The sequence below is a fragment of the Felis catus genome, chromosome B2 (genome assembly GCF_018350175.1).
Source record: "Felis catus isolate Fca126 chromosome B2, F.catus_Fca126_mat1.0, whole genome shotgun sequence".
NCBI classification, from domain to species: Eukaryota; Metazoa; Chordata; class Mammalia; order Carnivora; family Felidae; genus Felis; species Felis catus.
Window position 1 is genome coordinate 97,468,835 of NC_058372.1, and position 911,789 is coordinate 98,380,623.

Here is a 911,789-nt window from a genome sequence, read left to right on the forward strand (position 1 = left end):
GAAGCTTCTATCTTCCATTTCCCTTCACCCATTCTGCCCATCCCCCCAGCCTCCTCATCCCTGGAAACCATCAGTTTGTTCTCTGTACTTGTGGGTTTGTTTCTGCTTTTTGTTTGTTTGTTTTGTTTTTTAAATTCCATGTGTGAGTGAAATCGTATGATATTTGCCCTTTTCCGTCTGACTTATTTCACCAGCATAATACCTTCTAGGTCCATCTGTGTTGCTGCAGATGGAAAGATCTCACCCTTCTTTATGGCTAAGTGTAAAAATATCTTCATTGAAGTGAAACAAAAAGCGTCAGGCTCTGGGCTGATGGCTCAGAGCCTGGAGCCTGTTTCCGATTCTGTGTCTCCCTCTCTCTCTGCCCCTCCCCCGTTCATGCTCTGTCTCTCTCTGTCCCAAAAATAAATAAACGTTGAAAAAAAAAAATTTGAAGTGAAACAAAAAGAGTTCAAAAACATGCCAAATAGGTTAAGGGGGACAAAGGTGGGATATATCCACTGTCTGCCAGATTTATTGCTAGATATTTATATTATCTCAGATAAAAAATTTAGCCTAGAGAGTTATATAATCATCCCTGTTTATAGATAAGGAACCAAGGCTTGGAAAAGTTAAGTAGGTGGACCTAAGATTCACAACTACAAAACTCACTTGTGCTTTATACCACATCACCTCTACAAAAAAGAGGTTATTTTTAATATTTTTATAAAAACTTCAGTGAATATGAATTTACGACAGAACCATTGCTTTGAACTCTGTAAGTATAAAATGTGTAACTTGTTTCCATCAATCTTAGTTTTTTGCTTTTCACATTTCTTTGGCAATTGTGCTATACCTTAATAAAAAGACCGTATGAACGGATGGACAGACAGACAGATGGCCAGCCTGACTGATAGAGGAACTGTCTCTGAGGGTGTGGGTGTATGTGAACTAGTCTGTACTCAAATACTATTGTAAAAGTTCAGTTGAGGTAAGGTATTTGGAATTAGAATTTCACTTTTCAACGTTTATTTATTTTTGGGACAGAGAGAGACAGAGCATGAACAGGGGAGGGGCAGAGAGAGAGGGAGACACAGAATCGGAAACAGGCTCCAGGCTCTGAGCCATCAGCCCAGAGCCTGACGCGGGGCTTGAACTCACGGACCGCGAGATCGTGACCTGGCTGAAGTCGGACGCTTAACCGACTGTGCCACCCAGGCGCCCCTAGAATTTCACTTTTCTATGGAAACAATGAGGTGATGTTAGGGCCCTGACTCACTGCACAGAAGCCCATGGAATTCTCAGTGTGACTGACCCATAATTTTGGTACTAAAGAACTTTAACTTTTAAATATTGTTTCTATAGGGCAAATTGTAGTTCAGTTTCCACCTGAGTACTTGGATCATGTCCCCACCTCTGTCCCATCCCCTATGCCTCACCTCCTCCAGGGCCTGGCAGTATAGGCCATAGTGAAGGGGCTGTCTGAGCTGGGAGAGGAGGGAGTTACATGATGGCTGGAAATGGCACGTCTTTATCCCCATCTACTCTCCACAGAGTCTGTTTCATAAACAGCCTGCAAGAAAAAGAAACAAGTCTTAAAGAATAGCTGTTACCAAAAAAAGAAAAAAAAAAAGCTGTTACCAGGAAACAGTATGGTGCTAAAAAAAATTAATGCCAAAATGAGACATGAAAAACAACTTTTAGATTGGAAAGCAGTGTTTCAATTCATGTGTTTTTCTTGCAAATCCTGTCCCTATTACATTCTCAACATTCCAGTCTTTCTCCCTGGGGTTGCATGAAATCTCTCAAAGCAAATGTTCTCTCTCTCTCTATTTTTAATGCGTTAAATTGATACTTGAAGATGGAGTTTTGACCTGAGTATTTTTGTGGAACCCTCCCATGCACCTTAGGAAGTCAGACCGAGAAAATCTTTATAGTCAGGAAAATACCCAGGGCACCGTCCGCAATGACCACTAATTACCAAACTTAGAAGCAATCAAGTAGAGAAAAAGGGCAACTTTTCTTTAAAAGAGAAAGAAAAATCTGATCATTGCATTTTTCTTGGATTACCTTAGCAGCGGATAGGCTTATTTGCCAACATCAGTAATAATGAAAAGAAAGATGTGGTGGGCCTAGAGAATTTTTAACTTATTTCTGATGTTTATAAAATGTCAAAGACTACAGTACCATTCTAATCCAATTTATGCATTTTCAGTGGGATTTCAGATTTTAGCCATAAGGAATACTTGAATCTTCCTGAAGTAGATTTCTTGTAGCTGCAAGTGTACAAATAACATCATATTTGAATTGCTTGGAATTCTGAAAACAAATTTAAGATTTTACTTGTAAAATATGTAAGTGAAAGAGCTCATATCCACTTATTTATTTAGCATTCTTTAAGAAACACATGGTGCTTACTATATGCTGGGCATGGTTCTAATACTTTATAAATAAATTCTTTTGATCCTTAAGAACAATCCTGTGAGATAGATAACCATTTTACAGACAGGGAAACTGAGGCACAGAAAATGGTAAAACAACATACTGAATTGCTAGGATGTACATTGGAGCCAGTAAAAGTACCCACATACTGATTTATTATCTGTCCTGAAAATAGTCTCCCTGAGTCCGTACTTGAACCTCTACTTGTAGCACCTCGTCTGGGATACAAGCACCTGAGAGATAGGGGTCCCCGGGCTCTGACATTTGGGTTCCTGACTGATAGCCAGAATTTGTGTGGCAGCAAGTCTGTAACAAGTGATCTTGTGATCTTGTAAATCACCGTCCTCAGATCTACTGACCTGTAAGACATCCCTTGCTGGTAGAAAAAGATTTTCTTTGGAGATTGAGTTTCCACCTTTTTCTTAAGGCAGAATTAAGATTTGTTTTTCTCATTGGCGTAGCAGTTCATTTTCCTGGATCACAAAATTAAAAATAATAGGGGCGCCTGGGTTGGCTCAGTCAGTGAGCGGCCGACCCTTGGTTTCGGCTCAGGTTATAATTTCACGGTTCATAAGTTCGAGCCCCGCGTCAGCCTTCTGCTGACTGTGCGGAGCCTGCTTGGGATTCTGTCTCCCTCTGTCTCTGCCCCTTCTGCACGTGCTCTGTCTGTCTCTCTCTCAAATAAACTTTAAAAATAATAAAGTCTGTCTTCCTCATTGAATGTCTGCTGATTCTGTCCAGCTTCACACTGGAAACTGCCCATCTGTTACCTCAGCAAGGCACTCAGCCCCAGTCAGACATGTCTACCGACCTGCTGTCTGTGATAACGTCAAAGTCCAGAGGACCTCTGTCTTTCCTGCCTGCCTGGGAAGTCCTCCAGAGGTTTTCCTGAGAGGTTTCCTTTCTCAGGGCTGTACTTTTTGGGTCCCCAGTGGTTGACTGCTAGTCTCTATGATGTGCCTTCTCTTCTCATCCAAGTATAGTGGGAAGGGTTCAGCATCTGGTTCTGCCAGCTTTTGCTTTGTGACCTTGAACTAGTGCTCTGAACCTCCGTTTTCTCATCAATTCTCATCTGTAAGTGAGAATAGTAATACCCATCTCACAGAGTTTTTCTGAGAATATTTGGCGAAAAGCACTTTGCAAGTGGTAGATGAAAAGCAGTTATAGATACTAATGACTAGAACCACAAAGTAATAATAAATGCCTACTCTGCTTCGCATTCTAGCGCTTGAGGAAACAAAACAGTAGATGACACATCCCAACTCACTAAGGTTTCCAGCTGAAGAGAAAATAGACACGTTAAAGTGCTAGACCCAAGGGCATGGAATTCTGGCTTAGTGAGATGCTGTGAAGATTGTTAAATTCAAATATATTCTTTCAGGACCTGAGAGCAAATAGATTGCTGCCTGTTTGGCGATCATCAAAGATTTCCCAGAAAGAGGGCACCATCTTGTGGTCAGCGGGATGAACTGACAGGAAAAAAAGTCCAAGAATCACACAAGCTGCCTATTCCGAGGCCTAGGTCCCACTCCTGGGGAGCCCAATACGCTTGGTCAAGTGTGGGGCCTCGGGCCAGTACTTGTTAATGCTCCCATGGGTTCTCATGTGCAGCCAGGGTTGATCGCTGCCCATCGGGCGCTTGCCCATGACCGCATGGCCAGTAACCACACAGAGTTGGGCCTATAGCTGGGTCTTCTGACTCCCACACCTGGAGCACTTCCCAGGGAGCAAAGGCTGCTGCTCAGAGGTCCTGGAGCCCAGGTCACTGGCACAGACGGACATCTCCAGGGCCTCCCTGCTGCCTCCTAGTGCCTGTTCTCTTCCTTCTTCCGCTTCTCATCCTTTCTTAGACTTTCCTGCCTTTGGCCCCCATTCCCACTAACAACAGAATAGCTAACCCAGCATGCTCCTACCCTGTCATTTCATCCATAGCAGTCTGAGGGAGATCCGAATATTCCTACTTTTTTATGAGGAAATGGAAGCCAGGGGTAACACAGCTGGGAAACATGTCTTCTGGACCCAGATCCTGTGCTCTGTGGCCTTCCCTGCTCCAGTAGTAATAAAATAAAAATAACAGCCCCCATTTATTGAGTCATTGTGGACCCTGATGTCTGGGGTAGGAAAGATGGGGGTGTAGGAGCATGTACAAAGGGGCTGTTCCTCACTGTAACGTGTGCGATGGCAAAGAACCGGAATCACAGTGGTTGGCAAGACTTTGAAGTCCCAACTGGCACAAAACTCTGTAAAAGGAGGTATGATCACTACCAGTCTTTTTGTTTAATGAGAAAATGGAGCGTCAAAGAATTTGCCTAAGTGGAGGCCACCTAAGGGAGTCTGTCAGTGGGGAAATGGCTAAGGAGGGTGCCCTGAGCTTGCAGGGGGTCCTCTGCAACAGTGAGAAGCAATGACCTGGATTTATGTATGGTATCATGGGCAAGCCCAAACTGTCCTGCGGGAGCATTAGATTCAGTACCATTAATACGAGTTTGGAAACCCATACATAAAATAACCCCCAATATTTTTCTAGGGCATGCAAAATCTAAATGTATTAATGGCAGATAGATTGGAGGGAAAGAATATATACTAGAATGGATGCTTCTGGAGGGAAGGGAAATGACATGGGGTGTGGCAGATGAGAGGGAAAAACAAAAGGGTGGCCTTGCATGGGCAAATGATGTCACTGTGTCATAAACTGAGGAGTATAAGCCACATAATTTGATGCACCAGAGGTCCCTAGAAAGAAGACTGGAAGGTATTTGGAATGAGGGTTTGAAGGGAAGTCAGGGGTGAGAGTGTCCCTTCAGGGTTGATTGCAGCTGCTGGGAAGGTCCAGCCAAGGTTGGGGGGTGGGGTGGGGGATGGTTGCTGTGAGTGCTACAGGAGCCAGTGGGCAGGGTCACCAGAATTCTCCATCACTGGGCCTCCAGGGAGATGCAGAGACAACAGACATTTTGGGGAATGGCAATGACTTTGTAGAAAGTCTGTGCAAGGATGGGAAACTGGGGTGCTGGTGAGAAACTGGGGAGGCAGGAAAGGCTGTGGTGTCCACACAGCAGAAGAGCTGGGTCGGGGGGGGGGGGGGGGGGACGAAGGAAGGAGGGGACTGACCTCCCTCTACTGCTGCCTTGTGCAAAGAGAAGGCTTGAATAAGTAAGGAACTTGATAAACTGTTTACTCTTTTTGTTAATGTTTATTTATTTATTTTGAGAGAGAGGAAGAGTGAGAGCAAGCAGGGGAGGGGCAGAGAGAGAGGAAAAGAGAATCCCAAGCAGGCTCCATACTGTCAGTGCAGAACCCAACACCTGAGATCGTGACCTCAGCCAAAATCCAGAGTCTGATGCTTAACTGACTAAGCCACCCCGGTGCCTCTGGACCATTGTTTACTCTTAAAATTACTGCAGATTCCAAAAAGCTTTTATTTGTGTGTGTGTGTGTGTGGGGGGGGGGTATTTATTTAACCATATGAGAAATTAAAATTGAGAAATTAAGTGTTAATTCATTTTAAAAATAATAAACTCATTACATACTACATGAATAGCATTATAAAAATAGCTATATTTTTCAAAACAAAAACAATTTAGTAAGTGGCGTTGCTTAAAATTTTTGCAAACATCTGGCTTAATAGAATATAGTCAGAGTCTCATATCAGCTTATGCACTCCATCTGTTGTGATGTGACGCATCATGTAGCTTCTGGAAAATTCAACCGTATACCTGTGAGGGAGTGACAAAGGTAGAGAATGTCTTGGTGGTATTATGAAAAATAGTTTCGATCTCACACTCACTGAAAGAGTCTTTGGACTATACTTTGACAAGGTTGAATTTTATTGCTAAAGGGATAAAGGATTCCTATGAGCCCAGTGGGGCCCAGCAGTTGAGAGCTGGTCTAGGGAGCTGGACTGGGGAGAGGGCACTGGGCATAGAGGTGGGGGGGGGGCAGGTGGGGCTAAGCCCTATGGGGATCTGAATAAAGAGAAGATGGCGGTCATTCTACCTAATGAAACCTCTCTCTCTCAAGCCAGCCCTAACTTCCTCATTGCCAACTGCAGAGCCCTGGCTTTAGCCTTCAGTATCTCCTGCTGCTCTGAAGCACTTAGTACTTCACCACCCCAGCCCCACCTTTACCGCTCTCTCTTCTCTAGCCGCCATACACCAATACTTGATTCTCCTCCTGCCTTACCTCCTCCTTCTCTGAATGCCCTTGGCTCTTTTTCCTTCTTCTCACCCCCTAAGTTCTTTCTTGAACCCATTAAAAATGGTCATTATAAAAAGACCCAATATTATACAAAATACTTTCACCCCTATCATTTTCTTCATAATTCTCTTCTTGATTCCCACAGCTACAAATACCACCCGATGCCGGTAATTCCCAAGTGTGTATCCCCACCCCTGACTTCCCCCCATCTCCCAGTCTGTACTGCCAACCGCCTATTGGACCTCTCCTCCTGAATGTTCTTTAAACTCAGTATGTCTAAAATGGTACTTCTTTCAACCCAGTCTTCCAAGCCCACAGTATCTTCTTGCAATGGTATCATCCCAGGCACTCAGGCAGCTGCAATACTCCATGAATTGGCAAGGACCAGTGATGTTGGAAAAAGAGAAGTGATAGATGTTAGAATCATGTCGATACATGCTTCACAAATGGTTCAAATAAGTGTTTGCACAGGACCAGACTTGGTAGGTCATTAATTCTTGGAATGAATAGCAAATCCAATAATCCGAAGGTGGGAGCAGTTTGAGCAAACATGATCCTAAGCCCTCTGGGCCTGTCCTGAGTTCTACGGTAACTGAATTAGGTTTGGAGTCTCCACGGGCCTCATTATTCGCCCTGTGACTGAGGATATTGGAGACTTACAGAAAGGTAGAGGCTGGCCTTCAGGAGTACAATAGATAGTTGATAGTTCTCATTCCTCTCATTCCTTCTCTAACTCATCAAATTAAGGGCTTCTTATGGTGAGGCACTCTGCCAGATGCCATGTGGGCTATAATGATGTAAATGCTTACAAAATAGTGGTTATTTTGCTAAGAGAATCTATACGTTGACTGAACTGTTTCCCTAAGGAAATCGCTCCAATTTCAATCAAAATAAAACCTAGAATTAGGCAAGGATAAGCCATACTTGTTGAATTTCCCCAAATCTTAGCTGAGACAAAGACTTTCTTCATGTTTTGGGGGACACAGATAATAAACTCAGAAAGTACTTGGGATCCAGATGATTTGGCTTATCACACTTAATTTGATTATCTTCAGCTTGTACCTCCCCTTTGCTTCAGCTCTCCCTCCACAATCCAGACTCCTCCTCTGTCCCCTACCAGAAAGGGATACTCTAATAGACATAGCCACAAAGATACCTCCAAGAACCGCACCCCCCCAAGGAAGACCAAAAAGAACCCCCTTCCCCAGCCGTGGCAGATGTTAGCAGAGCTAATGCATCATCCAGTTTGTCTTTCCTTCCAAGCTTACAAGAGGATCACACCTCCTTTCCCCTAGACTGTTAGGCAAGTCCATGTAACTAGTTCTAAGCAATTGGTTGTGAGCAGAAATGGTGTGCCCTGTTGCTTCCGAGGTGAAGCATCATCAGGTGGTTTGAAGTCTTCTAGATTGCTCTTCTCTTGCCATGGAAAACATGGAACTATATTAAGACAGTTACACCCAAGACAGAAGTAGCCTGGAGCGCTGAGCCACCACATGGAAACCCATGGTGAATGTTGCATGAGCAAGGAATAAAATTACATTCTGATAAGCCATGGAGATTTTTGGTGGTGTTTATTTATTGCAGCATAAATGAGATTATTTTGACTGGGTAGCAGCCATCCCCCAGGCTAGCTCTTTTCATTTTGGTTAATTGTCTGAGGACCTCACAGCTTCCTGAGAATTCACACTAAGGATGGCTTCTCTCTTCAGCTTTATCTCCAGATCCATGTGCTGTGTCCCTGGGAGGATGGGGGTATGACAGCTTATCTCTATATTCTCCCAAACCCCAGCATTTGTACATAAGCCATGACTGTCCTTACCAGCCCTACCTCATTCCTTAACTTTAAGTACTTTCCTACTTTGTTTTTGTGTTCACAGTCATAGTGACAACATTAAGTGGATAGGTTTAAATTTGTTCTGTAACTTGAAACCCATGCTCGAGGGGCACCTGGGTGGCTCAGTCCGTTAAGTGTCCGACTTCGGCTCAGGTCATGATCACGATCGCACAGCTCGTGAGTTCGAGTACGCTGGGCTCTGTGCTGACAGCTCAGAATCTGGAGCCTGTTTCAGATTCTGTGTCTCTGTCTCTCTCTGCCCCTCCCCCGCTCGCACTCTGTCTCTCTCTCTCAAAAATACAAGTAAACATTTAAAAACATTTAAAAACTAAAACCATCCTCGCTTGCACTCTAGTGACAAGGAATGTTGCTTCAAGTTACTTAACGCTTGGAGTTCAGCCACCAGTTGCTTCAAACTTTAAGTAGCTGCAAGTTATAAAAACCGTCTGCTCAAGTACAAAGTCAGCACCCAGACAAAACCATCTTCAGAGATGAAACCAACCAACCAAAGACAAAAGGATACGGCCTAAAATCAAAAAGTGCTGGAGCATATGCTTATGCTGACTCCTAAGGAATTCAGTGATTTATCGGATGAATCTTCACTCATCCAGGGGCATCGGAATCCAGAGGCAACCTGACGGAAGGGCCAGGTGGGCAAGAAAGAGCACTGGTTAGGAGTCAGGAGTACATTGGAGACCCTGTATTGCGTCTAGCCACGCACAACCTTGGGTAAGTCATCTGTGAAGTTTTCCTGTGAAGCTCTGACATTTTATAATTTGATTAAATAGTGTACAGATATAAGTGGCCAATAAGCACATGAGAAAATGCTCAGTAACTCGTTAGGGAAATGCAAATCAAAACCACAATCATATATCATGCCACACCAGTAGGATGGCTAGAATCAGAGAGACAGATAATGACAAGTGTTGATCAGGTTGCGGAGAAACTGGAACCCTCCTATGTCACTGGTGAAAGTGTAAAATGGTGCGGCTTTTGAGAACAGTTTGGCAGTTCCACAAAATGTTAAACATAAAGTCACACCAAGGTGAATGAGACAAACTCCCTAGCCATGGTGTGCGCATGATCTTCCCGGGACAACACACGGACATAATGTTGTAGATGCCAAGAGGGTAGCTTGCCCAGGTGTCCTGGGAACACTGAGGGGGCTCAAGTCAGTCAAGAAGTTTAGTAAAAGGCAGAGGAAGAACAGAGTGACAGACATCGTGTGCTTAGGGAGAGGTGCAAGATGGCAAGACCTATCCCTCCTCTCCAGGAGATTAACCTGATAAGAAGGAAGAATAGAGGGCAGGGTGTGATACATACCATGAGAAATTACTAAGTGCTCTGGATATTCAGAGGAGGGAGATAGAATGACTTGAATGTTATTCTTCTGAGTGTTGACAGAAATGGGATATCAGTTGGTCCTCCTAGATTTAACAACTCATTTTTAGAACACCAAATTTAGGATGCATAGTGTAAAAACTGCTGCTAGCCATTAAAACATACCCATATTTTGCACCAGTAACCTATCATATTAAAAAAAATGTTTTTTAGTGTTCAAAAATTTTTTTAGTGTTCATTCATTTTTGAGAGACAGAGCACGAGTTGGGGAGGGGCAGGGAGAGAGAGAAACAGAATTTGAAGCCGGCTACAGGCTCAGAGTTGTCAGCCCAGAGCCCGATGTGGGGCTCAGAACCCACGAACCGTGAGATCGCGACCTGAGCCGAAGTCAGACACTTAACCAACGGAGCCACCCAGGTGCCCCGAGTAACCTATCATATGTTTAACCGAATTCTGTAACATGCAGAATGTTAAATTCAATTGCTAAAGAAATATCAGTTGATTTCTGCTGAATAGAGTAACATAGTCTGTAGAATTAAATATAATTGCTTATGCCTTTGCGGTGCGGACATAATCAGATTTAACGGCACAAAAATAATCCTCTAACCATGATAAGGTAACACTGAGTTTGGGGCAAAGGAGATGCCCAGAGCACAGGTGAGCGACACCCTCGTGTTAGGATGCCTGTGACGCAGCCCACACTCTGAGGAGGAGGGAAGGACAGCTGTGACGTGGCTGGCAGGGCACTCCTTCCGGGGCGTGCAGGGGGGACAGGATATCAACATCCAAAGCTGTTGTGGCACAAGGCAGACGGTTCCAGGGTGGCCTTCTGATGCCGGCTGAGGGCAGCTCCTTCGCCCCGTCTGGGCTGGTGCGACCAGCTCCCAGAGAAGCCCAGGGCACAGCATCTAATGCGGGGCTGAACGGGAACTGCAGCCTCTGTGTGGATTCTGGGACCTCCTATGCACCTGCCTCAGAAAGAGCTTTCTTCCCCAAGGTTCTGGGCTATCCCCAGTTTGGGCCACTGAGCTTCAGCACCATCAGCTCGGCCTCGAGGCCAGAAACTGTGCCCCAGGGTTGCATGGGTGGGGAGAGGTTGTGCTCACACCTGTCCTCTCCCTCACAGTCTGCATTTGCCTTGTTTAAGTCCCGGGCAGAGCATAGCTTCTGTTTCCGGTTTCTATTCGTGGTGGAACGGGTCTGGACTGGGACCAAGAGACATCAGCTCGGAGCCTGGCACCGTGCCGGGGCAAAGCCCAGTTCTTAATGTCCTTTCCACGGAGGGCCAGCTTGCTGTTTGGAGTCCGACCCTCTAGATAGCCACGTGACCTTGGTGTGTTACCTAAGGTCGCCCTGCCTGCAGGTTCCCGTTGTAAAATGGGTGGGGCAAAGCACACCGACCTTGCAGCCTGTTATGAGGATGAGCACGTGGCAAGGTCAGGCATCTGTTTGGTGATCATGGTCATCTATGATTCTCTTCCCAAGAGACGTGCTGGGTCACGTACCCACTCTGCTCCATTCTTCGGCCTGACATTTCAGGTCCATCAGAAGGATTTGCGAGGGGACCCCGAGGAAGCTGCCTCTTGAATTCAGAGACCCAGATGATGACTGGAGCGGTCCACTGCAGCTCCCTGACCATCAGCCTTCCTCTGCCACGCTCACTGCTGTCTGTCCGCGGCCTGCCTCCAGCCTGGCAGCACAGGTGAGCTGGCGGAGGGCCGGGCTTGAGCCTCCCTCCCCGGACATGATGCCTGCAGGGCAGCGGGACCCACTGGCACCATAATGCCATGGCAAGCAGTCTCAGCCCCTAAGCTGAGGCTTCACCTCTTCAGTGTCAGGCTCCATCGAGAGCTGAGCATGAAAGGCCAGAGGCCTTTTCAGAGCAAGGGAAACACAGCCCATTCTGTACACAGATCCTCTGAGGCCTTTGCGCAGATTCTCGAGTGGCCCAGGGACCCCACGTTAAGATGTGTGCAGTGGCCTCTCCTAGTAAGGGAAGGGGCTCAAGCGCCCACCTGCTTTCTGGAAGGCACCAAATTCAGGGTGTCCCGGCCCAGGCACTGATGCCGGGAGTGCTGAGGGTGAGCTGCCCTCCTCTCAGGCAGGCCAGGGCCCCCACGACACACCTCCAAGTGTCTGGCACATTTGGAGAGAGTCCAGCCAAATGCCAACATTATAATCAGGTTTGAAGCAAAATCTTTCATTTTTTTTTAACACTGTTTTCCAGCCATGAGCTTTCCAACGGTACAACGAAGCATTGATACGGTTTTCCGGACGATCGGGAAAGGGTAAGTTATTGTATTGCCCCCAAACCCAGTGAGCCACACGACCACCTGTGAAGCCTCATGCAGATTATTGGAGACCGTCTCAAGGCTCCTGAGTTTCAGTCTTCTGTGGAGGGGCCTGGAAATCTGCATTTTAAATAAATGCTCTCAGAGAAGCTGATGATTGAGACTGGGAAACAAGGACTTAAGACATTTAACATTTCTAGAGAAATTTGTGGGCAAATCAAATACTCGAAGTTACATCCCCGAGGGATTTCAATGTGTCTATTAGTTCTACCACCTTTTTTTCTACAACCTAAGTAAGGTAACTTTGAGAGGTGCATAGAACACAGTGATTTTTTTTTTAACTGAAATAAGAGAAATGAAACAGATTAGATTTAAAAAGAAGTTAAACTGGGGCGCCTGGGTGGCTCAGTCAGTTATGCGTTGACTTCAGCTCAGGTCATGATCTCATGGTTTGTGAGTTCAAGCCCTGTGTCGAGCTCTGTGCTGACAGCTCAGAGCCTGGACCCTACTTTGGATTCTGTGTCTCCCTCTCTCTCTGCCCCTCCCCCCGCTTGCACGCACACTCTCTCTCTCTCTCTCTCAAAAATAATAAATAAATAAATAAATAAATAAATAAATAAATAGGGGCACCTGGGTGGCTCAGTCGGTTGAGCGTCCGACTTCAGCTCAGGTCACGATCTCGTGGTCCGTGGGTTCGAGCCCTGCGTCAGGCTCTGGGCTGATGGCTCAGAGCCTGGAGCCTGCTTCTGATTCTGTGTCTCCCTCTCTCTCTGCCCCTCCCCCGTTCATGCTCTGTCTCTCTCTGTCTCAAAAATAAAAAACTTAAAAAAATAAAAAAATACATACAAATAAGTTAAACTAAAGCTGCCTTATAACCTCATACATCAGATTTCACTGGAGCCATTTCTACTTTCTTATATTCATCCCTCTCTGTCTCCCTTGCCCCCTTTCTCTTTCTATTTTCCCCCATAAGTGGATTTGGGGTCACCTCAAATGAGACTTTTATTAAACTTACCCTGTAACAAGTATTTTAAGAGGATACGAGTGGAGTCTTTACCCAATATTTATTTATAAGGGTCAGCTGCCCTGACCCTTATATTCGTGTGTGTGTATGTGTGTGTTGGGGTGAGGGGAACAGACAGTTAACAAATGCCCGTAAAAATAAACAAGAAAACATCCAGGTAGGCTTAGTGTTGAGACGAAATGGAGAAGGTGCTGTGATGGAGAGTGCCAGGCTTCCCTCGATCAGGTCAGAGAAGCTCTTGAGGAGGTAGCATCTGAGTGGAGCCCCAAATGACGTAGGGGACCAGCTGTGTGACCTCGAGGGAGGGTGTTCAAGACAGACGGAAGCTACTGCAAGGACCCTAAGGCAGGACCATGTTAGGGATGTGGGAGGAACAGAAAGAACATCTGTGAGTCTGCATCTAAAGCCCTTTTTTGTTCACTGTGCAAAATGTTTTATCAGAAACCCAATGTACCTGGAACACTGTAGGGGGGGCTACCTTACTGTCCCCTCCCGTGACCTGTGGATTGTTGAGTTTGTCCTTGCGAGTGACATGGTGAGCTCTTCCTCTTCCATCTATACGTTCCCCTGACAGGTTCTTCTTCGTGACATCTCCTAAAGGCCACTCCATCATCTTCCCTCCATCCTTTCCCCTTGTTGCAATGGTACCAAAACCGGTACCACTGAAGAGCATGCCACCTCCTCCAGGAAGCCTTTCTCAATCCTTCTCGGGAGAATGAGCCAGAACCAAGGGTCTTTAGCTTCATGCGCCCACAGCCCTTTCTTGCATTTCTCCAGCAGTTCCTGCTTCGTCCTGCCCTGGATTGTATGTTATCCCTTATTTACACATCTCTCATCCCAGTACATGAAGAAGCCTCAAGAATGAAGTCTAGGCTTTATTCAGCTGAGCCCTGCCCCCACTGGGTTGGTGGGCATCTGCGCGTGAGAGGGCTCGCTGTTGGTGGAGCCCCTCATTCCACTAACCCAGGGGCGTGGAGCACCTGAGCTTTGCTCTACCTGTGCTAGATTCTTGGGGGGACGAGAAGGATAAGGCCCAGCCCTTGCTTTTCAGAAGCTTAGAAATCTATATTGGTGGGGGAGGGGCAGGCAAGACTGGCACCCTGGAAGTACCATCAGGGGCAGTGGTCTCCAAACTGGGGGGGAGCACACACCCCAGGAGCACTTGAGCACTAGGATGCAGGAAGAAAGCATAAGCAGCTCTAGTTTGTTGTACTGCTTACTATCGATTTAGAAATAAATGAAAAATTTAGAAATAAACATTGTTTTACTGATCTTCGCTATCTGGCTTGCCCTTGACACCTCTCCAGGCCCCTTGTCAGACAGCCACAGTCACATGACTCCCCAGGGAGAGGTTGCAGCTGGAGTGAGGAGGCCTGGGCCTCAGTGCCCTCACTTGTCCTTGCTAGTGACGACTCACTTCACACTCCAGTTTAGGTGTTACAGGATGTTATCAACATGGCTACTTCTATGAAGACAAGACCTTGAGGGGCACCTGGGTGGCTCAGTCGGTTGTGTGTCTGACTTTGGCTCAGGTCATGATCTTGCAGTTTGTGAGTTCGAGCCCGGTGTCAGGCTCTGTGCTGGCAGCTCAGGGCCTGGAGCCTGTTTGGATTCTGTGTCTCCCTCTCTCTCTGCCCCTCCCTGCTCGTGCTTGTCTCTCTCTCTCTCTCTCTCTCTCTCTCTCTCTCTCTCTCAAAATAAACATTAAAAAAAATTTATTAAGACGAGACCTTTAAGTAATAGGAACTTTAGGGGCGCCTGGGTGGCTCAGTTGGTTAAGCATCTGACTTCCACTCAGTTCATGATCTCACGGTCTGTGAATTCAAGCCCTGTGTCAGGCTTTGTGCTGACAGCTCAGAACCTGAAGCCTGTTTCAGATTCTGTGTCTCCCTCTCTCTCTGCCCTCCCCTGCTCATGCTCTGTGTCTCTCTATCTCTCTCTCTGAAAAACAAATAAACATTAAAAAAAGATTTTTTTAAATAAACAATAGGAACTTTATGATATTTTGCAAATGAAATGGTGGGGAAAAGGAGTTGACCATGAAAATCTTTTGTACCACAGAGAGGTTCTGGGGTTAAATTAAAAGAATTGTTGGACTTAAAGATGAACTACACATTTTTCCTTGACAAACGGGCAAATAAGAGAAGAAAACGTAATTGTTCCAACTATGCCCGCCTTTCCTGGGATCAGTGGTTTAGTAATGGGCTACCAATGAGTATGTTTTAATGTGATACCTTCAAGGGATGGGTGATGTTTTTAAACGAGTGTGAGAAAAGAGCAGCCTTCCCATAGCAGTAGCAGCGGTACAAAGAGAGCATTTTGAACATGTCTGGGAATATTGCATCATAATAAGATTTGTGGCAAAAAGTGATGTTAAGTGTCATTAGTAAGAACTCCCACATCTGCACACTTAAAAAACAGTCTTTCAAATTAAGGGTTCATTTGTTTAAAAAAGAAACCCACAAAACACAATACCTTTTGGTGTCAAGAAGGTGGAAAAGAACCTCATAAGTGGTAGATAGAACTGAAATACTAGTATCGTGAATTAGTAAGTGCAGCGATTTATACAATTTTCCTAATTTGAATCTATAAACAACATCTTCTTCTGCAACAACAGCCTTTAAAACCAAGTATAGAAATAAACCCAGGACTAGGCCTTTGAATCATAAAGTATTACACTACAATTTTAAAAAGGCAATAAAGCATTTCCAGTCACAATCTTATTTTAAAGTTGGGAAAAAATTGACATTCAATATCATGTTCGTTTTAGGTGTACAATATGATGATATTTGTATATACTGTATTGTGAAATGATCACCATAATAAGTCTAGTTGTATCGGTCATCATATATAGATACAAAATTTGTGTGTGTGTGTGATGAGAGCTTTTAAGATCTACTACTCTTATCAAACTTCCAAATATGCAACAGTAGCATTAACTATAGTTACTGTTCTGTACATTATCTCATACCTGGAACTTCGACCTTTTGACCACCTTCACTCATTTCCCCCATCCCCAAAACCCTTGCCTCTGGCAACCACCAGTCTGTTTTCTGTATCTGTGAACTCGGTTTTTTGTATGTTTGTTTTTAATTCCCACATATAAGTCAGATTGTATGGTATTTGTCTTTGTTTGGCTTATTTCACTTAGCATAATGCCTTGAGATCCAGCCACATTGTTGCAAATGGCAAAATTTCATTCTTTATATGACTGAATACTATTCCATTGTACATGTATACCACATTTTCCTTATTCATCTATCTGCCAACTGACACATTGTTTCCGTGTCCTGGCTATTGTGAATAATGCTGCAATAAACGGGGTGGGGGGTGCAGGCATTCTTTGAGATAGTGATTTTGCTTCCTTTGGCTATATACCTAGAAATGAAATTGTATCATATGGTAGTTATATTTTTAATTTTGGGGGGAACCACCATACTGTTTTCCATAGTAGCTGTGCCAGTTTACATTCCCACCAATAGTGCACAAGTGTTCCCTTTTCTCCACATCCTTGCCAACATTTGTTATCTCTTGTCCTTTGATAAGAGCCATTCTGATAGGTATGAGTTAATATATCATTGTGGTTTTGATTTTCATTTCCCTCATGATTAGTGATAGTGAGCATCTTTTCATGTATCTGTTGGTTTCATGTAACTATATATGTTCTTTGGAAAAATGTCTATTCAGATCTTCTGCCCAGATTTTTAAAAATTCATTAATTAATTAATTTAAAAATTTACATCCAAGTTAGTTAGCATATAGTGCAACAATGATTTCAGGAGTAGATTCCTTAGTGCCCCTTACCCATTGAGCCTATCCCCCCTCCTACAACCCCACCAGCAACGCTCTGTTTGTTCTCTATGCTTAAGGGTCTTTTATATTTTGTCCCCCTCCCTGTTTTTATATTATTTTTGTTTCCCTTCCCTTATGTCCATCTGCTTTGTATCTAAAATTCATCATATGAGTAAAGTCATATGATACTTGTCTTTCTCTGACGGACTAATTTCGCTTAGAATAATACCCTCTAGTTCCATCCACATAGTTGCAAATGGCAAGATTTCATTCTTTTTGATTGCTGAGTAATACTCCATTGTGTACGTATGTATATATATACACCATATATATGGTGTGTGTGTGTGTGTGTGTATATATATATATATATATATGGTGGATGTGTGTGTATATATATATATGTACCATATATATATATATGTACCATATATATATATACACACACATCCACCATATATATATATATATATACACACACACACACACACACCATATATACGTACATGTACATATATATGGTACATATATATATATACACACACATATATATGTATATGTGCATATATGTATATGTGTGTATATACATGTATATACACACATATATATATGGTACATATATATATATATATATATACACACACACACACACACCATATATATATATACCATATATATACACACCATATATATATATGCCATATATATATACCATATATATCATTTTCCATACATATATATCATATATATGTATATACATGATATATATCATATACCATATATATCATATATATGTATATTATATGTATATATGTATATATCTTCTTTTTTTTTTAGTTTTTTTTTTCAACGTTTATTTATTTTTGGGACAGAGAGAGACAGAGCATGAACGGGGGAGGGGCAGAGAGAGAGGGAGACACAGAATTGGAAACAGGCTCCAGGCTCTGAGCCATCAGCCCAGAGCCTGACGCGGGGCTCGAACTCACGGACCGCGAGATCGTGACCTGGTTGAAGTCGGACGCTTAACCGACTGTGCCACCCAGGCGCCCCTGTATGTATCTTCTTTATCCATTCATCTGTCGATGGACATTTGGGCTCTTTCCATACTTTGGCTTTTGTCAATAGTGCTGCTATAAATATTCGGGTGCATGTGCCCCTTTGAAACAGTACACCATATCCCTTGGATAAATACCTCCTAGTGCAATTCCTGGGTTATAGGGTAGTTCTATTTTTAATTTTTAGGAACCTCCACACTGTTTTCGAGTGGCTGCACCAGTTTGCATTCCCACCAGCAGTGCAAAAGGGGTCCTCTTTCTCCACATCTTTGCCAACATCTGTTGTTGCCTGAGTTGTTAATGCTAGCCATTCTGACAGGTGTGAGGTGGTATCTCATTGTGGTTTTGATTTGTATTTCCCTGATGATGAGTGATGTGGAGCATTTTTTCATGTGTTGGTTGGCCATCTGGATGTCTTCTTTGCAGAAGTGTCTATTCTTGTCTTTTGTCCATTTCTTCACTGGATTATTTGTTTTGTGGATGTTGAGCTCAATAAGTTCTTTATATTTTTTGGATACTAACCTTTTATCTGATATGTCATTTGCAAATATCTTCTCCAATTCTGTCAGTTGCCTTTTAGTTTTTCAGATTGTTTCCTTCACTGTGCAGAAGCTTTTTAGTTTGATGAGGTCCCAATAGTTCATTTTTGCTTTTGTTTCCCTTGCCTCTGGAGGCATGTTGAGTAAGAAGTTGCTGCGGCCAAGGTCGAAGAGGTTTTTGCCTGCTTTCTCCTCCAGGATTTTGATAGCTTCCTGTCTTACATTTAGGTCTTTCATCCATTTTTGAGTTTATTTTTGTGTGTGGTGTAAGAAAGCGGTCCAGGTCCATTCTTCTGCATGTTGCTGTCCAGTTTTCCCAGCACCACTTGCTGAAGAGACTGTCTTTATTCCATTGGATATTCTTTCCTGCTTTGTCAAAGATTAGTTGGCCATACATTTGTGGGTCCATTTCTGGGTTCTCTATTCTGTTCCATTGATCTAAGTGTCTGTTTTTGTGCCAGTACCATACTGTCTGGATGATTACAGCTTTTAATACAGCTTGAAGTCTGGATTGTGATGCCTCCAGCCTTGGTTTTCTTTTTCAAGATTGCTTTGGCTATTTGGGGTCTTTTCTGGTTCCATACAAATTTTAGGATTGTTTGTTCTAGCTCTGTGAATCTTCTGCCCAGTTTTAATCAGATTTTTTTGCTATTTCAATCACAGTCTTGAGAGAGAAAACAATTTTTCAACCCTGTTAATAAAATAAAAACTGTTTATGATTTTACTTTAATTTCAGCCTTTAAGATATATTTTTCTGAAACTAATATTACATTGTATGTTAACTAACTGGAATTTTTAAAAAATTGGAAGAAAAAAATGATACATACATAAATATATATATTGGTATTATAGTGTACAAATAGATGCTACATTAGTGTAAATCTATAATTTATGTATTAAATATACATCATGTTTATTGATTGGGGGTATATGATGAAAAAAATGGAAACTAGTGGTGTGGTACTTTTGTAAAGTTTTTGTTCGTGTTATATCAGGTGTACAATACAGTGATTCAACACTTCCATACATTACCCAGTGCTCATCACAAGTGCGCTTGTTAATCTCCACCACCTATTTCACCCATCCCCCCCCACACACACCTCCCCTCTGGTAGCCATCAGTTTGTTCTCTATAGTTAAGATTATGTTTCTTGGTTTGCCTCTCTCTCCTCCCCCCCTTTGTTCATTGCTTTGTTTCTTAAATCCCCCATATGAGTGAAACCATATGGTGCTTGTCTTTCTCTGACTTATTTCATTTGGCATAATATTCTCTAGCTCCATTCTTGTCACTGCAAATGACAAGATTTCATTCTTTCTCATGGCTAAGTAATATTCCACTATATATATATATATGATATATATATATCATATCTTCTTTATCCATTCACCAATAGATGGATACTTGGGCCATTTCCATGATTTCACTATTGTAGATAATGCTGCTATAAACATTGGTGTATATGTATCCCTTTGAATTAGTATTTTTGTACTCTTTGGGTAAATACCTTGTAGTGCGATTGCTGGATCATAGGGTAGTTCTATTTTTAACTTTATGAGGAACTTGCGATCTGTTTTCCACAATGGTTGCACCAGTTTGCATTCCCACCAACAGTGCAAAAGAGTGTGGTACACTCTTATTGGTTACCTCCCTAGCATCTATTCCTTTTCTCCCACCAAAATTCAGGGTCCAGTTTTCTTTGGAGAATGCTCCCACCCCATTCTGTGGCAGCCATACATGCTGTGTGAGACTGATTCCACCCTAACTCCAGAGTGGACCCTGTTTGGCTTACATTAGTCAGAGAATCCTACCCCCTGCTTTGGGCATTGTGATTGGCTTAGGATAAGAACCAATTGTGATTGGCTTAGGGATAGGGATCAGTCTTGGCCTCACAAAGATACAAGGAAATACTTAACAAGGGCTTTTGATCAGGAAGCTTCCTTGATCTTCTGGGCATTACCAAAGGAGATAGCTCGTCTTTGTCTGGACTATGTAGCATGAAGATACGAGGTCTGGCCTGGCATTGCCACAGTCAGTTCTATAGCCTGCGGATGATGCCAACATACCAAAGGGCAAGGGTAGAAAGAACCACACAGACAAGGACTCAGAACCCTGAAGACAACATGAACTTCTGGATCAATCCATGCCTGAAGTTTTCCTTACCTTTGTTTTTTTTTTTTTTTGCAGTTATATGAGCCAAGAAATTCCTTTTATTGTGTTTGTATGTTATATTACTCAAAACATGAAAAGGCCCTGCCAAAACATTTAGAGAGTAGTAAATTTAGCTGAATTATGGGACAGAGGCATCCAAAGTGTTCTGGAATATCACTAATGGTGGGGGGTGCAATGTTTGTTAAATTAAGACTTGTTGGGGCGCCTGGGTGGCTCGGTCGGTTAAGTGTCCGACTTCAGCTCAGGTCATGATCTCACGGTCCGTGGATTCAAGCCCCGTGTCGGGCTCTGTGCTGACCACTCAGAGCCTGGAGCCTGTTTCAGATTCTGTGTCTCCCTCTCTCTGACCCTCTATCATTCATGCTCTGTTTCTCTCTGTCTCAAAAATAAATAAACGTTAAAAAAAATTTAAAAAAAAATTAAGACTTGTTCGTAAAGTTTATTCTCAAGCATAGGTAGCCTGCACTTCAGAACCAAAGCTGGATTAATGGGAAGGTCCCCATTCTTTGGGCACCTCATCTACCCAATGTCAGCAAAAGTTCACCTTGGTAAAAGTTGGCATCTGATGTTTTCTGCCTTCTCTTTTGATAACTGTACGATGTTCTCAAACAGTTTCTTTCTCCTTGTTTCATACTAAGGGGTAAATGAATCATGCGTGTAGTGGATTCTTCCTCCCATGGTGTAGATTGCAAGGGATTAGAAACTCACCCTGATTGTTTAGAGAGCCTGGGAAATGAAGACTGGAATTTGCATGTACACTTGGCTCGCAGCCACAAGATGGCAGGAAGAGACCAGTAAACACAGGCAAAGACCTGGCTCTTCCCAGCTCTGCAGAGGGCAGCCTGGGGACGCTTGCTCCACTTTGAGGAAAACACAACCTGCCAACTCACCTGAATTTCTTTTAAATTTTCTGTAAAACAGTGAGAGATGCTGAGGAAAACAAGTGGAGGCTGTGAAGTTTGATAGTGAAGGTAGCCAGTATGGAGGGATGTGTGTTTCTGCTCTTCCTCTCTTGCTCTGCCTCTCTTTCTCCCTGTGCAAAATAGGGGATCTGGCTGTGACCTCCCTCACTGCGATAAAGCAGGTAAAGAATAAGATGTGCGAAGTGCCCTGAGAGCCACAGAGGAAAGATGTATTTCTAGAAAGATGGGCATCAGACTACTACCATGTGTGTCTGACCCTCCTGGAACCTTCTGGGCGTACATAATGTGCCCTGGTACAGGGTGACTGTAGACTATGGACAGTCTCTAAATGTGTCTCCCATTCTGACATGATTCTCTACTTAAGTAAGACAGTGACACCAGCGGAGTTACGGACACTTGCCAGAAAGAGGTGCCAGAGGCAGAGGGAAAGATACTTTCTTCTTGGGGGGGATTCTAGGAAGGATGAATTTGGAGCCAGGGGCTGTGGTAAGGTCCAGCCCTATTCTCACCAAGCCTGGTTCTTGGCCTCAACTCTCCTACCTGGAAATAAAGGACTGCCTACCGCGTAAGCCCCTCACAGGGCTCAGCAGAGATGACAAGAAACGTTAATTCTGATCTGAATCGAGTTTGTATATAAGCATGTGGGGCAGTTAAGAGACGGCCTCTTCCTGGTCCTTTGTGCTGAATTTCACCATGTTCTGTCAACTTGGAGTCTAGGTACCTTATCACATCAGCCGTGGTAGGAGGACACCATCTGTGGTCAGCTGGTCAGCCAGTTTTGATTTCTTTCTGCTTCTGCAGAGTCACCCCTTCCTATTTTGTAAATATCATTGTAATTTCTTGGCATCTTAAGCTGGGAAATGAACAACAGTACTGCGGTCACTGTGTATTTTCACTTTAGTTAACAAATGCTTCTTGAGACTTTACTAAAGCTCTTTCTGTTCCCACCCCAACCCTCTGAGCGTGTTATACGTGGTGGCTGGCAGGAGAGAATGAGAAGGAACTGTGGAAGCCTCGGGAGTGATGAAGATGAAGGCACTTGAGGAGGAGGGAGCCTGCTCGGGCCTTGGCGAGTAGGTTCTCCCAAGGGATCTGTCCTCTCCAAGTACAGTGGCAGCAGCCTCAGGCCGACTCTTGGGGAAACTGGAAAACCTGGCCTAAGAACAAGCCATTCTTCTCAGGGAGTGTTTTCACCAGGCGAAAATCTGGAGGCTGGAACGAAAGGAGCTTGAGGCAGAGAATTAAAGTGAAGACAATTACAACTGTGGAACTGGCAGGCATTGGTGGGGCTGTGCTCTGGGAGCACTGGGGGGTTGCAAGCACATGCAGAGCTCAGCTGCTGACCCGCCTGAGAGGCCTGCTGGGCCGCCGAATGCACTCAGGGGCTCCCTGATGGTGGCCGTTTGCGCGGATCTAAGGGACCATGACAGCTGGCAGCAGCAAGAGTGGGGAGCCCACAGCAAGCCGGTTCATGACAATCCACAGCAACACCCGCGGAGAGAGCGATGTCAAACAGCACTGCACGGATGCTTCCAGCAAGGATGGCAGCGGCAAGGGGTATCTACACCAGACCAGGAGTACTAGGCCAGCGCTCGGCTCAGGACGCAGAGTAGACCAACCCCCCTGGTTCACGCTGGGTTCGTGCAGGCAAACAATGGTGCAAATACGAATGAAGGCCTCCACTGGCAAGTCCCGGTTTCAAGATTATTCTGAAAAATTACCCTTTCGGGAGAAAAATGTTCCAGAATTGGGTCTCATCCCTGAAGTGATTCATTTACTTTTCAGCAACCATTCCATTTTTTAGAGAAATGCAAGACTAGAATGGGAGTGGTGGTGGTTATAAAACCCAGAATAAATGTTAGGGGCTTTTGTATGTAGCTCATCTCTTTTTAAAAAGGGATATTTTTTTCCCCAAGCTGAATCTTTCCTATGACAGCAGTTACAGGCCAACTAAGGCAGGAGTTTAAAGACATCAAGCCCATCATCCACTCGTACAGAACCCCCTTGCTGATGAGAAAGTGTTGACATCTTTCCTTCGCCTAATCCCCAAAGAACAGGAAGCCAGGGGTCCCTGAATGGGGCTATAGGGCCATCAGTCAGGTACAAAATATCTATTGTATCTTTTGCCCACCTTTCTATAAACAAGGGCTTCCTTTTAGTGTCAAAACGAACTCAGGCATCTCCCATGATCGTGGCTCTACTTTATTATCCATTAATTGAGAATAATTCATAATGACAAGTATTTGTGACAGTGCTTAAATACCATTTGAAAATCGTAACACATGGATGTGTGAGAAAGTGTTTTTCAGCCTCAGGCAATGGTTAGAAGATATGGCAGAGCCATCGCAGCGGCTCCAGGAAACACAGGAGGGGAAAAAAGCTAAGACATATCCTAACCCTTAAGAAGTGTATCATCTAGCTTTAAAAATGGGCCTACACGGGGCTTGACCTTACGGAGTTGTGATTAGCATAGCACTTGGAGACTGAGAGCTTTGGGACAAGTCAGGGATTTACTTGGCACTTGACACAGCACCTTTCACCCACAGAGTCCCTCCGGAAGTGTTGCTGAATACCTGGCGATTACGGAGGGGGATGCGGAGGGGAGGGGTCACCTGTGGCCAGAAACTGTCCCAGGACCCCAGCTCCTCCACAGGTGACAGAAGTAGGTGGCTGTCTAGAGGCTCAGCCCCTGGGACCTTCCCTCAGAACCTCTCCCAAGTCTCAGCTGGTTTGAGACATGAGAACTTTGTAGACAGAAAGAGTCTGAAGTCAGCCTGGCTCTATTCCAGGCTCGTTTTGATGCTTCGAAAAGTAGAGTCCACCTTTCTACCTAGAGACTAGTCCTCTCCCCCTGGGCACCTTAGAGGGAAATGGCAAAGAAAACATAAATCAGCAGCCTGATCCTCCACAACCAGCCTAAGGTCAGACCTTTTAGTGGGGGTGGGGGTGGGGGTGGCAAGTCTGTTTTGCACCCCCCTGCCCCCGAGGGAGAGGTCCGGAAGTCCAAAGACTTCTTTTTCAGAGGGCAAAGGGTTGTCATGTGAGAGCAGGAGAGCACCTTGGCTAAGCACAGGAGAACTAGGTTGAGCAAAGTAAAATTTTGTGTTTTGCACTTGAGTTAGGGACATGGACCTGGTGACTGTGGGCAGGAAATGTAATTGGGGCATATTCATAATAAGTCATGGGTCCCCGGGAAGTTTGGCAGAACTCAGAGCTGGACCCAGATAAAGAAAATTAGACCTTCCTAAACAGCATCTCTAAAACACACTAACAAAAACTAGCAGAAAGCAGGTTGCCTTATACTAAACACCAATTCAGCAGAAATAACGGATCTCCTAAAGCTGTCGACTTTCTATGGTTAAAAGCCAAATGAGTCTGGTAACTGTATTACGATTCATTTCTGTTCTCCTTTGCATTCAGGGACACTTGGCATCCTTTATCATGGCCACAATACCATTAGGTACCCGTGAAAGGCTTCAGTAAAAAAAATGTAATTTTGTATAGCTCTGATGATCTACTGGTTCAGTGAAAGGTCAGAGCTTGCAACCAATGGCACCCTGTACGGACAGGGACTGTGGTTTAAATATCGACCGTCTCTGTGCTCAGTGATATCACAAGTATGGGAAGATTCTAAACATCAGTCCTCCTTTTCTCCCTCTTGCCCTTCCTCCCTTGCTTCCTTCTATGTTTCTTGAACATCTGCGATGTGCTGGAGATACAAAGACAAATTAGACACAATCCCTGGCCTCAAATCCCTGGCCTCACTGAGCTTCCAGGCTGGTGGGGAAATAAGGGAGATGGCTCTTGCTAAAAAAGAACTAAATCCGGTGGTTAGAAATAGGTAAGCCATGAAGACATAACAAATATCCCTGAACATGTAAAGAAGGGAAAACACAACAGCTCTGTGGCATTTTATCTGAATATTAATGATATGGGCCAGAGTTTCATTTATAAAAGGATGCAAACAGAAGGTGTTAGATAAATGCTTTTTGAAGAAATTAATTAGCCCAGTCACAGATGCTAGCACCAAGTGCCTCTGAGATTGTCTAGGCTAGCCTTTTCATTTTATAGAAGGAGACAGTGAGACATGGGAAAGTCAAATGGCCTGGGTGAGCTGAGAATGGAGCAGGGGACAGCAGCCATGTCCCCTGGGCCTTGTGCTTTTTCTCCTATATTGCTCCCAGTCTGAGCATTCAACACCCAATTTTTTCTTTTTTCTTTCCTTTCCTTTCCTTTCCTTTCCTTCTACTTTATTTCATTTCCTTTAGTTTCATCATACTTTACCCACTTTACTGAGGTATGACTGATACTCAAAAAGCTGTATATATTTAAGGTATACAACCTGATGAGTTTGGAGATAAGTATGTGCTCTCCCAGACCATCACCACCATCAAGGCCATAAACTTATTCATCATCACCTCTAAAAGTTTATTTCTGCCCCATTTTTTTCTTTCTTTTCATTACTTTTTTTTTCTTTTTTTAATGTTTATTTATTTTTGAGACAGAGACAGAGCTTGAGCAGGGGAGGGGCAGAGAGAGAGAGGGAGACACAGAATCTGAAACAGGCTCCAGGCTCCGAGGGGTCAGCACAGAGTCCATCGTGGGGCTCGAACTCGTGAACTGCGAGATCATGACCTGAGGTGAAGTCAGACACTCAACTGACTGAGCCACCCAGGAGCCCCTTTTTTTTCTTTTGTGGTAAGAGTACTTAACATAAGATCTCCCCTCTTAGCGAAATTTTAAGTATGTAACACAGAATTGTTAACTACAGGTCCTATGTTGGTAGAGATCCCCAGAATTTATTCATCTTATATAACTGAAACTCCACACCCTTTGACACCTCCTCGAAACACATGATTTTTTTTTTAAAGGGATTGAAACATAGTCTTTGTATTCAAGTAGCTCAGAGTCTGGGAGGGAAGATCCCCCTGCAAAAGGACTAAGGCTGAGCTGAAGGAGAAGGAAGTGGGGTTCCGGGCAATAAACAAAACAGAATAAACTAGTTTTAAAAGAGTGTTTAAGAGGAATCCTTTATAACAAGAGAAATGTGGTTCAGTTGGATGAGTGCAGTGTGACCTGTAAAGTTCCCTTCAGGTGGTGGAGTCTGTGAGGTGTGTGTGAGGTCAGAACCGGGGCCTGGTGCCCAGCAAGGGCCTGGGGTGGACTCTAAGCAACATACTTCTGACCCAGCCATCTGTCTTCCAGATGCTGATGAGGGGAAGCAGAGGTCAGGGATGGAGACTGTGTAGGAACGTGGAGAGTGTGCGGTCTTTGTAAGTCCGCCAGACCTGGCTTCTGGTCCCACTTTTGTCACGGCCTCTGCTGGGAAACTTCTAGCTTGTGGCTTTCATTTTCCTCATTTATGAAATGGAGAGAACATCATCCCCTTTCTGGGGGCTGTTGTGACTTTATGATGATTAAATACACAGAGAAGTTCTAGTATCGGCACTGCTTCTTAGCAGATGCTCAGTAAATCTCAATTAAATCTAAATCATCACTAAAAGAAACTAACAAAATTAAATGGTTCAACAATTTTAATTGCTAGTGAGAATGTGGACAAAGAGCGCACACATCCGGTGCTGGTGAGAGTGCAAACGGTACAACCACTTCAGAGAACAGTCCAGCGTTCAGTGAAGCGGGAGATGCCTATGACCCAGAAACTCCTCTATCAAGTACGCATGCCTAGGAACGCCAGAACAACAATGTTCTCAACTGCACTGAAATGGAAACAACCCAATTAGCCATCAACATTTGAATAGAGACACTAACTATATATAGATTATACATAGATGGAGAGCTATTCATACAACTGACTATTTGGCAACAAAAATGAATGAAGCAGAGCAGCCCATAGCAATATGGGTGAACCTCACATTATCCAGAGAGGAAGTAAGACCCAAAAGAAGACGTAGAGATCACATATGCAGTGTGATCCCATTCATATAAAGGTAAAAAAAATTTAAAAAAAGAGGCAAAACTAAAGGAGAGTGTAGGGGCGCCTGGGTGGCTCAGTCGGTTAAGCATCCAACTTTGGCCCAGGTTATGATCTCATGGTTCATAAGTTCGAGCCCCGTGTTGAGCTCTGTGCTGACAGTTCGGAGCCTGGAGCCTGCTTTGGATCCTATGTCCCCTTCTCTCTCTGACCTTCCCCCGCTCATGTTCTGCCTCTCTCTCTCAAAAATACAGTAAACATTAAAACATTTTAATTAAAAAAAAAAAAAAAAACCAAAGGAGAGTGTTTAGGGCTGCAAACAAGGTGGAAAGCTATAAAGAAAAGCAAAGAAATTACCACAAGTTTAGGAGTGATGACTTTTAGGGAGATAGGGGAGGGCTTTGATGGGAAAGGGCACTTTAGGAATTTTAGGGTGCTGGTAATCTTCTATTTCTTTTTTTAAATATATTTTTTATTTTTTATTTTTTATTTATTTTTAATTTTTTTTTCAACGTTTATTTATTTTTGGGACAGAGAGAGACAGAGCATGAACGGGGGAGGGGCAGAGAGAGAGGGAGACACAGAATCAGAAACAGGCTCCAGGCTCTGAGCCATCAGCCCAGAGCCCGATGCGGGGCTCGAACTCACGGACCGCGAGATTGTGACCTGGCTGAAGTCGGACGCTTAACCGACTGCGCCACCCAGGCGCCCTAAATATATTTTTTAAATGTTTATTTATTTTGGAGAGAGAGAGGGAGGCAGAGGACAGGAAGCAGGCTCTGTGCTGTCAGTACAAGGCCTGATTCAGGGCTCAAACTCATGAACTACAAGATCATGACCTGAGCCAAAGTCGGATACTTAACCCACGGAGCCACCCAGGCACCCTTTCTATTTCTTGACCTGAGTGTTAGTTATATGATGTTCTCCTAACAGCCATTCATTAAACTGTACTGTCATATAAAGTGTAAACTCTTCTCTGACTTTCTGTAAACATGTTATATTTCTCAATAGAGAACTGAAAAAAAGAAAGTATATGTTGAAAAAGAAGATAGGCGTATCATCCTCATAGATATAGGACAAGTACAAAACATAGATGCCTTTTAAAATATTTTAAGTGCCTTTGTTTCCTATTGGATAAGTTGAAAGATTCAGGGTTAATACACTTTTTTATTTTCTTTTTAGTATCTGAGAGAATGAAAGCATTAGGCGGGACCACATTAAGGACTTCTAGAAGGGATTTTCCAAGCATTCTCATCTTCTGAGTATTTCTTGAATCCAGAAGTTAAGCAACAATGATGTAAGAATTCTGACCAGCCTGCTTTCAATATTAATATACTACAACTGTGGAAAAGGGGAGGAGGACTAACTTAAAACATACTAGAAACTAGTTTTTATACTTGAGATAGGAATGCAATTCTAATTGTTCACTTGGGGGATCAATTTGTTTAAAAGGAACAACTTATTGGTAATACTGAGTTTATAGGGGGAGGGGCGAAAAGGTCAAAATGACTTCTTTCAGACTGAGCCTCATGGAATTCTTCCACCTGTGGTTTCCCCAGCTCGGCTCTGATTCTCTATTCAGCAGGTGAGGAAAGTTGATTTCACCACTTACCACTGAGCTGTCAGGTCCAGGGGACAGCTGAGAATGGTTTCTGAGGCCACCAACCATCCCCTGGCTGTTGGACTCTCCTCTCTGCTGCCTGTGCACTGGAGAAAGGCCAGCTGTGCAGGCCGCAGTATCTCCCACTTCTAGGCTCCTTGTGGGTCACAGCCCTTCCAGTTGGTTGTCATGACAACCAATTCACTCTTCAACCACATAGTTTGATAACGCAACAAATGAGAAAAAAAGGGGGGGGGGCTTGGCTCAAACCTCATCTTATTGGTGGGCAAGATCCCTACAAACTACAAAGTGAGTTTCACTCTCCATAGTGAATAGGAAAGCCTGACCCAAAGTGACGGGTTTGGTTAGTTCCCTCAACAGGACAGGTACCCTAGGAATTGTGGGTTTTTATGGAATTATTCATTTGGCTTCATTATTTGTTTCCAAAATACAGATTTTATAAAAGTTTAAGAGTAAAAAAAAAAAGAAGCCCTTAACAGTATACATTTGAGAATTAATTGAAGTTGCAAAAGAGCTCTAAATGCCGTGCAAATACATGTGGTTCAGATGTTACGCTTTCATAAAATGACTCGTGTTTGGAGGCCTGGAGGCTTCTTCCTCACATATGTCTCATTTAGCGATTTTGTCACCTATTTTGTTGGCATCCGTAGTCTCTCCAGAAATGAGCACAGGTAACCCCTGAGAGGGCGCAGAAATGTGATTATTAAAGGAACGTGAACTATCTAGAGAGTCAAGCAACAGAATGAAGGCGAGGCCTTTCCAACACGTGGACAAGAGTGGATCGAACCACCAACCAGACTTTCCTCCCTGGTGAGAACCCAGGTGCTCAGGCCAGATGCCCTGAATGCTTCTTGAAGTGGGCAGACTGGACTCAGAAAGCAGGTCCCACTAATGGCACTAGGACCCCTACTCAGGCCACCAAGAAGGGGTCTGCCATGACCTGAATTGAAAGAGAAGTTCCTCTGGCAAAGGATAAACCTTCTTCCAAGACGTAAGGCAACCGCGGTAGCTTACCCAGTACTTTCCTATGCCAGGCTTTGCTGTAACATATGCACAGACCTCATACCTTGCTAGTTTGAGGATTTTAAATTGTTTACATCAGACTTGCAAAATTTGTCAAACTTTTATATGTTTCCTCTGCCGTCTTCCTGTTCCACAAATTTACTCCGTTTCCAGCTGTGAATGTAGGAGAGGCAATAATCATGTCTCGTGAGCCTTGAAACACACCCTATAGGGATTTTAGTATTAGATTATTCTAGAAAACTTTACACACTAGTGGACATGCCAAATTGCACCAGGTAGATGTAAGTCTGAAGAATAACGAATGGTTCCATGTGACCTTGATTTCTTTAAAGTACCACATCAATGTTTTAATTTGTATGTAAGATTCCAATTACTAGGCATTTAAAATAGATTTTCCAGCGAGTAGATGTACAAGTTTTCCCCAAATGAGAAATGGAGTGGATGCACCACATGACGCCCAATGCAGTCTGCCGCAGGCCTGTCAGCTGGCAGCATTGCATTAATTCTGCCTTCCTGGCTTCCTTTCCTTTAGAAGTGACTTGTTGGGGGGTGCCTGGGTGGCTCAGTCGGTTAAGCATCTGACTTTGGATCAGGTCATGATCTCGCGGTCCGGCCCGTGAGTTCAAGCCCCGCATTGGACTCTGTGCTGACAGCTTGGAGCCTGGAGCCTGCTTCGGATTCTGTCTCGCTGTGTCTCTCCTTGTGCTCTGTCTCTCTGTTTCTCAAAAATAAATACACGTTAAAAAAAAATTTAGAAGTGATTTGTTGAATCTTATAATAGAATTTAGAAACTGTGGTCACAAACTCAATTCTTACTGCTGGCTTTCAAAAGAAGAATTGAGTACTTCCTTCCTTCAACTGGCAAACAATAACCTATAAGGCATTCAGCCTGGCCCTGAGGTCTTCAAGGACCTAAACTCTACTTGGGAAGAAAAAATTAAAAATAAGTAAGAAGTCTTTGATTTAAAATCTATTTAGCTTTTGTTTTCTTTTGGACTCTGTTCTTTGCTTATATTTTCAAGCTTCTCTTTTATTTCTTGAAATATATTAAACACACTTATTTTCTGGGTCTGCTTATTGCAATATCCTAAATCTTTGTGTATCTGATCTTTTTTTGTTTCTATCTGCTCTTACTTATGGAGGCTTGCTTCCTTATTTTTTTTTATTTTAATTTTTTATTTTTTTATTTTTGAGACAGAGACAGAGCATGAGCAGGGGAGGAGCAGAGAGAGGGGGAGACACAGAATCTGAAGCAGGCTCCAGGCTCTGAGCTGTCAGCACAGAGCCCGATGTGGGGCTCCAACTCATGGAGTGTGAGATCATGACCTGAGCTGAAGTCGGAGGCTCAACCGACTGAGCCACCCAGGCGCCCCTGTTTTGTTTTCTGATTATAAACTTCTGTTCTTGAAACTTTATCTGTGGGCATTCTTTGGGGCCTAAGTTCAAGATCTCCTCCTCCAGAGAGGATTGTGTCTGCTCTTTCCAGTTGTTTGGAGTACCCCAAACTTGAACTGATTAGGTTTTTAAAATTCCATGGTATCAGGAATTTAAATCACAATCTTACGTGCAGATCATAGTGTAGTGATGAACTCTCAAGGAAGATTCATATGTCTTTTTGGTTTTACTCCATCCAGCACCAGATCAATACAGGCAAATTTTGGGGGGGTCCTCTTCTGCAGAACAAGTCAATTTCACATTCATCTTTACTTGGCTGTTTGGAATCCCAGTTTTATCAGAGAGGTTCTTTTTTTGTTTTAATATATAAGTGTTTTATATGAAATATTTTCTCCCAATTTTATTAAGGTATAGTTGACATGTAACATTGTGTAAGTTTAAGTTGTACAGCGTGTGCTCACTTCGGGAGCACATATGCAAAAATTGGAATGATAGCATAGCTCCCGTGTAAAGAAGACATACAAATTTGTGAAGCATTCCATATTTTTTTTAAAAAGGTACACAGCATGATTATTTGATATATGTATATATCGTGCAATGATTAGCACCATTAGGTTAGTTAACACACCCATCACTTCACATAATTACTCGTGTGTGTGTGTGTGTGTGTGTGTGGTGAGAACATTTAAGATTTACTCTCTTAGTAACTTTCAAGTATAAAATACAGTGTTGTTAAGTATAGTCTAAGTTTGGGATTATATGTACTAAAAAGTGTAGGGAGAAAAAGTTGCAGGTAAGAAATGAAGGCGCATGGAGGCTTTGTGGGGAAAGCAAAGGTCAAAGCAATTTCACGCTAAAATGTAACAATCACTGAGATTTTCCAAGGTTTGCCCATAAGGACAAATTACAAGGGTAAATTTTCTGAGTAAGATGCACATTTACCAAGCTCAATGTTTCTGATCACTGCCATTTGAAGTTTTTGTTGTTGTTATTTTATTTCCATTTGAAGTTTTGATCCTCAACTCATTGGAAACTTACCCAACACTATGCATGACCTCTTGTGTTTGTCTTGTACTGCTTTTCAACTATGGAAATACTGAACTTTTTAATGTCTTGTCTCCTCAAGGCTGTAAGCTTTTTGAGAGACATAGCTATATCATGTCCCCAACCTCCATTCCTCACCAAGGGGGTCACAAAAAGCTAAATTAATCTACTGAATCTTTAATGCTTCCAGGTTTTGAATGCCCTTGGGATAGGCATTCTGTAAATGGACACTCAACAGATTTTTAGTGAAAATCTAATAACCTGAGAGCCCAGCCAGTGTAAACATATTCTAAGTCTGCATGTTTGTACTTTAAGGACAAAAGTTTGCTTAGATTCAGAGTGTGAACTTTTTTTTTTTTTTTAACAGTGTGCTATAAGTATTAAGAAGGAACAACTCAAAGTTCTTTGTATTCTATGCTCTATCACGGTGCAAAGCAATGGGTGATCTGGCCTCTGGGTTCCTCCCAAAAAGCTGAACACGCTGATGCTGAACACGACTCCTGGTAACATGCCCCAAAGCCCCTCGGCCCCCCATGTGATCTTTGAAGTCCCAATCCACCCCCTTACCCCCCAGGGACACTTTCAGTTGAGAGTTGTCCTCTGTCAGGGTCCACATTGCCAGGCTATAAACCAAACGCAAACTCAGGGCTCTCAGGACAGGCCCACAATGAGAAAAGTGGAGCAGCAAGCGCAGGAACACCACCAGGAAACAGTCAGAGCCCCCCTTCCCAGAGTTCCCTTCCAAAGAGAAGCCGAGGTAGCAAAAGCGCATTTGTACGTGCCAGAGCTGTATGCCCAAGTGACGGGCGCGTTCGGGGGACATTCTGAGCAAGAGAGCGAGGTCACAAACTACGCAAGGTGATAAATCCACCTCGCGGCCAGGGTGTAGTGTGCCAGGTAGTATGTGAGCATGTGAAATCGGCTCCGGAACCTGTGGCCGCGGAGCCCCGCCGGCTTTGTTCCCGAAATGTGATTGAAAGAGCCGAAACCGGGCTTAAAGAAGGCAGCTTTTGGTGGCGGGAACTCGTGGTTTCCGCAGGGGCTTGGGCAGCGCGCGAAAGTCGCCATCAGGCTCACCGGCCCCAGCCAGCCGCTGCGCTGGAATCCTGCAGCGGAGACAGTCTGCCTGGCCCATGAGCGGAGCCCGGAGAGGTCGTGGCCCGGGTCTGCAGCGTCCCCCAGCCAGCGCGGGCTGCCCCACGCGCCCGCCACTCCGCTGCGCGGCCAGCACAACATTCCATTTAAAAATAACACCCACGTGCGCTGGTAAACAAGCGCGCGCGGCTACTGCTGCCGCGCGCCCCGGGTGAGCCAGTTCGGCGCGCGCCCGCCCTCCTCCCGCACGTGTCTGCCGGCTCCGCCCGCGCCGCTCCGGCGTGTCTCACTCTCCACCCCCTCGGACTGCCGCGCACCGCCCAGAAGCCCCAAGCCCGGCAGCTCCAGGGCCCTAGTGTCCCTCTACTTTGGCAGGCGCGCCCCGCAGGGTGCTCTCCAAGTTTCCTCTCCCTACACCACCACCTCGCAGCAGGACCCATCGCCCCAGGTCTGCTCCCCTTCTTCCCTCCTCTGTCCTCTCAAGTCCCCCGCCTCTGAACTCTCCCTCAGCGCGCGAAAGGTTGGCTTCAGGTTCGTCCTCTCTTTCTCTCCTCTCCTCTCTGTCCCCTCCTTTCTTCCTTAGAATTTTACTCGATTGTTTATTATTTGCTGGGGGGCGGGGGCGGGGGGCGGAGAGGGGTGTCTGGGGCCTGGAGACTGGTGCCCGCGGCCAGTCAGCGCGCGGCGTGGTTTGACGAGTAGGCGGTGCAGCGAATGGGGACGCGGCGCAGAGCTCCCGGGTCACGCGCGTGTGGATACAATGACATCATCTGTTTGTACGCGTCGAACTAGCTTGGTGCAGGGGCGGGGACGCGCGTCACTTGAGTGACGGGCCCTGCGCAAAGCCCGGAGTCTGGAATTGGCTGGGTGGGCGGACTCCTGAGTACCCTGGGTTGGACCTTTTTTGTGTATTGGGTTGTTGAGCGAGCTCTGGACTCTGAGGTCTCCAGTGACTGACAAAGATTTAAGAAAAAAGGGGAAAAAAGAGATTTATGAACCAAAGTGAATAGAGCTTTGGTGTGCGTATCGCATGTAGTGCATTGTTAGTGTACAAATGAATTTAGGCACTGATAATAGGATAAGGACTTGTGAAGATGTTTTCCCAAACCTAAAGAAGTAGCTTTAAATAAAAAACCCCAAAACTTAAAAATGCACAATTAGCTGTTCTGTAGTCATTTACAAATTAGAAGCAATTTAGTTCCCATTCATAATTGTTCAAAATCTGCCCTTGCGTTTAGGAATGGGGGAAAATTTGCATTTCTCCCGAGTGAGTTACACTTCTCCCCTCATTTGCCAAGAAATCCATGACAAGTCGAGCGTCCTAGGTAAGAAACTCAGCTGCAAACCTTTTGGTGCCTGATCAAATCTGAGAGCGTCAGTTTATCGAAGTCTTGTATGGCACCAACATCTTCTCTTGTCAGTATATCCACGCCGAGGTAACCTCTGCGATCTGCGGTCAGCATCTTATCTCGGGTGTTACCTGGTGTCCGATTCTAACCGGGAACCGGACACCAGGGCGGGCCCAGAGCCTGGCGGGCGGACGCGCCCGCCGGGGACCCTCAGTACCAGGCGCCCTGCCCGGAGTCTGAGAGGCCGCGCGACTGCGCTCATGGAGCGTTCGGGGCTCTGCTCTCCCCCTCCTTCTTCTCCTAGGCTGGCGCCGCGCTTTGTTGTCGTTGAGACTCTCGGGAGGAGGAGCCCAGCGAGGAGGGCTGCGGGAGCCCGCCTAGTCCCGGCCCGCGGCGCGCGCCCCGACACCCACGCCCGCAGTCCCGCGGAGCCGGGTCGCGCAGGCGCGCGCGCGAGCACACATATACACACACGCACACACACGCACGCACACAGCACACCCGGGCCCGCCGCCCAGCCCTCCCCTTGGGCGGGGACCCGCCCGCCGTCAGCTTAGGTTGAGGCACCCTGCGTGTGTCTATAACTTTGTGCTGCTGCCGCGGCCGCCCTGCTCGTGTAAGGGAGGAGGAGGAGGAATGTGGAAGGCGGCGGCGCGCAGGCTGACAGGCGTTTCCTCAGGCGGGCTGCGGCGGCAGCCAGAGCGCCTCTCCTTCGCCGAGGTTGCGCGCCCCCTCCTCGCCGTGCCCCGGGCCCGCGCGGGATTGTGCGTCCTCCCCACTCGTCCCTGAAGGGAAGGAACTGAGGTAGGCGCCGGAGCTTTGCAGCGGGGCGGCCGCCTTCCCGGTGACTCCGGATCTGCTTCCGAGCTGGGCCAGGCGCTTCCCTTTTCCCTCCCCGTGACTCGGTGTGCGCGCCCCCTTTCCCTCCCGCTAGTGTTTTTAAAGGACTTGAGTGAAGGGGGGAAAACTGTCAAGATGGCAGCAGCGGGAGCAAGGAGGTGATGAACGTGCTGGTCCGGGTTTTCTGGCAGCCCGGGAGACTTGGCGCTTCCTGACCTGTTGGAAGATTTATGTTCCGACTTGTCCCCTCCCCGCGTTCTTTACAGGGAAGGGGGTGGAGGGTACAACGTCCGCGAGCAAATAAACCACACAAAAACCCAAAGTGGTCGTTCCTGCTTGGCTCGACCCTTTGCAAACACCCGCCGAGCTGCTTGCCCCCCTGCTTCCCGTCTGGTCCTTTTTCTGGAAGTGTCAAGGGCCGGTCCGCGCTCGGACTCATGTTCGCCTTCCCGGCCCGCGGGGCCAAGAGAGGAGAAGGTGGCTGCCCGTGCCGTTCCCGGGCTCGGGCCCCTCGGCCAGGAGAAGGGGTACAAGGGGGCGCGGAGGCGGCAGGGCCAGGGGCGAGGAGGAGAAGAGCGGAAGACGCCACAGACTTTGGCTGCGGCGCCGCGGGAAGCACTTGAGCGGGCCCGAACGAAACATAAACAAACGCACGCCCGCTCGGGCTCCTACCGCCGCTCGGCTGCGCCAGCTCCGGCCGCTGCCCGCTTTAAAGGCGCGGCCCGCGCCCCTCCCCCGCCCCCGCCCCTCCCCCTTCTTCCCCGCCCAGCCACCTAGCCCAGGAGGGACCTGCAGATCTGGCGGCCGCGGCGGCGGGGGGAGGGGGCTGCCCCGTGCGAGCCCGTCGATTCGCTCCGGTCTCCCCCGAGGCCTGGCCAGGGGGCGGTGTCTGCTGCGCCAGGTTCGCGGGACGCACGTCTCCAGGTCTGCCTGCTTCTAGGAGGCGGGCGCCGTGCGGCCGGGAAGCGGCGGCAGCGGGCGAGGACTCGCCGAGGACCGGGCTCCAGCCCGGGATAACGAACTCTCCTTCTCTCTCCTCTCGTGCTTCCCCAGGCGGCGGCAGTAGCGGCAGCGGCTCCCGGGAGCCCGAGCCTTCGCGGCGCCCCCGTCCCTCCCCCGCCGCACCCCGCCCCGGCGCGAGAGGAGAGCGCGAGAGCCCGAGCCGCGGGCGGGCGGGCGGCGAAGATGGCAGAGGCACCGGCCTCCCCGGCCCCGCTCTCTCCGCTCGAAGTGGAGCTGGACCCGGAGTTCGAGCCCCAGAGCCGGCCGCGCTCCTGTACGTGGCCCCTGCAGAGGCCAGAGCTCCAGGGGAGCCCGGCCAAGCCCTCGGGGGAGACGGCCGCCGATTCCATGATCCCCGAAGAGGAGGACGATGAAGACGACGAGGACGGTAGCGGTAGGGCCAGCTCGGCCATGGCGATCGGCGGCGGCGGGAGCGGCACGCTGGGCTCCGGGCTGCTCCTTGAAGACTCGGCCCGGCTGCTGGCTCCTGGAGGGCAGGACTCCGGGTCCGGGCCAGCCCTCGCGGCGGGCGCGCTGAGCGGGGGGACGCAGACGCCGCTGCAGCCTCAGCAGCCACTGCCACCGCCGCAGCCGGGGGCGGCTGGGGGCTCCGGGCAGCCGAGGAAATGCTCGTCGCGGCGGAACGCCTGGGGAAACCTGTCCTACGCCGACCTGATCACTCGCGCCATCGAGAGCTCCCCGGACAAACGGCTCACTCTGTCCCAGATCTACGAGTGGATGGTGCGCTGCGTGCCCTACTTCAAGGATAAGGGCGATAGCAACAGCTCGGCCGGGTGGAAGGTGCGTACCCACCTCGGGCGGGCGGCCGGACCCGCCGGGCCTCCTGCGCAGTGCGAGACGCGCCTTCGATTCATCGGAGCGCGCCTGCGGGCGCTGGGGAGAGGGGTTGGCAGCGAGAGCCTCCGCTGTGAGGTTTCGGGGGATCTGTGTGACCCCCAGAGGAGGGGAACCTGGGGTCGGCCGCGGAGGGGGGTTGGGGAAATGAGGCTTCCGGGGAAGCCTCGGGCATGGCCAGGTGAGGAGAGGGGGCAAGGGATGCCGGCGAGGGAAGGACTGGCGGACAGGAGTGCGTTTGACGGATTCCCCGGACTGCGCGGAGGAGGTAGGTCTGCGGCTAACTTCGAAGTAGAAATCACCGTAGTGGGGGTGCGGGGAGGGCGCTGCGGGTGGAGTGAGAGGATGTGGGGGAGTGTTTGGGACTTGGTGCCCGGAGAAGCGGTTGGATTTGTGGTTCCCAGTCTGTCACAGGAGCATGGTCGTTGTTACTAGCTGGATGAGCACCCTTACGTCGAAGTTTCTAGCGTGTGGATGTTAATTCCCACAGGCATACCGGTCCCATTAGAAAAAGCTGTGGTTGTAAACCTTTTCCTGGTTGCTTGTCTTTCCTTGTCTGTGTTGACATCTTTATTAGAGAGGTTTTCCCAGTAAACGAGTCTCCAAACTTGAGATGTTCTGGGTCCTGGAATGGGCCAGCCCTTCCACCTTAAGGCGGACTAGCCACACCTGCTGCTTCTATTGAGGCCTGGACTCTGGCGCTATTTGAGGCCAGGTCCAGGTGTGGAGGACTGGGGCCTGGAGCTTCACCTAGCCTTCCCTGGCCTAGGGGAGGGAGATGTAGTGGCAGGACTGGGCCATAATGGCTTCTACCTATAAGTGAACCAGAAGGGAGGCTCTCTACTGTTCCTTTTCAGCCTCTTGGGGCACTGGGCACATGGTAGGGAGAGAGGTGTGGAAAGGCCTATGATGTAATGACTTCCTGCAGTTGGGCATCTAAACAGATTAACTCCTGTGCCCCTGCTGGGCTGCTGATACCCAGCTGCTTTGCTCTTCCTGGCACCTCATTCTCCTGGCCTCTACCCCAAGATATGAATGTGTCATTACCAGGCAAAAGAGGTACATGTGGAGATACATATCACTTATCAGTTGCTTCTATTTGCAAGTTAGCTTTTTTTTTTTTTTTAATTAAAGAGGTGGTTGCTTCCTTCCTCAGTCCTCTTCACTGTATCTTCCTGGATTCCAGTATGTGTGTACAGCAAGAACAGTGTAATCTTGGTGGAGAACTGGAGCCCTGGAGAGGAATTTGTGTAAAAATTGAAGAATGTAGTGTGTTTTAAAGAAAAAAGAACTTAATGTGTTGAGTTTTAATTTGCTTAAAAAAAAACCTTGCAAAGTACCTTTTTTTTAAATTTCTTATGGCTAGAAAAGGACTTGTTGAGATTTTTTTTTCTTTTTTTTTTTTTAAGTTTATTAATCCTGAGAGAGACAGACAGCGTGAGGGAGGGGCAGAGAGAGAATCCCAAGCAGTCTCCATGCTGTGAGTGCAGAGGCCAGCTCAGGGCTCGAACTCAGGAAACTGAGATCATGACCTGAGCCGAAATCGAGAGTCAGATGCTTAACTGAGCCACCCAGGCGCCCCTTGCTGAGATACTTTAAAAGCAAAATGTGTGCTTTGAAATTATTCCACATATCTGTCTCATTTCCTTTAATGAATGCTGACATTATGAATCTTACATTTGATTTAATTTTAAAGCTTTGCAAAAGAATGCCAGCTGTGTGATCCGAGGGCCATTTACAGAAAGCATGGGAGTGAGTTCCATTTCAAAGCAGTGTTACTGTGATAGCTTTTAAAACTGAATTTCCAAGTGAGTAGCAAGGGTTAATCTCAGTGTATAGCGTCAGGAAGGGGTGGGTTTCAAGATCTAAGAAAATGGATATAGGGGTTTGGAATATTTTTCAAATTGCTCACACTTGCAGTGAGTCCTGTATATTTTGAACTTGGTGCAGAGGATCTGCTAGTTAAAAGTTAGCTAGTTAAAGCTAAAAAGTTAGCGTTGGAAGGGTTTTCACATTTCCTATGACTTTCAAGTTTACAAAAGTAGTTTAATTCCACAAATAATATTTCTTGCTATTGTGCTTACAGTTAAAGATGGTAACAGTTTTGATTTTTTTTTTTTTTAAAGATCTAGGTGAGAAAGTAGTATTACCAAAAGTAGCCATGAATTGTGATTCAGTTAATTATATTTTCACGTAGCTTGCAGGACTTACAATAGAGATTTGGGGCCTAGTCATAAACTTTATGGTTTTATGTCCTTAACCTTTTTTTGGTCTCATGCTATCTCATGTCTCTCTCTCTCTCTCTCTCTCTCTCTCTCTCTCTCTCTCTCTCTCTTTTGGTTGGAGTATATTCAGTGCACAGTGTTAAATTAGTTTCTATCTTATCTCTAACATTTGTGAAATATAAATTGAAACTCGAGCCTTAATATGTTTAATAAAGGGCATAAAGTAAAATGTCTTTATGTTTAAGGTAAGTAAAATTATTTTTAAGATTTTATACTAGTTCTGAGTATCACATGACAACTTGTGGGGCTGTCCTTTAAAGATTTTTTGTAAGATGACTTTCATCAAAAGATGCACCCATGCAGGAACTTCCAAATCTTTGATGATGGAGAAAGCCCTTTGAAACTGGGGCTGGTTTCATATTCTGATTATGACTAATAGCCAGCCTTTTTTTGTGCTTGTGGTTCAGTGGGGGTGGTAGAAGAGGGAAGAGGGAGAGGTCAGGAGCTAATTGTGACCCATTTCCCTGCGTCCAAGTTTCAGGAGTTGATTCCTATCACGATTAGTCATTTTGAGAGCAGGCATGTGCACTTAAACCACACTGCTTTCATTCTTAGTTACGCATTAGGGTTTTTAACTTCTAAAAATGTCTAGAATTCAGGTTAACCTCTCCTAGTCCTGTGTGCACATAGGCACAGTATGCAGGGCTTAGGCCTTGCTTTTTTCGTGGCTTTTTTGGCCTGTTGCATTCTGAGATTCTGTCACCAGAATTCTCACCCTAAGATCAGAGAATGAAAGGATTAGAAAAGAAGGCATTGGAGATCAGAACTGGGACTAGTGATTTGAAGCCCTGGTTGCATATTAGAATCACCTGGGAGCTTAAAAAAAAAAAGCCAATACCCAGAGAATCGGTTTTAATTGGGCTGGTCTGGGGCTTAGCATTATTTTTGTTTGTTTGTTTTTGTTTAAGTTTCTCAGGTTATTCTAATACACAGCCGGGATGAGGCTTGCAGAGATTGTTCAACTCCCTCATAGGTGAAGAACCTGATTCTTCAAGTTAAGGACCTCTCTCAGATCCCACAGCTAGTTAGTACACAGGTAATTAATAGTCGCAGTTCTGGAGATTTGTTCTTTATCACACTATTTTCCTCTTTAAATCGAGGATCTATTTTTTAAAAGTCACTTACTAAGTAACAAGTAGTCTTACACAAGTAAAAGATGCTTTCCTGAAAAGCATATTTGCCTCTCAGTCTAAAGATGTCTTGGTTATTATTTTAGCATCAGAACCGGATGAATATTGATGGAGGCTGAGTGAGTTTCTCATATTTGTATAGCCGTCCAGTGTTGATCAGTACGGGTACTTAGGAATTATGAAGTGATGAAGGTGGCAGAAAAGATAGCATTTTAACAAAAGGAGGAAGTTCCTGGTTAACTTAGGTTTGAAAGATGCATATTGTGCCAGACAGAAAGGTGATGGCTATCTCGCAGGCTCCCTTACCTCAGGCAATAAGTAGAAATGAATAATCAGATGTGGTCATGAGGGGAAAAGGTTACATTTCCTTTAATTTGGATTAAGTTTACTTGTACTGCACCACCCATAATGAAACTGGTTTGTTCTCTCAGTTCCTCCTGGGGAGGGGGGCAGACCTCTAGGACTCCAGGGTTTACCTGTTAAGGTCTATTTATTGCTTATTCACCTACTCACACCCACACACCTGCATTTCCCACGGGGTTAGGGCATGATTGTATCAAGTAGCCGTGAGTTTCTGTGCTGGTTCTCAAAATTTCACAAATGGAGGATCTTGTGTGTGTGACGATTTCTGCTGCTGCTGTGGAGGTTAATTCTGCAAGAGACTAGTCTTCTTTCATGTGACAATGTGTACTCTTACAGCCTCTTCCCAGAGTGAAAAGATGAGGACCCACCTGCCACGCAGTGCTTGTTGATGTTCTTACTGTTCTGCTTCTTTAGATTAATGCATGCAGTTCCTTCCCAACACACTGTGTTAAGAAAATGTCATTTTAACTGCAACTTTTATATTTAAAAAATATTTTTTTTAAATTCCAAAATGACGAAGTTGTGATAATTCCATGTTGGCTTGTAATTCTCCCCTCAGTCACCTTTTGGAGTAACTCACCAAAGGGCCAGTTACAGTCGTGTGTAAGGAATCTGTCTTCTGCTTGGCCCATGTTACCAAAATGCTGTTTTGTAACTTCCTTTGGCAGGACTGTCTTCGTCAGGGATTCTCAACGAATACACTTCCTCTTCCTACAGCCTCAGCACACTAGGGGGACTGGGGGACTGTTTTTCCTCTTTTTCAAAGCTGTGTCATCGACCTCTGAAGTGAAGAAATTGGCCCTTTTAAACTTTGATCTGTGGGCCCTGTAGCAGAGAGAGTCTTTAAAAAAGAAGCTAAGTGTTTGTTTTGATATGTTTATCTCCTTCTTAGAAAATGAAATGAAACTATGCAGACTTATTTTTAGGAGATTTTAGGAGGGTTCTATTTTAAGAGAATGACACCATAGAAGAACATCTTGTAGTTCAACTTTTTAATACGTGTGATTCTTACTTAAAACCTGCAAGATATTTTTATTTCGGAAATTAATGAAGAGTCCTTGTCCCAGTAAAAAGTCATTTATTTGGTCTGGAAAAAGTTTAGCAGATACCATCCATCCAAAGATCTTCATAAATATGCAAAGATAAGACTGTTTAGGTCCGTACATTCTGGCAGGGCACCCTGCTGACCCACTGCTTATCAGATCAGATTCCCAGGCTGGAGAGAATATGGAATTTATTTTGTTTTCATACCTTACTCGTCTTGCCTGGAGGGAACAGACTTGATCCTCTCTTGAGTCATTTTTCTCCTTACCTTTTCCTGTATCACAAATTGAAGGGTCCTGAAGAGCCACCCTGGCCTTTTCCTGCTATAGAAGGAGTTGGGAATGACACATATATAGGTAAGTTAGTGTCCGTGGACGTTATAGCTGGCATACAGTAAGTGACCGAAGATCAGAGAGAGAAAACCTTTTTACCATTTTCATCACATGCCATTTTATTCATGCAACAAACAGTCAAAGGCATACCGCTCACAGACAGGGCTTTCTCCTGGGCCTAAGGGATATAGTAGGAGCACAAGTCACATAAGGTTCCAGTTCACAGGATTCATGTTCTATTGGAGGAAGACAAAAAATAAACGTGCAGATCTGTGTTCTATGAACTTGTCATTGTTGTTCATTCACTTTGCCTTTTTTCACATCAGTACTTCAGCTCTCTGCAGAGAAGTTACTGGCAAATTGGAAAGTTGGTGTTGAACTCTGGCTTGGAGCTGGTCTTTAATTCTCTGCCGATCATTTTTTTCCAGCTTGCTTTGGAGACGCAAGGCCACTGTGGCATGGCTCCTGTAGTTTGGGTCTGTTTGGGAGAAGCTGGGTTTTTTCCAGGTCTGCCCAGATTAGGGCACACCTGTGGTCCTGGCCTGATCTGGGATCTCCAGTTCTGTCGTATGGGGCCTGGTAGAGGACTGGCCTCCCTCTGGAGTGGAGGTGGAGCCTTGATACAGCTGACTCATCCACATTGCTTCTCGCCTCAAATTTAGAACTAAAAGAGGTTTTAAAGATCATCTAACTACTTCATTTTACGGGTGAGGAGCGGGACGAGAGCATGTGAGTGACTGTCCAGGATCCTACAAGCTAGCAGAGATGGAGCTAAGAGTGTGTCCACGTGAGCCCCGGGAACCACTGTTCTGTAATGTCTGCTGTTAACCATTGTGGTTTCACAGCTGTTCGTGTCATTGCTTCCATTTCTGCAAACTCTTACTTCATTTGCTTGCCTCTGATTCCCCTCCCCCTTCGTTTAGGCTGGTTTGTGCTAAAGTAACTGTGTTGCTCTTTTAGCATTCTCCATCAGTGCTTTTAGCTAACCTAAAAGCCCTCTGTTTTAACCCTACTCCACCCTACTGTGCCCACCCCAGACTCCCACCTACTTGCTTTGTCATTTTTCTCTGACTCCTCTTGATTCCCAAGGACAGTGTAAGAGCCTCCAAAGCACAGAATGTGTTATTGCCAGACAATAACATATCTGATCCTTGGAGCTGCTTTTTGGATCATTATGTCCACAGCCCATGAAGATAGCCTTGTTCTGGGACTCTTGACACTGAAAGAGATGATGTGATTCGAGAGTGAGGCGATACCACATGTGGAGTCTTTTGGATACTTCTAGCTATGAAGTCTGAGACCTCCTAGCATTGATGTTGCTAGGGTATGGTGTAGTTATGAAAGGATACTCTGCTATCTAAGGCATTTCTTGTTAGTGTCTTATTTCCTCTTGTAGAAGTCCCTGAAAACTTCATTAGTGCCAGTTACTACCCATCACAGAAACTGAGGGGAACCTGATCTTGGAATGACTTCATTTAGAGAAAAAAGTTGAAATCAAGTCTGCTTTCTGTGTGTATGCCCCACCGATGCAGCATCAATATGCACCATCTAGAGAGAGTCACCATGGGATTGTTCAGCCTAAAATTCATTTACCCACTTCTTAGGAGCAGAGCTGTTGTGTAAGTTGTCCATAATGTTCTGCATTTGGAGGCAGAAGTCCCAGATGGACCTGAAGTTTTATATCCATGGATTGGGAAATAGAAGTCGTGTATGAAGGAGGAAGAGACAGCAAGCACTGTTTGAGATGGATCTTTTAAGGGCTAGTCTGGAGCTCTTCCGAGTTCATGTTTTTGAAATGTGTGGTTAGGCTGTGATTATGATACAAGAGCCCAATTCTGATGGCATCCCTACCCTGACAGACTCAGTGCCTTTAACCATTTTATTCCTGACTGAACAACATTTCTTTCTCAGTATCACAATTTCCCCAGTTGGAAAAAGAAGCACAGTAGCAAGCATCCATAGAATATTGTGATGTATCCTTCCTTCCTGATAAAACACAAGTGTGTGATTGGTGCATGTTTCAAGCTGGGCTTTTCTAGACAGTGTGTCTTTCAGTTTCCACTCAGGCTCAGGCTTTTTTTTTTTTTTTTTTTTTTTTTTTTTTTTTTTGGTCCTATTATGGGATAACATTATAAAATGAAATGGACTAGGTTCCCTTATGGGCTGTGGTCCTTTCAGTAATTTGCTACTCTAGTAATTGCTTGTGATGAAGAAACCAGGTTCTCTTCTAGGGGCTCACCATGCCTGGGTGTCAGATGTATCCTCGTCCTGCAGTGGAGAGGCGCACACAGAGCAAGGAAAGCTTGTGGCACACTTGTAGGGGGCAAGGCTGATGCAGGAAGTGACTCCTGCTACAAACAAGTGAAATGCATTAGCTTTCCTCTGGAGTAAACTTACAATAAATCCTACAGAGATGCCTTTGGCAGTTTTAAGTAGGTGTTTGGAATTTCTTATTTGTGTGTGTGTGTGTGTGTGTGTGTGTGTGTGTGTGTGTGTGTGTGTGTTGGGGGAGAATCCACATCATATTTTTCATTGTGTTTTAGATGTCTAGTGAAATTAATAATTTGGCTCCTGAAGCCATTGAGAATTTACTTTAAATTCAGAGCCAGCAGAGGGAGTACACAGGTCTTAAAGCTCATCTCAAGTGTTTTTTTCCCCATAAAGCCGAAATAATACCTTGATTAAAATAAAAAGGACTGTGATATATAGTGCTTCCTTGTAGGTTTATGTCATCAGAAACAGATAATTTGAGGGGCGCCTGGGTGGCTCAGTCGGTTAAGCGGCTGACTTTGGGTCGGGTCATGATCTCGCGGTTTGTGAGTTCCGGCCCCGCGTTGGGCTCTGTGCTGACAGCTCAGAGCCTGCAGCCTGTTTCGGATTCTGTGTCTCCCTCTCTCTGACCCTCCCCTGCTCGTGCTCTGGCTCTCTCTGTCTCAGAAATAAATAAAACATTAAAAAAAAACAAAACAAAAACGGATAATTTGTGGAGGGGCTGTTAAAAACCTAAGGTAACTTTTTAAAAATTAATTTTTATTAAAAATTTTTTTTTCTTTGAAAATTCCATTTATTGGTATTGATGAACTTTGATTTGCTTTTAGCTCATATGCTAATAACAGCTGCTGACCACTAAGGTAACTTTTTTTTTGAAAGGAAACCTTGGTCTTCTGAGACCCATGATCCATTTTCCATCCCCGAATAGTTAAATGAAAGCACTTTTAACTGAAAAATATCCTTCCCTGTCTTTCATCTTTTTTGTTGTTTCACTTCTGATAATATATGTGAGTGTTTATACGTAATACCAAATTTTTCACAGTATTCAAGTGTCAGGGCTAGTGGAATGTCCTGTGGTTTAGTGCTATTTTGATTGGGACTTATGATATTTTCCAAGACTTCAGAGTTTCCCACAGGTGAGAGAAAGGCAAAAGCTATATTATTTCTAATTCAGTTTGGAAGTAGTAGTCCACTGGCAATTATAACTTTGAATTATTTTTTTTGATATTTCTGTAATGCTGTGATTTTGTCATCTCCTTCCCCTTTGCCCCATACTTTGGTGGTGGTGGTTTACTTTAATTTGGGAGTTGTAGTGGGTTGAATGGTATTCCCCCCAAATTCATGTCCACTTGGAACCTCAGAATGTGACCTTATTTAAAAATAGGGTCTTAAATTATTTTTTTTTTTTTAACGTTTATTTATTTTTGGGACAGAGAGAGACAGAGCATGAACGGGGGAGGGGCAGAGAGAGAGGGAGACACAGAATCTGAAACAGGCTCCAGGCTCCGAGCTGTCAGCACAGAGCCGGACGCGGGGCTCGAACTCACGGACCGCGAGATCATGACCTGGCTGAAGTCGGACGCTTAACCGACTGCGCCACCCAGGCGCCCCAAAAATAGGGTCTTTTAAGGGGTGATGTGGTTAGTAGCCAAGCGCAGCAGGCATTGCTGGGAGCCACCTGAAGCTAGGAAGAGGCCAGGGACAGTCCCCACCCTGGCATCTTCAGAGGGAGCATGGCCCTGCTGAATCCTTGGACTTCTAGCCTCCAGCACTGTGAGAGAATAGATTCTTGTTGTTTGAAGACCTCGAATTTGGTGATTTGTTATGGTAGTCTTGGGAAACAAACACGAGAGCTTGGAGATGGAAGAGAGGGACAGGCAGGGCTGCAGATAGAGGAGAAGAGTACAAAGTTCTGTTTATTACTGAGATTATTTGCCATATAACATTGGTTTCAGCTGTACAACATACTGATTCAACTTTGGTGTCTGTCACAAAACGTTCACCACAATAAGCCTACTTGAATTAACATCCATTGGTGCTCACAGTTGCAAATTTCTTTTTTTTTCTTGTAATTAGAACTTTTAAGATCTACTCTGATTTTATACCTGGAAGTTTGTGCCTTTTGACCACTGTCATCCATTCTGCCCCTCCCCGTTTTAAATTAGATTAATATTAAAATGTTAATCATTCACAGGCCACTTATAATTTAAATTTCTTCATTCTGCTGTGGGAGACAGAAGGGAGGCATGAATTTACCTGATTTCCCAGTTAGAACCACTAGAACTTGTTCCTCCTTCCCATTTCTTTTTTTTTTTTTTTTTAATTTTTTTTTTTTTCAACGTTTATTTATTTTTGGGACAGAGAGAGACAGAGCATGAACGGGGGAGGGGCAGAGAGAGAGGGAGACACAGAATCGGAAACAGGTTCCAGGCTCCGAGCCATCCGCCCAGAGCCTGACGCGGGGCTTGAACTCCCGGACCGCGAGATCGTGACCTGGCTGAAGTCAGACGCTTCACCGACTGCACCACCCAGGCACCCCCCTCCTTCCCATTTCTAATATGTCCTGGGTTCCCCCTCATACCCCCTCCCCTGTCCCCCTTACTGAATTTATTTCTTGAAGCTTATGGAATGGCTGCACGTGTGGAGTGTGGGCTTGAGGTTTCTCTGAAGCCCAGGAATTCTGGCTGAGAGCTTTGGTCTAGAATCGTCCCTCTTTGAGGAGAGAAGAAGGAAAGGAGCCTTGGGTTCTCAGTGGAAGGATCCTTTCTTTCCTATCAGGGCTTGAGAAGGTAGAGCCCAGTCAGGTCCATTGTCCTTGATTATGGTAGTAAGGCTAATCCAGAATCTCTGGAGTCCCCTCAGCTCCTCCTGTGCTTGGTTCAGGGACTTTCAAAGTTTCTCCTACCTGAGCCTTCAGGCTCTTGTCTCCTTTGTGTATATTTATGTCCCCAAAACCAGTCATCCTAATGAAGCATAGAACATAGAGTAGTTGTCATCGTAGAAGTAGAAACAGTTCTGAAGTATTTAAGAGTGAGAATTGCACAGTTTAACATTCTATTTCAAAATGATATTTTTGGGAAGGAGAGCCCGGAGAGACAGTTTGATTCTTACAACAAAAAGGCGTCTTTACAACCACATTCTCAGACCTAGATATTATACAAATTATAATAATAGTAGCTAGGATTTATTGAGCACTAAGCACCAAATGCTCAGCTAGGTTTTTACATCTAATGTTGATCCTACAAGATAGGCATTTAAATGTAAATCCCAATTTAAAGATGAGGAAATGGTTCAAGGAACTTGAGATCAGACCCCAGGTTTCTTGGACTCTGGAACTTTTTTTTGCCTTTTCTATTGTGCTCTACTGTCTCCTGAGTGCCAGTGGGACTTTGGGTTGGGTGGGGGGTGTACAATAGTAAAATAAAATAGCTGCCATTTCACTTATTTATATTATTCACTTGGCAGGGAGAGTTTGTCTGTGTGTGTATGTGTGTGTGTGTGTGTGTGTGTGTTTTAATTTAGGTACATTTGACATACAACATTAACTTCAGGTGTATAATGTAGCAAGTCAGTATTTGTGTATATTGCAGAATGCTCACCACAAAAAGTCTAGTTAACCTCCGTCACCATTCATAGTTACAGACTTTTTTTTCTTGTGATGAGAACTTTTAAGATTTACTCTCCTAGAAACCTTCAAATATGCGATACAGTTATTAACTGTAGTCACCATGCTGTACATTACATCCCCGTGACTTATAACTGGAAGTTTGTACTTTTAGAAAATAGCTTCCATTTTAAAGGTTGCTGCTGTGTGCCACATCTTTACATATGTTACCACTAATCCTCATATTAATCCACCGGAATACTGTCTTGAAGGCTTGTCTTCCAAGTTGTGGCTGACTGGGGTAACCCCTCTGTGTGCTGCTAGGGGAGTGGACTTGGACCCATGATTTAGGCTCCTTTCCTTGATTTTATTAGCATGAGCTAATAACTTAAAAATTGAGTCAGTGCCTTGGCTTTTAGTGGGAGAATAGAAGTGGCTTGAATATTCTGTCAAAAACCTGCAGGTGTGTGGATTCTCATTTCTGATTGGTCACTTCTTTGCAGGAGCATGGTTTACTCTGCCTCATATACAAAGTGTACTATTTAGAACTAATAGACTCATACATAGTGTATAGAAATCCTTTGGGTTGGACTATTATCTCTGGCAAATTTCTGCCTTGGGAGAACAGGGTATCTGTGCTTCTATTATGTTGTAGACTTTACCTAAAGCATCTAAAGTAGATGAAGGGAGACGAGACCACCAAGAAAAACAGATTGCAGGAAACAAAATTTATAAGAAGCTCCTGGCAGCAGTTTGGCTGCTGAATCAGATCTCATAACTAAAGGTATTAAAATACCTTGTGAGGTGTTTGACTCTTTGCTATGCAGGTACTGTTGGGTTTAAAGGCAGGTTGCCAAGACAGAGACTGAAAACGTTGCATAATGCAAGTTGCTGGCCAGGTTAAAGTGTTTATCTCTACTGAAGAGCTTATTGCTTTTATCTTCAAGGTAAAAATATGTATGGGTAGGACCTAAAATGATGGTTTTAATTGGCCAGGGGAATGCAGTACTCATGTGCCCTAAGATAAAATGTGGCTAGCAGAACACTAATCCTACGTGTGTTTGAAAAAACTTCAGAACTCTCAGTTTCATAGTAAAGATAGGTGAGTAGTGCCTGGATAGTGTCCAGAAGATAGACTGAAACACTATGATAAATGTGGAGCCGGCAGAACGGTTCTGCCTGATAACTGAATATAGAGGGTGCTGGGGAGGGTGATGGGGCTGGAGGCAGTTGCAGTAGAAGGTGGCAGTGGCCACAGTGGACTTTTAAAGGTACAACTTGGGTTATCAACCTGAAGTTTAAGGTGGGCATAAAATTATATCCAATAGAGCTTGTTAGATGTCTCCTTGAAAATTCGTACTACTTTAGAAAGATCAAGTGGACGGCTGAGTCATTAATTCATATAATTCAAATTTCAAAACTGCTTTTTTCCTGAAGTGTCCAAATAATTGATTTTTGAAATATTTCATCATAAATTATCTAGATAATTGCTTCAGTTTCATATTTCATATTAAGCTCAGCTGAGTGATGTTTAACCCTTCCTGCTCACATTCCTCTCTTTTTTAAGTTTTAATTTTACTTGATATTTTTATTTTTTTTACTCAGTATTTTTAAAAGCTTGATGCATTTAAATTTTTTTATAATACCATAATGGTTTTATAAAGTAAAACTCTTTCTCTGAATGTCTCCATTAGAACTTATCTTGCTGGTAAATTCTTTAAAAATTTTTTACCTAATTTAAAATTCAGTGTTGCTGTAGATCTTCTAGGGTTTTTACCTTATTAGTTAGGATAGCTGTCCTGGGGCTTCCTGCCAGCATTTATTTCCATGTCAAGGATTTGTTGTTAAACTCACCCTCTCACCCTTTATACATGTGCATCTTTGTAAATATATATATATTTACCCCCCAGTTGGTAGAATGAGAAGGGATGTATCTTTATTTACTAGTTTTCAGTACAGTCTCATTAACAGCATTAATTTGCCATGTATGCATATACCCATCGTGCAAATAAACAGTGACCCACAGACTAAATTTTCAGCAAGATACTTTTTTTTTTTTAAAGTAAACATTGAAACTCTGAACCCAAACATTCTTCTGAATTTGTTTAAAAGAATAATGAGCAGTTAGGTCAGGTGTACTGTTTGTGTAATCCTGAGAAGCCTAGAATGGGTTTATGAAAATTATGGGCCTGATTAATTTAAGGTTTTCTTCGAGCTGATTCCAGGGTGAGTGTGCTTGCTTTGGCACACTTAGATTCTGAAGGTCCTCATAGATAACTTCCTAGGTGAGCTAGTATACAATTTCTTGAAATTAGTGGCCTAGATCAGGCCTTCTATCGCCAACCCTGTCCAATAAAGGTAAGCTTACAGCCTTCTGTTTGACTAGATAGATGCATGTCCTCTGCTGAACTGAAATATCTAAAGCAGTCCTATTAGTCTTCTCCCTTTCCAAGAAAGATCCTTATTTCAGGCTGAAAGGCTATGTGTTCTGGGCCATACTTTTGGCTTTACCACATTCAACTTTCACGTTCATTGTTAAGGTAAAATTTGGTGCTTTGATCATAGGTATCAATTAGTAGGTGTTCTTTGGGAGGAGGGAAAGGGTTTATTCTGATAGTCTTATGAAATCAGGGAATGCTTTGAGTTAATTTGTGGGTAGTCAGTACTGAATAAGTGAAGTAGCATGTGTTAAATCAGAAAAGTTGTATTAGTGAAAACTCTGTCTTCTAAACTGATTTTGAAATAATTACTTAACAAATGGATGTTTTTAATCAAATTATAGTTCTCATTTTCAAGATGCTGATTTATCCACATCTTAGTTTTCTAATCAGATCAAAAACTTTAAATTGATGAATTGGTTTTTAAATGTTAACACGGTGGAAATACATCCGAATTTTTCTCTCTGGGCTCCCAGTGTTTGACCTATTGATAGGAGCAGAGATAATTTTCACCCGACTTCTGTCTGTATCATCTGCTTTGAGATTCCCTGCTCTGTCCATTGAGCACCAACTCTGTTTTACTGTTTTGCTTCATAATTATGCCTTAAATAGGATCGTAAAGCATTCAAACATTTTTTTTTTCCAGCTTGTTACCTCATGCATCTAGTGCTAGTCAAGAAGGGAGAGAAGAAAATAACTTGGTTTTATCATCTGAACCACATGATTTTACAACTTTGAAAACTCATTTGTCAGTGTGGTTACTAGGAAGATAATTTCACTTACCAAGTGCTCTGAGAGTTATTCCTTCAATCTCCTTCCTCTTGCGTCCCCTTTAAAATTTTTTAAAAATTGTTTTCAGGGGTGGGGGCTCCCGAGTGGCTCATTCGGTTGAGCATCCAACTCTTGATCTTGTCTCAAGTCCAGGTGGGACTCCGTGGTGTGTGTGGCACCTGCTTGGGATTCTCTCTCTCCCTCTCTCTCTGCACCTCCCCCATGCATGCGGGCCCCCCCTTCCGAAAATAAATAAACATTAAAAAAATATATATATAGGGGCACCTGGGTGGCTCCGTCGGTTGGGCGTCTGTCTTCGGCTCAGGTCATGGTCTCACAGTTTGTGGGTTCAAGCCCTGCGTCAGGCTCTGTGTTGATAGCTGGAAGTCTGGAGCCTGTTTTGGATTCTGTGTCTCCCTCTCTCTGCCCCTCCCCCACTTGCACTCTTTCTCTTGCTCTCTCAAAAATAAACATTAAAAAAAGGTATATATGTATATTTATAATTTTTTTCAGGGGTAAGTTTTTTGGCACATGATTTCAAAGTTGAACCTTTAGATGATTTGTTTGTGAGAAGTTAAAGCTGTTTGCCTTAAGTCTCTAGTTATTAACTCTTCTGAGAAAAAATAGTACATTTTGTTAAAAGGGTTTCTTGAAATATCCTCTGGACTGTTATAAGTCTTTGACAAATGTGGGCAGTTCCTTGATCATGTAGCCATTTCTGATTTTTGAACCTCGAACAGCCAACAATGCTGGGTTGATTTTTATATCAGTCTCGGAATCTAAGAGCCTCAGTTTTACCTGCTGCAGTCACCCTCAGCTCTTCTCCCATTTTTTTTTCTTTCCTTTTATGTCATTAAGACATTATGTAAAGGGGACTCACTGCCCTTCTTTTTCCCATTCACCTACTATCTCTCTGTGATCTTTCTCCTACATCAGTGATTTTCAACCTCAGCTGCATTTGAGAATCGCCTGAGGATCTTTGAAAAACACCTGTGTCTAGGTCCCATCCTAAAATAATTAGGTTAGAATCTCTAGATATGGGGCCTAGGCATCCATATTTTTTAAGGCTCTCAGGAGGCTACAGTATACAGTTAGGGCTGAGAACCGTTGTCTTAGAGAAATGAGTTATCAACTATTTTAGAACTGACTTCTAGACCTATTTCTACCTTCTCCTCCGTGGGAAGATTACCAAGTAGAGTTTGCTCCCTGGAAGCTCCATATAAAAGGGACTGCTGTCTAGTTGGGCTCAAAGAGAACAGTTGGTTTCTAAGACAAGGGCATCATTATTTAACAAACTGTGCTTAGCTAGGATTTCCTCCTCTCTTTCATATAAATGAATGTGGTTTCTTTAATGTTTCCAACTCCCACCTGTTTTTCTAGTTTCCAGTGGACCCTGGTTAACCTATTTTAAAGTTTTCAGGAATTTGCAAAAAGAGATGGTGCTATTTCAAGTCATTGCATGAGACTTGAACACTGAGACACTTAAATGTACCGTCTTTCTTTTGTGCAACCCAACCTGATACACTAATGAGACCTGCCATATTCTGACATTAAGCTAGTGGTTCTCAAAGTGTGGCCTCCAGATCAGCAGCATTAGCATCACCTAGGAACTTGGAAATGCAGGTTCTTGGGCCCACCTCAGACATTGAATCAGAATCTCTGGACCCAGCATTCAATGTTATAATAAGGCCTCCAGGTAATTCTGCAAGCTGAAATTTAAGAACTGCTTAAGTCATTTGCTAAGACTGGAATTCCTCTGGTAACAGATTGGGAGTCAAAAATAAAAATTCTCATACCACCTTGGCTTCAGAATCCTGACAAGAGTGGGAAAAGATGAACAGCCATCTCATGGTGGTATCTGTTGAAATGGAATGAAGACCCTAGCCCCTTGAGTGTTCTAGACTTGCCACAAATCCTCGTTGCCGTGTAGCTTCCTGTGAGGGCAAGGGCACCAACCTCCTTCCTGGATAACCTTAATGAAGGATCTGCTCAGGTGCAGAGAGGATGCCAGATGTTCATTCTGGGGCATATATTGTGTTCAAAGGACTTGTGTTTAGGTTGGATTCTTGTTGTTTTGTGATCTTTTTTCCCTTGTTTGTTTTGGTCTTTTGGGAATGTTCTTAGATTTAAGACTAGCATCAGACAGGGGAGTAGTTGTAGTGACTCATCCACCGACAGACGTGGGACATGTGGGAGAAAGATAAGATTAAAATGTGCTGGGTGTAATCAGTGTGGAGGGTGAGTGACGCGAAGGGGAAAGTGATGCAGCTTTCATGATGAGGTCAGAGGCGACGCCGTGGTGGGGAGATGGCGTCCATCTTGGCTCAGGGTCCTAAAAAGGTGCACAGCCTCTCCCACAAGGTGAAGCCAGGTAAAGATCAAAACAAGTTACTCGTGCTGTCAGTATCATTGGATTCTGTAGTCCATTAAGCTGGGCCTCATGATCATCCATATCAAACATAGCTGATGGCTTTAGGAATATAAATAGTGCAAAGAAGAGTGGGTTGGCCAGACTTGGAGGTTCATTTCAGGACCTCTTAGCAGCTGCTTCAGAATGCTGCCTGAGATTCATAAATACTCTTATATCTGACACATTAAAAAAACAACAACACAGGATTAGTTTGGATTACAAATTCTTCTGCTGTTAGTAGCATACCTTTTCCTTCATGAAGCTCTGTCAGAGGCGACAGGGCTTGCTTGGGTACTGAGCTGCAGAGGCGTGGTGATCTGTTTCTTCCTGGGAATGGGGAGGCCAGACAAGTTACTTTTCTCAGATTTGCCAAGATTCTTGAGAATGATCAGGAAGGCAGGTTCAGATGTTGAGACATCAGAATGTTCACGCAGTGGTGGAGAAAGCTACATCGAGATACTTCTGTCTGGGGCCAGAGTTTGGAGGAGTGTCCTAAAAGTGCCATGAACACTGTAAGCAGCATTCAGAGTTGGACTGCAGGAGATTACTAGGGACTTCTAAGATCAGAAGTCAGTCAGAGACAGCTGGTGGGATGCTTCCCAAAGCTGCCACTGCTCACAGATGAAATGTGTAAATGTCTTCATTCACTTCCATTTTGTTTTTCCAAAAGGATGGGCCACTCCTTGCATGTTTTGGGCATGGGGAAAGAGGGGTATCTTGAAAAAATTCTGGTATCAAGGATGCATTTGCAGAGGAGTAAAGTATCTTAAGGAAGAGTCAGGCTCATAAGAAAAAGCCTGCCTGGCAGCAGTCTTAGAAGTCTTGGCTCCCAGCCCAAGGATGAGAGGGATCTGAGTCCTTAGCTCCTGTGGCCCAGATCTGAAGATGGTAACAAGGGACATCTGTCTGGTTGACCCCTCTTTCAAAATCCCTTCTAGGAGGCTGTAGAGGAGGCCTTTGGTTTTGAGGAGAAGGTCCCTCTGTTCCCTGACTTCTGCATGCTGCTGAACTGGGGAGAGTTAATGATGCTGGAAAGCTTTTATTCCCCCCCCCCCTCCGAAAAGGGCAAAAACCATTATATCTTCATCCTGCTTTGGTGCAAATGAGAGATACGTGCAGTCTCAGCCTTAAGGTTTACCCATCATTTTCATGGCTGTAACTAAAAGCTACTATTATTTGGCATATATTATGTGCCAAATACTGCTAAGAGTAGTATGCATATTAGCTCTTCCTCTTTACAGATGAGGAAACTGAGGTACAGGAATATTAAGTGACTTGGCTAAAACCATACAGTTGGCAAGTGATAGAGTTGAGATACCTGCGTCAGTATGTCTCTGCTTTGACTAAACTCTGAAATCAATAATTTATCTACTTCAGGGATTTTGATTTTATAATACTGCCTGAGACCTCACTGGACTGTTCCATACTTATCACGTCTCTCATTTGGGTTTAAGAGTAGAGAAAGGAGGGGAGTTTGCATGATCTTCTGTTAAAATTAAGACAGATGTGTTCTGCCTGGCCTGTCACTCTTTCAGAGCGCATAAAGAACAGGCTTGAGTGTTAAGCTGTAGACAAGCATTCATATTGAACACAACAGGCTTTTATTTTATTATTATTATTTTTTAAAGATTCGCACTCCTGTGAGGTGTAATTATTCTTAGGGATGGGACTCTGCAAACTGCCTATTTTCTCCAGGTTGCAAAGCAGTTATAAGTGATATTCCAAGAAGGGCGACCCAAGTCATATTTTGCAAATTGAGAAATGAGACACAGATGCTCTGACTTGAACTGCATCTAAACTTCCCTGTGACCACTGCTTTTTCTCTCTCCCTCTCCCCTGGGCAAGTGGAAGCAGCCCAATTGTGTTCCACCACTTGGTGAATAGTTACATCTTTGTGGCCTGGCTTCGGAAGCCAGTGGATCATTTAGGTCTAGCTTTCATTCTTTTCTTGGATCTTTTTCACACTCAGGCCCAGGATATTGTGTGTGTTGGTTTAAGAAGATGAACTGAAGTGAAAAGGTGTTGAATTATGGAAGCATCAGGAGGAGGATAAGTTGTAGAGGACATGGGTGAATACTTGATTGGCAAAGAGGGATCTAGGAACATGGGTGATGGCCCAGTAAAAATACCTTGGCTGAAGCTGGATTGTGATGACATATTAGGAGCAATGGCTGGGTTTAGGACAATTTAGCTATTATGTAACTTCTTCAAAGAACATTATCAAACAACACATACATACTCTCAGATGATATCGTTAATAAACACATTTTCTGATTAAAATGTAAACAATTTGCTTTTAGTCTCTGCCATGGAACCATTGAGACTCCTTTGGGGAGAAAAGTGAACCACAGCAGTTCTTATTCTGGAAAGAAAAAGAGGAAAGCAGAGTTATTTGTGGTTCTGGAATGGTAAAAATGTAATAATGTTTTATGCTTTGATAGTGTCTTTCAGGGAGTTTAGAATTCTGAATAATTTTTTCTTTGTCAAAGTGGGAGAGGCATTCTTATGTAAACCCAATCTCACAAGGTCCCTGGTGCTTGAGGGGCCAAAGAAAGAGAGGAGAAGAGAAGGAAACTGTATGTGCCATCCTTTCCTCACTGTCACCTTGTCATGAAAAATGATCTGCGACTTGCCAAGACTTTGTTGAAAGAACTTGGTTGTCTGGTATTTCTCATCTGCATGAAAAATAAAGTGCTTCCATTTTTTTCTGAGATTAATGATAAAGATAAAAGTTTCTCAATACTTTAAAATATAGGCTGTGCTGTCTCTAAGAAAAAGCTTCCTAAGAGCAATTGAGGCTATTTTTTGAATATTTATTATACAAACAGAGTTTTCAATGTCCTATAGAGACAAAATACTTTCCTTGCACTTTTAACCCCCATGGGAAAAAGGAGAAATCAGCCTTCTTTGTGGGTTTGGTATAGGCCATTTATTTACTAGCTGCTTAAGCAAGTGCCTGCTAGCTTCTTCTGGATTAAAGATAGGGACTATCCTAAACATCTTGTTTTCCAGATGTAGGGAGCAGGCCCAGCAGGCTTGTGACTTCCCTAGAAGTAGTGAGTGTACATGAAGATGAAGCCATGTGCTAAGTCCACGATTCCCAGCTCTGTGTTCTAGCGGGAGACAGCTAGCTCTTCATCCAAGAAGTTGCATGGAGACCTTTATACCTTGTGAGAACTCAGAAACATCTCTTTCTCAGTCATTGATTAATATTTTTAAAAGAAGTTGGGGTTTTTTAAATGAAAATTTTGCATTCTGCATGTAAAGAGAAATGTCCTGAAAGACCTAAAAGAAAATAAAGGAGCTGTTTGTAAGGTAATGCATTTACCCTATTTAATTTAATACCTTTCAATTAGGTTTTTGTCATGTAGATGTGAGTGCCTCTTCTAGAAGAGGGTAAGGGGTGAGGTTCTTTGTTTTTTGAGGAGACCGTTTTCAGGACAGACTTGAAGTTTGGTTTCTCCTGTATATCAGGGACTCAGCTTTCCAAATCTGACCCAGAAAAAATAGTGCAGTAGGTCCATCCATTGTTACTCACTACCTGCATAGGGTGTAACTGGCCTCACTCCCGACTCTCAGTACCCAGACCACCCTTCCTGGCAGTCCCACTTTATATACCCAACATTCCCCTGTCCATCTCACCTGGGCCTTGTTCCATGAGGGATTTTCCAGGGGAAGGACTGATATGAGAAACAAATTAATGCTAAATTGATGATGGAACCTCTGAGTTCCAGAACTAAAGGGCCTTGGTTGTCATCTGGTTTATTTTCTGGATGAGGAGATTAAGGATGAGAGATGTAAAGGAGCTTAGCTGAAAAGTGCATAGTGAGGCCACTCTTAGTTTTGAACTGCCTAGTGGTCACCCTAGTCACCACCACTTTTATGGAGGATGGCCTGCCCAGCTGCCTCATGGGGGTTTGTGAACATGCCCGTACCTGCCTGGACATGTTCCTCACTTCAAATACCACTACATTATTCCCCAGGGAGGAACAAAGCATTTTATTTCACCATGGCCAGTGTGGAGGCATTCTATGGAAATATACCTGTGAGAGACCTTCTCAGGTGGCCAAATGTTGTCTTCTAAATCTCCAGACATTGAAGAATGATCGATTGGTGGCAGTCCTATAATCCAGAGTGATGAGGCCTGAATTTTCTGTGTAGTCGTAGAGGGTTGTAATTTGGGGTAAGAATTACATTGCATATAATGTTTCCAAGAATAAGTGACTTTGTGCCAGAGGAATGGGCACAGTTAGCTGGATCAATGGTTTTAATTATCAGCAGTTTGCTGCAAAAGAAATTTGCAGTTCTGCCAGTCTTGATGCTAGACAGCTCATACCTTAAATGTGTTTGGTAGACTTGGATGTCTTTTATTGGGAATTAAGTCCCCAAAACAGTTTTCTATAACTATTAAAGTCTGATTGATATGCTTAGCTCTTTTGATGGCATTGAAGAAATTTGGTAGTCTTTGGAAGGAGCCATTTCTTTGGCACTGAGAGCAAAAATGCCACTTCTAGTTGAAAGGTTTGTGGCAGATGGGATTTCTAATGCTGTGATGTATATGTCCTTTACAGGTGAAATAACAATATGGCAAGTTATCTGAGTCGAACTCCTGTAAACACATTTTTTTTTTTTTTTTAATAACAAAGTGGTTGGATGTTCTGGTCCTTCAACAGTGTATTGGTAGCAATGTTGCTGGCTTTTATAGCCTGGGCCAGGGTCTGGGTCTAACCCCAGGGTCCTCATGATGTACTTCTTTGGGGACAGGGCATAGGAGTGTGCTGCCTCGGCCACAGCCATGATTATTTATTCATCTGATTTATCTTTCTGCTTTCATTCAGCAAATGTATTGAAGTATTGAAGATCAAGATGGATGTAGAAGTAGGCATTGCCTTTGATGAGTTAGTTTATAGTGTGGTACACGACAGGAATGTACACATAGAAATGTGCAGCATTTCTTGGGAGACAGCATTAAGGAAGGCCTCTATGGGCCCAGAATCTACCTTGCCTGGGAAGAAGGGAAGTCTTGCTGAGCCATGTGTCCTGGCACATATTTCTGCCCATCCTTCACTGTTTTCACTTCTGATAGTGAAATTTCTGTCAGTATAGTATGTTGTTGGAGTTCATTTTCTTTTGTTGATAAAAGTATTACAGTAATCAAAGAATTCCTTGCAGAACTTTTGCAACCCTCAAGGAAAAGTGATAAAACACAGACCCTGCCTGATAAATTGCAGGGTACAGGGAGGGGAGGGAGTTGTCCTTCCTTTCACTTTGGCTTTGCTGTTTGTTTGTGTAACCGTGAAAGAATACTGAGTCTGCTTTTTGTAAAGGAGATAACTTGGCTCATCCCTAACATGCAGAGTGTTGGGTGAATTAATGAGTGGAAGGCACGTAATAATATGTGGTACTTATGTAGTCTTTTGATGATTTCACCTAAAATCTTGCCATCTGGAAACTTGCATTTACTAGGATGCGGAGCCAATTTTGGATGATACTGAGTCCAATGTGTATTTAAAGTGGTTTAGATTTTCATTTGGCTAAAATTTAGGAGGTTATGGACTAATAGAATAATAATAATGATGATTGCTTTTCCTAAGGAGACTTGAATAGCCTCCGAAGCACTCTAATGGAGATAAAAGGCAGGAATCTTATTCTGTTTCCTAGCCATGAAATTGAAACATGGTAGCCTGCTCTAGAGCTGGTCCTAGAGCTGTGTGTTTTGAAATGAAAAGTTGAATTCACAATCTATGGCTTTGGCTCTTGCTTTGCTACCAAGCATTGCTGACTGTAAAGTCTCTAAGCCACAAAGAATCTTTGTCATCTTAATTTTCCAGCTGGGGAAGAGATGTTTCCCACCTGGAATTTAAATTCTGCTGAAGGTGCCTAAATCCAAGCCTGATAAGATTGCAAAGCTGGTTGGGGCCACAGGCCCCTTGACTTGGGGAACAGATGCTGACTGTTGAGTTTGGAGCTCAGTTGGCAGTGTCCATAGTTCCTTTGCTGTCTAGGGGGCCCCTGTGCACTTCCTCAGCACTTCAGTAGAATGAGGCTGGGCGCTTCTTCCCAAGACAGCTGAGAGCCTCTGCAAGGTGTGTCCCATGCTTTCCTACAATTTAGAGATGCCTTTTACCTCCCATTAGAGTGCTTTAAGGCTATTCAGGGTACCTTAGGAAAAGTGATCATAATTATCATTCTATTAGTCTGCAGTCTCAAAGATTTTAGCCAAATGAATACCTAAACCGCTTTAAATACACTTTGGATTCAGTATCATCCAAAATTGGCTTCCATAGAGTGATGGAGTGCTGCTCCAGGCATCTGTGCCCTTCATTCTGGCTGCTGTCCTGACACATCCTTCAAGGTGCATGGGGGAGAGGTGAGGAGCACAGGCCTAGTTCTGCTTCTACCTTGTTCCCATACCATATTCTTAGCAGGTTCTGTGCTTTTTCACTGCCTCTAAAAGTCATCACAGATCTGCCATTCCTGGATAGACCCAAACCTATGGAAAAGCAAAGACCATCTTCCCCTAAAAATGTTAATTTCAAATTGATGTTTGTTTATGCTCCTTCACTGTGGCAACTTACAAAAATTTATTCTGTATAAAAGGATGAACCTGAGGGTAAAGGACAGTGTAGTGCTTGATAGGTGCTACAGTCAGACCACAGACTCTGCTCTCGAGTTTCATAACAGCTGAAGCAAAAAGGGATGTAAGATCAGCTTCCAAATTTATAATTGCTTTTAATAAAAACAGATCAGTTTCACAGAAGAACCATGACTTTTTCTGTTACTGAAAAGCTTTTTCTCTTAGGACATACTAAACAGAACACTGATCTAATGGATGACATTCTCATATTTGAAATTTGGTTCTCTAGAGTAATGAGCCAGTCCATTTGAGCATTCTTTACTCAGTGGTTTATTTCTCTCTATCCAGCCTTGTAAATCTTTTTTTGACATACTAGGTGATTGGTTGAGTGTGTATGGCTCCAGACTTTGGAAGTGACTGGGACTTACATATGAAGCAATATGGATGAAGTTCTTTGGGAAAGTTCTCAGAGTTACACATGGAGAAAACCAAGGCAGGTGGGAAGACTGAGGAATCAGGAGAGATGGGTCGAAGGCAAAAGTCTTAGTATAAGGAATTGCCTGTCCCAAGAAGAAATAGCAGAGACTCAGCGGAAGGGGCTGGGGTTGAGGGGAATGCCAGGGAGCTGATGTGTAGTTGGTGCTCAGCACAAGTGCACTAGCATAGTCTAGCCTCCAGCAGGACTCAGGTGTGAGACAAGACTGGTTCTCAGGGAAGGGGCTAGGGAGTCATTAAGGGGCTAGGGAGTCAACATTTATTGAGCACCATCCTCACAGTAAACCTGAGGGTAAATCTTTTTTTGAGTTGCTGAGGAAGCTGAGGCTCAGAGTTGGGTCTGGCCCCTGATTGGTTCGGCAGGGGACTGGTGTGCCCAGTGGATCAAGCTCACCCAGGTTCTGAGGGGCAGAGTAAATACAGACCCAGACTGCCCACCCCACCTTCTCCTTCCTCCTTCCTCCTCCCTCCTCCTCCTCCTCCTCCTCCTCCTCCTCCTCCTGTCAGAGGTCTCTATCACTTAGGATAGTTACTCAGGGCTGAAGCTTCTCCTTGGGCAGAATTGGTCCCCAGACTGTTCAAGGGAGTGGAGTGAGGTGGTTCCATTGAGGGCCATTAGATGTAGGGATTGGTGGGAATGGGTGTCAGGCAGCACTAGGAAATTTGTGTGCCCACCTGTGGTGCGTATATTTTGCTACTTCATAGAAACATGTATATACAGTATATGTGTGTGTATATGTGTGTATACACACACACACACACACACACACATACACACACATACACACACACACACACACACATGATTCCTCAATTTGCCTTTGAAGTGAAAGCTGTGGCCCAGTGCTGCCCTTGTTTTTTCTCCCCTCCATTTTAGGCCAGTCCACGTTCCTGCAAACAGACAAGGCATTGTTTAAAGTACAATGTACTCTGCTGCTTTTGCATTGTCATCAGAAACCCTTGACAAAATGTTTAATTTCTCTCTGAGGTTATCTGCGCTTAGTCGACTTGCCTAATGGTGCATTTGGTTCTGAAACCTGGAACTTTTGCCCACCTGTGTTGCATTAAGTCTGTCATAGGACACAGATACTTTTATAGAAAAATTAAGGATTCCTGCATTTTGAGATGACTCAGACCAGTATTTCCAAACTAGTAACGTTAACTAGGACACACACCGGAGAAGGGCTTCCTCTCCCGCCCCTGCAGCCTGTTGCTGGTGCGATCCTTCTCAGACCTCCTGTACAGTAAAAAGAAGGGACCTGCCTCCTCAATGTAGGGTTCCATCTTACAATGGAGACTATTTAAGGCAACCTTAACATAGTTAAAGCTCTAATTGTTGTGATGATCTAACCAGTTGCATTCCTTGTGACCTCATTTAAGAACATGTTTTGATAAATTCAACAAAGGTAGAGATGATAGGTGTGAGTTGTTTTTTGAGTAAATTACTTTTGAGTTATACTTTAATATATTTTGAAAGTTCAATTCATGTTTCTTTTCTGCATTTGGGCTTATTCTTTTGGTGGTATGCTGGTTCATTTGCATGGACCATTACCTGGATATAACAGTATTACTTTTTTTTTTTTTTTAATTTTTTTTTTCAACGTTTATTTATTTTTGGGACAGAGAGAGACAGAGCATGAACGGGGGAGGGGCAGAGAGAGAGGGAGACACAGAATCGGAAACAGGCTCCAGGCTCTGAGCCATCAGCCCAGAGCCCGACGCGGGGCTCGAACTCACGGACCGCGAGATCGTGACCTGGCTGAAGTCGGACGCTTAACCGACTGCGCCACCCAGGTGCCCCAGTATTACTTTTTAAAGCTAAACTATATGAAAAATTAAGATTTAACAAAAAGATATAAGCTGAGGTCGTTGTACAATCATTTCTTTAATGAGCTGTTACATTTTAAAGAATCGGAGTGTAGAAATTCAGTTATAGTCAACTTTACAAGAATATATTTGTTATACAAAATGAGATATATGTGTATAGACGCACAACAACTTCCTCTTTCTGGTCAGAACTGCTTCTATTTTATATCTGTATATTCCTTAGTCCCTCACCCTCACCCCAGAGATGCAGGATAAGAAGAAACTTAGAATATCAAGACACACTGAGACTGTCTTTGTGGTGAGTCAAGATGCAGTGTCCTGCTAGCTGGGAAACCATGGTGTGGGCCTCTCAGAATATAGTAGGTTGGAGAAACAGAGAAAATACAGCTTGACTGGGTCTTGCCCTCACACTCAAAACCTCAGCAGGATGCTTTCGGCTCTGCTGGGATTATTTTCTGCAACTAGGCAAAACAAAACAAAACAAAACAAAAAAAAACAAGAAAGAAAGAACACAGTTTGTTCTGGTGGGACTGGAAAATGGAAAAACTTGAAGGAATATTTAAACAGTTTTTGATGGAAAGTAATGATAGTATCTTAGTTCCTTAGCATTTATTAAGTAAACATAATGTTGTAGGTTCTGCAGTAGAACATTTAAAAATTGACATTCCTGAGGCTATTTTCTAAGACAGGAAAGTCAAACCTGTTTTGGGTCTGGCGGAGTTGGATGGAGTAGTTTGATGCAAATGTGTCTTGAGAAAAATGGGCGGCTTCTGAGTGGCGGTGTGCTATTCCTGTGGACCATTCCACATGTAGCTGTTTTCCATGTTCCAGCTTTACTTAACTTTTTCAGAAAATTATTGTTTTTGAAAAAAAAATCTAACTGGTAGAAATACAGGCTGTATTTAAACTGGACTTTGTAATTTTTCCTGGTCACACGCAGCCCACATTTTGGAGCTTCATGACGTAAGTGCCCCCTGACTGGGAGTTGAGAGTCTTGACTGACCAGGCCTTGGCTGCCCCGGGGCCATACAGACGCCTGCATAACCCGGATCCTTGTTTACTTCCTCTTCAAGTGCTGGGGACATTTAGTACTAAGAGGGACCGTGCGCCTCCACCAGCGCTGCCGCCAGCATTCTCTCAGCCCTGCCATTCCTGACTGTCTTGGAAAGTGCCTCATCCGTGAGGCAGGCTTTTGTTCTTCGAGTGCAGCCATCCGTCCTTCTCCAGATTCCAGTGAGGACCTGCAGGCCCACTCCCCTGCACTCTGGCAGCAGAAACTCAGTTTTAACTGCTATTAACTTCAAGAGCAAGAGGAGGAATCAGGCAGGGGGTGGATCTTGCTAGAGCCGGATGGCTGGCTCTACTGCACCAGATTCTGTGACTAATATTTGGGAAAGCGGTGCTCTGTTTAGACACTTATGGGAAATTTTAGGGGCTTTTGGATTGTACAGTGTTGCCTAATGTGGACTCTAAGACACAGCCTTCTAATTGTGAGTAAAAAAAACTTTCATACTGAATATTAGGCTGAAGTGATCCTTTGCAATTTCGTGAAAAATCAAAAGGACATTGCCTGGAAAGAAACTTTTGTAAAATGAAGTGGCAATTTTTTTTCCCAAGGAAACTTTTCACCTTCTAGAGATTTATTCTTAATCAAAGGATGTCATGTTCTGTACAGTGTCATAATAAAAACTCTTAAGCATTGGTATTCAGACAACAACAGGCACAGATGTGTAAAGTTAAATGTGAAGACTGCAACTCATTGATAGGATTTAATTTCTGTGTGTATTTTTGTTTTAGAGCCGGAGCTCTAAACAGGGGAGGGGGCAGAGGGATGGGGTGAAAGAATCACAAGCAGGCTCCATGCTCATGCTCAGAGTGAAGCCTGTTGTGGGGCTGGATCTCATGACCCTGGGATCTTGACCTGAGCCACCCTGACCATCAGGAGTCTAAAACTCAACAGACTGAGCCACCCAGGCACCCTAGTGCTTTTCTTTTTTGAGGGATAATACTCAAATTAGAGGAAAAGAAAGAGGTAATGGATAGACAAAATCAAAGTACTTATTTAAAGACTGTAACAGCCAAGAATTATGAATGGAGAATTGAGACTGATGTTTCTGTCAGAATTTTGGATGCCATATTCATAAATTATATTATGGTTCAAAAAATACACAACTTTTCTCCTTTTAGTCTTGGGATGATTGCTTTTTTATGAGACTCCTGTTACAGCTTTCAGACTGGAGGGTACATTACAGCTCATTCTAGGTCAGCTGCCTCATTTGATAGAAAAAGAAAACTGAGGCCTAGAACTTGGTGGTAGGCTCAGTGCACCCAGCTGGTTAGTTAGGCAGTGTGGACAGGAAGTAGTCTTCTCAGTCCAGGCCTTTTCGTTTAGAAGATGCTGCTGCCTGCCTTTGTGACTGTTATAAAGACCTGCTTCGTCATGGGTAGGGCAGTGGGGGCTGAGGGTACAGAGATTTCCTTTGCTTCTAAGGATTAGAGTTTCTCATTTCACAGGTGTGGCTGGGACTCACTGGGAGATCTTGAGAAACTTTTTTTTTTCAAGTTTATTTATTTTGAGAGAGAGCACGCATGGGCAAGTGCATGAGCAGGGGAGGGGCAGAGAGAGAGAGAGAGAGAGAGAGAGAGAGAGAGAGAGAGAGAGAGGGAGAATTCTAAGCAGGTTCCACACTGTCAGCGCAGAGCCCTACACAGGGCTCAGGCTCATGAACTGCAAGATCATTCATTGCCTGAGCTGAAATCAAGTCAATGCTTAACCGACTGAGCCAGTTTCCAGGTGCCCTGAGAAACTCTGTTTTTAGCTTTGTACCCAACAATTGGATAAGAGTGGTCCGTTAACATTCAGAGTATAACCGTGTCTGTGATAGACAGGCAGCTATCCTAAAGCTAAGTACCATGTGAGAGATGTACATTATATCTGTTAGGACAGTGTTTCCCAAATTGTATTCCCCTGAAAATAATAGTAGTCTTCATGGTTTAGGTTAGGTTAAACAAAATTTAAATCAGAACCATGTTAAATTATAGTCCTTAAGTTCACTTTTCGGTCAGACTTTCAGGAAGTAGCACATGAAAATTTACTTGGAGAGTTTCCTCATAGTTCTTCAGTAGTTTGGAATGACATCTTGAGCTGGCAGTAAACAAAAATGTTAGGTTATTGTTTTTCTTTCCATTGAACAAGTTATTGTATAGGGAGGTGAAACAAAACAAAACTTCATGTTCCTGAAGCCAAAGGTTTTGTGGTCTGCACTTCATATAGTTTATGGGTTCCAGTTACCTTGAGAAAAAGAAATAATGGTGTTCTTAAAAAGTTTTATGTATGTGTTTTAAAGTCAGTCATTGATGCTTTTTTGTTTTATTTTTTATTTTATTTTTAATATAATTTATTATCAAGTTGGCTAACATACAGTGTATACAGGGTGCTCCTGGTTTTGGGGGTAGATTCCCAGGATTCATTGCTTACATATGACACCCAGTGCTCATCCCAATGCTGTCTTTTTGTTTTAAAAAAAAGTTTGGAAAATTGTGTTATATTGATACAAAGGGAATACTATTCAACAATAAAGAGAAACCATTGATATAAAACATCGATGAATCTCAGAAACATGCAGAAGAGTGCAAACTATTTGTTCCCATTTATATGAAGTTCTAGAAAAGGCCCAACTAACCCATGGTGACAGCAGATCAGTGATTGCCAGGGGCTGTGAGTTGAGAGGAGATTGTCTGCAATAAGGGAACTCTCTAGAGAGATGAAAATGTTCTATATCATTATTGTGGTGGTTACACTGGTGTATACATTTGCCAAAATTCATCTAACAGTATGCTTAAAATGGGTGCATTTTTTGATGTTAAATTATACTTCAGTAAAGTTGATTTACGAAGAAAAGTTCAGGAAAGGCTATGGTTGGGGATTTCTTGAAGAACAGATACTACATTTTGGCCAGGTTTTTTTTTTGTTTTTGTTTTTGTTTTTTTTAGCACTGGGCACTGAAAGCCAGGCCCTTTGCTTTCATGTTTCTTCAGCTATCTTTTTATTCATGATTACACGAGAGTCTTAACACCTTTCTCTTTTGCCTCCCCCATCCTTTCATGCTTTGAGCAATAGAAATTCTTTTCTTTGAGGAAGAAAAGAAGTCCTTGTTAGTAGCAAGCAAGAATGAACTTTAAATTCACCTGAAATTATTTTTCAAGTAGGAGGTTCCGTAAGCATTGCTGGCCTTTTGGAATGGAAGTGTGTGGGAAAAGGGTGTATGTTCCTCAGATAATTGTGCTGTGGTTCCTCACACTTGTGTAAGCTTCTGTGTGAATGCTAAAAGTGTCATGAATTGTGCTTCTGGCATTTGTCTGCCACAGCTGGGGCTTCAGGTCGCACATTTGTTGTGGTGTCAGAGTCTGAGAAGCATTATTTGAGAGGCTGTGCAGTAGTCATTCAGTGGGTAAGCGGGGGGATGAGGGGTCTCCGTGCTTTCACTGGCCTCCAGTCTTTAATCTCAATCTTGACACCATTAGAAACTTGAGAGGGCCTTTCTCTAGTGTATCCTCAGAGAAATGTGTGAATGCTTGGGAAAGTATAATTTAGTGGGTTATTTGAACATGTAGGTATCAGGAATATTGTTGAGTGTTTTTAAAGTTCAAGTCTTCCGTGTACGGTCAAGGTTAACCTCTAAGAAAGAACTAGCATGTTCTTAATGGATCATGTTAGCTGGATTTGGTCCAAGTGTTTTTTTTCTTAGAAGGGAGGATTACACTTTATAGTAACAAGATGTTCCTTTATTTCCTAGTTTATCAAAAGATGTTGATTGTGAAATAGGGTGTGCAGATATTTTAGATCTTACTGTTTTTAAATAGATGAGCTTGAGAGACTGAGTAAAGGTTGTGCCAGAAGGTTAACTGTGCCTGAGGAAAGCTGAATAATTGGGGGGTGGGGAGGGAAAAGTAAATATTTTTTTCCTTTGCTATGTATGTCTTTTGGACATCTTTAGGTTTTGTGTTTTGTTTGTGTTAACTTGGACTTTTCTTAAAACTGCTAAAGCAAAGAGAGGAGAGATGGCACAAAGCTGTATGTGGATATTCTTCCCTCTTGTTTTTTCCCCTCCTAAAACGGTTGTTGGCAAATTAATTTCAAAAGTAGGGGGTTGGGAAGGGGCAGCTTGAGATACTTAGATTGATTTAAGCTGTGTTTTTTACAAAATGACAACAGGTAAAGTTTGCAAAGCTTCAGAGAAGAAAAGAGAGTCCCCGTTCTCTTTTTCCTTCTCAGGGGAGTTGTAGAATATCAGAAGCATGTTTCATACTCCTAAGGTTTAAATGCCAAATGAAGAAAACAAAGCTGCCAAGTTACTGGAATTTTGGTTCTTTATTAACAGAATAAAGGTATGAAATGGCCTCATGGATTGTAGTAGCATCATCCATGTTCCCCAGAGGTTTCTGTGAGGCAAGACGCATCCAGTTACTTCCTTTCCTCCTTCCCCACATCAGTCCCATTTCCCTCTTTGCGCTTGCCTCCCTCTCTGGCCCTCTTCTTCTTTTGGCTTTTTGCCATACTGTTTTTGAATTATTGCTTTCTAAACTCCCAAGAATGTAGATGGCACATCCGAACCCTGCCTCCTTGGTGGTGGCCCCTGGCTTCTGTGCCCCCTTGAGTCCCTTGGGCCTCTGGGTCTGGCATGGCGTGTCCCAGTGACTCAGCCAGTGCAGGAGTTCAGGACTCTCATCCCCAAATCTGGCTTTGTTGAATCTGGCAGAGCTCCAGCTCTTTCCAAACGGACTCCTGCCTGCCCTATGCAGTGAGAGAAGAATGGGCTTCACCTGAGGAGTTTTGTGGGCAGCTCTCTTCCTTTGTGTGCTCCTGGAAGCCATTTCAGAACCTGTATGAATGGTCTGTAGTGGCAGGGAAAGGATGTAATTTTTGGTGGAGACCTTTGTGATCCAAAATATCTTCACAGTGGTTCCCCAGACAGCACTAGCAAGAACTGAGAGTTCAGTTTATCCTTCCGATATCTTAATGTCGTACTCAAGGAGAGATTTTTGGGGGGGTGGGGGTGTGACTTCCACCCATCCCACTCACCCATCCCTCAGGCAGCTGGGTTTTGTAAACTCTTGTCAAGCCACAAGTTCTTGAGGCCAAAAGCCTCCTGCTTATTTTTTGTTGAGTTTATAGAGGTGTGCGTATATAGTGTTTCTAGGTGGTGATGTGGAATGCAAATAGAGTTTTCAGGAATACTGAAAATACTTCTGGAGAAGGAGGTAAAGTGAAAATGCTTTCTTTTTTAAGATTTTATTTATTTTTAAAAAAATGCTTATTTTTGACAGAGAGAGAGAAAGTATGTGTGAGCAGGGAGGGGCAGAGAGAGAGGGAGACAGAGGTTCTGAAGCAGGCTCTGTGCTGGCAGCCGATGTGGGGCTCAAACTCATGAATCGTAAGATCATGGCCTGACCCAAAGTCAGATGCTTAACTGACTGAGCCGCCCAGGTACCCCCTAAGATTTTATTTTTAAGTAATCTCTACATCCCAACATGGGGCTCAACTTAAAACCCCGAGATCAGAACCCACTGACTGAGCCAGCCAGGCACCCCAAAAATACTTTTAATTGTAACTCACCTCTCAAACTCTTCTACTTAAAGCTGAATTTAGCAATATGGAAAAACTTTGGGCTTATTATGTTGAATTAATTTTCCAGGTATGGCCATTGTATGAGTAACAATGTAAGTTTTTGTTATTAAAAAACTCAGTACAAGCTATTGGGTACAGGGGACCCTTTTGCCCTTTTATTATTTGATGTTCTCTCTGCCTTAGAAATATGCTTTTTTTGGAGGAAAGGCAAGTTTGTTCATACAGTTCCCAAAGGTTGGTTATGTACTCTAGAAAAGAATTAAAAAAAATTTTTTTTTAACATTTATTCATTTTTAAGAGTGAGAGAGACAGAGCATGAGCGGGGGAGGGGCAGAAAAAGAGGGAGACACAGAATCCGAAACAGGCTCCAGGCTTTGAGCTGTCAGCATAGAGCCTGATGCGGGGCTTGAACTCACGGAGTGCGAGATCATGACCTGAGCTGAAGTCGGACGCTTAACCAACTGAGCCACCCAGGCGCCTCTACTCTAGAAAATGAACAAAAATGGAAACTTTATAGAATCTGCCTTCTTAATGTCTCTTATTCCTAAGACTTAGGGTAAAACCTGCTTTTCTGTTTGTAGCAATTGCTGTCTAAGGGAGCTTTTTGCATGCACATGAAATAGTGACCTCTGTAAGACCACATGATATGAGGGACCTGCTGGTGTTAACAGGCCAAGTCACCATTGTACCTTATTAGAGATAAGCTTCATATTTCTGCTGGAAATTGGTTTTGCATTAATGAGCCAAGTATAGAACATTTTGATATTCTAGTAAAATAAATATTTTAATCGTGACAGCCCTGTTCCCCATCATTCTGTCAGACCCTGTCTAGACTTTGTTTCCTTCCTCCTGTCCTTGTTGTATAAACTTATCCTTATTTTTTTCTTCCTGAAATGTTCACTTACTTTGAAGAATGCCCCCCAAACTTATAATCTGTCAGTATGTATTATTTTACCATAAAGATCAAAAGCGTGATTTTTTAAAAATTTTTCCTCCATTCAATTATCCCTTAGCATTAAAAGCACTTTTATAATACCACGTTTGCTCTTTGCTATTTTGAGAAATAATTGACCCCTTTGAAAAAGTTTTACTGCCCATCTCAGAAAAATGTGGTTACATAAGACATTTTGCATCTGATTTGCATATGATTTCAGAGGTTTAAGGACCCTCTAAATCCCATCCTTGGCTCCTGGTTAATATTCTAAGGGGCTCCTGGTAGCTCCAGTTAAGTGTCTGACTCTTGATTTTGGTTCAGGTCATGACCTCAGGGTCGTGAGCTCAAGCACCGAGTTGGACTCTGCACTGGGTGTGGAGCCTGCTTAAGATTCTTTCTCTCTGCCTCTACTGCTCACACACACACTCTCTCTAAAAAATTAAAATAAAATAAAATAAGATAAATACTGTAATTAGGACAATCGCTCAAATAAAAGTAGTAATATGGACTCAGAGATATATGGGGAAAATGTCCAGATTACTTAAAAGTTACAGGTTGGGGCTCCTGGGTGGCTCAGTCAGTTAAGCATCTGAGTTCGGCTCAGGTCATGATCTCATGGTCCGTGGGTTCGAGCCCCGCGTCAGGCTCTGTGCTGACAGCTGAGAGCCTGGAGCCTGTTTCAGATTCTGTATCTCCCTCTCTCTCTGACCCTCCCCCGTTCATGCTCTGTCTCTCTGTCTCAAAAATAAATAAACATTAAAAAAAAAAAGTTACAGGTTGTTGAAGGATGAACATCTCAAGTATCTTCTGTAAGCAGGGAAGGAAAATGTTTGCGAAGGAGTGGGAAAGTTTAGACAGGAAATGGACATCCAGAGATAGGAGCACTGAGAAGGGATGTTTAGGGGAAAGAGAGAGGTAAATGTGCACCTGTTCATAGGCAAAATTGTAGGAAGTTTGGGAGGAGAATCTAGAACCCTTAGACTGTTTCCACATTTTATTTGAAAAGAGATCTGTCGTTCAGTGAGTTTAGAAAATACTTAATATGCTATTGCCCTTTAGGGGCTTCAAGACATGTATCTGCAGGTTGAAGTTCCTGAGAAGCCCTGCAGTAAAAAGCAGAACAAACAAACAAACAAACAAACAAAAAAACCTGTTTTACATAGTTGAACCCAGCATATCCCAAACAGCTTTGGGTCCAAAGGATTTTTTTTTTTTTTTAATTTTTTTTTTTTCAACGTTTATTTATTTTTGGGACAGAGAGAGACAGAGCATGAACGGGGGAGGGGCAGAGAGACAGGGAGACACAGAATCGGAAACAGGCTCCAGGCTCCGAGCCATCAACCCAGAGCCCGACGTGGGGCTCGAACTCACGGACCGCGAGATCGTGACCTGGCTGAAGTCGGACGCTTAACCGACTGCGCCACCCAGGCGCCCCAGGATTTTTTTTTTTAATGCAAAAAATAGTTATCAGCAGAACACACTTTGAGAAGTGAAATGCTTGGACTAGATAAAGTAGTCCTTTCTGACTTTTTAGAATCTGAGGTGTGGACGATGTCCTGAACAGCAATAAGCAGAGGGAATCCCAAAGGACTGGAGAGAAAATTTCACTTGGAGGTGGCAGCAGCTAAGTGAGCCCTGCAGTTGTGCCTTCACTGGCCCCAGAGGAGGGAGTGCTGGAATGTGGGTGATGCTGTTGGGCTATGTTGAGAGCCGTGTTGGGCTGTGTGTAGCTCAGAGGTTGTGTAAGTTCTTACTGTGGCTACATGAGAAAGAGAGGCAGACCGGAGACTGTTTGGTTGAGCCATTAGAAACAGTGTCACCCTAGAGATTCACTCTTTCAACTTCTTTGTCCCCATTAATCCAGAAGCCCACCAGGCTGATAATAGGTAATGGGGTTTAGGCATAAAAAAATTGGTTGTGATTCTGAATGTGGAAGGCATTTTCCTTTTTAGCTGTGAGGATGGTCATTTAAGAAAAATTGCTTTCTTTATTAAACAAAATCCTTGTGCTGTCTTTAATTGGATCAGGACATCTCTGAGCTGCCTTGTGGTGTTCATACCCATTCTAGATAATGACTTTGTGAAATAAGGGACTCCGTGGGCTAAATTTAAGCTAGCAGTGCAGGGCAAAGGGATACTTTGATACCATTATGCATTGTTATCAGTCCCCTGAGCCCAGCATTCTCTTGGTTAGATACTCCATGTTTAATATGTTTCAAGGAATTTTTTTTACACAGATATTCTGTAGTATTAATAGGCTTCGGTGGCTCATACTGTAGACCTTTATGTGGCTGAGTCCAGCCGCAGCATGTGCAGTAGGCAGAGAGCTATTTCAGGAACAAACCTGTTTCCTCTAATTTTTAATAAGCACTTAGGTCTGCCTGACTCTTCAGATGTATCACAGAGTCCATCACATGCCACCTACTAGAGTACTAAAGAGGTCCTAAAATTAGAATTTATGTTTTGGTTTTTTTAAGTTAGTGATTCTTCTTCCTTTGCTGAAACTACTTATAGTCAGCCATATTTGTTAAATAATCTCTTCTAAGTCTGCAAATTCTAAGATGGAATTTTTTTTTTTAATTTTTTTTTTTCAACGTTTATTTATTTTTGGGACAGAGAGAGACAGAGCATGAACGGGGGAGGGGCAGAGAGAGAGGGAGACACAGAATCGGAAACAGGCTCCAGGCTCTGAGCCATCAGCCCAGAGCCCGACGCGGGGCTCGAACTCCCGGACCAGGAGATCGTGACCTGGCTGAAGTCAGACGCTTAACCAACTGCGCCACCCAGGCGCCCCTCTAAGATGGAATTTTTGAGCATTCTAATCAAGCAAGAAAAAATTTTAACAAAAAACATAATTCCCCTCATGGAGTTTTGAGGTTCCCAATTATTTGGTGGGGCATATATTTTCCTTTAAGGATCCAATTCCCATGCAGTTCATAACATACCATATTGTACATGTATGTATATTACATATACAAATCCTATTGCATAATCTACTGGAATCCTTGCCTTCTTCCTCTTGACCCTCCCTTCTCCTATCTCTCCCAATTTAGGGAGGGAAAAACCCCTGTGCTTCTCTCAGTCTGAAGTCGTCTTTCAGCCCCAGAATTGTGTTCTTCAGACTTTCTTCATCTTTACTTGAGTCACCTCAGTTCCAGAGGAGGAATGGATTGATTGGCTGAATTCTGCTGACTTGTTGCTGCCCAGCTCTGCTGATACGGACGTTCTAGGGTGGGGATGACAGGGGATTACCAAGCACTTGCTGAGTGATAAACTGAACTGAGGCAACCACAAGCAGGATGTGCACAAAAGAGCCACTGGGACACACTGACCCATTGCTCTGAACCAGCTGTCTGTGCTGGAGCCTGCTGGGAAGAAGGGCAGGAATCAGGAGCTTTCTCTCGAACAAGTTAAGTACAACATGAGTCAGAAGCATAATTCCAAAAGGTTTTGGGCTGTCCAGATTTGGTGGTGGGAGCAGGGAGGGAGAAGTGTCACACATTCTGTGGTGATTGACTTACTGGAAATTCACCATCATGGAAACAGAAATTTAGGGAAAGAATTCTTAATATGTTCTGGGAAGGCTCCCATTCATGGGATTGGTTTGACAGACAAATGGCTTCCAGCAATGCCAACCAGAATTATATAGCAAGATGCAGATGGTTGATAGTCTCTTTTCCTGTTACTGCAACCTGGTGGTGGTTGGAGACTTCGACTTAGGGCAGGAGCCCACTGTCTTCACACATGACCCTCTACTTCCTTCACTTTTGGCTTCTGATGACCAGGAAGGAATTTCTCAAATTCTCATCTGTGCATGTTCTTTATCCCATTTCTTTTTCGATGTAATTAATAAAAAGATTAGTAGTAATTATTATGTAAGAAACTTGAGGTGCAAACTGAGTTCATTAGAAACTTGGATGAGTGCTGTTTGCTCATTGCTAGATTAGAATGACTATTAATGCAAGTTGCTTTATTCCCTGTCTTCCTTCTTCCTTTTCCCGTTGTTATTCTAGGTAATAAGTAAATGACCCTTCCGAACTGAAACAGATACAGGAGTGTTCTTTAAAAACATAACCTTTTTTTTTTTTTTTTTTTCAACCTTTATTTTTGGGACAGAGAGAGACAGAGCATGAACGGGGGAGGGGCAGAGAGAGAGGGAGACACAGAATGGGAAACAGGCTCCAGGCTCCGAGCCATCAGCCCAGAGCCCGACGCGGGGCTCGAACTCACGGACCGCGAGATCGTGACCTGGCTGAAGTCGGACGCTCAACCGACTGCGCCACCCAGGCGCCCCAAAACATAACCTTTTTTAATGGGGATTTTCTCTTTAGACAGGGAAATTTTATATAAAAGAGAAAAATATAATCCTTCTGGGTGTACTAACTTTGTTGCTTATTCTGGGACCAAAAATAAATTAATTTCTATCCTGTATGCTCTCAGCTATGCCTAGGATAGTGTGTGTATGTGTCTGTGTGTATGTGCACATATTACAGCCATAGTTTGTGGATTTATGTTTTGAACACAGTTATCTCTTATTTGAATGGTGTTCGGTAGTCAATAGTCAAGCACCATAAATAGTTTAAGATTATAGACTTCTCATAATGACCTTTCACCCAATATGTTCCATCCTCTGGAACTCAATGGGAATGTTATACTTTCTCAGAGATGCTTCTAGTCTTTTTCCTCATCATCTGTCACAAAAGACTTTCCCAAGTTTGATGTCCCAACCTTTTATTGCAGTTCAGTGGATTTACTTTTCTAGAATCCTTCTCATTTTCCTTAAAAAAAAAAAAAGCAAAAAACCCCCACTTAGTACATTAAAATCTGACTCACAAACTTAGAAATGCTTTAAAATAGATATATTGAGGAGTAAGCCCACTCTACATCATTATGTACAGTTGTTTCTGTTAAGGGCTATCCCATTTCTTCAGACAGATTCCAGCGTCTTTCCATCTCATTTATTCTTGACTGTCAATGTAGGTTGTTCCATTTCATTTTTCAATTCAGAATAGAATACAGATGTTATGGGTATTCTATAGAATAGAATAGAATGTAACCAAATTCCAACATTGGGTGGCCAGTTCTTTCCTTCCATGTGAATCTGAATCAGCCTTCTGTTTGGGCAAGATTTGAGTTACTGGTCAGCACAACTTGCCCCTAGGTATTCCTGTGTTTTGAAGACTTTTGAGGGGTAAGCCATTCACTTATTTACTTTATTTTTTATTGAGATATAATTGACATATAACATTGTATTAGTTTTAGGCATACAACATAATGACTTAATATGTGTAGATTGCAAAATGATTACTGCGGTAAGTTTAGTTAACATCCATCACAACACATAGTTCCATTTGTTTTTTCCTTTAAGCCATTCACTTCAAGAGTACTGTCAAAACCTAGTTGTGTTACCTGGGAAGACCAGTTAACACAAGTTGGTGTTCCATAGATAAAAGCCTTTAAAATTTATTTCCTTTTAGTATTAGGGTATCTGTGTTGATTGAGAAAAATTTGAAAACTACAAATTGCAAAAATGAAGAAAATAAAAATCACCTATAATTCTGCAGTTTATTGTGAACATTTCTTTGTGCTTATTTCTTGGTTTGGTTGACTGGGATTATGTATTATACCTATGGCTTTAACACCTGGTTTCTCCTTTAAGCCTCGGGAACTTGGTAGTTTGATATCTTGACTAATTTTCATAAGGGAGGAGGGATTATAGAGACTTTTCCATGTCACTAAATAATTGTTAATGATTTCATTTTTAAAATTTAAATGTCTGGGCGCCTAGGTGTCTTAGTCAGTTAAACGTCCAACTTTGGCTCAGGTCATGATCTCGCCATTCGTGAGTTTGAGACCTGCGTCGGGCTCTATACTGACAGCTCAGAGCCTTGAGCCTGCTTCAGATTCTGTGTCTCCCTCTCTCTCTGCCACTCCCCCATGCTCGCTTGCTCGCTCTCTCTCTCTCTTAAAAAGAAACATAAAAAATATTTGAACATAAGTTTTTCTCTGGGATAAATGCCCAATGACTTCATTTTAATGATGGCATAATATTTCCTTTGTATGACATTGTTTTTCATTGTATAGAATAAATATGTCATTTATTTAGTTGGTTATTTCTAGATGGATTAAGGCTCTTTTCCCCTCCAGTTTTTTTGCTGTTGTGAGTACACTGATAAGAAACTTATAGGTAAGCCTTAATGCACATCTGCTTTTTTTTTTCTAGAAGTGGAATTGATACCTCAGAGTGCGCAGAATTTTAAAACTTTGGTTTTTTTTTCTCTAATATCTCTGTCCTGTTAAAATTCTACCAGCAGTGTATGAAAGTGCCCATTTACCCATTTCTCATACCTCTGCCAACACAGAACATTATTACTTTCAAAAAATCCTTGTTAATCTCTACCATACCCCCCCTCTAGCCACATACACTTACAACTTAACTCTTTTCCAGTCCCACTTAGCCTAAGAAAATCTTTCAGAATAGTGGAAGTACCATTAAAATCTTATCTTTATATTAAGTTTGGGACTCTGCTGAAGTGGTTTTGTAGAGCCTCAGTGGATTTGTTATAAGATGGGTACAGAGGGGTGCTTGGCTGGCTCAGTTGGTGAAACAGGGGACTCTTAATCTCGGGGTTGTAAATTCAAAATCCCCATTGGGTATTGAGATTAAACTCCCCACTGGGTATTGAGATTAAAAAAATAAAATCTTAAAAAAAAAAAAAGGTGGGAACAGAGAATTACAAGAAATCACTCAGTCTGCCTAATCTTGTGCCTTGTCTCTTTTCTACCTTATATTCATCCAGAAGAATTAAACATGGGTGTGCTGCCATCACTAATAGACTTAAACAAAGGAAAACCTTCGAGATGTGAATCACTTTTTGTAAAAACTGATTAATATAAGCAATATAGGTAAGAGAGAGTGTGTATGTCTTTTATCAGGATAGTAGCCCATTTTTTACTCTTATAGATGAGAGTTAAGTATAGTCCTTTAATGGAAGTTAAGAGTATGTAGAGCAGTAGTTGCTTTTTTTCTCTCTTCTTACACTAAAGTGTTTTAGTGTTTTTCTCAGTGTGACTAGGCAGTGATTTTGAAGGGATAAAGCAGGAAGAAGATATTTATCTATTAAAACCTGAATGTATTTGTTTTCTGAGATAAATGAAATCTTTGGCTTGAAAATTACTTTCTGGTAGAATATGGCAAACTGACATTCCTTCCAGGTAAGACATTTTTTTCTCTTTGTGATTTGAAATCTGTAGTTACTTTTCTTCATCTGTGGGTACCATATTTAAGATGAATCAAGATTTCAGTAAAAATTGTTTTATTGTTAGAATGGCAAATGACTCTGTAGGAGATTGGATGATTTCAGAAGAGATTGTGCTTACTACTTTGGTGCTCAGTTAGCGTCCTGTGACAAAGACAGATCCCATTCTTACAAATAAACAAATTAAGGAGGCTGGAAGAATCTGGCATTTTTCTCTTTAAAGTTGTAAGAATTATTATTCATTCAGCCATTTAAATATCTTCTACAAGTTTGTAGCCGAAGACTAATAATGAAATGAGCAGATAAAGCAAAGCATCATCCATGAAAACTATTCACTTTCTCAGGTATGATAAAGAAAATCTTCTCTTTTCATTTTTCCCAGTTTATCATGATCCTTACTGCACCAGTGATCTTAACATTAAGTATCTAGAACATTCACACACCTTTTGGCCTAGGAAGGAAAGTGTATTATTGAACATCAAGCCAGTCATTCTTACATCCAGGTGTTACATACAACCTAATTTGTCAAGCATTACTTTTGCTATAAAGAGAACACAGGAAAGGAGTTCTGCTTAATGGGGGAAAGGGGCGACCATTGGGGAAGTTTCGGATGGAGCATTTTCTTTGAGCTCAGCCTGTACAGCTTTCCCCAGGGTAGTAGAAGAGCCCTGGAATCTGTCAACTTCACTGAAGCTCAGAGTTTCATTTTATCTTTGAAATAAAAATTTCTCTATGTGTTATATTTAGACAACATTTTTTATTTAAAAAGAAGTATTTTTATAACAATCATGGAACTATCTACAGGTCTAAGAACTCCTAGAAGAATCTTTGACTACGAATTTGACCAAGAACAGTGGCTTATGCAACTCTGAAAGCACATGATGTTGAGAATGATCAAATGCAAACAGCATCGAACCCTCAGACTTCTTTGACTAAAATGGTGATGTACAATTCTGATCTGAGGGGTTGTCAAAAGACAGGTCAACCTCATGCAGAATTCATTTACTGAGGAGGTCAGAAGGTACTACAGAGAAAAACATATTTTAAGCGATCAAGATTTATTATATAGATATTTCAGGAAAGATTTGCTCATGAAAATCTAGAATTATGGTGGATATAGTAAGTAATAAAAAGAAACTGAAAGACAGCATTATATTTCTTGGTGGATAAATGAGGTAAAAACATTGGATTCCTTTTACCTCTTCAGTGGCAGGTTAAGTTTTTGTGGATCATTATACTTTTGTGTGACTGTGTGGCAGAACTTCCAACATATTTTGTGTTCTTTCTGGATTTGGATAACACTCAACAGAAGCCTGCTTTTGCCTAAAATGAGTGAATAGTCCTGTTCTAAAACTGTATTGAAGTGTGGAGGCTTCATATGATCTATTAGTACATAATACTGTGTTTGACATTGACCTATTTGTGGACAAGGAATATTCAGTTCACATTCATTGTTCATTATTGTGTTTGAACCACAAATAAATGTTATAGTTCTAGGGCCTGTGCTAGAACTGAACTGCCTGTGAATTCTGCCAAAGAAAACAGCCAACCTGGATGTTTCAGAGCCCCTTAAGTTTTTGAGGGTTGGTGGATTTTTTTTTTTTTTGCTTGCTTTTCAGTGTGTTTTGTTGGGTCCTTTATAAATATCTGGAGTATTGTCTTAACTCCATTTCACCCCTTATGGAGATGCCCTCGTGTGCCATATCTAAATGTCGTGAATGGGAAGTGATTTTGAGACCTTTCCCATTTTGTTGTGCCTTGCTCACCTGTGGATCATGATGGCTCAGTGAGGAGAGAGAAAAGGATATTTATTTAAAGCCAAATGCTTCTCTTTTGCAGGTTTTCTTCACACTGTTCCACGTGGACATGGCTTCTTAGCTCTACGAATTTTCATTTTTAAGCATATGATATTCCTTAGGCCAAAATAAACTTTGTAATTGAGATAAGTGAAGTTCATAGTCCTATTCTCTATTATAGGGGTCCTTCTGTTTACTATTGATTTTTTGCATACATACTGTGTTTCAGATACATATGTCTAATCCATACCCTAAAAGTTACTCATTTCTCAGAAAAGAAACAGAAGCTTAGATCAATTAAAAGCTTGCCTAAGATGACAGTTTAGTAAAAAAAGGGGAGGGGGTTAGATCAAATTATCTTAATTTCGCAAATGGTTTGGGAATGATTGGAATTACCCTAGAAAGAGAAGGTTTGTTTGCTTTTGTTTTGTTTTGTTTTAGCACAGGGAGTGCTAAGTGGGATGGTTCTGTTTTGATAACCTGCTTAGATAAAATGAGGGACCAGGCTGGGATAGGGGGGTGGGGTGGATGGGGAAGTGAACATGGAAATGTAGCATGAGGTTGAAGTAAGACAGCAAATTAGAAGAACATTTGATTAAAGGGAGAAGTCACAAGATGCATTTATTTTGTAAAATGTGGTGCTTTCACATCACTCAAAAAAAAAAAAAAAACCCAGAAAAATCTATCTTGCAGTGTGAGCATGTGGTACCTGATAATTAATTGCTTTGTAAAATTGTCATTGATAAAAATTTTTGGATTTTTTTAAATGTAAGAATTACAAGTAAAATAAGTTTGTGCCACAAAACAACTTTGGTCTGAAATAGCAATTACACATTAAAAGAGGTGGTGGGCACCAGGGCGCTCAGTCCATTAAGCGTCCAACTCTTGATTTCGGGTCAGTTCATGATTTCCAGGTTCGTGGGTTCAGGGTCTGAATCGGGCTGTGTGCTGACAGCGTGGAGCCTGCTTGAAATTCTCTTCCTCCCTCTCTCAAATAAATAAATAAATACAAAGGTGGGACAGGGTCAGAAGACAACTAATTTGGTATTGAGCGTTCGAAGACTGGAATTCTGCGTAGTTTGACAGGAGGCTGATCAGAGCATCTTCCTTGGTTGTCAATGTTCTCAGCTAATGACTAATTGCTGCTCTTGCCCAGAAATCCAGAAACTCTGGAGATGAGGAATTCTTTTTGAAACTAATTCCACAGTACATCACCCCTTTTGTTCACCACCACACACTGTACCCTGGCTCCTCTTCCCAAGGGCGGTTCATTGGCACGTCTGTCTGGTAGGGCGGCGTTTTCTGCATAGTAATCAGGCCTCTGCAATTGTGACATCCCTCCCCCTCACCCTAAACTCTTTGGGTTCTTGACACGCGGTGGCAATGCCACTGGTAGAACAAAAATCAAAAGGAGAAAAGGGAAAAAAAAAGTCTTCTTGAATTTGATGTGACTGCATAGTTCTGCCACGTTGTGGTTAAGGAAACTCCTTTAAAAACTTTCTTCTTCTTCCCAGGAAGCAGCCTTGTGAACAGGCAGGTTCAGAAAGCCAGGGAGCCCACAGATTTTTTCTAGTCATTTACCAGCCTGTCCTACTTTATACCAAGTGCTTAGTGATCAGTGTGCACATTTTAAATGGTTAAAATTTGTATTTTGACCCCTTTTAGTATGTGCTAATTTGCAAAACTTTTAAAAGTTGGCTCTTTGGCCACTGTTGTGTGCAGTTTTCATTTTTGTTGCCTGTGTGACAAGAGTCGGTAGGGGCAAGGTCTCCTAAAGATAGCTCAACATGAGTACATTGAAGGAGGCAGTGCAAGTTCGGCCAGCAAGTGTCCATGTTTTTTCTTTTGTTATGTTTAAAAAACAAACAGACCCCTGGAATATTAGAATATTTAGGAGCAAGGTGTTGTCATTGTTTCTTAGACTCACAGAATTTATAACTAGACTTTTCTTAACTTGTGTTTTTTATCTTGCACACACAAAAGGGCATACTTAGAAGATGAAAGATTTATCACAAATTGAAATACTATATAGAAGACTAATGTTCCCTATACTCTCTTCAGAAACTTGCCTCGCTAATACTGTATTTTCTGATTCTGGTAAGGCTACATGTCTTGAAAATGGGATTGTGAGGTGTATTTGTTTCCAACCCTGTTGAACTTGCTCTATTCAGATGCCCAGATGATTGTGGACAAATTCTGCTCAGTTTCCAAAACCCAAGGGAGCTCCCATATGGTTATTTTTCTGAAAATCCTGACTTAGTAAGATATAAGCATCCTTTTGGAGGGGGTCACAGATTAAATTCCTTGGATGCCTTACCTCAGATGCTAAGGGAGAAATTTACACTCACTCAATAAATGTTTATTGATACCTACCATGTGCCAGGCACTGAAATGTGTATTCTTTAACAGTGGGTTAGCCTGGAAGAACTACTCTTGATCATTAGTAGTTTCTCAGTTCAGCACAGCAGCATTCTGACCATTGCTGGCAGGTCTGACCTTCATTCCTGTCCTATTTGCTGCCATTTTCCAAGGACCTTGGGATTATAGAATGTCAGACTTGAAAGATATATAGACCTTCTAGTCCACTTCTTTCATATGATTCATGAGTAATGTAGGACTTCATATGCATACTCCCAGTTGGTCTCAAGATCACCTCGAGTTTCTCTAATTTAAATGTAAGTATCTGTTTAATACTGAGAGTCATTTTCAGAATGCTTGAGTTGGGTGAGATCTCTAGTTCAACCCCTTGAAAAACTGATGGGTGGATAAATTAACACTCCTACTTAAAGATGGTTGAGAATTGGCTATCACAGACGTATTACAAGTAGTTCTGCCAAAGAGGCTTATGCTAACCAGGAATTATCTTTTTACTCTCAGAGGGATACGGACCATAGACTAGATTAGAGATGTAGTCCAAATAAAGTAGAAGGATGATTAGAGAACTTTTCAGAACTTGTTGAATTAAAAAAAACCCCAAACCCAATCCTTTTCTGATGCTGCTATAATTTCTCTATCAAAAACAAGATCCAGAAACAAAAATGCCCTGACAACAATCAGGAAACCAAATATCCTACCTGCTAGCCAACTCTATGGGTTGTGAACACAGTGTACCATTTGGGATACCTTTGAGTTGTCTTTAGGTTTATTTGAAAACAACTCCAGTGTGTTCATGAGTGGCAAACAATTTAAAAGCTCTTTATGGCCTTGGTACTTTTATAAAATTTAGCATTTCCAGTAGTTCTTCAAAGTTTGAAGAGAAGTATGCTGTTGTCACAGAGAAAAAAGTAAAAGCTTAACTTTTTTTTTCTTTACCCCTCCCCCACAGCGGTCAGAACACTGGCTCTAATTTCCCTGGACAGATTTGTTTCAGGCTCAAGATAGCTGCTTAAGCAGTTCATGTGTATAGAACTGTGTAGAACATGTATCCTTCTGTTAACACTGAGGTGGCCAGAGTGCTTCCACCAGCTGCAGAGGTGTGTTAGCTGGACCTCGAGATTTTTGCCTTAATCCAGATGGACAGTTACCAGAGGACATGATGCAGAAGAGGTTATTGGAGGTTAGTTCTGAAATGTCTTTAAGATCAGCCTACTGTAATTCACATTCAGTAAAGCAGTGGTTTATAACTGGTAAGCTGAGTAAATGGATTATCTCTAAGCCTTACTATTTTTAGCCTTTTCCCCAAAATGAATGGTGAATTGTCACGTCTCTTCCAAAAGCTTTTGTTCCCGTGAGTGCTTAGAGATGAGATAGAGCCCCATCATTACTCCTAAAAGGAAGGCAGTGGGTGGGAATGGTTGTACTGACTCGGGGTAATGTCCAACATTCAGAGAGAGGCCCTGGGAGTTAATACTCTGGTGCCCATGGACCTAGGGTCTAGTCCAGGTTTAGCTACTTAGTAGCGGAGTGAATATGATAAAGCTCTGGGTCTTGATCTCTTTAGTTTTAACATTAGCCAAAATACTGTCTGTCCTGTGTACTACTTTTAAGGTGGTGGTGACAGTAGAGTATTGAGATTGAAGATGGTGTTATTAAGAAGGAGAGGACAGAAGGCTAAATAACAGGCAAGTGAATTTGTTTCTCACTGTGTCTAATGCTATGGATCACCGTAGGGTGAATGTATTTGTGTTTCTGGGTCAGCCACATGGGACAACAAAGTGATCTCTTAAATTGGAAAGCAATGTTGTTCTTACTTGGCTATTTCTTCATGTCACACCCCTTTAGTGGTGCACATCATGGTCCTTCTGTTGTAGCTTAGTACCTGACAGCATGCATATACATGCAGGTAATGTGCCTAGAGGCTTTAATTTGACCTGGCTGCTTTTTCCCTAGGCTAGAGTCCTTTCATTAAACTCAGAAGATGTGCGTATTTGATGAAAAAATATATATATACGCACATACATACACTTTTAAAAAGAAAAAAGTTGGAGAAGACCTGTTATAATCCTTCTTAATTTAGGTGGTCCTTGCAGATTTGTTCATTTGCACATGAGCTATTTATTTAGGTTCATTAAGAGATTTTCTGTTCTTTGTTTTCTGTGTTTTGTTTTTATCTATGCTTAGGCTTTATAATTTATTGCTTTAAGAGGAGAAGAATTGGATGGATTTATAATTTATTTAACTATTTCTTTGTTGGAGAGCACTTGTTATTTTTTCCCTTTATTTTAATATTCTATAATTTATAGTTATTGTTTTTATAATTTTATTTTATTTTTATACGTTTATTTTTGATAAAGACAGAGCATGAGTGGGGGAGGGGCAGAGAGTGAGGAAGACACAGAATCTGCAGCAGGCTTCAGGCTCTGAGCTCTGAACTGTCAGCACAGAGCCTGACACAGGGCTCAAACTCATAAACCGTGAGATCATGACCTGAACCGAAGTCAGATGCTTAACCGACTGAGCCACCCAGGCACCCCGATAATTTTACTTTATTTTAATATAATTTTTAAAAATATTTATGTTTGAGAGACAGAGCGTGAGCAGGGGAGAGGTAGAGATGGAGACACAGAATGTGAAGCAGGCTCCAAGCTCTGAGCTGTCAGCACAGAGCCCGATGCGGGGCTCAAACCCATGAACTGTGAGATTATGACCTGAACCAAAGTCACATGCTTAACTGACTGAGCCAATCCAGGTGTCCCTGTTTTTATAATTTTAAAATAAGAGGAATGCATCTAAGTGTTCTGTAAATTGCTCAGGTTCTAACTGTGGACTCCTGACTAGGAACTCACAGTAAACTAGCTACAGGGAAATTTGGCTACAAGAAATGCAATAGAATTGAGCAGAGGATTCCATGTTTGTAAGTGTGTACAAATGAGTCACGAGACTGGACCTCTCAGCTCAGTAGGCTGAGCCTCTTCTTTGTGCTCTGAGTCAAAGAGGAAAAAAAGTAAAGGACTGACGTGTGTGTGTGTGTGTGTGTGTGTGTGTGTGTGTGTGTGTGAGAGAGAGAGAGAGAGAGAGAGAGAGCGCGCGCGCACGCGAGAGCGAGTGAGAGAACACATTTCCATTCTGTGGCCTTTACAAGTAGATATGTGATAGGGGTAAGAGCTGGCAAAATCTGAAGCCTATAGGTGCAGTTTAAACAATTCAGAGGACAACCCCCACATGTTTCTTGTCCTTATGCTTTTTACTTTTTTTTTTTTGGATTTTTATTACTTCTCCTGCCTGCCCCCCCCCGCGCCCCCCTTCCCCCCCATTTGTGATCCAAGGAGGATGAAGACCTTTTTCTTACAATCCTGCTGTTTGAAGCATTTGGATAATTTTACAATGAAATAAAATTATCTCTTTAAAAAAAAATTTTTTTAACGTTTATTTATTTTTGAGACACAGAGAGACAGAGCATGAACGGGGCAGGGTCAGAGAAAGAGGGAGACACAGAATCTGAAACAGGCTCCAGGCTCTGAACTGTCAGCACAGAGCCCAATGTGGGGCTCGAACTCACGGACCGCAAGATCATGACCTGGGCCGAAGTTGGACGCTTAACCGACTGAGCCACCCAGGTGCCCCTAAAATTATCTCTTAAAAAAGAAAAAAACAACTATGAGGCGTCTGGCTGGCTCAGTCAGTGGACCATGAGATTCTTGATCTCAGGGTTACGAGTTTGAGTCCCGCGTTGGGTGGAGAGATTACTTAAAATCTTTAAAAGCAAACAGAAACTATGGTGATTTATTTTGAAATTAACCTGAGGGGAAAAAATTAATCTATTGAATGGTATAATTTGAGTGTAATAAAATTTGCCATTTTATGTGCAGAATGTGAGTTTTGATAAAGGTATACAGTTGTGTAACATCACAGTCATGATGTAAAGCATTTCAAACATTTTCATCACCACCCCTTGTACTCATTTCCAGCCATTCCCCTCCCCCTGCTTTTGGCCCCTGGCAACATCTAAGCTGCCTTTGCCTTTTCTGGAATTTTATATAAATGGTGTCATACTGTATGTAGCTTTTTGTGTTAGCTTCTTTCACTTAGAATAGTGCATATGAGATTCATTCCTGTCTTGTGTCAGTTCATTCCTTTTAATTGCTATGAAACATTCCATTTTGTGAATATTCCATGAGCAGAATATTTAATCCATTTATCTATCAGTAGATGGACTTTTGGGTTATTTCCAGTTTTTTGTTGTTTTTTTTGTGGGTTTTTTTTTTTTTTTTTTTTTTTACTATTATGAATAAAGTTGCTTGGAGTATTCACATTCAAGTCTTTGGGGATATATTTTTCCATTTCTTGGGGATAAATCCCTAGGAATAGGATTGCTGGGTCATATGTACAGTGCATGTTAATTTTATAAGAAACTGCCAAAGTGCCAGACCACCAAACCAGCAGTATAGGAGAGTTCTAGTTGTTTCCCGTCCTCTCCAACATTTGAATGGTTTGTCAGTCATTTTGCTTTTATCCACTGTAGAATGTATTGAGTGTGTAATGGTAGATATCTTATACTTTTAATTTGCATTTGCTTCATTAATAATGTTAAGCATCTTTTCTATGTGCTTATTTCTGATTTGTAAATCTTTGGTCAAGTGTTGAAACCTGCCTTTTTCAAAAATAGGAATATTTGTGTTCATACTGTTCAGTTATAAGAGTTTTGTTGTATTTTGTTTTAATCTTTAAATGTGAAGAAGCACATTGATTTTCAATGTTAAACCAACCTGGTATTGCTGGAGTGTATCTGACTTTGTCATAACATGTTACCTTTTGTGTTGCTAGATTCAAGTTGCTAAATTTTTGTTAAGGATTTTTGTGTCTGTCTTCATGAGGGATATTGATCTATAAGTTTCTTTTAATATTTTGTCTGGTTTTGGTAATCAGAGTAATGGTAGTCTCAAAATGAGTTGGAAATTGTTCTTTCTTCTGTTTTCTGGTAGAATTTGTATTATCTTTCCCTTCAGTGTTTGGTAGAATTCAACAGTTAATCCTTAAGAGCCTGGAGTTTTCTTTGTAAGGTTTTTAATTACCGATTCAATTTATTTATTAAATAGTGAGGCTGTTGGTTTTTAAATTTTTCCTGGAGTGAGTTTTGACAGTTTGTGCCTTTCTAGAAATTTGTCCATTTCATTTAAGTTGTCAAATTTATGAACATAGAGGTGTTTATGTTATTCTCTTATCTTTTTAATATATGTATGACCTGTAGGGATTTTGTTTTCATTCTTGATATTGATAATTTGTTTTCTGTCTTTTCCCTTATTCTGGCTAGAGCCATATGATTATTGACTTTTTCAAAGAATCAGCATTTGGTATCATTGATTTTTCTCTGTTGTTTTTATGTTTTTAGTTTCATTAATTTTTGCTCTTTATTTTCATTCTGCTTGTTATGGGTTTAATTTGCTCTTTTTCTGGTAACTTAGATGGAAGGTTAGACCATTTATTTGAGACTCTCCTTTCCTAACACAAATATTAAAAGATAAATTTCCTTCAAGCAACTGCTTTAGCTACATATAACAATGTTTGTTTTTTACTTTCAGCTGAAAATCCTTTCCAATTTAGCTGGTGATTTCTTTTTTGATCTATGGTTTATTGAGAAATGAATTATTTAATTTCCACATATGTGGAGGATTTTCCAGATTTTATTTATGTATGTATGCATGCATGTATGTATGTATGTATGTATGTATGTATGTAAGCAAGCTCTGCCCCCAACATAGGGCTTGAACTCATGATCTCAAGATCAAAAGTTGCACAGGCTCTACAGACTGACAAGCCAGGTGCCCCTCTATTATTACTTTCTAACTTAATCCTTTTGTGGTCAGAGAATCTACTTTGTATAATTTCAGCCTTCTTAAAAATTTATGGAGACTTGTTTATAGCCTACAGTTTGGTCTGTCTTGGTGAATGTTTTATGTATATTTGAAAAGAATACATATATATTTTGGGTGTGTGTTCTATAAATGCCAGTTAGGTCAAGGGGGTCAACTTCATTTGGTGAGTGCTTGTTATATTAATTACTGTGAAATGAATTTTGAAATTCCAGCTGTAATTGTGGATTTGTCTACTTCTTTTTTCAGTTCTCTTTTTGCTTCGTGTATTTTGAAATTCTATTGCTGGCAGATAAACATTTAAGATTGTTCTGTATCTTCTTGATACATTGGCTCCTTTGTTATGGAATGTCCCTCTTCATCCTGGCAATATTCTTTGTTAAAAATATGTATAATAAAGGTAATATAGTACCACTACCACTCCAGCTACTTTTGTTTAGTAAGCTACTTTAACTTTCTTTCGATCACTATTTGTATGGTACCTCTTTTACCCTCCTTACACTTATAACCTATCTCTGTGTTTAGACACAACTAATCTTTGTATGTATGTATGTATATAAGCAGCATATAATTAGTTGGGTCTTGTTTTTGTTGTTGCTATTATTTAATCCAGTCTGACACTCCCTGCCTTTTGTTAGGAGGGTTTTTAAAAAGACCATTTCATATAATGTAATTGTGATTTGTTTAGGTTTAAATCTACTATCTTGTTGTTAGTTTCCTATTTGTCCTGTGTGTTTTTGTGTTCTTTTCCTGCCTTCTATTAAGTAGTTATTGTTTCAATGAATACCATTTACCTAGCATATTAGCCACATCCCTTTGTTATTTTATAATGGTTTCTCTAGTGTTTTACATGTTTAACCAATTATAGTCAGTCTCCAAATAAGACTTTATGTAGAATGTAAGATCCTTAAAATAACATGCTGCCATTTCTCCCTTCCTACTCTTAGTTCTATTTTATGTCTACATGTTATAAACATGTTATAAACGATATATTACTAGGTTGCTTTAAATAGTCCTTGTCTTTTAAAAAGATTAAAAATGAGGGAAGAAAACCTCTATCATGTATTGATAATTCCTGGCTTTTCATTCCTTTGATGTCCATCTGATAGCATTTCTTTCTGCTTGAAGAACTTTCTCATGACATTTCTTACAGGGCCGCTCTGCTGGCAGTGAATTCTCTCAGCTTTTGTTTGTCTGAAAGTCTTTATTTTATCTTCAATTTTGAAAGACAGTTTTACTAGGTATAGAATTCTAGGATGATGGTTTTTCTGTTCCCTTATTAAGGGTGTTCCTCCATTGTCTTCTGTCTTAATAGTTTATGAAAAGCACTTTGCTCCCATTCTATCTTTATTCCTTTTTTAAAAATTTTAATTGAAATTCCAGTTAATTAACATAGTGCAATATTAGCTTCAGGTGTACAGTATAGTGATTCAACACTTGCATACCTCACCTGGTGCTCATCACAACAAGTGCACTCCTAATATCCCATTATCTGGGGCGCCTGGGTGGCGCAGTTGGTTAAGCGTCCGACTTCAGCCAGGTCATGATCTCGTGGTCTGGGAGTTCGAGCCCCGCGTCGGGCTCTGGGCTGATGGCTCAGAGCCTGGAGCCTGTTTCCGATTCTGTGTCTCCCTCTCTCTCTGCTCCTCCCCCGTTCATGCTCTGTCTCTCTCTGTCCCAAAAATAAATAAACGTTGAAAAAAAAAATTAAAAAAAAATAAAATAAATATCCCATTATCTATTTAACCCATCTTCCTGCCCACCTTCTGGTAACTATCAGTTTGTTCTCTATAGTTAAGAGTCTGTTTCTTGGTTTGCCCTTCTCTTTTTCCCCCACCTTTGCTCATTTGTTTCTTAAATTCCACATTTGGGTAAAAATCATATAGTGTTTGTTTTTGACTGACTTATTTTGTTTAGTGTAATACTCTCTCTAGCTCCATCCGTGTCATTGCAAATGGCAAGACTTCATTCTTTTTTATGGCTGAGTAATATTTCATTGTGTATATATATATGCCACATCTTTATCAATCGATTGATATTTGGGTTATTTCCATAATTTTTAGATAATGCTACTCTAGGTAATGCTGCTATAAACATAAGAGCACATGTGTCCCTTTTGGTTAGTATTTTTGTATTCTTTATCTTCTTTTATTGTGTCTTTTTCTCTGACTGCTTATAATTTTTCTTCTTTATCACTAATTTTAATATGATTTGCCTTTGTGTGGTTTTCTTTATATTATTCTATTTGGGGTTTAAGTTTTCTTGGATCTGTGGGATTATAGTTTTTAGCAAAAAAAAATTATTTTAGCTATTATTTTTCAATTATTTTTTTCCTGTCCTCTTCCTCTCTTCTTCTTGACCTTAATTACAGATATGTTAGATAGCTTAATGTTGTCTTCCCACAGGTCACTGATACTCTTTTAATTTGTTTTTCAGTCTTTTTTGCTCTCTATGCTTCATTTTGGATAGTTGTGTATTAAAATTTACTGATCTTTTGCAATGTCTAATCCACTGTTAATCCCATCCAGTATATTTTTTTATTTCAGATATTACATTTTTCTTTACTGAAAGTGCCACTGGATTTGTTTTTTATCTATCCCTTCTCTGCTTCCTTTTTCTACCTGGAATATATTTAGAATAACTTTTTAACAACTATATTGAGACATAACTCACATTGGCATGTAATTTATCCATTTAAAGTATATAAATCAATGCTTTTAGTACATTAACAGAGTTGTGCAATCATCACAATCTAATTTTAGAACATTTTCATCACCCCATAAAGAAACTCTTTACCCATTAGTCCCCATTCTGTATCGCTCCTCTCCAGCATACACAACCACTAATCTACTTTCTGTCTCTATAAATTTGATTATTCAACAAATTTCATATAAATGGGATCATATGATACATGGTCTTTTGTATCTGTTTCTTTTCACTTAGCATAATGCTTTTAAGGTTCATCCATGTTGTAATATGTATCAGTACTTCTCTTTATGGTTGAATAATATTCTACTTGTATGGATATATCACGTTTTATTCATTAGTTGATAGACATTTGGATTGTTTCAATTTGGGGGCTATTATGAATAGTGCTCTTGTGAACATTTATGTACAAGTTTTTCCATGGACATGTATTTTTATTTTGGGTATTTGCCTAGGAGTGGGATTGCTGGGTCATATAGTTACTCTATGTATAACCTTTTGAGGAACTATCTGTTTTTCCAAAGAAGCTATACCAGTATAATAACCTGTTTAATGCCCTTGTCTACTAATTCCATCATCTCTTGTCATTTCTGGGTCTGTTTCTATTGATTGGTTTTTCTCCTAGTTATGAGTCATAATTTCCTCTTCCTTTTCATGCCTGATAAATTTTACTTGGATACTGTTCTTGGATGCTAGATTTTGTTGTATTCCCTTAAATAGTACTGGACTTAGTTCTGGCATGCAGTTAAGTTACTGGAAATAAGTTGTATCATTTTTTAAGCCAGCTGTTGGGCTTTATTAGGATAAGTCCAGAGCAGCCATTAGTTTAGGGATGATTTAGCTCCAGTTCTAAAACAAAACTCTTCTGAGTATTTTATCTGATGGTGTGAGTATTATGAACTATTTCTGCTTTTGTTGGTGAAAATATGAACTATTCCTAGCTCTTTTTGAGCTCTGGGACTTAGACCAACTGTTTTTGGTGCTTTTCTCCCTAACTTTAAGTGGTCTCCTCTCACAAAGAACTCAGCCTGAGATTCTAAAGGACCTTTGCACTGTTCCCTCCTTCCAGGTGTGCTGCCTTGCCAATTCTAGCCAGCTTGGCCTCCCTGAATCCTGATCTCTGTCCCCCTCAACTCAGTATGACTGCCACACTCTGAGTTTTCCTTTTTCTATGTTGTGGCTTGGAAACTGCGATGATCAGGCAATCATAGGACATGCTCATTTGTTTCACTCTCCTCAGGAATTAAGTCCTACACTGCCTGTTGTCCAGTGTCTGAAAATAATTGTTTCATATATTCTGTCTGGTTTTCTAGCTGTTACTCCATCATAGCTGAAATCCATGATAAATGCGATGTCAGTGCCAAAGCATGCTGCTGTATTAACCATTTAAAGTAGAGCTTGTTATATATAGGGAGAAGAAAAAGAGTTAGTGTTACCTGTGAAGCCAAGGCAGGAGACATTCTGCATGTATACTACAGAAATGGTACCTTTACTTTGTAACTTAGGGCATTTGTGATTTTCAATACAGTAGTCACTGTTGGAAAAATTGCCCCTTTTAGTCATCCAAGTAATATTTATTAAATATCCACAGAGTACTTGGTGCTGTGCTAGGCATTATTTTGTATTCGTACTTTTTTTTTTATGTTTATTTTTGAGAGAGAACACAAGTGGGGGAGGGGCAGGGAGAGAGAGGGACAGAGGATTTGAAGTGGGCTCTGTGCTGACAGCAGAGAGCCCAGTGTGGGGTACGATGTGACGAACCATGAGATCATGACCCGAGGCAAGTTGGACACTCAACCCACTGAACCACCCAGGCACCCCTCTTATTCCTACCTCTTTTTTTTTTTTTTCCTACTTCTTAACAGTTGGAGTATGCCAAACAAATGAAATAAAAATAATTTTGCTATTCTGGTTACCAGTTAGATTCTTGGATTTATCTCTCAGGCTTTGACATTCAGAAACTGGGAGTAGAATATAGTATATTCTCAGCTGTAAAGTTGATCTCATTTCCTCACTGGCCATCTGTTTGTTTGTCTCCAAGAATAACAAAAATTTCATAGCCATATATGTATTATTTAATTACTTAAAATAATGAATGGGCTGAACCATGCTTGCCCCACTTTTGAAACAGTTCCTCCTATAGGCTGTTGCAGTAGGAAGCTAATACCTCTGATTAAGAATAAAGACCAGACCTACATAAGCATATGTTGTACTGCTGTATCTGAAGTCATGAGGGTGTGATTAATGGTCCTTAAGAGTTTTAATTTGGCGTGTCTTACTCCTAAATCTCACTTAAGCTTGGTTGCAAAGCCTTACAAATGAGTCTTCTGTACATGCCAAGCTAAGACAAGTCACTGCCTTCTTGGGGCCTCATTTCCTAAGCCTGTCTGGGTTCCCTACAGGTTAAATTACAGGACAAAGCTTGCATGGGGTCATAGGGAATCTTCACAGATCATTCTTGGAGCAGAGGAGTTAAGTAACATTCTTTGCCTGAAAGCACGGTTCATTTCCTAAGCCCAGTTCTAACAGTGTCCTCTTTTAAATCTTTAAGTTAATTAAATCCTTTCATTATATTTTTGGGGTCAGAAAAACAGACCGTGCTTGTACTCAGGAGTCTAGAAACACACAGCATCATTGACTAATTACTTTCTTAGAGGTCTTACATGGCTTCATGCTGCCTTTTGATTTGTTTTTATGTGTGAAACATTTTTTCTTAACACATTTAACGGTACATAGTTTTTTGTCTACCCTTTCCTTAAATAGGAGGGTGACAGTTTCTTTAGGAGGAAAATATATGATGATAAGTGACCTCAGTTTATTTCATGTGGGATGTAGATGTTTCCCGTAAAAATTAAAGTTAACTGTTTTTTGCAGATAGGGCCCCTGTATTTTTTCCATAGCACTTTATAGATGGAAGGGATTGTGTGTGTTCAAAGACATGATGCTTTTCTGGAGGAGCTGGAATCGTTTGTATTATTAAGTCATGTTTCTGAGTCTGAGGATTAGAATACCTCTTTGATATGTATCTTGGAATGAGCTAATAATTTGTTTATAATAAGAATTTTATTCTTCAATAGCAGCTGTTCTTGGCAGCTTATTACAAAAAAATTCAAGTTGTAGTCTTTAATCTGGGGTGGGATTAGGGGAGAACAAAATACTATTAATGATTTTACTTGATACAAGTTTGGTTTATTTGATACAAGTAGTGTCTTTATCGCATACTACTTCATTACTGACATTCAGCAAATGATTCCCTCTGTGCCTGCGACCTTCTGCGATATCCAAAATGTAGGTACTTAAATGTTTGAATGAATGACACAACCTAAAGTATTCAAATGCTTACTAAAATGATGCCTTGTATACCCCTACTTCCAAAGAGAATTTTGAGGATGACTAGTATTTCAATTGTTCAAGTTGGATAATTTTGTTTGGATGGAGAATCTATGTTCTTGTGAAATTGAAGTTTATGAAATAAGATTGGAAAAAAATAGAGTGTATAATTGGGCACATCCTGTACTGCTCAGTGAATCACCAACCCAGTGTAATTGCCATTAAGCATTTTGGAAACCAGACTTGTATGTTCTTGCTCTGCCTGTAAAGCTAGGAGTTGCCCAGGGGGAGCAGCAGTTCATCTGGGCTAGAGTCATTGGAGTGACGCGTCGAGCCCCTGCTCATGTGTGTAAGCCATTTGCCTTGCTGGCTGACTGCTGATGTGAGTTGTGAAGGCATCAGATGCCGTCATACCAAAGCAGGACCTTCCTTGGTCATTTTTAAGGCCATGACAGGAGTCATGTTCAAAATATAATTAATTAATAAGGCAATGTCCAGGAGAAAAGATTAATTGTATGTGTAGTTCATGATGTACATTAGCTACTGCAATGAAAAATCATTGGAATGAATCTCTTACCACATTGGCCAGTCCCTCATCAGTCCAGTACAAACCTGCTTTGGGAGGAGTAGATGGATCATTAAGATGAAGATGCCTGAAAAAGTGAAATCCAAACCTAGGGCCGATTAGGTATTCCTATCCTTCTGACCTCATAATGTGTAAAAGTTTTCTAAGCGCTCTTAGAATGGCATGCCACAGTACGTGTGCATGTGCATTTTTCTGGGAAGTGGGTGCATTTCACTCACTGGACTCTCAGAGGAGTCCACAGGATGAAGAGTCACTGACCTGGAGTGACAGGTATGGTTGTGAAAAGAAAGGCAAAGTTTTAAACCCAGTAAAAATGGCAGTACTCATCTTTGGAAGAAAAAGGAGCAGTTATTGACCTTCATCCATTCCTGCATACAGCACCCCTCTCACTCCAAGCCCTGAATCCTTTTAAGGAAAGACTTTGATTTCCCTTGTGGGCAGTAGTGTTTCCAGTAGTTGGTTAGGCTACTGTGTGAGATATGGAGCTAATTTTTAAAGAACTTTTTGTGTTGGAAATACTTTTTCTTCTCCTTTGTCAACAGTGCTTGGCTTTCCTTTGAGAATTCCAGTGGTCTACAAGTCCCCAGCACTCTAGCCCTTGTGTGCTCCTGCAGGGTTATGGTCTTTCACATTGAGTCAAGTGAGTCTGAAATGGAAGATATCTGTCTTTGAATCCCAACTCCACTGTGGATTAGCTGTATGACTTTGAGCAAGTCACCTAGTCTCTTTGAACCTCAGATTGGTTTTTGTTTTTTGGGTTTTTTTGGCTATGGAATAGGGATAGTAGCTCCCTATGTTGAAGGGCTTTTGTAAGAATTAAAAGAGATAATGAATATAAAATGCCTTGCATACCACTTGGCACTTTGTGAGCTTCCAGTAAACCTTAGCTGCTGCTATTAGACCGTGTGCATATTGGTGAATGTGTAATCTCTTCTTTTCCCCACTTGGTTGTCAGCAACTTGAGGGCAGGAATCATGCTTTATTCTTGGTCTGTCATCCGGATTGCCTAGAATAATAATTGTTGGTTGCTTTTTCAATGTGGTCCTGAGTCCCTGAATCATTCCACGTCATAGGCATGTGTCTCAACTATTCCAGTTTTAATATGTGGAGCACAGGGCACTTGTCAAGTGCTCTTAGAGACATTTCTCAGGCAGAAATGGTGGGATTTTTGGCTTCATTTTATTGGCCAGGTTGAGTTTGACTCTTTGGTCATGGTGTTTGGTGAGGTTCAGTCTTTGAGGTTTTGTAACTTCTTACAGTGTCAAGTCTATACTCCTTGGATAAGACAGAGACTTAAGTTCCATTCCCTCATAAATAGGGGGAAGGGCAGCTTCAAGTCCTATACTGTGAATGGTGGGTCAGCTCTTCCTTTTTGTACCATTTCCTGTTGGTAGCATCCTCCATTCCCATCCCCGACCTCAGCCCCGCCTAAGGCTGAGCCCTCTCAGTGTGGTCATACCCTTATCAGTCTGTACTCCTCTCAGAACATAGATTAACTCATACCAAAGTCTTAGTCCTTAGTAGTGCTATTCATGTCTTACTTCTCCCTCTAAGAATATGAGGCTTTATAAAGTGAGTATGCAGAGGTGATAACTTAAGCCAGTGGTTCTTAACATGCGTGGGGCAGGTGTGTGTGGTTTTGCCCCCAGGTGACATTTAGATACTTTTGATTGTCACAAGGTGGGGTGGGGGCAGTGGCTGCTGCTGGAATCTAGTAGGTAGAGATCAGGGATGTTCTAAACATAGTACACCACACAGGATAGTCCCCCACAATAGAAAATTATCCAGCTCAAAATGTCAAGTATTGTCAAGGCTGAGAAACATTGCCTTTAGCCTGACAGGGGTATAAGTCATCTGACAATTTGTTGGGGAGAAAATGGGAGGTAAGAGGTATTTAGCTGTCCTAAGTGAGGCCACTTCAGTACTTGCCAGGTAGGCAATACCTAATGGCAGGATATGCTAGAAAGAGTCCTGAATTTGGCCTCATGGAGTCATGTTTATGTGACATTAGGGATGATCTGGACCTGATGCCCCCGAGGAGTAAATTGCCACGCTCTGTCTGGAGAGTTGGGAAGAAAGAAGCAGAGGCATCTGAAACTTTGAGGAGTGGTTGGGGCATTTCTCCTTAAGTTCCTCTTAGAGAGCAAGAGAATCAGGGAGAGAGTGGAAGCTTTCTCTCCTGAGATTTGCTTTGTACCTGAGAATCCACTTGAATCAGCCAGAAGAAGGAACTAGAGGAAAGGAAGATAGATCTTGTCCTGAGTAATTTCTCTTTGGGATCAAATCATAGGGCAGAGTCCCTGCCCCTTGGGGAACTATTGAGGAGCTGGTTGAGTTGAGAATTTTCACATATACACACACTCGTCATTTTTTGTTTTCAATAGCTCTGTTTTCTTCCCTTCCCAGTATTTCCCCTGACCCCCTTCTCCCCTGCAACTACATAGACGTGGGGAGGAGCCTTTCTTGCTCTTCTACGGAAGGAGCCAGTGTGTATGGAAGCAGCAGGCATTCGCACTGGACTGCACCTTTCCTGTTGCTGTGATAGTCTTACACGTCCAGTGTCCACAAATCCATGTGGACCCATCTGCCTTATTCATTTACTCTGAACAAGGACAGCAGCAGCACCAGCAATAGCAAACGGAGATGAAATGACTCATTTTGCATGATGTCTGTGAGAGAGCCAGGGCCTCCTTTGTGCTGTGTCTCCCATTCAGGCATTCTTTCAGGAACTTGCTTCTCTGTAGTTCTAGAATTGTGTGTAAGAGGGCCTTTTTAAAAAAGTTGGAAATGTTCCTCTTCCTGAGTTGCAGTGGAAACAGCAGGAGGGTCAGCCACTTCCAGGACAGTGAGAGAGGCACAGAAGAGGACACAGAAGGAGGTCTGAGCCTGGGCAAATGCTGTGTGTCTGTCTCTGCTTTGTGACACGGTTCCCTTTCTCATATTGGCTATGTCATAGGACCAAAAGCATGTCTCAGAAACCTACTGGATTCTGCACATGGCTTCTAGCATCTGGTTTGGGGAAAGATTCTGGGGTGCTCCATGGGCTAGCTCCCAGCAAGGGTTAGGACAGACATCATGAGCCCTGGATGCCTAGGGAGCCTTCTCTGATGAGCTTACAAACTGGCCTTTCATGATTTCTGGGTCCTTGGTGAGTGTGAGTTGTCATTGTAGGATATTTGGTGGAGTAGAAGATGGCAGGCAGGTTTTAGTGAAACCACCAGCACATGTAAACCTTCCCTTAATGTCTTACCTCCTCAGTTTGGGAGGAGAAGCTCCCTACCTCCAGGTTCCCTCCCCAAGGACAACAAATTACTATGACAGGTTCAGAACTGACAGATGCTGGTTCAGCCCCATTGTGGGCTGCTGGTCCTGGCCTTCAGTAGAAGCTTCTTTTTTAACCTGGGCAGGCCTTGTCAGACTTTTTGCTTCTGGGTACTTTTTTTAAAATGTTATTATCATACAAAAATCACAGTCTTTTCAGGAAGGCAAAGGAATCTATCCCTCTCAAGCTTCCAACCTTTGTAGAAAGCACAGTGGTAACAAAGTACAAACCAGTTTGTACTGTTTGATTAAGGAGGAAAGAATTTCAACTATTAAAATGATGTGGGAAGGAAAGAAATTCAGGTCTTGGGCTGTGGGTCTTGGACCTAAACTAGACTTAACAGTTAAAGTTTTCCTCCTTTCATGATGCTAACTTTCTTAATGTTTCCCTTATGAACAGTTGAGACAAGAGTTTTTACCTTTCAGCTAAAAAATAGACAACCTCCTGCAAGTTGTGTTGTTTCCTTCATTAAATGGATTTAAAAGGAATGGAGAAGTGTGTATTCCTTAATAAAAATATGTATCAAATTAATGGGTAGGTAGGACTCATCGTGCCACCAAGATTTGGACACCTGGATTTTATACAGACTGTGACAAAAACGTTGTAAGATAGTGTTGGGGCCAGGGAATTTCATTCTTCCATGAACCTGTTTGATATTTTGGGAATGTTCTGAGAGAGATTCTTTTACTTACTTGGTGAGCAAGGTCCAGATTAGTTTGTACCTGGGGCTTCTCAAGGAGTTATGTCGAGCCAAAGGCTTGGAAGCCCATGGATGATGGAATTTAGGGTATATCTCCCTTCTTTGTTTGGATAAGATATTTCTTAAGATAGCCTAATGGTAATAACAAAAATGAAACACTCTAGACTTTTACTCTAGACAGATATAGCTCTTTGGGCACAAATCCAAGGAAATACAGGGGAAGATTAGGTTTTATAATTATTTCATTCTATTTCAAGATGATAAGGGGGAAATTATCAAGCTTATCAGACTAGTAGGTTGCTTGCTTAATAAATAGTGGCAAAGAATAAAGCTATGGGTCCAAAATGAGTGCACTTTTTAGAAAAGATTATTTTGTAGTGTTAGGGTATATCCTGTATGTGGGCTTGGAAAGAACTTAGGTTGCCACTTTATTTTTGCAGGGAATAATTAAAATATAAAAGTGAAAATTAGTATTGCATTTTGGTAAAGCTTTGGATGTTTATTTCTTTTTTTTTTTTAATTTTTTTTTCAATGTTTTTTATTTATTTTTGGGACAGAGAGAGACAGAGCATGAACAGGGAGGGGCAGAGAGAGAGAGGGAGACACAGAATCGGAAACAGGCTCCAGGCTCCGAGCCATCAGCCCAGAGCCTGACGTGGGGCTCGAACTCACGGACCGCGAGATGGTGATCTGGCTGAAGTCGGACGCTTAGCCGACTGCGCCACCCAGGCGCCCCTGGATGTTTATTTCTTAAACTTTTTTTCAGTGAATAAAAGCAGAGGTCAAAGAAATCATAAGAGCATCTTCAACTGAATGGGACTGGATGCTGGTGTTTCTCACACGTATATATGTTTTTTTGCAGTTACTCAACATTTTTAAAGATTCAGATTAAAAAGTTTATTCTCTGAAGTCATGGGGTTATGGGATCCATACTAAGCATGGAGCCTGCTGGGGATTCTCTCTCTCCCTCTGCTCCTCTTCCCTGCTTGCTCTTTCTAAAAAAAAAAAAAGGTAGATATTAAAAAAAAAAAAAAAAAAAACTTTATCCACTGTGCATAAGATTAAACGTTTGATCTGGTATTTGTTATCTGTTTTATCCAGAGATTTGATAAAACTTCATGTAATGAACATAACTTGTGGTTATGGTTTTCTTACAATTGTTATTTAGTTTCCTGTGAAAAATTCCATTTCTCAACACTTCTATGCTCTTTGGCAAGTTTGTTCAACTGTTTAATCTTAAAATAATGATTGAAGTACTGATTTCTGTTAGATCATTAGGTGGATGGCCTCCTCTTTTGTGTAGTCATAACAGTTGACTTCATTCTTAAGGTTTATTGATGAAAACTAGTGAAGATCTAAGTTGCTCATAGGACTATAGTTAAAGGTACATCCTTGTGTCTGGTATGAGATATTTGTCTTCACACTAGTAATTATTTGCATTTAACCAATAAATCTTACCTTTTTTTTTTTATTTTTTTAAGTTTATGTGTTTATTTTGAGAGAAGGAACGAGGTAGTCGGGGAAAGAGAGAAAGACAGGGAGAGGGAGAGAGAGAGAGAGAGAGAGAGAGAGAGCATGAGTGGGGGAGGGGCAGAGAGAGAAGGAAAGAGAGAATCCCAAGCAGGCTCCACACCACCAGCACAGAGTCCAATGTGGGGCTCAAACTCACGAACCATGAGGTCTTGACCTGAGCCAAAATCAAGAGTTGGACGCTTAACTGACTGAGCCACCCAGGTGCCCTGATAAATTTTACCTTCTAAAAGATCAGATGAAGGTGAAATGGTATAATGGTGAAATGAATTTCTCTAGAACTAAAGAAATCCTTACTCTGGGGGACTGTGGTGAGCCCTCTAAGCTGCACTGGAGTCTTCAGGCGAGGCCTTAACTCCTCCCTGACTCAGCTTTGGTGTAGTGGAAGGATGGCACTCCTTGGAGTCAGAAGGCTGGGACCCTGCCCCACCCTGCCACCACCATCTGTGAGACCTTGGGTGAGCCAGCAACTTTGCCAGGACCTTATCTTAAAGTAGAGACAGTGTGACTATGTTCTGGGTTTGTTTCAATGAGGTGATGGAATATTGAGGTGGTGCCTTCCCCACCACAGGCGCTTAGTGTGTTAGGGTTCTTTTCCTGCCTCCACCCCCCTTGTAAAGGGGACCACAGTGTGTTTGCTTAGAATTGTGTCTCAATTCAGCTGGTGTGTTGCATAAGCTTAGTTATCTACTTTTCCTTTCAGTTCTTCCTAGGTATACAGCTGGTTAGGGGGGAGGTGGGGCTGAGGCTGAGGAGAGGAAGCTGCTTACAGCAGGTGCTGGGGAGAGGAAGTCGTCTGAGGCTGTTTGGTATCAAGCACACTTTAGTATGACCCTAGACATCCAGAAAATGTTAAATTTTGTCCAGTATGTCTTGTAAAATGGCTAATGTTTTAATGTTTTGGCATTTAAAAGTAAGTGTTAGTTATTTGAAAATTTCACTTGGGTGTAATCCCCTTATTTTCCTGTGGTACAAGATCATCATCAGGTGTATCAGTTGGCCTGGGTAGAGTTTGAATCACAGCTACCCGTGTGATCTCCAAAGATGCTGGTGTTCTTTCCTGAGGTGTCAGAACTCATTGGCTGTGCTGTCAGCTCAGATACCTGTGGCACGTTGTCTTCCCAGCAAGTGGTCACTGTTTCTGGAATATGTGTCACTACCTTAAGGCAAGCCACATTATTTTTAATCCGTGTTCCTAGGTTACTTGATGACTTGAGCACATATATCAGAGATAAACAGACAGGCAGGCCATTGATTTTTTTTTTTTTTTTTTTTTTTTTTTTTTTTTTAGATGAACAGCTCTATAGCCAGGGAGGGAAAGATAAAATCAGTTTATAAGTTACAGTGGTTCAGGGTGCTCTGCCTTCTCAGATTTTTTACCCCCCAGGAATCATTGATTTCATGGATTTTTATTTTAAACTTTACCGTTCTGCATATTTCAGAGTGAAATGTCCTATGAGGATAATCTTATTAATCTTTAATCTGGAATTTTATGTTCCTCACCTGGCTATGCCAGTATTTTTACTTGGATTTTAGGTGATTTTTAAATCCACTATAAACTTGACATAACTCACTGTCCACCAGATACTTAAAACGAGGGGTATCTTCAAAGATTTGACATAGGAGGTGGCATTCGAGCTGAACCTTGAATCACAACTGGGGTTTTTTAAGGTGGAACAGGATGGATGAGCTCCATGAGGCAAGACTGTGTGTCTCTAGTTCACCCGTATTTCCAACTCCTAACGGAGACCCTGGTATATGGTGATTACTCCCTATGTAGCTGTCAAAAGAGTAAATGACTATGTGGTGGGGCTCCCAGGTAAGAGTAGATGGTGGGGAGATAGGAGACAAATCAACCAACGGTAAACTGGAGCCTGTAAGAGGCCTTGATGTCATATCAGAGTCTGTATTCTTTCTGCTGTAGGCAAGGGAGGTTGGTAGGTGCCCTGTTGCAAGCTGACCTTCTGGTTAGTGGTGGCTTCTGAGGTCACTCGCAGGAGGGAGGGCTTTGAGCTGGTGTGGACATTGGGCAAGGAGGGAATTGAGTGGGGTGTGGCAGTCCTGTTGCTGAGCTTGCTCTTCCATGGTTTGGAGATGAGGAGTAGAGGAATCTAACCTATACCATTGTCAATCTATACCATCTGCCTTCACATATGCCCAGAGTGGACCCACAGGGGCTGGCTAGGAGACTTTGAAGGCTGCTGATGTGGGAGGAACTGGGGACCTGAGCCTGGGCCAGGGCAGTGGAGCTGACAGCAAGAGCTCTCAACAGTCAGCTCCCCTCCATGTATTGCACCAGGCTCAGTTATATACTGATGTCCCTGCCTAAGTTGGTTCACAGTACTGATTGCGAAGTGGGGTGTGAAAAGTGATCCCTGTCCTCAAAGAGTTTGCATTCTTGTTGGGGAAAAAAATGCCCCCCAAAATAGTGAAACAAAGTGACTATAAGAGCACAGATGTTGGAGCCTCGGCCTAGGTTTAAATCTTTACTTTTACTTATCTGCTGTATGACCTTGGGCAAGTGACTTGATTCTGTCCCTCAGTTTGTTCATCTGTTAGTATCACCTACTGCATAGGGCTGTTGTGAGGATTAAATGAGTCAAGATGTGCATATTTAAGGTGCTTAGAACAGAGTGTGGCACACAATAAGTGCTGTATAATTGCTTTGGTGGTAGAGTCCCTAAGTCTCCATTTCCTCTTATAATAAGAACTTTACACGATTATGAAGATTAGGTGAAATAAGGTATGTAAAGCATCTAGCACAGAGCCGAACAGAGACCAACTGCTCAATCAATAGTAATCATTATTGTTCTTTGTATTTGATACTTGCCCCTTGGTATAAGTTTGATTCTCCCTCTATGGAAAGATAAAATGTATTTTAGTCATCTGTTTTTGCTTTCAGTTTCAGAATCTACTTTTTAGTACAAAATATGCATTTGTTATTGGGCTGCTTCATGCTAAGAAAAATGACAAGATTACCTCTGGGTATTCTTCTCTCCTCCTCCTAAAGCACTGTATGAGCTTGAAGTCTCTGGCATGCATAATTATTTATTTTTCAGTGTTTATTTATTTTGAGAGAGAGCATGAGCAGGGGAGGGGCAGAGAGAAAGGGAGAGAGAGAATCCCAAGCAGGTTCCACATCGTCAGCACGGTGCCCTACACCAGGCTTGATCCTGAGCCGAAAATCAAGATTCAGAAGCTTAACTGACTGAGCTACCCAGGGGTCCCAGGCATGCATATTTAATTAAGTCTTAACTAAGATAAAGCAGGAGCTCATTAGGAGCTTTCTAATGGCTAATCCACAGTAACTCATTTTTTCAGTCTTTTTCTCCCACACAAGAGAAGACCTAGCGGTGACAGGATATTTTGGTGGTCCTTTGAAAGGAATGTCACCCACAGGGTTTGGGGACACAGAGAGGAAGAGCTGTGTTTCACCGTGGAGCTTTGTGGCTTGGTGTGTGATTCTCCTCTAGGTCCATTGGCTTCACCCAGGATGTGAGGTGGAGATGGAGAAAGAGGAAGCAGACTCCCTCAAGGCTCTAAGCAAGTTCCACGGTGCTAGAGTTTAAACCCATATTCTCAGCCAGATATAATTAGGAAGAAGCAGATTAGCACTCTACCCTGGGATAGTATGGGGAGGCCACCTCCTTCTTCCCCTGTGAGGCAAAGACACAAAAGATAGGAAGAACCTTGGGTGGATGTCCAGGTTTTTACATCCTGGTGTTGGTGGTCTTCTGGTCTCTGGGGGCCTTTGAACTTCTAGAGTTGGGATGGAGGCATAGAGGGTCCTTTTTGGGTAAGGTTGTGTCATGGTTAAGAATTTGGGCTTCAGACTCAGACCTAGGTTTCAGTCTGAACTCCTTGACTTACTGGCTGAGGACCTTGAGGAGCAAGTTCTGTAAGTTTTCTGTCCCCCTGTTTCTCATAGGTAAAAATCCCAATTGAGGATTACATTGAGATTATACATATTAAGGGCTTATTATCATAATTTCTAGCAAAAATGAAAAGTTATCTATTACTGTTGTTGGTAATACTAGTAATCACCAGTAATAATCAAAAGTGCCAAGGGAGATAGAAGAAACAGGCAGCATTCTCAAGGGTGAGAGATCAGAATTGCCTTCTAAATTATGAAGGACCCTTCTAAAACCTCTCTGTTCAGTTCAGTAAGAAAGGCAAGTAAGGTTGAAGATGAGGATTGTATAATTTCCTGGTACCTTCTTTCTGTCAGTCTCTTAAGATATGAGACACAGTGGAATCAAGTGGAGTAGGGGGAGAACTGCCAGCAGAGAGAGGTTTGGTAGTTTGTGGTATCACTTTAGAGGGATGTCCTTTGTTATTTCTCTCATCTTACTGTCTTATCCAGCATGACATACTTTGATGCCATTGAAAAGTCAAAGGATAATAATGTTATAAGCAATAATCTTTTCAGAAGGGATTTAGGAGGAAGTTGAAGCTTTAGTTAGTATTTTTGTTTCATAGTAAAAGCTTTCAACAGTTTTATTCTGTAATCTAAAAACAAACCCCACCCCCCTTTTTTAAATGACCGGAGACAGTAAATAATTAAGATATCTGCTATTTATGTCTTTCCTCAGGCTTTTTTTGAACATACTAGCACTTGTCTTTAGGTACCTTTAAATAGGAGTTTAAATAATGAACCAGGGAAAGGTATCTTTTTCATCCATAAGTCCCTGTGGCTTTGATGGTGAACCCATGATAAAAGGATTAGAAATACAGATGAGGAGACTGATTTAGATACATTTTCGTGTTATAGAAATTCTGAACTTCTGGCCCTGAAATAGGAAAGGCCCATTTGAAGTTTTGTGGGCCTCCTTACTACTTTCCAGGTCAACCTTGAAGTTGTTTAAAAAATTTTGTAGCATGACCAATTTTTTAAAATATATATTTTATTGGTTTAAACTCCATGTTCACCTTTTCTAAGATTTTGGGGTTTTTTTTGCTTTGGTCATAGACATGAGGGGCTTTAGGAAATAGCTTATAGGTGTAGAATGTAGAGGGGAGGAGAGGGTAGGTACAGAAAGTTTTAGGCAGTACAAGTAAGAATGGGAGCCATTGTCAAAGATTTCAAGAGGAGGGGACAAAGAAGAGGGGAGAGAGGAAAGAGCAGGTTGGAACAGAAAGGGAGAAAGAGGGGTACGATGGTGAAAATAGGGGAAAACAAATAATCCAGAGAGGAAGAGAAGGTACTAGGCAGGAATGGTAGAAGTGAAGTTCAGAGAAAAAAGGTAGAGGTGGGTGAGTTTGGAAAAGAGAACATAGGGACACCTGGGTAGCTCCATGGGTTAGGCATCCGATTCTTGATTTCAGCTCAGGTCATGATCTCATGGTTTGTGGGTTCAAGGGATTCTTGATTTTGGCTCAAGTCATTATCCCATGGTTCTTGGGATTTTCTCTCTCTCTCTGTCCCTCTCCCATGTGTGCGCTCGCGCTCGCGCGCTCTCTCTCTCTCTCTCTCTCTTTCTCTTTCAAGATAAATAAACCTAAAAAAAAAAAAAAAGAAAAGAAAACACATTAAATATGATGGTGGTGGGGAACAGTGCCCGAGGGATACCTTCATGGTCATGAGGCTTTCAAGGGAATTTAAACATTTGGAATGTCCAGGGTGATATTCAGAACCTGGTTGATTTAGGGAGCTATTGGGCATTAGTGTCTAAGGGGGATCACCTGAACTTTTGTGCTTTGGTGTGGGGAGGAAATCGTAGAAGGCAACTTTTGCTTGTCCTTTTATGTTAGTTTTCGTGTGATCTTGTGACTAAGGCCTGTCTTTGTTGGGTCAGCTTTTCTACATTTCCACCTCCTTTCTTTAAGTTGGATCAAATCATGCATAAGTCTTGTCACTTCTCTCTATAACTAACTCTTTGTGACTTGTTTCATTTGAAAGAAGAAGAAGAAACAGACTTTCCCAAGTTCTGCTACCCTTTCTTCCCTTGCTTTCTTCATATTGCCACCAAGAGTCATTGTCCTCCTTCTCAGGGGGCCATTACAAAAAGACTGGGTTTGTTAATTAATTGACTAGAATGCATAAAATAATCATGAACCTTAGGATCATTGCTTTTCATTCAATAAAAGTTTGGGGGTTGTTTTTGTATTTAATCGTAGGTAAATGCTCAAGCCCTTTTATAAAATTTAGACATTTTAATAGTAGTTTTCTAAAATGCATTAAATTGGACTGCCTTTTATTTTTACTTTATTTTTTATTTATTTTGAGAGAGAGAGAGGGCGAGCACAAGCAGGGGAGGGGCAGGGAAAGAGAGAGGGAGACAGAGAATCCCAAGCAGGCTCTGCACTGTCATTGTGGAGCCTGATGTGGGCTCAAACTCACAGAACTGTGAGATCATGATCTGAGCTGAAACCAAGAGTCAGATACTTATTGAGCCACTCAGGCACCCCCCATGTACCCCCTGCTTTTTCATACTGAATCTATGGAACTTAGTTTATCATCGTGGCCATCGGTATTTTCTAAGTCTCCTGGTTTTGAGAAGAGAGAAGGCTGAGTTAGTTAGGATTGTGGATACAGTTACATTCATCAGAGTGTGTATTCTCTGCTGGACACCTGGGGATAGTGGTGAACAAGGCAGACACCATCCCCACATTGTTGGAGTTTAAGTCTGTAAGTCTGAATGATGATGCAGACAGCTCAGTATGGAAAGTGCCAGTTTTGTTGAGCTGCCTCCAGATAAATGGGGATATCCCTCTCTTTAGGGATCTTACACACACGGTCATTTCCACCTCTGGTCTACAAACACATAGCCCCTCAATCAACATGGAGTTTGGGATTTTATTTTCTTGGGTGTTAAGGGAAGAAAGAGGGTAAGGAAAAGGGTATATGTTGATTTGCAAGAAAACAGGATAGTATTGTGTATTCTGTAAATGATTATTCTGTAATCTTTTAAAAACATACTTCGTTTTCGTGCAGAAGACATTAAGTATGGAATCAACGTCTTTTTATTTGGTTTGCCAAGGCTTTTTTTATGAATAGAGTAACACTTGTCTTTAATCACCTTTGATAAAGTACCTTTGGCTGAAACTAATATAACATTCTACGTCAATTATATTTCAATTAAAATTTAAAAAAGTACTTTCTGTGACGCTGTCTTACTCTAAGTTTCTTCTGCTTTGTACTTTGCATTTCTCTGTGAGTTGTCTCTGAGGCCTGGGTGTAGATGCTGTCCTTCCTGGCGTAGGAAGCATGCCAGTGGTCTGCTGAAGGGACCATGTGTACGGATGGATGCTGCCTATAGCATTACTATTTATTAATCATCTGATAGCACCTAAAATGTCACACTCTTGTAAACAATATCTGGTACAGGTAATCAGAAAAGAAAACTTATTTTGTTCATTTAATGAACCAATTATTGAAGTACAGAGGTCTCATTTCTAGATTTGAATATATTTGCTTAGTTTCTGTATACAATAATTTTGAATTACTGCTTTTGAGCTTAGTTTAAAAATTATTAAAAAATTCAAACAGGGTCTACTTTTTGGGTTTTTTTTTCTTTCCTTGAGAAGTTGTTTTTGTTTTTTTTAAGTTTATTTATTTTGAGAGAGAGTGTGCAAGCAGGGGAGAGACAAAGAAAGAGGGGGAGAGAGAGAATCCCAAGTAGACTCCCCCAAGCAAGGGTCAAACTCACAAACCATGAGATCATGACCTGAGCTGAAACCAAGAGTCAGACGCTTAACCAGCTGACCAACCCAGGCGCCCCCTTCCTTGAGAATTTTAAAGCAACTCCTAGGCTTGTTATTTCACTTCTGTATACTTCAGGGTGCCCCTTCAAAAGACATAGACTTAGTTTTACATAACCACAATGCTGTTATCATAACTATACTTACCATATTTTGTTGGTAGCATCTAATGCCCAGTTTATAATAAAAAAGTTTTTCCCAATTGTGTAAAAATATTTATGTGTGTGTATTTTACAGTGTTTTGCTAGAACCACAATCTGATTAAGGTCCACACGTGGGGCTTGGATCTTACATCTTTTAGTTAAGAGTAGTCCCCAATTCCTGCCCCCCCCCCTTCTTTTTTCATGCTTTTACTTGTTGTAGAAACTGGGTCAGTTGTCCTGTAGAATGTCCCACATTCTGGATATATCTGTTTTCTTGTGGTGTCATTATCTTGCTCTTCTGTTGCCTGAATTTCCTAAAACTGGAAATTACCTCTAGAGGCTCAATTAGATTTAGGTTTAGCCTTTTTAGTTGCAGAGTGCTGTGTCCTTCACATTGCTTCACACCAGGGAAAGCCTCCTTAATTTAATTAAATAAAAAATTTTATTGGTGAGCAGAAGAGTTTGGTTTAGACATGGTGCTAGATACTCTGGGGACTACAGAAATGAACAAAGTATAGTGTCAGCTGCCTCAAATTTCTCTTTGGAAGCAGACCATGACCAGCAGCTGACAGAGGGTAAGTAAAGTGTAGCCAGGGACCAGGAAGTCAAGAGTTAACCAGTCAGTAAATAGTTCTTATCAAGAGAGATTGCCTAAGAAGCTTTTGAAATTTTAGCACTCCAAAAAAGTTAATACAGAAAAGAAGTTCTCTCCATCTACAATAGCAGCTGTGCTCTTCCTACAACCATTTTATATAATTCCTTCTTGAAGTTTTTTTTTTTTTAATCTCTTCTCTAACTCATTGTGCATTGCATTATTCAAGGTATTATAACATTGTTATAGATGCTTTATAGTGCACCTAGGTCAGGATAAGACCTGCAGGCATTTCTATAACTTCCCATATGTAGTCAGTGAAACACAAAAGGGAAGTGAAGTTCATGGTATAAGAGAAAGCTGGCACCATGTTTGAACTGGTGATCCATCGGTATCAGCTGGCTCTGTTTCTCTGTCTCATCCTGCCTGACCTATGTTAATTTAGAGCATGCAAATAGTACAGTGGAAAAAACTTCAACTTTCTAGTGAACACCTTAATATTTCTTTTCCCTCTTTCCTTTCTTTTGGAGTTATATTATGGAGAGGTTTATACTACCAAAGCTGAAGCTTTAAAATTGTTTATGTGGACTTTATAAAACTGTTTTAAGAACCTACAAAATAATATCTATTCCCATTATATAGTCTTTTTACCAGTCTCTTCTCTACCCAATCCCCACCCCTTGTAAGTTTTTATTTCCCATAAGAAAGTAAAATTTCAACTAGAAGATGTCTTCTCAATTGAGGGTTCATAAGTCAAGAACTTATGCAAAAGAGGAAATTCCTCTGTATATTCCAAATAAAGGCTCCCTGAGGAGTATCTTGTTCACTGATGTATTTAAACATTTAATGCAGTGCTGGGTACTCAGTGTTCAATAAATACTGATTGAGTAAATAAAATGGGACGTTGGGGCTATAGTATGCACTCTTGTTTAGATATTGCAAGTAAATATTATGATCATAAAAAAAAAAATCCTTAGCCTACCTTGGATAAGGAACTTTGGCCCAAGCACTCCGGGGTGCTTAGACGGGGGGGGGGGGGGGGGGGGGGGGGGGGGGGGGGGGGGGGGGGAGTGTGTGTGTGTGTGTGTGGCACATTGACAAATAGAAGAGGATTTATCTTATCTGTTGATTTTTTTTTTCTTGAGATTGTATGTTTATAAAGAAATAGCATTTAAGATAAGCAACCTAAAAAACTGCTGAGTAAAATTGTGAATTTTCTTAAAAGAAAAATCACATTTCTAACTTAGGAACCAATTTTTATTATAAATAACCAAAAATTGTTAGAGACTAAGCTTTGATACATTTACCACTGCATGAAGGTCAAATACTTAGGTCATTATAATTCTCCCCCTTTTTTGTGCATGCAATACAATGAGCTCTTTGATGTGGAGATACCACATTCTCAAGATGAAGGAAGGTCACGTGTTTTCGGGCATTAAGAGCATGATCTACTCTTTTTCTGTTCCTTGTTGTAAGTGGCTATTGAGAGGGGAAGCTAGACTAATGAATGGCTTTTGTCTACCTTTGTACTATTTTTTACTTACACAGAAGTCAGTTTGATTGTGACCTCTTAAAAGGAAAAGTTAAATATCATAGAGCTGAGAACCAATTGCCCAGAGCATCCACAGCCAGCCTTCAGTCTGGCTCATTTACTCAGATTTTTATCACATATTTGCTAGTGGTGTTTTGATGGCCTCCAAACATTCGAGTATGTGGCTTCTTTGAGTTCCACTGGGAACTGGCCCTTTTGCTAAGGAGGTAGTGTGGCTTGTTATGTGGGCCCTGGAGCCGTCCACTTCAATACAGGGCTCCACTTTAGCCACCTTGAGGAAATTATTTAATTCTTTCGTGCATTTGCCTCATCTGTAAAATGAGTTAATAGTGCAACCTGAGTCATGAAAAAAAATGCCTAGCACAAAGAGAGCACACAATAAACATTAGCAACTAACCGTTTCATCTGTATGTGTAAATGCATTTGGAGCTGTAGTTCAAGTATTGAGTATTGAAGGAGGATGGAATTTTTTTCTCTAGGCATCAAGAAGGTATCTTGAGAAATTCACGTATTTAGAGAGAAGACTGAGCTGGAGTTGGAGCTGTGCACAGTGGAAAGGTTCATAGATGATCTCCCTGCTTCAAAGCCGCTGAGAAGGGAGAAACTCATGCTTAGACTCCTGAGTCCTAACCAAAGCTGGCATTTCATTGCCTTATTGGAGCCATTTGCTTAACGATTTGAGCTGTGATTCCTAGGGTGGTTGAAACCAGGTTATGTGTTTGCCTTTTTTTTTTTTTTGGCCCCCTTCTGCTTTGGCTTCTCTTTAAAAAGAGAGAGGAAGGAAGGGAGGGAGGGAGGGAGGGAGGGAGGGAGGAAGGGAGGAAGGGCTAGCTTCAGGAGAAAATAGATCTTTAAAAGTTTCACACATATGGGATTTGTTTCAGAGTAATTGGGGGACCAAGAGGGGGATGAGAGGGTAGGGGATGAATGTAATTTATGTATATAGATATAATAAGATTGGTCATAAGGCTGGATGATAAGTACATGGGAGTTTATTGTAACCTTTTTACTTTTGCATAAGTTTGAAACTTTTATAAGAAAAAGAAAAAAATTGAGCAGGAAATGCAAGTTGCTTAACTGTAGTGTGATACCATTTATATAACGTTTTGAGCTATGCAAAGAATATATATTGTTTATGTGTATATACTTATGTAGTAAAAATTCTAAATCTTATAAAAATAATAACTACTAACTTTAGTGGTTGCCTGTGAGGAGAATGGAAGACAAGTGGAACGAGCAGGGGATACACAGGGCGTTTCTGTAATATTTTATTTCCTTTTTAAAAAGTTATTTGAAGCAAATATGGCAGATTCTAGGATGTGTTAAAGTTGAGTGAGCAGTGGGTACATGGGTGTTTGTTACATTCTGTGTAATTTGTTTTGTCTGTTTAAAATATATCACAATAAAAAGAATAATAAAATGCCATGTGTTTTTGGGTATGTCAGGAACCACCAAGCTGTAGGAGGTATGAGGGGTGCCTTCCCCTGCTGTTAGAGATCATGTCCTGTCAGGGCATTTCACTTGGCAGGGGTGATGCAATGGCCAGTCACTCATACAGTTGCATAATGGTAGAGAAGCCCTCGTGGGCCAGGAGCAATGGTGGTAGGGGAGTCAGAATTAAAGGCAAGTTAGTTATGGCAGAGTTAGGGTTTTCTGGAACATGTTGACCTATTGCCTTTATCAGAAAGTTTGGGCTAAGTCATGGGGGATGAGTTAGTTATAATGACTCCAGTGTTTAGAGACAACAAGAAAAAGGGAGATTTTTTAAAAGCATAGTTTTTGAGTAAAATGTAATAATTGGTTCCCTTGATAAGACTTATCAGAAACAAGAAAGCAGTTTGTACTGCTGATTGGTTGTCCCTGTGGTAATAATCTCATCAGCCTTCCCACACAAAGTGAGATTAAGCTGTGTCACCCCTCAACTAGAGAAGCAAAGCCCTCAGTTTGGGGAGTAAGAAGACCGATTGTTCTGAGGCCGGGCTTCATGGCCGGCTTCCAGAATGTGGCTAGCACCTCCGTGTCTGAAGACTGAGAGGTTGGAGTGATCCTTGTGCCCAGGTCCCGCTCTGTGTGACTTAATATATTTGTAGATGTTGAGGTAGTGAGCATGTGCAGTATGCACACATAAAATGTTATCGTGGTCTCTTGGGGAATACAGATGTAAGATACTCACATCTTTGGTATTTTTATTCACTTGAAACCTCTCAGCCAGAGATCACTGTTTCCTATGCTCAAGAGAACTCATTTAACAGAGAGAAAGCATAAAGCCCGCATGCCTTACAAGTTAAACATTCTGCTAATAGAACACACCCGATGTAGAGCCCGTATGCAGTTGGGGAAAAGGGATGCATGGGGCAGGAGACCAAGCATCCAGAGACCCTGCTTTTTAGTGTCCTAGAATCTGAGGAAGGCAGTGACTTGAAGTCCAGACCAGCCCTTCACCACTGTGTGTCCTAGAAATGGCCTCCTCCTTGAAGTGGGGATGGAGGTCTCTAGGGGTATGTTCTAGAAGTTTGTGAGGATGAGGATTGGCGTGAACTCACCACCTGGGAAAGGACCTTTGGTGTATGCCAGATGAAAAACCACAGGAAGCAAAGACTGCCCAGACTGGCAGCCCCTGAGGAGAGCTCTGTTTCTGGGGGGGCACTCACTTCATGTTCTGTACCTATCTGGGCCTATTTGCATTTCCTGGAAGAATTTGAGAGGCTACCAGACCCAAGCAGTTCTGCAGCCTCCTCCCAGGCAATCCCATGAAACTACGTCTATTTAAATCCCAGCTCTTCTGAGTGATCAGCCCTGTAAATGGATTGGAAGATGTTCTGACACGCAGGAATGAACTGGGGCGAGGTACAGATTTCTGCGGAGTGAGGGGGTTTCTAGGTCCTGGGCAGGGTTTGGTTACATTGCCTTTGGTCTTTAGTTCTCAACTTTATGTCTTCCTTTTTATCATGGTTTCCTCCCAAACTGGCAAGGAATAAAATAAATTGAAGCATTAAAAGCACACACATACGTGACTGAGGGGTTGTTTTTCTGTTTATTTTTTTGTCTTCCTTAATTGTTTGGCTAGTTTAGCACCACCTCAAAAATTTTTTTATTTAAGCTTAATTAGTTCCATACGAGCATGTGAATCTGCCGGGTTCAGTGACACAATATAGAAATTAGAAAGCCAGAAACCAGCTGAGGAAGTTGGCAGAGAGCTTTGTCCTAAAGTCCTACTTTATACTTGGACCTTGTTACAGATTTAAAAGTGTCTAAACCGAGCCCTTGGTTCTCCTCCAAAATAGGGGTGGCAACATTGGTTAATAACAGAATGATGTAATTAGTCTCTGAATGTTTCCATGGATATATAAAAAGTAAGATAGATGATGGAGCACCTGGGTGGCTCAGTTGGTTAAGCGTCCAACTTCTGCTCAGATTGTGATCTCATGGTCCATGGGTTTGAGCCCTGCATTGGGCTCTGTGCTGATAGCACTGAGCCTGCTTGGGATTCTCTCCCTCCACCCCTCTCCCACTTGCATGTGTGAGAGCACGTGTGCTGTCTCTCTCTCTCTATTTCTCAAAATAAGTAAATTAAAAAAAAAAAGACTAAGATAGATGAGTTAGGTCTGTATGGGTTTACTCTACATATCAGACTCTTGGTCAAGATAGAAATAGTTCCTTTTCCTAAGATTTGTGGTTCAATTAGACTGTATTTCCACCAAGAATTTTTTTAGTATCTTTTTTAACCCAAGTTTTCTCCCCATGTGACTATTGGCACTGCACATCCTTCCCTCTTGTCCTGAGCTTTTCTGTCCCCAGTAGCTTTCTGGTTGTCTTCCCCTATAGCTAATACTATCTCTATTAAAAATTTTCCTCTCACTTCTGTTGCATGATTATAATGTCCAAGTCTTCTGATGTATTTCCTAAGATAGCCATTTATCAAAAAAAAAAAAAAAATCCTGAAATCCTCATAAGTGTTAATAAAAATTTAATTTGTTAAGCAAATATATGTCCAGTGTCAAGTCAGTGAAGCAGGACAGAAAATTATGTTTTCAAATTTTTGAAACAAATATACTTAGAAGAAAAAAATGAAAACAGTATATCAAATTGCCAACAATGGTTAAGGCAGGGTACTTGGAATATGAGTAACTTTTTACCCCACTTTCCAAATTATCAGTAATGTCATTATATTTGTGCTTATATTTATCCCTCCCCCCCCCCATCCATGTGGCATTTTTAGGTATGTGGCACAATGGAGTGTAAAGGAGTGTGGTGTAAGAGCAGTTGTTCTCAAATGCAGACCTAAAAGACCCCAGAAATCCTCAGAGCAGGGCTGCAGGTCCCTGAGGGAAGGGAAGGTGGAGGTTAGGGAAAGAGAGCTCTCTGGGCCTCCTTCTCCCCACCCCTTTAACCAGAGCAGTTTTTCTATGATTTGTTCTACACATCAAGGTCTGACTAAGATAGTATAGAGAAAAGAGTGAATCTTGGCATCAGAGCCAGGACACCTGGGTGTGGGCCCTGGCCCCGCCCTTTTTAACTAGCAGCGTGTAACCGTGCAAGTTGCTTCCGTTCTCTAGACTCTGTGTCTGAAGTGATGCGTTAAGGTGAAGTGATGTCTGAAGGTCCCCTATAGCTCTGACATTTTAGGGTTAAATTCAGGTGATGTTAAAAAATAACTCCAGGAAAAGAAGGCTGCTACCGACCCTCCTCCTGCCGCCCCCACCTGGCGGTTTTTGACTTGCGGTCTGTTTCTAATAGGAGTGTGTGGTTGGGGCGAGGAGAAATAGCAGCCAGTATATGATGCACATTGCTGTTTTTAAAGATGACTTACTGGTTTAGATTAGAGGCCCAGGCTGTTTAGAAGAAATGGACAGTAATTTCTTTCATCCTAAAATGATTCCAAATTGACAGTAGGAAAGGGGCCAGAACAGTGGCACCTTGTCCTGGCTAACAGGTCTTGGGTGTCCATTTCTGGAATCTTTGCCCACTGCTGTGTCAGCACTGTCTAGATCGTTTTAGATGGGTGTGAGGAGGCTGTTCTGATATCCAGGTCTATGACAGGAGATTTTTCCCATTAATGAACCAAGAGGAAAGGTAACCTCAGGAACTGTCCTTTCTCACTGGAGATGCTTGGAGCCCTGGCATCCAGAGCCCCATAGCTCTTCTGACCTGATGATAGGGCATTCTCCTTCATACCGTGCCTTTCGCAGCCACGCAGCCACATCCATGAGGCCTGGATCCTGCTCCCTTTTCGTATGCAAAGTATGGACTCTACACCAGACCGCCTCTGGGGAAGGAAACAAGAACTCCATTGGTTGATACACTAATTCAGTCATTAGCTTTTTGATTTTCGGCAAAGCTTTCATCTCTGTGTACATAAAGTATACAGCGTTGTAAATAAAATCAGAAAGCTCAGCTTGTTGGTCACAAGTGCACTGGACTGAAATGAGAGAAAGCGAGATGAGACTGTCTTATTTCTTATTGTATTCTGCTTTCCGAAAGCATTTCCTGGGACAGAGAACCCTGCTTAAGAATGGGTGCAGCGACCCCAGGTGACAGCAACAACAGGGGCTCCTCAGAAAGGAGCAAATGGGGTTGTACCCTGTCTTGGGCAGGTTTGTGTTTGCTAGCAGGTTGGGCTTAACATTCCCTCCCCCACCCCCCTTTCCAGAATCCGGTTACTGCCAGCTACTTAGGCACCTTCCTTTTCTGTTTAACCTGAATAAATTAAGTGTGGACTAACTCTCCCTGAAAAGTGCAATCAATTTTAAGAGGACAAAACCTAGATGATAGATGTATTGAGGTCTTGGTCCTATAGCATAAAACTGTAGATTTTACTTTCTGGATAATTATTAAACACCAGTAGAAAACTTGCTTGTTGGTCTCTGAGTTTACAATCTATTTGGAAAGGTAGCATTAAATAGAAAAACAGATACCTGTGAAATTAGTTCAAAACTGCAAAGCACTGAGTGTAAGACAGCCCTGCGTTTAAAGATGGGGTACCTGCTTCCAGATACTGAAGAGCACAACTGTGATTTGAATCAAATCAAGGAGCCAGTCTTGCAAGTAGTGAGTTTTAAGTTGGAGTGTTGAGGAAGTGATGGGCATGAGGAGGAGAGCCAGCCCCAGAGAGGCTCATGGAAAGAAGCAAGCAGTTTTCATTGGAGAAGAAAGGTAGAGATGCTGTTGTGTAATAAGACAGATTGAGACTTTAAAATACACATAAGATCGTTGAAAAGCTTAGCTATAGCACAGTAGGCATTCATATAGGAGAATTTTTTTCAGGCAGCTATATGTATATATATAGCATGCTGCATTGAAATGGATATACCCCTCCTCACCCCCACTCCTCAAGGTTAGCCATGTGCTTCTATGTTAGGACACGAAGTGTTTTACCAGCAGCATACTATACTTCTATGAACACTAAGCACATATTAAATAAATTAAAAATATATGCTTCATCAGTAACAAAAATGTCAGTATTTCATGTTCTGTTGTTCCATTTATTCTTATGTTTTAAGCTTTTTTTTAATCCATTTTCAGTTGTGTGGATTATTTAGCATCCATTATATAGCATGTTTAGGACACTTAATCAATTTGGGTTTTTGATCCTTCACAATTTCATACATATAATTAGTAGATATGAAATTTGGGATATTAATCATACAGCTTATTAATGCCTTCCAGACTTCCTTTCTACCACTTTGGATTATTTTACCATTTCACATTAGGTTTTTCTACAAATGATGGATCCCATTCATTCATAAGTTCATTTAGCAAGTATCTATTGGCCCTATTTTGCTGTTACTGATCAGAAACAAAATTCAGCATTTCAGTGGGATGGGATTGTTTTAGCTAATTTTGGTTTCCCTATGATGCCTTTGAATTTAAGTTATGGATTTAATTTATTTCAAAACATTTTATCATCATTAGCAAAAACCAAACATTCTTACTAATGGTATTAAAACATTTCTGTAAATGCTTTTGAAAGCAATGAATTTTCGTGAATTTTGCACATTGAATTTTAGTGAGTTGGTCGGCTTCCTCCACCTAAGGCCCTGAAAAACCTCCACTGCTCCACTAAGCAGTTGGAACACCACTGGTTTAGTTGATCACTGATGTCTCTTCCCATTCTGAAATTCTGCCTCGCCTTCTCTGTACCATTTTTCTTCTGCATTAAGTAGGGTAATAACATTTAACTTACCAACCAGATTTATGATGATCACTTGATACAGATTTAAGGTGCAATTCTCTTTAATCTAAAAAAGGTCTTTTTTCCTCTTCAGTGGGTTGGTTGCCCCTACCACAAGCAGGATGGAACATGAGAACTGGAGAGCACAGAAGGAACCATTAAAATCCAAGTATTAAGTATGAGAGGGAAAACTTCAAGTGTGATATGTGCAGTAAGACTACAGCTGTCCCCCTAAAAACCAGAGCAGTTACCCTATAGATGTATCTCTTGTGTTTTGTCTTGTAAAGGATAAACTTTTTAGTGAAGAAAAAAAAAAAAGAAAAACTTTGTACTTTGAGTACAGTTGCTATTCATTGTATTAGACCTGCCTCTATACAGGTGGATTAGCTGGAAGAGAATTCTGCATGGAATTTAAGAAGAATGCCAGAAGACCAGAAACCCTTGGTTTTTGTTTTTTTGTCTCCACATTATTCTGATTTTGCTAGATTGTTAGAATAAATATGTATTACTTTGGTAATCAAAGAAAAGGTAAAGACTGTAAACAAAAGTTCAGCAACATTTACCCAATTCAAGGCTAGCAAATAACAAAAACTGTGGAAAATTAGAATGATTTGTGAATGGCAGTACCTGCAGTCTAAATTACTGTTCTCACTGGGATGAGAATTTTAAGTATTGCATTGTTTTTGACAATTGGCTGGAAGAGTCACAGGTAGGATTGTGTGACCCCTGTGCTAAAGCATGAAGCCATTGTAATTAGTGGTCCCGTAAAGCTAGTTCATCCCCAGCTACTGCAATTTCAGTTTGTTATTGTTGCAGTTTGTTTCTAGTCCTTTGAATACAGATTGAGCTCATAGTTTCTAAGGATCTAACATAATGTGTATTTCACATGATCTGGTAAGTACAGCTAAGCTTCCTAGCCAAAGAATTTCTATGTGCTCTCTACTTCCTAATCCAAAGAGACTACCTCATAAAATGTTAAATATGTTTGCAAATTCTCTTTTCCCCCCTTTTTGGAAATCTCTATGGGATGCTTCACTTGAGGAGAAATTGGATTTCATCCCGGTTCTTGTGTAGTGCTGTTCTGAAGAGGAGGATTTCATTTTTTTGTTCATTCTTGTAATTTTACTGTGTAAACAATAAATAAATTCTTTACCCAGGGCCAGCTTGACCTTTTTGGGCTTAGTGTACATTAAACTGGCTAAAGGCAGAAAGGACAGGAAGGGGCAGGGGAATGGGAAGGTTTACTTACCCTACTGGTTCGCACCATTCTGAGGTCACCTCAGAAACTAAGCATACACCCCTCAAGTACCTAAAAACGATTCCCAGGTGGAAGTGAAGGCAATTGGGACTGCTGGATTTTGAAAACAAGATGAAGGGACCTCAGAAGATAGGCACAACTGCTCTGTTTTGTTTTGTGTTTGTTAGTCGATTATGGAATGAAAGGACACTTCAACAGCAATCCCTCAGTTTCTTCTCATTGCTCCACTTTCCCTCCTGCCTAAACCATGTGAGGAGAGGACACAGCCAGAACGATCCTGTGTGTTTTGCTTTGCTTTGTCCCTGCCCAGCCTGTGGCAGGCGGGGAGCCCCTGGACTAAAAGTAATATTGCCCAGAGCTGAACTGTAGAGAATTGAGGCCATGGGGCAGGAGCCATAACACCTGACTTCAGTGTCACAGCTTTGTTTGTCCCTTAGGTCATCTCGAGGTTGAAATTATTCTTAGAGGTCTCTCACTGATGAATGGTGGAAAAGCAAGTTGGAAATTGTCCAAGTATGTATTCTGGGATGTACCAGCCCTTAGTAATTATTTTCCCCAGATGGAAGGATGATCCTATGGCCGTTGCACCAGTTACAGCCTGTAGAATCTTCTTACCCCATCTCATGACCTCAGCTAGGAAAGGCCTGTATGTGACTCATGGACCAGGACACTGCCAGGCCCTGCCTGTAGGGCCTGGGTCATACTCCCTCACCCCCTGAGGCCTTCACCGCATAGTATTTGGACTCTGGAGCCAGACCCCTTGAGTTCTAATCTTGGATCCTCTGCTCACATCATGGAGTCTTGCACAGGTTTCCTCAAGCTTCAGTTTTCTCATCTGTAAAATGGGGGATAATGTTACCCCTATTGTTAGAATAGTGCTTAGTATGTAATAAGCACTCAATAAATGTTAACTTTTTTGTTATGATTAGTGATTCCTTATTGGCATCGTGCCTGGTTTCTGCCACTAGCACTCAATCACCAGTGATAACCTTTTTGTTGCCAAAGCTCGTGGACACTCCTCATCTCTTCCTCATTCTACAGTTTTCAGTGGTGAGTGCTCTCTCCTTCTTGAAGTGCTATATTCTCATGGCCATGATCACCACACTCTTCTCTTGTCTGGTGGCTCCTGTTCATTCTGTTTTGTTGGGTCCTTATTCTCTACCTGACCTCATGTTGCAAGGTTTCAAGGAAAAGTCATGTTTCTCTTCTCCCTTTTCTCTGTAGGTAAATTCATCCACTCCAATGACTTTTGTTACTTGGTTGCTCATTCTTCAAGTCTTAGGTCTTTCTTGTCTTTCCAGTCTAACTCTTAAGTCTCTCCAACCCACCCATTATTTTCTCTCATGGCACCCTGTTGTTTCCCTTCAGAACACTTTTCAGTTTATAATTATGTGTGCATTTATTCATTGTAATTAATGTCTGTCCCTCACTTCCCCTTTATCCCACAAAATTGTAATGAGACCAGGGAGGGACTATGTCTATTCACTCATGTTTGTATACCTGGTGCATGGAGGGACCTTAGTAAACACCTGTTTGAATGACTTGATGTATGTGAGGCCCCTCCACTTCTTCCTCCACTGCTCCAGCCCCGGCAGTTCTGGGGAGGCTGAACCTTTGTTCTTATTCCTTCTACTCCCTGCCAACCTAAATCTGTTCTCTATGTCAAGGGAAGTCTTATGGAGTTGTGCCATTTCCCTTTCACCTTTGAAATGTAGAAGCCTCAAAGTTAACGATCAGAAGACTAAAGGAGGCACCAGGTGCTAGTTCCTGGGAAGCAGTTAGGATGAAACATCCTGGATTGTTCAGCTCAAATCCCTAAGCAAAAGGAAATCAGGTTTTGATGTAGAGCATTTATACCTGACGACAAAATGGTAACAAACTAAAATCACTCTCCGAAACAACTATTCATTCATCAAACATTGGTGACTTGGAGGGTCTCCTTTTTAATGTTTCCTTTAGTGTGGTTATAGGTTTAATGAGAGCATATTTGTAGAGTGCTCAGCTCTGTGGGAGGAGTTTCATGGGAGACACCAAAGAAGTTGGCACTCCTGGCCCCATGGCCTTATGCTCTGGCAAGGAAGTTGGTGCTATAGGGGCCATTTAAAAACCAAGACTTTACAGATTTATTAATGAAGTGCCAGGAGTAGACTCAACAGCATGACAAGAAGGAGTTAAAAGATGTTGAAAGGGACAGTTAGGCTCTGAAATAAACCCTTTCCCTCAGGCACAGGCTTTGGGAGCAACTATGTAGTATTTATCAGTGAAATGAATATATCAGTTACTAAGTGACCACCTTTCCTCTGAGTAAGTGGCCCATCTTTTGTTCTTCTCCTGGGAATGGCCCTGTTCATTAACAGTCAGTGACTACAACCCAGTAAATATATACCTAACTAGGAATATTCAGAACTGTTTCCCTGGCATGTTCTTTCTTACATATTGATAGAATTGGGCAGTGTAGTTAAATATTCATAATGCTTTCCTGTTTACTAGGCCTTCACAGACTGATTTTTCAGTATCTAGACTTTAGATATGAAAAAGAGAGATAGTCAATTGGTATCTTAATGAGATACAGTTTTACTCTCATGTAACATTGATTATTCAGAATATTGGAATGGGTTTCCGACAGATTTCTTCATTTGCTCATTTCCTGATTTTTGAAAATTCATTTTAGAGAAGGATAACTGACCACAGTTTTGTTCAGTGGGAATATAGAATTATTTTTAAAACTCTTACTGGATGCTATCCCACATTGTCCAGATATGAGACCATTGGTTTCCTTATTGGATAGCATTTTTATCTTTTGGGTTTGATGCTTTGGGCTTGTTGGAAACTAGTATGTCACTATTCTGCCTTACTTTCTTTCTGCTCATTTCTTGTTGCTCCAAAGTCAGAAGAGTATAAATTTTTGTCCGAGTGATGACATTGTGGTATATTCTAGATGTTGTTTGCTCACTGGCTGTTGATGTTATTTCTGATCGTTTTGTGAAAAGTGTTGCTAAGACAGTGGCCCAGGTATATTCTCATGATTGGTAGAAATAGCCTTATGGAAACCATATGTCTCAGAGCTGTCTTTCCCAAAATTCATTTTTATGTCTTGAAGCCCCCAAAATACTCTTTTTATTGAAATCCAGGTTGACCCAAAACAAGTTTTATTTATTTATTTTTAATGTATATTTATTTATTTATTCACGTTTATTTATTTTTGAGAGCGAGAGAGAGCACGAGTAGGGGAGTGGCAGAGAAAGGGAAACACAGGATCCAAAGCAGGCTCCAGGCTCTGAGCTGTCAGCACAGAGCCCAGTGTGGGGCTTGAATTCCTAAACTGTGAGATCATGACCTGAGCCGAAGTTGAACACTTAACTGACTGAGCCCCCTAGGTACTCCCCAAAACAAGAAGTTTTAAAAGCCTCATGATAATACAGCCTGTTCACTTGGAAATGTGTTGCGTCCCTATCCTTAGTGTCTCCATATCAGAACTTCTAAAACTTTGGGACCAGGAGGATCACTGCTCATCCTACCAGCCTTGTAACATTGGCGAATGATGGTGTCCAGCACATACACAATCATTCCCTGAAAAGCACTTTCAAAGTGCCTAATAACACATACACGAAGGTAGGTGGGAAATAGGCACAGAAAAACCTTTCTTGCTAGGTGTGTCTGTTGCATTATTTACTTGCTGTGATTACAAACCTCTAATTACCATCATTAATACTTGGAATTCTGTAATCAACTATTTTTTTATTATCAATATGTGCAAAAGCGGAGAGAGAAAACATATATGGATAACACATGCAGAGGGGTGTATCAGTAAAATAATTCCTAAAAACAGAGTTTCTGGGTTTATCAATCAGGATTAGATATGGCCTTGTTTAACAGAAAACCCAGATTTAATAGTGAATTATTTTCATGTAAAGGAAGTCTAGAACTGGGGTGCCTGGGTGACTCAGTTAAGCATCCGACTTCAGCTCAGGTCATGATCTCACAGCTCTTGAATTCAAGCCCTGCATCGAGCTCTGTGCTGACAGCTCAGAGCCTGGAGTCTGTTTCAGATTCTGTGTCCCCTCTCTGTCCACCCCACCCCTGCTTGTGCTCTCTCTCTGTCTTTCAAAAAAAATAAATAAACATTTTTAAAAAAATGAAGTCTAGGGCTGATATGATCATTCTAAGAAGTGGTTGACAACCTGTCTCTGAGATTCTCTTCCACCATTGCAGGTGGTTTTCATCATCAAGGTCCTCTCATGGTTCATCTAGATATAGATGGACTGAATAAATGCAGAACAAAAGGAACTCTCATCTGAGTTAGTTAGCTTTAAACAGTATTCCAGAAAGTTCTGTGGGACTCCCAGTTACATATCATACTTGTCATATGGCCACATCTAACTTTTCAAGGAAGGCTGGGAAATTTAGTGTCTTTTTTTTTCTGGGCAGTCATGTGCCCAGAATAAAATCAACCTTCTGTTAGTAAGAAAGAAGAAGAGACTGGAATCGTCTATTCCACTAAGTTAAAGGTTATGTACATTTTTAATATCAGTAGGTATTAATATATTTTTTAAAGTTTGCATTCAGTTAATACTTTTTCCAGTTAATTGAAATGTTTATTTCCCCACAGGTGAACAAACAAAAAAAATTCTGAATCTTGATAAAATGTTCTCTTCTGTATTGGAATTGTATAGTCCGCTAGAGGCATGAGTGTGATCTCCAAGAAAACAAATAACATCCACATTTTGAACTTCTAAGTGCTTCTGAAGTTTAAGGCAGATAACTTAATTTTTAAAAATCTGATACTTTATTTACTGTGTATTTGCTATGACTTTCAGCGCTAAAAGTAGATTTCCTTAGAGATGGAGAACCTGAGAAAAGAGAGTCTATTTCTTTAACACTGGACTTCCTGGATTGTATTGCAGGTGCTAACTTTATTCAGCATAGTTTAGTTCAAAAGGGAAAACAAGAGTTTATTTCACGAAAATGAGAGTCTTTTGTATGTCAGTCATCTCTAGCATTGACAAGAAGTAGTTGTGCTTTCTTTTGTCATTTATTTTTTAATGTTGTTGTTGTTTTTTAATTAGAAAGTGTAAGTAGGGGAGAGGGTCAGAGGGACAGAGAGAGAATCCTAAGCAGGCTCCACACTTAGCACAGAGCCTTATGCGGGACGTGATCCCATGACCCTGTGATCATGACCTGAGCCAAAATCAAGAGTTGGGTACTCAACCACCTGAGCCGCCCAAGCACCCCTTTCTTTTGGTGTTTGACACTTCCTAGTTGTTTTCTTATATGAATGTATATGACTTGTCCATATATTTTTTAAAATGTTTATTTTTGAGAGAGAAAGAACGTGAGCAGAAGAGGGACAGAGAGAGAGAGGGAGACACAGGCTCTAGGCTCTGAGCTGTCAGCACAGAGCCCAATGCGGGGCTCAAACTCATGAACTGTGAGATCAAGACCTGAACCGAAGTCAGACACTCAACCGACTAAGCTACCCAGGACCCCCCAACTTGTCTATATTTTAATGCACCTTTTCCTTCTAAGAAATATTTTAGTAATCATCACTAAACATAGTACTACATAAAAGCTGTCAGGAAGAAAGAAAAGCCATACGGCTTTTTAAATGTCCAAGTGGTATCTAAGTTTTAAACCTTTATTTTTTTCTATTTCTAGACCTCATATATAGACCTAGATAGACAAAGTAAAACCTATTTTACTATAGTAAGACTACCTCATTGTAGCTTGAATTGGCGTTTTTTTAAATGATGGCTTTTGCCAAGTTCTTTTGGCAGCTACTCTAGACTGAAAGAAAGTACTAAAAATTGATTACTTGCAAGCTGTTACTAATAGTTCCTTTTTTATGCAGCCATTGCCACCCAGCCCAGGCTGGGGTCCCTGTAAAATGTTAGTATCTGCGGTGACTATGTGGGGGACCTGTTGCCCAAGTGGAGTGAGTTAACTCTAATTTACTCCTGGATGTCTGCATTCTTTTCCACAACTGTCCACAAATAGCGTCACAGCAAATTAATGTAATTTTCTGATTGATTCAAAGAGTAACCAAAGAAAGCTTGTTGTGTTTGGTGGCCAAAATACCACACAGTGTGAGCAAAGTAGAACTGCTGGCCCATTTTATAGCACTCTAATTGATAATTATTTCTCAAAGAGCACATTATTTGGCCGTGTGGCAACAATTCAGTATTATTCCAGAGGCATTAGACGTGTAGGTGCATGTGAACACTGCAGTAAATAAATGCTTCCTTTTGCCAAGAATGGAAGTAGGTTATCCAAGAAGAAAGGGGAGGGAAAAGAAAATATCAATTTCCTATGTACCAGAACAGGCCTGGCTTAAATCAGTTAGTTAAAAAACTGTAGAGTGTGAAATCTTGTAAAATTTTTTTTTTATTTTATTTTGTAGTAGAGGCTTCTGGTTTATATTTAATAACCTAGAAAATTAACTCTCTTCTGGAAACTTGGAGAAAGTATATACAGTAAAAACCTTGGTTTGCGAGCATAATTTGTTTCAGAAATGCTTGTAACGCAAAGCACTTTGTATATCAAAGCAAATTTCCCCATAAGAAATAATGGAAACTCAGAGGATTTGTTCCACAACCCAAAAATATTCATGTGAAAATGATTACAAATATTGTAATATAATACAAGATAATAAAGAAAATAAAAAATATAAAGAAAAATAAATGAACCTACACTTACCTTTGAAAACCTTCGTGGCTGGTATGAGGGAGACAAGAAAAGGGGGGGATTATTATGTAGGACGACTTTGACTATCACAACGGAATCACTGCTATCTGTTGGCTCAATGGAATCTTTTTTCTGCATGGGGACCATTGTATACGCTCACACAGGTGTTGACTACGGTACAGTATTAGTAAACTCTTGTCATACACTGTATTTAATGTCACTGGCAATAAGACAGCAGAGGAAAGTTTCTAAATCTGCAGACAGCCTGGCCTAGAATGAAGCAAAGCGTCCCTAAGCTTACTCTTGTATGGAAAAGCAAAGGACTGTACACAGGTGCTTTGAAGTGACAAAAAATATACCAGTGCCAGTTGTGGGCACATTCCAACGTTCTGAAAAATCACTGATTTCTGCCAGACACCACGGCCTGAGACCAAGCATCTGAGTATGGGAGACGATTGCGCACAATCCCTCAGAGAGAGAGGGAGAGAGAGAGAAAAGAACCATTGGCTCAGTTGTGATCATGTGGCATTCGGCAATGTACTACTCATGTTGCAAGATATTGCTTGTTAATCAAGTTAAAATTTATTAGAAATGTTTGCTCGTCTTGTGGAACACTCAGAACAACTTACTTGCAATCCAGGCTTTTACTGTAAATGTTTATGTGCAGGTGTTTGCTTTTGGTTCATGGGAACTCCCCAGTCCATCCTTTTTGCAGGTCTAACACTGCTAAATACTGTCAGAGGAATGAAGAAAATGGATGTGGAAGAGCTAAAGTGGCAAGAGGAGGGAATCCTGGGTTTCTACACGTGTGACCTGTTACAACGACAGAGTCACTGTGGCAAGGAGAAAGGCCTGAAAGCATTTCCATAAGGGTTAAATTTGGGGCTGTCAGTAGACAAGTGTAGGGGACTGAGGAGAAGCTCTTCCTTCCGAGAATGGCCCAGCGCTCCAAAATCGAGATCTGGATCCTGTGGAAACTCAACCAATGTAACCTAGAGGACTTCCATGCAATGGGGCAGTTGGTTGTCAGGGAGATGGGGAGTGTGGACATAATGTGATCTGCTCTTGCGTCTGGTCAAGGGAGGCAAAGAGCGAGAAACCTGCTGCCTGCTCAGCTCTGCTCATCACAGGCAAACAGCAGCATTGAGCAACAGCTGGGAAAGATGGTGACTGATGCAGATGAAACACTGCACAGAGACTATACCTGGGGAGCTGCTCTTCTATGAATGGTTTATTTTCATAAGGCCTTACAGGTCCTCAGCAAAGCCAGATCAGACTATTCAGATTGCTGGAGCCACACGTCTGCTCTTTTACTTGTGACTTCAATTTCCTCCTTCATCCCCTTGTCTTGTGTTCTTGCTCATTTATGTAGGAGTAGAGAAGAAAATTAGCTAAAGATGAATTGCCACATTACATCTTTTGCATTTGGCCCCACTAGCCATGAGACTCGTAGGTCAGAGGCAAAGGAATGTATTACGCATAGCACAGCAAGCTGCACAAGCAGCAACGTATTTTGCATCAGTTTCCACTTTGGTCCCAAGTCCCACAAGGGTGACGCAGATGGGCCCAGGTTGATGCCTACACATGCAGTGGGTGCTGTTAATAGGAGGGGAACCCTAGGTTTAGGGATCCTTTATCTTTTATGATGGGCAGTAAGTATATCTGTACGTTGCTCTGGAGCGAGACACTACCACTATCTTTCAAGTCTGTTCACTATGCAAATGCAAACATTCAAGAAAGATAGTTCAGAACAGAGGGCCATTAGTGCTTGCTTGCAAGACATGCAGAAACTCCAGCAACCCATGGAGAGTTCTGTCTCAGCTTGGATTTATTAACCCTTTAGGAAGCTTGCGTGACTTCTGTTTCTGTCCACAAATTAACATCAGGACTCGGCTGCCTTTCTTTCTTGGGAAGACAACGGAGATCATGGCTGTTCAAAAGAACCTTAATGAACTTGTTTCTGGAGAAAGCTAACACAGGGTAATATGGTTCTGTATAATGCCTCAGAGAGTTGGAAGTGTATTATTTGAAGCTACCTTTGAACCTGAAAATAGCTCAGCAACATCTGTACCTGTGTATTTTCCTTCCCTTGTCTTGATTTGAAGGGATTAGTTTCCATGGCCCCTGTATATACAGTGATTTGTTATGCTTTAGGGGAAGACCTAGTACCTGGTCATGCTCTGAGTGCACACACACATTTCCTCTTAGCAAATGAACAATTTGACTAAGGGAAGAGAGTTAGAAACTTCAGCTGAGGAGCCCTGGTGATAGGCCCAAGGAAGTTGAGAAAATCTGTGGGATAAATCTGCCAAGACAGACTCAACTAAGGAGGCAGTTATAAGGCCAGAGGTCCCCTGTCCTCAAGAATGGCCTTGGAGGGGCACCTGGGTGGCTCAGTCAGCTAGGCATCTGACTTCAGCTTAGGCCATGATCTCGCGGTTCATGAGTTTGAGCCCCACGTTGGACTCTGTGCTGACAGCTCAGAGCCTGGAGCCTGCTTTGGATTCTATGTCTCTCCCTCCCTCCCTCCTTCTCTCTCTCTCTCTCTCACTGCCCCCCCCCCCCACTCCCGGCTCATGCTCAGTCTTTCTCTGTCTCTCAACAAATAAATAAACATTAAAAGAAAGAAAAAAAGAATGGCCTTGGAGTCACAGACAGTTGGTATGCAGGGACCAGTGAGCCCTGGAGCACTATGACACCTGCTAAGTGAGGTGTGGGCTCACCCCCTAACTTCACCATACTAAGAGTGTCTTATGTGCCTATCCTTGCCAGTTAATATTATCCCTCCTACCCTTTGGGTGATAGATACTATACTACTGGTGTTTCCAGGTTTTTAAGTGCTTTCAAGCTTACCCCACACATCAAGTAGATTAGAGCCTAGCACATATTAATACTACAGTACTGCATTCCTTTCATGGCCTTTTGAAAAACTGACTTATCCCGTGCACATTCAGCCTTTTTCATCATAGTTTGGAGAACAGTGCTAATTAACGTGTACATTTAGGAACATCCTAGATTTTAAGTTAAAATGTGCTGGTATCTAAATGTCCACCACCACTACCACTCCCCACGAACAGTGGAATGGGTGTCTGGTTCCTTAGTTGATCATTTTCTGTGGACTTTTGAGCTGTGTGGTGCTCATCTGTATGTGTGATTGGCACCCAGAAGTGTCCTGGAATGAACAGTTGATTCACTTGGTTGGCATTTAGCAATATCATTACATTGGTCATCAGCCACTTTTGCATCCTATGGTTTTAAACAAGAAGAAATCTTGCAAAATCAGTGCAGTGAAATGCTGCACATGCAGGTAAGGTTACAGGGTAGAGAAAGCAGTTCCTCAGGAGGCTCCTTTTTAGCTGAATGTCATTGGGCTGTGGAAAGGAAAGAGAAGGGTACTGTAGACCTGAGTCACTTTGCAGAATTGTCTGCTGCGTTCTTTATTCCTGTAAAGAGAAAGTCCATCGGTTGTTTTCTTTGCAGTAGCCGACATGAGATATTCTGTTGTGTGGCATTTACTTTTTTTGTCTTCTGCTTTTTACCAGTATCGTCTTGATTTTTGATGACTATCAGAATAACTAACATTGACATTTGGAAGATAGCCTGCTTCCAAATACATATACACTTGTCTGTTCTGTAAACCCTAGCCCAAACTTTTTCCTTCCCTAGCTGAAAAATGTGCCTCTACCCCTCCTGGTCTTTCCAGGGTGTGGGCCTGTGCTTAGCTGTGTGACTGTGCCCACACGTTGGCATATATTTCGGTGCTACCCAAAAGTAATCCGTTGCCCTTGAAATAACAAGATGAAAAAGAATTGTTTTTCTGAGCCATAACATCTGAAGAGCTGGAAACAGTTGTGTTTGTATGTGTGCCGCTAAAGCCAGTGAATTTCATGTGAAGGAAGGGATTGTAAACCAAGAACAGAAAAGCAGTTTTCCTGGATTTCAGATGACAAACTCAAGCTGTTTAACTCACCCACTCAGCACCTCCACAGCCATCCCTTTAATGTGCTTGCAGGCATTGTCAGTGATTTCTGTTTCTGCAGCTTTTGTTGCCAGAAGACAAATAATAAAATAGCATGCATATACAAACTTAAAGCAGTTTTCTACCAGTGTTTGATTGAGGTTAAACAGAAGCATCCTGATCATGCTGTCAGTTGGCAGGCAAAGGCATATTTTAAAATTCACATAGATTTAAAGAAAGCTAATCTTTTCTGGCTCTATAATAAACTAATTACATGTTTAAAATAGTATAGAGCTGAGTCCCTATTTCAGATTAAGCCTCGTAATGGCAAGGTCAGGACAAAGCAGACATTTGCCTGGCTTTGCCTGATGTCTCTGGCTTGAGGATCCACAGCACGGTGCCAGCTGTTTCAGAGCCTGAATAGGTCTGCCAAGGACGGCCAGGTAATACTGACTTGACTCACTAATGGGTTAATGCTCTCTGAGCACAGAAGCCACCAGACGTGCCACCGAAGAAGACCTGGATACTTAATAGTTTATGGCAGTAATCTTGTTTGGTTGTTCCCTAAAAGAGGTGATCCCAGGTTAGGTTAGGACATGCCAGTCGTGTCTCTTTTGGGGTATATCTGAGAAAAAAGGTGTCATTTCTAAACATGATCTGGTTTCAACAAGGCTGACTTCATAGCTAGTCATTCTTCCACTCTTTCCCTTCTTTTCATAATCCTAGGGACCATGTGCAGAAACTTAGAGATGGGAACATGTCATTCAGTAACATAGATTTTTGTTCTTGTTCCTTCATGTTCCTTGGTCACCTGTTAGTGGTGCCTCTCTCCTTAGGCAGTTTGGTGATGTCAGAGGGAAACCTATACGGGCAGTGGTGAGAGCTTCACTCTGGAGTTAGCCTTGGGCTTGATTACTAGCACCACCAGACAAGCTACTTAAATTTTCTGTACCTCAGTTTCCTCCTGACAGGCTTGTCGTGAAAATAAGTGAGATTAGGTTTGTCAAGCACAGAGACTTGGCCTTGGTAGATGTCAAATACATTAAGTTCTTTCAGATTGCAGGTGAAGTAGACTTTTCTTTTGGATTTTTCTGTTCTTGTTTTTCTTTGGATGTGCCTTGGAGGAGACTTAGTACCAGAGTGTGTTATCTATGATTTTGAGTCTGCCTCTGAGGGCTCTGGGCCAACCTCATTACCAAGAATGAGGCCCTATAGCATCTCAAGGCAGGTAAGGAGTCAGCTCTTCTCCCTAGATGGACATGACACCTTTGTGCCAAGCCCTTGCTCCTCCAAGTAGCTCACACACTGTCATGTTGCCCTTCTTAGCATCTCTTATTACAGAGAACCGTAAATCTACTAATTAGGCTGTCATCTTGTTTTTGGAAATTGGATTGTATAATTGAAGTTAATACTCAAAGGGGAGACTTGCTACTTCACATTTTACAGTGGATGGTTATTTCCATCTTCACTCACGTGAGGATTGGTCATTGAGCTCATGTTTTATAACATTGCCAAGTATAATTCAGGTTTGTTTTGTGGCTGTTGCCCCTTTTCACCAATTCACTGATTAAACAAATATTTTTTTGAACACCTACTATGTACCAGGCCCCATGCTAGGTGCTAAAGCTATAATAAGACATGGTGCCTGGTTGTGAAGAGTTCTATATGTGTTTGGGGAGACACGTTCTCCTCAAATTATAAAACAAGGCAGACTGAAGTTGGATGGCTTGGTGGCTGGCTGGATGGGTGGGTAGAAGATACTACCTACCCATGCTTTGTGCTCCCTGCACTTCATCCCTTTAACCGGTGTGGTAATCCAGACATTGGAACCGATGTTGTTTCTGGGTATTACTGTTCTACCTTAAGGCCAAGAGATCAGAGTTTGTCTCAGTGTGGCGTCCACTTACTAGCTGATTGACTTCAGGTACTCCCTTGTATCTCTTTGGCCCTTTGTTTCTTTCACTGTAAAGTTAAGGCTGCGTGTTACTAGGTGGGTTTCACAGCCCTCTCCATTTTCCCCAGTTTACTTTTAACTGAACTTCCTGCTCTGATCACTTATATAATGCCATGAAAGTGATTATTAAACTCTGATGTATTCCTGAATTCTGGTCATGTATTTCCAATGCCTTTTTATTCTGTTTCCACCCACAATAAATTTTCAAACTGGAAAAACTTGTAGCTTTATTGTTTTTTAATCTAAGTGAAAATTATGTTAATAGTAAAACTATTTCTGTTCTACTTTGTTCTACTCTGTGGAGTCCATTTCAAGAATGTTCTGTAACTTCATGGTGTTTAACCCTTTGAGGCATCCATTTCGTGTAGCTAGCTGTGCATGGTCTCCACAAGGAATTGACATAGTGTGTGCCCGTGTGGGAAAGGGAAATGGATTCAGTAACAACATCAGGGAAGAAGCTTGGAGAAAGAGAGCAGGAGCTGCCAAAGGCTATAACTTTAACCTGCTTTCTGGGGATTGTAATTCTATTGACTGCATGCCTTTAACTGCTTCTCCCTCAGTCTGGGGAGAAGGATGGGCAGGGGATTGGAAGCAGGAGGGCTCATGGGGAGGGGCAGGGTGCTGCCGACAGTGGGTGTGGGCAGAGGTTGCAAGGCTGCCAGGGTTCTCTTTGTGCCGGAAGTGCAGGTTTGGCTGTAAGGAATGGAATGTTCCCTCTTGCCCTCCAAGAACAGAAACAGCTGTGGAAGAGCTTGAAAAGATTACTAAATGAAAAAAAAATTAATATGAAAATAAAAGCCACATAGAAAATCCAACAAGACTGCAGTAGAGTAGTAGCCGTCTTTTTCATGCTCTTCGAGAGAACTTTCTTCCTATCTAGGATTCCTTTTTTTCATTTGAGGGCAGGACAGATTGTCTGCCCAGCCCTTCCTCTTCTAAGAAAGCCTCATGTGTCTCATTTTGCTTGGGTAAAGAATGGGTTCATTATGCTGATTATCAGATGATTGCTATTATTTTATTCGGTTTAGTGAGAGACCAGAACCTGTCACTTACTGCATGAAAACTTGAAGCAAACGTTAATTTTCAAAGGAGGTCTCTCTGGGTAGAGGATTATTGTTAGCAAATTTAACAGAAATCTTATTTCAAGCTGGAAATTTAATCCTTCAGCCAAGTTCCTGACAATATTTATTTTAGAACATTGTCTTTTTAAAATAAGTCCCTTAATGGTTTAAACTTAGTGTTTTAAACAAGAGTAAGAGTAGAGCTAGCCTGGGACTTGTCTTACACATCAGGGTTGATTGTGCAATGCTTTATGTGAATGTTTATTTAAGTTTTCTTCTCTGTCTAAAAGGCTTGCTTGCCTATTACAGCTGGTATTCCATATAGTCAGAAATAATAACTGTTTCTGATTTCAAGTCTGTTTTATGCTATCATGCTTTCTGTACTTGCTTTTGAACAACAGGTTAGCCCCAAAGAAGATAAAATCTAGTGGAAAATCTAGTGGAAGATAGCTAAAACCTAGACTCTACCAGTTTCTAATAAGAAGGACCAGCCTCACACTTGCCCCTCAGATGGCGGCACTACTTGGCTCTTTGCCATGTCCACTCAAGGATCTTTGCCCTGAGTGTAATGATGTAGTGTTTTGCACAGTTGAGGAATGAGAAGGAATGAGAAATGGAATATGTGATTATTATTTTTGAGACTGAGTATGTCCTCAGGAAGTTCATCAAGTGATATTTTGCTGTGTTAACAGTGGGAGCTGATAAGTACCTCAGGATTGGGGTATGGCTTTTTCAGTAGTTACTTTTACCCAGTCTGTCTTTTTGGCATTTTGCTTGAAGGATAGTCTATGAAAGGGATTGTATGAGATTGCATGCTAATTCAGGGAGGCTCCTGAAAATTATAGGGATTAGCTACTGTCCCAGCTCATCCTGTCTTCAGCCTATTATCAATTCTTAGTTTTGTGACTGCCCACATGTCCTCTTTTCTGTCCATGCCTATCCATGCTGGGTGGAGAAGTGGCACAGGACAGAATGAGATGACCATCCACAGGCAGTACAAGGTCAAGGACCCTTCTTCCCTGTCTCCCTTGCCTTTTTTTTTTTTCTTTCTAAGAAAAAAGATAATCTGGATCCCAGTGGCCTGAAAAATTACTCTCTCTGTTTTACTCTGCACATATAATCACAGCTTGATTCTATAGGCCCAGTTCTCATCCTTATTTTCTAAGTGGTGGGAACTTGAACTTAGAAAACACTGATTCTGCTTCCCAGACCTGGGAAGACTAGGGACGGTTAGGTTGGACTCAGAGTCTCAGTCACTGGAAAGGCAAGGGGGAAATTCCAGTGATTCTCAGCTCTCCTTGCACAGAACAATCTGGGGAGCTTTAAAAATGCACCTCTACCTTAGCCTTACCCACACCAATTGAATCAGAATCCCTGGGAGTAGGGCAGGAGTATGTAAAGCCTCCCCAGGTGATTCTAATGGGCAGCCAGGGGAAAGAATTAATACTTAAGAGAAGTCAGGGCCTTGTCCAGAGAACTGCCTTTGAAAGAGCCTGTCATTATAAATCAAAGGCCACTTCCCAGGCCCTCTCCTAAAGCTGTATCTTTGCATTACTCTGCAGTGGCACCCAGCCCCCTGGGTCTCCTCGTGACTTGTGGTTTTCATTGGGCTTTTCACGTGACCTTTATCATCGACTGCTCAGGAGATGCATATATTAGAATTCAGGCATTTGGCAGCCTCGTTCTGAATTGTCATTGCCCACAAGTCAAAGCAGTGAGACCTACTTGAAATGCTGGTCCTATGTGTAAGGTAGATGAATATTGTGTCTAAAAGCAATCTTTTGCAGATTGTCCCCACTGAAATCCCTTAGAAGGACCAGATGGATGCCTGCAATCTGCCTGGTGGGGAGCAGTGGGTCTGGCTTAGGGGTTGACAGCCATAGCTCTCATTTTGCTACTTTTGAGACAGCACAAAAAAAGAGAGGGAGGGGTTGTCTTCAAAAAATAAATAAATAAATAAAATGGAAGGTAGGCAGGGGCCTTTAAGAGTTAAATTACACAACTCCCTTTTTATTTTTAAAGTCAGTGGATTCCTTGTTGCCGTTGCTGAGAAAGATAAATTGATACCACATGTTGCTTCCAGACAAAACCCTCTCTGTGTTCCAGGGGGAGCACATGCAGCTGGTGTCTGGGTTAGTGGACAGTCTCCACAAGGTAAACATGGGTTGGAAGGGGCTGCAGTGGACATAGGGTAGCAACAGTTAGGAAATTACCAGTCACTCCTGACTGACACAGCACCTTTGAAATACTTTTAAGAGTCTGAAATCTTCCTGGAAGGAGCCGCCCTCTCACCTTTTGGCTTAAATTATACGATGCTCGGAAAACAGTAAGTGAACGTTTCTGATGTCACTGCTTCCGTATGTGGGATTTGACAGTTGAGAGCCTCTTTTGTGCTTGGCACTTCAGTGAGTACTTTGCATGCGTAATTTCATTTAACCTTCCCGAAGATCCTAGAGTTAGGCAGAGAGGGTAATTTTATCCTCATTTTGTGAAAGGGGCATCTGAGGTTCACTCAGTTGCCCAAGGTCATTGGACAAATGTCAGAGCCAGGATTCTAGCTCGGACCTGACTGACATCAGAGTCTGTACTCTTCCTTCAACATCATGCTGCCCCACCTCCATTAGCCACCTTAAATTGTGTGTGTGAATTATCCACTTTGTAAAGTTCCAGTGGGGAATACTTGGTCATTTCAGGCAGCTTCTCTTGGACACCTAACCTAATCTGTTCTGGGTCCATGTGTCTTCACAATCAGCTGGCATATATGTAGTGACCATGTGCACTTTAATATTAGTAATAAATGTATCTTACAGTAGAAAACTGCCTTTCAGGAGAGCAAGAAAAATAATTACCAGATTCTGATAAGTACAGTCATCTTTATGCTAATTTCTTCAAGGAGAACCAAGCAAAGAAATCTCATGCTGACTGTGGGCCACAGCCCAGAGTGTGAAATCGAATTCCTTCATACTACCTCCTTCACACACCTTCTGCACATACCTCCTTGAAGGATTAGGCCACTAAATACCGCTGCAATCACACAGGACACAGGTTTTCCAGATCTCTTCCTATTTAACTCCATCGAAAGCATCTAAAAGCATTTCTGTCCCAAGCTTGCTTGGGTGTAAATCATTTTGTAAAAGAGAGCATTGACATAAAATGGGATGAAGAGTATTCTTCTCTCTGCTCTCTCTTCAGACACATTGTGTTAGAGATGCTTTAAGGATTCTCTAAATCTTTGGGGCAGGTTGGAAAAAAAACTGGCATATTTGTCCCTGACAGTAAAGTTTCTTCCTAGAAAATGTTTGCTTTCCTATAATTTCCAGTATCTGGATTTCTTAGTAGTGAACTTAAATAACCAGAACTATTCACATGATTTGGGGTTGAGGTTGTAGTGTAGCTTCGTGGCTCCTTTAGTAAGTGTGATGACAGAATGGCCTGTGCTCTAGCAATAGGACTTTTGGTTGTTAATATTTATCGTATCAAGTTAACATTAAGGAAAACACATCCTTAGTACTTCAGCCAATTAACAATGGCTTGCCTTATAAAGTATTAGAAAAGTTAATTCTAGTCTTGTCACACCATTCTTTTTTTTTTTTTTTTTAATGTTTTATTTTATTTTTGAGAGAGACAGAGACAGAATGCAAGTAGGTTAGGGGCAGAGAGAGAGGGAGACACAGAATCCGAAGAGGCTCCAAGCTGTCAGCACAGAGCCCAATGCAGGGCTCAAACTCACAGAGCTGTGAGATCATGAGCTGAGCCAAAGTCAGACGCTCAACCGACTGAGCCACCCAGGCACCCCAGCCATTCTTCCTTTACTTCACCTCCCAATCCCCAAACTAATGTAAAATCCTAGAAATATAAACTGTTTTGTATGGTATATGAATTAGTGGAAAACTATAGAATATTTTTAATGGCGGTTTTTATAGTTTAAAATACAAGTAGGGAGGCACCTGGCTGGCTCAGTTGGAAGAGCATGCGACTCTTGATTTCCAGGTTGTGAGTTTGAGCCCCACGTTGGGTGAGGAGATTATAAAAAGGATAAATAAACTTTAAAAAAATAAATAAAATACAGTACACCGGAAACTAATTTACAGACCATAATATAGAGGTCTTTAGAGAACTTAAATGATAGATCATGAGATTTTACAGTTGGCCTGTTTTTAGAAATCCCACTTCTCATTTCTGGGACTGACTTGAAGGAGTATCATCCCTTTGAAATCTTACAGAAGTCATATCACCATTAACTTTTGTTATCAGGGAAGGTGTGGGGAAACATCATACTCCTGACATTTTATCTGGCATTCACTCATTCATTCATTCATTCATTCATTTATTTATTTATCTACCTACCTACCTACCTACCTTTTCCTGCTTTCCCAAAATGTAGGTAGAGAAACTACTGATTAGAATCATGACCTGTAGGAAAACCAGAATCTGTTTCTGGAATCCACCTTGTTAGGATGAGGGAGCATTTGAACTGGAAATGGACAGAAGGACCATATTTATTGGCCTTTGGATTTTATAAATGAATTATGGATTTTATAAATGGGAAGCTGGCCAGCCTATATGTATAGAGGCTCCTGAGATAGGGGACTGTCACAATGGTGGTGGCATTGTGTTGTCTTGGTCATATAACCTGAAAAACCTGTCTGAGTGTTGTGTAGGTAATATGCCTAAGGGCATGCATTCTGCTAGTAATAATCTCTAAAACAAGAGTAGAGCAAAGAGTGGAAACTGAAGCTAGTCACCGATTTAATAAGTCAGGTTTTGTTTCAGAACCTAAGGACAGTTAACATTGGTTGGTATGGTGACCATTGCCCTCTCCCTAGAAGGAATGCTATCATGGCCTCCTTAGTAAAGAAACACAAACATGGGCTGTGTGAGCCTTCACTTTCTTGTCAGTTCTTCTGAAAGACTTTCTTTAAAAAAAGGTTTATTTTTAATTTAGGAAAGACCCATCAAATTATTATCCCTATTTCATAAACAGAATTACAGTAATAAAGTTGTGCTTTTATATCCTTGTTCTTTATTAAATGTTTCTTTAAAATGTTAACAGAAATAGGTTAAATGATGACTTCTAAATAATTTGGTGACAAACCTGTGAAAGGTTATATAGTAAAAGCATTGGATTTGAGTACGGAAAACAAATTTCACTTTGGGTTATATAGGCAGTGTGACCCTGGTGTAAGTTATTTAATATCTCTCAGCCTGAGCCCTCATATAGATGATGAGAGCACTGATACCAACTTTGCAGGTTTATTATAAGGATTAGAGACCATGAATTTAAAAGCTATGGCTCAGTAACTGGCAGTGCTCTAATTAGGCAGGTTCTCATTTCTTCACCCTTAAGATCAGGGCTCTGGGCCCTGACATCTTGTCCTGTGCTTCTGGTCCTAAATGTGGGTATTCCAGCCCCTTTACCACATATCCTTACAGAAGCTTAATTTCTGTCTCCAAATTTTAGCCAATTGTAGCTTGAAATTTTGTTAAATTATACATATACATTGTTGAAGTTTAGAGTTGTAGTAATAGATGACTATTAGAAAGTTCATGTAGGGCATTTTGGAATTCTGTAAAGTGTTCCTTTTTTTTTTTTTTTGTAGTTGGTTTGGAATTGGTGAAAATAAAAATACATTTAAAAAATACTATTCTCTAAGTGCTTTTTTTTTTTTAAGTTTATTTATTTTCAGAGAGAATGCACCCGTGAATGGCGAAGGGGCAGAGAGAGAGGGAGAAAGAAAGAATCCCAAGCAGACTCTGTGCTGATAGCAGCCCATGTCGGGGTCAAACTCCGGAACCATGAGATCATGACCTCAGTCGAAATCAAGAGTCTGATGTTACAGACTAAGCCATCCAGGCACACTCCCTCCCCCTCAAGTGCTTTTTAAAGAGGGGATAACAGGATACTTAAGATTGGTCATTATTAATCCTAGGTGTTATATGAACTCATTCCAAAACCTAGAGCAAAGGGGCCTGGCCAGGGTTCCACATTGCTCCCATATAGCTTCAGAACCTTCCTGTTTTCACCAAGAAGTTTAAGTTTTTTATTTAATATATCTAGTCATTTGAGTACTCAGATAGTAGAACCACCTTGCACCTTTTTGAACCCTACAGAGTGAATTTTAAGAACGTGCTTTGAATCTGTTTTATTAAAGGGTTTTACTTTTTAAAGAAACATAATTTCTGAACCATTAGTAGACATGCCATTATTTTATTTATTTATTTATTTATTTAATTTTTTAATATGAAATTTATTGTCAAATTGGTTTCCATTATTCTTTTAAAAACCAGAAGAGTAAAAGGGAATCAGAGTATATAGTCTCCTGGGCAACATTCGTCTTATCAGATACTCACTATGTTGCCTGTTTTTTTTTCTCTCAACTGTGTCTTTATGGGCATATCATAGAAATGCCAACTTACGACCCGTGGTTGTTCATGTTCATTGCCCAACCTGAACTTCAGGCCCTCCTTACATAGGAACACATACATGGGAATCACTGAGTATTTTGAGTTACTTATGGTAAAATCCTGCCCACTTTCTGCGTTCTAAAAACATTCTGGTAGAACACATGTATTTGTATCTTCTACATAAATACAGTGGTGATTGCCAATTTTTTAAAAACTATGGGAACTTCTAGGATTGTTTGTATTTCATATACTGCACAAGGCAATACTTTTTGTCTTTAACTTGTGAGTAAAAACTCATCTGTCCTGTAGTTTCTGTTCCAGATGTGGAGAAGACAATCAACTCCTCTCTTTTACTGCACATGAGGCATTTTATAGATTAGAATGAGCCCGCATCAGGTGATGAGCTCTCCCCACCATGGACTCTGTGTTTTATAATAGCAATAAGAACACCCTGACTTGGTAGAGTGATCAGTTCCTAAAGCATATTACCATATGTCATTCTTACATCATCCCTGTCAGGGAGGGATGGTTTGAATGTTGTTATGGCTATAATGAAGATAGAGAAGTGAAGTTGTTGCAGACAGATTAATTGATTTGCTCAAGGTCACATGGTTGATCATTGCAGAGATAGGACTGGATCTAGGTCATCCCAGCCAACCAAGCTTATCTACCAAGCTGAGAGGAAGATCTTGCAAGATGGCTGCAGTTGTTAGGATTTTAAAGATATTTTGCTCTTTTTTTTTAATCCTTTAATATGAAATAGTTTTAAATGTAGAGAAAAGTTGGAAAACTACTGCAGAGTTCTCATATCCCAACATCAAGTTTCCTGTTGTTAACATCTTACCTTAAAGTTTAGTACATTTGCCACAACTAATGAACTAATATTAATACCTTATTATGAACTGAAGTCCATACGTTATTCAGATCTCCCTCATTTTTACCTAATGTCCTTTTTCTGTTCCAGCATCCTGTCCAGGTTGCTACGTTACATTTAATCATCGTTCTTCCTTAGATTCCTTGTGGGTCTGACAGTTGGGAAGAGTATGCAACAGACATTTTTTAAATGTCCCTTAATTGGTATTTGTCTGATGTTTTTCTCATAGTTAGACTGGGGTGATGGTTTTTAGAAGGAAGACTACAAAAGAGGGTACCATTTTCATCGTATCATATCAAGAGTACATATTATCAACATGACTTAGCCCTATTGATGTTGACCTCGATCACCTGAGATAGTGTTTGTTTCTCTACTGTCAAGTTACTTTTTCCCTCCTTTCCAGACTGAACTCTTTGGAAGGAAGTTACTATGCTCAGACTGCATTGCCTGGAAGGGAAATATCTATATAAATTACTTGAAATTGTTCTGAATGGGCAACTTGCCTATTTCTGTCAACTCAGCAAATTTTACTCTACCATTTTCTTCTTCTTCTTTTTTTTTTTTAATGTTTATTTTGAGAGAGAACAAGAGTGTGAGCACAGAAGGGGCAGAGGGAGAGGAAGAGAGAGAGAGAGAGAGAGAGAGAGAGAGAGAGAGAGAGAGAGAGAGAATCCCAAGCAGGCTCCACACCGTCAGCTCAGAGCCCGACATGGAGCTCGATCTCATGAACCATGAGATCATGACCTGAGCTGAAATCAAAAGTTGGATGCTTAACCCACGGAGCCACACAAGCACCCCACCATTTTTTTTTTTTCTTATACCTGGCAGACAGGTATGAAACTATGGCAGGAAGAGATGGAGTTATAGAAAGGATAGGTAACAATTCACACCAGTTGAGTTTATAGTAGTGATTAAGAAAAGGTAGATGCTGCCTTTATACTAGTGGAGGAGGGAACCATAAGAAAATAGAGTAGCCCCTTGAGTGATTAATTACCCTTAGAGAGCCAGGGAGGTTTGTTGCAAAATGGAAGAGTGCTGTGGTAATAAAATTATATAAGTGTGAACTTCAGTGTAGGAAATAGTATTCTAGAAAAGGACAACAAAACTTAGGAATTTGGGGAAAACAATGTCATTGAGCATATACATTTCCAGCATCTCCTGGATATGAAACCATCTCCCACCTCCTAAATACCACAATTGGCCATTTACAATGTTGTCATTGTTCCGAGCTGGGTGGGGAACATATCATACAAATGTTTATCTTTTTTTTTTCTTTTTAATCCTCCAAAAACTAAGGAGGCTTTTAAAAATAAGTCTGATTAACTACTTCTGGCTGCTTAGTTTTGGTCCATTTTGTCTCATATTCTGCATTTTCCATTCTCTCCACAGAACTCTATTCGGCACAACCTGTCACTGCACAGCCGTTTCATGCGGGTCCAGAATGAGGGGACTGGCAAGAGCTCTTGGTGGATCATCAACCCTGATGGGGGGAAGAGCGGGAAGGCACCCCGGCGGCGGGCTGTCTCCATGGACAACAGCAACAAGTATACCAAGAGTCGTGGCCGTGCAGCCAAGAAGAAGGCAGCCCTGCAGACAGCCCCCGAGTCAGCAGATGACAGTCCGTCCCAGCTCTCTAAGTGGCCTGGCAGCCCCACGTCACGCAGCAGTGATGAGCTGGATGCGTGGACCGACTTCCGCTCACGCACCAATTCCAATGCCAGCACGGTCAGTGGCCGCCTGTCACCCATCTTGGCAAGCACGGAGTTGGATGACGTCCAGGATGATGATGCACCGCTCTCCCCCATGCTCTACAGCAGCTCAGCTAGCCTGTCACCCTCTGTAAGTAAGCCATGCACCGTGGAACTACCACGTTTGACCGACATGGCGGGCACCATGAATCTGAATGATGGGCTCTCTGACAACCTCATGGATGACCTGCTGGATAACATCACACTCCCATCGTCCCAGCCATCGCCCACCGGAGGGCTCATGCAGCGGAGCTCTAGCTTCCCATACACCGCCAAGGGCTCCGGCCTGGGCTCTCCAACCAGCTCCTTCAATAGCACGGTGTTTGGACCCTCGTCTCTGAATTCCCTGCGCCAGTCTCCCATGCAGACCATCCAAGAGAACAAGCCAGCTACCTTCTCTTCCATGTCACACTATGGCAACCAGACACTCCAGGACCTGCTCACTTCAGACTCACTCAGCCACAGCGATGTCATGATGACCCAGTCAGACCCCTTGATGTCTCAGGCCAGCACCGCTGTGTCTGCCCAGAACTCCCGCCGGAACGTGATGCTTCGAAATGACCCAATGATGTCCTTTGCTGCCCAGCCTAACCAGGGGAGTTTGGTCAATCAGAACTTGCTCCACCACCAGCACCAAACCCAGGGCGCTCTCGGTGGCAGCCGTGCCTTGTCGAATTCTGTCAGCAACATGGGCTTGAGCGACTCCAGCAGCCTTGGGTCAGTCAAACACCAGCAGCAATCTCCTGTCAGCCAGTCTATGCAAACCCTCTCGGACTCTCTCTCAGGCTCCTCCTTGTACTCAGCTAGTGCAAACCTTCCCGTCGTGGGCCACGAGAAGTTCCCCAGCGACTTGGACCTGGACATGTTCAATGGGAGCTTGGAGTGCGACATGGAGTCCATTATCCGTAGTGAACTCATGGATGCCGATGGGTTGGATTTTAATTTTGATTCCCTCATCTCCACACAGAATGTTGTTGGTTTGAACGTGGGGAACTTCACTGGTGCTAAGCAGGCCTCATCTCAGAGCTGGGTGCCAGGCTGAAGGATCACTGAGGAAAGGGGAAGTGGGCAAAGCAGGTCAGTGCCCAATGCTATGGCATTTAATAACAAAGTGTGGTTAATTGGGGGGAGGCTGACTTTTATTTACTTTGAACTTTACTCCACATTGAGAAATCAAGAACCATGGAGCAGTGGTACACGGAACATGGCTCCCAACCTGTTCACCTCCAAGTCAGGGCCATCAGGTGCCCCTCTCCGCAGTTTGCTGACAGCTCAGGAATTTTACTGCCAGTAAAAAGAACATACACATATTCAGATATTTCATTCTATTCTTTTTTTCTTTTTTTGTATCTAGTCATCCTCGCTTACCTATGATACAGGTCTCCCTACTTGATGGATGGATGAGGATAGAATGGAAAGGGGGGAGGAAGGGAGACCTTAGGTCACACAAACTTCAAGGTTAAGGACCCACCCAGAAGACATTCTTAGATGCTCAGGTCCAACACCACCTTTGTCGATCTTCCATGTTTTTCCAGTGAGGTAACAATTCACAGGTACTTGTAATTTAACTGTAGAATATATATTCTGGACTCTTTCATGCATGAGTATTTCCACCAAAAGCAAGATCTGTTAGGGGCGCCTGAGTGGCTCAGTCGGTTAAGCATCTGACTTCAGCTCAGGTCATGATCTCACTGAGGTCTGTGAGTTTGAGCCCCATGTCGGGCTCTGTGCTGACAACTCAGAGCCTGGAGCCTGCTTCGGATTCTGTGTCTCCCTCTCTCTCTCTGCCCCTCCCCTGTTTGCACTCTGTCTCTCTCAAAAATAAACATTAAAAAAAATAAAAAATAATAAAAAAAAACAAGATCTGTTAGATTCTTCACCATAGGACTAATCATGTTTATGAGTTAGCGTTCAGCATACAAGCATTTAGAGAGCAAAAGATTACATTGGAAACCGTTTTTATGTGAATGAGAAAGAGAGCACTTGGTCATGTGCTTCTTGTTCCTCAACGTGTAAGTGAGGTCAGGTTCCTAACAGTGACGTGAGTTGCAAAAGGGGGAAGAGATTTTTTTAAATTGTGGCTTTTTAATACTGTTGGAACCAGAAGGATCATATAACATGATGTGGTAAGAAAAGCATTTTATTAAAATCAGAAATCAAGGGTTCAGTTTCACTTCTGCTAGTTTCTGGCCACTATCAGGGGTGTGCCACTTAGCTTCTGAGCCTCAATTTCCACTCTTATAAAAATGAGTAGAATAGCCCCTTTGTTACCTCTCACAGGGTTATTCTAAGCATCAAATGCACCAAAGTATATGGAAGTGCTTGTAAAACTGCAGTGGGCTGAAATATGTATGGTGTAATTAAGTAAACATACTGATTGATAGAAGAGTAAGCACAGAGCCCAGAAAGGCTAAGTAGTTTGCTGAAGGTCACACAGCTGGACCCAAAATCCATATTTCCTGAATGGCTTGAACCATGATAGTTTTCCCTAATTTTCTCTAAGTAGAAAAAAATAGGAAGTGCTCTGAACTGAAGCCAGCATAGCAGAAATACACAAGCTTGCCCCAAAACTCTCCTTAAGAAGTAACATGAGCACTGGGGTATTCTGCTGACAGGTTTGTGCCTCCAGACCCTACCCATGTTCAAGAGCTCTGTCTGTTCTGTGCCCCAGCTCCTCTTTTTAAAAAACCTCAGTAAGCTCCTTACACCCTTCTTTACATGGTGTAAAAGGGAAATGCGATTCAAAGCCATAAAAACCCGGAGCCTTGTTTAACCCTCTGCCCTGGTGAAGGAATTACAAGGGTCCCCTATGGTGAACCTCACTGCAGCTCACGAGGTAGTTGTAGAAAGGGGAGTGTCAAGAGTGTTGCGGTGCTGCAGCTTCTCAGCTTTCCCAGGCATAAGCGGGCCCCTAATGGGACTCAGACATCTGTTTTCAGTCATTTAATAGCCCTTGAGATGGTAAAAAGACTGTAATGGAAGCTAAATAGGGTGACACACTTGCATGCCAGCCAGTTCAGTACCAGAACTCAGACTGTGAAGATTTTGCCTTGAGAAATAGAGACATTTGGCTTTTAGAAGAATAGATAGTTTGTTTTTCTTTAAGAAGTGGAATGTGATTGTGGCTTCTAATGACACAAGTAAATTTTAATTTTGGTAGGGTTGTAAAGGAGACCCACTTTCTAATTTGTTGAAAAGAGTTCAGGAGAAAATGTAGTATCAATTTTTGTGTAATTTTTCAAGTGTAGGTTTTCTTTTTAGTTGAATAGCAGACCTTTCTTGTATATGTATAATTCTAAAAGATTGTATAAAAATATTTTAAGGGAGATTTAAATACTTACATTTTAAAAATATGTTTAATGAATTATTATTTGAATAATAAATAACCACTTTTGGGATAATGCATTTTATTATGCCCTAATGGAGCTTTAGGATCATTTAGTCACCTTTTTCTCACAACATTTTGGGGAGTTTCTTTTGAGAAGATATTTCTTCATTTAAAAATGAAAAGCCACCAAAAATGTCCTGAAAGTAAACTAGCTCAATGTGATCAGAGCAAGAGAAAAAGCATCCTAAAGACGATGGGGTCTTTGAGGGAGTCTGGTTTCTAGGTGTAGGATTTCCATATTGCTTTGGAATGAATTGTTCTTCTAAACTGCCAGGAGCACATGTGACCTGGAGTATATTTACCTTTAAACTTATCTTGTGTCTATCACTTTATTGAAGACTCTTAAATTCACAGAACAGGCCTGAAGTCACAACCTCAGACCTCTCTTCTCCCAAATGAAGTACCCCAGCTTCCCAAGAGTTGTTCTAGAATAGCTTTCTTGGTTTGGCTTTTTTTTTTTTTTTTTTTAAACAAGTCGCCATGGTGTTCTCCAAACTCCTTTCCTGCCTAAACTGAGGGTCACATGGCCCTAAATTGCAGTTGTGTAGTTGTGGAGTAAACGGAACGTCTCTGTCCAGTTGACAGTCCTTCTGGAGAGCCGTGGAGAGGTGCTTCTTTGGAGGGCTGGGTGTTTCACACACACGTCATTCATCTTAGACTATGTGTAAAATCCTTTGATCTGTGGGTCTATCTGGAAAAGAAAAAAGAACGATACCTTTTTACGAGTGCCAGCTACTGGGATGTGAAGGGCACTTTCTTCTCTATAAAGCGTGGTGCACATACTTTGAAATTGGCAGTGGAGTTGTCTGTGAGCTAGTGTGGTGGTTGCAACGCTGAGCTTCTATGGAGCCCTCCTGTATCTGACGTGGGTCTCCTCTCAGTGGGAAAGCAGCCTTGACCTCACTGTAGTTTTGAGGTCAAAAGATGCCTAAGTTCACAAGCTCCTTCATTCATCTTCACCTTTTGACATTTGGAGACCCCATTAGGGAACAGCCCAGTATTTAGTTTTAAACTACTTGGAGATAAAGAATGGAAAACATCAAGAAAGAATGTTTCCGCATTCTAATATTCTTTCCACAAAGTGGCCCTAGTAAGAGATACGTGATGATCCAGAACTAAAAAGAAACAGTGGTATACTCGTGTGAAAACAGCAGGATCTAGTGCTGGAGGCCATTTAGAATTTATATTTAGGCTGCTTTCCAAAAGGAGCAAATCTTTGATACTTGTTGAACTAATATTTGAATGCTGTGATCTGTTACATATTCATGTTGGGGAATAGAACTAATTCTGACCAAATACAGACAATGTAGGCTATTTATGTCATGATCTTTTTCTTGATGTAGATATTTCTGTGTTAGGCAGTATAATGTATGATAAATATGAATCTGTAGGTATTGCATGGAGAATATACCCTGTTACTTGCACTTGTGACTGTAGTCTACTCTTTGGTTACAATATGCCAGCCTCAAGAATTCTTCATCTGCAGGGATCTTTATTCTTACCTTTAAAAGAGCCTGCAGTCTGAACTGTCATTCATTGAGAGAATGGCTGTCTGGATCCTTTTAGCGTTGACAACAGTAAAGGAAAATTGACATAGCTGTGAAAAGGGGTTTTCTGTGCAGAGGCTGGTATACTCCTTACATACATTCTTTTCTCTGGCAAGCTGTGATACCCAGCACTGAGGCTGCTCTTCCTGGGCAAAGGGACAGAGCCTGAATGACTCTCACTTTAAGCAGTTGCATTTATAAATGGCTTTCTGGACGGTCTCTTTGGCCACAGAGCTTATGTGGAGCATGAATAAATGGGGTGAAAATCACCTGAATTACTACTGGAAATTCTTGTAAACTTTAAGCTCCCACTAAATGCTTCTTTTTCCAGGGTTCATAATGCTCAATACTCAATATCTTATAAAGTTTCAGGGTGCCTGGGTGACTCAGTCGGTTTAACATCTGTCCCTTGATTTCGGCCAGGTCATGATCTCATGGTTTGTGGGATTGAGTCCTACGTTGGACTCTACGCTGACGGCACAGAACTTGCTTGAGATTCATATTCTCTCTCTCTCTCTGTCTCTCTCTCTCTCAAAATACATAAATTAAAAAAATAACATCTTCTCAAGTACAGTCTTCCCCCAGGTGCCACATATGCTTCTCATAAGGCTTCCCTTTCTGTATGGAAACTGGAGAAAGGACCTTGACGGGATCTACTGTGTTATCACTGGAGAGATTGGCCAGGGGGCTGCCTTGTTCCTGGGGTGGGGAGAAGGATGTTTGCTGACTGCTTGCTCTTTCCGACTTGGAGATGCATGCTTTAATGCTAGATTTTCATTCCACGGTGGAGAATCCCCACTTTGTAAGAGGCATCCCCCACTTCACCCTGGTTTTATTAATGTGTTCATTTGATTTAAAAAAACATTGCTTTCCCCCATCTTCTAAATTGTTTTGAAGTTCCAAAAACTAAAATGAGTTAAAATTTTGTTTTGAAGGGAGCCTGGGTGGCTCATTTGGTTAAGTGTCCAACTTTGGCTCAGGTCATAATTTTGTGGTTCATGAGTTTGAGCCCTGCATCGGGCTCTCTGCTGTCAGCACGGAGCCCGCTTCAGATCCTCTGGCCCTTCCCTCCCCCCCCCCCAAATAAAATAAATAAGCTTTTAAAAATGGTAAAAAAAAAATTTGTTTAAAAACATTTTTTGGTATGAAAACTAGTAATACTTCTGATATTTAGAGATCCTGTAAATGAGTGTTTCTCAAAGTGTTTCACAGAATACAGATCCTCAAGGTATTCCTGGGTATTATGTAGAAAATGCATTCTGTGGTCAAATTTGAGGACTACCATGTTAAACAGTGAAATAGGGATGTTTCGATGTTTCCAGCAGGGTTTCTCAGAGCCTTTTTTAAAAAATATAATTTATTGTCAAATTGACTTACGTACAGTGCTCATGCCAACAAGTGCCCTCCTCAATGCCCATCACCCGTTTTCCCTTCTCCCCCAACTCCCCATCAACCCTCTGTTCTCCCTGTTTAAGATTCTCTTGTGGTTTGCCTCCCTCCCTCTCTGTTTGTAACTATTTTTTCCCCTTCCCTTCCCCCACAGACTTCTGTTAAGTTTCTCAAGATCCACATATGAGTGAAAACATATGATATCTGTTCTTCTCTCAGAGACTTTTTAATATATGTTATGAGCCTTGTAGATAGGATTGCAGGGTTTCATAAATTCATTTGATATTTTGAGTCAAATCCTTTTTCTTCAAGAAACCAGGACCAGTGTTCTAAGAAAACCCCTAAAGACATGAGCCAGCTACCCACTTCAGCTCACTGTCCCTGGGGTTCTGTTGTGATGGGAACTGTGGATTTAAAAAGCCTCCCTACAACCCAGTCCAAGTTAAGTATTGTCTGTGTGGTACGGCAGAGGGGCTGTGGGATTTGTAGCAGGCTTCCATTTTCATGGCTATATGTCATTGAGTCAAGTCCCTCCTCTGCTTATCTGTGACCTGAGGTTAAAATGGAAACCTATCCCACAGAGCTCTTGCATGGGCTAATGTCCTTTGGCAACTTTTTAAAAAGTTATTTAATATTTATTGTTACTTAAAATGGCTCCAGAGGTTAATACAGAATAAAGGAGCCAGCCAAGCAAGCCAGTGTTACACTGTTGGCAGAAAGAATGAGTACATTCCTCAATAAACTAGAACCAGTCCATTTTCTTATTAAAAAGGTATAGCAGTTGCCTGTTGGGTGAACCTTTTTGGTGATTTTTCCCTAGAAGTCCCACCTACCAATTTGGAGGTGCCTGTGAGAGAAGCTATTGTTTCACTAACAGCCCTCTGTTAGGGAACTTCTGATGCAGATGGAATGAGAAGGTTTGTATGTGGTACCTAAAATGCTCCCTTAGCAACTTTAAAGGATTGTCTGAGAAATCCTGGCTTTCCTTGGGTGCCAATCAGTATTCAAAGGGCTGGTAGCGCTCTGCTGAGGGAGAAGCCTCGCCTTCCCCCTTCCCTGCTCCCTCAGTGTGGCCTCTTCCTGCTGGTAGGGAGCCTAGAAATCTGATCATCCCTCTCCCACTGCCAGCCCATCCCAAGCCATGCAGAGAAATAACGAGCTGTTCCAGCCCTCCTAGGGCTGTCTTGAGGGCCGAAATCCCCAAGGTTGCCCCACAATAAATAACTTGGTGCTGGCAGAGGTCTGGCCATAGACACCCCCACCCCCTGGGGCTGGCGGTTTACCCCTATTGGCTAATGTGACACAATTTGGGATTCCGAAAATGTGGTCGCTGTGCCCTTACCATCTCTTCCAGTGAAAACCCAGAGAAAATGGGCTGTTCTTATCCGGGAGCTTTCCTCCCAAAGAAGCAGGACCAAGACTGGAACTGAAGCACACTACTCCCTAAAGAACCGCTGTGCACTTGGGTGCAGGTGCTGTGTTTTGTTTCTCTTCCCAGTAATAGATGGGACTGCACTCTGTAATTCTAGGTTTTCTGTTTTTTTAATAACCTCTTTTTTGCTAAGAATCTATGACATTCATTTATTTTTTTTTATTTAAAAAAAATTTTTTTTTCAACGTTTATTTATTTTTTTGGGGACAGAGAGAGACAGAGCATGAACGGGGGCGGGGCAGAGAGAGAGGGAGACACAGAATCGGAAACAGGCTCCAGGCTCTGAGCCATCAGCCCAGAGCCTGACGCGGGGCTCGAACTCCCGGACCGCGAGATCGTGACCTGGCTGAAGTTGGACGTTTAACCGACTGCGCCACCCAGGCGCCCCTATGACATTCATTTATTAAACGATGAGAATTATTTGGTCATGGAAGCCTCAGAAAATAATTCCACTGTTTCTGAAGGATAAAACGTTAATTGCCAGTGTTGGTTTGATTGAAGGTTTGTATATCAGTATGTCTTCTCTCTCCCTGTCTCCCCCTTCCCCTCCCTCCTCTGTGTATTTCTCTCTGATGAAAGAAAAGTCTGGATAGTTAAGATTTTCTTTTTTTTAAAGTATTCATGTCTGTGTGGAGTGTTTGATTTGACTCCCTAAGGGAATTTAACGGCCAAGAAGAGAAGGCCAGAGGTTCTGAGGTTGAAATTTTAAATTAATTTCCAGTGGGTTTCCATGTATATGTGCCATTGTAATTATTTGGAATTTCCATTGGTCATTTTATGTTCAGAAATGATCACAAAGCAGTACAGCCCAACATATCTGTAAGTGATCAGAAAATATGTGTTGACTGGTAGACCTGTTATAAGTCAGCCCTTTCCCACTGCCTGAATGCCTCAAGCCAAAGCACTCTGTGTCCAGCCCCGCTCAACCCAGGTTGCCTGCTGGCGGGGGGGACCCCGTGGAAGGGAGCTGCAGGCACTTAGTAGGCTGCATAGGGAGAGGAGGGCCACCCATGCCGCACAACGTGTGGATTTGCCTCACTCCTGGAGTCTACACTCCTGGCCAGACTGTTGACCTTAGGATGGTCCTTTGTCTCTATTAATCTCGGAGCCACCCTTGAGACCTTCCTTTCAGTTCCCTTCTTGGTTTCCTTCTTCTGTTGTGCTGGTGTAATTGTTGCTTCTTGGCCACCACCTGTGTCACCTGCATGTCCTGTCATACCTTACAGGTGGACTATTTGTGGAACTAAAATAGCTCGTTTTGTGTTTTCAGTTTCAGAATCACTTTTGGAAAAATTAGATTATCTTAAAAACCTTGTATATCTAAAGCAGGAAAAGAGGACTTTGGAGTCGGCTCTCTTCAGTACCTAGTTGTGGAACCCTTAGATGGGCTGGCACGCTAGACCTACATTTGCAGTCCCAAGTCCCAGGGATCTAGTGTGCCCCAGACTGAAGGGATGGCTGCACCCCTCCCCCTGCAACTATCCCCACCCCCAGCGACTAAATGCAGTGAAGTCACACAGGCAAACATAAACACGTGGTGTTCAGCTCATGGTTTATGGCTCTACGCGTTTCTTCCTGGATGACAGTTCCCTCTCGTTTGTAAGTGGTGAATCACTAAAGCGCTGATAGCAAGTTGAGAGAGTAGGAAGATGTTAATTTGGAGGCTGGTAATAAAGGATGTGTATGGTAGGATGTACAGAAAAGATGGGAGGAGGTAAATATTAAATACTATTTTAAATTAAAAAAAATTTTTTTAATATTTATTTTTGAGAGAAAGAGTGAGGGGGAGAAGGGGCAGAGAGAGAGGGAGACACAGGTTCCGAAGCAGGCTCCAGACTCTGAACTGTAAGCAAAGAGCCTGATGCAGGGCTCGAACTCATGAACCGTGAGATCATAACCTGAGCCAAAGTCAGACGCTTAACTGACTAAGCCACCCAGGCACCCCTATTATTTTAGGTTTTTTAATTGTTGTTAAATTAGTTGAATGTTAAAAGTGTGCCTTGTATTGATCCTTAGGTGGTTTCATAAGAAACACAGGGTTTAGAAAGTTAATCAGAAGTCATCCTCCCCAGAAAAGGACATTAAAATTCTATGTTTTGTCCCACAAGCAGTAGGTTCTGCCTGAAATAAGATTAAGTCTGAGCAAATGTGAGTAGGTTTAAAATGCTTCATGGAAGCTTGTAGCATTTAAAGGCTGCTAAGTATTTGAATTGGCAGAGGGGAAGAGAGGGCTATTCCAGGAGGATGTTCATTCATTTCTTCAGCCAACATTTATTTTGTGCGTATTCTATATTTCAACTTTCCAGTCTACTTAGGACATCAAGAAAATTTTATATATTATGCTTCTTTAGGGCAAATACCATGTCTAAGATACTGCTTTTAAAATAATAGGTGCTCCATAAGTGTTCGATTTGGGGATTTTGCTCTGCTTTCAAGGAATTCAGCATATTGGGAGTTCAAGGTCTAAAAAAGTAACCGTCTGAGCACTATGTAATTAAGTGCCAGGTGAGTGGCTTAGGAGTTTAGTAGTGAACAGCCTGGGGAAGGTGGGGCTGGAGGACTCCTCTCGACACATGGGTTGATTCACCTACGTGGGGGAAGCAAACCAGGCAAAGTGTGATTGAACCTGACCATCGGGTGAGGAGGGTTTGAACCCATCAGCAGTAGTGGGAAACAGAGCCTAGGTGAGGACAGTGGAGCCTGAGCCCACAGGTCTCTGCCAGCTAAGTTTTGGGGATATTATAATTAAGGTTACATAACCATGAGTCCAGAAAGACCTAAACATCACTTAAAGGCTTTTGCCTTTAAAACGATTCTTTAAAAGATGTAATACAAATTTTACATGCTATGCTATGTGGTTTGAAAATCTAAGACTCTTAAGAAAATATGAAATCTCTACAACTTTGCTGTCAATGGTAAATTAATATGTATCCTATTTCTGCCATGGTAATCACCATATTCGACCCTGGAGGCATAAAGGCTATTGACTAACATAACCTCTGCCCAATATAAAGACAGAGATAGGACATTCTTCAGTGAAACGTATATTAACCATCAACAATCCCTGCAGTTTAAGCCACAGGACAGTCAATGCCTCTCTGCAGGTCAGCCCTGCCTTCATCCCTCAGCTGTGAAACACTAGGATTGTGGTTCCTTCTCCTGTTTCTTCAGTGGTTTATTAGTACAGCATAAAGGCTGCGTGGAGGGCAGTCCACACTAGGTCCAGATTTTGAAGTGTCCTGGAGGGAAAGGCTTGTCAGCGGACTCTCACCAGCCTTCACAGACAGGCTTCACCTGCCCCCTTGAAGAACCCAGGAATTACTGGGATGTAGCAGAAAGGAGTGCTCACACAGGTCAAGCTTTTACACAAACTGAACTTTTTTTTTTTTTTTTTTTTTTTTTTGGGAATAGCATGGGTAGCTGAGTGTCTTTCCAGTATTACCTTTGCCATAAAAAGCTTCTTATAGTAAGCTTTCCTATGACATCCCCACCTTCTCTATAAATATTTACTTGCCCATTAAAAAGCATCAGAGGGGCGCCTGGGTGGCTCAGTCGGTTAAGCGTCCGACTTCGGCTCAGGTCACGATCTCGCGGTCCGTGAGTTCGAGCCCCGCGTTGGGCTCTGGGCTGATGGCTCAGAGCCTGGAGCCTGCTTCCGATTCTGTGTCTCCCTCTCTCTCTGCCCCTCCCCCCGTTCATGCTCTGTCTCTCTCTGTCTCAAAAATAAATAAATGTTAAAAAAAAAAATTAAAAAAAAAAAAGCATCAGAGCCTATAGGCTGTATTTCCTAGGAACTTGACTTTCCTTAAGTGAGGCTCCTCAAACAATACAAATTTGGCCTCTAGCCTGACCAAACTTCCATACCTGTTCTGTTTCTCTCATAAATTATTCAATGTCAAAAGTGGCAAGTTGACAGCATTTGTCAAAATGTATTTTTGTAGAGCTGCACCTCCTAATTCCTCTTCCCTGGCAGTCGTGGAGGACGGCATGATTTGGCCAGCATCACAGGCAGACGGCTGGGTTGTAATCCGCCAGGTCCCTGCTATCACAGGTGACCACCAGGCTGGTTCTCAGGTGCTTCCATAAGTCATCTTCATCTCCCACTCGAACCTGGAAGATATTGAAAAATTACCAAATTAAACCAGAGTGTTGGGTCCATCAAGTGTGTTCTTGAGCTGCTCCACATTTGGGCTGTGAGGATGGGCTCCAAGGGATCTGCTGCCATTTTGTCACTCCCAAATGAGACGTGGCTGCCTAGCCCAAGATGCAGAGAAATGCTGTTTTTCCAGGGGTGACACGAGCTACAAAAGCCTCAGTGGATGGTGGCAGATGGTTGTGGCTCGTGATGGATTTGGTATCCCGGAGATCCCTCTGGGGACAAAGCAGAGATGGTGACAGGCAGGCATTTCTTTGTTCCCTCCTCACAAGTGGAAACATTCAGATAGTCTGAAGCCCTCACCTGTTCTCTGAACTCCACATGAGGTTTCCTTGTCAGATCGAGTGAGCATTGATTCATTTCCTTCTCTGTCCTAAATATTCCATATTTAATCCCCAGCTTATCCTGGGGGTTGCAGGTTTGGCTTAAATTAAGTTTATGTTTAAAGAGTGGGGAGAGTGGTGTTTCACTTTGTGTTTTCCAGGCAGACTTCCTCCAAACATCTTGCGTTTTAGCTAGGAAAGCAGTGGATAACCTTCCCGGATTTGTGGGTGTGCGAGCTGCATGCTACTGGCTCGTTTTCCTTCCATGTCGGATTTGGTATTGGGGTCCTATTCCTTTCCTCTCTGCCAAAAACATGAAAACACTACTGAGAAATCCAAATTTGTCACAGTGGAGTTATGTTGTGGGAGGACAGCAGTAGGGACTTTTATGTTTTATTTCCAGATTAAAGTTGATTGGGGTTGTTATGTTTTGTGTAGAGTTTTTTGGAGGCGTTGCCCTTTCTTAGAACATCATGTGATTTAGTGGTGATAATTAGGCAGAAACTTGTCTTCCCTACAGATGCCAAGATTATAGAGGGACTTACTCTCACCAGAGACCAGATGACAGCATCCATAGATATTTTTAGAACCGGTCTCATCATTTGGCTTCTCCATTTCATTTTCCTTGCATTAACAGCCTGATTTCAAACTTACTGGGCAGGAAGAGGGGAGAGAAGGGACCTTCTCCTTATTAAAGTCACTGATGGGACAGAGCAACACTTTCTTTTCTTTTAGGACAACATTTTCATATTTATTCTTAGTTGGCCCTTTGCCCAGTAACTGCAAAATGATAGCTGCAGTTCTCTTCAGCTGTATGCTTCCTTTTCCTTCCAAAAGTTTTGCTTAATCTGATGTGTTTTTAAACTTAGCATCAGCATACTTAAACCTTAGTTCACTTAAATGTCTTACTTTAAACAATGTAAGAATGGGGGAGCTTCATTGAAACCTACGAAACTTGTACCCAACCTGTGCATCATTAAATTCCCAGCTCGGGAGCTGGTGTCATCATTTAAAGTGCTTCATCTATTTTTTCGGTTATTGATAGAGTCAGATAAACATGTGCAAACAGTGAGCCACTAAAGAACAGCTAAAAATCTAAGGCAGATAAGGAGCTGTGTTCTTTGTGACTATTTTTAATCATAGAGTCTTCCTAGTGAATGGTGATTTGGTGTCCCTTTTAGAAGAATGCTTGTATTTCTGTTCAACATTTATCTGATTTCTTTATGTTTTCAAAATATTTTACAATCTCTTTGCTTTCTATTGCAGAGAAGAGTCACCTTTATGTCCTGTGGAGTGAAATTTCTTTATTACATTTGTCCTTGTGAGAACTTCTTCTAAACCTGGGCCTCTCCTCTCCTGGCTTCTCTTTTAAGCACAGGGGGTTTCCTGAGCAGATTGGGAGGCATTGCCTGAGAGACCCCCAGGGAGCACCAGGACTTAGTGCCACTGGGGGCCCCAACCCATTCTGCAGAAATGGAAAGAGTTCTGATCAGTGCATTGCCTTGTTAATGATAACTGTTCCCAGAAGATTCTGGGCTTTGTGATGACGGAATGTGTATTTGGCCTGGGGATTGTTGTGGGTTGTTGCTCTAGACTGCCCAGTGTGGGCCTCCTGCCCCTGGTTTCAGGGCCGATGCCCTGTTCTGCTTAGCATGATGCCATGTTGAGGGTTATAGGTGCCCTCTGCCCTCTTCCCTCCTACACTGACCCAGCTCCAGCATGAGAGCAAGCTGCATGCTCTGCCTCTGTACTTGGGGAATGAATTATGTCACCTTCCCAGTATGCACTGGTTTCCATGGCTGAATAATTAACACCGGAGGGAACCAGGATGGGGTCTGAATTAGGTAATGCTTTATAGCTTCTCCCTTGGCACCTGGGGACCGTAGTCCCCTGACAACTAATTGCATAGTGATGTTAGACTGTGGTTTATTAAGTGTTATTTGAAGGAAGAAACCAAATACCCTTCCAAAGAATATTGTCTGTACCTCTGTCCATTCACGCCTCAGTGGTCCCAGGCAGAGTAGCTAGAATAGAACTGGCTCACCCTAGATGGCTAAATTCCTCACAGATACTTAGATCTGGTATCTGTTTTTAGCTTTTTCTTTTTTTTTAAATAATCTCTACACCCAACATGGGACTCGAACTCACAACCCCAAGATCTAGAGTCACATGCTCTACTGACTGAGTCAGCCAGGTGCCCCTCTTTTAGTTTTTTTAATGTTGTGAAATCAACAAGTCCGGGATAATATTGTCTAGTACCTTTACAAAGCAAAAAAATCCATCAGCCAGGGAAGCTGGCTGGGTGGGGAAAGGGGGCCTTTTTTCCCTTCGTTCTTGTCACTGCCTCCGATAAAACAACCTAAGTACTTCTGTTTGGAGCTATAACAAGGGTAATTGTGACCATAGGTATGTAACATCATAAACACTAGGCCCTGCTGTCCTTCTGAATATTGGTAGTGAAAGGTAAGATTGCTAGCCAGTCCAGCCACAGAAGAGACTGAAGTCATAAGTACATTTGTGAAAATTCCAAATGAACCTAGTATAATACCTGTTCTAAAGAGGGGAGAAGTAGATGTCTGCAATGCGTGAGCATACTGGTGCATATTTCGTGACTTGCTTGCCTTCTCGGATGAGAAGATCGTGAGTTCCTGTTGCTTCACTACCACTTTTCTATCCACTTCTCAGCTGAGAGCCATTTTTCCCTACCACGACAGCTGACGCTGTCTCCATAAACAAAAGGTCTTAGGTCTTGAGGTCAGCCTTGTCGATTCCTTTAGCTACATCTCTATGAGTACTTTTTTTTAATCCTTTAACTTTTCTGGGCTCAGGGGTCACATGAAGTCTGATAAGACTAAATTCAGATGCTCTGAGAGGACCTCTCTTGTGCGTCACCATTGAAGACTGTTGGAGGCAAAATAATAATAAGTTGTTAACTGCTAAAGGGATGTTTTGTGAGAGGGCTTTTTGGCCGTATATGTGTGTGTTCTATAATCGTTTTCTCTGCAGATTCTTAATATAAAAAAAAATTCCTAAGACAGCCCACTTAGAGATCACTTACTCCTTTCATGGTGAGCGAAGTCAAGATAATCTCTGTCCAGCAGTACAGACTGATTAAACCTTTGTGGAAAGTGGCCATTTCAACTCCCCCTGATATTGGATGGTAAACAAGGCCAGTGAGTCCATATAGCCAGTGAGAGAGAACCAGAAAAGCACCGCTGGTCTGCTTAGGGTGACCACTTTTTATGATTTTAGCATGAAAGGTCCATGTCCCAGGACATCTCTCAATCTGAAGTCGAGAGCAAAACCCCATCTGTACCCTGGACTTACCTATCTTAAAAAGGCCTACTGAAACACCACCTTTCTTTGTTAACCTCCCGAAATGGATGACCTCGTTTCCTCTAGGCTTTTTCAACTTGAGAGCATCTTGTAATGAAGCCCAGAAGTGAGGTAAGTAGTCTCCATGCTTTATCCTGGGTTTTCAGACCTCTGAACCTAGTGTAGCAAAACAGCTTTACTATGAGTACTGTTAGCTTGGAGGTGAGGTGAGGGGACAGGAGGCTGGTGAAGTGTGACCCTGAGGTGCCTACGATTGCTGTTTGCATGTTCCTAATCGCCTCTGGTTTTCTTTTCTCCTTCTGCAGACCCTCAAACTGACACAAGACCTACAGAGAAAACCCTTTGCCAAATCTGCTCTCAGCAAGTGGACAGTGATACCGTTTACAGCTTAACACCTTTGTGAATCCCGCACCATTTTCCTAACCCAGCAGAGACTGTTAATGGCCCCTTACCCCGGGTGAAGCACTTACTCTTGGAACAGAACTCTCTATATATAAAGTATGCAAAATCTTCCTTGTACGGGGTGATGAGCCACCTGCCAGCAAAGGACAGCATCCTGTCAGCACCACCCACCCTCGTTCAGAGCACACCGTGAGCTCCTGTTGGCAATTCTGTGGTGTATTCATATCACGATGGTTTATGGGATGTTTTAAGTGTTGTTTTTGTGTTTGTTTTCCTTTGACTTTCTGAGTTTTTCACATGCATTAACTTGCAGTATTTTTATGTTAAAATGTTAATCATCCTTCCCCTGGCAAATTTAAAACCAGAAGGAAAATGTTGTACCAATTACTGTTCTGGCTTTGGTCATCACAAGCATTTGAACCCTTGGAACTCCATAAACTAACAAATTACGTAAACCAGAGGGGGATTTTCTTTCTTCTTTTGTTTGGTAGAAAACTATCCTTTTCTAAAAACCAAACGATGGCACAACTGTTTGCTGTGCACACCAGTTCAGGACTGAATCCTGCACAGGCAAAACAAGTGGAGTGTGGCACTCGACCCAGTGTGTTTTAGTTCTGAGTCAGGTGCTCAGGGGGTGAGACCCCCAGCACCTAGTCTACAGTTGCCAGGTCAGTGGGTCTCTTGGTCTCCTGGCATGATCCTCAGCTAATGCAGTGAACAGTGATGGTATGTGGGTTAGAAATTAGGATGTTTTCAAGAATGAAATCAGCTCAGCTGCCCACTTGTTGCCAAATACCACTAGAGGATTTAGTTTTAAGGAGAAAAGGAAAAAAAAAGTAGTCCTGGTTTGCTTTGCAGAAGAAATGAACTCACAGCAAAGAATGCATGAAAAGTACAAACCGGAGTCACTATTTTCCTAAAATACACACCCTTGAATATTTTCAGCCTTGCTGTGTATAATCTGATCTACTAGACGTGTATGAGTGAGAGGCAATAGCATACAAACTGATTTATATATATATACGTGTGTGTATATATATATATATATATATATATATATATATATATACACATACACACACGCGTGCACATATATATATAAAAGCTTAGACTGTAATTGTACAAGTGACACAATGAAAGTACAAGATAGGGCGGTTTTGACTTTATTTTTCCCCACTTTTCTGCTTCTATGGATTTCATTTTGTTTTGTTTTCAAAAAGTTATGGTGCTGTATAGGTGCTTTCTGTTTAACCTGGAAAGTGTGATGATATTAGTTACCCTCTTTGGTAGACAGAATAGTTGGGAACACCTTTGGTACATATGAAACTGTGTAATGAAGCTCTGATTAGCACAGCATATGCATACTTCTCCAAAGTGATATATGAAGACTCTTTTCTTTGCATAAAAGCATTAGGCATATAAATGTATAAATAAATTTTATCATGTACAGTACAAAAATGGAACATTCTGCATGGACGTTAGGAATACAGGCTAGTATTTCAGCACAGACCTCCCTGCATGAGTTCTCGCTGACACTTGCACTGTGCAGTGGGCACCGACTCCCTTCCACCAACACAGACGTGCCACCCCACCCCCTGCACCTACCACCGGCCGCCAGGGGCCCCTTTGTGCACCTTTGCTTTATGATTCCTCTGGGGGTGATATTGGTGGTGATAACAGCTCCTAGCATAATGAAAGTTCCATTTGACGTATTGTCACACGTCTTTCCCGCCTCGCGTGGGTTGTCATGTTTGAGTGATGGCCCTGTTGATTTCATCCTGCCTTTTACTGAATCTGTAAATTGTCGTGCAATTGTGGTTATAGTAGACTTGTAGCAATATTGCCTTTTCTAAACTGCTACACGTTTGTAATCTTCATTTTAAAAGTATGTATAATTTTTAAAAATATGTATTCTATTCACGTGGTCTGCTTGTCAGTGAGACAGACTTTTGCTTACTGTATTCCTTTATAATAATGCTAGCCGCTTCCTTGATTCCTTGGTAGTCTACTATATGCAGGAACTGTTGAGCATCCGTGAAAGAAGGCTACCTCTCTGGGTTTCTAAGAAATGCTGCCCTGGGTGGGGATACATTTTAGAGGCAGCCACAGCAGCTGTGGGGACCGAAGGGTATAGGGGTATCAGGTACTAGGAAAATCCGGAGGGCTTACAGGAGTAGAGCCCAGAGAATTTCTCTCCTGAACTCAAATAAAAAAAAAAAAAGTAAACTAACAAAAATATCTATTTGCCTTTGCAGTTTTATAGACCCTGATTGCCACCTTGGCAGTAAGAAGAGCAACCCTCAAATATGTTTCAACTTTAAAATGTTGAATTCCTTTCAGACATGTGGCATCTCATTTATTCTCCTTTTTTCTCAGTGTTTGTTAGATTTTAGGCAGAATGTCTGACAGAATGTCCTAGAGCCAGATTATAATTTAATCTAAAACAGCTGAAGGAGGGACAGGAGGTATGAGAACAGGGCTGCCTGAGAACAGGGCTGCCACAGAACACGTCAAGAATATGGAGGGGAAGGGGTGCTTTGAATTTGTGTGTTTTTTTGTTTGTTTTTAATGCAAATAGCATCTACGTGTAGAGCATTGTGGAGAGTCGAGATCAGGACAAAGTCCAGTGCCAGCATGAGTTCCAGGTGGGAGTCAGGCAAGAGCGGAACAGTTAGGCCTATCCAGGATCACAGCAGCACTTTTAGCCATGGCCACTGTCAGCTGGCCCTCCACCTGGAGGCCAGGCTCCCTGAGACTCGCTGGGTTCTTAGGTGGTCAGACGGGGCAGAGGTGCGACCTGACCTCCATTTCTTATACTGAGACTGCTTTCAGGAAGGCCCACCATGTGGCGTTCTGGATGTCATGGGTCCTTCTCAGTAAGCTTTCTGATCTGGAGCCTCTCAGTGGAATACTTAGTAGGCTCCGGGGGCCCGGCAGCTGTAATGTTTGCATCCTGATGAGAACTATTCCAGGCTGTCCTCAGCCTCTAAGTAAGCTGCTCTAGGGAGCCTTCCACTTTCTGATGGGAAATTAGAAGAGTAACTAATGTTGAAAACATGACATGTACTCTGGGGTTCTGTTCTCCCTTCAGGTCTCCAGAACCAGATACCTTTTACCAAAGTCAGAAAAGAGCTTTATCGTAAGCCTTCACTGTCCTGGTGTGAGAACAGACTGCCAGGTTCAGCGTACCCATTAACTGTGAATGAATCTGAGGTCGATTTCCTTTATTGCATCCTCTTCAATATAATGATTGCTGAGAACACGTGTTTTCTAAAAATTTCACAAGTTTGTCTTTCCTGTTAACGGGAGGATTACACACACATGTGTAGTACGAGGTGGACTTTGTGTGTGTGTGTGTGTTTGGTATTGAGTTTGGGTATTGTGTGCGTGTGTCACTTCACCACCCTGAGGTCAGATCCTCATGACTCCTAGCTCAGGACAGCTCTGCCAGGTCTCAGGGTATCATTTCAGGTGGCTTCTGATCTTGTTAAAGATGGTAGGGACAGACTTCATCTATACCCAGTGGACCCCGCCTGAAGAAGAAGGAACATTTGAATCTCTTGGAAAGACCTTCAAGAGTAAAGCGGTCATTCAGCCAGTCCTATTTTGCGTGCTCATGCCATGGGCTGGCAAAGGGAAATACAAATGTTACCCTTTCTCTCTGAAAGCAGAAGCAAACCCTGATAGCTCTAACTCTGATTTCCTTTTTCTTGCTGTAGTTGGGGAACATTGTAAGATTAGGCATACCATTGTATTTTTTAATTTAGCAAAGTTTTTTTGTAGAAATGCAATCACTGGCAAAGAGGTACGAAAAAGCCAGCCTCTCCTAAAGACTGGGGGCAGCAGGCACGATGAGGGTAAAGCGAAGCCCTTGTGAAATCATGTCTGCCAAACAAGATCTTCATGCAGATGCCCAAGTAACTGAAGAGTATATTCTATTTGATCTAAATCATCAGTAGATAACATTTTATGCAGTTTAAGTGAATGAACTATTTTCCTCTCTAGTTTTATTTGTGTGCGCTTTTCTTTGATGAATGATTGGTTCTGAGGCCTCTGCCACACTCCAGAATTACTTGTGTGGCTGCTTTAAAAAATTGAATGTCTGGTCACTTATTTCTCTAAAATTATCTCATTGCCTGGCAATCAGTCTTCTCTCGTATACTTGTCCTAGCACATTACATACATGGGAAATGTAAACAGATGTGAAGGAGGACCAGAAAAATGAGTTAATACTAAAAAAAAAAAATGTATTGTGCGTTTTGGCTTCACATGTTTAACTTTTTTAAGAAAAAAAAGTTGCATGAATGGAAAAAAAAATCTGTATACAGTATCTGTAAAATTGTCTTACCTGTTTCAATTTCTTGCTCATTCCCCATTCAGACTAGAATTAAATATGGTGCATGGCCATATTCAAACACCTAAGAGTCAAGCAGCTGATACTTTGGTTTGAAGCACCTCATTCTTTCTTTCCAAGCGAACACTATCATATTGCATTCTTACTGAGGATTTTGTCTAACCATACGTTGCCATGAATTAACTCTACCACCTTTCTTCCCAAAAATCAAAACCAGTTTGATTTGGGAATCTCCCCCTTTCCAAATGAAATAGAGATGCAGTACTTAACTTTCCTCGGTGTTTGTAGATATTGCCTTGTGTATTCCATTTACAGCCGTAATCTAGTTTGTAAACGAGATGGTGACGCATGTAAATAAAGCATCAGTGACACTCTGTCTCACTCCAAGACGTCTTTTGTTCTCTCTTCCCCATCCTTTACCTCCAGACATGAACTAGCTGCGTTTATGTCAAGGTCTTCCTTTGGAATTCCTTCACAGGCTGGGAGAGGCCCAAAGCTTGAAAGACTCTGTTGTGAACTCTCTAAACTGAATAATCTAGCAAGCTTTTTCTTCAGCCAACTTTCAAGCTCCACAGACAACCAGACAATTTAATAAAAGCAGATTTATGGCATCATTCATGGTGGCTGATCGTCATTTGGGTGTGCACAGAATCATGTTGCCCTGGAGGAGCTTTTAAGTAGGAAGGCAGGATTTAGACTCTCTGCCTTTACTGAGTGTCGGAGATTTTGACCTAATAAGGTCCTCCTTGTGTGAGAGCAGCAGATGAGCACCGGTCATCAACAGAGCCTTCCTGCATATTGAAAATCACACACACACAATATTTCAAACTTCTGGTGGCAACAGCACAAATATTTCCTTGGTATGTACGTTTAGGGCTTCTCAGACAAGTGAGCGGGAACCCCACCCCATCGTAAAACTATCCCTCATAGCCTGAGTGGCATTTTTCATTTTAAAAGACATAAAAATGTTTCATCTTTTAGAAACTCCCTAGGATTGGGTTCAAAGTCCCAAGGAATATGATGGACTCTTATTTCAGATCAAGTAGGTAAATAAGTTTGCCCTTTGGGATAAATTTTCTATTGGTTGAGAGTCATGCTTTCAGAAGTTTGTCCTTATCATTGTTTTAATTACCTATGAAGGTAAAACCTCAACATCTTCTAATACCAAAGCCAACTGGGAAAACGTATTTAATTTGATTTTGTCCCCCAAAAGATTAAAGATAGAAATCTAATACTAGCTATCCTAAGATTCTCAGTAGGGAGTTCTCCTAAACCAGGTAAAAATTCAACCAAAAACCAATTAAAGTTAATGATCAACAATTACCAAGTTAAGTGTGGCAGTGGCCCAGACTCTGATGAGCACCAGGAGAACCAGGACCTGGGCCCTGCCCCCATGAGTTTAGAGGTATCTGCTCCACCTTGATGAATAAAGGGCTAATTCTTGCTGACTCTCTCTGCTTCAGCTTCTGGGTTAAAGAAGGAAGAATTTGGATTAATCTCTATAACACTTTAGGGATTCAGTTTTGCAAATCAAGTTCAAGTAACGAGGGCAAACCTTTAAGCTAGCAAATGTGACCTGCATTAAGCCAGTCACACACACAATGGCTGGAATACAGGGGTCGAAGGTAGAGGAAGGTGGAATTCCTGGCTGCTATCTGCCAGATGCTCCACCCCATCCCCACACAGCCTGTCCCCTGGGACATGGAAAAGAAGGGAGATGGCTACCAGGGAAGGGTCGGCAATGGGTAGGGGAGCATATTCGTAGCGTGGAGGTAAAGAAAGGAGCGTTCAGAAGGGGACTTACCTTAGCTCTGCTTTTATCTCCAGCTGAGAGAAGCAATGGTGCTGGGATCTGAGGACTAGACACCTTTGGAACTGGAGGAAGAGGAGGACTTCCTTCCAAATTTGAATGAGGAAAACTATCAGCAATATGTAAGACCTGAAGGTGTGTGTGTGTGTGTGTGTGTGTGTGTGTGTGTGTGTGTGTGTGTGTAGTTCTGCCAAGTGACTGTCCTATAATAATGGCTCAAAACTGCATTGTTGCGTGCCTTCTCTGAGGACTTCCTAGAAACACTACAAACATCCCCACTCCCACTCAGGTAAGAAAAATGTTGATTCCCTTCTTGTATTGGCACAGGGCCTCCTCTGAATCCTACCTCACCCATCTGCACCTACAGTGCCAGGCACAGTCTTTGTCCCAGAGAAATGGGCCTAAAGGAGCTGGAGTGAAATGTAGGGCTGCTGGCACGAGTTCTTACGTGGGTGAATCCTACGAATGATATACTAAGAATATGATGGAGGGGCAGAGGACGTAAAGCCAAGGTGACCCAAAGGAGGGGAACATTTGAACAGAAAGGCAAAAATGGGTTGAGTTTTCTGGTTCAAGTGATGAATCTCAAGGACAGAGGAGGCAGGAAAGATTGGACCGTATTTGGGAAACAGTGAGTAGTGGGCTTGTTTGGGGCTTAAAGAGCTCAAGGAAGATCAATGAGAAGTCAGACAAGGAAAGTGGGCTGCTAGAAAATTCTAGAACTGTGGCTTGGACTCTGATAGTGGAATGGGAAGAGGGCAGGGACCTATTTTGAGTGAGCCTTTAGAAAGGGCACACCGTGGGAGGTGGATCCTAGGAGGAGGATGTTGAGGAAATGAGAAGTCATGGTTTTTCTGGAACTATTTTCACAACATGCTACCCACAGAAAATGATGAGTGTATTGCTCATTGGGATGACAGAGAAAGCTGCTCCAGGTCCCGGGCCCTAGAAGCTGCCCCAAGGCTGACAGGTTAATAGTTCTCAGCATCCTTGTGACTTTGCAACCCAGGTAAGAGTCCTGATCTAGCGGAAATCACAGAAAACTTAGTTAAGTCCAGAAGATTTTGGCTTTCAACTCTTTACCTTGTGTACAATTTTAATTTATCAAAGTGGGAGTGTATTACTTTTATAAAGACACCTACAGTTTCATGCTGGGACCTATCCCTAGGAGACAAATGTCCATTTTACCTGGCAATTGGGTTACAGAATTTTTTGTCAAAATTATCTTCATTTTGTTGCAGTGTATTTAAAAAAAAATTTTTTTGAAAGGTAATGCATTTGCATGAGTCAAGGTGGAAAGCCTGGCTTTGACTTCTAAGACTGCAAGAAATAAGCAATAAGGTGGGAGAAGGGTATTAGGGTGTAAAAGTGGAGATAATGAGGTGACTGTTCTGTTTAAAAGGAATCTGATAGGGGCGCCTGGGTGGCTCAGTCGATTGGGCATCCAACTTCGGCTCAGGTCATGATCTCATGGTTTGTGAATTCAAGCCCCACGTTGGGCTCTGTGCTGACAGCTCAGAGCCTGGAGCCTGCTTCAGATTCTGTGTCTCCCTCTCTCTCTGCACTGCACCACCCCCCCAACTCATGCTCTGTCTCTCAAAAATAAACATTAAAAAATAAAACATAAATAAAAGGAATCTGATAAACGAATAGTATCACTGCAAAGTTATGTCTTCATAACTTTGGATTTCCATAATTTCATCCTATTAACATCTTGAATATCAGTGTAGGGAATACCTAGCCAGAACAAAGGAGTATTACGCATCAATTAAAATAATAGTTATGAAAGCTCTTCATATATTTAGAAAATGCTCATATTGGATATGCTCTTAGAAATGTAATTATTGCTGTCCTATTATAACCTTATGTATTAATATTAGAAAAAAAGAACAGAAATAGTACCGCCAGTGTAAACTATGGCTGGGGAGAGGTCCTAAAAGGAAAAATGCAAAAATTGAAATAATTCTTGTGACACTTTTGGCCTCAACACTGGACCTTGGACCTCAACTGTTGCCACCATGAAGTATTCCTCAGTCCCTCCTCCAAATTCAAAGTCAGAGGGCACCTGCTGGAGCCCCCGCTGGCAGTGGCATCAGGAACCACGAACCATGTTCTGCTCCAGTAGGGGAGGAGGGGCTCTTCCTCCTGCCGGGATATTCCTATTGGATGACTCCCTCAAGTAGGAGGGGATGCTCATGCTGGAACCTGTCCCCACAAGACAAGTGTCTTTTGGGCTATGGAATTTTTGGTTAAAATTATCTTCATTTTGTTGCACTGTATTTTTAAATACTTTGAAAGTTAATTCACAAGATCCAAAAACCAGAAAGCATGTAGATACACGCAAGAATGTTTTCTTTTCTTCCCTGGTGTAGTTGTCCCCATTGTTCCTCTCACCTCAGAATTTATTGTGCATGCTTCCAGGATTTCTTCTGCACCCACAAGCAATAAAAACACAAATTCTTATTTCCCCCTTTTTATTACCCAAAAAGTACATTATACACACTGTCAGGCATCTTACTTTGTTAACTACTTTCTCACACATAGAGAAAATATCAGTACATAGAAAGCCTCCTCATTTTATAGTACCATAGCATCCCATTGTATTATATCATAGCTCATATAACCAGTAGTCCCCTATTGATAGACAACAAATAATTGTTTCTAAATGTTATTATCAACAACACTGCAGTGAATAACCTTATACATATGTTACATACACACGTAAGTATCTTTGTATGATTAATACCTAAATTTGGACTTGCTGGGCCAAAGCGTACATGTACATTTGTGATTTTAACATAGATTGACCAAACTGCCCTCCAAGGTACCAATTCACATCACCAACAATATAGGAGAACCTCTGTTTTCCCACAGCCTCGTATTTTTAATGTTTTAAATTTTTTTTTGTAACTTTTATTTATTTTTGAGACAAAGAGAGACAGAGCATGAATGGGGGAGGTTTCAGAGAGAGGGAGACAGAATCTGAAACAGGCTCCAGGCTCTGAGTTGTCAGCACAGAGCCCGACACGGGGTTCGAACTCACGGACCGCGAGATCACGACCTGAGCCGAAGTCGGCCGCTTAACCGACTGAGCCACTCAGGCGCCCCTATTTTAAAAAATTACATTGCAAGTCTGTCTTTCCCTCTTCCCCTCCAAACTCCTTTTAGTACTACCTAAGGTAATGAGGGCCCGGTGCGAGGGAGGGATGCAAGGTAGGAGGGGCTCAGGAGGCAGAGTCAGGGCAGCCTGGCAATGGCTGGGGACAGAGGAGGAGCTGCTGGCGCTCAGTTAAACACCCATCCTTGTGCCAGCACGCTGAGGATCGTGGTGCCAACCTGTCCATCCAGTCTGGCCACAGGCCCCACCCCTCACGCCACCAGCTTGGACCGCCCAGCCTCAGGGTCAGCAGCCTGACCTCACAGCTGCGCTCCCTTACCTCCCAGAATTCCAGAGGGGAGCTGTCACCTGAAGGAAACCAGTCTGGTCTCTTTGGCACCAAACCACACACCTAGACCTATTCATGGCAAGATTGCACAAGCAGCTGGAGAGCAGCCCGGCTGGCTGGGCATGGGGAGAGCAGGGCCACTTGTGGGCCAGGCCATGACCCGTCGGTGCCCCCGGCAGGCCTTCCAGCTTTCAGAGCAGGGCTGTCCCTGGGGGCGGGGGAGGGGGGGTTCTGCGGCCTCAAAGTTCTGGCTGGCTTCTCCTCCTAAGTGGGGGAAACCTGTCCCTCCAAAGGAAAACTCTAACACTCTCCTGTGAGCTGGTGCCCCACGAGCTCTCCTTCTGCCCTACCGTGCCGGTAGGAGGGGGAGCCTCTCCTTAGCACAGAAACCAGGAGGCCAGCTTTTACACAAGAGGAAACTGAGTCACTTAATGACTAAGCCCTTCATGTCTCTGTGGGGAGCCAGTATCATGGAGTAAGGGAGGGAAACTCAACTCTGAAATGGGACAGATGTTGATTTGAACCCAGCCCTACCTGTTCCCTAGCTGAATAATGATTAGGTGGGTCAATTAACTTCTCTGGGCCTCTGTTTTTTCTCGTGTGAAATGGGAACAAGGCTGCCTGTGTTGTGAATTGTGAGGATCACCTGAGAACATGCCTGTGAAGGATTGCAGCGTGCTTCCCCATCAGCAGGAGACCTTCGTCAGAGTCCTCTCTGTTTACACACAGCCCATGGGCCCACACACTGTGGGATGTTGGATTTTTTTTTTTTTAGTTGAAGTATAGTTGACACACAATAGAGTATATTGGAACAGTGGTTGCAGATGTACAACACAGCGATTTGACAAGTTTGTAAGTTATGCTGTACTCGCTGCAAGTGTAGTTACTGCCTGTCACTACGCATCACTCTTACAACACCCTGAACTGCATTCCCTGTGCTGAGCCTCTCATCCCTGTGACTTACTCCATAAATGGAAGCCTGTATCTCCTGCTCCTCTTCACCCATTTGCCTGTCTTCCCACCCTCTCCCCTTTGGCAAACCATCAGTTTGTTCTCTGTATTTAAAGGTCTGGCTCTGCTTTTTGTTTGTTTGTTCATTTGCTCTGGGGTGTTGGTTTTTATCATGTAAACATATAAAACAAACTTTGACATATTAATGAGCCCCATCAGTATAATTAGACTGCGCAGTAATTAAGCATGAAAGGTAACCAACTTGTAAAGTTTTCCTGCTCTCATTTTCTTTGATGTTCTTTGGGATCTGTTAGCAGTACCGTGTGCATGGTCCATGCTGTGTGCAATAGAATCATCATCATGATCACAAAGAACTCAAATGTCACGAGGCGGGGTGGGGGGGGGGTGCTGTTGGGAGGCTTGTTTCTGGTCCTAGCTCTGCCATTTAATACTGTGTGGTCTAGAGGGAGTTATTTCCCTCCTTGGGGCCTCGGGTTTCCCCATCTGCAAAAGTCTACTTCAGGAACATTCCACACTTCATAAGGCTGTCATTATGGGCCCAGATATGGAGCACACATTTCACAAGCCACAAAGCAAGTACCAGGACCACAGATGCTTCTTTGAGTTAGGAAGTCGGCAAATGTTAATACATTCGTTTTCCAGAAGGGAAACTGAGGCAGAGTCCAAAGTGGGTTTAAAGATTCGTGGTTTCTTGCTACTCCCCAACCCTCTGCCTTCAAAGCCACACACTTTAGGCTGTGAGACCCTGGAGAGAGAGTTGGGGTACAGCGCACCCTGAGGAGGCAGGAAAAGGATGGCAGAAAAGGAGGCAGAGATGGAGGAGACCCAGTGGGAAGGGGACCTGCGGCAGAGACGGCAGGGGAGGGGGTGGGGGGAAGGAGCTGCGCGCGCCGTACACAAACGTTAGCCCTATAACCGGCCTGCTGGCATTACAGTGAGACTCTCTAATTTGTGTCCTAAACAAGTGGAATGACCCAGGCAGCGCCGCAGGAAGGGCTCTCCGACAGACACAGGGCGATCCCCTGCTCCTTTGAAGGGTACCAGGAATGACAGGAGGCTGGGAGCCACTGGTGTAATGAAGGGAAGCGGTCGGCCCCCCACTCCCCCACCCCCGGCTCCCCGCCCGTCCTCCCGCCACCGCCACCGGTGTGTGGGGGAGGGGCAGGGGGACAGGCAGGCAGGCGGAGAAAGAGGCCTCTGAGTTGCCCTCTCCCGGATGTGCCTGGATGGCATTTCCTCCGTAGACCCCTTCCTGCCCAAGGCACTCTCGTGGCCCTGCTGGGTGTTTGGAGAACAGAATGAAAGCGAACTTCCCTGGGCGGTTTAAAGCTTTTAATTGCCCTGTGTGTACCTCCCTGAGCGTCAAGGCTCAGGCCGCCTCTCTCCCGCTTGGCCCTGCCCAGGGTTAGCTCCACTCTGGGACAGTCAAAAAACTTTCCACTGGGGCCTGATTCTGTACATTTAGGTTCTTGTTAAGAGAAGCCACTTGTTAACTACAGAACTGAAAGCAAATGTAACCTGGACAGCAGCGAGACGTTTCTATAATATAAAATGCACGGTTGGAAAACCCTCCTATGTGCGAGCCTGTGGACCTGCTTCTTCAGAAGCCCGTGGTGAGCGGCACCGCGTGGATCTCAGAGTCAGACACCGTGATGGGGCCGGCCTCTATCCTCCCTGTGACCTCGGGCCCTTGTGGTTTCCTGGGGGTAATAATACCTCCCTTTAGGATTCTTATGAGGATTAGAGCTAATGCATACAAACACCTACTTACTTATTTACCCTAGAATTCAACGCATATTTCCTGAGGGCCTACTGTGTGCCGGCACTGGTCTAGTTAGTGGTTAAGAGCTCAGGTCTTTCATTTTAGAGATTCACCTCTATGGAGCTTCTGCTCAAGAGGATACTTCATTAAAAAAGAAAAAAAAGAAAGAAGGAAAGAGCTCACCAGCCTTTAGAAACAGAAAAGTAACCTTAGTCAGGTTACCTAACCTCCTGTACCACCCTTTTCTCATCTGATGAATGGAGAGGACCATAATGCCCCCTACCTGGCCGTGTTAGTGTGAGCGTTAAATGAGATGCTACGCCACAGCACTCAGTGTCTGGTACAGAGCAAGTGCTTGATGAACTTTAGCTGTATTTATCAGTACTTTGGAATTGCTCAATAAATCAAAGAGCGTAGATTTTGTAACTGGGTTTCTAAAATGTAGTCGCTCTACCTTCCAGTGACAAAGGAAAGCAGATATTTCAAAATGAGCCCCTGTGGGGATGAAGGGAGCTTGCTAAAAACTCGGATTCCTTGGGTCCATTTCAGAAGTGCTGAATCCGCATCCAACGGGGCCTGAAATTCTGCCTTTTCAAACATTGTTTTTCATGATTCTGAAGTACACTAAAGTGTGAAAATTCCTGGGAGTAAGAGGTAAAAATGCTCCGCCATTGAGGGGGATTCTCTGTGGTGTGCAGAATAATGGCTCCCCCAAAGATGTTCATGTTCTGATCCCTGGAACCTGTGACTATGTTAGGTTACAAGGGGGAATTCAGTTAATAGTAAACTTTACAATAAGGAGATTATCTACCCAATGTAACACATGTGTCCTTAAATGGAGTAGAGGAAGACGGAAGAGTTAGAATCGGCGGAATGGCATTGTGAGGAAGACTCCACTGGCCTTGAAGATGAAGGAACCGCCCCCAGGGTAAGGGATGTGGGCAGCCTCTAGAAACCAGAAAAGGCAAGAAAATGGATTCTCTCATAGACCCTCCAGAAGGAACACAGCCCTGCTTGATTTGAGTCCCATGAGACCCATTCTGGACCTCTGACCTCTAGAATCATGATAAATTTTTGTTGTTTTAAGCCACTAAGTTTGTGGTGATTTGTTACAGCAGCAACAGGAAAGGAAAATGTCCTCTTCAAGCACGTTGGATTCGTGTCGCCAGATGTGGAAGACCCATGAGGCCCAGCCTTGGGCTAGGGTGGGAGCCTTGAATGAGGGGAGCAACAAGGGAAGGAGCCCAGCTGCCCAGTTGAGGGCTGCCCTCATGGATTTGCTGACCCTCTTTTTGTTATTTTGTCCTTGTTCATCTACTCTCTGATATTCAGGACGGCTGTTGAACAGGACTCACATACATCAGGGAGGCTCAGAGGGTCTACAAACTGCAAACAATCTGGAGGCCCAGGGGATCTCTATCATGTTTCCCACCTCAACCAAGAGGGCCTGAAGCACCTGCAAATGGCCCAGAACCCTGAGGAAAGGGAAAAGAACATTCCAGGAACCTCCCAAGTGGAGTGGAACACTCCTTCCCCACACCCAGATTCTCTGGAGATGGGAAGATGAAAAGCAGTTCTCACGCCCACACCCTCCCAAGAGTGGGCCTTGCAAGGACTTCCACATCCATTGGTTCTTTGCTCTCCAGGGGCTCCTCTGGCACTGGGCTAGCCTGTAGCCCTTCTTCTCCTCTCCCCCTGCCACTCCCTTCCCTGCCACCTCGTGCGTCCCCTGCTCTCTGACCTGCTGAGACCCACTGAGTGGCAGGCACTGTGCTGATGGTTTTACATGCATCATCTTTTTTTTTCTCCTGATTTTATTATGAAAATCTTCAAACATACAGAAAAGTTGGAAGAGTGATGACCCATATTACCTGTCACCTCAAGTCAACAATTCTTTACTTATTTTGAGGGAGAGAGAGAGCGCGTGCATGTGAGCAGGGCAGAAGGAGGGAGAGAGAGAATCCCAAACGGGCTCCTGGCTGTCAGTGCAGTGCTGTGCAGTGCTACTTAATCTCACGAGTTGTGAAATTATGACCTGAGCCAAAATCAAGAGACAGACACTCAACCAACCAAGCCACCCAGGTGCCCCTAGATTCAACAATCCTTAACATTTGCCAGGTTAACACATATATAACACAGGTGTGTATGGTTTTGTTTTTGCCAAATCTTTTGACAGCTCAGCCATCATAATACCTCTAAACACCTCGGCATTCATCTTTCAAACCCCGTAGGATCCCTGCAAAGTCAGTACAGGTATTGGCCCCAGTTGACACCTGAAAGATTTGAATGTAAGAGTTTGAGATTCTAAGAAATGGACTTTCTTGCCCAGAATCACTCAGACAGTGAGCGACAGAACTGAGGTTTGAAGCCAGGCTCTCATCCTGTCTTCTAGTTGAATGGTTCTAGAGCTCGGAATTATGGTCATTGCAGAAGGCAAGCCTCTGGCTTTGAGTTTCTGTGAAAAAACTCACAGCATTTCGGAGAGACAAAATTTCATCTTGAGAATAGATCCTTAAGGTCAGAGCTACCACTTTCCAAGAGGTTGGGTATTTTCCGAGATGCCAGGTTACTGGAAAAGATGTTCAAGGTGCAGGCCCCAGAGGAACAGATCGTTAGAGATGCAAGACTACTGCTGCTGGAATGAGGTAACGCTTCGGAGCACCCCATCATGTACCTGAATGTTCTCCCATCCCAAATCGCCGTGAAATTTTCCTAGTTCACTACTCACTAAATGTGTGAATAGGACTTCATCCCCTTTGACTATTCGACACTCTTAAAGTCTTATTTTACTTTATTTTTAAAAGATTTTATTTTTGAGTGCCTGGGTGCTCAGTCAGTTAAGCATCTGACTTCAACTCAGGTCATGATCTCTCAGTTCGTGGGTTCAAGTCCCACGTCGGGCTCTGTGCTGACAGCTCAGAGCCTGGAACCCACTTCAGATTCTGTCTCCCTCTACCTCTGCCCCTCCCCGTCTTGCACACTGTCTTTCTCTGTCCAAAATAAATAAACCTTAAAAAAAATTTTTTTTAAGATTTTATTTTTAAGTAATCTCTATACCCAATGTGGGGCTTCAGACAGAACCAGCCAGGCGCCCCCTTAATGTCCTATTTTAGCTTTATATTTCAGAAATGGTGAAACATAGATGTGTTCAATAAAATACAAAATTTAAAGGGAAGGGGGCCTGGCTGGCTCTGTGGGAAGAGCGTGTGACTCTTGATCCTGGACATAAGTTCAAGCCCCAAGTCACCATGAAGCAGGAGACAGGCTAATTGTCCTCATTTTACTGGTGGAAATTCCAACGCATACAGGGACGTGCACATTATTCCCAAATAATGAAGAAATGCTGAATGGTGGGTCTCAAAATGTGGGCCATTAGCCACCTGAACCCAAACAACCTGGAAAGCTTGTTTAAAATATAGACTCCTGGAGCGCCTGGGTGGCTCAGTTGGTTAAGTGTCTGACTCTTAGTTTCAGCTCAGGTCATGATCTCACAGTTTGTGGGTTCGAGCCCTGTGTTGGGCTCTGCACTGACGGCATGGAGCCTGTGTGGGATTATGTCTCTCTCTCTGCCCCTCTCATACATGCTCTCTCTCTCTCTCTCAAAAATAATACATACATACATACATACATAATAAAAAATAAATGTAGACTCTGGGGTTTACCAGGGAACCAGGTCACCAAGGGATGGGCCCCTCTTAACACCTTACCCAGGTGATTGTTCCTAACCCAAGCCAGAGAACCAGTGGCTAAATTCCCAGACTATGACACCACACTAGGTACACTATTCTACCTACTGGCAGCATTATACTATACTATGGGACTCCCTGCCAAATCGCTCTACTTTCTCAATGACCCATTTGTAAAAATTCTGAGTAGTTTATTTTTTAACTTTTAAAAGTTTTTTCTTAATTTACCTACCATAAAATTCACTCTTTTTGATATACGGTTCTAGGAGTTTTAACAAATGTAACCCTGTAACCCCAACCACAATCAGATAACAGAACAGGTCATAATCCCCCCAAACTCCTTTGAGTCACTCCTTTCTAGTCAGATCCTTCCCGAAACTTACCTCTGGTAACCACTGATCTCTTCCTAGTCCTGTAGTTTCGCCTCTTCCAGAATGTCATATAAATGGAATCATAGAATACATAGCCTTTTGAATCTGGCTCTTTCCATTTAGCATAAAGCATTTGTTGCGCGTAACAGTATTTCATTCCTTTGTTGCTGAGTAATATTCTGTTGTGTGAATGTACCATGATTGTTTATCTTTTCCCCCAACTGAAGGACATTTGGGTTGTTTCTGGGCTTTGATGATAAACTCAATGATCCAAATTTAATTACACTGATTCTTTTCCATGGAAGAATAGCAATCTCATATAGTACCAGTGATAAGGGAGGGTAGTAGGTAGAATGAAGGCAATAGCTCACATATGGTTCCTGCCAGTGGGTCATCTGTTTAATGGGACAGGTTCAGGACTTAAATGTGTCATTATGATAAACCTTCTGGTCTTCCAAAACCATAAAAATAACAGGGTCTTACAGAGTGCCTCAGAGCCTATTTCTGACAAATGAAATGAAAGGCTCTTGGCATGTCAGACCCCAGAATTCCCCCTGAAACCACCTGGGTGAGCCTCTCTTGTCTTGGAATATGTTGTGTCCTGTGGCAGAGTGAGAGTCATCAAGCACCATCATCCTTCTCTACAGTTTATGATGCTTTTGCCCAACTGGATCTATCTGATCTTCCAACAGACCCAAGAAGGAAGAAAGGAAGATATTTTTACTTGCACTATTTTGAAGATGAGTTTGTAGGAGCTCAAGGAAGCTGGTACTTGTCCAAAGTCAATGAGTCCCTTTGGTGAGGAAGAACCCTAACTCCAATCCTCAATCCGGCAGTTTCCGGTTTTAAAGTTTTTTTTAGAATGGTGATTTATCTCTTGAATCTGCACATTTGAGAATCAACTCTTCTCAGAGTAAGTGATGGGGTGGGCAGAAAGAGAACCAAGCCGAGTTCAAATCCTGCCTTTGCTTGCTGGCTGCGTGGCCTCAATGTTCTCACAAGACAGGTGACACTGTTACTACCTCCTACTTAGTGTTCAAAGCTGAGAGGTCTCAGAAGAGCTAATGCAAGTGGGTAAGGCATACAAGGTACTCCATAAGTGGCCGCAATTATTATCAACGTGGTTCCTTAGGAGAAACTATAGAATGTATACACCATGAACTCCGTGTGGTGGGTGCACTCTGTCCCTGAGCAGGATATCCGAGGCCTGACTTTTCTGGCACTGACAGAGGAAACCAAGGGGTTAAGGAGGAGGCCTGGAAGCTGGCACAGCTGCGGACCATTCGTTTCTAAGTTTCTGAGGAGGGGCTGAGGGACACAGCTGAGGCAGCTGTGCTCAGGGACGCTGAGGGTGTCTCCGTGGAGGACACTGGGCTGAAAGCTTTGTGTTTCTTATTTCTGAACTTGGCTTTACACTCCGGAGGGGACTTCTTCACGTCTGAGCTTGGTGTTTGAGCCCTGGCGCTGGTGGTTCCCGCAGTCAATGGCTCGCCATTCTTTGTGAGGCAATATTGCTATTGATGTCGGGCCAGGGTGGTTAGGAAACGGGATCTTCCAAATGGGGACTTTGTGGTTTGGCCACACCGAGCTGTGCCTCCACAAGCACAGTTGGGGGTTGAGACAGTTACCCACAGGGTGGGGCTTGAGGGTGAAGTGGTGTTTCTCCGCCGCTGCACTCCTTCCCCCTTCTCAGCAGCATTACCACGGCCCTGTGTGGCCATATCGTGGGCTCAGACTCCACCAAGAGAAGGGGCTGTGTGGGAACAACTGGACCCTGAGGAGGCTCCTGAGAGTGAAAAGCAGGAGACCAAGGTGCCAGCTCTCTGAAGGATGAACCGTGTGCGCTGCCTGCCTGTCTCCCACAGCACAGGGCCCTGTACAAGACCCGGGCCAAGAGGTGGAAAGGCGGTGGGCCTGGAGAAGTACACTCCACCCTCTCTGGGAAGCCTTTTATGTCCTCCAGACAGCCAGAGGCGCCTTCTGCCCTGACCTCCCTCAGCCCTGTGTCCCCTCCTCTCTGCAGCCCTTGTCAGTGTATTGTAATTACTCGTGGGGCTGGCGGTGCCCCCACCGCACCTACCACACGCAGCCATGCCAGCTGCTCAGAACACATTGATGGAGTGACTGACTGGATCTGAAGAGACAAAAGAAATCTGAAGATAGCTCCCAGAAGGAGCTGAAGGGGCTTCTGGACAGGGAACCACTTGCTCTGCATTTTTTGCCCTGATGGCAAATCCTCTCACAAAAGAGTGGCAGCTAAGAGCCCTCACTCCTGCCCTCTGAGTTTGATTTCCTTTGAAATTCTCCTTCCTTTTTATTCCAACTATTTTCTAGAAGCAGTGAGTACTGGCTTGGTTTCAGGCACATGTGATGTTTCTCTTCAAAGCCACCACTGATGTTAGAGACCTCCCCCCAGTTCTGCGGTCCCCTCTGGTCAACCAGGCGGATGAGGTAAACTTGTTCACTGAACTCATTTACCTTGTTCTTGACCGTGGCTTCGTGCCCTGCCCCTTCGGTGCTGAAGTAACAGTATTCATGACACTATGGAGTGAGCTCAGTCCTGACCATTGAAAAGGGGAGGCTGAAGATGAACAAAAGCATCTTAAATGAGATACCTACTGTGCGCTGGGTAGTGGGGGAAGGAAGGAAAGAATACAGAGCCCATGTCCATGGTCTAATGTGGAGACGACAGCTAATGACCATATAGTGTGAGAAGAGCTAGGATGTGGTGAATGACCGAATGGCAAAGCTGGTGACCCCTCTGGACTTTGCATTAGTTCACATGGCCTGCCCCTCTTCATCTGGACTCATGTGGGTGGCCTGTCTCCCTCAGCAGGCTGATTCTCTCCTCCCAGGCAGAGAGGCAGACAGGAAGATGCTCAGGATCCAGGCTAACTGAGCCAGTTGGACATTCAGTTGATTTGCAGAAGCTTTTATTTCCACATATCCATTTGTTGATGTTTTTCCTCATTCTCATTGCCCAAGAGGATTGATTATACGCGAAATTGTGATGTGTATTCTATGATCTGCCTAGAGAATTACCTCAACATTGGCCAGAGCTTAGCATTCTTAGCCACATGGGGCTCCGGAGGTACATACAGCGGGACCCAGAACTTCTGGATTCCCTGCAGCCTGAGCATCAGCACATTCTAGAGGCAGGGACTAGGATGCAAAGTAGGGATGGAGGGTATGGAATAAATAGTCCTATGCCCCTGGGCTCGAATCCCCTTTTCCCTGACGTGTGCTTCTCCCACTGACTTCTAAACCCCTGGGCCTCCAAGGGCTGCCTCTGCTCCTCGGACCCTTGACCTCTCCTCTAGCACCTAGGTTCCCTTTGCAAACCCTGAAGCCCAGCCACAGGAGGATAAGCAGCGGGAGAAGTCTCTCAGCTCAGGCCAGAGAGAGGAGTCCTAGGCCATAGCTATTTTCAGAACTAAAATTGAAGCCCATGGTTTATTTCCTCAGCACTTAATTAGACTCCAGCACTGCACAGGGCTGCCTCCTTCCCGCCCACGAACGAAAGCCTGACCAGTGGGTTTGGGAGCTGACGCCATGTCACAGGCAGGAGGGCTGGGGCCTGGAGTATTTTTACTTATGGGAGGCTGTGGAGAACAAAACCACTTGGCCCTGTGCCAGTTAGACTAAGTCAGTTGGGAGAGGGAGCATAGCAGGAAAGCTGTTATATCATCCTTCCTTCTTTGAACTGTGTTGTAAATCTGCTAGACAGGAAATGGGGATTGGGAGGGGGAGGGGACTGCATAGCCAGGCTGGAGTGGGGACTGGTTACCACCACCCTCAGAGCCCAGCTTAGGCGAGGCCCTGTCCCCAGGGGAAGGTAAGGGGAGTGGGGAAGACTCACATGGGGCTGGGGCATGGTGGGTGAGAGGGCACACTGACTGTTCAAAGCTTCCTGGGTCAGGTTGGGTATAGGGTGAGTGTATATGCCTGCAGGTGATTTCTGGGCTGGCTTTAGGTCCTCCAAATAATACCACTCAAACAAATACAGTTTTTAGAGCTGGAAGGAACTTTGAGACCCTTTAATGAGGATGTCAAGGACAATAGAGAAAAAAGAAATGACCTAAAGCCACACAGCTAATGAGAACCGAAACTGGGGATGGGAAGGGGGGTGGCGTCTTCTGACGTCTGTAAGATGGCTGTTCTAGATCTCCTTTTCTTACTGCTGTTTCTGGGCTTTCATTCCGGAGCAAGAGTAGGCATAAAATGCAAATACGCTTGGGTAAATGACACGTTAATTCAGTTCACATTACGAACTAAATAATTGATGTTTAATACTTTACTGAGGAGAGATTTTGGTGAGTGAGAGACCCCTGAGCTCCATGAAGCAGCACTTCTGATCACAAGGGTAGGAGGCATCATCTATTTATGATCAACCTAAGACCATGGGAGCCTCAGTGTTCCTGGGGTGGTGGGGGGGGGGGTGGCGGTGAAGGGAAGATGAGACCTGTGATGTCTCTAAAATAGAACCAGTTTCTTCTGAGGGAGAAGTGAAAATAGGAAACCTGGCTAATGGCTTCCCATATTCATACATTTGTGCAACATTTCCCCACAAAAGTCTGGAAACCAGCCTTAGGAGCACCATCGCTGTTGGAGTAAACTCCTGCTCCCCCATAGAACCAAGGAATCTCCTGTTTTCCACTTCTTCCCCTCCCACAACACTCCGAGGCTGCCTCTCAAATGAGGATCCTTATGACAATAGTCTAAGACCTTCCTACCCACTCCAGGACCCTAAATTAAGTTAAATAATGGCTATACCTAACCTTTATTTTGCTTTTGTTTTGTTTTGTTTTGGTTTGGCCTGGTTTTGGCCAAGCACTTCACTAGCATTATCCCATATCATCTTGATTATTATTATCATCTCCATTTTGCAATGAGGACATTGAGGCTCAGAGAGGTTAAATAATTTTCCCAAAGTCACCTAAGTGACAGCAAGAGCCACAATTTGAACCAAGGGAGACTTATTCTACAACTTCTGTGTTACCCACCTCAGACTGCTTCCAATGGTGGAAATAAAATTCTTTGGAGTGCAGAGGATGCTAAATAGAATTTCATCCAACAGCAGGAAGGAGGCCCATATTGTTTATCACCTAGGCTCAAGGATACAAAGGGGTGAGGAGTGCTAGGCCCTAGAGGGTGTCTGGCTGAGAGCTGAAGTTGGGAGTGAGGTTGCCATGTTCTGCCATGCCAGAACATGGTGTTGGGTGTACATTTCTGGTTTTTGGGCAAATAGCCTAAATATCCCTTTCACTTCTCCTTGGCAGGGTCTTGGGCCATTAATACCCTATCACCACCATCCCATTCTTATATTGGTCACCCAACTCATTTCTGTGACCTAAACCTGCAATTACTTGATGTCTATTGAATGCAAATAAAACTGATTCTTGACACCCAGGGACAGTTGACATAAGATCTTGGTTGTTCTCTCTTCTCCTGTTACTTCTTCCCTATCACCTCCACCAGGGAGCACACAAGTGGAAAATATCCTTGTTCATTATTAGTCTTTTGCTATAAACTAACTTTGTTAGTATTTCCCACTAGAAAAAGACTAGTGGGGAAATAGTTTGAGGCTTGCACCTTACCTTTTTGTGTGTGCATTCCCTGTCATCTGATAGCCTAGATAACATCTCAACTTTTTTCTTAGTTCGTCCTTGGCTGTGTTTGTTGAATTGTTGTGTTGTGTTTGTGATTATATGTCATCTTTTACCCAGGTCCCCCCTTGGTCAAATTCTATGATTGATGAATATGGATAGCACTGGACTCTCACTGTATCCCATTAAATGAATTCATACATGTAACATACTAGGACATTTCCTGGCCCAAAACAAACACCCAATAATTGTCAGTTATTATTGTTGATGTTATAAGATGTGCTTGAAAAAATAATATTCAAAATCAAAGGCATCAATTTTTTTTTTCTTGTTGTCCTGATATTTTTCATTATAGCAACCAGGACTGAAGCAAATTTCCTCAAGGACAGGAACCAAGGATGATAATATGGAACAGTACTAGTTATAAACCCATTAGGGGAAGACTTCTGCTTCTAGTTATTATGGACTAGCTTGTATCAGATCAATGCTCCACATGAGAACAATTAGAAAAACCTAGATTTTGTTTTTAAATGTTTATTCATTTTTGAGAGAGAGAGCACGAGTTGCGGGGCGGGGGGGGGTGGTGCGCAGAGAGAGGGGACAGAGGATCTGAAGTGTGCTCTGCACTGACAGCAGAGACCCTGATGCAAGGCTCGAACTGACAAACTGGGAGATCATGACCTGAGCTGACGTTGGACTTAAGATTAACCAACTGAGCCACCAAGGCACCCCTAGATTTTATTAAAAGTGAGAAACATCTATTTGAAAGCATTGGAGAGATATAAGACAGAGTCTAAGGTATTAGAGAAAAAGGAAATAAAGAGAGGTGAGCAGCTTAATATATGCAGCTACTTTCTCCCAAGAGACATTTGATGATTCTGAATAAGTTAAGTACAGAGAAGCTGAGCAGCTGAACAGGACTGTTGGCAGTCTTACAGGGGTAAGGAGACAAAAATTGGGATTCAGAGCTTTCCAAAAGGAGGGGATCTGGTAAACAGCCCAGTCTTCAGCTGGGAACCTTGAGGGACTACACCCTGGTAATAAAGCTAGCCCGAAAATAGACAAGCACTCACAGAGACTGTAACTCAGATATGAATCAAACCAATCTCCGATTAGACTAAGAAGTTATACTCCTTGCTAGCTGCCTGCCAGAAGCAAAGCAAATCCTCTTCGGAGAAATATGACATCATCCAGGCTCTCAAATTATCGCTACATTCTTCATATGGTGTCTGGCATTAAACAAATAGATGATAACAATAACAACACCAGGCATAACAGGAGCTAGGAACAAATGACTGAAAACCAAAAGAAAAAAAATGTTGTAATTTAAACAGATATGTTGAATATATTTTAAGAATAATCTAATAAAACTTCTAAGATTGAAATTAAGAACTCAGAGGAAAGATTTCAAAGCAGATTAGACTCAACTGAAGAGATGATTCATGAACTTGAATATAGACTAGAAAAAAATATGTGGACTTCCCTACAATTACAGCAGGATAAGATTTTTAAGAAATACCAAAAAGTGGGGCGCCTGGGTGGCGCAGTCGGTTAGGCGTCCGACTTCAGCCAGGTCACGATCTCGCGGTCCGGGAGTTCGAGCCCCGCGTCCGGCGCTGGGCTGATGGCTCAGAGCCTGGAGCCTGTTTCCGATTCTGTGTCTCCCTCTCTCTCTGCCCCTCCCCCGTTCATGCTCTGTCTCTCTCTGTCCCAAAAATAAATAAAAGTTGAAAAAAAAAATTAAAAAAAAAAAAAAAAAGAAATACCAAAAAGAAAGACTGGGAGATATATGGGATTCGGTGTAGACATTTGTGTAATTAGAGTCCTAGAAGAAAAGGAGAGAGAGTGTGTAGCATAAACAATATTTGAAGAGCAAATAATCTAAGGATTTAAAAACTGATAAAAGACATAGAGGCACAGATAAATACAAAGAAAGTTACAACTAGACCCATCGTTGTAAAACAGGTAAAAAACAACTAAAGACAAAAACTGTAAATGAAGTTAGTATAAAAAAATAATAAAACACATTTTGTTCAGGGGCACAAAATAAGACAGCCAAATTTTCAATAAAAACAATGGAAGCCAAAAAATAATGAAATGATATCTTTAAAAGGCCAAGAGAAAGGATGTGGCTGGAGTTTGAGGAGCACAGGGCCAGTGACGCTGCAGACCTGAGACCTGAAGCAGCCTAGAGGCAGTGAAAAATAGCCCTGAACGCCTGCAATAAAATAATGGCCTCTAATAAGACTACATTGCAAAAAGTGGGAAAGAAACAGAAAGGAAAGAGTAAAGTAGAAGAGGCAGAGCCGGAAGAATTTGTGGTGGAGAAAGTAGTAAATGGGAAGACGGAGTATTTCCTGAAGTGGAAGGGATTTACAGATGTTGACAATACTTGGGAGCTTGAAGAAAATTTAGATTGTCCAGAGTTAATTGAAGCATTTCCTAATTCTCAAAAAGCTGGTAAAGAAAAAGACGGTACAAAAAAAGACTCTCTATCCGACGGTGAATCTGATGATGGCAAATCCAAGAAGAAAAGAGATGCTGCTGATAAACCAACAGGCTTTGCCAGAGGTCTTGATCCTGAACAAATAATTGGTGCTGCAGACAGCAGTGGAGAATTCACATTTCTCATGAAATGGAAAAATTCAGAAGAGGCAGAGTCGGCGTTGGCAAAGGAGGCAAATATGAAGCGTCTTCAAATTATAATTGCATTTTCTTTATTTTAAAGTTCATTTCTTTTGAGACAGAGAGAGAGAACAAGTGGGGGAAGAGCAGAGAGAGAATCCCAAGCAGGCCCCTCACTATCAGTGCAGAGCCCAACGCAGGGCTTGATCTTACGAACCGTGGGATCACGACCCAAGTCAAAATCAAGAGTCCACGCTTAACTGACTGAGCCACCCAGGCACCCCAAATTGTAATTCTTTTTTATGAGCCACCCAGGCACCCCAAATTGTAATTCTTTTTTATGAAGAGAGATTAACTTGTCATTCTTGTCTAGAAGATGAAGCTCAATGATACATCATTTGGGGGAGTTGTTAGGGATTTTTTGCATCTCTAGCACTGGTTACTTTGAATAAATAAAAGCTTTCTATGGTTGCTTCCTTTATCAGAAAAGAATATGTGAGACCATGGTATATTATTCCCCTGCATTAGAGAGCACCTTTCCTTAATGCTGGGGGAAATCTTCATAGTTGGCACTCAACCAGAATTTGTGTTTAATTCCTACATGCCTAAGGACCATTCTGGGCTTTTTGTTTATTTGGTTTTTTTTGGTGTGTGTGAGTGTATACATAAAAATACATACATAAATGGTTTTCTTTGTAAAAAAAAAAAAAAAAACATTCACCCAAACAAAAGCAGAATTTCATGACCATGGATAAGCCCAGGTTTCTGGGATGCCATCATTTTCAGCAACCTAAGATATAAATCACTTAAAGTAAATTGAAATTTTTCCTGAACAGGCCTTAACTTTTAAAATTTCATAATTAATTGGACAATTTAAATATACCGTAAACAATTTAAATTGGGCAATTTAAAAGTAGCCATATCAGAATCCATATCCATATCTATAGTCATATAAATGCAAGATCCCTGAAAGAAAATATAAATATAAATGTCATATAAATGCAAGATTATTTGCAAGATCCCTGAAAGAAAAATTTTAGCATTACCAACAACCTCCCCACCCACATGAGAAAACTAGACAAGTCCTGGTGTGTTTAAATTAGGTAAGCAAAACTTAGTTACATGGACATTTAAAGTTTCCTTCTGGTGAATCATTCCTTTGCAAGAGGTTGAAATCTCTGCGATATTGACTAAAAGGTCACAATTTATGGAATGTCTAAGACTTTGTTCATGGAAACGTAATCATAATCAGATGGTTAGAAATGTTGACAGTTTAGCACCTGCTGGAATAAATGGAGGGACAAACTTCCGTATTGTAAATTCTTGACCTGCATGTGTTTTCTTTACCTCAGCTCATTCCTTACATGCGGGCCCAATCTTCTCAGTATTTGAGTTCCTGGTTCAGCAGAAACCAGGAGAAACAATCATCAGAATGTTATCCAACTATATATTGTTTACTTTATTGTAAATATTGGTAAATAGTGGTCAATAGTTTATATTCAAAAGGATAAACAAAAATCAAAGGCTAAAGGAAAATATCTACTAACCTAAAAATTCTATACCCAGAGAAAGTATCGTTCAAAAAATGAAAGCAAATCGTTCAAAAATGAAAGCGAAAAAAAGACATTACCAGCTAAACAACTGAAGTGATTTAGAGCTTGCCGACAGACACTAGTGGGAAAACTAGTTTTTCAGGTAGAAGGAAAGAATTCCAAATGGAAGCAAGAAGATGAAGAAGGGGATAAAGAGCACTGTAAAGAGTAGACATATGAGGGAATCTGAATTAGTGTTGACTGTCTAAATATATATGTATAGAATATATGTTGAATTCAAGTATGTAACAATACACAAAATGTAAGTGGGAAAAGGAGTTAAAGTATTCCAATGTCCTTATCCATGAATTGAAAAAAAATACTAATTGGACTTTAATGAGTCAAGGATGCATGTTGTAATCTTTAGGTCTAGGCTAACCAACAAACGTGATAAAAGAATCAATGACTAGTTCATAGAAGAGGGAAATGAAATAATAATAATAAATATTTTATTCCAAAGAAGTTAAGAAAGGGGAAAAGAAAACAGAACAATTGTAACAACTAAAAAATTAAAACATGGTAGATTTGGGACACCTGAGTGGCTCAGTTGGTTAAGCACCCGACTTTGGCTCAGGTCACGATCTCCTCGTTCCTGAGTTCGAGCGGCACAGAGCCTGGAGCCTGTTTCAGATTCTGTGTCTCCCTTTCTCTCTGCCCTTCCCCCTCTCAAAAATAAATAAACATTAAAAAAATTTTTTTGAGAAAAAACAGCAAAGATTTATATCCAAATATGTCAGTAAGTGTATTAAATGTAAACTAAGAGTTCTAATTAAAAGATCAACATTGTGAGACTGGATTAAAAATAAACATACCCCTACACCCAAATATAAGCACACAGAAAGAATAAAAGTAAAAGGAGGAAGAAATATATTTCTGACTAAAAGAAAACTGGTATGTTTATCCTAATATCAGACACTGTTTAAGGCAAGAAGTTTTACAAGAAATAAAGTAGTACATTTCATAAGGATAAAAATGTCAGTCCATCTGAAGGATATAGCAATTCTTAATTGTACCTAATAACACATCCTCAAATTTTAAAATGTAATAATTGACAGAACTAAAAGGAAAAATGGAACTTTTTAAATAAAAGTTTTTTTTTTAAAGTAATGTCCATGCCCACTGTGGGGCTCAAAACCATGACCCTGAGATCAAGAGTCACATGCTCTACTGACTGAGCCAGCCAGGCGCCCCCAAAATGGCACATTTTAATACACCTTTCACTTCTCTCGTTAACTTTTAGAAGAAGCAGCAGAAAACAAAAACCAGCTCTAGGGATACAAAGAATTTGAATAATACAATTAACAAATGCATATGTGATCTACTTATTATGTATAGAATGCTGCACACAACTGCAGGATACAGTTTTAAAGTTTTGATTACACACGGTACATTTACCGAAATTGGCTGTATGCTGATCCATAAACAAATCTCAACACATCTCAGAAGATTTAAATAATCTTTTCCTTTCCTTCCCTCCCCACCCCCCCCTTATAATATCTCTGTCAGGTTTTGGTATTAAGGTTAAACTGCCCTCGTAAAATGAATGGTAAGTGTTTTTTCCATTTGTTTTCTTTGGGACAATTTATGTATCTATGACCAGAGTAAAAGTCAGCTAGAAATCAATAGCAAGAAATACCTAGAAAGATCCTCACAATTTCAGAAAATAAACTTCTAAATAATCTGTGGGTCAAAGAAAAATGAGAAAAAACATTTTGACTAAATGATAATAAAAATATATCAAAACAGGTGGGACCCGGTTCAAGCTGTGCTTGGGTAGAGACGGCAATTTGTAGCTTTAAACGCAAATGGTGAAGAAAAGCTACAAATCAGTTATATAAGAATCTATCTCAAGAAATGGAGGGGGAAGGGGGAACCCAGCTAATTAAACCCAAGGAAGTAGAAACATAAGAAAGATAAAAGCAGAAAATTAATGAAATAGTAAACAAATGTACAATGAGAGAATCAACAAACCCAAAAGTTGGTTCTACAAAAAGATCAATTAATATTGATAAACCTCTACCAAGAATAGTTGAGAAAAAAATGGGAAACAAAGTATCAATATCAGGAATGAAAAAGAGCACCTCGCCACAGTAATACATTTACAAGAGAATCCGAGGAGGGGCACACGGCAGTCTCAGTTGGTGGAGCATGCCAACTCTTGATCTCGGGAGTCCTGAGTTTGAGCCCCATGTTGGGCATGGAGCCCACCAAAAAAAAAGACTATAAGGATATCTTGAAAAGTTTTCTGCCAACACATTTGAAAATAGGAAATAAATTCTTCAAAAAGGACACTTTAGGGTGCCTGGGTGGCTCAGTCAGTTGAGTGTCCAGCTTCGGCTCAGGTCATGATCTCATGCTTTGTGGGTTCGAGCCCCACGTCAGGCTCTGTGCTGACAGCTCAGAGCTTGGAGCCTGCTTTGGATTCTGTGTCTCCCTCTCTCTCTGCCCCTCCCCTGCTTGCGCTCTGTCTCTCTTTGTCTCTCAACAATAAATAAATGTGAAAAAGGACACTAGTGGGGCGCCTGGGTGGCTCAGTTGGTTAAGCGTCCGACTTCGGCTCACGTCATGATCTCGCGGTCCGTGAGTTCGAGCCCCGCTTCGGGCTCTGTGCTGACAGCTCAGAGCCTGGAGCCTGTTTCAGATTCTGTGTCTCCCTCTCTCTCTGCCCCTCCCCTGCTTGTGCTCTGTCTCTCTTTGTCTCTCAACAATAAATAAATGTGAAAAAGGACACTAGTAAACCTGAGACAAGGGTAAATAGAAATCTAACTAGTCCTATATATATCAAATCTATAATTTAAAACATTTCCTTCCTCAAGGAAAACTCCAGCCCCCACATAACTTCATTAGTGATTTCTTCAAGAATTTAAGGAAGAAATAGCAACAATCTTACATAAACCATAAACTCTCCTAGAGAATAAACAGGTAACAATTACTACCTTGTTTTATGAAGCCAACTTAACCTTAAATCCTGACAAAGATCTTCAGAAAAGGAAAATTACAGTCCAAACTTTGTTATAAGCATAGAAACATTCTTTCAAAATATTAGCCTAAAATATATGAAAAAAAATTAACCAATTTGAGTTTATTCTGAAAATATAAGGAAGGTTTAACATTTAAGATTCAATGAACACTGGCAGATACCACTTTAACCAAGTGATCGAGGTTCCCATCACCAGTAAGAAGACATATCATGCATCCCCTGGGGTCGTGCACTGGGAAGAGCATATCACCTCTGTTGTATATTGCTAAAAAATGAAAGTATTCAATCTAACCCTGAGAAGACATCAGACAAACCTAAATTAAAGGATAGTCTAACAAGGGGCGCCTGGGTGGCTCAGTCGGTTGAGCATCCAACTTCAGCTCAGGTCATGATCTCACGGTCTGTGAGTTCGAGCCCCGCGTCGGGCTCTGTGCTGACCGTGCAGAGCCTGGAGCCTGCTTCTGGTTCTGTGTCTCCTTCTCTCTCTCTGTCCTCTCCCCTGCTCATGCTCTGTCTCTCTCTCTGTGTCAAAAATAAATAAACATTAAAAAATTAAAAAAAAAAAAAAATAAAGGATAGTCTAACAAAATACCTGACCAATTCTCTTCAACAGTGTCAAAGTTGTGAAAGTCAAGGAAGGACTGAGGAACTGTCAAAGATTAGAGCAGACTAATGAGATGCCACAAAATGCAACATGGCATTGTGAAATAGAAAAAGAACATTAGTGGAAAAACAAGTAAAATCCAACTAAGTGTATAATAAAATTAAAAGTATTGTACCAATGTTATTTAAGTTTTGACAATTGTCCTATGGTTATATAAAATGAGCATTAGGGAAGTTGGGTAAAGGATATATGGAAACTCTATTATTTCTGCAACTCTTCCATAAGTGTAAAATTATTTCAAAATAAAAAGTCAAGATAGCTCAATGTAATTAATCACATGAACAGAATAGGAGGGAAAACCTTATGATTGTCTCAAAAAGATACAGAAAAAAACATTTAAAAAATTCAATATTCCTTTATGATTAAAAATAAATTCTTAGCAAACTAGAAATATAAAGAATTTCCTGCCTCCTATAAAGGGCATCTCTAAATAATCCTACAGCAAACATCATAATCCCCCTAATTTGGAAATGAGACAAAGATGTCTGTTATCACACCTATTCAGAATTAGACTGGAGGCTCACAGCTAATGCAATAAGGCAAGAAAAAGAAATTGGTGTGAGAAAGAGAAAGAAAGAAATAAAACTGCCATTATTCATCAGCATCATGGATAATATACAGAAATATATATGAGTATGTATGTAAAACATATTATTTATATAGACATAGCTATAGAGAGAAGATCCAAAAGAACCTACATACTAAATAAATTAGCAGATGAACTTAGCCAGGTAGCTGAATGCAAGATCAATATAAAAAATCAATTATATTCTATGTACTAAAAATAAATCAGAAAAATAAAAATTTTAAATGATAATACATCATTATAATAACAACAGGGGTGCCTGGGTGGCTCAGTTGGTTGTGCATCCCACTTCGGCTCTGGTCATGATCTCACAGTCTGTGGGTTCAAGTCCCGTGTCGGGCTCTGTGCTGATAGTTCAGGGCCTGAAGCCTGCTTTGGATTCTGTGTCTCCCTCTGTCTCTTCCCCTCCCCTGCTTGTGCTCTGTCTCTCTCACTTCAAAAATAAATAAACACTAAAAAAATAAAAAAAATATTAAACACCTAAAAATCAGTGGAAGATGTACAACCACCTTCGTGCAAAAAGAATAACATGTCATTGAACTAAGTTAAAGAAGACCCAAATAAATGTTCAAGGACTAGGGGACTAGGTATTATAAACATGCTCTCCCACATAATTTACAGATTCAGTGCAACCCCAGTCAAATTCCCAGAAATTGATAAACTGATTTTAAAATGTATATGACAGTGCAGAAGGCCAGGAAGGGCCAAGATAATATTGAATGACAAAGTTGGATAACTTGTACCAGTGGTTATCTAGTTTTATTTAAAAGCTACAGTGAGGGGCGCCTGGGTGGTGCAGTCGGTTAAGCGTCCGACTTCAGCCAGGTCACGATCTCGCGGTCCGGGAGTTCGAGCCCCACGTCAGGCTCTGGGCTGATGGCTCAGAGCCTGGAGCCTGTTTCTGATTCTGTGTCTCCTTCTCTCTCTGCCCCTCCCCCGTTCATGCTCTGTCTCTCTCTGTCCCAAAAATAAATAAAAACGTTGAAAAAGAAAAAAATTTTAAAAGCTACAGTGATTGAGATAGTGTGGTATGGTGCTAAACAGATGTTTAAGATAAAAATGGTAATTCAGACCAGGAGGGGAAGGCAGTCTTTTCAAAATACTGGATTATATGAGAATCCATATAGATTCATATGAGGCAAAATGAACCTCAATAATGAGCTCACACCATTCACAAAAAACAATTCTAGATGGACTGTAGGTTTTAATGCCATAGGTAAAATAATATAGCAACTAGAGGAAACATAGAGTATCTTCATTATTTGGGGTAGGTAGGCAAATATTTCTTTCAAGAGACACAAAAGCACTAAGACTGATAAATTAGACTACTCTAAAACTTAAAACTTTTTGAAATCAAAAGACATCATTAAAGGGGCGCCTGTGTGGCTCAGTTGGTTAAGCATCTTGATTTTGGCTCAGGTCATGGTCTCACGGTTCATGGGTTGAGCCCTGCATTGGGCTCCATGATGGCAGTGTGGAGCCTGCTTGAGATTCTCTCTCTCCTTCTCTCTCTCTGCCTCTCCCCTCTCTTGTACTCTCTCGCCCTCTCTCTCAAAATAAATAAACTAAACTAAAAAAGAAAAAAAGACATCATTAAAAGGGTATATGATTCTATTTACTTAAAGTTCAAAATAGGAAAAATGAATCTATGGTTTTATGGTCTGAGGTAGGCTAAATAGTGCCCCCCCCAACATATCTTTGTCCTAATCCCCTGAACCCTGGGATATATTACTGTGTACATAGTAAAAGAGATTTTGTAGCTGTGATTAAATTAAAGGTTTCAAGATAGGGAGATTTACCTTGATTATCCAAGTAGACCTAATCTAATGATAAGGATCCTAATAAGAGGAAAGCAGAAGGATCAGAGAAGAAATGCTATGATGCTGGCTTTGAAAATGTAGGAAGAGGGCCGTAAGTCAGGCAATGTAGAGGAGGCCTCCAGAAGCTGGAAAAGACAAGGATGTTCTCTCCAGAGAGCCTCTGGAAGGAATCAGCCCTGCCAACATCTTGATTTTAGCTCAGTGAGACTGATTTGGGATTTCTGTTCTCCAGGGCTATAAGAGAATATTGTTTCAAGCCACTAAGTTTGTGCTAATTTGTTACAGCAGTAATAGGAAACTGATACATGGTTGGAACCCTGGTTATCGATAGGAAGGAGGGGAGGGGGCCCAGGTATGGGGAGCTGATAATGTTCTATTTCCTGATGTAGGTGGTGATTACATGAGCATATTTTGTGAAATGTATGATTTGCGTACCTTTCTGAATATATAATTCAATAAAAATTTATATATTAAAGAAAGCAAAAATTCCTTATTGGGGAATATGTTCTATGTTCCCCCACTATAGCCGGCACAGACCTTTGCCAGGAAGAGGAGTTGAGACAATTCTCTCTGTTGAGAGAATAGCTGAGCAGAAGAGTAATTCCCGGATGTCACTTAAGGACATCACTAATAGGAACATATATTTCATGTTATGAAAAGAGGAGTCCTGTGCTCATGTTAGAAAGTAGTCTTGGCTTGTCTTATCTCTAAGTATAATCCTCCCTCTTTGAGAAATTTATTTCTTCCAGCAGCTTAATATTCAATCAACATATAAAAGATTAACAAAAGGTTTTATAGCAGGAAGGATGAACTTGGAGACCTCATTATCTCAAGTGGTGATACAAGATTAAGACAATAAATAGGCTTTTGTAAGTTTTAGATAAATTCGTGGGTGTTAGATCCATACTTGACTATTAAAGAGAAGCCAGGATGCTTGGGGTATGGCTCTGGCCTTTAAACTTGACCTCATGAGGACAATCATGTGCTTCCACTGACAACGGACCTCAGGTCTGACTCAGTGTAGCCGTTCTTAGGTTATTAAGAGGAAGCAGGCCAGCAACCTGATCAGAAGCATAAGCTTTGCAGCTACCAGATGAAGTCTCAGAGGATCCAAGCATCAGCCTCACAACTATTAAATTAATAATATTGTTAAAGACCATGTGTTTTCATGTGGGAGCAGCCAAGGTCATAAAACTGAACATGATGTTGGACTCAGTGACCTGGTTGTCCCAGCTTTGGTTCCAGGTCTTCCCCCGACCAACTGTGAGACACTGGGCATTGGGCATGCCATTTAACATAGCTGAACCTCATCTGTGAGTAGGGATCCTGAGACCACCCCAAGAAGCTTATTTTGGGAGTTGAATAAGAAGTGATATGAAAGCACTTAGTCAAGTGTGACACACTATTTAAATGTGAGGTATTACTATTGGTTTTATTCACAAAGGAAAAAAAAAAGATAGTGCTCTGGTTACCATACTCTACTGTCAGAAAGATTTTTCTTTCTATCAGTAAGATGCCCTGTGATAGGAGGATTCTGTGGCCAAAAAAGTTCAGGGATCTCTGAATTAAGGTTATCTCTGCATTTAATTTTTTTAAATGTTTTTATTTATTTTTGAGAGAGAGAGAGAGAGAGAGAGAGAGAGAGAGAGAGACAGAGCATGAGCGGGGGAGGGTCAGAGAGAGGGAGAGACACAGGATCTGAAGCAGGCTCCAGGCTCTGAGTGTCAGCACAGAGCCTGAGGTGGGGCTCGAACTCACAAGCTATGAGATCATGACCTGAGCTGAAGTCAGATACTCAACCAACTGAGCCACCCAGGTGCTCCAAGGTATCTCTGCATTTAGAGATTCCCAGTGTTCATTAGTCCTTTTTATCCCTTCCAGAAATACAAACACTCATTAGCCTTTTAAAGTCCCCACCCCCCCGCCGTGCCCCGCTGCCCCAAGAGTTCCTGCAGGAAAGAAATCAGTTTAATTATCTTTAACTCAACATTCAAACATATTTGACCAACAAAGCCACATCTCTGTACACATTCATACTTTCATATTCTGCCTATGTGGCCTCATTCATACCCACGTCCTCAATAACCCTCATACACCAGTCACTTCCGAACTGATATTACTATTCCAGGCCTCTCCCATGAGGTTCAGATCTATTCATCCTGTGGCTTCCACCTGGCGGTCTCAAGGGTGCCTCCAACTTTATCTGTCTAAAATGTCTAAAATCAGACCTTCCATCCCGTACCTGGATCTTTTCGAGGGCTCCCTAACTTGGTGAAAGGCCCCAGCATCCCCCCAATTCCCCAGGTAGAAACCTCACACCTCTCTCCCTATCATCCCTTATAAAGCCCCCACGTTCACCCTATCGCAAATTCCTGCCCAATAGACATCTAAATATGTTTTGAACCTATCCCATTCTCTGTAGCCCTGTGTCCATCGCCCTGGCCCAGCCCCCCCTTGAGCTGTCATGTGCACCCCTCTGAGAGCTCTCTACCTGGTCTCCCTGCTTGCTCTCCTGCCCTCTCAATTCCATCTTCCAGGAACATGTAGGATACGTTTTTAGAATCCAAGTCTAATTCCTACCTTAAACCCTGTTATTATTTCTCCTTGTTCTTATGTTCTCGGTGCCCCGGTCACCAGGTTTCTTCTATTTTCTCAGATGTCCCACAGCAGTGCCTTCGCTTATGTCCTTTCCAATGTCTAGAATGTTCGCACCCTGCCCCTACTCCACTCCTTTCACTGAAATAACCTTTGCTCAACCTTTAGATCTTCACCTGAATCCGACATCCTCAGGGAAGCTGTCCTGACATACACCCAACCACCCCATCTGCCATGGGCCTCTCCTTTGTGCAGCTGCTCAAATGACAATTCCATATTTGTTCTTATATTATTGAAATTAGGGGCACCTGGGTGGCTCAGTTCGTTAAGCATTTGAGTTTGGCTCAGGTCATGATCTTGCAGCTCGTGATTTGGAGACCCATATTGGGCTCTGTGCGGACAGCTCAGAGCCTGGAGCCTGCTTCTGATTCTGTGTCTCCCTCTCTCTCTGCCCCTCCCCTGCTTCTTCTCTGTCTCTGTCTCTCAAAAATAAATAAACATTAAAAAAATTAAAAAAAAAAAAAGAAAATGTCTCTTCTCCCTCACTAGACCACAAGCTTTATGAAGGTAGGGCCTTGCCTATTTGACTCCATATTATCTGTCTAGCAGAAAGTTTCACAAATATTTTTCGTTGTAGAAAAAAATCTCTTCTTAACACATCTCACGTGTGTGATTTCTGCTGTCCTGCCTCACTTGCCTCCAGCTTCTTCAGAAAATAAAAATTCAACTGGTAAGCTCTCCCTTCTTTTCTCCCCAGTGATTTCCAAAGAGCCTCTTTCCCATGAGCTCCGTTTCCAAACTAACATTATGACTGGGGCACAACACGCATCCTACGAGGCCCTTTTCACAGAGACTGCAGTGTGCATGGCACCCCTGGGCCGGGCAGGGCCCTGTGAGCCAAGACTATTCGGCCTTGTCTTTATTTCTGTCTGATTTAAGTCTGACCCAGAGCTTGGGGTTTGGGGGCTCCCATTCCTGTCCCGAAACCCCACCCCCACTGCACTCGCACAGAAATCCACTCAAGCTTTTGCTTGGGTCCTTTGGGGGAATTGGGGTATTTTCTTTTTCTCTTGCTTGCTCTGGTTGGTTTGATCCTCAGGTCAGCCCCTATCTTTCCCAACTTCAGGCCTTAGTGCAGGCTGTTTCTTTCTGGGAGGGCCACCCCACCCAACACCTAACCTCCTTTCTTGCTATGGTTGAACTCCCACTCATCCTTCAGGCCTCAACTTACATGCGGCTTCTTCAGGGTGGTCCTTGCTGACAAATCAGCTTTAGGTCACCCCGCTATTCCCTCTCGTGGCATTCCACACTTTTCCTTCAAGACGCTCATCCCCGTTTGTACTTCCATACCGTGTATGTATTTATTCATTTAGCAGTTATCTCCCTGCTAAACCATCATCAACCCCATAAAGGCAGGGCCAGTGCCTATTTTTCACGAACCCTGTGCTCAGCCCAATGTCTGTTTATAGAGCAGACCTTCCCTAAATGTGTACTGAAAGAAAGACAACAAATTAACCAATGAATGTGGTTGCTCTCAAAACAGCTTTGGACCCTTGGAAATCTGCCTGGCTTGAAAACAACTTCGAGCCCAAGCAAAACTGAAGGAAGTGTAATTTGAAGCAGCAAATTGTGTCTTGAACTTGTCAATGCCAGTTTTCTATTTTGACTTATTTTTTTCACCTCTTGGGTTCCGAGGGACCTTGCCAGTCTGTAATCTCCGGGGTCACGTACTTCCCTTCTGCCCTGTACTAATAGGCCGCCTGGGGGCTTACTGGCCTGGGGTTTAAAAAGTCCACAGGTGGCTTCTCTCCACAGCCAAAGGGGATGTTCTGGAAGGCAGGACTGGGTATCCCCCTTCCCGTGCACCCTGGCCCTCAGAGGCAAGGCTGGGTACGTGTGCCTTCTGTTTTGTAGAAACAGACTTGTGCCCTCTTGGTTCTCTGTTTGGGGCCTGAATTCATTCTTACTGTGAGAGCAAAGCGACTCCAAAAGCATTTCTGTAGTAAAGCTGGTAGCAGAAAATGCCAGTGCCCCACCCACACTCACCCCCCTGATCCTTCTTACCATGTCTTGTGCTCCCAGGCCTTGGTACGCTTTTGCTTCAAAGCGAGCCCTGTGGTTCCTTCTGGCATGGTCCTCAGGGCTCTGGAGCTGCCTTAGCTGCGTGGAGGGAGGGCCCAGAGCACACTTACAGCCCATGGGGTCAGGCTGAGGCCACCCTCTGGGAGCCTTGGCCTGCATTCCTCCCCAGTCCTGCCTTGCACCCGCCATTCCCTGCCAGTATCCTTGTATCGCGTGCACACAAATCCTCACCTGGGGCCTGCTTCGAGGGCCTGACCTAAGACGGTTGGTGTCAGGAATGGAACTGGGAAGCAAAAGCACACTGAAGCCAGGAGTGAACAAAAACCACAAAAAGGACTCCAAGAGGACCTGGCGGAGCATAGACGTTGCCCGCTAGCATCCCACATTCAAATTCAGAGTCTCCATGATGGAGATTGACCACAGTTTATGGGAAAACTTACAAGAGGAGGGTTGGTCGGACAAGTTATGGTCCTCACCTGCTGCAGCTGGTTTGGAGAAGAAATTGATCTTCTCATAGCCCTCTTCTACCCCTCACCTTGGGCTAGGTGGCACTGGTACTGGTTGTTCCCTGGAAGGGTGACCCGGCCCTTCATCCTCGAGGAGTCTGAGTCCCTGGTTACCATGGCGGTGCTTGCTGGCATTGTCAGGTCATAGTTACACTGGGCATGGAAGTAACCTGGAGCTGCCCAGAGTTCCACACCTACTCCTGCCTGGCCCGTGCTAGAGGGACAGAGACTTCCCTTAATTATTCCTGCCAGGATGGCAGCTCCTTTCTTTGCCCAATGGTTTCCCGTATGCGAGGCCCCCAAATGGCCAAGTGGTTACGTAGATTTTGGTTTAGTGGAACTCTTTCCATGTTTCTTGCTGAAAGTGTGGTCTCTCTTCTGGAAATTAGTGTCTCCAGACCCACAGATCCGGGGGAATTGTGGCCAATGGGAAACACAACTTCTCCCAAGTAGATCACCAGGAATGATGGTGAACAGAGCCATGCCCACTTACCTGTCTGGACCCCAGGCTCCCTTCCCCTCAGGTGGGGACAAATCATATGCTCCAGGTCCCCCTGCAGGGTCAGTCTAAAGCTGGCCTCTGTGGAACTGCTGAGACCTCACCCTTGTGTGGCCTCCTTATTTCCCCTGTTCTGATGCCCCTACTCCCTTAAGGTTACCTCTGGGAGCACCGACTTGATGAGTTATTTGCACTCAAAGTCTGCTTTCTGGGGAAGCCAACCTAAGACAGGCCTGGAGGTCATGACAAAGTGGGAGTGGACAAAGCACCCCCATTTTGAAAAGACAAAGTGGAGTGAAGTCAGGGTGAAAGGAAGGAAGTTTGAGCTACTGGGTAGAGCCTCAAACTGGAAGGTGGGGGTCACACCACTCTTGTCACCTCAGTGAAAACCCAAAAAATGGGGCCTCAGCCTTATCCTATGTCTGACAGGGATCATGTTTAACTTTGAGCAATACAGAAAAACTATTCTCATAAAGTACTCATGGCACATTTATTTAAATGTCATGAATTTTAAGCATTTAATCATTTGCAGATAATATTTAATAATATACAGTGGACCCTTGAACAATGTGAACATCCCTTAAGGACATCTCACCCTCATGGGGGAATATTCATGTATAACTTTTGACTCTCCCAAAACTTAACTACCAATAGCCTACTGATGACTGGAAGCCTTACCAATAACATAAACCATCGACTGATACATATTTTGCACGTTGTATGTATTATATACTGTGTTCTTACAATAAGGTACACGAAAGAAAAGGAAATGTTATTAAGAAAATTGTAAAGAAGAGAAAATACATTTATAGTACTACATTGTGTTTATTAAAAAAAACCCACATGTAAGTGGACCTGTCCAGTTCAAACCCATGTTGCTCGAGGCTCAACAGTAACATAACAATATAATATAACATAACAAAAAATATCAGTGTATTTCTCTGGCTATGCACTGTGCTGCATACTCCACAGAGCCCCTCCTGTGATCCTTACATCCAGCCCATGCAGAAGGTATGATTACTGTTTATTAGTCCCATTTACAGATGTGGATACTGAGGGATAGAGGGTGATTTGGCTGCAGGAGCTGAAGGGCTGGGGTTACATCCAGACCTGTGCTCTGACCTGCCTACTATACCATAAGCAGAGACACATAAATGTTCCATCTCTCCCCCAGTATATCTGTGGGGTGCAGGGTTTCTGCCATTCTGGTTTTTAAGTTTGCACACACAGAATCCATGGGTTATTTGAATTGACGAGAAAATGCTACTTGGCTAGGCCCTCCAGGGAAGCCACAGGGCGGCCCCAGAAGCTCCACCGATTCTACTCCAGTGCAAGAATTTGGCTGATAATAGTATCACTTGATTTTACTAATGGCTTTCCTTAGTTCTTGGGTCAATAGGTGGGCCCCTCCTGAGGAGCACTGCGGTGACGTTAAGGGCTTCCGGCTTCCGCATCCTTTTGAATGTGCCAAAATCTCTTCCAGAGTCCAGAGTCACCAATAAAACACACCTATGCTTAGAGCTGTTTTCTTCAAAGAAGATTAAATTTTGGCTCCTGAGAAGTAGTTTGTCAGGAATCTTGACCGCCAAGTGAATTTGAATTTGGTTTGGCAGTTTGTGAGTCTTAGTTCCCACTCATCCTGGTCTGCTCTCCCTGACAAGACACGTATGGAATGAACATCCTTGTTAGACTAAAAGCCTTGGTGGTGAGGGTTGTGTTTTATTCACTTCCTGGGATGGAGCCCTGCCACATAGTAGGCTCTTTATAAATGGTGTTGACTTAACAAACAGATTGATAAATGACAAAAGAGATCCCGTATAGTTCAGGGTTAAAAGCTCAGATTCTGGAACCACAAGCCTGGATCCAAATCCCAGGACCTGTGTGACCACAGGCAGGTGACTTAACTTCTCAGGAGCTCGCTTTTTCCATCTGTACGATGGGTGCAACATCCCTCAAGATCGATGAGAGGCTTAAATGAGTTAGTATTAAATGAGTCAGCAAAGTACCCACAACAGTACCAGGCACACAGTATTATTTCATTGAATTTCTTACAGGCTGTGACATCAGAGTGTGGTACTGGGGTTGGGATACCCTCCTCACGATTGTTGTCCTCTCCTTACACCACACTAGAGGAAACAAAACTAGAAAAAACCTAAAGTTTTGTCGTGTCTGCATTAGCGTGAAACCCACTCATTCTCATTCTCCGCTAAAGTGTCTTTGTAGCTGGAGGTGGGGCTGGTGGGCTGCTAGATCTCACTGTTTGCACAAAAAAGTGCTGAGATCCTTAAAAATCTCCCCGGAGAGGATCGAGAAGAGATACATTCTGTTTTTCCTGAAGCAAAGCTGACAGTTTATCACTGCCTGCCAAAATCTTCTGCTAAGCCATCACTTCTCAAACTTTGTAAACCCTCTCCCTGACGGCCCCACCAGAACAACAGGGCCCAGAGTCCTTTGAGAGAAAGGAGTTGACAGGGTTGGATTGGCAGCCTGAAGCCAGGTGCATGGTGCTTTGGTGAGGAGGGAGGGACCGCTGTGACTACCGTGCACAAGAGTCTGCAAGCTGCCAGAGGTAGGAATCCGCAGTCTGCTAATGGCTACTATGGTGGGCCAATTGAGCTCAGAGGGACTGCTTTACACGTGCTTAGAAAGCTAGCATTCCTTTCTTTGTTTTGTTTGCTCTTTGTTTATTTCTTTGTTGTTCTTTGTTCACTCAACAAATCTTCTAAATCTTCTAAGTGCTTACTGTGTGCCAAGTGCTGGGGATGGAGAGGTGACCAAGATAAATGTCTCAGCCTACAGGGAGCTTACATTCTATGATCAGTAGATATTCATGCCTATGGATTCAATACCTACTGAAAACACTGCTTGCGGGGGAATGGTTCATGGAACCACAGCAGATCCTCAGGGATTCTCTCTGAGACTAAGTTGTAACATGTCCAGGGATTTTAAGCAAGTCAGCAAGAATCACTTGGCTTCTTTGGTCGTGGAGAAAATGTGACAGGAACTATTGTTATCATGTGTGAGTCTCAATCCTGGCATTGGGAGGCCCAAGACTCCTGTCAGTCTGTGTAGGACTCCATGCTCGAAAGTTAGGGCTCCATACTTCACATCCATCAGGATGATCACAATAAAAAGCAAAATCAAAAACAACAACAGAAAATAGCAAATGCAGATGTGGAGAAATTGGAAACTTTGTGCACGATCTGTGGGAATATAAAATAGTATCACGGCTATGGAAAGCAGTATGGAGATTCTCAAAGAATTAAAAATAGAATTACCATATGATTACAACAATCCCCACTTTTGGGTATACAACCAGAAGAATTGAAAACAGGATCTCAAAGGGATATTTACACACCCATGTTCATAGCAGCATTATTAACAATAGCCAAGAGACAGAAGTCACCAAATGTCCACCAAGAGATGAATGGATAAACAAAAGGTAGTATATACAGGCCATGAAATATAATTCAGCCTTTAAAAAGGAAGGAAATCCTATCACATGCTCTCACATGAATGAACCTTGAGGACATTATGCTAAGTGGAATAAGCCAGTCACAAAAAGATAAATATTGTATGATTCCACTTCTATGAGCTTTCTAAAATAGTCAAACTCATAGACACAGAAAGGAGAATGGTAGTTTCTACGCGCTGGGGAGTGGGAGAGTGAAAAAGAGCTGCTATTTAATGTGTGTGGTTTCAGATTTGCAAGTTGAAAAAGTTCTGGAGATATGTTTCACAACATTGTGAATATACTTAACACTACTGAACCATAGTCTTAAAAATGATTGATGTTAGGGGTGCCTGGGTGGCTCAGTTGGTTAAGCGTCTGACTCTTGATTTTGGTTCAGGTCATGATCTCATGGTTTGTGAGTTCAAGCCCCACATTGGGCACTGTGCTGGGAGTGAGGAGCCTGCTTGGGGTTCTCTCTCTCCCTCACTTTCTGCCCCTCCCCCACTTGCGCGTGCGTGCGTACTCTCTCTCAAAATAAATAAACTTAAAAAAAAAATAGAAAATGGCTGATGTTAGATTTTATTATACACATATATATTTATCACAATTAAAGAAAAAGAGTTAAGGCTCTAGTGGCCAAAGGCTGTGGCTGCTGCCTGGACCCAAATGGAGGAGTGAGGGCGCACGTGTGTGTGTGTGTGTGTGTGTGTGTGTGTGTGTGTGTGTGTGTAGGGGGTCGGTGCGGGGGGAGGGGTGGGAGTGGGTTCTGCTCTACTTCCATCCTGTTCCAGAGGTCCTAGATGTTGGAATTAACTCGGTCACCAGAGAGTCTGGGGTTATTTTTACTCGGACTAGGCCCCCAGAGGGAGTAAATCAGGGCCCACTGCCTGGTGGTTGTCCCTGCCAGGTCTCAAGGTCCCCAACTTTCTATCATAAGAGAAGAAATAGAATACAGTGCAGAGCAAGCTTTCAAGAGTCCACATCCCACCTCTGCCATTTACAGCTACGTGGCCTTCAGCACAGTACCTAAGCTCTCAAGTGCCTCAGTTTCTTCATCTGTAAAATGGGGGCAGTAATAATACATCATAAGCAAAGAGTGAGGACTAAATAGTCATCCTATGAAAGCCCTTCAACTTTTGCCTAGTGTGTTATGTTACTGCTTAGAAAGGTCAGGGATTCTTGACCAGGTTAAAGCATGTATGGGAGAATTCACGTTGCATCTGAAGAAGCGGGCCTCTGGGTGGATGGACATGGGTTCAGTGGGAAGAAAGTGTGGCTACTTCCCAGGTTGGAAGGCATGCACTATCCAAAGCCACTTTGTTCAGTCTTGGGAGGCCAACCTAAGGGCAGGTTGGAATGAGAGCAGGAGGGAGAGGCGGCCGGTGCCCTCCCCAACCGTGCCTCCCCTGGGCATATTTCATTCCCCTTCTCGGCTCAGAGGAGGCGGCCCAGGTGTGTGGGAGGTGATAGGCCACACGTGCAGGAAGCTGCCAGCCCCTCAGGCGGGGGCGGGACACATGCCATTTCTGGGGCTTGGCGCCTCCCATCCAAGCTCCAGTCTCCTCTGAAGAATCACCCAGACCAGCTCCTGAGGGCGCATCTTAAAACCGGTTCTCCCAGCTATTCACCCTGCAACTCCTGACAAAACACACACCCAGGTGGAGCTAATTAGGGTGAGATGGGCCATCAGGACTCCTAGGGGTTTGGTGCCAGCTTCCCCGCAGGTCACTCAGGGGTTGGGGCCTTGCCACACAACACGCAGGCCCCACCTCTGTGTCTGGGAGGCAGCTCCTTTCACAGAGCCCACGGCCTCCTCAGGCTACCTCAGGGGGATGCCCCCTGGTTTGGGGGAGCTTCAGAATCCTGCAAGGAGACCACCGTGTAATCGTTAACACCTAAGGATGAAGGATTTGGATAAAGGACCACACCTTGAGCACTTTGTCTCTGGAGCCAGGCACTTTACAATTGGCTCCAATTGGTGGGTACAATGATTATGCCCATTATACACATGAGAACACTGAGGCTCGGGGATGGTAGGGTGCTTGGTCAAGGCTCCCAGCCTGTAAATGATGGAGTTGGTACTTTAAACCCAGGTCTGTCAGGCTGCAAGTTCTACTCATAGCTGCTTCCTCTTTCTGCCTCACCCTGAAGGTAAAATGATCTGATGCTACTACACTTGGCTAGTATGTTTTGCCCTGCCTGTCATATGCTTATAGGCAATTCTAGTGTTAAATGTTAATGCTGAGAGCAGTGCACTCAGGATGTAAAACAGTCAAAATTTTAAACTTTAAAACTCTTCACCTAAGGTAGGATCACATTAGTCCTGTTTTCAAAACTCTTCAACGACTACTTACCAGATCAAGCCCAAACTCTTTGGCCTGCAGTACAAAGCAGTAAAGAGACCATGAACTCCCGTTGCTCTTTTCACTTTCAAGAACGATCTTCGGTCTGGAAAGGGAAAAATAAGCCTACTGAGTTGGATTTGGAGCCTGAGGTTGGTGCGAAGATGCCCAAGACAGGGTTGGAAGAGAGTCCAGATTCCCTCCCACTGCTCGTCAGCCCCAGCACAAGGTGGAGACGGGAGCCCCGCTTGCTCTGTGGCTATTGTTAATCTTTCATAGACTGTAGCAAATGTGAAAGCGATCCAAAGACTGGGATGGGCAAAAGTCCTTGTTTTCAAAAGGGACAGTACTTGGATTCTGCAAACTAGATACCTACAGGCTTGAGGGGGAGTGCCAAAAAAAAAAAAAAAAGAAGCTGTGGGGGTCCACTGGAAACAAATCATGCTGGCCTCACTTCATTTCCTGCTCTGATGGGGTTGTTGGGCTGGTAGGTCAAGGAGAAGTGAATGATGGTATATCCAGAGTTAAGCGGGACAGCTGGTAATATCTCTCATGACTTTCTTGTAGGCAAAATTGGGATATTGTGAGCTAGATGTGATTTTATTTAGAAGAACTCATAGCCAGTTGACTATGAAGCCTGATGAACGCTGACTAATGTAACTCAGAGGAAGTCTGTAGTGGTGGGCCACGAGTCTCTGCCCAAGGCTGTGGTTTTGGATAATTTTATCAAGAACAGAAAGGGAAGGTGATGCAGCATCGGCAAGGATAATTAACAGCCTGGATGCAGAAGTAGGATCCAGACCTCCTGAAATCATGGGCAGGATCTAATAGGATGACAGTGAATTGGAATAAACGAAAAGTTTTGGAGTTTGGTTTAACTAATCAATGACACAGGGTCAAAGGACTTAAGGATTTTAGTGGACTAAAAACTCTATGAGTTAATAGAAATCAAGCCATAGGAAAAGGCGTGAGGCTCCCCTCTGCCTTCAGGGTGTCAGAGACCTCCATAAGATCAGATTGAGATGGGTTCTGACTACCATTTATTCGACAGATTCTGGAATGGGCCGTGGCCTTGCCCACCTCCCTACCTCTGCACACATTGTTCCCACTTCCTTCTCTAGCTCACCTGATGGGTTCCCTGTTCACTCTTTAATGTCCATATCCCAACCACACCTGCCACAGAGCACTTGCTCCTCTGGGCTCCCTCATGGCACTCACATTCATTTTGTTCCAATGACCCATTCCCCTGTCTGTCTGCTTCACTCGACTATCTACTCCTTGAGGACAAGGGCTTTCTCATTCACAGAGTGAGTGTTCAACAAGTGTTTATGGACAGGGTCTCGCTAAGGGCTAATCCTATCTTTTGCTGTATACAAAACAAGAATGATGGGCAGAAATGATTTCCTAATTCTGCTCACACATAGAAGATCAGACAACTTGAATATGGATTTCAGTTCTGGGTCCCACTGTTCAAAAAAGACAATGAGATGGGATGGAGTGACCCCAGGCTGAGGGGTAAAGGATTTAGATGATCTATCACATGAGGAAAAGCAAAAAGATGGGAATGTTCAGCCAGGAAAAGAGAAGCTCTTGGCCAAGGACACAGGAATGTCTTTCTTTCAATGTTTGGGAGAATGACAGAATGGCCCCTCACTGTCTTGGCAGGTGGGGGTGTCAGAGACTTCTTTAAGCACTCAGTGAAGCTCTGGACATGCGTGCGTGCACACGCGCGCGCGCACACACACACACACATACACACACGTGCTTTCATGGAATGGGAAGCAGTTTAAGGTGTGGTTAAGGGCCCAGCTTGAGACTCAGACTTGTGGATCTGAATCCTGGTTGTGCCTTGGGCAAATTGCTTAACCTCCTTGTCTGTTTCTTTATCTGTGAAATGGAGATAATGATATTGATCACCTCATAGGAGGATTACATGTGACAATACGTCAAATGTGTTTAGAACCAAATATGCCAAAATTCCATAAATGTTAGCTCAGAAATATCAAAGGGTGTGCTGTCCTGCAAAGTCTAAAGGAGTTTGCTCAAGAGTGCTGTAGATACCAGATTCAGAAGCCCCGGACCCACTGCCTGTGTGGGTATAGAGCTCTTGTGCATCCCGGGCCTATGAGTATCTTTCCTCCCCGCTTTGCCTGAGCCCCATACTCTCCAGAGCCCAGCCTCTGGTTAAAGAACTAGCCCACTTCTGGCCCAGGTCTGCACTTAACAAGTATGGCAGCCCCTAATATATGAAAGTTACAAGTCAAGCTAACAACCACTAAATAAAATATGTTCTATCCTTACAACTCAACAGTTACAGGCTCAAACTGAGAACTCCTTGAAATTCTGTGCCAGTGTCATGGCATGTGGAGAGCTGAGCCCAACACCCAACCCCTGGAAGGCAGCCTGTACCCCTTCTTTGTACACCCCCAGTTACATCCCTCAGCATGAGGAGCTTCACATGCAGGTGTGTGGACACACCAGGAGTGTGGTGTGTAAGCCGTGTTTTTAACCATAATCCTTCTTTCCCTCCTCACTCCTCCATGAATGGTTGCCCCTCACTAGCACTGTAGGCATGGCCCTCCCTCAGGTGGGGCAGAGCAGGAGGAAAGACCAATGGGGCCCTGTAAATGTGCTCCAGCCTCCTTGGGTAGGGAATTTGATGTCTTGATCACTGAGAGCAAGGTGGGGGATGGGAGTTGCCAGTTCCCCTTGGCTCTTAGAACAATGGCCTTTTATTATTATTTTTAAATGTTTTTTTATTTTGAGAGAGAGCGAGAGAGAGTGCATGTGCACATGTGTGAGAGAGGGTGGGGCAGAGAGAGAGAGAGGGAGAGAGAATCCCCAGTAGGCTCTGCACTGCCAGCTCGGAGCTCCATGTGGGGCTTGATCCAACAACCACGAAATCATGACCTGAGCTGACACCAAGAGTTGGAGGCTCAACCAACTGAGCGACTCAGGTGCCCCAAGAATCAGAGTGGGGGCACCCCAGCCCAAGTCCGAGGGCAGCACTGTGCCTATGAATCCTCAAAAGCCTGTGTGCTTCCAGTCTAGCTGCACCCTGCCCATCCTGCCCAACATGATGGGTTTAGAGTGGGGCCACATGTTTGCCTCCAGGGAGCATTGCTTAGAAAGAGGAAGATAAGTCTATTTACTGTGGGGTCAGTTTAGAGAAGGATATAAGGTGGTGATACTTTGGAGAGAAGGACAGCAGGGGCAATGCCTGAGGCCTTGGAGACAGCCAGGGAGATGGCAGCCCTGAGCCCGGAGAGGCCTCTGTGTGGCAAGAGGTGAGAGAGAGCTAGGGATGGGAGGAGGCAGGGCATTTCCTCCCCCTCCCCGTCTGCCTTGGGTGTCATCTCTGGTGGCAGCTGTCTTCTCGAATGCTCCTGGCTCCCCTGTGGCCCCACTTTCCTTCTAGTGACCTTTGTGCTTGTGCTTGGAGAGTGCGTGCTTCCTGTGACACTCCAGCCTCAGGCAGTGGTGGCTTCCAACTGTTGCTGCTCCCTGGGTTGCCTCACTGTCCCCTGGTTGACTTCCTAACCTTTCCAATCATCTCGAAATCAATTCCTTGCATTGAATTCCTCCAGTTTCATATGCTCAAAAGTCAGTTTCTGTTTTCCTGAAACCATGCACTGAGCACTATTATGTATCAGCTGATTTCATATATCGTCAGTTTTAATATTCAGACTCAAATGAATGCATGTAGCATTTATATATAGAGAGAGAAAACTGAGTTTGAAAGATACAACATACATGTCTAAGCTACATACATGTCTAAGATTACCAGCTAATAAGTGGTAGAACAGCTAGGATTTGAATCTAAGTTTGCTTCACCCCCAAGTCTATTCTCTTTGCAATAGGCCTTACTGCTTTCTTGGACAACGTGTCCGGAAATATTTGAGGCAGTGTGGGAAGCCAGTAGAAGGAGAGTTTTGGGGTGAGGATGGCTTTTGAACTCCCCAAATTACTCCAGCAGACACCTCTTTGATGTTAGGGAAAGCATAAACAAGTATAACTTTAAAAATTCTCATTTTAAGTCCCCCAGGTGGCTCAGTTGGCTGAGCATCCGACTCCAGCTTAGGTCTTTATCTCATGGTTCATGAGTTTGAGCCCTGCCTCAGGCTGTCTGCTCCCAGCATAGAGCCCTCTTCAGATCCTCTGGCCCCCTCTCTCTGCACCCCCCAACTTGTTCTCTCTCTCTCTCTCTCTCTCTCTCTCTCAAAAATAAACATTTTTTAAAAAGTTTTTAAAAAATTCTCATTTTAAGTATTTTCAGGATATCTGAATAGCAAGAAATCCCACGGAGTCCACCCCAGACTTCCATTCAGACTGCTGGAAATAGATGTAAATTGTTAAGCTGAATGGAAAGCCTGGGTGAAACACTATGATTTTTTGAGAAACAAGAAGCCTGGCTGAAAGGAAATGCCTGCTATCATTAGGCAGTTTTAGATTTCATCCATTTAATACACATGGAAATAATTCTCCCCCCTCCCCTTTCTCTCTCTCTTTTTTTTTTTTCCTTCAAACCAATGGCTCCCAGCTGATGCTGGCGCATCACAAGCCAGATTGGGGTGATTTTTTTCCTGAGGCAAAGGACCTGGGTCTTTTCCTAATTCATGGGGGGCTGGAGGGGGTGCGAGGGGGAGGAGAAAGTGGGAAATTCAATTCCTGGTATAATTGTCTTCAATTTGAAGAATTTTCTTATTTAATTTTTCTTAAAAACGACGTGAGACGCTTATGCAAGCCAAAATCTAGACTCTAGTGTGAGGTGCCATTTGATTTATCAGGAGTGTACTTGGGAATAATGCCATATGCAAGTATGCAAATATGCCTCAGAGTGGCAGGGCCGCAGTCACCCTGCCCTCAAAACAACCTCACAAACCTCTGCGTTCAAAGGCACGCCAATATGGCCGCCTGCCTGCATGCACTATTTGGATTCCATTTTAGGAGGGAAGACATTGTGAGGTACAGTTATGGTGTCTCCCAGCTTCCCGGACTAGCCCGGCCCCAACTCATGTGACCCTCCGAATCTACTGTTGCACACCAGACCGGGAGTCCTCCCGGCCCCCATTTTGGTTCAGAAAATATCACAGTCCCAGGTAGAGGAACCTGCTCCAGGTAGGATGACCCACACACATCTTGGAGGGCATTGTTCTGGAGTGACCTAGAAGCATTGAAAGGACTTAGGAAATGCCTTCCTTGCTGAGGTATGGGGAAAGAGGCTCTGTTGTTGGTCAATGTCTTTCTCTCCATCACTCCTTGCACTGACCCAAAAGGTGGCCACGACCTATGAGTGGATTGGTAAAGCTCTTCAGTTTCACCTTTTGAGCCTGGTGAGTCTGTGTCAGGTCCATGGCCTGGAGAATCCCTGAACATTTCCTTTGGAGCCTGAACTTCTCCCTCCCCCAGATGTTTGCTGATGACCCCCTGTGTGAGGGAAGAAGACTCTTGTCAAATTAAACACAAGGAATTCACAGCTTATTTTGCTGTGTGCTTCGCCAAGGACAAAATCAATTCCCACCAATCAATAGTTGGTGGTGTTTGAAGAGCCTATCCCAAACCCCATCTCAGCAGACCAGGGCACTCTGTTCAATATTTGCACCACATCCAGGTAGGGGTCAATGGGACTTAAATCTATCCTGCAGGCGATTGTCTTTTATCATTCCTAATAAGTCACAAGAATTGGCAGATGGCAGGCCAGTTTTTCAGAACAGCCAATATTTAATAGACTACCTCGGATGATTAAGTGAAATGATTTCTTGGAGTGGTCCCAGAGATAGCTCTAAAAGTTGTCTTGGCTAATTATCTCAAAACTAAAGGAGAGAGTCATAATGCCACTTGCCAGTTAAATTTGGTTTCTGCCAAGAATAGGGCTTCTTAATTTGGTATCTACATGCCCAGAAGGTCCATGGTGAGGCCACAGACAGACAGTGCCTTGGGTTTACATAAAGTTCTGTGCATTTGTATCAATCATCATCAGATTCCCACCGGATCCACGACCCTACAGAGGATAAAACTGCCTACCTGGGGCTTTGGTATCATTCATTTTACAGAACCATTTCTACAAGCTCTGATTAATTTTCCATGTTGATCTCTGCTTTTATCCGCTTACCCTGGGTGGCTTTTGTAGATGGACCCAAGAAAACTGCCGGATGATTTATCAAACTGTTTTTGCAGCTAAGTAAGAAACTGCATCACTTGTTTGGGAAGCTAACACCTCACTGCCTGTTCCTCCCTTCCCCTGCCCAACATTAAAATGTTCACATCTAAACCTGGAATAGTGTGGTAATGTTCAGCGTCTTCAAAATAGAGGCAAACCCGAGCTCCCCCCTCCACCCACAAATTACATTTAAAGTCAGATTTCCAAACATCTGAGGACAGTGTCTGTTTCGTGTCTCAGTGGGATTACTAAATTACGCTTAGCTCCCTCTGATGAGGTCTTTCCTTCCCACACCCTGGCAATCACTTGCCAATTAATACAATCCAGTAACCACCGCATGAACAACTTTTAATTTTGAATATCAGGTTGTACATTTTCTTCACTCTCTCCCACCCACAATTTCCTGAATTTTCAAGGCCTGGGCTTTCCTCTCTCTCCTCTTCATATTCAGCTGAAAACCGGGCAGGGCTGGGGTAATGAGGAATGTTCATGCGAACATCTGGGCGAAGGACTTCTGCCTACTTCCTTCCGCCGTGTAGTAGTCATAGAGGCATAGGCAGTGAGGTCAACAAGGGCTGCATAAAAAGCCTCACAAATCTGAGAGCTGGGTCAGGTTTGTGAGCCTTGAATTGCAGATCAGAGTGACGGTTTTCCTGCTACTCTCTGTTGTCTCCAGAAAACAAAGCCCCCTTGTTCGGGTAGCTCAAAGCTCTTTAACACCAACCTGTTCAGTCCCTCTTCCCCTCAAAGCCCCACCTGGGAGGGATGCCGAGTGGGGGTGGGTCATTACCACCTGCACGGTGCTGTCCTCCTGAGGGACTTCCACCTGTGTCTGTGTCCGTTTTTGTCCCAGTGGCCGGCTCACCTCGGGTGGATGGAGGTAATGATGACTCCCTTTCTTTCTCTCTGCCACTAGTTGTGTGACCCTGGACAAGTTACTTAATTTCCTTCCACTACTGTCAAATGGCAATAATGATGCCTACATTACTGGGGTGCTGAGGTGATTAACTTGCATGAAACGTATCAAGTGGTTAGCATTCTATGTTAGGTTTCTTCTCATTTGTAGAGTCGGGATGATAATACTTGACAATAATATCATCCTATGTATTAATAGCCTACAAAGGGTTGGGTTCTGTGGAAAGCTGCAAGGAGTGAACATGACTGAGTTTTTCTAAAAATGTTTGACTTGGAGGTTGAAACTTTTGAAGTATAATGTCACTAAGACATATGTAAAATTGCCTCCCTAAAGCTTGTACCTTTGGAACCGAAGAGACCGTGATTGTGAAAGAGTTCTGAAATCAAATGTGGCATTTGGGAGACTCTATAGCCTATGTATTCCTCTTGAAAGTTCACATTGTGCACTAGTATCTTAAAGTCCTGTGATTTAAAAAGAATGTTTAACTATGATTAACTCAGTGTTTGCACATCGATTTGACCACTTAATAAAAAGGACCCTTTTATTCGTGTCACACTGTTAATGTCCCTGATTTGATGCAGCGCTTTGAGATATGCTAAATTACCCCACTCCCAGTGTAAGCTATTCCGAGGATTGGATGACACTAATTGCTGTGATAATTTTAAAGATAGATCTTAAATTGAATTGGAAATCCAAAACGGGGGTGTTCTGTGACTGTATATTTAGTCATCAGGAATTTTTGTTAACTATGATTTTGAAAGACGGTCTTCTTACAAAAGATGGGTTTTATACCTTCTGGATTCAGATACGCCAGCATCTGAGCATTTTGTTCAATCAAAAAACAATGGGGGCGCCTGAGTGGCTCAATTGGTTAAGTGCCTGACTTCGGCTCAGGTCATGATCTCACAGTTTGTGAGTTCGAGCCCTACATCGATCGGGCTCTCTGCTGTCAGCACAGAGCCTGCTTGGGGTTCTTTGCCCCCCTCCCTCCCCGCCCCTCCCCTCTCATGCGCTCTCTCAAAAATAAGGAAACATTTAAAAAATGCCATTTGGGGATGTATATGCCTTTCTATCTAATTGGTCTGCTACTCGGGATCATCAAGGCACACAGGAAAGAAGTAGAGAGGCCTTCATCCAGATATTCACATGAGTTATTTTTCTCCACCCTGAGTAGAAGTGGCATTGGGGTGTTTGTCATCACCGTGGTGAGCACTTTGTCTTCACTCTTGAGGTCCCACACCAGAGCTTCAGGTCTAGCAGTGTGTGCAATGGTGTCCACTGTTCGTACTTGCTAGACACGACATGGTGCGCTTTGACCCTCACCACAACTGTCCCACGTGGGTATCATTCCCTCTATCTTACATCTGAGAAGACGGAGGCCCGGAATGGTTCTGTCACCTTGCTGATGGTCAGATGTATAACTAGGTCTCAAAGGCCACATCTGCTGACTGAAAAGCCTGTGCTCTTTCTAGTCCTTAGGATACTTTGACACCTCTTCCCCCGAGAAGTCTGGAGCCTTCCGTGATGGCAGGATCTCATATGCCACACTTTTTCTTACCTCCATGAAACTACATCTCTCTTAGGGCCACAGACTGTATGTGTCCCCCGGCGCCACTCCCCCAATTCGGATGTTGGAGTCTCATCCCCAGTGTGATGGGATTAGGATGTGGGGCTCTGGGAGGTGATGAGGTCGTGAAGGTGGAGCCCTCATGAATGGGATTGGTGGCCTTCTAAAAGAGGCCCTAGAGAACTCCCTCGTCCTTTCTGCCATGTGAGGACACAACAAAAAGACAGCCATCCGTGACCCCAGAAGTGAGACCTCAGCAGACATCGAATCTGCTGGTGCCTTGATCTTGAATTTCCCAGCCCACAGAACTTTGAGAAATGACTTTCTATTGTTTATAAGCCAATCTGGTATTTTGTTATAGCAGCCTGAATGGACTAAGACACTTAGTAAAGGAGGAAAACCATTTCACCATTTCAATCAATACAGAAAAAGCATTTAATAAGAGGCAGCACCCATTTATGACAGAAACTCTCAGCAGGGCACCTGGGTGGATCAGTCCATCGAACATCTGACTTCAGCTCAGGTCATGATCTCACAGTTCATGACCTAGAGCCCCACAGCGGGCTCTGTGCTGACAGCTCAGAGCCTGGAGCCTGCTTTGGATTCTGGGTCTCCTTCTCTGTCTGCCCTTTCCCTGCTTGTGCTCTCTCTCCCTCTCTCTCTCTCTCTCTCTCTCTCTCTCTCTCTCTCTCTCTCTCTCAAAAAGAATAAATAAACATTAAACATTAAAAAAAAAAAAACAACCTCTCAGCAACTAGAAACCTCCTCAAGTTGATAACGAGTATTTACAGAAAACCAATACTTAACGTCATACTTAATGGTAAAAGATTAAGTGCTTTCTCCCTCAGATCAGAAACAAGGCGAGGATAACTGTTTTCACTTTTATTTAATATTGTACTGGTGGCTCTAAACATTGCAATCAGGCAAGAAAAAGACATGAAAGGCATAAAGATCCAGAATGAACACATAAGGGGCACCTGGGTGGCTCAGTTGGTTGAGCATCTGACCCTTGATCTCTGCTCAGGTCTTGATTTCAAGGTGGTGAGTTCAAGTCCCGCATTGGGCTCCATGCTGGGTGTGAAGCTTACTTAAAAAAAAAAAAAAAAAGGAAAATATAAAATTTTACCTTTTTGCAAATGTTATGATTGTTTATATATAAAATCCCAAGGAATCTATAAAATAACTAGAGGAACTAATAATTGAATTTAGTAAGGTCACAGGATACAAAGTTATTATAGGAAAATCAATTATATTCTTAAGTACTAGCAGCAAAAAATTTGAAAATGAAACTTCAAAAAAAATTTTTTTAACGTTTATTTATTTTTGAGACAGAGAGAGACAGAGCATGAACGGGGAAGGGGCAGAGAGAGAGGGAGACACAGAATCGGAAGCAGGCTCCAGGCTCTGAGCCATCAGCCCAGAGCCCGACGCGGGGCTCGAACTCATGGACCGCAAGATCGTGACCTGAGCTGAAGTCGGACGCTTAACCGACTGAGCCACCCAGGTGCCCCTGAAAATGAAATTTTTAAAAAGCAATTCCATTTATAACAGCACCACAAAACATAAATTTGTTAGAAGTTAGAAATGAATCTAATAGAAATGTCCAAGTCTTCCATGCTGAGAGCTATAAATCATTACTGAGAGAAATTAAAGAAGATATAATTACATGGAAAGCTATGCTGTGTTCATTGATCAGAAGATCCAGTATTTTTCCTGAACTGGTCTACAGATTCCACATATTTTCAATCAAAATCTTAGGAGGCTCTTTTCTAAAGATTGACAAGCTTATTCTAAAATGTGTGTGGACACCGGGAGCCTGGGTGGCTCAGTTGGTTGGGTGACCGACTTCGGCTCAGGTCATGATCTCACAGTTTGTGAGTTCGAGCCCCGGGTTGGGCTCTGTGCTGATTGCTCAGAGCCTGGAGCCTGCTTCAGATTCTACCTCTCTCTACCCCTCCCCTGCTCACGCTCTGTGTCCCTCTGTTTCTCAATAATAAATAAACGTTAAAAAAAAAATTAGGGGCGCCTGGGTGGCTCAGTCGGTTGGGCGTCCGACTTCGGCTCAGGTCATGATCTCGCGGTCCGTGAGTTCGAGCCCCGCATCGGGCTCTGTGCTGACGGCTCGAAGCCTGGAGCCTGCTTCAGATTCTGTGTGTGTCTCTCTCTCTTTGACCCTCCCCCATTCATGCTCTGTCTCTGTCTCAAAAATAAATAAACATTAAAAAAAAAATTAAAATGTGTGTGGACACGTAACGCACATAGGACAACCAAAGCTAACTTTAAAGAGAGCTGAGTTGGAGCACTTACTCTACCTGAGAGGTCATGGGAGGAGATGACCCAGCCACCTGGAGCTTGAACAATAAAGAAAGGAAGTGAGACTGATATACTCACCAACACTCTATTCAAAAGCTTGATTTGACAGGTACACGTAAGAGAAAAAGCATGAAATTCTAGGAACAGCGAGAAAGAGTGAGTATAGGGAGGACTCAGGGAGCTAGCCTTGGACAATTTGGACTTTGACTCTGAGAGCAGAGCAGCAATGGGGGATTTAGAGCAGGGGAGTGACATAGGTGGGGAGTTTTAATAGCCTTCCCTGGGCTCTGGAGGGGAGATAGTGAAGGCAGAGGAGGCCGGTGGTCCAGAAGAGAGAGGATGGGGCCTGTGTTGGACAATGTGTTCTCAATCCTGTCCTTGGCCCCTATCACAGTAGCCTGTGACACTAAGCGGTCTCCCAGGAGGATGGAAACGGTAGGTCTCCTACCCTTTGTCTCCACACCCACCCCTCCCGCTCAGGCGTTCTGTATTGCCATGAGCATTGTCCATCTGAGCTGATCTCTGAGAGCCTCAACCTGCGCCCCTTAAAAACATGTGTGGGTTTGGGTTTTGGCCTTTCCTCAGCTTTTGCCCCATTGAGTTGGAATTGCTTTCTGGCCTTTGACTTTTGGGACACAGAGGCAAATGATAGGAAAACTGGACAATATTGGACCTGTTAAAAATCAAACAACCTCTAGGGCTAGGATTCTCAGGGCAGTTGTAGGGCCACGTGCAATCACACTGTTCAGTTAGGATGAGCACGATAGAGCCTCCAGGTAGAGAGGTCCTCATGGCCCCCACAAGTGGAAGAGGAAAGCAGAAGTATAGATCCTCTCTCCTGCAGGAGGCCGGTTGTCCCATTCCAAGAGACTCTCACTTAGTGGTTTGCGACCAAGGGCAAATTTGCCCTCCGAGAAACGCTTGCCAATCTCTGGAGACATTTCATGGCTATGACTAGGGGTGCTATTGGCATCCGGTGGATAGAGGCCAGAGATGCCACTAAGTATCCTACAATACACAGGACATCCTCCCACAACAAAGAATTCCCCAGCCCCAAATGGTAGTAACGCCAAGGTTGAGAAACCCTGGGCTAGTGAGAAAGCTGGGTACAAATTCCAGATCTGTCATTTATAGCTGTGTGACACCGGGCAGGTCAGTTACTTTTCTGGGCTTGTTTCCACAATGAGGATGATAGTGGTTAGTACCCCATAAGGCTGTTGTGAGCATTAAATGAGTTCTAGCACGTACAGTGTTCAGATCAGTGACTGGGCCACGTGGAAGCCCTATCTCAGAGTTTATACTGAACCATCCCTCATTAAATCACATGGATGATCGTGACCTGGAAGAGTCCTAGCTCTTCCCCGAGGAACAACGCCATCCCCAGATAAGTCCTCTCTTCTGTGGGCTGTACATGTCCCTTCTCTTCAAATGACTCAGCTCCTAGGTATTTTACCATGCTGGCCTCTTTTCTGGAAGGATTCTAATGTGTCAGGATTATAATAAGCCTCCCACAATTGTACCCAACAAACCTGATCTCCTGAAAGTACAGAGGGACCACGCTATTACCTCACTCTGTTAGATGAACCCTTTGATGGATGTGTCTAAGTGGGGTTGGCTTTTACTATCAGAGCTAAGTGCTGCAATTGGCTACTTAAACTTTGACCAGCTGGGGTTTCCATGCCATTTTTCTGCAGAGGAGGAGTCCCAAGGTAGAGAGTGTTCTGGGCAGAAATCGCAGAGAACATGGCTGTCTCATGACAAATGCTGTACCTAAAAAGAATTTCCCACCTCGTCTGAAAATTCAGTAAAACAAAACTCTGCTTTCCTTGAGGTTAAGTGCAGTGTTGTTGAACTGGAAAGAACCTCATGGAAAAGCCATATCACCAGGAAGGAGACCCTGACACCTGCATGCCTTATTGGTCCCCCACCATTGCCTCCTAGGTTGGTTCATTGCTCTGATTTACTGTTTTTATCATTTTCTAACACCTCAGAGAATAGCCTCTTCTAGAACAGGAGCTCATAAAAGATTTTCCTTTGTCTAACAGCTTTATCCTACAGCATCCTGGAGAGTGGCTGTCTGACCCAAAAAATAGCAGACTCTGCTACTGTAAATAGCAAAAGCAAGTTCACTTCCAAACTTTCTGAAGTCTTGGGGGAACCCACTTAAGCATTCCTCCCGTAGGCTTCTGAGAGGGTCTGTTAAGCTGTAATGGCTTCAATTTGGTCCAATTAACCTCACACTGGGCTAACTTCTGCCTTTAGCTGTGTGTTGGCAGCTACTGCTGATTCCAGGTACAGTAGTGGGCAGGGAACAATGGAAACTTAGTGTATCACAGGAAAAAATACTAACCATGTCTCCAAGCACAAGAGAACACACAACCTGGCTGAGGCAGGCTGATCAGAAGTGCACAATCCATCCAGAAATCTTCACAAAAGCCAAATCAAGTGGAAATGAAGTACATGGCCAACTTCAAACGTGAGCGAGATTTGTTTGTTTCATATTGTCAGTCGTCTTTTACTTAGAATATGTTGATTGGCTATTATTTCCAGTTCTCTGTGATTAAGGAAAGTCTGAACCAATTTCTTTTGCTAAAAAAAAAAAAAAAAAAAAAAAAAAAAAAAAAGCCTTTTTCTAAAAACCCAGTTTTCTTTGGGTATCCTTCACTCTAAGCTTAGGCATTCTGTGTAAGGCTGCCCCACCCAAGCCGGGCCCACAGCTTTTCTGTGGGAGACCCAGAGTCTGTTGTTTCCTTTCTCACTCAGCATCCTTTGTGGTCTCCTCCACATCCAGGGTGAAGCTCTTCTTTGCACACATCTGAATGGTGGTTTTTAACTTGAGGGCTACGGTTTATAACTTGCTAATGAGAAGTCACAATAGAACCGTGGGCACAGGGCCTGGAGGGCTGAAGGCCTCTGACCCAGCCATTCACCTTCTATAATGTGGAGGAATCAGGACCCAGATTCTTTTTTTTTTTTTTTTTTAATGTTTATTTACCTTTGACAGAGAGAGAGAGAGAGAGAGACAGAGCATGAGTGGGGGAGGGGCAGAGAGAGAGGGAGACACAGAATCCAAAGCAGGCTCCAGGCCCAGAGCCATAAGCACAGAGCCCGACACGGGGCTCGAACTCACGGACTGAGAGATCATGACCTGAGCCAAAATCAGATGCTCAACCAACTGAGCCACCCAGGCGCCCCAGGACCCAGATTCTAAGTGGGGTTCCGCAGAACCCTGGGGTCCCTAGGGAGTGAAGGGGAGGGTGGCGGTGGGAAAGGCTGAGCAAATCCCAGCCCCCTCTTCCTGTCCAACCAGAGCATCTCCACTTTGATTTTTAATTTTTCAAGTTTAGCATATATTAAGAAAACTGCACGGGTCATAAATGTAGAGCTCAATGAGGCTTTACAAACTGCACCTACCTGTGGCACCAGCCCAGCTCCAGAAATAGAACATTTCCTGGTCCCCTGGAACACACAGGCTCCTTTTCAACACTGCCCCTGAAAGGGAGCCACTCATTCTCCCGACTTCTAGTAGCATCACATTGATGTATTTTATATATCAGGGCCCCACATAGATTTTTTTTTTTACTTTTTATTTTAAAATAATTATAGATTCCCAGGAAGTTACAAAGAGAATACAGAAAGGCATTCTTTTCAGATGTTCAAAAATCTTTTTTTTAAAAAGAAGTTTAAAAGCCAATGGCATAGTAGAAGAAAATGGATGGGTTTTGGAGCCAGGCCTCATGGGACTGAATCCAAATTCTTTTCCTGACCAGCGTGTGACCCAGTGTGTCCCTTATCTGTCCTGAGCTGCAGAGAAGTGTTCATTCTAGTTTCCTGCAGTTGGGAGGAATCAAGGTGAGACAGTTTGTGAATGTGTACACATAGGGCACTAGCTGAAGGTCAGGCCTCCCCAGGGCTCCAAGTGGAGTGATGGATGGAGCGTGGACGTTCCAGCAAGGCCTTGGCATTTTTTGGTTTCCGATCAAGTATCACCGAGCACTCAGCACCCCAGCTCTTCCACCATTCTTCTGCCTCCCACAAGTGCAACAGTGTCTCCCTGTAGCTATTTGGGCAGGTGGGGTGTGTAGGAGTTACTGCCTGGGCAGGAAGGCGGGGAGGGCTGACCAAGCAGGCCCAGGAGGCATGTCCCTCTGAGACTACTCTGGCCAGGCCTGTCTTTGGTCCCTCACCTTTGGGCTGGCCATTGTGAAATCAGCCCTGCTCACGTGCCACCTGGAAAGGCCACCCACCCCCCATTTCTGGATGGGGGAAGGGTGTGGCTCACTGGTAATTAAAGGAGAATTCCCATTGTGGATGAGTGACAAAAGACAGCCTCAAGGAGTGTCCTTACTAAATCCAAAGGAATCTGACCTCTCATTATCGGGAGGGGAGCTGAGGGCGACTCTTGGCCTGCTGGCCCTGAGTCATCTCAGGGAAGACAAGCCAAGCCCACATGACCCATCTTAGAGGCCTGAACCTGGGCAGACAGGTGCCTGGAGCCACCCAAGAGATAAAATCTGGGCTGGCCGGATCTGCCAGTGGTTAACAATGGACAAAGGCTGTGGTTCGTCTCCTGTCCACTTTGCCCACCTCAGGCTGTACCTGCCACACCTCCAGACCAGGAAAGGGGATGGACGTAGAGGAAGAACTCTGTTCCTCTGGTAGCCTGCCATCTTTCTGGCTTCAAAGTGTGGCACACAGCAGTGCCACCTCTGGAGACCAGCGCGTGGCTCAGTCTCCCTTTGAGGCAGCCAGGCCACTCTGGGAAATACCTCCTGCCTCTTCCCTTCCTTGGCAGTTAACCTTTCCAGGATATCTTAGGGTGGCAGTCTTAAGTCTAAGGTCATGGGCCTGTGGGGCGGAAGGGGTGAGGATGTTGATGGTGATAATGACAGTAATAGCAATAATAGGATGGTTGGGAGAGGCAGTGAGCAACAAGGGAGAGAAGAGGGGTCCTGGGTGGAGCCTCAGGTAGCCTGGATGCCCTGCTACTAATCATGGCCGCCATCACTTATTGAATGCCTACAGGGACCGTGCGTTGCGCTGAGAATCCTGCATGTATTGTGTCCTTCAATCCAATAACATTATGGAGGTCATTGTCCTAATTATGATGCCCTTCAAGTAACTCGCCTAAGGTCGTGTAGCTGGTAAGAGCTGGAACATGACTGACGTCTGTGTGGCTCCAAGCCCTTTCTTCCTTCTCCCTCCTGGCTCCTTATCCACCACACAGAAACTCTCAACTTTTCCAGCTTTTTCTTCTGGAAAGGGTTTATTCTTAACTAACTGCCTGCTACACCTGTTGCAGATGACTGACACCTGTTAAAGCGTAACAGCGCGTTTTTTAGGAGCCTGGGTGATATAGCAGCGACCAACATCTCTGTAGAGCTGTGGTTCTCAAAGTGAGGATGTTGGCATGTGCAGTTTGCAGACCCCTTTCACAATCATTATCTCCTTGCTCAATAGCAGTGCTTCTCTGACTCCACAGGGCGTTGGAATCACCTGGGGGACCTGTGCAAACACAAATTAGCTTGACCACAACCCAGAGTTTCTGATTCTGGAGGTCTGGGTGGGGCCTGAGGATTTGCATTTCAAACAATCTCCCAGGTGCTGCTGCTGCTGTTCCGGGAACCACGCTTGGCAAATCACTGCCTTGTAGCAATCCTGTAGGATTAGAAGCGCAGGGATTATTGTTTCCATCCTTTATTTTTTTTTTTTTAATTTTTTTTAACGTTTATTTATTTTTGAGACAGAGAGAGACAGAGCACGAACGGGGGAGGGGCAGAGAGAGAGAGGGAGACACAGAGTCGGAAGCAGGTTCCAGGCTCTGAGCCATCAGCCCAGAGAGCCCAACGCGGGGCTAGAACTCATGGACCGCGGGATCGTGACCTGAACTGAAGTTGGATGCTTAACCGACTGAGCCACCCAGGCACCCCAATTCATCCTTTAGATGAATACATTGACTTGCAGGGAGGTTAGGTGACTCGTGATTGGGTGACAGAGTTTTCAGAAAGCATAGGAGGAACTTGAACCCAAGATGTACACTACTTCTCAACAGGTCTGTGCAGTACTGAGATTTCTGCAGTTATGATCCCTCCAAACGATAGGTGTCTTTTCTGGGTCATCTGGGTGGCCACCGAGGCCTGGGTGCCGCCGGCTCTGCGTTTGTGTCTGTGAAGGCATTGCCCCTGGTGAGGGACACCTGGGCCTACCCAGAGCACGCGGCAGGAAAAGCTTGCCAGACTCAAAAGTCCACATTCACATGCCTGCAGACACGTCTCACACGTCTGTATCTTTACCTTGTTTTTTATCTAATGGCTTGCAGCTAGTTCTGGCCAGCAGGATGGGAACCTTATCTTCAAGTGGAAAAGGCAGAGGTTTCAGATGGTCAAGGTTAGAACTGGCTTCAAGGCTCTCAAGGCTTGCTCCTGGCAGAGCTTTGGCTAGGCATGAGTCTGAAGATCCAGAAGTGGCCAAAGAGCCCTGAGGTTATTCATAATGCTGTTTCCCCATAACGTGTCCAGAGCACAGCACCACGTGCTAAATAAAAGTGGCGCGAAGGCCAAATGCAGAAACAGATGCGGACCCACACATTTAACCTAGCATTGGCAGTTTAGCTTCGGCAAAGCCAGACGCTAACCTAAGAGCCGTGAAGTTTAAGAAGTTTCTTATGACATTTCGAATTTAGCTTCCGTTTAGTTTGGACACAGTCAAGAAACATAGTGAAAATCATTGAAGTCAATACTGAGGGGCTTGAGGGTTTGCTGCTGTTGTTTATTAAACAGAGATACACACTTTTTTCTAACTTTAAGAAATTCTCTATTCATGCTTCCCCCTTTAAGTCTATATAGTAGGATCTCTAGGGATGGAGAAGGCAAATCCCAAGTGCCACGACTCATCTTACAGAGGTGAAATTGAGCTACAAGAACACGATGAGAAGCTTTGATGAACGGAATCAAAGAACATAAATTATAATAAACTGGGGTAAGAAGGCATTGAAAAAGAAAGAAAGGGGCACCTGGGTGGCTCAATTGGTTAAGTGTCCGACTTTGGCTTAGGTCATGATTTTCCAGTTCTTGTGTTCGAGCCCTGCACCAGGCTCGCTGCTATCAGCACAGAGCCAACGTTGGATCCTCTGCTCCCCTCTCTCTCTGTCCCTCCCCCACTCATTCTGTCTTTCTCTCAAAAATAAATAAACACTTAAAAAGAAAGTATGAAAGAAAGAAAGAAAGAAAGAAAGAAAGAAAGAAAGAAAGAAAGAAAAAGAAAGAAAGAAAGAAGAAAGAAAAGAAAGAGAGAGAGAGAGAGAGAAGTGTTTCCACAAAGCACCCTGTGGCCTGGCAGGGTGAAGGGTTACTGGCTCCCCAGGGACCAGGGTGAGGGGTTTTATGTCTGGAGAGTCAAAGAGTAACTTAGCAAGTCTTCCTGGCCCAGTGAAAAAGGACATCAGATCTAACCGCAGGTTTGGATTGTAGACTCTGCCCTACCATTTTCTAGTCGCATGACTTAGAATAGCTCACATAGTTTCTGAGCCTCAGTTTTATGATCTATAAAATGGGGATTGTACTCAAAGTGCTTCTCTACTTTTAACTGAAATAATGTAAATGAAAGCCTGACTTAACTGTGAAAGGTCATACAAATGTTCATCCTTACTGTTTTCTCCCAGCTTTGAGATATAATTGATGTATAACACTGTATAAGTTTAAGGTGTACAACACAGTGGTAATTTTATACACACACACACACACACACACACACACACACACACTTATATTGCAAAATGATTACCACGACGAGGCTAGTGAAAACATCTAACACATCACATAGTTACAATTTTTTGCATGTGTGGTGAGAACTTTTAAAATCTACTCTCGGGGCACCTGGGTGGCTCAGTCGGTTGAGCGGCCGACTTCAGCTCAGGTCATGGTCTCACGATCTGTGAGTTCGAGCCCCGTGTTGGGCTCTGTGCTGACAGCTCAGAGCCTGGAGCCTGTTTCAGATTCTGTGTCTCCCTCTCTCTCTGACCCTCTCCCATTCATGCTCTGTCTCTCTCTGTCTCAAAAATAAATAAATGTTTAAATATTTTTTTTAAAAAATAAAAAATAAAATCTACTCTCTTTTAGCAACTTTCAAGTATATAATAAGGTATTATTAACTATAGTCACCACACTGTACATTACATCCCCAGAACTTACTCATCTTGTAGCTGGAAGTTTGTACCTTTTGACCGGCTTCATCCATTTTCCCCACCCCCACCCTTGGCAACCACCAATCTGTTCTCTGTTTCTATGAGTTTGATTTTTTTAGTTTCCACATATGAGATCATCCAGTATTTGTCTTTCTCCCTCTGTACTGTTTTATAGGTCCATTTTTAAAGCTCTTATTGGCTGACCCACCGACTTCTGTAATTCTGCCCTTCCCCCTCACTGCCCCTCTGCCACATTCAGAGAGTAGGACCAGCCACTCAGTCCCTACAAGCCATGAGGGGTCAGTTTTATGGAGGCCACTTTCCAGGACTCTCAAGGGAGGGTAGATTCTATCTTGCTAGACCTGGGCGGGGCCTTGGAGGTCTTCTGGTCCAATACCTCCTTGTGAGAGATGAGGAAGTGAAACCAGAGACACTGGACGTGACCTTCTAAATGCCACAAGGGAGTTAGTGGCAAGCCAAGAATGTACTCTCTGGGATTCTTTTTCAATAAATTCTTTTCCCCATTCTTCCTGTTATACACAAGAATGGAAAAAGGTGCCAAACTTTCTGGAGGTTCAAGATCCCTTTGTCAGAGGTTGAAGTACACAGAAAAACCAGAGAACCCTGCCTGGCAGGATGGAAGATGCCAGTCAGGACTCCTGTTGTGTCCAGGAATAGAGGGCAAGATGGCAGAGAACAGACATGGAATGAGCCCCTGGAACTGTTCCAAGTCCTTAGAGGCTTCAGAATGAAGGCCGAGGTATTTCTGTTAAGGATATGCTGAGAAGACTCTCCCTGTTTGGGTAGAAAAGTTCATTTTTTTCCTTCTATTTATATCCATTAAAATGGTAATTTCAAAGGATCACTTGTGGGGAGGGGAGAAGGAGGGCCTGTGAGGAGCAGGAGAGTGAGTCATTCCAGAAAACCTGAGGGGCCCCCGGGATGGGGGGAGAGGCTAAGGATCTGAAACCAGAAAGGTCAGGCCCTCCTTAGTTACAGGATGTGTCAATCACTTCAGCTTGGCACATGGAAGTGAACTTACAAGGTCTTTTCTTTCACGCTGAAATCAGGAACCTAAGACTTGAGGACATAGTGAATTTAAATAAAAATTATTTGGCTGGAAGTTGAAAGAAAAGTGAGTTAAAAGGATAAACACATTTAGAATATGTAGAATCCAGAGAAGTTAGGCTAGGCAATACCTTACGAGGGAAAGATTTTCTTTCTTTTTTTTTTTTTTTTAATTTGTAAACCATTCTATCAGAAATTCATATGTGGAAGATGCTGCTGAATGAAATGTTTCAATAGTAAATGGTTTTAGCTATTCAAAGATGTAGATATTTATCAGAAACACAAAAACTGTCCAAAGCACTTTTTCAGGTCATATTATACAGTTAGAAGCCTAGAATTAGTCTTGAATCAGATGTGGCCAAGAGATTATTGGTATTTAGAAGACTAAACTATCCTCAAGAACTATGGGATGTATTCAGTAAAAATACATTCATCGTATTTTTTGAAAAATACATACATACATTGTATTGTAAAAATACAATAAAAATACCTTCAGTCTCAATTCTGAAGGTAGATTTCTATTACTAGTGGTGACTTTTAACTTCATTCTGATTTATGGTATACGTGAGGCTTAGAGTTTGGCTCATAGCAGACAATTCAAGTACTGTTTATTCTCCGATGTATCTCCAAGCTTCTGGAACTATCCTCTCCTCTAGGTGGTCAATCCAATGAAACTGAGTCATCCTCATGGGGCAGATGCTTGATAATTCAGCCACACCCCCAAGTTTAAACTCCAGAGGCGGGGAGAGAAACTTACGCATGATTCACATCACTTAATCTTTGACTCTCTTCTTAAATTGTGACTTCATTTCTACCAAATAGCTCTGCAGTGGTTCGAACCTGTCACTTTGTGGCACCCAAAACAGTTCAGGAATGGGAAAAAAAGGCTGTTTCTGTTTGCTTTCCAAACCACATGCCCACGTGAATCTGGAAACCTATATACTCCCACATTCACATTAGAAATGCTCGCTTTCCCCTGGCGGTGTCAATTCCACGTGCTCAGCTAATTTATATCATTGTAGGCAGGTACAACCCTGTGAGCCACATCAGAGCACGTTAATGCTAACAAGACCTGGATCTGAGGAAGCCGCTTTGTAGATCTCTCCAAGTTTCTGCAACCCAGCCATTTGCCTGTAATAAAATAAACTGAATGTGCATACTCTGCTTTAACTTCTTCCAAGTGTCCCACAACCGGCTGCACTGGAGGCCAGGAGTGTGAAGGAAACTCACCACCTTAATCACTTCCTTAACCCTTCATACCAGCAAGGAGCCTGACTCACCAAGTCTCCAGGTCTTCTGATGAGACTCCAACAGGAAGTGGGCACAGCTGGCTTCTCCTTGAATTTGAATAAACCGTTCCTTCTGCATCAGGTGGGCTCCCTTTTCACGTTGAAACCAAATGTCTCAAAGTTCTTTTTTTTTTCAATATATGAAATTTATTGTCAAATTGGTTTCCATACAACACCCAGTGCTCATCCCAAAAGGTGCCCTCCTCAATACCCATCTTATAGGTAGGTAGTTAGTCCCCGACTAATTCATATGCACTAACTTGGTAAATGTTAAGATTTGCTAAGAACCTCAGGCCGGACGCACCCTGGCAGAGGAGTAGGGACAAGAAAGACAAATGCCTATCTGTCGGACCCTTAAGATAAGAGGCAAAGAAGCCAAGCTTTTACTGCAAGGTGGATGCAGTCTTTGTAACTGGCTGATGAATATTTCTCACTCGGAGCACCTAGGGTATGTGAGAGGGTGGGACAGGAAGGAAAAAGAAGTTTAACTCATATGCCTTATACTTTTTTTTAAAGTTCATTTATTTATTGAGAGAGAGAGAGGGAGAGAGAGAATCCTAAGCAGGCTCACACTGTTAGCACGGAGCCTGGTGAGGGGCTCGAACCCATGAACCATGAGATCATGACCTGAGCTGAAATCAAGAGCCAGACGCTTAGATGACTGAGCCACCCAGGTGCCCCTTATGTGCCAAATCTAAAGAGCTGCTCGTGGCCACTTATAGCACTTGTTAAGAGGGATTCTGGGGCATTGTCCAGACTCCGTAGGAAACAGATCTGTGATTGTTTCTTTGGGTCTGCTGTGGGCTCCAGATGAAGGTGCAGAAGTATCTAGCATCCTGGGTAGGTGTACCTTAGACAATGGCCAAGAATTCTCCTGCTCAATTTTTCCAGCAGGGAAGCCAGATCAAATTTAACTTGGCTTCCAATTCCACAGGTTTGCCCAACACCCAACACCACCTGAAAGAAACTCCTGGAGGCTGCATAAAAAGGAAAAAGTCAGCCTCCAATCAGGGACATGCCTTGGAGAGCTGAGGAGATTCCTTAAGCTGTTGTGGCTTCCTCATGCTTGTTACTTTGGGCGCCCACCATCAATTTCCACAGCGGGATTAGCCGTAAGTTCTTTAATGGGGAATTTATTGCTGATTTGCTTGTTTTGAGGAATGAGGCAGAAAGGAGTTGCTAGGGAGACTGTGCCTTGCCCAGAAGCTGGTCATGGAGGAAGAAAAGTGCTCTTTGTCCGGTAGCAGCTCTGGAATGGAAAGAAAAGCAGCTCAAGTGCCTGGGGCCTGTGTCCCAGGAGACGTACTGCCCACCTGGGCAGACAGGTGATGATGAAGGGGGTGGGCAGGTGAGAAGAGGGTGACAGGGAGACTGAACAGGTAAGAGTCCTGTGTGATTTTTTTTTTAATTACAATCATCATGCTTTCTGACTTTTATAAGGTGATGGTTAACAGGAAATATTGATAGTTTGGGTATGTCTGTGGCAATAAAAAGAGCTGACTTACATTTTGGGCAAAGAGGACATCCATGTAGGTATGAAAATATCAGCTTCGCAAATGAAGACTTTGCTTTTCCTTCTGTGGAAATAGCTAATTCTATAAATTTATACAACTATGGAAATGAACTATCGCATGCTAAAGAATTTTCTCCCTGTTTGTTTTTTGTTTGTGAATATCAGGGCGGCGAAACTGATTTCTAATTTCTAAATCACAAAAGTTTATATCCCTATCAAACTTGCTTTTTTTTTTTCACCATTCTATATTCTTTCAAAGACACTGGGGGCATTGCCCAATTAAGTCTTCCAAGGTAACTCAGTATGAATTCTTTGCATGGCTCAAATATTCCTTAAAGAACGAATGGGAAACAAAGTATGTTCATTTTCCTTGGGAAATTAGCTGGGGCTATTTTATGAATTGAAATTCTTAAAATTAAATCATTTCACTTGAAAGAAGCCAGAACTCATATTCAGTCTTGATGCTTCCTGCCTCCTGGTGAGATGGTAGACGTTTCCAGAAAATTGCCATGCCAGAGTTCCACAAGTCTGGTCTTTAAACCTGTTTTCCAAGCCTGCCCTCCAGTTGTTTGTGGAGAAACATGCCTTTCATGGTAAATGGAAACATATCCAGTGTCAAGTTCCAAGCTCTTAGCGCTAAAATTAGAAAGTATTTCAGGGAAGGGGGGTGTGGTGACGAGTGTAGGACTGATGGTAGTTACTCAGAAACTCAAATTAGATGGGATTGTACAGATTTGTGTAATGTGTGTTTTGTTTTATTATTCTCATAAAGGCCAGGGACTTTCGTAAGAAGAGTAAAGTGGGGTGGGGGTGGGGGGAGATGTGCTTCCAGGGAGAGTATGAGAAGAGAACTGTGGTCCTTAATTTAGTTTATATTAAAGTAGGAAGCTCTACCCCCTGCCCCAATTCTTCCTACCTGTCAAATACTCTTGTTCTCTATTTTCTTTTTATTTTTACTTCTAAAAGCAAAAAGTGATGGATGGATGGACGGATGGACGGACGGACAGGCAGACAGATAGGGGTGTGTGTGTGTGTGTGTGTGTGTGTGTGTGTATTTAACCTTGGGAACGTTCTAAAAATTTGCCATTGGGCCTCTGAATTTTCTCTGCCAATGAACTTCCTCCTGTCTTCTTCATCCTAGCGCACCTATCTCCAGGACACTGGACTGTCCTGACCTTTCTGTGCTTCTGAGCAAAACCATGATGGTGAGTGTCCCGACTGCCAGAGCCACAGAGATGATATGGGAGAGAGGAAGGGGCTGGCGTCCAGAAACATTCTCCTGTTGGGGCTAGAATGTGGTTCTCTTTTCCCTTTGGCTCTACCAAAAGGGGGAAGTAAGTAGAATAGGTCCTTGCCCCCAGTCCCAGGTAGCATGAGCAGTTTTTTTGCCCTGCCAATCAAAATTTTCCAGATGCATTCTATGCCTGCTCATTTGTTTACTTCCTCCTTTGTGGAAGATCTTAGGTCATTTTATCTCAACGTTAGCTCTCCTCTTCATGTCTGACATGATTAGAGAGCCATCTGGAGTGCAGGGACTGGGCTTGATTTACCTAAGTCTGTCTTCAGGGTTTGAGGCAGCATCCAGTACATAATGAGGATTCAACAAATATTTGAATGAGCAAATTCTCTTTAGCACATGGTTACTGTCCTCAACCGTATGCAAGGCCCATACTCAGGCCTGTGTGTGTCGGGGGGAGGAGTGCCCTGGTGACTCGGCACCCACACCTTGCAAGGTCATAGTCAAGTGAGGGAGAGGAAAGGCATCTACTGTGGCTCTCAAGGCAGAAATGGCACCTGCCGACAGGTGCACATACACATGCACATAGTAGTAAGATGCTTTTTGGTTAAGTTGGCATGTTTTAAATCCAAGATTTCTGAATGGTGTTTCAGCCTTTTAACCTCCATACTCCTAAAATCAGCCAAGTCACTCTGGAAGCTGCACTTTGATGAGTCCCTTCTCTTTCCAGTCTTTGTGGGGTCTTTGGCTTGAATCTAAAACATGCCCCTTTTACCCTCCCCTAGATTCTGTGGCACCTCTTTCCCATTTCCCGTGGCCCTTGCCCGGGGATACTTAGCCCACAGCTCTAGAGGCAGAGGTCTTCTAAAGAACAAATGTGTATGCTGTTTGCAACAATGGGTAGCGGTTGTAGTAAAACAGCCAAAATTAATCTCAGGTGGGGCGTGGGCTTTGTTCTGGAGAAGTCCATCACTACTGTGGGTCTATAGCGCAAGGGGATCTGCAGACAGGATTTACAGCCTGGCCAGCTGAGGAAGAGCTTGAGAGGAGTAGGGTGAAGGGGAGGAGGCCCATTTACTCTCAGGAAAAGAAAAATCCAAAAGGCCTGATGGACTTCTGTCGGTTGCAAGCTAGTGGTGGTGAGGGCAAGGGCAGGAGGAGAGGCTAGGGTCTGGTTCGGAGCTGCTGGAGGAACTGGAAATCATGGGTGGAGTCTGTTGCTTCGTTTTAAACAATTAGGATGATGTTGCCAAAGGGGGAAAGTTTGAAATCTGAACCTTGTGGCAGAAGTTATTCGGCAATTCTCCATTCGTTTGGCATTAAAATGTGGTGTAAATAAACACCCTTGGGTAGTCTGGAAACCCAGGAAGTCCCAGAGGCCCAATGGGGCCACCTGCATCTGGAATGCCCCCAGGTCTTTATTTTCATGGCTAATACATGTCCAAGGAGGGAGGGCATGAAGTGACTTTTGTGCCCCTCATCTGGGCTGAGGATGGGGAGCGGGGAAGAGGGTGGTAGTGAGACTCTTCTGGAGCCTGGCCCTGGAATGTGGCCTCAGAACAGGGAGGCCTTTTGAGAAGCCAGGGAAAGCTATAGACTTCCCTTTGTGTTCACCCACACATACCGTAGACAGAGGCTCTCCTGGCTCCCCTGAGCCCACCCAAGGGCCCTGAGCACTTCATAATTCTTCTGCTCCCCCAAATTTGGCCTCCCTTCACCTCCAGAATCAACTCTTGAGTCTTCATCGTAGTGTTCAAAACCTCCCATGGCAGGGCCCCAACCTCCCTCCCCAGCCCCTCCCGTAGCTCATTTGGTATGGCCACCCTCAGGCTCTGGGCTGCTGTTCCTAATACCTGCTCTCCCCGTCAGAGCCCCAGCCACCTCTCAGTTTTCCTTTGCTACCCGCTGTTTAAATGAGGTCTTCCCCAGCCCTTTCAGAAGGAAGTACGTGCTCTCTTCTTAACAATCTCTGCGTGCTCGGACTTTAGTATATTTGTCATATGATGCTGGCTATTACTTCACTGTCTAGGTGCATCATATGACATCTATCCATGCCAGTGGAGGATGAGCCGCTTGAGGGCAGGCAGTGTCCTCAGGCTATCATGTGTTCCCCGTGTGAATGGTACTCAGGGTCCAGGGTAATGGCCAACTTTAAGGTTTGAGGGGCTTAGGAGATCGGAGAGAATAAATGATAATGGCAGAAAAATCTTAGCTACCTCAAGATTGGCAGGGCTGGGGGCAGGGATGAGCCTGTTAACTACAGATGCCTGGAGTCCTACAAAGATGCAAGAGGGGGTGTGGCTGTGTGCTGGCAGGACCCCCCCACCCCCACCATGGCCAGCAGAGCCCCAGATCCTGACACCCTATGTGGGACTAAAAAGCAAAGGGAAAACTCACAGGATGCAAGATGGCATGAAATGGATTTTGCTTTTTTTTAAAGATCGTAATATACATTCTTTGCATATTGCATTGAGTAAAAAGTTTTCTGGCAAAAAAAAAAAAAAAAAAACCCAAAAAACAAAACTACCGTCGTCCATATTTCATGCGAAGCTCCAGGCCTTTACAGCATTTTTGACTTACAATCTCCCTCTCTTTTTCTTAAACCAAAGGGTTCTTTGCTCTTTACCAAACAATTTAGGCCTTGTTCTCATTTTTCACTTGGGATGTTTAAAATGCTCTCGGGAAACAGTCCTACCATTCAGAAATTCCAAATATATCCGTGAGCCTTTATTATTCTTCAAGGTTACGGGAATTTTCCTTGGAAACTGTTTGAATTTGAGTGCAAGTTTTGCCTTTCACGGCTCCTCTTGCTTTCAAAATGAGTTTCAGTAAATCAAAGTCTCTGAACTTGTATTTACTTATTTGTTTATTTTGCCACATTCCGTCTGTCTAAATATGCGTGGTCATTAAAAAACAAACAAGCACAAAGTAATTTCAGGCCTCCCCCTAAATTTCCTTTTAAAAATTAACCGGGCCTGCCATTTGTTACCTTCAGCATTAAGCTGGTATTGACATTAAAAGATGAAGCCAACTGAACATAAAAAAGACATCTTTTGGCATCTTTTTTAAACAGTCTGAACAAAACCTCGAAAGCCGTCCCAGCTTTGCAAATGAGACCCCTGACTATGCCAAATTTCGGGAACTGTTTTTATGCCGAGACGCTCCTCCGAAGAGAAGGCGATCCTATGGGCTGTTGCGGGGAGAAACAAAAGCATGTGCATCTGAGGCACCAAGGGGAGAATGCTGCCCGTGTCACTCCTCACCTGACATTTTGGAGTGGAAAATGACAGTGTTGGCACAGTAGCCTCTCCCATACGGCAAGTGTGTTGGCTCCAGAGCCACTTCCGCGTCCCAGCAATCTGTCCTGCCCAGGCACAGCGCAAGCTGTGGAGGCCCGGCTTGGAACCAGTTTCTGCAAACAGGCTCCTGGGCTACGACAGGGAGCCAGGAGGAGGGACCAAGTGCAGCTCTCGCTGGGAAGGGGGGCACTGCCTGGCTGTGCTCCTGAAGGGGCAGACTCGAAGGGCTCCTACAATGGGGGAGACCCAACACTGGCCTGTAACCGGAAAGGGCAACCAGGGGGGCCTGCGATGTGCCCTATGCTCTCGTCCTGTTGGGTCTGACCAGGTCTGGTGAGAAGCTGACCCACGAGGTCATCATACTTCCTCCTTTACTAGCTGTGTATCCTTAAGGACACCATTTAAACCTCTCTGGGCCTGTGAAGTGTGGATAATAATGTCAGCTCTACCTCCCTCCAGATTGCTGGGAAGAGTCAGACAGTCTGTGGCTAGGAAAGCATTTGGTAATTTGTGAAATGTCATTAAACAGAGGTGGCGTGCCATTATAACTGTCTGGGGGCTCTGTGCTAAGAATCTGTGCTCTGGTAGAGGGCCCTGGCCTCCAGGCAACAAGCTTTTGGCTTGTGTTTACTGAGACACTTAACTTCATAGTTATTTTTCAAGGCCCATCCACATATTCTAGTCTCCCCTGCCCTCCTGCTTCATCTGGGGCCTTGGCCAAAGCACCCCACCTGTCCGTCTGTGCCTCAGCTACTCCCCCTGGAATATGGGTGTGCTCTGTAACTCCACCTGTCTTAGGGAGACCCATCAGAATGAATCCCGTTCATTCGCTGAGCTAGCACTTATTGAGGGTCTACTTTGGGCCTGGCGCTTAGGGTAGGGTTATGAATAAAAGAAAACTTCTGCCCTAGAAGAAGAGCCAGAATGATGGGTCAGCTCCAGGGCAAGGCAGTTAGGTTACAAAGAAACGTGGGGATGATGCCATGGAGGCCACCGTGAGCCCCGCACTTAAATAGCGGCCTTAGAAGGGACCTTCTTGCCTGCTTAATTTCACTGACTCCTCTGCAAAAGAACCTGTGCCGTGCTCGTTAAGGAGCAATGATGAAAGCGGGAACCATTTGCCCTTCTCACATGGGGTTGGTCTCCACAACACGCAGAGCCCCAGGGAGGAGGTTACTACACTTCTTATAGGGGTGTCAGGCCTATTGTACAGAGACTGTCCTGAGCAAAGTGCACCCGACGTAAGGTGATGTCACACATGGGCACTTTGCTAACTTACCTGCTGAAAGTCGTTTCTCACTGGGGCCAAAGTCACACTAAGCAGTTACAGTGTTTGATAAGGTGGTGGTGAATGATCAACCCACAGCGCACCTGGGAGAAGTCAGTCAGCCTTCCCTGAGTCACTGACTTAGTGACTTTTCCCGGCCACATCTCAAAGTTTGTGGAGAGGTCATCTCCTGTCCTCTGCCTGAAGCTGAGGGGAGGATGCTGTCTGGATATAGGTTGAGCAGGGCACTTGACGGTGGCCATAGAGTCAACCAAGTTACAGATGCTTTCTTTCGTTCATGCATGCATGCATCCTTCCATTTGCTTATAACTATTATATCAAATGGGCTGGACTTGATGGGGTTAACGGGAAACAGCTTCTTCTTTTTTTTTCTTTCATCACTGTCCTTCCAAACTGCTCTGTCTGATCTTCCACTGGTTAGCATCTCAGGCAGATCCCATACTTTTCAGTCCCTTGCTCTCTCCCAGCTCAGGCCTGACCCAACCTCAGAAAGCTTGCACAGCCGGTCTTTAATCTTTGTGTTATCTCTCGCCATTCATTAGCTGCTCCTGACTCCCCAAGGCAGGGCAGAGAGTGGGGAGAATAGGAAAAGAAGCAAATGGTCTTTTTACTTAGCTGGGCCTGCTGTAATCTAGCCGTTGGTGTCCTCTAAATACAGATGCTCAGATACTGCTTTTTTTCTCTCGAAAGGCACCTTAATGGGCCCCATGGACCTGCCCCACCCAACCCAGGGCCTATGTCTTGAAGTGTCTGGACCCGGAATGATGCCCCTCTGGCTGACTCTTATGACTCCACCCCGGTTCCAGTGCCAGTGGGATACTCCACATGGCCATCTAATGCCAGGTTCACCTCTCTCTGGCAGTAAGGCCACTGGCTGGTCCTACTAAGAGGATTTAAGCCTAGCTACCAATGACAAGGTCCACGTCGTCCACAGAGAAGTTTTCCACCTGTTGTCCCAGCAAATTCTGGAAGTGCAGGCCTTGTCTGAGAACTTTTTGTTCCCAAAGATGGTGGCAGCCAGGGCAGGCCTACAAGGCCATGCAGTTCAGCAAGCATCCACCAGAGATTTTAATCTCTGCTCCTGGCACACTCCCCATTCTCTGAATGGTCCTCTTAGGGCCATCTTTACTTGACTCAATGATAGGACAAGCACTCCCTCCCCTCCTCCAATGAGACGAAAAGGAAATAAAGCCATGATACTTCTTACTAGAACTCCCTTACATTCAATCCAAAACTACATCTAGGTTCACATCTATTGTTTTGGTCAACTCTTTTTTTTTTTTTTTTAAGTTTATTTATTTATTTTGAGAGAGAGAGAGAGAGCAAGCAGGGACTAAGCTGTAAGTGTAGAGCTCGACGTGGGGGTTTATCCCATGCACAAGATCATGACCTAAGCTAAAATTAAGAGTCAGATGCTCAACCGACTGAGCCAACCAGGTGCCCTGCCCCAGTTTCGGCCAGCTCTTTACAAGTCTTGCATGGATGAAGGCTGCATCTCTCTTTAGAATATGGGATCACCTATTATCCATCTCAGCTTTGGGTATCAGCAGAAATTCTCAAACCACAGAAACATTCCAATTTAACTTTCTGTTATTCATTAATCCATTCATTCATGATATTTATTCATCGAACACTTACCCAGCATGTACCATGTGCCCAGGTATACCCGGGAAGGAGCAAAACTGGCCTGGCCTTGTCCCTCTTCTGGGTATGCTAGGTGGATGTACCAAATGCTGGCCTCTTGAAACCTCTTGAAACATCTAAATTTGATTATCGCAACATCCTACCAACTGGAACTCTATTATTCTTCATGGGCGTGTGACTACAAAGACAGAGAGATCTTCATGTTTGTAATAATGGTCCCAATTGCTGCAAGATCCCAAAGTGCCTTTGGAGTCATTGCTAATAACTTAATCATTGGTGTTGAGTATATGTTGTTGATATCTGATTCTTTAGCAAGTATAAACTTCCCTGTGCTTCTGTCTTAATACTAAATAGATGCATGCTCCAAGGCAGAGGTGGTTCCCTATAATCAGAATATATGCAAAATCCTAACACCCCATTATTTGAGAGACTGAGTTCAGTTTTCCTGTTTATTTATAAAGTAGTTTGTAATTCAACAGAAGACATATATGTATATGTATTTGTAAATTGTTCCCACTGTTTGGTGTATTTTCTTTTATTAGATTGAGTTTTCCTGGTTGAAATTTTCCCTTTTATCAAAAAAAAAAATGGATAACTCATTGAAATAATTAATTTAACTTGATTTTTTAAAGGCAAAGTCCTATGTTTTTAAAACACTGCTTCTGTTCCTGGGCCTGCCACTCAAAAACATTCAACTTAGAATGTCTGCCTTGTTCCTGAAGTTAGATTCTATGTGTTTTGATTTTGTGGGAATTTTTTTTTTTCATCTCATTAAGCCTCAGCAGAGATGAAAAGTTTTGATCTCGTACAGGGAAAAACACCAGAGAATCTTTATTGTTGCCAACCATTACATTTTAAAAAGTCTTGCTTTCTAACCCCGGTTCCCTGATGTAATATATAAATCTTGTTAACCTTATAAATATGACTTTTCAAAAGCAAGGAACTCCTCCTTTCTTCCTTTATTATGTCTAATTTGCATACCAGCACATAGTCCAAGTGTTGGCAGATAATAATATTTTAAAGGGCATCGAAGTATAAGAATAACTACATACTTGCAGATGTGTTATGAAATATACCCCATTAGTCACTTTATATTTGAAAGGCAGAAAAATAGGCACCTAGCAACAGCATGCCATCATTCAGGATTAGAGAAAAGCCATTTTACATCTAGGAGATATTACCCCCTCTTTTGGGGGCTGTCAGGCTAGTACATTTAATTACACAAAAGAGCCTCACAAGAGACTCGGCTGTTGATTGTCCATATGCACGGTGAATGGCAGTAATGACATCCCCCAAAGGATGGCTTTTGGCAGGCAGGGGGCTTATTGGGAGCCTTCCAGACAGGTTCACAAGTGAGTTCTGTGCAGAGAGACTTCGAGGCTCTGCTTGAGAACGGTGCTTTCTCTTCTGGAAAGCCACCATCCTTCTTCCCTCTCTCCCCCTCTGACAGGACATTGACAGGAGGGAGTGCACCACCCCCCCAACCCAGAACCCAGAAATAAGGATCCAGCACCAAAGACCCACCTTCCCCATCAGCCACAGAGCAGAGGATCAAAATGCTGAGCCCACATTAACATCCAACTAGACTATATTTCCGGAATGTTCTCTTCTCATACCAGTTAAGACAGGTAAGAAGTAACAGGAGGCAAGTAAAGATGTTGAAGAGAAGAAAGGTCAAAATCTGACATTCAGCTGGGAAGAAATTCCTTCAGGAATCTCTGTAGATGCTTGTATCTGTGCCACACAGTAGAGGGGAGAGCTTCAGGGCCCCAAAGGCCATTCAGCAGGCATTAATAAACTTAGGGGTTCAGACTGAAGATACATAGCCCTGCCCTCAAGCAGTTCCCTTTTGGACAGAGGAGCTCGGCATCAGAAATGTCCCAGAAGCAGTATATTCTCTCTGCATCATGGAGACTTGGGAGCTGCAGAAATTCACATATGATCAAGTCAGCATCTTGCCTTCAAGTCTTGGCCTTTGTTGGTTCAGTAGAAGAATGGAAAGTGAAGCAGTGCAGTGGAGATTCACATGCATGGAGAAGCCAGAGCTTGGGGGAGATGCACTTCCTTCTCTACTTAAAGACAAAAAAGGAAAGAAGAAAGGGAGAGGGAGAGAGAGGGAGAAAAGAGTGCAAGAGCAAAAAATGGTACCCTTTAGAAGTAGACACTGGTGATGGTTGCCCAACATTGTGAATGTAATTAATGCCACTGGACTGTACACTTAAAAATTGTTAAAATGGGGCACCTGGGTGGCTCAGTCGGTTAGGTGACCAACTTCGGCTCAGGTCATGATGTCACGGTTTGTGAGTTCCAGCCCCGCGTCAGGCTCTGTGCGGACAGCTCAGAGCCTGGAGCCTGCTTCGGATTCTGTGTCTCCCCCTCTCTCTGTCCCCTCCCCTGCTCACGCTCTGTGCCTCTCTGTCTCTCAATAATAAATAAACGTTAAAAAAAATTTTTTTGTTAAAATGGAAAACTTTGTTATATATAGTTTACCACAATTTAAAAAATACTGTAATATACGAAAACTCTTTGAATTGTACATGTTTATTTTAATTTTTAAAAACTTTTATTTTTATTCCAGTATAGTTAACATACAGTGTTCTATTAATTTCAGGTGCACAATATAGTGATTCAACACTTCCATACATCATCCTGTGCTTATTACAATAAGTGCACTCCATAATCTCCATCATCTATTTCACCCATCTCCCCACCCACATCCCCTCTGGTAACCATCTGTTTGTTTTCTGTTGTTAAGAGTGCTTTGTTATCTCTCTCTCTCTCTTTTTCTTTTGTTCATTTGTTTTGTTTCTTAAATTCCAGATATGAGTAAATTCATATGATATTTGTCTTTCTCTGACTGCTTATTTTGCTTTGCATTATACATTCTAGCTCCATCCATGTTGCAAATGACAAGATTTTATTCTTCTTATGGCTGAATAATATTTCATTGCATATATATATATATATATATATATATATATATATATATATATATATCTCACATCTTCTTCATCCATTCTTCCTTCAATGGACACCTGGGATACTTCCATTATTCAACTATTGTAAATAATGCACAATAAACATAGGAGTGAATATGTCTTTTCAAATTAGTGTTTTCATATTCTTTGGGTAAATACCCAGGATCATAGGATAGTTCTATTCTTTTTTTTATTTTTTATTTTTTTGAGAGACTGCCACACATGTGCCTGGGAAAGAGGAAGAGGGAGAGAAAAAGAGAGGGAGAGAGAGAATCTTAAGCAGGCTCCACACACAACGTGGCTTGGACTCACAACCATGAGATCATGACCTGAGCCGAAATCAAGAGTTGGACACTTAATTGACTGAGACACCCATGCGACCCAGGGTAGTTCTATACTTAATTTTTAAAGGAAACTCCATACTGCTCTTCACAATGGCTATGCCAATTTGCATTCTCACCAACAGTGCACAAGGGTTCTTTTTTCTCCACATCCTTGTCAACACTTGTTGTGTCTTGTGTTTTTAGTTTTAGCCATTCTGACAGGTGTGAGGTGACATATCATTGTAGTTTTGATTTGCATTTCCCTGATGATGAGTCATGTTGAGTATCTTTTCATGTGTCTGTTGGCCATCTGGATATCTTTTTGGAGAAACGTCTGTTCACGTCTTCTGCCCATTTTTTAATTGGATTATTTGTTTTTTGGGTGTTGAGTTGTGTAAGTTCTTTGTATTTTTTGGATACTAAACCTTTATCGAATATGTCATTTGCAAATATCTTCTCTTATTCAGTAGGTTGTTAGTTTTGTTGATTATTTCCTTTGCTGGCAGAAGCTTGCTATTTTGATATAGTCTCAATAGTTTATTTTTGCTTTTTTTTCCCTTGCCTCAGGTGACATATCTACAAAAACGTTGCTATGGTTGATGTCAGAGAAATTACTTCCTGTGCTCTCTTCTAGGATTTTTACGTCTTTAATAATCCATTTTGAATTTGTTTTTGTGTATAGCGTAAGAAAGTGGTCCAGTTTTATCCTTTTGCACGCAGCTGTCTAATTTCCCAACACAGTTTGTTGAGGGGACTTTTTCCCACTGCATAGTCTTGCCTCCTTTGTCGAGGATTAATTGACCATATAATCATGGGTTTATTTCTGGGCTTTCTATTCTGTTTCATTGATCTACAGGTCTATTTTTGTGCCAGTACCATACTCTTTTGATCACTACAGCTTTGTAGTATAACTTGAAATCTGTAATTGTGATACCATTTTCTCTGGTTTGGGCTTTCTTTTTCAAGATTGCTTTGGCTGTTTGGGGTCTTTTGTGGTTCCATACAAATTTTAGAATTGTTTGTTCTAGTTCTGTGAAAAATGCTGTTTGTATATTGATAGGGATTACATTAAAACTATAGACAGCTTTGGGTGGTATGGACATTTTAACCATATTTGTTCTTCCAATCCATGAGCATGAAATATCTCCATTTGTTTGTGTCTTCAATTTCTTTCATCAACGTTCTATCGTTTTCAGAGTATAGGTCTTTCACCTCCTCAGTTAAGTTTATTCCTAGGTGTTTTATTATTTTGGGTGTAATTGTAAATGGGGTTGTTTTCTCAATTCTCTTTCTGCTTCTTAATTATTAATGTATAGAAATGCAAGGGATTTCTTTACATTGATTTTGTGTCTTGTGACCTTACTGAATTCATTTATCACTGCTAGCAGTTTTTTAGTGGAGTCTTTCAGTTTTTCTACATGTGGTATCATGTCATCTGCGAATAATGAATGTTTTAATTCTTCCTTACCAATTTGGATCCCTTTTATCTCTTTCAGTTTGTTGTCTGATTGCTGAGGCTAGGAACTCCAGTACTTTGTTGAATAAAAGTGGTGAGAATGGACATCCTTGTCTTGTTCCTGACTGTACGGGAAAGTTTTCAGTTTCTCACCATTGAGTGTATGTTAGCCATGGGGTTTTCACATATGGCCTTTATTCTGTTGAGTATGTTCCCTCTAAACCTACTTTGTTGAGCATTTTTATCATGAATGGATGGTCTACTTTGTCAAATGCTTTTTCTGCATTTGGTTTGAAATGATCATATGGTTCTTATCCTATTATTGATATGATATATCACATTGATTGATTTGCAAATATTGAAACACCCTTGCATACCAGGAATAAATCCCACTTGATTGTGGTGAATTATTTTTTTAATGTGCTGTTGGATTCAGTTTGCTAATATTTTGCAGAGGATTTTTGCATCTATGTTCATCAGAGGTATGGGCCTGTAGTTCTCTTGTTTGTAGTTTCTCTTTATCTGGTTTTGGGATGAAGGTAATGCTGGCCTCATAGAATGAGTTTGGAAGTTTTCCTTCCTCTTTTATTATTTTTGGAAGAGTTTGAGTGAATTGTACATTTGAAGTGGGTGAATTATATGGTCTCTGAATTTATATATCAAAAAGGCCTTTTAAAAAAATGGCATCCACAACCAGTGTGTGTGTGTGTGTGTGTGTGTGTGCGTGCGCATGTGTTTGTGTGCACACACATGTGCCAACTGCCAATTTCTGAATTAGTCTACCTTGGGTAGAAAATGTCAGTGAGGACCAGACAAAGGCAGGGAGGAGAAATGTAACCTGTCTGCCCATTGTTTACAGGCGCTCTAGAGGAGGAAAGAAGTAAAATACAATAAATGCTAAAGTGATATCATAATAGTACAGGCTCCACATATTTTTATGAGAGGGAGGATTCCACACCACAAAGTCCATGCCCAGTTCTGCTTTCTGTATGTACTTTGTCTTCAAAGTCAGAGGCATGGCCAGCTATGCCTGCATAGGCTCATGAAGATGTAGTAATGGTCATGTGGTGGTGACCAAGCCGAAGCTCCTAGTTCTTTTTGAAATATCTGATTGTGCTTAGAAATGCAGCATATCACCTTTGATTATACCTTGGGGCCAGAGTTCCTGTTCTTGGAAGCACACCACCAAATGTCAAGGGCTCAAGGTAGAGGTGATGCTGGGTCTGGGTCAAAGACCTACCTCCCTACCTGGGAGACCTTGAACTGTCCTCACCTGGGATTCTTTGGCCATAAAATGCAGATGATGATACCTCCCTTGCCTTCTCCCTGGAGTAGCATGAGAAACAAAATCCAAACAAGATAACATGTGAAAGTGTTCAGTAAACTGTGAATCACGCACTGCCTTCGTGGAAGTTTTTCTGGATGCATGTAAGAGAAACCCAATAAATAAGCAAAAAGGAAGGCACTGAGTTGAAGGATACTGGAAAACCTCTCAGAAACCATGGGCAGGAAGTGAGGCTGGATCCAGAAAAGGAGTCTGGAGAGCCGGGACCACAGGCATCCCACCCCCTTTGGCTCCTCTGGTTTTCATTTCTCTCTCTCTCTCTCTCTCTCTCTCTCTCTCTCTCTCTCTTTCTGTGCAGATTGGCTTTTATTCTTCTAGCTTGTAGGGCTGAATGTGGTCATGCCATGGCACTATGATTACACACCCTACATTCAAGCCATGAGCCCATCCGTTTATATCAGGTCCTAATTCAGATTGGTTCAGCCTGGGCTGGGGGTTCACTCCTTGTCTGATGAGTTGTAAGTGTGGGCAGGAGTCACATAAGATAAACTCGGCCATCCTTTGTCCATCACTGTGGGGATGAGCTGGGTAGGTATCAGGAGAGGTACTGTCTACAAACATTATGACAATACCTAGTGATATGATTCCAACAGTCACTAGAAGAGTAAGATTCGGTTTTGAGAAACTCCTTTCATAGTGTCCCGGTCTCTGCTGTCTTCTGTGAGTTCTAGCATATGAGCTCTGTAGAGGCTGGCCACAGCTGGGCATGGAGGCCAAACAGAACAAAGGTGAGGTTGGAGGGCCCACGGGGTGCCTTTGGGGTCCTGCAGCCACCTCGATGGGTCCTGAAGCTCCCTCAATGTGATCAGGCTATTCTGCTCGTGCCAAGGGGTCTGTGTTGCATTTCTCACAAAACGTATTACAAAGGAGAGTGGGCACAAGTCTGAGAAACTCATCTTAAGTTAGCTTAAACAAAAAAGGAGATTATTCAGGGGCTCCTCTTCCAGATCCCTCTATCTCTTCCTGACTGCTGTCTTCTGAGCCATCCTATTTTCCAGCTCTCCACCAGAGACAGACACGGCAGGCTCTGCATTGATCTCCCATGAAAGGACAGTGGGAAGATGCTGAACCAAGGGCCGCTGATTCTTTTATTCCCCTTCTTATTCTTTCGTTGCCTGTGGTCTGCAATTACCCATTCCCCTCTTGGCCTTCATAGCTGTGAGAGGGTGAGCAGGTGTTGAGAGCAACTTTGTTCTTTTTGAGTCAATCTCATTACATGGAAAAGATCCAACTCTCTCTGGGTAGCTGGCAGCTCCTCCAAGGCCAGACCACTGGGCAGGGCTCCCAAGAGCAGTGCTAGCCTGGTTGGTGTCCCTGCCCCCCAGAGCAGGCTGCTTTTCAAACAGATGCACAAATAATTGGATGGCCCGGATAGACTGCAGTGGTGTGAGGTAGCGACTCTAGGAGGCTTGCAGAAAAGGAAAAAAGAAAATCTCAGCTGAGGACCCTTCTTTTATCCCACTCAGTTCTATGCTAGCCCTCAGTCTCTTCTATCCTCCTCTGCTGTTGAGCACAGGTGAGCCAGTGACTTAACCCTGGCCAGGAGACCTGCTCCGGCTACTGTCAAAGATGTTGGTGACGGGAAGGCCAGGTGGAAGAGTGAGGCCAAGCAGAAGACTTTTCCTTGCCCAGGATCAAACTGGGCAAAGTTCCCTGCAAGACTTAAAGAAGCCACAAAGGTAGGGGGCGCCTGGGTGGCTCAGTTTGTTAAGCATCCAACTCTTGGTTTTTCTACTCAGGTCATGATCTCGCAGTTCTTGGTTTCAGCTCAGGTCACAATCTCGCAGTTTGTGAACTCGAGCCCCGCATCAGTCTCCGCCCTGACAGTGCAGAGCCTGCTTGGGATTCTCTCTTTCCCTCTGCGCCTCTCCTGCTTGCGCTCCTCTCTTTCTCTCATTCTCTCTCAAAATAAATAAATAAACTTAAAAAAATTTTTTTTAAAAGAAGCCACAAAGTTAAACAAGTAAATGATTACATTCATGGCTAGTTACTTAAGAATAGTAACTGATATCTGGTCCTTGCACCAGTCAGTTTACATCGATCGGTTCATTTAATCCTCATAGTGCTTTGAGGTAGACACTTTAATCAGTCCATTTTACAAATGAGAAACTGGAGGCAGAGGTTGATTATATAACATGCCTAATTTCACCCAGCAAATAGGTGGCAGAGCCAGGGTCTGAACCCAGAGAGTCCACCTCCAGAGTCCTACACAAACTCCCTCCCACATTATCAGCCTCCCAGGATGCAAAAAGAACACTGCGGACAGGACAGGATGGAATCAATCTTTGCTCTCGCGGGCCTGTGATAATTTGCTTGATTAAAAGTTGCTACTAGAGGGGTACCTGGGTGGCTCGGTCAGTTAAGTGACTTGGCTCAGGTCATGATCTTGTAGTTTGTGGGTTCGAGCCCCACGTCGGGCTCTGTGCTGACAGCTCGGAGCCTGGGGCCTGCTTTGGAATCTGTGTTTCCCTCTCTCTCTGCCCCTCCCCCACTCGTGCTCTGTCTCTCTCTCTCTCTTCCTCTCAAAGATAAATAAACATTGAAAAAAAATTTTTTTTTAGTTGCCACTAGAGAGGAAAATTATTTTAAAAATCTAACCATTGGAAAAAGTACTTTTAGTGGCTGAACATTTCATGACCTATCCAAAGCTTGGCAGTTAGTCTGCCATTCTGCTAACTTCCCACCAGGGTACAACTGGCCGCTCTCACTGCCAGTAACAGAGAAGGGCTGTGACCTTGATGTACAAGAGGGGGAGGAAGGCCGGGTCGTTATTTGAGCAATGTGATCTGAGGGGAGGTGCTGGAACATGAACAAAGGTGGGAATTATTCCCTAGCAGCTCACTGACGTTTATTGTGACTTAAAAATCTGTGAACATATGGTAACTGCTGGAAGCACAGAACAGCAGTTGGAAATGTGTAGACTGGAGGACAAAACCAGACACTCCCCCTTCCCCACTTGGCCGCTGCCTCTCCCACAAGCCACAGAATGCTCCCAAATCTGAAGGAAGCCCAGGAAGAAAGTACAGGACAAAATATTCCCTTTTTCTCAACACCCTATGCATCAGTGTAAGGGCTTCCCCGCTCCTGCAGAAAAAATTGGTGTTTTGGTTCTCAGCTATGGTGTTTCTAATGTACTGTGCCCTTCCCCGGATTTTGTTCAATCTTGTTAAGGCCACTTGTTTGCCTCACGTGGCTGGATGGGGAGTTGGAAATGTAGGGATGGCACTTTGTCTAGAATCTATGGTGGCCCTTGGGAATTCAGGATAAGCACTGTTTCTCTTGCCAGTTGAGGGAGCCCTACTGTGTGCTAGGCAACAGCCTTCGCTCCCGGTCCCCTCCCACTCTGTTCAGCCAGCAAACCCTGCATCTTCCTGCTCCTCTCGGACACCTTTGGGAGCATCCTGGTGATGATGACCACTGCCTTCTCTGTGCCTGCGGCTGACTCCACTTAGCGTCTGTCTTAGTCTGTTCAGGCTTCTATAACAAAAATCCCAGAGACTGGGTGACTTATAAACAACAGAAACTTATTTCTCACGGTTCTGGGGGCTGGGAAGTCCAAGATCAAGGTGCTGGCAGATTCCATGTCCAGTGAGAGCCTGCTTCCTGGTTCACAGACGGCTGTCTTATCGCTGTGATCTCACATGGCAGAAGGGCCGAGGGAGCTCTGTGTTATATGCACACATATATGTACATGCACTAATTCCATTCATGAGGGCTCCATTCTCATGTCCATGACCTCATCACCTTCCAGAGCCCTCCCCACCACCTCCTAATACCATCATACTGGAAGAATACATTTCAACTTATGAATCTACATGTTTTGTCTCTCTCTTCTAAATTGTAAGATGATGGAGGTTCAGAACCATGTTCTGTTCATCCGCTGCCTGCCCCACTCCATCAGCAAGTAGTGCCTACCGTGTCTGTGAACACATTCATCTTTGTATGCTCTGTGCTGAGCACACTGTCTCTGATCAGGGAATGAATCCACCACTTTTCAGAGACTTCCCTGGTTTCTGAATACTTTTTTCCTATATAGGTGGCCTTGGGAACTAGGGGCACTTCTAGAATGGGAGCCAGTTTTGCCCCTGTCAGAGGGAGAGGGGCCTGAAAGTCAGTATCGTGGATAAACTAAGGCTCCCCAGACACCTACCCTTTCACATCACAAACCATCCCAAAGGGATCAGTCCAGGCAACAGTTTCTTGTCTAAGCACAGCTCCCTAGGAAGTCCCATACAGAGAGTGCTAGTTTCTTATGTGATTTCCACTCTTTCTTTCTGAGTAACAGAGCCCCAGTACCTTCTGGATGGCATGCCTCCAGCGAAAAGACTGTTTCTCTGCCTCTCTTGTAGAAGATGAAAGCAGAAATCATTGGATGGGACTTCTGGGGAAGCTTTTATTGCCATTCTATCCTACCTGGTTCCTGTTGTTTGGGATGTGGCTATGATGGCTGGAACTGCAACAGCCACATTGAGTGAGACCATGAAGGAAAGACTGGAAGAATCACAAAGACTCAGCCCTGATTTTCCTGATTTTTTTTTTTGATTGACCAGAAATTACCCATGTCTGCATTTCTCACGACCGAGGAGAAAAAAAAAAAACAACAACGCTTATATGTCTGAGCCACTACAGTCAGTTTTCTGTTACTAGCGACCAAAAGCGACTCCTAATCAATACGCCAAATTAGAGGGAAGGTAGTTCAGTGATACTCAAAGGCCTTAGCTACAGGGAATCGAGCTCTTACAAAGCCACAGTTCTCAGAATTTTTCCTTTGCTGATAAGTCCCAGCGTCAATCTTCTCTGGGTGAAGTGACATCCTTTTCGGTGTTCCCAAATTTAACTTCTTCAGTGAAAGTGAAACATGAAAGCCACTGGGCTCCCTCCCGAGAGGCAGTTTTAGGAAAGCAAGTCGTCTCCCTTTGACACGTAGTCACCTGCAAAAGCATTGCTGGTACCATGCTCACGCGCTACACGCTGAAGTTCGCCAACATCTGGCAGCTGAGATGCTACTTGCTTTTTTAAGCACAAGTAAAACCAAGCATTCAAATGTTCCCAGTTTAGCCTGTTAAGCATAATGTTGGGCGCCTCTACCTTGGCCCACAGCTGCCAGCAATTCAAAGCTCTCCCTTCTACAGACATTTTTAGTGTTTTTAAACACTGTGCATTCTCTTCACCCCCAAGTAAAGAGAGTGGTTGGTGAAGTCACATTGGAGGAATTTTTACAGAGGCAGTCTGTTGTGTCTCACCAGGATCAGGTGTCCAAAAGCTTTCTCTGAGGCGGTGGGAAGGTCCTCAGAAGAAGGAAGAAAAGGTTGCCCATGAAACCGAAGCCCCATTTGCTGTTAGCCCCCTTTAAAGAGACTACTCCTCTCTGTAGCCAGGCCCTCGTCTCCAGCAGCCAGTTTCCATGATAGTGGTACCATGGAGGTGGTGGTGGCAGAAATAGGAAACCCCACCTTCTTTCTGCTTCATACCTGGGTGGGCTGAGGACCCGGGTCAGCGAGAGGCAGAGCTCTGGATGGAGCAGATGAACTCCATCCTCAAAGACCAGCCATAATTATGCAAATCCTTTCAGCCCCCATGGATGCAGCCCAGGGCCGAGGGGCTCTTAGACCACCCTTCGCCCCCCGACATTCTTTTTCTTGTGACGCTCCAGGTTAGTGCCACCTTCCGCAAAAATGGGTGGAACCAGAGAATATCCACTGTACAGGGGGCCTCAGAGATTGCCTCATCTTGCCTTCTAATTTGACACTTGGATAAACTGAAGTCTGTGCCAGAGAGATGACCTCAGGGCACATCACCAGTTGGTGGCCTCGTGTTAGGTCCTGGCCCACATGTTTGGCCCAATAACAAATGATAACTAAGTCTTCTATAATGTTTAAAATGGGTAAGGTCCGTTGTAAGACGTGTGTACACACACAGGCATATTTAGTCTTTCCCATTTTGTGCATGAAGATTATAAAGCAGAAAGGGGTTTAGTAATGTGTCCAAAATCACAGCTAGGAAGTCGTAGGGTCAGGATCCAAACTCAGGCAACCCGGCTCTGTTCTCTACCAGTACATTATACTGACATACTAATGTCCAGTCTTTGAGTATTCACTCCAAGTCTGGATGAGTTGTCTTTAATAAGTTCCTCGGCCAGAGGATGACTGGTTTAGTATCTTAACCCTGGAGGAGCACTTCTCAAAACAAAAACAGGAATAAATTCCATGGTCGAATACATTTGCAATGCTGTATTAAACCACGTCATACAGGGTTTTGTTTTTGTTTTTGTTTATCTTACTACCGAACTTCTCAGAGCCTTTAATATGCTAGTGGACATTGTGAATTCTCTAAGAGTATCTAAAGGCACTTGCTAAACTTTTGGGACCACGGAATCCCTTCTGATGAGATGATGTTCATCACACATCACGTGGCCTCTGGAAACCTCAACTGAGTGAAACACACAAATTGTGTCTTATTATTATGAAGATAGTTTTGACCTCAAAGATGTCCTAAAATGGACTAAGACCTCTCACACTCAGAGTTCCCTGGAACAGACTTTGAGAACTGCTCTCGTAGAAAAATAAGACTTAAAAAATAAGACTTGAAGCACATTATCATGGAGCTAAATATCATCTTGCCCCTTGCAAGGGACAAAAGAGAAAAGCAAACAAAAGAATATAGATGTGTGTTTAAGAATCAGTTACTCGTTCTACTCATTCCTTATTTATTGTCCTTTTTTCTTTCTTCTCTTCCCTTGTTTCTTCTTGTCATATAAAAATTCCTTGCTGTCTCATAGGATTTAAGGTATCTGACTCTTCCAGTAAGTCAATATTCTTGTTGACATATTTAAGTAAAGTGTTATTGTTTTAGGGAGACTCCTGACCTTCCACCCTACCCCCTAAATTCTTCTTAACTAGCACCCTATTGGTCAACCTAAAATTCTATCATTAGCATTTTGTTTATTTGGGTAAGTCACATCTTTTTAGAAAGAGGCCTGAGCTCAGATACAATTTCAATATGGTGAGAGGTGTGAACGTATTGGGCTGCTACCTGCTCAGCATGTGCGTAAGTCCCTCAGATTAAGGAGCCCATCCAGGGAGAGAATCCTCAGGGACAGGGAGTCTGGTTGGGGAAGCACTGCAGTGAGTAGCTGCATGGAACCCTGGAAAATGAGGTTCCCTGGTAAGAAGTAACTTCTCTTTCCTTTTTAGGAAGATGTCCAAAGATACATTTTGTTCATTTAACAATTTTATCTAGGGCCTGTCCTTGATCGGAGGTCACTGTGTGTTTATCTAAGACCAGAGGTCTTTGAACCCGATCTCAAAGCTCAGGTCAAAGCTACTATGGCATTTTGGGTACTGCAGTCAAATTTGACAACCCATTTTTCCAGGTGGGAAAAATGGAATCTGCTTAGGCTGGGTGTGCCAGGATCTCTCTTTGTTATACTGGCCTGCAGCAATGTAACATTGCCCTATGCTCACAAGGCAGGTAAATAGCAGGAGGATGTTCTGGTCCACACAATCTGGGCCAGACGGAGAATCACAGACTAGAGGGGACACTAAGTGTCCTCTCCCACCTGGGAACACCACCGCTGCCTTCTACGCTTCTTTGTCTTTCCCATCCTCTTAGGTTTTGGGGCTCTGTCTGTAACTGGTGCGTGAGAGGGCGTGCCTGTAAGGCAATGCTAACTCTGAGTCACCAAACTCTTTTACACTTGCCATTGTTGTGCACCATTTGCTGGCTTTAAGCTCCGGCTGTGTGTGAGGTGAGCCCTTTGCCGTTTGTCTCGTGTTGCATGGTTGGTGTGGTCCTTATCAAGGTAAACTCATCCAACTAAATGCTTTATCAACAACGAAACAAGTTTATTAGTTTTTCCACGTACGTTAATACACACGTAAATAACATACATTCCTTTTAGAAAATTTAGAAATTACAGGTAAGAAAATGGAAAAGTCTTCCATAACCTTAATACCCAGACAGCCATAGCTGATTTTAGCTCTAAATCCTCCCTGCCTGTCCTTTCTGTTTCTAGCTCTGACTTCATACCCAGCTGCATACCCGCGTGAAGGTCCCAGATGGGATCCATATGTGTCCAGAGTATAATTGGCCACTACCCCTACCCCCACCCCCTGCACTGATTTGCAGCAGTGGTCTACATAGGGAAGAGGCCAGGTTTTGTGTTTGGATTCTCAGGCCTGGAGGGTAAATGGAGTGGACAGCGTGGAGTCTGGCCCCCTGAGGCCTGAGGGGTGTGTCTGACCCTGGAGGAGAGGGGAATGCGCTCCTCAGTTCTGGGTGGAATTCACTGTGGCTCCCTTCCAGTGAGGACCCAAACTACAGCTCCTCTCCGACAAGTAAAGGGAGGGAGGATGTTCATTCTCCGTAATTTTTGAAGCTACTCTTTTCTGCCTTGGCACAGCAGGGTCATGGAGCAGGTCCTCAGGTGGGGACACCACCCTCTTGGCCACGTGCCTGCCACGGCAACTCACGGTTCCTCCAGTGCTCACCACGGACGCTACTTTGGTATTCCTTTTAGATTTCTTAATTCAGCGTCTATATTTAGTCTTTTCTGCACTAGAACACACATAGTAGTTAAATATGAAACCTAAGACGTCACAAACTAGCAGCCTACTACTCCATAGAAAACGTGTGGAGGACATGAGCGTTCCCGGGGAGTGATGAGTCACTGCAGGTTCTCAGGATGCCACCATCACCCTTCATTCTTCAAATGAAGCAGAGAAAGAGCTGAGGAAAGCTGGGCTCTTTTAAGGCCAAGACCGGTCAGCTAGAGTGAGGCTCCTCTGCTGGCTCACCGTCTCTCTCCAGGCAGCCCCTGCTGGTTTACGTGTTTATTTTGCAATTAGTGCTAGAAGGAGACTCATGGGGACATTTTTGCTTGGGGGCCCAGAATTTATATTTTAGAACTCTTCCCCCTCCTTAGATCACCAGATTCTGTAGGAGGGTTTGAAAACAATAGCTCTCAGTACTCTTTCCAACAAGAGTTGGTACCAATCTTTAGTGGTTTCAGTATCCACAAGCACAGTCCTTCTCAGGCCTCCCTGTTCTTTGACTTCCTCTCCAACAATCTTGCCCTTTATGGCATTGTGGCCACTCACACCCATGGCCATGCCCTTGACCTTATCATTGCCAATAATTGTGCTCCCTTCATTGTCTCAATTTCAAGTATCCTGCTCTCTTGTCACAATCCCTCAATCCTCTGCTCTCTCTGATCATTCTTCAACCTCACTGAGATCCACAATTGATTGAATTCCCACATTTTCACTGTTCCTTACTTTCCCACCACTGGCCTCAAGTCCTCCCTGTCTTCCTTACCACTTGGATTCTGTGGTCCCTCATTACCCTCACGCCCATTAATATATAGTCAATATCCTTTGACCCTTCATTGTACCTTCCTGGCAAAACCATGGCCTTGGCTGAATCTACACTCTGCCCAATATGAGTGTACCTGCACAACTGGGTATGGCTGCTTGGTCTTTATTTTTTTTTTTAATTTTAAAGTTTATTTACTTATTTTGAGAGAGAAAGAGAGCACACAAGCAGGAGAGGAGCAGAAAGAGAGAGAGAATCCCAAGCAGACTCCATGCCACCAGTGCAGAGCCTGATGCAGGGTTCAAACTCACAAACAGTGAGATCATGACCTGAGCTGAAATTAGGAGTCAGATGCTTAACTGACTGAGACACCCAGGTGCCCCTCTGTTCTTACTTTAAAGTCAGTATCACAGCGGCAGGTGGGTTCTTGGTGCTCAACTGCACTTCTATTCACTTCCCTACACCACTATTCCCCCATTCTTCAAGACGATGATTTCATATTTTCTCTTCCCTCTTTAAGCCCTCAGTCTTCCTCCCCATCTTCATTTTCAGCCTTGTTTCTTCATCCAGAAAGAATGGCCTTGTTTTCTGATCCACTGAGATAATAGAACAATGAACTGAGAAATTCCATGTTTCCACCAACATACCCACCTGCTCACCTTCATCTCTGCCTGCCCATTCTGCCTTCCCTCCTAGGATAGGATGAATTTCCCAAGCTTCTTTCAGTGGTACAATGTGGTCCACAGTCCTGACTGGCAACATCAGCATCACCTGGGAGATTGTCTGAAATGTAGATTTATCAACCCCACTCCAGACCTGCTGGATCAGCCTCTCCGGGGTGGAGTCTGGGAATCTGTGTTTCGACTGTTTCTCCAGGTGATTCTTGTGCATGATGAGGTTTAAGAAGCACTGAGCTAGATCCCTTTCTCTCACACCTGCTCAAGGATATCCCTCCAGAGGTTGCCACCTCTCTGCAACATCATAACACTTTGTCCCTCTTTTCTGGATCATTTTCTATTATCATATAAATATCCCGGAAAAAAAAAAACCCTCGACCCTAAATCCCAGTTTAGCCACCACCCCATTTCTCGACGTTTCTTTTTTCCTTGAACTCCCCTCAATCAGTCTTCTGCTCCCACCAGACCCCAAAACTGATCTTGCTAAGGACATTATGATAGGAATTGGCCAGATGGTCACAAAACTGTATCCTCTCCCTGGGCACACAAATAAATGATGTTTCCTAATTTCTTTGCATCTCAATGAGGCCATGTGACAAGTTCTTGCCATAGAAACATGAGTGGGGGTAATGTGCCAGCTTCAGGCTGAGACATTTGAGTATGGGAGTGCTCCAGTATGGACCGCCTCTTCCCTTTCCAAGGTGACCTGGGAGCCACACGCTGAAGATGGAAAGAGGTTGAGTACCCAAGTTACCACACAGAAAGCCATCCACCAAACACTTGGTTGGACTACAACATGAGCAAGAAATAAGTTTTTATTGTGTGAAGTCAGTGATTTGGGGGTTATTTGTTAAAGAAGTAAGCCTATCCTAATAAAATTACCAGTGACCTTGAAATTTCTAAATCTAATAGTGAATTCTCAGTTTTTTTCACATGTGACCAAATAGCAGTGATCAGCAAAGTTAATCAGTGGTTTCTTTTTGAGAAATTTTCTTCACATACTTTAGGCCTTTTTTTTTTTTCTAATTCTTAACTCCATTTAATTTCCTTTGCTAATCTTCCTTTGTGTTAGCTTACCCCAGAGCTCAGCCCTTGTACCTCTTCTTTATTAGAACTCACTTTTCTAGTAATATCCTTGCTCTTGGCTCTAAATACCATCTCTACCAAGATACTCCCAAGTTCACATCTCTTGCTAGGACCCAAGACTTGCTTGTCCAACTGCCTGCCAGACATGTCCACTTGGCATCTAACAGACACTTGAGACTTAGCGTATCTGAGACCATACTCCTGATGCCTTTCATCCTGCTTCACCCACAATCTTCCTCTTCTCAGAAAAATGTTAATGCCATTCTTCCAACTGCTTGAGCCAAAGCCATGGGCAAATCCTTGATTCTGTCATTTCCCACATCCTATTACTATCAATTCCTATAGGTCTTGCTTTAAAAATATCCAGATCGGGAGCACCTGGGTGGCTTAGTTGGTTTAGCGTCTGACCGTTGATCTCAGCTCAGGTCTTGATCTCAGGATCATGAGTTCAAGCCCTGTGTTGGGCTCCATGCTGGATATAGAGCCTACCTAAAAAATCCAGATCCTCCCCTCCATCTCCCTATGCTCTGTCATAGTCCAAGCCACCGCCATCTTCTCTTGCTTACATTTTGCGTTATCTTCCTAATGTTCTCCCTGTTCACATTCTTTCCTGCCTACATTCTGTTCTCAGCAGAACAGCCAGGAGGAATTTTATACATATAAATTATCTCACTCTTCTGTTCCAACCTCTCCCCTTCCTACTCAGTGTTTTCCCAGATCACTCAGTATTAAAACCAAAGTTCTTAAAATGGCTCTCAGGCCCTATGTGAACTGGTTCCCGATTACCTCTCTGACTTCATCTCCTCTGACTCTCTCCTTGGCTCGCTCCATTCCCGTAACACCATCTTCTCTGCTCTCTCAGGCGTGCTCTTGCCAGGAACACACTCCTCCAGATAGTCATAGTTCACTGTCTCACTTCCTTCAGACCTACCTTAATGGTGTCACCTTCCCTGATATAAACTCAAGGTCACCCACACCTACTCTCCTTGTACCTCTTAGCACTTACCACCAGCTGGCACACTCTATATTCACTTATTTATCTGTTTATTGTTTGCCCACTCCCACCAGAATCTAAGGAGAACAGGAACTTTGTTTATTCTGTGTCCCAGGACATAGAACCATGTTAGACATATAGTAGATGCTTAGTAAACAATTGTAGAATAAAGGAAAGGACGAATAGCTAAATGGCCAGCTATAGCCTCATTGGCACAGGTGAGGAAACAAGCTTCACTAATTGAGTTTTGCATGTGTGCTTTATCCCTGGAGAATCTGGAACCGTTTCTTGCTCTCCCCCAAATTTTCATCTTAAGAATCTTGTCTTCACGGCCTCTTGGGTATTCTACTTTGAGTTGTCCTGGGAGATGTGTCCACCTCCTCCCAGAGTAGGACTCACAGACACTTGTGACGTCCTGTGTGAGCCTCCAGCACAGATTCTTGCTCACGAGACTCCAGGGCTCCATTTTACACCGGGTGGGGTGGGGGTGGGGGAGATGCTGATTCCCCAAGCTGTTCTCCTACCAGGAGTACCTTAAGATCTGACCGGAAGACCAATGCGTGGCACTGGGTTCTAACTTTTGAAAAAGTGCGGACAAGAAATCGTGAAACTTTCAGAAGAGAGGATGGAGGTTTGGAGGCCAATTCAGTCACAGCTGAGCAAGACTGGGCAGGTTTCTAGGTGCTGCTTCCCGGTCCTCCCCGCTCTGTCTCTGGGAAAGGTTGTTGGAACCAGAAAACACACAGGCTTGGTTGATGAAAAGCCTGTTTATTCCTAGTACACTGGACACTTTGTTCAGGAATAGTTCATCCATTTGAAAATATTGCCCTTGTAATGGTGCCAAGGTCGTTGCCTGCTGGGGTTATCAGCAGAGTACGTGCCAGCTCTGACTGGGGTATTTTAATAGGTGTATCATTTCCCTGCCAAAGTGACTACAGAACATTGCATAGCTAATTTGTATTCGGTGCTCTCCCTGCATGCATTCTTAATATTCAGTTTTTGTTGGGACTTTAAGAGAAAAAGGAGAAAGAAATGAATAAATAGGTTAGGATACAATGAACTGCTTTAAAAAGGAACTTTGAGAGGTACTGAGTCATTTTGGAGTTCTCTGTGCTCATTTGATAATAATAAACTTTGCAAAGCATTGGATAGCTTTCAAAAAAAATTTATATTCGTTCTCTTCCTCTCGTGTTCAAATCAACCCTGTAAGGTAGGGAGGAGTGGCCCCCTATTTTAGGTGAGAAAACTGAGATGATTAGAAATTAAATGGCTTATATTGAACAAGGTCAAGGAATTCGATATGGTGCAATGAGCATTAGGGCCTGAGTCTCTTAATACCTAGGTCAAATCATGTCTATTCCATGTGGTGACCTGGGCAGGTATAGGGGGGGTCCATGGAGGGGAAGGATCTGGCTGGGTTTGGTCAGAAACTCTTGAAGTCTAGAAGCAAAAGTGAGTAGAAAGAAACTTTGTTATTGACCATTAGAGCTCTGTGTCAGCCAACACGAGGTAATAGATACAGATTCTTGTCCTGAAATCTATGTGGAGACCCCACCTGCTGAATGGATAATGGGCATCCACTCAGGTATAGCAGGGCCTGTGGGAAGTAAGCATCCCCATGGTAGCCCCATGGCACTGCGGGAAATTTTCTGCCCTGGGCTTCAGGAGACTGGAATTCCAGTGCCAGCTCCACAGTGTGTAGGTCAGTTGTGTGACCTTGAGCAGACCCTGCATGAGAGAAATTTGATCACATCTGCTCATTCCCCTGGTTTATTCAGCCAACTTTTATTGCAATGTATCCGTGGCTGGAATAAAGAAATAAAAACCGACCCATCAAGTTTGTGAATGCCACACAGCTGGAGAGTGTAGCTTATAATGAATGACACATGAAAGATCAGGTTTCTAGATGATCTTGAGACTGGTTGGAACATTAGGATGAAACCCTAAGGTAAATGGGCAGAACCACACTCAAGTTTAACAATAACTGCACCAGAGGGAGCATTTGTTATTGATCCACACCTTTCTTACTCTTAGAAAGGATTTGGGAGGGGCACCTGGCTGGCTCAGTCAATAGAACATGCAACTCTTGATCTCAGGGCTGTGTGTTCAAGCCCTGTGTTGGGAAGGAGCCTACTTAAAGTAAAACAAAACAAAACAAAACAAAAAGGATTTGGGAAAGCAAAAGTCACATGCTTGGGCTAGAGAATATTGATGAGTTTCGATTGATGACTGGAAGCTCAATATGACTGGGGTTGACAAAGTTAGTGCAACCATAGGCTCTATGACAGAGGTGCAGAGCCTAGGAGGACTCACCTTGAGCTTGCATGCACAGCCATGTGGGCATTGGGCTCCAAAAGAATGCCCTTTGAGAAAGTCTTTGACAGATTGGAGATGGGGCAAATGGTGGGGTAATCAAAGTCTATGTCAAGGGTTATATGGCCTGTAAAGGGGAATACTCAATGGGGTGACTTGATGGTGGTCTTTATATAATTAAATGATCACGAAAATGAAAAAAACAGAGTCTATGCAGAAAGCTGCCAGATCAGAGCTAGGCCAGTGAATGGAAACTAGAAGGTTTCAGAGTTTAGCGGTAAAATTGGGGGCAGGAGGCCCTGGGAGGAGGCAGTGAGCTCCTTCCCAGCACATGTGCAGCCTTCCCGGCAAGGCCTACCCTGTGTGGGGTTGGAGCTAAGGGAGGTCACTTGACTGACACTAGCAATCTAGGAAATGAGAGAATGTGTGTGACACGACATATAAACGCTCTGCCCAGGTTGTACTGTCTGAGAGAGGAGCCGTAGAGGCTGCCCATGCCTGCCTTCATCAACACACATTATTCTCAAGGCAAGAGAGAAGTATCTGTCTACACTTACTCATCACTAGTCTTAGAGTCAGTCTCTATGCTCTGCCCACCCCTCTGAACGTGCCTGGAAACAATAATGTCGTCCAGACCAGACTTTTGATCATGTTTTATTTCCATTTAACAACTGTGGATACTGAAGTTCTAAGACCTTCATGATGGGGAAGAATTCAGAGGCAGCTCCTAAAAGAGCTCACCCTTGAGTGTGAGTCCGTTCTAAGTAAGTCAGGTGGGTTGGAAGCTTTGTGAACATGAATTTATTGGGGTATCTTTTTTTAAGGGAGTGATATAATTAAGGGTTGAGATTTTTCTGTTTTTCTTTTTAGAGGTTTTTTGGTTACCTAATAGATCAGCCTAATGAATCTAGAGAAAAGAAATTTATCTTTCAAACAGAAGTATTTAGGTGCATGAGTAATGAACTAAATGCTATTGGCACAATGAAGCTTACCTCTTAGGCTGAGAACAGTGTGGAAATCATGCCCGAAGCTTCAGGGATGAAACCAGATAGGCTTCTGACTGTGGGACCTTCCGGAGCGTGTATTTGCATTTTGGCAGGAAAATATCTGTGGTATGCACACCCCTGCTGTTTGTTCCTCATAACCCACAGTTGGGTTTCATCTGGATTCCCCCCCCCCCCACCTCTAGCCCATCGTCTCTTGCTCTAAGAATTGCTACTGCCCCTGCCCAAACCCACAGGGGTGTGCTTCTGAGGCAGGCTTACATCAAAAGGGCCTGCCCCACTCTTGACTGGGGGAAGCCATCTTCAAATTGGGCTGGACCAAGCAGAGAATGTCTCCTGGAGAATGGTGTTGGGCCTGGCCAGTCAGGTGGTCAGTGGCTGGCTGGAGCCAGGCATGAAATGGAGCCAGGGTTGAACCAGACATTTCTACCTGTGCCTTCAATCAAACAAAAATCTCCCTCTCAGTTATAAGAGCTAAGAGAGAACCTGATATGGACAAGGATGCCTTCCTTCTTCCGCTCAGTAATTGTGATTTCCCTGGGGTGTGACTGCTAACGACTGAATTCTACCACAATAAGAACCTGGATGCTATTGGAATTTATTAGACTCCCTGTCACTAGAAGTACATGTAGGTGGTTTTGAGTTCAAGCTGATAGTCACGAACAGGTGTTATAACCTCGAATTTTGTTTGAGACAGGCTGCTTCCTCAGCCTTTTAGAAGAGAGGTACAAGTAGGCCAGGGGCTGTGTTAGTGACTAATCTCACAGGGCTCCCCAAAGGCTTCTATTCAGGTTTTTTAAGTGATAGACATGCTAACAGGGCTGATGCTTATTACTTTGAATCAGGAACTAATGCCTTATTCTTGTTATTACTTTCACAAAACATGAAAACTCATTCTGAGATTAAAGGGTTTTCATCATTTTTAAGATAATGGTATATCAACGAGAAATTGTACTTGGCTGTGAGTAACAAAGACATGAAAAACAGACCTACAAAATTAGAGGCTTTATTTCTCACATTAAACAGAAACCTTAGGGTGGCATCCAGGGCTTGGTATGGTAGCTTCACGGCCCAGTTTCCTTCCATCTGCCATCCTTAGCATGTGGTTTCCATCCTCGTGGACATCAGATGGCTACTGGAACTCTAGCCATCAGGGCCACATTGCAAATGGAAAAAGGGGAAGGGCCAAGAGCAAACTATGCATGCCAGTTAGTTGGGTCCCACCCAGTAGCTTCTACTTATATCTCATTGGCTAGATTTAGTTCCAAGGTCATCTGGCAAGAGAGGCAAGAATATAGAAATACTCAGCCTGGCTCATTGCTGCCTCAGACAAAATTAGAGTTCTATTAGCAAAAAAGAAGCGGGGAGGGGTTATCCAGCAGTCTGTGCTCTGTGTCTAAAGAAATATTTCTGTAGGAAGCATTCTATTGGCTTAACATTTTATAGTCAAAACCTATGAGAATTTCATATAAAATTTTCACATAATATTGTAAAATCTCTGATAGGGTTTCCACAGCTGACTTACTGTCATTTCGAATTAAAACCATGCATTAGATTCTTAATCGTCCCATCCAGACATCCCTGTGTCTGCCAGTTCTCCAGACTAAAAGCCATAGTTTTCTCTTTCTTACCTTTTATTTTTCATGTTAAACCACTCCTTAATGTTATCTGCCTACTATCCAGAGTATCTCTTAGATCTATCTGTTTCTTTCCACCCCAGCCATCAGTCCAATTTGACATCCACTAAGTAAGGCACTGTGCTAGGCTCTGTGTATGCAAAGATCATTAAGGCACTTAGTTGCAGGACTTCAGTTCTGGGTTATGCACTCACACCAGCTGAAGAGCTAATTCTTCCTGTTTCTACCTTCAGACCTGCCACTCCTTGTGCATGCAACCCTTACTCAGACATTTCTTCCCTATCTTCCCACAAGATGTGGGTCAAAATCTGTGTTTTTCAGTTGCCCCACAGCCTGCATCCATTGTGGTTATGCAGTCTTAGCTTCCCGTGGCCATGTGGAGTTAGGGCAGATACTGGAAAGATCCCTGTCCAGCCATTTCTTGGCACCGTCACCTTCATCAAAATCTCTGGCTCCAAGTGTTGTGTGTGAACAATGGTGATGGGTAGCAAGGAACACTTGAGTGAATTTGTCAGAAATAGGAACAGCAAGAAAATTTGAAAGGGCCTCCTGTTTTCAGAAGGCACTTGACTACCTTTGGATCAATTCAGAGAGGTTTCAATGACTCTTAAGAGGATTAGGCCAGAGGACTTCAGTGAAACTTTTGTGCTTTTGTTTCATAGGATGGAAACCCTTGACAAGTGTTACATACAAACAACACTTAAGGTGGAACAAGAGCTTTTCAATGACCTATCTGGGGCCCATCATACAATTGAGCATCTCTTAAGAGCTTTAGAGTCTATAAACATTTTCAAAATATTTCATTTCACAGTCATTGACATGCTTGAAAAATCCCACATTTTAAGAAGTTTCTATCAGAACTATCACCAGGAACCTCAACAGCCATTCAAAAGGATGAAGTCTCCAGACCTGTCACTCTCTTCCTCTTCCTCTTTTAGGCAACTTTTTTTTAGAGAAACTGCCTCAAAAGAGGTAAAGCAAACATCACCAACCCCATTTGCAGTTGTGGACATTGAGATTCAGAGTGGCGAAGTGAGGTTTTTGGAATTACAGCAGTAAATGGCAGAATTGTGGAGCTAAATCTGGTCATCTGACTCTTGTTCTGTTGAGAAGATAGTGAGAGAAAAGGAAAATGGTGGCAACGAGGTAATAAAACCATGTCATCATCCTAATACCCCTATCTCAATTCTTGCTAAGACTTCAGAGTAACCAGGAAGAAGGAATCATACAGGTTAGGGACATGCTACCATTGGAAGAGCTGTGTGTGTGTCCTGGAGAGGATGGGTATAAAGAACGCGACAGTGTAAGGGGAGTGGGGTCACAGATCCAGAGCCAGGATCATGGAAATGGCGTTAGAGGACCAAAGCAGGAAGACTATGTTCTTCCAAGTAGCTTTAGGTAATGTGGACTTAGAGACTGGATCTGGCCAGGAAAGTGGACAATTGTTATTTCAGTTGTCCAATATCAGTTCAATTTTCTCCTGGGAACCACATTCTAACTTCCTGCTTGGGAACTACCATTAACTCCATCCTCAGTCTATGGATTTCTGGAGGAACTGAATTTAGCCCTGGCCTGGGAATCAAGGAAGTGACCTGGGCCTAGATTAATCACTATCAAATTTCCCTGGGCAAAGTGATTGGTTTAGAAATGGGCAGTGACCCAACTAGAGCCATTGAGATTTTCCTAGGTATGCCAAGACAAAGACATTCCTTTTTCTGCTGAGTGTGGACCTGGAATCGTGTAGTTCAGGGAGTTCAGGGAGTTGCTGACTCTTATGGTCATAACTCCAGCCATCTTATGGTCATAAATTTGTTTAAAAATGGCTTTATCATTATTCTACATGAAGCAGAGCAGAGATGAAGATAAAAGTGAATCCTGATAAACTTCATTTGAAATCTTGTATACAATTATCTTCCTCCTGAAATTTTCAGTTATATGAGCAAAAAATTATTTGTTTGCTTGTTTGACCCAATTTGGGTCATGTCTTCTCTCAACTACAGTCAAATGGATTCTGCTTCATGAAGTAAGATTTTCACTTTACATATACTCTGCACAGTAAGTGTTTGTCACGTAGATTTCTTATAATAAACTTCTGTTTTAAATGGAATTGTGTTAGGAAGATTTGCAAAGGGCTTCTGCTTCTGGCTATAAGGGAGTGGCTCCTAACAGACTACCTTCCTGTCAAGAACAACCATAAAAGCTGTCCTTGAAAATACAGCTGTCTGTCAGCAAAGAGAAATGTCAAGGCAACCAGGACTGGAGGGGATTGGATCTCTGAGAGAATAAAGTACAATTCTAGATACAATTCTAAGAATTATGAGTGGATGGTGAAATTCTTCATTGAGTTAAGGAACATGGTAGGAAGCATGTTTTGGTGGAAGGGTAAAATAATGAATTTTATTTTGGGGCACATCGGTTTTGAACTGCTATTGCGACCTCTTATTGGAAATGTAGGTCTAGGGATAGGGAGAGAAATCAAAGCAGAGATGTAGATTTGGGAGTTACCATGTGTATGGGACATGCATATTATGTACCTCCTCAGATTCTCTTGGTACCACTGCCTATTTAGGACCCTCAACCACTTGTTCTGCTCCAAATGGGGTCATCACCAGTTGACTGAATCTGCTCACGCTTAGGCAATTATGCCAGGCCCTTCTCCTTGGCTGCCATTGTACAGTAATGCTAAACAACATACTTATACTGTAGCTTATGGCTTCCCCCCAACACTTCCAGACTTGGATGAAATGGCTCATCGTAGCTCATGGGTCCTGGCATTCCAAATGGCCACCAAAGAGGCCAATGATATAATCTGAAAATATGGGGGCGCTAACTCCCCATGGAGTAAATGATGACCAAGGGGTAATAGGAGAGCAAAGGAAATTCTTTTGTCCTATGAACTAATACAAGGCATAGTGTGTCTAGATAGCCTGTTTGGAAATATCCACGTGGTCAAGCAGATATACTTGCTAATAACCTGTGTGTCTCTTCACAGTTCATTGTGAAGCAATGACTGGTGTGGTGATGCATCATCTTGCATTTGCTTCACATCCTTCCCTGTCTCACTTCCCAAATAAAGTATTGGTACTTAATCCTTGCCTCAGGCTCTGTTTTTGAAGAAACCTGATCAAAGACAGCAGATGATAGGTAGTAGTTGAGGCTAAGGCTATTGATGAATGAGCAGAATATGAAGAGAGGTGAGCCTCACAAGAACCATAAAAAATACCACTAGGGAAGGGATGATGGAAAAAGAGGAAACAGAGAGAAAGACAAACACATAAAAGTCAAACACACATGAGGATCCCATATTCAGGGATGATAGGCTCTTTCTCACTGGATGCAATTCAAAATCTAAGAACATGGGTCCTGGACACTGTAAATGGTAATAGGGAAGGTTAAGGACAAACTGCTCAAACTGCTCCATGCTTATCTTCTGTATTTTTTTTCACTGTCATATATCTATTTTTTGGTTGTTTAACTTAATTCTTTTTGAGACAGAAAGCTACATTTGTCTCAAATAGGTATTACTATAAGACCCCATAAGCTCGAGCATCCTTATTAAAGTGGACCATATTAAGAGTGTGTTTTGATGTCTTTGGGATCAACAGCCTCCATCAACCAAATGGCAAAGTCCCTCCTTCCCTTGTATGGCTCCAAGAACCCGCAAGCAAGAAGAGGAGTGGATCACATTAAACTTCTGCCACTTGTAGGGTCCCAACCATTCCTCTGCTCTAGCTGAAGCCTTCCCTTTCCTTCATAGCCATTGTTTCCATCCTTTTGGTTGGTCTACTGATGCCACCTGCCCCATCGACCTCCATGCCTTGCTAACTCTTCCTTATCTGCCATTTGGGGGTGTCTTCCACTAGCAGAACCCCAACACCAGCTGCCTACAGATATCCAGTACTCTAGTATAGCCGGGCTCTGTCTACCTGTCATTCGGTATCTATTGCGGAGATTGGCACATGGTCAGTGCTTGATAAATGTCCATTGAATGAAGCATCGAGTGGGAGAAGCAATGTAATAATAATGGATGGTAAGTTGGTGTGGGTACAGCAAAGGTAGCAATCATGGAATAACAGAGAGAAAATACCGCGTCCGTCTCGAGTACATTTTAGCAAAAGATACACAATTTCCTCATGTCAAGGAAGAAAAAGGCCTGGTATGTTTGAGGAAAAAGTTAATGGGGGTGAAGCCAAGGAGGCTCTGAAGCCAGCCCAGCACATGGAAAATTAAAAAGGAGGCTTATTATAAAACTCTTGTGATGACTCTGGCCTTTTATCTTGTGTAACTTCATTTAGAATTTCTGTCCTTGTATTTTGTAGGTATTTTGGGAATGGGAATAATATTATATTTGTTATTAGTGAATAACCAATATATTCCATTTTTTGGTGTTTTTGCTTACAAAGTACCACAACAACCACTACTGTTTAGTTATGTATACTGATAGCTAGTGCTAATAAGCAACTGTGTAAGTTCGTGTGTATGGGTGTGATTGTGTGTGACTGAGAGAGAGAATGAGAGAGAGACAGACAGAGGGACAGAGCCCAGCGATGAGCAGTGTGAGTGTAGTGGATTTAAAACATGTCTGAAGGGGCGCCTGGGTGGCTGAGTCTGTTAAGCGTCCGACTTCAGCTCAGGTCATGATCTTGCAGTTCGTGAGCTCAAGCCCCGCATCAGCCTCTGTGCTGACAGCTCAGAGCCTGGAGCCTGCTTCAGATTCTGTGTCTCCCTCCCTCTCTCTGTCCCTCCCCCACTCATGCTCTGTCTCTCTCTGTCTCTCAAAAAAAAAAAAAAAAGGAATAAACATTAAACAACAACAACAACAAAAAAACATATCTGAAAATTTTTTGATGCTTATCCCATTGAGAGGTAGGGTGAGTAATCCCCTCCCCTTGAATCTGGGCCTTTGTGACTTGTTGATCAACTTTCGTGGCTGGTTGGCTAATAGGATAAGGCTAGAATTATACTCTGTGTCTTCTGGTGCTGGGTCATAAAAATCAATGAAGCGCCTGCCTGGTTCCCTTGGGATTCTTGCTTTTGGAGCCCTGAGCTGCCGTGAGGAAGTCCAAGGTCATCAAGCTGTGAGGCAGTCCCAGCCACACTGAGAGCCCAAGCGTAGGTGTTCTGGCTAACAGACCCAATTGAAGGCCCACCAGACAAACGAGTGACGATGCCTGCAGATGATTTCTATCTCTAGTTGCTGAGTCGCTCCACTTCCCAGTCTTTCCAGCTGAGACCACAGACATTTTGAAGTGGAAACAAGCTGTTCTTCCCCGGCCTCTTCCAAATTCCTGATCCACAGAATCTTTGAACATACTACAATGGCTGTCTTTTACTGCTGAGTTTTGGGATAGTTTGTTACACAAAAGTAGATACTTGAAAACAGTCCTAGAACTTTTATCAGAGCATAGTTTTCAGTAACTACTCTCACCACGAACAAACATTTGCTTTTATGCTTCAAATACGTGTCTATTTAGTATCTAGTAGTTTTATTTACCCTAGGTAAAGTGATGTCAATTTCAGTGGCTTCTCAAATGGAAATCTCCTAAATACAACATCCCTTCCAGGGTTTCTACCCAAAATAGCCAAATATGTGTACATTTGTATTGTATTGTTTATGTAAACATTACTCATGAGACTGAAATAGGAGCATACACATAACACATTCATTCTCAATTTTCAAGTAAGTGTTCTGTATTTTGACTTAGGCTCAGAGGGTGTTTATGGTGGTCTAGTATGAAACCCATAGCGAGGGGAGCTGACATGCTAGTTCACAAGGAAGCAGGTTAGAAATACATTAAGAAAGGAATATAGGGGAACTGGTGTTGGAGGCAAGGGGCAGAAAGCTGGGAGGAGAACATCCCAGTGGCTAGAAATGGCCAGGCTGAACTAAATATTAAAGTCAAATGCCCCTATGGGATATGTATATGTATATATATGAAACACACATGTCTTTGAAACTTAAAGTGTGTCTTTGAAAACTTGAAAGCAGAAAGACAGGTAAAATCAGACAAAGACAAATAACAGGAAAATAGGCTTCATATACCCCAAATCAAACAAGGTCGAATTTAAGGCAAGAAGCATTAAGTTCAGCATTAAAGTAAGCATTAAAGCAGAGCATGCTGTTTTAGAATGTTAAAGGTGTAAATCACAATAGAGATCTAACAATTATAAATATGTAGTTAATATAGCAACAAATTCATGAAGCAAAGGCTACAGAACTAAAGAGAAGAGAAAGAAAAATATTAATGGTAAGAGATTTCAATTTTTTAAAATCTGAGCCCAGACAGATACGTAAAAATAAAATAGTAGGGGTCCCTGAGTAGCTCAGTCGGTTAAGCATCTGACTTTGGCTCAGGTCATGATCTCAAGGCTCCTTGAGTTCCAGCCCCATGTTGGGCTCTGTGTTGACAGCTCAGAGCCTGGAGCCTGCTTTGGATTTTCTCTCTCTCTCTCTCTCTCTCTCTCTCTCTCTCTCTCTCTCTCCCCCTCCCCCACTTGTGCTCTGTCTCTCTCCTTCAAAATAAATAAACATTTTTCTTTAATAACGTTTATTTATTTTTGGGACAGAGAGAGACAGAGCATGAACGGGGGAGGGGCAGAGAGAGAGGGAGACACAGAATCAGAAGTAGGCTCCAGGCTCTGAGCCATCAGCCCAGAGCCAGATGCGGGGCTCGAACTCACGGACCGCAAGATCGTGACCTGAGCTGAAGTCGGACGCTTAACCGACTGAGCCACCCAGGCGCCCCAAATAAACATTTTAAAAAATTTTTAAAATAAATAAAAATAAAAATAGTAAAGTCCTATATAACAATTAATAAGATAGAGCTCATGAATATATATTCATGTATTAGAGAATACATATTCTTTAAAGAACCCATGCAATAGTCACAAAAATGTGACTCAATATTAAACTGAAAGAATATTTCATTTACTTGAAAAATATATATTCTCTAACAGCATTTCAATTAAATCCATTTTTAAGTAATTACAAATCTAAAAACCTTACCATTTGGAGATTTTAAACTCTCCATCAACCCTTTGATCTATGAGGAAATTGAAGCATAGGAAATCTACAAAGTAATGATAATGCTATATATTACATGTCAGAAGTATGGAGTATAGCTAAATCAGTGAATTTCAGAAAGAAATTAAAAGTCCTAAATATTCATATCAGTAAACAAGAAAGAATAAAAATAAATGAAAGATCTAGTACTAGATGTTAATAAAAGAGCAGTAAAACCAAGGCAAGCAGATGGAAAAACACTAAAGATCAAAGCCTAATGTTTTACATTAAAAAACAGAAACATTGTAATACCAATGAATAAATGAAATCTAGAACTGTTTCTTCAGTAGAAAAGAATAAAATATATATAGATGTCAGGTAATCTAATCAAGAAAACACAAACATACAACATTTTTAGATGAAATGGAATCATAAGTGATAAGTTTGCTGAACTCTATGCAAATAAAATGGATACGTGGATGTTTTCCTAGGAAATATCAATTGTCAAAATTGGTCAGGGCAGAAAGAAAATCTAAACAAAGCAATTAACACGAAGGAATTACAAAATTGTTAATGAACTAGCCCACAAATAGCAACAGGCCCATACACTTTCTTAGGCAAGTTCTATGAAATGTTTAAGGAACTGATACCTTCAATGCAAGCTAAACTGTTTCAAAAAAAAGGAAAAGAGCCAAAGGTGTATATTCTTATGAGACCCATGGAACATTGATATTAAAACTCAACAACAATGATGGCCCCAAATAAATAAAATTATAGCCCAATCTTACCTATGAATATTGATGTAAAAATTCAGAATAAAAGAAAATTCTATTAAAGCCAAGAAATAGCTAAAAATGTGTATTGTTATCGTTATTATTTCACAATTGATTGGAAGCATTAGCCAACATAATTGAACAAGATGAAAAAAATTAGGGGTATAAAAACTTGAAAGTAGGAGGTAACATTATCACTTTGAAAATAATGTTGTTTACCTAAAGAATCCAAGAGATCCATTTAAAAATCTATTATAAGTAATAAGAAATTTTCTTTAGGAAGCTTGGTACAGAGTTAACATTAGGATATTAGTAATCTGATTACGTAGGAGCAATAACCAGTTAAATATGTGATGGAAAAAAAGACCTCAAATGCAATAGAAACAAAAACATAAATTGAATACATTTTAACGGAAATTGTGCAAGGACTATGTAGAGAAAACTTTCAATGCAAATGAAGACCTTGGAAAAATGGAAAAATGTATTATGTTCATGGATAGGAATATTTGACATCATAGAGATGTCAATTCTCCCTGAGTTAATCTGTAAATGTCAAACAATGACAATAAAAATACTATCAGAATAATCTTTTACAATTAGATTAGCTGGATTATATAGTTTATCTGAAAAAATTAGTAACCAGAAAAAATTTCTGAAGAATAGATGTAATAGGTGTATTAGTTTTCTACTGCTGCATAACAAATTACTACAAATTTAGGAGCTTAAAACAACACCTACTTATTAGCTCACAGTTCTGTAGGTCAGAAGTCCAGGCCTAGCATAACAGGGTTCTCAGATCAGGATCTAGTGAGACTAAAATTCAGATGTCCACCAGGCTGCATTTCCTTCTGGAGTATGGACTGGGGAAGAATCTGTTTCCAGATTGTTGTGAGATTTTAGTTCCTTGTGGTTGTAAGATTGAAGACCCCATTTCCTCACTGGCTATTAACCAAGAGCTCTTAGCTCCTACAGACCTCCCATTTACTGGCCACAGAGCTCCCTCCATCTTCAAAGCAAGCAGTGGGGAATCTCCCTGATAGTGATTTCCTTTCATGTTCTGACTCTGTTTACAGGAACAGCCAAGTCCCACTTAAGGTTTCACCTGATTAGGTCAGGCCCACCCAGGATAATCCCCCTTGCTTAAACTAAACTTATACCAAACAATGTAACTTAATTATGGGGGTGACTAGCCCATCATTCACAAATCCTAGGGATTATAAAGGATATATATAGGGAGCAGGAATCTTGGGAGTCAATTTAGAATTCTGCCTACCACAGGGAGTAAGAAATCAGTAATAGTTAAAACAGTGTGATACTAGTGGAAATATAGGTCAATATTGATTGATTGATGAATAAATCTGAGTTGAAAGTCCAGGAATAAACCCTAAAATATGAATACATAGAACATGAGAAAGGTGATTTTCAAATAACTGATGAGAATAATAGATTATTCTATAAGTCGTATTGGAACAAATTGGAAGCCAACTGGAAAAAGTAGATTAGGATCCTATAGTAGTTACATAAAGTCATCCTAGCTGCTATAACAAACCCCAAATTCTCAGTGACTTAACACGATTAAGGTTTGTTCTTGTGTATATAAAATACAATTGGCTGTTACTGTTGTACAGTTTTCCACGTGGTCATTCAGGGACCCACGTTCTATTCATGTGGATATTCTCTAGAGCTGAGCTGCCCAATATATTGACCCTTAAGCTCATAAGACTGTTGAGCACCTGGAATGTGACCACTGTAAAGTGAGATGTGAAGTAAGTATAAAATACACATCATATTTCAAAGACATAGTATGAAAAAAAAGGCAAAACTTCTCATTAATACATTTTATAATGATCACTTGTTCAAATGAGTGTATTTTAGATACATATTCGGTTAAACAAAATAGATTATTATAATTAACTTTGCCTGTTTCTGTTTACTTAATATGGTACTAGGAAAATGTACAATGATAAATATGTTTTGCTCTTATGGCTCACATTTATTTCTACTGGAGAGCACTGTTCTGGATCCCCAGTCTTCACCATGGTGAGTGGACATGGCAGATAGAGAAAGAGAGAGGATGAGGGGGTCGCATGACTCCCTTCACATTCCGTTAGCCAGGACTCAGTCACATGTCAACACCTAACTTCAAGACAAGAGGGCAAATGTAGTCTAGCCTTGTAGCCAAGAAGGGAAGATGGATTTGGTTAATAACGAGTCAGTTTCTTGCACAAATCCCTAACTCATACCTTATACCAACATTAATTATGATGAAAGGGTACAATATTTAAAAGGAAAGGAGAGAGAAGGAGGGAGGATGGAAGGGAAGAAGAAAACATGGAAGAATTTTTCTAATTAAAAAAAATTAAAAAATAAGCTTCAGAAATATTTTTTGGAATTATTTTAAAAATCTGAGAATGAAGACAGCCTTTCTAAGTATGCCCCCAAATGTAGAAGTCTTAAAAAGAGTGACATTTTTTTAAGTTTACATGTTTATTTTGAGAGAGAGAGGGAGACAGAATCCCAAGCAGGCTCTGCACTGTCAGCACAGACTCCCATGCCGGGGCTTGAACTCAAGAACCATGAGATCATGACCTGAGCTGAGATCAAGAGTTGGACCTTGGGGCGCCTGGGTGGCGCAGTCGGTTAAGCGTCCGACTTCAGCTCAGGTCACGATCTCGCGGTCCGGGAGTTCGAGCCCCGCATCAGGCTCTGGGCTGATGGCTCAGAGCCTGGAGCCTGTTTCTGATTCTGTGTCTCCCTCTCTCTCTCTGCCCCTCCCCCGTTCATGCTCTGTCTCTCTCTGTCCCAAAAAATAAATAAACGTTGAAAAAAAAAATTAAAAAAAAAAAAAAAGAGTTGGACCTTAACTGACGGAGCCACACAGGCACCCCAAAGAATGATAAATGTAACTAGTTTTAAAATATTCTTCCTTCCCAAACAAAACACAACACCATAAACAAAGCAAAGACAGGTAAAACTCCAACTAGGAACAACCTAGCGTGTTGAAATCGTAACCAAAGTGTACATTTCCTAAAGTATAAAGAATGCTTACAAATCCATTTTAGAAAAGGCAAAACACTCAGTACTGAGCAAAGGATAGAAACCTACAGTTCACAGAAAAGGAATGCAATGGTTCTTCAAGGTAGGAAGAGATTCTTGACTTCACTTACGATAAGAGAAATGCAAAACTACATTTTTAACCTGTCATACTGGCAAAGAGGAAAAATTTGATCACATGCTGGCAAGAGTGTGAGGTCATGCTGGTGAAGGTATAAATGGGTCGAAGCTCTGCAGAGAGCAATTCAGCAGTAAAAATTAACATATCCTTATCTTTTGATCCAGTAAGTCCGTTTCTAGACATTTTCCATAGGAATTTACATACAGATAAACTTGTACATAAATGAAAAGACAAACTACAACAGTACAATAATCATGGTGAAAGATTGGAAATATTTAAATGTTCATCAATGTGGTAACAGGTAAATACAATGGAATCAGGTAAAACGATAACAAGAATGAGGTGTAAAATATTTTAGTCATAGAGCATTAGTTAATATACACTCTCAAGTGACTAAGGCAATGTAAGAATAGTGTATATATAGTGTGGAAAAGTAGAACAGAGACTGACTTCTGGGAGAGGAATGGGAAGCGAGAAGGTAATTAGGTGGCTGAAGGAAAGGGATGTGAGAGCAACTTTCCTTTTCTTCCTTCTTTCCTTCCTTCCTTCTTCTCTTCTCCTTCTTTTTATGTTTGAAAGAGACAGCAAGAAAGGGGGAGGGGCAGGGAGAGAAGGGGACAGAGGATCTGAAGCAGGCTCTGTGCTAACGGCAGAGAGCCCGATGCGGGGCTCAAACTCACTGCGAGGTCATGACCTGAGTGGAAGTCAGATGCTCAACCTACTGAGCCACCAAGATGCCTCGCGACTTTCCTTTTCTAATACACCCTCGTAAATTTTGTGTTGTTTGAATTTTGTAAAGTGGGTATGGGTTGCCCATTCAAATAAGTAAATAATATACGTTTTTAAAATTTGGAAGCAAATGCGTTATTTGGGTCCTCTGAGAAGCAAACTCCAAATGAGATAAGATGCTCAGGTGATTTACTGGGAAAAATGGGGAGGGAGCCAGAGGCATCAAGGAGAGCCCTCAGATGCTGATGAAGTTCTGACCCCTGAGAAAAAGAGAGGGAGGGAAGGGAAGAAGGGAGGGAGGGAGGAAGGGAGGAAGTTAGTTAATTTCTGGCAAGGCCAATGGGAGTCCTTGAGCTAAAACCCCAGTCAGAAGAGTCCCACTTCGCGCAGGAATGGGTGTGCCTTAGTCTACCCACTGCACTTGGTCATTGGCCAGAAGCCCCTGGAAAAACAGCCTCAGAACTTGTGGTGGATTCAGAGACAGCAACTGGAGTTCTTGATCACTGCACTCCTTGCAGCAGATCCGGTGGCCACAGCGGCTCCAAACTCCGTTCTAACCATTCCTGCCCATGTTTGCAAATACTTCTCTTAAAGGATGAGTTACTTTGATTTTATAGTTGTGTGATTTGGGCTTTTCTGGCGTTGAATGCTTTTTTCTTTAATCATTCACTCGTTCATGTGTTCATTAATTCATTAATCCATCCATTCAATAGTATTTATTTAAATTTTTTTCAATGTTTATTTTTGAGAAAGAGAGAGAGAGAGAGAGAGAGAAGAGAGAATGAGAATGAGTGGGGGAGGGGCAGAGGGAGAAGGGGACAGAGGATCCAAAGCAGGCTCTGCACTGACAGCCTGATGTGTGCTAGAATTCATAAACCATAAGACCATGACCTAAGCTGAAGTTGGAGGCTTAACCGACTGAGCCATCCAGGCAACCCCAACCAGTAGTTATTAAGTACTTACTATATATTATGCATTTTGCTAAATGCTGGGGACACAAAGGTGAGCAAAACAGACATGGGTCCAGACGCCTGGACCTTATGGTCTGAGCAGGCTGACGTGAATCAGATGATCAGACAGCATGTAATTTCAAACTGTAGTCAGTGCCATACGGAAGAAGTGGAGTAAGTCGTGCATGCATCTAACACCAATTTGGGAGGATGGAGAAAGCTCCCCAAAAGAAGCGAAACACTAGAAACATAGGCTTATTCAGAAAACGGAGGACAAGAGTCTAAAAAACCAAAGTAAAATCACCTGTAATTCTAAAACCCAGAGGTAACCTCAACCAGTAACTTTGTTCATTTTAAAAAATGCAATTGTCTAATACAGCGCGGTCCAAAAGAAATAGAATCTGAACTGTATGTGTAATTTAAAATTTTTCTAGCAGCCACATTTTAGAAAAAGTAAAAAGAAACAGGTGAGATTAACAATAGAGTTTATTTAACCCAATGTGTCTAAAATACTATCATTCATTGCATAATCAGGATAAAGATTATTAATAAGGTACTGTATATTATTTGTTCATACGAAATCTTTGAAATCCGATATGTATTTTACACTTACAGCATCTCTTACTTTGTAGTAGCCAAAGTTAAAGCACTCAATAGCGACATGTGACTAGTGGCGATCATATTAGATAATACAGGTTATATACACATATATAGATACATAAATATACGTCTGCATAAATATGTAACATCATATCTGAGATCTTAAGTATATTCAGTTTTCTGTCTTATTTTTTCAGTTAACACTACATCACATGCATTTTCCCATGATAATAAGTGTTTTTAAAAAGCGTCATAGGGGCGCCTGGGTGGCGCAGTCGGTTAAGCGTCCGACTTCAGCCAGGTCACGATCTCGCGGTCCGTGAGTTGGAGCCCCGCGTCGGGCTCTGGGCTGATGGCTCAGAGCCTGGAGCCTGCTTCCGATTCTGTGTCTCCCTCTCTCTCTGCCCCTCCCCCGTTCATGCTCTGTCTCTCTCTGTCCCAAAAATAAATAAACGTTGAAAAAAAATTAAAAAAAAAATAAATAAAAAGCATCATAATGTACAGCAGCATTCTATGGTACAGATTCGCCATCATTTATTGAACCTTTTCCATAGTGTTGGGGATTTTGGTTATTTTCAACTTTTCAGTACTATAAATCATGCTGGTTGCAATGAACATAATAATAAACACAAATCTTCATTTGCATCCCAGCTTGCTACCGTACAAAACATTCTCCTTGGAGTTACTGGATCAAAGTGAATGGAGATTTTTAAGGCTCTTGCGACGTTTCGTAAAATTACTTTGAGAAAGGCTGCCCTTGCTGCACCGCCAGCAGCGCTGACAGTGTGGGTCTCACTGTGACTCTGGCAACAATGACCACTGTAATTTCTTCTAAATTTGTTAATTTGATTTGCCAAATTTGGTATTTCCTTATTTTCACGGACAAGTCTTTGAATTTCAGGGGGACTGAACATTCTTTGTCTTTCTCTTCATTAGCTAATTCATTTTTAGCTTTAAATTACTGATTTTCTTCCGCTAAAAGTGAATTAGTGGTGCCTCTTACATTGAATAGGGAAGGATTAGGCCTGACATTTGTGTTTATTTTTATAAGCTAACATGGTTTGACTGCAAATTCCACCGACAATTGTTGAGCTTTTCTAACTGGACAACATTGGACTGGGTATTAGAGGAGATACACTGAGACATGGACGACCCTCTCCAAGAGCTTAAGATTGTGAAGGAGAAATGCCACGTGCACAGCCTGCTCACCCGCCAGGCTGTGTGCACAAAAGATTCCAAGGGCCCTGGAGAGCACAGAATAGGGCTGGGTAACTTACTCCAGAGGGATCGGCCTTCAGGAAGGAAGTGAAATTTGAGACAGGCCTTGAGGAAGAAGTAGGATCTTGGCAAGTGAAGTAGGGTGAGAGGGCCCAGCAGATACCTATAGGTGTGGAAATGCTCCTGGTATTTCAAGAACTGAGAAGACTCTGACAAAAGGTCAGTGGTAGGAGATGAAGTGGGAATGCTGCTGGGCTCATGTTCCAGCAGAATTTGAATACCCAGCTAAGGCTTTATTTTATAGACTTTGAGGATTGGAGGTGCTTTTAAGCACTTCTTTTTGCACATGAGAAAGTAAATCTGAATTCACAGAGCTTTTCCAAGGAACAGGTCTAAAGGGAGGGAAGATTGTATGCTCTTAGATCTTCCGCATTCGTTCCACATGTTGACACACACCCCCAAGGTCAATGGAAAATGCAGAATGGTCAATCATCATGGAGGTATAATCAACCAGGGTCTGATTTCAGAGAGAAGAAATTAATCTGAAATCCTGTTTTGTTTCATTTTGTTTTGACAACATTTTCATCTACAGCATCTGTGCAATATTGGTTTCATCCAATGATTTCCTACATCCTAAACGAATATAGCCACTGAGACAATGGACCTCCCTGATAGAATCTCTCTTGTAAATAACCAGATCTTTCCATCTCAGAAATTCTCAACTATGGTTGAAAATGAAGTCACCGCAGCCCTGTGGATCTTGTGTCTAGAGGACAGCACTCCTGACTGGCTGCCCCTCTCACAGGCTTCCAGCCAACACCACCAGCTGGACTATGGGGACCTTCTCCCCTAAAGTCAGCCTAGCAAGAAGAGATTGGCTTTGGTTCCTCAGAACCACACCCATTGAGTCCAAGTCATGCCATAGACTGGCCAAGTATCTCAGACAGTATCCTAAAAGAAGACTCCTGGTGGTGGCAGAGGCTTCCCCGTCATGGCCACTGCTCTGTCACGTTCCAACTTGAACCAGGTTTCTGCCAGGCCTCTTCCACTCTCTCTTTTACCCCCTGCCCCTTTCTATCTTGACACCTCCACCTCAACCATTTCCACCTCCACTACCCCTCCATGTCTATCCCTTCTACCTTCACTTCTCCACCAGCTCCTCCACCTCCACCACCATTGACACCCCACCAACCCAGGCTCTAGTCCTCTGGAGAAATATGAATTTGCTCCCCTTTAGAAGAGGCTGACCACCAGCTACCTCCGATTCAGGGATGCTCTCTCTAACACTCAGGACTTCCAAGTGTAATTTCCTTCCTCCAAACCTAACCAACAATCTCTGAGCCTACCCACCCCTGGAGAAGTAGGAGAAGACAGGGTGTCTAATTAGGTTTCTAGTCTGGGGAGAAGAAGCACCTAGAAGGAGAGAAATCCTCCTTCCAGCATAGACAAGAAAGTCCTTTCGTTAGCAGTGTCTTTTTCAGAACCCAGGTGTTAATAAGATTAAAAAGATATTCTGTTTGTTAATTCAAGTGGAATACACAAAACCCACCCCAGCACTAGGTTCTGATTTTTGTTGAGGCGAGTTTTACAAATGCTAATGAACCACTCCATTTGGCATCTTAGACAAGCACAATCCTCAGGCAATTTGACTGCTTGCTAATGATTGAAACTCCCTTTGGCTCCATAAACAGTGGGGGTGGGGGGCAGACAATTGGTGCTGGCTGATTAGAAGCCCACTGGGCAGGCTCTCCTAGAAAGGCCTAGGGCTGGTTTAGTATCCCAGCTGTCTTCTCTTCTTGGGTGTAGAGTGAGTGGGGTAGAAAGAAGGTGAAAAGGTGGTGCCCTTTCTTGATCTCCCGGTTTCCCTTGGACTCCCTATCTGCTAGAATTCTCTGCAAAGAGGGGTAGGAGGATTCTTAACACACACACACACACACACACACACACACACACACACACACACGCTCCCTTCATCTCTGCTTCTGACTCTTCTCTATTCTGTCAGATAGGCTAGGTGAGGGCTCGGGCATATTTGGGGAAGACTGTCTGGTCACAACCCATTCACAAAGATTAATCCCAAATCTGTGGGTGTGTGTTGGCAGAGAGGTGAGGGACAAGACAAAACAGGGAGGATAAAGACTTGTATTGGCATGATTGCTTTTTAAAAATTATGACCTTTTGAGAAGGTTTTATTTTCTGTTTGGAGTGAAAGACACTCCTTGCCATTTACAGAGCAATTCTGCGAGAGGGCTTCGCTGGAGTTCTAAACCAATTCCAAAGAGGAGGGCACAACCGGGTCCTTCTGTCTTTGGCGGGATGCAGATGAAGTTTTCTTTTGTCACTGCTGCACTCCCTGGCTGTGAGCTCTACCCGCTGTGGGGAGGAGGGGGGGTTGGTGGGGGCGGGGGGAACATTAAATATTAGGAAAACGGAAGAAAAGAGCAAAGGAAACCTAGATTGCAGTCCGCCCTTCTGAGGTTTGTGGTCCAGGAACGATGAAGGGAGACTGCCACCTATGGGCCAAGTTCTGGAGCAGCCCGCACATGGGGCTCGGCCAGGGGCGATCTCCCCGCAGAAGTGGGTCTTCTTCGTGGCTCAGTCACCGCACCCTCTCTGCAGACAAAAACACTCATTTGTGACAAAGGAGCGTTTTCCCGAGTTAAGGAAAATTCTTTTCCTGCAAGGGTATGATCTTGTGAGTTGAGTTCTGTGTATAAAGAAAATAAGATAACAGATACCTCTGGACCCGCTGTCAAATTGAGCAGATGTTCACATCATTTGGCTTCTAGATGCCCCAGCAGATGCCACTCCAGCACAACACCTAAAATTTTATGGCTGCTTAATAAAAATGAATCAGTAATGAGTCAGAGATAAACATCATCTTGCTGTGCCTTCCTAGTAGACAAGCAATAGGATAAATAACGATCGAGCAGACATCAAACACATTACAGAGGATGCGTGTGAGGGACGGGAGGGACGGAAAAGTGGAATCAGGCACAAAGGGGAAAAATAAAGAAAAATAGAACTACAGAGGGGCCTCACATAACAGTCATGGTAATGGGGTAAGAATTGAAGAATATAATTGAATCGAGTCTGCTCCCAAAGTGAAAAAGAAAAGAAAATTCACAGGATTTGAGCTTGTGTAAGAGGAAGGGTCTATTGTGTCATAATGGTTTCAATGGTATCATTGATATTTGAGATCTATGCGCTCGCGAATAGTAAATTCTATTATTCCCGTTGTGTTCCATTATAAAATCAGATCTGCCACACAATACCTACACAAGATTGAATTTGAGTGATTAAGCAAGCCCAACTCCTGTTGCAGAGAAAGGAGTGGTGTAGGTATGTATGTGTGTGTTTCTTTGTACATGCAAGTTTGTGTATGGGTGTGTATATGTATAGAAATGTGTTTGTGTGAATATGAAAGTATGTGTGTGCACATGTTTAATGGAGGAACTCAGGAAGGATCACGGCTCTGCAACTCCAAGCCAAAGGGAGTTTAAAGGCCCTCTGCTGATCGTTGTAGCTCAGGAAAGGTTGGCCAACCCAGGGAAGCAACACCTCCCCTGAAAAGCTCAAGCACAGGCCCTGGGCATGGGTCAGAGGTAGAGCTAAGCTATGGAATCTTCTGTAGAAGTCAGCAGGTAAAACTTGGAGTGTCAGGCTGTACTTCTGGTGGATGTCTAAGGAAACACAAGAAGGAGAGTTCCCAGGGCAAACCAGGCTGGGTGCCAGAGAACAACCTGGAGTCTGCAGGAGAAGACAGGAGCTAGGCTAGAGCCATTCTCTTAGCCCTGCTCATGGAGGGTTATTATCCTTGATTCCTTAGTGAAGAGGAACTAGCCATTGATACTAGAACCCACCAAATGTCTTTAGGGTTCTTTGTACCTGAGCACATAAATAGTGCTCATTAGTGGCTCAGTTCTAAAAAAAAAAAAATTCCTCTTATCTTTTATGGTAAATTCAAGGACCTCTCTAGGTGTTGTAGTCGCAGGACACCTGGATTAAGAGGCTCCTCTCTCTGCACCTCAGAGGTGTGAATAACAACCAGCAAGAGTTGGGTATCTTCAATGTATTTGTAAATAATAGGTACTATTATTTTTACTTATTTTCCATTTTATGTAAATGACATCACATACAAATACTTATCTTGCATCCTTTTAGCTTATCGTTATACACTTTGGGTTTATCCATGCGTATGACATAGAACTAGTTCACTCATATTAGCTGCCGTGCAGTATGGCATTAATATAATGCCATTGTAAATAATGCACATTTTATTCCCCTATCTTACCTGGGAAGGTCAGGTACTTGTTTCCACTTTTTAAGCTATTGCCTGGAGTGCTGAAAAGAATGTTTTTTTGTTTGTATCTCCTTGGGCCCATGTATCTCTCAGGAACTTCTAGACACGTAAAAGTGGAGCCATTGTTCATAGGTTATACATTAACTTTACCAGGCATTGCCAGATTGCTCTCTGCAGCGGTTATATAATTTTATACTCCCACGAGCAGCAGATGAAAGTTTTTATTTCTCTGTTCTCACCAACCTGTATTGTTGGTCATATCAGTGTTAAACATTTCCCCCCACTCTAATGGTTGTGAAATAACGTCGATCTGTCTCCTCGACTGCTAGTGAAGTCGAGCACACTTTCGTGTGTCTCTTGACCATTAAATGTCCTCCTCTGCTAATTGCTTCTTCATGTCTTTGCCTTTTTGGTGTTTCATTATTTCTCTTCTTCTTGCTTATTTTTAGGAACTTAATATAGATTTTGGGTACCTATCTTTGGTTGGAAATGGAGGTTGCAGATAGCTTCTCTAAGTGCTTGCCTTTTTACCTTGTGATTGTTGTCAACTGTCATTGAGAGGTTTTTGAAGATTATGCAGTTCAATTTGTCCCTTTTCCATGATTTTTTGCTTTTTGCCCTTCTAGGATATCACATGTATTTTCCTACATTTGGTCTAAATGTTTACAACTTTCCCTTGACATATCTGAAATTGACTTTTGTGCATGATGTGAGGTGTGAATATAATTTTTCCCCTTAAGAATATTGTTAGCAAATAGTCTCCATGCCATTTATTAGTCAGCCTTCCCTACTGATTGTAATGTCACCTCTGTCATATTACAAGTTCTATTTATATGGTAATGTTTCTGGGTTTTCCAGAAAATCTGTCCCATTGATCTGTTTATTCAGATACTGATACTAGAGTATTTTAATTACTATTAATTTATGATGAGGCTTGATACCTGTTAGGGTGAATCCTTTCTCTGTTTCAAAATTGTTTTGGCTATTCTTCTGCATGAACTTTATGATCTGCTTATCCAGGTCAGTGAAAAAAAACCTCCCCAGGGATTTTTAATAGACTTTATTAAATTTATAGTGTAAACCTAGGAGAACGCTTGCTGTTAAGCTCTTGTCTTCCCATACATGAACATGTCCTATCTCCATTTATTCAGGTTATCCTTTATGTCTCTCAATAAGCTTTTAGAGTTTTCTTCACAAAAGCTTTCACATCTTTTGTTATATTTACATCTAGGTACCATCTAGTTCTTTTATAGTGTTGCATTCTTTTGACTTCAGCCTCATTCTCGAGTGACAGTTTAACTGTGTATAGAATTCTAAGTTGACAGTTATTTTGTCTCAACATTCTGAATATAATTTCTCTTAGTGAACTAAGAATTGAAGGAAAACTCCTTAACCTGAAAAAAGAGCATCTACCAAAACCATAAACAAATATTATTCTTAATGGTGAAATGCTAAGAGCATCCCATTTAAAGTCAGGAACAAGACAAGGAAAAATATTCAAATGCAATTTCATCCTAATTACCTGGAACAGATGGTTAGAAAATGTAATTTTTAAAAACCTGCTACAGGGGCACCTGGGTGGCTCAGTTGGCTAAGTGTCTGACTCTTGGTTTTGGCTCAGGTCATCATGATTTCATGGTTCCTGAGATCAAGCTACAGCACAGAGCGTGCTTAGGATTCTCTCTCTCTCCCTCTCTCTCTGCCCCTCCCCGGCTCATTTTCTCCCCACTCCCCTCAAAATAAATAAATTGGCATTTCCTTTAAAAACCCACTACATACAGCTGGACTTATTTAAATTAAATTGGAGTCTCAGTCTCTTTACTGGCATATTTAGTCCATTTATTTATTGTGATTACATACTGTGATGGATTTATTCTTTTTTGTGTGCTTTCTGTTCACCATGTTGGTTTTTTTTTCTCCTTTTCTGCTGTAGAACTGATCTTATTTTTTTTCAAGTGATTCTATTGCTATTTTTTCCTGTTTACTTTTAAGTTTAGCAAGTGCACTGTTCTACAATGTTGTAGGTGGATCAGTAGCCCTTGCTTTCTTTGTAAACAAAATAAGGACGTTGGAATGCTTTATCTCTAATCCTTCATCTGTTCTCACATATTATTGTTTCAGTATTTTAGTTCCATCTTTTTTAATAACTTCTGTTAGTGCTTTTATTACTATTTCATACATTCAATGCTTATTTAGATTTGACTACATACTTACCAATTTCTTTACTCTCTGTTGCTTTTTAAAAATCATCTTTACTGAAATATATAAGTTGACTCTTGAACAACATAGGGGTTAGGGACACCAACCCCCCACACACTCAAAAATTCACATATAATTTTTGACTGTCCAAAACTTCACTACGAACAGCCTACTGTTGACTAGAAGACTAGTCAGTAATATAGTCAATTAACACATGTTGTGTATGTTATTTTATTTACTGTATTCTTAAAGTAAGCTAGAGAAAAGAAAATGTTAAGAAAATCCTAAGGAAGAGAAAATACACTTACAGCACTGTCCTTTATTTATATGAAAAAAATCTGTGTAGAAGTGGACTCACACAGTTCAAATCCAAGTTGTTCAAAGGTCAACATTCTATACAATTCACCCATTTAAAGTTTACAACCCAATGGTTTTTAGTGTATTCACAGAGTTGTGCACCTACCAGCAGAATCAACTTGAGAATATTTTCATGACCCCAAAAAGAGACCTCATATCCATCAGGAGTCACTCCCCATTTTCCTCCCAGTCCTAGGCACCCACTAATCTGCTTTCTATATCCACAGATTTGTCTATTCTAAACATTCATAGAAGTGACATTATTAAATACATGGTCTTTTGTGTCTGGCTTCTTTTGTTTACAATAATGTCTTTAAGGTTTATCCATGTTATACAATGCATTAGTGCTTCATTCCTTTTTATGGCTGAATAATATTGTTTGGATATATGATCTTTTATGTATCCATTCATCAATTGATGGACATTTGGGTTGTTTCCACTTTTTAGCTACTATAAATAATGCAGCTATGAATATGTGGACAAGTTTTTGTGTGGACACATACTTTAATTTCCCTTGGATGTATATCTAAAAGTGGAATTACTGGGCCAAATGGTAACCTTCAGTTTAGTCTCTTGACAAACTGCCAGGCTGTTCTCTAAAGAGGCTGTATTATTTTACATTCTCACCAGCAATGTATGAGAGTTCTAATTTCTCCATATCTTTAGCAACACTTGTTACTATCAGTCTTTTTATTATAACCTTTCTTAGTTTGTATAAAATAGTATCTCATTGTTGTTTTGACTTGTATTTCCCTAATGACTAAAGATAGTAAGCATCTTTTCACGCATTTATTGGCTGTTTGTATATTTTTCTTTGGAATTCATACCCATTGCCCATTTTTAAATTAGGTTATTTGTCTTTCTATTGTTGAGTTGTAAGAGTTTTTGTATGCTCTAGATACAAACCACTTATCTGATATATGATTAACAAATATTTTTTCCCATTCTGTGGGGGTTTTTTCATTGCCTTAATAGTGTTCTTTGAAGAACAGTAGTTTTTAATTTTGATGAAACCCAATTTACATATTTTTTCTTTTTTGCTTGTGCTTTTGGTATCATATCTAAGAATGTTTTGCCTAATCCAATGTCATGAAAATATATCCCTATGTTTCTTCTAGGGATTTTATAGTTTTAGCTCTTACACTTGCATCTATGATTAATTTTGAGTTAATTTTTGCGTATAGAGTGAGGAAGAAGTATAACTTCATTCTTTTACATGTGGTTATCCAGTGCCATTTGCTGGAAAAGATTATTCTTTCTTCACTGAATATTTTGGACCCTTGTTGAAAATCAATTGACCATAACTATAGGGTTCATTTTTGGACTATTTCAATGATCTATATGTCTATTCTTAATCCAGTATCACATTATATTCATTACTTTAAGTTTGTAATAAGTTTTGAAATCCAGTTTTCCAACTTTGTTCTTCTTGTTCAGAGTGCTATTCTGAGTCTCTTGTACTTAGATATGAATTTTAGTATCATCTTAATTTCTGCACAAAAATTCAGGTGGGGTTTTGATAGCACTGTATTGAATCTGTAGATGAATGCAGGAGTATTGCCATCTTGACAATAGTAACTCTTTCAATCCATGAACATGGCATGTCCTTCCATTTATTTAGGAATTCTTTAATTTCCTTTCAAAATGTCTTTAGTTTTCAGAGTACAGGTTTTGTACTTTTATGCTTTTTTATACTTTTATTAAATTTATTCCTAAGTATTTTATTCTTTTTGATACTAGTATAAATAGAATTGTTTTCTTAATTTTATTTTTGGATTGTTCACTGCTAATTTATTGCTTATTAAATCCCTTTTTTATGGGTTCATTTTTCCTATTCCCTGAAATATAACTTTATGTCATTCTTTCATATAGATTCTGTAAGTGGAAAATTCTCTTAGTCCTTGTTTGAAAATATCTTTATTTTTGAGTCCCTAGGTGGCTCAATCAGTTAAGTGTCTAACTTCAGTTCATGTCATGGTCTCATGGTTCATGGGTTCAAGTCCCGCATCAGGTTCTGTGCTGATAGCTCAGAGCCTGGAGCCTGCTTTGGATTTTGTGTCTCCCTCTCTCCGTGCCCCTCCCCGGCTCATGTTCTGTCTCTCTTGTCTCAAGATAGAATTCTAGGTCAGCAGTTCTTAAAATGTTTTCCTATTTTATTTTGACCTCAGTTTTTGCTGCTGAAATGTCAACTCTCTAATTGTTGTTCCTTTGTAGACATTGTGTCTTTTTTACCAGCTGTTTTTACATTTTCCTAAGATTTATTTTTTTAATTTTTTAAAGTTTATTTATTTGAGAGGGAGAGAGTAAGCGAGTGACCAGGGGAGGGGTAGAGAGAGAGGGAGAGAAAGAATCCTAAGCATGCTCTTGTGCTGTCAGCACAGATCTCTAAGGTTTATTTTTGATATTCCATAGTTTCACCAGATATACCTAAGTAAGGTTTATTTTTTTTAATTTCCTTTATAGTTTACTTATTTTGAGACAGAGAGAGAGAGAACAAGTGGGGTGAGGGACAGAGAGAGAGAGAGAGAGAGAGAGAGAGAGAGAGAGAGAGAGAGAATCTCAAGCAGGCTCCATACTGACAGCACAGAGCCCAATACAGGGCTCAAAATCACAAACTGAGATCATGACCTGAGCCGAAATCAAGAGCTGGACACCAACTGAGCCACCCCAATGCCCCAGGAAGGTTTATTTTATTTATTCTAGTCAATATTTGTTATGCTTTTTCAATCTGAGGATTTTTTTCTTATTTCTTATTCTCAGCTACTAGCATTTGAATATTGCCATTCTCTCTAGTCTCCTTCTAAAACTCCTGTAAATATTATACTTCTCCATTTTATTCTCTCATTGCCTTTATTTTTGTCATTAAAAAATCTCATTCTGAATTGTACTTTGAATATTCTAGTTCTTTCTTGTGATTTTTGACTTAATACAAAGTAGGGGAACTCACTCTCCTAAAAAAGAATATTAAATCTGAAAAGGAGAACTAAAATCCGGGGGAGAAAATCCATTAACGACACTATACCTTCTCCAGTTATACCTTTTAAAAATAGAGTGGTCCTACAGTGGCTGTAATTTTTTTTAACATAAATATTTGTTAATTATTAGATCTATGCTAGGAGAATATCTCTGAAAATGGTTGGGGGAAAAGACCACATGTTTTATACTTTTAGCTGTTGAACCTGAGAGATCGGTAGAATGCTAAAGAGCATACATACACTTTGGGGTCAGCTGGACTTGGGTTTCGTTATTTTGCCATTAACCAGGTATGGGAGTTGGACAATTCATTTTAACCTCACTGAGTCTCTCTGAATCTTAATTTCATTATCTGTAAAATAAACCCATCAGCATCAACACGAGAAGCCAATGATAAGGTATGCACAAAGTGCCTCGTGCAAAGTCCAGCTAATGGCGAGTTCTTCATAAAGGGTTATTATTATTTCTTGCATGAGAATCTTAATCAGAACTGGTGCCATTATGTGGGTTATCCCCATTTAGTATTTGAGATCATCTCATTAGTCATGTCCCATCATAACTCCTTTGCTATAACTCTGATCTCCCTAAAATACACAGATTAATAATTAATCTAGGTGAGGGGTAGAATAATTGCTTGTGGGAATGTCTGTGGTTAAGTGATGTTTCACGCACTTTTCTCCTGGAGCAGCCCCCTTGGATAGCTATTGAAGGCCCAGGATAAAACATTGTGGGTCCTTTCTTGCAGCAGATGGTGTCATGCAAAGCCTATCTGGGAGGCACACCCTATAAGCAAGACCTCTAGGACTCCTAAAAGATAAACGCTTAGAAAATTGATTCCATCAAAATGGAACTGCTATAAACACGCTTTCTTTGTAATTTTTCAAACTAATGTATTTAATTCTGTCTGGCAGCGTCCTCTAAATTGAATTCACATTAGATAGATGAATCCATTGGAAGAATATAATATATTGATGCAGGAATCACTCTGCCTTTGGCGGGGGCCCTCAGTATCTCCAAAAGCTGAGGCTGCTTTCTGCTTAGGGTGTGACAGCAGATACTGCCTTCACTAGGCTGCTCTCATGAATTCTTTCTCTAGTGATAATTATGACAGGAAATGGGATTTTTCCTGTTAGCACATTTTAGTGACTAACATCCCTATATGTGTAGTGTATTCAGGTCTCTTTATGGATGGGATTCTTGATTGTACAGCCACCAGAACATAGAATAAATCCCATTTTTATTAAACAAGATCAATTAGCCTATTATCTGCAGCCCACTATTGCACATGTCATTGCTACCTGGAACCCAGAGAATGCTTGACCTTTTGCCATTGGCAAAAGGGTGATCCCATTGTTCATATTACTTAGCTATTTAAAGTGGGGAAATTTAAAAAAAAATTTTTTTTTCAACGTTTATTTATTTTTGGGACAGAGAGAGACAGAGCATGAACGGGGGAGGGGCAGAGAGAGAGGGAGACACAGAATCGGAAACAGGCTCCAGGCTCCAAGCCATCAGCCCAGAGCCCGACGCGGGGCTCGAACTCACGGACCGCAAGATCGTGACCTGGCTGAAATCGGACGCTTACCCGACTGCGCCACCCAGGCGCCCCTAAAGTGGGGAAATTTTAAATAATTTAGTGATATTAGTAATCTTAAGAGTTAATACTTATCGTATGGTCTCTATGTATCTGATATTATGCTAGGCATATTAATATGCTAAGCATATTAATATGTATTTATATGTATATAATATATATTAAATTTAGTCTTCATAGTCACTCTGTGAGGGAGGTACTATTATTAGCCCCATTTTACAGATGAGGAAAACGAAGTACTCAAGTCAAGTACTTTGATTAAGTGCTCAAGGTTGCACAACTAAGCCATGGTGAAGCTGGATCCACCAGGAAATTTGCCTTACCTTTTCCATGTGGATGTGGGGAGACTCAACAGTGCAGAGGGCTGGCCTCTCCATTAGTCTAGTGTGTAATACCTCTAGAAACAGGCTCCAGGCTCCGAGCCATCAGCCCAGAGCCTGACGCCGGGGCTCGAACTCCCGGACCGCGAGATCGTGACCTGGCTGAAGTCGGACGCTTAACCGACTGCGCCACCCAGGCGCCCCTAGATATATTGTTCCAAAAGCTGAAATTCAGAAATTTTAGCTCTGCTTAATTTCAATTTTGTACTTACCTTATACTTAACTCTACTGGCACTTAGGCAATAGTTCTTCTCCCTCCATCCTTCCTTCCTACCTTCTTGCCCTTCCCTTCCCTTCCCTTCCTCTCTCCCTCCTTCCTTCCTTTTCCTTTCTTCATGTTTGCTGAGTGCTTATGGATAAAAAGAGAAGAAAGAGGAGGAGGAGGAGGAGGAGGAGGAGGAGGAGGAGGAGGAGGAGGAGGAGGAGGAAAAAACTTTTCATTTGGGAAGCTTGCATTGTAGGTTAGGAGACAGGCTGCATGAATGTGAAACAACTAGGGAATGACATGTCAGTGTTTGGTCACAAGCTGATCATGAGTCAGGTAGCTCGGGCAGGACCATTTCAACGTCTCCAGCCTCTTCTTCATGCAAATTTGGCCTCTAGCCTCATCCCTCTCCGGTGGTGTTAATGCACCATGTCCACGTTCTGTAACCTTCCCAGCCCCATTGCCTTGACTCGCCAGAATCCTCCTTTCTTTTCTTGGACCTCATAGGGTCTTCTTGATAGAGCAGAGGCCAAAGTATCCTGACCAAGCTGGTATCATAAATTTCAAACCACTTGAAGTGAAATGGAATTCTACCTCCTAAGCTGACAGGAGATACAATAAGAACATGAAACTGGGGGGCACCTGGATGGCTCAGTCAGTTAAGCATATGACTTGATTTTGGCTCAAGGTCATGATCTTATGGCCATGAGATTGAGCCCCATGTTGGGTTCAGTGCAGAGTGCAGAGCCTGGTTGGGATTCTCTCTCTCTCTGCTCCTGCCCCTCTTGTGCTCTTTCTCTCTCTCAAAATAAATAAATAAATAAATAAATAAATAAATAAATAAATAAATAAATAAACAAACAAACAAACAAACAAACAAACAAGCTGAAAAAAGATTTAAAAAAATAAAGAACATTAAATTGGTTTTAGCCGGGGCACCTGGGTGGCTCAGTCGGTTAAGCTCAGGTCATGATCTCACAGTCCGTGAGTTCGAGCCCCGCGTTGGGCTCTGTGCTGACAGCTCAGAGCCTGGAGCCTGTTTCAGATTCTGTGTCTCCCTCTCTCTCTGCCCCTTCCCTGTTCATACTCTGTCTCTCTTTGTCTCAAAAATAAATAAAAACGTTAAAAAAATAAAATAAAACAAAATAAATTGGTTTTAGCACACAGACTAATTTGCATATATGTTTAGAAGGATCTGGAAACATTGGGCCATAAGGCAGCATTTCAAAAAGACCTCTTTATTTTTTTTTAAAAAAATGTTTAAATGTTTATTTATTTTTGAGACACACACACACACACACACACACACACACACACAGCACAGTGGGGGAGGGGCAGTGAGAGAGGGAGACACAGAATCTGAAGCAGGCTCCAGGCTCTGAGCTGTAAGCACAGAGCCCAATGCGGGGCTCAAACTTGTGAACCGCAAGATCATGACCTGAGCTGAAGTCAGATGCTTAACTGACTGCCCCACCCAGGCGCCCTCAAAAATACCTCTTTAAATTTTGATACGCTGATTAGAAAATAAGGAGATTTCTGGTCTCATCCTCTGTTCTAGTTTGTATTTCGTCAGCTGGGGCCGCCATAACAAAATTCCATAGACTGTGTGTCTTAACAGAAATTTACTTTTCTGTTTCAGAGAGGGAGGCGAACCATAAGAGCCTCTTAAATACAGAGAACAAACTGAGTGTTGATGGGGGAGAAGGAGGAAGATGGGTGATGGGCATTGAGGAGGGCACTTGTTGGGATGAGCGCTGGGTGTTGTATGTAAGCAGTGAATTATGGAAATCTACCGCCAAGGCCAAGAGCACACTGTTTACACTGTATGTTAGCTAACTTGACAGTAAATTATATTAAAAGAAATTTGTTTCTCACAGTTCCAGAGGCTGGAAGTCTGAGATCGAGACGCCAGCATGGTTCTGGTGAGAGCCCTCTCCTGGTTTGTAGACAGCCACCTTCCTGCTGTGTCCTCACAGAGCACAGAGAGAAAACTCTGGTGTCTTTCCTTCTTTACATAAGGGCAGTAATGACATCATGGGGCTCCACTCTCGTGACTTCATCTAAAACTTAACACCTCCCCAAAGCCCCACCTCCCAATACCATCATATCAGGGGTTAGGGCTTCAACATACGTGTGTGAGAGACACAACCATCCAGACCATAACATAGGAGGAGGTACTTTTCACTCTTAGAAGTGAGAGCAGCCTTCTGGCTTCTCCTCGTCACCTCCCCAAACCTGCCAACCACTTCCCCACTGTCAGGGCCTCCATGCTTTCTCACGTGGTTTACTATCATGTGGGACACTTACCTAGAAGATCAGAATAACTGATCTTCCCAAAGTGGCCCCCGTCTGCTACTAGTTCACAGAGCAAAGAAGGTATCTTACATAAATATTTTATTCCATAGAACTTCCGAAGAACCTAACTCAGATATTTTTCCTCAAAATTATTTTTTGTAATACATGCACAAAGTCAAAGAGTACAAAAGAACATAACATTCATTTGTAAAACCTCATCCAATGTATCTCAATGAAGGTGACTTAAACTGGAAAAAAAAAAACCCTGGTTATGATATTAAAGCAAGTTCCTCTCACATTCCTGTCACCCAGACACCCTATGCCTCTCTGGAGGCCACAGCTACATATTTGGGGGTGGGGGGTGGAGGGTGGGTAGGGACCGGGGAATAGCCTTTCAGAGATATTCCCTGCACACATTTAGAATCTTTTGTAACAACAACAAAATATACATGACAGTATTTTGTATGCTCTTCTCCTCGCTTTTGTCTTTTTAATAATGAATAGTTGATATGATTCCCTGTCATACAGTCAGTACTGCCTCATTCTTTTGACAAAGACATTGTTTTTCCCTGTATAGATATAACACAGCATCCATACCCATTATTATTTTTTTAAGTAAGAATACAAGCCCAGCACAGAGCCCAATGAGAGGCTTGAACACATGACCCCGAGATCAAGACCTGAGCTGAGATCAAGAGTCAGACACTTAACCGACTGAGCCACCCAGGCACCCCCCATACCAGTTTGTTTTAAAGAACTTTTAGGTTGTTTGCAATCTTTCCTTATTTCAAACAATGCCCATATATATAAGCATATCTATAGACTACATTACTTTAAGTGGAATTATTGGATCCATGGTATGTATACTTCAAGAGCTGCAAAATAGTTGAAATATACAAGAAGATGTAAAGATTAATGTGATTAATCTACCCAGCATTATTTCATCTCAACAAGGAAAATGTGGCCTCAGTGATGTCCAAAGTAGATTATTTTTTTCTAAATCATCACCTGTGTGTTCCTCAATATAATTCTTTGGTGTGCTTGGCCCTACTCAGTGGGAGTATCTAGGCCTGGCCTGACGATGTGTAAGGCTGCAAAGAGACCTGAATTAGCTAAAAAGTGACTTGGGCCACATAGAGTCCACCCCCAGAATCCAGCCATATCAGTAAGTGACTTTATGGGAATTAGTTTTATTCCTTATAAAATGAATGAGTTTTCAATTTTATTCTTATCTTTTAAATTGATTGTGGCTGAATCTCTTTGTAAAGGTGTGTGTGTGTGTGTGTGTGTGTGTGTGTGTGTGTGTGTGTGTGTGTAATTTCCATTATACTTGATGGCAGAACTCATTTCTTCTACAAAGATTTTGATAATACTTTTCTGAATAGGAAAATAGGAAACTAGGGGTTCTGTCTGTCCCCATCTCTCCTTCTACTATGTTCACTTTACTGGCAGGTTGAATGGATAGGGTTAAGGTTTTCCAGTTTCCTTTTGAATGATGATTGCTGTATTAAACACAGCCTGCTAACTTTCAGCCTATTATTTGTGTAGATGGCACTCCAGCGCTTTTAAATTTACTTAATTAAAATTCTAGAATGATATGATTCCAGTGGGTTACATTAGTCTCTCTCTTACCTTCTTCAGTTTTCTCTTACTGCCTTTTTCTGTGCAAGTATTCTTATTGAAGATGATGATAGCCTAGCAGACTGCTTAACTCATAATTCATTACTTTCAAAAAAAACACTAAAATAATTAAAAGTGTTCGTTGTTGAGTACAGTGAAGTTAAACTCAGCTTGATATTTATGCAGTGTCTTACTGCTCCAAGGAGGTAGCTAACTTATCCTTAAAATGAAAAGAGAAAGGCTGTAGTTTCCAGAGATTTCCTATCCATCTTTTATTTCTTTTCCTTTTTCTTTTCTTTTTTTGAGCTAAAATTATTCTATCCATTCACTACCAGGTTTGATTGTACTATCTGCTTGCAGTTCAACAGGAGGGAACAAAAGATGTGCATGATCCTCTCCTTTTATACCCAGGATATAGTAAGATTAACACAACACAGTTCATTGTCCAGGCATGCAAGTATCGCCATGCACAGACAGACCTCTTGTGCCTTTATGTTTTTCCCTCCCTTAGTGACAGAGAGCCCATTGGACTCTAGCAGCAGCTGAGCCGTGACAGCCATTGGCCCCAAAGCTCTACCTCCTGCATTTCAGTAGCCAGAGGCCAGCTGGGGAGGTGGCCAATGCCTCCACTTGTATCCAGGAGAACACGGCACAGTTAGCTATTTACGCCCAAATGGGGTGATATAAGCAAACAGAGCTGAAGGGGCTAGGAGAAAGGGTAAGGGAAAGGACACATTTTATCAGGCTGCATGATTTAGAGAGCTGTGCTGAGGCTAAGCAGAGACTAAGGCACCCCACCACCTGTGCACTGAGCCAAACTCCTAGCCCTACATGCTGCCTCCGTCTAGTGTCCAGAAAGGAGGGATGGCTGTACAAAATAATCCAATGCTAAATTGTGTGGGGAGGGTTTAATTCTTACATGATTTTTTGTCAACTGGAAGAGCGGGTCTCTACTTAGATAAAAACACGCAAACCCACTCTGGTCTGCAAATTGCTTTGGTTTCACAGGAAAACAGGGCTGACTTTCACTCTGATAAGAGAAAAGCATTTGCTCCTGCTTCTGGAAGTCTGTGGTCCCAATAACTTTGTGTGAAACTTGCAAAAAGGGTTCTCCGCTTGGCTGTTGTTTTGCAGCACGAGCAAATGTTCAGGCTCAGGAAATGATGCTAAAGACATTTTGAAAAATGTAAGATGGGCTTGACACGGCGTTGGCACAGGATATGTGACGGGAAGCAGCGTGTGAGTGGAGATAACGGTCCCCTGGGGCCAGGCAGGGAGCTGGTTTCACACCCAGCCCGAGTCCCCACAACAGGAGCCTCATTGGACTGCGGGGTGAGAACGGAAATCTGGCCATGCCCCTGGGGGGCTGAGGCAGGGGACAGGCCACGAGGAAGGAGGCTGAGGCCCCCGGAAGGAGGCTGAGGCCCCCGAGAGCACCTTCTTACCAATAAGGACTCGATCTTCCACCTGTACATACATCACACTTTGAAAAGTTGTGCCGGGTTTGGTTGGTTGGGGCTCTGCTAACACCTACTTTGCCAAAGCACCTGCTGTAGACAAAGCTGGCTTGGGAACAAAAAGAGATGGGAATGCAGTGTTTGTCCTTAGGGTCCCTCTGGGAGAGGCTGCACAATGCCACTTACACAGGTGCTCAAAAAGAATTAGGTGGAGAGGACACACTGGTTACTCTTTTTTTTTTTTAATTTTTTTTTCAACGTTTATTTATTTTTGGGACAGAGAGAGACAGAGCATGAACGGGGGAGGGGCAGAGAGAGAGGGAGACACAGAATCGGAAACAGGCTCCAGGCTCTGAGCCATCAGCCCAGAGCCCGACGCGGGGCTCGAACTCACGGACCGCGAGATCGTGACCTGAGCTGAAGTCGGACGCTTAACCGACTGCGCCATCCAGGCACCCACACTGGTTACTCTTAATCACCGGGTAGGTTAATAGCGGCAAGACGTCTGTTTCTGGGGAAACCTGCCCCACTGTGCTGGAACCTGCCACCCATCTGCTTAGGAGGGTAGCTCTTCTTCCAGATGGCCATGGCCTTTTGTCAGAGAAGGGCTTTCCTTCAAGGTCTGGTGCTCCAGGTTGTGATGCAGATTAGGAATCCATTTTTACTTGCCACTCTTAAAACATAAACATGCTGGGTACAAGAATGGGAGCTTCGCAACCCTGAGAGGGTTGAGTGTATTTGCGTACATATGACAAGACCCCGTCTTAGGTAATTAGCAAGTGCTCCTGGCTCTCCACATTATTCCATGCTTCCTCCTCCAGCACTGTTCCCACATCTCTATTCTTTTTTTTTTTTTAATTTTTAGTGTTTTATTTATTTTTGAGAAAGAGAGAGAAAGAGAGTGGGGGAGGGGCAGAGAGAGGGAGACACAGAATCTGAAGCAGGCTCCAGGCTCCGAGCTGTCAGCACAGAGCCCAATGTGGAGCTCGAACCCACAGACCGTGAGATCATGACCTGAGCCGAAGTTGGACACTTAACCAACTTAAGCCACCCAGGCGTGCCCTCACCCCCAACATCTCTATTCTTAAAGATGAGCTACTATTCATTTGGTAACTTTTTCTGCAGAGAGGAGATGGGAAAACTTGATGATGATATGAATTTAGAGCAATTATTATGTTTTGTTTCTCCAGCGCTATTCTTTCTTTAAGAGTAAGAAGGGAGGCATTAGTATCTATTTGCCATTTTGTTTCCCTTAATGTTGTTATTGCGTCTGTAATTTTAACAAGTGTGGGAAGGCAGAACTATCCAAGGACCCTTCTAGCCAACAAATTCTGCATGAATTCTTCAGCGGTCACTAAATTTAAATGATACAAAAGAACCAGTTTAGGATACTCAGAACTCTGTCTGAAGTGACAGAGATAGCAAGGAGTACACAATATTGCAAAATCAACAGACAGTATCTCATCTCTGTCAAGCATGCCCAGGCACAGGAAGATAAAATCTTTATCTCTAGATCGACACAATTCCTGCTTCAAGGTGCTCAAAATCTGGTGAAGGAAACAGACACATATACAAATGACTGTAAGACAAGGCATGTACATGACAAAAGTGAAGCATAAACTAAATGCAATAAGAGTTCTAAAGACGCAATGATTCATTCCAGGACTGAGGCCTCTGAGTTGGACCTTAGAGATAAAGAGGGTTTCAACAGGCAGAAAGGAAGATTTCTCATATGAAAATCTGCAGCCTTAAAAAAAAGGGTACTCTAAGTCTATATCAACACGTAGAGCACGCTCTCTGATATAGACGACATATCAAAGGAGATTACTCAGCAATGTGTGTAGAATTCTTACTTTTAGAGTTAAAATACACACACACACACACACACACACACACACACACACACACACACACACAATAGTGGAGCTTTTAAGCTCCAGAGGCAGACTGTGTTAAAAAGTAAGCTCAGTACTTTCAGTGAATTGTGTTATTATTGAAAATATTTACTGTCTCTCCCTGGGGGAAGGTTATTCCTTTCTGTTCATTGATAACAGGCTGGTCATGTGACCTGCTTAGGCTAATGAAATCAGAAGCGAGGTGACGTATGCCCCTTGTGAGTAGGCACTTTAAGAGCCATCCTGTTCTCTTTTCTTTGTATTCTGGCGATTGGCTGAGTTCCCAATAGAAGGTGTCTTTTGGGCATCACCCTGTGTCCTGGTTTGAAGACAACATAGAACAGAGCCGTGATTGACCCGGTTCATGAGCATAAGCAAGAAACACACCTTTGTTAATGTCAGCCCCTGAGATATTGAAGATGCTGTTACCATGGTATAACAGTCTATATTGACTGCTAGATACCTTACAACCTATGGGATCTTATTTGACCTTCTTAAACCTCAGCTTCCTTATAAAATGGAGATGATAATAGTACCTACCTTGGAGGATCATTGCGAGGTTAAAACGAGTTAATTTAATTTTATTTATTTTTGTAAACATTTGTTTATTTTTGAGACAGAGAGAGAGACAGAGCATGAACAGGGGAGGGGCACAGAGAGAGGGAGACACAGAATCGGAAACAGGCTCCAGGCTCTGAGCGGTCAGCACAGAGCCCGACGCGGGGCTCGAACTTACGGACCGCGAGATCATGACCTGAGCTGAAGTCGGACGCTTAACCGACGGAGCCACCCAGGCGCCCCAAAACGAGTTAACTTTAAAGCACGTTGTATGGTGTCTAGTCCATAAGAAGAATTCAGTAAGTGTTAGTTATCTTTATGCACAGAAATCTGTCTGAGGAAATACACTCCAACTCCTTAACGACAGTTTTTTCATGAATGTGAGATTATGTGTGACTTATAGTTTCTATTTCACTTATTTCTTTAATCAAATTGTTTATAATGAACATACTCTATTTTTTGAACATATGCTATCTTAATCATAAAAATGGATATTTCCACTTTGGAGGAATGAGCAGTAGCATCTTGTACACAGTAGCATCTCTATCACAATGCTTATTCATCAAACTTGGCTCCTTGAAGGAAGGGGCTATGTGCATTGCCTGTGGTACTAGGGTCTGGCCTACTGCATGGCACAGGATAGGTACTCACCTGTTTACACAAGTGTAACTGATCAGTTTCTCATCTGGATACCAGAGCGAATGGCAAGCAATGAGGCACTATTTCTTTTTTTTTTTTTTTAATTTTTTTTTCAACATGTATTTATTTTTGGGACAGAGAGAGACAGAGCATGAACGGGGGAGGGGCAGAGAGAGAGGGAGACACAGAATCGGAAACAGGCTCCAGGCTCTGAGCCATCATCAGCCCAGAGCCCGACGCGGGGCTCGAACTCCCGGACCGCGAGATCGTGACCTGGCTGAAGTCGGACGCTTAACCGACTGCGCCACCCAGGCGCCCCAATGAGGCACTATTTCTGAGATAAGAAGTCTGAAGACAGTACTACATGGAGTACAAATTCAGAATATGGGCATTCTGAGTTTTTCATTGATACATTGAATGGGCATTGAAGATATGAGTTTGGAGATCAGAGATATAGATGTGAGGGCCACTCAAATAGAGGTGATTGGTCGAACATGTGGGTGTAGGGACAAGAAGCATAGCATGGGCTCTGGGCTTCACTCTAGTCCCCCGGCCCCCAATTGTCCTAGAAAGACCAAGTCCAAACATTTGTCAACATTTATTCCAAAATTATTTATTGAGCACCTACTAGGGGCCAGGTACTCATGGTACAGGAGTAAATAAGAACATAAATTATCTCTACCCTCAAGCAGTTTATGTTTGATGGTAGGAGGCAGACATTAACCGATATCAAAATAAATAAGTAAAATATGGGTCTATCCTATAGTGATAAAGACAAAAACAAAACACGAAAAGGGAATGGGATCACTGGGTTGGGGGTGCTGCAATTTTCAACAGAGTAGGCCTTGTTGAAGACATGACATGTGAGCATAAGACCTTAAAGAGGGGCAAGGTATCTGTGACTGCTGGGGGAACAGTTCAGATAGAGGGAACAGAAAAGGCAGAGGCCTTGAGGGGGAAACATGCTTGTATTTAGAGGAACAGCAAGGAGGTCAGTGGCTGGAGCAGAATGAGTAAGGAGGTCAGTGGTAGAAAAGTTCAGAGAAGAAATGAGAGGTGGAAGAGGGATGCTGGACAGATCACATATGGCCTCACTGGCAGATATGGAAGGAATTTTGACTTGTATTCTAAGTGCTACGGGAAGCTCCTGAAATTTGATTAGAGAGGTAATGTAATCTGACTTGTGTTTGAAACTGACCAGTGTAGTTACCATATTGAAAACAGATGGATAAAAAGCAAGTGTAGGAGCTGGGCGAACATAAAGGAAGTTGTTGCAGAATTAGGTGAGGTATGGCTTGAGCCGACAGGTGGCAAAAACGATGAGAAGAGATTGGATCCTGGACCTATTTTGCAAGTGCAGCCAACATGATATATTCATGGACTTCATGTGGCCTATGAGAGAAAGCGAGGCATCAGGGATAACTCTATGGTGTTTGGCCTTAGCAGCAGGAACAATGGAGTTGCTGAGATGGCAGAACTTTAAGAGGAGCTAGTTTGGGGTCAGAAGTTAGGAGTTCTGTTTTAGGCAGGATGACTTGGAGATGCCCTGAGACATCCAAGCAGAGATATGAAGTGGGCTGTTGGAAATGTGAGCCTAGAGCTCAAGGGAGTGATCCAGGCTGCGTGCATACATTTGAGAGTTCCCTGCAGGTGAGTAGTATTGAAGTTGTGAACATGGAGAAGATCACCTGGGGAATGTGTGAATCAAGAAAGGGAGTCTGGGCTCTGAGCTCTGGAGCTCCCAACACTGACAGCAGGGGACAGAAAGATCAATCAGCAAGGGAGAGGAAGGGAGTAGGCAGAGAGTGAGAGGAGAACCAGAGGTGAGCAGTGTCCCCCAGATAAGTGAAGAAAGAGGAGGACCTGCTACCACAGGGTCAAGGGAGCTGAAGACAGAGAATTGTCCACTGGCTTAGCCACAGGGAAGTCACCGATGACCAGACAAGAGCAATGTAGGGAAATAGGGTGGGTGGGTAGAGAAGCCTGACTCTGAAGGAGGCTCAAAAGAGAATTGGAGGAGAGGAATCACAAAAGAGAGAGGAGACCAAGAAAGTATTTCCTTCCTTTTCTTTCCTTTCCTTTCCTTTCCTTTCCTTTCCTTTCCTTTCCTTTCCTTTCCTTTCCTTTCCTTTCCTTTCCTTTTCTTTTTTCTTTTCTTTTCTTTTCTTTTCTTTTCTTTTCTTTTCTTTTCTTTTCTTTTCTTTTCTTTTCTCTTTTCTTTTCCTTTCCTCTTTCTTTCTTTCTTTCTTTCTTTCTTTCTTTCTTTCTAGACAGGAGAAATCATAGTGGTTTGTATACTGATGGAAAGAATCCGTTGAAGAGAGACAAAGTGGTGATGCAGGAGAGCTAACGGGGATGTTAGTGTTATGGACATGGATGGATGGAAAGAAGTGGGATCTATTGCAGAGAACGAGGCTGCTTTTACATGAGGTCTCCATCCAGAACTGGGAGAAACAAAATGAGGGGCAGCACATGTGGACATAGGGGCAAGTAAGTTGGCAGAAGCAGTGGCATTCTCTACCGATTGTTTCTTTTTTCCTCTGGGAAGTCAGAAGCAAAATCACCAGCTGAAAGGTAGAATGGAGGAAGGGGTGTTGGGGGTTTGAGAGGGGAGGAATACATGGGGACTAGGGAAAGAGACAAAGTGTCAGGCCAGCCCCCACGTACCCTGAGTCCAGTGGCCGTGAATTTAAATGATCATCAGGATTGTAAATTAATCTCTACAGTGGGTGTGCAGGTACAGCCTGGGTGGGGATGTGGATTTAAAGAACTCAGAAGCTGGACAAATAACCTGAGAGAGAGAGAGAAGGGAGTAGGATCAAGGGCAGATGTGGATGGTTTGGGAGCTGGGGAGGAATTGGAGGGGGGCATTTATGATTTTGAGAAAGGAAGGAAGGGTGTATTAGTTATTTTCTGCAATGTAACAAATTACCACACAGGTAGCAACTTAAAACAATGCACATTTATTATCCCATTGTTTCCTTGGGTCAGGAATCTGGGCGTGGTCTTCTATTTCAGGGTCTCTCACAAGACTGCAGTGAGGTGTCAGGCAGGCCTGGGGTCTCACTGAGGCTTGAATGGGGAAGGGTACACCTCCCAGCTCCCTGGCTGTTGGCAAGATCCGGTTCCTTGTGGGCTATGAGACCGAGGGCCTCCCTTCCCTGCTAGCTGTCAGCTGGAGACTTCCCTTACTTCCTTGCCATGTGGATCTCTCCATATAGTGGATTATTTCCTGTAAAGGAGAGTCAATAGAGTCAGCAAGCAAGAAGGAACTTACAGTGTTAAGTAACGTGATCATAGAAGTAACATCACCTTTGCCATATTCTACTGTTGGAAACAAGTCAGAGGTCCTACCCACACCCAAAGGGAAGGCAATTTCACAAGGGTCTGAATACCAGGAGGAAGGGATTATTGGGACCCATTATAGGGTCTGTCTGTGACAAGCAAAAATGAAGAAATGTATTTTTGAATACAAAGAAGGGAAAGTGAGGAAGCTAAAACAAAGTAGAGGGCCTCTCTCCCAGTGAAGAAAGATGAGGTCACCCCTTGAGAGGGAAAGTGTCAAAATGGAAAAGAATGGGGAAAAATGTATGTGACAAGGAAAGGGCGAGGTGAGTAGGTGTCTCCTGAAAGGCACCACAGGGCCAGCCAGGTGAGGAAGTGTGGATTTGCTGAGGCACCTGGGTGGTTCAGTCAGTTAAGCATCTGACTCTTGATTTCAGCTCAGGTCATGATATAATGGGTTTGTGGAATCAAACCCCACCTCGAGTTCTGTGCTGGCAGCGTGGAGCCTGCTTGGGATTCTCTCTCTCCCCCCTTCTCTCTCTCTGTCTCTCTCTCTCTCTCTCTCTCAATATAAAAATAAACATTAAAAAAAGAAGAAGAAAGTGCGGGTTTGCTTTGGGGCCAATTGGCGGTTAAGTTATTTGCTTTAGCAATAGATGGTGCCCTATTTTCAGAAAACTAATGGATGGAAGGATTGGCCCAGGGTTGGGTGTGTCAAAAGGTCAGAGTCAAGAGTCTCTATGGTGTTGCTAAGAAAGAAACTCAAGTGACTCAGAGTCTTTTTTTTTTGCTTCCTACTTCCACATTTCTACTTCACCAACTATTCCAAAGTAAGTCTGGGGGTTCCTGGGATGGCCTGGTTCTGGGAAGGCCAGCAGTCCGCCATGATGCAGGATCAGGTTGCTGTGGGGCTTCCAGGCAGCCTCTCTGGGGACACTGCCACACAGAAGCGGAGTCAGGATCTCCCTTAGAGGCCCTGAAGTCCCCTCCCTACCTCTAAGAACCTCCTGGTGCTTCCAGTGGCTCTCACCAACCCTTCCTCAAGTACCAAGACCTCTCTCACCTTGACCTCTTCCTCAGCCTTTACCTCAGCCAGTGTGTCAAGCTCCTTTGGGTGGTTGGCCCCATTCCAGACACAGTTTAAAGTGAGTTATTGACAGTTCACTGACCTTGAGTTCACAACCGGTCAAGGACATTAAAATGCGGAAGTTAAGCAGAAGATACTGTGATTAGTTTGGCAAATAATTTCTTTCTCAGTTTCCTGGGTTAACTTTGAGCAAGGATGGTAGCAGAAATAATAATCCTGTGTGGGATGACTTCAGGAGGAGTACGTAAGCCCTGGCTACATGTAATTCTGATGGTTGAGAAGTGTTTCATTTAAAACTTAGAGTCAATGTAGAAGTTTTCTTCAGAAAATTCTTAGGGAATGGATAATTATCTCCTACATGAAGAGAGCTACTCTGGGTCTCATTCATCTTGGTACCCTTAGCACCCAGCCCACCCTAAGCCCTGATTACTCCTTCAATGAGCATTTGCTGAACTGATGAGATGATCTAAGGGTAGACACTGGCAAATATGAGTTATCCGTGAATGATGTCGAGTAAGTGAAAATCCTGGTGCTTCTCATACTGAATATTAATATGTGGTGATTTGCTGCTCTGTGGATTCCTTTACTGTCTTCCTGCTTTAAAAAGATACCGCTTTTTTTAAAGACGCAGGGTTAGGCTTTATTTTTAAGAGAAAACTTTGGGCTGAAAAAAAAATTTTTTAAACGGGGTGCATGCACATGAATGAGCAGGGGAGGGGCAGAGGAAGAGAGAGAGGATCTTGAGCAGGTTCCACACTCAGTGCGGCACCTTTTGCGGGGCTCAATCCCAGGACCCTGGGATCATGACCTGAGCCAAAATCAAGAGTTGGATGCTCAACTGACTGAGCCACCCAGGTGCCCCTGGGTTGAGTTATTTTTTAAGTTTAATTATTTATTTATTTTGAGAGAGAGAGAGAGAGCAGGGAGGGGCAGAGAGAGAGGGAGCGAGAATCTCAAGCAGGTTCTGCACTGTCAGCACAAAGCCTGAGGAGAGGGGCTCAAACTCAAGAAATGTGAGATCATGACCTAAGCTGAAATCAAGAGTCGGACGCTTCTTGGACTGCGTCACCCAGGCACCCCTGAAATGTTTTAAAGGCACGCAGATATAGAGACGAAAATAGTAATGACCCATATTCTTAATGCAGAATTAAGTACTATTAACATCTGGACGTATTTGCTTCCTGCCTTTTCATTCAGTACTCTGTTTTTACAAGCTACAGGAGTGCCGTGATGCTGGAAAAATACAAAGTGTGTCAGTGTGTGTGCACACATGTGTGCACAGTGTGAACTCACAAATTCGTGCTCACACATTTGTGGCTTTTGCTTGTAATTCCCCAGAGTTTCTGAATTGGAATGTGCTGTGTTACAAACTGCTGTGGCCACAATGGAGTAATGAAGCCAGGACTTCACGTGTCAATGGAAGGAATGTACTATCCAAATGATTCGTTTTTAAAACATGAAAACTGTAAATAATCCATACACACAGGAAAAGTTTAACACGACACTTCTGGCCTTCGGTCTTTTCAATTTTTCTCTCCAGAGGCAGCCAGCATTGCCAGGCCCTTGTGAATGTTCCCAGAGATATTATTTGCAGATACAAACCTATATTTCCTATCTCCCTACACAGCTGGTACCATGCTATGTAGTGTTTTGTGCATAAGCATAGGGGTTTTAAAATTTTGGCAAGTGCTTCTTAATGGTGAACTTATTTTTTTTAAGCTTCTTGATTTATTCTGGGGAGAGAGAGCAAAGGCAGGGGAGGGGCAGAGAGAGGGAAACACAGAATCTGAAGTAGGTACCAGGCACTGAGCTGTCAGCATGGAGCCTGATGTGGGGCTCGAACCCACGAACTGTGGGATCATGACTTGGGCCGAAGTCAGATGCTTAACACACTGAGCCACCCAGGTTGCCCCAACCGTAAGCCTTTTTTTTTTTTTTTTTTTAATCCAGTTTGTTGAGGTATAATTGACTGACATACAAAAAGTAAGTTTTTTGGTTGTGAACATTTGTAGTCACAGCTTTCCTTCTTCCTCGGTCTTAACTTGGGTGGTCAGAGAAGGTACTCCACTGGCTGGACAGGCCCCTAAAATCACAAATTCCCATGTCAGCACTAGACAGTCCACTTTTACTCTCTCTGATGGAACTTATTCACTTAAAAGCCCACAAGGAAACCCGTCATATTTTTGGTAGCTAAACCCAAATCCTGCAGAACACAATAAAGCCAAACAGAGGGAAATTTGGGGCTCAGCCTAAAATACAGCTGGGCAAGCCCACACTGAGCTGCTGGAATAACAACCAGCTGGGAGGGCTAAATTTAGCTTGGAGCCTTAAATATGGTCAGCTCTAGAATGTCCGTAGCCTCAACACGGAGAACTCTTCCCCCTCTTTAGAGCTGGTAGTCAGAAAGGAGCCATGTTTGTCCAAAACGCTGATTTGTGAAAACGACCTAGTCGATCTGGTGTGATTTAATAGGCTGTAAAAGTTTTGATTTACAGCTGATCCATAGGCAAACAGTGTGATTTGTTGTTGGGGAATAGAGAGCACAGGACTAGGAGGATACCAAACAGTGGAAAAGTTAATTAACATTGTAAAGTTCATTGAAAAAATTTTTAATGTTTATTTATTTTTGAAAGAGAGACAGAGTGCAAGCAGGGAAGAGGCAGAGAGAGAGAGGGAGACACAGAATCCTAAGCAGGCTCCGGGCTCTGAGCTCTCAGCATAGAGCCCGATATGGCGTTCTATCATGACCTGAGCCGAAGTTGGACACTTAACCGACTGAGCCACCCAGGTGCCCCTGGAAAGATCATTTTAGATTTTGATTAAAAAAAAAAAAAAGAAAAGCTGGGGCGCCTGGGTGGCTCAGTCGGTTAAGTGTCCGACTTTGGCTCAGGTCATGATCTCACAGTTTGTGAGTTCGAGCCCTGCATCAGGCTCTGTGCTGACAGCTCATCGCCTGGAGCCTGCTTCAGATTCTGTGTCTCCCTCTCTCTGTCCCCTCCTCCCACACTTGCTCTCTCTCTCTCTCTAAAAAATAAACATTAAAAAAAGAAGAAGAAGAAGAATAACAAGCTGGAACTGGAAGCAGGTCCCTGGCTTGAAGGGAAGTAAAAGGTGAACAGAATTGGTCTCCTCCATGTGACCCTCCTGGGAGGCCACCACTCATGCTGTGTCCCATATCCTAGGGGAGGGCTGCAAAGGACTGGGAACCCCCAAACATGGGCTCAAGTCTTGATTTTACAATTTGATTAGCCTCAGTTTCCTGGTTTTTTTCAAGTGAGAGGGTTGGAGATGAGCTCTGAGCTTCAGACCTCTAGGTTTGGGATTTCTAGTGCTTTTGTGTCCTACAACTAACTGCCTCGCAATCTGGCATTGCTCTATACCCTCTACCCTAGCCCTCTGGAACGTCCAGTGCTGAGCAAACCAGAGGCCTTGGTGCCTCAAGATGAGACCATGTGTTGGGGCACCTGGATGGCTCAGTCGGTTAAGCATCCGACTTTGGCTCAGGTCACGATCTTGCAGCTTGTGAGTTCGAGCCCCGCATTGGGCCCTGTGCTGACAGCTCAGAGCCTGGAGCCTGCTTCAGATTCTGTGTCTCCCTCTCTCTCTGTCCCTCCCTGACTCACGCTCTGTCTCTCTTTCAAAAATAAATAAATATTCAAAAAAATGTTTTAAAAAGTTGAGACTACGTGTTGAAAATATAACTTAGTAAGGGGGAGCATAAGGACACTGAGAGAGCCTGGCATCTACCCTGATCCTGAAGACGGCACCAAAGAAGACCTGACATCCCACACCAAATTCCAGATGGCATCTGGGCTTCCTCTAGGAGAGGCGTGTGACACAAACTAAACAGGATGAGGTTGCCAAGTACAGCCTAGGTAGTGCCCAGGGAGCAATAGCAGTGACTTCTGATCTACTTACTACACTCACATGTGCAAAGAAAATGTCTATCCTCGTCCTCCTGAGGCCTCTACTCACTGGATGGTGATCAAGAGAAGCTGATTGAGTTTGACCAGTTTAAGACTTAGATGCAATGATTTAAATACTGTCTTTGGGGTTACTTCACCTCCATGGTTCAGTTGGTCAGTCTTCTAGACTTCTCTTCTCCCTCTTCTCCTCTCCTGGAAGGTGTCTAGTGGAGGGGGTGGCAGGAGAGGCTTTATCGGCTGTCATGGCCTTGGGAATAGGGAGGGTCCCCTGGTGTGTGTGACACTCTCCATGACCCCCAGGCTGTGGCTGGGCTGGTTTGGTGTTCTCTTGATCTCAGCTGCTCATGAACTCCCAGTGCATTCTTTCTCAGCCAGGTTGAGGTCCTGCTGCCCCTTGCCGTGGATCTGGGCTCCTCTTGCCTCTTTTTGTCACCACAAACACCTCTGAGTCTCTGTCACCCTCTCCCTCTGGGCCCTGGCCAGGCTGCCCACCACAGCGTTGGCTCCAGAATGACTTTGCCCCAGCCATATTGGGGCCCTGGCAAAGCTCCTGGCTCAGGGGAGGAAAAAGATGTTCAAGATACAAGCTAGACTCTTTCTCTGCCTGTGAGCTAAACATCTTGGGGGTGGGGTACAGGGCGCAAATGTCCTCCCAGAGAGGCCGTGCTGCTTCCTCAGGCTCTGGAAGAACAGTGGAGGTCCTGGCCAGGGGTGGGGGGGGGTGCTGTGGTCAGGACCATGGGTTCCACATTCTCACAGGCCTGGCTTCATCCCCATCTTTGTATTTAGCAGTGGTGTGGCTTCAGGCCAGGACCTTGACCACTGCCTAACCAGAACAATACACGCTTCACAGGGATGCAGTGATGGTCCATAAGGCTTTTGTCAAAGCAAGCATCTCCTCTCCTTCGTGAGGCAGGAAAGCCGGGGTGGAGAAGAAAGAACTACCCTTTGCTAGTGAAGCAGGCATGGCCACATTGCTCGCTAAGAGTTCTCACCCCAGCCTGCCCCATCCCCATGCAGCACCCTGAACGGGCCATGTGCCTAATTTTCTGCTCTTTCTGTATCTGTTTGTTAATGTTTCAATGACTGAAATACCCTACTGTGATTGGCCAATAAACCATTTCTTCAAAGAGTAGATTTTATGCTACCTCAATTACTAAATCTTCTGGGGACAAAGTCAATTTATACAGTGATTGGTTGATGCTACGATAAAGGGGTCATTTCTTCTCAGAACTCTGAGACAGCTTGCAGAGACATGGCTGAATGCACCAAGGTCTGAATCGTCAGCAGACACCGGACTGGTTAGGGCATCTCTCTCAGGAAAATGGTGAAGAATATTGAAATCAACCTGCACACCCAAGGACACTTGCTCCTTCTGTAACAGAATCAAAATGAAGAGATGAGAATCCTGCATGAAACAGCAGCCAGTGGGGCCTGGACCCACACTCCCAATTCTGCCAACCCAGTGAAGTCTGCCATCAGGTGACTGAAGGAATGGAAAGACCAGTAGAAGCTCGCCCATCTGAAACATGGCTGGCTAGAATAAATAGGTGAATTTATGTAACCAAAGAAAGGGGGGTCATGTGACCCAGCACTGCCTTCTTTGGACCAATCCCAGGCACAGCGTGTTCTGTCTTGGGTCCACTGAAGGTAACAGGGGACTCCCCAGAGTCATGATACCTTCCAGGTCCCCCTCCAGAGGCAGATTCTTCACTTTGCAAATGTTCCTCCTCTCTGTGGGTAGTCCACCCCTCGGTGAGTCTCCAGTTCCCTGCCGCCACCTTTGGCTACAGGGAAGGATACGGTAACCTGCTTATTCATAAGAAGTGTTGTCCCTGCAGGCTTTGCATGTTAAGGCTTCTATCATTAAATGAAATGAAAGCCTTTTCTTTCCTTAATGGGGTTTTAGGTCTCAGTAGGCAGGGGAGATGTTCCATATTAAGGGCAATGGCCCTGGGTCCACGCGTGCTCCTGGAATTTTCGCTTGCTTGTGGGTGATTGGTTGGCCCGTAGGGAACCTTGCCATAGGGAGCCAGAGCCTAAGGGTCCTCTGCTTCCTCCAACCAGGTGGCCCAGGAAGGATGGGGCCTGGCCCCAAAAGAGCCAATGAGAGAATTCTCACATTCACTTCTTGACCTAAAGGCGGACCCACCTCCTTCCTGTCTCTTCACATCAGTCCCTGCCTTGCTGTCTTTGACCCTGAGACTCCTAGATACATGCATTATCATACAAGGGACAGCTTTTTAGATCATATATAATAACTTCTTTGTACCAAACTTCCTGGCCTTTTTTCCTGTACCTTACCTCTCCTCTCCTTCGATGTTCATTTTTCTTCTGCTAATAAAATGTCTGTGATGGGAATGTCATTGAAATCATCATTTTTCTCAATAGCGGTATTATTTTATAGGAAAATCATGGAACCATTATGGGTACATAAAATGCCACATCAATAATATAACTAGAACAGGGAGCCTGGGTGGCTCAATCACTTAAGCGTCCAACTTCAGGTCAGGTCATGACCTCATGGTCTGTGAGATCGAGCCCTGTGTGGGGTTCTGTGCTGACAGCACAGAGCCTGCTTGGGAATCTCTCTCCCTCTCTCTCTCTGTCCCTCCCCTACTTGTGCTCTCTCTCCCTCTCAAAAATAACTAAATAAACATATATATACTAGAGCAGAGCAGAAAGTCTGGCTGGAGAGTGAGGACCCCAAAGAGAAATTAGAAACATATTGTGTCCTTAACTTTAGCGGGCAGAGAAGTGAAGGAAGCAATTTAATCTAAGGGCAATTCCTGACAGGGAATTCAGTTGTGTCAGGAAAGCTGCAAATCAGAGGAAGAATTTGGTAAAATCAAAGGCGGCTTGTTGTGTAACAATACTATTAAAATGTCAGCACTCTTCTTGGAAGTAGACTGAAGCAATCCAAATGAAGGCAGGCAGGTTAAAATGTCACGCTGCTTGGCTAAGGGGGACTGCCCTCCCAAACATGCTATTTGACTTCTGGTTACTTTTCTCCATGATTCAAGTTATTTACATACTGCGTTGAATCAAAACAAGACCACGATAGCTCAGGAATCAACTGGTTCGTTAGCAGTTGGCAGAAGTGTAAGCTGGGACTCAGGCTTTTCATTCCATTTCTTCTTTTTCTTTTCTTTTTTTTTTTTTTAATAGTTTTATGGGTTTGTCATAAGCGACCACAAAACCTAATCTGGAAGTATATAGTGTCTAAATAAAATTAAATGATTTCTTTGCTGTCAAACACACAATTCTCCAGTTGCGAAGTCTTTAGTGTCCTCTCCCCACTACTTACTGCAAAATTGAGAATAAATGCTTTTATCATAAATTCGAGGATCTCTGTGGCAGGTCTCAGCAGCCTCATTGATCCTTTCTCCCTGTTCCCCAACTGGAAATAGCAACCTCCTTCTTCCATGAAGCCCGTGTGCGTCCCAGCTCCCAAACCAGACCTTCTCCTCTTCTACATTCACAAAGGCTTGTCTTTCTTCACAGCATCTTTCTGATTTTGTCTTGCAACACATGTATTTACTTCTCTTTATGTCTACTTCTCCACCTATAACACCTCCCAACCCTACACTGTAGGCCCTCAGAGGGCAAGAACTGAAGTTACTTATCTTCGCAATCCCTTTGGATGCTGAGAATAATACCTTGAACGTAGTTAACTCTTGATAAATATATGTTGATTGATGGTGGGTCCAACTTTTTATAAGGACATTGTCAAGAAAGTGGCACCTCGACTGTTGATGGCAATTGTCTGTGCTAATTGTGGAAGGCACATGGGATAGAATTCCACAGCCTACTAGATAAGCCTACTTTTTACATTAATCACTTTTCACAACAAGCTTTTATGGTTTTGGCAAACTGGAGTAAGATGTTTTTGCAATTTTTCTTATTTTCTCTCCTTTTAACTTTCATAAAGTTAGATGCTAGTTGACCCTTTATAAACTTGGAGCAAGATATTAAATCAGAATTTTAAGAAGCTAGGAAAGCAATTTAGTCTGAATAAGAAGGAATCAAAAACCCTAAAGGACACTGGGCTTTGAGATGGGCAGGAGACCACTGGGCACATTTAAAAATTATTTTCCTACTTTGGGGCACCTGGGTGGCTCAGTTAGTTAAGCGGTTAACCAACTTCGGCTCAGGTCATGATCTCATGGTTTGTGAGTTTGAGCCCCGCATTGGGCTCTGTGCTGACAGCTCAGAGCCTGGAGCCTGCTTCTGATTCTGTGTCTCCTCTCTCTCTGCCCCTCCCCCACTCGCTCGCTCTCTCTGTCTCTCAAAAAAAATAAGTAAATGTTAAACACTTTTAATAATAAAAAAATTATTTTCCTACTTAAAAGCAAGGCTTACTCCATAACTCATTTGACAAAAGCATACCCAAAAGCTCTAGTTCTTTTGTGCCAAATAATGATGCATACTAAGGATATTGTCAGACAATCTAAAGAAGACTTATTTATTTCTGCCATCTCACTCGCCTAAGGATCTCAGTTGACTTTCTATAAATATATACAATGTAGCGAACTAAAAAATGAACAGAGATAGGGAAAAGGAAAATGAAGGAAAATGAATACAGAATTGTAAGATAAAGACAAGGATAAAGTTAGTATGCAGACATGTATGCTAAAAATTCTTGAACTTCTCAGTTTGGATCGGAGTTTCCTGGGGACCGAAGCAAAGAAGGGAACACAGTGGGTAATGAATTTCACAGTGTGTTTAAAATCAAACCTACTTCTTCTGTGTTTGCATGCCAAATACTGCATACCGCTTCTCAGCGTTTTTCTCCACTTAGGGTTAGTTAATCTGATACCTGCCATGGTGGATCACAAGTGTTTGAAACTGTAGTGTGGAGGGGAGCCCTCAGGTCAGTCTGTGGAGCAGCTGTCCTGTGTATAAGCACCATGCCCATTCTTTTCATGAGTCACCCCAGTGAGGTTAGCTTTTTGAGAAAGGTCGGAGAGAGAAGAACTCATTCTCCATGACGGTAGCACATACAGGGTTGTCACCAGTGGTCACAGACATGAGAGTTACTCCCAAAAAGACCCCAGAAAAGTTGAAAGAGGCAAGAGTCTTTAATATCCTTTGCACTTGACATCTTTCCTCTCTCTGCCTTTCAGAAACTAGGAGATTCTCTGGTGCTGAAAGTCCCAGTGGGCTTCTCTCAGAGTCCTCTGCCAGGTGCCCCTGGCCCCACGACTGCCTCTCTTCCTTTTCCAAAGGGGGGAAAGATGACACATTCTCTGTCAGATGGCTGGGAGGAGGAAAGCCATGTAAGCAAAACAATTAATACAATGATGTGCATGACTGATACATAAGCCTCCCGGGAATAGATTTTATTTTTTAAGAGTGGCTTTTTAACCCACTTACAACTCTAATTGACTGACTAGAAGGATGATTGGGTAATAGATTGTGAGTGTGTAGAGCAGAGTTAGAGACCGTAGAGCAATGACATCTTTTCTGTATCTCTCACACATTTTAGTGACCGTTTTGTCATCCGTCAAAGGCAAAGCATTCAGCAACTTGAACTCCAATGTCTAAAAATTTATAGCTATTGCCCTAGTGGTACATGAAACATACTGGGGTCACTTAAGCCAGTTACCTCACTAAGCTTTGATCTTATTTATAAAGGGGAATAACGATAGAATCATTTTAGGAAATTTGGACATGAGAGTAATAGGAATACTTTCTCTTCCCTCTTTTCCTATCACTTGCCCTACCTCCCTCATCCTGTTGTCAAATGTAACCTAATTGGGGCGCCTAGGTGGCTCAGTTGGTTGGGGGTCTAACTTCACCTCAGGTCATGATCTCGTGGTCTGTGGTTTCCAACCCTGCATCAGGCTCTGTGCTGACAGCTCAGAGCCTGGAGCCTGCTTCGGATTCTTTGTCTCCCTCTCTCTCTGCCCATCCCCCACTCATGTTCTGTCTCTCTCCATCTGTCAAAAACGAATAAACGTTTAAAAATTTTTCAATGTAAACCTGATTAATAACTGGTTTCATGCTTGAAATGAATGGCCTTAAAAGCACTTTTCTCTTTTCTGATTTTGTTTTTTGAGAGAGAGAGAGAGTTTGCATGAGAGCAGGGCAGGGGTAGAGAGAGAGGGAGAGAGAAAGAATCTTAAGAAGACCTCGAGCTGGGCAAAGAGCCCATTGTGAGGCTCGATCTCATGACGGTGAGATCATGACCTGAGCCAAAATCAAGAGTCTAAAGCTTAACTGACTGGACCACCCAGGCAACCCCAAAGCACTTTCCTTTATACCATTCCTAAAGTTGCTCTGCTTCTGGAGAGTATACCATTTCTGCTCATGTATCACTCCACTGTCCAACTTCCACATAAATCATTCCAATTTGGTGTTGTCTTGCAATTAAGGCTATAATCCTGATGGCAGGGTACTTGTGTCAAGGGGTTAGATGTGGGGTACTCACTGCTTACCACTCAAGGTGGCCCGTGCCACCTGCCCCAGACTGCTCTGTCCTGCACCACTTGCCAATGGAATTGTCGGCAGCAATTATCAAGGGACAGTACCTTGTGGAGATACATATATTCTGTGCAATTTTTGTATTGAGGCCCAAATTTTGCTATAGTTTGTCCTACATATAGCTACGTTCCAGAGATGAGCATTGGGGTCATTTTGAACTTCTCAATAAACAATTTCCAATATTTTGAACACACTCTATTTATTATTTTTAAATTCCAGTATAATTCATGTACAGTGTTATATTTGTTTTAGGTATACAATATAGTTGATGCAACAATTCTATACATTACTCAGTGCTCATCACAATAAGTATAATCTTAATCTCCTTACCTACTTCTCCTATCCCTCTACCTACCTCCCCTCTGGTTACCAACAGTTTGTTGTCTGTATTTAGAGTCTGGTTTTTTGTTTTTTGTTTTTTGTTTTGTCTCTTTTTCTTTGTTCATTTGTTTTGTTTCTTAAATTCCACATATAAGTGAAATCATATGGTATTTGTCTTTCTCTGACTGACTTATTTCACTTAGCATTATACCCTCCAGGTCCACCCATGTTGTTGCAAATGACAAGATTTCATCGTTTTTTATGGCTGAATAATATTCCATTGTATATATACACATAACCTCTTCTTTTTAGATTCATCTACCGATGGAAACGCAGGCTTCTTCCATAATTTGGCTATTGTAAATAACGCTGCTATAAACATATGGGTGCATATATCTTTTCAAATTAGTATTTTCATATTCTTTGGGTAAATACCCGGTGGTGGAGTTACTGAATCATATGATTAATCCTATTTTTTATTTTTTGAGGAACCTCCATACTGTCTTATACGGTGGCTGTACCAATTTACATTCCCACCAAGAGTGCACAAGGTTCCTTTTTCTCCCTATCCTTGCCAATACTGGTTGTTTCCTGTGGTTTTTATTTTAGCCATTCTGACAGGTATGAGGTGATATTTCACTGTGGTTTTGATTTACATTTCCCTGGTGGTTAGTGATGTGGAGCATCTTTTCATGTGTCTGTTGGCCATCTGGATGTCTTCTTTGGAGACATGTCCATTCATGTCTTCTGCTCATTTTTTAATTGGGTTATTTGGGGTTTTTGGGTATTGGATTATGTGTTATTTATATATTTTGGATACTAACCCCTTTTTGGATTTATCATTTGCAAATATCTTCTCCCATTCAGTAGACTGTCTTTTAGTTTTGCTGATTTCTTTGCTCTGCAGAAGGTTTTTATTTTGATGTAGTCTCAACAGTTTATTTTTGCTTTTGTTTCCCTTGCCTTAGGAGACGTAGCTAGAAAAATGTTGCTAGGGCCAATGTCAGAGAAATTACTTCCCGTGCTCTCTTCTAGAATTTTTATGGTTTCAGGTCTCACATTTAGGTCTTTCATCATTTTGAGTTTATTTTCATGTATCGTGTAAGAAAGTGGTTTCATTCTTTTGCACTTAGTTGTCTATTTTCCCAAAGCAATTTGTGGAAGAGACTCTTTTTCTCAGTGCATAGTCTTGCTTTCTTTGTTGATGATTAATTGCCCATATAAATGTGGATTTATTTCTGGGCCTTCTATTCTGTTTCATTGAACTGTGGGTCTACTTTTGTGCCAGTACCATACTGTCTTGATTACTACAAGTTTGTACTATATCTCAAAATCTGGAATTGTGATAACTCCAGTTTTGTTCTTTTTATTTTGAACATATTTAAAAGTAATAGCCAGTAGTGACAGAGTTCATTGGTTAAAAAAGCCTTCTCAAATACTAGTGATATCTGGGAGAAAAAAATTTTTTTTATAAAAATGACTATTAGAAAGCACTGAAGAATAACCAAAGCTGAGAGAAACTGGACAAGAATCTACCTTGGTGAGATTCTCTATTTGCAGCAGATTTTTGCTTTCAGTAACTTTTCTTTTTTTTTTTAATTATTTATTTAAATTAAAGCTAGTTAACATATAGTGTCGTATTGGTTTCAGGAGCAGAACCCAGTGATTCATTCCCTACATATAACACCCAGTGCTCATCCCCACAAGTGCCCATTTAGCCTACCCCCCCCCGCCCACCTCCCCCCCAGCAACCCCCCAGCAAACTGAGGGTTGCTGGGGGGTTGGGAGAGAGGGGGAAATTGAGGAGGGCACTTGTGGGGATGAGCACTGGGTGTTGTATGTAAGCAATGAATCATGGGAATCTACTCCCAAAGCCAAGAGCACCCTGTACACACTGTATGTTATCCAGTTTGACAATAAATTATATTAAAAAAAGAGTCTCTTATGGTTTGCCTCCTTTTCTGTTTTTATCTTATTTTTCCTTCCTTCCCCTATGTTCATCTGTTGTGTTTCTTAAATTCCACATATGAGTGAAATCATATGGTATTTGTCTTTCTCTGACTGACTTACTGTGCTTAGTACAATACACTCTAGTTCCAATCACATTGTTGCAAATGGCAAGATTTCATTCTTTTTGATCGCCGAGTAGTATTCTATTGTATGTATATATGTATACACATGCACGCACACACACACACATACATACACATACACACAGATACACACCACATCTTCTTTATCCATTCATCAGCATTCATTAGTCGATGGACATCTAGGCTCTTTCCACAACTTGACTATTGTGATAGCACTGCTATAAACATTGGGGTACATGCATACCTTCAAATCAGCATTTTTTGTATCCTTGGGATAAATTCCTAGTAGTGCAGTTTTCTGGGTTGTAGGGTGGCTCTATTTTTAATTTTTTGAGGAACTCTGCACTGTTTTCCAGAGTGACTGCACCAGTTTGCATTTCCACCAACAATGCAAAAGTCTTCCCCTTTCTCCACATCCTCACCAACATCTGTTATTTCCTGACTTGTTCAGTTCAGCCATTCTGACAGGTGTGAGGTGGTATCTCATTATGGTTTTGATTTGTATTTCCCTGATGATGAGTGATGTTGAGAGCATCTTTTCATGTGTCTGTTAGCCATCTGGATGTCTTCTTTGGGAAAGCATCTATTCATGTCTTCTGACCATTTCTTCACTGGATTATTTGGCTTTTGGGTGTTGAATTTGGTAAGTTCTTTATAGATTTTGGATACTAATCCTTTATCTGGTATGTCATTTGCAAATATCTTCTCCCATTCCATTGGTTGCCTTTTAGTTTTGTTGTTTGCTTCACTGTGCAGAATCTTTTTTGTCTTGATGAGGTCCCAAGAGTTCATTTTTACTTTTGTTTCCCTTACCTCTGGAGATATGTCTAGTAAGAAGTTGCTGCGACCAAGGTCAAAGAAGTCACTGTCTGTTTTCTCCTATAGGATTTTAATGGTTTCTTCTCTCACATTTAGGTCTTTCATCCGTTTTGAGTTTATTTTTTTGTATGGTGTAAGAAAGTGGTCCAGGTTCATTCTTCTGCATGTTGCTGTCCAGTTTTCCCAGCACCACTTGCTGAAGAGACTGTCTTTATTCCATTGGATATTCTTTCCTGCTTTGTCAAAGATTAGTGGGCCATGGGTTTGTGGGTCCATTTCTGGGTTCTCTATTCTGTTCCCTTGATCTATGTGTATTTGTGCTAGTACCATATTATCTTGATTACAACTTTGTAACACAGCTTGAAGTCCGGAATCGTGATACCTCCAGCTTTGGTTTTCTTTTTTTAACATTACTTTGGCTATCCAGGGTCTTTTGTTCAATTTTGGGGTTGAATTTTAAAATTGTTCTAGCTCTCTGAAGAATGCTGGTGTTATTTGATAGGAATTGCATTAAATATGTATATTGCTTTGAGTAGTAGGGACATTTTAACAATATTTGTTTTTCCAATCCATGAGCATGAAACGTTTTTTTCCATTTCTTTGTGTCTTCTTCAATTTCTTTCGTAAGTGTTATATAGTTTTCAGCATTCAGATCTTTTACCTCTTTGGTTAGGTTTATTCGTAGGTATCTTACGGTTTTTGTTGCAGTTGTGAATGAGATCAATTCCTTGACTCTCTTTCTGCTGCTTCATTATTGGTGTATAGAAATGCAACTGGTTTCTGTACATTAATTTTATACCCTGAAACTTTGCTGAAATCATGTATGAATAGCAATTTTTTGATGGTCTTTCAGGTGTTCCACACAGAGTATCATGTCATTTGATAACTTTTCAATATGTGCGCAGCTTTCTTCCAGGGGCAGCAGACAACCACAGTCTCACTAAGTTGAGGAGTCAAATGGCTGGGTTTGGGGGAGAGGAAAGATTTAGGAAGGGAAGGAGACCTAGATGCAATGAATACCAAATCTGTAAAAAAAAAAAAAAAGAAAATCTTAGACTGACCATTAGATGATGTACTTGTGAAGAAATCTTAGGGCCCTGATGGAAAAACAGCAGCTGGAAATAAAACAAAATTAACAGCCTAAATCTCAGCTGCTTCCCATTACAGGGAAAGCAAAGCTTGAAGTTTGATCCAATAATGTTAACTATTGGCTAAAACAAAAATCACTCTTTAAAGTAACACAACAGAATCCAGAGACCCTGTTTTGAATCATTTATAATGTCCAGTGTGCATTTTTAAAAAGTCACATTTTAAAAAGTGAGAGAAACAGGAAAATGTAACCCATACTCAAGAAAAATAAAATTAAATAAGTTCTAATGCTGAGAAGTTGCAATAGTAGCAAAGGACTTTAAGTAAAGCAGCTCTTATAAATATGTTCAAGGAGTGAAAGAGAACAATACACAATAAACAGACAGGCGAAGGTGAAACTCAGCAGAGAAATTAGCTATACAAATAAAACACATAGAAATTCTAAAGGAGAAAAGTGTAACAATTAAAACAATAAATTCACTCAATAGATTTAACATTATATTGGAGTTGGCAGAAAAACGAGTTAATAACTGGAAGGTAATTGAATAGCAATCCAATCTGAAGAACAGAGAGAAAAAAAAATTGAAGAAAAATAAATAGTCATAGACTTGTAGGATAATATCAAATCATCTAACATATCATTGGAGTCCAAGAAGGAAAGGAGAGAGAATCAATAAGAAAAAGTATCTGGAGAAGTAAGTCAGAACTTTCCAATGTAGTTAAAGATATAAACTTACACGTTGAGGTAGTTGAACAAACTTTAAGTAAAATAAATATACATCTAGTGGGATAGAAAACAGATCTAGGCATATTATACAAAATCTCATGCACCATAAGAAAGTTTTGAAAGTTTTCAGAGTAAAACAATACATTTCATACAGGGGATCAACAATACAAATTACATTTTTCCTGTTCTAAGAAACAATAGAGGCTAGAAGACAATGGAATAAAATTTTTAAAGAACTGAAAAAAGAAATAAACGCATTCACTATTGAATTCTGTCAGACATTTAGTGAAGTAATAATACCAACTCCATACAAAATCCTTTAGAAAACAAGAAGAAAAATACTCTTAAGAGGCCACCATAATCCTGGAACCAAAATCCGACAAAGGCATTAACAGAAAAGAAAATTAAAGATCAACATATCTTGCGAATATAAGACACAAAAATTCTTTTAAGTAGGCTTCACACCCAGTGTGGAGCTCAATGTGGGGTTCGAACTCATGACCCTGAGATCAAGACCTGACCTGAGATGGAATGTTGGATGCTTAACCGACCGAGCCACCCAGGTGCCCCAAGACACAAAAATTCCTAATAAAATAATGCATTATCACAAAGAAAATTTTATCCAAAGAATGCAAGATTGGTTACCATTTAAAATTCCAATAAATATATTCCGTTGTAATAACAGAATAACAAATGGATGATCAATAGAAAAGTCGGTTGACAGAATTCAACACTCATTCATGAAAACTTGAAATGAAACAGAACATCCTCAATCTGATGAAGGGTACCTATGAAAACCCTACAACTAATACCATACCTATTGTTGTAAGATGAATACTTTTCTCTAGGATATTGGGGAATATCTGCTCTTATCATTTCTATTCGACATTATACTAGAGCTGTTAGCCATCGTTATAAAGCAAGATGTGAAATTCAAATTAATAAACATTAGAAAAGAAGAAGCAAAACTGTCCCTATTTGTAGATGTTCATAAAAATCTATAAACAAAGATAATTTGTATTTCTATATAGTAGCGGAAAATAATTGGAAGATACAATGAAAACCTCAAATGATGTAATTTATAAAGGTAACAAATTATAAAATGTTTCACATTAAATTTAGCAAAAGACCCTTTATGTGGGTATAAAACCTCTGCACTGCAAACTCTGAAACACTGCTGAGGGAAATTAAGGGACACCTAAATGAATAGAAAGGTATATTATGTCCACATGTTGGGTGATTTGATGTTTTTAAGGTGAGTATTTCCTCCAAATTAATGAATAGGTCCAATGGATCCCAACTGTAATCCCAGCAGGGTTATGATTTTTGTGATAGTAATTGACAAATGGTTCTAAAATGCATATAAAAATGCAAAAGACCTGGGGCACCTGGGTGGCTCAGTCAGTTAAGTGTCTGACTTCAGCTCAGGTCATGATCTTGCAGTCAGAGAGCTGACAGCTCAGAGCCTGGAGCCTGCTTCTGATTCTGTGTCTGCTTCTGTCTCTGCGCCTCCCCCACTTGCTCTCTGTCTCTGTCTCTCTCTCTCAAAAAATAAAAAACATTCAAAAATTTTTTTAAAAAATTGAAAAGACCTAAAATAACCAAAACGTTCTTGAATAAGATCAAAGGACTTACCTACCGTGGTGGGCTAAATAATAGCCCCCTAAAGATGTTCATGTCCTAATCTCCAGAACCTGTGAATATGCTACCTTATTTGACCAGAGTCTTTGCAGATGAATTAAGAATTGTGAGATAGGACAATATTGTAGATGGTTCTGGCAGGGTGAATCTGAAGGTTTGTGTAAGAGGGGCAATAGGATTAGAGTCAGAGAAGGTGATATCATTTCAGAAACAGAGATGGGAATGCCATAGTCATGAGCCAAAGAATGCTGGCAACCTTTGGAACCTGAAAGAGGCGAGCAATGAATTCTCCCCTGGAGGCTCCAGAAGGAACCAGCCTGGACAGCATCTTGATTTTAGCCCTTAGCACTCACCTCAGACTTCTAACCTCCACAACTTTAAGAGACTAAATTTAGTGTTTTTAGCCCCCAAGTTTGTGGCAATCTGTTACAGCAGCATTAGAAACTAATACAGCTACTCTAAAAGATATACATTAGAAAGCTACATAATAAAGACAGTGTGGTATTAGCATAGAAATAGTCATCACAATTAATGAAACAAAATAGAATCCAGAAATAGAGCCCCACATATACAGTCTATTGATTTTTCAGAAAGGTGCCAAGGTAATTTAATGGGAAAAGAGTAGTATTTTCAAAATGGTGACAAACAACTGGATATGCACACTTGAAAAATGAACCTTCACTTCACATAATACACAATAGTTATTTTGAGATGGACTATAGATAAAAAATAAAAGCTAAAATAAAAAATACATATAAGAAAATGTAAGGTAATATCTTTACATCCTTGGATTTGGCAAAAATTGCTCAGATAGGAAATAAAAGTAATAACCATAAAAGAAAATAATTGACAAATTAGTCTTTATCAAAATTAAAATATTCTGCTTGTCAAAAGACATCATTAATAAAGTGAATAGACAAAGCACAGACTAGAAAATATTCATAAAATATGTTCTGACAAAGGTCTTACATTAGAATATAAAAAGAATCCTTACAACTCCATAATTTAAAAAATGAACAACATAATTTATTAAAGAAAAGGCAAAATACTTGGACAGACATTTCACAAAAATGAAGACACACAACAAATAGCATGTGAAAAAGTACTTAACCTCGTTAGTCACCAGGGAAATGGAAACTAAAACCACAATGAGATACCACACTATATCCATCAGAATGGCTAAAATTTAGAGGATCAATAAAGCTAAATGTTAGCCAGGATGTGGAGTAACTGGAACCTTCATATGTTGATGTATAATGTTGGATATTTATGTTGGACTATAAAATAGTACAATCACTTGGAAAATGGCTTGACAGTGAGCTACGCTTTTACTCAGCAATTCCATTCCTACATATTTATTTACCCAAGAGAAATGAAAACTTACACACACACACACACACACACACACACACACACACACACACACCATTTGTACAAGAATGTTCACAGCAGCCTTTTCCTCAACAGTCAAGCTGGAAGCAAATCCGTGCCCTCAATCAGAGAGTAAGACCCATCCTACTATGGTTCTTCCACTGTAAGAACCAATATTCTCACCCTGAAATACTGCTCAGCAATAATAACGAAGGATTTACTCAAAAATATGGATGAACTAGGGCACCTAGAAGGCTCAGTTGATTAAGCGTCCAACTCTTGGTTTCAACTCAGGTCATGCTCTCACTGTTCTTAGTTCCAGTCCAGCTGATAGCACAAAGCCTACTTGGGATTCTCTCTTTCCTTCTTTCTCTGCCCTCCCCCTCCCTCAAAATAAGTAAAAAATAAACTCAAAAAAAGAGTAAAAAAAATATAGATGAATCTCCCAAACATTATGGTAAATGAAAGAAGGAAAATTCAAAAGAGTATGGTTCCATTTATGTTAAGATCTAGAACAGACAAAAATAACCCAAAGTGGAAAAGTCAAACCAGTGGCTGTCTCCAAGGAGGAGACATGAGGAAGCTCTCTGGGGGAAATGAAATGTTCTCCATTGTGATAGAGATGCAGGTTATGTGGGAGTATTCATTTGTCAAAATTGTACAGTTAACATTTGTATATTTTAATGTGCTGAAATTACTTTCAAAAATGAACAGCAAAAATTATAATAATTGGTGGAGTGGGGGATAAAGATATACATGAAGCAATTTTGGCAGAATATTAATAATTGTTGAAGCTGTGGGTTGAGAACTTGGGGGTTCATGATACTGTTCTGTTTGCTTTGTATACATTGGAAATTTTCCACAACAAAGTTTTAAAAATATAATAGTCAATGTGTAATTCCTTTTGGCTATAGCAAGACCCACTGAACATTCTCTAGTATTTTTATTTTTTTTATTTTTTTATTTTATCTTATTTTTTAAATAGGCTTTACACCCAGCATGGAGGCCAACATGGGTCTTGAACTCACGCCCCTGAGATCAAGACCTGAGCTGAGATCAAGAGTCAGTTGCTTAACCGACTGAGTCACCCAGGTGCCCCTCTATTATTTTTAACTAGCTGGAGGTTAAAAATAAGAAATTAAGTGGCTTGCATCAGGAATGCATTTCTCTTTATTTCTTGGATCATCTTCATTTGTTTCCATGTTCAGAAATAGAAGGGATCACAGGAAGGCTGGAACTCTACAAGAAAGTGTATTGAGCTTTATAACTAACATTTCCTCAGAGAGCAGACTCCAGAATCTGATTTTATCAGAAAATTCACAAGTCTTTATGTTAGCAAACTGCATAAGAATGTATTTAATAAACCCAAAACATTAAATTTTCTGATTTTAAAAATTCCACTGAACTACAACACTTAAAAGTGGTTAGGATGTTAAATTTTATGTTATGTTATGTTATGTTTGCCACAATTTAAAAATATTTATGCAAGTAAAAGTTCCAAATGAAGAAATGAAATGTTTTCCTTTTTCCTCCATATACTAAATATTTATTTTTCTTGCCCTCAGATGTCATACGGGACTCACTGTCACAGTTCCTGGAAATAAAATACTTACAAAAATATTTCAAATAATTGTCAACTTTCCAACAAAGATCTGGGATACCAACATTCCCTGAAATTTATAAACATAAATGTTTCCTGAATAGTTGATTCGTCTGTTTACGCTTCTTGATGATTTTAAGTTTAGCAGTTTGTTTTATACCAGTCTTTTTATTTCATAATTTACAAGTCCCAATTTTGGGGTGGGAGCAAGAAGAAGAAACAGGATGGATTCCATGTATAAAGAATATTTCCATATAAATTCACTGAAGCAATCCTTAGAGAAAGAGGTAGAATTGTTGAACTGACTTTTCACAAGGCTCTAATTTAGATTTTCTCCAAGTGTGTAAGCTTTCACACTGGAATGTCTCTGGCTGGGCTGCTGGGGGTTTTGAAATCTCTGTTTCCTGGGAACATGGTGGTTTTAGAAACAGAACAGATATTCCTCCAGGGCAGCTTTGGGTAACCAGGGATCAGGAACAACTCAGCAGACCTGGCCGGATAGTAGCACTGGAGTGGGAGTTTTCTGAAATGAATAAACATCCACTGCTATATTCTGTCCTTGAGTCACTTGGCTGGAGATGTAAAGTCCTGAGGGAAAGAGTGTAATTGACTGAACTTAGGTCTTGAGTCCGCCCCTGGCTGCTCTGGGGAGTAATAGGAGGTTTCTGCCAGAAAGAACCTCCAGGAACTCCTTCAGCCTTCTTCGTGATAGGATAGGCTGTCTCCAGTTACTGAACATAATGGAGGAAATGAAATTTCACAAAAGGAAATACGGTGCTGTTGCAGAAGGGGTGTGGATACTGAGTCTACTTCTGAGAGGGAAAGCTGTTTAGAAGGAACGCTTTTAATATGGCCACATGTTACCTATCATTTCATTTTCACTGGTAACATCCTCAGGCTCCGCCAGCCCCCAAAGATAGTCATGACTATGTTCCTGTTTCTCTCAGCCATCCTTGCAACACTGGACAGAGTGGGTAGATCAGGGTCCTTGGAGCTGCAAGGAAAGCCTCAATTCCGTAATACGGAAAAGTATTATTTCACATAACAAGTAATCTGGAGATAAGATGGGTTGGTTGAGTCAGTAGCTAAGTAACATTATTAAGGATTTAGATTAATTCCATCTTTCGGTTCTGCCATTTTAATTATGTCAGTCACTAGATGGCTACAGTAGCTCCAGGCTTCAAATCCTCACACACCACTATCCAGAGGCAGAACAAGGGGATTATTATGTCCTTGTGTCTCTTTTTAAAAGCTAAGAAACCTTTTTCAGAAGTCCCTCAACAGATGTCTCTCCATGCCTTATTGGTCAGAATTGGGTCATATGCCTCTTTTGCATCAAGGAGAATGGAATTTCCACAACTGGCTTAGTTAAAAAAGTTTTTTGTCCACCTAGACAAAGTTGGGTAAAGTTTTATGGGCATTTGTCATATTTATGGCTCCCTGCATTTGAGAAATTTCCCCCATTAAGAGTCCTGCCTACCAAAGATGGAAGCAAAACTCACCAGTAGGTAGGTATGTTTGGGTTACGTGTATGCTACCTGAACTCCACTAATAAGACACACCTACATAAGTCTTAAATTCAGAACAGAACAAAGTAAGGAAATAGGTGCCAGGCAGGATCCTTTTTCTAGTGAAGGTGAAGGAGCATTGCAGAAAGGCAGGGTGTTTTTCAGAGACAACTGCGTGGGAACATTCTGCGCATCGCATCCATGTTATAGGCAGCAATGGCCCTTGGTCTCCACTGGAGCAATTTGGTGGTTTAATTTGGGTACTATTCCAGGTTATATATCTTTCAAGCCTGAGTTTCCAGCCCTCCTTGGGATTTCAAGAGCTCCCTATGTTCCTAAATAAATTCCTTTCCGGCTTAAACTAGCTTGAGTTGGTTCTGTTGTTCACTACCAGGAACTCTGCAAGGAAGAAGTGAAGAATGCTGTTGGGTGGGCAAAACCATGTCTACTGCAGTAGGGGATCAATATGTGCTTGGCATTATAAAATACCAGCGGGCTGTATTCTGTTGGGGGTACCCCACTTACAGAGAAGGAAAGGTAAACAACGCCCCAGAAGTGGTGTCCTGCTGCCCAACCTGGCTTCCTTTGGGATGGCCCGAGGACTTTTGCCTTTCTCTGGAAATCTGCTCTTCCTAGTTCTCTCCTTAAGTGTTTCTGATGATTGGCTTCACACCCTGAGAATTTTTCCCCTTTGCCTAATGGGTAGGTGTAACTTAATCCCAAAGAGATCACAGACCAGTCTAACCAAGTCAAGCCAAGCATCAATTTAAAAAACTGAGGTACTGTATATGCTCAATTTTGTATCCTCTTACAAATAACTAAAAGGAAATGAAGCTCCCTTGCAATGTATTTCACATTTTTATTAAGAAAAAAAAAAAAATCATGGAAGCGAATGCAACTTCCAGTAACAGAAGGAACCGCTTTTATGATTCTGTCTCCTGGCCTTGACAGGGTCACTTGTGCCTCTTAACATTGCATTATTTGCATATCCCCACTGGGCCTTTATATTCACTGAGTTCAACATAGTTTACCTAACCACCAACTACCCCTACTAGATATTTAGGAGGCTGCCAGCTTGTAAACATTCTTATTTTAATTTGATATTAAACAGGTATAAAACATTGTCCTCTTTTCGGATAATGCAAGTCACTGAATCACATGACTATTTTGAATGCATTTGCCTAAAGTTGCTGTTTTGCATTGCCATCAGAAATGTACGTGTAGAGGGGCACCTGGGTGGCTCAGTGGGTTAAGCGATCACTGTCAGCTCAGGTCATGATCTCGCCGTTTCTGAGTTCGAGCCCCGCATAGGGCTCTCTGCTGACAGCTCAGAGCCTGGAGCCCTGAGGCTTTAGATTTTGTGCCTCCCTCTCCCTCTCTTCCCCTTCCCCACTCATGCTCTGTCTTTCTCTCTTAAAAATAAATAAACATTAAAAAAATTTAAAAAAAAGAAATGTACGTGTGGACCAGTTTTACTACACCATCTCCAGCAATGGGTATGTTTTAAATATTTTATTAATTTAATAGAAGCAGAATGGAACATTATTGCTCTTCTATTTTGTAGGTTTTAATTATTGTTGAGGTTTTCCTATGATTCCAAGTGTAGAGTCCCTCATTCAATATTGTCATAGAATGTTCTAAGACAGAGTGAGCACCAGGCTCGTGGATTGCAAATATAATAAAGATGTGCACATTATCAAGAATGTTTCAGACAGTGCCATGTGGTTTTTTTCAGGAGCTGGTTTTAGGCAGAATTAATCCTTTTAGAGGGTTATTATATTGGATTGTCCTACTTATGTCAAAGGATGGCCTGGGGGAGGGGATTTCTTCAATTTGTCTGAACACTGCTGTACATTTAATTTCAAATTTTCTGCTTAGTGCATAATGGAAAACATTCACCAAATTCATAGGAGTGAACGCAAACTGTATTTTTGGCATTTGAAACATTTAAAATAGATTAATATTACAGAACTACATAGGTTCTCTCGGACATCCCTTCCCAAAAATAAAACTGCTCTTTTCCAGATAAATTACTCCTCCTTTTTTTTTTTTTCTTATTTTCTCCACTATAGACATTAGCAGTCACTTAAAAAAAAATTGCCATTGAAAGAAATTTATATTCTGGCAAATGTGGCTTAATTTTGAATGCTAGTATAGAATTTCCCAGGTCCTGGAAACAGAATGTTCTTTTTTGAACCACATTTTGAAAAGGGAAATTAATTGTAACTCTTGCTTTTCCAGGCTGTGCCCTCTTGGGGGCGGACAGGCAAAAAGTAACAAAAATAGTTTTTGGCTCCGAGGGCCCACCAGTGGAAATGCTGAAACTCACGTCCTCAAAATCCTTCCTTCTCCTAGGAGAGGCCCCTCTGGGTAAAACCTGCACAGTGGTGACCTGGCTGTTTATTATGCTTCCACTTAGAATCCTCTTCAGCTCCACCCCGTGGTGGCCTCAGGCTACCATTGCTGCTGCTTCCACTCAATTTGACCTTGCTGCTGTGCAAAAGCCACCTGTTCTCTGTCACTGCCTCCACCCTCCTGCCAGCCTCAGGTGTCTTGCTGAAGCTGTTCTGGCTGAGGGAGGAGCAGGCTTTGTTTCTTCAGTGTGTTATGCAACTCCAGTGGAGGCCCTCTTTGATAAGCTCACACCCTGAAGATCTTACAGCCCCTTTTCTTGAAACGCTCTACTCAGGTGGTTCCCCTGGCCCTGGATCAAAGGACATTCAAGTGGCACAATGTTTTATAGCCTCAAAGCCTTTCCCCTTCCTCAACAGCTGGGACAACTGGATAGCCGCTGTAAAAGAATGAAGTGTGACCGTTACCTACATTATATATAAGAATGAACTCAAAATGGGTCGAAGACATCTAAAAAAGAGCTAAAACTAGAAAACTCTTAAAAGAAAATAGGAGAGGGGCGCCTAGCTGGTTCAGTCGGTTAAGCATCTGACTTTGGCTCAGATCATGATCTCAAGGTTTGTGAGTTGGAGCCCCACATTGGGCTGTCTGCTGTCAGTACAGAGCCTGCTTCAGATCCTCTCTCTCCTTCTCTGTCTGCCCCACCCCCATTCACAGACACACACTCCGTCTCCCTCAAAAATAAACATTAAAAAAAAAAAAGGAAAGAGGAGAAAATCTTCATGACCTTGGATTTGGCAATGGATTCTTAGGTATGACACCGAAAGCACAAGCAATAAAAGAAGAAAAAAAAAAACCTGGAGTGTGGCCAGCCATCTTGTATGACTGCACAAAGAGCCACGTCTGCTCTCCCACCTGCAGAAGCTCCTGGAAGCTGAATGGCGAACCTCCCCTAAGAGGTGACTTTGACTTCTACCTCTGCACTTGGCTACGTAAGCTGCCGTGGTTAGCTTCTGGGTGGGCTGTTTCCACTCAGTGCCCAGAGGAACGAACCCTCCTGACATGCCTTTCTTGGCTAACCGTTGATTTCCCACCACTCAGTCTCCTTTCTATGCTTTTGTCTTCACTTCTCTCTCATATATCCCATGGGACCATAGACTGATAAAACCCATTTTATTTAGCAGACCCAGGAACTGAGGGCCACAGAGCTCCCATGCTTTCTCCCACATTACCAAGTGGTTGAAAGAAAGAAAGATGTGAGGCTTGCCCTTGGACCCCAGGCCCTGAGCCCAGGGCTCTTTCCTGGATAGTTCATACCGGCACTCTGCTGAGTATAGATCTGGGAGGCTGGTGGCCAGGTACTTATTTGCAGGAGCATCATTGACTCTGGCTGGTGTAAAAGGAAGGAGTTTTTTGGTGTGGAGAGGGAAAAAAATGGAGTGAGAGGGAAGTGAGAGAGATGGAGGAGAGTCTGACCCTTAGCCAGGCCTGTGGACTGGTTTTGAGCTCCTCGAGGGAGGTGCAAGGGAGAAGCTGCCTGTGAGTGGCTGTGTCAGACTCTGGGCAGAAGCATTGCTGCCCCAGGGCTCTGTGACAGGTGTGCACAGAATCGGGGGGAGCCTGCCCCACCCCAGAGTGGCACCAGTGGGGAAGATGGCAGAACCATACTTTCCTGAAGGAAGGGCTCCCGTGGCTGGGGCAGCAAGGGGCCCTTGAGGTGATGGGAGTTGGGGAGCATGAGCAGGCTTGTTCCTAAGCACAGGTGAGACGGCAGAGCCATGGGCATGCCTAGAAATAACTGGCAGGAGGCTAAGGGTGACTGTCAATGGAAAGATATCCTGGCTCATAAGGGCTACATATTATGATATTCTGACCCTGAATATCATGTTCTCAAGCCCACATTCAGTTGTTCACTTATTCAAAAAATATTGACCATCCACGTGCTCCAGCCACCATGCCTGTAGTGAGGATACCCAAAAGTGAGCAAGAGGACAAGATCTCTGCTCTCAGGTGCTTACCCGAGCTTAGCATTCCTATTCTACTCTTCTCGGGGCTCTCCTCTCTGTGACCCAAATGCACAAAAAGCATAATTAATATAGGGTGAAAAACACAGTAACCAAAAAGACATGGTTTGGAGCATCTCTTAAAACATTCTGCAGAGGCATGGATCTTTCTTCTTGGTAAGGTGCTTGAAAGCAAGGACTATGTGTCAGCATAGGACTCCTGTACTGAGTGCTTGGGGAACATGAAATGATGCTGCTCCCTTCAGGATGAGCTTTCCTCGAAGCCAATCATGACCTCAGGGTGGCTTCTGGCTGCAGAACCGCAGTGCCCTCCGTCTGGAGCTGCTCTAGGAGACCAGCTGGTACAAGATGCAGTCACATGGCTTAAGAACTTAAGCCACTTAATGCAAAGCCTGTCAGTGCTTTAATGTGGGTGCTAGGCCGAGGCAGGAGGTGGTGCGTGGAGTGGTGAGCCAGGGTTGACTGGGGGCGTGGTCCCAGCAGCTTAAGAGGGACATAGGACCAGTGTGGGGCCTGGAACAGCTGCAGCCCATGGGCAGAGAGCAGCGGGGGGCCTGGTGGAGCCAGGGAGGGGGTCTCCACTCCTGATAGAAAATGAGTTGCTTTGAACACTGCTGTCTATGCCAAAAATTCCTTCTCTTCGTTTGAGTCTGAACTCCCCAAATCAAACATGGTTTAAAAACTGAAAAGTTTGTTTCTTTCTATACCCTAATAAGAACTGTGACACTGATTAAAAAAAAAAAAAATTATAAGCCAATTATAACTCAATAAAAGTGAAAGTTTTAAAAATAAAATTAAAAAAAAAAAAACCCTGTGATTGACACACTGTTCATTTTAACAATCTCTGGGTGTGAACTTTGAAAACGTCAAGAAACAATAATTTCACTGAGGTTTTCAGTGCTGAAATCCACTTTTCTTGGTCAGTTGAGGCCAATCCACTGCTTTCCAAGTTCCAGACAGAAATTGTTTTATCCAGACTTCATCGTGGAATAATCATCCTGTTTATTTCCCGATTTCTATGTCCTCTACGTTGGCATCTAGGAGCCTTGCGGAAATGACATAGGAAGTGAGAGTGAAGCAGCTTATTTTAAACTTTTTCTTTTGAGATCACTGTGGATTCACATGCAGCTGTAAGAAATAATACAGAGAGGTGCTGAGAAGTCCCACACACGCTTTGCTCAGCTTCCCCAAAGGTGCCCTTTTGCAGAACTACATAGCACAATATCACAGCCAGGATATTGACATGGATTCAGTCCATCACCATATTCAGATTTCCTCTGTTTCACGTGTGTGTGCGTATGTGTGTGTGTATTTAGTTCTATGAAATGTGTTTTGAGCTCTGATGAAGAAAAGTGTTTTGTGAGTGCACAAGTGATTATTATGAGGTTTTAATTTTTTTGTGGCTATTACTTTTGCATTCTTGGTAGATAATATTGTATATACCTATTTAATACCTTTTGTCTGAATAGCATAAAGAATCATGACTATTCTCTTCCCAGTGAACATGTGTGCTTAACATCTTTAGCTCTTAAAGATGTTGCTATCAGAAGTTCAAACACCTTTGAGGCGACTGGGTGGCTCAGTCGGTTAAGTGTCTGACTTCGGCTCAGGTCATGATCTCAAACTCATGAGTTTGAGCCCAGCGTTGGGCTGACTCTTGGAGCCTGGAGCCTGTTTTGGATTCTGTGTCTCCCTCTCTCTTTGCCCCTCCCCCATTCACACTCTGTCTGTTTCTCAAAAATTAATAAACATTAAAGAAAAAAAAAAAAGAAGCCCAAATACTTTCAGTTAGATTTAGGACCTTCTGGGATTCCTCCTGTCTGAATATTTAAACCTCAAGCTGGACTCCATATTTCCTTGACCACCCGAATTCCCACAGTTAAATTACACTTTGTTTTCCTCTATTTAAATTTCCTTCTTGTCATATTGCCAAGAGAATATATTCTTGGGCTGATAACTCAATAGTGTGTAAGCATATTGTTTTAAGAAAAAAAAAAAAAAAGCTAAATTTGCAAGCACCAAGAAACGGCAAAATCAGTGTCCTGGGTGGCCCTCTCTAAGCCCACAGGGTCTCCACACTAGTTAGAGGGTTCCTTCTCAGGGCAACCCACTGCTGTCATCACCCAGGAGAAACAGGCGGCCTATCTCTCCTGGGGTCCCAAGCCCTGGGGGCTGAAGGCTCTGTAGGGTGGCCCCAGTACACAGGTGTTAGCATAGCACAAGAGTCTTGAGGAGCACACTACTGACAGGTCCAGTTCTTCTCTTCCCCTGCTCCCTCTCCATCAGTGCCTCCCATCACCCTGACTTTCTCCAGGGCAGCAGTCAGCCAGGCCACACCTTGGACCTCCTTTGGCTCTCACAACTGAGCCACCTCCCAAATCTCTAACCCTCAGTCCCCTCTCTGACTATAGCCTGTCCCATTCTGGAGAATTCTAGAGCTTGGCTGTCTCTTGGGGGTCGTTTAGTTCAACCTCCATATCTCCCAGGTGAGAAAACTGCACTATTAGGTGAGGCGCCCACAGTCACCCAGCTGAATGACGGCAGAAGCAGCAGTTGAATTAAGGTCTCCTGACTCTCAGCTCAGGGCTCTTTCTACCACAGCACACCTCTCACTTCCCGCCTCAAACCGCCTTATCTGCTCTGGGCCCTGGTGTGGCCTCAGTCCTCCACCCTCTCCCAGACCTCACAGACCAGCATACCCCCCTCTCACTCTACTTCCCCGTGCAGCCCAGGCTTTCTGCCTTTACCCTCTGAGCCATCCCCAATCCTAGGTGCTGCTCTTCTTTCTGGGCTGTGGGGTGTTGTATAGAAAGCCACAGAAGTGTCTTAACTGGATCCACCATGAACTTGACCGGTGGAAAACAGGAGGCAGGAGGGAATGGGCAGATATATTTCATCTTCTTTGTCTCTTCTATGGACTACTCCATAGTAGTAGTCCTTGCAATAGTAGTGCCTCCTTGCAATACTTCCAATGTTCCATGAACATCATGGCTGAGTGCCTGGGGTTTCGAAGAGAGAGGCACCATCCAAAGCCAAGGCACAAAGGTGGGGAGATGCAGGGAGAGTCCAGGCAGTGGCAGTAGTCAGTCTGGCTGAGCACATGGTGTGTGTAGGGATATGGCCTTCAGAGTCAGACCAACTGGGCTTGACGCCTAGATCCACCATTTTTACTACCCATGTGACCTGAGCAGGTGAGGGCACTAAACCTCAATTCTCTTGCATGTAAAGTGAGGATAATACTTGTGCTTTTAGTTTTGAAAGATTTACTGGTTTAAAGTCATCAAAGCACCTAGCACAGGGTCTGTTAGAACCATCAAAGTAATCCTAGTTATCATAATAAGGCAGAAGTATAGGCTGTAGTACAGATTGCAGAGGATCTGGGATTTAATTTGGTGGTCAGCAGGCAGACACTGAGAGCTTGTGAGCAGAGACAGGCAGATCCAGGAATGTGGCTCATGACAGTTACTTTGGTGGTGGAGTGAGAGAGGGGCAGAGAGAGAGCGGGAGACAGAAGTCTGAAGCAGGCTCCAGGCTCCAAGCTGCTAGCACAGAGCCAGATGTAGGGTGGCCTTGGAGCAGGTGGAGAATAGAGTGGGATCAACGGGGCCTAGTTGGAGAGTAGATCTAAAAAGTGCCCAAGATGGCAGTGAAACAGAAGGGAGGGATACAGAGGATAGCATGAGAGTCAGTGAGATCCATTCTTTCATCTCTGGGCATGCTGAGTCCTAATCTTTTTGCTCTGAAAGCCAAGGATTCTTTTTACGTCCCTGCTTCTTCTTGGGTCCTGGCTGAGGCCCTCAGGTAGGAGAGCTCTGGTCTTCCCTAAGGCTGGGTTTCTCCATGCTGGCTGCTGCACATTCCAGCATTTTCCACGGCCCTAAAAACTGCAAAACCCATTCCCCTGTGCTCCCTTCTCCTGAAATGGAATCAGAACATCTGGGGTGCTGGGCAGAGATGGCTTTGGAAGCTCCCAGGGTAATTTAAACGGCAGCTAAGATTGAGCAGTGGTGAGACCAGGGACCATGGCCTCACTTTGGGAGTTAACACCAGACTAGGGTATCCGGCCTTGGTGTTACTTTCAGCTCTCTCCTTCCAATCAGAATGAGTAGCCTTCAAAATCTCTTATCAGGAGATACTCTTGGGGCACCTGGGTGGCTCAGTAGGTTAAGCTTCCAACTGTTGATTTTGGCTCAGGTCATGATCTCATGGTTCATGAGTTCAAGCCCCATGTTGGGCTCTGCGCTGGCAGTGAGGAGCCTGCTTGGGATTCTCTCTCTCTCCCTCCCTCTCTCTCAGCACTTCCCTTGCTTGTGTTCTGTCTCTCCCTCACAAAATACTAAACAATAAACAAAAAAAATAATAAAGTTAATTTAAAAATTAATTAAAAAAAAAAAGGAGACACTCTTCACTAGGTTAAGTTCACCCAGGCCATTGCAGCTGATGTCAGCATCTAACCCAACAGATGCTGGAAAGAACTCCCATTTGGTTCAGGTTGTGGCAGCAAAGTGTGCAGAGAAGATGGAATCCCCCAGGAGGCCCCAAACCCCAGGGGATGAACATTGACTGATGTAAATCAATCATAGTAATAGTGATCCATTCGTCTCTGGCAGGAACTGGCACTGTGGGCATGTGACACAGTTCTGAGCAGCAAGATGTAAGGACAACACAGCTAAGAGGCTTCTGGGAAAATTTTCCCTTCCCCCATGTAAAGAGATGTACATGGAGAGGGCCGTGCCCTGCCCCTACTCTGTCTTCCCTGTTTTGAGATGCTATCATGTGAGAATGCACAGCTTAGTCCTGCCACAGCCATCTTGTGACCATGTGGGGAGGCATTACTGATAGTTTTTAATGCCATCCCTGAGTTGCAAGAACAATACTGAAGCAGCCTGCTTTGAGATTTATTGTTTTTTTTTTCATTAAAAATTTTTTTTAATGTTTATTTTTTGAGAGAGAGAGACAGAGTGTGAGCAAGGGAGGGGCAGACAGAGAGAAGCAGAGTGAGAGTGAGGGAGGGGCAGAGAAAGAGCGGGAGATAGAAGTCTGAAGCAGGCTCCAGGCTCCAAGCTGTTACCACAGAGCCAGATGCAGGGCTTGAACTCATGAACCATGAGACCTTGACCTGAGCCAAAGTTGGATGCTTAACCGATTGAGCCACCCAGGCTCCCTCAGATTTATTGTTAAAATAATAAATGTCCTTGGTATTTAAGCTACTTTGGATGGGGCATTCTGTCATTTGCAGGCCCAAGCTCCCAGGCATGCTCACTTAGTAATCTTAGTAATCTAAGCAGTCTCACAGGTGAGGATGACAAAAAAAAAAAAAAAAAAAAAGCTGGTTTCTGGTCTTAGTAGTTCTCTTTCAACATATCAGTTGGCAATTTAAGATGAAGCAATTCAGACGTAAGACTCCTACTGACTCAGGGGCACCTGAGCGGCTCAGTCCATTGAGCATCTTGATATTGGCTCAGTTCATGATCTCACAGTCATGGGATCAAGCCCCGTGTGGGGCTCCACGCTGAGCATGGAGCCTGCTTGGGATTCTCTCCCTCCCTCTCTGCCCCTCCTCCCTGTGTGTCCACTCTCTCTTTCCTTCTTTCTCTCTCTCAAAATAAATGAACTTAAGAAAAGACTGACTCCTACTGACTCAATCCCTGAAAACTAGAACACTCTCTCCTCCAATGAAATCCTAAGTAGTTAGAAATTCTTTGTAATAAACTGGTAATTAAATGCACCCTCATTCATTAGCATCCCTAGCAACAATTTGACTTGACTACTTCTGAGAACATGGCCTAGGGTGGTAGGGCTGCTCTGGTGGGAATGATGTGCTTAAAGGCAAAGTAACACTTAAGATGCACAGGTAAAAGCTGAGCCCCATTAAATAGAGAATTTTCATGTAGTTTTTTTTTCAGCTGATAAATTTTAGCACCATTCCACAGTCTTGTAGTTATGCAGTTCCACTGAAGTTAGTTAATTTTCATTGCATTGTAAATTTCCACCAAGTTGCATTTCAATGTATTTGTACCTTGAAATTTGTATGCAGAGATTGCACAGGCTATCAATTTGATGAACTCCTCACAGAAATTATGTGATAAATATAATTAAAGCACCGAGATTCCATATTGACAACAGCAGAAAGTGTCTTGAAGTGAATGTTAGAGTTCTAAATTGGTGATTTTTATTCCATGCCAGAAGCAGTTCCCCCACCCCCCCACCCCCACCCCGGGAGTCCATCTCTGTTATGTCATAAAAATCACTGGGGGAATTGTGAGCATCAGGGAAGTATTTATTTAACATGCATCTTTTCAAGAATATACCTAATATATAAACCAAGACAAACTTACAGATATTAAATATGAGATGTGTGTGATGGAGACTATAATATAAACTATAAAATCCACTGGTAGCCTGTGGATAAAAGTAGGAGTTCAATGTCTTGTTGCATTTTTGCATCGTAGAGTGTGTAAGATAACATTATTACCCATCCCAACACCTGTGTAATTCTCATCTTAACTCAAAATCCAAAAGTCCAACAGGCATTTTCAAGTGAATGTAAAGATTCTTAAGTTCCTCTTGATCCCTATAGCCCTACACAGGATGTACTCAGAGATAAGTGAAAGGAGAGAATGAACAGCATATCTTAACTGTTTCAGCAGCCTAGGAAGTACCTCTCAGTGCCTCTCAGAGGCGCCAGCCTGAAAAATTGCATTTATCTGTGTACAATGACAGGTGGCACATGGGACTGGGCATCAAAAACACCAGGTCTTAGGTCACTTTACTAGCTCTGTGGCAGTGGGCAGATCAGATCACTTACCTTCTCTGAACTTCAATTTTGGTCAGTTTCAAATTGGGATAATAATCCCAGAACTAATCACCTCTCAGGCTAATTTTAAACTCCAAATAACACAATGAAAATGAAATGCTTCAAATAGATGCAATTTGGAAATTATAAAATGCTTTATAAATGTCAGGTACTTACAATTAATATTTTGTTTTCCCCTTTAATCTTTCTGAGGTGTAAAAAATAGCAATTTTGTGTCTAAAATAATTCCACTTGCAAATTTAATTATGTCAGATTCTGTTAAGTAGCCATCAGGTAGCCATGTAGGAATAGCCAGGTCAGTATAACAGTCCATTGTTATGATAGCCTCAATATTTTCTCATGTCATGTCTTTCAGTGAGATAATCTGGGCAGCTTTATTGCTTTAAATAATTTCTTCCTAAAAGTCTTCCCTTGTCACTCTTTTCAATTGTTCTAATCTGTCTGGCAGACATTTTCCTGGCTTATCTGCGTTGGCTGGCTTCAGGGTCCAGGAGTGAGCTTTCTTGTGTATTTTAGACCAAGACCCTGGGTGCAAAACCATAGTTAGCAATTGGCTGCACCACAGCTTTTTAAACTGCAGTTTCAGCTGAGATGGTAATTGAATAATCACCAGTCCCAAAGTAAAGGTAAGGCAGAGTCTCCATAGGGCAAGTTATAGGGAATTATATAGACTCCTTGGACCCAAGTGTCCAGGCTGAAGCTAAACACGAGAAGCTAGAGAATGTGTGGGGAGGATGGGTGAGGAGATTTCTTTGGAGAATAGTGTGGGGTGCCAACTCCTTCATCTCAAACCCAGTGTGAGGACTTCCCAGAGGGGTCTACAAGAGACTGCAGTTAGGTAGTCTAGAAGATTGGAGTCTGACTTACTCTGGGAAAGCTAAAGCTCCACCCTATGACAGCATGGGGGGCCACAGGAGGCTGCATTAGGATGTGCCTGCCCTCTCACTCTCAGAGTCACCGGGGAAAGAGATGTCTGTCGTTTTTCTTGGACAAGATGTGGTGCTGTCTTGGGACCCATCTCAAGGGGCTGGAGTAAACCCTGGATTTCTAGGGTCAGAGGAGGAGTTGTAAGCAAGCGGTGGATATCTCTGCATCCACCTGAAGAGTTCCCTTGGAGAGAGGTCTTCATTAATGGGAAACTCTGAAGAACCCAGGAGTGACCTGCATGGGCTGCTTTACTTGTAGCCCAGGCACAGCAAGCTCAAGGCTATTCAAATCCAGGAAGAAGTGCTCCATCTCCTGGCTTCTCTTCTCCCCACTTCCTGCTCACCTCCGTCCAGGTGGTGTCTTTTTTTCTTTATGTTTATTTATTTATTTGTTTTGAGAGAGAGAGAGAGAGAGAGAGAGAGAGAGCGAGCAGGGGAGGGGCAGAAAGAGAGGGAGAGAGAGAATCCCATGCAAGCTCCATGCTGTTAGTGCTAAGCCAGATGCCAATCGTGAGATTGTGACCTGAGCCGAGATCAAGAGCCAGACAGACAATCACCCGAATAAGCTACCCAGGGGCCCCCACCCAGGTTGGGTCTTAAAGTAGCCTCTAGTGAATGGGGGAGTGGAGCCTAAGCCAATTGCATCCCTGCTGGGAAAGTCATCTGGAGACCCGTTACTGGAGAGGGGAATGAAGGGGGCGACTATCAGGTATCTAAAAATGAGCAGAAAATACAAGGACTTGACCCAACTTTCCATGTGGGGTCAGGGGAAGATAACCAACACTGAATATATCTTAAAACAGCTGTGAGACACAAAAATATAGTTGCATTTTAATTACATATCACAAGTTGTGAATTCAAAACATTAGATATGGTTTTATATTAAGTAGTCAAAGTTCCCTTTGCACAATGGAGTCCAGTGGCCAGTAAAAGGGAGTTGATGATGTGATGTCATGTTGACTCACTGGAAAAAAATTCCAACCCGGAAGAACATAAATACTACGCTTCAGATCTTAAAATTACCCAACCAACTAAGTGTGTATTGTCTGCTATATGTAAAGTCCTGTTGGATACTTTGAAGAATACTTACATTCCTTTAGTTTTCAGTTAGTATTTCCCAGCTAGCATGATGCCTTACACATAATATGCACTCAAGAATATTTTCAATTTAATTATTCTTTACAAGATACTTAGCACCAAGGCACGTGGCATTTTTTATGTTGACAACACTTCAGCTGAAAAATCCCCATATTTATAAAACGCAGTGCAAACCTGAACGGAGTGATTATGGTCTCACTTGTATTTAACACTGTAAATAAAGCGTTGCTGAATAGTCTAAATAGGAGAGAACAGAATTTAAACCAAAAGCATATAAATGGGGTACTTTTTGCCAATCAACGGTAATGGCGCAATAAGAACAAAAAATGTTTGTCTATGGGAAGCCAAGACTTGAATCTATCACTGTCACTCACTACACCCTGGAACCCTATTTTGTCTCCTGTGAATGGGGACACCAGGCTTGCTAGGTCAGAGTGGCAGGGACGCTTCAAAAGAAAATATACAGTAAAACACCCTTTGTAAACTCTAAAGCGCTGCACCCACGCAAGGGCTTAAAAATAGCTAACAGTTCAACATTCATTCCTTGCTACGTGCATAGCGCTTTGTATCTATTTTCTCATTCAGTCTTGCCAAAGCCACAAGACCTAGCTAGGTACTCCTAATTCCTTTCATTTTACACATGAGGAAACTGAGAGGTTAAGCAACTAGTTCAAGTCTATACAGCCCTGCAACTTGAATGAGTATACCCTGACTCTTAACCCTAAAGCACTAAGCTGCCATCCTGCATATCGTTACTTAATAGTGGTGCTGAGTTCTCGTAGGGTCTCAACAAATGTGGTTCCTAAGCTGCTAATTTAAAAGGTAACTCCTCGCCACCCGTCTTCCAGGGCGATGCAGCGCACTCCCCACTCGCAGCTCTTGCCCAGGATCCTCCCGCCAACGCACTGACCCGCCAGAGCCTCAGCATTTCTACGCATGCGCGGGGAAGGGCGGGGGCGGTGATGGTGGGGGGGTGGGTGTTGTGGGTGACCCGCGCAGGCCCAGTGGCCGAGCGACGCCGGGAGACCTCCCAGTCTTGCCTCTCCGGGCCCCGCCCCGCCCCACCCCACGCCGCTCCGCCCCGCCCCACCCTGCCCGCGCCTTCGCGGCAGACGCTGCCTCGGGAGAGCTCGAGGATGAGCTGAACCTCCGCAGCTGTTAATGTCGCCAGCGCTAATCACAGGGACTTTGGGGCTGGCCGGAAGCCCCCTTCCCTGCGCCCACTCCCAGTTCATTTCCTGTCCCGTTCCGCCCGCCCAGCAGCGGCCTGGCTCAGCAGGCAGGCGGCCCAGGCGCCCCGGGTAGGTAGTTTGTGTACGGTTACCATGGAGACGCTGGCAGGCCTAGTGGAGCGGGCGGGCTAGCGGGCCGGGAGGAGGGTGGGCTGGCAGGCAGGGTGACCACGCTGTACCCTGGCCTGAACCCGTGGAGGAGGGGGCATTGCCGGGAGTGGGGAAGCTGCTGTCCGCACGGGAGGTGAGGCGTCCCTCGTGGGTTCACCGGGGACCTCTCCTGCCCTGGTCCGCCTTTCTGCCCCCAATGTGGGGAGAGAGGCCTTGTGTATGCTCTCAGGGTCGGTTCGCGGCTGTCCTTATTTCTTCTGTACACTGCTCATTTAGCTAAGTGCATGGCGCTTAACAGAAGCTTGGAAATACTTGTTGGATGCCAGAGTGGTAAACCAAGGGGCTTTGTCTAGACAGCGACCTCGCCACCGTCACACAGATTGTACCCTTTTAGGCAACAGATAAGGAGGGCCCCAATAAATAAATAAAGGTGTGTGTAACAATATACAGTAAACTATATCGTATGTACATATAATGCCTCTTATTATCAGTTCCCACGACTATCACAGCAGGCCTTCCATCCCTGGAATTGTTTTAACTTGGTAGAAAAGCAAGTAGCACTCTGTATCCTATTTTGTGAATCTACAAAACTGATTAGTTGTTGATTTGGCCTACCTGATATTCGATAAAATACCTATTAAAAATTCTCCCTTTTCATAAAAAAACACTCCTCATTTAAACTTGAACTTGTGAAATTTATGGAAACACTGAAGAAACATCATTTACTTTCATTTTGCCATTTCTTATTTTAAATGCATTTTTTTTTATTCATGGGAGAATTCTTATTGTATCCTTTTATGATATAGTGCGTGGGTAGTAGTTAACTTTTCCTTAAGGGCCAGGCACCATGCTAAAGCACTTTACGTGAATTATGTCATTTAGTTATCAGAACAATCCTATGAGGCAATCAATTATTGTCACCATCGTCGTTTTACAGATGAGGAAAAGGAAGTTTAGAGTCATTACAATCCTTGCCAAGGTCACCTAGCTGTGAATTGCCAGAGAGTATTTGGGCCCCTGTTCCAGCACTGCACTTTAACCACTACCCCTCTGGGTGCTCAGATCAACAGAAAAGTATTTCAAAATCATGGAAAGGGTCTTGAGTACAGATGGCCCTGACTCACAGTGGTTCAACTTAAAAATTTTCAGCTTTACAACGGTGTGAGAGCAATATATATTCAGTAGAAACCATACTTTGAATTTTGATCTTTTCCCGGGCTTGCACTATGTTCTACGATACTCTCTTGTGATGCTGGGTAGTGGCAGCCAGTGGTAGCCCTCCAGCCAGCCATGAAATCATGAGGGTAAATGATTGATACACTTACAACCATCCTGTACTCATACTGCCATTCTGGTTTTTATTTTCAGCATAGTATCCAATAAATTACATGAGCCCTTCAACACTCATTCTAAAATAGGCTTTGTGCTAGACCATTTTGCCCAGCTGGGGGCTAATGTAAGTATTCCTGAGCATGTTTAGGCTGTGCTGTCCTATGATGTTCAGTAGGTTAGGTGTATTGAATGAATTTTCAACTTAATGATATTTTCAACTCACGACGGGTTTTTCAGGATGCCACTCTATTAGAAATTGAGGATGATCTGCATTTGATTTGCAAGGAATAGAGGGGTGGAGATGGTCAGCCTTTCTCTTGTCGCCAACATCTTGATAGTGCAGTGCTGCATTTAGCAAGAAGGCTCTGGTTCAGGTGACTACTGGCAGCAAAGGTAAAGACAGGTCTTTATAATGAACGATGAATTTTTACAAATAATGACTCTGAAATGTTCCCCCAACGAGTGAGAAATATTTTGTTAAAAATGAAGGTCTCCAGCTTCAAGTATCCTACTGCTGGTGGTGTTCATCCTCTAGGGATCCTATGGACGCCGTAAACTCAGGACAATGATGCAAGACAGAACGCAACCTTTTTCTTCTTTCCCTTCAAAGTCTACTCCTGTTTTCTTTTAAAAAAGATCCCCTTGGGGCGCCTGGGTGGCGCAGTCGGTTAAGCGTCCGACTTCAGCCAGGTCACGATCTCGCGGTCCATGAGTTCGAGCCCCGCGTCAGGCTCTGGGCTGATGGCTCGGAGCCTGGAGCCTGTTTCCGATTCTGTGTCTCCCTCTCTCTCTGCCCCTCCCCCATTCATGCTCTGTCTCTCTCTGTCCTAAAAATAAATAAAAAACGTTGAAAAAAAATTAAAAAAAAAAAAGATCCCCTTGCCCTCTGATCCCACCCCTTCGGGTTTGCATAAAGTGTCACCTCTGGCTCCTTCCTGTCCTCTCCGACACCAAATCCTATTAGTTCTTCTGTTCTTGTTGTCCCTCACTTATTCTCATCTCTCTTCTTCCCTTTGTTTTGCCTTTACTCCTTTATCTCAGGCTTTCCATGCTGCATTCACAGATCACCCCGTTTATCAAGTCTTACTCCATGCCAGGCAACTTGAAGTAAAGGCAAGGAAGGAAAAGGTGACTGAATTTGATCTCATATCACCACATGGCTCAAGAATCAGATACCATTTGAGATAAAGTCCCATATGCCTTTCTAACCCATTGTAACAAATGTCTCCAATGAAAGAAGCCATATTGCCTTCAGCTGGATATTTCTTAGATCTATATTTGAAACTGGAGTTCAGCGATTCTACGAGTGTTGACCTCCACACCTTCAGCTGTGCCTCACATAAAGAATTGTGGCTCAGAGTCTGGTGAGGCAGCACCAGGAGCACAGTGGGAGGGTGTACTGATAGAGGCCAACCAGTGACCTTGCAGAGTATGGAGGAGGAACACCTAACTGAGGCTGGAGGAGGGGGAGAGGCATGTCCAGGAATGCTTCCTTGAGGACCTCTAAGAGTTAGTTGGCTGATTACATAAGAACTACCTGATTTTGTCCCTTCTAGTCTTTTTCCTTTTTGTCCTACCCACCCCTGCCGGATCACATCATGCCTCAAAATCTATTAATTAATTTGCTCAGCAGCTTTTATTTATTTTCTTGACCTGCTATTCCATTCTTTCTCTGGTCCAACTCCAGTTTATATTTCCAGAGCTCATTCTTGTCCAGCACACACCCCATATGTTCTTGGCACTCTGCCTTGGCTCACCCATTGACTTTCCTGGAAATTCCTTCTCTACTGCAGCCCTGATATCAGCCATTGCCGCATGCTTCAAATTCAGCATTTTTCAGAACCCAGCTCAAGGACCAGCTCCTCCAGGAAGTCTCCCTGACACCTTCCCCCAGTCAGAAATCCCTTCCTTTTTTTGTAATTACATGGGAGTTATCTCAGTTTTTTTCATTGACCCCATCAGTTTCTACATTGTATTAAGATTATTTGGAAGCAGGGCTGACATTTAACTTGTACACTCCAAGAAAGCTGCTCCTGTTGTGAAAATATTGGCATGTCTCTATATTGGTGCCTAAATAGCTGTAGCCCCAGGGCCTCTGACTGCCCTGCTCCTCCCACCCCATCTCATGAGTAACAGTTTGAATATCATCTCTGGGCATATGTCATAGCTTTTGTACTATTGTCTAAGACTCCCTCCCTCACAGAACTGCTGTAGGGATTAACTGAGAGGATGTACTCGAGACTGTTTAGCATAGTGCTTGGTATTTAATCCATACTAACTGAATGGATTTGTTCCAATTGTTAGGAGAATTTTTATAAAGTTAAAATTTCTGTGATACTATTGCCTTCTAGTTCAGGTGTACTTTACTATAAACAGACAAGCTTTCAAACTCTGAGTGATTGTTGAAGTTGGCAAAAATCCTTTTTGATAAGAATTTGTAATTTAACAAATATAAAGAAAAAAAATACTTGCCTACCCCCCAAAAACAAACTTCTAACTCAGTTCACTTATATCACTGAACATTTCCATATTTGATTTAATGACATATTAACATTAATGTAATAATAATAATAGATTAACTGTGTAGATCTTACATTATTGAAACTGCTTCTCACAATGTAACTGTTAAGGTTTGGGAGGAGGAGAAAGGAAGAGGGAGAGAGAAAGTTGTGTTAGAATTAGTGGTAAAATTTATGTACAAAAATATTTTTAAGCCCATTATCTATATTATTTCCTCCAATATTTAATCAATTTAAATTCCTGTGTGCCCAAATAAAGTACAAAATTGTTAGCATTTGACCTGAGTAAATATTCCTGCTTCCTTACTCCATGAAAGAATATAGTTTTCCATGCAAACTAAAATACAGAACCTCAGTCAGGAATGATGGTCCATTATCACTCATCCAAAGCACTTTCTCTAATCTTTATTGTTTGCCAGATTACCTTTGATATTGCTAGACTTATTAGTGCTATGTGGGGCCAAAGGAATCACAAACCTGATTTGGGCTCTGGGGAATACCTGTTCATTATATAGAACTTCTTCTCACTGAGTGGTATACTTTCTTTACTGCAGTGGGCCTTTTAAAAAGTGAAAAGGCCACTTGAATTAGATGTGATGGGACTGAATTTATATTATTTTGCATCCAGAAAGAATACAGGTATGTCCTACTTCTGAAGATTCATGTTATATCACTTTGCTTTTATGCAAGACCTACATTAGGGCTTTCTTTGTAAAAGTGAAAATCCTCTTCAGATTTCTACTGGTGAGTGAAAACAGGTTATTAATGTAGGTCTTTTGTAAAAGCAAACTGGCAGAAAGTGGGGAATATGGTACGCTTTACACCATTTCGGCTTACCAGAGTTTTCATAGGAATGCTCTACTTTTCGATAGCAGGGGAAACGTGTATATATGGCTCTATAAAAAACACTTTAGAGGTGCCTGGGTGGCTCAATCAGTTAAGCATCCGACTTTGGTTCAAGTCATGATCTCATGACTTGTGGGTTCGAGCCCTGCGTCGGGCTCTGTGCTGACATCTCAGAGCCTGGAGCCTGCTTTGGATTCTGTCTCTGTCTCTCTCTGCCCCTCCCCTGCTCATGCTCTGTCTTTCTGTCTCTCAAAAATAAACAAACATTTAAAAAATTAAAAAACACTTTATACATATTTTTAATAATTAGCATTGAATATTTTAAAAAGAAACAGGCAATCATATCAGAAGCATTAGAAGCAAAATGTACTTGGCCTGTCAGTTTTTTGTGTTTTATTTTTAAACTTTTTTTATTTAAGAGAGAGAGTGAGCATGAGTGGGGGAGGGGCAGAGAGAGAGAGTGAGAATCCCAAGCAGGATCCATGCCATCAGTGCAGAGCCCCAGTGGGGCTCAATCATATGACCCTGGGATCATGACCTGAGCCAAAATCAAGAGTTGGATGCTCAACTGACTGAGCCATCCAGGCGCCCCTGGCCTGTCATAGTTTTTGTTAGTTGTATTAATGTACATGATTTTGGAGACTTTGCTTAAATTCAAAATCCTAGATCAAAAATTCCTAGAATATGACTGCTTAAAGTAATTTTTTACTGTTTTACCTCACTGGGCCTTTCCATATGAAAGGAATGGCATATTGTTTGTGGTTTTCATCATGCTCTTTTCCTCAAAAACTTTTAGGGTAGGGCCTGGGTAGAATGAAACACATGTTCTTGTTGTCTGTTGTTATATAACAACTTAATGTATACAATCATAATATAGTAAATCCTCTTTACTTGTCTAAGGAATCATCTGTTGACTCTACTTATGGAAATGAAGTCTTTTTAGTTTCCTTGGGCATATGTCACAAAAAATTTTTTCTTTTTTGCAGAAGTTATTCTAAAATTGGGCACTGAAATATAGGAATAATTTCCAGTCCTCTTTCTCCTTAGAGATATAACATTTTCAGGACATCTGAGTTGTTACTGTTTTTTTTTTTTTTAATGAACACCTATTACCATATACTAATTAGAGTTATGTTTTTAAAATCCCTTTTTAAAGTTTAGAGCTGTAGAGGTGTCTTGCCATGTTAACCAGACCTCCATGGGGACACATCAGCATTTAAGAAGGATCTGCATTCTCAGGGTGTCTGGGTGGCTCAGTCAGTTAAGCATCCAACTCACAGAATCTGAAGCAGGCTCCAGTCCCCAGCTGTTAGCACAGAGCCTGACACAGGGCTCAAACCCACGAGCTGTGAGATCATGACCTGAGCTGGAGTCGGATGCTTAACCGACTGAGGCACCCAGACACCCCAAGCATCCGAATCTTAATCTCAGCTCAGGTCTTGATCTCAGGGTCTTGGGTTCAAGCCCTGTGTTGGGCTCCATGCTGGGCATGGAGCCTACTTAAAAAAAAAAAAAAAAAAAAAAAAAAGAAGGATCTGCATTCTCATTGCCCTTGGACATGACTTTAACTCCTTAACTGAGAGAGTGAGCCTGGAAAAGGATATTTGATATTGATATTTAGCATTTATTCATCTAAGACACTATCTCAAATTGAAGGGGACTTGAATCAATTCATTCAAATACATCATGGGCAAAGGTGGGGCAGAAACTTAACCTGAGTTTACAAACTACATTTAGAAAAGCAAATATAGCTTGGAAATAGGACTCATCTGCCTAAATCTAACCTTATACTAGCAATTTGTGTGGAGGACAGTGGGGGGGAAAGGAAACTTTAGTTAAAATTTTAACAGATCCCCCCAGTGTTGTTGTTGTTGTTGTTTTAACATATTAGAGAATATGAGATGATTTTCTCTTCCTAGTCTGTCTTCTTTCACGATCTATTGTCTTTCTCTCCAGGTTTAGCTTTCATCTTGACTCTCTTCCTTGAACATCATTTCCCTCGAGTAAGTATATTCCCATAGGCATAACTGTGCACATCAACCTATATTTTTGAAAGCTTTTTTTCCACCCTGATCTTGTAACTGTAACTGTCTGGTAGATTTTTAATTAAAAAATGTTTGTGACTTTTTCTAGTTTAGTTATAGAGGAATGGCTTAAGCATGTGTGGATGAGTTTAAGTACTCCTTTCTTTCTTTTTTTCTTATATTTTAACTTTATTTTTTAAAATTTACATCCAAATTAGTTAGTATATAGTGCAACAATGATTTCAGGAGTAGATTCCTTAGTGCCCCTTACCCATTTAGCCCATGCCCCCTCCCACATCCCCTCCAGAAACCCTCAGTTTGTTCTCCATATTTATGAGTCTCTTGTTTTGTCCCCCTCCCTGTTTTTATATTATTTTTGTTTCCCTTCCCTTATGTTCATCTGTTTTGTCTCTTAAAGTCCTCATATGAGTGAAGTCATAGGATTTTTGTCTTTCTCTGACTGACTAATTTCACTTAGCATAATACCCTCTAGTTCCATCCACGTAGTTGCAAATGGCAAGGTTTCGTTCTTTTTGATTGCCGAGTAATACTCCATTGTATATATATACCACTTCTTTATCCATTCATCCATCGATGGACATTTGGGCTCTTTCCATACTTTGGCTATTGTTAATAGTGCTGCTGTAAACATGGGGGTGCATGTGTCCCTTCAAAACAGCACACCTGTATCCCTTGGATAAATGCCTAGTAGTGCAGTTGCTGAGTTGTAGGGTAGTTCTATTTTTAGTTTTCTGAGGAACCTCCATACTGTTTTCCAGACTGGCTGCAGCAGCTTGCATTCCCACCAACAATGCAAAAGAGATTCTCTTTCTCCGCATCCTCGCCAACATCTGTTGTTGCCTGAGTTGTTAATGTTAGCCATTCTGACAGGTGTCAGGTGGTATCTCATTGTGATTTTGATTTGTATTTCCCTGATGATGAGTGATGTTTAGCATTTTTTCATGTGTTGGTTGGCCATCTGGATGTCTTCTTTGGAGAAGTGTCTATTCATGTCTTTTGCCCATTTCTTCACTGGATTATTTGTTTTTTGGGTGTTGAGTTTGAAAAGTTCTTTGTAGATTTTGGATACTAACCCTTTATCTGATATGTCATTTGCAAATATCTTCTCCCATTCTGTCAGTTGCCTTTTGGTTTTGCTGATTGTTTCCTTCGCTGTGCAGAAGCTTTTTATTTTGATGAGGTTCCAATAGTTCATTTTTGCTTCTGTTTCCCTTGCCTCTGGAGACGTGTTGAGTGAGAAATTGCTGCGGGCAAGATCAAAGAGGTTTTGGCCTGCTTTCTTCTCTAGGATTTTGATGGCTTCCTGTCTTACATTGAGGTCTTTCATCCATTTTGAGTTTATTTTTGTGTATGGTGTAAGAAAGTGGTCCAGGTTCATTCTTCTGCATGTTGCTGTCCAGTTTTCCCAGCACCACTTGCTGAAGAGACTGTCTTTATTCCATTGGGTATTCTTTCCTGCTTTGTCAAAGATTAGTTCCCATACGTTTGTGGGTCCATTTCTGGGTTCTCTATTCTATTCCATTGATCTGAGTGTCTGTTCTTGTAAGCACTCCTTTCTAAAGTCCTGGATGAAAACAGTTAATATTTTGTACCATATGTTTGCAGAGTGGGGTGTCTACCTGAAGAACATTTTATTTTAAAAGGAAAGATGCTATCTCCAAATGATAAAAAGTTAGAAAAGCTGGATCCATTTTATCGACCTTCTATGTCCAAGCAGAAGACCAGCGCAGAGATCATAAGTGAAGCACGAAATGCATTAAGAACAGTTAGGACCCAACGACCATTTACACCACGGGAAGACCAAAGAAAGCTATTTGGGCCTGCATCTTCAAGAACACCAGAAAACAGACCTCCTTCCTCCTTTAGGTAATGACATTTCTCTTGCCTGTACACTTGGATATGTAAGCTACCAGATGACATTTTCCCTTAATTCTAGTTATGGATAGTTGCTTTCTAAAGTTGGATGTCTGCTAATTGCACCTCTTGTATCTATTCAAGATTCCTAAATATTAAGTCCAGACCTCAGGTCCCAGAAGTTGCTTTGGTTTAAAATGGTAAATAGTGGTTGTCATAGCAAATATGTAAAGCAATATGAACAAAGCTTTTTTAAAAAATCACTGTATACATTTCTTCTCTTCATTATTCGGTAACTTTTAATCCCCCTAAAAGTAATGAAAAGACTTACTAATAAAATGTTCTAAGTACTGTGATTTTTTTTAAATTGTTTCTTCCTCAAGGCTTATGCATTAAATGCTTTTACTTGTTTTGGGCTAAAGTTAACTAACATATACTAGAAATAAATGATTCTTCACAAACTAATATTTCTGTTCTATCTCCTCTGCTAGCCTCCATGCATCCAGTTTTGAGTCATCTGATTCCAGGCCTATCTCCAGTGCTCGTCTCAGTCCGCTAGAGCTTGTGAGTACTTTATATTTAAGTGCTGTGAAATGGAATTGGCCCAAAATACTTGGAATCAGTACCTATATATGCTAAGAAAAGGATCACATAGACCTAAGTATACTAATAATTTAATATGAAAGCAATTTTTTTTTCAAATATATTTCATGTCTAATGAAACACTTCTATTATTTATCTATAATTTCATAATAAAGAAGAATTTAGAAATATACAGTGACCTGGGAAACAGAATGTTTTGCAACATTTTTTTGTTTTTCACAATTTTGGGGTTTTTTTAAAGTTATGCATGTATATTATTTTTAATAGTTATGTATACAAATAAATTATATGTATATGTACATAAAGTTTCAAAGATTTGTTACCCAAAACATTCCAGTGGTCTCCTGTCCTCTTACTCTTCATTTTATCCTTCCCATTGGTTCTCACTTTAAACTCTTTTAGCACATTCTTTTGGTATATACATCCAAAATTTTAAATAACAGTGTCTTGCTCCTCTCTGGCTTATGAGATTGAGGAATTATCTAATGACTTCTCACTAAGGAAGATGAAGATTTAACTCTTGTCTGTCCTCCCACACATCATTACAACACATTCATCTTTTCTGTCCCCACTGCTACTCTCAATATAGATACATCATAATTTTGGTTAATCTCTTTTCTCTATGATTATATAAACCCTGTTTATAACTGAGCCTTGAACTATTGATGATTACTTCTCCTTCCCTGTACCACTTTTTGTTTTCCCTGGTATTAATAATTGCCTTGCTTTTTTAGTTTTGTATTATTACCATTTCAACCCTAAACTCTTCTCCAAGATCTAAATCTCCTTCATATATTCAGGTACATGAGGTATTTTATTGATTAATCTCTTTGGAGAACTTTCCCCACTTTCTCTCAGACCATTTACCCTGGGCACCTGGCACACATGTAGCTCTCCTTCTTGTGATAGCTTTCTTGTTTCCTGTATCCCAGATTTTTCTCTGTCTTAATTTGCTTTTGGAATAGTTGCTCCAGTAGCTTCTAGAGAAAGAGTGTATGGGAAATACATTATTTGAGACCTTGATGGCTGTTTTTGCTCTCTAGAAGTTTGTAAGATTTTTCTCTTTGTTTCCAGTGTTCTGAAATTCCATGACAATGGACCTTTGTATTAGTCTGTCTGTCATGATGGGTATTCTCAATGGAATCTCATGCCCTTCAACTCTGGGAAAGGTCCTTAAATTATTTTGGTGTCTCTTCCCCTCTTTTTTGTTCTGTTTGCTCTTTCTGGAATTTATTATTCCAATATAGGATTCCCTGGACTTGTACTTTAATTTTCTTATCTTTTTTTAAATTTTTATTTCCCTTCTCTTTTTGGAAGAGACTTTATCTTCTAATCCTTTTGTTGAGTTCTTTTCATTTCTGCTATCATATTTTAAACATATTTATTTTTAATTTTCCAGAAGCTTTTCCCCACTCTTAAGTTTTTTCTTTTTTTAAAAAAAAATTTTTAATGTTTATTCATTTTTGAGAGAGAGAGCCAGAGCATGAGTGCGGGGAGGGGCAGAGAGAGAGGGAGACTCAGAAACCGACACGGGGTCCAGGCTCTGAGCTGTCAGCACAGAGCCTAATGTGGGGCTTGAACTCACAAACCACGAGATCATGACCTGAGCTGAAGTTGGGAGTTTACCTGACTGAGCCACCCAAGTGCCCCGGTTATCTTTTCATATGTATATATGTATGTATGTGTATATATACATATATATATATATATGTGTATATATATATATATATATATGTATGTGTGTGTATACACACACACACACACATACATATACATATACGTATACATATATATATATATACATGTATATAGTATTCTTGTGTTTCATGGTTGTATCATCTTGTCTGAGTATATTAGTGATAATTTTGGTTTTTGAATTGTTTCCTTCTCCCTTTAAAATTTTTGCTGTTTGTGTGTGTGCATGCATCTTAAACAAGAGAAATTTATTTTCTCACAGTTCTGAAGATTAGAAGTCCAAGATCAAGGTGGCAGTAGGGCTGATTTCTACTGAGGCCTTTCTCCTTGGCTTGTAGATGGCCATCTTCTCCCTGTGTCTTTACATGGTTTTCCCACTGTGTCTCTGTTGCATTTTTATGTTTATTTTGCTCTCTGTTTTTCATATCAGAGGCTCTCCCCTGATAGCTCATGCTGCTTGTTTGGCTGCTCTTATTTGGAAGTAGAAGCATGTGGAATGGGTTGATCAACCGGTAGGTGATACCTACTCATATCAGGGAAGTTTAGCTGGGCTGTGTTGTTTGTGAAAGCCCCAGTGGTGGTAACTTTAGGAATTTTCTTGTGGCTAGTTTATTGGAAGTATCTCAGAATATCTTCCAAGCTCTTGCCTACAGGATAAAAGCTGGTTGCTAACTTACAAGAACCAGCTGGAGGATGAAGGTAGGAATGTCTACCATTCAGTAGGTAAATATTCAATTAATATCTATGTTTATAATAAGTACCCTGACACTCAACTCTGGAAGGCAGCTATGCTTAGCACTATACCACCAATGCCCGCTGTGACACTCAACTCTGTATGATTAGCCTGATGAAGAGATCCTCTGTTTTACCTTCTCTACAGAACAAATCTCCCATCCATGTGGCCTGACTTCATGGAACTGGGAGGGAAGGAGTTACACAGATTTTTACCCAGTCCTCCTTATTTCAGTCACCTCCCCTTATAGCCCTGCTGCATAAGTACCTGGTGATACCAGTCCTTTAGACTTTCATGGAATTGGGGTGTTAGTCAAGCTACTTTTCAATTTTTTCTAAAGTTTTATTTATTTTTGAGAGAGAATGAATAGGGGGGAGGCAGAGAGAGGGAGAGAGAGAATCCTAAGCAGGCTCTGTGCTATCAGCGTGGAGACCAATGCGGGGTTCAAACTCATGAACCTTGAGATCATGACCTGGGCCGAAATCAGGAGTTGGAGGCTCAACCAACTGAACCACCCAGGCGCCCCTGCTTCTCGATTTTTATTACTATGCATGTATGCATATTTGTGTGTGTGTTTGTTTTTGATGAACTATTTGTGGTTTTTTTGCTGAACTATTTGAAAGCAAGTTGCAGATCTTTTAAGACTTCATCCATAAAAGTTTAATTTACATGTCATGTGAACAAGGACAGTCTCCTACATCACCACCACATTATCATCACAGCTCAGAAAATTAACATTACTCGGTAGTATCATTTAATGCACAGTCCATGTCCAAATGACCCCAACTGTCTCAAAATGTATCTTATATTCTTATGCTTGTTCTTATATTGCAGATGGAAAAAATAGGGTTCCAAAATAGTAAGCATGAACCGATATGCAATAAATACTTTTGCCAGCCATTTATTTATATGTAGTTTCTTACACTTACAGTCTTGGAGACCACTTGGGTTCTGGGCCAGCTACAACAAGAGGGAACCCCTGTTTGGCAGCCCAGTGGGTCCACCTTATCGTAAAGTGGCTCTCTATTTTATGATTCTGTCATTGGACTCCTATGAATTGTTTTTAACATTCTGTAGTTTTGGGTGATTCACTCAATAGGCCTATTGTTTTCTAAAAATTTCTAGTTGTAGAGTTAACCTGGTCCTTGTTACACTGGTACAGTCTTTGGACTGCAGGATTGGATGTTAGACAAAGATAATATGGACATTTGCCTCTGTTTAGGGTCATTATAATTTCATTATATTTTAGGGTCACTATATTTCTTTACTGCAGAATGGCTAGGTGCTATGTACAAAGTAAAAGTGGACTCAGAAATCCCCATGTCAAGTAAAATAGCTCTTTTAGTTTGAAATCTTTTTGTTATAGCGGACTATGTAAGGGTCTTAAGTATATTTCATTTTAAACATAATTAAAGTTTGGAGCCCCCAGTCAAAAAAATCCTAAAAGTGAACTTATGCTATTGCCCCTCCACCTTCTTTCCTCTTTTCCATCTCACCCCTGAGAGAACCTCTACTCTGGGGACTACTATCCTGGCAAAGTGGGGAAGTAGGAATGGAGGGGGAAGGAGTGGGGAAAAAGGAGGCAGCTGGAGGCTGGGGCTGCGGTAGCTCACAGATAAGGGGCTCACTTGTGGAAAGAATCTGTGAAGACCTAACCAACAGAACCTCAGTACTTTCTGGCTCGAGGTTCCTTTCTCAGGCTAGTTTGGCTTTTAATGATGCCTTGACTATCAGTCAATCGAGGAAGAGGGACCAAGAAAGCAACCCATTCCAGCTCCTACATTTAACAAATCAGCTCTACTTCTTTGAGCATAAATGTTTCCCTTCTTCCTGTTTCTACCCCCCACCGCCCACCCCGATCTGGCCTGTGCTCCTCCCACTGCCCATCCTCCTGCAGGTGGTGGGCTGTCTCTACTCAGGGGCACTCTGGCTCCTGACCATCCAGGCCTTGACTGCCCATTAGCACCTGTAATCCTATAAGACAGGAAGTAAACATGTATACCTACTTGCTATATCAGTATGCCCTGGTACCCCTGTTTTCTTTCGTAGCAGCGCCCCAGGTTCCCACAACAACTCGACATGTGGGGCTGCTGGGTGGTGGTTGTTATGGCTGCTTTCATTCTGCTCCCCTGGTTATAGCTGGTGTTCAGATTTATATTTACACAGGAACAGCTGCTCTCTTACTTTGACTTTGGATTGTATAAAGTAGGAAAAGAGATGTGGGCCTGTGCATAAATAGGAAGTTTTGTCTTTCATCATTATTATTGTCAAAACTGAATTCTCTTGTGTTTCCTAAACTTACAAAGTCTAGTTGTTTAAACCCCAAGTGTTTTTTTTATTAAACTTTTTATTGCCACACTAAAAAGACACAGATCATGAGTGCAGCTTGATAAATTTACACAGACTCAACATACTCTGTAACCAGCATTCAGAAAGGAAAAATAGATCATTACCAGCATCCCAGAAACTGCCTCCCTAGGGTGAATATTGTCTTGATTAATCACAGCATAGATTAACTTGAGCTATTTTTAAAATATTTTATAGGAACCATGCTCCAATTATTTGACAAGGAAAACAATGTGGTTTATTTTTAAAAGAAAGGACTTGGGGGGCGCTTGGGTGGCTCAGTCGGTTGGGCGTCCGACTTCGGCTCAGGTCATGATCTCACGGTCCGTGAGTTCCAGCCCCGCATCAGGCTCTGTGCTGATGGCTCAGAGCCTGGAGCCTGTTTCAGATTCTGTGTCTCCCTCTCTCTCTCTGACCCTCCCCCGTTCATGCTCTGTCTCTCTCTGTCTCAAAAATAAATAAATGTTAAAAAAAAAATTAAAAAAAAAAAGAATGGACTTGGAATCCCATATATACCTTGGGGATAGGGGAGATCCAGGGTAAGAAAAAGAATGAGAATGAGAATGTCAAAGCAATGTTCTTTCTGTCACCATTTCTGAATGGGAACATTACAACAGTGAATCACATGCTGAGAGTGACAGAGGAGCCCAGCGTACCTGTGGAGAAAATCATAGTAATAGAGGTGCACATACAGTTACCACATCCAAGGGTTATAGGCTTGAAGGAATTGTTTTAACAGCTTTACTGAGGTATAATTTATCTACAATTGTATCAAGACTTGGAGTTTTCCAGAGAAAAAGACCAGTAGATAGATAGATAGATAGATAGATAGATAGATAGATAGACAGACAGACAGACAGACAGACACAGATAGATATATAGAAAGAGATTTATTTTGAGGGATTGGTTCACATGATTAAGGAGCCTGAGAAGTCCCCCTCGGTCTGCCATCTGCAAGCTGGAGGCCCAGGAAAGCCAGTGGCCTAATTCCAGTCAAAGCCTAAAGGCCTGAAAACTGGGAGGGGTGGGCTGGGGGGAGAGGGTAGCAGATAGCCAGTGATGTGAGTCCCCATCCGAATGTGAAGGCTCAAGAACTGGAAGTACTGGTGTCCAAGGGGAAAAAGATGGATGTTCCTGCCGAAGCAGAGAGGGCAAAAACACCCTTCTTCATTTCCAGGAATTTTTAATATTTGCTTTCTAACTTCCAAGAGGTCTTGTGTGTGTGTGTGTGTGTGTGTGTGTGTGTGTGTGTGTGTGTGTGTGTTTTGTTGCTCTGCAAATTAAATCATCGCAACTTCCTGAGGTGGGATATGGCAGACTCCCCTTCCTGTAGAATAGGGGAGACCCTGCCTTTCCATCTGGTGGTCCAGAGGAGCCATGCCAAAAATTGGTCGAGGCCCACGATACTGGGAGAAAAGTCAAGGCCAGGCAGATTCCTTAAATGTTCTAGGAATTTTGTCTTTTTCGATTGGGTTATTCTATGAAAATTCTTTCTTTCTTCAACAAACTCTAGCAGTTTGAACAGCCAGAACAGAGCTTAAAATCTGACTTTCTCAGTGTCCTTGATTATATTCAAGTCACTGGTTAGTGTCATGACACACAAAGTGACTGAGGTGAGGTTCTCAAGTGAAAATTTCAACTTACTTACATTGTTCTCTGAAATTCTAAAATTGAATCTTACAAGAAAAAAAGTTCTTTTACTGTTTTGCTTCATAAAAGCCAGTTTGCTCTACAAAGTGGAAGAACATTTTGTAGAACCTGGCAGGACAGAAATTGATGTCTTGTTCAGTGGTTTTCCCTTGAAGAACTAAAAACACTTACATGTATTACTTATACTTTAAGTAGTCCAGTGAGGTATATGTTTAAATGGGGTACATGATTTTAGTTAAGGACAATAGTCAAATGGGACTCATTTTTCACTACACAATGACTAATTTTGCACTAGGAAAATGATATCTTTTATCAAGGGGCAGTTAAAGGGATTTATCTTGCCATGCAGAGATAATTGAGTTATTTTCCTTTGGATAAAAATTAGCTTTGCATATTTTCCCTTTTTATAAGATCTTTTACTTAGTACCCAAAACATTTATAACTGTTAGGGCATCTATCAAAGAAGTCATCCACTTTATTTACATTATTATTAATTGGCAGACTTCTCAATCTTTGTTTCAGATTCAGGGTACCTGCAGAGCACTGGCATTCTGAGATAAGAAAACCTCCTATCTACATTCAATATTGACATTATCCTTATATACTTCACCTTTCATAAAGCTCTTATTTTCCTGTATTATATTTTTTGCTTTTTTTTTGTTACTATTAGTTTCATGACCTAAGTGGCATTCTTATGAATATTTTGTAACAATTAGACTAAACAGTAAAGGGACTATTACGTAAATATAGCATAATTTATACAGACAAATGAGTGTTGCCCCTTCAGAAGAGACCCCTCTGAATTCAAAATCTTTTTTTCCAGCCAAGTTGTGTCAGAGGCTAGGGCCTTGACTTTTGAGACTTAAAAGTAACTTGGAACCAAATCTGGTTAACAAAGGGTGAGCAACTTACATAGGGAAGGGAGCTTCATTTCTTGAGTTTCCATAGAGGGAATTGTATGTTTGTCAGCGTCCCTGAAAGAAGAGGCCTCCTATCTCCATTTGGTAGCTGGGCAAGTTCAGAGAAAGGAATGGCCTGCCCAAGTTCACTCCACTACTAGTAAATCGACTGCACTCCAGTTTGGGTTTGATCTCAGAGTCATTTACTCTTCCCCTATATTAGGCTGATTATTTTGTTTACCTTTAGAGAAGGTTTATTTACCTTCTTTATTTAAAGCTGCTTTATTTACCTTTAGAGAAGACACACTTCTCTAAAGTCACGAAGCTAATATTTTTCTATCTGGCTTATGGGTTGATTCTAATTGCAAATGAATGAAATGATACAAAAAAATATTTTGAAAAATATCATCAGTGTTGAAAGAAGCAACTTATTGGAAGGAGAAGTCTAATATAGATGTCGAGGTTCTATTAACGTATACGAGAAAATGAGTGTTGGGAATTATGTGCCATGTATGATAGATAACCTCACTCATTTTTCCCAATTATCTGACTTAAATTTCACACTGGATTTTTAAGAAATTTGTTGATTAACCTGCCAGATTGAGAATCACTCATTTCACATATTACGTAAGTAACTTCAGGAACTCTAACTCAGTTGTTCTTGGTTAGAGAGCTAAAAGCACCTGCTGCCATAAAATTGCTCGTTCATAAGCAGATGATCTTGTTAAGGTTGGAGGGAGGCAGGGTGGCTCACCAAGCCACACCAGAAGTGGGAGTTGAGGCCCACGTGAGGTTCTGGCGCTGGGCTGGGCGCTGGGCTGGAGGGCACCACCACCTGAAAGTGGGACCGCAGGGTGCTCTGGGTGGCACAGTGCTTGGTGCTGGTATTTCTATTTATTTATTTTTAAATGTTTTATTTATTTTTGACAGCGAGGGAGGGAGGGAGAGAACGAAGCAGGGGAGGGGCAGAGAGAGAAGGGGACAGAAGATGCAAAGCAGGCTCCATGTTGACAGCAGCAAGCCCAGTGTGGGACTTGAACTCATCATGACCTGAGCCGAAGTCAGCCGCTCAACTGACTGAGCCACCCGGGCGCCCCGTTGTGCTGGTACTTTTTAAAGTCTTTAAGGAATTGGAATGTTGCCCATAATATTCCTTTTCACAGGGGTATCAGCATAGAATTCTGAGAGGTAGAAAATAAAACATTTTTATATCATAAGTCCAAGACAACTTCTTGCTCTTAGGTTTTATGACTTTATAATCTAAATTATTCAAGGATATTTATACTCTTAAAAAAATACTTTTCTGGAGTCCAAAATATGTTAAGGCAGTATTTATATTCCCCATAATTCTTGACATGTATGGGTGCCAAGTAACTGTTTTCTGAGCTGGCAGGAACACAAAAATTTACAAAGCATTTTGAGTATACTGTGTCAATATTACAGTCTCTTATACAGATACCTGGTTCCTAGCGTGCATAAATTGTTTTTTCGAATGTGCTAAGCCCGATAGAGGATTTAATACAATATATTTGACAAAAGCAATGGGAAGTTGCTATACATACACATACGTGAGATAAAATGGCCCATGAGGTGTAGAATCGAGTGGCGGGGTGAAGCGAAGCTGGAAGCCCCCCCTGGAGGTGTCGGTGCCAGTGCCAGGGTGGGGGTCTTATTTGAGACGTGGAAACTCATGCCAATCATTTGAAAAATCTCTTTCCAGAGACCGAAAGCTCCGGCATCTCCCGCTCTGGAGGAGGACCTGTGCCTTTCCTTTCCCAAACCCCCAGTGGACGCTGCAAAGATGAGAAGAATAAGCAGTGCCCGGGCGCGCTTATTCAGGGCGGCCTCCCAGGGGGCTCTTCTGCCTGACAGGACGCTTCCTCCCGCTGAGCGTAAGGCTGGGTGACATCCTTTAAACCAGAGGGGGGGGGGGGGCAGGTGATTTGAATTTGCACATACAAGTTATTTTTACAGGACTTTTTTTCAAACCCCACAGGATTTTTTTACAGTAACACTTAGTTAATATTATGCAAAAGCTGGTGAAGAAACATTGTATATTTTTCTGGGCATTCATGAAGAGTACCTAAATATCACAGTTTTTTTTAAAAAAGTTACTGGTAGGAAAAGAATATTAGGGTTAAGTGTTTCTAATGAAGGAGTTCACCTATATTGGAAACAAGCGATTTTTTAAATTAGTTCAAACAGTTGTTCGTTTCATTAGGCACATTTAAAGATTCATACAATGTGCCCTAAGCTTAGGTCTTTGAAGATACCTTTCCAATCCCATGTGACAAAGTAAGCTAAAGTTGGAGGCTTTTCCAGTTCTTTCCCACAGAATTGCTGGCAGGTATCTACACCTGGAGGCAGAGGTGCTACAGACCTCAAACTCTAATGTGTGCCCCAAACATTGGAATCAACCCCTGTCCAGAGTACACTAAGAGTTTTTCAGATTCTGCAGGAAATGTCTCTTTAGTGGGATGACAGTCAGTCTAGAGCATCACACCAGTATTGAGAGAAAAAAAAAATGAAATAGAATAGAATAGAATGGAAGACATCAGGGCACATCACAGATCGTAGGGCAAGTATTGCTTCAAGGAGACCTTACTGTGGTCACGTACATGTGTGTTCAGGGTCATATTATTAATTTATTATATATTGCACTTAATTTATATTATGAACTTATTTTTACTGCATGTAGTCCAAAAAGTTGGAAAACCACTTTACTAGGGGCTGCAGAACAGGCCCTCCTTCAATCAATAAGATGAATAGGGGTAGGTGTACAGTCACAGAGAGGAGATTATCTGAAGATGGATCCCAAAAGTTACAAGTCACTGCCTGAGGATCCTACTTGTTTGATATTCAAGGGTTTTCTTTTAATGAGTCACCAACACTTAAAGGTAGAAGATCTCATGGAAGCATCCAGATTTATGACTTCTTATGAAAAAATTAGAAGATCTGGCAGTCCTGGGCCTTTGTTCCGTGTGGCACCCATCCACTCCCATTAGCCCGGGGTATGGGCTGCAGTTCCCTATGTCTCCCCAGCCCACTTTACTCATGTTCTGGTCCCTCTGATCCCTGTAATCCCTGACATGGCCAAAGAGACTCATGAAGAAGTCATGAAGAAAGGGAAATAGGCAATCCAGGGCACTCATGTCACACGGTAACAGATGCTGTCACAGGATATATAATTAGGCAACTTGCTTTACCTCGATGTCCCAATTTGTTTCCTTTCTAACAGTCAGTCAATCAGATATTTATTGAACCCCTTCTAAGTGCCAGATACCATTCTAGGTTCACAGGGTCCTGCCTTCAAAGAGCTTGTGAGGGGGGATAGACAGTAAACGGGAAAACAAAGAAATAAGATAATTTGGGTCCGACGAGGGCTATGAAGAAGATACGCAAGATGACAGGATGGAGAATGTCATGGCGGGAGTAGCTCAGGTGGCACAGGAACGTGCTTGAGGAGGTGACCCCTGGGTTGAAACGTGACTAGGGAGAGAAAGGCAGGTCTATAGAAACCTGTGGATGAGGTGCCCGTACTGAGGGACAGCGAGGCCCGAGACGGGGGGAGGCTCGGATGGTGGAGGCTGGGAAGGCCAGTGTGGCGGGAAGGTGGTTAACCGTGGGAACGTGAAAGGAACGGAGGCCACGGCCCGGCAGGGCCAAGCTGTGGAAACCAGCCCAGACTTTACTCTGCTTGCACTGAAGAGCCAGGGCAGGGTTTAAGTGAGGGAGAGACCTCATCTGACTTCAGTTTCTCAGCTATAGCTGCACCTTAGGATCACCTGAGGAACTTTTCAACCGTTCCCCCACCAGGGCCCCAGTTAGACCAGTTAGATCCGGAAGGATTGGTAATTGCAGGAGCAAAGCCCCTGCCAGCAGGAGAGGGGATGGGATCTGGAGTCCGGGGTCAGGGGTTGAGGTCAGACCTAGAGAGGAACAGCGTCACTCCTTGTAAACGGGTGGTAGAGCTCGTGTGCCGGTACTGTTGTTTGCTAGACGTTTTGCTATCAAGCCTGAATGCCGCCTCCTGGTTAACTCCTGGTTGCTCGCTGTGGGAGCCTTGCTGCTTCCTGAGCTGTTCACGTCTACAGGGGAGTGACCGGAGAGACAGTGCTTCACCCACCATCCCCACCTTCTTTGCTTCCCTTGTGGCTCTGTGCCTTCCCTTCGAGGCCGCCTGGCCCTCGACTGTGCACCCACAGCACACCTGTGCTTGGGAGGTGCCATCTGCAGCTGTCATTTCCCAGCACCGAGGCCGTCCCCACGCCTCCGAGCGGTCAGAAACAGGTCTTTGTTGCCGTCCTTTTATCCACCCTGTCTGCAGGTGCTCCCTGCTCATCAGCCCTGGGGTCTGTGTCAGCACTCAGGAAACAATGGCAGTAAAAAGTCGGAGTCATTTTAAAAGCACCGTTGCCCAATTAAAAAAATATGTTGTATGTTATTATATATGGTATACATGTATATTTTAATGCTGCAGCCTTGGAATTATTGTCATTTGTGCAGGAGCTCCCTGGGCTTTGTGTCAGAGACTCTATTGTTTAGTAAAGGTGTCTTTCGGTGGGTGACTGGGGTGTAAAGGCAGCCTCGCTTGGAGACAGAGGGTGTGCCCCTTCCTTTGATGTGAAGTCATCTGTAGCCGACTCTGCCTCGGGCAGGGCTGGGGGTGTGGTGGCAGGCTTGGAATTCCTGATTTAAGAAAATGAAAGGGGAAGAGAGGTGTGTAGTGATCTTCATAGGACCAGCAGTTTAATTGCTCTGTGTTGAAATAGGCTTTTTGGCTGGACATGGCAGTGATGCTAAGGCCGCCCCAGTTACTCAAGCTGGACAGAGACCTCAGGGCAGTCCTCCCCCCCCCCCCCCCCATTCCCTGCCCTCTTTGCCTTCACAGGGAGAGCCCTCGACAGGCTTCCTAAATGGGCTTCCTAAGCATCTTCTGGGTCCGCATTTCCCTTTCTCACCACTGCTGCACTTCTGTTCTCACCTCTTGCCTTGTGCTTGGCCTTCTAGGCCCCTTTCTCATCCTCCCTCAGCTCACTGATGACCCTTAGCCCTTAGAGCAGCCAGAAGAGCCTGGAGAAACCAAGCTGCCAACCACACATGGCTGTGAGCAGCCGCCTTCTCCCTTCATCCCAGTGGACCGTGAAAATGATTATTTTCTGTGCGTGCCATATGGGCCAGGAAGCAAATAAAAATCAAATTGCATCATCTTCTTGCTGAAAACCCTTTGGAGGGCTCCCTGTGCCTTAAAGGAGTGTTTGCCAAACTGAGTTCCAGCATTCCCTTGGAAAAGTGGTTCAGCACTCAAATCAATCTGCCTGCTTCCTCTCCCTCTTGGAGAGTCCTGGCGCACATGGGCATATTTGAGGGTCAGTAAAGATGCCTATTTAATTTTAATTCAACCCAGAATTTTACAAATGTACTTGACTGTGGGATCTATCTTTTGAAAAATGCAGTTTGGGAAATGCTGACCTAGCACAGAAGTTGGCAGACTTTTTCTGTAAAGGGCCAGAGAGTAAATATTTTAGACCTCATGGGCCATATAGTCTCTGCTCAACCTACTCAACTCTGCTGTTGTAGTGGGAAAGCCACATAGACTGATTTATGGCCACTGAAACTTGAATGTCCTGTAATTTTCACATGACACAAGATAGTGTTCTCTTTTTGATTTCTTCCCAACCATTTAAAAATGTAAAAACCATTCTGAGTTTGTAGGCAGTACGAAAACAGGAGGCAGACTAGATTTGGTGGTTAGTTTGCTGACTCCTGGCCTAGGGGATACAATCTCTGCTCCTCATCAAGCACAGCTCCGTAGTGACCTAGCCTAACATTCCAGGCCCTTCTTTTGACTCTCCTTTCCCTACCCTCCACAGCCTGTGCACCAGCGGTTTGGAACTCCTTGCAGTTTCCCATCCTGGTCCTGCTGATTCAAGCCTCTTGCAGGAGCTGCTCTATAATTGCTGGACCCAGTGCAAAATGAGAATGTGGGGCTCTTTATTAAATTATTGGGAATTTCAAGATGGCGACAGCCAAGCATAGGGCCCTTCTTTGTGTGGGGCCCTGCTTGACTATACAGCATGTATGCACGTAAAGCTAACTCTGACTCCAGACTTTTGTTCCTTTTTCACAGAACTCCTTTTTGCCTCCTGTTAATCCTTGAAGAATACTTCTCAGGCTCTGCCTCCTCTATGAATCTTTCCCTAACCAACTTCCACACCCCTCAGGACTCTCCTGTTCTCTATACCACCCTTACTGGCTCAGACCATGCTGTACTGCATTTCTCTCTTTACATGTCCGCCTCTCTATCTCCCCTACTAGACTGAGCAGCTTCAGTAGGAAGAGAGGTTTTCTTTATTTCTTTCGGTAGGAAAAGAGCCTGAGAACCTAAAACGGGTCTAATATATAGTAGGTGCCAAAGCAATATCTGTGAAATGGAACCGTTCCTGTATAGTAATACTATTTGTTGTAGACTTCTTTTTTTTAATGTTTATTTATTTTTGAGAAAGAGAGAGAGACAGAGTGTGAGCAGGGGAGGGGCAGAGAGAGAGGGAGACACAGAATCTGAAGCAGGCTCCAGGCTCTGAGCTGTCAGCACAGAGCCCGACGCGGGGCTCGAACTCACGAGGCTTCGAGCCATGAGGTCATGACCTGAGCTGAAGTCGGCCACTTAACTGACTGAGTCACCCCTGTTGTAGACTTTTGAAGTTGAGCCATGATCCATTACAAAATTAGTACAATGTGCTACAGATATTTACCAGGGACACACAGGGCATTGTTACGAATGCTCAGTTTAATGGTGGACATCCATCAGGAGGAAGACTGAGCCCCAGGGCAGCTCTTCGCTGTAGTAATAAGTGGCAGCTCACTCCAATAGATTGTGAAGTTACAGGGGGCCGCAGCAACTCCCCCTATGAGTATGGGTGTGTTTCCCCTCTAGAAGAGAAGCTCCCTGACCGCTGGGACTTCTTGGTTAGACCGCCAGCACCTGGAGCAGCACCTGGCATGTAGCAGTGAGTGCCTAGTAAATATCCATGGAGTAAATGAAGGAAAGAAACAAATGTTAAAATACAGGAATAGGCTAAAGATGCTTTGTGACCTAAAACAAAACATGTGCTCTGTTATTCAGTAGGAAAGATATTTAAGGCAGAGTGGTGCTATTGAGCGTGCCCTGGACCAGAAGTCGGGATTCTTGGGTTCCCTTAATGATGATGAAATAACTTCTGGGTTTTGAGTAAATCACTTTACTAGGCCACATTGTTTAATTCTCACCACATCCCTAAGAGGCGGGGACTACTGAGAAAGCTGAGAGAAAGGTGGAGTGACCTGCCTGCGTAGGTCAGCCAATACTTGACCCCAAGTCCGATGGAAGGGCAAAGCCTACGCTCCTCCTACTGTATGGTCCCGGCTCTCCCCAAACTTGCTCTGTGAACTGAGACTGGTCACTTAACCTTTGGGTTTTCAGTTTTCTCATCTGAAAATTGAAATTTGGGCTAGCTGATCTCTAAAGTTTCTTTCAGTTTTGAAATGCATTGTTTTGAAAGCAGGGGGCTTGGTCAGAGTGGACCAAGTGATTTTGTTGGTTTTTATTGGTTTGCTCGTTCAAGTGCAGGAAAAGACACTTTGGGTGTTTGCAAAACAGCGTTTTTCTATAAAACCTCATCCCTCCCTGCCCTTTTGAAAAAAATATTCTCTCAGAGATTCAAGCATGGTAGCAGCATCACAGATGAACTATGCCTAATGGCCATTTGTTGATAAACACTGTTGTATCACAAGTTTAAGAATCTGCAGTCATGGACACAATAGATGTTTCAGTTTAGAGACTGGACTTTTTGCAACTCTTATTATCTTACTCCTCTTTAGAAAGCCTTATAAGCCAAAGCTGTCTTCCTACCACCTAGCAGTGGTGTGTAAGGCCTCCACCATCTGGCTGCTGCCCCTCTGATCACCTCTCTTCTTCTTCTCCCTCACATACTCCACTCCTATTGTGCCTTAAGCATGCCAGGCACACTCCTGCCTTAAGAGCTCCATACCTGCTAATCCCTCTGCAAGGAAGATTGTCCCTCATCAACTGATAGCCAGATGCCTTGCCTCCATTAAGGGTTTGCCTACCATACCCACCCTGTTCAAAACTGCTACCTGTCCCCATCCCCAATCCTCTTTAGTTTTCTCCATTTTTCTACTTATGCTTTGTTTTGTTTTGTTTTGTTTCCGTAGCAGTTATTCTATAATATACCTCATTTATCATGGTATATTATTTATTATCTCTTCATACCTATTAGGATATAAGCCCTAAGAAGTCAGGGATCTTTGTTTTGTCACTGCTACATCTTGAATGTGTAGACCAGTGCCTGATATCATGGAGGCACTCAAGATTTTTTGAATGAAAAATTATTAACATGATCAAATTCAGGAAAAGGAGTCATCATTCTGGGATGCAGATGTATTTAAATGTGGACGGAGTTATTCATAAACCTAATATGAGTGTTTGTCCTCTGGTAGACTCAGAGAGTCAAGAGAAGATCCCACTCGTTTCTGATGAATTGGTGCCACCAAGCCTGAAATAGTGGTGAGGTATTGTAGGTGTCCAGGTAGGCTTTGGCCATACAATTCCAGACTTGGTTATAAGTAACATATAACTTTTACATTGTACCAATTCTCAGACTGAAAAAAAAAAAAAAAACATTGAAATAGTGATTCTTAAAGTAAGAAATACTTTGACGAAACATTTCCTTGATTGTTACAGCAAAGAAGACAGTGGAATCCAAAGAAACCGTTGTGAAGGGGGACCCTATGGTGAAAATAAATGGGATTTATTTAACAGAATCAAACGCCATGGGCCACTTAAAGAGTCACCCACTTCAGCTAACTTACGATGGGGGCTTCAGTGAAATTCAGGAGCAAGAAATGTTTAAAGGGACAACATCCTTGCCATCTCATCTCAGAAGTGGAGGGTCAGTATTCTTTTGATTTGATTTTCTGGTCTGGATAACTGTCAATACCAGTTTGTTTCCTTATCTTATGGAGATGATTGATTTGCATTTTCCCTTTTACATAAACAAATTTTTAAGTTAATGATGCATGAATAGGAAAGACTTTTTTTCTTCATGGCTAGATGGAGTTGATTTTACATCATTCCCTATTTAATTCTTGGGAAAACGTTTATTCATACCTGCCAAGTGCTGCGTTGATAGGACTGTCAAAAGTCTTTGCTTTAGACTGTTCCAGCCAGCCCTTGAGTGATGAGTGATTGTTCTGTTTGTGCGTTATTTGGGATTCTTGCCTGGCCTGGAATCTCTTATTCCCTCCCTTTGGACTAGTTCACTGTTGTTAATTCCATTGAAGAGTGGACACTTATTTTATTCTCCAGTAGATACTTGGATTTAAACATTCATTTTGTCAATGGGTAAACAGTTAAAACAGAAGAATCCTATAGATTTCTGTTATCCATGGTATCTGTCTACTAATACCTCATAAAATGAATTATTGGGAATTACTTTATTTCATACCACGTTCCTAGGCAGGGCTTTCTAGGGCTTCCCCTAAAAAATTGAGGAACAATTTTCTTATCATATTAAAGATTTGTGGAGAAATGTTCACTGTACAGACCATGTGAATTCTCACCCTGGTGTTTTCCTAAAGAAGCCTTGAATAACTAGGGATGGGGGTCAGGGGTGGAGTTGGGAGAGAAGCCTCTGTTCTCCAGTCCCAGCCAATAATGATGCCAAGATAGGCAGAAGGTCCTGGACTGGACAGGGTCATTCAGTTAGAGATATTTTTCTTTGACTTTCCATTGGGTCATTATGGACAATTGCCTGGTTCAAATTTGCTTAACAAGATTAAATTCCATGGGCCATTTTAAGATCGAGTGCTTGTTGCCCTCACTTTAGATTTTGGGTCTGACTTTGGCTTGTACACACGCAGCGTGCTTAAAATTTTCCCGGAACTGGCTGCTTGGCAGCTGGTTAGTTTAGCTAAACTGACCTTGTCTGCTGACACAGCCTGAAGAGTGTCGCGCATGTGGAATTTATATTAGGCAACCCAGCGGTCCTTGTAATGTTGCTTTGCGTTCAGAACATTTTTTAAATTAAAGGAAAAATGAAATGTCTCCTTAAGTGGAAGAGAATGACTTCCAATTGGGACTCTGGGAGCTGAGCACAAAACATCAAACTGGCCATTGCAACCAATCTTTTCCAGTCGGTGAGTAAGAATAGGCTGCAGACCTCAGAGCTTGCACATGAAAGACTGCGGGAGAGCTCGTGTTGCTCCAGCACTGAAGCGAAAAGGAAACATTTCTCTTGCTGCACCCATCCTTATAGTAATTAAAGTTGACGAGGAAAAACCAGACAAGAGCTGTTTTATTTTATTGTACTTTATTTTATTTTGCAAACCTTCAGATGTTGCAGAATAATCTGGCAAGCCAGAGTTCATTATGTCTTCCGTCAGGGACAGCAAAGGCATTTTCAGTTACATATTTGATCCCACAAACAGCAAAGGAGAAATCAATTAGGGACTGGAATCACCTCTTCCTGACTGTCCAGAATTATGAGGTGTTGGCAGCGGCACTAATTGTTTTTTTTTTCTGTTTTGTTAGGATGGCTTTTGCGTCGTGTAATGATTGTGTCTGAGTTGGGTTTGCATTGCACCCTGGCAAGTTTAACTTCCAGTAACATTTCTGCTTTATGAATCTGTACCTCCTTTCATCATCGATGGGTTTTTGGTGGAGTGGCGCCAAAAAGACAGTTTATACAGTAGGATTAAAACAAACCGGAAAATGGAAACTATTAGCAATTCCTTCATTAATTGCATTTGTGAATCAATCTGGGACACTTGATAATTGTTTCTTGTAAACATTTAAGTGAATAATTCCAAGAAATGATCTTTGCTATGCAGTGGAGTATTCCCACTTTTGATGCTAAAGCCTTACTCAATTAACATTTTTCCATCTTTAAACCATAATGTAGAAAATGAAGGCTCTTGTCAGTGAGCTGGGCTGGCAGGAGAAGGGAGGGAAGGGAATGCAAAGTAGAAAAGGAGGAGGCATGAGATGACTCCGGCTTGAGGAGACCAGCAGATCTCTTCAAGGGGACAGAGGAAGTGAGCGCCTGCTGCCCGTGCACGGTCCTTACACCGTGGATGGGGGAGCGGCCCTTCCCGCTGAGTGCTTCTCAGCTGGGGAGTAAAGGGTCAGTTTGTTCCAGTGAACGAGAATTCACTTAGAATATGGACAACTCAGACCTGGGATGGACTGGAGTTTCACTTTATGCCGGTCGTGATGGAAAAAGGATTTGCTAAGCAAGGCATCATCATAAACAAGATCTTGGGGGACTATTTAACGTTCCAAAAGAGAACATACTCTCAAGCACTTATCAACCTGTCATCTTCAAACAGCGGTGCAATTACGCCACTCTCTGTGTGTCCATTTAAGGATCCATTTAAGGTTTGGCAGGCCTGCCCCGTAGCAACACTACACTGTCTCTTACTTTGAGTTGGCATGTGGATTGAAAATAATAAAGCTTCCATTAAAATACATATGTATATATATCTCTGTCCATCTGTCCAACCATCCATCTATCCATCCATCCAGTGGTTCAGTCTGATGAACCCTTTCATATATCTGCTTAAAAACCTTTTAAGGCTTTCTGTGTAAATATTCAAACTATTGCGGTTTGGAAATGCAGTCTTCAGGAGGAAAGCCCAAGAGCAGTCAAGAACTCTTTGCTGGGAGCTGTGGTCCTTGGATGTAGGTTCACTTCTCTCTCAGCCATTTGATTTATCTGCATGCTGGGCTCAGTTTTCTAATCTGTAAAATGGAAACAACTGTGCTCCTTCATTCCCCTCTCCTCCCAGTTTTCACTGTAGGTGGTAGAATGATTAATAAGGCTTAAAAGCCTTATTTGTAAGTTGTCAAGTGCCAGTGGTGTTTTGGGAGTCAAAAATAAGAAAAGAGGAGGGCATCGGAGTGGCTCATTTGGTTAAGCGGCCAACTCTTGATTTCGGCTCAAGTCACGATCTCATGGTTTGGGGATCGAGCCCTGTGTGGGGCTGTGCACAGCCTGCTTGGGATTATCTCTCTCCCTCTCTGTCTGCCCCTCCCCAGCTTGCATGCTCTCTCTCCCTTTCTCTCAAAATAAATAAATAGACATTTAAAAAAATAAGAAATGAGGGCTTCTGGTTAAAGATGGTAAAGCAAAGGCATTCTGCAGAAACTGAACAAAAGCAGCAGAGAATGAAAAACACAGAAATAAATGCCATCAATGAAATAGAGAAATAGTTCCAACCCCAAACTACAAAACATGGAGCAAACTTTACACTGCGTATGGGCTTGGTTATTTTTGTCTACCTAGCATGCTTCTTTTTGCATCGTATAATAAGTCCTGCTCAGTCAGTGTTTAGAGAGGGACTCTGTGTTCCCTAGATACCTTCCCAGGTGTGGTTATGAGGCCCCGGACTGGCTATCAGAGTTCTCCAGCCCACCAGTCACAGCAGTTGGTCTCAGGGTGTGCACATGATCCCAAACAGGCCAGCTGAATTCCTCTCTGGGCCTTTTGCCAAAGCCTTTGAGGAAAGTGCTCTTTCAAGTTCATAAGTGGTAAAGATGATGTGGTCTTAGAGCCAACAGTGGCCATTTCATTGCCTCATGGAGGATAACTCTGAGAGGGGAAGTGATGTGTAAACAGAGCCAAGGAAATGGAGCTACTGACCAAGTTTAAGGATGATATATTTATATACCCCTAGATCTAGCTGTGCCTGAGACCACCATATCCACATTGTAGATAGCTCTGTTTTGTGAACCAATGTGTTCGTTCTTTCTTTCTTTCTTTCTTTCTTTCTTTCTTTCTTTCTTTCTTTCTTTCTTTCTTTCTTTCCCTTCTTCCTTCCTTCTTTCTCTCTCTCTCTCTCTCTCTCTCTCTCTCTCTCTCCTTTCCTTTCTCTTCTTTCCTTTATTTATTTTGACAGGGACGGCTTACGGTACTTTAGGTTTTTGTCACTTGGAATATTGCAACCAGAAGAGTCTAGTTAACCTGCCAGAGTCTATGGAATGGAGATGAAAACAAGGGGTAATTTGAGAGCAGACATTGACCTCCTCAGACATAGAGCAAGAAACAGATTTCCCCAAGAGTGAGTCTCTTAGTTCAGAAAGGTACATATCCAATAGTCTTTAATTAAAGAAATGAAACCTAAGGATGTGGGCCAGCCACAGAAGAAGGGGGGATGCCCCTGTTAAGACCCCATTCAAGATCCAGATGGTGAAAAGACAGGAGAACAGTGCTGAGGGTGATGGTCTCCTCCAGCTGGTGTGCGTCTGTATACATGGGGAAGAGGGTTTGCTAGATTAGAACTCATGCAGCCTATCATGTAACAGGGCTTTTCTGCGAGTCACAGAAACTTGCTACACACAGACCAAGGGAACAAGTGCTTCAGGTTAAGGAAAAAAAAAACAGAAAATGGATTGTTCAAGAAAGCTAACTGAAGTTGAAGTCACAGAACATCCTAACTCTCTGCCTTGGTGGATCCTGTTCATTCTTCAACAAATAAATTGTTCTGTTTAAAGATAAATAATATGAGGACAAGCATTAACAGAGGACTCAAGCATAGATATGTAAAAAACATAACAAAAGACAGATGAAGAAAATGGATCACAAAAGGAACTGCCCTCTAAAAACAAGAGTTAGAACAGTTTTCCATAGTGTCAAAAATTTTTTTTAAAAAGGGAAAAGGAGCTCTTCTTTGGGTTATAAGAATTCAAATTGGAGATTCTAAGCCAACCTAAAGAGATGAAAAATATGTTTTCAGTTCTCAAGAAATGAAAGAAAAATGTGTAAACATGGAGAATAAAGTCATATTAGAAATAAAGTGAGAATGAAAACAGTGGAAAATGTAATGAGACATGGTGTACAGGTTAGAAGGAACCACACAAAAAGAAATGAATGAAAAGGTATGAAATGAGTGGAGCAATTGAAATTGATACGGGAGGCATGGCATTGGTATTCCTGAAGGAGAGGGTCCTCTTCCACGCCCCCTCCTAGTACTATCATACTTTCAGCTAAGTGCCAGCCACTCTTCCAAGTGATTTACATACATTAACTCCTTTGGTACTCACAAGAACCAATTGAGAATGGAAGAGACCACTTTCTGAAATAAAAATTTGAATCTGAACCTCAATGGACACATCCTGTCCCAACAAAGTTTGAGGCGGAATACTCCACACTGAGATACTTCCGACGGTGTTTGGCACTAGAATACCCGGGACATAGTACACACTCAATTAGTAATTGTTGATTGGGTGGACAAATGGAAGAAGGTATCCTATGACCATTCAGGCTGCACAAGTGAGTCACATAGAAGGAGGAAGAGGCAGGCTGCCTCTGGCTTTATTAGAGCACCTCTGAGTGTCAGAAGACAGTGAAGTAGTGTCAATGAAGTTCTAAGTATAAGAAGGATAACCCAGGACTGTATCGCCAGCCAAGTTGTTTTTGAGTGCAAAGGCAACAGATAGACATTTCCAGTTGTGAATGAACTTGGGGACTATAGTACACATGCACTTTCTAGAAAAGTCTTGACATCAAAATGATGAGTCAAAATTCTGAAATGAAGAAGCTATGGTAAAGGCATTCATGGTGAGTATTGACTTTATTTTCATAGTGAGTTAAAAGTCTGAAAATGATGGCTATGGAACAGAAACGTTAATGATGTAATAGTCATGTAAATAACCGAAACCAGTACTTGGGAAGAAGTGTGAGTACTAATTATTTCACTTCATGAGAGGAAATAGATTTGTCAGTAGCTACAGTCTGGAAGTGAAATATAAATTTAAAAAAGAATACTTCAGCATCCTAATGTTTTTCATTATTTTTTTTCTTAACTTCAGAGAGATCTTTTAGAAACTAATATCTCTTGGGAAGACCCATCCATCTGAAGTTCTACAATTCCTTCAGTTTCATCTCAATTTCTGTTTCTCTATTAAATTCAAGTAAAATTTATACTTAATACTTTAAAATTACAATGACACGTATGGTATGATCCCATTTATATGTGCCCTTTACTGCCCTCCCTCCAAGTCCCTCTTCTTTCTTTTCTCTTTTCATCTGAATATATGCAAAATATGTCTGGAATGATGTTTACCACATATTAATACTTATGGGTGGCTGGGTCCTGGATGGTTTTTTGAAAAATCTTCTTTGTACTTTCTTATATTGCCTGGCCTTAAAAATTTAATAAATGAATCATTTTTGTTTTCAAAAATAATGAAGTCATTATTATTTTAAGAAATTAAGGGTAATGTGCCTGAAAAACTGTTTCCATTTGGAAAAAACAAGCACTGGCCAGGAGGATTTTGTAGAGTCCCACCTTACTCCACCGTTTCCATTTGATAAGCATTTCTCGGTAAGCAAAGCTGAGGGGTCGGGGTTGGGGGGGCGGTGGTGGGAGACAGAGAAATGGACCCTGCCCATGAAGCGCTTGCATGGCAGCAGGCTGGCTGCTCAGGTGTGGGCTCTGGAAGAGCAACGTCAGCATCACCTGGGAGATTGTTACAAATGCAGAATCTCGGGCCCCATCCCAGACCTGTTGGATTGGAATCTGCGTTTTTAGAAGATATCCAGATGATGTGAATGCACACGAAAGTTTTGGAAGCACTGTTCAGTGATGAACTCCGATGCTGGGGGAACGGAAGCAGAGCTGGAAGCTGTGCCCTGGGAGTTTAGATGTGAGAGCACTTCATTCTGACTTGAAGATCAGGGGAAGCGACATGGGGTGCGTGGTTTTGGGATGCCTCTTGTGGCTCACTTTCCGTCGGGGTCGGACATTGTGCTTTTTGCTAACAGAACGGCAGAAGCTGAGGATGTTTGACTTGGTGGCAGCAGGTTCAAAGAAAGGCAGGTGGCCCGGTGCGGCAGGAGCATGGGTCCGGAGGCTGTAGACTGCAGGGAGCCACTGACAGGTTTTCAGCAGAAGACAAGACGGACTCTGGCAGCAGAGTGAAGGGCAGGGAGAGGGGAGAGCCTGGGACAAAGGAGCCCACTGAGAAGCAGCGGTTGCAGCAGTTCTGGCGGAAGATGGCCGTGTGTCAGTACCCCGCTAGGACGTGAGGGAGGAAACAGAGAGCGGAAGGTGCAGGTGCCCAGAACCAGCTTGGGCAGTGACTTGCTCTGGAAGAGGGCAGCCACAGCTCCTCTCCTGGACGAGGGAGCCCCCATAGCTACCACCGTGGGAAGTCACAGGCTTTTTGCCTGAGGTGTCTTGAAGCCGTGGACTTGTACTCTAAGCTAGGGGAATTTGAGTCTTATAGGTCTCCCTTTATATGTTAGGGCACGTTTATCCCTCACTGCTTTCAGAATTTTCTCTTTATCCTTGTATTTTGCCAGTTTCACTATGATATGTCGTGCAGAAGATCGATTCAAGTTACGTCTGAAGGGAGTTCTCTGTGCCTCTTGGATTTCAGTGCCTTTTTCCTTCCCCAGATCAGGGAAGTTCTCAGCTATTATTTCTTCAAGTTCACCTTCAGCACCTTTTCCTCTCTCTTCCTCCTCTGGAATACCAATTATGCGTAGATTATTTCTCTTTAGTGCATCACTTAGTTCTCTAATTTTCCCCTCATACTTCTGGATTTTTTTATCTCTCTTTTTCTCAGCTTCCTCTTTTTCCATAGTTTTATCTTCTGGTTCACTTATTCTCTCTTCTGCCTCTTCAATCCGAGCCGTGGTCATTTCCATTTTATTTTGCAGCTCGTTTATAGCATTTTTTAGCTCCTCCTGACTATTCCTTAGTCCCTTGATCTCTGTAGCAATAGATTCTCTGCTGTCCTCTACACTGTTTTCAAGCCCAGTGATTAATTTTATGACTATTATTCTAAATTCACTTTCTGTTATATTGTTTAAATCCTTTTCTATCAGTTTGTTAGCTGTTGTTATCTCCTGGAGATTCCTTTGAGGGGAATTCTTCCGTTTGGTCATTTTGGATAGTCCCTGGAATGGTGCGGACCTGCAGGGCACTTCCCCTGTGCTGTCTTCAATAACTGGAGTTGGTAGGCGTAAGCTAGGGGAATTTGAGCTTCACTAAGTTAAGCTAACATGGTTAGCTATGAAGCCATGTCTAATCAAGTTTATGCAAGTACCACTTGAAGAATAACCTCTTAGTGATTACCGAACAGGGTATTGAGATTATATGTAGAATTTCTAAATATGTGCTTTTTAAATCTTGGGCCACAACCTTGGAAGACTTAAAATTTTGATCGTATGGGCATTTCTTTAAAATCATGTTTTTCAATTTCGTTATGTTTGTATGTAGTTGTTTAAGTAGAATTCTATTTTTAACATTAGTTATTAAGACAGAATGCTAATGGGGCGCCTGGGTGGCGCAGTCGGTTAAGCGTCCGACTTCAGCCAGGTCACGATCTCGCGGTCCGTGAGTTTGAGCCCCGCGTCGGGCTCTGGGCTGATGGTTCAGAGCCTGGAGCCTGTTTCCGATTCTGTGTCTCCCTCTCTCTCTGCCCCTCTCCCGTTCATGCTCTGTCTCTCTCTGTCCCAAAAATAAATAAATGTTGAAAAAAAAAATTAAAAAAAAAAAAAGACAGAATGCTAATATGTCTGGAAACTATATGTCTGGGGCTTCAGGCTATGAAAACATGATTAAAGCCCCCCCCCCCCCCCCCCCCCCGCAACTCCTTGGTGATGGCCTTCTCAAATTGCAGTCAAAGAATCTAAAGAGATTACAAAGCAGGGGTAAGCAAACTGAGCCCCATGAGCCAAATCCAGCCTATTACCTGTTTCTGTAAGTAAGGTTTTATTGGAACACAGCCACACCCATTCATTCACCTATTGTCTGTGGCTGCTTGCCCACTTCAGCAGCCAAGTTGGGTAGCTGTAGAGACTGTGTGGCTGCAAAGCCTAAAATATTTACTTCCTGACTTGAATCTATACAACTTGAGTCTAATTCTAAAAATGAAGTGTCTTTTTCTTAGGGTAAGGAAAGTTTAGCTCAAAATTTGCTAAATTTTCTTTTTATCGTATGCTTATGATAATTAGCACATTTAAAATTTAAATAGGCTTTAAAATTTTAAACATACCTTTAAAATTTTCTTTCCCATTTTCTTACATGTGATTTTTTTTCCAAATGGAAATAAATTTATTGCTTTTTTTTCCCCTCGCTTCCAAATCCTTCTTAATGTCTTTATAGTTCTGCTTTAAAGCAGGAGTCAACAAACTACAGCCCAGGAGCCAAATCTGGCCAGCCACCTGTTTTGTTTTGTTCTGTTATACAGCCCTTGAGCTAAGAATGGTTTATACATCTTTAAGTCATTACACTTAAATGGTTACAAAAGTACTTACATAATAGCTTCTATTTTGCCATTTGGCCTGCAAAGTGTAAAATGTATACTGTCTGGCTCTTTAAGAAAACTCTTGGTGAACTCTGACTTAATCAAAATAATTGAAAAACCTGTCTAAATAATAGAGAAATCTGAGTTTTAGAATATTTTTAAAGAAATATACTTTATTTCTTCAGTGCATATGTGGTCCAGAAGTAGGTGTTGCTATTGTGACTGATTGGTGGATGAGCAGTCAGCCTGTGTGTGGCATTGCCTTGACGACAGAACTTGGTTCTGGTGTTCAGAGTGAAATGTAGGACTCCAGTCAGAGACTGGGAAGAGAACACCTTACTTTTGCTCTGATCGGTAGTCGATCAGAGGCCTGGGAATGCCATATAGCCATTTCACCTTCTTCACTACTCCAGCCTGATTACAAAACGAAGGAAGGGCAGAACCGATAGAACTGCAGAAAGATGGAGCCAAAGCCCTGATCACACCACACCTAAAACCCACCCTAGTGTTCAACTTTTAGATTATATGAGCCAGTATATTCCATTTTTGGGGTAAGTCTGTTAGAATTAGGTTTTTGTTGTTGTTATTGTTATTTGTAGATGAAGATACCGTAACTAATTAAATGGTGTTATTCTGCCTCCTAGAAGAATTTCACAAAAGAGCTTTAAAGAATGATTTTTGGAATTGTTTTATTATTGGACATCAAAAATCATTGCACGAAAATTAATTATGGTCTTTGACAACATGGGACAGGAAACTGGGAAGAAGAACAATTATACTGGATGACTGAATCAAAATACAGAAACATCTGATAGACAGGAACTCTTTGCCAAATATAACTGTGAAATTTAATGAATCCACCATGGATGGAGAAAATCTGCATTTGCTGCATATGTGAGAAAAAAAACAAGAATTGACCAACACTGTGATGTGACCACCAAAACCACTAATGTAGCTCTAGGCTGCATTATTTAGAATCTCTCTTCTTTGTTCCTCAGGCCATACCTTTATCTCAGTGCCGGGTTCCAGACTCTAAATGGATCCCGACAAACTGCCACTCACTCAGAGTAACTGAATAGGCTGGCAAAGAGATTTGAAACCACATCCCATGAGGATGCATTGAGGGACTGGAGAAATTCGTTGCTGACATCAGTGATGGCAGCTGTAATAACAGTAAACATTTACTGGGTACTTACTAGGTACCTGGAATTCTGCTAGCAATCCCACATTGGATCATTTAATTCTCACGACAACCTTATATAGAGGGTTACTATTATTTACCACCCCCTCATATATAGATGAGGAAACCAAAGCTTTCCTGGTTTGGAAAACGGACCTGGAGTCACACAGCTAATTAGTATGATGATAATTAGCTAATGATGTAGCTAATTGAACCATGGGATTTAAACCATAGGAGATAATGTTAAGTGGTCACACCACATTTTTAAATATGTGAAGGATTGTCAAGAGGAAGAAGGATAAAGATGTGTTTCATATGGCTCCATTTAGTACATAGAACCAGGAAGTTACAGGAGAACAGATTTCCACTAACTATAAGGCCACCCATTCTTCTCTTCTCTGGCAGAGAGAGGATTTTCTTTTCTTGATGCCCCTCTCCCCACCTCACTCCTATTGTGGGACTTCTGTACTGCTCCCCAGAAGCCCTGTAAGGCATACCCTGGTCAGACTAGACAGTTCTTCCTCAGTTTTCGTCTTCTTTGACCTGAGTTAGTCATGCCTGTCTTCTCAGCATGCTTGAGATGCATGAGAACATATTTTATTTCTCTTCTTCCTTTGCACTCCTTTTCCCCTTGCGATCCTTTATATGAGTATTTGACAAGGCCTTGTCCTGAGATTCTGGTCTCCAAGCCACAAACCTGATGACTCTAGTTCCTATATACCACTCTGAGCTTTAACAGAACTCTTTTCCTGATTTCCACATCTTCTTTGCCGATACTCCATTTTTCACCTGAATCAATATGGCAAACCCCACGTGTGCTTTACTCCTCAAACCCCCTAACCTTCCCATTTCTGTTGATGGCAACCATGCTATCCTGCTTCTCCAAGTGCACTTTCTGTCCTTTCTTCTACCTGAAATCAACCACCAATCCTATCAGCTTTTCATTTACAGAATCTCTTCAATTTGTTGTTTTCTCCAGTCCCACTGGTGCCCCCGAAGAATTAGTTCTTGTTACCTGTCTCCAAGTCTCCTAAATGTTCTTGGCACAACTCCAGATCCCATTACTTCCTTGCGATAGAACCTAAGACAGCTCCTTACTGCCCAACAGACCAGCCCATTGCCTCCACCCAGAGTTTCAGGCAGCTGTTCCCTGTTATGTCCCAGCAGAAACCTCCTATTCCTTCCTTGCTGGCCCTGTGCAATTATCCCTTACTCTGAGTACCAGGCTGCTCATGCTTCTCTCCTGAGAGTAGTGTTATCACTTGCTGGTTCAACTTTTATTCTTTAAGACCCACTTTGTGGCCCACATCTCCCTCTCACTAATCACTTCCTTCTCAGCATCCCTCCAGTTCTTATGAACTGCTGACTTTCACAGTCTAGTACTTGATTAGAGACTCCATTGGAATTTTCCATTAAAAAAAAAAGGTGCTTAATTCCTTCAAGTAGATTTTAGACTTCTTCAGGGCAACTCTTCCTATATTCTTTATCACAATAACATCCAGCATTGGATTATTCAGACAGGTGCTTGTTGACCCAGAACAAAAGAAAATACTAACATTGACTGTTAAGTTCTTCAAACGTACCAGTCACTGTACTAAGGAGAGGAATTGCCCTCATATTAAGATTAGAAAACCAAGGCTAAAAGCTTAAGTAAGTGGCCCAAATCCACATAGCTGATAAGTGTTGGACCCAGGACCCAGGGAGTTTGGATTCAGAGCCTGCAAACTCAAACACTGTATACTGATGATCACGGAGGGTATTAGTAAATCCCAATCCATGCTCTTTTTGAGAATTAGACCCAGCACTGTTGAACTTTGGTATATCATAAGAAAAAGGACCCTTCTTTTTTCCCCCCCACCCAGAAGTGGGGATACATAAATGTGGTATAATTTAGGGAGGCAACCTCATCACTGGCCATGACTCAGAGGGAGTGGACCAGTGACTTTGGAAAGCTATTAGTTGAAAACTATCCTGCTTGATTTCAGTAGTTGCTTAGGACAATAGTGAAAAGAAGGACTTGCCTCTATTGTTCTCAGACTTTCTTGTTATTTCTAGGAGTGATGAGTGTGAGAACTTCCTTGGCCTCACACCCTGTCACACTCTTGGTATTTTACCTTCTCATAGGGTAGATTTACTTTATTTTTGTCTTCTTTGAGATCTGTTCCATTTGAATCTCAACTCTTAGAGTGTTGACAAAGAAGATCCATCTCAACCCCACACTCTTTCTTTGATTCTCCAGGGAGATCTTGCTACCAGATCTATGTTTTTCCACTGAATAAAAATAAAGCAATTGTCTTAGAGTATGAAATAATTAGACATTTTGAGGAAGATTAGCTTGATCTTTAGTCTACTAAATGATAAAACCAAGTGTCAAATGTTTTTTAAAAAAAGGACATTTTATGGGAAAAAAGTGATATTTGGAGAAGCTAATCTTTAGGGCAGCAGTAAAAGCCAAGGGCCAGGACGTAGCATTGAACATTTCCTAGGAATCTTATTACACAGGCACGCATTTGGATGCTTGTGAGTGACCCTGGCCACAAGTATATCCATTCTTTGTGATTTTTTGATAAAAAAAAAAAATGTTGTAAAACTTGCTCTCAGTGTTTTTTACCTTGGAATTTTGTACAGATGTTTAAAATAAGTGCTTTTAAGTATCACTGTAGCTAAAGAAAAGTTGTATCCTTCCCACATGGTCTCTACATTAACTATAACTTTAAAAAGGCAGGGTGGGGGGCAATATAATCCTGCTATTGGCCAGCCACTAGTCTTTTATTTGGAACACAAAATATTGTCATCTGGGGGCTTCCTGAATTTACCTTCAATTTTTTCACATTTAGACTGTTTCTAAAAATAAAGCATTTTGAGGAACACTAATGAATTTTTAAAATGGAAACAGGATACTCTGTGATGAAGTAGAAGGAACTGTGAATTGGAAATGATGAGACCTGGGCTCCACACCTGACCCTGCTTTTTGACCTTGGGCACATCTGACCAATTTGGGAATAATTTTCTTGTGTGCAGGGAGAGAGAGGAAGGGCCTCTTATAGCTCCTGAATGCTGGTCTTTTGTGATTCCTGCATACCAGAGTTCTTTCTTATTGTAACAGTGACCTCTTGTGGTATATATCCTTATCAGTTTTTTGATTTGCAAAGTAAACTTAGGATGTATGTATGTATGTATTTATTTATTTATTTACTTTTTGGTGTTTCTGGGAACTATATTTAATATTTTAAGCAAATCCGACTTGTTTTTCGATCAATAAATCTTAGTTGGAAATCAGATGTTATAATTAAAGGGGTATAGAGTATCAAACCACATCTTATAAACAATTCTCTGTGGTTTCTTGACAAGCTACATATAACCAGCTCTACACTTATAGAAAGAGAAATACTTTGGTTTTTGTGCTGAATGGTGTGCATATTCCTCTTCCTCCTAGGGAGCAGGGGAAGAGGTGTTCGAGAGCCTCATCATATTCCAGCAGCTCAGACGTGAGCCGACTGGAAGCCAGAGCAGGTGAGGTGCTTGTGTTCTTAAAGGTCTCCAGTGCTCCTTCCTCATCAGCATCTCCATTTGTAGGAAAGACATTTACACTGAACATGTCTGCTGTCGGCTCTCTGTTTGGAAACTCTAGTAACTTCGTCCAACTTGGTCTCACATCAACATTTGTTTTTATACATTTTTTATTATTTTTACAAGTCTTAAAATTCTTACCATTACCCAGTTCTAGTGCCCCAAACATTTATAGATTACAGTATTAGTGATTGTACGAGAAATTATTTTGTAAAAGCACTTGGAAAATTGTAAAACCTGACACTGACATAGTTCTTAAGTTGAAAACCTGAGTTCAAAATCATTGCTCACTTAAAGGAAACTGTATTAACTGTGTGAATTCAGCCTTTTGGGGCTTTAATCTGTTTGAGAAAAAAATATATGACAATATAAATCACAGACTAGAAATGATGCAAAATGTATTCATGCAATGAAATATGGCGGTTAGAAACATGAATTAGACTACACTTATAATATTGACTGAAATGAGTGCACATAATATTACATGAAAACATTAAGTTGCAGAAACAATGACATTATGCTGTTTATGGATGCAGATCAGGTGGTGACATGTGAAGTCAAACATGATAAAAATAACCACCTGATTTAAAATGGCAGTGACCCGGGATGCTGGGTGGCTCAGTCAATTAAGCGTCTGACTTCAGCTCAGGTCATGATCTCATGGTTCGTGAGTTTAAGCCCCTGCGTCAGGCTCTGTGCTGACAGCTCAGAGCCTAGAGCTTGCTTCAGATTCTGTGTCTCCTTCTCTCTCCGCCCCTCCCCCACTCACACTCTTTCTCTTTCTGTCTCATAAATAAACACTAAAAACAAAGAAATTTAGAATGGCAGTGACCGTTGGAGGGAGAGGAAGGAGGGGGAATGGACAGGGGGAGGCACCTATATCTGTAATGTTTATTTCTTTGAAATAAGGGAGAGGCTAAAAATACGATTCATATTTGACCAAACTATTTGTGGGTACACAGGTGTTTGTTATATTCTTCGCACTATTTTTGTGCACATGAAATTTTATGAAACCAAACTATCGGGCTCGAAAAGTATTTTATTACTTTCACAACTAACTTCTTATCAATAAAATGACTTTTGTGGCCAATGGGAATTTCTGTAACACTCAGGAAAATCTTAGACTGATTTCCACATCAGAATTGTTGCTAAGGATTTTACACTTACTTGCTAAAAACATCAGCCAATAAACATTGTGTCAAGTTTTTGTATCCAGAACTCAAAGCTGTGGTTAAAACCTATAACCACTGAGACAGCAAAATCGTCAAAAACATGCTGAAATTTCTGCTTGACTTACCCAATTTCCTGTTGAATCATAATTTTTATATTTAGCAAACTGTGAACCTAGAGGAAAGTGCTTTCTAAAATATTAGGTTGTTGCCCAAGACTGAGGCAAAGTTTATTTATTTAGTTTTTGTAAATCTTAAAGAGTAATCACAGGATTCCATGCTTCAGTTGCTAGAATGGAGACTGGTTAAGTATATAAAATGGGATTTTTGCAGAAAGCAGAGTTGGGGGAGTGGCACAAGGGTGGGGGAAGACGTGCAAAGGCTGGGGCTGGGCACCACCGCTCACACTGATTCTTGGGAGAGGGCTGAACCCTTACGCCACAGTGTCTGGTTCACTTCTCTGAGAGGAGACAAGTCGGAAGGGCCTGCAAGAACCTTTCCTTTCCCAAGGTTAAACAAACTGTTCTGTGATTTCTGGCTCCCCCCTGTAATTCAGTTCTTCCCAGGGTGAGCATGTTATTGATTTTGTTTGTCCTGAGAAGCAGATTGATAATCATGGTTTCTCACAGAGCTGTTTTATTTAACAGCATATTGCATGGGAGGTAAAAATGCTGATTTGGACTTATTGGACTTGGAGTCTGTATTTCTAGTAAACTTAAGTATGTCATAAATATTTGGTGATTAAATTATTTGTCTGAGTTATTATCTTCTGGCTTTTCACTTGCCTTGATATATGTTGACTTTATTCACATTCTTTGGACTTTGTGTCAGATACTTGGGACTATGAGCAGCCATGTATTCTGCTTGAATATTCAGGTTTACTTTTAGACTCCGTACCTGTAATTTATCAGGTTAGGGTAGGCTCATAAAAGTAATGACCCAAAAGATTGAGATGGTGGTCTAGCATCCATTACCTACGGTTTTGAAATCCCAAAGCTGCAGCTTGGGAATGCTCTGAAAGCTGAAGTATTTTTCAGACTCATTTAGTGGCCGTGCCTGACCTGAACTGATGGTAGGCCAAGATTAGTCTTTCTTTTATTGGTGTGAATATGCACATATCTTGCTGCAGGGTGCTGCTGGAAGACACTACTGGGGGTGGTGTGTAATATGCAGTGCGTGTACCATTTTGCCTTACTAAGGTTCAAAACTCTTTGAATCCCAAACCACGTCTGCTCCAAAGGCTTTGGATAAGGGATTGTGAGCCCGTACTAACGTGGACCGATTTTGTCCTAAAGACATTGCACCTTTGTGTATTATGGTGAATTTTTCTTTATGGGTTAGACAGATTATGTGAAGCTGTGCTATGAAAACTGTTGACAGCACACCTACACTATTTAATTATAGCTTCGTTGACAACCCCTTTCTGTCTACTTTTTCTGCTCAAATGCTCTTCACACCCAGTGTACATCATCCCCTCTTCATATCAGGAAGCCTCGATAAGAGGCAAGCCTGGACTCACTGCAACTGGAATGGCTATTCCCAGGGTGGAGCAGATTAGAGGGGGCCTCCGTGCACTGGGAGGCATGGGTAAATTGCATAGTCTCCCTGCTTCTCCTGGGTGACATCGTCACCGTGCACCTGGGAAGTTTAGACTGTATGGTATATTTCTTTTCTTCTCAAGAGTAATATAAATACAGGAGCACAAAAGAAATTAATAACCCCTAATCCTAACTTGGAAATGACCCTTGTTACCTCATTTTACAGAGCAAAGTGATGCGACTTGCCCACAGTCTACCAGCTAGTAGGTGGGAGAGCTAGGATTCAAACCCAGACAGTGAATCCAGAACCTGTGCTCTTAACAGGCCTCCCTGGTCAGCTGGTTGTTTGTTTTGTTTTGTTTTGTTTTGTTTTTTGTTTTGTTGCCCAGTTAAAACAATCTAAAAATAAATAGGCCATACACCTTTTCATTGCTCTCTCTCTCTCTCCTTCCTCTCTATGAAACCCTCGTTGTACTTATCATTTCTTTCCTTTCTTTGTGTGTTTATTTATTTTTGAGAGAGACAGAGCACAGGCAGGCAAGGGGCCTGGGAAGGAGGGAAGGAGACGCAGAATCTGAAGCAGGCTTCAGGCTCTAAGCTGTCAACACAGAGCCGGGTGCGGGGCTTGAACTCATGAACTGAGAGATCATGACCTGAGGTGAAGTTTGACACTTAACCAGATGAACCACCCCATCTCTATCATTTCTAAGTCTTCATGTGATATATGTAGGATCTAGGCACCCACTGTGGACACTTGACTGATCGGTACCGGGTCCACTCTGAGCGGGCACAGACTCTAAACCAGTATAGACTGGGCACCATGTGAAGGCCTTATGGGGCAGACTTCATAGAAGGGAGGCTAAGCACTGCTCCTGAGGGTTCGCACAGCAGTGCCTCCTCCAACTACACTGTCTTGCTTTAGATAGTGAGATATAGCCTGTGTGAAATGTAATCATGATTTGCAGTTTCTAATATGATTCACATTTCCCTCCTACCTTTCAGTTTACTGTTTTTGCTGTAGGGGGGGAATAGCATAGAGAGAGGTCAAGTGCAAGGGCTATGGAGCTATATGACCGTAGGCAGGTAACTTAATATTCCTGAGCCCCACTTTCTTCATCTGGAAATGGAGACAATTTGGGCACCTCCTCATAATGTTGTTACAAAAATTAAATAGAGGCATGCTGCATCTTAAAGTACCCGATCAATGGTAGCTATTACTCTTCTACGGCCTTCATTCATGGGCAGCATCTGTTTTTGATAATTCGCTGGTATCATGCAGCTGGATAAACTTCAGACAGCAGTGGCCTGTTGCTTTTTAATTAGGAAAATGAAATTCACATTTGTTGTTGCTAGACGTTAGGCACTGGGCTCTGAGCTTTACCTACATCATGTCTTTTAATTCGCATAGCCCCGAAGGCAAAGATTTTCGTCTTCTGTTTCACCGATGAGGCTCAGAAAGGGTGAAAAACCAGACCCCGGTCACCCAGTACATCTGTGATGAAGCTGTGGTCTGAACTGACATCTGTCAATGCCCAAAGCACAGGCTTTTCCCACCACGCCGCACAAAATCTCAACGGCCCCACAATGATGTGGACATTTTATTTTCTATAGGAAAGAAAGTTTCTGCAGGCCTTCTTCCTTTGAGAAAAATTTTCATCAAACATTTTCAAAATCCTTATTCTTTACATATCTGTAGTTTTCTATTTATTCCATATTACGGAGAGTACAGAGTGGTACATTTAAAATAAAAAATAACTCAAAACTATTTGCCTTCCTGGGCACCTGGCTGGTTCAGTCAGTGTAGCATGTAGCTCTTGATCTCAGTGTCATGAGTTCATGCCCTGTGTTGGGTGTAGAGCTTACTTAAAAACAAACAAACAAACAAAACAAAAACCGCCTGTTTGCCTTACAATAATTCCAACATTGACAAAGCTTAAGACATTACACAATGTCCCAGCCAGAGTTTAAAGTTCTAATTTCTTTACATGATCTTATCTTGAGTTTGATTTGAGGTGATTTTATTAAGAGACACGTAGTTCTAATTAGAATTAGTTGGGCTTAGGGGGCGAGGTATAATTTAATTACAGAGTTGGTTAATTTTAGTGATGAATAGCAGACCTGAGATGGTGCTCTAGGTACAACTCCTTTTTCACAGCTTTCTCCTGATCTGGGTTTCTTTTGCAGTCTCAAAAGCCAACTTGCAAGAAAAGGATACAGAAATAGAAGTAGACGAAGTCTTTTGGAATACAAGGATCGTACCGATTTTGCATGAATTAGAAAAGGGTAAAAAAAAAAAAGTTTGTTTTAAATTGAGAATGTCTGTAGTTATTTATATGTTCCCCATTGCACTGATATTTTTAGTATGCTTTGACTACCATTTCTGTGAACATGTTCAAAAACAAATGGAGTTATCTCTTTATTCACCTAATAATGTATATATGAAGTACATGCAAACCTAATTTTTAGTGACTAAAAATTACACTTTAAATGCTGGAAGAGAGCTTACTTCTAAAATCCCCCATGGAATATCAATGAATTCATCACCTTCTATCCGCCCAAGGAAATGCTGGTTTGAACTCTCCAGGGTGGCAGTTAATACATGAAAGTGAAAGATTAAAACAGACTTCAGGCCCCTGAAACTTTGACTAAGTCTCATAGACTGGCATCTGTGGCAGGTGTGCCGATGGTTTTCTAGATCCAAAGGTGTATTTCCTACTCTTGTAAGGCTCCCACACCTGTTGGGAATGCCACTCAGAGCTGGAAGCAACCTGGAGTGCGCCCAGCCCTCATACTCTGAAGTGTCCCAGCAGTAAAGGCCGGTGATCAGTGGGTCTCTGCAAAAGGTGACCTGTGGAAAGGTTGTCAGGAGCATGACCCCTGCCGTCTCTCCTCCGCGGCTCCTTAGGGATTCCATTTCTGTAGTGAAAATGGGCTCCCTCTGGAGCTGTAGTCACGGCTCCGGGCTAAGCTCAGCAACTGGCACACACACACAGTAGGCCCTCACCAGGCATTGTGGAATGAGTGCTCCATGGAGGAGCAAACCGCAGGATAGCCTTGGGAAGAGGACCTCAGAGAAGCAGGGTAAGTAAGTCCTCCCCAGCAAGCAACGAAGTCATGTAAAAGACCTACTTCCCAAAAGGTTCGAATGGCCTCACGGCTCCTTGGCTCCCTGTTGTACTTGGCTGTGTTTGTGGTTCATGCGGGAGGCCTGGGCAGGGTTTCTGGCTGAGGTGTTGCTACTAACTAAGCCTGTGGCTGTGGGGGAACCACCTAATCTCTGCACGGCAGTGTTCTCATGCCAGGTGATGGTGGCTTAGACTGGACCATCATCTCTGTCCACTGCAGCTCAGAACCACTGAGTGATGACTTTCCTCCCTCTGCAGCTACTAATTTTCACCCTCAGATTAGCGAGCCAGCTTAACTTTGGGCCCTTTATTTTAGGAGATGTGTGCAAAAACTAGTGACAAGAGCAATCAGTCTGGGCAAAGGTTAACAAAGGAGAACATGCTAGGGAGAGCACAGTAGGAAGAGTGGTCTGGGGCACGAAGGCCTGTCTCAGAGGAAGTCTTCAGTCTGAAAGATTTTACGAGAGTTCTGAGAACACCAACAGAGAAAATTGAACTGGAGTTTGGGATTTGAAATGTGGGTGAATCTGCCTTCTCGGAGGATTGTTGGCCCTGAAGTATGGCATCTCTCCCTCTCCTAGATGCAACTTTAAGAACAGTACATGGGGGAAGGACTGGGTTACTTGAGCTTTTTGAGCATCTTTCTTTCTTCCTTCCCCTTCCATCCATCCATCCTTCCTTCCTTCCTTCCTTCCTACCTTCCTTCCTTCCTTCCTTCCTCCCTCCCTCCCTCCCTCTCTCTCCTCCTTGCCCTCTCCCCCTCCCTCCCTCCCCCTCTCTCTCTTTCTTTTTCCCTCCCCTTTCCTCCTCTCCCCTCCTCTTCCCTTCCTTTAATTCTTATTTTCCTTTTTATTTTTCCATAATTTCAGAGTTATAGAAAAGTTTCAAGAATAGTACAAAGAAATCCTGTATGCCCTTACCTCAGATTTCCCAAATATAAATGTTTTACCACATTTACTTCATTATTCTCTTTCTCTCTTCCCCCCCTTGCTCTCTTTTTCTCGGTACCCCCCCCCCCACACACACATAGGCATTGTTTTTTTTCCTTTTTTGAACCATTTGAGAACAAATTGCCAACGCGATGTCCCATATCCCTAGGACTCTGGCACACATTTTAAGAAACAAGGACATTCTGTTACATATCTGCAAATTATCCTACAATGCTATACAAACCATATTCAGATTTTGCCAGTTACCCTAATAATTTCCTTTATAGAAAAAGCAAATCCCAGATCATAAGTTCAAGTTATTTGTCATAGCTCTTTCATGATCTTGACATATTTGCCAATTATGTTATAGACTGCCCCCACAAGCTAGTTTTCTCTGGTAGTTTCTCACAGTTAGACCCAGACTAGGCATTTGGGGAAGGTGTGTGGCATGAGTACCGCTGTGTCCTTCTCAGTGCATCATAGCAGAAGGCACATGATACTGATCCGGTCCATTACTGGGGATATGAACTTTGATCACTTGGGGAAGGTGGTATCTAGGTTTTTCCACTGTGAAGTTACTGTTTTCTCCTTTGCAATTAATAAGTATCTCATGGGGGAGAAGTTACTTTGAGGCTACATTGCTTTCTGTTACTTATCAAACTTTCACCCACTAGCTTCAGCCCTTTGAGAATCTTGAAAGCTCTTAAGTTCAAGTTGTCTTTTGAGGCTATATGGCATTTATTACAAACCAACTGGTGCAAAGTTAATTTGATCAACAGTTTAAAATTTGACCCGTGAGCCTTTCCTTTTTAACTTATTTTAAGCTAAAACAGCTACTCCTAGTTGAACGCACCATGCTGAAGAGTTTGCAGAGGGAAGTATTAGACAAATGCCTTGAGGTCTACCCTCTACCAGAGAGTGGTCCACGGCCTGGACTTGGGGTTTGTGAAGAAACTGCCAGTAACAGAAGAATCAAACAACAAAACAAAAGCGTTCTTACAATAGAGCTCAGGTTTTCCCCTTTATTTAAAGTTAGTCTAAGTCATTTCCCAAAAATTCATTTATTTAAGTGCATAACTGAAAGGCATTGAAGGTTACTGAGCTATTGAGGTTTAAAATTTTTTCTTAGATGTTATTGTTGAAAAGAGCTAAAAATGGCCTGAGTCATTTCCTTCTTCAGGCACACACTTCCTCTATGTGGGCTTTTAAGAGCACATTATGGTATTTATTTAAGATTGGTTTCCTAATTTTAAATTCTGTGATGGAATCTACCAGATAATATTTTTCAACTGAATATCTTAGACCTTGGATTCTTATATTTCCCCTCATATTCCATTTTGTGTGGTAATTTGCTTCCTTTATGCCTATTGGTATGGATACCACTATCAAAAATTGTTGCCCTCAGACGTCTACCTATAAAACAAGATGTTCTAGGTTTCTTCTATTTTCCAACTAATGCCTTTTTTTTTTAACTCTCCCCTCTCTTGTAATGACCACCTGTAAATAATGGTGGGTGAGGTGACATTTTGAGATTTTGTTCCATTTGAGCCCTCTTTTCTCAGATAATGAGCATTGTTCTCGGAGAAAAACATTGATCATTGTTTTCATCAACAGATATATTAGAAAGCCAGTATATATGAAACTATGTTATAGATTGTCAGTACAGTATTCTCATTGTACCATGCTCTGTTGATGCAAAGATATGTACAGTATTCTCATTGTACCATGCTCTGTTTGATACAAAGATACAAAGACACAATTCCTACTCACTTAGCATGGCATCTGTTTGAGAGCACTGGGCATACAACACAACACTCGTGTGTATGTGAAAAAAAAAAAAACAAAACAGGCTACAGAGTAATGTTTGTTGAATGTAGAAGGCTGCGACTTTTCTGGAGGAGCCAGAATATAAACAGAGCCTTAAAGGACCAAAATCAGTAGGAACGAAGATGAGGAGAACATTCTAGGCCAGTGGAACTATGCCACAAAGGGTTGGAGGCAGAGACACAGTGCCGTGCTTCGCTGAGACTGAACCAACCAAGCACTGTGAGGTGGAAAGCATTCAGAACAAAGCAGACCCAACTGGAATAGGTGCAATTCATTCTTTACTGCACTCTTTGAAAGACTGTGTGTTCTAGATAAGCTGACCGATGAGTAAATAAGTCAACATTATAGGGGGTGGATCAACAAAAAGGAAAAAAAAAAAAGCAGGTCGATGGAAATTACAAGAGAAGGGGAAAAAAACATTCAGGGATTTGAAGATGTTCTGGGAAATAACAACGGGGTTTTACTTACACTGTGTTTGACACACTTGAAAGCTTGACCTTAATTAGTAAGTGCCGCTTTACTCTCTTTGCTCTGACAGAAGAAAACATTGAAACAATTTGTGCTGCTTGCACACAACTTCATCACGCTTTAGCAGAAGGAAACATGCTTGGAAATAAGTTTAAGAGAAGAAGTATTCTCCTGAAGACCCTATATAAACTAGTTGATATTGGTTCAGACTTGCTCAGCCTTAAACTTGCAAAACTTATCCTAGCAGTAAGTTTTTCTTTCCTCTGGTCTAGTAGACTGTAGCACTTAAAAGTTTTATCTAACGCTTTGTTTGTAACTATTACAAAGAAGATTAGAAATGCAGTGTGTTCCTTTAGAAGCTTGAAAAGAAATTAAGGTAATAAATTGACATCTCAGAATTTGGGAAGTACTATCTAAGGAACTAAGGCTGAGTACGTGGAAAACGCTCAAATAAACGCTTACATTTGGACTGTGGCTAAGCTTCAAAAAAAGGTGACAATAGGCAAATACATGCAAAACAGCTTGTCAAGTAACTTGAGATCAGTATCGGAGCATGCAGGCTGTGGTTTCTGCCCCATGGTTTCTGCTCGGGGCTTGATTCTGCTACATGATTTAATAAATAACTTAGGATAATGTGGGCCATGGACACAATGGCCAGGTGCTTTATGAACCAGTATGAAACAGAGAAACAGCTGCATGTGGTCATGGGAAGGTGGTAACAGAAGGCTCCCGTGAGGTGTTAGAAGAAAAGGCCAGACACCAAATAAAAGTCTGTAGAAACTCTGTCTCGAACAAAATGATATCATTGTTTGAGGGGAACGCTTTGTTGCCACAGCCATAAACAGTTGGAAACAAAAGATAAGACACAGTTATTATAGAACGTTCTAAAAGAGCCGCTAAAACAAATGAATGAAGCTTTGTTGACCTAGTTTCATAAAAGTGATAGCTATTATGTTAACACCCATAATTCATATAATTTAAAATCTGAAAGTACACAGGGAAGGTAAGCATTGGCATACTTACTCAGCGTTTAGTAAGAGTGCCCGCTGTTCCTTAGTTTGATGTCTTTGATGAAGCAGAATATTCTGACTACGTACTCTATGTAATTTTTTGAAGAAGCTACATTCTTATTCAGCTGTCATCAAAAACTATTCACCCTCTTGTAAAAAAAAAACAAACAAACTGTAATATGTGACTCAGAAAGTAGCATTTCTTTGAAATAGTGATTTCAGCAGTATTTTAATCCCCTCATTGAGGATAACTGGTCAATCAGTTTTAATGAAGCAAAAAGAGCATCAGCCACAGAGATAATTCAAGTCAAAAGTTGTAGGTAGACTATATATGTTAACTGGAATTTAAACATAAGCTTGAAAAAGAAAAGAAAAAGTTGTAGGTAGAGGCAAAAAGATATCTGCCTGCTCACCCTGTTTCCTCTCTGACCCTGGGTTTGGGGTACTCCCTTGGCCCAGGAGAGCCCCTGTGAGCTGGAAGCCTCTACAGTGTAGCTGCCCCAAGATGCCAGCTGCTGAGGGATTGACTGCCTTTGGTTTTTCATCCTGATCCTAGACGTTTTGCTCCAAACCAAGCCAAAAACTAGAGAGAGGAGGAGGAAAATGCCACAAATTGATCAGTGCTTTGCCGAGAAAATATCATTTTGGTTATAAAAGGTGCCATTCAAATTAATTATACACATGACACAATTTATTTTAGGGTAAAGGGCTAAGTGATTGCCAGGCAGCGATCGCGTTCTGAACTAAATTTGATTAGATAAGGCTCCCTCTGTGACATTGACTGCCTTGCTGAATCAGAGTCAAGACTGGCTAGGCTGCACTCCAGAGTGCAGAGATGGCCAGGTTGTTCCTTCTGATTAACTATAGAACCAGGTCAGGAGGGACTTCCAAGGCCATCAATCCCAACTTCCCATCTGCTACCTGAATCTCCCCTAATGTTCCAAGCAAGACACTGTTTTGCATGGGCCTTGGTGTTGGAATTCTATGTAAGTTTTAAAAAGGCCACATCATAAAAAGCTGTCGAAAAAGCAAATAATAGTAATAATAAAGATATATGGAACCAAGATGTTTTTAATATCTTCTCTAGTGTCTGCCAATATTTTACCTACCAGTGTAGTGTTACAATTCAGACATTTAAAATTATTTATAGTTAAAAAAAACTTGGTGAGCATAATGTCAGTTTTTCTGATTTCTCGCCTTGTTTTTCTTTTTGGTTAAGTAAGTTGGGGGGTTTGCCAGACAGCGATTTTAATTTTAACCTTTGTGTCAAAAGATCTTTCTGGGGCGCCTGAGTGGCTCAGTCGGTTAAGCGTCTGACTTTGACTCAGGTCACGATCTCGCGGTCCGTGAGTTCGAGCCCCGCGTCGGGCTCAGGACTGATGGCTCGGAGCCCGGAGCCTGCTTCCGATTCTGTGTCTCCCTCTTTCTCTGCCCCTCCCCCGTTCATGCTCTGTCTCTCTCTGTCTCAAAAATAAATAAACGTTAAAAAAAATTAAAAAAAAAAAGATCTTTCAAAAATTTATCAGTCTACATTAAGAGATTTTTTAGGGGCACCTGGGTGGCTCAGGTTAAGTGAATTGGTTAAGTGTTTGACTTTGGCTCAGGTCATGATCTCATGGTTCGTGGGTTCAAGCCCTGCATCAGGCTCTGCATTGACAGCACAGAGCCTGCTTGGGATTCTCTCTCTCCCTCCCTCTCTCTCTCTCTCTCTGCCCCTCCCCCACCCCCCCCAAAAATAAATAAACTTTTAAAAAAAGATATTTTTTAGTACAAATGTATACACAATGAATGCAGCTATATTCAGGAGGGGGGAAATCTAGTTCTCTGTACGGGGGGGAGAAACAGAAAAAAAAACAAAAACCAAAAAACACCAATATGTCAACAGTGATTATGCATAGTAAGTAGAATTATAAGTGTTTTTAAACTTCACTTTAATTTTCCAAATTTGCTTTATAGAGGGGCGCCTGGGTGGCGCAGTCGGTTAAGCGTCCGACTTCAGCCAGGTCACGATCTCGCGGTCCGGGAGTTCGAGCCCCGCGTCAGGCTCTGGGCTGATGGCTCAGAGCCTGGAGCCTGTTTCCGATTCTGTGTCTCCCTCTCTGTCTGCCCCTCCCCCGTTCATGCTCTGTCTCTCTCTGTCCCCAAAATAAATAAACGTTGAAAAAAAAAATTTGCTTTATAGAGAAAAGACTGCAGTCTTGAATGTAAGAAATAAACTACCCACTGTAAGAACTTGCTTTGTGCCAGGGGCCCTTGACCCTGGGGATACAAGTGAATGAAGTAGCCTCTGCCTTCCTGGCTGGCACTGTGGCAGGAGAGATTCTGCTAAACGCAGAAAATGCCCAACGGGGAGGATGAGTACTGGGGGCCAAGTGCACCGCACAGGAAAGGGGATGGACAGTGTGGGGGAAAGAGCTGTTTCATGTGAGGCTGTCTGCGCTCCTTGCATGCAACTTAAGATTACTTTTTCATGCCCCAGAGTCATAATTTTACAGTGATCAAAAGAGAAGGTATAGGAATGCGCTTTGAAAGTAATTTGACCTGAGAGCAGACTTGGAAATTGTAGACTGACTGTTTGATTGATTGATTTTTTTTAATGAAAACCCTGACATGAGTTGTTGTCATTTTTCCTCTGTCACTTTTCACTAAAAATGTAAGACTTGGGTGGGGGGCGGGGGGTGAGGTTAGTTGTATTCATTCGTTCATTCATTCATTCGTTCATTCATCAAGTTTTATGTTATGTTATTTTTAAGATTATTTATTTATTTTGAGAGGTGGGGAGGGGCAGGGAGAGAGAGAATCCCAAGTAGTCTCCGCACTGTTAGTGTGGGGCCCCGCGCAGGGCTCCAACTCACCAACCACGAGATCATGACCTGACCGGAAATCAAGAGTCAGACGTTTAACTAAGCCACCGAGGCGCCCCTGTTCAACAAGTTTTATTAAGTACACAACACGTGCTACATATCACAGTGTCATAGGGGACTGTTAACTGATTAAAATATATTCCCCCTTGTTATGATGAGCACTGGGTGCTATATATAAGTGATGACTTGGTAAATTCTACACCTGAAACCAATTTTATCAAATTTGTTAACTAACTAGAATTTAATTCAAACCTTAAAATATATTCCCAAATATCAAGGACAATATATATTTCCATTCATTTAGAATTTCTGTCTATTTTCTTTCATCAGTTTATTTTCTCAGTTTTTAAATAATTTTTTAAACACCTAAGCATTAAAATTTTTTTAATTTCCATTTCCTTTTTCCTCCTGAGAACAGAAGGAATCCCCCTGCTGCCATGTGTTAACAGTTTGTGAGGCTTCCACAAGGGAGCTTCTCAGACTTGCGTGTGCACTGGATCCCCGGGCAGCTCGTTGAAATGCAGGTTCTGATTCAGCAGCCGCTGGGTGGGGTGGGGACTATGAGTCTGCACGTCTAATACTCCCCCAGATTCCTCAGGTGCCAGACGGAAATGACAACACCTAAAGTGCAAGGTGGCTCTGAGGTAGCGTGTGGAGGGGCCCAGCGCAGGGAGGCGCGTGGAGGCCACTCTCTGGATAAATGCTTCCATCCCTCTGCCCCTCCGGCGCAGGGCTGGCCACGTTCGTCCTTGTGCTTCAACAGTGGACAGCACTGTGCTTGATGCACGGTAGGAGCCCATTAGTATTTGCGGATCAAGCACGGAATGAATCTTTAAAAACATGTCTGACAAATCCCATTATCTTTTTTTTTTTATTTTTTTTCAACGTTTATTTATTTTTTGGGGGACAGAGAGAGACAGAGCATGAACGGGGGAGGGGCAGAGAGAGAGGGAGACACAGAATCGGAAACAGGCTCCAGGCTCTGAGCTGTCAGCCCAGAGCCTGACGCGGGGCTCGAACCCACGGACCGCGAGATCGTGACCTGGCTGAAGTCGGACACTTAACCGACTGCGCCACCCAGGCGCCCCTCATTATCTTTTTTTTAACGAACTGATGTTGAAGATAATTTTAAGGATACTTTTTAATGATAAGATAATGACCCACATGCCATCCTTTTCACACAGATATTTATTGAGATGACCTCATTCCTCCTAACATCTTTTACATTCTTGCAATGCGGGCACATAATATTTCCATTTTGCAGTAGGTTATAAATGTCTTTTTTTAACATTGTGTTCACAGTTACACTTTTTATGACTGCTTAATATGAGTAGTATTGATGTTCCACCGTTTATTAAGCTATTTCCTAATATCACTTAGGATGTTTTTTATTTTTAATTTTCACTACTTTAGAGAGACATACAACTGATTGAGACCATTTGATGTAGTTAGTCCCCCTCTACTGTGCTTATTTGACATATACTTTATTTCCCCTGTGCTTAATTTACTTGAATATTTTTCTATGATTTAGAAGGTAATTTTAAGCTTTGAACATTACACGCCATTATCTCAAAGCATTACAGGAATAGCCTTAAAAATGAATATATAGGTATTATCTAATCAAAGAGTATTACTTTTTTGGTTTCTTTTATTTAAATGATAAGAATTGTACTTTCCCCCGTCTAGGTATTCTTTTCTAAGTTAATTCAATCTGAATTTTGGTATCTGTGTTCCTTTACTCTTGTACGTTAAAGCAATCGCCCCATTTAGTTAAGTTTCTCAACATCCTCCCCGCTTTTATCCTCACATACTCTTTAAAAAGTAACTAATAACCACACGTGTAAGGATGAGACTTTATGAACTGAGAAATAAAGGCTTATCATGAAAGCATGCTTACGCTAAAGATCGTTTATATTGTATTTACCATAAATGAGTTAATTAAATACTATAGTTGGCAAGTTTGTAGCCTAAACTTAGAATTCTTCTTTACATTTTAAAAATACTCCTACAGCACTTTTAAAATAGATGTGCGTGTTAAAAAATTACGGCGCGTCTTTATTTCCCTCTGCGATAAAAACATAAGTGTTTCCTTTCTCCGCAGCTTAAAGTGAGTAGAAAGAATCTTCTTAATGTCTGCAAACTTATATTCAAAATTAGCAGAAGTGAGAAGAATGACTCTCTGATTGAAAATGACAGCATTCTGGGTGAGTATCACTCAGCACCACCACCGAGTGAATGTCGCACTTGAGTGTGAATGAGAAGTTTGGGGAGCAAAGTTCTCACTAATGGTGGCTAGAGTATCTTTATTTTCTACTAATTCCAGAAGTGATGCGATGTCTATTGTTGCTCTGTCCGTCTCTGTGTTTTCCACATTCCTTTGAACGTATCCTCGTTAGCTATTTGTTTTAAATGTCTGTATTAACATCATGTGACTATCAAGTGTTGCCTATTTAAAAATTCATCTCCTGGTCTTGGATTGACTGTCAGACAAAATACACTTAGTGGCATTTAACAATTGAAATTTTTGGTCTTTTGATGTAGTAGAAATGACAAAAACTTGGAAGACAAACTGGAAGACAGGTGTTGTAGGCATTTGACATCAAAGTGTCTCAAATGTGTTTCAAATATGTAGGTAGAGAAATTTTATTGCCCTGTAGCTAGCTACATAATGTTTAAATAGCTAATAATGTTTAAATCTTAAACATTAAATAATTAAGATGCTTCAATAGTTATCTAAATAGAAATCTTTTATGAATTAGTATTGCTGATCGAAGGGAAGGCAGCGGAGTTCTTTTTTTTGCAACATAGGATAAATGACCTCTTTTTTTGACCTCAGCAGACAGTTTTTGAGAGAGACAGAGACGGAATGTGAGTGGGTTAGGGGCAGAGAGAGAGGGGGACACAGAATCCGAAGCAGGTTCCAGGCTCCGAGCTGTCAGCACAGAGCCTGATGCGGGGCCCGAACTCATGAGCTGTGAGATCATGACCTGAGCCCAAGTCAGATGCTCAACCGACTGAGCCACCCAGGTGCCCCAAGAACATGTTCTTATTTATATATTAATTATCCCATCCTTTTGCTGTCCCTGTTATTACAGAGATTTGTCTTTGCTACACGTAAGCTTTCCTATTTACACCACATGAGTAACCCTTAACAAGCATCTGTATGTAGGTTCTCACTAACATTTTAGAAATTATGTTTGGTGTTCACATGCGAGTGCTTTAAAATGTCTCTCTCCAGCTGTTATACATTTGTCATAATTCATCTTCTTGACAGAATCATTATTGGAGGTCCTGAGAAATGAAGACCTGCACACTAACACTGAAGCTTTTTTATACTGTATGGGGGCTATCAAATTCATTTCTGGAAACCCAGGATTTCTCGATGAAATGATCAGCAAAGGTGCTGTGGAAATACTGGTGAATTTGATAAAGCAAATCAATGAGAACACCAGGAAATGTGGCACATGTCTGCCTAACTCAGGCCACTTGTTAGTCCAAGTGAGTATTTTACTTGAAAAGGTTATATGTGTAAAATTAGTTTTTATGTTACCTAACACTAGTTACCTGCCAGGTGTAACAGGTAACGAGGGGGCTGTTACCTAGTCAGGTGGGGGTGCCTGGCCTTGGGGTTCAAGAACAGCAGCCACTGCTCCACCTCTGCCCCCGTGTGTGCCCATTTTCCCTGGAAAGGCCACTCCATGGCTTTTCACCAAACAGCTCTCTGTGTGGCTTTGAAATCCATTTCCGCTACCCTGCAGAGAAAGTAGGCCTGAGACAATAAAAAGTAGCCTCTCTCTGCAAAACAATTGCATGCTATTACCAGAATTTTAACATGCAGAGTTTTAACTTTTAGAGCTTCAAAGACTGAAGATTGTTCATGGTAGCTAATGTCACGGATCTCGTACCTCCAGTAAAAAGCAGAAGTTAACAATACTGGGGTGCGGAGATGACCCACAGGCCTGAGACTATAAGCATGAAGGTTAGCAAAACTAGATCTGTTTAACATGACCAGGGGCAAGAAAAAAGAGATTTGGTCCGTGTTAGTTTCATTACTTCTTTTGTGGCAGATTAAATTTCATAGTTAAATTATTTTCATTGGAGCTGCTTCAGCTCTCATGTTCATTTTTAGATGAGATTTTACTTTTTAATAGGATTTGTATATCAGATAATAGCATCTTCGATGTAATACTTCATGAGATTTGAAATGTGCCTGCCAATTAATGAGGATTGATTGAGCACTCAGGGTGCTGGCAGCTTTGGGGAAAGTGTGTTAAAAATTAGATTTGAGCCCTGCCTTAAAGATGCTTAAAGTGTTTGTGATGATCATTAATTTTGGACTTTGTGGTCTGTCTCCATTTTGAAAAAAGATTATGAAAACCCCTTTTAGTCGTGAATGATTCAGAATTATATGGGATGAGCCATCTTTTGTCTAGGGAGGCTTAGAAACATTATTTTCTTACTGCCAGTGTTATTGAGTTATTCAAAAGTTTTCCTCAATGAAAATAATTACTTTGGTTATATAATTATTATATTTCCTTATTAAAATGCAAAAAAAGTATAAGGAAGAGTGTAAAATTGCCTGAAATATTTTTACCCTGAGATAATACACCTCCAGCATTTTAGCAAACATTTTCCCATGCATTTTATGTATATATACTTACATATGCATAATTTTATATAATTCTTACGTTTTTATCATGAACCATCTTGTTTTTAATAGCTATTCTCACTTATTTTCCCTTATTTTCCATTACCCTCTTCCTTCCTCATTTCTCCTGTTCCAACCAGTTATTGTCCACACTGATGTGCTCAGTACCTTTTAATGCAATCATAGGTTTTCAAAAATGGGATATTCTATGCACTTCTCTGTTCTCATTTAACAATACATTGTAAGAACCCCTTGGAGACTTATTTTGCTTTTTTTTTAATGACTGCACAATATTCTGTGATAAGGATGTACCTCAGATTCTGAACTGGCCTCCTTTTGGGATATTCACTCTTTTTAATTTTTATGCAATGGCTTTTAGAATTCTTGTCTGATTAAAAAATCTCTTTCCAGCCCATTTATATACACATATATAAATATATATGTAAATATACTATACTATAATATATGTTGTAATATACAACAAAATAAAATATATGCAAATTTATATGTTTATTTATATTTATATTTATTTATATATTTATATACTTATATATGTTAAAATATATGCTATATAGAAGTAGGATCAGTTGGTATAAAGGAACATTGACCGTTTTTCAAAATATTTATGTATTTATTTTGAGGAGGGGGAGGGGCAGAAAGGAGGGAGAGAGACAATCCCAAGCAGGCTCCAGGCTGTTAGCGCAGAGCCTGATGTGGGGCTGGAACTCACAAACTGTGAGATCACGACCTGAGCCAAAATCAGTAGTCGGACACTTAACCAAATGAGCCACCCAGGTGTCCCAAGGAGCACTGAGTATTATTGTAACCTGGATCGCCAGTCCCGAACTAGGACCAGTGTATACCAGTAAGTACAGTGTAATCCCCATGTTCCCCTCCTTTCCCTTCCACCTACACTCAGCATCCTTAGGTTCACTAGGTTAGATGTCTTTTTCCCTTCCTGGCATCCATGCACCCCGCTAGGTGGTGTAACAAGGGGCGCTCTAGTAACTTCTTCCTCTCTGCCTGCCACTGCTCACCAGGCACTGTCATTGTCCCCAGATCCCTCCTCTGACCCTTTCTAGGATCTGGCATAGCCAGGGCTTACATGCCTGAGGTTTCTCCCTGGAGCACAATCCAGCAGGAGAAAGTGCCACCACCTGAGAATGCACTCCTGCGATGGTCACCAGGCCCCATTTGCACCATCTATACAGTGTCACTCTGTGTGTGTGTGTGTGTGTGTGTGTGTGTGTGTGTGTGTGTTTACAGATCTGGGAAGAAGGAGAACTTCTTCTTCCTGAACTAGACATTCCCTCATATTTAATTAAAAGGAAGAAAAGCTGTTGTGTATCATACAGTTGATAAAATGTGAGCAACATGACTTCATTATAGGAGCAGATAAAAATCTCTACTCCTGTGAATGTGTAACACTGACTGGCTGTTCACTAGCCGGCAAATTCAACCAAACAGATTCAACCAAACAGATCTGGCCATGCACAGAACTGTTTGTTCATACTAGTTTTCAGAACTTGGTAACTCTAGCTCATGAGACATTTTTAAAAAGCAACTTTGTTCAATAGAAAAAAATAAGTTGATTACAGTGGCTGTACCAATAAAATGTCTGTAAGCCAGAGAGAACCTGGCAAGACCAAAACGACAAGGGTAGGTAACTGTGACTACAAGGGTAGTCACAGTTGTGACTTCCTCTTTTCTATGACTTTCAACCCGGAGAACCTCAGTAGCTTCAGCACACTTTCTGGGCACCTCCTGTTATAGAACTATACGTTCTAGCATGTGGCCCAAATGCTGGAGTCATTCCGTTTCCCCAAAGCTGCCCTCTTGGGCACCCAGAAGCTGGAGCCTGAAGCTTGTGTAGGATTTGGGAAACTGGCACAAAGGGAATGGGATAGGGTGTGTTTGGGGAATGCCAAGCAGGTAGGCTTGTACAGAGCCGAGAGGTTCTGTGAGGTTCAGAGGCCACGGCCCTGAGTCTCGAACATCAGGCTATCGAGTGTGGACTTGGAGGAGTCGCTGGAGGTGGGGGGCATGGGGAGGAGAAGGGGAGATCAGAGTGGCAGAAAGACGAACATGCACGAGACAATAAATTGGAAAAGACCAAGAAGCTGACAAGCGATGGGAGGGGACTGTGTCAGTCGCACAGACTGGTTGGAGGGCAGAGCTCTCACACACAGCAGCCCCAGTTACGAGGCATTGCTGCAGTTATTAGGGTCGGGGCAGATTATAATAGAGCTAAAGGGAAGAGGTCAAGGAGTGGGTGTGGAAGGAAGACTCCTCCACAGCATCTGGGCTAAAGCTGCTTACAGGAAAACACGAAGTTCTGAGATCTTGAAGGTTTTCTTTATGTTGTTTCTCACCTGTATATATATATGGAGAGGGAGAGGGGTATATATATATATATATATATATATATATATATATGTTTATGTTCACTGTGTGGCTGAAATCAAGAGACACTGATTTCACAAGTGTTGCTCTGTGCCAGGCGTGTTCTGGGTGGGGTAAGGAACACAGTTGCCAGTAGGGGCCTACCGTCTGGAGATACCCCGTGTCCGGATAATAGTATTCTGATGCCACGTTCTTCTACCATGGAAATCATGGTATTTGCACACGTTCAATGCTGCATTCAGTTCTGCCTACCATATACTTAATAGCATTTTGAGAGGGTGACTGTAGCTGCTCAGAGGAACCGAGGCATCGCTGCCTGTGTGCCAAGTACAAGTATTAATACAGAACTGGAGATACGACTTTGTAAAATGGCAGGAGTAAAGAAGTTTAAACTGTGTATGTTTACTGAATTCTAGAATGCTAGGATTTCAGGAGAGCCCCCCAAAAGTTGGAAAAAGACAAATATAGGCCAGACAAAAGGCAAGGCCCCCTAAATGCCAGTAGTAAATTGTATCGCCCAAGGAGGTGACAGACAGAAATAGGGATTTGTCAATGTTGGTCTTGAATGAATTATCAGGAGGTGTTAGGTTCATGTCTGACTTCTAAAGCCTAGCATTTGGGAAGGTATAACATGGGAGTGGAGGTAGACTGCTAGAATCACCTCCATCATAAAGTTTGTTATGGTTTCCATCATACCCCCTTCCTAGGGAATGGGGAAGAGTCTTCTATATATGTCATAATCACAACCAAGCTCTGATTGCCCTGGTGTCTTGTCTGTCCTCTTGCGTTTTGAGAACATCATGTACACAGCTGCTTTACTGTAATTGAAGAAATCTCAAGGTATCACATTTATAGTTAGGTAATTTATAGGTATATAATGTAACTATTTTTTAACCTTTTTTTTTAAAGTTTATTTATTTATTTTGAGAGAGAGAGAACACAAGCCAGGGAGGGGCAGAGAGAGAGGGAGAGAGAAAATCCCAAGAAGGCTCCACACTGTCAGTGCAGAGCCCGACCAGGGCTGGATCTCACCAACTGTGAGACCATGACCTGAACCAAAACCAAAGGTCAGTTGCTTAATGGACTGAGCCACCCAGGAGCCCCTATAATGTAACTGTTAAAACTCAGATTGTCTTGAACTAACATTCCTACTTTTTCTTACTCCTTTGTATTTCCACCCTTTCTGCTTTACAGCTTGACCCATTTGATTTTGAGTTTAATCCATAGAGAAATACATTCTTTCCCTGCTTCAGATACAACATTTTTTACTGTTTTGTGACATCCAGATAATTTGCTTCCTTCCCTTCTTCTCACGTCCGCTCACTTCTCTGGCCTCGAAGCCTTCAAGTGTCACCCCAGAGGGTCCTTCACACCCTAGTCGCCTCCCTCCTTTGCCCAGTGCATCTCCTGAGTTATCTTCTTCCTTTTTCTCAGAGAAAATTTCTTAGTAATGTTAGTCCTCATGGCCCTCGTCATTCCCTGCTCCATTCCTTCACTTTGGCTTGCGTTTGGGAGAAGGAAAGTGAATTAAACCAAGAGAGATGACTCAGACATTTTGAGCCCGGATGGTTCAGAAAATGATACTATCATCATTAGAAATTAGAGAGTTATACAAGGAACTCATTTGGTGAGAGAAGGAAATTAATTACGTAATTAGTCTTAACTGAAAATTTTAAAGTGCCAGCAGAATAGCCAAGTGGGGCTGTCCAGTAAGCGACTGCAGTTATGAATGGGTGCTTAGCAGAGAAAGTAAAGCTGAGAAAACAGATTTAGGGCCGTCTGCATGGAGGTGATAGTTGAAGTCAAGAAAGACCAAGGGGAGGGGTGACTGGGTGGCTCAGTCGGTTAAGCGGCCGACTTCGGCTCAGGTCATGATCTCACGGTCCGTGAGTTCGAGCCCCACGTCGGGCTCTGTGCTGACAGGTCAGAGCCTGGAGCCTGTTTCAGATTCTGTGTCTCCCTCTCTCTGACCCTCCCCCGTTCATGCTGTCTCTCTCTGTCTCAAAAATAAATAAACGTTAAAATAAATAAATAAAAAAAAAATAAAAAAGAAAGACCAAGGGGAGAGTATAGAAAGTTAGTAGAGGAGGTCAGAGAACAGATTCTATAAAATGGCCACATTTATGGAATGGGGGAAGAAAAGAGAAAATGCAGAGGCCCGGAAACTAAGAAAGGACCATGTACAGGAGAGTAGAGATCTTAAAAGCACGGACTGGGTTGGTCAGCTCCGGGAAATGCTGTGGAGAGCACCCACGGGAAGAGGGCACGTGTTCTTCGTGTGGAGAAGTTGGAGTAGGTGGGTGCGATGGAGTCATGCTCCAGTGCTCCGTGCTGTCTTGGAAGCTTGTAGGAGTTCTTTATCCCTGTTTTTTTTTGTTTTTGTTTTTGTTTTTTGTTTTTTTTTTAATGAAAAGGTGTTTTGATGTGATTGATTTTTTAAAAAAAAGTCTAAGCCCCAGAGTAGACTCCCTGCTTTGAGTCATTGGAGTTCACTGCTGTATTCTGTGTGTGGCCCTCCTCCACCCCGTCTTCAAAAGCCTGAAGGTCCATTTGGCTTTGTACCCAGCGCTGGGACAGGACTGTCTAGTGAAGAGAGCACATGCCTGAGCTGGCCTTTCGTCTCTGACCCTAGCAGCGCTTCTCAGCCTCTGAGCCCCGCTTTCCTCGTGTTTAAAGGAGCAGCGTAACGTGTAGTTGGGAAAATTAATGAGCTAATCAAAGCACTAGAATAGGATACGGCACATAGTTGGTACTCAGCAGAAATTTATTAAATAAAATAAAATCAGAGTTTCCAAAACCTGAAGTTTTAATTGAATAGCAATTTCTTCTGGTGAGAAAAAAAAAATTAATCACAAGAAATTAAGATGATAGAAGTAGATTTCAAATCTTGGATCTTTTTATGTTCTTCCGTCTTTGACAAGCTCTGTGGAGAACCGTGCTGAATAGAAACTAAAATCTGGAAGGGGGTGCTATATTGGCAACGTAGGATTCTGGGTACTTGACGGACCCCAAATTCTCAGAGTCAACTATTCTCTGCTTCAAGGATTTAGGGAATTTAAGTGATGCCTTTGACTGAAGGCTGGAGATTCAGTGAAGCGGTGATTTACATTATGTTAGTGATTAACAACTGTACCTGTAAATCTTGCTTGGGGTCCTTTAAATCTCGTGTTAGTTATATTTAGTCATTTTAAGATGTATTTAGGTAGTTAATTATTATGAGTATGCACACTTAACTAGGAAAGTATGTCAACTCCCTTTCTGTGGCTTACCCTGCCTATGGGAAATCTACCTCTCAGGCCATAAAATCAGAACCAAGGCAATAACTTCCACCTGATGGAACCTTGTTCTGGTTATTGGAGGAAATAAACTGCATACCTATAAAAGGAGAGCAAATATTCCCATGCTTATATTTCTTAAATTCTTATAATTTTCTTGGAGATTTGATGATTAAGCAGAAATATTTTTAAAGCATCTTTTTTAAAGGTTTTGTTTGAGTAGGAAGAGGCAAATGAGGTCATTTATTTTCTTATTGTTTTAATTGAGGCATATAATTTACGATCCAATGAAATGCTCAGATCTTATATGTTTGATGAGTTTTTTTATATATGATTTCTTGTCAAATTGGCTTCCATACAACACCCAGTGCTCATCCCAACAAGTGCCCTCCTTAATGCCCATCACCCACTTTCCCCTCTACCCCACCCCCCATCAACCCTTAATTTATTCTCTGTTTTTAAGAGTCTCTTATGGTTTGCCTCCTTCCCTTTCTGTTTATAACTTTTTCCCCTTCCCCTCCCCCAATGTTTGATGAGTCAAAAGCATACAGAGGGGTGGGAGGGAGGGGAGGGTGGGTGATGGGTATTGAGGAGGGCACCTTTTGGGATGAGCACTGGGTGTTGTATGGAAACCAGTTTGACAATAAACTTCATATATTGAAAAAAAGAAAAGCATGCAGCCATGTAATCCACACCCCTGTCAAAATTCAGAAGATTTCTATCACCTCAGAAATTATCCCCCACTGCTTCCCAGTTAATTCCCATTCTCCTACCCACAAAGGGAACCATTTTTCTGATGTCTTTCACCATAGATGAGCTCTGCCTATTCTAGAATTTAACAAAAATGGAATATATGGTGTGTGCTTTTTTTGTGTCTGGCTTGTTTTCTTTAACTTTTATTTCGAACCAAATGTAGGTTCACAAGATGTTGCAAAAATAGTACAGAGGAGTCCTGTGTACCCCTCACCCAGCTTCTCCCAGTGGTGACATTTTACATAACTATCGTACATTATGAAAACCAGGAAATTGAATTGTATAGTACAGTTAACTAGAGTACTATTTCTGGCTCAATTTGCTTATCAGTATATTGTTTTTGAGATGAAATGAAACTTTTTTTGTCACAATCTTTGGTATTGGCCACTAGGCTTGCTAATTTTGTAATGATGTATTTGTTAGTGGAGAGGGGACCAGCATTTGCTACTTAGGAGGCTTCTTTCCTATAAGGAATACCCAGTATAACTAAAAAAACCTAATCAGCCAACTGGCATGGGGGGGTGGCAGTCATAGCCCTGGCCCTTCCTCTTCACTTCTCCTCCCTTTCTTGGGAAAGACCTATGAATAGGTAACTCTTGCTTACCTCAGATTCTCCAGGGACAGCATATCTAAAGATTTGGGGAGGGGTGCCTGGGTGGCTCAGTCGGTTAAGCATCCGACTTCGGCTCAGGTCATGATCTCATGGCTTGTGAGTTTGAGCCCCACATCGGGCTCTGCACTGACAACTCAGAGCCTGGAGCCTGCTTCAGATTCTGTGTCTCCCTCTCTCTGCCCCTCCCTGACTCATATTCTGTCTCTCTGTCTCTAAAAATAAATAAACATTAAAAAAATAAATAAAACAAGTAAAAAGATTTGAGGAGACTCAGAGACTCCAGACATGTAATGTAGCGTCTTGGGTTTAAACCTAGAAATAAGAGAAAAACTAAGGCAGATGGGGATGGGGAGAAAGTTATCATCATGGTTGGAACTTATAATTTATAGGTGAGGCAGACATACATTCTCAACCTGAATCCCTGAATTAGACCATCACAAGCTGTATCTGCCTCAGAAGGGGCAGAGGAGAGCATCCTGTGCTCCCTAGTCAGGAAGTAAGGGATGGAGACGGGTCGGGAGTATTATGCTAGAGAGTATCTCTTCACAAGGAAGGAACATCAAGAGTGGGAAATAAATATTCCTATGCCTACTGTTTCTGGGAAGAAACATTTACTTCTTTAAAAAAAATTTTTTTTAATGTTTACTTATTTTTGAGAGAAAGACAAAGAGCTTCAGTGGGGAAGGGGCAGAGAGAGAGGAAGACACAGAATCCAAAGCAGGCTTCAGGCTGTAACCTGTCAGCACAGAGTCCGACCTGGGGCTCGAACCCACGGGCTGTGAGATCATGACCTGAGACTAAGTCTGTCACTTAATCAACTGAGCTACCCAGGCACCCCTAAAAAAATTTTTTTTTAATGATGATTTACTTTTGAGACAGAAAGACAGAGTGGGAGTGAGTGAGGGGCAGAGAGAGGGAGACACAGAATCCCAAGCAGGCTCCGGGCACTGAGCTGTCAGCACAGAGCCTGACGAGGGGCTCAAACCCACAAACCGTGAGATCATAACCTGAACCGAAGTCCAGTACTTAACCAACTGAGCCACCCAGGCATCTGACATTTGCTTCTTAATTACTGTCATATCTGCTCAGCCTCATCTCTTCATTGTAGACATATCAGTTCTGGCAATAAAGAAATGTCACTAACTTCAACATGTAATTAGGAAAATTGGTGTTATTACTTGGTAGTTCTTGGTATTACATTATCTTTTTCCGATTCATTTTCCTCATTTTACCATATTGACATACTACATAGTTTATACAACATTCAAAACTTCAAGTATGCTGATACATGTAATAGCTGCAACTAGCAGAATCAGCTACCTCCTCATTTTACCAAAGTAACTGACATAGAGACAGTGAATGGAGAAACAATCACGAACACAGGCGAGTGTTAGTCTCTGAGCAAGGCATTGGGTGTTTGAGGAGGACGGAACCACTTCCTGCTGAAGTAGGACACCCATGATAGGAATGTGCCAAGTGGGCTCCATAGCCAGGCACCAAGCATTATCAAGGATTATGAATTATTATCACTTTCATGTGCATATATCTTAACTCCAATAAAACGCTTAGGAATTTGGGTGCTGGTGGTTTCATGTGTAGGTGGCATCATTGATTTCTCTCATCTCAGCCAGAACTGTATTAATCATATATGAGACAATATGAAACTTCTTGGGTTACCACAGAGGCTCTGGGTTAGGCATATATTGTGGTCGCAATTGGGCACAAATCCAAAAAATGAGTGTGCTTTTATTAATAGAGGGAGATGGTTTTGCTGAGGTTGGAAAATGGTGTGGCTCTGGCTCTTAAATCATTTTACACTGTCTGTGGTCTCTGGCGGCTGTGTTTATTCTTTCACATCATCAGCGGGAAGTGAACCATTTTGCAGTTGGCAGTTAAGTCGAGATAAAGCTCGAGGGATTTTGGTTATGGATATTCCAGGTGATTGAGAAATAAAATGAATGCTTTTAGAGATAGCCAAAAGGGGAGGGGGAGACAACAAACAAGGAGTCAGAGCTTAGGATGTTCACCTACCTGGTAGCAGCCGGTGGGCTTTCTGAGCCTCAGTTTTCTCATCTGAAAAGTGGGGCTCATAATACGTTTCCTGTCTGCCTTAGGGGGCTGGTGTAGGGAGCAAATGAGATCACGTTCGCAGGATAGATTTAAAAACCATAAAGTAAGCTGCTCAAATTCTTTCCATGATAGCATTCAATATAGAAAAATAACTAAAACTGAATCTTGATGCCGATTTTGGTAGAGGAAACATAATAATTTTCAAATTAATGGTGCAGTCTTCAGTTGTGTTGTGTTCAAACCCGTTTCTTTGAAACCTGGTTTTTTTGAAATAGGGAAAAGTGTTTCTCCAAGGAACAATACCATGATTGATGGTGAAGTTCCAGGGCCAGCCAAAAAGCCTGTTGAACTTCTGCTGCACCGTAATGGGAGTTCTGTGGTGGACTGTGATCTGCAAGCCCTTCTGCTCTGGAGCAGTCCTCAGGGTGGAATGCCTTCTAGGGCAGAGGCTGATTAGTCCCCTGGGGGCTGAGGATTCTGATGGACGAAGGTCCAAAGGGAAGAGAGAAGGCTGTCCTCTCTGGAAATGCACAGTGCGTGGAGGCTCAAGTCAACCAAACAGCCCACCCTGCCATGTGCCCCCCTGCCCCTTGCCCCTGCAGGAGAGGCTGCAGGAATGAGGCCCCAGCTGCTGGGCCTATGCTGTCATTCTTTTAAATATTTTTTTTAATGTTTATTCATTTTTGAGAGAGAGAGACAGAGTGTAAGTAGGGGAGGGGCAGAGAGAGAGAGACACACACAGAATCCAAAGCAGGCTCCAGGCTCTGAGCTGTCAGCACAGAGCCTGACATGGGGCTCGAACCCATGAACCGTGAGATCATGACCTGAGCCGAAGTCTGAGCCACCCAGGTGCCCTGTGCTGTCATTCTTAAATCCTGTGATGTAAATCAGGAAGGCTTCATATTTTAAGACAATGATTTCTTGTGTTTGCTGAAGTATTTCAATTAATAGTTGAGAACATAATTTGAAATTGATAATTAAGTGCCTATAATGAAAAAGTGCCTATTTGAAAAAAATAGGTGCTTTTGAATTCTAATTTTACTGTACTAAAATGCTGTTTATAAATTATAAAAGCTTCATGAATCATCTCATCACTTCTCCATGTAATCTTTCCCTTTAAAATGCGTCTCCCATGGGGCACCTGGGTGGCTCAGTTGGTTAGGCGTCCAGCTTCGGCTCAGGTCATGATCTCACAGTCTGTGAGTTCGAGCCCCATGTTGGGCTCTGTGCTGACAGCTGAAAGCCTGGAGCCTGCTTCGGATTCTGTGTCTCCCCCTCTCTCTGCCCCTCCCCCACTCATGCTCTGTCTCTCTCTGTCTCAAAACTAAATAAACATTTTTAAAAAATTAAAAAAATAAAATAAAATGCATCTCCCAGTGTTGACTACACAGTGAGAACGTTCAGTGCTAGACAGGACAGCTTTGCCAAAGCCATCAGGCGTTTTCTTGGAGATTCTGATGGAGGGTGAGGCCCAGTACCTCTTATGAACAAGAAATTTGGGGAAACTGGAGAGAAGAAGCTGCCTCAGAAAAAAATGAGCACCATAAAGTTGTAGAGTGTAGCTCTGTCATTTTTCAGGAGTAAATTAGTAACATATACCAAAAATGTGGGCGATGCCTCAGACATCACCTAACCACTACTAATAAGCAAGGACGACTAAATTCTTATTAATCATCTTGGGAGATGGTCAGTTCTATGTTCTTCTCCTTTTTCTTCTTCCCACTGCTTGCCTCGCTGCCCCCATGCAGTTGCACGGTTAGGAGACAGGAAAAAAAAGAATCGAAACTCATGTTCTTTGGTTTGCTATTTCTTTGTGAGGTGACACCTGGGAACTGCTCCTTTAGAAGCTCAACAGGCATCTATGTAACCATGTCACTTGCGCTTCTTTTTTGTGTCCCAAAATAAAACAGAAAAGTACATAACTAGGGTTAGGAACAATATAAATTACAGTGGAAAGTTAAGAGATGGATACACTTCCACGAGCATAAAGCTTGGATTTTGGTGAACTCCTGTTTTAGGGACAGGCCCATTGGGTGGGCTTTCCAGGGGGGGATGGAAAACTCATTAGTGATTTCTGCAAATATATCTCTGTTAAAAGTTGGAGCAAGGCTGAGAGTTAAGTGGGTTGACTAGAAATTTGCCTTTACTGTCACGGCAGTATTTAACTAGACTCTCCTCCCACTGATCTTTTACATTTTTCCCAGAAACAGCCCCTTGTCTGTGCTCGGTGGTCAGCCCCACCCCCACCCAGCAGTGAGATTGGTGGCTCCCTGCCAGCCTCTCAAAATGGGGGGCCTGCATTGCTTCCTCCCCCTGGTGACCTCCTCCTGATCTGCAGCCCTCAGGGCTTTGAGCTCTGGTTTACCACCAGGCCTCTGTTAATCCCCTGCACTTTTTTGCCAGAGTCTTCTTAAAGGGGAAGGTCCTCCTTTTCTGCTCCCTTGTCCCTTCAGCTCCTTGTCCTCCTTTTCTTCTTTCTCCTCATCTCCTTTTTATCCCCTTCTTCTGTGCTTCATCCTGCCAGCTTTTTGTGGGCTTTTTATTTACTATCTTCATAGTAGAAAGAAGAATAAGAAACCATTTGTATACAAAGGAGCTCACAGTGGGAGAGAGGGTTCATGAAACCGTGGCTTTGCTTCTGTGCTGGGCATGGTACAGGCACGAACAGGATGGTCTGTTAGCCTAGAGGAGATAGTGACCAGGTGCCGAAAAGTCTGCACAGAAAAGTTTTCCACAGAAAAGTAACCCTGAGCTGGTCCAGGGGATGGGCAGGCTGGAGAAGAAGTGGGAAAGGGATCGAAGAGGCCATTCTGGACTTGTCAAAGGATGTGAGTGTGGTGCAGCATTTGAAAAGAGGAAGGGGGACAAGAGGTGAGCTTGGAGGCGTGAACTACACTGTGAAGAGTGAGCACCCTTAAGATATGCATTGTGCCTGATAGGCCAGCAGAAGTCAGAGGAGGCCTTTGAACAGGGAAGGTTAGAGTTTGAGATGCTTCCTGTGGCCACAGGGAGTCATGTGGAGAGATGAACAAGGCAGGGGAGAGGCTGGAACGAGCCTGTTGAGAGGTCTGTAGAGTTTGGGAAGGAGGTGACACAGGCTTAAATGGAACCAGCAATCCCGGTGATGGAAAGAAGAGGAAGAACAGGTGACCCTTAGGTGTGAAGGGGGAAGAGTTTAGCGCCTAGAAAGGAGCTGCTATAATCAATAAGATGGAATAGAGAATGCACAGAGAACTGGGCCCCCTCCAGGAAGTCCGTTTTTCTTTCATCCGTTATTTTTTATTCCTCTGCTCCTTTAAAATCACCTTAGAATCGACTTAAGAGATATTGTCTGATTAATTCGTGACTTTCTGATATCCTAACCTTTCTATTTATCCCCGTCTTTCCTTTATAGGTATTCACCCATTCAGTCATTCCATCCACAAATGTTTATTGAGGACCCACTGTGTGCCAGGCACTGGCTTTGGGCATAGGGGCACAATGATGAAAAGACCGTGCATAGGCCCTCACTAAAGCTTCGAGTATAGAGGAGTGGACAGACAATAAAACATAATACTAAATAACCTAACATTAAACAGCTTGTGGGGGGGTGTAAGGTAGGAGATGAAGTTTGAGGGGTTGGTGAGAGTCAGATCATACAGGGCCTTGCAGACCATGGTCTGAAGATGGAATCTTATCCCAGGAGAAGTGGACAAAAAGCTAGTAGGGCTTGTGGTGACAGAAAGCAGAAAGACATGGTTCTGGGATGTCACTGAGGTTGGGGCTTGAACAACCAGGCTGACGGTAGTGGCATAGATTGAGGTGTTACTGTGTATTTTTCAAGTATGTGGCTCATGTTGCACTTCAGTTATTCTACCAGCATCACAGCTGACACACCTGGCAATACTTGGTGTCAATTCTCACTCAGCTCTGCACACTCCCCACAATGTGACACATTGCAGTACATGGAGAGGCCATGTCACATGTAAACGGGTGCCTCCACTCTTGACTTGGGCCATTGAATCAAAGCTGCGTTTGGGAGTAGAAGAACCTTGAGCTGTTTTAACTTTTTCTAATGAGGTAAGAGAAATGGTCGAGAGAGGGAAAAACTGAGGCCGAAACAAGAAAATAAAAGCTCCTAAGAAAACTGTTCCTTTTGCTGACAGCAGAGGCTGGATGTGGGGAACAAGAGGATGGCAGTAGATCGAGGTGCCCAATCCGTGAAGCCTTAGGGACCAGGGAAGAGGACCTGTTTCTGTGCATGATGATTAGAATGCATGTTCCCTGGCGTCTGATGGCCTGGCTTCAGGTCAGGATTCACATGGGCATCTGAGCTCTTTGGACTCTGAGTTGGGAAAGCTTGTGAGTCATTCCTCGGGTTGATGTAAACAGCGGTGCTTGAGTGAGTGCCTGGGCTGTCTCTGGAGAAGGAGAACAGATAGAGCCAGGGTCTGATGATGAGAATTTTCCATTTTATGGTGGTGATGGCCTGGAAAGCCTAGAATGATTTATTAGCCTTCACACAAGACCATTCCTTAGCTTAGGAGACTAGATTGTATAGAGCCACAGTGAAGCGGAATGCTCAAGTGGTTTGTTTTCCCCTCCAATGTTTTGGATGCTGAAGCTTTCAGGGAATACTTTACTGAATTGCTGTGTAATTGAATTGACTTCAAAAGGCTTGGACACATTTACTTGAAGCATTATTTTTATTTTCTCTGATTTCAAGGTAGTTATATATTAACAAAATCTTTTTGTTGCTGTTGTTACAAAGGAAAACTAATCAAAGATATGTACCTTAATAATTGTTTTTAAAGTTTATTTATGACTATAATGAAGCCTTATATTTACATAATGCTTTACAATGCACAAAAACATTGTCCCATGTTTCCATTTTATACACACAACCACCCCAAGAGGTGAGCAGGGATTGGAACCCCTTTTCACAGATGAAAGGATGGGGAAGTTGTGCAATGAGTGGGTGCCTCAGTCACATAACTAGAAAGAGATTTGGGACTTGAGTCTCTACCATTTGACTCTAAGGACAGTATCTCTCTTCTGTATTTTGGGTGTGAAGTCCCACAAAAAATGTGGGAATGGGACACACGATGTTTGGACTCCTGTTTGGTGATGGGCATTGGTAATGCCCTTCACACATCTTGTCTCATTGAATCCTCACAACTCTAGGGCAATTATCACCATCCCCACTTTATTGATGAGAAAAATGTTCCCCAGAAGGTTCACAAACTAACCAGAGCTAGTGAGTGGTGGGGCTGGGATTTGACCAGGAATCCAAATCCTGAGCTGACTCTTCTTAACCAAGAGCCTGTCTGTACTGTTCCATGAGGAAAGATCACACTGCATCAAAATCCTAGAGGAGAACACAGGCAGCAACTTCTTTGATCTTGGTCACAGCATCTTCTTACTAGACACATCACCAAAATCAAGGGAAAATGAAAGCAAACATTATGGGGACCTCGTTAAGATACAAAGCTTCTGCACAGTGAAAGAAACAATCAACAAAACTAAAAGGCAGCCTAAGGAATAGGAGGAGATGTTTGCAAACAACATATCTGATAATGGGTTCATATCCACAATCTATAAAAAAGTATCAAAGTCAACACCCAAAAGACAAACAACCCAGTTAAGAAATGAGCAGAAGCCCTGAACAGACACTTTTCAAAGAAGACGTCCAGATGGCTAACAGACACATGAAAAGATGCTCAAGATCACTCATAATCCGGGAAATACAAATCAAAACCTTGATGAGATACCACCTCACACCTGTCAGAATGGCTAAAATTAACACAAGACACAATAGGTATTGGCGAGGATGTGGAGAAAGGGGAACTCTCTTGCACTATCGGTGGGAATGCAAACTGGAGCAGCCACTCTGGAAGACATTATGGAACTTCCTCAAAAAACTAAAAATAGAACTACTCTATGACCCAGCATTTGTACTATTAGGTATTTACCCAAAGAATACAAAAATACAGATTTGAAGGGGTACATGCACCCCAGTGTTTACAGCAGCATTTTCAACCGTAGCCAAACTGTGGAGAGAGCCCAAATGTTCACTGACTGATGAACGGATAAAGAAGATGTGGCATATATATACAATGGAATATTAGCCATAAAAAAGAATGAAATCTTGCCATTTGCAATGACGTGGATGGAGCTAGAATGTATTATGCTAAGCAAAATAAGTTAATCAGAGAAAGACAAATTCCACATGATTTTACTCATGTGTGAAATTTAAGAAACAAAACAGGTAAACATATGGGAAGGGGGGGAGAGAAGAAGGGGAAACCACCAGAGACTCTTAATGATAGAGAACAAACTGAGGGTTGGTGGAGGATTGTGGGAGATGGGCTAGATGGGTGATGGGTATTAAGGAGGACACTTGTTATGATGAGCACTGGGTGTTGTATGTAAGTGAAAAAGCACTGAATTCTACTTCTGAAACCAATATTACACTGTATATTAACTAAAAATTAAATTGAAAAGGAGAGACTTAAAAAATAAACATATTAGGTAACAGCAGCATTAATTTTACTAAACTTTACTAAACTGGATTTACTAAATTATTCTCTTCTTCACTTTTACACAAAGATAGCTCTCCTAAACATTTTTTGTAAAATAAGACGAATATGCAAGAAATAAATGTCTCTTGGAAGAGAATGAAACTAACAGTCTTAAATATCCTTTGGTCACAGCAATATTTGATGCCACTCTTAAGACTATGGACTGAGGGGCACCTGGGTGGTTCAGTCAGTTGAGAGTCCGACTTTGCCTCAGGTCATGATCTCGCGGTCTGTGAGTTCAAGTCCCGCGTCGGGCTCTGTGCTGACAGCTCAGAGCCTGGAGTCTGATTTGGATTCTGTGTCTCCCTCTCTCTCTGCCCCTCCCCCACTCATGCTCTGTCTCTGTCTCAGAAATAAATAAACATTAAAAAAAAAGACTATGGACTGAGAGGTTTCTTTTTTTAATATTTTTCAAAAAGTTTATTTGTTTTGAGAGAGAGTGTGCATGCACATGTGTGCATGTGAGTGGGGGAGGGGCAGAGAGAGAGAGACAAAGAATCCCAAGCAGTCTCCCCACTGCTAGTGGGGTCCAATACAGGGCTCAAAATCACACTGTGGGATCATGACCTGAGTGGGAATCAGACATTTAACCGACTGAACCACCCAGATGCCCCTGGAAATGAGATTTCTAATCTGTGGAACTGATGTCGCATGTCTCAGTGTGAAGTGGAAGTCTTATTATGGACAGCTAACAAACCCGGATGATGATCTATTTAACCCTAGGGTTTTGGTATAATAATTGCTTATTAACATGAATTTCTCATTCTTCACCTTTGAACCAAAGTAGGCTCTCTTTGTATCCATTTTTTTTTTTTCATGCTACTTGTCCTTAGGCCCATGTTCTCTAGTAGGAGATGCTTAAAAGGGGCTTGGTTTTGCTACTGATTTAATGAAGCTTGTAGGATGAATCGTGTTGTACTGATTAGTATTGCTGTATTTTCCAATTAAAAACAAAATGGCGCAAATGTGCTTTTATCCCAGATGACTGCTACACTGAGAAACTTGGTTGATTCACCACCAGCAAGAAGTAAGTTGCTAAGCATCAGTGCCCTCCCCCAGCTCTGCGCGGTGATGGGACAGTACATGGCTGACAAGGATGTCTGCACCAATATTGCCAGAATATTCAGGTAGGTGGACTAGGAAAACAAAGCAGCCTTACACAAATGCTAAGGCTTAAATTTGGGGGGGTATCTTTAATATTCGCGTGTGTGTGGCTGGCAAGGAATCCTATTTTGCTTCTTACTTCACCTAAAAAAAAAAAAAAGTAAATCTAATGGCCTAAGTTCAAAAAAAATGATTTAAACTGATGACTCCATTTCATATGGTTTTCTAATGCGATTCTAAATTCATCCATTGTAAGTCACCTTAGTTCTTTGGTGAGTCAGGAGTTATCCTAGGGTTTTTACACAAACAAAAATTCCTCTTAGCTTATTGGAGATAAATAGCTATATCACAAAACATGGTAAACTTTCTAGTACACTTGGAAATGGTACTTAAGGGTTTTAACTCAAAAAGGGGAACGTTGCTTACAAAGTCTCATCTGACCTGATTTGTAAGAGAAGGTTATTTTATTTCAGTTGTTTGACTGAACTTTGGCTCACACATTCACTAATCATGTTGACACTTCACTCCAGGAGTGATGACCATCTGAATCCAGGTTGCTTTAAAGCAAGATGTTTAATTTCAGAACAGTCTTTAAATTATTATATTTCCTCCCTCACTGCTCCTTGAGCCAATGTTTTAACATAATTATCCTTCTCAAGAGACCTGGGCATTTCTTGAACTTCACTGTAATTGTTTAGCAAAATAGAAAATTTCCCGAACACTGAATTGGTAATTGACCACAGTATGAGGATGAGTCCAGATTTGATTTTCAGCACTGTGCTTTCCTGCCTGGATACTTAATTTGGGGTACTTATCACTCTCATTTTGAAGCACTGTAAAATCATAAATTTTGTGTTTATACATGGTGGCATGTAGGGATCCAATTTTCATTTTTTTTCCACGTGGATAGTCGGTTGTCCCAGCACTTTTTATTGAACATGGCATTTTGTTTTTGCACTGATTCTAAATGCCTAGTTAGTTAAACACAAGCAAGGTTCCTTATACTTGTAGGTCTGTTTCTAGGCACTTTGTTCGGTCCGTCCTCAGACCAGTACCACACAGTTTCCAGTGTTATAGATTTAAGTCTTGCTATAAGGTAAGATGAGTCCTTTGCCTCTTTTCTCCTTTAAGGTCCAAATTCTTCCCTCTTTCTCATGAGTTGGAGAATCAGCTAAGGTCTGGGATGGGAACTTCAGCATTTTTCATAGAACAGCACTGAGTATGTAGAGCAATTGGGATGCAAGAGTGGAGAATTGACACCTTTATGATACTGAATCTTCCACCAATAAACATTTATGATGTCTTCTTTTATATTTTTCCATAAAATTTTATTATTTTCTCCAAAAAGATTTTGCACATCTTTTGTCAGATTTATTTCTTCATGGCTTTTGCTGCAATTATGAATGCAATCTCTAAACATATTTTTAAGGGGACTAAGAGGTACAAACTTCTACTTATAAAATAAATAAGTCATGGGGAAGAAAATACAGCATAGGGAATACAGTCAGTAATATTGTAATAACTTTGTGTGGTGACAGATGGTGACTACACTTATCATAGTGAATATGTTATAATGTATGGAATTGTCAAATCACTGTGTTGGAGACCCGAAACTAATGTAATAGCATGTGCTGACTATAAAATATATATATAAAATATTTCCTAATAGGCTGTTGCTGGTGTACATAAATAGTATTTAATTTTTGCTTATTAATTTTAATCCAGGAATCTTAATGAAATTTACATCTAAGCATTAGTCTATAGATTGTCTTGGATTTTGTATGCAATTTGTCTGCAAATAAGGATAGTTTCGGGTTTTTTTCCCCATCATTACAACTCTTCCCTGCTGTCCCCACCTCTTTCTAATTGTATCACTCAGGATGTCCCATACAAAGTTGTAAGAATGTTGGACCTGCTGCCTTTCTCCTGCAGAGAAATATTTGAAAGAAAATATTTGAAAGAAATACTTCTGTGGTTTTACCAGTTAAAAATAATATTTACTGCAGGTTTTTGTAGATACCCTTCAGAAGGTTAAGGAACAATTTTCTTGCACTAATGGATGTTAGATTTTCTTGAATGCTTACCTAGTATCTATTTTGATTATGTAGATTTTCTTTTCTAAATTCATTAGTATAGTAGATTACAGATTAATAGGTTGTCTGACGTTAAGCTGCTATACATTGCTAGGTTGAATTGACTAATATCTTGTTTAGGATTTTTCATCTATGCGTTAGATGAAACTTGTACTTTTCCTTTTGCATTGTCCTTGTTTGGTTTTAGTGGCAAGTTTATACCAGCCTCATAAAATGAGTTGGGAAGTGTTCCCACTTTTTCTCTATTATCGAAGAATTCCTGAAAATTGAACTTATCTGTTTCTTGAAAAGTTTGTAGGACTTGCTTGGAAAGTTATTTTATCCTGGTGTGTGTGTAAGATTTGTGTGTATCATTGACCACAGATTCACTTTCTTTAGTGGCTATATATCCAGGCATATTTCCTCTTGGGTTAGTTTCAAAAAGTTATGTTTTTATAGGAATCTATAAAAATCTATAGCACTACTAGGAATTTACCCAAGGGATACCGGAGTGCTGATGCATCGGGCACATGTACCCCAATGTTTATAGCAGCACTTTGAACAATAGCCAAATTATGGAAAGAGCCTAAATATTCATCAACTGATGAATGGATAAAGAAGATGTGGTTTATATATACAATGGAATATTGGCAGTGAGAAAGAATGAAATCCTGCCATTTTGCAGCAACATGGTTGGAACTGGAGGGTATTATGCTAAGTGAAATAAGTTAAGCAGAGAAAGATAGATATCATATGTTTTCACTCATGTGTGGGTCTTGAGAAACTTAACAGAAGACCATGGGGGAAGGGAAGGGGAAAAAATAGTTACAAACAGAGAGAGAGGGAGGCAAACCATAAGAGACTCTTAAATACAGAGAACAAATTGAAGATTGATGGGGATGGGGGAGAGGGGAAAGTGGGCGATGGGCTTTGAGGTGGGCACTTGTTGGCATGAGTACTGGGTGTTGTATGAAAGCCAATTTCACAATAAACTATATTTAAAAAAAAAATTAAGTAACCCTATTTGTATTTGAGCTTTCTGGAAACCAAACCAAACCAAAACAAAAAAAACCAAAGTTTATTTTTATTTTCCCATTTGGCATTTCTGCAGCAAACTTACTTCTTACCATGACTGCTGTGCAGCCTTGGCCAACTGTTCCAGATGTTATGCCTTGTTTTTGAAAGTGATAAACAAATACCAGAAGAAACAGGTCAGTTCTTCATGTATTTAATTCTTCAGTTTGTCTTTGCATTGGGGTATTTGTATAAGCCCGTGTTAAATGACCTTATGTTTTGAACGTACAGGTTTCTATCAGAAGCTTCCATTTGATGTGTAATGGGCAGCCCCAGGAGTCAGAGTTATCTGTAGGAGTTGGGGAGAGACTAGTTGGAGGGAGAAATGGCTACCATGGGATGTTGATGCGGTAGGATCCCTGGTTTAGGGAAGAGGATGGGTGCACAGTGTTGTTGCTGCCAGTGATCCCTGGACACTTAGACGAGAGTCATCCTGGGGTGGGATGGGGGTTATTTACAGGCCCAGTCCCAGGCTTGCTGAGTGGATGGGAAGGGGCCTGGCCATCCACACTTGACTGAGAACCACGGGGACTTCTGATGCAAAGCACAGTTTGGGATCCCCTGCACGGGTATACTCTAAAGATTCTTCTAGACTGGAAATTCTCTAATTCTTTGACACTTTAGTATTTAGAAAATGAATCATTCCAAACAAAGGTAAATATTAGAAAGAAAACAGAGGCGCCTGGGTGACTTAGTTGTTGAGCGTCTGGTTCTTGATTTCATTGCAGGTCATGATCTCACAATTCGTCAGATCGAGCTCTGCATCAGGCTCTGTGCTAGCAGCCCAGAGCCTGCTTGGAATTCTCTCCCCTCTCCCTGCCCCTCCCCTGCTTACTCTCTCTCACTCTGTCTCTCAAAATAAATAAATGAACGTTTAAAAAAGTTTTAGAAAGAAAATAATTTGGTTTTAATGAATTGGGTAACAGTAATAGAGCTATTTAAAAAAGGGAAGATGTCACAAATGACTCCACCTTAATATAATCATAATAGTACAGACATTAAGTTTTATTATGAGTCTTTGAATATTCATTAAATGCAGTTTATTCAGATTTATAAATGATTACAGTTACATCAACTGTTTAGTGACATATTTTATACATGAACACAATATATATTTCAAATATGGTAAACTTTCAGAATCGCACACTAAGTTTCATCAGCTTTAAACCAAATAATTTATATGTATACTAAGAACATTTTAATATAAAGCTTTTGTGTTTGTTTATATTGGCCATCTCAAAACCACCTCAAAATATAATCCATGTTTCCACAAATAGCGCTGAATTTATTTTTACCCAGCCAAGTACTTCTGCTGAGAATAACTAAGTTTGTCAGATTTTTATGCTATTATTAGCTAATTTATTAAAATGTTACTAGTCTCTTTTTGGTTATACAGATGACAGAGAAGTATCTATGCTCATATTACACTATTACTACATTTTAAAGATGGTAAAACCTTGCTTAAAGTGTTAGTAATTTTTATTTGGCTTTTAAACACTGATTTACAAATGCGTACTTGAGTTTCTGATTCTGAGAATTTGGGTTACAAATGCTTTCACCTACATATTTTGTATTTTTTCTAAATTACATACTTTGAAAGATTTCAAGGTATAAGAATTTGCCACGTCAGGTGAAGAATGATTTGATTAATGAAGATTCTCCATTGCTGTTAAGTGTCCATTAAGCATTTGTCTAGATCTTGGCATAATGTATTATCATAACTGTAATCTTAGGGCAAGTGAATTAATCTGGTGAAAAGCGTAGGCACTCCTATTCCTGGTTTTCTTTTTTTTTTTAATTTTTTTTTTCAACGTTTATTTATTTTTGGGACAGAGAGAGACAGAGCATGAACGGGGTTGGGGCAGAGAGAGAGGGAGACACAGAATCGGAAACAGGCTCCAGGCTCCGAGCCATCAGCCCAGAGCCTGACGCGGGGCTCGAACTCACGGACCGCGAGATCGTGACCTGGCTGAAGTTGGACGCTTAACCGACTGCGCCACCCAGGCGCCCCCCTGGTTTTCTTTTTAAGTAAAAGAATAAAATGGCAGAAATATATTTTACATTAAAAGAATTCTTTTAGATCCTATACTTTAAAAGTTTAGTTATGGATTTTGTTTGTAAATGTGCTTTTATGATTTTCATTGTAATTTTATTTTACCATCATTATTCTTTTTTGCTTTGGTGTTTTGATTTTGGATGATTTAGATAACTATAACCAGAGAAGGCATCTTTGCTTGCACTAGAATTTTCAAATGAGGGTTAAAGAATGCATTTTGGTTTAACAACTTGAATTCAAGTTATGTCATAACCTGTAAATTTTTAAAAAGGAAGAATACACATCAGTTCAGTACTGATAAATAGTCCTATTGTTTTGTAGCATTACTAGTAAATAACCGTTTGTTTTTCTGATTATAGCTTGGATGATGGCCGTGTTTAATAAACAGACAAAAATCCTGGTATCTTGCCAATATAAGACATTTGAGATGTCAACACAGCTAAGGGTATGCTTTTGCTGGTGTAAGGGACTATATATCTTAAAGTTTAATCTGCATAAAATTTTACTGTGGCTCTTAGCAAACTACTTTTCACCTTGGACCAAAAGTTCTCATAAAGCAAAATTGGTGTTTCAAAGCCATCTTTTTTCTCTATTGATCTATGTGACAATTTTGTGTTCCTATTAAAATTATTTTGGTTACAAGAAGAATGAAGAGCACCTTGCAAACTATGTACAGTTCATGTTGTTTCCAGAACCATCAAGGAAATGCATAATTTATTAAATTATTTTAATCATTGCAGTGAAGATCATATTAAAATATATTACATATTTCCTTGCTTTCTTAGAAGACACTAAGAATAATTTAATCTCTTCTTGATGCCAAAGGTCAATATTACAAACATTAATTATTGCTCTAGAGGCTATTTGTCCCATAGTGCGAGCATGAGTCTGTTGATGAGATTCTTTTTTTTTTTTTTTTTTTTTTGAGAGGGATACAGAGGGTGAGCGGGGGAGGGGCAGAGAGAGAGAGAGAGAGAGAGATTGGCACAGACTCCGAAGCAGGTTCTAGGCTCTGAGCTGTCAGCACTGAGCCCCACGCAGGGCTCACAAACTGTGAGATCGTGACCTGAGCCCAAGTCGGACACTCAACCGACTGAGCCACCCAGGCATCCCTGATGAGATTCTTTAAATGTTTTTGTCCTTTCTGTAGATTTCTCTCTCTTCCCTTTCTATTGATTGTTAACTCTGTCCTTGGTAGTCTTTACTTGTCTTTACTTTCCTTTTGCAATTATTTGCTTGCAATTAGTAGGAGAACCTCATAATAAAACTTGTTAAAAGTATCAGCTAAAAGGGGCACCTGGGTGGCTCATCGGTTAAGCGTCAGACTTCGGCTCAGGTCATGATCTCACAGTTCATGGGTTCAAGCCCTGCGTTGGGCTCTGTGTTGACAGCTCAGAGCCTGGAGCCTGCTTTGGATTCTGTGTCCCCTCTCTCTGCCCCTCCCCACTCACACTCTATCTCTCACTCTCAAAAATAAATAAAACATTAAGAAAAAGAAGTCTGTTTTTATTTATTTTTGAGAAAGAGAGTGAGCATAAGTGGTGGAGGGGCAGAGAGAGAGAGGGGACAGAGGATCCCAAGCAGGCTCTGCGCTGACATCAGCAAGCCTGGTACGGGGCTGTAACTCATGAACCTTGCGATCATGACCTGAGCCAAAGTCAGACGTTCAAGTGACCAAGCCTCATGTCTTCTGCTTTTTGCGCCAATAGCTGGAGCCTTTCTTAGCTAGAGAAAATGAGATGGTTTATTAGACTCTTCCGTGAATTTTTTCTGCCAGACTTGTGTCAAAACAAGTAGTCCTGGAAAAAACAAGACAAACAAAAAAACTAGTCCTGGGACCAAACCCGGTGATAACATTGATAATGCTTTGATAACACAGCCAATCACACTGATGAAGCTTCAGGCACTGGTCAGAATGAACCACTTAGATTCATTCAGGTGAGTTCAGGTCTTCTCCTGCAGGACCCTCAGAATGGCTTGCAAAAGGCAGGGCTCGTTAACCTCAGTTAGCTAGACAGACCATGAGTTGCTGATTCGTAATTGGTGAAATAATCCCCAAATTTTATTGTTAAAATAATCACCAAATATTCCTACCGATGTCCTGCTTTGAGAAAGTTCAGTATATACCCATATTGAAATTTTGTAAGTTTGCAACAGATAAATTTGAGGAAGATTAGTGCATATACAATCAAATGATGGCCCAGTTTTTTCCACCCCTCTTTGCACTTCTGTGACGTGGGCCTGTGTCTGAAGGCTGTGCTACCAGCCAGGGTTTCTGGTTTATCAACAGTCTCAGAGAAAAGGAATCCACCCCTCCCAGCTCTTACAAAGGACTTCCTCAGGGAGAACAAGGGAAACTTCTTTGGCTCCTGTCTGGGAGGTTAATTGGTCCAAAATCCATGGTACGACTAATCACTCCAGTTCCCATACACACAAAAACGGAGAGCAAAGCACAACGTTTCGGTCAGCTCGATGCAGTTTGAAAGCTAAACTTTAGCATTAGGTAAAGCCTCTATTAAAAATGGTAACCCAAATTCAATTAAATGACAAATCTCATTTAAGAAATGTGCACATATTGTATGCTCTCTGGTGTAAACTACATTTGGTACAAACCAAATGTACAAACAGATGGGCCTAGTAACGCAGGGATGAGCAGGGTCAGTATCAGCCTTGCAAATCAGGGCCTGCCCTAGGAGGTGCCTCTGACGTCACCATTGCTGCATTTAGCATCTCCGCAAAATATGCTTGGGTTTGTTTTTTGGAAGAACATGAAGGGATTTTCCCCATTTCTTCTGTAAATATCTACTGGGCAAGAGATCCAGTAAAATGCCTCAAATGAGATTTGTATGATGGGCAATTTTTTACGGAGGTCATGGTCTAAAAAGCATAACCTTTATCTACATTCCCATCACATGCCCATTGAGCAACTGACTATCTGACTCTCTCCATTTGAGATATGGCCAATTTCATGGGTTGTGTGTGTGTGTGTGTGTTATTGTTGTTTTTGTTTTTGTTTTTGTTTTTTTTAAACAGAACATCCAGAGGCAGGACCCTCATCAGAGCCTTCAAAAACACTGTCTGGGAATGCCCGACATGTCCTTGCTTGTGCTGCTTTTAAAGTCATGCCTCTCTCATTCCATTTAGACTTCTTTTAGGGTAAGCGATCATGTTCGGCCACGTACGCACAGCGAACACTGTCTGATTTGGAATGCTCAGGCATCGTGGTGTTGACAGTGAGACCTGGAATGTCTGAAGGGTATGGGCTGAGAGCACAGACATCTGCCATTTTTCTCGCTGTTCCTCTGTGATGCAGCCACAGCCATGCAGCAGTCCAGAGATAACGTGACCTCTCTCTCCCCTCCATCTTTTTTGGGGCCAGTGAGGATTTGTTAGGGAGGCGCCTCCACCCCTTCCCCTGGAGCCTTTATATGGTAACTTGGCTCCTGGCTCACCCTCTTCCTCCTGCCTGGCAGGAGCGTGCCCTGTGGCTGTATTCCCAGCCCCTCTGCAGACACATTCCCACTGCTAGCATTTGGCTGAGCTTGCTCCTTTTTTCAGCCTTGGCCTTGGTCTGCACCCCTGACCGGGCGGGCAGCACAGTAAGCCCTTAGCTTGTTCATTCTTTCCAGCTCCTGCTGCTTTGCCCTTGTGGAACTGGCTCTACGCCGCTCAGCACGGAACCCAAACGCCTGACTTATGTCTGCGGACTTAAGAACAGAACAGAGCACAGTGAAATTCTAGCCTCGCCTGGTGCTTTTGAGGGATAGCCACGTCCAGAAGCATATAGTTGGTGCTCAGGAAATGGCTGCTGATGGAATGGACAGATGAACGGAGGCATCAAGTATAATCCCTGCAGGTTTTTAAATGCTCCTCTACTTAGATTCTGGGTATTGAGTCACCAGCATCCCAGATCCTGCCATTTTGTATGGTTCAGCACTTATGCAAACTGCTGACCCACTTTCAGCACCGCAGGGTTAATTAGCGTTTTTGCCGTGGTGCACTGTGTCTTCCAGATTGGTAAAGTTGATCTGTTCTTCAGCTCACCTGTATGTTCAATTCACGTTGAGGTTTCGTTCGAAGGTGGGAAGTTGGGTAAATGTTGTAAAATTGCAAATCGTGATTCAGCTCGCAGATCCAGATTGCATGAGAAGTTCCTAACCACATTTTAAATGGGGCATCTTGAAAATCTTTCTAAAATGTTTTCTTTTGCTTAGTAGAAGTAGTTCTCTCCTAAGTAAGTGGAGTCTGATGAACATAGTTTATTCTTTCTGTGATAGTTTGATGTAGTTCCTTCCCTATGGTCAACATTGTACACACCAGTTATTTTCAGGCCAGGTGGGAAGGGTGTGGGACACGAGGAGGAATGTGTTCACCTTGGCTGGCTATGTGCGGGGAGTAATAATGTCAGGTAATGCAGAACCGGTCACATGGGGCTGGATGGTGCATTGGACACTGGCTTTGACATTTAACAGGCAGTGGATGTTTTTGAGCAAGGAAATGATGTAAGAGCTGTGCTTCAAGAAGTGGTATTGACAGTGAGGCGCCTGGTTGGCTCAGTCAGTTGAGTGTCTGACTTCGGCTCAGGTCATGATCTGACAGTTCAGGGGTTCAAGCCCTGCGTCGGGCTCTGTGCTGACAGCTCAGAGCCTGGAACCTGCTTCAGATTCTGTGTGTGTGTGTGTCTCTCTGCCCTTCCCCTGTTCATGCTTTGTGTCTCTCAAAATTAATAAACATTAAAAAAATTGTTTTTTAAAAAGAAGTGGTATTGACAGGGGCATCAGGGTGGCTCAGTCAGTTAAGTGTCTGACTCTTGATTTCGGCTCAGGTCGTGATCTCAAGGTTTGTGAGTTCAAGCCCCATGTCGGGCTCTGTGCTGACAGCACAGAGACTGCTTGGGATTCTCTCTCTCCCTCTTTCATTGTCCCTGCCCCACTCATTTCTCTTTCTCTCCCTCTCTCTCTCTATCTCTCTCTCAAAAATAAACTTTAAAAAAATTTTAAAAATTAAAAAAAAAAAGAAGTGACATTAACATTGATCACAGAGGGAGGATCCCACCAAGGGTCTGTGACAGGAGGCTACAGACAGATTAACCAGAACAGGCATGGGAAGAAGGTGGTGGGGGGAGATTTTGAGATGGCAGAGCAAAGGGAACTCAGTGACTGGTTGGTGAGGGGAGTGAGTAATCAAAGATGCCTGTAGGACCAAGTCTGGGGGATCTGGCAGATGAGGGTTATGGTGAATGAGGAGTTTCGGAATCCGTCTGTAAGCACAGATGGCCAAGGTCCTGCCTCTTTTCCTCACCAGGGTTGGACTTTGGGGTCAGCAAGGCCCGTGAAGCCTGAGTCTCCACATCTCTGGGTAGAAGGAGAGCCTCCTTCGCTGACTTGAGGCCAGTCTCTCTCACATGGACAGTCACATCGACAACTGCTGCTATGGGAGCTTGCCGGCCGCTCAGCCGTGTCCTGCTCCTGGCTTTGTTCCAGTTAAAGCAATTTCATTTACAGCAGTGAGGGGCCCATTGAGACCGAGTAACGTGCTGGCTCCCAAGGGCACAATATATTTGAAACTAAAGAGAATATCCCACCGGCTATAACTGGAGGGTACAGTTGAGGTCAGGTTTCTTGCAATAGGTGTACCTGTTTGTCTGAGTTCTGGTTGGCCGTAACTGTTGCTAGGCTGACTCCATTTTTATGCAAAATTTGAAAGTCGGTATGAACTAGTTATACTAGACTGACTTCTTAAAAAAAAAAAGTATGTCTCCTGATTCATCTTCATCTTGCTGTTTCCAAACTACAAAAGCTGTTGCATATATATATATATACATATATATATATATATGCAACATTGTATTAAATTTGATAAAAATGCTCTAAAAGTTCAGGGGTGATTTATAGGTGGCTGTCAGATACTGTCAGAGAATAAAAGAGAGTATCTGTATCTCAATGGAGAATTGTATACCGATGAAATAATTTCTGCTATGGAGTCAGTCAGTGGTCTCTACAAATCGCTGATGTTGGCCTTTGTCTAATTTTTTCAAATCTGTATAGAATGTTTAGTTAAGTGGCGTTTTGGAGACTTGCAAAAGATTGGCAACAATCCTTAATCTCTCTTTGTGGACCAGTGAATAAACCTCTCTATGACACTGTCCAAGGCGGTCCTCTGCACGGCGCGGGCCGCCCACGGTGAGCCATGGGGCCTTGCAAAGCCCTCTTGCTCAGCCGGTGTCCTGGGGCCTCCAGATGAGTTAAGATCGGCACTGGTGTGGGGATAAGGAAGCACCACCTCTGCCAGCCTCCCGGGAGACTGCTGCTATTTTGGCCTGTTCCACGTTCCCTAGATTTGCAGAGAATAGATTTGTTGAAAGGGGGTGGGGGGGAACGAAAAGACGCCCGAGCCAACCCTGAGAAAGAGGACAGAAACAGTGAGCGTAGCAGTTGCTGGAAGCTTGGTGCTACAAACAGCGCAATCTGCCACCCCCATTTGTTGATCCCGCGTGCCATCCTTCAGTTGGCCCTGCTGCTGCCAGGAACCACCCCCTCCTTTTTCCATCTGAAGGCAGGGAGAGAGGTACTGTGGCAGTGTTAACTCTTCCTGCCCTAAAGCCTAGAGTTTCTTCTTCGTGCAGCGTCTGCCGTGGTAGGATCCACACAGGTATTAGAATAAAAGAACTGCGGAAGTCGAAGGGGCCGAGGGAATTTTCTGAGAAAAGCAGCACTCAGCCTTCCCAGATTAGACCACATGTGACCGTGGAGGGAGGAAACTTGAGTTTGGAAGAATGATGATCTCTAAGGAAAGCTGCCTTAGCCTCCAGCCTCTGGTCTGCATACCTGGCAGACCAGCAGTGATGGGTAGAGATGGTACAGGGCCAGAGACACCTGCTGAGTTCTGCTAAGGAGGAAAATAAACATAGGAAGAAGAGGCCTAGGAAGAGGGAGAAGGGAGAATAGCGTAGCATCCTTCAGAAGGCAGCTGTGATGTTTTTCAGGGTAAACTGATTAGTCCTCATATGAATGAGCAAAGAGGATGCAACCACTTTTTAAGTTTTTAAGGAAGTCATTCAAAATCACATATAACATCTTTCCTGTCTTGCTTCACATGCTCCTGAGGAAATGAGGGAGGAGCTCAATCCGGGGAATAGCATGAGGTCCAGCAACGTCAAGAGACTACTGTTAAGTGCCTGAGGGAGGTGACTACGGGTAGAGATTGGGAACACTTTGTTCAGATTAAAGGGCTACAAATTATGACTTTTAACGAATTTGCATATCTAAATGCTTGGGACGGGGCCCGGCACATCAGAAACACTGTGTGTTCATTCCTGCTGCTGCTGCTGCTGCTGCTGCTGCTGCTACTGCTATTATGGTTGATTATTAGAATTTTTCAGAGGTAGGAGTCATGTAGAGTGTCTTTAATCAGAAATTATATTATCAGAGTTTATGCAAAAAGCTCATATTCCTCAGCTTAGAAAATATAAAGCGGAATATCCTTCGAGGAGCCTAATTCTTAGAAATACCCTCTGCCCTGGTTGGAAAGGGTTCTGCTTCTTCTCTGTGGGTGTGTCCAGGGTGGAGGAGGGCTTTCCGTCCAGAGCCCAGGGAGGAACCTCTGCCACCGGGAATTAGGTGAAGTAACCGCCACCTTTATGTGAAATGATGAGTGTCATAATGAAATTGTGTGTCCTTATTTAAGATTTGAGAGCCACAGACTTCAGCATTTTTAGGGAACTGCCTGGTGATCAGAGACAGACAAGGTGAGCCCAGTACCCAGGAAGGGGACTGTCCCAGGTACTTTCTGAAGACCCGCTCCTTTTCGCCTGGCTAAGCTACCCTGTCCTCCCCTCCATATATCTGCATTTTATACATTTTTTAACGTTAGACTCAAATTCGTTGGAGGTTATTTTGCCAACCCCCACCACTGTTCTCTGGGCATCCTCTGATCTAAATTTCTCGGAGACTGTCGGGTCCGTCCTGCACAGTTAAATGCCACTAACATGTTACTGATAGTACATGAAAGCGGTTCCGAGCAGTGCCTGAATCATTCCTCATGATTTGTGCTTTACCTGTTTTGTCTCATTTACCCTCAGTACAGTACAATACGATACAATACACTACAACACAATATTTCCCCCATTCTACGAATGAGTTAATAGAGGCATAGAGAGGCTAAGCAAAGTCACATGTATGAACCAGACTGCCTGGCTTTCAAGCTGGAGATTACAATCCCTTTCCGTGTCTAGCTTCCTGCTTGGCCCTTTTCGTCTTTGCTCTTCCCCCACGCTTGTCAGCCTTGTCTTCTCAAATAGATTGGGAGCTCTTCAGAGCGTGGTGCCTCACCCTGTTTCTTCGAGTGTATTCTCCCAGGCTCCCAGCATTCAGAGTTCCCTAAGGGCTTCAGGCGCGCGGTGGGCCAGGAGCAGGTTCTCCTGACTGGGATGACCGGGTGCCATTGGTCGCAGGCTGAGCTGAGGTTTTTCCCAGTGTGAACTCTCTCCTGGACCCGCTCCAGTTCTTGCTGGCGTGTCAGCCTCCGACTTTCTTAATGTTGACAAATGGTTCCCAGCTGCACAAGCAGTGGCCTCGCTTCTTCTCGGCCAGTGCCAGGGAAAACTTTTCTTTCAAGAACAAGCAGCAACAAGTTGGTATTGGCAGAGGAGCCCCAGGCAAATCCCATTTTGTCCTTTGCCTGTGACCTTCCACTCTCTGCCACTGACAGTCCCTGTGCTGCCCAGCCCCCAGCCCCAGCCCCAGACCCACCTAGACCTGGCTCCCCCATTAAAACAGGTCCGGGCCTCTGCCCTTTGTCCCCAGTCCTTAAGTCTGCTAATTACTACAGATCTGATCAACAAAGTCCAGTTTATAGGGAATCCCTCCTGGTGACATATTTGGGTTCTAAAAGGAGATAACTCCTTGACTGCTCCGCATATGGCAAGGCAAAGGAGATCCTTAAATGACAGGCCATGTGGGAAGCAGGGCTTGGCTGCAGAAATGACTCTGGATCAGGAGAATCCCGGTTTCCAATCCTGACTCACCTCTCACTAGCTGTGTGACCAGGCAGCTTGTACGAACCCCAGTTTCTTGCCTGTCAAATCGCACAGTACCTGGCACAATGAGAATTAGCACCCAGGTCAGTGATAGCCCCTCAGTGAGTGTCTCTGTAAAGTCTCTTCCTCCCACAGGAGTTTCCTCACTCTCCGTGGGTATGGGTGAGGCCAAGAGTACTCATCTGTCTGTCGTTGTCGAATTAAGAACATAATTATTTTTGCATTCTGCTTAGTTGTAAATTGTTCTCAGCTTGGGACTTTAAGAAATATTTATTTATTGTGAAATATAGTTTATACACAGAAAAGTACATGAAACACACATGTGCAATTTAGCAAATAGTGATAAAGGTGTCTCCCAAGTAACCACTACCCTGATCAAGAAAAACAAGTGATGAGATTTTGGGGTGATAGTGGGTCAATGGCCAAAAAAGAATTCTTGGCGACGTCTTTGGTGCAAAAGGGTGATTTTATTAGAGCACGGGGACAGGACCCACGAGCAGAAAGAGGGGCGCTGGGGTTGTGAAGAGTGGCTCCTTATATGCTATGGGGCTGGGGGAGGTAAAGTCAAAAGGGAACTTTCCAAAGAGATTTTCATATTCTAAGGACTCACAGATTACTGGAGGTCTAGCTATTGTCAAGCTAAGGCATTAACATTAAGACAGTAGGGAGTTCCTGGAGAAAGGTTTTACTCTGCCTGCCTTAAGTGTGTGTCAAAGGGCTGCAGGTTATAAGGAAATCTAATTTTATCTGCCATTTCCTTCTTGCCTTTGTTTCCCACATCACTATGGAGGGGAGGTTGATGCTGGGGCTCCAGGAAACTCAGTCTATAGGTTTCTGGAGATTAGGCTGTTGATAAGATTGCCTTTGTCTTCTAATTTACTAAGATAGTTGTGAACTGATGGAGACTTTATCAGTTTAACCATTTGTTTTTGGTCCTTTCCTTTGTCCTTGGGCAGCCTGGAGTGCCTGAGGAATGCCACACACATCCCACCTAGGAGGGCTGGGTCATGCTAGACTGTGCTTGGCCCTCAGTTTGCCTTATGTTCCCTCATCACTAAGTGGTGGCTTTATATAACACCGTGATTTGATTCTCAGCTGGGGCTGATTTTGCCCCCAGGGGACATTTGAGCCTTTTTGGTTGTGGCATCTGGGGAGGTGCTCCTCGCACCTAGTAGTAGGGGCCAGGAATACTGCTACTAAATACAGCCCCCCCAACAGCAAAGATTATCCTGCCCCAGATGTCTGAGTCAGGAAAGCCTGCTGTAACACAATCTGATTAGCCATTGTGCAGAACACCCGATTTTTAGAAACACGATGCTTCAGCAGGAGGTGAACTTTTAGGAAAAGATTTGGGTGCTCAAGAAACCTGTTAGTATCAATACTTAGATTTACATAACACAATATCAGTAATCCTATGCCACTCAACTAATTGTTCTCCAGGGGGTTAAAAAAAAAAAAAAAAAAAGCCGGCCAGAATTTCAGATGAAGGATCTGAAGTTAATAGCCCTTGCTAATAATATCAATCGGTTTGTATTCTTTTGTTGTTGCCAAATGCTTTTAATCCCCTCTGTCAATTTGCACCAGTCTTGGGACTCAAATACTAGACAAGTTAGTAGAAGCCAGATGTGTTCCATTTTGCTGTTAATTAAGTCGTGAATAAATTAAATACTGTACCCTTTCCAACAACTTGTCCCAGCCCCTATGCACTTGTAATGGTCTTCCCTTTATTGCAGGATTTAGTTGTCCGTATTGTGTTTATTCTTGGCAACCTGACAGCGAAAAATCACCAGGCTCGTGAACAGTTTTCCAAAGAGAAAGGGAGCATCCCGACCTTGCTGTCATTATTCCATACATTCTACAAACTGGACCTGTGTGCTGAGGAGCAGATGGGAGAAGCCCAGCAACCCAAGGTGCAGAGGCCGCGGGCCCCCGCGGAGGACGTGCTCATCAAGCTGACCCGAGTACTGGCCAACTTAGCCATCCACCCTGGCATCGGCCCGGCCCTGGCCACCAACCCGCACGCCGTGGGCCTGCTCCTCGCCACGCTAGGTAAGGCTGCTCCCAGCAGGGGAGACAGTTCTGTGGCTCCGGTGCCCCTAGGGGTTTAGTGGCACCACTGGCTCGCTTTAATGAGCCTTCACAGCTGCAGGAAGGAAAATTCCTCCACTGTGCAGAACTTCCTCAAAGGTAATACAGGTAATATTTTTTAAAATTTGCGAAAAGAAAAGAAAAAAAGAAAAAGAAAAAATTGTTACTGAATCTCATTGAATTGTACACCTGGAAAGGGTGAATTTTATGGTATGTGAATTTTATCTTTTTTTTTTAAGTATACTCGAGGCACCTGGGTGGCTCAGTTCTTTGAGTTTCCAACTCTTGATTTCTGCTCAGGTCATGATCCCTGGGTTGTGGGATGGAGCCCCACATCGAGCTCAGCTCTGAGCATGTAGTCTGCTTGGGATTCTCTCTCTCTCTCTCTCTCTCTCTCTCTCTCTCTCTCCCTCTGCCCCTCTTCCTCACTTGCGTGCTCTCTCTCTCTCTCTTTCTAAAATAATAATAATAAGGTATACCAATCAAATAACCAAAGATTGGCCAAACTAACCACAAAGAGTTTAAAATCCTTAATTTTTCCTTAATTAAAGTTTATTTATATTTTTATTTTTCAGGCTTTCATGGTATCTATAATTATGGCCCCCAATCATTTGTGTCCCATTTCCCCCCTTTATTAGCCATCTCACTCTTCCATAACAAAATACCACAGACTGAGTAGCTTAAACAACAGAAATTTGTTTCTCATGGTTCTGGAGGTTGAAAGCCCAAGGTCAAGGTGCCTGCCAGTTGGGTTCCAGATGAGAGCTCGCCTCCTGGCTCGCAGACAGCTGCGTTCTCACCCTGTCTTCACATGGCATTTCCTCAGAGTGTGCACTCAAGAAAGAGAGAATGATCGCAATCCCCACCTTTCTCCCCCATTCTCCCCCTTTCTCCCTTTCTCCCTTTCTCCCTTTCTTTCCCCTTTCTCCCCCTCCTTATAAGACCACCGATCCTATCAGATAAGGAGTCCACCCATACGACCTCATTTAACTTTACTTCCTAAAACCCCTATCTCACATACAATCACATTGGAGGTTAGAGCTTCAACATGTGTATTTGGGGAAGGGGCTGCATTTCAGCCAATGGTATTCTGCTCCTGGCCCCCTGCCCCAAATTCATAATCTGTTCTCATGGTAGGATTAGTACCTTATAAGAAGAGACACCAGAGAGCTTGCTCTTGCTGTCTCTTCACCATGTGAGGACACAGCAAGAAGGCGGCCGTCTGCCAGCCAGGAAGAGTTCTCACTAGAACCCAATCATGCTGGCATCCTGATCCCAGACTTCCAACCTCCATAACCGTGAGAAAATAGATTTCTGTTATTTTAGCCCCAAATCTGTGGTATGTCGTTATGGTGGCCTGAGCTGACTGAGACAGATGCACCTTTTGAGTATTAATTATTGTGGGTTCAAATGCTTGTAAGCACATTTAAAGCATTATTAATTATTTACTTTTGTGGGGCTAAATGCACATAAGGTGCTTGGTGCTGTTCATGATATATGCCTCATAGCTGTGAATGCCTACCCTCTTGCCCCTGATGTCAGTCACTATTCCTTCTGGCCAAATGTGTAGTCCTACAGAAGGTGGTGATACAGAAGAGGTACCCCCCCCCCACCTTTTTTTTTCTGGACAAGCTAATGAATTGTCCTACCAAGGCAAGAGACAAAAAACAACAGATTCCCAAACACTGCCCATGGTCTAGCGCCGTCAGTGGGGGGTAGCAGGAACCAGGGCTCCTAACTGGCATTGCTACATCTACCAAGAGATGAGTCTGAAGGCTGAGTAGAAGGCAGGGACAAAATGACTAAGGGCCTTGTATGCTAAATAAAGAGTTAATTCCTTCACTCATTCTTGCATCCAGCAATTATTTATTGAGCACCCCTATGTGCCAGACTCTGCTCTAGGTGCTAGGAATGCAACAGTGACTAAAACAGATACATCCCTAGTCTTGTGGAGCTTCCATTTTAGTCCTAGAAGACAAACATTAAACACTGAACAGGTCAGGTGATTATATGTGCTATGGAGAAGATAACAGTAGGGTAAGGGGAGGGGTGCTTGGGAGATTCGGTTGAGTGTCCGACTTCGGCTCAGGTCATGATCTCACAGTTCGTGTGTTTGAGCCCCCTGTCTGGCTCTGTGCTGACAGCTCGGAGCCTGGGGCATGTTTCGGATTCTGTGTCTCCCTCTCTCTGCCCCTCCCCCACTCATGCTCTGTCTCTCTCAAAAATAAATAAACAGTAAACAATTTTTTAAAAAGTAAGGTAAGGGGAAGAGAATAATGGATGCTATTTTATATAGGGTGATTAAGGAACGTATGCTCAATAAGGTGATGTCTGAGCAACAACCTGGAGGATGTGAGGAGTGAACCAAGTAGATAACTGGAAACAGTATATTCTAGACAGAGGGAGTAGCAGCAGTACAAAGGTTCAGTCAGGATCATGCTGATATGTTAAAAAAAAAGGGGGGGGGCAGGAAGACCAGTGTGGTTGGCACTGGGGACCTGGGGGCTAGAACATCAAATGAGGCCAGAGACGTCAAGATTAGGGCTGCCCAGGTAGGGCCTGATGCCCACGTAAGACAAGTGACCTTTAGCTGACTTACTATTCAAGGATCATCGTGTTAAGGATGGACTCAGGGAGGAAGCTGGAAGAAGAGTAGCCAGTTAAGAGGTGAGGGATGGGCTAGGTGGTACTAGAGGAGGTGAGAAGTGATCAGAGTCTACGTGTTTGGAGGGCAGCACTGATAGGAGTTATGGATAGAGTTTGCCCCCAGGATCGTTCTGTTGCGAGGTGGAAGTGTGGGGAACAGACTGGAAGTGTGGGGAACAGACTCGCAGGGTAGAGCCCCCAGAGAGCTCAAGAACACTGCAAACCAGTGGGGGTGAGAGAAGCTCAGCTTGCTGGTGTGTTGGCACCTCCACTTTACTACAAACACAGGGCCTAGATCAGCCCAATTTGTCCAGACCCCCTGGCTGGAGGCACCGAGCTTAGAGTGTTCTAAAACCTGGCCAGGAGTGGTCCTCTGCTTTGGATGCACTTCCACGCAGGAAGCGTCCTGGGAAATAAAGCAGCAAACAGTGCCCTTGCACAGACCTTGCCTGGGACAGTGGCTTGTCCCTGGGGCTGCTGTTGCTGCAGTTAGGATGTCGTTGTTTCTGCCCCTGCAGTGAGCCTTTGATACCCTTTTCCTTACTGTGTTTCAGAATACAAGTCAATTGAGGATTGCGAGGAGCTGGTGATCAATACTACAGCCACAATCAACAACTTATCTTACTACCAAGTGAAGAATTCCATAATTCAAGACAAAAAGCTACATATTGCTGAATGTAAGGTTCAGTGTTGGGTTTGGGTGGATGAATATTTAACATTTTGACTCTATTTGCTAAACACAGACCTGGTGGCATTCCTATTTTCCGATTTCTGGTACAGATATCAAAGAGCCTCATTCAATTCTAAGAAATTGGAATATGGGGAAAAGTTAGTGCCCAAGTTCTTGCTAAAGTCTCTTACAGTTTGTGTTTTATTATTGCTTTAAGATTTTGAGTTATCAGTATTTAGTATAATACTGGAGCCTAATAGCCTTTAAATTAAAACTTAAATTCACTGGTTTTATTTCTCTGGTCCCCAAACCCAGTGCTCATAAAGCTTCTTGTGAGTAATAACATGGATGGAATCCTTGAAGCTGTGCGTGTTTTTGGAAATCTCTCCCAGGACCATGACATCTGTGATTTCATTGTGCAGAAAAATGGTGAGTTAATGATACTCCGTGTTCATCAGCATGTACTTCTTGCCAATAAACAGCTAAGCAGTTCTAGAGCTTGGGTCATGACAATGTGATGCTTGTTTCTGCTTTGGGATGCGTAGTGCTTGACATGCGTTCCATGCGTGTGGAAGGCTCTCCACTCGATATGCCAGGATAGATCTGGCCAGTGTTCTCAGGGTTCCCCTCTCCCTTGTGCATGGTCTTCCGAGTTCTGAGATGGTGTGTGTGTGTGTGTGTGTGTGTGTGTGTGTGTGTGTGTAAGGGAAACAATCTATAGTCATTATTACTGTCCATGAGAATGGACTCAGTTGACATTCTCCTTCATGTACTAGAATGTCCATTACAGCCCTACTTGTAATAGCAACAAATGGAAAAAACCTAAGTGTGCATACATCATGATATGTTCATGCAACAAAAAGTTCTACATCAATTAAAATAAATGAACTAGAGATTCGTGGATCAACATTGATCAGCCTCAAACACAATATAGGAGCAAAACAGCTAGTGATTGGAGGGTATATACAGAATAATGCCATTAATATAGGTTTTAGAACATGCACAACAATCTTGAGTATTGTTTATGTAATGTATAGTAATGATGTAAAGGTACAAATGACATTTGGAAATTGTAAACTCCACACTTAAGACAGAAGTCACCGTTGGAAGGGAAGGCATGCCCAAAGATACGAAATTGGATCTGTAACATTTTTTTTTAAGTTTATTTTTTTTATTTTGAGGTCGGGAGGGGCAGAGAAAAGGAGATAGAGAATCCAAAGCAGGCTCTGTGCTGTCATCCACGGCTCAATTCCAAGAACCATGAGAGTATGACCTGAGGCAAAATCAAGAGTTGGTCACTTGGGGCACCTGGGTGGCTCAGTCAGTAAAGCGTCTGACTCTTGCTTTTGGCTCAGGTCATGATCTCACGGGTTTGTGGAATTGAGCCCCTAGTCCAACTCTGTGCTGACAGGATGGAGCCTGCCTGGGATTCTCTCTGTCCCTCTCTCTCTCTGCCCTTCCCCCCACTCATGCTTTCCCTCTCTCTAAATAAATAAATAAACTTAAAAAAAAAAAAGTCCAGGGGTGCCTGGGTGTCTCAGTCAGTTAGGCTTTGGCTTTGGCTCAAGTCATGGTCTTGCAGTTAGTGAGTTCAAGCCCTGTGTCAGGCTCTGTACTGACAGCTCAGAGCCTGGAGCCTGCTTCAGATTCTGTGTTTCCCTCTCTCTCTACCCCTCCCCCACTCACACTCTGCCTCTCTCTCTCGCTCTTAAAATAAATAAACATTAAAAAAAATTAAAGAAAAAAAAGTCGAATGCTAAACTGACTGAGCCACCCAGGCACCCCTGTAACATTTTATTTCTTAAGCCGGGTGGCAGGTACACAAGATAACCACCTCTATACATCTCTATACATCTCAAATATTTCATGTAAGTATAATACCTAAAACTTCCTGATTATCCATGGTAGCAAATTTAGGTAATACAGATATTAAGGGGAAAAAGCAGCAGCAGCAAACTGTCACCCATAATCTCACTCCCCCAGAGATAACTGTTAACGTTTTGGCGCATTCTTTAGACTCTTAAACACACACATGTATGTGTCTGACCCATCAATGGGACCAAAGTCAGAACACGATGGCCACCTCTTAGGTGATAGGGTGGAGGCAGAACACACTTTATCCAACCTCCCCCAATCTTTTGCCCAGCCCCTTCTGGGGGTATAAGAAACCAGGATAGATGGTTCCATTTCCTAGGTGTAAAGGAAAATGGTTCCTAGAGGTGGGAAGCCTGTCTTGCCCTGAGCTGCCCCCTACCCTGGAAGTCCTGCCTTGCTACAGGCCAGTTTCCAGCCATCTGAACAGTTCTTTTACAAGCCCTGGAAGACTTTAGAGATCTCAACAGGAGCCTACTTCCCCCCCGGGGTTCTGTATTTAATTTTTTTTAATGTTTATTTATTTTTTTTGAGAGAGAGAGAGAGAGAGAGAGGACCAGTGGTGGGAGGGGCAGAGAGAGAATGGGACAGAGGATCTGAAGCAGGCTCTGCGCTGACGGCCCTTTGCAGGGCTCGACTTACGAACCACAAGATCATGGCTTGAGCCCGAGGCAGATGGTTAACTGACTGAGCTACCCAGGCACCCTCAGGGGTTGTGTATTTAACGAAAATTGCTGCAAAGGTTCAAAGGGGCCCTTGAGAAGAATCAGATGTTAGAGATGAATGTCACCTGTGTGGTTGGAATTTGTGATTTTTTTTTCCCCCCCTTTCTACTGGAAGGGACTATATCATTGCTCTGAGGAGGGAACTGCTGCCTGGGTCAGATGCAGCACTGCTGGGGGACCAAGGACTTGGGGGGATGGGGAGCAAGTTCTAGATGCAGTGGATGTTGGCAAACCCACAGCTGGGCATGAGTAAAGCCTTAGGTAGAATGGATTAAGTCCCCTAGCAGAGTTTCCGGTTTTTCGAGCCACTCCCCATTTCCCCCTTTGCCATTTATAATCTAAGGTACAGCTGGGAACCCTGAGCCTTATTGGTCCACATTTGTTCTCTGTCCTCCCAGTACACAAGTTCATGATTGCACTGCTCGATGCTAAGCATCAGGATATTTGCTTTTCTGCCTGTGGCGTTCTCCTAAATCTCACTGTGGATAAAAACAAACGTGTGATCCTAAAAGAAGGAGGTGGCATTAAAAAGTAAGTTTCAAGGCATGGAGTCCTGACTCTCAGATGTCAGAGGGAATGGTTTCCCATGGAGCTTGGGCCCCTCTCATCACTCTTCTGGGGTGGAGGTATTTCAGCATTTGGAACTGCCAAGCTACGGGCTGAAGAGGAAATTTAGGTGCCACTGGACTCTTAAAACAGTTCAGAAGTAGGTTATTGCTACTTTGTAGCTACTTAAATTTATACATGTGAAATGTTAAAAAAAACCACTGAATTACATATAATACATATTAAATAATACAGGATGATCGTCATTATGCTAAAAATACAAAAATTAAAGAGATTCTGACCAATAACTTCTCTTTTTAAGTTTATTTATTTTGAGAGAGATAGTGACAGCTTGAGTGGGGGAGGGGCAGAGAGAGAGAGGGAGAGAGAGAGAATCCCAAGCCACGTTATGCACCGTGAGATCATGACCTGAGCTGAAACCGAGAGTTGGACGCTTAGGTGACTGAGCCACTCAGGCTCCCCACTAACAACTTCTTAATTTGACTTTTATTGACTTAGGTTGGTGGATTGTTTAAGACATTTTGGTCCTACCGATTGGCAGCTGGCCTGCTTGGTTTGCAAAACTTTATGGAACTTCAGTGAAAATATCACCAACGCTTCATCATGTTTTGGAGATGAAGACACCAACACATTGTTAGTCCTGCTACCATCATTTTTAGGTAAGACTCCAGATTGAGTCTGTGAGTTTTATCAGAGTAGGAGAAATGTTCTTTTCTGTGACCAGCATGGGTAAAGATTGGTATGTGTTTGAGTAGCTGTGTAAATTTGGAAATATCTGAGAAGAGGCAGAATGTTATTTGCAATGGGGACACAAGGACTCCAACTCATTGGATTCTGTCATGGTTTTTTTCTGTGGCTTTTCTCATTTTTTTCTTTTCTGAATTTTTTTATAAACTGCCTAAATACCAGATGTGAGCATAAATTATTGGTGTTGTTTAAAAATGTATAACGTTGGAATTGATAAAATATGGCTAAAAGTTACTCTCAAGTCATGGTTTTAATGGATCTATACATTTTAATTAGCAACTATGTTATGTGGAGGAGGGTCTGTGAAATTATTTGACATTGCAGTGGGGTTCAGATCATTGAAAGGGAAGAAATCACTGATACAAATCAAAGGAAAGGATAGTTTCTTATGTTAAAAAAAAAGTTTTTTTAGGAGAATTTTTTTCATTCTGGGTTAGGTCTAAAAACAATGACTTAAATAAGTGAATGTTTTCAATAATCCTTTTTCTCAAAATGGAGACCATGTCTGTACCATTGCCCAGCCACCGTGTTGCATCTGCAAGGCCATGTGGAAGCTCTCAGTGTGGCTCAGAAGCTGTGGATTCCAATGCTGGTGTTTTCTTGTGGTGTGATTTGACCAGAGAATTTCAGGACCTGTCTTTTCATCTCTGAGATGGGGACATGATAACCCTAGCCCTGCTCTGGGGAGTAGTGAGGATCAAATAAGCATCTGAGTGCATAATGGAAAGACCACAGGGCCCATAGCACACCGTTCTGAGTTTCAGCCCTTGCTTTTGTCACATATAAACTTTTAATGTTGGGCTTAACCTCCCTGAATTTATATTTTTTCATCTCTAAGCTAGGGACCATTGATGGGCACTTTATGGAGTTGTTAGAATATAAAGGAGGAGACATTGTACAGAGAGCCTGATAGAGTACCTGACACACAAGGAGTCCTCAAAACAGGGCTGTGAAAGTGCTTTGTAAATGCTAAGTGTTGTAACAATGTTATTAAACAGGAACTCAGAACCAGAAGTTACTTGAAAGAATCAGGATTGCTAGATGGATGTGAAATTTGCTCTTTTCAGGTAAATATAATTTTGTGGGTGTAGGAGTAAGAAAAAAAAATGAACATGACTTTAAATCACTGAGGTTCACAGTCTGCTCTGGTAACACTGAGCTTTCTCAGGTTGCCAGGAGCAGAAGTCTGTGCTCAACTTGCCTTAATTCAGTTCTCAAGTGGGGCAGAACATTGGAATTGGGTGTGGAATTTAAAAAACACACACTCTTGTCCTGGCCCCATCCCCAGGCATGCTGATTGAGGAACTCCAGGGTGAGGCCAATTGTCTGTGTTTTTTTCAAAGTTCCACAGGTGAGTTTGCTATGCAGCCAGGCTTGAGAACCCCTACCTGCTCAGTGAAGGAGTTTCAGGGAAGGGTGCACAGGGAAGAAGGAAGCCAGGAAATAAGCACATTGCCCAAAGCCTGCTGGAGGGGCACTCAGGACCTAGAAGGTCGTTCCAGATGAAACCAGAGTCCCTGAGTGACCCCTTCAGTGGCAGGCCATCATCTGCTCCACCCTGCTTGAGACTCAACTCTGCTCGGTCTCTGCTGTGATGCAAAAAGTCCCTAGAGGCTCCTGCTTGGTCATGGCTTCAACTCTCTCGAGGCTTCTTAGTGCTGCCCTCAGCATGTGTCTCCTCTGTTGTTGGCACGTCTTTCTATGCGTCTCCTGTTTGGGGAAGAGGTGTGGTTGCTTTCCTGAATCACTCCCTTGGGGTGTAGGGCTTTCAGGGCTAAGGCAGCAGCTGCCTGTACCACAGCCTACCTGTGGCTTCCTTCCCTGGCACATAGGTCCAGAGCGGTCAACCATAAATAACAAAATGGTGGGGACATGTTACATATGGGCCCCTTTGAATTTTTTTTTAATTAAAAAAAATTTGTTCTGAAGTTTATTCATTTTTGAGAGAGACAGAGTGCAAGTGGGGGAGGGGCAGAGAGACAGGGAGACACAGACTTCGAAGCAGGCTCCAGGCTCCCAGCTGTGAGCACAGAGCCCGATGTGGGGCTCTGACTCACGAACCGTGAGATCATGACCTGAGCCGAAATCAGGTGCTTAACTGACCGAGTAACCCAGGTGCCTCACATAAGGGCCCCCTTAAACCCCATGTGGGCACGGGCAGCTTCTCAGCAGAATGCAGTACCCGGCAGGCACTTCATTCTAGTAGCCCCTCCCTCAGGCTGCCCTTAGAACCAGGGCAGGCTTCTCCTTGTGTTTCCCCAACCTCTGAGCCTTTGCATGTGCCTATCCCAGCCAGGTGCTGCCCGTCCCTGCAGACCCTTCTCACACAGCTTTTCAAGCCCACAGTGTACTCATAGGAAATCTGTACTTCTTAAATAGCAATCGTGAACTGTGTAACTTCTCCTGTGTTATTGTTTTGTAACTTTTATCTTGTTTCCCCACTCCAACTGAACCACTTTAGGGAAATGATATTGCCTCATATGAAGTAGGTCCTTGATAAATGCCTGTAGATTGGCTTGCTTGCTTGCTTGCTTTCTTTCTTTCTTTCTTTCTTTCTCTCAAGTTTTTTTATTTTGTGAGTGAGAGAGAAGGAGAGAGCATGAGCAGGAGAGAGAGAATTCCGAGCAGGCTCTGTTCTGTCAGTACAGAGCCGGAGGCGGGGCTCGGTCCCAGGAGCCATAAGATCATGACTTGAGCCAAGATCAAGAGTCAGATGTTTAACAGACTGAGCCACCCAGGTGCTCTGATTGACTAACTTTGTAAATCCTCACCCAAACCCATGGAAGGGAACTGTGGTGTGGAGAGCAAAAATGAACACATTTGATCAGGGAGCCACAGTGTGTCAGGGATTTCTCACGTGATCACTGGGCCCTCCTTACAAATTCTAAGGACTGAGCTCTTTCCTGGTGTTTGCCTGTGCGGTGCCAGCCTCAGACCCTTACCTCTGACAGGGCTGTAGTATGTCTGACCAGCCAGGACGCAGCAATTAGTATGGATAGGTGAGTGAGAGTGTACTGGAATTCCAGTTGTTTCACACAGATAGCTAAAAAGCTGGCCATTTTGAAAACAGAATGAGCTGTTAAATCACAAAGCCCACATTGAAGCGTGCACTGCTTTTAGAAATAACAACAAGGCAATTGATACAGTAATAGAAGTTAGCCAACTTTTTTTTTTTTTTTCTTTTATGGGTGACTGAGGAAAGACAAAAAAAGGAGAAAGTAAGGGTCCTTAACATGGTTGGGACATTGGGACGTTGATGTTCTTTTTGGAAAGTAGCTTAAAATTGTCTGAAACGTCCTGATGTATTGCAGTCACTTCTTATAAACTCATCAGTAGTGTGTTTATCTTGATGTTTATTTTAAGTGATGTACCCAAGTCTGGCACACTGTTCTACCATGAGCTTCTCTCAGGAGAGCTGGTAACTGGTGATCAGTGTGTGCAGTTTATTAACACAAAGAACACAGGTTATTTTATGTTCATCGTAACATATGTTCAACTTAGCACCTAGGCTGTGAGACAAGGGGTAGAGTGAGGCCTGGTGTTCAAGTTAAAGGATCACATTAAAGGGGCTCCTGGCTGGCTCAGTCAGTGGAGCATCCAACTCTTGATCTCAGGGTTGTGAGTTCAAGCCCCATGTTTTAAGTAGAGGTTACTTAAAAATGTTTTTCTAAAAAAATTAGAAGAAAAAAAAGGATGACATTAACAAGTCCACACTGAAGAGCATGGACTGTGAGGACTGGGCCTTATAATAGGAAAATAATCCAACCTTCTTAGAGCTACCTGGTGCTGAACAGAAAACTGGAAGATAGTGAAGTAAGAGAAGCTTTAATTGATGCTGCAGGATACTTAAACTACAACAGAAATCATGATATAATGATCACTGAGGAATTTATTGTTTTGGGTTCTTTACTCCTTTCTATAACTTTCTAAAACTTTCCTTTAAATTCTAGTATTAGAAGTATGCTGTTCACACAGAAAGCTTAAGAATGATTGGTTATCAAAATCAGTGCTTTCCATCCTATGTCCAACATCTTTAAAAAAATGAGGTGGTAGCAAAGAAAGAAAATATCAGAATATATTACATGCAGTAAGACTAAGTATTCTATTGTGAAATGGTTGTTAATTGTAAATAAATATGTAAGTCATAATGTACAGTCCTGATGTATGTATCTTTTAGGTCAGTCAAGAGTTTGAAAATCATAGATATAAATTGTTCTTAAATTTGCCTCTGCTATTGTTCCTTAAAAAAAATTTTTTTTAATGTTTATTTTTGATGGAGAGAGAGAGCATGAGTGGGGGAGGGGCAGGGAGAGAGGGAGACACAGAATCCAAAGCAGCGTCCAGGCTCTGAGCTGTCAGCACAGAGCCCAATGAAGGGTGTGAACTCAAGAACAGCAAGATCATGACCTGAGCCAAAGTCAGACGCTCAACCGAATGAGCCATCCAGGCGCCCCCTCTGCTATTCTTTACTGCAAAGACTACACATTCCAAAATATAATATCTAGTGTAGTAGGGCACTTTCTTATGTATTTGCTGTATTTACTTTCAAACTTCAGACTGCTTTTTGCTTTTACTTGTAGCTGTTGGGCCACTTTTGTTTCCTTGTCTAAACCAATTTACAATTAATAGGGTTCGAGGGTGGATTAACTAATCATAGGCCAGACCTCAAGAAAAGTAACACAGTCTTGACATTAGATTGAAAAAAGCCCTAAAACACCCAAATAGAGATTTGCTAAATCCACTAAATCCAACTAAAACCTGTGCAGAGGAAGGAACTGCCAAGTGCCTGGGCAGCCGGCAGCCCTAAGCCTCTTTGGAAAGAAGGGCATTAAATAAGAGAATTCATCGTCCGACATGAGTTTGTGCTCAGAAAACCTGGAAAAGAGTGAGCAGGAAGAGGATCGAGAAATCTCTCAGGCTTCTCATGTCTGGAAGTAGCTCAATATTGGCTTTGAAGGCCCAGAAGGCCGTCGGCATTCTCTTCCCCTCGAGGCCCTGGTTAGCTTGTGGGTGGGGAGGTCCAGGTTTGCCTACAGGAGCTGGGAGTGCCTCAAAGGGAGTGCCTTGCTGAAGTGTTTGTGTCTGTCCAGAACTTATCTCTGAGCGGCACGGCTGTCCTCTTGGTTGGAGGAGAGGTGGGGGAGGTCCAAACTGGGATTGCAGGCTGCCTTATCTTACTCAGGGTACTGACACTAACACCAACAGTGCCAAGGTACAAGGGATATATGAAGATACACAGTGCAGACAATTTGATGTAAACAGTAATGAAGCATTTGATAATGGGATTTTAATTGGCCCTATTAAAAAGTTTGCAAGTTATTGTAAGTAGCAATATTTGTGGTCATTTTAGGGCTTGGTGGTTACCACTTACCATGTCTGCCTCAGCCACAGACCTAGGAAGTGGAAGAGCCAGTCTTCTGACCAGCAGGCCAATCCATTTTCCTAAAATCCTTCACATACGGGGTGTGAGGCCCAATATAAACAAGCAAAATATTGGCACAGAACGCTTAGTGGCCATTTATCTTCCTATTTGGGTTGGATAGACTTTCAGTGTTTACAGAATTCAGGGTGCCCTTGGAATAAGAAGCAAATTAAGGTTGTAATTTTTTTTTTTTTTTTTACTAGTGCTTTCCTACATTATACGTGGACTCACTTGGGATTCTAATACTACTTCACTACTTCAGATTCTCAAAGTCTCCCACTTTTGACTGTTATTGGCGAGAGCATAGGGGCCTTTACAAAGAAGTACACTGAGGCTGCTTTAAAGCCAGCAAAATTGATTTTCAAATCAAGTGTCAAATTCAACTGTTACTTTCCGAAAAGATTTCCTGACTCCTTTTAGATCTGTCAACCACTGAAGTAATTCACTTTTCTAATGTGCAGATAAGGAATATCTATTAATATTTTGTTTCTCCTGAGAAACTGTGATCTGACTTTTGGATGTGGATATAAACACTTGGGGATTAGTTGAAATAAGAGCTCAACTTAATCCAGGATTTTTTTTTTTCTTTTGAGAAGATTATTGTCCTTTTTATAGTGAAGAACTACTTCTATAGTGAAGAACTACTTTTATAGTGAAGAACTACTCCTTTTATAGTGAAGAACTACTACTTTTTTTTTTAATTTTTAAATTTATTTATTTATTTTGAAAGAGAGAGCGAGTGGGGGACGGCAAGAGGGAGAGCATGAATCTTCAGCAGGCTCCACAACCAGTGTGGAGCCCAACTCTGGGCTCGATCTCACAAACCGGAATGTCATGATCTGAGCCGAAATCAAGAGTTGGGCACTGGACCATGCAGGTGCCCCAAGAATTACTCCTATAAAAAACAAATGTAACCCTCAAATCATATCTGTGTTATATTGAGATTAGAGATGACCCAGGATGAATTTAACTTATGCCATCAAAATTTAAACTTTAACCAGTAGGATTACATGCCAAAATAATTGCTGTAATTTTAATTTTTTGGGTGCAGATGAAGAACTAGCACTGGATGGCAGTTTTGATCAAGACCTAAAAAACTATCACAAACTCCAGTGGGAAACAGAATTCAAACCTGTGGCCCAGCAGCTCCTGAACCGAATTCAGAGTCATCATACCTTCCTGGAACCACTGCCTATTCCTTCTTTCTAACGTGATGTAGATTAACAACAGAAGCAAGAAGTCAGGTCTCCTTCATTCTTACAGAGTGGTAACATGCATGAACATTTGTTTTTCAGTATGGACAAATAGTGAAAGTTTTTCAGATACTGATTTTAGTGAGTAGTCTAAGTATCTTAGAAGAAATAGGCATTTCTTCTCGTTAGGTAGGTATTATGGAAAAATGAATATAAATGTGCTCTCTGCTATGAGAAATGTAAGATGAAAATATATTCACAGTTTTTCAAAGCACATGACTTCTTCTTCTATTCTGTATTAAATACTTCGGTTCCAGTCTTAAAATCTGGATTTAACAACTTTGGAATTTAAGTGTTTGTCAGTTCAGTAAGTGAACCATGCAATGAAGACTCCTAGATTTTGTATCTGGGCAGAACGGTGATCAACACTGTGAGGACCACATCACTACATAACCGTCTGTACTAATTCTTTGTCCTCTAATAATAATTTTCTGGTCAGGTACCAGTATTTTTCTTGTTTTCATGTTAAGAGCGGGAGTAAGCAGAAAAATTTAGAGACACCTGCTTTGGGCAATCTACTCTATTAAATAAGTAAAATAGATGAAAAAGGGAGTATTTTACCTCTTTATTTTCATTTGAAATAAAATGACTAGACCACACAGTCCTTCTAGTTGTAACTCTCTGTGATTAGGGAGGTGATAGAACATCCTCAAAAGGGTATAGGCTTAGGTAAATGGCAGATCTCAGCTTGAATCCTAGCTATCTCCTGTGTGGACCTTGGGCGAGCAACTTAATTTCTTTAACTTCAACTGTAAAATGGGAATAGTAAAATAGGAATGTTTTATTCTAGTGCAGTTTGGGAAAATAACAAAAACATTAAATGGGCAAGTTGCCTAGCATAGTGTCTGATGTGTAAGTAGGTGCTCAATAAATTATAGCATGGTGATGGTAATTTTTTAGTTTACTATTCTTTGCAGGGTAAGTTTGGCCTTTGAAAAAATGATAAAAACCAAAGAAATTGAGATTATTATTCTATATTAGCCAAATGAAGATTTGGAAATAAAAGCAGATGCACTACTCTGCTTGGAGAAAAGCTGTTATGAATGGCTCATCTCTCACCCTACAAAATACCAAGACTAATGGGAAGAGGGCATGTACTCCAGACTGGATGGGCTCTCAAAGACCATTAGAATATAATATCTAAATTTTCAGGAATAAATAGACTTTCCAAGGGCCCTTCTAGTCTGGGCCTAGTCTCTGACAAGGGCTTAGCAAAATCCCCTAGGGACACTTATTGTATACCTTATTGTATAGTCTGAGGGGCTGATCTCTCAAAACCATTTAAGGGTCTAAGTCTTTTTTTTTTTTCTTTTTTTTCTTTTTTTTTTTCTTCTTTTTTTTTCTTTTTTTTAATCCATAGCAGGCCATATATTCTACTTTCACTGAAAAAGATCAAACTATTTCTCCCCCAAAACAGCCCCCTCAGTATTTATAACTAATATAATAACTCATGGTGGAATACCATTATTCCTATTCTCCATATAAACTCTTCACCCTCACACTCATGTGCAAGCTGGACCTTTTGGAACCACCTATCTGCCTTCCCCTTCGCTTTTTAAAAATATTTTTTTAGGGATCTCTACACTGTACATGAAGCTCAAAATCACAGCCCTGAGATCAAGAGTCACATGCTCTACTGACTGAGCCAGGCACCCTTGTTTTTTTTTTTAAGTGATTAAAAAAACACATAAAATTTACCATACTATTTTTAAGTGTGCAGTTTAGTAGTGTTAGGTATATTCACATTGCTCTGCAACAGAGCTCTAGAACTTTTTCGTCTTGCAAAACTAAAACTATATTCATTAAAAAAAAAAAAAATCCCCATTTCCTCTTCCCCCCAGCTCCTAGCAACCACCCTTCTACTTTCTGTTTCTATGACTTTGATTAGATACCTCACATAAGTGGAATCATATGATACTTGTCTTTTTGTACTGGCTTATTTAACTTAGCCTAATGTCCTCAAAGTTGATTCTTGTTGAAGCATGTGACAGGATGTTCTTCCTTTTTAAAGCTGAATAATATTTCCTTGTATGTATATGCCACATTTTGTTTATCCAGTCATCCATCAGTGGACATTTGGGTTGCTTGTACCTCATAGCTATTGTGAATAATTCTGCTGTGAACATGGTGTGTAAATAGCTCTTTGAGATCCTCCTCCTTTCAACTCTTTTGGGTATATACCCAGAAGTGGAATTACTGGATCGTATAGTAGTTCTATTTTTAATTTTGGGGGAATATCTATAATGTTTTCCATTGAGGCTCCACCATTTTACATTACCACCAACAGTGCACAAAGGTTCAAATTTCTTCATATCTTTGCCAATGCTTGTGATTTGTTTTTTATAGTAATCATCATAATGGGTGTAAAGTGATAATGTCATTGTGGTTTTTATTTGCATTTCTCTAATAGTCAGTGATGTTGAGTGTATTTTCATCTGTTTGTTGACTGTTTATATATCATTCCTGGATTAATGTCCATTCAAGTCCTTTGCCCGTTTTTTAGTCGGTCTGTTTGGGTTTTTTGTTGTTGAGTTGAAGGAGTTCTTTATATATTTTGGCTATTAATCCCTTATCAAGTATATGATTTGCAAATATTTTCTCTCCTTCCATAGGTTGTCTTTTCACTGTTGATTGTGCCTTTTGATGCACAGAAGTTTTTTGTTTGTTTTTATGTATGCCTGTCATGGGGCTCAAACTCATGACCCCAAAATTAAGAGCCACATGTTCTACTGACTGAACAAGCCAGGTGCCCCATTGATACACAGAAGTTTTTAAGTTTGATGTAGTTCCATTGGTCTGTTGTTTCTTTTGCCTTTGCTTTTGGTGTTATATCCAATAAATCATTGACAAACCCAATGTCCTGAAGCTTTTTCCCTATGTTTTCTCCTAGGAGTTTTATAGTTCTTATATGTAGGTATTTGATACATTTAATTAATTTTTGTGTATGGTATAAAGTAAGGGTCCAACTTCATTCTCTTGCATGTGGATATCTAGTTTTCTGAGCACCATTTATTAAAGTGATTGTCTTTTCCTCATTGAACAGTCCTGGCACGCTTGTGCTTAATTTGACCATACACATGAAGGTTTATTTCTGGGCTCTCTGTTCTATTCCATTGCTCTGTATGTCTGTCTTTATGTCAGTACCACACTGCTTTGATTACTATAACTTTGTAATGTATTTTTAAATCAGGACATGTGAGACCTCCAACTTTTTTTTTTTAATGGAAGTATAGTTGACCTACCATATTATATTAGCTTCATGTGTACAGCATAATGATTCAACAATTATTTACATTACAAAATGCTCACCAAAATAAATGTAGTTACCATCTGTCATCATACAAAGTTATGAATAACATCATTGACTATATTACCTATGTTGTACTTTTCATCCCCATAAGTTCTTTATAACTGGAGGTTTGTACCTCTTAATCCCTTTTACCTACCTTGCCCATACTCCCATGTCCTCATCTCTGGCAGTTGCCAGATTGTTCTCTGTATTTATTAGTCTGTTTCTGTTTTTTATTTGCTTGTTCACTTGTTTTTTAGATTCCACATATAAGTGAAATCATACAGTATTTGTCTTTCTATGTCTGATTTATTTCACTTAGCATAATACCCTTTAGGTCCATCCATGTTGCTGCAAATAGCAAGATTTCATTTTTTTTTACTGCCCACTAATATTCCATTGTGTATATATACCACATCTTCTTTATTCATCTATCAGTGGATGCTTAGGTTGCTTCCATAACTTGGCTACTGTAAACAATGCTGCAATAAACATAGGGGTGCATATATCTTTTCAAATTAGTGTTTTCTTTTTCTTTGAGTAAATACCCAGTAGTGGAATTACTTGATTGTATGACATTTCTATTTTTAATTTTTTAAGGAACCTCCGTACTGCTTCACATAGTGACTGCACCAATTTACATTCCCAAAAGTGCATGAGGGTCCCCTTTTCTCCCCATCTTTGCCAACACTTGTTAGTTCTCGTCCTTTTGATAATAGCCTTTCTGTGTGGTATGAGGTGCTATCTCATTGTTTTGATTTGGATTTTCCTGATTAGTGGTGTTGAGCATCTTTTCATGTGTCTGTTGGCCATTTGTATGTCTTTGGAAAGATGTCTGTTCAGGTCCTCTGCCCATTATTGAATCAGATTCTTTGTGTTTTGTTTTTGTTTGTTTGTTTGTTTGGTGTTGAGTTGTCGGAGTTCTTTATATATTTTGGATATTAACCCCTTACTGGATATAGGATTTGCAAGTGTCTTCCCCAATCAGTATGTTGTTTTGTGTTCATGGTTTCCTTCACTGTGCAAAAGCTTTTTAGTTTGATATAATCCAACAGTTTATTTTTGCTTTTGTTTCCCTTACCTAAAGAGACCAATCCAGAAAAATATTACTAAGACTGACATCCATGAGTTTACTGCCTATATTTTCTTTTAGGAGTTTTATGGTTTCAGATTTTACATTTAGGTCTTTAATCCATTTTGAGTTTATTTTTGTGTATGGTGTAAGAAAGTGGTCCAGTTTTATTCTTTTGCATGTAGCTGTCCAGTTTTCACAACACCATTTATTGAAGAGACTGTCTTTTCCCCACTGTGTATTCTTGCCTCTTTTGTCATGGGTTAATTGACCATATAAGTGTGGGTTTATTTCTGGGCTCTCTATTCTGTTCTGTTAGGATCTAAGTGTCTGTTTTTGTGCCAGTTCCACATTGTTTTGATTACTTTGTAGTGTAGTTTGAATCTGAGGTTGTGATACCTCTAGCTTTGTTCTTCTCAAGATTGATTTGGCTATTTGGGATCTTTTGTGGTTGCACAGAAATTTTAAGATTTTTTTTCTTCTAGTTCTGTGAAAAATAATATTGTTATTTTGATAGAAATTGCATTGAATCTGTAGATTGCTTTGGTAATGTGGACATTCTAATAATATCCTTCCAGTTCATGAGCATGGTATGTCTTTCTATTTATTTGTACTGTCTTCAGTTTTTTTCATTAACATCTTATCGTTTTCAAGGTACATATCTTTCACCTAGGTTATTTTATTCTTTTTTTTTAATTTATTTTTTTTAATTTATTTTTTTTCAATATATGAAATTTATTGTCAAATTGGTTTCCATACAACACCCAGTGCTCATCCCAAAAGGTGCCCTCCTCAATACCCATCACCCACCCTCCCCTCCCTCCCACCCCCCATCAACCCTCAGTTTGTTCGCAGTTTTTAACAGTCTCTTATGCTTTGGCTCTCTCCCACTCTAACCTCTTTTTTTTTTTTTTCCTTCCCCTCCCCCATGGGTTTCTGTTAAGTTTCTCAAGATCCACATAAGGGTGAAACCATATGGTATCTGTCTTTCTCTGTATGGCTTATTTCACTTAGCATAACACTCTCCAGTTCCATCCACGTTGCTACAAAAGGCCAGATTTCATTCTTTCTCATTGCCACGTAGAATTCCATTGTGTATATAAACCACAATTTCTTTATCCATTCATCAGTTGATGGACATTTAGGCTCTTTCCACAATTTGGCTATTGTTGAGAGTGCTGCTGTAAACATTGGGGTACAAGTGCCCCTATGCATCAGTACTCCTGTATCCCTTGGGTAAATTCCTAGCAGTGCTATTGCTGGGTCATAGGGTAGGTCTATTTTTAATTTTCTGAGGAACCTCCACACTGCTTTCCAGAGCAGCTGCACCAATTTGCATTCCCACCAACAGTGCAAGAGGGTTCCCGATTCTCCACATCCTCTCCAGCATCTATAGTCTCCTGATTTGTTCATTTTGACCACTCTGACTGGCGTGAGGTGATATCTGAGTGTGGTTTTGATTTGTATTTCCCTGATGAGGAGTGACGTTGAGCATCTTTTCATGTGCCTGTTGGCCATCCGGATGCCTTCTTTAGAGAAGTGTCTATTCATGTTTTCTGCCCATTTCTTCACTGGGTTATTTGTTTTTCGGGTGTGGAGTTTGGTGAGCTCTTTATAGATTTTGGATACTAGCCCTTTGTCCGATATGTCATTTGCAAATATCTTTTCCCATTCCGCTGGTTGCCTTTTAGTTTTGTTGGTTGTTTCCTTTGCTGTGCAGAAGCTTTTTATCTTCATAAGGTCCCAGTAATTCATTTTTGCTTTTAATTCCCTTGCCTTTGGGGATGTGTCGAGTAAGAGATTGCTACGGCTGAGGTCAGAGAGGTCTTTTCCTGCTTTCTCCTCTAGGGTTTTGATGGTTTCCTGTCTCACATTCAGGTCCTTTATCCATTTTGAGTTTATTTTTGTGAATGGTGTGAGAAAGTGGTCTAGTTTCAACCTTCTGCATGTTGCTGTCCAGTTCTCCCAGCACCATTTGTTAAAGAGACTGTCTTTTTTCCATTGGATGTTCTTTCCTGCTTTGTCAAAGATTAGTTGGCCATACGTTTGTGGGTCTAGTTCTGGGGTTTCTATTCTATTCCATTGGTCTATGTGTCTGTTTTTGTGCCAATACCATGCTGTCTTGATTATTTTATTCTTTTTGATGCAATTGTAAATAGGATTGTTTCTTAATTTCTCTTTCTGCTATTTTGTTATTAGTGTATAGCATTGCAACATATTTCTGCATATTAATTTTGTATCTTGCAACTTTACTCAACTCATTTATTAGTTATACTAGGTTTTTGGTGAAGTCTTTAGGCTTTTCTATATATGGTATCATATCCTCTGAAAATAGTGATAGTTTTACTTTTTCCTTACCAATTTAGGTGCCTTTTATTTGTTGTCTGATTGCTGTGGCTAGAGACCTCCAGTACTATATTGAATGAAAGTGATGAAAGTGAACGTCTTTGTCTTGTTCCTAGTCTTGGAGGAAAAGGTTTAATTTTTCACCATTGAGTATGTTAGCTGTGGGTTTGTCATATATGGCTTTTAATATTTTGAGGGATGTTCCCTCTACACCCTCTTTGTTGAGAGTTTTTAATCATGAACAGGTGTTGAATTTTGTCAAATGCTTTTTGTGCAGCTATTGAGATGGTTGTATATATATATTTTTTATCGTTCATTTTGTTAATATGGTGTCATGTTGACTGATTTGCAGATATTGAATACCCTTGCATCCCTGAAATAAATTCCACTTGATGGTGATAAGTGAGACTTTATAAATGTATTTTTGAATTCAGTTTGCCAAAATTTTGCTGAGGATATTTGCATTCATGTTCATCAGGGATATTGGTCTATAATTTTTTTTTTGTAGTGTCTTTGTCTGGTTTTGGTATAAGGGTAATGCTGGCCTTATAGAATGAATCTGGAAGCATTCTTGTATTTTTTTTGGAATAGTTTAAGGTATTAGCTCATCTTTAAATGTTTGGTAGAATTCACCCGTGAAGCCATCTGGTCCTGGACTTTTTTGTTATTGTTGGGAGTTGATTACTGACTCAGTTTTGTTGCTAGTAATCAGTCTATTCAAATTTTCTGTTTCTTCCTGATTTAGTCTTGGAGTATTGTGTTTCCAGGATTTATCCATTTCCACTAGTTTGTCCAATTTGTTGGCATATAGTTTTGCATAGTAGCCTCTAATTATCCTTTGTCTATATATGGTGTCAGTTCTCCTCTTTTATTTCTAATTTTATTCTTGAGTCCTCTCTTTTTTTCTTGATGAGTCTGGCTAAAGTTTTATCTTTTCAAAGAACCAGCGTTTAGTTTAATTGATTTATTTTTAAGTCTCTACTTATTTCCACTCTGATCTTTTTATTTTTTTCTTCCTTCTATTAAGAGTGGGATTTGTTCTTTTTCTGATTCCTTTAGGTGAGAGGTTATATTGCTTATTTGAAGTTTTTCATGTTCCTTGAGGTAGACCTGAATTGCTCTAAACTTCCTTCTTAGAAATGCTTTTGCTGCATCCCAAAAGATTTTGAACCATCGTTTCCCATTTTCATTTGTTCCAGGTATTTTTTTTATTTCCTTTTTCATTTCTTCATTGACTCATTGGATGTTTAGTAGCAGGTTTAGCCTCCACTTATTTGTGTTTCTTCTAGTTTTTTTTTCTTGTAATTGATTTCTAGTTTCATAGTGTTATGTACAGAAAACATGCTTGATAGGTTTTTAATGTTAAATTTACTGAAAATTGTTTTGTGGCCTAATATGTGATCTATCCTGGAGAATGTTCCATGTGCACTTGAAAAGAAGTGTATTCTGCTTTGTTTGGATGGAATGTTCTGTATGTATCTGTTAAGTTCACCTGCTCTGTGTCATTCAAAGCCACTGTTTCCTTATTGACTTTTCTGTCTGGATGATCTATCTCTTGATGTAAGCAAGACATTAAAGTCTTCTACTGTTATTGTTTTGCTGTCAATTTCTTTATGTCTGTTGTATTCGTTTTACATATTTATGTGCTCCTATGTAGGCGTGCATAGATATTTATAATTGTTATATCTTCGTGTTAGATTGATCCCTTCATCATTTTGTAATGCCCTTCTTTGTGTTTTGTTACAGTTTTTGTTTCTAAAGTCTATTTTGATATATAAGCATTGCTCCCCCTGCTTGTTTTCCACTTCAATTTCATGGAATATCTTTCTCTATCCCTTTACTTTCAGTTTCTATGTGTCCTTAGGTGTGAAATGAGTCTCTTGTAGGCAACATATAAGTGGATTTTCTTTTTTTTTAATCCATTCAGTCCTTTGATTGGAGTATTTAGCTCATTTAATTATTGGTAAGTATGTACCTGTTGCTATGTTGTTAATTGTTTTCTGGTTTTTATAGTTCTCTGTTCCTTTTTTCTTCTCTTATACTTGTCTCTTGTAATTTGATGACTTTCTTTAGTGTTATGGTTGGATTCCTTTCTCTTTATTATTTGTGTATCTATTATAGGCTTTTAGTTTGTGGTTATCATGAGGTTCATATTTACCATCCTAGATATATAGCAGTCTATATTAAGTTGATGGTTGCTGAAGTTCAAACACATTTTATTTTTTATTTTATTTAATTTATTTTTAAACATTCATTTTTGAGAGAAGAGTGCAAGCAGGGGTGGGGCAGAGAGAGAGAGAGAGAGGGAGACACAGAATCTGAAGCAGGCTCTAGGCTCTGAACTATCAGCACAGAGCCTGATGTGGGGATCAAACCCACAAACCATGAGATCATGACCCGAGCTGAAGTTGGATGCCCAACCAACTGAGCCACCCAGGTGCCCCAGTTCAAACACATTTTAAAAGCACTACACTGGGGCGCCTGGGTGGCTCAGTCGGTTAAGCAGCTGACTTCAGCTCAGGTCATGATCTCGCGGTCCATGAGTTCGAACCCTGCGTCAGGCTCTGTGCTGACAGCTCAGAGCCTGGAGCCTGTTTTGGATTCTGTCTCTCCCTCTCTCTCACCCTCCCCTGTTCATGCTCTGTCTCTCTCTCTCTCTCTCAAAAATAAACGTTAAAAAAAAATAAATAGGGGCGCCTAGGTGGCGCAGTCGGTTAAGCGTCCGACTTCAGCCAGGTCACGATCTCGCAGTCCGGGAGTTTGAGCCCCGCGTAGGGCTCTGGGCTGATGGCTCAGAGCCTGGAGCCTGTTTCCGATTCTGTGTCTCCCTCTCTCTCTGCCCCTCCCCGTTCATGCTCTGTCTCTCTCTGTCCCAAAAATAAATAAATGTTGAAAAAAAAAATTAAAATAAATAAATAAATAAATAAATAAATAAATAAATAAATAAATAAGTAAGTAAATAAATAAAAGCACTACATTTTTACACCATGCATGTTTTACCCCATGTGTGTATATGATATCATGTTTTACATATTTTTATTTCATGTATCCTTAACTAATTTTTATAGATATAATTGTACAACTTTTTATCTTTTCACCTATATGCTAGTTTTATAAGTGATTGATCTATATCTTTATATGTTTGCTTTTACTGGTGAATTTTTTTCTTCCATAATTTTCTAACTTCTAGGTATGACCTTTTCATTTCCATTTAAATGTGCCCTTCTGGGGTGCTTCAGTGGCTCAGTTTGTTGACCATCCGACTTCAGCTCAGGTCACGATCTCACGGTTCATGGGTTTGAGCCTTGCATGGGGCTCTGTCTTGACAGCTCAGAGCCTGGAGCCTACTTCAGAGTCTGTGTCTCCCTCTCTCTCTGCCCCTACCCTGCGCACACTGTGTGTCTCTCTCTCAAAGATAAATAAACATTAAAAACAAAATCAAAATAAAATTAAAAAAAATTAAGATGTCCTTTTAACATTTCTTCTAATGTTTAGTGGTGATGAACTCTGACTTTTGTCTGGGAAACTCTATCTTTCCTTCATTTCTGAATGATAACCTCGCCAGGTGGAGTATTCTTGGCTGTAGGATTTTTTCCTCTCAGCACTGACTATATCATGCCACTCACTCCTTTCTGGCCTGCCGAGTTTCTGTTGAAAAACCAGCTGATAGCCTTATGGGATTTCCCTTATAACTATTTTCTTTTTTCTTGCTGCTTTTAAGATTCTCTCCTTATCTTTAATTTTTGACATTTTAATTTTTATATGTCCTGGTATGGACCTCCTTGGGTTCAACTTTTTTGAGGTGCTCTGTGATTCTTAGACTTGGACGTCTGCCTCCTTCCTCATGTTGGGGAAGTTTTCAGCTATTATTTCTTCAAACAAGTTTTCTGTTCCTTTATTTCCTCTCTTCTCCTTCTGGGACCCCTCTAAGGCAAATGTTATTATTTTTGATGTTGTTGCAGAGTTCCCTTAGCATGTCCTCATTTAAAAAAATTTTTTTCTTCTTGCTGTTCAGCACGGATGCTTTCCATTACTCTGTCTTCCAGATCACTGATCCGTTCTTCTCTATCCTTTAATCTGTTGATTTCCTCTAGGGTATTTTTCATTTCAGTTATTATATTCTTCAGTTCTGATTGGTTCTTTTTTTTTTAATATTTTCTATCTCCTTGTTGAAGTTCTCACTGAGTTCATCTACTCTTGTCTTAAATCTGTTAAGTATCTTTATGACCATTCCTTTGATTTCTTTATCAGATAGATTGCTTACCTCCATTTTGCTTAGTTCTTTTTCTGAGCTTTTTGTCTTATTCTTTTACTTAGAACATATTCTTCGGTGTCCTCATTTTGTCTAACTCTCTGTGTTTGTTTCTATGTATTAGGTAGGTTAGCTACATCTCCTGGTCTTGAAAAGAGTGACCTTATGTAGACAGTGAGTGTCCTGTGGGGCACAGTAGCACAATCCTCCCTGGTCACCAGAAGCAGGTGCTCTTGGGTGTCCCCTGTGTGGGCTGCATGTGCTCTCCCATTATGACACAACTGCTGTGTGCACACTGGTGGGCAGGGTTGGTTCCCGGGGTGGGTGACTATAATGACTGGCATAACTATTACAGGTGCACTGGTGGACAGACCTCCCCCCACCAGAGTGACTGGCTGCAATGACTGGCATGACCATTGTGAGCATGCTGGTGGGTGGGGCTCTCCAATTTCTTAGGGAAGGATTTGCTTTGGAAGGGTACCATTCTTGCTAGGGCTGCCTACGGGGTTTGGTGGGGCACTAGTGACTCTGGGGGGATACTGGTCCCAACTCAGGTGTGGTGGGACAGGAGCCAATTTCGGAGGGGTGCCTACTTGAGGTGGGTCCTCAGAGAAACTCCAGGGCACCATGAGCAGTGTTAGCAAGGTAGATGGAAAACAATAGAACTGGCTCCTCCCAGCTTCTGGCCAGCTAGGCTGAAGGTAGGCAAGAAAAATGGTGCCAATTTGCATTTCTGTTCCTGGAGAAAGCTCCTACATATGCCTGCCTCTCTGGCACATACCATAAAATTAGTTAATCTCCTTCATGTATAATCCAAGCAATTTTAAACTGCTGTTTTTGTGCTGGGTTTTAGAAAGAGTGATATAGCACTGGCCCTTTAAGAGCCAAGTCTCTGTTTCCTATAGCCTTCCAGCTCTCCTGGAGTTAAGCCTCACTGATTTTCAAATCCATTTGTTATGAGTGCTTGTTTCCTTAGTGCAAGTCTTCAGGGCTGGGATGTCCAGTGTGGGGCTTAGTCTTTTTACTCTTCAGGGAGGACATCTGCACCTGTGATATCCCTCCTGCTATGGATGGCTGTCTTGGAGGTTTCATTCCTGACCACGTCTCTTCTCCTACCTTTCTCACTGTGGTTTCTTCTTTATATGTTTAAGTGTCACAGATGTATTCTGCCATTCTTCAGGTTGTTTTGAGGGTGAGTTGCATTATATGTAGCTATTGCCATGATATGTCCACGGGAGGAGGTAAGCTCAAGACCCCTTCACTCTGCCATCTTTCTGGAATAAACCTACTTTGTTCTTTCTCAAGGGTGTTTTGGCTTTTGGGGGTCTTCTGAGACTTCATATGAATTTTAGGATGGATTTCTCTATTCTTGCAAAAAATGGCATTTTTGAAAAGATTACATTAAATCTGTAGATTTAACAATATCCTGAAGTCTTTCAATCCAAGAACACAGATGTTTTTCCACTTATTTGTGTCTTCTTTAATTTCTCACAGAAGTTTATTGTAGTTTTCCATGTACAAATCTTTCATCTTGGTGAAACTTCTATTTATTCTTTTCGATGCTATTGTAATGGAACTGTTTTCTTAATTTCCTTTTCAGATTGTTCATTTTTAGTGTATAAAAATGCAACGGATTTTTGTGTGTTGATTTTGTATCTTGCAACTTTGCTGAATTTACTAGTTCTAATAGGTGTGTGTGTGTGTGTGTGTGTGTGTGTGTGTGTGTGTGTGTGTGATCTCTAGGGTTTTCTGCATATAAGATCATGTCACTTACAAACAGATAATTTGACTCTTCCTTTCCAATTTGAATACTGTTTCTTTTTCTTACCTAATGGTCCTGACTAGGACTTTGAAAACAATGTTGAATAGAAGTGGTAAAAGTAGGGATCCTTGTCGTATTCCTGATCTTATAAGAAAAGTTTCAGTCTTTTCATTGAATGTGATGTTAGTTATAGGCCTTTCACATATGGGCTTTATTATATTCAGATAGTTTCCTACTAATTCTACTTTGTTGAGTGTTTTTAATCATGAAAGGGTGTTAAAATTGTCAAATGCTTTTTCTGAATTAAGATAATCTTTTTTTTTTTTTTTTTTTTTGGTCCTTCCTTCATTCTGTTAATGTGGTGGATTGCATTGATCATTTGTTGTATGTTGAACCATCTTTGCATTCCAGGAATAAATCCTATTTCACACTTTTGATGTGCTGTTGACTTTTTTTTGCTAGTATTTCGTTCAGGATTTTTGCATCAGTATTCATCAGGGATATTGGTCTATAGTTCTCTGTAATGACTTTTTTTTTCTAATTCCAGTTAACATACAATTTTATATTAGTTTCAGGTGTACATAGCGATTCAGCATTTCTATACATCACCCAGTTCTCATCAAGGAAGTGCACTCCTTAATCCCCATCACCTATTTAACTCATCTGCCTACCCATCTCCCTTCTGGTTTGTTCTCTATAATTAAGAGTCTGTTTCTTTTCTTTCTAATTTAATTTTTTATTTTTTTAAATATACATCCAGGGGCGCCTGGGTGGCGCAGTCGGTTAAGCGTCCGACTTCAGCCAGGTCACGATCTCGCGGTCCGTGAGTTCGAGCCCCGCGTCGGGCTCTGGGCTGATGGCCCGGAGCCTGGAGCCTGTTTCCGATTCTGTGTCTCCCTCTCTCTCTGCCCCTCCCCCGTTCATGCTCTGTCTCTGTCTGTCCCAAAAATAAATAAACGTTGAAAAAAATATATATATACATCCAAATTAGTTAGCATGTAGTGCAACAATGATTTCAGGAGTAGATTCCTTAGTGCCCCTTACCCATTTAGCCCATCCCCCCTCCCACAACTCCTCCAGTAACCCTCAGTTTGTTCTCCATATTTGTGAGTCTCTTCTGTTTTGTCCCCCTCCCTGTTTTTATATTATTTTTGTTTCCCTTCCCTTATGTTCGTCTGTTTTGTCTCTTGAAGTCCTCATATGAATGAAGTCATATGATTTTTGTCTTTCTCTGACTAATTCCACTTAGCAGAATACCCTCCAGTTCCATCCACATAGTTGCAAATGGCAAGATTTCATTCTTTTTGATTGCCAAGTAATACTCCATTGTGTGTGTGTGTGTGTGTGTGTGTGTGTGTGTGTATGTATATATATATATATATATATATATACCACTTCTTTATCCATTCATCCATTGATGGACATTTGGGCTCTTTCCATACTTTGGCTATTGTTGATAGTGCTGCTATAAACATGGGGGTGCATATGTCTCTTCAAAACAGCACACCTGTATCACCTGAATAAATGCCTACTAGTGCAGTTGCTGAGTTGTAAGGTAGTTCTATTTTTAGTTTTCTGAGGAACCTCCATACTGTTTTCCAGAGTGGCTGCAGCAGCTTGCATTCCCACCAACAATGCAAAAGAGATCCTCTTTCTCTGCACCCTCACCAACATCTGTCATTACCTGAGTTGTTAATGTTAGCCATTCTGACTGGTGTAAGGTGTTATCTCATTGTGGTTTTGATTTGTATTTCCCTGATGATGAGTGATGTTGAGCATTTTTTCATGTCGGTTGGCCATCTGGATGTCTTCTTTGGAGAAGTGTCTGTTCATGTCTTTTGCCCATTTCTTCACTGGATTATTTGTTTTTTGGGTGTTGAGTTTGATAAGTTCTTTATAGATTTTAGATACTAACCCTTTATCTGATATGTCATTTGCAAATATCTTCTCCCATTCTGTCAGTTGCCTTTTAGTTTTGCTGATTGTTTCCTTCACTGTGCAGAAGCTTTTTATTTTGATGAGGTCCCAGTAGTTTATTTTTGCTTTTGTTTCCCTTGCCTCTGGAGACATGTTGAGTAAGAAGTTGCTGTGGCCAAGGCCAAAGAGGTTTTTGCCTGCTTTCTCCTCGAGGATTTTGATGGCTTCCTGTCTTACTTTTAGATCTTTCATTAATTTTAAGCTTATTTTTGTGTATGGTGTAAGAAAGTGGTCCAGGTTCATTCTTCTGCATGTTGCTGTCCAGTTTTCCCAGCACCATTTGCTGAAGAGACTGTCTTTATTCCATTGGATAGTCTTTCCTGCTTTGTCAAAGATTAACTGGCCATATATTTGTGGGTCCATTTCTGGGTTCTCTATTCTATTCCATTGATCTGAGTGTCTGTTCTTATGCCAGTACCATACTGTCTTGATGATTACAGCTTTGTAGTATAGCTTGAAGTCCGGGATTGTGATGCCTCCTGCTTTGGTTTTCTTTTTCAAGATTGCTTTGGCTATTTGGGGTATTTTCTGGTTCCATACAAATTTTAGGATTGTTTGTTCTAGCTCTGTGAAGAATGATGGTGTTATTTTGATAGGGATTGCATTGAATATGTAGATTGCTTTGGGTGGTATCAACATTTTAACAATATTCTTCCTATCCAGGAGCATGGAATTTTTTTCCTTTTTTTTTTTTTTTTGGTGTGTGTGTGTGTGTGTGTGTGTGTGTCTTCTTCAATTATTTCATAAACTTTCTAGTTTTCAGTGTATAGATTTTTCACCTCTTTCGTTAGATTTATTCCTAGGTATTTTATGGGTTTTGGTGCAACTGTAAATGGGATCAATTCCTTGATTTCTCTTTCTGTCGCTTCATTGTTGGTGTATAGGAATGCAACCGATTTCTGTGCGTTGATTTTATATCCTGCAACTTTGCTGAATTCATGAATCAATTATAGCAGTGTTTTGGTGGAATCTTTTGGGTTTTCCATGTAGAGTATCATGTCATCTTTGAAGAGTGAAAGTTTGACCTCCTCCTGGCCGATTTGGATGCCTTTTGTATCTTTGTGTTGTCTGATTGCAGAGGCTAAGACTTCCAATACTATGTTGAATAACAGTGGCGAGAGTGGACATCCCTGTCTTGTTCGTGACCTTAGGGGGAAAGCTCTCAGTTTTTCCCCATGGAAGATGATATTAGCGGTGGGTCTTTCATATATGGCTTTTATGATCTTGATGTATGCTCTATTCCTACTTTCTTGAGGGTTTTTATCAAGAAAGTATGCTGTATTTTGTCAAACGCTTTCTCTGCATCTATTGAGAGGATCATATGGTTCTTGTCCTTTCTTTTATTAACATGATATATCATATTGATTGATTTGCAGATATTGAACCAGCCCTTCATCCCAGGTATAAATCCCACTTTATCATGGTGAATAATTTTTTTAATGTATTGTTGGATCTGGTTAGGTAGTATCTTGTTGAAGACTTTTACATCCATGTTCATCAGGGAAATTGGTCTATAGTTCTCCTTTTTTAGTGGGGTCTCTTGTCTGGTTTTGAAATCAAGGTAATGCTGGCTTCATAGAAAGAGTTTGGAAGTTTTCCTTCCATTTCTATTTTTTGGAACAGCTTTAAAAGAATAGGTGTTAATTCTTCCTTAAATGTTTGGTAGAATTCCCCTGGAAAGCCATCTGGCCCTGGACTCTTGTTTTTTGGGAGACTTTTTATTACTAACTCGATTTCCTTACTGGTTATTGGTCTGTTCAAATTTTCTATTTCTTCCTGTTTCAGTTTTGGTAGTGTATATGTTTCTAGGAATTTGTCCATTTCTTCCAGATTGCCCATTTTATTGGCATATAATTGCTCATAAGGAATCTGTTTCTTGATTTGTCTCTCTCTCTTACTTTTTCTCTTTGCTTGTTTCATTTCTTAAATTCCACATGAGTGAAATTGTATTTTTCTTTCTGTGAACTGACTTATTGCACTCAGCATTATACTCTCTAGGTCCATCCATGTTGATGCAAATGTCAAGATTTCATTCTTTTTAATGGCCGAGTAATATTACATTGTGTGTGTGTGTGTGTGTGTGTGTGTGTGTGTGTATAATGTGTATGTATATATATATATATGTATATGTATATGTGTATATATATATATATGTATATGTATATGTGTATATACATATATATGTACACACACACACCACATCTTTATCCACTCATCAGCCAGTGGACATTTGGGCTCTTTCCCTAATTTGGCTATTATAAATAATGCTGCTATAAATATAGCAGTGTATGTATTCCTTTGAATTAGTGTTTTTGTGTTCTTGGGGTAAATACCCAGTAGTATGATTGCTGGATTGTAGGGTAGTTCTATTTTTAACTTCTTGAGAAGACTCCATACTGTTTCCTCGAGTGACTGCACCAGCTTGCATTCCCACCGACAGTGTAAGAGTGTTCCCCTTTCTCCACATCCTCACCAACACCTGTTATTTTTTTTATGTTGTTGATTTTAACTATTCTGACAGATGTGAGGTGATATCTCTTTGTAGTTTTGATTCCATTTCCCTGATGATAAGTGATGATGAGCACTTCTTCATGTGGCCATCTGGATGTCTTTGGAGAACTATCTGTTCATGTTTTCTGCCTATTTTTAAGTAGGATTATTTGTTTTCTGGGTGTTGAGTTGTATAAGTACTTTATATATTTTGGATACTAACCCCTTTATCAGATATGTCATTTGCAAATGTATTTTCCCATTCTGTAGTTTGCCTTTTAGTTTTGTTGATTGTTACCTTTGCTGTGCAGAAGCTTTTTATTTTGATATAATCCCAATAGTTTATTTTTGCTTTTGTTTCCCTTGCCTCAGGAGATGTACCAAAAAGAAGTTGCTACATCTAACATCAAAGAAGTTACTACCTGTGTTCTTTCTCTAGGATTTTAATGGTTTCCTGTCTCACATTTAGGTCTTTAATCCATTTTGAATTTATTTTTGTGTATGGTGTAAGAAAGTGGTTCAGTGTCATTCTTTTGCATACTGCTGTCCAGTTTTTCCAACACCATTTGTTGAAGAGACCACCTTTTTCCCATTGGATATTCTTTCCTGCTTTGTCGAAGATTTAATTGACCATATAATTGTGGGTTTATTTCTGGATTTTCTGGCCTGTTCCATTGATCTATTTGTCTATTTTTGTGCACTGTATTTGCCACCAGCTTTGCTCTTCTTTTTCAAGATTGCTTTGGCTATTTGCGGTCTTTTGTGGTTCCATACAAATTTTAGGATTGTTTGTTCTAGTACTATAAAAATGCTGTTAGTATTTTGATAGGGATTACATTAAATCTGTAGATTACTTTGGGTAGTATAGACATTTTAACAATACTTAACAATATAGATATTTTAACAATATTCTTCCAATCCATGAGCATGGAATGTCTTCCCATTTCTTTGTGTTATGTTCAATTTCTTTAATCAGTGTTTTATGGTTTGTAGAGTACAAGTCTTTGACCTCTTTGTTTAGATTTATTCCTAGGTATCTTATTATTTTTGGTGTAATTGTAAATGGGATTGTTTTCTTAATCTCTCTTTCTGCTGCTTTGTTATTGTTGTATAGAAATATGATAGATTTCTGTTGGTTGATTTCGTATCCTGCAACTTTACTGAATTCATCAGTTCTAGCAATTTTTTGGTGGAGTCTTTTGGGTTTTCTATATTAGTATCATGTCATCTACAAATAGTGAAAATTGTACTTTTCCTTACCAATTTGGATGTCTTTTACTTCTTTTGTTGTCTGTTTGCTGTGGCTAATACTTCAATACTATGTTGAATGAAGTGGTGACAGTGGACATCCTTGTCTTGTTCTTGACCTTACGGAAAAGGCTCTCAGTTTTTCCTCATTTTTTAAAAAGTTTATTTTTGAGAGAGGGGTGGAGCAGAGAGAAAGGGAGACAATCCTAAGTAGGATTCTTGTGCTGACAGCATGGAGCCTGATGCAGGGCTTGATCCTATGACCCTGGAATCATGACCTAGGCTGAAATCAAGAGTTGGACGTTTAACTGAACCACCCAGGTGCCTCTCAGTTTTTCCCCACTGAGGATGATGTTAGCTGTGGGTTTTTCATGGATGGCCTTTATTGAGATATATTCCCTTTAAACCTACTTTGTTGAGGGTTTTTATCATGAAAGGATGTTGCACCTTGTAAAAATGTTTTTCCTGCGTTTGTTGAAATGATCATGTGGATCTTATCTTTTCCATTATTGATGTGATATATTGCATTAATTTGCAAATATTGAATCATCTTTGCAACCCAGGAATAAATCCCACTTGATTGTGGTGAATTATTTTTTAAATGTGTTATTGGACTGGGTTTGTTAGTATTTTGTTGAGGATTTTTGCATCTATGTTCATCAGAGATATTGGCCTGTAGTTCTGGTTTTTTGCGGTGTCATTATCGGGTTTTGGTATTAGGGTAATGTTGACCTCATAGAATGAATTTGGAAGTTTTCCTTTCTTTTCTAAGACTATGGAATAGGTTGAACAGAACAGATATTAACTCTTCTGTTTGGTAGAATTCATCTGTAAAGCTGTCTGGTCCTGGACTTTTGTTTTTGGTTATTTTTTGATTACTGATTCAATTTCTTTGCTGATTATCAGTCTGTTCAAATTTTCTATTTCTTTCTGTTTCAGTTTGGTAGTTTGTATGTTACTAGGAATTTATCAATTTTTTTCCAGTTTGTCCCATTTGTTGACACATAGTTTTTCATAATATTCTCTTATGATGTTATTGTATTTCTGTGGTGTTATTTCTCCTTTCTCGTTTGTGATTTTATTTGGGTCCTTTCTCTTTTTTCTTGCTAAGTCTGGCCAGAAGTTTATCAATTTTATTGTTTTTTTTTCAAAGAATCATCTCCTGGTTTCATTGATTGTTCTATTGTTTTTTTAGCTTTTATATCATCAATTGCTGCTCTATTTTTATTTTTTCATTCTGCTGGTTATATGTTATTTTTTAATTTTTTTTAATGTTTTATTTTTGAGACCGAGCATGAGTGGGAGAGGAGCAGAGAGAAAGGGAGACAACAGAATCCGAAGCAGGTTCCAGGCTTTGAGATGTCAGCACAGAGCCCAACGAGGGGCTTGAACCCATGAACTGTGAGGTCATGACTGGAGCCAAAGTTGGATGCTTAACCAACTGAGCCACCCAGGCGCCCCTGGTTTTATGTTTTGTTCTTTTTCTAGCTCCTTTAGGTGCAAGGTTAGGTTGTTTATTTGAGATTTTTCTTGTTTCTTGAGGTAGGCCTGTATTGCTATAGTCTTCCTTTAAAAACTTCTTTTGCTGCATCTCAGAGGTTTTGGACCATTGTGTTTTCATTTTCATTTGTTTCCATGTACTTTTTCATTTTGTCTTTTATTTCCTGGTTGACCCATTCATAGTTTGGTAGCATGTTATTTAACCTCCGTGTGTGTTCTTTCTCAATTTTTTCTTGTGATTGATTTCTAGTGTCATAGTGTTGTGGTCAGAAAAAATTTTCAATCTTGAAATTTGTTCAGGTTTGTTTTGTGGGCTAACGTGTGATCTATTCTGGAGAATGTTCCATGTGTGCTTGAAAAGAACGTGTATTCTGTTTTAGGATGGAATGTTCTGAAAATATCTGTTAACTCCATTTGTTCCAGTGTGTCATTCAAAGCCATTATTTCCTTGTTGAGTTTCTGTTTAGATCTGTCCATTGTTGTATGTGGGATGTTAAAGTCCCCTACTATTGTGTTACTATTGATTAGTTCCTTTATGTTTTTTATTAACTGTGTTACGTATTTGGGCACTCCTATATTGGGTGCATAAATATTTACAATTGTTATGTCATCTTGTTGGATTGCCCCCTTTATTGATATATAGTGTCCTTCTTTGTCTTTTGTTAGTTTTATTTTTACTAAAATTTTTTTAACATTTATTTATTTTTTGAGAGACAGAGACAGAGTGTGAGCCAGGGAGGGGCAGAGAGAGAAGGAGACACAGAACCCAAAGCAGACTCCAGGCTCTGAACTGTCAGCACAGAGCCTGATGTGAGGCTTGGACCCATAAGCTGTGAGATCATGACCTGAGCCAAAGTTGGACACTTAACTGAGCCACCCAGGCACCCCTGTTACAGTCTTTGTTTTAAAACAAAATCTACTTTGTTGGATATAAGAATTGCTATCCAGCTTTCTTTTGGCATCCTTTGGCATGATAGATGTTTCTCTATCCTTTCAGTATGCAGGTGTCTTTAGGTTTAAAATGAGTCCCTTGTATGTAGCATATAGATGGGCCTTTTTTTTTCCTTTATCCATTCTGTCATCCTGTGTCTTTTGATTGGACTGTTTATTTACATTCAAAGTAACTACTGATTTATTGATGTATTTGTTGTCATTTCATTACTTGTTTTGTGGTTGCTTCTGAAAATTTCTCTGATCCTTTCTTGTCTTTCTCCCTTTCATGTTTTGCTGCTTTTCCTTAGTGATATATTTGGATTTCTTCATCCTTTTTCTTTGCATATTAGTATTTTTTGATACATAGTTACCATTGGGTTTGTATATAACTTCTTCTGCATATAGCAGTCTATATTAAGTTGATGGTCATTTGAACTCATTCTTTTCTCCTCCCCATGTTTTAAGTATATGTTATATCCTTTTTTCATTAGTTCCTTGACTGATTTTTTTACAGAAATATTCATTTTTATGGCTTTTGTGTTTCCCACCTCTACACTGTCACTTTTTGTCCCTCCCTTTTTTTTTTTTTGAAAGAGCCCAAAAGTGGTGGGGAGGGGCAGAAGGAGAGAGAGAGAGAGAGAGAGAGAGAGAGAATATCTTAAGCAGGCGAGAGAGAGAGAGAGAGAGAGAGAGAGAGAGAGAGAGAATATCTTAAGCAGGCTCTATCCGGAGCATAGAGCCTGATGTAGAGTTCAGTTCCACCACCCTGGGATCATGACCTGAGCCAAAATCAAGAGTCAGATGCTCAAACGACTAAGCTACCCAGGTGCCCCTTGTCTCTCTCTTCCAAAGAGTCCCTTTTAATATTTCTTGTAGAGCTGGTTTAGTTGCCATGAAGTTTCTTTAGTTTTTGTTTGGGTAACTTTTTATGTTTCCTTCTATACTGAATAACAGCCTTGCTGGATACAGTATTCTTGGCTGTAGATTTTTCCCATTTAGCACTTTGAATATACCATGCTACTCCCTCTGGCTTACAAAGTTTCTGTTGAAAAATCTCCTGGTTTAAAAAAAAAAAAATCTGGTAGCCTTACGGGTTTTCCCTTGTAAGTTAGTGATTTCTTTTGTTTCTTTAAAATTTTCTTTCTTTATTGGGATGTCTGGGTGGCTCAGTTGGTTAAACAGCTGACTTCAGCTCAGGTCATGATCTCATGGTCCATGAGTTTGAGCCCCACATTGGGCTCTGTGCTGATAGCTCAGAGCCTAGAGCCTGCTTCAGATTCTGTCTCTCCCTCTTTCTCTCCTCCTCCCCTGCTCACACTCTGTCCCTCTCTCTCCCTCTCAAAAATAAGTGTTAAATTTAAAAAAACTTTCTTTAAATGCTGTATTTTGCAAATTTAATTATGTCTTGGTGGGTCTGCTTTTGTCGATTTGTTGTGGGTACTGTATGCTTCCTGGATCTGGGTATCTGTTTCCTTACTTAGTTTAGGGAAAATTTCAGCTATTATTTCTTCAAATAAATTTTCTGTCCCCTTTTCTCTCTCTTCTTCTGGAACTTCTATAATATGAATGTTGCTATATTTGGTCCAATCACTGAGTTCCCTGTTCTTGTTTTGCATAATTCTTTTATCTCTCTTTTGTTTAGGTTCCCATTACTCTGTCTTCTATGTCATTAATTCGTTTCTCTGCTTCTTCCATCCTGCTGTTCATTACCTCAAGTGTGTTTCTTATTTTGTTTCTTGTGCCCTTTATCTTTGCTATGTTTTTCCTTATCTGTGTTAAGAGTTTCATTCATGTCTTCTACTCTTTTCTCAAGTCCAGTGAGTATACTTATGCCCATTAAGTTAAATTCTCTACAAGGCATGTTACTTGTATCTGTTTTGCTTAGATCTCTGACTGTGGTCCTGGCTTGTTCTTTCATTTGGGATAAATTTCTCTGTCTCCTCATTTTGTCTTGCCTGTGTCTATGTGTCAAGAAAGTCAGCTGTGTCTTCTGCCCTTGAAAGTTGTGACTTTATGAGGAAGTTGTAGAGCTTAACATCACCACAATATCATGACCTGAGCTGAAATCAAGAGTCAGATGCTTAACCAACTGAGCCACCCAGGTGCCCTGATCTTCTAAAGAAGTACAAAGAACTAAGCAAAATGAATAAAATTTTAACTATGTACAGTGTATGTAAACTTGGGTTCACCTGTATTGCTATAACTCTACAGTAGACAGAAAAGGGCAAAGGCATGATGTAAATTCAATGTGTAGGACCATGTATATATTATTGTAAGCTAATTAGAAATGGACTTATGTGGGGTGCCTGGGTGGCTCAATAAGTTGGGTGTTCAACTTTGGTTCAGGTCATGATCTTGCGGTTCATGAGTTTGAGATCCACATCAGGCCCTGTGCTGACAGAGCCTGGAGCCTGCTTAGGATTCTGTGTCTCCCTCTCTCTGCCCTCTCAAAAATATTTAAAAAAGAAACGGACTTATTATCAATATATTTTATATTTAAAGAAACTTAATAGTCTTGTCTTCTCACCACGATATAGAACTTTGAAGGTAGGAACCATTTTGCCTCCCTACTCTCACCCACACATTATAAATTACTAGGTACTAGACTGAGCTAAAATGTTTTGATGAGTAACATTATAACAGATTTGATTAAATCTACATTTTTCCCTTGCTGGACATGAATATTTTTATTACCTGCTACATTTTTTTTTTTTAGTGTCCTCTGAAGTAAAAGCATATCAATATTCACCTGAAGAAGTTAAATATGCATTCCTAACCAGTAACGGTAAATTAAGCTTATAAGTCTACTAAATGCAATGATATATAGATTAAAAGACTATAAAATTGTTTATAAATATGTTAAAATTAAAACGTACTACAAATTAAAGTTCCAGGATTTAAACTGTAGCTATGTATATGTACTATAAAATATTTGGTGGCAAATCTTTATTGTAAAGACAAAGTCACAATTTGCTAAATCCACCTATGCTACTTGCAGGGCCTTTCAAGCAATAACGTGTGTTTATTACCATCAAACAAGATGTTAGCACCTCCCCCCCCTTTTTTTTTGATTTCAGTAACAGAATTTAATGATTCATCACTTACATATAATATCCAGTGTTCAACAAGTGTCCTCCTTTATGTCCCTTGTCCATTTAGCCTGTCCCTCCACCCAACAACCCTCAGTTCTAAAACTAGAGCTATTTCTACTTGACAGTGCCATTTTCTGTCCTGTTGTCACTCTAGTCCTTGTTTATAATTTTTTTAAAAAGGATTTTAAGTAATCTGTACACCCAGTGTGGGGCCTGGACCTGAGATCAAGAGCTGCATGTTACATACACCAACTGAGCCAGGTGCCCCTGTTTCTAATGATTCTTATTTGAACTCTAAAACATCTCCATTCAAAAGGGACAAGGCATGGGGCCATAAAAGTCTTACATGAGATTATGAAAGTCCACTCTTTGTAACCTTTAAAATGGCATTGAGAGTTTGCCATTTAATAGTCTCTCATCTGATTACAGCATTATTTGTGAATCTGCTTGGCTATTAAAAGTAAACGGAACTTCAGAATGGTAATTGTGAAGTCATAATTTTTCATGAGATTGAGACAGCACATAAAATTGGAGAAAAAATGATTTATTGAAAAATACCAATAATACTGACAGACTTCAAAAGCAATTCACACTTCCAGAATACAAAGTACTTAATACATTTTTTCCCAAAGTTAGCATTTTTGTAAATCAAATTTGATAACCTGACTAAAAATATTTTCCAGCTTTATTTTTAAAGAGCTGCACAATCTTTAAAGTGGGGACCACGAGGTGGGCAGGAGCAGAGGGGCAGAATGCACCTGGGACTGCGCAGCAGTCTACAGCAACATTTCCCACAACTTCAGTGCTGGAAACAAAATACTGCACAAGACAGCTGCCCTCCAGTGTCAGAGAATCTTGGGAAACAGCATATCAAAAGATAGCTAGCTTTTCTTATAATTTATACACTTTCATTTAAGATTGCTTTTTGAAGAAAATCTTTAAGAATGCCACTGTAATTTAATGTCATCCAATAGCTGAATTAAAAAAAAAAACTATAATGAAAGAAATGAACTGTTACCATCGAAATGGTCTTTGCCGAGCTGTAATAATTCTAGGCTTTTTTAGATGCAAAAAAAATTAACACATATGCAAGTTTAATTTGAAACCACGCAAATTATGTATGTAGGCTCAGATAGTAGCAGTGTTCACTTTTATTACTAATAGCTTAACTGGAACAGCCACTCTATTCATTCCACCAGCAGAAATAGCAGCACCAGGATCTAAATAAAATTCTTTACGTATAAAAAGCTTATGTCATTATCCAACTCCCATTCTTCGCATGCTCCAATTCTTGTTATCTTATTTAACATAAAAGCAACAGGATTTGGAGAGTTACTATTTGCTGTATTAAAACAGTTATACAGCATCTTGTACTGTCAAAAAGCAAAATACTGTGAATACTGTGAATGGCAGCCCTTCTTCACAGCTCTACACTTGAAGCTGCCAAGCATTCACTGCTCGTGCCAGCAGTGGTATTTCCACAGTAACATAGCAGAAACTAAAGGAATCATGGCACAATGGATTTCTGAATTCTTTTATCTACCATTGGTCCTGGGGCTTAGTACCTTCCCCTTGTAGACTATATCTGCTGATCATTCCATTATCTTTAATGGAGGAAAGGCATCAGGTCATATAGCGGGTAATGGCTCTCAGAGCGTAGAGGAGTTCTGCTTGCATCCTAGCTTCTATAAGAAGCAGATTAACATGAACCTGAATATAAAACACATTATTTAAGGTACAGTTGTAAGCATTCCCAGCTTTTCAGTGCTAGTATCCCCCCAAAATAAGTACATTTTCTGTGTGCCACTGAATAACTTAGAAGTCTTGAATTTGTCTCAAAATGAAAGCCATCTGATGCTCTTTTTGGATAGATACGGAGCTTATATTTGATTACATCTCTTCTTAGAGGTTTGTTATATTTCAGAAAATCTAGACATTGCTTTATTAGAATACCAACCTCCCCTGCCAAATCATCACTTAATAGTTTAATAACCAAGATGGTTCAACGACCAGACCATTTATATCTATAAACAATTCTCCCAAGCAGTGACAGCCACGCCAGCACTTCTGAAGTGGGGCCCTGGATGCCCTGTCTTTATTCTTTTACTCTAGCACTACAATGAGATTCCCTTTCAAGGGACACCAGAGACAGCTGTGCTGGAATGTTCTTCTCTTGGTTGGAAAAGATTTGAGAGTCATTAGATTAGATGAAGGAGAGTAAGAATCACTGCTAAGTTACAGGGCAAACCACAATAGGTACATACCTTCTCAGAGTGCTTAAACTGCCTCCAGAAGCTATCATACATTCTTTTGGTAACCTTTTCGGGAGTGCAAACAACAGTCTTGATATAAACTTTAAAGCTACGATCCAATAACTGGTTAATTTCACCATAGTCATAGTCATCATATCTGTTAAAAGATAAAGTGAGAATTATATATTTTCAATTTATAGTTTGATTTCTTTTGAAAGTATGGACATTAATAAATGCTGTATTCTTCTTCCCTCCCTGTGTAGGCAGCTATCTCTCAAAAACAACTGCTTTATAATGTTTAATTGGAGGTGAATGAGTGAATATAAAGGGGATAAGAAACAGAAGTTAGGGAGATGAATAGAAAATTTGCCAGTACCCAAGCAACAGTATATATTTATGATCAAAGAAGCAATCACACTGAGGAAATTGTGGAAACAATTTGAGTATTGTTAAAATTAAGAAGTCCACAAATTAATATTTCTGGTTACTACTGCATGATATATAGATCATAATCCACTTGTGTAAATGAAAACAATATATTTTTTTCCCCATGTTTCCAGGAGTTTCTGGGATCAGATGAGGAAAAAAATGGTGGGGGATTGGCAGATGATTATTCCAGAGGGAAGGATGATTTATAGTCAGCCTCACAGTGTCTACACTTAGGATAAGCTGTTCTGCTTTAAGCCAAGATGGTTACAGTCACAAGTGTCTGCTCTGCTCCACTGAGTTATAGTTTCTAGAACATCTAGGGACTTAAGTCTCTTGTGTTTCAGCTCTTGCAAAGCTGGTTCTACTACTATTCTGGAAGCTAATAGTCCAGTCACTGATAAAATGAATAGCAAGAGAAAACCTGATTTTACAGCTGAAATAATCAGAAAACCCTATAGCATAGTGTTTATGTACATCTGTTAGAAGGTGGTATATAATGGCTGCATTTCCTGTATAACATAATATGGCTGAATACCTAACAGGACATGGAAGTTTTGCATTTTGATGAAGTATCATGGGAGCAGGTACTCTTCAGAAGGAGCTTGAGAATAGCCAGGAGGGCACTATAAGGGTACTTAGATCCAAGATGACAGGAGATGATACAAAGAGAAAAGATATCAAAGATGTCTGGTGACAAACTTTTCCTCTATGGGCCAGAGGCAGTGTCCCTAACTTTCCCTTCTGCCTAGCTAGGAGAGAGGAAATAAACCAAGCTGCATTAAATTGGTTCTTTGACTCATAAGTGGCATAAAAATAAGCTATTGGGGAAGGGATGGTTTATGAATATTATATTATACATATATGTAATATATATACATATATATAGTGCATCTTTGTGTATATATGTTCCAAGCACTTGAATAATTTAGCTCAAAGGAAACTATTTCTTTGTAAGCATAAGAAAACAAACTAACCTTATTCCAAACATGCAGTGAATATAGTTCCAAATAGCCCGTCTAAGCATTGAGGTATCAACATCTTTGTGCATTGCCATTGTATTATAAGTAAGATTGTAAGCAATGTGAAATTTTTCATCAATCAACTGTCCCACATCTGGATAAAGGCGATTTACCAAAGAATAACCATGGTCTTCCCAGCAATAGTCCTAAATACAGAGAACAGAACAAATGTGAATAATTAAAATGTGGCCAAGTATAGTTCATATGGCAAAGCAGTAGACCTAGGTGAGATTACTGGCAGTTGGAATCCACTGCCTTTCTAGTATGTTCTCTACAGCATGCAAACCTTTTGTAATTCAGTGAGCTTAAAAACCAGTGGAATTCTTCTCTCCTAAACACAGGCCACCCATTTTCAGGTCTCTCTCTCTCTCTCACCGTCTCCTCACTCAGCATCCAGAGAGGACCCATCTTGGAAGTCCTCTCTCCCTTTCCATTGCTGCAGCTATTTAAATGGTCCTCAAAGTTTGTAAATTTTTAATTCAATACAACCATCACTCATTCCTTTTCCTCCTACCTCCTAATTCTTAGCATAATTAACTGAATCTCCTAATTAGTTTTCTTACACTAAATCTCCCTGCTTCCTTTCTTTCTACCTCAAGCAAAATAAGCCCCTATGCTACTTCTACGTTGCTCTCATATTTACTTTCCTGAAACACCTCTTTGACATGTTATTACTCTGGTTAAAACCTACAAACCTGACCGATTTTAAACTAGCTTCACAGTAATCAGAAGTAGGAATCCTTTGCTTGAAGCACTCAGCAGCCCAGCCAATTTCTTTATGATTGCTTCCCTCAATCTAAGCTCAATTATTGCTTATAGTCTCCTCTGCTTTACAATGCCCATGCTTTTGGACCATGCAAATCTCTCAAATCCTAACTCATGCCATAACATTTCCAACCCACATGTCTTCAATTCTAATTATTGTATTTCATGACACAATTATACTATCAAGTAGAAATATTCTGTAACTCTTCCTTGTGCCTAATTTTTGTCCCTTTAAACATCTTCATCCCTTGAGCAAAGAAACACAATTTTCTAGTTCCCAAATTTTCATAATTTTGATAAAATAGTTATTAACACTGGACCCTCACAATAACTGAGGAAGTTGGGAATAACAACTCATCTGAATTAAATATTTACCTAAATTTTTATACAATAGGCTATTTAAGAAATACAGTTATGCTGATGTTTCTATTAATGGACTGGATTGAGAGCAGTCTTACAAAGCTTAAAGAACAGAATAAATTGATGAATTAATCAATCAATAATTGATTAACTGATGATTCTTAACTTTTACTGTGGAAACAGAGAATATAGCTACTGTTGCTCCTGAGATATATTTGCAACGCACTTTTAGCATAGTGCCTCCTACCAAGCAAGAACAAAGGAGGAGCCTAGTAGTATCCTAGAGGACCACTAGGTTCCTAAGTTTCCATAGACTCAATAGATACAGAATTATACAGAGGAAGTTTTAATGTATATTTCAGAGTTCATGATTTTGGAGCTAAAGAAACTGGGTCTACCAAAAATAATTCTACTCCCCACATCACTATTTATGTGACTCCTCTCAAAGTTTAATTTAAAACCCTCAAAAATGTTCATTGCTCCAAATAACATTCAGTACATATTTCACAGGGAATTAGGATACTGTAATTGTCATGGTTTATTGTCTGTGCTATCTGTAAGAACTCATCCAAGTTATAAAGAAAACAAACCAAGCAAAAGCTTACTCTCCTTAAAAAAATAAATAAAGCACATCTTTTACTTTTGAATTTTTCATCCTCTTTCCCTCTACTCACTTTTACATAATGCTTGGGATGCTGGGGACATTTCTCTTGTTACTCAGGCCTGGTGCATATCAGGGCCTCACTTTAATGCTGGGGCTCAATAGGAGAGGAGGAGAAAAACCAATGCTATAAATGCTAGTATTATTCATTGTTTAGATATATTATGAACTTGAGTTTTGGCACACCATCTGGGAACCTAACCCATTACTGTAATTTAGTTTTATGGGTGAACGTGTTTTGATATCTGATTTATGAACTTCAACCATAAAATAAATATATTTAAAGGAATTGCCTGATAAAAGTTACTTCTTTAACATTCTAGAATTCTCAAATCCAGGGGGCTTTTTCTTATTTTAAGTCAGACGGAACTATTTCTAACTAGTCATGTGCAATTTTACCTGTACTCGAAATGTTGGAACATGCATCCCGTGTCTAGAGAAATCCTTATAGCCGTAACTAGTATCCTCAAAGTGACGAGATACATCTCTTGCTGGTGTAACTTCTTCATCATCTGAAATAATTAAAAAAAAAAAAAAAGCCACTTAAAGCTTTTCAAAAACAGAATGCTAGTTAAAATTCATTTTACCTATAATAAGTAAAAACAGGATAGCCCTCTGACAGTGAGTAACCAACTTAAGTCTTAAAACCATAAAGTAGCTTACTTACCAATAAATGGAATGTAATTAGATTCTGTTATAAAAATATTCATGGTTGAATTTTTTATGCCTTGCATTTTTCTCTTTCCTATACCCTCTGTGTTCCCAGTTCTACTTAAAAGCATGTACTCAAAGTCTGAACACCCTTTTGGATAATCTTTATGGTGATAAATCATCTATGCTCTATACTTTAGCACTTGAATGATTTCTGGTTAAATATTAATGTCCTACAATATATAATATGATCTAACACCTCAAAGGGTCCTAGAAACAATACTGCAATGGTGAATCATTTTTACAGTGTTTCCTGAAATGCTCTAAAGCCTTTCTGGATTGCTTTCATGTTCGTTTGAAGTAAATAGAAACAAAAACTTTTTCTCAAGGAGAAACAAGATAACATCCAACCTTCATTTATACAAATTTGATTTTTTCTGGGGCGCCTCGGTGGCTCAGTCAGTTAAGCATCTGACTCCTGATTTTGGCTCAGGTCATGATCTCACAGTTTGTGAAACTAGGCTCTGTGCTGACAGCAAGGAGCCTGCTTGGGATCTCTCTCCTGCTTTCTCAAAATAAACTTTAAGAAAAAATGTGATTTTTTTGTTTGCTATTAGGAAACTTGGTATTTAACACATACACTCTTTCGCTCTGTTATCAAAATACATTTCCTGTAAATTACCTGATTTATATATTAAATTGTATAGCCTGTATATAAAGGCCAAACATAAAGAATTTACATTTGTCATCAGCTGTCTAACAACTGACAAATCATTTCACAAATCATTTTATTTTAAAGCTAAAAAGTAATCTCAGGGCTTATAAAATTTCCTAATTTTATTTAATATCTTTAATGTTTATTTATTTATAGAGAGTATGTGAATGGGAGAGGGGCAGAGAGAAAGGGAGAGAGAGAATCCTCAGCAGGCTGTGCAGAGCCTGACTTGGGGCTTGATCTCACAAATTGTGAGATCATGACTTGAGCCAAACTCAAGAGTCAAACGCTTAACCAACTGAGCTACCCAGGCACCCCCAATATCCTAATTTTAAAGAAGAGAAAAAAGAGAGCATTCATATGTTAAGTGCCTTACATTCACAAAGTTTATTAGCAGTGATTTTAGTATAAAAACCAAATCAAATGTCCTCTTTTAGTCTAGTGCTATTTATACTATAACTTCTTTTTCTAGGTTGCCTGCTTTATTTATAGGTAGGAACACCTATGCAATAATAGCTTATCTAAAAGGAAAAACATATTTGGATTTATGTTTTAAAACTATTATTTAAATTCTCTAATAAAAATTAAAAGATAAAAGTAAATAAATAAATAAATAAATAAAAACTTATCTAAATTCTCACCCCCACCTGGGTGGCTCACTCTGTTAAGCATCTGACTCAAGTTTGGCTCAGGTCATGATCCCATGGTTCCTGAGATCAAGCCCCAAGTTGGGCTTTGTGCTGATAGCGTGAAGCCTGCTTGGGATTCTCTTTCTCAAAAATAAACAAACATTAAAAAAAGTGGGGATCTTTTTTGTAAGCAATAGAAATTTTTTTGACTATGTAATGATTGCTTTTACCTGAAGAGAAGACAAACATGCTCTCTCTTTTTTCTATTTCAAAACGTGAAGCCATCTCTTCCTGACTTGCCTCTTCTTCATCTCGACATTCCTGTAACTGCCTCATCTTTTCCATGAGGGCTTCGACCTCAAAGAACGAATCACTTACCTGAAGAGAAAATATAATTAATGTTGTATATTTCAGACAAAGGATGAAATTTAAAATTTTTCTTTTATTAAGATACAAATTCTTATGAGACAACAGAATATAGGAAAAATAGATCTTATAATTTTAATGTACATGAATGAATAAAAAAATGAAAATATTTTGGTGTACACATACAGGTCTACAGATTTTATTATTTTTTTTTGTTTTTTTTTTTTGTTTTTTTTTTGGGGGGGTCTACAGATTTTAAAATAAGTTTTTTAAGAACACAATATTTTTACCTTAAAAAATTAGTAATAATGTCATTACTGTTAATGCTAAGTTTTAAGAATTAAAATTTAACACTAATCATCAACTTACAATGGCTTAAATAAGATACAAAGTTTAAGTGGTTTTGCTTCAACTATGCACATTTGGGCACATTGTCAACACGTGTCTATCATCTTCAAATTATAGTAATCAGCTCAAATTTACCAATTAAGAATGAAATGTGTCCTTACAGAGCTGGAATTCTCCACATGACCTCTGCAAATGGGGTTGGCAGCTGTCACTTGCTGGGATGACTAGAGCAGTGACATCTGTATTAATAGGTCTGACAGATGCAGGAGGACTGGCCAGTGGACTTGAACTAGCCAAACAATACCCTGCTGCATCCTTACTATGGAACTGGGATCAAATCTGTGGAATTTATCTTATAAAATAGTAAGAAATCTTCCAATTTCAAATCTCAGTGTTCAAACACAAAATTAATGTTTTCCTCATTATACATATCTTTTGCTACGAATGTTCTTCCCCTACTCTTATACTCTTTTCCTGTTTTACACTCATTGGTCCTACTCATGTCAGCTTACTTGCTTTTCCTGTCCTGTCCCCCCATCCCAAACCTTGCCACCCTAATTATTCTCACACAGCATTCTGCTCATTCCTTCAGAGCACCAGATACAATTTGTAATAGTTACTGCATGATACTGGTTTAATGCCTGCCTCCCTCAAACCAAACCTTCATAAAGACAGGGGACCTGTCTAATTTACGAGTATATATTCAGAGCCCAGCATAATACCTGGCACATAGTAGATATTTGCAAAATATTTGTTGCAGAAAGCTTGTAAGGATAATTCTACATTAAGAAACAAAAAATCTATACTACTGGTGCTTTATATTTTCATATGATCCTAACAGTTATACCGAAGCACCCTATAGTGAGTACTTCCTGTCACAATTTCATGATAGAAAGTGTTTCTATGATGTATTAAAGGTTCTTCTGGTACATAGTTCTCCTTAATTACTCCTAAGAGAGAGTCGGTGGCCAAATAAAGGGCTGAAAAGAATGACCCAAGGTTTACCAAAAAAATATATATATATATATTAAGGTTTTTGTCAACTCACATTATCCTTCATTATACTACCTGTTCTGTGTAGCTACCTTCTCCTAAAACAGCCCAAATTTTAAGTATTCTTATGAAAGACAATTCTTGATTGATTTAAAGTGAAGAAGTAAAGGAAATAAAATACATTTCTTTTGCTCCTTAAAAAAATCTATTAAAGTTGTTAGTGTAAAAAAAAAGGCATTTAATTTTGATATTAAAATGTTAATATTGTATGAGGAAATTCTTTTGGTTTTTTAACCACTTGTATCTGAATTGAACTGAGTCAGACATCTGATACGTACCTGAAGAATAAACTATATTAGCTCACTGACAAGTGCCCTCAGTGTGGGCCATAAACCTTTTAAATAGCAAACTCAGGGACTAGTAGAGAAATTTAAAATTTCTATTATTTTACTACTAACCTCATGTAACAGAGGAATAACTAGAAACAATCAAGTACTTTTTTTAGCCTTGTGCTATTTTTTTTTTTACCCTTTACCCCAAAAATTTTATTAGGGAAAAACTACAGAACATTTACAGTACAATGTTTACAGTCACAATGTGTACTGAACTGATTTCCCAAAATATATTACAACTCAAGCTGACTTGTTACATTCAAAAACCTACTTCTAAGTAGTCCAGAGTACATACATACCTAGTGCTCCAACTGTACCTACGTACAAACAAACTAAAGCTACTGCTAATTCATCCGTTGTTCAGGAAAGCATTCTTGCCTTTCCACACTCCCACACAAAAAGTACAAATTTTGGAATTTTCTGTAATGAAAGAAGGCGTGTTCATGTACTACATGCCATTTTAACACTAAGAGGTGGCCTCTTCACTTCATATTAAAAAGAAGTGGTTAAATATCTTTTCCTTTTGTGTAGTTGAACCCATCCTACATTCAAATTCTCTCAAGCACTAATACATGAAATACTTATGTGGTTGAGGAAGATTTAAGGCAAGTTCTGGCCCTTCCAAAGGCACTGTAAGACTACCCCCAACCCCATTATTTTCTTTAGCCTTGTCCTAAATCAAAGGTGGGGAAGGACCACAATCCAACTCCAAGCATCCTAACAACTAATACATATATTTTCCCTTAGACCATCTCAAATAAGTTTTAATAAATGATCAGTGGCCAATATTACAGCCTGTAACATTAATCCAGGTGGCTCAACAGGGTGAAACTGATGGTCTTGGGCCTTGTGATCAGCTCACAAGTGATCAATCCTGGGAAAATTATTTTCCTTCATGTGCTAATCTCACCATATGTAAATGCTACTTTTTATTTAGCACCTGATAAATAATACCAGCTGTACTAGGCCTTTTATTTCTTTAGAGACATTTCATTTAAACCTCAAATAACCTTACGTCTGACCTCTATTTAGACATGAAAGAACAGAGGCTCAGGGAGGTAACCTGCCCATAGTCAAATATATACATTAAAGGTAATTCGACCTGTTCAAATCTGTTTCAAAGGAATAATATAACCGAGAAAATGTATGCATGCAAAGTATTCAGAAGACTGTGATGTTGTTTCTGTGATTTCTCTTTGGAAATCTTTTCACTATAGCAAAAGAATGCAAAGGGGATTTTGACTCATTGTATTCAGGAATTAAAATCTGCTTATAGAACATTCAACTTGTTCTAATCTGTTTCAAGGGAATAACAAAATTGAGAAAATATAAAACCCAGAGAAGGAATAGAAAACATTTTAATAAATTTACTTTCACTTATATATATATTTGTGCCAAGTTAAACATGAAAAAGAATTTTAAAAGGAGAAATTTCTAGATAAAGGCTGATTAACTCTTCTAAAAGATAATTAAGAAACCAGCCTGCTTCTTTTATGCAAAAGAGAGGTAAAGAATGTGATCAGCATCAGGGAGTCTCCACCACTAACTTGCATGGTCTCAGCCTCCCCTCATCTCACTGCAGCACCCATTCAATACTAGCTGGCTCTCATGGGGCATATGCTGGTGGCTCCTGATCCTAAAATTACACTTGAGTGTAACCTCCTAAAGGGTCTTATAATTTTATATGTCCCTTAGCACTAAACTGCTGAGCATTTATAGGCAGTCAGTAAATACTTGCTGAATGAACAGGTAGAGGGGCTTAACAGGGTAGGTTTTCTAAGAAGTCACATGAAAAAATAATATAGCAGCAATCATTATGATTAGTCTTAAGATAATCCTGTAACAAATAATAGATACTTACTGAAACATTTCCTGCTGAGTTGACCTGCATCTCATCCACACTGTGATTGCCATTTGTAATGTCACAGATGCAGTAGTTACTAACAGAAGGAGGTCTGAATGTGTGGCCACCATCACAATGAATTTCTGGACTGATTCCACAGCCAAATGTGAATGAGGCAAGAGAATGATAGTGTGTGAGGAGAACCACTGCATGTACCAGTTCTGCAAGGGACCAGCTGTGCTCTTCAGCTTTTAAAAGTCCCTTAAGAAAAAAAAAAGAACATATTTTTACACTGGTTATGGTGTTGGTAAAAGTAAATAGTTCATCTTGGTATTTAATCTATTTAAAACAGGATTAGGAGGCACCTGGGTAGCTCAGTAGGTTAGGCATCCATCTGACTCTTGATTTTGGCGTAAGTCATGATCTCACGGTTCATGGGTTTGAGCCCCACATCAGGCTCTGAGCTAACAGTGTTGAGCCTGCAGCATTGAGCCTGCTTGAGGTTCTCTCCCTGCCCCTCCCCTGCTCATGTGTGCAGGTGTACGCATGTGCTCTCTCTCAAAATAAATAAATAAACTTAAAAACAGGAGTAGTCACTGTATAAAACCTAGGGTACAATTATAATTTGAGACACATAACCCAGAGTTTGCTAATATAATTTTTTATGAATTATGTATTTACAAACAGAGCTTAACATAACCTGATAATGACATATTCATTATTATTTTGATTTTCTGAAATCCTGATTATAAAATGTAATAGAATGCTTTTTGTTTAAAAGCAGTTGCCATATTTCAGATGCCGGATTCTGAATGCTTTCACTGTTAGTTCAAAGTCTCAATCTAAATGTAATAAATCTGTATTTAAAGTGGAAGCTACTGTATAAAATATGCCTGTGTTTTTCTTTATTATCAAACTGTCTCAAGGAATTTTAAAGGCAGTAGTTTGAACTTGACTCTGCATATTCCTAAATCATCAAATTATAATTATTTAAAAAATTATGTTCAAGGTAAAGTCTATGATTCTTCAAAGTCTTGCATATCATATCCCTTCTGCTTCATTATTTGTTTTATAATCCTGTGTAATTTTGCATTACCAGACAATATAATAGATACTACATTAATCAATTTCAGATCTTATATCTTAATAAGATGCTTCAATTATATAATAGTATTGAAAATGTTTTATGAAATAGAAAGATAGCCCAAAAATATGTTGTATTTCTACTGCATGGTAGATACTTTTGGAGAATGTCAATCTACCTAGAACCAGAAGGCACTAATTTAAATGGCATTTTAAAAAGATACACAAGATGCCACTTTACACCTATCAGAATGGCTAAAATCCAAAACACTGATACACCAAGTGCTGGTGAGGATATGGAGAAATAGGAATGCTCATCCACTGCTTCTGGGAATGCAAACTGGTACAGTCACTTTGGAAGACCTTTTCCCAGTTTCTTACAAAGCTAAACACAGGCTTACCATGCAATCCAACAATCACATTCCTAATTATTTACCTGTTTTGAAAACTTATGTTCACCAAAAAACCCCTGCATGTGAATGTTTATAGCAGCTATATTGTAACTGCTCAAAACCAGAAGTAACCCAAGATGGCTTTCAAACAAACTATGGTAACTCCATACACTGGTGTATTATTATTCAGTAATAAATAAAATAAATTTTCCATGGGAAATGCATGGAGGAACCGTAAATGCATACTGATAAGTAAAAGAAGCTCGTCTGAAAAGATGACATACTGTATGATTCCAACTATGTAACATTCTGGAAAAGGCAAAACTATAGACAGTAAAAACATCAGTAGTTGCAGGGTTTCAGGGAAAAGGGGAGGGAGATGAATAGGTGGAGCCCACAGGATTTTTAGAGCAGTGAAACGACTTTGTATGATAGTGTAATGGTGGATAGATGACATTAACATTTGTCAAAACCCATAGAACTATACAACACAAAGAGTGAACCATAAGGTAAGCCCCAGATTTTAGTTAATAGCTAATTGATCAATATTGATTCTTTAATTATAGCAAATGTTATCATACTAATGCTAGATGTTAATAAAAGAGACTTCGGGGGAGTCTCAGGAGGGTAGAATATGAGAATATTCTGTGCCATTTTTCTGTAAACCTAAAATTGCTCTAAAGATTAAAGTCTATTTTAAAAAAATCTTTTTTTAAGTGACACCTTAGATACATTACACTTCTACTTACCTCAATATGTTCTTTGGTAATAAGCCAAGGTCTATGGGCTAACACTTTATTAAGTTCTCCTAAATTTTGTAGTTTTTGAGGAGCATTCTCTAAACCATTAAGCCATTTGGGGTCTCCACCAACATGAAGGAAATCATTTACATGGAGGTTCACTAAGTAGGAACACTGATGTCTGGCTGCAGCCTTAAGAGAAAACAAAAAGATCAATCTAACTATAAATATTAAAATTTTAAACTATGAATATTTTTCCTTTATAATGGGTAAAACAGCAAGTGTTTGATTAGTCCGTTTGCAAATTTTTCATAAACCACAGAAATGCAGTTTCATATAAACATTAAAAAAAATCACACACACCATAGAAAGACCTCAGAAATATCCCAAAAACAAACTGAATAGCTGATAAAAGTATTTGAGCCTTAGGAATTGTATTTATATAGCTTTCAGATCCTCAGATTAACAAACTTCAATTAAGGTGCCAACCATAAAATAATGGAGTATAATTTACAAATCGAACAGGAGTAGTACCACTTCTGTCAATGTGAACTATTTGTAACAGTGGAATAGATCCTGTGTTCTTCTTTATTCTCATTTAATGGAAAATGGTTCTTAATAATGTATAAACACTCGTTTCTTTTTACAGATACATCTGAGAGTATACTTATTTAGTAAGAGGAAAACCACATACTACCTAACAGGAATCCAATTAGAAGTCAGAATATAAGTATTCATCCCTGTGTTTAAAGCATTAACCATCTCTTAAAACGATTAATAAAGGAGGCAGAAGGAATTTTTCATTTAACGTTTACAAACCATTATTCCAATGTAGTGCCGATAATGTAGGGGCAATGGCCCATCCATTTGCAGTAGATAGTGTTGAGTCTTTAGGAAACTTTCTAGATACTGTGGGTGAAAAACCATCACTAATGTAATGTTATCCAAACGACCCAAAGCAGCAAAAGAATCTGCAAATAAAGCATGCATCTGTGCGTCTTCACTTCCCACTTGGAGAATCTGTATGAAAGAGAGGAAAACCATGGTTACATAAATTGTAAATTGGTGTTAGAATGCAGTGCATACGTATTTTTTTTAAGTGTCATCTACAAGCAGGTTAAATTTGGCTTGAGAGAAAGGTTATAATTCTGAAACTTTAACTCAACTAGCAGCAAGACAGAAGAATAAACAGTTGAATATTATGTAGTAGGTAGTAGATAAACAACAAAGGCCGAACATTAAAGGCCACCTAGATAGGCTGCTTGCAGACTTGGCCAGAATCCAGATAAAGAAGCAGATTTAGATTATCAAATTTGCAGAGCTTGCAAACGGACTCTAAAGACTTTACCCTTTCCTTATAATGCCTAGTCTCAATTTAAGGAGAACCAAAATTTAAGGAGATCTAAAGCATAGGAGTTTTACATATTTAGAATTAAACATCCAATCTAGCATTGACACCAGCCTGTGGAGATGGTCAAGACCAAGTAACTCAGCTTACGAGCATGCACTTAACTAAACATCTAAATATAAAGAGATGGAGTATTATTGGTCAAAAACAAGTCTTGCCTTTCCTAGATTAAATATGGGTGTTAGAAAAGCATCATGAAATACTAGAAATCAACATGACTATAACAGCTTTCTAATCCCACAGATTCACTGCCAAAGCATGATGATTAACTGCGATCAACTCTGCGTAAAACATGTTGTTGTCCAACGGTTGTTCAGATGCCAAGATGTGGGTCATGAAAGCTTTTCCTTAAAAGCATACAGTTCACTATGTACTTTCACAAACAACATACCTCCTTTTCTGGGATGAATCTGCTTGGTCCGTGTCCTAGTGGTCGAGGAATTCTAATTCCAAGTTCCTAGAAAAGAAAATTACACCATCTCAGGCCTCTCAGCAGTAAACAACATGAACTGAGGCTACAGGAATGGGAGGAAAAACAACCAGTTGAACAGAGACAGGCTTGTTTTAGTGGTTTGTTTTCATGGCCATATATACATACCAACTCCTCTGTTTGCATCATATGGCTGACAAGAGCTTATAATACGACACAGACTAAAAACAATAAAACCTGTTTCACTAAAACCAGAGTTTTGCATAAAGTACTTGGCAGAAAGTCTAGAACAGAAAGTTCAGCACATAGCAACCAACCCTGTGGACTGTCACTGATACAAAATAAGACCAATGTGTTTGTACATCCAAAACTCAACCAACCAAAACATGAACCCCTGTGTATCTTGTCAGGAAATGAAAACTCACTAACCTCTGCCTAGATGTCTTCAGTTGAAAGGAGTGTTAATTATTATTACATCTACAATAACACTTCACAATAGGAGAAGAAATACTATGAAAAATAAAAAGTAGTTACTTAAATCCATAAAAGAAAGTACTGCAGGGCATGTTTTCTCTGTGGCTGAGTAAAACAATCTTCGAGAAACTAACTTTGTGAGTTTGCTTTAAATCTTTTATTTATAGTATGTTATCAATTTTGCTTATATTTTAGAGAAGCCCAACTGATTAACAAATAAAGGTTTTCTGCCCTTTGACATAGTAAATCTAGAACCCTGTACTTGAGAGTCTACTAGAAACCTATATTTGATGTGACAGGGTAGTGTGGTTAACAAAAAGTGACAAGTACGTATTAAAGGTCCATCTTTTCCCCAATACTGTGTGATTAGAGAAACAAAACTAAAATAATAACTTTTTTTTTAAGGCTCATGTCCTATCAATCTGGTTTCTAAAAACAACAACAACAAAAAAATCCCCCCCAAATTCCTGAAGTTTACACATCTAAATATTAAACCCTTGCTTATATAACTACATACAAATATTATTTGTACCCTCTACTGCTTCCAAAAGTCCTTCAGGATGTTCCTTTTAAAGAAAAAAAAAAAAGGGGGGGGGGTGGTTTGCAGACAGAGAAGGATATGTGGCAGCAATTCAAAAAATCTGGTCCAAGTGAATGAAAACCTTTTGAGCAGAGTGGATTTTTAAAAATTAAGCAGGCAGGACAAAACTGAAGAAAATCTTTATTGGGATAACTTAAGATGTCGATTCAAATACACCTGCCAATACACTTACACTGAACACAGCAATGCTCTAACTATACCCTTCACTAGAGGAGGCACTCAATTCACTGGTCTGGCCACAGGCATGTCTTAATTTTATTAGCCCGTAATAAATGCAAGAAAAAAACCTCCACATTCCTTCTATTCAATACATCATCTTAACACAAATGCAGCCATTTATATAAAACAATGACTCTATTAGCCTTTCTAACTGCTGAATTTCTGATCCAATTACATAGATATCAAGAAATATTGGGCAAAATGTTAAGGTTACATTCAATATTTACCCCTCTTCATTTCTTCACTATATTATTTAAATAAAATGCATTTTAGGAAAATGCCCATTTCAAGAGTTTATCACTCTTTCTATACCCGAGAGACACTACTACTCTTGAGACTGTACTGTGTTAAAATGTAGTATTTCAGATGGAGGAGAAATGGATTATTCAACAAATGATCTTGATACAACTAGATAGCCACTCAGAAAAAAGTAAAGCTAGAACCATAAATCATACTTAAATTAGAGGTAAGTATTAAAAACAAACAAACAAACAAACAAACACCCCAAACCAAAAAACATAAGTGCTGGAAGAAAACACTTATGGAATGAAGTTAGGCCTAAGAATGTCATAAAACCCAGAAGTCGTAAAATAGAAAACTAGTAAATCTGATGACATAAAAATAAAAACTTTCACATGGGAAAAATAAACATAAAAAAGTCAAAAGCAAACAGAAAATCGGGAAATATATTTGCAGTTTCTATATCAAAGGGGCTAAATTTCTTGAGTACATGAAAACTCCTACAAATCAGTAAGAAAACCTACAACAACCTGATAGAAAAATGTACAAAGGACACGGACAGTTCAAAGAAATGGCTGAAAAATGGTCAACCTCACAATAAAACTTTAAGTTAGCTACACTGAGATACTATTTTTCACCTAAAAGATTGCTGAAGATCAAAAGTTTAATAGTAGGCTGTGCTGAAGAGGAGGTGGATAAATATTCGTTACTTATACATTTCTCATGGGAGTGTTGTGAAGTGTGAGGAAGTAAGATCAAGGAATACATAAGAAGTGTAAATCACTACAACTTATAGAGAGGGTAGTTTGTAATAATGATTGAAATGAAAAAGTCACAAATTCTTTGAGTCAACAATTTCATTTTAAATGCTGACCTGTACTCACAGACCTGCCATAGGTAAAAGGATAATCACTGCAACATTGTTTGTAATAGTACAAAATATAAAACAACCGGAGCTCTCATCAACAGGACTGTTTTAATGTAGTATGACCACAGACTAGAATTACATGCAGTCCTTACAAGGAGAATGAAGCAATTCTGTATGAGTTGGCTTTAAAAGACCCCCAAGATATATATTGAGTGTGCATCAGGGGGGTGAGGTAGGGGAGAGCAAAGTGCCTAAGATGCATATATTTTGTTACTATCTGTAAGGAGAGAAAAAAAAACTTAGCAATTCCATTTATAGGACTTTAACTAAATTAGCAACATGTGGGTGGCATATACATATTTTTAATAACAAGACTGATAGCACATGGACCTCAAAACAAAGAGGTTGAATTATATTATTTTGGTTTTGTTTCTATACCAAATATATACTTTACATACTGAACTATCATAAAACAATAGTTTAGAATTCAAAGAAAGTGGTTATCAGTGTTTCAGAATGGAGTATTTTCCTATAAGTACAGCAAAGACCTTTCCCAATGGTCCTATATACTTTTCAAGTCTTTGAAAGTCTACCCCTACAGCCAAATTTAATGGTTATACTTGTATCACTGTCTCCCCTATTCCTTCCCTTCAGTGGGCAAAACCTTCCTTCACAGTTCCTTTAGACAAATATTCTTTCAGAGTGAAAAACTATGTGTTTTAAAGCAGGATGTTAACTAAAAGTAAACATTCTTGGGAATGGATTATAGACCAATTATGCTAATAATCTCTTATTGTTGAGGTTACATTAATTCCCTGATGAGGTACCAGTCTGGCAAGAAAACTGGAGATGGAAGAGAAGATAAACTGAAGAAAGGAAAGGAGTGGAAAGAAGTCTCTGACATTCAAGGTTCCAATTTCATTATTTTACCTAAGTCTAGTTCCGGATAAAACAGAATTGTACCCAGCTCACATCCAGACTACCAGGGTCAATTTCCTATTAAGATGAAGAAGTTGTGAGAGGTCTGTGCCATTCCTTAAGGGCAGAAAGGGAAATGGTAGGAAGGAAAAGGAGAGGAAGTGAAAGAAAAGACTGGGGGAAGGGAGACACTGATATACTTAGAAAAAATCAAGTCTTTCCCAAAAAGGACTGATCGACTAATTTAATGGGAAATATAGTGAGTGCTATTCTAGACTCACATCAACTTATTCTCCATATTTGAAGGCTTACTCAATGTCCTTTGTTCTGTTTCTTAATAGATGAGGTACAGGGAGAGATACAAGAATATCAACTGATGAGCTCTAAGACTCCATTCCACCATATCCTAGTCCAGATTCAGGCAGGAAGGAGATGATTTTATAAATTATATATATTTCTATATATATCAAATTCTATATAATGTTTATGTAACATACAATAATTATAAATATAAAATAATCACATATAATAATTTATAAATTATACGTATATATGTAATTTGAAATCAAGTACCTAGCTCAGTTAGTATTAGTGAGTGGTGCAGACAGGGGTTGAATCTAGGAAATCTGGTTCTAGAGTTGTCATTATTACTCTTTTGAGCCTCTGTAAGAGTTTTTGACACCTTAAAGGTCCTTTTGGATATCACTGTTGTTATGCAATAGTATTCTTGGTTTCTAAAAGGCTAATTTTCTGGAAAACTCATTTTCTGAATACTTTTCCTAGTCAACATGACAAATTAGCTACTACCCTATCTTCTAGCAGGTATTGATTTTAAAAAGCTACTACAGGTCTTCAATAGGGTGATCATAAGCCAAACTAACTGCATTTCATAATTTCCTAAACGTTATTTCAATTATGCCTTATCTGTTGCTGTTGAAGAAAATTAATTACAGACTTTGAATACGTTTTGGCCAATCCAGATTCTAAGACACAGAACTGCCGACAGCAAATGGCCTTGTTTAAAAAGCAGATGTAGATGCTAATCACAGCACAAAGCTCACAGGCCTTTGGTGAAGGTGTGGCTGGAAAAACTAACATGGGAACTAACAGTTCTTTCCTCTCAACAATTCTCCTAATCAGCATTTTGAAAAAGACAGCAACAGCCTCTGCCGTGACAACACCGCTGCAAATCTCTGACATAACATCTATTTCTTCAGTAGCATGTAATACTAAGACACTCATTTTCACAATATGAAAATTCTTAGCAAATGCTGACAGTACCACAGAAACACTGTATCTGTATTGTATCACCTAACGAATCAGTGTTGGCATGCTGAAAGTACTGCTCTGATCATTTCCAAATTGGTCAGAGATACATTTAGGAACCTACAGCAATATCCTCCTTTAAAAGGTGAGACAGTGATGTGCCACAAATGCAAAATAAAAGCATTCCTTGGCTTCTAGTGTCTACCCACTTGCAAAACAAGTGGAAAAGTAAATATGATTAAGTCATTTGAATCATTTTTCTCACTGGGCTTGGGGCACTTTTAAAAAAACTGTCCAGACGTCTTATACCAATAACCATGATGCTCATATTAATTTTGATTGAAAAAAAAAATTACAAAAGCAGTATGTGTTTCAACTAGGCAACGATAAATTGTGTAAAAAGTGAAAGCTCCCACCCCACTCTCCCTTCTTTAGGAGAATCATTTCCTAGAGCTGGTGCTAGGCTTCTGACATTCAAAAATTTTGAACAGAAATGAAAAGATGTAGAAGGAACAAAAATATATTCCTGCTATAACAAATGTACTGGTGCTTCTTTTAACATTGTCATTACCTCTGCTTGGGAACTTGGAAAAACTGAAAGTTCAGGTACCTCTTTTTCCAGTCTCTGGTCTTCTATAAAACATATTTTAAAAAAAAACTCAAAAAAACTATAAAACAAAAAACCAAAACAAAACAAAAACCTCACTGACTTCAAAGTACTGGATTTGTAAGGCTGACTTAGGCCATGTGTGTGCCCTGTATTTTAGTCGGGAGTTCCATCCCTGAAAAGTGTTTCATTTTAAAGCATTTTATTTGGAGGCATGCTAGTTGAAAGAGTCATGTTATTAATTCTTTTGTAAAGTGAATAGTTTTCCTATAAAGCACTACTTCCTGACTTATTTTCCCACATGTCGGATGTGTTAAAAGTGACAAAATACAACTCCGCAAGGCTTCCTAGTTTCCTAAACGCAATCCCACGGGCACGGAAACCAACCAGCAAGCTACAATGTATCCCTTCATCTTCCAGTTTTCGCGGCTGTATTTCGAGACTCTAGATCTGGGCGAGAACCGGGATTCTGCACCCAAACACCATCAGAAATAACAGCTATTCAAGCTCCGCGACTGGGGATCGCCTCTAGTCAGAATGAGAAAAGATCTGTTATGGCCTGCAAACGGAAACCAGAAATGGGATGTCAACACTTCCACACGGTTTTGTTTCTTTGACAGAGTTTCCAAAGCAACAGGCAGCGCAAGTTTTGTTGGTGTTTAGGTTGCTGCATGATCGGTACACAACGGGGAGCGCATCATGTACCCACTAACGTTAAAATCCAGGAAAGTGCGTCCTACAGCCCCCACGAGGTCTTCTCTTCAGGCTGCGTGAATCCATGCAGTCCACTCGCAACGCAGTCTCCACTTACGAAACAACAGAAACACTAGAACGGAGTCCCCTAAGCGGGCAACGCTGCGGAGACATTCCTAGATTTCGTGGCCGATGGCAACCCAGCGTTCTGAGTTCAATTCAAACTTTAATGACCGTTTCTCTTTCTCCTTTGTCACCTTTTGAACGAAAGCCTTTTAAAGGCTCAGAGTTCGGTTAGCTGTACTAGCAACTTTCAAATGGGGCCGTTATTCACAACCCCTTGGGAAAAATACGAAATGTCACAACTGAACCGCTTTCTCCTGAAGGCCGTCTCAGGCGCAACGGGGATGGTTAACAACCAGGGGTAAGCGCGGTGCATAACGTCATAGAGCCGGCAGAACATACGTGTTCCAGGCGGCAGCATCTTTTAACCGACTCAAATGTTATTTCCCCCCCTTTTTTTGAGTAGGAGGCCAAGGGAGGGGGGGGGGTCACCGATAATGTTCTGACAAGACGCCGAGGGGAGAAAAATCCACAGGCTGTTCTACCCTAAGACTGGAGCTTTGTTCGGTTCTGACTTGTGGAGACTTGCACACAGGACGACGTTATTTACGTTTTGGAGACTTCCATTTAAATGACCGAGGCAGCTGTGTCTGCCAGCCTCAGCATTCTCTCCCGGGGCCGGCTCGCGGTGGAAACCGTCTCCCCTCCCACCACAGGCCGCCCCTTCAACCTGAGGGGCGCGGGCCGGCCCGAGACGCCCCCCGCCGGGCAGGGCGGCCGGCCGGGCGGTTGCTCCCGGGGCACTCTCCAATGCGGAGCGTTCTCCGCAGCTGTTAGGTACGAAGGCGGGGAGGCATCGCGACCTCCGTGCAGCCCGGGCAGCTGTGCCGGGTACCCGCCCGCCCGGCCCCTCGCCCGGATACCTCGTCCTGGCCGCGGCCCCCGCCGCACTGCTTGCAGCCCAGCAGCTCCGAGACGGCCAGCGAGGCCGTGTACGCCTGGTTCGCGGTGGTGGCCAGGCGCATGTCGGCGCGGGGACCGGCTGCGGACGCGCAGGAGAAGCCCGGCGGCGCGGAAAAGGCGAGCGCTGACCGGACGGCCGGGCTCCGGGCTGCAGCGCCTCAGGCAGCGCGGACCTCGGCGGCAGCGCGGCGCGAGCAAACAAGCCGCGCGGCCCCGCCCCCGCCGTCACTCCGCCGGCCCAGCGGCCCCCCGCGCCAATGCCGGCCCGCGGCGCCGCGGAGCCCCGCCCCCTTGACGCGGAGGGGCGGGCGTTGGGGGGAGGGGCGGGCGTTGGGGGGCGGTCCGACGCGGCCGGGGAAAAACAACCTCGAGCGGCGGAGCTCTCCGCCAGGAGCTAATTCTCGCGTCCAGAACTGGCTCGGTGGGCTTGCTTTAAGGCTGGGGTGGGGCGCGAGCCCTCGGGCGTCAGGGAAAGGCGAACGCGCCCCTGCCCCCAGCTTCAGCAGCGGAGAGACCGCCCTCCTTCCCACCCACTCGGATTCATTTACCTTGAGCCGAAGAGCAGCCCACCTCTAAGCGGACCCTGCACCACCAGGAATAAATAACCAAGTTCGCTTTACATTTTATAAACTGTTGAAATCCCCTGCAGCCTTTCCAGTAATGCGCAAACAACGCTGAATGGGCCCGGAATGCTGCAACAAGTATGGGACCATGGCCTATATTCAATATAAAATTATTTTTGGTAAGCTATGTAGAAACTATAAATATCACTCTCCTACACAGATAATAAGGCTTGGTAGCCAATCTCTGCATTTCCCTTTTCCTCGCGAGTATATTCCAAGGCTTTAACATTTCTAATATTCTCCCATAAGTGCCCTGGGTTCTAAAGAAAGAATTTCTCTAAAATCCGATGAGGAACTTGAGACAATATAGGTTAAAAAGGAGCATAAATAACTGACACTGTTGGAGCTGGGTCGCAAATCTCTCAAATCCTGTGTGAACACTATTTAAATGGATTCATTAACTTCTTTTAAAAAAATCACCTCCTAAATTAGATCTCTTTTTGCATGTTTGCTCTTGTGTTTTCAAAAGCTTACATGTCCAGGTTTAAAAAAAAAAAAGTTGGAACATCATGACAAAAGGAAAAAAGCGGAGTTTAAATCAATAAATACTGACAGACACAGAACCAGGACTCCTAAATGCAAGTAAGTTTCAGTCTTAAGAGTGGAGGTTACAATGTCTCAGAGAAGATTAAGTTACTCTTACAGCTCTTAAAATGTATTTTAAAAGCAAGTTAAAATGGTTATTTTTTTAATCTTCTCCAGATAAATAAGATAAATACTGTATGTTCTCATACACTGTTTTTATAAATTGCTAAAGCACACAAAATATTTTTGCTGTCAAGAAAAGCAATTTTGGGTTAATAATAACATAAAAGAAAAGGCTACAGAGGCTTCCAAGCTTTCTCTTCTTCTGAGCACAGCCACAAAAGCAAACAGGATAATCAAATGCCCACTCAGCCACAAACCAACAAGCAGCAAAAATAAGCCCAGTAAATCATCCAGTTTGCAGCAATAGGACATACCCTCTAAAATAAACTGGTTGTAGATGAATACCTTGGAAACATAAATGGACTTGATATATGAGGTTGTGAGCTATAATGCTAGATAATGAGAAATAAGTGAAAATGATGACTTTGCTTCTAGAAGAGTTGAGCTGTGATTTTTATTTTCTGGAAGGAATACAACAATGGGGCTGAGTTGTCTAGTAGGGCATAACCTTGTTTATGACATTAAAATTATGTCATTTGCAAAATGGAGAGTGCTTACCTTTCTATTTTTTTAATGAGAGACTAGCATTTAGCTAACCCAAAAATGGTTCAAAATAAATACAAATCAAAACTACAAACTATATATATAGTGTTTGATACTTAGAGCTTGATAAATATTGAAGAGGTATACACTGAAATTGTATAGGAAGCTGCAATTGGGATTTTCCCCCCAGAAAATTTCAGTTTATGTACTTTGATGCTGACTTACATAAAAAGAAAGATAATTTTAACTCATATTCTAATTCTATGGTTTACTGAAGACCTTTAAGCCATTAAATGTCAAGATTCCTTTATGGTCTCTAAAAAGACTGACATAATTTCTTCAAAGAGTAATAATTTCTGCTCTTTACAATAGAGCAGCATGGTGAATTAGTCACTTTATTCTCAACATAAAAGGGTTGCCTCCAAATACATCTATAGTAACCAAGAATTCCAACCAATATTAAGCTGAAAATATCATTGTGTCACTTCTTGAGTAGGCCAGATGTCCTGAAGGTGTTTCTCCTAATGAACCCCTAGTGTTAGGCATGTCATAGGCATGCAATAAACATCTGCTAAAAAAATGAAAACTGAGGACGGAACAGTAACTGGAAAGGACTAAACTTTTGATATTTACCACAGGTTATCATTATAGGCCAGCAGTTACTTTACAAAGTCTGCTACTTAAACATTTCTAACATTATTTATTTCTAGGAAGAAACCTGATACTTAATCCACGAAGTAATAGTAATTCTGAAATATTTCCTTTCCTCTAAAAATCTTTCGGTAGACTTATGCAGTTGTATCAAAGTGAGGTTTTTGCATTTGTCATTAGTAGTAATGGTCTCAACTCTAATTTTCTCAAGAATAAGCTGATATACTATGTAAAAGCAGAGTGGTGTTAAGTGACTTTATCTGAGCTAAGAACTATGATGTATTAGAGAGTCTGGACTTGAAGCTGTGCTTTCTGAAGGAGGAACATCTGAGCTGGGACTTACAGGATTAGTGGAGAGGCTTTGGCAAGAAATTGGGGGTTGGGGGAGGTAGGAGAGGGGACTTGAGAGAATAGAGACAGAGTTCTAAATAAAGGAAACGGCATGTGCAAAGGCCCAGAGGCCAGGGAGAGAGAGAATGGTCCAAATAGGGAAGCAGAATAAAGGTAGTTTATTGGGTCTGGAAGAAGACAGTGATAGAGTTCAAGTAAAAAATCAACAGTAAGGAGGGACCTTGTTCAAGCTTTATTTTAAAGAATGTAAATTTCATTGTTAAGAGTACTGTGGAGTTCTTGCAAGTTTTAAATAGTAGAAAGACATCAGACTTGCATTTCAGCTAAGGTTTAAAAAAATATATTGGAAGGGACAAAATTAGAGGCAGAAAGATGGTTAGGAAGGCTGTTGAGGCAATTCTGGCAAGGCAACAGGGAGGTCTGAAGAACAATGGGAATGAAGCAAAGTGTAGGGATGAAGGTAGATTTTGTCTCTCCAACATAATACATTTCTCGGGAAAGGAAATCATGCCTCATACTCTTATTTTTGAAATCGAGGAAATAAATTTCAAATTAGCTGTTCTCCTATGTGACTTCCTTACATCCATTAGACTTTTGAAATATAGTTAATTCATGGAAAATAATAGATACGTTTTAGTAGAATGAATACTTATCAGGCCAAAAGGCATAATCACACTTCATGGACCACATATTAAACCTTGAATTTTCCCGTTAACCAAAGGAATTATATTAAAGTACCACAGATTTGTAGATCTATTCAGTAGAAAGGAATTATATTTAGTAATTGGTTAGAAAACACACAGAGCAGTGATTTCATCCATTAAGCCAAAGAACTCCTTTAAGAGTGGGCTTAAAGCATTATTGAAAAATGTCCTATTGTCATTTAAAACATTTTATTTAGAATGAATGCTGGTTTATAAGATTACTTCTGCTTACTAATTTTGTCAAGATTTTTCTCCTCCAGCTCATATCTTCCTGTTTTTATATATATAGCTTGTCTGCTAAGCACTTTTTTTTCCTTTCGACATGTTTTGAGTACATTGAGATCCTTTTAGCACTGAACTTTAATTTTACATTGTTCTCTTATTTGTCCTCTACTTTTCTCACTTCTTCAATTTAATTTTTAGAATTTTATCACTTATAAAGGAGCAAGAATGTTGACAGATCTTTGCCTTATTCTTTTCTTTAGGGTTTCTTCTTTTAGAAATGCACAATTTTAAATCTCTGATAGGGTTTTAGAAACATAGGCCATCACCCACATTTGTAAACAAGCAGTGTTCCAAACAATGTCAGTAGCTTTAAATTAGAAAATCACTTTCCCCTAAAGAACAAGCATGTTAAATTGTGGTCAGGTTTTCCAGGTTAATCAGACCAGTAACTTACTAATTCCTACCCATTAGACACTGAAGCAATTGACATATATAAAGCAGATAATTATTCCTATTTTCAAATTTATAAAACAGAAATTCATAAAGCATGGGTAAATCATCCAAGATTATAAAAGTAGTAAATTGCCTTTAAGGATTAGAACCCAGGTCTATCTGAATCCAAAGCAGCAGAAGCTGGGTTGCTTCTTTTAATGAATAATTTACAAATTTTGATAACTATGTATTAGTCTCAGTTCTTTCTTTTTTAAGCTCTCACCATTCTTATTTATTTAAAGTTAAAAAAAAATTTAATTTACATCCAAGTTAGTTAACCATATAGTGCAATAATGATTTTAGGAGTAGAATCCAGTGATTCATCACCTATATATAACACCCAGTACTCATCCCGACAAGTGTCCTCCTTAATGCCCATTGCCCATTTAGCCCACCCCACCCCCACAGCTCCTCAGTTTGTTCTGTGTATTTAAGAGTCTCTTATGGTTTGTCCCTCTCTCTGTTTTTATATTATTTTTGCTTCCCTTCCCCTATGTTCATCTGTTTTGTATCTTAAATTCCACACATGAGTGAAGCCATATGATATCTTTCTCTGACTGATTAATTTTGCTTAGCATAAAACACTCTAGTTCCAGTATTAGTCTCAGTTCTTGATTGTGAGGACAAGAAAAGAGGGAATGAAGACGAAAAAATTTATCTTCCTTTCTTATACTCAGGATGAGATCTCGTTAAAAAAGAAAATCATGGAATGAGTGAGCTTGGTCTTTGAGAGCTTATCTCCTCTACTCTATCCCTGTCCTCCTGGTGTCTTTTCCCAGGCCTTTGGTGACCTCATGTTACCTAGAGCTCCTTCTCTACAGAACTCAACTAAATCTACCCTAAGACTCTACCTAAGTCTACTAAAAGGTCCTCATACCAACCCTATTCCTCTTAGAATAACTGGTTAAGGGCTAGGAAGAAAGCAGTCTTCCTAAACCAATTCATACTATTCATTGTAGGAGGTACTGGTATCTCATAGTAATTTATTTAGTCTGACTCAACAGAATATAAGCTTTGTAAAATCAGAATGTTTGTCTTTTTTGCTCACTGCTGTATTTTCAATGCCCAAGTGCCTAACACATGGTAGATCCTCAATAAGTATATAATGAATGAACTTCACAGAGATTTTTCTATTAAAAAAAAAAAAACTTACCTCAATAATGATATTAAGTTTATGAAAGATTTGGGCCATCTAGACAAACATTTTTGGAGGTTTGGGGTCCACTATCCAGGCAGGCAGGCTGTGCTTGGGAATCAGCTTGTCCTTGGGGTCAGCTTTGCTAAAGCAACTACTGTTTTTCATAGTTTCTCCTCATCTTCTTCTTGGGAATCCACAGATATTCCCAAGCTTCTTTGATTTTTCTTTGCTTGCACTGCTAAGCTAGCTATATAGGTTTGGGCAATGGAGTATTTGGTTCATTTGTTAAGTCAGGCAGGTACTTACAAGTCAGATACTGCCTGAATACATACCATTGTTTGACAAGATTCATGAGCATTCTGTAACCAAATTTGGCTTAAACACCTTTAGGCCTAAGGTGAAATGACAGAAAACAAAGTGTCTGTTGAGACCTCAAAATTAAATGGGAGAACTCATACAAAAATGCTACAATTTTTACAGGTGAATTACTTTTCAGCATTATTGTTGAGTTAAATAAGAAGGAATTGGTATAATTTGGAATAGGTTGAGGTTCAGGTGTGGTGGGAAATTGAGAGTTTGGACTTTATCCCATATGTATGTAGGAACTACTACTGTAGCTTTAAAGAAAGAGAAAAAGGAAGTGATACAAACTCAAAAAAAAGAAAAGGTAACCAATGATACTAAATATATGACATATTCAAGTAGAAAATATTTCTCTGTGCACATATACTACTGTATTGTATAATTTTTTTTTTAATTTTTTTTTTCAACGTTTATTTATCTTCGGGACAGAGAGAGACAGAGCATGAACGGGGGAGGGGCAGAGAGAGAGGGAGACACAGAATCGGAAACAGGCTCCAGGCTCCGAGCCATCAGCCCAGAGCCCGACGCGGGGCTCGAACTCACGGACCGCGAGATCGTGACCTGGCTGAAGTCGGACGCTTAACCGACTGCGCCACCCAGGCGCCCCAATGTATTGTATAATTTTTAAAATGCTTTTTGAGGAGCTGGATTTCAACTCTACCTAAAAACATATGTGAAAAAAATATATATATATATATTTTAATTCTCAAAGTACTTCTGTTTTTAGGCACAAGGCAAGAACTGGTTTTAGTATGTAACCTATAATTTTTTTAAAATTCTTTTTTTTTCTTACTAGTCTCTACATCCAAGAGATCAAGAATCAAGTGTCAGATGCTCTTCTGACTGAGCCAGCCAGGTGCTCCTAAAATCTTTTTATCAGGTTATTTTTATTTTTTTACTTGTAACAACTATCCTGACCTCCCTATTCCTGCCCAACCCCACCATGATTATTACTAGCATGTAGTGAATAGGGATCTACATATGTGCTTTTCTTATAGAACTCAAAGACCCCCACTCAGTTCCTCTGTAATAATCTTTAATTTTTTTTAACAGTTATTTATTTTCGAAAGAGTGAGATACAGCACTATCAGGGGAGGGGCAGGGCGTGGGGGGATGACACAGAATCCGAAACAGGCTCCAGGATCTGAGCTGTCAGCACAGAGCCCAACGCGGGGCACGGGGCTCAGACTCATGGACCGTGAGATCATGACCTGAGCCAAAGTCAGATGCTTAACTGACTGAGCCACCCAGGCCCCCCATCCCTGTAATAATCTCTAGTTGTGGGTCCTTTAATCCTTTAAATTACCTTCTTTTTTTGCCTCCTTCTGAGATCTCTAGTTTTCCAAGAGGGTGTTAAATTGTAAAACCTGGTCACAATGTACAAGGCCACATCTAGAGACTACCTGCATGTTATTAAGCATCTTAGAAATAAAATGCCATTCACTGAACTTTCCCATCTGTTCTTCTGCCCTCCAAAATCCTCACTGCACCTCTGGGCCATTTTCCCCTTTGTACACAGAATACGTATATGTTCAGACCAATGTAGTTCAACAGAGATGTTTATTTTTACTTATCACTACTATCTTTGTGTATAGCTAAAAATACTAAAAAACAAAAACAAAAAAAAAACAGAGAGAATGCCATTTTAAAATTGTTTTTACATGAGCTTAAATTTGAACATAATTCAAGAGCGTTTGTAGTAACAGAAAAATATGGTTTTCCTAATTTTTGGCAAACAATTGAGAAATACTAACACAGGATTTTATTCAGATATTACAAATTGGAGAAGGTAGTATTCTTTCTTAATTTGTTGTAACTCTAATCTGAAAAGTACATTTTGACATAGGTTTATGTATAGAGGTCAAGGCTATTATTTTAGCAATTAACAGAAATCTTAATATTATGTAAGCACTTAGCATTCAATCATTATTTATAGATATTTACTGAATGCCAAATTATATGCATTTAATTTCTTAAATCCTATGAACAGGCAGAAATATCTTAATTTGAGTTTGGGTGTCTATTTTATTTAGACTTACACCTCTCACATAAGTCACACAGATTGGCAGATAGCTTGGGACTCTGTTAGGGAGCATTCAATGGGGAGTCATCTAGTTTACTGCCCAGTCCTGAAACAAAGAGACTAACAAAAAACAGAAACCCAGTTTATAAATCTCTTAACAGCCCTTCCAGTTTGAGCCCCCTCAAATTTAAAATGAAGGGCAGGTGAACTTCATATTCTCTCAAACTTTTATTTCAGCTCTGTTAATATAATTCCTGATTTTATCAAGTGTTATATGCTTTTTTTTTTTTTTAATTTTTTTTTCAACGTTTATTTATTTTTGGGACAGAGAGAGACAGAGCATGAACGGGGGAGGGGCAGAGAGAGGGAGACACAGAATCAGAAACAGGCTCCAGGCTCTGAGCCATCAGCCCAGAGCCCGACGCGGGGCTCGAACTCACGGACCGCGAGATCGTGACCTGGCTGAAGTCGGACGCTCAACCGACTGCGCCACCCAGGCGCCCCAAGTGTTATATGCTTTAAGCTAACTAGAATCTGGCCTCCTCCTACACCAGGCTTGTTTGTTACATTATCAGTGGTTTTCAAATTGTTTTTCTTAGGATCCATTCCATACAAGTTCTTTAGAGTTATTATAAAATATTAAATTTAAACTTTCTTTTTCAAGGCAAACTACAAATATAAATCAACATTAAATGCATTGGAAACCACCCTAATAGTAATTTGTTTAATAATTCAGTTCCTGGACTAAGTAAAGTTTCCTTCACCGTCTCTGTGAGCATATGTTTGAACATTTTTGTAAATGTGTCAGTGATTAGAAAGGGTATAATGTGTTCCAGCCTTTAAAAAAATTCGTGCGTCTGCATCTCCTGGAGTAAAACTAGCAGTGAGTGGACTGCTACAGAGAAGGTACAGTGAGGGTGCTTTGCTGTGTGAATCCAGATTACCTGGATATTATGCATACAAGAAAATACAGAGGGGCGCCTGGGTGGCTCAGTCGTTTGAGCATCTGACTGTGGCTCAGGTCATGATCATACGGTTTGTGGGTTCGAGCCCCACATCAGGCTGGCTGCTGTCAGTGTGGAGTCAACTTCAGATCCCCTGTCCCCCCCTCTCTCTGCCCCTCCCCCCACTCATGCTTTCTCTCAAAAATAAAATAAACATTAAAAAAAAGTACAGAAATAATACTGCAGTCATAATCCATAGCCCTTAATTTCAAATTTGTTTAAAACATAAAATAGCCTCATTGTTCTCACTGACTTGATAAATAATTTATTTATTTGAACTTAAAGACATCATTAATAACATGCCAGTTTTATATATTGCATATATCATAATTCTGGTAATACTGTTTGAAGACTACGCTGACAAAAATAAATTAGTAACACATTTGAATATCACTGCCTTATACATACACCATATCTCCGGATCGGCCCACTAGAACTCATAGTGGGTTTGGAGGATCCATGCTAGTCTGTAGCTCCCTACATTATTCCCCCAGGCTTGGGTCAGGCTTTAAGGTTCGGAGAATGATCCATGGATTTCTGCTGATTCCAGCAGAATGCAGGGGGGATTTAGCTCAAAGTCTCATTCCCACCAATGTTAAATAGAGCCTTAAAGAGAAAAGGCTCTTAGAATCACAATGGTTTATGACAGTCTACTGAATTACAAACCAAACTTGCCTTCCATTAGAACTTACATTTAGTCTGTCCTGGATCTGGTCTATAACTGTGAAAGGATTATCAATCCTTCCAGCCCTTCTCCAAAAAACATGAATAAAGTCAATCTTATCCTTCAGTGACACACATGCCAGTGTGACCAATAGCTTTTATCCTAAGTCACAAAAATTTGACCTAAGAAATGTCCAATGAAGCAAAAGTACAATGAAGTACTTTGAGACGGTTTTTATTAACAATGAAGATACTACATCTTTTGTGTTTGTAATAGGCAAGTTCTTAAATAATACATGTGTTCTTTACAATAAGAACTTACTTTTAGGTCAGAAACTTCAACTTTCAAGTATTCAACAAAATTTTAAAAAACTAAACACAATACTTTAACTTGAACATTACAAATATACATTAAAACCTTACAACCCTAAAATAATGTATATTAAATTTACAAATTTGTGGGTTTGAAAAATATATAAACTTCAAAAGACATCAGAAAAAAAAGTATGTGGATTCAGGAAAAAGAGCAAAGCAGAGTCAAAAGCAGGGTGCATTTCAAATAGGCCACACTCAACTTTTAACTCTAAGAACAAAAAAAAAAAAAAAAAAAAAAAAAAAAAAAAAAAGCTTAGCAACAGCTGTCAGCCAACCACAAAGCATACAGATCAGGACTCAACCACTCCAGATACCAATGAGGTCCAACCTTCAATGTTTTTTTAAAAAAGTTATATAGTGTCAGAGCAGAGCACTGTGATAAGACAGGATATACTGTCCTGAGTTAAAAGTAACAAAGATTTAAAATCTTTTCACCAATCCTTAAAAAAATAGATTTTAATAACAGTGATAATTTTGTTTTTATCCTTACTGTGTCAGATACTGTATACATTAAAGTCACCTTTAAAATATTAGTGTAATAAAATATAGAATTTTTTTGGGAAATTTTCTTTCTTGTTTGTAGATAGAGGATAAGGGTGGAAATATCCATAAGAAAAAATTCTTCTCTTTTTAAATTCCCTAATACTCAATTTCCAAAATTCATGGGGCGGGGTACAGCCAACAACGAAATGTTATTGTCCAAATCCAAAAATATGAGCAGGACAGTCACATACAAATAAATATAACCTTCAAAGCAAGCAAGGAAACTGAACAGACGCCATAGTGCTATTCTATGCAATGTTTCCTCTTTATCACTCAATACATATTCTCCTGAGAAGAAAATTTTCTGAGGATTTAGAAGAGATTTTCAAAGACTTACATACTTCATCACTGTAATGTTTAGTGCTAACCTCCATTATTTGCTCAAACTGAGAGTGTTACTTGCAATAGAGACACATAAACATTGTAAAATGATACTTGATAGTTTTCTTCATTTTGCTTTTGGCTTGCTAAATCTATATTCTAAAGCAGTTACCAATATTTTCTGTAAAAACCTTCAAGAACCACCTTTTGTTTTTTCTTCAAGTGCTGCTTAAACCATTTGCTGGTTTTAGTTCCCTAAAAAATAATTATTTTAAGTAGATCAGCTTGACTTGTCATATCAATTGTTTCCTGTACTGTAAGACATAGGAGGTTTGCTACTAATACTGTAAGATGCTGTCCAAAACGTATGTATGTTTACTTCCCCTCAACAGTTCATTGTATTCTATATACCTAAGGAAGGTGGTAGGGGGGATTAAATAATATTTGAAGACTAGTTCTGGGTTTATTGGCAATACCCTCACTTCATTCTGTTCCTCTATCCTCAATTGTCACAGATAACAAAGCTATGTTGAATCAAGAAAAAGGTAGTTTCATGGGTGGGGGATGGACTAAATGGGTAATAGGTATTAAGGAGGACACTTGTTATGATGAGCACTGAGTGTTATATGTAAATGATAAATCACTAAATTGTACTTCTGAAACCAATATTATACTCTATGTTAACTAGAATTTACATAAAAATTTGGAAGACAAAAAAATAAAGATGCCTTCTGCAAAAAAAAAAAGAAGAAAGAAAGAAAAAGGTAGTTTCAATACATTATTTGGGAAAGACACACTTTTACATCAAGCTCGTATTTTCCTTGAACTCTTAAATCTTAGTATTTTTAAACAGTACCCACCCAAATGTTACTGAAAGTTTCATTAATTACTTAACACTCATATTTCTATACACCAGGGATTGGTTGTGTATCTTTTGGTTAAATTCATGAACCTCTATATGTATGAATATATTGGACCAGTTTATTCAACATTCATTCAATCAATATTAATTAAGCATTATTAAACAAGTATTTTTCCCCCCTCGGTTGGTCTTTGAGAACAATATCCACATCTTCCTTTTTCCTCCCTCTTCCTTTTGTAATTGCTTATAGTTAGACCCACTACATCTTTTTGCTTCTAAAGGGGCACCTGGACTGAAGAATGCCTTAAACTACAAACGCAAAGAAGTCAAAAGGCTTGGAAAGCGGGATTGTGTATTATGGTGAACATCTGATAGTTATTGTAGCAGTTAGGTAATTGTGTACCAATTGATGAGGAGCTTTAAAACCAATAACTCAGATTTTTAGTCCCAGATTTGGTTCTAGAAGCAGATATATGCTATACTTCGTGGTTTCAGATTTGATAATATTAACAGAATAGCTAACACATGTTGTTATTAGTATGTATCAGGTACTCTTCTAAAGCATTTTACATATGTTTTAACTCATTTAATATTTAATTCATTTTAACTTATTCAACCCTCATAATAACCCTTTTGGTAGATGCTCTTTTCATTTTTGAAACAGGAAACAGAAAGTATCTAACCCAAGGTTACATAACAAGCAAGCAGCTTAAGTAAAGATTAGAACTCAAGCCTGACTCCAAAGGCATATTCTTTCTACTATACCACGATGCTGCCTGATAATGGTTTTAGTTGTTTTTTTTTTCCACTGTTAATATTCCAGTGATTGTGTATCCATCAGGAAAAGGTCAAGGGACCATAAACTTTTCTCTTAATCCCTTCCTACCTTACCTGTAATCTCTTCTCTATGACTGACTGTTCATCCCACCCTCTGTGGACTGCCCCCACCCAAAAAAACTTTAGAACATCATTCTTCTCCAGGAAATCTGAACTGGCTCCCGACTGAGCCTACTGCCAAAATAGGATATGCTCCATAGCATCTCTCAATATCCCTTCTCCCTGGCTACTGCCTTTCTTATATATGTAAATCAGATCCCAGTTTCCTTTATTCCATTTACCTACTTCCAGTCCCCTCTGAACCTTTACAAAATTTTGTAAATTTTGTCATGCTGAATGAGGAATATCTTCTACCACTTGACAGTTTACCACACTAATACTGTCTCTTAATCGACAAAATACCATGCACTATGTTTTGGATATAGTTTATAATTACTATTTGTGGATGTACTTATGTTGTGTTCACTGTTTTAAAGTATAACCTCAGAGTATTTATATGCCCCTTTTGGGCTATGTTGAGAGTACATTCTGTTCTAGATGCAGAGGTCTGGGGAGTGGAAGTATGTTAATCATGCTTTGAAATTATAGCTACCAGCACATGACACAAGTATTTGAAACCACATTTTCATTATATTGTAAGATTTGTACACATGACACCAAAGAGAAAGCTGTAGGCTTGAGTCTAACTAAAACATCATCAAAATAGTTAAATGAGTAAAATTATCTTTTAGCATAAATTTAACATTTTATGTAAAAGGAAAAAAACAAAAACATAAATGAAGACAAATTGGCCCATAATCATTATTAAAGTCACTTTATTAACTAGAATTTAAATATAAACTTAAAGACTTTTTCAAGTAAAAAAGGAATAGTCACTTTAATCGACCTAAAACATAAGAAAATACTGCAGTTTTTCTCTTTGGCTAAATACTGTATTGCCTACTCAAAAAAAAAAAAATGAAAGAATTCACAGTGATTTGTGTGGTAGGATTAAATCCAATGCTTGCTTAAGACACACACACACACACACACACACACACCTTGCGCTGTTTCCTCCCACATTTAAAAATTTGGCCAAAATAGCTGATGATTATAGACTATTGATATAGAAATACTTCATTATAACCAAACTGACTTTTTTTGGGGTCAATCTCAAGAACAGAATCTAGAACAAGCAAAAAAAGACATAAAATAGATGCCACAGAGTTTATACATTAAAGAGTATGTACTATACTCAGAGGAAAACCTTTGGCCCACCTCTCTTAAAGACAATTAACTTTTACTTTGTGCAAAATTACAAAAAGCTTATATCTATCTATCTATCTAGTTTCTAAGTCCACAGTAATTTAGAAGAGAGTAGGGACTACTGTTTAAATTGATAGCAGAGGAAGTATGATGGTCAACCATTTAGTCACAAGGGAATAGTCATAAAAACTCTAAAAAGCAGAAATAAGAACTTGGACAGCATGATAGTAGGAGGCCATTTACTATAAAGATTCTTAGTCCTAAGCCTTAAGGAGCTCTGACAGCACCACTTTCTGACAGATTAGGGTAATAACTAACCTCCATAATAGTGATTCTTACTCATATTGAACAAAACACCTACCAATATTTCTATAAAAAATATAGTGGCTGAGCTGGCAAAATAACAGAAATCCTTAGAAGTAAAAAATGACCAATAGGAGGAATCCAGAGAGGTAACAATTACTGGGGCTGGTAGTTATGGATCCCGTAACCTAGAAATAGCATGGGAAGAGAAGACAAAGCTTAGGACTTGGGAAACTGGGGGGTAAACCAGAGACTCGATTATAAAGCCAAACCCCAAGAAGTTATACTACCAATGAACAAATGAAGTAGGAAAAATACCCCATCTATAAAAGGAGATAGAAAATTTGCCTGTTTCAACTTTTGTTCTTGGTGGGATGAAATATCCCCTGAAAATTCATAAACACACAATGGTTTGCACATGAGAAGTTGGGGCTTTAACTTACTATTACCCTTCTGGTCTTAAACAAAAACTAATGCAAGGATTCAGTTAAAAGGGGTTGGTTATGTTCCCAGGCTCCAATCAGATATATAGATCATCCCAGGAGATAAAGTTCTAATGAATAGGAGCTTACAGTAATAACATATACCATGAAAAAGGCACCATTAGTAAGGGTCAGAAGAAACAATAATCACTTAACTCAGACCTGTAAGACTTGAGGTGTTAGAATTATAGATACAGAATACCAGTTTTATATGTCTTTTATTATTTTAAAGGAAGTGGAAAGTATGGGTGAGGAACAAGAAACCATCAAAAAATAAGCAGATTTAAAAATGAATCAAATACAGATTTTATAATTATTAAAACTTAAAACTCAATTGATATTCAGCATAGCCAAAGAGAAAATTATTAGCAAACTAGAAAGTAAATCTGAAGAAATAACTCAGAATGTAGCATACAATGCAAAGAGATCAAAAATATAAAAGAAAAAGACATGGAGAATGAAATAGAAGGTGTAATGTATACATATAATTACATAGTATATATGTAGTAATGATATATTGTATACATATATTTAGAAGGAGAAAAGCAATATTCTAAGAGATGATGACTGAGAATTTTCCAGAACTGATTAAAGATACCAATCCTCATTTTTTCCAGGAAGCACAATGAATCCCATGCAGAATAACAGAAAGGAAATTCATATCTTGACATATAGTAAAACTGAAAAATTCCAAGAAAAAGGGAAGACCTTAAAAGTTATCCAAGAGAAAAGTCAGATTATCTACAAAGGGATACTAAATGGACTATTTTTTAACAATGGAAGTCAGAGGACAATGGAATAGTATCTTCAAAGCACCGAGAGAGAAAATGGCCACTCTTCAATTGTATTAATATATGAAACTGTCTATTGAGAAAGCTAATGCAAGAAACACATTTTAAGAGATAAAAAGTAAGTTTACCACCAGTAAGTCTTCATTGAGGGAGCTTCCTTTCAGGAAAAAGCAAAATGATCCTAGAAGGAAGTGTGTAAAATACTATATAGTCAACAAAGAAAAGGTTCCTTGTACTTGAGATTTTCATTTCATGGGTAAAATTCTCACCTATGTAGAATAAAGAGTACATCCTCTAAGGATTCTGAACAGCTTTATGTGAACATATGCTTTCATTTCTCTTGACTTGGAGAGAAATGGCTGATTCCCATAATAAATATAGGTTTAACTTTTTAAGAAACTGCCAAACCATTTTCTACAGTGGTTGTACCATTTTCATATTACTACCAGCCGTCTGAGAGTTCCAGTGGTTATACACCTTCACCAACAGTTAGCATGATAAATATTATTTTAGGCTATCTAGTGGTATAGTGTGGTGGTTCTTACCTGGGGATGATTTGGCCCCCTAGGAAACATTTGACATCAGGTTACATTTTTCATTTTCACAACTGGTGGGTGGGTGGTTTGCTACTGGCATGTAGCTGGTAGAGGCCAGGGATGCTACCAAATAGCCTACAACACATAGGGCAGCCCCTCACAACAGAGAATTATCTGGCCCAAACTTTAAGTGCTGAGGTTAAGAAGCCCTAGTGTAGTAATATCTCACTGTGGATTTAACTTGCCTATCTTGGGTAACTATTAATAGTGATCACCTTTCAATGTGCTTATTAGTCATTTATATATCTTTTTAATGAAGTCTCAGTTCAAATCATTTGTCCATTTAAAAAAATTTATTTTAATGTTTGTTTATTTTTGAGAGACAGAGCACAAGCGGGGGAGGTGCAGAGAGAGGGAGACACAGAATCCGAAGCAGGCTCCAGGCTCTGAGCTGTCAGCACAGAGCCTGATGTGGGGCTCAAACTCACAGACCGCGAGATCATGACCCGAGCTGAAGTCAGATGCTTAACTGACTGAGCCATCCAGGCACCCCTCATTTGTCCATTTTTAAAAATTGGGTTGTTGTCTTCTTGTTACAGAGTTGTAAGTATTCTTTATACATTTTGAATACAAATTGTTTGATACATATGGTTGTGAATATTTTCTTCCAGTCTATGGCTTGTCATTTCATTTTCCTAATGGTGTCTTTTGAAGAGCATAGATTTTAAAGTTTTTAATTTTGGTGCAATCCAATTTATCAATTTTTTTTCTTCAATTTTTTATGCTTGTATATTCTAAGAAACCTTTGCCTGCCCCAAGGTCACAAAGATTTTTTTTTCCTGTTTTCTTCTAGAAGTTATACCTTTGGATTATATAAATTTTATTACATCTGAAAATCAAACTGATAAAGTGTTTCTCTCCAGGAAATGGGATTATGGTGGGTGGTATTTACTTTCTTACATATCTATTGTATTCATCTTCTTGTATAATGATAAAAAATTCCACGTGCAGATAACTTTTTGGGATGAGGGGAGAATGGGAGGGAGAAGCATAGCTCTAATAGCAGGGCTAATTTGTACTTTTCTGTTCTAGGGACCAGATCTGACCCTGAAGTCTGCTGGTACACTGTACACATGCATGTTAAATTAAGTACTCTGACGATGTTCTACTACATAAACACTATACAGCAAAAAGTAAAATGGTCTTTCTTCCAGAGACTCGAGCAGGCAAATACTGGAGTAAAACAGGGTTAAACAGCATAGTTTTACTTACAGTATCCTTGGGTCATAAAAAGGCATTTCTTAAAAGCAGTATTAATTGATGCCACATGGAAAACTGGGCAGCACATACCACAGAAACAGAGAATCCACTACCTAAAAATGATTTTCTCAGTCCTAGGACCTCACACAGGAAAAGGAACAGTCCATGGGAGCAGTGTGTTGGACAATGGGATCCTTTTAAAAAGTCCCCTAAACCATGGCTATTTGTATCAAAAAATAACCCCCCAACCATTCCAAAAGATCTGCAGTTGAAGAAATGAAAAATGATGCTGGAATTGCACAATGGTGCATATTGGTGACATTAGAGAAGGTATCTTTGGGGCCGCCTGTATGGCTCAGTTGACAGAGAGTCTGACTTCAGCTCAGGTCATGTTCTCACAGTTCGTGATTTTGGGCTGCACAGCAGGCTCACAGTTGTCCACAAGGAGCCGACCTCGGATCCTCTGTCACCCTTTCTCTCTGCCCCTTCCCTGCTCGTACTCTCTCTAAAAAATAAACAAACATTTAAAAAAGAAAAGACATCTTTGAGCGGAGTTTGAAGATTACTTTGAAAAATGTACATTAACTATCTCATGTAGATTTAGATTCTAAATCGTTCACTTAATAGTCTAAAATTCTTACCATTTCATGCCTACTCCGAAACAGAGATTTAGTGTATAAAAATTATGATTTCAGGATACTTTTCTGTCTTCTCTGCTTAAGAAAATTGTTTACTACAGAACATCTGCAATAATATAAGCAGTAAATGGGGGAACTAAAGTAGCAAGAAAGGTCCTAAATGCTACAAGGAATTTCAGAGAGCTACTATTTCTAAGGATAATAGAGCTGTGTGTCCTAGAAAGACTTTTTCCTAGCCACTGATGACTAAAAGTAAGATTCTTAGATACAGTCAAAGAGTGACAGATAACACAAGTTCTTAGACATTAACTACCCTCAGAATGTTGGACTCCCCTCCCCCCATGCCATCCTTCCCATCCCACCCCAGCACGGGTGGCAGGTAAACATTAATAAAATGGCCTTTTAACTTGGCTGTAGCTCTTCCTGATAATTGGGACTTAGACTCACATGTCTGCTTCCTCTGATTCTCCATTCTTTGGTCTTGTATTAGCATGAACAAGATCCCTAGCTCTGGAACTCTCAGAATCTAAGCATTAGTACTTGACAAGAAGTCATTGCTAGGGTCCCTGTGATTGGAGAATCGGGTCTAATGAGAGGTATGAAAATCAAGAAGAAGAAGAATGGTTCTGGAGAAGCAAGGATATCAGAAAACTACTTAGGACTATGAAATGTCCATGGAGGCATGAACAGTGCTCTATGTCCAGAGCATTTATATAAAGATACAGACTGCTAATAATGTGTTCTTATGCATGCAGAGTATAATGGGAAAAAAGACAGTGGGAGAATTCTTTAGTGTTTCTATAGATGAGGCAACTGAACTTTTTTCATGTCTCAAAATATTCTTTTCTTAGTTTCCTAAAATGATTTCATCCATGAGTTTGAGGATAGGGTAGGTAAGAATAAGTGAATGAGATAAAAAATAAAAATAACCCACGTGGATTAGAAAGCAATAAGTCACACAGGAAAAATGTATGTCTGAAGTTCTCAAGATCCTCAAGTCTTGGAAAGAACCATAAAATCTCATGTTATATGCTGAATATGACTCTACATATGGCCTGTGGAATAAAAAGTAAAACGTATATAGAATTTTACAGTCCACAAATTTCACATAGAGTGACTTGGCAATTTCTCACAACAACTTTGTGAGATGGATCTCACTCCTGTGTTACCCAAGAAGAAACTTGTCATGAAACTGAAAAGTGGCAGAGCTATGGGTCAAAAGTAAGTCTGTGTGCCTTCGGATCCAGTGCCCTTTCCTTTCCATCTCTCAACAGTTACAAATGCAACTACAGAACTTTAGTGCATTGTCCAGAGTGAGGACATATTGCTCTGGACTCCGGAGACACTGCTGGAACTTTGGGACAGCTTGGGGCTGAGAGCAGCAGAAGGAAAAGGTTTCCTGTTCACAGTCCTGACAGCTGAGGAAGGGGCTGTCATGAGCTTTCTACCAGACATTTAAAAAATAGATTGTTTCCATGGAGGAGGCCCGAGGAAGATTTACAGACAGGGGAGATAGGTATACAGTTCTGGGACCTTCCAGTTGAAGTATAACCAGTGTCTGACCATGGAAGGCAGATGCTCCCTTATGTATGATTTTAACACTTGCCTTATTGATTCTTTTCCCATGACAATGATGTAATTGAAAATGTATTAAAAACTGAAGAGATGTAGTTTAAATATTTAATTTTTACCAAAGCCACTAATGATTTTAATTTACTGTTTTTTAAACTTCTTTAATTTTCAAATTCAGAAAATATATACATGTGTTGTTAAAGTTTTACATTCATTTAGCATACTTTCAAATTTACATTCATTGGTTATAAAATGAGAACAAAACATGTAGTAATCATGCTGTTTTAAAAACTGTCAGAAGTTCTCAGGGGAGTGTTCAAATTGTGAGGAGAACTCTAGAATTTATTCTATTTGCTCAAACTATCTTACACTATCATTTGAGTGCAATTCTGTAATCTTTTTGCATGAAGATGCTATTGATTTCAGCATAGTGTACTTCCTCATTTAACATTCCATATATAATTGAGTAATGTTATTAAAAATAAAATAAAATGAAATGTAGTTTCAGAGCCAGCACTCAGGGACTTACAATCGAGTTGATAATAAAAGACTGAGAAACAGAAGACAATACTGGGCAACATATAATTATGCATTAAATGACATGCCACAAACTGCAAATATTCAGGAGTAGAAACTATCAGTAAAGTCTTAAAAGGCAGCTAGAGGGGAATGGAACTGAGGAGAAAACAAGCTGCAGGAACTCAAGAGACTATAAGGAGACTATTTTGGCTCTGGCAGGAGGATAAGTTAGTAAGCGGTGGGAAGTAAGTTAGAGTCGGTTGTAGGGAGCCTAGAAAACCAGTGAAGGAGGAGACTGGACAAAGTAGGAGGCAATAATGGAACCCTAAAAGATTTCTGAGTAGTGGCAAAAGTGGTGAAAGCACGGACTTTCACAAGTGTGCGAGATGAACACAGCAAAGGAAACTGTACATCTAAGGAAGAGGTAGTGAGGCTAACCGCTCCCCTTCCTCTTCAGCCTCACAAGTTTACCTAACTTGACAGTCACCCAAAGGGATCATTCTTGGACTTCTGTACATGCTCTTCCCTCTGACCCCGGCCCATGTCTCACCTTCAGTCTGAAGTTAGAAGTCATTGCTTTAGAGAAGCCTTCCTCAACCCCTCTCTGCAGGTTAGATGTTCCCCTTATGCACTTCCTCTGTCACAGCACTTATCTCTGCACTGTCAGAGCTAATGGGCTAGCCAGTCTCCTTTATTACACCAAAAATTCTAGGGGTAAGAAATGGCCCATCTTTTCCAGCACTGCATCCCTTTGGGTGAATTATAAGAATTAAGGAGGGGTATAAGATCAGTAAACATTTCCCTAAAATTATATCAACAGGTGAGAAGACGATACATATGTAGGCATGCTAAAATAGAAAAGAATGTTATTTGGAAGATGGCCTCAATCTCAGTGAAGAGATATTGCAAACCTTTTCTTCTATCTACCCAAGCCCCTTAATGAAGGGGAGAGTTGGATTAGGGTCATGGCAAAGGTAGGAAGAACATAAACTTTTTATAACCACTGTTTGAGGATAACAGCCCTATAATTTTTTAAAAAACCACATTTTGGCCTTAACAGGATCAAATAATTTAATAATTTCCATTTAGCAACTATCTACAGAGAGCACAGTGCTTTGCAAGAACCCACACAAAATAGTTCAAAGTATTCAAAGATTAAAGAAACACAATTCCAGTCCTAAGGAGCCTTATAATCCAATAAATACATACAGTGGAGTTATGTTACAGGTATAGTAGGGCTTTGAATTAAGAAAGGAAGAAGTCAAGGAATCATTAAAATGTTTCAAGCAGGAAAACGAGGTTACTGAGATTTGATTTTAGAAGATTAGGAGAATTTGCCCAGATGGTTTGAGTTGTGAGCGGAAGCTAAAGGCAGGTAGGCTAAATTTAAGATAATGCAATGATCTAGTCAGGAGGCAACTGGGGTATAAACCAGAGAGACGACGGTAGAAATGGAATGCAGTAGACACATTCAGTAGATCTAAGACAGCAGACTCTCAAGAAGCCTATTGCTTCCTTCTACTTTATACCTAAACAAATACAAGGCAAGGTGGTGTTGTCAAAGATGGTTTTGATGGAGATGCTTATAGACAGATTAGTTTACTCGTAACTGTGCACTTGTGGATGGATGCCTCTATTTGTTTTCATTCCAAAATGTCCTTCTGCAATTATCTCTAGAGCTTAAAGCAGCACACAATTAAATGAAAAGAATCTGAACTTAAAATGAAAAATCTAGATTCCAACCCCTGCACATTATTTTATCTTCTCATGTCTTAGAATTTTCATCTGTAAAATGAGTTACTTACTTGATGGGTTTGCTATAAGAACAAGATATGATAAAATGAAAACTGCTAGAAATAAATAATTTACAATATTGACTGCCAATATTTTGACACCTTCATACTATCAGGTTGCCATCTGGACAGGAGAAACATTCATAATACATAAACAAGCATTTAGTAAGCATGGTCTTCTCACAATTGATTCCAGCTGTGTTTCTATGCAGATACAAAATGATACTCAGACTATACTATTAAACATTTATAAAGCAAAAGTAAAGTATAATGACTAAAAACCCTTGTCATTAGAGTCCAACAACCCTGGGGTCCAAGGATAAATTAAATCTCTCTTACCCTTGATGTCCTGACCTGTACAATGGGAATGATAGTATAGCAACTTTAGAGGGCCACAGGATTACATGAAATCAAGCACAGTGGCTATAAGTGGTCAGTAAATAGTAAATGATCAGTAAATATTAGCAGTGGGAACTACATAGTAAGAGTTACAATACATTGAACCAGCAGTCTTGTCATACTCAGAATATAAAGTAAACAACTATTCAGCACAGCATTTGTGAAATACGCAATTTTTTTTTCTTTTGGTGTTTTGGGCTTGAACAATGTGTATTTAGGATAAAAATTATTAGGTATTGATGTAATTTTAATTTTTTATTTATTTTTATTTTTTAATGTTTATTTTTGAGAGAGAGAGCACACGCACACATGCATGTGTATGAGCAGGGGAGGGACAGAGAAAGAGGGAGAGAGAGAATCCCAAGCAGGCTCTGTGCAGCACAGAGCCTGATGCCAGGCTTGATGCCAGGCTCACAACCGTGAGATCATGACCCGAGCTGAAATCAAGAGCCAGACACTTAACCAACTGAGTCACCCAGGCACCCCAGGTATTGATGTAATTTTAAAACTCTAGTATGTATGGGACACCTGGGTGGCTCAGTCAGTAAAGCATCCAACTTCGGCTCAGGTCATGATCTCAGTTTGTGAGTTTGAGCCCTGCACTGGCTCTGTGCTGGCAACTCAGAACCTGGAGCCTGTTTCAGATTGTGTCTCCCTCACTCTGTTGCTCCCCCACTTGCGCGCGCTCTCTCAAAAAATAAACATTAAAAATTTTTTTCTTTTAAATAAAATTTAGTGTTTGTATAATTCTTCTAGTTATAATATTTACCATGTATCTGCAGATAATTTTAATGTCAAGCATAACCTAGCCTCAATGATTTTACATATTAAGTAGAATATATATTTTAAAAATAATACAAGGGGCACCTGGGTGGCTCAGTCGGTTAAGCGTCTGACTTTGGCTCAGGTCATGATCTCATGGTTCATGGGTTCTAGCCCCACTTTGGGCTCTGTGCTGACAGGCTCAGAGTCTGGAGCCTGCTTCAGATTCTGTGTCTCCTTCTCTCTCTGCCCCTCCCCCACTAGCACCCTGTGTGTGTCTCTCTCTCAAAACTAAACATTAAAAAAACTAAAAAAAAAAAAAAAATCAGAATGGTGAGGATGTAGGGCAATTGAACTCATAACTTGCTTGTAGAAATATAAAATGGCACAATCACTTTGAAAAACACTTAAAATGGCACAATTAGTTTGAAAAAAAAATACAATATCGGGGCACCTGGGTGGCTCAGTCAGTTGAGCGTCTGACTTCGGCTCAGGTCATGATCTCATATTTTGGAAGTTTGAGTCCCGCATTGGGCTCTGTGCTGACAGCGCAGAGCCTGGAGTCTACTTCAAGTTCTGTGTGTCCTCTCTCTCTGCCCCTCCACCGCTCACGTGCGTGTGCGCGGGCGCGTGCTCTCTCTCTCAAAAATAAACATTAAAAAATAATACGATATTGAAAATCTCCTCTAACAATTCTTTGGTAACTTTTTATTACTAATATTTTTCCAAGAACATCCATTTGTCAATGTGCTAGAGAAGGCTAGTTGTCCCTAGAGTCTGTTCTTTGTTTCTTCCATGGTTAATAAAGCTCTAAATCTTTAGCTGGGCATATTGCCACTTTAAGAATAAAGCTAGCTTTCTCCTCTAGGGTTTTGATGGTTTCCTGTCTCATATTAAGGTCTTTCACCCATTTTGAGTTTATTTTTGCATATGGTGTAAGAAAGTGGTCTAGTTTCATTCTTCTCCACGTTGCTGCCCAGTTCTCCCAGCACTATTTGTTGTTAGAGAGACTGTCTTTTTTCCACTGGATACTCTTTCCTGCTTTGTCAAAGATTAGTTCGCCATACATTTGTGGGTCCAATTCTGGGTTCTCTATTCTATTCCATTAGTCTATGTGTTTTTGTGCCAGTACCATACTGTCTTGATGATTATAGCTTTGTAATAGAGGCTAAAGTCCAGGATTGTGATGCCTCCCACTTTGGTTTCCTTCTTCAATGTTACTTTGACTATTTGGGGTCTTTTTTGGTTCCATACAAATTTTAGGATTGTTTGTTCTAGCTTTGAGAAGAATGCCAGTGCAATTTTGATTGGGATTGCATTGAATGCGTAGATTGCTTTGAGTAGTATTGACACTTTAACAATATTTATTCTTCCAATCCATGAGCATGGAATGTTTTTCCATTTCTTTGTGTCTTCCTCAATTTCCTTCATAAGCTTTCCACAGTTTTCAGTATACAGGTCTTTTACATCTTTCGTTAGGTTTACTCCTAGGTATTTTATGGTTCTTGGTGCAATTGTAAATGGGATCAGTTTCTTTAATTCTATTTCTGTTGCTTCATTATTGGTGTATAAAAATGCAACCCATTTCTGTACATTGATTTTGTACCCTGCAACTTTGCTGAATTAATGTATCAGTTCTAGCAGACTTTCGGTGGAGTCTTCCAGGTTTTCCATGTAGAGTATCATGTTGTCTGTGAAAAGTGAAAGTCTGACTTCTTCTTTGCCAATTTTGATGCCTTTTATTTCATTATATTGTCTGACAACCTCTTTGACCTCAGCCATAGCAATTTCTTACTCTACACATCTCCAAAGGCAAGGGAATTAAAAACAAAAATGAACTATTCGGACCTCATCAAGATACAAAAGCTTCTGCACTGTGAAGGAAACAATCAACAAAACTAAAAGGCAACCGACAGAATGGGAAAAGATATTTGCAAATGACAAATTAGATAAAGGGCTAGTATCCAAATCTATAAAGAACTCCCCAAACTCCACACCCAAAAAACAATCCAGTGAAAAAATGGGAAGAAGACATGAATAGACACTTTTCTAAAGAAGACATCCAGATGGCCAACAGACACACGAAATGATGCTCAATGTCACTCATCATCAGGGAAATAACAATCAAAGCCACACTGAGATACCACCTCACACCAGTCAGAGTGGCTAAAATGAACAAATCAGGAGATTATAGATGCTGGCGAGGGTGTGGAGAAATGGGAACCCTCTTGCACTGTGGGTGGGAATGCAAACTGGTACAGCTGCTCTGGAAAACAATGTGGAGGTTCCTCAAAAAATTAAAAATAAAATTACCCTATGACCCAGCAAAAGCACTATTAGGAATTTACCTAAGGGATACAGGAGTGCTGATGCATAGGGGCACATGTACCCCAATGTTCATAAGCAGTGCTTTCAACAATAGGCAAATTATGGAAAGAGCCTAAATGTCCATCAACTGATGAATGGGTAAAGAAGATGTGGTTTATATATACAACGGAATACTACTTGGCAATGAGAATGAAATCCTGCCATTTTCAACAACATGGATGGAACTGGAGGGTATTATGCTAAGTGAAATAAGTCTGAGAAAGACAGATCATATGTTTTCACTCATATGTGGATCTTGAGAAATTTAACATAAGACCATGGGGGAAGGGAAGGGGGAAAAAGTTACAAACAGAGAGGGAGGGAGGCAAACCATAAGAGACTCTTAAATACACAGAACAAATTGAGGGTTGATGTGGGGTGGGGCAGAGGAGAAAGTGGGTGATGGGCATTGAGGAGGGCACTTGTTGGGATGAACACTGAGTGTTGTATGGAAGCCAATTTGACAATAAATTATATTTTTTAAAAAAAGAATAAAGCAATATTATCCAGTTTTCCTTGAATCTAGGTGTGACCAAGTTAGTAAGCTTTGCCCAGTGCAATTATAAAAGGAAATGGAGTATGCACAGTAAATGTCACTAAAATGAGGAAGCGTATGTTCATTCTCCTTGTAAATTCTTCCACTGTCTGGAATGTGGATGTGATTCCAGAACTGGAACAGCCAGCCATCTTGGGCATCGGCCTTAAGAGATTGAAGCCTCATCTTGAAGTTACTGGAAAAATATCCAAGGACTTTGGGTACCTGATTATATGGAGCTTCTAAATCAGTAACAGACTGCCTTCCTTTATATAAGAGAAAGAACCTGTCCTGTATAAGAAATCTATTGGGTTTTCTGTCATTGGCAACCTAATCTAATTCAAGCCTAAAAATATAGACAAAATGAAAGCCAAATTTTAAGTTCACTTATTTTCTTAATAAGTTTGTTCTCAATTTACACATGCCTAGTCTTTTTATATCTCTTTTTGATCATATTCCCACTGTGGACTTCTGGATTCCTGTAGACATTACCTTTGATTCGTTTCCATGGTGCTAAAGGAGGGAGACAGAAGGGGTGAGTTCATTCACTTGCTTCACCACTGTCATAATTCATATCATACTCCTAATCTATTCTTTAATCTACCCCTTTAGGGTCCATTTTGCTCTTTATCCTAGAAGCTCAACTCCATCACTGTCCTCAAAAATAGCATTCATTTGTTTATTATTCCCTCAACAGATTTTTGAGTGCTGTGTGCTAGGCATTCTGTTAGGTAATAAAACAGATCCTTACTTCAGAGAACTATGTTAGGCAATATTTTTAAATGAAGATTGAATTATGTTCTATTATTTGTGTACTACACATCTGTGGTCCCAAATTTTCCTGACAGATCAAAATGAAAGATAAATGAATGTAAAAGATTGAGAGAAAGCTGGATATATGGAGAGGAAGCAGGGACTCAGGAGGTGTGGAGAAGGACTCTGAGAGACAAAGGCAAAGGCATAACTAGCAAAGGAAGAAGGAGGGAGAACAGAAAGAAACATACATTCATTGAATTTTACTGGGCTTCAAATACCATCACAACCTCTTTCATGTATTAATGATTAATAGGGACAAGCTTATTGTTAGACGTCTGGAACTTCTAGAACATAGCAACTGCCCTCATTATTATATCTGCCTTTTGCAATGCTAAAAGCAAAGACCTTCAGAAACCCTCAAAAGGCTCCTATTATTTCCCAATTTTAGCCCCCATTCAGGACTTCTACCCCATCCTACCTCTCATTGGAATCTTCTACCAGTGTCTCCTGAGGGAAGAGGTGGTTCGGAAGAGAGGAGGAGTGTAGTTGAAATCCCCAGTTAAAATTTGAGTTGTTTAATGATCTCATGGAAACACTGCTATAATAGAATGCAAACATCATTTATGCTACCAAATCTATAGTTCAGCAACCTTATGTGGTTAAAATTGGCTTTTATGGGTTGTCTCTAAGATTTACCAGAGTGAGAAAATAAGTTCAAAGTTTCCCATCAAGATTAATTTAAACTTTGGGGCGCCTGGGTGGCGCAGTTGGTTAAGCGTCCGACTTCAGCCAGGTCACGATCTCACGGTCCGTGAGTTCAAGCCCCGCGTCGGGCTCTGGGCTGATGGCTCAGAGCCTGGAGCCTGTTTCCGATTCTGTGTCTCCCTCTCTCTCTGCCCCTCCCCCGTTCATGCTCTGTCTCTCTCCGTCCCAAAAATAAATAAACGTTGAAAAAAAAAAAAAAGATTAATTTAAACTTTGGACTGTAGTCCCTTAGTGAGACACAGAAAATCTGAAGACCATTCTTTGTCTCAAATATGAAGACAGTACCACTGCTGTTAGACACATGGCCCCAGAAGAATGAAAACAAAAACAAACAAAATACAAGCAACTCAGCATCTTATATTGGGATTTGGTGCTTTTTGTTTGTCATTGTTGTTTTTCTCTTAGGTGAGGGAAAGTGTATTTACTACATATTACTAAAGCAGTTTGACTATGACCTTTAGTTCTTCATACTCTATAATATGACATTATGAATTTTTTTTCTTAGATTGTGGTTTTAACACATCACAAGTAGTTTCTTTTCCTGTTAACTTTCAGACAACTCTGTTTAATCTTGAGCTAAATACCTGGAGGAAGTGCTACCACAATTTTAGCTTTCTTGTTTCCAGTTGAGCAATATTATTCTCAGCTTTTCTCCAGTAGGGAAGTATCATATGTTTGCTTACAGTTCTCTAACAAAAGATGAATGCTCTTAAAAAATAATCATAGCAAGCGACACCCCGGTGGATCAGCCAGTAGAGCATGCGACTCTTTGTTTTGGGGTCGTTGAGTTCAAGCCCCACGCTGGAGTGGAGTTTATTTAATAAAAAAATCATAGTAAGATAATAAGACAATTACAAATAAATTGTAATTTATTTGTAACAATTATTTGTAACAAGACAGATAAAAAGAGAAACACTACCCCATCAGTACTAGAAAAAAGGCTTACAGGATGCTTAAAAACTTTCTTTGGTTTTTGTTCAGCACCTGAGTCCAGAGACTCTTACTGATCACAGTCCCTTTTCTTTTTCAACAAGGTCCCTGACCATAACGTGCAGCCACAATGTAAATAATTGTTATATTCCTGATATGGCATAAAAAAGCATGAAAACATTCTAGGCAGTAAATACAATCTTCCCGTCCCCAGTGGACTGTAAGTCCAGAAAAACAAGTTACTTCATTTATGAACCATGCTATTTAAGATTCTGTGATGCAACAATATTGAACTACTATTTTTTTTTTTTAATTTTTTTTTCAACATTTATTTATTTTTGGGACAGAGAGAGACAGAGCATGAACGGGGGAGGGGCAGAGAGAGAGGGAGACACAGAATCGGAAACAGGCTCCAGGCTCTGAGCCATCAGCCCAGAGCCCGACGTGGGGCTCGCACTCACGGACTGCGAGATCGTGACCTGGCTGAAGTCGGACGCTTAACCGACTGCGCCACCCAGGCGCCCCTGAACTACTACTTTCTATAAAAACATATTCTTTCAATCAAAATCTTAGCTCAAATGTTGTACAAGAAAATCCTAAAAATCTAGGTTTTTTTCTCTTACTCTTTCAAATTGGACTTAAGGCACATAAAAAAAGTATGTTTTTATTTCACATAGTAAAATCACTAGGCCCTAAAACTATAATTCTCTACCAATTAGTATCTTTTCATAGCAATAGTTATGGCAATCTTAATTCATGGGGATGACCCTGAAATACAGCAAAGTGTTAAAACTCCTCAGATAAAACAGTGCAATTATATTCATCATCTAGTTCATACTTGATGTAATAATCATAGAATTTCAGAGCTAAAATAATTATAAAATAAACTGAGTAAAGCTAGGATGGGAATTTGGAGAGTGTCTAAGTGGCAATGTTCTCATTCTATAGATGAAGAAACTAAGAACTAAAGGTTAAATAGTTTTTTTTTATGTATTATCATATTTTTTAAGAAACTTGGAAATTTGTGTGTAAAATCAGGGCTGCCTCCAGGATTTGGTAGAGTAAGTGGCTGCTTATTTGATGTAAATTTAGAAATGCTATTATAAAAAAACATATAAAAACTTGTCATCCAAGTTCTTCCTCAGAGATGAAAATGGTAAAAAGATACATAGTTGTATTTCTTTTACATATTTGAGGTGTAAATAGGGTCTATAATTTAATAATCTGATTAATTCTATTATTTCCTGTTAAGATGCAAACACTCAGCAAAAGAGAAAGCTCACTGAACTATATATAATGGATTCAAACCTCACATAGGCATGTGAGGCTAAAATCATGCAGATAAAATTATCCCTGAAAATCTCTGTGGAAGGTACCAGACTGGAGGCTGATAAGCCATTTCTTAGTAAGTCCAAAGTAGACATTTAGTCCTCCAGTATTAGAACAAATGACTGTTTATTTGGTTCAGCACTAGTTGGAGTCATTGGCTTGTATTTAGGTGCCTTGTGTAAAAAAGCATATGTCTTTAACGTGTGAAATACCCTCAGAATGGTGAATGCTCACTCTATGAGAAGCAAGGAGTAACTCAGACCAATGGAGAACACTACAGTTTCTGTTTCTTATTTCACACTCAGTTGGTATATATTCATTGAGTAGGATGTCAGGCAGAATTGCCCATGATATTTACATTAAAAATATTTTCTGCCTCACATTTAAAAATTTTTGATGAGCAATAATAGTTGTATTTGTGTAAGTTAAATGTATGAGTGATGTTAACTCCATTGTAGGGTCAGTTCCTTCCTTAAAAGTAGGTTTTGACGTGCATCTTTTCTGACCACAATGCAATGAAACGAGGAGTCAAAAACAAGAAAATATCTGGAAAGACCACAAATACAGGAAGGTTAAATAACATGCTACTAAACAATGAATGGGTCAACCAGGAAACAAAAGAAGAAATAAAAAAGTACATGGAAACAAATGAAAATGAAAACACAATAGTTCAAAACCATTGGGACATAGCAAAAGCAGTTCTAAGAGGGAAGTTTATAGCAATACAGGTCTACCTAAAGAAACAAGAAAAATCTCAAACAACCCAACCTTGCACCTAAAGGAGTTAGATAAAGAATGACAAACAAAAGCTAAAACCAGAAGGAGGAAGGAAAGAATAAAGATTAGAGCAGAAATAAATGATATAGAAACTAAAAAAAAGGGGCGCCTGGGTGGCGCAGTCGGTTAAGCGTCCGACTTCAGCCAGGTCACGATCTCACGGTCCGTGAGTTCGAGCCCCGCATCAGGCTCTGGGCTGATGGCTCAGAGCCTGGAGCCTGTTTCTGATTCTGTGTCTCCCTCTCTCTCTACCCCTCCCCCGTTCATGCTCTGTCTCTCTCTGTCCCAAAAATAAATAAACGTTGAAAAAAAAATTAAAAAAAAACAAAAACAAAAACAAAAACAAAAACAAAACAAAAAATAATACAACAGATCAATAAAACCAGGAGTTGGTTCTTTGAAAAAATTAATAAAATTGACAAACCTCTAGCCAGGCTTATCAAGAAAAAAGAGAAAGGACCCAAAGAAACCAAATCACAAGTGAGGAGAAATAACAGCAAACACCACAGAAATACAAACAATGATAGCAGATTATTATGAAAAACTATATCCCAACAAATTGGACAACCTGGAGGAAATGGATAAATCCCAGAAACATATAACCTACCAAAACAGAAACAGGAAAAATAAAAAATTTGAACAGACGTATTACCAGCAAAGAAATTGAATCAGTAATCAAAAAACCTCAAGAAACAAAAGTCCAGGACCAGATGGCTTCACAGGCAAATTCTACCAAATATTTAAAGAAGAGTTAATACTTATTCTTCTCAAACTATTCCAAAAAATACAAAAGGAAGGAAAACTTCCAAATTCATTCTACGAAGCCAGTATCACCTTGATACCAAACCAGGTAAAGACACCACAAAAAAACCAGAACTACAGGCCAATATTTCTTATGAACATAGATGCAAAAATCCTCAATAAAATACTAGCAAACCCAATCCAACAATACATTTAAAAAGTCATTCACCCCATCAAGTGGGATTTATTCCTGGGTTGCAAAATTGTTCGATATTTCTCAAATCAATCAACATGATACATCACATGACTAAGAAAGGGTAAGAACCATGTAATCATTTCAACAGATGGAAAAAAAGCATTTGACAAAGTACAATACCTGTTCATGATAAAAACCTTCAACAAAGTAGGTTTAGAGGGAACATATCTCAACATAATAAAATCAATCTATGAAAAACCCATCCTCAATGGGGAAAAACTGAGAGGAACAAGACAAGGATGTCCACTGTCATCATTTTTATTCAACACAGTTCTGCAAGTCCTAGCCACAGCAATTAGACAACAAAATGAAAGGCATCCAAACTGGTAAGAAAGAAACTAAAACTTTCACTATTTGAAGATGACATGATACTATATAGAGAAAACCCTAAAGATTCCATAAAAAAACTGCCAGAACTGATACATGAATTCAGTAACGTTGCAGGATATATAAACAATCTACAGAAATGTGTTGTATTTCTATACACCAATAATGAGGCAGCAGAAAGAGAAATTAAGAAAACAATCCCATTTACAATTGCACCAAAAACAATAAAATACCTAGGATTAAACTTAACTAAGGAGGTGAAAGACCTGTACTCTGAAAACAATAAAACATTGATGAAAGAAATTGAACAAAAGCAAAAATAAACTATTGGGACTTCATCAAAATAAAAAGCTGCTGCACAGCAAAAGCAACAATCAACAAAACTAAAAGGCAACCTATTGAATGGGAGAAGATATTTATTTGCAAGTGACATCTGATAAAGGGTTAGTATCCATAATATATAAAAATTTTATAAAACCCAAAACCCAATTAAAAAATGGGCAGAAGACATGAATAGATATTTCTCCAAAGAAGATATCCAGATGGCCAAGAAACATCACACAAAGATGCTCATCATCACTTATCATCAGGGAAATGCAAATCAAATCAAAACCACAGTAAGGTATCACTTTACACCTGTCAGAATGACTAAGATTTGTAACACAAGAAAGAACAAGTGTTGGTGAATAAAGGTAGAGAAAGGGGAACGCTCTTGCACTGTTGGTGGGAATGCAAACTGGTGCAGCCACTCTGGAGAACAGTATACAGGGTCCTCAAAAAATTTGAAATAGAAATACCGTATGATCCAGTAATCACACTACTGGGTATTTTTCCAAAGAATACAAAAACACTACTTCAAAGGGATCATGGACCAGCATTATCTACAATAGCCAAGAAAAGGAAGCAGCCTAAGGATCTATCAAATGATGAATGGATAGAAAAGATGTGGTGTATACATACAATGAATATTACTCAGGCATAAAGCAGAAGAAAATCTTGCCATTCTCAACGACATGGATGAAGCTAGAGAGTATTATGCTAAGTGAAATAAATCAGTCAGAGAAAGACAAATACCACATGATTTCACTCATATATGGAATTTAAGAAACAAAACAAATAAGCAAAGGGAGTGGGGAGAGAGAGGCAAACCAAGACAGACTCTTACTAATAGAGAAGAAGCAGATGTTACCAGAGGGGAGGTGGGTGGAAGGATTGGTGAAATAGGTGATGGGGATTAAGGAGTGCACTTGTCATGATAAGTGTTGGGTGAATAAAATTTAAAAAAAAGTTTAAAAGTTTATTAAAAAGTAGGGTTTGATGGCATATTAGGGCAGAAGGAAAAGGAATATAATCTGAGAGCAAGGAAGGATTCCACAGTGGGGGTGGGGAAAAACCATGGCCAAAGACGCCTACTTTACAAATTTACTTAGAGTATAGATATGCATATGCTGCATAAAACCTATAAGTCTTAATAGCTTATTAATCATAACATCCCACATTCTCAAACATGACAGATAACCAAGTTTACTGTAATTTCCCTTCACTTTTGCAAATAGTAACGATTAGTGTCAAAGTGTCATCTTTATATTTTACTTCAGTTCAAGATGAGGTCCAATTTACAGTAACTTGGAAGCAAGAACATCCAATTGCAAACCACAGAGCTATCTTATAAACTTTTCTTATTCAGTACTGCCAGCAAATGCCAGCTATGTTCATCTTGATCAGTACTGCTAGAGTACCTCAAGTGGTGAGAACATAGTCCTTTGTCTAGTCTTAAAAATCCTCAGACACCAAATTATATAAAGACAATTTACACTTACAGATTCCAAACTGGTTGACCATAAAGCAAAATAAAGTTAGAAATGGGAACAAGTATTTTCACAAATTTACAAACTAAGTTTCTATTAAGAGATGTTTTGGCTACAAGTTCAGTTTTTCAAAAACTGTTGATATTTCTTTTTTTTTTTTTTTCTTCCTAACTATGGTCTTGTTCATGAAGACAAGAAGTCAAGTGAATTATTATGGGTTCAAATCTGAAAAGAAAGCAGGGATGGGAGAGAAGAGAAGGCACAGTTGAAGGGGGTTATTTCATGGCCACACACTGCACCACAGTTGTAGCTGGGTTTTCACAAATGTGTGTATATACCATCAGTCCGAAGGAGGACTATGAGAGAATATGGATGGCTGAGCTCACTTAGGAACCATGACTGGGAAAACAACTAACTGGAAACACATGGCCTATTGATACCAAGTATTATCTTTAGCATGTATAAACTTCAGTCATGGGATTAGAGATTATTATTTGAATTGCTGGTCCTCAGCCATAGCACTAATGAAAGTTATTTAAGCAATAACAATAACAACAAACAACTTCCTCTTTTTTTCACAAAAGAAATAATTCAGTTTGGCAGGTCTCTTCTCATTCATATAGGATATCGCTTTTTGTTATACTTAAACATGCTTCTTTAGGCACAAAAGTAGCAGGTTGAAGGTTTTTAAGGCAGTGAGGGGTATTGAAAAAGGATGAAAGGGTTGTACTTGATGTTTAGGCTTTTGATTTCTCCGCCAGCTTAGTTGTTAAATGTGGGAAAGTTATTAGGAATTTTTCAATTTAGTCATGCCACTCTATTCTTTGTGTAAATATTTGTCCAAGGACTCATGGGGAAACTGTAGCAAATTACATCAGGTGTAACTTATTATGATTAAATTAAAACAGGAGACCTTGGTATCACTTCTTGATTTTGACTTCTTAAAAACAAAATTTTAACATTTATAAGATAAACTATATACATTTTTAAATAACATATCCTCAGTTGGCAAAGTGTGCATCATTTTAAGCTAAAACATAAAAATAGCAGACAACATTTTACCATTTCTTCTTTCTAAGAGCAACTCAGCATTAACCTGTACAAATACTTGGGCCATTAACAAGTAATCATTGAGCCAAAGGAGGGATTTTTTAACTTTTTTTAAATGTTTATTTATTATTGAGAGACAGAGCATGAACAGGAGAGGGGTAGAGAGAGGGAAACACAGAATTGGAAGCAGGCTCCAGGCTCTGAGCTGTCAGCACAGAGCCTGACGAGGGGCTTGAACTCACAAACCGCAAGATCATGACCTGAGCTGAAGTCGGACACTTAACCGACTGAGCCACCCAGGCACCCCCCGAAGGAGGGATATTGAGGGCAATGAATAAGTGATAGAAGTTTCCAGAACATAGAATCAAAGTTCAATTACAACAATTCCTCACGTCATGAGAAAACAATAGGGCCCATAATTAATATGTGAATAATAGATTTTAATAATGTAGCAATGATCAGCTTAGAATTATGTCGTTAAGAATCCTGGGATCTCTCCTTTCCTAAGCCATGTCATAATTCCTGAAATGTTTTAAACTTTCATAGCAAAATATTCCAACATAGCATTGAGAAATAATATTTTAAATAACAGCAGTAAGAAAAAGGCATTAGATCGAGTAAAGCTAATCAAATTAATAGAGTCTAGCATATAATTTTCCATATATTTAAAATCCTCATACTCAAGAGCTTATGCAAACCATTTAGCATACTGAAGATCGAATATATGAATGCTTAGAAAGGTAAATACATAAATATATCTAATTTGGCTTAAGTACCACAGAAAAATGGGATGATTTCTGGTGCATAAGGTATATCTTATTAAATACACATACCAGATAGGAAATCTACCACAAATTATATATTTGCAAGTATTTGAACTCAGTATGCCTGTGTCTTCCTACCACAAAAGTTGAAACAATATAGACACTATAAATTTAGACCCATCTGGAAAGGATTTTTTTCTAAGAATGTTTTAGATCAATTATTATACATGAGAAATATAAAAGCCTATTCTCTCTAGCCAAAGGGTAAGGAAACAGACACCCTAGCAAGACAGAAGGCTTTTAAACAATAGCCACTCTACTGTAAACACTAACACCACCACCACCACCACCACCACAACAGTAACAAAACTATGGCCTAACTCCTACTCACACCAGCAAAGACTAAGTGGGAAGATTAATCTTTTACCCTCACCAGGCTGTAACAAGGTATCCCCTGCCAGGATACTGTCAGAGAATGTCGAGTTTTCAAAAAAAAAAAAACTGGAATTTTCATCCCCACTGAACAGTAACGCTCCTCACTATATCCCACAACTGGCAATGTCAGCAGAGGAGACCTCATGGGGAACCTAGATATCCATTCACACCACAAGAAATGAATATCCCTCCTTCTCTGCTAGGGTAGGGTCAGAGGAGGCCTAGAGGAAAGTCAGGACTCTCAACATAGCCCAGTGGTCATGAGGTTACCCCTACCTTGTTGTGCCATGGGAGCAATAACAAGGCAATCCTACTGTTTCCAGCCAGGAAGGTATCATTGGAGATCTGGTAGAGAGCTGGAACTTGTACCTTTTCCCACGAGTAAGAAAGAGGTCCCCTTGGCCATCTGCTTGGGTGTTGATGGAGGCCAACTGGGGACCCTGGATTTCTACTTCCACCATGGAGGGGAAGCAGTGCCTGTTCTTTCCCTTTCTGGAGAAATTTTAGACAAAACCAACTAAAATGGGATATTTAAGCAAGATGAACCTACAGCTGTTTTATACTTAGTGACGAAAGACTGTCTTTCCCCTAAGACTGGAAACAAAGCAAGTGTGTCTACTGTCATCACTCCTACTTAGCATAGTACTAGACATTCTAGTCAATATGATAATGTAAAAAATAAATGAAATAAAAGGCATAAAGATCATAAAGGAAAAAATAAAACTGTTCCTATTTGCAGATGCCATGATTGTCTATACAGAAAATCACAAGGAATCTACAAAAAAAAATCCTCTTAGAATAATTTTTTTTTTTTTTAAGTCTCAGGTAACTTTAATGAAAGCATCCGCAGTCCTTGCCCCCATGGTGGTATATGGATGGCTAAGCTCAAAACAGAAATGCAGCTGCTGAGACCAGTCACCGTGCTCAGGCAGTCGAGCTTAATGCTCCAGATTCAGGGGCCAAGGCAGGAAAGTATCACTTCTCATGGCAAAGTCCAGCAGCCAGGCCTCGTAGAAGGTCATGTCCGGGCTCTAGGCTTTTACTGGCCCTAGTCTTGCTTTACCACCCCACAGACCCATGTGTGAGATGGGACGACAGAGGCAGCCAGGGATCCAAAGTGACCATAGCCACTGTGGCCCGGCGAAGGAGCACTTTTAGAGCTACACAAGAAGGAGTGGTCGTTCCATCATTAAAGGTCAGCAAGGTTGCAGGACATAAGGTTAATATACAAAAGTCAATTGCTTTCCTATATACCAGCAATAAACTACTGAAATTTGAAATAAAAAAAAATTACACCAGCACAGGAAAAAATAAAATACTTAGGTATAAATCTAACAAAATACATATGGGATCTATACGCTTAAAACTACAAAATTCTGATTAAAAAAAAAAAAGATCTAAATAAATGGAGAAATACTCCATGTTCATGGATTAGAAGATTCAATATAGGATCCAATAAAAATCCTGGCAAGCTGTTTTGTAGATACAAACAAACTGATTCTGGGGCACCTGGGTGGCTCAGCTGGTTGAGCATCCGCCTTCGGCTCAGGTCATAATCTCACGGTCTGTGAGTTCGAGCCCCGTGTCAGGCTCTGTGCTGACAACTCAGAGCCTGGAGCCTGCTTCGGATTCTGTGTCTCCCTCTCTCTCTGCCCCTCCCCCGCTCATGCTCTGTCAAAAATTAATAAACATTAAAAAAATAAACTGATTCTAAAGTTTATATAAAAAGGCAAAAAGACCTAGAATAGCCAAAAGAATGGTGAAGAACAGTCACACTACCTGAGTTTAAGACTTACTATAAAGCTACAGTAATCAAGACAGCATGGTATTAGTAAAAGAATAGACACGTATTTCCATGGAACACAGCACAAACTCAGAAATAGACCCATACAAATAGTCAACTGATCACTGATTGACAAAGGATCAAAGGTAATAAGGATAATCTTTTCAACAAATGATGCTGGAACAATTGGACACCTGCATGCTAAAAAGAAAAAAAAAAAGAAAGAAGAAAAAAGAACTTAGACACAGACCTTACAGCTCTCACAAAAATTAACTCAAAATATTCTTGTTTTTAAATTTAGGATCACAGACCTAAATGTAACACAGACAGCCATAAACAATTTTATAAGAAAACAGAATATCTAGATGACTTTTAATTTGGCGATGACTTTTTAGATACAACACCAAAAGTATAACATATTAAAAAAATTGATAAGTTGGTCTTTATTAAAATTAAAACCTTCTGTTTTGTGGCAGAAACTTAAGAAATGAAAAGACAAGCCACAGAATGGTAGAAAATATTTGCAAATCACTTATTTGAGAAAAGATTTGTATGTAAAATATATTTTAAAAAACCTTTTAACACTCAACAATAAGAAAACAACCCAATTAAAAAGTGGACAGAATACGTAAACACATACCTTACCAAGGAAAATATAGACATGGCAAAAAGCACGTGAAAAAAAATCATTTGTCATTAGAGAATTACAAATTAAAATGACAATGAAGTATCATCAAATATCTATTAGAAAAACTAAAAATTTAAAAAATTGACAAATGCTGGTGAAGATGTAGAAATAAGAACTCTCATTCATTGTTAGGGGAATGCAAAATGTACAGCTACTTTGGAAGACAGTTTCCTAATTTCTTACAAAGCTAAAAATAGTCTGGGCATACAATCCAGTAATCATGTTCATATGCTTTTATGCAACTATTCCGAAAACCTGCGCATGAATGTTTATAGCAGCTTTATCCTTAATTGCCAAACACTGGAAGCAACCAAAATGTCCTTCAGTAGTGAATGAATAAACAACCTATGATACAAATACCAATGGAATATTAAGTGATAAAAAGAAAGAAGCTATCCAGTCATAAAAGGGCATGGATGAACCTTAAATGTGAATTGCCAACTGAAAAGAACCAGTATGAAATGGCTACCTTCTACATGTATGATTCTACTTATGTGGCATTCTAGAAAAGGCAAAACCATAGAGATAGTACAAAGATCAGTGCCTGCCACAAGTTTGGAGGAAGATGGGAGGGTTGAATAGGTTGAAGTACAGGGAATTTCTTAGGTGGTGAAATTATTCTGTACAGTACTGAAATGACAGATATATATGACATTATGCATTTGGGAAAACTCAAAGAACTTTACAGCACAGAAGTAAAACTTAACACAAATTAAAAAAAAAAAAAAAACATTTAGAAGGTTTGGGGAATCCCAGGAAGCAATGCAGACTGTGAAAAGATAACCTAACTGAATTAACAAATGCATGAAACAATTTTACTGACAGGGGTAGAGGAAAAATGTGTTGACCTAAGCAACTTTGAAAGTGAGTAGAGTCTGTAAGACTAAAACAAAAGGAAATGCATGTAAGAACTATGCTCTCATTGATGAAGTCGTTTCTCATGGGCATATGGGTTAACAATTCTATACTGCTATACATTTATGATGAAAGCAAGTAAGTGGATGGTGGATGATATGAGCCAGATATCTCCTGCTGGAGTGGGAATTTACAGATAAGTAAGAGGAGGAATATAAAATGATCCTTGTGGTAATAGAGTTAGAGATATCATTCAGAGTCACGCTTAGCTTACATAGAGATGGTTACATATACAATATTTATAGATATATGCATATATATTGGTTTCTACATATATATTTCCTTGCTTTGTCTGCTAAGAGGGCCTCAAATCAATGAATGACACTCTACTAGCAAAAAAGCACACCTAGCTGATGTCTCTCTAGTCATTTTGGTAGTCTAAAGCTCATTCTTAAGTAGATTCTACAGAAGTGTTGATAGGAAATAAATTCTCTGAGCTCATACATATTGATAACTTGTTTTTACCTTAAACTTAGAAAATTCTTGGCTCACACTTTAAGTATCTTAAAAATGTTGCTCTGTTTTCTTTTGGTATTGCTGTTGAAAAATCTAAAGCTGATCTAATTTTCCCTTATAAGTTAGTATGACTATGTCTTGGTAATGGTTGTTCTGGGTCAACGTTTTTAGGCCACACAGTATATTCTTTTTTTTTTTTTTTAATTTTTTTTTTCAACATTTATTATTTATTTTTGGGACAGAGAGAGACAGAGCGTGAACAGGGGAGGGGCAGAGAGAGAGGGAGACACAGAATCGGAAACAGGCTCCAGGCTCTGAGCCATCAGCCCAGAGCCCGACGCGGGGCTCGAACTCACGGACCGTGAGATCGTGACCTGGCTGAAGTCGGACGCTTAACCGACTGCGCCACCCAGGCGCCCCCACAGTATATTCTTTAAACATATAGTTTTTTTAATGTTACAAAGTTTTCTTGAACTGCGGTTTTTTAGCATTCGTTCTGTTCACTTGCTCTAATTTTTTCTTCATTGCTTTCTATTCATCTGTATGTTGGATATTCTCTGCCTATCCTTAATATGTCACTTCTCACAAATCCTTTCCATTTTTTTGCCATTTTTCTTCAAGAAAAATTTTTTTAAGGTTTATTCATTTTTCAGAGACAGACAGAGACATAACATGAGGCGGGGAGGGGCAGAGAGAGAGGGAGACACAGAATCTGAAACAGGCTCCAGGCTCTGAGCTGTCAGCGCGGGGCTCGAACTCACGGACCGCGAGATCGTGACCTGAGCCGAAGTCGGCTGCCCAACCGACTGAGCCACGCAGGCACCCCTTGCCATTTCTTGTCTATCCTTTTCTTATTATTTTAAAAAAGAGTTTTAATGTTTTATTCATGTTTTGAAACAGAGTGTGAGCCAGGGAGGGGCAGAGAGAGAGGGAGACACAGAATCTGAAACAGACTCCTCGCTGTCAATGCAGAGCCTGATGTGGGGCTCGAACTCACCAACTGTGAGATCATGACCTGCGTCATAGCTGGACACTTAACCAACTGAGCCACCTAGGTGCCCCTCTAGCCTTTAAAAAAAACACAAAGTTTATTTATTTATTTTGAGAGAGATAGAACGAGTGGAGGAGGGACAGAATCCCAAGCAGGCTCCGTGCTGTCAGTGCAGAGCCTGACACGGGGCTGGATCTCACAAACCATGAGATCATGACCTGAGCCAAAATCAAGAGACAGATAGACACTTAACCAACTGAGCCACCCAGGCACCCTTCTTTTTCTATTCTTAAAGGTTTCTTCTTTACTTCCTTCAATTTTTCTTATGGCATTATTTATTTGGACTTGTGTTCCTTCTAGTTTAATTCATTTCTTGTTATTTTTTCTTGTACTTCCAATTATTTGCAGAGTTATGTTACCTCACTTCGGAATTTCTCTAATTCTGATTTTTGTTGTTCATTTGTTAAATCATTTTCTTAATGTATTTTAACTTATTTAAAATAGGTTACAGTATTTGACTAGTCTTTCAAACATGCTTTCATTTCCTGTAGGTATTATTCAATTTTTATTTTTTTCTTATAATAGCATATTGATCATTTTTATGTGAAATTTGCTTTCTTGAACTTTTTGAATGAGATTGGGTCAGCATAGATTTTCTAACTTCACAGAATTCCCTCCTCTGTTGTTTTTGTGTAGTGTTCAAAACTAAAGCAGTCTGCTTTCAGCAAGTGTTTGGGGTCCATTCTCTTCTGCCATAGACTTTCTTTTCCTTTCAACTATATTGCTCCTCTTCTACTCATTTCTATTCCACCCCCAGCAACTGTTCCTTAATAATAAGACCCTGTCCTAGAAAGAGGCCACAGAAATGTGGGTTTTAAGAGTTCATAAAAGCTGTACCACTCCAGCCTTTTTGGTTCTTATGGTGGATATTTTGCACTTACCTGTTTTTGGAATGAGCAAAATTCCTCCCAGTGTCAGCCAGTGTTTGCAACTTGGCCAGTTGTATTTTCCAATAAATATCTGTTGGCTAGTTCAGGGTTTTCCTCTTCTTGGGTCTTTCAGATACTGCCCCATTGTTTCTTTCTTTTACTTCCATCCCAAGAACTGATACCATAAAGGTCTTGTCTTACTTCATGTCTTTCACAATTGACAATGTTGACCAATTTTTTCTAAAGTCTCTCCTCCCTTACTATCCTGAAAGATCCTCTTTCAAGTTTCATCCTCTGTTTCTTGCTACTCAATATCAATCTCCTTTATGGATTCTTTTTCCTCCACTGTTTTCTTGTAATAGATGTTATAGTAGATGTGTTACATCTATCCTCAGCCGCCTTATTATGTATCTTGTCCCTGGTGATCTCACTCTTGCATAACTTCAACAGTGAATGCTGATCAAGGCTATAATTACATCTTAGTCCTTTCTCCTGAATTTGAGACCCATTTTTCTAGCTACCTAATATATTTCACCTTGCTATCCCACAGCCATCTGAAATCTAACATATTAAATGCCAAACTCATCACCTTTCTCCCACTCATGCCGCTACAGTATTATTTGTTTTATTCTCTCCATGAAGGCGTCATTGTACATCTGGTTGTCCAGTTGCAAAAACCTCCAAGTCCTTATCTAGGCCTTGAGGTCTCCTTTACTAATCTCTTGCCAAGTTCTAAATACTCCACAACTGAAAAACTGTCAACTCTACTCTCTTACCCTCAACCTGAACCCCATCAGTGGGGTCCCTGTCTGTGTCTCTCCTGGATTATAACAGCAGCCTCTTTTCTTCACAATCTTTCTAAATTGCAGATCTATGACATTGCAGTTCTTCATAGGCTCCCCTTAACTTTCAAAATAACATCCAGATTCTTCATATGGCACATAATTCCCATCTAGATCTTGTCTCTGCCTGCCTCTCCATTCATACTGAGTATAACCTACGGTTTCTCAGACATGGCAACTCTCACAATCCTGTGCTTTTGTGCATGCTGATCTCTGACTGGAGCCCCTTATCTTCTACCTCTTTAACTGGCTACTCCTCACTCAGGCTTTAGGAGCCAGTTGAGGCTTTTACCCTCCTACAGTCTTTCCTGGCATTCACTTTCTGTGTTCCCTTATTCCAACCATTCAAAGCCCACAGTAGAACATTCCTTCAGAGGACTTATTGCTATGTATTACAACTGTCTATTCACCTGTCTATCTTGCCCTCTGTGAGCTCCTCAAGGGTTAGGCTTTTGTCTTATCTGTTCCTCCAGTGCACAGGGTAGATAAGAAAAATGTTCCTTAAATAAACAAGTTAATGTGAAGCATGATGTAGAGAACTCAACAGAAATAAGAATTTGCTTTTGAATCTGTATAGATTGAAAAAAATGTATCCCATTATTTGTTTTTAAAGAATGACCAATTCCTAAACATTCAATAATTCACACACTGGAACACAGGAAGTAGAAAATGTTACATTCACAAGATTTAAAAAATCTAAAGTGACATTTTTGCTCCTATTAACATTCAGTGAAGCAGTGGTAAGAAAAGTGTCCTTCATAAATAACCCCCTGTAAGCTTTTGTCTTTTAAGATCATAAAGACTTAAATAAACATTAACCACCCCCAAATGGCTCTCCTAATAGGTGTTGTAGGCAGTTTATCACAGATGAATGATTTGAGGATCCACCTTCCTGAAACATTCCTCCAATGACCTTGCCTATTTACCTTGAGATCTATACCGTCAGTATTGCTTCACTGGGTTTAGTCACCAAAGCAGTTAAGACTACTTCCCAAGGGCTGCTGTTAAAATATAGCAACTACCAAGGAAATAAGGTTATGCTCTGAAAGGCGGCCACCTTCTCTAGTCTCTCCCTTTAACACAAACATATTTGTAAGATCCAGTAGGAAGGGCCTGTCAAAATTTTCCACAGAAGCATCTTAATCTCTGAGGGGAGAGAGCTCCTTCCACGGGCGATAAAGTGGTGACTGACTCAAGAGTAACTGGCCACAAGTAGGACAATTATTTATATCAAATTTTGTATCTCAGTCTTTAATATAGGCATGCTTATTTTTTAACACAAAATAATGTTTTTAATTACTTACCAGTTGGATTACCTATCTCATCACCAGACCTGCCCTTCTTTTCTCCCTCCAAAGCCCATCCCATTCTAAATTCCAGGAAGGTATGTTGTATTTATTCTAGGTGAAAAGAGGATATACAGATTTCACTACAAGGTGCAAGAGAAAATCATACTGGAAAGGACAGCACAGCTGGCATAAGAGTGGCAGTAGCAGGATTCCAAACATGTTAGACAACAGCACTTCATCTGGGAGAAACTTAAAAGTTAAAAGCTTCACAAGGTAAGATACATTTTAATTTAAAACTAAAAAGTAGTACCATCAATGAAAAGGAAATCTACTTCTAAGTGTACCAAAAAGGTTGTAGGGCAAATGAAGGAAATTTGCATTTGTTGAGATACAAACAGGAGTGTTCTATAAGAGGGGTATTAATTATTATGAATGACAAACTCTGCAAATACAAAATAGAACCCAAATCACTGGTTGCATAATTCAAAATTTACATGTAATAAAGTCAAGGCAACAGATTCAAGTCATGGCTTGTCAAATATTTACTTCACTAATATATAGCCATTGACCTCAGGCTGTAATCATATTCCAATTTATGAAATTGAGCCTGTAAAAAGTGAAAGGGCGAGTACTCAAAACATTTTAACTGTTTACTTCTCTATTTCCTCTACTAAACAGCCCTTATCTTTTGAGGACAGGGGTGGGATATAGAATTTCTATTCCTTTTGCTTAGCATACTTTTTTGCACAAAGCTTACTTTCAACAAACATTTGTAGAATGTATGTATATATGTCTATCATTCATTCATTCATTCAATCTCTATAAGACCTGGAAAATATCTTGGCACATCAGAAGAGGGAAAAGTGGTATCCAAAAAAGAAGAGCGAAGATATTTATTATTTATATTAATATATTTCATAACAGTATCTACTGATATATCACATCTATCATACTGAAGTAAATTACATATTATATTAATGTATATACTTTAATAACATAGAACTGAAAGGAAGTTAACTTATGTAAAACTTTTTGAAAACATTTTTTAATGTTTATTTATTTTTGAGACAGAGAGAGACAGAGTGCAAGCAGGGGAAGAGCAAAGAGAAAGGGAGGCACAGAATCTGAAGCAGGCTCCAGGCTCTGAGCTGTCAGCACAGAGCCCAACGCAGGGCTCGAACTCATGAACATTGAGATCATGACCTAAGTCGAAGTCGGATGCCCAACCGACTGAGCCACCCAGGCACCCCTTACATAAAACTTTAAAGGTGGTGTCTATCTGCAACAGCACCTACTAGGTAGTAGTAAACACATTCCAAGCTTAGAAAAGACATGGATTTTTTTTTATCATTGAAAAAAAACCATTTCAACTTACAGTGAGTTACAGAGTTACTATTTGGCTAAGGAAAGAAACATACATTAAAAGCAGACAAAATATATACAAATTATTGCAAGAGGAATAAAGTTATTTGGAATGGTCTAAAAATTTGGTGAAATTAGCTTCCTAAAAGAAATAAACACCCAATCAATCTCCAACTTTCACAAAACCTATCTAAACAAACGGACAAGCAGAAGTTACCTCCCATTTTCCAGATCATAACACCAGACTTACACAATCCTTAACCAACTTCTCTAAGCCTAATGGCAAATGTTCTGTTTTCCAGTTTGACCACAGGAAGGGCAACTTTCCAAGAGACCTATCTTCTCTTAGTAAGCATGCAGAATTAATAAAGTACTAGTGCCAACAAATAATTACTCACTACTAGCCTCCCTTTCCAGTCTCTGGATCCCAGTTGAGAATGAGGAGACAAGAAGGAAAAAACATCAAGCTTCTACTGCTTAGATAGGGGATATGTGGTGCTTAAAATACACATTACCGGGGCGCCTGGGTGGCGCAGTCGGTTAAGCATCCGACTTCAGCCAGGTCACGATCTCGCGGTCCGGGAGTTCGAGCCCCGCGTCAGGCTCTGGGCCGATGGCTCAGAGCCTGGAGCCTGTTTCTGATTCTGTGTCTCCCTCTCTCTCTGCCCCTCCCCCGTTCATGCTCTGTCTCTCTCTGTCCCAAAAATAAATAAACGTTGAAAAAAAAATTAAAAAAAATACACATTACCATAGGAATATTGTTAGAAGCGGTAGTTTATTATGGTAAACATTGTTCAATCAGCATAGCAGCAAATAAGAATGGGCTGAATGTTTTTGTGTGTGAGCTGATCCTTGAAGCTAATCACCAAGTATTAATACTGCTTATACACAGACATATAAGCGGCAGTCCTAAATAACTGATATACAAACTAACTTCTGGAACAAACAGGAAACCTGTTAAGACACAGAAAAACTCATTTTAGAGATTAGTTTCACAGTTGTTTAACAATTCTTTTGGATGAGGAGCTTTAGAGTTGGTTTTACAAAATATCAGGGTTTCATAAAGTTTCAAAGAGAATTAGAAAGATTTAAAAGTTATTTACTGAACACTTGAAATGAGTCAGACTATAATGGTGCCAACTTTAGTGATAATGTAACAAGTCAGCTGATTATTTTAACATTAAGGGAGTAGGATAAGCAGCAACATTGTGTATTGAGTAACACCATGTGAACTGGCTCTGAAAGAAAAAAAATGTAACCCTTTACAGAATGTTTAAATCGGGTCCCCCTCATCACCTTTGTGCTGGACTATTCTGTCAAAGATAGGAATCTAAGGTATGAAAAACATTAGAAGAACGGTAAAATTGCACAGTCCGGAAATCATAGCTACTGGTTTTCTTTTTTTCTGTGACATTTCTTTTTAATGTGATATCAATAGTTTTGAGGAAAGATGTGGAAGAGGAGTTTCAAACCAAAGTCACACAGATAGCTGTAATATCTCAAAATGGAAATTCCATTAAGACAGGGATTTTTGGCTATTGATTTTTGCCTCATCCCTTTGGCCCAAGATAGTGCTTGGGACTTAGCAGCTGCTCAGTATATACTTGTTGAATAAATCAACGAACAAAAAGTACAGTATCCCCCTATAAAGTTTAGAAATACTTAAAGTTTTAAAGATAAGTTTTGTTAATATAAAAGTTTTGCTGTGAGAAAATATTTTATAAACATAGGATGTCCTTATAGATACAGATCAATTTTAATTGATCACAATTCTACCACTCAGAGATAAAAAGTCATTGTTAATATGATACACTTCTAGTTTTTTCTTATGCTTATTTTTACATAGTTGAAATAAAAAAATTGCTTAAAATAGTCTAGCTAAGCTTCATTGTACAAATGGGCATTTTACATTGCATTTGTACATTATATTTTTAGTGTAAGTCTTTTCCGATGTTATTGAAAGCAAGGATCTTCTTTAATACTTTTTAAATGTTTACTCAAACATTCTGAAACACTTGAAAACAATTTTTAGGGACAAATCAGTTTTATATAAGGTACTTGTACTGGGTTATTCTCTAGCCATTGGTACTGAATTTGTGATCTAGAGGCTGAATGCAAGACTATCCTATAGGAAACATTAGTATTATGTATGCTGTTTTGAGAGGAGACAGGATATGTTTCTAGTTCATTCATTTGTTTAACCACTCAACAAATATTTATTATGAGTTTACTATGGGTTATAGAGTTTATAATCTAATGAAGGGAAGGGAGACCGACATTAACTGATCAACAATTTAATTTAAACTCACAATTGTGATAAGTTGTAAATGTCAGGAATAAGAGGTATATGGTCAGATGTCTCTATATAATAAAAGAAGTTGGCCTAGACATTTTGGTAGTGGTGTGTGTGTGTGTATCAGAGAATTGGGAGCAGGTGGTGGGCTGGAAGTAATTTTATCTAACATTTATTGAGTAGCTCACCAATGGTAGTCAGGCCCTGTACTATGTTGTATACTTTACACAGTTTATCTCATTTTCTCATTTAATAATCACAGTATCATATGAATCAGAGTGATTTGCCCCCATTTTACGGATAAAGAAATTGGGGCTCAGAGAGAAGTCAAATAAGTTATTTAGGATTATATTGCCTGTAAATAATGGCCTGGGAGGTTGAGCCAGACAATAAGGCAGCAGGGTTTAAAGTCATATTATATGTCATATATTCCACTTTCCAGCATAATTGACATTTATACTGAGATGTAAAGATTAGTAGATTAAGTTAATATAGCATGAGGGGTGGAGGTGGGGGAGAAGGGAAGAACATTCCTTGCAAACTGAGAGACATGAGTAAAGCTCTGAGATAGGAGGGACTGCAGTGAATCAAAGAGGGAACAAAAACAGTTCAAAGCCAGTGAACTAAGCAGGAACACAGAATAAGGGGAAATATGGAGATGAGACGAAGAACAGACAGCACCTGGGCAATGAAAACCCTCATGGGCCACATCAAGGATGGTGACTTCAGTCCTAAATGTAATGAAAAGGCATAAGATGCTTTCACTGCTTTTATATGAAATTCAAAATTTTGAGGGGAAGAAAATTCACAAAGTTGGATTTAATGAAGGGACAGAAAGATGAATATTTGCTCATTTGAAAATATTTCCTGGGATCTATTGTATCTGTATCAGTAAGTCTGAATACTTCAGAAACAAAAGTGGTGGCTTTTAAATACCTTTTAAAATACACTCAAAAAAATAAAAAATAAAAGAAATCAAATGAAGATAAATTAAAAAGAGGATTCTATAAAGAGAGAGTACTAGAAAATGACTTTGGGCTAGGTTGCAACAGATGTAGCTGATATTTAATCAGTTGATATTTAATGCAGAGGCATATGGAGGCCCCAGGGATAAGCTAGAAGCAGAGAAAGTTGACAGCAATTTCACACATAGTAGTCCATGAATGATGATATCACAGAGTTATGAAAATGAAAACAGTAAACATACCATAGAGAATAAGCTGAAAAAAACTAGGCTATTCATCAGGCTTTGAGAGGTGAGGGCAGAAGGGAAGTCTCCAAGATATGGTCTTAAAATATCCTCCCTATAGGCCAACAATTCTAATACAACAAGATTGTATGTTGTGTAGAAACTGTTACTTCCAATGGATTTGACCGCTGAGTAATAAATCTTTTGTGATCTCTGTTAACATGCAGATGTTGTGATATGCATTTATGCATTCATTCCAATCCCATAGGTTCAGTATGTTTTCACTTCCATTTTTCTGAGTTATTATGAATTATGGCAATAAAAATGCATTTCATCTAGAAGGTATTTTTTATAAATGATAAAGCTATATTTATTTATTTATTTATTTATTCATTCATTCATTCATTCATTCTGAATATACATGGCACCTTCATTTGATAATATTTACTTATTTTTAAACCTTTTCTATTTATTTATTTATTTATTTTTAATTTATATTCAAGTTAGTTAGCATAAGTGCAATAATGATTACAGGAGTAGAAGCCACTGATTCATTTCCTACATATAACACCCAGTGCTCATCCCAACAAGTATCCTCCTTAATGCCCATTGCCCATTTAGCCCACACACCCCCCATAACCCTTCCAGAAACCCTCTTTGTTCTCTATATTTAAGAGTCTCTTATGTTTTGCCCCCTTGCCTGTTTTTATATTACTTTTGTTTCCCTTCTCTTATGTTCATCTGTTTTGTATCTTAAATTCCACATATGAGTAAGTCATATAGCTGTCTTTCTCTAATTTCGCTTACCCTAATACACTCTAGTTCCATCCCTGTTGTTGTAAATAGCAAGATTTCATTCTTTTCATTCACTGAGTAATATTCCATTGTATTTATATACCACATCTTCTTTATCCATTCATCCATCGATGGACATTTCCATACTTTGGCTCTTGTTGATAGCACTGCTATAAACATGGGGGTGCATGTGCCCCTTCAAAACAGCACACCTGTATCCTTCGGATAAATACCTAGGTAGGGTAATTGCTGGGCCGTAGGGTAGTTCTATTTCTAATTTTTGAGGAACCTCCATATTGTTTTCCAGAGTGGCTGCACCAGTTTGCATTCCCACCAGCAGTGCAAAAGGGTTCTCCTTTCTCTGCATCCTCACCAACATCTGTCATTGTCTGAGTTGTTAATTTTAGCCATTCCGTCAGGTGTGAGGTGGTATCTCATTGTGGTTTTGATTTGTATTTCCCTGATGATGAACGATGTTGAACATTTTTTCATGGTCTGTTAGTCATCTGGATGTCTTCTTTGGAGAAGTGTCTATTCATGTCTTTTGCCCATTTATTCACTGGATTGTTTTCTGGGTGTTGAGTTCGATAAGTTCTTTATAAATTTTGGATACTAACCCTTTATCTGATATGTCATTTGCAAATATCTTCTCCATCTTTGCCTTTTAGTTGTGTTGATTGTTACCTTTGCCTCGCGGAAACTTTTTATCTTGATAGATTTTTGCTTTTGTTTCCCTTGCCTCCGGAGACATGTTCAGTAAGAAGTTGCTGTGGCCGAGGTCAATGATCTTTTTTGCCTGCTTTCTCCTTGAGGATTTTGATGGCTTCCTGTCTTACACTGGAGGTCTTTCATCCATTTTGAGTTTATTTTTTGTGTATAAGGTAAGAAAATGGTCCAGGTTCATTCTTCTGCATGTCGCTGTCCAGTTTTCTCAACACCATTTGCTGAAGAGACTGTCTTTATTCCATTGGATATTCTTTCCTGCTTTGTCAGAGATTCATTGGCCATATGTTTGTGGGTCCATCTTTGGGTGCTCTATTCTGTTCCATTGATCTCAGTGTCTGTTTGTGTGCCAGTACCATACAGTCTTGATGATTATAGCTTTGTAATATATCTTGAAGTCCAGAATTGTGATGCCTCCAGCCTTGGTTTTCTTTTTCAGGATTGCTTTGGCTATTCGGGGTCTTTTCTGGTTCCATACAGATTTTAGGATGGTTTGTTCTAGCTCTGTGAAGGATGCTGGTGTTATTTTGATAGGGATTGCATTGAATGTGTAGATTACTTTGGGTAGTATTGACATTTTAACAATATTTGTTCTTCTGATCCATGAGCATGGAATATTTTTCATTTTTCTTTGTGTCTTCTTCAATTTCTTTCATAAGCTTTCTATAGTTTTCAGTGTATAGATTTTTCACCTCTTTGGTTAGGTTTATTCCTAGGTATTTCATGAATTTTCATGCAGTTGTAAATGGGATCAATTCCTTGATTTCTCTTTCTGCTGCTTCATTATTGTTGTATAGAAAGGCAACCAATTTCTGTGCGTTGATTTTATATCCTGTGACTTTGCTGAATTCATGGATCAGTTCTAGCAGTTTTTTTGGTGGAATCTTTTGGGTTTTTCAGATAGAGTATCACGTTGTCTGCAAAGAGTGAAAGTCTGACTTCCTCCTTGCCGATTTGGATGGCTTTTGTATCTTTGTGTTGTCTGATGGCTGAAGCTAGGACTTCCAACACTATGTTGAATAACAGTGGTGAGAGTGGACATCCCCTGACCTTAGGGGGGAAAAGCTCTCAGTTTTTCCCCATGGAGGATGATATTAGCGGTGGGTCTTTCATATATGGCTTTTATGATCTTGAGGTATGATCCTTCTATCCCTACTTTCTTGAGGGTTTTTATCAAGCATTTTGTCAAATGCTTTCTCTGCATCTATTGAGAGGATCATGTGGTTCTTGTCCTTTCTTTTAACATGATGTATCATATTGATTTGTGGATATTGAAACAGCCCTGCATGCCAGGTATAAATCACACTTTATCATGGTGAATAATTCTTTTAATGTATTGTTGGATCCGGTTGGCTAGTATCTTGTTGAGGACTTTTGCATCCATGTTCATCAGGGAAATTGGTCTGTAGTTCTTTTTAGTGGGGTCTCTGTCTGGTTTTGGAATCAAGGTAATGCTGGCTTCATAGGAAGAGTTTGGAAGTTTTCTTTCCATTTCTATTTTTTGGAAAAGCATCAAAAGAATGGGTGTTAACTCTTCTTCAAATGTTTGGTAGAATTCCCCCCAAAAGCCATCAAGCTCTGGACTCTTGTTTTTTGGGAGATTTTTGATTACTAATTCAATTTCTTTACTGGTTATGGGTCTGTTCAAATTTTCTATTTCTTCCTATTTCAGTTTTGATAGTTTATGTTTCCAGGAAATTGTCCATTTCTTCCAGATTGCTCAATTTATTGGCATATAATTGCTCATAATATTCTCTTATTATTGTTTGTATTTCTGCAGCATTGGTTGTGATCTCCTCTCTTTCATTTTTGATTTTATTTATTTGGGTCCTTTCCTATTGCTTTTTGATCAAACTGGCTAAGGGGTGTATGAATTTTGTTAATTCTTTCAAAGAACCAGCTCCTGGTTTCACTGATCTGTTCTACTATTTCTTTTATTTTTTATTTTTATTTTTTAAATTTTGATAACATTGATTTCTGCTCCAATCTTTATTATTTCCCATCGTCTTCTGGCTTTGGGTTTTATTTGCTGTTCTTTTTTCCAGCTCTTCATGGTGTAAGATTAGGTTGTGTATTTGAGCCCTTTTATCATTCTGGATTCCTGGATTCCTATATACTTCCCTCTTATTACCACCTTTGCTGAATTCCAGAGGTTTTGGGCTGTCGTGTTATCATTTTCATCGGCTTCTATGTATTTTTAATTTCCTCTTTAACTTCTTGCTAAACCCATTTATTCTTTAGTAGGATGTTCTTTAATCTCCAAGTATTTGTTGTCTTTCCAGATTTTTTTCCTGTGGTGGATTTTGAGTTTCACAACGTTGTGGTCTGAAAATATGCAGATCTTGATCTTTTTGTACTTGTTGAGGGTTGATTTGTGTCCCAGTATGTGATCTATTCTGGAGAATGTTCCATGTGCACTCAAGAAGAATGTGTACTCCACTGCCTTAGGATGAAATGTTCTGAATATAACTGTTAAGTCCATCCAATCCACTGTGTCATTCAAAGCCATTGTTTCCTTGTTGATTTTTTGTTTAGATGATCTATCCGTTGCTGCTAAGTGGGGGTGTTGAAGTCCCCTACTATTATGGTGTTATTAGCAATGAGTTTATGTTTGTGATTAATTGATTTATATATTTGGGTGCTTCCACGTTGGGAGCAGAATGTTAATAATTGTTAGATCTTCTTGGTGGATATATCCCTTAATTATGATAGAATGCCCTTCTTCATCTCTTGATACAGTCTTTATTTTAAAGTCTAGATTGTCTGATAGAAGTATGGCTAATCCAGCTTTCTTTTGTTGACCATTAGGATGACAGATGGTTCTCCATCCCCTTACTTTCAATCTGAAGGTGTCTTTAGATCTAAAGTGGGTCTCTTATAAACAGCATATAGATGGATCTTGTTTTCTTATCCATTCTGTTGCCCTGTATCTTTTGATTGGAGCGTTTAGTCCACTGACGTTTAGAGCGAGTACTGAAATATAAGAATTTATTGCCACTGTATTGTCTGTGGAGTTACAGTTTCTGGTGGTGTTCTCTGGTCCTTTCTAGTCTTCGTTGCTTTTGGTCTCTTTTTGTTTTGTTTCATCTTTTCTCCCCTCAGAGAGTCCCCCTTAAATTTTCTTGCAGGACTGGTTTAGTGGTCACAAACTCCTTTAATTTTTGTCTATCTGGGAAACTCTTTATCTCTCCTTCTATTTTGAATGACAGCCTTGCTGGATAAAGAATTCTTGGCTGCATATTTTTCTGATTCATCACGTTGAATATATTCTGCCACTCCTTTCTGGTCTGCCAAGTGTCTGTGGATAGGTCTGTTGTGAACCTGATCAGTCTTTCCTTATATGTTAAGGACTTTTTTCCCTTGCTGCTTTCATAATTCTTTCCTTAGCTGTGTATTTTGTAAATTTGACTATGATATGCCATGTTCATGGTCGGTTTTTGTTGAATCTAATGGGAGTTCTCTGTGCTTCTTGGATTTTGATGTCTGTGTCTTTCCCCAGGTTAGGAAAGTTTTCTGCTATGATTTGCTCACATAAACCTTCTCCCCTTTTTCTCTCTTCATCTTCTGGGAGTACTATGATTTGGATGTTATTCCTTTTTAATGAGTCACTGAGTTCTCTAATTCTTATATGCTGTTTTGTCTTAGTTTCCCTTTTTCTGCTTCATTATTCTCCAAAATTTTGTCTTCTATTTTAAAATCTAAATTATCTTCTGCTGATTCACTTCTTTCCTTCATCCATCCTTGCTGCCGTGGCATTCATTCAAGACTGCATCTGTTATAGCATTTTTAATTTTGCCCTAATTAGATGTTACTTCTTTTATCTCTGCAGAAAGGGATTCTATGTTTTTTTTCAACCCCAGCTAGTATTCTTATTATTGTGATTCTAAATTATAGTTCAGACATCTTCCTTTTATCTGTGTTAAGTCCCTGGCTGTCATTTCTTTCTGTTCTTTCTTTGGGGTGAACTCCTTCATTTTGTCATTTTGGGGGAAGAAAAAGAATAAAATTAAAATTAAAAAATTAAAAACAACACAAATAAAATAAAGGAAGCTAGATCCTTGGTGTGTTTTGGTCTGGTGTTTGAAAGCAGCTTGATAGAATAGAGAAAATGGGAACGAAAAGGAAAAAAGTAAGAAAATGTGTAAAAAATTTTAAAAATGTACACAATAGAATAAACTGAAGACAGTAAAATAGAATTAAAAATTTACAAAAAAGTAAAAAATACAGTAAAATTTAAAAAAACAAAAGAAAAATAATTTTTTTCTTTCTGTATCCAAGAATAAGAAAAAAAGAAAAAAAATAGGTGGAAGAGTAAACAGTGAAATCCAAATGAAATTACATCCAATTTCCCTAGAAGTCTAACAATTATGAAACATTTTATAGTCTATATACTAAGTAGGGGGAGAGACTTTTGGTGGACCTCTAGGGCCTGAGCGTGGTTGGTGCAATTGGATAGGGCTTGGTGTAATGGCTCCATTCTCCACTAGGTGGCATTGCTTAGCTTACTGGGATGGATCATTGTGGCACACAGGCATGTTTATGCGCGTGCTGGGGAGGGGTGAAAATGTTATCACCCAGCTTCCCAGTCTCCGGCCCCAGAACTCTGCACTCTCACCAACCAGCAATTAAGCACACCTTCTTTGTCTCCAGCTTCGATCAACTCCCCCCTTCTACACTGTCAGTGTACAAGTTGTCAGCCTGCCAGGCGGCACCTCCCTCCTGAATTATATCTCATATGGAGCTGTGCTTCCAAACCCCTTGCTTCTGAGAGCCCCTCAGCTTAGACCTGCTCTGACTCTCTAGGGGAGGTCTTGCCAGGCAATGCCTGGATGCTGGCTTGCCCCAGGAACATTTGTGAAGTCTCACTGCTGCGGGGGTTCAGAGGTTGTGGCTGGGTGCCCGTTTGTCCCAGAAAAAGTTCGTGCAATCATGTGGCAGCAGATGTTCAGAGATTATGGCAAAACATAACACACAGCTGGTACCAGATTTCACTGCACCCTGGCATCTTTGTTCCAATACCAGCAAACATGGCTGTTCTCCAGGCCCACTGAAACCTTTGCCTGTAGGTAGGCTGTGAGGCCTCTACCAAATGCCCTCCTCGCAGGGGAACCACTTTTCCCCATGTGGCCATGAACCCCTCAGATCTCACTGCCTGCTCCTGGGGATTCGCCCTTCCCACCAGGGCACCGCCAGGTATTTAGCTGTGGAATTTCCGACTCTGCTCTCCCCTGTTTATAGAGTCCTAACGGTATTGAAACCCTTTCTCCTTTCTCCCTTTCTTGTTTGGTCTCTTGTGGGTGTTTCCACTCTTTTTCTCCAGCTACTTTTGGGGGGAGTGCTTTTCCTGCACTCTTCCCCCTTTCTCTGTCCCTCTCTGCAAAAACAGCTCCCTACCTTCCACAGCTTTTCTCTCCACTGGTTCACCTCTATGTAGCATGTACCTGCTGAGTTCTGTGGCTCAAGTTACACAGATTGTTGGGTTAATCCTCAGATCAATTTTCTAGGTATGCAAAATGGTTTGGTGCTGATCTAGCTGCAGTTCAGGGATGAAAGAAGTAGAGAACTTTCATGCTGCTCCACCATCTTGGCCCCTCCCCCCTAGAAGGTATTTTCTGAAGCAACTGAATTCTACGATCAATCATCTATACAGTATAGTTACATCATATCTAATTTCTTTCAATTTTCAGTTTTCTTAAGTTACTTTCACTGAAATAAATTCTTTGCCCATATATCTTACAATGAAGACTCGATTCATCTGTCATGTTTTTGTCCATATCAAATTTTATCATTCATATCAAATTATAGACTCTACCACATTGAGTTTTCTTTTGTGGCCATTATTTATACCAATTCTAATTTTCTCAAATGTGACAAGAACACAGCTTTTCTTTTGTTGGTAAACTTACTTTGTACAGTTTTAGTAGTTTTCATCTTTATTTTGGGATTATCTCTTGTCCCAGTTTTCCCTTGTCAATTTTCCCATTTTTAATGTTACCAGCAAGATGTTTCTTTTCTTTTCTTTTCTCTTAGGTTTTTTGGGGGGTGGGGTATGTGTGGGGAGGGGTGTGTGTCCTGACTAAAACTCCATGAACACAATTCTAACTTATTCTCAATTTAACTTTCTGTTAATTATTTATATCAATGATGAACCATAAGTTCACCTAAATATAGAACTAAGACTAACTCTGGCAATTTTGCTCATGGAATAGAATTTAAATGTCATAAATATTAAGAATATAAAATAATTTGACTAAAAAGAAATTGAGAGGTAGTTCATTAATTTTCTCAGTTTAATAGAGTATAGTCTAAATTTCAAACATATACAAATTTTAAAATATTTTTTATATATGATTTTTATAATCCTTTAAAAATACAATTAAAGCATTCTGTTAGAGATCTGTGGTAAATACTATTTTTGTTCTAAGCAGAAGTACTGAATAAAAAGATTTGGAAGAATAGTGATTTTACATCAATTTACGTGAAGTATATCCTGACCTATCCATGAAGAACTATCACTTAAAAATGTTCTTCTACTATTATGAAGTTTGGTAGCAATTTTATTTATAACTTATCTATTTTTGTCTTTTGATTTTTCTTACTGATTTTAAGAGCTTTTAATGCATTAAGAATATATTTTTTTCATACATAATTAAACTTTTGTTTCCAATTTGTGGTTTATATTTTAATTTTAGTTTTTTGATGTATTTAATTTTTAAGCAATTAAAATCATCCTTTCTGTTAAAAATTTCTTCTCTTATCTTTACGTGTAAAGGACCCTCCCTAATTAGAGGTCAAATTATATACCAGTTATATTTGTTAGTGTGGCACAAGTGTAAACTGCATTATTTTCCCCAAGAAGTAGAAGAGCTTTTCCAGCACATTTATGGAACAAACCCCCTTTCCCAATGGGATATGTTTTTGATGCTTTAGGTACTGATCCTCACTTCTACCTGCCAATGGCTAAGTGGTGCATTTCCTCTTCAGGCTTATTTTCTGCAGAGAAAAACCTCCTTCCAACCTGGTCTCTGGGTGAAAAGAGTGAGAGTAGGATAATTCTGGTCTTAATTTCCCTTTAATTTATTCTTTGCATCCAACTCTCTCTTCCTCTCCAATCCTTCTTGGATTCTACTCTCATGTTTTCAAGTTGTACAGTATTTTTCAGAAATGTAATTAAATTAAAATGTATTGACTATGGGGGCCACCTGGCTGGCTCAGTCTATAGAGCATGCAACTGTTGATCTCAGGGTTGTGAGTTCAAGCCCCACGTTGGGCATAGAGCTTACTTTTTAAAAAAGTATTAACTATGTATTAGCACTGGAAGAACCAATATTGTGAAAATGTTGATATTACCCAAAACAATGTACAGATTTAATGCAATTCCCATCAAAATACCAACATTTTCCACAGAACTAGAACAAATACTACCAAAGTTCGTGTAGAACCACAAAAGACCCTGAACAGCCAGAGCAATCTTGACAAAGAACAACAAAGCTGGAGGTATCAAATCCCAGATTTTAAGGTATACTCCAAGGCTATAGAAATAAAAAAAAATGTGGTACTGGCATAAAGACAGACACATAGATCCATGGAACAGAACAGAGAGCCCGGAAATAAATCCAATGGTTTATTGGTCAGTTAATGGTCATGGTCAATTGATTGTCAGTTAATCTATAGGAAAGAAGGCAAGAATATATATACAATGGGGAAAAGACAGTTTCTTCAACAAATAGCGCTGGGAAAACAGGACAGCAACAAGCAAAAGAATGAAACCGGACCACTTTCTTTCACCATAAACAAAAGTAAACTCAAAATGGATCAGAGACCTAAATGCGAGCCCTGAAACCATACAACTCTTAGAAGAAAACGTGGGCAGTAATTTCTTTGATCTCAGATGTAGAAACATTTTTCTAGATATGTCTCCTTAGGCAAGGGAAACAAAAACAAAATTAAACTATTGGGACTACACCAAAATAAAAAGCTTTTGCATAACAAAGGAAACCATCAATAAAACAAGGCAATGTACTGAATGGGAGAATATTTGCAAATGATAATATCCCGTAAGGGGTTAGTATCCAAAACATACAAAGAACTTGCACAATACAACACCAAAATAAAAACAAACAAACAAACAAAAACAGAACCCACAAATAATCCAATTAAAAATGGGCAGAAGACCTGAACAGACATTTTTCCAAAGAAGACATGGAAAAGGCCAACAGACATGTGAAAAGAAGCTCAACATCACTCATTATTAGGGAAATGCAAATCAAAACCACAATGAGATATCACTTCACCCTGTCATAATGGCTAAAAACAAAAAGACAAGACATAACAAGTGTTGGTGAGGATGTGGAGAAAGGAACCTTTGTGCACTATTGGTGGGGATACCAATTGGTATAGCCACTCTGGAAAACAGTATGACGTTTCCTCAAAAAATTAAAAATAGAATTACCATATGATCCAGTAATTCCACTACTGGGTATTTACCCAAAGAAAATGAAAACACTAATTTGAAAAAAATACATGCAACCCTCTGTTTATTGGAGTATTATTTATAATGATAATAATGGAAGCAACCCATATCTATTCACAGATAAATGGATAAAGAAGATGTGGTGTGTGTATGTATCTATATTTATATATATGTATATATATAATGAAATATTACTCAACCACAAAAAAGAATGAAATGCTGCCATTTGCAACAACATGGATGGAACTGGAGAGTATAATGCTAAGTGAAAGAAGTCAAAGACAAATATTGTATGTAGAATTTAACAAATGAACAAAAGAAAAAAGATACCAAAAAACCCCATAATAATAATACAGAGAACAAACTGGTGATCGCCAAAGAGGAAGTGGGTGGTGGTGGTGGGGAATGGGTGAAATAAAGGGTATTAAGAGCACATCTATCAGGGCACTGAGTAATGTATGGAATTGTTTAATCAATGGGTTGTATACCTGAAGCTAGTGTGCCACTGTGTTTAATTATACTTCAATAAAAAGTGAATACATTTAAAAAATAAAAATAAATAAAAATGTTTTAAATGTATTAACTACTGAAAAAAATACATGGGAGAAAATATGGTTAGTCCAAATAACAATCTGGTTCTCAAAAATTTCATAATCATCAGAAAGGAAAAGATCACCAAGTAAAATTGTGCCTGGAAGAGATTATTTCAAATTTTCCAAAAATTTTGTAAGTTACTGCATGTGATATATAGTATACCCTCAGTAAATGTTGGTTGTAGGGAAAATATATCTTTTTAGGTCTGAAAATATAGACATTGAGCATAATTTCAAGTTTCTGAATTTTTATGGTCAGAATATTTTGTGCAAATATAAAAGAATACAGAGAAAATAACCTAAAATTTCCTTATAATAAACTATATTATGATTTATAAATAAGTAAACTTCAGGTTTTTTCTGGTAGCTAGCCACCAGTAAGAGCTTATCCTGAACTAGTGGAATCACTACATTTAAAACTTTAAAAACATTTTTTCAGGGTCCTCTTACTCACACTTTTATTGATGAAATCTTCTAGAAAGTTATTGTTAACTCTAATAACAGGCAATACAGGGAAACTAAAAGTAGTTATAGTCATCAAATTCCCTGGTAGTGGCAGACAAAGGAAGGACCTTTTCAGGCCTGCCCAAACTCCATTTTTCACCCTCTTCTCCCCTGCCTGTCTCTACAACAGAAGCTGTAAAAGGTAAACACTTGATTTCCCAGCTTCCCTCTCAATTGAGAGGCCATACTACACAGCTCTGGCCAATGAGACACAAACAGGAGTGTATTAGCACTTTTTCCTTTCCTTCTTAATGACAGGAACATATTTGTGATGTGTATAAGGAACCTCCAAGATGGCTCTGGTGATCCTTGCCTGCTGTTATTCAAACCTTTGTGAAGTCCTCTCCCAACTGCATCAGTGTGTGTGACCAATAGAATATGGAAAAAGTGATGATGTCTCACCTCCAAGACTAGGTTATAAAAGACTAACAGCCCTCCACCCCTGACCATTTGCCCTGGGAAAAGCCCACTGCCAGGTCATAAGCAGCCCTAAGAAGACATCCATGTGGTGAGGAACTGAGGCCCCCTGCCAATAGTCATGTGACTTAGCTTGGAAGCAGGTCTCTAGCTCACCCTAGCCTTCATTGGACTACAGTCCCAGTTGTTATCTTGAATGCAGCATCATGAGAGACCCTGAGCCAGAACCTCCCTGCTAAACTATTCTCAATTCTCAACCCTCAGAAAGCATGTAAGATAATAAATGTTCGTTGTCTTAAGCTCATATGTTTTGGGGTAGTTTGTTATGCAGCAATAGATAACAAGATAATTATTGCATATTGTTATGCAATAATAGATAACAATATATGCCTTAAGGTATAACACCTATTTGGTGATCTCCAGGATAAGAACCACATTGTAAGGATGGTGGAGGTCATTATTGACATAGTTGAGCATCAGTTCTGGACTACCTACAGTAGGATTTCTCTTGTAATGGGAAACTTCTATCTTTTTAAGCCACATAATCAAGTTTTCTGTTATTTGCAGCCAAACACATTCCTAACTGACATATTCAATTCCCAAAATCCAATTTCAGTTTCCAAAGAAACTGAAATTTCTTTTATTCAAAGATCTGCCTCTGCTCAGAAGTTCATATCTCTCCTATCTTCTAGAACCCAGCTGTTCATTTCCTGCTACAGAAAAAATACCCAGGTTGTCCTGCAGGCATTCCTGGTATTGAAAGGCAAGGGCTAAGATGATCCCTTTCATTCAGCAAGCAATCACAATTCTTTTAGTAGAAAGCCTACTTCTTAAAAGAGGTTTCCCTTTGAGTATCCTTTTAAAAAATGCATTTGGCTATATGATGAAACACAAAAGAATTCAGGAATGGATTATGAACTGGATTATATGATCTACAGGAAAATGGGTTTCTCTTGATGATACTTTATCATATGGATTCTTGGAACATGTTTCAGCCAAAAAACAGAAACTGGCTGTCTCTACCCTGAATGAAATGCAGAAAAAGTAAGCTTCAGTTCCAAAAAAATGTCTCCTACAATCTTCACGCGCCCCCCCCTTAATTGCAAATCTCTCTCTAGATGCCAAAAGATGCCAGAACTGTAACACATAACAGAAGGAAAGTTTCATTTGGCATAGAAGTAAAAGTAATTTAGATCCAGTGACCTTGCTTTGTTTTTTCATTCCAAGTGTACAATTGCTCAGAGATAGAGGCAACACAGCCCCAGAAGAGGAAGAAAAATTACAGGAAATCCTGACCTACGTTTGTCCAAAATCATCAAACAATCTGGGTAACTGGTATTCACTCATATGATAGCTTTTAAGTTGTCAGCAATTCTTGGCAAATATAAGAATAGAAAGTAACTTTAGCAACTCTGAGCTCTAAAAGGCTTAGTTTTCTCATGGGTCTCTTGTCCTTAGTAAAAAGTAAAGGTGGGGGGGGGGGGGAGAGGAAAGGATCTATGAAAGGAAATTTAGTCAGAAAGTAAACCTTCTGCTCTAAGAGATAACATGATCCAAGATACCAGGCATATTATATTTGAGGAAACATTAAGATAGGGTTTTCCAAAAAAATTATGTAAACTTCAAATATATAAAATTTATAGATAATGACATCTTAACATTAAACCAACCCAAGGAAGCCATTTCTTAAAATTTAATTTTAGAAAAACTGCATTTTAACTTTGAGATATAAAAAACATTCTAGGATCTTTGAAGGCAGCTGCAGCATACTCCTAAATTCTAATGGTAGCTTAGTCACAGTCAGGCAGGCACAAAATGATATTTTGCAGAAACGTGAGAGTTGCTGTTCCAATGATGAGGAGATTTACTTTTAAAGCGTATTCATTGCATATGTTCAGAACCAATATGACATGGATTGATAAGTCTGGAACAGCAACTTGATTCTAAAACATAGCCACTTCCACAATAGCTACATATAAAAAAGCAGACCAGGCAGGCAAAATTTACAATACTATTCCCATCTCACAGAGACCCACACAGCACTCCTTATACTTAGAGAAGCTATCATATTTATGCACAATTTTGCTTTTAATCTGTAGAATTTAGGATTAACTTCAGTTCTAATTTTTCTCTCTCTTTCACTGCCCCCATCAACCCTCCTAATAACTGACAATAACATATTGTTCTAAAATGTTACTTATGATAATATTCCTGAGACTTTTCTGTATTTGACTGTGTCTTCCACTCACGGGAAGACAGGCCTAGACTGTAACAATGAAAGTGAACTCCACCAGAGGCAAGACAATGTGAGTCAACCCAGGGACTTCCCCTTTGCTATACTGTGGTCCTCTTTGACCTACTTTGGTTCTTTACAAATCACTCCCTTCGTTCTCAGCCTGAAAGCACCAACGCTAGGCCTCTGTTGAGCACTGTGCATTCATGAACAATAACAACAACACGCACATACATTTGTATTAAGAAGTAAGCATCGTGTAATCTGCAGAGAAAGCCACACCACTAAAGAAAACATTAACAAAGGATAATTTGTTGTTTTTCCTGAAATAGATTCTAGAACAATTAAAAGGGGACTTTTAAGAGAAGTATTATAAGAAATGCTGTAACAGCATTTTTGTTTACTTTTATTATTTATTTATTTATTTAATGTTTATCTTTGAGAGTGAGAGAGAGACAGAAAGTCAGCAGGGAAGGGGCAGAGAGATAGGGAGACACAGAATCCGAAACAGGCTCCAGGCTCCAAGCTCCAGGCTCCAGCACAGAGCCTGATGTGGGCCTCAAACCCACAAGCCATGAGATCATGACCTGAGCCGAAGTCAGACATTTAACTGAGCCACCCAGATGCCCCTGTAATAGCATTTTTAAACTAAAAGCTTCATATATGCATTCCCGATCCATATAGCCCATCTTTTGCCTAAAGAGTCTGTTTATAAAACTTTACAATTTCTAATTACGATGGGAGAGATCTAACCTGCCAAGTCATCTGTCCAATGGGAGAAGATGTTTACTGCCTTTTCTATGGACTACTTCAGTACTGTGGAGTTTTATAAAGATTCTAGAAAAGCGTCATGTGAAAATAAATAGCAATGACAGTAAACTGATCTCTTTTAAAGGGAAAATCCCTCAAAGGTAAAGATAATTCCTTCCCTCACTTACCTTTTTGGATCAGAAAAAGTAGGTCATTAATGACTAAAATGAGTACAGCATCTGTAAGATGCTCCATTCTATTTTACACAGAATAAATTAATATTTAAATTATGATTAAATGAAATCAGTACTGATGATGTCATTGAGCTATTAGTAAGCCTCCGAAAAATTTGTTACTGGCAGATAGCAATTTTTTCCCTAAGACAAGTGACCAAGAGTATTAGGACTAATCACAAGATTTCCCCTTCCTCTTTGTTAAATTTATGCCAAGTACCTTTCGATATCTCAAGGGGCAAGTATATACTATTTGCTAACTTTCCCTCCTGGTGTTTTCATCAGAATAGACTGACTTCAAATCAAATCAATTTAAATGGTTAATTCAATAAATGTGTATAAGCCTTGATTTAATTTGTGATTAAAATTAACAGAAAGTTAACGTTTTGTTTAAAAATGCATTCAACCCTTGGGAAATATTTTACCCATATTATTCATAACTCAGATGTATACCTGATTTTCAAATGTGCATAATCTAAAAGCAACAAGTTTTGGGGGAACCTAGGTGGCTCAGTAGGTTAAGGGTCTGACTCTTGATTTTGCTCAGGTCATCATCTCGTAGTCATGAGATCAAGCACCGCATGGGGCTCAGTGTGGAGCTTGCTTGGGATTCTCTCTCTCTCTCTCTCTCTCTCCCTCTCCCTCTCCCTCTCTCTGCATCCCCCACCTCATGTTCACTCTCTCTCAAAATAAGTAAACTTAAATAAAAAGAAAAGCAACAAGTTTTTTCTAAATTAAGGTTCCCTTAGGAAAACAGAACAGTGAACTAATACAGATACTTGTAAACCACATCTGATTCCACAGATTGAACCTAAATAACAGAAAGGCATATTATATAAGGAAAAAGCAGGCTTGGCCAAAAAAATTTTTTTCAACAAATTTAGTGAGTGTTGTAACTTTTTATTTATAACATGTAAAAGCGAAAAATTTTTAATTTTGAACTTTCAATTATAAATATAAATGCACTATTAAAAAATTAAATGGAACATATCAAATTGATTTCACCTAGATATTTTGGGTTATACGGTAAACTTGATCTCTTCCTCTTTTAAATTAATCTAACAGACATTTATTTAGCTTTCACTAGGCACCTCCTGAGTGATGGAGAAATAAATGATGAGAAAACCTGGCATGGTCTCTACCTACATGTAACTTTACTCTAGTGGAAGACAGAGGTTAATCCAAGAACCAACTAAAGGTATAAAAGTATGGTGCTCTCAGGAATGAGAAAGAGAATGGATCTAGTCAGGAAAGTCTGAGGGGCTTACCTGAGGAAGTTACAGCTGAGTGAGATCTAAAAGATGAGTAGGAGGAGTCTTTAGGTGAAAAAGACAGAGAGAGGAGAAGCTCTTCCCAGGGGAAGGGAAAAGCAGGTATAGAGGCTTTCTTGTAAGAGTAAGCACTCAGAAGCACAGTACACCTGAAAAAGGAACTCCAGCCGGCCTGTGACCCTGGGCCACATGGAGCAAAGAAGAGTACTTTGCAAGATGAGGCACAGAAGTCAATGGCAGCCAAACCACACAGGGCCTTACAGGAAGAGTGACTCTTCATTCTGGCTTACTTTTGTTGACCTGGCATCATAATCCATACTGTCAAAATGAAGGTCTCAGTTTAAAAAAATTTTTTTTAACTTTTATTCAGTTTTGAGAGACAGAGAGAGACAGAGCATGAACAGGGAAGGGGCAGAGATAAAGGGAGACATAGAATCCAAAGCAGGCTCCAGGCTCCAAGCTGTCAGCTCAGAGCCTGACACGGGGCCCAAACTCACAAACGGTGAGATCATGACCTGAGTTGAAGTCGGACGCTTAACCAACTGAGCCACCCAAGGCACCCCATGAATATCTCAGTTTAAATGACAAATTATGTGAGGCCATATACAGAATTTTGCTCTTGCCTAAAACACCACTGTAAATCATATAAAGGAATGTTTTTTAAAGATTTTATTTTTAAGTAATCTCTACACCCAATTTGGGGCTTGAACCTACAACTCCAATATCAAGAGTTGCAAACTCTATGAACTGAGCCAGCCAGGCAACATTAAAATTCTTTAAAATTCTGTGTGTGTGAGAGAGAGATAGAGACACAGAAAAATAGCCATATTACAACATTAATTTAAACATAAAGGTAAGGGGCGCCAGGTGGCTCAGTCGGTTAAGCGTCCAACTCTTGATTTCAGCTTCAGGTCATGATCTCACAGTTCGTGACGTCAAGCCCCATGTTGGGCTCTGTGCAGACAGCACAGAGCCTCCTTGGGATATTCTCTCTTTCTCTCTGTAAAATAAATAGATCCTCCCACCTGTAAACTCTGAAATGCACTTCATAGTTGGTTTCAGGGAAAACGAGAATCTGAAATTATGCCCAGTGAATGGGCAACAAAACCTTCCAGCAAAGAGAAGCTGCCCTTAGGTGCATAGTCACTGACTGTTCCGGTTCCTCACTGCCCTTAGAGGGTGTGTGGGCTTATGGCCTGAAGATGAGGGATATGAATATGTCAGTCAGCTGCAGTGATGACGCTATATACATCTGTAAGAAACAGAGAAGAAGACTGCCAGGACAGGCTCAAGAGTAATTTTTTAAATAGAAACAAGTTGTTGGGGTGGGGGTGGGGGTGGGGGGAAGGAAGGAGAGAGAATATATAAAAGAGACAAAGCCTAGGGTGGGGGAAGGCCAGCAGGCTGCAGGAAGTAACAGCCCAACAATTTGCCCCGAATTCCTCACGGGCCTTACCCAGTGGACAGTTGAATGACAAAGATGCAATGGGAGGAGATGAAGGTAAGATGGAAATAAATGTTCACAAAGGAGATGACAGCAATCAAGAGAAAGTTTGGGGAAATACTGCTGAGGAATTATGGGTCTTCAACTCACTATCATGACATCTGCCTAATTATTGAATCCTAAAGTCCTCTCTGAGATTAATACCATGACCATTACTGTTTTCCTTTTGCATTTTTCTGGAGTACATTTGCTGATTTACTCTGTATCAGGTGAGTCTTCTGCTGTATCTTTTAATCTGATTATCTTTCTATCCAGTGTACAAAATCCCCAGCAGGGGAGCTTTACCATTTGCATAGAAAGATGTTTATCTTATATTGTTAAGTTAATAAAGCATTTTAAGGATGGGGGCAGGGGGGGAACTTCCACAAGTCATTTGGTATCTAAAAATATATAAGTGACACTTCTAAAGAGGAAAAAAAAAAACCTTGAAAACCTAAAAACTTTAGGTTTCCCCCATTTCATCCCAACTTTTGGCCTTTTACTTTACTCATATCAATGCTAAATTAAACAGAAGAAATAAAATTGAGCCATGTGTGTAATTTTGGATCCAAAGAATTAACTGAAATTAAGTACATGGAAATTAACAACATATGGTAAAATCATGATAAAAATAAATGGTCTTAAAATCTTAGTGAACTAATATTTAGCCTTGTCACTAAACTGGCTATCTGTCAACCTCTAACCCTCCCCCTACGCCACTTGCCCCTGCTTTTTTCCTATACGTTATGATCATTCCAAATCCCCAGCCATACTCTTATGTTCTTGCATTATATACCAATATGATAGAATATGGCTTATGGATGACTGCAGAATTAGCTCAGAGTCAATAAACCTGAAGGTGACTCAGGCCACCCATCAGGCTATAATGGGAGGTAGTATACTTGACCCTCCCAAGCATCATGGATTCTCCTATACTGACAATACTCTGCCCCATGATGTACTGACACCAAAATAGAAAATAATTTAAGGACAATATGTACTTGAGAACAACAGGCAAGATCTGAAAGCCACAAGGCATTATCAATCACCAAATCAAAACATGGGTCATAATCAGTTGGGTTTTTTTTTAAACCATCTTAGACAATATCAAACATTAGAAAGAAAGGATAAAAAAGGAAAGAAAATCCCACAGAGAGCTATCAAGTGTAAATAAGTCTACATCACTGATACAATGTTGGCAAAATCTTTGTGGTGATAAGGTGGTAACACTTCAACAATCTCTACATATGTAGAAAGGCAAAAAAAAATAAATAAATACAACAGCCAGCCCTATTTTACACTTGCTACACCAATCCATCAGCCTGCAAACCTTCGGATTACCAAATAAATGGTGACAATTTAAAAATAAAGAAATAGTTTCCAATCATAGTCCAGTGTGTCCTCAGTTTTTTCATCAAGTGCATCAAATAGGTTACCTTTCACCTAAGAAACTGTACTATCTGAATAAGACACATGAAATAACTAGGGTAATTTTTTACCCTAAGTTTTACCCCAACTACTTTTGCTATTGGACCAAACTCCTAATCAGCCAATCTTACAATTTTATACTTATTTTTGGTATCTCTCTCCTTCAGTCACCAAATTTAAAACTCATTAACTTTTTATTCTCTTTTCCTATTATTTTCACAACTATTACCTTAACTTTCATATGCTTATATTTTCTGTAAGTATACATTTAAGTATATATTTCTATATTTAAGTAGTAGCAGATTTGAGAATCATTATCATTACTGGTATTCTTATAGGTTTATAAAAAATATTACTTTCCCTTAATGCAGTTATTACTTATTATGATGCTTTTTGACTTTATAAGAATGTTGTTATTTAGTTTCTCCTTCTCCTATTTCCATTTACTCATTCGATTTTCAGGGATGTTTCTTTTTATTATTCAATTTTAAAAGAAATAATAATCTACTGTGCATTAAATAACAAAAATATAAACTCATTTAGTTTTTAAAATCATTCAACTGTCCCTCTCACACATTCCCTTCTATTTGATCATGGAGACATGAAGAGGAAATTCTGAAGCAGGGTCGTTCTTCTTTCTGAAGTAGCTTCAAAGGTGCAATGACATGACCGGAAGATCAAAAAACAACAAAAAATAACAACAAAAAAAGAACAAGATTATTGGGCCTAATAGGGACAAGGCTGAAAGCCAAAAAATAAAATATATGTGTATTCAGGTGTAGAAAAGGCTCTGGATCACACATTTGTCTTTCAGACATTTGTGGACAGAGTGATATGCCACAGCAATAGTTTTTTGTGCCACAAAATATCGTCCATTTATTAAGGACAGAAAAATACGAAACATAAAAAATAAATTTTCTCTAAAATACAGTAATACCTTTTTCTATTATAATACAAAATACTATCTAAAATTAAAATACAATATTATAATTAATTATAATACAAAACACTTCAACAGATTGAAGGAGTTTTGTTTTTTTTTTTACAACAATTAGAACTTTTAGTCTAATGTAAGATAAGAAGAGCCTGACATAGCAAAAAATGAGACCACCCTAAAATTTCAAAAGAGGCACATTTAGGATGGATAAAAGAATTGCTACTATACATACAGTGGAAAGTAAAATTGTAAAACTAATATAATAGTCTAAATCCTGGTTTTGCATTCAAATTAATTCTCTCCAACTAATAATCATATTGATAGGTAGTAAGAATCTTTTGCTTGATCTGTATCTTGATTTCTAGCTTAATAATATATCTGTAAACTAATAACAAAAATACACAAAGTGACAATTTCTATTAATACCTCTTTTTCCCCCCAAGAACCTTGCTATAGCTTCCTAATATAAGAAGAAAACACAAGCCTGCTTAGGAATCACAGATTTAAATTGCTATGGGGTTTTTTCTCTTTTTTGTTGGGGCAGGGGGTGGAGGGTCTATTTCTTTTTTCCCCTATAGTGAGGGTAAGGGAGGCAGTGAATCCTTTTAGGATAGGATGAAAAAGAAAGTAAGCAGGAATCATATGTGGGCTTATTCTATTTCCCTTAGGAAATTTTGACCAATTTGAGCAACTAAGATCTGGACAAGTATGAAAGTACTGAAATTATCTGATGGCATTTAAACTTAATAAATATAAGATAAACCCAAAGAAGTCAAGCAGATAGTCTTCTATTTTCAGTAATGTGTGATATGAAACAAAGAACAGGAAACTCATGTTGGAGGAGACTTTGAAGAGCTACATGATGGCAAAGTGTTTAACCCAGTGACAGAGTGGAAACGCAATAAATTTAACAAACGGTTATTTAACTTTAGGGAAAAAAAAGCTAATGGGATTTCTAGGAAGATGATGGTATAAGCTAAATGATTATTCTTAGGAAATCTACCACAGAACTGAACTATCAGAATCAATGAAAAACAAAATAAAAAACCTAACAAGATAAAGTTAAAAACATGACACAACTCTAAATTAGTTAACTTAAGTCTAATGAACAAGTATTAAAACCAGAAAGAGGAAGGAAGACTATAAGGGGTCCACAAAGACACCTAAAACGGTGCAAATGACTAAACCACTTGAATAACCAACAGATATAAGTTATTTTCAAAAATTAAAGAAGAAATAATTACTACCACCAAAACGAACACATTACAACACAGAAATACAGTGTTAAATGTTTTAAAGAATTTGTGCAGAGTAAAATTGATTTGCCTGGGTCAAGTGTCAATGAAGACTTGTAGTACAGTAGACATGAATCACATTTGAAGTAGCAAAAAGATGCCCAGAACACAAAAGAAACATTTAGATTTGGGGGAAATAAATGTAAAAATCTATCATCATCTCATTACCTCTTTGGACATGGTTATTTCTGGTGCAGCATTAACAAAATCAGTTCTGTTTCCTTAGACAGTTTTTTAAAAATGCCTTCTTTTTTAACCCTTCATTCTACTACCACTTCATTAAGTTGCCTTTCTGATGAATAAAGGATCATATAAACCCAAGAGCCTACAGTCTGGATGTCCCACTGTCCTGTAGCCCTTATTATTCAACAAAATACTTTGAACCCCGATGTCTCCCCACTCATCACAACTTCCCTTTCCCATCCACAGAGATCTAGTCTATCTGGGTACAAAGGGATTGTTGCACCTTCACTGTGGGCTCCTCCTCACTGTAACCCAATTCCCTGAGCTCTCATGGCACTCTCCCTACACAGTGCCCCTGCACCATCATTCCCCAAAGCATCACTAATATGTAGCCATTGAGTGAAGAAGTCTATTATGGACATTTTGTAAGTAAAAGAATTACAATATGGATAGAATAAATCCTCTAAAATTGGATGCCAAATATGATTGTCCTCCAAATTCAAAGAAAACAAGAATGAACGTAAACACTTCAAGGTGATCCATTTCACCTTGGTGATCCAGTCATTCCAATGGCTATATCCCTTTCTTCTTCCTCTCTCCAGACTTTTCTCCCCCCCCCTTTCCTTCTTTCTTAGTTCTTACATCATAAAAAACTCCCTCCCCTGCAATGCTCTCATCTTGACTACTCAACAAGAGCAATTTATTTTTGCAGCTGTCTTCTACCAGATCAGCCCAAAGTGCTAATCTTTTTACAACTCCAAACCACCCATCAAGAGGTCTTCCTAAATACAGGCATACTAGATATTGTCTATTTGTTTCTCCAAAACATCTCTCTGACCTACTCTACCTCATTGTGTGTTTCAGAACGCTCATCTCTAGGGACTATATCATTGGGTTCCCTTGCCATCTGGCTTATAATTAGGTTCTTTCAAATGGAAGGTACAAACAAACTGAATGGCAGAAGGAAGAAGGTCAGAGTACTTGTTACCCCACTTCCCTCTCTCCCAGGCTGACGGTCAGCAATAGGTATACTCCTCTGCAGAAGGAAGAAGGTCAGAGTACTTGTCACCCCACTTCCCTGTCTCTCCCAGGCTGATGGTCAGCAATAGGTATACTCCTCTGCTGAAGGTCACAGATCCCGTTAGGCAGGCAGCTTCTTAGATAACTGTAATTCACAGGGTTCCAGTAAAAACCCCCAACTCTTGCCCCTTGAGGTTTGCAGCTGTTACTAGTCCAAAATGCTTATCATCCCTTTTTGGTTTCCGTTAACTCTGCCCACACCTTCATTGAACTCTTCAGGTACCCCATTTGAGTGTGTCATCTATTTCCTGCCAGTATCCTGGCTGACTTAGCATGGAGGAAAAGAAACTAAAAGTTATATTGACAGCCTCAGAGAGATTACAGAGAGTAAAATACCAATTATACAAGAACTGGTTGTTCTGAGAAAGGATCAGAGAATGAAAGAGTTCTTGAAAATTAAAAATATGACTGTTGAATAAACATGTCAATAGAAGTACTGAATAACAGAACCAGGCTGAAGAGCAAATTTGTAATTTGGAAGACAAATTCAAGGAACTCTTCAAGGTGTAGAGTGAAAAGACAAAGAACAGACATATGGCAAAAGTTAGATGGAAGGGCTCCTGGATGGCTCAGTCGGTTAAGTGTCTTGACTCTTGGTTTTAGCTCAGGTCATGGTCTCACAAGTTCATGAGTCTGAGCCCTTGCATAGTGCTCTGTGCTGAAAGAGCTGAGCCTGCTTGGGATTCTTTGTCTGTCTGTCTGTCTGTCTGTCTGTCTGTCTCTCTCTCTGCCCCTTCTCCTCTCCCTCCCCCACCAAAATAAACATTTGGCAAAAAAAGGTAGATGAAGGTATAACACTAACAATAGGTCAAAAAGGACAGATATAACAAAGATAATGGAAGAAAAGAAATAATACTTTGAGATTCAAATCTTTGTACCGAAAGGGCCCACGTGCAAAGGATCAATGATAAAAGGTACATAGGTAGAGACACATACTCATAAAATAAAATTTCAAGATTTAAAGCATAAAAACACCTTAGGCTCCAAGAATGTCCTTATTCTTAGGAGATATATGATAAAGTATTTAGAGGTGACATGTTTGTAACTTTCAAGAGGTACAGCAAAAGAGAAAAAAATTGGAGAAAGTGGCTATGGCAAAATGTTAATATGTGAATCTAGGTGAATAGTATGTGGTATTTAACTGTATTATTCTTTGAATTGTTCAGTAGGTTTTTTTTTTTTTAAAGTTAGAGAAAAAAGAAAAACAAGGTTTTCAAAGAGAGGTAAAATAAACAAAAATAGGTTTCATAAACAAAGAATGAGACTCAGACTGCCTATACAGATTTCTCAGTATAAATTCCAGATACGATAAAATAGTGAAACAATGTCTTCCAAGTTCTGAAAGAAAATGATTTTAACCTAGAATTCTAGTGAACTATAATGAAAGCTGAGGACAAGGTAAAAACACTTTCAACTATGCAAGGGCCAGAAAACTCCCACACACTAGGAAATAATAATTAATAACAGTGAGTATTTAAATGAAAAACTAGCTGAAACTACATTTTAATACTCAACCAAGCATTGTATCAGTTATTGCTGAAACACTGACATATTCTTTTAACTGGTCTTTATGCCTCCATTGTTGTACTCCTCCTATCCATTCCCACAGGAACCAATGTCATTTTATTTTACTGTTCCATTTTATTTTTTAATGTAGGTAATGTATTCACATTGATCAAAATACATTCACATGATTTTAAAACAGAAGGTACAAGAAGGCAATACATCCCTAAGACTCAGATCATGGGGTCCATGGACTTTAGAGGGCTCACAATAGGCCTCTCCTAGCTGCACTCTTCCAGTACGCAAAGAGTCCATAGAGCCTAGGGCATATAACCACCCAGACCATGCTCCAGGTGCCTGAACCCTGGAAGCCTCTACCCAAATGGGCTAAGCCCACTCCCAGGGCCTGCACGTGGGTTGTTCTCCCTATGGCCTAACAAAGGGCCCACTGGCACACCCCTAATGCCCTGGAAGTAGGCAAGTGGCAGCTGTATGTGTGATGGGCACAGTCCTGATGTGAGGTCAGGTGTCCATCCTTCATGGTAAAGGTCTGAGAGTGGGGTTGAAGTGGGAGGGCAGGGTGGAGAGGCCACACATATGCTGGCCAGGGCCCACCATCTCAGAATGGGTCTGGGAAAAGGTACATAGCAAAAAGCTTCAGTCCTATTAATGTCTCCAGCCAAAAAAGTTCCTTTCCCAGAGACAACCACTGTTTCGGATACAAGAGTGATCATTTTGAATGACAAATCTGATAATATAATTTCCAACCTAAGATATTTTAGTGGTTCTCCATTACCGTTAGGATAAAATCCAAATTCCTTAAAATGATCAACATGGCGCTTCTCAAACTGTAATAATGTTCATCATGGTCACCTGGGGATTCAAGTCTGATTTTGCATTTCTAACAACCTCCTAGGTGATACAGATGCTGCTGATCTGTAGGCCACACCTTGAGGAGAGACAGCCTATAAGAGGTTAATATTCCTTTTTAAGTTGTGATGTCAGCTAACCCAGTTAGGGAAAGAGACTTTTCTTTCTAGCCTACCAACCTTGCCTAAAAAGAAGCTGCAGTTGGTCCGGGCAGATGGGAGGGAGGGTAGACAGAAATTGCCAAGTAATGATAATCGCTAACCTTTATTCATTCACTGAACAAATACTTATTGGATGTCTACTTGTATGTACTACCACTGGCCTAGAGAACCCAGTAGTAAACAAGAAAAAATGCCCATTTTCATGGAATTTACAACCTAATAAGGTAGACAGAATCAACATGAAAATAAATAAGGTCAGGTAGTGTTTGGGACTAAGAAGAAAAATCAAGGGGCGCCTGGGTGGCGCAGTCGGTTAAGCGTCCGACTTCAGCCAGGTCACGATCTCGCGGTCCGTGAGTTCGAGCCCCGCGTCAGGCTCCGGGCTGATGGCTCGGAGCCTGGAGCCTGTTTCCGATTCTGTGTCTCCCTCTCTCTCTGCCCCTCGCCCGTTCATGCTCTGTCTCTCTCTCTCCCAAAAATAAATAAAAAAACGTTGAAAAAAAAAAAAACTTTAAAAAAAAAAAGAAGAAAAATCAAGAGCTAGAAGAACAGGTGTTATCTTACAGCTAATGCATATACAAGAATAAATTTAGTTTTGGTTTTTTTTTGTTTGTTTGTTTTGTCACATTAGGTACTAAGGCAGGCACTGTGTTAAGTACATTAAAGAGATCAAGGCACTATTAATCTTCAGTGATATGAGGTGCTATTATCTTATTTTGCAGATGACAAAATGAAGCTTAGATATGCTAAGTAACTTACCCAAGGTTAGACAGCTAGGCAGAACTAGGATATGGACCCTGGCAGTCTGACTATTACCAATTTCTGTATTAATTAGCTTGCTAAGGAAAAACACAACCCCCAAATCTGTGGCTTGCATATGTATTTCTTGCTTGTGCTATGTGAGGGCTGAAGCTTTACCATGCACAGCTGGGCTCCTTGTGTTCTAACATTTTTGAAGCAAGGCTTGAACTTGTTAGCTCTAGATTGTCAGGGGCCTACCAGTTCATTACAAATATCACAAGTAACTCAAGTACAAATACCACCAGGCATGCCACAAGAGGATCAGCAGACCAAAAGGGATAAGCCAACACTGAATCAGCAAGATTTTCCCCTTTGTTGATTTAAAACTCCCTAATTTCAATCATTTAATTTTTCTCTAAAGTTTAAGGAAAATAAGTTTAATATACAGTACATCACTCTAGTCTTGGGGCTGTCTTTTGGGGTCACAATCTCTTTGATAATCTGATAAAATGTGGGCTTTCTCCTAAGAAAAATAAAATGCTCATTAGTTTACACAATTTTGCATTCAATTAAGGGGCACATATGCTCCTAGAAAAGCTATAATCCTCAATGTGAGAAACCTTAAATTGTCGCATTTTCCAAAATAAATCTCTGCTCTGAAAACTTCCTTCTACTCTCTGGTAAACAAGAGTGATTCTTTTTTACTAATTATTTTATTTAATTAAAAGACAGTTAATTCTAATTATTAGCATAGCAAATACATAGTTCTGTTATCTAAAACAGTTCTATAGCAAAAAAGAATAATGGTCTAGCTAGCTGTTAAGAACTACTTATTTCAGCTTCTCTAAAGGCAAGTTTAACGTATCTATTACCCGGGTATAAATTAGTCATCAATATTTTTATTCTGTGGTAGCTGATTTTCCCTCTATACTCAGTAGCTTACAATAAGAATGTTGTTCAATACAACTCTGGTTGTTGAAAAATACAAGTATAATGTAAATTATCCTAAGTTACATCTAATAGCTTTTATTTTAGAGGAAGATAATTCCCCCCCCCCCCCATCATGAAGTGCATCTCTAGACTACTAAATGATTTAAGGTTCTATATCACTTTCAAGTTTCATAGTGTATCATTGACTTTGTATTTTTTAAACAGAGTACTACTAAAATGTAAAACAACACAATGGAGCAAGCAGGCAAGTAAAATAGTAACTTTTGATACTTGTTAAATCAATGTCTCATTATACAATAACTGAATTACAATCTGGTAGAGCTCTCATTAATACATCATATCCAAATTTTTACATGGCTAATAAAAGGAGCTTAAGGTAAACAGGACTATAAGGATGTTTAAATACATACTTAACGCAAGTTGTGTTTGTGACTTGACCTACATGACCTCATAAGAGCGCAAAGGCTATGATAGTTGACAATAGAATCGTTTAAAAAAAGTAGGCATTTGACACCTGAAACTAATATAACATTGTACATTATACTTCAATTTAAAAAATAGGCATTTTATTTAGTATTTTTTTCAATAAAAAATTGTAAAAACATTTGAACTGAATGGATTAGGAACAATTATAAATAAATAGGCAAATTTGGGGGCCCCTGAGTGGCTCAGTCGGTTGAGCACCAACTGGCTCAGGTCATGATCTCATAGTTCATGAGTTCAAACCTCACAACCGGGAGTGGGGAGATGGTGCTTTGTCAGTGTAGAGCCCACTTTGGATCCTCTGTCCCCACTCCACTTGTGTGTGCACACTCTCTCTCAAAAAGAAACATTAAAAGTTTTTTAAAATAAGAAATAGGCAAGAAATAGGCAACTGTTATTTGCATTTAACAAATTAAGTAATAAAATATTCTTAAGTTTTGAAAGGCAGTAGAGTGTTGAGATTAATAGAACAAATTCTGGAGACCAAATGCTGGAGTTTGAATCCCAGCTCTGCTGTGTAGATGAGCTAGGTGAACAGGGACAGTTAGATAACCTCTCTCAGCTTCCTCTTATTAAATAGGTGAGTTAACGGGTGAATGCAAGTATGGGGGGGGGGGGGGGGACGGGAATCCAAGCACTAGAATATAAGCTCTAGGAGGGTAGACTTTTACCTTCTTTGCTCACTAATGTATGTAGTGCCTAATGACAGTAGGTCCAATAAATATTTGTGGAATGCTCAACATTCTTATTATTAACATGGTGATCTTTGCACAGATGGAAAAACTAAACCAGTTAAGCTCAGCTGTCTAAACTTGGAAATTTTCCCTTTCTCCCCAAACTCCCTTCTTTAAAACAAAATAGAAATATAAGCATTCTTAAGTTGCACACCCAACTCTTCTAAGGCTCATAGCACCAAAATATGATTAATAAACTAGTTTTCAGTTGAACAAGAGTGCCATCTAGTGTTCATAAAAACTATAATAAGCTGAAATTTTGGAGTAAATTTTCATCCAGGCAAAGAGAGGAAAAAAAAAAAACCAAAACAAACAGGAATGCAAAATCCATTAGGATAAAATCTGCTCTATCAACAGCCAAATCCTCTGAAAGAAAGGTAATTCTAAAGGAAATTAAAGAACAACAGCTTTTAAAATTAGTATATGCCATATTAGAAAAAATTTATTTCAGAGTATACTGAAGTTGTACTTACCATAAAGGTAATTCTCCTATGAATAGAAAGTGGTATTATTGAACTTATTTTCTCTTTGATGACATGTATTTTTTGTTATTAGAAAAAATAGAAGTACTCATTATAAAAATTTTGGAAAATGTAGAAAAGCATAAACCATGGCCTAGAAGTAGCCACCGTTATCATGCGGAAACATGTTTTATATGTTTTATACATATAAATATATAGATCCTAGATTTATTTATATATATATATATATATATATATATATATCCTAGAGTTAAAATATATATGGGGAAAATATTTTAATTTTAATCAAATATTTGGCCAAGATATTAAAGATGAATAAGAGAAAATCATAATGACAATGATTTTTAAAAACCGAAACCAAGAGCTTTCCCTACAAATGAAAAGACCTAGCCTCAACTAAACATTGTATTCAGTGGGGTAAAATTGTTTTTAAACTGCTATCAGTTATGTAATCATTTTTATATGGTTCTGCAACAGCCAAAATCCATAAGGAGCTGGAGCTTATAAAATAAAAAAAGATAAATTATTTTATCTGTTTCCTTTCAGACACCACTAAATTGACATAACGTATACCAGCTTGAGTTTCAGAGATTTGAATAAAAATTTAGGTTTACAATTATGTTTAATCTCATTCATTATTCATTAGAGAATGCTCATAAGTTTGGGGCTTTATTTCTAATTCCTTTTCCCCCTCAAATCACGGACACAGCTGAGATTTGATTCACAGCTTATTAGTCACTGAATGATGAAAAGAAAGCTGTTTGCCACTTTCTACCTTTTGGACTAATGCTATTTTACTTTTAGTACTTTTTACTTTTAGTACAAAGAATGAGAAGTAGGGAATTTCCTAAGATTGCACAGAATAATGCAGTAAGGGGGGGGGGGGAGGCATAGAAGAGTTATAGGGGTCAGAGGGAATGAAAGAAAAACCAAAAAGCTGCTAGCGGAGATGGGCCTTGGTGTCCCAGCCACTGAAGGGACAAGGCCTAGGGAAGGGCATCCATTGGCCAGGCTGGTGGTATGAGTCTCCTTTAAGTGGAGAATGTTTGCAAGGGTGGGGAGAGGACAGATTCTGGGCTCATATTATCACTTGCTTCACCACACTCTCTTCAAGGCGTTAAATAGGTTCTTGGGCATATGATTTAACACACAACTCTCTTCACAGTATACAGGAAACCCCACTCTTCCCAACTCCTAGCTTCAGGAGATATGTTGTTGTGAAAGGCTGCTTATAAAATGATTCTCAATGATCCCTGTCTCCTGGTATTCACTCCATTGTGTAATCTGCTCCCTCTGAGTATGGGCTGGACCCAGTGACTTGCTTCTAATGAACAGATTGAGGCAAAAGTGATGGCATGTCTCTTTCAAGATTAGGTTGTAAGACAGTGACTTCTGTCTTGCTGGTTCTTTCTCTCTCTCTCTCTATCTCTCAGGCTCCTCTCAGTTGCTTTTCATGAGGAAGTAGAGAAATCCACATGGAAAAGAACTAAAAGCAGCCTCCAGTCAACTGCCTGCAAGAAACTGAAGTTCTTAATCCAAAAGCCCTTGAAGAACTGAATCTGATCAACTGAATTGAATCCTGCGAGCTTGGAGGCACATCTTTCTCTGTTTGAGCCTTCAGATAAGACCACAGCCCTGGATAACACCTTAAATGCAGCATGGGAGACAACAAAGCAGACATCCTAGCTAAGCTGTAGCCAGATTCTGGACTCCCAGAAATTGTGAGATAATAAATGTGTATGGTTTTAAGCCACCAAATTTGTTATGAAGCAGTAGATAACTAATTCAATTATTAAACCAAAAAAAAAAAAAAAAAAAAAGCTGCTCCAGCCCACCTGACTGACCACACCCTGACAGTCTTTGCTTGCTCCCCACCCCCCACCCCCACCCACTGCTTGTGGCAGTCTCCCTAGTCACCAAGTCACAAGGCCTGGACCTTGTTTCTCTTCTTGGCACAAGTGGGCACTTCCTTTGCGGGTTTATACATTAGGGTTCCCTTAGTTCACCTGCTTAGTCTCTCTCTCCCACCCAAGGGCTTCTGTACCTTCAATATCGGAAATAATAGGACATCTGAGCAAACTTTCTAGCTCTATGCTTCAGTGACCGGACCATCTTGGAATCTAAGTACATGCATGGCTTCTAAGCTAAACCACCCATCTTGACTATGTATTATAATTTTACTGCTTTTTGAAGTTTCTCTCCACCATTTACCAACTGGTCTGAAAATATATCAGTGTTTTAACAAGTATTGTGGTGCCAATGCATCCTGGATGAACACCAACCCTGGTTTATGCTGTAAGGTTAATTCCCCAGACAAGATTCAAGATCATAGTTCTCCTTCCTTTCAATTTGTTTTTAAATATAATTAATTAATGTAATTTTTACAACTTCTTTTGAACATCTCAATCTTTAAATTACAATGGTATTACCACATGAAAAGTGCCAAGCTGGAATGGTTTTATTTATAATGCCCAATGCTGTCCTGAGAAGGAGCTTTGACAAAAGTCATACATGTTCATACATGCACTGACAAATGGCAAAAGAAAAATAAAAGGGGGCCACAAAAGGAAACAAAAATGAGGCCAAAACTTAGTCTGCAGGAAAGTACAATAGAGCATTAATTATTTCCAGCCAGTCATTGGAGGTTTGGTTTGGGCATGTTGGGGATAGAAGGAATGTACACTTGTGTCAACAAACAGAGGAGTTGAAGAGAAAAGTTAATTATTACATTAAAATTTATATGCTCCAATAAGCTGCCTTTATTATCCTAACCTATCCTGATCTTTCCTTGCTCTGAATTAACACTCTCTATATAATTTTTACACACTTATTTTAAGTCACTTTTCAATATAAAAGTAATACATACTCATTGCAAAAAAAAAAAACAAACAAACAAAAACAAGCAAACAAACAAAAACCCAAAGCTATAGGAAAACAGATTAATGTTTAAGAACATAGACACTCAGGGGGCGCCTGGGTGGCGCAGTCGGTTAAGCCTCCGACTTCAGCCAGGTCACGATCTCGCGGTCCGTGAGTTCGAGCCCCGCGTCGGGCTCTGGGCTGATGGCTCAGAGCCTGGAGCCTGTTTCCAATTCTGTGTCTCCCTCTCTCTCTGCCCCTCCCCCGTTCATGCTCTGTCTCTCTCTGTCCCGAAGATAAATAAACGTTGAAAAAAAAAGAACATAGACACTCAGGGGTCAGACATGCCTCCTGCTCTCACTACTTGAGCTAAGTTACTTAATCTGTTTCCTCATCTCATCTATAAAATGTAAAATTCACCTCACAGATTGTTGTAGGTATAAATACCTACAAATAATTATTATTAGATATTATTTTAGATATATATTTAGATATTATATTAGAAATAATATTATTAGATAATATAGGAAAATGAACCTTCAAACAAAGTGCATAAATAATTTGTATAAATTCTTTCAGAATGTGGGTATAAACTGCAAATATAAAAAGGCAACAGTACAGCAAACTTTAGGTTTTGCAGATCTGGTGTGACCCAGAGAATGTCTCCAGCATCTGCACCCCCTTAGGGACCCTGGGGGCCAAGGAAAGCAGTATCAGGGCAGATTAAAACTGTTTCTTAACGAAAAAGCCTAGATTTTGAGAAGTTCCTGTTTCCTTGGCTAAATAAACCAGAAATTTAATCTTACAACAAGTGGGTGCATTCATATTAGTATATTTATTTTGGGAAGATATCATCCTCAAAACCTATAATCCACTTGAAACTTTGCAAATGTTATATATAAAATGTTTATAACAATGCCTTGCACATAGTAAGCACTCAATAAAACTAAGTATTTATTAACTATTATAAAAAGAAAAACCAAAATTTCTAATAATCCCACTCTAAATTTTTTTTATGCTTAATTATTTTTGAGAGTGAGAGAGACAGAGCACGAGCAGAGAAGAGGCAGAGAGAGAGAGAAAGGGAGACACAGAATCTGAAGCAGGCTCCAGGCTCTGAGCTGTCAGCACAGAGCCTGGTGTGGGGCTCAAACTCATGAACCGCAAGATCATGACTTGAGCCGAAGTCAGAAGCTCAACCGACTGGGCCACCCAAGCGCCCCCTAATAATCCCACTTCAAAAGAGAACTATAGTTCATATTTTGGTGCACATAGGTTTCCTTTCCCCCTTTATAAAATATAATTTGGCACTACCTTAAGAACTTCTTTTCCACTTAAATAATCTTTTCTAATAAATATATTTTTAAAAGAATTTTCATTAACTGTGTAATAGTCCTTTATAAAGATGTAGCATAATTTAATTATCCATAATTATTGGATATTCAGATTATTACCCACTTCTATAGAAACACATATAGATGATACACTGACATTGCACATAGCACTGTAGTGATCATCATACATAAACCTTTCAGATGGTTTCCTAGATGTGGAGCTATTACGTATACATTCTTTCAACACCTGCACTGCTGTCAACATACTATCATAAAATTTAACATTTTTAGTCACAGCCTTGATTTGCTCTTAAATTTTTTTCTCTACATCATCACAAAATTCTTAAGGGTAGTGGTTGTTCCTACTTTTTATATCCCACCACAGCACTAGAACAGTGTCAGGCACAAAGAAAAATTTTAAATGAATGCTTACTTTTAAAAAGTATACTCATTTCAGCCTTATGTGGAGAGGGAGGTCAGCTGGAGGTGCTATGGGGTTCAGGAGGAAAAACAGTAACCCTGTCATAAAGTGTTTTAACAAAGGAAAAGGCACTAACTATAATTAAGTTTCATTCTAACCAATCAAAAGCATTTAATATAAATATATAGTACAAAAATAACAGAATATTTATTTTAAGGTTTGACTCTTCACATTTTACAACACATTAACTCCCAAATTCAAAGAGGCTGTCATTAAAAACTGGGATAGATTGGAATTAGATACTTCTTAATCTGAATAATTACCACTAAGGAGATAATAATATAATGCACTAAAGGGAATAATAGAAAATAAGGATTAAAACATTCATTGTGTGTTGGAAAAGACAAAAGTAACTCTAACTTGGGGTCAAATCTTTGTTTAGAAAATTACTTTTATATGTTAAACTGAAGAAAGAAAGAACAGGGCTTGCCTTACATCCATTCACCGATACTCAGTACAGGTGCAACTGTGCAAACTTTGTTTAGATCTTCAGCATCTAAGGAAGATGAACTAGACTTTTAATGGAGCATTGAAGAGAAAAGCAAATGGAATTATTTGTTAGTAGTTGTTAACAAATGAAGTATATAGTATTTAGATTTTCCATCTTCTTCAACAAGATTTGTTGTCAAAATCATTGATTCATCACGCTATACTAGATTTTTAGTGCACATACCATAGATACCAAAACTCTGACCTAACAAGTGGTGTACAAAATGATAGAAAACGGCAGGCACTATAATGAATTTGAAAATATTGTGTGCTTAACAGTACAGCTATGATGGGATTTACAATTAGAAAATATCAATAAAGTATTTTAAAATTTAATTTATAACATATAGGCAACAAAGATAAAAACACGTCAACAATTACGTTAAGTACGCAGTTCAAATTGAGTAATTTCTTAAAATTACGTAACTTTAGTTACTTCACAATTTAAGAAATCAAGATTAAGATGCTCCATTTTGATCAGATAAATGTTGAATTATGGAAAGAATAAGAAAAAAGTACTTTCTACACTATTTAAACACAATCCTTTATGGTTCTAATGATAATTTTCCACAATAATGGAATAAAAGAATCCAAAAACTTTAAAGTATGCATGGGAGACATACAAATGGAAAAATGATTTCTATATAAGCTCAAAGTAATGATAAAATCTGGGCTTGATTTCTAAAAAGACAATTGAGGCCCCTTTTTAGCTGTAAACAACTTGCTGTATGTAATGCAATACCATATTTTGGGAAATTTCAAACATTCACAATCCACAGGAAAAATACTCAACACTCCTACACTATTTTTTTTTTTTTTAAGCCCACAATAGTGCAGTCTTTCAGCTACAAAGCCAGAAGCCAGTTATAAAACCAGTACTTTTCCACTAGAGTTACTTACGGGGCGGGGAAGGGGATGTTTGACACTGCAAACGTTAGGGTCTAAAATAAGATCATTGCAAGGAGTTACTACAACACTCACACTGCCAGCACTGTCATGGCAACAATGAACTAGCTAGGAGAATGCTCTTTTAACATTCAAAGCTAACCCAGAGTCTATTACTCATGGAAATATACCAAATTTTCTTTTAGGCAGTTCACTAAAGAAATCATCTTACTTAGTAGTCTCTTAATGTAAAAACAAACCTTTCACACACCATATTTCCAAGAGCCAGAGCCTCCATGCAATCAGCTGAAATTTATAATGACAACATAATAAAAATTATGCACCACAACGAAACATGAAGATCAATCGGTGTCCAAATGCAATTTCAAGATGGGTCAGGGTTTAAATAAGAATTTGGTATGCAATTTATTAACATCTAAGAATGTAGTTTCCCCTAGAAACACCAAAGTTTTACATTTCATCCTGAAGGAAAAATAATTTGGAACAAAAAGTAATATATATTTTCACTGCTAGGAGTCTTACATTAAATTTTTATCCAGAAAGTGTAGTGTAGTGGTGAAAAGCATGGACTCTGGACTCTCAATGCCTGGGTTTGAAATCTGGTTCCTCTTACTAGCTATGATACCTTGGGCAAGTTATTTAACCTATCTGGGCTCTGATTTTTCTTCATGCATAAAATAGGGATAATAATATCTACTCTTACAGTGTTGTGAAGACTGAATGAAATAATATACAAAAAGGGCAAAGAATTAGGCTGCACATAGAGAATGCCTATTCTTACGACATTCAAAAGTATACATTCTGCCAAACAAGAAAGATTAAAAGACTACTGACGATGATTTAAGATGACTTGGTTCCAACGCCATGGCAGATTATAAGGGGGGCAGACATGGCAGCTTAGGAGGAGCCCCCAAACACACCCACACATAACCAAGCAAATTCAAGAAATCTAACATGTTACATACAAAATCTCTTCAAGCCTTGTTACTTTTGCTGAGGTAACTTTCTGGCAATGTATCTTTGCTTAGTTACTTTGTTTTAATCATACCAAGCTGTCTAAGCTGGGCCAGTTACCAGGCAAGAGTGAAAGGCCTGGGGGACTTTCAGTTTAAGATGTCAGGCTCCCACTGCAGTGAGCAGAGTAGGAATACGGACAGTGCAGCTCTAATCACCTCAGTAGACCTTCAAGGCTAACAGTCTCTGGAGTAGATAACTTGCCTAAAGTATCAGGCATGAATCGACCAGGCACAGAAGATTTAGTTGCTTACTGACAACACTGGTGTACAAGCCATGATTTGCTTTTCCTATATCATGTGTACCTGAAGATGTATTTGAAAGTCCAACGTTCACAAGTGGAATAACAGACTAACATATCAAAGGAGGAATCCAGTTCCCAGATGGCTAAAACAATATTTATACAATCCTTAATTTGGTTCCTAGAGGTGTTATTTTCTCTAGAGTGCTATTTCCTGAGTCGGGGAACCTGGAAAGTAAGTGAAAACTTTCCCAGTTGCTCAGAAACTTGGGAGTACCCTAAGAAGTGTATGGTGCCACAGGGCTCAATTTCCCATCTCTTCTCTATCGCACTATGGGGGCAGAACAGAATATTAATAGTTAACGTTTACTCAGTGCTTACTGGATTCCAGTAAGCATTGCGCATGTTACCTCATTTAATCCTTTCAACTCTGTGAGGGAACTGAGGTTTAAGGAGGTTATGTAATTTGCCCAAGGTCACAGAGTTTGGCAGAGCAAGACTGAAAGCCAGGTCTGACTAACTCCAAAGCCCATGATCTTGATAATTATACTCTAATGCTGTCCAGATACTGAAGCAAAGGCCTTGGCCATGGACCTCTCCATGTACACTTGACCATCTGGATGACACAAGTAACTGCCCGCCTGCAACTCCTCCCTGCTGGTGCCATACTGACATAGCAGAATGGTGTTGGACTCCAAGGAGGAGATGGATGCTACATATCTGCCATCACATCTAGGGCAAACCTCTGGGCAGGCCAACTACCCTGGGCAGTGGCTGGTTAGAGACATCCTCTGCTAAAGCTAGACATCAGCATTAATCAGCTTATATACGAACATTCAATGTACAAAAGGCAATTAGGAGTGTCAATATATGTGGATAAAAGATGTGGGATGTATCAAAGTCAAGTACATAAAAATCCTAAATTCTAAACAGAAAAATCCTAAAGCAATGCCAGTTTGGAGTACGACTTATTAAGTAAAGCACCAAAAGCAAGCTTATCATCAACATCACTGCCAATATTTGAGCACTTACTATGTACTTCTGCATGCTTTACATGTTCATTTAAGTCTCCGAACTACCCTGAGTTTGGTATTATTATTACCTTCATCTTACAGATAAGTAAATAGTATCAAAGAGTTATTCATAATTAAATTTATAGGTTACAGGGGAGTCTGGGTGGCTTAGTCGGTTGGGCATCCCACTATGGTTCGGGTCATGATCTCACAGTTCATGAGTTCGACCCCCATCACTGCCCTGGGCTCACTGCCCTCAGTGCAGAGCCTGCTTCAGATCCTCTGTCCCCCTCTCTCTGTCCCTCCCCCTCTTGTGTGCTGTCTCTCAAAAATAAATTAAAATAAATAAATTTGTAGGTTACAAAATATTGAAGATTACAAACTAACTGCTTTACCAATATGATCTTTATAATCACACCACAGGGTAGATAATAAAATTATGTAAATTCACAGATGAGGAAACTGAAACTACAAAGGTTAATTTATTCATGAGCATATTACTGGTAAAGAAAATCCAGTAAGGTCTTTTTTTTTTTTAATTTTGTTAATGTGTATTTATTTTTGAGAGAGAGAGAGAGAGACCGAGAGAGATAGAGCACAAGAGGGGGAGGGGCAGAGAGAGAGGGAGACAGAATCTGAAGCAGGCTCCAGGCTCTGAGCTGTTAGCACTTCGAACCTCTATCATCAACAAAACTGAATCAATAAAGATTATATTTTGTAACTTAGGTCTGCCAAAGCATACATTACTTGTTAGGTAAAAAAGTTAGGTAAAAAAGTAGACTCAGCTTAATTTGGTGAGGTATATCAACAACTCTGAGAGACCTTATTTTGTGAGAAAACTCTCCCTATCATTTAAATCACTTTTTACTTTTGAAAGGCTTCTCTTAAATATGTCCTTCAGTACCATTGAACAGACCACTCTACCTCTATTTTGCAAGCCTTGGTCTTTATCACATGATTGGAAGCATATCTTACTGTGTTTAGGCTATGAATAGCATTTGAAAAATCACTCAGTTATAATTATAGACAGCTAACACCTGCCAACTTGCTAGAAAATGAAATCATGTAAAATTTTAAGACAAGTGTGCAATGCTTGTCAAACACTGAAGTATCAAAACAGTAAATGCTTACTTTTAGTGGGATAAACTAAGATTTTAATTAGACTTTACTGAATATTACATATAATTGACAAATTGTCCTAATTTTTAAAAAGCATATTTATTAGCTTGTCAATCTAAACAATTTTTAAGTTAAAACACTAACTGAATACTATTCAGTTAATGAATATGCATATATGACAGTTGATTTGGAAAAGATAACTCACAAAATTCACATCATAAATGTTATTTCCCTTTAGTATGGTTTAAAAGCTTAGGAAGTTGTTTTAAGGTAACTTCATAAGTAATAATTTATAAATCGATGAAGCTGTTTCCCTTTTAAAATTAAAAACAGGGTAAGAAATAAAATATAAAACTAAAAGTGTCTCATTTTTCTAAGGTAAGTACATATTTCATTGCAATCTTATAAGATTTTCCTATTTTGTTATATAAAAGAGATTAGAACATGAGAAGACGTAATTTTTGTGTTGGCCAAATTTCAAGAGTTTTTTTCCTTATAAATTGAAAAATGTCAAAACTGTGGCAGTCTACTAGTAACACAAAGATTTTTAACAATAACAATGCCAACTGGGAAGATCCAATAAATGGTCCTAGTTGTTATCCTACATAACTCCCTAAGTATATACAGTAAAAAAAAAAAGCATTTTTAAAAAATAAGCATCTTTTAAAAGACTTTTTTTTTAATGCACATTGTGGTAAATGCATCTTTATCAGCACTAGTTTAACTCAGTGTAGTAACCAAAAGGAAAAAGAAAAAAAGCAAAACATGAAATGTTCCCATAGACTGCCTATCTAGCTGAGGTTTTCATACTGAAATTTCCAGTCTGCCCAATGCCCCCAACAATACCATCATCAAAATTCTGAAGAACTCTCAGATGCCCCTGAGTATACTGTGCCTGCATAATTAAAGTACTAGGTAATTTCATCAAGGTCAATGACAGTCTCACTTAATGTAATAAATGTGATCTAGGAAAGTTGGGTCAAAGTAAAGCCTATCTTCCATTGACTTCCATTTAAAAAGCAGGTATTTTACCATGGTACGAAAAAAATAGTCTGATTTGAGAAACTGTGACAGAGATTAAAAATTGGTGGTAAGGCTTGCTTACCTTACTTGCTTACAGGACTTTCTTCCTTCCGTGCACTTTAAGCACTGCCTCCCCTCCCCTAGCATCTATCTCCCTGTCCTTCCACAAGTTCTAAAAATTTCCCATTTCTATGGTTCCTCCATTCCATGTTAATTTGCTTCTAAATAAACACTGCCTGTTTTCAAATATGAATATTCTTTATGATTATGATGTGACACCAAATAGGACCCTTCTGTATCAAAGTTTAAGTGATTGATAATCCTTTATTATACCCAAGATTCCATGCTATTTTCTGTCAGGTCAAAGTTTCAATAAATCCTTAAGTTGGTTCTTATTAATTTATTTTCCACTGAAATGGATAAAAGATATTCCACAAATTTCTAACAGTCACCAAAAGGAAAAAAATAACTCTAAAACAAAAAGAACATAAATGTTCTACTTCATGAATGATCTATACAGCACTTAAAGGGCACAAAGTGTTAAACATGAGAAAGTAATTTTAATTAAGCTAAACTATTGTTTCAGAGGGTCCTTCATGATGCCATGAGCAACCCTTGACCTTAAATTGAAATCTAATAAGTGTTTAACATCTCATTTTCCTACAAAACACTACATCCCATTTATAAATTAAACAATGTACTAGAAACCATTTTTTAAAATAATCATTCTGTTTTTTGTTGTTTTTTTCCTCATGGTAGTAGAGACCATCTGGGACACTGTAATAGGAATTAAATATTTGAAATCTGAAAACTTAAAAAAAAAAAAAAAAGTGTGTCCTTGTTAGTTTCAGTCTTTCTGAAAAGTCAGAACAAAGGAAGAGGACAGGATGTATTTATATATTACAAAGAGGACACTGAGGACAGATAGTACAGATATGATTCATCCTGTAAGCCAGTGTTGGGGAAGGGGGTGGGGTGGGGGGGGGTAAGATAAGCTCTTACTTTGTCTTCAAACCATTTAGGAAAAAAAAGTTAATCGTTGCTTTCAATTTCTTCACATTCTCTATCCAAAGAAACACGGACAACCCGAGGGTAAATAGCATTCTCCTCCGAGTTCAAAAGCTACTAAAGAAAGTGGTCAAAGGTAGGAATGAGAGGAAGCACTGAATAGAAAAGGCAGGAGGCTTTCCTAAGGAAAGGGACTGAGTTCTCAGTGTATCAATAAAATAAGGCCAGAAAATAGTGGATATGGAAGAGAGACGTTTAGTGCAAATACTGAAAGAAGACTCGTATTTGCTGTGGCTAAGAGTAGCAGTGAATTGTTTGAAATGCACCACCTTAAACTTTTGGTTTTGACTAGGAATAGCAGTAAAAAAGAAATCAAAACAATCAGTTCAAAAGGCCAAATCTGCTTCTAGAATGCTCCTAATCTGGTATATTTTATAGCATCATTATAAATTATGTTTCAACCTAATAGAATCTAAATTATAATAGACCAAAGCAATATTTTATCTAGTTAGATATAAGATCAACTTTTTAGCCTTTGACTAAACTTAACGGCCTTCTTATCCCCATTCTTCCTCACCAACAGAAATTTTTTTGTTCAAGTGATGGGGCTCTCCTGGCTCTTAATGGCTGAATGCAGATTAGTTCAAATCAAAACCAGAAATGCCCAATTTCCTTGCCAATGACTGGCTTAGAAAAGGGCATGTGACCCAACCCTAGTCAATAAAAATGGACAGGAAGTCTGCTGGAGGCTGAGAAAAGCTTTTCTTCCCTGATAAACACATGTGAAGAAACTCTTCTCAGCTACAAACAGTCATGACTACACATGGTGCTTGGAATAAGGCAACTTGCAACCATAAGCAGAGACAGTACTTGCTATGCTGAGGAAAGGAGAGCAGAAAGAAGGCAAAAACGAATATAGTTGAGCTAATCAATCAATCCATGAAGCTTGAAATTGCCCAACCTCAAGATTTATTATACTAAATAATAAATCTCTTATTGTTAAACCTACAAACTACATATTACCCAAATTGGTATCAAATGGATACTCCAACTGCAGCTTTAACAACTGAAATGTGCATCATGCCCAACAGCTAAAGTTTCATTTCCCCCCCCCCCCCCGGGGGGGGGTAACAATCACTTCACTAAAGGAAAGCCTCCTCCACCCCACTTAACAAACATACTTTGTTACTTGGTCTAAATTTTCTAAAGCCAAATTATTTTCAGACAGTGTTAATTGCTGGCAATCTTATAAAAAAAAACTTAACAGATTCCCTTTTTCACAGTACAGAAATGAAAATGATCAAATGACCATTCTTAGAAAAGTACTTGACTATTCTGAACACTCTTCATAATCTTTTGATGAATATTTACACACTCACATTCCTCCTTTAATTACCTGCACCCTAAAACTACAGTTCACCAGTGGACTATAAGAGTGTATCAGGCCAGTGTTAACACTTCTGTTCCTTTGTTCAGAGAATCAAGAATATCGAAAAGATACTATGGGGTTAAAAACAACAACAAACCCAGCATAAATAAGGCCTATTAGAAGACCTTCCTCCAAAGCAGGAACAAATCTTACTGATCTTCCAGTCTGAAGTACAGTGCCTGGCACAGAACAGTTCTCAAAAATGTGTTCAATGGATTTACATATGTTGTTGTGAAACCAATAAACTGAGAACAGGAATACAGAGAATGCTCTTTCCCAATGTGCCTTTTTTATATACAGGTTTAGCCATTTTGAGTTGATCCATCTTATCCCTGTCCCACCAACTTTGCTCCTGATTACAGTCCTCTGAGCTGACCTAAAACAATCAAGAGCAGAACAGCTGTAGGGATTGCAAATTCAGTTCAGCTTTTGCTGATCTACCAATGAATAACAGAAAGCATTATGGAGTACCACATTTAATTATTTGGTTTCTCATGGGAGGCTGGAGCAGTATGTGGAAGCCAGATGATGCTGGACATTATGTGACATTCTCAAGCAGTTTAAATTCTATCCTCAAGGATTTTAGACAGGAGAGTAACATGATCAGATTTCATTTTAGATAAATGACTCTGCAGTTATGTGGAGCATGGATATAAAGGTGGAGGATGGGTTAAGTCTGGAGAAGTGACGGATAACAATAGCAGAACTACAATGGTAGTAGCAGGGGCAGAAATTCCTTCGGGAGCTATTTCTAATCAGGTGCATCACAGGTAACTTAATCTTAACATGTCTAAAACAAAACTCACCGCTCTTCCTAAACTGACCCTTTACCACTCTTCTGTCTCAGGAAATGACTGAACTAGTAATCAAGTAGTTCAAGCCAGAAACTTGAGAGCATCCTTTATTTTGTTATTTTCTTCATCTCCTGTATCCAATTCAATACTATCTCCTGTTTCTAACTCTTAGCTATCTCCCAAGCCCATTCACTGTTTCCCACTTTTCCCACTACACCCTAATCCAACCATAATTTTGCTTTGGACTGGTGGAATTATCTCCTGATGCTGCATATCCACTCTTCACCCCTGAAATTCATTCTCTGCATTGCTTCCAAAGTAATCCTAATACACCGTGGATCATGTCACAGTCTTGCTCAAAACTCCTCAGTGGCTTCCCATTGTTCCTAGGATAAAGTCCACAACTCTTTTTTTTTTTTTTAACATTTATTTATTTTTGAGACAGAGAGAGACAGAGCATGAACGGGGGAGGGGCAGAGAGAGAGGGAGACACAGAATCAGAAGCAGGCTCCAGGCTCTGGGCTATTAGCCCAGAGCCTGACACGGGGCTCGAACTCATGGACCACAAGATCGTGACCTGAAGTCGGACGCTCAACCGACTGAGCCACCCAGGCGCCCCAAGTCCACAACTCTTAACTTGGCCTTCAAGATCCTGTTATCCAACTCCTGCTTAAGAACAGTAAGAATTCCTAATATTGCTGAGCATGTCTTATGTGCTAGGCACTGTGCTATGTTTTGCAACCATTATTTTATTCTCATTGTGAGCAGAAACTGAATCAAGGAGAAATGTATTCAACATTGTAGAGCTAATAAAGTATTAGAGCTAGGTCTGACTACAGAGGATGTGCTTAAGCTTTCACTCTCCCTTCAAACATATGCTCCAATCACATTGTATTACTTTCCGGTCCTAGACCTCATCTGCTCTCTCTTGCCATGAGGTCTTCACACAATTGTTCCCTATGCGTGGAATGTCCCCCTCACAAATTTCATTTTTGCCTGGATTATATTTATTCATTCACCAAATCTCTGCTTAAATGTCATCTCTTCAGGGAAGTCTTCCCTTACTATCTAAAATTATATTATTTGTTTATTGTTTATGGTCTCTCTCCAGTAGAATGTCAAAGTTGTTTACCACTGGTTCTTAGTTCTTAGAATGGCATTCACCATGGATTCAATAAACAATCGCTGAATGAAGGCATGAATTAAGGATGTGGGGATGGAAACTCCCTAATCTGGTGACTTTATTCAGGCTGATAAAAAATAAAAAGAAGCCAAATATAAATTTGTTCAGACACTGGATATTTATTTAGTAGCTTCCAGGTCCCAGTCAATACTCTTGAGAACTTACAGCCCTCCGAGGAGACAGTCACATAAACATGTGATTATAGCACAATATAAGTAAAGTGCCTGTTATAATAGTAGCAGGAATTAAGTGCAATAGATGCAGAGATGAAAAGTATAAATTTATGGAAAACCTTCACTGCGGAGGCGATTCTTGAATCTTTTTGCAGGAGGAATGAATCCTGAAATATGTATCATGTAGTCCGTGTCTTTCACTTACGATAAAGGAGAGGAGCATCCATTATGTACTGGGGCACTTTACATCTCATTTATTCTCACAACAGCTCTATGTTATTATTCCCATTTTATAGATGTTGGAAATCCAAGCTAAGAGAGATCAAGTAACTTAACTTGTCCAAGGTTATGCAGTACATTAATAAAGGAGGAGAATTTGAGCTCAGGTCTGGCTCCAGTACCCATTTACTTACCAATATACCACAGTCCTTTGACCTTGCACTCCCCAGAGCTTAATTACTTTTGTTTTTAATATAATTCTTAACCACATTGGTTATCTGGTTTCCCATTTGGATATAAATAACAAAGTGTACTATTAAAAATTGAACATAAATTCAAAAAACGTGGATCCTATAGTCCTATATACTCTACCCTCACCTATACAACAGTACTTGATGTGCATAATGATGACTCCATTATGAAAAAACGATTGTTGTAGATGCTACAGTCTAAGAGATAGAGAAATAACTTTGGATGCTTAAAAGGGTAAACATCAGGAATCTAGAAAATTAATTCCTCTCTGATAACTCTGGATAAATGAATTGTAATGATTGTTCCCAAACTGTTTGTGAGAAGAAATATGCCAAGATTTTAAACAGAGTCTTCATTTTATGGACATGATTATTTTTCTATTGCTTCAAACTAACCAAAATAGAAAAACTGTTAATCTTAGCTGACATATATACCCAAGTAAATTAAGAACTTCGCATAAATGACTTCGATTCAGTAACTTAGACATAGTGTCACTGACCATTATTAGTATATAAAAACCTTTCTCAAACCAAACCAAACCCTTCCTAATAAATCTTCCAATAAAACAGGAGAGTTTGATTATGTATAGAAGAGGAGGAAAATTAACATTCTTAATTGGTTGCACTCAAAACTTAAGTAGGTATATATGTGAAGAAAACAATTGAGGCAAACACAGAGAAAACTAAGTAATTTACTACAGGAGTGTTTCTATCATTCACTTAACCTGGGTTCAACTTTCAACTATAAAGAAGCTAGCTTCTTTATAATATAGACTTATTATTTTATATAATTCATTTTTTTTAAAAGAAAGGTTGCCTTTAGAGAACAGACCCTGATTTTTTTGTTTTGCTTTTAAGAACAAGAGAAGAATTGTTTCACCATTTATCTTGAACAAGCAAAGAAACATTTATCATTTAAGAGGCTTTTAAATGAGAAACTTTCCACACAATATTGTTTGTACTGATGTGAAAAGTACACTGGCTATACTTCCTAACAACATGTAAAAATGAAAACGCAAGTCTTTACTTGCCATTAACTGTAACTTTCTCTTATTTTTCCAGGAGGAATGCAGCTTCCAAAACTCTCTAGAAAGACAATGCTTATTTACTTATATTTGAAAATTGCTTTCACTTTAATTCACCTTACTCAATTTTGGTCCCAAATTCAATGTTTTACAAGCCACTCGATAAGATGTAGAATGAATTCGTAATGAGTTCACTTAACCACCTCTTAGAAGCAAATACAACTGCAAGTAAAACTGCGCTTTACTAGACGGACAGTTGTAATTACAATGTTTTCTTACCTGGACGCTCTTCAAAATAAACTCACTTTTCTCTCTTACATCTTTAAAGGGACATCTCTTAGAAAGCATAAGCAGATGAGCAAGAAGCTTATTCAACCCATCCAAAGAAACAGCATTTGAAAGCCCGTCTGATGGACGAAAAGGTGCCTCTTTCACCGAACGAAGATACTCGGTTCTTCTTAAAATGGTTTGCCTAATGTTTTCCAGTGCTGTCTCTCTAGTAGTTGAATCTCTACTGCACAGTCCATCCCACCTCACTTCATTCTCTCCTTCAGCCATGACAACTGGAGATTTTTCTTTGCAGTCTTCAGTTACCCTTCAGCATGTCCCCAAAAGCACTTCGTATTTTTAAAACGAGGAATGTAAGAATAAAATCAGAGAAACCGAATCGTCATGAAAACACAGATGTCTGGCTGACATTTGGAACAAGAAGTGTCTTTTCTATTGATGCGATCTACAAGACAGAACTTACCCTCTCCTACATGAAGGGGCAAGCCTTGTCAGAGACTGAAAAAAGTTCTAAAGTTGAAACCCTACAGCGCTGGCTTTGCTGGACAGGCAGTCTCAGGGAAGTGCTCTCCTCTGTCTCGCGGGGTCAGCGGATATCCTCACGTTGTGGAGCTGTCAAATCCGTGCTCTGCCCAAAAAGGCTGGTAACAGTTGAACGCGCTCCAGCCATTCGGGTTTTTTTGGTCTGGGCGGCCACCGGGTTCTCAAGAGCATTCCCACCCCGCCCCTCCTCCGGCACCAATCCCCGCCCTCCGCAGCTCCTCCCTTCGCCTCAGCGGCCGGCCAAGAGCTAGTGGGGAAATCTCGCCAAACGCTTGCTCACTGGCCGCCGCGGCTGGAGACCCAGGCGTTCCTTGGGGACGGCAGCCTCCGGCAGCCGCTGTCTCGGCTACAGCGTTGGAGGAAAGCGTCTCCGGCCCCGACGATTCTGGACTCCCAGGCGGACGCCACTTCTTTTCCTATTCCTGCGTCTTCGCCCACCTCCCACTAAGCCTGCAAGGCAAAGGGCTGGCCCGCAATCCCTAAATGCCGGGCTGCGCCGCGAAGCTGGCGGAGCAGCGAGGCCTGAGGCGCAGAGCCCGCCCCTTCGCCCAGCCCCATCGGTGGGGCTCGGCCCAGAGGGCGGGAGCAGGGAGGGGAGATGGGGTCCTCACCCCACCAGCCCCTCCCCTTTCTCCGCCCGACATAAACCAGGAGCCGCCCCTGCCCCAGCGCCCTCTTCCCCGCCCAAGCAGACGCGACCCGCAGAGGCAAAGCCATTGGAAAAAGCCCCGCCCTCCCGCTGGCTACCTCCAGACCCTAAGTCCGCGCGCGGCCTCCCACGGCTGCCGGCTGCTACGCATGCGTGATGGCGAGCCGGGCGCAGGCGCTTAAGGGGCATTTTGCGTCGGGGGCGTTTTCCGTGCCCTGACGTTTGGATTCTCTGGACTGGAGTAGGGGAAAGAAAAGTAAGGAGGCGTTGAAGTACACTGAAACAATTACAGAGAAGGCAAGCACGGAAAAGAAAGAGGGCGTAGACACACACCTGGAGGAAATTGAATCCAAATTTAAGATTAGCCTGAAAATAGCGACGGTCTATTACGCCAAACCCGCGGTTTGAGGAGACAGGGCTTCCTCGCATTGACATCTGGGGAATGTAGTTTTGATGCGGCCGACGCATTCTGTTGGCGATAGAAACTACAGTCCCCAGGAGCCACTGCGACGTTGTCCGTAGCGGCCTTCAAGCCAACGGTTTGCGCGAACGGAGGTTGAGAGCGTCGACTGGGTGAGCACTGTAGAGTTGCCTGCCACTTTTCCTTGGACAGGATTTTTCCTTCCTTCATTTCCTCAGGGATTTTGGAGACGACGCCATCTAGGGCTATCCTCGTAGCCAAGGGACTTTGTCCAATAATCTGCGTGGGAAGGAGTAGTCCAGGTTCCTAAGGCCGAGGGCGCGTTTGGCGCGTGAAATGGTCGCAGTCCCGAGGGTCGGAGGGAGCGGCAGAAGGCCGGGCAACAGAGATGCTGTGAAAACAAGTGCACCTTGCTGCGGACTCAGGCCCAGGGATTAGGTATCCCCGTGCAGTTGCACTTTTGTTTGCCATCGTGTAGGCGAGTTCGGTGCTTTATGCGCCCGAATGAAATCCCAGGCAGGGCTTTGAAAGCGAGTTTTCAAATCCATTTTGTATGAGACTAAGGGGAAAAGAATCCACAATATTCCTAGAAATCAATGTTTGCAGGGTTTAAGGATACTCTATGAAAGAAGACCTATAAAAATATCCAAAATTTAGTATATTTAAAGGATTCAGTCATTTGTTTTTAAGTTACCGTTTTTAAAAAGTCATTCCTTATGAGAAAAGTCAAGATGTGAAAGGCAGTTAATGGACTGAGAACCAAATTAGATTTTAATTGTAAACGTTGCAGAATAGATGTGATTCTAAAAATATAGCCTTGTTAGGTTCTGAGTATACAACAGTGAAAAAGACACAGCCTCTACCTAGTTACAGAATCTAATGGCTAAACACACAATTATAGTATGATGTCATATCTGGCTAACTAGGATGGCTAGAAAGAAGATAACTTAGCTTGATCTTGGAAAGTCAGGAAAATCTTTATACCAGGGAAAGAGGGCCAAAAGAATAGCATGTGGTGAGTCCCAGAAGTGAGAAAGATGAGATATTTTCAGGAAAATTGCAGTAAGCCAAATCGTATATATTTTGGGAAGGATAATATTTGTGTATTGATGTATTTTGAAGTTGCAAAGAGACAAGTACTGTGAATTTACCAGACAGTTTCTGAAAATGACCTGTCCTTCAACAGATTTATAGTTTTGATGAGTTAGTCTAATGTAGCCTTGCTACATTCAATGCTACTGGTTTAAACCAGATTTTATTTTTAAACGTGAACTTCTTATGAGTACGATTTAAAAAATAAAAAAGACATTCCTTTTTTGTCCTTTTTTTGACCTCATCCTCCTTTGTCCAGCCCACAAAGGGTAGGGTCATTCTTAAATCTATGTCCTTTTTTTTACTGTGTAGTTGAATATGATCTCATCCATACCCATGGTTTCACTACCACCTATGACTTTTAAATGTATAGCTCCATCCAACTTTATCTTTCCAGCTTTCATGTATTTATTTCCATTATATTTCTTTTTGGAATTCTCAAAAGCACCTCGAGCTCAACATGCCTAAAACCAAATGCATGGTTATCTCTAATGAACCTGATTCTTTTCCAGTGTTCCCCATTTCAGTTAAGGATCCTACCATCCACTTGTGAAAATTTGAAAACTACACATTATTCTTGATTTCTTCTGATCCTTCGTACCTCTATAGCCAATTATTACCGAATCCTATCAATCTCATTTCCCAAATACCCTCCAAATCCATCCTTTCCCCACCATCTACAGAAGCACAGTCTTTTCCAATCTGCCATAATCTCTTGCCAGGACCATTGCAATAGTGATTATTCACTCTGACCTTTATCCATTAGTTCTCCACACAGGAGCCATAATGATCTTTTTGAAATGCAAATCTGACCAGATTTTCTCTTAAATCATTCATTGGTGTCTTAGTATTCTTAAGGCAAATCTTCTTTGTAGAGCCTAATGTCATCTGGTCCCTTTCTACCTCTCCAGCCTCACTTCGTATACCTACCACTCTCCACCTATCTCTGCTTCAGCCCTACAGATCTTCAGTCATTGGTTCTCATATTCCCTTTCATCCATTCATACACTCAACAAATATCTGTTGAGTATCTAGTGTGCAATGGAACAACAAAGATATATCATTGAGCACAATATACACTGACTCTTGAACAACAGGTTTGAACTGCACAGGTCCACTTACGTGTGGATTTTTTTTTTTTTTTTTTTTTTTTTTTGGTAAGTACAGTACTGCAAATCTATTTTCCTTATGGCTTTCATAATAACATTTTCTTTTCTCTAGCTTACTTTATTGTAAGAATACCGTATATAATATATAAAATATGTGTGACTCAACTGTTTATGTTATCGGTAAGGCTTCTGGTTAACAGTAGGCTTTTAGTAAAGTTTGGGGGGAGTCAAAAGTTATATAGATTAAAAGTTAAGGGATTTTTTTTTACTTCCTGGTGGAGGGTCGATACTCCTAACCCCCACATTGTTCAAGGGTCAACTGTACAGCTGTGCAAAAGTCCCTATTCTCCTAGAGCTTGCATTCTGTTAAGGGGAAATCGACAATAAATATGTGATATATGTGGCAAATGAAGACAAATGCAGTGGAAAATAAACCAGGAAAGGGACTAGGGAGTGCCAGATTGTGGGGGGCAAGGTTCAATTTTAAATAAGGTGGTCAGAGAAGACCTAATCAAGAAGGGGACATTTGAGGGGATCTGAAGCAGGAGGAATAAGCTGTGCAGATACCTCGAGGAAGAACATTCCTATGCAGAGAACAGCCAGTGCAAAGGCATATGGGCAGGAGCAAAAAAATAGCAGTGTAGGCTGGAGCACAATGAGTGCAGGGGAGAATAACATGATGTTACAGAGGAAGGAAGTCATGTAGGTGATTGAAAGGACTCTGCTGACTTTTAACAAATAGGAAGCCATTGAAGGGCTTTGAGCAGATGAGTTGCATGATCTGACTTTTTTAAATGATTACTTATTTGAAATTGTGTTGAGCATAGACCACAGGGAAACAGTTTAGAAGTTTAGAAGTAGAGACACTAGTTAAGAAGCTCTAGTAATAATCCAGGTGAGAGAGGATAATGGTAGCTTGGACCAGGGTGATAACAGTGGAGGTAGTGGGAAGAGACCACAGTCTGGATCTATTATGATAGTATAGCCAACAGGTTTTGCTGATTGGTCATGAGGTGTGAGCATATAAGGGTCAAAGGTGAGTCCTGAGTTTTTAGGCTGAGCAGCTAAAAGGAAGGAATTGCCATTTAATGTTGTGACAAAGTCTCCAGATTTGTGTACAGAGGTAAAGAGGTGGAAATCAAGAGTTTTGTTTGGCCATGTAAAGTTTGAGATGCCTCTAAGCTATTCAAGTTGAAGTACAGAGTAGGCAGTTGTATAAATGAGTATTGAGATGACGGGAAAGATCTGGTTGTAGATAGAATATTGGACTTCACAGTAGTGTTTTGACAGCAGTTACAGCCTGAGAATAGTTGGTGTCACAGAAAGAGGCACTCCATAGAATTTGGGTCGATTTGGAGTTATCTGCAAAGGGCACTGTGCAGGAGCAGCCAGTGAACGGAGAGGAACACCCACAGAGTGTGGTGTCCTAAAAGCCAAGTGAAAGTGGTTAAGGAGGAGGGAGTGCTAAGTATGTGAAGTGCTGTCCTGGATCAAATGAGATAAGGATTGATTAACTGACCACTACATTTAGTAATGTGGAGGTCATTGAAGATCTTGAGAGCAGTTTTGGTGGAGTAAAGAGTATAAAAGTCAGATGGACATATTTAAGAGAGAATGGGAGAACTGGAGACAGTCTGGATACAGCACCTCTGGAACTCTTGTTTGTCCAGACTGTTTTAGCCTGTCTTTGACTCCCCTTCCTGTAGATGTTAGGTCAAATCCACTTTTCTCTGAGTTTTCCTTATCTTGTTGAATGTCCCTATCATAAATAACTTTTATTTTACCATATATCTTTACTTGCTAATAAGTTACAAATACAGTTTTCTAATGGTGTGTGAAAGTTTGTCTGCTTCTAAAGTTTAAGCACAGAAGAGCAGTGATTGTACTGATTTTTGCTCATCATCTCCAGCTCCAAGTACAGTGCTTGGCATCTAATATGAACTTAGTACATATTTGATGGATAAATGGAAGACTAATGTCACAAAATTTTCAAAGGCATTGCATATTTACCTGTTGTTTACAAAAACACAAGATAATTGATAGAAGTGACTTCATAACGAAAACATTTTTGAAAGTTTGTCTTAAAAGAGCAGAATTTCTGTTACAAGTGAATTACAGTGCTCACACTTGTGAAATTGAATTTGCTAACATTTTTACTATATTCCTGCATACCTCATGTTGTTGCAAGATAGTATATATATGTAGAGTATAGTATATGTAGAGAAGTTGTTGCTTTAAATGAATAGTGCTTTAGTCCAGGAAAAAGCTGACTGGCTGGTCTCCCAAGAGGCCTTTATTATGAAATTCGTTGATGAATTTACTATAAAAAAATCACTCCTAAGTCTTGTGGTCTTAGAAACACAGTCTTGCTAAGTGTACCAGAGTTCCTGGGTTGATTGCTATCCAGATGGCGAAGAGTAACTCCTTCCATTAATTAGAGTAGGGAATACACTATGAATTCCAGTCTTGGGATGGGAAGATACTGCGTCCAGGTTTGGACATGTTGTTAATCATCTTGTTTGAAGGACTTAAGAGTCATGCAGGTGAACAGTACCTAGTACTGCTTCTGGACAACCTTTCTGCACAAAACCTTAACTGTCGTTGAGAGATGTAGCTATATATTCAAATAGTGAGAAGAGCATGGACCTCAGTCTCAGAATCTTGGCTTTGGACCCCAAGTCTGCTTTTTATTAGTGTGAATTTGGCCAATTTTTTTCAACCTCCCTAACTTTGGATGTGGGAGATGAGATAGCCTTGGTGTTCTTATGACTGTTGTGAAGATTTAATGTGATGACATATATAATGCTTTTAGGTTAGCATCTGGCATATATTGGTACTCAAGAAACCGTATCTTCTAAAATAGTCATCGATATGTAAAGTAATATTTGTCCTTCAGTTTGATCGAAATTAATGAAATGTTTATAAAGTATTTTGTAGTTGAACTGAAGGGTGCTATTTTGTATAATCGTATTGCTGACATTCTGTAAGAATGAGATCCTTGAATTAGATTTCATTTTTCTCAAATTTGCAATTTATTTTTAACAATATTTTGTGTTTTAAGCTACTTAATTGGGAAAAGTTACAATAAGTAAAAATATGGCAATTATTTTTCTCATAAAACAGCAGCATAAATAGATTACATTTTTGAGCAAGGAATTCATGTCCAGCTTTATTACAAAAATTACTAAAAACACCATATTTCATCAATAACATGTCTATATGATATAAAACATTTAAAGAACGTATACCTCAAAAATGAACTATTGGGGGCGCCTGGGTGGCGCAGTCGGTTAAGCGTCCGACTTCAGCCAGGTCACGATCTCGTGGTCCGTGAGTTCGAGCCCCGCGTCAGGCTCTGGGCTGATGGCTCAGAGCCTGGAGCCTGTTTCCGATTCTGTGTCTCCCTCTCTCTCTGCCCCTCCCCCGTTCATGCTTTGTCTCTCTCTGTCCCAAAAATAAATAAACGTTGAAAAAAAAATTAAAAAAAAAAAAGAACTATTGGGACCTCATGAAGATAAAAAGCTTCTGCACTGCAAAGGAAACAGTCAACAAAACTAAAAGGCAACCAACGGAATGGGAAAAGATATTTGCAAATGACATATCAGACAAACGGCTAGTATCCAAAATCTATAAAGAACTCACCAAACTCCACACCCGAAAAACAAATAATCCAGTGAAGAAGGGCAGAAAACATGAATAGACACTTCTCTAAAGAAGACATCCAGATGGCCAACAGGCACATGAAAAGATGCTCAACGTCGCTCCTCATCAGGGAAATACAAATCAAAACCACACTCAGATATCACCTCCCGCCAGTCAGAGTGGCCGAAATGAACAAATCAGGAGACTAGATGCTGGCGAGGATGTGGAGAAACGGGAACCCTCTTGCACTGTTGGTGGGAATGCAAACTGGTACAGCTGCTCTGGAAAACAGTGTGGAGGTTCCTCAAAAAATTAAAAATAGATCTACCCTATGACCCAGCAATAGCACTGCTAGGAATTTACCCAAGGGATACAGGAGTGCTGATGCATAGGGGCACTTGTACCCCAATGTTTATAGGAGCATTTTCAACAATAGCCAAATTATGGAAAGAGCCTAAATGTCCATCAACTGATGAATGGATAAAGAAGTTGTGGTTTATGTACACAATGGAATACTACTTGGCAATGAGTTAGAATGAAATATGGCCTTTTGTAGCAACGTGGATGGAACTGGAGAGTGTTATGCTAAGTGAAATAAGTCATACAGAGAAAGACAGATGCCATATGTTTTCACTCTTATGTGGATCCTGAGAAACTTAACAAGACCATGGGGGAGGGGAAGGAAAAAAAAAAGGTTAGAGAGGGAGGGAGCCAAAACATAAGAGACTTTTAAAAACTGAGAACAAACTGAGGGTTGATGGGGGGTGGGAGGGAGAGAAGGGTGGGTGATGGGTATTGAGGAGATCACCTGTTGGGATGAGCCTGAGTTTTGTATGGAAACCAATTTGACAATAAATTTCATATTAAAAAAATAATGTATAGCTTAGGGAGATCTAGGTGTCACTCATAAAATTTTATTTAACAGGATACAGTTTTACACTGTTTAATTTACAGTTCTTAGTTTCATAATATCTACCTTTTGCTACAACAAATAAACAGATGTTATGGAATTTAGAAGAACTGCTTCCAGTTGGTAAATTTTCATAAGTACATTCAGAAGACTGTTTGAGAAGCAGGATTTTTCCATGGCTGAGAAAATATTGAGATGTTTTGCTCACTTTGGGGAGAAGCAGCATAGCATTTCTGCAAGACCATTGATTTTGAAGTTAATACCTTCAAGTTCTTCTGCCATTTACCTCATACAGGTTGCTAACCTTTGTAAAACCCCATTTTCTTTGTCTATAAAATACAGAGCATATTATTATCCATTTCTGATCTTTGAATATACCAAATTTAAGATCCTTATTTTTTTCTACTCACAGTGCCCTTACCAAATATTTTCACATGGCTGCCTTCCTCTCTGTTTTGGATTCATCTCAAAAGCCCTATCTTCAGAGAGACTTTACCTGACCATTTTAGCTAAAGCAGACCACCTGTTTCCCTGTTTAATCTTCATCACATCAATTCAGTTATCCACTTGTATATGTTTGTTTTATGCTTATCTTGTGTTCTTCTGCATGAAGGACTCTTGTGTACTACTATACTCTCAGTGCCTCAAACAGTGATTCACACAGGGTAAATGCTCCTCAAATACTTGACCCACTGGCTGACTCTCCCTCATAGACTTATTAAGAAGAGTCCATAAAATAATGTATGTAATGCGCGTATATGCTTGGCACCATTTTCTCTGTATATTTTGTGTATTTGTTTTCCTATGTCCTATCTAATTCTAAAATTTTTGAGACATAGGCTTAACACACACACATACGTAAAATCTAATAGTTATAACTACTATTATTAATAGTTAATATTCATAATGTGTTCATCCTGTGCCTGTATTATGCTAGCTTATTTATATGGATTTTCTTTCCATTAACTCTATGAAGTAGATCTTATTATCCCCATTTTTATAGGTAAGGAAGCTGAGGCCCAAAGAGTTTAAATAACTTGCCTCAAAACACATAAGGTAGTAAGTAAATGGCAGAGCCAGAAGTGGAAACCATACCTGACAAAACTCATATTCTTAACTTCTTTACAGTGCTTTATCACTTCCCCCAAACGGGTAAGTATTAAGTAAATGAGAACTTTTGTGCAGTCACTCTTTTCTCATGACAATTTAGGGAGTGGGGAGTGTATCAACTATAGAGCTTAAACACCAAGTTAGAGCTCAAATGTTCGTTCTTCTACCTTCCCCAAAGAAAGGCTTTCTGCCTTCTTGCGGTGCCATCTCATCAGCTGCAGTTGCTCAGCTTCTTTATATTTGTATTGAAAATGGAAGAATCAAAACTTAAGCCAAATTCTTAAATTTTGTTTTTACTTAAAAAATTTTTTTAATGTTTATTTTTGAGAGAGAGAGAGGGAGGTGGGAGGGGCAGAGAGAGACAGAGACACAGAATCCGAAGCAGGCTCCAGGCTCTGAGTCAGCACGAATTCTTTATTCTTTGTACCCATATTGTATTTAATGTCTTACAGTGTCAGAAACCCGCAAAGGTCTAACTTTTAAAGGTAGCCTGACTCAAGTATGAACAGGGTTAGTATTAACAACTCCCAATATCCATCACAGCCCTATTTTTGCCGTTTATTCAAAATAACAGATTGCAGCTGTGGCTTTTAATTTTCTGTGTAACTTTTGTCTAGTCTTTTGATCTTTCTGGGCCTCAGAGTCTTCATCTGTGAAATGAGGGCAGTTGGAGTAGATTTTCTTTTTTTAACTAAAGCCCATAATTGCATTAAGGTTCACTCTTGTGTTGTACATTCTAAGGGTTTTGACAAGTGCATAATGTCATGTACCCACCCATGCAGGATCATATAGAATAGTTTAATACTCTCCAAAATTTCCTGTGTTCCATCTATTTATGCCTCCCTCCCTCCCCTTGAAACCCTGGCAACCACTGATGTATTTACTGTCCTATACTTTTACCTTTTCCAGAATGTTACATGGTTGGAATTATACAGTATGCAGCCTTTTCGTACTGGCTTCTTTTACTTCACAGTATGCCTTTAAGTTTCCTCCATGTCTTTTCTTGGCTTGGTAGATCATTTCTTTTTATCACTGAATAATACCACAGTTTATCTATTCACCTTTTGAAGGACATCTTGATGGCTTCTAGTTTTTGGCAGTTATGGATAAAGCTGCCTGATTTATTTGTACAGGTTTTTTTGTGGACATAAGTTTTCAACTTACTTGAATAAATAACTAATGTCATCATTGCTACATTGTATGGTAATCTTTTTTTTTTTTTAAGTTTATTTATTTTGAGAGAGAGCATGCACCTGCGTGCCCAAGTGCAAGTTGGGGGGGGGGGGGGCGTGCAGAGAGAGAGAATCCCAAGCAGGCTCCAAGCTGTCAGCACAGAGCCTGATGTGGGGCTCAATCCCATGAACTGTGAGATCATGACCTGAGCCAGTATCAAGAGTCAGTTGCTTAACCCAATTGAACCACCCAGGTGCTCCACATTGTATGGTAATCTTATGTTTAGCTTTGTAATAAATTCCTAAGTGTCTTCCAAAGTAACCATACCATTGTGCATTTCCATCAGCAATGAATTACAGTTCCTGTTGCTTCACATCCTCACTAGCTTTGGTGTTGTCAGTGTTTTGTATTTTAGCCATTCTAGTAAGTAATGGTATCTCATTTTAATTTGCAATTGCCTAATATAGTATTGAGCATTTATTCATATGCTTATTTTCCACCTGTATTTATGTTCTTTTGGTGAGGTGTCTGTTCACATCTTTTTCCCATTTTGAAGTTGGGTGGTTCCTTTTTTTTTTATTATTGAGTTTTAAGAATTTCTTGTATATTTTAGACACAAGTTCTTTATCAGATAAGCGTTTTGTGGATATTTCCCAGTCTGTGGCTTAACTTTTTATTCTCTTGACAGTGTCTTTTGCAAAGCAGCTTTAAATTTTAAATAACAAGGCAAACTTGTTAGTGTTTCTTTCATGGATTGTCCTTTTTGGCATTGTATATAAGAAGTCATTGTCAAAACCAAGGTCACCCACATTTTCTCCTATGTTAATCTAATAGACGCTTTATAGTTTTATGTTTCACATGTAGGTTTATGACCCATTTTGAGTTAATTTTTTGTGAAAGCTATAATGTCTGCGCCAAGATTTATTGATATTTTCATTAATAAAGTTTCTGCTGACTCTGAAATTATTAATTATTTTGATCAGTAATACTAAAAGGTAAAAAAATTTAAAAAATAGTATACTGAATATTTATAACCATATAAGTGTTATCCTTCAAAACTATTCCTTCAGAGGGAGAGGCTTGAAGTCAGCCCAAAAATATGGTCAAGGAGAGGAACATATTAGGAAATGGGACTAACGGTTCCATTTCAGTGCTGCTTTACTGTTAGATGTTATTAACAGCAGTGGTGTGAGTGTTAGAGGTGTAAACTGTCAGGAAGACTGCCTACCATTAGGAATATTGAGATACCTGTTATTTGTCCACATTGCCATTTCTTTGCTACTTTTCTGCCTGGTCATACAGTTTTGGAAAAATCCATCAATGATTTCTCCCCAATAGTTTCCCTTTCTGTACCATGAAACACTGAAGCCATCTGAACGTTAAATATCTCCTTATATAATGACTGACTTAATTTAAGTTTGTAAAGGAAATTATCCTAATTATCTTCTTTTTAGTAACATGAACAGTTTGTCTCCAAATGCTTAGTCTTTCTTTTCTTTCTTTTTCTAAGTAACAGAGGAAAATGGAATTTTACTATTTTATATTAGAGTAAGATTACTGCATTGCACATTATGATTTTAGAGGTGGACCTGCCATGAGGGATTGATGATAAAATTGTTGACCTTCTTAACATACATTTACAGTGATCACATCAAATATAAGAAATACATATTCTCATTGTGTTATCATACATGTGACTTGAGTTGCATATTTAATCAAAAGCCCAGCATGATATTATGAATTCATAGGAAGTGTGTACTATTACCTAGGAGATTAATAACATTTCTTAAATTTTCTGTTTATTACCTTCTACTGACTTAGATTTGTAAAAGACTATAAAGGTAATTAAATTAGATACTAATTTGTGACTGCTGTTGTACAGTCCTATCACAAAATCACTCCCATTTCATGGAACAAAAAAAGAAGGAGAAATAAAGGGAGAGTGATGAAGAAGGGGAGTCTCAGCAGTGAAAGAAAGGTCTTTTTTTTCTTTTCCAGAAATTAATTTTATAATTGAAAAAGAAATATATTCATTATGAATCTTTAGATAATAAGTAAAGGAAGGCTTTCACTAAGTGAGTTCGATCCCCATGTCTGGCCCTGTAATGATAGCGTGGAGCCTGCTTGGGATTTTTCTCTTTTCCTGTCTCTCTTCCCCTCATCCACTTGCTTGCTCGCTCTCTCTCAAAATAAATAAACATTAAAAACATTTTTTTTAAAAGGAGACTTCCTTTTTAAAAAAGTTAAAAGATTGTAGTGTTCATATATTTAAGCTCACGAACTGTGAGATCATGACCTAAGCCTATATCAAGAGTTGGGCGCTAGGGGCGCCTGGGTGGTGCAGTCGGTTAAGCGTCAGACTTCAGCCAGGTCACGATCTCCCGGTCCGTGAGTTCGAGCCCCCCGTCAGGCTCTGGGCTGAAGGCTGGGAGCCTGGAGCCTGCTTCCGATTCTGTGTCTCCCTCTCTCTCTGCCCCTCCCCCGTTCATGCTCTCTCTCTGTCCCCCCAAAAAAAAAAAAAAAAAGAGTTGGGCGCTTAATCAACTGAGCCACCCAGGCACCCCATAAAAGAAGTCTCTTTCTTTTTCTTCCTTTACCCTCCTACACTGAGAATATGAATTTCTGTTTGTAACAGGATGTTTTAGACAATTTTCTCTTTTTCTATTGTCACTTGTTATTTCATATTATTGATTACATACCTTGTAATATTTTGATAGTTGTCTCCTCTGTAGAACTGCTTTGAAGATTCTGTAAATAGATATTGCCTGAAATCTGTTCTATGAAATGCTAATTTCTCCAGGAGATCTCCCAAAAAGGTTTCTGTTGCAAATAAGTTTGGGAAGTGCATGGTTTATTGCTGGTTTGGAAATTCACAATGATAGTAGAATATTAAATATACTGACAAAACTTTCAGGTTAAGAAGTTGGCTAATTTTGTTTTACCCATTTGCCCAGATTTATTTGTCTGGAAATCTGTTTAAGGAGTAACCTCAATGAATATCTTTTGAAACTAGTATTTTGGTAAATACTGTATAATAAATAGTATGAATCTTTAGTGAGTGGTAGATCTATAATCTTTAAATATTAGAATAAGTATATTTATTTTTCTTTAAGTCAAGTTATCTTTATCATTTGTTTTTTTTCTTTTACAGCACAGGTCATCCCCTCTACCCCAATCATTCTCTTCCCCAGACCAAATGTTTTTAGTCATTTAGCTCACTTAATTGAGCACATACTAGAAATATAAAGATAAATAAAATAAAGTTCTGGCTTTTGAAGACCAAGCACTCTGATTTGATAGAGCAGGGGAGCCATCTGTAAGGGATACCCCCTCACATCTTTAAGTAATTTTAGAGATCCGTGATCAGCACTTTGCACTTACTTATTTAATAGCATGAGAAAAGTATTCTTAATGTATAGTTTTCTAAAGACTTTATTCATTGAACCTAAGATGACAAAGATTGTAAGGCACAGCTTTACTTTATGTACCACAATGAAAGAAAACATGTTGCCAAATATAATTTAAAGGTGAATTTTGATACCAGAGATGTAAAATGTATGTAGTACATTTGTGAATGTTAACTGTTAGACTTAAATGTATTTTGTTTTATGTATTTCTACTACATTAATTGATTGAAGGGCAACAAATGTTTATTCAATGACTACCATATAAGTCCAGTGGTTAATAGAATAATGAATAAAATATGGTCCCTTGTTCTTAAGGAACTACAGAGGAAGACAGATGTGTGCAGACATTGCTAAAATAAAATGATTTTTGCTAAGGCAACTAAGTTAAATCACAAACTGTAATAAGTACATCGAAGATATTGCTAAATTAATGACAGCTGATAGCTTTGTAACAGTTCTACATTACCAGCTTCAAAACCATCTAGTGTTAATTTTTTATTCTTTTGTTGTCAGAGGCAGTTGAGGGGTTAGTGAATAGGAGGGAGAAATGTAAAGAAATGTTTATTTGGGAGTATATATGTGTATGTTTTTCTTAAAGGAGAGAATAGAGTTTGTTTTAAAGATGTTTTTTGTTTTTCTTGGTTGTTATCTCCACAGGAGGTCTATTTCAAGGGAAAACAATTCTGATAATGGTAATGTTTGTTTGCTTTGGAAAATTTACAAATTGAATTATACTCAGCCAAACATGTTTCTCTGTGTGTGGATTTATAGGAGGGAAAAGTGTTAATCTTAGGTTGGCATCTGTCTGCTACAGCTATTTTGGTTGGTCTGCCCACTTTCAGTGGGTGCACTTAGGGAATGCAAGCTTATTTTAATTTTGGCTTAAATAAATAGCATTAAGAAAATTAATCTATTAATTTTTTTTACCTGAGGCTAAATACAGGGAAAGTTGGATTTACTACGATTTATGGAAAGCAGTGCAGAAACAGAAAGGGCAACACATTTAGAGTCCAGAGACCTGAGTTTGAATTCTGTTTCTGCCACTTATTAGACATGTGACCTTAGGCAAGTCACTTAATCTTTTCGCCTTGGTTTCCTCTTGTTTTCAAAAATGACTATAATGATAGTATACTACTTTGTAAGGCTAAGTTAAAATTTGATGTAGGGCACTTGGGTGACTTACTCAGTTAAGTGTCCGACTTCAGCTCAGGTCATAATCTTGCAGTCCTTGAGTTTAAGCCCCACATTGGGCTCTGTATTGACAGCTCAGAGCCTGGAGCCTGCTTCAGATTCTGTGTCTCCCTCTCTCTCTCTGCCCCTCCCCTGCTCATGCTCTTTCTCTCTCTCTCAAAAATAAGTAAAGGTTAAACAAAAATTTAAAAAAAATTTGATTGTATAAAGGTTTTATAAATTATAGTACTTTTCAAGTATTAGTTGATATTGCTTTTAGTAGTGATATGAGGAATATACGATGTAAGACTATACATTTTGCAGAATTGACTTTTGATTTGTCTGTATTTATATGAACATTAGTCCAAAAAAGCGATGTAAATTTCTTTGAGATATTTCCTAGAATCTCATTTTCTCTCTGTTAAGCATTTCAGAGATACTTCTATTTACAATGTAGTAGGGATATTGACAAATATATTATTATCTTTATATATGTACAGTTTTGTTTTTGTTTTTATTTTTTTATCCAGGTCAGATTGTTACAAAGCTTTAATAAGTTAACTAAGGGAAACTTTGTCTGAAACACAGTATTAATAGACTGGAAAAATACTCTCAAGATCTAGTGAGGTTTTTGAACTTTAGGATCTTTGTGTCAGTCTAAGCAAAGTTCCAGTAATGTCTGAATTTAAAACAGCTCCAGGCAATTTAACAATATGTATCAGAACTGTTAAAATTGTCTTCAACCTAAAAATATCATTTCTAGACTGTATCCAAATGAAAAAAAGTGGTACTTTACATGAATATTCACTTACCGCTATTAAAAAAATACTCGAGGGGTTCCTGAGTGGCTCAGTTGGTTGAGCAACAGACTTTGGCTCAGGTCATGATCTCATGGTTTGTGGGTTTGAGCCCTGCGTCGGGCTCTGTGCTACAGCTCAGAGCCTGGAGCCTGCTTTGGATTCTGTGTCTCCCTCTGTCTCTGCCTCTCACCCTCTTGTGCTTGCTCTCGCTCTCTCTCTCTCTCTCTCTCTCTCTCTCTCTCAGAAAATAAACATTAAAAAAATGAAATAAAAAATTAAAAAATACTTTAAAGAAACAATAATACAAGAAAATGTTTATCATGTGCTATTAAGTAGAAAGGCAATTTCCACAAACGTTGTGTGTGTAATCCTAATTTTTGTTTAAATAATAAAAAACTGATTTATTTAAGGGGCAACAAAATACTAGTAATTCTAACAGTCTCAGACTGGTAAGCTTTATAGTGATTTTTATTTTCTTCTGTAATTCCCAAATTTTGTAAATGAGCATGTATTACTTTTGTAATAAAGAAATACATAAATATAATATAAAAATAAAAATATATTTTTTCAGTATCAAGCCTCTTTCTAAATACTTTCACTCTTTTCAGCTAGCACAGTGAAGTATCATAGATTTATATATAATGTAAGTAAAAGTAGTTGTATGCAGTATTCATGTACATAAGAGTATTATCAGTGATTGAAGTTACCATTGCAAATACCTTCAGCTGTACCTTTTGGTTTTGCCATGCTCAAACCCTTCTCTATCTTTTGATGGGCTGTAATTTGCAGCTGATAGGAAGTTGGTCATATTAAAGGAGGCTAGGTCTCTTAGCCAGGCTTGTTCTTGGTTAGACTGGCAAACTTGGCCAACTGTCATGATGAAATCAGCACTGGTCAGCTGCACTTTTTGTGAGGCACCAAATTTATACTAAGTTAAAGCAAGTTCAAAGCCCTGAGTTGTTGAGGCATTTCATTTATTTCCCCTGAGACTGATCTTTTTCTCTTTTCACTTCCATCTCTTAGCAAAAACTCTGGCACAAGTTAGATACTCAGCAAGTACTATTGGAATTAAAATGGAATGAAAATTGAAAATTATGCTGATTCTTAACATTAGCTTTACTGAAAAGTCATCTCAATTTTAAATGAAGCAAATTATGCAGACACAGTCACAGGCAGCCTCTGTTTGGATGCAAGGGAGGTTCATAGGAGTAATAAAGATTCCATGTTTAGCCATCATAGGGTCTTTTCTATGCCACTTGTATTCTGGCTGTTAGGGATACATTGGAAGGTCTGCAGCACTTTGAGCATTTAGCACTGTCAGCTAAAAGTAAAGTAGGTGCATTGAAAACTGATAAAGAACTAGAACATTTAAAAGGAGGCTAATACCAATTTTCATAGGTGCATTTTAAGTAATATATATTTTGATTATCTTAGTTAAGCTTCTACCTCAGCTAGGCAGGAAAATCAGGTTCTGTCCTTTTGCCCTCTGTGCTGTTCAACAACATATGCTATTTCTCATGTTAAGACCTTAGCAGCTGTGCCAACAAGTCCGGTTTGAAAAAAAAGTAAGGGCTTAGTGGTGTGTCTTTATCAGCCTGTCAGCAACTCTGTCCATCAGTAGATTACTTCAGCCCTTTAGAACAGTTGTTCACTTCAGCTATATGGATTAGCTATGTGGTATAGTTAAGATACTGCAGCTTGCTAATAGGAATAAGGATTGGAATTATGGGAGCACCTGGGTGGCTTAGCCGGTTAAGTATCTTGATTTCCACTCAGGTCATGATCTCATGATTCATGAGATCGAGCCTCGTGTTGGGTTCTGTGCTGACAGTGTGGAGCCTGCTTGGGATTCTCTCTCTCCCTCTCTCTCTCTCTCTCTCTCTCTCTCTCTGTCTCTCTGTCTCTCTCTCCCTCTCTGTCTCTCTCTCAAAATAAATAAATACTTTTTAGAAAAAATTGGAACTTTGAATATGGATTTCTGAATGCCAAGGAAAGCAATGTTAGGACAAACCTAGGTGTTTGTGTTGCTTTTTGAAGGAATAACTCAGACACTACTGTTAGTGACTAGAACCCACTTTTGTCTGAATGGCATGAACAGCTTCCTTTTACTTTATATTGAAATGAGTTGGTTGTCAGTAGGATTTATCTTGGAGCTCTACATGGCTTTTAATTCATTTCAGTTTAACAAGTCTTTATTAAATATTGAATTAAGTGCTAAGGTTACAAAGATGAATGAAACCTGATTCCTGTCCTTAGGGCTTGCCATTTAAGGGAAAAACATGAACAGATCATTTCAATATAATATATTAAGCATATAGATACGCAAGAGGAGAGTTAATTATCCCAGCCATAAGGAGCCAAGAAAGGGAAAGCTCCATGGACAGATTAAACTGATAAACTACTGTGTCTTGTATGATGAGTAAGACTATTCTAGGAAAAGAACAATATGAATGCTAGAAACATGTATTCACTCAGTAGAAGAAAGAGAAATGAACTGGGTCATGTAAAGCCTTATATGCCTTAAGAACATGCTCGATCTTTATTCTGAAGGCAGTGAGGAGTCACTGAGGAGTTTTAAGCATTAAAGTGGCTTACGTGCCACTGGTTTGTAATTTTAAGATCACTCTGGAGGCAGAGGAGAGGATAGTTTTAGTGGGACAGAATTCGCAGCAGGGAAATCACTTTAGAAGGCCATTGTAATAATCCAGGCAAAAAAAAAATAAGGGCCTAGTCTGGGGCACCTAGTCAGTGGTGGTAAAGATGGGATAGCATAGTTGATTGGAGAAGCGTTTTAGGTGTTGAATCCTTGGGACTTGAGCATTCGAGAGTAGGGGGATGATACTATTAACTGATTAAAAATGAAGGAAGAAAAACAGTTTTTAGGAGGAAGATAATATCTTTAATTTTGGATATGAGTTTGAGGTGCTTTTAGGACATTCAAATGGATATGAACTATTAAACTTCAGAGAAATGGTAGCCAGTACTTGATTTAAAAAAATAATCATCTTGTGGGGCACCTGGGTGGCCACATCGTTTAAGCATTCGACTTCACCTCAGGTCATGATCTTATGGTTTGTGGGTTCAACCCCCATGTCGGCCTCTGTGCTGACAACTCAGAGCCTGGATCTCACTTTAGATTCTGTGTCTCCTGCTTTCTCAGTTCCTCCCCACACTCTGTCTTGCTGTCTCTATCTTAAAAATAAAGAATAAAAAAATTTAAAAAAAAATCATCTTGGGCAGAAATAAAGAACAAATAAATTAGAACAGCCCCCAAAGTAGTATTGTCACTGGGAAGGGCTGGGCATGGAGAAGGTGTTAGTTTTACAAATTGGGTTTGTACTGTAGCAGTGTAAAGTTACTGTGTAAGTAGGTTAAATATTGTGGGGAATATTTATGAATATTTATGAAAAGTCATCTTGTATGGTATTTATGGATTACCTATTTGGAGACTTTAGTACATAATATGGCATAATCTTAAGACAATACTGGATATAATTTACGTTTTGATAGTTCAAAAGGATTTTAGGATTTTGTGGTTTCTCAGTATCATTATGCACATCAGTGATTATACTGGCAACATTTTGGATGTGATACCCAAAGTATAAAGATTTTTAGATATCAGTAATAACTAAAATTTGACAGACGATAGCTACAGTTGTGGTGAACATAACATAATGTATAAGCTTGTTGAATCACTATGTTGTACATATGAAACTATGTGTCAACTATACTAAAAAAAAAAAAAAGAAAAAAGGCAGGAAGAAAAAAAAATAACTAAGCCTTATTGAATGCTTGCTGTGAGCCAAGCTGTTTTCTGAGAACTTTCTATTGATTCATTGTATATAACTCTATGAAATAGACAGATAATCTTAATATTCCCATTTTGTAGATGGGGGAAAACACAGACATTTTCAGAAACTTGCCTCAGATTACATAGGATTCATCCTTAGGGTGTCTTGCTGCAGACCCTGCCCCTTAATCACTATATTATAGAATAATATAGATTATAGGTACATTTGCTTACAAAAGAGAATGGAAACATGAAATGCATTATGTGAACAAAAGTGCCTGTAACGGTAACATTACTAGAAATGTAAAGTTATAAGAACTTAAGGAATAGTTCATTGTCAAGAATATGTATTTTCTTTAAAGAGGAATTTTATTGCAACCTGACAAGTCAGAAAAATTAGGGAAATATAAATACAGAAAGTTGAAGTATTACAGTAATGAAGGGAAGAGTTTACGTCAGAGATTAATATTTGTAAGGAATAATGTGTAAGGAAACTGAAACTCCAGGAAAAGAATGATTTTTTTATTATCACTGCTACTTTCCACTACTGTATATTTACGTAATACTATATATTTTTCAAAACTAAGAGGAAGGAAATGATATAACTAAGATTGCCTGCCGTATAAGTGTCAGAAACAGGAAAAAATCTAGGTCTGCTGATTCTATCCAGACCCCTTTCCATTATGTCATATTCCTTAGTGAAACCATGCAGATTCAGTCTAGTCCTCAAATCTATAGAAATGGAGGGGGAAATGCCTAAGAAAAAAGTTTACTCTCATCATTAAATCCAAGAATATATCAAGAGTTTAAAGGGATGTAATGGTAAAAGAATGAACCAGTGGTGTCGTAATCAAAAAGATTACCATGCTTCTAGAATCTGATGAATCTTTTCCTCTATTGCCTGCTGATTGATGTACAGGACAGGAGAGTTGCTAAAGAAAAGTGTGTAGGTATATAAATCTCTTTTCTTTCTGATCTCAAGACATTGTTGATATTTGTTATCTTCAGAGACGGAAAAGCAGTAGACATGGTTGGGAATCAGGAGTCTAAGAGTAGATAGAAAATATTTTACTTTTTATTTTGTGCTTTTCTATGCTGTTTAAGTTTTATTACCTGTGGATGTATTACCATTTAGAACAAAACCATATTAATAGGAGCTTCTGTATAGTGGGATTATAGTCCACTTAAAAATTTTTAATTAAATATTATATAGTACACAAACTGTACTAGCAAGTTTCATCTGAAAAGTTACTACTAAGTAGGCTGACAATGACTGAATAAGATTTTCCATAAGATCCACCTAGAAACTACTTTTATAACATGGTTAGGACAGCGGTGCCACTATAAAACCATTATTCCCTTGTTTCTGTGGAAAAGGGAATATTAAATTATAGATAAGGATGTGAGATACTTCATTTTCCACAGTCTTAGAAAATCCCTATACTCACATTCATACATACAAGTCCACGTTTGCTCCTGGGGTAGGGAACAGTTTTCCTGAGTGAAAAAGATGCTCTGCCAGGGTGTGGCAAGAGTGGGAATCACATTTGAATTCTTCTGTCAGTTGCTCTAGATAGGACTGTGCTATGAGAGGGACTTTGAGGACCTTTACCCACTAAAAGTAGGGAGAAGCTGGCAGTGGTTGGTTGAATAACTGGTTTCTTTATAAAAAAAAGTTTTTGAGGGGGCACCTAGGTGGCTCAGTCGGTTAAGCACCCAACTCTTAATTTCAGCTCAGGTCATAATCATGCGGTTTGTGAGTTCAAGCTCTGTGCACAGCACATAGCCTGCTTGAGATTCTGTCGTCTCCCTCTCCCCCTCCCCTGCTTGCTCGCTCTCTCTCTCTCTGTCTCTCTCAAAATAAATAAACATTTAAAACTTTTTAATTAGGAACTCCTAACAGTGATCAGTTAGTGCTTATTGTCTAAAGCCATTTTAGTCTTCTATTGATGTTTAGATAATATGCTTGCTATGTAGTGAAATTGCAGTTTAATAAGATCCCAGAACAAATATGGTGTGTGATTTGTGCAGTGTTTATCCCACCCTTGGAAAAGATGGAAATTACATGTCTGAATAAGGAATACACAGCTTTTCAGGAAAATTATAAAAGTGCTGAAGGAATATTTTTTATGGTGGCATTGTTGAAAAGGGATTAATTTTTCTTAAAAATGGCCAGAGTACCTGCATATAATGAAAATATTTAGTGTGTTTGTGGCCTGTGAGTAGAAGAAGGAATACCGAGTATTGGAATGGGACTGTACATCATCATCACCCTTGGCAGGAGCAAAGTTTGCTCTTCCTCCTGTGGTGTCTGGACAGATCCCAGGGCCTGCGGTGAACTTTGCAATCTAGTTCTCAAAGTCCCAGAGAATGTTAAAACATTTACATGGAGTCTGGGGTACTAGTGGTCTGATCTCACTTGTTGTTTTGTTTTCTACGTTTTTATGGGTGAGACTTTTTATATTTGAGGAAATTGTAAAAGATGGTTAAATATGGGAAGGAAAAGGATTTTTTATAATTTTTAACATCCTGTCTTACGTAATTCTTATTCTTACTATATAATTCTTACTACTAAAAAAAATTCCTACTACTACTAATCAATACCTGTATGAAATTATGCATGGGATACATTTGAGAACCAGAAAATAGCCTCTCCATCCTAGTTTCTAGGCATTCAGAATACCTTGGTATATATTCTATTTACTGTGATTGTAAGATATTTTTTTTTTTCACATTTAGAAAAAGTTCTAGGGGCGCCTGAGTGGTTCAGTGGGTTGAGCGCCTGACTTTCGATTTTGGCTCAGGTCATGATATCACGGTCATGGGATTGAGCCCTGCATCAGGCTCTGTGCTGAGCATGGAGTCTGCTTAAGCTTCTCTCTCTCTCTGTCTCCCTCTACCCCTCTCCCCTACTCATGCATGTGCTCCCTCTCTCTTTTTCTCTTCCTTAAAAAAAAAAAATTCTAAAATAGTGATATGTCTTATAATTGTTATTGGCCTGGAATAAAATCGGATTACTTCAGAGAGGATTTGCATTTGCCTCTACCACTCATTAGCACTACTACCAACCTGAAGCCATTTTAAATTAAATTCTCTGTTTAAGAGTTTGTTTTTAATCTCACTGGTAGTATGAATTCAGAGTACAAAGTTGTGTAAGAACTGTCTTTGCGATAAAATTCCCTCTCCTTGGTGCTGGCACTTGAAAGATAGAGACTTTCAAGTTTCCTTGCTGTCTCTTTCTGCATAGTGCATTTATTTCCCATTTATCCTTCTCTTCATTCGTAGCCTTTCTTTTGTTTCAGCTTTATTTTTTTTTAATATTTTTAAATGTTTATTTATTTTTGAGAGAGAGAGAAAGAGAGAGAGAGACAGAGAGAGTACGAGCAGGGGAGGGAGACACAGAACCTAAAGCAGGCTCCAGGCTCTGAGCTGTCAGCACAGAGCCTGACATGGGGCTCAAACCCACAAACTGCAAGATCATGACCTGAGCTGAAGTTAGATGCTTAACCAACTGAGCCACCCAGGTGCCCCTGTTTCAGCTTTACCTGATAGATGTCCTATTTTCTTTTCTTGTGGTACATAAAAGAGCAATGCATCTTATAATAAGGTGGTGGCTTAGATTTGAGAAAAGACCCCTCAGACACTTGGTTAGGCCTTTACTTACCATCCTTTTTCGGAACTTGTTTATTCTTAAGGTAGACACACTTCTGATAAACTTAATGTCATTGTTACACATTTCTTTGTTCATTTCTCTTTGGTGATCTTCAAACTTAAATTTGCATTGGAATTGGTGAGTGAAAACTATATATTTCTGGGCCCAGAGATTGTTTCTGTGGACCTGGGTGATGCCCTCTAATCTGTACTTTTAATAAAAACCCACAAGGTATTCATACCTAAGTGACTGAAGGACCACACTTAGAGAAAAACTACCTGCATACCCTATAACTACGTGAATACTCATGGTTTCAGCTTCCATCTGTATTTATTGATGACTTCCACATTTTTATATTTAGTCTAAACCATTTTTCTTCTAGGCCAAATTCATTTATACAACTGACATGTCTCTATTAAGGCAGAATTCATTCTGACCCAGGCTACCTGGGTTCAACTCTCAACTCAACCACTTAATAGTTGTGTGACCTTGGGCAAAGTTACTTAGCTTCTCAGGTATCAGAGGGTCACTGTGATGATTTTATAGATCCATACATACAAAGTTCTTTGACCAGAGTCTGGCACATGATAAGCTCAGTTTAAGTGTTAACAGTTTCTATGTTGTTGTTATTCCACAAGCACCTCAAACATGTCTAAAATGAACCTTTTTTTTTTTTAACTTAAATTTTAGTTAACATACAGTGCAATATTGGTTTCAGGAGTAGAATTCAGTGATTCATCACTTATATACAATACTCAGTGCTAATCAAAACAAAGTGCCCTCCTTAATATCTGTCACCCATCTAGCCCATCTCCCACCCACTTCCCTCCATCAACCCTCAGTTTGTTCTCTATCATTGAGTCTCAGGTAGTTTGTTTCCCTCTCTCTCCTTCCCTCCCTTCCCATATGTTCATCTGTTTTGTTTCTTAAATTCCACATATGAATGAAATCATATGGTATTTGTCTTTCTCTGACTGACTTACTTTGCTTAGCATAATACATTCTAGTTCCATCCATGTCATTGCAAATGGCAAGATTTCATTCTTTTTGATGGCTGAGTAATATTCCATTCCATTTTGTGTGTATGTGTGTGTGCATATATATATATGCATATATATGTACATTTATATATACACACTATAAACATAGGGGTACCCCTTCAAATCTTTTTGTATCCTCTGGGTAAATACCTAGTAGTTCAATTGCTGGATCATAGGGCAGTTCTATTTTTAGTTTTTTGAGGACCCTCCATACTGTTCTCCAGAGTGGCTGCACCAGTGTGCATTCTCACCAACAGGATAAGAGGGTTCCCCTTTCTCCATATCCTAGCCAACATCTGTTGTTTCCTGTAATGTTAATTTTAGCCATTCTAACAGGTGTGAGGTGGTATCTCATCGTGGTTTTGATTTATATTGCCCTGATGATGAGCGATGTTGAGCATCTTTTCATGTGCCTGTTAGCCTTCCCTATGTCTTCTTTGGAAAAGTGTCTGTTCAGGTCTCCTGCCCATTTATTAACTGGGCTGTTTGTTTCTTGGGTGTTGAGACTGACAAATTCTTTATAGATTTTGGATATTAACCCTTTATCTGATATGTCATTTGCAAATATTTTCTCTCATTCCGTAAGTTACCTTTTAATTTTGTTGATTGTTTCCTTCACTGTGCAGAAGATTTTCATTTAGATGAAGTCTCAATAGTTCATGTTCACTTTTGTTTCCCTTGCCTCTGGAGACATGTCTAGAAAGAAGTTGCTACGGCCGAGGTCAAAGAGGTTGCTGCCTGTATTCTCTAGGATTTTGATGGTTTCCTGTCTCCCATTTAGGTCTTTCATCCATTTTCAATTTATTTTTGTGTATGGTGTAAGACAGTGGTTCAGTTTCATTCTTCTGCATGTCACCATCCAATTTTCCCAACACCATTTGTTGAAGAGAGTTTTTTTCATTGGATATCCTTTGCTGCTTTGTCAAAGACTAATTGACCACACGGTTGTGGGTTCATTTCTGGGTTTTCTATTCTATTCCTAAAATGAACCTTTTACACCACCTTCACCACCATCCATCTATTTTCTGGCTTGACTACAGCTTTGTTTAATTTCTCCCTCTCCCTCATGATTTTCCTCATCTAGGTCATACATTCTATGAATTCAACATCCTATTTGTCTCTAATTTGTCCTCTCCTTTCTATTCCCTCTTCTATTGCTTTGGTTCAGGTCTTTATCACTTCTCACGTAGAGTTTTGGAATAGCCTCCTAAATGGATTTCTAGCCTCTGGTTGTTTTTATTCATTCAGATTTCACAGAAATCTTTATCAAAGGGAATCTGATCTTACTATTCCTCTGCTGGATGCCTCTTGTTGCCTATGGTGTAAAATCCAAACACATGTGGCTGGCATACAGACCCCTTCCTAGCTAGTTTTTGCCCTCTTGTTCTGCAACAGTCAGACCCATTTGTAGTCTTCCAGCTTTTTTCTTATTGTAGTAGATTCCCCCAAACAGCAGATTCTCTCTTGCCTTCATAACTTTGCATAATTAAGCAAGATAGCATGGTGGTTAAAAGTGTGAGCTTCAGGGGCGCCTGGGTGGCGCAGTCGGTTAAGTGTCCGACTTCAGCCAGGTCACGATCTCGCGGTCCCTGAGTTCGAGCCCCGCGTCAGGCTCTGGGCTGATGGCTCAGAGCCTGGAGCCTGTTTCCGATTCTGTGTCTCCCTCTCTCTCTGCCCCTCCCCCATTCATGCTCTGTCTCTGTCCCAAAAATAAACGTTGAAAAAAAAAATTTTTTTTTTAAAAAAAGAAGTGTGAGCTTCAGAGCCAGACTGCCTAAGTCCAAATCCTGGCTTTGTCACTTAACTAGTTGTGTGAACTTGGGCAAAACACTTTTTCTGTGCCACAGTTTCCTACTCTTTAAAATGGGAATCATTATGCATCATAGAGTTGTTATAACAATTTTACTAATTTACAAAAGTGTTCAATAAACGTAAGGTATCATTATTTTTATTACTATGTGGTTTCCTTTGACTGTATACTTGATCTTCTCTGCTACCCATTCTCTCACTTTCTTTGCCTATCAAATCTTACTCATTCATCTGTCATATCTCACTTTAAGAACTATCTCCTCCAGGAAGTCAACTCTCTTAGATGATGATCCTCTGGGTTCCCATAGCACTCTTTGTACTATAATTAAACTGAATATTTTAAGAACTACCCAGGACTATATTTTTCATCTCTAAATGGCCAATGAATGAAAACTTTTATTGTTTCTTACTTGCTATAGATTGGGAAACCCAATTAGAAAGGGGAAGGATATTCTATTAGAGACAGGTAAACAATCATAAGGAGACTGGAAAGCAAGATATAGCAAGAGGTGAAAAGGCAAAAAACAAAATCTGTAAGTCTGGAACATTTCAGTGAAGGGACAAATAGTCCAACACGTTATCAGTGCGGTTCTCTAAGTATCATAGTATATAATTAAAATGCTATGTGATATCCTAAGTCATCCCAAAGGTTAAGTTATGTTGAGTGTACTTGGCCTAAAAGGAAGGAAAGTAGGTTAAACATTTAAGAAATATTTCTTTTAAAACTAGCTGAAATAAATTTTGGCAATTAAATAGGTGAGCTTTAGTTATTTATAATTGTCCAACAGTTCATCCCCCCTTGGTCTGCCTGAGTGATCAGTGCACTCAGTTAATTCTGACTATTGAATGTGTTCAGTCTGCATTTGTGGACACTGGTGGGGCTGGGTGTGGGGGGAGATTATAGGCTAAGGAAGTGAATTTGTAGCAATTAATATGAGTACTGTTAACTTTAAAATTCATTATTTGTTGATTCAATTTAGAAATTCTTTCTACATTTAATAAGTTTGCCATCAACCTTTCTAAAGAGAAATGGTTAGAAAGTTACGTTCAATGGATAAATATAATAAACATTAAAAGAATGTTGAAATTCTTTCAAAATAACTTATTAAAAAGAAAGTTAGAACTTTCTGAAGAAGTATTACCAGCAATATTTTAAAATCCTAAGATTTGTCAATTGTTTATTGTTTAACATTTATTTGTTATGTATTGTTATTTGTCAAAGATTTACTTGAATAAAATGATATTATAATAAGACATTGTATGCAAAATTATACACCAAAGTACAATATGTGGTTATTTTGAAACTTAAAATAGTATTTACAGAATTGTTAAGTTTAGCCATGACAAATATTAGCACAGGGAAGTAGGGAAAACTTGTTGATCTAACAAATTAATTTCAGGGGCTTCATTTTACAATATTTTTTTATTAGTCCCTGAGGATACAATGCCCCTCTGCGGAACACAGCAGTTTGGACTGCAGAAACTTAAAAAAGAAATTAACATAATTGCCCTCCCTGAGTTTATATTGATATAGGAGGCATAAGACCCTTAAAAAGGAGATGTAAGTGTCCCAACAGATATTTGTATAAATAATTGATACCGTATATCTTCAGCTGTTTATCTCTGCAGAAATCTAGTTAAGAGGAAACTATTTTAGTAAAGATATTTGTTGCTTATTAGAAAACTGATATGTGTTTATTGTAAAGAAAGTTTAAGAAGGTTGAAATCAGAAAATGAAAATCTCCTGTTGTTCACCTATTAATATTTTAATACACTTACTAGTCTTTTATATATGATTATCTTTATTCCTTTTAAAAATTGGACTATAATTATACAATTTTATGTCCTTCTTTATTCACTTTATATTAAATCAGAAGCATTTTCTTAGGAACTGAATATTCAAGGTAAACTACAGGTAAAGCTGATGAAGTCTAATCATTTAAGTAATCAGACATTGTTAGGTTCTAAACTTACTCGATTCAAGTTCAGTAAGGAAAAATCTAACTTTCTAATTATTAGATAAAATTTTCATGACACTAGATGTTTTAAATTCAGCAATTGATGAGTTTGCTTGGAAATCAATTAGTTCTTATAGCATGGCATTGAGTTGAATTAACTGTGCACATAAAAATTAGATGCTATATTTTAATTTATAGTAAAAGACTGGCATAAAAAAAAAACCTAAGTATTGTTATACTCATGTAATCATATTTCTCCTATTCAAACTCATTTAAGATAACTAGTGTGAGGGGAATGCACAAGAACACCTCCCCAAAGCCATTGGCTGAGAAAACAAGAGGGATGATTTTCATAAGTAACCAGCAGGGCTTGAAGACTGGAATTTCAAAGGTCTGTGTGCTTAGCCCTGAGGGCACTGTGCTGCTCCAAGAGAGAAGGCAGGCAAACAACCTGGGGGCAGAAACAGTGATCTGACTAATGCCTAGGACACATAGAAAGAAGATTATTCTCCCTTCTTGGAGTACTTCCCTGAGGGCCGCAGGCATGGAGACCCCTCTCCAGGGTCAAAGGAGTAGGTTGGCACTATTTGCCTCTCCTGCCCCTCAGCATAAACACAGAGCCACCTACAGTAAACAACATAACAACAATATTGGACGCCTAGCCTGCTTATACCAAGTCTCACACCCCTGCATTCTGTTGGTACTACTCTTGTTGGTCAAGTTTGCCTCGGTCCAATCATGGTGGTCACCTTCCCCAGAAGACCAGCAGAAATCCCTGCCCACATCATGTCTCCCAACCAGAGAGTTATGCAGTGCTTCAGTTCTAGTGGAAGTAGTATCAGGTCTCATTTAACAAGCAGACCAGAACACATCTAGTTAAACACTCCACATTCTGGCCAAGGACCAAACACAGCCCACTGTAGACAAGGAGAGCCATGCAGACAACTGGCCTGAAGGATAGAGCAGCCAAAAACAGCAGCAAAGTGCACACAGAATTTTCTTATGAAGGGCCAGGCCCTGGACACTATATGACCTTTTTCTTCATAAAGCCATTATGCTCAGGAGCAGGAAACATAACAGGCTTTTTTAATACAAAGAAGACAGAGATTTAGACAAAATGCCAAGATAGAAGAATCCATCCCAAATGAAAAAACAAGTTAAGGTCAGGGCCAGAGATCTAAGTGAAACAGATATAAGTAACATGCCTGATCAAGAATTTAAATTAACAATCATAAGGATATTGCTGGGCCTGAGAAAAGAATGGAAAACTTCAGGGAGGCCCTTACCACAGAGTTAAAAAATAAAAATGAAAAATATAATAACTGAGATTCAAAATGGTCTTCATGCAGTGAGCACAAGGATGGAAGAAGCAGAGGAATGAATAGTGATGTAGAAGATAAAATAACGGAAAATAATGAAGCTGAACAAAAGAGAAAAAGAGCTATGGAACATGAGAATAGACTTGGGGAACTCAGTGACTCCATCAAACAAAGTAACATTTGTAGTATAGGAGTTCCGAGGCAAGAGAAAGTAAAGGGGGCAGAAAATTTAATTGAAGAAATAATAGCTGAAAACTTCCCTAATCTGGGGAAGGAAACACATCCAGGTCCATGAGACACAAAAACTCCCATCAAAATCAATAAAAGCAGAGCAACAGCAAGACATAGTGTAATTAAATTTGCAAAATATAGCAATAAAGAAAAAAAATCCTAGAAGTAGCAGACAAAAGAAGTCCCTAAGTTACAAGGCAAGGCCCATAAAGCTAGCTTCAGATCTCTCAACAGAAACTTGGCAAAACAGAAAGGAGTGGCATAATATATTCAATGTGCTGAATTGGAAAATTCTGCAGCAAAAAAATACTCAATCCAGCAAAGCTATCATTCAGAATAGGAAAGGTAAAGAGTTTCCCAAACAAAAACTAAAGGAGTTTGTAACCACTAAACCAACCCTAAAAGAAATAATAAAGGTGACTCTTTGAAGAAAGGACCCAAATAAAATCACGAATGAAAGAGGAGAGATCACAACCAACCCACAGAAATACAAATAATCATAAGAGAATATTATGAAAAATTATATGCAAATAATCTGGGAATCTGGAAGAAATGGACAAATTCCTAGAAACATACAAACTACCAAAACTGAAACAGGAAGAAATACAAAATGTGAACAGACCTATAACTAGTAAAGAAATTGAATCAGTAATCAAAAACCTCCCAACAAATGAGAGTCCAGGACTAGATGGCTTCCTGGGGGAATTCTTCTGGACATTTAAAGAAGAGTTAATGCCTATTCTTCTGAAACTGTTCCAAAAAATAGAAATAGAAGGTAAACTTCCATATTCCCTCTACAAGGCCAGCCTTACCTTGATTCTTGATTCCAAAATCAGACAAAGACCCCACTGAAGAAGGAGAATGAGAGGCCAATATCCCTGATGAACATGGATGCAAAAATTCTCAACAAGTTACTAGCAAATCAAATCCAACAGTACATTAAAAGAATTATTCACCATGACCAAGTGGGATTTATTCCTGTACTGCAGGGGTGGATCAATATTCACAAATCAATCAACTTGCTACACCACATTAATAAAAGAAAGGATAAGAACCATATGATCCTCTTAATAGATGTAGAAAAAGCATTTGACAAAATCCAGCATCCTTTCTTGATAAAAACCCTCAAGAAAGTAGGGATAGAAGGAACATACCTCAAGATCATAAAGGCCGCATATGAAAGACCCACAGCTAATATCATCCTCAATGGGGAAAAACTGAGAGCTTTTCCTCTATGGTCAGGAACAAGACAGGGAAGTCCACTCCCACCATTACTATTTAACATAGTACTAGAAGTCTTAGTCTCAGCAATCAGACAACATAAAGAAATAAAAGACATCCAAACTGGCAAGGAAGAAGTCAAAATTTCACTCTTTGCAGATGACATGATATGCTATGTAGAAAACCCAAAAGACTCCACCTAAAAATTGCTAGAACTGATATATGAATTCAGCAAAGTCACAGGATATAAAATCAATGCACAGAAATGTTGCATTTCTATACACCAACAATAAAGCAGCAGAGACAGAAATCAAGGAATCAATCCCATTTACAACTGCACCAAAAACCATGAGATACCTATGAATAAACCTAACAAACGAGGTAAAAGATCTGGTTTCTGAAAACTATAGGACATTCATGAAAGAAATTGAAGAGGACACAAAGAAATGGAAAAACATTCCATGCTCATGTGTTGGAAAAACAAACATTGTTAAAATGCCTATACTACCCAAAGCAATCTACACATTCAGTGCAATCCCTATGAAAATACCACCAGCATTATTCACAGAGCTAGAACAAACAACTCTAAAATTTGTATGGAACCAGAGAAGACCTTGAATAGCCAAAATAATGTTGAAAAAAAAAAAGCAAAGTGGGAGGCATCATGATTCCAGACTTCAAGCCTATATTACAAAGCTGTAATCATCAAGACAATATGGTACTGGCATAGAAACAGACACATAGATCAATAGAACACAGTAGAGAGCTGAGAAATGGACCCACAACTGTAATGGTCAACTAATCTTCAACAAATGGTGTTGGGAAAATTGGGCAGCTACATGCAGAAGAATGAATCTGGGCCACTGTGGTACACCACACACAAAAATAAATTCAAAATGGATGAAAGACCTAAATGGGAGACAAGAAATCATCAGAATCTTAGAGAAGAACACAGGAAGCAACCTCTTTGACCTCGGCCATAGCAACTTCTTTCTAGACATGTCTCCAGAGGCAAGGGAAACAAAAGTGAACATGAACTATTGAGACTTCATCTAAATGAAAATCTTCTGCACAGTGAAGGAAACAATCAACAAAATTAAAAGGTAACTTACGGAATGAGAGAAAATATTTGCAAATGACATATCAGATAAAGGGTTAATATCCAAAATCTATAAAGAATTTGTCAGTCTCAACACCCAAGAAACAAACAGCCCAGTTAATAAATGGGCAGGAGACCTGAACAGACACTTTTCCAAAGAAGACATAGGGAAGGCTAACAGGCACATGAAAAGATGCTCAACATCGCTCATCATCAGGGCAATATAAATCAAAACCACGATGAGATACCACCTCACACCTGTTAGAATGGCTAAAATTAACATTACAGGAAACAACAGATGTTGGCTAGGATATGGAGAAAGGGGAACCCTCTTATCCTGTTGGTGAGAATGCACACTGGTGCAGCCACTCTGGAGAACAGTATGGAGGGTCCTCAAAAAACTAAAAATAGAACTGCCCTATGATCCAGCAATTGAACTACTAGGTATTTACCCAGAGGATACAAAAATAAAGATTTGAAGGGGCACATGCACCCCAATGTTTATAGCAGCACTAATCAACAATAGCCAAACTGTGGAAAGATCCCAGATGTCCATCAGCTGATGAATGGATAAAGACATTGTGGTATTTATATATAATAGAATACTATTTAGCTATCAAAAAGAGTGAAATCTTGCCATTTGCTATGACGTAGATGAAGCTAGAGTGTATTATGCTAAGCACAATAAGTCAGAGAAAGACAAATACCATGTGGTTTCGTACATATGTGGAATTTAAGAAACCAAACAGATGGATACAAGGGAAGGGAATCAAAAATAAGATAAAAACAAGGAGGGAGACAAACTATAAGAGACTCATAAACATAGAGAACAAACTGAGGGTTGCTGGTGGGGTGTTGGGCAGAGGGATGGGCTAGATGGGTGATGGGTATTGAGGAGGGCACTTGTTATGATAACTTACTGAACCACCCAGGTGCCCCGCGATTGTATCTCCTAAGTATCTTTCATGTTTATCTCATCTACACCAGTCTTAATTCAGGCCTGTATTTTTCCTTGTCTTAATTACTTCATCAACCTCTTAATTTGTGCCCCTGCCAATAATTCTTCCCCCTCCAGTCTGTCTATCTCAGAGCTATCCGGATAACCTTGTGAGAATGCAAACATGATCATGTTATTTTCCTTTATATATTTCATTGGCTCCACGTTGCCTGATCCTACAAAAGACAAACTCTAGTGTGATGTACAAAATCTTTTGTGGTTTGGCCCTTGCATACCTTTTTAGCCATCTGTTACTGCCAACATTTATTTACTTTGCTCCAGCCAGATTCACTAGGGTCTATCATGTCCGTCAATTGTTTTACATTCTATCTCTACTAAGTCAGTATATCCAAATTTTGTATTCCTGTTAAGCCACTGTTTGTTTGTTTTGGTCTCTGTCTTTCACATTCTTCCTCAATGTCTGCTAAGCCTTGATTAAGCAAACAACTTCTACCTCAGAGTCAGGCACTAAAAAACTGATTGGAAACTCTAAATCCATCCAATCCATTTATTTTATCGTCTTTAGTATCTTTGTTAATTTGAGCTAGTCATCTTCTGTCCCTAAGGATCGTCCCCTCTCCACTTAAGTATATAGAGTACCAGTATTCTCAGAGCTGAGTGTTTACCCTACCGTCACCTGTGCTGAGTGTCCCTCAATCCAGATATACTCTGTAATTCTCTCTTCATAGAAGGAAAAAAAAAAATTCAGTCTCCCAAATGGGGGTAAAGGAGTCTTCTGGCTCCATAAAGAGGTGAAGGGAGTTTGGGCGTATAATTTACTTCTAAACTAAACTTTCATCCTGTTTCCTAGTGTTTGGCTGTATCTTAACTCTTAGAGAAGTACAGCTGATTTCTGAGCCATTTGGAGGTTCTGCAGGGTAAACTTAAAAAATCATTTCTTACTTGGGTTAGGAGACTGCCTCTTTTGCATTAGCTAAATCTGTTACTATTTGTACATCTGTTTTCTATTTTTCGAAAATTTTGTTATTGTCCTTGCAGTTTATATCTTTTTTAAAAAAGCATTTTAATATTATTTTATTGTGTTTCCAAGAGGGAGCAAAAGCTAGTGTGTATGTCCACTCTGGCATATTTACCTAAACTCCTCTTTCAAAACTGTTTGGAATTTTAAATTATTTCTGGCTTTACTTATTTTTCCACCAATCAGGAAGAGTTAGATGATCTCTCTCTTGTATTCCCATGACACTCTGTGTATGCTTTTGTTACGGGACTGATCCCATTGAGTCATATGTTGTTTTTAACTTGTCTCCCCTACCACACATTGTTATGTAACCAATCTACAGAACTTTTTCATCTGGGAAAACTGAAACTCTAACTCCCTTTATACACCTCTCCTCAGCCACCATTCTACTTTCTGATTCTATGGGTTTGACTACTCTAGACACCTTTTAGAAGGGAATCATACATTATTTGTCTTTTTGTAGCTGGCTTTTTTCATTTAACATCTGTCCTCAATGTTTATCCATGTTTTCATATATGTCAAAATTTCTTTTTTTAAGGCCAAATTATATTCCATTGTGTGTGTATACATTTTGTTTAGCCATTGATGGGTATTTGGGTAGCTTCTACCTTTTGACTATTGTGAATGATGCCGGTATGAGCATGGTTGTACAGATACATTTTCAAGAGACCCTGCTTTCAATTCTTTTGGATGTATCCAAAAGTGTGATTGTCTTTTAAGATATTAAAGACATATTTCTTTTTTAAAGAAAACAGTTTCCCCCTTTATAAAAAAATAGAATGTTTTTCCTTTGGAGCTTTGATGATGTTTTGTTATGTTGAGATTCAGGTTATACATTCCTGGCTAGAATACTGCTTAAGTGACATGTCTTTTTCAGAGTTTCACATTCAGAGGCACAATGTCCCTCTTAACCTCTTAGGGGTTATGTTAATTTTAATCACTCAAAGTGTTCTGTTTCTTTATTATATAGTTACTGCTTTTTTTTTCTTGCATCTTATAAGCAATCTGTGGAAGAGATGCTTAAGACCATGCAGATATTCTAGTTCTCATCAAAATTTCTACCCTTGAATTTAGCATTAATGCTTCTTGCCTAAATCAGTCTTTACTATGAAGGCTGAAAAATGATGTTTTCTTTTCAAATTTTTATTTAAATTCTAGTTAGTTAACATATAGTGTAATATTGTTTTCAGCAGTAGAATTTAGTGATTCATTACATATAACACCCATTGCTCAACACAAGTGCCCTCCTTAATACCCATCACCCATTTAGCACATCCCCCATCCACCCCCCTCCCTTAATTCTCAGTTTGTTCTCTATTGTAAAGAATCTCTTATGGTTTATTTCCCTTTCTTTCTTTCTTTTTTTTCCCACCTTCCCATATATTCATCTGTTTTGTTTCTTAAATTCCACATATAAGTGAAATCATATGGTATTTGTCTTTTTCTGACAGACTATTTTGCTTAGCATGATACACTCTAGCTCCATCCATGTTGTTGCAGATGGCAAAGTTTCATTCCTTTTGATGGCTGAGTAATATTCCATTGTATGTATATACCACATCTTTATCCATTCAAAAATGATTTTTCAAATCCAATAAGGGCTATTTAATTTAAAGTTAATTATGAATTGTGTTAAATAGATCAATTGGAATGTCAAGTGGTCAATATATTAAATGTAAGATTTGCTGCTACTATTAAATATATATATTATACATGATAATCATTGAAGAATAATGATTAAACTGCTTCTGAAATTTTAGAATATAATAATTATAGTATTCCTATAAAGTCATTACATATTCTTAAAATTTAGATATATAGTGTACTTTTTTTTTTTTTTAAGATTTCACTTTTGGGGCGCCTGGGTGGCGCAGTCGGTTAAGCGTCCGACTTCAGCCAGGTCACGATCTCGCAGTCCGGGAGTTCCAGCCCCGCGTCAGGCTCTGGGCTGATGGCTCAGAGCCTGGAGCCTGTTTCCGATTCTGTGTCTCCCTCTCTCTCTGCCCCTCCCCCGTTCATGCTCTGTCTCTCTCTGTCCCAAAAATAAATAAACGTTGAAAAAAAATTAAAAAAAAAAAAAAAAGATTTCACTTTTAAGAAATCTCTGTACACAACATGGGGCTTGAACTCTTAACCCCAAGATCCAGAGTTGCATGCTCTACCAACTAAACCAGCCAGATGCCCCTATAGTGTGCTTTTCTTATTCTCAGTTTACAGATTGTTTACCAGGAACTCTACTGTCTGAATCCTCTTAGTGAACTCTATTTAATTAATGAGTAGCCAAATAATAGTCACCTTCTGCTATTGAAGAAAAACAAACTTTACAGTATGGAGTAGCTTTGGGAACTTTAGCTGAATGGAAAGTTATAAACTCTTTTTCCTTTTTAAAGCATAAGTCTCATTCTGTGTTTGTCTAAAACATTTAGCATCTCTTAAGTAGGTCTAAAGCTGTTACAGTTTCAAGCAATATGGCAGATTTGATGTTCAGAGAAACCTCTGGTAAAGAACACGGAAATGATGTATAAAATGTTAAAACATTTATAGGTTAAAACATATATATATGGGTGAGTTGGAAGCAAAGTAAGTAGAAAATATGAGGCTGTATGCAATGAGCAAGCCCAGTTCCATGGGGATAAAGGAGCTCTAGAACCCATTTTATCCTTGAGGTCACCTTCTGATCCCTCATGGCCCAACACCTGGGCATTAAGGAGGTGTTTCTGCTTGCATGGGGCAGGAGATAAGTTCTTATGGGCATGCTCAGAGGTAAGTCTGGACACTGCAGTGTAAAGCTGGGATCCCCAAAGGATAAAACTTTCTGTTAATGACGGGAAAATAACCGCCTTTCAGAATGACACCATTGGGGGACCTGGGTAGCTCAGTTGGTTAAACCTCCGACCCTTGATCTCAGCTCAGGTCTTGATCTCAGGGTTGTGTGAGTTCAAGCCCTGCATTGGTCTCCGCACTGGCCATGAAGCCTACTTAAAACAAAAACAAAAACAGAATGACACTGTTTGTTTCATCCTTGGCTGTGAATGGAGTGGACAAAAAGAATCTCTCCTCAATCACAGTTCTACTCCGATGTGGGTTTGGAGTTGGAATTCACACTGGCAAAAACAAATCTCAATATAAAAGTTCAGTTTAATGGTGCCTTGGGTTTGGGTGCCCTAAGATGGAAATCTTCTCTGAAGAAAAGTGCTTTAAATACTGGCTTTGAAGTATCCCCATAAAGTTCTAAGCATATACCTTTAGAGAGTGTTCTTGGGATCAACACATGTGGTAGGGAGAGGAAGGAAGCTCTTTTAGGCAAAGAAGTCAAGCTTCATTGAAGACCCAACAAAGGTTTCACTGATACTACAGGAAGCTCTGGAGATGGGGTGATCCTTCAGAGTTCACTTGAGTTAGGACAAGAGGGTTAGGCCTTTTTGGATGAGCAGCCCTCATTGGATGTGGGCTGCTCCTGGAAGGAGCCTTGACCTTAGGTGAGATAGTATTTTTTAGACAAAGCAACCCCAAAGAGGGCCAATAGCCAAGAGCCACTTTCTGGCAGGATTCCCAGCAGCTGTGGAAAAAGTTCACATTCCTGAAAGGGAATCCAGGTAGTTCATCATAATGTGTACCACAGTGAGCAAAGAAAACCTATAGGTGAACATAGCAAACACTGACTTTATAAATCAAAATAATATTGTCTATTTTGTGTGGTTAAAATAAAAATAGAACTAAAAATTTCAGAATCATAGTATTTGGAGGGGAGTGATTGGAATTAATGCCTTCTAAGATCTGTTATATGGTAGAATACTATACAGCAGGGAAAAACAAATGCCATACAGCTTCATGTTCCAACATAAACAGCAAGATTCTTTGAATGGAAAAAGTGTGATATCATTTATGTAAAGTTTAAAAACCATCAACACCAAACAATATATTGTATATTAAGGATACATACAAATATGATAAAACTTAACAGGTATTAGAATGAGTAACACAAAATTCAAAGCAAGAATTAGGGAAGACACACAGAGGGCTTCCTTAGCACTGTAACACTATTTCTTAATCTAGGTGTGGATATACAGAAATTTTTTTTATTGTAATTCCTTTAACTATACATATATGTATTATATATGTAGTAAATTATTTTTTAAAAAACTCTATTAAAGTAGAGTTTAAGGTATTTAGAAGGGAGAAATCTGCTGGTTTTGGTGACCAAAGTATGCTAAATTTATCTCCTAGGTTAGTATTCAGCTGTGCTAATCTGGATCCAGTCAAGTCTACTGAGAATTAATCAGAAATGAATGATCAGTTATATGATTGAGTCATCTCCATTTGATTTATCAAATTTGCCCTCAAACAGGGGATGGGATTGCTCTTTTACAGGCCTTTCAGATCCAGTAAATGATGAAATTTGAAGTTTGAAAATGATTCTAAATTCTGCAGTAAGCTTTTGTTAGATGAATTCAATATATAATAGTTATCACAGTAAATATTCAATGCAACATCTACATCAATAAATATAGAAGCTCTACTTTTTTCTCTTAAAATCTGTCTCATCCATAAAAATCAGAGAAAGCAGCTTTGAATTCATCAGGAAGATAGTGAGCTCTGTTTCTCTGGAGACATACAGTCGAGCTTAAATGACCTGTTAAAAATAGTGTGAGAATAAGTTTGTATTGAAAGAAAGGGTTAGAATAGATAGCCTCTAAGATGCTTTTAGACTTTACTAAGATTACATACCTTTATGTTTGATTCAGTGTTTCTTACTTCCTATTTCTCTTCAGGAGGCGTTTTCCTGATGACTCTCCATTAGGGTAGTCTTTGTTTAATAAATGTAAATCAACCAGAGTTCTTAAGAGAGAATATTTTTCTCTAGTGTCATGGATTTTTGAGTGCAGGAAACTTGAGCTGTGTAACTTTAAGCAAATTAATTAGTGTCTCTGGACTTTGGCTCATACATCTATAAAATGAGAAGATTGCAGCTGATATAAGTTTTAAATGGATATGTGAAATTTTCCTATCAATTCTAGAACTCCCAAATATTTATGACTTATACAGACTTATGGTACCATGGCCTTCTCCATATATTCTCAAACATTTTGAATATAGTCACTACTGTGTCAGAAAACTAAAAAACTTGAAATAGCCTTTGTTACCTCTTAATACTTTTCAGAGGAAAATACAAGATAATGTTTTTTTAAAAAACAGACTCTATTTCACTGTGTTCTGAAATTGATTGTAACTTAACCTTCAGATTAGTTATTTTGAATATCCCTGCAACGCAAATGTCTCATATTTTTTTAATTTTACAACGCTATAATTTTTGAATGACACTTTAATTCTTAAGTCTATAGCAGTATTCTTGCACTTTTAATATAAACTATTAAGGGAATATTTTACAGTATATTAGGTAAAAATGCTAATATTTGGGTCAAAAACTAATAAAATTACATATAAATTAAATATGAGTCAAAAGCATAATTTTAGTTTTATTCTCCCATTTGATTATGCTGGGAAATTTTTAATTATTTTAAATTGCATACAGGATAGCCCATTAATAACTCCCCATTCAATTTATTAAGGTTAAGAAGTTACTAAAGGTCAATTATAGAGGAAAATAAATCAAGGCAGAATTACATAATTGTTTCACATCTTATCAAGCAGGAAACTCTAAATTGCAAATAACTTTTTTACATCCTCTAAATTGCATAAACCTTAGGCTTTTGTTATTATGTCCTTGTCACTATTCTTAATGTTTCACTGTGCAACAAAATTATGAGTTGCAGTCAGTGTATTAGCTTTAATAGAGCTTTCAAAACAAATACCACAGGCTGGGTGGCTTAAATAAAGAAATTTATTTCTCACAGTTCTGGATGCCAGAGGTCCAAGATCAAGATGTCAGCAGATTTGGTTTCTTCTGAGGCCTCTTTCCTTGACTTGCAGATGGTTGTCTTCCCACATGCCTTCACTTGGTCTTTCCTCTGTGTGCACACATCCCTGATATATCTATTTGTGTATCTAAATTTCCTCTTTTTATAAGGACACCAGTTAAATTGGATTAGAACCCATCCTAACGGTTTTATTTTAACTGAATCGCCTTTTTAAATGCCCTACTCTAAATATAGTCACATTCTAGGGGCGCCTGGGTGGCGCAGTCGGTAAGCGTCCGACTTCAGCCAGGTCACGATCTCGCGGTCCGTGAGTTCGAGCCCCGCGTCAGGCTCTGGGCTGATGGCTCCGAGCCTGGAGCCTGTTTCCGATTCTGTGTCTCCCTCTCTCTCTGCCCCTCCCCCGTTCATGCTCTGTCTCTCTCTGTCCCCCAAAAAATAAATAAACGTTGAAAAAAAAATTAAAAAAAAAACATTTAAAAAATAAATAAATAAATAAATAAATAAATAAATAAATAAAGTCACATTCTAAAATACTGAAGGTTAGAGATTTAACATATGAATTTGGGGGGGTACAGTCAATGAAATTGTATATGGTTTTCTTACCTGCCATAGAAGTTTTCGAGAATGAAAATTATTGATTCTGTGCAAGTGGTTTGCATGCTCTGTATAGTTGTTTGTTTGCACTGTGACTTACGGCAGGTTAACTCAGGATGAATGATAGGACGCACTTTATGAGTGCTCTGTGATTTTAAGTCAGGTAATTGAAGTTCTCTTCAAAAAGACATCGTAATTTGAATCAAATTTGTATGTCTTTTGCTAATTTATCTTCCTCTAGTTGCCCTTTTAGTATGGGGCCCTTGGAACTATCTTTGGTTCTTACATTATACCATCAGTGGTCTCTTCCTCTTCAAAATCAATTGACTTTTTTTTTTAATCTAAACTACTTTCTCCTTCTTGAAACAATCTCTTCTTTGTTGTTGTTGTTGTTGTTGTTGTTGTTGTTGTTGTTAGTTCATGTCTTTTATTAACTCATATACAATTACTTGTCTTCCAGGGGTAACTGGGTGTTTCAGTCAGTTAAGCATCCGACTTCGGCTCAGGTTGTGATCTTGTGGTCTGTGAGTTCAAGCCCTGTGTCGGGCTCTGTGCTGACAGCCCGGAGCCTGAGCCTGCTTTGGATTCTGTGTCTCCATCTCTATCTGCTCCTCCCTCGTTCACACACTGTCTCTCTCTCTCAAAAATAAACATTAAAGTAAAATAAAACAAAAAAACAATTACTTGTCTTCTGGTTTGTTGAAGCAACAGTGTAACAACATTTGCCACAATAATGTCTGTCAAAAGTGACTAGTCATAAAAGTGTCTAGTCATTAAAACTCCAGCATCACATTCATCTGAAGGGCATTCCCGACAAAGGTGACTGATTTTGCCATTCTCATCCACCTTATAGTATTTCAGGATGGCCAGTTTAACCTTTCTCTTATGCTTATTCTTCTTGGGCATGGTGTAAGAGACTTCTTCCTTTTCTTAGCACCACCACAGAGTCCCAACACAAGATGGAGAGTGGACTCCTTTTGAATGTTGTAGTCAAAGTACATCCATCTTCCAGTTGCTTGCCAGCAAAGACCGGTCTCTGCTGATCAGGAAGAGTTCCTTATTCTGAATCTTGGCCTTCACATTTTCTACTGTATTTGAAGGTTCAACCTCAAGAGTGATGGTCTTCCCCATAAGAGTTTTCACGAAAATCAACCTCTTGGCAGTGGTTCCACCACAGATGGTGGATCAGAAAGTCCTCTCTTTGTTTTGACATCATAGTTTTCTGGTTCTTTTCCTTCATAGGTTTCTCTTTCTTTTGTTTTCCTTATCTGAAATCTTTTGTATTTAGACTCTTCCTTTAGGTGACTTCTATTCTATGGTTTTATATATCATCTGTATGCTGGCAATGTCATTGTTTATATTTCTGTACTAGAACTCTCCTCCAAGCTTTAGACTCTTCTATCAAACTACCTATTTCTTATCTTAACTTGGATGTCTCACAGTTAGAATAGTGTTTGACACATATCAGTACTATATGAGTATTAGTCATTATCTTTGTTTTCTTTTTAATAAATGGCACTATCATCTATCCAGTTATTTAAGCTAGAAACCTTGATTTCTCCCTTTTCTTCTCCTCTTAATCCAGTTCATCACTTGTGTCTTCAGGATACATCTTGCTTGTATACACTCTCTTCATCTCCATTTTCACCACCCTAATCCAAACACAGCATCATCTCTTACCTGGCTAACTGCAAATATCCCCAAACTATAGGCTGTTTAACATAGTGATTAAGAACCCAGGCTTTGGAATTGAACTGGCTAGGTTTAAATCCTGGCTCCACCACTTACAAGTTGTATGAACTTAGGTGACCTCTATTTCTTTATTTCTTCTTAGTGCCTCTATTTCTTTATTTATAAAAAAAATAGTAATAATAACAACAACAACAACAATAATCCTTACCTCATAGGATTGTTACAAGGATTAGATGAGATACTGCATGTACAGGGCTTAGAATCACAGCTAAAAATTCAATATAAGTTGGCCATTCTCAGATTTGCACAGGAGCAAGAGTGGTCTTTATTCGAATTGCTAACTCCTAACATTTTAAAAAATAAAGTCTTTCAGTTATATAAAAAGATTTACTAAATTATATAACAAATACCTGTATACCCCTCTGTAATCACCTGTCTTTTTGCATCCTCACCCACCTAACTACCATCCTGAGTTTGGTATTTATTATCTCATACTTGTCTTTATACTTTTGATGCATATGAATATATCTCTAAACAATGTATAATATTTTTTTACATGTCTGATAACATATTGAACATATTCTTTGCATCTCCCTTTTTTTCTTCAACATGTTTTTAAGATTTGTCCACGAGGGTACATGTTGCTGTTTCATTCATTCTTTTTTACTGCCGCATAGTAGTCCAATGAATAACTTTTGTCCCTTTCTTACTGGTATGTTATCTTTAAAGATTTAATTTGTGGGGCGTTATATCCTATTTTGTTAATAATTTATTAGCTATGTGCATGTAGGTACCCTCTCTCAGGCTATGGCTTTTCTTTTTACCTTTGTAATGGCATCTTGTGATGTATATTTTTTATGTTAAAATAATCAGTCTTCTAACTTACAGTTAGGGATTTTATGTCATGTTTTCAAAAGCCTTCAAAGCCCAAAGTTGCTAAGGACATTCTCCTATATGCTCTCCCAGACATATTTCTTTGTACATTTTGGTTTTTAACACATATGGATTTAACTTTTGATACAGTTTTGAAATAAGGATCCAGTTGTTTTTAAATTTCGAGAATCAGTTTTTCCCTCACCAATTATGAATAGCCTAACTATTCTCCACTGATAAGAAGTTCCCTTTTTGTCATATATCAAGTTATTATACAGGGTTTGGTCTGTTTCTGAGCTGTTTCTGTTCTGTTAGTCTGTTAATCGCTCCTGACTCTTTCACTGACTTAATTATTTTAGTTTCATGGTAAGTCTTGATAACTCACAGGACAACTTTCTTCATCTTATTGTTCTTCAAAAATCTTTTGACGATTCTAGGCCTTTTACCTATTTTCTTGCCTTTAAAAGAGCTTTGAAATGTAAAAAATGATATTTCCTTGTTTTCTTTTAAAATAAATGTTTGTTTACCTTTACCACATGAGACACACTCTTTCCTACTAGATTTAATTCTGTTCCATTTCATTGTACTTCACCTGAAATATGTTTTCTTTCAAAATAAATATGGCTACCATTTATCAAATACATATTTTGCTCACAGTGCATACTTGCAGACATAAGTTCTAAGTGCTTTATATACATTATCATATTTTGTCTATAGCACCCCTATGAGATACTACCATCCTAATTATGTAGAGAAGGAAATTGAGACCCAGAAAAGTTTAAAAGTGTTTCTAAAAGTCAGAAAGATGGTAAGTTACAGATCAGAATTTGAACTGAGTTCAAACTCCAAAGGTTACTTTTATATCTGGATACAACTGGTTTTCTTTCATTATTGTTAAGGTTTATTGTTTATTAGCTACATTTTTCTCTAAATTGATGGTTTATAATCATTTGACATTCTTCTGTTATGATGCTAGTATTTTTCTTCTGATTTATAAAAGCTTTTTCTATATCAATGATATTCCCCTTTGTCCTTCATTGCATATTTTTTTTTCTGCGTTCTTTTGCCTTTTGGTTTTGTGCATAATTTTTATATGGTATAGTTGAATTTTAATGTAGCCTTTGTATCTTTTATTTTTACCATAGTTCTAAACATAAAACATCTTACCATTTCTATGATTATTTTAATTATTCAGATTTTTAAAATAATTTTTAAAGTTTTTTAAAAAATTGACTCTGTAACATACCTGAAATTTGTATTGATATATGGAATGAGATAAAGGTTTAATTGGATTTTTTTCCTAAAATTTTTCTAACACTGAATGAACAACAAGTGCATCATTTGTTGAATCCAGTGGAAGTATTTATGTTAAATTCTTATATGTACTGGTTTCCATTGACCAGTTGGTTTTTATATCATTGTCTTAACATTTTAGTTGTATACTATAAATAATAGATTGTAGTATCTATTAGGGCATCTATAAGGCAAGTTCTTTAATCAAAGTTATCCAACTCAATTGTTATAGTACTTTTTAAAATGCTATATATTAAAAAATAAAATAGACTTAGTCCAACCTTTTATTGAGTTTGTTCTTAAGGTAAGTTAACCTAGGTGCATTCACAAAGAAAACCAGGTAAATGATACAGCTGCTGATATTTTTCTTTAAGGAAAAACCTAAACCTGAAAGAATTAGCAGTATAGGAAACAGAGAGTATCCCATTCCAAGAACCCATTGTAGTATCTCTGGCCGTCTCCTAATGCTGTCTCCCTAACAATCCTATGGGATTATGCAGAGGTGATGGCACAGTCAGCCACTAGCTGGAATAGACATTGGTTGTTAAAAAGGACCGCTTTGGAACAATTGCTTCCCTCAAGAACAAGTAAAACTACTTTTCAGTACAGTATTTGTATCTAGCACAGTTTTTTGGAGGGGAGGTGGGGGTGTTTCTGTATGCAGTGGCTCCTTAGTTGCAGCTCATGAAGGTGTCTTAACTGTATTTACCATAGAGAAAATGGATAATTTTCCTGGTTGTTTGTAAGCTGTCAGGAATAGTTCCAGGCACAACTTGAGTTTCCTTATGCTTTACCACGCTCTTGATGCAAATGAGGTCCACATTTCACAGCCTTTTGCCCTTGCTTGCAGATACTCTAAAATGCTCTACAGGATTTTCTGAGGTCTTTTCAATTACCTACAGCGATGCTCCATACCCGATATGTCAGAATCCTTGGAGTTCAGGGCTTAGGCACCTCTCTGTATTCTCAGAAATTTTTACTCTAGAAATTTCTGTCATACATACCCATGAATATATCCCTTCCTGGTGCGCTCTCTCTCTCTCTCTCTCTCTCTCTCTAGCTGAACAAGACTACCAATGCACCAGAGCCCTCAAAATGCCAAAACTGTGAGTGATCTCTAGCAACTTCACTCTTCATTGGAATATAACATCCCATACAAAGCAGGACAGCTAATGTCCCAATCTTTTGTACAGATATTGGTGAAATGTTTCTCAGTTTTTACTTAACAACCCTCTCCATTCCCAACACCCATGTTGAGTCCATGAGACTGGGTCAGAGATGAATTAGAATGTTTACCACTGTACTTTACTCAGAATTACTCCTCTCTTCCTCCATCAAGTTAGGCTTTGACTTTGGATCAAGCTTTCTGTATTTCTTTCATCTTGCCTCAGAGTGAGTTTTTCTCCTAGAATGTCACAGTTCTTTGTGTAGAGAAACTTCTAGTGGGTTTATGCACTTGTTTATAAAGCAGGACTAGATTGTACAGGTTAAGCTGGGACCTCTATTACAATGAAAACCCCTGAGCTCTATGTCACATCATAGCATGTCTTCTCATTTTTTTTTACTGTTTCCTTTCTTTTTCACCACCTATCAGTGTATTGCTATTCTGCTTATGCCCACTTTAAGATGTATTTACACATTTAATTTAAATGATCTTTAGTCTAATTTTTTTTTAATGTTTATGTTTTTGAGAGAGATAGACCAGGAACAGGAGAGGGGCAGAGAGAGAGGGATACAGAATTGGAAGCAGACTCCAGGCTCTGAGCTGTCAGCACAGAGCCCAATGCCGGGCTCAAACTCAGGAACCGTGAGATCATGACCTGAGCCAAAGTCGGACACTCAACCGACTGAGCCACCCAGGTGCCCCCGTTTAGTCTGATTTTTAATTTAATGCCATCTTCTAAGGAGTCGTTTCATTTACATTAAAAACCTCCAATTTAAATTTGTTTTTTAACTGATGCAAAATCCAATTTGTAAATAAATATTATATTTGGTAAAGAGGAAGCAGACAGAGTCCTCCCAAGGACTTCAGGGTATAGTGACTAATGTTAAAATTTCATTCTTTTTATTATTAGAGAAACTCACCAGGAGCCAAAAACTGAATTATCTTGAGTAATTCCAAGGTTTTTGGGATAGTTTCAGCTATACACCTCTCCCTGAACACGTACAACCATGTTCAGAACTTTTGTACTTTGGTGTCCTACCTCTACTTCATTGTGAGCCAACTGTGACTAACTTTGCTCTCTTGTTTTTTGAGGGAACAGCAACTTAGATAGATGCAGTCTCCCATGGGGAGCAGATAGTGTCTGAGCAGCAACAACCCCAAGGGATGGAGACATGGTTAGTAGCCGTGGATGGTAGCCGGTGCTAATAATAGTAGCAAAAAATGATTGCTTCTCGAGAGCAAAGGGCAGCAAGTATTCTAGGAAAGCTTCCTAGGCTATATAACTTTTAGAATAGACCAATCAGAATGTCCTGAAAGACAGCCAATCACAGCAGTAGGTAAGGTAGAAAATCCTACTGAGTTAATTGGGTTCTGTACCCTGCCAAAAATTACATTCATGGGAAGTATCTACTTTTGCCTTATGAATTGGGAAGGTAGTGAAATCACTGAAAATTTGCAATTCTCAAAAATTAAAATAGGCTAATTATATAATGGAATTCTAAGTTTACATTTTAAAATGAGTTTTCTTTCTTAAAATTGTGCTTATGAATTGTTTTGCGTGTGTGTATGAACAGTTGTTACCCTGTTTCTTCCAATGTAGCTATGAATTAACATTAACTAGAATCTGTTAAGTAGAATACATTTCTACAGTCTTTAAATTACAGAAAGGAAAATAAATGATTTAGGAAAATTAGACAAAAAATTACCTGCTGAAATGGTTAAAAGGGCTCTCCTAAATAAAAAAATTGAAATTAAAAAAAACCCCTCCAGAATAGCAAAATAAAGCTATTTTAGATTCTTCAGATTTGGAACCATTGTAAACTATGATTAGGATGCTGGTGCATTAAGTGGAGTTGTGTCTTATTCAAGGATATATACAGAATTGATATATACAAAATTTACCCTTGAAAATCCTTTAGGAAGCCAGGACATTGGAGTTCCACAGTTAGGATTCAAGGATTGTATTAAACGGGTGGCTTGTGTTTCAAAGCTATGTTGTCTTTTAGAATATATACTTCCTCTAAGAACCCTAGAGTCACACTATTTGTAGAGTGGTGCTCAGATAATGAGGGTATATGAACTTACGATCAGCTGAGAAATGAGCACATTCACACCACTCACTCCAGAGCATATGCTCACTGAAAATCAGGTAGAATTATCTATACTATTTATATGGTAAATAGTCATTTTTTCTTTCTTGTATTACTAAGCTTCTTATAGTTGAATTTGTGATAATTAACTTCATAAAGAAACAACTCCACAGTATATGAGTATGTGTTTATGTTAAGTTTTACCTGAATTTTTGCCTAATCTTTTTGTCATTCAAGTAAGAAAGAATGATGCTATACTGTATTATTCCTTTATTGTCTACAGATAATGGATTCTGAATTAATGCATAGTATTGTAGGAAGCTATCTTAAACCTCCAGAAAGAGTGTTTGTTCCATCATTTGCCCAGAATAATGAATCATCCCAGACTTACCGCTCTGCGAACTTAGAAGTTACCTCTCCTAAAATGCTTCATAGTCCAAATGGCCAAGGTAATTCTGTGTTTTTAATGTTTATTTATTTTGAAAGAGAGAGAGAGAGAGAGAGAGAGAGAGAGAGAGAGAGAGAGAGAGAGAGAGAGGGAGGGGCAGAGGGAGAAGGAGAGAGAGAATCCCAAGCAGGCTCCATGCTGTCAGTGCAGAGCTGGCACAGGGCTCTATCCTATGACAGAGCTGAGCTGAGCCTAAATCAAGAGTCAGATGCTTAACAAAAACTGAGCCACCCAGTGCCCCAAATAACCAAGGTAACTCTAATTTACAATCTTATTTAAAATTGGGGAATGGTATAAAACATGTTATGTAAAATTTTAAAATTAAAAAAAATTTTTTTAATGTTTATTTTTGAAAGAGAGACAGAGTGCGAATGGGGGAGAGGCAGAGAGAGAGGGAGACACAGAATCTGAAGTAAGCTTCGAGCTGTCAGCACAGAACCTGATGCAGGGCTCTAACTCCTGGATGGTGAGATCATGACTCATGGTCATGACCTGAGCTGAAGTTGGATGCTTAACTGACTGAGCCACCCAGGCTCCCCTAAAATTTTACATTTTTATGTAGAAAATAATATTATGTGTTTAATCTTAATAAAACTATTAGTTTTGACTCGGTTGCTTAAAGTTTCTATAAACATAGATAAGTTATTTAATATTTTTTATTTTGGCTTCTTCAGCTATAAGGTGAAGATTAACCAGCTAGACACATATTACAATTTTATCCTAAAAAATCACTATAAAATAGGAAAATACTCTGAAGAATAAAAGGTCATATTTGGAATCCTTGTAAACTAGGTGATTAGAATAATAGTGAATTGAGTAAAGTTGTGTCTGATTCAAGGATTAAATTCAGAAATTGCCTGTTTCCAAAATTGTCCTTGAAAATTTTATGGGAAGTCCATACACTGTAAGTACATTGTAAGTATTGTCTTTTAAAATATAAACTTAGGAGAATCTCATAATTGAATTAGGAAAACATTTATGAATTTAGGCATACCTATGCCATACAAATTACCTGCTAAGATGCTATCACCTTGTTTTTTAATATTCTGTGATTATAATTACCATTAATAAATAGACTAGCAGTGTGGTATAAAAAGCTGTACGAAATATTCCAAATCAGCAAGCCAGGTATTGCATCTAAAGAGCAATAAATGTAATTTCTTGATCTCATTTTAAAAAACAAAACAAAAAACAAATGGTGATCTCTAGCAAACATCGTTCTAATTGGACATAAACTACAGGCATACCTTAGAGATATTGTGGGCTTGGTTCCAGACCACTGTAATAAAGTGAATATATCACAATAAAGTGAGTCAAATGCATTTTTTGGTTTCTCAGTGCATATAAAAGTTACATTTAGACTACACTGTAGTCTATTAATTTTGCAGTAGCATTGTCTAAAAAACAATGAACTACATATCTTAACTAAAAAATACTTCATTGCTAAAAAATGCTAAGCATCATGTGAGCTTTCAGTGAGTTATAGTGACTGAACACAGATCACCGTAACAAATATAATAATCATGAAAAGTTTGAAATAGTACAAGAATTACCAAAATGTGACACAGAGACATGAAGTGAGCAAATGCTGTTGGGAAAATGACACTGACAGATTTAATCAACACAGGGTTGCCACAAACCTTCAATTTGTAAAAAAAAAAAAAAAAAAAAAAAAAAGAAAAGAAATGCAGTATCTGTTAAGTGCAATAAAGTGAAGCACAATAAGACCAAGTATGCCTGTATGTAAAAATTAACCTATAACCTATAACATTTACCTATATTCCATTCCCCTCTAGTTGTATACTTTGAAGTTATAACTGAATAGACATTATTACTTGAAATTTTTATAACTCTGAACTTACCTGAATCATGATATTAATATAGCTGAATAAAAATCACAGTAGTATATGTGTACCACTTAAAATCTTTCGAGCCTGATATGAATCAAACCACTAGGGTATAATTTTTTTTCTAGTGGAAGAAATTGTGTTCTAACTCATATGTTCTGATTATTAATACTGTAGTCTTAGACAAAGAATCATAACGTGTTTGTGGTTTAGCTAAACTGAACATATCAAAAACTGAGAAAAACCTTTAACATTAAACCTAAATTTCCATGTTAATTAGTGGATACTACATTTAAATTTTCTTTATCCATACTCAGACTCTGACGCCTCCTAGACTATATCTTTTTTAAGTCTTTTTATTTGAAGATATATATTTTATTGAACTAAATTGTGATTATTAGCTGTCTCAAACCTAGACAATTACTACATACAATCACAAATATACTGTTTTTTATAAGATATGTTAGAAAAAATTTGTCTCTCTTTAGAGTTTTAGTGAACTTTTTTTGAGGAATATACATTACTTGTACGTTTTTCTGGCTTACTAACAAAAATATACTGTTCACTTTTATATGATACTGTGTAAGTGTTCAAAAAGTCTCATTAAAATAACAAGCACATTTTTTTTTCAACAGCTCTAATTTTAGCCTTAAAAACTCTTCAGGAAAAGATTCGTCGTTTAGAGTTGGAGAGAACACAAGCTGAGGACAACCTGAACATTCTTTCCAGAGAAGCAGCACACTATAAAGAGGCCTTGGAGAAAGAAACAAATGAGAGAAATCTGGTACACCAGGAACTGATAAAGCAGAAAAAAGGTAAGAAAATTCAATAGTTCTCAAAAACAAGGGATTATCAGAGTTTACAACTTGAAAATAATAAGCCCAGTCTAACATTTACTCAAATATCTTTGTTCTTATGTATATTCAAACCTTGAGGGCTTGTTCTCAATTTGATAATTTGTGTTAAATGGATATAATATTGAGCTTACATATATTATCCCAGTTCATAAATTATTGAGATTAAAAGAAAAAATTAAGTTTTTAGACAAATTGTGTTTAGAAATTAGGACATTTTCAGAATACCAAAAAAATCTAGTTTTACCCATAATATAATTGAAATACTTTATATTTTCAGTCAACACTGATTTTTTAAATTTGAAAATATAAAGCAACACTAGTAATTAAACAATACAGAAACCATAAAAATGAATACAATTCTTTTATTAACTTGAAAGGTTAATTAGAGGAAATGGGCAGGTAAGTAGAGATTTCTGTGGAAATTACAAAAGAACATCAGGACATAAGTTTTTAAATTTTAGAACATAAATTCTTTGGGAGCTCCTGGATTAAGTGTCCAACTTCAGCTCAGGTCATGATCTCACGGTCTGTGAGTTCAAGCCCTGCGTCCGGCTCTGTGCTGACAGCTCGGAGCCTGGAGCCTGTTTTGGATTCTGTGTCTTCCTCTCTTTCTGCCCCTCCCCTGCTTGCCCTCTGTGTCTCTCAAAAATAAACATAAAAATTTTCAAAAAAAAAAAAAAGTAAGTTATTTATATAAGTTTACTTCATAATGTGTAACTTTCTTTTCCCTTGTACTACATTCACCATCATAAATAAGGTTCAAATTTGTGTGTCAGCTTACAAAAAGAGTGACGAAATGAGAAAAATTTTTCTGAGGTAATTGGACAAAAGTGGAAGAAACTGCTGAGGAAAGTAAAAAATTAAAGGATTAGAAGGGATTACTTCTTAGGACATTAACTATGCTGTCAGTAGTCAAGAGCAGAGGAAATGGGAATGGTAAAATGCATATACCCGAGTTTCCTGAAAGAGAAAACTATATAGATAAGAAAGAGACTTTAGGTCCTCTGTCATTTCCCAGGAACATCCAGGATTTCTATCATCCCACAAGTAAGTCACTGACATCTTACTCTTTCATAAGTGTACCCTGTGGATCTTTAGGGGGAGACAGTGTTAAACTAGTTATATGTACTTAATGAGAAATTCACAAAATGTGTGTCCATAACTCTTAGAGAGCCAGTATTAGAACTAAAGATTTCTTGAACTTCTAGGTCTTGATTGAATTTACATAATGTATTTCTCATGATAACCAAACCTGTAATCTATGTGGTAATCAACACATTATTACTTTTTCTTTCTCACAGATATTACTATACAGTTAAATTCTGCCCAGGTTCGCTGTACTCTTCTAGAGAAGCAACTAGAATATACAAAGAGAATGGTTCTCAATGTAGAGCGAGAGAAGAATATGATCCTAGAGCAACAGGTGAACATATTTTTATATGAATAAAATATAATTTAATATGTTTTGGGAGAATAATGTTATGGGAAGATTGTATTACAATCTTAAGTAGGATAAAGAGCTATATTGAGATTTCCACTTACATTGAAGCTGACTGGGTCATTGGACTAAGCTTTGTGTAGAAGGAAACAAGAAAAACTAGGCAAGATATTAAAAAAAAGGAAAGAAGGGAGACAGGGAGGGAGGAAGAAAGGAAGAAAGGGAAAAAATACATAAAGGCATTGGAGAGTTAACTAAGTGATGAAAAATCACCAATTAAAAATTAATGGGTGTAGACTTAAATCCAAAGTGGTTGGCCTCCAAAGAGGTTGGCCTCTAGAGAGGCTAGTTTCAGGCCCTATCCTTCTTAGGGCATTCCTGATTCCAGAGATTCAACTGAGTGACCAGATAATGCTTTTCAAAGCTATGGGGCTAAAGAAATGGAAGTTAGATTCCAGGGCCTAGCAAGAGTAGGAACCCTGATAGATCCATTGTGCTCCGAATGCTTTGTAGGGATGAACAAGAAAGAAAACAACCCAGATAAATCGATCAGAGTAATCCAGAAAATCTTAGTCTTTGAAATTGGATTGAAGTCATCCTGGATAGCTAATGTTCCTAGGGATCTGAAATTATTTCTACAAACCTTTCTTTGACACAGTGAAAAACTTTCAGTCAAACATAACCAGGCAGAAGGAATTAAGACACTATGAGAGTTTCTTTCATTAGTGTTTTGTAGTTTTCAGAGTACAAGTCTTTGACCTGTTTGGTTAGGTTTTTTTCCTAGGTATCTTACTGGTTTTGGTGCACTGGTGATGGGATTGATTCCTTAATTTCTCTTTATGCTGCTTCATTATTGGTGTATAGAAATGCAACAGATTTCTTTGAATTAGTAATCAAAAATCTCCCAAAAAACAAGAGTCCAGGGCAGGATGGCTTTCCAGGGGAATTCTACCAAACATTTAAAGAAGAGTTGACACCTATTCTATTGAAGCTGTTCCAAAAAATAGAAATGGGAGGAAAACTTCCAGACTCATTCTATGAAGCCAGCATTACCTTGATTCCAAAACCAAAGTCCCCACTAAAAGAGAACTACAGACCAATTTCCCTGATGAATATGGATGTAAAAGTCCTCAACAAGATACTAGCCAACCAGACCCAACAATACAGTAAAAGAATAATTCACTATGACCAAGTGGGATTTATACCTGGGATGAAGCGCTGGTTCAATATCTGCAAATCAATTAATGTGATACATCGCGTTAATAAAAAGAAAGACAAGAACCACATGATCCTCTCAATAGATGCAGAGAAAGCATTTGACAAAATACAGCATCCTTTCTTGATAAAAACCCTCAGGAAAGTAGGGATAGAAGGATCATACGTCAAGATCATAAAAGCCATATATGAAGGACCCACCACTAATATCATCCTCAATGGGGAAAAACTGAGAGCTTTCCCCTTAAGGTCAAGAACAAGACAAGGATGTAGGATGTCCACTCTCACCACTGTTATTCAACATAGTGTTGGAAGTCCTAGTCTCAGCAATCAGACAACACAAAGAAATAAAAGGCATCCAAATAGGCAAGGAGGAAGTCACTTTCACTCTTTGCAGACAACATGATACTCTATCTGAAAAACCCAAAAGATTCCACCAAAAAACTGCTAGAACTGATTCATGAATTCAGCAAAGTCACAGGACATAAAATCAACGCACAGAAATCAGTTGCATTCCTATACACCAATAATGAAGCAACAGAAAGAGAAATCAAAGATTCAATCCCATTTACAATTGCACCAAAACCATAAAATACCTAGGAATAAACCTAACTAAAGAGGTGAAAAATCCATGCACTGAAAACTATAGAAAGCTTATGAAAGAAATTGAAGAAGACACACCAAAAAATGGAAAAAATATTCCATGCTCCTGGATTGGAAGAACAAATATGTTAAAATGTCGACACTACCCAAAGCCACCTACATATTCAGTGCAATCCCTATCAAAATAACATCAGCATTCTCCGCAGAGCTAGAACAAACAATCCTAAAATTTGTATGGAACCAGAAAAGACCCCGAATAGCCAAAGCAATCCTGAAAAAGAAAACCAAAGCCGGAAGCATCACAATCCCAGACTTCAAGATGTATTACAAAGCTGTAATCTTCAAGACAGTATGGTGCTGGCACAAAAACAGACACTCAGATCAATGGAACAGAATAGAGAACCCAGAAATGGACCCACAAACGTATGGCCAACTAATCTCTGACAAAGCAGGAAAGAATATCCAATAGAATAAAGACAGTCTCTTCAGCAAATGGTGCTGGGAAAACTGGATAGCAACATGCAGAAAAATGAACCTGGACCACTTTCTTACACCATACACCAAAATAAGCTTAAAATTAATGAAAGATCTAAAAGTAAGACAGGAAACCATCAAAATCCTCAAGGAGAAAGCAGGCAGAAACCTCTTTGGCCTTGGCCGCAGCAACTTCTTACTCAACACGTCTCTAGAGGCAAGGGAAACAAAAGCAAAAAAGAACTATTGGGATCTCCCTCATCAAAATAAAAAGCTTCTGCACAGCAAAGGAAATAATCAGCAAAACTAAAAGGCAACTGATGGAATGGGAGAAGATATTTGAAAATGACCTATCAGATAAAGGGTGAGTATCCAAAATCTATAAAGAACTTATCAAACTCAACACCCCAAAAACCCCCACAAATAATCCAGTGAAGAAATGGGCAAAAGACGTGAATAGACACTTCTCCAAAGAAGACATCCTGATGGCTAACAGACACGTGAAAAAATGCTCAACGTCACTCATCACCAGGGAAATACAAATCAAAACCACAATGAGATACCACCTCACACTGGTCAGAATGGCTAACATTAACAACTCAGGCAACAACAGATGTTGGCGAGGGTGCAGAGAAAGGAGAATCCTTTTACACTGCTGGTGGGAAAGCAAACTGGTGCAGCCCCTCTGGAAAACAGTATGGAGTTTCCTCAAAAAATTAGAAATGGAACTACCCTACGGCCCAGCAATTGCACTATGAGGTATTTATCCAAGGGATACAGGTGTGCTGTTTTGAAGGGGCACATGCACCCCAATGTTTATAGGAGCACTATTAACAATAGCCAAAGTATGGAAAGAGCCCAAATGCCCATCGATGGATGAATGGATAAAGAAGATGTGGTATACACACACACGCACACACGCACACACACAATGGAGTATTACTCGGCAATCAAAAAGAATGAAATGTTGCCATTTGCAACTACGTGGATGGAACTAGAGGATATTATGCTAAGCAAAATTCGTCAGTCAGAGAAAGACAAATATATAACTTCACTCATATGAGGACTTTAAGATACAAAACAGATGAACATAAGGGAAGGAAAGCAAAAATAGTATAAAAACAGGGAAAGATAAAAACATAAGAGACACTTAAATATAGAGAAAAAACAGAGTCGCTGGGAGTGTTGTGGGAGGAGGGATGGGCTAAATGCCCTTCTTTAAGGGACATTAAAGAAGACACTTGCTGGGATGAGGTCTGTATGTTATACATAGGGGATGAATCACTGGAATGTACTCCTGAAATCATTGTTGCACTCCTATGCTAACTAACTTGACTGTAAGTTAAAAAAATAAAATAAAATAAAATAAAACCTGAAAAAAAAAGAAATGCAACAGGATACATTGGTTTTGTATCCTGTTACTTCACTGAATTTGTTTATCAGTTCTAGCACTATCTTCATGGAGTCTTTTCAGGTTTTCTATATAAAGTATTATGTCATCTGCAAATATTAGAAGTTTTACTTCTTCCTTGATGAAACACTGATGAAAGAAATTGAAGATGACAGAAATAAATTGAAAAACAAACATTGTTAAAATGTCTATATTACCCGAAGCAATCTATACATTTAATGTAGTCTCTAACAAAATACCAACAGCGTTTTTCACAGAGCTAGAAGAAACAATCTTAAAATTTGTATGGAACCACAAAAAGACCAATGCAATCTTGAAAAAGGAAAGCAAAGCTAGAGGCATCGCAATTCCATACTTCAAGTTATATTACACAGCTATAGTGATTAAAACAGTATGGTACTGGCACAAAAATAGACACATAGATCAATGGAACAGAATAGAAAACCCAGAAATGAACCCACAACTATATGGTCCATTAATCTTTGCCAAAACAGGAAAGAATATCCAACAGAAAAAAGATAGTCTCATCAATAAATGGTGTCGGGAGAGCTGGACAGCAACACACAGAAGAACGAAACTGGACCACTTTATTACACCATACACAAAAATAAATTCAAAATGGATTAAAGACCTAAATGTGAGACAGGAAACCTTTAAAACCTAGAGGAGAACACAGGCAGTAACCTATTTGACATTGGCCATAGCAAACTTCTTTCTAGATATATCTCCTGAGGCAAGGGAGACAAAAGCAAAATAAACTATTGGGACTTCAACAAAATAAAAAAATCTGCCCAATGAAGGAAACAATCAACAAAATTAAAACGGAGCATACAGAATGGGAGAAGATATTTGTCAACGACATATCTGATAAAGGGTTAGTATCCAAAATATACAAAGAATTTATAAAACACAACACTACAAAAATGAATAATCCAATTAAAAAATGGATAGAAGACATGAATAGACATTATGTCAGAGAAGACATCCAGATGGCCAACAGACATGTGAAAAGATGCTCAACATCACTGATCATCAGGGATATACAAATCAAAACTACAATGAGATATCACCTCTCATCTGTCAGAATGATTAAAATCAACAACACGGGGCGCCTGGGTGGCGCAGTCGGTTAAGCGTCCGACTTCAGCCAGGTCCCGATCTCGCAGTCCGGGAGTTCGAGCCCCGCGTCGGGCTCTGGGCTGATGATGGCTCAGAGCCTGGAGCCTGTTTCCGATTCTGTGTCTCCCTCTCTCTCTGCCCCTCCCCCGTTCATGCTCTGTCTCTCTCTGTCCCAAAAATAAATAAATGTTGAAAAAAAAATTTTTAAATCAACAACACAAGAAACAGGTGTTGGCAAGGATGTGGAAAAAGGGGAACCCTCTTACACTGTTGGTGGGAATGCAAACTGGTGTAACCACCGTGGAAAATAGTATGGGGTCTCCTCAAAAAGTTAAAAATAGAACTACTCTACGATCTAGCAATTGCACTACTAGGTATTAACCAAAGAATACAAAAATACTAATTCAAAGGGATACATGCACCCTATGTTTATAGCAGCGTTATGTACAATAGCCAAATTATGGAAAAAGTTCACACACACACACACACACACATGCACACACATGAAAAATGGATAAAGAAGATTTGGGTGTTTGTGTGTCTATATATATAATGAGATATCATTTGGCCATAAAAAAGAATGAAATCTTGCCATTTGTAATGATATGGATGGAGCTACAGAGTATAATGCTAAGCAAAGTAAGTCAGAGAAAGACAAATACCATATGATTTTACTCATCTGTGGAATTTAAGATACAAAACCAATGAGCAAAGGAGGGAAAAGAGAGATACTAATCAAGAAAAAGACTCCAAACTGTAGAGAAAACTGATGGTTACCAGAAGAGAGGTGGGTGGGGAGATGGGTCAAGTGGTGAGAATTAAGGAGTGCACTTGTTATGATGAGTACTGGGTGTTATATGGAACTACTGAATCACTATATTGTACATCCGAAACTAGCATACTATATATTAACTAACTGGAATTTAAATAAATTATACTTAAAGGAAAAAAAACACTATGAAAAGAAATAACATACATAACAGACTATATAAGCACTCTTACAAGTTAGCTCCAACTGGGTGCTGGCTCTGAAAGACAAAAACACAGACTTTAAAATAATTATACTTGCTATGATCGAGGAAATAAAAGATGATTGACATTTTCAACAAAGCATTGAAAACCATAAAATGACAGAGCAGATTTGAAAAAGAACCAAATAAAAATTATGGAACTGAAAATTATGGTATCTGAAACTTGAACTGAATGGATGGATCCAGCAGTAGATTGGAAGAGATAATCAGTGAATGAGAAGGCAAAATCATCCAGATCAGCAAAGAGACAAAATGAAAGTAAATTCAGAAAATTGATCAAGAGGCATAAGTTAGAGTGTGAAGGTCAAACTTATGTGTAATTAGAGTTCCAAAAGGAAAGGAGAGAGAATGGGACATAAGCAATATTTGAAGAGATAGTGATAGAATTTTCCAAAAAGGGATTTTAAAAAATCACACCACAGATTCAAGAAAACCAAACCTATAAAACCTGTAAAGCTAAATCAGGAATAATAAAAATAAAAAGAAATATATACCTAGACACCTCATAATGAATAATAGGCATAAAATCCTAAAAGCTGCTGGGGGATAAAAGATTACACTCAAAGGGACAATTAAAGTGACATCTGACTTCTCAACTGAAAGTACTGAATTCAGAAGACAGATTGTGCGTGCCTGTGTGTGTGTGTATGAATAAGTCTAAATGAATATTGCATACAAGCAATTATAATGTTTTATGTGGCTTAAAGTTATGTAAAGGATTAAAATTAATGAGAACGATAGTTTATAAATTAGGAAGGAGTAAATGTAGTTTAAAGTGTTGTAAGGTTTGGGGCAACTGGCTGGCTCAGTTGGAAGAGCATGCAGCTCTTGATCTCAGGATTGTGAGTTCAAGCCCTATGTTGGGTGTAGAGATTACTTAAAAATAAATTAAAGACTAAAATATAATATTGTGTTGTAAGGTTTTTGCATTGTTATGGAATGGTTCACAGTACCAATCAATACTGTATTTTAATGGGTCAAGTATTTAATATTTTTCAAGGAACTATAAAAGTTGACTCCAAAATTTATATTAAAAAGTAAAGGTCCTAGAATAACCCAAATATTTTGAAGAGTAAGGTGAGGTCTTGCTCTACTACATGTTGAAACACATTGTAATGCTATCAAAATTTACATATTTGTATGGATGGACAACCAGAATAAAGGAATAGAATAAACTCAGGGACAGACTCACTTACATGGAAATTATATACAACAAGGGTGCCATTGCAGATCACTGGAGAAAAGATAGACTGCAATGAATGGTTTTGGGAAAATTGATTAGCTACGTGAGAAAAAAAATGAAATTGGATGCCAGCCTTACATTATACACAAAAATCAATTCCAGATGGATTTAAGATTTACATGAAATCTTTGTAATTTTTAGAAGCAAATGCAGAACAATGTCTTGATGACTTAGGAATGGAGAAGGATTTCTTAAACAAGACAAAAAAGTAACTAAACAGCAGAAAAATGGGCACAGTATAGGAAAAAGGAAATCACAAATGGTCATACATTTATAAAAGAGTTATCATTCTCATTAGTAACTAGGAAAATGCAAATTAAAACCACAAGATACTATTGCACATCCACCAGATTGGAAAAAATGTAAAAGTCTGACAATTCTGAGTTGTGTAAATAAGGGTACAGCAACCAGAAGAGCAACCACTTGATGAAGTTCACTTATTTTATCTTCTAAAATAACCTCAAAATTCCTATTGTAGCTAAGTATTGTTGATCAGTGACTTTTAACAGTTTTAAATGTTTTTATTGAGTTATAATTTACATATGAAATGCACAGATCTGATAAATAAGTATATAATCCACAGCCCTATCAGACAATAGAAATTCTCTCATATCTCTGTCAAGATATTTTCCTGCTTTCTCCCAACTACCAACAAGACAACTACTATGCTGATTTATTCTACCTGAGAGTTTTTGCCTGTCTCAGAATTTCATATAATTGGATCATAGGAAATGTACTGTCTTGTTTAGCATAAAGTTTTTTATTAATCCATGTTGTCTGTATCAATAGCTTTTGCTTTTTATTGCTTATAGAATTTATTACATAGATGTAAGCATGATTTGCTTATTCGTTTTTGTTTTGTTTTTAATTTACTATTATTATTATTTTTTTTAATTTACATTCAAGTTAGCATATAGTGCAACAATGATTTCAGGAGTAGATTCCTTAATGTCCCTTACCCATTTAGCCCATCCCCCCTCCCACAACCACTCCAGCAACTTTCTGTTTGTTCTCTGTATTTAAGAGTCTCTTATGGTTTGTCCGCCTCCCTGTTTTTACATTATTTTTTTTAATTTTATTTTTAAAATTTACATTCAAACTAGCATGTAGTGCAACGATGATTTCAGGAGTAGATTCCTCAATGCCCCTTACCCACTTACCCATCCCCCCTCCCACAACCCCTCCAGTAACCCTGTTTGTTCTCTATATTTAAGTGTCTCTTATGTTTTTATCCCTCCCTGTTTTTATACTATTTTTGCTTTCCTTCCCTTATGTTCATCTGTTTTGTATCTTAAAGTCCTCATAGGAGTGAAGTCATATATTTGTCTTTCTCTGACTGACGAATTTTGCTTAGCATAATATCCTCTAGTTCCATCCACGTAGTTGCAAATGGCAACATTTCATTCTTTTTGATTGCCGAGTAATACTCCATTGTGTGTGTGCGTGTGTGTGTGTGTGTGTGTGTGTGTGTGTGTGTGTGTGTGTGTGTGTGTATACCACATCTTCTTTATCCATTCATCCATCGATGGGCATTTGGGCTCTTTCCATACTTTGGCTATTGTTAATAGTGCTCCTATAAACATTGGGGTGCATGTGCCCCTTCAAAACAGCACACCTGTATCCCTTGGATAAATACCTCATAGTGCAATTGCTGGGCCGTAGGGTAGTTCCATTTCTAATTTTTTGAGGAAACTCCATACTGTTTTCCAGAGGGGCTGCACCAGTTTGCTTTCCCACCAGCAGTGTAAAAGGATTCTCCTTTCTCTGCACCCTCGCCAACATCTGTTGTTGCCTGAGTTGTTAATGTTAGCCATTCTGACCAGTGTGAGGTGGTATCTCATTGTGGTTTTGATTTGTATTTCCCTGGTGATGAGTGATGTTGAGCATTTTTTCACGTGTCTGTTAGCCATCAGGATGTCTTCTTTGGAGAAGTGTCTATTCACGTCTTTTGCCCATTTCTTCACTGGATTATTTGTGGGGGTTTTTGGGGTGTTGAGTTTGATAAGTTCTTTATAGATTTTGGATACTCACCCTTTATCTGATATGTCATTTTCAAATATCTTCTCCCATTCCATCAGTTGCCTTTTAGTTTTGCTGATTATTTCCTTTGCTGTGCAGAAGCTTTTTATTTTGATGAGGGAGATCCCAATAGTTCTTTTTTGCTTTTGTTTCCCTTGCCTCTAGAGACGTGTTGAGTAAGAAGTTGCTGCGGCCAAGGCCAAAGAGGTTTCTGCCTGCTTTCTCCTTGAGGATTTTGATGGTTTCCTGTCTTACTTTTAGATCTTTCATTAATTTTAAGCTTATTTTGGTGTATGGTGTAAGAAAGTGGTCCAGGTTCATTTTTCTGCATGTTGCTATCCAGTTTTCCCAGCACCATTTGCTGAAGAGACTGTCTTTATTCTATTGGATATTCTTTCCTGCTTTGTCAGAGATTAGTTGGCCATACGTTTGTGGGTCCATTTCTGGGTTCTCTATTCTGTTCCATTGATCTGAGTGTCTGTTTTTGTGCCAGCACCATACTGTCTTGAAGATTACAGCTTTGTAATACATCTTGAAGTCTGGGATTGTGATGCTTCCGGCTTTGGTTTTCTTTTTCAGGATTGCTTTGGCTATTCGGGGTCTTTTCTGGTTCCATACAAATTTTAGGATTGTTTGTTCTAGCTCTGTGGAGAATGCTGGTGTTATTTGGGTAGGGATTGCTATTTGTTTTTATTTTGATTGACATCTGGCTTGTTTTCTGTTTGGGGATAGGATGAATAAAGCTATTATGAATATTCTTGTACAAATCTTTTGTGGATGTATGTTTTATTTCTTTTGGGTAAATATCTAGTAATAAAATTGTGATGCCACAGGTAGGTGCATGTTTAACTTTATAAGAAACTTCTAAACTGTTTTCCAAAATATTTTTCTTTAGAAGTTACTGGTTTGCATTTTTCTGTGTGCTCCATCTGGAATTTTTGTATGCCGAGAGAAAATGTTGAAGGTTACATTTCTTTTCATGTGGATGTCCAGTTGTTCCAGCACTATTCGTTACAATACTATCCTTTCTCCCATTGAATTGTATTGGCAGCTTTGTGTATAGTTGATTGACTATATAGATGAAGTCTGTTTCTGGGACCCTGTATACCATGTAGCTGTAAAATAAGTCTTGAAATCAAGTAATGCAAATCTTCCCACTTTGTTCTTTTTGAAGATTATTGTGGTTATTATAGATCCTTTGCACTTCTATAAACATTTTATATTCAGTGTGGCATTTTCTAAAAAATAAGTCTTCTGGGATTTTGTCTGTGGTCTTGTTAAATCTGGAGATCATTTGGAGGAAAATTGACATCTCAAAAATATCTAATCTGTCAATCTATGAGCATGATGTAATTCTCCGTTTATTTCAGTCTTTACTTTCTCTTTGTTGTGGTTTGTAGTTTTTAATGAGGTCTTACATCTCTTATTAAATTTATCTCTAAGAATTTAATGTTTTCTTAATGCTATGATGAACAATATCATTTCCTCCCATTTTTCTATTACTAGTAAAATTGATATTTGTGTGACTTTGCATCCTATAGTCTTGCTAATTTGTTTGTTCCAGTAGTTTTCAATTTTTTAGGGATTTTCAGTATACATAATCCTATCATCTATGGATAAAGACAGTTTTATTTCTTCTTTTCCAATCTTTATGGCTTTTATTTCCTTTTTTCACCTTACTGCACTGGCTATTACAGCTAATACACTTTCAAGTAGAAGTAGGAAAGACTGTCATCCTTGCTTTGTTTCTGATCTTTGGGGAAAGATGCCAATCTTTCACTGTTAACTATGATATTATCTATAGGTTATTCGTAGCTCTCCCTTATGAAGTTGTGGAAATTACCTTCTGTTCTTAGTTTGCTGAAAGTTTTTGTCATGAATGAGTATTGAATTTTGTTAATTGCTTTTTCTGCATCTCATCAGATGGGTCATATGATTTTTCTCCTTTATTCTGTTAATATGGTAAGTTACATTATTTGATTTTCAAATGTTAATCGATGTTGCATTCTTGGTATGGACCCCAACTGATTTTGATACATTATTCTTTTTCTACATTCCTTGATTCAGTTTGCTAAATTTTTGCCTAAGTATTTTTGTGACTGTATCTTTGAAGGATCTTTGTAATTTTCTCATAATGTCTGTCTAGTTCTGGTGTCATGGTTTTATTGCCCTTGTAAAATTACTTGGAAAGATCTCTTGTTCTGTTTCCTGAAAGACCTTGTATAAGACTAGTGTTATTTCTTCCTTAAATGTTCGATAGAATTAAAATTTGATAGAAGCCATCTGGATCTGGAGTATTCTTGTGGACAGTTTTTAAATTATGAATTCAATTTATTTACCAGATATAGGGCTACTTGGATTTTCTGTTTCTTTTTGTGTCTTTAGAGATGTCCCTTCTTTCATTTCTGATATTACTAATTTATAATTTTACTCTTTTAAAAAGTATCCATCTACCTATCACTTCTATAAATTTTATTGATTTTTTCAAAAAAAGCAACTTTTTTTTGAGAAAGCATCTTTTTTTTCATTTCTTTTTTTTCCTTTTTGTTAATTTAAATTCCAGTTAGTTAACATACAGTGTAGTATTGATTTCAAGAGTAGAATTTAGTGATTCATTACTTACATATAACACCCACTGCTCATCTCAACAAGTGCCCTCCTTAATGCCCATCACCCATTTAGCCCACCCCCCTCCAGCAACCTTCAGTTTGTCCTATGTATTTAAGAGTCTAATGGTTTGCCTCCCTCTCTGTTTTTATCTTCTTTTTCCTTTTCCTTCCCTTCCCCTACATCTGTTGCAAGAAAATAACTTTTTATTTATAGTTTTTTGTTATTTCCTACATAATTGATTTCCATTTTATTATTTCCTTCCTTATTGATTTTAAAACTTTTATTCTTTCTCTTAAATGTTGCCATTTTATGATGAAAGCTACTGAGTTCACTCTTAACCGCTTTACTTGCCTCCCACAGAGTTTGATGTTTTGTTTTGTTTTGTTAATTTTAGAGAGAGAGCAAGACAGGGAAAGGGGAGGAAGGGTGGGTGGAGAGAGAGAGAGAGAAAGAAGAAGAGGGAGAATCTTAGGCAGGCTCAGAGCAGAGCCCAATGCAGGGCTTGATCCCTCAACCCTCGGATCATGACCTGAGCCGAAATCACGAGTAGATCACTCAACCAACTGAGCCACCCAGGCACCCCAGATGTTTTGTGTTTTTCTTGTCATTCAGCTAAAAAATATTTTCTAACTTCTCTAGTGATTTCTTTTTAAATTTTATTGACTTCTCTTCCTCCTGATACTTCTCTCCTCTTTGTAGTAGCTGTTGTACAAGTTAAAATATGTGTTTTTAACTAAACCAGTTGGCCAAGAATTAGTATTAAAACATTTCAATATGATGTACAATCCTTACTACAGTGTGATTCCACTCGTCCCCTTTGTGCTACAGTTTTCATAATTTTATTTCTGTATGTGTTATAAAACTCACACTACATCATTATTATTTTTGCTTTAAAAGGTTGTCCTTTAAAGAAAATTTAAAGAAATAAGATGGAATACGTATCTATTCACATTTTTACCATTTCCAATGTTTTTCTTTCTTTGTGTAGGTATGATCTTATGTCTGGTGTCATTTCCTTCAGTCCAAAGTACATCCTTTAAAAGTATGCTGAGAATTCTCTTAGCATATATTTTTCTGGACAAGTCCTTCCTTCACTATTATTGGTGAAGGATATTTTCACTGGATATAAAATTCTAGTTGGCAGCTTTTGTTCTCTCAGCACATTAAAAATGTGATCTCAATTGTCTTCTGAATTTCATAGCTTCTAATGAGAATTTTTATCTTCATTCCTCTGTGCATAATGAATCATCACTTCTCAGACTGCTTCTAAGGTTTTCCCTTTATCACTGGTTTTTAGTAATTTGATAATGATGTGCCCAAATATGGTTTTCTTTGTACTTACTCTGCTTGGGTTTTTTAATTTGTTATTATTATTCTTGGATCTGTCCAGTAATATTTTTCATCAAATTTGGAAAATTTTGGGGGCTTCTGGGTGGCTCAGTTGGTTAAGCATCCAACTTTGGCTCAGGTCACGATCTCACAGTCTGTGAGTTCCAGCCCCGCGTCAAGCTCTGTGCTGACAGCTCAGAGCCTGGACCCTGCTTCAGATTCTGTGTCTCCCTCTCTCTATGCGCCCCCCCCCCCCATCTCACACTCTGTCTCTTTCTCTCTCAAAAATAAACATTTTAAAAATGGTAAATTTTTAGCCATTATCATAACTTCAAATAATTATTTTTGCCTGAATAATTCTTCTCTCCTTCTCTCCCTCTGTAATGCCAGTTGATATTAGACCACAGGTCACTGAGACTGTTTATTGCTTGTTTCAGTTTTTTGTTTTTTAATATTCTTTATTCTTTAGAGCAGTGTTAAGTTTATAGAAAATTGAGAGCCAGTATAGAAAGTTTTCATATACCCCCTGCCTCCTCACAGTTGCCCCTATTATTAGTACCTTTCATTAGTGTGATAATAAATAACCATTACAAAACAATGTATAGATGTGAAAATATATGTATAACTTTCCTTTTCTCCAGTTTCTCTATATACTTTATTTCTCTGATAGCTGATTTTCTGTGTTATAATTAAAAGATGTATCAATGTGTAGGTTTGGTCACCCTACAAATAACAGTTTATTTAATATATGTTTCACTGATGATGTTTTCCTTAGTAGAAATGTCATATAAACATACATAGAAGAGTTTGTTTCATTGATGCTAATATAGCTCATTTTTTAATATTATGTTTGTTTTTTAAAAGTATTTTTATTTTTCTGTTTTTTACTCATAAGCACCTATGTACATGTATATACATGTTTCTTATGACAGATTTATTTTGCTTTAATTCTCAGAAGTTGTATTATTCTTGAGCCATTGGCATTACTTGCCAAATTCAGGTTTTGTTTTTATCCTTTCCAGGCCCAGCTTCAAAGGGAAAAAGAGCAAGATCATATGAAGCTGCAAGCAAAACTTGAAAAGCTTGATGTCTTAGAAAAAGAATGTTTTAAACTTACAGCAACTCAGAAAACTGCTGAGGTAAGCTTCCATTTGTTTCTTTGAAGTGATGATGCCAGGAATAAATCTTTAGTATTAAGCATTATTGGCCCTATATGTGAATATACAGTAAATCTGATTTATAAAACTTCTTTAACAGCTCTTAGTAATCCAGATATGATTTTCTGCCTGTGGAGATGAAAAGTTAATGCATTCTGTCATGGCATGAATGAGCTTGCCTTTTGATGTAAAATTGTAATTTGGGCTTCTTCTGAAATGGCAGAACATTTTCATTAGTCAGATAATTTGCCTAAAGGATATTGAAAAGATTGACTTTCACCACTTACAGTCAAGTCTATCCTATACCCCATCCTGAAATGCCCTCTCCTGTCTCCACCCAAATTTTCTTCATTTCATAAGACCTTCTTCAGGTCCTGCTTGAGTTCTCCAATTCTCAGGAAGCTCTCCCTTTGAAATAGTACTGTCTTCACACTCTGAACCATAGCATGGATATAAGATGAAATACATATGTATATTATATATAAAATACATATATATATGTATGAGTGTGTATATAGTCTGAGTCAAATTATATTCATTGTTTTGTTGTTTGTTTCATGTATATTACTTTTGTTTCCTTACATACAGTGTAAACTGTTAAATAACAAGGAACATATCTTATGCTTTTTTCATATTTTAAAAATTTAGTTATAACTGAAAAAAACATTATATTAGTTTCAGGTGTACAACCTAATGATGACCACAATAAGTCTAATTAATATCCCTCACCATACATTGTCACAAAATTGTTTTTCTTTTTTTTTTTTTAAAGGTTTTATTTAAACCTCAGTTAGTTAACATACAGTGTAATATTAGTTTCAGGTATGCAATATAGTGATTCTGCAGTCCCATACATCAGCTGGTACTCATCACAACAAATGTATTCCTTAATCTCCATCACCTCCATCCCTCCCCCCATCTCCCTTCCGCTAACCATCAGTTTGTTCTCTATAGTTAAGAGTCTTTTTTTTTTTTAATTTGTTTTATTTATTTTTTTAGAGAGAGAGAGAGAATACTAGCAGGGGAGGGGGTCAAAGAGAAAGAGAGAGAATCTTAAGCAGGCTCCATGCTCAGCTCAGAGCTTGTTATGGGGCTCGATCCCACAACCCTGGTATCACAACCTGAGCCAAAATCAAGAGTCAGGCGCTCAACCGACTGAGCCACCCAGGCTCCCCAAGAGCCTATTTTTTACTTTATCTCTCTTTTTTTTGTTGTTCATTTGTTTTATTTATTTATTTTTTAAAAATGTTTATTTATTTTGAAAGAGAGAGAGCAGGGGTGGGGCAGAGAGAGAGAATCTCAAGCAGGTTCCACACTGTCAATGCAGAGCCTGACGCAGGGTTCATCTCACAAACCATAATATCATGACCTGAGCCGAAATCAAGAGTTGGATGCTTACCCAACTGAGCCACCCAGGCACCCGTTTTATTCCTTTAATTCCACATATGAGTGAAATCATACAGTATTTGTCCTTCTCTGACTTTTTTCACTTAGCATTATACTCTCTAGCTCCATCCACATCATTGCAAATGGCAAGATTTCATTCTTTTTTTATGGTTGAGTAATATTCCTGTGTGTGTGTGTGTGTGTGTGTGTATGTGTGTGTGTGTGTGTGTGTGTGTGTGTGTGTGTGTGTATACATGCCACGTCTTCTTTATCCATTCATCAGTCGTGAACCCTTGGGCTGTTTCCATAATTTGGCTGTTATAGTAATGCTGCTGTAAACATAGGGGTGCATGTGTCCCTTTGAATTAATATTTTTGTATTCTTTGGTTAGATACCTAATAATGCAATTTCTGGGTAGTTCAATTTTTAACTTTTTTTTTTTAAATTTTTTTAATGTTTATTTTTGAGAGAGAAAGTGACAAAATGCGAGCAGGGGAGGGGCAGAGAGTGAGAGAGACACAGAATCCAAAGCAGGCTCCAGGCTTTGAGCAGTCAGCACAGAGCCCTACTTGTGGCTCAAACCCATGAACTGTGAGATCATGACCTGAGCCAAAGTCGGACGCTTAACCGACTGAGCCACCCAGGCGCCCCTATTTTTAACTTTTTGAGGAAACTCCATACTGTTTTCCAGAGTGGTCGCACCAGTTTGCATTCCCACCAACAGTGCAAGAGGGTTCCCCTTTCTCCACATTCTCACCAACACCTGTTGTTTCTTGTGTTGTTGATGTTAGTCATTCTGACAGGTATGAGGTGATATCTCATTGTAGTTTTGATTTGCATTTCCCTGATGATAAGTGATGTTGAGCATCTTTTCATGTGTCTTTGGTCATCTGGATGTCTCCTTTGGAAGAATGTCTATTCATGTCTTCTACCCCTTTACTTGGATTATTCATTTTTGTGGTGTTGAGTTTTATAAGTTCTTTGTATATTTTGAATACTAACCCTTTATCAGATATGTCACTGGCAAATATTTTATCCCATTCTGTAGGTTGCCTTTTAGTTTTGTTGATTGTTTCCTTCACTGGACAAAAGCTTTTTATTATGATATATTCTATATATTATATTTATTATATGTCTTCCTATGAATTCCCTCTGCCAACAACTGCACCCTTATAATATGCACACAGTAGAAATTTATTTTGGTTTGTCTATGTTTTGAATGAAACACTGAGACCCAAGCTATAATTGTTTGACCCTCTAGACCTCAGAAGTTTCATCATTACAATTTTGTTGCTGGAAGTTAATGTCTTTGCATGTACATTCTTTGCTTTCCCTTTGTTCCTCTTATATGTAATAGCAGATAAAGAAGCATAGGAAGGAAGCCAGGAAAAATCTTAGCATCTTTTGCCCTTTATTTTTCTTTCTTTCTGTTTAATTTGCTGAACTATTAAGAATCAAGACTCCAGGGGCGCCTGGGTGGCACAGTCGGTTGAGCGTCCGACTTCAGCCAGGTCACGATCTCGCGGTCCCGGAGTTCGAGCCCCGCGTCAGGCTCTGGGCTGATGGCTCAGAGCCTGGAGCCTGTTTCCGATTCTGTGTCTCCCTCTCTCTCTGCCCCTCCCCCGTTCATGCTCTGTCTCTCTCTGTCCCAAAAATAAATAAACGTTGAAAAAAAAAAAAAAAAAAAAAAGAATCAAGACTCCAAACACTCTATTTGGAAAAAGAACAAAGGATATTTGACTCTAGGTTTTATATAACAATCCCAGGTTTTTTTGTTCTTTTGCAGGGCAAGATTAAACATTTAGAAGAAAAACTTAAGGAAGAAGAACATCAGCGTAAGCTATTTCAGGACAAAGCATCAGAAGTAAATAGAGCATTATATTATTTATCAAAATAAACCACAGATTATTTATTATACTTATTTTTCATTGTCTGAAGCCTATAATTTCTGCTTCATTGCTTGTTAGTTTTGTCTCTTTTTGCTATACTAATGAAATTCTTAGTAAGTCAGCCAGTATATTTATATACTTGGATGCACTGCCAAGAGAGGTCTTGTAGTCTTGAAATTTTGACATATATCTACGAAAGAATTCCTGATATAGATTTTCAGTTGATTGGTATACGTGTATTAAGTAATGCATTCTCTCATAAACAGAAAATGGTTGTAATTATCAATAGACTTAGTAGCTTTCACATACAAAAAATAATATTTGGAGTTTTCTTCCTCAGAAAGCATTTTTGTCTTTATAAACTGAGACTTGATTTCTCATTATAATATCTTTGAAGAGCTTATTAAAAATCAGTTTTATAAAGCTTGTTCTTTAATATTGTAGCTTCAAACTGGACTTGAAATCAGTAGAATTTTAATGTCTTCAGTATCAAATAAAAAATGCTCCAAGGAGAAGAAGAAATCTTCAAAGGTAGGCAGATACTTTATTCTTATTTGCTAATGTCTATTTCTTTACTCTTCTAATATTTATATCTATCCATTTCCAAAAAGAATTTGAAGAGATTTATAATAAAAGACATGCAGTAATGCTATGAAATGTGGATTAAAACATAAGTTGAGTGATGATGATTTTAGGTTTGAGGATAGAATATTCTATAAAACCTAGGTTAAAGAAAGTATGCATAGTTGAGCACAAAACCTAGTTCCAAGCTTGCTTGACAATCAAAGCAAAAAGGAGCATGTAACGGTCAGTATATCTGTCTTTGTGAAATAACAATAGCATTCCAATTTTTCCAGAGAGACAGACATTTTTCTAGTTCTAAACTCTTTTTTTTTTCAGTTTGTACAACTTTATTGAAGAAAAATAAATCAGTTACTAGCAGAGCTATTAGTTGATTACTCATCCATTGACAGCTTGTATCATTTATTTAATGCTGTATTAAATGGTGTATTGGAAGATAGATTAACGAATAGCTCCAAGTCTCCTAACAATTTAAATGAAAATTTAAAAATGTTTGAGACCCCATTTTGGAATACAAAGGGTATTTGGCTTCCAGTTTCCATTCTCTATAGAACAAGAGCATGTCATTCCTATATTAACATGCATAAAATACATCACATTTTCTGTTCTGCTGATGCCATAAATTAATACCAATTCTCCAGTCACATCAGTTTTTTTTAATGTTTATTTATTTTTGAGAGAGAGAGAGAGAGAGAGGCAGAGTGCAAGTGGGAGAGGGGCAGAGAGAGAGAGAAAGAGACACAGAATCTGAAACAGATTCCAGACTCCCAGCTGTCAGCACAGAGCCCTACGCTGGGCTTGAACCCATGCACTGCAAGATCATGACCTGAGCCGAAGTCGGACCCTGAAGCAACAGAACCAACCTAGGCGCCCCCCCCCCCAGTCACATCATTTTTGAGCATAAAGTATCTCTAACAGTAGAAGGTTTAAAAAAAGAATGGGTACTTGAATAATGCTGCTTCCTTTGATGTGACAACCGAGCATCCATCTCCCTCCTGCTCAGGTGATTTCTTCAGTGTATTAGAGCAGTGCAGGATGGTTTTAGTCTCATAACCAAGTTAGAGTAAAGACACTGGCCACATAATACACATGCTCCTTTTTAAAAAAAACAATTCTGAATCTTGGGCAACTGTTCCCTTATAACTACTTTTTAGTTTCTAAAAGCAGTTGTTGTCCAAAGCTGGTCTTTGTCAGATGAGTATGCAAATGAATGGAGGGAGATAAACAAAAAATAACATTTTAAAAGATGAAGTCTGATAAGGGAGTAGCCAGATAAAATCAAAAAAGGAACAGTAATTTAAAGTTTATTACAGCTATAATGCAGGCTATTCTGACTTTAAGGTAGCATCACATAGCATACTTCTGAGCCCATTTCCAGGATACTCTGTTGTACTTCTATTTTATAGATCCGTGCAGTCTCTGGCACTAGGGTGTCATCTGGGTTTGGATCATATAGCAGGGAACAAATGGATAATTTAGAAATAATTAAAGCAGGAGATCACTGTGATCTTCGAATATCAAGGCAAATGCTACCAATCCTGTAATATTTGATAAATATTGATTGATAAATTCTTCTTGTAAATGCAACCTTCGGTGGTTTCAAGGAAGAGTCTATAGGAAAACGAATTGTCAAAAAGAATACACTGCCTCAATATGGGCCATCATTAGGTCCCATAATTGTGGCTTGCTGATGAAACATATCTTCCCCAACTGGACCTGCAGAACACTGTGCTAGAGGGTCATGGGCCAAATCACTCTTATTAATCCATTTCAATCCCATAACTTGTGCTTTTTGTCTGGCCCCTCACTTTCTCAATGGGTGCTCAAAGACTGGACCAAAACTCTTGATTATCTAGGCACAGGGAAGGGTTGTCTTTTTGTCTCCCACTGGCTCTGCCAGACACAGGCACAGAGGGAGGGGCCAGGGCTTCCCTCAAGCTGCCCCTAGTACTAAACTCAGAGAAACGTATTCTGCAATACTTTATAAAAGTGGCACTAAATGACACAACAGATGATAACAATACAGTAGATCCTGGAAGCAGTTTTATATAATCTAAGGTCACCAGAACCCATTTGTTAGAAGGACAGTAATAATTGTCTGTCAGTTCAGATCTTGGGAACACAGAAACTCCTCAGATTGGAAAAGTAGTAATTATACACAGTTGAAAATTTAGTACTATCAATAAATACAATAAAAAATCAGTGACAACTCTGCAGATGAAAATAAATCCCAATCTAAGTGAGGCCTTTAAGAATTCATAAGTGACACTGTTCTTAAGACTGAGAAAAAAAAAAGATGCCTACGTATCTTGCTACTTCTGATAAAGAATAAAAATACTTACATATTTATTTGGTCCAGCTCATCCTGCTTTGCTATCAGTGATTAAGCTGTAGTACATCTATAACATGAAATACTACACAGAAATAAAAAGAATGTGTTGATATTTGCTGGATCCTATTGAAGGAGATTTGGATCGTTTTCAGTTTTTGACTATCACAAATAAAGCTGTTATGAACATTTGCATATAGGTTTTTGTGTGAACGTAGGTTTTAATTTTTCTGGGATAAATATCCAAGAGTATAATTGCCAGGTCATATGAGAAGTACATGTTTAGTTTTACAAGAAATTTCCAAATTGTTTTCCAAAGTGGCTATATTATTTTGTATTCCTACAAGTGATGCATCAGTGATCTGGCTTCTCTGTATGTTTGCCAGCATTTGTTGTTGTCACTGTTCTCCATTTTGGCCATCCTGTTAGCTGTGTAGTGATATTTCATTGTAACTTGCATTTTCCTAATGGCTAATGTGTTGCAGATCTTTTCATGTATTTATTTGCCGTACATATGACCTTTTCAGCAAAATGTCTGTCCATATTTTTTGCTTCTTTCTAATCAGATTGTTCACTGTTGAGTTTCGAAACTTCTTCATATCATAAATGTCTTAAAAATTTTTTTTGTTTACTCTTTTTCCTTTGTTAATACTTAGAAAACTAAATGTTTAAAGAGAGGACCACATCAGCAAATTTATTCCAAGTTTGAATCACTGCCTATTATGGCTGAGAAGGTAAGAGAGGAAAAAATGAAGATACTTGTTCCGACACACTCCTGTTTTGTTGTAAGTGCTATTTAAATGCCATGAGTCATTTAAAATTGTTCTCAGCTATTTCTTTTCCCCTAAAGTCTGCCAGTGCAGGCCATTCTGTGAATAGAAGTATGCAAAGCCTCCTGCAGATGATGCAACATTATGGGCCACATATCCTTCAGAAACCTACTGAAGTTACCGAGCTTAGATGTCTCTACAAGCCTACTAGAACAAGTGCCCAGTGTAAAGCTGAACCTTCTGACTCAAAAAATTCCCTTTCTATTTGTGACAATTTGTCTGAACTTTTGATGGCAATGCAAGATGAACTGGACCAAATGAGTATGTAAGTATTTTTATTCTTTATCAGAAGAAGTAGCAAGATATGTAGGCATCTTTTTTCTTCTCAGTCTTAAGAACAATGCCACTTATGAATTCTTTACCTTTTTTTAAACTTAAAAAAAAATTGTTTTAATGTTTATTTTTGAGAGAGAGAGACAGAGCACAGAGGGGCAGAGAGAGAGGGAGACACAGAATCCAAAACAGGCTCCAGGCCCTGAGCTGTCAGCACAGAGCCTGATATGGGGCTTGAACTCACGAACCATGAGATCCTGACCTGAGCCGAAGTCAGACGCTTAACTGACTGAGCCACCCAGGCACCCCTGCCACTTATTAATTCTTAAAGGCCTCACTTAGATTGGGACTTACTTTCATCTGCAGAGTTGCTACTGATTTTTCATTGTATTTACTGATAGTATTTAAATTTTCAACTGTGTATAATTACTGCTTTTCCAATCTAAGGAGTTTCTGTGTTCCCAAGATCTGAACTGATAGACAATTATTACTGTCCTAACAAATGGGGTCAGGTGACCTTAAATTATAACTCACAAATGCTTTTATAAGAAAGATTCTCCTTTTGCTTTTTATAGTCTTTTTAATTAAGTGGCATTTCATTAGACAAGTAGGAAAGCAGTTTCTTGTTTTAAACTCTGTCTGGTCTGCATTATAAGTTTTGAAGCATCCATAGTAAACAAGATTCTGTATAGGATACATATTTTAAGCCCCAAGTTTGAATATATATTCAACAAAAATCCCAGACAATACAAGATTTGGGTAGCCAGCTAGTTGAAATAAGACCACTGTAGAAGATATAACTAGTTCTCTTGACAGTATCTCTTTCAGTAGGCAATCACCAAATCTAGGGATTTCTCAGGCAAATACTTTTATAGCTGGAATTCTTCCTAAACACCCTATATTAAGAATTCCAAAGTTGGAACTAAAGAGAATCCTTTAATACTTTTAGCTAAGGACATCAGAATGTTTTATTACATTTAGCCATGAGTATCAAAAATTTGGACTTTATTCTAAGGTTCTTTAAGACCCTAAGTCTAGGATATTTCTAAATTTATCTAATCTCAAATCACAAGAGCCTTTTATATTTACTGTAGATTTAATTAAATAACCCTACATAAAGAGACTGTCTTTGAAGATTAATATTTAACTGGCAAAAATTTATGATTGAACAGAATATTGTTTAATTATACCAAAGACATATAACATATAAACCATAATAGTACTTGATATTTGCTTTTCTTTCATAGGGAGCACGAAGAACTACTAAATCAAATGAAGGAGACTGAAAGTCATTCAGTCTGTGAAGACATAGAATGTGAACTAGAGCATTTAGTCAAGAAAATGGAAATTAAAGGAGAACAAATTTCCAAACTGATGAAGCATCAAGATAATGTAAGAAGGCTTTAGTTAAAGATTTTAATAAAAAGATAATATATTTGGAGTCAATGTTATATCTCTGCATGATCTTTCAAATTTGAGGTCTGTATATGTGGTTTAGTGAAAAGATGACAGATAGAAATTAGGCTTATTATAGAGCCATCTGTCCCATTGGAATAACATGGCCTCCATGAAGAGTTCTCCAAGATAATTGTAAAGTAAGGGGAACAAGAATGTTTAGTTATGTATTCAGAAATGACCTTGGGAAAATTTTGAGGGAGGCTAAGTTTGCTTTGCAGCCCTCCTGGTTACCCTTTTAACATTCTTTCCCTTTATTTTTCCTGCCCCTAATGCTTTAATGAAGACTCTTATGTTGACAGGTCTCTGTTTCAGTACCCATACGTAACCTGGCTCCTCAAGTAGTACTCTAATGCTAAAACCATTGTTTGTACTTTCCCAGAACAAGTTAGGCTGTGTTCCATTCCCTGGGGACCTGTGCTTAACTAGCTATAGTGTGGTGGTAAGGGGGACTCTGTCCTTGCATGCGAATGCTTCGTAACTAAGAATGGCATAGCAATTTTAATATTTCAACAGAAGAATCATGGAATATGATAATATTTTATCCCAAGACAGTGATTCCATAGGTTGGATTATTAGCACTATTACCCTGCTGGAGCAGAAGGCAGAAGAAGTCTTTCCAGGAACCCTCAAATCACATCATATAGCTATCTGCCTATATAGAATAGTCAGCATTCATATAAGTTGGTGATATATTAACCTCACAACTCAGCCTTCCCCGCTTTTATAGGAAAGTAATAAAGGATTCAGAATTTTACTGCCTTTATTCTTCTATGACCAATAAAGAGAAAAAGAGGAAATGAAACTTTTAAAGCAAATATCTTCATTTTACTGGCTTTTAAAGCTATAGTAAGTAAATTTTTTGTATGATTGTGTTAGGGTGAAGATTATATAACATACACTTTCTTAGAATTGCATAGGAGAAATTTGAAGGGAATACAAAAATAGTCGTATTTTTAACATACATAAATTAAGTTTTGAAAAATATTTCTACTCCATAATAGCTATAGTAGTATAAATTTTCAAGCATTTTATCATGATAAATTTAATTTCTGAAATTTAAATGGCCTTGGACACATACTAGGTTCTTAGCCAATATCTGGATCAGATCTACAAATTAGTGAAATAGACTAAGTAATGGACTGGGTTTGGCAGAAATAGGTTTTGGCTAGTTGATAGGTTTTGTTTCATTTAATTCCATCAACTGTTACCAGATACCACCCAATGAGACATCTTTTAACTGACATTCAGTAATACTTTAAATTCAGGAATACTTTTAAGTAAAATATGTATATGTACATTCAACTCTATAAATTCAGTGCTCATTCCTGAAAGGTCTTTTTCTCTTGTCTCTGTTCTCCAGTTTTTACTCGTTTCATATCCCTTATAAATCTTCTTGCAGCTTCTCACTGATCTTCTCAGTCCACATTGATCTTGTCCTACTTTGGCCTTCTCAAATAAACACCTTTTGTCCCACTCAGAGTTATCCCAGCCTGAATTATTCTCTACTTGTCACATTTATGCTTTTCTTTCACTAATAAGAGCTATAAGCTTTTTGAGAGCAAGGTTTGTTTTATTCATTATATTTCTACCTAACTGGCACAGTGTTAGGCATATGATAGGTATTCAGTAAAGACTTAATGAACTTTTTAATTTCATGTAACCTTTAAACCGTCAATCCAATCCATTTTAGGGTATATTTTTTATATCTTTTTTTACTAAAATGTTAGATTTTTTTCTCTCCAGGTCCGTAAACTGCAGCAAAAAATTCAAAACTCAAAGATGAGTGAAGCTTCAGGTATTCAGCGAGAAGATAGCAGCCCTAAAGGATCAAAGAACATAAAAAATAGCCCCAGAAAATGTTTGCTAACTAACTCTCTTCAGAAGAACAGCAACTTTCATCCAGTACGAGTCCATAATCTTCAAATGAAATTGCGAAGAGATGATATCATGTGGGAACAGTAATAACACAATAGTAAAACTATCACCTTACATGAACTCTTGTCAATGAGATCTTGAATTGTCTAAAGTGGTTTTAATTTAATATGCCTTATGAAATTTTGAATTATGTTTCTAATCCTTATAAAGTGTCAAGTTGTGATATTTTTAAATTAATGCATAACAACCTCCTAAGAGTCCCGAATAATAAATGACTGCGTTTTTGTTTCTCTGACTGAAATACCTAATCTCTCCATGTTTTAGACACATTGCTCATTTTGCAGACCTCTTAAGCTAAATCTAAGAAATTATACTGGATTGATGGTATTTAAAGTTAAGTTAAATTTGAGATGCAAGTACCATTCCACTTTTTTATTTAGTAGGCTTATAACCTTAAGAACCAATATAAAATGAACAGAGTAAGGAAAGGTCTTTTACCTTTCCTGGTGCTTCTTCCCTATCTTATTTTATGAGCTATGAAATGTTTTTCTTTTTTGTAAATGGAAGAGCCCTGTAAAGAAGCCTTTAGCCCAAGTTTTTATGTGACAATTATAAATAGGAACTCATGGTTACTTAATTTTTAGATGTCAATAACTTAACTGCAGAAGCCTTTTTCTGCAATTCCTATTCTCTTTTACAAATCCAGTGCTGCTTTTTAACACCAGTGATCTATTTATCTTATTCCTTTATCACTAAAACTTTTGATGAGTTTTAGTCTTTGCATTATGTATAATATTCATCAGTATAAATTGAGAATGTAAATTTCCAGGACCCACTTTTATAGGAAAGTACAGGAAAATGAAATTGGATGTTTTATTACCTTATCCAGTAACAATTCAGAGAAATATGATCTTTTTTTAATATATTTTTAAGTCAGTGATGTCATAAGCAATGTCTTTGTATATGTATGCTTTATAATAAATTTACACTTGTTGACCTATCTTTCCAGAAACCTATGGAAACTATTATGACTCTTTTGAACTTTTTTTTTTCACTGAACTCCTTTGGGCCAAAGAGAACTGACGTCATCAGTTGAAGTAGAAATAGAAGACTGACAGAAAAGGCATAATAGAAAGGAAGAACTCAGAAGCTAGGGTAGCAGTTTAAGAGATGGTGATTCCAAAGGGTCAGAATTGATGGTACATTTATCTACAGCTGGGGGAATGATCAAGCTATAGGTATGAAAGAATTTTCAGGTCAAGATCTTGGGGAGCTAGGAAAAGCAATTATGTTAAAGACAGTCCTCCTAAGAAATTCCCTAAAAGTGTGTGTGTGTGGCAGGGGCGGGGGGAAGGTGGTAATTGTAGATCTCTGGTGAGGGAAGAAGAAAACTGATTCATTCTCACTGAGAGCAGAGGTGCTAAGTTAGAAGAACTTTCCAAACCTGAAGTGCAAAAATGACTGAAAATGGGCAGATGGATACTTGAAATTATCCTTGAAAGTGACTAATGATGGAGATGAAAGATTGTCTCTGGTTTAAATACTGCATGTGTCCTTCACCCACTCTTATCCCCTCTCCCTCTGCAGCTTCTTCAGCCCCAGAGACGTTCCACAGAGTGCTTCATCTAAATTCATTTTCATCACCTTACCTACTTTTCAACTTTGTCTTTCCTCCTTGAGAATGTGAGTGCTGTAGTTTAAACTTTGCAAAAAACTCACCAGGGCTGTAATCAGCCCTGTCTCTTTCTGTGCCTTTGTTTTCCATGCATTTAGGAAAGTGGCTGACTACACTTAGCTTATCAGTAAAGTCATCACTTGTGAAACTGTGTTGGTAAAACAAAAACAAAGTCATTCTAGGAACACTTGAATATTTTAGTTTAAGAATTGAGAATTTTCTTGGAAAATCAATGTAGCGTAGGAGAAAAACCATAAGATTTCAGAATTAGAAGACTTGGGTTCAAATTGTGACTCCACCATTTAGTAGTTTGGACAATCAAATAACTTTTCAGGGCCTCCATTTCTTATTTGTAAAGTAGGGATTATATTGCTACCTAAATGAAGTAACGTGTCATAGAAACCACCCAGCAGAAGGGTTTGCATTGAGTAAAAACTCAATAAATGTTAAATCTGACTGCCCTGCCCCACCAAAAATTGTCAGACAAACTGAGTTTGCATGTGTTAAAGCCTGAAAGCAAGAGCCAAAACGTATTCTTTGTAAAAGTGGGAATATTCTAATTACTTGGGGTTTTTTTTTTTCTTCTTCTTTTCTGTGTCTGAGAGGAAATTGTTCTGGCTTATTCCCTAGCTCAGGTTTCTAGTGAGAGTGGGTAAAGAATATAATCTTACCATGGTGTAGAAATACATAATCACACATGGCAACTTGATTTGGAGTCTGTTTTGGTTGTTGGGTGACATTTATTATGGAGAAACACTAAAGAATTGTCTCTTGTTGCTCCGTCACAGCTACTGAACTAGAAATGTGTCCTGCTCACAGACTGCTGCTTACCAGAGCCTTTGACTCCTCAGGGGTGGAGCAAATGATTTCCTTCTTGGACAGGGGCAATCTGTGGCCAGTGTACAAGAGTTGCCATGGCAACCCTGCAGCTGCGCTCTGCCTAGCAGAGACTCGGTAGGATATCGTGGATTTTGTTCACTTAAGTGAAAAACAGGTTTGTTTGTTTTTTATTTAATCAGAAATTGAAAAAAATGGAATTGGAGCTGTCTAGCCAAGACAGGTCTCAACTTCGATGAGACCGTGAAACTAGAACGTGAGTGTTTAAAACAGCAGGTATTGTGAATATTCTAATTCTGGAAATAGCAGTTCCTGGAATCTTGAGTTAACTGTACTTGTATGGGTCATTGGCAGCCTAGCCATTTTTATTGGGTATTAGCTGAATATAGAGGGGTTGAAGGGACATGCTCATTTTTCAGCAGTATAAGATAAAAGGAGATACTTAAAATAGGGAGCTAGCTAGTGGTGGTGGTGTACTTAAAAGTTGTTTTTGAGGGACGCCTGGGTGGCTCAGTCAGTTAAGCATCCAACTCTTGATTTTGGCTCATGTCATGATCTCAGGGTCATGACATCAAGCCCCAGGGTGGGGCCTGCTTAAGATTCTCTCTCTCCCTTTGCTTTTCAGCTGCTCATGCACACTAGTGCACATTCTCTCTCTCTCTCTCTCTCTCTCTCTCTCTCTCTCTCTCTCTCTCTCTCTCTCTCAAAAAAAGTTGTTTTTGAGATTTTTATATAGCCTTTTTACTTTAAAAATACGACTATACAGGGGCGCCTGGGTGGCTCAGTCGGTTAAGCTTCCAACTTGGCTCAGGTCATGATCTCGCAGTTTGTGAGTTTGAGCTCCATGTCGGGCTCTGTGCTGACAGCTCTGAGCCTGGAGCCTGCTTCAGATTCTGTGTCTCCTTCTCTCTCTGCCCCTCCCCACTTGTACTCTGTCTCTCTCTATCAAAAATAAATAAAATGTAAAAAAAAAATTTTTTTTTAAATATAACTATACAACTGAAAAAATACAACTTTTAACTATAAAGGAGTAGTCTTAATCTGTAACAGGACATCAAAAAATTAAATTAAAATTTGATTGCAATGTGGTGAGAATCAAACTAAGGGGGAAAGTCTAGTTGGTTATGCACAGTGGAAGGACTGCTCACCGTGGCCAAAAATGTGCCAGCTGCCATTGTTGGTGTAGAGTAAATAGTGAAACTCCTAATGGGGTTTCCTGGAACTCTATTCAGCTGTAACTAAAGCTGTCTGCACTGAGAACATTTAATTGTATGTGAAGTTTAGATAACTAAGCTGACTCCCAGATGTATAATAAGACAAAACTCTCTACGGCATAATAGCATCTGTGAGGGGGGAAAAAAACTCATTATGGGTTCCATGGCACCTTTTGATGAAATGAAGATAAATAAAATTATATTGGCTGTCATCGATGTAAAACTAAATTTACTTCTTGGTAATTAAATATACTTGGCCTATGCTTCAGCCTTTTTCTTCACAATCTATATGCTTATTTTCATGTAACTTCTTTAATTCCTTTTTCATATTTTGTTATGTAAGGAGAATTAGTCATAACAAAATTGTAAAGTTTAAAGTTTTAAAATATTGTCTAGGTCAGAGTTTTGTTTTGTTGTTGTTTTTTTATTGTAGTTGTGAGTCATTTGAAGAATCAGGTGGATTTTTTTTTCCTGGTAGAATTTTTGGGAGTGTTCTCCTTATTGGTATAGAGTCATTGAATTCTCATTTGGTGCAAGATCCTGCTAGATGCCATAGGCAATTATTAGAACTATAAATTAGCACACCCCACTGAAGAAGTTTATTTTTTACTATGTATGTATGGTTCATTGTGTACCTATGTGCTTTGATAGTTTCAGCAGAAAATAATAGAGAAGCAAATTGTTCCTTTATGCTCTAAAGCAGTTTTGTGACAATATAGGTCTTGTTAATGACCAGTTCAGTAGTCTGCAGTGTTGGGAGACTGAATCCAATGTGCTTGGAGGAGGAACGTTGGGAATTATGAGTTAGCTGTCAAAAAAGATACGTAAGTGATGAATCACTGAATTCTACTCCTGAAATCATTATTACACTATATGTTAACCAACTTGGATTTAAATAAAATTTGAAAAAAATTTTAAAGATAAAAAGTTCTGTGACATAATCATCTTTCTAGAATAATCTTTTAAAATAAGGGTGAATTTATCCATCATACTCTGTGCCTAGATTTTCCCTGCATAGATATTGCTTGTCTAGCCTTACCTCATTCTTCAGGTCTCAATTTACTGCTTCCTCTAGGAAGTTCTCTTTAAATCTCCCCTTAATACCCCCCCCCCCCCGCCTTCTCCCAAATCTGGCTCAGCTGCCTCTTCTTGGTATTTCTCCTTTGTTTGCACTTAGTATACTTACTTGTTATCGTTTATTTGTTTGTCTTTCCCATAGACTGAAATCTCCCTAAGGGCATGATTCTGCCTTGCTTACCACTGTAGCCCAGCACTTGGCACAATACCTAGCCCATAAGTAGACCTCTCAATAAATATTTGATAATTGCTTGTCATGAAACTTAGTTAACCTTCTTTGATGGTCTCATCAGAGTAAGCATAATGGGTCAGGTACTGCTGTTTTAGACACCAGTTCAATTGTGCTGCTGTTTCATCTTTCAAGGATATGTGACCAAGTTTTACATAACCATTGGTTAAAATATTCCAGTATTTTGTTGTTTGTTTGGGTGTACAGACAACAGGCACTCAGAATCATGCTTTCTTTGATTTTATAATGCTAAGAGGAAGAGATTAGAGAACAAAGGTAGTTCTTTATTTGTGTATTGGTGTGTTGGACATGTTCATTCAGGAAGTAGTTACTGATCTCTACTCAAGTATTTGTTGATCTCCAGGATACTGTGCTAGATGCTATGGGAGATTCAAAGACACATTATACATGAATTCTCTCTTCACGTTGCTTAAAGTCTGATAGAGGAGACTGTACAGAAATATAACAGAAGGAAGAAAACAATAGTTGACATAGAGGTATAATGACCATCCCAGAGAAGATGCTTAAATATTTGTCTACTAAATTTCTCATCTATTGATAGATAAAGTTGGCCTATTTGTATTTCTTCATTCTTTTTCTTGATACATATAGCTTTCATTTGCTTTTTCACCTCATGGCAGTATTGGACTAGGATTCTTAATTCTTGTTGACTGAAGATACTAGTTCACTTAATATAAATTTCAAAGATGTATTGTCTATATAACCATGTATCAAGACACGAGTAGAAAAAATGGGTATGAAACACTGAAGTAAAATAAGGGAGTAGAGAATAAAGAAGATAAAAAAAATCAAGCAATAATGACTGAGACTAAAACAGAAAAGTAATAGTTTTTGACTTGCACAGAATTATGCAAATGATTACCACTCACTTTTCTTATGAATTTAAGCCACTCAATTCCTTCACACTTCAGCTTCCCCATAGGTTGGACCAAGTCAGTGTTTTTCAAACTGCAGGTCCTATCCTACTAATGGATTGTGAAATCCATTTAGTGGGTCACTATGAACACTTTTTAAATGATATTAGAATAGCATTGAAAATATCAGGGTACATCACACACAGAGAAGGTCGTCAATGTTTTTGTGAAACTCTGTGAGTACTGGATAATAATTTAAAATGTAGTCCTAAATGTTATTTAAGGAAGAAGAAGTTAGCTCTTAATAAATCTTTAAAAGGAATGTATTTGAAAGATGTGGAGGAAAGATAGCCAGTTTAAATTAGGAATACTCCCAAATATCCCTTATGGTTTGTGGCAATCTACTATTTATCCCAGAAATACTATTACAGATGTGTTTTCTATATTTTACAGATAGGTGTCCTGTTTTAACACCATTACATTTACTGGCCTATAGAACACTCTTTTCAAATACTAACCAACCTATATTAGAGAAATGTCACTTTTCTAATGTGGGCCCAAATAAATGTATTCAAAGTGAATCCCTTAACAAATGACCTCATTATTCTTCATCCATTGTTTCTATCTAGTCACTGCTTCTGTGCAGTCTAGCAAAGCATGGGCCCTATGGGTAGGAAAGAAATTTGTTCTGCAGGTGCTTAAGACATTTTGTTTTGTGTGTGTGTGTGTGTGTGTGTGTGTGTGTGTGTGTGTGTAATTTTAATTTCAATTTTTTTTTAATTTTTAACTTTTAAAATTTTTTTGAGAGATAGAGTGTGCATGTACATGTGGGAGAGGGACAGAGGAAGAGGGGGAGAGAGAATCCCAAGCAGGTTCCATGCCCAACGCAGAGCCATGAGATCATGACCTGAACTGAAATCAAGAGTCGGACACTTAGCCAACTGAGCCACCCAGGCGCCTCTGGGTAGTTTTTAAATTCATAAAGATATGAGATTTATGAGAGAAAAACTGTGTGCATGTCAAATCTGAACATCAACATTCAACAGGACTGAAAAAATTAAAAATTGATATACTATCAATGTGGTGCTCTTTAAAGTTATGTCATTTTACTGAGCGTTAGACCTGATAGAATATTTTTAAATGAGTGAGTGGGTGAAATATATAAATACCTTACCTGGAGGGGCGCCTGGGTGGCTCGGTTGGTTAAGCATCCAACTTCAGCTCAGGTCATGATCTCACAGTTTGTGAGTTCGAGTCCCGTGTCAGGCTCTACGCTGACAGCTCAGAGCCTGGAGCCTGCTTTAGATTCTGTCTGTCTGTCTGTCTCTCTCTCTGTCTCTCTCTGCCCTTCCCCTGCTTGCACTCTGTCTCTCTCCCTCAAAATAAATAAACATTAAAAAATTAAAAAAAAAAATCTTAATGGAAAATAGCTTCATTAAATAAAGTACTACTAAGAGGCTGTATTTCTGTGACTTTTGATATCCTCTTCAATGTATTTCTTTGTAGCCATATCAGCTCTGGGTTATGGTTAGAACATAGGGAGAAATGCCATAGGGAAGTGAACACTGGAATGATGTTCATTATAATGGGATTCTACCTACTTGTAAAAGTGTATTCATTACAAATTATTAAAGTTGCTTAAATAAAGAGATCTTAAAAGGAAGATTGTAAAATGAACAGACCTTCTAGTCATAGCTAAAATAATACACTGTTGACCTAATTTTAGTTGGTCTGATTGAGTAAATTTTAGGATAAGTTCAGAAATCATTGAAAGGTATTTTTTTGGTTAGTTTTCTTTGAAGTTAAATGTACATTGACTTGTATTTCTTAGAAAAATCTATTACTGAACTAGTACAGAATGTGAATCATTTCTTGTCTGAAATATAAGATTGATGTTTACAGAGCAGTTGTCCAGAATCTTCTTGCTGAACTGGAAAGTATTTCACTTTTTTTCACTGTAGGTCCTTTCAACTTTACAAATGTGTTATTTAAAACATAAATCATATTGGTACACAGGAAACCCATTTAAAATTAAATTTAAAAACACTCCTGAGAATTCCATGGAACATTTCTGGTTTTATAGTTTATAATTTCTAGCAAAAGAAAAATGTTTAATACCTTAAAAATATCTTTTCAGAGACAGCCAAATCTAAAATATGTAATACATATGAGAGAATAATGCTATTAATATCTTAACTATTGAATGCTTGAACACAACATAAAAAGCATCATTATCTTTGCTTTTCCCAAAATAAACTGAGCTAACAAATTTAAAGCTGGGAAATTCAGTACCAGAGTTAAAATAAGTTATTTTTAGGTATGGAATTTCTACTTTTACTTTAATCTCAAAACTGAATGGTATGGTAAAAACTTATTCTATATTTTTATGTATATAACTTATCTGCTTGAGAATTTATATCAGTTAATACATATCTTGATTCTCTCTTATGATATGAGCACTGAGCTAAATTTTCAGATAAAGTACTTTTCTTTTTGTTCTTTTATAGCATAGGTTTCAAGTAGATGGAAGGCTGTGCCTTTGGTATTTGGGTAGGATATTTGCCTGTGATTTCAAATTCTCAGAGCAACTTCCTAACATTGCTATGAATGTTCCAGAAAAAGTAGAGTTTCTCTTAACGAGTCTACTAAAATGCTATTGATTCAAACTTCCACCTGCTGAAATAAAACATAAGCCACTTAGAGACTAAAGCATTTAGAAAAGAAAAGGAGTTCATATGCAAAGAAGATCTACAAGGGAGTCCAAGCTTTAGAAGGACAGCCTTAACAAATTAAAAATATGACAAGCATTTAGAGGGAAAAAGCTACCTGCAAACTTACCAAGGTCACCAAGTTTGTATGCACTGTCTTTAAGGTGGAAAACAACACTTTTTTCACATAATTGCCGTATCCAAAAAGATCATCGCATATCTTCAGACATTTCCAAAATCAGAGATATAGTTGTTTTAATTAGAGAGTAACTTACAGGAAAGACTCAAGATTTCATTTACTTGAGGAGCAAGAACTAGACAGGGTGATTGTTTGCTGATGTTACTTTATCTCAAGGTTGCAAAGTAAGTTTGCAGGGATTCCCCAAGACCATCTTTGGGTTCAATGATTTCACTAAAACAACACACAGAACTTAGAAAAGCTGTTGTACTCACAGTTTTGGTTTATTACAGCAAGAGAATAGAGATTTAAATAAGCAACTGGAAAGGGGACATTGGACAAAGTCCAGGAAACACCAGGCATGAGCTTCCAGTTGTCCTCTTCCAGTGAAATCATGCAGACAAGCACTTAATTCTCCTCGCAATGATGTGTGGTGATATGCTTGCAATATTGCCAAGTAAGGAAGCTCCTCCAAGCCTTGGTGTTCAGGTTTTTCGGTATGGACTGATCACACAAGCATGGCTGACTGCCTATATGGCCAACCTTCAGTCTCCAGCCCCTCTGTGTAGGTCAAGCTGATACTGCATGGCCTAAGGCCATAGTGGACCATAAATCACATTGTTAGCATGAACTATCTGGGAGGCCTGCGGTCCCTAGGTAAACAAAAACATCATCAGGCAGGATATTCCAAGGCCTTAGAGGTCATCTCCTGGGAGTTGAGTAAAGACCAAACCTTTCTTTGGAATGTGAAAGGTTTGCACAACTTAGACATGTTGTGTTGACCCTTTACACTGTTGTTTCATTTTGTTTTCTACTCTGGAATGTGATGTGCATTGCTTACCCATCTGGTTAAGATGTAAATTTTGCCTCCAAATTTCCTCCTAAAGCATGGCTCTGACCACATAAATTTGTCTACTGATTTTATGATACAGTATCATTACTTTGATATTTTGTGTTATTTGGTTAGTTTTATTATATGGATGTGATAAAAGGTGATGCTTAATGCACAGAGACCTTTTTATAATCTGGTTAGTGAAACTAGAGACATGTGATACTACAATTTAGGGGTTAACTTTGGAGACTTTGTAAAGTCTTTAAGGCTGTCATTCCTTTATATGTAAGATACTGCTCCCATAAGCTCTTATACTGAAATCCGAAGCCAAGAGCCATTCAGTTCACCTCAGTGAAGTTGCTTGGAACTTGTTTAGTAATGAGCTTGCCATACCTACTTTAATGGGATTTGAGGCATAGCCACAGACAGTAAAGCAATTTTTAAATTACTACTTGGTAGTAAGGAGAATAGGTTTTGATTGAACTTATGCTAAATAGCTACATGGCTATGAAAAGGAAGGAAACTTAGTAAAGGCATTTTGTATAATATTTAACAATTTTTACCATTTTGTGGTACATTGATATATGATTTTCTCCAGAATCATTATTTTTGTTTTCCTGCCAATCTCTTACTTATAAATTCCATTAAGTATTTCCAAATATTTTTTTTTCTGTAATTCTGAAGAGTCAGTTGGAACATAATACCATTTAAGGAATGTTTCTACCAGTTTATATAAGTGTAGCCAATAGATAGATCAAAATAATGTATGTCCCTTAGAAAGAAAGCATTCACAGAATTAACTCATTTAGTCCTAGGTGATAAATTCTTGTTTTTCTGATTTGAGGTGAAGCACTCAATTTCTTGAAGTCATTTGCTTCTGGATTTAAAGAATCCTAGAAATCCTGACTCTATCTTTTGATAGTCTGACAGGTATCTTTTTGTCATGCTGATACCAGTTTAAGCTGAAAAATCTGTTTCCATGAGTCCGCTCCCTATAGAGTCAACAATTACGAGTATGGTAAAGTGTTTACTGAGGCTTTCATTCTTTTCATGTTTGTTCCAGAAGACTCCGTTTTTGCTCTGTATCTTATCACGGGGACTTGATGAAAAAGCAGAAACTGTCCGTGGATGACAAGACTCAATGGCTTAGGTTAATTTTGTAAAGGCCAACAATACTAGGATAGTGGGGAGTAGAATCTTTTTTCTGAAGTAACACATAATCATTTTATAAGGATTTAGTCAATTATTATCCTGAGAGGATAATTTATGGGTTGAGTGGGCATTAAAAAGTCTCCAGGTTCTTTTATCTCAAAATATTTTTAGGATTGTCAACTGCAAATAAAATATTCCTTTAAAAAAATCAATTTGGGGGGTGCCTGGGTGGCTCAGTTAGTTAATGCGTCTGACTCTTGATTTAGGCTCAGGTCATGATCTCATGGTTCATGAGATTTAGCCTCACGTAGGTCTCCATGCTGACAGCACAGAGTCTGCTTAGAATTCTCTCTCTCTCTCTCTCTCTCTCTCTCTCTCTCTCTCTCTCTCTCTCCCTCTCCCTCTCTCCCTCTTTCTCTCTCTCTCTCAAATAAACTTTAAAAATAAATAAATAAAGTTTAAAAAATAGTTACTGTGCCAATCTTTGTATAGAGACATGAGTATGCTTCTGGCCAATCTGAAAGTTACACAATTGCTAAAAATATCTTTATTTTGTATTTATAGTAATACATTTACTTAAATGTAATTAACTTAGTTTAAGCTCCTCTGAACTGCTGTGCAAGTTCTTTTCATATGTAGGACTCAATAAGCAGGATGACTTTTGCAATAGTTTTGAGCTAATAAAAATCTGCAGTATACCAAACATATCTAATACTAATTTTTAGTATTCCTCCTTTTATAGGATAAATTAGCAAAACTTTGGAGCTGTCTAGCAACTGTTTGGGAAACCCCAAAGAAAATTTTATATAGAAGACACAGTAATAGTTTATTATTCTGAATTTGGGAAATGCCATATCAAAAAAAGTTATCAGAATATAAAAGATATGATTAAGTGACTAAAGAAGTTTACAGACAATTTGAAACATTTCTTTCAAAAAAGAACATGTATACCAACATACCTCAGTTTTTCATATATATCTTTTCAACCTACTAATTAATGGTCACTTAAAATATATAAAAATAAAAGGCAAGTGTATGTAAAAACTGTTTGTTGACCTAGTATTTATTTTGTTCTGTACAAATGACTTGCTTAGATATAATTTATATCCAAAGATTACTAATTAAAGTAACTCAGTTTAATATTCATTTAGGAATTAGAAAAGTATCTATAAAGTATAATTATTTAGGCTTTCCATGAGAAAACAAACCCGTCTTGCATAAGTTAGAAGAGCATACAACATTTTAATTCTCACTGTAATTAAATCAGAAAGGAGACATCCTAAACAGCATTATTAAACCAGTCTAATTTGTCTAACTGCATGCTCATTAGGAACATGATTACTTAAATTTTTCTGTTTTTCATACTAAATATTTAGGAAGTCTTCAAGCTTTGTTTAAAGGTACTAAAGTTTTCTTTCTATTTTTCTCTCTGCTGTCAATTTGCATCTCATTACTTATCTTGTCAACTTGTAAACAAGGCTATTTTTGTAGTAATTTTCCAGTCAGGTTGTGGGTTGAGCTAGAAGCACAACTTTAGATTTATTAACACCTTATTTTGGGGTACAAAGCTCTTTTGTACATCTTTACCTGGATTATTTATTTATGCTTTCCTATTTTCTTTTGAGAGGAGAGAAAGCAAAAGTTATGCACCCAGAACTTTTTAGATTTCTTGCAGGGATCATTAAGCTCTAAGCAAGTCAAAAGCAATCATTCTCTCTCCATCACAAATTCAGGCTTATTTGTAGAACACTTGTACCATTCAAGCAAAACACAAAGTCTCTACCCTTTGCTCTAAAACCATTTAAAAACAATTTCAAATTTTATTCATTGCATATATTTTGTCCTCTCTTATGGTAAATTTGTCTGTTGGAATTAGATATCCTTACATAGTGTGTTCAGATGACAGCTCTTATGGCCTGTTAGTCTCTAATAGTATCCCAAGGGACAGAGAAAGTTTATAATTGTAAATAGACTATTGTAGAAAGCTGTACCTTCCTTTTTGAGGAGGAAAGAAGGCTTTTAAAAAAATACACTAGGGGCTCCTGGGTGGTGCAGTCGGTTAAGCGTCCGACTTCAGCCAGGTCACGATCTCGTGGTCCGTGAGTTCGAGCCCCGCGTCAGGCTCTGGGCTGATGGCTCGGAGCCTGGAGCCTGTTTCCGATTCTGTGTCTCCCTCTCTCTCTGCCCCTCCCCCATTCATGCTCTGTCTCTCTCTGTCCTAAAAATAAATAAAAAACATTGAAAAAAAATTTTTTTTAAATAAAAAAATACACTAAAAGAACCAACAGCTTGGTTTTATAACATCAACCACAGATGGATCAAATGTAATCCAAGTACAAAATCTCACTGGCTGATGCAGCTCCAGATTTCCAATATCTGCTCTTCACTCCGGTGGGCACGAAAATATTTTTATTTTGATTTGAATCAGAGTGGCACACAACATGAGAACAGCATAGAGGGTTTCACCAGTGGTAAGGCAGCAATGAAATAAATGAGTACTATGGGGAGTAATATGAGCAACTTTCCAACTTACTAGTGAAACCAGTCATCGGTTTGACTAAATCAAGCTCTCAAGACCTAAAGGCAAAGAACGATGTATCTCAATGACAGGAGCTAACAGAATGCTTAAGACAAACGTAAAATACAATCAAATACACTGTCATATGTTACCTCATAAGGACCAGACAGACCATTAAAAACTGTATTACCAACATTGCTGCTGCCAAAAGAGAAATAGTGGTTGTGTACAAATCAGAACTAGCATGAAAACCAGACTTAACCAGGAAACAAAAAACCAAACAGTTATAAAAAAGAAATAGAATCAACTAAATTAAAACCCTATTTCCACAGAAAATTCACCCTAGGACTGGAAAAAGTTATAACTCAAAGAACCGTTAAGTTACAGTTTACTTGGTTCTGGCTGGCGAATATTTACCCCTGGTAGATAAATACATAAAATCTTGGTAGAAACTGTAGAATTGTCAAAGAGATACTCAGAGACAAAGCACTTATTAAGGAAAAGTTTACTTTTAAGAAAATTTTGTAAGAAACTCCCAAGTATAAAAGGACTGGTTCACCAGATAAAAAATACAAGAGTTGGGGGCGGGCGCCAGAGTGGCTCAGTTGGTTAAGCATCCAACTTTGAACGCTTGATCTCATGGTCTCAGTTCAGGTCATGATCTCATGGTACGTGAGTACCCATGATCTCATGGTCATGATCTCATGGTTCGTGATTTTGAGTACCACATTGGGCTCTGTGCTGACAGCTCAGAGCTTGAAGCCTGCTTTAGATTCTGTGTGTCTCTCTGTGCCCCTCCCCTGCTCATGCTCTGTCTCTCTCTCTAAAATAAATAAATAAAAATATTTTTTAAAATGTTAGGAACAACCCCACAAAATTATCAATACTATTAGCTTGTAGTTAGTCCGCTCATGATAGAAAAGAGCAATTTTCTCAAATGGCTGTCATAGCTACAAAGGTTATCACAAATCAACATTGTAAAAGTTGATAAAATTGTGTTTATGAGGGAGTCAATACTTATAAACAAAACTTAAGGATTCTTTTATTTTGGGACAGTGAACTAGACACAGTGACCCTGGTTTTGTTTCCTTGTTTTGTTTCACTCAGGGTGCAAGTTGTTTTATTTTCTGATTATGATGTATACACACACTGACGCAGCAGAGCAATGTGTCAAGTTTTGCTTCAACACATGCTTCTTTTGGTCCTTGGTAGTTGAAAACCCATTCACAAACAAATACTGAGGTAGTATAACTTAAAGGAAAAGAACTAACAATACAGCGGGAAAAGGCCAAGTTTAAGGGGGTAGTTTGGAGAGTAGGTTTTTTTAAAAAGAAACTGCCATATCTCTGTGGACAAAATAATAAAAACTTTGGATTAATGGGATTATAATACTAATGACTAAGACAAATCATAAAAATTTGATTTTGATTGAGGAAAAAGAGAGAAGGGGTAGAACAAAATTAAATTTGCCAACCCTTTCAGTGAGAAGTTGAGTCTGACTTTGTCAGACTCAAGGAAAAAATACAGGTAGAATTCCATACTTAAAGAATTTGTAAATACTAAGAGGATTGAGGTTCATTTAATCCATATCCCTTTGATGAGCCTCCTCTTCCAAACAGCCAGACACCTTGGTTTTTCCCAGACACTTGTTAGACCAGCTTTTCTCAGGATGGAAGCTGTGATTCATTAGTGGATCCTGACATTGATTAGTAGTGAATTGTGACCAGAAGTTTGTTTTTATTTTTTAAATGTTTTAAAAGTTTGTTTAATTCAAGAGAGAGAGAGAGAGAGAGAGTGTGTGTGTGTGGGTGTGGGTGTGTGTGTGTGTGTGTGTGTGTGTGTGTGTGTGTGTGTGTGAACAGGGTAGGAGCAGAGAGAGAGGGGAGAGAGAATCCCAAGCAGGCTCTGCACCGTCAGAGCAGAGCCTGATGCAATGCTTGAACTCACGTACCTAGAGATCATGACCTGAACTGAGACCAAGAGTCAGATGCTTAACCAACTGAGCAATCCAGATGCCCCCATTTTTTAATGAAATAGAGTAGAAAATATCAGAAATAGATTATGTGTGGTACTTCTCAAGTAACTATTGAGACTTCTACTTTAGGTAGGATTTAGTAGAAAGACGAGGCTTCCACTGAAACAGATAAATTATGAAGTTATATGTGTAAAGTCATTGGAAAGTCATGGATACAACAAAGCCTAGATGAACTAAATTTCTAGAAAAGGAAGAGCTCTCATGAGTGAGCTGACAATCCCTGGATGTTTTATTCCTTAGATCATTTACCAATTCTGGTCATATTGACTCTGTTTTTGGCACAGAGACTCTGCTGGGACAAAGAGAAGCCAGGTGAGTTTTTGAAGACCTTGGGTGTGAACATACCAGATTTGAATCTAAAGAAGTTGGAAATATACCATGGATATTTGCTGAATGTTGGAGTATAAAAGAGCCTGGAGAACTGGCCCACAAAAATCTTTAATTTTTTGGTGCTTAGGAGGTAAATTCCTTCTGGAAACAGGGACTGTGTCAGACATGACAGATCTCTCCCTCAAGTTTTTGCCAGATATCGAACTTGATATTGTGGGGGACTAAGCTAAAAACCTTTGAAGGACAGAATGCCAGGGATGAAGAGAAAGAGAAAAGCCAGGCTATCAATCAAAAACCTCAGGAGGCCATACTCACAAAGGAAACTGGATTGGAAGGGCAGAGTTAACTCTGTCCACAATGATTAAGAGACAAAATCCCACCAGAGACAGAAAGCTAGCATGAAATACTTGGCTAGTTCTCCCTCTCAAGACATTTGCCAGATTTTGAAGCTGCATTGAAGTAGGAGGCTAATGAGCTAAATTAAAATTTCTAAAATCATAAACACTATGATTCTCCCATAGTGTTTAAGGGGTGAAGGAGAGAGACTTGCCAAGTTGTCAATCAGAAGTCCAGGTGAGCCACACCTGAAGAAAAAGGACAAAGAAGAGGCAAACTGAGTCTAACTAAAACCAGAATCCAGCCCCAATCTAATTCCATTCCTGATGGGATTAAGGTGACTAGCCCTTCAAATTATGCATCTAACAGAATAAAGGGAGAAACTTTATGGGGGGGGGGGGGGAGGTAGAATAACAACACTATCAGTCCCATTGGTTCTTTTATACACCAAACATAGCATATAATAAACTATAAGACTTGAGAAGATGTGGGAAAGTATGAGTGATGAGAGAAAAAGCAGATAGTAAAAGCAGACCCATAGATGATCCAGATGTTAGAATTAGCAGACAAGGACTTTAAAATAATTACTATGTACTTATGTATATACATATCATGCACATATGCACACATACACAGTAAAAGAGGAAAAGATGGGAAAATTGGATAAAGTGATGCATAATTTTGACAGATTGGAATCTATAAAAATATGCATTATAGAACTTAAAAATACAACAGCTAAAATTGAGAATTCACTGGGTAGTTTTAAGAGCTTAGACTGAGCAAAAAACAGTGAACTTTAAGACAGGAAAATAGAAAATATCTGAAAATGAGGCACAGAGACAAAAAGAATGGGATGAATTAAATGGAGTAAAAGAATATATTGAAGTAATCAAATGTATGTTTAATTAGAGTCCTAGAAGGATAAGAATGAAAGAGAATGGAGCAGAAGCAATATTTGAAGAGCTAATAGTCATGAAAGTCCCTGAACTGATGACTCTTATCAGCCCAAACATTATAGCTCAGTGAACCCCAATACACAGGGAGGATATATACAAAGGAAGCCACAGTTAAAAACATTACGGCTGAAATGCTGAAAGACAAACATAAAATCTTCAAAGCAGCAAGAGAAAACAAGACACATTACTTTCTAAAAAAGGAACAATAAGACAGATGACTGATTTTCTGATTGAAACTATGGAAGCGAAAAAAGAATAGACATTTAAAATTCTACAAAAAAAAAGTATCTGTTGTATACCTAATTAAAATATCCTTTGGAAATCATGATAAAATAAATACTTATTCAGACAAAAGCTGAGAGAATTCATCAGCAGCAGACCTGCACCATAAAAAATATTAAAGGTAGTTATTTTTAGATAAAGGAAAATTAACTCAAATGGAAACATGGGTCCTCAGGAAAAAAAAGAGCAGCGGGAAAGATAAATATGTGATTAAATTTTTTAAATTGAATTTCAAAGCAGCAAAAATAAAACGTGGAGTTTATATGCAGAAGTAAAGTAAAAAAAAAAACAGTTGCATGAATTGTAGGAAAGAGGTAAATGGACATAAACCATTGTAAGGTTTTTATTCTTTGGACAATGGTTAAAAAAAAAATACTAGTTTAAGGTAGGCTGTAACAAGCCAAGGATACATATTGTAATCTAAAGGAATAATTATCAAAGTATAAGTATTATCAAAGTAGCAGTATAAAGCAATATAAACATCATCTGGGAATTTTTTAGAAGTAAAAATTCCTCCCCCAGACCTACTAAATTATAAACTTCAGAGGTGGGGCCCAGAAATTGTATGTTTGAAGAGTCCTCTAGGTGTTTCTGATGTGCACTAAAGACTCAGAACCATTGCCCTGGGTAATAACCAAAAGAAAACAAACAAGTATAATTAAAAACCTAATAGAAGAGAGAAAACAATAATAAAAAACTTGAATAATCCAAAGTAATGAAGGAAAAAAGGAATAAAGGAAGAGAATATATAGGACAAATAGAAAAATAAAATGAATAAAATACATAGTAAGATTGTGAACTTAAACCCAACTATAATAGTACTCACATTAAATGTAAATGAATTAAATGCTTCTATTAAAAAGATTTTCAGATTTGACTCAAGAGACAAAAAGGCACAGATAATTTGCAAGGATTAAAAAGATATACCATGCAGGGGTTCCTGGGTGGCTCAGTAGGTTAAACATTGCACTCTTAATTTTGGCTGGTGGGGGGCGCCTGGGTGGAGCAGTCGGTTAAGCGTCCGACTTCAGCCAGGTCACGATCTCGTGCTCCCTGAGTTCGAGCCCCGCGTCCGGCTCTGGGCTGATGACTCAGAGCTTGGAGCCTGCTTCCAATTCTGTGTCTCCCTCTCTCTCTGCCCCTCCCCCGTCCATGCTCTGTCTCTCTCTGTCCCAAAAATGAATAAACGTGGAAAAAAAAATTTAAAAGAAGTTCTCAGACAAAAGAACCCATCCTTTAAAAAAAAAAAAAATTTTGGCTGGTGAGATCCAGCCCCACATGAGGGTCTGCACTGACAGAGTGGAGCCTGCTTGGGATTCTCTCTCTCCTCCATTCACACTCTTTCTCAAAATAAACAAATATATATGTGTGTGTGTGTATATATAGATATAATATATATATGTATATATATATATAATATATACCATGTAAACACTACCCACCCAAAATGTTCTGTGATTGTATTACTAAGGCATAAATTTGACTTTAAGGAGTATTACTAAAGGGCGCCTGGGTGGCTCAGTCAATTGAGTGTTGGACATCAGCTCAGGTCATGATCTCATGGTTTGTGGGTTCAAGCCCCCCACTGGGCTCTGTGCTGACAGCTTAGAGATGTCAGATTCGGTGTCTGCTTCTCTCTCTGTCCCTCCCCCACTCGCACTCTGTCTCTCAAAAATGAATTAAAAAGTTAAAAATTTTACAAAAAATATTACTAAAGATGAAGAAAGATGTCATAATGACAAAAGTTTCATTCAATAAAAAAAAAACCTTACAATCCTAGCAGCCAATAATAACTTCAGATACGTAAAACCAAAATATCAGAACTAAATGGAGAAATACACAAAAACCAATCATTGCCAAAGATTTTAATGTACATATCTCAATATCTCATTAAGAGTCAGACAAAAAAATCAGTAAAGATATGAGATTTAAACAACTTTATGAAACAACTCAATCTGACTGATCTATGTAGAGCACCATTCCCAACAACAGAATATATATTTAAAAGTACATGACACATTTACCAAAATAGACCATATGTTAGCAAAAAGCAAGTTTAAAATATTTTCAAAAATTGAAATCATGCAGACTATGTTCTTAGGCCACAATGGAATCACATTGAAAACTGAAGCCAAAAACTGGAACCAATTCTAAATGATTTACATGTCAATGAAGAATTCTCAGTGGAAATTAGAAAATATTAAAATGAGTGGGGCGCCTGGGTGGCTCAGTCGGTTGGGCATCCGACTTCAGCTCAGGTCGCGATCTCGCGGTCCGTGAGTTCGAGCACCTCATCGGGCTCTAGGCTGATGGCTCAGAGCCTGGAGCCTGCTTCCAATTCTGTGTCTCCCTCTCTCTCTGCCCCTCCCCCGTTCATCCTCTGTCTCTCTGTCTCAAAAATAAATAAACGTTAAAAAAAAATAAAAAAAAAGAAAATATTAAAATGAGAAATAATGAAAGCACATCTAAAATGGTGATGTAACTAAAGCAATGCTTGGAAGGAAATTTATAGTTTAAATGCATGCATTTAGGAGATAGGTTAAAAATTATTGGTCTAAAACTTTAATCTCAAGATCTTAAATCCAAGATACTAAAAAGAATGTATAATAAATGATTAGGAATAAAAAACATGTAAATAATAAATGAATAATAATTCAATATAATTGGTATTATTGAATTAATTGGTATAGTAAATGAATGTAAATAATATATGAACCATAATAAATGAGCAGAAATCAGTGAAAGATAAAGCAGACATAAACAGACATTTAGAATAAAATAAAACTTGGGGCACCTGGGTGGCTCAGTTGTTGGTTGTCCGACTTCAGCTTGGGTCATGATCTCACGGTTTGTGAGTTCAAGCCCCGCGTGGGGCACTGTGCTGACAGCTCAGAGCCTGGAGCCTGCTTCAGATTCTGTGTGTCCCTCTCTCTCTGCCCCTCCCTCACCTGCACTCTGTCTCTCTCTCTCTCTCAAAAATAAAATAAATAAATAAGTAAAGATGTGCAAAGAATCTGAATAGTCATTTCCCCAAAGAGGATAAACAAATGACCGACAAGCACATGTAAAGATACTCAGCATCATTGACATTAGGGAAATGGGAATCAAAACCACAATGAGATACCATTTCACATCCACTAGGATGATTAAAATAAAAAAGATAATAACAAGTGTTAACAAAGATGTGGAGAAATTGGAACCCTCACACACTGCTGGTGAGAACGTAAAATGGTGCAGCTGCTTTAAAAGACAGTCTGGCAAAACTTTTACATCAACGTTCGTAAGAGCATTATTCATAATAGCCAAAAACTAGAAACAACCCCAATCTCCTTCAAATGATGAACTAATAAACAAAAGGTGGTATAGCCATGCAATGGAATATTATTCAGCCATAAAAATGAATATCTGTATGTTAACTAACTGGATACATGCCAAAACAGAGATGAACCTTGAAAACATTATGTGAAATAAAAGAAGCCAGTCACAAAAGACCACATATTGGATGATGCCATTTATATAAAATTGCCAGGATGGGCAAATCTATAGAGATAGACAGTAGATTAGTGGTTGCCTATTGCTAGGGGTAGGGTGACTCAGAAAAATGGGGAGAAACTACTAATGGATATGAGGTTTCTTTGGGGGGATGAAAATGTTCTGAGATGGATTGTGGTGATGGTTATGCAATACTGTGAATACACTAAAAATCATTGAATTGTACATTATAAGTGGTTTAATTGTATGGTGTGTTAATTATATCTTTAAAAAGCTATTCAAAATATGAAAGGATATTATGAATGAACAAACTTATGCCAAAAAAATTATCTACTTAGATGAAATGTCCTTTTAAAAATTTATTAAAATAAACACAAAAAGGAATACAAAATATGAATAATCATAATCTGTTAAAGATATTGAATCTGTAGGGGTGCCTAGGTGGCTCAGTTGGTTGAGTGTCCAACTTTGGCTCAGGTCATGATCTCACAGTCTGTGGGTTCGAGCCCCGTGTTGGGCTCTGTGCTGACAGCTCAGAGCCTGGAGCCTCCTTCAGATTCTGTGTCTCACTATCTCTCTGCCCCTGCCTCTCTCTCTCTCTCTCTCTCTCTCTCTCTCTCTCTCTCTCTCTCTCAGACAAATAAACATCAAAAAAAAAAAAAAGAGATTGAATCTGTATTTTAAAAACCTCCCATAGAGAAAATTTCAGGCTGAGATGTTTCATAGGTGAATTATTCCAAACATTTAAGGAAGAAATAATACCAATCTTACTTTGATAGATGGGCTTAATCCATTTACATTTATTATAATTATTGATACATTTGAACTTATCTCTACCATACTTTTTTTCTTTTTTCTCTCTTTTCCTGATTTCTGTTGGATTTATTAAACTCATTCCTACCTCCCACCTCTACTTGTTTGAGAGGGTCTGTGTTGCATTTTTATTCTTTTAGTAGTCAGTCACCTTGAAGTTTTTGACACAGTATTTTCCTGAAGACACTAGTTACTCAGTATTTCTCTTCTAAACATGCCTTCTTTAAGTCTATCAAAGCCCACCTTAACCACCCATTGAACACCCACAAACACTGCTCAAGCTAATCTTACTATCTTTGACAGCTTAGATTTTACCACTTTTTAAAAAATTTTTATTTATTTTTGAGAGAGAGACACACACACAGAGTGTGAGCAGGGGAGGGACAGAGAAAGGGAGACACAGAATCAGAAGCAGGCGCCAGGTTCTGAGCTGTCATTGCAGAGCCTGATGCGGGGTTGAACTCAACAAACCACGAGATCGTGACCCGAGCCAAAGTTGGATGCTTAACTGAGCCACCCAGGTGCCCCTAGATTTTACCATTTTTAAGCAGGTTTTTTATTTGTTACAATCAATAATTAATTAAATTTACTTATTTTTTAAAAAGCTTTTGAATAATTTTGAGACTCTCTTTGTGGGAACTTTAAAAGAGGGCCCAGTGCCTGCCTGATACAGAACAGGTAGGTACTCACTAATGGAATCCACCCTATCCCGCCTTCCAATACACAGAGCTGTTTGTCTCTTTGGCACTAGATGTGTGCGCTCAACAGGCATGGGTTCCTCTGGGTTGGATCCATCTCATGGATAGTTGTCAAAGACTGACCTCTCCTGATGTTAATTTTGTGAATACTTTACTTCACTGTGCAGTGAGCTAAACGATGCAGGATTAAATGTTCTCATTTCTGAGCTGCGAAGTGTTGAAACTGATCAGGAAATGAAGGCAGAATGTCCATCCTTTGCAAGAAGAATCAGCCAGCCTGTGTTGCTGCCACTCTTGGCTGCTGATTGGAATGCAGCTGTTAAGGCAGCTGTTTCACTGGTTGCCCAACTTGAAAGGACACTGCCAAGTGGCAAATATTTTTCATAACATTTTACTTTTGCTAGGAACAACAATGCATTTTTTTGAGCTCCAGCAGTCTGCCAAACATGACAGATTTATTACCCAGCAGGTTCACAACCTAGACTGAGCATGCATGCTCATTTCCATTCCTAATATTTATAAAAAGAATAAATAAGCCCCAAAGGAAGCCTCTACACAAAACATCTCTACACCTTAATTATTTGTTGGAATGACAGCAGATTAACTTGTGAAAATGAAGTATCTCCGAAAGAAAAAATGAAAATCCAGAAATGTCAAAGCAAAAAGGGAAGGGTTAAATATTTTAAACCTGTCTAATGTGACCCAAGAATTAGTTTATCCCACATATCCAGGACAGTAGCAGCAGTAGCACAGGAAACACATCATCTTCTGAATCCCCTACAAATCGTGGGTTCCATTCTGGGTCATGCAGTTAATTTGTGTTGTAATTAGAATTACTGACTAAGTTCTTAGTAAATAACTGTGTTGTATTTGACAGGCTGTGAACTGGATGGGGTAGGACTGAAGCATTATCAACTATTTTATTTAATGATAAAAGCAGTATGCCAAATATAAGCATTCAGAGCTAAGAAAGCACATTTAAATGCATAAGTATGATTTTCTTGCAAATCCCAAAGTGCAAAGATCATGATCATATTAGGTTGCTTTCCATCCTCAATATGTTCTCCCTAGTTAGAAGTCCATGGCTTCAAAAAAGGCTTATGGAGAAATGCTCTAGGCATGTAGAGGGATCCTGTACCCACCTATTGTTTGTTCCAGTTGAAGTGATACTAGAAGTCAACCTTAACCACATTAACCACCGTTAATAACATTTAGTGTGTAATTCCCACAAGCCTTTATGAAGACTGCAGAGGTTGGGCCAGAGGGAGGCATTCTTGTTTTAATAAACCACCATCATCAGAGCTCGAGTAGGGATGTTTCTGAAGGTGAACTGGGCTGAACATAGTCAATGGAGGTTCTGATTTCTGTTTTCTCTACTATTTACTAAATGGTAATTAAATCATAAATGACAACAGTCTAGTCAGCCTGTTTCCTCAAATTGCAAAAGCATACATTATCACAAAGTTGGCATGACTTCTTGAAGAAAGAGGGACAAAGTTTCATACACTGGATAAAGGTTACCAAGGGAGTCAGTCAGCCACAGAAACTTTGTACTCTTTGTTTTTCAGGATATGGTAAAACAGTAAATGCAAATCATGGATGAAATTTATAAGATCGCTTCCACAGAAAGGATCCAGCAGTTAGAAAAAGAACTGGCTTTGCAACTGACTGAACTAAAGTCTGAGATAGAAGAACAGGAGACTCATCAAGCTTACAGGTAAATAGTAGTAGTGAGAAGTCATGGTCTTCAGGGGCTTCAGCCCCCACTTTCACCCCATAATCTCTATAAGCTCCCTCTTATTGTTTATATAGACAATTGACATTATCTCAAGCTCAGATTTTACAGCTGGCCATGAATTTTTCCTGTATTCTAGTATTGCTAAGACATTTAGAGGCAATATCCTACCAAGGAAAATAGAAAAGTGCTCACAAATACCATTGTTTTAAAGTTCCAGATCCTATGGGGCGCCTGGGTGGCTCAGTTAGTTGAGCGTCCGACTTCAGCTCAGGTCATGATCTCATGCTCCGTGAGTTCAAGCCCCGTGTCAGGCTCTGTGCTGACAGCTCAGAGCCTGGAGCCCGCTTCAGATTCTGTATCTCCCCCTCTCTCTGCCCCTCCCCTGCTCATGCTCTGTCTCTCTCTATCTCAAAAATTAAAAGAAATAAAAAAACAAAAATTTAAAGTTCCAGATGCTATTATACAATCATGCTAAGTGCAAAGAGGTCTCATTTTTTCCAAAAATATTTTAATTGAATTTGACCTTGATTTTGATGAGGCATATAAAAACTGAAATAATGCTAGATGTTTGGTAATGAATTCTGCAAATGGTATTTTATTAGGAGCTTTTCTATAGGTAAATGCATCCAATGATAGCAATCTCTTTCGAAAAACAAAGGTAAAAAGATCAGCCCCTAAGTGGCAAGTCTCATGGGCTCAGGATCTTCAAATCCCTCTCTTTCTATTATTGCTACAATTGGTCAAGAGGAACAATATGAGGTCCCTGTTAGGTTGAATAGCCAAGTAAATACAATGTGGATGGTGAGGGTTGGGGAAAGAACATCAGGGGAAGAAGCAGTAAATACATACATTACTACCTCATTCCAAAGATGATTCTGAAGAACTAGTATTTAGTGTGTTTTATAACTAGTGTTTTATAACTAGTGTGTTTTATATACTAGTTTTGTGTAGGGTGAAAGAGATGTCTGATAAGCATAGTACTCGTTAGAGATGAGGTTACTGGAGGAAATATGTGTGTGTGGGGGGGGGGGGTGGATTTTAATCATTGTGCTTCTTCCAGTACTCTGGAATTGAAAATAGAGAGGTAAATCAAGGAGAGTAGGAAAAACCATGTTAGAGTGAAGGAAAGGAAAATTGGCCCATGGAAAGGCTTAGCAAACATGAGTTAGACACAAGAGAGATTCAGACTAAGACAGAAGCACATGGTCTTTACATGCTCTCAATAATCCAGTATAATATGACATAGTTATTTAGAAATGAGCAGTTCTGAAGAGTAATCAGGGCCTATCTATAATTTGGTTTATTACAGTTTCTATAATTACAGCTTCTATTGCATAAATCTTTCTGCAGCTCTATTCGAATGCCCAAGGACATTTCTTACTTTCGAAGAGAAAGGGAATTGGCTCTAAAGAAAACTTTACAGGTGAGTAGGAGAGTGTAATTGTAATACACAATTGTATTGTAATACAACAATACACTGGATTTTGCTAACTTTTTGAAACATTTAGCAAGAAAACTTTATTTTCAGCAAACACCAGCTGATGTTATTGACAGTGTTATGAGAGCAAAACAGCCCAATGCTCACTGCTAGATCAGAGTAGGCCACTACTTCTTTGGAGATACCTATTTTCTGTGATGTTTTGAAATTTTACAGTTTCTTGATTTGTGCTATTACAATTCGTTATTTGGAAACCGAGGTATAACAGTATAACATGTTGTGTAAAAACTATCAGAAATTGAGTATCGTTTGCTGTCGTAAACAATGGTAATTTTTCTTCCTTATTTCTTTGTTTGCCTGTTCTGCTGCCTGGGGTTCAGGTGGCTGAGTCAAAGCCCCTTGTTGTTCAAGCAGATGTCATGCAGAGGGAGCTAGAGAGCTGCCTAAGAAGAGAGTACACTCCTGAAAATTTACCTTTGCTTCTGTTGCAGGTAAGTAAGAGTCATGCTGCAATTTGACAAACAGATCTGGAAATTAATAGAAATTTAGTTATCGTCACTAAACTATTGACTAAGTTTCTATCAATTACTCCCTGTGCTGGTATTATGAGGCAATACAATACTAAGAAAGTCTCAGCCCTCAAAAAGCTGTTGACTTAGCTAGGGAATATATTTCTGAAAATGTATTTTAAGAAAATAACTCAAAATATGGTAGAAAACATTTTCCATAAAGATTATTATTGCAAAATTACAATAAAAGTGAAAAAATCAGAATTGCCTAAATATCAAACAATAGGAGAGCTAAGAAAAATAGCATAATACTGGATAGAATATTGTTCTACCATTAAACATTTTTTAGCATAAGAAACTATTCTGTTATTATGTAATATTTGTTGACAAAAACTAAGGTGTGTGTGTGTCATAATAACAGTCATATAATATATAGAAAAAACACTTGAAGGACATAGACCAGAATGTTAGCAATCACTATCTTTGGATGGCAGAACAATGCATCTCTTCTTTTTACTTTTATATATTTTCTAAATTTCTTATAATAAGCATGTATTGCTTTGGTTTTTAAAACTCTTTGTTCTTTACTCTTATGTTATGAGTTATATTCTCACTCTGCATGCAAATTAGTTCATTAGCAACTAGCAATTAATGAATGAATTAATCACAAAGAAATAAAAGATGTTGAGATTCTCTATTTGCCACCTAAACTTTTGTCATTACCGTCATCTAAGATTCACTTTCCTATCATTCTGGCACTCTTCATTCTTTTGTGTATATCTGTGATTGTCAGCGGAGAGAAGGGGAGACTGGAGATGGTGGACATCTGGCAGCGTCTAGAGACATTTTGTCACAATTTGGGAAAGGAATGGATTCCTACTGGCATCTAGTGGGTAGAGGCCAGGGATGCTGCTACATATTTTACTATGCACAGAATAGCCACACCACAAAGAATTATCCAGTCCCAAATGTCAATAGTGCTGGGTTTAAGAAACCTTGGTGTAGCCTAAGCTTCCATATGATATAATTTATCTTCTGCCTAGAGAACAGACTTTAGGGGCACCTGGGTGGCTCAGTCAGTTAAGCTTCTGACTTCAGCTCAGGTCATGATCTCACAGTTTGTGGGTTCAAGCCCCATGTTGGGTTCTGTACTGACAGCTCAGAGTCTGGAGCCTGCTTTGGATTCTGTGTCTTTCTCTGTCCCTCCCCTGCTTGTGTTTGCTTCCTCTCAAAAATAAATAAATAAACTTAAAAAAAAAAAAAAAAAGAACAGACTTTAACATGTCTTGTACTGCCGATCGGCCATGAATAAATTCTCTGTCTTTGCTTTTTTTTTGCAAAAAGTCTTGATTTTGCCTTCATTTTAGAAAGGTATTTTTGTTGAATGTAAAATTCTAGGTTGATAGTTTTTCTCCTTTGTCACTTTAAAGATGTTGCTCCACTGTCTTCTGGCATAGATAGTTTTCATTTCCTAACACAATGTGTCCTTTTGTTCTATGGGTGCTTTTAAGATTTTCTCTTAGGGGTGTCTAGGTGGCACAGTACATTGGGCATCCAACTTCGGCTCAGGTCATGATCTTGCTGTTTTTCAAGCTCAAACCCTTCATCGGGCTCTGTGCTGACAGCTCAGAGCCTGGAGCCTGTTTCAGATTCTGTGTCTCCCTCTCTCTCTCTGCCCCTTCCCTGCTTGTGCTTGCTCTCTCTCTCAAAAATAAACATTAAAAAAATTTTTAATTAAAAAAAAAGATTTTCTCTAATGGTTTTAAGCTATTTGACTGTGGTATTCCTTGATGAGTTTTTCTTTATGTTTCTCTTGCTAGGAGTTGGTTGACCTACTTGGATTGTGATTTTTATCATTTTCATCAGTTTTTGAAAGTTTTCAAATATTATTTCTTTAAATATATTTTCCATCACCTTCCTTCCTTCTGGGACTCTGATTAGACATTTGTTCAATCACTTTGTATCATTCTGTAAGTCAACGAAGCTCTGTTAATTTATTCTCAGTCTTTTTTTTCCCCTCAGTGCTTCATTTTGTATAGTTTCTATTGCTATATCTTCAAGTTCACTAATCTTTTCTTCTGCACTAAGCTGCTGTTAATCATATCCAATGAATTTTTCATTTCATATATTGTAGTTTTCTTTTGTACTTCTATTTGATTTTTTTGGTATTTTTCATTTCTCTCCTTATTATGTTCACATTTTCCTTTTAATAATTTTTATAAAAAAATGATTATTTATATTTGAAAGAGAGAGATAGAATGTGAGCAGGGGAGGGGCAGAGAGAGAGGGAGACACAGAATCCAAAGCAGGCTCCAGGCTCTGAGCTGTCAGCATAGAGCCCGACACAGTGCTTGAACCCATGAACCATGAGATCGTGACCTGAGCCACAGTTGGATGCTTAACTGACTGAGCCACCCAGGTGCCCCTTCCTTTCAGTCCTTGAACATGCTGTGCATATTAGTATATTAGCTCTTTTAAAGTTCTTATTCGCTAATTTCATCACTGGTGCCATTTCTGGGTCTGATTCTCTTCATTAATTTTTCTCCTGCTTTTGGGTCACATTTTCCTGCTTCTTTGCATGTCTAGTAATTTTTTTTGACACTGGACATTTCAATCTTACATTTTTGTATGCTGATTTTTTTAAATTTACATCCAAGTTAGTTAGCATATAGTGCAATAATGATTTCAGTAGATTCCAGAAATCCATTCCCTATGTATAACACCTAGTGCTCATCCCAACAAGTGTCTTTCTTAATGCCCCTTATGCTTTTAGCCCACCCCTCTCACCCACAACCCCTCCAGCAATGAATGCTGGTTTTTTAAATTCCTTTTAAAGAGTATTGGAGTTTATTCTGACAGGCATTTAAGTTGTAGATCGGCTTCATACTTTCAAGGCTTGGTATCAAGCTAGATCAAGTTTAGACTAACTTTCACTCAGGATCATTTATCCTTATTACTAAAGTGTGACTCTTCTGGTGTCTCCACTGAACGTGTCAGGTGGCAATGAGGACTCTTCCCTTTAACTGGAACTTGAACATTTCTTTTTTTTTTTTTTTTTTTTTTTTTTTTTTTTTAAATTTTTTTTTTCAACGTTTATTTATTTTTGGGACAGAGAGAGACAGAGCATGAATGGGGGAGGGGCAGAGAGAGAGGGAGACACAGAATCAGAAACAGGCTCCAGGCTCTGAGCCATCAGCCCAGAGCCTGACGCGGGGCTCGAACTCACGGACCGCAAGATCGTGACCTGGCTGAAGTCGGACGCTTAACCGACTGCGCCACCCAGGCGCCCCAGGAACTTGAACATTTCTTGTCCCTGTATGAACTGTGAGAACTATTCAGTTTATACTTCCCTAGTCAGTTATTCTTTGCATGGCCTCATGGAGTTTCACCCTCTGTATGCATAGTTTAATAGTCAGCAAAAAGCTCAAAGAGATCTCCATGCAGATTTCTGGAGCCCTTTCTCTGCACAACATCCCTCTCTCCAGTACTCTGCCCTGCAAATTCCAGCTGACTCAGCCTCTGAAGCTTCAATTTCTCTCTCCTTAACTCAGAGAGACTGCCGTGCTCTGTTTGGGATTTCCTCTCTTATTCTGTGGTTCAGAAACTGCCTTCTTCAGGCAGAAAACCAAGGTGATTGTAGGGCTCATTTCATTTGTGTCCTTCAAGGACCACAGTCCTGCATTGTGTGTTGTTTTATGTCAGAAAATAGTTGTCCTGTTTATTTTGTCCTATTTTCTAGTTATTTATGATGGAAGGATGAGTCTGTTCCTACCTGTTCCATCATGGTCAGTATTATATTTATTATCATAAATAAAACATTAAAGATGGTTGGTTTATTTGACTATTTTTAAGTATAAATAAAAGTTCTGGTCTAAGATTAAAGCCATAATCTTACCTATAATGTGCTTTGTATTTTTAGACTTATAACTTCAGTTTTTAAGAAATTTTCAGTGTAGCCTTAGACAATTGTACAGGCTTTTATGTCACTGCTAAAATTGTTGACTAAATGATAAAGTACCATCTATTAGATTGGCAACATATCATATAGATTTAGAAATAACTACTTGCTTCATTTAAAGTTTAATGGTGTCTTGAGCCAGGTTTCTTAATTTTATGATCTTCGTGTAGGAAAAATCCATCATTCTGAAGCAACCAGAGAGTGATTTTCCTATTGTTAGTGTTCTTAAGACTTAATTCAGTCTTTCTACTATAATTGTATTCTAAGTGTTAATTTTTATCATTGTTTTTGTTAAAGTATTATACAGAGAGAATTACCCAGCTGGCCCAGAGTAAATATTTACACATGCTTAGATGGAAGAGGTTTTGCCAGCACAGTAAGATTATGGAGCAACTTTATCCTCTTTACAAGGTAGGAATCTCAAGAACAGAACCTATGGGCTCTTTTTTTTTTTTTTTAAGAGAAAGAGTGGTGTGGGGGACACAGAGAGAGAGAGAGAGAGAGAGAGAGAGAGAGAGAGAGAGAGAGAGAGAATATTTTAAGCAGGCTCCACACTCAGCACAGAGCTTGACACAGGGCTTTATCTCACAACTGGAAGATCATGACTCGAGCCAAAATCAAGGGTCAGATGCTTAACCATCTGAGCCACCCAGGCACCCCTCTTTTTTATAATGAAACAAAATGATCAATAAGCTTGTCAATACACATTATGAAGTATGGTCATCATACCTGTACATTAGATCTCTAGACTCATTCATCTTGCACAACTGCCAATCTGTACCCTTTGACCAATATTTCTCCACTCTGTAGTCCCTGGTAACCACTGTCCTACTCTCTGCTTCTATGAGTTCAACTTTTTTAAAAAAATCATCATGTAATCATACAGTATTTGTCTTTCTCTGTCTCAGTTATTTCACTTAGCATAACATCCTCCAAGTCCATTCCTAACGTCAGTCACAGGTGTTAGGATTTCCTTCTTTCTCATTACTAAATAATATAACATTGTGTGTAATATACCACATATTCTTTATTCATTCATCCATAAGAAGACTCTTAGACTGTTTATGTATCTTGGCTATTGAGAATAATGTTTCAGTGGCCATGGGAATACAGATATCTCTTTGAGATACTGATTTTGTTTTATTTAGATATGTCCCCAGAAGTGGGATTGTTAGATTATATGGTATTTCTATTTTTAATTTTTTGAGGAATCTCCATACTGTTTTTCAACAGTGTAGCTTTTCATTTTTTTTAAGTCATGGCTAAAGATGGTAAAGGAACTCATGGATGCACCTATTTACCTGTTCTGCCTGTGGCAGAAGATAATGGCACCTATTTTTAAGGATGAGATTTAAAGGAACTTTTGTATGATAGAAAATGCATTTTTCTTCATGGATTTGGCCTCCTGTGCTATAGATAAAAAGCTAAGAAGCCCCCTATAGTTACCAAACATCCATATGCACTGACTCTTTGCTTCTCTCTCTCCTAAGAATATGACTGCTGCCCTTGTCAGTCAAATTCAGAATGTGAAAGAATTTTGATATTCTAGTAGCCTCTTATTTGGCCCCCAAACAGCATTAGCCTATGCTTGGAAGCAAATGACACAAGAGAACAGCTTGCAAATAATCGTGTTCTGACTCTGCCTTCCTCTTAAACAGAAACAAGTTGCCTACATTATGCAGGAATACAATGATGCCCTTCAGAGAGCTGAAAGATTGTCTGTTGCACGAGAAAACTTCCTTCTGGGAAAAAACAATCCTTCTAACTTAGTGACACAAGAAGACCTGACTATTTACACAAAGTGGATTGTGTGTCACCTACACTCGCTCAGGACTGTTCACCACTACCTACGGGTATGTGAAACATAGTTATATGATAATATAGTGCCCTCCCATGATGGTCAGCATTGTTTTTTCACACCTGTCACCTACTTTTGGACTGTCACTGCTTCTGTGTTCTCCTTGCCCTACGAATGACAGGAAAATAGTCATTAGCTTTTTTCTTTGAAACCTTTGAAAATGTTTTTTTGAAAACTTGCTCTAGGGGCGCCTGGGTGGCGCAGTCGGTTAAGCGTCCAACTTCAGCCAGGTCATGATCTCGCGGTACGTGAGTTCGAGCCCCGCGTCAGGCTCTGGGCTGATGGCTCGGAGCCTGGAGCCTGTTTCCGATTCTGTGTCTCCCTCTCTCTCTGCCCCTCCCCCGTTCATGCTCTGTCTCTCTCTGTCCCAAAAATAAATAAAAACGTTGAAAACAAATTAAAAAAAAAAAAAAGAAAACTTGCTCTAATGAAACCACTCCATTAATTTAGTTTTTTCAAACATGTGTCTGCTGTATTATTGCATATTCACTCTGCAAGTTCTTTTTCTCATCATCTTGTTCAGAATTTATGATGTCCCATTTAGATCTGCTTTTTTATTCAGCAGTATCTAATAAGGGTCTAATACATGCCAGGTACATGTCCAGGGCCATGAAACAACAATATGGGCTTTGCTGAAAAAAGTAACTGGGTCCCAGGCTGGAAGGGAAATGAGCAAGTAAATATTCAACTGAAATACCATGTGGTAAGAAAGAATAGGATGGAATAGAAAAGAACAGAATAAGTGTAATCACAGAGTAAATAGAGTCACCAATGAGAGGCTGTAATCCAGGCTAGAGGCATCAGAAAGGAGTGATGTGATCATATGTCTATTTTAGGAAGATTATTATTTTGCTACCTAAATCTTTTCCTACTCGTCTATGGCTCATCTCAGTGATACTACCATCCACTGAATTACCCAAACCAGAAAACTGGCCATCATCCTAACTTCAGTCGTTCCCTAGTTGGTCACTATGGTGTCTACCTGTGAGTCCTCTCTCCCCAGTCACATGACATAATAACACTGTGCTCATAAGTCTTTGTCCCCCCATTAAACTGTGAACTCTTTGAGGTTGGTCTATGTCTTATTCTTTTTTTTTTAATAATTTTTTTAACGTTTATTTATTTTTGAGACAGAGAGAGACAGAGCATGAATGGGGGAGGGTCTGAGAGAGAGGGAGACACAGAATCTGAAACAGGCTCCAGGCTCTGAGCTGTCAGCACAGAGCCTGACGCGGGGCTCAAACTCACGGACCATGAGATCATGACCTGAGCCGAAGTCAAGATGCTTAACCAACTGAGCCACTCAGGTGCCCCAATTCCATGTCTCATTCTTGTTGGTATCCCTAATACCTCACACAGTGTCTTGTCCATAATGGATGCTTGATCAATGTAGACCCACTTAGAGGTTCAGGTTGCTTAGTGTTGGTGACCACAACAAGTCTCCCAGATCCAGATTTAGCACCCCATGTTTGAGCAGGTTACTAAGACCCGCCTCTATCTCCTCCTCCTCTATCAAAGCAAAGGGCTGCTCCTGAACCTAAGTCTGGAAGCTTCTGTGAGAATTGAGTTGACATGTGGCCTCTTGGTTGTGCCCTTCTATAGTCCCTCCAGTATTTGCCCATCTCCAAAGTGCTGAGTGTAGCTATTGATGAATTTCCTGAGGCTTGTCAGGAGAATGAAAATGTATGTGTTGATGACATCGACCCTAATATCCAGAGTTCTGGATCTCTAGACCCTGTGGATACCAGCATTTCAGGTAAGAAATCAGTCTTCTCTCTCCTTGGGTAATGTGGAGAAAGAAGATTGTGGTTTTGCACATGTGTTGTTTTATGGCATTGATCTTGCTTGACATTTTTCTATATGCCAAGAAGTTATATCTTCTTAATAAACAAGTATTAATTTAATATTTTATGATGGAAAAAATAAGAAAAATACTTTTCTTAGACATTATTATCTCCCTCTATATAACTGGCAAATAAAGAGAGAGGGAGAAAAGCAATGAACTTGAAGTTGAGAGTACTAGGTTCCAGATATATTTCTGTAGTGGCCTCACTGTGGGCCTGTTTAGGTCATTTCATCTCTTTGGGCTTCAATTTATTCATCTCCAAAATACACCTTACAGATTAAGTGATACCTAAGGTCTCTTTCAGTTTTAATATTACATGCTTAAAAAATAATTTCCTTATCTGAATCAATTTAATGGTCCTCCTGCCCTTACCTTGTGTTATAGATAACTAAGAAACCTAATCAGGTTTCTACTCTGAGTGGCATATTTGCTTGGGATATGTACAGGGTGACACAGGAGCACCTGAGGTGGCAGCCATCTTAGTTGTAGGGAATCAGAGAAGGCGTCTCAGAGGAAGGCCGTCTGAACTGGGTCCTTAAAAATGAGCAGGAGTGAGCCAGGCAAAAGGAGATAAAAGCTCTCACTTTCTTCTAATTTGTTGGTTAGTTTATAAATCATAATCTTTGTTTGCCACAAAGGACTATAGGTAGTTCTCCCACTAAGTCATTCTTCAAAGGTTCTGTTGGGTTTCTCCTACAGGCTGTGTGAAGGTGAGTGGTCCTTGCTACCTCCCCCAGAAAGCCAGCATCAAGGGTTTGTCAGATAGGCATGGCCCAGGATGGCCTGGCCTGTAAATTGTGCCAGAGAAGCTTGGGCAAAGAGCAGAATGGGCCTCCCTGTGAACAGAGAAGCTCCTGCCTTCAGTTATCTCACAGAACACTCCATTTTCCCTCCCTAATTAGTGTTTATTGGTCTCAGTGTTCTTGGTTTTGGGTTTTTCTTTTTTCAGGGCTGATAAGAACAGAAGCTGCTTTCTCCCTGCCCCAACACATGACTGAAAGAGAAGGACTGAAACCCCAGCTGAGGCTCCTGCTCTCCCATTTTAATATCCCATATGACGTGGAAGAGCTAAGGGATGCTACTAAGGAAATGGAACTCTTTAACCTGGTACTTGATGGACTCTTTATTAATACAAAGATAGGTGTTCGTGAAAGAAAACACTACTGTTTGCCACAAAGTTGGATATTTATGCTGCCTCAATTGTTTCTAGAGTGATAAAATTTAATTTTAATAGGTGAGATTTAGATTAGCACTTGAACTTCCCCTCTGTAAGAGTACTGGGTCTCTTGAATATACAACACAGAGGGATCACAGGATTTATTTTTCTGTAGAATTTAAAGAAAGAGTAGTTTATAGTCCATAGTAGATGGTATAAAAGTAGCCAAGACTTGGAAGATTTGCATAATGGAGTTGTCTAGTGTCTTGAGCCCTTCGATTCTCGGAATGTGTTGTAGTAGCTCTCCTATTGGCAAAAATTCTTTAAATTCAATAGAGTTTTATATTATGTAGTGATTTTTTAAAGTCATGCAGTCTGCTGAACTAGAACAGTGTTGCACTTCCTTTAAAAAAAAAACTCGTATTAATAGAAACCATGTTAAAACTCATTTCAAAGGGAAAAATAGAATTATGTATGGATAGCTTTAAATTTAGAATATAAAGTTTTCAGCCAAAGCATCAATAATAAAGATATTACTTTAGGTCTGGGTGTGGAATTTTGCAAGCATATGTATTCGCTAGGGAAAAATAGTAAATTGATTGATCCAAACAGGCAAAACTAAAATCTGAATGTGTTTGAATGCTCTTTGTGTAAGAAGGAGCCCCTGTCCTCCCTGTCACCATTTGCTTTGACATTCAACTTTCACTTCCATGTGTGCTTGTTCCAGCATGATTTTACTAGGATTATTTCTGCTAATATGTAACATGGTCTCTTTATGCTCCCTGAAACCGGTGGTATCACATGTCCTCTGGTTTCTTTGAAGGTGATGATGTTTCAGCTCTTGCCTTTCTTTGCAGCAGAGCCCTTCTAGGGAGTACCTTACCCTCATTATCAGCAAGCATTGTGATAAACAAAAACTGGAATTGGAATAAGACGGTGTTTTTAAAAGAGTCAAAATAAACAAAAATAAATGATAACACAGTAGCTATCATCAATGATAACAAACCAACCAACCAACCCATGAAGCTGCTGAGCAGACTTGTTCCAAAAGAACAGCTTGTTTCCTTTCCATAGCAATAGTTTCCACTTCTGATTATTTTGAACGTTTTTTTTTAATTTATTTTTGAGAGAGACCAAGTGTGAGCGGGGGAGGGGCAGAGAAAGAGGGAGACAGAATCTGAAGCAGGTTCCAGGCTCTGAGCTGTCAGCACAGAGCCAGATGCGGGGCCTCAAACTCGTGAACCACGAGATGATGACCTGAGCTGAAGTCAGATGCTTAACCGACTGAGCCACCCAGGCTCCCCCTCCACTTCTGACTTTCTTATAACAGTGTTATGTGCAGTGCTTGTGCTCACAAGATAATCACATTACAACAATTTTTTGTTCGTGTAGGAAGAGTTCTTATATTTGGGTACTGTTTATTCTGGTTCTCTAATTCCTTAGAGCAGAGTCAGCAAATGACAGCTGCAGGCCACCACCTGTTTTGTTTTGGTTTTTAATAAAGTTTTATTGGAATTCATCCATGCCCACTACTTTACATATTACTATGACTGCTTTCATACCACAAATGCAGAGTTGAGTATTTGCAACAGAGACTATATATATGGTCTGCAAAGACTAAAATATTTACTATCTGACCCTTTAAGAAAAACTTTGCCTTCATCCTGTTTAGGTTTCCCAAAAATTTCAAAGCATCTTTATGGAGCAACAGAGAATGCAAACATTTCCAGACTATGATTCGAAGATAGCTACTATGGAGAATTTGGGTTTGGCAGGACCTGGTATGGCCTTGAAAAAGAAAGCTAACTGGATTTCCTTTATAAAGGTAAGGAGACCTGTAGTGATAGTCACCTGTCAGTGATGTCAGCATGGTAATAAAGTATCCTACAAGCAGGCCAAGCAACCTGGTAGCACCAGGTCTGTCTGGTCCCTATTTTTCCCTCGCCTCAGTGCCCTAAGCAAACTGTCCCATAGGACCAACGGTAGGTACACCAATCTCCCCCAGCTCCTTCCTGCCTTGGGTCCATGTTGAAGTTAGCCATGTTGACCTGCCTTCTCTGAAAAGCCCCCATGATCCTGTACTCTCTATTGGGTCAGAACTCTCTTGTTGTTAGTGGTCTTGGCTACTTGGCTAGAACAAAGAATAACGTTCAAAGGTATAAGTGAGCTGTGTAAATCCAGCTTTTTAGTCAAAAACTATTCATTGAGTATATACTATGTGTGAGGCATGACCCTTGGTGCTGGAGATACACAATTTACAAACAATACAGAAGCAGATTAAACAAGATGATTTTGGGTAGTGGTAAGTATAGCGGATTCTCATTGTTTGGGGTTACTATGTTCTATAAAGTTGCCACAAACACTGAATTAACAAATACAGAACCATTGTTCGTAGGGAAAATACAAGGTTTATTCATCAACTGATCAATACATTACTTTGATTTATGTGTGTTTCTGTTTAAAGACTAATATATGTTTTTGATTCATGAACACTGAACTCGTGGCCAATAGCACTATAACTCATGCCTGAAAAAAACTTATCAAACATATGTATATCTTCTATAACATATATCACAGCCTTCCTGTACTTAGGAACACTTAGGAATACTTCAGCACTATACCTAGGGGCCATTTTAAGCAGTGACATCATCAGTAAAAATCATGAAAATGTAGAAACAAAAAGAACTTGTTTACAGTATGAGAACTGAAACAAGAAGGAGAATGTCACCTTGTTTGACCTCATCTGGGAATGTGGGGTTGGATGACTCAAATTTTTCACCATCCTTTGCATGTCCATGAATAACCTGGATAGATCTGCTACTATTGGTTTGGGTTTTAAAAATAAATTTTAGTGAGTAGAAAATTTTCAAATACAAAATCCATAATAATGAGGATCAACTAATTGTGAGAGAAAGAAAAGTCTTGTATGGTAAGATGGGCGGTGGGAAAGGAGAGAAATCTCCTGGGGCTTGAGCAAATAGGTGGTTGGTGTGGGAAAAGCCAGACTTTCTGTTTTAGATTGTTACATTTGCCTTCCAACTATGATAGCAAGGAGATAGTTGGATATAATAGACTGGAGCTTAGAGCTAGATATAAATTTAAGAGTTATGAGTATGTTGATGTATGTACAGCTATGGGTCTAGTTTTTGAAATATACCCTATTAATGCAGAAGGTAAATTTTTACTGTGGAGTATCTGTGGTCACACTTTTCTTGCCCCATAAATCAAGTGTGGTGCCCAACACTGATGGATTTAGGGTCCCTCCTGCTCATGGATGGTGCTGTGTCGTCCCAGTTGAAGCTAGTAATGTATCTCATAGGCCAGGCACCAACAGGAATTGCTGCTGCCATCTCCCTCCATGGATCTGTGAACCCATGCAGACCCTTTCCAAGATGTCCCATGATCTTGGCAAACTTTCTAGCACCAAGATTAGATCCCATTTCAGAAGGCGCTTGAATCTCTTTGCTTGCAACTTTTTTTTAGAACCATTCTGTTATGTTGTAACTTTGTATGAACATGTTTGTCCGTTAGATTAAGCCAAAATGTGATCCTTGGCAAAAGAAGATGTTGACCAAACTAAAAGAACGGAAAAGAATTGATGCATTAATGCAACTCCAAGCAAAGTTTTTGAAGGTAAGAAAATAACCATGTTCCCTTGTAGATAAAATTCTTGCTAAAATCATTCTCAGAAAATTGAATTTTCTTTCCCTTTTGAAGAAATATTAGCCATGGATTTTCTATGAAAGCTTTATTTGGAACGTTCTAATCTAATTGCAAAAGCTTTATAGCCCTGTTAGTTTTCAGTAGAAAGTAACAATTGTCAAAAGAACTGCATTTCAGTCCAGCTTCAGCACTAATGCTCTGTGTGACATTGGTCTAATCACAAAACGTCCTTGAGTTTGTTTCCTCATCTGTGAAACAGAAATACTGGATGAAGTTATCTTATTTTTATTGTGGTAAAAATCACACAGCATAAAATTTGTCATAGTAATCATTTTACGCGCACGTAGTTGTGTTCAGTACATTCACATTATCGTGAAACAGATCTCCAGAACTTTTTCACCTGGCAAACAGAAACTCTGTACCTATTAAACAACAATTCCTTATTTCCTCCTCCCCACAACCCCTAGCAACCACCATTCTATTTTCTGTTTCTAAATTTGACTACCTTTAGATACCTCTTATAAGTGGGACTCATATAGTATCTGTCTTTTTTGTAACTGGCTTATTCCACTTAGGGTAATGTCCTCAAGATTCATCCGTGTGGTAGCATGTGGCCAGATTTCCTCTCCCTTTTGTTTTCCACAAACATTTTATCAGCTTTATTCACAATAGCCAAAATCTAGAAACAACCCAGATGTCTTTCAGAGGGTAAATGAACTAGTTGTGGTACATCTGTACCATAGAATAGCAGTCAGCTGTAAAAAAGAACAAACTAATGATATACCCAAGAACCTGGATGAATCTCCAGAGAACTATGTGACTGAAAAAAAGTCAATCGCATAAAGATGGTATAAGTCCATTTCTACAATACTCTTGAAATGACAAAGTATAGAAATGGAGAATGGATTTGTGGATTGTAGGGGCTAAGGAGAGGCTGGTGAGGAAGGGAAAGAAGTGTGGCTATAAAAGAGCAACATAAGGGATCCTTGTGGTGATGCATTTGCTCTATAACTTGACTGTATCAAGGTCAATATCCAGGTTGCGATATACTGTACTATGGTTTTGCAAGATGTTAACATTGGCGGAAATGGAGTGAAGAGTACATGGGATCTCTTTACATTATTTCCCCCTCTTTTCTTCGATTGTAGTAAAATAGACATAAAATTTACTATTTTACCTAGTTTTGTTTGTCTCAAGTTTTTATTTAAATTCTAGTTAGTTAACATATAGTGTAATATTGGTTTCAGGAGTAGAATTTAGTGATTGATCATTTACATAGAATACCCAGTGCTCATCCCAACAAGTGCCCTCCTTAATGCCAAACACCCGTTTAGCCCATCCCCCCACCCAACACCCCTCCATCAACCCTAACCACCTCCCTTCCACCAACCTTACATTTGTTCTCCACTGTTAAGAGTCTCTTATGGTTTGCCTCCCTCTCTTTCTTTTTCCCTTCCCCTATGTTCGTCTGTTTTGTTTCTTAAATTTCACATAGGAGTGAAATCATATGGTATTTGTCTTTCTCTGACTGATTTATTTTCCTTAGCACAAGAAACTCTAGCTCCAGCCACATCATTGCAAATGGCAAGATTTCATTCTCTTTGATGGATGGGTAATATTCCATTATACACACACACACACACACACACACACACACACACACACACACACATATAGATACTTTATTCATTTTGAGAGAGAGACTTCATGATGAGCAAGGAAGGGTCAGAGAGAGAGGGAGAGAGAGAATCCCAAGCAGGCCCTGCACTGTTAGCACAGAGCCTGATATGGGGCTTGATCCCACGAACTGTGAGACCATGACCTGAACTGAAACCAAGAGTTGGATACTTAGCCAGCTGAGCTACCCAGTTTTAACTATTTTTAAGTGTACAGTTTAGTGGCATTAAGTACATCCATAATGTTGGATAATCATCACCACTGTCCACCTCCAGGAGTTTTCATCTAGCAAACTGAAACTGTAGACCCATTAAACAATAACTCCTCATTGTTCCCTCTCCCTATTCCCTGGAAACTACCATTCTAATTTCTGTCTCTATGCGTTTGACTACTCTAGGTACCATGTATTAGTGAAATAATACAGTATTTGTCTTTTTATGACTGACTTATTTTACCCATCCACATTCATCCATGTTGTAGGAGACATTAGAATTTCCTTCCTTTTTAAGGCTGAATAATATTCTCTTGTGTGTATCTACCATGTTTTTAAAAATCTATTTGTTGATGGACATCTGGGTTGCTTCCACCTCATGGCTATTATGAATCATGCTGCTGTGAACATGGATGTGTAAATATCTTTCTGAGATCCTGTTTTCTATTCTTTTGGATATAAACCCAGTAGTGGAATTGATGAATCATAAGGTAATTCTGTTTTTAATTTTTATTTTCCATAGAAAGAGCAGCATTTTACAATACTACCAACAGTACACAAGAGTTCCAATTGCTCCACATCCACATCAGCACATGTTATTTTCTTCCTTCCTTCCTTCCTTCCTTCCATCCTTCCTTCCTTCCTTCCTTCCTTCCTTGTTCTTTCTTCCTTCACCTCCTCCTCCCCTTCCATGCCCCATCTGTCTCCCCCTCCCCCTCCTTCTCCTCCTCCTCCTCCCTCTCCTCCCCAACTACCTTCTCTCCCCCTTCTTCTTCTCCTTCTTCCTGTCTTTCTTGATATTAGCCATCCTAATGGATGTGAGGTGATATCTCATTTTGGTTTTACTTTGTATTTCTCTGATGATTAGTGATTTTGAGAATCTTTTCATATGCTTATTGGCCATTTGTATATCATATTTGGGAAAATGTCTATTGAAGTCCTTTGCCTATTTTTAAATTGGGTTATTCTATTTGTTGTTGTTGAGTTGTAGGAGTTCTTCATATAGTCTGGATATTAAACTCTTATCAGATATGTAATTTGGAAATACATTCCCTCATTCCCTAGGTGACTTTCACTCTGTTAATTATATCCTTTGATGCACAAAAGTTTAAAGTTTTATGTAGTCACATTTGTCTATGTTGCTTTTTTCTTGCCTGTGCTTTTGGTGTCATATCCAAGAAATCATTGCCAAATTCAATGTTATGAAGGTTTTTCCCTGTTTTTGTCTAAGAGTTTTATAGTTTTAGGTCTTATGTTTAGATTTTTAATCTATTTTGGGTTAATTTTTTTGTGTCTGGTATAAGATAAAGGTTTAACTTCATTGCTTTGCATGTGGATATCCAGTCCTAAAACAATTTGTTGAAGAGACTGTCCCTTCTCTGTTGAGTGACATTGACATCTTTTGATCATCTGACCACATACTCGAGGGTTTATTTCTAGATTTTCTATTCTATTCTGTTGGTCTATATGTCCAATTTATTCCCGTACCACACCATTTTGATTACTGTAGCTTTGTAATATGGTCTGAAATCAGAAAGTGTGAGTCCTCCAGTTTTGTTCTTCTTTTTCAGTTATGTTGGCGATTTGGAGTCCCTTGAGATTTTGTATAAATTTTAAGATGAATTTTTCTACTTATGCAAAAAATGCCATTGGGATTTTGATTAGAGATTGGACTAAATGATATTTGAAGTTCCTTGTGATATTAAAATGATTGAAATTCCATAATACTTGTATCACTGCAGTAGGAGTTCAGCGTTGGGACTATTATTTGATTCTTTACTTACGGAAAAGAAGGAACATTTATTCAGTACCTACTACATGCCAGGCGTTCTTGCAGCAATCTGGGGAGATACATCCTAGTATTCTTGTTAGGACAGAACAAGAACAGGATTCTAGCAGAGATGCAAGCCCAAGTCTGCGTCCTTACAAAGCCTGTGCTTCCCTCACACTACCCAGCCTCCTCTTCTTCCATCTCCTGTCAGCTTCCTAATAGCAAACAGGGTTTGTACCCAAAATGATGGGTGTTCATCTTTTCACTGGTCCCACAACACCTCTAGGGGAGCAACCTGCTATTATGTTTAGAGGGTTGTCACACAATTTTAAATGAGCTCCTGTGTGTATTTGAATACTTACAATGTTACATGGATGGACATATGTAAGGGAATCGTGATGTTTGAGTATGATTTTATTTTTTAACTGAATAAAGCCCCACTTGGGACTGCTTTCCTATTCGTGTGTACATGACCACATTCTTGCTGAAAAGAAGGGAATAACGCTTTTCCCAACCATTCATTTCCCCCTTGTACTCCTTGAGATTTCCAGCCCTGAGCGAGTGATGCAAGTGCTCCAAGACCACGCGGCGAAGACAGTCATGCTGGCTCCATCTCATCCAGCTTTCGTGGCTTCCCAGAGTTCGCATCAGTGCAACTATGACAGTATCTGGGAGGACATTTATAGCAACACCAACCTGTACCAGGTACAACAGGAAGAAATAACCAATGTGCCTTTCTGTTCTACGTACCACCTGTATGTATGCCTTAGAAATTTACTTTGGTAGTTTTGCAGAGACCCTCCCCCTAAAAGCTTTACTACCCAGCCAGGCTTGTTTTTATTTCATATATATATATATATATATATATATATATATATATATATATATACATACACACACATTTATACACACACACACACATATAATTAGCATTTAATACACTTAAATGCTAATTAAAAACAGGCATATAAAGAAGTGTAATACAAGATATTGCTGCCGGGACCTATACTCAACCAATACATACAAATGCAAAGCTTCACACTTTAGTGCTTAACGGACGAAGCCACCCAGGGGCCCCCACTCCTTAGTGCTAAACACCAAATGAGTTGGACAGTTGTTAAATATTGTTTTAGAGGCAAAGTGGTGTGTTTTAGAGGCAAAGTGGTGCCCCCAGGGTTGGTTCTTTTGGGAGAAAGCCTCTGGAAAAAGGAGGAAATTGAGCCTGGACTTGACGGAATCGTGGGGCTCGGGGAAGTGGTGCTGGAGAGGGAATCACATTCGGGAGGGAAGCATGAACAACAATGCAGAGGAGATACTGTGCGTGGAGTGTTCAAGTCCAGTTTGGCTGCATGAAAGATTCATGTGGAAATAAATATAGGGAAGAGAGGTGTTTTTAAGAGGGGGAGAGAGTAGGTTTTGAATGCCTCTAAATTTCCGACCAAGGAATTTGTACTTTTCCTGTAAGGGAAGTGATATATACGAAGCTGTATTTTGTAGGACGGTTAATTTAGTAGCAGGTGTTAGTTGGATGGGAAGAGCGAGAGATTGGAGGCAGGGAAGCCAGCCAGATAGCTACTACATAAGATGGGCCTGGAGCTTGGCAACGAAAATCAGTTTCTACACAAAGCTATTGGATATTTGTCTTCACGGTGGTACTATATCACTTTTGAATAATCTGCTATTATTTCTCTGTTGCTCTAAGGGAAGAGTTTTGTTTCCTTTGCTTATTTAAGCTGGGAAGACTCAATATGTTCATTGTCTGAGAGGAATGAGCAGTGGAGAGGAAGGGATGGAAGATATGAATTGTTAAATCTGAGAAAAGGACCCTGGGGAAAGAGGAGGGAATGGAATGAAGAAACCAGTCCAAGGAGTAATTTTGAGAAAGGGAGAATGGCATCACTTCCCTTGAGGTGAATGAGGTATATAGAATTGTCACGTGCCAAAAGATAAGGTGTGGTAGCTTGTAAATGGCCCTGGCTGTCTCCAGGAGAGAGAGAAGAGGGAGAGGATGTCTGCATTAGTGAGGTGGGAGGTGAAAGTGACAGGTGAGGAGGTATATCACTTCTGGGAACACCACAGGGCCACCAGTGAGAAAAGAATATGAGGATGACCATGTAGCTAGTGGGTTCAGTTGAAGTAAGAGGGCCTGAATTTGTCTTGGGCCCAATCTGCATAATAATCCTATTATTTTCACCCCTAAAGATTAATTGTAGAGTGACTAAAAATTATACATAAAGTCGAAGGTATGGAGAAGTTTAGTAGAATGCTAGAGAGAGCACTGTCATGGTCCATCATCTCAGACTGTGTATGGGAGAAAGCGAAACTTGAAATGAGTTACAGATTAGCTGGAAGCAAGCCTGTAAGTGCATGTATGTATACACACACACACACACACACACACACACACACACACACACACGCACACACACACACACACACACACCACAACTTCTATGCACTTTTCAATCTGTTTAGGTAAGGATCTAGAGAACCTAATAAAAAATGATTTGGTCACACAGATCAGGAACAGATACAGCATATCATGGCATGGATCTCCCTGGCCTCTGAATTCTCTGATAGGGCATGACTACCAACGACACTCCTCAGCTAGCATCCTGCAAGAATTGAGAAAATAGCCACATTTTTCCTATTCCATTGCCATTTCATACTGAGGTATATGTCACCTTGCAGGAAGACCTTATACTAACAAGGGGACATTTAAAAACATCTGGCTCTTTTGTTTCTTGAACCAAGCTTGAAGGAAAGGAGGTAGGGAGTAGGAAAGAAGGGAGGGGGCGAAGGCAAAGTCAGCCCAGGTATCTCAGAATAAGACCCCTACTCCTAGGATCCTGGAAAGTCTACCTCTTGATGTTGATATAATCCTCCATTACCTGAAATTCTGGTATTAATATTTGAGGGCCATTAGCACTAATATGCTTTTCTCCTTGACTGAGAGAATAGGGGCAATTAAATTTCTGGGTGCCAGATGAGGGTGAAAAGAGGTGAATATGAGTAAGGGAGTGGTGAGAGGCAAAGGAAGAGGGAGTCAGAGGCAAAGAGCTTCATGTTTGAATTCATGGAGAATGGTCCAGGGTCTGGCTGGACCAGAAGGCCAGAGTTGTAGCAATGCCTATGCGTATTTAGGGGACAAAGGAACTTACCAGGGAAAAGCAGAAGGTGCATGGTGACAGCAGGAGATGCTGGCTCAAGTAAATGTTGAAAGGCAGAAAACACTAAGAGGTGCCCAGCCACCCAGTGGAGAGAACTAACACTTCTGCCATTCTCTGTTACTGCTTTCCTCCATTTGCAGATGAGGTAGAAAGTCAAGCAGGGTATGATGAAATGCAGTCTGCTTTCACCAAAATCTGTTGTGAATGCAATTGCCTAGTGTTAAATAGGAGGGAAAAAAAAAGAAAAGAAAGAAAACCACTTCCTCTGGCTATTGACTGACTTGTAAATGTTGTTCTTGGAATTAGCCAAAGGGAGAAAAATGTGAGCACCTCTTTTCAAGTTGATATACACCCTAAAGAGACTTAGAATACCTATAGATTTTAGAGGTGCATCCTGAGGGGAGCCATATAACACACATGGATTAACCTGCATGTTAGTGTCATGCAAGTTATTCATTCATTCATTCATTCATTCATTCATTCATTCAATGATTATTACATGGATGCTGCCTTTGTGCCAGGAATTGTGCTGCTCAGGGAATGAAACATGCAATAAACAAGTGAACAAAAAAGTAAATCTACGTCTCTAACTTGTGGGTTCCATGAAGAAAACCACAGGAAAAGGGGGCAGTAGGGTAGAAAGGAGCACTCACGGAATGATCAACCAAGCTCTTTCACAGTTGGGGACATCTGAGCTGAAATCTGATGAATGAGAAGGAGTCAGCCATACTGGAGAAGAGTTTTCCAAGAAGAGAATGGAAAATAGCACAGTGTGTGAGAAAGGAAATTCTGAGGCAACAATCAACAGTTTTCTACTTTTCCTTCACAGTTTCCTGTGGGTGTTATTTTGTGACCTCCTTGGGTATATCTGCTCTGGTCAAGAGTCACTTTATACAGTATCAGGGGACCCAATAGTAGTGTGATGCCATTCTGAATGTTGAATACTAGTCGGATGAGATTAGAATTAAGTGGAAGGTGGCAGCTGGGAGGAGTCATAGGAATGTGGGTATGAATTTTAAAGCTCTGTTACTATTTTGCAAGCATGTAGCAGTCAAGTATGAATTTTAGCATCTATATGCTGGTCAGCATTCTGATTCTGAAGTTGGCAAGTGATAATAGCCCGTGAAAAATGACTTTCTTAAGCGTCTTCTGCATGAAGGAAAGCAAACCTGGTAGGACTGTCCATTTTAACGGCTCCGAAGGAATATAAGCACTAATTATGTATAGCACAACTTCAGAACAATTTCTGATCAATTTTCCATGAACACTATTCACCAGCAGCCTTTCCTTAGGGATTTTTTTTAAAGAAAATAAATGTTTTATTTTAGAGTAGTTTTAGATTTACATAAAAGTTAAAAAGATAGTGTAAAGAGTTCCCAGGAATCCCTGTCCAGTTTCTCCTATTATTTAAAAAAATTTTTTTAAATGTTTATTTATTTTTGAGAGAGAGAGTGAGCCAGAGCGCAAGCTGGGGAGGGACAGAGAGAGAGGGAGACACAGAATCCAAAGCAGGCTCCAGGCTCTGAGCTGTCAGCACAGAACCCGATGTGGGGCTCAAACCCACGAGCTGTGAGATCATGACCTGAGCCGAAGTCGGACACTCAACTGACTGAGCCACCCAGGTGCCCCTGGTTTCTCCTATTATTAACATTGATCTTATGTTACTTTGTCACACCTAAGGAACCAGCATTGGTACATTACTGACATCTAAACTAGACTATATTTGGAATTCACTAGTTTTTCCATGAATGTCTTCTTTGTGCTCCAGGGTACCACATTATCTTTAAGTGTCCTGTTTGCCAGTCTCCACAGGTCTGTGTCCATTTCTCGGTCTTTCCTTGTTTACCATGACCTTGACAGTCTTTAGGAGTACTGGCCAGGCAACCTGTAGAATGTTCCCTAATTTGAATCTGTCTGATGTTTTTCTCATGGTTATACTGGGGTTATAAGTTTGGAGGATGAGCACCTCAGAGGTGAAGTGCCTTTCTCATCACATCATATCTGAAGCAGATGCTATCAACCTGATTTATCACTGGGGATGTTACTCTTGATCATGTGGTTAGGCTAATGATGTTTGACAGGTTTTTCCACTGTAAAGTTACCATTTTTCTCCTTAAGAAGTTGTTAGAAATTAATTTTAAACTACAGAAATAATAAATAAATGTCTCCTCCTAGTAAAAAGTGGAAACATCACTGAAAGTTAATGCTTTAACTTTAGCTAACGGGAACTCTAATACTGGGTCCCCATTCTACTTCCTCAGAGGTTAACATGGTTATTGGCTTCAAGCCTTTTTAATGCATTTTCATTTAAACGCATGTTCTCGTTAAAATATATACATATAGCATAATTTTGTGTTTTAGTTTTGTATATAAATAATCTATCATTGGGGGGCCTGGGTGACTCAGTTGGTTAAGTGTCCAACTCATGATTTCTGCTCAGTTCATGATCTCAAGGTTTGTGAAATCGAGCCCTGTGTCCAACTCTGTGCTGACAGCATGGAGCCTGCTTAGGATTCTCTCTCTCTCTCTCTCTCTCTCTCTCTCTCTCTCTCTCTCCCCCTCCCTCACTTGCTCTCTCTCTTTCAAAATAGATAGAAATAAACTTTAAAAAATTATTTACATGATCTGTCATACGCCATGGATCTTTGTGCAACTTGCTCTTTTTTGCCCAATAATATGTCTTAGAGATCTGTCTCTGTTGTTCTTTTTAATGGCTGCACTATATTTTATTATATACCACAGATCACACAGACACCTCCCTGTGGATAAGCGTTGCCATTTTTATTCCATTAGAAACCATTCCTACTGAATTTTCTTGTACATGCCTCCTTGTGCGCGTGTGTGTTTCTTTAGAGTAGATATTTAGAAGTGGATTTCCTGGGTCACAGAATGTGCACATTCAAAATTTCCTGCTAAAGTGGTATATCGTTTTTCTCCCAACCAGTAACTTATGAGAGAACCTGCTTTCCCACGTCGATTTTAACACAGAATGTGTTTGTCTGAACATTGATAATATTTGTAATGTTTCTATCACAGTTTGAATTGGCCTTTTATTTACTATCAGCATGGAAGGCTGGCCACTCTTTTCTTTATACACAATTCTATTTCCAAATTCACTGAAAGATCTGGGTTTGGGGGATAAAGAAAAAAAATACCAAATCTTCTTATAATTGTTAATTGAAGATAATTTATAACTATAAAGAGGTAATTCTGGTCCAAATGGACTGCATTTTTTGATAGCCTACTGAAAAAACTTAAAAATAATTTAACTGTAGTCCTAACCAGGAGAAGGAATAGACCAGGCAGCCCTGTGTGGATCTTCCCGAACCTTCCAAACTTGTATCATATCAAGTTACTTGTATCCAGTGCTTTTCCCCAAGAAAATCCCTGTTTACTCAAATGGTTATTGATGTACAGACATTCAATACTACTATTGACCATCATATATCTTTTTTTTTAATTTGCATCTAAGTTAGTTAGCATATAGGGCAATAATGATTTCAGGAGTAGAATCCAGTGATTCATCCCTCACATATAACACCCAGAGCTCATCATAAGTGTCCTCCTTAATGCCCATTGCCCATTTAGCTATCCACCCACCCACAATCCCTCCAGCAACCCTTAGTTTGTTCTCTATATCTAAGAGTCCCTTAGACCATCATATTTCTAAAGGTATGGTTTAAATGGTCACTGTTCTTTAACTTTATGGAATGCTGAAGGGGCAGAAAACACTAGATCAACTTTGCTTCTTCTTTTGCTTCCTTTAAAAAAAATTTTTTTTAGTGTTTATTTATTTTGAAGAGACAGAGACAGAGCATGAGCAGGGGAGGGACAGAGAGAGAGGGAGACAAAATATCTGAAGCAGGCCCCAGGCTCCGAGCTGTAAGCACAGAGCCCGATGTGGGACTCAAACCCACAAGCCACGAGATCATGACCTGAGCCAAAGTCGGACGCTCAACTGACTGAACCACCCAGGTGCCCCCAACCTCTACTTTTGCTTCTTCTTACTGGCCATACAGAGGAGAGGAGAAGGGGACAGCTGTTTCCCCCTGTGTTACTGCTCCCCTCCATTGCCAGAGATATTATGAGTACATGGTGTGCCCTCACAAAAGTGTTATTGTATACAGTAGCTCCGGTGTGCAAGAAGTTCAGGGACACATAAAACACTTCTTTTCTGGTTTCCCTCATCAATTCAATAAGGCATTTTAAAAACAAACATTTTCTGTTGACACTAATTACATGTATTTATCATAAAAAATTTGGGAAATATAGAAAAGTTCAAGGAAGAAAATAAAAACCAGCCATTATTTTACCACCCAAATATAACAATAGTATTGTTAACATTTGGTATACATTTATCCCTCTAGTCTTTTTATTCTGTAGGTATACACAAGGAAGCTGTAGGGACATTTAGGAGGTGGGAAATACATAATAGACATATTTTCCTTCTAATTCTTTCCCCCTCCACTCCCACTCCATTGCCCCTGCCAATTTCCCAGAATAAAATGAGATTTGCAATCAGTAGAAGTCTCAGAACTGTCCAAATACACGAAGTCAGCCATGCTGGCAAAGACCCAGCCACCAGGGAGAGTAAATGTCAAAGGGTTTACCTGCCTCGGAAGAAAGTACAAACGCAGGTGGTGTTGACATTCTGTTTTCCGGTCAGCCCTGCTGCTTACCTGCTCAGTGTCCAGCCTTCTTAGGGAGATACACTCATGCACCTTTGGTATTTCCTAAGCAGTTTACTTCTGTGGGCTGTGGTTGTTCTGTTTTTCCGGTGGGTGCTGGGCTCTCTCCCGTTACTCACCCTACCCTGTTGTGCCCCCGTCCTCTCTTCCTGGCAGTCTGCTGGGTATTTTTGTGGCTTGTTCAGTCATTCCTTCAAAGTGTCTTTCACTGTAACTTGATGTCACTTTCTGTTCCTTCCTATGTAATTCTGGGTAATTTTAGAAGCAGCTGAAAAAGTCACAGTCCCATCAGAGAAAGGCTGTGGTTCTGAGCCTGCCCTCTGGACCTACGCCCAGCAATGCTGAACTGCAACATAAGAGCACCATAAGGCTGGGGGGCAAAAGTCTTCAGTAGAGCCCCTCTTACCCAAAATTCTGGGCCAAATAGAAACTGTCAAAGTTCAGCTTTCCTCATAGAGTACACTCTTCCCTACAGATTTTCTTAAAATAACAGAGATTCTCTTAATTTGGGGTAATGATCTTGTGTTTCTGTATTCAGGAACGCGAGTACACCATGTCGCCTCCTAAAGCCTTTTCCATTCCCAGGGTTGTGGGATGTTTACACAGAAACACACTGATGTGCATACTTACCCCAAACAGGCAGGAGTTAACTATCCACAGGCAGAATGGGAAGCTACTTAACGATACTCAATTAGACCATTTTCTTTCTCACCAGCTCTTCCTAGTATCCCTGCTCCAAATTTTCTCCTCCACTGCCCATCATAAAGACCAATTGTATATCTTTAGAATCTTAAGTACTGTATTAGTTAAAATTATATTTGGCTGTTGGTCATAGTTAAACACAAAATAAGAGAGGGTGAAAGGAGATGGGAATTTCTTTCTCTCCCTCATATTAACATCCAGGGGTAGGAAGTACAGAGACAGTGTGATGATTGCTCCCATGGAGTTCTCAGGGACCCATGCTCCTTCTGTCCTGGAGTTCCAACAAATGTGGCCTCCATATCCAAGATCAACACCTGGTCTGAGATGGAGCTCCAGCTGTCACATTCATATATAAGTGGCAGGATGGACACTGGGGGTGAGGAAGCTGCCACTTCAAGGAAATTCCCAGAAGCTGCCACCTGACATTTTCACTCTCATTCCATTGGCCAGAACTTAGTCACATAGCTACGCCTAGCTGCAAAAGAGGCTTGGAAACGTCATCTCCATCTGGGTGGCTATGTGCCAAGATAAATATTCAATTACTATAGAAAAAGAGGAAAGCGGATATGGGGGAACAACCAGCAGTCTCTGCCATAGGGCCTTATTGGAATTCCAAGAACTATTAGAATATAAGTAACCCAAAGAGTGGGGTTCCAAATTAACTCATTGCCACTCAGAATTTTTGTGGGTATCAGCACCGCTACGAAAAAAGAGTGTCTTATGAGAATGGCATTTATGCCCAGGGGCAGGCAGAAAGGACAGCTAAGAAAGGGGCTGCTCAGAGGGCCAAGGACATGATCATTCATCAATACCACCTTCTTCACAATTTTTCCTAGGGCCCTTTGTGTATGATCTCATCCTGCTTGACATCAGGAAAAATGCCTGTGGATTTTTTAAGTATAAACCACGAGTTCTGTGATAGATCCTACAGGGCTAACTGACTATTGCAATCCATGGCCAGCATGTAATTGAGCACCTATGAGGTGCTAGTCACTAAGTGTTAATTCTCACAGCAGCTTATTTTGTATCATTATGCCATTTTACAAGTGTGAAAACAGGATCCAGACTTTAAACAATTAAATCATATAGGTCAAAAGTAGAAAGAGGTGTTTAACCCACTGATCTCTCTCAGCCTGGAACAAGACTAGATTAGAGACGTTCATGGTTTCAAGCATCTACAAATGTGTGTATCAACTTTTCATAAGTGAATCATGTAAAAGGTGTGTGTGGGGTGGCAATTTTTAAAAGCTGTGAAGAGTTTTATAAAACAGAGACTAAATAATAATAAAAACGGTGCCTTCCAATTTATTTTGGAAACCCACATTTTCATATGTCATGTTGCAATGGACCAAGATGCTCTTCTGTTTGCTCATCTAAATATGCCTTGGATCATAGGATTTAATTTTGTGGTGACCCAGCTCTGATTTTTGTTAATAATATTGCAAATGTTGATGTCATTCAACTGATGCTACTTTTTTGATAGAATGAAAATATGAAGGAAGATGACCTTGCGATGGCACAAAATGCAAATGACCCAGCACAAATAAGTCTCTGCCAACATGCTGATAAGCCTGTCAAGCAGAAAAAAGAGAAAGGGTAAAATGAAATCATTTTACTAGGGACTCAAGGAAATGGATTAAACACTGTGGAGGAAATTGAGTGACTGAATAATAAGTAGGTTACATGTTAACTCAAAAATATTTAAAGCTGAAATAAAAGCAAGACTGTTAAAACAGGTCAGACAACTAAATTAATGTTTCACCCTAGGTAGGACTGGGTTTTTAACAAGAGTAATTGCTAAGAGAAATTTCTTTTTATATTTACACATAGTAATTATTTTTCTTCTAGTTCATTTTTAAAGAGTAGCTACTGTGAAACTCCCTTAAGTTAAATAAAGTGACTTCAATTTGGTGTAGATGAATTTTCCGAACCACTTTGAGGTGGAAAGCATTTATTCTGTTTTTCCCGCCTGCTAAAGATACAGCTATGCAAAGGCCCTACAACTGCTCGGCTTGGACGATGGGACTGGGCCCAGCGATAGGGATCCTGTCCTGACGAGGGGGACCTACTTGTCCTTTCTATATCTGCGCCACCTGCGAATCAGGGAGCTGCAGGTATGTGGATGGCATGGCATGCTGGCTTCAGGTGTCTGAAATGTTGGGTTGTCTCCCAAGGCGGCTTTCCTGCTTTCCCAGTAGCAATGCATCCTTACACCTGTTCTTTGTTTGGGTATTTTTCCACAAAATCAGGCCATTCTGGGGGTGGTGTGTTTCTCAGCAGTAGGGTTGACCTGGCAACCCCATTCAGTTTTACTCTGTTGTGTGGGGCCAGCAAAGGGCAGGGGCCTAACCTGGTCTTTCTTTGTTTCAGCGCGTCTGCTTAGGAATTCTGAACTATTTCAGATCTGTTGAACGAACGCTGACAATCAACACTTCAGGCCTCACCATGGTTGCAGGGAGTCTGGTCCCCACCACAGAGGACAGTTCCCGGGTAAACATGGCAAAAGGAGGCTTGGGCATCTTGCAAGGCCTGGGAGCTCACCGCTATGTCCACGGGACATCTGCTGAGCACAAGGTGAGGTCAAGATTCGAGATTTTTTTCTCCCTTGATTATCCTGTCTCCCAAGCGCCCTTCTTCTTATGTAGCACCTGGAATCGGTTAACGTGATGGAATGACAGGTGGGGGGTTCTTAGGGATATGCTTTAAAAAAAAAATTTAATGTTTATTAAACATTAATTTAAAATAAAATATAATAATAATAATTTAAAATAAAATTTAATGGTTTTTACTGTATTTTATTTTTTAAGTTTTAATATAATTTATTGTCAAATTGGCTAACATACAGTTTGTACAGTGTGCTCTTGGTTTTGGGGGTAGATTCCCATGGTTCATCGCTTACATACAACACCCAGTGCTCATCCTAGCAAGCACCCTCCTCAATGCCCACCACCCATTTTCCCCTCTCCCCTACTCCCCCATCAACCCTCAGTTTCTTCTCTGCAAAATTTAATGTTTTTTAATATTTATTTATTTTGAGAGAGAGAGAGAGAGAGAGACAGAGTGTGAGTGGGGGAAGGGCAGAGAGAGAGGGAGACACAGAATCCGAAGCAGGCTCCAGGCTCTGAGCTGTCAGCACAGAGCCCGACGCAGGGCTCGAACCCACGAACCATGAGATCATGACCTGAGCCGAAGTCAGATGCTTAACCAACCGAGCCAGCCGGCGCCCCAGGGATATGGCTTTTTAGAAAAATGCAGTGTCCACTTGACAGTAGGCAGAGAGAAGTAAAAGCAGCCCTGGAGGACACATGAGGAAGGAAGGCATTTCAGCTGCAGGTTTGTTGACTCTATAGTGAGCAGAACATGAGGAGGCCTTTATGTTATCCTAGCCTGAGAACCACATGTCTTTACAGAGACGCTCTCATAAGACCCTTTTTGACATTGTTAGAGGTACCCTTCTGCCTCTTTCCTGTTTTGCAAGCCCCAAGTGAAAATACAGATTAGAAAACAAAGGTAGAAAAAAATTGGAAAGAGCTGGACAATTAAATATCGTTCATCCCTGTAAAAGCGTGTTTGCCCGTTGGTACTTTTAATATCTCTTGAATATATTTTTCTATAGTCCACAAAATTCATATCAACTCCCTTTCTTTAGGAATAAAGTTAAAAGTGCCTACGGTTTCTTGGAATATGGCAGACACTCTTGCAATATTTTCATTTCAATCTCTAGAAATTGTATTCCTGAAGGTAGGATTTTATAGGAACTTAATCTTCTTAAAAGATAGTTTGACAAATGTGAAAAATAAAATCTAATTTGCTACAAAGCAAGTTGAATTTTAAGCTCATATGACCCCTGACTTAAAGCTCGTCATGTCTACAAGGCTGAGAAATCTTATTATCAACTGTCATCCATAGGCAGTCTAGAGTAGCTCTGTCCAATAGAAATACAACACAAGCCACGTGTATAGTTTACACTATTCTAGTAGCCACATTTTAAAAGTATAAAGAGGGGTGCCTTGGTGGCTCAGTCGGTTAAGCTACTGACTCTTGATTTCAGCTCAGGTCATGATCTCACAGTTCCTGAGTTCAGGGCCCTCATTGGGCTCTGCACTGTGACAGTGTGGAGCCTACTTGAGATTCTCTCTCATTCCCTCTCCCTCTCTCTTTGCCCCTCCTGTGTACTCTCTCTCTCTCAAAATAAATAAATAAACTGGGGACTCCTGGGTGGCTCAGTCAGTTAAGCATCCAACTCTTGGTTTCATCTCAGGTCATCATCCCACGCTTTGTGAATTTGGGCCCTGCATCAGGCTCTGTGCTGACAGCTCAGAGCCTGCAGCCTGCTTTGGATTCTCTGCCTCCCTCTCTTTCCGCCCCTCCCCTGCTCGCACTCTGTCTCTCTCCCTCTCTCAAAAATAAATAAACTAAAAAAATTTAAAAATAAATAAGTAAACCTTTAAAAATTAAAAAAATAAAATAAAAAATAAATGCATAAATATGAAATTAACTTTAATCATATAATCTATTTAACTCAATATATCCAAAATATTATCATTTTAACATATACTCAATATAAAGAAATAATTGATGAGATACCGTAATTTTTTTTTCAATATATGAAATTTATTGTCAAATTGGTTTCCATACAACACCCAGTGCTCATCCCAAAAGGTGCCCCCCTCAATACCCATCACCCACCCACCCCTCCCTCCCACCCCCCATCAACCCTCAGTTTGTTCTCAGTTTTTAAGAGTCTCTTATGCTTTGGCTCTCTCCCACTCTAACCTCTTTTTTTTTTTTTTCCTTCCCCTCCCCCATGGGTTTCTGTTAAGTTTCTCAGGATCCACATAAGAGTGAAAACATATGGTATCTGTCTTTCTATGTATGGCTTATTTCACTTAGCATCACACTCTCCAGTTCCATCCACGTTGCTACAAAGGGCCATATTTCGTTCTTTCTCATTGCCATGTAGTACTCCATTGTGTATATAAACCACAATTTCTTTATCCATTCATCAGTTGATGGACATTTAGGCTCTTTCCATAATTTGGCTATTGTTGAGAGTGCTGCTATAAACATTGGGGTACAAGTGCCCCTATGCATCAGTACTCCTATACCGTACTTTTTTTAATGTTTATTTATTTTTGAGAGAGGGAGAGGGAGATGAGTGCAAGTGGGGGAGGTGCAGAAAGAGAGAGAGGGAGACACAGAATCTGAAGCGGGCTCCAGGCTTCAAGCTGTCAGCACAGAGCCTGGTGCGGGGCTCAAACTCACAGACCACGAGATCATGACCTGAGCTGAAGTTGAATGCTTAACCAACTGAGCTACCCAGCCACCCCTAATGTACATCTTTTTTATACTAAGTCTTCAAAATGTTGTGTTTACCTTCTATGTACAGCACACCTCCACTCAGACAAGTCACATTGCAAGTGCTCAATAGCCACATGTGGTTAGAGGCTACTGTATTACAGAGTAGAACAGCTCTAGATACTGAAAAACATTTTATTTTTCCATCCAGTCACCTAGGGTCCAAGCTTCACTCAGTATATGGGAGACTTCTCTTTTTGGTCTCCTTCGCTAACAAGTACCATCCCCCATCTGCTCCTCATACACAGTGTTGCCCCTCTGCCCCTCTCACTTGATCCTAGCTCGTTAATCAAGTCTAGTAAGTATGCCCCTCAGTGGAGCTAGAGGGCAGGGTAAGATGCTTCTGAAACGAACACACCTATAAAACAAACACATCTTTCTCTTGTTAATATTGAGCTGACCTCATACCATAGCTGTGCTGTTATTTGCTAATAGATTAAAAAAAAAGAAGAATTTTTCTTACCACTGAGCTCTCTCTCAGTTTGTTTGTTCTGGGATGGAGTTTGGGGGTAGACACAAAGGAAGGGAGGGGAATCAAATCCTATTCTGCCCCATCAATGGTAGGAGGAGCTTCTGAAGGGTGTGCAGTATTACTGTTCTCTGCTCTCATAAATGACAGGAATAACAGCTCTCTTGGAAGCTGCCAGAAGCTACTGCTATATGTGAGAAACTCCAGGAGGTGGCCTTTTTTCAGGGTCTTTAGTACGACCATGTGGTTTAGCTCCATGTGTGTGGCCTTGTCAACATTTAAACTGCCTATGTTCCAGGCCTAACTATGTGATTCTTTCCCCTGTTGGGGATGGGAGGCACAGATGCTAGTTTGTTGGGGGTGATCCCACAAGGCCCAGGGCCAAAACTGGGGCCAAGATCATTGCCCTTACCAGCCTGGGGAGCTGACATTGGAGAAGCCCCTAAGATGGAGACCTCTTCCCTGGATGGAGGAAAAGCTTGAGCTAGTATTAATAAGTGCTCACTCTGTGACAATACCCAAACAGGAAAGCACCTACCACCCATCATGGGCACTTTATGAGTTTACTTTAAGCATGTGGCAGAGTAGAAGGAGCCCCCAAATGAGACGTAACAGGCTTTTCCTGCACATCTGACCGTAAGCAAGTCTCTTTTGACATGGAGGTCTGACATCCCATGGCATGTTCAGGATCTGCCTGGACTTTGCATGCTAGTAGCAGAGGCTGTTATGAGTAAATGGAGGGAATGAGGAGGCTGCAGAAAAAAATCAGGCCAGTCCATTAAAGGCTAGGTGCTCTTTAGGATAGGGACCAGTTCCAAGGTTGGTGGGGAGCAGAGAATTTTAAATAAGAGAATGGCCCTCTTCATCGCTTTATAAGTTTCTCACGATCTTTGCCCAAATGTGATCACGTTCATTCCCTTGCCTGAAGGCCTTCAGGAGTATCCTGTTTCTCCTGAGATAAAGTTCAGGCTCCTAGGCATAGTCTTCAAGGCCAGGCACAATCTGGCCCCCAACCTCTTGGACCTCATTTCCCTCCACTGTCTCCATATTTCCATTCTTCCGGATCTGGGCCTGGCCCTCCTCTCAATGGGCAGAGCTGTTCATGCCTCTGGGCCTTGTACATATTGGCCCTTCTGTCCCTCACTTCCTCTTTCCTTGGTAAGTACCTACCCTATCCAAGAGTCCATTCAAATAACACCTCTCTGGAAGCCTTCCTTATATCTCCATGCAAAGCTGAATGGTTCTCCCCATGGTCTAACTCTGTTATAGCACTCAGCTCATTCATTGCTTCATTCATTCCCACATTCATTCCACAAATATTCTGATCAGTTTACTAGGCACTGAGGATACAGCAGTAACCAAAACTGGCACAAATCCCTGCCATCATGGAACTCTTTAGTGGAAAGAGACAGACATTAAATAAATAAGCAACATACATAGAATGTCAGATGGTTTGGCACCAAAGCTTCCTCAGACTTCCTAGTTCCTTGCAGTTGGGGCCTAGTGATGAGCTTTGGCCAGTGGGCTGTGAGCAGAAATGACATGTCACTTCCAGACCAAAGTATTTAAGAGCTGGTCCTTGACCCTTGAGCTCTTTTCACTTGCTGTAGCCATTGGAAGGCACTTATTGAGCCACAGAATAGAAACATCCTGGATCACTGGGTCACTGTTGGAAAATGGCTGCCTAGAAAGCAACATGTTCTGCAGTGGACTCTGCATAAGCGAAAAATTAATTTTAACTGTAGGCCACTGAACTTTGGAGTTCTCACGGAATAACCTAGCCTTTGTAGACTAGTGAACATGGTGATAGGCACTGTGGAGAAAAATTAAGAAGGAAAGGGTGATAGAGGTGGAGGCTGGTGATGGGATGTTGAAGCTGTAAGTAGGGTGGTCAGGGAAGGCCTTACTAAGAAGGTACTATTTGAGTAAAGACCTGAAGGAAATCAGGAAGGAAACCTCATGACTGACTGGGAGAAGAGTGACAGACAGGGGAAAGCCAATGCAAAGGCCCTGAGGCAGAACCGAGGATAGCATTGTTGTAAGAACAGCAAGGAGTTCAGCACAGCTCGAACGCATGAGGGGGAAATTGGCAGAAATTATAGTGGGGAGATTGGAGGGGTGGGGAACAGGTTGTGTAGGGCCTTGTGGACCATTTCAAGGACCCTGACTTTGAGTGAGAATGGGAGCCACTGGAGAGTTTTGAGCAGAAGAGTGATGTTATTTGATTTACATTTTAACATCTATGCTGCTGCATTGGGAATAGACTGAAGATACTGTAGGACTAAAGTAGACTAGTTAGGAGGTTATTGCATTAATCAAACTGGAGGCAATGTGTCTGAGAAGGCAGCACGGTGAGAAATGGTCAGATTCTGGACATATTTTGAAGGTACAGCCGGTATGATTTCCAGGAAGATAGGATGTGGAATACAGAAAAAGAGAAATCAAGATTGATTCCAAAGTTTGGGTCTCAGCATCTGTAAGTTTGGAGTTGCCATCATCTGCCTCTTAGAATGGGTTTGTTAGGAGATCAGCATCTCAGTTTAGGATTTAGAAATTTTGAGATGCTTATTAGATGTTCAGGTGGCAAAAAGAAACAGAAAGTTGGATATGTATCTTTCATACAGTAGGCATTAAATAAATATGTATTGGGCAGAAGAAAGGCTCTGTTCATTAACAAAATAGTTGTGACATCACAAAAAGACAGTGTACATGAAATTGCAAAGTATATCATGCTGTTCAAATGAAGAACAATTTGCTACAATAACAATATTATACTTATCAGGGGAGACAGAGATAGATTTTTAAATTTTCTTTTAAAAATATTTGAAAGATTATAGCCAATGGGTTGAGTCATTCATCTGACAATTTTTGGTGAAATTCTTATACCGGGCTATTATTATCTGCAATCAATGTAAAGATTATCTAGAAAAAGGTAAGCTGGTCAGAGAAATATTGTCTAATTGCCAAAAGGCCTAAAATTCATATTAACAAGTGATGGTAGAAACCAGTGGAATGAAGAAACAAATGATGGGCCACCAATTCTACTATATTTACTATATATTCAAATAGTTATCTTGGCATCAGTTAATTTGCAGTCTTAAAAACATATGAATCTTTCCAAAGATCAGATTATTTCTTACCCAAACAGATAATTATTGCCTTCCCCTTCCTGCCACTCCTCTAAGCATAATATTGAAGGACCAACTGTCTAGACCACAGAAACTTTAGAAGGGGCAGCCTTCCACATAGTTGTGGAAGAAATTAGAAAGGAAATATGATAATGGCTGAGACATAACCCTGCATGAAGTAATTTGTCCATCTAGTCTTTGAAATTCATCTCCTATGGACATAAGCACACATTTCAGAGACAGGAACTGAGGGAAGAAAAGAGAAGGAATATATATGTCTATGTAGAGGGCTTGAACAATGAGGCGCTGGTGGGGAGAGTGGAAAAAAAGGCAATTTAAATAGATAATGGTAGTACAGTCAGCATCTTGACGCTGCAATGCTTTCCATCAGCTTCAGAAACTCAATCTAATAGCTGTTTCTTTAGTTTTAGAAAATGCCCCAGCACAAGAACATTGGGAAAGTTTTTCTCCGATAAAGTGGATAAAGGACTCCACACTAAGTTGTCCCTTTTCTCCTTAAAGAAGAGCCCAGTTTGCATAACAGGTGATAGGAGCTAAAATGCCAACAGCAAAAGCCAATATACTAGCTTATAAATCTAAGCAAGCTGTTTAATTTTTGTATGTGATGTCGTTTTCTCAGCATGTTTTCTGTTTTTCATTGGTGCTTATCATTTTATAAGAAACAATACTTTCAGTTTGGGAACTCCTAGTCAAAGGAGGCACCTAATTATTAAAAAGTTGTATGCCTAGGTGTGCCTGGGTGGCTCAGTCGGTTAAGCACCTGACTTGAGCTTGGGTCATGATCTCACAGTTTGTGAGTTCGAGCCCCGTGTCAGGCTCTGCACTGACAGCATGAGCCCACTTTGGATTCCCTTTCCCTGCCCACCCTCTGTCTCTCCCCAACTCTCTCTCTCTCTCTCTCTCTCTCTCTCTCTCTCTCTCTAAAATAAATAAACTTAAAAAAAATTTGTATGCCTAAAGAATAGCAAAAAGCAGAAATTGGAGCCCTTGTGTACTGTTGGTGGGAATGTAAATCATGCAGCCACCATTTACAGAAGAACAGTATGCTTCTTCAAAAATTTAAAGATAGGAATACCATATGGTCCAGTAATTCGACTTCTGGTCCAGCAGTGAAAGCAGGGATTCAAAGAGATATTTGCACACCTATGTTCATAATTATTATTCTATTTGCCTATTATATTTGCCTACTATTTATAATACGCAAAAGGTGGAAGCAATTCGAGTGTCCATTGACAGATGGTAAATAGGATATATACATAAAATGGAAAATTAGTCAATCTTAAAAAGGAAGGAAAATATGACACATGCTGCAACATGGATAAAACTTGAGAACATTATGCTCAGTGGAATAAGCCAGTCACAAAAGGACCAATACTGTATGATTCCATTTATATGAGGTATCTAGAGTAGTCACATTCACTTGAGACAATATGGAGAATGGTAGAGGCCAGGAGTTGGGAGGAGAGGGAATAGGGGTTATTGTTCAATGGATACAGAATTCCAGTTTTGCAAGGTGAAAAGAGTTCTAGAGATGGATGGTGGTGATGGATGCACAACAATGTGACTATAATTAATGCCACTAAACTGTAAACTGAAGAATAGCTAAGATGATAAATATTATTTATATCATATTTCATGTATATATGAAAAACTGGGCCAATGTCTCCTAACCTTTTTTTCATTATTGCTTCCCCCACAAGGACTCATTTTAGACTTTTTTCCCCAACAGTCCCCCTCCAAAGAAATGCTAATACCAGAGATATGCCACATATGTGTATAGTATGTATATCTGTGCTTTATACCATAAAAAAGTAAGATTTTTTTGTCCTCCAGGAAATACTTTTCTTAAAAAAATGTTTATTTATTTTTGAGAGAGCACAAGCAGAGGGAGGAGCTATGAGAGGGGAACAGAGGATCCCAAGTGGGCTCTGTACTGACAGGCTGACAGCAGCAAGTCCGATATGGGGCTCGAACTCACAAACCACGAGATCATGACCTGGGCCAAAGGCAGATGCTTAACCGACTGAGCCACTCAGGTGCCCCTCCAAGAACTACTTTTTACCCTGGACATTATCACCCCCATTGAGAATGCATTTATTAGGTGTAATGACATGAGGTGAGAATCCATGAGGGCCAAATACAGGATTTCTGACTGGTATATGTTAGAAGTACAAGTAAGCATCATAAAATCATACACTAAAAGAAATCTGTGTACAAAAATATAAAGAACTATCTCTTCATCCATTCTTTTACTTATTTTCTAACTTTTTATGTGTTAGGCCCTCTAATAAACACTGAGGATACAATAATGAACAAAAATATACATGTTCCTTACCCTCATAGTACTTAAAATCCAGTGAGTGAGACAAATATTGATCAATACTCACACAAATAAATGTAAGACAACAACCTCAGTAAGTGCCTCAAAAGAGCTACTTGGTGTTATAGGGAAGCCAGCAGGAGTTCCCTGTGAAAGTAATGATAGAGCTGAGGTTGGAAGGCGAAAAGGCTTTAACTAGGCAAAGGAGGAAGGAGATATTTCAATGGAGATGATATAGATTGTGCAAAGACCTGTGCAGAGAGAGAGTATGGCACTCACAAGAAACCAAAAGACATGAATGGCTGGGACACAGTGATCCAGGTGGAAAGTGATGCAAAATGAAACTAGCCCAAAGTTTCTTGAACTTGGCACTATTGGGGTTTGATAATTCTTTTGTTGTGGGAGGCTGTCCCAACCATTACAGGATATTTAGCAGCATTCCTGGCCTTTACCCCCTAGATGCCAGTAGCACCTACCTCCAAGTTGTGACAACCAAAAATGTCTCCGGACATGGCCAAATGTCCACTGGGGAGCAAAATCACATTTGGTTGAGAACCAATGGAGAGAGATAGGCAGGGGCCAGACTGTGTAGGCCCTGTTAAGGAGTTTTGCTTTATTCTGTAAGTGATGGGATGCCTTTCAGGAATATTAAAGTGGAGGAAACAAGACAATCAAAACTGCATTTCTTTGTTTTTAATAATTTTTTTAATGTTTATTTATCTTTGAGAGAGACAGAGCATGAGTGGGGGAGGGGAAGAGAGAGAGGGAGACACAGAATCTGAAATAGGCTCCAGGCTCTAAGCTGTCAGCACAGAGCCTGACGTGGGGCTTATACTTGTCAACCATAAGATCATGACTTGAGCCAAAGTTGGAAGCCCAACCAACTGAGCCACCTTGGTCACCCCTCAAAACTGCACTTCTAAAAGATCTTCTGTCAGCAGTGAGTAAAATGAGGGAAAAGAAACTCAGGCCAGAAGCAATGTCGATAGACCAATTAAGAGGCTAAACCAGTTTAGAAGCTCCTAGACTTTCCTGGTGAAAGCTAATTACAGCTTGGACTAGGATGGTGGGTGGTGGAGATGCAGAGAAGTGATGGATTGGAAAGATAGGAAGTCAAATCAACAGGAGTCGGTGATAGACTAAACATGTAGGGTGAGGCAGAAGGAGATGGCAGGAATGATTCATGCTAGAGGAAGTGACTGGATGATGGTGCTGTTGACCAAAATGGGCAAGTTGGAGATGGCCCAGGTTTGTGGGAGAAACACAATTTTATCATATTAAATTTGAGGGGCCTTTGAGATGCCCAGGAACAGATGCCAAATAGGTCATTGGATATGTGGGTCTGGAGCTCTAGAAAGCCTGGATTACAGATACCAGGGAGCAAATGGTCTAAAGAAGGTAATCTCAGCAGTGAAAGTATACTGCCTCCCAAGGAAGGAGTATAGGAGGAAAAGATGAGGTCCTAAGACTGGGTCTTAAGTGTGACTCCTGTTTAATGACCCGATAGAGAAAAATACACCTCAAGCATCAGCAAAGGGATGGCTGGAAAGTTGGTGAGACCAAAGAGAAGGTGGGGTCTCAGGAGGCCAGGGAAATGAGTGAGTCAAGAAGCAGGGAGTGCACAATGTTTACAGCAGCGCTATCGACAATAGCCAAAATATGGAAAAGAGCCCACATGTCCATCGGCTTTGGAATGGATAAAGAAGATGTGATGTGTATATATATATATATATATATATATATATATATATATATATATGATGGAGTATTACTTGGCAATCAAAAAGAATGAAATCTTGCCATTTGCAACAATGTGGATGGAACTGGAGCATATTATGCTAAGTGAAATTAGAGAAAGACAAATATGACTTCACTCATATGTGGAATTTAAGATACAAACAGATGAACATAAGGGAAGGGAAGCAAAAATAATACAAAAACAGGGAAGGGGACAAAACATAAGAGACTCTTAAATATGGAGAACAAACAGGGCTGCTGGAGGGGTTGTGGGTGAGGGATGAGCTAAATGGGCAATGAGCATTAAGGAGGACACTTGTTGGTGGGGCGCCTGGGTGGCTCAGTCGGTTGAGCGTCCGACTTCGGCTCAGGTCACGATCTCGCCATCCGTGAGTTCGAGCCCCGTGTCGGGCTCTGGGCTGATGGCTCAGAGCCTGGAGCCTGCTTCCGATTCTGTGTCTCCCCCTCTCTCTGACCCTCCCCCATTCATGCTCTGTCTCTGTGTCAAAAATAAATAAACATTAAAAAAATTTTTTTTAAAAAAAGGAGGACACTTGTTGGGATGAACACTGAGTGTTATATGTAGGGGATGAATCACTGGATTCTACTCCTGAAATCATTATTCCACTATAAGCTAGCTAACTGGGATGTAAATTAAAAATAATAATAATAGGGGCGCCTGGGTGGCTCAGTTGGTTAAGCATCTGACTTCAGCTCAGGTCATGATCTCGCGGTCCGTGGGTTCGAGCCCCATGTCAGGCTCTGTGCTGACAGCTCAGAGCCTGGAGCTTGTGTTTCCCCTCTCTCTGACCCTTCCCAGCTCATGCTGTCTCTCTCTCTCAAAAATAAAAAAACATAAATAAATAAATAAATAAATAAATAAATAAATAAATAAATAAATAAACAAAAGAAGCAAGAAGTGTAAAACTGTGTCACATGCTCCTGAGAGATTACATAAGATGGCTAAAGAAAGTCTGCTGGATGTGGAGAAAAGGTCACTGTTGGTCTTAGTGAAAGTGGTTTGCTTTGATGGAGACAGGAGTCAGATGGAGATGGGTGAGGAGTAGGAGATGAGGAAATGGAGACAGTGAATGCAGATCACATCTTGGGAGGTTAGATTGTAGGGAGGAGGGGAGACAAAAGGTGGGACCTGGGAAAGGGCAAGAGGATATTTTGAAAATGAGAGGGATGTGAGGGGCACATGAGTGGCTCAGCCGGTTGAGTGTCTGAGTTCGGCTCAGGTCACGATCTCATAGTTGATGGGTTTGAGCCCCATGTCAGGCTCGCTGCTGTCAGCACAGAGCTTGCTTTGGATCCTCTGTCCCCCTCACTCAATGCCACTCTACTGCTCATGCTCTCTCTCTCTCTCTCTCAAAGATAAATAAACATTTAAAAAATAAAATAAAATAAAATAAAATAAAATAAAATAAAATAAAATAAAATAAAATAAAATAAAGGAGAGGGATGTGAGCATGTTTCAGTTTCAGTTGGGAAAATGGCTGGCTGCAAGGAGTTGGGTATCCAAGAAAAAGGGAAGCTTCAGAGATGGGAGGGAATGGTCACAGAGAAGGGGAGCAGGGTTGTTCCCCGTAGAACAGAAGGAAGTGGAGAGGAGGGTGTGAGCCAGCGGGTCTGTGTGAGGGGAGGTGGAGAAGCAGAGGGGCTTCTGCTGAGACAGAGTGAAGAGTGGGCATGAGGTGGGCTTGAGAAGAGTGAAGTTTGAAATTGTAAGAATCATTATCAGAAAAATTATTCTCAGGATGCAACAGTTCCTCAGTCATCTGAGAGAAATTATGATTGGAATACCCAGATTACTTGCACTACTTTCCTAGAGTTGCCATAACAAAACACCACAAAGTGAGTGGCTCCTAGCAACCAGGAGAGAACTTTATTCTGTCATAGTGTTGGATGTTACAAATCCAAAATCAAGGTATGAGCAGGGCCATGCTCCCTCTGAAGTCTCCAGGGGAAGATCCTTCCTTGTCCCCCCTAGCATCTGGCAGTTGCTAGTAATCCTGGCTGTTACTTGGCATCCTTGGCTTCTAGATGCATCACTCCAATCTCCACCCCTGTCCTCACATGGCTTTCTCCCCTCTGAGTCGGTCTCCATGTTTTCCTCTTTTTATAAAAACATCAGTCATTGGGAGCTCCTGGGGGCCTCAGTCGGTTAAGCGTCTGACTTCGGTTCAGGTCATGATCTCACAGCTGGTGGTTCAAGCCCCACATAGGGCTCTGTGCTGACAGCTCAGAGCCTCTAGCCTGCTTCAGATTCTATCTCCCTGTCTCTCTCTCTGTCCCTCCCCTGCTTGTGCTCCCTCTTTCTGTCTCTCTCTTGAAAAAAAAAATTTTTTAATTAATTAAAAAAAAAAGAACATCAGTCATTGGAGTCACCCTACTCCACTATGACCTCATCTTAACCTATGTATGTCTGCAAAGGCTCCATTTCCATATTAGGTCACATTCACAGGTTTCAGGTGGACATGAATTTTAGGGGAACACTATTCAATTCAGTATATATATTACTAAGACATGAGATTGTGTTAGTGCATCTTTAAAGTATTTGTATAATTAAAATGAAAAAGTCTTTAACAGCTAATGTGTATAGATCTCAAGTGCTTCATAAGCACAGTGTCAACGTGCCCCCTGTAAAACTGTTGTGGTATCTCCATTGTCCCCGTGTTACAGGTGAGGACACAGAGGCTAAGAGTAGCTGAGTGACTTGCCTAGGGTGAGATCCTGGCAGAGCTAGGCCCAGAACACAGGCACCCTGACCAATAACACTCAGCTCTATTGCCTGCCTTTTTCCAGGTAACCTGGAGTTAATCAGAACAAAACTTAATCAGCTATTTATCTATGTCACTACCCTTCCCCGCCAACATTCTTTGCTCATATCTCTTTCTCTACATACAGTGCTTTATGCATTCAGCATGTCTGCAGCTCCATACTGACAGCCCACTGCATGAGAACAGAAGCCTACTGTTTGGCCCATTTGGGCTGGCAAAATATAACTCTTTCTTTTCCGGTAACTTCTGGGCTTGGCTTTCTTTCCCCAGGTCCACAGCATCCAGTTCATGGAGTTCTCAGAAGTGGAGAACCAGGATGACTACTACAGCATAGACGCGGGTTACGTCTACACCCAGGACCAGCGAGGAGTGCGTGTCATGTATGATGAAGCCTTGAGTGATCTGAAGGAGCTGGAGGCAGAAATGCTGCTTGTAGCCAGCCATTACATTGAGAAAGAGAAAGGTCAGAAGTCAGATTTTAAAAAATCAACCAGCCAAACAAATAATAAACACTAAGGGCTCTGTTTAACACCTTCCACCTGGAAACATAAATGCATATCCAATAGTATCTGAAAACTCAGTAAGTGCATACACCTCCCCTGCTTTAGAGAAGATATGGTTCTGCTTCTAGCTCAACTCCCTCTTCTTGTTGGAGACTGTGACTCCTCTTTCAAAGCGTGGTTATAATTCTGACTGTTGTTTAGATTCTGTTTGTTCCCCACCAGGTGAAGGGGGTGTCATGCAGGGCCCCGAGGGAAGCAAAGTAAGGGAGTGAAGGTAATAATTCTTTTTTCCTAAGTGACAAAAAAGTGATTGACCTTGGGGAAACAGCAGTTAGAAGCAGAGACACCCTAGAGTTCCTAACAAAAATCCAGCAGGATAAGCACCAAAGGGAGAAATCATTACTCAGGGTAATCAAATAACCTATACTATGGGTTCTCTTCTTCCTTCCGGCGTCACTCAAATGTACGCAATTCTAGAAATAGGTGAGGAAAGAAGAATCCTTTTGGAATAGTATGATGACATTAGCATTATATTTGGAAAGAGCTTAGAGTTTCTAGACATATTGCAACACCTAAAAGGAAATTTAGCAAGGGTTTGTGCTATTTTGTAATATATGTGATTGGTAATTAAGAATAATTCATTTTGGGGCGCCTGGGTGGCTCAGTCAGTTAAGCGTCCGACTCTTGTTTTCTGCTCAGGTCATGATCTCACAGTTCATGAGTTCAAGCCCCATGTTGGGCTCTGCATTGCCGGTGTGAACCTGCTTGGGATTCTCTCTCTCTCTCCTTCTCTCTACTCCTCCCTCTCTCTCTTTCTCTCAAAATAAATAAACTTAAAAAAAAGAATTTTAATATTGATATAAAATACTGCTCAAAGAATGTTTGACAACTAACCTTTCAGAGCCTGACAGAATTAACTTAACATTGGATTGAACTCTGCCCTCTTTGTTACAGACCATGGGTGTCTGAATCATGGGATGCAGTGATGGCATCCAACATTCTAGGGCATTTAATTTCAACTTTTAGCTTTTATCTTTACCGGTTATTCTACATACTGATGGCATCATTTTTATTGATATTAATTTATAATACTGTGCAACTGTTTCAAGCTGCTAAGAATTTAATTTGATTGAAACAGTCAGCAGTTATTTAGCCACATGAACAAGACCATCTTTCAACTGAGCTAGTGAATATGTAGTCATCCGTCGTGGAATGATTTCCTAACCTCTGCTGAAGAAATTCCTGATCAAAGTCTTTTTCTTGTTCAGTACCCATCATATACATGATAATTATTGAACTCAAAGTTCAGCACCTGAAACTCTCTTACTTTTTGATATTTCAGCCTGAAATAGACCACTCAAAAATTGAAAGCAATACTCATGCTGGTATTGAAAATTTAACATTAATATAGTGGGAAAATATTTTAGCTGAATATAATGACAATGATTACTTACCTTTATTGATTTAAGTTAGGAATTAACATAATTAAGGAATATCTTAGAAACTTCTCTGAGAAGTTTTTACTTGGCTAATATCACTTGGAAGAGCAGGGTTAACCTGGGTTTGTGGTTAAACCACCAGGGACCTATTTTTAGAGAAGGTGAAATGTATGTTTTGCCTTTAAATTACAGGTTTGAGGATATTTTCGTGAAGATTTCATATTAACTGAATTTTGGTTGTATTTCTAAAATTTGCCTTTAAGACTAAAATTAAAAAGTGGAAACAAAAACCTCTACTGACTTAGAAGTCAACAAGTGTGAACTTAGGTCCTAGTCTTGGCCAATGGCTCTCCAGCTGATTCTTAGGAACCCCTGTGACTGACTCAGTGTTTTCATTCCTGAGATGGAGCTGACAGTTCAAGGGCTGCTTTTCAAATGAGAATAGCTCCGTGGAAAGGCCTGTCTCTGATCATTCTCATCCCCCTTCTCCCCCAGGTCACAAAGAGGGCAGCAAGTCAAATACTGGCCAGGACTGGGGATGGGCCCATGCAAGCGTGGACAGATTTGCTGTGCTGTATGACATATGGACCTGGGAAGCAGTTCTTCTAGAAAATAAGCGCCAGGTATTTCTCCCTAGAAAACAAAACATCTGTTAAGCTTTCTTACAAAACCCAGTATTTAAAACAAACAAAAAGCCTGTCTTTTGGGGCAGCTCCTAATAAAGTATGTAATTATTCTATTTAAATAATCTCAGCTAGTTGTAAGGGTGTGAATAATAAGTTTATTTTCTTGTGGTTCCTTGTTAACAAAAAATAAAATGTGAAGGGTACTACTTTATCTTATAGGCATAATTTGTTAGAGGGCTGTATAATTTAGGATCTTATATATATATATGTTTTTAGTGAGGATGGGTGATGATTCCATTCACATTCATTGTCCTGTCAGGGACGAGCCTCACTTTGCTACACACAGACACCCTGACTTTATTATGGCCTTTAGAAATACACCACGTGTGGGTGGGGCAGGCAGTTGGGCAAGGTATGCTCAGCGCAGCAAGTTACGAGGGTGAGTTTAAAGCAATGAGACGGCATCTTGCTAAATTCATCATCATACCATCAATGGCTCATACCCTAGTAATAAATGAGACACTGCTCTTCATTTGTATCCACAGCATGGATTATTAGCCCTTCTGATGGTCACCAACTCTTGGGAGTTTATTCATCAAACATTAAGTATCTCCTCTGTCTCAGGAACTATTCTAGACATTAGGAACATATGGATAAATAAGAGAAGATAATCTCTGTCTTTAAGGAATTCTAGTCTATAAAAGTTGACCCAGTCTCTAAGTAAAAATTACAGGTGACTCACAGCTTACAACTGAGGCACACACAAGATCCCCAGAGACCACCGCGGAGGGAGGCATTTGTCCTGTGGGGGGCTATTGGAGTAAAGGAAATATTGGCAAGTCTTCTCAGAGGAATAGATCTTTATTTAATCCTGTTACTAAGAGATGTGTAAGATGTTGTCTGTCAGAGAAGGAAAAATCCTTAAGCAGAGGAAACAGCATTAGCGATGTCAGGGAGGTGTAAAATGAGGATGGTGAATTTGGAGAACAAGAGGACTTCTATGGCTAGGCTGTAAAGGCATGATGAGAAACGAGCTGAATGTGTTTTGGGTGCAGCCTGTGAAGGGCCTGCTAATCCCTACAACATTTACAGTGTATTTTATGAGCAAAGAGGAGCCATCGGTGAGTTCCAGTAAGGGAGAAATACGACCATAGCTCCGTTTTCACCAGTTGCTGGGGTATTCGTGGGGAGAATAGATTAGAGTGGAGCTCGTGCAGAAGAGCAGTGCAGTTATTGCAACAGTGACCTGGAGAGGGAAGACGGGACCTACACCAAGGATGGAACAGTGAGAACAGGAAGGAGGGCAGACTTGAGAGCACTTTGTAGAAATGGAAATGTTGGGATTTGAAGACCAGACGCTGGGGTGAGAGTTTAATAAGGGTGGAATTAAAAAGGACTTTCTCAGGGTCAGGGAGGAGGCTATTAACTGAAATGGAATGCAGGAGGAGGGGCACTTTGGAGGGGAAGGTAATACCGAGTCTGCCACAACAGGCATGTGAGGAGAGTTTGCTAAAACTCAGGTGTGAATGTTTTGTGGGAGGTATAGGTTTGAAGGTCAGGAGCAGATATGAGCTGAGGTATGAAGGTGAACGTTGAGCCACAGTAATGAATCAAATGACTAGGAAAAGCCAGAGATGTCTTAAATGCAGCCCTGGGTAATCCTTGAATTTAAGGGGAAGATCACAGAACAAGAATCCTTGAGGGGAACAAGAAGTAGCCAAAGAAACTAGAGGACAAAAAAGAAGGGATAGTGTGATAGGAGCCAATGAAGGGGGGGGGGGTGCTTTTAATTAGGAGAGGACAGTTACTAACTAGTGTGGCATGCAGCGAAACATCAAGAAAGAGGACTCCTAAACACCAGGCAGTGGGGTCAGTCCCCAGGGTCATTGCCAGCTTCATAGGACTCTCAGAGGAGGTATGGGGGTGGAAGCCAGCTTACAGTGCACTATGATGTGGTCAGAAGATGGGGAAGTGGAAATGTTTTCTTTGAATTGTTTTTCTAGTAGATTAGATGGTTAACCATTTCATCTACTCTCTGGTCTATTACTCACAGAGATGTAGGTCACCCAATTTTTGTAAACACCTGGCTGGGCTTAAAGGGTGAGAGCCTCGGGCTTTGAAAACCGTTCCTCTTTTCAAAGGGAACTGGCCTCTACAGAGTTTGCATCTGCACCCTTCATCTGCCAGTTAGAAACTTCCTTTGATCAACTAAGTGAGAGATCTAGACTCAGAGTGTAGCGACTGAAAAGGCTACATTAAATGTAAATAAGACAGAATCCCTGAACTCAACAAGTTTATTGTCGAAACATGAGTTTTAAGCAGCCCCCCTTTTCTGGGCTCTCTCTCCCCACCTTCCCTTTCAGTGCTTCCAGGCCTCCATAGAAGAGGAGTCCTCCAGGCAGGACTCAATGGCAATAGAAGAATAGAAGGGCAGAGAGGACTGAAAAATCGATTTCTCCACACTTTGGCATGCACTTCATTCTGTGCTAAGCTACCAGGGCAGTTCACTAGTTTCCTCTATGGTAAATGAAATTATTTTAACTTAAAAAAATCATTGAAAACGCCTCCCCCCTTTCTACCCTGACAATAAGTTCTCTATAGAAACTGAGCTATCTGTGCCAAAGCTGTGAAACGTGGCCTTCTAAACCAGAAATTCTGTCAAAACAGCCTATTTCTAATGGATAAACCTTTGTGTTATCTAGAGTACAACTGATTTCTCCCAGTCCTGATTCTACTGTTCTACTGCCAAATATATTGGAATCCCTAGAGTTAAGAATTGCTCAAACACACTGGGCTGTCTTAAATCCTGAAAGTAACCATTTTGTGTGTAAACTCTCATAAAATTAGGGCTGATGTGAATTCAGGTGAATTAAGGAACTCTTAGAGAAGCCAGGCATTAGCTGTCCTGGCTCCTGACACTTGCTCCACATGCTAATTCTCTCTACAGCCACCAGAGGACACATTTTCAGGGTAATTTGAATTAGTGTTTGGAGAACTAAAATAAATAAATAAATAAAAACCTGTGACAGTTGTGGCTAGCACTGATTTTCTGTTTTGTACTTGCATTTGATCTAAAATGTTATTTTTTTAAGTTTTTTAAGTCCCAGAAATATAAGACACTTGAAGTAAAAATAATATAAACACAGAAAGGTTTGAGATTATTTGTTTTGTTTTTTTCCCATTTTCTCTAATATTTGATGCCTACCCTCAGTGTGTACCACGCATTATTTTGCCTGAGAGTTGGCCCTTGACACACACAGGTGACATTTGACAGGCGAGGAAGACTTCTTAGACAAATACCAGCCCAGAGTTTAAATGGAAATGGGCCAGTTAGCAAACAGATAATACATACAACCTGTGAGGCAGAAAGATCCTGGTCTTTCCCCTGTTGGGAAAGTATTAATAATAAAATTATGCAAGGGTCCATCTGAGAGTTTCTTGAGGTTGAGGCCAAAGCTTAAAAAAGCCTAATGAATTTTTTAAAAGAGCCACGTTTTCCTTTTCAACAACTAGTGTTGCCAATTAAACTATGACAATATGCGGGACATACTTATACTCAAAAAGCGTTTGCTGTTTATCAGAAACTCAGATTTAACTAGGTGACCTCTATTTTTATTTGCTAAATCTGGCAATCCTGTAAACAACAAAAGCGAGGTTGGCAAATTAGCACCAACCTCTGCAACCTGGTATCAGCAGATTGAAATCACCAGCAAGAACCCTCCCCACAAACTTCTACCAAATAGCCAAACAATAGGGCTCTTTGTACAAAAAACAGGTCAAGGCGTACAAATACTATAAACCAGCTCCTGGGATTGCCTTGGCTCAGTCAAAAAGGTTCAAGTTAGTCCAGAATGATTTAGGGAAGTAATTGTTTCTTTCCTAATCTCCTCATCTAGGCTATTAAGTGACACCTTTCTTACCTCTCACACCCTCCTTTCTGCTTTGTCCTCTACTATTTAATTATTGAATGTTATTCTAGACTAGAGCTCAGCAGAGGGAACAGGTAACTTAGATAACCCTGCTTGTTCAATTTTCCCCAAGGCTCACTTACAGGGCGGGAGATCTCCACCTTTCTTCATTCCTTGCTCTGAGATGTGTGAGTTCCTAACCTAGGAGTGCATTGTGTATTCTGAGATTTTAGCCTCCTTTGGTGCTTTCCCTTCATGCTAAGGTTGACCTAAGGTCCCTGAGTCCATTGTTTCCCAAAGGGCATCCTGCAAATCCAGATGCTAAATAAAGTGCCCTAGGATCTCCCTCCTTGTGCTTTAGCATTGAAGCCCAGATACTGCACATCTGTTAATAAGACAATGTTTGATTCCTACTCTGCTATTGATTCTTGAGTGTTTACCTCTCTAGGGAGTCTTGGAAGCCATGATTAGCAAGATGGAGACACTCCTGGCTTTTCCTGCCACATATTCATGTAGTGCTTGCACCTTCTCAGTTCTTTCTGGTTTTGTATTCTTTTCTTAGCTATGGACTCCACACAAAGAGAGGGGCTTGTTATCACCTTCAGGGAAATTTCTTATTTTGTTAAGAAGAGGGTTGACTTCCTGCCCCAAGCCACCAGGAAGACCAACACCCAAGGAAACAAAACACACTCTTTCTCTGATGCATCTCAAAGTGTGTTAGGCTGTCAGATTGGTGGAAATTGCAACCTCAGCAATTCACTCCTTTCTGACAATTAAATCCACACACTGGGCAAGCCTGTGTGTCTTTAAAATATATATATCTGTATGTTTATATATATATATATACATATATATATATATATCTGTATGTATATATATATATATTGTTTTAGCTCAATTTTAGCTAATTTATTGTCAAGTTAGCTAACATACAGTATATATACAGTGTGCTCTTGGTCTTGGGGGTAGGTTCCCATGATTCATCACTTACATACAACACCCAGTGTTCATCCCAACAAGTGCCCTCCTCAATGCCCATCACCCATTTCTCCCACTCCCCCCACCCCATCAACCCTCAGTTTGTTCTCTTTATTTAAGAGTCTCTTATGGTTTGCCTCCCTCTCTGTTTGAAACTACTTTTTCCCTTTCCCTTCTTCCATGGTCTTCTGCTAAGTTTCTCAAGTTCCACATATGAGGGAAAACATATGATATCTGTCTTTCTCTGACTTATTTCACTTAGCATAATACTCTCCAGTTCCATCTACATTGTTGCAAATGGGAGGATTTCATTCTTTCTCATTGCCAAGTAGTTCAGAGTTCTGTATACCAGGCCCTTCCTAGCAATTTCTAGGTAAAATTGAGCAAACTGTTAAAGAAAAGGGGTCAGAAACGAGGATAAGGAGAGGAGGCCACCTGCCTCCATTTGGTCAAAGAGTAAAATGGAGGCAGGAGAATGAGCCTGTGGAGAACGGTGTTACAGACAAATATATTTGATGGAGTGACATTGCATGCACCGTCTCATTAGAGCTTATCATTATCACATGTTCTATTATTCATTATTTAAGGCTCCTTTTATTTGTGGAGAGCAGGGGAAGAGGGGACACAGGCAAAACTAGTGTCCCTTCCTTTGCCCTCCCTCCCTCTGTGGGTTTACTAATTGCTCTGAGTCGCTTTGGTGCTGCAGCTGCCCGAACCAGGCCGGGGTACCCCGCGGTACCCCGAGGTTCTGAGTGGTTTCTCTCCTGTTGATGCCCCGGGGCTTTCCAAAGCATGGAGTGGGTGGGGCCTCCCCTCTCTTTGCTGGGCCCTAGGGCTGCCTCTGCTGTTCCCTGACTAGAAACCTTATTTGCAGCTTCTTGACAGTTACTTTGAGGCCTACCAGCACGTGTTGGACCCCGAGGAGAGGTTTGCCTTAGCACAAGTGATCACTGACATCATGCACAGGTGCCCAAGGTTTGATTTCAGCCACCCTTATTTCATTAAGGCCTACAAAGATGAATGCACCTGCCTGAGGCTTCACTTGCAGCTGGTGAGGGGCATCCTCAATCAGCACGTAAGTACATTTGGATTTTAAAATAGTACATGTGCGAAGGTGTTTTCCTTTCATTGCAGGTTCAGAATCCAGGTTTTCTAGGGCAGCACGTTGAGCATGTTTATTTGTAAGCTCATTTGCATTGTTGAATTCCAAGCATAACTACAGTCTTAAATGGAAGTTTCCAACCCTAATTACATTTAATGGTCTGCAAAGAATAGACAACTTATTTTCACTAGATGATGGAGTTTATTGGTACTGAAAGGAGGACTAAACATACCCCTTTACAAGCCATTAATGTATAAAGTTGTGTTTATTAATTTGTTTTTAATGCTGTGGCTATTTTTAGGACACTAAAGGAAAAATTAGTGTACATCCTCTGGGGAAAAGCCAGTGGCAGGAAGTAAGCAAGGGATAAATTGTTGCAGTGAGTTTACCTGAGACCTGGTTAGATTTTTTTCCTTGTAGTCAATCATTTGACAAAGAGAAGTTTTCCTGGGCCTCTTAAGATTGTCTGAACTTGGTTGCCTTTGTTTTTATTGGCTGATCCCAGGCTCAGACTGAGACACCAGCATGTCTTCGTGTGAATGGATCCTCAAAACCACGTCTGGGTGAAAATCAGTCAAATAATGAAGGGACGCAAAGGACTGCTGTTCTTCTCATGCCAGGGCTCATAATTCACACCCATGGGAAAGTTTAAGTTTTCTAATTTTAACTTTTATGTTACATTTCTAGATAGAGCGCCAGCGGGAGTATGTCCAGAGGCTTTGGCAAAGAGGCCATCCAGATGATAGCAGTAACTTTGGACTTCCCCTTAACATAATTTGCAAACAACTTATTTCCATCAACAATAGCTGGTATGGTGCTATTGTCTTTAGACATTTTACATTTAATCTTTTAGATAAGTTAAAGGGTATGATGGTAAGTCTAAATACTATTCTACAGAGTACCTTTCAAGTGTCTGGGGAGATGAGACAAGTAGATATAAAAGCCACAGAAGAGGGATTTTCTTGCGTACTCAATACCCATTTGCTTTGTAAGTAATAAAGAATAGGAGGCTAGAATTTAAAACACTGGGTGCAGAATCTTTATTCTCTTGAGAAGCTCTATAAGAAAGAAAGAAGTTGCTCTTAAAAATGCCATCAGAGGACTTATTCAGAGGTGCCACACAAGCGGACATGCATGAAACTTGGGTGTGCTTAAAAGTTTCTCAAAAAGGAATTTCTTTAGTAAGTGTCACCATTTCTGCAAACTCACCTTGTGATCCTCTACCCCTTTAAGGAGCAAACTAAATTTCCTAAGATCACTCAGAGAAGGTATACCCCCATGACACGCATGCAGTTTGAGCCACCCCCTCCCCGCCATTCCTTCCTTGCCTTTGAGAGTGGTAAGGGAATCAGGAAGTGGGTTGCAAGCCCCAAGTTGGTCTGTATGGCCCATGATCACAATCTCTATTGCCTTCAAATGGGTGGAGAAATCATCCAGCTCCTTTCAACATGTCACAAATATCTGCTGAGCCACCTACAAGTACCAGGCGCTGTTCAAGGAGGTGAGGACACAGTTGTGAACAACAGAGGCATGGCCCTGTGCTCCCGTCAAGCGCACAGGTCAGCAGTACAGGCGCACTTTCACTAGGATATGGCCACAATGGGCTATGGTATCTTCTTGGGGAGCAGCAGGATGCCATGGGATTTCGTAGCTTAGATTCTTTTTTTTTTTTAATTGTTTATTCCTTTTTTGAGAGAGAGAGAGGCACAGATCAGGAGCAGGGGAGGGGCAGAGAGAGAGGGAGACACAAAATCTGAAGCAGACTCCAGGCTCTGAACTGTCAGCCCGATGCAGGGCTCGAATTCATGAACCGTGAGATCATGACCTGAGCTGAAGTCAGACACTTAACCGACTGAGCCACCCTGGTGTCCCTCGTAGCTTAGGTTCTAACCTTATCCCTTGAGAAAGAGCCCTGGGAGTTCCAGGCACAAGACTGCATTTTCTCCACAGACCTTTCTAAGGACTGATTTCTTCTCTGTCATAAGATTGAGACATCAGCTGTCTGTGTGCGGCTCACTATGGCAAGAATCTACTGTTGAGGAAATGGTTCTTGGCGGAACATGCTAGGACTGTATGGATACCAAGACCTGTCAGAACAGTCTCAAAAGCAAATGTTATTTGCTTGATGAAATTCCTTTCCAGCCTAGGGTTGTAATTTTTAACATCTAGAACTAAGAGGAATCCCATTTGCATAGATTTAAGAAGTATTTATGTTCTTTAGTTCTATGTAGGTATAGAAAGGCCCTTGACTTGTGCTGTATCCTCTATTTTCAAAGGAATACCCACAGACAAGCACTTTGTTATTTCTGGCTTCATCCATTTATAAAATAGAACCTTCTTATGGCAAACGTGAATGACTCTAGCAGTTGTGTACAGAATTTAAAATGTGTCTTTGTTCATTAACATTTTCAGGGAAAAGGATAAAGACTCAGGTAGAAAAATAGAAAGCAATTATGGAAATTATTTATTTAATATTTAGTCACTGATAAGTTATTTTGTTTTCAGATATTTGACTAAATGTTGATTACTGGAATGTTTATAGGTTTGCCATATACAGTTTAAGAATCAGATTGGGATTTTAGAATAAATTCTTATGGCTCCCAATTTTAAAAGGGTTCACATTAAAGCAAAGGGCATGTTGCATAATCTGGTGGCTTCCCTGGATGGCCTCTGAGGCCCCTTTAAGCTTCCAATTTTTTATAATGTCCTGGATTAAAACAGCTGTTTTATTGGTCTTAAAAAATGTAAAATTCAAATGTCTTTTGAAACAGATCAAGTTCTTCACTGTGTAAAATTGTCATTGATCCATCCTCTTTTCAAGCCCGTCTTTGAAAAACGTGTATCTGCTGGAGTTCCACCCTTCCCTGGGCCTGGCATCGCTCATCCCCCGATCTCTGGATCACCTTCTCCAGGAGGCCCGTCACACCTGCAGACCCACATCAGCCAGCAGCCTCACCTTGCTGGAGAGACGCGTGCTGCAGCTGGCCCTGGATATGTGGCTCACACCGGCCCAGCCTGAGTCTTGGTACAGCACACGTCTCCACAAAGATGTAGGTTCTCCCAAAGGGGAGATGGGGGAGCTCCTTGGCCAAGGGAATGTTTCCAGGCAGATGTTACTACTTAACTTTGTTTTTCTGTTTGGCTCTATTCCTCCCCTATTTGGCCAGAGACAGATCATAGTGCTGGGCTTTGCCAACATTTTTATGTAATGGTTTTTTCATTTTCGGTCAAAGTTTCTATTTTATCAAAATACTGCTACAGCTAGAAGGGAGATATACATACATATGTGGGAGATGTTTTCTGGCTTATTTCTATTTCAACAATACACATTTTTAATTTAAAAGCTATGTATTCTATTTGCACTAAAGCTCTTCCTGAAGTTCCCTCTTTTTGTCCTGACCTGAGATCTGGTATGAGAGAGAGAGTGGCTGAGTGAGGAGACAGGGACCTGGACTCAAGTTCCACCCTGACATTAACTTGCTGTGTGACTCTGAGAAAGTCTTTGAGCCTCCCTGAGCTTCTTTTTCCTATTTTGTAACCTTATGTTTGTGTATTTGAGGGGAGGGAGATGGAAGTGAGCCTGATGGTCTCTAAAGCCCCTTTCAGCTTAGAACTCTATGGTTCAAACTATGGCCTAATGATTTACATAGTATTTGTAGTTAGATTTTAATTCTCTTCTTTTTCTGTTAAGGCCAGCACAGTGGAGCCTATATTTCCAGTCTGACCTTACTCTGTGTGGGTACATGGTGTATGATGAAGGAACTTTCAGCTACCAAAAATCTCTCTTCCATGCATCTGCCTTGACCTCCTATTCCCTCCTAAACTAAAATTTTATTTTATTTTAATTCATTTTAAATCGATCAAAATAATGTAATACAGAATTTTAGCAAATGAAAAAAGCAAAAGAAAAAAATTACCCTAAATATAATCACTCAAATGCATTCACAATACTTTTCTGAATTCAAGCATTCTTCATATGCGTATTTTACATAGTTTTTTTTTTAATTTTTTTTTCAACGTTTTTTATTTATTTTTGGGACAGAGAGAGACAGAGCATGAACGGGGGAGGGGCAGAGAGAGAGGGAGACACAGAATCGGAAACAGGCTCCAGGCTCTGAGCCATCAGCCCAGAGCCCGACGTGGGGCTCGAACCCACGGACCGCGAGATCGTGACCTGGCTGAAGTCGGACGCTCAACCGACTGCGCCACCCAGGCGCCCCTTTTTTTTTTTTTTAATTTTTTTTTCAACGTTTTTTATTTCGTATTTTACATAGTTATAATCACATCCTTCATACACTGCTTTTCATACACTTAATACACTGTTTTTCTCAGTTGACATTGTATTATATGTTTTTCCATTTTGCTAACTAGTCTTTATACTCAGCTTTATGGTTATAATTCCCTTAAAGGATGATCATAACTTCTCCACCTCTTTCCTTATTGTTGGACATTCAAGTAATTTCTAATTTTTCATTGGTATTAAAATTGTTATAATGTATGTTTCCATACTTACAGATTTTTCTATATTTTAAATCAGTTCCTTTGATAGATTCTTAGGAGTGGAATTACTGAAACAAAATTTAAGTCTTTGGATGCAAGTTGGCAGATTGCTTCTCAAAAGAGTTGGGACAAATTATAATGCCACCAACAATTTGTAAGAGTACTAATTCTGCCACACTGTACAGTATTAGGTATAAGCATATGTCTGTGTGTGTGTGTGTATAAATAATATATATATGTATATGCATGTATTTATATATAAAGCATATATACAGACATATGCTTTATATATATGTATAAAACAGGTGGCATTGCCTTGTTAATTTGCATTTCCTTGGTATTTGTTGAGACTAAATATCCTTCCAAATGTCTTGTTACAAGTTGTATTTTTTTGTGAATCTTCTGTCTTTCCTTTTATTTATCTCTTAGAATCCTAATGTCATTCCTATTCATTTCCATGAGCTCTCTTCAATAAAAATTTTAACCCTTTGTCCATGATATTTTCTGCAAATATTTCTCCCAATTTATCTTTTTCTGTTTTATTTTCATAGAGTAAAATCTGTTGATCTTTTCCTTTGTGATTTCTTTTATCTTCCTAAATCCAGAAAGCAAATCATCTTCCACATGTTTTATATTTGTCTTACTTTATTCTAATTTCTTAAGTCTTTATTTTATTTTAAAAATATTTAGCTTCTTTAGTATTCCACCTGGAGGGAGAGAGAAAGAGAGAGAGACAGGTATGGAGATGGCTCAAAATTGAATTTTTCCTGGGGCACTTGGGTGGCTCAGTCAGTCAAGCATCCAACTTCGGCTCAGGTCATGATCTTGTGATTCGTGAGTTCAAGCCCTGCTTTGGGCTCTGTGCTGACAGCTCAGAACCCGGAGCCTGCTTCAGAGTCTATGTCTCCCTCTCTCTCTGCCCCTCCCCTGCTTGCTCGCTCTGTCTCTCAAAAATAAATAAATATTTAAAAAACTTGAATTTTCCCCCAAATTACCAGTCATGTATCTACTACCATTTACTGCAGATTCTTTTCACATTGTATTATGTTACCAGATTTTTGTAATGTATTTTAAATTCTCTTATAACTCACAGTGAGTATTTGAGATACCTCCCTAATTTCCCATTGATGCCATATGCAGTTTTAATTATTCTTACTTTTGAAATGTGTTCAAATTTGGATCTAGAAATGGTAAATACTCAGATTAATCTTTTGTATCAGGCCAAAAAATGGGGGAGACATTGTCCTTAGAAATGAGTTTCTAATAGGAATTAGTTTAATAAAAAGTTTTTATCACTTTGGAAGACTTCAAGAATCTAGAAATTGCATCGTCAAGTAGAAAAGGCCTCTGGTGGATCAGTGGACAGATAAGGGAATCTGTGATAGCAAAGGCAGATAAGGGAGATAAGGCAGAAAAGGTAGATAAAGGAGCCAAGCCAGCAAAGGCAGATTTGGGGGTCCCCAAACTGGGTCCTTGCTGGGAATGGTATACGAGGGTGTAGCAACGATGTCAGAGCAGAGGAGCCCCCCGTGGCAGGAGGGCTGTAAAGAGCAAGGAGGTTATTTCAAAAATTGCCCGGAACATGTAAAGACAGTTTAGCAAACTATAAAACTACTGGACTGGAGTTAGGAAGTGTAAGTTTATTCTTGGTACTGCTGTGTGACCTTGGAAAGTTTCAGTATTGCTTCAGATTTCTCACTAATACAATAGAAATGATGGTATCTGTGACTCCTACTTCATGGGGATCTTGAGTTCATGTACACGAAAACACTTTGAAATTTTGAAATTGCACTTAGAAGAGTTTATAGGAAATTATTCTTGTTATTGGCTTCTAAAATACTTGGAAAACATCAGATTCCTACTTCTATTCTTTATTTTGGCTTAAAGTATTTATAATAATGATAACAGCAAATACTATGTACCAGGCACTTTTGTATATATTAACTCGATGAACTCTCTCAATAACCTATTTAGGTAATTATTGTCTATTTGTTCCTCTTAGGTATTGTTATTATTCTTATCCATCCTTTACAGACGAGGAAACCGAGAAATAGCAAAATTTTGTAGCCTTTAAGTGGCAGAGCAAGGACTTGAGTCCAGGAAATCTGGATTCAGAGTCTGTGCCACTGAGAGTGTTTTTTCTTAATATGTGAAATTTCTTTTTTTATACTTTAAAAAGTATTTTCTTTCAGCTGTTTTCAGCTAAAGTAATGGGAGATCCCTTTCTCATGGAGGAGGTAGGTCTGCTTGCACTCAAGTCCGCAGCAGACGAAGGACAGAACCAAAGCCAAGATTCTCACATGCTGCTCCTGGAGACATTTTCCAAACTTCTGGAACTTGTGACCCTCCGCCACCGGCTGATAGAAATGAGTCTGGAGAGTGTACACTTAGCTCGGTCAGTAGGGGGACTGAGGATCCAGATGGGGGAGAACAGACCATAGGTGTCCCTGCCTACAAGCCTTGCTCCCTCTGTGCCCCAGAGCAGTCAAAGCAAGCTTTCTAAATGGCTGAAATGACCACCTTCCCCACTTTTTCATTCTCCACCCAGGCTTCCCCCTCATGTCTCTCTGACCACTCAGCTAGGCTAAGCCCTCCTCCTAGACCTGGGCTTCCTCTCTATTCAGCACATTGCCTTTCAGTTAGATGCTTAATACTGGTTTATCAGTTTTCCTGCTAGTGTAAGCTCCCTGATTGCAAAAGCACTGTCCATGTCGGTTTCCATGGTGTCCCATCACCTGGTATGAGACCTGACTTATACTCAACAAGTATTTACTGGATTTGCTCTTAACTATGATGAAGTTGAATAGCAGAGCAGAAGCAATAGAAGGATTAGAGAAAGGAGAGGGATGAGTTAGTGACAGTATCCAGGCCTTACAGAGGTTTGGAAGGTTAAGCAGGTGGGGGTGGGGGTGGGGGTGGGGGTGGAGAGAGAGAGAGATAAATGAGTTAGGTTTTAGGTATGAGTGTGAAGTGATGCAAAGACATCCAAGTGGACATGTTCCATAAGCAGGAAAAATATGGAATTAAAGGGTTTGTTGCAAACATGTATGAGTTCCCTTGTGTTCTAGTCCCCCACAAGAGTCCCTATATACCTGAAGAGTGCAATCATCTACCACAAACCATTACCAAGGGCCTGCTATGGCCAGGGTCTGTGCTGGGGACTTTATGTGTACTCATTCATTTAATTTCCAGAATATTCTTAATAAGTAGCTTACTAATATTTTACCAGCAAGGAAGTGGAGGCTCAGAAAGGTAAGCTATTTGCCTAAGATCACATACCTAGAAAGTAGTAGAAACAGAATTCGAACCATGAGTCAAGATATTTATTAACCTTTATGATACTACCTCGTCATAATCTTTGATCCTTGATCTCAGGGATCTCACAATTTAAAAGTTACTTCTACTATAGTTTAATATGCTATTTTAGTCATATAACCACAATACTATGGGAACTCAGAAAATGGAGTGTTTCATTCTTTGTAAGTGGGTCAAGGAAAGCTTCATAACAGAGGTACTATTGAGGAACAAACTGTGTCCTCTGGCAGGTTCATATGTTCAAGTCCTCAGTCCCAATACATCAGATTGTGACCTCATTTGGAGGTAGGGTCTTTACAGAGGGAGTCAATTTAAAATGAAATTATTAGAGTGGGCCCTCATCCAATATGACTGGTATTTCTTATAAGAGGAGAAGACTTGGACACAGACACACACAGAGAAGGAAGATGATGTGAAGACACAAGCAGAATGTGGCCATCTATAAAAATAAGGAGAAAGGCCTGGAACAGATCCTTCCCTCATGGCCCTCAGAAGGAACCAACCCTGCTAATACCTTGATCTCAGACTTCCAACCTCCAGAACTGAGAGACAAATTTCTGTCTATAGTACTTTGGTACATCAACCTAGCAAATTAATGTAGGTGCCTTTTGAGTTCAGCCTTAATGCACCAATTTCTGAAAATGGAGAAATGTGTGAGGATGTGGGTGAGAGAGGAGTGGAAGACATTCTAGACTCTTAAGGCTGAAATGCCAGAGGTGCATCTGAATGGAGCCTTGCTGCAAGCCATGTAAATGTGGGAGTAGAGCTCAGAGTTGGGATAGGACAGAGGTACGGTCATAGGCTCTTATACTAGGGGGCTATCATTAGGCCATGTGGTTGGAAGACAAACTCCCCAAGAAGGGGACAGAGAAGAGGAGAAGAGGACCGGGTTTGGAACCCCAGGAAATACTAGAATTTGAAAATGAAGAGGAAGAGAAGCCAGTGCAGACTGAGAGATAGTGGTCATGAGGTGGGAGCATGGAGATCCTGGATCCAAAGGAACAAAGATGTTCCTTGAGGAGAGGACAAAGACCAGCTGTGAAGTGTTCTGAGAGAAAATAGTGAACCTTGTATTGAAAGCAGTATTGGTGACCTCATGAGGGCTCTGAGGATAGAAGCCAGCAGGAAATGAGAGTTGAGGAAGTGTCCAAGCACATCTCCTCCTACTTTAACTGCTATTTTTAACTGTCATAGTGTAGAGTAGACACAAGACCTTTGTGACTCATTGACTTCATTCCGGACTTGGCTTACTATTGTTTTGACTTTTGCTTTTGTGCTTATTCAGATTTTTTGGGTTTTCTTACCACTTACTTTCCTTCTAGTGGAAAATAATAGCAAATGCTCTTGGCTCTTTATCCTCCCCCCTTTAGTCTCTATAAGGAACTGGCATGGGAGATGGGTTTTGAAGAGTACCATTTGTATCTGAGGCCTGTTCATTTTGAATTTGCATCACACAAGGACAAAGCGGACCATCCACCTCCCGTTTTTATCACCTCTCTGCTGGAGGACAGTGATCGAGTGGACAGGTGAGCCTTGAGAAGGTCCAAGTAAAAATAATGTAATGGTAGAATGAATGGCCAGTGAAAAATAATTTCTACCACCACTGGACTCACAAATGCAATTGTATTTCTAAATCCCCCCTCTTATATTCTATCTACTATGATGCCATTCTTTTTTCCTTTTTCTTTCTTTCCTTTTTTAATAAGGCAGGGGAAGAACTCAATGAAGGGGGATAATTGAATTTAAAAACAGCAAGTAATGGAAGAATCGGATCAGGGAGCTCAAATGAGATAAGATCACAGACTCAGCAGCACAGGTTGACTGTGTTGCTTCTAGGTAGAAAGGGGTGTGAGAGTTTGTCTCATGGGGCAAGAACCATGGATCAGAAGTCCAGATCCCTTCTCTCACTTTCCCTGGGACCAGGAAGAAGTCAGTTAAATTTTTTGAACAGCTTTTTCCTTGAAACTCTAACACAATGTACAAATCTAACATGTATGGCAGTATCTCAGTCAGATTCTTTTGTTAACCAGCAGCAGAAGTGGACTCAAACCCTTGAAACTTCTTCATGCCCCATATGTTCAGCCCATTGCCAGAAAGAGAACACTCTTACTAGTAACAGATCATGAGTCTATAAGTCGGGGAGAGGAATCTTTTTCTTCCATGCAGGATCAGCCTTTGATATGTGCTGAGGAGAAACGTCTGTCTCCCTCTTCTTTCCTTCTTTTCTAGTCTGCCCTTCCCCTGAGTGTCCTTTCTTTGTATCCCTGGAGATTCGTGGTACTGGCCCCCCCGCCCCCCGGAAAGCAAAGTTGATTCCAAGGAGGAAAAGTCACCTTTGTTTTGCTAGTGTGGATCACTTGTCAAAATTTAACTTTGACGTGTTGATATGTTAAAGGTCTCCTCTTCTCCAAAGAGACCTTGGGCTGGGTTAGGATGACAGAATATGGTATCCCAGAATTTCTCAACCTTGGCATTATTGAAACTTGAGGCTGGATAACTCTTGTAGGGGGCTGTCCTGTGTATCAGAGGTTGTTTATCAGCATCCCTGACCTACCAGATGCCAGTAGTACCCCTTCTCCCCTTTTATAACAACCAAAAGTGTCTCCAGACATTGCCAAATGTCCCCTGGAGGCAAAATATTTCTTGCTCTATCCTGTCATGCTAGCTAAACAAAAACAATTTGTCATAAGTATGTAGAAATGTCTCACAGAAACTGAAGGCAGGAAGTGTGAGCAGGCCTCAGGTGAGGCTGGATCTCCAACCTTGAGCCAAGTTATTCTCTGGGTCTTTACGGGCCTCCTGCAGGAGCTGGTATTTTACACTGATGTAAAATAGGACATATTTTTGTTCAAGTGGAATCAACCAATCACCAGAAAGTGCCCACATGATCTGTGGCCTGGCCAACCTGTGACTGGTTCTCGCAACAATGACCCAAAGATCTTGCAAGATCTGAGGAGCCTTCTGAATTACCAGGGGAAGGTTTATGCACCCGAGGATCTTGTCTCTTGAGTTTGCATTTATTTTATGTATGTTAACTCCTTAGAATTGCCACTTTGGAGTGCTGTTATAACAACATATATCAAACATGAGCATAGTGACTTACATTTTAAAAAGCACATTTGTTCATATTATCCCACTTAATATTTGCCATAACCCTATGAAATAGGTGATATCTCCATTTACAGATGAAGAAACTAAGATTCATAGGTATTAAATTACTCAACAAAGCCTCATAGGTATGGACAAAGGACCATATCCCAAGGCATAAACATGGTTGCAAAGAACATTTAGATGATTGTTGGGGCAATGGAAGAGAGCAAGAACTGGAAAGCCTTTAGGGAGTGGAGGAAAGGGTTCAAGTCAGTGAAGAGGCTGAGGACATGAGGTCGAAGGTAAGAACAGAAACAGGATAAAACAGTGGAATGGGGATCAACAGAAAAGAATTTGGAGTAGGTGGTCACCACAATGAAACTGAAAGAAGATCAAGTCCAGTAAGGACTGAAAAGACCTCTGAGCCCTTCGGTCTTTGGGCAGAAATATCAAGTTTTGTATAACATCTGCACTCGGATCACCTAGCACTGATCACATGCCATGCGGTCCCATCAGAATGGGCATCTCTTCACTAAAACATGGTACATCAAGACAATGTCATGTTTCTTCCTGCAGATATTCTCCTACTACTCTTGTGTTAGCCATCTCTGAGGTGGATGATAACCAGGTTGGCAAGTTTAGCTTTTATACGAAGGAAGCCATCCTTAAGGTAAATTACTGTTTTTAAAGAAACTAAAGTTAAACAATTTGCTCATGTATTTCTTTAAAGAAAATAATATTTAATTTATATAAGTTCAGCTCCCCTGTGTAAGAAAAGCTTCTAGCCTTACCTTATTCGATGTGCACATTGGCCTGGTTTAAACCATAGAGACTGCAACACCCCATGCAATAACCACTGCTAACTATCTTAAAGAAGCACATGTAGTGAACCATCTTTGTACCAAATTTTTAAAATATGTACATGTTATTGGAGATTTTATTTGATCTTCTTGAACTTGGTGCTGTTTTTTTCCCCCTTCCATTCAGATGGATTTCTTTGCTTCTGTGTGAGTATGTGTAGGTTTGTATTTGCATGTGTGTGTTTTAAACATTAATCTAATTTTGGCAGTTTTAAAAGTTTGCCACTGAGCACATGTTTGCTAGTTCATCAGAACCTACTCATCCTTTTCTGACCCGAAACCTGATGGTGTCCAGCTATAGAGCAAATCAGGCCTGCAGGCTGCCTTCATGGGATGAAATGGTGCTTAGAGAGAGACTAGGTTCAGTCCCATGGGACTGATCTCAGTACATCCGTCAGTTGGATTCATATGTTTACATGTTAAATAAGTGTTGATCTCAAACCCTCAACTTCACCTCTTGCTTTATGACAGAAATTCCTAATATTTCACATTTTCTTCCTTTAGCTCTTATTCCATTCAGGAGTGGAAAACATGCAAGTGACCCTTGCATGCCAAGCTGCTCAGAAAAATGCTTTGATGGTGGCTGTCCAACAGGCATCCTTCTATCACACGTCCCAATGGGGCTGTTCTGCTGATGTGAAGGTCAGCTTGTAAGATAGAGAACCCTGAGGCATGCTACTATATGGCAGCTAATGCTAGGATACCCCTTCCATTCCTTCTATCCTTTAGCCTGTCCCCTTCTCTCTTCCCTTCTTTTCTTCCTCCCCTTCTCCCCTTCCCTCCTTCTCTTTCTTCCTTCTTCCCCTTCTTGTCTATCTTTTTATCTTCTCTCCTTCCCTCTTTCCCTTCTTTCCTTTTTTTCCTAATGTGAGTCAACACATGACCAAATCTTTACAGGGTCTCTTAATTTCTCGCGATTTGCTAACAGTTTTTCTCTTTGTATGTAACTCTGTAACATTGACTAGTTGGAATCATCCAACAGAAAATACTGTACTTCTACCCCTACCCTTTGTAGAGATATGATTTTATTTGTTTTCTGTTTTATTCTTCCTGCATTTCTTTTTGTAAAAGTCAACAGAGACATTTGTCCCTTCTTTTTTCCACAAAAGGTAACAAACAATGCATACTCCCTTTCCCCCCTCCCCAGATTTCGTAGGTTGTTTTTGAGATATAATTCGCATAACATAAAATTTACTCCTTTAAAGTATGTAATTCACAAGATCATGCAACCATCACCACTATCTAATTCCAGAACATTTTCATCATTTTCAAAGGAAATCCTATACCCATTAGCAGTCAGTGCCCATGCCCCCCTGTTCCCTCAGCCCCTAACAAACAGTAATCTACTTTCTGGCTTATAGATTTGCCTTTTCTGGACACTTCACATAAATGGAATCATTCAACATATGGACTTTTATATCTGGATTTTTTCACTTAGCATGTTTTCAAGTTTCATCCATGTTGTAGCGTGTATCAGTACTTCATTCCTTTTTACTGATGAATACTTCAGTATATGGATATACCGCATTTTGTTTATTCATTCTCCAGTTGACAGACACTGGGTTGTTTTTACTTTTTGGCTATTATAAATAATGCTGCTATGAACATCCATGTGCAGGTTTTTGCAAGGACATACGTTTGGAGTTTTACTAGCACTTGTTATTGTCTCTTTTTTATTTTTGCCATCCTATTAGGAGTGACATGGTATCTTGTTGTGGTTTTGATGTGCATTTCTCTAATTAGTAATGACACTGAACATCTTTCCATGTGCATATTGGCACATGAGAGAAATTTCTACTCAAATTCCCTGCCCTTTATGTCAAATGGAATGTGTGTTTTTATTATTGAGTTGTAAGAGTTATTTATATATTCTGAATACAAGTCCCTCATCAGGTATATAATTTGCAAATATTTTCTCCCATTCTGAGGGTCATCTCACTTTCTTGATGGTATCCTTTGAAACAGAAGCTGTTCATTTTGATGAATCCAATTCACCTATTCTTTCTTTTGCCACTTATTCTTTTGGTATCATATTTAAGAAACGACTGCTTAATCCAAAGTCACAAAGATCTACTCCTCTGTTTTCTTGAGTGTTTTGTAGTTTTAGCTCTTGCATTTAGCTCTTGCATGTAACTATTTATGGTTGATTTTTGTATGCCGTATGAGGAAAGGGTCTAACTTCATTCTTTTGCATGTGGTGTGCTGTCCCAGCACCATTTGTTGAAAAAACTGATCTTTCCCCCATTGAATTGTCTTGACACCTTTGTCAAAAATGAATTGGCTTGAAACGTAACAGTGTATTTCTGGACCCTGAATTCTATTCCATTATACTATATGTCTATTTTTATGTTAGTACCACTGTTGTTTTGATTGCTGTAGAGTTGTGTTAAGTTTTGAAATTAAGAAGTATGAGTTCTCTAACTTTGTTCTTTTTCAAGATCACTTTGGCTATTTTGAGTCCCTTGAATTTTCATATGGATTTTAGGATCAGCTTGTCAGTTTCTGCACACACACACACACACACACACACACACACACACAGCACCATTTGAGATTTTGACAGGGATTGCATTGAATCTGTAGATCAGTTTGGTTGGATACTATTGCCATGTTAACAATATTAAGTCTTCTGATCCATGAACATGGATGTCTTTCTATTTGTTTAGGTTTTTTTTTTTAATTTTTTTCAACAGTATTTTGTAGTTTTTAGTGTATAAGTTCTGTACTTCTTTTGTTAAATTAATTTCAAAATATCTCTCATTCTTTTTATTATATTGCTGGACTTGTTTTCTTAATTTCATTTTCAGAGTATTTATTGCTAATGTATAGAAATACAATTGAGTTTTGAATATTGATCTTGTATCCTGCAAGCTTACTAAACTAGTTTATTAGTTTTAATAGTTTACTTGTGTTTATGTATTACTTAGGATTTTTTATACACAAGATTATGTCATTTGCAAATAGAAATAATTTTACCTTTTCCTTTCTAATCTGGATGTCTTTTATTTCCTTTGCTTGACTAATTGCCCTAGGTAGAACTTCCAGTACAAGGCTGAATAGAAATGGCAAGAGTGGGTATTATTATCTTATTCCTGATCTTAGGGAGAAAGCTTTCGATCTCTTACCATTAATTATGATGTTAGTTATGGTTTTTCCATAGATGCCTTTTATAAGGTTGGGGCATTTCCCTCGATTCCTAATTTGTTGAATGATTTTATCATGAAGGGGTTTGGGATTTTATTTACATATATACTCTTTTGGATTTTGTTTTTTCACTTAACAATATATCCTGGGAATCACTCCAAATCAGTTCATAGGGATTTTTACCCAATTTTTTTAAACAATAGTATAGTTCTCATGTGTATGTATATTCACCAGTAAAGTTAAATATAGTTTCAGGAAATCAACTTTCCAAATGGCCTTAAACATTCTTTAAGTCTTATAGATTCTATATAGCTGCCCTAAATATACCATATTTATCCATTATCACATTTGTCAGCTTCTATCTATTTCTACTCTTCATGTTAATGGGAGAGTACAAATTTATGAGTATGGCAAGAATACTCATTCCTTGCTTCTACTGCTAGATAATAATCCCCATAAAATTAAACACTGAAGTAGGAAATAAGGATAGAGTGAGTTATATTGATTTTTAAAAATTCAACCCCCAAAATCTTAATTCAGTACATCCTGTAAGTTAGGTTCATCAGATAATACCGAGGAACAATTCATGCTCTTAAGGAACTTATAGACCAGTGTATATAAGGCTGACAGACTCACAAGGGGTTTAAGCTCAAGGTATAAAAGAGGTTCAACAAGCTATAGAAGAAATTTAAAGAAAAGAGAGGTCACATCTGGGGAACCAGGAAGGGCAGCCTAGAGAGGGGGCATTTGGGAAAACCCAAAGGATGAGCTTTTTGACAGGCAGAGAGAACAGCTTCAGATAACACAGGCATGGAAACAAGAGAGGGCAGATGGGTACTAGATAAAAATGAGGAGCCCAGCTTGACCATCACTGGTGGTTTTCATGGGGATTGAGAGTATTATGAGTCACTCCTTAAGATCTATTCAAGAAGCAAATGTTGAAAGTCACTGGATAGGGCACAGGGCATGGGTGTAAAGACATTAGGGATATCTATATCAATATCGGTATCATTATAGGTATATGGATATATTTATATATGAATATATAGTAATATATGAATATATAGAAATATGTGTGTGTCTGCCTATATGCTTTCCTATAAGTGTGGGACAGAAAGACGGCTGATGGTATAATAAGAAGGAATAACGATGGAGACAATGAAAAGGAGCAAGAGGAAATGAAGGAAGGGAGGAGGGAAGGAAAAAGACAGAGAGACAGGGAGGAAACAAAATTGTGCATTTCTACCAAAGCCAAAAGAGGGGAATGTTTCAAGAAGAAATGAGTCACCAAATAAGATGTACAGATGGTAAATAAGCACAGAAAAAAAGTGCTCATCACCATTAGTTATTAGAAGAATGCAAATTAAAGCCTCAATGAGAAACTACTACCCACCCATGAGAATGGTTAAAATTTAAAAGACGGGCTGTTTTGAATGTTGGCAGGGATGTGAAAGGTATGGAATTCACATACACTGCTGAGGGAAATGTAAAATGGTCAATCACTTTTAAAGACAGTTTGACAGTTTCTTAAAAAGTTAAACATGCACTTACCATATGATCCAGCCATTCTACTCCTAGGTATTTACTCAAGAGAAATGGAAACCCATGTTCATACAAAAACATACACAGATGTTTATTTAAAATAGCCAAGAACTGGAAATAACCCAAATGTCCCTCATCAGGTGAATAGATGAACAAATTGTGGTACATCCATACAATGGAATACTACTCAGCAATACACACAAATGAATTATCGAGATATGCAACAATATGGGTGAAGCCATACAAAAAAAGAGTACATACTGCATGACTCCATTTACATAAAATTTAGGAAATGCATTCTAATCTACAGTTGCAGAAAGTAGAGAGCAGTGGTTGCTTGAGGAAGAGGGCTGGATGGGAGGGATGGTCATTACTTTGATTGCAGAGTTGGTTTCATAGTTGTATACATAAGCCAAAACTTTCTAATTGTACACTTCAAATATGTGCTGTTTATTAAATGTCAGTTATATGTCAATGAAACTATTGTTTTTAAAAGAAGAGGGGAAAAAAATAACAAGTTGAAAGTTGATAGAGTTAAATGTAGAGGGAAGAACCAGAAGAGCAGGGATGAAGATGAGGTCATTTGACATCCTCAAAAGCTCATTGCCAACTGAGAGAGAAGTTCTAATGGAGCTGAAAGCAAGACTTGCTTGAAAGCAAGACTGTCCAGAGTTAAGGACTGAGAGGGTGATAGACGTATAGAAGCAGTGTGTGTTTACTGCTCCTGCATCAGTCCACCTATGTTGCCACAACAAAATACCACAGAAAAGTTTTTCTTCCACACCCTCCCCTCCCCTGCCCTTTATCATTACATTGTGCATGACAGCATATATCCCACCTCCATTTGCTTGTGCTGAACCACAATGAGTACCCTGCCTCAGTTTTTCAGACCTTGCAGCCATGAAATCTATCAGCAGTATTTCTTAACAGGCCACTCTACACAGAGCACTCCAACTAGCTAACTTGTAGAATGAAGAACTTTTTTCAGGGCAATTTAGACAACTGCACTTTATTCTGGAAAATAGTTACACTTACTCCCTCACCCTTAGATTGTACAAAATCTCTCTTCCCTTCCTTCTCTTACTCTCTCCTCTTCTCCCCTCGGTTTCCCTTCTCTTCTCTCCCTTCTACTCCAACCCATCCCCACCCCACATACTCAAGCATTTACATGTGTTTGGGGTCAGTTGAGGCTGTGAGATAATTTCACAGCCGGTACTACAGAGCTTACAAATCCAACAAACTTAATAATTCCATTCTCTTCGGTTTAAAACATTTTAGGAAACAAGTTCAGATCTGAGAAATCATGGTGGAATGGGTCCAGCCAGAAAAAGAATTTCCGGAATTGTGAATGGCATAGAAAACTTGCAGTTAGCCCCAACTCCTAAAGTTCCAGACACCCTCACTCATCCTTTGGAAAGATTCCAGGCTACCAAAAGGTACTTCACTAGGGATTTGTTTAAAATAACAAAAGTGTTCTCTTTTAAATCAATTAATAACATAGTATTATGGTATTGAAGGATGCCTAAGTTCCCAAAGTGACTAGCACGTGTTTAATTTTTAAGACCTTGTGATGAAGACCTTGTATGAACACTAAGTAGGCTCAACTTCTTCCAATATACAGTTTATGAAAGACAATTATCAATGGTTCCTTACTTCAACCCCTTTTCTCCTCTCTTCTCCTTTTCCCTCCTTTCTCTTTGTCTTCCCTCTCTCTATATTTTTCAAATATAGACAGAACACAAGGATCTCGGCCTCTCCAAACTTTCCGTGTTTATCTTAAACTGAAAAACACAGAACTAACCTTACTATTCAAGGGTTTTACTATTGCTTAGAATAATATGGTGCTGCATTATCAGAAAGGCACAGCCTCTACAGAGAGATGGCTGTAAATCAGGGAAGTCCTATTATGTCTTGACCTCTTTTCACTAAGACAGAGAGAGATACTTGTATTTTATAATAAATATTCTGACTATTTCCAATGATAGTTTAATTCTGAAAGATTTTAAATGGAAAAAATAATAAGCAAAACTGCTCTATTACCCAAGATGCCATTAATTTGACACGTGGCCAGAGTTCGAATAGAGTTCACAGTCCTAACATGTGGATGGAACATTTAAGACCAATATGTCTAGCCAAGAGGACCCTTGAGAGTCCTCTTCAGTCTAGGGACCCCTGCAGTAGAGGCCAGGAGGGCACAAAGGGACCTGGGTAGTAAAAACACCGAGCCAGGCAATGAAGTTTGGAACAGAGGAGGGATTGCTGACACATGCTTCAGGCACATGGGAGCCCCAAGGAGGGTGGGGACACATCAGCATCCCCAGTGGCTATAACTGTAAACATTTGAAGAAGATGAAAAGCATGGAGACAGAGCTACCAGCTCTTCTGTTGCAAGGCCCAGTATCATCCCCAGGTATACCTGTCCTCCAGCAAGCTATTGAGTTGTCTTTTTATAATATGTCCACTTACTTGCTGCCTTGGGCTCAGATGTCTCTGTTCACTTGTCAGGGCGCCAGAGGTTTTTGTGTCTATTCAACTAGAAAAGGTGGGGCTGCGGGACATGATGCTGAACGCCTTCCTCCTCAGGAAACAAACGATGGCTGACAGAATGAAGAACCATGTGAGTTTAGTGAGAAGGACACATTAAATGAGTATAAAGCTCTCATTGTGTTTTACATTTGAGCAAATAAAAATTCTTAACTTGTAATCTGTTGCTTTCAGCCTATTTGGATAGGACTATTGAAAATATAAAGAACTATAAAAAGGGAATTCAATAAGAAATAGAGAGGAAGTAATTCAAGGTAATTGCAGTCTACTTTTAAAAATACGTACACTTTTCCAAGACCACATGTTATTTTGTCACTCTAAACACAACTAGTTTCAACACCTGCTCTGGAACATTAGCCCACTCCTGAATAACCCACAGGTGTTCAGGGGTTTAGACAGGTGAGCAAGGGCTCTTACTATCGAATTTATGTGTTATCTGGTTTTCCAGATGTTAATGCATGTTTTTATTTAAGGGTTTTATGCTAGCATAATCTATTGGAAAATATTATAAAATTTAAGCCTTTAATCAGTTAAAAGTATTGCTTAATTTTGTGAATATCATTTCATTACTCATTAATTTTTTTGAGGAGGAAGTCATTAGACTAATATATAGTTATTTGGGAGATAAATCACAAGTCTACAACTCTAAGCTTTTTCCTTCTCTGTGACTGAAAAAGAAAGACTTAAATTTCCCTAATCCAGTTCTACAAATGGGATGTAAGGGAGGCCAGACTTCTAGATTACTGCTGAGTAATAATGGAGGCAAAGGACTCCTTTTAATAAGTAATTGAGATATTCAATTGTCTTTTTTACTACAATATTCAAAAAATATTGACCAAGTGAAAAACGTTATAGCTCATTAACTGCTCTTCAGGATTATCCAATGCCTGTCAGATTAGAAGACACAAGACTCCTAGATCAGAGACAAAGAACTTTATGACTCACAGCAGAGCAGGTGACATGAGCTTCATGTTTCTATCAGTTCCCTCTGCCTCCCAAGTCCCAAGGGGGCAACATGGAGGAGCCTAGATTCATGCACTGGGTTTTTGTCACAACCAATGGGTTCATGACACTGAGCTTGAGTTGTCACAACTCATTGGGTTCATGACACTGAACTTGAGGAATCCACCTCTTTTTAAATGGCAAGCTTACTATTTTTCCTGGAGGGAGACATTCCCTTATACCTCGAGGTTGCTCTTTACAAACAGAACTCTGAGAAATGGCCCAGGTAAAGACTAGTCAGGGTCTTGCATTCTTGGCATACTCAGCAAGGTCTACAAGAAGGAGAGAGAACCACAGAGGCTCACAACAAGTTGGCCTTCAGAAAGAATATCTCAACCGCATGGGCTTTTCCTGCCTTAAGTTTGCTATAAATATGTATACATGTACTAGGATGGAGACTTTTTATAGCCAAACTTCTAATAGAAGAACTGTCATTCTCTTTTATCACAGGATGAAATTGGTAAAGTCAAGAGAGACGTTATAGTTGAATATTGTCAGAAGTAAGTATAGTATATATGAACAACATATGCTGATTTCTCTGACTGTGAAGTCAATAAACTGCAGTGTTACACAGAAATCCAGACAATGAATCACGTGGTTGGTTTTTAAATAAACACACAATTCTCTTGGGTAAAACCAAACCAAACTATCCTCTGACACACAGAAGAGCATCAGAAGCGAATGCTAGGAGGTGCTTTGAAGAGGTCCATGCCTCTGCTTTCAGGCAATAGCAACCTGACCCAGATAGAACTTTCTTCTGGATGAGGTCCTCTATTCTCTTTGAAAGGTCTTTCAGGGAAGTAGATCTTTCTGGGAATGACACAAAAATTTTGGTTCACCTTCTGGATATCATCTCTTCTGACTTTTCAGACTGAACTGCCGTATGTCTCACTATGCTCTTCGGGGTCAGATCATGGCATACTGCAATAGCCTGAGAGCCCTGCTGGAAGATTTCCCTGCTATCAGGGACACCTTTTTCATTGTGGGGCAACCTCGAGAAAAGAAAGGGTTGAGAGACTCCAAGGAGGGCCTCAAGGCTGACCCCAGGTGTGTAAATTCCTTTAGAGCTTTTTACTCCCAGCGGCACCCCACCCCCCCGCCCCCACACACCCTATGCCTCCCAGGGAAGAAGGAAGAGACATGTTACATTTGGTATGGGAATTGCTTTCTTTACTGCATTTGACCTTGGTCTTTTGGTTCAGAAGGGCAGAAGAAAGAGCTAACACTCCAAGAATAACAGTATCTTTGTATTTGAACCCAGAACAAGTTCTGTGTTTATGGGCTATTTCACTGCTTTTTCAATCTATGTAGTTTTGTTTTCCCCTGGAGATCCCAGAGATTTTCATCAGTCACACTCTTTTACATAAGCCAGCATCTAAAATGAGCAAACAAATAAGTAAACTTGATCTTGAGCTGTCCTGGCTTCAAATATTTTTCCCAATGGAGCAGAAGGAATAAGAAACACACCCCCACACCCCCACCCCCACCCCACACACACAACATTGATACCCCAGTGCCTTGGATAAATCTGTCCTTCTGTATTTCTCTTACAGAGAAAAAAAAAATGCATATAGAATGATATTAAATGATAAGAGCAGAGCTGCTCCCATACTTCCTTTTCATGCCTTATCCAGTTTCTCAATTATTCTTAACTCACCTTGCCTAGAGTTCACTCAAGTAGATGGAGGAGTTAGCATACCTGTGCAGTCAGCAACCACATTTCCTTTAAAAAAAAAAAAAGGTGGGGTGTATTACACGGTTATGCAGCCTCCAAGGGGGAGCAAAACATCCTGTAGGGTAAGCTTGTTTCCTCCTTACTCTTTCCCATAAGGTACAGAGCTTAGTGCCAAGTAATAGTGATATTCAACAAATATGATCATAGAACAGACAGATGAAAGGGAATTGAAAGAACATTTGTATCAGACCACTCTTTCGCTCACTTATTTCTTCATGCATTATTTAACTACTACTTATTTAGTGCTTACTTAGTACCAGACATTTCACCATGTGCCAGGGTTACGAAGGTGAGTAAGTCACGGACTCTGGCAGTAAATTCAGTCTAGTGGGGGAAAGCTCTGTGAACAAAAAAGTAACTTCAAATATTTTAAAGATAACCTGCTAGAGTTATGCAAAATGTTCTGTGAGGACACACAAGAGGGAGTGTTTAACTGTAGCCCAGGGCCTCAGGGAGAAATTCAAAGAGGAGGTGACAGGTAAGTTGTAACTCACCAAAAAAGGGGGAGGAATGGTAGAACAGACTAGAGAGTACTGGAGAAGGAACAAACTTGAGTTTGTAAGCCCTTGACTGACTGACAGCTGGCTACCAAAATAGCGACCAGGCCTACCTTATACTTATAAGGCACCCAGTTTGTGGATACCAGTGTTTGTCTCATGAGCTCAGCCAGTGCATTCACCTGGGTAGACTTGAGGATTTACCTAATGGAAGAATGCATTTAAGGGAGGGGTAGGGCAAATATACCTCAGCAGACTGACTATTTTGCTGAAGGGTTTGACTGGGCACCTGTTTCCCAATGAGGCTGAAGTGTGTCTTTCTCTCATATGAAAGATCACAGGATAATCCCCTAAGATTTCTTAGTTTCATTATTTCATCTACCCACTAGCCAAGGAAGCCATTTGTAAGCCTAATCTATGTTTGGGATCAAATTTTTAAAATAGTTTCCAGAACTCTAACCACAAGTTCACTACATTTGTGTTTAGGAAGTCTGTTTTTGTTTCTGATCTGTTTTATTTGAAGCAACCAAATGAGGTCAGGAAGTAGAAAAGAAAAAAAAAATCTAACTTGCAGGTCTTGCTCTATTCCTTTATTGTTTATTTTAGATGACTGTGTGTTTCCTAAAGATTAGGGGAAACAGTCATTTAAGGGGGAATGAGCCTAGCCAGTTAGTGTGTGGTAATTTCATGGCAGGGTTTTGGTCAATAAAAGTTTGAGCAAAGTGAGCACACACCCAGAGTCCAAGTCATAGTCAGGCAGTGGATGAGCAGTGACTGATAAAGATTCAGTATTTTTCCACTATACCTATGTCCTGCTCCCTAAACTATCTAGACTTTAACATGTCCCTTTTACTGCACCTCAGAAAATGGAGCAATAGAGAAAGGAACTTCTGTCTTTTGTGGAAGTTTTGTAAACTTGAAGTAGTATAGAAGATTATTTCTAACTCCAAAGTCTGTGGTTCCAAGTACTGAGTATTCATAAAAACGGACATCAGACACAAGGAGGTAGAGAGAACCATGGCCTGGGAGTTAGAATATTTAGGCTTTACCCAGCTTAGTCATAAGGTGCCCTGAGGTCTCAGGCAAATTGCTTCTCTTCAATCTCTGAACCTCAAACTCTTCATCTGATGAGTGAGGAAATGGAAGCAGCTCTCTGAAGTTAAACATGCTAAGATCTTTAGTGTTAGGGTGTCTAGAGGTTGATTCCAAGGAATGGAACTGCTATGGAAAGACTTCCCAGAAAGGGACCATTGAAGAAAGTTCATGAAATGATAGATGGGGATCACCCCAGGGCAAGTTTAACTAGAGATGTCCCCAGGACAGGGTTGGGGAATGAGGGTCATGGAAGACAGAGGTCCTCACTCACTGCATTCCTAAAATATGGAGTTGGATTAGGTGGAAGATAAAAAATAAGTTTTCTTTTAAATATCAGTTCTAACAATTAATGCCCTGCTGAGGATTCTGAGATGTTCCAAGCTTATGAGAGTGTTGTAATTGATTAGCGATGTCTGCCATGGCCAAAGACAAGGGAAAGGTGGCTTCCCTGCTTGTGTTTGCCATCCCTTACCCAGAAGAACCCCATGCATTTGGTAGGTTTAAAATTCTAAGATGCTACTTAATCCTTTAAAGGCTGTAATGTACTGTGTTTAGCTTTAACAAAGACTACCATATCCTCAAACCAAAGTCTCTCTAGAAGAGGAGCCAGAGGGAGTTCTCCTCCCAAGAAAGATGTCCGTTGAGGGCTCCTTGCTCTTCATGGCTCCAGAAGAGACTAGAATCTAGATACTGGGATGATGCTTGGCCACTCTCCAAGAGCAATTGGCTGATGGAGGAGTGAAGAAGGGAGAGAGAGAATACTAACATTAATCGAACCCTTACTGTGTGACAGGTAGAGCCACCATGATCCCATATGATGCTTTATGGACATTAGAAGAAGGCACTCCTTCTTCTGGGCAGGGCGTAGAGCTTGGCAAGCAAAAGATAGGCTGGATATTGACCACTGCTAGCTGCCTCAGGACACAACCTGAACAGCAGTACATGGCAACCTTGGTGCCAAGTGCTGTACAGCAATGGATAGACATGGTTATTGCCCTTCAGACAAGGGGAAATAGGTAATTACAGTACACTGTGATGAAGAATAAGATATGATAAGAGTATAATGAAAGTATCCATCAGGAAATGTTCAGTGTTATCTAAAGGATTGGGGAGGTGGGGATGGGGAGCAAGGCAGGCCGCAGGGAAAAGGGGATACTAAACCTGGGTCTTAAAGGGTGGTTGGTGTTTCAAGTGGACAAGGAAAAGAACTTCAGTTCAAGCTGAGAGAAAGCACAGAGAGGTGGACTCTTGAGAGGCTCCCACCCAGGGTATGGGAGGATGAGCAATGGGAAGTAAAATGTACAGAACAATGGGCAAGATCCAGAAGTCTGGTGTTTGTCTTTCAACAACAGGAAAAAGGGGAGCAAGCTACTGACACTGTACAGACAGGAGATGTTTAGGAGGTGAAATCAGTTGGCCAGGTGCTGGATTTATGGGAGGCTAAAGGAAGAGGAGGAATCTAGGATGTCACCCAGAGTCTCTCTGACTTGGGCAAAAAAAAAAAAAAGATGGCAATACAATTATTGTTTAATTGGTACAGAGTTGCCATTTTGGAGGATAGAAAAAAGTTCTGAAGATGATGGTGATGACAGTCACACAAAACGTGAATGTACTTAATGCCACTGAACTGTACCCTTAAAAATGGTTACAATGACCAATTTTATGTTATGTATATTTTGCCACAATTTCTTTAAATGGGGAAAAAATGGCAGTGCCATTAAGAAGAAGAAATGTGGAGAGGGAGATAATGAATCACAGCTCAGAAGCCTCAGCTGTGAATTCATCCAATAATCTCCCACTAGGTCTCAGATACTTCCTATTCTGGATGTTCACTGCACTTTCTTATACAGTTGACCCTTGAACAACACAAGTTTGAATGCAAGGGTCCAGTTATACATGGATTTTTAAAAAATTTTTTTTAACGTTTATTTATTTTTGAGACAGAGAGAGACAGAGCATGAATGGGGGAGGGGCAGAGAGAGAGGGAGACACAGTATCTGAAACAGGCTCCAGGCTCTGAGCTGTCAGCACAGAGCCCGATGTGGGGCTCGAACTCATGGACCGCGAAATCATGACCTGAGCCGAAGTTGGCCGCTCAACCGACTGAGCCACCCAGGCGCCCCTATACATGGATTTTTAATAAATATATTAGAGTACTATAAATGTATTTCCTCTTCTTTATGATTTCCTTAACATTTTTTCTTTCTCTTCCTTTGTTATAAAAATATAGTATATAATACATATGACATACACAATATGTGTTCATTGACTGTTGATGTATCAGTGAGGTTTCTGATCAATAATAGGCTATTAGTAGTTAAGTTTTGGAGCAAAGCTATGCACAGATTTTCACCTTTGAGGTGGGTCAGAACCCCTAACCCCTGTGTTGCTTAAGGGTCAAGTGTACTTCCATTACACCATGCTTCTATTATAAATCATGCTTGCATATCTAGCTGCCTCAGAAATGTAAGGACCTTGAGGGCAGTGGCTGCCTTCATTTCATATCCCAAGTGTGTACCTCCACCTTTGACAGGAGGATGGGGGTGGGGAGGGGCCCACAGGAAGTAGGGGGGGGGTTCCAGCCAGTAGCCTTTAATTCAATTATGTAATAACAGACCTTGTCATCATCTGCTGGCAGGAGTTTGGTATGAGGCTGAAAGAAGACTTGGAATTATTAGAAAAGGAAATGGGCATAAAAGCTGATCAAAAGAAAGAATAAGGGTTGTCCTGGGGTGACACTGTTCAGGCTGGAAACCATTTACTTGTTGTTGTATCAGTGCAATTAGTGGTATGATCTCCTCCAGCTGTGCTCAGCAGCATGCAACTAGAAGCAGAAAGCGTAATAGCTGGTGGGATTCAGAGTTGGGGTTTTGCTAGGTAGCTGGGTAGTGAGTACAAAGAAGTAGAGACTGGAAGGTTCCTGTGCTCGACTGCAAGACCCAGTCTGGGCAGGGAAGGGAGTGAATTCAAAATGGAACTGACAGATGGAAGGGCTGAGGGAAGGACCAAAGGGCTGGATGACATCACGGAGCATATGTTGGGGGGATAAAGGAGGTTTATTGGGAGTGAGTGAGTGAGTGAGTGAAAAAACAGGGATAAAAGGTTGATATGGGAACTTAGGATGTTGAGTTTAAGTCTTTGGAGGTGATGTGGTCCCAAGTAATGACAAGGTCTGGAATGTGGCCCCCAAGTGAGTGGCTAAAGGAGAATTAAGTTTAAGGGGGATGATATTGAGCAGGTCAAGGAACTGGCAGGCTGGGGAATTGATGGGTCATCTACCAGTAAGGGGAGGAATCCTCCTTGTAGGGCTGAAAACCAGGCTAAACTCCTGAACTTTGCAACCAAAACTTCCTGCTACTCTCTCTGCCCTTCCTCAGCTGCAGGCAGGGGTGGAAATGGAAGGACATGGTGGATGAGAAGTACAGGATAACACTTGGAAGAGGGCCCTGCAGCTCCTGGGATCTATATGCTCCTCAGAGGCTAAGGACTGGTTCAGCCATGCTGCTGCTGCCAGCCCCTTGGCCTGCAACCTCTGTGTGCTTAGCCACAGGCCTGGTGACTTTTTATTGTTGATATTCAATGTTTCTTTGGGGCACCTTTGGACATTGTGAACTGAACAATAGAGATAAGACTGGATTACACTGGCTTTGATCTACTGCAGGACAGGATAGTCTGACTTTGTGGTTGCTGAAATAAGGGAAATTCTCCAAACTAACACCATCCTTTGTTCCCAAGCTTCAAATTACCTGATTAAAACCCTGAGACTTGAAAGGTAGGTTTAAAGCCAATGATTCACCTCACGTAGAGTTGTAATGATTTTAAAAGTCTCACACTCAGAATGTTTGATATTGAAAACATCCAGCCCTCAGGTAAAATGAATTACATTTTACTTCAGTAAGTGGAAGGGGTCATCTGAATCTCTCCCAGCGACCCAGAAACGGTAACAAGAGCCAAAAACCACCCCTATGGTTTCCAAAATGTCCCATAGAAGGGGAGACCCTCCCACTGAGAGTCCTTGCTATCGACAATGGAAGTGGGAATGAAAATCGGGTACAAGTATGAGGGGATCATGAAGTCAGTAGAACCTGAGGAGTAAAGGAGGAGGGAGGGTCTAAAAATGACTCCTTGATTTCTGGTTTTTGGGACTGGGGGTTGTGGTTCTTTTAACATGGGAGGAGACACAGGACTGGGGTGGAAGAGGATAAGGAGTTCAGTTCTTGCTTTTTTTTTTGCTTGAGATGACCTGAAGCACTGCCAGCCAAAAGGAAGCAAGTTGGAAGCCTGGAGCTGTAGAGGGGACCAGGTGTGCAAATGTGAAGTCAGATGTCACTGGCGAATAGATGGTGGTTTCGGCCAGAAGAGTGAACACAGCTGTCCAGGACTAGGGGGAGAGTAGAAGGCTGAGGTGGACCCCAGGGGCCCTGGGCAGGGGACGATGTGAGGGTGGGGGCTCCACACCCACTGCACACCTCCTTCCGCTGTCTGTCTGTCTGTGAGGGCTGCCTTGTCTAGCGTAACCAAGACAGGCCTGAGGTGGCACTAGTCTCTGGCCTTTCCCTGTCACCCTCAATTCTACGACATCCTCTCATTAGCATGGACAGGTTCCTACTTCTTAACAAATAACCCTGGGGGTTCCTATGTGTCTCTCTACCAGGGCACAAGCATCCCTTGCTCCCCACCCAGCCTTGGCCACTTTGCTAGACAAACTTTATGTTATAATATAAATTATGATAACAAACTTTGTATAGCACCTCACAATTTATAAAATACTTTTCACAGGCTTGGCACTCTTTTTTATCTTTAGTTTGTTTTTTGGTACTTAAAAAAAGTATTCCTTACACCAATCCTGTGAGTTAGGAATCATTATCCCCATTTTATGTATGAAAAGACTCAGATGGTAATTCATCTAAGGCCAACACAGCTGTGGGTGATGGAAGTTGGTCTCAAAATGGGGTCCTCTGATGCTAGAACCCACACCTGTTAACTGCCCATAGCACCATTTTCACACCAGATGAACACAGTTAGGCATAAAGGCATCGAATCCATTCAAATGGGAAACCGCTCCCTCACCCCACCCTCTGTTACAGTGGGCCACTTAAGTCCCGAGATGATATAGAAACCAAGTCAAGATGCCAGCTTCCTCCAGTGGGTATAATACAAAGATCACGAGCTTCCATTGGTATGAAGGTCGAAAACAGGCAAAACCCAACAAGATAATCTTTTAATGGTTTATCCACCTGTGGTAAAACTACAAGGAAAAACTAGCATTGGTTAATGTAAAATTCAGGATGGTGATTTCTCAGAGGGCCATCAAAGGAGCTGGCGACATTCTATTCCTCAGGCCAGGTAGTAGGTAGCTGGGCTTGTGTAAATTCTTAAACCAGACATACGTGAATTATGTGTTTGTACATAAACCTGCAACAAAGAGACAGCTATACTGCTGCCTACAAATAATAAGGTATTCGGAGGAAGAGGAGAGCACAGAGGGAAAAGAAGGAAAAGAAGGCAAGAGTCTGGAGAAAAACATGGCAGGCTAGGAAGGAAGCCTGGATTCTAAACCCGGACAGATCTGCATTTAAATCTCAAACTTCATCTCTTAGGAGCTGGACAGGCAAGATCTCAGAGTGCCTCCGTTTCCTCATCTGTAAAAGAACAAAAGAGGTACATTCCAAGGTTGTCATAAGAATTAAGTGAGAAAACATGTAGCGCCTAGAATGGTGTTAGCCACCTAGTTCACGTTCTCCCTTTGCTTTCTTACCTCACCTCTCCCTCGCTCCGTGCCCACTCCTTCCGCCAGCACAGCTGAGGCTAAAAGCAGCCCCACTGCTCTTCTCCACAGTTATTTATAGCCAGGGCCACCTGTGAGCGGCCTGGAAAGGAGGCCTGCTGGCCCAGGCTCCGACGCCCGGCTCATGTGTCACCACAATCCAGACTCTGGCGCTGCGGCTGAAGGGCAGTGATATAAATAGTTCACGCTGGGGCCACCTCTTTTTTAGAGAGAAATGCTGTGCCTACCCAAACTTTCTTATAATGCTGCAGGAGTTTTCAGCCCCGGCCACGATGTTTGCTGTCTGCTGACGGGAAAGTCTTCCTCAATTTATGGTTCATACCCCATCCTTCTGAAGTGCTGGTTATGTTCAAAACTCTGCCAGAAAAGGTTTGTATTTTTTTTTTTTATGTGTACCAGAATGAAAACTGGCTGAGTTTTTTGTTTTGTTGTTGTTGTTGTTTTGTTTTTTAATGTCTTGTGGTTAATAAGCACATCAATTTCAGAGAACATCTCCTTTTTTTTTTCCAGGGATATCTAATAACTGAAATCTTCACACAGCCCCCCAATATTCTTGCCTGCTTTATCATTATTTCTCTTAGGCCTTATTATTTTCTGAGTTCTGTTTCTCCCTGGTCATTAATGAACACAATTCAAGCTTCCCACATTCCTTATTAATCCTCAATTTCCTCCCAAACCCTTCATGAAAACGCCACTCTGATGCCCTGAAGCTAATGACAGGTCGAGATCACAATCCTGGTAATCGGCCTATTTTTTGAGGGGTTGCTCTGTGTGCCTATCTTACTGGTAACCACTAAAAAAAAAAAGGAGTAGATCTAGAAATGCACAGGGCACTCATGTATTTACTAAGTACAGTGTTGAAAAATGGCAATTTGGAAACATTCTAATTCTAAGTGAACACCTATTTAACAACCTAGGTTTCTTACCATTTCTTTCCCCATGCCCCAGCTTTATTGAGATATAACTAATAAATAAATTGTATATATTTAAAGTGTACAATATGACATGTGTACAGTGTGAAATCATTACCATAATTAATGAACATACCAATCACCTCACATAGTTACCTTCTTTTGTGTGTGGTAAGAACACTTACCTGCTCTGCTAACAACTTCCAGATATGCAATACATTATTATTAACTATAGGTACCATGCTGTACATTAGATCCTCAGAATTTATTCATCTTCTAACTGAAAATTTGTACCCTTTGACCAACACCTATCCATTTCCTACCCCTTGGTAACCACCTTTCTATGAGCTCAACTTTTTGTTTTTTTAGATTCCATATATAAGTGAGATTGTGCCACATGTGTCTTTCCTATCTGGCTAATTTTACTTACCATAATATTCTCCAGGTTCATCCATGTTGTTGGAAATGGCAGGGTTTCTTTTTTTGTTCATGTCTGAATAATATTTCTCTGTGTGTGTGTGCGCGCACACGCATGTGTGTGTTTCACATTTTTTTATCCATTTATCCATCCACTGGGCACTTCAATTATTTCCATAGCTTGGCTATTATGAGCAATGCCGCAATAGACATGAGAGTGTAGTAATCTCTTTGAGATACTGATTTTGGATACATACCCAGAAGTGAGAGGATCGTATAGTAGTTGTACATGCCAAAGAATGAAACTGGACCCCTCACAAAATCTTTCACCTCTCACAAAAATTAAGTTGAAGTGGATTAGAGACTAAAAATAACATCAGAAACTCTCGGAGGAGAATGGGAAAAGCTCCTTGACATTGGTCTTGGTGATGACTTTTTGGATATAACACCAAAAGCATGGGCAACAAAAGCAAAAATAAATAAGCAGAACTACCCCCAAACTAAAAAGCTTCTGCTTAACAAAGGAAATAACAAAAATAAAAAGCAACTTACAGAATGGGAGAAATATTTGCAAACTATGTATCTGATAAGGGGGTAGTACCTAAAATATGTAAGGAACTCCACAACTAAACAACAATAAAATCTGATTTTAAAATGGGCAGAGGCCCTGAATAGATATTTTTCCAAAGAAGACCTACACATGGCCAATGGGCATATGAAAAGATGCTCAACAGCATTACTCATCAGAGAGATGCAAATCAAAACCACAATGAGAGATCACCTCACACCTGTTAGGAGGGCCATTGTCAAAACACAAGAGACCACCAAGTGTTATCAAGGATGTGAAGAAAAGGGAACACTTGTATACTGTGAATGGGAATGTAAGTTGGTACAGCCATGATGGAAAACAGTATGGAGGTTCCTCAAATAATTAAAAATACAACCACTCTTTCTTTCACTGAAGAATTTTATGTGTTTTTAAGATATACAGAAAAATACTACCTTCTTTCAGTTAGATCATATGTTTCTACTTTTTCTTCACTTGAACATTAATATTTAAGATCCAGGGTTTAGGTTGCACATTTAAAATACATTGAAAAATATCTATGCTTTGCTTATAGGTATTCCCTCAGGGCAATGTTGTCTGAATATGGGTTCCTGCTAGGAATTTATTTGTGATCCTCGTAACCTATCAGTGGTCATACAAACACATTGTGCTGTGTTTATGGTCACCGTGGTTTTAAACAAAGAGAAACACATTGCTTTAAATGCCTCACTCCAGGACTTACCTTGTCCAAAGGTATAAACCCTGGTTCATGAATAGTTTTGTTGTTCTGTTTTTTTAGATATTAACCTGTAATTATTATCCTATATTATATCGTGAAAATGTTTAACCAATATTCTTATTCAAAGATATTATCCCCATCAATGCTCATATATTTTTATATGTGTCTTAGAAACTTCTTAATATTTCTTTGTGTTGGTTATACCCACAGGCAGCTTTTCAAGCCTTAAAGCTAACTCTACAGCTGATAGCCTCTCTCCATGACATTGTGGCCTACCTTTTCAGTTTTGCTAAACTTGGAAATTGCTCAACATGTTTTAAATTTCCTCTAAGTGCTAACCCTTTGAAAGGTGACTGGGGAGGAACTGAGGGCATTGGTAAGTGATTAAAGGTGATTCAAATCACCTTCAATATTCGCTTGAAATTCTATGAAGCTCTTCCTGCACCCCCACCGCCCCAACTTTACTGCAGTATAATTGGCAAATAAAATTGTAAGCTATTTAAAGTGCACAATGTGATAACTTGATATGCTCACACATTGTAAAAAGATTTCTCCCATCTAGTTAATTAATATGAAGCTCTTAATACTTGGAAAGACAGAACTAAAATATTTTTTCATAAATGACAGTGAGAAGAAGGACAAAGGGCAAAACGTCATAATATAGTGTCTCCAAACTAATTAATTCCACATTTATAGGCTAATCCACAAGGTAAAGCAAGTCAAGAGTGGCAAGCCTGGCTTTTTACCCTGTATCGGCCACTTGGTTACTAGAAGCTGGACATTTTATTCTGTGGATCTTTGTCCATCTATAAAATGCGGATGATAATACCTGTTTCATGGAGATGTTCTGTGGATTAAAATCTCTGTAAAATTTCTACAAGAATGTACATCCCCCTACTGCACAATAGTTTTATTTCATTCCCTTTCTGGCCTATGTGAGCCAATGTGGCAAGGTCAGAACCAAGCATTTATTGTCAAGAATTCTTGCAGACAGTCCTCTGTGAGCTGACAGTAGCCTGATGGTCCTGAAGTAAGAATGATTGAGGCTTTAGTTTTATTTGCCAAGTGCTAATCCATAAACCCTAACTAAGCACTAAGTTCTAAGATAAATGCACAAGGTAAATTAAAGACTCTGAAGTGCTTAGTAAGCTGGGTTAATCAAAAGTAGGGAAACTGATCTTGTTATTTTAATAATTTGACTCCCAGTCAAATTATGTCATTAGTTAATGTAAATGTGATAACATATTGTAACAGAGTAGCCAAGGATTTTAATATTTTTGACGTTTATTTATTTTTGAGAGACTGAGAGAGAGCACGAGCAGGAGAGGGGCAAAGAGAGAGGGAGACACAGAATCTGAAGCAGGCTCCAGGCTCTGAGCTGTCAGCACAGAGCCTGCCGCATGGGTTCATTCAAACCCATGAACCGTGAGATCATGACCTGAGCAGAAGTCAGACGCTTAACCCCATGTAGCCAAGGATTTTAAAGGATGAGAAGAGCCAACAAAATGAGCTAATAATATGCCTATTCTAACCTAGTGGTCTTCAAACCAGTGTAATATACTCTGAATCTATTCCTCTCTGGCCAGTGTATAAAGGAAATATGTTTGTGGGAGACCCTGATTTGTTTGCTGGTAGATTTGCATTGCGCTAATGAGCACGGAAGGAATCTGTAAACATTCAGATAGGAGACTCTAGGGGAGCGTATGAGTGGTGATCCTGGAGGAAGATTGATGCCTGCATCTGAGGACAGGCAGCATGAAGAAGGGATGGAATGGTGCTGACTCAGCAGAAAACACAGAATTTTCACAGGCTAATGAGATTGCAAAACTACTAGCAAATCTTCCATGTAAGAATCAAGAGAGAAGTTCCAAAGCATGCTTAGAGCCTTTCCTTTTACTAATTCCGGGACTGTTATAAAAGGGGTTTACTCAGAAAATAAACTAAGACACTCTTAGAGGAGCTGCTAGGTTTGGGGAAGGTATGGGGACCGGGCTTTAGATGAGGGACAGGAGAAAGGATGCCATCCCTGTCCTTGAGACACACGGAGATGAGATAGAAGCCTAGATAGAGCCAGAGTCATCTTTCCATAGAGGCTGCATAGGAACTTCTACAGCAGCTGGGAGGGCGGAGCCTGCGGGGAAGGTGATGTGGGGGGTACTTGCTCTCACTAGAATCAATGGAGAAGACTAGGAGGGATGGTCCTGGTAAGACAAGAAAAGGACTGTGGCAAAGGTGACAGGCAGACTGCACATGGCCAGTCCAGAGAATGGTGTACCTACTGGTGTGACACTGAGGAACAGTAGGAAATGAGGCCAAATTGTTGAGGACCTGGAATTCAGGATGAAGGAAATTGGTTTCTTGCTATTTATATGCTTATGAACCAGAAACCATTGAAACATGTGGGGCCCAGGCTTTCCAAGGTGTGCAATTAGAGGCATGCACCCTGTCATGTTGCCAGCAAAAACATTTGTGCTCCAGGGAGAATGTGCAAAGTTTTGCATACTCTGCTGAAAATAGATAAAGAGCAAACTGAACTAAAAAAAGAAAAATCCCACTCTGTGATAATCATCTTTTTAAAAAGCCTAGGTTGCTCAGTTCCTGGCCTGCTTCCCAGAGGAGACAAGGAGAGCTAAGGTGAAAAGAGATGGGTCTGTTCATATCCTTGCCCACCTCCTCTTGGCTATTGCCAAGCTATTTGGAGTTTGACTTCTGTGGGCTCATATGCTTTAAAATAATTTCCAAGGGGACCCTCCAGATCTCAGCTTTGGCCCTGCCATTTGACTGAGGAAGCAGCTCTTAGACACTGTGCACCAGCTCTGTGGACCTGCCCAATCCTTTCCTTCCCTGAAAGTCAGCAACTCCCTTTGGAGTCAGCAGAGGATGTAATCAGCCTGTGGGAGTTTACACTGTGATTTCCTTGTAAAGGTTTAGGAGGCCAATTAAAGCCCAAATACTGTCCACTAAACTTAGAGTTTCAGGAACTCTAGAGACAAGCTGAGAACAAAGTGTGCTGGCTCTGAGTATTCACATGGAGACAGGGCCACTATGCTTTCGACCTCACCCCTCCCCCTGCCCCCACTTCTCTCTCTCTCTGATTTCCCAAATAAGACCCTCCTGGGGAAGTCTCATTTGTTTCCTGATGTTTCCTGGCTCAGGGTCTCCTCCCAACCCCACCACCACAACTGCATGGTAATCATCTGCCCCATCCTCACAGTCAGGCTTTCTGCCCTGCCCGCCAGCCACCTCCCCTCCCACCAAGCAGCTGCTTGATGCCATGAGGCAAGGGAAGCCTAAATGAGGACGGTAAAGTCAGTTAATAACAAAGAAAGGGTAGTCCCCACCTCTGCATCTGTGTTTTAATGATAATACTACCTATCAACACGGAACAATTTTGCTGGGAAGTGATCATATAAACATGCACACACATCACGTATGTGAACAACAATGGAAATAATGAAAAGAGAACGATTACCTGCAATCCAACCATTCTAACAAGTGAGATATTTTTATTTACCTTTACTGCCTTCTAGCCCTTGTCCAAACACACTTTCCATTTCACAGAGCTTTAATCATGGGGTATATGCAATTTTATATTCCTTTTTCATTGTCATGGCAGAGGATTATAAACCGTTCCCCCCTGGTTGCTGCTTCACCTGACAGCATGTAATGCTTGCAGACGGTCCCACTAGGCCTTGAACAAATAAGGTTCACTGATTACCACTAAATAGGGCTTCCATCCACCACCAAAATTCTTGTGCAGTTCACTCTAACATGACCCCTCCTCTGGAGGAAGTTTCTTTTCAGTCCGATATGACCATCAGATTTATAGAGGAGTCATAAAAATTTTGGTGATTGGGTCCAATTTTGCAGCGGCTGGAAAAGTACCTAAAAACCATTTTTCTCTTCTATGTAAAGCATCAAATGGATATGAAATCTGGACTTCTCATGTTTTCCTAAAGCCAAAAGCATGTATCACAAGTGTTAGCAACTATTCTCAGTCCTGGTTCTGCCCTGGTCAGGCTCTCATGGACAGCTTCCCCATTCCCTCAATTCCTCTTTCATCTAGAAATGTGGGAAGAAATCCAATGCCAGGCCAGATAGAGTAGAAGGCTGCTCAAGACTGGACAAGCTATTGAGAGAGTAACTCTGCAAATGCCTCATGAATATCCCATCTGTCTTCTGCCTTGGGCTACATGTCAGGCACAGAGATCAGTTTCCATAGTCTTCTTCCCATAACTGTGATGTCCTCTCAACTAGAAAGCTATCACTGTCCTCACTGGGAGTTGGCAAACATTTCAGATCAGCTGACATTCCAATAGCCCTGGAAGTGTGGGCCCACCTACTACCCTACTAGTGCTCCCTAAGGACTCATTATTTTCTTGCTTTGCTCTCCCATTCTGACTAACTCCTCTCCTGGGCCAATAATAGAGATGGTATTAAGTCATCTATACCCAGGCCAGTTTCTTCAACCCAGTACTGAGTGTTGCAAAAGGTCCCTAACTTAGATTTCCATTCAAAACACATGAAAGTCTACTTATGTCCAGTCCACTTTTGCAGTAAGGATCCAAGAAACAAATCAGTTTAGGATCTCTCACACCTCCTAAAATGATGATAATCTCCTAGAAGAAGGTGTGTGTGCATGTGTGGTGTGTGTGCACACATGCACACATATGGGTGTGCATATTTCTTGCTTGCCTTAGATAGTCTTGAGTCTTCTTTAATCCATGAGCCAGTGAGAGAATGAGCCAGTGACAGAGAGGCTGATTTGTATGGCATGGTTGTGGGAAATGAATGCTGGTTTGTAATCTATAATAACTTCAAGCCCCTAACAGCTCTACTGAGACCTATATTTTCCCATTCCTTGTCATTCTTTTATTCAGTCTAGAGGCTATAGCCTTGTAAAATTTAAAACTTTCATTCAACAGCATGTTCTTATTCTGAAAAGCAAAGCAAATTTTTATCTTATTGAGGGAGGAAGGAAGGAAGGGAAGATAAATCAGACCTTGGGCTCTACAATATAACTTTGCTAGTCTTGCAAAACATATAATTAGCATGTTCACAAACAAAGAGAAGTACATTTAGGTAAAAAGTTAGCTTTGGAGGTGAATGATGGCTCATTAGGTTAGCCACGGTAGCCTGTAGGTCACACTATCTGACGAAAATGTCATCCATCTTCCAGGGTCTGAGCTTCAAGAACTGCAGAAAATGATTGACAGCCTCCAGAGCCCCCAGGACCCTGTCCACGTGTCCCAGGCACTCCTCCTTCGAAGGGAGGTTATGTTTTTGCAGTTTGATGCTGCGGTGCGGCACCTCATCCGGTAAGGGCTGGAGCGCCGGATCCTGTCCAGTTCATTGTGTAGGGCAGGTGCTTCTGAGCGACCACTGGGGGAGGCCACTCTTGGCAAGATTGAATACTGAGCTTAAAATAGGGCACAACCTGAGCCAGAGCCCTGTGGCTACCGAAAGCATTCTGCTGCAAAGGCTGTCCAAGCAGCGTTTGTTCTTGTCCGATCATAATATTCTCAATGTTATTAAATGTGCCTTAAATACAGTTAGTTTGCACAACCATCACTGCTTTCAATGTTCAGGCTGTTGAATTGGGAATGATGTTTTTCATACCTCTGAAGATGATTCTAAGAGTTTTGTTTATGTTTTTCAGCCCTTAATCAACTTTCAAAAGAACAGAATTTTCACTGCACGTGTGAAGCCAGTGGAACTGGCTGAGTTAAATTTATAAATTCAAATAAATAAATTGTGGGTATTAAGTGTTCCGCATACAAAAAAGAATGTCTATCTGGTTAATTAATCATGACTGATGAGAAAATTAGTTGGGACTGAGAGTCACACTGTTTCTAGGATAAATAATAAGTTTTGTATGGGAAGGGAAGAGGTCAGGCCTAAGGGTCTCTGCTTACTCTTAAATCGTCAATATCAATTAACTTCCTTTGATTAATTCCCAGTATAAGTATTTAGCCAAGGAGGAAGACCTCAGGAGGCTGTGCTCTTACCTGTGGATTATAATCACATTTCACTGCTAGCATGGGTATCCATAGAGGATGTAAATGTAGGGTTTGAACCGAACTGTATTTTCTCTTCCTACTCTGCATTTTCTTTACTCTGAGCATCAAGGATCTCTGGATTCAAATTAATTCAGCAGAAGAAAACAATTGGACGAATTGATTTCTTTTTTATTGATAAACAACTTTCTGAGCTGTAGCTTAGTTGAGCAGGCAGAATACAAAGGCTCCAATTTTTTCAGGATGGCCATTCGTTAGTCCTCTGACTCTGAAACCCCAGGTCAGAATTTAGAAGGAATTCACGTAGGGTGAAGACAGAACTATACCCCGGAGGTTCTGTTTGGATTCCAGCTGTGCAGGGTTCAGCTTGCTACTGTTCTCCCAGAGGAACCATTCTGCTTCCCCTAGGAATTCCTTTGAGGGGCTTCCTTTGTCCTGGCACCCTCAGTGCTCAGGAATAGAGGGCACTGTGTTCTATGTCTGGTTTCAGTATATTCAGTATATTTTTCAAAAGACTTTGGAGGGAACCACTCGGGACGGTATGTCTCCACTAGGCCTTTATTCATCACATTTCCTCCAGCCTTTATCTTCAGAGCTCTTCCGGGCTTGTGTGTATTTGGAATCGCACAGTTAGTAAGTGGCAGACTAGAAGTAGAACCTAGGTGCATTTGACTCTAAAGTCTTAGAACTAGGATGGATGCCAGACAGCAGTGTGGGTCGAAAAATAGACTCTGGAAAGAAGGCAGGGAACAGGAGGAAAAGAGAAGCTAAGGGATAAATGTCATCCCACTTGATGATTTCACGGCTAAACCTGCAAACAAGGAAAAGTCCTTAGATAATCAAGAGGCAGGAAGGACAGGGAAGTTCCCTCACCCTTCCCCAGAGTTCATAACTCTGAGCAAACATGACTGTTTACCCAAGGGAAGTTTTTGCTTATAGAAACTCAAGACTTCTCCAGAATTTGAAAAGAAAGAACTGAACTTTTACCTGGACTGAGAGTAACATGCTTCTATCGACTGGGGGAAATTGAGGAAGGATGTAGCTCAAGGACATCGAGATAGTGGCCCATCAATCACCTAATATCTGGCTCCTGCTTCTATGTGGCATAATCAGCTCTGGTTGCAGGGTAGATGCAGTCTAAGTACAGAAGTCTCACTCTGCCCCTGTCAACCTGCCCTCTGATGCGGGAAACAAAGGCAAAAGGAAATGGCAGATAAAATTAAATTTCCTTATGACCTGCAGCCCTTTGATAAATACTTGAGGCAGGCAGAGTATAACATTTCTCCAGGAACTCCCTACTGTCTTCATGTTAATACTTTGCTAGGGGGAAAAACAACCTTTGCTTGACAACAGCTAGGCCTCCAGTATCCATGAGTCTTCTTTACCATGTGCAAATACCTCTGGAAACTTCCCCTGGACTTTATCTCTCCCAACTCCCAGGTGTATAATCAGTCTCTCCTCACAATCCCCAGGCAGCTCTTCCTTCCCACAGGTCCTGTCCCCCTGCTTTAACAAAACCACCTTTTTGCACCCAAGTTGTCTCAAGAATTCTTTGTTGACCATTGGCTCCGGACCCTACCATCACTCCAAACCACATCACCTACCAAGCTCCTGGCAGAAATTGGTATTGTCCTCTAATACCATTGGAACCACGTTGCCCAGGGCCTGTCACCTCTGTGCATGTCCACCAACCTGTAGAAGTTATTTATTAGCCAGTGCAAGAAATGCCTGAGAAGTGAGCTTATCTTTAATTTCAGGTGATATAATCATTTGTGTTGAAAGTAAATGCTTGGGTGGTACAGTGGTTCTAATCCATCTTAACTATTTAAGTCAGGGGTCAGCAAACTTCTGTCATAGGCCTGATTTTTGTATGGCCTGTGGGCTAAGGATGGCTTTTACATCTTTAAATGGTTGGAGGAAAAATTTCAAGAAAAGAGTAGTATTTTGTGACTCATGAAAATTATATGGAATTCAAATTTCAGTGTCCATAAACGAAGGTTTTCGAAACATAGTCATGCCTATTCATTTGTAAATTATCTTAGACTGCTTCCACACAGAACTGAGTAGTTGCACAAGAGACCATATGATCCACAAAGCTGAAAATGTTTACTATCTGACCTTTTAAGAAAGATTTTGCCACACCCTGATTTAAACAGCATTTCCCTGTTTCTTGAGTGCTATTGGGCAAGTTGTGCTGGTCAGACCCACCCTAGCAGAAGACACAGGCCAGGGTTTATCAAATGAGGCGTCTGATTGAGTTGTGATTGGAACCCATGACCTGTTATCAATGTTTCGAAAGGCATGATGAAAAAGACACATTTGCCCCAAAGCTTTGCAAGTAAACAAAATGTCAAACTTCTTTCTTTTTAAAAATTTTTTAATGTTTTTATTTATTTTTGAGACCGAGAGAGACAGAGCATGAGCAGGGGAGGGACAGAGAGAGAGGGAGACACAGAATCTGAAGCAGGCTCCAAGCTCTGAGCAGTCAGCACAGAGCCCGACGCGGGGCTAGAACTCTCGGACTGTGAGATCATGACCTGAGCTGAAGTCGGACACTTAACGGACTGAGCCACCTGGGCGCCCCACTTCTTTCTTTTTTTAAGAAATTCTGGAATTTTAAGAACTGAGATAAGGGGGAGAGGAAATTTGCTCTGGTTGAGTTCTCACCATGTGCCAACTCTGTGGGTAGAAATAATTTCCCCCATTTTTACAGAGGAGGAAATAAAGATTCACAGAAGTTGCATAACTTGCCCAGGGTCACACAGCTTATTGTAGCAGAACTTGCATCTGTGCAGTTTTTCAGACTCCGGAGCCCTATTCTTCCTTTATATCATGTTTCTTCGTCTCTTCCTGCAGCTTGGAGCTTGGGCTAGAGGCTAATGTGGTATCAAGTTAGACAGGAAAATATTTACTGAACATTTGGTAGAAAAATCTTTCAAAATATGGAGTCCATGGAAAGGAGGGAAATAAAAGAGGATTTAGTGCTAAAAGTATTGAGTATCATCTTGAGACCCTTTTTTTACACGTGGCATTAGACACAGTTCTATTGATAGAGGGGAGACGGCGCCTACAAAGCATGGTGATCTAAACTAAGGAATCAGGAAAGTAGGGAAAAGAATACCGATGATTTGGTCAATGGTGGTGCCTATAATTTGACTCTGGCCTCTCTAGAAAGTATACCATATTCTATGATTCTGTAGCTTAGACTAGCAGCCACATTTACATCTGAACTGCATTGTATTTTTGAACAGTCTCCAAGCATCCATAAATTAATAGGCTTGGTATGTGCACAAAGCTATGTCTGGGGCTCTAGAACCCTGCCAGGAATTGTGTTCATTTGTGGCACTTGGTAGTTACAAAGTTCTGCACAAACTTGTCAGGGTAAGAGAGCACGTCGGTGTTCTGTGTTCTTTTATGTGATGACCAATCAGATATAGCCACAAGAAGGGAACAGAAGGGACCTGGGAGAACAAAGTTTATTATATTCACAGGTCCTAGAAACAAGATGTATGCCACGCCACAGAAAGCCACATGGGAAAGCATCTGTGTGGGCCAGGAGCAAGGAGAGTGCTGAGACCATACCCTGAAAGGCATGGCAGGGCTGGGTTGAATAATTCCAGTGGGCTTTGGGTTGTAGAGGTGATCTCTAGTAGTCTATTAACTAGCCCTGGGATGAATAAAGCAGAGGAATATTCCCTCCTCAGGTGCAAGGGTCAGGTAGAGGAAGTATGGCTCTGGATGGTTGGTTTGCATATCAAAGCCATACTCCCTGCCAAGTCCTTTGCTATTTCTAGGAACTATCTAGCCCAAGGAGGAGCAGTATCATCCTTAGCCAGAAAGGTCTTTGAAGATGTCAAAATATCCATAATAAACAGAAAATAAATTTTAAGATATAAGCACTGTAGTCAAAGATTGAACTAGTAAGACATGAGCAAAGCGGGACCCAGAGACTGAGAGAAAGAGAAATCCTTCTATAGATTGGTGGGAGAGGAGAGCAGGAATGATAGGAAAGGAGCCAACCAGGAAGAGGTTGTACAAGTTCCTAGACTTCTGTGCTCTTGGTTTGGGCTGAAAACAAATGTTTCTATTAGAGTATTCTGCTATTTGGTACCACTGTTTTAAGTAGATCTATATGATCTATATGTGCCAGAAGACAGATGCGGGTGTGGAAAGTACCATGGTCGTTTAGAGGAAGGTCAGAAGCAGCTGTAAATGAGCTCTGCCTCACTGGGGCTCCTACTAGGCTGAAAAGTCAAACACATTTTTGTATTTGGGACAGTTCCTGCACTTTGCCTCGTGCATAATTGGTGCTTGATACATCACTGTCACATGGGTAGCGAGTGAGTAATGTGTCCCTGGCAGGACCCATTGAGAATCATTAGAAAACATGTGAAAGACATGAGCAACAGGAGAAAATGTTCTCATTGAGCAACTCCAGGCTCCATCCTTGAGCTATCAGGATAAGTCAATGATTGTATCTAGTCTCTCAGTACAAAACATTTATTCAACTATCTTTTGCTAATTCTTATTAAAATGTGAAAAGGTGGTGTGATTTTTGCGGTTTGATGTAAAAGTATGGAGCTCCCTTCATCTGTCTTTGAACTTAACTTCATAAGCCCCTTCTGCTGATGGCAAAAAAAGATGAAACTTCCTAATTCCACCTCATCCAGACACAGGTAGAGCTTAAAAGTGGTCCGTTGGAGATTTAAAATAAGTCAATTTAAGAATAATTAATCCCCATTTCCCTTTGTTTTAATGGCCTCCTATTCACCCTGTTGGTAAGTGAGGGATTCTGCGCTAGTGTTCCAGGGACACTAAACGCTGGGCAGAGGAGATCAACAGCAGTTTACCAGTCATCTACATCCCAGGGGAAGAGGACACTGCATGCCATGCAGGGCCACAGAGGAACTGCACCCGAGGAACAAAGTGAACAACCAGGGACTATGGGAGACAGGCTTTGTGGTATCAGGAGTGTATGATGTCCCCTCATTTGTGCAGGAGGATGTGATTGGTTCATTTGAATACTTTCATGGTCTGGCAACAGACAGAAACCACTAAGGGAGTAAGCAGGGATTGCCCTAGGTCCCTTCAATAAGAAAGATTATTTGGGGGCACCTGGGTGGCGCAGTCGGTTAAGCGTCCGACTTCAGCCAGGTCACGATCTCGCGGTCCGTGAGTTGAAGCCCCGCGTCAGGCTCTGGGCTGATAGCTCAGAGCCTGGAGCCTGTTTCCGATTCTGTGTCTCCCTCTTTCTGGCCCTCCCCCGTTCATGCTCTGTCTCTCTCTGTCTCAAAAATAAATAAACGTTGAAAAAAAAATTTAAAAAAAAAAAAAAAAAAAAGAAAGATTATTTGACTAAGGGACCTTATCTGTGAGAGCAGAGTGGAGAGGAAACCTTTTGGTTAGGCCATTCCAGGCCCTCCTGATTTTACCATAATATTGGACCTAAATTTTAGGTCTTACACTGTACTTTTCTCTTCCTTCATTCCTCTCAGAGATGATGTAAGCTCCTGGGGGTGCTTATAAGTCATCCTAGCAGTTGAGGAGGAATGGCTACATCACCTACCCATTCTGGATTATCTTGTTCAACCTCAGATCTCTTCTGATTGGCCTGATGCTCAGCATTCCATGTAGATACCCTTCTGTGGGGGCTCTGGCACTCCTCAGGGCTTTCCCCAACACTTTGATTGTCTGCTAGTCTCTGGGAGGCTACCTCATTTCCCTCAGGGCTAGTATCTTCCTCAGTCATTGCTAATCTCCTTTTTGATGTCTGCTTTGTGCAAGACTTGAGCCAAGCCCATGGAAGATCCAGACAAACGGTCCCTTCTGTTTTAGGATATCCTCTCCTCAGTTTACCCTATGTCAGCATCTTTTTTTTTGGTATCCACTAGACCTAAGTTCTAGAAACAGTCTTTCCTTTCTTACTAAATTCTTATTTCCGTTTGGACAAAAAAATGTCATTGTAATTTATCATGCATACATCCTTCTCTACAACTTAATGGTATAAATTTCATGCACTAGTCTTCAGGATTTTTGGTTCTTGATATGCAAAACCAAGTTTTATTCAAAACAAAACAAAAATCTTCCTCTCTCAAACCCCAAAGTTTTATTATTTAATTTAAAATTTGGTTTGCAGGGGCACCTGGGTGGCTCAGTCGGTTAAGTGACCAACTTGGGCTCAGGTCATGATCTTGTGGTTTGTGAGTTCAAGCTCCACATTGGGGTCTGTGCTGACAGTTCAGAGCCTGGAGCCTGCTTCAGATTCTGTGTCTCCCTCTCTCTCTCTGCCCCTCCCCCACTCACACTCTGTCTCTCCCTAAAAAACAAATAAACATTAAATTTTTTTTTTAATTTGGTTTTGCATATCAAGAATTGTCTCTGCTATTGTCTTAAAATAATTCAACAATCCATATCTTTGTTCTAGAGCTACAGCTGAGTTATCCAATGCAGTAGTCACATGTGGCTATCTAATTTAAAGTCTCAAATTGATATTGACTTAGATGAAGTAAAATTTAAAATTCAATTCTTCAAATCACAGTAGCGACATTTCAAGTGCTCAACAGTCACATGTGGCTAGTGGTTACCATCCTGGACAATCAAACTCAGAACATTTCCATATTGCGGGGCGCTTGCTTGGGTAACTCAGTTGATTAAGCATACAACTCTTGGTTTCGGCTCAGGTCATGATCTCACAGTTTGTGGATTGAGCCCCGAGTTGGGCTCCACACTAACAGCACGAAGTCTGCTTTGGGATCCTCTCTCTCCCTGTCTTTGCCCCTCCCCTGCTCACACATGTGCTTGCACTCTCTCTCTCTCTCTCTCTCAAAATAAATAAATCAACTTAAAAAAAAAAAAAGAACATTTCCACATTGTATAAAGTTCTATTGGACAATGTTAGTCTATAATATATCTACCTTTCCCTTTAAGGGTTGTGAATCATGAGAGTGAAGGGCAGTGTGTAAAGAAAGGAGGATGAGGGATGAGGTCACTGAGGAGGAAACCTGTGTTTATCTCAAAATGTTATCTTGCTATAGTAACTTTGAAGAAAGTTTTGAGCTTCAGAAGCTAAAGTAACTGCTTTTAATGAGATTCCCTCCATGTTTTGGTAGAAGAACATTTTTGGCAACTGGAAATGCTTCTGCCTACCAGTCTGTTACAGACGGCATGTACCATGGATTGCCACCACTGAGCAACTCTCTCGTGAAGAGCATTTTTGCTTCACAGCTCAGCGTGCCTCAGCCACTAGATCCACAGAGCCTCCAGGTATGTTGAGAAGTATTTTTATACCTAGAAACGATGTTGTACATAGGGAATTGGCACTTTGTTTCCATTTGGTTTAAATTTTGCAGGGGTTCTCCATGTTTTAGTGCTCTTTAGTCTTGCTTGGCTCCCCTTCATTGACATGGTAGAACAGCCTGGGCCCCCATAGCCAGCTGTTATTCCCAGTCAGAGTCTTTGCCTCCAAACTGCTTAACAAGCAAACGGGGGCAATACCTTATCTGCTCCCAGCTGGTAGCAAAACCAACAGTTGATCTTTTCCATTTAATAAATAATAATAGGAGCAATCACAATACAAAAATTAGGTCAGCAGCTCAGTTTTTAATAGCCCTGGTTACAGCAGTTATTATCATATGTAATCCTGGCAATTATTATTTTCCCTAGGTACCAACAATATTACCCACCCTCTACAACTAAAGACTGTAAGGTTCTGGCAGGTCAGAGATCAGACTGCTGGGCAGTCATGACAGCCCTAGATCACAAACTGTATTACTTATCTATGGCTGCATAAAAAATGACCCCAAAATTTAGCAGATTAAAACAATACATATTCATCATCTCATACAGTTTCTGAGGCTCAGGAATCTGGGAGCAGTTTACTATGTAATTCTGGCTCAAGATCTCTCGCCAGTCTACTATCAGGGTATTGGCCCAGGCTGTACTCATCTCAAGGGTCTATTGGAGGAGAATCTGTTTCCAAGCCTACTCATGGGCTTTCAGGAGGCATCAGAAGATCCACTTTCAAGCTTATTCATGTGGGCTTTTCCACAGGGCTTCTTCACAGCATGGCAGATGGATTCCTCCAGAGCAAACAATTCAAAAGAGAACAAGAAACAGAACCCAAGGTGGAAGTCACGGTCTTTTTATTACCTAATTTCATAAGTGACATCCCATAATTTTTGCCATATTTTATTCATTAGAAGTGAGTCACTAATTTTAGCCCACACTCAAGGGGAAAAGAATTAAACTCCACGTTTTAAGGGAAAAGTACCGAAGAAGTTATAGACCACCTATATTTAAAGCCATCTCATGGGGCGCCTAGGTGGCTTAGTGAGTTAAGTGTCCAACTTTGGCTCAGGTCATGACCTCACAGTCTGTGAGTTCAAGCTCCAAGTCGGGCTCTGTGCTGACAGCTCAGAGTCTGGAGCCTGCTTTGGTTTCTGTGTCTCCCTCTCTCTCTGTCCCTCCCCTACTCACACTCTGTCTCTGTCTCTGTCTCTCTCCCTGAAAAAAAAACATTAAAAAATATATGTATTAAAATAAAATAAAATAAATAAAATAAAACCACCTTACAAACCCAAGTCTTCTGACTCCAAAACCTCCAATGTAATTTTTTTATGTTACAAAGCTAAGCCAAGTAATGCCAACACCAACCCCATGTAAGTCCTACCATTTTACCTTCCCTAGCAACAAGGCAATGACTCTTGGCCCAAACCTTGACCCTCATTTAGTCCTGGAATACAAGATTGACCATGACCATTAGTCCTGTTCCTACTGCCTTTAAATGTTGCCTGGGATTAGGTAGATGGAAGTGTCCTGGCTTCTGGCTACCTGAATCAATTCCAACTCTAGGAATTGTCCGAAGCCAGTACCAAATCTGCAAATGTAGAATGGAGTCAGATGGATAGGTCCACTATGTCCAGGCCTGCATGTGATGCCACAACTAGTAGGGGATGCCTTGACTGTTGGACAGTGATATGGAGAAGACAGAGGCCCACATATTAACATTGTGGCATTGGCTTTGAATTGTTATCTAGAATTGGAACACAATGGTGATGAAGGAAAACATTTTAACGTTCCTTATGTCTAGAACATTTGAATAAGTTTACTTTTGTTGATTGTAACTGTGTCCCATTATTATTATGGTATTCTGGAACTTCCAAACACTGGTGCTGACTAGTTACACTGAAGTCTTAATTAAGTACCCTTCTGTTTATCCAGATTTGGGGAATAAAAAAAAAAAAAAAGAATATTACTCTCTCCTCTACATCATCAGACTTTCTATCCAGAACTACTTCTTTTTTTTAATGTTTATTTATTTATTTTGAAAGAGAGAGAGAGAACACACCAGCAGGAGAGGGGCAGAGAGAGAGAACACACCAGCAGGAGAGGGGCAGAGAGAGAGAGAATCCCAAGTAGGCTCCACTCAGTCAGCACAGAGCCCGATGTGGGGCTTGATCTCATGAACCACAAGATCATGACCTGAACTAGAATCAAGAGTCAGACACTTGACCAATGGAGCCACTTAGGTGCCCCAGTAACTATTTCTATATAATAAATAAATCATCCCACATTGTTTTGGAGTACAGACACAGAAATCCTGTTCATATAAGATATTTATTATTTGTGGGCAACAGTACAACATTATCATGTTTCTCATTTGGTTCTTTTAGGCATCTGTGCTATTCCCTTGGAGAGCATTTCTAGAAGATGGAGGACTGTTTCCAGTTATGGGTAGCAGCCCAGATACCCTAGAGTATAATATGCAGGTAGGATAGTTCTTCCCACTCATGGCAGAAAGAACTGAATGCAGACTGCAAAGCAGGTTTCATTGGGTCCATAGGTCAATGGTGAATAATTTATGAGATAAGCAGGATGTTTGATTATGAAGCTGTAAATCCAATGCTACCAGGTGAGTCATGTTTTCTTATGACAGAAGAGAATCATGGTCTCAGCTGGTATGGGCCTTGGTTGTAGACTCAGCTGCAATTCTCATGGCCAGTAATGACCTGGGAGAGTGACCAGCCATCTGCAGTCACTCTCTGCACCTCTCAGAGAAACACCCAGGCTGGAAGCTCAGGGGTATGTAACTCCCGGTCTGCCTGTGAATGGTGGTAGGAAGAGAACTCTTTAAGCAGGATTCATAAGGAGAATTTCTTTCAATTATGTGTTTCCTCCCTGATTACCTAAGCAAATATTGTGTTTTCATTTTTAAAAATAGAAAATATGGAAAAGTATTAAACATGAAAATCAATCATAAATTTGCTCTGAAATAATACAGAAGTGGAGAGTGATGAAGGTAGGGGCAGGATTGGCCACAGGCTGATGGTTCTTAGGGCTGGGTGGTGGGAACTCTACTGTTTACTTCTGTATAGGCTCAAAATTAAAAAGGTTTGGGTGTTTTAAAGTAACATAGTAAGAATGGTTAAAAAAAATAAATCATATTTCCCCCAGTAGGAGACAATCACCGTTCACATTTTGGTTTATTTTTTCTAGTACTTTCCCTATGCATACATGTGTCTCTATCTGTACTTTCAAAAGAAAATTGATATCACACTATGCATTCGCCATATACAAATACCACTCACTGTAAAGTGCTGGGAAATGGACTTCCATACAAGGCCAAAAGTCTGATATGTTCAAGGAGGACTTTCAGCTAGAAATGTTACTCTGATTTTTACAGATTTTTCTAATAGTGGAGAGGGCGGGGCTTATAAACACAATTATTCCTAGTTTTCTCCCCCAAAATCATGTATAAGGGATACATAGAAATCTTCAAGATGGGTGTTTTGTTTCATTTTGTTCTTTGTTTTGTTTTGTTTTTAGCTGTGCCTCTGTAGGCTGAGTGACCATGATCTGAAGGTGGCTCATGGAGAGCTGGTGGGCATGCAGCTGCTTTTGGAAGATGTGCTTCTGAGCAACTATCATATGATCATGGAGGATCATGGAGGATCCCCCCAGCAAGACACACTGGACAAAAACACACAGGTACTCTTGGTGAGCAGTCTTCCTAATTGGTCAGTGCTGTAGTGTACTGAAGGACCTTCCCCCTCCTTTGTCTGACAGCCTCTTCCAGTGGGTCCCAAGACTGGGCTAATGCCACATGGGAGCAGCGGATTCATTTCTTTTCATTTTAAAAACAGAACAAAGTTTGTAAGAGGTCCATTGAAATCAAACGGGACAAATAATCCAACTGGCTGGGTTTCCTTGTGAGTCATACACATTTAGGACTGGAGTTGGGAGGACTGGAGGGGTAGGACAGAGACCCTGGGCTCTCCATCTCCACCCCGGGCTCTCATCTTCATTACTCAGCTAGCCTTATGGACTCCTAGGTGAGCACTCCCTCCTCTGGACTTATCCCTGAAGCTCTAAGGCAGCAAGAGCCCCTGGCCCACTTGGTGTCATAACTGGAACCAATTCTGCACATATGTGGGAACCAGACAGGGACTTGTCTGGACACAGGGTGAGCTAGCTGGTGCTCCCATTTAAAGAGCCTCCTTTTGAGAGCCCAACTTTCTGAGAGATGTCTGCAGCAGCCATCTCCATTTCCTCACCTTCAACGCGCTCCTCAGAAACTGTGCTTTGTCACCACTGAGACCACCCTCATCAAAAGCACCATGGTCCTTGTCACTAAATCCCCTGGATACTTTTCAGTGCCCCTCCAACCTGACCCTTGTCAGCATTTGACACAGTGTATCCTTCTTGCAGCCTCCCTGCTGCTGGCTTCCAAAGCACAGCTCCCTTCCTCCTTTTCCTCTGGCATCGGTAGCCATGCCTTCTCAGACTTCCCCGTAGACTCTCCTCTGCCTCCTGACTCCCTTCTTCCTCTGCCAATCCTCAAAGTGCTGTTTTTTTGGGTTCTGTCCTGCTACTACCACCAGCAGGGCTGCATTTTGACTTCCACAACGCTAGCCACACTGTCTTTGTAGGCCCTTTCCTCCATAAGAAAGCATTAAAAGTTATAGTTTACAACTGTGTTAATATACAAAAATTAATATCATATATTAAAACACTTTATTCAGCCTCAGTATCCTTTTCCTCTGATTTTAAAAGAAATTAAGGGGTGTCTGGTTAGCTCAGTTGGTTGAACATCCAACTCTTGATTTCGGCTCAGGTCATGATCCCAGGTTCGTGGGATTGAGCCCCACATCAAGCTGCATGCCCAGCCTGAAGCCTGCTTAGGATTCTCTCTCTCTCTCTCTCTCTCTCTCTCTCTCTCTCTCTCTCTCTCTCTCCCCCTCTGCCCTTCTCCCTCACTCACACTCTCTCTATATAAAATTTAAAAATATAAGAAAGAAATTAAAACATTCTGTGAGCCCTGGGCACTGTGCCTTCTGTGTCTAATCAAGAAGTTTCCCCTGAATACTATTAATACTACTGTTGGCTATGACTGAGATCTTTTCAGAATGCTTTAGTAATTATTAGCTTCTTTAATCTTCCCAGTAATTCCATGAAATAGATGCTTTGATTATTCTCATTTAATACTGAAGCTCAGAAAGGTTAAATGATGTGCCCGAAGTCACATGCCTATTGAGGCAGGAAACCCACATTCCAACTTGACAGTCTGCCCTGGAGCTTCCTTCTACTCTTATCTGCTACGTTGTTCCACTCCGCAGCCGCTCCCTAGGCACGCTCATCTGCTGATGACTTTCCTGGCTATAACTCATGCGATGACCATCTACCTGTCTTGTCTGAATCTCAATCCTGTCAGATTCATGCGTTCAACTTCCTTGTTCCATCCCAGAGACACTGTGTCCCCAGGTGAGCTTGTTTCACAGCCCAAAACTTGCTCCTCTTTCCATATTCCCTCTCAGTTAACCACCACCTGCCCAACTGCCCAAGCCAAAAAATCTGGATGCTCATCTTTGACTTCTCTCTATCATACCCCATAATCAGACACTGAGTTTTACTATCCTGTTATTTTAATATCTCTCAAGTTTGTCTCCTATTCCCCATCTTCCATCACCACCCCCGAATCAGCATCATCTCCTACTATTAGGTTATGTGCATAATCTCCAATTAGATCCTTATATTCACTCTTGCCTTCTTCCAGCCATTCACCAGGATTATTTTATTTTATTTTATTTTATTTTATTTTATTTTATTTTAATTTTATTTTTTAAGTTTATTTTTATTCTGAGAGAAAGAGAGAGCAAGTGGGGAAGGGCAGAGAGAAAAGGAGAGATAATGCCAAGCAGGCTCTGCACTGACAGTGTGGAGCCTGATGTGGGGCTTGAACTCACAAACCATGGGATCATGACTTGAGCCGAAATCAAGAGTCTGATGCTTAACCGACTGAGCCACCCAGGCACCCCTTACCAGAGTAATATTTTAAAATGCAAACCTGATTATGTCCCTTCCCTCTTACAGCCCTTCAGTGTCCTCCATATGTCCTGAGAATAGGATCCAAATGCCTTAACCAGCCCTTTACTACCTAGCCTCTGCTGATATTTCTACCCTCAACTTCTTTCATTTTATCAAATGTACCGTGCTTTCTTTCCTCAGTAACTTTGTGCAAGCTAACCCCTCTGGTGGAAAATTTCCTTCTCCTACCTCTCTATGTTATCATCTGATTAATTCCCACTTATCCTTCAGGTTTCAACTCCCACGTCACTCTTTCCGAAGCTTTTTCTGATTTTTCCACCTTTGAGGTGATTGATGCCCTTTTGTGCCAATTAGGGTGCACCTGCTATAAGTAACAGGTTGCCCTACTAGCCATGAATTAAATTAGCAAAAGGCATTAATCTTGCAAAGCAAGTCCTTAGACTTGCCTCTTAAGGAGGCAGTTTGGGTTGGTGCAGTCACTCAGGTTGGTTTATGCTCCCGCTCTGCCATTGTGGGTATGTCAGCAAAATGTCTCCTTCATCCATGTAAGATGAAAACAGGAGCAAAAAAAGCTTTCTCCTTAAAGGGCTTTATCTTTTTACCAAGAAAGAAAATCCTCTCCAGAACCTTCTAATAGCCTTGTAATAGATTTTCCTTGTGTCTTACTGGCTACAATTGAGTCACCAGCCTACATCAGGAAAATTCGTGGAAAAGGTAGAGTGTTTAGATGTGCCATCTAAATTCCACAACAGAATTAGATGTTTCACTCAGATGGAGCATTTGCAAAGCAAGCATTGGCACCAAGTAGTACCAAGATCAAGAAGCATGTTGGGCCTTTGGGCCCTCTGTTGACTATTTCTTAGTCCTGTTTTTGATGGATTGCCATCCTTCCCTGACACCCCCACTGTCCCCCACCTTTGTTCTTTACCTTGTCTCCTGTTCCTTCTTCCATCCTTTAAAACACTTAGGAAGAGAAGACTTCTCTTAATATGAATATATTAACAAGGGAAGTTTGCTTTAAAGTTATGGTTTATTTTAACTAGTTTAATGATATGATTTATTTTATTTAAGAGTATTTAATATTCATAGATAACAGGAGACAATGGAATATATACTGCCCGTGAGATAGGACCCTGGGTTTCCTGGCCCCGCTGTGCAACCCGTGCTGTGATCTCTTAGACCTCAGTCTCTAAAATGGAAGTCATGGGCCTTTAAAACTGTGGTCCCAGGAGCCCTGGGTTCCTCAGAGGCAAGTTGGAGGTTTTTTGTGTATTTTTTATTTATAATGCCTTTTTAAATTGAGATGTAACTGACATACAATACTATATTAGTGTCTGGTGTATGCATTGCAATGATCATCACAATAAGTCTAGTTACCATCTGTCACTATACAAAGTTAATACAATATTATTGACCGTATTCCCCATACTAGACATTATATCCCCATGATTTTTTTTTAATTTTATGACTGGAAGTTTGCACTTCTTGATCCCCTTTACTCATTTAGTCCCCCAAACCTCCTCTCCTCTGGCAACCACCAATCTGTTCTCTGTCTCTATGAGTCTTAGTTTTGTTTTGTTTTTTAGATTCCACATATAAATCAAAGCATGCAGCATTTGTCTCTGACTTATTTCACTTAGCATTATACCCTCAAGATCCATCCATATTGTCACAAATGGCAAGACTTGATTCCTTTTTATGGCTGAGTAATATTTCTATGTGTGTGTATAATCACATCTTCTTTATCTGGTCATCCATCAATGAACACTTGGGTTGTTTCTCTGTACCTTGCCTATTGTAAATAATGGTACAGTGAACATGAGATGAATATATCTTTTCAAATTAGTGTTTTCATTTTCTTCAGGTAGATACCCAGTAGTAGAATTGCTGGATCATATGGTAATTCTATTTTTAAGAGGAACCTCCATACTCTTTTCCATAGTGGCTGCACCAGTTTACATTTCCACCAACTATGCACAAGGGTTCTCTTTTTACCATATCCTTGCCAATAATTGTTATTTTTTTGTCTTTTTGATAATAGTTATTCTGAAAGGTGTACAGTGATATTTCATTCTGGTTTTTGTTTGCATTTCTCTGGTGCTTAGTGATGTTAAGCATTTTTTCATATGCCTATTGGCCATCTGTATGTTTTCTTTGGAAAAACACCTATTCAGATCCTCTGACCAATTTTTAACATGACTTTTCTGGGTTTTTTTTTTTATTATTAAGCTGTATTACTTCTTCATGTATTTTGGCTATTAACTCCTATTACGTATGTGATTTGTAAATATTTTTTTTCCCATTCAGTAGATTACATTTTTGTTTTATTATGGCTTCCTTCACTGTGCAGTAGCTTTTTAGTTTGATGTAGTCCACTTGTTTACATTTTTTCCCCACCTGTTTACTTTTACTTTTATTTACCTTGCTTTTTCTCTTGCCTTTGGAGTTAGATCCAAAAAATATTACTAAGACCAATGTTTTGGGGTTTTTTTTAAACCTTTATTTATTTTTGAGACAGAGAGACAGTGCAAGCAGGGAAGGGACAGAGAGAGGGAGACACAGAATCTGAAACAGGCTTCAGACTCTGCACTGTCAGCATAGAGCCCGATGTGGGGCTTGAACCCATGAACAGTCAGTTCATGACCTGAGCCGAAGTCAGAAGCTTAACTGACTGAGCCACCCAGATGCCCCTTACTGAGACCAATGTTAAGGATCTTACTGCCTATGTTTTCTTCTAGGAGTTTTAAGTTTCAGGTCTTATATTCAAGTCTTTCATACATTTTGAGTTTATTTTTTATATGGTGCGAGATAGTGGTCTGTTTTAATTTTCACATGTAGTTGTCCAATTTTCCCAATACCATTTATTGAAGAGACAGTTGTTTCCCCATTCTATATTCTTACCTACTTTGTCACAAATTAATTGATCATATATACATGGATTTATTTTGGGGCTCTCTGTTCTGTTTCATTGACCTATGTGTTTACATTTATGCCAATACCAGGCTATTTGATTATTACAGCTTTGTAGTGTAGTTTGAAATCAAGGAGCATGATACCTCCTCTAGCTTTGTTTTTCTCAAGATTGTTTTGGTCTTAGGGTGCTTAGGTGGCTCAGCAGGTGAAGGCTCTGACTCTTGATTCCAGCTCAGGTCATGATTTCACAGTCGTGAGATTGAGCCCTGAATTGGGCTCTATGCTGGGTATGGAGCCTTCTTAAGATTCTCTCTCTCTCTCTCTCTCTCTCTCTCTCTCTCTCTCTCTCTCCCCATCTGTCCTTTCCCCTACTCCGCTCTCTCTCTCAAAAAAAAAACAAAACAAAACAAGATTACTTTGGTTATTTGGGGGTCCTTTGTGGTTCCATATAAATTTTAGAATTATTTGTTCTAGTTCTGTAAAAAATGCCATTGGAATTTTGATAGAGATTGCATGAATCTGTAGATTGCTTTGTGTAGTATGAATATTTTAACAATACTAATTCTTCTAATCCATGAGCATGGATTATCTTTCCACTTGGTGTCTTCCTGAATTTCTTTTAACAACAACTTATAGTTTTCAGTGTACAAGTCTTTCACCTCCTCAGTTAGGTTTATTCTTCAGTATTCTTTTTGGTGTGATTGTAATCTCAATTTCTCATTATGATAGTTTGTTATTAATGTATAAAAATGGAACAGATTTTTGTATATTAATTTGGTACCCTGAAACTTCACTAGATTCATTTATTCTAATGTTCTTTTGTGGAATCTTTAGGGTTTTCAACATGTAGTATCATGTCATCTGCAAACAGTGATAGTTTTACTTCTTCTTTTCCAACTTGTATGCCTTTATTTCTTTTTTTTCTTGCCTAATTGCTCTGGCTAGGACTTCTAATGCTATAATGAATAAAAGTGGGGAAGGTGGGCATCCTTGTCTTGTTCCTGATATTAAAGGAAAAACTTTCATCTTCTCACCATTGAGTATATTAGCTGGAGGTTTGTCATATATGGCCTTTATTACATTGACAAGCATTTCCTCTCTACCTACTTTGTGGAGAGTTTTATCATAAATGGATGAGAATTTTTGCAAATATTTTTTCTGTGTCTGTAGAGATGATCATGATTTTTATCTCCATTTTATTAATGTGGTGTATCATGTTGATTGATTTGTGGATGTTGGACCATGCTTGCATTCCTGAAATAAATCCCATTTGATCATGGTGTATCATCCTTTTAATGTATTGTTTAATTTGGTTTGATAATATTTTGTTGAGGATTTTTGTATCTGTGTTAATCAGGGATATTGGCCTGTAATGATTTTTGGAGGGGGTGATGTCCTTGTCTGTTTTTGTATCAGGTAATGCTGGCCTCATAAAATGTGTTTGGAAACATTCCCTCCTCTTTAATATTTTGGAAGTGTTTGACAAGGATAGATATTAAATCTTCTTTGAATGTTTGGTAGTATTCACCAGCTGTCTGGTCTTGGACTTTTCTTTGTTTGGAGGTTTTTGATTACTGATTTAATCTCCTTACTGGTAACTGGTCTATTTTGATTTTTTTGTTTTTTGTTTTTTTTTATGATTCAGTTTTTGAGGATTGTAAATTTGTAGGCACTTGTCTATTTCTTCTAGATTGTACAATTTATTTGTGTATAATTGTTAATAATTGTCTCTATGATCCTTTGTATATCTGTGGTATCAGTTGTAACTTCTGATTTTTATTTCTGATTTTATTTCTTTAAGCTCTCTCTTTTTTTTCTTGGTGAGTCTAGCTAAGAGTTTCTCAATTTTGTTTATCTTTGCAAAGAACCACCTCTTTATTTTATTGATTTTTAAAATTATCTTTTTAGTCTTGATTTCATTTATTTCTGCTCTGATTTTTATTATATCTTCCTTTTACTAACTTGGGCTTTCTTTCTATCACTTAAGGCCAATGTATCCTTATTGATTTTTCTGTCTGAATGATCTATCAATTGATGTAAGTGGGATGTCAAAGTCCCCTACCATTATTGTACTGCTGTCGATTTCTCCCTTTAGGTCTCTTAATATTTATTTTATATTTTTGGTGCTTTACATTGGATGAATATATATTTAGAAATGCTTTTCCTTTATTATAGTCTTTGCTTTAAAGTCTATTTTGTTTAAAGCTACACCAGCTTTTTTTTTTCATCTCCATTTGCATGGAATAACCTTTTTCCATCCCTTCACTTTCAGTCAGTGTGTGTCCTCACTTATGAAGTGAATCTCTTATAGGTAGTATATAAATATGCCTTGCTTTTCTGTCTATTCAACCACTCTATGTTTTTTTATTAGAGAATTTAGCCTATTTGCATTTATTTTAATTATTGATGGTATGTACTTATTGCCATTTTGTTACTTGTTGAGTGGCTGTTTTTGTAGTTCCTTTCTGTTCCTTCCTTTTTTTCTTTCTTTCTTCCCTTCTGGTTTGATGACTTTCTTCAATGTTATGTTTAGTTTCCTTTGTCATCTTCTTTTACGTAGTTAATACGAGTTTTTGCTACACAGTTATTTTGAGGCTTGCATATATCATCCTATGTATATAACTATCAATTTTAAGTTGATAGCAACTTAAATTTGAACATGTTCTAAACTCTATGTTTTTATTACCACACCCCTTCACATTTTATGTTTTTGATATCATATTTTACATATTTTTTATTTTATGTATCTCTTAACTAATAATTGTAGTTTTAGTTAATTTTACTTTTGTCTTTTAACCTCCATAGTAGCTTTATAAGTGATTAACTCATTATCTTTACTATACATTCACCTTTTCCAGTGATATTTTTACTTTTGTATGTATATTTGTTATTAATTAGTGACATCTCTTTTCTGCTTAAAGAAGTCCATTTAACATTCCTTGTAAGGCCAGTTTAGGAATGATGAACTCCTTTAGCTTTTGCCTGAAAAATTCTCTCTCTTCTTCAATTCTGAATGGTAACCATTAGGTAGAGCATTCTTGGTTGGAAGTTTTTGCCTTTCAGTACTTTGAATATATCATGCCACTTTCTTTTGGCCTGCAACATTTCTGCTGAGAAATCTGCTGATAGCCTTATGGTGTTTCTCTTATAAATAATAATTTTTCTCTTGCTGTTTTTAAGATTCTCTCTTTAAGTTTTGACACTTTAATTAAAATGAGTTCATCTTATTTGTAACTCTCTAGTATTCCTGAACCTAGATATCTGTTTCCTTCCCTAGGTTAGGGAAGTTTTCAGTCATTATGTCTTCAAATAAGTTTTCTGCCCATTTCTCTTTCTTTTCTCTTTCTAGGACCTCTATAATGCAAATGTTATTCTGCTTGATGTTGTCTCCTAGGTCTCTTAAGCTATCTTCATTTTTTAAAATTCCTTTTCCCTTTTGCAGCTCTGTCTGGGTGAATTTCATTACTTTGTATTCCAGCTTGCTGACCTGTTCATCTGCTTCATCCACTCCGGTGTTTAACCCCTCTAGTGTATTTTTCAGTTATTATATTCTTTAGCTCTATGGACTCCTGTTTCATACTATTATATTTTCTATTTCTTTGTTGAAGTCCTTACTATGTAAATCCATTCCTCTCTCGTTTGGTAAGCATCCATTACCCTGAATCTTTATCAGATAAAATCCTTATCTCCATAGCATTATGACCTTTTTCTAAGGTTTTATCTTATTCTTTCATTTGGAATATATTTTTCTGTTTCCTCACTTTGCTTGACTCTCTGTGTTTGTTTCTATATATTAGGCCAGACAGTTACCTCTCTCAGCCTTGGCATGCTCTTGTGCAGTTGATGAAAGTTCTCATTCAACCTTGCCCTAGCTCTTAGTTGTTTCTTGTGACTTTGTGATTGTTGGATCAACTTGATTTATTATTGATAATGTCCTTATGGTCGAGATGTACCAGAGCCTGTCAGTGTTCTAAGGGGAGGAATTTCATTTAGCACCAAGTTTCAGGCTAATCGAAAGTCAGACCCTCAGGTAGCAGCTTTTAAAATATGCAAATATAGTCTTGTGGGGCCACAGTCATAATTCCTGCTGCCTCCAAACCAAAAGATCTGAAGGTGTCCTTGGGTGACAGTTGCAAAATGTAGGACTCTAGACGAGTATATAAACTCCTTTCTGTGAGGTCTTACTGAGCTGTATCGAGGTGAAGGGGGTGCACAAGGATGGTGTCTTCCTGCTTAATGTTCCCTGGGAGCACTTCTGTAGCCTCTAGATGTATGGAAAACTTGAAGCCTGTTCTTCAGCCTGAAGCCCCATGATAAGTAAATGGGCTTTTGTCGCAGGAAGGCAAGGTTGTGTCTCAGTTGGCTGTCTGCAGTGCCCTGGAGTGGTGGCCTGCCAAGTACTGTCTTTCTGATTCTTATATTCCCTTGGAGCTCAGGAATGTCAGCCCCCTTGGCCGTGAGGGCCAGGCAGTCAAGGAGCATCCTCTGTATGGATTGCACATATCCACTGGCTTAACTAAGCAGCTAGAGAGTGTAGGGGGTGGGGCACACTCTCCAGCTTAGAAAGGCAGCAGGAAAGGGTCTTGACTGCATGTGCCCAGGGGTTTCAGGAATGCAGCAGGAGAGTGCCTTGTCTGGGTGCATATTCTGGCTTTAGGCTCAGAGCAGAAAAATGCCAGGACTGCTCACAGTTGCCAGCCCCAACCAGTGAGTGGGGGAGTGTTGCAGCCACCTGTGCTCACCAACCAGCTTTAGTTCGGGAGTGGGAGACTGCTGCTACTGCTTGCTCTTGCCTGCCCCAGCTGGGGAGCAGGGAAGTGTTGGCACTGGTGCCTGCTCTGGCTTCAGCAAGGCAAAGGGGATAGTGCCACAGTCCATCGCCCCGCTTGTCTCAGCAAGGTGGTGGCGGAGAGGATTTTGCATCTGAGTTCACCCACCTGTGCTAGCAGGATAGGTGGAGGGTGAAATATTGGCATCTGCCAGTGGCATCCTTCATCTCTGGGGAAAGTCCAACTGCCCCTGCTCCTCCAGCAGATGCTTTTAGATCAGCAAATAAATCGCCTTCACATATAGTCTAGGCGCTTTTTAAACTGGCATTTTTTAACTGGGTCTTTGGGTGAAACTGCACACAAGCCCTTTAAAAGGAGCATCCTGGGGCTTTTTGAGCAGAGGGGGCCGATTACATGGCCTCCACGCTGCCCCCTCCCAGTCACCATGTTCAGCCTTGGCCTGTTGAATATTTTTGGCCACTGCATAAGATGTCATTTGGTGAAAATTTTCTGAGGATAAAGCAAATCTGGAAGTGCCTGGGTTAGCTTGCTGTTGAGTAGGTAGGTCACTTGAGGGGTTGTCAGCTGTGTGCAGGAGCTGCTGGCTGTCTCCTGGGTCTGGCTGGCCAACTCTGCCTCTGACCAAGACTCTTTCTGGCAGCCACGCCTTTCTTTAGATATGTTACTAGTACTGATCTGGGATCCAGTTACACGAGGTGGTTCTTCCTGTTCTGAGCCAAGAAACTTGAGCCTCTGAGGTGCTGTTACCTGAATGTTCTCTGAGGCCCTTCTTGTCATAACATTATGATCCAGGTTTGCCACCTTTTCTGCAAAGGAATATTCCTTTTCCTGTGACTGAGACACTGTCATCAGGCTGAGGTTCCTGGACACAGGTCCCCATTTTGTCTGTCACTCTCTGGGTGACCCTGGACCTCACACCACTGGCTGCTGGAGAGGGGACCTGAAAACCTTGTTCCCTCTAATTCTCCAGGGCTCATAGCAGTCCCTCAACAAACACTTAAGGAAAGCACCAATGAATGAATGAACAAATAATCCTAAAGTATAATTGCCTATTGAATAATAAATTCAAATTAAGAGACATGTGAACTTTTAAAGGATGGGAGAAGGAATAGGAGATAAGGTAAATTTAAGTTTCCATTTCTTCACCCACAAAATGAGTAAAATCCCTAATTTAAGGTTTTATTACAGCTCCACCGTGATGGGGAATTAAATCTCAAGTGTGTTGAAAGGCACTTTCCAGAATGCAGAGGCTGAACATGAAAGGCTCCGTTTTTCAAAGGCAGATAAAATGTTAGTACCCAAGTAAAGAGTTTTTAAAATGAGTGGTTCAAGACCCAAGCAGGAAGCTGAAATGGAGACATTTCCCTCTTTTCTGTATACTGTCTATTTAGGAAGGATGTTTACTCTCTCTAAGCTTTAAATGTGCTATAGGCCTGCAAACCATTCCTCCTGGGGAGAATAGGCCTTCTCCAAAATGTTCATTCTGCATGGGCTGCATGTAAAATGTCATCGCATATTGACCTATGATCAATAAAGAAGAATTTCTATAATGCTTTCAGCCAGATTTGTCCAGAGTGCCAGGATTCAGAAGTCAGTTCCAAAGCAGCCCCAAGGTCTCCGAGCTGCTGAGGGGCCCATGCAATACGATGATGTCTCTTGCTTTCCTGAGATCATTTCTGGTGCTGTGGAAGCAGCTGGAAGTGCTGAAGGACCACTGGGGCCAGCTCAAACTGCAAGGCCAGGACGGCAGTTCTGTCTCCCTCCACAACCAGTTCTCAGAACTCTACAGGTAAGTGTTGCTAAGGTGGAAATTCTCATGGACGAGTGGAATCTGAGGCTTGGCACATTCCTGTCCCTTGCTCTGAGGGAGAGATTTGGTCCATGAATTCTGGTATGCCCAGCCCCACCGAGCTCAGAGGAAGCTGGGCAATATGTCTCTATAAACAGTGCTTTACAGGAAAAGCTGGGTTCTACTGAATTCAGGGACAGTGCTGGGTTCCACTAAGCAATACTGTACATCATTTACCCAGAGTTCTGTCCCTGGGAACTTGTGCTTCTCAAGTGTTCCCATGGTGCTGACTCTAAGCTTTTTTAGTTCATAGGATCCCAGCAAGCACTGGGTAGGGATATGCTGCTGCTGTGAACTCTTCCCTACTTTCTACCCCATTAGACCCAAGTGCTGAGTCTCTGAGAGTTTCACCCACTACGGCCAGAGGTATAATATGGTGCAACATGAGATCTTAGGTTTGTGGGATGGTAGGGTGTTTTCACACTTCAGGCTCTGCCTGGGATGAATTAGCTGTCAGAAAAGATATGTTGCCTCTTCCATGTGTCTGTTATCAAACAAGCATTTACCATCCTTGGACCTTACTGGGCATAAGAAGATTCTCTTTGGTGCCATAGTCCTTGTGGTCTATTTTATGAATTATCACAGTCAGCTTTCCTGGTAACTAGGGAATGAGAAAACTTGTCAATTTTTTTTAAAGTTTATTAATTTATTTTGAGAGATAGCACAAGTAGGGGGAGGGGCATAGAGAGAGAGAAAAAGAGAGAATCCCAAGCAGGCTCTGCACTGTCAGTGCAGAGCCTGATGCAGAGCTTGAACTCACAGACCATGAGATCTTGACCTGAGCTGAAATCAAGAGTTGGCTGCTTAACCGACTGAGCCACCCAGGTGCCCCAAAACTTGTCAATATTTTGAAGACTAAATGAAGACTAAAATTAAATGTGCCCAGTGGGAAAAGGCCTAGGATTTAATATTGACTAAGGGTGCAACAACTATAGTGAATTTAGATGTCGATGTGAGTATCTAAAATGGGTTGGGAGGTTTATACATGATGACAGGAGACAGAACATGAATGAAAATAATTGTCAGAGAATCTGAATGAGAAAAAATATGTTTGTTTACTAATTTTGGTCTCTCTTCTTTAATAGAACTGACATCCTCTACCCCAGCATGAAAGCTATAGCTAGGCGGATGGGGAAAGAAGATGAATTTGAAGATCTCATAATAAGTAGTCAGTCTATTCTTCCCCCTGAAGGAGCTTCAGAAATTGAAATAAAAATTCAACAGGTATGCAGGAGCCATTTTGAATTTGACTTTGAAAATTTGCTTTATGGCGTAAGCATGTAATACTATAGATACACCAAGTGGTTTTTTTCTAAGACATTAAGTGTAGATTGTAGGTGTGTAAATCACTGAACAGGCTCAGAAGGAACTAAGTACCTAAAGGCATGTAGGGCTTTGATTAAGCAAATAACTACCCCTAATGTTCCCATTTTGTAAGTCTGAATCTTCATATTTTGATTTTCCTCAAATTAAGGTGGACTACCACACAAAAAAAGACTGTGATAGAGAACATAACCACTAGCATCTTAAACATAAAATCTAGGGGTACCTGCGTGGTTCAGTTGGTTGAGCGTCTGACTCTTGATCTCAACTCAGGTCATGATCTCACAGTTCATGAGTTCGAGCCCAATGTGGGGCTCTGCTCTGACAGGGCAGAGCCTGCTTAGCATTCTCTCTCTCACTCTCTCTCTGCCCCTCCCCCACTCGCACTGTCTCTGTCTCTCTCAAAACAAATAAATAAACTGAAAAAAAAAAAAACATAAAACCTGGCACACAATTATCTGCCCCCACACACACCCATGGCAATGGAATGTATTTAAAATAGCTCCTGTGATTTTTTTTCTTCTGAGAGTAAGACCACGCAATTTATGCACTAATCCATTTGGTGTATGCTAGATGATCTATGTGAGAGGCTGTTTTCCCAAGTGTTTGTTTACCTTTGTCCTAGGACATAGACCCAATGTGGCTGTGCTCACTGTCACAGGCAAACAAAACCTCTAGCTGTTTGAGTGTCAACCCAGAGATTCACGTCCCCTGAACATCAAGGAGAATTCAGCTCCCCCGCCTCCAACATACACACATCCCAGTCCCGAATCGCCTTGCTTACCCTTCTGAATCCTGGTTCTCTCTAGTACCTGGGGTCCTCTGACAGGGAGAAATGTGGGCCCAACAAGCATAATGGATAAAGTAAGGGTTCATGGTTATTGGGAAAATTTTCTATTGGTCATGTTTAGAATTTTAATCTTCTCATGAAATCCCTCTGGATGTCTAAATCAAGTTTCAGGCCCAGGGGTTTCTCTTGCAATAACAGCTCATGAAATTCCTGGCCACATTTAGAGACCCCCAAACACATGAGGTCACCTCAGACATTGAGCACTTTGCGATTTAGCAGAACTTGGTTTAAAAAAATAAAATAAAATAATAAAAATAAATAAATAAAAGGTTATGTTTTATCAGTGGGGATGTGGACCAGGAAAAGATGCTGATCCCCAAAGAGGTATATCTACGGTCGCAGAAGTACTTAGAAATCCAAGAAAGGAACCCTTTCGTCTTCCCCGGGAGAGAGTAGCTAAGGGACAGCACCTAATCCCAGACCCTTCTGCAGGAATGTGACTTGGGAGCTTAGAGTATAAGCTGAGTGTAGAAAGTGACTCAAACTTCTTACTCTAGCTTCAGAAGCTTCTGGAAAATCTTGAAATTCATATGATCCAGGAAGTATTAAGAAAAGTTAAGAGAGAAAGAGCACTGGTTGTATCAGAAAAGTCCAAGGACCAGGGTACTCTCCCTACAGGTAAAGTATGTTTATTTTATTACTTTACAAAATAGCATTTATTGGTTTTTTCCTAATTATGAAAGCAATCCATGTGTCATTTTCATGGTAAAAAGGTACTATAATGTCCAGACAATGATATAAAAATTACTTTTTAATAACTTGGCCCAGAGAGAACTATTAACATTTTGACATATTTCCTTCCACTTAAAATCTTTTAAATAGAAAACATTTGTTAAGTTCAGTTTCAGCTCTGTTGATTAACTCATAACTGAAATAAAGTTGAAATGGGGAAAACATATAAGCTTTTCTTACTTGTAATATATTTAAGTGCACGTATGTATTATACATATATATAACATATAAATGTGAAAATCTTACAAACACATGTATTTGGGGTGGGAAGGTAATCAAAATTATTTCCTTTCATCTGAGCTCTAAAGTCAGGGTCACTTCATGGACATGTGATCTGCACACTCACACAGGATTCAGGGGTACTTGGGGCTTAATGTTCTATGGCTGCCATCTTGAAACTCTTAATTTTGACTAAGAGTTTGTGTTTTGTAAGTGGAATCCAGTGAGTCAATGGAGAATGCACCAAGACTTGGAGCCTTGCCTTACATGAAGTCCTGCTTCTTACTGCCTCCCCACCTTGCCGAATGGCTCTTAGCTACCTATTCGTCTGCTCTCTAGTACCCTGGGTGCCCCTAATCTCCCCCTGACCATCCCCACCAGGCCATTGCTGCTGCCCTCCACTCCAGGGAGGGGGGGGCAGTTGCTCAGCAGGAGGAGGATGGGGATATGTGTACCTAGGAAAAACTCAATGACCCTAGTCTGGCAACATCATGGTACATCTAATGGGTGACTCGGTGGGAGCAAGCCTATTGCCTATCCTTAGATTTGTACAATATCCCAGGACAGAGGCTACAATACCCTTGGGATTGCCTGTCCACAGTGGGCCCCTGGGAGGGAAAGATGCCTGGTTCAACTTCTCCACCCCTGGCCAGGGCACAGAACCTCAGTTCAGTAGCTACACAGGCACTCATGCTCCCAGTCACAGGGTAGAGCTCCTCGGAGTGAGTGTCTCACTCTCCTCACAAGCATTCCCATGCCTAGAGAGTACAACATTAAAAACAAATAAAAACACCATGACAGGTCAAGAAAGAGACTGCAGAAGAAAGAAAACACTATATTTTAGTATCTATAATGGTGCTTTTCTTCCCTGCTTTTTGGAAAAGAGGCCCTGCATTTTTATTTTGCACAGCGTGCCATAGATTACGTAGCTGGTCCTGTCTGAACTGTCTACTCCTAACTCCTACTAATTCTGTAGGAAAATTCACAACCTTTGAACCATGGAGGGGTTGTTTGACTAGCAAACTAAATTAGATTTTCTTCTTGAGACAAAGTCCACAGACATTATAATGTTAATTAATAACATCTGTCCTCACCTAAGACATTGTCATTTTATCAGTGCTTCGAGTAATTGAATTCTATAAACAGGGCTTTGGCAGAAGGCTGTGCAGTGAGAGGGCAAGCCACTTCTCGGCTAGGGCTGTCACCAGAGAGCTGAATGTCACCAGAAAGCTGAGTGTGGTTGAGCTTCATTTACAGAACATTTAACAAGACACAAAAAGCACGTGTTATTGTGCTGTGATGGCTGCTTCCAGGCAACTCCCCTCTGAGTCTTGGGAGAAAATCCACAAGTGCACAGCAGGTGCAACCATCTTCATGTTTCAGGCTGTGGTTTAATGAGACACCCAGATGGGGGGCAAGGGACAAAACTTTTTTGCTTTGTGGCTCTGTGTGCTGCCTTGTGCAGGGTGCTGTCAGCTGTGCTTGGAAAGAGCCTCCATAAGGGGCTGGTGGGAGTTAGGCAGAGGGGCGGGGTAGAGTTTTATTTATTTATTTATTTATTTATTTATTTATTTAATTTTTATTATATGAAATTTATTGTCAAATTAGTTTCCATACAACACCCAGTGCTCATCCCAAAAATGCTCTCTTCAATACCCATTACCTACCCTCCCCTCTCTCCCACCCCCCATCAACCCTCAGTTTGTTCTCAGTTTTTAAGAGTCTCTTATGCTTTTGCTCTGGGGTAGAGTTATTTTTAACGCTGCTAACATTGATATTTTCAAAACTTAGGGGCACCTGGGTGGCTCAGTCGGTTAAGCATCCGACTTCGGCTCAGGTCATGATCTCGCGGTCCGTGAGTTCGAGTCCCGCGTCGGGCTCTGTGCTGACAGCTCAGAGCCTGGAGCCTGTTTCAGATTCTGTGTCTCCCTCTCTCTCTGACCCTCCCCCGTTCATGCTCTGTCTCTTTCTGTCTCAAAAATAAATAAACGTTAATTTAAAAAAAAGATATTATCAAAACTTACTTTGGCTAGAGTGTACTGGCCAATTGTAAACTCTTGTTCAAATTCTGTACTCATGTACATGTAAATGCCAATAGTGAGGCTGTTTTCTTATTGTTGACTCAATGTGAGTATCCTCCTGTAGTGAGTTCCCTCAGTGCAAGTGATGGAGTCCCCACCGTGTGCCTGGTGTTCTTCAGTGTAGTCTTCCTGAGACCTCTGTGGGCTAGGAAACTTCGAAGAAGGCAATAAAACCTTGGAATCTCCACCTTCCTACTGCTCATCTCAGTGGCAAAAAGCAGTCATAGTGGATGGGGCTTCCGACATGGGCCACCCTTTGAGGTCAAGGTTACCTTGGGGTTAGGGATTTCTACAGAGGGAGTTGGGAATGGAGACTATTGAGATCCAGGGGACATGCCAGGCTCTTGTCCTTCCCTCAGGGTCTCCTCTTTCCCTGTTGGACAACTCTGGTGTCTATGTTTGTGCCTGCCAGAAATCAGCCCTCTAATACTTCTCTATCTTTTCCCTCTTTCCCACCTTGTCTTGGAGCTTAGTCTTCTTCTAGAGCTTCTGAATGGGTTTCCAGTTTGTCAGTGAGCATCCGAAAATGCAGCAGCCACACCTGGTCCAGTGTTGGTTTGTGATAGCTGAACTAGTGCTCCCCTGGGAGCTTTAAAAAGCAGCTCCAGACAATCTTATTCAGCCTCAGGGCTTGGCTTAGCATAGAGATGGGTTCCACTGATTCAAAAAGGCTCTGCTATTCTCCATATTTAGCATTTTAGCATTCAAGTCATTTTTAATTGATTTTCTCAATTTCTCTGAACATTTATAAGGTCAGCAGTCTCCAAAGTGGAGTGCATATATCCCAGGAGTGTGGGAAGAAAATATTAAAACTTCTAAGTAGATTAAATCCATATGTAAGAAGTCACATGTCACACTACACACTGAGGTGTCCTGAAGTGACCACTTGGAGGCAATCCACAAGCAAGCACTAAGAAATAGTAAAGACAGGGGTGCCTGGGTGGCTCAGTGAAGCGTCCAACTTCAGCTCAGGTCACGATCTCATGGTTTGTGAGTTCGAGCCCTGTGTCAGGCTCTGTGCTGACAGCTCAGAGCCTGGAGCCTGCTTCAGATTCTGTGTCTCCCTCTCTCTCTGCCCCTCCTCCACTCACACTCTGTCTCTCTCTCTCAAAAATAAAATAAACATTAAAAAATTAAAAAAAAAAAGAAAAAAGTAATAGTAAAGACATTTCTAATCCTGGTACATGCTTATCTTCAGCCACAGTCTGAGGTTAAAAAAGATAAGTTAACCACATCTGATAAGAAGTCAGACAAAAAATTTCAAAAGGTCAAGAAAACTTTAGGAATGTAGACTGAGCTCCATTCTCATTGTTAATGAGCCTGGCCCTGAGTACATCATACTATACAGTATTAGCCAGTGATAGTGTTGTAGGTAGTTAGAAATACACAAATATACATATGTTAACAGTGAGTGGACAAAAATGTTTTGCTTAAGGGAAGCACAATCCAAACACTTAAAAGAGGGTGGCCGAGGCCAGCATTCCCAGCAGTGTGCCCTAGAACACAAGTTCCCCAACATTCTAGGGCAGGAGTTCTCTCATGCACCTTGCACTAACAGACTCCCAGGCTGCCTGAAGCTTCCCATTCCCTTCTTAACACAAGCTGGCAAAATAGTCATTAATCACAGTCTTTGGATTGCCTGTGTTTACCTAGCTTCACTGATCATTGTTTGCTTCAAACCGGTTTATGCCACTTTTATTTGTCATTGTGTGTGGGTAATTTAATTAAGTATTATATAAACCAATGAAATGGGAGTACAAAAAGAGATCTTCTCAGTAAAAATCGAGTTGAGGGGTGCCTGGGTGGTGCAGTTGGTTAAGCGTCCAACTCCCGATCTTGGTTCAGGTCATTATCGAGCCCTGCATCAGGCTGTGCACTGATGGCATGGAGGCTACTTGGGATTCTATCTCTTCTCTCTGCCCCTCCCCTTCTTGTTCTCTCTCTATCTTGCTCTGTCTCTCTGTCTCTCTCTCTCTAAATAAATAAACTTAAAAAAAAAACAAGTTGAAATGGATAAACTGTGGTACATCCAGTCAATGGAATATTATTTAATGCTAAAAAGAAATGAGCTATCAAACCATGAAAAGACAAGGATAAAAATGCACATTACTAAGTGAAAGAAGCCCACCTGAAAAGGCTACACATTGCATGATTCCAACCATATGACATTCGAGAAAAGGCAGAACCATGGAGATAGCAAAAAGATCAGTGGTTGCCAAAGGGTTAGAGGGGAGAGAAAGATGAACAGGCAGAACACGGGGATTTTAGGGCAGTGAAACTATTCTTTATGATAATATAATAGTGGATAGACGCCAATTATACATTTGTCAAACCCATAGTTTCACCAAGATTGTGAACTGTAATGTAAACTATGGACTTTGGGTGATAATAACATGTTAGTGTATGCTCATCAGTTATGACAGACATACCACACTGGTGTGGGATGTTGATAGTTGGGGAGGCTGTGTGTTGGAGGCGAAGGGGGCAGGGAATATATGGGAACTCTCTGTACCCATCTGCTCAATTTTTCTATGGACTTAAAACTGCCCTTAAAAAATGACACATTTGGATTTTTTCGTGGTCTTTTTATTTTTTCTTCATAAAAAGAAAGAAACAAGTAAACAAACAAATACAACAAAACACACACTAGGAATTGTAGACCATGTACTATGTGTTATGGTTTATAGAAGAAAGATAGTACAGAACTCCAATGTGTGGGCACATACAAAGGAAAGACCTAAGTTCTATATTAGAAAATTGGCAAATGTTTGTATATTTATATATTTTTAAGTTAAATAAAATGTTTAAGGTACTACGTGTCATTTTTTAAGCATTCTCTGGTTTATCAGACTTCTTTTGATCAACCAACTCTTAGTCTTGATTGGATAAGAGGATTTCTACTGCGTTTTGCAGGGGTTGTGGGGGAAAGGTTTTATTTGTTGTCAAAGAAGTTTGGGAAACTTGTGGTAAATAATGCTAAAAAGATTTCTTTGCTCTAGACCTCAGAGCCTTTACTATCCTACTGTGCACTGTAAATCTCCAGGAGAGAGAGTATGAAATGTTCTTTACCTTTATTTGACCACAGAACCCTTTTCTCCCCTTGGGAATATCTATCATCAACTCAACCGTTCTGGGGAGCAGTTTGAGAAACACAGGAGTACAAAATACATTGCTTAAAGCAATAAGGTTTCAACCTACCCACCTTCTGGGGGAACCCTGGTGGTCAGGAGAACAAGCTTGGTTGGCAGTTGTGTGCCTTCAAGTTTCAGTTCTGCTTGGCTCAGGACCCAGGAACCACTCAGGCACAGAGGCCGGTGGTTGTGTTAGAGAAGTGAAATGCTACCAAACCAAGATATGCTTCCTAGAGGGAGGAGGCTGCATAGGGGTGGGGGGAGCATTCATAGAGGGAGAGAGGGGAAGTGGTTTGGCGAGGAGGAAGTCAAAGTTTCCTCCAGCCAAAGGACCTGGGCACAGAATGAAAGGAAAGAACAAAACCCTAATTTGACCCCCAGTGTGCTGTCTCTTTCCCACCTCCATGCTAGTGTCAAAAACTGCTTCATCTCAGAGAAGCCACAAACACAACACACAATGAAAATGAGACACATTTAGAGACCACCAACTCCGCTTGGCCAGAAATTACTTATCTTGGATGAATTCTATTCTCCCTGGCTTCCCCTGACGCCTGCCTACAGATGTACTTGTATGTCTGAACTTGAACTCATGAGGAAGAAGCACGGTGGGAAGATTTCCAGCACTCTGGTAAAATACTTCCCCTTCAGCTGAGCCCCAGAGCTAAACCCAAACCAGCTCTGTGGGCATTTGCCAGCTGACAGTCCCCAAACCAGAAGTATGTGGCAGATGTGGTCCCTTGCCAAGCTTTTCCATAAGCCAGAGACCTACCACTCAATTACCCTGGAAAAAGTATCCAATTCTGTGTCTGAAAATTTTCTGAAGCATACATAAACTCCATTTTGTCAAAGCTTAGACGTACAAAAGTCTTAAACATCTTAAGAAGTGTGAACTTCTAGGCACATTAACTGTTTTTTAGATTTTCCACTTCAGCTGTACCAGGACAATGGTGTTATGTCTAATCACCTTTATTGTCCTAAAGGAAAAACAAAGTCAGATTTATATGTTCGTGATGGAAAGTAGCCAATTGTAGAAGAATCGTGGAACCCCATTTTCAAACTCAGGACCACCCAGTAAACAACGTAATTGCAAATACCAGGTACTCCTGCATTGTCATATCCACATTTCTGAGAGGATTGTGCTGGGTGTTTCCTCTTGTGTGTACCGAGTCTCCTGTCAGAAAAATGAAAGTATGAGTATGAAATCACGTCTGAAATTAGAAACAGCTGGCGACAGGGAGTGGCCTTGTGTGTACTCTTGCTGATGGCCAGAACCCCCACAGCAGAAAAGGGAGTGGGGCAGGGCTTGGCTTCTATCTCTGACTCCATAGGTTTCTCTTTGTTTCAAGACTCCCCTAGGGCCATGCACAAGGAAGTAGGCCCTACCCAACGTAATTAAACATACACATGTGCTTTTGCTCTTCCATATGGAAGTTAAGGAGTGTTGACATATTTCCACTGCTCCAGCCCCGTCCTGTTGTTTGTAAGTTTGATTTTTTTTAACAGCTAAAACATTCACCTGGTTAAAACTCAAAACGATACAACAATATACATATTTAGAGATCAAGTTGCTACCACTGATCCCCTTTTGCCACCCCAAGTAGCCATTTTTACTAGTTTTTAATATATCCTAAGGGTGCTTCTTTATGCCTACACTAATTCATTCTTTCATTCAATTATCTATTTATTGAGCACCTAGTACGTTACACACTACTATATTTTAGGCACCATTTTGGTATACAACCTTACTGTCATGGAGTAAAACTCCTTACTCTTGTGGAGTTTATCATCTAGAAGGGGATACACAGATAATAAGTAACACAAGAAGTAAGAAAATAATGGAGTAAGGAGGATGGCATATGGAGGTTTGAAGGGAGCGCATTGCAATTTTAAATAGGACGGTCAGGATAGACTTCAGGGAGAAAGTGACATACTGAGCAAAGTTTGAAGGAGGTGAGGGAGTTAGCTATGTGGGTATCTGCGGGAAGAGCATCCCAGACAGAAGAACAGTCCATCCAAGGGACTTGAGCAGAGTGTGCCTACCATGTTTATGAAGCAGAAAGACCCGTAGCCGGAGTGGAGAGAGAGTGGGAAAGAAGGAGGAGGTGAAGTCAGAGAGGAAGCGTGAAAAGAGAGAGAGTGGATCATGCAGGGCCTATTCTTAGTGTTTGCTCTGAGTGTGAGGTAGTGCCTGTCCCAGATTTTGATCTGGCATATGTTAATGGCATGTCTCTGGCTGCTGTGTTGAGAATGGACTGTAAAGGAAAAAGGATGGAAGAAGGGAGAGGCTGCTTTGGAGGCCACTACAATAATTCCAGCAAGGGGAGATGGTGGCTCAAACAAGGTTGGGAGCAGTGAAAGTATTAAGTGGTCAGATTTAGGGCATGTTTTTGAAGTAACTACTAATGGATTGTGTGTTGGGTGTGGGGGAAAGAGAAGAGTCCATGATAAAACTCCCAAGATTTTTGACCTGTGCAATTGGGAAAATAGAATTGCCATTAGCTGAGATGGAAAATTAGGGAGAGAAGTTCAAAGATTAGGGCGCCTGGGTGGCTCAGTAGGTTAAGCGTCCAACTTTGGCTCGGGTCATGATCTCACATTTCGTGAGGTCAAGCCCTGTGTCAGGCTCTGTGCTGACAGCTCGGAGCCTGGAGCCTGTTTGGATTCTGTGTCTCCCTCTCTCTCTGCCCTTCTCCCGCTCACACTCTGTCTCTCTCTCAAGAATAAATAAACATTTAAAAGAAAAAAGTTAAAAAAAATAAAGAATTTAATTATGCACAAGTGATGTTTGAAATACCTTTTAGGAGTGCCTGGGTGGCTCAGTTAGTTAAGCATCCAACTCAATTTTGGCTCAGGTCATGATCTCACAGTCGTGAGATCAAGACTGCTTAGGATTCTCTCTCTCACTGTCCCTCTGCCTCTCTCTCAATCTCAAAATATAATTAATTAATTTTAAAAAACGAAAAAAAAAAAACCCTTTTAGACATCCAAGAAGAGATGCCAAGTGAGTATTAGATCTCAATTTGAAGGTTGTCCGCATATGGATGGTATTTAGCTACGAGACTACATAAGATAGCCAAGGAAGTGAAAGTAGATAGAAAAAAAGGAGGTGAACCAAGGGCTGAGTCCTAGGACACTCTTATGTTAAGTTCCGGGGTGGGGAGGGGAGCCTGGGTGGCTCAGTCCGTTAAGTGTCTGACTCTTGATTTCGGCTCAGGTCATAATCTCACGGTTCATGAATTCGAGCCCTGTCAGGCTCTGCACTGACAGCATGGAGTCTGCTTGGAATTCTCTCTCTCTCCCTCTCTCTATGCCCCTCCCCTGCTCTCTCGCTCTCTCTCTCTCTCTCTCTCTCTCTCTCTCTCTCTGTCTGTCTCAAAATAAATAAACTTAAAACAAAACAAACAAAAAGAGAGCTGGGGGAGAGGACAAGGAGAACCAGCAAAAGGGACTTAGAAGGAGCAGACACTGAGGTAGAGGAAAACTAGGACAGTGGTGTCCCAACATCTAGTGATAAAAGTTTCTCAAGCAGAAGGAATGTGACAAATTGTGTGAAATGCTTCTGGTAGTCAGGTAAAAACAATGTTTTTAGTCATGTTGATGTCACTGGTGTTTATAACAAAATCAGGTTCAGGGGAGTGATGGAGAGGAAAGCTGGGTGAGTGGGCTTATGAAGGATTTGGAGAGAAGTCACAGCCAGCCAGGATAGGCCTTTCTTCCTGAGAGTTTTGCTAAGAAGGGAGCAAAAAAAATGAAGCAATAGCTGACAGGGGAAGTGGGGTCAAAAGCAGGATTTTATGAGGTGGGAGAGATAACGTGAACTATGGTGAATGATCCAAGAAAGAGGGGAGAAGTGATATTGGAGAACACTGGCATTCTGGAGCAATAATCTTGAGTAGGCTTGAGGGGATATCCCCTCATTTAATATTTATCATGTCTTTCTTATAAAACATAACATGTTATATTCACTTTTCTTCACCTTGCATTTTTCACATAGAAATCAAGAGTTCTTAGGGCACCTGGGTGGCTCAGTCGGTTAAGTGTCCAACTTCGGCTCAGGTCATGATCTCACGGTTCGTGGGCTCAAGCCCCGCATCAGGCTTTTTGCTGACAGCTCAGAGCCTAGAGCCTGCTTCAGATACTGTGTCTCCCTCTATCTCTCTCTCTGCCCCTCCCCTGCTCATGCTCTGTCTCTCTATCTCTAAAAAATAAAAATAAACATTAAAAAATTTGGAAAAAAAATCTATGGTTCTTTTCCTATTAGCACATGGGGAGGTTTCTTTTCAGAGATGCATACTATTCCATTGGAATACCATAGTCTATATGTTGCTTCCAAGCTTCTGCTGTCCTAAACAATGCTTCTCTGAATAATTGCATATATACCTCATCTTGTATGTGTCAGCCTATTGCCGCTTCAATCCAGGAGCTAAAGTTCATAGCCTGTCAGCCCTCAACATTTCTAGTCTTTAGCTGTAACTATAATAGCTCTTCATTTATTTATGTTAACTATATTAGGCCAAAATAATTGTTCAGATACTTAATGACTTAGTGAAAATAGATATCATGTAGGATCAATAATAACATTTGATTTGGGATCATTAGTTAGGATAACAGAATATTGTTCGTGGGGCTTCAGAGATACTTTTCCAAATCTTTTCATTAGGACTCTTGTTGTAGATCTTCCTTATTCCTATGTTCTGGAGGACCCTGTGTCCTCAGCCACTTCCTCCCCTCCCCCCTCCTCACCCGTTAAGTTTTGTGGATTTGGAAATAACAGCTTCTTGTGTCCAGTGTAATGCCATTAATCATTGTTCAGTGTTTCATGATACTAGCATCATTATGTTTCTCCCCCTAGACCTTTGGAAGCACCATGTCATGAAAGAAAACTTTTCAGTTATCAGACCACAAATAGTTGAAAAATTTGTACAGAGATTAATGGAAAATTACCAGGATGGTGGACTAGAGGTATGTATTGAAAGTTAGTCATTTTGGAGTGTATTTTTTTTGTAACATTAACCCAAGCAAAGAAGACTTTCCCCTTGACCCATTTCCCAATGCATCCCTTATTCCCTTAGAATGAATATATGAACACTCAGGCTTAAAGTAGCAATCACTTGTTATAATTTTAATTTTGGGAAAAGACTGATTTCTAATAAATTAGAAGAGAGAAATTCGAATATGCATGTTGACTAATTTCAGATTCAGCCAACTTTTTTTTTTTAATTTTTTTTTCAACGTTTATTTATTTATTTTTGGGACAGAGAGAGACAGAGCATGAACGGGGGAGGGGCAGAGAGAGAGGGAGACACAGAATCAGAAACAGGCTCCAGGCTCTGAGCCATCAGCCCAGAGCCCGACGCGGGGCTCCAACTCACGGACCGCGAGATCGTGACCTGGCTGAAGTCAGACGCTTAACCGACTGCGCCACCCAGGCGCCCCGTTCAGCCAACTTTTTAAAGTAACCTTGGAGTTTGTTGATGAATGAGTTGTTTTAGCAACATTTCCTGCATTGATTTTTTAATATTCAAAACTTAAAAGAGAGAAACTAAAATAGCCAATAATTCCACTAACTAGAAAACATTTTTAAAATGTACAATACAAAAAAAAAAAAAAAAAAAAAAACAACAGAAAGGTAACATTTCCAACCCTCCTTATTCCACCATCCCGTTTCCTCTCCACAAAGCAAACCAGTTTCAACAATTTTTGGTATATATCTATTTGAATCCATAACAAGTCTATATAATATATATTTAACAATAATATGTACTTAATACATACAATATACATACACACAGTCCTTGAAGTTTTCAACTGTTTACTCTTGACTATTCCTAAATAGTGCTGAGAAGGCAAGATAAGAGAGTGTATGTGGATATTTGGCCATAGCAGAGCTTTTAGGATCATTAACAAATTAAACATAGGTACATTAGGTAGAAACAAATCCAGTTGCCTTTGAAATTCAACCATTTCTTTAAAAACCTGATTTAGCAAAACATACCTAATTTTTTAAAACAACATTTCCCTCAAATTTATATTTTTCTAAGTTCTTCAAATATTCCCCGTAATTTTATTAACAACACTTCAGTTTTTAATTACGAGACAGAGAATTCACTAGCTTGGTTGGGGATACATTTTTCCTCAGAGCTTGATGATTTATTTACATGTATTTCATTTAAGCTTTCAATGATACCCAAATGTAGTACTGTGTATTCTGATGAATGGGTGAAGTGGTCCCTTTTGGTCTCTGCAGCTCAGAGATTCTCAACCAGAGATACAGAGGTGATTAGGGCAGGGCATGCTCAGAAACGTGTTTGAAGCACAGACTGTTGTGCCTCTCCTTTAAAAAAAGGAAGGCAACCCTGACACATGCTTCATCATGGATGCACCTTGAAGACCTTATGCTCAGTGAAAAAAGCCAGTCACAAAAGCATAAATTCTGCATGATTCCACTTATATGAGGCACCCACAGTAGTCAAATTCATGGAGACAGAAAGTAGAATGGTGGTTGTTAGGAGCTGGGGGGAAGGCGAATGGGGAGTTGGTGTTCAGTGGGTATAAGAATTTCAGTTTTGCAAGCTGAAGACAGTTCTAGAGATTGATTGTGCAACAGTGTGAATACCACTGGACTTTACACTGAAAAATAGTTTAAATGGGGGCTCCTGGATGGCTCAGTTGGTTAAGCGTTTGACTCTTGATTTCAGCTCAGGCCATGATATCAGGGTTGTGAGTTCAAGCCCCACATTGGGCTCCATGCTGGGTGTGGAACCTACTTACAAAAAGAAATGGTTTAAATGGCAAATTTTACGTTACATATATTTTACTACAATAAAAACAAACAAAAAGGTTGTAGCTCAAGATCTGCTCCCCTCCTATGCATACACTTTAGTCCAACACTGAAGATGGGGTCATCTAGGAAAGAAATGAGAGTATTAGGACAAACCCATATCAGGTATGACTGAAACTCAAGGCACACTGATCAGGTTGGTACCTGCCTGCCAGTGTCTTGGAATAATGAGACGCCAGGACACTAGACCCCTCCAAATTCTATGCCTGGTGGACTTCTAGCCTTTTCTGAATGATCTGCAAAGACAGGGAACTCACTCTCTTCCAAGCCCACCCCCTATCCCCAGCCATTCCTGGCAGCTCATATTTCAAGCAGCTTTTACTGAGCTGGATTTGGCCTTCTACCACCTCCATCGTGGATCCTAGTTCTGTCCCTGGAACACCACAGATCATGGTTCTGACCCCTCACAACAAGCCTTTGGATATCTAAGGGCAGGTCAGTCAGAGAAGCTCAATTACTGCCACTGCTGGCATGTGTGAAGCCTCCGTACAATTACAATGAGGGGCCTGCTCTAGTAGCACAAACCCAGACAGGTGCACCTCTGCGCGGTGGATTACAAATAGTCACCCCTTCCTCCAGACGGGTGCAGTCCAAGCCAGGGCACATGGACTAGGAAAGAGAGCAGGCACCGCGCTCCTCCCTAACCTGGGTGCTTCTGTACCAAGTACAGACCGCACACGCATACATTGAGGACCTGAGCCCAGCCTTCTCTTCTTCAGACTAAACTGCCTTCCTTTCCTTTGATCACTTTATATAAGCAACTGTACCATCCTGGTCAGTCCCCTCTAAGTTCAAGATTGTCTGACTGGCAAAGAGTGCACTTGTCCTTTGTGTCCTTTGATTAATGCCCATGAGTGTGCCTGGTATTGGGAGCCACGTCACAGATGACTTATTAGGCTGACAGTCACCTGAAGCCCACATTGCCTTCAGGCATCCTGCTGCTGCCATATTATTAGCCTTGGTCTTGTTCGACTTGGTCCACGGTGAACTTCTTAAAATCCTTAAAAATCTGGATTTTTATCATTCAGCACTGTCTCCCTCTCCCAGGTTCTTGTCAGCCTGCCCTCAGTATTCTCATTCCAAGTCATTACCAACCGTGTATGCCAGGACAGGCCCCAATCCTTGTGCTACCCCCTATGGTCCCCTTCAGGCTGACCACACTCTTTGGACACAGTCTTTCAGTGGTCAGAAGCCCATCCAGTTGTACTGTCACCCAGCCTGTGTTCTCCACTGGTCCACAAGGTCCAGTGGAGAAGCCTTTTAGATGTCCTGCTGAAATCCAGATACACTTCAAGTGCTATATATTTTCTGAGGAAAGGTTAATCTGACCTGATTTTTCTTGAGTCCATATTGGCCTCTAGTGATCTTTGCTTCCTTCCCCAAATTCTAGAAAAACAGCCTTTCACCATCAGTTCTAACATCTTGCTCAAATGTCATACTAAACACACCGACCTGAAGTTAGAGACTGACCCTTATGGCAAATCAGAACTATAATAGTCTGTTGTGTGGATTCCAGAACCATCTCCATTCATATGTCAAAAGTCATTCACTCATTTACCAAGTATTTATAGATCTCCTATTTTTTTCTAGGCACTTTGTTAGATTAAAGGCAAAAGGTACAGTTCTTGCCCTCAAAGAACTTATGGAACCAGGTGACCCAGGAGTGTCAAGAAAAGGCACTTCATGTTAAATGCTTTGAAAGAGGCATACACAGGGGATACAACCCAGCTAGCAGGTAGGGAAGAAATGGGGAAGACTTCCTGGAGGAGGTGTTGTTTGGGCCAAGTCTTAAGACACAAATAAGAGTTGGCCAGATGAAGAGGGGTTGAAGAAGGAAGGCAGAGCAATCTAAGAAGGGAGTATAGCAGAGTTCAAAAGAGGACACTGAAAAAGTGGGCAGGGCCAGTTGCTGGATGACATTGTAGGCAATCCTTAGGAGTTTGGATGTTATCCTAGAGTCAGTGGGAAATCATTGAAGCATCTTGTCAGCAGAGGTGGGTTTTATAAACATTATCAAAACACCTTGTATGTGCCTGATAGATACTAGATGAATTATGAGGGGCTTCAAGAAGAAGCAAACCACAGAAGGGCAATTTGCTTCCAGCAGAGCCAGACTTTTGCCATAACAAGGCCTAGCACCTGCCATGCTTCACCCCAGGCTGGCTCTCTAGATCAGTCTATGGGGAAATCTGGTGCTTTTCCAGCCAGTGCCATTCATCATAGCTCAGATTTAACTGTTGGTGAAGGAATCAGGCCACTGGAGAACATGATTTTCACTCTGTAGTTTTTATGGAAGCCAGGGGCCTGCCTTGAAGGGGAAGTTGGCAGATGAACCCACTTCATGCTGCATTTTGGCACAGAGCTGGCATTTAGTGACCTAGGAAGGCAAGAGTAGGCTGCAGAACAGCTTTTAAGAAACAAATTGCTCTGGGGGCACCCGGGTGGCTCAGTAGGTTGAGTGTCCCACTTCAGATCAGGTCATGATCTTACAGTTGGTGAATTTGAGCCCCGCGTAGGGTTCATAGAAAAAATTATGTCAATAGAAGCCACACAGGCTGTAGTCCCACAACAGATGCTGTTCAGGCAGCTCCAAAGGCTGCCTCTGGAAGGCTGAGTAAGTCTGCAAAATCAAAGTTCACTTGGAGAGAGAGACTCCTAGGAGCTTAGGAGTCTCCCTGCAACTCTCTGTCACCTGTCAGTAGCAGTTTCCTGTCTGCCCCACCTCAGACTTGCTCCCCACTCCATGTCCCCACTGCAAATGCTCTGGATGGGCCCTTATCCCCTCTCCTTGCCTTCACACTCACCCTCTATGCATCATCCCCTTGAATTGATCTTTCAGCTCAATCTCCTGAGGCCCCAACAGAACCACTGAGGGAAGGAAGCGACACAATTTCTCTGGCCTCCAGGGGTGCCCAAAGGGGCTCCTGGCCATTCCTACCTCTGTGGTGTAACACAGAGACTCACCCAGAGGTGCCTCACCCTTACTAGGTAAAATATCACACTGGCTAAGAGGGAATGGTAGAGGGCCATTGTGGTTCAAGTCTGCATTTCTGTTTGGGATCCTATATCTACTATGGTGGCTATAATGACATTAGTTTGAGAAGTGTTTGCCCTGCTAAAAAGCCGTTGGAGGCCTGGCTGGCACAGTCGGATCCAAACACTGCTGTCCAGGACAGCAAGGGGTGAGTCACTGTGGCCAATTCCAAGCACTGGGTCCAGGCCACCTGGAAAGCGTCACCAGCCTTGATGGCCTTTAATGTGGTTTCACAATGTCTCAACGTTTCAGGCTTTCATCATACTTTGTCTGGGAAGTATTTCCTTTGTCACTACTAAGTTCACATAGCCTTGACCCTTTCGCCATAAAGAAGTCAAGGGCCGTCAAATCTTGATTCCCTTTGCCTTGGTGTCAGAAGCTAAATCCAACTGTCTTACTGATCACTTTCCAGAGCAGGTTAGATTGCCCCAAATCCTACTCCACTAAAAGGGGCCCCTTGAGGAAGCCCCAGAGAATGAGAGAGGGAGGCTATGTGTCCTCCTCTGACTGCCTGGCCCTGCTCATGAAATCCCCCATGAGCAGAGGTGTTCATCCACTGTTTCCATTCTACATCTCTTCAGTGTGCCTTGCCAAGCTGCTGTGGATCATGATCTTTACAAAAGCTTTACTATCTTTTCATTAGGTTATACATTTTGTTTATTTGTACATTTTATATATAATTATCTTCATTATATAAACATGTTATGATTATATTAGAAAATAGAAATATGATATATTAGAAAATACGCTCATTAGCTTACCCTCATTGATAACTACTATTAGTATTTTGGCATATTTCCTTCCAAACTTCATTTATAGTTTTTTTTCATTCGTCAACATTTTTTAAGCCAAGTTAGATTATTCTATATGCCCTTTTATTGTAGTGTACTTTTTTTTCACTTGAGTATATGTTATCAACATGTTCCCCTGTCAATAAACATATGTCCACAGCATAATTTTTGGTGGCAGTTTGATATTTCATTGTACAGATGGATGAAAAAAATTCAACCTGTTTCCCTTTATTAGTCACTTTTGGTTGTTGCCATTTCTCTCTTCTGTTAGAAAGATCAAGGACATCTGTTTACATATATTTTAGTGTATCACTTTTATCATCCCCTAAAGATAAAGTTCTAGAAGAGGAATTACTGAGTCAAAGGGCATGAACGTTTTAAAATCTTTTCACAGATACAGCTAGTCTGCCCTCCAGAATGCCACATTGATCACCCTTGCCATCAGCAGTGGTGAGCAGGCTGTTTCCCTCCATCAGTACTGCATTTTATCACTATTTTCCATCTCTGCTACTTTGCCTCAATAACTTGCCTTGACAAAGCCTGGCTGTGCTTTCTCTGAAAGTCAGTGGGGACACTGAGGTTGCACTGATAGGACCATGAACTGGGGCTCACTGGGCCACAGGACCCACCCCAGAAGGACAGCTTAGCTTCTGTGGCAGACTGCCACTAAGCCTGGAGCCCTCGTGACCCTGAAGTATCACAGATAAAGCTCATGTAAGCCTGCAGGCTGGGTCTTGGATTGGGCCCCCAAAGACCCCCAGATACACACACAGACACACTCAGTGATACACACAAAGGGTCACACATAGACACAGAGATATATACAGACATTCACAGAGACATACATGAGAGACATAGATACACATACACATATACACTAATGCATACAGACACAGGTGCACAATCATATCCTTAAATGCACACAGATGCACTCACTGATACAGAGACATAGAGACACACAAAAACACTCATAGACATGCAGGCCCTAGTCAAGGTAGGTTGGTCATATCTTCTACATATTGGTTCCCATTTCTCTCCACAGATTAAATCTAACCTTGCCTTGGAGGGGTGGACTTTTCTTCTGTTCCTTAATGGTTATCTCTTCAAAAGGATGCCCAATTTCTTAGAGAAAGGGGAAGAAATGGGACTGCCAAGGGAATGAGCAGTATGACCCTTCAATCAGAGCTAGAGGGGTCCCTGCCAGGTGCTCATACTTCAGAGAGCCCCTCTGGTTTTTCTCCTTTCACTCTTCCTCACAGGGTGAGAAATACCCACAGCCAAGGGGACATGCCCACTCAGATCCCTGGCCCTCCTTCTAGACCACACTTCAGGTACCTGGGACCCTGGAATTCTCCCTGGAAAGTCCCCAGATCCTGCTCCCCAGAGGGAGAGTGGACCTTACTGCCAGTGTGCATACCCTGGCCTAAGGAGTAGTCAAGGGTGGCTGTGTAGAGGCATAGACAGCTGACTGTCCATTTACATGCATGTGAGGGCCCTCTACAGTATGACGTGAAGCCAGAGGTAGAAAGAGAAGGGTGTCATGCTGTAAACTCTAGGTTGGTGACCAGCTCACTCCACATCACCACATTTCAGCATAGAACACAGACGTCCAAGCCTGACCTTCCAAACAATTTTGAAGATCTATTTTTCAAAGTAGGAGAATTAATAGTTTGTTAGTTCGATTTCCAACCTTTAAGCATCTAGAATACTTAGGTATGTGGCAGGTGGGCCTCCATTTGTACTCTTGTCCCCGCCCTGCAAATACTAAGAGCAGACTTGAAAGAGAGACTTGGAAGGGTAGAGCCCATGTTTTCTATGGAGGAGAACTAGACATGGGTCTGTGAGCCAAGGCAACGTGTGCCATGAGCCCTGGCACAGTGAGGCTGTCCTGCTGGAGCTGCTATGAACGATGCCCCTTCCTTTTCAGATCACTTTCAGGAAAGAGCACCTTGAGGCCTGCCTCCTTTCCCTGGGTTGTGATGTGATGGCAAGAGAACGCAGCAACTTCGAGAACTACTCCATGTATTATGAGCATGTGTTGGAGCATGCTAGGCAGAAGCTCTGCCAGAAAGAACAAGTACGTTCCCAGAGAGACAGGAAGTGTGATGGGGAAGGTGTGGATAGGAAAGCCTGGGAGTTACTCCAAAGAGAATAGAACAGAGGGTAGGGGAGGTGTTCTTATGCAAGAACTGAGAATGATTGGTACTCTCCAATGTCTCTTCTCACTGGCTCATTTTCTTGGGCTCTGGTATTATCAGCTGCAAGAGTGATGGCTCAGAAACACTGGGTTGTGTGCTTTGGAGGCGTCTAGTGGAGAATATAAAAAGTTAGCGACAAAGGAGCAGGTCGCCACCCCACCCCCGCACCCCCCTTCCCTCCCCCAGGGAGAATGCATAACTGACCTTCCCACCTAAGCAACCCCAAAGTACCTTGTGCTGTCCATGGTCTAGCCTAGAAGCCAGGATCCTTGAATAAACTCTGTCTTCAGGATGCACTTCATGGGTCTCATTAATGAGACTTCCTTAAAATGAGATCCCACTGGTGGGATCCAAGGGTCACTTCTCCTGTCCTAATTGCACACCGTTTTAAAATGGATTGCTTCAGAGGTTTGGTGTAATTTTACTTTTCACCTAAGAAAAGTGCAAAAGCCTGAAAAAAAAAAATCAAATGAAGCATTCAAATATCAAACGAGTCTTGGCCTCACCCCCAGTTTGGCTTATCCACATAGCCAAGTCTTCTGCATTAGTGTGGACACCTGGAAGTTCATGCTGCCTTTAGATCTCATGTTGGGCATCCTAAAATCCGATGGGACCACAAGCACAGTCCTGACTCCAGGTGGAGCTTGAGGAGCTCAAAATGAAGCTCCATTAACACAAATGGGAAGTGTCTGGAGCATGGTGTCCTGAACTGAGCCATGGTTGGAAGAACAAATGGTTGAGTTTGGTTGTACATTCTTTTCTCCTCTTCAGGAATTAGATCTTATACGAAGAGGTTCGGGTCCTCCTGAAGACAACGCTGGTCAGGTAGGTTAGTTATTACCAAAAAGTCTCTCTTCTCCACCTCACAGATCCACAATCTCAGCAGTAGGAAGACAGGAAACTTCCTAGCATTATTTTCTTGTGCCCTGTAGAAGTCCCATCAATGAAGATCCACTGCAGAAACACCTAAGGAGTGTGTTTTCACTTTTTAAGCAATAAGGGCTTTCTTTTTCTTAGCTTTTTGGTGGTTGTTGTTTTTTGTATTGCTTTGACTTATATTTTTCTTGCTATTTTTTGGGTTGAGGCAGAGGACTTTTCCCCAAACAAGAGGTATTGAAGCTGAGGTGTCAAGAAAGGCCAATTTGCAAATGGAGACCAAGAGAGCGGAAGTATTTTATCCTATTAAAAAGTGCTTAAAGGGGCGCCTGGGTGGCTCAGTAGGTTAAGCGTCCGACTTCAGCTCAGGTCACAATCTTGCAGTCCATGAGTTCGAGCCCCGCGTCGGGCTCTGGGCTGATGGCCCAGAGCCTGGAGCCTGTTTCCGATTCTGTGTCTCCCTCTCTCTCTGCCCCTCCCCCGTTCATGCTCTGTCTCTCTCTGTTCCAAAAATAAATAAACGTTAAAAAAAAAATTTTTTTTTTAAAGTGCTTGAATGTGCCTCTTTTGGGAACACTTATATATATGCCCTCATATAATAGGCAACCATTTATTGAATACCTATTATATGTCTGGCACTGTTCTGAGACCCATAAACCAACCTTCAATTCTGCCACCCATATTTGTACAACAGGATGTTCACCTCTTTCATCAGCTTCAAGGTAGAAGAGCAAATTTGACGCTGATATGCAAAGAACTATTTTGTAGTGACAGTTTGGAATTTTTGAGTTATTTTCCATTAAACAATATTTGTGCTGTTAGGTTGCAGAGCTCAGTCATAATATGATCATGGAAATCACTGCTCTGAGAGCTCGACTCACAGATTTGGAAGAAGAAAATCTGAATCTCAAAGAGAAGATTAGAAAAGAAGTCCAAGAAGAATATGAAGCATTAGTTCAGGCTCTGTTTGTGACATGTTTAGACATAAAAGTAAGTGACCTGTGTCGGACGTCTGGACAGTCCTGTGGGAGCCAAGTGTTAACGACCTCCACAGCCACTGAACACAGAGTGGTCACAATGACAGAATGGGCTTTGTGGTAACCAGAGCCTGTTGGGCCCAAGAATTCTCTGGCTCTGAGTGTTCACTGCAGAGAGGGGGTCAGCGATGGGTTCTCATTATTTTACCACGATAGACACTAAATTTTAGATAATTTAGTTATTTGCTGTTTTCCTCACTCTGCTGCCAAGGGCCATTGTTGCCATCTGATTGCTGTGAAGGACAGGTGGGGGGTGTCTTCTCCAAAACCCCCAATGGTTAATATCACTGTTTGTCTACTGAGTGTGACCATCCAAGCAGGAGAGTGCAGCGCCCTAAGCCAGGACAGACCCTGGTGTAGGTAGCAACTGGCACCTCCTGAAAGCTCACTGGACAGATTCAGAATTTGAATTAGCTGTCAGTGATTTTTTTCTGGCCTTCAAATGCCCACCAGTCTTTCTCTCACGTCCAGTGTCGGGCAGCTGCTGACCTGTAAGTGAAGGTCCATCCAGAAAAGGAGCAATGGGGTGCCTGTGTGCCCACGGCACTGTAGAAGCCTGTCACTTTCTTATGATGTCTGAAGAGCTATAAGATGGAGGCCCCATGCCTAAAATGGGCCATCACAGAGCCTGGTCCAGCTGCCCCAAAATTGTGAATTTCACTACAAACCCGCTCCCTCTCTTGCTATTGGATGTTTCCCAGAGCCAGCCCCCAGTGGGTCCTTACTTCGCTGTCTCTCCTGGAGGATTCTGGGTCCCTGAAGTTGTTACATTGACAGGAGCTTCCACCAGAGCTCTGCCTTGGCCTGGTCATTCCAGAGAGGACCAGAGATTCCTCCTCACTTATGAAGGGTCCATAAAACACAAGTGCTTACAAATATTAAAGAATCGAAACCAAAACGCATTGGGCCTGGTATTGCAGGAGAACAGACAGTGAAGTCTGGAATTGCTAAGTCATCTTCCAGGTATGAAATTATTGAAAAATTTCTTAATTTTTTTTTAACTTATGCCAGATTCCTAGACAGAAAGTGGATTCTCTACTTCTCCCAGGCTAACCTAGTTCTGCAGGCCACCTGAAGCAGAGACTCTCTGTTCTACCCCAGACTCCTAAGTAGGTGGGGAAGCTTTCTCTGTGTGGCCAGGAGCCAGACTTCCTGCCATGGCTGCCCAGCTGGGCACTATCTTCCTGCTTTCCTCTCCCGGGAAGTGGTTCAGAGATGAGAGGACACCCAACTCTACCCTTCACCGGAGGATGCTGGGTCTGTAGTTGTACTTAGCAATGATCAAGCTGTTCCACCAAAAGCTGTTATCCACAAGCCATTCAGAACAGACTATTTCATAATGAGACTTCTGCTAAAACCGAAATGGGAGAGTAGCCAGCCTGATTCCTTCCTCTACTGTATTTTTAATGTAGTTCCTCATTAGTGGCTCATCTATATAGTGTTTTATCTGGTCAGATTCTGCTGAGTCAACCTGACTGCAAAAACCCCTAGGTTCAAATTCTCAAGTAACCCTTTGGGGGAGGAGGAGTGACTCAGCTTTCCACCTGTGACCTTCCACTCTTCTATCCATTCAACTTAATTTGGCATCTGGTAACTTAGGCTCTAAGACGTGTAGGGTCCATCTGATGAAGCCCTGTGGACTGAAGACAATAGTAAAGGGGGCTGATAGGGAGACTTCCAGATAATACCTGATAGAATAATTGGGTGGATGATTTTTTTTTCATGTGAAATTATTTCTGAAAGTTAGCTTTTAGAAGGCAAAATGACTCTTCCTCTACTGTCCTTCCTGAACTTGAGTCTGCAATTTGCAGGAAAAACTGGATGAGAATCAGATGAATTTGATCCAGAAAGTATGTGAGCTCATTGGCGAAGTAAGAACAGAAGGAATTGACAATATGAAGGCCCTAAAGAAAAAATGGGGCTCTGCCAGACCTGATGAAGGAATGAAAGAAAACCCAGCCAAAGTACGTGATTTCATTTAGCGATAGGATATCAGCATTTCATCTCAGCATCTGACCCTACCGCTCACTCTGTATGCATTCCAGTCTGGTTTCCCTGAGAAAGCATTGCATCAGACATTTTAAAAGGGCACCAGGGCTCACAGCACACTTGTGTTATCTTCTGGAAGGCACGTTTCTTTTTTTCTTTTTAAAGTTTTTATTTATTTTGTGTGTGTGTGTGTGAGAGAGAGACAGAGACAGACAGAGAGACAGAGACAGAGAGACAGAGAAAAAAAATATGTGAGTGGGGGAGGGGCAGAGAGAGAGGGAGAGAGAATCCCAGGCAGGCTCTTCACTGCCAGCACAGAGCCTGACATGGGGCTCAAACTCACAGACTGTGAGATCATGACCTGAGCCAAAACCAAGGGTCAGACGCTTGGGGCGCCTGGGTGTCTCAGTCGGTTAAGCACCCGACTCTTCGACTCTTGATTTCCACATTTCCAGTCAGGTCATGATCTCACAGTTTGTGATATCAAGCCTCTCCACCCCGCCCCAGGGCTCTGCACTGACATTGTGGAGCCCGCATAGGATTCTCTCTCTCCTCTCTCTGCCCCTCCCCCACTTGCACTCTCACTCTCTTTCAAAATAAATAAACAAGCATCAGAAAAAAAAAAAAAAAAAAAAAGGCTGAGCCACCCAGGTGCCCCAAGGCCTGTCTCTGATGTTAGAATCTGTGCCCTTCCCATGGGGGCAGACTCTTCTGAAAGTAAGCCTTTCTCAGCAGGAGCAGCTGCGTGCCTTGGAGCAAGACAACTGCCGCCTGTCTGCCCTGGTGTGCAAAGTGAGGAGCCTGGGCCACTGGAGGTTGGCTGTGCAGCGGGCTCGCTTCCAGGGCCAGCTGAACAGGGCAGAGAAGGTGAGTGTTAGGAGAGGGAGGCCCGCCCACCCCGCACAGCAGGGAGTGACTGACGAGGTGGGGGGCTGGCTGACCTGGGGGGCTGGTCTTGCCCTGGTGTTGGCAAGACCAACCATCTTAACGGATCTGACAGTCGACAGTCGGGGAGTTTTCCAGGGAAGTGACTGAATGTCAGAGCCCCCAGAGAAATAGGAAAGAGCCAGAAGCCAACGGCAAAGAAGCAAATGGGAGAACAGAGAGTCTAGCACGAGAAAAGGGGAAAAATGGAGGGAGGACATCACCAAGGGTTTGAGGCAGCGTCATCCAAACACCGTAAATCTTTGAGTTTTCAGACATGATTATCTGAGGAAAATGGAGTAACAAAATAAGCGGAAAATCGGCTTCAAGGCAAATTGGAACCAAAGCACATAGAAATCGTGGTTTGGAAACTTTCACTTAGTGTTTCTGAAAGTCCCTATTTGCTCTGCCACACTGTTCTTCAGTGAGGACACAGAGAAGGCGACTAGAGACAGCTTCTTTCTACCAGAAGTGTTTTTTTTTTTAATGTTTATTTATTTTTAAGAGAGACAGAGAACAAGAACATGAGTCAGGGAGGGGCAGAGAGAGAGGGAGACAGAGGATCTGAAGTGGGCTCGGACAATGACAACAGTGAGCCTGACCTGAGGCTCGAACTCACAAACCGTGAGATCATGCCTGAGCCAACTGAGCCATCCAAGTACCCCTCTACCGGAAGTTTTTAAAAATGATGGATAATGAAGGGGTTTAGAGACTCTTCTGAAATGAAAACTATGGAAAGGAAACTTATTTCCTATCTTACTGTGTTTGGGGGTGTTCACAGGAAGCCATGCAAAGTCAAAAAGAGTGTTTGAGCATCAAGCTGATGGCAGAACGAGAAGCAGTTTTATTTCATCAGCAGTTAGGGGTGCTACGGCAGGCCCTGGCCGGGGCTCAGGCCGCCAACACCAGGATGCGCAAGCAGCAGGATAACCAGGTATCCGAACACCGGAACCCCTCTCCCTCCCTCCCTTTGAGCTCGCTCTGCAAAGCTGACTGTGGCCCTGGAAGCAGCACCCTGCCTCCTGCAGCAGTCACCGGGACTCCACAGCTGAGGCCAAGCAGGAGGCACTGCCAGAGAAAGACGGCCCAGACCTCAGCTTCGCTTCTACTTCCTTTCTAGCCCTAGACACCAAGGAGAGTGGCCAAAAGTTGGCTAAGATGGTGAAATACTACCCTTACACAAAAGATCGTTCTTCGGTGCGTATGTGTATGTGTTTCTCAGAGGATCTTTTTGCCTAGAGGGCATCTTGGGATGTAGGTCCCTGCCTTTAGCCCAGTCCTTTCATCTCCAAGCACGCTTTCCATCGATAGTGATCTTCTGCACGTGGAGTGTGGCCTAGCCATCAGCATTACTCCCCAAACAGAGTCTTGCATTCTTTCCTGATGACCCACCCATACTAAGTCATAATTTCAGAAGTCACGGCTGCTCAATAAGGGGTGGGCACCAAAATGAAGGTGTTTCCAAGTTTAAGCTCTAATAACTGGGCTAACTCTCCAAGCATGAATGAAGCAGAAAGACCCTAGGTTTAGTTTTATTTTTATTTATTTTAACAGTTTTGTATCTTTTTTTAAGTTTATTTGTTTATTGAGAGAGAAAGAGGAGAGAGAGAGAGAGAGAGAGAGAGAGAGAGAGAGAGAGAGAGAGAGAATCCCAATCAGGCTCCCTGCTGTCAGCACAGAGCCTGATGCAGGACTCAAATCCACGAACTGTGAGATCACGACCTGAGCTGAAACCAAGAGTCAGATGCTTAACTGGCTGACCCCCCCAGGTGCCCCAGAAAGACCCTAGGTTTAGAGAGACAAGAGTTGAGTTTAAATAAGAGTCTGGGAAAGCTGGGCATATTTAAATTTTTTTTTTCAACGTTTATTTATTTTTGGGACAGAGAGAGACAGAGCATGAACGGGCAAGGGGCAGAGAGAGAGGGAGACACAGAATCGGAAACAGGCTCCAGGCTCTGAGCCGTCAGCCCAGAGCCCAACGCGGGGCTCGAACTCACAGACCGCGAGATCGTGACCTGGCTGAAGTCAGACGCTTAACCGACTGCGCCAGCCAGGCGCCCCCTATTTAAAACACGACATATAATTTGTTCCTTTTGGACCTGACATCCTCTGTTATTGTGCACCAGGTGAAGAATGGAGTATAATTATGTAAACTGTAACATCACCATACAAATATTATTAGTATTAGTATTATAAATGAGGATTGGACATCTGGTACTTATGGTGCTACTGATTAGAAAAATTTCAAAACAGAACCAAATTATCACTACGCTTTTCCTTCATTAACCATCTGGAACCTGGCTTCCCCAAAGCTATTTTGGAAGTCAAAACAGAAGCAAGATTAGAACCTCCCTTCTCCACTCACTGCTTTGTATTACATCACTCCTTTCTCCCCAGGCAAACCCTTCCCTGCTATGTCATGATAAATGCTCAATGACAAGGCAAATGTAGTTTGTGGTGGCTATAACTATGCGGTTAATAAGTTAAGTAACATACATACTATCATCAAGTTTGGGCATTAAAAGACCCAGTTTCTTGACCTGTACAGTGGCATTACCACTTGCCTGGCTTTTGCTCTTTGTTTCCTTTGTTCTCCCCCTGACTGTTGCCTCAGGGCTTACAGTCCAGGCCGAGCTGGCCTAGGTCCTGGTAGTCTTGCTGCCTGCTAGCCCAAACAGAAAGGCCAGCCTCTATTACCCTGAGCCCGGGAATATTCCACAGAGTTGCGCCCCTGGGCCCTACTGGAGGGGTTGGCTATTGTGCTGGGCAACTTCTTCCCCACCTTTTGGTGAGAAGAAAGACTCTGCCTTCTTCGTTTCCTTTGGCCTTTTCCTGCCACAGGCTCAATTGCTGAGAGAGCTGCAACACAGAGTGACCGAGGAAGCTCGCCACAGGCAGCAGCTGGATCTAATGAAGGCCTCCGGCATGGAGAAGCTCTTGGAAGATGTGCGGCAAAAGGACCAGCACCTGCAGCTCCTTACTGAAGAGGCAGAGAGGGCTTCGAAACTGGGCCGGCTTCAGCAGAAGAGAACTCAGACAGAACTCCGACAGGTAACTCCAGGGGGAGGTAGCAGCCACTCGAAAGCCAATCGGGGTGCACCAGCCAGAGCTGGCACTCTTCTGGCATTCTCCCTGCCTCTGGTGTCCTCCACCTTTGTCATTTCTAGGCCCACAGGAAAACGGAAATATTTCTGCCCATGTTGGGTGATGCTCAGGTTGCCTATGGTGAGAGAGGACAGTTTGACTGCCTCAAGGCCCAAAATCTTGGCACCTTTAGAACCCATGTGGGAAACATGTTTCCATCTGGCTACAATTTCTGAGCTAGGGAATCCTTTAGAAAATTCCAACGGTAATCTGGAAAAGCAGCAAGCATTATGGAAGCTATTATAAGAGGATTTTAGTCAAGGTGTTTCTGGAAATTTAGAGACAAAAAGGAAAGGCAAAAGTGATTTCCAGACACAATATATTTTTGTTAAATATACCCCTACAGCAAGAAAAGAAAAAAAAAAAAAGAAAGAAAAGAGGAGGAAACGATAGATGTAGATATGGATTAATGCAGGTTCCAACACAGGAGAGCACAGAATGTAATCCAATACAGAAGGCAAAAGAAATAGCACCTTCCAGAGCAGGCACTTCTCATGTATTCACTGAAGGAATAAATCACTTCATTCACCAGAGATATTAGGAAAGAGAAGTTGGAAAGTTAAATTAAATGATTGGCCGGGGCGCCTGGGTGGCTCAGTTGGTTAAGCATCTGACTTCGTCTCAGGTCATGATCTCACAGCTCGTGAGTTCAAGTCCCATGTCGGGCTCTGTCCTGACAACTCAGAGCCTGAAGCCTGCTTCAGATTCTGTGTCTCTCTCTCTCTCTCTGCCCCTCTCCCACTCTCTCTCTCTCTCTCTCTCTCTCAAAAATAAATAAAAACATTTAAAAAATTAAAAAAAATTAAATCATTGGCCAAGTGTTTCAAGGAGGAGATCAATGGGGAGAAGTCTGCAAAAACAAAGGACAAAATTTTAAAAAGGCTAAAAATTGAATTGAGGCAATGCTAGAGAAAATATTTTTGGAGAAATGGAGAGAAAATGAGTAGCTTTAGAATAAAAGAAAAAATAGAATTTCACCTTTATTTCATGAAAAATAAACGAAAATATGACTTGAATCCTTAGAAACATTTGGTGTCACATATTTATCTTTCAAATTAGGCTTTTCTAGAAACCGGCACAAAAATAAGGAGTTCATCTCTCTAGTTAATAGCTAATTTTTGTCTAACGGCAGAGACTCTAAAAGCAGTCAGAAACATTTTGAGGCTTCTCTCAACAAATACATGTCTTTAGTGTATATATGTAAAAACGATCACTGGCTGTTTCTAAACCGCCCTCCACCTCTGCTGACAGCTCCTGTCCCCTGGGCTTATGGTCTCACTTCTCACCAACTAGCAATCCACCTTCAGCCAGCAAGAGCCCCTATGACCTACGGTGACTTCTTTAGTCCATCTCCAACCTCCAATTCCGAGGGCAGATTTTGACTCTCTGACCTTGGAGAGCATGAATGTCCTTGCCTACCTCCCGTTCCTGGGGATGCTCTAGAGTCAGACTTCCTGATTCACACCCCAGGGCCTTCCACCGCGTAACTTGAGGCTAGATCTGTGGTCTCTATATGCTGTAGTCTTCTCGTTGGTACAGCGGAGAACGATATACTCATTTGACGAGATTTTTAGGAGGATTAAGGTAATTCAGATGAAGCACTAAGATCAGAAACTAATACACAGCTCTTGATAAATATTGACTGTATGTCTTTTGGCTGGGAATATGAAGGTGAACACTTTTGGAAACAGACTGACCTGGATTGGTTGTGGGATCTCGGGCACATCTGTGATGCGGGGTGGGGTCCTTTTTAAGGTCCTAACATAACACAAGGTCCTTACTAAGCATGTTTCCTTCCTTTGTTAATATTTTTCCAATTGGTTTAGCCCCAGCCTGGCTCAGAGGTCTTGATAATGTTTTTCTTGATATGGTTTGATATAGCTTGATAAGTCTTGATATGGTTCCTGTCCATGGGGATCGAGGAGCCTACACCAATCCCTGCAGTGCATAGAGGCACCTTGGGCCTAATTTGTATTAGGAAGTTTTCCTAACTCTGGGGATCTGATCTTCTACTGACAGTTACAGTACACTTGAGAGCATCTGCACGCACAAGAAACTGCCCCTTTAACTTTTGTAGGATGAGCTGTAGGTTATAGCGTCAAAACCTCACAGGCCTTCTGGTTGGGTCTATGCAGACAAGAGTGTGCTGAATTTTTGAGATTAGCCTGTGGATTAGCTTGCTGGGGCTACTGTAACAAATTGCCACAAACCAGATGGCTTAATACAACAGAGATTTATTCTCTCACAGTTCAGGAGTCCAGAAGCCTGAAATCAAGATGTTGGCTCTTCCTGGGGGCTCTGAGGAAGAGTCTGTTCTATGCCTCTCTTCTGGCTTGTGGTGGCTGCCTGTAGTCCTTGACATTCCTTGGCTGGTGGCTACAGCACTCCAATGTCTGCCTTCCTCATCCGATGGCCTTCTCCCTATGTGTCCCTCTGTGTGTCTGTACCCTTTCCTCGTATAAAAGCATCAGTCATTGTACGTAAGGCCCACTCTTAATCCAGTATGACTTCGTCATAACTTAATTACATCTGCAAAGACTATTTCTAAGTAAGGTCTCATTTTGACGTTCCAGGTGGACATGAATGGGGGAGCGCTATGAGATCCACCCTACTATTCTGACTTTTTTACAATTATTACCTTTTTATACTTTAATTTTATGATATCATTAGAATCATATTGCTTTTTTATACTTTTGAATAATTTTTATAATTCAATTACTTTTTATAATCTATATCCATTTATATTTATATAAATAAAAATAAATTTCAAAAGAAAAGACACCTCCTGTCTATACAGATGAGGAGCACCTTGGATCCGGCCACGTGGGTCAGCTGTGCTAGCAGAGAGCCACCCAGATAAACACAAAGATCACCTCTCTGGGTCACCTGGATGGCTCGGTCGGTAGAGCGTTCAGCTCTTGATCTGTGTTCAGGTCATGATCTCACTGTTAGCGGGACTGAACATGCTGACAGCGTGGAGACTACTTGGGATTCTCTTTCTCCCTCTCTCTGCCCCTCCCGACTCATGCTCTCATTCTCTCTCTCTCTCTCTCTCTCTCTCTCTCTCTCTCTCTCAACGTAAATAAAAAACATTAAAAACAAAAGCTCGCCTCTGAGTATGGGCCTTATATAAGGCCAGGGAGATGGTGCTCAGGGCATCCCTGCAGATGATGAGCTGCACTGAGCTGAGCACAGAGATCTGGAAGAAAGATCAAGTCTTTCCTTTGCTTGAAACTGTCCAGAGACTTGAAACTGTCCAGAGACTTTGCTTGAAACCACTCCAGAGACTTGGAGTGGTTTTGTGGCTTGGCCTACAAGGTCCTCTGTGAACTGAGGGCCCTTCTCCATCTCTTCTCTTCCCCTCCCCTCTGGTGAAATAAACATAAAGGATATAAATTTTGTGAGTAAACTCCTGGCTATTATGAGGTAATAAGGGGGTCCAGGGGCTGCCTCTGCTCATCTTTGGTTTAAGTTCTCGGCCTTCTTGGAGCTCTTGATTTTCAGAAGGCTGAGTTCAGCCTGACCAGGACTGTGTGAAGATTTATGCTCCTGGGGTGGCCTGGACCCACACTCTCCTAGTAACCCCAGGAACTAAAGTGTGCACCAAAAAAGCATCTCTGCTTCCTAAGCACTTTTCCCCTCAGCTGAGAAGCCGGCTTGTCCAGGAACGCAGTGTGAAGCTGGATGCTTTCCAGCGCATAGAAGAGCTACAAAGTCAGCTTAATGACGCTGAGCGATTGTCTGTCCAGATGAGCTCACCAGGCGGTAAGCATGTCCCCTACTCTAGCTAGAACAAACCCCCAGGGTCTGGGGTTTGAATTGAAGGAGGGTCTCATGGGCCAGCCATAACAACCCAGTGGTTATTGCATAGGTGCTCCATGATGTCTGTTGAATGAATGAATGATACATGAATGAATAAAACTTAATTCTGATTTGCAGTCGTAACTTTCTACTTTAGTAGAAAGGTGACTCCAGTCACCTTGGAGACCTGACATCCAATCCTAAAAGATTTCAGTCATAAAAACTGGTCTCAGGAGGGTGTAATGTACCACTTAAAGAACACTGGGTACTTTACTATATTTTGAAGCATCTTAATGTCTTGGGACATCAATGACCACGTTTCTCAAGTGTTATTTATAAATATATTATGATTCTTGGGTGCTGGGGGCTTGAGGAGTGCTATGGAAATGGCAATCAAGATAGCCCTCTGGGCAATGTAGCATAGAGCAGAGGCCAAACCCAGGATGTCTCTAAACTGGCTTCCTTCCCTATAAGTTGAGGATGAAATTAATTCCAAGTTCTTTTCTAGATCTGACTATCAAAAATATCATCAAATACCAATAACCAGAACTGAATAACTGCATATGTTGGTTACTATACTTTGACACTTTCATACTTGTGTGTCCTTTATGTTTGCTTTTGGCTCTTTACCAGTTGAATATATAAGATCTTTCACAAACAGAAAGATCGGTGTCAAAGATCAAGCAAACAAAGATGGAGTTACTTTGGGTTTGCTGAGAGCAGGGCTGGGCTCGCTGGTAAAGCCCAGGGCTCTCCCCTCTGCCTCTGTGCCTATTGCCTGGGCCCTGACCATAGGGGGAGGTTTCCCACCCCAGCTGTGCTGTCCAAAGAGGAAGAGCATCAAAAGTACTCAAGGGCCCTATTTTGGCCACTGACGCTGAGCAGTTCTGCACCTTGAACTCTCCTCTCCACACTCCATGGGATTTTCCTGTCTATCCCTTGCCCCTCTGTCTCCAGCCCAGCTAAGCACCCTTTTTTTTTTTTAAGTAAGCCCTACACCCAACGTGGGAGTTGAACTCAGGACCCTGAGATCAAGAGTCTCCTGCTCTGCTAGCTAAGCCATCCAGACGCCCCAGCCAAGCATCTTTTTAACCTCTTTTTGGGTTAACGTGTCCTTTCAAACTGCCCTCCATGTCCTCCAACACCTGCACATTTATGAAGGAGAAGCAGAGTGAGGCATGAGACAGGTGCAGGGTGGGGCAGAACCCTAATTCCCAAGACTGGGGATGTGGCAGGAGTGAAAGAGAAGCCTCTTTCCCAGAAAGCAGAGCTAGAAGTTTCTCCTAAGCCCCAGCCCCCACCTGTCCCCCACTGCAGTGACTCATTGGAGGGGAGGGACTGGGTTGCACCTATCTATTTAATGCCCAGCACTCCAAGGGGACAACTATACTATTAATGTGACAAGGTAGAAGTCAGTCATTCCCACTCCTTTCTCAGCTGTTGTCCAGATGAAAGCATGAGGTGACCGAGGTCTCTCCTTTCTGTTGCGGTGGTAGCAGCAGCCACCCTGCTCCCTGCATCAGAAGCATCAGAAGCAAAGGCAGACTTAAGGAGCAAGCTCTCCTTACTTGGCATTAGCATGGTGTCCCCTTAGGATCTTGCACCTCTTGAGGAACTGTAATATGCTCTAGTGCAGTTAGTCTTAAAATGCTTAAGGAAAAAAAAATGAAATCACTTGGCTGACAAAACTGTGAAATGTTCAGAGGTAGACCAGCTTCAGTTTGCTTGATCCAGGTCTGACATACTTCCCCGGGGCCTGACCCCTCTGTCTGCCCCTCTGGGCTCCAAGAATGCTGGGAGCAGAAAGGAAGTGGAAGTAACCCCTCGGGAAGCGAGATGACTGCCACTGCTGTCCCTTCCATCCTCTGTTCCAGCTCACATGGCAGGAGTGAGTGTAGAGATGGGACAATTAAAAAGGATCAGCCCCTGACTGGGCTGACTCAGGTCATATGCCCGAATTTGAACAAATCACGGAAGCCAGAGACTAAGATGCTTGGTGGGTTTAAGCCCTGCTCACATGTCCCTCCCCTGGAGCTGAAGATGGGTCAGCTCACTCTCTCCTCTTCCCAGAAACTATTTTATATCTTCCTGGCCTCTTCAGATCCTCAGACGCTGTCCTCCTCCCCAGCCAACACTTTACCTCCAGTTTCACGGAGCCATTAAAAGCCATCATGTGGCAGAGATGGCTGGGTGGCTCAGTCGGTTAAGCATCTGACTCTTGCTTTCCACTCAGGTTATGATCTCAGGGTTTGTGGGTTCGAGCCCCACATGGGGCTCTGCGCTGATAGCGTGGAGATTGCTTGGGATTCCCTCTCTCCCTCTCTCTCTCTGTCCCTCCCCTGCTCATGCTGTCTCTCAAAATAAATAAATAAACGTTTAAAAAAATTTTTTTTAAAGCCATCACATGGGAAACCCCTCTATTTTTTGACCCCAGCCCACCTACATTAGGTACTCAGCTGCTTCTTGGTCCCTTCTGGTAAAATGGAAAATGTGCCCCGTTTCTTCCCTGGGCCAGTCCCAATGCTTGAGATTCCATTGGCTCCTAGCTTTTCAGGGACTCTGAACTATTATTTATCTGCTTTCTCTATATATACTCATATTTCCTACCCAACTACCCTTCTAATCTTGGAAACAACCATTATTATTGAGTATATACATGCCAGGATCACAAAATCCACCCTAAACTAAAATTAAACGTCTACCCAGTTGGTTGAGGAATCTGGGAGCTATACTTTGTCACCCTGTAAGTCCAGTTAATTACCAAGTCCTATTAACTTGAATATCCCTAAGTTTGTCCACTCCTACCCACCATAGTCCAAGTCACCTATCATGTCCTTCTCTTTCACTTGGTCATGTGACCCGCAGGCAAATGATTCCATGCAGATTTTGACATCTTCATTCAAAATTGACAAAGTTGGATTAGATGCCCATCTCAAGCTTTTCTAAAATTTTGTGGATTAAATCTAGGCCCATATATTGCAACCAGAGATATAATTTAACATTTTCAACATTATAGGACTTATATCTCGGGCTCAGTACTCCCTGAGTTCTGCTTCCACATCATTCAGATACTCCCAGCAACACCTTTTAAAGACTAATCTTATGAGCAGTAAAATAACAAGAAGGATTCAAAGGCCAGAAACTGTAAGTAAAGATAAATTTGATTATATATTGGAAACAATGAAAAATGTAAATATGAAATTATGGTTTTAGGTTAGGTTTTTTCAAACTTACATTAAAAAATTATATATCAGGGCACCTGGGTGGCTCAGTCCGTTAAGCATCCAACTTCGGCTCAGGTCATGATCTCGCAGTTTGTGGATTTGAGCCCTGCTTTGGGCTCTGTGCTGACGGCTCAGAGCCTGGGGCTTGATTTGGATTCTGTGTCTCCCTCTGTCTCTGCCCCTCCCCTGTTCATGCTCTGTCGCTCTGTCTCTCTGTCTCTGTCTCTCTAAAAAATAAATAAACATTAAGAAACATTATATACCTGGCTGTTATCTAGATACTTGGGTCTAGATAATAAAATTCTGGATTTCTCTTAAAAAGGCTTTGTCCATGAATTGTTGCCAAATCGATGTGTTTGTGGGAAGAAGGATGGTGCAGGGTTTCCTACTTTGCCATCTTGCCAATGCTACTCCTCAATAATAGAATTCTGATGTCAAAACAATTCAGCTCAAAAGCACTTACTCAATTACATTTATTTATTTACTTTTAAATATGTTTTATTGTCAAGTTAGCTAACATACAGTGTATACAGTGTGCTCTTGGCTTCAGAGATAGATTCCCGAGATTCATCATTTACATACAACACCCAGTGCTTATCCCAACAAGTGACTCCTGATTTCAGCTCAGGTTTGAACCCAGGAACTGTGAGATTGAACCTGAGCCAAAATCAAGAGTCAGACACTCAACTGACTGAACCACCCAGGTGCCCCATTTCTCACACGTTTTTAAAACTTTCTGCTGTGCCAGGGAACTCAGATAAGAGATCTGATGCTGCTAGTTAAAAAAAAAAAAAAGTGTTTATTTAAATAAATGGATGTGGAAGTCAATGTCCACACTTTGCTGTGTTCTGTGTCTGAATTTCTTCTTTTTCTTCAGTCATCTACAATAATTAACTAGCAGTTCTCACAGTTCATGGGTTCAAGCTCCGTATCAGGCTCCATGTTATTGGTGTGGAGCCTGAGAGCTTGGGATTCTCTCTCTCCCTTTCTCTCTGCCCCTCCCCCTCTTGCTCTGTCTCTCAAAAATAAATAAACTTAACAACAACAACAACAACATGTGAGAAATCTACCCTCCAAAGAAATTCTTGGCACACAGATTAGGTCCAGGTATAGCATGTATATGAAGATTTTTTTTTTAACTTTTCAGCTTTTAGTGTATGTAAAACAATATTTACACCCTCCTCTACTGCATAAGTATTAACCTTTGCCCAATTGTTTTTCAGAATCCCCTCCAGACATTTCCATGTCAACACATTTAAAATTCTTCCCTTTTAGGAGGCAAACCATAAGAGACTCTTAAATACTGAGAACAAACTGAGGGTTGATGGGGGGTGGAGGAGAGGGAAAAGTGGCTGATGGGCATTGAGGAGGGCACTTTTTGGGATGAGCACTGGGTGTTGTATGGAAACCAATTTGACAATAAATTATATAAAAAATAAATAAAAATAAATAAAAAATAAAATTCTTCCCTCTTGCTTTGAGAAAAATTAAGAGGAAAAGATTTAATCATTCTGTCAGAGAAATATGCCATTCTAAAGTCTCTTTTGAGGGTGTAATTCTGCAGCTGATAGTCTGGTTATTGGACCAAAAATTTGCTTCTAAACATGCAGTTAAAGAGTCATACACAGAAAGAGAAGAAACAGGTCAGGAATATGCATTTGAGATCCTTGACCAAGTAGGGCCACCTTATTAATGCCCATCACTGGCTCAACTTACCAGTCTCTGTGCAGTCATCTTTCACCAAAAGGTAAGATTCTAGTATATGTCTATTTGTTTCTGCAAAAGCCTTTTCCAAATGGAAGCAATATTCAGTTGATGTGTATGGAACCACAGGGCTTTTAAGACTCCCTCCATCCCCATATCACTCCCAAAAGCAAATGTTGCTGTTGTGGGGGAGGTCTGCGATCACAGCTCATGGTTGAGAGGCTGCTTAAGTAGCCAAATGCATCAGAGGAGAGCCACTGTATTTGAAAGATTCAGAAGGGTGATGGTCTAAATAAACCCTAATAAATAAGGGAGTGTTTTGTGGGCCCATTGGCATGTGAATAGAAACCCCAAGCAATAAACCTAAGATCCAGGAAAGGCACAAAAGAATTGGAGCCTCTTCAAATCTATCTAAGCTCTGACTTCTTAAGGCCTAAGAGACAAATCAAATAAATGCATATTGAAGAATAATTTATACATGGCTGGAATGTAAGACCACCAATGATTTTCTTAACAAAACAAAACACTGCACTAACACAAATAATAAAATATTAAGGAATTTTTAGATTACTCCACATATGGGATATCTTTTTCTCCTTAGCTGGAAAAGGCTTCCTTTGATAGACTAATTCTTGACCAGTTCACTTTATGACATGTGTCAAATATAAGAAGGCACACTAAATGGCTTAACCCAGACTGAACCAATGATCTCAGTCTTAGTCGTAACGGTGACTTTTAATGACACCTCCAATATCTATTTAATCTTTATATTTCAGGTACCTATTAAACACAAAAAAAGGATTGACAACGTCTTTCTACCCAATGTGGTAGAAAATGTTCACCTTTCAGCTTTTCAAGTTCACACGGCTCCATCCATAATCCCAGAAGGACCCAACTGGTAATCATATACCCTCCAAATTTTCTTTCTTTTTTTCTTTTTTAATGTTTATTCTTGAGAGACAGTGAGAGAAAGAGCATGAGCAGGGTAGGGACAGAGAGAGAGGGAGACACAGAATCCAAAGCAGGCTCCAGGCTCCGAGCTGTCAGCACAGGGCCTGACACAAGGCTCGAACCCACAAACTGCGAGACCATGACCTGGGCCAAAGTCGGATGCTCAAGCAACTGAGCCACCCAGGTGCCCCTCCAAGTTTTATTTCTTTGAGCATCTGAATGAATAAATATGATTCGAACCTCCATTAAACCTTTATCTAATTTTTATTATCAGTATCAGAAGATATAGTATGGAATGATTGAGATGATAACATCCGAAAAGTTCCAGGTGAAGTAGGATTTGGCCTTACATCCTAAGACAGAAGAGTTGGTTTGCATTTCTACAACCTAGGGCCTTTGGCCAACAAGCAGCCTCACATTATGGGTTCTAGATTACTGACGAGGTGTGTTAGCCAGGAGAGATGTCATTGCTGCTAAGCAGTATTTATTAACAGTGAAAAACCAGCACAGAGATACATCTAAACAAACTTCAAAGCACTTATTGCTATTTGTTTCACTTAAGAACATCATCCTCTCTTAATAGTTTTTTTTATTCTTCCTACAAATACTAAAATCCTCTTTAGACTTTTGTAAAGTTCTAATCCAAGTCTTTTTGTTCAGACAAGAAAATGTATCTTGGGTAAAGGAATAAATAGGTAGATGAATGAACAGAGTAGGCCAGAGAAATATTTACATACATAAATTTATACATGATATATGTAGCTTTTCAAATTAAGGAGAAGGTTGAGTCTATTCGAAGTAGATTAAATGATCACCTTACACCATACATAATGAATTCTGAATGGATTCCAGATATATATGCGCGCGCACACACACACACACACAGAGACATATATACAAACGTATTTCTGAAATAGAACGCGAAAAACAAAAGCCAAAAGAAAGATTGATGACTTTGATATCAAAGCTAAAAATTCAGCATGACAGGTGCCTGGGTGGCTCAGTCGGTTAAGTGTCTGACTTCGGCTCAGGTCATGATCTCACGGTTCATGGGCTTGAGCCCCGCATTAGGCTCTGTGCTGACAGCTCAGAGCCTGGAGCCTGCTTCGGATTCCGTGTCTCCCTCGCTCTCTGCCCCTCCCCTGCTCATGCTCTGTCTTTCTCTGTCTCCCAAAAATAAATTTTAAAAGGGTTAAAAAAATTAAAAAATAATTTTTTTAATGTTTTTATTTATTTTTGAGACAGAGAGAGACAGAGCATGAGCGGGGGAGGGGCAGAGAGAGAGGGAGACACGGAATCCGAAGCAGGCTCCAGGCTCTGAGCTGTCAGCACAGAGCCCAACACGGGGCTTGAACTCACAGACTGTGAGATCATGACCTGAGCTGAAGTCGGATGCCCAACTGACTGAGCTACCCAGGCGCCCCCCCCAAAAAATGTTTTTAGTTCAGTATGACAAGGTATGGTGCCAGTTATCAACTTATGAGCTCTTAGCTCTAAATTCATCCTTGTCTGCTGTGATGTAATTAATATGGACCATGAAAATATTTCTTCTTCGCCAACTACAAGATATTAAGCTTTGTCGGTAGAGAGTACTGGAGGGACACTGGAGGAGGGTTTCTTTTCCAGATTCTGGGGTGCTTCTCTAGGCAGGCTCCTGCCACGGGTGTGGCTTCTGCAGCATGAGGTTTCCGTAGTGGATGCGGCTTCATGGTGGATGTCATTGGCAAGAGGCCCTCCGTGAAGGGCTTTCTCCTCCTGCCCCTCCTTTTGTGAGGGCTGCTTCACAGCCTCAGTGAACTTCTCTGCCATCCAGTGAGCCATGGTCACACCCTGTCCAAGGAGGACACACCCTCTCCAATGGATGTCAGCCCTGGAGGGTAATGGCTGCTCACTATATCTGCTCTCCCTATATTCTTCAGAACTCTCTTTATTACTGATCAGCCATTCCTCCCATTACTTCAATCTCTTGTTATAGTTAATAAGTCTTTATATTAAACTTTCTCCAGTTTGATTACTGTGTGTGTCTGTCTTCTAATTGGCCCATGAATAATACAGAATTGATACCAGTAGTGGAGGGTTCCTAGGGGACAGACTCACAAAGGTGGGATTTGGGGATTTGTTTGGTTGCACCCTTGGGCTTGAACATGGTGCTGAGCTCCTTGACAATAGGAAATGGAATGCTAGTAATCCTTTGCATGCAGTGGCATGACAATTAACCAAGCTGTTATCCACAGTAGGTTGTGATAAAGTACCTACTGAAGTGTGTGCTTTGGGAGCCCAAATTGCTACCACACTGACTCTCAGGGCAGTAATGATGACCATAAATACTGGGGTGTGGGATGGACTTTTTTGGATGCACTTCAGCACTTAAGAAGAAAATGACAAGTACTGGTCCTTTAGGCTTCCACAGTAGCCTTTTAAAAAAATCTATTTCTTGTAGTCACAGGGGTAATACTGCTAAAAATGAAACACACATTTTAATTGTGCAGAACGCTGAATTACAATGACAGTTGAATTCACAGTCCTGTCATTTCTCACTGCTGTTGAGATGGGCTCTCTCATTTCAGTGGTCAGGATGCAATCCCAGAATAGCAGCAGGCAATTGCCAAGGACAAGGTGGGTATGTCTATTATAAAAAGGGCAGCAGGGACATCTCAGTAGTCAGATTACAGACCTGGCACAGAGAGATCTTTTGCTGGTCAATGTGTTCCCCCAAATGAGAACATATGGGCAGCCAACTAGAATACTACTCCATCTATATAGGAGAAAAAACTCTGGTAGCCTAAGCCTGGCCTGAGTCAGCACAGTGGAGTGTCACAGTCTCTCACCCAGATTCCATACCTAAGTCAATTCACACAGCAGGGCCCCTTGCCTGCAGGGAGGCTGGATCCCCTTGAGAAAGGACCCTATACCACTGCTGCAGGTACATTGTAAATCTTCTTCCAAACATTTTACTAAGGGATCTGCCATCATTTGCTAGAGTTACTGTTCATCAGAAAGGAAGAACATCCAGACCATTTGGTGAAGAATAAACACTACGTCTAAATTAATTCTAATTCCTGGGAACCCAAAACACACTGTGGCTCAGCAAACTGAAGGCTTACAGTGATGTAATAGAAGGAGTCACATGTTCAAATTACAGTGGACTCAGTTGGTCCACGGACCCACCAGGTGGTTTTATGTCTGCAGTTTGTGAATGTATAATTGAAACAGACATAATTAACAACTGAAAGGACTCTTATATTGGTTCTCTAACCCATGAGTTGAAGCCTCATTATAGTAGGAAGGGATAATTGGAAGCCCCTGGAACTTTCCCTGTCAAGAAAGCAAACTAGAAGCAACATTACATCCCTGGGGAAACTGCAGAGATTAATGCCACCATCAAAACTTGAAGGAAGCAAAGGTGATGATACCTATCACATCACTACTTAACTCACCACTTTGGCCTGTGCAGAAAATAGGTGGATATTGGAAAATGACTAGGGACTATCAAGTTCACACCTTAATCAGATAGTGATCCCAATTGCAGCTGCTATCTCAGATGTAGTATCTTACAGGGGTAAATGAATATCCTCCTGGTATTTGTTATGCAGTTATTGACCTAATTTGCCATGCCTTTTGCTCCATAACAAATTGTAAGGACCATGAGGAGCAGTTCGCTTTTACCTGGTAGAGCAGCAGTATTCTGTCAAAGTCTTGACTTAAGGCTTTGTCAATTCTGTTCCCTGCCATGATATAGTCTGTAGACACCTTGATCATCTGATAGTCTACAAAAATCACATTGGTCCACTATGTTGATAACATTATGCTGATTGGGTATGATGAATAGAAGGTAGTAAGTGCTTAGGTGCCTTAGTAAGACCTACAAGAACTAGAAGGTAAAGGGCAGAATTCCACAAAACTTTAGGCCTATTAATCCCAATGAAGCTTGTTGGGGGTGCAATGGTTTGGAGCATGTTAAATATCCCCTTCCAAGAAGAAAGACAGGTTGCTTCATCTCACACTATGTACCATGAAAAACAAAATCATGATGTGCAGTAGGCCTTTTTGGATTTTGAAGGCAACATGTACCATATTTGAGTTTGCTATTTCAACCCACTCATAGAGCAATGTATAAGATTACTAACTTTGAGTGGGGACCAGAGCAAGTGAAGGCTCTGTCATGAGTTTGAGTTACAGTATGAGCTGTGCTGTCATATAGGTCCTAAGATCTATAGGTCCAAAGCCAATGATACTAAAAGTATCCTGGCATGTATGGAGTCTTTATCAAGCCGAATCCCAGGGCAGAACCCTAAGATTTTGAAGCAAATCTATGCCCTCTGCTGAGGATAACTATTCCACTTGTGCCTTGCTTGAGACTTATTACCCAACCATGGGATAGTAGGTGAACATGTGGCCTGAGCTTCACATCATGATTTGATGTTGGAGTATCCACCTTGTCATAAACTTGAGCATGCACAGCAGCAATCTATCAATGGAAATAGTATACACTTGACCTACCCTGCTTGAGCAGGTCTGAAATGTAAAGATAGCTTCCGTGAACATGTGGCTCAGACTCTTTCAACACCAACTTCTGTTGCATCCTCTTCCTCAATCAGTAGTTCTAGCCTTAGGTGTTTCTAACAACTAGCTAGCCAATAAAAAATTTAAGCCTGGTTTACAGACAGGTCTGTATGACATATTGGTTCCACCCAAAAGCTGCAGCACTATGTTCCACTCGGGGGTGAACCAAAAGTGGGTGAAAGAAAACCCTTCCCTGTGAGAATTGCGAGTAGTACATTTGGTTGTCCACTGTGTCTGATCTGAGACATGGCCCGAAGTACATATCCACACTAATTCCTAGGTAGTTGCTAATGGTCTGGCTGTGTAGTCAGGGACTTGGAAGAAACATTAAAGGTTGGTGACAAGTAAATCTGGAAAGAAGTACATGGATGGATCTTGGAATGGGAACACACTGTGAAGGTATTTGTGTCCCATGTCAGTGCCCAGCAAAAGGCATCTACAGCAGAGAAGGCTCTTAATCGGGTGGATAATATAATGCACTCTATGGGTATCAGTCTAATTCCCCAGCTACCCCAGTGCTTGCTCAATGGACCCATGAACAACGTGGCCATGGTGGCAGAGCTAGAGGCTATGCATGGTCTCAGCCAACAACATGGATTTTCCCTTATTAAGGCTGTCATGCATTACTGACAACTGCCTAATCTATGAAGAGCCAAGACCAATACTGAGGTTGCAATATGGTATTACTCCCATGGGTAACAGCCATCTACATGATGGCTATTTAAATGGGCCTTTGCCATCATAGAAGAGATTCTTCAGTAGAATAGACATATTCTGGATTTGGATTGCCTTCCTGTGTCTATAATGCTTCTGCCAGCACTACCATCTGATGCACATACAGAATGTTTTATGGCATTTCCTATAGCATTGTTTCTAATTAAGGAATAAACCATTTCACAGTAAAGGAAATGTTGCAGTGAACTCATGCCCACGAAATTAACATCCCTGGACACATGGAAATGGCTGGTCTAATTGAAAGGTGGAATAATTCACTGAAAACTCAGTTGTGACAGTTGGGAGATACCACCTTGAAAGGATGGAGCTGTTTCACAGGAGGTGACATATGAATCCAGGAATCAAGGGGTGGAAATGGGAGGGACTCCTCATGATTATACTTCTCATCTCAACAATCTCAAGCTGTGCTGGTTTGGAGGTCTTAGTTCCCAAGGTATGTTTCAACCAGGGACACAACGCTGGGTCTGTTGATACAAGATCTAAGATGAGACTGCCATTTGGCCATCTTGGGATGGGATTCATGGGATTCATCTTGGGATGGTCAATCATGATTACCAAGGGGAGATTGTACTGCTGGCACACAATGGAGGAAAGACCACATCTGGAACACGGGATTCTCTGGGTGCCTGAGTACTTCCATACCCAATAGAAAAGGTTGATGAAAACTGTAACAAAGCAGGTAGAACAGTGTGACTCAGACCTTTTGGTAGTAATATTTGGGCCACCACCAGGAAAACAATCAACCACTTGAGGTTCTCAGCAAAGGCAAAATAAATATTAAGTAGTGGGAGGTCATAATTTACAGAAACAAGGGCTTTAAGGTTTGAATCCACCTGTTGCCTGCTCCACCATTAGAATGAAAATGGAGCTGAACCATATGAATGAATATTTCTTAGCTAGGTGGTGTGTGTTTTGTCAGCAGACGGTACTGGAGGGATTTTTTTTTCCCCCTGGTTCTGGGCAAAACTCGAGCAGTGCACCTAGCTTAGCAGTGGAGTATCACTGGTGTGGTACCTCCTGTGCCTGGTTTACCCTGCATCCCCTTGGATGACTTCAGATTACCACTGGGATAACATCCCCCCAGGCATAGCTGCCTAGCGGTGGATTTGCAGCTACCACTAACTTCATCCACAGAGCCAAGGTTGTATCCTGAAATTATTTCTGGAATTCAGCTCGAGGAGAACAGTTAGTGGCCACTTCTTATACTTGCTATGCCAGTATCGTTGAGAATTCTTTACCGCTTGGCAAATTATTTCTTAAAATATTACAGATAATATGCCCCATCACTCCAATCCACTCTTATAGTTAATATTTTATGCTGAACTTTCTGTTATTATGTGGCTTGTCTCCTGATTGTACTCTGATGATAAAGACACCACAAAGACTTGAAGAAAATATTGACTGATGAAAATCCACTGACCACAGATTAGCTCCCAGCATATTTCAAGATAAAAAACCCTCCAATTGTTAACAAAAGACAAAAGAAAAACACAATTCACAGAGGAAGTACAAATAAGCAAATAAATCATTTCACTTACCAGAGTATTAAAATTTAACTTTGCCAATATCAGATGGAAAAGATACAGAAAACATCCTGCTACCCCAGCTTGTGGGAACTGGAAGGCAATCTCAGTCTGTTAAAATTTTCAAAGCGTAAACCCTATGATGCAGATTTTCACTTCTCTGCATTTACTCTAGAGATATATTCACACATAAACAAGGGGGAGGGCGCAAAGATACTCTCTGCAGAAGTGTCGGTAAAAACTAAAAATTGCAAACCTACGATCCTTCAATAGATGCTTATGATACTCATACTACATATGCCAACAGAGAATTTAAGAATTTGGTGTGCGACATACACTAACTTGTAAAGATCTGCAAGTAGTAAGCGAAAAGAAGTTGCAGGATGATGTTAAAATAAAAATCCACATTATGTATTTTCTAAGGGTACGTAATAGTACATAAAAAATGCTGTGTGTGTCGGGGGGGGGGGGGTGTTTCACACCAGACCAGTTCCAGTAATTACTTCTGCAAAGTGGAGGGCAAGCAAGGGAAAGGGATTGGGGGATGGTCAAAGCCGACATACTTCTGTTGAATAGTTTAAGGAAAAAGAATTTGAGAATATGTATTTACATATTCCTTAAATTAAAAATTAAGACTTTAAAATGCTCATCTTGAAAATAGAATAAAATAAAGTAAAATCCTCATCTTGAACATTTTCTTCCGGCAAAGATGAAGAACCTGTACTTACCCTCACACTGAAAAACGGGACAACACACACGCAACAGTAGTTTCCAATACATTTGACTTTGAGCAAAGAACAGTGATCCTTGAAAGACAGGGAACGATCAACCCAGCTTACTGCCTTGCATTTCTAAGCAATGATGTAGGGAGGACACCCAGACAGGGCCCAGTGGACTTCCTGAGTTCAGATGGAACTAAAGTCAAGGCAGTTGAAAGCAGCTGGAGTTCCCAGAGCAAAGGACCAGGGTGGCAAGCCGCGGAAAGAGGAGCTCCAAAGATCTGCAGAATGTAGTCTCAGCAACATATTGGTCAGCACGTGCACAAGCTAACTACCAAAGGCTGGGGAAGCTTTCCAGGAAAAAGTATCTGGGAGCCTGCCCCAGGCTAGGAACAGAGCCTGTTCCCACTAGCCCAGACTAGAAAGCCCCATAATCCAGGGACACTGGGTATACAGAAAGGTCTTGCCTCAGAACTGGGGAACCCTAGAATAAGTGCTGCTCTGCTCTCACCTAACAAAACTTAAATGCAAGACCTAGAAGGATCATACTGTTTGTTTTCTGTGTCCCAGAACCAAAATAACCAGCATCAAACAGCTTACATGCAAAGAAACTTACATGCAAAGAAACTTACAACTTACATGCAAAGAAACAGGAAAAGTATGACCCATAATGAACAAAAAAAATCAAACTGACCCAGTATTAGAATTAGCAGACACAGGCATTTAAAAAAAGCATACCACTGTATGATCAAAAACTAAAGATTGAGTATGTAGACATGGAAGATAAAAACCATGAAAAATGAACTTCTAAAAATGAAGACACCTGAAATGATAAACACACTGGATGAAACTATCATTAGGTTTAGACTGTAGCATTAGTGAACTTGAAGACAGTAATCTGACATGAAACAGAGAAAGATTAAAAAACCAAATAGTGCATGGATCAGATGTGTGTCAACTTCCGGCAGCCTCTGTGTCATCAGAACCCCTAACAAAGAAGGGAAAGGACAGAAAAAAATATATGAAGAAATAGTAGTTGAAAAATGCCCAAATCTGATGAAAGGCATATATCCTAAGAGACCCAACAAACCCTAAACAAAAGAAATGATAGCACAGCATGTCATAATCAAATTGCTCAGACCAGCAATAGAGAAAAAAATCTTAAAAAGCAACAAAGGAAAACAAAGATATGTACTGAGTAACAGAAGATGAAGATGACTGATTTCTCAGAGAACAATGCAATTGAGAAGACAATGGACCAACATCAGTAAAGTGCTGTAAACACTAAAGCACTAAAAATTTCCAAAGCTCTGTCCTCCACTGGCGAATCCGTATCTTAGTTACTATCTGCTGGTCTTGTATAACAATACAGTAGACAACCCATCTCCAAACAGACTGATAAGGTAAATTCACTATCATTAAATTTCATAATCAAAATGCAAAAAACACTTCAGTTAATAAAAAATTGAACAGATTGATTCAATAAACATGTAGATTTATTTTAAATCAGTTTGGTACATGATACAGGTTGGTTTTACAGTTTTTAATGAACTGAAATAGAAATTTCTAAATACAGCAGTGTCTGCCTGTGCAACAAATATCTGTAAGGTAAAGTAAGGTGTTTTGATAGAACTACATCCGCATGAACAAATCAGAAGAAAATCTGAAAAGGTTTCTATATACCTTCTGGATTTTAAAAAAACCAAATTTTTAATGGCTCAAGATAGTAAATTGCTAAAGGAAGGGGGGAAAAGGCCATGAGTTCTGTTGTAAGAGCTCTTCTTGCAAAATCTAACTGGTTTCATATTATGGTTTTGTTATTAGAGCAATATTCAAAATTACAGAAGATGAGAAGGCGCCATCAGCTACATTTTCACAAAAATTGCTGTATGGACATTAATGTGTGATAAGGTATTCACATCTACGTAAATGATAATTATACCACTGTAGCTAAATTTTGCCACTTTGGGAGGAATGGAAATTCTGTATATTTTCAAATGAATCTTGGATCTTCTAGCACTCACTAAAAACTAACAGCCATGGCACCATAATAAAAGTTCTTGTGAGGTTCCTAGAACTAATTACTAATGAATATTACTAATGAAAACACAAAAATGTGAGGCAAACCTACCTTTTCCCAAAAACCTTTGAAGCCAGAGATTTTAAACAATTAAGGCACTTGAAAAGATTAGGTGTATGTACAAATGTGCAAGTAAAACAAACTTTAGCTGTACCAGCAAGTAACAAAGAAACAGTAAATCTTCATTTTAAGAACCTTGAATATAATCTAAATGCAAGGAATTTTGGCTAATGAAATGGACCAAAGCAACTTGTCATCTCCTACTACAAAATACTGAAAACCAAGTGCTAAACTCAGCCCTCAGAGGCTAAAGAAACTAAAAACCTTTAATGACCTAGAAAAGCAAAAACTTTCTTAAAACTAATGTAAACCTCTGAACTAATCCAATATGTCAAAGGCAGGGGAGAAGTCTCCCTCTAAAACTGAAAAAACTAGTGCTGCCTAAGAAAACTAAAAAAAAAAATTAAAGTATGCATGCTTATATTATACTACGGGAACAGAAACTAAAAAGAAAGGACAGGAGAGAAGGAGAAAGCAGGAGAGAAAGAGAAAGAAGAGAAAGCACAATCTGTCTATCGTGGGCAATCATCATTAAAAACCTACAGTAATCCAATCAACCAAAAATCCCTAGATTTTCTAAAATTACACTGGTCACATTTCTGGTCTCAAAACTTAAAGTGATTGTCTCATTAAAGAACTAGTAAATGACTCTAAAACAACTTCCTTCCTTCTTGCCTCATAAAAATAGTTACTTTTCAAGAAAGCTTGGCGAAAATCCTTTCATGGTACAACAGTGTTGAAGTACAAAGGAAAATATAATTAAATCAACTTTAGCTTTATACTTTTTAACAGCCTAAGAAAAATGCTGGGAGGTTCAATATGTGAAGGCTTTCAGCTTTGTGGAATATCTTTTAGCTTAACTTGCTCGGGTCTGAAATCAAATAGTATTTAGTTAAATACTAACAGTATGATATCTAAAAGCAGGTTTACTACATCTTGTCAACAGTTACATCATCAGACCAACCTTTACCTTCCTTAATGTAAAAGAACAAATCACAAACATTTTAAGTTACAGTCTACCTTTCAGTCTGTCTTTTAAGGCACTGTTCTTTATTTTCTCAGTGATATAAGGTGCTTTACAAGGATGAACAATAACCTGCTATTCTTTAATGGTTTGTATCCTTTCCATTCGTTCCTTTAAATCTGGAATGTAATTCCCTGTGTGGCATCTTATTTCTAATGTAGAAAAAATAACTGCTATCGAGCACAAAATTTTACTCTAAAGATACAGTTTACTCTAAGGATACTAAATTTATAGATTTATTCCACTTTTGAAAGGACAGCCAAAAGTCCACCCGATTGATGCTCATTTGGCACATTCTTCTCAATTCTGGTCACTAGACTACATCCTGAGTTAGGATGAAAATAATGCAGCTTTCAGGCTTTAAAATGACTAAATTTAAACTGCCAAAAGAGTCATGAGGTTGTCTGCGCAGGACAATGTTTTCCATCACTTACAGAGTTACATTTGGTACGTCAAGAAGAGAGAACATAATCCCACAGCAGCAGCCATTTAAAATAAAAGAAGACAGCCACAAGGATTCATGCAGAATATTTTAAATATTCCTGTTGAGCAAAATGATTTAAGTGATTTTTCTTCAAGGACGATGCTCCAAAACATCCTATATGCATCCTTTGAAAATTTAAAGATCCTGGAATAGCGTCTTCCATGTGGGACATCTTGAAAGATAATATTTTGGTTTCAGTGAGTTATACACCAGTCCTTGTTAATTTAATGGGTCTGTTTACAGAGTGTGGTAGTTTCGTTCTTTCGATTTGCAGAATTTATAGAGAAAGAAAATTACAGCCTGCACACCCAAGACGAGGACAATTCCTCCAATGAAACTGGCTGCATCAAAGGTAGACTTCCGTCCAGGTTGTGAAGTCGGAGTTAAAGTGGTATTAGTCGTACCTGTTAAATAAGAGCGGAAAAATAACACTTGGTAAGTCTCACGATCCTCTACCATAATTTCAAGACCCACCTGAGCTTCTACTTGGCCATGTGCTCAATTCTATAAAGCATTTGCTCTTGGGTCAAGTCTTTACAGCTAGAATCTATCCCTAATTAAGGAAAACAACCATTTATCAACCCATTCACTCCATCCAGCAGTATCAAGCAGTCAATGCTACCATACAAACCCAAACACAAAACAGCAAAGCATTCTCCTGGTACATAAATTATGCCCTGGGAACATGTAGAGCACTTTAAAAATGTGCAATTTCTTCAGACTACATATATTTTTACTTAATTATTACAGTAAATATTAATATTTGTTACGGTAAATACCTGAACATTCGTACAACTTTTGAATTTTACTAACTACATAAGGTAAGTAAAAATTTGGTTGCAATTCTTCAAATTGCAAAAATTACCTTAAGTATCTACAATTTATAATTCCAACAAGCAAAAAACCTCATTATTAAAGGTACCGTAAATCTTGCTCGGCAAATTTTATGAGCATTACCAAACCATATGGAAAAAAAGCAAAAAAGTTTGAATTCCTTTTCCAGAGAGTAAAATGTTTCTAGAAAAACCAAAACATAAATTTCTTTTCAGGGAGTAAAACGTTTCAAGTGGAACACCATCCATTTTACTAAAAAGCAAGTTCATACTTAAATTTTTCTTTTTTCTTAAATCGAATATCAAATAGACACTGGTTGTAGTGGCTGTTTGATAAGCTGGCCACTTTAAAATTAATTACAACTGTTCCGTATTCCTTCCTGTGAAGACAAAATGGCTTCCTTGAAACCAAGAGAAAGGTAGCACAAGAATAAGCGAAAAGAATAAAAAAACCATAAAAGAACAGTATTTTAAATACAGAGAGGAGGATTCATAACCTACAATGATCTGTGGCATAAGCTGAATATGATTTCATTTGTAATACAAATTATTAATTAATAAAGTTACTCTTCAGATGCACTTTTAGTATCCAAAATCTATGAAGAGCTCACCAAGCTCCACACCCGAAAAACAAATAATCCAGTGAAGAAATGGGCAGAAAACATGAATAGACACTTCTCTAAAGACGACATCCAGATGGCCAATAGGCACATGAAAAGATGCTCAACGTCGCTCCTCATCAGGGAAATACAAATCAAAACCACACTCAGATATCACCTCATGCCAGTCAGAGTGGCTAAAATGAACAAATCAGGAGACTATAGATGCTAGAGAGGATGTGGAGAAACAGGAACCCTCTTGCACTGTTGGTGGGAATGCAAACTGGTGCAGCCGCTCTGGAAAACAGTGTGGAGGTTCCTCAAAAAATTGAAACTAGGTCTACCCTATGACCCAGCAATAGCACTGCTAGGAATTTACCCAAGGGATACAGGAGTGCTGATGCATAGGGGCACTTGTACCCCAATGTTTATAGGAGCATTTTCAACAATAGCCAAATTATGGAAAGAGCCTAAATGTCCATTAACTGATGAATGGATAAAGAAATTGTGGTTTATATACACAATGGAATACTACGTGGCGATGATAAAGAATGAAATATGGCCCTTTGTAGCAACGTGGATGGAACTGGAGAGTGTTATGCTAAGTGAAATAAGCCATACAGAGAAAGACAGATACCGTACGTTTTCACTCTTATGTGGATCCTGAGAAACTTAACAGAAGTCCATGGGGAAGGGGAAGGAAAAAAAAACAAAAAAGAGGTTAGAGAGGGAGGGAGCCAAAGCATGAGACTCTTAAAAACTGAAAACAAACTGAGGGTTAATGGGGGGTGGGTGATGGGTATTGAGGAGGGCACCTTTTGGGATGAGCACTGGGTGTTGTATGGAAACCAATTTGACAATAAATTTCATATTAAAAAAAAAAAAGAATTATAAAGGAATGTAAAGAAATGGTGAGGGGCACCTGGATGGCTCAGTTGGTTGAGCATCCAACTCTTGATTTTGGCTCAGGTCATGATCCCAGCGTCATGGGATGGAGCCTGCCTGAGATTCTCTCCCTTTGTCTCTCTCTCTTTCTCTCTCTCTCTCCTCCTCTGCCCCTCCCCCACGTGCATTCCATGGGCACACGCTCTTTCTCTCCAAAAAAAAAAAAAAGAAATGGTGAGAAATATGGCTGAGGTACACATTTGGCAGTGCTAGCTTGGCTTTTTAGACCTTTCCTCAAAAAAAGATGGCTATATTGGGGCGCCTGGGTGGCGCAGTCGGTTAAGCGTCCGACTTCAGCCAGGTCACGATCTCGCGGTCCGTGAGTTCGAGCCCCGCGTCGGGCTCTGGGCTGATGGCTCAGAGCCTGGAGCCTGTTTCCGATTCTGTGTTTCCCTCTCTCTCTGCCCCTCCCCCGTTCATGCTCTGTCTCTCTCTGTCCCAAAAATAAATAAACGTCGGAAAAAAAAAAATAATTAAAAAAAAAAAAAAAGATGGCTATATTATCTTCACTCTAATTGCCATGATCTAACACAGCACACAACTAATCAGTGTTTAGTAATTTAATTTGTAAGTTATAAAAAATTAGATCTCGCCTACAAGTTGTACTAAAAGGTTTTGGAGAAACATTACCACATTTAACTCTAACATGTCATGCCAAATGCAGTTACACATTAACAAATGAGAAGGACTCTCAGCAAACCTACCATTACTGCTCTAACAGCCAACTGTCTTGGTCCTCCAAAATGTAAGAGATGAGTTTTACTCACAACCATTCATGAATAAAACTGGAAAATGGTGGCAGAAACAGTACAAGGCAATGTTGCACACACATCCTACCTCACTGTTAGTTTAAAAAACCCTCAATTACCTGATGTAGTAACTGTGGTGGTAGTTGTAGAAGAGGAAGGCAGAGTTGTGGTTTTAGCTGGAATGTAAACAAAACTTATTAAAAACGTAAATTTCCAAACCTCCCAATATCTAACAATTTGTCTTTAAAAATAATGCTACCAATTTCACATGCTTTCCATTTTTTAAAGAATAAAGGCCAAGTTTCAGTTAATGGTTCACTAACTTATCTACGTAGCCAGAATACTAGCTTTTAAATGCTTCTGAAAACATCCAGCAAGCACGAAATTGTATCCATGTTAACATCTATGTACATGTTTAAGTATGGAATTTACACAGCTGGATAAAATTCGCAAAAAAACGCACAGAAGGGCAAGAACTAGTGTTTAAGTAAGGGAACTATATAGGTTTGTTTTGTTTTGTTTTGATAAATAACCTTGCTTCTGTGGCAAAAACTATTATTAACTTAAAAAGTCATCGTAAGAAACAGGTGCAACTCAGTACTTCTCCAGTAGGTATCAAGATAGCCTTAACTTCTTTCTTTCAAGGGGATGGTAAACTTTTGTTAAAAAGGCGGACAGTAAATATTTTAAGCTTTGTACACTGTGTAGTGCAAAAGCAGCCCAGGACACCATGCATCTGAACAGGCATGGTTCTGTTTCAATAAAATTCGATTTATAAAAGTCCTCAGGAGTCAAAGACCCCCAATTTAAATTATAAGAGCCCAAAGGTAAGCTCTAGTCTACCATACTACATGAATTGCAATAATTTTTTTTTATCTGAAAATACCTATAAAGAAATGAACACTTGTGAGAATTAACCTGAATGTAAACACATTTTAGGAACTAAAGCAATGTGTTAACAGACCTCTGTTAGTACTAATATTACTAATAGTACTCTGTTAGTACTAACAGATTCTAATAAAAGATATGTTAACAATACTGACAGGTTATTCTCATACAAGTCTGTATCCCTTTCTCTCAATATGACATTGCTGCATACATTTTCCCTACCCTGCTCTTGGAGAGACAATTAGGTCATCTCTCATTTCTCCATACTACAAACATCTTGCAGGGAAATACTTGATCTCATCTCTGTTAGGACTGATTCTTATACAGAATTCCTAGATTAAAGGGTATGATTATTTTCAGACTTTTAATCCTTTAAAAGTTTCTGTTGCTTATACATTCTGTGTAACACACTAACACTTTACAAATTAGACATATATTCCTTTCAATCTTAAAACAACACTATCAACAAATTTTGTCTGACAATGGATGGTAGAGAAAGAAAGTTTACACATTTTCTATCTGATTCTCACGAACAATCCTCTGAACGTGGCACAAACTAATTCTTTTTTTATAAATAGGCAAAACATTCACACACTTTTACTTTTGACTGAAATAGGGAATATACTTCTATTGACCCACAGTTCCTTTCATTAAAAAAAGTAATTCAGCAGTTACAAAAGTTGCTACTGGTGATGGAAATATAGAAAACACAGTAAATTAAGTAATCTCATGCTGCTTCCAGCCAGCCACTTCTCTAGGCATGTATGTAACAAAAAATTTAAAAATGTGCTAAAACTTAATAGTTTGTCTTCCACTTAATATATTACAAATATTTCCGACCACATCTCTAACGTAATTTAGTCATTCTGTTATGGTATTATTTATTGACATTCATATTTATTTATAATATATATACGTCATGACAGAAGACTATTATAATTAACCCCAGTGAACACCTAAGTAAATCAGATTCCCTTTGAATCATTTCTTTAATAATCCCTTAATTTTTCACTTGCTCTCTTTCCACAGTAGGTATGAAAAGAGACCATGTAAAGGTTTGTTTTTCAACCACTAATTGCCATGCAATTGGTGCATTTTCTATAAGCAAGCCCTGGCTTCTTTCCACTTTACAGAACCCAAAGAGACAAAACAAGAAGACTCCATCGTAGTTCGCTGGAGAACCCAGTGCAGAGCAAGCATGAAAACTACATCAAGATCCATGGAGGAGAAATTAAAACCACAATGGTTTTAAAGAAATTGATTCCCCGGCTCCTGCTTCCGGTTTACATCCCACCTTTAGGAAACTAATTTTCCCTCAACGTCTCTGCTTTCATCAATCTTTAACATCCTCCTAGTCAGTGACTTCTAATGGTGCTACTACTGTGTGCTCTCCGCAAGTTCTGTAGCATTTGCAGATCTCTATGGCATGAATACTTCCACTGTAATTCAAGCCACCAACATGGTATCACTGAATGTGTAGCTGGGAAGAGCTATGCACAACTGGCAAGCAAAACCTGGTAACTAGCTAGCTCACCACTGCCAAAGTCTTTCAAAATGAGTTCTGGCCCCTACTACAACATCTGACCACTTTTTCCTCTGAAAATAAAAGTTTCTTGGACACATTTCTCTGCCCATCCCTACTCAGTTTCCTCTCTAGTCCTCTTCTTCTCAACTCTTACGTGTTACTGTTCCATAGAGTTTGGTTCTTAAGCCCTATTCTCCTCTCTACAAGCTGCTCCTGTGGACACTACTACTGCCTACTGATCAGGTTAATCTGTACTGTTAGCAAAGAGCTGTGCCATCACCTCCATCAAGTTCTATCACTTCTAATTCCTAAGTCTATTTGCATACACCTGCAACTCTTCCCCTAGTAGTTCCCCAGAATTCCCACCACAGGTTATCTAATCTCCATGTGTCCACTCTTGTCTTCCTTCCAATCTGTCCTCCCAATCTGGCTCTTGACCTGTTACTGTCCAGCTCAATTTTTCCTCACCGTGTACTCCAAATGCAATTCCCTGACCTCATTACACTCTTTCTCATCTCCTTCACCATATACGCCGTTATTCCACATACACACCTTCCTACAAACATCTCAACACACTGGGCTTACTTACCCTTTTCGTAGTTCCTACCGCAGACAAAATGCTGTCTTACTTCTATCTCCAATCCCAATCATCTAAGCCTAGAACTTTCCTGGAGTAGACTTTTTTTTTTTTTAATGATTTACTCCTTCTATCACTTTGGTAAAGATTTTTAGAAGGAGAAAGAAGGTGTAGTGAACAACTTTCCAGCTGTTTAGGCTGAAAAGCCTATCTTTCTGGAAAGCAATCAGTACTTAAAGCCTTAAAATAATTCTATCCTCTGACCTAGGAATGCTGTTTGAATCAATCCTATCAGAGTTAACAGCACATATTCTCCACTGCATGGAGAATGACCGATGACCTAACTATCCAACCAAGTGCAGCATGGTTAAAGCGCATACAACAATGTTTAAGTAAGAGGAAAAACAAATTCAAACATGTATGAATACACCATCCAATTTCATAGTAAGTATATTTATTTAGATATACCTACAGAAGAGACTGGAATAACTTTATCACTGAAAACATTTTGGTACCTCTAGATGATGGGAATTATAGGGAATTTTAATTTCCTTTAGGCTTCTGTATTTCCCAAGATTTCCACAAAATCCACAAAAAGCAGTATGTGAACTCAATGTCCAAAGATACAGCAAATCCTCCCATGTACAATGAATATGAAACACTGGAGTTATGTGTCGCTGTCACAGACAATTCATATTAATGTAATTATGGTCCAAAACTAAATACATCTACTAGTTTTTTAAATTATACTAAACTTTTAGGTACTTAATTGCTAACAAATTATCCATCAGAAGGCCTTACAAATCCTGAAGAAGAGGAAAAGAATCAATTATCTTGTATTACCTGTAGAATTGGTTGGCATTGGAGTGGGCTCGGGTTCTATTTAAAAGAAACAAACATTAAGTCCAAGCAATCTCAAATATCACAATCTATTATACTATTTTCCAAATTGCAGTCATTTAAATACCACTTTTATAATTTTTGCATTTAAGTACCACCTTGCGGAGGAGACTGACAGTTGCTCTGAATACTCATCTCCCCTTCTTTAGAAATGGAAGCACCAATCTAAGGTTGACACTTCCCTCCCCTGAGGAAAGACAGACATTTTTTTAGCCTCCCCTGCAGCTAGGTAGTCAAGTGTAACTTCTAGAAAGCATCTGTAAGGTAGGTGTGGGCCTCTCTCTTTCCTCTTCCCGCTGGCAGGAATACTAATTGATGGCTGGAAGAGGAGCACTCACCTTGGAGAGTCAGGTCAGAGATATTCTTGAGGAATGACAGTAAAGAGCCCGAGTTCCTAATGCTTGTAGAGCTGCTACTCTAGCCCTCTAGCTACACCTGAGCGCAGACTTCCTTCACATAAGAGTGAAGTCTGTCTGTTGCTTAAACCACTCTAATTTGGGTTTTCCTATCTTTCATAGCCCAAACTAATTCTAACTGATACATCCTCAAATAAGTATAATTACTTATTTGATTTTTCTCTAAATTACTATCTTTTAAAATGTTTTACTTGGGGCACCCGGGTGGCTCAGTTAAGCATCTGACTCTTGATCTCGGATCAGGTCATGATTTCACAGTTCATGGGACTAAGCCCCTTGTCAGGCTCAGCGCTGACAGCTCGGAGTCTGCTTGGTCTTCTCTCCCTCTTCTCCACGCACCCCCTCCCCACCAGCATGCACACACGTGTGCTCTCTCTCAAAATAAACAAGCATTTAAAAAAATACTTGTTTCTAGAAAGTATTATCATGAAATCACAGGTCTGATTATAGTTATTAGTGTTTTCTAATATATATCAAAATAGATACTAAAATTGTTTGCTCTTTTACCACCTAAACCATACTATATTCACTGTACATAAGGGATAATGGACCTCACAGTAATGAAATTCTCAGTCACAAAGTTCAAGTTCGAATGGGAAAATGCCTACTAAAAGTAAATTGTTACAGGTAGTCATTCAAGGCTACTGACACACTCCAGAAACCTCTTTTGCTCTATTTAATTATTACCTATGCACCAAATTACAAATTGACTTCCCTATCCATTTGTAATCTTATTTAAAAAATCAGTTGTTTCATCTAAGAATTTAAACTATTTCCTGAGCAAAGAGTTATGGTTAAAGAGTAATCAATTTCCTCAAATTAAAGTACAAATATGAGAAAAAGAGGGGTGGCCTGGTGGCTTAGTAGGTTAAGCGTCTGACTCTTGGTTTCAGCTCAGGTCACATTCTCACAGTTCAGGAGTTCAAGCCCTGTTCTACGCTGACAGCACAGAGTTTCCTTGGGATTCTCTTTCTCACTCTCCCTCTCCCCCTACCCTGCTCGCTCTCTCTCTCTAAATAAATAAACTTAAAAAAAATGAGAAAACAGAGGAATACAGAAAAAATTCAACCATTAACACAAACTATGCTAGAGAATGTGACAATCACCAGCACCACAACCAAGAAAAGTGCCAGAACAAGGTTGTCTAGGCCTGTAAAATGCAAATAAAGAGAAGGTCTAAAATGCAGGGAGTTTCCAGAAGAGTTAAGAAAAAAAAAAGAAAAAAAGTAAATGAGGAGGTATCTCTCTACCTGCAGCATTCCACAGTGCAGCCAAATCACTAAACTAAGATTCAAAACACTGTCCTTTGTATCAGTATGAATGTGTTATTTATATCCAAATTTCTAACAAGATTAGAATTATGGAAATGGCAAACCAAATACTGAACTAAGGCTTCCTGAGGCAAAGATCTTCCTCACCTCTCTGGCCACTTTCCCCAGCAGTCAATGTGAATACTTACCAGAACAGAATTTTGTGCCATTCAACACCTGGCAATCACTAGCTGTTGAATTATGGGAACAGTAGCTTCTGTCTGTTACGGGGAGGAAAAGACACAGAGCACCAATCACTTGCTTATATTATCTTTGACTTTGTTACTAAGCTCCAGAATTGCTTCCAAAAATCAAACTCAAGGATAAATACTTTATAAGTCCATAGACCGATAAAATAACTTTTATTTTCTTTTCCCCACTGTTTAAGAAGTAATACATAGGATCCCTCCAAATATTCTTCTAAACTCATCATAAATATACTGAACAGATAAATCGGAAAACACTCAGATCACAGAACTGTGGCATGACTACCATACAGGGAAGGTTGCTAGAATCTACAAATAGGGCTGAGTCAGTAGGGAGAAACAGTCAAGATCTTTAATAAAGGCTTAGTCACCACAGGAGGTGCCCGGATAGCAGCAGCAGGACCTCTGTTCCAGATCTCTGCTTTGGTCATCTACACTTTCTAAAACTGCTTTCCTAGATGGTCAGACTTGTAACAAGAGTAAGGGAGACCTTTCCCCAACATATCCTACAGTAAGGTATTGGAGCCCCAAAAAATACGTCAAGTCCCAAGGAGAAGAGGCGTGTGCTCTTAAATTCCATTTTATGACTTTAAAAAAAGGGACTCTTAAACAACAAAAAATTAACTTTACCCCAAACTAAGCTAATACCTTAATTTTAAAAGAAGTTTTTCAACTTTTTTATGTAGTGATATATCCACAATTCTTACATTTTTTTTAACGCACAAAGAAGCTTAACATATAGTGTTAGCTTTTTCTTTTATATACATATAAACCAGATAGACTGTTTTACTGATAAGAAAAAAATGCAACTACCTTCCATTAAAAAAACAGAATATGCTATAATTCCACAGTCCTAACAAAAACCTTATTGGCATTTCAAAGTATCTTCAAGTAGCTCTTTATCCCTCAAATTAAAGGTTACTCTCTTCCCATGTCATTCTTCTTTCATATTTAAGTATCCAACAAAGTTTTATAAGGTCTCCATAGTTCATCTAGTAGGTGACAGAAGATAAATGCCTCCTTTTTCTAGACAACTATTTTCAGGGGAAAATTTTACAACTTTCTTTCACTGCTAATTTCAGTGTACCTGTACCATTCCATCTTCCAAATCTTTAAAATCTCTCTTCCCTTGGGGCACCTGGGTGGCTCAGTCGGTTAAGCATCACACTCAACTTTGGCTCATGTCATGATCTCATAGTCCTTGAGTTTGAGCCCCATATTGTGCTCCGCGATGACAGCACAGAGCCTGCTTGGGATTCTCTCTCAGCCCCTCCCCAGCTCATGTGCTCACGCACATTCTCTCTCTCTCTCAAAATAAATAAATGAACTTAAAAAAATAAAAACTACTGAACCTTAATTATCCCTCTAAGGAATTAAAGGTGTGGGGACAGAATGGGAGACCAGAGTTTTGGGGGGAAATGTGAAGCAACGGGCACTTTAACGAAAACGTATTTGACTTGCAAAATAAATAGTAACACACTATACCAAATTTTCTACATAATTTTCAAATGTTCAGGAATGCCCTGTAGAATACCTTAAAAGGTTAAAACAAAACAGTTTGCAGTCTCAAAATTGAAGCAATCTTTTCTTACCTTTACATTCTATCCAAAAGCAGGTAGTAGCATCAAGGCTAGCATTGAAACAGGAAACACAGCTGTTGCGGTTTTCACAGATATCTGGTGGGGAGGGGCATATAAAACCAATCAATTGATAACTCACTTTGAGTTTGTATCACTTACCTTTTTTACACAAATGTGAGCATTACATATGATACTAAACTTACTAATTCAGAGAAGTGGTAAAACGTTATATAGCCCATTGATAGATGAATGGATTTAAAAAAGTGTATACATTTTGCAGTATTTTTCAACCACAAAAAAAGGAAATCTTGCCATATGCTACAACGTGGATGAACTTTAAGGGCATTATGTGAAATTAGACATTCAAAAAAGGACAAACACTGCATGATTCCACCTATATAAAGTATCTAAAACAGTCACAGTCAGAAGCAGAAAGTAGAATGATGGCTGCAGGGAGGGGAAATGGAGATCTGCTGGTCAAGCAGGGTATAGTTTCAAGTAGGGTGAAAAGTTCTAGAGCTCCTCTGTATAACATCGCGTTTACAGTTAATAATGTACTTTACACTTAAAAATTTGTTGGGTTGGTAGACCTCACGTTAGATGGGTTTTTTTTAACCACACACACAAAAACACTTCATAAATTGGCTTAATAAAAACTTCCTATCATTATAAACGACTTAAGAAGCTGAAATAAACTCAAGAGAAAGGGAAGAAAAAAACCTCACAAGCTAGTGAGAAGGTTCAGTACCTATCTAGACAACGCTACTTCACAGACACTCAGGGTTTCTTGAGCCATTTTAAAACATCCATAAAAAATAAAAATATTGGGAAAAAAGGCTATGTTATAAGGCCAACGCCACACACAGGGAAATCACTGCCCTAAAACATCAGCTGAGACACTGGAATTTTTAATAGTAATAAAGATTTGTTACAGATTGAACCCAAGCTCTGATGATGCCCATTCTGAAAACCTCAAGAGATTCGGAACTCATAAACGGCCTGCTCTTTCCAGGGTCCTCCATGAATGGAGGGTAAGAAACAACAAGACCTGGAAGGAGCAACATCCATGTACACGTAATTTAACAAGTTAGCAGGGTTTTTGTCAGTAATTTAAAGCAAATGACCAAAAGACTTTAGAATAGGGCTCTATCCATTTTCCTGGAAGGTTGATGCCCCCCAAAACATTCATATTTGCTTTCCCCATGCCTTAAAAAAAACAGTTCTGCATAGAGGCAACGCATTTCAATATTTTATGACTAGTATTCATCAGGGACTGGGACATACATAATACCCTGAATAAGGGGTTCACAAAATAGAAAATAAATTCTGCAGACGTTTGTATACTGATAAAAAAAAAAAAAAAAAAAGCTAGTTGTCTAAAATCTCTTGTTCCTGATAATTTATGTTTGAATAGCATAATCAATGTTATTTACAATGAACTAAACTTGCTACCTTTCATTTTAGACTGAAGCTTATCCAACTACTATTTACAGAAAACAAAACATCTTTGCACAACTTTCAATTACAAAAAGGCAATTAACGGGAATCTCCAAGCTTCTCTTGGAAAAATACACACAACAGTCCAAAACTACAATTCTGGGAAAAAACTGCAAAATCAGCAGGAGACCATACACATTGTGCTCTATCCTCTTAAAAACAGTGCAGTCAGAATGTCCAGTATCGTACTGCAATTTACTTTCCTCATTTAACAATTATTGAATTTTACTATTACATCTTTATAAACAATTATACATTTTATTAAACTTATATGAAACAACCAAAGGAAGACACTGGAAAATAGTATCATCAGTCTGAGGGAATGGGGCGGGGGGGGGGGGGGACCACGGTAAATATCCTGACACTCCACGGCAATTCTTTAGTCAAGATGCCAGTTACTTCTTACTCAATATTAACTACAATCACCAATTATACTAAATTGCAGGTTTTAAATATCTAGGGCTCCTTCACCTTTCTACCTTAAATTTATCTTCCCCTCTCTTTTGTGTTGTAAAGACATTGCCAATTCAATGTACGCCTCAACCAGTACCCAAGTCTACTGCAGAGCTTAACAAAGGGTGTGTTCCTGGTCGGGTTTTGGAAAATCAACAGACCTGGGTTCCAATCCCAGCTTCACAATCAACTAAATTTACGCTTCTCGCAGTTACTTTAACTCCATCTTCCTCCTAGATTTCACTGCCTATCTTCTAGTTTAGCCTTAAATACCAAAAAAGATATGTGAAGCACTGAGTACACGAATGGTTACTTTTTTTCTTTGCACATAGCAAAGTTTTAATTAATCGAATGCCCAACCCTCGAGTATATCTCATACCTATCCGCAGAATCAATATAGTTAGATCCCAGGCAACTTATTTTCTCAGACCGAAGTCGGAGACACTAGCAGCATTAACGTCTACGGTTTCTTTCCCTTTTTCGCCAACTTCCGGAGAAGCCTCCTCTCGGAGGCAGGACCTGGGTGGGCAAACGGCTAACCCCAAAGAGAGGAGGGTTCGACTTCATCAACAACTTTGGAGGCGAGTCGCCTCGCCCCATGATCAACCCCACTGCAGCCACCGCGGGAGGAAGCCACGTCCCCTCTTCCGAGCGTGAAGTGAGACTGGGGATTACGAGGCACTTTTTAAAAGCATGTCGGCGTGGGGCACTCGGGGTGGCAAAGGCCACGGAGGCTCGACCGCCCCTTCTCCCCCGGGCGCTCCCCCACCCCCGCCACCCCAAGCCGGGCCCCGGCTGGACTCGGACGGGCCGCCATGTTGCTGGAGCGCGGCCCGCCCGGGCCCCGCGCGCACCGCGGGCAGGACAGGCGGCTCGGCTCGGCGGGCGTGCCAGTGCGGGAAGCCCGTTGGGCCGGCCCCCACCTTGTGCTGGAATGGTGACCGGCGTTAGAGTCGTCACCGACGTCGGAACTGACTTGGTGGTCGCTAAAGTCGTAACTGCAGTCACGTTCGGGTCCGGGGAGACGTCCTGAGCCGCGGTCAGCACACAGAGCGCGGCCAGGCAGGCAGCGGCCCACGGCAGCTGGCGGGAGAGCCCCGACATCACGTCCTCCGCGCTGATGTTCCGGCGAAAGCTGCTGCGAACTCCGCTCCGTCAGTCCCTCTGTCCCCTGCGGCACCGCCTCGGAGAGTCTGGTCCCCCGCGAGATCGCGACGGGGTCACGTGAGGGGCCCCAGGCCACGGCGTGCGGGGGCGAGGCGGAGCGGGGGCGGACCGCGGACGATACCAACTGGAATCCTACGGGAGGGGAAACGGGCATCGAGAGGAAATCGAGGGACGCTGTCCCTCAAAGCAACTGAAATATAGCGAAGAAGCTCGGCAGATGCAGTAAACTATTTCCTTTGCCTTCAGGTTATCGCCCAGGACGCCGCTGGGCTGTTCTAGTTCCTGCGATAGGGTAAGCTCCGACCCTGGCTTGAATGGAACAACCTACATGAGGTGGCGCTCGGCGTCCACCCGAGCGACCAGCTAGGCTGTAAGTGCGCGGTCCCACGTGACTTTCTGGGCCTCGCCTCCAGGATCTGTGTCCGCCCGGTTGTGGTTTTCGTGGAGTGCACTTAGAATCAGGACGTGAATTAAGTTTGTGGTGTGTTCCCGCATTCCGAGGGTGCTTGCACAGAACTTTAGTGGGACCCGCGCTTCTGTCCTTTGAAAATTGGTTTTTCTGGAAATAACCCCGTGTTGGGATCCCCCAGGGAAATGAAGAAACCACGTGGTTGAGTTTCTGCTCCGCCGCCCACCTAGGGTGAGCGGCTAAAACGCCGAAAGCGTCCTGCCTTCGAGCCAGAGCCGAACACCGTCTACCTCTATCACACTTGCCCAACCTGTCTTTTCTGAATTTCTTTTTATTTCAGCCATTGGTAGCAGAAGCCAGTCAACGCCACCACTACACAGAGAATCAAAGACAAGCTGGGTTGGAAATCCGTCTGGTCCGTTCCCACCCCCACTTTGCAGGTGAGGAAACCGAGACTCAGAAAAAGTGACTTGACCGAAAAACGGTGCTTGGCAACAGGGCTGAATTTCGAAATGCCTGTTAATGTTCTGTCACTGCTCAGGTTTTTAGTAAGGGTGAGCGCCATCTGATGCCCAGTCTCACAAAATATTCACAATTGCAGCCGTGCTTATATTAAATAGTAAAATTGGACTATAAAAGGTATTTTAATGCTGTTTTCAGTTATTTGTACTTATCATGCAAGTTCAATTATTCACATTTAACCCTAATAAAATAGCGCGAACGTTATTTGCTTTTTTTGAGATCTGCTTTGCTATGAAAAACCAAAAAAGTTGACTCCATAAACATTTTACCATTTTTTCCTCAACTTCAAATCTTCACTACTTTCTAGGATCTAACCAGTGGGGCTCTTTTGTACCCTGATGACTATGAACATTTGTTCTATTGACTACACTAGTTGGAGATTTGCTTGGATGTAAATAAGAAGCTGATGATGGTTGATCCAACCTATGGCTGGAAGAATGAGAGTGCAGCCAAGTACTTAAATGAGGTCCCATTATCGGCCTTTAGTGAACTGGCTGCTCTTCTCTCACGGTATGTTTCCCACAGTATGTATATAGCATATGACCGTCTGACACCCAAAGGAAGGCACTAGTAAACTTTTTTTTTTTTTTAAGTTAAAAATATAATAGAAGTCTGTTTTCTTCCTATACTCCAGTGGATCAACTTGTTTACATCCTAGGATGAACACACCCCATTGTGGAGACCATTGTTTTATGATTTGTCACCTGGATGTTCAACTCTAGTCTTCAGATTTTTGATAAGAGAACATTTCACTCTCTTGTTTTAAAACTAGAGAAGCATTGGCTTATTTTAGTTTACGTGGCATCTGTTAAGCTAGCTCAAGGAAGATTTTCAAAGTCATTTCAGTGTTCCGTAGCAAGGAATGGCATCCGTAGCAAGATGCCGTAGCAAGGACTGGCATCTGTAACACAGTTTGTTTTTGTTTTTTTTTTAAGTTTTTATTTTGAGAGAGAGAGAGAGAGAGAGAGAGCGCACACGCGAGCTAGTGGGGGAGGGGCAGAGAGACAGAGGGAGAGAATCCCAAGCAGGCTCCGCATTGTCAGCACAGAACCCCACCCGGGGTGAGAACCCTGAGATCGTGACCTGAGATGAAATCAAGAGTCAGATGCTTAACCAACTGAGCCACCCAGGCACCCCTGTAGCACAGTTTTGATAACATATATTAAACGTTGTAATATTTAAATAAGTTTCAACAAAGAAGATTGTAATAAATTAAAGATTAATAGTAAGCTAAAATTATAGATTCAATTTCTTATTAACACTGTGATTAGGATTGATGATAAACTAGAGATCCTGTCATTAGGAGGCTCTCCACTTTGGCTATGGATATGTCTTCCATAACTATTCCAGGGTTTCAGAAAGGAGCATTATACTTGACAGTTAACCTTGATTGAACATAGAAATCACCTGGGAAGTTTTGAAAATTCCTGATGCCAGAGTACCAATTGAATTAGTCTGGAAAAATGCCTGGGCTCTCCACGTGTTTTTATTTATTTACCTTTTTAATGTCTTTATTTATTTTTTGGGGGGGGGGAGGGGCAGAGAAATTGAGGGAGACACAGAATCCGAAACAAGCTCCAGGCTCTGAGCTGTCAGCACAGAGCCAGACGCGGGGCTTGAACTCGAGCTGTGAGATCATGACCTGAGCTGAAGTCGGACACTTAACCGACTGGGCCGCCCAGGTGCCCTTCTCCACATGTTTTTAATCTGCAACTTAGGTTGGGGTGCCTGGGTGGCTCAGTCGGTTAAGCAGCAGACTTCAGCTCAGGTCATGATCTCGAAGTTCATTGGTTCAAGCCCCCTGTCAGGCTCTGTGCTGACAGCTCAGAGCCTGGAACTTACTTCAGATTCTGTGTCTCCCTCTGTCTCTCTGCCCCTCCCCTGCTCGCGCTCTCTCTCTCTCAAAAATAAATAAACTCCGTCTCTCTCTGCCTCTCCCCTGCTCTCTCTCTCTCTCAAAAATAAATAAACGTTAAAAAAAATTTTGCAACTTAGGTTGAAAACCACAGCTTTACTCTTATTTCTTGAAGTGTGGTTCATGAACCCAGTGCACTCATACCTCCTGAAAATGTTTTAGAGATGCAAAATCTCAGGCCTCACCTCAGACCTCCTGAATGATAATCTGCATTTTTTTCAACATCCATGTGTACATGTGTTTTAAAGTTTGAGAAGCCTGCTTATTGTAACCTGTGGAGAACTATTCTAGGTATCTAAATTGCTGCAGTTCCTGATAGTGAATCATCTACAAGATGACATTAAGCAAAACGTTCTGTAAAGTTTTTATTTGTTTTGTTTTGCATTACAAATAAATGTAAGGTCAGGGTACAAACACAAAACTCTTGGATATGGGCTCTATCTAGACTGGCACCTGAGACGTATTTATTTTTATTTCTATTCTGCTTCAAACCCGGTCTGCTAGAGTTTTTTTCCATTATATGCCTTAGTCCTTTAGGAAATGGAATCCTTTTTTCTAACATATTCCTAAGGAACAACGCCAGTTCAAGCTAAACTACACCCCAGGCAGGTTTCTGATACCCTGCACTAGCTACTGCTTCCCTCTGTGCCCAGGTATTCATTGTGTTCCTCCTGATCCTCTCTGGGAGAGCTGATTTCAGCCAGAACACTCCCAGATGGACATTCTGGTTATTAAAATATTCAAGTGATTTTGTACTGACTGCTAACAGGGCACTGCCCTGAGCTGCCCAAGTGTCCCAGTCCCCCATCCCAAGATGCCTCTGCCTGTTGCCTCTCCTGCGGCGGGAGGCCTGAGCTCCAGTCCAGCAGGAGCTCTAGGACCCTGAACCAGGCCTCTAGTCACTGTCCCTTCTGATCGAGCCGTGTTGGCATACCTCTATGCCATCTTCATCTACCTTGACAAAATCAAAGTTTCTCGTCTCATCGTTTTTCCTCATTCTATTCTGTGGTCCATTTTGTATTTTGTAACATTTTCTTCCACATACCTGCAAGGCACAGGTCTTGTAGATTTATGTCTTTAATACATCCTGGAGGTTCTCAACGTGTGGTCTCTAGACCAGCAGCATGAGTCTCACTTGGAAAGTGTTAAAAATGCAGATTCTCTGGCCCTCACCAGACCCAATGAATCGGAAATGGGGGTGAGGCTCAGGAACCTGTATTTTGTTGATAGGCTCAAGCATTTCTTATTCATACTGAAGCAAAAGAACCTATGATTTACATTTTCAAAGCCCTCTCTAATCAATTCCACACTTCGTACTTTATGTGGTATATGTTTCTGTTGAGTTTGTTACAGACGTTTTGTATGATATAAAATTTATTTGAGGGGCGCCTGGGTGGCGCAGTCGGTTAAGCGTCCGACTTCAGCCAGGTCACGATCTCGCGGTCCGGGAGTTCGAGCCCCGCGTCAGGCTCTGGGCTGATGGCTCAGAGCCTGGAGCCTGCTTCCGATTCTGTGTCTCCCTCTCTCTCTGCCCCTCCCCCGTTCATGCTCTGTCTCTCTCTGTCCCAAAAATAAATAAACGTTGAAAAAATAAAATAAAATAAAATAAAAATAAAATTTATTTGAGATATGGACTGACTAGATTGGCCAATTTAAGATTCCATTTTAGGAAGGATGGTTGATAATATAATTACTATAGTACTTTAAAAAATGAGTTTCCATAGGGAGAGCATATCACTAGGTGTGATGGAGATCCATTAAAAATAATTTTTTTAATGTTTATTTTTGAGAGAGAGAGAGACCGAGTGTCATCAGGGCAGGGGCAAAGAGAGAGGGAGACACAGAATCTGAAGCAGGCTCCAGGCTCTGAGCTGTCAGCACACAATCTGAAGGATGGAGATCCATTTTAATTTTGAGTATATACCTTTTAATAAATTTAGTCAATTGAAAATGAATGTGATGTTAGGGACAATAGCTAAGACTGAACATAAGAGGGACTTGATGTTTCTTGAAGTGATGATGATATTTTTTGTCAGTGGCAGCTTGACTGGCTTTTGCAGGTTAACGTTCCAGAAGGGAAACTAATTTTTATCAAATAGCTGCTATGTGTTAAGCATCAGCAGAAGTGTCTTCACATATTATCTCAATTAATCATCAAACTGCTGTGAGATACAAGTACCCCTATTTTACTAATGAAAATGAAACCCAAAAGTTGATAGAGTTGTTACTGATTTTATAAATTTACTCAGAGAATCACTAAAGTTTTAGAGGCAGAGGGAGCTAATATCTTCTTTACTTCTATCTTTTCTTTCTACAACTGAGGAAAGTGAAAGGCTAAGTGATTTGACTGCCACATTGCTAGGCAACTGGGACTAAAACACTCCTAATTTAAAATCTGTACAAGATGCAAAAACTCAGAATATGGAACCCTGAGGTTGCCAGACTATTCGTTCATTAACAGATAACTGGCATGGTTTGCAGTTGGAGCAAACAAATTCTTTAGATAGAATTTCATTTTTTTTATTTTTTTATTTTACTTATTTTTTATTTTATTTAAATCCAAGCTAGTAACATAGAGTGAGTATTGGTTTCAGAAGTAGAACACAGTGATTCATCGCTCACATATAACACCCAGAGCTCATCCCAGCAAGCGCCCTCCTTAATGCCCATCACCCATTTGCCCCAATTCCCTACCCACCTCCCCTCCAGCAACCCTCAGTTTCTTCTCTGTATTTAAGAGTCTCTTATGGTTTGCCTCCCTCTCTGTTTTTCTCTTATTTTTCCTTCCCTTCCCCTATGTTCATCTGTTTTGTTTCTTAAATTCCACATATGAGTGAAATCATATGATATTTATCTTTGATTTATTTTGCTTAGCATAATACACCCTGTTTCCATCCACGTTGTTGCAAATGGCAAGATTTTGCTCTTTTGATTGCCACGTAATATTCCAGTGTGTGTGTGTATGCCACATCATCTTTATCCATGCATCAGACAATGGACAACATTTGGGCCCTTTCCATAATTTGGCTATTGTTGATAGAGCTGCTATAAATGTTAGGGCACACGTGCCCCTATGAATCAGCATTTTTGCATCCTTTGGATAAATACCTAGTAGTGCGATTGCTGAGTTGTATGGTAGCTGTATTTTTAATTTTTTGAGGAACTTCCATACTGTTCTCCAGAGTGGCTGCACCAGTTTGCATTCTCACCAGCAGTGTAAAAGGGGTCCTCTTTCTCCACATCCTCGTGAACATTTGTTGTTGCTTGAGTTGTTCATTTTAGCCATTCTGACAGGTGTGAGATGGTAGATAGAATTTTTTTTTTTTATTGGTGGGAAATATTTATTCAAACTAACATAGGTAAAGACTTAATGTCTTTGCTATATTGGAAAAATATTTACATTATTATAGAAAAATAGCTAAATTTCCTGAAGTAATTCACAGAAGTGCATATGGTTAATACACTTTTTTTTAACTTTCCACACTTTTTTATTTTCATTTTTTATTTTTTTTAATTTACATTCAAATTAATTAGCATATAGTGCAACAATGATTTCAGGAGTAGATTCCTTAGTGCCCCTTACCCATTTAGCCCATCCCTCCTCACAACCTCTCCAGTAACCCTCTGTTTGTTCTCCATATTTAAGAGTCTCTTATGTTTTGTCCCCCTCCCTGTTTTTATATTATTTTTGTTTCCCTTCCCTTATGTTCATCTGTTTTGTCTCTTAAAGTCCACATACGAGTGAAATATGATTTTTGTCTTTCTCTGACTAATTTCACTTAGCATAATACCCTTTAGTTCCATCCACGTAGTTGCAAATGGCAAGATTTCATTCTTTTTGGTTCCAAGTAATACTCCATTTGTGTGTGTGTGTGTGTGTGTGTGTGTGTGTGTGTGTGTGTGTGTGTGTATGTGTATATATATATATATACCACATCTTCTTTATCCATTCATCCACTGGTGGACATTTGGGCTCTTTCCATACTTTGGCTATTGTTGATAGTGCTGCTGTAAACATGGGGGTGCATGTTTCCCTCTGAAACAGCACACCTGTATCCCATGGATAAATGCCTAGTAGTGCAATTGCTGGGTCGTAGGGTAGTTCTATTTTTGTTTTTTTTTTTTTTTTGAGGAACCTCCATCCTGTTTTCCAGAGTGGCTGCCCCAGCTTGCATTCCCAGGTAGATAGAATTTTAAATGTTTATCTCAAATTTCCCAAAATAAGAAAAATGTCCAGATACCACACTCCCCTTATTCACATGGCTTAATGTAAGACACGGCATACATGTTAGACTTTGCCATACTAGCAATTAGGGAAAGGTCACAAAATTAACATTTTGTATATAAGTCCCCAGAATGCCTTTACTTTCTTATTTGTAGACATGGAAGAATCTAGAATTCCTTCTGTTTAATCAAAGGGAGAGTCTTAAAATTTTGTTATATTAAACAAAATTTGGAGTTAATTGGGATAAGCTTTTGAGTCCTTGAACCAGTTTCTCCAAATGACATGGCTAAACATACACATCATCCTAATACAGAATACATTTTTTTAAGTTTATTCATTTATTTTAGAGGGAGAGAGCACACCAGCACAAGCAGGGGAGGGGCAGAGAGAGAGGGAGAGAGAGAATCCCAAGCAGGCTCTGCACTGCCAGCATGGAGCTCAGCATGGGGCTCAAACTCAAGAAATGTGAGATCATGACCTGAGCTGAAATCCAGAGTCAGTACTTAACTGAGCCACCAGACACCCCAATACAGAATACATTTTAATACAGAAGTATTACTGGGTGTACCTTTATTAATTTTTTTTAACGTTTATTTTTGAGACAGAGACAGAGTGAGATCAGGGGAGGTGAGAGAGGGAGACACAGAATCCAAAGTAGGCTCCAGGCTCTGAGCTGTCAGCACAGAGCCCAACGCGGGGCTCACACCCACAAACTGCAAGATCGTGACCTAAGCTGAAGTCAGGTGCTCAACCGACTGAGCCACCCAGGAGCCCCACAGTGTGTACCCTTAAATGGTGGTAATAAGAACCACTGCATACACAGATTTGTGATTAAACTTTCCACACAGCCTGAGAGTAGGAAGTGGAAGCAAAGGAAGGGACCATGAACTTGCCATCCTTTAGAAGGTTGGCAGAGTTCTACCTTTACATTTCAAGTGAGTTGAAAAATAAAGGGAAGTGGAATCCGTTTCTTAACCCATGCAGATACCACAATTCTTTCACATCAGATAAAATGCTTAATTACCTAGTATATGGGTTCATTGCCAGTAAGAATTGCTATGCTGCTTGTTATTACATGACTAATGCTTGTAATTTGTTTTAAGCAGGATCTCTGCAAAGCATCAGTTTCATTCATCACATGCTTCACTAGTTGGTGAGAGTCTCTGTGGCAGTCCTAGCCCCACTTTGAGATGTCACCAGTGTGACCAGAGGAACCCATCCAAAGGCCCAGAGAGGATCTGGGGACTTCATACAAACAGCTTAACCTCTCAGGTTGGCTGAAACTCTTCAGAATAGAGGAAGAGGAGGTATCTCCTCTTCACTGTTTCCCAAATCTGGCTATTAATCAGTCATTGAGGAGCTTTTAAAAAATACAACTTCCCAGGCCACACCCTGAAAGTTCTACCCAGTAATTTGTCAAGCATACATTTGATGAGCATATACAGCATAAAAGGTCCTATTCTAGGTCCTGCATACAAATTATTGATTCTGTGAACCCTCACAACAACTCTATGTGGTAGGTCCTCTGCTTTGACATGAAGAAATAGAGACACGTTGAGGTTCTTGCCTGAGTCCATGCCTCCAGGGGATGGCAGAGCTAGGATTCAAACCCAGGCTGTCTGGCTCCATAACACACATTCTTAACACTATACTGCCTCTGGGTCACTTGAGAATGTGCAGCATGCCTTCTCCCCACCCATCTCCGATCTTAGTATAAAAGCATATACCAAATAACAATAAAGCTGTTATTTAAGAAAAAAAAAAAAAAGGCAAGCATATTCCAGTTGTCAGGAGCTAGGGATGGGTGGTGGGGAGCAGGGGAGTAGGTATAAAGGGGTAGCCCAAGGGAGGTCTTTTTGAAAAGATCTGTGTCTTGACTGTGGTATCAGTCACATGAACCTACACATGATAAAATGATAACACACATGGTACCAATGTCAGTTCCCTGGTTTTGATATTATACTACAGTTGTGTAAGATAATGTCCATTGGAGAACCTGGGTGATTGGTATACAAAACTGCTCTGTACTATTTTTGCAACTTCCTGTAAATGTATAGTCATTTCAAACTGAAAAGTAAAAAGCATATGCCTACTTTTGGCAACCCCCAAGTCAATTAGAGGTCTGCCTCCTTAAGATTGGCTTAAAGAGAGATCATTCTTGGAAGACAGACCTTCCACTAAGGGTAAGAAAAGCTCAATCAATGGCTTTGGGCAGAGCATGAATGCACCGGCGGTGGTGGTGGAGGCAGCTGAGCGAGGTCACCACTAACAGAGTCACGCACTTCAGTGACTACACAGAAGGGGCTGAAACCAGTTACTTATGTCTTGCAGTGAATCCCAAATGACTAGTGCCCAGCTGACTTAGGAAGCTCCAGGTTGAGCTGAATGAATGCACAGAGCCCCTACGCCATGTTTAGAGACTCTGACTCAGTAGATCAAGGACAGGGTCCAGCAGTCTCTGTTTTAAATGTTCCCCAGGTGATGGGTTTGAGAATCTTAGATTAAGGAGCAGCTCATAAAGCTAGATCCCCAATAACATCTCAGGAGTGTCAACCACCACAGGGTTGATTTGGGTTGGGATGAACAGTCCAAGCTCTTGGTTTTCATATGGTTGGTATGGTCAGAGACAACTATTCTCTTCATGTCATATAGAAACATCGAAAGTATATGCCCTTTTCTGCATGCTGTGTATAAACAATGAAATATTACAATGAATTTATCTATTGCCTCTTTTCTATTTGGTCATTTACCAAGTTTCTCAGGGTAGAAAATGTATTTTATAAACAACATAATTCTGTTAAAAATGTTTTAGGATTGGAAGGCCATTAGGTACCCTGCTAAATTAAGAATGGTTTGGGTTACAAGTAGCAAAATAATCAACCAATAGTAACATAAGCAAGCAGGGGTCTATTTGTCTCACAGGAAGAAGTCCAGAGATAGGTGCTTGCTGGAATTGGTTCTGCAGCTCAAGAGCTGGGACTGACATCTCTAGTTTTCTTGACCTTTCCTTCGCAGCTCCATGCTGTCTGCGTTCAAGACTGGATGAAGGGAAGGGGCAGGACCACTGGCATTCTACTCCTGTCTCACTGGCCAGATGGTATCCCATGGCCATGACTAGCTGCAAAGGAGGCTGGGGAATGAAGTGTTTTGCTTTTATAGTCTCTATGGCAGAGGCAGGAAGGAAAAATGGGGAGGGGTTAGGTGTCGGGTGGGCCAACCTACAGCGGTCTGCACAGCTTTCAAATTAAATTTTATCAGGCACTGTTTAATTAAATACAGAAACAGCTTATCAGACGCGTAATAATAAGTTGTCAGAAAATATTATATGAAAATCAGGCATAAAGATCTCCACTGTCAACAATCATACAGCGTTGTTTTGGTCTTTCATTCTCTGTTGGAACCAATTCTAGTTTTTGAAGAACTTGTGTTCCTTCAATCAATTGCCTATGTAGGAGGAAAAAATGGAAAACTTAGTCATAAATTTTCACACTTAGCTTCCATTCCTAAATTGAGTCCTATCTTGTTTAGCTGAGGCTATTTTGTATGAATTAGATTAACATCTGTCATAAATATCATTAATAGCTGTAGATGTGTCCACTTTGCCATGGCTCCTTCACAACTGTTCTGGGATCAGAACAGACTGAAATCTGTCATTCTCACTGCTGTCAGAATGATCTCTTAAAAATGCAAATCTAAAAAAAAATGCAAGTCCGATCTCACCTCCCTGTTAAAACACTTCAATAATTTCCCGTTATTCTTGTGACAAAGACCAAAAATGTCTACCATGGCCTGCCATGGCCGGCCTCCCCACTGCCCTCCAGTGCTGTCCTATGGTGTGCTCCCTTCGTTCTCTGCCTCAGCTGGACTGGCTTCAGTACCTCAGTATCCCATGTTGCTTTCCAGCCGCATCTGTCTGTTTTGCTCCTGCCCCCCACTTCCCTCAGCATCACTCCACAGGGAAGTTTCCCAGGGCCCACCTCTGCTTATGTCAAGCTCCCAGTCTTATGGGAATTATCAGGGTTAACTTGACATTTATTTGTATGATTCTTTGATTAATTTTTGATTCTCCCATGAAGACATGGTTCATGCTTTTACTTAATACTCAATGCCTAATGTAATGTAGGCACCTAATCAACATCCACTGAATACATGACTAAAAGTTCAAAGCCATGGTAGTTTGGATCTCCAGACATTCACCAGCCATGAGCTGGAATTTCCCTGAGTAGAGCTAGACTTCTGATGGTTCTCTCAATTGAGAGAGCAACATGGACCAGAGAGTCAACCCTAAACATAGGACTAATGCCCTTTGCCAGTGTTTGGGCGGAAACAGTGGCTGAGGGGGAGGTGAGGTTTCCATTTCATGAGCCTTTATAAGGACATGGCCGTGCTGACACCGATCACCCTCTAGTCATCTCTTTGTCTGCCTCTGGCAGAAACCGTGACACAGAGCCTGACACAAGGTACAGTCTGAGGATGAAGTGCAAGGGATAAATGGACAGATTGACCTCTGACTAAAGAGGATGTGAATGAAGCCTGTTCTACAAATTGGTTTCACAAATATTGAAGGAACACCTACTGTGTGCATCTCTCCACTGTGACAAGGGTTAGGACAGAAGATGCATTTTTTTTTTTTTTACACTGTGCCAAAGAGGACAAAGACGCAGTTTGATTTTGGTAATCAGGAGGTTTCTGACCTAAGCCCTGAACAGGAATTTAGCAGACTAGAGGGAGGTAGAAAGGAACAAGATAAGCAAAAGCCCAGAGGCTCTTCTGGGAGTGAGGGTACTCTGGCTGGCTGTGGTTCAGTTGCCATGTTGAGTTTACAAACCTCTATTTCCAGCCTTTGCCCAGTGTGAATAACCACTTCTGGTATTCCAGAGTTGCCACCTGCCTCTAGTGTAGGTATCCTAATCTGAAACACAACTTGTCCATCCTGAATTCATGACCTCTCCCATATCCTCCTTGTATTCTCTATCTTGGTGAATGGCACCAACCATCCAATCAGTTCTGAAATCCTAGTTGTTTTTCTAGACCTTCACTGCCCAACATGGTAGCCACTGGCCACATGGGGCTATTTTAATTTAAAATTTAGTAAAATTTAGTTCCTCAATTTTACTAGTCATATTTTGAGTGCTCAATGGCCACATGTGGCTGGTGGCTATCATACTGGACAGCACAGATTATGGTACGTTTGCATCACTGCAGAAAATTCTGTTAGATACCACCACTCTAGACTCTTCCCATGACCTCACCACGACCATTTAAATGGTCATAAAGTCTTGTTGAATCTAACTTCCAACTACTTCTTGAATTTTCTGTTCTTCCCTTGCTTACCTGTACTGCCAGTGCCTTGTGGCCCAGGACTTCATTTATGGCACTATTATCATCGCTTCTTAACTGGCCTTTCCGCCTTCATTTTCATCCTTTGCCAATTAATTCCTCGCTTCTTCTAAAAAGATTTTTTTCAAAATAAGAACCTGGTTGCGTTGTTCCCAATTGAAAATTCTTCCATGGCTTCCCATCCCCTTTGGGTGGGGAATCTCTGCTCAGCAGAATGGCATTCATAGCCCTTTGGGACCTGGGCCTAACTATCTCCTCTTCTCCACTCTCCTTTCTCTCCATTCTCCACTAGGTACTAAGCTCTAGCCAGATCAAATGACTTGTAGATAAGATGCTCTCCTTACTTCTTAAAGCCTTCTGCCAAAGCTCTTCGCTCTTCTTAAAATTTTATTTTACTCATTTTGATGCCAGCCTTCTCTGCCTAACTTCTATGTGAATTTCAGTACTCCTCTCACCTTCTCATGAAGCTTTCTATGACCCTTCCCCCATTTGGGCATCCCCTATAAAGAAATTAATTCCCCCCACCACTGTCCCCAACATACACCCTTTCTACTTATGCATGTATGAATGGAGATTTTACAGCTTTGTATTTTGATATTCTTTCCCTGTGAAACCACTGGGGTAAGACTGTGGGTTGATACAGTCTCCTCTGAAGGCAATTCCTAGTGTTATCCATCTATCTGAAGGGGCAAGTTGATGTATCAGAAACTAGGGCTCAAAAGGAGGGGAAATTTCTCTTTCTGGACCTTGCTAATCATGTCTGGGCTTCCAGAAGGTCAGATAAACCTGGGGATGCTCTGAGATGATAGGAAGAGAAAGCATTAACACTAGAGGCAGTCCTATAGTGGGGAAGGATGGTACCCCTGAAAGAGTTACACTTTGTTGGAGTATCTACTTGCCTATTATGGTATTACCTGTCTGCTTCTGCCTAGTGTTCTTTAAGGTCTTGTTTAAATGTTTCAGTTCAGACTCCGCTGTGATTTGGAGATTTCAGGGATTAACTGAGCTCATACTTGAGCTAGAACAATAAAAGAGGTGCAGTGCCTCCCTAAAACCAGTGTGGTGGTAACAACAAAAATGAGTGAGCAAGATTCCCCTGGAGGATGGTGAATCCCATGGAAAACAGCAATCATCAAAAGGAGATCACATCCTCCATTCCACTGCCACCCTCTAGGGATCTGCGTTCACTTTTACTGATGGAGTTGGAGGGTGTTGTTTTCTCTCTCTCTCCTGTATCCCTGGTGCACTCTTTACAGAACGGGCATAGCCCAGGTTTGACTGACTTATAGCTGTTGGTTTTCTAATACACTGGAGACTCCCTAAAGGTCAGACATTGTGCCTCTTCACTCTTTCCCCAGGACTGAGCACCATGACTGGCATATAGTAGGTATCTAATAAAATGCTGGTTGAATGAATGAATCAGGAGGCTAACAGAAGTGAAAGCTGAAAAAATATGTGGGGCCAGACGGTTGCATTGATTAATATAAAATCATCTCTTTTTTGAAAGAAATCTTTGGATGAAAATATACTTTCTGCTTTTTCAATCTGGAAATATCACTTGCATTACAGTGAAGGAATAATTGTGGTTAAAATTAAAACTGCTATGAAATTTCATGGGAAGAAGAGTCAGCAATTATTTCTATGGAGTGGCTGGAATAATCTAATACTTATTCAGAAAAGTTCTAATGCTCTGCATCATTTCAGGGAAGACCAAGTAAACTTCAATTTATATTGACTTCACTAATAAGACATCATTAGATTGATAAAGAGTACATTCGTCATCCATTTTAGGACCACATGCCTATAAGCAACTTGATAATATATTCTAATAATTATTACCTGAGATGTTTCCATATTTTAAATTGTTCAGTTAAAAAAGTTACTTGTAATTTGGAGTGTTCGTCTATCTCTTCAAAATGTTCAATGTACAGTATTTAAATGACTTCACCTCATTTTTGCATCTAGATATATCTACATTATTAAGCACTATGGTATTATTCATAATAAATAGGAAGATAATATCCTTGAGGCTGAAGATAGAAGGATGGGTGGATGGATGGATGGATGGTCAGAACATTATAATGGCTGTGCCTAAATGGCTTCTGTGGTTTGTATGTTTTTAAGTAGGCTTTGCAGCCAGCACAGAGCCCAAAGTGGGGCTTGAACTCACGACCTGAGATCAAGACCTGAGCAGAGATCAAGAGTCAGACACTTAACCAACTGAGCCAACCAGGTACCCCTCTGTTTTTTAAAGATAGCAAGCTTGTTATGAAATATTCATTCTAAATGTTTGTCTATATTTATATTATTTTTGCTTTAAAATTCTATCCTCAGTTACTCATAAACCATATACCAAATCTTTTGGTACCACGTTTTTACATATGTAAGTATTATAATTTTTTTGTTTAAAGTTTATTTGTTTATTTTGAGAGAGAGAATGAGCAGGGGAGGGGCAGAGAGAGAGAGAGGAAAGAAAGAATCCCAAGCAGGCTCCGTGCTATCATTGCAGAGCCTGACACAGGGCTTGAACCCATGAACTGTGAGATCATGACCTGAGCCGAAACCAAGAGTCAGATGCTCAACTGACTGAACCACCCAGGCACCCCCATATATGAGTATTATACAGACAAACGTACAGCACACATACCCAAAAGCCACATATTTTCTGTCTAGATAGGGCGTTGGTTGTAGTGTGATGTAGAATTGTGACCCATTGCTGTGACGGCCTTTGTTGACCATTCCAAGAACTCCCCTCTTATCATGAGGAATTGAAAAGTTTTCATCTAGAAAATACAATAGATAGTAGGTCATTAAAATATTTCCAAATTGTGAATATTCTGTTTCATACTTCACTCAACTGGGCTGTTAAAAAAGATAATATAAAGTCTTATTAGAACTATTTGAACATTTCTTTACCTTTAGTTTATCATTACTGTAGCTAAAAACAAGTGTGCTAAGAAAATTAATGTAAAAGGAAGTACATTGCTGAGGAATAAAGGTCAGCAAATTTTCTCGTGCTGTTTTGGCAACAGGACTTCATTCAGCCTACCAGCGTGATCATTAAAAATATCCCCTTTGAGAAGGCTTTCGGATATGACCCTTCCCCTCATAGCATCTTATACAGACCTCTGTGGTAGTATTTAGAACACTGTGTGATTGTTTACATGGTTTTTTCTTCTCTAGTATGTGCAGACAGGGACCTTGTCTCAATATAGCTTAACTCCTAGGGCCTCCTAGCACCTTATCTGGCATATATGTGGTCTTAAATGTTGATGATGAAAGTAATTCATGCTGATTTTTAGTCTTCAAATAAATTTTAATCTCAAACCATCTATGGACCAAGTGGAAAGTGATTTTTTTTTTTTTTTTTTTTTTTTTAGTGTAAGGTTAACAAGTAAAGAGAATTATATGATGGTAAATTAGGTTACCATTTTCAGGAAGTGCCATTTTTAGCATGAAACAAGATTGTCCTCCAAACTCAAAATACAGAAGGAAGTAGTAGAAGAGGAATTCACTAAAAGTTTTCAGTCAATAACGTTATAAAATTCTGGGAATGATTGAGAGATATGAGCACTAACTGTCAATAAGCTTTTCTGAAACTGCAGTTGCTAAGTATTTAGTTTCAAAGCTAAACCAACTAAGCAATTAAGCCATATTTATGGTAGTTACTTTTAGCTTGTTAAGTTGCAAACTGAGTAAAAACCTCTGAAATCTTATGAAATGCAAATAAAGCATTTTTGTGTAAATGGTTCTATATAATTACATTGATGCTCCATATTCATTTCAGGGGAATTGAGAAATAATCCATTAATTTTACAGAAAATCGCATGGAATAGAAATCTGCCCAAAGATTCAGAGTTTTACCAAAATAGCATTTGTCATTGTTCTTAGATATTATGACAAATTTTTCTTTAATTCTGTAAGCAGTAAGAAAATTTGTAGGGTTGTAACATTCTTACATTCTGTGATTATGGGAGAAATTTTAAAGCTTAATTAACTTAATTAACTTTTAAAAAGTTAATGTATGGGTATAGGCAGCCCCTGACTTACAAATTTAAAGTGTGTTCACCTGAAAAGATGTGCGAAAATTAAATAACTATGTTAACAATTGTTTTAACAGAATGTTGATGTGGAATGTAGGGACCTGAGGCTATCTATGTTGCTTCCAAACCCCTCAGTGACGGTGCCACAACCAAGTAAAGTCCTTGGGTAGAATTTGACCTGCTCCTGCTTCTGGAAAGCATCCCACTGAGGGGAAGGGAGCCAACACCCCACCCCCCACCCCCTTCTCTACACAGTTACTGGTGGAGGCCTTTGCCATGAATAATAAGCTGTAGTGACCCTTCCCATAACTTGGCATGAGATGCAGCTAAGACTGTTGGTACCTGCTTCACAGCTCACTTGGGGAATGAGTGGCCCCCAGCCATGCTGGAGCATATTATCCACTTAAAGATGGGAGCCAGTGGCATAATAGAGTTCAAAATAAAACTCTGTCCTTAGAGAAGCTTTCCTGAGAAATGGATATCTGAGTAGTATTTTTACATTAATAGGGAGAGATTTTCCTACGAGTAACAATATTAAGATGAAGAATGAAAATCCCAGGTTTAATTCAACATTTGTTCATTTGACAAATATTTTTTGAAAATTTTTAAGTTTATTTATTTATTTTGAGAGAGAGAGAGAGAGAGAGTACAAGCGGGGAAAGGCCAGAGAAAGAGGGAGAGAGAGAATCCCAAGCAGGCTCCGCACTGACAGTGGGCTCGAACTCACAAACCGAACTCAAACCATGAGATCGTGACCTGAGCAGAAATCAAGAATCGGTTGCTCAACCAGCTGAGCCACCCAGGTTCCCCTTGATAAATATTATTTGAATGCCTAGTGTATTCTGAGTGCTAAGTAGGAACTTAACGCTTTTGATTTACATTTAAAAAAATGTAAATTTAGTCTGCTCACATTTTTTTGAGGACAGGAAAAACAAAACTACTGATCATTAAGTCAACCAAACCTTTTTTCTTTTTCCCTTCGCTTTGTCTGAGTGGGTTAATTAACTGCTATAGATTATTTTAACTCTATCGGTAGCCCTGAATAGAAAAGAAGAATTTCAACAATATACCAAAAAAAAAAAAAAAATGCTTTGAAGTAGGAGGAACAAAAAACATGTTTAAAATAGGAAAATTTTTAAATTTGAGTGCAGCTAACAGCATAATTAGTAATAGTTTTATTTTTAGGTCATGTTAATTGAGGCATGGAAGGAAGTTTAAAAGCTATGTTAGGAACTCCAGACCCTTTCATTACCTTGCCTGTGACTCAGGAGTTCCTTTCTCTGCCATTTATCATAAGATATGGAAGATATGGAATCTAGTTACTGCTCTGTGGTCAAAACTGGCATCATTTGTGATATACAACATTAAGAGTAAAATGTAACCGAAAGAAATCAGAAATTTATGTGCTGAAGAAAATCAGTTTCTGAATTTGTTTAAAAAAAAGCTCATTCCAATGGTTATAAAGGAAGCAAATACTGTAAGTCTGGGAAAACTGCCATGCATTCTCTCTGGTAAAAATATCATCAGACAGTTTAGGACATTTCCATATAATTTGCTGAAGGCAATAATATCAAGTACAAATCTGACCTGAATCCAGCAATATCAGTTTTGTAAACCCACTGTTCTACTTTTAATAATAAGTATTCTTATTCTGTTCTATTTAAATAATAATAGTTATTCACTAATTGTTTGTTATATAAAAGTACATGAAAGTGTGCTACTTAGCTGCTAGGAATTTACCCAAGGGATACAGGAGTGCTGATGCATGGGGGCACTTGTACTCCAATGTTTATAGCAGCACTTTCAACAATAGCCAAATTATGGAAAGAGCCTAAATGTCCATCAACTGATGAATGGATAAAGAAATTGTGGTTTATATACACAATGGAATACTACTTGACAATGAGAAAGAATGAAATCTGGCCTTTTGTAGCAACATGGATGGAACTGGAGAGTGTTATGCTAAGTGAAATAAGTCATACAGAGAAAGACAGATACCGTATGTTTTCACTCTTATGTAGATCCCGAGAAACTTAACAGAAGACCATGGGGTAGGGGAAGGGGAAAAAAAAAGTTAGGGAGAGAGCCAAACCATAAGAGACTCTTAAAAACTGAGAATAAACTGAGGGTTGAAGGGGAAGGGGGGGGTGGGAGGGAGGGGAAAGTGGGTGATGGGCATTGAGGAGGGCACCTGTTGGGATGAGCACTGGGTGTTGTATGGAAACCAATTTCATATTAAAAAAATTTTTAAAAAGGAAAAAAAAAGAAAGTATGCTACTTAGTGTGTTTTAATTATTGCTTTCATGAAGTACTTATTTATAAGCATGTTGACTGTGTGTGTGACATTAGGGATGAATAGCCAGCATTTATGAACACTTGAGTGGATAAATACAGTATATTTATAATATTACATTAGTGAAAATGAGAGAATTCCAGCTATATAGACAACATGAATGAATTTCATAGGCAGTGATGAACAAAAGAAGCAAGCCACACAAAGAATGCCTATAGTATGATTCCATTTACATAAAATTAAAAAATAGGCAAAATTTAACTATATTGTTTAGGAATATATACGTGGGTGGTAAAACTATCAAGAAAAGCAAGGAAAAAGGCTAGTGGTTACCTCTGAGGGAGGTGGAGTTATTGCTGAGGATGGACAAATGGGGTGCTTCTGGCATGCTGGCAGTTTTAATTTCTTGACAAGGGTGATAATGTGGGGGTTTGCTTTATAATAATGTTTTAATTGTACATATGCACTTTCTATATATGTGTCACAATTAAAAAAAAATAGCCCTTAAATGGCTACCCAGACCATACTATTTTCAGTTCTCATTTCTAATAAAAAATACTTTTGTATAACTTTTAGTTGCATTATTGAATACTGACAGTACATCAGGTTCTTTGCCTTTTATTAATGTCCACTTTCATTTAAAGATAAGGAGATCTAAGAATTGGACAAATGGATCTTAACTGCTGTATCTGTGAATTAGGGCACAAGCTAATAATGTAACAAGGATAATACAGTATTTTAAAATATATACCTTTTTTCTTTTGTCTTTTTTGTATAAATGACATTTTATCTAGTCAGCCCAAACTACCTAGTCGCCAATCCTTGGCCAGTGGGAAGGATTAGGAATATTATACAAGGAATGCAAGGAGAAAAAAAGGGGTTAATATTCAGTTTGTAACATTAAGAATAGGATTTGGGAAGACAATTTAAGAAATGGTGATTCAAAACAAAGCAAAACAGACTTTCTTTAAGTTAAAAAAATGATAAACCAATTTATAAAATAATCATCCAGTTAAATTATTATTTATTTCATTCTTTTTAAATTCACTGTGTTAACCTTAATAAAAGTGAGTTTTGTGGTTGTAGGTTTTGTGTTTTTTTTTTTTTAGCAAGCCCTTGGTTTCGATTCTGCAGCTCGTGGTAATAGGGTTCAATGAGAGAGATGCAGAGGAAGCCTGGCTGTCCGATGTGTAAATATCCCACAGGGCGTGAAAGAGGGAGGGAAACCCATGTTTTGCTGTTCTGAGCACAGTCCTCATCTCTCCCTCAGAGGCATCTCTCGTTTTCGTTTGATGGGTTGCTGAATTTCTAATTCTGCACCTGCAGACATACTGAGTAATGGAGGCCTCCGTAAACACACTGGGCCTCCCCAGGCACCAGAGGACAGCTAGGCCTCCATCTGGAGACTAAATCTCCCCAAAAGTCTGAGCATAGGAGTGAGGGATAATCAACGGAGGCACAGGGTTGTCCCGGGGGCAGGCAGGGAGTTGAGCTAAGAGATCCGTCTCCTGCTGGACAGAAGGCCCACGTTGTCTGAGCCTCTGCCTCCAAACAGGAGTCTGGGTGATCTGACAGCAGCTGTGGGGTGGAGAGAGATGGTGGATTCTCATCAGAGATTAAGGGTATCAAGAAAGCTTCCAGGAATGTCCCTTCCCCATCTGCAATGTTTTATTTTAAGACCCAACTCAAAAGCTACTCTGGGCCACCGCCCCCAACTCTCCCAGGCAGCTGTCGGTTCTCTCCCACAGCACTCCGTTCTTCCTCTGTAACAGCAATTGGCACAGTGCCTGTAGCTAATCTGTTGAAATATCTGTGTGCACCAAACCTAAAATCCTTGAGGCCGGAAACTTGGTCGTATCATCTTTCTTTCCTAAGGCCCTGGCACCATGTAGGCCCCTAACTAGGAGTTTAATGTTTTATTAATGAGTAAGTAAATAAAAGGTGTCACTTGGATGGCTTCATTTAATAAAGCTGGCTCCACATGAATTTAGAAGAAAAATGACTTCTTTTTCCCTTCACTTTCGTATTCCTTCAATATTATTTAAAAAAAAAACCACCTTTTCATTGTATTAAAATATGGACACAAAAAGCTATAGAAAACTAGTGTATAGTTAGAATTATTATTAGTTATGATATGGCAAACACCCATTTAATCCCCACTCAAGCCAAGAAAAAACTTTGCCAGCTTCCCCCAAAGTGCCTTGAATACTTCAAAAGTAACCACTCCCCTGACTTTTACATACTTTCATACTTAATGTTTCCGTACACAGTTGGCCCTTAAACAACACTGCTTTGATCTGTGGGGATCCACTCATATGTGGATGTTTTTCAATAAATACAGTACATAACTCTAAATGTATTTTCTCTGCCTTATGATTTGCTTAACATTATTTTTAAGTTTATTTATTTATTGGGGAGGGGGGGTTGAGGGGCAGAGAGAGAGGGAGAGAGAGAGAATCCCAAACAGGCCCTGCACACACAGCCTGACGTGGGGCTCAAACTCACAGACTATGAGGTCATGACCCCAGCCGAGACCAAGAGTTAGACAATTAACCCACTGAGCCACCCAGATACCCCAGTTTTCTTAACATTTTCTTTTCTCTAGCTTTTTCACTGTAAGAATATGGTACATAATACATAAAACATACAAAATATATGTTAATCGACTATGTTTTTGGTAAATCTTCAGGTCAACAGTGTTAGCAGTTAGTCAACAGCTATTAGTTCTTACCAGGCAGTATGGTTTAGTCTTCACCATTTTAAAATTGTTGTTATGCCTTTTAAGTCTCCTTTAATCTTCAAGTTCTGCCCCTTTCCCCTTTACTTACTTTTATCTGTTAATGAACCTGAGCTGTTTAACCTCTAGAATTTTTCCCAGTCTGAAGTTTGCTGATTGCACGTGCAGTTCAGTATGTTTCTCTGCTTTGCATCCTGTCCTTTGGGCTCTAATACTTCTGTTGAAAATGCAAGTTTGTTTCAACTTGATTGAAAGATTAGGGAACAACTGAGCGGAATGAATCTCAGCCATGTTTATGTGCAATGTCTAGGAGAAACACCAGGGAAATGTGGAAAATGGCACCCAGCTGAACCGAGCTGCACAGGTACACACACACCTCAGACATCTCACAGGTCACCACGTATGAGCGGCATCCACCCACATCTGATGTTACAACTTGCCTCCAGTTTCAGAGGACCCTCCTACCACTTCACAGTCATTCACAAGCTGCGTCTCTTCCCACGCCACTTCCAGGAACATCAGAGAGCTTTCAAGGTAGGGTGCCAAATTTATTATAGTATTTATGTGTTTCTTGACCATAAAATATATGTAACACTGTGTTACTATTTTTATCAGGCTGCTGTATATTTCAGTGTGTCACTGAGGAAGGGATTTTTTTGTACTTCATTTTTGCCATAAGTCCTATAGTTTTTATTGCATGATTTTGCATCGTGCAGAGATCTTTAAGACCATATTACATCAGAACTGGTTTTATTTCCTGCAAATTGGCAGCTGGGTCCAGAGCCTTAATCGGACTCGTGCTTTGTCCCTTTGGTGATGTGTTGTCTCCCCAGAAAGCTCATAATAATCTGGTTTTCTCTGTTTTTGTGAAGTTAGTAGATACCAATGGAGCAAAAGCCTAGATCCATTATTTCACTGGGGGCAGCAAAATGGTGCTATTCTATTATGTCCTTCTCACTTATTTATTGGAATGCTTTTATAACTAGCAATTTTATCTACAATTTGGTATAGTTCATATAGGAAAGGCAAGATAAATGCTTGATTCTTTGCTCATATTTATCCATTTTTAAGATAATGAATTTGTTTCTCATCATTCCCCCAAAGATAAATTATTAGGCTTTATTTTATGATATGATATCATTATGAACTCATGGATTTAAAATATTGGTTGGGTTTCAATTATTTGCAATTATGGTTCTTTTTGAAGCTCAAATCTTTGGCCAGCAAGAGCCTCTTCAAATTGTCTCCCAAGGCCTTTGACATGACCCTAGTAAATCTTTAATAGCTTTCTTGCTATCTGATGATAGCATGATTGAACATGAGGTTCCAGGCTCATTTTGTAATTTCCTGTCCCGGAACTGGAATCTGCCATTTCTCCCAGGAGCCCTGGTTTCTTTAAGTGAGAAGTGACATTTCAAAACAACAATCTAAATGCTAGGAATGTAGAAGGCTACTAGGTTGGTCATTGTAGACCAGTTCAGTGGACAGACCTACATATGTAGATATGTACTGCATGATTTTAAACTGGTATTTCCAATACAGAATATTTTACTTATTAGCCTCTATGAATATTTCACATATTTCATTGTGTCTCCCTTCGTCCACATTGAAAATCCTAATTCTCAAGGACATACAAAACGGTGAAATTAGAGTATTCTATAATTACTTACTTTTTCCATATTACACATACAACAGTCTCAGAATAACAATATTAATAAATAATACCATCACCAGTATAATTACTGAAAATAGCTAAAGCAGTTTTTTGCATATATTCTCCCACTTTCTTCCAGTTTTAAAAAGGTACACTACAGATTCAGTCATTACGTGTCATACTCTCACCCTTTATGCCTCACTAAATTTTAGTTTCACAAGTCGCTATGATTACTGCTTGTCACCAATCCTTATGTCAAGATCTCTCTTACAATTTGTTTGTGCGAAACTCATTTTACTGTCGACTCCTCAAGATCAGGAAGGGATTGTGACAACATTATTCTCTAAAGTTTTACATATTGAAAAGTATGTGTGCCCTTTGTAATTCAGATTGTTTGGCTAGATATAAAATCCTTAGCTCACATTTCCTTTCCTTGAACATCATATTACTCCATTTTCTTGCGGCATAATAATATGATGTCAAAGAATATGATAACCTATTTTGCTTTCCCTTGTAAATCACTTGCTTTTTTTGCCTACCTGCCCAAAGAATTTTTACTTTCTGAACTGTCCAATGATGTTAATATGTCTTAGTGTTGGTTGTTCTGGTTTAACATTACCAGGTGGCAATGTTCTCTTTCAGTAAGTAGTGTCAAGTTTTTATACATATATATTTTTTAAGTGTTTATTTATTTTTGAGAGAGCGAGAGAGAGAGCATGCAAGCGGGGAGAAGGGCAGAGAGAGTGGGGGAGACACAGAACCTAAAGCAGGCTCGAGGCTCTGAGCGGTAAGCAGAGCCCCAGAGCTCAACACGGGGCTTGAACTCATGAACTGTGAGGTCATGACCTGAGCTGAAGTCAGATGCTTAACCAACTGAGCCGCCCAGGCACCCCTAGTTTTTATGTATATAGTTTTACTTGAGGTATAAACATACAATCAAATGCATAAATCTTAGATGTTCACGTTGATGCATTTTGACAGTTCGTTGTGTATAGCTGTGGAACCAACACCAAAATACAAGATAGATCATCAAATCCTTTTAAAATTCACTACAGTTTTTTCAATATTAATTCTTAATATTTGTTCTATTCCTGTGTATTTGTTTAATTCTTTTGGGATACTTATCATCTCTATGTTGTATCTCCTCTTTATAACTTTCCTTTTTGTCACTTTCTTGTGTATTTTTTTTCTTCATTTCTTCTTGTTAAAAAAAAAAATCCCTCCTTCTACTTTTTACTTCTTTTAAGACACATATTAGTCATGTTTCTTTGGCATATGGTCCTTCTAGTTTGTTTATTTCTGAAATTTTCTTTTACTGTTAATTCTTTCCTAGTTCTGTAACCTCATGTCTAAGTTTTTCTAAATCTTATTTATGAGTTTTTCTGTCTTGTATCCTATTCTCAATGTCTTCTGGCTAATCCTAAAATTTTTACAGTTTTGATCTGTTTTTTGAGCATGTTTTTCCAGTGTATTTTTATTATCCATAGTGATGTTCCTTTACTCCTTATTCTCTTTTACTTCTTCTAATAATCCTGAAATTTCTGTTGCCTATTTTTATGTAAAATTAGGATTCCTAAACGTTTAGAAGGAGGCGTGGTTTTAGAAGGGAGGTAGCTTTTCTACCTTCACAAAGCTCCCTCTTGTGTTGTTTTCATGTAGTGTTCAGAAGAATGGCAGCTTGCTCTTTGACATTTCCTGGCTCTGTCCCCGTTGTCCCTGTATCCTGCATGACTCTGATTCCATTCATGGCACCTCCTCCTCATTGTGGACCTGTCCTGGAAGAGTGCCCTCCCAGATCAGTTTCCAGAGTTCAGAGAGGTTAGGCTGCTCCAGCCTCTCAAATCTTACTAGGGACCCCTTGTACTCACCCACTGCTGGCTATTTTGGGGTTCTCCTGTTTTCACCTCTATTGGATGTCCTGCTTTCTCCCACACAGACCCTGACGCCATGCAGATTTCGTAGCTGTTGGTAGTTTGTCCTCATCTGTTTGTATTTAAGAATTCACGTGGATACATTGTCACCTAGTTTTGTTGTAAGTGTTATCCACGGGTTTTTAGTTTTTCTATCTACTTATGTGGTCTGTTTTTATGTTGGAATTTCAAAAAATTCAAAAACTATGCCATCACCATTACCATCTTCCCAGGATCCCCAGTAGCAGTCTTAATGGGATGATTATCAAAGTACCAAATTCTGGGTATGAGCATGGCAAATTACAAGCCTTAAAAATTATAAATTCCCTTTGACCATACAATACTGATTCTAGGAATTTGTCCTAATGGAATAATATAATTTAGCATGTTACCTCAAACACCATCTTATTTGGAGTTTGAACTGTCCAGTCTTGTTAGATTTGAATTATCAGCTGATACATGACTGACAGATTTAAAGATACAGACCTTCAAATGTTGGTCCATAAATTGACTCGCCATCATCTCCTTTTCCAGCTACTATATCTGAGAAATAACAATAAACAAACATCAGAATTTTGAGACTAAAATAGAGCAGAGTAATGGTGGGGGTGTGCTTTAAATTATGATTCCACTTATACCAGTGACTAGAGTAAGTTATTTTTTTTTTAATTTTTTTTTCAACGTTTATTTATTTTTGGGACAGAGAGAGACAGAGCATGAACGGGGGAGGGGCAGAGAGAGAGGGAGACACAGAATCGGAAACAGGCTCCAGGCTCTGAGCCATCAGCCCAGAGCCCGACGCGGGGCTCGAACTCACGGACCGCGAGATCGTGACCTGGCTGAAGTCGGACGCTTAACCGACTGCGCCACCCAGGCGCCCCTGGAGTAAGTTATAATATACTTAACTGTTCAATACCTACACCATGAAAATATTACTATAACGCTTTCACTCATATTTTGTAAGCATTTTAACATTCGTGATCTTATTTTTTCCCCTGATAATAACTCTCTGAGGTAGGTTAAATTATAATGCAAAACCTTTGAAATGATGAAGTATTCAATTACAGTTGTGGCCACAATTTAAAAGGAAGCGTGTTCATAGAAATTCTGCTTGCTCCACGGGTTATTCCACAGTTCCATAGTCCATCTTGCTTTTAAGGAAAATGGAAAGATGAAACTGAGAGAATGGAATAGGAACAATAAGGTCTTTTTGGAACAGGAATAAAAATAGTTGCTGTGAAAATAATCAGTGTTCAAATTTTCATTCCTTGGAACCCTAGAATGATCATTCATTTATTTAGCCAGTATTTTGGAAATGAAGTTCCTTTATAATATAATGAAGTGGGTATTTTTTAAAGTATTTGTTATGTCTCATTTTGCAGTATATGTACCATGTACATATTTTGCCTTAGTCAGCGCTCCTGCTATAAACATCCTCCATGCACAAGTTACTTTTTCTCTATTTACAACTAAAAGGGAAACAAAGCTGACTAATGCAAATATCAGACTCTTGGTGGAAATAAAGTTCTCTGAGCTCTGCATATCCAGCTCCCCCATCAGCCCCTCTTTACTTCTTCCCCTCTCTCATTCACCCTCCTTGAGTACAGTGTACAATACGTATCTGTTGAAAGACTGTGCCATTTTAACTCAGTGTGAGTGATTTACCTGTATAAAAGCGTGCTGTTTTTTTAACAATCAGATGCAACAGCAAGCATATGGAGATAATTTATTCAGTACAGGCATGCAGCATTTAAATTGCATTCACAAAATGGGCTCAGAAGTTCACGTTAAGCCAGAAGTCTTCAACTTTCCTCCGTCTGATACTCCCCTCATGATTCACTCCAGAGCCCTCAGTACCTCTCAGGTATCTCTGAGAGTATCTCTGCAGTGGCTGAAGGCTAAATCCAGAAATGGAGAAGTTGAGGGTCCTCCAGCACCAATTCCTTCAGATCTTAGAGTTTGCTTCGCTCAGACAAATCTGCGTGTGGTTCCCCACCCTTACTAATCTCACTTGAACATCCTTTGCCCATTCCTCTTGCCCTTTTCTTCACATCTCCCAGGTAAATATTTTATATTGACACCACTTTAGTCAATACTTGAATTCAGCCTTATATATCTTATGTTATTTCTGTACTTCTGACAAAAAAATTCAGCAATGCAGAGTAGTGATTCAAAGTAAACTTTATTTTATTTTATTTTTTTAACGTTTATTTATTTTGAGGCAGAGAGAGACAGAGCATGAACGGGGGAGGGGCCAAAGTAAACTTTAAAATCAGATGATGGGGCTCCTGGATGGCTCAGTCAGTTTAAGCAAAGCATCTGACTCTTGATTTCAGCTCAGGTCATGATCCTGGTTGTGAGATCAAACCCCACGTTGGGCTCCATGCTGACATCGTGGAGCCTGTTTGGGATTCTTTGTCTCCCTCTCTCTCTGCCCCTCCACTTGCTCTCTTTCTCTCTCTCTCTCTCAAAAAGAAATAAATAAAATCAGATGATTTTGATTTAAATCTTGATGTTAGTTACGTTTTCCAAGCCTGTTTCATCATCTGTATAGACAGGAATAATGGTTAAGTGCCTCCAGTTAATTCTGAGGACTAAACAAGTACATGTTCTACTCATAGCACTTAGTGCACTGCCTGGCAGAGCATCCTGCTCATTCATCAGTGGCCATTATTGTGCAGCCTTGCATGCTAATGGGGTGCATTTTCTCATTATCATCATCTTCTCCATCATCATATTTAATATGATGATGATGACTGTGATGATAAAATGTATTAAACTATATCTCAAGAGCTCCTTCGGAAGACAGTGGGCCTTATGGGAGCCACAGAGAATCTCCCCCAAAGTGGCTTCACAACTGATATCTTCTCTCACTTTGTACTTTAGAAATGAATAGAATGTGTGCTTCCGGTTTATCTACTCATTTATTCATTCAGTCTTTCAACAGATATTTTTTAAGCACCTATATATAGTATACCAGGCCCCAATCTGGAACCCAGGGATAGAACAGCGAACAAAATAGATAAAATCCTCTGCCCTTATGGAACTTACTTATAGTCTAGTGAAGATAAACAGACACTAAACAAATTGTCTAGGAAATATGTAGTAGTATGTCCAGTGATGAAAAGTGCTATGAAGAAAAAATAAAATACTTGATTGTAAAAATAAAAATAAGGGGCGCCTGAGTGGCTCAATTGGTTAAGCATCTGACTTGGCTCAGGTCAAGGTCTCACGGTTTGTGGGTTAGAGCCCTATATCGGGGTCTGCGCTGACAGCTCAGAGCCCTCTTTGGATCCTCTGTCACCCTTTCTCTCTGCCCCTCCCCCACTGTCTCTCTCAAAAATAAATAAAGATTTAAAAAACATAAAAAGAGGCTAGGAGAGCAGCAGGGAAGGGGGTGCAGAGACCTGTGTGGATAGGAAAGTGGCCATTCTAAATAGGTTGGTCAGGTAAGTCCTTGCTGAGATGAAGTCTGGGCAAAAATCCGAAACAGATAGGAAATTGAAGCAAGGGGCCATCTGGAGGCATAGTTGGGTGGGCTGTGTCCCAGGCAGAAGAAACAGCAGAAGACCTCAGGCACAAGTATCCTTGATGTGCTTAAGAAACAGCAAGGAGGCCAGTGTGTGGAGCAGAGCCAGGGGAGATGTCAGAGGATGGGATGAGGCTGGGGGCAGTGCAGACCATGTAGGCCCTGCTGGTCCCATCGGGCAAGCTGTAGCATCGGGAAGCATGCTTAGGCACAGCATAAAACCACATTTAGCTCCCATATTCCAAAATTCTCTGCACAGCCCTCTGGGTATCCGATATGTGAAAGGACAACGTTTATAGAGCTTGGTACTCCCTATATACCATGTCACTGAATCCTCACCACATCCTGTGATATTATAGTTTTCTCCATTTTATGATTAAGAAACTGATTCAGAGATGCTAAGTGGCTAAGTACCAAGTGGTACACAACTTGTATGTATCAGGTGGATTTGAATCTAGTAATCAGCATTTGTTTCCAAACGTCCTTAACATTGCTGCCTCATTATTTGAAATCATGATCTGTGCATTTTACTATTTGGAAATTGTATTTCAAATAAGTAAACAAACAAGTAACATGACCTACATTTCCCAAATCTTGCTCTGGGGCTCGGGAGCGGGAGGGGGCACCTCTAACCAAAACCCAAAAATAAAACAACAAAGAACATAGCATCTGAGAGCCCAGCACATAATAGGCAACACTAAATTAAGTTTCAGGAGACCCAGATATTAAGACCCACTTAACTATTAATAGTCTACCGTTGACTGGAAGCCTTGCTCATAATGTAAGCAGACAATTAACATATATTTTGTGTGTTATATGTGTTACATGCTGTATTCTTATAATAAAGTGAGTTAGAGGATACAAAATGTTAAGAAAATCATAGGGAAGAGAAAATATATTTATAGCACTGTGCTGTAAAAAAAAAAATCTGTGTTTAAGTGGACCCCTACAGTTCAAACCCCTTGCTGTTCAAGGGTCAACTATAAGTTGGTATAGCAGTATGATGAAGACTTAGGTAGACCCTAAAAACTGTATATGTTTATGTTTATTGACATAGGAAGGTATATACCATAGATAGATAGATAGATAGATAGATAGATAGATAGATAGGGAGAGAGAGGGAGGGAGGGAGGGAGGGAGGGAGGGAGGGATGGAGGGGAGAGAGGCAGAGAAGGAGGGAAAGTAATGAGGTTAGATAACAATATGGGTGATGTGATTTCATTATAGAGAAACTGAGGGAAAATAGTTGATTTACCTACGAATGCTTGGATTAAATCTAAATTTTTCTCATCAGTCTCAGAATGTTCCAGATTGTAGAAAAATAAACATTATTAATTTAAGCCTCTGCGTATTTCATCAAATTCAAGCAAATGTCCTTACACACTAAGCCAATTATTTTTAAATTGCTGCCTGGTTGTTCCCAAAAGGATACCTCCCAAAAGGCCTCGAAAATTTAATTTTGTGCTGTTAGTCAGAAACCTAGTCTGTGTGAAGTCAAAGGATTGATCTGAAAAGAAAGCAAAAATGGAGACCAAAATGCTTTCACTCTTAATTTGACTTTGTAACAACATAACATTTTTGATAAGAAAAAATTTGTTTTCCTTTCTTTTTTCAAATTCCTACCTTTAGAATGTCTTTTAAAATCACTGTATTTTCTAAGTACTCCTATTAATTTAGGTGAGCATTTAAAATTATATTTTGATTTTTTTGGGGCGCCTGGGTGGCTCAGTCGGTTAAGCGTCCGACTTCAGCTCAGGTCATGATCTCGCGGTCCGTGAGTTCAAGCCCTGCGTCGGGCTCTGTGCTGACAGCTCAGAGCCTGGAGCCTGTTTCAGATTCTGTGTCTCCCTCTCTCTCTGCCCCTCCCCCGTTCATGCTCTGTCTCTCTCTGTCTCAAAAATAAATAAACGTTAAAAAAAAATTTAAAAAAAATAAAATTATATTTTGATTTTTAAGTAGGCCCCACTGGGCAGTGTGGGGCTTGAACTCATGACCCTGAGATCAAGAGTTGCATGCTCTATGACTGAGCCAGCCAGGCCTCCCTATATTTTGATTTTAGAAATGTTCTCTTCCTGGGGCACCTGGGTGGCTCCCTTGGTTAAGCCTCTGACTCTTGATTTCCACTCAGGTCATGATCTTGTGGTTCCAGAGATCGAGTCCTGTGTTGGGCTCTGAGCTGACAGTGCGGAGCCTGCTTGGGATTCTCTTCCTCTCTCCCTGCCCCTCCTTCTCTCTCTCTCTCTCTCTCTCTCTCTCTCTCTCTCTCTCTCAAAATAAAAAAAAAATATATTTTTTAAAAATGTTATTTTTCTTATACCACTTTTTTCTAAGTGTATTTATTTTGAGAGACAATACTCACATGCACATGCATGTGCAAGCTGGGGAGGGGCAGAGAGAGAGAGAATCCCAAGCAGGCTCCACACTGCCAGTGAGGAGCCTGATGTGGGGCTCGAACTCATGAACCCATGAGATGATGACCTGAGCCAAAATCAAGAGCTTGACCTTAACCCTTTTAATTTGGAATATTCTGGGTGACAAAACTTTAGATTGGTTTATTTCAAAACTTGGGGCATTTTTAAAAAGAATATGAATATCTTAATCATTTGGCCAATAAAATACCCTTTCAATATATACGATGTCTAATATTAAATATATCTAATTCTATATGAATTTCACAACGGTAGGTAAATACAACTTTAGAAATTCTGATTTCACATTGCAATTAAATTGCATTTAAGATTTTAAACTTACCTCCTCCTTGTATCCAACCATTCTGTACTATTCGATGAAAAATTGAACCCATGTAATGTAGCTTGATGCCACGCTGAGAATACCCTGCTTTTCCTGTGCACAAGACCTGAAAGTTTCTACATGTTTTGGGACATGCATCATAGTATAGCTACAAATAAAGATACAAGGTTTCAAAGATTAAATATTTAATATTTTGACAGTGACAGATTCCTACATCCATCCCCCACTTATTAAAAAATCAACAACAAAAATAAAGAAAGAACAACAAAAAAACCTCTTACCTCAAAAACCAACCTTCCAATTGGATGAAAATCAATAGAAATGTCCAAGAACACAAAACCATGCTATTAAAATTAGGGAGAAAAAGATAATGCAGGTCAATGTCTTGGAAGAAAGTTTTAGAAATGACCAAAAATACCACAAAATAATGCTTTCAGTGATAAGATTTCAAAAGCATTAACAGTAGAGAGGTAACAGCAAAGTTAAAAGAATGACTCAAAGAAGTTTCTTTTTTTTTTTTTAGAAGTTTGTTTCATTTGATTACATCAAGTCTTTACAACCTAAATAATACACTTGTTAAAACCCTTTGGTAGGGAAGCTTTGTGTCACATTAACCTGTCACACCAGACTGAGAACATGTAGCCTTGATATCCCCTACTGTGTAAGCTAGGTGGAGGAAGGAACGCTAGTTGGTCCCTTTGGAAAAAGAAACAGACTGGGAATTTTCTATTCTGAGTAATTTTGGGAAACATCCAATGTGATTGCCATGGATTTGGTTACTGTATGTTCTGGATTTCCAGAGTCAGCACAGATTAGCTAACCAAAGCCAGAACACATCCTTTCTGCGTGGGAAAACAGAGACACCATATACATAGGAGGTATGGTTATCAGGGGAAGGGAAGAGAATATGCTGTGCTTTCTTTGGCGTTATTTCAGTCCTGTCCTTATGTTCCCAGATGCCCCCAGCTCTTATTTTCAATTGACATCCTTTCTGGTAGAGACAGCTAACATTTGTGTGACCTCGTCCAGCTCTACAACGGAGCATCTAAAATGAAAACACCAGTCTCCATCGTGGTAGCATTAATTTGCAGAGCAGAGCACATCGAATTGGATACATTCTAGATCTTGGGCACCATTCTCATGCACAAAAATGCCACCTGATTTAACAAGCTACATAACTTACCCTACCCTATTTCTTAAGAGTCTAGGAAACATAGATGAAATCAGTTTTTAGGATATCACTGTCACTACTTTGTCATTTTAACCTTTTTTTTTTTAATTAAAAGACTGCATTAATACTGTGCTGGCATCCAGGAATGAAGTATTACATCCATAGCAATTACAATTTTAAGTTTTTTGTGCCTCCCAGCTTCTGTACTACAATTTCTGAGTTATAAAAGAATATTATAACTTTATTATGAGGCATAATATAGCAAACTTCATGGGCTTGGGAGAAAAGATGATATATTGGAAATTACGATTGATTGATGAAATGGGTAAGTCCATTCAGGCATCACTAAACTTCCCTCTGTGTCACTATATTATCTTTATGCAGTTGTCAAGAGTAGATAATTCTGAAAATTCTAATGAAAGAGCAAATGAGCACACTACCAGGTAATGTCACCTAGCAGCCAAACATGCAAACATAATTGTCTCCTATATCATTCCAACCCAGAACTAAACAAGTCCCTGCAGCGTGAAAAAGCTCATCTCTGCACAAAAAATTTAAGGATTTTCTCTGGAATCTAGGTCCTCCTTCCTCACTGCCGTTAATTCAGGCTGTTATTATCTCTAGCCCACATTACTATAGCAGTGTTCCAAGTGGCCAACCTGCCACCAAGCTTTCCCCATTCCGCCCCATTTCTGCCCTAAAACTTTTTCTTAAAAAGCAAAGATTATGTCATACTCTATGAAAAGTTCTGTTGGCTCAACTTTCTTGTAGAAAAAAATCTAACTCCTTAGTTCAGAATGGACAGTAAGTTCAACCTTTCTTTGGTGGATGTTTTTGTTTTTTTCCCCTCCTTAACATTTAAATACCTTTCCTATTTAGGGAATGTCTTACAGGGACCCACTATGCCCTAAAGACACTGAAGGGGCCTGATTCTCCCTCTCCTCACTCTGTGAGAGCTGAGCTATGGGGATATGATCTGGGCTGGATTAGTCAGGTGCTCCTGCCTGGGGCCTTGGATCTCAGGGAGTGATGCAAAGACAGCAGTTGAGAAGTAATTCTCCGTGAAGGTGGCAGTGTGAACCCAGGGCCAGTCGGGATGCAACTGCATCCAAGTTGCACATCTCTGGGATGAGACTCAGGCCACGTTTTCCTGTTGTTTCCCAAAACCTGGTTCTCTGGCTTTCCTGCCAATTGTGAGGTTACCAATATCCTTTCAAGGCATACCTTTTTTTCCCTTAAGTTAATCAAAGTAGTTTGGTATTGTTGGTGACTGATACTCTCATTTTCCCAGCCTCATTTCCTATTAATCAGGCCTCCTTGCTGTCCCCTGCCATTCCCTGAATATACCATGCACTTTTAGAACCTTGTCCTTTGGGACCCTTGTCCTGCTGTGAGCATTAAATGCCTTCCCATAACCCGCAGTTTCTAGTATTTTCCAAGTGCATTGTTTGTTCAGCCAGACATTCCCTGAGCTTATACTATGTTTCAGATTGTGTTTGAGGCAGTACAGTTAAGTGAGGATAAACAAAACAAGGTCTTTGCCTTTTTACAGCTTGGCACTGTAAAATCCTAGCACTGGGCCTTTCTGTGGGCACAGGCATCTATGAGCATGAAATGATCTTCAGCATGTGGTGCTTGTTGCTATAACAGAGTTTCTGAGTAAAATCACCAAGTGCTTTTACCTCTGTTGTCATTCCACCCTGATGTCTGTCTCTCACTCTCCTGGACCTTAAGCTTCATGACTGTCCTTTGCCATTGGAAACCCCCCTAGGGCCATAGCCTGCCTGGTCCAGCTCTTGCCAACTTGTCATGCTTTAAAATGTCACCTTTCTTCTCAAACTTCCCCTTCTGTTAGTGCAGTACCTCTCAGTTAGGTGTTAGAAGGTACTAATTAAATTTTTTCATACTAAGCGTGAATGGATGGTAAGCTCTACCTTCTCTGAAGCGGGGGGAGGTGTCTTTATGTTTTAAAATGGATAATCAACGCATATAAATCTCTAATGCGGAATAGAAATGTTTGAACAGGGATGCTTCCCTCGCACTCCCTGCAGTTTGCATGCTGTAAGATATGCTTGCTTTACACACCGCTGAGCCAAACCCTGTAATATTATATATAATCCTTTGCAGTTGGATTAGAGGTCATTGAGAACTTAAAACCTAGTCTCCTACTGTTTATATTCCTTCGTTAGGATATCAGTAATTAGTGCTGAATCAATATAAATGGTCAAAGATTCCACTATTTTTCTTTAAAAATTAGTGTAACTTGCCTTGGTGTCTCTTAGGAATTTAGCAGAATAATCCACAGTAAGTGCCTCATAAAGTGCAGGGGGCTTAAAATCAACTACATCCCACATCTTGTGAGCCCATTTCTGAAGATCAAATGCATCACCCAGGAACTGATCATTAACAAAACACATCACGTAGGAAGAATACTCCCAGATCTCATTCTTGAGTTCCTATAAAGAAAAAGGATAAAAAGCTGTATTGGCAGAGGGGGAGGGGAGGCAACCAACCTTGCTGAACCCATAAGCCAGAGCTTGGGATTGACTCTATAGCCTAATCTTTAAAAAAATAATTTTTTTGCCATCTTTTAGAATTTTGTTCTCAAGTAGAACTTAACATTTTTAAAAATCTGACATCACTGAAAGCAAAAAAATGGCCTAAAAGTAGTGTTAAAAATGGTACAGTTAAAAAAAAAAAAATTTAACAGCACTTGGGTGGCTCAGTTGGTTAAGCATCCTATTCTTAATTTTGGCTCAGGTCATGATCTCACAGTTCGTGAGTTCAAGCCCCGCACCAGGCTCTGCACTGACAGCATGGAGCCTGATTGGAATTCTCTCTCTGCCCCTTACCAGCTCTCTTTCAATCTCAAAATATATAAACTTTAAAAAAAAATTTTTTTTAAATGGTACACGCATAGAAGGAAGATTGTTATCTGGTAATAAAAATCTATGTGCATAGCATACTTGTTATGTTAACTTGAAAACAAAATGCAGTCTCTGGCTTCATTTGTGAAGTACATTTTACTGTGTGTATACTTGGAAAGGCTTGGAGCTCTGAGTAATACATGATTTTCAGTATCAAGGATGAAAAGAATGCTTTTTTGAGGGAGAGGGGTCAGGGTGAGGAAATGCCTCCTGGGGGGATTTCTGGTGCACCCCAGGGGCACTGAGGGAGAGAGCCCACCTTTGCCAACACTTTGAAGTGCTAAGCCCCTTAAAATGAAGCGCATTCGTGTGTTCATCCGCACACTAACAGTCAACCTCCTAAATTCCAGTGTGTGGCCACTGAGTAATGCTCCCTCTGAAGAGATCTGGTTTATTATTACCCAGGGCCAGTCCTGGGAAAAGCATAAATAATTTGGGACAGCTTTTCTCAAATTTTAGCAGTCAAGCAGAATTACAGATTCCTGAGCCCCATCCAAAGTTTCTGATTCTGGAATGGGGCCCTAGAATTTGCATGTCTAACGGCATCCCAGGAGATGCTGACGTTGCTGGTCTGGAGACCACACTTGGGGAAATGCTGTTTGGGGGAACAGCTTGCTTCAGCTTGCCAATTTGCTGCACTCCCACGTCTTCTCCTAGATTTCATATCCTATTCCTGCGCCCATATCAAAACCTGGTTTGAGGAAAAGAATAAACTTGTTCATGCTGAACTATAAATTACTCATAGAGCCTGTAGGTCAAGAGTCCCTAAACTGTTTAGATTTATCAGTTATCACATATTATAGAATGCAGAACTTTAAAAAGGGATATTTATTTAGCCTGGGTATGGCTAATGTGGATATTTAGTTAGCCTGGTGGGAGTAAGGCAGTAGAAGGAGCACTTTACTCAGAGGCTGGGGGTGCAGATGCCTTGTCTTTGTGTGTTTTCTGTACATGAGGAGGCCTCCTCACCTGCTTCAAGTCAGTGGGCTGGACCCAGTGGTTGTTGCGCCTTTCCAGCACAGAGATATAAGATGCTGCCTTTTTTTGGAGGGGAGAGAAAGGGCTTTCCAAAGTCCCAGAAGCCATCGCTCAAGGGTGGCATTACATTCTGCTGAAGCATTAATTAATTCCAGCTCAGACCTAACCTCAAGTGTGCTAAGTAAGTACTACGTATGACCCAAAGCACAATGCTTACATTGAAGGACCAAAACTGGCCTGAAACAACAGAAGGTTAAGGTGACAAGTATCCAAGAGATGAGGGTGGGAGATGGGAGAAAGGAAGGATAGGCAATAAAGAATAGGTGGAAAGAAGCAGCAGTGATTATGGAGAAAGCCTCATTCAGGCCTCGTGAGAAAAGCTGGAGGAAGAGAACACAAAACATCCCAAGGTTAGTAACCCAGGCTAAAATGGAGGGAAACTATGGAATGAAATCCACACCTATCTTTAAGAATACAGTGGGACTCTATAAGAGGAATGGGTGCAGACTACAGAGCATGAGATCATGGCTTTCCTGTAGGTGGAGAGCATGATACTGGTAGGCAGTGTAGGTAGTTTGGTGATAGAAATTTAACAACATAATTGTTTTATGTAAAGGTGACTAACTGTCCTGACCAGCTGTCCCAGTTTGTCTAGGACTGTCCCAGCTTTAGCACTGAATTCCTGTATCACAGGAAACCCCTCAGCACCAGGCAAACCGGGACCACTGGTCGCCCTAATTGTTGTAAGGATTGGAGTTAATATATACATAAGTCAAGAGATAGTGCCTGGCATATGACTGTGTTGGCTACTATTCTATCTGAATCCCAATCAAAATGTATTATGGCTATGAAAATGGCATGAGACTTAACAAATGGTATTCTTGACTCAGTCCTGCAGCATTTCTGTGACCGCACAGTGAAGTGGTCCCATAAAGCAACACTATGTGATAACCACAGGATCACAGGACATCCTTGTGCAACAAAGAACAGAACAATCAAAACTGCCCTGGTCAGGGGAAATGGGATTTCATCAGCCACTGGGGAGATGGAGTGGGGCAGGGAGACCAGGCGGGGATGGCAAGCAAGAAGTGTGCCCCATCTCAGGCTCGCTCCAACATGACGTATTGCTGGGCCACATACCACCTTGGAACCCTTCGTGTCACGTGTTCCAGGCAGCATTACCAGATGATCAGTGTTGGCACCCAGGAGGAAACTGCTGTCCCGGGACAAAGCCTGTTAGCCCTGGGGCCTGAGGTTCTCCAAGGGCGCTGTTAGTGGGGAGAATGCAGAGAAGAAAGCTTGAATTAGGACAAGGCTGCCCTGTGGGGTCCTGGTGCCTGTCATTGGAGCTCCCGTAGGCCACAGCCCCACACCAGCCCTCGGCTGTGTCTGTGCTGTCCACCACCAAAACCTTCCACGGAAGGGCCAAGAGTGCCAAGGTGTCATGGGCAGTGTGAGTATGTGAAGCGCAGGGCAGGAGGCTAACCATCAGCGGGGGTAAATAGCAGCATTGAGAGTTTAAAACTCGCCTCTATCACCTGTCTTTCAAAAGAAAATCCTGTGAATGTTTTGCTTTCTCTTACAATCAGCCCAGTACAATGATTGAAATGATTTAGGGAAAGTGTACGATTTAGAGAAATCAAATCTCGTTGCTCTAAAATTACTGCTTCAGTTTTTCCCAAACAATGCGCAGATAAATAATTTAGGCAAAACTTTGCTCATTTCCCATATCCCAAATATCCTTTACCCTTTTTTTCTCCTGTAGATATTGATCCCATGCAAATTCTTGAAGAGGAACTATTATAGGATCTTCAAATTTGGTTGGATAATTACTCTTCAGACTCTAGGTTTCAAAACAGAATAATTATAGAGTAAGTTCTCTTTTAAAGTAGAAATAATTTTCCCCCAATTTTTATGGGGACTTCGAGAGGTTTTATACAGTGGATACCCAGGCACACAGTCCGACTTCGATGCCCCCTGCTTGCTCCCAGAGGCCCCTGTGCTGATCTCCAGTAAGTCACTACCCAGTTCACACTGGGGCTCTGGTTTATGTGTCTCACTTCTAGAGTATAAGCTTCTTGAGGGCCAAGACTACATCCTAGTTTTCCTGTACCCCCACTGGCCTTGACATCTGGCATATAGTAGACCATCCACACATAGCAAATGAATGAACAAAAGAAAAAATAAATGAGTTTATGCCAATAGTTTTGTAATTTGCCATGTTCTTTTAGAACCAGTTTTTTTCCTAAATTAAATTATTACTAAACCTCAGTGGATCTAAACTTTTTTTTTAATGAAAAGAAAATGTTACTTTATTTAACTGCAGTGTTTTATTAGTTTCAGGTGTACAATATAGGGCTTCAGCAGTCCCATACATCACCTGGTGCTCATCACCTATTTCACCCACCCCCACCTCCTCCCTCTACAGATACTTTTAACTAAAATAAATAAATGTTATTATTTTAATTTATTGATACGTAGAGAATGACCAAAAGGATATTGTTGTGGTTACACCCCACAACAATAGAAAATACTAAATATTAAATATTTTAGGTATTGAGCACGTTTATTAATTTGTCTATATGAATCAGAGAAAGTTCATACTGGTTAACAATTCCTGTCAAAAAAAGTTTTGAGTCCTGACATGTCGCACTTTGCCTCTGGGTAAAGCAAGAGAAGGCAGGTAAGGCAATACCAATTAGGCCTCACCTTGCTGAGTGGGTCCGAGTAGGTGTGTCCACTAGGGAAAAGGGACAGCTGGCTGCTGCACTTGGCTCCTTCTCCACTAAAGAAGGTGCTTAGAGGGGCACCTGGGTGGCTCAGTCGGTTGAGCGTCCAACTTCAGCTCAGGTCACGATCTCACAGTCCGTGAGTTCGAGCCCAGTGTCGGGCTCTGGGCTGATGGCTCAGAGCCTGGAGCCTGCTTCCGATTCTGTGTCTCCCTCTCTCTCTGCCCCTCCCCCGTTCATGCTCTGTCTCTCTCTGTCTCAAAAATAAATAAATGTTAAAAAAATTAAAAAAAAAAAAAAAGAAGGTGCTTAGAGGTCCTTCTGTGGTCTAAAAGAGGACACTGGCGTGGCATTTTTCATCTGGGGTGGATATTCCAAGGGGCAGAGAGCCAGGGCGTGAGTGTATCCTGCCTTTGGGACCAGGGGGAGCCAAAGAGGGCGATAGCAATTGGGTCATTTCCTTCTTAGGCTATTGCCGAACCAACAGATGACGATGTGTCCTTTGTTCCAGTGTCCATGCTCAGTTTGAGGCACTTGTGTTTCTAACTGGGGGACCACCTAGAATAACTAATAAGCCCCGTAGTTTTCAAATTAAGCATACTTAATCATACTTTCTTCATAATTTAGTGTCTAGAACAGACTACATCCAAAACAGAATCTATGTGATACTTACTCTTCACAAATCTAAATCTCTGTCAGCATATTAGGTATTCAGGATTGCTCACCCAATGATCATGTTGAGAAATTATTCAAGGATCCTTTATTAAGATAAACTAATAGAATTTACATCCGTATGTTTTCATATTCAGATAGGGGTACAGTAGGCAAAAGCTTAAGAAAGGGAAAATTAATCTTATTAATATAACAAAGACATTGTTTTCTCGACTTAGTATCCTCTACAACAGGGTGTGGCAAACTGTGGCCAGCAGGCCAAATCTGGCACACCGCCTGTTTTTGTAAGACTTGAGAGCTAAGAAGAATTTTTAGATTTTAAGCAGTTGAAACAGAATCATTCCATGTCATGTGAAATCATATGCAAGTCAAATTTCAGTATCCTTAATTAAGTTTTATTAAAAGCACCATTCATTTACATATTGTCTGTGGCCGATTTTGCACAAGGACACAGTCAAGTAGTTGTGACTGAGAGCCTATGGCCCTGAAGGCCTAATAATTTAATATCCAGGCTTCACAGAAAAAAAAATTGCCAACACCTTCTCTACAGTGTGGAGCAGGCACAGAAAACATGTGCCTTCAGAAAAGGAGCTAAAGAAAAACAAGGGAAAAAAGTCCCTCAAACTCCTTAAATACAACTTAAGCCATAAACTTTATAGATCCCCTCAGCCCAGCTAACAGTCCATAATTTCTATTTATTTTGATGATCCACATATCATTTAAACAGACTTCTCACTTGTTCTCTTCCTCTTGATGTAAACTTCACCAACTTCTCAAATTAGTTTCTGTGAAATTGAATGAAGGAAGCCTCATTTAAAATGGAGTCAGAGGGCACCTGCATGGCTCAGTCGGTTGAACATCCCACTCTTGATTTTGACTCAGGTCATGATCTCCCGGTCGTGAGATGGAGCCCCATGTCAGACTCTGTGCTGAATATGGAACCTGCTTGAGATCCTCTCTCTCTCCTGCCCCTTTCCCCCTTGCGCTCTCTCTCAGAAAAAATAAATTGAAAAATTAAAAAAAAAAATTTTTTTTAATGGAGTCAGGAGGCCAGAAGAGGGAGCTCTCATGCCTTACCACCACTCAATTGCAGACCACAGTAGGTCAGGAAGAGATACACCATGCATTCCCTACAGGAAGAAGTCTATTTTACTATTCCAGCAGAAGGAAGGGAGAATGTCTCCATACTCTGCAACAAGCTTGGCCAATAGGATAATACCACAACTCAACCAGTGAGAAACCATCACCACCCTGAACTCTCACCTTTCTATCAGAGCAGCCCCTACCAGCTTCTTCCTTTTATCTATGTCCCTCTCCTTTGATCTCCCATATTGCCCTTGGTTTGCCATAGCTCATTATGTCTCAAATTGCAATTCCTGTGTTATTACCAAATAAGCCCATTTTGCTGGTAAAATAACCGGCTGTTTTAAGGTCAAACAGTTACTGTTTCTTGATTTGATGCAGTTACAAACTTTTCTTAACTGTGGACTTACAGCAGGCAACAAGGCAGGAATTGCTTAAGATTTCTTCTGTTTGAGAACATTTTGTATCAGGTATCTGGCTGGATACTTTGAGAGATACAAACATAGTGCATGGTCCTGGAGTCTAGCAGGGTTTTGAAGGAGAGGATTTTGGCATAATCCTACAGTGGCATTCCCGGAGCAAACCCCAGAGATGTGCTGAATTCTGCATTTCTATATTTAATTACTTCTGCATTTGCATAATAGGTGTGCTGCACCATTACTGACCCAGCCAAATTCTTCCAGTTGCTTAAAGTGTTTTTCCTTTTATATCGGTCTGTGTGTTTGCAAAGTAATATCTGGATTCTCCAAAGCACTTGTGGGTCATTTGTTAAGAAATTTCTTAAGCACCTAATTCGACTGGAATGCAGTAACTGCTATAGAAAATTTAAAGGAGGGAAAAGAAGCCTTCCCAAATGAAGTTTCCAAAAACTTGGGAAGGGAGTTTATAACAAAATCTGTAGTTATGCGGTATCACTTATTTTTAAACATTTTTTCATGAATTTTTAAAATCTATAATTCACGTAAAAATGTGGAAATAAAATGTGGGTCTATAGCAATTACCCTCCTTCCAGCAAGATTCTGAATTTTCCTTTGCTCGGATCCCCCTTTAAAGGTAGCCCTTCTGGTAGTGGAACGTCCGCCCGACCCGACCCTGACCCCTGGGAGGTACAGACTGACGCTGCCCGCCAGGGCCACCTCCCTACGTCCCCGAACTTCGACCCGGGTCACCAGGAAGCGCGAGCCCGAGGAGACGGGAGAGCCATCCGCACTTGCGGTTTTCTCGCGGTTACCTCGGCAGCGCTCTTCGCGATGTGAAAGCTGGAGCTTTTGAAGAGCCCCACCACCTTCACCTGCAGCGGCTGCTCGGGCGGTGACTTGGAGCAGTATGGGGCCGGCCTCGGCCCGCGCTGCAGCTGGCTAGCCATGGCGGCGCTGGGGGACTGCTCCGAGCGCAAACACTGCGCGTCGCCAGGGCAACCGTGCGGCCCCGCCCCCGTCGCCTGCTGGGAGGAAGGACGCGAGGGGGAGGGCGGCGACGGGCGGGTCTTTTCTCAACTTTGCGCCTGTTGCTGCTGAGCCGGGCGAGAGGCGAGAGAGGGCTCGTGGGCGGCTGGGGCCAGGGACGGAGTTTCCGCGCGAAGGGACGGAGAGCTCCGTGTCCCGTGTGCCTCCACTCGGCTGGCCGCCCGCCCGAACTCCTCTCCGGTATCCCCCCTCAGGGACCTCGCGCGCGGCCCTCGCCTCCCGGCAGCGCCCAACTTCGCAGCAGATCGCCTTTCCGGGTGGGTTGGCAGCCAGTGGGGCGGTTGCCCGGGTAACGTGGATTCGGACCCGGGCCCAGGGCCTGCGCGGCGCGGGCTGGGAGGCCGCGGCCTTCGAGGGAGCGCGGGGCGGAGCCGACCACCTGTGCGCGCCGCCCCCGGAGGAGGTGCCGCCCGCTCGCCCCCGCCCCCGCCGCGGCCGTCGCCGGGGAGGCAGCGCCGTCCCGCGCCCCCGGACCGCTCGCCATGAAGCCCAACTTCTCTCTGCGACTGAGGATCTTTAACCTCAATTGTTGGTGAGAGCGCCCGCGGGGTGGGCCGGGGGCCACAGCTGCATTCGCACCCACAGTCTGAGGGAGGAGGCCTTCCTCACATCCGGGCCACGGCTCCACCGTGCCCTAGGGTGTCCGGGCCCGGGGGGCATCCGCATCTCCAGGCCCGCAACTGGTCCCAGCTCCGGTGGTGCACGGAGAAGCGGAGCGCCTCCAGCCGTCACCTCCCCCCACCCTTCTCGTCCTCAGGGGCATTCCCTACCTGAGCAAGCACCGGGGTGACCGCGTGAAGCGCCTGGGAGACTTTCTAAACATGGAAAGCTTCGACCTAGCTCTCCTGGAAGAGGTGGGCAGGGCAGAACTGGTGTGGAACCCTGGCTGGGACGGGGGCGGCTGGGGGCGCAGGAGAGGACTTTTCCCCGGGGTGGGGGGGGGGGGGGGGAGACAGGCAGGCATCCTCACCCCTTCCCTCAGGTGTGGAGTGAGCAGGACTTCCAGTACCTGAGACAGAAGCTGTTGCCTACCTACCCCGCCTCACACTACTTCAGGAGGTGAGAAACCTTCCTGGCTGGAAGTCTGTTCTCAGACCTGGAAGCTCTTGGCCCTGCCAGCCCCTCCCTATCCCACCTGCACCCTCCTCCGTCTTCCCGAGTCCTCTCCTCTGTGTGTGGGTGCAGGACTAAGTGGAACCAGGAGGATCCTATCTCTTCAGCCCATCCCAGCCTTACCAAGTCACACTCCATTGTGTCACCCCACAAAGGCTGTTGCTTTGAGATTTCCTCTGGTGCTGATCTCAGCAACAGAGCGAGGAAAAAGTAGCTGATACAAGCTGGGTGACCAGGGAGAAGAGAGCTGGGTATTTCTCTTCCTGCTTTTCTGGCTGTTAACCAGAACTTGGTTTACAGTGGCGTCATTGGCAGTGGCCTCTGCGTCTTCTCCAAACATCCAATTCAGGAAATCACCCAGCACGTCTACACCCTCAATGGGTACCCCTACATGGTAAGCCTTAGGTCAGATTTCTTCCACCACCCTCTCCCACCCCCCAGTACCACACGGTAAAGGAGGCAGCCTTTCTTGGGCTGCAGGAACGGGCAGGAGGAGGGTGGCAGTGCCCTGAGTTCTAGCTCCCTCCTGCCTGCAGATCCATCATGGAGACTGGTTCTGTGGGAAGGCTGTGGGTCTGCTGGTGCTTCATCTAAGTGGATTGGTACTCAATGTCTACGTGACCCATGTGAGTGAAGCTGGCGGGGCTGGGACAGGTGGCCTGGTCCTGGGAGGGAGAGATGGGACTCCTCTGGTTGGGCTTCCTGGGGGTGAGGTGTGGGGGCAGGATCTCCTAAGGTCAGTAGGCAAGGTTTGCCCATCTTTTAACCAAGTATCATGCCAAGTAACAGACACCAGCATGATTCGGACCGGTCTTTGGGACCCCCTGTCTCAACTGCTATAATCTGACCTATCTTGCTCAGCTCCATGCCGAGTACAATCGACAGAAGGACATCTACCTAGCACATCGTGTGGCCCAAGCTTGGGAACTGGCCCAGTTCATCCAGTGTGTGAGCCTGGGCTTGACAGGGGAAGTGGGATGGGGTCAGGGGTTGAGGGGTGGCCAGGGCCCCACTTCTAGGTGGGCACAGCTGGTCAGGAGAGAACTCCTGCCTCACCAACCTGGTTCCCCCAGCCACACATCCAAGAAGGCCGATGTGGTTCTATTGTGTGGGGACCTTAACTTGCACCCGAAGGACCTGGGCTGCCGCCTGCTGAAGGAGTGGACAGGGCTGCATGATGCCTACCTTGAGACCCGGGACTTCAAGGTGAGGACCTGCCTGATAATTTCCATGTCTACACCCCCAGCTTCTCTCCTCCTACTCCCCTGTGTCCTAGCATGAACCACTTATTCGCCTAGGGCTCTGAAGAAGGCTGTACGATGGTACCTGAGAACTGCTACGTTAATCAGAGGGAGTTACAGCCATTTCCCTTTGGCATCCGCATTGACTATGTGCTATATAAGGTCAGGCCTCTCCCATCAATGTGTCTTCACCCACTGTGTCTCTGTCTTTCACCAGCTTGTGCTCATCTTTTGTCCATCTGGTCTAGTCGTAGATTACTGATGGCTTGAGAGTGGGAAGAGGGCCTCAAATATGTTTCTCTCTGGCCCTTACTTTTCCTAGGCAGTTTCTGGGTTCTACATCTCCTGTAAGACTCTGAGAACCACCACTGGCCGTGATCCTCACAGTGGCACCCCCCTCTCTGATCACGAGGCCCTGATGGCTACTCTCTGTGTGAGACACAGCCCCCCCCAGCACACCCCCAGCCCTACTCACGGTGGTAAGACACCCCCCACCCTCTCCCCAGGTCCCTCCCCACCATAAGGCGGCTCCTCCACTCTGACCCTCTCTCTCCTGCCCCACTACCCTGCCTTGTTCTAGGACCAGCAGAAAGGTCGCGGTTGATCAGTGTGCTAAAGGAGGCCTGGGCAGAGCTGGACCTTGGCATGGCTCAAGCTCGCTGGTGGGCCACCTTCGCCGGCTACGTGATCGGTCTAGGGCTGCTCCTTCTGGCGTTGCTGTGTGCTCTGGCAGCCGGGGGAGGGGTCAGGGAGGTTGCCATAATGCTCTGGGCTCCCAGTGTAGGACTGCTGTTGGGGGCAGGTGCAGTCTATCTCTTCCACATGCAGGAGGCCAAGGGCTTATCTAGGGCCCGGGCTGAGCTCCAGCATATGCTGGGAAGGGCAAGGGAGGCCCACGACCTGGACCCAGAGTCTCAGGCAGCCCTGTTCCTGGGACAGCAGGAGGGGGACAGATCTGAGGAACAATAAAGCTTGACACTTTTGTGGCTCTGTGTTTTTGTTGTAGAAGCAGTGATTGGGGTCAAGCATCAGTCAGTGTGACTGTCATAATATAAACTGTCAGGCTCCTATACATCTGCCCTCCCTGCATCTCACCTGCAGGCAGCCTTAGGCCTGTGTGTGACAGGAACATTTTTATTGTAAACAATGAGGCCCCTCCCAGGCAGCCCAGATGAACAGGGTGGCATAGTCCTCGGGTGAGGTGGTCTTCCTCATAGGGAAGAGGGCAGGCAGCCCCCCCACCCCCACCCCCCACTTCTAGCCCTGGGCCCCGGGCTCCGAGGCCAGCTCACTGAGCCTGCATTCCTCCTGGAAGCGGATAAGTGCATCTCGCTGGTTCACCACATCCAGCAGCTTCCTCAGGACCTGGTCCTCAGCCTGCCGGTCAGCAGGGGTCTTCAGGAATTCTGAAGAAGAAGACAAAGCTTAGAGAACAGGGAACCGGACAGGGAGGCAGGAGAGGCACAACCTAATACTGGCCTATGTGACTTCCACAACTAGGTAGGGTAAGTTTCCTCATCTGTAAAATGAGGAAGAGCACTGTAAAAAAAAAAACAACAGTGGTTTTCTAGCCTTGTTTAGTAGTAGCACCATTTTTATTTTAGTTTAGATTGATTGGTTTGTATATATACATATATATGATACATATGTATACATGTAATATGTAATTGTATATATGTGTGTGTACACATATACATATGTATGTATGTACATATGTAATTTCCATACTCAACGTGGGGTTCAAACTCATGACCTCGAGATCAAGAGTTGCACGTTCTTCCACCTGAGGCAGCCAGGCACCCCAGCAGCAGCACCATTTTTAAAAGCAATCTTACATAAAAGCCTAATTGTGCAGCCCTGATTGAACTGAAGGCAGAGTAGGGGCTTGAAGCCCCATTCTCTGGCTTCCTCCTGAAATGTTTCAGAGGCACTCAGACTAGAGGACCACATTGCTTGATCAGTGTCTGAGGTCACAAGGCTGCAAACACCAGCCTCATGATGTCCGCCTCTCTCTACACCCCACCTACCTTCCCGGTTCATGTAGCCTCGTAGCTCCTGGTCCAGCTGCCACTGTTGGTCCTCCAGTTTCAGCTCCTGCACCCTGTGGAGGGCAGAGTGAAGAGGCACGGCTGTCCCAGGTGCCCAAGTTGCTGGCTGGGGTCTGGCTACTGCCACTGTCCCCACCCCCTTCCCCTTACGTGATCATGAGCTCAGCCTCCTCCGCCACTAGGCTGTTTTTCTTCTCAACGAGCTGTAGCAGCTGTTCTAGCCACAGTGTCTTTTGCTGTTCTGGGGATGCTGATGGGAAGGAAGAGTGGGGGGTGGTGGTCAGGCAGTCCCTAACCAGGGTCACAGGTGTCAGGGGCATGAGGAGTGGAGTCTGCTGGAAGCAGGGCCTGGTGGTGTGAGGGACTGCTGGGGCTGAATGCACGGCTAGGAGGCAGAGGGGTGTCCCAGCTTGTTCTTCCTATCTTTACTCACTGCTCTGGCTTCTCAAGGCCAGCTCCAGCTTCACGCCCTCAGCCTCCAGCTCCCTTAGAGCGGTCTCAATTTCATTTAGTCGCCGCTGGACAGCCTGAGGGGTGCAAGACAGGAGGCCCAGGAGTCTTTGGATTGTTCAAGAAAGAGCACCGGAGAAAGTCTGATCCCACGTCAGAACTCTGACCCTATCAGAAATTCTGCAAACCCCTAGACCCCTCACCTGGGCCTTGCAGAACCGCTTCATCTCCTCCTCCCTAGCACGGCGCAGCAGGGTCCGACGCCATGTTGGGTACTTGCTCATGGTGCCTGAGTTCTTGGCCAAGATCTTCAGAGCCTATGGCAGAGTCAGGCCGGTCAGGGGTAGGGCCTGGCCCCACTGCTGGATAGGGGCTGGGGAAGCTTTGTTTGGAAGGGACCAAAGCTTCCTGAGCTGGAGGTAAGTAGGGTAAGTTCTGGTAGAAAAGATAAGAGGCTTAGAGACTGGAGTCACACTGGGTGAGAAGACATTCTGAGAAACTGGCTCAAAGGAGAGGGCATTCTATAGGTTTTTCCTGTGGTGGGCTGTGGGGCGTATTTGGTGGATGTGTGCTGGCTTCAGTGGAATAGGTGGCCAGGTTCCTCCTACTCACCTGCTCTGTGTCTGAGTCCAAAGTCACAGTTTCCTCTTCCTCTGTTTCTTCCTCACTGGAGGAGGGACTCTGTTCCTCCTCTTCCTCCATAGCCACAGGAACTGAGCAGAGGAGACATGGCGTGGGCCCCACACCTCCCTTTCGATTCCCCAGCATTCCCCTTTCAGGAATCCCAGTACCACCCATGGCATCCCCACCCTGGGTGTGCGTGTCTGGGCAAGCAGTCACCTTGAGGGCTCTGGACTGGCACTCCCCAGCCTACGAAGCTGCCTTCCAGGGCCTGGCGGGCCACGGCAAGGCAGGTGCGGGGAGGCTTGGGTGGGGGCTCCAGTTCCGGGTCAGGGGTGAGATTAAGGGAGGACAGCTGCTGGCGTTCCGGGCTGGAGAGGCGGATCCGCTGACGGGTAGGCCGGCTGGTGCTTGGGACAGGACCGGTCCCCTCCTGGGGGGTGACAGAAGCCGAGGGCCCTGATGGCATGCTGTTTTCATCAGGTGTGGGGAGGTCCTGGAAAAGCCACCATGTAGTCTGGTCAGTGATCTGCCCATTGTGGAGTTGACGCTGCCCCGTTAGATAAATGTGGGTTCTGGCATTCATTCACTTATGCCATTTACTGCAACGGGTCAGGCAGTGTTCTAAACATTTCAGATAAATCAATAAGTAAAATAAAAAACCCTACCTTCATGGAGCTTTTTTTCTGGAGAACATCCAGTTAGCCCCAGCAAAGTTAGCTGGGGCTTAGATCCCTTTACTGTTTCCCACACTCCCTACAGTTTCACAGCTTTTACCTGATTCTCAGGGCCTTGGTCACTGCCATCCTCTTTGTGGCCTGTCTGGGGCAGGTGCTGGAGGCAGTAGAAATGTCCTGGGAAGGGTGGAGGAGGGGAGAAGACATAAGATGTAGGCAGCCCAATGCCCAGATACTCAGTTTATCAGGGAAGGCGGGGGTGGCAGGACTCTGGATTTGCAGGTGAATTTCTGCTGGTGTCCTGGTTCCTCAGAACCCCACATTTAGAGATTTGGAGGGGGCAGAGGAGACCTTAAACCCAGGGGAACTCAAGTGCCATCTTGAGCCTGTTGCCACCTCATGCCCAGTACCTACTTCCCCTGCAGTTTCAAGATCCTTGCCCTCAGGCAGGGACAGGGCCAAAGTGTCTGTGGAGATCTCCCACGCCAACTTACCATCTCCTGGGTGCTGCTCATAGCCCCCTGGCCACAGTGTGGCCTCACAGGTATGGCAGCGGAAGCAGCTCCGATGAAAGAAACGGCCGTCAGCACAGAGGCGTTCCAGGATGTAGAGGTGTTCCCCACAAAGTGCACACAAGTCCCCAGCACCAGCCTGCACCGAACCCCAGACCACAGGGTCAGCTGGAGTCGAGGCCAGCAGCAAAGATCTTCCCGATCCTTGAAACACCCCTCCTTGCCCTCCCCAGGCCTCTGCCTGCAGACAGGGCCCCCTTTCTCACCTCTTGGTGTTGGGGTGGGGGTGTCAGGGGTACACCAGCCTCTGGGACAGGTGGCTCCTCAGTACTTGGGGTCTTAGCATCTACCTAAGGAGGTAAGTGTTCGGGCAGGGAGGTAGAGGGGCTGGAGAGTGGTTGTATGCAGAGAATAGAAAGAGCTGGAAAAGAAGCAAGACAGGAAGGGAACCCAGATGTGGGGGGGAGGTGGGGGTGGGTTACAGGGCATGGGGTAGGGAGAAAGACATGGGGGGACAGGACATAGGACAGGACCCAGGGAATACAGCAGGGGACTGTCTAGCCCCTACATGCATTTACCTCCAGGCGCGGCTTCTTGCCACCAGTATCCTCCCCATTTTCCTGCAACAAGTCCTACACTCTAAGCATGGGAGCTCTGAGCCCCCAGCCCTCCCCTGATTCTGAACGTCCTCCCATCACCCCAAGGATTCCCACTAGCAACGCGCTGCCCAGCTGCAACCCTGCCCAGACTCCCCACCTGGGCACGGGTCCGCTGCAGGGTCCTGTGCAGTTTGCCAAGGAATAGCACAGCACTGGAAGTCCCCAGAGAGCTTTGAGTGACAGAGCCTGTCAGCACGGATGGGAAACCAAAACTGGACCTCCGGAACAGACCGTTACAGTCCAGTCCAGGGTATGTCTCCCAGCTGTCCCTCAGAGGGTGCCTTCCCCACCTCCTTCCCACCCACATACCCTCCAGGCTACCTGGGTTGTGGGGCATGCTCTTGAAGGCACTGTGGAAGTGGCTGAGGTAGGCAATGAGGCCCAGCGGGTCGCTCCCTGTCACCACTGCCTTTGCGGACAGCACGGGCGTGATGCCCAGCTCATGTTCTGCCATCCTCAGTGCCCAAGCAGTTGCTTCCAGGGCCTCCAACCCCTGCAGCTCTGAGGGCTCCCTGTGGGATGTCGGGGAGAAAAGCCAATGGGAGACCAGAACCTGACCCCATCGAAGTGGGAGAGGGCAGCAGGCAGGGGCTGGTGGGGTGTAAAGGGAGCATAGGACATGGGGGGGATGATTCTCTGCTGTACACACCCCCTCCCGCTCCCCACCCGCCCAGTGACGGCTTTCTGGCCTGGGTGGGGGGGTGCTCCACCACTCACAAACCTCCCCTACTGAATGCACTAGACTCTCACGAGACTCAGGCAGGGAAGTGACGTGAGCAGGACTACCAGAAAGTGGCGGTCCTGGGACTCAACTGCGTAACTCCTACACAGTGGTCTCCCCACCAGTCCACACTGCCTGAGGTGGAAGGAGGAACAGAGGCATGAAAGAGGGATGGACTGCCAGGGACCCCTGAGCCCAATTTGCAACTCACAGCAGGCCGGGCCGCAGCCGGTGCACCAGGGCACACAGAGCCAGCCCGTCAGCCCAGGAGGAAGACAAGTCGGTGACATGGACACCTGGGTACCCAGCCGTCTGCTCCTGGCACCAGCGTAGCAATTCCTCCTGGGTGCCTGTCGACCCTGAGAGAGGAGGCTGTGCTGTGCTGAAGGGCCCTGGCTCAAAGGCAACCTGGGTGATGGGCACGGGGGTCAGTATGGGAGGTGGAGGCAGGACCCACCCCTGCAAGGGCACCAACTTAGTGCTCACTGAGCATCACTGCTTTCCTCCCAATTTTCTCTTCTTGGAATAAAGTGATGAATTAGGTGCAATCACTGCTAAGCACAGAGGGCAGGAGGCTACAAACTGGGGGACAAGGGGGGTCCAGAGACTCAAAGGGAGGGCAGGTCTGGGTCTGCAAGGCTGGAAGGGCAGCACGGCTGCCATCAGCCACTCTGGCTGTCGGGGCGGTAGCGGTTGTTGAAATACTGATATCGTGCACACAGACTGGCAAGTGGTTACTGCTCGGTGCCCTGCTGCCTCTCCACTCTGCAGGAGGCCCCCAGACGTCCCCACCATCGGCCGTGTCCCAGCGCTCTGCTCCCAGCCTAAGGCTGCAAACTGTGCTGATGGCTGGTGCTTGCACCACACTGGGTGGTAAATATTTGGGACACTGCCTCCGGAGGAGAGCTTGCTCACCTGTGGCTGGCTTTCCTCCATCTATCTTGTCACTCTTCCTCCTCACAGGCTCCTTGGCCAGCACGTCATACAGGTCTCGTACCTAAGGCAGACCCTTTCAGGTCTCAAGGCAGGCTGACAGTCTGCCTCAGCCCAGTGGGGAGGGGCCTGCTTGGGGTAGGGCTCACCCACAGGGGCAGTGACAGGGCAGGCCTGGAGTCTGGTAGGTGCCAGGGGGTCTGACCTGATTGGGAGTCACGGCCCGGAGGTTCAGGTTGGGGTAGCGGGTGGCTGGGTCCAGCCCATACTGGGCCACGTTGCGGTGCATGTTGTCTGGGGACGTCTGTGAGAGGAGCTGGTACAAGCTCTCCCTGGGGGAGTAAGTGCAAAGGCAAGGGCACAAGCGGGAGCACGAATCAGCACCCATCTCTCAAGAACTACCAGGCCTTTCTTTATCCTCTTGCCCGTGCCCCCCACCCTATTTGCCCAGCACCCCCACCCTCTTCCTGATCCTACTCCTATTTCTACCCCTGCCCTTCCCACCCCCCAACTCAGGCCTCACCGCTCTGCCAACACTTCTAGGGGCCCAGCGCCCTCTGCCCACCGCTTCACCATCCAGGCGGCATCAAAGGCTGCCAAAAAGCCCCGAGCCACTCCAGTGCCCAGGGGCCAGAAGGGCTGCAGGGTCAGAAAGAAAGGAAGTGGTTCAGTGAGAGTCCGCTAGGAGTCCTAAGCCCAGGTGCCCCCAAAATCATAGCTGAGGGGACCACACATCACACCAAGCAGCCCTCGCTCCTCACCACAAAGAGCAAACCTTTTTTTACCCCCTCCTTCCCAGGAGGCAACCTTCCTCTCCCAACCATGGAGCCCCTGTGCCTCTGGAAGTCCCTCCTCCTCCCCCAATCAGGGAGCCCTGACCTCCTCACCTCCACCAGGCAGTCCCCCACCAGCCCCAGCAACACGCGGGCACCGTGCTTCTCCTGCACTCGAGCAGAACTCTCTGCCCGCATCATGCTTGTGAAGTCAAAGGCAGAGATGTCAGGCCGCCCGTGGGCGTCCTTGGCAAACTCCAGCTTCCCGAGCTTGCCATTGGTGGCGAAGTCAGCAGCTGCCCGGACAAAGTGCTGCAGAGCCTCGGGCACCACATTGGCACTGCCCAGCAGGCGGTCAGTGTCTGGCCAGTCCTACAGGACAGATCAGAACCAGCAGGGTCAACTGGGCAGCCCATCCCCTTGGGCGGAGAAGGTGCACATACGGAGGCCCTAAGACAGTGCTTCCTCGGACTATGTAGCAGCTGAAGACTGAGCTGGACCAGAATGCGAACATCCTGCCTCCCATCCTCCAGCCCCTTCCTCAGCACTCACCCTGCTAGGGGGCTCCCAAGCCCCACCCTGCCCTCAAGGCCTCGTACCATTACTGTTATCATCGTGCACTTGCTTTGGACTGAGCTCTGAACTTCTCAGGCTGTTTCCCCATCATTTAGAGATGACATACCTAACTTCTCAAGGTACTTATGAGAATTTAGGCGAGAAAATCCATATAAAATTCTCAACACAGTACCTAGCACATAGTAGGTATTCAACTAGTTCATTCAGCAAATATTCACTGAGTGCTGACTACACACCAGGCACCCTTCAAGGCCCTAGGAATCATCAGCAAACAAAAAGGACAAAGAGACAAAACCCCTGCCCTCATGGAGTTTACACATGTAGTTCCATGACTGGTACAGGGGATGGGAATAGGATTCAGGTTGCCATGGAAATCCCAGGGGAGAAGAGCTCGTTGTGGAGAAAATGTCAGGGCACAGGCAGAAGAGGACAGGCTCCCTCCTCCACACCAGGGGGCAACACTGTGTCCAGGGCTGGCCTCTACCTCTCAGGGCCCACTGCCCAGACCCTCCCTGCCAGGGCCCGGGCCCCACCTGACGCAGCACCCCCAGCCGCAGCAGGCACTGCTTCTTGGCTGTCATCACAAAATAGTGGGTGTCATCCTTGTAGTACACAATGTTCTCCAGATCAATGCCTGTGGGTTGGGTGGGGGGGAGGACAAAACAAAGGGAGGTGTGTCTCCTTATCCTGTGTCACCTCTCCAAACACCTCAGCCATGCTTGACCTCTGAGAGCTGGGATCACAGCTTAGACTGCAGTGGGTGTCCCCTGCACACGGGCCCGTGAGTTCTGGTGGCACGATGGATGAACCATCTGTCCTGGGCCTGGGAGGCCTGAGGACTTGGGAGTAAAGAGAGAAACTTGGACGGGTGGCAGCTAGGAGACCTGCACCATGCTTGCAGATGAGAGCCAGGCTTCTCAAACTGGGGTGTGTACACCCCAGGGAGGCATGGCATTGCAAAGCCAAAGTACATCTAGAGCATCTTCTGGAAGCACCACTTTCATTTTTAATCTATATCATTTTTATGTTAAATCATACATGAAGAGGAGCGCCTGGGTGGCTCAGTCAGTTAAGCATCCGACTCTTGATTTTGGCTCAGGTCACGATCTCACGGTTCGTGAGTCAAAGCCCTGTGTTGGGCTCTGCGCTGACGGCACAGAACCTGCTTGAGATTCTCTCTCTCCCTCTCTGCCCCTCCCCTGCTCATGTTCTTTCTCTCTCAAATAAATAAAACTTTTTTAAAAATTAAAAAAAAGTCATATATAATGAAACACAAAGCAAAAGCCCATGCATTTGTGAGAGATTTCCGACTTATCATGCTGGATGGCCAAGCGGGGCTATGCCTACTGAATCACCCGGGGCACAGGTTCTTTGCTGCCAAGACCACAAAGTTGGAAAGTGTGGGATTACCTGGACTGAGAACAGGGTGGGCAGGGAGAGGAAGGAGCCAGCCCACAGACAGCCAGAGGGAGGGGAGATCTTACAGGGGGAGGTCCCAACCTGTTGCTTTGAGCAGGCTCTGGAAGAAGCTCTGGTTGTAGATCCTGGCCACACCGCTGATCTCGGGCACCTGCGTCTCTTCCACCGTTCGCCCGTTCACAAAGTTGGCCGTGATGCCAATGGCCAGTTTGCCACGCATCTCCCTCACTGTGAAGCCTAGAAGTGGACGCAAGTGGAGGTAGGTGCGAATTGGCAACAGAATGAGCAGTATGATAGCCTAGAAAGGCCCAGGAGGAGCCCAAGATGCTGACTTCTTTGAGGGAAAGGACCACTCACCTTCAGGGACGAATTTACCTCCAGCAGCAGAGATGAGGACATCAAATTCATAGTTGGCCAGTTGGGCTGGGGGGCTGGGCTGGAGCTGGGCACGCCAGCCACAACCTGGGACAGGAGGTATGAGAGGCACAAAGGTGTGGAAGTCTGAAGGGGCCCCTACATTCCCAGGACAAGCCAGTGAAACAAATGCATAAGGTGCTTTGCAGTGTATGGTTTAGCAAGCAATGACACGCTATCAAATTACACCTTTACAACAATGTGGAAAGTAGCTGAGGAAGGACATATTGTACAGATGTTCAAAATGAGGTTCAGTGTGGTTTGTACACGGCCACACTATAGCAAGGGTGACCCAGTGACTCTCAACCCCATCCTTTTTCTTCCATAGACCAAAATACCCTTGGCAGATGGGAGTCTTGGGAGCAGAGAAGTACTTACCCTTTTTGGGAGGGGGCTGGAGGCCAATGAAAGTGACACCCCAATGAATTTCCACCCCCAGGAGTAATGCCACTTTCAACAAAAGCAGCTGAAGCTGTCGGATGCCTGGAAGAGAGAGGAGATTAAGACCAGAGACCCCAGGGCCACACAACCCCACCCCCCCACCCCCCAGCACTAGTGCTCTCCTGGTCAGAGCTGGAAAAGGTCTTGGAGATCACTCAGTTCAACTGCCCATTTTACAGATGAGGAACCTGAGTCCTTCAGGTCACCTGGCTGAAGTGAATCTTGTCCACTCGGCCTCTTGGCTGTCTGTCCCAGCAGCCCCCCACTGTCTCTAGACCCAGGCTCACCCGCCCCTCTAGGACACCACGTGGTGCTCACTGATGTGGTCCAGGGTGCCTGTGCAGAAGCGCCCATAGAACTTCTTGGCGCCGAGTGCTCTCAGGTCATGGATGGTGAAGGGCCAGAGGTGGAGCACGTTGTGGCGAGAGAACTTGGTGCGCTTTTCCACCAGCACCACACGGGCCCCCAGCAGTGCCAGCTCCACAGCAGCCCGCAGCCCACAAGGTCCCGCGCCCACCACCAGGCACTGTGAACACACAAGGCAGTACGGGCATGGCATCCAATCTCCCTCCTCTGACCCCCCCCCTTCCCCAATTGTCCGAGCCCCTTCCCTTGCAGCGCATATCCACCTTGGTGCGGGCACAAGCCCGGCCCTGCTGGTAGTCAGGCTGGCCCGCTCGCTTGTCCAGCTTGGCCCACAGCGATTTGGCACTCCAGTAGTTGAGCTGGGCCTTGATCTTGTGATATTGGGGTAGCCCCCCACCGGGCTCTATCCCTAGGGCCCCGCAGAGCCCCTGGAAGCTGCTCAGCACATCCTGGCACAGCTGGGCCTGCAGGAAGCTCTCGAAGTGGGCATGTGCTGGGTTGGTGGAGGTGGGTGAAGCCATGAGGCCCCTGACGCTCCCAGGGACCGGGGCAGCTGAACAGAGGCAGGCGGCTTCTGGAGAGAAGGAGGGAAGAGAAGGGGAAGAGGCTGGAGGAAGGACGAAAGGAGAAGGATGAGGAGGAGAAAAAAGCAGGCTGATGTCCTCAGGGGGCTCTGGGTCCACCCCTGATTGGCCCTGCTCCTTCCTCCCAGCCCACTCCCAATCTGCTCCAGAGACAATTGCTATCCTTCCACCCCAAGGATTTCACTCCAAGTGAAATTTGCCAAATTTGGAAATGAGAAATCAGCAGTCTTAGGCACAGCGGGTGGGCGGGAAGACAGGGAATCTTCAGCTCAGCTTTCCTTTCCAGGGAGCTCCAATCTCCCCTCCATCTCTGGGGCGCTGGGAGCAGGAATTCTCATCCTGCCTTTATGAGGCCCTGGAAGCTGGGCGTGGGAGAATTTCTCTGACGTGGAGAGGGCAGGCAGCCCAGAGGGAGAGTCTTCCTTGCAGACAGGGACAAACCTAATACCTGCCATCCCAGCCACAGAGCACACCGACTGCCCCATCTCACCCTTTGCCTCCCTGTGCGGGCGCCCCTCCATGACCTCAGTGCTTCGCTGGGTGTGGGGTGTGTCTTATGCCAGGAACAAAGTTTTCCTCCTTAGCACTCGTGATTGCCTCCTGAAGAGGGGGAGGCAGCCTCTAACTGCGTAGGTTCCACTTTCCTCCCCGCCAAACCACCTCAACAGCCGGAGGATGTTGCGACTGACTGGGGTGAGGGAAGATTAGGTCTATTTGACTCACTGTGGTCAAAACACTTCCCCTGTGACTGGCTGCTGCTCCAGTGGGCCTCGCGGCCGGTGGGGGGTGGGGGTGACAGCCGGATTCCCTCTTCCCAGCTTCTTCCCACTCGCATCGAGGCCCCGCCCCATTCCCCCGTGCGCCCCGGGCGCGCTCTCCCAGGAATCTCCCCAGACAAGGCCTCTCTTTGTCCCCCTCTCCCTCGCTCGGGCCCCCACACAACTTGAAGGATGTCGAGGGGGCCTTCTCACGCTGGGGCTGGGAGAAAGAAGAGGGTACAGAGGACGGGGCTGCCCCCGGGGAAATTAGGTGGCATCAATAGGGACATGTCCTCAGAGATGATCCCCTCCCCCGAACCCACTCGGCCACTCTACCGGTCCCAGCTTGAGCCCAGCGGACCAGGCCGAGGCAGGAGAAAGAAACTAAAGTTACCCGCTGCGTGTCACCTGGACGCGGGCAGCCGGAAAAGGCAAAGGTCTCTCTTGGGGGTAGGGGAAATGGAAGGAGGAAGATCTCAGCAAATGCGTACAGAAGGGGCGACTTAGCCTTCAAACGCCAGGACAAAGGATGTGCCAGGGACGGAGCAGTGTGGAAGGATGGAGAGGGAGCTGGACCACTGGCACTGGGGGGGGGGGGGGGGGGGGGCATCCACGCTCTGGACGATAAAGTCTGGAGAGGAACTGAGCAGGGCGGGGGGCGAGGGGAGACGGCTGGGACCCGCCAGGCGGAGTTCCCGAGCGCCCAGGATCGTATTTCCCCGGAAGCGAGCCCCACCCTCACCCCCCGCGGGCAGGGGGCGCACAGCTGGCTCAGCTGGACAACTTACCGGGCCTCTCACGAGCCGGGAGGGGCCGCTTCCTGCCCGGCGGGCGTCCCGGGGGTGGGTGGGACGGCGGGGGCGGAGGAAGGGGAGGTGAAGGAGACGCAAGGGGAAAGCGGCGGACGCGGGGCGGCGCGCCGGCTGCGCGGGGCAGGGGAGTTCGGCGGGGTAAGAGCTTTGGCGCCGGGCGCTCGGCCCGTGAGCCTTTATTCGCGCCTCATTAGCATCTCATTACCCCGCAATCTGGGGCCCGGGCGGCCCAGGGCCCGCCCACGCCTGCAGGGTGGTGCCCGAGGGCGTGGCGCTGCGGATGCCCCGTTCCGCTTGGGGGTCGGAGACCCGGGCGGGGCTGGCTGGGACTGAGAAGTTCGGGGTCTGCGCCGCCCGGCGCCCGACAGCGCCCCGCGGCCTCCATCCCGGTCCCCGCGTCTGCAGAGCTAGCCGTTCCCGGGCAGGCGAGGCCACCCACCCTTGAGCGGTACCAACTCTTCGAGCGGCTTCTGAGCGCCGGGCGGATAGGGCGCTAGGGCTGGGCAAGAAGTTTGCAGAAGCTGGCGGGTCCGTAGGTGGCGCCGGAACGTCTGTGCTCTCTTCACCTCTCCTACCAGGAGAGCCATGGCCCGGGCGCCCCACGATGGATCCAGGCTTAGGGTCCGCCACGCCCTGCGACAAGTCTGTCCCAAGACCCGGGCTGAGGACAATGGGCACGGATTGAAGTCCGGGGAACCTGGCAGTCTGCAGCTTCAACAAGCGGCTTGAGAAGTGAGAGGGCAAGAGGGTCTTGGTGGGGGGTGGGGGTGTCGTTAGACCACTACTAAAGGGGAAACGGAGGGGTGTGTGGGAGAGAGGCTAGATCCCCAGTGTTAAAAGCAGGCTTTGGAGTGAGGACCTGCAGAACTGTCAATGCTGAAAAGGGCTTGAGAGTCCTTTGGGATCAACTTCCTCATATTCCTGATAAGGAAAACAGGGCTGAATGTGAAGGCACCCGCGGTCATTCAACGAATTAAATATACATCAATTCTCATTTATTGAGCAGCTACTATGGGTATAACCATAATTTCAGTGATCAAAACAGTCCCATTTTACTGGAAAAGAGACTGAGGGTCACAGAGATTCTTTGTCCTGCAACATGTTACACAGCAAGTGACAGAGCTAGTATGGGGCCCAGGTGTGTTTGGGCTCCACCACACCAGTGTGGATGCAACGTGACAGATGAAAGCCTGGCATCATACGAATCTGTTTCTTGTTTAGAGGAAATGACACGGTTATGTGAGAAATACAAAACAGAGGAATAAATGGGAGGGTCCCTCTCCTTGAGATCCAGGGACCAGAAAGAGCTGGGTGCCCTGTGGTTCTCCCTCTTTATTCTCTCTTTGCTTTCCTCTGGAAACCCTCAGAGACCCAGTAAGACCTGAACACTCACTGCTCCCGGCTCTAGCTAAGAGGCAGGCAAGGGAAGGGAGGCAAGGGGAAATGCCTGCTCTCTGCTAGAAGAGGCAGGGAACTCAGCCAGGTCACACTCAGGAAACTAGGGCAGCCTCCCAGCCGGGCCCTTCCTAGCTCTTGAGTATGACTCGTTATTTGGCTTGAAATGAATGTGCCAAAAATTAGACACACCCATATTTAAATACACAGTGTAAAAAGTATTCTTAAGTCCACTATAAATGGGTTACCAGGATTTTAGAACCGTCCCATGTCCCTTTTATTAGCAGATGGTAAAAAACTGGTCGCTCCAACTTAGTGTATTTGCAAAGGCCCCACAGGATCTAGCCCTTAATTCAATGACTTTGCTGTTGCAGCCAGAAAGGATTATGTGGCCCTCTGAATGATAAATGGTAAAATTTGTCTTTAAAAGATCACAGAACAATAATGACTCCAGTGCTGAAAATCTGCTGACTCGGAGTTTCACTTTCTGCTAATTAAAGATACACACTGGAGCATAAAGCAGTGGGTAATATACTTACTGATCTGTAATCCAGAAGCTCTGGTCAGATTCCAGCTTTGCTTCACCAGCTTAGTGTGACCTTGAAAAAGTCACCAACCACCATGCTTCAGCCTTATCATTTCTAAATGAAGGCAGTTTAATTACTCAACCTCCTCGGCTCATTTCAATTCTAAAATGTTGGTGACCCTAAGAAATGTACAGAGACTAGAAGGCCCAGACTCCAAGCCATGAAGACAGGATCTCTTTCCTCTAATCCGTATCATGTTCTGTGTCCCAGCAGTGCCGTCCCTCACACTGTAGGTGACGTATCTCAGCCACCTTGTAATATGACCTTGTACCTATAGGTCTGTGAGGTCACACAACACACGCACGGTCCTGGGCCGGGAGCTATGGCTGCAGTGTGACAGGCAGACACGTTTCCTGATATAAACATAATTATGAACTGGGTGCAAAGTGTAGAGTGCTGTGAACAGATATGACAGGGTGGCTTGATTGAAATTAGAGAGTCAGGGAAGGTCTCCCTGAGGAAGTGACACACTGAATTCAGACAGCTGAGCAGACATCACAGTAGGTGCAGAAACCTTTCAAGGCCTGAGAAACCACCCGCCTCCAGCTTTTAAGGCAGGAAATTGGTGAATGTTTGGGGAACAGCAAGGGAGACAGTGGCTAGAAGTGAGAATGGGGAAGAGGCCCAAGAGGAAGCTGCATCTCAGATTTTATTCCGAGTGCAGTGGGAAACTGCAGAAGGATTTCAAGCAGAGACATGATCATATTTGCCTTAATAACACAATATCCATTCATTGACCGAGACGCTGCTAAAGGCACAATGGTAAGCCCAAATAGATCACCACCACTTCCAGTGGAGAAAGCGGCGGAGGGGGAGGAGCAGAAAGGGTCAGTTAGGCCGTGGCAGGAACCCAGGCAAGAGGATGTGACGGTACAACAGGGGGGATGGGAGCAGTGGATGGATTCAAAACCGTTTGGGACAAAATGTGGGGATGGCTGGGGCATATAGCAGGAGACGAGGGCCCTGTCAAGAATGGCTTCCGGCTTTCTCTCTCAGCTGACAAGAGTGACTGAACCTCATATTTGGGTCCCTCATTCATTTCTACTCTTCCTTGCAAACTCGATTCCTCTATATGCTGCTTTCTCTTCCAGTACGGTCTCCAGAGGTGAAAACATGCTGATTTTATACACCAAGATAACACAGGGGACAAAGGTTAAAAATACAAACAGGCTCAGGATTAAATATTTTCCTGTGTTTTTGTTAATGAGCACTTTTATACTTCAAACACTAAGATTATAGATAAAACTTGTCCAGAAGCCATTTAATCATGAGAGGGAGATTTAAAAAATGTGGAGTTTTAACTCCAATTTAGCCTAAGAGAAGCTTCAGTTTAACCCTGCATCCAACAAGGATAAAAGCAACATGAACTAAGACCAAAAGTCAAACTATTCTTTAGGAGTATCTTCAAATCTGTATTTTAAATGATCCAATGGACATGAAGATATTAATCTATGGATACTAAAATTCAAAATAAATGATAAATCCATACTCTGAGACCAACAAAGTTAGTTCCCTGACTTGACCCTGGCTCCGATTTTTCCCTTTCTTTCAGATGTTAAAAAAAAAAAAAAAAAGGCTATGATCTCTTGCTAATGTTACCTAAAATGTGTTCAAGTTCCTACATTTTGTGTTGAAAGTATGATTGACCTTTAGTTTAAAAGCTCTCCCAGTGTGGTACCTTTCACGTGAGAATGATTCTAAATATAGTGTGTGTATGTGTATATACATGTACATACTTAGTATGTGTGTGTATATATATATATATATATTATAGCCAACAAAAGTGTTTGT

The 911,789-nt window shown here is 40.8% G+C and overlaps 10 protein-coding genes, 8 long non-coding RNA genes and 2 pseudogenes across 56 annotated transcripts; 12 read left to right on the forward strand and 8 right to left on the reverse strand.

The window, feature by feature from the left end:
• Positions 1–1,116: 1,116 nt before the first annotated feature.
• Positions 1,117–27,625, forward strand: LOC123385505. Of its 3 annotated transcripts, XR_006598151.1 has the most exons (4): positions 5,485–9,178; positions 11,330–11,492; positions 12,018–12,078; positions 27,126–27,625. It is a non-coding gene; the product is annotated as an uncharacterized LOC123385505 (long non-coding RNA). The 3 variants fall into 3 exon arrangements; XR_006598152.1 differs by lacking the exon at positions 27,126–27,625 and having other exon boundaries at positions 1,117–9,178; positions 11,276–11,492; positions 12,018–12,468; XR_006598150.1 differs by lacking the exon at positions 27,126–27,625 and having other exon boundaries at positions 5,487–9,178; positions 12,018–12,468.
• A 4,379-nt stretch (positions 27,626–32,004) lies between these two features.
• On the forward strand, positions 32,005–32,099 carry LOC111560676 (annotated as a pseudogene).
• A 3,453-nt stretch (positions 32,100–35,552) lies between these two features.
• On the forward strand, positions 35,553–162,121 carry FOXO3 (forkhead box O3). The gene is made up of 4 exons (XM_003986453.6): positions 35,553–35,843; positions 36,933–37,682; positions 141,062–142,497; positions 157,297–162,121. The coding sequence occupies exons 2-3, from the start codon at positions 37,065–37,067 to the stop codon at positions 142,460–142,462; spliced, it is 2,019 nt and encodes a 672-aa protein (XP_003986502.2). The 5' UTR covers positions 35,553–35,843; positions 36,933–37,064; the 3' UTR covers positions 142,463–142,497; positions 157,297–162,121.
• On the reverse strand, positions 145,251–154,039 carry LOC123385506. The gene is made up of 2 exons (XR_006598153.1): positions 153,041–154,039; positions 145,251–145,499 (listed from the first exon to the last, which is right to left on the reverse strand). It is a non-coding gene; the product is annotated as an uncharacterized LOC123385506 (long non-coding RNA).
• Positions 162,122–181,089: 18,968 nt separating the features above from the next.
• On the forward strand, positions 181,090–184,150 carry LOC101098872 (chromobox protein homolog 3-like). Its single transcript, XM_003986436.4, has 2 exons — positions 181,090–182,091; positions 182,333–184,150. Exons 1-2 carry the CDS (start codon positions 181,632–181,634, stop codon positions 182,413–182,415), a joined length of 543 nt encoding a protein of 180 aa, XP_003986485.1. The 5' UTR covers positions 181,090–181,631; the 3' UTR covers positions 182,416–184,150.
• A 37,444-nt stretch (positions 184,151–221,594) lies between these two features.
• Positions 221,595–233,862, forward strand: LOC109499825. 3 transcript variants are annotated; one of them, XR_002157346.3, is made up of 4 exons: positions 221,595–222,722; positions 223,575–223,752; positions 225,295–225,358; positions 233,072–233,862. It is a non-coding gene; the product is annotated as an uncharacterized LOC109499825 (long non-coding RNA). The 3 variants fall into 3 exon arrangements; XR_006598154.1 differs by having other exon boundaries at positions 221,598–222,722; positions 228,464–233,862; XR_006598155.1 differs by lacking the exon at positions 221,595–222,722 and adding an exon at positions 223,410–223,480 and having other exon boundaries at positions 228,464–233,862.
• A 96,048-nt stretch (positions 233,863–329,910) lies between these two features.
• ARMC2 (armadillo repeat containing 2) lies at positions 329,911–458,791 on the forward strand. 6 transcript variants are annotated; one of them, XM_045058610.1, is made up of 20 exons: positions 330,014–330,140; positions 331,752–331,907; positions 336,836–336,882; positions 338,530–338,790; positions 339,270–339,342; positions 348,425–348,596; positions 355,448–355,655; positions 369,637–369,713; positions 374,662–374,760; positions 378,897–379,072; positions 384,802–384,904; positions 385,975–386,198; positions 404,004–404,149; positions 407,310–407,409; positions 420,099–420,414; positions 423,654–423,776; positions 424,085–424,198; positions 426,765–426,897; positions 427,432–427,592; positions 434,154–436,209. In XM_045058610.1, the coding sequence occupies exons 4-20, from the start codon at positions 338,573–338,575 to the stop codon at positions 434,309–434,311; spliced, it is 2,601 nt and encodes an 866-aa protein (XP_044914545.1). In that variant the 5' UTR covers positions 330,014–330,140; positions 331,752–331,907; positions 336,836–336,882; positions 338,530–338,572; the 3' UTR covers positions 434,312–436,209. The 6 variants fall into 6 exon arrangements, with proteins under 6 accessions (XP_044914544.1, XP_003986486.4, XP_019686613.3 ...); XM_019831055.3 differs by lacking the exon at positions 331,752–331,907 and having other exon boundaries at positions 330,003–330,140; XM_045058609.1 differs by lacking the exons at positions 331,752–331,907; positions 336,836–336,882; positions 434,154–436,209 and adding an exon at positions 457,941–458,791 and having other exon boundaries at positions 329,911–330,140.
• Positions 458,792–458,844: 53 nt separating this feature from the next.
• Positions 458,845–575,353, reverse strand: SESN1 (sestrin 1). Of its 5 annotated transcripts, none has more exons than XM_003986439.6 (10): positions 574,111–575,353; positions 473,754–473,819; positions 472,774–472,974; positions 471,964–472,146; positions 469,758–470,000; positions 466,028–466,175; positions 464,202–464,314; positions 461,972–462,162; positions 460,581–460,725; positions 458,845–460,026 (listed from the first exon to the last, which is right to left on the reverse strand). In XM_003986439.6, exons 1-10 carry the CDS (start codon positions 574,387–574,389, stop codon positions 459,940–459,942), a joined length of 1,656 nt encoding a protein of 551 aa, XP_003986488.1. In that variant the 5' UTR covers positions 574,390–575,353; the 3' UTR covers positions 458,845–459,939. The 5 variants fall into 5 exon arrangements, with proteins under 5 accessions (XP_003986488.1, XP_019686616.1, XP_003986487.1 ...); XM_019831057.3 differs by having other exon boundaries at positions 574,583–575,345; XM_003986438.5 differs by lacking the exon at positions 574,111–575,353 and adding an exon at positions 480,665–480,905.
• Positions 481,028–502,934, forward strand: LOC109499829. Its single transcript, XR_006598624.1, has 3 exons — positions 481,028–481,446; positions 495,718–496,009; positions 497,281–502,934. It is a non-coding gene; the product is annotated as an uncharacterized LOC109499829 (long non-coding RNA).
• On the forward strand, positions 506,125–559,028 carry LOC123385668. Of its 2 annotated transcripts, XR_006598625.1 has the most exons (3): positions 506,125–506,807; positions 524,219–524,376; positions 558,704–559,028. It is a non-coding gene; the product is annotated as an uncharacterized LOC123385668 (long non-coding RNA). The 2 variants fall into 2 exon arrangements; XR_006598626.1 differs by lacking the exons at positions 506,125–506,807; positions 524,219–524,376 and adding an exon at positions 553,310–553,822.
• A 75-nt stretch (positions 575,354–575,428) lies between the features above and the next one.
• On the forward strand, positions 575,429–652,265 carry CEP57L1 (centrosomal protein 57 like 1). 5 transcript variants are annotated; one of them, XM_023254227.2, is made up of 11 exons: positions 575,429–575,567; positions 622,110–622,275; positions 624,757–624,936; positions 626,280–626,401; positions 640,493–640,609; positions 643,800–643,877; positions 644,347–644,433; positions 647,470–647,547; positions 647,664–647,908; positions 649,164–649,308; positions 651,118–652,265. In XM_023254227.2, exons 2-11 carry the CDS (start codon positions 622,113–622,115, stop codon positions 651,334–651,336), a joined length of 1,434 nt encoding a protein of 477 aa, XP_023109995.2. In that variant the 5' UTR covers positions 575,429–575,567; positions 622,110–622,112; the 3' UTR covers positions 651,337–652,265. The 5 variants fall into 5 exon arrangements, with proteins under 5 accessions (XP_023109995.2, XP_011280818.2, XP_023109997.1 ...); XM_011282516.4 differs by lacking the exon at positions 575,429–575,567 and adding an exon at positions 575,628–575,884; XM_023254228.2 differs by lacking the exon at positions 575,429–575,567 and adding an exon at positions 575,894–576,170.
• On the reverse strand, positions 645,501–647,474 carry LOC109499827 (annotated as a pseudogene).
• Positions 652,266–652,360: 95 nt separating the features above from the next.
• On the forward strand, positions 652,361–827,725 carry CCDC162P (coiled-coil domain containing 162). Of its 10 annotated transcripts, none has more exons than XM_045058585.1 (50): positions 652,361–652,487; positions 652,837–652,932; positions 653,713–653,878; positions 666,820–666,891; positions 675,055–675,203; positions 676,575–676,647; positions 677,043–677,153; positions 681,427–681,540; positions 682,788–682,982; positions 684,590–684,743; positions 685,783–685,940; positions 687,662–687,814; positions 689,521–689,622; positions 693,855–694,016; positions 703,355–703,467; positions 703,850–703,985; positions 704,242–704,445; positions 717,958–718,150; positions 720,125–720,252; positions 726,016–726,216; positions 726,931–727,052; positions 729,065–729,293; positions 732,936–733,138; positions 735,429–735,584; positions 737,725–737,818; positions 738,513–738,650; positions 743,973–744,130; positions 745,200–745,311; positions 746,691–746,740; positions 747,111–747,287; positions 755,607–755,724; positions 758,180–758,345; positions 763,149–763,287; positions 771,096–771,249; positions 773,658–773,753; positions 774,811–774,981; positions 786,572–786,801; positions 787,947–788,085; positions 789,532–789,652; positions 800,050–800,159; positions 807,791–807,940; positions 808,833–808,886; positions 809,760–809,927; positions 811,786–811,938; positions 812,696–812,830; positions 813,669–813,821; positions 815,729–815,938; positions 819,676–819,796; positions 822,849–822,976; positions 825,537–825,797. In XM_045058585.1, the coding sequence occupies exons 5-50, from the start codon at positions 675,073–675,075 to the stop codon at positions 825,660–825,662; spliced, it is 6,609 nt and encodes a 2,202-aa protein (XP_044914520.1). In that variant the 5' UTR covers positions 652,361–652,487; positions 652,837–652,932; positions 653,713–653,878; positions 666,820–666,891; positions 675,055–675,072; the 3' UTR covers positions 825,663–825,797. The 10 variants fall into 10 exon arrangements, with proteins under 10 accessions (XP_044914520.1, XP_044914523.1, XP_044914521.1 ...); XM_045058588.1 differs by adding an exon at positions 827,338–827,725 and having other exon boundaries at positions 652,408–652,932; positions 825,537–825,658; XM_045058586.1 differs by having other exon boundaries at positions 652,408–652,932; positions 812,699–812,830.
• LOC123385669 lies at positions 693,708–701,476 on the reverse strand. The gene is made up of 2 exons (XR_006598627.1): positions 701,161–701,476; positions 693,708–694,007 (listed from the first exon to the last, which is right to left on the reverse strand). It is a non-coding gene; the product is annotated as an uncharacterized LOC123385669 (long non-coding RNA).
• On the reverse strand, positions 754,771–755,505 carry LOC109499831. The gene is made up of 2 exons (XR_002157352.2): positions 755,326–755,505; positions 754,771–755,209 (listed from the first exon to the last, which is right to left on the reverse strand). It is a non-coding gene; the product is annotated as an uncharacterized LOC109499831 (long non-coding RNA).
• Positions 827,726–834,729: 7,004 nt separating the features above from the next.
• CD164 (CD164 molecule) lies at positions 834,730–850,616 on the reverse strand. The gene is made up of 6 exons (XM_011282514.4): positions 850,301–850,616; positions 847,440–847,523; positions 845,791–845,862; positions 843,859–843,894; positions 840,145–840,201; positions 834,730–837,303 (listed from the first exon to the last, which is right to left on the reverse strand). The coding sequence occupies exons 1-6, from the start codon at positions 850,479–850,481 to the stop codon at positions 837,137–837,139; spliced, it is 597 nt and encodes a 198-aa protein (XP_011280816.1). The 5' UTR covers positions 850,482–850,616; the 3' UTR covers positions 834,730–837,136.
• A 233-nt stretch (positions 850,617–850,849) lies between these two features.
• On the forward strand, positions 850,850–865,141 carry LOC111560511. Its single transcript, XR_002742400.2, has 3 exons — positions 850,850–851,393; positions 851,783–851,985; positions 865,083–865,141. It is a non-coding gene; the product is annotated as an uncharacterized LOC111560511 (long non-coding RNA).
• Positions 860,860–892,798, reverse strand: PPIL6 (peptidylprolyl isomerase like 6). 6 transcript variants are annotated; one of them, XR_006598619.1, is made up of 9 exons: positions 892,664–892,798; positions 888,696–888,791; positions 885,311–885,499; positions 882,154–882,216; positions 881,873–882,020; positions 876,079–876,135; positions 865,603–865,738; positions 862,950–863,064; positions 860,860–861,059 (listed from the first exon to the last, which is right to left on the reverse strand). XR_006598619.1 is itself a non-coding variant. In XM_003986442.5 (8 exons), the coding sequence occupies exons 1-8, from the start codon at positions 892,796–892,798 to the stop codon at positions 860,948–860,950; spliced, it is 936 nt and encodes a 311-aa protein (XP_003986491.1). In that variant the 3' UTR covers positions 860,860–860,947. The 6 variants fall into 6 exon arrangements, 5 of the variants coding, with proteins under 5 accessions (XP_003986491.1, XP_044914550.1, XP_044914549.1 ...); XM_003986442.5 differs by lacking the exon at positions 862,950–863,064; XM_045058615.1 differs by lacking the exons at positions 862,950–863,064; positions 888,696–888,791.
• Positions 892,799–893,294: 496 nt separating this feature from the next.
• On the forward strand, positions 893,295–896,238 carry SMPD2 (sphingomyelin phosphodiesterase 2). The gene is made up of 10 exons (XM_011282513.4): positions 893,295–893,430; positions 893,656–893,752; positions 893,881–893,957; positions 894,312–894,405; positions 894,548–894,637; positions 894,873–894,955; positions 895,085–895,217; positions 895,310–895,414; positions 895,575–895,731; positions 895,833–896,238. The coding sequence occupies exons 1-10, from the start codon at positions 893,381–893,383 to the stop codon at positions 896,219–896,221; spliced, it is 1,275 nt and encodes a 424-aa protein (XP_011280815.2). The 5' UTR covers positions 893,295–893,380; the 3' UTR covers positions 896,222–896,238.
• A 132-nt stretch (positions 896,239–896,370) lies between these two features.
• On the reverse strand, positions 896,371–908,603 carry MICAL1 (microtubule associated monooxygenase, calponin and LIM domain containing 1). 7 transcript variants are annotated; one of them, XM_003986443.4, is made up of 25 exons: positions 908,456–908,603; positions 906,126–906,469; positions 905,815–906,022; positions 905,434–905,538; positions 904,999–905,103; positions 904,723–904,878; positions 903,756–903,856; positions 902,761–903,018; positions 902,397–902,512; positions 902,079–902,205; positions 901,856–901,937; positions 901,152–901,299; positions 900,541–900,731; positions 900,317–900,405; positions 900,139–900,180; positions 899,827–899,910; positions 899,543–899,699; positions 899,149–899,225; positions 898,591–898,867; positions 898,363–898,463; positions 897,954–898,067; positions 897,734–897,827; positions 897,451–897,550; positions 897,280–897,353; positions 896,371–896,658 (listed from the first exon to the last, which is right to left on the reverse strand). In XM_003986443.4, exons 1-25 carry the CDS (start codon positions 908,601–908,603, stop codon positions 896,510–896,512), a joined length of 3,447 nt encoding a protein of 1,148 aa, XP_003986492.2. In that variant the 3' UTR covers positions 896,371–896,509. The 7 variants fall into 7 exon arrangements, with proteins under 7 accessions (XP_003986492.2, XP_044914540.1, XP_044914539.1 ...); XM_045058605.1 differs by having other exon boundaries at positions 900,139–900,192; XM_045058604.1 differs by having other exon boundaries at positions 901,152–901,332.
• Positions 908,604–911,789: the final 3,186 nt, after the last annotated feature.

Coding starts and splice junctions, on each gene's coding strand:
- MICAL1 (XM_045058603.1), bottom strand. CDS start 908,603: ATGGCTCTCCTGGTAGGAGAGGTGAAGAGAGCACAGACGTTCCGGCGC. Junction 902,206..902,396: donor CTAGAAGTGTTGGCAGAGCG/GTGAGGCCTGAG, acceptor TTACTCCCCCAG/GGAGAGCTTGTACCAGCTCC. Junction 897,828..897,953: donor AGCGGTTCTGCAAGGCCCAG/GTGAGGGGTCTA, acceptor TGCACCCCTCAG/GCTGTCCAGCGGCGACTAAA.
- ARMC2 (XM_003986437.6), top strand. CDS start 330,001: ATGTCGCCAGCGCTAATCACAGGGACTTTGGGGCTGGCCGGAAGCCCC. Junction 355,656..369,636: donor TCTCATCTCAGAAGTGGAGG/GTCAGTATTCTT, acceptor TCTTCCTCCTAG/GGAGCAGGGGAAGAGGTGTT. Junction 374,761..378,896: donor TTTGCATGAATTAGAAAAGG/GTAAAAAAAAAA, acceptor TTGCTCTGACAG/AAGAAAACATTGAAACAATT.
- CD164 (XM_011282514.4), bottom strand. CDS start 850,481: ATGTCGGGGCTCTCCCGCCAGCTGCCGTGGGCCGCTGCCTGCCTGGCC. Junction 845,863..847,439: donor CTTTTGGATAGAATGTAAAG/GTAAGAAAAGAT, acceptor TCCCCGTAACAG/ACAGAAGCTACTGTTCCCAT. Junction 843,895..845,790: donor TGGCACAAAATTCTGTTCTG/GTAAGTATTCAC, acceptor TCTTTTAAATAG/AACCCGAGCCCACTCCAATG.
- PPIL6 (XM_003986442.5), bottom strand. CDS start 892,798: ATGGCTAGCCAGCTGCAGCGCGGGCCGAGGCCGGCCCCATACTGCTCC. Junction 882,021..882,153: donor TTGGAAGGTTGGTTTTTGAG/GTAAGAGGTTTT, acceptor CTTTATTTGTAG/CTATACTATGATGCATGTCC. Junction 876,136..881,872: donor TGGTTGGATACAAGGAGGAG/GTAAGTTTAAAA, acceptor GTTATTTCTCAG/ATATAGTAGCTGGAAAAGGA.
- SESN1 (XM_003986439.6), bottom strand. CDS start 574,389: ATGGCTGAAGGAGAGAATGAAGTGAGGTGGGATGGACTGTGCAGTAGA. Junction 473,820..574,110: donor TTATTTTGAAGAGCGTCCAG/GTAAGAAAACAT, acceptor TTTCTTTTCTAG/GAACTTGGAATTAGAATTCC. Junction 460,027..460,580: donor AGTTTAAGCACTCTGAGAAG/GTATGTACCTAT, acceptor TTTTATATTCAG/GTTCATGTTAATCTGCTTCT.
- SMPD2 (XM_011282513.4), top strand. CDS start 893,381: ATGAAGCCCAACTTCTCTCTGCGACTGAGGATCTTTAACCTCAATTGT. Junction 894,406..894,547: donor TCAATGGGTACCCCTACATG/GTAAGCCTTAGG, acceptor TCCTGCCTGCAG/ATCCATCATGGAGACTGGTT. Junction 894,638..894,872: donor TCAATGTCTACGTGACCCAT/GTGAGTGAAGCT, acceptor TATCTTGCTCAG/CTCCATGCCGAGTACAATCG.
- CEP57L1 (XM_011282515.4), top strand. Junction 624,937..626,279: donor ACTGATAAAGCAGAAAAAAG/GTAAGAAAATTC, acceptor TCTTTCTCACAG/ATATTACTATACAGTTAAAT. Junction 640,610..643,799: donor CAACTCAGAAAACTGCTGAG/GTAAGCTTCCAT, acceptor GTTCTTTTGCAG/GGCAAGATTAAACATTTAGA.
- LOC101098872 (XM_003986436.4), top strand. CDS start 181,632: ATGGCCTCTAATAAGACTACATTGCAAAAAGTGGGAAAGAAACAGAAA. Junction 182,092..182,332: donor AAAGGAGGCAAATATGAAGC/GTCTTCAAATTA, acceptor CTTTTTTATGAG/CCACCCAGGCACCCCAAATT.
- CCDC162P (XM_045058585.1), top strand. CDS start 675,073: ATGCAAATCATGGATGAAATTTATAAGATCGCTTCCACAGAAAGGATC. Junction 687,815..689,520: donor ACTGGATTTCCTTTATAAAG/GTAAGGAGACCT, acceptor TTTGTCCGTTAG/ATTAAGCCAAAATGTGATCC. Junction 735,585..737,724: donor GACAGTGATCGAGTGGACAG/GTGAGCCTTGAG, acceptor TTCTTCCTGCAG/ATATTCTCCTACTACTCTTG.
- FOXO3 (XM_003986453.6), top strand. CDS start 37,065: ATGGCAGAGGCACCGGCCTCCCCGGCCCCGCTCTCTCCGCTCGAAGTG. Junction 37,683..141,061: donor ACAGCTCGGCCGGGTGGAAG/GTGCGTACCCAC, acceptor TTCTCTCCACAG/AACTCTATTCGGCACAACCT.